The following is a 1,153,433-nucleotide window of genomic DNA, read 5'->3' as shown; positions in this document are numbered from 1 at the left end:
AAATCTCATTCCTTATTAAACAGAGTCTTCAGAGGGCAGGACCATAGTACTCTTTTTTCTATATCTTTTAGGGCCCACAACAGGCTTCAGACCATAGTAGGAACCAGGAGAAATATGTTGATGAACCATGTGAAGACTAGATTGGAAGAAATATGGTCTGGGCTCCATTTATTTCTCATTGCACTGGGTTTCGAGAAGTTCAGACTTTAATGGATTCCCTGTTGCACAAGCTAGGGAAGTTCTTCTTGGAATCAAATGAAGCAAGTTAATGGACACCAGCCCTATCTCCTGGTCAAATAGCCACTCTTTCCCTCAAGCACATGCTTCCTCACATCCCATTCACTCCCTTGAAATCTGATCTGTACCTACCAATATACCAAAGCTATATTGTGCAAGATTATCAACACCTTTTCATTGTAAAATCTAATGGTCTCTTCACAGTTCTTATCCTCTTGGTTCTTCTTGCAACATTTGACACCACTGATCATTCTTTGAGGAACACTGTTGCATTGGCATCCCCTTAGTGACTACTTTTTTTCTAATTCCCCTACTTCCTTATTCTTGGTCTACACTGGTTCATCCTCTTCTCACCATTAAGCACACGCCAATTCTCTGTCCTTGGCTTCTTCACATCTACTCCTTCTTTTGGCAATCTTATCTACTCTCATGACTTCTTTTATCATCTCCATTCAGACTATTCCCAAGTCCTTATAAAGCTCTAATCTCTCCTTGGACTTCAATTCTCTATGTCCTAAAGTCTTTGAACATCACAAAATGCATGATCCCACTAGCATGTCCAAAAGTTGACCCCACCATCCTCCATTCTAAATTTCAGTATTTCTTTGGATGGTATCAAGGTCTTCCAAACTGAGACTTCACCATCTCCTTCAACTTTTATATCATTCTCAGCCATTAGAGCCAATTGAAATATCTCTCACATCTGTCTTCCTCCCCAGTCTAGTACCACTGCTCTAGTTCAAACCTTGATTACCTCTTAACTGGACCCCCTAACTAGTATTTCAGCCTTTTAGTAATCTATCCTTTACTTAGCTATCAAATAATTATTGTAATATGCAGATCTGACAAAGACAGTTCTATGTTTAAAAAGCATTTAAAGGTCTTTATTATTTTAGTTCAATATTTAAATTTTTTTTTATTTTTCAATTAAATCTTTCCATGAAAAAAAATCCATTTTCTCTCTCTCCCAACTGTTCCCCCAACCTAGGAAAAATAAAAACAATCCCCTTGTTAAAATATGCATAAATATTGTATGATAATCAACAATGAAAGACTTAGTTACTCTTAGTAATACAATGATCCGGGTCAACTCTGAAGGACTTATGACAAAGAATGCTATCCACCTGCAGAGAAAGAACTATTGGAGTCAGAATACAGATCAAAACATACTACCTTTCACAGTAGTTTATTTGCAGTTTTATTTTGGGGTTTTGGTTTTATATGAGTATTCATATTATCTGAGTACATTACAACAATGACCAATATTACAGTATGTTTTACCTGATAATATGTGTATAACCCAGATATTGCTTACCATATCTGAGAAGGGGGAAGGAAGGGAGGGAGGAAGACAATTTGGATCTTATAATTTTGGGAAAACATATGCTGAAAACTGTTATCACATGTAATTGGGGAAATAAAATATATGAATAAAAATATGCATAGCCAAATAAAACAAATTCCTTCATTGATCAAGTCCAAAAAAAGTCTGTGTCTTCTTTTTCATCCTGAATTCATAACCTCTTTGTCAGGAGATGTCTAACATGATTCATATTATTCCTTTGAAATCGTGGTTGGTTATTATGTATGAAGTCTTTCAAAGTTGTTTGTCCTTACGTGTTGTTATTGTATAAATTGCTCTACTAGTTCTGCCCACTTCACTCCATACTAGTTCATTCAAGTCTCCCCATGTTTCTCTGAAATTAACCCTTTCACCATTTTTATTGAACAATAGTATTTCATTACATTCGCATGTCATAATTTGTTCAGCCATTCCCCCAGTTGATAGACAAGTCCTTTGTTTCTAGTTTTGCATAAAACAAGTTCTTCACTTGACTGTTCCCAGACTGACTCCAGACTACACTTATAACTTTCCTTCATGCCAGTCCATCTTATATACTTCTTATTCCAGTGAAAGGGGCAGCTAGATGACACAGTGGATGGAGCGCCAGGTCTGGAAGACCTGAATTCAAATCTAGCCTCAGACACTTACTAGCTCTGTGAATCACTTAGCTCTTTTTGTCTCCATTTCCTTACCAATAAAATGAGCTGGAAAAGGAAATGGCAAATTACTTCAGTGTTGTTGCCAAGAAAACCCCAAGTGGGGTCACAAAGAAATGACAGAACAAAGCAATATTCCAGTAAACTCATATGAAATATTCCCAATTGTTAGCTTTTCTTCTCCCATTTCTGTATATTTTTCACAAACCATCTCCCATATCTGAAATACTAATCATAGATTCATAAATTTAGAGCTAGAAAGGACCTTAGAATTCACCAAGTTCATTCTCTCATTTTACAGATAAGGAAACTGAGATATAAAAACAGATTAAATAACTTAACCAAGGTCACACAGTTAGGTTGGATTTGAACTCTCATCTTCCTGGACCCAAGTCCAGCACTTTATCCATTACTCCACACTTTATCTCATCTCTCTTGTTAAAATAATTTCCCTCTTCAAGTCTTAATTTAAGTGCCACTTACTTCATGAAGCAGCTTCCACCAGTTGAAAGTGATCTTTCCCTTCTCAAATTTTTCTGGGACATTAAATAATTTTCACACTCACTCTTATGTCATTCTACCTTTCTTGTACTTTTTATGTCCATGTCATAGCCTTCATGTTAAAACATAAGGTTCCTTTGGGTAGAAAATATGTCATTCTTGTTTTCTAATGCCATAAACATCGCACAATGTCTTGTACATAGTTGGTATATAAACTTATCTCCCATCCAAGTGGACTGGGAAGAGGGGCAGCCCTGTGCTTCATGCTTTGCATGGACAGAGATATGACTCTTAATGCTAGAGAGAATATTGGGCACAATGTGACACTGCATTTCTGCTTAAAGGACATACTGAATTGGCACCAACGTTTCTGGGGAGAAGAATACATACAGTTCCAGTGACTCTCCAGGAGAGACACACATGGTGAGGGGAAGAACAGACACTGAAGGGAAGCTGGTTCCTTGAAATGTCCCTGATTTTTGGCTTGCTTCCCTAGAAACAGAATGGAGCTTCTTGGGTGAAATTAGTCTCTTTGTCTCTGTCTCTTTCTGTTACTCTCTCTCTTTCACTCTCTCCATCCCTTCCCCCTTACCCTCCTTTTTCTTTCTCTCTTCCTCCATCCCTCTCTCTTTTCTGTCTGTCCCTCTCTCTCCTTTCCTCCCCCCTCTCTCCCTCTCTCTCACATACTTTCTCCCTCTTTTCTCTCCCTCCATCTTTCTCCTTTCTCCCTCCCTCCTCTTTTCTTCCCTCTCTTTCTAGTCTCTTATCTCTTTTTATCCCTCCTTCTCTCTCTCTCTCTCTCTCTCTCTCTCTCTCTCTCTCTCTCTCTCCCTCAGCTAAGATATCTCATGTCCAGATGAAGGGCTCATTTACTCTTATGTATTTGCTGATACAGCCTAATTTACATAAAATTTGCCATTTTTCTTGGCTTTACTCAATATTCACCATATATGATGGTCTTTTATATAACTAACATTTGGTGGGAAGGGGTTAAGCTGGTGAATGGTAACCAAAGAAGTACCTTTCTGAACTTCTAAACATTGTACTTCTGGACCAGAGATGTTGAGTTGGGAGAAGACTGATATAATTCTAGCCCAATACCTCCAAGTGACTGGAGAAAAAGAGCCTAGTCTTCAAATACTCCTGGAGCCTTCCTGCTCCTTCTCTCTAGTGTGTTGGGGAGGTACTGTGTAGTGTAGTGAGGTACTGAACTCAAGGCTCCTCTCACAATTGCGATCACATCTATACAGACCACATTCAAGTCATATCTATATATATTTGGAAAACCTGTTTAGGTATACCTTTCAAATACTTAGTAATTGATCTGAGGAGAAAATCCTTTGAAAGATGAATTAGGCTGGAAACAATGGAAATTTACTGAGCTGTAGCAGTTTTACAGTTGTATTACCATAAATCCATAAGTTTTTTACAAACGTGTCATATGGGCAGATGGCTTTTTGGTCTGGATCCCAACTTTTCTATTTACATTGTGACCACCAGACCTCAGGTTTTTTCTCTGTAAGAAAAAAAAATATTGAATTAGATGATCTCTAAGGCTCCTTACAACTCTAAATCCTATGAAATTGTTGATTTGCCAATGAATGAAGAAAAATCCCTTCTACTGCTTTTGTCCAAGACCTCCATTCTCTAACCTTTTTCTTCTTAGCAGGCATTCTTACTTCCTTAACTAGCTTAACTGTTATGTCAGGTTAGACTAGTTTAACCCTAGACAAATAGCTTACCCATGAACTTTTCCTTCAACCTTTCCTATCGGTCTCTCCCTGCTACCCCAGAAATCACCCCCCTAAAGAAGAGTCCTGTCACCAGCTCTTCTGCTACACACCTACAGTATGCAGACCTTGGAAATGACTTGATGACACCTGCTTCTATCTTCTAGCCTGGCCTTCCACAGCCAAACCCACAGTTTGGGGTAGTCAATTGGCACCTGTCCCTCGAAGGTCCTGCAGCCTCTTTTTCATCAATAGCCATTTAAAGACCCAGGAAAGAAAGGGCTCACTCCATTAAAGTGTTTGGCACTGTCAGTTGGCTGCATATTTGAGAAGGGAATGGTTTTATCAATGAAATAATCTTTTATATATATATATATGTATATATATATAAACAAATATATTATTACCTAATACTATATAATGCTATATATATATAACATATATGCCTTGTTAAGGATTACTGGGCTTTTCTCTTGGACTCCCAACTGAAACTTCCTATATGTATTTTCTCCCCATTTAGAATGTATTTGTAGAGAGGGTTGGGACTATCTTTCCTTTCTTTTTTCCTTTGCATACAGTTAGCATTTTAAAACCCTGTTGTGTTTTTTTTTTCATCTTTGTAGGCAATACTTCCTTATCCTTCAGCATTTTCACACTTGTGAAATCACATTCCAATAAACCCCAAGGGTACAAAAGGGCAGTCTGAGATTGAATAATGTGGAAGATGGAATGAAGAGTCAGATTGCTTTCCCTGCCAGATGATGGGACCTTAGAGGCCAAACTAGTTGGGGAAGCCCCAGTCTCAGGTTTGTTTGTTTAGTAGAACCATAACTAGAAATCCTATCACCTGCATTAAATGTAGTGGGGGAGTAAGAGTGAACTAAGGGAATAGTGAAGGCACAAGCAGATCCTAGAAGAAATCGTCTGTGAGATGCTGAGAGAAAAGGACCTGTTCCTTTCTCCCTCTCTTCTACTGATCTCAGCCTGAGTGGCTCTAGTCCTTTTTCCTCTCCAGAGGTCTGCTTCTTCTTCTCCATCCCCTCACCCTCTAAGCTCACAAGAGTTTGAGCTGGCAAAGGATTTCCAGGCACAGGAATGTTCATTTCTAGACCATTGCAGAGAAGAAGAGTCCCCGAGAGTTGTTGGCATCTTGGACAAAGATCTGGCCTCCTTCCCTAGTTCTAGCTCTGCTTTTTATTAAGAGACTCCTCCTCTCCAGTCACTGCAGAAATGAAGGACCCTATAAGGAGTTTCCATGTTTCAGGTATGAGCTTTCTGCAATTTCTTCTGCTTACCTATTATGTCAGCACTAGATTCTTAAATCTAGACTCCTAATCATAAGATCCAAAGAGAACAGTCCATCCTCCATCTACCAGACCTTTCAAAATTGTCCTTAAGTTCTTTGATAACAGTCTTTCTGGACTATTCTGGCCAAGTAAACTGAACTTGTTTTATATACAACACACTGATTCCTGTCCCTGGATCTCTGCACATATTATTTCCCAGATTTAGAACTAATAAGTGTTATGCCTGAGGAAAGTGGCACAACATGTGCCTTCAATTTAGCTGGGAATGAAGAGGGCAAAGACACCTGAGACTATTGGGGGGTGGGGGTGAATCAGGTTGTGGCAGAGCTCACCTGACAAGTGGCCACTGGGGGTGGGAAGGCATCATCTGGTAGCTTTCTAATTGAATTAATTATTCTTAATAAGTAGGTACTAATCTGGTTGTTTCTATGGTGCTAAAGGACTTAAAGTGTAGTTCTCTTTGAACTCTGGCACCCTGGGGCAAAGCCCTAGCGACCTTCTCCTAGTTACACATAAATCATGCTCCTGCCCTACCTTCCCCATTAATTATCTATTAATGCCTTTTCCCTACTTTCCAGCTATAACAAGCATTTATATTTCTTTCTGAGTGCAAAGCATTGTACTTCTGAGATTCTGAGAGGAGAATATAAACAGTGACTCCTAGATTCTATTTCCTTTTTTTTTTAACCCTTACCTTCAATCTTAGAATCAATACTGTGCATTGATCTCAAGGCAGAAGAGTGGTAAGGGCTAGGCAATGGGGGTTAAGTGACTTGCCCAGGGTACATAGCTAGCAATATAGATTAGATTTCAAATCAGAAGACCTAACTTTGAATTCTGACTTCTACTTACTACCCAGTAGAGCCTTAGGTCAGTCTCTCCTCCTTCCTCCCTCCTGAGTTTTCTTTATCTATGAAAGGAGAAAAGGAGAAAAGGAGAGTGGATAATCTCTGCAAATTTGCCAACTCTAAGACGCAAACTACAAGCATTATGCCACTCAAAGGTGACTTGGGAAGGTTCTCTGAAGGATAGGCCAGGATATTACAAGCTTTAATTCCGAATCTCTAAAAGAGAGCATCATACCCTCCAACTACAACTATTTGAAGTGTAAAAGATAGATACAATTCTAACCCAATATGTCTCTGGGAGATAAGAAAATGAAGGAGTGATCATTTAGCTATGTCTTGCCTGCCCCTCCCTCTCCTTCCCTCTGTACAACAGAGGAAATTGAAGTCTCTCAAGAAAGGGTAGACCAGATCCCAGATCATATATCTATTTATCTGAACCAGATCTCAGATCAGATGTCTATTTATTTGGACCAAATTTCTTTTTCCTCTCCATAGCCTGAGATGGAGGGGAAGATTATGTCTCCCATGTGTTTTGGGAGTTTGCATTTTTGTTAAACCTTTTAAAGTAAATATTTTTTGTGTAAAAGAAAGTCTGACTGTTAGTGGCTAAATGGAACTGGGGTGCAAGGGACCACCCACTATACTTATGGGGAACATCATCAATGGGTGCTTGAGTCATTTGCAGAGAGCCCAAGAGCCTCAGTATCCCCTAATTCCATTAAGGGTACTAGAGAAGCCTGGGGTCAGAGTGAAATATAATATACTTGGCTGGAAAGGGGGAGCAGTAGACAAGGTAGTCACTGTGATCCTGTGTTACATCCATACAACACTCAGGTCAATAGTTTTTGTGTTAGATGATCTATCTGATTTATTAGCTGTTGTTCAGTCATTTCAGTCATGACCAACCATTCATGACCTCTTTGGATTTTCTTGGCAGAGATTCTGGAGTGGTTTACTATTTCTTTCTCCAGCTCATTTTACAGATAAGGAAACAGAGGCAAACAGGGTAATGTGACTTGCCCAGGGTCACACAGCTAGTAAGTATCTGAGGCCAGATTTGAACCAGGAAAGATGATTCTTCCTGACTCTTGGCCCAGCACTCTATTCACTGGGCCATCTGCCCATCCAGTTTTTAAGAAATTGAAGGCACAATCCCTGAACTTAAAGGGCTTTTATTTTATGACATTTTAATTTTCTATTCTGAATTCATAATTCATAAATAGAATGAATATTAACATGTGCATAGTAAGACAGGAAAAGAGAATCATATGTAAAACTGGAAGACTCTATTTTGTACAGATTTCCCTTCATAGAGAGCTTTTAGTCTAGTTGGGTATATACATATAGACAAATATAAAGCAATCAGTAATGGGAAATTACTGGCATACTAACTCACAAAAATATTTTTAACCCTGGGCTTGGAGTCCGAAGACATGATTTTTAGTGCTGCGTATACCACTTACCAGTCCTATGACCTTGGGTAGGTACCTTAACTTTGCTCAGCCTCATTTCCCTCCTTTGTATACTGGAGCTCACTGATCTAAAACTATAGAGAGCTTAAACAAAGTACAAGGTGTCAGTATTACTACTCTCATTAATGGTAATAATAACATTGCTTCTATATAGGAAAATACATGTGGAATTGAAACAGGTTAATTAAACACTTGGACTATGTATTGCATGAAAAGCAATTCAGAGATCAATAATGACATGGTTTCTTCCCTCAAAGATTTTATAATCTTGAGAGTTTAGATCGAAAAAGTACTAGACTTAAACACATGTGAAACCAGGGTTCCAATGCCATCTCTTGCAATTTCTAGCTATACAACCAACCCTTGGTAAATCATTTAATCTGGGTCTCAGTTTCCTTTTATGCAAAATGTGGATACCTGTCGTATCTACCTCATAAATGTTTGTGAAGGCCAGTGAGATAATTTAGGGTATATCAAAAGTTTTAAAGTATTTTGAAGTTTTTAAAACTACTCAGACTTCATTCAGTCCATATTTTGGAGAGAATGTTTTCCAGAATATGTCCCAAATTACTTGAACTCCATCTCCAGGATGAAACTAGATCTCCCAAAGTCAACTTGCATCTATATACTCAATGGTATGAGGATGATATTAGAAATTAAGTCTTGTTATATTAGTTTAGAGTTAAGAAGTAGAGTTACGAAGTAGAGAGTTAAGAAGAAAGAATTGGAATTTGAAACAGATCTGAGATAGTGTCAGTTTCAAATGTTGACAGTGCAAAGGTTTTTCAGTGGCAGTTATGCTCTCTGGGAGTGGCAGTTGGTCTGAGGGAGTTGGGAGTTGGGCTCTTTAGGAATGCTGGGAGGAGGTGACATCTTTTCTCTCTCTCCTTACTGTCTGAGGTAGAAGGTGTTAAAATTAATTGTGGTTGGACTAATAATATATTAATTAGGTGGTCACCAGGAATTTAATTTCTAAATCCCAAAATGAATTACTAAAGTAAATAAAATTTATGGTAGTTTATTTACAATATTTATAATGGAAGATATTAAGGAATGAGAGAGAGAGAAAACTCTGACTTCTTCTGATACCAGTTAGAATCTCTAAGCCCTAGCCAGGGGAAGAGAAAAGCAAGTCCACTAAGTCAGCCTTTCACTCAACAATGGTGACAGTCTAAAAAGAAATCTGGGTGTCTGTCTTCCAGTCGCTCCTCCGAGTCAGTGCCCGAATGTCCATATGCCTGAATGTCTGTCTTCCCTCCAGCTCCAGGTGACTGATCCTTCACTCTAAGCCCAGGTGACTGACTGTCCTCTTCAGTCTTTTTTTCCTCTTTTTAAAGACATTTTTCTCTTGTGTCACCTCCCCTATATTTTCACGTCTACCAATCACAGCAGACACTTTTATCCAGGACTGTACATTCTTTAGTTCTCATCTTCTCTGGTTAGATTTTCTTTTTGGATTACTTAACACCTCTTTTGGTAAGTTCACCTTTTGTAGTTACTTAACACTTTTTTTATGGTTAAAACGGGAAGATCTACCTAAATACTAAATTATCATCTTTTTGTGGATTTCAGTTCTAGCTTCCACTATAAAGGAAGTGTTAAATACCTTCATTGTTTCAATCAGGAGATAGCTAAATCCAATCTTCACAAAGGAAAGGAGGGAAAAAACATGAAGGAGCTAAGTGATTTTCCTTTTCCAACTTGGAAAACACTAGTGACTGTCTATTGCTGTTTCATAAATTGTTTTTATCTCTGAGAAGACCAAAGAAAGACCTGGTCTTTGCAGCCCTAACTTGGTTCTTGCTGAGGCTCAGCCAGCTAGCCTTTGCTATTTTTGTAACTTGGAGACAAAGTTAAGAATTATATTCTTTGTATAAGGATAATAGTGTTAGTTTATTGAAGAATAGGGGAAATTTGGGTTAGTCAGATCAGGAAGGATCAGTGTAACCTGTGGAAATAGGAGAAACAGTTCCTTGAGGAACCAGGAAGTTTTATTTAGTTGGAGTTAGAATTCCTTACAGTTAGAAATCCTTTTATATCCTTTTTTATTCTTATATTCTCAATAAATAGTTTATTTTTATATAACAAGGGTCTCCTTAGTGTCCTTATACCTAGCCCTGAAGAGTTCACTTATGAGCTTCACTTCAATTATATAAATTGAAGGTACTTTGTAAGTACAACAAAAGCAGAGTATCTAATCAGTTTATATCCATAATCAATTCATTGCTTATTATTTTTACAATGGTTAATATGTAAACTTAAGTAGACTCCAAAACAGAATTTTTAAAAGACAAATATTTAATTGAAATGGAAAAAGAAACAAAAACAGGAAGGCAAGAGGTATAATAGAGCACTCAGTTTAGAATCAGGAATATCTGAGTTCAAATCCAGCCTCCGAAACCTCCTAGCTATGAGATCCTGGGGAAATCACTTAACTACTGTGTGCCTCAATTTCCTTGACTGTAAAATGGGTATGATAATAATACTCTACTCCCAGGGTTGTTTTGAGGCTCAAATGAGATAATATCTATAAAGTGCTTAATATAGTACATGTAACATGTAGGTTAATAATAGGTGCTTAATAAATGCTTATTTCTTTCTCTTATTCCCATTGAAGAGAATGCTGGACCCAGAATCAGAATCTTGATTCACATATGGACCTAGTCACTAACCATGTAACCCTGGGCAAGTCATTTAATCCCTCTTTGCTTCAGTTTTCTCATCTATAAAATGAAGAAGCTGAATTTAATGAACTCTAACATGTGTGTTCTTTGTATAACTGATATTTGGTGATATATAGCTTCTTCCACATTAAGGAATAGTGATTATCAGGAGCTCATCTGGAACCTAAACATATATCCTCTAAACCCATGTTGGTGAACCTATGGCACATGTGCCAGAGGGGAGCTGTGCTCCTCCCCCTCTCTACCTCACCTGAGGACATTTCTCTCATCACCTGTCCCTCTACCCAGCAGCCCAATGGGAGCCCTTGGTCTCTAAAGGATTCATCATCACTGCTCTAGACTAATGAATGATCCTGTTCATCCTGTGTCCTCCACCAGATTGGCCTTTCAATTATCTCTGTTCTATCATTTCTTTTCAATCTTTCCCTATCTACTCGTTCCTTCCTTACTGCCTGCAAACATGTTTTTCCTATGTTGAAAAAAATCTTCACTTGCTCTTTCTAACCTTTCTATATTTCTTCAAGACTTCTGCCCTCGGTGGCTCAACTCCTTGAAAAAACCATCTATAATAGGTACCTCTACTTTCTCTTTACACTCTTTTCTTAATCCCTTACAATCCTGTTTCTGATCTTATCATTCCACCAAAAATGTTCTTTCCAAAATTACAAATGATCCCTCAGATGCCAAATCCAACAGCTTTTTCTTACTTTTCATTCTCCTTGACATCTCTGCAGCCTTTGCAGTCTTACCTTCTACACCTCCTTGATACTTTCTTCTATCTAGGTTTTCAAGGCACCAGTCTCTCCTAGTTATTTCCTTTTTTATCTGACTTCTTCTCCATCTCCCTTGCTGGATATTCATTTAGATCACACTATCTGTGAGCATCTCACAGATCAACGTCCTGGGTATTCTCCTTTCCCTCTATACTGGGTGATCTCATCAGCTCCCATGGATTTAATTATCAAGTATATACTAATAATTCCCAAATCTACCTCTCCTACATAACTTCTCTGCTGACTGCCAATCTCACATTTTCAACTGTCTTTCAGATATTTTGAGTATCAAATGGAGTAGGTTACATTTCCAGACAATTGGTCCAAACCTTTCCTCTTATTCCAAGCTTAAAATATCTTTCAGATTCACCTCCTTCTTCTATATCTACCACACTACCACCTAAATCCTGGCTTTCATCATCTCATACACTGTATGCCTCAATCATTATAGCCTCCTCGATACTTTTCTTGACTCTATACTCTCTTTCCTGTACCCCTACTGCCAGATGAATCTCCTTAAAATGATGCGTTCATCTAACCATGAACATGTAAGTTTCCTCATCTACTAATGAGAAGAATAAATTATCTCTGAGATCCCTTTAATTCAAACTGTGTTCAACTCTGTCTTCCTCCTTCTCAAAAACCTAAAATGACTCTCTATATCTTATATCAAATCTTAGTCTTCTATCTAGCTATCAAGACTTTACCATCTGACTTTACCCCACCATCCAACCTCGATTGACTCTTCACCTTTCCCTATCATATCCAAGTTCAAATAAAAAATCCTCTGTTTGGTATTCTAAGCCTTTTGTAACCTCGCCCTTCCTTCCCACCTTTCCAGTCTTCTTATGCCTTCCTCCCCAACAAATACCTTTCAACACAGTGGCACAGGCCTCCTGGCTATTCAACAAACAAAACACTCAATCTCTCAACTCCAGGCCTGAAGTGTTCTTCCTTCTCATATCTGCCTGCTGGCTTCAAGTACCAACTTAAATACCATCTTCTATAGGAAAGCCCTTTTCTGTCTCTCTTATTCTAGCATGTTCTCTCTCTTAATTATTTCCAATTTATCCTGCATATATTTTTCTTATATATTTGTTTGCTTGTTATGTCCCCCATTAGGTTGTTTGTTTTCATAAGATACTTTGACCTCTACTCTTGGCTAAGAGCCCTTAAAAGATAAATGGATTTACCCAAACCCAGACATTTGCATTAAGAATGATAGGTGTCACATAGAAGTAGAGGGAGACATAGGTTTAAATTCTTACTCTGATCATCTCTTCCTGTTTCTTTCCTTAGTCTCTTCCTGCTCTGGTTTCTAGCTTTGAGTTTCTGTCTTATCACTTAACTTTTTAAAATTTCAGTTTTCTTTAAAACGGGGAAAGTACTTCCTACCTCCTGAGTTATTGTGCACAAAATGCTTTTATAAATATATATATAAATAAAATATAAATTTAAAAAAATATTTGTGGAAATACACATCATTATTCATGACCACTGATGGCCAGTTGGATCCTAGGACTTAGACCTAGAAGGTAAAGTCTTGATAGCTAGGGATCATCTAGTCCAACTCCCCCACCCCCATTTTACCCTTGAGGAAACTGAGGAAAGAAAGGAAATTACTCAAGTTCACACAGACAGTAAGTAAATATAGTTCAGCTGGCTTTGTTATTCAAGGCATCTATTTTCAAATCAGAAGCTCTGTCTAGCACTTAGCACTGCCCCTTGAGCTGTTGATTGTGGGCTTTCCAAGGAGAAGGGAGAGTTGGGAAAGGAAAGAAGAGTGTGTTTCTGGATGCATATATACAACCGTGTTTCCCCAGACTGCCTTCTAAAACAAAACAAAAACAATTATGAATTATCCATTGTTTTCTATTCTCATCAGCATTATTATTTATTGATAGGAGGGACTTGATCGACTGGAAGGCTTCAGGCTCTTTACTAGCTAGGTAACTCCTAGCAAGTCAGGCACTTAAACTCTGCTAGCCTCAGTTTCTTTATCCCTAATATGATAATAGCATCGCTTACCTCACAGGGCTGATGTGAGGACCAGCTCAGTTAACATATGTGAAGCACTTTGCAAACCTTAAAGCCTATTTATACAGATGTCTTTATCTTTGTAGGTATTATTATTAGAGAAAGAGCACCGTGTAGCTCCAGAGTAGAGAGAGCTTGTGGCTTCCTGCCCAGAATGGCCCCAGTCAGCACTGTCAGGCACCTTGATTCCCATTCCTCGGGCTTTCGCAGCCCTCCTCGCTGGTGCCCTCAGCTGGCACCGCTGCCCCTTCAGCTGGCGTCAGCAATGCATTTCCAGAGCGGACTGTGTCAGATTTATTCTCAGTTGCTCTGGTCTGAGCCCTCCTGGGGCTGCATTTCTTTAAACCTCTCGGAGGAACACCTGAAACAGTAGGAAGCAGGGGAGAGGACTATGGGAAGAAAGGGAAGGGGCGACGGAGGGGCCGCGGCATCCGAACCAGGAGGGAATCTGATCAAGGAGTGGGTAGGCATGGATGGTTATATTCAGGCAAGAGGAGGAGTGATTAGAAGCAGTAAACTCTGGGGAAGGCGAAGAAGGATCTGAGTGGGAAGGGTTAGGCAGGAGAGGAATTGTGGTGGGGTAGTAAAAGCCGAGGGAATCAAGGTTAGGGTGGAATCCGAAAGCAAGTGCCAATTCCTCAGCACCGGGAGGAACTCAGCTCGCTCCTCTGGGGAAAGAGATCCCGGGGCTCTCTGGGTGGTACCAGCTAGCCTGAGGAGGCGGTGGACTAGGCGACCTTCCAACGTTCTTTCCTTCCAGGAAGAAGATTCCAGGCACGACTGCACTTTAAGTCATTAATATCAAGTCGGGTAGAGCCTGAGAGTGGGTGTGAGGGGGTGAGTGATCTCCAACGTGCGGTGCGGTGCGGGTCCGCCAGGTGCATCTTCATGGCAAGAAATACCAAGCAGAGTATTTTTATCTTGTGACTGCTGTCCGCCTTCCCGCTCCGGTGGGGAGCTTCTGGGGTGGTTCTCATGATTGCAGGCTACTGACCCGGGCAGAGAGAACACATTTTCTCCCCGATTACTTGTTGAAGGAATGGAAGTGGGTTGGAAGTTGGGGGGGGGGGGGGTCAAAAAGAGAGCTTCTCTAAACCCATGAGGCACACGATTACCTGGATGAGTGGTGTCTTCAGGGACCTCTCCCGAAGCCGTCTGGACCAAGGACACTTTATGTATTAGTTGTACATATACCTTGGTGTCAGGCAGTGGCTGAAAAAGGAGGGAGAGTGGACAAGACTATCAGGAGAGGCTATTGCACGCACTAGCCCAAGGACTTGATCAAGGAGACACATAACTAGTAATTAGCGGGGCATAAGGACCAGATAACTATAAGGAGGAATCTGTGGAAGCTTTTCTGAATTATTGGAGGTGGGTGAGGTTAGCCTGAGAAGATGCCCGGGAGGTGAACCTATCGGGTTTGGCAGAGAAGAGTGGGAAGGAATTCAAATTTGGGGAATGGCACATAGTACAGGAAGTGACAGGATGACTAATTTGGTTTGCTTGCTATTTCACGTGCCTTGATTTTATTCTTCCAACTGGAATATAAACAGGTAGGCGGCAAGATTGTACTCCCTATGGTTTTTACATCCCCACAAAGGATATGCTTGAAGTTCTGGGTGCTTAGTAAGCTCCACAAATACTTTTCCAGTTGACTTGGAGTAGCAGGCTCCCAGAAGGCAATGGGACATGTGCCCCACTTACTTTTTTCCATGAAGGGAGGGAGTAGTAATGGTCCTAGGCACAGGTCACTCCCTAGTGACCTGGAATCCTACACAGCTTGACATCCATTCTTATCCTGGTAAACAGTCCCTCAGGAAGACTCCCCAATTCACATATTTTTGGAAAGGTCATTCCATCCTGATTAGTATTCCCAGCCAATCAATTATCAAATCCTGTTAATGAAATAATCATGGTAAACAGACTTCATCTTAACCTTGCCAGTAACATTATGAATTGCTCAGTAGTTTTTTAATGTGGAAGGCTGCATTGAATCAGGGTTGGACCCTGGAGTTGGCTATTCAATTTCTGAGGATTGTTGCTTATATTGAAGGCTTGATGGATTATTTATGGGTTTGATACTGCCCTGGGTCCTATAGGAATGGGAAAAATCCCACACATGCTTTTTAGGGACTCACCATACCCTGAGAGACTACATATGAAGAATTAGGTCTTCTAGACATTGAGGAATTGTTGAACAGCTGCACTCCCCTGGAGAACAGACAGAAGTGGACAGTCAGAGGAATTTAGGTTAAACCTAAATTACCCAATGTTCCCAATGGAGAAGTTTATCAGGTGTTAGAAGGAGCAACCCAGGGAATTGAAAAGCATTATTCCTAAAAGGTTTTCTGGGTGGAGAACAAGATACATCCACTCAAACTCCCTACTCCAAATCCTGAGTCCTATCCATACAAATTAGTGCAATGCTCAAATAATATTACATAGTCACAAAATAGGAATGGTGATACAAGAAAAAGTATGCTGAATTTCTATTCAAAAGTTACGGATTTGAGTTGTAGATCATTTAGCCCAATTACTTTAGTCCAATCAAAAGACAAATGTAGTATGGGGTCATAGATTTAGAGTGCCTGTGGTCTTCAAAAACCATTTCGACCAACCTCCTTGTTTTACAGATGAGAAAACTGAGGCATAGAGATTTTAAGTGCTTCACCAATGCTACACATATAATTACCAGAAAAAGGATTTGAATGGAGGTCCTCTGACTGCAGCGCCAGAACTCCAGGTAGACAATAGCAGAACAGGGATTCAAACTTAGTTTGTCTAACTCCAAGTTTAGAGTTTAGCCCTAAGCTTCTCTAAGTTGGTATGACCATTCAGCAAACTTGAACATCAACGTATATTCAGGAAGCATCCCCTAAAGACAGAGCACTATGAGAATCACAAATTTTAAAATGGAGTCATTGCTCTGGTGGAATACATAATCTAGTACCAAGCCAACATCCCCTAGAAGCAGACCTATCTCAGGTACTCCTTGGCTGCATGACCTTGGATAAGATATTTGAATTCCCTGAGCTTTTATTTCCATTCATGTAGTATGAATTCCCTCCCCCAGGGAAGACCAGAAATTCTGAATTTTAAAGAGTTGCCTCCGCTTGCTTATGGTCTGTCACATGTCACACACAGGCCTTGAACTGAGTTGTTCCTGATTCCAAGATAAACCCTTTATATCCCTACATACTACATTACTTTTCTTCCTCATCCATATCAGGTTAAGCTCAAAGCCTCAGACTCTGCCAGCAGCTTACAGTAGTGGTCTCTCAGTAACCGAGGATGACAATTGTCTTTGTGCATTTTCATCTATGGTGTATAGATGAGTGTGCACAAAGACACTTGTGCGTGAAGATTTAAGTGGAAAAGTCATTGCACAGAGACAGTCCCACTCTCTCGGCATTGGAAGCCTGGGTCCAGTGGCACGAAAAGTCGTTACACCTGGAGACTTCCTCAGCTGCATTGGATGGCTGTGTTGTCTTTTGTGCTCCAACACGCCCTAAGCACTCCACAGTGCTTTGCTGCGTCGCCATCTCAGCCGTGGAACCTTCTTATTGGTTTCTTCCATCTGTTCAGCCAAAACAGTCTTCACATGCTGGGTGAGCAAGGCCCTGGTTCACCAGGGGTCGACAACCCAATGGCTACCCTCACAAGGTTTAGCTGGCCTGTCCAAGCCATTGCCCGGGGTGTGGCCGCTGCCGCATGCTAGCAGCTACTGGGAGCCACAAGTGAGAGCTGGATGTCAGGTGAGGGTCAGAGGCTGGAGAGCTGCCCTAGGAGGGCATGACAGGTCCTCCACACCAGAGATACTACCCCTCTCTGAACACCTCATACACCCCATACACGGCAGCTTACAGCTACACAAGAAAGACTAGGAATTGGTATAGGCAGGTAGAAGAGAAAATTAATCACCTTACCCCCTGAACTTTAAACTTTCTCTTTATGCCATTCATTTATGTGGGAAATCAGAAGAGGCTCAAAATTGGGAAATTGAGTATCCCTGAACCCTTGATGTACTTGGTAGTTACTGGATGCATAGTCTCACATGGATAACGAATAGCTTATTATTGGCCAACTCTCAGAGATTAAAAATCAGAGGGTATATGGAACAAGCACCATGGGTGAGAGTAAGGTCCTCTGAAGATCCCTAAATCCAGTGACCAGGAAATTGAGCCTAAGACTAGAAAGCCTCAGGGCACTAGCACCTTACTTTGGGGTGTCTAAGAACTTGGTCCTAGAGCTCAAGAATTTCTTGCTGGAAATAAGAGGTCTCACAGGCAAGACTCTAGAAAATGACTATTCTCCAGACTGCTCCATCTCTTCAATAGCAGTCTTCTTCCTCCATCCCTCCCCACCCCAGATACCTGAGCCTTGGAGTCTTATCACTTGATTTCAAGTGCTAGCAAATACTGCCCTGTTCCCCTACCCCATTCTCTTGCTCTGTCCCTCTGCCCCCAGCTTTCAAGCTCCCCCTTTATGTTTTGAATTCCCTTATTAGAATGTAATCATTTTAGAAACAAATAGAGGTTAAGTGACTTGACCAAGGTCACACAACTAGTATCTGACTATAGACCCAGTGCTCTATCCATTGTTCTACTAAGCTATTTATAGTTAACTCAAACTCAATATATCCAAATCAGAATTCATAATCTTTCTTCCTATATCCATTTCTCTTCCTAACTTCCCCATTTCTATCATTCTTCTAGACACCTGGGTTTGAAATTGAGGAGTCATTCTCAATTCCTCCCTCTCACTTCTTATGAAATCTCTTCCTAGTTGCTAGGTCTTGTTGATTCTACATCATCAATATTTCTTATACCTCTCTCCTCTTCACTCACACAAAACTACCCTATTCTTATGACCTGTAGTCTGGAATATTGTCATGGCTTCCTAACTGGTTTTCTTGTATTCAATCTCTTCTCTCTCCAATCTGTCCTCTGTACCAAGTGGTCTCCAAACATTTTTGCACTCTTAGCTGTAAAACCACATACCTGAATATATGTAATAACTTTAGTAAAGTTGAAGGTTGAAAGGGAAGATGACAGGGAAATATAAGGGATGCCCTTTCGGGTATAAATCAAGGCATTCTAAACCTTGGAAGAGATTCTGAGGCTTTAAGCAACCCCATTTTTCATATGAAGAAGTCAGCAAAGACAATGACTTTGTCATCACTACTTTTGTCTCTAGCCATTCATTTTCATTGGAAATTTGAGAAAAGTAAGAAGGTGATCACCATAAGTAAGTGTAGGGTCCCTCACCAACGGAAGCTAACTCAGAGTCAGGAAGTATCATTAAAGAGGAGACACTGTATCTCCCTTATCTTATGCCAAAGAAAATTGCAAACCTCAAAGCTGAGACCCTGTGAGCACAAAATGGAGAGGGTTCTGTCATTCCTAGGCTATTGGGTCTCTGACCTTTTGGGGATCATAGTATTATGAAGCCTATAACATTCCAGATGAAAAAAGAATTGTAAAAACATTGGGCAGCTAAGATATCCACTACCTTTAGCCTTAAGCTTTGCTGGTTGTTACTATTATTTTTCAGATGGGTTATAGGTTCTAGAGGATAAGTATTCTAAGAGTGTAGGATGGCTTTTGAAAAGTAGTGGTGGGAGGCTATACCTGAGGGAAAGTGATAAAATTGCTATGGAAAGATAGCCGGGCCCAGAATTTTAAGAGCTTTCCATACCAACAGAAAAGGCCAATGGAGACGTTGGACTCTGTGAAGAGCCAACCCATTGGCCCAGGAACCTGAATGTCTGCATGTATTGATCATCCGGCAGAGAGAGCAAGCCCTGCCAAGTCACTGTCTAGCTAAGACACTGAGATCTTCAGATAGGCCTCCAGTCTAGATTTTGAGTGTATAATGTGTTTTTTTTTTTTTTTGCAACTCCAAGATGTAATTCCTGTTTTCGGTAGTAAGGTATGAAAGTAGAGTCCAGTTCTGACTTTAATGCAAACAACAACTTTGCACTTTGATAATAAATGTGACCTTTCTGCCATCTCCCCCAGCTCTTAACTCTATGCTACCTCTACTCTCCATCTCTGTGGGTAAACAAGAAGAAGCCTTGATTCCAAACAAACATGATAATAGGTCTAAAAAGAAAGGGAAGAAAGAGGACTGTGATCTAGATTTAAAATAATTTAGATCACCCATAACAAGATCTTTTGGATTTGAACAGTCGAGATCAGGTTTTAATTGCCCGCCACTGCAGACAGTGCATCTGTTTTTGTTGGGCTTATCATTGGTTAGAAAATGGAATTGAACTCTTGAAGGGCTATGAACATGAAAAGTAGACCGTGACTGCAGTTTGTGGAAGCTTTGAGTATAAATCCCAGCTTTATCTTGCAAATGACTTAGGAAAATCACTGATCTCTCTAAGCTTCAGTTTCTTCATCAATAGAATGAAGAATCTTTATAAGATGACCTCTAAGGTATCTTTTAGTAACAAATCCTATGATAATCATAATTTTAGTGATAGAAGAATTAGAAACAGAATCAAAAATCAAACTCAAGTCTCTTGATGCTCAACCTGTTTCTACCACTATTCCATACTGTGTCCCCTAACCCTGCTGGTCTCAGCTTTGTAAGCTTGTTCTTACAACTCAACCAGATACAAGATAAGTATCTACTTCTGGGTGTGAGTTAATTATCCTTGGGGGTGGGAAGAGATTCTAGGTATGGAGGGACTAAAAATTCCACTAGCATTCCCATCCGGGAGTATCCTGACCAAGAAAACTCCATGGATAGCTATGGTCTATGGGGTCACCAAATAACAACTGTATCTTATATGTACATAGTTGTTTACATGTCTCCCCCATTAGAATATGATCTCCTAGAGGGCAGGGACTATTTAACTTTCTTTTTCTCCCGATCACTTAGCTTGGCCAATTGTAAGCCTTAGAAGTGATTTGTGAGGATGATGCCTCATTCCTCTGTCCTTCTCTTTGCTCCTATCTCCCCTCACTTTACTTCTGTCATTCACACTCATATTCACTCTGCCCTGACCCCCCTCCCATCCCCACCCTCTAATAACTCTGCCCTGGGAACCCCATATGGCTTTCTTTCCTCTCACAATGCTTTGGAAATACAAAAGCATTTCCTGTCCCAGGGAGAATCTAGGGCTTGGTTCTACCAATTTCCTCTTCTCAGGAGGAGGCGATCCAGGCCTTACTCTGAGACCCAGCTTAGGAATACTTGAAATGTATTTTTAAAATATTCAATAAATAGTTCCTACTATGTGCAGAGCACAGTGCAGGGCATCAGAGGAAAGACAACATTTTGAAAAGAGACAGTAATTTACCATTTAAAAGTTGGAAAGACACACAGATTGGCATGAATACAATACAATCAAACATGATTGTACTGTGCAATATAAAATATTGCACAATAAATGTATGAGGGAATTGCAAAATAAAATGTAGTACAAGGTCTATGAGGAAAGAGCATTAACAGAGATAGAGAAGGATTCCTGGAAAAGATGGTCTTTATCCCGTGTTTTAAAGGATAAGAGAGAATATTAGAAGGGAAGAAGAGGAAGAAGGGGTGTTCTGGGAACCAAAATAGTGTAAGAGAATGAAGATGAGAAGGTGCAGACAATAGTCCATTTAAGCTACTATATTGCATATTTGGTGGTGGTGTATATTTGGGGGAAGCAAAGGGAAGGATATAGTAATGCAGTGTATCCCAGAAGTCTTTGTGAAGTTTGAAACTTTTATAGCACCAGCACCTTCTTCATTAAACTTAAATCATTTTAAGCTGTTAAAGTTTCGAACTGCACTAAGACTTTTGGGACACCCTGATAAGATGGAGGTTCTGTATGGTACCAGAGTCTGAAAAGCCTTGAACATCCATTTCTGAAGTACAAACTTTACTCAGGACACAGAAAGAATCTACTGCAAAAGGAAGATTATTCTGAGAACAGTGAGAAGGATGGATTGGAAGGGGAAGGAAAATGGAGGTGGGAAAACTCTGGGGAAAGCTGATGCAATAGTTTAGGTAAGTATCAATGAGAGTCTACTCCAGGCTGAGGGCAATGGAAATATAGAAGAGAGGGCAGATGTGAGAGACACCATCAAGATAGAATCATTAAGACTTGGTAACTCAATAAGAAAGGAAAGAAAAGGATGAGAGATAATACCAAAGTTTTGAATCTGGGAAACTAGATAAATGGCAATGTTATAGTCAGAAATAATGACATCTGAACAAGAAGATTGGGGGTAGGGGGGCAAACAAGTTTGTTTTTTGCCACAGTGTGTTGGGAGGCTTATAGAACATTTGGGTGGAAAGATTGAGGTGGATAGACAATTGAGGGTGCAAGTCTGGAGTTCAAAAGAGGTTACAGTTGGAGATGCAAACCTTTGTAGAACTGGAAGCCACTGAAAAATGGCATTGCCAAGGATGAGTGTGTAAAGATAGACAGATCTTGAAGAACGCTCAGATTATAGGAATAAGAAAAAAAGAGAAAGAAGCTAGTGAAGGAGACAAAGAATGAGCTATTTAGACTCAAAGTGTCCAAACTGCGACCCTCCACATGCAAGTGAGCCCCCTGCCTTACCCCAGACAGGGAAGGGAGGAAGTACTCCCATTTGGACTGCTGGATAGAGGGGTGGGTGATGTGAGAAATGTCCTCAGGTACACCTGGAGAGGGGGAAGAGAGCAACCCCCTTCAGCACATGTTTCATAGGTTCCCCAGCACAGGGTTAAGAGAACCAGGAGATTATTTTGTCTTTAAAACAAAAAGAGGTGATATATAAATGAATGATAAGATCAAATGCCATGGAAAAGTCAAAGAGGGTAAAGACTGATAAAATGCAGCTGAATTAGCAATTAGCAATTCAGTACAGCAGAGGGTAAGGAAAGTAAGGAAAGAATATTGAGGAAGGAAAGGAAATTGTATAGATAATTTTTTCAATAAATTTATTAGTGAATGGGAAGGGAGAAAGAGATAGGAAGTTAGCTGGATAAGGTAGACATGTCAAGTTAGAAAGGTTTTTTTTGTAAGACTGGGAAGATCTGATAATATTAAGTGGGAAGGAGTCCATGGAGAAAAAGGGGGAACAACTAAAGTCAAGAAATGGTACCTTTTCTGTGGTGGGATAGAGGAAGGAGAGGACAAGTGTTGATAAAAGCTGTTAGTAATGGAGGAGAGAACTGGGAGAGCTTACACTTGAATGTATTAAGCTAATACTCTGGCATCAGCTGTACATGGGGTGGGTGGGTGGAGATGCTAGTTTAGTATAAGAAGAGAAGAAAGTTGGGAACAGACATTGTAGGAAATGAATTAGGGAGAAGAAAGTGCAAAAAGATTGCTTTATTGAAGATCATAGCGAAGGATCAACTAGTTATGTACCATAAGGCTAAAGTGGGTGAAATAAATTCAGTTTTTTTACTTTCTCCATTAATACTCAGGAATCTGGGAGCAGGAGTAGAGAAATTGGAGCTGGGCATCACTGAGGGGCAAAAAAAAATCCCTATTTCTGGGAAGGGCAGGACAGAGCAAGATAGATAGCAATGATTCAAGGGTTGTAATAAGTGAAACATAAAAATGGCAGACCATGGGGTCAAGGTTGTGATAATGAAATGAGATAACATATGAAAAGTGAAAGTGCTATATAAATACTTACTGTTATTATCATTATCAATTATTCCATGTACCCCCTCTATCTAGTAAAAAAAAAATAACAGAAAACTTTTTTGAATGCTTCGCTAAAATTTAGGTAAATAATTGAGAGGGAGGTGATAGTCTTGATGTGTGTATGTGTGTGTATATATATATATATATATATGTATGTATGTATGCTGTGCTGTGCTTTGACTTTATCACATTCGGAATACTATATTCAGTTCTGAACAAACCATTTTAGGAAACATATTAACAAGAAACACACAGAAGAGGAGAATTAGACTAGTGAGGACACTTAAAACTATGCTATCCAGGGATTGACACACACACACTGACTGACACATAGTAAGTGTTTGATAAATGTCTATTTCAATCGAATTGTTTTGGTTGAAAGAACTTTGGTTATTTAGCCTAAAGAAGAGATTTAAGGATGACATTCTAGCTATCTTCAAGTATTTGAAAAGTTGTCATATGGATTAGACTCATTATGCTCAGCCCTAACAGGAAAAACTAGAAACAACAAGTTAGAGTTATAGAGAGGCAGACTGAAGCCTTTTGTAAGGAAAAACTTTATAGTGATTAAAGCTGTCCAAAAGTAGAATGGGCTAACCTACTCTGGAAATCTTCAAGCAGAGGCTAGAGAGTCACTTTATTGAGATGGTGTCCAGGACGATTCTGTTTAGGTAAGGTTAAACAAGGTGATCCATCTTTGAGATTCTGTGACAAGGTGGAGAATAAGACCATGAGACAGAAAGTCAATGGAGCAACTTGGCAAAGCACCTAATGAAAGGTAGATTACTGTAAACGTGAAAAATATAAATTAATAGAAGGATTTCAAAATAGAAAAGGCCATTGGTGGATTGCAGTAAAGGACTGTCCTGAAAAGAATTTGGGGGGTGGGGGGTAGAGACAAGGAGTCTGTTCACAACCCCTTCTGGCTCTGTGAATCAATAAATGAGAGGAATAGTCTTCAGTGAAAAATCTGAATGTAATGTGATGAATTTATGAGAATCTGGTTTTAGCTGAAATGAGGTGAATGGGTGCAGACTTTCTTTTTCTGTGGAAGTGGTCAGAGGAATGGGTTCAGCCAAGCTATGGGTAGGGCTAATATGGCCTTAGCCAAGAAGTAAGTGCAAGGGATGATTCCTAGGGGAAGAGACCCAGCACTGACTTTGTTCAAAGTAATGCCCTGGACCCTGAGATAACTCAGTAGGAATGTGGGGTCAAACTGTTTAAGAAGAGTGTGATCTGTTAGTCTGGATCAAACACTAAAGAGGTTCGAGTAAAACAATGCCTAGGTACTCATTTGGTGAGAACATGAAGCTGAAACCAGTGCTAGTTCATACTTCCTGAACACAGATTATACTCCAGTGTCAAGGAACTGTCTCACAAAGGAACATAGTATCACAAGCATGACTGAATGAGAAAGTATGAGAAACCCTTCTCCATTATGAGGAAAACTCTTCAGCTAAGTTTTTATTATGCATATGGCCAAGAATTTTGCTAGAGGATGAGGATATACGGAAGACCCAGTACTTTTGCTACTTCTGCTACTTCTGAGATAGCCATTACAGCCCTCATTTTACTCATGGTAAAATACACCCTCTGTCTCACCCTCTATTGTTCCATAGGGTAAATTTCTCCTGCCCCTACAATTATTTGCATGGAAAGCCTTTTTAGGGAAGGAGTAATTAAAATGTATCTCAAAAAATTAGTAGACATTTGTAGGTCCTTATCTACCTTCCCTTCCACTGGAAAGCAAAAAGAAAAGAAAAACAAAACCCTTTTAACTAATAAGAAAAATCAAGGGGAAAAAATTCATACTGGCCATGCTCCTAAAAATGACTCATTCTTCATATGGAGTCTATCACCTCTGTCAGGAGGTGGGTAGCATGTAGGTGGCTTGCTCCCCACAAACCTCTAAAATTTACACATTATATAAATTTCAAACAAAGGAGGAAATACTGACTACTTGGTTAATACAGAATGAGTTTTCCAAATAAGATATATACATTAATTAAAATGTAATTCTTAGGATACCAGAAATTAAACTGGAACATCCAAATATCAAAGAAGTTTTCTGGACTTTGTATGACCCAGGGTCATAAGTTGAGCATTAAACTAGTTTGATCTCTAAGCAATTTGAATCCAGTTTCTTCTCATCTAAGGATAGAATTAATTTTTTTCATTTTTATTGTCATGCAAAAAATACTTTCATATTGGTCATTGTTGTAAGAACAAAGTTATACATAACCAGAACCCCAAAATAAAACCATAAATCACTGATGTGAAAAGATGACTCCAACAGTTCTTTCTCTGGAGGTTGAGAGCATAAGTCTTTCAGGATTGTCCCAGATTATTGCACTCCTGAGAGTAGCCAAGTTTTTACAGATAATCATCACCCAATATTGCTGTTATTGTGTACAATGTTCTCCCAGTTCTGCTTATTTCACTCTACAAAGGACAGAATTCAACCTTTCCTGCAACTCTGTTCTTAATAACTTTACTAAAAAATTAATCATTAATAATTTTTATCTAAACCTGCTTTATCATAGGTATCATGGTTGATCAATGTATTGATTAGAATTCCTTAGACTTTCTAAATTGTTCATTTTGACTCTTGATATTTATAGTATAAATTGTTTTTTCTAGTTCTCACTTCATTCTGCATCAGTACATACAAGTCTTCCTAGGTTTCTCTGAAACTCCCTTTTATCATTCTTATAGCACAAAGGATTCCATTGCATTTATAGAGGCAGTTGGTTGGTGGGTAGAGCACTGAACCTGGAGTCAGGAAGACCAGAGTTCAAATCTGAACTCAAACACTTACTGGCTGTATAGCTTTGAGCAAATCACTTAACTTCTGACTGCTCCAGCTTCCTCATCCTTAAAATGAACACCCTAATACTTTTCAGGATTATCATGCAGATCAAATGAGTAATATTTGTCCGGCTCTTAGCACAGTGCCCAGCACATAGTAGGCTCTTAATAAAGGCTTGTTTTTCCTTCTCTCTTCATATGGTATAATTTCCCCTAGTGGGTGGCATCCATTTTTGCAACTCCAAAAAGAGCTGCTATAAACATTTGTGTACATATGGGTCCTTTTCCTTTCTTTGATCTCTGAAGCTAAGTAATGTTGGGTTAGAAAAGGTTAGAACAGTTTAGTGACTTTGGAGGCATAGTTCCAAATTGTGTTCCAAAATGGTTAGACCAGTTCACAGATCCCCCAACAGTGCATTAATGTGTCTGTTTTTTTCAAAGTGCCATGGAAAACTTTTTAAATAGGGCCTCAGTCCCCCTGATTGTAAGTATTGTAGATGAGGAAAGCTTCAGAGGGAGAGCTGAAGGCTAAGGGATGTGAGCACCTATGTTTCCAGTTTTGTCCAAGTTAGGCCTCACTTATGCTTACTCATGATTACAACATCTCAGTTTGATGAAGAAATTACCCCAAGGAGGAAGCAGCCAGTGCTGATGGCAAGTGCTTCAGGACCCACAGCCAGCTTGCTGAAAGTATCTAAGCTCTGGAGAGTTTCTCAAGCTGGTAGTTGGGTTTTGAGGGGTAGTCAGGATGAGTGGGAGGAAGGAGGGATTCATACAAACCAGATTTGTAAAGTTGTGAGTTGTAAAGACAATCTTGGAATTGTGGGAGGTGCTAAAAGTACAGTAAAGGTTTGTAGATGCTCTTGGGTGAAGGATGGAGATAAACAAGGGATGGAAAAGTGTTTAAAAACCAAGCCCAACAAAAATGTGTAAACTCATACATTGAGCAAGTTAGCTGGCTTCAGCAAAAATACTTATTCTTTTAAAAAGTGAAAACCACTGTGGAGATTTTCTCTAAAAATCAACCATTTGATGAAAGTAGATTGTGAGCTCTTTGAGGACAGGGATTATCAACAATTTTGTCTTTTTTTTTTCCTTGGCAGATTGCCTGGTACATAGCAGGCATTTAATGAATGTTTATAGACTGATTGAATAAATGACCTGAAACAGAGATTATGTATTCACTTATTTTGTTAGCACTTTGTAACAATATGCACAGCCTACTCCCAGATACAAACAAGCTCAATGCTGTTTGCAGCTTATTTGCATATCTTAAATTTAATGTCAAGAGTATTCAGACTATAGAGCTCGGGCAATGGATAGAACCTTGGAGAGCATACATTCCAAAACTATTATCTTTTGGGAGAAACTGAAGCCCAGAGAAGCAGCTCCTTGACTATTGCCCAGAAGGTGTATATGATTTCTACCAGTTTCTCCCTATTCCTTTCTTCCATCCCCTTCCTCCCTAACATCCACCTCATCTTGCTACCCTTTTGGTGCTGGAATGGGCCAGCCCAGATTGGGAAAACAACTGGTGCTGCTGTGCTGGGGGGGGGGAAGGCAGGCATTGGGATCTCTGAATCCGGGTAGAATCTCAAGCAGCTCCAGTCTTGGGCTCTTGGGGGAAGGGGGAAAGGAGAAGAAAGAAGGGGAGAAAGGAGGAGTTCCCAGAGCTCTTGGCCTATGGTCTGGGCCACAGCAAGGAAGGAAGTTGGTGAGACATTGTTCCTCCTAATGAATCCTTGTGAAGTTTTGTTTCCTGACCAGCTCTGGGTTTTGACATCAAAAGCTTTTCCTTTCCAGCTGCTGTGCTCATGTCCCTCCCCACCCAATTACTTCTCTTCTCTCTTCTGTCTCTTATTTACACTTTGGAGACATTCAGCAGGACAGAGCAGCTGAATGATGCTCCACCTGCCCTGCAACCTTCTAAAGGCTAGTGTGGTTTTTGACTGGGGCAGGAGGGAGTTAGGAGATCTTACCTGCCTTAGTCTCAATCTCCTTTGTTTTAAAGCTCTCCTAGGAGTTGGACCAAGCCTCAGTTTGACTACAGAGCAGATCTGGGGTGACCAGAATCTACACCTAGCCCTGATTAGTAAAAAGGGATAGGCAACTGTACTGGGCAATGGAGAAGCAGTGCACTTCAGCCTGGGGAGGACTAGGAGTCAGGAACAGCTGGAATAAGAAGTATGTTCACCCTGGGTTAAAGAATGAGATGGTAAAGTAGATTGACCTCTTAGAGCTAGCTGGGTGATCCATGCCCCAGAAGTCACTTAACCACTTTCTGCCTCAGTTTCCTCAACTTTAAAATGGAGATAATAATAGTATCTTTCTCCCATTGTTTTTGTGATGCTCAAATAAATTAATATTTTAAAAGTACTGAGCACTGTGCCTGGCACATAGTAGGTGCTTTAAAAATGTTATTTCCTTCCTTCCTGCTGCCATTGGGGAGCCAAGTGTAGAAGCCATGTCTCTTGATTTCCAGTTCAAGACTTTTTGCTTCTAACATTGGGGTTGGGAACTCTTCTAGCAATGCAAACCAACAACTGTCCTGCAATTTATAGTTTTAGGCTCTCTCTCCACTTTCTCCCTCTTCTCCTTTCCTTCTTTCCCTCCTTCTCTCTCTGTGTCTCCCTCTCTCTCTCTCTTTCAATCTCTCTCTCTGTCTCTCTCTCTGTTTTTCTTCTCTGCCTCCCCTACTCTTTTTCTCTCTCTGCCTTTCCCTCTCTCACCCTCTGTCTCTCTGTCTGTCTGTCTGTCTGTCTGTCTCTGTTTCTGTGTCTCTCTGCCTCTCTTTCTCTCTGTCTCTGTTGGTCTGTCTTTCCTATCTCTGTCTTTTTCTTCTCTGCCTCCCCCATCTATCTGTCTGTCTCTGTCTCTGTCTCTCTCTGCCTCTCTCTTTCTCCCCCTTGCTTTTGTATGATTTCCATCATCCCCCTTGGTGTTTCAGCCTCCTCCACATCAGTGCAATTACTGTTACTACTAGTTTATTACTAAATTAATGAGTAATAATAACAAACTTAATAATACTTTGTATCAATATAGTTTGTTTCATTTTCATTTTTTGCCATCTATTACACAGGCTCTGTCTGTCCTTCTCTCTCTCTTCTTGGCACTCACCCCATTGCTACAGCAGCTTCTTTTCTCCATCCACCTGAAAACACCTGCCTCCCCCACCCATAGGAGAGGACACTGCAGCACCTGGGTGGGGAATGAATGGTGAATGAGTCATGGTTTCCTCAAGTCACCTACACTCTTAAGAAAGAATAATACAACATATTAGACAAGTGCAAGGCAGGAAGAGAGATACGTGCCTTCAAAAAGGACAGGGAGTGACCTGTTCTTGCCACCAGACTCCTCCCAAAGGTACAGAGAGACATAGGTGTGCAGTTCATGGAGACAGAGGAAGGGGCTGGAAGGCCATCCTCTAGCCTAAGATTTCTTTACCTGAGGTCTATGAACTCTGTGAATAAATTTCAGGAGTTAGTTCTGTGAGTTTAAATAGGGGGAAAAATGCATCTTATTTCAACATAATTGTTTTTCCTTTTAATCCTATGTATTTTACTTTATACATTTAAAAACAATGTTCTGAGGCAGTCATGGATTTCACTCTGAGCACTAGAGGTGCTTGAGGAGTAAATGATACAAAAGAGTCAGAATTCTGACCTTAGCACATACCTCATGGTCTTTCCCTGGCTCCTGTCTGAAGAGAAAGGAAAGAGGCTCAGGCAGGGGGAAATCCATCTGTCCAAGAGCTCACATGAAGGTTCTTAGGAGAAGATGAAGGAGGATCAGGAGCTACTCACTCAGCTCCAGAAGACTGTCTTGATATTGCTAATATGGAAATATGTTTGATATGACTTTACATGTATAATTGATATCCTATCCCTTGTCTTCTAAATAAGGGGGAGAGAAGGGGAGAGAGGGAATTTAGAACTTGAAATTTGATGGATATCTTTTGTTTTTACATTATCTAAAATCTTCCCTCTATTTGTCTCTTTCTCTCTTCCCAGAAAACCTTAAAATGTGAGTTTTTAAAAAACCCTAACTTACCTTCCATCTTAGAATCAATACTATGTATTGGTTCTGAGGTAGAAGAGTGGTAAAGACTAGGCAATGGGGGTTGAATGACTTGCCCATTTTTTTTATTGTGAGTTCCCACCTGTCTTCCCCACTCCAGCTGTACAAATGTGCCAATATATCTTATGTCCCAAGGTCCCTAAATAGGTTATTATTCCCTTGGGATACTTAAAAATCAAGCTGAAGTGGAGAAACTTCAGAAAGATCTTATGAAACAGAAAGAACAGAAAAAAAGGGTAGATGGGCTTCAGTGTTGGCCAATATAAGCTCACACATTTAGAGAGAAATATTCCAAATTCTTCTTCTGGATCTCTGGTCTTGAGAAAGAGATTCAGCTGTCATCGTAGACTGTCTGCTGAAGACAATAGTTAAATTTGGACCAAGAGGCCAATAAACATTGTTTCTTAGAGAAAGGTGTTACAGATATTCTTTGCATCTGACAGTAGACTTCCATAGTGAAAGAGGTGACCCAAGATCACCTGGTTAATAAGTATATAAGGCAGGATTTCAATCCAAGTCTTCTTAGTTCTAAGGCTAGTCTTCTATTTACAATGTTATATCCTCTCCATGTCAATATAATCCATAGTGCTGCCTGATTGGGTGCTGGTGAGAGGAGAGCCAGGCATCATGAAGCACCTTAGCTAGGGCTCAGATCCACCTTGAGTCACTTCCCCAGTTTTACCAGTTATCAGAGGAAGTTCAAATTTCCTGGGATGAACAATGCTTCAGGGGTAATGGTCCATTCCACCATATCACACTCCTGGGCCTCTCCATCTGACTAGCTGATCTTCTCACAGCCCTGATGAACTCTTTCCCACACTGAATCCCTCTTTTGGGACAAGTGAATGAACCTATAGAACAGGCAGGTAATAAACATTTATTAAACATTTACTATATACCAGGAACTAGATTAAGTGCTACAAAGAAAGACAAAAGATAGTCCATATGTTCAAGGAGCTCTAATGGGAGAAGACAACACAGAAAAAGTTTGGAGGGGAGAGATAGGGGGCCCCTGGTACAGGGCTTGATGAAGTCCTAGAGGTGAGTAGGAGATGATACAACAGCTCTCTTCGGTGCCTTTCTTTTTCTTTCTTTTTTTTTAATTGAAAATATGTATTTAATTAATTAACTTAGAATATTTTTCCATATTCTTTCCCTCCCCCCAGCACAATTCCACAGGGTTTTACATGTGTCATTGATCAAGATCTGTTTCCATATTATTGATAATGGGTGCCTTTCTTAAATGGAAGATCTGGAGGAGAAATAAATTGTATTAAAAAGTTAGTCCTTGGAGCCAGTGACGTGGCTTAGTGGATAGAGTGCCAGATCTAGAGATGGGAGGTCCTGGGTTCAAATATGACCTCAGACCCTTCCTAGTTAGGTGACTCTGGGCAAGTCACTTAACCCCCTTTGCTTAGTCCTTAGTCCTGGCTCTTCTGCCTTGGAACCAATTCATAATATTGATTCTAAGGTGGAAATAAGGGTTAAAAAAAAAAAAGCTTGGGCCCCAAGGCAAGATTCAAAAAAGCTATTGAATCCATCTTCTTTTCAAAAGGTGTATGATTGGATTATGCCATAGCTGTGGAGTACATCCTGGGAGAAGATCAAAGTAATAATAACATTCAGTGTTCAATAGTTTACATTTTTTTCTTCACAATAATTATGTTGTTGTCTCCATTCCTACTTGCTACTTCCTTCATACTTTTTCCATCTCCACATCTTTGTACATGCTGTTCTCCAAGCTTAGCATGCCTCCACCTTATGGAATTGGAGTTTCTTTCACAGGCTCTGCTCAGGACTTTCCTAATTCCCTCCTTGCACCCCCCAAATTACCTGGTACTGACTTTAATATTTTTAATTTATTTATCTGGATGTAGGTTATTTCTAATCATTAACTGCTTCAGGTTCCCCATCTACCTAGTTAGTATTTTTGAAACTGTCCTACTTGTCTGTACTTTATTCTGAACTTTATTCTGTTCTTTTTTGCATTTAAAAATTTTTTCAAAGCTCTTTTTTAAGCTGACTCAGTATTGCCAACTCCTTCTCTCCACCTTAAATCCCAATGGAAAAAAAAAAGCTAGGGAAATAAACATCTTAAAAAATATGTATAGTCAAGCAAACAACAGAGAAGCCATGTCTAAAAATATTTGCCTCTTTCTGTACCTTGAATCTTTGACCTCTCTGTCAGGATGTGGGTAACAAACTTCATCAAGGGTGCTCTGGAGAAGTAGTTGGTTACTACCACTGAGGTTTTTACGACTTTCATAGTTGGCGGGTTTTTTGTTTTTTTTCTGACAGTTGTTGTCTTTGTATAATGCTCTCCTGGTTCTGCTCACTTCATTCTGCATCAGTTCATACTCTCCCAAATTTCTGATATCATCTCTTTGATAATTTCTAATGAAATAATAATATTCCTTTATATTTATGTTACCATGATTTGTTCAGCCATCTCCTAATTGATGAATACTGACTTTAGCTTCTAGATCTCCCCCCAATCCAATTAAATTCTCCTCATGGCTATTCTCTTCTTGGTATTATCCTCCCTCTTGACTCCTACTCCCAATCCTATCCCTTCATTTCCCTGGATTGAGTTTGATATGTATCTACACCAAACCCTGTGTATATGTATATACAGAACTCTTCTTTATCCATTTCATATAAGAGGGAAAATATTTGACAATCTCCTGCTCTTTCTCTGTTTGTATACCCTTCTCCTTTACCCCAAGAATGAGAAACAGCAGGTTCCATCCCCTTCTTCCTCTTTTTTATATTAGTGTATTCCTTTTTATCTTCATTTCTCTTTCCTCTTTACAAACCTCAGAGCAGAACCACTACTGTACTATGTCCTTCGTTTTTCTTATTTAATTATCCTTTGTAGACACAGCTAGTGACAAAGTCAATAGAATGCCCAGACTGGAGTCAGGAACATCTGAGCTCAAATTCAGCCTCAGACACTTAACTAGCTGCATAATTAAGGGCAAGTCAGTTAACCCTATTTGCCTCAGTTTCCTGTAAAATGACCTGGATAAAGAAATAACAAACCATTTCAGGATCTTTGCCAAGAAATCCCCAAACTGAGTCACAAAGAGTTGAAGGTTCTGAAGGGACACTTGTTTCATCTCACCATAATTGGAACCTTAATATTACATCTGATATATCTCCTTTCAATTAAAGATAAATTTATGATTTCTGGGTTTTCCTCTAGTTGAATTTTAAAGCTCCTACACAGTTCTGGTCTTATCATAAGAAATGCTTGAAACAGAGCATTCATTAGAATGCTTTATTTCATCAAAACCCCATTTCTTTTCCCTTGTGGGATTATACTGTTTTATAGATGGTTATTCTTGGTTACAAGCCTATATCTTTTATCTTTTGGAATCGTCTATTCCAAGATCTCTTCTCTTTTTGAGAAGAAATTCCCAGGTCTTTGTGTGATCATGACTAATGTCTTGATACTTAAACTGCTTCTTTCTGGATGCATGTAATACTTTCTATTTGGTATAAGACCTCTATATTTTGGCTGTGGCATTCCTAGGACTTTTCCTTTTAGGGTTTTTTCCAGGATGTGATCTGTAGATACTCTCTACCATTGCTTTGCCCTTTGGTTCTCTCAGATCTGGAATTTTTCATGGATGAAAATCGGTTTTTTTCAATCTTTTGATTTTGTTCTACTATTTCTTACTATCTCATGAAATTATTGATTTTTGTTTGATATAGTCTAATTTTCAAGAAGTCTTTTTTTTTGTAAAGTTTACTATTCTAAACTATTTATCCACCTTCATCTTTATTTCACTTTTTATCTCCTATTTCATCTTTTTTTCTGATATTCATGTAGTCTTTATAGAAATCTATTTTTTTTATTTGAGTACTGCTTGCAATAATTATGGAGTTACTAGCTCCTTCCTTAGAGGAAATCTCTGGGTCTATAATAGTTTTTAATACTACTGTTTTCTTTGATCTACTCATCTCTCTAGTTTTAGCTCCTGAATTGACTTGGTACCAGGACCAGCATTATCACCCTTGGTCTGCTCTTCTAGGTCTCAACTTATGTCACCTATGATCCTGTACTGAATTCTTCCTCCCAGGGTTATATTTCCTGAATCTTTGGAATTTAAAGTGCTGGATCTTCATGGTTCTCTATGGCATCTTAGGACTTTGTGCTAAGGACCTTGGAGCACTGCCTTGTTCCAGTATGAGGTAGGTTTTCACTTATTACTACAACTCCCACACTGGTCACTGCTGCCCTCTGGAACTTCTATGGATTTATGAGAAATGCATTCTGGGCATTTCAGGGGAAGTCCTCCACTCTTATTGCCACCAGCCAGATGACTATTATGTCTATCTCTTCTCTGATGGAGATGAGAAGCTGTGGGCTTGTCTTTCTTGCAGTGACCCTGGCATTACTGGGGCTCCCTTTCCTATTGCCCTTGAGCTGCTGGTTAAATTTTTGGGTAGTTCTTAGGTAGAAGAAGTCATTTACTATATTTTCACATTGGATTTCTTGATCATTATTTGATTTTAGGCTTTTGGTGGAATAGGTATATGGGAACTGGGCAGCATACCTCCATTCAGGTAGCCATCTTGACTGAAAGCTTCTTTGAGAACAAAAAATTTCTACTTATAACTCTAGCACATTGAGGAAGAGAGGGAGAAAAAAATCACTGAATCTGGAGTCAGATGACCCAAATTCAAGTGGTCTCTGATGATTGTCTCCTCTGTGACAGTCCCTTAATCTTCCCAGGTCTCAGTTTCCTCATCCGAAAATTAGGGTATTGGATTGGATAGCCTCTGAGGTTCCTTTCTTCTCTAGATCCAGGATTCTAAGGATAGGAGTCATATTGGAGGGTAAAAATATAGAAAGATTTTGAGGGGTCACTCCCATCTTTTGCCTGCAAGACAAAAACACCCCTACTTGTGTCCATCTCAAGCATCGTGAAAGAAAGTCTGTGCTACCCAGAGAGGAGGCTATTCTATAGCCTCATTGTCATGCCCTGCAATTTTCAATGAGTATCCTTGTTTACAGAGTGTCCCCCTCATCTAATATTGGCTCAGAATGCTGCTTCTTTAGTCAACCTCTTTTTTCTTCTTGAAAAACATGATATTTTCTGCAGGACACCAGATTTATAAAGCACGCCTTTCTCTCCTTCCTTTCCAGCCTTTCCTCTATTTTCCTTATGATGCTTTCTTTTCAAGCCTTCCAAAACTGTCTCAGTCCCTTTTCCAGCCAGCCACAGATTCACCCAGGGTTGGGAACTCCCAGGTCAAATTCAGGATGCTAATTCAGTATTTCAACTCTTTTAAAGGAATGTAAGTAATATAATGGACAGAGGGCTGAATTTGGAATAAGGAAGGTCCAAGTTCAATTCTATTTCTGTCTGCCTCCATTTCTTCCTCTATAAAATGGGAATAATAATAGCATTTACCTCCCTGGGTTATTGTAAGGATCAAATCAATTAACACATGTAAAGTGCTTTGCAAACCTCAAAATATGATATAAATGCTCATTGTTATTATTGCTATTATTCCCCTGGCTGGAAAGAAATTGGGGCATTCATAAAATTTGTAAACCAGGGGAGTATCTAAATAGCTCAGCAGATTGAGTGCCGGGCCCAAAGATGAGAGATCCTGGGTTCAAATCTGACCTCAGACACTTCCTGGCTGTGTGATTCTGGGCAAGTCACTTAACCCCCATTGCCTGACCCTTATTGCACTTCTGCCTTGGAACCAATACACAGTATTGATTCCAAGATGGAAAGAAAAGGTTTAAAAAAAGTCATATAATAATAAATAAATAATAATAAAATAAATAATTTTTTTAAAAAGGTCATATAATAGAACTAGTCCCTGAACACAATGTCCCACCTACAACATCTCTGACAGATCTCCCACGGATCAGTTCTGATGATGGAGAGGTCACCATCTCCTAGCACAGCCCACTCCTCTTTTGGATAGCTCTGGCCTTAGCATCAGGAAGACTTATTTCTAGGAGTTCAAATCTGACCTCGGACACTTCCAAGCTGTATAACTCTAGGCAAGTTGCATAACCCTATTTGCCTCAGTTTCCCCATCTGAAAAGTGAGCTGGAGAAGGAAATGGCAAGCCACTGCATTATCTTTGCCAAGAAAGCTCCAACTAGGGTCACAAAGAGTCAGACATGACTGAAACAACTGAACAACAACATACTATTTCAACATTCTTAAATTCCTTAAAGTCAGGAGTAAGCAAGCCATTCCTAGCTATGTTAGGCTTCCTTTCATATTTTGCCCAGATCTCTGGCCATATTGGTTATGTATTTTAGGCAGTTCTTGCTATTTCATCAGAAAAGCCAACATCTTAATGACCCTCTTTCTTTAGCCAGCTGGAGAATTCCTCAACCCAGAGGTGCTGGAATCCTCCTGGAGAGTAACTCCTCTTACCTGGTCTGTTTGACTGGAGGTCGATAAGTCAAGAGGCAAAGCTAGAAGATAAAAAGTTTACTTAGCTTCAGCTGGTGGGCAGTCGCCAGGTGGCCAGCAGCCCCCAGATCAGAGGGCAATGGACACATATGCAGGGTTTTACACAGCTTAAGGCAGGAGGCAAAAGAAACCTTTGGGGTTGATTTAGACGTTGATTGGGACCCAATGTGGAGGGGAGAATGCCTTCACTTTGGTGTGTCCCAAGATCAGATGTTTTCTCTGATGAAGGTTTCTTTCTAGCTAATTTAATCAGATCACCTTAGCATAGCAAGAAACTCCAGTTAATTTCCAGAATGCCTTAGGTGGGGAATGGAGGTGAGATGGAATCAGATGGAGAACCTATTTTTATACCATGCTGCAGGCTACATTTCTTTGACCTCTAAGGTTCTTTTTCTTTTTCTTTTTTTTTTAAACCCTTACCTTCTGCCTTAGAATGAATACTGTGTATTGGTTCCAAGGCAGAAGAATAGTAAGGGCTAGGCAATGGGGGTTAAGTGACTTGCCCAGGGTCATTCAGCTAGGAAGTATCTGAGGCCAGATCTGAATCCAGGACCTCCCATCTCTGGGCCTGGCTCTTAATCCACTGAGTCACCCAGCTGCCTCCTTAAGGTTCCTTTTAAGTGCTGAAGGGGGAAGGAAGATACTCCCCCAAACTTACTACACTCAAATTTTGTCCGTTTCCTCCATAGGTCCAAACATAACAATCTCCTTTGCTGGAAAATATGGCCAAGTAAGAATGGAATCTCCAGGGACTGACTCTCAATGGGGAGGAAACAAGTTAATATGAAGTCAAAGGTTATGGTAAGTAAGTAAGTAATAATAATAATAGCTCATATTACTTTAAGTTTTGCAACACATTCTCCTCTCAGCAACCTTGTGAAACCATATGATTATCCCTGTTTTACAGATGAAGATGAAGAAAATAGCAACTTTGAGAGTTTAAGTGGTTTGTGTGGAAAGTGAGCAAAAGTATGGGATAGGGGGCAGCTGGGTAGCCCAGTGAATTGAGAGCCAGTCCTAGAGATTAGAGGTCCTGGGTTCAAATTTGGCCTTAGACACTTCCCAGCTGTGTGACCCTGGGGAAGTCACTTGACCCCATTGGCTAGCCCTTACCACTCTTCTGCCTTGGAACCAATACACAGTAGTGATTCCAAGATGGAAGGTAAGAGTTTTTAAATTTTTTTAAATTAATGAATTTATTTATTAATATACAATATAAAATAAAATACTTTATAATTTTAATTAAAAAATGTTTAAGTGTAGGATAGTGGATAGAGAGGTGTTCTTAGAATCACAAGACCTGGGTTCAAATTCAGTAATGGATACCTAGTGATACCTAGTGACTGTGTGACCCTGTGCAAATTTCCTTACTTTTAAGTCCTCTGGGTAACTTGCCAAGATTTGAAAGAAGGTACCAAACTGTATTGGTAGATGGAGTTCCCTATACCATGGAAATACCAGGTCCAGTCTCTATCATCATATCAGTCAATCATCAGGTATTTATTAAATATCAACTAACTGGCAGTCACTGTGCTATATACTGGGAATAATAATACAAGCAGAAAGATAGTGCCTGCCCTCAAAGAATTTACCTTTGCATGGGAAAGTCAACATGTCCAGCTCAAAAATTCTCCAGAAACTTCCTGGTGAAATATTGCTTCACTTTTCTCTGATCTTGGTTCACAAATAAGGTTCAAGTTCAATAATAAGGATCAAGCTGTAGGTTTCATTCTCAAACATAGTTACTTTTGCTTTTCCCTCAGGCTGAAAGAACACGGATCTTAGACCTGGATACGAGGAAGCAAATCTTGGATTGCCACTGAGGCCAAGTCACTTAACTTTCAGTATCAATTTCCTTAGCTATAAAATAAGAGAAACAGACAAACCAAGAAGGAGACAGAGAGCATTTATTAATTGCTTATTATATGTATATGCCAGGACCTGTAAAAAATAAGAAAGCAAGATTGTCCCTTACTCAGAAGGTGGTAGTGTTTTGGGTAGAGTGCCTGGCCTGGAGTCAGAAGTCCTGGGTTCAAACCTTATCTCAGATACTTGCTAGCTGTGTGATCCTGGGTAAGTCATTTAACTCTGTTTGCCTCCATTTCCTCACCTGTAAAAGGGGAATGGAAATGGCAAACCACTTGTTAATTTTAAAACTACTCCACCCTCCTCAGGACGCACTTTAGAAGATCTGATTTAGCTATTTCCTGATTAGTAACAATGGAGATACTTGGGTTAACAGAATCAAGTCTTGGGAACTATACATTTCTCCACCCTACTTAGTTTAATAAGATCAGAAATGCCTGCATTATACTCAAATATTTAATTATCTGAGGAAATGGCCTTTAACAGACATGTGTAGAAAAAGCAGACAGACCCCTGGGCTGTTCTAAGTCAAAATAAGCTATCACTGGTACAGATGAGATGCAGGAAAGTGGCATAAAACCATCTATATAAGGCACATCACTTGCTCTCCCCTCTTTCCCCAGAGAGGCGACTCTGGCAGCATGCTAAGTGTTCTGACATCTTGGTATAGTGGTGCAGCTATTTGTCTGGGTTTGGCGGTGAGTTTGCCCTTGAGCTGATTCAGGTTCAGGCATTTTGGCTGAGCCCTTTTGGAGTTCAGGCTTATTCCTTCCTCCTTACTTTCTATAGTCTCTAGTCTTCCTTCTGGCACTAGCCAGGTGGGAGAAATCCTACTCCCTTTCTTTCTTCCTTCTTCTTAATCTCTTTCCACTATATCAATTAAGTCACCATAAATTTCCAGCTGACTTGGGTATTTTATTATTTGGGATTTTCCCCGGCGACCAATTAAATTTAGATTTTAAGTCACAATGCTAAAATTATCTTTACATATTCCAGTATTTTTGCCAAGAAAACCCCAAATAGAGTCATCAAGAGCTGGACATGACTGAGAAATGGCTGAACAAAATCAACAATGAAACAAGATGGTCCCTACTCAAAGTGTCTACATTCTAATAGGAGAAGACAGTAAATAAAGGAAAGGTAGAAAAGGAGGGGAAAGAGAAAGAGCTGGTGTTGGAGCAGGGAGCAGACTAGGGGCTAGGCAGGTCTGAGGCTGAGCTGGAAAGAAGTGGCATGAGTAACCTGGCTGGGTCTTTTCAGGATGTAGTGGTTTCCTATGAACAAAAATGATGTTTCTTAGCTGTGCAACTCTGGGCAAATCACTCAGAGCTTCTAAACCTATTTCCTAATCTGTTAAATGAGAATTATAATCTTCCCCTACTAACCTCACTGGGCTGTTCAGTAGAAAGTGCTAACTATAATATATGAGCACTTATGGTTATTCCCTGGCCATTGATTAAACTGTTACTACCAAACTAGCTACTGGAGGCAGCATGGTATAGTGGAAGGAATGTGGGATTTGGAACCAAGGAACTCTAGCACTGACAATCATTAACTGTGTGGTTACAGGCACATCATTCCACCCCTTTCCACTTGTTTTCTTAACTGTAAAATGGGGAGACTATCTGCAACACAAGATTATTCCTAGAAATGTGTTTTGTTTATCTTAAAGAATCATATAAACTAGAAACAAAAATATAATCTAGACCATAACAGAGGTAGTCAGAGAAGGGGTGGCTTACTGAGTCAATAAGTATTTACTGAACATTTTCTTTACTTTTTAAAAATCTTTACCGTCTGTCTTAGAGAGTGACTTACCCAAGTTTTACCAGCTAAGAAGTGTCTGACTCTATATTTGAACCCAATCCACTGAGCCACCTAGCTTCCCTCTTTCTTTTCTTTATTTTTTTAAACTCTTACCTTCCATCTGTGAAGATTTAATTTAGTTCTCCCCTGATAGTAACAATGAAGGTACTTAGCTCTTCCTTGATTGTGAAGATTGAACTGTAATCCTCTATTTGTTGATTTAATCCCCAGAAATGTAAACACAATCCTTGAAGTTGAGTGGGAAGATCTGTCCATGTTAGATCTGATCACCAAGGGTGTAAATCTCCCACTTAATCCTGAGGTGGGAGGTCTGTGGCCCACGTGTGCTGGACAGTGGGTAACGAATTAGCAAAGTGTCTGCTGTGATTGGTAGATGTGAAATTTAGGGGAGGTGAAAAAGATCTTTAAAAAGAGAAGGGATTCAGGATGGAAGAATTCTGAGTAAAGCCTGAAGGACAGACACTTGAAGAGAGACTGGAAGAGGAACTCAACCCTGGAGGAACTCCTTTCTCTCTCTCTCTCTCTCTCTCTCTCTCTCTCTCTCTCTCTCTCTCTCTCTCTCTCTCTCTCTCTCTCTCTCTCTCTCTCTCCATCTCCCCTCTCTCTCTCTCTCTCTCTCTCTCCCCTCTCTCTCTCTCTCTGTCTTCCCTCTATTGTAAATAAACTACCATAAATTCCATTTACTTTAATTCATTTGGGGATTTAGAAATTAAATCCCTGGTGACCACATATATAAATATTCAGAGTCCAACCGCAATTAAATTTAACACATCTTAGGATCAACACTCACACTGCATATTGGTTTCAAAGCAGAAAACTGATAAGGGCTAGCAATTGAGGTTAAGTGACTTGCCCAGAGTCATCTCTAGGTCTGGCTCTAAATCTACCAAGGTGCCTTGCTGCCCCCAATTCCTTATTTTCTCTGGGCTAGGTATTATCCTAAACACTGGGGATACAAAGAGGTGGCTACTCAGTCAGTAAACATCTATTAAGTGCTCACTATTTGCCAGGCACTGTGCTAAGAACTGGGGATTCAAAAGACGAGACATTAACTATTCTCAAAGGGCTTACAATATCACTAGGGAGAAAACACATGCAAACAATTATGTACAAACAAGCTATATACTGAATAAATTGGAGATAATCAACAAAACCTATTTTAAAATTCCAATGTGGATCCAACATGTAAATAATAACTAGGCTCCTAATACAATTATTGTTCACTTGTATCCAACTCTTCACAACCCCATTTAGAATTTTCTTGGCAGAGATACTGGAGTTATTTGCCATTTCCTTTCCCAGCTTATTTGTTAGATGAGGAAACTGAGGCAAACAAGGTAAAATGACTTTCCCCAAGCTGCATAGCTAAGTGTTTGAGGCTGGAATTGTACTCAGATCCTCCCAAATGAGAGCTCTAGCCACTACATGTCCACTACAGTTATGCAGAGTAGATGGAAGATAGTTTGAGAGGGAAAGGCACTAGTAGCTAGAGGGAATAAGAAAACAAAAGAACAAGAAAAACCTGCAGGTAGAATTTAAGCTAAGCCTTGAAATAAGTCAGGAAGCAGAGTATTCAGGTCAAGGGAGACAGACAGACAGCCACCCGGTGCAAAGGTGTGGAGGGGAGTTTGAGGAGCCACAAATAAACCAGAGCAGTTGGATTGCAGTATGCCTAGAGAGGGGCAAAAGTGTGAGAAGACAACAAGGTAGGAAGGGGCCCAGACATGAGGGACTTTATGCCAAGTAGAGCTGTGCAGATCTGATCCTAGGGGCAATAAGGAGCTACTGACATTTATTAGGGGGATGGGGAGGGAGAGGTGTAACATGATCAGGCTCAAGTGTTAGGGGAAAAAATGATCAATTGAATGGAGAATGGACTAGAGAGGGGAGAGAATCCTAGCAAGGAAACTAGTTAGAAGGCTATGAAAATAGTTCCAGTGAGAGGTGATTTGGATCTGATTTGGAGTGTTGGCTATTGGCAACATTTGACAATTAATTGGTTATGTGAGGTGAATGAGAATGAGTACAGCTCTGGCTGTGTGACCCTGACAAGTCACCTAACACCCATTGCCTAGTCCTTACCACTCTTCTGCCACAGAATCAATATTTATAGATGGAAGTGAAGGGTTTAAAAAATAGAGAGAGAGACTTCCGGTCAAGATGTTGGCTTAGAGAAAGCTAAAGTTCAGATCTCCGGAAACCCTTCCCTACCAAACTCAAACTATATGCTCCTAAAGCACTGAAATTCAAAACAAACAACAGTATAGACCCCGGGAATCCTCCACCTGGACCTGGACCTGGATCAAAAGGTACGGCCCCCCCAAAAGCCAGAACACGAGATCACTGGGACCTAAGGGGTAGACAGAAGGAAGGTCCCAGGACCCATCCCCCCAACCCAGAGCGCTGAGTCCAAGGCAGCAGAGGGAACCTCAGAGCCTAAGAGCCGGCTATCCTGAAGGCCGCTTCCTGAAAACAACCTGACCCAGTCGAGGGGGCACCCAGACATCAGGGAAACAGAGAGAGATGAGGGAGCCTGTAACCCCCTGACCAGATCCTTCTATCTGAGTCTCACCTAAGGTCCCTGCCACAGGGCATACTCAGTCCGAGGTTAATCCAGGAAGCCACGCCCCCCCTCAGATAGCAGGGTCCTCTGAAACAACAGTAACCCTCAGGGCTGGCAAAAGGGCCTCGGGAGCCGGCAATTCTGAAGGCCCCTTTCTGAAAACAACCTGACCCAGTTGAGGGGGCACCGAGACAGCAGGGAAACAGAAAGAGACAGGGGAGCCTGCAGCCCCCTGGCTGGATCCTTCCATCCAAGTCTCAAGGTCCCTGCCTCAAAGCATACTCAGTTCAACCCAGAGAAAGTTAATCTTATCAGGAGCCCTCGGAGCTTCGGGAAGCCGCGGCCCCTCCCCCCCTCAGAGTGCTGGCTCTCCTGGCTGGCTAAGGCACAGAAACAAACACCCCAAGGAAAGGGCTGAGCCAGGTTCAGAGCATGGAAGTAAGGCAACAGAGAAGCATCGGGAGGGAACTGAGGAGGGCAGTAACAGGGAAACACCAACAATTCCTGGCTTCCCCCGGAAGACAGAACAACAACTGCATAGAATGGACAATCTGCCTAGGGCTAAAACCTCTGAACACCAGACAGAGATAAGAAAAGCTAGTCCTCCCCACTCAGATAGAGATGGCAAACTCCACAGAAGCACAAAAGCCCCAAAATTCCAAGAAAAACAAGAAAAAGGGGGCGACTTTGGACACATTTTATGGAGCAAAAATACAAAATACAGAGGAGATAGAAGAGGAAACACAAGCAAATGCTCTGAAACCTTCCAAAGGAAATGGAAACTCTCCACAAACCCATGAAGAATTTGAATCGGAAAGGATCAGAAAGATGGAAGCCTTCTGGGAGGAAAAGTGGGAAATAATGCAAAAGAAATTCACGCATCTACAAAACCAGTTTGACCAAACTGAAAAGGAAAACCAGGTTTTAAAGGTCAGAATTAGGCAACTCGAAGACAACGAGCAGGTAAAAGAGCAAGAATCAATAAAGCAAAGCCAAAAGATCAAGAAATTAGAAGAGAACATAAATATCTCACTGACAAGGTGACAGACTTGGAAAATAGAGGAAGAAGAGATAATTTAAGAAAAATTGGACTTCCAGAAAAGCCAGAAATAAACCGCAAACTTGACATCTTAATACAAGATATAATCAAAGAAAATTGCCCAGAGATTCTAGAACAAGGGGGCAATACAGCCACTGACAGAGCTCACAGAACACCCTCTACACTAAATCCCCAAAAGACAACTCCCAGGAATATAATTGCCAAATTTCAAAGCTTTCAAACAAAAGAAAAAATCCTACAAGAAGCCAGAAAAAGACAATTTAGATATAAAGGAATGCCAATCAGGGTCACACAAGACCTTGCAAGTTCCACTCTGAATGATCGTAAGGCATGGAACATGATTTTCAGAAAGGCAAGAGAGCTGGGTCTTCAACCAAGAATCAGCTATCCAGCAAAACTGACTATATACTTCCAAGGGAAAGTATGGGCATTCAACAAAATAGAAGATTTCCAAGTTTTTGCAAAGAAAAGACCAGAGCTCTCTGGAAAGTTCGATATCGAAAAACAAAGAGCATGGAATACCTGAAAAGGTAAATATGAAGGAAAGGGAAAAGGAGAAAAATGTTATCTTTTTCTTTTACCCAAACTCTCTTCTATAAGGACTACATTTATATTAATCTATGTATACTAACATGTGGGGAAAATGTAATGTGTAAATGGGGGGAAAAGAAAGACCAAATAGAATAATCTTTCTCACACAAAGATTCACATGGGAAGGGGAAGGGTAGAAAACTCCTATAAGAAGGAGAGGAAGAGTTTTTACTTAAACCTTACTCTCAGGGAAATCAACTCTGAGAGGGAAGAACATCCAGATCCACTGGGATCTTGAATTCTATCTTACCCAACAAGGGAAGGGAGAAGGGAAAACCAAGGGGGGAGGGGGGAGGGAACACAAAAAAGGGAGGGAAGAAGAGGGGGAGGGGGAGGGAAAAAAAAGGGAGGGACTAGAAAGGGAAACATATCAAGGGAGGGGACAAGGGGACTGATTTAAAGTAAATAATTGGACTAAAAGGTAGAGCTGAAGAAGAAAGGTTAGAATTAGGGAAGGATATCAAAATGCCAGGGAGTCCACCAGTGACAGTCATAACTTTGAACGTGAATGGGATGAACTCACCCATAAAACATAGACAAATAGCAGAATGGATTAGAATCCAAAACCCTACCATATGCTGTCTTCAAGAAACACACATGAGGCCGGTAGACACCCACAAGGTCAGAATTAAAGGATGGAGTAAGACCTTCTGGGCCTCAAATGACAGAAAGAAGGCAGGAGTTGCAATCATGATATCTGATAAAGCCAAAGCAAAAATAGACCTGATCAAAAGGGATAGGGAAGGTAATTATATTTTGTTAAAAGGGACTTTAGATAATGAGGAAATATCACTAGTCAACATGTATGCACCAAATAATATAGCACCCAAATTTTTAATGGAGAAACTAGGAGAATTGAAGGAAGAAATAGACAATAAAACCATATTAGTGGGAGACTTAAACCAACCATTATCAAATTTAGATAAATCAAATAAAAAAATAAATAAGAAAGAGGTAAAAGAAGTGAATGAAATCTTAGAAAAGTTAGAATTAATAGACATATGGAGAAAAATAAATAGGGATAAAAAGGAATACACCTTCTTCTCAGCACCACATGGCACATTCACAAAAATTGACCATACATTAGGTCACAGAAACATAGCACACAAATGCAGAAAAGCAGAAAGAATGAATGCAGCCTTCTCAGATCACAAGGCAATAAAAATAATGATCAGTAATGGTACATGGAAAACCAAATCTAAAACCAATTGGAAATTAAACAATATGATACTCCAAAATCGTTTAGTTAGAGAAGAAATCATAGAAACAATTAATAATTTCACCGAGGAAAATGACAATGGCGAGACATCCTTTCAAACCTTTTGGGATGCAGCCAAAGTGGTAATCAGAGATAAATTCATATTCCTGAGTGCATATATTAACAAACTAGGGAGAGCAGAGATCAATCAATTGGAAATTCAAATAAAAAAAACTCAAAAGCGATCAAATTAAAAACCCCCAGCAGAAAACCAAACTAGAAATCCTAAAAATTAAGGGAGAAATTAATAAAATCAAAAGTGATAGAACTATTGATTTAATAAATAAGACAAGAAGCTGGTACTTTGAAAAAACAAACAAAATAGACAAAGTACTGGTCAATCTAATTAAAAAAAGGAAAGAAGAAAAGCAAATTAACAGCATCAAAGACGAAAAGGGGGACATCACCTCCAATGAAGAGGAAATTAAGGCAATCACTAAAAATTACTTTGCCCAATTATATGGCAATAAATACACCAATTTAGGTGATATGGATGAATATATACAAAAATACAAACTGCCTAGACTAACAGAAGAAGAAATAGAATTCTTAAATAATCCCATATCAGAAAAAGAAATCCAACAGGCCATCAAAGAACTTCTTAAGAAAAAATCCCCAGGGCCCAATGGATTCACCAGTGAATTCTATCAAACATTCAGAGAACAGTTAATCCCAATACTATACAAACTATTTGACATAATAAGCAAAGAGGGAGTTCTACCAAACTCCATTTACGACACAAACATGGTACTGATTCCAAAACCAGGCAGGTCAAAAACAGAGAAAGAAATCTATAGACCAATCTCCCTAATGAATATAGATGCAAAAATCTTAAATAGGATACTAGCAAAAAGACTCCAGCAAGTGATCAGAAGGGTCATCCACCATGATCAAGTAGGATTTATACCAGGGATGCAGGGCTGGTTCAATATTAGGAAAACCATCCACATAACTGACCACATCAACAAGCAAACCAATAAGAATCACATGATTATCTCAATAGACGCAGAAAAAGCCTTTGATAAAATACAACACCCATTCCTATTAAAAACACTAGAAAGCATAGGAATAGAAGGGTCGTTCCTAAAAATAATAAACAGTATATATCTAAAACCATCAGCTAATATCATCTGCAATGGGGATAAACTAGATGCATTCCCAATAAGATCAGGAGTGAAACAAGGATGCCCATTATCACCTCTACTATTTGACATTGTACTAGAAACACTAGCAGTAGCAATTAGAGAAGATAAAGGAATTGAAGGCATCAAAATAGGCAAGGAGGAGACCAAGTTATCACTCTTTGTGGATGACATGATGGTCTACTTAAAGAATCCTAGAGATTCAACCAAAAAGCTAATTGAAATAATCAACAACTTTAGCAAAGTTGCAGGATACAAAATAAACCCACATAAATCATCAGCTTTTCTATATATCTCCAACACAGCTCAGCAGCAAGAACTAGAAAGAGAAATCCCATTCAAAATCACCTTAGACAAAATAAAATACCTAGGAATCTATCTCCCGAGACAAACACAGGAACTATATGAACACAACTACAAAACACTCTCCACACAACTAAAACTAGATTTGAGCAATTGGAAAAACATTAACTGCTCATGGATAGGACGAGCCAATATAATAAAAATGACCATCCTACCCAAACTTATTTATCTATTTAGTGCCATACCTATGGAACTCCCAAAAAATTTCTTTACTGATTTAGAAAAAACCATAACAAAGTTCATTTGGAATAACAAAAGATCAAGGATATCCAGGGAAATAATGAAAAAACAAACCACAAATGATGGGGGCCTTGCAGTCCCAGACCTTAAACTATATTACAAAGCAGCAGTCATCAAAACAATTTGGTACTGGATAAGAGACAGAAAGGAGGATCAGTGGAATAGACTGGGGGCAAGAGACCTCAGCAAGACAGTATACAATAAACCCAAAGATCCCAGGTTTTGGGACAAAAATCCACTATTCAATAAAAACTGCTGGGAAAATTGGAAGACAGTGTGGGAGAGATTAGGAATTGATAAACACCTCACACCCTACACCAAGATAAATTCAAAATGGGTGAATGACTTAAACATAAAGAAGAAAACCATAAGTAAATTGGGTAAACACAGAATAGTATACATGTCAGACCTTTGGGAGGGGAAAGACTTTAAAACCAAGCAAGACATAGAAAGAGTCACAAAATGTAAAATAAATAATTTGGACTACATCAAATTAAAAAGCTTTTGTACAAACAAAATCAATGTAACTAAAATCAGAAGGGAAACAACAAATTGGGAAAAAATCTTCATAGAAACCTCTGACAAAGGTTTAATTACTCAAATTTATAAAGAGCTAAATCTATTGTACAAAAATCCAAGCCATTCTCCAATTGATAAATGGGCAAGGGACATGGATAGGCAGTTTTCAGATAAAGAAATCAAAACTATTAACAAGCACATGAAGAAGTGTTCTAAATCTCTTATAATCAGAGAGGTGCAAATCAAAACAACTCTGAGGTATCACCTCACACCTAGCAGATTGGCTAACATGATAGCAAAGGAAAGTAATGAATGCTGGAGGGGATGTGGCAAAGTAGGGACATTAATTCATTGCTGGTGGAGTTGTGAACTGATCCAACCATTCTGGAGGGCAATTTGGAACTATGCACAAAGGGCGATAAAAGACTGTCTGCCCTTTGATCCAGCCATAGCACTGCTGGGTTTGTACCCCAAAGAGATAATAAGGAAAAAGACTTGTACAAGAATATTCATAGCTGCGCTCTTTGTGGTGGCAAAAAACTGGAAAACAAGGGGATGCCCTTCAATTGGGGAATGGCTGAAAAAATTGTGGTATATGTTGATGATGGAATACTATTGTGCAAAAAGGAATAATAAAGTGGAGGAGTTCCATGGAGACTGGAACAACCTCCAGGAAGTGATGCAGAGCTAGAGGAGCAGAACCAGGAGACATTGTACACAGAGACTGATACACTGTGGTACAATCGAACGTAATGGACTTCTCCATTAGTGGTGGTGTAATGTCCCTGAACAATCTGCAGGGATCTAGGAGAAAAAACACTATTCATAAGCAGAGGACAAACTGTGGGAGTGGAAACACCGAGGAAAAGCAACTGCCCAACTACAGCGGTTGAGGGGACACGACAGAGGAGAGACTCTAAATGAACACTCTAATGCAAATGCTAACAACCTGACAATGGGTTAGAATCAAGAACACATGTGATACCCAGTGGAATCACGTGTCAGCTATGGGGGGTGGGGGGGGAGGAAAAGAAAATGATCTTTGTCTTTAATGAATAATGCTTGGAAATTATCAAATAAAATATTATTTTAAAAAAAACAAATTAAAAAAAGAGAGTATATACAGGATGACACTAAGGTTGAGGGCTAGAATGATTAGGAAGATGGTAGTGCCCTTTACAAAAACAGCTGTTAGAAAGGCAAGAAGGTTTGAAGTGGGACAGAAAATGAATTCTATTTTGAGCTCAAGATGCCTAGGGGGCATCCAGTTTGAGAGGTCCAAAAAAACAATTGTCAGTGTTCCACTATAGCTCAGGAAAGAGACTAGGGACCAACCTAGAGATTTAGGAGTCATCTGCAGAGAGATTCTAACTGTAGTAAGAATGGGAGCTGAAGAGGTAACCAAATAAGAGCATATTGAAGAACCAGGGAAGAGGCAATCAGATGTATCTTTTCACAGGGAGCACATCTGTGGCTGTCTTTACTTAAGGAGGGATGGCACCTAGCTCTAAGTGGGCTAGAAGTATTCTTAGCACCTCATTTCTGCAGATTCAGCAAATAAAATTCACTTCATTATCTTTTCTTTTCTTCCTCACTCCCTCCTTTCCTTCCCTTTCTTCCTTCCCTTCCTTCCTTTCTTTTTCTCTCTTCCTTCCTTCCTTCCTTCCTTCCTTCCTTCCTTCCTTCCTTCCTTCCTTTCTTTCTTTCTTTCTTTCTTTCTTTCTTTCTTTCTTTCTTTCTTTCTTTCTTTCTTTCTTTCTTTCTTTCTTTCTTTTTTTCTTTCTTTCTCAAAAGAACAATAAGGACCAGACAATGGGAGCTGAGTAACTCACCCAGGGTCACACAGCTAGGAAGTATCTGAGACCACATTTGAACCCAGGACCTCCCATCTCCAAGTCTGGCTCTCTATCCATTGAGCCACCTAGCTGCTTCCAGAAGGCCTGGATTTTAATCCAGCCTAGACATTTAGTTAAATGTATGACCGTGGGCAACTCATAACCTCCATCTGCCTCAGTTTCTTCATCTTTAAATAGGGGATAACAGTAGCACCTAACTCAGGTTGTTGTGAGGGCAAAATAAGATAATACTTGTAAATCTTATAGAGCTAAATAAATGCTACCTCTAGAGTTGGAAGGGATGAGGACCCTGAGACCCAGAGAGGTAAAATGACTTTTCCTCACAGGCTGTAAGGGGCAAAGTTGGGCCTTGAACCTTCTATGATGCTTGAGGGTTCATGGGTTCAGAAAGAACAGCAGAAAAATAACTTATAGTGAAACACTCCACCTTGTTGGCTTCCAGGCTATAGAGACAGAGGATCAGGGCTGGTATCTTCCAGTGGAGGTGAAGGTTAATGGGTTTCCCTTATCACTTGGGTAGCAGCCACTCCAGCATCACGTGGGACCTCTCCAACCAGACACCCACCTCCCCCCTTCCATCCCCCCAGCTCTGGCCAGTGGTTTCTGTGTCAGCCAGAGGTGCTGTTAAAATGAAACTGCAAACACACAGCATGTGAAGCTATGATCTTTGACCCATGGGCAGATTGGCTGCAGCTCTGGGGTGGAGGCTGGGTTAAATGTTAAGTGTCTTCGCTGCTCTCCAAATGAGGGACAAGAGGAAGGGCAGGGGAAGTGAGAATCACGAGGAAGAGAAGCAAAGTCAGTCACCGGGGTGGAGAAGGGGCTCTTTTTGACACCATGGTTGTGAACATTAAGGATCATTCTGGGAAATTTCATGATGTCCCAAGAGCCATCCCAACACAGCCACTTGTTCTGTTCTCATATAAAAGCCCCAGGAATAAATAGGTCCCACTGGCTAAAATACACCAAATGAATTTAGAGGTGCTCAGAAATCTTGCTTCTCAAAAATACCTACCACACCAGCTCAGGACGCCTGAATTTGGCCATTAGAGATGCATTCCTTTGCTAAATCTTTATACAGTTTTTTAAAAAATTACAGGGGCAACTACGTGACTTGGTGGTTTGAGAGCAAGACCTAGAGATAGGAAATGCTGTGTTCTAATCTATTAGATACTTCCCAGCTGTGCAATCCTGGGCAAGTCACTTAACCCCCTTGAATTAGCCCTTACTGTTCTTCTGCCTTAAAACCAATACAGAGTATTGATTCTTAAAAAAAAAAAGGATTAATGATTTTAAAAATTACAAATACTCGGGAGGACAGAAGGGCTTGTTATCCATCCTTTATGATATATTGTCCTTGTCCCCAAGACCTTTTACTAATTTCTTTGGTGCTGATTTTAGTCTACCATTTTGGGGGCTGAAGGTAGGGAGGATGGGGTGATAGTGATCATCTCAAAACTGGGAAATTCTTGCACAAGAGTATCTAAGATCAATGACCAGACTGTGGGTTATGAACCTGAAGGGTTATCTGGATATCTGGCGTGCAAATCAGGGTCTAAATCAGGATCAGAACAAAATCCAAGAGGCCTATCTAGAACTGCAGGTATGAGACCGAGGTCTTCAGCAGGAGATTGTCTTTAACAGAGTCCTTTCAATCTGCCCTCCTCCATGTTCCTTAGGGTCTTGAATAATTTAATTCTGCATCTTCACCCCAAATGGACCCTCCTTATTCTGAATTCATCTCTGCTAGATACTTCCATCCAGCCCAGTAGAATTCTTTTGCTCTCCTTACTTTTCTAGAAGCAATTGAAGACAAGCTCCTTTGTATAACAGATGGAGGAGGAGGGAGGAGAACATGAGGATCCTGGGAAGGTGGCAGAGTGAAGGAGAAAGGGAGAGTGAAGAGGAGGGTAGTGTGGGGAGATGAAAACAAAATTTGCCTGGAAAAAAAGGATTATACAGCTGGAAGTGTCAATAAAGTAAGTCCTCACTTGGGGATCCAGCTTCTTAGAGGGGATCAGATTTTTGGCCAGTTTCACTCAAGAGAATGTATCTGCTTAATTCCTTTGTCTGGTAACATAAAAATCAACCCACTTCAAACTGATTCAAGTCCTAAGCCGTTTGATGATCTGAGTCCCTTGAATGAAGATCCACTATACCCCTTATACTGCAACTGCAAACCTATTTGGTTTCTTCTTTCCTATTTGGTTTCTACTTCCATCAATCCCTCTCTCTGCCAGGGGTGCTTTTCTGGAATTTGTGCAAGAAGGAAAGGGGTAAATTAAATTAGGAAATAATCTAAGAGAATAAAAAAATCATCTACAGAAATTTTCCTAATACACATGGAATGATGACTGAATCTTCAGCCCAATCAAGATTCGCCAATCATCTGGAGCCACACCCAGGTGAATCATTTACTAGAGAATGGGCCTAATGGAATTCCCTCCCCCCCCCAACCCTCCCAAATCCCCAGGAAACCAAAGACAAATCTGAGATTGGCCCAGATGAACTAAACCTACTTGGAGGTTTGTTCTTAAACAAAATCTCAGCCAATCAGTCCTCTGGAGGATTTCCACGAATTCCTACTCAGTAACTTGTTAAATAAATAAACATACCCTTAAAGAAAAGAGACTTGGAGATACAAGTAGATGAGGTCCTCTATACCTTAAAGTGCCCCAAATTAAAAAAAAAAACAAGTTTTGACTTTTACAAATTACAATTATACTGACCTCATCCTTGGCTTGGTCCAGGTCATCCCATTGGCAACTAGTCAGGAAGAGAGAGTGAGGCTGATGACTTTGTACAACTCTGCCTCACATTTTTAAGCCATTTTTACTCCCTCTAGACCCCTCTCCCTAGACTTCCTCTTTACTCTCAGACTAGATACAGAACCCTCATTTGTCTGGACTCTATATAAGTTTGGCCCTAGGCCACAACCTGTGACTGGGTCAAGGCTGGGGTTCAGTGCCACTAGGGTCAGAAGGGAGAGCAGGAGAGGCGTGGCAGACAGTCCAGGCCTGGCATGAACCTGCTCATCCTACTTGACTCTTTGTTAGGGTCACTGGGGTAAAGGAACTTGCCTGAGGCTAGGGTGACTCAGCACATAAACCAGAATAATAAAAAGAAAAAGAAGAAAGAAAGAAAATTCCAGTGGATTCCCAGATTCTTGTCCTTGATCTCTTCCTACAGCCCTGGGGGGAACAAGGGGTTTTCCTAGCAGTGGGGGTGTAGGAAAGGGGTAAGATGGGACCCAGGTTCTCAGAGGCATTCTGTTTCTATCTATTCTCCTGCTTACCAGTTCATCTCGTGTGGCTGATGAATCATTAATGACTTCTCTACTAGGGGAGGAAGTCTAAACCAGGAAGAAAGCTTCCTTCTTGACCTTCTGTTCTTCCTCCCTCTCTCTTAGGAATTAAAATTCTTTTCTGGTTTTAGGAGAACTCGTCCCCTCCTCTTCCTCAACACCATAGATTTCATAAAAATGCTACAGATTCCAGTGTACCTCTGTGCATGTGAATATTTTGTTCCTTAGATCTGGATGAGTGTACACAGGTGTGTATGTTTCTATGGTTGCCTCATCTTCTCCCTTTAGGGGTCTGTGGGTGTTCATGGATGACGAGCACCTCTGGTGTGAAGCTCTTTTCAGGGCTCAACATCTTCCTTTGGTTTCCACCTGGTACCCAACACTCCCTGTGGCTCCAAGAAGCTGTAGCATGCTCAATGGCCAACCTGGGTAAATCATCTCAGCAGAAGAACTAAGCCAGGTGGAGGGTAACCAATGGGCCACTCTTGAGTTAGAGGGTGGCTACCCCAAGCATGTTGAAGGCTTCTCCTGATAGAATGGGTAAACAAGAGCAATTTGTTTCAATGCCCACGAAGGCGGCAGAAGCAGGCACTGTTGACTGTTGAGTCCTTGGGGCTTGGTCAGACCCTGAAGAGGTCAAGGTCATCCACTGCATCCCAGGCTCTCCCCAATGGGCCTGATTTTTGTCCTGGCACCAGATTTAGGTGACTCTGGAAGACAGAGTGAGACTGATGACTTTGTGCAACTCTGCCTCACTTAAATCAATTCATGCATTTGTCAAGGCATCACCCTGTAAAGTCACTGGTCTTCTTTGAAAAACAACAGTTGCATGACTCTGAGCAAATCACTTGAACTTTCTTAGTTTCAGTTTTTTTTATCTATAAAGTGGGAATGATAATAAGAGCACCTACCTTCCAGGGCTGTTGTGAGGATAACATGAAATAATATTAATAAAGTGCTTTGCAAATGCTATTTATTATTATTATTATTACTACTACTATCATCATTACTTTGGAGATTTAGAGCTCGAAGAGACCCTAGAGATCTTGGAGATCCAGTTATAGAATCATGTAGAACTGACAATAAAACCAAAAACCAAAAACCAAAGCAACCCACCAGCCATCTAGTCCAGTCCTTTTATTTGATAGATGAAGCACTGAAGATGAGAGGGGATGTGACTTGGTCCTTACACAGATAGTAAGTACCAGAGATGGGATTTGAATCCAGACCCTCTTCACTCCAAAGCCAATATTCTTTCCTTATCATCTTCACCATCATAAGAACAACAGTTCACATTTATATAATATTTTAAGGCTTACAAAGCACTTTATTCAAACATCCTGCAAGATAGGATAAGTATTATTTTTATAGATGAGAGGACTAAAGAGAGATAAATGATTTGCCCATGAGCACACAGGCTAAATTCCCCTCAATTGACTTTTGAACTCAGATTTCCTTCATATTTTCATCTTCTTCTTCACCACCACCCTCATTATTATCATAATCATAATCTTCATGTTTATTATTATTTTATATTATTATATTATATCATATTATAATAATGTGAATATTATTATTATTCATCTGTCATCATTAACAAATTCTTATTAGTATTTGCATAGTGGGGACAGTTAGGTATCATAGTGGATAGAGCACCAAGTCTGGAGTTGGGAGGACCTGGGTTCAGATCTGACCTCAGAAACATCCAGGTTTTATCACCCTGCGCAAGTCATTTAACCTCTGCCTCAAATACCTGATCTGTAAAATGGGGGTAATAATAGCACCTACCTCGCAGGTTTGTGGTGAGAATCAAATGAGATGACTGTAAAGCACTTAGCAGTGTGCCTGACATAGTAGATGCTATTTAAATTTTAGCTATAATAATTATTTCCCTTATTTTGCCAATCAATAAGCTGAAACAGATTAAATGACTTACACAACCAATAAACGTGGAGGTGGAATTTTGAAAGGACTCAAAGCCCAGTCCAATTTCCACTGCACTATTCTGCTTTCCCTCCTAATGAGAGAATTCATCTCATCATTAGAAATGTACTTACTATGCCAGGTTTGCCTTCTGTCCACTGACATATCCCACAGTGATTCATTTGTGTGGGTTCCCATGACAACACAATGCCATACACCTATCCTCTTTTCTACAGAGTATTCTCCTGGAGGGCAGAGGCCAGGAGAGTCAAAGGTTTCTTTGATTTCATCCCACCTTGGATCAAGTTTTCAAGAACTCCTGGGTAATGATTTAGAGAATGGAGGTGAAAAGTGTTTAGAAAACATAAAAGGATTTCTATGACTGGAGCTCTGACTCCAAACCATTGTCACACATTGCAGGAGGACTTCGGGGGACCACGCCATGAAAGAGGGCAAGAGCAGAGAAAACATAAAACCGCCTTCCTCTTTCCAAAGGCTCTCATTCTTGAATCCTGCCCCCCATTGGGTCCCTGACCATTGGGGGGCATCACCCCTCCTGCATTCCAGACTGGAGTATTGTATCCCTATTGTAGCTTCCCAGGAACTCCTCCATAGCTCTCTCCCCTCCCCCTATAAGATACTCTTCCACCCTGAGCTCTCATGATGCAAGGGACAGGTCTGGCATTGTAGGGGGTCGTGGGCTGCTGGAGGGAGAGCTCTGCCCCATCAGGAAGAAATAATTCACAGTTCTGGTTTACAGAGCCTTCCTTGTCATTTTTTAAGTTGTATCTGACTCTTCATGTCCCCATTTGGGATTTTCTTGGCAAATATACTAGAGTGGTTTTCCATTTCCTTCTCCAGCTTGTTTGACAGATGAGGAAACTGAGGCAACCAGGGTTAAGTGACTTACCTAAGGTCATATACCACCTTCCTCTTTCCAAAGGCCCTCATCCTTGAATCCTGCCCTCCCTATTGGGTCCCTGACGGGGGTAGGGGGTGGGGAGGGCCAACCACCCCTCCTGCTAGCAGCTGTCTGAGGTCAGATTTGAACTCAAGTCTTCCTGGTCCCATGCTTGGCATTCTATTCACTGCACCACCTAGCTGCCTGTCCTAATCATTATCCTGCCTCTTTATACCACAGATTTTTTATGTAAGAGGATAAGAGTAATGATTTTCCTGTTGCTTGTGGAATTAGAATCACAACCCCAATAGTTTTCCCCTCTAAGATACTTAAAATCACTATTTGTTTTTGTTTTTGTTTTTTTACTTTTTTGGGGGGGGTTATTTTTTTTTTATTTTTATTTGGTCATTTCCAAACATTATTCATTGGAAACAAAGATAATTTTCTTTTCTCCCCTCCCCACCCTCCCACCACCTCTCCCATAGCCCACGAGCGATTCCACTGGGTATCACATGTGTTCTTGATTCAAACCCATTTCCATGTTGTTGGTATTTGCATTAGAGTGTTCATTTAGAGTCTCTCCTCAGTCATATCCCCTCCACCCCTGTAGTCAAGCAGTTGCTTTTCTTCAGTGTTTTTACTCCCACAGTTTATCCTCTGCTTGTGGATAGTGTTTTTTAGATCCCTGCAGATTGTTCAGGGACACTGCATTGACACTAATGGAGAAGTCCATTACATTCGATTGTACCACAATGTATCAGTCTCTGTGTACAATGTTTTCCTGGTTCTGCTACTCTCGCTCTGCATCACTTCCTGGAGGTCGTTCCAGTCTCCATGGAATTCCTCCACTTTATTATTCCTTTGAGCACAATAGTATTCCATCACCAACATATACCACAATTTGTTCAGCCATTCCCCAATTGATGGGCATCCCGTCATTTTCCAATTTTTGGCCACCACAAAGAGTGCAGCTATGAATATTCTTGTACAAGTCTTTTTCCTTATTATCTCTTTGGGGTATAAGCCCTCACTAACTATTTGAGAGCAGGGGTCAACCAGCAAAGAAAATTAGGACCAAATTACTAGGAACCTCCACTCAATCTGAGGAAAACAAGATCAGGATAGCGGGGAGACTGAAAACAATGAAGACTGGTCTATGGCATTGGGGGGCAGTTAGCCAGGAGAAGGGAAAATTTAGAGAGGATATAATGGCCTGATATAACATGGTTGCCAAGGCAGTAGGAGGAAGAGGTTGAATTTAAAAGTTTGGAGGCAGAAAAAACCACATTTTTTCTATGGAGGGGATATGTGGAGAAAGGGACATCCTGCCAAGGTTTCAAGTCTGGAAGGCTAGAAGGCTGGTGATGCCCTTGACAGAAAGGGAGCTGTCATATGGAAGAGGCATAAATTTATTTCACTGGCATCTAGAAGCCAGAACCAGCCTTGGGGATCAGTTGCAGAGAAACAGATGAAGAATGAATATAAGGGAAAACAGCTGTCCACGATGGGTTCCCTTAGAAGTTAGTGAGTCCCCCTTCCTTGGAGACTTTTGAGTTAGTAAAGAATCACCAATAGATCCAGCTTAAAAATGAGTTTATTATGTGATCTCTGAGGAGCTGAAAACAAATAATCTTCTGAATGAGGATTCAAGTGCTGGACTTGAGGTCAGTAAGATAAAAGTTTAAATCCTGGCTGAGACACTTTATCTCTGTGGAATCCTGGGCAAGTCACCCTCCCAGTTAACCTCTCTCAGTCTCAGTTGCCTCATTTGTGAAATGAGAATAACCAACACACCTAATTCATATGGTTGTTTTGCTGATAAAATGAGAAAATACACATAAAATGTTTTGCAAATCTTCAAGTTCCATTTAATTATTAATTGTTGGTATGTGGCATCATCATCTATATATATTTCCTACCCCGTCTCTTAAAAATTTTTTAAACCTTTTCCTTCTGTCTTAGAGTTAATAGGACTTGTTGGTTTCAAGGCAGAAGAGTGGTAAGGGCTAGGCAATGGCAGTTAAGTGACTTGCTGGGAGATGTCTGAGTGGTTGCATTTGAACCCAGGACCTTTGTCTGTAGACCTGGCTTTCAATTCACTAAGTCATCTAGCTGCCCGCCTCATCCCCTGTATGCTGTCTTTGATTTTCTTTACATTCAAGGTTTGGAAACTGATTGGGGGGGGTGGGTGTGGATGGAGGGTGAAGAGGGAGAGGAATGGGGAAGGGTATAATGGACAGAGGCAGCATTCATTCAGGAATTCTTTCACAGTTTAAACTTTTTGTTCCACAACTGGACACTAGATGTCGCTGCCGCTCCCATTTTAAAGGGCATCTGGACCAAAACTCTGCATCCCTTAGGACTGAGAGTGGAGAGAAATATGCTTCATCCTTTACCAGCCCTTCTTTCAGTCCCGGCTTCTGCTGCCCACAGTGTCAGAAAAAAGCCCGGGCTTGACTCCACAACCTCTGTGAATGCCTGCTTTGGGTAGGAGTGGTGATTGGGTGGATACAAATACATTTTATTTTTAAAAAATATTTCCCCATGTTTCCATAATTCAGTTTTTTCCCCTCTCCTCTTTCCTCCCCCCTCCGAGAGCCAACAAGCAATTCCCCCTGGATTATACAAAGGTTATTACTTAATACCTGTTTTCATATTATTCATTTTTGCAATTGAGCAATCTTTTAAAACTCAAACCCCAACTCATATGCCCATATAAACAAGTGATGTCATATATTTTTGAAATACATTTGGACAGAATATCCCAATATATTCCAGAGAAAACAAGGAGGAAGAGATGGGAGCCTACCCTGGGTTTAGGGCAGGAAAAGGTGAAAAAGAAATGATATTTCCTTGGGAAATTTCTGAAGAATAATTTCCTTTATAGGTCTTGCCCTTCCCCAAGCTGTCTAGGATCTTCTTACTATGGGCAGAGTCCTGGGCTTGGTTATTTGCAAAGGCCTGTAGCCTACCCCAGTGATGTCCCTCTCCATTTTTGCAATTTAGAAAATAAACATTTGTTGGAATCATCAAGATTTGGAATATGATATATAAAAGCATAGGATTAGTGTAACATAAAAAATAATGTCCATTTTATTTTGTTTCTTTGGATATTTACATATACCTGCATGTGCTGTCAATATTGCTTGAAAGATTTGCCATGAAATTACAACAGACTCTACAATGAAAAAGAAAAAATGCACAAAACTGGAAAATGAACATTGCGTAATTGTGATAAACAAGCTTGGTGCCAAAGAGATGAAAAAATATGTCTTCATACCTTCTTTATACAGGTAGGGAACTATGGGTATGGAACACTATACATACCAGCAGGCTTGAATGTGTTGCTTAGTTTTGCTCCACCTGTCTTCCCCTCTCCCCCATTTTCTTTTTTCATTCTTTGTTATAAAGAATGGCTCCCTGGATAGGGAAAGTAAGAGGTAATATACATCCTCAGGGGTGTCCCGGAGCCAGCTCCAACCAGCCCATGAACCCAATTGTTAAACTTTCATCATGAGCATTTAGACCCTGGAAAATGGCAAACACTACATATCAGGGTTTAGTTTATTGTTTATGTCAACTTCTATACTTAAGAAAGTCTAGAATAATGTAGATTAGTGCTTGCCTTGGCAACACATATACTAAAAATCATGTAAATTAAACTTAAAAGTGTGTTGAACTTCCTTTTTTTTTTGAGAACTTATTAAACATTTGCCAACACAACCTTGATATAGTCTGAAATGAAAATGATTTATAAACACAAATATATCAATAAAAATTTTTAAATATATTAATGGTCTCTAGGGGGTAGGATTGGAAACACATAAGAGGTGCTGATGATTCAAATGGAATATCATGTTAGTTCATACATGTTGTTCCAACTTAATAATTAGGAATATCACTCTTTAGACTCATTCACACTAAATAATAAATAATGCATTTTGCCCCCATGTGCATTTCAGTTAAATGGAGGAAAATTACAAGCAAGAATCCAGGTACTCAGGGTATATGGTGATCACAGTCCAAATTAAGAATCCAAACACAGAGGTAGCTAGGTAGCACCATGAATAGAGTTCCAGGCTTGGAATAAGGAGGATCTGGGTTTAAATCTGACCTCAGACACTTCCTCACAGTGTGATCCTGGGCAAGTCACTTAACCCCATTTACTTTGACCTGGCTGCTCTTCTGAATTAGAATTGATCCTAAGACAGAAGGTAAGGGTTTGGTTTTATTTTTTTAAATGCAATCATAGTTTGGTTTCAGTAAAGGATGAGGTGGAAGAGAGGAAAAAGAAGGGGGCTGTTTTCTCCACAGGATGGCTAGAAAACCCACCATCCATCTCTCCAGCCATCCTCTGAGGGTTGGACCCAACAGGGCTAAGAGAGCTCCTTATCCTGCAGTGACCCAGCTACAAAATCTCTGCTCTGAATCTCCACATCTGCCTTCTGCTCCCTGTTCAGCCCTTCCTCTGAACGGGATGTTAAGCCTGTTTTCTCTAAAACCCCAGGAGAGCCCAGTGGCATATGGCATGTAGCAAAACACATTTTCTTAATCTCTGATCAGGCTGAGGAGATTCTAGGAATCGGAGTAATGAAAAACTCAACGTGCCTGGGGAGCCGGTATATATTGGGGATTGGGGGAAGGGAGGGAGGAGGAAGATCCAGGGAGAGCTGCAGTTTCACCCCAAGGATTGGCAGGCTCTTGAACCCCAGAACTAGAATTAGAAAGCTCCTCTGGATAGTCTCACACACGCACACACATTTGGGACTGGAAGAAAATCCAACAGCCATCTACTTCAACCACACACCCAATGCTGGAATCCCTTCAGCAATATTTTCTGCCAAAGCCAACCTTTTCTATGGTTTTTTTTTTTAGCCCTCACCTTCATCTTGGAATCAATACTAAGCTAGTTGATTTCAAGGGAGGAGAGTGGTAAGGGCTAGGCAATAGGGGTTAAGTGACTTGCCCAGCTGGAAAGTGTCTGAGGCCAGAATTGAACCCAGGGCCTCCTGTCTCTAGCTCTGGCTCTTCAGCCACCTCACCACCTCGCTGCCCCCAGCCATTTCTTTTTTACAGATTAGGAAACTAAGGCCCAAAAGGGGGAGGCTCAGCCCCCAACCATTTCTTTTTAACAGATTAGGAAACTAAGACCCAGAAGGGGGAGGCTCAACCCCCAGCCATTTATTTTTACAGATTGGGAAACTAAGGCCCAGAAGGGGGAGGCTCAGCCCCCAGCCATTTATTTTTACAGATTAAAAAATTAAGGCCCAGAAGGGGGAGGCTCAGCCCCCAACCATTTCTTTTTACAGATTAGGAAACTAAGACCCAGAAGGGGGAGGCTCAACCCCCAGCCATTTATTTTTACAGATTGGGAAACTAAGGCCCAGAAGGGGGAGGCTCAGCCCCCAGCCATTTATTTTTACAGTATAAAAAATTAAGGCCCAGAAGGGGGAGGCTCAGCCCCCAGCCATTTCTTTTTACAGATTGGGAAACTAAGGCCCAGAAGGGGGAAGCTCAGCCCCCAGCCATTTCTTTTTTACAGATTAGGAAACTAAGGCCCAAAAGGGGGAGGCTCAGCCCCCAACCATTTCTTTTTACAGATTAGGAAACTAAGACCCAGAAGGGGGAGGCTCAACCCCCAGCCATTTATTTTTACAGATTGGGAAACTAAGGCCCAGAAGGGGGAGGCTCAGCCCCCAGCCATTTATTTTTACAGATTAAAAAATTAAGGCCCAGAAGGGGGAGGCTCAGCCCCCAGCCATTTCTTTTTACAGATTGGGAAACTAAGGCCCAGAAGGGGGAAGCTCAGCCCCCAGCCATTTCTTTTTACAGATTGGGAAACTAAGGCCCAGAAGGGGGAAGCTCAGCCCCCAGCCATTTCTTTTTTACAGATTAGGAAACTAAGACCCAGAAGGGGGAGGCTCAGCCCCCAGCCATTTCTTTTTACAGATTAGGAAACTAAGGCCCAGAAGGGGAGGCTCAACCCCCAGCCATTTCTTTTTACAGATTAAAAAATTAAGGCCCAAAAGGGGGAGGCTCAAGACACCCACAGGAATATAATCTTATTAGAACTGGAAAAGGTTTTTATTTTCAACTAATCCAGCCACCTGTTGTTGTTCAGTTGCATCTCCCTCTTCGTGACCCCATTTGGGGGTTTTCTTTTAAAAGATACCATCTGTAGTTTTCCATTTCCTTCTCCAGTTCATTTTTTTACAAACGAGGCACTGAGTCAAAGAGGGTTAAGTAACTTGCCCTGGTCCCACAGCTAGTAAATGTCTGAGGCCAGCTTTGAAATCAAAGAGATGAATCTTCCTTACTCCAGGCTTGGCACATTCTATCCAAAGCACCACCTGGCAGCACTAATCCAGCCTCCTACTCAGTGTAGAAATCTCACTACAGGTCCAACCCTTCGAGTTTCTTTTTTTTTTTTTAAATAGATGATGAAACTGAAGCCCAGAGGGGAATTTCAAGTCTGGTGACCCATGGTGGGGCTGAAACTCCACCCATATTGACCTCTGTTACATATGACAAGGGTGATAGCTATCTAGGTGTGTAGAAAGATTATCTCATGACCCAAAATACTGCCCTCCACCATAGCTCTAATACTATAAACATGGCGGGCGGTTGGTGATTATTTATTCAGCCCACCGCTGTTTTCTATCCACCTTGGGGTTCACCCAAATCATTTGCTCACTCAAGGCCTCCTCCCTCTCCCATATTCTGGCGTGCTTGCCGCTTTGGTTGCCTATCTTTGTTGTTCAGTCGTGTCCGACTCTCTGTGACCCCATTTGGGATTTTCTTGGCAGAGATACTGGAGTGGTTTGCCATTTCCTTTACCCAGCTCATTTTTTTCAGATGAGGAAATTGAGGTAAATAGTTAGGTGACTTGCCCAGAGTCACTTGGCTACTAAGTGTCTGAGGTCAGATTTGATTTTGGAAAGAGTCTTCCAATACTCTACCCACTGGGCCATCCAGCCACTTGTCTACCTACTACAGTTTGGTGATCCTGCTCAGCAGCATCTCAAATATATCCATTAAGAACTTCATTTTGGGTCTCTTGGCAACTCCCCCATTTTGGTTCCTTCCATCCCAGCTGGATAGAGTTCTGGGCCTAAATTCAAGAAGACCTAAGTTCAAATGCAACCATGGACTGTGTGACCTTGGGCAGATCACTTAACCTTAGTTTCCTCAAGTGTAAAATGGAGGAAATAATAGCATTTAACTCACAGGGTTGCTGGGAGGAATACTCAAGATAATACTTGTAAGAAGTGCTTAGCCTAATGCCTGACACATAGTAGGAGCCATATAAAACCTTCCTCCTTCCCCTCAACTCCCATTCCATATTTGAGCATTGCCTCTTTGCAATCTTGTTCTCATCCATTTTCCAAGACATCTATCTCACTAGAAACATATATCAGGTAACAAATAATATTCCAAATAATGGGAGGCTGATTCTAATCCTGGCCTCCATTCTGACAAATTCTTGCCCCCAGATCCAAGTCCCAATTTGGTTCAGTCATTCAGTCATATCTGACTCTTCGTGACCCCATCTGGGGTTTTCTTGGCAAAGACACTAGTGTAGTTTTCCATTTCCTTCTCTGGTTCATTTTCTAGAAGGAGGAAACTCAAGTGACTTGCCCAGGGTCACAAAGCTAGTACATGCTTAAGGCTAGAGTTGAACTCAAGTCTTCTTAACTCCAGGCCAACCACTCTACCTGTTGCTCCACAAGCTGCCATGTTCAAACAAATGTCTCTCATTCTGTATCTTGTGTTCATTACCTCTCTGTCTGCACTGGGTAGCATCTATCTTCCTCATGAGTTCCCTGCAAATGGGACTGGTCACTACATTGGTCAGAGCTTTTAAATCTTCAGAAAAGACTTTTTAGAAGGGGGCGGCACTTGAATTAATCCTTGAAGGGAGCCAGAATTCCACTTGGTGGTGGGCAATAAGGTTTGAGAACATTCTGTGTTAGGTAATAGCCTAGACAAAGGTACAGCAAGTATTGCTAGCATCATTATTCCCATTTTACAGATGAGGTAGTTGACTTACTTCCAGGGTCAAATAGCTAATAAGTGGTAGAGCTAGGACTGGAACTCAGATCTTCTGACCCCAAAACTAAGTGTTCCTTTCCATTATACCTCATCAGACCTATGATAATAAGTCTAGCCTTCTCCCAATCTCTACCTTTCAAGCATGAGAGGTTAAATGATCTTGCAGCAACCAACAAAGAACTATAACAACCTTTTCTCTGCTCAGTGTTTGGCATCACAAATAGATGCCAAGCTTTTGACCTTCCATATATGTGTCTTTATAAAAGCTGTACCAATAATGTCTTTCTGGTCGATCTGTCCTACTCTGCCAGCCCTTCTCATTTTTTCCCTTGCTGGCCTCCAATCCTGGACCCCCCATTCCATGCTGCTCCCTCTTGCCAGCAAAAGGAAACAGTGAGTGGGGCTACATCAGGGGTCTCCATACAACCTGGCCTGCTGGTCCAGAGGGCACCGTGGGCATAGCTAAGAGAATGCCAATGGATCAGAGGACAGGCTACAGGGGCCTGATCAAGCCAACGTCGGGGACCACCTCGAGGGTGGTGTCTCTGGCACAACTTCAGGCTGAGCTGGCTGCTAGCTTCATATATATATCTCCCTGGCTCCAGGGCTGATTTCATCATTATTTCCTCCCACCAGTTGATGGTCTGGATTCTTCTCCAGTCCAGGAGGGTTTAACAAACTCTTTCTGTGTCACGGACCCCCTTTGGTAGTCGGGTGAAGCCTGTGGATATTTTCTCAGAATAATGTTTTGAAATAATTGAAGGAAGTGCTGCTGTTGGGGACTGATTTCTGGATAGCACTTTCCTTCCCTCTTCCTCCACTAGGCTGGACAACCTTGATGGAGTCACCCTGACCAGACCAGAGGGTGAGTCAACCCCTCCCAGCCTTCTTCTTGGATTTGAAATTTCTCCCTCCTATTACACAAACTTTGAGACGGTTCTTCTGTAAACTAAATTATCTAATTTATTTCATGAAAAGAAGAGAGACAGACAGAGAGACAGAGAGAGACAGAGACAGAGAGAGAGGGAGAAAGAGAGAGAGAGAGACAAAGACAGAGAGAGAGAGAGAGAGAGAGAGGGAGGGAGGAAGGGAGGGAGGGGGAGGTGGGAAGGAGGGAGGGAGAGAGAGACAGAGAAGAGACAGAGACAGAGACAGAGAGAGAGAGAGACAGAGAGAGAGACAGAGAGAAAGAGAGAGAGAGAGAGAGAGAGAGAGAGAGAGAGAGAGAGAGAGAGAGAGAGAGAGAGAGCAGAAGGCAGAGGGTAGGGGGCAGAGGGACCAAGGAGGCCCTGCCAACTATTCTATATAGCTACTTTTTTGATGTTGGGATCAAAACTGTCTTTCAAGGGATACAGTTCCCGTTGGGGAAATTGTGATCTAGGGTGATATTCAGTTTAGGGCAGAACATTTTTCTTCCTTCAGCTCATCCAGGCCAAAAAGGGCATTAGAAGGGATAATCTCCTAACCAGCTCTGTCAGTCTTAGGTAAGAGACTGACCAGAATCAGCTCTGGTCAACAATTTCCTTTTTTGAATCTTCCATGGAATTCTCCCTTCCCCCACTGGCTTCCTGAATGTTCCATCTGCCCCTCCAGACACATTTTCTTCAACTTTGGCAGGTCTCCCTTGTTCTTAACAAATCCCTTGTTTACAATGCTAAATTTCAGATAGTGGTGTTATTTAGTTGCATCTACCTCCTCAATATATTAAGTAAATTAAATCAATGCCTAAATGTTGTTGTTCCCTGCTGCCCTATCCTCCCAAAGAATGCGAGCTTCTTGAGGACGGGGAATGCTTTATTCTTGTCTTTTTTTTACCCCACTTCCTAGCATAGTGCCTTAGCACACGGTAGGCACTTAGTAATTATTTATTTCATTAGCTATTCCTAATTACAGTTTTTAAAAATTAAAATTCATCTTTCAAAATTTTGAGTTCCAAATTCTCTCCTTCCCTCTTATTCCTCTTTTACCCACTGAAAAGGCAAGCAGTAGGTGACTCGTCATACATATGAAGCCATGCAAAACATTAGTAAATGTTCCTTGATTGATTGTCATGGATAGAGAGCTGGAATTGTAATCAGGATGGCCTGTATTTGACTTGTGATCAAGCCTCTTCTTTATTTTCCTCACCTACAAAATGGGGATAATATTGTCACCTACCTCACAGGATTGTTGGACCAAATGTAATAATATATATAAAATCCTTTGCAAACCATATGAATTATACAAATTATAATTCAAATATAACACATATTCAATAATATATAATTATATATAAAATGTAATTCAAATCTAATTCAATATATAATTAAAATAAAATAACAAAATATATTGTTATTCATCATAAAATTATTACCCATTCAACCCTTGGCACTCTGGTAGTGGGCCTCCAATTCCTAACCTAGGGAATTCGCTCCCTGATGGGCTGCCCCAGCAGTACCACAAATCAAATATGTCAGAAACTAAGCTCAGGGGGCAGTTAAGTGGCTTAGTAGATAAAGAGCCAGGGCTAAAGATGGGAAGTCCTGAGTTCAAATTTAGCCTGAGACACTTTCCAGCTATGTGACCCTGGGCAAGTCACTTAATCCTTATTGCCTAGTCCTTACTGCTCTTCTTTCTTGCAACCAATTCAAAACATTGGTTCTAAGACAGAAGGCAAAGGCTTAAAAAATAATAATAAACTGAGCTCATTAGTATGGAAGAGTGGGGAAAAGTACCAGACTCAAGGTAAGACCTACATTCAAGTTTTGGCTCAACCATTTGCTAACTATATCAACTTTGGTTAAGTCACTTCTGAGCCTCCATTGGGAAAGTGGGCATATCAACCATTGTCATTTCCCCCAAAGCCAGCTCTGCTGTCATCTTCCCCTCTCCTGTCACTCATTCTCTAGTCTTCCCAGGTCCAAACTTCAGTCTTCCTTAATTCCTTCCTCTTCCTCAACCTGAGTTCGCCCAACTATTGCCTGTTCTTCCTTGTTTCCTTGTATCTTCATTTTCATTCCTGCTGCTGCCACTTTTCTAGTTCAGAGCCTCACACTTACTGGATGGATTATTGCAATAATCTCCTCCTCCCTGTTTCACCTCTCCTCCGATTCATCTTTCACTTGCTACTGAATGAGTCTTTCTAGAAGAGCGTCTTGTACCCATCATATTCCTTTGTCTTTCATTCATATACCCCATTTCTGAAAGAATAAAGTCTATATTCCTTAGCTTGGCACCCAAGGCTCTCCACGATCTCTTTCCTATTTAACCCTCAATCCATCGATGAATGAGCAACTATTATATTCCAAGCTTTATCCCAGGCCCTGAGCTTACAAGTACAAAGAATGGAACAATCTCTATTTACAATGAGTTTGTAGTCTAATGGAGGAAACGAGTCCATTTATAAGTATAAATACCATAAATATAAAGTTAAATCCAAGAATCAAAGTATTATATTCCTATATTACCTTATGCATATCATATATATATCATAGATGCATCCTATGCAAGGTGTCTCAGGTGGGAGGTCATGAATAACTGAGGAAACCAGGAAAGGCTGCACATAGAAGACAAGAGCCCAAGGAAGAGAAGAGCTCCATGAGATGGAGGAGAGAGAGGGAGGACATTCCAGGCAAGCAGGACAGCCAGTGCCCAAGATACATTGATGGAACATGAGGACCAGAAAGACTAATTTGTCTCAATTGCAGAGTTCAGCAGGAGGAATAATCTCCAACTAGACCCTTAAAATAGATTGAATCCAGGTTAAGAAGGTTCTTAAAAATTAAATAGAGGGGTGTTATATTTTATCCCTAAGACAATAGGAAACCAATGGAGTTGAATGAGTAGAGAAGCCACATGATCAGATCTGGGATTAAGGAAAATTGGTCCCGTCATCTCCCACTATTCCTCTATACAAATTTTCCCAACTGGTCATACTAGTCTGCTTGTGCCCAGAGCATACCAAAATGTGTTCCTACCTCCATGATTTTGCTCATATCTTTGTGTCTATCTGGAATGTCAGGGAAGCTTCAAGAAGCATAGTCCTTTCATTTTTTTTTTAACCCTGACTTTACACTTTAAAATCAATACTATGTGTTGCTTCCAAGGCAGAAGAATTGTAAGGGCTAGGCAATGGGGGTTAAGAGACTTGCCCAAGGTCACATAGCTGGGAAGGGTCTGAAGCCAGATTGGAAACCAGGACCTCCAATCTCTAGACCTGGCTCTCAATCCACTGAGCCACCCAGCTGCCCCCCTGGCATTTCATTCAATGGGTATAGGAATTCTATAAGAAAATTTTGGTGCTTTTAATTTTCTCTAAAAGATCAGTCTTCAAGCTTTTTTTTCACTCATAGGGTCCTTTTGTACTATTAAAAATTATTGAGGGCCCTTGAAAGCCTTTGCTTAAGTGGGTTATATCTATTGAGACTTGCCATATTGGAAATTAATCATGATCAATTTTAAACAGTTATTAATTCATTTAAAAATAAAACTAAGAAACCCATTACAGTAATGCCAGAAACCATCATACCCCAACTGTTTGACAAGGTCACGGTCTGAGGAAGGAAGGTCAGCAAAGCAGACCCCAAAATGAGGGCGCCCTGCTGATTCCCCTTTGTGACTTCTTTCCCCAAATTTTCCCCACTAGTGGACTTGTTATGATTATTATTCTCTCCCCAATACAGGAAAAATAACATGAAAGCAAATACTTATAGGATCAATAAATATATGCCCTACTTTAAGCCTCCTAGGTTATTACCCCAAAAAGATTGCAATTAAAAAAAGATCACTGCCCATGACCTCTCCTTTCTCAAGCACAAGATACGCTCCAAGGCCCTACAACATAATGAATCTTGTCCTACAGTTACCACACTAGAATGAATTTGTTGGAACAATTCAACAAAATTGTTGGAACAAACGCCAAGCTGCGTCCCTAGGCATCTCAAAGTAACACAAGAAAAACAGAACTTGTAAATTGAGGAAAACCCCAAAATTGGTCTGCCTAAAGTCCTCACACCTAGATACAAATATGTTTTGTTGTTCATCTCCCAAGCAATTATGATGGATAGTGAAAGCTGATCAAAAGCACAATGATCCTCTCAGCAGGTCAAGGGGTACTTACCTACGAATGGCTTTATTCACATTAATCATATCTATCCATAGAGTGTTGTAGAATTCTTTGTTGTAGTAACATCACAAGAGTGTTGTTTAGGTGATTCGATAATATCCAATCAAACTGTAGAATGTCACATACGTAGAGAATTGATTGTGTGTGTGTACCAAAAACCTATATAATAAACATACCATGATACCATGGCAGAGCACTGTGTGTGATGCCTGTGTACGTGGGCTGAATTCATGGTGTATCTCACCTCATTTATCCAACCATGACGCCACACCTGGGTGGGCAACCCTGGGTCCTCAGAGAGGCCACTTGGACGGATCTCTGGACAGTTACTTATTTTCATCAAAAAATAAGTCTGTTTTCCAAAACAAAAAATTTTGGTATTGTTTTACATATTTTGCAGCTCTCTTTAATGTCTGCCTTAACAGAAGACAGTTGGGTTCTCATATCTACTTTTACATTCATTCTGCTGGGACAAGTTGTTTTAGTTGACATATAATAAAAAAATCTGGCTTCATACAGAAATGTAGTTGGAAAAAGGAGAAATATTATAATAGATAAATAATGTATTAGAATTATTGTGAGAATAATTTTAATTTCATAGAATACCACTCCCACCCCAAATGGGATCTTCAGAGGCCTAAGGATCACAATTTGAGAACTGCTGCTATAAGAAATTAAATATGAAATGATAATCAATAATGCTTATTAATAGCAGCAATTTTATACTATGAAAATAGGCTGAATTTCTTTCTTTTTTCTTTCTTTCTCTTTCTCCTTTCCTCCTTTCTCTCCTCCTCTCCTCTTTTCTTCTCCCTCCTTCCCCTTCCCTCCTTCCTTCCTCCCTTCCCTTCTTTATTCCTTCCTTCCCTTCCTTTTCCTTCCTTCCTTTCTCTTTCTTTCTCTCTCTCTTTCTTTCTTTCTTTCTTTCTCTCTTTCTTTCTTTCTCTCTTTCTTTCTTTCTCTCTTTCTTTCTTTCTTTCTCTCTCTCTTTCTTTCTTTCTTTCTTTCTTTCTTTCTTTCTCTCTCTTTTCTCTCTTTCTTTCTTTCTTTCTTTCTTTCTTTCTTTCTTTCTTTCTTTCTTTCTTTCTTTCTTTCTTTCTTTCTCTCTTACTTCTGTCTTAGAATTGATACTAAGTATTGATTCCAAGGCAGAAGAGCTAGGCAATTGGAGAAAAAAAATTAGGCAAAATTGACTTGCCCAGGGCACACAGTTAGGAAGTGTCTGAGGCCAGGTTTGAACCTAGGTCCTTTAATATAATTCATGTGTAGGATTTGAAACCAGGACTTCCTGACTCCCAGGCTAGTTCCTTTTTTTCTCAGGTGGGAATGACAGTTTATATATTATTTTAAGAAAATATTTTTTCTAAATTAATTCTTTTAATTTAAAAATATTTCCTCCATAGAAAATAAAAAATAAAACCCTTGTAACAAATTGTTGTTCAGTTGTTTCAGTCATGTCTGAGTCTTCATGAACCCCATTTGAGATTTTCCTTCTCCAATTATAACAAATGTGTGTGTGGTATGTGTGTATAAGCAAAATAAAGCCTGGCATTGGCCATATCCAAAAGTATTTCTCTCATTCTACATCATGAGACCATCACTGCTCAGTCAGGAAGTAGACAGTATGGCTCACCCAGAATTGTAGTTGGTTATTGCATAGATCTAAGTTCTTTAGTCTTTCAAAGTTTGTCTTTATAATGTTATATTGTAAAAATTGTTTCCTTGTTTCTGCTCATTTCATTCTGTATAATTTCATGCAAGTCTTCCCAGCTTTCTCTGAAACCAAGCTCTTCATCATTTGTTGTAGCACACTAGAATCCATGACATCCCTGGGCCATAATTTGTTCAGCCATTCCCCACTTGATAGGCACCTCCTTATTTTCCAGTCCTTTGCCACTACAAAAAGACTGCCTCTCTATCCATTCAATCACTCTGCCTCTCAACAGGAAAGGCGTCAGGGCACGCATTTTATTCCCCACTTTTCAAGCGAAACACAAAGAGATTAATTAACTCTAGCTCACAAGTAACAGGAGACAAGAGCTTCACACACGGGTCTTCTGACTTGAAGTCCCTCCACTCGGCCATTCCCTCCACGTTGCTTATGGTCATGTAATAGAAATTCAGTAAACACATTGATTTCTCATCCTTTCTAATGGGATGCGGCCAGTTCAATAGATTGGCCTAATCTCCTATAGAGGAGTGGGGGGTATGGATCAGTTTAGTTGGTGACAGAGAGCTTTAGAAGGAAGATGGTTCCAGCGAAGGAGGTTGCCTGAGGAATGCCTCCTCCTGCCTGTTTACCTGCTCACACTAGCACCCTAGGGACCTGAAGAGAGCACTCAGTTGTGCTTGCCGAGAAATTCAATTGAGAATCTTCCTTCTAAAGCTCTCTGTCACCAACTAAACTGATCCATACCCCCCACTCCTCTATAGGAGATTAGGCCAATCTATTGAACTGGCCGCATCCCATTAGAAAGGATGAGAAATCAATGTGTTTACTGAATTTCTATTACATGACCATAAGCAACGTGGAGGGAATGGCCGAGTGGAGGGACTTCAAGTCAGAAGACCCGTGTGTGAAGCTCTTGTCTCCTGTTACTTGTGAGCTAGAGCTTTCCTTGGGCTTGCCTTGGAATTGCTGGGCTCCTGCACAAACACCATCTGGCCCCATGTGTCCTGGGGCGAAGAACAGGAACTTAAACCAGTATCACAGACCGTGGAAGTTAAATAAGGCCACCTCTGTAGGGGTAACATGCGAGTGGAAGGGGCTACATACCATGCAAAGCTGAGATCTAAATGAGGGTGGGGGTGGGATGGGTAAGGTTTGGGGGAGTTTACTTTTTTTATTTTTTATTTTTTTAAACCCTTACCTTCCATCTTGGAGTCAATACTGTGTATTGGCTCCAAGGCAGAAGAGTGGTAAGGGCTAGGCAATGGGGGTTAAGGGACTTGCCCAGGGTCACACACCTGAGAAGTGTCTGAAGCCATATTTGAACCTAGGACCTCCCATCTTTAGGCCTGGCTCTCAATCCACTGAGCCACCCAGCTGCCCCCCCCCCCCCTTGGGGGAGTTTACAAAGTTTCTTGCCATAGAATTAAATCCCAACTTGAACAATCTTGATTCCAAGAGACCCTTTGGGTCGCCTTTGTGATAAGAGTTCTTTTTGGAACAAGTAAAGCTTTGAGGGAGTGAGGGGTAGAACATCTCAAACTAGTGAAAATAAGGTATCTTCTCTTCTCAAATTTAGTGCCCTCTTTCTGAATTTCTCTTTTCCCTACCTTATATCATGCTTATTAGTGCACATTCATGAGCTTCTCCCTATAGCTAATTTCTTAATTAATTTATTAACAGAGCTTTGAATCTGCCAATCAACATAGCAGGAGAAACTAGGCAGGGTAGCCACAGATTTCTCCCAAATAGAAGCAGGGTGGTGGCAAAGTCAAAAGCAAAACCATCCAGGGAATAGTGAGAATGTGATGGTCAAACCCCAAGCATCCAAGAATTGGAGAGGAGCCATGATTGAGTGCTTAGCGTTGCCAGAGGAGATAATGAAAAGGGACCATATATAACAATGAATTTGACTGAGTCTCTGGTACTCTCTTTATGAATAAAACGGGGGAGATGAGGACTGAATGATCACCTGCTGGGGGGAGGGTGTTAAATGGTTGAATGACTGGTCCCAAGAATGTGAATTAATGGTTTGATAACAACCTGAAAAGAGATCTTTAAACTAGGCTCTGTTCTGTTCACAATTTATTCTTAGCATCATAAGATCATAAGTTAGAAGAGACCTCAGAAGTCGTCATGTTCAACCAGTTCATTTTCTATTTGAGGAAACCAAAACTAAGAAAAGTTAAGTGACTTTTCATGGTCACACAGTTTGTTTGAGGCAAAATTTGAACTCAGATCTTCCTTACTCCAAGAACAAGGCTCTATCACTATGTTATCAATTGCCTCTAAGACTCATTTGTATATGTGGCATGTCATCAAGTATCCAGGTGATAGAAATCTGGAAAGGATTATTAATATGTTAGATATATCAAGATAAAAGAAGATGTCTACAAGTTATAATGGTGGCCTGAATACAATAATGTGAAAATCATAAGTGTTAAATATTTTTAATGACCCTGAACTTGGGCTCAAAATGCAAAATCCACCAGTACAGGATAGAGGAAAATGTGACTTGCTAACCATTTTAAAAGAAGGTCTTGGGGTTTGAACTGACTAAAGACTTGGTATGGGTCAAACATGTTTCCAGTGTGATATCTCAACAGAAAGAGAGAAAGCAAGAGACAGACCAGATAGACCAACCGACAAAAACAGAGAGACAGAGAGCTTAGATTATTCATAATTTCCAATCTTAGGTTACTTATCATTTCTTTCTTCTGCCTCTTTAGCTAGATTGGGAGAATGGTGGCATGAGCCCTTAGAAACTGCTAAAGGTATAGCTTCAGCTTGGGGTGGGCTGGTAACTAATGGAACTGATAGCCTTGGGTGGTTTGAATAGTCCCACTTGAAACTTCAAGAGCATAAATTGGGGGAACAGTGGTCACTGGCTGATAAGGAGAATATTTCTCTGGTTGGGACAGAGATCCCCCAATTAACCACATTAGAGCTTTGACTGATTCTGATTTGAAGTACTTGCCAATGATGCATTCCATCATTCAATGAACATTTATTAAGTATCTACTCTGTACAGAGTATTCTAAAGGTTAACGGAGATACAAGTATACATCAAGATTGGCTCCATCCCTTTATGGGGGGGGGGTGAAGTAATAATGCTAAGTAAGAGGAGGCAACTGAACCTAGCTCTCCATTATCCCTTCTCCACAAAGATCTATAAAAGTGGCATCAAACTCAAATAGAAATATATGTATATATATATATGTATATATATATATAAATACATATACATATATATGTCCAGTCCCTATCCTGAAGGGCATTATTTACACTGCTCTGTGATCCTACTGATTTGAGGTAATTTCCAGTGATACAGGTGGCACCCTATCCATGCCTGCCCATCCTGACTCCCATTCATTTCTCCCATAAATCCATAAAAATTGGAAAGAGTCTACCCAATGTGCTGTTTTCTTGACATTGCATGTTGTCCAGTTGAGGATGTAGGCTCTCCACTGGTTATTCTTTACTCTTGCTACTTTACTGGTGCATCATTTTTAGCAGTCACACACAACTCTCTGGAGACATCCATTACCCACTTCTTCTGTACACATCATAGTCTCGATGGCAAGCAGTTTTTAGTTATTTGTTACTTCCTTTATGATGGCTGGTCCAAACTCTTTTGAGCAATTATCTATCTCATTTAGAAGGCTCAATGACATTCCAGGGCTTGATGCAATTAGCACAATGCCATCTAAAAACAGGAACATCTGGAGTATAAATGCATTAGTGAGTTGCAAAATAAAGTATTTGCAGAAGGAAGTGGGAAACAAGTCCTCTAAAATATGGTGCTGATAGGGGTGGTTTGTGAGGTTTATAGAATATTTCATTTAGATAGCATATTCTAAATGACTTGCAATCATTAAAATGAAAGATAAACATAAGATATTATGATTGTGTTCCAGGTAAAATAAAGGTGGAGGGAATAAATCTTCATAAAGATTCTATAAGAGAATGGGGGTCAGAGGGAATGTTAGTTTGAAAAAAGTAGGGGAAATGATTGAACTTGGGAAATTTTCCATTAGAAAACAATTGTGAAAGGCATGGACAACTTTGTCCTCTAACATAAATTCATTGATTGCTTATAGAATTTGCATATGACAGGGAAGGGAAGAATATGTACTACTCTATATGGTCCAATTCTGAACCTTCAAGCTATATTAGTTGGAACATATGATATTCTGAGTCATATCATGGGCAAAGGCAAGGGTGATGCAACCAAGATGGAGTAATTGGATGATCAGATACAGCAGCATGAAACCCTGTGGCAAGGGCCCTTCTGGTAGTATTTGGAGAGCCTTTTCAATTGGAAGTGAAGGAAGAGGGGGTGAAGTCATAATGCTAAGTAAGAGGAAGCAACTGAGCTTAGCTCTCCATTATCCCTTCTCCACAGAGATCTATAAAAGTGGCATCAAACTCAAATAAAAATAGATCTCTGCAGGCCACATATTGATTCAGAAAACCACAAATAAACATTATCTATGTTGTATAATACATATGTTTATCTTGTTAATATTTCCAAATTACATTTTAATATGGCTCAGAGGTACTTGTGAATTTTATGAAATAGCTTGTAGCTCTCAAGTCCCAAGTTGGATATCTCTTCACTAAAAATGCATGGGACTGCATTCTGATTGAGAAAGCCAAGAATAAGTCATGTTGTTCAGTCATTTCAGTTGTGTCTGATGCTTTTAGACCTCATTTGGGGTTTTCTTAGCAAAAATACTAGAGTAATCTACCATCTCCTTCTCCAGCTTATTTTACAGATGAGGAAATTGAGGCAAACAAAGTTAAGTAACTTGCCCAGGGTCATACAGTGTCTGAGGTCACATCTGCACTCAGATCTTCCTGTTCTGGGCCTGACACTCATTCTACTCCACCACCTAGATGCCCTGAATAATATATAGTGAGTTATTTTTCCAGCATAGGGAAGGTTAGTGAGATAGAGGTCTTTTGACATTGAAAATAGGGACTGGATCTGGCCAAGAACATGCATAGTATACTGCAATGCCCAGAGACTAAAAATGTCTCAGACAGGTCACTAGGGCAGGAAGTGCCAGAAATCTGTCCTATGAAATTCCTGAATTGGGGTAAAGGAACAGGTGTCCCTGTGGCAGTTTTGTTCCTTCCTATCTAATTCCTTGTCACAGATCTAGGGCAGAGAGGAGCTATCCAGTATGAGCTTTAGCTGTGTACTGAGCGAAGAATAAGTTTTGGAAATATAATTATATGGTTATGATCATTGGGCAGAACAGGTGACTCGGTTCTAATTTTTAGCCCAGCATATAAATTTACAGTGGAATAATCAAGTCAGGAGTCTCACACTAAAAGGGAACCAGCAGTTCAGTTGCTTTGAGTCTGCAGAACCTCCTGGTAGGTGACTTAAAGTCACTTAACATCAGTTGCCTAGCCCTTTACCACTCTCTGTCTTGGAACCAATACTTAGTATCAATTCAAAGACAGAAGATAAGAGTTTTAAAAAACAAAATAAGTGAGCACTAGGGAAGAAAGTTATGAAGAGAATTAACAGCTTGGAGAAAGGGGTACAAAACCTTACTGAAGAAAATAATTGCTTGAAAGTTACAATTAGCCAAATGGAAGCTAAAGACTCCATGAAACATCAAGAGATAAGAAAACAAAGTGAAAAATCTAAAAAATAGAAGAAAAATAATTAACCAGGCAAACAGATCAAGGAGAGATAGTTTAAGAACCATTCATTGGACTGTCTGAAAGCTATGAACAAAAAGAGCCATGGTATCATATTTCAAGAAATTAAAAAACAAACCTCTGCCCAGTTATAAGTGCATGGAGGTACCTGTATTCCCATATATCTATATCTGTCTATATACCCATATATATGGGAGGTTGTTGAGGCAAGGGTTAGAATAGATGGCCTCTGAAATTCCCTCTAGCTCTTAGATTATGTGACTCCTGATAGTGAAAAGTTTATTTTTACTGAGAAAGGAAATATTAAGATTCTGAGGAAGAAATGTGAGAAGTGGGTCTAGGTGGGGTCTATGCAAATATCGACACCCAGGTAGGGACAAAAGTTTATAAATTCAGAGCTGGGGGGTTCCTCATTTTGTAGATTCAAACAAACAAAATTCTGAAGTCCAGAGATAATAAGTGATTTGCCTAAATTCATTCAAGAATTAAACCCAGGTCTTTTGCCTCCAAATGCTATGGCTAAGCAATCTCAGGCCAAGTGGACATTGCTTTGCTTCAAAATAGCTTTTCTTTAAAATCTCATCTTCCTCCTATATGATTTGGGAAAAGACAGCCTATAAAGATGTTTCTACCCTGTCTGCAATGCTGACATCTGGCTAAAGACTGCTCTCTCTCTTCACCTCCCTCCCTGTTTCTCTCCCTCTACCATAATGTTTTAAATCTTACCACCACCACCCCCTTCTCCATTTCTCTCTTCTTCTCACTCTATAACTTTACATCACCAGTTTATTCATCAAGCACCATCTGTGCAGTGGTGTTTGGTCCCCATTTGTGTCTCTGCAATGGATTCATTGTGGAATATTTAACCACAGATCAGCGATTTTCATTGATGCCTACTGGGGAGTGAAAAACCCAACTTCCTCTCCCAGTACAAATTCTCACTCAGATAGGGTAATCACAAAGCCCCCTGCAGGCAAATGAATCAAAAATAAATTTACCATCAATGCAGACATTAAACCCTCACTAAACAACTGTTCAGAAAAGGCTGGACAGAAAAGAAGGGAATATTTCTTCCTCCCCTCTCCTGAAGGGTCCACAGAAAAACTGGGGACCAGGAAAGATGTGAGAGTTGAGATTCGTGTTTGCACTCTGAAGCTTTGCCCCTAGACTCCTGGTATCAATTGATTCCATTTTAGGAATATAAGGGGGAGGGTGTCAATTGAGCTAAATCAGACAACATGGGAATTTAGTGATTTGTTTGCCTGTTTTGATTATACTTCCAGTAAGAAACTCACTCTTTCTTGGAGTGAAATCTTTCTTTTTGGCAGTTTAAAATATTTTTCCTACATCATCTTATTTTTACTCAGAATATCTAGGAGGGGAAGGAGGGAAGAGACCCCACTGAGTAGTCACACTATGGAAAGGAAGAAACTGAGAGACTCCATGTCTTACAATTATACAGCATAGGAACAGAAGCCTGACCAGAGAACCCTCACAGCCTTGTATCCCCAACCTAAAGGCTAGAGTTGGGGGCCAAATAAAAAGCCCAAACTTGGTGAGAAAATTAGATTATTTCTCTTGGAAGTCATGTTTCTCTGGAGCCATAATAAAAGTAGGTCCTCTATATCATCATGTTAATAACCCAAGTACTACTGCCCCATAAAGGTGTGTGAGGTGTGTGTGTGTATGTGTGTGTGTGTGTGTGTGTGTGTGTGTGTGTGTGTATAGTTGGTGGAAGAGTGTTTTTCAGGGTACCTGGTGGTGTACCTCAGGAGAGACTGAGTCCTTCTGGAGGCTTCAAAACTCTCTTGGACCTCTGGGCTCAGAAATATGCATGGTAACCTGGGGGAAGGCTTACCTTGATTTTGGGCTACCCTGCAGAGGTGTCTTCCTCATTGCCCAGGACTCAAAATATTCTCAGTTAAATGCAACCCATATTTATTAAGAGCCATCTATGTACAAAACTGGGTGCTAGGATGTGAAGCAAGAAGAAAACACATCTCTGCCCGAAAGGAGGTTCTGTTGTAAGGGGATACCACACACACACACACACACACACACACACACACACACACAAATTTTCCTGAAGGGGAAATCTGACCATACCACTCCTCTGCTCAATAGACTCCAGTGGCTGCCTCCCTTTTACCTCTGAAATCAACTATCAACTATTCTGGCAGTTAAAGCCTTTTGCCAGCTGGATGCAATCTACTTTTCCAATTTTATTACATATTTGTTGTTTCTGATTTGTATCAGTCATGACTGACTATCCGTGTCCCCATTTGGGGTTTTCTTGGCAAAAATACTGGAGTGGTTGGCTATTTCCTTCTTCAGTTAACCTTACAGTAGAGCAGTGGTTCTCAACCTTTCTAATGCCGTGACCCCGCAATACAGTTCCTCATGTTGCAGTGACACCAAACCAAAAAATTATTTTGGTGGCTACTTCAAAACTGTAATTTTGCTACAGTTATGATTCAGAATGTAAATACTTGATATGCATTATGTATTCTCATTGCTACAAATCAAACATAATTTAAACATAGTGATTAATCATAAAAACAATATTTAATTATATGTTGAGAAATATTAATCCAGCAGGAGGCAGCCTGAGCACTAGGGTGGGAAGTAAGTCCTGCCTGGGGAGGGGGTCCGCAGACACTGCCTTCTTCCTGTTGTCTCCTTCCAGCTCGAGCTGAGGCTTCACTTTGCTGGCGTTACTCGGCTCCGTTATCCACTCCAGGAGTTATTTGCTCCAGGACTCCTTCTTAACCCCTCCAGAGCCAGCGCCCAGGTGCTCTCTCTGGGTCTCTTTTTGAGTCCCGTCTCCAGGCAACAGGGTAAATCCATCACCCCTCATAGGGGGAGGGCTGCTGATAAGTAACTAATATTAGTACAATGTGTGGGCAGCAGGGTCCCCATTCTTTCCAAGATCTTGCTGTAAAGTAGTGCGATTTCTCAGTGGCTAAAGCCATCGGAAGTATGTATTTTCTCTCGGGGTCGCAACCCACAGGTTGAGAACCGCTGCAGTAGAGGAAACTGAGGCAAACAGCGTTAAATGATTTGCCCAGGGTCACACAGCTAGTAAGTGTCTGAGATCAGATTTGAACCCAGGAAGATGAATCTTCTTGATTTCAAGTCTGGTATTCTATTCACCATACCACCTAGCTACTTTAGTATATATTATTCTCCTCCACACACATTTTATGTCCACCCACACTGACCTTCTTAGTTCTTCATGCATGACATTCCATTTCCCTCCCTGTGTCTTTGTACTAGTTTTCCTCCATGGCTGAAATGCATTCCCTCTTCACCTCTGTCTCTCAGAATCCCTAGTTTCCTTCAAAGCTCAGCTTAAGCATTGCATTATTCCTTTCTTGATTCTTCCCTTCTAGTTCCTAAAGCCTATCCCTCCAAATTACATTATACCTAATATGTGTGTACATTTATTCATATACTTATAATATAATAATAGTTTAATAGCAGAATGGATAGAAAACTGGCCTGGAAGTCAGGAAGATCTGGGTTCAAATTTCTGCTTCCAATACATACTGGTTGTGTGACAATGGGCAGGTCACTTAAATTCCCAGAGCTGTAGGTATTTCTGTAAGACTCTAATTTGCAGAGATGTCTAATTCTGTCCCAAGAAAGTGAATTTCCTCAACTAGGATCTGTATTACCAGTGAAATCATAAGTTCAGTTTTTATCATTATCATTGTATGCCTCTATATGTCAGATTGTAAATTCCTTGAGGTCAGGAATTCTTTTTCCTTTTGTCTCTATTTCTCTAAAGCTCAGCCCAGTGCACTGAATTAGGATTCTCTGATTTACTGATTTCTAGCCCCTGTCCTATATGGCCCCTCCCTTGTGAAGAGTTTTTGTTGTTGTTTTTTTTTAAACCATAGCCTAGAATCAATATTTCCTAGTGCCTTTTACAGTCCCTTTGTCATTTGTTCAGCTATGTCTAACTTTTTCCTCAAGGAGACTGCAGTTTAGTTAGGGAGATAGGACATAACCTTGTTTCCTGGTTATCACAGTCATAGTGGAAGGCAGAGTACATTGGGAAGTAGAGATCCTGAGTTTGGGTACCTTACAATTGCTGTGTGATTTGGGGACTAGTTTATAAATTACTCTAAGCTTCAGTTTCCATAGCCTCTAAATGAGGGAGAAAATATTGTACTTGGCTGGACCACATTATACCCATTGCACTTTAAAAGCTGGAATTGTACAATTACCAAACAATGCTGTGATTAGTAAAAATGACTTTTATAGACAATAAGCAACCCAGGAATTCAGATAAGGGAGAGATCATCCAAAGGGGCGTTAGTGAAGGAGGAGGGGACTGGCTCTTGCCCTAAAAGATGGATGAGATTTAGAGAGGTGGGAGGTGGGGAGAAGAGGCAGAGGCATGTTGAGGAACAGGGTGTGAACAATCACACAGGTGAAAACATATTGTCCCAATCACAAATCTGTCTCAGGTGTGAGGAAGAAGTATGTTCTGACTCTGTCCCTTACTACCTATGTGATGGAGCTACTTCCCCTTTGGGACTCGCTTTTCTCCCTGTGAAAGGATGGGGTAAGAGTAAAGGATCTCTAAAGAACCTTCCAACTTTAAATTTGTGACCACATGATTAGGAGACCTTTCACAAATCACAGATTCTGAATAGGACCTTGTTGTCATTATTGAGTCATTTCATTCATGGCTGATTCTTTGTGACCCCATTTAGGGTTTTCTTAGCAAAGATACTGGAATGGTTTGCCTTTTCCTTTTCCAGCTCATTTTCCAAATGGGGAAACTGAGGCAAATAGGATTAAGTGACTTGCCCAAAGTCACACAGTTGTCTGAGGACATATTTAAACCCAGGAAGATGAGTCTTCCTACTCCAGGACGTGCATTCAGTCCACATCGCCATCTAACTGCTCTAGAGATCTTAGAAATCATCTATTCCAACCTCAATTTACATATAAAGAAATGGGAGCATAGAGAGGTCATAGGATCATAGACTCATCAGTCTAGAACTGGAAAGAAGCTCGACAGTTCTTTAATCCAATCCCTTCATTTTACAGATGATGCTCAGATGACTTATCCAAGGGGGCCTTCAAACCCAGAACTTGTTCTAGTAAAACTCTGTAATGAGCATTTGGATAGTGCTTGTTGCCTGATTATGATCTTCTCTCAGGGGGAATAAGTGAGCACATCTTACCTCTGGTCACTATCAAATAAAGAGAGACAAGTGGGCCTTGGAATGATGGGTTTGGTCAGAGCCCTGAAGGAGGTATTGTCGATGTGAATCTTGCAGTCAGTTGCACCTTCATATTGCATCATCACTGGGTTGGGAAGTTCAGTGTGACTGATTTAAGTGGTGATTGAGGCTAGAAAGAACTAAAGGATCCATATCAGACATAGCCTTAAGAATCTACCCTTCTATGAGTACTCCTTTTCCTTCATGCAAAGGTATCTAAGAGCTTTATGACAACAGGAGCATGAGGAGGCCAGCTAAGTCAGGCCCATTTTAGTGGCCAGTGGAAAGGTCTCTTAGCCTACCACCCTCCATTAAAATATATTTAGCAGAAACTACTCTAGGTGGCTCAGTACATAGAGTACTGGACCTGGAGTTAGGAAGATGCATCTTCCAGAATTCAAATACAGCCTCAGAGAGAGACCTTGGTCAAGCCACTTCACCCTGTTGGCCTCAGTTTCCTCATCTAGAAAATGAACCAGGAAAGAAAAAATGGCAAATCACTCCAGTATCTTTGCCAAGAAACCCCAAATAGTGTCATGATGAGTCAAATACTCCTGAACAACAACATTTTTTGAAGGTACAACAGTTGTTGCACCCATAGGGTGGGGTCACCCCAACTCTGTCTTCCCACCCTGCCTATTTTTGCTCTGTCGGTTTTTCTCAGACCCCTGCCTCAGTTAGCCTTGTTCCTCCCCATCCCCCTGTATTATACTTCTCAATGCTAAATAGGCTTAGGTGAGTCTCCATGGTAACAGCATCATGAGCTGGGATGTGGCCAACAGTTCATCAGGGAAAAACTGTGAGTCAAATCTCCCAGGACTCTTGTAGAGAATAGGAACCAGACAATCAGACAGACAGGCTAAGAGACAAAGCCACAGCCCTGCTGCTTCCTGGGACTCTCTCCTACCTCTCCTATTGTTGTCCCCCCTTCAGGAGGAGGGAGAGAGACAGAAGGAGAGAGGAAGCAGCAGCCAGCAGTAGCAGAGAGCTTAGTTAAAAGATTAATTTAGACAGCCACACTTCCCCACCCCCACTTCCTCACATACATAAGCTCACTCACCCTTCCCTACCATCTCATGGCTTCACTATATCTTCTTGCCTTTCCTTGAAAGGATCCAGACAATCCCCTCTCCACAACTGGAAAAAAGAAAGTGGTACACCCTCTCTGCCCAGAAGGTGCCAGCTATTGCATCCAACTCCAGAAACTCAGGTAAGAAGTCTCCCACTTGGACATCTGTGCCCCGAGAAACACTTTGGGCAATCAGAGCAGAACAAGAATAGAGGGGGACAGAAGTTAGCTCCCCATCTGGACCAGTTTTGAGGCAGGCTTCAGGGACCAAGAACTAATTTTTATAGTCACCTTCCTCTCCCCTGGATACTGGTACCTCCTGGGTGGTATATTTGACAGAGTTGGGAAAGAGCAGACCTGTTAATACTTTTCTAAATGCATGATTATGGATGGGTATGTGCTCCAGATAAAGTTTAGAGAAAATGCTCCATTTGATTCCTTTCAGAGATATGCTGCTGGAGCCAGCTTGACTAGATTCTCTGGGGCAGATTGTTAAATTTTCAGCATGAGCATTTCCACTTCAAAAAAATGGCAAATGCTATTTTCAAGATGTGATTTATTATTTTTTGAAAACATTATTAATGCACATTAAACTTAAAATATGTCTGGTAGACACATTTTTTTTCCAAGAGCTAATTGTTAAAACAATTACCACAACACCAATGATTTAACTCAAACACTTAACTCAGATCCCAGATCATGTTTCACTGAAATTTTGTCTTCTGATTTTTGTCATTCGAGGCCAGTGAAACCAGACTAGTGGTTATCTAATATCCCTAAATGTCCTCTTTCTTGACTTTCTCAGAGATGAGATAGAAAAAGAGAAAGGAAAAGAGGTGGCCAAGTGTCATGGTGAATGGAGTACTGGACTTGGAATCGGAGAGATCTAAATTTAAATCCTGCCTCTGATATGTGGGACCCTGGGAAAGTCACTGAATCAGCCTCAGTTTCCACATTTGTAAACTAAGAGATTGGACTAGATAGCCTGCTGAGGTTCTTTCCAGCTTTAAGTCTATGAATCTCCCAGAAAAAAAAAAAGACTCATCAATTCTTGTGAACAGCTCAGGTCAAAGTCTGTTGGGTGATGGGTGAAGCAAAGTTGGATCTATAAATTGAGGTTCCCTGGTGTGGCTTCCCCTCTAATCCAAAGCAATAAGACTTTTTAAATGCCTGCTATGCACAAGCATAGTTGAGAATACAGAGACAAAAAAGGCCCCTTCCTTTGAGAAGCTTATTCTATTCCCTCCAATGGCACCCACTGAACCACCCTAGCCCTGGCTACACCTTTGCTGCAATGAATCACATCATGTGTTCTGGCTTAGTAATCAATTTTTCTGAGTCTTTTTTCTTTTCTGTAGTGAGGTAAAAAACATCCCTTACCCTCACCCCTTCTATGAGGGGTCCCTTTCCTTCATGCAAAGGTGTCTAAGAGCTTTGGTGACAACAGGGGCATGAGGAGGCCAGCTAGGTCAGGCCCATTTTAGTGACTTTGGAAAGTCTTAGCCTACCTCCCTCCATTAACATATATTTAGCAGAAACTTATTCATAAAGTTAACCAGATCTATGAATCAGTCCCGTGCTTTGTACTGAATGCAGAACCCTGTCCTGGGCAAAAGAGGTTATACAGAGGTAGAATGAGACATTGGGAATTCCACTAGGCAGTTCCATCTAATGGAGGAAATGACAAAAATAATAATGAGAATAATAATTCACATTTGGATAGCCTTTGAAGGTTACCAAGCACATTCTTCACGATAACCTTAGGAGGTTGTTTAGTCATTTCAGTCTTGTCTTACTCTTCATGATCCCTTTGGGGTTTTCTTTTTTTTTTTTAAACCCTTAACCTTTCATCTTAGAATCAATACTGGGTATTGGTTTTAAGGCAAAAGAGTGGTAAGGACCAGGTAATAGGGGTTATGTGACTTACCCAAGATCACTTTGGAGTTTTCTTGGCAAAGATATTTGAGTGATTTGCCATTTCCTTCCTCATTTTCAGATGAGGAAACTGAGGCAAACAGGTTAAATGACTTGGCCAGAGGCACACAGTCTAAGACCAGGAAAAAGAGTCTCTTTGACTCTAGGTCCAGCATTCCATCTACTGTGCAACCTAGCTGGGAAGTAGGTAGTCCAAGTATTATCATCTTCATTTTACAGAAAAGAAATCTGAGGTTCTGAGAAAGGAAGACATTTTCCTACAGTCACAGAATTGGAATCAGAGTGGAGATTTGAACCTGAGTCTAAATCCAGGACTCTTTTCTCTAGGGAACCCCCCCCCCACTGGCTTCTAAAACCTTGATGTAGCAGGTATTGGATAAGTGTCTGTTGAAGCTTAGTTCTCTTGCTTATAAGATGGTGTTAATAAAAGGGAAGAAGGAAGGATAGCTTCCTAGATGATCTAGTCCAGCCATGGTCTGTACTTCTGACCTATACTGGGGAGTCCTTGATCCCAAGGAGGCAGGGCCATGACTATGGGTAACCCTAGATGATTTGCACCAGAGACTAGCTGAACCATTCACCGGGCGTACTTTGTTAAAAGTGTCAGAAGCATCCCACTTCATGCACAGAGGATAAAACTTTGCTATTATTTTCATCACTGTGATTTCCCTTGTTCCCTGCCCTGACTTTTAATAACCCTGTAACCGAAGAGAAATGAAAACACTCAAATTCCATTTTGCCCTTGAGGCACGTTTCTGATTTTTCTAACCTATCTAATGAGCCACAGCTGGTAGCGTTGTCTCTTGGGTTCTGTGAAGTGAAGGAGCCATCCTTTTCCTTGGAGATATTTAAAAATAAGCAGAATAAAAGGCACAGTGTGTGAGGGAGGATGGAAAATGAAGCATGGGCGGGAGCAAACAGGAGATGGAAGAGAAGGCAGAAGGGAGCTGGGAATGGAAAGAGAGAGGAGGGGAGAGAGAGGGAGAAGGTACAATATAGAAGAAAGATCTCTGCATCTGGAGCCACAGGACCTTGAATCCTGGCTATGCCAGTTTTTTTTTTTAATTTTAATTTTTTTAGTTTTATTTAATTGGTCAATTTAGAACATTATTCCTTGGTTACAAGAATCATATTCTTTCCCTCCCTTCTCCCCAACCCCTCCCGTAACCGATTTGCAATTCCACTGGGTTTTACATATGTCTTTGGTCAAAAACTTTTTTCATGTTGATGTATGTACTAGGATGATCATTTAGGGTCTATATCCCCAATCATATCCCCTCAACCCATGTAATCAAGCAGCTGTTTTTCTCCTGTGTTTCTACTCCCACAGTTTTTCCCCTGAATGTGGATAGTGTTCTTTCTCATAGATTCCTCTGAGTTATTCAGAATCACTGCATTGCCACTAATGGAAAAGTCCATTACATTTAATTGTACCACAGTGTATCAGTCTCTGTGTACAATGTTCTCCTGGTTCTGCTCCTTTCGCTCTGCATCACTTCCTGGAGGTCCTTCCAGTTCATAAGGAATTCCTCCAGTTCATTATTCCTTTGAGCACAATAGTATTCCATCACCAACAGATACTACAATTTGTTTAGCCATTCTCCAATTGAAGGGCTCATTTTCCAATTTTTTGCCACCACAAAGAGCGCAGCTATGAATATTCTTGTACAACTCATTTTCCTTATTATCTCTTTGGGGTACAAACCCAGCAGTGCTATGGCTGGATCAAAGGGCAGACAGTCTTTTAGTGCCCTTTGGGCATAGTATGCCAGTTTTAAAGTGTATGATGTTGGGCAAGTTGCTTATTATTCCTAGGCCTCTGTTGTTTTGTCCATAAAATGAGGAGGTTGGCCTCAATGACTTCAGAAGATATTCTAGCCCTGTATCCTTGCTCTCATGAAAGGAGTTGAAGGCATGGCCCATGAGGGAAGGAGCTGTCCTTTCATGGATATCAGAAGAAATAACATCAGTGGTTTTTCTCCCCGTTAGTCCCAATGAATCTATTCATTTTCCAGGAAAATTGCCAAGGTGCCAAATGAAGTTCCTCCTCAACCATAGAGTCCCAAAGCCTCCATGACTTTTGAAGAAGGATGGGGACACCTATGAAGCAGGAAGGGCAGCAAAGGGGAGACTCATTGACCAACAGGATCCCAGACAGCTGGGTAGTACACTGAATAGAGCTATGAACCTGGGGTCAGGAAGCCCTGAGTTTGAATCCTACATTAAACACTTGCTCACTGTGTGACTTTGAGCAAACCACTTAGCCTCTACCTCAGTTTCCTCATATGCAAAGTGTGAATAGAGCCTTCCTTACAAGGTTGTTGTGAGGATCAAATGAGGTAATATTTGTAAAACATTAGTAAAGATAATGTTGACATGTAGTTTTCTAAGCCAATACACAGCCCACAGAGATCCTTTTGTTCAGTTTAGGGGCTTCTGTTTCTTTTTGAATTAGCTTGCTCTAGGAAGAAGTGACAAGAAGGACTTGTATTCCAGAAAGAAGAGATGGTTTTGTGCAAAAGGTCCAGAGGGAAGTGAAATACCCTGTAAGAGGAACAATGAAACCAACAAAAGAGTGCCTGGATTATAGTAAGCATTAAATGTTCTTCCTCTCCTCCAAAAAAGGTTCTTCCTCTCTCAAAAAAAAAACAAACAAACAAAAACATAGCAATCGAGGGCAAGCAATATAACACTGGCTCATAAGAGTTATGTGGTTCACCTATGGTGCTAACTATTTTCATTTTATGAGGGGAAAAGATTTACAATGATCTAACTGCTTCTTTGTATATATGCTATACCTTGGAAAATTCCCCATTTCAGATAAAGGCATCACCCTCCTTTTAGTCACCCAGACTTGGAATCTCAAAGTCATCTTCAGCTCCTAAATTATTCTCATCTCACCCCCACATCCAAGTCTTCTTTTCTTCTTCCACCTCATTTCTCAAATATGGTCCAGAGGGGGCGGAGTCAAGATGGCAGCTTAGCAAGCAGCAAAAGTTCAGACCCTTCCTTAACCGATACAGACTGAATGCTCCTAGGGCACCGAAATTCAAGCTGAACAACAGGACAGAAGCGGGGAACCCTCCTTCTGGACTCAAATCAAAAGGTACGCCCCCCCAAAAGCCAGAATCCAAGAATACTCAGGGCTAAGGGGAAGGCAGAGGGTAGGTCCCAGGACCCCTCCCCCACAACTCAGAGGGCTGAGCCCCCAGCAGCAGCAGGAACCTCTGAGCTGGCAAAGGTGCTGGTTTGCAGGGTCTACCTTGTGAGCAGCAGGGCGCCGGGCTCGGAGCATCCAGCTTGGACAGCGGGGAGGAAGCCGGGGAGGAAGCCAGGGAGGAAGCCAGGGAGAAACAGGCTGTGGCTGGGTCCCTCCATCGGGCTCCAGTCTCACCCTTGCCTCGGGCACATCCAGACCAATCCAGTTGAACTAATCCCATCAGAACTCCTCAGAGTTTAGGGAGGTGGGCAAAGGCACTTGTGGACAGTGGAGAAGCAGCTAGAGAGAACTGGAGAGAGCCTGGGCGGCCCAGCCTTCCAGGAGTCTTCAGAGCCTCAGTGCTTCATACCACATACAGCCCAACCCAATTGAACTCAATCCAATCAAAAGCCTCCAGAGGACAGGGAAGCTAACATTCTTCCCCTAGAGACTGTACTAAGAGATCTGACAAAGCTCCAAGAGGGGAGACTGACAGCCCCAAAACCAAAGCAAAATGAGAGGAGCAAGAGCATAGCCAAATACGGGGAGCAAAGAAGGGATAAGCTTGAGCAAACAACAGAAAAAAAAGAAAGAAATTACAATAGACAGCTTCTGCACAGGTAATGAGCAAAGAGTGAATGAAACAGAGGGGGAGGACCCAGCAAAGGAAAAATCAGAAATCCCAGCGAATTGGATACAGGCTTTGGAAGAACTCAAAATGCAATTCAAAACACAATTAAGAGAGGCTGAAGACAATTGGGAAAAGAACTTAAAAACTAAGATAAGTCATCTGGAAACAGAAAATAGTGTCTTGAAAGCTAAAATCAACCAGCTGGAAAATGAGGCAAAGGAGATGAAAGATGAGGCAAAGCAGATGAAAGATGAGGTGAAGAATATGAAAGATGACTTCCAAAGAAAATCCGACCAAAAGGAAAAGGACGACCAAAAAACTAAGGATGAAATCCAGTCTTTAAGAACCAGAATACAACAACTAGAATCGAGTGACCTCACAAGGCAGCAAGACACTATAAAACAAAACCAAAAGAATGAAAAAATTGAGGAAAATATGAAGCATCTCATTCACAAAACAGAGGATTTAGAAAATCGTTCAAGGAGAGACAATTTAAGAATTATTGGCCTACCAGAAGACCATGACAAAAGAAAAAGCCTGGACATTATATTACAGGAAATTATTAAAGAAAATTGCCCCAAAATCCTGGAACAAGAGGGAAAAGTGGAGATTGATAGAATCCACAGATCACCTCCTGTACTTAATCCCCAACTGACAACACCCAGGAATGTTATAGCCAAACTCAAGAACTATCAGACCAAAGAAAAGATATTACAAGCTGCCAAGAAGAAGTCATTCAGATACCAAGGAACCACAGTGAGGATAACTCAGGATATGGCTGCATCCACACTGAAAAAAGAAAGGCATGGAATATGATATTCCAGAAAGCAAGGGAACTAGGTCTACAACCAAGAATCAACTACCCAGCAAAACTAACTATATTCTTACAGGGGAAAGTATGGTCATTCCACAAAATAGAAGAATTTCAAGAATTCATAAAGAAAAGACCAGACCTGAACAGAAAATTTGATGTCCAAGCACAGAACTCAAGAGAATCATCAAAAGGTAATTTAAAAAGAGGAGAAAAAAGAAAAACAAAAAAAAATTTTTTAAGAGACTCAATAAGTTAAAATGATATGTATCCCTATAAGAAAAGAGGTCATTGGTAACTCTTAAAAACTGTTGTTATTACCTGGACAACAAAACGAAGTATACTTAGAGGGAACAGCAACAAACTGTATAGGATGAAAGGACAAGACATAAATAGGTATATAGATATATGCATGCAAAAATACATACGCATGAGTATGCATATATATATAACTATAGCTTAAAAATAGGTTAATATTAAAAGAAATGTGAAAAGAAACAAATGGGGGTAAATTTATATGTCATAAAGAAACTCATGGTGGGAGGGGGGAGAACATCAATACACTGGAAGGGTAAAGAGGTCAGAGACAGGAAATACTCAACCTTTAGGTGCTTTGAAAGTGACTCAAAGAGGGAAAAACAATCCAATCCATTGGGGGCAGAGAATAGATTTGCACCCTATAGGGGAGTAGAAGGGTAACAAATGGTCTGGTGGGGAGGGAAGCAGTACAAGAGAGGGAGGGAGTGGGGGGTTAATTTTAGAAAGACTACAGGGAAAATAAGGGGGGGGATAAATAGGGAGGGGGGTAGAAAGGGAAGTAAAATAAGGGTGGGAACAAGGGGGACTGTTCAAAAGCAAACATTGGTGTAGAAGGAAATAGTGAAAGAAGAAAAGGCAGGTAAAGGAGCAGAAATCAAAATGCTGGGAAATACACAGCTAGTAATCATAACTCTGAATGTGAATGGAATGAACTCACACATAAAATGCAAGTGAATAGCAGAGTGGATTAGAGTCCAAAACCCTACCATATGCTGTCTACAAGAAACACATATGAGAATGGTAGATACACATAGGGTGAAAGTAAGAGGGTGAAGCCAAATCTATTGGGCATCAACTGACAAAAAGAAGGCAGGAGTCGCAATCATGATATCCGACAAAGCCAAAGTAAAAATAAATCTAGTTAAAAGAGATAGGGAAGGTAATTACATCCTGATAAAAGGCAGTATAGACAGTAAGGAAATATCTGTACTCAACATGTATGCACCAAATGGCATAGCATCCAAATTTCTAAAGGAGAAACTAGAGGAACTCAAGGAGGAAATAGATAGAAAAACTATACTAGTGGGAGATCTGAACCTTCCTCTATCCGAACTAGATAAATCAAACCAAAAAATAAATAAGAAAGAGGTAAGAGAAGTGAATGAAATCTTAGAAAAATTAGAGTTAGTAGACATGTGGAGAAAAATAAATAGGGACAAAAAGGAATATACCTTCTTTTCTGCAGCACATGGTACATTTACAAAAATTGACCATGTATTAGGGCATAAAAACATTGCAAACAAGTGCAAAAGAGCGGAAATAATAAATGCAACTTTCTCAGATCACAATGCAATGAAAATAATAATTAGTAAGGGAACATGGAGAGGCAAATCAAAAATTAATTGTAAATTAAACAATATGATTCTCCAAAACCAGTTAGTTAAAGAACAAATCATAGAAACAATTAATAACTTCATTGAAGAAAATGACAATGATGAGACATCCTTTCAAATATGGTCCAGGTCAATTGCCACCGAAATTGTCTCTCTGGTGACAATCTTTTCCTCCTCCAATACATCTCTCACACAGTTGCTTAAGTGATATTCCTAAAAAAAAAAAAACCAGATCTGATCAGGCCACTCAATAAAGTTCAGTTACCTCTCATTGCCCCTTGGGCAAACACAGACTCTTCTGCTTTGCTTTTGAAGTCCTGACTCTAATCTATCTTTTTAGGCTTATTTATCACTCCTTTTTGTGCACCCTATGGTCCAGACAAGCTGGTTTCAGTGTTCCTCACACAAGATATTTCACCTCCCTCTGGACCTTTGGTACAAGGTTATCTCTCATCCCTGGAATACCAGTCTTCCTTGTCCCTTCTTCTTAGAGCAAGCCAATTCAAATAGAAATGGGAACCCTAAGCTGTACAAAACAATATCTACAGGCTGTGTATTAGAAAACCATATGCCAACATTATTTTTACTTATTTTGTTAAATATTTTCCAATTATGTTTTAATCTGGTTCAGACTACCCCCAGGAGTACTATGGGCCACATGCCAGTCATGGGCCATGTGTTCAACACCTCTGTTTTAGAATCCCTGGTTTCACTCAAAATTCAATTCCAGTGATAGTTACTACCTGAGCCCTTTCATAATCCCCCAAGCTTCTTATGCCTCCCTGTAAAATTAGGACTGTCTTTTGGTATTTCTTTTTAGCTTCATCTTTTAGAATAGTGTCGGTCACATAATAAGCAAACATTTATTCTAAAATGTTGATTAATTTAACTATGTAATATGTCTGTTGTGATCTCCCCCAATAGAATCTGAGCTACTCCTTTTAAAAAAAATAACCCTTATCTTCTGTCTTAGAATCAATAGCAGGTATTGGTTCTAAAATAGAAGAGAGGTAAGGACCAGGCAATTGGAGTTAATTAACTTGCTCAAGGTCACACAGCCGTCTGAGGTAAGATTTGAATCCAGAACTTCCCACCTCCAGGCATGACTCTCAGCTGCCCCCTTGGAATCTAAACTTCTTAAGGAAAGGAAATGTTTCCTTTTTTATTTTATGTTATTGGTGCCTGGCACATAGTAGACATTTAATTATGTTTATTGATATTTTCTTAAAAGGTATATGAACAAGAAGAGATATCTGTTAGTTTTTTAATCATATTGGTTTCTACCGAGTCAAACATTTTGTTCATGGATCATTTATTTAGCTTTTGTAGTCTTTTGTACAGACTGGATAATATGGTGCTGTGTACAGGGAATGGTGAGTGGTATGTGTGGTTGTCTGAATCAGAAAATGATGGAAGATGAATTCTGAAATATAATGAGTAGGAGCCTATTGACAGAGGGTCTTAGAAGGATCAAGCAGTGTGGGGGTTCTGTAAGGGTCAATCATTAACAAAGGCTGCCAGAAGTGGAATGGGCTCCCTCAGAAAGGCCAAGTCTATCCCTCTTAGGAGGTCTTCATACAGGTGCTGGATAGCTATCCATTGGGGCTTTGGTAGAGCAGACTCTCAGTTAGGTACTGGTTAGACTGGTTGATGGATTAATTGTTCGATGATCTTAATGTGTGATGCTGTAATATTGAGGTAATCAGGAGCCATTATGGAGTTCTGAGCAGGGGAGAGAAGTGAAATAATTATAGCTTCAAGAAGCTGATTACTTAGTGTTGATTAGATGGTTTCACTCCATCGGGCTCTCTACCCCACTCCTCCCCAGATCCAACAGATAGAACTCCAGATGGACAGTCTCGTACATAATGATGCTACAGCCTTACTCACACACAATCACCAAAAATACATATATGTTCACACACATCCATCCTAAATGCCTAAAATGCTAGGCATTCAAATATAAGTTGTTTTTGTTATTGTTTTCGACCTCCACTTACTTTAAGGCTTGGGAAAATCCAATGGCAATAGTTCCAGAAGCAGGAATGTTTGTTTTCCAGGGTAAATTAACCCTCTCACTTTGCTGGAGTCTTTTGGGCTGGCCAGCTATTTCTCCCTCCCCTCACCCCATCTAACCTCCCTTCCCCTTGAGAACATAATCACACCAGTCCTGAGCCTCTCAGGGCAAACAGAGAATTAGAGACAGAAATAGCCACAACAGGAACCCTGCCTCTGTCAAAGTCCTCAGACCCTGTAAGGAGAGGTCAGAAGAGGTTCAAGGATTATTACAAAACATCTAGAGCCTCCCTTAACCCCACTCCAGGTAAAAAAGCTCCATCTTTCAGGCGATCAATCACTCAGTACCCAAGGAGAAAAGGTACAATGGCCAAAGCACTGGTTTGGAAGTACAAGAAATAGGTTAAAACCCCAGAGTTGTCACTTAATCACCTAAGTAATCTTGGGCAAAACATTTGCCTTTCAGGGCCTCAATGTCTTTCTCTATTAAGTGAAAGTTGTAGACTATAAAGGTTATCTGGTCCTTCCCAACTCAAAATCTATGATTGAGAATGATCTACAAGTGGAGGTAACAACCAAATTTCTGACTTAATTTGTAAAGGAAAGTCTACTCCACCAGAGTCTCCTAATTTGATTCTGGAGGTGGTTCTCTGAAGTAGATTGGGTGTGCTGTGAAGGATGGGATCTAGCATCCACCTCCAAGGACCAAGTCAACCCTCATACAGCCTGGGGCCATTACAGAACAAACTCAGTTCAAATAGGAACCATAGGCTTGGCTAGTCTTTGTTTTACCCAACCTATCTTTTCAAATGGCGCACTAGCAAGAGTTTGACACCTTCTTTTGATAAAGCTCTTCCAGCTCTGAAGAAAATACTGGCTACCTTAATTTACACTGAGGCGTCAATGACAGTTTTCTTTCTCCATCTGAATTTTTCCATAGTTGGATAAAAAGAGGACAAAGAATGATTGCTGCCTGCTTATTTTTAAGAATTTAGAGCTGTACTTTTACCTGTATAAAGAAGTAGGAATTTCTTTTATTAGTCTTGGTTTACATTTAAACATTTTAATTACAAGCTAGAAAATCCCCAACAAACATTAATATTTTCATACACAAAGTCATGAAATATAAATGGTACATGAAACTCCAATTCACTAATACAGCTTATTCCTTTTAACATACATTAAATTTAATGTGTTAGTACCAACATCACACTGCTTATCTGTCCCCCTGTGATTTCCCTTCTTCCCTCTTTTATATATATTTAATGTCATTAATGGTCTTTGGTTTCTTCTTGTTTTCCTGTCTCTCTAGCCTCCCAGGCTTCCCACTCTTTCTATCTTAACTTTTAAACTCTGAATAGAAGTTGTTTAGAGTAAGCAGTTCAGGCTTAGATAGTTGCCCAGGGACCCAGAGAGGCTAAATAACTTATCTTTGTTCACACTGCTAGAGTACTTCTGAGGTGGTACTTAAACCCTGGTCTTCCTGACTGCAGGGAAGGTCAACCACTAAAGATGGCATACTCACCCAATATTGATCACAAATAAAGATAAAACATCATTGAAATCAGCATGAGGTCACCAGAGAACTGAGATTCAATTTACAGGCAAGCTGGACTTTTTGTTTGTTTTAAAGCAAGGGATACTTGTTTAAGAACTTTGGGAAGACAGATTCCACTATCTCTCCCAATGTCTAAAATTCATTCTAACATTTTATCCAACCTCATTCTTTCATGTGTTGCTGCTCTGTGTGTGTTGTATTTGTATACACTGGTTCGTTTTTACAGACACCAAAAAAGGCTTCCTGCTGGAATAAAGCCCCTTTCCTCTCATCAACCTCACTGTAGACACGGAAGTATTTTATAATAATAACCTCCCAGAAGCTTCACTCCTATAACTAATCTGTCTGCCTAAAACCTTATCCTTTCCAGCTTAATAGAGTTCCATCATCTCATAACTCACTATCTTAACTCTTAACTCCCTCCAAATGTTATATAGATTAAGAGTGACTCTTGTATGGTTGGTGTTCAAGTAATAAAAGTGTAAATATCATTTAGATTTATTGACTGAAGTATCCTAAGAAATCATTCCTTTCATGCCAGCCTATGAAAGGTTTGTTGCTAACATTCAGGATTGGTGGTAATGTAGGTCATCTTTTAGAAAGGATGCAAAGTGCAGAGGAAGGGTAAAGGAGGACAGAGATATGTAGTATGGAAGAATCCTGAGTTTTAAGTCAGAGCCTTATCCATCCATTCATCCTTCCTTCCTTTCTTTTTTCTTTCTTTCTTCCTAACTCCCTCCTCTCTCTCTTTCTCTCTTTCTTTCTCTCTCTCTCTCTCTCTCTCTCTCTCTCTCTCTCTCTCTCTCTCTCTCTCTCTCTGTCTGACTCCTGTCTGTCTGTCTGTCTCTCTCCCTCTCCATCTCCCTCCCCCCAAAACAAGGTTAAGTAACTTGCCCAGGGTAACACACATAGGAAGTATATGAGATCAGATTTGAATGCAGGTCCTTCTGACTTCAGACTTGACACTCTACTGTACCATTTAGCTAACCCAGGTCCCTGGTTTTGTATTCCATCTTCATATATTACTCCCTTTATGACTGTGGGCAACTCACTTCTTGTCTCTGGGCTTCCATTGTTTCACTGGTAAAATGAATTAGTTAGGATAGGTAGCCTCCAACTTTTCTTCTCCCTTGACATCTATGATGCTTATGTGAAAGAGAAAGAGAGGGATGTTTGTCTTTTGCTTTTAAGAAATTAAGTTTAGGAATCATCAGGAAGTTGGAAAGCAGAAGAATAGAAACTGAGTTAAGGTAGTATGAAAGTCTCATTAGGATATCTGTTTGAAGCTCTATTGGAAAAAAGAAAGGCTCGTTTAGAGAGTTGTCTGTGTCAAGGTGGAATCTTCAGTTCAAACTTTGGACAAGTCACTTATTCTCTCTGAATCCTGATTTTCTTATTTGTAAAATTAAGGCATTGGACATTAGATGAAGTCTAAGGAATTCTAATTTCTAACTTTTTTGTGATTTGTTATGGAAGTGCAAAATATCCCAAATCTCAAAATAAAATATAAAATATGTGGTTTCATCTCTGTGATTATTCCCTCCACCAATGCTGACTATAGTCCTCCTATAATTTAAGTAATATGGCTTTTGAGAATTGTTGTAGCTAAAAATAATTCGTTACCTTGTAGTCAATCTGTTAATAAGCTTCTTCAGGCTTAGCTAGGGTTGGCCTTAGGAAGAGAAACATAAAGTCTGTCACCAGATTTTTACCTGAAGCTTTTCCAACTTGGTAAAACCTGACAGATCTTATAATACCTTGGAGGATTCAGGATCATCCCCATGTCTCCAGCAAAGTGGGCAAGAACTTTGGTGAAAATGAAGTTGACATTTCAACAAAGGAATTTTCGTACCCTAAGCAACTGATGTCACATTAAGTGTGCTATGGAGGATCTGAGGAAAGAAGGCTATCTTCAGAGAAATGAACAGGAAAGGATATGGACTCAGATCACTTAAGAACATCTGCCCCTTCATTTGTGGCTGCTGAAGGCTCACTAACCAGTAGACTAAAGGTTAGAGTCTGCCATCTGATGTACTTCCCTAGAACTATTTAATTCTAAGTCTCACGGCTAATTTTTCTGAAAAATGCAGTCTTGTAGTTCTTAGGTCACCTCTATCTGCCATCAGGGAAGCTCTGTTACCATAGAGGCAGAAAACAAACATATTTACAAACCCCACCAGCCCAAAAGTGTGTCATCCAGGGTGATGGAAGCCCAAAGATGTTGCTGTCGCTCTAATATGCACCCAAAAAGGCTTTCTCCTTGAACTTAATGATTCCTCCTGAAACTTAGTTCATTCTTCAATGGTTATACTCTCTGTGGATACTCCCTATGTCCTCAAGGGCCTGGATACTTCATTAGCAATATATGAAGCCAGCAGGTCCTTTCCACGAGAAATGAAAATGATCGTAAGTGGGAAGAACAAAGCAAATTTCTGTATTTGGGAGTGATACCATATTTCCAATGCCTATCTTCACAGCCAATGAAGGGATGCTGTCTTTTCAGTATGAGCTCTTCAGGGATGAGTCATAAGATGACCCTAAAGTTCTATTGTGGCTGATAAGAAGAAGGCAGAAAATATCTGTGAATATGCCAAGGAATGGCTCCCATAGCCCAAGTTAACTATGCTTCACTTCTCTTGTGGAAGAAATATTTTTTAAGAGTGAAAAGACCCTTTGAACAAAACTAGATAAATATGAGTAAAGTCTAACATTATTGTAGTATTCCTCTTCCATTATCTTTTACATCTATCTGCAAATAGGAAATGATGTTGTCCTCTGCTTTCTCTTTCTTCAGAACAAACTTGGTACTTATAAATTCCTGGCTTTCCATTCCAGTTTTGTTGTTATTCTTCCCATTTACACAGTTATAGTCAGTGGTTGCTGTCACCCTAGATAAGGACTGTTTTGTGCCATAGACCCCTTTCCCTTTGGAAATCCAGTGAGGTCTTAGAACTCAGAATAATGTCTCTAAATAAAATATATAATCTTGCAAAGACTTACAAGTTCTATCAAACAGTTATCAAAATATTTATAAAATCAGATCATAGATCCCAAATAAGAACCCCTGCTGTAGATTATAAGCATCTACAGCTTTCTTCCCACAACTTCTATTTAATGAACACTTAATTAAGTATCTACTATAGGTTTAGGCTTTCAATTTTTCCCATTTCATTGTTAAAAACCCAGCATCCTGTTTCTGATTTGAAGTTCAATATGTATGAACTGGTTTTGGACTCATTATTCATTGCTTTGGAGATTAGCACATTATTTTGTTTTGTTTTTGTTTTTGTAAATCATAAGGTGCTATATAAATGCGAGTGGTAAGCATTGTTATTATCGCTCAGTACTTAAAGGACCCATAATTTCACTAATGTGGATACTCCTTCTACTAAAGCAATTTGCAATCCCTTTTTCCCTTAGCAGATGGTCTAATGTTCCTTGGATTGAATTGATTTTGTCATGGGTAATGCCTGTGTGTGTATGAGATAGGAAGGAGATATAGAGGTCATGCTTTTACTTTGACAATTTAGGTCTTTCCCCATCAAAAGATGATAAAATCTGGCTTACAAGTGGACACAACAGGGAGGAGACTGATCAGCAAGACATGACTTACCCGGAACCACATATAGACTCATGTTTAAAACTAAACTCTTGAATAAAATATACAGGAAAGAATAGGAGGAATTTCAAAGGGGAACCCAGATAAGTAGAGCAAATTAGGAAGCCAGAGAAGCCAAGAGGAAGTGATATGGAGTGAGAGAGTTTCAAGCATGAAAGATGACTAAGTGAAATCATAAAGAAATAGGGAGATGGAGTGTCTTGTGGAAGGAGCAGCATGGAGGTTGATATTACTAGATTGCAAAACATAAGAGGAATATAAAGTATAAGAAGACCTAGGTAGGAAAGGGCTAGGTAATAAAGGGATTTATAAGCCAAATAAAAGATTTAATATTTGATCCTGGATGCAAGAGAGAATTCAAGTCCCAGCTATACTACCACCTTTATGACCATAGACAAGTCTCTTAACATCTTTGAGCTCCACTTTCCTCATCTGTAAAATGGGAATAATAACACATCATCTACCTAACAAGAATACTGTAGGGGGAAAGTCTTATAAACCACAAAGTCCTTTAGAAATTAGAGCTATTTTTTTTTATGTCAGAACTCACTCTCTTAAGAAACATAGACATGAGACATTTCCCTTTGGCTGAACCATATTGAACCAACCAAAGTCCCAGAGACCCATCGAAACTCACAGGAATGAGAATCTGGGATTCCTAATATTATCATTTTACCATTAATACACTGAGTCAATGAACACTTTTTCATCTCTCTTGTACACAGTCTCCTTTGTTCTGTATTCTGCCCCAAAAGTAGGGTAGACTACCAAATCATTAGCAATATTACATCTGGTTGCTGATGTTCAGTTGTTTCAATATCATCCAACTCTCCATGACTCCATTTGAGGTTATCTTGTCCTAGTTTTTTGGTAGTTTTGCCATTTCCTTCTCCAACTCATTTTATAGATGAGGAACTGAGGCAAAAAGGATTAAGTGCTTTGCCCAGGATCACACAGACTAGTAAGTGTCTGAGGCCAGATTAGAACTCAGGAAGATGAGTATTCTTGACTCCAGGCCCAGAATTCTATCCACTAAGCCACCTAGCTGCCTTTTAGGGGTCATGCTACCTACTACATTACACCTAGAACCCATACTCAGTGAGAAATAACATCATGACCTCCCTTTCCCTACTGAATTTCCTGCATATATTCTTTCCCAAAGGCAATGCCTACATACAACTCCCTCTTCCCTATACTATAGCATGTTATGATTATTGTACAATCCTGAATTCTGCCAATAAAAACTATTTACTTAAATAAAATTATTCCCAAACTAATCCCTATGTAGGCTAGTCAATTCACCTGTCCATACCAAGCATTGACTGTCCTCTTATACATAGAGACTCACATTCTTTTTTCCTAAAAAGGTAACACTTTGAGCAAAGCATATTGGCTCTGTCTTCTGACTGAAGCTTTATCTAGATATGAAACTGAATCAACTATTTTCTTATGATTCAAGCAACTTACCACATGGTCATAAAAACAGCAAATTCCCATATCTAAAATAATTGTACACAGTGGGGTCATATGGGCTGTCTTAGCAACATGATCGATCCTGTAGAAATCAATGGAAATTTACTAGGAAAATGGTCTTGGGTCTGGATATGCCCTAAGACAATGATAATATGTTATTGTCATTATTGTTGCTTTTTAATTTTTTTAAGGATTAATTCCTTCCTATTTCATTCACTGTCAGAGGATCTTCTGACTTCCTTCTTATTATATTATTTTCCTGTTGGTGGAGCAGAAAGATGGGATTGAATTTCCTGAGGCCAGGTGGCACTGAGCCAGAAATATCTTGTTTGGTTCCCTGAGGGAGATGAGGAAGGTGGGCAAAGGCAAATCACCATGGTACAAGCTATTCCTGCAAGTCCTGAAGGTAATGGATTACAGGAATAGTCACCAGACCTGTGGGGCTTAATTAATCAAGGAAGTATTCTTGAATAAGGAAGTATCCAGGAGCAGAGGAGTCACAGAATAATCTAGGAGTTTGGTATATCATCTAGTCCAATCCATACCCAAATAAAAATCCTCCTTACAATATCTTTGACAAGTCGTCATCCAGCTTTTACTTGATCATAGGATTTAGAGATGGAAGGGACCTTAATTGTAATCAAATGTCCTTATTTTGCAGATGAATAAACTAAGTTTTACTTATTAATAATTATTATCATAATATCTAGCATTTATGTAGATTTGCAAAGTTCTTTACATATATTATCTGACTTGATTCTCACAACAACTCTATGAGATACATTACTGTTTTCCTCATTTTACAGATAAGTAAACTGAGTCTGTGAAATTAAACAACTAGTCTGGGATCACACAACTAGCCAGTATCTAAGACAGGATTCTAACTCAGGTCTTTCTACCTCCATGTCTGGCATTACAGTACCCAGCTATGTTAGTCCCAAGGTCAAACAGCTAGCTGGTAGGAGTAAGTCACAGGCTCTCTGACTCCAATCCAGCATTCTTTCCACTGTACCATACTAAATCTTGTCATACTGAAATGTAACCTTGGAGAGATAATTTCAGTTGAATGCTCATGTCAAAAGCCAGATTGCAAGAGACTGAGAATTGAGTGAGAACAGAGGAAGTAGAAGAAATGAGTTTAGAGAGCTTTTTTCTAGAAGTCTGGGTGAGAAGGTAAGGAAAGATATAGGATGATAGTTTGAGGGGATGGTAGAATTAAGTGAAGATTTTTAAACATTATTTATAGATGTATATCTAATCTATCTATGTCTAGCTAGCTATCCATCCATCTATCTCTCCATCTCTCTCCTCCTTCCCTCTTATATATTAAGGTCATTCCTCCCATCTGCCAAGTACTGTGGTATCTTTGCCAAGAAAACCCCAAAAAATGGGATCACAAAGAGTCTGAAAACAACTGATGGATATAGGTTTTAAGGGAGGGGGAGTCCTTCATTCTGCAGATACTTGCTGACTTTAAAGCAGATATAAGAGATGTATATTGTAAAGGACGGAAATAAGCATTTATTAAGCATCTACTAGGTGCCTGACAAATATTATTTCATTTAATTCTCACAACTGTAAAAGGTAGGTGCTATTATTATCCCTGTTTTACAGCTGAGGAAATTCAGTTTCAGTTGAAGAAACTACAATTGAGGCAGATAGAAGTTAAATGACTTGCTCAGGAACCACTGTCTTTCTGGATGCAAGCCCAGCACTCTCTGCACTATGGTCTCATCTCTCTGCCTCTAGATATCACAAAAATGCTAGAGAGCTACTCTTCTAGTCTGCTTCTCCAACAGGCTTACATTTGCTCCAAGGGGCTTTCCTTCTGTACTCTGAGGGACTTAACTTCATCTCTTTCAGTCTTGTCATCTGTAAAATAGGGATAATACCATCTACCTCCCAGGATTCTGAGGATGAAATATAACCAGTCAGGTTAGAAATCTTCCTCTGCCTAGAACTCAGGATCAAAGATCAAAGATGATAGACTTCCTCCTTTTTGTTGCCTTTAGCTAGCTAAGGAATGCTAGAATAGAGAAGCAGTAATAGATTTGTGATTTCCTGAAGAGAAAATTACTTCTCGGCTGCCTCACTAAAGGTTTCCGCCAAACTGACCTTCCACATACATATCTTCTACAGATCTCTAGTTAACTAACACATTATAGCCACAATGAGTGTCTAAAAATATAGACAGGGTTCATGGTTGTCCTAGATAGCTATTTCTGGAATCTGTTTCCCTCTGTGGAGAGGAGGAAAGCCAGGGGCTGCAGCCAAGCTAACTGGGGAAAGGAAGGAAAAGCAGGTAGGGATCAGGAACAAGCACCTCAAGGTCATGAGCTCTTTTCAGCCAGTCTCTGAGAAGGATATTGGACTGGAATGATGTCTACTTGCCCCTGTCAAATATAGCTGGGATAGAGGTATGATGTTTAGAGGTTCAGAAGGAAAGTCATTTCCCTGGTCAGTATTAAGGAGTTAATAATAGTAAGCAGTACTATCATACTTGTACATATATATTAGCATATATTATAGTAGATAATAAATATTTATTAATTAAATGCTTAAATTTATTATTAAGCTGAATAAATGCTTATTATTATGTTCCAAGTAATTTACAAATAATAACTCTTTCATCCTCAGAAACTCAGGAGGTAGATGTTATTAGTATGCCCACTTTACAGATAAGGAAACTGAGGCAGATGAGATGAAATGACTTGCCTAAGGCCACACAACTAAAAAGTTTCTGAAGTCACATATGAATTTAGGTCTTCCTGACTCTGAGTTCAGGACTCTATCTACTGAACCACCTACCTGCCTAATTTTACACAATTAAATGTTTTTTAACTTATGGAAATCTATAATCAAAAGAGTCTGGGCAGCACTGCCCTAACCAACTATGTGCCATAACAAATTAGCACCACATGGCTGACTATCTCATTACTATATCACCTTCTGACTTGGTTGCTCTTCTCTTCCTTGTCCCTAAACATCTAGCAACGCAGAGGTCATGTCCCTGGTTCCATGGTTCCGGTGGAGCGAGACCCCTCACAGGCTGTCTCCCAGAAGTCCAGCAGAAATGGTGCTTGAGACTCTGATGATGGAGCTGGCTTGGCAGATAAAGGAAGCTGAGAAGCAGCACCGGGAAAGGGAGAATGAATACCGGAAGATTCGTACTGGCGTTGACTATAGCTGGCTGGCAAGTCCACCCAGGAGTGCCTATGACCTTAGCCCTGGGGAGCGGCTTCAGTTGGAGGATGCCTGCACCAAAATCCACCCTTCTTACTGTGGGCCCATGATCCTCAGGTAAGGATACCGTCAGGACTGTCTGTGAGGAAGGAGAATGGGCAACCATACCTGATAGAATCAAAGTTTTAGAGCTAGAAAGAACCTCCAGTACAACTCTCTCATGAATATTCAGAGAGGCTTTAAGCACCCAAAGCCATATAGGAAATAAGTAGCACAGTTGGGGTTTGAACCCAGACCTATAAATTCAGAACCCTTTCCACTGTATTGCATAGTTTAGACATTGTAATTTGCAGCATGTAGCTAGCCTTCTTCCCATCTCATTAAAAACAGATCTCCTTTCTAGGGATTGAGAAAGAGGAAATATGCTCTAAAAGATGATGAACAGATTGATTTTAGAAAAACATGGAAAGACTTACATGAAATAATGAAGGGAGAAGTGAGCAGAACCAAGAGAGTGTTGCATACAGCAACCACAATATTGTTTGAAGGAAAACCATGAATGTTCACCTCCAGAGAAAGAATGGATAAATATTATCATTACATAGATAGATTAATAGATATACATGTCTATATCTTTATCAAATGATGGTCTCTAGTGCAGAGTGGGGAAGGAGAGAGAGAGAGAAGGAGGGAAAGAGAGAGAGAGAGAGAGAGAGAGAGAGAGAGAGAGAGAGAGAGAGAGAGAGAGAGAGAGAGAGAGAAGGAGAGAGGGAGAGAGAGAGAGAAAGGAAGAGGGAGAGAGGGAGAGAGAGAAAGAGAAAGAGAGGGAGGGAGGGAGGGAGAAAGAGAGGAGGAGGGAGAGAGAGAGAATAAGAGAGAAAGAGGGAGGGAGGGAGGGAGGGAGGGGAAGAGAGAGAGAGAGAGAGAGACAGCTTAGAACTAAAAATATAACAAAAAAATTAAACTTAATTTTAAAAAGAGAAAGAGAAAACAGCATGATAAAGGAGTGCTTGTCTGTTTAGCCAAGGATAAACAGCAGTGTTCCATTTAGCATAATTGTAAATGATCTGGAAAAAGCAGAAAGAAGGGAAGAATGAGTTCAAGAAAATGATCAATGGTATAGACCATGACTGACTGGCAAGTCCATATGAATGACTATGACCTAAGCTGGGGGTGAGAGGGGGAGGGAAGGATAAATAGATGCACGTTGGCATGGTTTGGAAGTGACCTGTTTGAAGATGGTAATGGACATGATAAGGTTCATGGGATCCAAGGGCAAGGACAAGGATTTAGAGAGAGGGGGCTGAGGAGGATGGCCAGAATGCAAGAGGAGTGTCTTGACAATGATCAGAACAAAAGGCCTCAAAATGGTGACTGGGCCAATAGAAAAGTGGTAGATATGGTTCAGCATAAATCAAGCCTATGGGAGAATTTACACACTGTATGTAGCCTCATGACATCTGAGCTACTGGTCACTCTCCAGGAAAGGGATCTAGGAACTCTTTTTTCAATTCCCTGAAGTTATGGCCCCTAGGTGTTGCTATGACAACCAACTAATAAAACTTTGGGGCCTCATTTGAAAAATAAATTATTGTATTTTCCTTGGGAGGGCAGCTCGGGCCCAGTTCCAGATAGGGAAAATGGTGAGAAGGGTTATTGTGTTCTGAAATGGTTTAATTCAGTTACCCTCCAGGCCCCAGGACCCTGCCTACACCAAACAGATCTGTTGTGGGAGAACACATCCAAGTTTGTAGCAGGATCTCACCCCAAGAATGGGAGGCTCAAACTCCGTTTAGTCCAGAAGTAAGAAAAGAATTTTATTTGAAGAAGTGGTTTTTAAGATAGTATAGTAGTGGAATAGCAGATGGAATTGCCTAGGATCTAAGTGTATAGCCTAGTGGCTGATGGGTTAGCCCTGGAGCTGCTGAAATAGCCCAAGGGGTGATGGAGTGGCCCCTGAGCTGATGGAATAGCGACTCTTCAAGTGTGGAGTAGCTCTCCCATCCCCACCCCATGGTGGATGAGCCCAGGAGCTGATGGAACAGTGCCCCCTGTGTGGATCAGTATTTGCATATTTATTGAGGTCTGGGGGCTTGTTGCTTCCCATGCTTTGGGATGGAAAATCTCTACCTTTTCTCAGAGTAGCCCACCTCTGGGTGTTATGGCCATTTCAGGTGTGGTTTGGGGTCTGACACATCATAGGTGAATTTAGGGACAGCAGAAAGGGATTAAGGAACATGCACAGGTTTGGGAGGATTCTGCAGAGCCCTTAGTAGTGCACATGTCCCATATTTCTCCATTGTCCCACCCATCATCATCTGTCAATCTGAGACCAGTCTTGCTATCCTTCTGGCAAAGATGGGAACATGGCGTACAATAGATAACCACTGTAGGTAATTGATAATGCCTAACAATTCAGAACTCAAGTAAATATAGAACAATATGAGCAATTAATAATGTAGATCAACACAAAGCTGATGCCCAGGGCAGAACAGAACAGAACCAGTACAGGTGATTAACAGTACAGAAGGGTTCACTGATTAATAATACAGGCTCTGCAATTTATGCTTGATTTATGCTGAAACTACAGATGTTGCAGTTTATGCTTAACTAGTGCTTACTGGTAAGAACTCCAAGATTGCAGAAGGTCCTGATCCCATCACGGCCCACTGCCCACATCCATCAGATCCACCAACTGGCTGGTCCAAGCATTGACCCTTTAATGCTAGAAACACAGCCCCAAAAGCACAAAACCAAGGAAGAGCCTCCATGTTGTCTTGCTGAAAAGAGTCTTCAGAGTGGTCAGTGTTGACCCAGAGGTAGACAGATAATAGTTTGTCTCGGACTCCTGGGGTGGGGGCAGAAAATGGACACTTCAGAATTCTTCAGTTGGTCTTTGCTGCAACCCCTAGAGCCCACCTACGGTCTTGAAAGGACTGGTGCAAGGGGTCAACCAGCTTCCCACAATTACCTGTGATGGGGCTGCCAGAAGTGAGAGGAGCAAGCAGCCCCATGCTGAGAGATGGAGCTATTTCCTAAGAGTTGGTGGCTTGTGAAAAATGTTCCTTAATCAACCAGGAACCTTAAGGCATGAAGTTTGGAAAAGAGTTACTAGAAACAAATCCAAAGAAAAATATTTATTTGTCATTTTGTACAAAATCCTGGTGAATCCAGAGCTAGAAAAAAAAATAGGTTCTGTCCTTTGTCGTTGATCCAAAAGAAAAACACAAAAGAGCTGGGAGCATGCCCAGAGGAGGAAGGACAGAAGGACACAAACTCGGGCAGTTCTGCTATTCTTCAGGCTGAAAGCAGATAGGCTTGAGCTGTATGAAATCATGATGGTATGGAGAAAGGGAACAGGGATTTATCTGTCAAAAACTTTTATTTTAGAACTAAGAAGAGAACAAGAGATCAATAATCTGTTTGACTTCTGCTGGAAGCAGGTGGTAGCACCAGGCACTGGGCTAAATGCTGTAATTAGCAAAAAACTCAAAAACAGTCCCTACCCTCAAGGAGCTTACAGTATGTGTATGTGTTTAAGGGGAAGGGAGGTGGGGAGACAGAGCAAGAGAACTCTAGAACTCTCTCTAGAAGAGAGAGGATTACTGAAAAGGAGAAGGGGGGGCAACCTACCTAGGTAGTATCTGGAAAGCACCCCAGACATGGCCTCAGACATGTCCTAGCTGTGTGATTCTGGGCAAGTCACTTAGTTTGATTGCTGCTCTTCTCTCTTGAAACTGATATTAAGACAGAAGATTTTTAAAAAGAAAAAGAAAAAGAGAAGGAAAGGCACAGAAGACAATTTGGTCTGCTTCCTAACTTTGCTGAGAGCTGGTCCTGATTGGATTAAGAGATGGCTAGTCAAAGGGAGATAGAGATCTAGCCTTCTTCTGGTTACCACTTTGGTCCATCATCCAACACACAAAGAGGAATAACAGCAGACATAGTACTTTAAAATTTACAAAGTAATTACTCCTGAAGCAATTTTTTTTTGGAAAATGTGTTTTGTTTTCAAAAAAATTCAACCCTTACCTTTTGTCTTAGAATCAATACTAAGGAACGGTTTCAAGGCAGAAGGGTGGTAGCTAAGCAATTAGATTTAAGTGATTTGCCTAGAATCACACAGCTAGGAAGCAAATTCTTATAATAAAATTGATAGTTCAATTTTATAGAGCACTTTATGGTTTGCAAAGCACTTTCCTCACGATATCCTTATGAATTAGGTTGTACGACTAAGAATCACCATTCTCTCAATGAGAAAATTACAACTCAAAGAGGTTATGGGACTGAGTGATACAGTGACACCTCATTTTACATGACTATCACTTTTGTAGAAGTTGAAAATCACATACAATAGCAAACCCCATTATTTAATAAATATTTCTTATACAAACATAACTAGGCACTTCATGACTTTTCTTAGGCTTGTCAGGGCTACTGGCATCACTACTCTTGTATTCTGGGGTCATTATTAATAACTAAGCAGCATTAATGAAACAAAGAGAAACACTGCTCTGATAGAGACAAGATTTATTACAAGCAAAAACTCCAGACAAAAACAGATGTGAGGGAGCTAAAATTTGGTGCAAAACAGCATAATGAGTCACACTAATGCTTCTCTGAGTAAGAATAAGTGTGATTGGGTACACTGCTGGGAGACATTACGCCACTCGGGAAAATGATGCAGATATAGCACATCATTAATTTTTTACATGTTTTTCTGCCTTTATTGTTTTTGATTTCCAGTCATGTGTACTTGAATTTGCATGTGTTGAGTTAGGTAAAATGAGGTCCTGCTGTATACCTAGTTAGTGTTAGAGCTGACTGGAACCCAGGGCTCTTTCAACTCCATGTCTAATACTCTTTTTGTTATATCCCTTACTTCTTTTAAGATATATCAATTTAAAAATCTTCCATTTCTCTCTATTTTCCTCCCCTAATTTTATATTAGTTTGTTAAGGTTTTTTTTTTACTTATACCAAGAAATAGAATGTGTACCCTTTCTTAATAGTGTGTGTGTGAACAGCACACTTCAGTATGTTCTTCAAGGATTCTGTGATTCTGGTGATGTGGGTATCCCCTCTACTAGAACCCGGTATAACTCTTTTATGGCTTGGGGCGATGGTGTTTGAGAACTGCTGTGGCTGAGAAATCTCCCCTCTGTCCCTCTTCCTCCAGCCTGGCAATGAGCTTTTATGAACCTGGCTAGGAGTCCTTAGGACCTAGAGCTTAGCCCTGGACCTTTCTAGCTTAGCCAAGACTGCTGATGCTTATGGTCCAGAGGGATAGTCTTTAAAAGGATGCAGAATCACCTCTATTTAGAGCATGGTGAAACATTAGAGATGGATTTCAGTGGGGCTATCATACTTAGCCTGCATACCTCACAGAGTTGTGAGTAGTCCATAGAGTTTATTGTATAAATGTGAGTTCATAGGCTCATATAATAGGATCATAGATTTTGAGTTAGAAGGGACCTGAGATCATCTAGTTCCACCTCCTGTTTTTTCCATTTTTCTCATTTTATTTTATTTTTCAATTAACACATTTATTTTCTCTCCCTGTATCCCAGCCCATTTCTACAATTTAAAAAAGACCAATGTCCTTATTTTATTTATTTTTATTTTTTTCTAAATCCTTACCTTCCATCTTGGAATCACTACTGTATATTGGTTCCAAGGCAGAAGAGTGGTAAGGGCTAGGTAATGGGGGTCAAGTGACTTGCCCAGGGTCACACAGCTGGGAAGTATCTGAGGCCAGATTTGAATCTCAGACTTCCAGTCTCTAGGTCTGACTCTCAATCCACTGAGCTACCCCCAATGTCCTTATTTTAAAGATGAGAAAGCATGTGCACAGAGAAATTAAGTGACTTGCCCAAGGTCTTAAAAGCAGTAGAAGGTGCCAGAGACAGGAAATGGTCTCAGGACCTCTTACTCCAAGGGAGTGAGAGAATTTCATAAGCTATCTGGTCCAAGCCCCTCTTTTAAAAATACATGTCTTTAATTAATAATCATTTATTTTCTCCCCATCTCCCTTCCTTCCCTTCCTTGTTCAACCCCCTTATCTTACAGATGGGAAAACTAAGGTCTAGGGAAAATTAAGTGACTTACCTAAGACCACACAGGTAGTAAGTGAAACCAGTAGAGGGAAACCAGATCCTTTGGTTTCAGAACCAGTGTTCCTACCATACTGATATGCCTGTTCCTTTGATTTCCCCATCACCCAGTAATCCTTTTAAAAAAATGTTATAAATTAAAAACCCTTATCTCCAACTTAGAATTGATACTAAGGATGCAGAAGAGCAGTAAGGGCTATGCAGTTGGAGTTAAGTAACATGCCTAGGATCACACAGCTAGGAAGTATCTGAGGCCCAAGTTGAACGTAGGGCTTGCTGTCCTTAGGTCTGGCACTCTATCCACTGAGCCACCTAGATGCCCCTCAATTGTCCTTCTAATAGCAAGTAGTCATTCAAGGTTCAACTGGAGTGCTACAAGTAGGGGGAAATCCACCGCCTCTCAAGGCAGCACATTTCATGAATTACTCACAAGTGTTTCCTTACCTCAAATTAAAATCTGCCTCCATTATTTCCACCCCTTTTCCCTAGTTCTACCCCCTTTAGATCAAAAAGACATAACTCTCCTTTGTATGACAGCCTTCCACTATGCTGTGCTTCATAAAAGCACACACAAACTCACTTGTACGCACCCAGAGTCTTCCTTAGGAGAAATTGGAATTGGAGTATTCCCTCCATGAAGTAGCCAAGGAGAGGGAACTAGAAGGAAATATCGACAAATTCAGTGTAGGCTGTGAAATAGGTACAAAGTGGAATCTTACGCAATATCTCCTGTCCTCCATCTCTTACTCTTCTCCTAGGTTCCGGCAGCTCATTGCTGAGTACGATCCAGAAGTCCATGAGGTGTCCCAGCTCTTCCGTTCAGTCCTCCAGGAAGTCTTGGAGAAGATGAAGGAAGAGGAGGCTGTTAGGAAGCTGACCAAACAATGGAACACTCGACCCCGGGGCACCCTCTCCCTGACCACTTTTAGGACCCGTTCCCGCATCTTTCCTTTTGCCAGTGACATCAGGACCATCTCAGAGGATGTGGAACGGGACATCCATCCCACTCCTAGGGTCTGGAGCATGCCTGAATTCCAGATGCAGAAAGACCAATAACTAAGAAAAAAGAGCTGAATTCCTAGGAAAGACTCTGTTAGCCAGGTTTCAACCACAAGTGCCACCATTCCCCCATCCCAATCCCTCTTTTGCCTATCCCAGTTTGACATGCTCTCCCTGTTGCTTTTTTGAGGTTCTAAGCCATCAAAAGGATTGAGGAACCAATGATTAGGGCCATTTTGGGATTGTGACCTTATTTACTCTGACCTAAACTTGTCACCCATTTAGAAGTCAGAATCTGGGAAGTAGAAAAAGCCAAAAGACCCCACAATAAATTTCTATTCTTTGGGGCTTTTTTTCCACTTTTTTAAACTGAATAAGGCATAGATCATAAAATCATAGAGTTTCAGAGCTGGTTGGAACCTTACAGTGAATTAGCTAGTCCAAACTTCTCATTTTATAGATGAGGGAAATAGGCCCAACAAGGTTAAGAGTCCTTCTATCTTATCTTGATGGGCTGTTCTCCTTGGGCCATTTGGCAATTCCCCAGTCTCTGAGCCCTTAAGTTGTGGGCTATGACAGAACAGGGCCAAAGGCTATTTCCCCATAGCATCTATCACCCAACTCATCCCTCAAGAAAACATTTAAGTGCCCAGTGTGTCACTGGGGCAAATCTCCTAAAATTCTGCCCCTATACTGATATCATGCAGGACATAATAACAACACCCAAGATATAATCGGTTCTCAGAAGGCCCTCTCCATTTAGCTTGTCTATCGTCAACATAAAGCATTTAGAGCTAGAAGGGACCTTAAAGATCATCAAGTCTGATCCCTCTTCCCCATTTTTTATATGTCAAAAAGTGCTTTATTGAGGCATTTGTCTTTTTAAACCATAATCTCTTCCCAACAAATTCCACCCTCCCTCCCTCCCCAACTGGATTCACTTACATAAAGCAAAGCCATCTAACCAAGGAAACAGGACTGAGATGTCAACTGACAGAGAACATACCAGTGGGCATCTAGAGACCATCACCTCTTCACAAAAAGAAGGAGGTGCATTCCAGCATCAGTCATCAGGAATCATGCATTGAGCATTGGGTTTGATCTGAATTCTGTTGTCTTTTAATATCATTTTCATTTACATTATTGTCATAATTATACTCGTTGTTTTCCTGGTCTTTCTTTGTTCTGCATCAGTTCATACAAATCTTCCCTTGTTTCTATCAATTCCTAATATTTTTCAATCCTATGATTTCATTAGAGAACTCTCTGGTGAGGAAACTCCCTTCACTAAAGTAGATCAGCAATTCCTCTAGAACTGAGAATCTTAGTGAACTTCCAGGAGTTCTCAAAAGTTGAGAGATTTGCCTGCAGCTGCACAGCCCATTAAATGTCAGAGTCAGAAACTGAACTCAGATCTTCCCTACTCCTAGGCTAGCCTTTATGACACAATAACAACACACTACATTCAGATACTATATTTTCTTCAGCCATTCCTTGAACAAATTCACTTTGTTTCTAGCTTTTTTTTTTTTATCATACTACTATAGATATTCCAGATGTTTATTTCTGTCACTGACATCCTTGGCATAGATGACCAGTAGTGGACTCCCTAAGCAAGATGAATTTAGTCACTTTTCTCATATAATCTCATTTTTTTCCTTACTAGTCAGTTCTTTCATTGTACAGGAACTAAGACCCAAAGAGAAGTGATTTTATCAAGGTCGTACACATAGTAAGTAACAGATTCAGGATATTTTTTATTCCAAGCTAATTTTCCTTTCATCATTCTGTATGACCAAAGGATTATCCACTTTGAGGATGATGAATAGCAGAACCGTCAATCTAAGACAAGATACTGGTTAGCTCTCAGAACAATCTAGACCTGCCCCTGTCCATTTGTCTGTGAGCAAACGCAAATTAATCATATCAATTTAAGCAAAGCCACTGTAAGGGGAGAAAGGTTAGTCTACAAGTGGAGAGTGAGTCATAGATAATGCATAACAAAGCAAAATAGAAATGGTTTGGGGATTATTCTGCTCAATAATATGGGCAATTGAGAGTCTAGTTTAGTTGCCTACTTGGATCTGATTTCCCTTTGCTTGCACGGACATAGGCAGGGATATTTGTCTGTTATTCTGACCTCCTTGCTTTTAGCTGTTTCAGAGCTGTAGTCTCACCTTAGGGAGAATGATTTCAGAAAAATATCAAAACATCAATCTTGTAGCAATTTTGGGCAGAAAGGATATTATCAATAAAGAAATGAATTCTTTCCCTAGTGGAGAAATTTCTATGGAGGCAAGCTAGGAAACAATGCCATAAAAAAGTAACGAACTTTCTTCAGCATTCAGAACAAAAAAATCACAGGTGGGAACTCTTCCTGTTTTATTCTCAAAGGAGGGATTAATGGTGAGAGGTTTTAGGCCACAGGTGGAAAGGATATATATTCAAAATATAAGTGAAAATAATATAAAGATTTGGAGACAGATGTCTAGTAACTGGTTTTGGGGGGCAGTACACAGAATTAACTGTTCAGTTTAATCTGAATTATTGACATTTTTTCTATCCACTAATAAACCAAATGATAAACATTTAATAAGCATCAATTATAAACCAGACATAGTGCTAAAGTGCTGGAAATACAAAAAGAGGCAAAAAAAAGCAGTTCCTGCCCTCATGAAGTTTACAAGTTAACAGAGGACATAATGTGCAAACAAATATATACAAAGCAAATTATATATCGAATAAACAGGAAATTTTTTTCCCTCAATATATTGAAAATTTTTTCAGTTAATGTAGAAATACTTTTTGACAATTTTTTGACAGTTTAAAATTCAGATTTTCTTCTTCCCTTTCCCTTCCCCTCACTAGGTGATGAATAGTCTGATATAGGTTATACCCATACTTTCATGTAAAACATATTTCCATTTGCTCATGTCATGATAGAAGAAACATATCACACATACAATATAAATCTACTGAAGGCATAGTGGATAGATTTTGGTGGAAAATCGTATGCTTTGTTCTGCACTCAGATTGCAACTTTTTCATCATGAGTCCCTTGTAGGTTTCTTTGTTTGTTTGTTTGTTTGTTTATTTATTAAAGCCCTTACCTTCCATCTTGGAGTCAATACTGTGTATTGGCTCCAAGGCAGAAGAGTAGTAAGGGCTAGGCAATGGGGGTCAAGTGACTTGCCCAGGGTCACACAGCTGGGAAGTGTCTGAGGCCAAATTTGAACCTAGGACAACAGGAAATTATTAAAAGACAGAAAGCACTAAAGACAGGTTAAGGAAGACTTCTTCTAGAAGGTGGGATTTTTAGTTAAGACTTAAAGGAAGCCAAAGAGGCCAGTAGATGGGGCAGAGAGAGTATTCCAGGCACTGGGAACAGCCTGGGTATCCTTTAGCCAAGACATGGAAGAATATCTTTTCCACAGAATAGCAAGGAGGCCAATGTCACTGGATCAAAGAAAATGTGTTGGAGAGTAGGGTATAAGAAGACTGAAAAGGTAAGAAGGGGCTAGGTTATGAAGGGCTTTGAATGCCAAACTGAGCATTTTATATTTGTTCCTAAGAGGAAATAGGAAGCCACTATTTATCGAGTGACATGCCTGAACTTGTGTTTTAGAACAACCACTTTAGTGGATGAATGGAAAATGAAATGGACTGGAGTGGGGAAAGACTTGAGGCAGACAGACCTTGTTGTTCAATTGCATCCAATTCTTCATGAAACCCCACTTAGGGTTGTTTTTTTGTTTTTTGGGTAGAAATACTGAAGCATTTCCTTTTCCAGCTCATTTTGCAGATGAGGAAATAAAAGCAAACAGTGTTAAGTGACTTGCCCAGGGTCACACAGCTAATGATTGTCTGAGGCCAGATTTGGACTCATGAAGAGGAGTCTTCCTGACTCCAGCCTCAGTACTCTGTCCACTGCTCCACCTAGCAGCCCTACTAGACAGACCTACTAGCAATTGCCAAGGCATGAGTCAAAGAGTGCCTGCACCAGAGTGGGGGCAGTGTTGAAGGAGAAAGGGGAGCATATTCAAAAGGTGTTGAAATTTGAAACTGGTAGGATATGACAACAGTTTGGATATAGGGGAGGATATATAAGAAGGAATCCAGGCTGACTTCTAGATTATGAGTCTAAGGGTCAAGGAAGATAGTGTTGCCCTCTGCATTAATAGGGAAGGTTCAAGAGGGAGAAGATTTAGAGGGAAAGATAATGAGATCAGTTTGGGTCATAGAGGGTTTAAGATGCCTTCTGGAGATCCAGTTCATTCAAGGTGTCAAAAAGGCAGTTGGAGATATGAGGTCGGAGGACAACAGAGAGATTGGCACATTTTCTTATATGACTAGATAATCAACAAAATAATAAATCAAGTGCTGACTTGTAGCATTTGCTGATTTCTGAGGTGTAAATGCTCACATTGAAGTCTTAACAATCAACTCTTTTTGTGAAGTTAAGAGCTGGTCCCCTGAGTATTTGAGGTATAGAGGGTTTGGTGAAGAATAAGTGTGTCCCACTTTAAGAAACTACTGTAGCATAAAATCTAACCTTGATGAGCATTTTTCAAAAACTTCTGATGTGCCAGGCTCTGTATTTGGTGCTGGGGAGAAAAAGACATAAATGGAACAGTCCCATCCTGTGAGGAGCTCATATTCTTTGAGGAAAGACAACATAAACATATATAGATACATTCAGAATAAATATAAGGTCATCTGAGAGGGCCACTACTATCTGGGGGAAACCATATAGGAGATGTCATTTGAGCTAATTTGTGGAGGTAGAAGTGAAGATGGAAGGCATGCTAGGTATGGTAGACAGTCACCATGGTGGACAGTACCATGCGAAGGAACTGAGATGAGAGATGAGTATGCTATATGGGAAGAATAGCAAGATCACTCATTAACCAGACACAAAAGGAGACAATTTCTTGTATTAGGGAAAATGTCATTATAGGTCTATTTTAGGTTCTTTATTATATCAAAATAGATGTAAATTTCTATAGTTTTTCATAAACTTTCTCTTTTAAAAAGTGAGGTATATTTGTGCCGAGAATCAGAGAACCCCTAAGCCAGAAAGGACTTGGAGAGGTCAGCTACATCAAAATTCTGCCTCTACCAGGGCAATCTGCCAACATTTATTAACACTAAATATAGGGCACGCCATCCTAAAAATGGCAACAATCTTTAACAATGCTTTAAGACCACCAAAAGAAGAGAAGCCACAATGTCTCTTGTGAACAACCAAGGCACGAGGACCTGTCTGCCTAAGAGTTAATAGCAAAAGTTACCAGCATCATTCACTATGGGATCAGAATTATTAACATATTTTTCCCCATGAGAGTATTTTGTTATGAAACTGTTCTGACTCTACTTGGTTAGAGTGCCCTCATGTGTCCCTGCATTGTAATATAATTTGGATTTTTCAAAGGACATAATACCATTTTTAATTACAGCAGCTACTCAATTCATAATGCCATTTTAAACTTCTTTGTGGTTGCTCAGCAGCAGCTTGTAGTGCTCTGGCCTAGGAATTCAATGGTTGTGAAACATAGGAATCACTTGGTATGATGGAATGAGCCCTAAATTTTGAGTTAATGGTCCTGAGTTTAAATCTAACACTACTTCTTAGTACCTATGTAAATTTGGGCAAGTCACTTCCCCCTTCTACATTTCACTTTCTTCATCTATGTAACAAGGGGGATGGACTGCATGAAACGAGGGAGATGTTCTATTCTATACCACTTCTAAGGGACCTACCCACCTTTCCTCAAAAATCTAGTTTCTCAAGTCTTTTGACATTTTCATGGCTCTTTTTGGAACTCTCCATGAATTCTCCATCATTATGCACTTGTTGTTCAGTCATTTCTCTTTCTGACTCTTCCCGATCACCATTTGGGGTTTTCTTGGCAAAGATACCGGAGTAGTTTGCCATTTCCTTTTCCAGATCATTTACAGATGAGGAGACTGAGGCCAACAGAGTTAAATATCTTGCCAAGAGTTACAAAGCTAATAAGTAACTGAACTCAGGAAGATGTCTTCCTGACTCTAGACCGGGCACTCTATCCACTGTACAATCTAAGAGCCCCAGATTATTTGCTTATCATACAGTTATTTATTACCTTTGCTCACTGGTGTTCAGGCAGTGTGGTGGAGTTCCCTTTGTGAAGAATACAGCAAATAACACATTATTGTGACTGCTCAGACCACAGATTTTGCAGACTGGGGAAGTTGGAGAAATATGAAGATTTCACTGAGGATTGACTCAACAAGTTAACAATAATTTATTATGAAATGTAATAGGGTTAAATATAAAGTCCAACACTTGAGTTAAAAAAAAAATCAATTGTTTGAGCACAGAATGATGAAACCATTAGTTAACCAAGCAATTTATGTTAAAAAGTCAAGAGGTTTTCAAGGACAATAAGCTTAAGTTAATGCTAACTTGGGGATGCATTACTAGAATCATAGTATACAGAATAAGGGGGGATGTCGGGCCACTTATATTACTCCCCTTACCTCTACCACCTCATGTCCTGGGTCCAGTTTGAGCCCTTCCCAGATGGGACAGTGGGGCAAAGAGAGAGAGAGAGAGATTATAGGTAAGTTCCTGTGTAAGTCAGACTCAGAATCATCAATAGCTGATAAACAAGCCAAGATGAAAAACTGAGAAGAGTTGTGGGTCAGAGGTGGAAGATGATGTTACTTTGCAGAACTGGATTCAAAACCAAGAACTGCAAGATCAAAAAGTTCACAATGAAAAATATATTCATCTAGTACTGTGTGAGTAATAGAGTATCAAGCTAGACAAAAAGTTGGGTCAGTTTACTATACTCAATTGGTCTACAGGTATGTGGGTTTCCAGAGACTAAATGTGTACTGTAAATCCCAACCACCTAGTCAGCCAAGGAGCTCTATCCATGGTCCTTCCCATGGTAACAGCACTTTAAGTTTCCCATATAGAGCTCAGTCCATGAGGTGTTGGATAGACACTCTTGTATTGTTTTACAGACGGAGTTCTATATTCGGTGCTGAGCACAGTATTTCAGAAGGCACATTAATAAAGCTAAGGTGAACAGTTTGGTGAAGGGATCTGAAATCATGGCTTAAAGAACTGGAGAAATTTGGCCAGGAAAAGAGAAGAATCTAGAAAGGACATTATCACTGCATTCAAACATTTAAAGTCTTGTGTGGTAGAAGAGGGATACAACTTGTTCTGGCTGGTTTTGGAGGGCAGAGCTGGGATGAATGGGTGGAAGTTAAAGGGGAAGAGTATTTCAACTAAAAATAATGAAAAACTTCTTTACAGTCCAAATGTGGAATGAGTTTTCACAAAATCTTAGAACTGGACAAGACCTCATTCTTAGGAAATAATGGATTCTTTTTCATTGTAGATATTCAAAGGTGATTAAATCAGTACTTATTGGCCACCTTGTAGAGGGAATTCATGCTTCATAGGACTCTAGATTTAAAGTTGGGAGATATCTTCAAGGAGGGGTTTGCTCTGAGATTATATTCAGAATCTTAAAACAGAGCAAATAGGGCTTAGGCCTAGGGCACTAACAGTGGGGAAAAGGGAACCTGCCACCTCCCTAGGTGAAAATGAGCACTTTTCTGCCTCTTCTTTGCAATAATTACTGACCTCACACCTTGTCTTGCCACAATTCAAATGGTTTGTTTCCTTTGACAAAGGCAAGGGCTAGGACTCTCTGGAGAACATGTTGCCTCCTTTCAATGGGATTTCACCTGTCATAGGACTGTTCTTTGTGATCCAAAGATTCTCTTCCTCCACTGAGTTTGTCCCAGGGACAGTTTTGACTAGTTATCATTCTGATTCTCTTGTTCATGTACAATTTTAGTCACATGCAATTCTCTACCAATAGTAAAGGAAGGGTCATGGTCTCTTTTCATCTTCATCACAATCCTTGTACAGTAGGAATCAGAAGATCATCAGATTTTAGAGTTGGAAGAGAATTAGAGATTGTCTAGTCCCATCCATTCCCTAAATTAAGAAACTGAGGCCCAGAGTGGTTAAGTGATTTGCCTAGAATTATGAGTAATTCAGTACAAGTTCTTATTACTCTTCCCACTATACTGTAGTACAGCTCCTCCCAAATCCTCACTGTATTCTACCACACAGTGCTGCACAGGAGTGCCCCAGTGCTATGTCAGTAGTAGTATTTGTTGCTTCCAAAACATGCAATTCTTAATGTCTCCATAAAAGCTTTTTCTGCATTCTAAAGATATTTCCCTAAAGAGGTACTTGCCTGGTCCTGTAATCTCCTAAAATTCAATTCCCAGAGCCTCCATACGTCACCTCATCCATTCCCTTGATGCTCATGACCATTTAATCTCCAGCAGAAATAGAAATCTACTAGCAAGGTATGGGGAAAGGGAAATACAGTCAACTTCCCTTTTTTTCTCCTTATCTGTATTACTTAGATGTCATTTCTTTCTTCCTCTGGCTGAGATGTCATTTTCAGTTGTTATGGTCCCACAGAAACTGGATGCTAACCAATAAAAATGAAAATCCAAATGGCTTTGTTTGTTGATTTGAGCTGTGGCAGACTATAGATGAATTATGCACACAGGCTCATTGCCTGCTGACAGATGTCCCATGTCCCCATTTCCCCGAATGAAAGGAGGGTTAGGAAAGGGCATGTATAATTTTGGCAGCTGAGGAAGATGATGCAACCCAGACTTGATAGATAGATGTCTCCTCCTGAGCAGTACTGATCCTGATCCAGGAAGTGGGGAAATGAAGCCAGAGGACTAGAGGGGCATGAAGAAAGACTTGTTCAATCAACAAACCATTTGAGCACCTATCATGTGCAGAGCTCAGTACTAGGAACCAAGAGAAATGTAAAGTCTACTTGGGAATACAAAAAAGTAAACTGTCTCTTGTGCCTTCCACAAATCTTCTGGAAGCCCCTTTAACCCAATTCCCAGGGATAAGGATAGGGCTCATCAGCCCTAAACACATCCTTATCCCACAGGCCTCTTCTCCCTTCCCTCTTCACCATCCCAGGGAATATGGCACAGAAAGGAATGAACTAGGAGAATCACATTCTAGTCTTAATCTCTTGTTGTTTATTTGCTATGTGACATTCATTAGGTCAATTAAACTCTGGGTCTTGTTTCTTATGTGCAAAATAGGGGAGTTGGACTAGAAAGATCTCTAAATCTTCTACGAGCTAAAATGATCTATGCATGTCCACATGTCAATATGAAGAAGGATCTGGGATTTCATCAGAATAGGGAATGCCTTCTATAAATCAACCAATCAATCACCAAGCTGGGCACAGTATCAGGCCTTTGGATACAAAGCCAGCACAGGCAGAACTCATGTTAAGGGGTTAAGTGATTTTCCCAGGTTCGCCAAATAGTACGTGTAGGACAGGACTCCAAGCCCTGAGTACTCTGTCCACTATGCCACAATCTCTCCATATAAAGAAATGCCTATAGAGTAAATAAATGATTGTTTGGCATAACTCAATCTCTGAAAGGTTCTAGAACTCTTGCTTTAGACCCTGAGAAGGTAGAATGCCAATGAGTTTTCTGGATCAAATTCCCCCTGCAAACCACCCAAAAAAAAAGAATTTGTTAATGCTCTTCTCCATCCCTGTCACAAGTTATTTTTTCTCCTTTGAAAACCTGGCTTTTAAAACCTGTTTGTCCAACAGTTGTATAAATCAGACGGGACTGAACGACTGAATGACTGAATTTAGGAAAGGAGGATTAAGAAATAGAACCTTAAGAGGTTGACTCAGAAAAGATAAAGAAAAGCTAAGTAGCAAAAAAGTCAAGGTAAGTGAGATAAGGTAATTGGAACAATTAGTGATGCTTGGTGGGCAGAGCAAAAATTGGTGGATTAAACAAATTGATGGAGTGGCTTGGTGGGTGGGTGAAACAAAAGAGATTACAGATTGGTACCAGATTGAAATATCTTCAGGAGTTGTTGAGACAAAAAATTGAATCTGATTACACAGTGTAGAATCTGGATCCAAATCTGGCCTCAGAGACTTCCTGGTTGGGGGACGCTGGGCAAGGCACTTCACCCTGATTGCCTAGCACTTGCCCTTTGTTTTAGATTTGTTACTAAGACAGAAAGTAGGAGTTTTAAAAAAATTAGAACTGGAGTGAGATAGTCAAGTTAATAAGAAGTAATCACAAAGCAGCTTGGGTCCCTGCAGATGAGAACAATTTGTTCCAATGACCATGAAGATGGCAGAAGCAGATACTATGCAACAAATCAAAGAAGCCAAAAGTAATCCATCACATCCCAAGCCACTACCAGTTGTCATCACTTTTGTCTTGCCACTTGACTCTAGAAGAGAAAGTGAGGTTGATGATTTTGTTCAGTTATTCCTCACTTAAATCCAATTTATGCTTAAGTCAAAAAATATCATTTGACTCTTTTTTGATCCTCTTTGAGTCCTTCACAGGATGCCAACCATCTCACCCTAGGAAAATCACAACCCTGTTTGCATCAGTTTCCCTATTTGTAAAATGTGCTAGGAAAGGAAATAGCTCCAGGATCTTTGCCAAGAATGACTGAAATGGCAAAACAAAAATAAGCTTAGATGAAGCAATCATACTGCATCTTTTTTTTAATCCTTATCTTCTATCTTAGAATCAATAATATATTTTTATTCTAAGGCAAAAAAAGGGATAGGCAATGGGGGTTAAGTGACTTGTCTAGGGTCACACAACTAGGAAGTGTCTGAGGTCACATTTGAACCCAGGACCTCCCATCTCCAAGCTGGCTTTCTATCCACTGAATTACCTAGCTGCCCTTGGTTGTGCTGCATCTTCATATAAAATTTATGGGACCAAGGATATACAGAAACTGTGCTAAGTCTGAGGCCATTTTCCCTAGAGACCAAGGGGAATAGGGAACAGTAAACACTGAAAATCGTGGCGGGGGGGGGGGGGCTGGTATTTGTACTTTTATTCTTACTCTTTGATGCAAAGATCTTTAGAAGCTACTTGATATTATGTGGTCATATGGGTCTGGGACACTAGTTCCTGGTGGCTAATAGTGGGGGAAATGTGACTGGTTGGGGCTTGAGCTGATGGCATTAGAGATGCTCCAAACCCTTAGAACCTTGAGGAGGAGATGTAGCATCCTGACTCTGGGATAGTGAGCTCCAGCAACAATCCAATGTGGCAGCTAATGAAAGTATCATTATCTTCACTTGATAGACGAAAACACTGTAGCCCAGAGAGTCTAAATAATTTGTTGCTCTTAGTCACAGAGATAGTAAGTTTAAGATGGACAAACGTGCACAAGACAGATAAAAAGTAGAATAACAAAGATCAAAATGTTTCGATTATTGGCTTTTACAATCATCTTGACTTCCAAGCAAAGGTTTACTTTAGTTTGTTCTAGTCTCTAGTTATCGCTTTTATTTCCTGTCACGGTTCTTGCCTATTATTAAATTGTAGTTAGCCTAGGTTGTCTGCCACTAGGTGGTGAAGTGGATAGAGTGCTTGGTTTGGAATCAAGAACAATCAACTTATCTGGTTCAAATCTGGCTTCAGCCACTTACTAGCTGTGTGACACTGGGAAGGTTATTTTAAATTCTATTTGCTTCCATTTCCTCATCTGTAAAATGAACCAGAGGAGGAAATAGTAAACCACTCCAGTATCTTTGCACAAGAAAACCCCAAATGGGGTCACAAAAAGTCAAACATGACTGAACAATCAGATTGTCCACAATCAGTCATCCTCCTTCTTACACTGTCCGTCTCTTGCTATGGTGCCAAGCAAGGAACCAACAAGGATCCTTAGAATGAATGGGAGAAGCAGATCCAGACCTAGGATAAGAGTGACCAGGATGTTGCCCCACAGTACCAGATTTTAAAGGGTGTTAAAAATATTATAACAAAGCATTTTTTTTCCTCTATCCACCCCATTCTCCATGAACACACTACTAGTAGAAATCTATCATTCAGGAGTATAGAAACCTTATTTTATATTAAATCACACTTCCTCCTTCTGGAAGCTATACAAGAGATAAACAACATCTTCTCACACTCCAAGCATGCTCCCAGCAATGTATATGTGAAAACTGGACAGTTCGGTGACTGGGGTTCATTTCATTGTAAACCTTTGCGGCTTCAGCGTCAGAGTTGTTCCTGCTGTTATTCAGAGTACCATGAATCAGCTAACAAATATTTGTGGAATTGATTAGATAATGAATACATACACCAAGTTCCATCTGCCCTACCCTTCTAAGTCCCACTTCTGCCTTTCCCAGATCAATTCATAGAATGTTAGAATTCAAAGAAACCTCAGAGATCATTTAGTCAGACGCACTCATTCATAGATGAAACTGAAACCCAGAGAGAAATCAGATGATTTCTCCAAGCAGGCTGGTGACAACCAGCTAGTAACAGAACTTAGACTAGAGATTAGGTCTCCTGATTCCCAGTCTTATGCTTCTTTTACATCACATCCGCTTTCAATTACATACCTATTTTCCAAGAAATTAAATACTCATTTAAATTAATAAGTGATGCGCATTCACATTAGGTACACAAACAGGACTAGTTTCTTAATTGCTAGTCTCTATTGGCTTACAAAAGCCCAAGTTTGTGGCATCTTCTTTGTATGACTATACAATAAATCACACAAATAAAATAATAATAAATTAGAGCAAGGTCATCAAAGGCCATCACCAGTCTGTCATGACTTTTGTCTGGCCACTGACCATCAATGACAATGGGAGAGTGAAGCAGGGGACTTTGTGTAATTCTGATTTACTTAAATCCAGTTCATGGCAAATCAAGACATCACCCTGTGATGTCATTGGTCCTTTTCAAATTGAAGGACAAAGAACAATAAAATAATTAGAATGATTTCTATAAGCCAACGCAAGAAATCTAGTTTCATTTCTTCATAATTATACTATGTCTATACTACAATTTACATGTTATATTATAGCTATTACTCCAGTTTCTTAGACCAGAGGCATCAGATTCATATAGATCTCTGCCTTGCTGCATCTTGACTTAAGAAAGCACAAATTAACATTCTCTTTGTTCTATTTTTATTTATTTTGTTAAACAGTACACAGTTACATTTTAATCTGGTTCAGGCCCTTTGGCAGGTAGGCTCCAAGTTTGATACCTTTGCATTAGACATATTTATCAAATAATGTTCCCCAAATGAAAGCAATGCACACTCTAAGTGAGCTAATAAGTTACCCAACTAGGCAGGTCCTACATAGAATCATTTTTCATGAAGTTATGAAGAAGTTTTCTCCTAATCTATCAGAAAAACCACTATCCACATTCAGAGGAAAAACTGTGTGATTAGAAACACAGAAGAAAAACAAGTGCTTGATTACATGGGTTGAGGGGATATGGCTGGGAATGTAGACTCTAAATGAACATCCTAGTGTAAACACCAACAACATGGAAATAGATTCTGATCAAGGATACATGTAATACACAGTGGGGCGATGGGGAGGGAGGGAAATAAAGTGATTATTGTAACCAAGGAATAATATTCTAAATTGGCTAAATACATTAATTTTTTTAAATAAATAAATAAATAAATAAATAAATAAATAAATGAAAAACAATATAGCCTTCAGGGGTCTGAGTCACACAGCTAGTAATGACTGAACAATCAGACTGTCCACGATCAGTCATCCTCCTTCTTATACCGTCTGTCTCCACAGGCCCCTCAAGTTACTTTGACATTTGCTGGGAAGATGTGGTAAGCCTGACTCAAAGATATTGGGCTGGAGCATCCATATATCACTAGTATCATAGGAGCTTAGACCAAATAATAATTTTATTAATATTATAGTATTATATTATTGATAATGTAAACATGAAATAAACAGCATATTAAAATTAAAAAAATAAAAAAAGTTTTCTCCTATCTTACAGCTGAGATTTGAGTAAAAGTAATTTCTTCTAATAAAACACTGGGGAGGCTGAACTGTTTTCAATTAGTTAAAGAATCCGTAAGACTGGCTTTGACCCATCTTCTTTCCTTTCTGCAAATTCCTCTTTCCCTCTTTGTGGAATAGGTAGCACTGCTGATTGCACCAGGTCATCGCCCATTTGTTTATTCTTATGTTTATTCTCCTTCATTAAAACTATGTCTTGCCTTTCTGATATTATACCAGTGTAATAGTGAGGGGTCTGGTCCTTTCAGAATGAACACTATGCTCTGCTTGCTACTAAGCCACGTGGAAGCTTCATTAGTTTTCTAGAAATGTGTGATGGAAGGACCTTTTCCTCCTTGCATCAGTGCATTACTCAGGTGTCTTTTGTTCCTGAATAGCTTATTGTGTGGTGATAAAAACAGCCACCACCACCTTTTAATTGACTGCTCTGCTGTAATTGTTGTGAGTACAAAAACATTTGAGCAAAGAAAATCTCTCTTCTTTGGTGGCAGGTGAGGCAAAAGCTGCTGTGGGATATGAGGTAGGAGAGGGGCATCGCCCACTCAGCCACCATATGGCTGAGAACACATGGCACCATTGCTTTTTGTCTATTTTTATTTATTCTTTTCAACTCTTATGTGAACCTCAGAGACACTCCAAATTTCTCCTAGCAAGAACAGCTCATCCAATGGCCATGCCACATCTAGAACTGAACTTAATGGGAGGAACATCTTGTAGTAACCCCTTTAACTTTGAGCCCTGTCTCCCAAGGACTGAGTACATATAGGGAAGGGAACATTTTTGAATTTCTGTCTTTTGTATATTCTACATACTTCCTCAGTAAATATCCTTTTGGGAAAACCAATAGGTATGGATTAGTTCATTGATATTAGGGGATGCATACTGGATGAGGGCTTGTGTGTTTGGTAGAACTGGACACCCCCAACCTCTCGGTTACCTCTAAAACTCTTAGAAGAGAAGTGGTAACTGTTCTGGGGATGGAGTCTGCCAGTCTGACTGAGTTGGAAGAGTGAAAGTCGGAGCCTATATAACACTGATATTGTCCACACATTTACAAACACAAATACACACAATATGCATTCAGGCAAGTGTTTGAATTTACCCAAGAAAAGCCTTAGTCAAATATCAATAAACTTGACCAGACACTATTCACATGGTTAATATTAAACCCTGAAGTCATGGCAGAATTCAATGCTCTCTATAAAATAGTGTCATGTGTTGATCCAGGTGTTGGTTAGAACTGTTTTTCTTTCTTTTTAAATCATTGTGGTGTGTAAAGGCTGACTGGCATGGCTGGAAGATGAAATGATTCTGATGTAAAAAAACAAAAGGCAATAATGAGCATAAATAAATAATAAAATCATGTTGTACTCTCTTCCCAAGCAAAAGAAAACAAAAAGGAGACCACGATGTTTTAATTAGCGTCAAAATGCCACAAAACGTGCTTTGAATTGATTTAAATTTTTGATTTCTAGATTATATTATGCTCACTTGAAGAGACCATGGGGTGTCATTCTATAATGATGCATTTTAATTTCCTGACAAAAAGATAAATGCTCTTTTGTAACCAAAGATGTTTTTATTGCTTGAGTAAATTTAAAAAACAGAAAAATTGTGTCCTCTGCTGGTATATTTGAAAATTTCACCACTTTTAACAAAAGAAATACTTTTTCTTAATGTACAACTGGACACCCAAGATAAATGGGAGAAAGATCAACTACAGGCTGAAACAAAATTGGCCTATTTTAATTTCTATATTTTCAGTTTGACAAGGATTTTTGCAAACTTACATGGAATTTGAGATAGAAACAATTTAGAGAGTAGAGAACAGTGTTTAACTGATTGACATAATGTATGGTTTCTATGAAAATGGATTATGGATAGAAACTGAAAGGTTTAAAAATGAATTATACAATTATATTATCCCTTTTAACTGACCTAATGGGAATTCTTTATAATGTCATATTTCTACATGTGAACAGGTATGATCTGAATAAGCGCTCAGTCAAATGCCTAAATAATCAGCCCAAAGTATAGGAAAGGAATGCATGGTTCAAAAGTACAAGAGGCAGCACAAATTGTAAATTAGAAATGTCCTAAGTCTTGGCAACTACTTTTCTGTTTCTCATTTCAGGATATGGCGTGACTATCTTTTTTGTTTGTTTCAGTTTCAAATTCCCTCCTTCCCTCCCATTCCTCTCCCCCCCCTCCCAGTGTGAATAATTTTTTAATAGTTTCAGAACACTTTTTGTTGCTGTTACTAAGATGTATACAGAGGGGAAATGCTGTATGTAACTCTGAAGGAAAACAATATATTGGATAAGTGACGTTTCTGAAAAATAAGATTTATCAACACAGTTGCCATTTGAGTTGCATTAGTTTTTATTTTCCATGACAATCATTGCATCTGAATTCTAAAAATCAGTTCACAAAGTAACATTAATGAAAATGAAGTCTTAATTCCAATGTCCAACTTCATTAGAGGACATATAGTAGAATGGAAAGAACACGGTAGCTGTGGGTGGGAGACCTCATTGTAAATCTTGGCTCTGACTCATAATAGCTGTGTGGCCCTTAGCAAGTCACTGAATTTCCACCAAGCCTCAGTTTTCTCATCTATAAAATGAGGATAATAATACTTGTATTACTTACCTATAAATGAGGAAAATATATTATAAATATTACATCACTATGTAAGTTCCTTTAAAAAATAAATATATTTTTAAGTATGTAATTTTTTTTAACTTTCTCTATTAAAACATGAAGGCTTCTTGAAGGCAATAACTGGGTTTTTGCCTTTCTTTATATCTGCACTGTTTGGCACAGTGCCTGGTCTATAATAGGCACTTGATAAATGCTTGTTCACTGAATGACCCAACTAATAATGGGGTTGGTTCATGAGAATTTCAAGGGGTATTAACTTGATAGTGCAGTGGATAAAGCACCAAGCCTGAAATCCAGAGGATCTGGGTTCAAATTTTACCTCAGACACTTCCTAGCTGTGTGACTCTGGGCAAATCACTTACTCTCTCTCTCCATCACCTAGACCATGCCATTCTTCTGTCTTAGAATTGATAGAAAGACAGAAGGTAAGGGGGTTTTTTGGTTTTTTTTTTCCTAGGGTTTTTTAAAAAATGAATTTATAATAATTTTAAACTATATTGTGAAAGATAAAATGCTAACCACAGATATAGAAATTCATCTAGGAAAAAAAAGAATTTACACTGTTGTTGAGTTGTATCTGACTCTTCACGACCCTATTTTGGGGGTCTTCTTGGTAAAGTTATTAGAGTGGTTTGCCACTTCCTTCTCTAGCTCATTTCACAGGCGAGGAACTGAGATAGGTAATACAAGTATTATTATCCCCAGATGAGAAAATTGAGACTTGGTAGAAATTCAGTGACTTGTCCAGGGTCACACAGTGAGGAAGTGTCTGAAGTTGGATTTGAACTCACATGAAGATGAGTCTTCCTGATTGTAAACCCACTACACTAAATCCACTACACCATCCAGTTGCCCTGAATGCCTTTGTGGTTGATAGACTATGGGACTTGCAATATCTACAGGCTATTAGTACATTCTGTTGTTGTTGGGTTTTTCTTGGCAAAGAAACTGGAGTAAAGTGCCATTTCCTTCCCCAATGGATTAAGGCAAAGCTGAAGTGATTTGTCCAGGTCACATAGCTAGTGAAACTAAATTTGAACTTGGTTCTTCCTAACTTCAGATCCAGCACTCTATCCACTGAGCCACCCATAGCTCATGTCCTATGGATTTACACTGGATGAATAGAAAGACTCCATTAAAGTCCTAGTCTAATACCTTAGGTATCTTAAAAGTAACCCAGAATTCTTTTTTTTTTTTAAATATATTTTATTTGATCATTTCCAAGCATTATTCGTTAAAGACATAGATCATTTTCTTTTCCTCCCCCCCACCCCCCATAGCCGACGCGTAAGTCCACTGGGCATTAGATGTTTTCTTGATTTGAACCCATTGCTTTGTTGATAGTATTTGCATTAGAGTGTTCATTTAAAGTCTATCCTCTGTCATGTCCCCTCAACCTCTGTATTCAGGCAGTTGCTTTTCCTCGGTGTTTCCACTCCCATAGTTTATCCTTTGCTTATGAATGGTGTTTTTTTCTCCTGGATCCCTGCAAGTTGTTCAGGGACATTACACCGCCACTAATGGAGAAGTCCATTACGTTCGATTATACCACAGTGTATTAGTCTCTGTGTACAATGTTCTCCTGGTTCTGCTCCTCTCGCTCTGCATCACTTCCTGGAGGTTGTTCCAGTCTCCATGGAACTTCTCCACTTTATTATTCCTTTGAGCACAATAGTACTCCATCACCAACATATACCACAATTTGTTCAGCCATTCCCCAATTGATGGGCATCCCCTCGTTTTCCAGTTTTGGGCCACCACAAAGAGCGCAGCTATGAATATTTTTGTACAAGTCTTTGTGTCCATTATCTCTTTGGGGTAACCCAGAATTCTTGACAAACGTGACAGTGGAGTATATGAGCTTCATTAGAACTTCTTAAGGGGGCAGCTGGGTAGCTCAGTGGATGGAGAGCCAGGCCTAGAGACGAGAGGTCCTGGGTTCAAATCTGACCTCAGATTTGATACTTCCTAGCTGAGTGACCCTGGGCAAGTCACTTAACCCCCCTTGCCTAGCCCTTATGACTCTTCTGTCTTGGAGCCAATACACAGTATTGATTTTGAGGTGAAAAGTAAAGGTTTTAAAAATTAAACAATTTTTAAAATTAAAATTAAAAGAACTTCTCAAGCTGGAAATGTCCAGTGAAGGACCGTACATCTGTTATCTAATGACCAAGTTAGCTCCATCACCATCAACAGACTGGTTTCAGGGCGATAAGTATTTTCCTCACAGCAGCTCTCAAATATCAACTATTAAGTTACAGAAGCTGGATCAGCAAAGGGTGGACACATCCCTGATGTAATGAAATTATGATAAAAATGCACTCCCTGCAGATACAATTCAAGTAAATTTCACATACTGGTAAATCCTGGGCACTTATCCTGAAGGTTCTATTCCTTCTGCTGTGGTTTCCATTTCCAAAGTGCTTCAATTCAGTCTATCCAAAATACATACATCAGTGAGTAGTTGGACCTGAAGATACAACATAAGACTTTTCTCAGCTACAGCCTTTGTGACAATTTGTTGTGCTTGACTACGCAATGATTGCTTTTTTTTTCCCAATTGAGAGATATGGGAGAAGAAAGAAGGATAAAAATCAGCTTGCCAAGAGAGAAAAAATAAAAAGGTGAAACTTTAAAAAAATTTTTTAATGTATTTATTTTTTTTTAAACCCTTTCCATCTTAGAATTAATACTGAGTATTGGTTCTAAGGCAGAAAAGTGTGGTAATGGCGAGGCAATAGGGATTAAGTGACTTGCCCAGGGTCACACAGCTAGGAAGTGTCTGAGGTCAAATTTGAACCCAGGACTTCCCATCTCTGGGCCTGACTCAATCCACTGAGCCACCCAATTGCCCCAAAAACTTTTTTTTTTTTTATGCACAGAAGAGGCCAAAAAGAATCATAGGAAAACCTTGAATTAAAAAAAAAAAAGTTGTTGTTGATTTTTTTAATCATCATATTTTTTCCAATATTCCTCCCCCTCCCAGAGAGCAAATCCCATATAACAAAAAATAGTTTTCCTTAAAAAGAAGAAAACAAGAGGAAAAAACTCTGAAAATTCACTCAATGTTCAACAATGCTCATGAACTTTCTACTTCTGCAAAGGGGTGTGTTGAAAATGTTTTTTCATATCTTTTCTTTAAAGCTGTTTATGTTCTTCATAGTTTTATAGCAGTCACTTTTGATTTGTGTGAGTGTGTGTGTGTATGTGTGTGTAGTCGTCCTTCCCATTTACACTGTTGTACATTGAGTGTTATTTCACTCTCTTCAGATAGTGTAAATATTTCCATACACCTCTGTATTCATATTACTCATTTCCTACAGCACAGTAATATTCCATTACATTCATGTACCACAGTTTAATCAATGATTCCCCAACTGATGGGCATCTACTTTATTTCCAATTCTTTGTTCTCACAAAAAGTGCTGCTGCAAATATTTTGGGACTTTTTTCTTATCATCGTCTTCCTTGGAGTATAAACCTGGTAATGGAATCTCTAAGCCAATGAGTATGGAAATTTTAGTCAGTTTATTTTAATAATTCCAAATTGCCTTCCAAAATGGTTGTACTGATTTATAACTCCACCAACCATGCATCTTGTGCCTACCTACCCACGATCTCCCAATATTAATTGTTCTTTTTTTGTCACTTTTGCCAACTTTCAGGGAATGAGGTAAACCACAGGATTGTTTTGATTTGCAATTCTCTTATTATTAGTTGTTATTTGGAGCATTCTTTTCTGTAGTTGTTAAGAGTTTGCAATTCTTCTTTTGAGAATTATTTGTTCATATCCTTTGACCATTTATCTATTGGGGATCTATTTTGCCAATGTATGTTTGTAGGGATAGGAATTTTTTAACTGATGGATTGTTTTACTCTATCTCATAAATTGTGTTTTGTTGTTTCATCGTTATCATTTTTTCACATAGTTATTGTTTCTATGAATCATGATTTTTCTCTAAATACTAATACTTTTTAGCTGAATAAGATCCCAAACGAGATTCTCACCAGCTTGCAGGACTCACTCATTATTTAGGATTTCATTGTTAAGACTCCATTTGGATATGTCTTTGTGTTCTCTGAACTGATTATTATTTTTATTATGTTATGATCAGTAACGGCGCTGGCAGTAATCCCCACAGGACAGGAATTCAAACCATAGAGCCAGGATTGCAGATGGGAAATTGCAGCCACTTGGTCCACTGGAGGAAAGTCCCAAGAAGTCAGAGTGCCTAGGACTTGAGCCTAACAGGGGCTTTAGCCTTGGACCTGAAATTGTGCTCTGTGTCAGAGGTGCCAAACATTTGGCTGGCAGTCCAGTAGGGTAACCTGAATCAGATAAAAAATAAAAATGGAAAAGACTTAATAAAACCAATAAAAATACAATATAACCTAGATAATGTTAATATGTTTTCTAAGTCACTACATGGCCAGCAGGAGTATAGTTTAGTGGCCCCATTTTTATTTGAGTTTGACTTCTCTACTTTATAGGAACTAAACTAAGTTATGAACTTAATCTCCTTCCCCCCTGCAGAGGCTGAAGTGGGAGCAATGGTGGAAGGGAAGATTAAGCCCACAAATTGAGGTGTAAGTCTGTATATTTGTGATCATATTTTTTGAAGTAAATGTTGCTTTGTAAAACTAATCTAATTATTTGTGGCTAAATGGACCTGGGATAAAAGGGACCCATCTGCAACTGGGGAAGCACCATCAGTGTCAACTGGAGACATCTGCAGACCGCTCCCCCAATTCTCTGGGGTACCAGAGAACTCTGGAGGGAGAGGTAAAATATATCTGTTCTCCCAGGCAGTGATGGCCACCATAGTCAGTATTATAGCTATTTATTCGTGATAAATCAAGTTATGTGAGTTAGTAACACATGAGATTATAGCATTTAGCATAGTACCTGATACATAGTAGCCCAATAAATGTTTATTGACTGGTTGATAAATGCATTATCCTATGCCCAACTTTCTAATTACATAAGTATCTGGGTTTCCACCAGCCTTTTAAACCTGTTCCTAAGTAAGATTCAATCAGTCTTTTCTTTCTTACCCACAAGAGAAATAGAAAAACTACTTGGCATATACTTAGGGCTAAATAAATACTTTCTGGCTGATTGACTGAACTGGCTACCAAACAAAATTAAATTAATTACTGACATTATGTCACCCTGGTATATAAGAATCCTTTAAAAAAGAATAATTCTTTCTATTCGCCTGTTAAAAATTATTACTCACAGTGAAAAGAGAGTGTAAATAGCTATTTGCCAAGCTGAATTACAGTATTGCTTTCATTTTTCCAAAATCTCACTCAAGCTTAGTGAATTCAACATTCAGAATTTACTATGGAAAAAAATCTGTTCTTTCTCCCTGGGCACTCCACTCCATCACATTCATTGACCCAGTTTATACATCAAACTGACAAGCATTTATTAAATAGTATGTGCCAGGAATTCTGCTAATAATGGGGATACAAAAAGCCCCCCAAATAGTCTATAAATCAGTACAACCATTTTGGAAGGCAATTCGGAATTATGCAAAAAAAGGGACTAAAATGAACATACTCTTTGGCTTAGAGATTCTGGGTTTATACTCCAAAGAAGACAAGGATAAAAAACAATCTACTCTCAAGAAGTTTTCAATCTAACGAAGTAAATAACATGGAAACAACTATGTACAAATGATATCTATGTAGAACAAATTGGAGATAGCCTTAGAACAAAGGCACTAATTACCATGAACTTATTTCTGCCTCTATTAAAATGAGAAATATATTGATTAAAAACTACAAATGACAATTAGCTATAACTTACCCTGAAGAGCAGCTAGTTGGCTTCACGATAGAGAGCCAAGTCTGGAGTCAGTGGGTCCTGGGATCAAATGTGGCCTCAGACACTTCCTAGTTGTGTGACCCTGGGCAAGCCATTTAATCCGGCTCTTCTGCCTTGGAACTGATACTTAGTATTGATTCTAAGACAAAAGCCCATACTTTTAGAAAACACAAGGCCATCAAATTCTACTGATGTGTCCTTTCCCATCACATGATTCTCCTTGATGTTGGGCTTCTTCCTAACATTTATATGAGAATGTTAAAACTCAGAACTTTCTATAGTCCAATAATGCCTAAACCTGGAATGAGTTTGCAAAATCTGGAATGATTTCGAGACCCTCTACATGTGATATTGGGGCAGCTAAGTGGCACAGTGGATAGAATGCTGATTCTGGAGTCAAGAAGACTCATTTCCTGAGTTCAAATCTGGCCTCTTATACATACCAGCTGTGTGACCTTTGACAAGTCACTTAACCCTATTTGCCTCAGATTTCCCTATCTGTAAAATGAATTGGAGAAGGAAATGTCTAAGTACCCCAGTACCTTTGCCAAGGAAACCCCATATGGGATCATAAAGACTTAGACAAAACTGAAACAATTGAACAACAATGACAAACACTCAAGATATCCTTTCATTCATATGAACCATATTCAGAGATACTGAAAAGAAATAAGATGAAAATTGGAAAGGAAATCAGTGGCAAATAGAGGCTTGGAAATAAGAGAACCAGGGGAGAAATTAACTGCCCATGTTATGGCTTGAATAGATGAACACAACTAAGACCTATGAATTATGTTTGAGCATCTCTGGGCCATCAATAATCATAGTCCTCTTCAGATATGATTTCAGTTGCCTACATATTTGTTGAGTAGTTTGGGAAGAAACCATTCAAAGTGGAGTATTAAATTCATAGTAGTCTGTTATTTCTTGGAAAAACCTCTCTACTGGTATTATTCCCTAAATCACTGGCAAGGTAGAGATTCTTTTTTTTTTTTAATTGAACATTTTTATTTAATTAATTAATTTGGAATATTTTTCCATTGTTACATGATTCATGTTCTTTCCCTCCCCTCTTTCCCTCCTCCCCCTGGAGATCAACATGCAATTCCACTGGGTTTTACATGTGTCATTGATCAATTTCCGTATTATTGATAATTGCACTAGGGTGATCGTTTAAAGTCTACATCCCCAATCATATCCTCATCCACCCATGTGATCAAGCAGTTGTTTTTCTTCTGTGTTTCTGTTCTCACAGTTCTTTCTCTAAAGGTGGATAGCATCTTTCTCATAAATCCCTCAGAATCGTCCTGGATCATTGCATTGCTGCTAGTGGAGAAGTGCTTTACATTCAATTGTACAAGGTAAGGATTCTTGAACTGGATCTGGTCCTGATATGCTCCCTTGCTATAATTTAGCAACTGATTATTCTAAGTTGGGTTGTTTCATGTGGGAAGGTTTGGAAGAGGATTTACCATATAGTCTTGGTGAAAGGAAGAGTAGAAGTATAAGCACACCCCAGCAATTGACCCATTCTAAATCAGACTGTTGCCATTCTTTGACCCCATGGTGTCTTCCTGCAATCTCAAGCTGCAATCATTTCCCAGTGGGATCTGCTACTGTTTGTAAAGCTAATTTCTTTAGAGGAACTTTTTCAAAGCTGCCATTTTTATGTATCAAAAAAGAATAAGGGGTGTTATACTTAATGATGATATGTGAGTATAATTAGGAAAATTCCTGTTGATTGGCTCTGGCTAGATGCTTGGAGGCTGGAACATGGAGGATGCCTGAGGCTGGAACCCTTTCAGGAACCATGTACTATTTTTGGAGCTGGGGACCTTCAGATAATATATTTGTTCCAGTACTTTTCTTTCGTACTTATTCTATCAATTAATTTTTCTTGACATTTCTATAGCTAGCATTTCATATAAATTTCCTATATAATCTTTTAGGACTAAAAACATTTGGTCTTCATCTATTAAACACTATGGAGTTGGATATAAAATGTATGTTAATAACTCAAGATTTCTGGGTGTGTAATGTTCTCCTTCAATATTCAAGACAAGAACTAGCACCCCATACCAAACATTCCAGGGAGTGGTATGCCAAGTCTCTGCATGCTAGTTATAAGCTATTTGGCCTTTGCCAAATGCAAACAAAAAACATGATGAATATAGAGCCACAATATAGAAAAAAATTTACATGAACTGATACAAAGTGAAATAATTAAAGCCAGGAAAACAATATATACAAGAACAGCAACAGAGGAGATGAAAAGAACAACCACAAAACAATAAATCTGAATGTTAAAAAATTAAAAAGAATAAGCTTAGCTCCAAAGAAGTTACCTCTCTTTTTTCCTTTGCAGAGGTCACAGGTATAGAACACTACATAACATCAAGATTCCCCCCAATATTATAATTGGTTTAGCTAAATTTTATTCTTTTCTTTCTCTTTCTTTTTGAAATATTATTTGATATAAGGGGGAAAACTAGGTGGCCTTAAACAAAAGGTGCAAGAGAAAAGAACCAAGATGATATAATAACAGGAAGAAATACAGTGAGTCCTCCCTTAACCACCCAAAAAACCTTGTAATTGCATCTGGAAAAACTAATTCTTATAAGAAAATCCAATAATATTTTTCCAGCCCAAATCAGCATAGGAAGATAGAAATGGGAACAGGGTTTGGCCAGCAATCCTACACGTGGACCACCCCAGCATAGGGAGAGACTATACTCCAGGGAAAGAAATTGTTATGATGACTGAAATGCTCAAGACACAAATCCAGAAGAAGAAACTGACTCCAAAATATCATGAGCAAAGCCTCAAAGAAAAATAGTCTTGGTACAAATTCAACTAGAATTCTTGGAAGAAAGTATTAAACTTTTTTAATGAAATAAGAATGCTAGAGGAAATTTTTGGAAAAGAAATGAGACCTACAGAAGAAAGATTGAGAAGGCAATAAATAACTTCTTGTAAGAGGCAAAACAACAATAACTTTTGCCAAAGAAATAAAGTACGAGAAAATTAGAAATGGATTAAATAGAGGCCAATGGCTCCAAGAGACAAGAAGAAATATTAAAACAAAGTCAAGAGACTGCAAAAATGAAGACAATATAAGAAATCTCAACACAAAAAGTGACATGGAAAAGAGAGAAAAAAAATTAAAAATGACTGGATTCATCGAACTCTAGGATCTAGAAATTATATTTCAAGAAATTTGCAAAGAAAATTGTTTAGATTAGGACTATGGGTCAAAGTAGAAATAGGAAGAATTCACTGCTGAGCTCCTGTAAGAAACCCCTAAATGAAAACTTCCAGGAACATTAGAACCTAGGACCATCTAGGTCAAAGAAAAAAAATGTCACAAGCAATTGGAAAGAAAGAATTCAAGTGCCAAGGAGCCACAGTCAAAATAAAACATAGGGTCAGAGAGCTCAGACCAGAAAGCAAAGGATTTAGATTTACTGCCAATAATAACTTACTTAGTTAAAAAAATGTATAATAATTCAGGGAGAATAATGGCTTTTTAATTAAATATAGCATTTTCAAGCATTCCTGATGAAATGACCAACCCAGTGAGGTAAGTGCTATTATTTTCTCAAATTTGCAATTGAAAAAACTGAGGTAGAAAGTAATTAAGTGACTTGACCAGGATCACATAGCTAGTTCATGTCTGAGGACATTTTTGAATTCAGGTCTCTTTAGACACAACACTCTAAATACTGTGTCACTTAGATGCTTTCAGGCTCTTAAAAGAAGAATGGAAAAGAGGGGAAGAGGAATACATTGGCAGGGTTTGGGGTAGAGAAAGAAAATTTAGGAGGAAATTATATCATATAAGTAGAGTGCACACGTAGAAAACTAAATAAACAAGGAGGAAAGGGAAAAGACATTGACACTTCAACTTCACTCTCATCCAAACTAGTCAAAGGAGGAAAACTCACACACACACACACACACACACACACACACACACACACACACACACACACACACATACACACAACCCTACAATGACACTCCCAGTTGTAAATAAAGATTAATTTCATTCAGTTGAGAAATATCAAGAAAAGGGGAGAAGGGGACATTAGAAGTAGGGCTGATTAAAGAGAGTTAGACCTAAAATATTTGGAGTAATATTGCTCTGTAAGAAATAATGAAGGAGATGGTTTCAGAGAAACCTTGGAAGACTTATATAAACTGATTCAGAATGAAAAGAATAGAACCAAGAGAAAACAATTTTTACAATACCACAATATTGTAAAACAAAAAAACTCTGAAAAAATTAAGAACTCTGATCAATATAAGGACCATCCACAATTCTAAAAGTCTTATGATAAAGAGATAAGCCTTTTGGTCCTTGAACTAAGATCTTCCTGATTCTAGATCGAATACTCTATCCACTGCTGCCACAGACTTAGCCATACCTTCACTGCTATTTGGCAATCTTTTTTATTTCTCTTATTTATTGATTGCCTTGTGCGAATTTTAGTTTTACTCCACCCTGCTTAGTCTTTAGAATTCTAGCAACCAAGAATGTATACACTCCCACTTAAGGATTAAGTGTGGGGGAAGAAGGCCTATGACCTGCATGTGCTAGCAAGTGACAGATCAGAAACAACTAGCTGACCCCCTGGGCTGTCCTAAACCAAGTTTAAGCCACCATTGGTACATGTGAGGCACAGAAAGTGATGTAAAGAACTGCCTTTATATTTCGTGTCACTTCCTGTGAGAGGGACTGTTTTGCAGAGTTGGCCGTGGAACTTGACCCTGGAGGAGCTCAGTGTGAGACCTCAGATAGCTTTCCTTTAGGTGAGCGATAAGGCTAATTCCCCTTTTCCTTGGCTTTCTGGAGAGGCCTCTTGCCCAAGACCTCTGAACTCCTGCCTGGCTCAGATCAGGCCGGAACAGATCAATTCCCTTTTCCCTCTCTATCTCATTCTTAATTTCTTCCTTCTATTGTAAATAAACCACCATAAAATTCCATTCTGCCTTGAGTGTTTCATTGGGAGTTAGAATTTAAACCCTGGCGACCAACTAAAATTATATTCAGTCTCAACCCTAAATTTACCCCTTAACACTTGTCCATTCCCTAGAGCTGATAGGCCAACCTCTTCTATATACTCCTCTGCTCTATTCTTGGAAAATAACTTGGACTTATTCTACTGAATAGCATTAATTCTAGCATCTATTCACCCTTTAATCTCGAAATATTTGTATCACCTTATATATTTCATATATCTTCCATCCTCTTTGTTCTCTATTGGAATCTTCCCTCCTAATCCCCAGTTCTAATACCTTGATCCTACTGAGGAAACATGATTGTAGTGGAAAGAATGCTTCCTTCATTTCTTTGGGTCCTAATTTGTAAAATAAGAGGGTTGGGTTTTATTATCTCCAAGTTTCCTTTGAGCTCTAAAATGCATCACCACTTCTCATTTCTACTGGGTCCTTGCTTCTTCCTCTTTGTAGTATCTTAAATTTGTCCATTTCCATTGGTTACTTTTTGTCTATAAGAGTTTGTCTCTATCACCACCACCTCTTGAAAACAACTTTCAGTTAATCCTCCTGTCCCTTCAAAATACTGTCTTGTTTTCATCATCAAAGTCTTCAAAGTGCAGTCTATCTATACTCTCTATTTCTCCACAACCCATTTATTTTTTAACGTGATACAATCTCTACCTATATTTTACATTTTTTGAGAATAGGTACCATGATTCTGATGCCTAACTAGGGTATTTGTTGATGTAATGATTCATTTATTCACTCAACCCATAGTTATAACTGTCTAGACAATGTTGTTAAGTTAGATGCAGAGTTCATAGTTAGTCCCACAAAGACATCAATCTTGGATGGCCACTTCAGATGAATACTGAGTTGGGCCCAATACTGAACAAAAGTTAGTTTTAGGAAAATTACGTAGTACATTTAAGGACTCCAATTTTCTCCCTGAGACCAAGGCTCATAAGTGCTTTTAAAGCTGCAGGCCATCCAAAGGGCAGTGGTGAGTCTGGGCATGAATAAAGAGACTACACATCTTCAATAATAATTTGAAAAAAGGTCTCATGACCTACATATCAAATTAGTAGTTGTCACAAAGCCAGGAGGGGTATCTTATGCAATAGAAGATAAAGTCAGTATTCAAAATGATCTTTATTAACAAGAACATTGGACCAAATCTAATAAGAAATGTAAGAGGAATCTTACACGTGAATTTGAAAAATCAGTCTCACAAGTACATAGTAGAATGACTAGAAACTAGTTTATCTTAAAAAAGAAAAAAAGGGAGTTTCAAAAGACCTGAACATGTGTCAACAGTATGACATGGAAGAGAAGAAAGCTAATGCAATTTTAGGCTTCATTGAAGGGCATAAGGATCAGTACTGGGGAAGTAATATGCTAGCTGAACTTCGTCCTGGTACCTCTGGAGTACTAGGCTAAGTACTAAGACCACTGAAAAACTGTAGAACCTTCATAGGAGGGTGACCAGTATATTCATCAGTATTTATAGAGTACTTAAGGTTTACAAAGAAATTTACAATAATTATCTCATTTGATCCTCAAGTCAACCCTGTCTGATAGGTGTATTCCAATTTTGTTATCATCATTGAGCAGTTGTTTTGGTCTGACTCTTTGTGACCCCATTTGGGATTTTCTTAACAAAGCTATTAAATTGGTTTGACATTTCTTTCTCCAGCATATTTTACAGATGAGGAAACTGAGGCAAACAGGGTCAAGTGACTTGCCCAAGGTCACACAGGTCAGATTTGAACTCAGTGATATAAGTCTTCCTGACTCCAGCTCTAACCACTGTACAACCTAGTTGCACTTTTTTTTAATTTCCCATTTTAAAAAAAATTTCCCAGTTTCACATATGAGCAAACACTTAGAAAAGTCAAGTGATTTGCCTAAGATCACATAGTTGATGTTTGAGGTAGGAACTGAAGCTTATGGCATGAAGATCAGTGTTAAGGGACAGATGTTTTGCCTGAAGAAAAGATGCTTTCCAAATATTTGAAAGAATGCCACAGAGAAGAGTTAGACCAAACTTATTCTATTTGTCAATGGGTAGAAGTGGCCAAGAGACAACGATGGACTTGATGTAAAGAAACTTCTTCATGGAATGGGTTCCTTCAAAAAAAAAAGGGGGGGGACTTCATTGGGGATCAAAAAAGCAAAGTCTGAATGACCACTTGTGAGGTCTGTTTTAAAATAAAGATAATAACCTCACAAGGTTGTATCAAATAAGATAATTTAGGTAATTAATTTTGTAAACCTTTAGTTCTAAAAATGGGAACTATCACCATCTATGAGGAGTCTGTCCAGGTGTCCATGTGTGGGTTAGGCTAAACACCTTTCAAGAACCCTTCTTACCTACAATTCCTGACCTCTATAGGACTCACTTTATCTGTAAAATAAGGGTGTATGTGGGGGGTGGGAGTGGAAGGGTGGACTAGATCTCTATAATCCCCTGCAATTTGAAAATTCCAAGATCCTAAGAGGATAAATAAAGGGAGACACAGCCAAAGAAACTGAGAGAGTGATTCATGGAATGACGAAAAAAAATTTTTTTCTGAAGAGAATTTAAAGGAGTATATGTGGGTGGGTGTGAGCTTACTATTATTAGCCTCATTTTACATAACACAAAACCAAAGCTGGTAAACGTTAAGTGACTTGCCCAGCCACAAGATCAGTGTCAGGTAGAATTTGAGCTCAAGTCTTTAAATTATTGTCTAACCCCCTGGGATCCATTCCAGGGGTAAAAATGAGGTCACTGGGGGTGCCCTGGGTGAAAGGAAATCTCTATGAAGAAATGAGACTGTTGTGGGGTACTAAAGTTGAACCCTGGGGGTTCAGGAAGGATACCTTTTGCAAAAATACAAGACTCCAAAACTTAGATTAAAAATAAAAGGAGAAATGTATTAATTTGGAAAGTAACATTGAATCTGGCCAGGAGGATGGTATAGGTGGAACAGCAAGATGAAAGGCTGCTCCCAGAATCCATTAATTCTGGGGATTGTATACTCTTGACAACAGTGGGTATGTAATGCTGTGTCCTGGTGAGGACATGATTCTAGAGTGGTAAACAGCATTCGGTGGGGGGGTTTGGTCATCCTACCGGAGTCTGCCTGAAGACCCTCAGTTTAGGGGACAGATGAATGTCTGAGATACAGTCCGATGGTATCAAGGTATAGCCTGGAGGTGCATCTCTATGTTCATCTCAAATCTAAAGGATGGTCCAAGGATGATCATTCTCTCAGGATTTTCTAGAAGTTATCAGATGTTATTGGGTTAGGAGTTACAAGGACAGAAGAGAGCAAAGGAATTTCCCTGCTTAGTTTGCCTGAGTTTGGGGGGGTAAGATGCCCATGCCAAGACCTATAGTATCTACACTCATTCATTCTGAATAATAGCAAGCATTTTTCCATATTATACCTCACAATAAGCCTTCAAGGTGAGTTAGGTTGCTATTACCCTCGTTTTACAGGTTTTTAGGGCTAGAAGAAACTTTAAAGGCCACAGAGCCCATGTCAAACACATTTCTTTCTTAGATAATAACTAACACTGTCATGTCAATGTGAAATCCGGACATCTCAATTTTACCCCTACCCTTTGAGAAACCCCAGTACCAGGCACACCTATTTGGGGCTGAACTATAGACCTTGGACCCTTTGGGGACCCTAGTTTGGGTGAGATTAGTAAACGCAGTCAAAATGTAGAGTGCCTTTGTTTGTTTTAGAAACTTTTCAGATTGTATTGAAGTGAAGCCCAGCAATACGGTTTGACCCTTTCCTTTGTAATTGTAGTTGACCACTCCGATTCCCCTGAGGCTGGCTGCTGACCTCTTTGCGCCTGCTTGCAGTTTGTCTATGTATGCTTGCTGTACCTAGATCTACAGGGAGTATAAAAGATCTCCAAGTTCTGTCCCTCTTTGGAGACATCTAGCCAGGTGTTTTCCCACAGGGATATGTTCCCAGAGTCCCCAGGGTATAGACTCTGTAAAAGATTTTTGGTGCTAGGCTCTGAAAGGGGCTGAATATTGGACCTATCCCAATCCTCATTAAAGACTTGGTTTTTTCTGCATATTAAATAATTCTGTAATTTTTTTCCAAGTTAACATATATCGAGTGCTTCAAGGTTTGCAAAGCACTTCACTAATATTATCTCATTTTATCCTGATGAAAATCCAGAAGATAGTATTCCCCATTTTACTTATGAAGAAACCGAAGCCCAGCTTAAGTTGTCATTTACTCAGAATCATCCAGTAGACAATTTCCAAGGTAGGATTCCTGCTGGACTTCGAAGCAGACGACTTTGTGCTACCGACTCACTTAAATCCAATTCACGTGCATATTAAGATATCATTTTGGTTCTCATTAAAAACGAAGAACAAACAACAAAAGAGAAAGGAAGAAGCAGCATTTATTAATCGCCTACAATGTGCCAGGCGTTGGGCTAAACGCTTTACAAATATTACCTCCTTCGATCTCCTATACAGTCGCCACCCTATCTAGCAAGGTCATGGAGGCCGGCGGAGGGAGTGGCTTTCCCGGAAGGACTGTTCGAAAAGACGGGAGAGGAGGACAGGGAGGGCGAATCTCTAACTAAGAAAGGTGAAGTGAAATACCGGTAGCCCTGAAACCCCAGGAACTACAGCCTGTTTGAAAAGAAACTAAATGTTTAAGGGAACGGGTAATGCCTCGGTTGCAGGTACAGGCTCTCCCTCTCCAGTCAGAGCCGGAATAAGATTAAACCACAATGCGCCTGCGCAAAAAAAAAAAAGTAGCGCCGGAAGCTGGGGCGGGAGAGAGTCGAAGACTACGCAGCTGTAAAGCGAAGACTCGGGGTCTCTCCCACGCACCACTCTTCTCAAGACAAGGCTGGACGGAAGGACCCTTCCCCCCCCTCCCCCCCCCCCCCCCCCCCGCCTCACCAACTTCTCAGTCTACCAGTACGTTCCGGCTGGGAGAGAGGAATGAAACCGTAACAAGCGGAAACGGAAGTCAAGGTCGACTGTTTGCCGCCCCTTTCCTCCCTGGGGTCCTTCGCGGCTGTTTGGCGTTTTCCTCTAAGTGCAGGGTTGGGTGGTATTGGCGGTTGCGTGTCTCCCTGCCGCCGCCGCCGCTGCTGTTGTCGCTGCAGCTGTTGACCGCCACCGCCACTACTCACACTACTTAGCCTGCTCCTTTTCCTGCGCAGTCGTGGGTCCGCTGGATGGGGGCAGGGAGACGCTTACAACCGGGAAGCGCTTTATAATTTGCTACGCGATATCACGCGTTAGGTCCAAGAAACCCTCATTTATCCTCGTTCTCTCGGGTTCTGGGAGTGCTTCATTTTATTTCAATTAAATCAATATTTATTAAGTATCTAATACGTGTCAGGCACTGTGCTAATCATTCAGAATACAAAACCAGGCAAAAGACAACCTGCCCGCAAGGAGCAGACCACGCGCAAACTACACAAAGCAAGCTGTCTATACAGGATTCCTAGGAAATAACTGGGAAAAGGACTGCAATTAAAAGGGAAGGCTTCCTGTAGAAGGTGGGATTTTCAGGATTTAAAAGAGAGCCTGAAAGTCAGCATTTAGAGTGGAGAAAGTGTTAGAGGCCTGCGGCACAGCCAGAGAGAACCTCTGGATCTGAGAGATGGAGTATTCTTGTTCATGGACCAGCCAGGTGGCCAGGGTCGTTGGACTGAAGGGTATATTTTGGGGATAAAGTATTCTAAAGTTCTACAGTGTTAGGAGGTTTAAAAAAAAAAAAAAAACAGGAGGTGGCCCGATAGGGAAGAGGGTAGACCCAGCATTTTCTTTCACAACCGACCTGGAGGTAGGTGCATTGCAAAGTCTCCATCCAATCCTTTACACCAGGCAAGACCCTCTTGCCACTGCAAGTTCAGTATATCTGCAGTTTAATATGGCAACCTCTTCTCCACCCACTCATGCACAAACACACAAAGAGATATCATTTTGAGCTGCACAGATTCAGGAAACAAGGAGGTGTGTTTTGGGTATGGTTTGGATTAGACACTGGTCTCATCCCATCTGATAATCTATAATTCCGTGAAAATATAAATTTTGATCCTCAATGACTTAAATGCAATGATGATTACAGTAAGTAAAAACAATTTAAAAATTTGGTATGGGGGCAGCTAGTGGCTCAGTGTATTAAGAGCCAGGTCCCAGAGACAGAAAGTCCTGGTTCAGATTTGGCTTCAGATACTTCCTAGCTGTGTGACTGGACCAATCACTTAACCCTCATTGCTTAGTCCTTACTACTCTTCTGCCTTGGAACCAAAACACAGTATTGATTCCAAGATGGAAGGTAAAAATTTTAATAAATAAATTTAAGGTATAAGAGTCAAAGATTTGTGGACTAAACAAAAGCCCATCTGAACATACCTTCTTTGAGAAAAGAATCATAAGATGATAAGCAGGTAGAGTACCAAATAATATTATCCCCAAAAGGTGAAATTATTTATATTTTGATAGGAAAAAATTGTTAGATATGAGTCATTCCTGAATCATTCATCTAGGTAGTTAGATAACAGACTTGTTAGAGCAAATATATTGCCTGATATTATGAGAAATGCATTAGAAAGGGCTAAAACAAAGTAGTATGTAATGTTTGTGTGCCAAGAACTGTAACTGACAGATAGGAGAAACTTCGTGGAGAAGTATCTTTATAATATGGAAATAAGTCAACAAGCAAGAAGGAAGAAGCACATTCCTGGTACAGGAATTACTAAGGTGATTCTGAAAATACAAGGTATATTGGTTTGCCATAGTAGTCCTCAGTTTGATTAACATAGAAATTTGTGGCAGAGTAGTATAAAATAAAGCTGGGAAACTAGGATGATAAGTTGTGGAAGATGTTGAATACCAGGCAAATGATGCTGAACTTTACTCATCAGGCAATAGGGAATCACCAAGAATTTTTATGGAGAGGAATGACATTATTAATCTTTGTATAGGGAAGATTTGCTTGGTGGTGGTATGAAGGACCAAATAAAATCTATTAGGCTAGCCCTGCAAAAATCCAAGCTTATGATAATGAATGAATGACCATTGTTAGAGTGGTTACAGTGGGAAAAAGGAGGGTATTAATGGAAAAGATATTGAGGACGTGGTGACTAGTTAAATATGAGTTGAAATAGAGGGAAGAGTCAAATTATAATCAAGATTTCAAGCATGGGATATTGGATGGATAATGTTGGCACTATTGACAGTGAAGCCCCAAAAAAAGTAGTTCCCTGTGTCTACAATGTGTTCCTCCTCACCTCTACCTTAAAGAATTTCTAGCTTCCTTCAAAGCATGCTTCAGGTACCACTTCCTACCCAAGACATTTTTTAATCTCACCAGTGATCAGGGCTCTCCCTCTTGAAATGAATATGCATTATTTTGTACATACTTATCTATGTTTATATTGTTTTCCAATAGAGTGTAAGCTTCTTAAGAGCAAAGACTGTCACACTTGTGTTTTTGTATCTTCCATGTCTAGCATAGGTTATTTAACTTGTGAACTTGATAGATATTGATAAATATTAATATTTCTCTATACAAAAAGGATTGTCTATAAAACTGAATTTCTTACATAAAACTTGGTTTTTAAGAGTATTTATTAAATTTATGGTATCAGAATTGCTGTGCTTATCTGTATCCCCTCTGAACTTCCTTTTTCTCTCCTCTTAAATTTCATTAATTAATACTCTTTTCTTTTTTTAATGAAATAATTATAACTAACCTACATTCTCATCCCCTAACTTTTTCCTTACAAATATCCTTTGCTTGCTACAAAATAAAATGATAAAAAAAATAACATATCAGCCATATCTTTGAATGTGTATCTCTCACTTTGCACTTCTAATCCATCACCTCTCTGACAAGAGGTGGGGAACAAGTTTCTTCATTAGTTTTCTAGAATCTCAGTTGGTCTTTGCATTAATCAATTTTTCAATTTGAATTTCAGTAGTTTTCCTTTCCAAGTTGTCATATAAATTGTTTTTCTGTTTCTGCTCACTTCACTTTGCATTAGTTCATACAAGTCTTTCCAGGTTGTTTTGAATCTGTCCCTTTCATTCTTTTTTTAGTGTGCAATAATATTCCAATAGTCATATACTGTAATTTGTTCAGCTTTTCCACAACTGATAAGCACTCCCTTTATTTCCAGGGTTTTGTTTTGTTTTTTTCCTTTAACAAAAAATCCTATTATGAATTTTAAAATATATGCGTTTTTCCTTCTTTCTTTGGTCTCTCGTTTCAGTGTTTAAATCTCAGTTACTATCTCCTGTCAATAAACATTTATGAGGTACTTGCTATGTGTCAAAGACTGTATGAGCTGGGGATACAAAGAGAGAAATAGTATTTGTCCTCAAGGAGCTCACACTCTAAAGGAATAGCTCACAGTCACATTTCCTGTGTTTTCCTGTGTTCATCGGTATCCTTTGTTTACAATACATCTGTTCTTTTTGGATTTTTACCCATTCTTTAAAGCTCTTTGCAGATGCCACTTCCTTTGGGAAGTCTTCTCTGAACGCATTAATCAGTAATGACTCTTTTCACACAACTTTTCTTATTTCTCATAAACTTATGTATTATTTGTTACTGTTTTTAGTTGCTATGTGGGTCAGCTCTCAATTCAATTCAGTAAATATTTATTAAGTGCCTACTATGTTCCAGGCACTGTGCTAAGCACTAAGAATACAAAAAGAGTCAAAAGATAGTCCCTGCCCTAAAGAAGTTTATAGTCTTAATTGGTGAGACAACATGCAAACAGATATATACAAAGCAAGCTATATGCAGGATAAATAAAAGATAATTAAAAGAGGGAAAGCACTATAATTGAGAGTAGTTGGAAAAGGCTTCCTATAGGTGGGATTTTAATTGAGACTTAAAGGAAGTCAGGGAGGTCAATAGTCAGAGCAGAGAAGGGAGAGCATTCCAATCATGGGGAACAGCAAGAAAAAATGCCTGGAGCCAAAAGATGGCGGGTATTGTTTGTGCAACATCTTGGCCTGTGTGATTGGATGGAACGGTGCATGTTAAGGAGTAAGGTAAAAGGGGGCTAGGTTATAAAGGGCTTTGAATGCCAAACAGAGCATTATGGTTGCTCCTAGAAACAATTGGAAGTCACTGGGATTTATTTATTTAGTACCAGGCTGTAAGCTCCATTGTATCAGGGAACTGTATCTTATCTAAAGTTTTCTGTATCACCTAGAATGTTTCACAACACTTTGCACAAAGTAGGTGTTTAGTAAATGTTTAATTATGGGTTCATAAAATTATCAATCAGAAAGTTATGAATATTGTTATGTTATTTTTAATAAGTTCTCATATACATATACTACCAAATTTGGTGATCATTTGGAGGTGAAAGACAAAGTGCTCCTAGCTCTATTCCTGTAACCCACCCTCATGGACGGCAATATCTTTTATTTTAGAATGTGTATCTATTTCCTTAAATTACTACATCTCACTATGTCTCAGTTTCCTCATCTGTAAAATGAAACTGTTGGACTAGATGACCTCTGAGGTTCCTTTTAATTCTATATCTTTGATCCCTATGACCTTTAGTGAGGCCAAAGTGTAAACACATTTTTAAAATACTACTATTTAGAAATTTAAAAGTAACTTCATAATTTAGATGGATGAATAAAAAAAAGTTTCAGGGATCCTTCTTTTATTCAAAACACAGGCCACTTTTATTTTAACAAAAATGATGTTTTCTATCATAATTCTTTTTATCGTTGATGAATGGCACTTTGAATCAATAAACAAATCAGTTAAAAATCAGACTTTTTACACAGTTTGATGAAAATAAGAGCTTTTTTGTCAAAATTTTGTTTTTTGCTTACAGCAAACCCATTATAAACATGTTTTCATGACCCTATAGAACAGACAACTGTGATTTAAAAAACGTGATAAAAAACATTGAAAAATCATCATAAATAATTGCAGCCACCAGGGCTTAATATGAATCAAAAAATAATAAAATGCTTTCAAAGTCTGTTTGAAAGCATCTGTTCACATTATAAATCTACAAAATAACACAATTCACCAGAAGTTACAGAGGGATTCTTCAGTAAAAGGCTGTTGTTTCCATATGTCTTTATAAATAGTTTGACCCTTTAAAAAAATAATTGCTTTACAACTCTTTTAAACATCTTAATGATTTTACAGGAAGTGATTATGGTTCTATCCATCTCAGAAAACATTTACATAACATTTCTTAAAGTTGGTACTGCAATTATTATTTGGCAGGCCATTGCTACCTTTATACCCAATGAGCTATTTACTTTCTAACAAAAAGTTATCTTTTGAATGTAATATTTTCCTTTGCATGCATTTGTAAAAACAAAAAGATTTTAACATAAGAAAATCCATGATATGGCACCAAGGTTACAGGAAACATTGCAGTCAACAAAAGTGCCATTCTTTGGCAGAAGGACTAAATATTCTTTCCATTATATCCAGATTGATATCTACTTTTAGAACTATACATGTTGATGAGAATATGTATCCTCCATTCCTTATAAAATTCCTGGCAGTAATATGTTTGAAATAATTAAGGATGGTGGTAATAAGTTTTATGCATTTATATCATGGCCATTTTTATTTAATAAAAACTGAAATCCTTATAGCATCTTGTGGTATGCCAAACATTTGATATGTCATCTTATTTCAACCATATATATATATATATATACACATATGTGTATATGTATATACATATAACAATTTTATGAAGTAGAGTACTACAGGTATTATTTCCATTTTGCAGATAAGGAGACTGAAATTCATAAAGATTAAATGACTTGTCCATAGTTGCATGGTTAATAAGTGTTCGAGTTGGGATTTGAACCCAGATTTTCTTGACCCCATGCCCAGTACAATATTCATTATATCATACTTTGAATTCCAAAGTCCCCTCAAAAAATACATCACTTTTTGAAATCAATATTTGAGATAAGTATACTATTTTAAAAATCAGTCTCAGTGCTCAAGTGAAACTGATCTTTCATCTTAGAGCCCTTTTGGAATCTCCTCACTTCATTTTCTTCAACAATACTCAAATGCATCTGTGATCTCATCTAATGAGGTACCCAGTCCACCCAGGCCTTACCATCCTCTTGACCATGTCCACCCATATATTCACAACAGAGAATCTTTTCAGTATGTTGAGGATCTCCCTGGCTTTCTCTTGATGCTGCAAAGATACCAGTGGTACATGGATTGCCCATTTATTATCCCTAGCTTTTGCCAAATAGCCATCATTATCTTCATTCTTTTTTTCCCCATCTTATATTCTCCCAATCTCCCACGTCACTGAGTTTAGATTTTCAAAGAGTTTCTCATCCTACTAATTCTCAAGTTCTCAATCTCCAACTTAAAGGTTATAATAAAATCATTTTCATTTTATAGAGGATGAACATATTAGCAGGACACACCTCCCTATAATCTTATTCTTGTGCTTTTTAGCATCTTTTTTCCTCCACTCTGGAAAGAAAGAGAAAATGTTCAATCCATTTATCTTTCCTTCCCCTAGGTTATACTTCTATGTTATAGATTACTGAAGCTTCATAATAATTTTAATAGAGTCCAAGTAGTCATAGGTTTAGCATACTGTCCAAAAGAGTCTGGTTAGTTGGGCATCTTATAATAAAATTATTCATTTACAAAATGAATAACTTGCCATGAATAGTATTTCTTCAGTTGCAAAGTCAGGTCTAGAGAACCATTTTTACCTTATCATTATCATTAGCAACATCATCAACAAACATAAGTAAGAAGCACCTTTCTAGTTGCTGGAGTTGAGAAGTGCCCTCAAGAAAACCACAATTTAATTAGATAGAAAAGATATATACTTTAAAAGATAAATAATAATATGGAAAAGAATAGGGTAAGGGGTCTAACAATCGAAACAAGGCATTACATTCAGTCTACTGAGAAGAAAAGATGAGCTAAAATTTTGGTATTTTTGAATGGCTTTTAAATATTAAGAGAAAAAAATCTAAACATACATTAGAAATGGGTTCACTCTCGCAACTGAATCTGACCATCACTGTTGTGAACTCAAGAGCTTCTCTCATCATAGCAACAATGAATCCAGGTACTTCTTACAGGTCCTCCAGGTCAGATAAATCTACAACCACTTTCATAAATAGTGTATCTTCTTTGATATAGGTATTTTTGGTGCTCTCCAGAGTGGAATGAGCCACAAAGCGAGGGCAACCAGATGCAATGTTCATCTCTCCATCAGGCCTTTTAAAGCTACTGCTATTGGGGTCAGCCTTGAAGATCTCTGTAATGTGGTTTTTTTTCCCACTCTGGTCCAAAAGCATCATGGTAACCCTCTGCTTGAAAGGCCACTGCAACAATGAGTCGAATTCTCCTTTCATCACCACAAAGTACAATGATAAATGTGTTCCTTTCCCTGACCCATCCCCATTCAAGTAGGCTCTTGCACAGAGTCGGTAGCCACAGCGGCTGGTGTAGAAAGGCTGGCTGAATATGGATACTGTGCGTCCTTCTGTGGCTTCTTTTTTTTTCATCTTGTAGTCTGTCACCTTCCATATCAATTTGCCATTATAACAAGTACCTTCTAGCATTTTAAATCGTTCTTCATTTTTATTCAGCTGGGCTTTATGAACATTAATGTGGACATCATGTCTGTTAGTCTGGCCTTCCAAAGTGACTACAAAGAAAAATGGAAAGAATGACAAATTTCCCTTTAGACAAAGCTTCCATTAGAATTCATCTAAAATGGAGTTTTCTGATCCTGAAATCCAACACAATAAGCATGAACGCTTTGTATACAAAGACCCAAAATGGATAATTTAAGCTCAGTGACTTTTCAGTGATTCTCTTGTCAAACTTGTTGATTAAAAACAAAAACAAAAATGAAAACAAACAAAAAAACAACCTCTGACTGCTGTCTAGTTGCTAAAGCACTCTGTGCAATGGAAAGCTGGGATTTTGGAGAATTATTCTCAAGACTGTAAGCTTGGGTGTCTGCCCAGAGTTTTCTATAAAGAGCTCAAGGCAACTATTTTTTCTAACATTTACATAGGCACCTGCCACCCACCACCCACTTTATTCATTTATTTCTAACATCCATTTCTTCATTCATTTGCCTTCTCTAGACCTGTGTAGGCCAATCGAGATCTTATTTTTCAGAATACTGATCAATTTCATGAACACCAATTCCAATACATCTTATATATTTTGCTTCTAAATCATAGTCAAGGACAGTGGTTTTTAATTTGTCTTGTTTGGGTTATTGTTTCTAATTGTGTCTAATAATAATAAGTGCCATTTATATAGTGCTTTAAGGCTTGCCCTATAATTTATTCCAACACTGAGACAGTGGGACTGTTCTCTGTGCATCGACTTTTCCACTTAAATCTCCTTCACGCACAAGTGTCTTTGTGCACACTCATCTATCATAGATGAAAACACACAAAGACAATCGTCATCCTCAGTTACCGAGAGACTACTACTACTACTACTATGCTTTATTATTTCATTTGATCCTCACAACTACCTTGGGAGCTATATGCTATACTTATTCCCATTTTACAGTTAAGGAAATTAAGGTTGAGAGAATGTAAGTTCAAGGTTACATAACCAATCTGAGGCAGAATTCATATGTACATCTGTCTGACTTCACATCTGGCACTCATATCTGGTACTTACTTTACTAGTCTGCCATGTACTGTATCCTGTTTCATAAATTCATAGTAATTTAGCCCTAGTTTCCCAAACAATCAAAAACAACAAATGAAATATCAAACATACCCAATCTCTGGTCATAGGTTTCCAGCAGAGTGATCTTCTGCTTTATCGTATCAATTGTATTGATCAAGGGTTTTAGATCAAGTTTGTTTTCCTGCTGGTTAGCCAACTCCAATAACTCTCTTACTTGGGTTTCCAACCAAGCTGATTTATCAATATGACTGGCAAGAACCTTCCAGTGTAATAAGGATCACAAAGTTTGAAAGAGAGAGGGAAAAAGAAAGAAAATTTCAGCCAGTATTCCAGATACATTCCCTTCCCCTGGAGAGGTTTACTGCCATCATCTATATTCCACAAAAGTATTCCTTTCTACAGAATAGTTCACATATCCATAGTATATTATAGGCATTATGTCATTTGATCTTTACTTTAACTTTGAGAGCTGGGTAAATAATAGAAATATACCCATATATAGAAGAGGAAAGCAAAGGGTTAAATTGCTAAATGTTTGCACTTGAACTCAAATCCAACACTATTTTCATTATACAATGCTACCTTCTGTCTAGTAGATCAGCTAAATTTAGTTTCATTTGTAAATTATTTTGTGTAATCTTTAAAGTACTTAATGTCATATCATGATGAAGAAATATTCATAAGTTATTGATATTCATGATTTCCAAAGTAAGCCTCCACCTCTCCTTTCCCCACCATTCTACCCAATACTTCCACTCCACTCCTCACAGTGCTAGGAAAATATATATAAAACAGGTACTAAGACAATTAGATCACTGTATTTAGAGCTAAAAGATACCTTGGAATGTGATGGCTGTAGGATATCTCTATCTCCAAGGTATCTTTCAGCTCTACAAATATTTTTTGTTTTGTCCATTATCTAGATTTAAGAAAGACCTAATAATGCAGATTAAACTTAAAGCTGAGGGTGAATACTTTAAAAATATTTCCCAGAAAGTCTTGTTGCTAAACATTTATTAGCATACTTCTGTATCACTATAAACATTACTTGAGCTTAGCAACAGTGCAGTAGAGGGCTCAGGGAGTAAATTCATCATCAGAAGACTATTGACTACTACTACTAATAACTATTGACTACTACTACTAATAACTTGCACATATATAACACGTTAAGGTTTGCAAAATGCTTCATATCCATTATCTCATTTAAGTTTCACAATACTTCTCCTTTGAAATCATATAGTCCAAATCCTTTATTTTACAAATGAAGAAACCAAAACTTAGGTGTCCCCTTTCCTGCCTAGTTAGACATACTATCATCAACTATATCCCAAGGAAGTAGTCCTTTCTGCCAACTTCTGAAATCTTTTCAAATATCATATATATATTATCATGATGAATTCACTATTCATTGGGAGCCCATTAATAATTTATTGACATTTGTATATTTCAATGTCATTTTACCTCTAGAGATTTTGGAAAGATCATAATATTTCTTTCCAAAAGAATTAACTTCACTTTATTGACTATACAGCATAAAACTACATGTCCTTGCAGTGACTCTAAGGTTAAGAGAATATTATTGGTCCAATAGGTCATAAAAGTTATTATCAAATGTAGGCAAACAAGAGGAAAAAATGATGTTGGATAGAATGGTAGTATCTCTCACCTGAGTACTTGCCAGCAAGTTACCATTTTTGCCAAATAGCTGTACAAACTGTCTAAATTCCTTTTCAAATTTCTTCACAGTTTCACTTAACTGCTGAATTTTACTTTCTTTTAATTCTAAGTTCTTGTGTAAGTCAAAAATCTAATCAAAAGAAATTAGAATGGAGAAAATAAGGCCATTAAAATACATAATTAAGTTTAAATAATGAATAGCATTAGTGGAAAATGTCAGTTTTAAAGCAAGGTTCTCTAAATGTCTGTAAGAGCTCAAAAAATTTTTACCAGCTCTTTTAAAAAAATTTTTATTTAACTATTGATAGGGTTACCATTAACCAATGATATGGTAATATAGTACCTTAAGTAGCAATGACCACAATTAACTCAAAGAATTATAGGATTATTACCAAGTTTCTTCATGTATTCTATATGTGTTTAGGGAATGATTACCATATATAATCGCTACAGTAGATACTATGTGGAATATAAAAATACAAGGACAGTCCTAGTTCTCAAGAATGTTCATAATCTAGATAGGGACGTAAGACATGCAATAATAATGATACCTTACATTTATATAGCACTAGAGTTTACAAGCACACTTAAATAAATTTCATTCAGTCTTTCTGGCCTTGTGAAGTAGGCAGAATATTATTTGTTACTTCCTTTTTAGTGATACAAAAACTGAGGCTTAGAGAGGTTAAATTATTTGTCCAAGTGCATATGGGTTGTTAGGGATGGAGCTGGCTCTTGAACCCAGCTCTTTTCATTCTGATTCCAGTGGTTTTTCCACTGTCCCATAAAGTACACAAAGCAATTAGAAAAGAGAATAGTATGTCTTATGCCATATTATCAGGAGTTTGTTTTTAAATATTTTTCTGTTACTCGTGGTCTGATTTCATATGTAACTTTGTGGAGATTTACATGGCTACCTTGAGGCTGTATCAGATAGTAATACTAAGCTTACACATAGTTGAAAAATTATGTTCCCTTCCTGCAGACAGAAAAGGATTTTGTCCTTTACTTGATTTTGGAAGATGAATCCCCATAGACCTGAAATAGAACTAAAACCGGCTATTCATGCATGCCATGTATACAGATGTGGACTTTTTAAGGTAAGAAACTAACATCTAACCAAAAAAAGAAAAACTGCAAATTTCATGGTTCCCTAGTTGTCCTTGCTGGCAGTATTAGTATTAGCTATTTATTATTAGCATAAAGTTTGCATTATTAGCCTTGAGATTGGCAGTGTTGTATATGTGCTACTTTATTTGATGCTACTATGAGGTATGTGCTATTTTTATTTCAGTTTTACAGATGGGGAAACTGAGGACAAAAAGGAATGCTTGCCCAAGATCATATATGTATCAGTTAGGATCTGAAATTAGGTCTTCCTGATTTCTTCAGTCTTTTATTCATTCTGCCAGCTTGCTACCTTAATGTTTATCCATAATATGTAAGAATGACATAAAGCATTTGTCGATAAATTCTTTTAAAACATGAATTACTTCACAGAAGAACATCTTTCTAGTTGGTTTATATTAATGTATAGCAAAATAGAAACATTTAGGGATTTTATCTCATATTTCCAATATTTTATAGTTACCTGTTCTTCTAACCTGGAATTCCTTTCTAAAACCAGGAGCATGTGTTCTCTCAAGGCAGAATTCTCATGTTTCTTAAGATTACTCCTTTTGTCCTTAAGAGAAAAAAATAGAGAAAAAGACAAGCAATTAAAAGGCATACATCAGAGATGGGGAAAATAGGGTCATTTTTTATTAAAGACAACCTTAATTTCTTTGCTCATTTCTATTCACTTGCTTTATGGCAGGGTTCCTTTCTGGTTCTAGGACTGTATGAGAAATAAATCTGAAACTTTATGAAGAACAAGGATCACTATTCAGTGCTTTAAGGAGGATGCAGCTGCTATCCATCTAATGAATGATGAGGTGGATCCACAAGTATTGTCAAATGGGATATCATCCAGCTGGACTCAGAGGAAAAAGAGAAGAATCCTGATGTTTGGTGACTCCTGTTGAGGTGACTTAGAACATCACTCTGTCTATCAAGTTTGTAGCAACAGAGAATGTCTCAAGACTTGTCAAAAGAGATGGCTGTTACCTATTTCTCATAGGCTATAAATACAGATAGAACCTAAAAAAATATTGCCAAAGTTTATAAAATCATGAAGACAGCTGTGATACTAGTGGTGGTATTTTTAATCACCTGCTATTCACTGAGGCAGGGGATGCAAAAGAGAAATACTGGGACATAAACAGCTGGTTAAATGATATCTGGAAATGTGATTTGGATTTTTGGTCCATGGGTGAAAATATGGGAATGACAAACTCATCCTAGGCATAGAATGCCTTTAACAAGGCTGGTAAAATATATTTGGGGGTATCTAAAAATCCAAAGAGCTTTAAACAAACCAAAAAAGATGAGGAGGGTGAACATTTCCATTTTATATTCACTGAAGTAGACACAATAGAGAGATGCTACAGTGTAGGAGGACAAATCACTACTGAGATAGCCAGATGATCAAAGAAACAAAAAAATGGAAAAAAGTCAGGGGTAAAATGAATAATTTCAAATATCTATATATTGATACCTCCACAACAAGCAAGATGAAATGTGGGTCTCAGTGTAAGGAGGCACATTTGACTTCCTAGGAATCATTGTGACTTTGTGAGATAAGAAACATTACTATAATGTAGATGTGAATGTATATAGCATATTCAAAGCAAAAAAGATAGCTAAAGGGGGGGTATAGGGAGGGAAGCATTGCCATCTAAGGAAGTAACTCATGAAATGGTACAAGAATCAGAGAGCAAAAACATGGTAGAGATCATTTGGGTGAAAGTCATTGGAAACATAAACAGAAACAGTTTTATCATCTGTCTATACTATAGACCACCTGGGCATAAAGAGAAAGTAGATCAATTTAGCAAACAAATCGTAAGCTTGGCACAGAGACAAGCAATAATAGCAATGGGAAGTTTAATTATTCCAGATATTTGCTAAAATCCTACCTCACCCCAACCTCAGCTTCTCTCTGTCCAAAGCACAGTGGCCAATAGTTTTTACTGATGATTTCATCCTCAGAGGTTTATAAAGAACTTTATGCATTTTCTCATTTGAATCTCATGGCAACCTGGGATGTAAGTGCTATTATTATCCCCATTTTACAAAGAGGGAAACTGAGGCATTAAGTGACATTAAGAGATTTGTTAAAGATCATAACTACCATGTCTTAGGCAGAATTCAAATTTGAGTCTCTCTGACTCAAGGCTCAGTGCATCATACATTTTGCCACCTAGATGGCAGTGACTTGATCAGATTATGGGCTTTAGGAAGATTACTTTGGCAGCCTTGTAATGGATGAATTGGAGTAGGGAAAAACTTGAGGCAGAGATGAAACATGATGAGAGCCTTAATTAAGGTGGAATAGATTTGTGAGTAGAGAGAGGGGACAAATGTTGTGGAGGTAGAAACTATAAGCTTTGGAACATGAGTTAATGGTATGGATAAAAGTGGAAAGGATGATCATCAAAGTTATGAATCTGGGTGAGTAGAAGAATATTGGTGCCCTCAACAGATATAAGGAAGTTAGGAAGAGTGGTGGGTTTTGTAAGACCAATAATGAGTTATATTTTAGAAATGCTGAGTCTGAGAAGTCAGTTGGGGCATCCAGTTCAGAACATCCAGTTGGCAGTTTGTGGTGCACAATAGAGGTTGGTCAAGAGATTAGACCTAGCTTTAGGATACACTCGCAGTTTGCAGGTGTGTAAAGGAGGAAACCCAAGAGAAAGCAATATCTCAAAAATCCACAGAAGAGAATATCCAGGGGGAAAGGGTGGTTATTCTTATCAAAATTCAGGGAAGAAGTCAAGAAAGATGAGGATTGAAAAAAAGGTCAATAGATTTGGCAATGAAGAAATCATGGAAAACTTTACAAAACATAGTTTCAGTTGATTTTTAAAGTTAGACACTAAGACTACAAAGGATTAAGGAAAGTGGAGAAAGACCTACCTTTTAGGGAAATCACATTGGCAACAAGTATGTGTAGCTTTTTCTCAGAGTTGGACTGAAAAATGGAGAACCATCGGAATATAAATTGAGGGGATCTGAAAAGAGTTTTTTAAAAGATGGGGAAGACTTGGGCATATTTGTAGGCAGTAGGGAAGGAACTAGTAGATAAAAGAGAAGGGATGACTGTGGAGTAAACTTGATGGAAGAATAAGGAATTGTTGGAACCAAGGATACATGAGGAGGTGTTGACTGAGCAAGGAAAAGGGCTACCTTTTCATAAAAGGATGGAGTAAAGAAAGAGAAAATAGAGGATACTATTAAGGGGTTATGATATACAGAGAAAAGGGGAAAGACGATATTGATAGCAAAAGGTCTCTTTGTCCCTCCAAGTTACTGAATCAAAGTCCTAAGCTGTAAGGCTTGCAGAGGGAGTGGCATGGGGGACTGACAAGGAAAGAGAAAGTATAGAACAGTCTCAGTGGGAATAGGAAATAGAATCAATTAGAAATAAATCAGAATTCTACTCTGCTATAGTAAAATTACATAACATAAATCTTTAAGGGATCCAGGCAGCATGGTCTCATGATTTCCTCTACCTCTATACCAGGAACTATACAGTTTGCAGCACATCAGGAGGGAACCAAGGAGGAAAATTGTGGGAGTAATCAGGGGTTGGAATTTGGCACGGTTTGAATGGAGATAGGATAGAGGATGATAGAAGAGAAAGAAACTTGGCAGGGTGATGAAGTTAGAGGCTAGACTACAAAGTGCTGTCATATACAGGATGTCATATTATGAATCACACCCTAGATTTGAGGAAAGTGAAGGATAGGAACCCAAGAACTAAAATTCTATAGGGAAAGTCATCCAAGAAGATGGGAAAATGCTAAAAAAAATTCTAAATATGTAAAGGGAAACAATTCCAATGAGTAGAAAAAGTAGGAATTGTCTAAAGAGATATGTGGATACATAGAGAATTTGCTAATCAACTTAGATTAAAAGAAATGTATTAAAAATAGAAGCAAGGGTAGGTAATAGTATGAAAACAGAAGCATGATATAATCTTGCAATAATAGTATCAAGAATGCTAAAACCCCTGATAAGCTGAGACAGAAGAGAAAGCCAAATAAAGTCAATAAAAGGAGGTATTTAAGATATACTAGGTGAGAAGGAAGGATTAAAGAAGGGAAAAGATCACTGCCCAAGACAGATAGGATGATACTATCTTTTTTTAAATGTTATTTTATTTTCATAAAGAACCATTCCTCCTCCCTCACCCTACCCTGTACCTCATTGTCAAGAAAGCAAGAAAAACAAAACTTCTGTTAAAAACATTGGTAGTCAAGCAAAACAAATTCCTGCATTAATCATGTCCAAAGAAAAATATGTTTCAATTTGCATGGAGTCCATTGCCTCTGTGTCAGGAAGGAGATAGCATACTTCATCATAAATCCACTAGAATTGTAGTTGATCTCTATGTTGATCACAATTCCCAAGTCTTTCAAAATTGTTTTTCTTTACAATATTGTTATTTTTTTTAAATTAATTGTTCTCTTGATTTTGCTCACTTTACTCTAAAAGCAGTCTTTAAAATACCCCAAAGGCAGTCATATGGAGCTGGGAATAAATTTGTTCTTTTTGACCTCAGAAGTCCAAAACAAAAGCAATGGGTGAAAGAAGAAAAACTAGGTTTGTAAGGAAAAACTTCCTAATACTTAGAGCTATCCAAAGGTTGGTTGGGCTGCCTCAGGAAGTATGAGTTCCCCCTCTTTGCAAATCTTCAAGCCAATGCCAGGTGACCACTTGTCATGCAAGATGACCATTTGTCAGACATGTTGTGTAATAACTCGTTTTTTTTTTTAGTTTAATGAATTGGATTAAATAGTTACTAATGTCTCATAACTTTGAAATCCTGTGACTATAATATGTGACAATCTCAAAAAATGATGGTAGGTTTTTCAAAGGGGAAGATAAAAAAGATCTGAATATTAATGGCATGTCTAATTAGAAACTGAATCTTCCTTTTCCCTGAGGTCACATGCTTTTTGTACTACACATTGCTGCATCCAACTAGCTATTATCTCCAAAAATTTCTTATCTACTTGGTGGATTATATCCATCAATTTTGTAGTTTCAAGAACTGGACAATCTTCATTCTGTAGCTATCTAATGTATACACAAAGAATGCCCAAGTTAAATTCAACACACACACACAAAATCACAATATATTTTCAATCCAAAGGGAATGATTTGTAGTTTCTTGGTGCCATTACTGCCTATAATCAGTATACAGAATTGAGAGATAACTATATTATTAATAAAAAAAATAATCACTATATTTGGGGTCAAACTTCAAATAACTTAGCTCTTCTCTTCTAACACTGACATTTTTAGCAGTAGGGTATGTATATCAAAAAGGAATCTCTGAAATTGTTTTCTGTCCCTACCTCTGCCGTACCTAACAGAGGTTTAGAGTCATCTCCAAGGGCTTGACTTATTATTACTTATTTGATTCTATAATAGAAACTATTTCAGGAAAAACTATTTTCCACACATTTTTCAAAAAGTGAATTTAATTTAATTTTGTGCTGTAATAAATTGGGAACCAAGTACAGTAGGAAAGTCAAGAAATTTGAAAAACACTGAAAAAGTTGCAGTCAAAACTATGAATGCCAATCACTACCATATTCCTAGAACTTTAGGAGATTGTTCTGGACCCCACATGGAGACCTTTGTCTTTGGTCTGCATGCAAAAATACTACCAAGGACAAAATAAGACTCTGAAATAAACTGTATAATAGTATGGGAGTGGAACAAGGAAGGACAAATGAAAAAGCATCAATTTACATACCTTTACAGGACAGCCATAATGCTTATAAGCACATTCTTGTTCCACCTCTGGACACACAGAAATATGCTCATTAACCTGTGAATATGAACAGGCCCAAGCTATAATAATAGGTGATTGATTAATAATAGGTGATTCTTACTTAATCACCAAACATTTATTAAGTTACTTTGTGCCAAGTACTTTGCTCCATGTTGGGAATACAAAGGAAAGCAAAACCAGTGCCTGCCCTCAATAAGCTTCCTTTCAAATAAGTAAAGTAACATGAAAATAAGGTGTTTGCAGAATAGTACACTCTTATTGTTAATTATTTATATTTAGCAACAAAAATCTGCAACATGAATAGAGATAGGTAAATATAAGTTGATTTAAAGGGGCCTAGACTACTAATAACTACAGTTATGAGAAGAAAGATTTTTGTAGGTGGTACTGAATCATTGCTGTACCAATTTGGTAGGACCTGAACAAGCTTATAATCTACTGACATAGCCTTTAAGAATTCAAGGTCTTCTCAATGTTTAGAGTAAGACCATACTTATAACAAAATTTAGTTCATGATAATAAGTGCTCTTTGACTGGTCTAGACACTAATTATTTTAAGAGTTCCAACGAGGTCCCTTTGTGATGTGGAAGAGTGATTGGGGAAGTAAGATTTTAGCTAGATTCTGAATAATTGGTAGAATTTTGTTCAGCAATTGGAGTGGGGCGGGGGGGAAGGGTATGGTAGCAGAGATAAAGGCACCAATCAATCAGTCAAGCACTAGTGCCAGGCCTTATGCTGGGCAATGAAGTCAATTCCAGTCAAGGGAAATATCTTGAACAAATTTTCAGAAGTGAGAAAATTCAAGGTATTGAGGGAATAGTCAAAAAAGGGGATTTGGGGGACCTTATTATTAATACAAGTATTCTTTCAGTGATGTTGTATGGCTGTGAATCATGGCATCCACAGCGTCAGAAGAACCAGTGTTGCTAGTCACACAAAGAGCAATGGAGAAATGCATAAATGGATGAAAAGGCTGCAATATATTACCAATGAGGAACTAACTCTTCAGAGAATCAACACAGAGGATGCCATCACAGAGGTGTATGGCAGGACAAAGAGGTAGGTCAGCTGTGTAGTGAAAGAAAGGATGTTTCTCCACAAATGTTAAGAGGTTTTGTATAATAAGCCAACTACCAATGAAGATTTATGGGAGTACATAGGATAAGATGGTATGAGTGGAGGAAGTACTCACATTGATGAGATAATACATGCATAGAAATATGGAAGTAGGTACTTTATAATGTAAAAGTTAGGGAGATAAAGGTTGGGCTGGGTAGGGGGAAAAGGAAGGGGATGAGTGACAGGAGGAAAAAACTGATGTTTATATTCGCAGGGGTGAGGCTATGAGGGAAAAATGAGAATGCTCAGGACTACAGAAGGGATAAAATAAGAGAAGCAAGTAGACAGGGCCTAATAATAACCTTAGATCTCTAATATTATCAACCACACAGTACTGAAAACTACTAAAAGTTTTTAATAATTCTATTCAAACTCTTTATTTACAGTACCTTAGTTCTTGTAATAATCTGTAAACAGTTATTGGGACAAGATACAGGGTAGTTGGGGCAAAATTGTTCCTTGTGATTCTGAAAAACAGAATAGATGATGAATGGAAAGGCAAATTTAAGTACTGTCTTTTCTTTTTTAGTAAGGTTAGAAAGGGAGATCCTATCATGTGTATATACTTATAAATATCTTTTTTTTAATATTGGAAACTCTTAAAAACCAGGAAGTTTATGCTGTTGTCTCTTCTAAACAGTGATAGTTCTTAAATAAAAATTAATAACCAATTTAACATTGAGCCAAAACAATTGGGTGAAACAGGAAAAGGAAGTCTTCCAAGTATATTATCATTTTTGAATTGGGATTATTAGTTCATGGATGGACCACACAATGACACAAGAGGTACCTGATTTTAGGAAATGATTAGGGCAGGGCTCCCATTTTGGGAGGTGATATAGTTCTTAGCCACATTGCTATAGTGACACAGAGGAACACATTAATGATAATGTTTTCAAGAGCTAATCTGAAAAAAGACCCATGTGTCTGGCTATTTGTTAGCTAAAACCTTATAAAGTGTGTTCAAAAATGTTAACAGCCCATTGCTATGTATATCACATTACTCATAGCCACAGACATATGCCTCTACTTCTTAAGTGAATTAGAGCTAAAATACATTTGCCCAAATAAGAAATATTCATAACAGGAATAAAAAGTTTATGTTAGATGCCTTTCTATATTTGAAATTTTTTGACTCTGAGAAATAGTTATATAACCCACAGAACCAGAGATTTTTAAAGTTAAAAGTTTTTGGCTAAATAATGTACTGTTTGTACAACTTCTATTACAGTCATTCAGATTAGTCTGACTTACCTGTAAATCGATAATCACTACATCCTTATTACAATATGGGCACATTTCCTCTCGAAACTGACAGTGTAATTCCAGGTGGTTTTTCAAATCTTTTCGAAGGATTCTTTCCTGACAACACTCATTAGAACATTGCACAGATTGAAATAAGCACTGTAGAAGATGATCCTAAAACACACATTAATATTATTGTGCTCTCATTAATTAGCATCAGTATAGAGAGAGGATACCTAAAATCATCCTAATGGGGGAAGGGCAAAAAGCAGAGGTCAAGGGTGGGGATGGGGGGTGGAACAGTATGATTTAAACATCTACAGTGTGCTAGGTACTATGCTAAGCACTTCACCAATATGGTATCATCTTTCCTCACAACAATCCTGTGAAGGTGTTATTTTTGTCTCTATTTTACAATTGAGGGAATTGAGACAGACAGGTTAAATGATTTGTCCTGGATCACATAGCTAGTATTTGAGTCTGGATTCGAACTTAGCTCTTCTTTACTTTAGGCCAATCCTCTATCCACTGTATTACCTAGCAACCTCTAGTTCTATAGAAGGAACTATTGAAGATATATGGGAAATAGAAACAATATGATGGATGTAGTATGTGCTGCCACTGTATTTGATCCTGCTGCTTTTTAATTTTAATCCAAATTTTAAAACCAAACTTTCTGCTAAGAAGGTAAGCAGTGAGAAAGAAGAAGTAAGGGGAACTACTTTAGATGGGGAATGTAGAAACTTCCCTTTTATGGAAAATGAGAGGATTAGGAAAGAAGAGGCAAATAAAGATAGTTTGTATTTAATTGTATTTCAATTAAATTTAAGCATTTGTTGATCATCTGTTATGTACCAGACAATATTCTAAGTGTGAGGAAAGGAGATATTTTTCACAGCTAAATATAAGGGACAAGCTCTTGCTTAAAATAAGGGACCAAGACAATCAAGAAGATAAAATGATCAATTTCAATTATGTAAAATTTGAAAAGTTTTTGTACACATGAAAAAACTCAATTCAATTTAAAAAGCAAAACAGATTCAGATATCTAAGAACAAGAGCCACTTCCCAGGATATAAATGAATAAGGGATATGGATATGTAGTTATTAAAAGAAGAAAAGCAAGCTATCACTAACCACATGAAAAAATGTTCTAAATCACTAATAAGTGACATGCAAATTAAAACAACTCTAAGCTTCTACCACATAACCCTCAAATTAGCAAAGATTTTTTAAAAAGGAAAATGATCATTGTGAGAAGATGGAATCAGTAATGCAGTGTTGGTGGAGTTGTGAATTAGTCCAGCTAAATATTCAAGAGATACTAAACTATAAGTCCTTTGCTCAGTTATACCACGACTAGGCATATACATCCAAAGGGATCAAAGGAAAAAAGGAAAGGATCTATATGTAAAAAATGTAGAGCAAAATTTTTTGTTAAAAGCAAAGAAATGTAAACAAAGGGAGTACCTGTAAAATGAAACATTATTGAATCCCTAGAAATGACAAACGATGCATTTAAAGGAACCTAAGAAGACTTTTAAGAAATAACAGTGGGTAAAATAACCCAGTAAAATGAGTAGCAGCTAGAAAATAATTTATACAGTGACTACCATGTGGTAAAGATAGATAAGTGAAAAGATTAATAACTAATCAATATAATGACCAGACCCAACTACAAATGAAGCATAATTTCCTCCTTTTGGTAGTAGATGATAGATCAGAGGTGCAAAATGAGGCATTTTCAGACCTAGTTAAACCTGTAGATTTTTTTTTTGCTAAATTTGTTATGAGATAGCTTTCTTCTATAGTGGGTAAAGAGATTTGGGAAGGTAGTAATAATATCACAGAGAAGGAAAAATGAAACATTTCTTTTTAAAACTCAGAGCAAAAGAAGTTCAGGGAGAAACACAGGGATGCTAGCTTCAGAAACAATGTAATGAATTTGTTACAAACTTTAAAAAAATAAGGGACATGTAATAGTTGCAGTTACATATAAAAATATTTCAAAGGGAAAAAAGTGAGAAGAGCAGAGATGATGCAATAGGAAAGTTGGGAAGAATGACCAGAGGTTTAGAACAAAGAATGGGTTTAAGATTAATGAAATAAAAATAAGAATAATGTATCCTAGTCTTGATCTCATATTCACCCACAAGTGTTCTCTCTCCATGATACAGCACTCTGAAATTTTTCTAACTGGCCAAAACCTCCTGTGGTTTTGTAAATTTTTTTTTAAACCCTTACCTTCCGTCTTGGAATTGGTTCCAAGGCAGAAGAGTAGTAAGGGCTAGGCAATGGGGCTGAAGTGACTTGCCCAAGGTCACATAGTTAGGAAGTGTCTGAGTTCAGATTTGAACCTAGGACCTCTCATCTCTAGGCCTGGCTCTCAATCCACTGAGCTACCCAGCTGCCCCCTGTGGTCTTGTAATTTAAATAAGGGTTGGGCCATGGTTTTGGTGGATGATGGCATGATTATCACTGCCCTTATTTAACTTAAAATACCATAACTAGGTAATTCTGAGCCTATGATAAGACTTTGCTCCTTTGTCAATTTAATTAACTGTACTATATTAGGAGCTGCTTTCCTTTTCTTCTCTTTTCCTCTTCTTGTTTCTCATTGAACAAACTACAGCCTGCCAAATGATAAACAGATGGCACTATAACTGCTTAAGGGTTGTCAACCATTTAATAACATCTAATTTGACCTCATGGTAGGACCTGGCCCCAGGAAATGTTTCCTCACTGTCCTGTAGTCCTTGCCCACTCCATACTGAATAACTTTAGTTTTATCTTTATTAATGTCCATTTATTCCTGACACACTGCTAAGCAATGCGCCAAGTTAGTCAAATACAGAACATCTCTGCTTTCTAAGACAGTATTCCCATTCCTACCTTATTCATATCATGAGGATATCTTTAGGAATTTCCAGGGTAGTCATGAAATTCTTAAAACTCTTTCCTAATTGTCATGAACTTAAATTTGTATTTGCTTTGAGTTGTTATAGAATTAAGAATGAATCGTGTGAATGAATGAAACCTATGAAAAGCTTATTTTTGAAGGAAATAAAAGTTTCAACAACCTCCTGGCAATTTGCTAAATGTTAGAAACATTAAAGTTCTTAATTTTGGATATACCTGATGTAAACCAACCAAAATAAAGCCATTACATCTTCAGCTTGAGGTTTCTATTTAACAGGAAATTTCTCTAGCTAAATGGAAAAGTGAAATTAAATGAAAGCTTAAACTGAAACCTTAAAGAGAAACTCACTTTAGCTCCCTCTTTAGCACCACCCCCACATACATACACACACACTGAATGCACGATTTCCTCTGTTTGTACTTTATGCAAATCCTTCACTTACAATGGCCTTTCTTTAGTGAACATACAGACTCTGGCTGTGTGAGTCTTATCTCTAACTATAAGGTCATAGAAAGAACAATGACTATTGGAGAACATCTGTTACAGTTTGGTGTGCCCATAATGGTTTTAGTGATGGAACCTCAATGCCAGTTAAAGGCATATTATCTCAGACCCACCTGGTATCTCCCCAGAATCATCTTGGCAGCACAATGGGGAGCATTTTTGCAAAAAACTTGTAAGTTGAGGACTTCTCGTTTGCAGCAATTATCTTTAAACACCTAAACACCCCCCCCAAAAAAAACACACCATAGTCATACATATGTACACATCGAGGCTAATGAAGACAATCTAGCCATCAGACACACTTCAAAAGAGGAGGAGGGCTATTAACTAATTCAGTAGGTGGACACTTTCATACAGAGACTTCAAGACTTTTTGAGCGGGAACATTTTTCTTTCCTTGAAAGGAAAAATCTGACTCACCATAAAACTGAAAAAAGTCTGTCATAGATATATGGCTCTGACAGAGCATTTATTGCAGATGTTGGGTAGCAATCTGTTGCATGAGGAAACTAACTGTGAACCTGACCTCAAATTCTCACAAGAGGTGGGGCTGCGGGTGAGATGATACTTCCTGCCTTAGAATAGACAATCACCTTATTCAAAATATCACCATCTGGTAGGGCTTAGTTACTGGCTTAGGGTAGCATCAAGGCTTCAGAAAACTGTTTTTGTAGGGACAAAGTTTCAGACTACATCAATCCAATTATGCCAGTGGAAGTAACTGTACCAGTAAGCAATGCTGTCCTTTAACTCTGCCAATCCAAATTCATCCCTCAATTCAAAACTTTGCTCAACAGCTTCTGGGAGTTCTCCCAGATTAATAGCCCTGCCTAACAGATCAGGATCCCCCCAGAACTCATATACTTACTTTGTACTATATTAATTTTTCTCTGTTGCTTTTATCTTTTTTAAACCCTTACCTTCTGTCTTAGAAGTGATATCCATCCCAAGGCAAAAGAGCAGTAAGAGTTAGGCTATTGGGGTTAAGTGACTTGAGGGCCATATAGCTAGGAAGTGTCTGTGGTCATATTTGAACACAGGACTCCCATCTCCAGGTCTAGCTCTCTATCCATTAAGCCACTTAGCTGCCCCTGTTGTACTGCTTTTCAATATCCTTCCATGAGACTTAAACCACAGGAGCACAGTGACCGTATTTCTTTGCTATCTCTACACATAATTCAGTGAAAAACCTCTTGAGCTTCATGAAAACCAGCCCCTCTACATATGTCTAGTCCTTGAAGAATTTTTTTTGGAACAAAGAGAAACCCCTTTCAGTTCCAACCTTTCCATTCTCCCTAAACAAGACATATGCCCTACTTGGTACTTGAACTCTTCCTAAAAACAGTTTTTTAAGAGGCCACTTTGCGTTTGCTTTCCCAAGCCTCTAATAAAGCATAGCTATTGTTGGAGGCTTGTAAGGGTCACTAAAAAGCATTGTGAAACACTAAACTCAGCCAAATTCAAACCCAACAGAGGACAAAATAAAATTTCAGACTACATCAATCAAATTATACCAGTAGAAGTAACTGTACCAGTAACAATTACTATACACAGGAATGGCAATGAGGGAGAAAAAGAATACCAATTGTTTGAAAATCTCATACTAGAGGGAAACCTGGAAATCATTACTTATTCATTTACTAATACACATATATAAACAAACACACACATAAGCACAGATCCACCTCGGGCCCAGCACTGTGTCATATAAAGGGCATCAGAACAAAACTCAGAAAACTGGATTCTAGATCCAATTCTACCATATTTGGTGGCTGGGTGCCTCTGGGCCATCACTAAGTCCCTAGGATCTATAACAATGAAGGAGTTGGATGAAATGATTCCTAAGATACTATCTAGCTCAAAGATTTGGTGGTGATTCCTTGATTCTATACTCTAAGTTCCTCCTAGATTGTGTCATCTATATTTCTAAATATTACTTTTATTCTACCTACCAACAGAGAGCAACTTGATAGAAGGAAGTCCTGGGACATGCTTGGATTGTGCCAGTACTTATTGAGGGGTACAATCACAAATTATATTATGTTAGAATGGCGAAAATCATCTTAATGAACTCCCTTATTTTATAGAAAAGGACACTGAGACCCAAGGAGATCAACTGTTTTGTTCAAGATTACATAGTTAATAAATAGCAGGCTCAAACTCGGGTCTTTAGATTTAATACCACACCACCTTTGGATGTAATACCTTCAATACAATATAATAGGGATAATAATACTGTAATTCCACATCTTCACTATATTGGGGCAAAGGGGTAGGTAGGGGATATATTTTAATTACATTGGATTCCTCTACTTAGCTTTGATAGCAATATCAGAACTTCCATTTCCAAGAATTAACAGTAATGACATTGTGTACACATATCTGTGTAGGGAGTAAAGCCCATGTGTGAGTATATATGTGACATTTGTGTATATGTGACAGTTTACTATAGTTTCAATACATCTTGGTGCTCTCTGGCCTTTTATTAGAGTTGAGGCAGCTGAGTCCCTGGACAGATTTTAAGAACACACTCATGGGCATTAGGAAAGTCTTTGTCTCCCAATTGTCTCTCAATATTCTGTCCCCATAATCTACCTTAGGAAAGACACTGGCTAACTTTTACATGACCCAGAATACATCTGAGACTTTAGAAATCAATCAACACTTATTAAGTACCTACTTTGTGCCAGGCACTGTTAGGTGCCTGCCTGCTTACCTCCTTGGGTTTGATAATCTCTTTATCTACCGGGCAAATGGATACTGTATTTAATTCTCTAGAAAAAAAAAAGCTAATGGTTAGTATTTACCTTCCTGAGAGTCAAAAGCTCATATCCAATCATTTCCCCAAATTATTAACAAATTACCCTGCTTCCCAGACCCAGAGAGTGCAACAATTTGGTCCCTAGAGTCTAAGAAAAGAGCAAATCTAAAAATGCTGTGATCTAGTCTGAGAAGAGAATTGGTAACCTGAAAGTTAACAGCTTCTTTGCTTATAAGCTAATTTAAGTTACAAGCCATCCTTAGTCTAGTTCTGTACTTTGAGTATAGAAAGAAGAATTCTGGGGCACAAGTATGTTTGTCCCTTATTACAGTCTACTCCTGACCAGCTCTCCATATGAGTTGACATGTTGTATACTATAAGTGAAACTTTGTATTTGAGAAACATAAACCATATATAAATCCATTAATAAATTCAAAAAGGTAAGACTATATAGTTAGGTCCCCATAGAAATGCCCCTAAGAAGTGTCCTGGGAAAGTCCTCCTTATTTCAGAAAACTCAGGAAGCTAATGAATATCTTTGGCTGATGTTTGGATACAAAAAATATCTTCCTAATTATATCTGGTCCTAGACTAACTCAACTCAAGCCACAGACCTTCTCCTTACCTCAAGGATAGGATACAGTTCTCACAGAATCGATGTCCACAGCCAGTCTGATGCGGGTTGTGAAGAACAGAATGGCACGATGCACATTTATAACGTTCTTCTAATTGTTCCACAAACTGGTAGTCAATGTTGGGTTCAAAGTCCAAGGATATGTAACTACTAGAATTCTGAGGGAGGAAGTCGCCAGAGGCACTCCCATATTCTGCAGAGGTCAAGGATGCCATGCTGGGGGAGAAAACATGCCCATAGATCAACACCAAAAGAATTCAAGCCCTTTTTCCCACTTCTTTATAATGATTTATTTACTATTTCTCATTAAGGTCTCTTTTTACATGAAAATGTTTAAAAATCATGAGGCTGGAGAGTATTAATCGCTCTAATGAAGACAGCCGACAATTAGTTAAATAAATGAACCATGAGATAAAGAATAGAATTATCACCTCCAGCAGCAGGAAACATGGTAGGTTGCACATGGAGGAACACTATCACCGGCCACGTGCAGAGCCCTGTTCAGTGGCTTCTGCACTGAACACTCCAACTTGAAAACACAGATCACAAAAGCAAAGATAGAAACATAAACTTACTAAAAAAGTTACCCAACAGCTAGGGCTGTTCAGAAGTTCTTTCTTAAAGAGACGCAGCTTGGTAAGGAATCACTAGCCCAGACTGAATATTAAAAAGGTTTCAACCATCTGACCAAATGCCTCTGCTTCCTGTGGGTAGCTGTAGCAGTTATTACAAGTTTTACAGCAGATATTTCTACCACCGATATTCCCGATGCTTCTAAGTAACCAATAACTAGCCGCAAATTGTTTAATCTGCAAAGTTTGATTGAAGATGATGTAGAATGAGAAACATGTTAACATTATGAAATGTTAACATTTTAAAAAATCTTAACTCTGAAGAGGAATAGCAGTGCTAGGGATGGAGGAAGGAGAAACATATTAGTTATGGACTCTTATATTGAAATCTAGCAAAGTTAATTTTAATTTTTATAGGTAGATTTGCTTAGATTTTTATGTCTAGAAAAAAAGCATTTTGATTAAATTTTTACTTTTTAATACACAAAATGAATTATTTCAATATCTCATTTTTATTTCTAAAATACATAACTGTAATTACATAGAACCTGCCACTATCACATGTTAAACTATCCAGAGTTATTTTTTAATAAGCAAAAGCAATAAAAAGAATTATATGCATTGTGTCTGTGTATTTTTTTTTCAAGAAGGGTCACCTGAGCTGGTTATTAGTTATCACCCACAAATAATAATAATTTTATCCTTACAACAACCCTGGATGCCATTTTTATCCTGAATTTATAGGTGTGGAAACTGAAGCTGGGAGAGATTAAATGACTTACCCAATGTCACACAACTAGTAAATGAATGAGGCAAGATTTGAACTTGGGTCTTCCTCACTTCAAGTTTGGCATGTAAATGGACAGATAAGATAAAACATAGTAATTTATAATAGTCTACCAAAGAAATAATTGAAGTTATTATAAAGGATGATTTATGTAAATAGATCATATTTGTACCTTGGTTTTCCCTTTTATTCCAAATTCCTTTACGATTTTAACTGATAGAAACATGATATCCTTGTGGAAGAGGAGAAGTGTTGACTGGGTGCTAGTTAAATTAGGCAAATTTGTATTAATTGGATAACTAGACGCAAAGATTTTTGATTAATGATGTATCCTAGAAACAGTACTCTAATAGTATGCCACAAGCCTTTACTTTAGCTTATTAATCATTTTCATCAACAACTCAGAAGAAGCCATAAAATTCATTTATAAAGTTAGCATATAATTAAAAACTAGCTGGAAGAGTTAATACACTGGATGATAGAATTTTAAAAGAATGTTAAAAGAGGAAGAAAGACTAGAATGAAGGGCAAAAACCAGATGACATTTTAACAGGTTCAAATGTAAAGCCCAACATTTAAATTCTTTTCAATCAACATAGGTACAGAATTGAGGAGATCTCTACAGTCCCTTTCAATTTAAAGATTTTTAAAATTCCCTTACCTGTTAGATTTTAGTGTCTGTCATGTACTCTTTAATCAACTGGTCAAGTAAGGCAAATAACTTGAATGTTAAGTATTAAAATATCTTGTCTGTATATTAGTCTGGTTAGGTGGTCCTAACAATAGCCTATTTTTTTTACCCTTCTTCAATAGACTATCCTTTTTTGGGTTTATTGATGGGAACTAAAATACTTGCTATAGATTTATTATTAAGTGAAACCATCCAAAAACTATATATCTATATATGGAACACTTGATTCCAACTGCTACCAAAAAAATCTTGTATCTGGAGTTTTTAATTTCATTTCTGAGTTTTATAAAATCCAACTTTTTTCTCTCTGAATTTTTCAGTTTTCCAAAGGAAAGTTATGTTTTACCTGCAAACCGTTTTTTTTAGATTTTTTTAAAATTTAGAATATTTTCCCACAGTTACATAATTCATGATCCCCACCCTCCTAGCTCTTTCCTCCCCGATCCCAAAACTGACAAACAGTTCCCCTGGGTTATACATGTATTATTGTTCAAAAACTTTTTCCATGTTATTCATATTTGCAATAGAGTGATCTTTTAACATCAAAATCCTAATCATATCCCTATCAAACTATGTGATCAATCATATCCTTTTCTTCTGCTTTCTGTTTCTACAGTTCTTTCTCTGGATGTGGATAGCTTAACTGCAATTCTTTTTTTTTTAAACCCTTACCTTCTGTCTTAGAACCAATAAGTTCCAAGGCAGAAGAGTGGTAAGAGCTAGGCAGTGGGGGTTAAGTGACTTGCCCAGGGTCACACAGCTGGGAAGTGTCTGAGGCTAGATTTGAACCCAGGACATCCCATCTCTAGGCCTGGCTCTCAATCCACTGAGCCACCCAGCTGCCCCCTTAACTGCAATTCTTAAAACCACCTATTTCCATATTTTTCTTGATTATTCATTATACACAAAATCCTTTAAAATCTCCAAGTTTAACATATTTTGCTCTTATTTGTATGTATAACTAAATACACAAATGTTGGGTGTTTTGATTAGATGTTTCCTCTTACAACTGGATAGTCCAAATGATTGGATGTTTCCTCCTACAAGACGGATCACAGCCCATCCAGAACTGCTCATTTTCTGACATTCTTGTTCATGCTCTTCACTAAATTTACCACAAGAAGTCCACACAACATGCTATGGAATTGCCCTGACTTCTCTTACATAAGTAGTGTCACTGTGACAGAAAAAGGGAAAAGCATGCTAAGAATTACAATTGTTAGGCCATGTATAAATATGAATTTGTTATCCCATATGAATGACTGAATGAATCAATAACACATTTAATTAAACACTTCTTATAGTCAAAGCAATGTGCTAAGCAACAGGAATAGAAAAGTATAGATAGAAAATTAAACAATCCCTGCTCTTAAGGAGTTCACATTCTAAGGGTGAAGACAATACCTATGGAAAGTTTCAGCTGCAAATCAGATGGAAAGTTTTCATGATTCCTAGGGTATAACAGCAAAGTCGATGACAATATTTTTTCTTTAATGTCATTTTCACAGATAAAATCATTTCAGTTTCTGATGTTAAAGTATTTATCAGTGCCAAGTTCTTGGTAGCAAGAGTTTTGGTGGGGAGGAGAGAAAGGTTGTTTTCAAAAGATGTGGCTGTAGCCCCTACAGAAACGGTTGCCAGGCTTAATCTTCATGAGGGTTGCTTCCCAGAATGATGGCTGAGGACACTAGGCTAGACTGCTTTTCCCAAGTCCCATGGGTCCTAGGTGATCTCTAGCAGAGTCTGAGCCAAGGTGGTAGTGGTGGTTAGACTTGCCTGGCACATTTTGCCTTCTGTCTCTTTCCTCCCTGGCTTCCCTCATCTCTGGGTAGCACTTGGTTAACAGGAGGGATGGCCACTAGGGCTGGTCTGGAAACAAGACTGATGGTCTAGGGGTGCTGCCACTCTCAGGGCTCCTGTGCCTATCTTCCCATTGGACTGCAATTGGTAGTGGTAGTCATGAGGGCAGTGAGCCACTATTCCACAAGGATTTCTCCCTTCATTGGTAACTACAATGATCAGAGGCTGTGAGATACTTGCTCAGTCCCCATCAACACTGGCATAATTCTGCATAGAGGGTTGTGCATGGGGGCTCGTAGTTTTCCTAGGAATATATTTTTACTATGTAATAATAATAGGATTTTAAGATTTGAAAAGCCCTTTACAGATATATCTTTCAAACTTTACAATGCTTTTGAGGTAGGTGTTATGATTATCTCCATTTTATAGATGAGAAAACAGGTTGAGATGTTAAGTGATATGCCTACAGTGGCTTATCCAGTAAGTGTCTAGGGTAGGATTCTAACTCATGCTTTCTTGACTCCAAGTTCAAGGCTCTATCCATTACATCAAACTAATCTCATAACTGCTCCCCCTGCTTACCAAAATACAATTTCTGACATTCCAATTGCCCTGATAATCACAGGGAAAACCTTTGAGGTACTCTATATTGATCCTATGTAAACTGTACTCTTGATCTCTTCTACCTCTGGTCCTCGTTCTGCTTTTCTCTCTTCTCTACTATCTTAACATCAAATACTTTTTTTTTATTCCCTCACAACATCCACCATAGTGCTAGTAAGTGCTCAATAAATGCTTGCTGAATAATTGACTAGAGTAGGAGATTCTGAGGTTGGCTTCAGAAGCTTTTCTCTCACTTTAAGAGGTCTTCAAAAAGCAGATTTCATACCTGGTCCTTATTAAACTAAGTGTTCTCAGGATCAACCAACAAGCAAACATTTATTAAATGCCTACACATGCTTGGCACTAGAGATACAAACATAAAGAAGGAAGAATAGGTGCTTTGTCTCCATCAAACTGGGAGCCTCACAAAGGCAGAAATATCATTTTCTCTTTTATTCCTTCATAAAACTCAATCCAGGGAGCATATCACATAGTCATTTGATCCACTTTATTGATGGATGGACAGCTCTTTCTTCAGCTAAAACCTAAGGGTGTATTATCATCATAGCTGTGCAACTTGACCATGTAATGCTTTAAAAAGTTCCTGTGAGTATTGATGACTCATTTGAACAAATGTGGTATGAGTATTTTCCTCCCCTGACCACAATGTAAAATGTGAATTGGGATGAATGGAACTGTGGGTTCCACCTCTGCCTTTTTCTCACACACAAAAATATATCTCATGCACCATACATACTCCATGAACAGTCATGCTACTTCAAAATACAAGGACCTATGTGTGCACGTTGGCAAGTATATCTTGTTCACTTTTGCTCATTCTAACTAAGAAGAGGAAGAGACACCTGAATAAACTTGAAAAGGTATGAACAAAGGAATAAAGCATTTATCAAGTTCTTCCATTTAATCAGTGAAAATTGAAAAGACAATCCCTGCCCTCAAGGAGCTCACATTCTACCAGGAGAGGCAATATTCATGGAAGATTTTGGCAGCAAATCAGATTGCTTTTCTATCTGCCTCTGTTCAGGTATCTTCAGTGACTTCCAATAACATGCTAAGTAACAGTCAGGCATTCAAACCTCCATCATCTGGGATCACCTTATTTTTTCAGACATATCATCTTAGTCCCTTACATATATCTTTATTCTCCAGTGAAAGAGACTAATTTCTTCCCTGTCTCTGTGCCTCTGAGTGAGGAAAGAGCTTTGCAAACCTTAGAGGGCCACATAAATGAGATCTATGATTTGCTTGTGCCATTCCCTAAGCCTAGAATGTTCTTTTTTTTTTTCAACTGATGAAAAGTTCATCTCAAATGCTCCCACCTTAAAGGTCTTTCTTCATTTCCTAAGCCAGTAATAATCTTCAAACTGAGGTCTGAAAAGAAAGTCCTTCATTTGGTGCCTCTCCAATGAACTTACCATGTATTAGTGACACACTCACACACACACACACACACACACAAGATAGAATTGGCAGGTTCAGAAGTTTATCCTCTGAGGAGTTTTACCAAAGGAATTTCACGAACTATGTATTTATCATTCTCTAGCTCATTCTCTTGATTATTTTTTCCAAAGAGGCTTTTATTCAGTCAATTTCTATTTCTAGCAAATATGGTATCTTTAGGGGAAAGGAGATGGGTGGTGTGGGTGCTAGTTCATTTAAGGCTGCTTATCCTGGGTTGGCATACTTCTGAAGGGCTCCATTCCCATTGTCCTTCTGAGTAGAAAATAGTGTTATCTACTTCAGGCCACTCAGAATCTGTCTACAGCTTGGGGCACAGCTGGAAGGAGCACAATCATTTCCTGGTAGTCAGGTCGCTCAATGGACAGAGCATTAGATAGACCTAGAGTCAGAATGACCTGAGTTCAAATTCAACCTCAGACACTTACTAGCTGGGTGACTCTGGGCAAGTCACTCAACATCTGCTTGCCTCAGTTTCCTCAACTGTAAAGTGAGAAAAATAATAGCACCTACTTTGCCAGGTTGCTATGAAGATTACAATGAGATAATATTTATAAAGTACCTGGCACAGTGCCCAGCACCCAATAGGTGCTTACAAATCCTGATTCTCTTTCTTGTTTTGTCTTTTGAATTTTACTAAAATTTAAAATCCAGGAGATGATGAAGCAAATTAGAATTTGTTTCCTCAAACCCTTTATTCCAGCTGTCACAACTGGAATTCCCTATCCCTTACTGCTCTTCTGCCTTAAAATTCACACTAAAAAGATTAGGATTAAAAAGAAAAAACATTCAAGGCTGCAGGACCTCCTCCTGTTCCTTGTGTTATATCGGGGATGTTTGTTGCAGGATGAGTTGGACCCGAAGACTTCTTTGGGACGACTGACTCTAAGGTCTGGGACTTCTGGTCATCGTCTCTGGAGAACCTTCTGACCGTAGTGGTTCTCTTATTGTCTCTCCCCTTCAGCTGGAAGCTTTTCCTTTCCTTGTATCCCTGAACATAGTAGGTGCTTAACAAATGCTATTGACAACTTTTCCACTGAGCAGTTAGCAGAGGCTTCACTCCTCACTGGGGAGGCACATCTTGAGTCTCAGACACTGACCCATTGTGCTGGTAAGGATTGGGGAAAGGAACAGGATCACTGTGTATGGATGACCCTCTTTCAGCAGTTCATCTGAATTAAGGAAATGCTTTAACTGCCTGCTGCAGGGAGGGGGGCCAGATGCTGGGGACGGATTCTGCTTGTTCCATCTGGGATTGTTGGAACAAAGGCTGAGCTCCACTCTCCCTCAATTGTTATTTGTTGTTCAGTTGTGTCTGACTCTTTATGACCCATTTGGAGCTCTCTTTGCACCTGTTGTGGGTTGCCATTTCTTTCTCCAGTTCATTTTACAGATGATGAAACTGAGGCAAACAAGATTAAATGACTTGCCCAAGACCATACAGCTAGTGTGTGTCTGAGGCTGGATTTGAACTCAGTTGTGATTTACCCCAAGTCACACACCTAGGAAGTATCTGAGGACAGATTTGAACCCAGGTCCTCCCAACTCCAGACCTGCTACTCCTTCCATTGTGTTACCTTGCTGCTTCCCTATAGACTCTAACGAAAGAACTCTAATGAGGGGAAAGTGTCTCTCTTCTAAGACAATCCATTCTATTTTAGAATAGTTCAAGCTGTTAGGAAGTCTTTTCTGATTTCAACCTTAATTTACCTTCAGGTTACTTCCAGCTATTGCTTCTAGTGCCTTTTCCCACCCATAGTCATTCAAATATTCAAGTCAACTACCATGCCTCTTTAGTCTACTCTTCTCCATCTTAGACTTCAATTCTTAATCAATGCCCTTCCTGGAATGTGGCACCCAAAACCCAACATGATACTTCAGATGGGTAAAGACCAGGCAAGGTGACAGTGGTGCCATCACGTCTCTAGCTCCTAACATGATGTCCCTTTTAATACATATCAGCTTTTTTTGGCTGTTAAATCAGTGATCCTGAGCAGTGTCCCATTTCCAAGTCCCAGATCTGTCATTTTTTAAGTTATGGTACCCAGGCAAGGCAGGTGACCTCATCGAGCCTCTATTTCTCCCTCTGAAAAACAAGACTAGTAATACATTCACTCCCTATCGTGTTTTAATGGGTATTTTGTAAGCGTTTAAGCACTCTATAATAGCAAGTTATTATTATTACTGTAGATCAGTGCTTCTTAACCTGGTATCTATAAACTTAAAGAAAACACGTTTGATACCTAAATTTCAACATAATTAGTTTCCTCTCTAATACTGTATCTCTTATCCATTTAAAATATTCTGAGAAAGGGTCTATAGACTTAACCAGGCTGCCAAAGCAGAGCATAACACACAAAAGTTAAAAACTCTTAATTTAGTTAGATAATATACAACACAGATAATTTTCAGAAGAGATAATGGATTCTATCTGAATATGACAGGCATCATGACACTGTAGAAAAAGCACTGGCTTTGGATTTAGACAACCTGAGTTGAAATTCAGCCTTTGAAATGTGCCTTTGGCAAGTCACTTAACCTTATGGGGCCTCGTTTCCTTTTTGATAAAAAAGGGAATTGGCCTAGATGATCTCTAAGGTTCCTTCTAACTCTAACTCTAAATCTTATTAAATTTATTGTATCATGTGGTGCACAGTGAAATAAGTAGAAGCAAGAGAGCATTATACACAATGAGAGCACTGTGGGATGCTCAAATGTGATTGACTTTGCTACTAATAGCAATGCAATGATCCAGGACAATCCTAAGGGATTTATAAGAAAGAGAGCTATCCACATCCAGAGAAAGAACTGTGGGAGCAGAAACACAGAAGAAAACATGTGATTCATCACTTGTTTATATGGGTATATGATTTAGGGTTTGGGTTTTAAAGGATTTCTCTTTTACAAAAATGAATAATATAGAAATAGGTTCAAGTGATATATATATATATGTATGTATGTATATATATGTGTATAACTCTGTGCAATTGCTTATCAACTCCAAGAGGGGGGAGGAATGAAGGGAGGGAGAAAAACATGAATCATGTAACCATGGAAAATTTTTTAAATTGAAAAATTAAAATAAAAAAATATTATATCATGAGAGAACATTTCATTCCCTCCTTTGCAGAGAGGTAGAGTTTCTATGGAATGAAATATTGTATATACTGTTAGATTTTTTTCTTCATTCTATTACTGGTTTTGTCCAATTGTTTTTCTCAGCTTCCTTTTTCTTAAAAAAAATTTTGTTAGAAAGGATAACTCTGATAGTTAGAAAGAAGAGGGGTACAGGGAGAAATCTAGGAAATGTGAAAGCAAAAGATATCCAAAGGGAACAGCTGGGTGTCTCAGTGGATTGAAAGCCAAATCTAAAGACAGGAGGTCCTGGGTTCAGATCAGACCTCAGACACTTCCCAGCTGGGTGACCCTGGGTAAGCCTAGCCTTTACCATTCTTCTGCCTTAGAACCAATACACAATATTGATTCTAAGCTGGAAGGCAGGGGCTTTAGGGGAAAAAAAAGATACCCAAAATCTATTTTTTAAAAGAAAAAAATATTCTAATAGGTACTTGGGGGAATATAAGGACAATATAACCCAAATGCAAATTAATGTGCTCAAAGTCTTGCCTTGGCATGTCTCATTGGTGGTTTCAAGGAATTCTCTTGGAATTGTACCAGCTACAAAAGGCTTTGCCTCTGATATCATGTCCTCTCGCAAGAATTCACACACACACACACACACACATACACAGAGGGAGCCAACACGTGGTGTGGGTTTACATGTTCAACAATAGATTAGCACCTGAGAAATCTCCCTGCCTGGGGAAGGGAGAGTCTGTGGTTAAGAATAGGACAGTAGTTTTTTAAAAAGGCAAACCTGGAAACCCCCTCCAAAGCAGCTCCAGCAAGAACACTTCTACAAGTGTTCCCATGAAATTGGAATGAGAAGACTGCTTCACCTTCAGCCTCCCTCAGCTGCTGGGACAGATGGCTTCGTCACTCAGTCAGCATCCAATGCCTACTACGTGCCTGGCACTAGGCTAGGCACTGGGCCAGCACTGAGCACCTGCTAGGAATATGTGTAATTATCGGTACTCTTTCTCGTGCTAGTAGATAGAGACCCAGTGCGTTGTCTGCCCTCTAGGATACAGACTGATTGAACAACCATTGACTACGCCACTAATATGCTGTAGTGTTGAGCTAAGTATTAAGGGAGATGGAAAATGACACGTGGGCATGCTATTTTATACCTCATGGAGCTTATAGTGATACTGGGGGGGGGACATAACAATCAGATCTATGCTCCCTCCATGGGGCATTCAGAACACATGCCATGTGAATTGCCATGACCAGTTAGAAATCTACAACAGAGGAAGAGGGGGCTTAGAACTATTCTTTCAGATAAAAGAGAGGTAGGATCCCATGGACTCAAATTCTATAGTGGGAAATCAGCCCAGGAGGAGGAAGTTCTGAAGAATGGAGTTGAGAAACTAAAGGGAAACAATTGTTATGAGGAGGAAAAAGAGGGGGAGGAGTGGGGACAGGATATCTAAAAATCATGACTGCACATGGAACTTACAGATCAACTTAAATCTTTTAAAATATGGGTACAAAAATGGAAAAAAAGGTTAGAAAAAGAGCATGAACACAATGGCTTGAAATTAGTGCCAAAGGTAAAACTTCAGAATGAGTTGAGGTGGAGGAAGAAAATTAATTACAAAGAAAAGAGAAGTGTCCAAAATAGGAGAGGACCACTGTTCGTGGTGGATGTGGTAATGGTCATCACCAATCAAGAAAGATGGAGCCACACAACTCTTCTCATCTAGAGTGCTGTGTTCTGCCTTGGGTCCTACTTTTTTACCATGGGGACTAATAAACTACCAGAACTAGAAGAAATGAATGGAAATTGGAAACATGCAGATTTATATTTAATGAAATGAAAAATTTCTCAGCAATGAGATATCTTTAAAAGTGAAATATACTGCCTTGGGAGGTGGTAGGCTCTCTCTCACTGGAGGTCTGTAAGCAGAGGCTTGTTGGGTAGGCAGTAGAGATAATTCAGGGTTCCATGTCAATTCTGAGATTCTGTGAAGGAGAAAGAGTACAGGGCAGACACAACAAGGAATGCAGAGACCAGGGAAGGGAGAGAATAGAATCTTTTTCCCCAGACTATAAAACTTTAGAGCTGGGAGGGTTATAGCAGATCAGTAATTCATTCAAAAACCATTTATTCATTACCTTGTGGGCAAAGCAATATGGTAGACTATTGTGGAAATAGGTATAAGGACAATCCTCTTATTTTACAGATGAGGGAACTGAAGTTCAGTAAGTTTAAATGATGAGCCTAAAAGTCACATAACTACTAAATGGCAAAGCTCAGTCAAAATTCCAGACCCCAGTCCATTGTCTTGCGTTGTTTTTTCCACTACAGCAGACTGCCTCAGGCTCAGTGTATAGAATTTTCCATACTTATTTTTCCCATTCCCAAAAAACAAGAAAAAATGCATTGTGGTCAAGAAGAAATATCTGGTTTGCTGTTTGATCCAGTGACACCGGCTTCCTGGCTGTTACACAAACAAGCCATTCCATCTCTTGTCTCTGAGAATTTTCTCTGGCTGTTCCTCATGCCAGAATGCTCTCTATCTTCCACGCCAACTATTGATTCCCCTGATTTCTTTTAACTCCCAACTTAAAAATCTTACCATCTTCAGGAAGCTTTCCTCAGCCCCTTTTAGTTCCAGTGCTTTTATTTATGTACTTATTTTCCATTTGTCTTGTATATAGCTCACTTTGCATATATTCATTTATATGTTCTCTCTTCTATTAGATTGCATGTTCCTTGAGGGCAAGGGATTATATCTTTTTGCCTTTTTGTGTCTCCAAAGCTTTAGTGCCTGGCACATAGTAGGTACTTGATAAATGTTACTGATAATGGTTTTATTTATTTTGGCATATTTTTAATGGCCTCTCCATTTTCTCTATATACCTTTTAAAACAAACAGTAAAAACAAAAACCCTACAAACTGGGCACAATACTCTATTGGGCAAAAATAATAATTGCTCACATATGTAGATAGCTTTAAGGCAAAAAATACATTTTTCTTATAATCTTGTGAGGTTAGTAGTATAACTATTACCATTTGTACAAGTCATTATCATTATCATTGGGATGATAAATATTATCACATTTTGCAAATGAGGTGATTGATACTTAGAAAGGTTAAGTAATCTTTTTGGCATCCCATAATGAGTGAGTAATGGGGTTGAGACTCAACTCACGCCTTATAATTATGAATTCAGGGCTCTTTCTACCATATCATGCTGCTTCTGATATGTAGGAGACTTGTATGCCATAATTAGGATTGTAGAGTTAGAGGTGGAAAAGGCCTTTGAGGTTCTCTAGTCCAGCCCAATTTTTCTACTAAATTAATTGAGGGCAAAGAGATTATGTGATTTGCCCAATGTCACATGGAAAATAATCTCAAACCAAAATTAAGCTTGGTTTCTCTGACTGTGTCAATTTTTCTCACATATCACACTAAAAACAACCTATTTATAAATCTTAGTGTTATTCTTTTTTTAATTATATAACCTACAATGCTCATTCATGGTCAAGATTATTTGGATCTTTAACTGTATTACCCAACTTATGTTTATTCAGTGTTTTCCTTGATGACATTTAGGTCCATCCTTCCATTTATCCATCCATCATTTTATTAATCCATACAATGAGGAAGGAAGGAAATGAACATTTATTAAGCTTTTACATTTCATGTGCCAGACACCATGCTAAATACTTTATAAACATTTTATCTGAACCTCGCCACAACCCTGGGGAGGAGATGCAGTTATTATTCCCATTTTACAGTTGAGGAACATGAGGCAAACGGAGGTTAAGTAACTTAAGGTAACATTTGAGATCAGATTTAAGTTCATCTTCTTGACTCTAGCCCTAGTGCACTTGATCCTCTGTGCTACTTAATTACTTTTGGGTATTTAATACTCTCTCCCCTTGCCAAACTTATGGTTAGTCCATCCCATCTGATATCTATGCCTGTTTATTCCTCTCTCCATCCATCATTCATTCATAAAATAAGCATTTATTGTGTACAGATACCAGCACTTGGTGCTACATAGGACTAAAGAAAAAGGATAGTCACAGCCTAATTGTGGAGCATGTTCATGAAGCAAACAAATGGAATAAAATTACAATATGGGGGGGGGGGCAGCTGGGTGGCTCAGTAACACCCAGGAGGTCCTGGGTTCAAATTTGACCACAGACACTTCCCAGCTGTGTGACCCTGGACAAGTCACTTGACCCCCATTGCCTAGCCCTTACCAGTCTTCCGCCTTGGAACCAACACACAGTATTGATTCCAAAATAGAAGATAAGGGTTTAAAAAAAAATTACAATTAGGTCCTAGCCTTACTAGCTGGTTGCTTGAAATTAAATCAATCAGAGATTGCTTTTAAAATGCAAATACACAGGAGGAAGCTATGAGTTATTCCCAAGTTACTAGGAATTTGTTTAATTGGGTTGTTTTACCAACATAGCTCAGATTTTGCCATGTGCCAGATACTGACACAGAATGAGGGAGAGGCCTGAGAAAGATGACATCATGGAATGTTTCCAACAATAAGAGGGTGTCTGGGGAAATGACTATCATGAAAACCTCAGAGGTCATCTAATCCAGCAAACTCCTGAACAGAAATCCCTTCTGCAACACCCCAAACATCTGCTTAAAGCCTCCTGGTGAAAAGGAACTCGTTACTCCTTGAGGCAAGCCTTTCATAAACTACCAATCCCTCGAATTCGTCCCCAGTGGCCAAGCGATAGGGTTCATTCATTCCCTCTTTCATGGGACAGCTAGATGGTAGAGTTACTACAATCTCCCAGTTTGGGAGTACTGTACTTGAAGTGAGAAAGCCTGAGTTTAGATCCTTCTTCAGATGCATATTAGCCGTATAACCCAGGGCAAGTCACTTAACTTGTCACTCAGGCCTGCCTCAGTTTCCTCATCTGTAAAATTGGGATAATAAGAGCACCTACTTTTCAGGGTTGTAAGTATCAAATGTAAACACCTAAAGGGACTTGCAAACCTTGAACCATTCTATAAATGTGAGCTGCTACTATTATTAGAGATTATCCTATGAAAACTCTTCAGCTACGTGAATACAAATACCAGATCTCCCTCTCTCTCTTCTCTTGGCAAATTATCCTTGATTCTTTCTGATCCTCTGTTGGTGAAAAGGAGGACAATATATTTACTGTGGGCAGTGTGACTGGTACCTAGAGAGCTCTCCCAGCTGGGGCCCTTGTTAGGAAGTGGGCAGGCGCCATAGGGATAAAGATCTCTGCTCAGCCACTCTCTCTCCTCTCCTCTCCTCAAACAAAATCCAGCAGGCCACCTGTTTCAACTCATTAAACTAGAGCTTCTTGGCCATAATAACCTCTGGTGGACTCCTGAGGAATCCCTCAGTGGCATTCATAACAGTCAAAATTATCAAAGCCTGCCCACTTCAATCAGGTCTGTTAAATGTTCCAAGTTGGCCATTTCAGATCATGTCCTGCCTTTTCTTAATGCTGATGAGAGTAAAAGGCAGCAATCATTACTTTACTCCTTTAACATTTATCAAGTACTTATTCTGTGCAATGAAATATGCTAGGTGCTGGAGGAGATATTTTAAGGATAAACAAGGCATAATTCAACCCCCTTGTTTTATATTCACAACTTTAACCAGAAGAGTAAATTATCTTCAACGTCTTTCTGGCACTGCACTCAGAAGTGAAAGGGCACCCACCCAAGCCTCTCCCTGACCCAGGGTTCAAATCTTCATTCTGCCACTTAATACCAGTACCATCTTGGGCAACTTCTCTGCACCTCAGTTCAGAAGGGATTGGGTTAAATGACCTCAGAGGTCCCTTTCAGATGTATGAATCTATGGCCAATACTGACTTTGTGGCTATGGTTAACAGCAGAGAAAAGCTGCTGTTCCTATACCACAACCACAAATTCGTAATGGAAATCTTTTATGTTATCATAGATTTAGAGGAAGAAGGGACTTTAGAGATCAAGTCTAACCCTCTCTTTTTACAGATGTGATAACTGAGAGAAGTAAAACAGGTAGGAAGATGCAAAGCCAGGACAAATTCACAGGTCCTCCAATTCCTACTAAAAGAAGTACTTTTACCACTGTCCCATGCTGGCTGAGACAATTATATTCTTTGACGTGAACTAAAAATGAGCACTTTTGGAATTTCTAGCCATTGGCCGTCAGTGGAGGCTTATATATTTTACATTATATATATATATATATGCATATATATATATATATATATATATAATATATCCCTTCTCCAAAGGGAGCTAGCTATAAAACAGAAAAATAGGGAACTCAAGTTCTAGGTCGCCATCCTAGTCCTTGCCCTTGCCCTGTTTAGATAACTGAATCACAGAAGCATTTAGAAAACCACCTGAACATACTACAGATCGTCTCCACCCTGGGACATGTAGGGAGATGAGTGGAAGATATATTGCAGACTCAGCAGAGGCAAAATAAATAACTGGTAATTCATTCAGTCCATCAATAAGCATTTATTGAGCATCTACTCTATGTCAGTGCTAAGTGTTAAGGTTATAAAGGAAGGCAAAATACAGCTCTTCCTCTCAAGGAACTCATAGTAGAAGAAGAGTTGGGGCAGGAGTGGGGAGAATGTGTAGATAATGATGTACGGACATATAGGACTAATGAGAAATAATCAACAGAAACGAGGCACTGGATTAGCCCTGAAGGGGAATAAGGAAAGGCTTCTTGTAGAAGATAGGTTTTTAGCAGGGAGCTGGGGCAGATGAAGAGGGAGAGCATTCCAGGCACTGCTAGGAGTCTGGAGATGGAGAATCTTGTGGACTAGCAATGAGGCCAGTGTCACTGGACGGCAGAGGATGTAGGTGGGGTGTAAGGAGTAAGACAGGCTGCGAGGCGATGCAGTACATAGAGCACAGAACCTGGAGTCAAGAAAATCTGAGTTCAAATTTGGCCTCAGACACTTACTAGCTGTATGGCCCTGGATAAGTCAGTTAATCCCTATTTGCCTCAGATCCTCATCTGTAAAATGGGGACACACTGGAGAAGGAAATGGCAAACCACTCTAGTAACCTTGCCAAGAAAACCTATGGACTTTGCCCATAGGGTAGCATAACAAAGGTATAAGAAGCCTAGAAAGGAGGAAGGGGCCAGGTTGTGAAGGACTTTAAATGCCCAACAGAAGATTTAAAATTGATCCATTGAGCCCCTGTGACATACCAATCACAATCCAATATTTTATCGATATGATCTTCTAGGACTTATTCAACCAAGTGCCTCTAGTCTATCTAGATGGCACAATTATTTTCCAATTGCCTTGTGGTGTGTCCTCCTGCTGACAAAGAAGGTCCTGAAACAACTTGTGCTGGTTCCACCTGGATAAACTGGGATAAACTGGAGTTCTTGAAGCATGTGGTTGGCTGGTATGGTAAGGATGGAGTAGATGTAATTCAAATATGGAAAACTGTTATAGTTAAAGGATTTGTATTAGTCACAGGGATTCACTTATATGCAATCCATAACCAGGTCCTTCTTCCTAATTTCTCCTCTTACTTAGCTATTTAAAACAAACCAAAAAAATTAAAGAGTTCCCATGGAAACCTATGGTTTATCACTTGTTTATTTCAGTGTGTGATTTGGGTTTTATAATGATTATTCACTTACAAAAATGAATAACATGGAAATATGTTTTGTGTGAAAAAATATTTATAACCCAGAAAATGTTTTTTAATTTAAATTAAAAAAAAAAAGAATTTCCATGGGTCCAGTGTCTCAAAAGAAGCATTTCAACAACTTAAGAAGCAGTTCACTACCCCCATCTTCCTGGTCTACACTAACCTACACTCCTCTTTTTGTTGAAAACAGACATATCTACTACTGCTATTGAGCAATCTTGTCCCAGACAGACCTATATACCAACTTTCTATGTTCTTTTGCAATCACAGGACCCAAGACTAAAAGTTTAAAGCAATCTTTGGGGTCAATTAGATCAGTTTCTCTCTCAGTTTATATTTAAGGAACATGAGGCCCCAGAGAAGTTGTGTCTGCGGTCAAACAGGCAGTAAGGGAGAGCTAGGATCTGAAACCAGGATCTCCAACCTGCTTTCTACTGAACCACATTCTCTCTCTGTAAACTCTTTAGTGGCGCCCAATCTTATGGTCTAGAAAAAGGAACTACTTATGATAAAGGAGGCCTTTGAAACCTAACACCATCAATCCAACACCTGTCATTGACTGATTGACCTTACCATTAGACTGCTGAAATCTGAAATATCTCCAGTAGTCCTGGAACCTAAGCCAGGGCCAGGCCAACTGGTTCCTTTTCTTTTCATCAGCCTTGATTTCAAATATTTTCTGTCCAAGGTGAGAACCTGGTCTATCATGAAGATCAGAATTTGGAGACCTCAAGGAGGGGAAGGGAAGGCAATCCTACAACCAAAGAATTTCATGACAGCTCAGTAAACCCATGGCTTATTGCTCCAAGTCAGAATGAGTGTGGCTATCCATTATATTCTCTTTGATCCAGCTGTCTATTACGGTGAGCAGTAGAACCCCTTCCATTTGTCTAGCTAGTCAATCTTGAAGACTTCTAACTAAAGTGCCTCACCCTGGTTCAGCTCTGTCCTGTGTTCTATGAGTCGCTGCTCCAGAAGGTCTTAAGCTACACTTAATGGCCTCTTTTTTCCCCTCTGAAAACTCTTATCTTCTGTCTTAGTAGCAATTCTAAGACAGAAGGTCAAGGGCTAAAAATATGGGGGTAGAAATAAGTGACTTGCCAATGTGACAAAGCTAGGAAATATCTGAGAGCAGATTTGAACCCAGGTCCTCCCAAAGTCAGTCCTGGCACTCTACCACCAAGTGGCCTTTTAGCCAGTTTCAGGGGTGACGGATGGCTAGAAATAGTCAGTCTATGTTTCCAAAAATGCTAGACTCTTGGCAATGGAGCAGGAAGTGTTAATACTTGAAGAGCTAGGAGAGATAAGAATCCAAAAAGCATGCATATGAGCCATCCGGGGGACTCTGAAAGGCATCAGTGCACTCTGTGATGAAGAAAATGTCAAACTCAGACTTTGTCACAACTACTGAATCCTTCACATGACATCATCTGAGACAAATGCCCTTCCTACTGATTTTAAACCTTCTTGATCTGGTGGTAGTGGAAAAGGCATGCCCTGGTAAATTTTATGAAGGTAAACCTAAAGAGGGTATATAACATCTGTCCTGGGAACAGTCAAAAGATAACATTTTAGGTTAAATAGTATAAATGCTGTGTGCTATAATTTGAGCTATAAAATGTATCCCTTGCCTTTCAACAGTTAATAAATATGCTTTTCCAATACCTTCTAGAGTAAGGAGAGAAATAATATACATCTTGACAGCATATATATCTCTTACATAGGCTACATGCAAATAGTTACAGTTGATATGAAGTTTGGCATGTCACTACATGAATATCATTTACATGCCAAGCTTAAAAAAGGCAGTTTAGCCAAAAACAGTCAATCAACAAGCATTTATTATATATCAGAATGTGCTTAAGCACAAGGGACAATAAGAAGCAAAAATAGAGCAAAGGATAGAACCTCCAAGGGTTCAGGATATACTGACAAACTAATTCTCTGATAATAATAAACCTGTACCAGTTATTGGGATTCAAAGGATGCTATTGTTGCATCATATGATAGAGATTATCATCCTTCCCCTAACATTTCCTATAGCAGTAATGGCAAACCTTTTAGAGATTGAGTGCCCAAACTGCAACCCTCATTGCATGTGGCCCTCACCTTGCCCCAGACAGGGAGGGAGAAAGTACTCCCTTTGGGTTACTAGGCAGAAGTGCAGGTCATGTGAGAAATATCCTCAGGTACATGTGGAGAGGGGGAGGGGAGCAGCCCCCTCCAGTATGCTCTGGCATGCATGTCATACGTTCGCCAACATGGTCCTACAGTGTCCTAAGAATTTACAATGGCCAGACAGATTTTTTAAGGTACTTCCTACAGGTACCCTCCTGATCTGCTATGATCTTCACCACTCTCAAGACCCAGTAGAAATAGTTACCTCCAATACTATGTAAATGGACTATACTTCATTATCTGTCATATTTTATTACTGGGAATTCTCCAGAATCTGAGCATAGTCAGACAGAACTATATGGCTTGGTTCTTGCTGATCATTAAGGCTGCCATCAAGGGATGGTAACATCATCTCAGAAAGAAATTGCAACGTCTAGGAGTGGCCCAGGATGACCTGTGTAATCTCAAGCATCTGAGTCAGACCAAAAACTCAATCAACAACATATCCATCCCGTATTTGATTTCTGGAACTGTTGTTTCAGGGCAACAAAACTCTTTGGACTGATGCTCTATCATGAGGATCCAAGTTTGGGGGTCTTGAATGGGGAGCCAACTCCCTCTTTGGTACAACCTTAAGATAAAATTTTGCAGCTAAACTAACAGCCCCAAATAACAAAATTCATCCAGTGACTCTTTCAGCAGAATATCATCATCTTTTTTGCTTTTTTGCTCAATAGGATTCAACCTATTCCACTGAGAGAGAACTATATGGTAGATTTGTACCCCCCAATACACTAATTATAATAAAAGATAATAGCCTCTCTTAGTTTTTTACTACTGATTCTGATTTTATGAATCTATTCACACCTAAGTCAACCCCTACTTAGAAGAGTAAGCCCCCAGTCAAATTTACAAATTACCCTAGAAGCTGTCATGGTCATATATAAATATATCACTGTCAACAGACCCCCAGAAAACCCCTTCAAGTTGGTAACCAAATTTAGTTCTCAACCCCAAACCTCAGACCAGCAGACCAGAACAGGTCCTTTCCAATTGCACAAGTAATAAGTCTTCCAAGTTGGGCTTCCCAGAATGACACACAACCAACCAGTCTCTCAGCTAGTCAACCAACAAGTGTTTAGTATCTACTTTATACCAGATACTCTCTTTCACTGATCACTGCTCCAAAAGGCTCAAAAGGAAGGTGTATTTGATCCCTCTTCCCACATCCTATCCATTAATGATTGACATACATTTGTAAACTATAGGGCACTATATGATTGTGAGCTATTATTTCTATTAAGAGTTTGCAGCTGGGGGGCAGCTGGGTAACTCAGTGAACTGAGAGCCAACCTAGAGACGGGAGGTCCTAGGTTCAAATCTGGCCTCAGTCACTTCCCAGCTGTGTGACCCTGGGCAAGTCACTTGACCCCCATTGCCTAGTCCTTACCATTCTTCTGCCTTGGAGCCAATACACAGTATTGACTCCAAGATGGAAGGTAAGGGTTTTAAAAAAATAAATGAAATAAATAAATAAATAAAATTTAAAAAAGAGTTTGCAGCTGGAGCAACTCCAATATGTCATAGAGTAGAAAGGATATAAACAACTTCCCACCAAGATGATGGCTAGCTGAACAGAGTCAGGCAGCCAAGATCCCTCACACCTACTACAGGAGGAGCCTTAAATTCACAGTGGACTGAATAATGGTCAACAAATCCGATGAGAAACCATAATAATTCATTTCTGCCCCTGAACTACATAAAAAGTCAGCCAGTAGTTCACAGACAATACAAAAGGGGGCTGCCAGCAAAGCAAGCATTGGTGAAGGCAAATAAACTCACAGTCTCATAGCAAGACACACCAAGCCTGCAGTATTCTTTGTCCAGAGGCAGCAAGAGCAGAGGCTTTTCAATCCTAGAATGCCCCAGGGCACTTGTAAACCCACAGTGAGAACTGTGGGAAGCAGTAACAACCTGTGTGGGTGTGGCAATGCCCAGACCCAAAGAAGCCAGGGATTCAGGGTTCAGTATTCAGTCCTGAGATGCCCTATAGGGCTTTGAACCTCAAAGATTCAGAGGGAACTAATCATGAGAAGTGAAGGTCAGTGGAGGAACCCAAGGGACTCAGGACAAGGCTAAATAGGGTCAAGACTAAACAGGAGCAATCACCGTGCCCAAAAGTGTAGTAGAACCTGGCATTAGCTCAAAAGCCCCATTTTAGGAACTAAAACTGAAAATCCAAGAAAACACCAAGAAATCTAAAAAAAAAAAAAAGTATTGCAAATCTAGAGATTCCCTCAAAAAAAGGAGGGAGTAACTTTGAAACAACTGCAAACAATGATCCAAAGGGAAAATAGTATTCTTCACAAGGACTACAAGATTACTTGGGAGAAATGAAGCAAAGGATTTGGGATAAAAGCTCTCTAGGAAAGAATTGGAAGAATAGTTTAGAAGAAAAAGTAGTAAACCTTGCCCAACTAATGAGGAACTCCCTGAAAACTAAAACAGATCAAGTAATCAAGTAAAACTAGGAATCAGTAAAACAAAAAAAAAATAGTAAAACAAAATCAAAAGATTGAAAATATAAAAGATGGTCTATCTGATATTTTTAAAAATTGACTACAAACAGGTTGAGAGAATTTAAGTATCACTGAGTTCCTTAATGAGAAGATAAGAAAACTCTTAGACTCTCTATTTTAATAAACTATTAAAAAAATGGATATAGGCATAGGAGTATACATAGACTAAATAGTACTCCAAAACTGCTTTGTGATTTCCATATCTAATATTCCCACAATTTCACAACCCACAAAGGCCTCTACTCTAGGGGAGGGGAAGATATCTAGGACCTACCAGCTGCACAGACAATAGAGGGCTAATGGATGGGCAAGAATAAGAATTTCATTTAAAAAAAAAGGTAAAAAAATTTTTTTATTTTAAAAATTAAAAAATAATAAAAATAAAAAATTTTTTAAAATTTAAAAAATTAAAAATTTTTAAACATTTTAAAAATTTAAAAATTTTAAATAAAAAAAATTTAAAAAGAATAAGAATTTCATATAAAAAGGCCTTTCTGACTCCCAAATTCTGGGCACATTTAGCAAAATGGCCAAAGAACTGATCCCTGTTCTAAGTTTCCTTGACTCTGGATCCTGTGTTCATGTTTTCAGGAGTAACGCCAGCTTATTCCAGCTAACTGGCTCTCCCTTTTTGGATCTGCTGCCTCAGCATCATCTCTAGTCAGATCTGTATGAATATTAGGTTCTCTGGGAAAACTTCTTATCAAACAAAGCTTTCCAAGCTATTTTACTGACTGGCTTTGCCCACACTGCTCCAGGAAGCAAACTATTAGATGGTATAGTTCACATAAAAAAAGACATAGGAGTCTTGGTGGATAGCAAGCTCAAATTTATTAGCAATTTGTCCCTGTAGCAGTAGAATGGTGCAGAAAGGAAGAAGGGAAGGCACCAAAGACAAACCACTTAATTTGTAATTTTACCAGGGCCAGCCTTGATCACAGAAGAAAAGATGAGTAAGTGCCAAACAAGAGTATAAATTATACGTCCATACTTGGAGGACAGATAATAAAGGATGCATTAATTTGAGAAAGATTAGTCACAGGTCTCCCAAAAGAGGTGATGTTTGAACATGTTCTGAAGGAAGGGAAAGGCATGTACTGCTGGCTCATTGTAAGGTTATTGCAGACATAGAAATGAGAGGAGAAGAACGAGCATGGCATTTATAAAGGAGAGAAAATGAAAAAGCTTGGCTAGAATAGAGTATCTATTTTGAGGAGTAATAAGAGATTAGGTTATAAGAAAAGTAGGTAATAGGGAGAAAATGACCTGATAATCACCCCGAATTACAGGCTGTATGGACTCAGCCTTTTATTCCTGAGTACCTTTCCTTTAACTTGCTCCTACTGATTTTCATCTCCTCCCCATTTTTTTGTTGTTGTTGTTGCAGTAAACCATTTCTATCTGCAAGTCACTTTAATCCAAGGGGAGAATTAAGTTACAGAAATGGAATTCCTAGAATCAAGACAGTCTGTCTAGCCAAGAAACAGGAACCAACTATACTCTCAGAATCCACCTGCCCACATACATACCTGGGAAAGGTCCCAATGTCATGGCATCTTCATGAAATATAGCCAAGAAAAGATCAAATGTTCATCTCCAGTTACTGCCTCTATCTAAATTCCTAGTCTAATCCGAGCAATCCACTCTCCTTTCCCCAAACATAACCTTTTCATTCTTTTCTTTCGATATTTATGCATGCTTTTATCACCAACTTAGAATGCCATCCCCTTTTGCATGACTAACTCATATGCTTCCCTTTTGCAGTTCAATACATATTTATTAAAACCCAACTAAGTGCAAGGAACTGTAGAAATAAAGAAAAAAACACCTCCTTCAAAACTATACAATCCCATCCACCAGTAATGCAAAAGTTTTTGTTTTATTCCTTCAGAAATAATTGGAATAACCCCACTAAATTTTGACTCCTCTGATTCTATATCTTCTTAGTGCTTAGAAATTTAGAATCTTAGACTATCAGATTTAGAAGAAACCTTTGACCAGTAATCTCCAAACATTTTTTATATCATATTAGTTAAAATTTATTTTAGTTAATATTATATTAGTATATATATATAAGATTATATTAGTTAAAATTATTATTAGTTTAAAAAATTAGGGGTGCCCTATTTATTAAATATACACATACTACATTACATAATGTAATATATACATTTGAAATGTACAAAATACATTTCAATTTATACATTTTCTATGATATATTTGAAAACATACATAAAATAAAAATTTTTAAGTATATAGAGATGAAATAAATGTTTTTAAAAGTTTCAATTTTATTTATTAATGGTATTGATACCTTTGAGTTCTCAATAAAACAATTTGTTTTATTAATGCCCAATTATCTATGTCCAAATAATATTATTAGTGACCCCGACATGATTGAATGTGCCTCATTATTTCAGAAAATCTTGATTTAATACATTGTGAAACAGTAATTAAAAAGTGGAATTCTAATTTGGTACTCGGTTTTACTGGCTGGACCAGTTTTTTTAAAAAGGCAATATAGGGGGCAGCTGGTAGCTCAGTGGATTGAGAGCCAGGCCTAGAGACAGGAGGTCCTAGGTTCAAATCTGGCCTCAGTCACTTCCCAGCTGTGTGACCCTGGGCAAGTCACTTAACCCTGTTGCCTAGCCCTTACCACTCTTCTGCCTTGGAAGCAATACACAGTATTGATTCCAAAATGGAAGGTAAGAGTTATTATTTTAAAAAAAATAAAGGCAATATAGCATAGTGGATAGAAAACTGGTCTCTGGCCTAGAGGATCTGATGCATACTGGCTACTCAACTCTGGAGAAATCAATTAAGCTTTCAGTGGTCTGAGTTACTCTCTGAGATTATAAACTGCCATATCCCATTTATGGCTGAAAAAGACAACTTCCCCAGATACATAGATATATATGGAAAAGGGGCATTATTGGCTGCTCTTAATAAATTGTGGTACTCATTTTTCAATTCTATCTCCCAGTAATGCTGAGAGAAGGATAATGTTTTTATTGAGATTCAGCTAGTAATTTCCCTTTTTTTCCCCTAATGTTAATCAGTTTTTTTTTCAATTTTTAACAAATGGGATCAAAACTCACTGAAATTCTCTAGTTGAAAGACATTTTTGTGGGTTAAAATTCTCTTTCTAACTTTTTTTAAAGGGTGCAACTATCTTCTGGGTACATCTAAATCACTTTTAGAAGAAAATGCTTAGATTTTAGATGTCTTGCTAATTACAGTGGTTTCATCTTATCATTGATATCTTTCAAGGCATAAATGATACACACATAGAATGGCGTTTCACAATCACAGTGAATGCAAATCTGTATTTCAAATAACCTTCTTGATCATTTATTTTTTTAAACTTTTTTTAAACCCTTACCTTTCATCTTGGAGTCAATACTGTGTATTGGCTCCAAGGCAGAAGAGTGGTAAGGGCTAGGCAATGGGGGTCAAGTGACTTGCCCAGGATCATCCAGTTGGGAAATATCTGAGGACAGATTTGAACCCAGGAACTCCCATCTCTAGGCCTGGCTCTCAATCCACTGAGCTACCCAGCTGCCCCCCTTCTTGATGATTTCTATTATTTTTTGGCTGGCGGCTTGTCAGATTTGTTTATGTTGCCATTGTCTTTACCTTACAACATGGCTGACAGAGCTCAAACTAAGGATCAGAGAACTAACAGCTCTCCCATTTTCTTGCTGTTCCCTTTTGTTCACATAATTAGAAATATCGTCAATCTGCAGTTTCTTTGCAAAGTCCTTGTTTAAACTACTAGTTCATTTTGTAAAGATTACCTTAATTAAAATGAGATAAAATAATCTGCAAACCCACTAATTTAACACACATAAATTGTACTATTTCTCGATACACTCAAAGCAAACCGACAAGTAAGAGGACCTCCATCAAACTATGAGCCATGTGAAATTTTTATTCTTCCCTAGGGAAACTTAAATATTGTACATGAGACATGACCATCTGGCACACAAAACTTGATGAAGGAGCCACTGCCAATCTTTATATTAAATATGCATAAAACTTAATTTCTTTAATTTTTTAGCTGAAGCAGCAAGTCAATATGAGGGAGAGAAAGGATCCAGTATGTACCAGGCAAGACACATCCCCACCATGACTTTGACCACCATTTCCCCTTCAAGACTCTGATGGAAACAGCCCAGAACTCTGATCCCAAAAGCGTTGAGAATGGTAGTGCCCCTTAAATCATTAGACCTGCTTCTAGCCCAGTCCTTACAGTCATTATTGAGGGGAGAAATTATTGCGGAGGGGGAAAAATCTACCTTTCTCATCACCACCAGCAACAACCACCAATCAACTGCCACTAATAGGCAGATAGGAACAGGAACCCTGAGAGTGGCAGCACCCCCAGACCACCAGTCCTCCTTCTCATCCAGCCTCCACATCCATCATCCAGAGAAGCACCTCCTCTGGAGAAAGGGCCAGACTTCTCCATCAGCTGCCAACCAACTGCCACATACAGGGAAGCCCAGGCAGCCTAATTTAAGCAGTGAAGCCAGAGGGTGAGATGGGAGATCCCATGTGCTGGGCAAGTCAAGCCATCCCTGCTATTTTGACCATGTCTTCCCTCAGGCCCTGATGGAGGTAGCCTAAGACCCTGAACCCAAGAGCCCTGGGAATAGCAATGCTTACAGCCCAGAGTCCTTGGTCATCATCCTGTGATGCAACCCCAGTAGAGATTGTAGCCTGGCAACTTCTCTTACAGTTCTCATCACAGTTACTAAAGACCCAGAGACGAAAGTCCTTCTTGCCAAAGTCTCTGGTACTGTCCAATAACTCAAAATTAGATAATAAGAAGATTTTATCAGTGAAAGTAAATTAGAATATAAGCATTAAATCTGCTTTGCCATTGCACCCTCAGACTATGGGATTTTTCCATCTGCCTTGCAGCTGAAACCTTCTATCTATGTGCTATCTGTCCTTAGAAGGTGAATTCTGTGAAAGTGGAGATGGCCTTGCTCTTCTTGCACAATGTTTTGCACATACTGGATACCTAATAAATATTTCTTGCTCCCCTTCCTCTCCTTTCCCTCCCTTCCTCTCTCTTCCCTTCCTCCTTTCTTTCCTTTTCCTTCCTCTTTCTTCAGGCATCTCACACTGAACACAACCAAAACAGAACTCAGTATCTTTCCCCCAAACCCACCCCCTTCTTCTTAACTTCCTTATTTCTGCCAAAGGAGCCATTGTTATTCCAGACATCAATGTCTGCAGCCTCAGAGTCATCCTAGACTCTTCAGCTTCATTCACCCCACATACTACAATGGGTTCCCAGGCCCATTAAGTTCACCTCTCTGAAATCTCTGCATCCATCCATTCCCTTCCCTCCAAAGACAGCCATTGTCCTGGCGAAGGTCCTCATCCATTGCACTTTGCAGGGACTATTGCAATAACCTACAAAGTGTTTTTCTGCCTCAGACTCCACCACTGCCAGACCAATAATATTCCTAATGCACCCTGCTCAATAAGCTCCAGTTGTCTTCCCATTGGCTCCTCTTGTTTGGCGTGTGAAGCCCTTCACAACATGGCTCTCTGTCCTACTTACTACTCACATCTCATCTCCTGCATCCTTTCCATAGGCAGCCCCTGAAATACGCTGCCCCGTTTCTCCTCAGCCTCTTAGACTCTAGCTTTCTCCAAAGTTCAAATGGAGCATCCTACATGAGGTCTTTCCTAATCTGACCCTTATAGCTCCTACTGACGTTGCCTTTCCATTTTTTTGTCTATAGTCTGTATATTTTTTTTGACTTTTTAAACATTATTTTATTTGGTTATTTACAAACATTATTCATTGGAAACAATGATCATTATCTTTTCCTCCCCCCGCTCCCCTCCCACCACTTCTCCCATAGCTGGCGCACAATTCCACTGGGTTTCACATGTGTTCTTGGTTTGAACCCATTTCCATGTTGTTGGTATTTGCACTAGAGTGTTCATTTAGAGTCTCTCCTCAGTCATTTCCTCTCAGCCCCTGTAGTCAAGCAGTTGCTTTTCCTCAGTGTTTTTACTCCCACAGTTTATCCTCTGCTTGTGGATAGTGTTTTTTAGATCCCTGCAGATTGTTCAGAGACATTGCATTGTCCCTATTGGAGGAGTCCATTACCTTCGATTGTACCACAGTGTATCAGTCTCTGTGTACAATGTTTTCCTGGTTCTGCTCCTTTCGCTCTGCATCACTTCCTGGAGGTTGTTCCAGGCTCCATGGAATTCCTCCACTTTATTATTCCTTTTAGCACAATAGTATTCCATCACCAACATATACCACAATTTGTTCAGCCATTCCTCAATTGAAGAGCATCCCTTCATTTTCCAATTTTTTGCCACCACAAAGAGCGCAGCTATGAATATTCTTGTACAAGTCTTTTTCCTTATTATCTCTTTAGGGTACAAACCCAGCAGTGCTATGGCTGGATCAAAGGGCAGACAGTCTTTTATTGCCCTTTGGGCAGAGTTCCAAATTGCCCTCCAGAATGGTTGGATCAGTTCACAACTCCACCAGCAATGAATTAATGTCCCTACTTTGCCGCATCCCCTCCAGCATTCATTACTTTCCATAGCTGTCATGTTAGCCAATCTGCTAGGTGTGAGGTGATACCTCAGAGTTGTTTTGATTTGCATCTCTCTGATTATAAGAGATGTAGAGCATTTTTTCATGTGCTTATTAATAGTTTTGATTTCTTTGGCTGCGAACTGCCTGTTCATGTCCCTTGTCCATTTATCAATTGGAGAATGGCTTGATTTTTTGTACAATTGATTTAGCTCTTTATAAATTTGAGTAATTAAACCTTTGTCAGAGGTTTCTATGAAGATTTTTTCCCAATTTGTTGTTTCCCTTCTGATTTTAGTTACATTGATTTTGTTTGTACAAAAGCTTTTTAATTTGATGTAGTCCAAATTATTTATTTTACATTTTGTGACTCTTTCTATGTCTTGCTTGGTTTTAAAGTCTTTCCTTTCCCAAAGGTCTGACATGTATACTATTCTGTGTTTACCTAATTTACTTATAGTTTCCTTCTTTATGTTCATGTCAGTCACCCATTTTGACTGCTCATGGGTGGGACGAGCCAATATAGTAAAAATGACCATCCTACCCAAACTTATCTATCTATTTATCTATCTATCTATCTATCTATTTAGTGCCCATGGAACTTCCAAAAAAATTTCTTTACTGATTTAGAAAAAAACATAACAAAGTTCATTTGGAGTAACAAAGGATCAAGGATATCCAGGGAAATAATGAAAAAAAAAATACAAAGGAAGGGGGCCTTGCAGTCCCAGATCTCAAACTATATTACAAAGCAGCAGTCATCAAAACAATTTGGTACTGGCTAAGAGACAGAAAGGAGGATCAGTGGAATAGACTTGGGGCAAGTGACCTCAGCAAGACAATATATGATAAACCCAAAGATCCCAGCTTTTGGATCAAAAATCCACTATTTGATAAAAACTGCTGGGAAAACTGGAAGACAGTGTGGGAGAGATTAGGATTAGATCAACACCTCACACCCTACACCAACATAAATTCAAAATAGTCTGTATATTTTTGTGTTTTCTTTTATGTGTTCATGTGTCTGTCTGCAGGAGAATGTAAGCTCCTTGAGGGCAAGGACATTTTTGTCTTTGCATCTCCAGCACCTAGCACAGTACCTGGCACAAAGTAGCCTCTAAATAAATGCTTGTTAACTGACTGATGAGTAGATGTTGCTAAATCATTAACACTCCTTTTTTTTAAACCCTTACTTTCTGTTTTAGTAAAACTTCTAAGACTGACAACTGGCAAGGCTAAGCAATCAAGGTTAAGTCACTTGCCCAGGATCCCACAGCTAGGAAATAGCTGAAGCCATATTTGAACCCAGGTCCTCTCTACTCCAGCCTGGTTCCTTATCCACTGTGTTACTTGGCTGCCTCCATTAACACTCAAGTGACCAATCTAGAATGTTTTTAAGATGGACAGATGGATGGATTTTTGCAGTGCCAGATGTAGTTATCAAATAAAGTTATCTATGTGCAAAGTTAACATGCCCAGATAGGAATTCTACCATCTTTGACCTCATTAGAAAGCTACAAATGTGAAATACCTGGCTGTAGACCCTCAGCCTCACTCCGTTTCAGTCATCATCCTAGGGAACCAATTCCTCTGCTTAGAACCATTCTAGGAGCTTTTATCTTTACAAAGGAAATATTGAAATTAGTAAAAAAAAAACTTATTAAACATTTACTACATGCCAAGTACTGTTTTGCATTTCAGTAACCTTATAAACTTTGACTCATGGCAATGTACCCCTTGGACTTCCTTCAGGCCCTGTTTCATCTTGATTACCTGTATTTGGATATTTACTATAATCCACCTCTTATCCCCAGTTCCCTTTCTGTTGCCATAATTACTCTGTTTGGGAACCCAGTTTCAGCACTCACTCCCTTTTTTCCCTTCCACCTGTTTCCATTCTTCAGATGATAAGAACTAAGAGTAACATTAAAGAATAAGGTAATTGGAAGGGAACATCAAAATAAGTTTACCCAATCCCAGATTTGAGTGGCACTTAAATTTTGAATTCAGTCCTTAATTAAATTTGCCCGGGACTACCATGGCCCATATTCTTTTCCAAGATGGAAGGCTCATGACATAATATCTGACTCCATTACAGCTCTACATGAAAAGTGATTCTGTTCCTTGAATATTCCAATCAATTTTGGGACTGGCCGACTTGGCCTGCCTGGATTGGGCTCATTCATCCATTTTTCCAATTCCCAAGTAACTCTTGGCCAATCAGGAAGCCTTGAGATGAAATGTAGATTTTCTGGATGCCTTCCTCATAATAACTTCTTGGATAAATAATTTTCCTTATAGGTAAGGACTACCAGACTGTTTTGACAAAGAGATACACAGGAATCTAAGTGATGAAATAGAAAGCAGTTTCAATTACCTAAAAAAAAAATTAGAAGTAGAGCCATATTATAGGCTCCTAAGACATACCTTTCTTTATAACAATAACCCAAAAGATCAAGATTCGATCATTAAGGTCTGTTTCTAATCTTCTCCCAGTGTTTCCTACCTTGGCCAAGTGCCATCAATTACCTGCTTTCACCTATAGGGCCTAGGTCAGCCCTGTCAGAACCAAAGGAAAACTCAGAATAACAGCAGGAATCTGCTCCTTTGGGAATTAAGTTTCTCTGATACTGGTTTGTGTGCCTGAGTGGCTATTATCTTTTTCCTTCAACTCTTATAGATTCTCTGACAGCCTGGTTTGTTTTTTTTTTTCAAAAATAAATTTATAATTTATCCATTTCTAACATTATTTTTTAAAATTTGAGCTCTGAATTCTCTCCTTCCTTCCCATCCCTCCCCCTCCCATTGGGAAGACAAGAAATGTGATGTTAATTATATATGTGAAATCATGCAAAACATATCTCCATATTAGCCATATTGCCAAAAAAAAGCAAGGAAATAAAATGAAAAAAATATACTTTGGTCTGCACTCAGACTCTATCAATTCTCTCTATGGAGGTGAACAAATTTTTTCATTATGAGTCCTTCAGAACTGATTAGAATAGCTAAGTTGTTCCCAGCTGATCATTGTATAATATTGCTGCTATTGTATACAATATTCTCTAGTATTCTATCACAATCATATACTAGAACTTGTTCAGCCATTCCCCAATTTATAGGCATTCCTTCAATTTCCAATTCCTTGCCATCACAGAAAGAGCTGCTATAAATATTTCTTTGTACATATAAGCTCTTTTTCTTTTTTCTTTGGGATACAGATCAAATAGTGGTATTGCTGGGTCAAAGGATATGTATAGTTTTATAGCCCTTTGGGATTAGACTAGTGTCCAAAATGTTTAGACCAGTGCACAACTCAAACAACAGTGCATTAATGTCCCAATTTTTCCACATCCTCTCCAACATTTGTCATTTTCCTTTTCAGTCATGTTAGCCAATTTAGTAGGCATGAGGTGCTATCTCAGAGTTGTTTTAATTTCTATTTCTCTAATCAATAGTGATTTAGAGGCTTTTTTATATGATAATAGATCATTTGGGTTTCTTTATCTGCCTGTTCATATCTTTTGACTATTTATCAATTGAGGAATGACTTTTATTTTTAGAAATTTGACTATGTTTCCTATATTTTTGAGAAATAAGGATTTTTTACCAGAAAAAAATTCCTTTAAAAGTTTCTCCCCTTATTTCCTGCTTCCCTTTTAATGTTGGCTGCATTGAATTTGTTTGTGCAAAACCTTTTAAATTTAGTGTAAGCAAAATTTTCCATTTTACTTCCTTCAATACTCTGAATCTCCTGTTTGTTCATAACTTCTTCCTTATCCATAGATCTGACAGGTAAATTTTTCAATACTCTCAATCTCCTTATGAGAGCATCCTTGTTGAATAAATCATGAATCCATTTTGACCTTATCTTGGCATATGTTGTGAGATTTTGGTCTATGTCTAGTTTCTGCTAAACTTTTTTCTCCCAGCAATTTTTATCAAATAATTTTTGTCCCCAAAGCTCAAGGATCTTGGATTTATTAAACATTAGATTACAACGGTCATTTACTACTGTGTATTGTGTTCCTATCTATTCAACTGATCTATTTCTTACTACCAGATAGTTTTCATGATTACCACTTTGTAATATAGTTTGAAATATGTTATTGCTATGCCACCTTCCTTCACATTAAAAAAATGGATTCCCTTGATGTTCATGACCATTAGTTCTTCCAGGTAAATTTTGTTTTCTAGCTCTATAAAATATATTTTTGGCAGTTTGATTGGTATGGCACTGAATAAATAAACAAATTTAGGTAGAATTGTCATTTTTATTATGCTTGCTTAGCATACCCATGAAAAATTATTATTTCCCCAATATTGTTTAGATATCTTTACTTCTATGAAAACTGCTTTGTAATTGTGTTCATACAGTTCCTGGGATTGTCTTGGCAAAGAGACTTCCAACAATTTTATATTGTCTACAGTTATTTTAAATGGAATTTTTCTATCTCTTGCTGCCGTATTTCTTTGATAATATATAGAAGTGTTGATGATTTATCTGGGTTTATTTTATATTCTGCAACTTTGCTGGTTGTTAATTGTTTCAAATAGACCTTTAGTTGAATCTCTAGGATTCTCTTAATATCCCACCATAACATTTACAAAGAGTGAAAATTTTATTTCCTCATTGCCTATTCTAATTCTTTCAGTTCCTTTTTCTTGTCTTGTAAAATACTTAGTAACAACTTAGTTTTTAAGACTGTTTTTCCTCCTGACCTCTTGTTGAAAACTGTCTTTTTTTTTTTTTAATGAAACTTAACATGATTCCTATTAACTGTGTTTGCCCTGCTCAATGTTCTTCTCTGTCTTCTCCATTGAAATGTATATTCCTTGAAGGCAAGGTCTATTTTTTGCCTCTTTTTAGTATCCCCAGTTCTTGGCATAATGGTTTTTGACTGACACGGACCCTTGGCAGGTAGGGAGCCCTGGTGACATCAGCTGAGCTCACTGAATACACATTATTACTGTTGGAGTTAGCACATAATAATAGCCCTTAAATCACAAGTTTTTCTACTGAAATGTGTTCCAAGTTCTTGGGATAGAACAAAATGGACACGTAATTAATAAGATGGGCTTCCTATCAGCCAAACAAAGTGGGAAATAGGATCAGAGATATAGAGCTGGAAAACATCTCAGAAGCCATCAAGTCCTACCCATTTATTTTACAGATGAAGAAATTGAGACCCACAGAAGTTAAATGTTTTGTCCAAAGTCACACAGGTAGTATCAAAGACAAGACCTGAACCTACATCTTCTGACTCCCAAAGCCAGAGGCACTTTTTTCTTTCCATTGCATCAATTTCTTGACAAAATAGAACACTGCTCCTCCAGTTATAACCAAGGTTATAGTCTGAAGCTTTCGTTTCCAGCTAAAACTATACTTCAAACGTGTAAAATATCTAAATTCTACATGTTGGATAATTCTACCCACCTCCATCTCAGCATAAACATTCTCTGAGATCCAACAATTATGGACAAGAATCCAAGGAAGAGAGAGTATTGGGGCAAAAGGAAAAGAAGACAGAGGGATCACAGGATGGAGGATTTAGAGCAAGAAGGGACCTCAGAAATCATCTAATACAATCCCTTTATTTAAAGAGGAGGACATTGAAGTCCAGAGAGATGAAGTAGTTTAACTACCATTTATATCCTTCTTTAACATTTACCAAGAACTTTACATTTTGGACCAGATCTAGGATTTCTTTGAGATAAGGAACTGGATTTAAAAAAAACAACAACTCTACAAATACAAATCAATACTTCACAATTTAGAGCCTTAGTTGGGAGTACTGATAGGTTGTCTCAAAGCCAGTATGAATTTAGGGTTTCCTGTCTGAGGATGACTTTTTTATACACACCAATGGTGTTAAAACTAATTAGAAATAGGGGCCATTAAACTAAGTATATAAGGATACTTGGGACTGTGTACTGATTTGCAATTACTATATGTCAAGCACTGTGCATTATCTCATTTAATCCTCACAATAATCCTGGGAGGTAGGTGTTATTATTATCCCCATTTTACAGATGAAGAAATTGACTCAAACACGGAGGAAGTGACTTGTCCAGGGTCACATGGTCAGTAAGTATCTGAGGCTGCATTTGAACTCAGATCTTCCTGATTTTATACCCAGAGCTCTATCCACTATTTTTTTTGAAATTTGTAAGTTTTAAGTAAATGTCTTTTTGTACTACATGCTTTTCTGATCAGTAAAAATGTTCTTGTTCCAGTTGATGGATACATAATTAGAAAAAAGTAGTCTATATAGAATACCTGATACTGAGAAACGAGGTTGGGGTTGGTAACTCAAGTCACTTCAACCTCTTAACTACTTCAGCTTTTCCTATATATAAAATCTGGGTGCAGTGAGAGGCAGATAAATCTGATCAAGTTCTGGCTAAAAGGAGCACTCTAATGCCATCAAAAGCCATTATCTTGGGGGCAGCTTGGTGGCTCGGTGGATTGAAAACCAGTACTAGAGCCAGGAGGTTCAAATCCTGGGTTTAAATCTGGCCTCAGACTCTTTCTAGCTTTGTGACCCTGGGGCAATTCACTTAAACCCCATTGCCTAGCCCTTACTGTTCTGCCTTGGAACCAATATTTAATTGATTCTAGGACTGAAGGTAAGGGATTTTTTAAAAGGACACTTTCTCACAGTTCACATGAGACAATCTGTCAGTCACAGGCTTTGCACTTTTCTGTCAGTGTTTGTTTCCCTGTCCTTATTCCATATGGATCTACTACTGGCTTCAAATCTATTCAATTTACACCAGATTCAGTTCACCATCCACTAGTCCTCTGGATTGGTTGTCTCTGCTTTGACTTTGGTAGCCATTCTATTCACTCTCTTGGATCTCCACTGACACACTTTCTCTAGTTTGCCTCAGCTCTTTACTGCTCTGTTTCTCAGATGTGGACTAAGCAAGATTAATCTGTGCCTGTCCTAATCCACAGGGGAACTGAAGATAAAGTTTGATTAGATTTAAAATCTGAAAACATATTGACAAGGAGTAGTGGAGGGGAGGGAAACATTATTTATCTAAGGCAAAGAATGATCCTCATTACTTCGAGGATGCCCTGCAATGTTTGAGATAACAGTTAGTCCTCAAAGGGCTGCCTGGCCAAATTCTGACACTGATTTTCCATCAATCCCCTATCCCAAGAGTTTGGTTTAGCACACAGTTCTCTGATACTCAGCAAATTATTTCCCTTGCAATATCCCAATATTGTGAAGTGAGAGAGAGGCAGGGACCAAATCTTCTCTTCCTTTGAATCCCTGCCATTCAGCACATGTTCTGAACACACTTAGTCTTCAACCAATCATTTTTTCCCCCAGAGGTAGACACTGTTATCTTTTCTTCCTACTACAGCCAGTCTTAAAATCTGAAAAAAGTAGAAGTCATGGTGTCTCAAGTGGTTTCCATCTTGGGTAGTTTGTAAACTTTTGAGGAGGTAAGAGCAGGGAGAGTCCAGATTATTTTAAAGGGTCCACAGATTCAGAAAGTATGCCACCAGCATTAGCATTTAAGGAAATATACAGCTTGTATTCTGTAGCCTGAATAATAATATGTCTTGCAGAGAAATATATTAGCATTTTTATAAATGTAGGCTCTTATGATTAGTAGAAATATAAATACATTCAATAAATTTATAGTATCTTTTTATCATGTATACTTTCTCCACTGGGGAATGCTCATGGTATTGCTAATTATCATGTAGAATCTAAGAAATTTTTTTGAAGTTAAAAAAGAGGGCCCCATACCTTCTAATGTTCAAGGCATTATTTTTTTCCCCATTCATCTTATTTAACTATTTTCACCCAGTTTTGAAGGACTTGATCATGTCCAATTGTTCGAATCACAATCTGGGTTTCTTTTCTTCAGCAGAGCTAAGAAAACTGGCATCTTGAATTTCTTCATATTGTTTGGTTCAGACTTTCAATGAAAATCAGTTACTGAGAATTTTCAACAGTGAGTATTTGAATAACAAATATAAATTCTTCTCTCCAGTTCTCTGAAGAAAGGGTTACTGGGAATAGCAGATAAAGATTGCCAGTGGGTTGGCTTTCTGACTTGTGGATACTCTTGTTCTCCCAGCACCAAAGCTGATAATATTACTTGAATGATGGAAGGTACAAAATCCTAGTAGAGTATGGTAAGATAAAAACTGACAGGAAGGAAAGAAAGGGGGTGGGGAAGAATGATTTATGTGTAAGAAAATGCGAGAAAAGAAATTGGACAAATTTCTAGAGAGGAAGGTTAGACAAATTCTAATGTCAAGAACGTCTAATATAAGTAGAAAAGGGAGCAAAAACATAAAAACTAAATCTTACAGAAAAAAAGGAAATTGGGAGAGGGGTTTGTGAAAGACTGTCTGTATGGCAGAAGTAGTGAACCTAGGTTCCAGTTGGCTTTAGGGACTGTCATTTTTCAAACTGTACAAAATTCACATAATAAAGTATTAGGTCTTAAAAAACCACAAGCACACATGATAAGTGAGTGTGTTGGCCAAATATTTTATCTTCAAAGATTTATCAACATTATAGTTTTGAAGGCAGCTAGATGGGCCAGTAGAAAGAGTGCTGGGCCTGGAATCAGAAAGATCCAAGTGTAAATCTTGTTTCAGACACATATTAGCTGTGTGAGCCTAGGCAAATCACTTCACATCAGCTTCCTCAATTGTAAAATAAAGATAACAATAGTTCCTACCTTGTAGGGCTGACTTGAGGACCAAATGAGATGATATTTGTAAGATGCCTGACACAAAATTGGTGCTATAAAAGTTCCCATTCCATCCTAGTTTCCCCTCCAAATTTCTCTGTAAGGAACAGCCAAAGAAAGATAAAGTCTTTCCACCTATGTAAATGTCTTCACAGAAAAGAATAGGGTGCAAAGTTAGCCATCAAAGACCACAACTTTTAGTTATAACCCAGATGTTCTCCCAACTGCTGAAGTTAAAATCTTTCATAATCTGGTCTCACTTCTAACTCTTCAACCTTATTCCAAATGCCACTCCTTCACACCCTCTCCATTCTAATAAAAGTGGTCTATTTGCTGGTCCCCATACAAGACATTGCACCTCCAGCCTCCATACCTTTGCAGGTAACATCTAGAATGTGTCCCCTTCCTTATTTCTGCTTCCTAAAATTCCTAGCTTCTTTCAAATGATAGCTCAAGTGCTTTTTCCTGCTCCCCACTCCCAGACGTTAATTCTGTTTCTTGAAGTTACCTTGTATTTAATTCTCAGAATACATGGCCTTTTCCCAATAGAATGAAGCTACTTCAGTTAGGAACTCTTATTTTTTGTGTTTGTATCACAGGATTTATATATAGTAGGTGTTTATTAAATGTTTGTTGAAGTGAATTAAGAAGCACTGCTGTAATGGCTTAATATTGGTCTCAGAGTCAAAAGATCTGGGTCTTTAAGGCCTTTAAGGTATTTATTAGTTGTGTAACCTTGAGAAATTCATTTTGAGCTTCAGTTTCTTCACTTGTACAACGGAGACAATATTAGCCCCTCCTGTATTATGGGGTTGTTAAGGATTAAATGAGGTAACGTCCAGAAGTAAGACAGCTCTACAAATTGTCTTGGGCTGGGCTCCTCCCTAGGCTCCAATACCCAAAGACTCACCAAAGAGAACATGCAGCCGCCAGGAATTCCTTCGTCTCCAGAACCCTCCCCTGCTCTCCCTTACCCACCCCAACTCCATCTCCCCTGCCCTTCTCCCCTTGAAATCTGTCCCTTTACCCCTACACCACCCCAGAGGTAGGACCCTAGCTAAGTCCAGGAGCAGCCATCCCTCTGGCTAACTTACCCCAATACCTCTCCTCTCTGCCGCACCCTCCCACCCCAACACTCGCGTGGTCTGACCCGACACAGCCACCCCAGCGGCCCCTAGGGTCCCAGGCTTTCGGGTCTCCCCACTCTACAAATGTTGGCACCGCTCTTTCCCTCATCCCAGGCCACTTAACGTTACTCTGAGGTTCTCGTCCCCCGCCTCAGCGATCTTTCTTGCCTTAGGGTGGAAGAACGCCTCGCCTCTCCCCTCGTTTGGGAAGAATATCTCTTCCGAAGTGGAGGGAATGTAAAACTTTCTGTTTTCCCATCCAGAGAGCAGCTGCTGGTCTCGATCCTGGGCAGGCTCCACCGGGCCCTGGCCCCGGGAGAGGAAAGGAAGCAGAGAAGGGAACGCGATAACGGTGGTCCTCAGCCCAGGCCCGTGCTTGGCCAAGAGAGGCCGCTCCGGGGTGCCCCCACATCTCCGTCTGGGTTTGTCAGTCGAGAGGAAGTGCTCCCCCACCCCCAGTCTCGGCACTTTCGGTTTCAGCATGGAAGCGATAGAACTAGAGAGACCCTGAGTCTCCCTCTACCCCCTCCCCATGCACCCCACTATCACCCGGGGCAATTCCCGGGATGCGCCCTACCTAGGTCCAGGGACTGCCTCCGGGACTCACGTTTGCTTCGGTGCCCAGTCCGGGTGTAGAACATTAAGGGCGCCCTTTAGAAAAGGGACTCGGCATGCAGTTGCTTCTGGGCTGCAGCCTGTGGCCGCCCCAACGAGACCCAGAGAGCAGAGTGAATCAACGGGAGGCGATTAAGTTCTAAAAAGTATGGTTGAGGAGTGGGAGGCCGGACGACGAGGAGGAGGAGGAGGAGGGAGGGACTAGATCAAGAGGAGAAGGGTGGGGAGGGACACCATCCAGGCGGCCGTGCAATCAGCTGTGGTTGTAGAGAAGGCTCTCACCTCTGTCTCTCATCTCCTCCTCGGAAGAGCTGGTGGTATTGACTGAAGAAATCGAAGAAAACGTAGATAGAATGGCCCGAAGAGACGAGATTCAGAGGCTGCTTAAGCGGCTGAAACAATAAATAAACAAACAAATCGTCTAGAGCCTGCGTTCCTTTCCCCCAAAGTCAGAATACTGAAGTTTCCCTCAATCAACAAGCAGTCATTAAACGCCTGCTCGGTACTCATATCACTCTAAATTCCCGTTAAGCTGACTTCTTAATCTCTTCCTTCATTCCTTTCTGGCCACGGATCCTGCCTTTTCCCGCCTCAGGATATTTGCCAACCTGTTGAAATTTTACCTTCAAGATCTAGTTCAATTGCCACTTCTTCCATGAAGGCTTATCTGATTCCACCCACTCGAAGTCATTCCTGCTCCCACTTGCCACTGCTTTACCTCTCCTAGATATTGAACATTCATTCAGTTTGCACAGCATTTTAGTTGTGCGTGTGTGTATTTTACCTTCTACTAATGGAACCTAACAGCCCGACTAAGGGAGAAGGAATTGGATAATTGATCATCTTTCCATCTCTAGTACCTCCCAGAGGGTCGAGCTCATAGTGCCTTCGAATTAGATGCTTTTTGCTAAGGGCTTAATTATGATTGGTTGGTGTTTGTCCTTCATTTTTCAAGAGGACCGAAATGGCATCACTATGTGGAGTCACCTGCAGTGGAAGACTCTCCCACAGATTGGACACAACTAGCACCCGTGAACATTTGGGGTGAAGAAAGCAGATCTCACCTTTGAAGCTACTACACTTCTGCTCCGATGGCCCCATTCAATGCTGGATGGTCCTGTGCCAGTGTCTCTCATGTCTGACAATCCACACTACAGTTCTTCAGAGAAACCTCCTTGTATTGCTTCTTCTGATCTCCATGTGAGTTTGGCTTGTATGAATTCTCCATAAAATAGTCTTTTGAGTCAATGTGCATTTAGGATTCCAACAATATGGCCAGTCCATTGGAATTGCTGCTCTCAGTGGTAGAATTTGAATGTTTGGCAGAAAGACCTGGCATATAGTTAGGTGCTGTATAAATCCTGATTTCTACCTCCCTTCCCCTTTCCTCTATTAATTGTCTCCAATTTATATGTGTGTATAGTAGGTTTGGACATAGTTGTTTGCATACTTATCCCCCATTAAGCCTGTGAGCTCCTAAGAGCAGAGACTATTTTGCCTTTTTTTGTATCCCTGGCACTTAGCACAGTGGCACAGTGCCTGGCACATAGTTATGCACTTAATAAATATTATTGGAGAAAAATAGGCTTTAATTTTATGCATCTTTCATTTCACTGTAGGTATACAGGCTCAGCCTGCAATTTATCAAGGCTGGGGTCTGTTTTAAATTAATCAATGATCTGATTACAGATTTGGCTTAAAAATTAACCAGTGTTTAGAATATAGATTGTAATCCCTCTTATTTTGTATGATTTACTCATGACTTTCCATAAATCGTCTATGAAGAGGCACATAGTGGAGAACTTCCTCTGCTTCTTTCAGAATCTCTGGTACCATTGACCTAAGTTACATTTTTCTAATGCCTTAGAGTTTGCGCACCAGTTTTATTCATGATAGCTTTAGGCAACTCCATTTTACAGAACAGGAAACTGAATCTCTGAGATATTAAGTGAGGGGGAATTTGGACCCAGGACAACCAAAAGCTCAATGCTTTTTAAACATTAAATTTATTTTTTCCAATTAATAACCTATTTTCTCTCCTACTTTTCTTCCCCATCAATATTTTTTCACTACATTATGTTTTATCATAGGACTCATGATAAGTCTATCACCTTTTCTAGTTATATTCTTGAAATTTGGGGGTTTTCCCATTATTGCTGTCATATAGATTATTATTGATTATATGCTCCAGCCTACTTGCACCCACCATTAATCTCTCCATTTTTCTTTTTGGATTACAGTGATCCCTTGCTATATCACAGTTCACTTATAACACCTCCAGTGTACTGCAAATATATCTAATTTTGTATCATGGAGTTTTCACTATATCCTGGGACCAACCACAGCACTGGGTATACTGGGTGCTGACTGACTCAGTGTATATAAGAGTGGGAGAGGTTAAAGAGTATGGAAAAGGAGGGTGAGAAGGGTTTATAAAGCATTAAACTATATATCAATAATAAAATAAGTATAACACCACTACTTCTCTGGTTTTCACCTATTGTGGGGGTCCCTGGACATAACTCCCCTGATAGGTGAGGGATCACTGTATTTGTGATCTTAATTAGGTTGTAATATTCCATTTTTCAAAGTCATGCTAACAATAACAAGAAAGCTCCAAAGGATCCTACAATTTCATCAGTATAGGTTAAAATTCTTTTACATCTTAATAGATGTTTTTGTAAGTTGTGTTGGTTTAAAAAAAAAAAGTCATTGCCTAGGAGTTAGCCTTCTGGTGATGAACTTCTCTCCCTGATCTTAGCTATATTGGTCCTCAGTGTCCCACAGGGCTCTGATCCTTGATCCTCTTCTCTTTTCCCTTTATTCTATTTCCCTTGGTAATCACATTGGTCTTCATGGATTCAATTTTCATCCCCATACTGATGATTCTCAAATCTACTTATCCAACCCTATTCAGCCTCACATCTCCAAATGCTGGTTGGACATCTCCAACTGAATGCTCCACAGACATTTTAAACTCAGCATTCCAAAATGGAACTCATGACCTTCCTCAACCTCTCCCCTCTTCCTAATTTCTATTTTTCGGTTGAGGGGTTACCACCATTCTTCCATTTACCCAGACTCATGGACTAAGTCATCTTTGAATGCTATCCTCATATCCAATGTTGCCAAGGCCTGTCAACTTTGTCTTTCTAATGTCTTCCATATATGCTCCCTTGTCTCCTCTGATTCCACCACCCTGATTCAAGTCCTCATAACCTAAAACCTTGACTACTAAAATAGGTTTCTAGTTGGTCTCTTTGCTACAAGTGTTTCCTCTACTCAACCATCAGAATGATTTTTCTAAAACTCAGGTCTGTCCATGTCACTTCCCTACTCAACAAATTCCAGTTACTCCCTATCGCTTCTAGGATCAAATATAAACTCTTCTGCATGGTGATTAAAGCCCTTCATAATCTGCCCCCAATTCCATTTTTTCAGTCTTCTTGGATCTTACACCTTTTCCTCTCATAAGTCCTACTTGTTATCCTTTGTGATCTTGGGCAAGTAATTTAATTTCCTTGGGTCGCTAGTTCCTCATCTATAAAATGAGGAATTTGAACTAGATAATCTCTGATATCCATTCCTACATTTGCTATGTGATTCTCTGTATGAGCTGTGATCTACTTGGTAAAAGCTGAACTAGGATGGGACAACCAGGACAGAAGGAACTAGTAAGCTCATCAAACCAGAGTGGGAAATTTGTCCAAGAGAAATTTAATGAGTAATGAAAGCACTTGTCATTGGAGGTGAAGATTCTGGTGGCAGTGAAAAGGCCAGGAATAAGAAGGAGGAAGATGTAGAAGACAAAGTGAATGACTTGGGTGGGCCTAAATCTTGGACCCTTATCTTCACCTCTTGAGTTTTTGAGAAAAAAGAACAAGAGTCATAATCAGCAAGCCTAGAATCTTGACCTTGCCTAAGCATTAGCATGCAAGTGAGATTCCAAATGAGTCCAAAACTAAACAAGTAGATAACGGTGGGGGGGGGGGGGATTTTGCAGCAGGGTCCTCCCAAAGAGGTCCTATTTCTAAGATTTTCTAGAAACTGGATCAAATTTGTAAGAATAAGAGTCATTCCTCAATCAGCAAATGGTCAAAGAATGTAAATAGGTAGTTTTCAGAGAAAAAAAATCCAAGCCAACTATGGTCATGTGAAAAAATGTTCCAAATCAGTGATAATTAGAGAAATGCCAATGTCAGAATTGTGGAGGGTAGAATGCAAAAATATAACTGGAAGACAGCCCAAGTGATGCTTCTGGAGAGAAGGGCAATCTGGTTGTTGAGGGAACTTGAAACTATACCATATAAGGCTTGGTTGGAGAAGGTAGGAAGATATTAGCTTGGCAAAGAGAACCTTTGGGAAGGTATGACAATTGTTTTCAAGACTTGCCTTTAGCTCGAGAGAGATAAAAAGATACAGATTTCAACTTTATTTTATAGATAGAATTTCCTAACAATTAAACTGGTCACAAAGTAAAAAAAAGCTGTGATGGGGAGACAGAGTGGAGGGAATTCCTGTTCAGTTATGGATTGAACTAAAATGACCTCAATGGTCCCTTTCAACCCTAAGATTCCATAAACCTATGATTCTATGAGGTTAAGTGACAGTAAAGTAAGTAAAGTCACACAGCTAGATAGTAACTCAGGAAGAGAACTCAGGGAATCAGGAGTCTTGCTCCCATAAATATGTTATATTCAAGAAACTATGCTTAACTCTGAGGGTGATGGGGAAGGGATGAAAAGAAGAAAAAGAAATAATCTTTGCTGTCAAGCATCTTATGATCAAGGAAAGAAGACAAATCAACATCCCAAAATACTACAGCACAAGGAAAAAATATGATAATATGGTGATTACTAGTACTAGTCATCAGACAAGTTTTCTGGAGCTCTCCTTTTTAGATGGGTTTCATGAACATTTTAAAACATAATGTAAGCTGCAAAGTCACACTGAGCTTTATTTATTATCTTGAATATAATTAGGTAAGCAAACTAAGTTCATTTCTAGAAGAAATAGAATTAGGGTTGAACATCTCATTTTTACCCCAAAAGAAAAGGATTAACCAGAAAGAACATTTAAATTCAATTCAATAAACATTTATTAAGCCCCCTACTATGTGCCAACCACTATGCTAAGCTCTGGGAATATAAGAAATGGCAAAAGACAGTTCCTGCCCTCAAGGAGCTTATAATCTAATTGGGGAGACAATGCAAACTAATATTTAGAAACAAGCTGTATTGGGATAAATAGAAAATAATTAATAGAAGGAAGGCATTAGAATTAAGAGGGGTTGGGGAAGCTTCTTGTAGAAGGTAGGATTTTAGTTGAGACTTAAAAGAAGCCAACCGGGTCAGTAATTGGATTTGAGGCTAGTGGGAACAGCCAGAGAAAATGCAGGGTCTTGTTGCTGCACTAAGCATCCATGGGACAGATTTGTGGAGGGACCTGTTACCACTGTTTGACTTGTGGGTGAAATGTGGGTGGGGAGTTTTGTTTGTTCTTTGTTTTATTCATTTTTATCTGATACTGACCCTGGCAATTTAGTGGGCATCCTGGTATTTATTTAGAGGTCGTAGCGCCACCTACTGAAACCTTAGGCTGCTCTGATATTTTCCTGGGGAGGGAGACCCAGTCAGGACTGATTAACTCAGCAAAAGGATATTCCTGAATTCAAGGTCATGAACAAAATACCTACTAAGGTCTTTTAGCTTAGTGAAAAGATTTTCCCTCAGGAAACAATCCTCTGAAGCCTGCCAAGCCACAAAGGAACCAAACTGGAAAATAATTATGGGTCATTTTTCCTCCTAGAATTTTTTTTTTAATGGAGCCTCTACTAATGGTTGACCAGGAACAATTGCCATTCCCCTCTCTGCATCATTGCATCATTGCATCCTTGTCCCAGCAATCTGGAGCACATATCCTGCCTCTAAGGAGCTGGAGTTCCAAGGAGCCTTCTGCCCCAGCAGGTTGAATATAAAAATGTAGGTCTGTTCCAATAATAATAGGATTTGACTTTTTTTGTGGTCAACAAGCTCTTTCCATATTTTGTCTCTGTGAGGTAAGTTGTATAAATATTAGTTTATTTTTATAAATGAGGAAATTGTGACCCACCATGGAGAATTCAGTTCAATTTAACCAGCATTTATTAAATGCCTGTGTGCACTAGGCGTTATATATGTGTATATGTGCATAAAGGAGATAATTTACCCAGGAGGTGACTCACCCTAGGTCACTCAGTAAGTGTTTGGTATAGAACTAAACCAGGTTTTTTGGTTCCTGGTCTAGTTCTACTATAGCACAATATCTCAGATTGGGTACTCTTTCCTTGCCTCAGGTGTTAATGTCTTCCTTTATACTCTCCCCACCCCCAATCCAATCACCTTGAAATTATATGTAAATACACACTAATATTATTAATAAATATTATATTCTATTTATTTAATTGGTTATTGATAATTAACAATTAATGTTATTAATATTATCAATACTCATTATATTTTCTTTATTAATTAATTTAATTGGATATTTATAATTAATAATTAATGATATTATTAATAAATATTATATTATAAGCCATGATATTGTATTAAAATATAATGAATATATGTTAATACATATAATGTATGTATATGTATTTGTGTCTATATATATGTACACATATGTATATGTTAACTCGCTTGATAGAATGTAAGGTTTTTGAGAACAGGGACTATTTAACATTCATCTTTTGTTTTTTTCAGTTCCTCATGCCTAACACACAACAGACATAAATCATTGACTGATTCTCTAGAACACCGATTCTGATTTCCTCTTGTTCAGAGCTAGGTAAAGATGCTGTATGAATTAGGCACGTCTGTGCTGTCTCTCTACCCTCAAGCTTCTATTTTTCTTTTCAACTCTTCCCCACAAAGTCTGTGCTAATTGTCTGTGAGTCATCCATTTGAGCAGAGAAGGTTTTGTTGTTTTTATAAAAATCTGCACTGCGGTCTTAATCTCAGAGCCTTGAAATTTTCTGTAACAAAATGAGCATGCTGGGCAGATATGGGTCCTGTCCATTTTGACAGCTTTCTAAATGAGATTTGCCCATGCTGTGTGCCATCAGTACTTGGGGAAATATTTTTCCATGTATTAACTCTTCAGAGTTATTATGAAACACTCAAATATGGATTTCTTAGTATTTGCCCTTTGTGTTCACTAAACCAAACGTTCATATGATTTTCCCGTAAAATAGGAGTTATTTCTTCTCTAATAATAGGATTTGGCTTTTTTGTGGTCAACAAAGCTCTTTCCATATTTTGTTCTCTCTTCCTCTGATCTCAGAGCATTTTATACTCTTCTTTCTAATTCTTCATCTCAGAAACACTTTGTAGTACCTATAGATTTGTGATCTCATCCTATGGGTATTCCTTTCAATGTTGCAGGTCTCCAAACAAAGAATTTTTTATTTTATCTTAGGTACAATAGTGAGTCACAGTGATTCATTAAGTAGGGGGAGTGACATGGTCAGACCTGCACTTTAAAAATATTGCTTCCTTTTGTGTTTTGTTTTTGGTGGGTTTAATTAATTTATTTTTGGTTCTGAGATTCATCACTAAAAAGAAATCATTTGATATGCATGGCAAAATGTGAAAAAGAGTATTCCACATAAAACTGTGAATTTTCATTTCATACTATTTGCCCTTTTCAAAAAATGTATAATAAATTCAACATATCTCTTTCGATACTGCTTTACTTTTCTATGCCTCCTTCTGAATTTCCTTCTCTTCTATTTTTTAAATTAAAACATTTCAGGAGCCCTCTTTTTTAAATTTACAGCACTATTGATAACTTCTTTCTCCACCACTCCTGAAAAGAAAAAAAAGAGGGGGGGGATCCTTGTACAGGTAAATGTAGACAGGCAAAATAAATCCATAGAGGGTCTAAGAACAAAGATGTATGTCTTCTTCTGCAGCTTGGGTTCATCACTTCTTTTAGGTATTGAGTAACATACTTCAAAATGGATCCTTCATAGACACAGTTGATCATTGCCTTGATCAGAACTCTCAAGTCTTTCAAGTTTGTTTTTCTTTGCAATGTTGGTTTTATATAAACTATTCTCTTGGTTCTGCTCATTTCATTCAGTTTCAGTTCATACTACCAAGGATTCTTCTAAACTAACCTTTTTTGTCATCTCCCATGGTTCAATAATATTTCATTTCATATACTACAATTTGTTTAGCCATTCCCTGATTGATGGGTAACCCATTGGATTCTAGTTCTTTTCTTTTTCATTTTTCCTCTTTTAATCCATTGTTTAGGATCAAGAAGTTTGTTTTGCATGGGACTTTTCCCTCCCCAGTATTAGATGGTTTCCCTTCTCCATTATCCCAGTGTATTTCTCTATGTTGATATGAATGCATTTCTACACCAAATTGTTTATATGTGTGTTCAGCTTTCCGTGGTCCATTTCATATTTTAAAATTCAAATTTATTTTCAGTTCCAAATCTTCTCTCTCCCTCCACACTTCCCCTGCCCTATGAGAAAGCAAGAAATATAATTCCCATTATAAATATGAAATCATGCACAACATATTTCTGTTAACCATGTTTTTAAAAAGAAAAAAATTGTTCTTCAATTTGATCTGCACCCTGAATCTATTATTTCTCTATCTGGATATGGACAACATTTTTGATCATGAGTTCTTTGGAATTATGGTGGATCATTGTATTGATGAGAGTTACTAAATCTTTCACAGTTGATTATCTTTACAATATTGCTATTACTCTATTAATTGTTCTCCTGTTTCTTCTCATTTCACTTTGCATTAGTTCATTATAGGTCCTCCCAGGATTTTCTAAAATCATCCCCTTCATTTTTACAGCAGAATTCCATCACATTATATACCCTAATTTGTTCAGCCATTTCTCATTGATAGGGATCCTGTCTGTTTCTAATTCTTTGCTACAATAATAAGAACTGCTAAATATTTCTGTACGTAAGGATCCTTTTCCTTTGATTTCTTTTGGGGGTTTTTTAAGCTGTTATTTTCTTTTTGCATTATTTTCATTTATTTTCCCCATTTTTCTTCCACTTCTCTCATTTGGTTTTTTAATTCCTTTTTGAGCACTTCCAGTGCCTAAGACCAATTCCCATTTTTCTTTGAAAATTTGCCTATAGTTGCTTTGCTCTCAGGGTTCTCTACTGATTCAGCAACTTGCTCTTCTTTGTCTTCAAAAATTTTTTCCCTGGTTAGGTGTTTCTTTTGCTATTTGCTCATTTTCCCAGCCTTTTTTGTTGCCTGTTGACTGGGAGTTTTGAAAACTGCTCATTGTCTCCTCTACTAATGCCTTGCAGAATTTAGGACACTATGAACTATTTTGTCCTTGGATTAGAGGCTTCACTTTAGCACAGGTTTGAAAGAGCCAAGCACTATGGACTTCGGGCCTCCCTGTGGACTGGTATCAGTGCTTGGGACTTCAAGGAGTGGGTAAGGGATGCTCTGCAGTTAACTTAGGCTGGGTCTTGAGATCTCAAAACTGGCCTATACCCAGGCTCAGAACCTGGTACAGTGGGGGGGGGGGGGGCTGGGGGAGGTCAGCCTGCACTCCTCTGTGTGCAGTTTTACTTCTAGTCCCCCCAATCCCATGAAAACCAATTCTCTCTGCCTACCTTTCAAGTTTCCACAGGAGAGCCCCTCATTCTGTGTCCTTTTTGGATCTGTACTATAATTTGTTTTGAGGGGCTATTTTAAGATTGGTTCAGAAGGATTCTTGGAGTGATTCAAATTTTTGCTGTTACTAAGTCACCATCTTGGCTTCAACCCCTAATATATCCTTTTATTTCTTTGGAGTATAAATCTAATGGTATTGGATATACACAGTTTTATAGCTTTTTTTTTTTTTAGCATAGCTCCAAATTGCTCTTCATAATGGTTGGATTAGTTCACAGTTGCAATAACAGTACCTTAGTATATCTATATTACCAAATCCCCTTCAGCATTTGTCATTTTTCTCATCTGTCAATCTTTGTCAATCTAATGGATGTAAGGTTGTACCTCAGAGTTGTTTTAATTTGTATTTCTCCAATTATTAGTGAATTAGAGATTTTTTTTTTACATTTGACTAGTGAAAGTTTTTATTTCTTCCTCTGAAAACTTCTTGTTCATATCCTTTGACCATTTATCAATTGGGGAATGGTTCTTTTTCTTATGAATTTGGCTCAGTTCCCTATATATTTGACAGTCCTTTATCAGAGCCTTTACATATTCCAAGAGGGAGTGAGATGTACGTGTTGCCTATTCCTCATCCTCTTCCTTTATTTTGAACACTCTTCTCCTCAAGCAACCCAATTTTGAAAAATACCAAGTTCTAACTCTATTCTCACCTTTTCTAACTATAGTATATTTTCCCTTTTGTTTTCCCTCATCAGAACCTCAGAAGGGAGCAGTCTGACCTCAGGTCCTTTGTTTTTCTCATTTACCTCTTTCAATACTCTTTGAAGACATTATGATTCTCTGGGGGCATTGGTTTCTTTTCCTCCTTTAAAACATAGCACTATACCATCTTGGAATACTATCAATTACTCAAAATAAATTTATCTTCTTAGGTTTCTCTTGACTCTCGTGTTTGTATTCCAAAGTTCCTATTCTTCTCTCGTGGTTTCATTAGAAATAGGATTTTAGTAAACTTTGTCAGTTCAGTTTTTCTTTGTTGTAAATCAGTCTTTTGATTTAGGAAAATAAGAATTCCCAGCTTGCCTCTTAGAAGTAGAAGAAGTCAGGCTTTATGTGATCCTAACTGTGGTTCCTTGGTACCTGCTTCTTTAGGCATGATTACTCATTCTTCCCCCACCCTTTAATATGGAAGATCTAGATTTCAATAATGGCAATCCTGAGATTTTTCCTTTTGGAATTTTTTTTTTTAGGAAATAGATTTTTTTCTTATCTTTACTTTGCCCTCAGGTTCTAAAAGATATAGGCTTTTATGTTTTCTTGAAATATAATATTTAGACCTTTTAAAATCATGATGTTTCAAAGAGTCCTATGATTAATAAATTATCTCATTTTGTCTTGTTTTCTAGGTCAGTTGTTTTGGCTAACAGATATCTTATATTTTCTTTGATTTTTTTCTATTTTTTCTTTTGTTCTAATATTTCTTGTTGTCTCATGGGATCATTGATTTCTATATGGTCTATTTTATTTTTCATGGAGCCTATTTTTTTAGGTAAAGTTTGCCACTTTCTCTTCCCTTTATCTTTCTTCCAATTCTTTCTTCAAAAACTTTAATTTCATTTTTAATCTGTTTCAATTTTCCTAAGTAGTTAAGAATACTTGGTAGAAATACCTGTAAAAAATCTTTTTTTTAATTATCCTTTACAGTTGTTATAGAATTACTCTCTCCTTTGGGGGGATTTCTAGATTTACAACAATATTTCATATTAGTTGATATTTTCTTTAATTTATCCTTCCATCAGTTTTAGTTCCTTTATGAAGACCTTTTGTGCTAAGGCCAGCCTATATCCCCAATAAAGTTTTTTAGGAGCCCTGCTTGTGTCCTTTTGAGACCCCTGGGTTCTGTGCTTACCTTCACCTCCTGGGTTTTTATATACCTCCTTTTAATGCATAAATCTTTGAGATTCAGAGAACTGGATCTACCAAATTTTGATAGAGTTTTGGACTACCTGGATTTCTGAATTGTCCACATCTGAGCACTGTTGCATACCATTCCCTGTATCTTCCTAGGTTCCCACAAGCTTCTGGATTTCTTTTTGTTTAGTACTGGGATAGAAGAAATCTTAGGTACTTAATGTTCATGTATTTTTCTCATTGGATTTCTTTCTTTTCCTTCCTTCCTTCTTTCATTATTTTCTCCTTTCCTTCTTCCCTCTGTCCTCTTTCTGTCTTTGTCCCTCTCAAAACCAATTTATCCCTCTCAAAACCAATTTATCCCTCTCAAAACCAATTTATCCCTCTCAAAACCAATTTATCCAGGGTGATACCAAAACATAAATCAGAGAAAATATACATGTGAGAATATATGCCAGATAATAGAATGAAGGAACTCTCCCAGTAGGGATGAAACATCTCAGTTCAATTAAGAGAGAATCCTAGATCTCGCTGAAAGGGGAAAAAAATCTCCAAAATCTATAGTATGGCAAGGTAAAGATAAGGTCAGGACAGAGACTGCTAGCTTCTCTTTAGCTTTTCAGCTTCTTCCCGGAGTCTGAAGTGGGATTGGCAGAGTTCATCTTCTCTCAAAGCTAGGAGCCAGAAGTACCCAAAATGACTGACAAGACTGACAAGACTGAAGAAGAATGATTGTCAGGAGAGGATTTTTCTTCTCTCTTGCTCTTGCCAACTCAGTCCTGTCTTTCTTTGAAGACAAGGGGCAATGATCTCTGCCAGTGGAGAAAGTGTCCCATGCCAATGGGCTTTGGGCTTCAGGTTACATTTCTCCCCTGGGCCAAAACTCTTTGCAGTTCTTTGCCAAGGTCAGTAGGCAAGTCTAAAACCTGATTTCTTGATCATTTTCCTATCTGGTGAAAATCTCAAGTTTTTTCTGGAGTAGATGTGAGGGTTCTGGGAGGTCTGCTTCCATTTAGGGGTCCATCTTGGACAGTCAGAAGTCCATAATATCTCTATGGCTGCTATGTGGAAGATGGAAGCTAAGAAACCAGTTAGGAGGCTTTTGCAATTATCCAAATTAGTGGTACTGAAGGCTTGCACTAAGGTGGCAAGAGTGATATAGAGGTAGAATCAATAAGACTTCAATTCATCTGATTGGATATGAAGAATGAATGAAATTAGAGTAAAGGACTACTATAAGTTTGTAATCTAAGTAAGCTTAAGTATGGTGGTACTCTCATCCGAAATTGTGAAGCTGGGAAGAGGCAGTGGGTTTTGCCAAAAAACATAAGTTCCTGATTAAAATATCTGAGAACAAAAACAATTCCTCAATAGATAATGAATCAAAAGATATTAAGAAGCATTTTACAAAAGAAAAAATACAAGCCATTAAAAATCATATTTAAAAATAAAAAATAATTAATATTAAATTAATGCAAATTAATTTTTTATATTTTTTTATAATTTTATATATATATAAATAATGCAAAACAACTTTCACTCATCAGATTGGCAAAGATAATGAAAAGTGAAAAATTCAATTATTGTGCATGTTGCTTTTTTAGGGGACTTTGTTTTTGCCATAACTATCTTGGCCAGAACTCCAACTTCATAATTTAACTAATTATTCCTGTTAAGTTGGTAGTAAGCTAAGGTATTTCTGTACTACTAAAGGAGTGCAAGTACTTTCGGTGACTTCTACCTTTTAGTAATCTGGAACAAAACCACTATTGCCTGACACTATAGTTCAGGCTATAACTACTACTTGAAGGATACAATTTCAGAATAACTACTGCTTATTTATTCTTAACTTCACCTGCCTCTCTGGTAACCTCTCCCAAGGTCTTTCATTGGCACCTAAGGAAGGATCAAAGATTTAGAGCTAGAAGGATCTTTAAAGGTCATCCAGTCCAACTCTTTCATTTTATTGATGAGAAAACTAAAATGAGGTCAGGTGACTTATCCAAGGTCACATAAAACAAAAGAGTTGGCCCTTTGTCCTCTTAATGCCAAATCCATGGCTCCTTATATCCACTCAGCTGGCCCTGAGTTGTAGAGAATTTCCTGCTCATCCAAGGTCATTACAGTCTCTTTCTAGAAAATCTATGCTTGAACTATTGAAGTGGCTCCACAACAAGTTAATTGCATTCGAAAACATACATTGTTGTTGTTTGTCCTTCATTTTTGAAGTGGACCAATGGTATCATTGGGTGATGTCTTGACTTGTTCATGAATTGGATTTAAGTAAGGCAGAATTGCACAGTATGAACACATTTGGATTTCCCTGATGTACATGAGAACAAAAGAAATTTTCTTGTCCTTACTTTTGTAATTCACAATATGAAATCAGCAGGATCAGGATGCCTAGAAGCTCACTCAGCATGGCTACTAGTTCAAAATTGAAAATTCAAAATAAAGTTCTTTTTTGACTGTGCTCAAGAGTCTAAATAAGCTGACCCAATGGCACATTTTCACACACACACAAATCAATCTGGACTCCTCCTCTTGGTTATCTATCCATTTCCCCCCTTTATTTCTCTATTGGCACTTATACTCCATTTTTTATTTTTAAAAACATATTTTAGGGATATCTTTTCTTTTTTTACACCAGAATTCTTCTACTTTTATTCTCCTAGAGAGTAATCTAACAAATGATATTTTTAAAGAAAAGGAGGAAGAGAAAAAAAATCAGCAAAACCAATTAATACATCCCCCCAAAAATAACACATCAATCAATCTTTTGCTTTTGGACAGAAATCAGGTGATTGTGTCTTCTCAGCTCCCATCTTTGAAATTATGATTGTTCTTTGTAACTTTACAACATTCACTTTTGATTCTATGGTCATTCTTTCCATTTATACTATTGTTGTCAGTGTGTTTTTTTAAATCTGTTTTCACTTTGCCTCAGATAGTGTAAAATTTTCCATGTTCCTCTGCATTCAGCATGTTTGTCATTCCTAACAGTGTAGTTCCATTCCATTATGTTCCATTCCATTAGTGTATCACAATTTGTTTAGTCATTTCCTAATTAATGGATACCTAATTTATTTCTAATTCCTTGTTATCACAAAATATGTGGTGCTCTAACTATTTTGGTGTATGTGGGGAATTTCTTATCAGTGACTTTGGGATATAAATGTCACACAAAGGTCCAAGGATATGGACATTTGCATCATTTCAAATAGCCTTACAAGTGTTTGTACTGATTCTTAACTCCACCAACAATGTACTGGTGTCCTTATTTTCCCATAATGCCATGAACATAATTCCCATCTTTTGTCATCTTTGCCAATTTACTCTCTGTAGGGTAAAACTTCAGATTTGTTTTGATTTACATTTCTCTCATTATTAGTGATTTAGAACATTTATTCATATGACTATTAATAGTTTGCATATTACTCCTTTTTTGTAAGGAGTCAAAAATGTTTCACTAGTACATAAGGAGAAGAGAGTAGTTTGTTTGGTGCTTTTATCTGAAATTATACTACTCTAATGCTTTACAGAGTACAGAGTACAAGTATAAGACTAGATAAAAAGAAGTAATCTGTCCTTTCCCCACAGCCATCAAGTTGGAAAGAATTGCTAGTGGTCTTTTCTACTCCTTCCAGGAAGATTACATCAAAATCATTTCTAAAAGAGGGGGAATCAATTAAGTCCTTCATTTTATTGGTATAGGAGATTCCATAATTTCCCATATTAATTTATCTTGTGTCAGAGTCTGACTCCACATGACTAAAATGGAAACCATTATTTCTTCTTAAACTTGTCCCTCTTCTTAACCTGCTTATTTCTATAAATTAAAAAAAAAATGCAATTGTTAAGCAATCACTTTTCCCTTCCCAATCACCTCCCTTTACTGAGAAGAAAGACAAATAGAAAGAAACACAGAACCCATATCATAAACACAGTCAAATAAAACATATTTATTTCTACATTGGTCACATCCCAAAATACATTTCTTATTCTACATATTAGTCTATCATAGTGCTGTCATAAGGTTGGCAGTTTCTTTATCTTTCCTCAGGAAAAAAAAGGTTGATCATTTAGTTGACTAGATTTCTTAAGTCTTTCAAAATTGTTCATTTAATGACATTAATGTCATTTGATGTCAATAATGATATTAAAATATAAATTATTCTTCTGGTTCTGCCACTTGACTCTGCATCCATTCATACAAATCTTTCAATGTCTCTTTAAAACCATTTTCCCATTAGGACACTAATACACTGTTGGTGGAACTGTGGATTGATATAACTGTTCTGGAGAGTAATCTGGAATTACTCCCAAAGGGCCATAAAACTATACATATCTTGTGACCTAGAAATACCATTATAAGGTTTGCATCCTAAAAGGATAAAAGAAAAAAGGATATATACATATATCCTTTTTTATATTTATAGCAGCTCCTTTGGTAATAGCAAAGAATTAGAAATTGAAGAGATGAATGCCCATCAAATGGGGAATGGTTGGACAATTTGTGGTAGATGGTTGTAATGCAATACTACTGTGCTATAAGAAATAACAAACCGGATGATTTCAAGAAAACTTGGAAGGGCATATGAACTGATGCAAAATGAAGTGAGCAGAATCAGGAGAACATTGCATGCTGTTATAGAAATAGTGTACAATGATCAACTATGAAGGGCTAAACTATTGTCAACAATTCAAGGATCCAAAATCATCCCAGTGCTATCTACAGTCATAGAAGGAACTGACAGAGTCTAATTGCAGATCAAAACTTGCCATTTTTTCATTTTATTTCCTTTATAAGTTTTTTTTCTTATATAGTAGATGTGTGTCTTTCACACATGAGGAATTTGGAAATATGTATTGCATGACAGCACAGGTATAACTTATATTGGATTATTTACTATCTCAGAGAAGGGGGAAGGGAAGAAGGGAAGGAGAGAACTTGGATCTTGAAAGGTCAGAAAACAGTTGTTAAAAATTGTTTCCACGTGAATTGAAAAATTAAAGAAACCGCTTTTCCCTCATTTCTTATAGCACAATAATACTCCATTACATTTATATGCCATAATTTGTTTAATGGTTTACCAGTTGATGGGCATCCCTTTAGTTTCTAGTTTTTTGTCAAGCACAAAAAGCTGCTATAAATATTTTTGCATTTGTAGGACCTTTTTCTCTTTCTATGATCTTTTTGGGGTAAAGGACTAGCTGAGTATAACTGGGTTAGAGGACATGCACTATTTAATAATATTTTATGCATAATTCCAAATTGCTTTCCAGAAGGATTGAACCCATTCATAGTTCCACCAACTAGCAATGTACCTGCTTTCTTGAAGCTCATTCAACATTTACCATTTTCTTTTTCTTTTATCTTTGACAATCAGATGGGTGTAGTAGTATGGTGTAGTAGATGGGTGAAGTAGAACTTCAATATTGTAAAAATTAAATTAGTTTCTATGCTAAAAGTATTATATTTTTATGAGGTTTATTAAAGATTATTAGAAATCAAGGATACAAAATAATAAGCCACGTGCCTAGGGCACGATTAGCCCATTCACAGCCTACTTACAACATGTTGCAATCTCTGAGTAGAGGAAGAGCAAGAGAGACCAAAGTAGGCATTGCAGTCAGTTTAAATACAAATTGTGTTCTTGCCCAGGTGGGGACTCAGGTGAGATTATAGGGAAATCTGGGAAGTACCAAGGACTTCTGGGGATTGAATTCTGGGGTTCAAATCTCCATTTTTACATTATTTAATGTGTATTTCTCTAATGATTGTGATTCAGAGTATTTTTTTTCATATAGTTATAGATAGATAGCCTGAGTTTCTTTTCTTAAGAACTGCCTATTCATATTCTTCCTTAAATTATTTATTAATTAGGAAATGGCTCTTATTATAAATTTGTATTGGCTACTTTAATTTGCCTATTTCTGTTGAGGCACTAATATTTTTCCAGGCATCCTTTGAAGTCATTCTCTACTCTTATTTCTTCCTCAACCTCCTACAATATCAAAATAGCATAAGATACTTCATTTTTTTAAAACCACCATTTAGTGAAACCAAGTTCTAACTGCTTATAAGTCACCAGAGTTTGGAGAAGTCAGAAGACTACTTTCCCTAAGATGGGATGTAAGGAAACACACAGTTAGTGATCATGGCTGTGGATATAAACAGGATGAACTCACCCATAAAACAGAAGAGGATAGCAGAATGGATTAAAAGACAGAAGCCCACAATATACTATCTACAAGAAACACATTTAAAGCAGGGAGACACACAGAGTTAAGGCAAAGGGCTAGAACAGAATCTAGTAGGCTTCTGCCAAAATTAAAAAAGCAGAGGTAATAATTGTGATCTCAGATTGAATGAATAGTATACTATTATGCCTTAAAAAATGACAAACAAGATGATCACAGAAGAACCTACAAAGACTTAGATGAAGTGATACAGGGTGAAGTGAGTAGGACCAGGAGAACATTATACACTATATCAGCAATAAATCATGATGATCAACTGTGAATGAATTAACTATTATCAGCAATGGAAGGACTCAACTCCAAGGGACTCATTCTGAGAAAGGTTATCCACTGCTCTAGAAGGAACTGAAGTCTGAATGCAAATTGAAGCATGCAATTCTCCACTTCATTTCCTCCATGAATTTTTTTCCTAGTGTAAGTGATATGTGTCTTCTTTCACAACGTGATAAATATGGAAATGTGTACCGCATTGTATAATGACATATGTACAATCTATATCTTACTATATGCCTTCTTAGATTAAGGGGGAGGGGGCAGAGGGAGGAAAGAAGGAGAGAACTTGGATAGGAAACTGTCAGAAAACCATCATTGGAAATCGAATCAACATATAATCTGGAAAAGAAAGAATTCTTAAAAACAACAACAACAAATAACAAGATTACCCCCTCCCCCACCTTCATGAGTCAAAAAATTCACAAAACAACCCCCTTTTCCTTCTCTCCTCACTCTCTTGATTATCTCCCAACCCCCTCCAATCAACCCTCATTCTCATTTTATTGTCTCCAGATCTTCTCCTCTAATAAAAAACCAATTTGGTCTTAATCTTTTCATGCTGTTTTCCATTCCTTCCAAACTAGATACTAACTGGGTGAAGAAAAATTCTGGGTTCTTGGCTACTGAGAGCCTTGAACCTGCTTTGTTTTGCAAATGCCTGTACTGCTAAAGAAATTGTTTGTCTAGATGATATTCAGTTTCTTTATTTTTGGTGTCACATCCCATATACAATCAATTGCCAGATCTTGTCACTTCTACCTCCAAAACTCTGACATGATCCCCTTCTCTCTTCTCACATAGTAATTGCTCTAGTTAAGGTCATTTTTCATCTAGACTATTACGATAGCCTCCTAACAGGACATCCAACTTCTAGTTTCTCTGCTCTCCAATCTATATACCGTATAGCTATTGAAATCTTCCTAAACCACAAATCTGACACTCCTTTGCTTTAGGGAAATTCAGCATCTCCTTTTTGCCTCTAGAATAAAATGAAAATTCCTCAAGTCACCATTTGATGCCCATCACAACCCATCCTTCCTTTCCAGGGTTATTACACATTACTCTACGTTATGCTCTCAGTGTTCCTGCTAGACTGACCTGCTTGTCATTTTCCAGATTTGGCAGTCCATCTCTAGCCTCTTTGCTTTGGCACAAACTGTCCTTCATGTTTGAAATGCACTTCTCCCTTGCCTTCATTTCTTAGAATCTCTAGCTTCCTTCAAGGAAGGCTCACACACCTATTCTTAGAGTGTCTTTTTCCCATGACCCTCTTGGTTGTTGCATTTCCTCCCTTCTTAAATTACCATGTCTATTCTTATCCATTTATATTATCTCTCTCTTTCTTCCTCAACTCTATATATAGTTGTAAACTGCTTCAACACTGTTTTTTTGTTTTATCTTTGTATTCCTAGTGCCTAACACAGTTTTATGTTTAGTAGGCACTTAATAAAGGCTTATTGGCTTGAAAAAAATGCAGCATCTCCTTTTATGTTTAATGGACAATTTTTAAATGCTTGCTGAATTGGCTTGGGTTGTTAATTGATAACTCAAATCTTAACATGGCCAGAAGAATGATGGGTTGGACTCTCCTTTCTAGGCAGGACTTTATGTCCTCCAGGCTAGGAGAATGGAAATCGATGTTTTAGTCCTCTTGTTTCTATGTATCTCTCAGTTTCCTCAACTGTAATCAAGTGAAAAAGTTGGACTAGAGGAGCCCACTAAGGGAGGTGGACTCAGTAGATAAAATGCTTCCTGACTAGGTGATATGGGGCAAATCACTCAACCTTTGTCTGCTTAGGCAACACTTAAATGGAGATAATAATAGCACCTCCCTCATAGGTTTTTGTGAGGATCAAATGAGATCAAATTTGTAAAGCACTTAGCAGAGCATCTGACACATGGCATATACATAATAAATACTTGTTCCCTTCCTTCCCTTTCCAGCATTAATAGTTTTCAGTTTTGTCTCCCTCTCATTGCACCTCCTACAGGTGGGATTTGAGTTTGAAGGAAGCCAAAGAAACCTGGAGGTTGGTGAGAGATAACATTCCAGATATAAAGGACAACCAGTGAAAAGGCGTAGCCATATATGGAGTGTCACATGGGATAGCAAAGCTATATTGTGTACTAAAGAGGAATCAAATATAAGAATACTAGAAAGATTTAAAGGGAACTAAGTTTTGAAGGATTTTGTATTTGCTCCTGGAGGTAATAGGGAGCCACTGGAGTATATTAGGTGGGAGGGGAACATGATCAAAATGATGCTACTGGAAAATTGCTTTGGCAACAAGATAAAGGATGGATTGGAACAGAGGCAGGGTGACCAATCAGAAAACTATTGCAATAGTCCAGGCATGAAGTGGTAGGAGCCTATACTAGGATTGTTGTGTGAGTAGAGAAAGGGGGACATAGAAGAGATTCTATGAAGGTAAAAATGATAATAGTTGGCCACATATTGGCCATGCACATTGATTGGGAGAGGAGTCATGAATGACACTGAAGTTGAGCTTAGGTGATTGGGGTGGTGGTAGTGCTCTCAGTGGTTAAAGGAAAAAAGGGAAATTTGAAAGAAGGGTAGATTTGAAGGGAAAGAAAATGTTTTAGATGTACCAAACTTGAGATATTTAGGAGCTATCCATTTAAATTCATCTTTCTTTGACATGGCAAGGTTGGAGTGGGAGGTAGGAGATGGTAAAGAGTTTGTTAGGGTGTGGTTGGAGACTGTTCTGGGAGATATTTGCATCCAAAGATGGCTTTTACAAGGTCATCGCATATGCTCTCATTTCTCTTGTGCTTTATTGTAGAAGAGGAAAATTGTCATGTTTGGTTTCATGCTTTTAATTTTGTAAAGAACAAAAAGGAATCATGTTAAAGTCTGCACATAGCAAAGAGTAGTTCTTTTGGTGTGGGACTCGCACAAGAACCTATTTGTGACATCGTTGTTTCAGGCTTGGAAATGGGAGAAAGGGAATCGGTAATCACCATTTATAACGGACCTGGGAAGTCTTCTTTAAGGAAGTCAAATCTTACTAGGTGATAGAAAGGACCACTTTGAATGTGCAGCTCACCTGGTGTTTCTAGTTAATGTGATTTGTCACTCTGTCCTGGTGATTTAGCCCTAAATAATGAGGATCTTGGTGCCAAGAACAGAAAGTCGGTTGTATCTGGTGAATCACAGTGTTCAATGACTTTATATCTTTGGGCATGAGAAAATTTTCCATAAAGCAATTTAATGCAAATACTAAGGCATAATTAAAACCTATGGGTTAGTTAATTCAATTTCACAAGCATTTGGGTGCTGCGTATATAAAGGTTTTTTAAACTATCTCATTCTCAAAGACTAACAACATGTACACAGGTATTTAAATACAAAATAAAATAGATACCAAGTAATAAAAGGGAAGGTGAATTTTGTTTCTGAACTACTGCTCTTGCAACAGCTATTGGAGAATATGTAGAAAGTGATTCTGAGAGTTCAGGGGAGAGAGAACTAGATTATGCAAGGAATCATCTTTGCATTGAGAAGATAATTGAACCTTTGGGAGCTAATGACCTCATTGAGAGTGTTTAGAAAGAAGAGAAGGGGGCCAAGTACAAAGCCCTTATCGAATGAAAATTAGCAATAAGAGATCATTGATGACTTTGGGTAGAGCAATTTCAGTTAAGGGGAGAGGAGGGGGACCACTGGAAGAAGCCAGATTGCAAGGGTTGAGGAGCAGGAAGTGAGAAAGAGACATATGGAAATAACTTGAGGAGATAGGTCAGAGGTAAGTGTTTTAAGGATGAGAAAGACTTGGCCATGTTTATAGGTAGAACAGAAGAAGCCAATGGTAGAGGGTGAAAATTGGGTTCCCAGAGGAGGTGGGAGAAGATTGTCATGGAGGGGGAGAAATGGAGTCACCCACTACTTAATTCCAGAACTAAAGTGTGGGAGAGATGGAATGGAGCTAAAAGGTGGAGAGGGGGGAATAGATTGTTTCTCCCCTTTCTTTTCCTACAAACTTATATTTCTTCAGAGAATGGGCTGAAGTAAATCCAGGACTGAACTGCTTCTCCCTCCCCAAATTTCAGGTCTCTCTTCTTAGATATTATAAAGCAGGTACTTGAGCTGATAAAACAGCTATTAATTCTTGAGGAACACGTGTAATGTAGGGTATGTAAGATTGATAGGTAGAACAGAAGCCAGTAGAAGAGGTTGAAAATGAGGTTCCTAGAGGAAGTGGGAGAAAATAGAATGAAGAGTATATACTGTGGTTGCCTCTAGATAAAAGGCCACCTTATTTTGCAAGGAGGGAATTTGTTCATTCTTCAAATGTGAAAGAAGAGTGGAAACCAACACTGAAGTGGTTTGAAAGGCAAAATTAGGGAGCAGCTCATAATAGATGACCACAATTTTTTCCCCAGTTAAGTATGAAATTAAGTTTTCTGTTGAGGAGGGAGGGAGGAAGAAGTGAAGATAGTTTGAGGAGAGAAGGTAGTTTTGGAGCAGATATTGTGCTCAGTTTTCCTTGAAATGATCACTGTGGTAGATTTCCAAGGAGGGCGAGGTGGAGTTATTTCCCCTTTGAACTATTTTTCTCAAAAGAATAATCATACCAGGTGTTCCCCATAAACTGACTCACAAAAGAATGCCTGGCTCTGCTTTCCCCAACTCCATCTTTATTTGTTGAAATCTTATTTGCAAGTACCAAAGGAGTAACAATTCAACAGGAGTAATCTCATCCTCCAGGGGATTTTTTAATATAGCATTTAATATTTAAACTTCCTATGGACTTGTTCTATACTACATTATAGTTTTTTGAGAACGTCTCACCTCTCTTTGTTTGTGAACTTTGAGGTCAGGGGTCTATCATATCTTTTTATCATTCTGGTACTTACCATAGTTCATTGAACAAAACAGGTGCTTAATATGTTGAATGAGACCAATAGCAGTAGCATCTTACTCCACCGGTATATAATGAGATTATTACAAAACAATGAACCCACATCCCATTGACTTGGAGGTTTGTTCAAGTTTTTCTTTGAGACCACGGCAACGCTCAGTGGGTCCATTCAAATGTTAGCCTGCCTTCCCCTCAAACTGTTGCCCCGGATTTCTATCACTCCCTCTCCTTTTCATAGACAAACTTCTAGAGAAAAAAACTACCTGACCTTCACTCATTTCTGAACCCCATGCCTTTCCTTAGTACTCAACTGAAATTGTTCTCCACAAGGCCACCAATGATTTTTGAACATTTTCCTCAACGATTGGTTCAATCTTTTCTTGTCTTTATCCTTCATGATCCCCCCACAGCATTTGATCTCGTTGACTCTTCTCCTGGATACCTTTTCCTTCCTAGGTTTTCAAGACACTGCTTTTTCCTGGTTCTCCATTCTGTTTCCTTTTTAGGATCAGAATCAAGCCATTTATTGTGTGGACGTACCCCAAGGCTCTGTCCTGGGCTCTCTTCTTTTTTGCTTTGCATTCTCTGTGAGTGCATCAGCAACCATGGTGTCCAAACGATCTTCTCCAGGTTACATTTCTCTCCAGACTGCCAGTCCCACATCACCATCATCTCCTGTAAGATTCCTTCTTTGTTCTCTTGTTGGTTTTGCTTTCTTCCAAATTACTTCCTATCTCCTAAAGTGTGTACATGCTGCCTACCCAGAGTACTTACTCTGTATCTAGTTTTGTCTTTCTCTAATTCTTAGCACAATGCCTTGGACAAAAATGATTAATGCTTGCTGATTCTACCTTTGACCATCTCTTGGATAGACCTGCTTCTTTCTGAAACTGGCAGCACTAATGCAGGCCCTCATCACCTAACATTTCACCATTTAAATAACCTTCTGACTGATCTCCCTGCCTCAACTTTCCTTCCCACTGCAGTCTCAACTCAGCTTTCAAAGTGATCTTCCTCAAGAACAGGTGTGAGCACACTTCTCCCCACCCCGTCCCCCCCATTCCCATTCAATAAACTCCCCAACAGGATTCTCTGGCTTTTAAATAGCTTCCTCACTTGGCCCCTCCCCATCTTTCCAAGCTACTTACACTTCCCTCTAGCCTTCTTGCCCTTCCTCAAACACATTCTATTTCCTGAGTAAGCATTTTTACTGGCCCCAGCCCCAGCCTGAATTTTCTCCTTCCCCATCCAGTTCCATTTCGTGGCTTCCTTCCAATTTCAGTTAAAATCTCACCTTCTGGAAGAAATAAATTAAGTCTCTCCATGCTAGTGTCTTCCCTCTGTGATTATCTTCAGTTTACCCTGAATATACATATATGCAGTTGTTTACATGTTGTCTTCCCCAATAGACTGTGAGCTTCTCAAGGGCCGGGACTATTTTTGCCTTTCTTTGGCTCCCCCGAGCTAAGCATCATACCTGGCACAAAGCAGGAACTTCATAAATACTTGTTGATTTGATTTAGGAGATTAAAAGTATCAAGGTAAAAATAATATGAGACCTTATCTATTTTCTGGTGGCTCAAAGAAAAGCAAAGAACACATACCTTCAGCACCTACTAGTGTTTGGTGCCCATTATAAGTTTGTTGAATGAATTAGAACAGCTATAATGAATAAAACCCAACAACAACAAAAACTAACAAAGCATGGCACACGGATGTTAGAGACAAGTAAAACTCAAATTATTCCCCCTCTTCCCCCCAAAGTGTGAGTCTGGGTACTACAGTAAAAATGGGTCAGTGTTTGTCAGAAACAGTGCAAATGAGGACTGGAAACTAAGGAGGGAAATTCATCACTAGTTTTTGTTTTGTTTTATAAACTCCAACATTTCATTAAAGCCTCATGATATTATTAGGTAGCTTACTAGGGCCCTGGATCATAAATAACAATACTGAAGACACCAATGCCACATTCTCTTAGCCTGCTGTTCTCTAACCTTAAGATTATTATTTAAATTTATTTTAAAGCCTATTTTTGCACTTTTGTATTTGCCTGCTTAATAACTAAAAAAAAAAAGTTCACTTTCCTCAGCTACTCAATCACACTGAAGATGAAACATGCAGAATATACAATTTGTTACATTTATGATAGGTGGCAACATGTCGTTTATTTAAAAATAAGCAGAAAAATACTTTGGTGATTTCTTAGAAATTACCAAAGCTATTTAGCTTTCAAACTGTTTTACTCTGAAATGAACAAAAATGGTAATTAAAAGATATTTCTAAGTCTTTCCTTAATATAAAGGTTCACAGTAAAAAGGTCCTAATGTGTTCACATGGTGTTAAAATTATATAAAAATAGAAGACACAGACTTCTTTAAAATTTTAATCCTTTGATTAAGCAGCAAGCATATCACTCTTTTAGGCCAAACACTGCTTAAACAAAAACAAACAAACAAAAAAAACAAAAACAAAAACAAAAACCAAGGAAAAAGAAAAAAAAAGATGGGAGTGGGGAAGACGTGCAAAGTATTTACATAATATGCAAAGCACACAATAAAAAGACATTTCACTATATACATTTGCCATGTTACTACTGAAGCTAAGATTTCCCTACTATGTGCTCTAATGTATGTAAATCAAATTATAGCACATTCCTCAGATACAGCACCTTTGCCCAAGCCTGGGAAAGAACAGGTTTTAACTGAATCACAAAGTACTAAAAAAGCTCGATAGATGCTGGTGTTGACCAACTTTACTGACACACCCCACATACTGTATATTGAAGTTCTATTTGACAAGAGACAAGACAAAAAAGGTTGCAAAGGTATAGTGTGCACATTTGTGAGTCAATCTAAATACTCAAAAATACTTTAGATACCTTCCCTTAAGACATTGTAATTATCTCCAATAGTTATTTTAAGTTCAAAAATGCCCTAAGTGAATTTTTGAAAATTAAGAATTTGGAGACCAGTTAGGTTTCATCTGGTTCTGTTAGATGATCAAGAGTTACTTTAATTGTTCTAGTAATCCAAAACTGGCACTACTTGAAAAAGTTCCAATATTTGGGAAAACCACTTCTAAGTATACTTTGAAGGCAGTAGTACCATTTTAGTATCAAAACCAATCAGGAAAAATCAGCTTTCTATAACATATGGGTTATCAGAAATTGTTTTTGAATCAGCTTTTGCTACAAAAATGCACTTAAGGCTAAAAATTAGAAATTTAACCTTAAATTCCACTATAATAGTATAAGCCCATCCCTTTTCATATCATGATTCTAATAATGAATTAAAAATTTCTTTCAAAACTGTGATTCCTCAAACATTCTCTCTAGTCACAGTGCTACAGAGCACTAAGCAGGAGCTCGATCATTACATAGTGAACAGAGAAGGTAACTGTTAGTGGTGCCTTAATGAGAGGGCTCTCGGCACTTCCATTTTAGTTAATAATAGCACAATTGATGAACACATACTTGATATATCTTTAAATAGCAGAGATCAAATTCTTAATTTTTAAACAAATGATTCTGATAGTTAAGCCCTAGACAAAACTCATGAGTTGCAAGAACACTCACAAATGCATCCAAATAGCACATTGGAGACTCATATAAAAACAAACAAACAAACAAAAAAGACATTAAAGATAAAACATATGAAATGAGAGGGGGGCAATTTTTAGTTCAGAAAACCCAAATCCAAAAAATAGAACTTTTTATAGCCACCACCTTCACATAATTGATAAAATAACACTCTTTCCTATAGCTTCCAAATAGTAGTTGTTACATGCAACTAGTAAAGCATGTAGCATTTAACAATCTAGAAAAAAAGTTCAATTTTGAAAGGAGTTAAAACAAAGATACTATAATAGATTATATCCTCATTCTTAAATGAAAAGTAAAAGGAATCACTCCAATACTGGTAGTAAGCTCTTTTACTGTGGATGGTGGGTCAATAACTTTTAAAATGAGGATTTCAACTTTGCATTAAGACCCAACATCACTAAACAGGGATAAATTCAGTACATTCTTTGTGGCTTCACGTAATTGCTTTGCAATTGATTAAATTGCTTTCTTTCGAAGGAATGTGCATATATATATATGTATATATATATATGTACATATATATATACACACACACATATGTGTATACACACACACACACACACATCTCTTAAATTTCCTTTAGAAAGAATGCAATGTCTTTTGGAGCAAAAGGTTAAGCTGCTGCATTTTTCTTAAAGGTGCATTGAATTGTACTATCTCTCATAGAACATTTGCCAGAAACTGAAATGCAGGCTATTTAGTCTTTCACTCCTAACATAGGAAAATATTTTTTTTTAAATTAAATTGAAAGCAAACAAAAAAAGCCAAACTCCACATTAATTTCAAAGTCTATGGAGTTTTTTTCACAATTCCTAAATAGACATATTCTTGTACTATGAACTTTGAATATAAAGAGGTTGGAATATAAAGAACTTCAGTAAAATAAATACAGTAAAAATCAAACAACCTCGGTGCACAGAACACAATCTTTTTTTTTCCTTTTGTGGGAAACTTCCTTGAACAAATATTCATAGAAAACAGGGCTAATTGGAGGCTTTATGTTGTATAATATTTTAGTCTGATGCACTGAAAAATGTTGTAGATGTCCACTTATGTTGTCACTGCAACAAGTATTGACTTGCAGCCTCACTTTGAAACTTTCAGCTTGAATATCTAGAAAGGTTTGCCCCTTCCTCTTCTTCAACAGTGAGACGAACATTGGCAAACTGGTGGGATTAGAAAGTTATTGCAGCTCTGTCCAACTTCATTTCTTTAATGCATTGAAGATTGTGAGTCTGTCTGAATTCCAATCAGTGATGGAGGCTGTTGGCCACCAACTGTCGACAACACTGGTCTTGGGTTTAGACGGGGAGGCATGGAATTAGCAGGGCGAATGAGAGGTGGGGGAGGCTGATTGAGAGTTGGCCGAGGTTGAATGAACCGGGCCTGCTGCTGGAGAGGTGGAGGCTGCCGATGGAGAGCAGGGGCAGCAGGAAGTGTTGGACGAAGCAGTGGTGGAGGCTGGTTCAGAGTGGCAATGGGGGCTGCTGGAGTTGGAGTGGAAGCTGGGGCAGGAGGTGATGGGCCCAGAGACTGGGTAGCCTGAACCGTCTGTGCCTACAGGAAAGGAAACAGATACCTTCATGAGATGTCAGTCCTTGCAAAGCTCAATAAAATATAGTTTGGATTGTCACAGAAAATATAAAAACATAATACCTGCATTTGTTGGAAGCGCAAGTTTTATGTATTTATTTTTTAAATAAAATCAAAACAAAAACAAAAAAAAAGCAATGAAGCTACCAGGCAAGCAACTTTATTAGTAAACAATTTTAACAGAGGAAATAAAAATAAGACTGAAAGAACAATACACTCTCCAATCTTCCAGAATCAGCTCTCTGCATGTCATTATAACTCAACAGTCACGAGAAATGGACCACTGAGCAAGTGTATTGTCAACCTTTCATGCTCATTTGCCAGTCCCCTGATAAGTTAACCTTATAGTACACCACACGCAATGCTATTCCTCAACTCATATTAGCTCAGATCTCATAGACAAACACACCTCCTCTTCTTCATCAGTGCTCTTTCCTGAGGGCCCATTAGAAGCACTTTTTGTCTCCTCCCCTAAGGTAGAAGCATCACCATTAGAAGCCTGGGTTCCTTGTTCTGCTTCCCACTCCTGCAATACCTCCTCTAAGTTAAACCGACGCCTGTAGTTTACAAAGAAGTTCTTCACTTGGCCAACAGTCTTGTTGCCAATTACATCTGCAATAGCTTGAAAATCTTTACCATATTTGCGGACACCTGGAAGGCAAAGTAAATAATACACCTGTGAAGGAACAATCAATAAGGAAAGCTTTGTGTACTATACATCATGCACACAAACAAGATAGCAGTATTGATAAATCTCATCTGTTAAGCCAGAGTCACAGGATGAAATTTTTTGTTACTTAAATAAGCCAACCACTTGCTTTCTACTAAACATTCACAACTTACCAGTCTTTAAATATTCAGCTTTTTATCCACTCCTCTCCCTTGAGCTTCCAAAAGCAGTCCATTTACCATGAAACACTGAATTCTTTGTTTGATCCTCAATACCATGTATTTCCCTAAGAACCTGGGCAGTCAGCTAAATTTGAGCAACATTATAAGCAAACTTGGATAGGAATGGGCCACTTTATCTTACCTAAAAGAATTGAATGGCTAGCCTGAGATTTACCCTCAGCAGAGAGTTTGTTTTTGTTTTATTGCTCCTTTGTACACTAATGTATGCTTGTACCATTGGGGTATTATAAGCACCAAAAAAATTGTAATAAAACCAGAATTTAAATGTAAAATGCAAAAGTTTATTATTATTATTAATAAAGCATTTATTAAATCATTGTTGTACTAAGTTATAAACATTAACTATAATCTTGAAAGTAAGACTTCCAAACATCCAAGAAAATCTGTGAACTGTATTATATATAAAGGATACTTAGGAATAAATTTAAGGTAATAATTTTGACTGCAGCGTAGGTGTTAGTCTTTGCAATTATACATGGGAGAGCCACCAACAGAATTATTTTAATTTAAATTTTTATTATTTTTTTAAAAACCCTTATTTTCTGTCCTAGAATCAGTACTGTATATTGGATCCAAGGAAGAAGAGTGTTAAAGGCTACACAATGGAGTTAAGTGTCTTGCCCAGGGTCACACAGCTAGGAAATATCTGAAGCTACATCTGAATCCAGGACCTCCTTATCGCTGGGTCTGGCTCTTAATCCACAGAATTAAAAAAAAAAAGAAAAAGGCTAGTATAATTGGGTATGTATGCATATACACTTCCATTAAGGAAGTTTTATATGACAATAAAGGATAATAACATTTAAATTTTTGTACTTATGAATCCATTATTTTGCTGGGTCCCGATTCAATGATTTTCCTAGTGTGATCTATTACTTAGGAACTTTGTCTTTTAAAAAAATCATTATATCGTTTTAAAGATAGAAACATCATGAAAAGGGGAATTTAGTTCAAGTTAGAAAGGAAATCAGATATTCTGGTCTCCTCACTTAAGCCACATTCATAGGCACCAGAACTTTAGTAGTGAAAGAGATAAGAATAAAAGCCAAAGTCAAGTTTATTAATCCAACATAAGCATAAAATTAGGCATAAGTCAAAAATAAAACTAAGTGAATTATAAGTGAAAATAAAATCAACTAATTTCTTGTTCAGTCATTTTACCACATCCGAGTCTTTCTGACCCCATGGACCATTTAGTAAGGGTTTTTTCTAGGCAAAGATAATGGAATGGTTTGTCATTTCCTTCTCATGTAGATTAAGGCAAACAGAGGTTAAATGATTTGCCCAGAGTCACATAGCTAGTAAATAAATGTCTGAGGATGGATTTTAACTCAGGTCTTACTGGTTCCAGGCCCAGCATTCTATCCACTAAGCCACTTAGCTGGCTAAGCTCTTAATAGTGTAGTATAAACACCACATAGTTCTTGGCACCAGTGGGTATAAAATACTACCAGAAAGCACTAGAAGTTGTGGCTTCATTCGAGATTGGGCACTTCCTTATTGTGAACTGCAAACACTCATGCATTCAGACAATATATATGTAAAATATATATTATGTATAATACTATATATAACACACATAAATGCAATGACATTTACATAATAAAAAGTTGCTATTTGTGATATTGTTTAAGCTTTATGATAAAATATATTTAAATTGCCTTTACTTCCTTTATAGTTATTATGGATTTGGCATAATGTAGTCTCCCTTAGTGCTTTATTTAGTGATAGAATCATGGAATGTAATATTACCACACATTCGTACATATTTTGTTGCCAATCAATGGCTATGCAAAGCATTTATTTAACAAAATGATTGATAGCTTTTGTTTTTACATCACCATTTACAAATCTCTCTACCTCTTATCCATTCCTTGTAACAAATACTGCAACTCATTCTGACAGTAGTGTCAATGTTCCACATTCCCCCAACTTCTGCAAAGCAAGTAGATGCATTTTCTCATTTCTTCACGAATTCATTCTTTAATAAAGGTTATGTATTAGTGTCACTTTTACAAGTAAAAGTGGAAGGAGTTATAATAAAAAGTGGCTACCAATTAGAAGCTAGTTACATTTTCCTATAATTGTGAGAAGGCAAAGGTTCCTGACAACAGAACACATGAATGCTGACAATTTCAAGAGCAATAACCAGGCTTAGACCAGCCTGGCTCTCCAACTGCCTTCGGTCTCTCATCTGTGCCTCCTGCTTCACTTTGTCCCATATTGAAACTTTGCTCCTGCTGGGGGGTGGGGGGGTGGGGGAGGAAGTGGAAAGAAACCCTTTCCTCTGTTAATGGACTAAAGAATTCCATCTTACTCTTCAAGAGCAGGCCTGCTAGGATTTAGGGAGAAGGCTTGACGAAATGCCAGCTGATGAGCCAATGCTCATGAGGATAGACTTCTCCACTGATGGAATAACATCCCCTTCCCAACTGTGACTGGACAGGGCTCTCTCTGACTTGGGCACGTCCAGCTTTGCAGACCCGACTAAGGGCCAGTGGCATGCTGTGGGGTCTAGAAAACTAACTTAAGAATTAGCAGACTTAAGCTGTGGTCTTGTTTCTGTCGACACAGGGCTCAGGACCTTTTCCATTACTTTGCCTGGTTTTCTCCCTCAAAAAATGGAAAAAAAATGTGTGCACACCAGACAATGGCAATAATGGTGGGTTGAGGTAAGTGGAGGTGGTGCTACCTCTGCCTGACTGGCACCTTTATTATGACAGCGTGGTTACTGTTGGTGTTACTGACTTCTGTAAGGAAATATACTTTATGAATATTAAAAGAGGACTTTACTCTGCTGACTACCAGCCTGGTAATATTTCTACTCTCATAATACCAACAATTCAAAATAGAAACAAACACGTACCACAAAGTCAAATTTCACTATCCTACTGTTCAGCTTTTTTATTTCTTTCACTATAAACAAGTTCTTCCTCAAGCTTTCAGGATATGAATATATTGTTGCTGTTTTGCACTAATACTAGATCCTCAGGACACCATCTGGTTACAGATGGAATTTGAAGTGGGTGTTTTCCTAGGGTTAAGTTTGTATATTTCCTTTTATTCTCCTTACATCTCCCTGATTTTATGTCCATTTTTAAGGTACCAATTATAATTTTTCTAAATAACTTATATGACTTGAGTCTGTAGTGATCAATATAACACTTTTTACCATTTGTTCTAGCAAAAGAACAAGTGAGTTAAGTAAACTTCTTGTCCCAGGCTTCCTTCAGTTTCTCCTTCCAGTCTCTGCTAAACCATCAATGAGCTAAAATGGAGGGGATGCTAAATGACTTCATAGCTTCTACTGTGCATGCTTAGCAGCAGGACTTCTCCACAAGATGAAAATAAACTCTAGGGTTAGGAGAAAACTAAAGATTCCAGGTCCAATAATATTTTATTTCTAATCAGTGACCCCTCTCATATTTTGTAGGCCAATCTTCTTTCCTGATTGCTTCTTGCTTTTCCACTCCTGTTAGGACAGCGTACTTGCTTCTCTGTTGTCGAAAACAACCATGTTATTTCCATCAATGGAATAACAATTCCTTGAGGGAAGTAACTATTTTTTTGGTTGTTGTTTTCATATCTCCAGTTTCGAGTGTGGTGCAAAATTACATAGAATTTGTCACTTTGGTTTAGCAGAGCAAATAGGAGGCAATACTAGGGAAACTTTAACAAAAAGTCATGGCAACCTTAGTCCCTAGCTGCATCTCGTAAAGAGCCCATCCTTTAATGTCAAAATATTGATCAGAAAGTATGGCCTATATATTATCTCAGGAAAAGGGGATGAACAAAATGTCTTAATGACATTTTTACAGAATAAGTATAAAACTTGGGTGAATTTGGATGAGACTGTTTCTCAGTTCAACTTCCCACCTTTAGGGCAAGTAGTTATCAGTAGCTGGAAATTTTTTTTTTCACAACATTATAAGCAAATGGTTAAAGATGAACCTAAAATTTTAAAGCCTGCTGAAAGCTATAAAGAAATAGCTTAACAGCCTAGTTTTTCCAATTTGGAGTAGAAAACAAAATAAAAAACCAACCTTTTGGTGAGATAAAGTAGGTGAAGGATAAAGTTGAAGAAACCTAAATCTGTAAGTATTATGCCATCATTAGCCAACAAAATATCATTAACCAATAAAATCACAGTATAAATTATTAAAGATGAAAACATTCATTGCACTAACAAAGCAGCTCAAAATGTGTGTGTGTATCTTAAACTTTTTTTTTGTTTGGCCCAGACCTGTGGTAAAGAAACTCTTATCCCCATTGCAGATTTATAATGATTTTGACTAGTTACAGCTTTAAATGCCTGCCTTGGGATACTGAATGATAAATGACTTGCTCAAGGTAATACCACCACAAGACCAGACTGTCCTGACTCCAAGGCCAGCCCTCATATATACATACATATATGTATCTTTCATGGCAGCAAGTTTTTTTAAGAAAAACTTTTTCCATATGGCAGTTTACCATCTCTGTAAATCATGGGCTTTTTATTGCTTGATGTGTTTGAAAATTCTTTTTTCCTTTCCCTTATCTCAATTAGTGTCAGGCACAAATCAATCATTTGGCAATTCTGAGTATGTAATTTGATCTGCACAAATGGTGAAATCTGAATTCCAAACAGTGGCCAGACTGGAAAACATTAGCTTTTCCACTCCCCATAATTTTTCCTTTTTCTGTCCTAAGCCTCCCTATTTTGCCTGGGCTGGAAATACCATAGCAACTCACAGGTTGTCTTCAATAGTAACTGGCACAAAAGCTTTTCACCTGGTTCATTCTTCTGACCTAGGCCAGTGCCACCAAAGTTTTTAAGGCCTTCCCAGGAGCTCATCAAATTAATCATAGACTCAATCTTGACATCTGCTCAGAAGCTCAGAACTTTCAACTCAAGCCTCAGTCACCTCTGCAGCCAGGACTACAAGAGTACACTGCCATACCTGGCTTTAAAGTTCAAGAAAGGAAAAAGTATGATATAGATAGCAGGACAGCTGTTGCTATTTTATGGCTATGGTCACAAAGTTCTCTAGTAGTGTTTCTAAAATTTTTATTTTCTTTTTTTTAAAACCCTTACCTTCTAGTCTTAGAATCAATATGGCATATTGGTTTCAAGGCAGAAGAGAGGTAAGAGTTAGGGGATGTGAGTTAAGTGACTTGTCCAGAATCACATATCTGGAAAGTATCTGAGGCCACATTTGAACCCAGGACCTTCCTGGCTCTCAATCCACTGAGCCAAAGGGTTGCCAGTGTTTTAAATACATAAGTTTCAATTCATATTTTAATAAAGACTTAAAATACATATGAGAGAGTATTTCTTCCCCTTTAACTTTTTGTTACCTAGGAGAAAATTTGCAGAGCTAGCAGGTCTTGCTTGATGTTGTCAATATAGATGATCACAACTTCTATAATGATGTTTTTTGTAAAAAATAAAATGGCATTTCTGACTGCCTGGTCTTTTTATTTTGAGCTTTATACTCTATTAAAAAAAAACTTCAAGGTTTACAGTTCTTATTACAGCTAATTTTGTTGAATTAAATAGTTTCTGAAAGGGAGTAGGTAGTATTGCAGTATTTGGAGTCAGAGGACTACGGACCTCATCTTTGCTCTGATAATTCCCTGCTTATGTGACTTTGGGTGAGTCATTACCTCATCTGTGTGTTTCATTTCCTTATTTCTACAATATGTGGGCTGGCTAAGGTCCCTTTCTAGTTCTAAATCTTATGCCCCCTAAGAAACATGTGCAAAAGGGTTCACTGTAGAGAAATTCTGTCTCCCTTCTTATCTTTCTTATATTGCTTCTAAATTCCTTTCTCACCTCTGTCAAACCTGTCTCCAGTATGTATTGGGGTACATTTTTCAGTAGCATTATTGGGTTCAAGGACACAGTAATTAGAAAGAAAATAAAACCTTCTGGGTTGGTGACAATTCCCTGGAAAACTGCAAAAAGAAGAATAAAAGATGGCAGGAGATAACATTTAACAGGAGTCATTTACTTCAGGAACAGAGGGTTGGCTTCTTTGCACTGTGAATTTGGAGAGGTACACAGGGGAGACAGTATCAAAAATTAATAGTGCTATCTTCATGGAACAGAAAAATATAGTTGGTATTTAATCTCAAAGTTATACTACAAATAAAAATGTTAGTTGGGGAGGGTTAGAAAGAATAATCTTCCAAGAGAAATACAGGTATGATTGTATATATGCTCTCCAATTTCAGGCTGAGTGATAGCTTATAAATAACAACTAGAGTACTAACTCGGTGCCAATCTTGAAAATGCCCCAGAAATAGCAATGGGACAAGTGCTACATATGGGCACTTATTTGTGTATATTTCTCCTGTCTCATTTCTTTAGGAAGCTAAAACCAACAGCAAACAACATGATTTGTGGCCTGGACCAATTTAAGAGCTTTAAGCATATTCTACATTTTAATGTTGTTTTTCCTTTTTAGAATTAAATAAGTGTAAAGTTGGAAAACATTAACACTTATTTTTATCAAAATTAAAAATTTATACTTCTATTTACATAAAAATTCCACAAAAAGAATCCAACTTACAGTTGAGAGTTGAGATGGTATATAACGTTTTTATTATTTAAATGTAAATTTTGGACCCAAAGTGATCATTAAAAGCTCTGTACCAGTGAACTAAACAGAGCTGCAGGGGAGTAACATTTCATCTCATTATCAGAATGTAAGGACTACAGGGATAATGGGTTTATATTTCAGAAAACAATTTAGCATTTAAGGAGGACTGGATAACAAAACAGGTTACACAGCCCGAGGAGGATCTACTCTTGGAAATGTTATTAATGTGACTGAATTTTCTACCTTGAGGATTCCACACTTTGCTACTCATAATGACCTGAAAATATTGTTCATGTCTTAAGTTGTTTTATGCTTGTTTCAACCTTTTAACTTATCACAACCATAAAATATAATTAAAGAAATATTTTTGAGTGCCTAGATTTGTTCTTGGAATTATAGGAAAAAAAGTAAAAAAAAAAAATTAAATGGGCAGCAAAATCTGCTTTGATTTCATTTGTACACAATTTTCAAGTTGCAACAACTATTTTATGTAATTTATCATCTCTTCTGCTCTTGGTCTGGTTTTAATTCCCTTTCCTATAATCATGAAAGATTAACCTTTCACTTTAATTTCTTATTATGATGCACCTTTTTAATACTGCCATTCATCCACTTGGTTGTATAGTTTGAGATCTGGTAGCACCAAGCTATCCTCTTTCTGACTTTTACTCAAGTTATTCCTTGATATTTATGATCTTTTAGGTTTCCAACTGAATTTACCATTTTATATAATTCCAAAAAATATTATTTTGGTAATTTGAGTGATATAGCACCAAATCTATACATGAAGCCTATTCTTTAGGAAGGCTATTGTGATAAGCTGGAGTGTATTCATCCACAAATGACCAAAATGGTGAAGGGATTCTTAGACCATTCCGTATGACTTCTGGTGATGGACCTGGGGATGCTTGGAGAAAAGGTGGCTGCAGGTTTGTTATAGGCAAGACAAATTAGACTTGTTCTACTTGGGCCTAGAGGGCAAAATTAAGAGCAATGAATTTTGGAATGATAGCTTGATGTATGCAAAAACACCAAAAGGACAGAAATATCTAGAAGTGGAAAGACTGGTAAGTTAATTGGGATTTTTCTTTGCTAGTGGTCTTTAAGCAAAGACTAGATGACTATTTGGTGAGTATGTTATGGAGTTGGTCCTTATTCAGATATTGACTAGTTTGTGAGGACATTCTAAATGAAAACCTACTATACGAAAAAAGCCAGCTTAATCACTGATATTTATAAATGGACCATCACAGACTAAGACAAACATTTTTATATATCTACAGGAATAAATGTGGAGAGGCTATGTGGTAAGGAGCTTTGAGCTATGACAAATGGAATGATAATGGACATTAGAGAGAAGGCAAAGCCGCTCAATTCTTACTCAATTTCTTTGTACTGGAAATGACTACCAGGGAGTGGGTACCCAAGATGAATAAGGAAATATTAATTTGTGCCCTTCAAGAATTTCAGTCATGGAGCAGCTGGGTAGCTCATTGAGATTGAGAGCCAGGCCTAGAGATGGGAGGTCCTAGGTTCAAATCTGACCTCAGACACTTCCCAGCTGTGTGACCCTGGGCAAGTTACTTGACCCCCATTGCCTAGCCCTTACCACTCTTCTGCCTTGGAGCCAATACACAGTATTGACTCTAAGATGGAAGGTAAGGGTTTAAAAAAAAAAAAAGAATTTCAGTCACCCTGCCAAACTGATATAAGTTCTGAAAAACCGTCACATATGAGGGCAAGACTATTCTAATATTTGAAAAATCACAGAAAATGAAGGAAGGCATCTTAAGATTGAAGAAACAAAAAATGTCCTGATTTTCAAAAAAGAGAACAGAATGTCAGCCAATGAACATGATTTTTCTTGAGAATTCTGAGAAAAATTACAAAACCATTACTAAAGAGATATTTGATGGATATCAAAAAAGGAAAAAAGTATTACAAAGGGCTACCAAGTTTTCATCAAGAACAGATCATACTGTATTATCTTCATTTCCTTTTTTTCTGGATTACTGAACCAGATGAGGGGAATGCTATGGAAATAATTTACCTAGATCACTGATTCTCAAACTTATTGGTCTCAGAACTCCTTTATATTCCTTTTTATTACACCCTTACTTTCCATCTTAGAATCAATACTGTGTATTAGTTCCAAGGCAGGAGCTCAGTAAAGGGTGTTAAGTGATTTGACTAGGGTCACAGAGCCAAGAGTCCAGGGATTACACTTGAACCCAAGTACCTAATGTCTCTAGGCCTCTCCATCCACTGAGCCACCTAGCTATTTCCTCTTTTATATTCTTAAATGCCAAGAACCATGGCCCTAGCTACCATCCTAATGAGCTTCTGTGTATGGGTTATATCTTTTAATATTTAACCTTTTAGCAATTAAAAGTGTCTTAGTATTATCAAAAGAATAGTTTTGAGCTCAAAGGCCACTGAAAGAGCCTCAGGAATGCTCAGAGGTCCCTAGACCTCCCCCCCTGGAAAACTGTGGACCTAGATCATATAACATAGATTTAGATCTGGAAGAGACCTCAGAGGTCATATAGATCAACTCCTTCAACTTACAGATAAAGAAAGTGAGGTACAGAAAAATTAAGTGACCTGCCCAAGGTTACCCAGGGAGGAAGTAGTAGAACCAGTATTTGAACCGAAATATAGTGACTCCATTTCTATTTCTGGGTCTTTCAAAAGCTTTTGAAAGTATTTCATTATTCTGGTGGAGAGAACGAGAGATGTGGTCTATATGATAATGAAATTAAATTGATTCAGAACTGTTTACATGGCTAAAATTAAACAATAACTTTTCATGGTTTTCTGTAAATGTGTCAGGAAGTCCCATATAAAGTACCACAGTCATCTGTACTTAACCTTATGTGATTTGCCATTTTTATCAATGACTTGAATAAAGGAAAAGATGGTATACTCAACAAATCTACTGATGACACTAAGTTGGGAGAGATAGCTAGCATACTGGATGACAAAAATTAGTATCCAAAAGGATCTTGAAAGGTTAGAGCCATGTTGGCAAAGATATGGCATCTGTGCCCTGGCAGCATGGAGGGGGATGCTCCCCTCCCCCTCTCCACTGCACCTAAAGACACTTTTTGCATGCACTGCCCCTCTGTCCAGCCACCAAAAAGGGGCACTTCCCCCCTCCACTCTGTGGGGTAATGCAGGGGATCACAGGAGGCTTGAAGGTGCAGTTTGGGCAGACTATCTCTAAAAGGTTCGCCAATGCTAAACTACAGCATTGGCCTGAATTTAAAATGAAATTTGATAATGGGTAAATGTAGAGAAAGTCTTATACTTGAGTAAAAGAAAAATATCAAAACCACTAGTACAAGGTGGGAGAAGCATGGTTTAAAAGTAGCTGAATAACTAGGTAGTGCAAAGGAATGAAAACTCAATGACTCTGCAGTTATGTTAGCCAAAAAAGGTAATGAAATCTTGAACTATGTTAAGAGAAGCAAAGTTTCTAGGAATACAGAAGTGATAATCCTGTTGTATTCCTGCCCTTAAACGGATACAGTCCCTAATCAGACTGTATCCGTTTAAGGGCAGTAATAAAATGAAGTGTCCACAGGTGGGCAACCAGGATGGTTAAAGATATCAAAACAAAATTAAACAATTGAGTCCATGTCATATGAAGAATGATTGAAGGAAAAAGATATGTTTAGCCTGGACAAGAAAAGATGGGGGAGTGGAATGAGAGCTGTCTTTGGGGGTATCAAATGAGGATGGATTTGTTTTTCTGGTGGAAGGTGCAAGGAGGCTAATTTTAGTTTGATGTCAGGAAAAACTTCTTAATGATTAGAGCTGTCCAAAGAAGACCAGGCTTCCTCAGAAGGTGGACAATTCCCTCAAAGCACCTTCGTGTGTGTGTGTGTGTGTGTGTGTGTGTGTGTGTGTGTGTGTGTGTGTGTGTGTAAGCTAAATACATGATAGTAAATAAGGTCTCTAGTGATTTAGTAATAGAATTAGAAAGACAGGACGTTCAAGTTCTGCCTTCTGACATATACTGTCGGAATCTGGGCCAGTCATGTAAGCCCTTAATGTCACAAGTAACTCTTAAGATAAGAGTTGCAGAGCGGGTGAATATCCTCCCTAGGAGTTCTCTATACTAAGTAAATCACAGACCTAGTGTACAGATACACAAACATGCGCGCACACACACATACACATGGATTCAATGAATACATTATCTGTAAGGTATCAATGAATTTAAGAAAAACATGGTTGCTTTGGAAATGAAAGACTTCTCCTAAAGAAGAGCACAAATATATACCCAAATCCATTGCCTTTTCCCCAACCATCTTCTCTTAAGACAAAGAATTAACTATAGACCAAAATAATCTTATCAACTTTTAAACATTTATAATTTCTAGTTTTAAAAAAAATTGCTGACTTTTTTGTTCTTGATTTACATCAATTTTGAGTTATAAGGAATAGGCATAGATTAATTTGATAATTTCAGAAAAAAATAAAAGCATCTTGCTAGTCTATTGTTAAATTTAATGTTTAACAGATTAAGTGCCAAGAGGTATTTCTAATAAAATCTAGTTAAGCTTCTTAATATAAATAAGCTATATAATCAATTCTTCACAAGTTATAGCATGAATAAACCAAAAGTTTATATTTGACTTTAGAATATATTTTAATTGCATTTAAATATGGATGTGTGGATTATTTTGGAATTACATTCCAAACAAGATAATTTAGTTACATTGCAAACACCCATACCTATCTCAGGAGAACTGTCTAGGTTTCTCCCATTAGATTCCCTTCCTTTTCCTGACTCCACTTCAGGACTCTTTGATCTTCTTCATTTGAAGTGAACTGCCTGAATAGCTGGCTCATAATTTTTCTGAGAAAGGTTATTTCATATTTCAGTTAAAGAGGTCTGGACTTTAGGTTACATGAAGAATGTAAATTATGTACACACAACAACAAAACTCTCTAATATTAATAAATATTTGAAAGCAAGATTTATTCCAGATAAACATAAATAAGCAAATGATTAAACAATATTCTTTAAATAATCATTGTAGCATTTCTTTAACCAGATTATAAGGAAGAAACAGCATATTCCTTGAAACATAAAAAACAAAACAAAAACCTAACCCAAATGGCTTCTAAATTTTGGTTCAGTTTGTGGTATCACAAAAAATAATAAGTTGAATTCATTTCATTCCTTAAGAAATAGTTATCTTGTGTAGTTTCTGTCTCTTCTAAGAAAATGAAATGATGATATATTTAAAAGCTATGACATGACTTCAATTATATTTCTAGATTCAAAAAAATATTCTGAAGAGAGCTATTTAAAGTTTAAAATATTTCCCTTGATTCTAGAACCACTAATTCACTTTGTTACTAATATAGTAATATAAATTCAAGATACATTAACTAATCTGTTGCCCTTTCATAGATGTTAATAGCCAGTGGCATACACTATATACAAAAATATTCATACCAGTTATATCTTATCACCACACATGAGTTAGGCAGAAATGATATTATGATTAGAGGAGGCAGTTAGCAGAATAAACCTCTTGTAGACTGTATAGATGTTGTAGATAATTGAGAAGGAAGAAAAAAATGTCAATTTTGTATGTATCCAGAACTTCATGCACCACTAGTCCACATGTGTTTTTTTATTATTTGCAAGGAAATGAAAAACCTTAAAAGCATTCACAACCTTCAGCAAACTGCTGATTTATTTTATAGTAATTTAAGGGAGTGGTACGTAAAATTCCACAAAGTACAAGATGACTTTCTCATATACAGTTTTATACCTAACATTGATATGGTGCTTTAAGGTTTGCAAAGCACTTCAGATATTATTTCATATATTTCTTACAACTCAATGAAGTAGGTTAAATATTTGACTAATTATCTGTAATTTCAAGTGGCATTTAGTAGTGAACCTTTCATTCTTTTCTTTGAATATCTGAATTTTGAGTCTATGCCCACGGCAAACTTGGATTAAAATTTACACATTCCGTCATGGCATCTGCCAGTCCAGCTTTGAGCAAGAGTCAGGACCTTGTACAAAATTCAGTGGATATTTTCACAAATGGGATGTGGTGGGAAGATTTCAAGAAGGATTATCACTAATACTATACTAGTAAAATGTTAGCAAGCACTGGTCTGAGCTAAAGGCTCCTATCCAGAGCCTTCTAGTTCCTGTTCTCTTCTTAACCAAGGAACAGGTCAATATACCAGTCTTTTAAGTAAATTAATTCTAAAGGTCAAGGTTCCATTCTTAGATGCTTCAAATTCCAATTTATGAAAAAAAGCAACTTCATATTAATAACAATAGTATATTAAAAAATCAACTTCTTTGTTAAAAAGTTAAGAAATCATCATGATGTGAAATAGAAGATTAAGAAGCCACTGTAAATAGTAAGGCTTGTTAAGACAAGTGACCAAATTCCAAGTTTAAAACAAAACATAATACCATATACAACAGCTGTTTAACATGTATGCTCAGCTTTCTCTAAAAGAAGACTAAAAGTTTTGGAAAGCAAATGTGACTTTGATTTCTGTGACTGATTTAATATGTTCACTTTTGTAGTTTTCTTATATGCCAATTATATGTGACAAATAAACTAGGGTAACCAGTCAGTGGCCTGAATTTGGACTAGGAACAACTGCAGTTCACAAGCATAGCAACCAGCTCCAACTCTGACTGGGAAAGGATGAAAGGCATTCTTGGGAAATCCTTCCACATCAACTAAGGCCTCAGAGATAGTGGTTCAAGTTATTTTTGGCTAAGAACTAGCTGGGTGGGTCAGTGGAGTGGCTGATACTTTCATGTGGCAGATTCCCACTGTGTCACCACACTGGTGTATTCCAGATCTCTCAAATCCAAGTCCAGGATCATCCTATTTTAAAATCTGAGAAATGCTGCACAAACATTAACCATATTAAATTCACTAATGAAACTTAGGAAATACTATAAGATGGGCCTATCTATTGTCATTGCCAAATATATGTGTTTATAAGGCTGATTCTTTCAAAATAGTAAACTAGATAAAATTATGATTGAACCCTCCACCAAATTAGAGTTAGATAAAACCCTGTAGTTAAACTGATCTAGTGATATAATCACTGAACAAATAACATTTGAGAAAACTTTATATTAAAAGTCCAGAAGTAACCCAGCTCCTAATTTATCTGTTATAATTCAGGCTACAAAAGGACTCTCATGAAATAATTTTAAATGTTCCTTTTAATAATCACCTTTCTTAGAGTACTTAAAATTATGATACGGACTTTTAGAAATGAGTTTAGAAATAACTTTCCAGTAACCCATCTACTGAACAAAGTTATTATAGTAAACATTTTAATACCTAGATTATATTGCTTAGTTTATAAAATGAAGAAATACTAACATGTAAATAAATCAGAGAAACAAGCAACACACATCACAGTTCAAATGCACTTTCATGGTATGATTTCAAAAAGTGAATCCAAAATGAATGAACTCAACTGTAGTAATGAAGCAACAGCATACAGGGCATCTTACCCCTGACCGTCATCACTAAAGTTTTATTTATCTATTGTGTGTGTTGAAAGTGTGTTGCTTACTGTTTAGGACAAAAAGAGGCACATAGGCTAATTATTAGCACGAGTCAAAGGCACATGCAGAAGTAGAATATAGAATTCCTGGTCATCAGATCAGCATGATATAAACACAAGAGCCCCTTTTTGATCCATTCTGAAGGAAGGGGAAGATTTATGGTAATTATCTTTCATGCCAAGTTAAAGATAATAATTATTAATAACAATAACTGCTTATCTTTAATATACCTTGCACTGCTAGAAGCTGCTCCTCTGTGGTCCAACGGGCATTAATTTTCTGATTTGACTACAAAATTAAAGAGAAGTTTCCTAATGAGGACATGAAGAAAGACATTTCCAAAGTGCTTATTTTTAATTTTTCACTTGTATCATAGACATAAGATATCTCCTTATAAAAGGAATTAAAACACTGTTACCTTTTATCAACCCTGAAAGGGAAACGTGCTAAACTGAGGATTCTGAGCCAACATGTGTGTAACAGTAATTGACATTAAATCTGAGAAAGTCTATTAGTTTACCCTATTACTAGGTTTCCATTATGTAGTTCAGATATTAGTGCAGAACTCCTTAGTCTTGTCAAGTGTCAATTTCTATTTCAGATAGATTTTTCTGATATTTATTCTAAATTCATCTTTACCTAATGATAATAGAATTAATATCCCGTTAGTCAAGCAAATCAGCAGTTCTATAGGCCAGATTTAACAATAAGACTATGGGCAAGTAAAAGCTCAGGATATAGCATGCATTGTACAAGTTTAAAATACATTTTTCATCTAATAAACATTTTTAATGACTTCCTTATGATATTATAAATTTCACTTGTATATGGTCTTAAATTTAATTCTGGCCTGAGTAATACAACATATACCTAACACACAAGGGCAAAAGGAAGAGGGCAGAGAGGTACCACTAAGAACTTCTAAGATCAAGAAGTCCTACGGCTGTACCACTGTCTGATTATTCTTTGACAAAGCAGAAAGAGAAGCTTTCTCTAAGGAGAGTAGATGGAGAGTGTTCAAACCCTTTATCACTTCCTGCATAGCACCAGGAGCCTCTGGAGTAAATAAGTAAGCTGGACCCATGCCAGCTTCTTCACTGTAAATACAGAGTGGTTTCATGATATGTGTAGCCCTTCAGAAGAAGAAATTTTTATAATTCTAAGAAGGGTAAGGGAAGAGGAAGTAGAGAAGAAAAACAGGAAAGAGAAAAAAAAAGGCTTGTGGTGAAAGAGTAAAATCCCTAAACAAGAAGCAGAGGATTGATTCTGAGTAGAAAGGGGAAAAGTAGTAGAAACAAAATCATTTCTTAAGACAAGAGTCATCAGACTCGAGGTTTAGAGTTTAGGATTAAGAAGAACAGTCAGAACAGAAGGGATAAGAGAAGGGAAATGAAATAAGGCAGGAGAAAGGAAGGTAAAAGACAGCAGTATCTAATGTGACAGGAAGAAAAACGAGGGAGATGAAAGGGAAAAAATCAAATGGGGGAGGGAAGAAAAAATAGAAGGGTTGGGAAGAAGTTAGAAGGTTGCACAGCTGTACCACTTAAAGGAAAGTGACAGGAACAAAACAGGAGGTAATGTAATATTACTCAGGGACAGGAAGGAAAGGTCCTGTAGGGAATCAAGGAAAGGCAAAATGACTAGGGAAGAAAGGAGAATGGTTGAGCAGAAAAGTGACAAATGATTTAAAGAACAACCAGAGGCTTCCTGGACATTAATGAGTTAGCTACATGTTAATTGTCACTGTATAGTTTTGAAATTTAATTCAAAATAATATAAGGGATACAATTTTTCAATGTCTGAAAATTAAATAGCATTTTTATCCTTACCTTGGTATTCTCATCCTAAATAATGAACCATACTTTGAAATATTAGCATTTTTAAAGTAATAATTTTACTAGTGACAGGCACTCAACCTGTATTTTCATTGGTATTGGGAAACTCTTCCTACCAATGTGGGTTGGACCCTTTTCTACAGTTTATACCATGTAGCACACAGAAAGGCTGAGTGACTTGCCCAGAATCACAGTCAGGAGGGGTCCGAGGCAAAACTTGAATCCAGACCTTCATGGCTTCAAGGCTAGTTTTCTATCCATTGTGCCATATTATCTCTTTAAAGTTTTTTTAACCAAACATATTTTTGGTTTTGTGTAGGAAAGTTAATTATAAAGTTATAAAAACTATAGTTGACTCTCTCTCTTGCCACATTCCTGAACCAGTTTGTCTTCTCTTATTCTGTGGTCCATTTCCCTAAGTCTGATAATCATTTAGTTCCTTCCTCTTTGTCACTGATTATATCTAAATCTGTTAATAAAACTAGCAGAATTTAATATTTGATACTCGCTGAAGTCAGAGACCATCACTTTTTTGGTCTTCATATCCACACAGCTTGCTGTAGGGTTTAAGTCAGGAAAACCTGGGCTCAAATCCAATCTCCAATACTTACTAAGTTACCTGACCTTTGGTAAGTCACAATTTCTAGTCTCCATTAACTCCTGACTGCTTATTTTCCCAAGTTGCATCAGAGGGCTCCCCGTGTTGGAAAAAATCTCAAATCCTTCCTAAATACTCACATGTTTCCAACACCTAGCACTGGATCATCTGCACAGTAGGCATTTACCATCTATTGAATTTGAAATCTTATTCATTTTTCCCTTGAAATATCTTTTGGTTTCCCCTTTTATCCATTCTACAAAATCACTATCTTGGATCTATGACATCAGTAATGATAACAAACACAAAGTTTACAAAATAATTTTTTCACAATACTCAAGTAGGCAACATAGCTAAGCTATATGCCCAAGGTTGCATAGCTAAAAAGTGATGCCATTCTAATCTTCCTTAAACATTACTTTAGTGAGATTATTTCCTTGTTCATGAACCTACATTTGCTACCTATTACATGTATCTTCACTGCTTGGCTATTGTGGTCCTCTAAAATTTTGTTTACTATATCTCTCTAACTTTATTATCTTTTGCTCCCCAAGATAAACCTTTGACAAGTCTGGCTGCCCAATAGAAATGTATTCTTCCTTTATATCTTCACTGATATTTTAACTGCATTCAAATCTGTCAAAACACAGCTCAGATGCTCTCTTCTCCTTAGGGCTTTTATTACTATCAACTCCAGTCTTGCAGAATCTGTTCCCATGTAGTTTCTATTTAAGTGGAAGATCATTGGGTAGCATAGTGGATAGAGCCTTCGGCCAGAAGTCAGAAAGATCTGAGCTCAAATCCAGCCTTAGATTCTTGCTAGCTGTAGCAAATCATTTAACATGTCTGTCTCAGTTTCCTCATCTGTAAAATGGGGATAATAATATCTACCCTCTTATCCTTCCAGGATTGTTGTGAGAATCAAATGTGATCATTGTAAAGCACTTAGCACAGTGTCTGGCACATAGTAAGCATTATGGAAACATTAGTTGTTATTATTATTAACTAAACTATTATCTAGCTATGTGACTTTGGATAAATCACTGTACTTTTATTTAAAAACAATCAGAAATATTTTATGTCATATATTAAAATTAACCTTATTATATATTTTGGATATATTCCTTCAGGTCATAAAAGATTTGTGAATCCATTCCAAAGTAATATTTAAACATTAATTTGTGATAAATTATTAATATTAACATTCCTCTTGTTTCATTTTGACCAATATTTTCTAGAAAGGACAAAAAAGGCAACTCTAAACCTCAAAACATGAACAAAAAACCAAAATCACTAAAGTTGGATAATTTCTGATTATAAATGATGATAATTAATTACATCAAAATGGGATATTATAGATCCTATGTCCAATCCTTACACTATTTAACATTCTTAAGATAAAAAATTGGTATTATAGAAGAAATACTGAAGCATCTGTTGAGAGTAGCAGTTGACAAAACTTATATAGCCCTTTAAAGTTTGCAACTTCATTTACATTATCCAGTCACAAGAACCTAAAATATTTATGTCTCTGGATCTAGGTATAAATATCAGAATATTTGACACTTATTAGCTATCTGACTGGACAAATCACTTAATCTAAACCTCCATTTCCTTCTCTCTAAAGTGATGATGTCACCTTTTGCCTCTCCTACCTTCCAGGGTCATGAAGTTCAAAAGAGGTAACATATGAAGCTGTTTTTAAACTAAAGAAAATGAGACAAATGTAGCATCATTAAAGTACTGTCCTTAAAATGCACCAGCTATCAAATGTTGCTAGATTGATACATCAACTTGTAGTTTGGAATAAGATATTAGAATTAAATAGAAAAATCAAATAAGCAACCTTTTGCTTAGCATTCTTGGTGACATATGTAAAACCTTTGCTTGTAATGCCTCGAGGAATCATGGTGTAGTAGAAGGAGAGCTAACTTTAAAGTTGGGAAGACCTGTCCCTTTAGACACATACTGGCTGGCTGACTATGGAAGATCACCCCACCTCTCAGAGCACTGGACGACACTCATACTTAAGTAGCATAAGGTGATGACTTTTGCTGCTAGGGCTTTCCTTAGTGGAGTTCCCCAGACCAATGTAATCACAGATCTGGTCCAGAAACAGAACCTAATGACTCTTTCTTCCTGAAAGTGGGATGGGACATAATTCTGAAGCACCAAATCCAGCTAGTTCCATCCAAACATGAAGGTCTCTACCTTCGTAACTCTTGAGTCTAAACAATATTAGAATGAGATGAACAAACATGTTAGTTTCAAGTGCAAAGGAGTCTAATAAAGGCTCATTAATACTAGCTTCTCTAGAAAGACAATGACAAAAAGCATTCACACTTCCACTTTACAAAATAAAAAACATCCCATATAAATATTCTATGAAAATAGAAGAATTTAGGCTTTAGAAAGAAATTAAGGGACTAAATATTTAAACTAATTACTAGTTTTAGCTCTAATATCTCCATGCTGTTCCCCTGAAAATACACTTTACATATTAAATCTTCACTTAAAAATATTCATGGTGGGGCAGCTGGGTGGCTCAGTGGATAGAGAGCCAGGCATTGAGATGAGAGGTTCTGGGTTCAGATGTGGCCTAAGACTTCTAGCTGTGTGACCCTGGGCAAGTCACTTAACACTAGTTGCCTGGAGTTTACCACTCTTCTGCTTTGGAACCAATATTAACAATTCTAAAACAGAAGGGTTTAAAAAAATATCTCTCAAAAGTCCTTTCTTTTAAGAAAAGGGAAAAAAACCTAAAAGTATCCACAATTTTAAGTTATGTTCCTAATACACAATCCATTAGGCTTCTTTGCTACAAATTCCTGTTAAGTGGGAAGAAGTAGGCAGATGACATAGAACCAAGAAAGCATTATTTGGGTTTCTCCTGCCAAGCATGTCTCTTTCTTTACTGTTACTTTCCTACCGGATTTCTAAGGCAATAAGAATGCGGTGAGGGGAAATGATGCAACTCAAGCATAGTTCATGAACTAAGGTGATCTGACTCACTTCAAGTGAATAATCATCTAATATGTAAAATATCAATATTTCTCAATATCCATAGTTTGTGAAACATCAATTTAGGCATGACAAATAGTTAATTTTAGGTAATAAAGTCTTACTATAGTAATGATGATGTCTTATTTTTTTTAAATCAACATACCTCAGGAGGCTTGAATTCTTCAATTCCCCCTTCCATTTTCTGTTTAAGTGCACTGTTTACTTGCTTAGCATTTTGAACCTTGAATAGAAAAATAATAACTAATTGAATAGCTTATAATTAACTAAACATTTGATCACCCAAAATGTGAAAGGACTATGCAAGTCATATATTCACAGACATATCTATCTATGGTCCTTGCCATTTATGAAGTTCTTTGGAGGAAAGATCATACCACATTACATCACATTCCGATGCTATAGATAACAACCAATAGAGCAAACACCAAGTTATTTTTCTAGCAGTGATAATGAATTTTTCACCCAAGTAGCTTTTATGATTATAGCATAAGTCTGTTAAGATAGGGTACTTTTTGTGGCCATGAATATTGCCAAAGTTAAGCCGATAAAATTTCATATTGTTTTCCTTATTGCCATTATAAATTCAACTGAATGAATCCGTTCCATATAAATATCATACCAATAGATGTTACTATTCACCACCTCTGGTAGGTAGGTAAGTAGGCTTAAAGTTTTTTTTAAGTGAAGCAATTTTTAAACTAATGAGTAATATTAAGAGCTGGAAAGGCCCTGGGAAGTCATTTAGCCTAATCTCTTCATGGTAAAAGATGAAGAAACCAAATGCATATGGGTTAGGTAATTTTCCCAAAGTCAAAAAAGCATCAGAGTTTGAATTTGAATCAAATATCTATACCTATATCTACATGGATATAGATACCTGAAAAGGACAAATCACATATACAACTGTTATTTAGGCTAAGTTTCTTCAATGGAGCCTCATATGGATATAGATTTCCAGGTCCTTCATCATACTGGTTAGCAATCTCTAGATAACCTTTCAGTTTGTTAAAAACACTCATATCATGTTCTGTTCTGGATACCCAATTTTAAGATATGGAAGCAAAGACCTTAAAATTGTATTAATTTAGTCATAAATATAGATAAAAGAACAGTTAAGGAGTCCAAACTCAAGACTTCAACAAATTTAAAAAAACACAAACTCTAAAAGCAATATAATCAGAGGTTCAGAAGAATATTAGAAACAATAGGAACAGACTAAAGACTAAGTGCTAGAAGTTCAGCAAGTTTCAGTAAAGAATGTGAGCTTTGTTTGGCTCATCATTTTAAAATTCAGAAATAGGATAGTTTTTGAGATGAAAGTTACTCCATGAACTTGGGATTTTTTAAAAGAAAGCATCAACATCAAGAAATAAAACTAAGTATGTGAGGGAAAAAATAGAAAGATGGATTTGTTTGCCATTCAAAGTTTCCTAGGCTTATGATTTTAAACACTGATTACTTTTTAGCCTTTCTTTGGGTTTTTATTAGTTTAATATAATGGACAAAGATTTAGATATATTAGAGAAGGTAATTTTTCCTACAAATACTCGTAGCACACAAAAACTTGTGAAAAAATTTTGGTGGTTTTTCATAAATGATCAAGATCACACATATCTAAATAAAAAATTTTCTGTGCAAATAAGAAATTATGTTTACCTCATCATGTTAAATTATTAAAATAGTACATGAATCATTTTTTTCAAGAAATTAATTTGGAACATCTTCCTTCTCTGCAAATGTCAAGAGGAACAGAAGTGACACTATTACATTACAAGAGGAACAGAAGTGACACTATTACATTACAGCTGCACTCAAAAATCTTTGATAGAGGGGGCAGCTGAGTAGCTCAGTGGATTGAAAGCCAGGCCTAGAGATGGGAGGTCCTAGATTTAAATCTGGCCTCAGACACATCCCAGCTGTGTGATCCTGGGCAAGTCACTTAAATCCCCATTGCCTAGCCCTTACCAAGATGGAAGATATGGGTTTCAAAAAAAAAAATCTTTGATAGAAAATATTAATTTTTAAACAAAGGGTATGCTAAGGTATGCTTCCTTTGACACCAAATTTGTTTGAAAAATGAAGATAAAAGTATAACTAGTTTACCATTTGAAATAATTATAGCCTACTGCATCCATACTTAAGGATGACATTCTATAAAAGTTAAATCTGTGCATAATCTAAAAGGCTAAATGTAGTCATTTCCATTTTCTTCCAAGAATAAAGAACTAAGATTGATTTGAGTTTTATCTCTTCACACCTTCTATAAAGAACTTAATTGCAAAATATACAGCAGAAAAAAGAATGGGACACTTGAGGAGAGCCACAAGGTTAGCTTAAGTCAAACTGAACTGTAAATAAATATAGAGTACATGAGATACCTGACGTTTCAGGGAGATTAACTCCATATCCAGCTGTCTAAGAATGGTGTTGGCTGCATTGGGACTACAAGAAACTGCGACCACATCTTCCTGAGTCAGATACATGCCCTTGGGTGGACGGCACTTAGAACGCTGAGAATGATGACGGTGTTGTAAACTCTGATACTCTCTCCTACCCAGTCCAATCTTGCTAGTTTGGACAGGCTGTTCAGCATTACCCTAAATTAAAAAAAAATTTTTTTAATTAAAAAAAAGAGGGGAAAAATTAATGTAATTTGTACTGATAGAGAAGTACCTGGTTTCCTTAGTTGCTCTAAGTACACTTTAATGAACAAAATGTATTATCTCTATGGTCTCAAGCCCCCCCTCTGCCCCCACATCTGTTTGGCAGTATAAAAGCTATAATCTCTTTTGGAACTAGGTTATCAGTGCCCTTTATCAATTAAGATTATTCCATTTAATATCTGACTACATATTCAGCATATATCCAACAACCAAAATATTTAACCCCTTTTTGATTAATCCATTTAATCCAATTTTACTGCTGCCTGGCCTCCAGAAACTTATGCTTTAGCAAGGTAGATGACAAGAGATATACACATCATCAAAAAGTATAAAATGAAAATTATAAGCAAAATGCTTTAAAACTTTAGATAAAAAATAATTGTTTCTGTCTGGATATCAGAAGAATCACAATTTTTTATGGAAGAGATGATATTTTAGCAGGGCCTTAAAGAAATGCAAATTGGATAGGAAGAATGAGAGAAGAGAGCATTCTAGGTAACAGAAACTACATGTTCAAAGGGAGAGGAAGGAAAGGTGAATAAGCATTTATAGAGATGGGAATGTACAAGGATTTGGTTAGGACTGGTAAAAGTCCATTTATTTAAAAGGATATTATTTAAAAGGATAATTTAAAGGATTTTTAAAAGGATATTTATTTAAAAGGATAATAATCAGAACTTGGGTTTTATGGGAGGTTGGACTCTAACCACAGAAAGCCTTAAATGCCAAGCAAAGGATTCTGGACCCTATTTTATAGGCAACAAGAAGCCTCAATTACTTAAGGCTTTTGAGCTGTAGTCCTCAAGGTTGTGTTTCAGGATAAGTAAATTAGCAGTGGAGTATATAGAGTAGAAGAAGAAGAAGGAATAAAGGAGGGAATAGAGGTGAGGATAAAAAACTATCACAATAGGTGAGGTGAGAGGTAATTTAGGCCTGAATTAGGGTTTTGGCAATAGAACTAGAGCAGCATTGGCAAAGATATGGCAGACATAGCATGCATGGAGAACCAACACTCGGGGAACTGTTCCTTTCCCCCTCTTCCCAACATCCAAGGACATTTTTTGCATGCTCCATCCCTCTGTCCAGCCACCCAAAACAAGCATTTCCTCCTTCAGCTCTTCTCTATAATGTAGGGGCTCACAGACAGCTTGAATTTGCTCTCCAGGCCCTTGAATGGGAGATGGTATACTAGAGGAAGGGGGTAAATGCAAGAGATATTGTGTAAGCAGGCTCACAGGATTTTGCAACTCAATGATATGGAGAATGGAGGAGAAGTCAAAGATGATAGTGAGTCTGGGTAACAAGTACATAATAAGTACTATTAAATAAAGATATAGGAGTTAAGAAGAAAATAAGATTTTAGGCAAGCAATTAAAAGATGATGAATTCAGGATCTGATAAACTGAGCTTGAACTACCAATATAATGCCTTGAACATACAGGGTGCTCAATGATTATTAATATCAATGATAATAATAATTAATTAACTGAAATTTCAATATATACATCTAACATTTGTAAATTTTGATTGATTAAACCAAGAGTACATATCTCTCTATATATGTAAAACTAAATAAAAAGGAAAATTTATTCAGGCTTTCTTTATCTTAGAAAGTTTAAAAAGATTCAAATCAATAGTCAAATTATCAAATCATCTTCATAAAGAACATGGGCATGTCTCACAAAAGACTTTATTTTAAACCTCTTGAAAATTTGTCAATAAGAAAACTCTTGGTTTAATGTATTCTCATGCCAACTATATCACTCTTTGGCAAAGCATCTCTGGAATATGCTTTAGGACTTGGGGCATCAGCCAAAGATAAATTGTAGTCAGCACAATTCAGACACTAAGAGAGTTGCAGTACAAATAATCTAAACCTAAGAAGCTTAATAAACAAGTCAAAAGATAGCACACTAAATTCTGACTATTTGAAAAAGAAGTTTCAAATTATTCAAATAAAACTAATAGAACTTTCCTACCATGTAACTGAACAAATTATCAACTCAAAAAGAGTCAATTACCAGGAGCAGCTTATATTTACATAATGCTTTCACGAAGTCTTTTTCTCTTAACCCTTTGATGGAGGTAGTATGAGCATCACCCACATTATACGACTAAGGAAACAGATGCAGAGAAGTTGACTTGCCCATTGTCACACAGCTAGTGGCAAAGAAGGGAGTTGAATCTGGGTCTTCTGATTCAGAATCTTTCAGATATTCCAAACTGATTTTTTAATGTTAAAAATACCCCAAAAGCACATAAAAGCAGCCATACAGATACAGGATACTTGTGCTAGGGACAGCAGCAAGTACTTTTCCTATCTATAGCTGCCTATTCCCTCTGGAAACAGTTGAAAAGTCAATGAAGCCTATCACTCTTGCATAATGTTTTTCCTTCTCCTGTAACCCAGGTAGCACTTTACTTACAGTGGTTAGGAAATATGGTTTTTAGCATAAACATTTTCTAGGTTTTTAATTGTGGTGCTTATAAGAGGCATTTTCATTTTAACCATTTTTGCTGGAAACTTTTGAAAATGTACTTTTCTGTCTTACTAAATAATTTAGCCTTTTCTTGATGATGAAGTCATTATCATAACTAATACTCTAGTGATATATATTATACTCCAAGTGATATCTTCAAAGTCTAATAATATAAGCTTAATTATTCCTACACCAAATTACCCTGGGGCAATAATTTTTCCCAGCTGCTGTTTTCTTTTGTCTCCTTTTGTTGTCATTTGCTACTTTTCATTGCAACATCTGTTTCTAGGAGATATCACCTTCTAATTTGCTGTTATATAGGAAAGAACTCATGATTTCCAACGGAAGCCAAGCAACTAAATTGATTAAATCAGTTGCTTTATCTTTATACATAATGCTAAGTTGAATGGGGTCTGCCTTGAGAAAAGTTGTACTCCTCTCCAAGAGAGTAAACTTTGTTAACACAGTTTTTCCACTCACTTTTGAGTATGTGCTTTTACTGGCTCATTGGCTGTCTGCTAAAAATCTGAGCATTAGATAAGTGGCACTTTACTATATTGTTGTTGTTTTTTAACTTCTATATTTGTATAGTTTGGGATATAGAAGGAATCTAAGAGATCATCTAGTCTTCTTCTTTTCTTAGATGTAGAATTTACTGCCCAGAGAAGTTCGCTGATTTTCTCCCGATCACATGTAGCTAGTCAATGGGAGAGTAGAACTAAAAACCAGTTGTGATTTGTTTCTTCCCAATCGGAAAAAAAGTTTTTTTCTTTAAACCGTTATTCAGAACCTTTTAAAAACATAAACTTTCCTATTACAGTGTGTTTTAAAAGCAAAATTTTTCTTAAGATGAAATTCTAGTCATTCTCCATTAGTGGAGAAGCAGAGTCAAATTCTAATATTTTCTGTGACTAATCAACATCATTACCTCTTTTTTGGCTTCTTTTTTTGGATCATAATCACTATCATTCCCATCCATCGGGTGTGCTTCTTCCACATCATCATCACTGAGGACAAACATCAAAATTAGTAAACCTGCCCCTCTCTCTACTTCAACAATCTTAACAGTGTTTATTTACAATTTAAAAGATGCTAAGCACTATTTAGTAGAACAAGGGCTACCCTTCCTGATAAAACTGCCTTTAATAGTAGGGTAATTTTATGTAGTTGTTTAGAATATTTGTCTGCTGTTCAGTACTTTTAAATATGATTGCAGCAAAATATACAGTTTGAAAAATTCATTGGGAAAGATCATTTAGGAAGGAGAAAAAATTAGAAGGGTTTTATTTTTACATATTTTACTTGACAATATTCATATTTATTAAACCTGTTATGTTACTAAAAGAGCAAGCTAGACAAAACAAAATTTAACAATCTCCCTCTAGATATTTTACTGCTAGAAAGTTTTAACTAAAAACACATGGAATTAAGTTAAAAAACTGTAGACTATTAGCTTGTATCATAAGAAGTGTACTCATTTTTAATGTCCATTACCAAAAGGCAGTATTTGTTGTTCTGCTTCACAGTTCACATTAAGCAGTTCCTAGTACCTGAGCTTGCTTGTATGCTTGTGGGCAGTGTCTGATAAGTAAAGAATTCAGCACACTACACCAGACAGGGATTTGGCCATTTCACTGCCTCTTCCAGTCAAGGAAAAAAGCATAAAGTTTTAAAAAAGGGAAAATCTACAGTGTTCTAACTTTTTTCTAACTGTAGCTTAATCAAGTGGGCCAATGAATGTAATGCATTTACTATAACAATGTACTTTCTGAGAGAACTAAACTTATCTACTGTTCTTACTATATTTGCTGATTACACCTCATCATAGTGTGGAGGTGACCCTGGGATCTTAAGGCTATGCCTTCAATGTATAAGCCCCACCATTATGGAAAGGCCTTCAAGTAGTCCCAGCAACAGATAGTCTGCTTTTGAAGAATCAGTTAAGCTAAGTACAAATAGGCTCATCATTAGAAGGTTGGCTACTTGATGGATGGATGGTAATTTATGAAACAAACAAACAAAATACAAAATGGCCCACAATTCCATGTTGCTCCCATTCTGTATGATTATAATGGGAGAAAAGGGGGAAGAGGATGCCAAGAATCACATAGATTTTAGACTATCTACAAATAATAACTTAACTGTTGGTACTCTAAATGTGAGATACTTATCCATAAACTGACAAGTGGACATACTGCTGGAGGAAATGAATCATATCTATCTTGACATTGTCACTAAATAAAACAAGAAGAAAAAAGAAGTTGCATGTAAATGGAAAGATAGCTCACAGGTTCTCTCTCCTTGGGGAAACAAATGAAGAAGTTAAATGGTTTTATTTTGCAACTAAGGATAGGAAAATAATTTTTTTTTTAAATCTCATATTGCTGTGTTCATAATCAGATTTTGCAAGACCACATGAAAATCACTATAGTTTTACTTGCCAATACCTGTTGCCGAGGACAAAAAAACAGAGAAAGTCTAAAAAAAAGTCTTAAAAAAATCTACAAATTAAACCAACATGTCCTTTAATGCTTATTTATATGAAAACAAAAGGAGGCATTGAGAGGAGAGTCAAAAGTACTCTGAAGTACATTGTTTGGGAGTAAGAAGTTTAAACTATAAGAAATCAACAGTTCATAGACTATACAAGTCTCATGTCTATCTATCATGAGTATCTCTTAACAGAAAAGAGATGAGATACTAAATGTGGCAAGTAGTAATTAACAATAAAAATAAGATAGGAAGCATTTGGTTATAAACATGGGAGGCATTTCTTACTCAACTATATAAAGTCAGACCACCAAATTCTTATCATCAGAGCAAAGTTCAAAAACAATATCAAAGGAGAAGAATAAAAAGTCAAAGTTATGGCATGCAGGTTAGGGAATTCCAAACTAACTTCAAAAAGATGTTGACACCAAAAATGGGGAAATAACTAAAAGAAAAGATATTTTCACTCACATTATTTCCTGAGAAAGTTTAACCAATATATGTCAATCACAACAAGGAAACCAGAAGCCTACAAACTATTTTAATTAGCAAACATTTGATCTTTCCAAAGGATGATGCCAGAAAAGGGTAAGAAACATTAGTTAGCATATAAACCTATTTGTAAGGTTCTCCAAAAAGCAATGGTGGAAGAATTATTAACAGTTGTGTCATATCAAAGAGTTCAGAAGCAGTGGAGAAAAAAGCAAGTCTAAAGAAAGCTTAGTGAGAGACCTGCTAAACAAATCGTCCCTAGGTCAGTTAAAGATGAAACCAAAAGGAAAACAACATAAGAGATGAAAGACAAAGATTATGTGTAACTTAAAAAAAAATAACAAAGGTTTTTCTATCATGCAGCTACTTTACTTCAATTCTAGTATCAAATATGCTAAATGAGGGAATAGAAATGACACTACAAACAAAGGTGAGATCAGCTGGACTAGACCAAGTATCTTTAGAAAAAGTCTGCTGGAGGCAACAATTTTGAGGGCATTGAGGGGACTATTCTTAAGATGGGTGGGGAGGGGGGTTCCAAAAGTTTGAAAAAATCCTAAAAATTTCAGATTACTGTTACCCCAGAAAGGTGACCAAGAGAACACAAACTACTAATGACCTATAATGTCAACATTCTGTCTTTACAAAATTTTTTATGAGAATTTAAATATATCAAGGGTGCCACTGACAAAACATAAGAAGGGAATAGGCAAGATTTTCTGAACAGAATTCCAAGTGGACATCTTTGGAGTCACACAGCTAAAGGAAAAATATATAGAATAGCCTTGCTATTAGTTGATTTCCAATGCAAAATCAAAATGGAAGAGAAAATCTCTGATAACTCTGAAGGGCTTCAGATGTTCCTGTGAGTGAATATTTTGTGGTTGAATGCATCAAATCTTACGATATTGCAGAGATTCTTAAATGAAATCCATAATCAAAGAATTTGGTTTAATTATGAGCAATGTAAAAAGAAGCAGATAAAGACCCCCAATTGTCTAGACTATGGAATGAAACTGAACTCGCTTGTGCAGTATTTATCTAAGGTACATACATATCTTTATAAAGTGGATGTTATTTATATACCCCTCCCATTTTATAGGTGGAGAAATGGGTTTGAGAGAGATTATGGTATGTTGAGGATCTCATAGATAGTTAAGAGTTAGAGGCAGGATTCAGTGTCCAGTGCTTTATGAATTAGGCCATGCTTCTGTTCTAACCAAAATCCATCATCAATAAATACTCTTCCAGTTATGCTATGTGACTATGAACCACAGAATATCATACTGTAGAATTAAGGCTAAAGATCAACTAAAAATCAATGAAGAAGCACAGTGTAAAGGTGAATAAGCCATAACACATCAAAGAAAAACTGCTTGAGAAGCAGCAGAAAAGATGTCATCAGCAAGGGTGTATAACTGAAAAATAGGCCAGTCACGTGGAAAGAATGGGGTATAACTGAGGAACAGTCCACATGCTTCACGAGTATTCATACAATGTCAAAGACCCCTAAAACATTTATTGGACATCTTATAGAGGATTTATGGGAAGGCATACCAATGCTTAAAAGGATGAGACGGCATGGATTTGTACCATTGGAGAGTATCTTTGACAATAAGATTGGCTTTATTAAAGTAATTTTTACTTCAAAGTAATTTTTTCTTTCTTAAGCAGTCAATCCATTAAATCTAACAATGCAAGAATATTAAAAGCATTAAACCTACCTGTCACCCTGATTATGTCTGTTAGCTAATTTTCGAGCCTGGCGATCCATCAAACTTGTCCGAGACCGAGTTTTTTTCCAGGAATAGTAATATTTTACAAGACTTGCAATAGTCTTATCTGGAAGCTAAAATAAATTTGTTATTAATACATGCAGGTTGAATTTATTATTGATATTTTCAGTAACACCTTTAAGATATTTTCCACAAATAGCAATGGCAGATACAATGGTATTTATTAATTTGATTACAGTGAGGTAAGTTTTAACATGTTCCATGCTGTGGGATAAAGGACAGTGCTAGAAATCACGATGCCACCTCTATCTTTGGATATGACCTTCCTTATGTAACACATGCCCATCACTGGGCTTTGCACATAGTAGGAGTTCAAAAAATTTATAGTAAATGCTCTCCCTTCCTGAAATCTGCCTTATAGAATCTCTGACTTTCTTCAGCACCCAACTCAAGTGCTATATCCTATAAGAGGACTTTCATCATTCCATTGTTAATGTTTTGCTCTCTGAGGTTCCTTTTTATCTCGTCTCTGGAATATCACTTATGTACTTAGCTATTTACATGTTGTTTCTCCTATTAGAATGTTAAGTCCCTTGAGAGGCAAGGAGTTTTGCTTTTTCTTTATACTACCAATACATAGCACAGTGCCTAGCACATTTTTGTCATTCAGTCATTTTCAGTTATGTCCAACTCTCTGTGACCCCATTTGGGGTTTTCTTGGCAGATACTGGAATGGGTTAACATTTTCCTTCTCCACCTGATTTTACAAATGAGGAACTGAGGCAAATAGGGTAAAATTACCTGCTCAGAGTCACAAAGTTAGTGAGGCCAAATTTGAACTCAGGAAAATAAGTCTTCCTGAATTCAAACCCAGCACTCTATTAACTGAGTCAGTTTAGGTGCTTTCTAGGACATAGTAAACAGTAATGAATTCATGAAAATTGACTGACTGAATGAATGTGACCAAATGCCTTTTGTCCACTTTGCTCCTTGAAGACTAATAAAGCACAGGCAGCAAAAGTACCATGGACCCAAGCTATTCTGAATGAAATAATGATGATATTTAATGTTTAAAGTTTTTCTAAAAGTCTTTTCAAAGTTAGGAAACAAGTTACTTGTGCTAGTTTCATTTAAAAAGTAGATTTGCAAATTGGTTCCAAGCTTTCATAAGTGTGTGTGTTGTGAAGACCTATCAATCATGGCCCAACATGCCTGAATATAAGAATACTATCATCTCCAATGTCCCTTTTCAGATTCAAATGCTAATGACTAATAACAGATATCCTATTCTTAATACAAATTTCCAACCACTCAAATTTTACTTTACTTTAAACTTTTTAGGTTTACACTAATTTGGCAGAGATATCTTAAGAAATTTAAGAAACAGAAACATCAGTCATTTTATATATAACACTTAAAAAAGTAAAAAGGCAATACTCCTATAACAAGATTTTTTAAAAATGTTGTTTCACCTTCAGAAGAATTTCAGAAAAGAAACAAAGATACCAGTAATTATAAGTAATTCAATATTTATTCAACATTATTGTGTTTTCTTGGCACTAAAAGTATGCTTAATAATAGATGTGAGAAAATTGTTGGGTATAACAACAATTAATGAAATTGAGACTAGTGAAATGATGAACTTAAGATTTCATAATATAAAAAGCATTTTCATGCTTTTTCTACCACTACCAAAGTAGTGATAGAAACTTGCAAGTTTTCATAGATATGAAAACTCTTGTAATTAATTACTCAATGTGTAACCATTGCATGCTCGTATTTAATCATGGCAAAGTCACTAATAAAAATTTAAATATCCTAAAGATGCATCTCAAACACAAACTGTGTTAAAAGCAAAAATGTCACCTTACCATTTGCTGAATCCTGTGAAAACTCTTGCCATGAAAACTAAAGGCTTGTTCAAAGAGGACTTTATCTTCCACTGTCCACTCATCAGGGAAGGGGGTGAAATTAGGGAGATCAGCAAGAGACTTCTCAATGTTATGTTTATGCCAGAATAACATGCCAAGTGCCTATGAAGAGAAATTATCCTTTTTTGGTTTTAGCTCACTTATGTCATATCATAAGTTAGTAAGTTAAACACAAATTAAGTTAAAAAACTAAGAGTCCGACTTCAACTGAAAAACAAAAAAGAAATTAATAGTTTTAGGTTTTTAAATCTGGAATGCCTATGTATTACAGCTCATACAGTTTCATGGGCCTGTTTAAAAAATCCAGGTCTCAGAACAGTAGGTGTCTTATATACCATATGTGCTGTAATAACTAGGCAAACTAGAGTTGAGGATATATTGTCTACCCAATTAGGTTTTTAGGCTAAAAAACTAGACTTTAATTCTAGTTTAGTTTATGTTTTTAACATTTGTGAATATTGTTATTTTGAAAAAATAAACAGATATTAAAAGGGAAATATTTAAATAAGTCAGGACTTAAAAGAAACTTAACACCACACCACTAGCCACAGTACAAAAATAGAACAGCAAGGTGGAGATTCAGTAAGGAAAGATTTCAGTTACTTTTTAAAACAATCCATGATCAAAAAGTCCTAATGAGTTAGAAAGCACTGAGTAAACGTTTTAAAAATTGTCATTATTTGTTGTTTTTAATTTTTAAAGTTCTTATCTTAATATTAAATAGTTAAGACTTCCAACAGACCATATGAGATTCTTCATAATGCTTTGTCCATGAATGAACAAAAAAAGAGGCTCCATTTGGAATGTTTAAGTTAAAACACTTTACTCACTGTTTTACTATAACCCTTTGGAAGCTTGAAATGGAAAACTTCCCTTGCCAACACTTTCCCCCTCTAGTGTAGGCCTCATGTGTTTTTGAGGAGTTGCTTCTGAGAACTGCATAGCTGTCCCTGATTTTTATTGAAAAAGCAATGAAATAGTTTGGAAAGAAACACAAAAACCAGACATATCAATTTTGTAGGCATTTATGTTTGAGAAGTTGCATTTCTGAACCTTAGTAATATTCCTTCAAAATAAAAATAAGTTATTTAAAATCATGTGGCTATGTTTTTTTTTCCAAAGCTTCACTTCTCAAACAGTCCTTCAATATTCAATTAGATGTTAAAAAACAGATATCTATAGAATTACACATTTTTAAAAGTTTTAAATAAAAAAATAATTGAACATATATGTATTGTATTTTGTTGACTATAGATATATATGAGATCTAGTTAAATGGCTATGAAGTTAAAATGACTATACAGTCACTATATAGCCAATTCCTAATATTTCAGAGGTTGATAATGCAGTTTATGGACAACAAAAGCCTTTCTTGTTTCTCTTTCCCATTTAAATAATTTCTTATTCAAAGGAAAGAGAGGGGCAGCAAAAGTACTAAAAGTGGCAGATTTTACTATTTGTTAATAACTTTTAAAATATCATAAAAGAGGAAATTGAATCCTGGGCAGATGTGAGGTTAAAAATTCTTTAGTGAGACTGTTTTCCTTTCTCCTATTATAAAAGATAATCAAGAATAGACTGCCTTATGATTTTTAATGTTTACTGAAAGTGTACATAAATGTTTTAGATGTTATTTTTAAGACATCGAATACCAAAAATTGCTTGCTAGATATTTCAGCAAAAGTTTTTAAAAGTATTGACTATGAATTAAGACAAAGTATAAAAGAAAAAAATACTTAAGGATTGGCTACACATAGACATAGTAGTTATTTTTTAAAAGAATAATGTAGAAAGAACTGTGAGAGTAGAAATCTAGAAGAAAACATGATTTATCATTTATTTATATGGGTATATGATTTAGAGTTTTGGTTTTAAAAGATTACTCTATTACAAAAATGAATAATATGGAAATATGATTGGTGAAATTGTTTGTCAACTCTGGGAGGGGGGAGGGAAGAAGGTAGGGAGATAACAAGAATCATGTAAACATGAAAAAAAATAAAATTAAAACAAAGAATGCTGTAGACCATCAAAGTGACTAACTTAACTATGGGTAATGATCAAGATATCTCATTTCATTTAGAAGTCTCTCTGTGACATCTGGCAACATTTAGTAATTTATGGTGCTTTTTTGAGCACAGACTGGTATTAAAAATAATAGAAAATTAAGAATCTTTGGTATGAGTGAATAACTTTCAAAGTAGAAACCTAAAGTATCTATTGATATATTTTTTAAAGCATGGTCATATACATGCTTGGAATAATTCTAGAATTTACATACCTGTTCAACATTGTAGCCATGTTTCTCTTTTGCAATTGCAATATATTCATCCACTACAACAAAAAGAACATCGTCAAAAAAATCCAACAAAAAACCCACAAAAAAGCTCCAAACCTATACCCAAGCAGAATGTAACTACACCTAAATTTACTCAAGCCTAATTTTTTCAGCCCCCCAAGTAATTTATATCCCAGACACAAAAGTAGCCTGAGCCATCTTTAATAAACTATAAAACTTTTTATTTAAAGAGGGGTAGGAGAGTTCATTTAAAAAATATATTCTAATATCTATGACTATATATAATATAAATCATGTAACTATTCTTCTGTGTTTAAATTGAAACCATATTTAGATCTGCTTATAAGTGTAGCTAAAAACACTAACTTGCAGGCAGAAGTTTTCAATGCTGTATTATATATATATATATATATATATATATATATATATGATGGAAATTTGTAATCATTTCTTAGATATGTTGACTCTTTGTTGAAAAATCATCCCTCTCTGATCCATTCATAGTTTATTAATTGACTGCTTTCTGATCCACAAGCATGCCACCATATTTGAAGCTGTTTTAAAACACTTAAATACCTTTCCTCTACCTTGTTCTCCACACTCCCATTACAACCTGCCATTTGAGAAGCTGTTTCAATATTTTATTTTCATTCATTTTCTCTACAAATTCAAAGATCATTTTCAGATAAGCACCATTTCAATGGAAAAGTTCCAGGCCCTCTCAGTTGGTGATCCTGCTGTTTGATATTCAGGATTATGTGAAACCTTTTGTGATGCCAGTCTGTACTGATCTTTCTTCCTTCTGTATAGACTTTCTCAAAATGAATAGCATTATGTGTTAACTTCATTCTCTACATGGCTACAATGCAGATTTTAGTATTTTATTAGAAATACATAATGTTCTTTCACTAAAATTCTACTGTGGGGCCTCATTATGGTATGGAGGGGTCCCAGGGTTCAGATTATGTCGACATCACACAAGATCTGGCAGGTACTCCTACAATACAAAAGGTTCAGTACATCCAAGTAAAAGACTTCTTTATTTTTCTGAGGTCTAAACTAGCTAAAAAGTTTGAAGAAGCTTTTACTACATTGCCCACAAGTTGTGAATTTTTCACTTGTTAAAATTAAATTACAAATTCCAGGTTCTTAGTTTCCATAGTTTATTAATAATCACTTTCAAAGACTGCCTACTATGTAGATGGTTTGATACACAGTTCTCATTTTATATAAATTTGCATTATGCAAATTCAACTTTACATAAAGAATTCTGAAAGAATTCTGTGTTCCAAAAAATACCTTTGTTTACTGGATAGTACTATGCTCTCTTGCTTTGCTCATGCCCCTCAGCTCAATGCTCTCCTAGCCTCCCATCTCCTCACCAAAAAAAAACACCCCAAAACAAAACAAAAACAAAAATAAAATTTCCTCTAAGGAAAGTGGAAACATGTGGAGGGATTGCTACTGATAGCATCAGATTAGGGGCTTGGTTTGAGACCTGCACCAAGAGAAAAAAACTTTGCCCTGCTCTGCCCACCTGCACCACATCTGTCTTTCTTCTGTCTGCACTCAGATACCACATGTCTATCCCTGAGCCCTGTCATCTGCCACCTGTCCTGTCTGTGCCCATCTGGTTTCCCAAGTAGTCCCCTCTTCATATCTGTTCTAGCCAGGCCCCCACAAGGCTGTCCCTGGCCCAGCATGTTCCTCTTCCTGCTCTTACATTTCTGATCATGGCCCCTAACCCCACCTCACCCAATATCCTTGAACTGTGTTCTAGTCTCCTCCCTGGGCACATGGTCAGGTCCCTACCTTCTTTTCCCCTTACTTAGGGTCCCATATCCATAGGAAAAATCATATTACATAATAATTCACTTTATGGAGGTCTGTGTAGAAAGAACTACCTGTATGCTTCCATGGAAAAGAGTCCAACCAGATGAAATCAAAGATCTGTGAAGTATACACTGCAATGTGGCCTTATTCACTATTGTTTCATATGCTGCGTGCCTTAACCTTCCCCTAGATTTAACTGTATCAATCATTGCCTTTAGTAACTGGTAGCTTAGAATAATAATGCAGGACACAGGAATCTTTATAATTAATAAATGTTTATTGATGGATGTGGTATCCATAGTAGGTTCATGTTTTGCTGTCCTATAAATAGGCTTTTTAGGTCTTAATTTTATCTACTCCACTAGGATACACAAACTTTCATAAATTAATTTTCTTATTTTGCTAATGCATCATTTTATGCTATTCTAACATAGGCAGAATTTCAGTCCTGATGCAAATGTAAATATCTGGCCATCTATAGGCCTTCTCTGGTCCAAACTAGTATATGATCTCAGATTATAATTGTTAGTCCATAGACCAACTCTAAAACCATTCATGAAACTGATCATTTTTATTTTAAAAGCAGTTATCAAGTCATATGTAGCAATTCTTGGAATACTAAAACTTTCTGTAGTATTCTTAATAGACCAAGTTAGACAAATATCAAAAAGCATATTCAGATATCACTAGAAGTTTGACTAGTAGGTAACTTTTTGGGTTTTAGTCACTAATGAACCAAGGAATGGACAAAAACACAAAGTGGCTCATAATCCTAAGCATTCTCCTATTTCTATAGTAATAGTGGCAGAAAAGGGTAGTCTGATAAAAGTATGCTAAAACAGATACAATACAGTATTTAAAGAAACTGTAAATATTTCATTTTTGGTATGCTTAAGTGATCTTTGTCAAACAACCAATAAATTTGTGGAAATGAGGCACAGTCATTAAATGAAAATGAAATTCACTACAAGAATATTCATAGCTGTGCTCTTTGTGGTGGCAAAAAATTAGAAAATGAGAGGATGCCCTTCAATTGGAGAATGGCTGAACAAACTGTGGTATCTATTGGTGATGGAATACTATTGTGCTCAAAGGAATAATGAACTGGAGGAATTCCATGGGGACTGGAACAACCTCCAGGAATTGATGCAGAGTGAGAGGAGCAGAACCAGGAAAACATTGTACACAGAGACTGATACACTGTGGTACAATCGAACGTAATGGGCTTCTCCATTAGTGGCAATGCAGTGATCCTGAACAACTTGGAGAAATCTACGAGAAAAACCACTATCCACACCCAGAGGAAAAACTGTGGGAGTAAAAACACCAAAGAAAAACAACTGCTTGAATACATGGATCAAAGGGATATGGTTGGGGATGTAGTCTCTAAATGAACATCCTAGTGCAAACAACAATATGGAAATAGGTTCTGATAAGGACACAAGTAATACCCAATGAAATTGTGCAGGAAGGGTGGGTGGAGGGGAGGGAGGGAAATAAAGTGAGTATTATAACCAAAAAAAAAAAATTAAGTTAAATTAAAATTAAATCTAAAAAAAATAATTAATTAATTGAAAATGAAATTCACAAAGAATTTGCAACTATATAAAAGAATGACTTAAAGATTCTCAGCAAAGTAAAAGAAGGAACTGATTTCAGTTTCCCCAAAGTCTGTTTTAGGGTGATTAAAAGTATCTTGAGAGACTGAATTTTCATAATTTTATAAATAATTTATTTATCAACCAGTCAAAACATCCTAATCATGGTCAAATGATTCTTGCTCATCAAATGATGAATACAAACTACTGGCCCAGGTACACATATACATTTTTGGAACCTCATTATTCAGCATCCCCCTTGAACATTCTAAGATATCTTTAACTGCTGATAGCTAATTAAGGGGATGTCCATTAGACCCTCAGTCTTTTCCCAAAACTGATAGGTGAGCTTTTGCATGTCAGCAGGAAAAGTATTATTATTGAACTTTTCCTATCAGCCTGAGTGTGTAAAAGGATCACATTCCTCAGGGTAAAGAGAATGCAAAAATCTACAGACTGAATGGAGCCAGGTTTTAGGAATTCTCCCTAATATTGTCTTTATAATCTAGGACCCTGATATTAAAAAAAAAAAATTCTCACAGTATGAAACTTCAATTCAAGGTTACTGGATCACCTCACTTTTCAGCATTCACAACAAGCTTGAGCAAACATAACACAAAGACAAATGCAATTTATATCCATATATCTGCTGAAGAAAATATAATTGAGAAATTCTATGAGAAATGCATAAAATCCTAAAAACTAACTGAACAAATTGAATGTTCCTTCAAAACTTAAGTGATGACTTGATACTTGGTAACTTCAATGAAAAAAAAAACATACTATAAAGGAGAAATTTATGTTATAATATATAGTTTCAGATTAAGAAATGAAAGTAGGTTTGTATACTACTCTGAAGTCTTATTCGGGTACATCAAAAATACTTTCTTCAAGGATTGGGGGCTAGATATGGTGAATACTCTATAAGAGAATTAAATTACCAGTATCTTGAGACATGAGAGGATTAGTTGTGAATTCTCAAGTCCAGATCATCTCTACACAAGAGAGATGTGCTCTCCAATGTCACAGATAATAGATCTTATGTGCAAAAGGATTTAGCAATGGTAGGGTTTTGCAAATGTTCCCATTCACATGTGACATTCTATTATTTGCACTAATTCCTCATCCTCAAACACTATAATATCTTCTCAATGAAATCCAAAGCAACACAAGAGATCAAGTGGCTTAACCATTTCTACTACAAAAACAAAAGTGATTATATATTGCTTAGACTTTGAGACAATTACAGCCTACTTAATTAATCTTTGAAACATGTATATATATATAACAGAGAAATACTATAGATCGGCAATAGGCTAGGCCCAAAATTGGAAAGAAGTGTTCCCCAATAGTTTCCTGGGTGATAGAACACAAAACTATCTGAAGAACTAAAATTACAAGGAACAAAGTAGATCGCTATATGGGAAGCCATGGTAGACTGTATATCACTAATTATTACCTACTTAGAAATGTGGCATGAAAGACAAAAAAGGAAATGTATAACACATCTCTTTTTACAATCACCTATGTATTAAAAATGAGACAACAAATAACCAGTCGTATGTAATACATTAGAGCTATTAAAAGAACCAGATGAAAGTTTCTCCAGTGTGCTAAGGGAAAAGAACCTTTCTAGAGGATTTATAAGATGTAGGGACAAGACTCAAAATGAGAAAGCACAGAAATTGCAACCTGTTTCAGTGAAGAGTATACCTAAACCAATGGAATCACAGTATCAAAGTATAGTCAAATGCCAATTTCCAGGTGGTCCAGAAGCATATATACTATAAGTCTATACCTTAGAAAAAAACATGACTTAAACACAGGACACAGCATTAACTTTGATATAACCAACTACATCATTACAAAACATTAGAATATTCTTGGGATACTGGTGGACTCTCAATCAAACAAAACAGTTGTTTTTTTAAAAAAAACAGCTGCTAGAACCTTCATCAATAATGTTGTTGGGGGTAGCTGAGTGGCTCAGTGGATTGAGAGTCAGGCCTAGAGATGAAAGGTCCTGGGTTCAAATATGACCTCAGACACTTCCTGTGTGACCCTGGGCAAGTCACATAACACTCACTGCCTAGCTCCTACCACTCTTTCTGCCTTAGAACCAATATTGGTTCTAAGACAGAAGGTAAAGGACTAAAAAAACAAACAATGTTGTTGAACACTTTTACAAATATTCAATGAAAATAGTGTAGAAGTCTCAGTATGATTTCCTGTATACTTCTTAGATGAAAGGTGAAGAATCACATCTGTTATACCACACTGTGATGTAAGGTCTCACCATAAATCAGGGGATATTCAAATAGAGCTAGGAGCTTATTGATTTTACACATAGTTAATTATTTAAGTGGCTATCTGCCAGAAATAGTATACAGAAATGACATGATGGTTGCTGTAGTTAACTTTTTTACCTTTAATCTTTAAGAATGGTAATGATGATTTCTTTAAGCATTATGTCATGTATCTTTTAAGGAAAAGTTAGCATAATGACACAGCATCTCTCCTCTACTCAAAAGCTTTTAGCAACTATGCTGTCAGGTCATAGAGTTTCAACACACTAACATGAATAAGGGAAAATACCAGTCTATTTTATTTCCTTATATGACCAACTCTTCAGGACCAAATATGAGCTACTTTTTTGCAAGTTGATATTATTATTAATAATACTGTATATTAATACATGTATGTAAATTAATACTAGGAAGGGAATAAGCATTTATATTATATATATATACTTTTTTGCAAGTTGATATTATTATTAATAATACTGTATATTAATACATGTATGTAAATTAATACTAGGAAGGGAATAAGCATTTATATAGTAGCTATTATTTGCTAGGCACCATACTAAGTAAGCACTTTACAAATATTATGTTATTTGATTCTCACAACCCTGCAAGGTAGGTGCTGTTAATAACCCCATTTTACATTTGAAGAAACTGAGGCAGATAGAGGTTAAGTGACTTACCCAGAGTAACACAGTTAGTTAAATGTTTTGGGTTGGTTTTGAACTCAGATTTGACTACAAGCTCAATGCTCTATAAATTGTGCTACCAGCAACCTCTATGTAATAACATACATTTTATATGTTGCTTTAATGTTTCCAAAATTTACATATATTCTCTCATTGGATAGATTGTTTTATGTTAACTAAAAACAGGTCAAATTTAGATACTGACTTACATTTGGCATCTGGAATGCTATGATATGGAGACCAGACGAGCATTCCCCCATTGTCTTTATCTGTGTACTTTGTAGCACCTGGGATGAAAAGAAATCATTTTGAGTTCTATGGATTCTATTAACATTTAAAAAGAGTGAACAAAGTAAGCTTTATTTCTGCATCAGCAAAGTATGTACAAAAGAACAATAAACTTAAGAAAATGTTACATACTAAATATAACAACACCTTATTAGGGAATTATTATTAATACCTTATTAATGAATTTTTCATAAAACTAAAACTTACCACTTTAAATATAAAAAAACTCTTTTAAAAAAACTATTTTTGTTGGAAATCTTTCCAAAATGATACACTTTCATTCTTAAATAACTTTTTTCTTGATAACTCAGGTTATGTATATATATTCTGTAGTTATAGATCTGTCCAGAAGAATATATGTCCTCTTCAAGGGCAGGAACTGTTTTGTTAGCACCCAGCAGAATGTTTGGCACAAAGTAAACATTTAATAAATATACTCTGCTGTAATGATGATGCTTTCAGTAATTTTGAATTGTGGGTTAGGGTTGCTGTTCTCTGCATCAAATGGGATCTCAAACTACTATACCCGAGTTATAGTTTTTGGTTTTTGTACATTTTTCCTCTCTTTTTCACTTCTTACTGTTCTTGGGGTATCTTCTAATTTGCTACTTTTAATAAAAGGCTTAAAAACTAGACAAGCAAACTTGTTAGAATTGTATGTAAATAAAAGAAAACTTCTAAGAAATATCTGACAGGTTATTAATTAGCATCTATTTAGCATATAAATTCCCTGACTAAAAAAGCTTAGCTCCCTTTCCCTCAACCCCCAAATTGTCATAGTTGTCAGAATGTTGAACTTGAAGTCAAGAAGACCTGAATTCAAATCTTGCCAGACACATACTAGTTTGTGTGATCCTGGGGAAGTCACTTAACCTGTATCTTAGTTTTCTCATCTGTAAAAACAAGGGGATTGGATTCAATGTTTTCCAAGGTCCTTTCTAGCTCTAAACCTATTATTTCATGATTTAAAATATTTCAAATAGCTAAAGATTTTAGGTAAGTTTTATTATAATATTTTATTTAGAATTAACTCCAGATTATCTTGTATAGCATCTTTAATGATGAAAAAATGTAAAAGCTAACTCAAATAATGAAAAGAATTAAAAAATTATCAAATGTTAACTGCTAATGTTTATCTAGTTATTTAAGGTTTACAAAATACTTTACATATATCATCTCATTTATTTTCAAAATAAAATAAGCCTTTAGGGTAGATAATCTATATTTCACTATTGCCTTTATTTTATAGATGAAGAGACACACCCAGAGGTTAAGTAAGGTTTACGGGACTCCAGCTAGAAAGTATCACAAACACGATTCAAATTCATATTTCTCCTGATTCCAGGTCCACTGCTCTACTATACTCTGCTGCTAATTGCCAGGGGATTTGGAAGTAAAAATGGACATAAATTACAAAGTTGTAATTTGCATGAAATAACAAAATAAAACAAAACAAACTTGCAGAGTGTGAGGTAAAGCTACTACTAAAGCTATTACTGCTTTGAAAATATAATGCTATTACTAGAGGAGTAATCTATCACCTAAAGCATTCCCTGTCCATCACCAAAATCTAAATTGTAATTTCATTTTCTATCTTTACAATTATTTTGAACCTTTGCCACAAGCACTACAAGCAAAATTTGTATATACTGTGGCTAAATGTTAAACTAAATAGTCACAAAGTATAACTCTGACATTTAAGTAAAAATTAAAAGATTGAGAGAAGAAAATTGAGGAAACTATCAAATTATTATAGATCAACACTTAAACATATTGGAAAAATAAATGGCTTTTAAAGTAAGTAAACATCCATTACAATTTATGCTGGGTGTTTTTGTTTTTTAAGAAAAAGTTAGCCTCGAACCCCAAGGAAAAACTAAGAGACTAGGTGGATTTGGAAGAGGCAAGTTATAAAAAATTACTTAATACAAAGCAATTTAAAATTATTTCAATAACTTAATCATCAATGTTAATAACTCCATAAGTAAAATTCAGTTTCCAACTAGATTGCTATCTAAAGAGAGTTACAAAATTTTAAACAAATATTTTGTTGCTATGTCCTTGAGATTACAATAAACTTTAAGATTTGAAGGTTCTGCTGAACAATGAACTGTAATTATAAAATTATTTAAATATCATTTAAGAACAGGGTAATCTAAAATCTTAAAAGGCACATTACACATGTCAAATGTCGTTTTCTATCTTATAATAACTTTAAATAGTTCCAGAAAATCTGAAATGGATGTGTCCTCATTAAGTTTCCCTTCCTAAACAGATATAGGCTGGTTTATTACTACAGGTTATTTAAGAATGATGACAGTTTTCCCTGAAAATCCTTACCATTGTAATTAAGGGTCTGATCCAACAGAAACTGGCATCCACAGCAGCTGTTCCACAGAAGCACGACAAGCTTCTTCAGTTCTACAGCTGTGAGGACTAATAGCTATTCTAATATGGAAAAATCCCATTTAGTTGCAGTAGAATGCCTAATTAGACATTTCATAGATTGTCCTTTGCCCAGCCCCAAGTCAGACTCCACAGTTTTCAATCGCCACATGTGGTACCCAAGCTAAGAAAATGGCATTGATATTTTCAGGCATTCCACTACGTTTATTTTAAAAGGTTCTTTACTCATTTTACTTCTCAATAAGGTTTCTTTTCTTCTTGTTCAACTGAGAAAAAAAGTGACGTATCTATGACCCAAAAGGCATGGATGCTCACCCTGACTGACCCCATGAAAGTAGGATTGGATAGGAGAAATGACCTTTTGTCCTTTCTGGCTACTCTCAGACCATATTTCTCTCCTAGAAAAGAGTAAAAAAAAGTAGTATGCAAAACTTAAAAATACAATACACTTGTCTCATTAGATGTCTGGTACCCTACAAGGTTTACCCCTCCTCTTTTCAAGAGCTAAAACAAATATGAAAAAAAGAGGCCCTAAACCAATGTTTGGTTTTGACTAACAAGATTAGTTGTTTTTTAGTAGACTTCCTACTGAGCCAAGGTACAGATAAACTAATGATAAATGAGTATGAATCATCCATAACATATGAAAAGAGGTACTATTGTATATCTTATAAATGAACATAAAATTATAAGTATTTTTTCAAACATTACCATTACATGTATATAGTTCTGGAAAATTTTTGTGAATATAAAAAAATTCTTAATATTTCAGTTCTTACTAGAAATGTTTAAGATCCTCAACCACATTTGGTGAGACAATTATGACAGTAATAAATACATTCATACATGTAGTGACTTAAGACATGAAAAATAGCTTACAAACATTATCTTACTTGAGCCTGATCACAGCCCTGTGAAATACGTATTATCCTTATTTTACATGAGATGGAAATGGGTAAGTTGATTGCTCAGTCATCTATCACAAATATGTGTCAGAAGCAGCATTTGAACCCAAATCCTAAATTCAAGTCCAATGTACCATACTAAGCATATGAGTGGGCACAGGAAGAACTCCCCAACAAATGGGCAAACTAGTGGCATTCCATTATCAAATAAAAGGAAATCTCTGTTAAGCTCAAGATTTTGTTTTCTGAATGGAATAATCATAATGTAGACATTAACAAGATATTAAACAAAAAAGATATTAATATTGACAAGTTCCTAAGAGTCCTTTGCACACAGCACACACACTCAAATTCTGACCAATTTAAGAATCCAAATGGAAGCTACCTAAGAGAAAGAAAATCAGAAATCCAGCCAGTGAATGAGGAAGACTAAAGTTGCTTTATTTACTAAGGCTATCCCTATAATTTCTTCATTATTTTATTAAAACCTTAATCTTTTTCATTTCTTTTAACTATACAAACTATCATTCTTCTCTTTTCCCTTTAAGATTATTCTTTACCACTTCTTCCACTTCAAATCTCATCTTTCAAAATATCCTTGCCAACAACCATGAAGCTTCTAATCCAAGCAACTATGCATCTCAAAAACTCAACCCCCAAAGATATAACTAAACAATGAACATAAGCAAGTATCACTATCCTGAAAACTAAGGATGTTGAGAGACATCTCAAAATTGACATAAAGGAGCCAGAACTATGATTAAGAAAACAGGAATTAACTTCTAAATGTTGATTAATAAAATATGTTCAATTTTTTTAGTTACAATATGCTGTAATTTTGACTTCACTGTGTTGAGTTGATGAAGTATAGTTGAATAAAAACATAGTACTTACTAAAGTAAAATTAGGTGATAGAACTATGTTCAAACAGCATTTGACAGTACCTTTCAAAATCGAAGAGACATGGCAGATGCCTGATAATTAATCTTTAGTTGACTGTTGACCTCACATTTATGTTAATGTTGGCCCATTTTGGTTACCACCTTAAAATTCTTCATATAGAATCATTAAAAGATAGGGAAAGAAACTGTAAAGAACTTAAAACAACAAGGAACTACCATAACATTTATTCTCTAAATCAAGGAAGCCAATACCAATTTTAATCTATACAGTGAAGAAAAAGAAGCTGACCTCAGTGATTTAAATATAGAAAATAACAATTGGATGATTTTTCAGAAATTTTTGTTCAAATTAAACAACTAAAATGTGCTAATCAAGACTACCAAAAAGTTGGATATCAAATAACAAGTTAAATCACCTACAATTTTGTAATTATTTGTCTTCCAAAAAATGTAACTCAACAAATTAATACTCAAGTAACTAAACTTATTTTTAAATATAGTTAAAGATTTTTTTAAAATTCTTTTTAGTAATCAGTTCTTCGCATGCACAGCTGTGTTCTGGCATGAAGTGTGGCTTTCAAAGAGATGATGCCTCATAAACCTGATCAGAAAGGAGAATAAAATTATTTAGGTGGGTTTACAAGTCAAAGTCTATTTGGTTAACACATCCATGCTAAAGAATTTATTGAATTCTAGCTTCAGGGGTGTTGTTACTTTAGAGAAAACTCCTCTTTCAAACTAAAGCAGAAGACATTAAAATATGCTAAAAATGTAAACAAAGGTGGACAAATTCTCTCAACTCTCCAAAAGCATTCTGACAAAGCATATGCAGTATCCTTACTTACTGCAAGCTGGATTTTATCAGGTTATAATGTTAAATATCCAGCTACCAGCTGAACAGATAATAAAGAAAGCTACATTTTCACAACGTCCATAAAGTGGCTTCAGAAGACTTATCATGAATGGCATACACTTGTGTATTTCTGGATCAAATAGTATTTGATAGTCCTGTGTCACTTAAATGATAATGGAAATGAAGACTACACTCTAGTTCAACTATTTTTGCAACTGTACATAGAAAATAAATTACACAACTTTTTCTTTAGATTTTTCTGTCACAAATACAATACATCATTTTTCTATTTGTTTGGGGGGAAAACTAAGTGATCTTCAAGGACCTTTTAAAATTTAATTTAAATGGGAGCTACTTAATGTAAACTGGTCTAGTATAGAAAGGGTTCAGGAGTGATGGTAGAAAGGGGTACAGAACAACCACAAAGACTGCCCCAAACATCCTCCTTATTTATTTGTATCAAGTAAAATGCATTTACCCAAGAAAACGATATAGTTGTATAGGAATAATAACTTTTTAAAATACCATCTTGAGTTAAAACAAATTAAAAGCAGTGAATGAAAAATATAAGTGAAAAAACTGTAATAAATGACCTCTTAATAATCTGTCCTCAGTCTTAAAACTACAGGGGGTCAAGAAAGAAAAAATGTGATCCCCATCAAGAGGCTCCCGCAAGGGAGTCTCCACATGAGGAACTCTCATCCAATCCCCTTCCCAGCTGACATCCCGTGACCACCATGGAGCTTATTTGGAGAAAAGTAGACAGGGAGCCCGCAAGCTGGGCTGGCAAAGGGCGCTAGAACCTGGCTGCTCACTGAGAAAATGTCTCCTTGGCAGCTGCAGCCACCGTCCTGTGGTCTGACTTCCTAGGACTGACTAGCAGACGAGGTGTGCCTCCGACGTCTCCCCACCCCCTTTTCCCCTCCTCTCAGCAGCTCTTAAGAGTCTGCAGAGGCGCCTCTACCGAGGCTACTCCACCTTGCAAAAAAAAAAAAAATCAGGTCTGCACTCAGCTCCAAGCTTGCCTTCCGACTCAGCAGGGTGACAGAGTAGCCAAGCAGTAATTCACCGCCCTTGCAGAACACATCCCTTTCATTCCTAGTGGCAGGTTATTAAGCAAGAAATAAATCTGTATTTTTCTTTTTTTTTTCTGTCCGACACTAATACCTCAGACTCTCCTCTCTATCTCTGCTTTGCGGCACCTCCTCCCCAAAGCACACTGGAGGGCTTTACCTCAAACACCCTTTTTTCACCAATTTGGATGCTTTTTTGCTGGGTAAAAGATGTTTCTCCTTCCTCTCACCCAGACCCGCCTGGGCTCCTTGGGTGGAGCACAGATCCTTCAAGTGGCCTCCAATGGGAACCATGTTAACCTTGCAAAGAACAGCTCTTACACCCCTCAACCCATGAGCCTTCTGTGTCATAACCCCTCCAACCCTGACAGTCTCCCAGACAGAAGACGCCTAACCCATCCCATCCCCACCCTCCACTTTAGCCAGCTATCCCATAGACCCCCCCCCCGACTCCCACTCTCATCCATTCCATCCCAAAGTCAATATAACAGAAAAAAAAAAGAAATTAGGATTTTTTTTAAAAGAAATACCGAGATATTTACCAGGATCAAATTCAGGGATCCGAGCTTGGTATTCGGCGCCGACTCTCATCCCAACATCTGCAAAGCAATACAAAAATAAATAAATAAATAAATTTTGTAAGAAGAAAAAAGAAAAAAAGCACTTAATAAAAATTAAAATTGTATAAGACTGGGAAGAAGGAATGTGGTGGGTGGGAAAATATTAACTCCAAGCCCCAGATGAAAAAGATGCAAATGAGGGGGCCTAAGTTGGGGAGGGAAGACTAACGGGGGGGAGAAGAGTGGAAGAGGGGGTCGCGGTGGGTGCTGCTGCTGCGGCTGCACTGCACCGGGAGTTCGAGGCTACCGCAGCGCCGGGGCTCGGAGGGGAGGGAATAGGGAGGGGGAAGGGGGCTGGGGGAGGGGAATAGAGGAGGGGGAGGGGAGGGGAAACGGGAGGGCTGGTGGGGAGGAGTTCGAGGCTACCACCGTGCTCGTCGTCGCTGCTGCAGCCACTCTCAGGCTCCGAATAGTGGAGCCCGCCGTTGGTGGACGAAGCGCCGCCGCCGCCGCCGCTGCCGGCCGGGCTCTTGGTGCTGCCGTTGGCCGTACGGTTCTTCCCCAGGAACTCAGGCCCTTTCTCCATCATGCCGGGCATGGTAGAAAGGGGGAGGGGGGAGGAGGTGAGGGGAGAGAGGTAGGCGTCTGGAAGAAGGGGGGAGAGGGCTCCTGAGTGCGGGAGGGAGAGGGAGGAGGAGGAAGGAGCCGGAGGATGAGGAGGGGGAGGTGGAGGAGAAGGAAAGTAGAGGGGGAGGGGGAGGGGGAGGAGGGAGGAGGAGGAGGAGGAGGAAGAAGGAGGAAGAGGAGGAGGAGGAGGGTGTTAATGTGGAGCCGCCATAACCGCCCCGGTCAGGCAGTAGCGCAGTCGCCTCACAACAACCCGCCCCAGTCCCGCCTCCCCTCGCTTCCCCTCCCCTGCCTCCGCCCCTGGGGCCCTCGGGCTGGCTTCGCTTCGCGGCCTCCCTTCCTCCCCGCCGCCACCGCGGCTGGTATCACTCCGCCCCGCGGGGAGGATCCGGCTGCTGGCGGGGGAGGGCGTTGACGGGTGGCGAGAGTAAGGAAAGGAAGGTAGGAAAGGGAAAGCCCAGCTCGGGTGGAAGGTTATGGCCAACCCCCAACCCAGCAGGGTAAAGCCTCAGGCGGGGCGGGGCCAGGCGAGGCGGCTGCTCTGGCGCCCTTAGATGGAGAAGGAGGCGCGCTGGGGGCTCGCGTTAGCCACCCGAGTAGAAGTTGGGGGGGGAGGAGTGGGGGGAGCGCAGGACTCTTTGCCGTCGTTAGGGCGGAAGGAACTAGGGTCAGTCGTGGGGAAGAGAAGGTCCGTGAGGCGCCTGCAGTCAATCCAGAGGAGGAGGTGGAGGAGTCCGCTTCCCTGGAGCAGGCGGATGGTTTGGGAGTGGAGGATCCCGTTGTGCAACCCCCTCCATTCCCGGATGAATGCTGTGGTCTCCAATTCCCTACCTCGAGATTTCCTCTGCGGGCTGAGCCACAGCCGTCCGGCTTCCTTTTGCTCCGCATGAGGTCTGAGTTTGGGTCCTGAGCCTCAGCCCGTGAGAAGGGTAGGCTTCCTTCGCTAACTCTCCTGTTAAGCCAACAACAGCTACCCCTCAAAATGAGGTCTTAATCATTTTTTGTAAACCCTTCGACCTGTCCTACATTTGAGGGACGGAATTCTTGGGAGTCCAGGAAGGTGAAAAGATGGTGTTTCTGGGCCGGGCCACTGAGCTTTGTTGTCTAAAGGATTTCTTCTATTCTCTCTTCTTTCTCTCTTTCGCTTTTTGTTCTTATTTATTTGTTGAGTGACAGCGAAAGGGGAAGATAAAATTTGGACAGGGTCCCAGTCCTGTTGGCTCAGAGTCAGTCCTTTACAGACAAGACAGTGAGAGGAGCCAGAGTGTATCCCCTGATCCAGAAGTGAAGAAAAGAGCAGTGTTCAGGAGGTGTTTTCCAGTCCTGAAGTCAATCTTCGAGGTGTCCACCGAAATCCAAGGAAGAAGTTAGGCCAGGCAAAAGAAACATCTTGGGACAATGCCTGTCTGTGCTATTGTATATATGAAGATCACTGCCCCTCCCCTCTTCCTTGACTTGTGTAGATTAGGTGAGGAAGGGAAGGATTCACGCAGGCATTTATCAGTTTTGTTGCTTTATGATGTTTCCAGGGAAGAAGGTGAAGATGAATATTACAAAATCTTTTCTCTTCTGGATTTCAGAGTTTGATCTTCAAGTTCTGCCAAGCAAGAACCTTGATGTTGAGTTTTAATAAGACCCTGGGAAATTGACCCAGAGTGATAAAGGAAGTTTGAAATTTTTGACCTAGATAGAATTTCCTATCAAGGTGATTTTATAGTTATTTTGAATTCTAATGGGAAATAACCCTTTTTGAAAGGGAACCCTAAATTAACATAAGATGCTTCCTGTATTAAGCACCTAGGAAATGTGGTTTGTGGACGATACAAAGATTCAATCTAGTGGGGATGTTGTAAACCATTTCCCAGACACTTTGGGATTGAAGATACAAAGACCAAAATGAAAACAGTTCCTACACACTCATGGAGTAACATGTTATTGGAGATAAAGACATCACCTCTAATCTCATAATACTTAGGAAGCTAAAACACTAAAATACAATGCTGTGTAATAAATGTTGAATATTATAAACCTAAAATTCTATGTGAGGTTTGAAAAGTTATTTTCTCCAGGGTACATATGAGCAGAGAAAGCTTAATGGAGAACATAGTTGACCTAAGTTTTCTTGCAGTCAAATGGTGGAGCATTTCAGAATTAAAAAGGTGCTTTGACATAGGCCTGCCCAATCTTGCTGGACTGGGCACTCCCACAGCCTTTGTCTGCAGACAAAGAACAGGTGCCTTCATGTAGATTCTGTAAACATATGTTCCAAGTGTCTTTACTGTGCCATCCTTAAATATATGCCACAAAAGGACTCCCAAGTGACTTAACATTTCTGATTCATCCAAGTTTTATATCACAAGAGTGATTTCTTTTATCAAGCATCTCTAATATGTGCTAACTTATTCAACAATATTTATTGGCCATTTTGTATATTGTATCCAGTGGGGACATAAAATTAAATGCAAACAAATATCAGGTGCTTACATGGAAGGCAGTGTGTTATACCACGATGTATAAACTATGGTCCTTATCCTCAGAAGATAGTTTAGGAAGGAGAGAAGATAGCACAGCCACTATAATGGAAGGAAAAATGTATTAAGTTATATGAGGCACAAAGCATTATGAAGGTAGAATAATTAAATATCTGGTTAGGGAGATCAGGGAAAGCTTTCATGAAGAAGATAGTATTTTGACTGGGCCTTGAAGGAATTTTACTACAGACAATATAATAAATAGAGGAGACAGCAGTAAGGAAAGTTATAGAGACAAGACAACATGTTACAGGAACAGCAATTAATCTACTTTGGGTGTTTGGGTGCATAAATGTACAAAAGAATAAGAAATAAAATTACTATCAAAAAGGGTCAAGAAAAAAATCAGACAATGTACTCTTAAAGGTTACCCAAGTAAAGTCCCTTGAGAACAGAGTTATAGCCTTTTGGGTACCATTTAGTAACTTTTAGGCTGAAGCAAAGAATTGTATAACTAGAGGGGATCTTAGAGACCTTTATATAGTCTCATTTTTTCAAGTTTGTGGCAGAACTATGACTAGATTTCATTATGCTACACTTAAAAATGATCTCCCTCTCTAAAATCCTGTAGCATTGATTTTTCTGGACTATCAATATTTTACATACCCATCTAGATTGAAAACTTCTTGAAAGAATAGATAAATGACTTTATTAAGTCCATGTGCTGTGCATCTTACTACCTCCTGGGCCTCAGACAAAAGCAGTAGTTCTTGCCCTACTTTCTGTTGAGTTCTAGTCTGACACCAGCACATGTCTATTGGACATTTCTATCTGAAAGTTCTATGAGCATTTCAATCTCATCGTGTCCAAAACAACCCATCTTTCCCTCCCCCAACACATCCCTCTTCCTAACTTCCCAGTGGTTCTTTTGAAGATACAACCATCCCTTTAGTCACCATTTTCACAGCCTTAGATTCATAATCTGTCTTTCTTCTCTCTTATCACCCACTTTGTTTAGTTGTCAAGTCTTTTGATTCACCTCCACAGGTCACATTCATCCCCTTCTTTGTACTCAAAGCTGCTGTCCTAATTTAGATCCTCATTAGCTTCTGATCTATATCAATAGCCTCTTGTTGGTCTTCCTCCTCTCTAAATCTATCCTGTTCACAAGCTGCCAAAGTAATTTCACTAAAGTACAGGTCTTACTATGTTGCTATCCTATTTGGGAAGGTATCTAAAATCAAATGCAAATCATCTCTTTGTCATTAAAAGCCCTTCACAATCTGGCTCCTCTCCTTCTTCTCCCATCTCCCATTTCCCAATACTACATATTACTTCTGTGAACTAGCCACACTGGCCTATGTGGGGTTTTTTGCTCATATGTAGAATTAAATCTCTCCATTCCTTTGCAAAGATTCCTTGCATTCGTAGAATGTACTCCCTTATTGCCTCTACCTATTGGAATTCCTAATTTTTTTTCAAAGCTCTCTTTAAGGCACCACTTTCTACATTGCTTTTCTTGTTCCTACTCTATATATTCCCATGTGTTTATGTTGTTTGGAGGTTTTTTTGGGTGGGGAAGAGAAGAAGAAACTGCATATGTGATTTCATTGATATGAGGGAAGGGAATTAGCATTTATTAAGCACCCACTCTGTACCAGGGCTAAGTATGTTACTTTTTTTTTTTATTCAATTCTCACAACTCTATGAATTAATGCTATTATCATCCTCCTTTTACAGTTGAGGAAACTGAGGCAGGCAGTGATTAACTGACTTGTCCAGGGTCAAACAGCTAGTATGTGTTTGAATCCAGATTGAGTGGCACAGTGGATAGAGTTCTGGGCTTAGAGAGAAGAAAACCTGGATTCAATTTTGACCTTAAATACTAGTCATGTGACCCTGGGCAAGACATTTAACCCTGCTTGCCTCAGTTTTCTCATCTGTAAAATGAGCTGAAGAAGGAGATGGAAAGCCATTCTAGAATCATTGCCAAGAAAATCTAAAAGTTTTGGGTTTATATTAATATTTTCTTATAACAATGACAATATAGAAATGTTTTGCCTAATAATACATATATAACCCAGATCTAATTGCTTACCATCTCTGAGAAGGGGAGGGGAGAGAGAAAAGTAAGTAATTTGGATCTTATAATTTTGGAAATTGTATGTTAAAAATTGTTATTACATGTAATTGGGAAAATAAAATATTTTTAAAAAGAAAACCCCAAAAAGAGGTTGTGAAGAGTTGGACACAACTGAAAACAACTAAACAACTTCCAACTCCAGGCCTAACTTTATCCACTGCATCACCTAGCTATTTTTATAATATGGAACTTTCATTTAGGAACTTAACAAGTGCAATGTTGTATCTGTCCTATAATCTGTGGTCTTAGTGTCTTGGAGACACTGAAAAGTTAAGTACAAGGTAAAAAAAAAATTAGGCTGAAGGTAACAGCCCCTATCGAATTTCTACAGGAATCCATGTATACCTGATGTTGAAGACAACTATATATCCAATACTCCATTCTGTCTACAAAAGCATTTATTTTGTATCTTAGTATAGGTGTTTATGTTATATATACTCACATGCTCACATATAGAACATAAACTCCTTAAGAGCAAAGACTATTTTTATCTTTGAATCAGTAGCACAATGATAATAGGTACTTAATAAATGTTTTTTCATTGACTCAAGAATTTATATTCTATTACGAGAAAATGTGCTCACAGAAAATGCACTGCATATATTTACATGTATACATATATATTTGTGTGGATATATGTATAAAGTATTTACACCGTAATTTCTAGCAACTGGAAGAGTCAGAGTAGGTTTCCATTAGGACCTCAGCTAAACTCTAGGAAGTTAGAGATTTTTTGATGTAGAGATTTAATGGTGCATCCCAGACATATCTCTGCTAGTACAGAGGTAGGAGATGGAGTTTTGTGAGAATCGGGAAGTAGGCCAATTTAAGAAAGTTAAGTGCAGTAAATTTGGAACGAAAGTATGGAGCTAGATTGTAAGGGACTCTTGGAAGTGTCAAACAAGGATTTGTATTTTGTATTAGAATTTGAAGGGAACTACTGGAGCAGGGAAATGACATTGTCAGACTTTGACTTTAAGAATATCAGTTTGGCAGAGTATATTTTGTATTCCCAGCATCCAGCATAATGTTGGATGATGATTAAAGCTTTTAGGTTTTCCAGAGAACCTTCTACTATTCTGAAGTTGGGATATATGCCTTATATGGTGCCTGACATAAGATTTAAACTCAGACTACTGTAGACTATAGAAAATATTTCCATGAAATCCCTTGAAGTGTGTAGTGCCCCTTTTCAGAGACTTTCAAGAATAGGATTTTGGAAACAGGAATGCTGACACTTTCTTCTGGAACTGTTTTATATTGTTAGTTTGGGGAGCTGTCAGAGCAAAGGGTTCACCACAAGACCATCAGAGTTGGTAATGAAAGCCTCCAGAATTAAAACAAGACCCAAGTTTTTTGTAAGCAGCTTGAGTGGAGACAACTAATTGGCCTTGTACTCCTTTCATATCAGGTTGGTGATTTTCAGCAAATTCCCTTGACTTCAATCCTTGATTTGCAAACTGGCCACCCCTCATCTTAGCCTCTTGGGTATTGGTGCTTCTGGTAATGGACCATTCTTGTTTCTGGATTCCATCCTTCTCTTCCAGTCTCCAATTTCAGCTTCCTCCCCTAGAGAGGATTACTCTTCTTCTGACCTGGATATTGCCCTGATTACTATAATGTTCTGGTCCTGCTTCACATGACCCATAATAGATAGCAGTGCTCTAATTTTCTAATTTATTTTGCTTTTGCTTATTTGAAAGGGATAAAGTAATATTCCAAGATATTTCTTTTCATTCAGAGAAAGTATCTATTTCCTCTTTGAATTTGCTTCCTAGGAGTAATATAAATAGCAGATCTTTATAGAAAAAATTCTGTACTTCTGTTGTAAACAAAATTATGTTTTCTTCTCTCCCAGTCTCACACAGGACTTTCTACATAGATATACTTAATGTTTGTTGACACAGTTTCTTTTGTTAAAATTAATATAGACCTTCTTGAGCCACTCCAACTTGGACCTCACCATATTAATTAGTAAGAACCATATTTACTAAATGTTCTGAGGAGGTAATATTATTGACCTAAGATATAGTAATTAAAACAGAATGTCAGGGGCATGTAAATATGCAAAGCACTTCAACTGAAAAAGTGAGAGTATCAAGAATGTTCCTTTTTTCAGAATCAGTTAGATGAATTGGAACTGTAACTTTTTCCTGAGAAATGGGAGATAAAGTCTATCTGCATTATAAGAGTGCTGTTCGGGGGGGGCAGCTGGGTAGCTCAGTGGATTGAGAGCCAGGTCTAGAGACAGGAGGGCCTAGGTTCAAATCACTTAACCCCCATTGCCTAGCCCTTACCACTCTTCTGCCTTGGCACCAATACACAGTATTGATTCCAAGATGAAAGGTAAGGGTTTTAAAAAAAGTGCTGTTTGAAAATTGTCACTATTGGCAAAGGATGTGCTAACATTGCTTCTTTTAGAGTATAGGATTATAGATTCAGATCTGGGGGGAAACTCAAGTCATCTAGTTCAAGCTATTCTTTTTAGAGATAAGGAAACTGAAGTCCAGTAAAGATATTTGCCTGAAGTCATATAGCAATTAAGTGGCTGAGGTGGGTTTTGAACCCAAGTCTTAATATTTAACTTTCAGCATCAGCTTGGTCTCTTGTAAATAGTGTGTGACCCTGTGCTATTTAACCCTTTTGCTTTTAAATCAGTGACTGACAAAAGTGACTTAAGATGGAATGTTCATCAAAGGAAGCTGCTGGGAATGATGGATTGACATGTCAGTTGAGAATATAGAACAAAAAAGATTTTGAATGCTGGGCCAAATAAAATCATGAAATTCCATAGGTTTAAATATAAAGTCTCACATTTTAGATTCAAAGAATCAATTGCACAAGTCCAAGATGAGAGGCATTATTTGCAGTTTAAAAAAACAAAAACCCAGTGGAATTTCTTGTTGGTTCTGGGAGGGGGAAGGAAAGAGGTGAGGGAAAGAAAACGAATCATGTAAACAATGGGGAAGTATTTTTAAAAATTAAAAGTAAAATAAAAATTTTTAAATGGCACTTTCAGTAAACTGCAAGTTCAGTGAACAAGTAATGTTTTATGACAGTCAAACATGAATGAGCTCTTGTACAGTGTTAGGAGTTACTTAGCTTCTAGGAATTCGGAACTGATGGCCCCCTTCTTCCCCGCTCTCTTCCTTGATCTCTTCATCTGGAATATCATACTTACCACTAGGCACCAGGATTTAAGAAGGATACTGATAAGCTGCAGAACAGAGGAGGACAATGAGGAGGATGAAGAAATTAGAGTCTGTCATAGGCAGATCAATTGAAACAACTAGGGATGTTAGGCATGGAGAAGACTCTGAGGTAGGTATGGGGAAGTATGATGCCTTTCTTCAAGTTTTTGGAGGTCTATCATATACTTCTGTTTGCCTTCAGAAGAAAATGCCAGAAGTGGTAGATATTTGAAATGGCAAAGTAGCAAATTTAGACTTGTTGTCAAGAATAACATTGAGGAAGTAAACATTATAAGCACCTATTATATACCAGGAATTGTGCTAAATGCTTCACAAATCTTAATTCATTTGAGTCTCACAAAAATTTTGGGAAGTAGGTACTCTTATAATTATCATTTTAAAATTAAGGCTACAGTGACAAATTAAATGACCTGTCCAGGGTTGTCGGGAGCTGTCAGGCCATGTTGTCTTGACAAAGTCACACATGGAAACCAAAAGGTCACAAAGTGGCTCATTGGCAGGATGGAATTACCCACTCAGCCCCCTCTGTATGATTTCTCTCACCAACATCACTTACAAATGGAATTGACATTATTGTTCTCTCCCTAGTCTCAGAAGGAAAAATATAAGCACAAATACTTGCACATCTGTTAAGTATGATGTTATAGTGGGAATTCATTTTCTGTATGAGTTGGACTAACTGACAATTGAGGTCCCTTCCACTCTGAAATTGACAAATGATCAAAGGATATGAACATGCAATTCACAGATAAAGAAATTAAGACTATCTTTAATCTTTTGAAAAAAGGCGATAAATCACAATTTGAAAAATGTAAACAACTCTGAGGTACTACCTCACCCCTGTCAGACTGGTTAATATTACAAAAAAGGAACATGATAAATGTTGGGAGGGATGTGGGAAAATTGGGACACTAATACACTGTTGGTGAAACTGTGAATGGATACAAACATTCAGGAAAGCAGTTTGGAACAATACACTATTAGATCTAGATCTGTATCCCAAAGAGAACAAAGTTAGAGGAAAAGGATGTTCCTGTAAAAAAAAAAAATACATATATGTAGAAGCTTCTTGTGGTGGCAAAGAACTGGAAACTGAAGGGATATCTATCAATTGAGGAAAGACTAAACAAGTTGTGATATATTATTGTAATGGGATACTATTGTGCCATAAGAAATGATAAACAAGATGAACACAAAAAGCCCCAAAGACTTATAAGAATTGATGCAAAGTGAAGTGAACAGAATGAGGTGAATGTTGTACACAGTAAAAGCAATAAAGTATAATGACCAACTGTGAATGACTTAACAATTATCAACAATGCAGGTATCCAGGACAACTCAAATGAATGAAAAAGGCTTCCACTGCCATAGAAGGAACTGACAGTGTCAAATGCAAATTGAAGCATATTATTTTTCACTTTATTTCCTCCATAAATTTTTCTCTAGTGTCTTATGTGTCTACTTTCATAATATGACATATGTGGAAATATAGTATGATAACATATACAACCTATATCATATTACCTGCTTTCTTGGGAGAGGTGTAGATAAGTATTTGTTAAGAGTTCATTAGGAAATAGAGTTAAGTAGCATAATTTATAGACACATAAGAGAAATTATAGGGGGATGGTGGGATAACAGAGGTGAGGAAGGAGCAGACATGGATCACAAAATGTGAGAAAATTATTATTAAGCATTATATTGACATAATCTTGAAAAAAAAAAGTTAAATGACTTGGACACTATCACAAAGTTAATAAGTATCCAACACGGAAGATTTAAATTGTCTTTCTTACTACTGCTACAACACTATTGATTACAATATTCAGCTATAATTAAAATATTGAGCATGGATTTGTGATTTATATTTTCTGATAATTAGTATAGGTAAATCCACAGAGGCTTATCACCAAATTAGCCTCAAGGTAGTGAAATTTTCATTCAATAGTGAGGGGAAAGGCAGGGATTCTTAGCTGAAATTTTAAAATACCTTTCCAGATAGGGCACTTAGCATAAAGGCCAAAGGAATACTGAATCAATATTACCTTAAAGCAAAATGACACTCTTTAATAGGATTTGTTTTAATTACATAAGTGCATAGCTAATACTAAATTATATAACACCTTAGGAACAAAGGCTGTTTGAGGTCCATTAAGTTTGAATATAATATTCTTATTGGTCTATGTGAAACAATTATTGCTATAAAATTTGTGCTCATACTTAAAAATAAATCACTTTCCTTCCTTGTTATGTACTACCCTTTACACATCATATTTGAATGTAATAAATACTAAATAAAATTTTAAAAAAGGCTTAAATATCGATGAGTTCTCTTACACATAGCACATACTCAAAATTTGACCAAATTGAGACTCAAAAGTTGTAGTTTAAATGCTGCTTTTAGAAAATGGGATTTGATCCAAGTCTTGAAGAATCCAAAGAAGACAGGAAACATATATAGGGTTGGGGAAGCCTTCCATGCCTGGGGCAAAGAGATAAATTCTGAAAATGGAATGTAAGGAATATCAAGAAGGTTAATGTCACCAGATTATAGAGGGGAGTGAAGTTAGACAGAAAACATAGGAAGCATCTATTGTGACGGACATCAAAAAGCCAAACAGGATTTTATATTTTATCTTGGAGGTTATAGAAGGTATATATGAAAAGTGTTGCAAAACGACACTTACAGCAACAGAATCAATGTGTGAGTATGTGTAAGGAATCAAGGATGCTACTAGATTGTAGAGAATCAAGTCAAGCATTTATTTAGACCTACAATGTGCCAGACACTGCTAAACACTGGAGATACAAAGAAAGAAAAAACAGCCCCTGTCCTCAAGGAGTTCACAATCTAATAAAGGTAACAACATCCCCAACAGGGAATACACTGATAAGGACTCAGAAAAGCTTTATTGCGGAAGGAAGGATTTTAGCTGAGATTTAAAGGGAACTACAGAAGCCAGCATATAGACATGAGGAGGGAGAAAATTTCAGGCATTAATGAAAATACCCAAAGTAAGAAGATGGAACATCTGCATAAGGGATGGCAAAGGGGTCAGTGAAACTCAATTGTAAACTATATATCAAGAGAATAAGGTATAAGAAGACTGGGAAAAAAGATGGGACCAGATTATGAAAGGCTTTAGAAAGATTTTATGTTTGATCTTGAAGGAAGTAGAGAGCCACCTGAGTTTATTGAATGGCAGAGGAAGGGAGAGAGGAAGGGAGGTGTGTTTGTGTGTGTGTGACATAGACCTTCATTTTAGGAAAATTGCTTTTACAGCTGAGTGTAGAATGGGCTGAAATGGGGACTTCAGTTAGAGCAGCCAGCAAGCTATTGCAATACTCCAGGCATGAAATGAGGAAGGCCTTGTGCCAAAATGGTAGCAGTATCAGAGGAAAGAAAGAAGTATATGAGAGATGTTAGGAAACTATAAATGATAGATTTGGCAACTGATTGGATTTGGCAGGGGTAAGTAAGCAAAAGAGGATGACCCTTGGGTTACTATGAGAATACTAGTTCCCTTGATAGTACTTTAGTTAGGAGGATTTTTTTTTAAGGAAATCTAATGAGTTGTTTTGGATATCTCAAGTTTAAATGTTTATGGACATCCAGCATGCCACAGCCATTAGAAATGCAAAACTATAGGTTGGAACAGAGGCCGAATAAATAGATCTTAGAATCCTTTGAGAACAGAGATGATAATTGAATCCATGGAAACTTAGGAGATCACTAGATAAAATCATATAGAGGAAGAAGAAAAACCAAGATAGAGACTTGGGGATACCCAAGGTTATCATATGAAACCTGGATGAAGATCAAGCAAAAGAGACTGAAAGAGAGAGCTTAGACAAGGAAGGAAAGAACCAGGAAAGAGTATTGTCCTAAAGATCAAGAAAGAAAAAGTGTAAGACTGCATAAAGATCAAGAAGTATGAGAATTAAGAAAAAAACCATTAGATGTGACAATTATATCATTAGTAACTTTGAGGGAAATTTGTTGAATAATAAGATTTTATAAGTATATATAACACTCTGTACATCAAATCAAATAGTTTGTACTGATAAGTACACAATCAAAAATTGTTCAGGCCCCTAATTTAGAGCAGCCACTCACCCAAATTAGATGTACCTTCCCTGATATCTTTGCCAGGTGGTTATATAATCTCTGTTTAAATACTTTTGGTGATGTAAAGAGTTCAGTACCTCACAGAGTAGTTCAGTTTATTTTTTAACCTCTTTAATAGCTGAAAAGCACTTCTGTATATTGTTCCTTATTCTGCCTCAAAATTCAGTAAAATTAACCATACACTGAGTGATTGTTGTATTCAGCCATGCTAAGTGCTAGACTTGGGGGAGGGGGGGCTGGAAGCACTTACCTTTGAGATTAACGTTGGCTGGGAGAAGAGTAGAACAACACAGACACAGAGAAGTAATTACAAGTTATAGGGTCAATCTGAACTAGTCATTTTAATGTTGCAGGATGCTCCTAAAGCAGGTCTTGTACCTTCTCTTCTATATATAGACTTAGAGAGGTGTTTTTTTTTTTTAATACTTTGAAAGATTAAATGTCTTGTCTAGGGTCACACATATAGTATGTGTCAGGCTGCACTGGAACTCAAATTTTCTTGATTCCAAGGCCACCTCTTTATGATGCCATGCTACCTCTGATAAATTAAAAATAAAATTAGCAAAATATAATGTAATTATAAAAGATGGAAAATGTAACAACTGAAGGAGTTGAGAACAGCCTTTTGTAGAAAGCAGTATCTGGGGACTTCCTGGTAATCATGACTGCAATCTAGGCACCACATGCTTCCTCTCCCCGGCACCAAATGAAATAGACTACATCAAAAGAGCATAAAAATCACCTTTGGAAGAACAGAAGGACTCTCCAGTACCCCACAGAGGCAAAGGTATGTGGGGTTTGAACATTTCCACACTATAATAAGAAGGAGGGAAAGCTTGCACAGAAACATAAACTGAGCTGCCCTTCCCCCCCCCACCTCCCCCACCAAACCAGAGTGAGCTACCAGAGCTCTCACTGGGATATCGAGTGAGTGGGGAACATCTCTGTCTGGGGGGGCACTCCAGGGTCCTTGGGATCTGGGGACTGCCAGGAAAAAAACGTCTCAGGATGGTTTCACGGGAGAATTCTGCGCTGAGCACAGGGGGCCCAGGGAGCCATATTCCTGGCGGTTGCGCTGAGCATCTGGGCGGAGCTAAACACCAGGGGCGGACCACCTGCTGATTATCTGGGCGGAGCTGAACACCTGGGCAGTTTGGCTGTGATCAGGGGCCCAGCTCTCTAAGAAACCTCAGAGGCTGGGAAGAACTAGTCTGAGGCAACCTAAATTCACAGAAAACCCGCCCATATCACCCAGACCCCAGACCAAAAAGGAAAGGGGAATAAAACCACCAAAGGGATGGCTCACATGGCCCAAAATCAAGCCTCCAGGAAGAAAGGGGAAAAGGTGACTATTGAAAACTTTTATGGTGGAAGTACCCAAAGAAAAGAAGAGAATGAGGATGAAATCCAAAAAAAATCAGAACATGCCTCCCAAAATGAAAACTATCAACAAGCTCTGGAAGATCTCAAACTGGAACTTACCAAAAAGATGGAAACCTAGAAAGAAAAATAGGAGAAAGAGATCAGCAGTCTGACAGATAAAACTGCTCAATTGGAAAAAGAGCTGGAAACATCCAATAGAAGGGCAGACAAAGCTGAAAACCAAAATCAGTCCCTAACGACCAGAATTAAGCAACTCGAAGAAAGTGAGATCACAAAACAGCAAAAATCAATAAAGCAAAGCCAAAAAATTAATGAATTAGAAGAAAACATAAAATATCTCACTGAAAAGGTCACAGACTTGGAAAACAGAGGAAGAAGAGACAACCTCTGAATTATTAGTCTCCCAGAAAAAACAGAGATAAACAATAAACTCGATGTTATTCTACAGTAGATTATAAAAGAAAATTGCCCACACATTCTGGAGCAAGGGGGCAAAATAGAAATAGAAAGTGTTCATAGAACAACCTCTATACTAAATCCCCAAAAGACAACCCCTAGGAATGTAATTGCCAAATTCAAGAGCTTCCAAGAAAAGAAAATCCTACAAGAAGCCAAGAAGGGGAGCTTCAGATATAGGGGGGCTCCCATAAGGATCACACACGACTTAGTGGCTAACACACTAAGAGACCTCAAAACATGGAACACGATATTTAGAAAGGCAAGAGAGCTGGGTCTCCAACCAAGAATCAACTACCCAGCAAAACTGACTATATACTTCCAGGGGAAAGTATGAGCATTCAACAAAATAGAAGATTTCCAAGCATTTGCTAAGAAAAGACCAGAACTTAGTGGAAAATTTGATATCCAAGCACAGAAAGCAAGAGAAACATGAAAAGGGAAATATGAAAGAAAGGGAAAAGGAGATAAATCTTATCTTTTTCTTTAAGTCAAACTCTCTTCTATAAGGACTACATTTACATAAAATTATATATATTAATATGTGGGGGAAATGTTTTGTGTAACTCTCAAAAAGTGTATGCATCATAAGAGTAGTTAGAAGAAACATGCATAGGGAAAGATTGGGGCATTAAGAAGATTTGGGGAAAGTGGAGGCAAAGAAAGGAAAAGGGAGGGGGGAACCATTGATAACACTAAGATATACTTGAAGAAATAGGGGGGACTTAATAGAATAATCTTTCCCATATAAAGATACACATGGGAAGGGGAGGGGAAGAACTCTCATATGAGAAGGAGAGGAAGAGAGCGTGAAGTGGAATTACTTAAACCTTACTCTCAGTGAAATCAAATCTGAGAGGGAAGAACATCTAGATCCAGTGAGATCCTGAATTCTATCTTATCCAACAGGGCAAGAAAGAAAGAAAAATTAAGGAGGGGGAGGGGGAACGGAGTATAAAAAGGGAGGGAAGGAGAGGGGGGAGGGGAAGGGAGCATAAAAATGGAGGGGCTGGAAAGGGAAGCATCTCAAGGGGGGGACTAGGGGGACTGACCTAAAGTAAATCACTGGTTCAAAAGGAGATAGCTAAAGAAGAAAGGTCAGAACTAGGGGAAGATATCAAAATGCCAGCGAATCCACAAATGACAATCATAACTTTGAACGTGAATGGGATGAACTCACCCATAAAACCTAGACAAATAGCAGATTGGATTAGAACCCAAAACCCTACCATTTGTTGTCTTCAAGAAACACATATGAAGTGGGTTGACACTCACAAGGTTAGAATTAAAGGTTGGAGTAAGACCTATTGGGCCTCAACTGATAGAAAGAAGGCAGGAGTTGCAATCATGATATCTGACAAAGCCAAAGCAAAAATAGACCTGATCAAAAGGGATAGGGAAGGTAAATATATTCTGTTAAAAGGGAGTATAGATAATGAGGAAATATCACTAATCAACATGTATGCACCAAATGGTATAGCATCCAAATTTTTAATAGAGAAACTAGGAGAAGGAGGAAATAGACAGTAAAACCATATTAGTGGGAAACTTGAACCAACCACTATCAAATTTAGATAAATCAAACCAAAAAATAAACAAGAAAGAAGTAAAAGAGGTGAATGAAATCTTAGAAAAATTAGAGTTAATAGACATATGGAGAAAAATAAATAGGGACAAAAAGGAATACACCTTCTTTTCAGCACCACATGGCACATTCACAAAAATAGATCATACATTAGGTCACAGAAACATGGCACTCAAATGCAGAAAAGCAGAAATAATAAATGCAGCCTTTTCAGATCACAAGGCAATAAAAATATTGATTGGTAAGGGTACATGGAGAGCCAAATCAAAAATTAATTGGAAATTAAATAATATAATACTCCAAAATCGGTTAGTTAGAGAAGAAATCATAGAAACAATAATTTCGTTGAGAAAATGACAATGGCGAGACATCCTTTCAAACCTTATGGGATGCAGCCAAGGCAGTTCTTAGAGGAAAATTCATATCCCTGAGTGCATATATTAACAAATTAGGGAGGACAGAAATCAAGGAATTGGAAATGCAAATCAAAAAACTTGAGAACAAACAAATTAAAACCCCCCAGAAGAAAACCAAACTAGAGATCCTAAAAATTAAGGGAGAAATTAATAAAATCAAAAGTGACAGAACTATTGAGCTAATAAACAAGACTAGAAGCTGGTACTTTGAAAAAACAGACAAAATAGACAAAATATTGGTCAATCTAATTTAAAAAAGGAAAGAAGAAAGACAAATTAACAGCATTAAGGATGAAAAGGGGGATCTCACCTCCAATGAAGAGGAAATTAAGGCAATCATTAAAAACTAGTTTGCCCAACTATATGGCAATAAATATACCAGCCTAGGTGATATGGATGAATATTTACAAAAATATAAATTGCCTAGATTAACAGAAGAAGAAATAGATTCCTTAAATAATCCCATATCAGAAAAAGAAATCCAACAGGCCATCAAAGAACTTCCTAAGAAAAAATCCCCAGGGCCTGATGGATTCACCAGTGAATTCTATCAAACATTCAAAGATCAGCTAACTCCAATACTATACAAACTATTTGACATAATAAGCAAAGAGGGAGTTCTACCAAACTCCTTTTATGACACAAACATGGTACTAATTCCAAAGCCAGGCAGGCCAAAAACAGAGAAAGAAAATTATAGACCAATCTCCCTAAATGAATATAGATGCAAAAATCTTAAATAGGATACTAGCAAAAAGACTCCAGCAAGTGATCAGAAGGGTCATCCACCATGATCAAGTACGATTTATACCAGGGATGCAGGGCTGATTCAATATTAGGAAAACTATCCACATAATTGGCCACATCAACAAGCAAACCAACAAGAACCACATGATTATCTCAATAGATGCAGAAAAAGCCTTTGATAAAATACAACACCCATTCCTACTAAAAACACTAGAAAGCATAGGAATAGAAGGGTCATTCCTAAAAATAATAAACAGTATATATCTAAAACCATCAACTAATATCATCTGCAATGGGGATAAACTAAATCCATTCCCATTAAGATCAGGAGTGAAACAAGGATGCCCATTATCACCTCGATTATTTGACATTGTACTAGAAAAACTAGCAGTAGCAATTAGAGAAGAAAAAGAAATTGAAATCATTAAAATAGGGAAGGAGGAGACCAAATTATCGCTCTTTGTAGATGACATGATGGTCTACTTAAAGAATCCTAGAGATTCAACCAAAAAGCTAATCGAAATAATCAACAACTTTAGAAAAGTTGCAGGATACAAAATAAACCCACATAAGTCATCAGCATTTCTATATAATTCCAACACAGCTCAGCAGCAAGAACTAGAAAGAGAAATCCCATTCAAAATTACCTTAGACAAAATAAAATACTTAGGAATCTATCTCCCGAGACAAACACAGGAACTATATGAACACAACTACAAAACACTTTCCACACAACTAAAACTAGACTTGAGCAATTGGAAGAACATTAACTGCTCATGGGTAGGACAAGCCAATATAATAAAAATGACCATTCTACCCAAACTCATCTATCTATTTAGTGCCATACCAATGGAACTTCCAAAAATTTTTTTTTTACTGATTTAGAAAAAAACATTACAAAGTTCATTTGGAAGAACAAAAGATCAAGGATATCCAGGGAAATAATGAAAAAAAATACAAAGGAAGGGGGCCTTGCAGTCCCAGATCTCAGACTATATTATAAAGCAGCGGTCACCAAAACAATCTGGTACTGGCTAAGAGACAGAAAGGAGGATCAGTGGAATAGACTGGGGGCAAGCGACCTCAGCAGGACAGTATATGACAAACCCAAAGATCCCAGCTTTTGGGACAAAAATTCACTATTTCATAAAAACTGCTAGGAAAATTGGAGGACAGTGTGGGAAAGATTAGGTTTAGATCAACACCTCACACCCTACACCAAGATAAATTCAAAATGGGTGAATGACTTGAACATAAAGAAGGAAACTATAAGAAAATTAGGCGAACACAGAATAGCGTACATGTCAGAACTTTAGGAAGGGAAAGACTTCAAAACCAAGCAAGACTTAGAAAGAGTTACAAAATGCAAAATAAATAATCTGGAATACATCAAATTAAAAAGTTTTTGTACAAACAAAACCAATGTAACCAAAATCAGAAGGATAGCAATAAATTGGGAAACAATCTTCATAAAAACCTCTGACAAAGGTTTAATTACTCAAATTTACAAATAACTAAATCAATTGTACAAAAAATCAAGCCATTCTCCAATTGATAAATGGGCAAGGGACATGAACAGGCAGTTCTCAGCCAAAGAAATCAAAACTATTAATAAGCACATGAAAAAGTGCTCTATATCTCTTATAATCAGAGAGATGCAAATCAAAACAACTCTGAGGTATCACTCACACCTAGCAGGTTGGCTAACATGACAGCTATGGAAAGTAATGAATGCTGGAGGGGATGTGGCAAAGTGGGGACACTAATTCATTGCTGGTGGAGTTGTGAATTGAGTTGTGAATTGATCCAGCCATTCTGGAGGGCAATTTGGAACTATGCCCAAAGGGTGATAAAAAACTGTCTGCCCTTTGATCCAGGTATAGCACTGCTGGGTTTGTACCCCAAAGAGATAATAAGGAAAAAGACTTGTACAAGAATATTCATAGCTGCACTCTTTGTGGTGGCCAAAAATTGGAAAACGAGGGGATGCCCATCAATTGGGGAATGGCTGAACAAATTGTGGTATATGTTGGTGATGGAATACTATTGTGCTAAAAGGAATAATAAGGTAGAGGAATTCCATGGAGACTGGAACAACCTTCAGGAAGTGATGCAGAGCAAAAAGAGCAGAACCAGGAAAACATTGTACACAGAGACTGATACATTGTGGTACAATCGAAGGTAATGGACTACTCCATTAGTGTCAATGCAATGTCCCTGAACAATCTGCAGGGATCTAAAAAATACTATCCACAAGTAGAGGATAAACTGTGGGAGTAAAAATACTGATGAAAAGCAACTGCTTGACTACAGGGGTTAAGGGGATATGACTGAGGAGAGACTCTAAATGAACACTCTAATGCAAATACCAACAACAAGGAAATGGGTTTGAGTCAAGAACACGTGATAACCAATGAAATCGTGCATCGGCTATGGGAGAGGGAAAGGTGGTGGGAGGGGGAGCAGGGAGGAAAAGAAAATGATCTTTGTTTCCAGTGAATAATGTTTGGAAATGATCAAATAAAATAATGTTTAAAATAAAAAAAAAGAAAGAAAGAAAGCAGTATCTGGGCTATTTTAATGGAAATTTGGATTCTAGACAGCACCAAGCTCCTTTAAGAAGTGATTTGAGGTCAGGATGTGGGGAGGAGGGGTTCTGGTGGAGCCAAATGGAAAATTAGCAGGAAGAAGTATAGCTGTGTTCCTCCCCCAAACTCCTCCAAACATTTTTTTAAACAATTTGCAATTAAATACTAATGAAGAAATCCAAGGGAAAAAATCAGACATTTATCCAGTCCAGATTGGCAAAGGGAGCCAGACAGATTTGTAGACATCATTTTGGCTAGGAATATTTCATGGAAAATACTCTGGTCCCCAGGAAATGTGGTCAGGAGCAAGATGAAGACCCAAATCCATATCAGAACAATGAGATTACATGCAAAGTATAGGAATAATACCAGTTGATATCCATTCTGAGTCACAGGCCCAGAATGTACTGAGGAAGGGACTTTGACCCAGGAATGAGGAGCAATTTGCTGGCCCTAGCCTGTGAACTGAGCAAGGAGGAATCAACAATTCTGGGATTTAGATTCCAGGAGCAGAATGGGATTTCAGTTCCATCTTCTGTCCCAATCTGAAGCCTGCATAGGAGTAAGCAAGGCAAGAATCCTAGACCAAAGTGAAACCTACAATTCTATTGCTCAAAATCAGCAAAGCTTTTCAGCTGGCTAATTGTGACTGAGTCCTTGAGTAATCTAATGTTGATTAGACCCAAACCTAGGTTGGGAACTTCCAGACCTCAAAAGAGAGGGACAATGATTAGCCACTTTGGAAGCACTGAAAGTTTATAAATCCTCAGATTCAGTTATCCCTAAAAGCTTTGAATAACAGAACACTAAATATTTCCAGAAAGTAGCAGTAATTCCATCAGAGCCCTTCAGAAATATATGGAGCTTGGTCCTACTATAATGTCCAAAATCAGAAATATGTTGAAAAAATAGGTGTAATGTCCTATAGTTCTATATATTAGTCCTAGTTTTAACCCATTGAATAATATAAAATTAATCACTCTTTGAAGAAAGATTTTATATCTCCATTCAAGTTTGTTTGTTTTCCTGTTTCAGGTGGAAAAGCCTCCGTTTATTCAATTGTTCCTCAGATAACATTTTTCCCAGACCCTTAACCATGCTATTCATTTTCCTAATAATAAAAGTGTGAATGACCCTCTTAAAATCACCTAGAACTAAACACTAGACTCTGTATGGTTTGAAGTTGAAGTATATTTCTCTTTGTGGTAGAAGTATTAATTCTCCATGTTTTATTTAAGATTTAACTTTATTCTTTCATGGGATTCAATTACCTCCATGATGATGACCCCAACATCCTCATCTTTATCCCTATTTCTTCTTACCTGAAGACCAGACCTACATTTCTAACCAACTAACCATCTACTGCACATAACCACGTGTGGTTAAAGATCATTATGCTGTAAAAGTTTTCTTTTGATGGCACCGTTTTTTTCCCACTCAAGCTAAAATGCTTTATTGTATTCGATTTCTTTCTCTCCCTCTCAAATCTAATTAGTCATCATGGTCTGCTTGTCTAAATTCATAGTTTCTTTTCTCTTCATCTACACTGTCATCCTAGTATAAACACACATTAATTCAGTGTACTCTTGCTTTGGTCCTCTAACATCTCTCTGCCTCCAGTCTCTGCACATTTCTGATTATATCATTGCTCTGCTCAAATGCCCAAACTCCTTGGGTTAGTATGTGAAATCCTGCACAATCTGGTTCCAACTTACCTTTACATTCTTATGCTATTCTTCTTCACCTGCTTTAAACCCTAGCCAAATGCCATTTGCCCATCTCTCTTCCTTTGCTTATATTCTCTATTCCTAGACTACTCTTCCCCCCATGTGTTCACTATTTGAAATCCTATCCATCCTTAAGGTCTAGCTAAGGGGCTACCTCCTCCATCTAGTTTTTCCTTTTCTATTTAACCAGGAGTAATCCATCCATCTTATATACTTTCCTACTAATTTGTATATCTCATGTACATTTATACTTTATTTGGACTTATATTTATTTTGTTTTTCTCCACCTACTAAATTAAAAACTCCTTGAAGATAAATAAGCACTGTAGCTTATTGGTGTTTGGATTTTAAACACATAGCAGGGTGGCTTGTCCATAGCTTTGACTTAGTAAATATGTAAAATTGAATTGAAATAACCAGAACTACTACTTGGCTCAAATTAGAGCATTCTTTCCCCCCATACAATATAAAGTAACAAATATAAAGTTGTAAATATAGAAATTTTCAAAAAAATAAACAGAAATTTTACTTTGGATTCTAAGAAAAGGAAAGTCAAAGACTTTTTCATTAGTATTGTCTGGGGTAAAGAATTTTCTGATTCTAGCCCATTAGTCCTGGTTATTTCAATTTACTTTTACATAATTTATAATTCAAAGTTATGGGCAAGCCATCATGCTTTTCAAATCCAAACATCCAAATTCAAATCCAAACATCAATAAGCTTTGGCCCCTACCTTCAAGGAGTTGATAGGAATTGTACTCTGAACCCACTGGCAGAATTAACATGAGGTTATAGAATTTTAGCCAACTTAACCATTAGAAAATGAAGCAGGACAAAACAGGTTATTCATCCCATCTGCTTGCCTTTATGCAGTACTACATATAAATTATCTCATAGAGATAAAAAGTATCCTATTTTTAAGTCTTAAAAAAATTCTGTAATCTTGCTTAGTAACTACATTGTGTTTAAGAAGCTTTCTTCTTTGAAATCTTTCTTTACCTCCATCTTTGACATACTACATTACCATTTGTGTTTTTTCTTTATTAATATGTGATTAGAGAGAGATTTTGCTCAAATAAAATTTACTTAAGTCATGACATAAATCACTGGTTATGAAGGCTCAATTTAATTATTTTGTCATCCCCTCAAAATCCATTCATTTGGCATAACTATAACATTGAGAGATGGATGTATATTTTGTTTTTAGAAAGTATATACCATATGCTTTAAAATAATGAATTACTTTGATTATTTTCTAATTAGTTTTTCATCTATCTAATACCATTGGATAATAATGCTATGATAATTTATGCCAAAGCTGAGAAGCAGACACTGGAAGATCTCGAATTCAATATATCAGTCTATACAGGAAAGAACATGGCATTTGGTTCCTGAAGACCTCAGTGTTTCCTCATCTGTAAAATGTGGATAATATTTCACTACCTACTTAATAAGGTTGTTTTAAGAAAAATACTTAAATATTATGTACATGAGAATTACAATTATTATTAATATTTCAGAGGGTTTCAAAAAATTTTAGGAAAACAATATCCTCTTTGTTAATTAGGTGGCTGGGTACAATGCGGTACAAGAAGTCAGTAAGACCCAAACTGAAATTCTACCACAGATATTAACCTCAGACACTTCCTAGCTTTGTGATCCCAGAAAAGCAGCGTTACCTCTCTTAGTCTCAATTCATTCATCTACAAAATGAGGATAGTATTTTCATTAAATCATAAGTTTGTTATGAGAATGAAATAAGATAACATGAAAAGTGTTTTGCAAACCTTAAAGCACTATGTAAATGTTATCTTGCAATATCATCATTCTCATTATCCATCACCAAAAAAGTGGGAAATCAAAAAAGCAAATGCATATGCATTTTATATATTCTTTTTTTTTTAATGGTAAGAGTTAGACAATAAGGGTGTTTTTTTTCTGGTCATTTTTTTAAAATTTGGTCAATTTCAAAAAACCTTGGTTACAAAAATCATATTCTATTCTTCCCTCCCTCCCCCTCCCCTTCCCCTAGCCGACAGGAAATTCCACTGCGTATTACATGTGACCTTGATCAGAACCTATTTCCATGTTGTTGATGTTTGCACTAGTAAGTTCATTTAGAGTCTACATCCCCAATCATATGCCCCATCGCCCCATGTAATCAAGCAGTTGTTTTTCTTCGGCGTTTCTACTCCCAGTTTTTCCTCTGAATGTGGATAGTGTTTTTTCTTATAGATCCCTCTGGGTTGTTCAGGATCACTGCATAGACAATATGGGTTTTAAGTGACTTGCCCAGAGTCCCACAGCTAGGGAAGTGTCTGAGGCTGAATCTGAACCCAAGACCACCCATCTCTTGGCTTGGCTCTCAATCTACTGAGCCACCTAGCTGCCCCTTATATTCTTCTACAAACATTTATACTTACTTTTATGAAAGAAACTTGTGTATGTTGAACTTTTAGTTCAACTTTTCATCCTGAAAGTGCTTCTGCTCAAATACAATACCAATGGAGCACAAGCTTCAGTAGGTTCTACTAAGTTGGAAATATTTCTGTCCAAGCACTAGGTTAACTGCATATGGACAAACAGATTTTAGTAGAAAATTAATCATTAAGCAATAAATTTTTTATCATAGCAACTTGTGAAATTTATGAAAAATATTTTAAATGACCTTCAGTCTCATGTGACCATTTGTAGTAATTAAACTTTACTTGAAATCAGTGAGAATGGAGTGGCAAAAAGCCAGGCTGAGTGTGTTGATGTATGATGTAATTTTTAGAAAATGAAGGCAAGGAGAGTGCTATAAAATATTCACAACATTTTAGGATAGTAACATTTATTGACCAGTTTCAAATATGAATAAACTTTTGCTATCCTTGGCATTAGGATCATTAGAGGTAAGGAAGCATCTTTGTAATACCAAATGTTATTTTGAAGCATGACCAGTCTCTTCCTCTTTTTTCCCTGTTCTATAGGGCTGGTTGTTATATCTTTAGGTGCTTTGATGAGATATTAAACTAGAATAACCCTGAAACACAAGTTTCTCTTGCTTCAAACCTACCCCCATTCTAATCACCAGTCTCCAGGTGCAGATCAAGTAGGTAAGCACCTCTTTCGTATTTCAGTAGAGCTGTGATCTCATCGATATAAATCTACTGGCCCCATTCATATATTAAAATACTGTAAGATTCTTTGTCCATTTCCTCCCATAATTCCTCCATGGGAGATTAGCTAAATGGGTTGGTGGCTTTCCTCTAGGTCTTCTATGTGGATAATAGTGTAGCATTTAGGCTGTCCATTGTAAATCTTGAAATTTCTCAGACTTGTGAATGTTAAAAATTTTCCCCAATGGGGAATTCTCAATTGGAACAATTCCCTACTGGGAACATTCCCCATTTTGACTGTGAGAACTCACCAGGATCAGAAATGGAAGTCTCAGAAATGGGAGGACCTCTAATGCACCAGTACTTAAGACTGCTTTTGGGGAGAAAACTCCTTGCTAAACAATGAAAGTACTTGGACCCATGCTTATGATGAAACAGGGAGTTCTTTGAGCCATGCCTGTTTTTAGAATTGATACAATGGGATGCTAGGTACCTATAAAGGTCAGGCAACTTGTAAACTTGCCAGGAGCAAAAAGGTGAAAACTTACTTAGAGGTTTTCTCTTGAGGGGATTAGTCAACTCAGCTGTGTTTTCTCTGGTTCAGACTTACTGAGGGGATTAGTAGACCCAGTAGTGTTTTTACCTAATTCAAACTTACCAAAGGGATTAAGTCGACCCAGCAATGTTTTTAGAATGGTTGTCCTTTGGAAAACGTCTACAGTGATTGGTAGATGTAAGGACTTAGGGGAGGTGACATAGAAGAAAAACCCCTATATAAGAAAAAGCAGAATCTCTTGAGAAAAAAATCCTTTTGGAGAAAGCTCTCATGAGGATCCCTTGAGGAAGAATCTCTTGAGAGAGACTCTGGAGAAGGGAAACTCTTGGAGGACAATCTCTAAGGAGGTCTTGCTGGAGCTCCTCTGAGGGGACTCTGTCCCTCTGGAGGATCTGGAGAGAGGCCCTTTGAAACTGTCTCTGGCTGGAACTCTCTCTGGTGAAGGTAGCTGAGATGGAGCTGGCCTAGAATCCTTGCTTAGACAGACCTTGTGGTGAGTGATAAGAGACTAACTGACTGATCTCTCTCTCTTAAGACTCAGGTCTAGGCCATGTTGGCTTAAGGCCCTTCATACTTATTTCCTTTTTCTCTCTCTCTCTTTCTTTGATTACTCATTGTATTATTAATTAAATTCTCTATAAAACCCAGTTGACTTGGGCATATTCATGATTGGGAATATATTCCCTGGCGACCACCTTATATTTGATTTAAAAACCAAGACACTGTAGTGAAACATATTTTCTGCTGTCAAATTTGCTCACCCACTCTTATATCTATCACAATTTATATCTTCCACTATTTTACTCACTACAGTTTATGTCTCCAACTCTTTTAACTGCCACAGTTTACAACCACAACAATTTTAAATCTTACACCATCTGTTATCCTTTGTTCTCACTATATAATCAGGCTACTTCCCATGTCTGATCATGAATGGCATTTCTTATACCACTTTTGGAATAGAAGTTGTTGGTAAAATTCGGCAATCTACTTATGTCCACCTGAAGTTTCTTTGTTACCATTTGGGTTACTGGTTTTTTGTTTGTTAAGCAATTCTAGCATTTCTTTTTTCACAAGCATATAGCATCACTGAAAGAAAATTAGTGTTAAAGATGGATTGTTTTTCAAGTTGCTGCTTGGAATTGCCAGAATTATTGTACAATCTTCCACATGTACTACAGTCTGTTCTCTTCCTCCAATTCTGGGCCCAACTCATTGTTCTTTTGCAGTATTTGTCCAAGATATGTATACCGAGGGAACAGCTTAATGGCCTATCCATCTTTAACCATGGAGTGCTGTTGCTGACCACTATTCTATTCCCAGTTAACCATAAAGGATCTAGTCTTGTTAAAGATATTTTTTAGGGTTGTGACCTAAATTTAAATTAATTTGGTCACCAAGGAAATCCCATAATAAAATACCCAAGTCAGCTGGAAGTTTATGGTGATTTTAATTAATATAGAGGAAAGAAATTAAGAAAGAGAGAGAGAGTAAAAGAGCTAATTTAAAATGCTCCAGCTCAGGGTGAGCCAGGTAGGACTTCAAGGCCTTGGCCAAGGGGGCCTCCCCTGAGAGCCAAGGGAAATGGGATTCAGTCTTATAACTCACTACATGATTGTCTCCAGGAAGCTGTCTGAGGGAGCTCCTCCAGGCTCGAATTCCAGGATTGAACTGGTGCCCAGGCCTGCTCAAAGGAAATCACTAGCCAGAGCCACCTCTCCAGGGAAAGACACCCAAGAGAGGAAATGATGCCAAATATATAGACGGTTTTACATCATTTTCCTGTGTCTCATCTGTACCAATGGTAGCTTAAGCTTGACTTGGGACCTCCCAGGGGTCCCAATGTTCAATCAAACTTCAGGTCAATCAACCACACCCAAAGTTCATTCTTGATCTTCTTGATGTAGTGTAGGTTTTCTGGCATCTTTCTGCAATAGTTCATTCTCTGAATTTAGGAGTTAGCAAGCATCTTCCTTGAAGATCTTTCTCAAACAAAATTTCAAAATCTTGGATTTTTATTAAAATACAATCCCCCCCCCCCCGAAGTGGGTGTTGAAAAACATCAATTTCAGCTCAGGATACATGGTTGAGTTATGGGGGTAAATGAGTTAATTATCAAAAGAAGAGAAAAAACCCAAAAATACAAAGAAAAAATGGAAGAAAGTTAAACTTTTGATAAAAAGAAAAAATTCAAAATTAGAATAAAAATACCAAAATCTATGTATATGAAATGTTGAGTAAGCAAGAATAAATTCATAATAGGCCCTTATACAGGTCGATTTAAAGTAATTTCTGTGAGATTTAAAATAGTTGTCTGCCTTAAATTGTGGCAGTTCAAAGAGTGGGAGCCATAAACTGTTATAATTAAAATGGTTGATGTTGTAAACTGTAGTGAGTTAAAATGGTGGAAGATATAAATTGTGATAGATATAAGAGAGGGTGAGTAAATTGTGACCACAGAAAATATGTTTCACTACAGTGTCTTGGTTTTTTAAATCAAATATAAGGTGGTCGCCAGGGAAATATTCCCAATTATTCAATATGCCCAAGTCAACTGGGTTTTATGGAGAATTTAATTAATAATACAATGAGTAATCAAAGAAAGAGAGAGAGAGAGAGAAAAAGGAAATAAGTATGAAGGGCCTTAAGCCAACATGGCCTAGAACTGAGTCTTAAGAGAGAGAGATCAGTCAGTTAGTCTCTTATCACTCACTACAAGGTCTGTCTAAGCAAGGATTCTAGGGACGCCAGGCCAGCTCCATCTCAGCTACTTTCACCAGAGAGAGTTCCAGCCAGAGTCCTACTCAAAGAGAGATCCAGCCAGAGATGGTTTCAAAGGGCCTCTCTCCAGATCCTCCAGAGGGACAGAGTCCCCTCAGAGGAGCTCCAGCAAGACCTCCTTAGAGATTGTCCTCCAAGAGTTTCCCTTCTCCAGAGTCTCTCTCAAGAGATTCTTCCTCAAGGGATCCTCATGAGAACTTTCTCCAAAAGGATTTTTTTCTCAAGAGATTCTGCTTTTTCTTATATAGGGGTTTTTCTCCTATGTCACCTTCCCTAAGTCCTTACATCTACCAATCACTGTAGACATTTTCCAAAGGACTGCCCATCTGAATTCCTGCTAAGTCGACTAATCCCCTCAGTAAGTCTGAACCAGAGAAAACACAGCTGAGTCAACTAATCTCATTAAGAGAAAACTTGCCCGACCCTTTTAGGTACCTAGCATCCCATTGTATCAATTCTAAAAAACAGGCATTGCTCAAAGAACTCCTTGCCTTATTATAAGCATGGGTCCAAGTACTTTCATTGTTTAGCAAGGAGTTTTCTCCCCTAAAGCAGTCTTAAGTACGGGTGGAGTAGAGGTCCTCCCATTTCTGATCCTGGTGAGTTCTCACATCAAAATGGGGAATGTTTCCAGTAGGGAATTTGTTCCAATGGAGGATTCCTCAATGTGGAAATTTTTAACATTCACAAGTCTGAGAAATTTCAAGATTTACACTTTCAAGCTTTGGTGATGAAAAGACTAGAACTTAATAGAAAACTTCACATTCAAACAAATGATTTAAGAGAATCACAAAAAGATAAATAAGAATATTGATTTTAAAAGAATAAACTATTTGCATTTGTATATAGGAATATAATATATGTAACCTATAAGAACATTATCATCCCTAGGACTGTTAACATTTTCTTTTACAGAGAGTCTGAGAGTGAGTGTATTGTGTTGATATGATTAAAGGAAGAATGGAAGACTGAGAAAGAGGGATACTGAATAGGGAAGGGAGAAGAATGGAGAAAATAATATCACATAAAAGAGGCATTGATATTTTAGCAAGTATATGTGTATATATATATATATATATATAAACTTATATTACTGCAGAAAAAATAATATCAAGAAATGAGAAAAAAGGGAAAAAATCAAATATTCTAATAAAAATAAAAGAAAAGTAATGATAAAAATAAAAAGGAAAGAAAAAAATCATGAATTCAATGTGTTCTTGAAAAACAGTATCCACTTGTCAATGGATTATTATCTCCAATGCATGTGATAGCTTATATTCAATCAGTCTCAACAGAAGATGCTCTCTTCACATATGAGCAATGAATCTAAGAGTCCTCCTCTCCAATCTTTGGAGATGTTGGAGACCCTTCCCAGGAAGGCCGAGTTTCTCCAGTACGCTGGAAATTCTTAACATACACCTTGTCTCCTGGGTTCAGGTCATGAAGTGAAAAGTCTAGTGGTCCGGCTTGTACTGCATATCCGGATTCATGGAGTTCACGCAGTTTGTGCTGTAATTCCTATATATAGGAAGCAATAGTAGTATATACAGGAGAGAAAGGTTTAGCCTGTGGAGGTGGATGTCCAAAAAGCATCTCAAATGCTGAGATGTGTAGGTCTCCTCTAGGCCTGCTTCTAAGATAAAATGCGGCCAGAGGGAGAATTTCAGGCCATTTTAAATGTGTCTCAGTGCATAATTTGCCAATCATAGTTTTAAGTTCTTTGTTCATTCTTTCAACTTGGCCTGAGCTCTGGGGATGCTATGAAGCATAGAATTTGGGAGTTATCCTCAAGCAAGAATATATCTGATTTAGGACAGAATCAATAAAATGACTCCCTCTGTCTGGATCAATACATGCTGACAGGCCAAAGTGAGGAATAATTTCTTTTAAAAGCACCTTAGCAACAAAAGCCACTGTGGCTCAGGTCACAGGAAATGCTTCCGGCCATCTGGTCAGTTGATCTACAATGACAAGACAAAATTTATAACGTCCAGCCTTTGGCATTGTTATGAAATCTATCTGTAGATGCTCAAAAGGTGTGTAAACTAGAGGACACCCACAAAAGGCTTTGCCACAAAAGATATGTTAGTTATATCTTGACAGGTAGAACAGGTTGTGCACACTTTAGAGGTTATAGTAGTTATACCAGGGGCTATCCATACTCTCTTAACAGAGTCCATGATGCCCTGCATGCCAAAGTGACCATTTTTATGAATAGATTGACAAATTTGGTGATATCCCTACCCCATTAATCTGTTTTGCTTTGAATTTTTGCTTCCATTTTTCCACTTCCTTTTCATTATAGGAAAGTGATAAATTTAAGTCATCAGTGGTTGTTAATGTCAAAATTAATTCAGGCCCTTCTATGGCTGCTAGCTTTGCAGCAGCATCTGCTTGATCCTTTCCCCTAGAGACAAGGTCAGTGCCACCTGTATGGGCAGAGCAATGAACTACAGCTAGGGCTTCAGGCAGCTAGAAATCAGAAAGAACTTCATTAATAATTTCAGCATTAGCTATGGATTTTCCAGCTGAGGTTACAAATCCTCTCTGGAGCCATAGCATCCTGTGTGACAGATGTGAGTGTGACAAATGTCAAAAGCATATCTAGAATCCATATAAATTGGTGCCTTTTTATTTTTGGCAATTACACAGGTGTGTTTCAGAGCTATTAGTTCTGCCCCTTGAGTGCTAATATTACAGGGCAGTAAATCTGACCACTCAGTGGCAAATGCTGTGACTACAGCAGCTCCAGTGTAGCATATGCCATCCTTCATAAAAGAGGAACCATCAGTAAATAAGACCAGATCTGGATTGTCTAATGGAGTGTTCAAGAGATTATCTTGAGGCTTTTCTGCCATGGACACTAATGTTTCACAACTGTGTAATGGTTCTCCTGAAGTTGGTAAATCTGGAAGCAAGGTGACAGGGTGAAGGGTTGTACAGCATTTCAAGGTAATGTTTTCGCTATTTAACAAGGTTATTTCATACCTCAAAATTTGCTGATCCGAGAATGCCTGTGTTCTAAGCCTTGGCAATAATGCTTCTACCTCATGTGGGCACATAATTGTTAATGGGCATCCCAATACTAGATCAACAACAACCCCTAAAATTATCCTTTACACTTTGGCTGACCACATTGGTTGTGACGAGAACCCTAAAATTTCTGCAAAATCTCTTTCCTTTCTCTCTTTATTACTTGCTTAAGGCAGTCGGTCTTTTTAAACAGCTAACTTGGCTTCAAAACACAACTGCTAGAGCAGGTAAGTAAAAAAACATTTTAATTTCTCTCTTTTCTCCTTAATTTGAATTGAATATAGCTGTGTTTTTTTAAAAACCAAAAAGTAGCAAGACTGGGGAAGCTGTTTAGCTATGAACCCCCTTTCCCTCAGAGAACAACTGCCTAGATTACTCTTAATTAGGAGTTAGGGAAACCTGGAGGAAGTTTTGACCTTGTCCTGCTCCCCACATGTTTTGTGAATTACAGGCAACTTAATGTTTGACTTTAGGAAAATGTGGCTACAGCTAGTTTACAACTTAGTTAACAACTGGCTTTTCAGTAAAAACATTGTTCCTTTTACAGTACAAACATTGTCCTTTGTCTATTTCATAATCCCAGATTATGTACGGCAATGCCTATACTCTACTGCTCCTGATTGAGATTTTACTTGTTGAAGTGTATTATTGTATCTAATTTTCTCTAAGAGAAATCTGGAAAATACCATACATAAGATTTAGAATCAGATAAGAGATTCAGGTCAATCTCTCCTTGAAAAAAACATTTTCCAGTCAAACTGACCAATTGTTACTTTTACTACTCAACAAAATGTGGAACTAAATACTTGGTTTGAGTTTATAGAGGAAAGTTTGGGAAGCTCATAGCTTTTATGAAAACCACTAAAGGTGACTCAATAACATCCCAGAATAGGAGTGACTTATCTCTCCATAATTCCTCATTATCAGAATCTCTGTCTCACCCTGCTCTGGACAATATCGCTCCTAGTTCACAAACAAGCCCCTCCCACACCAAACTTACTACTACCTAACCCGTTCCTCCCCCCACCCATACTGACCACCCCAACCCCTCTACCCTAAGTTCACATCTAAGTTCACACCCTGCCCATGCCTTCTACCCTAACCCCTCTGTTCCTTTCCCCCAGCTACTGACCCTTCTTCCTTTGCCCCTCCTTCCCACACTGCCCAATTCATTTCTCATACCATTCCTACCTCTCATCCTTCCAGCACTATGGGTCAACAACAAACCCTCCCCCTCGGTGTGCCCAACCCTTTCCTTTCTCAGACCTACCCCATTGAGAATGGAGCAAGAAGCCTAGAAACAGAAACATGAGAAAAGTCCGATAGTTTATTTCCTTTAAGGGAAGTTCCAACTTTCAATAAAGATGGGAACTTGGTATCTATATAAGACACCATACACCTTTTAACTCTGAAGATTTAAATAAATTCAAGAAAGATTTTCCATCATTTGAGGAAGAACCAATATTAGTTATAAACAGATTGGAGAACATATTCAGAACTTTTGACCCCACTTGGATGGATGTTGAAAATGCATTAGAAAAATTTCTGACAAAGAGGGAGAAAAATAATGTCATCTCTCTGGCTAATCAGAAGTGAGATAGAGGAGCAAATTATTGGCCAACTGAAAATCCACACTGGAACCCCAATGTTGAACTAGTTCACACAAAACTAAACCAGGCCAGAGAAGCATTATTGACAACCATGAGAGCTTGCTCTGATAGACCTGAAAAATGGTCAAAAAAGAACCTGACAAAAAATTGATGAGACCCCCTGGACTCTATGGACCTCGAAGAATTGAGGAGAATAGCAGCCTATGTTTATAAGGGTTGTGTAAAAAGACCTGAGGAACCCAATATGTTAGTGGAAGACTTAAAGAAAGAAATTGAAGTGTTAAAGGAACAATTGAAAAATCAGGGAGAGAGACCATAGCCCCTTTGCAGGAATCCACAGATAAATTATTAACATGTCTGTACTGTGGGAAGAGAGGCCATGTAATGATGGTCTGTAGGAGCTGCCTACAAGAAAAAAGAAATAATAACAACTTGGAAATAATAACAACTATAGGAATCCTAATGCCAATTAAAATAATGACAGTGCTCCAAATGAGGAAAATGATAATACTCAATGCAATTCCCAATAATATATAAAAAATGGAGCTCATCCACACTATACTCTGGGTGAGAATGCCCATCATTGTGGGGGATCCCAGAATACTGACCAAGCACCTTTAAGAAGGAGTGAAGGTGGGGAGTGAGGGCTTTGGAATCAAAGAGTGAAACCTTTGATTTTCTAGACCCTGATATTTTTATGCCAGTAATCCCTATACATGCCCACACACACACACATAGTAAGGAACCTCATGTCACTTTAAAGGTGGGAAATACATACTATGATTGTCTTTTGGACACTGGGGTGTCTAGGTCAGTTTGAGTAAGCAAACCAGATGCAAAATGTGACTCTATTGGCTCTCTAAATGTAGTAGGTATATCAGGAAAACCTTTAAAGGTCCCAAATCTTTCTCCTCAAATGGTATATGTGGGACCCCTAACTGTTGAACATTCTTTTCTTTTAATGCTTGGATCCCCCACAAGCTTGTTGGGGAGGGATTTACTGTGCAAACTACAAGCCACAATAATTTGTGTCCCAGATGGCTCCTTATCATTTGAAGTACCTGAGTAATCTTTAAAATTACTCCCTGTACTTCTCTCAGAGAGCCAGGAGGCAAAATAGCCATCCACATTTGTAATACCTGCAGATATACCAGAGTCTCTTTGGGTCACATCTTCTTCCAATGTAGGCTTACTTAAATCAACTGTTCCTGTGCAGACTAAAACTAAATCTAGCCCATCTCCTTCCATTCCTCAGTATCCTCTCTCAAAGGAGGCAATTGAGGGCATTACCCCAGTAATAAACTCATTAATTGACCAGGGAATAATAATCCCTTGTAAATCTGAATACAACATGCCTATCCTGCTTGTTTAAAAAAAAAAAAAAAGAGGGCCTGATGGCAAAGACCCCTATAGATTCATACAGGATTTGAGGGCTGTGACCAATCACATTATAAAGAGACACTCTGTAGTTTCCAACATAAATACTTTCCAACATAAATAATTCTTCTATTCCTAGCACAGCTACATACTTTACAGTAGTAGACTTGTGCTCAGCCTTTTTTTCCATATCCATACATGAGCACTCCAGGCATATCTTTGCTTTCACCTGGAAGGGCTCTAAATATACATGGATCTGCCACAAGGATTCATGGAAAGCCCAAGTTTATTTGCACAAATTTTGAGCCAAGACAGATAATATAACATTTATAAATAGCAAATTAATCAAATACGTAGATGATCTACTCTTGGCTTCAACAGACACAGAAGCATGTCAGGAAGATAGTAAACGCCTTCTTTTGGAATTGCACAAAAGAGGACATAAGATCTCGAAGGATAAAGTTCAGTGGTATCTCCCTAAAGTAGAATATTTGGGGTTTATCCTGACTGCGGGTGCCCGCTCTGTTTCTCCCAAACGAATTGAAAATATTCAAAATTTAAGAGCTCCTACCACTAAGAAACAGTTGAAAGCAATTTTAGGAACAACAGGGTTTTGTAGACAATGGATTCCTTGCTATGAGGAAATTATTAAACCCTTTATAGCATTAACAAGGGATTCAGTCCCTGAACCCCTCAAATTAGAGCCAGAACACTTGTCAGTTCTATCAGATCTAAAATAGGCTATCCTGTCTGCCCCTGCTCTAGGCATCCCAGACTACAACAAGCCATTTACCTGACAAAGGCGTTTGACACAGTGAACAGGGACGCATTGTGGGTGATCCTCAGCAAGCTCAGTTGCCCAGCAAAATTCGTCAAACTGATCCATCTCTTTCATGTTGACATGACAGGAGAAGTCCTATCTGGTGGAGAGACTTCCGATGGCTTCAACATCTCCAATGGCGTGAAACAAGGCTGTGTCCTCGCTCCAGTACTATTCAACCTATTTTTCACCCAAGTATTACGACATGCTGTGATGGATCTAGACCTGGGTGTCTACATCAAAAACTGACTGGATGGCTCACTATTCGACCTTCACCGCCTGACTGCAAAAACAAAGACAACAGAGAGACTCATCCTGGAAGCTCTCTTTGCAGATGACTATGCTCTCATGGCCCACCAAGAAAATCATCTCCAAACCATTGTGGACAGGTTCTCTACCGCAACAAAACTGTTTGGCCTGACTATCAGCCTCAGCAAAACAGAGGTGCTGTTCCAAACTGCACCAGGGAGGCCAACTAACTAGTCGTGCATTACAATCGACGGCACGCAGCTTTCTAACATCAACACTTTCAAGTATCTGGGCAGCACCATCGCCAACGATGGGTCCCTAGACCACGAGATTAATGCCAGGATCCAAAAGGCAAGCCAGACACTCGGGTGGCTGCACTGCAAAGTCCTCCAACACAGCGGTATATGAACTGCGACGAAGCTCAAAGTGTATAACGCAGTGGTCCTCAGCAAACTCCTGTACAGTTGTGAGACATGGACACTGTACTGGAAGCACATGAAACAGCTGGAGCAATTCCACCAATGCTCTCTCCGGTCAATCATGAGGATCCGATGGTAGGACTGAATCACCAATCAGGAAGTCCTCGACAGAGCCAACTCCACCAGCATCAAAGTCATGGTCCTCAAAACCCAGCTATGATGGTCTGGACACGTCATCTGCATGGACCCACAGTGAATACCAAGACAGGTATTCTATGGTCAACTGTCAGCTGGACTCAGGAAGCAAGACTGACCAAAGAAAAGATTCAAGGATCAGCTAAAGTCAAACTTGAAGTGGGCTGGCATTACACCAAAGCAACTAGAACTTGCTGCCTCTGTCAGAAGCAGCTGGCGAACCCACATTCACCATGCCGCCACCACCTTTGAAGATGAGTGACGTCGACGTCTTGCCGCTGCGCGTGAACGCTGACACCAGGCCACACCTGCACCTCCCTAACAACTGGTGTCCCATGCCCCATGTGCCACAAACTCTGCGCCTCAGCCTTTGGACTCCAAAGCCACATGAGGGTACACCAATAGATGATAATGCACAAAGACAATAGTCATTCTCGATCACCGAGAGACTACCACTAAACTAAACTACATGAGCGAAGAGAGGTAGCTTCAGGTGTTTTAACTCAGACTTTGGGGCCTTCTCAGTATCCAGTTGCTTATTATTCTACCCAACTTGACCCAGTAGCATCAGGAGCACCACCATGTCTTAGAGGAGTAGCTGCTACAGCCTTACTAGTGACTGTCTCTAGTTTCATGTTTGCCTTAGTGGTTAAATATGCTTACCCTTCTGAGAGGAAGTGTTCTACTTCATTTAGTTTTCAAAGAGCAAGTGACCTATTCCTCAGTTCTGTCTCTCACTGTGTTACTGTCTGAGTTATTGTGTGTTTTTATGGTGTCTAAACATATAGTTATTGTAGATTTACTCAATCAGGATAATTCCCACCCAACTGGAATCCTGCCTTTTCCCTATATCTTCTATATTTGACTGAGATCTTATTTTATGACCCTGGCATAAGGGAATTGGCCCCCATTTGAACAAATCTTGGGATACTGTAATGCAGTTTTACTTTTAACAGCGAATCAATAAATGATACACAATAGGACATGAACCCTCCTATGATCCCATAGCATTCCTACACTCAAGCATGCTATTCCTACACTTGGTAGCATGTAAAAAGTATTCTATCTGCTGAACCCAGGAATTGCAGATAGAACACCTTTCAGTTTGTTTAGCACCCCAATAATCAGTCTACTCTTGAGCATGTAAGGAATAGGAAATATAGCATAGCTGTCAATTGATATTTAGCTCACAGAATAGAGAAATGTCAAGTATTAGATGAAGAACTCATGTTTCTATACTATACTATACTATACTATTATATATTTCCATATTCTATATATATTTCTATACTATAGTATATTCTATACTAAGTTTCTGCTCCCCTTTACTTCACAGGGCTTAAACTCAGATATAGAAACTCCTAGAGGCAATGCCTTTCTATTCAATGTCTTGTCATTGGCAGGGACCTCTGAATGTTTTCTCCAGAGCTTGGAGAATGAATTCAACTTCAAACCCTACCAAGAAGAACCTGCTACTGCCATTCTGCCCTTTTCTCTGAATATGAGTTCAAGTTTTTGGTCTCTGAGGAGTATGTCACATCCTTTTCCAACCTCCCCTTCCCCTTTCATCCCTTCTATTCTCCTTGGATTTTAAGTTTTGTGGGTAGGGCTACTATGAGGTACCAAACTGATAGAAATATAAATTTTAAGCCACCAGTTACAAATCTAAGTGCACATCACTGAGGATATGATTGAGGATGTGGACTCTAAATGATCACTCTATTGCAAATAATATTATGGAAATAGATCTTGATCAACGATAACCCAGTGGAATTGCTCATTAGCTACAGGAGGGGGGAGGAAAAAGGGAGGGATAGAAAATGAATCATGTAACTATTTAAAAATATTCTTAATTAATTAATTAAATGTAAAAAATAAGTGCACATCATTACCTATGTAACATATTCTTTACCTCCTTTACTCTTTTATTAGATGGAGTAAGTACTACAAGTTGGTGATGCTAAATATAAGTAGAACAAACTTTGGTTGCCAGTAGTATTAATTTGGAATTTTTTTCTTTAGTTTTCTAGAATTTTTTTTTAATTCTGGAACTGGATAAGTGAAGAATTTCATTTCAGAAGTACAAATAATTCTTTAAAAAAAAATTAAAACCCTTACTTTCTATCCTAGAATCACTACTATGTATTGGTTCCAAAGGAGAAGTGTGGTAAGGGCAAGGCAATGGGGCTTAAGTGATTTGCTCAGTCACACAGAAAGGAAATGTTTGAGGCCAGATTTGAACTGAGGACCTCCTGTTTCTAGGCCTGGCTCTCAATCCACTGAGCCACCCAGCTTCCCCCAAAGCATTCTTTGAAAAGTTTCTCATGGAAATTTTTTGGAAGATTCATTGACTACTTCTGAATTCCAAAAATTAATTGTGGTTATGATGTCCCAAGTATAGTATATAGTAGAGTGTCAAACAGATGGCAACTGTGCATTGTAAAGTTGACAAATGTACAATTTAAGTTCCTGTTATGTTCATGTAGATGTTTATAGTGTTAGGGATACAATAAGAAAACCAAAACATTGTCCTTGGCATCAAGGAGTTGAGGTTCTATCACACTTACTGCAATGCTGCAAAATGTACATAAGACAAACAATGGCAAGGTAAAGCATGAGGGGAGCAAGAGAGGTCAAACTGCTAGTTAATTATGAATAAAGTTTGATACAGAAATAAAAACATATCTAAATAGAGAAATACTAGTTGCTCATGGGCATATTGAGACAATAAGATAAAAATAATAACACTACCTAATTAACTTATTCAGAACCATACCAAACTATGAAAGGGGTATTTTATGGAGTTTGAAAAAAATAAAAATTCATATGGAACAAAAGGTCAAGAACATCAAGGGTAGGGGCAACTAGGTGGCCCATTGGATAGTGAACCAGGACTGGAATTGGGAAGACCTGGGTTCAGATCTGACCTCAAATTTTTCCTAGCTTTGTGATCCTGGACAAGTCATTTAATCCTAACGCTTTCTGCTCTTTTGCCTCGAAACTGAGAATTAGTATCAAATTTAAAACAAAATGTAAAGGTTTAAAAAAAAAAAAGAATCTCAAGGATAATAATGAAAAATTACAGTGGAAGGGGGGTGGTCTCTCAGGACCAGATAGTAAACTCTACATTACCAAGCATTAAGACGATAGGATACTGGCAAAAAGAATAAAACAAAGAAGCTAATCAGATCAGATGCAAAACAATAGAAAAAGTAATAGAAAGGTAGAACAGATTAGGTATAAATTTTTATTAAATCAATTTCCTTCAAGTCAACAAGCACTTATTAAACACTTAGTGTATGCACCAGACACTCTACTAAGTGCTTGGGGTAAAAAAAGGACCTTCCCCTCAAAAAAGTCCCTATTAGACATGTATGTTGATTTTTGTCTCCATGTGAATCATATCTAGCCAGACCCATGTTGGCACATGTGGGTCAAAAGAAAATAGCACCCGTACCTAGTACCCTTTTCACACTAGAGATGGAGTGTTTTATTTGAAAAATAAGAAGGTTAGTGCTGAATAGTGTAAAAAATAGACTCGAATACAGGACTACAATCCCCATGAGCCTTTGCTCCACTTCCCCAGAATGCCTTGTAATCTCACCTGGGCCGAGATCGAGAAGATATTTAAGCAAAGGCTTTTGAAGGGCTTGGCCCTTTTGGACTTCCGTTTTTGGAGCAGAGGCATCTCTTCCATGATGTGAGGTTATTTTGTCTAGGCCTCTGGCCTAGGCACATGTTTCTTACTTGTATATTCTTAATCTTTAACCTTTAATAAACCTCTAAAAAATATATATTCCTTGCAGAGAGAAACTAATTTCTACCTGCCTCAGTCTCCCCATCTCCCCTAAATTTTAATCTTTACAGTTGGCGACCACTAGATTGGATGAGAACTTCTCAAAAAATTTTTAGCCTAGAGAATTTTTTTTTAAAGCCAAGGTTCTCCGAGATGCTCTTTAGAAAACCATCTTGATCAGCTCCTGCCTGCGGCCCTCTCCAGCTCCTGCTTCTGCTCCTGGCCTCTCACCTGGTGCCTGAGCTGTGCTCCAGCTCCCAGCCCGACCCACCCCGGCAGTCTGTCTCTCACCCATCTGGCTTCCGACCCCAGCCGGCTCATCACCCAGATCCTTGGAGCAGATCGCTCAGGACTCATTGCGACCAGCTGGTAACAGTATTGGCCACGTGGGCGGAGGGGAGAGACCAGAGGGAAAGGAGAACGGGCAATTTTCCCTTAGGCTAAGCCTCCACGTGGCTGGGGGTATTGGCCACTGGGGTATCAGAGAGGGGAAAGACAGAAAAGACTAAAGAGAAGAAACAGATCTTTTCAAACAGAAACTTAATAGCAATGGGCTGTTTAAAAGGATTTTTGACTCTTCTGGCAGTTTCATTGACTTTGCCTGCCTGTCTGGGAGCAGACTCAGCCCAAAGATTCAACTTTAACTTTGGGAAGGAAAATGGGTGGCCCAGCGAACTGGAAGTCAGGCCCAGAGACAGGAGGTCTCTATTTAAAATCTGGCCTCCGATGCTTCCCAGCTATGGGGCCCTGGACGGATCCCTTGAACCCCATAGCCTAGCCTTTACTACTCTACCTTCGGACAATAGACATTTAAATGGATAATTAAAAACAAACAAACAAGAAAAAACAACCCAAGGAACTTTGAAGAGACTAAAGGCTCTAAGGCATTTCAAACTCCAATGGTTTATAAAAAAATCTCTGTATTCTATTGCATTGTTTTGTTTAAGATATAACTTTGTGATTTTAAGTTCATATATTACTGGATTGAATATTATTCTGTGAACTGAAGGTTGATTGAATTTATTTTGAATGTACTGAGTTTTAAAATTCTGTTGTTTTCCCCTATAACTGTTGAAAAAATATTATTGTGAATAAGCCCATATATGAAAAAACAGCTTTTTTCTATTTTGCTGAGGATAGATGGACTTCAGAACTGGTTATAATTGTATTAACAACCTTTGGAATTTTAATGTGCTAAATACCTCAAATGATTTGATTTTAAGGGTTTTTTAAATATGATTTTGGAATTTTTTTTAACAGTCTGGTTATTTTTGCCTGCCCCTACCACGAGGTAAGGCCCATTCTAGTAGCTGAAGTGAAATGTATTTTATAACCCCCAACCTTCCCACATGCGAATGGAAGTTGGGCAGTTAATTTCAGGGCATTTGTACCCTTGGGAAAAGCCTCCAAAAGGAGCACCCTTTATTTATACTCTTCAGCTCACTACTTTACTTGCACCAGAATGATATATATATAGATTTCTTGATTATGTTCTAAACCCAAGATGAGTTTTACTTTGTTTTAAAAAAAATATGTTTAAATACCAAGGTTGAAAGATTGCTACGTTTGTAAAAATTGTGACAAATGTCCATCAATTCATAGGTTTTAAAAATGTCATATAGCAACTTATGTGAAATATGAAAGTGTGTTTGTTTGCTATTGTAATTAATTGGGCTATTGAGAATTTTGGGGATTGTGATATCTACATATTTGTACTACTGTATTTTTAAAGATGAAAAAATTGTTAACCTTGTTCAATTCATTTGCCTTCTACTCACAGTGATCATGGCCAGATACAAAGAGGAAATGGATCTCATTTTTTGGTGAGAAAGCCTTGTATTTTATATTTTCTTAACTGACACAGTGTCAATGGTTATAAGCTATATTTTTGAATTTTTAAAGCTCTTTTATTGTTATATTTTTCTTGCATGTGCAATATACTTTTTCAGTTTTTTAATTATTTTTTCTTTCCTTTTTATATTTGAAGCACATGTCACCAGTATTAAGATTTTCTTTAACCTTTTGATTTTCAGTGCTACAAGTTTAAGATACATTTTCTAATGCATGCCCTAAAAAGCTTGTGACTATGAAACTGATGCCACTAATTATTTAAATAAATTATGGGACTTTGCTTAATGATTCTGTCTGATTTCAGGACAAGAGATACACACAAGAGCCATTTCATAGGGCCAAAGAAAGGCCAATCTAGGATGGATTGATGCATTTCTAAGCCAATACAAAGGTCTTGAACCTAGTGTGAAGACTCAAGGTTACTATGTTTAACATGTGTTAAGACATAGGCTTTCCTTGTATCTACACTCACTCTGAAGATACTCAAAGATGAGTATCCCCAAAACCTGGGCTCCTACTTGGCTTCTATAATCTGGTCCCCTTTTCTGCCTCTCATAGTGTGGTACCTTTCTGTAGTCCTGGCACTGACTGGGTAAATGCATCATTACTGAGATCATTTTGATTGGGTCCTGATTGAAGGACCTGTTATAGATTTATTTTTCTTCTACTTGGAATTTTTACACATAAGACTTTGATAGTCTATATTTTCATCCAGAAATTTTTCTTTTCTTTTGGATTTTCTGATGTCTTTTTAATATCTCTTGCCAATTGATTCATATACCTCATACCTCAGCCATGCATCCCTAACTGATTCTGAATCTTTCAATCACCCACAACACGGGGGAATGTAAAAAATATCATTATTTAAATTGCAAAGTTTAAATTCCTTTTGAGAAGAATTTTAGGTGAAGAAGATGCTACCTCTCTGAATCCAGAACTGAACTGTTGGAGAAGCCACCATGAAGAAGCCTCCAGACCACAAGTTGCACAAAATTGAACTTTGGGTGTGGTTGATTGAACATTTATTTGTATGTATACTTTTATGCCAAAGGGGACTGCCCCCTAACGGCTTTTTGTCAATGTGTTCAGAAATTATTGGTTTTATTCTTTTTTCTCTTATCCTCACACTATTGTAATCTTTTAAGTTGATTTTGTTTTCATGATCCTTTTGGGGAAAAATTAATTTTTCCACAAATGATCACACGGGGGATGTAAAAAATAGACTCGAATACAGGACTACAATCCCCATGAGCCTTTGCTCCACTTCCCCAGAATGCCTTGTAATCTCACCTGGGCCGAGATCGAGAAGATATTTAAGCAAAGGCTTTTGAAGGGCTTGGCCCTTTTGGACTTCCGTTTTTGGAGCAGAGGCGTCTCTTCCATGATGTGAGGTTATTTTGTCTAGGCCTCTGGCCTAGGCACATGTTTCTTACTTGTATATTCTTAATCTTTAACCTTTAATAAACCTCTAAAAAATATATATTCCTTGCAGAGAGAAACTAATTTCTACCTGCCTCAGTCTCCCCATCTCCCCTAAATTTTAATCTTTACAATAGGAAGACTGGAGATTATAAAGGGCTTTAAAGCCAAACAGGATTTTATATTTGATCCTGGAAGCAATAGAGAACCCCTGAAATTTATTGACTAGAGGCTGAAGTGTGTGAGACCCTGTCAGACTTGTGCTTGAGGAAGATCAGTTTCATAGCGAGTAAAAAATGGACTAGAGGGTGCAGCTGGGTAGCTCAGTGGATTGAGAGCTAGCCCTAGAGACGGGAGGTCCTAGGTTCAAATCTGGCCTCAGACACTTCCCAGCTGTGTGACCCTGGGCAAGTCACTTGACCCCCATTGCCTAGCCCTTACCACTCTTCTGCCTTGGAGCCAATACACAGTATTGACTCCAAGACAGAAGGTAAGGGTTTAAAAAAAAAAATGGACTAGAGCTGGGAGAGACTTGAGACAGAGAGACCGACTATTAGGCTATTGCAGTAGTCCAGGAATGGGGGTTTCCACCAAGTTGGTGTCATTATAGAGGAAAGGAAGGGAGGGCACAAGGGAGATATTTAAACATAGAAATGACAGGCCTTGGTGCATGATTGGTTATGGGGGTGGGTTGAAGTGAATTCTTTTAATAATTTACTCCATACACTTAGGAAAATAAAAATTTGACTTTTCTATGCCTTAATATCCATATCTTAAAAACTGAATATACTTCTATTTTGAAAAATCTGTGAATTCTTCCAGAAATCAACCTTTAAAATATGAAGTTTAATATTAATAGCATGAATTGCCTCACCTTGGTTAAATAAACCATTGCCCTTTTTGAAGTTTTTAAGACTTTTCCTCCCTACTTCTAGAATAAATGGTAAGGGTTGTGATAAGCTTCAGGCAGAGGGAATTTTTGCAGATATCACTGGCAAGAGAAGTAGCTGACAAAGCTACCAGAAAGGCATACTTTGAGAGATCTTCCTGACCTGGGTCCAAGTGCTACCTCTGATAAATACTGGCTACCTGGCTATCTGACTTATGCTCTCAGTGCCCCCACAAAACTCTCTAAAATACTAAATTGCCTAGCAGTTGCTAATCTGCTTTGGTAGGTTTTTCCTCAGTGTGAGTTCTCTACATCAATGAAGTCATAGGTACCAGAAACCACTGGTAAAGGAACATTAAGTCGAGTACCAAAACTGGTTGTCCCTCATGTCTTCAATGTACTTCCTCTTCATCTATGCCTTTCAGAATTTTTACTTTTCTCCTCTATGATGACATGATTTTTCCAATTATTTGTATTCTTTAAAAAATATTTTACATGCCTTTATTATATAATCCTCTTACTTTCATCCCCCCTTAAAAAACGAAAAAGAAAAAAAACACATGATAAACATTTATAGTTCAGCAAATTAAATTCCTATAATGGTCATGCTCCAAAATATCTGTCTCTCTGCATCTTAAATTCATCATCTCTTTGACAAGAGGTGAATGGCATGTTAAACACTGAAATTAAGATGAGAACTATTCTCAATCATGAGCCCAAGGATGATGTTCAATTCAACAAAGGGTTCAGGGGTTCTTAGCCCTTTTGTGGGTTACAGACATCTTTCATAGTCTGGTGAAGTATGCAGACTTTTCTTTGCATATATTTTAATGCAGAAAATGTAATATGTAGGATTATAAAGAAAACCACTTATATTGAAATAAGAATGTAACTTTTTCTCCATCCAAATTTTTACAAACATCTGGGTCCGTGGGTCTCAATTTAAGACCCCCTGCTTTTATGTGGTGCAAAAACAAGTCCCTTGAATGAATTAAAAAGGGAGCAAAGACAACTGATTAACCGTGTCTCTAGGTGACCTTCAAGAGTCATTTCATTCTGTCTAGGTAGAAGTCAAATTTGAAAAGGAAAAACGAGCACCTGACAAACCATAGAAGATGTGTGTAACTGAAGAATGGTGGGCTTGAGAAGCCATGTACTTCTGAGAGGATAGATGTGCAAGGAGAGATAGCTTCCAAAAGAATTAAAGCAAGACCTGGGAATGAGGTTGTGAGTTCCAGCTTCCATTCTGAAGAATGTCTAGATAGATGTCATATTGCTGAAATAGACCATAGTTCTTCCTGGCCTCACCCCCGCCTGCCCCTTGTGAAATTCTGCTAGCAAATGACATTGTATCTCCTTTCAAAGCTTTCTTTGGGCCTTGGGAAAGGCTGTTTACCTTTATTCATTTTAAATGTTTACTTTGTCTTTAGAAAGAGTGAGCTACGTTGAGGAAATGAAGTTAGTGGTGGAAGTTAATTGGAGAGCATCTCTGAGAAGAGAGACAGAGATCGAACGCAGGTGTTTTGCCAGGAATTAGTCTCTGGCTAGGGTTTTAGACAGAGAGACAGACAGACAGACAGACAGACAGACAGACAGACAGACAGACAGACAGACAGACAGACAGATAGATAGATAGATAGATAGATAGATAGATAGTGAAGAGGTCCAGCCCCTTCAAAAATATGCTTAGGTACTGTCAACGAATCTAGAAGCCCCCAAATTTGTAACCTAGAAAGATTTAGTGATTCCCAAGTTTATTTAGCTCGGAGGTGAAAGCCTCAGGTTGAGCCTGTTCCTGTGAAAATCCACAATCCACTTCAGATGGGGACTAAGGTCAAGCCCAAACTAAAGTAGAGTGACTCTTTGGTTCAGTAGGTAGCATATCAGTCTTGCAAGCTGAAGGTCTAGACTTCCACTCTGGGAGGGAGGGTGTGAAGTAGCAGGAGAGGCTGTTTAAAATAGTTTTAAGGTGCAAAGAAGAAATGAGAGACAAAAGAAATGAGAGACAGAGAGAGAGAGAAAAAATGTAGATGTAGAGTTGAAGGCACAGGGAGGGTAAGGCAGAGAGAGTCCCAGATTGTCCAAGATGTAATTTAAAAGAAAATAATCATAGGCTTTTCAGGGAAGTCTTCAGACAAAGGAAAGCACCAAAAGTTTTACATAAGTATATGTCTAATTACAAAAACAATAATCCAGGTGGCAAGGAAATACTGTTGCCTTTGTTAAACCTCCCTTCCCCCCCAGAACTCAGTCCTAGAACCTTCCTGAGTATTAGCAATTTCCATCCTGCTAGTTCAGATGATAAATTTAAGCTTTTAAGATTCAAAAGCTCTTTTCAGCCTGCCTGCTAGCTTCCAGACTAGTTCTTTGACATTAATAGAAGTTTAATTTCTAAGCCCAATAATTTTTTACCCCAATCCAATAGAAAGATTCAGTATAGCTCAATCATGTGAAATATTAAAAATATATCCAGATAAGTCTGATCCATGAACACCTTGTTCATTTGAATCAGCTTTTGAATACATATTTAACATGCTCATGATTTGTCATTTCTGAACCTTTACAGATAGATACATAGAAAGACAGATAGAAAAAATACAGACGGACAAATAGATAGATATAGATATATACATATAGATGTACTTTGATACAACTTCCAGAGCAGAAGAGTGTCCTTCTGGTAAATCCATTTAGATATTGCACTAGGAAGCCAGAAGGCTGAAAGGGGAAAATAGGAATGATTGAAAAACCCTATTTACCACTCTATTCTATCTCTGATGTATAAGAAAAGATGGGCTGGTGAAGTCTTGGTTGCTTAATGACTAGTTTCTTCAGAGCCAAGCTCTTGAAGAATTTGCAACTTGAGGGCAGCAGTTATTTCTTCCCTAAAAATCAATCAGTACATATCCACCAAGAACACAGACTAAGAGGCAGACTGGGGACAATTGACATCAATAGTCATTATTCAGGTCCTAGTCCTTCATTGGCTCATATTGTGACCAATAGAAAATTATTTTTCTTTTCCTCATCTCTGCTTCTATTTATTACCATACAAATTCCCTAGAAGGTATAGAGAATTATTAATTATTGTATAAAGGTAACTTTATTACTCCCATTTCCATTCTTTGCTCATCTCTCACAGAGGAGGAATAAGACATTACTTACCTCTACTTCATTTTTGTAACTACTCTTTTAATGCTGTCTTTCTATAATCATCCTTAACTTTTTTTAGTTTGTAATTGACTATACCCTAATGACCATGAATCTTTACTAATTGCGATTTGGAATTCATGTAAGACTTCCTATATGTTTGCTTAAAATGCCGATTATAGCTATTTTGCCAATGACCACCAGAAAGAAGACTTTAATCTTCCCCTCCATCTGTTGGACCAAAAAGTCAATGGAATTTGAATCTAGCACTTGCTACTGGACATGAATGACTCTGGAAGAGAGTCAGTTTGACAATTGTGCAACTCTACCTCACTTAAATCCAATTTATATGAGAGTCAAAAGATAACCAATGTCATTTTGGTCCTTTTTGAGGAAGAAAAACAATGACAACCAACCTTATTACTTGTGTTTAGTTATGTACCTATTGTATACATATTTATTATGTATTTATTTCTGTTGGGAGATTGTAAGACCTTTAATGACAAGAACAATAGTTTATTATTTTTGCATATCCTGGAGTGACTAGAATGGTTCTTTATTGTACCCTGAAGGCAGCTAAGTGCTGATGCAATGGATAGAGTTCTGGGTCTGGAGTCAGGAATACCTGAATTCAAATCTAGCTTCAGACACTCACTAGCCTTGTAACACTGGGCAAGTCAATAACCTTGATTTGGTTCAGTTTCTTCATCTATAAAATAGGGATAATAGAACCTACCTCTTAGGGCTGTTGTGAGGAAGAAATAAGATAATATTTGACAAAAACTTAGCATGATGTCTTCTTCTCTTCTTTTTCTCCCTCTCCCTATTTCTCCCCCTCCTTATTTTCAACATGAGAAAAATGAATCTCAGGAGACTTGGTACCTTGCCATACAACTATCAAGTAATGAGATATGAACTCAGTTCTACCTGACTTCAAGTCTAGGACTCTATCCATTGTAATCCTGTTGCTAACATTTTATTCTTTTTCTATAATAATATATGCCCAATGTACTTGTACAAAAATATTTATAGCTGTTCTTTTTGCAGTGGCAAAGAATTGGAAATTGAAGGGATGTCCATCAATTGGGGAATGGCTGAATAAATCATGGTACATGTTGGTGATGGAATACTATTGTCCTTTAAGGAATGATGAACAAGATGATTTCAGAAAAAGCTGGAAAGATCTACATGAACTGATGAAGAACAAAATAAGCAGAACTAGAAGAGTATTGCATACAATAACAGCAATATTGTGGGATGATCAACCATGAAAGACTTAGTTACTTTCAGTAAAACAAAGATCCAGGACAATTATGACAAAAAATGCTATACACCTGTCAACATGGAAATCTAGAGATCCCCAGTTTACTTCATTTGAGGGTGGAAACCCCAGGTTTTGACCTTTTTCACAAGAGAGGTTTCCCCCTGAGGGAAGGTCCTACTTCACCAGACAATAGACATCCACTTCAGGTGGGAGACAGATCCCATCTGGGGGATGGTAGCTCTTTTGTCTCCAGAAGCTTCTCCCAGTATATCACACCCTCCTTACCGAGGATTGAACTCGGGACCTTCAGCTTGTGAGACTGATGAGAGATTGATGCACTACCTACTGTGCCAAAGCTGAAGTGGATGTCTGTTGTCTGGTGAAGAGGGACCTTCCCTTAGGGGGAAACTTCTCCTGTGACAAGGTCAAAACCTGGGGTTTCTACACTCAAACTAAATAAACTGGGGCTCTCTAGATTTCCATGTTGACACATCTCCAGAGAAAGAACTGTTTGAGTTGGATGCAGGTCAAACATTATTTAAGTTATGGTTTTATTTTGGAATTTTGGTTTTATATGAGTATTCTCTTATAACAATGACCAATATGGAAGTATGGTTTTCTTAACAATCCATGTATAACCCGGATCAAATTGCTTACCAAATTCCAGCGAGGGGAGGGAGTAGAAGAAGGGAGATAATTTGTATCTGATAATTTCAGAAAGCATATGTTGAAAATATTATTATATGTAATTGGGAGCATATGTCCAGATGAGATCATATACTTATTTGAAAAGTGCTATTGTGATATGAAGCTTCTTTGTCTGGCACATAGAAGCGTTTAATGAATTATGAAACTGACTTTTTTATGTGTAACTGTCTGCCCTTTGATCCAGCCATAGCACTGCCGGGTTTATACTCCAAAGAGATAATAAATAAAAAGACTGGTACAAAAATATTCATAGCTGCGCTCTTTGTGGTGGCAAAAATTTGCAAAACAAGGGGATGCCCTTAAATTGGGAAATGGCTGAACAAATTGTGGAATCTGTTGGTGATGGAATACTATTGTGCTAAAAGGAATAATGAACTGGAGGAATTCCATGGGGACTGGAATAACCTCCAGGCATTGATGCAGAGTGAGAGGAGCAGAACCAGGAGAACATTGTACACAGAGACTGAGACACTGTGGTACAATCGCATGTCATGGACTTCTCTATTAGCAGCAAAGCAATGACAATTATGAGGGACTTATGAGAAAGAATGCTATCCACATCCAGAGAAAAAACTGAGGGAGTAGAAATACAGAAGAAAAACACATGATAGGGGACAACTGGGTAGTTCAGTGGATTGAGAGCCAGGCCTACAGATGGGAGGTCCTAGGTTCAAATGTGACCTCAGACACTTCCTAGCTGTGTGACCCTGGACAAGTCACTTAACCTCCATTGCCTAGCCCTTACCACTCTTTTGCCTTGGAATCAATACACACTCTTGATTCCAAGACAGAAGGTAAGGGTTTAAAAAACAAACAAACATATGATTGATCACATGGTTCAATGGGGATATGATTGGGGATGCTGACTTTAAATGATCACTCTATTGCAGATATTAATAATATAGAAATAGGTTTTGAACAATGATACATGTAAAACCCAGCAGAAATGCTCATAGGCTCCACAAGGAGAGGGAGGAGGGGAGGGAAAGAACATGAATCATGTAACCATGGAAAAATATTCTAAATTAATTAAATGAAAAATGAAAAAAAAAACAGGGAAAAATGAATGCAAGACTCCGAAATTTAGCTTAAAATATAAAAAGAGAAATGTATTAATTGGGAAGTCATGTTGGGAAACCAGGAGACTGTAGGACCAACACTGCCTCCCAGAGGAGAAGGAATATGGGGATTTTACATTCCTTTCACACTAGGGGTTATAGGATAAGAAAAAGGGGGAAGGGGTAAATCAGGAATGAGGTGGTGAAATTCAAAAGATGAGATTAGGTAGCACCAAAATGCTAATCGGAGTATTACCAGGAAGTACATATCTATGTTAATTGAAGATCAAGGAGAAAGTCCAAAGGGGGGTGGGGGTGGGAGATGGTCCTAGAAAGGAATTTCTTATTGTCCTGTTGACTTAGAACACTTCTGGAATTTGGGATGTCTAGGGGAAGCTTTTCAGGCTTCAAAGCCCATATCACCACCAATACCACCACCACCAGTAATCTTAAAAGACAGCAGTTTTAGTTAATAAGGCTGTTGACTTAGAAAAAAACACAGAACTATTAAAATAGTCAGAAAAACCACTCTTTAATTAAGGAAAGGGGTTCAGTGTGATAGTAAGCCTCTACACAGAGCCACATGCCCAAGCAGAGTCCGAAGGACTGAACTCTGGTCGCTCTGTACACGGACCCCTGGGAAAGCCAACCAGGTTAGATTGGACAATTCCAAGGAGCCATTGAAGTTGGGAAGTTTAAAAACCTTTCTAGGTGAAACATGGGGGCTGAGGACTAGGGGGATAGTTGATTGACTTTACAATGGTAACAAAGGAAAATGAGGAAAAACAGACAGGAATAACAGTGAGGGGCTGATGCTTTACAAAAGGGAAGGACCCAGCCAAGGGCTAGGCTACCTAGGTAAAAGACTTTGGCCTAAGGGGAGAAACCATTGGGACAAAAGAGATGCTTAACATCTGATGGAATTAGCTATCCCCCCACCCAAGTCTATTGTTAGTCTGATACCCCTGAAGTAGGATTTTCCCTCAGGGAGGAACTCTCCCGTGGCAAGGTCAAACCTTTAAGCTAAGTAAATTGAGGATCATTAAATCTTTCTAGGGGACAAGTTTGGGAGTTTCTAGATTCCATGTTGTCTAGTCCAAGGGGGGGAGGGGATCTTGTTAAAGACAAAAACCAAAACAAAACAAAAATCCCTTATTCTATGTAACATTTGTTACAACAAAAACATTTGTTACATAGAATCCATTTCCCAGTTTCTATTTTCTATGCATTTATTAAACACTAATCTTTTATATGTGTTTAGCTGGCTTCTCTATTCTACTGTTATATTTACAATTATTACTTTGTGATATGTTTATTTTTATGTTTATTTTATTATTTTTTAAACCCTTACCTTCCGTCTTGGAGTCAATACTGTGTATTGGCTCCAAGGCAGAAGAGTGGTAAGGGCTAGGCAATGGGGGTCAAGTGACTTGCCCAGGGTCACACAGCTGGGAAGTGTCTGAGGTCATATTTGAACCTAGGACCTCTTGTCCCTAGGTGTGACTCTCAATTCACTGAGCCACCCAGCTGCCCCCTTTGTGATATGTTTTAATGTATGAAAGTGCAAAGGCACAATCATCAGCTTTTATTTTCGTCCAATGTGCAATTTAACACTTGCATGCTTACCCATATTTCATGTTGATTTAAATATTATTTATTGTATCAATGTGTCTCCAGTAGCCTCTCCCAGTATATCACACCCTCCTTCTGAGGATCGAACTCTGGACCTTCAGCTAGCGAGACTGACCCTAGCCCAAGAGTCACTCTACTTTGACTTGGACTTAACCCCCTTCTGAAGTGGATTGTTAATTCTGAGGTTCCCCTGGGGTGGATTCTCACAGGAACAGGCTCAAGCCTGAGGCTTTCCACCTCCGGACTGGATGGACTGGGAATCGCCAAATCTTTCTAAGCTACAAGTTTGGGGACTTCTGATTCCACGTTGACAGTTGCTACATGAAGATTTTGTCAGGAGAAGTCTGTCATTGGGCAGTTGAACTAGATGACTTCTAAAGTTCCATTTAATGGAGTGATGTTTTCAGGCTCCTTTTCTTGTTGTTCAGTCAATTCGGTTATTTGAGACTCTTTGTAAGTCCATTTAGAGTTTTACTGACAAACATACTGCAGTGGTTTGCTATTTCCTTCTCCAGCTCATTTTATAGATGAGCAACTGAGGCAAACAGTGTTAAGTGACTTGTCCAGGGTCACACAACTAGTATGTGTCTAAGGCCAAATTTGACCATCCAAAGTTGAGTCTTCCTGACTTTAGGTCCTTGAGTTCTATTCATGATGCTACCTAGTCGCTTCACCCTACCTCATGTAACTAGATAATAATATAAACAGGTGGGACAAGAGGCAGAGCTGAGTTAACTGAAGATTATTTGTACTACCATCTCCAGTACATATCTGACATTTTCTGCCTGCTTGGTTTTGTTCCTAGAATGCCATCCCCTTTCTTGTCTTGAATTCCTATTCTTATTTAAAACCTTCCTGTCAGACTTTCCTAAATGTCATTTCCTCCAGAAAGCCATCTTCAATTGTCAAGGATCTTGCATCCCCTCCACACTGTCTCTGTCCACACCTCAAGATCTCACAAAGGGCTTTGTTGTATTTCTCATGCACATTAGACTATAGATTTAGAGCCAAAAGGGGTCTGTCTCAGTGGTTATTCAAGCCATCCCGTTCATTTAAAAATATTTTATTATATATCTTAATTTATTTAAAAACCATTACTTTCTGTACTAAAACAATGCTAAGTATCAGTTCCAAGGAAGAACAGTGGCAATTAGGAATAAGTGATGTACCCAGGAGCCAGAAAGTATTTAAGGGCAGATTTGAACCTAGGACCTCTGGTCTTCAGGACTGGCTCTCTATCCACTGAACTACCTAGCTGTCCCTTCCTCTTTCATTTGACAGATGAAGAAATTCAGGCCCAGAGAGGTTGCGATTTAGAATGTATTATTTTGGCTTGAAGTCAGTTGTATAAGCATTCATATATACAAATGTATTAGGCAGGACTGAGAGCACCAAAGGAGGCTTGTTTTGCTAAGGCAACTCAGAATTTATCACAGTCCTCTGAACATAGTAGATATTTAATTAATGTTTTCGGTTTAATTTTAAAATTGTTTAATCTCATAGACGAGTAAGAAAGTTTCAAAGTTCTTTAATGAATGGGTCTTTAGAAGGCTAAGCTTTGAAGTATAGAATATGAAAGTTAAAATGTTAAAAATTTCTGAAAATATATAATCACCTTCAAAAAAAAAACACAGATTTTAAAAACCAATCCAGTCATACCATACTTGGAAGACTAGCTGATATTGAAAAATTCAATTCTGAAAAAAGTGTTATAAATTAGAAACCTATTTTGCTTTGCAATTTTTCCTTTGACCTTCATGGAACATATCTGGGCATGAGTTGAGTTCCTCTTTGCAACTCCTGGGGACAAAAATTGAATTTAATGTTGAAGAACTTTGGGATGATACACAGATCTCCCAAATGGTTCCTGTGATGGCAGCAAAAGTAAGGTCAAAGATAATTGGTCACTAAACCAGGTACAACTGTCTGCTCAGCAGATTTTAAAGAGAAAAACAACTTTTGCTGCTGCTTCTTGTCTGTTAAACATATGGGGACACATGGAGTCTTTCTTTTGGGACTCTCACGGGCAGAAACGGGCTCTTCTCCCCCTTCCCCAGACAACTATGATAGCTACTCCTGGACCTCAGGCCCTTGACCATATCTTCTCTTATGTTTCTTTCTCTGAACATAGGTGACCAAATACTTAATCTTAATAAAATATTAATAATCTTAATAAAACAATAGCAGTTAGCAATTATATAATATTTTAAAGTTCACAAAGAGCTTTATATATTTTATCTCATTTGATTTCCACGGAGGTAGATGCTATTATTATCTCTATTTTACAGGTGAAGAAATTGTCTGAGATAGATTAAGTGGCTTGTCTAGATCACAGTGAATAAGTGTCTGTGGCAGGATTTCAAGTCAGATTTCCTGTCTTCCAGTTCAGCACTCTGTCCACTGTACCACATCTTTGAGAATGTCTACACCAGGGCTTTAGAAATTCTTGGGTCCTAACTGACAGCAGGTGGAATTTTCATTCCTTCTTAGAAATAATGATCACAAGCAGAAAAATAAGCCCAAGCTTAGCATGCCCTGGCTTGCCAGAAGATTTTGACCTTGAGGTAATTGCCAAAAGTGCAGAGCTGAGGTGAAGGTGAATCCCACAAAATGTTTTGAGTTTCAACCTCCTGGGGAGAATGTAATAAGATTTATAGGTAACTATGTCATGTTTCAGGTCTTTGTCAATGCATTCTTGGGAATCTTTTGTAGTGTGTGTGTGTGTGTGTGTGTGTGTGTGTGTGTGTGTGTGTGTGTGTGTGTGTGTGATCTACCCTGTACAGTGAATACCTTTCTAATCCCTTTTGTGGAAGTCCTGGAGTTAAGTGAAAGCTAAGCTTTAAAGTGATTTTCCTGGGATTTCAGGGTGAAAGAAGGGGGTAGAAAGCCCTAGAAACAAAGAGAAAGAACCTGCCTTTATGAAGCCAGGGTCCTTCAGCACTGAACCCAAACTATATGCTCCCCAGGCTAGGGATCTTTAGTGGGAGAGAGTACTCTCACCAGATGGACAAATGGGATCTATGGTTAACCTTTTCAAAGATTTTAATTTAGAATTCTAAGTGCATCTAAAATATGGATTGCTTTACTAAAATAAGATTTAGGCACAATTTTAAAGAAACAAATTTACTGAGTAAGCTAGGCCATTCATTTCACAGGATGAAACCTATTTTCCTCAGAGATTGATTTGGTTCTATGGGAACCATGGAAGTATCCTAAGGAATAAACCCAGGGATCTTGAGCCCTTTTGCCTTCTATTGAATAAGCCCTGGATTTAATAGAATAAAAATCACAGAATCTAAAATTGAAAGGGATTTCATTGGCTATCTAATCCAATCCATACCTAAATAAGAATTATCTCTGAGTCATCTCCCCAAAACTGATTAAGAACTCTCTTTATGCCAAGCATTGAACAGAATGCTGAGCATACCATGGAAAAGCAAGATACTCCCTACTTTCAAGGAGTTCACATTCTAATTAGGTGAAACAACACTCATTGGAGGGTTTTACTTTGGTATAAATAGAAAAGCTCCTTAAGGTAATATGGCAGGGAGGATGGCAAGACCAAGGAATCTGGAAGTCATAGAGGCAGGGCAATGGTAAGGATCAGTCGTCCTATGCATCTATATTTTTGTAGGCAGAATGGAGTAGCACATAGTGTATATTGAGTAAGGAAGACCTTCATTCAAGTCTTCCCCCAGTTCCTATCTCTGTGAACCTTGGCATGTCACTGATTAGTTTATTCATACATAAAATGGAGAGGGGAAAGACTTGATAGTATCTGAGGTCCAAGCCACCTTTATAATACTATGATTGTAGTTGGTAATTTCCTACTCATCCAAGTGGTGTCAGTAACCATGTCTGATATATAAGTGGTAGAGGGAGAGGTCTGGAAGATTGGTGGAAGTACTCAAAACAGTTGTTCCCACTGAACCATTCAGCCCTTGGTGGCATCTGAGTGGCAGGCAGTCTAGAGCTGGAGAATGCTATCTATCCATAGACCTTGCTTATATGAGCCATCTGTTGCCCATATCTGTGAAGAGGAACTTTTCCCCTCTTGAAACAACAAATTCCATTTTTAGGCAACCTCTAATTTTTAGGAAATTTCTTACATCATACCTAAATCTTTCCCTTTGTAACTTCCACTCATTGGACTTAGTTCTGTCCTCTGAGGCTAAAATATATTAAATTATTTTCCCACATATCAGCTCTTCAGATACTTGAAGTCAGGTGTTCTGTACCCCCTATCTAATATCTCCTTCAGGCTTAACATCCACAGTTCCTTTCATGGATGTTTATATAGCATGATCTCTAGTCTCAAGATCCTTCATTTCTCTGGTTCCCCTCTTCTAAATGCTCTCTAGCTTGTGAATGTCATTCCTAAAAAACTGAACTGAACATGATACTCCAGGTGTGACTTAACTAGGGAAGAATATAATAATAGTATTGCCTTACTGGTCCTGGACACTAAGTCCTCTTAATGAAGTCTAAGATTGCATTATCTTTCTTGGCTGCCATAGAATACTTTTGACTCAGGTTGAGCTTGTGGTGCACTAAAAGTAGCAGATGTTTTTTTCAGATGAACTATTTGTGCCCAACAACCATAATTTAATCAGCAAGATCATTGTGACTGGAGGAGGAGGGCCAGTCAACTCCCCTGTGGCTCCAGTCACAATCACCTTGACTTTTCAAATCAAAACACCCCTTCCTGGACATGACTTAGTTGTTCTGCATTCAAGAAAGATGTGGATTCAGTTCCCACCTTTGCCATATAATGACTCTCAGAAATCTGGCTCTAAAATTATAAAATTGCAAAGAAGATGCTAATTTGCATTGGTAGAGGAAGTTTCCATACTCAGAAGTTGCCTAGTTCCCTATACTAATAAAATTACAAGCCTAGTTCCTATCCCTACATGTTAGTAATTGTGAAAGGTGTAAAGGATTCAAAGACAAAGGTGAAATGGTCTCTACCATTAAAAAAGTTTCCATTTCTAGAAAACAGTGTAAAAGTAAAAACTGTGAATGCTGATATATTGGCAAATAAGAGGTTAAGTTCCCACAACCACCTAAAATTGTAATATTTCTTTAGAAATTGCTGAAAATACACTTTTCTGCATATAATTCTTTATAAGAAAACATCAGTTCTGATAACATGCACTTTTCCTAATACCATAAAATAGCCCATAAAAGGCAAGGGAAGGGAGATGCAATGCTAACCTGCCATTTCTAATCTCCCTTTCAGCTCCATGGTTGAATTGTTCCTAATGAAAAGCACATGGAACAGGGCAAGTCCCTGGTTCTCCTTTGAGCTCCGAACACCAACAAGGGCTCATTCATCTAAGTCTGGTCTTGCAAGACAAGAGGGTGGGGGTGACCACCATATAATTTTCCCACTAATTTGATCACTTTTCTATTTTTTCAGTTCCTTAATCTTGTATTTGAGAAGTTTCTTTAGTCCTTTCTGTTGTGGATTCAAGAACACTTTTACAAACATTTTCTTTCTTTTTGCAGATATAAACTTGTGAGCATTGCTTCTTTCATTTTTTTTTCTCTACTATGCATAGCCTCAAACACATATGGTTGCCAATAAGAAAGTGAAAATAAGGCTACTAATAAAATCATGTGAATGCTTGAAATCATGAACATTAAACACTGAGGACTGACTATACACAAAACAGGGGAATGGCCATTGGGCCTGGTCCATGAGAACATGTCTAGAGGGCTCCTGATATATTTCCTTACACTGAAAAGGCTTGAAGAATTCTTTTCAGAGAGTCAGGATGTGTGATAGAAGTATCTTGGAGAGATCCAGAGCATGGCTGGACATTTCACACCTGGTTCCATTATGCTTTTTTGATTTGCTGAGGGTGTACAACAGAAACTGGGGACATTCAAAAGACTACCTGGCTGATCCTCTTCTCTTCTGGTCTTGTCTGCTGACACTGGTGAAAGAAGAGACAATGTTGTCAGAGAAGTCTTAGACCCTATCCTTATAATGTAGACATATGGTCTTTGAAAACTAGTGGGCCTTTGTCTTGGGGTTTGTTTCTTTTAGGTAAAGAAAAGGAGAGGCTACACCCTTGTGAGTTTTGAGAGGTAAAGAGAGTGAGCTACCAGGTGTTTCTGGACACAGAACCATTTTTTTTTTAGGGTTAGGACCTGCCAGTCCAGTCTGGATATCCTGAATATTAAGACCCAATCCAGCAGTAACTGAGTAAGGACTCATTCAAAATAAATCCTGCCAGATGCATTTGGTGGGACCAGTGAGGTTAAATCTAAGCACACATTCTCTGGGAACTGAGATGGTATGGGGAGAATATGTTCCTGAAATATCAGGGAGAATATTAATGGTTCTTGTCTCCCTATATCTCCTAAACAAATATATGTAAATAAGTAAATATATGTAAAAGTTGATTGGTATTATCTGGTTAAATGGACCTGGGGTACTAGTAAATGATGACCAACAATGGGAGGTACATTCCCAGAATGAGGGACTTGAGCCAATAATATTAGAGAGATATCTTTATCCTTAGGAGTATCACCTAGAACTGTGGTGGCAAACCTATGGTACTTGGGCCAGAGGGGGGCCACTCAGAGTCCTTTCTGTGGGCATTCATGTTGTCATCCTTGCCCTAGCACAGAATTTGCCAGAGTTTGTTACTAGAAAGCCAGTGGGACCAGGCTGTTCCTCTCACCCTCTCTATGCTCACCCAGTCATCTATCCCTCTGCCTAGAAGCCTAATGGGAGTGCTTCCTCCCTCCCTTGTCTGGGATAAGGTACAGGGTGGTGGTGGGGCTCACATGTGGCATGAGAGTTGCCATTTGGGCACTCAATCTCAAAAAGGTCCACCACCATTGCCCTAGAATCTACTTGTCCAAGGAGAGTGAGGTCAGAATACTACAAAATAACTACAATATAATTTTTTGGGCAACTAAGTGGTGTAGTGGATAGAGTATGGAGCTTAGATTCATGATGATTCATATTCCTGGGTTTAAATCTGGTCTCAGACATTTATCAGTTGTGTGACCCTGTATAAGTCAGTTAATCCTATTTGCCTCAGTTTCCTCATGTGTAAAATGAATTGGAGAAGGAAATGGCAAACTACTCTAGTATCTTTGCTAAGAAAACTCCAAATGGGTGCAGCTGGATAGCTCAGTGGATTGAGAGCCAGGCCTAGAGATGGGAGGTGCTAGGTTTAAATCTGGCCTTAGACATTTCCTAACTATGTGACCCTGGGCAAGTCACTTAACTCCCATTGCCTAGCCATTACCATTCTTTTGCCTTGGAACTAAAACATAATATTGATTCTAAGGTGGAAGGTAAGGGTTCTAAAAATTAAAAAAAAAATTCCAAATGGGGTCAGAAAGAGTTGGATATGACTGAAAAATGATTGAAGTTTTTGGGGAGAAGGTACTAGTTGGGGTGAGGGAATGATCAGTAATGATCAGTAAAGATTTCATGTAGAGGGTGGCATGAGATTTGAGTACTGAAGAAAGAAGTATTTTCAAAAGATAAATATAAGGCAATGCATTCTTATGGGATAGCAAGTGCTAAGGCATGCAGTCAGGAATGGAAGTGTCATATGTGAGATACAGAAAGAAAGTCAGTGGAACATAGAGTATGTGAAGGGGAATAATGTATATCTTTCATTTGTGGTCTTCCCATTGTCATCCTTAATATCCTCATAATGACCTTAGTTGTATCTCTTATCAAACTTTGTTTAAACAGGCTTTTTACTCCCATTTCTTTCTGTTTTATGAGATTATTCTATTAATAATATTATATTCTCTTTCCTTGTAATATTTTCCAAATGAATCTATATTCTATTCTATGTTGCCCTGGGCTGCCACATCTTTGCTGTCAAAAAAATCAAGTATTTACTGACATAATGGAGGTCCTGGCTAATGAAGGTCCAGCCTCTAGAGCACAGATTTATCCTTCTTGGTAAGTTGAATGCACAATCTTCCCTGTTCTCTTCTAAACAGACTTGCTGCTGTTGTTACTGGCTCCAAGTTTGGCTGGACTTCAGATGTCTGTGATCTATCAGTCTCACGAGTCACCTGTGCACATCCCTATCAGAATAGTAATTCATTTACCATTAGGAAAGAATAAACACTAAAGAAATAGAACCTCTGTGTGCTCAGGGACATAAGGCATCCAGATGGTTGAAAAAGTAACCAGATTGTTAGGGTAGTGGGGTGGGGAGGAGTGAAGTAGTCAGCTTCCTTCCCTAGCCTTGCAGCTCACTGTAGTCCTCTGCTCTCAAAAAGGGCCAAAGAAGAAAAGGGACCCAGGAAAGTACTTACTGATCCTTTTGTATGCAAACTAATTTTTGGCTCTTTTCCTCCTCAACCATTGGTTCTTCCAAGTTTCTAGGCAGCTAAGGGTTTCTTTGTCACCACAGCAGGTCCCCAGTCAGTTACTGGCAGATAGGCTTAATAAGTAAGCCACCAAGTGTTGGATTAGAAGCAGAAACAGAATATGTGCATGCTCTGTATAACCTAATGGAAAGGGAGAATCCAAGTATAGTCAATCCAACTTTTGCGGGATAATTCTCCTACTGTGTAAAGTCACAAATTCTAATGTTAATATATTGAACCTGGGAAATAGAGGGTTAGATTCCTGTGACCACCAAAATCTATAATCTTTCACTGGATATTGCTGAATCTAACTTTCCTGCATACAATTCTGTGCAACAAAACATTAATTCTAATAATATGTCTCTTTACTAATACAAATAACTGATAAGATGCAGTAATAAAATAAAACTGGTAACATACAAAACATTTTTCTCCCTAAGTAATTCCCTAGAATTGCAACCTTTTGTACTAATATCTCAGTTAAAAAATATACTTTCAGACAATATTCACTTTTCATAACATGTAATATCTATGGGACCATAAATATTATACAGCAAATAAAATTCTTCAAACTAAAATATTTTTAACCTGAGTCTTACCTTTCACTGTGTCATATGGCAGTGTGAACACAATGTACTGTGTCCTATGCTGATGTAAATTTTTTTTATCTTGGATGCCCTCTGAAAATGAAGGGAGAGTTTGCTGCAACTACTCAGCCCAGGAGGCCAGCACCCCAGCATGGTCAATTCCTTATGCCTCCTTCTCCAATCTCTTTTAAGTATTTCAGAAGTCCTGGAAGCAGAGCTGGAGTTTACCGAGAGCTTCCCTCCCCTTCCTAGTTTAGCACCTCAGGCCACGAAACTCTGTTCTTTTCTTCCTTTGCTCTCTCTCTCTCTCTCTCACCAAAAAGTTTGGCTCTAGGCTGAGCTGAGAGGGATTGAAGAAGGCAGCTAAGCTTTTCCCCTAGCGACTTTCTCATTTGCTCAGAAAAAGCTGGTACTGGCCAGGTGTCTACATCATCTCTGACACTCCCTCAGTATCTCTCCTAAGCATAACAGGGGAACATGCTCAGTTGCCAATAGGAAAGTGAAAATGATGTTACTAATAAAAATTATGAGAATGTCTGAGAAAGTTAAAGGCACTAATACTGAAGATTGTGTACATGAAGGAATGGACCCTCACTGTTTAGTCTCACTCTAACTAAGGCAGTTCTTAGGCTCTGATGGTCTCATCATTATGGCAATTGATTTACATTATTTATATGTCTGGATGAAATTGTTCATATGGATAGACATTCTTTCTATTATCTATGCCCCATTTTTCATTATTAATTAGGTTTTATTCCTTGGGTCTAAAAGTACAGAGAGTTTTATAATGCTGGCATAATTCTAGATTGCTCTCCAAAATGGTTGGATCAATTAAAAATAACTTCAACTTTTAAAAAAATGAAATAACAGTAAGAATAGTTATATGTAATCTCTGAAATGTTCAAAAGTTAAATTTAATTTTTCTTAAATTCTTTGTTGAATCTATTTTTTAAAGTTAAAGAATATATAATATAAGGAAATGAATCAGAGAGTAAGTGCTCTTTGGTCTCATGTGAAAAATGAATGCTCTTCTCCCAACCTGTAGGAGAGCGATAGACAAATTTTCCTTTTTTCTCTCTGCTCTACTCCCATAGCAAGAGAAAGATATTCTCAGTTCAGATGCATAGCACCAATGGTGCAACTTACAGGCTGATCCAGTACTGATGACTAACCAGCAAATGAGGCCTCTTGGTGCAGTTATGTAATTACTGCATTGTAGCCAGGCTTCACTTTAAAGCCTTCTTCTGTGATCATGAAGTTTTCCAGCTCACTGATGGCTCCTCTTATCACTATAGCCATGGACAAGGGAATGTTGGTATCTGTTTGACAACTAGCTCCCCCCCCCCAAAAAAAAATAAAAAAACATACAGAACATACTTTTAAAGTTTAATCTACATTAACATTTTCTCTATCACTTTCTTAAAATTTCCAACAAGAATAAAACAATAACACAAGCCTTGATTTGCAGTATTTTGCTGATTTCCAACCTATACATGCTCATGCTGAAAATTTAACAATTGGCTCTCCTGATTTAGTTAAAGCAGGCACTAGCACACCCCTGCATGTAATAATCCCTTATAGTTTTTCTGAGTTTATGGTGCCTGCTTCTATATTTCTTTGAGATTTTTCTTGTATAGTTTGATGAGAAAATTGCATCCACCTTTATTTTTTCTAGTTAATAGTCCAAAGATTCTCTGGTCATTTCATCTAGCCCAGCAAAGATTAATAATAATAGAGTTTAAGTAGTATTTCCCAGGCTACATAGTAAAAAAGATTGATCGTGGATCATAAAGAGACTCTAAAATATTCAAAGAAAACTACTAGCTTCTGTTCTCTGTAAGTCCTTTTTTATGGTAAACTTATTTTAAAATATAAGCTTTAGAACTGAAAATAATCTTAGATATCATGTAATTCAATCCCCCTCATTTTATAGATGAGAACACAGATCCAGAGAAATGAAGAGGTTGACCAAGTTCATAGGAATAAAAAGAAGCAGGGCTAGGTTTGAGCCTTAGGAACTCTGACTCCAGATCCTAAAGCATATTAAATTGTTTAGGGAAGAGAATAAGTTATATTTTTAAAAATTCAATTTAAAGGAAAAAAAGGGAAATATTGCTATTATTTAACTTAATGACAGAAAATGTGGCAGCTAGGTGGTACAGTGATATAGTGTTAATCCTGAAGTCAAAAACACCTGAGTTCAGATTTAGTTTCAGATAGTTACTGGCTGAATGACTTTGGGGAGGTCACTTAACCTTTATTTGCCTCAGTTTCCTTATCTGTCAAATGAGGGTAAAAATAATACCTACCTCCCAGGGTTGTTGTAAAGATCAAATGAGAAAATAATTTTATAGTGCACAGTGCCTGGCACATAGTAGATGCTATATAAGTATTGGTCATTATTATTACATTATAAAGTGCTCAGCACAATGCCTGTCACATAAATGCTATTTAAATGCTTATTCCCTTTTCCCATTTAAAATAAGTAGAATTTCATAAGTAGAATATTGTTACTGTTAAAATGATTACTTTTCCTCATCATTGTTGTTTGTCCTTTGTTTTTGAAGGGGACCAATGACTTCTTGGGATCATGTCTTGACTCGGACTGTTTTAACTTGTACATGGGTTGGCTTTAAGCAAGGCAGAATTGCATAAAGTTCTCACTCTCTCTTCCAGATTCATCCAAATCTACTGGCAAGACAAAAGTCAGAATAACTGGTGATGGCCCAGGATGCAATGGATGACGTTAGCATCTTCAATGTCCGTGTTAGCTTTAGGTGTGTCAGGATGTCTGCTTCAACCTCCTTCATGGTTATTGGAACAAATTGGGGTATATGAGTGTTCAGGGAAAACCAGCTTATTTGAGGGCTAGCCATGCCCTTTTCAGGGCTGCTCAACCATTCTTGGTATCTACTTGGCATTTTACAAGTCTCAACTGTAGCTTCAAGTAGCTGTAGCATGGACAGTGGCTATAGCTTGGTAAACCATTTTGGCAGATGGGCTGAACCAGGCTGCGGGTACCTGATGGTCCACAAACCTGTCAGTTAGTTGGGGAGGGGTGTCTACCTCAAGCATGTAAAGACTTTTCCCAGTGGAATGGTGAATGATGAGAATTTGTTTCTCTATCAACTCTCAAATGAAAACATTTACATCTTAAATCTGCATCTTACTGTGCAGATGGTGATGTGGGAGCGTTGCACTGTATATACTGCCATAAATCTCTCTACCTTAGCTAAATTTGAAGGAATGACATTGTTTGTTATCTGGGTGTGTGCATGTGTGACTTACATATCATGGCAGTAGTTTCCGAACATTATATAGTGATGCAATATTTTTAGAAAAATATTATTGGTCTCTTCTCCTCACCCCCAAACAATTTATGCAAATACTTTTCTTAGCTGATGTTTAATTCCCATTAGATTAAGAATTTATTAAAATTCATATTTATTCATTGGTAAATATACTCTAATTTTCATAGTTATAAAAATAACCTTAATAATAACATGTTAATGTGATAAACTTGGAGTTTTTTTGGTGCAAAGTTCCCTAAAACAGGGCATCATTCAAGACATTGCTGTTCATAATTCTTTTGAAACTGCTAATTGACTGATATTTTTAATTGTGACATCTCCAGCAGAAAATCCATTTCACATAAATAAGATGTTATGAATAATAGTGAAATTTATGTTGCTTTATTGATTAGCAAGAGAATACTTTATTTATCTCTAGCCAAAATATAAGATTTTCAGGTTCAAGGTTTCAGTAGACTATTATTACAAGATCACTAGCAATCATTTTTGTACAGATGAAGTAAGGTCAAAATATTATATTTCTTCATCCATTTACATTTAGAACTATCTAGATCTTTTAAATAACTTGGAGAAATACTTCTATAGATCAGTCTATTGTTTAATAAGCAATTCTTTATTTTATTTGCAAGGCAAGTACTTTTGAAACTGGGAAACAGCAAAATATTATTTTAATTTGTTAAGTATTATTTGGACCATTTCAGTAGCTATAGGCAGTACTAATATATCTTCTGCTGAATGATGCTTTTTTTTTTTTAAACCCTTACCTTCTGTCTTGGAGTCAATACTGTGTATTGGCTCCAAGGCAGAAGAGTGGTAAAGGCTAGGCAATGGGGGGTCAAGTGACTTGCCCAGGGTCACATAGCTGGGAAGTGTCTGAGGCCAGATTTGAACCTAGGACCTCCCGTCTCTAGGGCTAGCTCTCAATCCACTGAGCTACCCAGCTGCCCCCAAGAGTGGTAAGGGCTAGGCAATGGGAGGTCAAGTGACTTGCCCAGGGTCACATAGCTGGGAAGTGTCTGAGGCCAGATTTGAACCTAGGACCTCCCGTCTCTAGGGCTAGCTCTCAATCCACTGAGCCACCCAGCTGTCCCCTTTTTGCACTTAACAACTCCATAAACAACTTTATATGGTTCAAGAAAATCTTTTTGATGCCATAGATATGGTTTTCAAAAATGTTTATTCTTGATTATTAAAGGTACCTATTTTTTTCTTGCCATTGTATTTTTCCAGTACATATTTAGGATGTCATTTCAATTTAGTAGATTTGTGCTGCCTGTAGGTTAGGACATTATTTTTAATCAAATACAGTTTTACCTTTCCCTTCTTCATCAATAAAAGTGTGTGTGTGTGTGTGTGTGTGTGTGTGTGTGTGTGTGTGTGTGTTAATAAGTACAGTTGATTACATTTTCTGGGTTTTGCTTTTTACTTTGTGTCTTGATATTTCTGAAATTTAAAGAAAGACAGAGAAGTTAGGAAGGGGAGATAAGTTAGGGAGTGCAGGGAAAGAGTTCTATTGGGGACAGCAAATGAAAAAGCTTTGATTTGAAAGATGGAGTGTTTAGTGTGAGGAACAGCAAGGAGGTCAAAATGAATGTTGTTAAGAAATGTAGCATGCTTTCTGGTCCTTTTAATTTTCACACAAAGATTGATTAACTTCGTTTCTACATGTCATAAACACAGCAAGTAGTTCATGACAATACAATGAATGCATCTGTGCCATGAGTCTGTGCCAACTGATGGTGGCAGATCATGCCCATGTTGATATTCTACATGTGCCAGCTCAAATTTGACCTAATTTGTTCACACCATATTTGATAATTGCTGTGCTGCATTCACTGTCATTTGAGTGTATTCATTCTGCCAGTTTTGCTTTTGTTAACTTTGATTGTAACTTTGCTTCACTGAAAAAAGTGAATGTTTTTATGTGGGAGTTGTACTCAAATAGATCCCATAATTTTGGTCTTTGCTTTGTGCTGTCCCTGAAAAGATCGTATGCCCAGTGCACCTCACAGTTTAGAAAACTCTGTAAAAGGGGGGAAAAAAAGAAAACTCTGTACTATGGACACACAAACTCTGTTTTTTTAAGCAATTGCCATCTACCAATTCCTGAAATTTTTGCAAAGCCTGAAATTGTTTGGGAAGCTTCATCCATGAGGTGGCATAGTGGAGAGAGTGCTGGGCCCTGAGTTTAAATCTGGTCTTAGCTACTTGCTAGCCATGTGACCCTGGGCAAGTCACTTAACTTCTCTTTGCCTCAGTTTCTGTACCTGTAAAACAGGGATAATGATCTATAAAGAACTCTGAAAAATTTGAAGAGCTGTATCAATGTTAGTTATGATGACAATGATGATTTTGATATTGCCTTTTGTGGACTTTTGAAATAAAATAGGTTTGGGGCTGAGTTCTTTTTACTGGATAAAAAGCAGATTTGAATAGCATTATTGGCTAATAGCCAAATTTTACCTCTTACCTGGAGAGGAAGAAGAAATAGCTACTTAGCAATTCATTGGACATGGCATTCTATTAATAGTCAAGAGATATCCTGGTTGGCTGAGTTTGATTTTTGGAGCACCCAGTGGAAGAATCCAAGTTGACAAATGATTCTCTGAGATAGGAGCTGCAGATTTTCATTATGGGAGCCCCACAGGAGCTGATTAGCTGGGTGTGGGCTCTAAACTGGGAGAGGACTCATAGTGTTTATACACTAAGCCAGAATGACTTTAAGGAGAGAGGATAGATGAAAAATCTACAAACTATAATCTATTAAGAATCTGGATAGAAATCCTTTTTACATACTTTCTACTGTTTGCCTCTTCATAATTTTGGATGCTACTCTTTTCTCTTTTAAGTCCTAAAAATACTCTTTTGTAGTATGGAGTGTGTAAAATCAGAAGAGGAGGAACAAAAGGAAATGAGTTAAAGAAATTAGCATTTGACACAGATCTCTGAGCTCTGGGAACTTGAGAAGTTCAGAGGTCAACAAGGTGGGAATAAAATATAAAGCTTCCTGAGATGGGAGAAGCTTTAAGGTAGGAAGATAGAGGAAGGATAGAAGTTTTGGATACTGCGAGGGGGGTGGCGGAGCCAAATTAGAGATATGAGGTGGCAGGAATGAGTCAGAAATGCAGGCCTTATTAATTATCAATGAGCCACAGCAATACTCTGATCAGTGGACTACTCAGAAGGCTTGTACCCGTCCAAAGATCCAAACTTGATACCACACAGGTCAGAGAGATGATAGAGAAAAGAAAGTGCCTGGCCGAAGGCCAGGTCCCAGGTGAGAGAGATGGAGAAGGAACGGAACTAAAGATGGAGCTTGGCCAGAGGCCAAGATCCAGCAAGAACAGACATCAGTAGGAGCTTAGATCCAGGAGGAAGAGAGAGAAGAGAGAGGGTGGAGATTGCTGTGGCTGCTTTTAATGTCTTTGATATGCAAATATACACGATACATAGGGATGATTATCATTGGTTAATGACAAGGTATAGGTGTGGTTTCTCTTAACCAGGTGAGCACAAAGAAACCTGTTTTCCCGCCTAACCTGGGGGAAGCTGGAGTCAAGGGTCAGAGGCTTTCCTAGCCAAGCACAAGACTGAGCATGCTCTCTTCTAAGACAATCTGTACATACTATTTCCCTTGCCCATAGCTAGGGGTGGACTGCTACAAAATAGGACAGAGGGCTTGGTAGCTTATGCTAAGGTCAGGAGTCAATAAGGTTTACAAAGAAGAGAAAAATGAAAGCTTTGGGACCCAGGATTACATCCCTGTGATTGGCTTCATCAAACAGATGAACTAGGATGTTATCAGTCAGTCAATCAATAAGCATTTAAGTGCCAATTATGTGCCAGACTCTGCTAAGTGCTGGGGGTACAAAGCAAGGTAAAAGAGAGTCCCTGCTTTCAAGGACCTCATAGTCTAATGAGAGAGACAGTATGCAAACAACTATGTACAAACAAGATTTACATATATACATATATATTTGACACACACGTTATATATATATTTATATGTACATGTTATATTTATATTTGTGTATACAAGTATATATATAAATCTTGTTTATGTGTGTATATAAAATATCTATGTATATGTATATAAAATATAGAGAATATGTATATATGTATATATATGTATATAAATATATATGTATATAAAATATAGAGAAATGATTAGATAAATTAGCGACAATCAACAGAGAAGGCTCTAATGTTATAGAGGGCTGGGAAAGACTTCTTGTAGATGGGGGAACTTTACCTGAAACTTGAAGAAAATCAGAGAATTTAAGGGTAAAGATAAGGAGGGGGAGAGGTCTATGGGAGATAGCAAATGAAAATGTCTGGATTTGGGAGCATCACAAAAGTTTAGGACTCAGAAGCAGCTTCAAAATTTGTAAGTTAAATGCAACTTTTGCTCAGGAAGAGTCATTTATTCTATTTCCAGTTGCTATAAGTAGTTGACTAGCAATTCAGGGCCAAGCCATAATCAATATGTCTCTTAAAGATTGTCTCTAAGGGATCTCGTCTTCCTCCTCTGCTTGATGACATCTTACTTCAGTTCATCATGCTTCATTTAGTGCACTCACCAAATATCCAGCTGTTAATCTACTCTCTCTTCATGTCTGACTTGACTTGAGCCCAGCCAAGCATCAGTACTATTCAATGAATTAGTTGAGAGGAAGAAAAGGAAATCTATCTGAAAGAAAAGGGAACCCACACTTTCATCTTGTATAGTGGGAATCAGGATGCAATCCTTTGTGCAATTATATGCTGGAGGATAAGGAGAGGAGACAATGACATGGTATTTGTGGTACAAGTGCCTGGACAGACCTCTGTATACACAAACCAAGAAGTGGGAGTGGAGGGTAGTAATATTAGAATAAAATAGTAATTATGTTTTAAGGGCTTCTTGGAGGTGGGTTTATAACTGAGTTGGGATGAGGAATCTCTGTGCCCTAGGCAAGGTTTGAAAATTTTGCTTCTGCTATTCCTTTGTTTCTATCATGACAAATGTTGCAGGGGATGTGGGAAAATTGGGACACTAATGCATTGTTGGTGGAGTTGTAAATTGATCCAACCATTCTGGAGAGTAATTTAGAATCAGCCATTTTACCTTCTTACCTTTCCAGGTTTCTTACAGCTCACTCCCTAACATGTACTCTATGATCCAGTGTCTCTGGCTTCCTAGATGTTCCTCATGCAAGATCCTCTATCTCTAGACTCCTGGCATTTTCACTAGTTGGCCCCTGTGACTTGAATTTCCTCCCTACTCACTTCCACCTCTAGAGTCTCTGATTTCCTTCATGTTTCAGCTTGAACCCCACCTTGTAGAAGAAGATTTTCTGTTCCATCTTAATTGTAATGCCGTTCCTCTGAGTTTATCTCCAAATTATCCTTTGTATGAAATGTTTGTACATAATTGTTTACATGTCATTTCCCTAATTAGATTTTGAACATCTTGAGAGTAGGGACAATTTTTGCCTTTCTTTGCAATCCTCAATGCTTAACAGTGTCTGGCACATAGCAAGTACTTAAATACTTCTTGGTTTGATTATGTTACCACAATAACTAACATTTTTATAAGGATTTAGAGTTTGCAAAGCATTTTGCAAATATTATCTCATTTGATCTTTACAACAACTCCGGGAGGTAGGTGCTGTTATGATCCCCATTTTACTTAGTTCTGGACACTTTTTTTCTGGCTGCCAGTCATGCTTAAAATACTCTTCCTCCTTATTTCTGCCTCCTGGCTTCCTTTAAGTTCTAACTAAAATTCCATCTTCTACAGGAAACATTTCCTAATGTTTTCTAATTTATTCTAATGCTTTCTCTCTTTTAATTATTTCCCATTTATCCTGTATTTAGTTTGTTTGTACATACTTGCCTGTCTCCTTCATTGGATTGTGAGCTCCTTGAGGGCAGTGCTTACCACAGTATTTGAAATATAATAAGAGCTTAATAAATGCTTATTAAAAAAAAACACAACTCCTACTAGAATTGAAATTGGTATCAGTTTCAAAGCAACAGAGCAGTAAGGGCTAGACAATTGGGCTTTAAATGACTTGCCCAGGGTCACACAGGAAATGTTTGGGGTCAAATTTGAACCCAAGACCTCCTTCTGTCTTCAGGCCTGGCTCTCCATCCACTGAGCCATCTACTTGCCCCTTAATAAATGCTTATTTATGAGAAGATTATTTATGAAGTGAGGCAGGATTGCTTAGAGAATACAGAGCCTTCTTAAAGTTATGAAAACCTGTGATCAAGTCTGGCCTCTGGTATATTCTGGCTGTGTGACCTTGAGGGAAGTTGCTTAAGCTCACATTTCCCTGGGCAACTCTCTAAAACTTTCAAGTTGCCGAAAGGATTCTCATCTACATTGGTAGAATAAATTTCTTGCCAGAAACTCCCTATATCAATGAAATCACAGGTCTGGTTAAAAAAAAAAAAATATATATATATATATATATATATATATGTATGTATGTATGTATGTATGTATGTATGTATATATATATTTAAATATTGTAAAGGAATCCCTTATTTTTCCCCATTTCATGTTGTGCCCCATAGCAGCCAACTACTTTGTCTGACCCTTAGTCCTGGCTCAGATAAATGGCTTTGTTCCTATGCTCTCTTTGGAGATTTGCCATGCATGTCATATTTGTAAACAGTCAGAAAAGAAGAATTAACTTTGGCATCTTTTCCAAAATAATTGTCATTATTTTTATTTGGCAATTCCAGAAGAAGGTTCTGAGTTAATGAATTTTCGAGATAACTAAGGCTTAACCCTTGAAGAATAAACACTATAAAGTTAAATTATTTTTGATGGAAATATTTCTAAAATGCATTCGTGGTCCTGGGTACTTGTTAACTATGTGACTCTGGGCAAGTCACTTAACTCCATTTGCCTAGCCATTACTTTTCTGCTACCTTGGAATTGGTATATAGTATCAAATCTAACTCAGAAGGTAAAGTTTTAGGAAAAAATGCATTACTTACATTCCTGCTCATAAAATGTAACATTCTATTGGTTATTAGTCTTAAGGGCTATTGAAATGTGTGAGTGTGGGCTTGTCCTGTTTCACATCATCCTCCAGGTTGTTCTAGTTTGTAATTCTGTTTTCTTCTCCTTAAGTGATGTTCTACTGAATTGTCTAAGCATCAAGGTTCCCTACCCTTAAACCTGGAGAACTGGGGTCAAGTCTAGGGGGCTTCTTGTATTGGAGGAACTGCAGTTTCTCAAGGCCCAAGTGATTGACACTCATTCACTTGGAAACAAGGACACCACCATCTTCTAGTTTAGAATTGGCTGTGTCCTTGTCATTTATCTGGAACCCCAAGTCCCCATTGTATATCATGTAGTTTGGAGTGGAGAATTCTAGACATTCCTGTCCCCTTTGGGACTTCTGGCTTGGACCTTTGAGGAAAGGCATAGAAGCTGCCTCTAAGGCAGAGATGGCCAACCTATGGCACGTGTATCAAAAATGGCACTCAGAGACCTATCTGCCAGCATGCCTATAGTCACCCATAGAAGGCTAGAGAGACTCGAGGTGGGGCTGTTCCCCTCCCCCTCTCCATGTGCCTGAAGACATCACTAATTTCACCTGCCCCTTTGCCCAACAGATCAATGCTTCCTCCCTCCCCTGTCTGGGGCAAAGGGGGGGGCAGGGAGCTAGGTGGGGGTCATGGGCCGGATTATTTGGTCTCTGGGGGGATGTGGCATGACACTCAGACTCTGTTGGGGACAGGCATGGCACTTGGTCTGAGGGGTTTGGTAGAGATAGAGCCTCTCACTCCAGCTCTAAAAGATTTGCCATCACTGCTTTAGGGTCATCACTGCCTTCCACCATATTTGCTGAGTCCTGAGAAAGCACCCAGTAGGGTTAGGGGAAAGGCTCCACAGCAGCAAGATGGGTATGTGGGGAAAGAGGAAAATAGGTGAGTTTGTAGGGAGTAGGCAGACTATGAGAGTACTACTCATTCATTGTCACAGACCCCTGCACTCTGCCTGATCCTCTTTGAGAACTCTCCACCTACTGACACCAATCCTTGGATAGTAGCATGGCAGATGAGAGGCCTATCCATGGAGGTGGACATAAGACTGTAATAGTCACTTACCAACCACTTTTAACCACTTCATGCAATGCCAAGACAGAATTGGGCCCCTTCAGAGAAGCTTGAAGTCCTGCCTACTCCTGGGGAAAACTAATGCAAGACCTCTTCTTAGAAGAACTAAATTATGTACACCCACCAACAAATAACTCAGGACCCCATAGTATTCTACCAAAGAACAAAATAGGCACCCTCAACAGTTTCTCTGCTTTCCCCTCTCTTGGTTAGAAAAATATAACTGCTGATTTGGACTTCAGTAACTTCAGTATCCTGCTCCCTGGCAGCAGCTTCTTAGAGACCCAGTAATCCTGATCTGAAACCAACCCTTCTTCCAGTCACTTGGAGCTCATTCCTTCCCACCATCACTCCCATAAACTAGGATATCACCACCAACTTCTGATTTTAGCATTGGTTGTTCTTTTTACAGTAGTCTAGAAACTGGTGCCTGTCAGAGTTGCTGAGAGAGGAAGACCCTTGAACATCCCTGCCTCCCTGGGGCTTTGAACTTGGACCTGTAAGGGTTAAAATTATGGCTGAGACTGAATGTAATAATATTTTTTGGCCGCCAAGGATTTTATTTATAAAATCCTAATGAACACCCAAGTCAGCTGGAAATTTTATGGTGATTTAATTGATATAGGGGAAAAGATTAAGAAGAAGGAAGAAGGAAGGGGCTAGTACCAGGCAGGAAGATTAGGAGATCTAGAAAGTAAGGTTTTGAGTGTGAAGGATGAAAGAACCAGTCTGACCTCCAAAGGGGCTCAGCGAGGGCAAAACTCACCACCCAACACTCTAAGATGTCGAAACGCCTAGCACACTCTCAGCCAGAGTAGCCTCTCCAGGGAAAGAGGAGGAGAGAGGAAGTGACGTGTCTTATATAGCCAGTTTTACATCACTTTCCTGCGTCTCATCTGTACCAATGATGATTTAGCTTGACTTGGGACAGCCCAGAGGTCTATCCTTTTTTCTGCACATGTCTGTTGAAGGGCATCTCCTCAGATAATTAAATCTTGAGTTTGATGCAGACCTTCCAAATCTTGTTAAACTAAGAAGGGAGGAGAAATGTAGTTTCCAAGACCTGATTCTGTTATTCCAAGTATCTCCATTGTTACTGATCAGGAAATAGCTAAATCACATCTTCTAAAGAATGGTCTGATTAGGGTGGAATAGTTTTAAAATTCACAGACCCTGGAAGATGGCCTTGGTAGTTGCCACAGTGACTTCTACCACCTTTCAGGGTCACCTCTGACTTCCACCACTTTTTGTGGGACCTTAAAGATGGCCCTTGCAATCTGCTTGAGACTCACTTACTGACATCCGTCCTGGGATCTAACACTATGACTGGGCTACTTGCCCATTAGTTGAGGCCGACTTGAGATCAAGGAGCAGCCAATCACACCACCTGCCACCCTCCTGAAATTGATCTGTACCCCAATCAAAGCAGCTAGAAGCACAGTCCACCTTACAGGACACTATGAAGAATTTTTACATATATTGATCAGACAATGAATACATAAGTACCCCTTCTCTACCTAATATCCTAAATCTTTATCAATAAATCAGTATGCTTCACCTGGACCAGGATCTTTGTAAGCCATTTATAACCGGGCCTTTGTTTTGTGCATGTGCTGATTGCATAAAAGGCGGTAATCATGTAAGAGGCCAGAGATCTGTATGGGGAGAACACACCATGTGTTCCCTACCACACAGATGGGAGCAACCTTTTTCTGTTGACTTCAGAGATGAAAGAAGCTGCATTTTCAAAACTTCCAGTTTGGTACAGTATCTTACCTGAACTGTCCAGAGAAGGTGAAAGATATTCATGCAGAGCACAGGCACCATTGACTGACTTGGTGACGGGAAGGGCTCCCTTCCTCACTCTTCAGTTCTGGGGTTTTGTTTGTTCTTTTTCAGTTCTAGATAAAAGTGATGGAATCCCCACCAGATAGAAATTATGTCAGGGTAATATTGGGAGGCAAGATTCCATACCAGATGTTGCGGCCAGCATTAGCAGGCAAGCCTTGAGAAGCCAGGACTTGGAACTTGAGGCCAATGGGCACTTTGGACACAGAAAATAGGACTTTGCTATATAGGAACTAAACTAAACTGTGAGCCTCTCCCCAGAGTATGAGGTGGGAGTGGTGGTGATGAGAATTATGCTCCCTGGTGAATGTGTGGGGAAGAGTTGTATGTTTTTTCTGGTTATAAAGTAAATATTCTTTTGTAAAAGTGAATCTTGGGGGCAGCTGGGTAGCCCAGTGGATTGAGAGCCAAGCCTAGAGACGGGTGGTCCTAGGTTCAAATCTGGCTTCAGACACTTCCCAGTTGTGTGACCCTGGGCAAGTCACAAAACTCCCATTGCCTAGCCCTTACCACTCTTCTGCCTTGGAGCCAATATACAGTATTGATTCCAAGATAGAAGGAAAGGGTTTAAATATATTTTTAAAAAATGAATCTTACTATTAAGTAAAGGAAACTGAGGTGCAAAATATCCCCCAGATTGAAGGAACACTAATTAGAGGCTGGAGTCAATAGCAGAAGAACCTAGGCACCCTTAAACCCTCTTATAGGCACTGGAGAACCCTTGAGAAGAGGCAAATTGTAACATACATCATCTTCAGGCAGTAGGGGGCAGTTGGTCCCTGTTTTACATTTTAAAGTCCAATCATTTACATGAAACCTTCCTCCAAACATTTCCCTGCTCCCTTGCCTCCTAGAAGTAGCCCTGGTAAGGATGTTCTGGGCTTCCATGCTCTTCTAGATGGTGGTACTTTTTGCTCACTGTCACTCTTCTCAAGCTGTGAGAATTCTCTGACCTCTCCTCAGCTTCTCCCATCCCACCTTTGCTATCCAGTTCTAAGTTGCCTAAACAGAAGCCCATTACAATGTGATCTATGCCAAAGAAGGACTGACCTTCAACAAACATTGATGAAGCACTTAGTGTGAGCAAGGCTCTATGCAGGCGCTGGGGATACAAAGGCAAAACATATTTTCAGTCTTCAAGAAACCTAAACATTTGTTGACTTTTGTGACATCTATTTTTTTGGTATTGAGACTGTTTTATGTCTTTGAGCTCTTTTGGAAAGTCAAGGCTATTCCAGAAAGGTGTGAGTAATAGAGACAACCACGCCATAAGTATTTATTGAGTGTGCCAAATGTTGGTGAAAGAAGGACACAATTTCTACTCCAAAGGAGTTTGCATTCCAGTGAGGGAGAAAACAAGTACATGTAAAATGCATATAGAAGAAATATGAAATGAATAAATCCAAATATATACAGAGTAATAGGTAGTTTTGGAGGGGAGGCACTAACAGGAGGGACTGCACGCAGAAGGTGTTTGAGCTGCCTCTTCAAGGAAATAATAGAGCGCATTCTAGGCTTATGACTCAGTCAATGTAAAGGCATGAAGGTGGGAGATCCCATAAAATGTGAAAGGAACAAAAAGAAGACTAGCTAGTATGAGATAAAAAGATTTTTAAGCAAATGTAGTTGTCAAAACAAAGGATCCAGTGTGGCAACCAATATATGAAGCAGGCAAACTCTGGAGAGTATGTGGAGGGAACTCCAACTTTAATTAAGCAGTAACATCATGGATTGATTGTTACTTGTTTGCCATGGCTTACTTTGATTCTCAAAGAGGAATAGGATGGGGCAGCTGGGTGGCTCAGTGGATTGAGAGCCAGGCCCAGAGACAGAGGTCCTGGGTTAAAATCTGACCTCAGATACTTCCTAGCTGTGTGACCCTGGGCAAGTCACTTGACCCCCATTGCCTAGCCCTTAAAAAAACCCTTGCGGGTTTTTTTTTGTTTTGTTTTGTTTTGTTTTTAAAGAGGAATAGGACATCTAAAATGGGATAAACCTGGGGTTTCTCCTTATGGTTGAGAGAATCATAACCACTGGTCCTTTAAGGCCTCTGGACCACAAAGTAAATTGTAACAAATATAGATACAATCTTAAGTATTTATGTTCACACTAGATCAAGTCAAAAGTATGTTTTGGAATTCTTGACTGAGTTAGATATCCAGGCATTCCCTAGGAAAGACTTTTGCCTTGTTCCTTATTAAAACCTTTCCAACTTCAAACTTGAAACTCATGGGTTTGCATTACCAAGATGGACCACTCTCCTTTTATAAATATAATAAGGGTTAGAGGGGCAGCTAGGTAGCTCAGTGGATAAAGAGGCAGGTTTGGAGACCAGAAGTCCTGGGTTCAAATGTGACCTCAGACATTGCCTAGCTGTGTGACCCTGGGCAAGTCAATTAACTGTAGTTGCTTAGCCTTTACTGCTCTTCTGTCTTGGAAGTGATAATTAGTATTGATTTTAAGACAGAAGATAAAGGTGTTTTTTTTTTTAAAGAGTTAAAGAGGATGTTAACATTTGTCACCCAGCTACCTTCTACCCAGAGGGAGAAAATGTTATAAATAAAAATATCCACATGTAAACTATAACTGGTGAATTAGCATTTGAATAGTACTATAGTTTATTAAAATATTCTTAGCAAATAATTGTGATAAATGCTTTATGGTATACTGTTTTATAATTTTATGTTATCATTTATTTTTTTTTGCTTATCCTTGAAATAAATTTAAAATAACTTCAGAGTACTTTGAGTACCAAATTCATAATTTATGAATCTCATATCTGGCTATGTTGAACTTCCCCTCTCATATCCTTAGTAGCAACCATTTTAATCAGGAAACTTCTGAAATTTACATCCTACCATGTGATCTTCAATGCAAGTCACAGTGAGTGGCAGTAAATCTGTTTTGGATTGCAATAGAATTCATGGTGTGATGACAAGGATTAGAAACACCAAGGGAGCCAGAGCCGTCAGAAATAGCTTTTCTTGTTAGGCCCTTAGAGTCTTTTTTGTTGCTGCTGATTCATAAGTCGTGCTGATTTCAAAATTTTTTTTAGTGTTAATCATATATAGACAGTTACAAAACTTTTCTCATTCGGAAAAGAATAGGTAACAATGTTGTAACAACAGAGATTTTCTAATTATCTTACTGATTTACTATGATAAAAATGATTATAATGATGATGATGATAGTGATAGCTAAAATTTTTATAGTGTTATTATTTGCCAAGGACTGGGCTAAGTGCTTTATAGCTATTATCTCTTTTGAACCTTGCAACAACCTTGGGAGTTAAGTGCTATTGGGGATGCTGTTATTATCACCATTTTATAGATGCTGAAACTGAGACAAACAGAAATTAAGTAATTTGCCCAGGGACATATGTAAATGTGGTATTTGAGGCCAGACATAATTGCAGGTTTTCCTGCCTCCAGGCTTGGTGTTCCTCATGACCTCCTTTGGCTGTGAACTTTGATTATCAAGTTTGCTAATGAGCATGTAGGCTCAAGGAAAACTTCTGGTGGCTCTCGAATAAACTAACCTCCTCTGGGTGCCTGTTACATCCACTACTTTCTTTGTTAGAATCTTCTGTTCTAAGGGATCCGATTCTTCATTTCTTCAGTGATGATTGTCACCCTGAGATGAGAATGAACATGAGATTCTATTGGTATAGGGAACTCCCTGTAAAAGTTAAATTTAGTCTCTACTGATAAAAATATTATATTTTATGAGGTTTATTATAGATTATTAGAAATCAAGGATAAAAAATAATAAGCCACTTGCCTAGGGCTGATTAGCCCATTCACAGCCTAATTACTACATGTTGCAATGTTTCAAGTTGAGGAAGAGGCTCTTCGGAGGCAGAGAGCCCGTTTAATAATAAATTGTGATCTTGCCCAGGTGGAGTCCCAGGTGAGATTATAGGGAATTCTGGGAAGTACCAAGGACTTCTGGGGATTGAAGTCTGGGGTTCAAATCTCCATTTTACATCCCAATGAGAAATTTTCCACTAAAGGAGATTGGAATCTTCTTTGCAATTTATAGTCTTAGAAAGTTACCTGGAGGGGGCAGCTGGGTGGCTCAGTGGATTGAAAGCCAAGCCTAGAAATCTGGCCTCAGACACTTCCTAGCTGTGTGACCCTGGGCAAGTCACTTAACCCCTATTGCTTGCCCTTGCTACTCTTCTGCCTTGGAAACAATACACAGTATTGATTCTAAGGTGGAAGGTAAGGGTTTAAAAAAAAAAAAAGAAAGTTACCTAGAGCACTCAGATCAGAGGTTAAATGACTTGCTGGATGTGACACAATGAGTATGTTAGAGATATGATTCTGCCCATTATATCATGCTGTTAAGGTCCGGGTTTTCACCCACCACCAAGGAAGTCCAGACAATGTAATCAAGCAAGGAGAAAGCCTTTATTGGGAAAACTGATATGCGCATCAGTGGGAACCTCTAGCATCAGAGTTCCAAGTTGCTTCTGACAGGCTGGGGTTTAAATACTTTTTCATGAATAACCTTTGTTGGAAAGTTGCTTTTTGCACCTGGGGTCTCAGTGCTGGAGTTTATCAGGGACCTTGGACAGGCCCCAGCACAAGCCCAGAGCTTATCTGTCTGTGGGGCCTTGGCATTTTTCCTGGCTGAATTTCTCAGGGCAACTTTCAATTTTGATCTCCCTCATTTCCAACTTCTTTTTCTCTTAGTGGGGTAGAGGGGGTGCCTGCCCACTGCGGCTAGATCTCCCTCAATGCTGCATCAGAATTCCCCCAGATCTGGCTTCTATCTATAATATTCTATGGAAACTGATCTTTAGAAGTCACTGGATACCTCTCACTTGAAAATTTCAAAAAACTGTAACAATAGAAGTAAAAACAAACTACAAGACTCATGTGAAACTCCTGTGAATGATGGGCACAGAAGGATCTTTTTTAAGTATGATTAAAAAAAAGTAGCCATCTGCAATCCAAAAGATGGCATTACATGACATGGTGAAACACTAGAAACTTCCCCCATAAACACAGGTGTAAAGGAAAGATGCCTCCCCTTCCCACTGTTATTTAGCATAGTTTTAGGATTGCTAACAATAACAAGACAAAAGAAATTGAAGGCATAAAGCAAAAGAAAGAGGAGACAAAAATGACCTCTTTTGATGACATGACAGTTTATTTAGAAAAACAGGCAATTAGGGAAAAACATTCGAGACAATTACTAACTTCAATAAAGTCATAGGTTACAAAAACAACATAATTTTATATAATTAATAATAAGAGCCAATGAAGAGTTCCAGGTATGAACAAATTATGAAAGTGTTACAAGCTGACTCTGATGAGCAAAGTGCTCATGTGCCAGACTTCTAGACCTATTTCTTATATTTCTCATGATTGATTTCTGGTCCCTTGAATTGTTTTAGGACTCAAGTCTGGTACTATTCTTACCCCTGCCCAAGCCTGCAGTCCGAAGGCTATCTGTGTAGTCTCTTTGTGATGGTTTAGACACTCAATTAGCATTGGTATCAATCAGATAGGGCCAATGTGTTGAAAGGGCAAATGAACTACAGGTCTGGGCTTTGGTTACCTCATTGTCTCAGGATCCGGCTCTTTTTCTCTTGTCAGTGATTACTGATATCATGTTAATTTTTATGCCATGTCACTCACCTATTTGATTAACTATACCACAACCCCCATTTCTGGTAACCGCAATAAAATCCAGTCTGTCTGTCTGTCAAAGGGTTCTACCAATATCCAGGCTGCTGGAGGTTATGCTGAAGACTCCAGTGTCTCTGTGTGTCTATTTTCCCTACGTATGTCCTTTCTCCCTTAAGCTTTAAACCCTTCTACTCATATTCCCTCAGTCCCTAGCTTCCCTTTTAGGTGGTCTAACCACAAAGGAATATTATATAGCCGGTGGATGACTATACCCAAGAGACAATAATAGAAAGAAAAATCATATTTAATACAACTATAGAATCAATCAACCAAATCATATTCAATACCTATATAAATGCAAATACACAATTTCCCTTAAAGAAATAAAGAACTATTTAAATAACTAGAGGGGAAGTATATGCTCATCAGTAGGCCATGGCAATATACTAAACTGGTAGCACTATGGAAATTAATTTATAGATTTAATGCTATATTATTATACTATCAGAGAGATACTTTATAAATCCAGAAAAGTAATTTTAAAATTCATTTGGAAATGTCAAAGGAAATTATGAAAAAAATAGGAATGGAGATCAGCACTTCTATACTGTAAGCTATCTTATAAAGCAAAATGGATCAGAACCATTTGGTAATGTTAAAAATAGATAAATAGATAAATCTAATAGATAAGAACAAAGAAAAATCTGAAAAAAAGTTGAACACAATAATCCCCAAAACAAATTACTTAGGAAAAAAACATATTTTGGAAATAGGATTTGAGTGATAAGATATGAATAACCTAGTAAAAATTGCTTGTCAACTCTGGGAAGGGGAGGGAAGAAGAGAGGGAGACAAGAATCATGCAAGCATGGAAAAAAATTTAAAAAAGAAAAAACCCATATTTGACAAGAATTATTGAAAAAACTAATAAATAGTCTCACAGAAATTAGATTTAGACCAACAGCTTATATCATATACACATCAAATTGGAAATGAATATGTGACTTGGATGTTGAATCTCATTATCATAAAAATTAGAAGAGCTGTTTTCCTATAGCTATGGTTTGGGGTTGAAATGCTAGCCTTACAAGGGATTAAGGCAATTACAAAATACAATAATAAGTAGTAATATGATTACATGAACTTGAAAAATTTCTGCATGAATAAAATGAATGCAGCTAGGATAAGAAGGGAGATATTCAGCTAAGAAAATATCTTTATATCAAATATTTCTAACAAGACTCTCATCTCTAAGATATGTAGAACACTAAGAGAAATACATAAGATCAAAAGCCATTCCCTAATAGAAAAGTGGTCAAAGGATGTGAACAAATGGTGCTCAAATGAATTTCTAACGATTAGTTACCATATGAAGGAGTACTCCAGAACAACTCTGAGGTTTTACCTCACCTTCAGTAAGCTCGCCAAGATGACAAAAGATGAGAATAGTCAGTGTTAGGTTGTGGAAAGATGCTTTCCACATTCTGTGGATGTGGCATACTAATGCAATGTGGATCAAGCCATGTACTGAAGCCTCTGCCATTCTGAAAGGCAACTTGAAATTATTCAAAAAGACTGAAAAAAATGTCTATACCTTTTGACCCAGAGATTCCACTGTGGGGCATATATATACCCCAAGGACATCAGAGGGAAAAAAATGCCTTATAGAAGTAAAAAATATTTAAAACAGCATCTTTTGTGATGGCAAAGAACTGGAAATAAAGTAAATGCCCTTCAACTGTGGAATGACTAATAAATTGCAGGACATGCCCCAAAGAAAGATATATAAGAACCGATTTCATATGGAATAAGCAGACCAGGAAAACAGTATATACCATGACTACAACAACTACAAAAATTGAAACTGGAGGCTTCAAAACTATAGCAATCAAACTTGGAGTTAAATACATATGAGAAGACATCTCCTCTGCTTCTTTGCAGAAATGGGGGGAAAGGGCAGCTAGGTAACACAGTGGATAGAGTGCCAGGCTTAGAGTTGGGAAGACCTGGTTTCAAATCTAACCTGTGTGTCCTGTCTGTGTGACCCTGGGCAAGTCACTTAACTCCAATTGCCTAGCCCTTGCCACTTTTCTATCTTTTTTTTTTTGAAACCAGCAAATAATGCATTTTATTTTACTTTGAAGTGATTTATAGGACTTTATGAAGTAAATAATGATAACACAATTATATGGCATTTTAATGTTTGCAAAGCACTTTCCTTGTAACACCTCAGAGAGGTTGGTACTCCTGGTAATTTTCCACTTTTCTATCTTTAAAACTAATACAAAGACAAAATGTAAGGTTTAAGCAAAAGAAGTAGGGAACCATGGAGGAAAAATACTTCATATAACTTCTGGATATTTTGCCTACTTATACTAAACTTCTTTTTCTTCTTTTAAAAAACTTTATTCTAAGGATGGTTTCTTGGGAGGCTGTGGGGTAAGGAAAGCAGTGACAATTTAAGTGGTACAAAAATTATACATAGATATTTCGATTTTAAAAATTAATCCTTATTCTTCTCTATTTTTTTTTAACCCTCACCTTCCACCTTAGAATCCATACTGTGCATTGGTTCTAAGGCAGAAGAATTGTAAGGGACAGGCAATGGGAATTAAGTGACTTGCCCAGGGTCACACAGCTGGGAAGTGTCTGAGGTCAGAATGTAGGACCTCCCATGTCTAGGCCTGGCTCTCAATCCACTGAGCCACCCAGCTGCACCCCCTTCGCTATCTTTTTGGAACAATTGGTGCTATTGACTCCCTGACTTGATCCCTGACTCCCTTCCCCTTCTTGATACTTTGTCCTTTCTTACCATCCAGGTGAACCTTTCTGTCCAGGTTCTGCTATCTCTCAGCTATCTTTGCTTTTTGCCTTCTTCAAAACTCCTTAAAGATGAGTGTTTTCCATGACTCAAGGTGCACATAGTTCTCTATTCTCTCTCCTGAAAGTCTTATCCACTCAAACCACATGACCCTGAACCGTGACCTCATTCCTGAACTTCAATTTCATGTCTCTAACTTCCTTTTGGATATTTCTGTCTTAATTATGACTTCAAACTATATATACTTAAAACCAAACTCATCATATTTTCTCCAAATATGTCTTCCCGTAGACTTGCCTCTTTCTATCAGTCATTATTAAAACAGCTCAAAATGTGTCATCTTTAACTTGTTTGGTTTCTTCTTCCCCCACATATAGTCAATTTCTAAATTCTGCCAATTTGCTTTCAGCAGGGCCTCTTAAACTCACCTTTTCCTTTCCATTTCTGTTTCCTTTGTTCAGGTATTTATCTCCTATTACCTGGGTCTAGCAAATAGCCTCCTAACTAAACTCCAAGTCCCTAGTCTTTCTTGCCTTCAATCTAGCATATATATTATCGACAGATTAATTTTCCTAAAATACTGCTTCACACAAGTAAAAACCCCTGCCTAAATTTGCTAATGACTCCCAGTTTCCTGGAGGGTAAAATCTGACCCCCCACAAAAAAAAATTCACAAAAAATTTCTCTTGGGTATATTCCTTTTTCTACTACTGATTATACTGAACTAACCTAACAATCGTGTCCTGAAAAAAGAAATGGGCCCACATTAAAGTATTTCATAGGGCAATTCAGCCTTTCTTCTGTACATTTTAAGGGTTGGAAGAATCCAGTTCATACACAGCAATTTTGGATGATTTTAGATATTCTGATAAAGTTAAATGCTCCAGTTTAGGTAAAATCCACCTGAGGTCCAATCAAGTACAGTACAAGAATGACTCTCCATTTTAGAAGGCAAATTTGACTAACTTCTTTCTTGGGTCAATAATTAAGAGAGCCGAAATGAAATTTTAGGATAACTAAGGATCTGATTAGAATGAAACTGAAAATGAAAATCATCTAATTCAGACTCCTTCCTGGACTTTTAATATGAGTTAACTCAGAATTCTTAGAATATATGCTATCTTTTTGTGCCTCATCTTATGCAATTTCTAACATGGCCTTTCTTTGTCTCTACATTTTTATCCTTCCTCTTATAGTTAACCATTTATCTTCTATGTTAAAGGTGGAGATTTTACTTCCTCTAAGATTTCTAGTTCTTCCAAAGAGATTTATCTCTCTGTGAGACTATTTCCTCTTCTCTTCACTCTCTAGTCGGTTAATCATTTGTTTATTAAGTGCCTAATACATGCCAGGTTAAGGATACAAAGAAAAGTAAAGGACAGCCCCCTTTCCTAAAGAGCTCACAGTTTAATGGGAGAGACAACATGCAAACAATGGTATACAAACAAACTATTCAGAAAAAATGGGAAATAATCAATAGCAGGAAAGAACTATAATTAAGTGGAATCAGGAAAAACTTCCTGTAGAAGACAGGATTTTAGTTGTGACTTGAATGAAGCCTGGAAAGCCAAGAGCCAGGCTTCTCTGTCCTCTTTCAGAGACAAAGAGAGAAAATATTCCATGCATGGAAGATAGCCAGTGAAAATATCCAGAGTCAAGAAATGGAGCATCTTGCTCAAAGAACAGGAAGGAAATGAGGGTCACTGGATCACAGAATAGGTAGAGAGGGCAGGTAAAAGGTATAAGAAGACTGGAAAGGTAGAGGTCTTTGAATATCAGCAGGATTTACATATGATACTGGAGATAATCAGAAGTCAAGGGATTTTATTTAGTAGAGAAGTGACATGATCAAAAATTGGATGTAGAAATATAATTTTGATAGCTAGCTGAATGGAAGAGGGATGGAGCAGAGAGAGACTTGTGTCAGGGAGAATGATATGAAAGTTATTTATTATAGTAGTCCAAGTGTGAGATGTTGAGGGGCCTATACCAGGGTGGTGGCAGTGTCAGATTAGAAAAAGGGGGAATATGTGGGAGATCTCATAAAAGTAAAATTGATAGCTTTGGCAACAGATTAGATATAGGGAGAAAAGAGAAAATAAGGAGTCAAGAATGACACCTAGGTTGTAAGCCTGGGTTACTCAGAAGAATGGTGGTACCTTCTACAGTAATAAGGTTAGAGAGTTTGTGATAAATTAATGTAGTTTTGAACATGTTGAGTTTGAGATATCTATAGGACATCCAAATGTAGATATCCATTAAGCAGTTGAAGATGCTAGACTGGAATTGAGCAGAGAGATTAGGGCTAGATAAGTAGCTTTGAGAATCATCAGCAAAAATTCATGAAAGCTGATGAGATCACCAAGGAAAGTAGCATAGAGAGAGAAGAGAAGAGGATCTAGCATAGGATAGAGCAGTTGAATGAAGAGTGAAATCAGAAGCTGGATTGAAAAAGCTTAAGAAGAGAGAAGAGAGAAAATGGAGGTAGTTATTGCTTATGGCCTTCTCAAGGAGTTTAAGCATAAAGGGCAGAAGATATATAGGGCAATAGTTAGCAGGGATAGAAAGATCAAGTAAGGGTTTTTTTAAGATGGTGGGGGGAAATGGATATGTTGTAGGTGGTAGGGAAGGAGCCAGTAGTCAGGGAGAAATGGAAGATAAGTGAAAGTGGGGATAATAAAGGGGACAATCTGATTTAGAAGATAGGATGTAATAGGATCACTTAGATATGTAGAGGGACTACCTTGTGCAAGGAGAAAGGTCATTTCATGAGAGACAGAGGTGAAGGAGAAGATTATAGAAGGCATTTAAGCGATGTAAGAGAAGAGAAGAAGAACGTTTTTTAGTAAAATCAGTGATGGTGAACCTATGGAATGGGTGCCAAAGATGGCACAAAGAGCACTCTCTGTGGGCACTTGAGTTACCCTCCCCTCCAATCCCCTTCCCTCCCTTCTCTTCCTCAGTTCATTACTAGAGAATTTCTCCCCTCCCCCCCCATCACTGTGCTTGATGACATTTTTTTCACATCACCCACTCCTCTGCCCAACAGCCCAGTGGGAGTGCATAGTGGGTAAGGTGGGCGACTCACAGGTGGAAGAGCTAGAGGGGAGCTGAGTAATCAGGCCACTCCTCTCCCCCTCTCCACACATGCCTCTCATCACCCACCCCTCTGCTCAGTAGCCCAGTGGGAGTGCTTTCTCCCTCCCTTCTGGGGTAAGGGGGCACCAGGGCATGGAACTTGGTCTAGGGGATGGGCTGGGGGCAGAGCCTGGCACTCCATCTCTTAAAGGTTCATCATCACTGCTATAGATTATAGAGTTCCAATTGGTTTCATTCAGAGTCATAATCAGGGTTTAGATGAGCCATGGAATGATCCAGAAATACTTTATGAAGCAGGGGCTTAATGATCACAAATTAGGTATTGAGGGATAAGAGATAACTAGAAGGTTATAAAAGGCCAAGAAATGATTTTCTATACCTGACAGTTAGGCAGAGGACAGATGGAAGGAAGTTTATCCAAGGTTTTGAAGGCAATTTGGGGGTTTGGGAATTCAAAGGAATAAGACTAGCAAGTATTGGTTATCCAAACTGTGTTAGCAAGTATGGTTATCCAAATTGTGTATGAGCTCATCCAAAATGTAGACTTCCCAATTTGACCCATTTGGCTCCATAAACATAATGATACTCTTTTAAAGCTGTTAGCCCTACCTCCTTTGATCTTCTGCCAGTTTCAGCTGTTGACAGATATCCTCTGCTGCTAATGCTTTCTGATTCAGGAATAACTGAATTCATATGGAAGGGAACAAATGTATATTTATAGATTTTATTCTTTAAATTAAACACTATTTAACAAAATAATGCATCCAGAATTAAATTAAGTGATTTTAATAAAAAATTTAGATGGTTGTCAGGATAATGTGTCCATAAATCAGAGTTAACAATTTACTATTTCTAGTTTTCAATGAATTATTATAATTTAAAAGATAATGTAAAAATTAAAAGGTATTTCATCCTTGAACATAAAAGCTAAAAAGTCATTTGGCTTTTAAAAAATATTTCATTGTTTTTTCTTTGCCTTTTCATAGAAATATAAAACTTTAGATACAGAAAGAGCCATATAAATCGCCTAGTTCAATCTCTTCATAATATGGATAGAGAACTTGAGACACAGGGATGTGGAGCAGCTTACCTAGGATTCATAGGTAGTAAGTAGCAGAAATAAATCCAAACCTCATGGGTCATTAAACAGTTAACAAAAAGATTTACTCAGCCATAGCAAAAGAAGGATATTCAACAGGATAGGTATTAGTATACCTCCAATTGATTCAGCTGAGCAAAGGTCCCATTGTGATTCACTAGCCAAGCACTGGAGAGCTCCTCCAAGTCTTCATGGCTCCTTTTGTACTTAGGTTATGAATAAATGATGGCAACAGTCTGAGCCCTTATTCGCTTGTGCCAATCAAATCTCAAGGAATATCTTAATTTCTTGTAAGGAAGAATTAACTTAACCTGCAAAGAGATACAAGGGGTTAGAAATTTGTTTCTACTCCTCATTCCCTTCAAACTACCTTGCATGTATATAATACACACATACACACACATCTGTAATTATCTCTATTATCTCTATGTCTTACATGTTAAACCCTATCTGAGAAATTTTAATACAAAGATTTTTCTCTTGACTATCTTCTTAACCTGTGTTCACTAGGTTTGTTTGTGAAGAAATTTCCCAATTGCATGGTTCCTATGCATATTAGTAGGGCAGGGCACCCAGGGTTCATTGGGGATGTTTTATAGTTGTTATTCTTACTATGCTTTTTATTAATCCATTAAGAACTAATTATGTGTACTGGCTGCCTGTTGATGGGAAGTTCATTAGTGGAGGCCTGTGAGTTATAGCGTTAGAAATGATTATTCTCAGGGTACCATTCGTGGACCTTGAGGTAGCATGTACCCCCTGGGAAACCAACCTGAGAGAGTGAGGGCAAGGAATTCCTTGGTCATACTTTTTCCTTGTCCACTTCCCTTGTCTCTCATGTCCATTCATGCCACTTGGTTTTGGTTCTCTCTTGCTCTTTGCTATTCATGCTGCCTGATTTTTAAACTTACTATGTATGGAACTGAGGAGGGGATGTGGCCATCCATATCCCTTTGAGTGGAGGGTCAGCTGAATGGTTCACTTATATTAAGCAAGTACTGTAGTTTGTATTCCAACAACCAATGTTCTCTTTTTGTGATGTCACCATATTGCAAGTTCATGAATATCCCTCTGAGCAATATAGACCAGATGGCTGCCTCAATAAGTAATGCTCTCAACCCAAAGCATTGTAGGAAAGGAAATCCTAGGGACATTCCTGTCCAATGGAGAGTAAATACAGTACAGGAAGCAGGAGCAGCTGATGCATTTTATTATATTAGTACACAATAAGCCCATTATAGGCAGATAGTATTTAAATACACATTTGTGCAGCATTGGGCCAGAAAATACCATGTATTCATGAAACTGTTGACAGATCATCATCATTGTATTCATTTGTTCTCATAATATGTGATAACAACAAGAATAATATCAAAGTGACTCAGTTTCTCACTTCTGACAAAAATGTAAACAAATGGTATGGAAACCTTTTAATGTACTTTTTTTTTCAGTATTCATCTGTGCTTGTGTATATGTTCCTTTTTAAAGCGTTCTTCAACTATTCTATGCACAGACAGCCCCTCACTTACAAACATTTAACCTAGAAATGAACTATACATATGAACTATACATATGAATGAATGAATAGAATGAACTGTACATAGGAATAAGTTGTTCAGATGAATGAGAATGAAGGAGGTTGGAATGAAACTTCCTATGGGGTCCCCCCACTTTTCCCTGGGTAGATAGGTTTCCCCCAAATAACAATCTTTATCCTCCACAGCCCTAGTCTTTCCATTCTCTATCATTATAGCCCCATTCAACATTAAGGCAAGGCAAGGGAAGGCAAAGCTAAAACAAATATTAAGCAGCTACTATGTACCTGGAAGGAAGAATTTTTTAAGCCCTTACCATGTGCTAGGCACTTGGTGCTAGGCTGATTACTTGACACTCTTATCTTATTCGATCCTGACAGTAATTCTGTGAGATCCGTGCCATTAATACCCTCATTTTACATTTGAGAAACTGGTGCAGACAGTGGTTAAGGGACTTCCCTAGGGTCACATAGGTAATGAGTATCTTGGGTCAAATTTGAACTCAGGACTTCCTGACTATAGTTCTAATGCTCTATCCCCTATACCACCTAGCCTTGGATACTACCTCCCTCTAGTTTCTCTAGTACTATTGCTTCACAAGAAAAAAAGTGAACATTTTACATTTTCTAATAAATGTTTCAATATCTTCTCTAAGACATGAGGGAATCTGTTTTTTTTAAGAACAAATTGGGCAGTTTGTGGACAACTGATCAAATTCAGAATTCTCTGTTCAGCAAAGCTGTTGATAGGGCTCTTTTGGAGTTAGCAAAGCATTCTCAGTGAACTGGAAATTGGAAATGCTACTGAATTTTTTTTTAGTTAAAATTTTTATTTGAAAATTATAAAAATATTTTATTTTTTCCAATTATATGTAAAAAGTTTTAAACATTCATTAAAAAAAATTGAGGTGAAGCCAAGATGGTGGCATAATAGCAGGGAAATCCTTAAGCTACTCAGAATTTCTTTCCAAAGCGATCATTACAAAGCATCTCAAAAGGACAAAAATCAGAGCAGGACAAGTAAAGGGGCTCTTCTACTGGACACAGAATTAAAGGTAGGCAGTGAAAGGGAATTTCCACTGTTATAAGGGGGCAATCCCTTCCTCCCCACCTACTTCACCAGAGGCAGAGCCAGAACCAGGGCAATCTAGTGCAGGGCTGGCTACACTAAAGAAATAGCACCACCTACTTACCCCTAGAGTCTGCTCCAGGCTCTGGCAGTGAGATTTGAAGCTTAATAGCACTGGACTCACTCACAGCAGTGGAGGCAGCAGCACAGCCACTGTAGTAGCAGCAGGATAGCCTCATGGCAAAACACGGCAAAGTGTGCTACAACAAAGACACACACATGGAAATCTCAGGCCCTGGAGGCAGGGTTCAGCACTGGACTCAAATGGCAGCAGGCAGCAGCAACAGCAGTGGAGGAAGATAGCTTCAGGGCAAAACACTTTGAAGTCTGCTACACCTACAAAAAACAAAACAAAACACCACAGACCTACCTGTGCTCCACTCAGGTCTCTGACAGGGAAGAGAAGATAGGTCCAAGGCAAAGCCCTGCAAGACAGAAACTAAGATATAAATGACCAGCAACATGAAGGATTCCCAGTCCTCCAGCAGGAAAATTAGTAAAAAAACAGCAAAAAAAGCTCTTGAGCCAAAAACAGAAGCAATAGGAGAGAGTGAGAAATAAGCAAACACATACAAACTCTCCAAAAACAATGGAAATTGGTGACAAGTTCTGGAGGAACTCAAAAACAAGTTCTAGAACCCAGTAGAAGAAAAATGGAAAGAAAAGTAGGAAAGAGAAATGAAAGTAATTTAAAAAGAAAATAACAACTTAAAAGACAAAATTGCCCAAATGGAAAGAGAGAAACAGAAATCAAATGAAATAATAAATAAATTAAAACCAGAACTGATCAGCTAGAAGAACAAGCAAAGAACTACAATGATGAAAAGAGTGCCATGAAAAAGCAGGATTGACCAAATCAAAAAAGAGAATCAAAAGATCATTGATGAAAATCAGTCTTTAAAGACTACAATTGAGCAAGTAGAAGCTAATGATTTCATGAGATATCAAGAAATAATAAAACAAAATAAAAAGAATGAAAAAATAGAAGGAAACATGAAATTTCACATTGAAAAAACAACTTATCTGGAAAAGTTCCAGGAGAGATAATTTGAGAATTATTGGACTACCTGAAAGTTAAAAAAAAAAAGCCTAGATGTCATATTACAAGAAATTATCCAAGAAAACTGCCCTGATATTCTTGAACAAGAGGGCAAAATAGACATTGAAAGAATCCACAGATCACCCCCTACATTTAATCCCCAAATGACAACTCCAAGGTGTATAATTATTCTAAAATGCAAAGTTTAAATTCTTTTTTTTTTAATCAGGAAGGACTTTATTGAGCATTCTTTTTTTTTTTTATTATATTTTATTTGATCATTTCCAAGCATTATTCATTAAAGACATAGATCATTTTCTTATCCTTCCCCCCACCCCCCATAGCCGACCTGTAAATCCACTGGGCATTAAATTCTTTTTGAGAGTAATTTTAGGATAAGAAACATGCTACCTCTGTTTGGAGAAGGCATCGTGAAGATAACATGCTGCACCAGAAAATCCAGAATGAACTTTGGGATGTTGTAATTTGAACTGTGTGGGGTTGAATGCATTTGTTTTTGTATGTATACTCTTATGTCAAAGGGAACTGCCCCCTAACTGGCTTTTTTCAATGCGCCTAGCAATCATGCGTTTGCTCTTTTCCCTTTTATCCCCAAATTACTATAATTTAAAAATAGATTATGTTAAATTATTAAATTGGGGAGACTAGCCCCCCCTAAATGATCATCAGTGGGGAATGTGTAATTGGAAATCTGTCACCCTAAAAAACTACATTTCCCAGGAACCCACTGACTTGTCATTATATACTTCCTGTAGACAGGGGATATTAGCCAATGGGTTGGCTGGCCTCAGGGCTCTTTGACTTCCTGTTGGCAAGCATGGTGGTGGTAAGAGGAGATTTAAAAGAGGCTGATTAGTCATGGGCACATAGTTGGTTTTATTTTGTTACCTTTTTTAATCCTTTACTTCTAATGATCATTAATAAATCTCTTAAAATATAATATTTTTATTATTGCACATTAATTTTAAAGTTCAAGCACTTCCAGGTCAAGAAGAAAATACTGCAAATGGCCAGAAAGAAACAATTCAGATATCAAGGAACCCCAGTCAGAATTACACAGAATCTGGCAGCCTCTACACTAAAGAACAGCAAGGCTTGGAATATGATATTTTGGAAGGCAGGGGTCTACAACCAAGAATCACCTACCTAGGAAAATTGACTATGTACTTTTAGGGGAAAGTGTAGACATTTAATAAAATAGAAGATTTCCAAGCATTCCTGAAGAAAAGACAAGAATTAAACAGAAAATCTGATTCCAAATACAAAATTTAAGAGAACTATAAGGTAAATAAGGAAGAGAAAAAATTTAAGGGCTTCAATAAGGTCAAACTGGTTATATTCCTATATGGAAAAATAATATCTGTAACTCTTAAAAATTCTTTTCATTATCATAGTAGATAGAAAAAATATATATAGGCAGAGGATGTATTATTAAGCTGTTCATACCCTTTGATTCAGCAATACCACTACTGGGTTTGTACCCCAAAGATATAATAATGAAAAATGTTTGTATAAAATATTCATAGCTGAGCTTTTTATAATGTCAAAAAATCAGAAGATGAGTGTTGTTCCTTGATTGGGGAAGGGCTGAACAAATTGTGGTATATGATGGAGATGGAATACTATTGTGCTATAAGGAATGATGAGCTGGAGGATTATTATATGAGCTGGAAGAAACTCAATGAACTGATGCAGAGTGAAAGGAGAAGAACCAAGAGAATATTGTATACAGAAAGTGAAACATTGTGGAACTATCCAGTGCAATGGACTTTAATACTAGTAGCAATGCAAAGATCTAGGACAATCCCAAGAGACTCATGAGAAAGAATGCTATCTACAGCTAGAGAAAGAACTGTGGGAGTAGAAACACAAAAGAAAAACATAGGACATCACTTATTTATATTGTTATATGATTTGGAGCTTTGGTTTTAAAAGAGTGATCTATTGTAAAAATTAATAATATGGATGATAACATTTGTATAATCCAGGGGAATTGCTTGTTGATTCCTAGAGGGGGAAGGGAAGAAGGAAGAGAAAGAAAATGAATCATGTAAACATGAAAAAAATATTTAAAATTTTAAATTATTATTAAAATTATTAAATGTATTTTAAAATTCATTAAATTTATTTAAACTAAAATTGTTTTTAAAATTATTTTTAAAATTTCAAAATGCAAAAAACCCCCAAAACAAACAAACAAAAAAACCAAAAGGCAGTGCTGACACATACTTGGCAAGTCACTCAGACTCTCATTACAATGGGTAATTTTTTAAAGATTATAAACTGCAAAGAAGTTGGTGATCTTCATTGGAGGAGGAGGTTTCATCATCTGAAAGTTCCTTATATCAATGACTCAAGATTATGTTCTTATATCTATCCTTGATAGTATTATATATTAATTATCATTTAATTAGTTATCAATTAATTATTAATAAATTAATATATTATTGATAATACAACATATTACTATAACAAAAAATGAAACATGTTTTAGTAGTAGGATCTTCAGGTCATCTATCCATTTTAACTGTATTATGAAAGATGATGTAAAATGTTGCTCTAAATCTAATTTTTGTCAGACTGCTTTTCAGTTTTACCAGTTTTTAAAAATCAAATAAGGAGCTTATTTCTCTTTATTGAAGTTTTCCAATTTATTGAACATTGCGTTATTGATTTCCATTATTTCAGATTCTACAGTATGGTCAGTTGATCTACTTCTATATCATTGGACCCTACCAAATGCTTTTGATGACTGCTGTTCTGTAACATAGTTTGCAGTTAAAATACTCTTCTTCTGTCAAAGAAAAACGATATTAACAAAGAATTCTATGAATTAGAAAAAAACTGAGTTCCAAAATTTCTCCTTCTCTCTCATTTCCATCTCCCCTCTCTGAAATGGCCAACATGTACAATCATATAATGCATATTTCCTCATAAATAATGTTATGAAAAAACAGACTGGGACGTCTAGGTGGTTTAGTGGGTAGAGAGCCTGGCATAGAGATGGAAGTTCCTGGGTTCAAATGTGACCTCAAACACTTCCTATTCTGATTCTGGGTAAACTATGACCCCATTTGCCTAGCTCTTAATGCTCTTCTGCCTTCTATGGCAGAATATTTACTGATACTTAGTATCCATTCTAAGACACAATGTAAGAGTTAAAACAAACAAAAAACAACCAAACAACAACAAAAAGAAAACAGATCCCTCCAACCCCCGACCTCCAAGAAAAATAAAGAATGTAAAAAATAAGTATTATTTGATCTGCAATCAGATACCATTAGTTCTTTCTCTGGAGGTAGATAGTGCTTTTCTTCATGAGTCTTTTGGAACTGTCTTAGATCATTGTATTGCCGAGAGTAGCTAAGTCATCCACAGTTGGTCACTTGTTCAATATTGCTCATATGGTCTACAATGTTCTCCTGGTTCTGCTCTTTTCACTTTGTATCAGTTCATGTAGGTCTTTCCTCGAATTTATTTATTACACTAAAATTTCTATATATATATATATATCTCCGTCCCTCCCTCCTCTCTCCTTACCCTCCCCCTTGGAAGGCATCTTTTGACAAAAAGATATATGTATATATAAAACTATATCTTGCTTATTTCTATTTATCAGTTCTTTTTCTGGAGACAGATAAACACAAGTTATTCTTTGAAAAATATTTCTGTTGCTCTATATAATGTTCTCTTGGTTTTGTTTGTTTCACTCTTCATAATCTCATGTAGGCTTTTCCATTAAAAAAAAAATTAATCTGATCAGCATTTCTTACAGTGCAGTAGGATTCCATCAAAATCATGTGCTACAACTTGTTTAGCCATTCTCTAATTGATGCCATTCTTTCAGTTTCTAGTTCTTTGCCACCACAAAGAGAGCTGCTAAAAGTATTTTAGAACAGATAAGTTCTTTTCCTTTTTCTCTGATCACTCTGGGAAACAAACCTAATGGTGGAATTGCTAAATCAAATTGTTTGTAACTTTCTCACAGTTTTGAAACTCTGGGCATAATTCCAGATTGCTTTCCAAAATGGTTGGATCAGTTAACAGTTCCATTAACAGTGAATTAGTGTTCCAATTTTTCCCCTTCCTCTTCAACATTTGTCACTTTCCTCTTTTATTATTTTAGCCAATCTGACAGATTCGAGATGGTATCTCATAGTTTGTTTTGATATGCATTTTTCTAATCATTAATGATTTAGAGGATTTTTTCACATGTAGCTTTGATTCCTCCAACCCCAAACTATCTGATCATATCTTTAGACCATTTATCAATTGCAGAATGACTCATATACTTATAAATTTGACAAAATTTTCTATATATTTTAGATATGTGACCACCATCTATTGTGTTCTGTTCCACTGATTTACTTTTCTACTTCTTGCTTAATACCAGATAGTCTTGATAATTAGTGCTTTATAATATAATTTAAAATCTGGTACTGCAAGACCTTCCTGTCTATAAATTCTTTCCACCAATTTTTTGCTTTATTTCTAATTGTGGCTACATTAGTTTTAGTTGTATAAAACCTTCTAAATTGAATGTAATAAAAATTATCCATTTTACATGTCATGATGCTTTCTATCTCGTTTATTCACAAATTCTTTTCCTATCCGTAAATCTGATGGGTAATATGTTCCCTGTTCTTCTAATTTGCTTATGATATCTCCTTTATGTCTAGGTCATGTGTCCATTTTGACCTTATCTTAGTAAGTTGTATAAGATATTTAAACTATATCAAATTTCTGCCAAGCTGATTTCTAGTTTTCCCAACAATTTTTGCCAAATAATGAATTCTTATCACAAAAGCCTGGATCTTTCCTTTTGTCATAAACTAGGTTACTATAATCTTTTACTACTGTTTGTTATTTATCTGTTCTGTTCTACTGATTTACTTTTCTACTTCTTAGTACCAGATAATTTTGATAATTACTGCTTTATAATATAATTTAAAATCTGACACTGCTAGACCTTCTTCCTTTACATTTTTCCCTATAAACTACTTTAAAATTCTTGACCTTTTATTCTTCCAAATGAATTTTGTAATTATTTTTTTCTGGTTCAATAAAATATCTATACCAACAGTGCATTTGTGTCCCAGTTTTACCATATCTCTTTCAACATCTGTCATTTTCCTTTTCTGTCATATTAGCCAATATAATAGGTGTGAGGTAGTTCTTCAAAGTTGTTTTAACTTGTACTGGTGGTTAATTATCTTTATTTTTTTTTTAAACACTTACCTTCTGTCTTAGAATCAATACTGTGTATTCATTCCAAGGCAGAAGAGCAGTAAGGGCTAGGCAATGAAGGGATTTGCTCAGGGTCATACAGGTAGGAAGTATCTGAGGCTATATTTGAATCTAGGGCCTCTGATCTCAGGGCCTGGCTCTCAAACCATTGAACCACCTAGCTGCAATTCCCCACCTCCCCCAATTGATTTTTTGGTCAGGTCCAAGAAGTCTTAGAATTTAAAATGAATTGAACATTGATTCAAGGAAGGATTGTAGGATTCTTTTAGGAGCATATGGACGATGCTAATATTTACCTATTGTGATCAATTGATATTTATAAAGCAGTCATTTAGGCCACCACCTCTTTTTTTTATGACTTTTGCTTTATTAATTTATATATTTTATCATGATGTTACAGAGAATAGCATATGGCAATAAATAAAGTTTGTCTTTGTTTAAGGACTTGAATTTCCTAACATTTATAGCTTGCAATCACTTCAATTCCTCTGTAACTCTGAAGTGGTTTAAATTGTGAATTTTTGGGAATATATAGAAAGAATCAATATTGGATATGAAAGTCCAAAGTTGAACAAAGTGCTTCATTTAAGCCTACTTGGTTTCCAGAGTGTGTATCTCAGAAAAATAGGAAATCATGAATTTGTATCTCTTTCTAACATAATCTAGGCCCTGTCTTACTAAAGATACTCTTTTCATTAGGTTTTATTCTTAGCTAATTAATCTAGTGTGGCCGATTTTTGGAGATAGATCTTAGCTGGCAAAGGGAGTCTTCAGGAACTTACCTGTAGAGTTGGAGGGATATCTAATTCACTGCTATTTCTTCCTTTTCTGGGAGGGACTGAGTTTATCAAAAGTTCTGATTTTTCAATGTCCAAAGCAGCAAATTTGGACTAACGTTATTTGAAGGGAGAGAGATGCTGATCTCAGGCCTAAAATGGAGTAAAGGGAACAAGAATGTGTGTGTGTGTGTGGGAAGCTGACTTGGAGGACCAGGGACTAGAACTGTTTTTCTCAAAAGATTGAAAAATTCAGTGACATAATTTAAATCTTCTTTGGCCCTTCTATTCCTCTGCATCAGAGAAATTTACCTAAACATTTTTCTTTTCTTTAAGTCTGTATATATTAATTTAATCAGATATTTAGATCAAGTTTACTATAGATAAAAAATCCTATCTCCTATCTCTGTTTTTAAGTGTTTTATTTGTGTTTGTGGATTGTTATTCAGTTGTTTCAGCCCTGTCTGACTCTTTGTGACCCCATTTGGAGTTTCCTTGACAAAGATACTATAGTGGTTTGCCATTTCCTTCTTCATCTCATTTTATAGATAAGAAAACTAAAAGAAACAAGGTTAGGTGACTTGCCCAGGGTCACATAGCCAGAAAATATCTGAGGCTGGATTTGAACTCAAGTCTTCCTGAGTTGTGTATGACAGGGCTATAAAAGAGAGATCTAGTGAATGCCTTGTGGTATACAGCAATAAAAAAGAAAAACGGATTTGAACCTAGCAAAGTGCCAGGATCTCTCCTAGCTAGGAGCTTTATACACGCTATAAAGAATTTTAGTACATTGTTATTTATTAATAAATTTTATAAGCTTTCCACTGGAAAAGAAGATTAAACCACATAAATCTGTACTAGGCAATATTTGAGGTATGAGTAAACAGATTTAAGTGGTGGAAGGAGCCTTGGTAAGCAGGATGATGATTTCCTCAGAAGAAATTAGTTTCTTTTTACTGTCCCCATTGTCCTCTCCCAGATATTATAAAGGGCTCCATCTTCTTCTAAGTAAGTGATGGAAGGAAGACAGTAGGGGAAAACTACATCATGGGACAACTAAAGAAAGAAGAGTTGGGGAAGAGTTGAGCCTCTTGCATATTGAATCTGGGGGTGCTAAATAAAAATGGAGTAGTTAATTTCCCTGTCATTCTAATGACCTCCAATCAATAAACACTGTTTCAATAGTCAAGAGTAGTACTTCTCAAACTGTTTTCCCTAAGGTCTCATGGATGAATCAAGGAGTCTTAAAGAAAACTATGTGAAATGGTACACAAGTATGCAAAGCAAACTCAGAGATTTTTCTCTCTGCATGGCTATGTGCAATGTGTGTTTTTATCCTATGAGAAGTGCTATCAACTATTGGCTGAAGGACCACTTTCTTTATTTCTTTTGTTGTTGTGATCTTTCAGTTGTCATTTAATGTTTAAAAATGTGTACTCTTTTAATCAAATCTCCTAATGATATGTCAATTTTATTCATCTTTTATTTTATTTAAACCCCTACCTTCCATCTTAGAATCAATATTGGGTATTGGTTCTAAGGCAGAAGAGTGGTAAGAGCTAGGAGATGGGGGTTAAGTGACTTTCCCAGGGTCACACAGCTGGGGAGTGTCTGAGGTCACATTTGAAACCAAGACCTCCCCTCTCTGGGCCTGACTCTCAATCCACTGAGCCACCCAACTGCCCCCTTATTCATCTTTTAAAAAGGTTTATCACTTTATTTACTAATTTAATTTTTCTTTCCTTTTCAACTTAGTAACTTCCTTAATTCTAATGTTTTCATGCAATCTAGTTTTTGGTTATTGATTTTCTAATTTTCTTTAGTTGCAAAAAAAGCATTAATCTACTCTTTCACTGTCTTGTTAACATAGCACCTGCCACACCCCCCATACCCCCCCTTATGTGGGTCACCAAGAAAAACTATAAGCACTCTACTAGTCAGGACTCATTTAAAACCATACATAGGTCACAAACACTTACTGATGTATTTACCCTTATCAGTCTGCCAGGTCAAAACAAGAGGCACCTAAACAAATGGCACAGGAAGGGAAGCAACCAAAAAAAGACCGTCTCATACGCCCATGGGAAACATTCTTCCGTTGGTAGGAGAAAGGTACCCGTACGGAACTGATACATACAGTGGCGGATGTAGCCGTGGACTATGAATGAACGCCGCAAGAACCTTTGTTGCCGGGGCGCGTGTATAGAGGGCACACACATCGGGAACCAATGTAGCCGAGACAAAAATGTGGGGGACCTATGCATCTGTAAAGTAAGGGTGCGAATGACTGGGATGACTGCCTCTCATTCGGTAGAGCCGCCGTGTGCTGCGGTGATGTCACCAGGCTACTTTCTTCGCTTCTCGGTTGGTTTTCACCTCTGCATTCTGCTGAGTTTTGGATTTTCTCTGCTTGACTCATTCACAGATGCTCTTCTCATTGCCAAGCTGCTTTTTGCTGCCATCTGCTGGGCTTTAGCTTTTCAGGGCCATCATCTTCCCACTCCTATCTACTGAGGTAGAAAGTGACTAGAAAGCCTATTAAAAAAATAAATATAGCCCCTTGATGCCTTTTTAGTTCATGCCTGAGGCTGAAAGTCAGCACACTTAGATCTAAGCAGTCAATAAAATCCAGTAGAATGTCTTAGGCAAAGATTAAATTTATTTTTTCGAACCCTAGTGCTGAACCGACTTCCTTAGACTCAGATAACTATTTTATTTGGGATTAGAAAATTATTTATAACTTCTGTTAAGCACTCATGTGCCATTCTGTGTCCCTAAAATATTTTTCAAGGATTCTGCCAAAAGACACAGTAGCTATGTAGGAACTTGTGGCCACAGGGAAAGATCTTCCCTATTTGTCATACTAACCAAATTTGGACAAAAACAAATGATAATAGAAAGCAGCTTGACACATTCTGGCTAATATTGTGCAGCAACAAAATCTCAGATCCTTTTGAGCCGCATTCCTGCTAATTCTAAACTCTCTAGTCTCTATATATTAGCATAGGTATTTGATGATAATAAATTTAACTTGCAAACTACTTAAGTTACATCCCAGAAATTTTGATGATTGTATTTATATTATTGTTGTTATCTTAAATAATGGGGAATTGGGTGGCACAATGAATAGAGTGTTGGGTCTGGAGTCAGACTCCTCTTTCTGAATTCAAATTTGGCCTTAGATATGTATGACCTTTATGACCCTGGGTAAGTCATTTAACCCTGCTTGCTTCAGTTTTCTCGTCTATAAAGAAAACCCCAAATGGGGTCATGAAAAAACACAACTGAAAAGCTACCAACAAATGTTAAATATCTTTTAAAATTGTTTCTATGATTTGGAATTTGACCCAAACATGAGTTCATAAATAATTTTTAATATGCAACTTGTCTAGCATTTTCCATTGCATTTCCTCGATCAATTACTACTTTTATTGCAGTATGATCAATGAAAGCAGTGTCTACATTTCTGCTTTTTTAGTTTATTTATAAGTTCTTTGTGACTTATGATCATGTTCAGTTTTTATGGACATTCTATAAGAATTTGGGAAGAAAGTGAATTCATTTGTGTATCTGAAAATTGGTAGTAAGAGATTCTTGGACCTGGAATAGAAATTTAGGATCATATTCTCCCTCAGATATTTATTGGTTATAGACAAATCACTTAATCTCTCACATCCTTAGTTTCCTCATGTAAAATGGGGATAATAATATACTACTTATCTCAAAGACTTCTTTAAAGACAGTGCTTTGTACAACTTAAAGCCTTGTACAAATGTGAATAGTTATTTTTAATTCTGAAATTCAATTTTTCACCGTTCTATTCAAATCTGTAACTTTTTTTTGTTTATGTTTTTCCTTTATCTTATAGTTTTGTTAAAGGACTGGTAAAGTCTCCCATTATTATTGCCTTTCTGTCCAACTCTTTTTTTTTTTTGCATTTCATATATTTTATTTTGTTTTGTTTTGTTTTGCTTAGCCATTTTTCCCCAAATTTAAACATTATTTTATTTGATCAATTTCAAACATTATTCAATGAATACAAAAATAATTTTCTTTTCCTCCCTTCCCTCCCACCACCCCTCCCATAGCTGACAATAGCCGACGCACAATTCCATTGGGTATCACATGTGTCCTTGTTCTGAACCCATTTCCATGTTGTTGGTATTTGCGCTAGGATGTTCATTTAAAGTCTCCATCCCCAATCATATCCCTTTGGCCCCTGTAGTCAAACGTTGCCTTTCTTAGGTGTTTTTGTTCCCACAGTTTGTCCTCTGCTTGTGGATAGTATTTTTTAGATCCCTGCAGGTTGTTCAGGGGCATTGCATTGACATTAATGGAGAAGTCCATTATGTTCTATTGTACCAGTGTATCAGTCTCTGTGTACAATGTTTTCTTGGTTCTGCTCCTCTCATTCTGCATCACTTCCTGGAGGTTGTTCCAGTCTCCATGGAATTCCTCCACTTTATTATTCCTTTGAGCACAATAGTATTCCATCACCAACATATACCACAATTTGTTCAGTCATTCTCCAATTGAAGGGCATCCCCTCATTTTCCAGTTTTTTGCCACCACAAAGAGCAAAGCTATGAATATTCTTGTACATGTCTTTTTCCTTATTATCTCTTTGGGGTACAAACCCAGCAATGCTATGGCTGGGTCAAAAGGTAGGCAGTCTTTTAGCACCCTTTGGCACTTGCCCTCCAGAATGGTTGGATCAATTCACAACTCCACCAGCAATGAATTAATGTCCCAACTTTGCCACATCCCCTCCACTATTCATTGCTTTTCATAGCTGTCATGTTAGCCAATCTGCTAGGTGTGAGGTGGTACCTCAGAGTTGTTTTGATTTGCATATCTCTGATTATCAGAGATTTAGAACACTTTTTCATGTGCTTATTAATAGTTTTGATTTCTTTAACTGAAAACTGCCTATCCATGTCCCTTGCCTATTTATCAATTGGAGAATGGCTTGATTTTTTTTTTGTACAATTGATTTAGCTCTTTGTAAATCTGAGTAATTAAACCTTTGTCAGAGGTTTTTGTTATGAAGATTGTTTCCCAATTTGTTGCTTCCTTCTGATTTTAGTTACATTGGTTTTGTTTGTACAAAAACTTTTAAATTTTAATTAATTTAATTAATTAAAACTTTTAAATTTTAATTTGATGTAGTAAAAATTATTTATTTTACATTTTATGGCTCTTTCTAAGTCTTGCTTGGTTTTAAAATCTTTCCCTTCCCAAAGGTCTGATGTATACTATTCTATGTTCACATAATTTACTTATTGTTTCCTTCTTTACGTTCAAGTCATTCACCCATTCTGAGTTTATCTTGGTGTAGGGTGTGAGGTGTTGATCCATACCTAATCTCTCCCACACTGTCTTCCAGTTTTTCCAGCAGTTTTTATTAAATAGTGCATTTTTGTCCCAAAAGCTGGGGTCTTTGGGTTTGTCATAGACTGTCTTGCTGAAGTCATTTACCCCAAGTCTATTCCACTGACCCTCCTTTCTGTCTCTTAGCCAGTACCAAATTGTTTTGATGACCACTGCTTTGTAATATAGTTTGAGATCTGGGACTGCAAGGCCATCTTCCTTTGTATTTTTTTCATTATTTCCCTAGATATCCTTGATCTTTTGTTCTTCCAAATGAATTTTGTTATGTTTTTTTCTAGTTCAGTAAAAAAGTTTTTTGGTAGTTAGTTCAGTGGGTATGGCACGAAATAGATAAGTTTGGGTAGGATGGTCATTTTTATTATATTGACTCATCTTACCCATGAACAGTTAATGTTATTCCAATTGCTCAAATCTAGTTTTAGTTGTGTGGAAAGTGTTTTGTAGTTGTGTTCATATAGTTCCTGTGTTTGTCTTGGCAGGTAGATTCGTAAGAATTTTATATTATCTAAGGTGATTTTGAATGGAATTTCTCTTTCTAATTCCTGCTGCTGAGATGTGTTAGAGATATATAGAAATGCTGATGACTTGTGTGGGTTTATTTTGTATCCTGCAACTTTGCTAAAGTTGTTGATTATTTCCACTATCTTTTTAGTTGATTCTCTAGGATTTGTTAAATAGACCATCATGTCATCCGCAAAGAGTGATAGCTTGGTCTCCTCATTGCCAATTTTAATACCCTCAATTTCTTTTTCTTCTCTAATTGCTACTGCTAGTGTTTCTAATACAATGTCAAATAATAGAGGTGATAAGGGGCATCCTTGTTTCACTCCTGATCTTATTGGGAATGCATCTAGTTTATCCCCATTGCAGATGATGTTGGTTGATGGATTTAGATAGACACTGTTTATTATTTTTAGGAAAGATCCTTCTATTCCTATGCTTTCTAGTGTTTTCAATAGGAATGAGTGTTGTATTTTGTCAAAGGCTTTTTCTGTGTCTATTGAGATAATCATATGATTTTTGTTGGTTTGCTTGTTGATATGGTCAATTATGTGGATGGCTTTTCTGATATTGAACCATTCTTGCATTCCTGGTATAAATCCCATCTGATCAAAGTGAACAACCCTCATGATGACTTGCTGGAGTCTTTTTGCTAGTATTCTGTTTAAGATTTTTGCATATATGTTCATTAAGGAGATTGGTCTGTAGTTTTCTTTCTCCATTTTTGACCTGCCTGGCTTTGGAATCAGTGCCATATTTGTGTCGTAAAATGAATTTGGTAGAACTCCCTCTTTGCTTATTATGTCAAATAGTTTGTATAGTATTGGGATTAGCTGTTTTTTGAATGTTTGATAGAATTCACTTGTGAATCCATCAGGCCCTGGGGATTTTTTCTTTGGGAGTTCTTTGATGGCCTGTTCAATTTCTTTTTCTGATATCGGATTGTTTAAGAATTCTATTTCTTCTTCTGTTAATTTAGGCAATTTATATTTTTGTAGATATTCATCCATATCACCTAGATTGGCATATTTATTGCCATATAGTTGGGCAAAATAGTTTTTAATGATTGCCTTAATTTCCTCTTCTTTGGAGGTGAGTTCTCCCTTTCCATCCCTAATACTGTTAATTTTATTTTCTTTTTTTCCTCTTTTTTTATTAGATTGACCAATATTTTGTCTATTTTCTTTGTTTTTTCAAAATACCAGCTTCTAGTCTTATTTATTAGTTCAATAGTTCTATCACTTGATTTTATTAATTTCTCCCTTAATTTTTAGGATCTCTAATTTGGTTTTCTTCTGGTAATTTTTAATTTGTTCGCTTTCAAGTTTTTTGATTTTCATGTTCAATTCAATGATCTCTGCCCTCCCTAAATTGTTAATATATGAACTCAAGGATATAAATTTTCCCCTGAGTAGTGCTTTTGCTGCATCCCATAGAGTTTGAAAGGATGTCTCATCATTGCCATTTTTTCATTGAATTTATTAATTGTTTCTATGATTTGTTCTCTGACTAGTCAATTTTGGAGAATCATATTATTTAATTTCCAATTAGTTTTTGATTTAGCTCTCCAAGTATTCTTACTGATCATTTTTTATTACCTTATGATCTGAAAGATTGCATTTATTATTTCTGCTTTTTTGCCGTTGAGTGCCATGTTTCTGTGACCTAGTATGTTGTTAATCTTTGTGAATGTGCCATGTGCTGCTGAAAAGAAGGTGTATTCCTTTTTGACCCTATTTATTTTTCTCCATATATCTACCAAGTCTAATTTTTCTATGATTTCAGTCACCTCTTTTACCTCTTTCTTATTTATTTTTTGATTTGATTTATCTAAATTTGATAGTGGTTGGTTCAAATCTCCCACTAATATGGTTTTACTGTCCATTTCCTCCTTCAATTCTCCTAGTTTCTCCATTAGAAATTTGGGTGCTATACTATTTGGTGCACACATGTTGATTAGTGATATTTCCTCATTATCTATAGTCCCTTTTATCAGGATGTATTTACCATCCCTATCCCTTTTAATTAGGTCTATTTTTACTTTGGCTTTGTTAGATATCATTATTGCAACTCCTGCCTTCTTTCTGTCAGTTGAGGCCCAATAGGTCTTACTCCACCCTTTAATTCTGACCTTAAGAGTATCTACTCACCTCATGTGTGTTTCTTGTAGACAACATATGGTAGGGTTTTGGATTCTAATCCACTCTGCTATTCGCTTGCATTTTATGGGTGGATGAACGTTCAAAGTTATGATTGTCACTTTTGAATTCCCTAGCATTTTGATATCCTCTCCTAGTTCTGACCTTTCTTCTTGTGCTATATCCTTTTAAACCAAGTGATTTACTTTTAGTCAATCTCCCTATTCCCCTCCCTTGATATGCTTCCCTTTCTGGCCCCTCCCTTTTTGTTTCCTTCCTATTATTTAGGGTCTGTTAAGTACCCTCCTCCCTCTCCTTCCCTCCACTTTTATATTTTTTGAGCTCCCTTCCCCTACCCCCCTTAGTTTCTCCTTCTTCCTTACCCTGTAGGATAAGATAGACTTCAAGATCTCAATGGGTCTAGATGCTCTTCCTTCTCAGAATTGATTTCACTGAGAGTAATATTTGGGTATCACCTATTAGCACTCTCTTCCTCTTATAAGAGTATTCTTCCCTTCCCCTTCCCATGTGTATATTTGTGTGACGATTATTCTATTTATTTTATTTCTTCAAGTATCTCTTAGTACCATCATCAATTCCCCCTCATCCTTTTTTCCATATCATTTTATAGCCTTTAATGCCCCAATATTTTCCTATGAATGATTCTTCTATTTACTATAATAATGAAAAAGTTTTTGAGAGTTACAAATAACAGTTTCCCCAAATTTTAATATATATTAGAAGAGAGTTTGAATAAAAAAGGAGAAATAAAACATTTTTCTCCTTTTCCCTCTCTTTCATATTTACCTTTTCATGTTTCTCTTGGTCTTTGTGTTTGGATATCAAACTTTCCACTTAGTTCTGGTCTTTTCCTTACAAATACTTGGAAATCTTCTATAAACAATTCAACATTATTGAGTCTCTTAAATTTTTTCTCTTTATTTACCTTTTTATACTCCTCTTGAATTTTGTATTTGGACATCAAATTTTCTGTTTATGTCTGTATTTTCTTTAGGAATGCTTGGAAATCTATTTCATTAAATGACCACATTTCCCCTCTAATGAATATAATCTGTTTTGATGGGTAGGTGAGCTGGTTGTAAACTGGGTTGTAAACCTGTTTCCTTTGCCTTCTGGAATACCGTATTCTAAGCCTTCTGAGCCTTCAAGGTAGAAGCTGCCAGATTCTGTGTAATCCTCACTGGGTCTCCATGTCAATTGAATTGTTTTTTTCTGGCTGCTTAAGTATTTTCTCCTTGGCCTTGGAGTTCTTTAACTTGGCAATAACATTCCCAGGAGTCATAATTTGGGGATTTATTATAGGAGGTGATCTGTGAATTTTTCAATTTCTATTTTTCCCTCTTGTTCAAGAATATCAGGGCAGTTTTCTTTGATAATTTCTTGTAACATGATGTCTAGGCTTTTTTTTACCACAGCTTTTCAGCTAGTCCAATAATTCTTAGATTGTTTCTCCTGGATCTATTTTCCAAGTCTGTTGTTTTTTTAATGAGATATTCCATACTTCAATTTTTTTTTCATTGTTTTGATTTTGTTTTGTTGTTTCTTGATGTCTCATTAAGTCATTTGCTACTATTTGTCCAATTCTAATTTTTAAAGACTGATTTTTTCCCTTTGCCTTTTGATTCTCCTTTTCCATTGTAAACTTTAAAACTACTCCACCCTACTCAGACCATACTTTAGAAGATTTGATTTAGCTATTTCCTGATTGTAACAATGGAGATACTTGGTCTAACAGAATCAGGAATGCCTTAGGAACTTTACATTGCTCCACCCTACTTAGTCTAACAAGGTCAGGGATGTCTGCACCCGTACTTAAGGAATAAGTATCTAGGAGGATGGCCTTTGATAGACATATGCAGAAACAGCTGACAGACCCCTGGGCTGTCCTAAGTCAAGCTAAGCTACCATTGGTACAGATAAGATGCAGGAAAGTGATGTAAAACCATCTATATAGGGCGCATCACTTCCTCTCTTTTCTCTCTTTCTCTGGAGTGGTGGATCTGGCTGATCACTTCCTGTGAGAATCCTGGGTGCCAGTTTGATCCTGGAACTTGAGCCTGGAGGAGCTCCCTCAGACAGCTTCCTTGAGATGGTCTTGTGGTGAGTGATAAGACTGACTTCCTTTTCCCTTGCGCTCAGGAGAGATGTTTTTGACCAAGGCCTTGAAGTCCTGCCTTGCTTAGCCTGAGCTGGAGCAGTTCAAATGAACTCTTTCCTCTTTTTCTCTCTTCTCCTTAATTCCTTCTCTCTATATTAATTAAAATCACCATAATTTCCAGCTGACTTGGGTATTTTATTATTTGGGATATCCCATGGTGGCCAATAATTAATTTAAATATTAAGTCACAACCTTAAAATTATCTTTACACCATTCTATTTTTCATGGAACTCTTTTTCTCATTGTATTTTTTTTTGCTTCTTTTTCCAGTATATCAATTCTAGTTTTTAAAAAACCCCTTTCTTCATTGGATTTTTGTGCCTCTTTTCCCAGATGACCAATTTAAAAAAAAAATTATTTTAAAAAACCTGTTTTTTTTGCATTACTTTTATCTCGTCTTCCCATTTTCTACCCATTTTTCTTCCACTTCTCTTATTTGATTTTTGAATTCTTTTTTGAGCTCTCCCAGTGCCCAAGACCAATTTCCATGTTTCTTTGAAGTTTTGTCTATAATTGCTTTGCTTTCACTGTTCTTTAGTGAATCAGTGCCTTGCTTTTCTTTATCTCCATAAAAATTTTTTATGGCTATGTATTTCTATTGCTATATGCTCATTTTCCCAGACTTCTTTTTGCCTTTGGAGTAGGAGTACTGAATACTGCTGAATCTGTCACTGTGAGCTATTTTGCCCTGGGTCTAGGGGCTTCACTGAAGTATGGATCCCAGGATCCCAAAGTTGACTTATGCTCAGGCTTGGAAACTGGTACAGTAGGTGGGGAGTGTTTGGCTGGTACTCCTTTGTGCAAAATTTTATTTTTGGTTCCACCTAATCCTGAGAAAATCAACTGGAGATTCCCCTCATTCTGTCTCCTTGTTCTGACATCAGTGGCTTTGAGGTGATATTTTAAGGTTGGATTTGGAGGATTCTTGGAGTAGTTTCAGTTTTCACTGCTACTAAGCCTCCATCTTGGCTCTGCCCTCTCTGCTGATCATCTTTAAGCAAAGGTGGAATGACTACTTTTTGAACAGTTGTTTTGGGGATTTGTTTTTTTTCCATTTATGACTTGGGTTAGACAGTTGCTGTGAGATTTAAAATAGTGAAGCCCATAAACTGTAGTGAGTTAAAATGGTGGAAGATATAAATTGTTATAGATATAAGAGAGGGTGAGTAAATTTGACCGCAGAAAATATGTTTCACTACAGTGTCTTGGTTTTAAATCAAATATAAGGTGGTCGCCAGGGAAATATTCCCAATTATTCAAATACCCAAGTCAACTGGGTTTTATAGAGATTTTTAATTAATAATATAATGAGGAATTAGAGAAAGAGTAGGAAAGGAATAATTATGAAGGGCCTCAAGCCAATATGGCCTAGACCTGAGTCTTAAGAGAGAGAATCAGTCAGTCCATTTTTTAACACTCACCACAAGGTCTGCCTAAACAAGGATTCTAGTGACACCAGGCCAGCTCCATCTCAGCTGACTTCACCAGAGAGCCTTCCAGCCAGAGACTGTTCCAAAAGGCCTCTCTCCAGAGCCTCCAGAGGGACAGAGTCCCCTTAGAGGAGCTCCAGCGAGACCTCCTTAGAGACTGTCCTCCAAGAGCTTCCCTTCTCCAGAGCCTCTCTCAAGAGATTCTTCCCAAGCGATCCTCATCAGAGATCCTCCAAAAGGATTTCTCCAAAAGGATATATATCTCCTCAAGAGATTCTGCTTTTTCTTATATAGGGGTTTTTCTCCCATGTCACCTCCCCTAAGTCCTTACATCTACCAATCACTGTAGACGCTTTCCAAAGGATTGCCCATCTAAATTCCTGCTAAGTCGACCAATCTCCTCAGTAAGTCTGAATCAGAAAAAGTGCTGCTGTGTCGACCAATCTCCTCAGTAAGTCTGAAAGAGAGAAAACACAGCTGAGTCAACTAATCTCATTAAGAGAAAACTTGCCCGACCCTTTTAGGTACTTAGCATCCCATTGTATCAATTCTAAAAACAGGCCTGGCTCAAAGAACTCCTTGCCCCACCATAAACATGGATCCAAGTACTTTCTTTGTTTAGCAAGGAGTTTTCTGCCCTAAAGCAGTCTTAAGTACGGGTGGAATAGAGGTCCTCCCATTTCTGATCCTGGCGAGTTCTCACATCAAAATGGGGAATGTTTCTCAGTAGGGAATTTGAGGATTCCTCAATGTGGAGTAAAATTTTTAACATTCATAAGTCTGTGAAATTTTAAGGTTTACATTGCCAAACTCTCCTCTAACCCAAAAAGGCTATGATTCCATGAGGGCAGGGACTGTCTTTTGTCTTTTTTTGTATCCTTAGCACAACTGATACAGAGTAGGTGATTAATAAATACATAGTGGCTTAATTTGATTTTGTAATTCCTTGGCTTCATTTTATTTTAAATGATTTTTATAAATGATTTTCATTTTGAAAATTATTCTTGTCTGTGATGGAGAAGACAAAAGCAAAACAGGATTATAAAACCATGAATTTAGAGCTAGAAGGAAGCTAGAGGTCATCTATATATATTACAAGGAAAACTAAGGAAATCAAAATCTAGGGAGATGAAGGAACTTGCCCAAGATCATCATCATCATCATCATCATAATTATCATCAATAGCTAGCCTTATATTACGTTTTTAAGGTTCACAAAGTGCTTTATAAACAGTAACTCGTCTGATTCTCACAATGACCTTCCAAGATAGGTGCTATTATTATCCCCACTTTATAGATGAGGAAATTGAGCCTAGAGAGCTTAAATGACTGTCCATGGTCATATAGTTAGCAACTGTCTGAGGTGGGATTTGAATCAGGCCAAGCTCAGCACTCTAGACTTCTGTGTTACATGAGCAATAAACTAGAAAACTAGGCACACACGGTTTAGTATTTTGACCAAATAAAGCTTACACCAAATTTAATTTTATACATATTAAATGCTATATATGATCATTATTGTACTTCATGTTTGTTAGGCAAAAATGTTAAGCAATTCACATAAATGATGTTGCTTTTATACTGCCTAAACAGGATTTTAGTCTTTTTGGACTAAATGGAGACTTGATAGTTTTCCCTGACACTATTGTAAAGCATGATTTTTATCTCTCTGTCCCTTTAACTCAGTATTTCTCTCTCTCTCTCTCTGCTTCTGCCTCTCCTCCATTCCTCTGTCTCTCTCACATCTATCTATTAAAACACACACATACTCCCATGCAAGTTAAAAAAAACAATGGTTATAGATTCCATTCATGACAGCTAACATCCTTATGGCCTCAGGGTTTCTGACCACTCCTCAAGTTGAAGAGCTAGTCCTGGATGTTCTGGGTGCCAAAAGCTTCAAGGCAATGAACATTTTGTGCTATGAGATTATGGATAAGTGACTCTGATATGGGGGAGAAGACAGTGACCAGAGATAAAGGGAACTAGGGAAGGAATTTGAAAGAAAGAGTAAATCTGTATTTTGGCAAAATAATTACGCCCAAATACGGCATCCATAGAAAAAAAAATCTTGTGTTAATACCACATGGGAAAAATAAAGGGAAGGAATATTTTTCCTCTAAAGAAAACAAATTCCTTGGATACCTTACCATTCTCCAACAATATCCTTCTCATAATGTGTCCATTGTGGTTTTCAAAATGTATAGCCAAGGAATGTGCACAAATAGTGTTTAGTGCAGTGTATAGTACAACCATACAAATATTATTGAAATTACAAGTACATATTAACACAAATTTAAATAATTATCTCTTCAAGATTCTCTCTGCTTCGTTCCCTTTCCAATTAAGCCCTACTTTAGTCCTAACCTTTAAAGTCAGTATCCTTTGTTGTTAGTTTATTCTACTTCTACCTTCTAGTATGAGATCAAGCTATTTGGTTCAGGACATTTTTAGTTTCTGAAGAAGCAAGGTCTTCTCTGTTCAGTCTCCAGACTAAATTTTATGGCTGCAGATTTGAGGCTACTGAACCAAACTCTCAGTCAATAGTCAATGTCTATTACCTTCTATTGTAGGAGAGAAAATCAGATCCAGCATGGCAAAAGGAACAACCCAAGCAGGGGAAGGGCAAGGAAGATCCAAGATTCCAGGAAGGAACAGATGAGCTGAGAGAATTAAAAAACTGTCACTTCATTTCTTCTTGGGAGTTCTCCTGGAGTAGATGGTCTGAGGGAGGACCTCTGAGATAGTGGGTCTCTCTGGACATTGACTTCTAGTGAACCTCAAATCCCTCTGTTCCAGCCAAAGACAATAAAAATAGATAGGGACTTTGTAGAAATCCATCTACTAAAGAAGATTTCTTTCTATCCCCAAAATTATCTTTGGACTTCATTTCATAGCTAGATTAGATTAGGATGAAGGACAACCCCAACAACTGACCAAAAGTGGGTCAGGCAGCTAGGACCCTCAAGATTTTGGGGGAAAGTCAGTTGTTAGTTTATAGGAATTCCCATTCCCCACTTTCCTCATCCAACAGCACCATTCTCCCTGTCTTGTGTGTCCCCAAGAATAAAGAGTTATCCTTTTAGTTGTTCTTTGAATGTTTGATAGAATTTATTTGTGAATCCATCTGGACCTGGGGATTTTTTCTTAGGGAGTTCTTTGATGGCTTGTTCAATTTCTTTTTCTGAAACCGGGTTGTTAAGGTAATATATTTCTTCCTCTTTTAGTCTAGGCAATTTATATTTTTGGAAGTATTCATCCATATCACCTAGATTGCCATATTTGTTGCCATTTAATTGGGCATAGTAGTTTTTTTTTAAAAATATATTTTATTTGATCATTTCCAAGCATTATTCGTTAAAGACATAGATCATTTTCTTTTCCTCCCCCCCCCCCCCCACCCCCCATAGCCGACGCGTAAGTCCACTGGGCATTAGATGTTTTCTTGATTTGAACCCATTGCTTTGTTGATAGTATTTGCATTAGAGTGTTCATTTAGAGTCTATCCTCTGTCATGTCCCCTCAAACTCTGTATTCAGGCAGTTGCTTTTTCTCGGTGTTTCCAGTCCCATAGTTTATCCTTTGCTTATGAATGGTGTTTTTTTTCTCCTGGATCCCTGCAAGTTGTTCAGGGACATTACACCGCCACTAATGGAGAAGTCCATTACATTCGATTATACCACAGTGTATTAGTCTCTGTGTACAATGTTCTCCTGGTTCTGCTCCTCTCGCTCTGCATCACTTCCTGGAGGTTGTTCCAGTCTCCATGGAACTTCTCCACTTTATTATTCCTTTTAGCACAATAGTATTCCATCACCAACATATACCACAGTTTGTTCAGCCATTCCCCAATTGATGGGCATCCCCTCGTTTTCCAGTTTTGGGCCACCAAAAAGAGCGCAGCTATGAATATTTTTGTACAAGTCTTTGTGTCCATTATCTCTTTGGGGTACAGACCCAGCAGTGCTATGGCTGGGTCAAAGGGTAGATATTCTTTTGTCGCCCTTTGGGCATAGTTCCAAATTGCCCTCCAGAATGGTTGGATCAGTTCACAACTCCACCAGCAATGAATTAATGTCCCTACTTTGCCACATCCCCTCCAGCATTCATTACTTTCCTTTGCTGTTATGTTAGCCAATCTGCTAGGTGTGAGGTGATACCTCAGAGTTGTTTTGATTTGCATCTCTCTGATTATAAGAGATGTAGAACACTTCTTCATGTGCTTGTTAATAGTTTTGATTTCTTTATCTGAGAACTGCCTATCCATGTCCCTTGCCCATTTATCAATTGGAGAATGGCTTGATTTTTTGTACAATTGATTTAGCTCATTATAAATATGAGTAATTAAACCTTTGTCAGAGGTTTCTCTGAAGATTTTTTCCCAATTTGTTGTTTCCTTCTGATTTTAGTTATATTGGTTTTGTTTGTACAAAAGCTTTTTTAGTTTGATGTAGTCAAAATTATTTATTTTACATTTTGTGATTCTTTCTATATCTTGCTTGGTTTTAAAGCCTTTCCCCTCCCAAAGGTCTGACATGTATACTATTCTGTGTTTACCCAATTTGCTTATGGTTTCCTTCTTTATGTTTAAGTCACTCACCCATTTTGAATTTATCTTGGTGTAGGGTGTGAGGTGTTGATCTATTCCTAGTCTCTCCCACACTGTCTTCCAATTTTCCCAGCAGTTTTTATCGAATAGTGGATTTTTGTCCCAAAAGCTGGGATCTTTGGGTTTATCGTATACTGTCTTGCTGAGGTCGCTTTCCCCCAGTCTATTCCACTGATCTTCCTTTCTGTTTCTTAGCCAGTACCAAATTGTTTTGATGACTGCTGCTTTGTAATATAGTTTTAGGTCAGGGACTGCAAGGCCCCCATCATATGTGTTTTTTTTCATTATTTCCCTGGATATCCTTGATCTTTTGTTCTTCCAAATGAACTTTGTTATGGTTTTTTCTAAATCAGTGAAGAAGTATTTTGGTAGTTCAATGGGTATGGCACTAAATAGATAAATAAGTTTGGGTAGGATGGTCATTTTTATTATATTGGCTCGTCCTATCCATGAGCAGTTAATGTTTTTCCATTTGTTCAAGTCTAGTTTTAGTTGTGTGGCGAGTGTTTTGTAGTTGTGTTCATATAGTTCCTGTGTTTGTCTTGGGAGGTAGATTCCTAGGTATTTTATTTTGTCTAAGGTGATTTTGAATGGGATTTCTTTTCCTAGTTCTTGCTGCTGAGCTGTGTTGGAGATATATAGAAAAGCTGATGATTTATGTGGGTTTATTTTGTATCCTGCAACTTTGCTAAAGTTGTTGATTATTTCAATTAGCTTTTTGGTTGAATCTCTAGGATTCTTTAAGTAGACCATCATGTCATCCGCAAAGAGTGATAACTTGGTCTCCTCCTTGCCTATTTTGATGCCTTCAATTCCTTTATCTTCTCTAATTGCTACTGCTAGTGTTTCTAGTACAATGTCAAATAGTAGAGGTGATAATGGGCATCCTTGTTTCACTCCTGATCTTATTGGGAATGCATCTAGTTTATCCCCCTTGCAGATGATATTAGCTGTTGGTTTTAGATATATACTGTTTATTATTTTTAGGAATGACCCTTCTATTCCTATGCTTTCTAGTGTTTTTAATAGGAATGGGTGTTGTATTTTATCAAAGGCTTTTTCTGCATCTATTGAAATAATCATGTGGTTCTTGCTAGTTTGCTTGTTGATGTGGTCAATTATGTTGATGGTTTTCCTAATGTTGAACCAGCCCTGCATCCCTGGTATGAATCCTACTTGATCATGGTGAATGATCCTTCTGATCACTTGCTGGAGTCTTTTTGCTAGTATTCTATTTAAGATTTTTGCATCTATATTCATTAGGGAGATTGGCCTATAGTTTTCTTTCTCTGTTTTTGACCTGCCTGGTTTTGGAATCAATACCATGTTTGTGTCGTAAAAGGAGTTTGGTAGAACTCCCTCTTTGCTTATTATGTCAAATAGTTTGTATAGTATTGGGGTTAACTGTTCTCTGAATGTTTGATAGAATTCACAGGTGAATCCATCAGGCCCTGGGGATTTTTTCTTAGGAAGTTCTTTGATGGCTTGTTGGATTTCAATTTCTGATATGGGATTATTTAGGAATTCTATTTCCTCTTCTGTTAGTCTAGGCAGTTTGTATTTTTGTATATATTCATCCATTTCTCCTAAATTGGTGTATTTATTGCCATATAATTGGGCAAAGTAATTTCTAATGATTGCCTTAATTTCCTCTTCATCGGAGGTGCTGTCCCCCTTTTCATCTTTAATGCTGTGAATTTGCTTTTCTTCCTTCCTTTTTTTAATTAGATTGACCAGTACCTTGTCTATTTTGTTTGTTTTTTCAAAGTACCAGCTTCTTGTCTCATTTATTAAATCAATAGTTCTATCACTTTCGATTTTATTAATTTCTCCCTTAATTTTTAGGATTTCTAATTTGGTTTTCTGCTGGGGGGTTTTAATTTGATCGATTTCCAGTTTTTTCATTTGCATTTCCAATTGATTGATCTCTGCTCTCCCTTGTTTGTTAATATAAGCATTCAGGGATATGAATTTACCTCTGATTACCGCTTTGGCTGCATCCCAAAAGGTTTGAAAGGATGTTTCGCCATTGTCATTTTCCTCGATGAAATTATTAATTGTTTCTATGATTTCTTCTTTAGCTAAACAGTTTTGGAGTATCATATTGTTTAATTTCCAATTGGTTTTAGATTTGGTTTTCCATGTACCATTACTAATCATTATTTTTATTGCCTTGTGATCTCAGAAGGCTGCATTCATTATTTCTGCTTTTCTGCATTTGTGTGCTATGTTTCTGTGACCTAATGTATGGTCAATTTTTGTGAATGTGCCATGTGGTGCTGAGAAGAAGGTGTATTCCTTTTTGTCCCTATTTATTTTTCTCCATATGTCTATTAATTCTAATTTTTCTAAGGGCATAGTAGTTTTTAATGATTGCTTTAATTTCCTCTTCATTAGAGGTGAGGTCTCCTTTTTCATCTTGGATACTGTCAATTTGGTTTATTTCTTTCCTTTTTTAAATTAGACTGACTAGTACTTTGTATATTTTATTTGTTTTTTCAAAGTACCAGATTCTAGTCTTATTTATTAAATCAATAGTTCTTCGACTTTCAATTTTATTAATTTCTCCTTTGAGTTTTAGGATCTCTAATTTAGTCTTCATCTGAGGATTTTTAATTTGTTCACTTTCTAATTTTTTAATTTGCATGCCCAATTCATTGACCTCTACCCTTCTTAATTTGTTAATATATGAACTCAAGGATATAAATTTCCCCCTGAGTACTGCTTTGGCTGCATCCCATAGGTTTTGAAAGGATGTCTCATCATTGTCATTTTCTTCAATGAAGTTATTAATTGTTTCTATGATTTGTTCTTTAACTAACTGGTTTTGGAGAATCGTATTAATTTCCAATTAATTTTTGATTTACCTCTCCATGTTCCCTTACTAATTATAATTTTCATTGCATTGTAATCTGAGAAAGTTGCATTTATTATTTCTGCTCTTTTGGACTTGTTGGCCATGTTTTTATGCCCTAATACATGGTCAATTTTTGTGAATGTACCATGTGCTGCAGAAAAGAAGGTATATTCCTTTTTGTCCCTATTTATTTTTCTCCACATGTCTACTAACTCTAATTTTTCTAAGATTTCATTCACTTCTCTTACCTCTTTCTTATTTATTTTTTGGTTTGATTTATCTAGTTCGGATAGAGGAAGGTTCAGGTCTCCCACTAGTATAGTTTTTCTATCTATTTCCTCCTTGAGTTCCTCTAGTTTCTCCTTTAGAAATTTGGATGTTATGCCATTTGGTGCATACATGTTGAGTACAGATATTTCCTCACTGTCTATACTGCCTTTTATCAGGATGTAATTACCTCCCCTATCTCTTTTAACTAGATTTATTTTTACTTTGGCTTTGTTGGATATCATGATTGCAATGCCTGCCTTCTTTTTGTCAGTTGATGCCCAATAGATTTGGCTCCACCCTCTTACTTTCACCCTATGTGTATCTATCTTTCTCATGTGTGTTTCTTGTAGACAGCATATGGTAGGGTTTTGGACTCTAATCCACTCTGCTATTTGCTTGCGTTTTATGGGTGAGTTCATTCCATTCACATTCAGAGTTATGATTACTAGCTGTGTATTTCCCAGCATTTTGATTTCTGCTCCTTTACCTGCCTTTTCTTCTTTCACTATTTCCTTCTACACCAATGTTTGCTTTTGAACAGTCCCCCTTGTTCCCACCCTTATTTTACCTCCCTTTCTACCCCTCCCTATTTATCCCCCCTTATTTTCCCTGTAGTCTTTCTAAAATCAATCCCCCACTCCCTCCCTCTCTTGTACTGCTTTCCCCCCCACCAGACCATTTGTTACCCTTCTACTCCCCTATAGGGTACAAATCTATTCTCTGCCCCCAATGGATTGAATTGTTTTTCCCTCTTTGAGTCACTTTCAAAGCACCTAAAGGTTGAGTATTTCCTGTCTCTGACCTCTTTACCCTTCTAGTGTATTGATGTTCTCCCCCCTCCCACCATGAGCTTCTTTATGACATATAAATTCACCCCCATTTGTTTCTTTTCCCATTTCTTTTAATATTAACCTATTTTAAGCTCTAGTTATATATATATATGCATACTCATGCGTATGTATTTTTGCATGCATATATCTATATACCTATTTATGTCTTGTCCTTTCATCCTATACAGTTTGTTGCTGTTCCCTCTAAGTATACTTCTTTTTGCTGCCCAGGAAATAACAACAGTTTTTAAGAGTTATCAATGACCTCTTTTCTTATAGGGATACATATCATTTTAACTTATTGAGTCTCTTAAAATTTTTTTTGTTTTTCTTTTTTCACCTCTTTTTTAATTACCTTTTGATGATTCTCTTGAGTGCTTGGACATCAAATTTTCTGTTCAGGTCTGGTCTTTTCTTTACGAATTCTTGAAATTCTTCTATTTTGTTGAATGACCATACTTTCCCCTGTAAGAATATAGTCAGTTTTGCTGGGTAGTTGATTCTTGGTTGTAGACCTAGTTCCCTTGCTTTCCAGAATATTGTATTCCATGCCTTTCTTTTTTTCAGTGTGGATGCAGCCATATCCTGAGTTATTCTCACTGTGGTTCCTTGGTATCTGAATGACTTCTTCTTGGCAGCTTGTAATATCTTTTCTTTGGTCTGATAGTTCTTGAGTTTGGCTATAACATTCCTGGGTGTTGTCAGTTGGGGATTAAGTACAGGAGGTGATCTGTGGATTCTATCAATCTCCACTTTTCCCTCTTGTTCCAGGATTTCGGGGCAGTTTTCTTTAATAATTTCCTGTAATATAATGTCCAGGCTTTTTCTTTTGTCATGGTCTTCTGGTAGGCCAATAATTCTTAAATTGTCTCTCCTTGAACGATTTTCTAAATCCTCTGTTTTGTGAATGAGATGCTTCATATTTTCCTCAATTTTTTCATTCTTTTGATTTTGTTTTATAGTGTCCTGCTGCCTTGTGAGGTCACTCGATTCTAGTTGTTGTATTCTGGTTCTTAAAGACTGGATTTCATCCTTAGTTTTTTGGTTGTCCTTTTCCTTTTGGTCGGATTTTCTTTGGAGGTCATCTTTCATCTTCTTCACCTCATCTTTCATCTGCTTTGCCTCATCTTTCCAGCTGGTTGATTTTGGCTTTCAAGACACTATTTTCTGTTTCCAGATGACTTATCTTAGTTTTTAAGTTCCTTTCCCAATTGCCTTCAGCCTCTCTTAATTGTGTTTTGAATTGCATTTTGAGTTCTTCCAAAGCCTGTATCCAATTCGCTGGGATTTCTGATTTTTCCTTTGCTGGGTCCTCCCCCTCTGTTTCATTTGCTCTTTGCTCATTACCTGTGCAGAAGCTGTCTATTGTAATTTCTTTCTTCTTTTTCTGTTGTTTGCTTGAGTTTACCCCTTCTTTGCTCCCCGTATTTGGCTGTGCTCTTGCTCCTCTCATTTTGTTTTGGTTTTGGGGCTGTCAGTCTCTCCTCTTGGAGCTTTGTCAGATCTCTTGGTACAGTCTCTAGGGGAAGAATGTTAGCTTCCCTGTCCTCTGGAGGCTTTTGATTGGATTGAGTTCAATTGGGTTGGGCTGTATGTGGTATGAAGCTCTGAGGCTCTGAAGACTCCTGGAAGGCTGGGCCACCCAGGCTCTCTCCAGTTCTCTCCAGCTGCTTCTACGCTGTCCGCAAGTGCCTTTTCCCACCTCCCTAAACTCTGAGGAGTTCTGATGGGATTAGGTTTAATTGGATTGGTCTGGATGTGCCCCGAGGCAACAGTGAGACTGGAGCCCGATGGAGGGACCCAGCCACGGCCTGTTTCTCCCTGGCTTCCTCCCCGCTATCCAAGCTGGATGCTCCGAGCCTGGTGCCCCGCTGCTCACAAGGTAGACCCTGCAAACTAGCACCTTTATCTGCTCAGAGGTTCCCACTGCTGCTGGGGGCTCACTCCTCTGGGTTGTGAGGGAGGGGTCCTCGGACCTATCCTCTGTCTTCCCCTTAGCCCTGAGTATTCTCGGATTCCGGCTTTTGGGGGGGGGCGTACCTTTTGATTTGAGTCCAGAAGGAGGGTTCCCAGCTTCTGTCCTGTTGTTCAGATTGAATTTCGGTGCCCTAGGAGCTTTCAGTCTGTATCGGTTAAGGAAGGGTCTTCCACGAGGTCTGAACTTTTGCTGCTTGCTAAGCTGCCATCTTGACTCTGCCCCAAGAGTTATCCTTTTAGATCAGGTCTGTCTGCTTCCCAACATCACTGAAAGGGATTGAAGTTTTTGGGAGAATTCTACCTTTCTTCCCAAGGAGGAGTGTTAGCTCCAGACCAGGGCTGAGGAGGAACCCAGGTCTCAAAAGGGAGAAGGGACAGTTGGGACATTGGGGAAATCCAGAAGCAAGAGAGTTACCTTGCTTTTCAACAACAGCCAAGATTTAGAAGGGAGGCAGCAGGTCAATTCTCTGGGACCTTCTCCTCCTGTCCTTAGCCTCCTTATTCAACCTAATCTCTGAGGGGACATATTCTGATCCTCTAGAAGACAATTTGTGCTGCTTTCCCCAAGGGGAAGAGAGGGGGAGGCTCAATCTCTCCCCTCTCTCCATTTTTTTTTAACACTTTCACACTCCTCTCTCTAGTTCCCCAGAATGAATATAAGTGACCTCATTCTGGTCCTATATTACACTCTGCATAGGAATTTCCCGACTAGCCTTTATGAATAAATGAAGACTTCTTTCAGTTTCAAGTTTTATTCAGGATTATAGAATCAACAGTATCTATGGTGTGTATATTCTGCCTCCCTAACTAGATGGTGATGCTTATCAATACAAGAATTCTATATAGAAGCAGGGCCCAAGCTCAGTTTACAACGGGATCTCTACTGACAATATTCTCTCTAAATTGTATCTCATGGTTTGCCCAGATACAATAATCTAACTCCAATATTGATCACTTTTATTCCCTAGCCCTAGCTCATTTCCTAACCCCCCCCCCCCCCAAATCCACAGCCTAACCTAAAAGCTCCCAGGTACTTCATTCTTCCCTCACTAAATTTACCACCTAGGTTTCTAGTCCTTGGTTAGATATCATAATTTTTACTTCCTATTACCCTTCCTGTGCCAGGGATTTTTTCCAAGGACTCATATCTAGATACTTATTTTTTCTCAGGTACACGTTATTATAGCCTGTCCTCAACTTAGTGTCATTTAAAAATATTTGGTGAAAGTTGGCCATTTGGAACTCTAGGTGCTTTCCCTGATAGGAAGACTGATATAAATAATGGCTAGGTTCCCAGAATAGCCCAGAAAATTCTGTTTGGCCCATCACATAGCTTAACTTGGCCTAAACACATATTCCAAGCCTGCCACGTGTAATAACATTCCTATGGGAACATTTATTCAAAATCCCACTTTAGGATTAAGTTTTTGCCCTTGCTTCTTTGGAAACAGATACTGCCCCCCTTCCCCTCTTTTCTCTCATCCTTTCTCCTTTCCCTTCTTACTCTTAAATCCAGCCCCTCAAATACACAGATTGCTAGATATTTGAAACAAGTACTGTGTACTTGTAGAAATGTAGAAGGACTAAAGGACTTTGCTATTAGATTCAGTTTTTATGAAAACACAAGCTTCTTGTTGGAGCTGGCATTAAGCACTGCCACAATATACCATATACTCAGAAACATCATTGTGTGGTAATTAGAATGCTAGATCTGGAGTTGGGAAAAACTGGGCTCAAATAACACCCCAGAGACATACCATATATTGCTTAACCTATCTGACTTGGTTTTTTTATTTGTTTGAGGGGATAGAACTTGAAGGTATCTGATGTCCCTTTTAGTTCTAAGATCCAATGATGCATATCAAAAATACATATTAGTTGGTTGGTTGTTGTCTTTTGTATTTGAAGAGGATAAAATGGTCCTGTTGATGTCTTTTAACTTGCACATAAATTGGATTTAAGTGAGGCAGAGTTATGCAAAGTTGTCAGTCTTGCTCTCTCTTCCAGAGTCATTAAAGTCCAGTGGAAAGACAAAAGTCAAGATATCTAGTAATGGCAAGGGATGCAGTGGATGACTATAGGATCTTAGATGTCTGACCAAGCTCTAAGGATTCTACTGTGCCTGTCTATAAAAATTTTCCTACAATTTTCTTCTTTCCTTTTAATCTTGGCAGTGCTTATGTTATTTGTACAAAGCCTTTTCAACTTAAAATCCACTTTACATTTCACAATTCATTCCATCTCTTTTTGACTCATAAGTTCCTCTCCTATCCATAAATCTGATAGGTAGTATGTTCCTTGTTCTTCTATTTTGCTTTTGATATCTCCCTTTATGTCCAGATCATGTTTTCATTTTGATCTTATCTTAGTGAGTGATGTAAGATATTGGTCTATACCTAGTTTCTGCCAAAGTAGTTTTCAGTTATTCCAGCAATTTTTACCAAACAGTGTAGTTCTTTTGGCAGGTATACTCCCAGGAATTTTAGTCTATCTGTGACTATATTTCTATCTTTTATTATAGGACTTTATTGGTAATATATATATATATATATATATATATATATATATATATATATGGTGATGATTTATGTGGGTTTATTTTAAATCCTGCTACTTTGCTAAAATTATTGACAATTTTGACAAACTTTTTAGTTGAATTTCCTAGATTTTCTACAATTATAATTATGCCATCAGTAGAGATAGTTTTTTTATTACTTGTTTGCTCATTCTTATTCATTCCTTCAATTTAATTTTCTTCTCTTATTGCTATTGCTAGCATTTCTAATACTATGTTAAATAATATTGGTGATAATAGGCATCTTTGTTTCACTCCTGATTTTATTTGAGAAGGATTTTAGCTTCTTCCCATTACAGATAATATTTCCTCTTGATGCTTTTTTCTTAGGAAGTTCACTTATGGCTTCAATTTATTTTTCTAAAATAGGTTTATTTAGTTAGATGCTTTAAATCATTTAAAGAAAAAATCCACTTAAACCTATGCTTTTCAATGATTTAATAGGAATGAGTGTTGTATTTTTGTCAAAGGCTTTTTCTGTATCTCTTGATATAATCATATGATTTTTATTACTTTTGTTATTGATATGATCAATTATGTTGATAGTTTTCCTTTTATTAAACCATATCTGCATTCTCTAAATACTGTTTGGTCGAGACTTATCTTTATGACATATTGTAATTTTCTAGCTAGTATTTTGTTTAGGATTTTTGCATCCATATTAATTAATGAGATTGGGCTATACTTTTCTTTCTCTATTTTTGCTCTTCCTGGTTTAGGTATCAGAATCATATTTTTTTTTTATTAAAACCCTTACCTTCTGTCTTGGAGTCATTGGCTCCAAGGCAGAAGAGTGGTAAGGGCTAGGCAATGGGGGTCAAGTGACTTGCCCAGGGTCACACAGCTAGGAAGTGGCTGAGGCCGGATTTGAACCGAGGACCTCCCATCTCTAGGCCTGGTTCTCAATCCACTAAGCTACCCAGCTGCCCCCCAGAATCATATTTTTTAATAAAAGGAGTTTGGTAAAATTCCTTCTTTACTTATTATTTCAAATAAGCTGTTTAATATTTGAATTAGTTGGTCCTTAAGTGCTTGGTAGAATTCACTTGTAAATCCATCTGCTCCTGATGCTTTTTTCTTGGGAAGTACATTTATGGCTTGTTCAATTTATTTTTCTAAAATAGGTTCATTTGTGTATTCTTTTTATTGTTCTGATAATCTAGGTAGGTTATTTTTTGGTAACTATTCTATTTTCCTTTCATTGTTATATTTGTTTTCATGTAATTCAGCAAAAATAACTTCTAATAATTGCTTTAGTTTCATTTTTATTGGTGATATATTTACCCTTTTCATCTTTAATGTTAATGATTTGGGTTTTTTCCTGTCTTGCTGTGTCTGTGTCTGTGTCTCTTAGATTAACCAATGGTTAATAAATTTTGTTGAAAATTTTTCATAAATTCAACTCCTAGCTTTATTTGTTAATTCATTGGTTTTCTTCCACTCAATTTCATTGATCTCACTTTTAATTTTTAGAATTTCTATTTTTGTGTTTAGTTAGGGATTTTTAATTTTTTCTTTTTCTAGTTTTTTTGAATTGCATTCCCAATTCATTGATTTTTTCTTTCTCTATTTGATGAACATAAACAATTAGAGATATATATTCCCCTTTAATTGCTGCTTTTGTTGTATCACATAGGTTTTGATATGTTGTCTCATTATTAGCATTACTTTTACTGAAATTATTCATTGTTTCAATTCTTTGCTTTTTAGCCCATTCATTTTTTAAGATTAGGTTATTTAGTCTCCAGGTATTTTTTACTTTTTGTTTGTATGCTCTCTTATTTTATGCGTTATGGTCTGAGAAGGTTGCAGTTAATATTGGACATTTTTTTGTCCTTAAATATCATGGGTAACACAACAGCTACCTTCTGCTGAAAGAGCCTCATAAAGCTGCAATTCCTAGCCATTGTGCTGAAGGTTCCCCTAATAACTGCTGAGCGGTGGGAATAAGAACATCTACATTTTGAAGCCATTGTCAGTAGCTTCTCTTGCCAGGGAATAATAAATCAGACATGGGATTGGGGAAGGGGGTTGAAAAGAGCAGGGGAATGGAAGGTTTGGCAGTGAAAGGAGAGAGGAAGAAGAACTTTGGTGGGGAATCCTATTTCCTTTTCCTTCAATGATATTGTTCTTGTCCAATTAAAACATACCATCCAACCAAAAATAGACTCAATCTCAGAGTTCATTATATTTGATGTAAAAGGTGCATGTCTGTAGTACCTGCTACTGGGGAAGCTGAGGCTGATGGCTTGTTTGAGATTGGGAGTTATGAGTTGCAACATAGCTGAAGCTGATTGTGTGTTCATACAAAGTCAGGCACCAATAAGATGAATTACCAAGACTGGAGTTGGGTGCACCTGCCTACCTAAGGAGGAATGAACCAACTAAGGTTGGAAACATAGAAGTTCAAACTTTCTGAGTTAATTGCCAGTTGTTTAAGGCCTCTGAGTGGCCATTGTTATTTTAGACTGGGTAGAATAGAGAGATCTAGTATAAAAGAAAAGAGATTAAGGAAGGAGAAGAGTTGGTAGAGGAGGGTGTTGGCCTTCAGGATAGAAATGTCTTAGCAAAAATACCAGCCTGTGGTGTGTCTGAAGATTAGGAATGAAATAGGACCTGTAGCAATGAAGGAGAAGCAATCAGGGATGAAGAGAAGATTACTTATCGGCAATAAGGAGGGTAGGGAATTCTCTTGACTGGATCATCCTGAGATGGGATTCACTTATTTATTTATAAGAGGGTAATTATAATGAAATGTTCATAAACCAAGAACTGTCTTTTTCTATGACTTTATTACTTTTCATTCTTCTGTTTCTGTCCAAATTGAACATATATCAAAATATGCAATGGCTTTTGAGGAGTTTGTCATACAGGGATAGTTTGAGCGTGAACAATGTTATTACTCTGATATATAAATCCTGCCCCCCCTGCCCCCCGGAAAACAATTGGTACTAGTTCTCCAGCAGTTCCAGCTGTAGAAGCTCTCAGTTCATCATCAATACCCAATAGAGCAGGAGGAAGAAGAAGGAGAAGACATCCCCTAGGCACACTAATATTATGAAAGAGAATTTACTTTTAGGCTTTTTCTTATGCATAGGCTGACTACTAGTATAGATTTTAAAATGCTAGAAATCTTTTCTCACATTTCCTTTCAACACCCTTAAGTGATTGCTGAGATGCCTTCATTCCACCATTATATATGAAGTTTAGAAGGGAAATACCTCTGGGATATGTGATACTTTGAGTGAAACTCATTTACACTAAAGTAAAATGGTTGAAAATTTTCAGAGCAATTTCTCCCAGGGGAGGGGATAAAAAGGTATAAAATTACTCAATTCTCAACGGAGGTCAGAGAGAATAATAGTTGAACAGTTTGAGGCTAGTCATGCCAAATATGATTTTTAAATATCAACTAGTACCCCACATAGTTTGTCATCAACTATTCATGGACAAATAAAATCTATGTTTTAAGATATACTAGGCCACATTCAGCTACCTGAAATGTAGCCTAGAAAGAACATTGTCAATGAGTGTACATTGCGCATTATACTGTGCTTCAGTATAAAAACCATAATCTGATAGATTTTGCCATCTAGTCAAGAGGACAGAAAACATATATATATATTGAAGAAACCTTACAATGCCTGAAAATGACTGGACAAAATTGAAACTGAAGGAATTTTATTCATTCATTCAACAGACATTTATTGAGTATCTACTACGCATAGGATGTAGCACTTGAGTTGAACTTCAAGCTTGTGAATTTCAAAACTATTCCACCCTAATCAGACCATTCTTTAGAAGATGTGATTTAGCTATTTCCTGATCAGTGACAATGGAGATACTTGGAATAACAGAATCAGGTCTTGGAAACTCTACATTCTCCACCCTACTCAGTTTAACAAGATTTTGAAGGTCTGCATCAAACTCAAGATTTAATTATCTGAGGAGATGGCCTTCAACAGACATGTGCAAAAAAGGACAGACCTCTGGGCTGTCCTAAGCCAAGCTAAGTCCTCATTGGTTCAGACGAGACGTAGAAAAATGATATAAAAGCGTCCTTATAAGGCACGGCACTTCCTGGCCCTTCCTCTTTCCCTGGAGAGACAACTCTGGCTGGCAGCTTGCTAAGCATTCTGACATCTTGGAGTGTTGGGTCGTGAGTTTTGCCCTGGAGCTGATTTCAAGTTTGGGCATCTTAGCTGAGCCCCTTTGGATGTAAGGTTGATTCCTTCCTCCTTCATACTCCAAATCCTTACTCCCTTATCTCCTGATCTCCCCACCTGATCCTAATCATATGGGGGAGTGAGGGAGAGGGAGAGAAAAAACCTACTCCTTCTTCCTTCTTCTTAATCTTTTCCACTATCAATTAAATCACCATAAAATTTGGCAGCTGACTTGGGTATTTTATTATTTGAGATTTCCCTTGGCAACCACTTAAATTTAGGTTTTTTTCAGCCTCAACCATAATTTCACCCTTTAGAAGCTAGAGCTTCTAAGAAACAGAGTGAGGAGGGCATGAGTTCCTGGCATGGGGGGAATGGATAGAGGAAGATGGAGTGTCATATTCTGGTAGTAGTGAATAGCCCAGATTAGTTGGAATGTATTAATGTTGTGCTTCCTATATAGAAGTTGAATGAATGTTCAGAATGAAAGAGATGAACATTCTGCTGAGTTGTTATTCCCTTTCCAGAACACATCTATAGTGTGATTTTGTCTGAATGCTACATTTTAGATGTATTGATGTACTTAAGTATGCATGTACAGAAGAGGGCAGTAAGGACACTGAGCAGCTTGGAGATTTATGACATATGAGTATTAGTTGAAGGAACTGGGGTTATTTAGTCAAGAGAAAAAAGAGCTTTGAAGCAGGAAATGCGATAGCTGTTTTAAAGTATTTGAAGGGCTTTATGTAGAAGAGGGATTGGGCTTATTTTGTTTGGCCTTAGTCAGAAACAGGCTAGTAGGTGAAAGTTATAAAGAGGCATACTTTGGTTGCACATAGGGAAATATTTCTTAGCAATTAGAGTCATCTAAAATTTTTCTTTCCTCCTACTGTGTCTTGCCTAAAATTCCTTTAAATTGATGGAGGCAGATTCATTTTCTCTATAATATCTTTATATCTATAGCTATGTATATATCCTTAGAAATGCAAACACATGGGAGGTAATTGGCGTGAATGAGTTTCAATCAAAATGAAAATTATGCTACAAGTCTTTTCTAGTCTTTGACAGGAAGAGAAGTTTAAAAAGCAGCAAGATGCTGGGTATTGAAATGCCGGAGAATGGATCCCCTCACTGTGGGACTAGGTAGGAAGTGAAGATTTCATCAATAATTAATGATAATAACAATAATACCACCACCAATAATAATTGCTGACATTTACATAGCATTAAGGAATTGCAAACCTTACCTGTATTATCTTATTTGAGCGTTTATCAATATTGCAGTCTTGCCTCATCTATCCTTGCTTAGGGAGAAGCTGTAAGCATAGGCTTTGTGCATCATAGCAAGAGCCATGGTCACTTTTACTTAAGGCTATCCTTTCAGAAAAAAACAACAACATCTTTCTTGTACTGGAACAGTAGCCCAGTTCCTTTCCAAAATGTATTTGATCATATTGTGGCATAATCTGAAATGGATGACACCTCTCTCTCTCTTTTTTTGTAATCAGGTGAAGTACAAAGACTTCAAAGTGCCTGATCTCAAATTAATGTTACCTGTTCTTTTTTGTATCTAGCAGCAGGACAAGGGAACTCATTAAAATTTGAGAAGTTTTATGTGCTTCATGCTACACGCTTTCTTCCCTTCCCCTTTTTATCTTTACATCAACCGGTAGGATTCTGAGGGCAGATTTAGTATTTTTGTTGTTGTTTGTTTTTTTTTTTATCAGTGTCATGAAAAGCTTTACTTTTGAGTTCTGAATACATTTGTACACTAGATACTACAAGGGTAAGAACCACAGATAAGCCAGCTTAGAAAGCTGGCAAACTAAAAACAAAATTTCAGGTCTGACATACAGCAGTGCGAAGTTCACCTGAACGAACTTTGGTTACCACATTTAAAAGAGCACGAATAGCCACTAGACGGAGCTAGAGTGTAAGAAATCCTAAGTGTACTACAGCATGCTAACATGGAGATGCAGACAGATGGAGTTTAGAACTAGGTGGGTAGCTATAACGGTAAACGGTAAAATTTTCAACTACATAGCTTTTTGCAACCACAAAACCTGTAATACAGTGTGCAGTAACAAATGTTGCCATTATCAGTTGACCTGTAAATATACATTGCTTCTTCCAATTAGTCTCTATGATAATTAAGTTTTTAAAATTTATCTGAACTTCACCATTCAGAAGCTTGTTTTGGGGAATTGATTTAAGGCCTGGAGCTGCATATCTATTTGGGACATTGTTTCTTATACCCTATAACTTTTCAGTTCAAACAAGACTGATAGCTGTTTCCACTACTCAACATTACATTTTCTATCTCCATGCTTTCACATAGGTGGACTTTCATGCCTGGAAAAAACTCCTTCTTTGTCTCTATCTCTTACAACTCCTACCTTCTTTCAGAGTATTAAGATTACCGATTCCCACCATTCCCCAGTAGCTAGTTCAGACTCCCTCTTAAAGGAGTAACCATGTTCCACAGGCATGTGGAAGAATGTATGCGTTTTGAAGGAATCTGCCTCCAGTGCAGATAGAAGAGTAGTATCTAGAAACTGATTATAAATTCTGGCAGGAGGAAGAGGAGGAAAAAAGGAAGAGGAATATGAGGAGGAGAAAGATGAGAAGGAAAAATAAGGAGGGAGGAAGAAGAAGAGGAGGAAGAAGAGGAAGAAAAAGAAGATACAGAGAAGAAAAAAGTTTTATAGTAGTTGCAGTATAATTGTGATTAGATCAGAGGACATCTGAATGGGTATTTCATAATGAGGATGAGTTCTGAGCCATACTAATCATTGCAGGCTGGCTCTGGATATTAGACCTCTGTTCTATAGAACAGAAGCCATTTCTGATAGAGATAACTAGAATATACTTAAAGTTCTATGAGATCATTATAAGGAAAAATAAAGGTTCATTTTCCTTCATAGTGCCAGAGCTTGTAGCTACTTCTATATATTTTTAAATTTTTGTTTCCTGATTTTTTGCTTTCCATGAAAAACTATGAATATAATTTCTTTATGATGCATATATAACTATTGATTTGTACAGGGATAGTAATGGAGGACATCAGTGAATAGCTGGGATACACAGGGGATTAGACTTCTATAAAGATAATCAGTGGGGTTCTGAACTGAAAGTAAAAGTAATCTTATAGTTTTGATTATTAATCATTTTTAAAATTTTTATTTATTTGTCACATTAAAATTCCAGGTAACTCCCACCACTCATTAGAGAAAACATCATTTAATAGAAAGATAGATGTATATATGAAGCTGTCTTGCTTGTTTTTTTAATCAGTTTTTTCTCTGGAGCTGGATATACACAAGGCATTCTTCAAATGATAGGCATAGTTAGAGATGGTAACCTCAATGAAAAACTCCAAGATCCATTGAGAGTTGTTATTGAAATGTGGGTGGTCACACCTTGTAGGGCTGCCTACTGGGAAAAAGAAAGGTGTGATCTAGGATCAGCGCTTTCCATATATCTAGTAAGAGGAAGAATTGAGTAAGAACAAAGAATGCAGATTTCCAGTTTCTTGTATACCTTGCCTTATAATAATGTCTGTTGGTTACAGAAATAATTTTTTATTTTGTTATCTGTGTACATAGAATATGCTTCTGATAAAATATAAGCTCTTTGAGGTATAAATACTTTCCTCTTTTATTATTTATTTATTTGAAATAGAGCCCAGTGCTATGTTTTGTACATAATAGATACTTAATAAATGTTCATTGAATATTAAATGTATTTATGGAATCATAACTTCAGATTTGAAAATTACCTGAAAGGCTACCTAGTTTAAGCTACTATTTTACCGATGAGAAGGCTGAAGATCATAGAGTTAAAATGACTTGTCCAAGGTTGCATGCATGGCATACATAGTGGCAGAACCAGGATTTGAACTCAGATTCTCTGGTTTCAAATTCAGTGTTGATGCACAATGACAATGATAATAGTTATTGTTTACATAGTGCATTTAGCTCTTTATATCTTAGTTTATACTCACAATAATTCTAGCAGATAGGTGCTGTTATTATCCTTATTTTGTATACAAGAAAACTGAGTCAGAAAATTAAGTGACTTCCCTAGAGTCATACAGCTTGTAAATATCTGAAGCAGGATTTGAATTTATCAGTCTTCTTAACCCTTACATTCCACCCTCCCCCATATACTGTGCAATCCAATGTTACTGTCCTTCTTGCTATTATTTGAATAAGCTATTCTGACTCTAGGCATTTTCCCTGGTGTTTTTTATGCCTTGAATGCTCTTCCTTCTCATTCCCTCCTCATGGTATCCCTAGCTTCCTTCAAGTCCTAGCTAAAATTCCATCTTCTACCCCTGCTGATCATTTAACCTTACATTTGTTGATTATTTCCTGTTATATATATATATATATATATATATATATATGTATATATGATATTTGTATATAGTTGATTGCATGTTGTCTCCACTCTTTGAGAGAAAGGACTAATTTTGAATCTTTAGTGCTTAGTCTGGCATATGTAGGTGCTTAATAAATGTTTATTGACTGACTCCAAATGTAGCCCTCAATCCATTACACCAGTGACTGTGAACCTATTAGAGACTGTGTGCTATTCCCCACCCCTGGAGACTACATGCTGTGCCCTCCTCCACTCCATTACCCCACACAGGGAAGGGAGAGAGCACTTTGATTAGGCTTCTGGGCAGAGGGGCCGGTGAAGTGAGGAATATCCTCAGCTAGTGTGGAGACCATTCAAAGTGATACACAGGAGCTTCAGAAAGTCAATTAGAACTAGTAGTCTCCTTCATCTGACTGATTGGATCCTTAGGGGGAGGAGCATGCATAGGGAAGGGACTTCACTTCAACCCTTTTGGTTGTCCCCAGCATTAGACCATTTCTGATGATGTGTTCTAGTTTCATGCTAAAGTAAATCTGATACCAGAGGCTCTCATTTGGTCCTTTATTCTTTTATATGGGTTGGGAGTGATGCAGGAGCTTTGCTGAAGATCACCTACAGTCAGAGGTTCCTGCTTGGTTTCTCAGACTTTATGATAATGAAGAGGTGAAGATAATTGATTTGGAGTAGTTGCCCACTCAATGAGATTTTTAAGATGAGCGACATTACTCTCTCTCTCTCTCTCTTGCTCTGATGGAGACTCTTCATCTGTCTATATCTATTTCTGACGCTGTATGTGTTCCTTTGTTTCTGCTTTTGTCTGTCTGTCTCTGATTCCAATGTTATCTCTGATCCTTTATCTTTGCTTTTGTCTCTGTCTCAGGCTTTGCTGCTGTTTCTATGCCTTTTTTTCTCTCTGTCTCATAATCTAGCCTTTTCTGTCTCTGTCTGTCTCTTTCTATGGATCATGTCACTTGGATCTCAGGTAAACTCTTACATCCAATGAAGAAGAATTCATCTTTCTTCCTCTCAGCAGCTGTGGTGACTGAAGCAATATTGAAGTCAGTGGGTATAACCTACCTGAATGCATCTGGTACTGGATTTCAAATCTCTTTGACTAACTGTTCTTTATGTTTCTTTCCCTGAGTCTAAATGATCAAACAGTAATATTAAGAGATGTTTCCAATTTTGGTTTCCTTGTAAGCTTACCTTGTATATTCAAAAAGTATGGAGTCTTGAGAGGTATGAGAGCTGGATAACCATCAACAGGAATGTAACTCATACATATCTGATTAGCCAGAAGATATAGACATTGAACATATTGATGATATGGCTCCAAGGTGAAAATAAAATATCGATTCCATGTTTTAAGTATTAATCTCTTACAAGAATATGAATACACACACATATATAATTTTTAAATTCATTTTCCTTGGCCTTTCTATTTTAATCTTTTCTATTCTAAGACAGTAGAGTGGCAAGGGCTAGCCCAAAGGGGTTAAGTGACTTGCTCTGTGTCACACAGGTAGGAAGTGTCTGAGCCTATATTTGAACCCAGGTCCTCCCTATTCCAGGCCTGGCCCTCTATCCATTGTGCTACATAGCTGCCCCTTGTCCTTCATTTTGGAAGAGGACCAGTGACATCCTGGGGTGATGACTTGACTTTCGAGTAAATTGTATTTAAATGAGAAAGAGTTGCACAAAGTCATTAGCCTCATTCTCTATTCCAGAGTCATCAAAGTCCAACAACAAGACAGTAGACCCAGATATAGTGGATAACCTTGGCATCTTCGATGTCTCACCAAATTTTAAGTATTCCACAATGCCTGCTTCAATGGTCTTCTTGGCCATTGGAATGAATTGTTTCCATTTTCCCCTTCCTACAGAGGAAGTCTTCATATACTTGGGGTAGACATCCCTCTAACTCACCATTTGAAGTCCATTGGTTACCCTCCACCTGGTTTTGCCCATCTACTGAGATGGTTTTACTGAAGATCGTTGGCTGTATATGCTTCAGCTTCTTGGAGCTACAGGTGAGGGTTGGGTTAAAGATAGACACCAAAGGTTGCTGAGCAGCCCTGAAGAAGGCTCAGCAAAGCTCTCATACCAGAAATGCTAGTGGTACCTGAACACTTCATACACTACAGAGAGAGAGAGAGAGAGAGAGAGAGAGAGAGAGAGAGAGAGAGAGAGAGAGAGAGAGAGAGAGAGAGAGAGAGAGAGAGAGAGAGAGAGAACACTGTAGTATACTTTAGGAATTTTTCAATGTGTCCTTATGATTCTTTTGTGTTTTAAGCATTTCTTCTTTGGTGAAGGAAAAAAAAATGCTATCCTATGCCTGATCTACTTTGTACATTTGAGAGCCTTTCTAGGAGGGACTCTGTTAATTCCTTTTTGGGAAGCTTCAGACAGGAAATAAATCTAAGCTCTGTTTACAGAGGTGTCTTCAAGTATTTCAAAAGCTGTCACAGGAAAGAAGCATGTGTTATATGTAGTCTGTAGTCTTTTCCTAATATCTCCATGTACAGGTAGAAGGTAGGAATGGTCGATAGGCAATATTGCTAAACTTGGTTAATAGGGATTTTCTAGGAATAACTCCATGGGGGGGCATAATAAGACAAAGAGAGGAACAAAATCCTAAAGTCTCTGATGTGTCAAGTTTCCTAAGGATTGAGCCTATGTGACTCCATCAAGTTACTCTCTCTGTTTCAATTTCCACATCTGTTAAATACGGATAATAAAAGCACTTACCTCCCTGGGTGGATGTGAGGATGAAAAAAGATAACAAATGTAAAGGACTTTGCAAACCTTAAAGTAAAGTGCTCTATACGTGTCAACAATTCCCTCCCCCCCCTCCCCCAGGGCTCATCTTCAAATATCTTTTCTAAGTCACTTAATTCCACTGGGCCTCAATTTTCTCATCTGTCCATCTGAGTGGGTAGGACTATATAGCTTCTTGGCGTTCCTAGTAGTTCTAATTTTGAGATCCTTAAGCCACTATATCTTTCCCTCAACTAACTTAGATTTAAGGTTTTTGTATGTAATCTTATAATACGGACGCTCTTATTTGGGCCTCGGTACATCATTTTGAGGAAAGCAGCATACGTATTTTTATTCCCGTTTTTACATTTGAGGAAACTGAGGTTCGGTCCAGGTCACACAGCTAGAAAGCAGTAGGGACAACCCCTTTCACTCCATCAAAGCATCACTATAGCTTTTCTCCACTTGACCCTTCTCGGCTGTGTACAGAGGATGGCGCTCCTGCTCCAGCATTCCTATTCTCTCCCCTATCCCCTACACCGCCCCCCACCCAGCTGCCGCCGCCGGGGCAGCAGCAGCAAACTCTGCCTAACCACCCTGCTCAGCATCTCCATCTCTTGGGCACCTGGGGCGAGGCGGGGGCAGCTGCGTCCGCCAGGGGCCGCTGCCGGCCAAGGCGAACCTCCCTCTCCTCCCTCCATCCCCCCCACCCTGGAGGCGGCTGCAGCAAGCAGGAGCTGGGAGCGAGTGCATTGCGAGGCGGGCTGGAGGGAGGGAGGCGTGAAGAGAGCGAGGGTGGCTGCTGGAGGGAGCCTCCGCCTCCGTTGCACCAGCCCGCTCGGGTCCCAGCGGAGACCATGGGGAGCTCCGAGCGGGGATCGCGCGCTGCTCCCGCGCCCAGCCTCCTGCAGTCGTGAAAAGCCGAGTCGGGACTCCCCCCCAACCCCAGAGCCGCAGGGAGGATGACTATGGCTGGGGGCAGGAGGGGGCTGGTTGCCCCCCAGAACACGTTTCTGGAGAATATTGTCCGGAGGTCCAATGGTAAGAGATATCTTTGAAATGATTCTATCGCGTTGTAGATGAATTGATGTATGGCAAACGCCCCTGGCCGTCCCGCGTCCCCCCCTCCTGTGGACGCAGCCCAGCCCCCCGAGCTTTGGTCTCTGCACGGAGCCGGTGCAACAGAGAGGGCGGCGAGTATTTTGGCTGTCTCCCGGAGCGAGCCCCAGGGCAGAGAAGGGGAGAGGGACCAGCGAGGGCAGGGGGATGGTGGTGATGGTGACAGGTCTTGAGGACAGGCTGCACACCGTGGAGAGTTCTTCCCGGGAGCACCTTTTGGGGTCTCCGCTTTCCGCAGGGTGACAACAAAGTAGTCTGGAAAAGTGTCAGGGTGCCCGACGGGGCGCTAGAGGAATGCACTGACTCCTTGGGTTCGCTGCCTCCGTTTGTCCGCGGACTTCCAGTTCTGTACAAGGGTACCTCCAGGTTCTCTTCGTTCTCCTGCTGCAGACCCTCATTCACTCCATACCCTAAGCGGCTTACCCTCTTGTTGGGGATGGGGGCGGGCGGAGGAGTGGGGGAGAACCTTTGGGCTGTCAACTCCGCACCAGCTTGGTCAATCTCGTAAAGGAGTCCACTGGGCAGGAGGTTCATCTTTTCTCTCCATCAGGGTTCAGAGGCATCGGGAAAGGGGAAGATCCAGATGTGGCCTCGGCCGGCGGATGCCTCCTTCCAGTGTCGCGTGAAGTGTCAGGATCATGTGGCAGATGGGGTTTCCTTGGGTTTTCCAGAGCACAGGTGCAGAGCTGGTTAAGCAGTTACAGGTGCATCCGTGCAGTCCTTTGTAGCATCTTCTTCTGCCCAAACCCAGGACAGCGGCGATGTGCCACACTTGTGCTGCAAAATCCAGAATCCTACTTCCCCATAAATTAATTAAATGCCCACAAAATCTCTCCATAGCTCTTAGTTCCACTGTAACTGGTTAGCTAAGAGAGCCGTGGCATTTGTAGACGAAAGTCCACCCCAGGACCTGCTTCAGTGTAAATACCTTACAGAAAGTTCTCTCCAGTAGAGAGTAGCTTTTTCAAACACCTTTTGAGGCCAACTGAAGAGACCGGAGGCAGAGCCTTTCAAGAGGAAATAGAACTAGGCGCAGGTGGTAGGTATAGAGCAAATGCATTCATCAAATTGCTAAAATTAGCTGAAAGGGAAAGAAGCCTCTAAGTGCACTTTGTGGGCTCCTTAAGCCCCCATCTCCGAACAGGAAAGAAAAAAAAAACATTTTCAGTTTATCTGAGAAACGAGTAGCTAAAATTCAGGAAATGAAGTTTTAAAATTTGTAAACATGAAGCTTTTGGAGACTTAACCAGCTGGGATATAAAAGTGAGCTCCTCCAGTCAGATTAAGGCAGAAATTTCAAAGAGAATTTTTCCCCCTTTGTTGTTATAGTTCTACACTGATTTATTTACCTACCATTTTCTCTAATAAACACATCCTAAATTTGTCCCAATTTAGTGATAAATTAACAGTCAACTGGATCTGCAAATATGCATCAGTTAATCTGTATTATTTAAATACTTTTCTAGAAATCTTGAGTTGTTAAGGGGCTTTCCCTTTTATGCAGTTCTTGTGGGGGGTAGTTCTTTTCCATCCAGTGACCTTGCCACTTTGTGGATTTCTTTTTCAATTAAACCAGGTGGTCTTTGAGGCAAGGTCAAAATGGTAATCAGGTTATGAAAGGTTCTGGCAATTAATAAACGAGTGACAATAATGGACTTATACCTCCAAAGAGTTGGATTTGTTCTCTGAACACTTGGAATTAGTCTTGGATTTTCAAATCCAAGCACCTAACCAAGGCTAGTGATATTATTTATATATTACATTATGTTAATAATAATAATTTTGTTGCTGATGTTGACTGGCCAGAGGAGAATGAACCAATCATAGTACAGATTTTGAGGTTCTTTCCTTGTCTGAGAATCTTAGTATGAGGGAATTGTCCTGTCTCTTAAGAGGCAATTTATCTAAACTGAGGACAGAAATGGCCATCAATTAGTAAAAGAGGGCAGAGTTTGCGATGTACTCATATAATGTGTAGGTATTTGATGATGTAAGTAAAGGGAGCTTAGATGCCAATCCCTTGTAAATCCTGCCCCTGGTTCCCTGCAGGTGAGGAGAGAGAAGACTTCCTTCCTGTTCATCAGATCCCAGAGAAACTACAAGCCCTGACAATCATGAGCCTTTTGTAAACATCCATGGATTGCTAATGGAATAAGCATGTGTGAACATTTTTAGCAGTGACATTTTAAATTAAGCACCAATGACAACAGCTTGCCTTGAGGTTTTTTTTTAAAGTACTTCTTGTAATAGCTGAACTATTTGCCTCTTTCCCCACTGAATATGAAATGATCAATGTTTAGATGGCAAAGGTAATATGACTTTGTGGAATGGTCTAGGTTTTAAAGTTTTCTAAATATTCTGAGTTTAATACCACAAATATGTTATTTCTATTTTCATATATTCTACCTTCTACACTGAAAATGTGTATGTGTACTGGTGTTTAAAAAATGAATTACTAGGGATAGCTAGGTGGCTCAGTGGATTGAGAATCAGGCCTAGAGATTAGAGGTCCTAGGTTCAAATAGGTTTTCAGACACTTCCTAGCTATGTGACCCTGGTCAAGTCACTTATACCTCATTGCCTAGCTCTTACCACTCTTTTGCCTTGGAACAAATACACACAGTATTTGTTCTAAGATAGAAGTTAAGGTTTTTTTTAAATGAATTACTGAACAAAGGTAGTAATATGAACTTTGTTTCTATGATTATTTGGTGACTCCTAAGCATTTTAGTAATATATTCAATTTTAAAACATCATAATTATGTTACATGTCTCCTAACATTTTGCTAAATACTTCTTGCAAGGGTGTAGGAATATCCTGCTTATATTGCTGTCCCTGTTTTAAAAAAAAGAGGAATATGAATGTTAAATGACATGTGAATGAATGCCCCTAGCTCAGCAGGCAATGATTGAACTAGGATTAGAGCTTCTTTTCATCACTGGCTTTTCACACCCTACCAATTCAACTCACTGAAGCACCTGCATTACTGAAATGACATGTTAATGCTCAATATGCTAGAGTTTGTTCTGGATGCTTTCTAATTCCCTTTCACTTCCTTTATGTACTCGGAATTTTCCTAAAATCTGGGGGGAAAAAACCAAGGTTGGAATAAAGAAGAGGGAGGGACCAGGCATTTATTAAGTGTCCACTAGGTTTCATTTGATCCTTATAATAACGATAGGTGCTATTACCATCCCCATTTTACAGTTGAGCAAACTGAGACAGAGGTTAAATGACTTGACCAGACTCACACAGCTAATAAGTGTATGAGGCAGGATTGTAACTCAGGCCTTTTTGACCCCCAGCACTTTACCCACTTTGTGACCTAGAGGCGATGGGTGAAATTATTGATAACTTCTAAAATTTACACACTGGTTTTCATCTATGTTGCTATCAGTTTAACTTCTAGGAGGTAGAAGAAGAGAAAGGAGTTACATTTTTTAAAAAGGTGGCTGGAGAGGGAGATGGGAGAAGTGGTCATTAGGTTGGAGCAGTAACTTCAATAGTCCTATAATCATAGAATATTTGAACTAGAAAGAATCTTGGAGATGATCTAGTCCAAACTCTTCATTTTATAAAGGAGGAAACTGAGGCCAAGAGAAAGGGAAATAACCTGTCCAAGGTAACACTTCCCGTTTGAGGCAGAGCTACAAATAGAGACTAGGATCTGCTTATTCAAACCAGTACTCTTTCCAGTTTGCCTTAGCTTTCCTTGTCACATCATTGTTTGTTCTCAAGTACCATAATTTCCCTGTGGAATATAATAAAGTATTTTAACAACAGCCTTTTTGGCCAACAGCCACCTCACTGCATCCACACAGGATAATAGGGCAGAGGAGAAACTAGTACTAACAAAAGAAAGGGCAGTATTTTACCTTTGTCTCAGTGGTTTAGTCACAAGTGGTACTGTCTAGTACAGAACAAGATTCAGTGGTTATTTGAAGCATTAATAGGATCAATTTCCCTGAAAACAATCCAGGCAATATTGGAAACATCCTTAGCCCCAAATGAAGGGGAGATTTGGCAGTTGCTTGATTTATTTGAACATTGTATACAGCCAACTGGAGTAATTCATTTCTCAGAGTGGATGGATTTGTGTTGGCCCAAGTACCCAGTCAATCAGATGATCATAAACATCCCTCTGACTTGGCACCACGTAGACCATGCTCCTCTCCTCAGTTTGGACTTTGTTGGAAATAGACATCTTCCTTCTTCTTAAGAGAGCTGACTGCTATAGCCTGTATTCTCAGAGGAGCAGATGGGAGGTTGGCTTGATTAGGGCAGGCAGGACAGGAGCAAGTATTTGTACATGCTGGGCAGGGTATGAAGGTGCCTGATGCAGTCCCTGACATACAATGGGAACTTAATAAATGCTTGAGGAATTGAATTAGAAAACGGCATAAAGATTTTATGTACCACTATACAGTTGCAGTTTTCAGCTCATGTTAAAGATGAAGTTGGAAGGGACCTCAGAAATAATTGAATCCAACTTACTGTTTTATAGATGAAGAAACTGAGGCCCAGTGAAGTGAAATGAAGTGAAGGGACTTTCCTAAAGTCTTATAGATAGTAAGCAGAAAATTTAGGATTTAAATTTATGTCCAAATCTGTTGATCTTTCCTCTGTACCCTGGAACTTGACTTTTGAAAAATATATGCTTTTAATTCACAGAAAGAATTTTCTATCTGCTTCAAAATATTGTGTTTATAGAGTCCTATTAAAAATCCATCATTTTACCATCTTCTACTCTCTATTTCTTAAACCTTAGTCTGCTGCTTTCCTTGCCTATCCCTAGTCCTGGGGTATGCTGGCATGTCTGTGTGCTAGGAAAACACACACACAAATGATTTTAAAAAAAAAAACACCCATCTAGGACATACCTTTAAGCACTGTAGAGCAAACACCTAACAATTGGATATGCCATAGTAACAATCTGTACTGATTAGCAGGATGAAATGAAGCAAATGCTGGTACATATTTGTGAACATATATAAATTACAGATTGCCTAATCAGCTGTGTTGTTGTAGAATTTGAAGCTGGTTCAGGTTGTTGGCACAATGAGTTAGCAAACAGGAGGAGAGCCACGGGAAATGTTTTGTGTGTTCATAGATGTGTTGAGTCATGGGAATATTTATAAAACAACAACAAAAAAACCCCTTGCTAAAATCCTTTATGTCTTATTGAAAAGGGAGAGTAATAAAAACCCGGATTATCCCTAGGTCAACATAGCTGGTTGACTTTTTTTGTTTTTGTTTTGTATTGTAAAATAATCTCTAAACTCCTGGGTTGAAATGAACCTGGGAAGACAAAATTAAGTTCCTAATGGAAGATGGGAGAATCTCACTATATTGAAGCATGATTGAGTCATGATAGCTATCAGTCTATAGAATGAGAAGATGAGTTCTTAGAAGCATCCTGTGTTTTAGTAGGGGATAGGAAATGGAGTTTAGAATGGTTTGAATTAATTGATTAGTGCTAATAAAATAAAAAAATTTGAATTTAATTGAGTGGATTTAAGTTATGAGACCTGAGTTCAAATAATAGATTCTAGACTTATTAGCCTTCTAACCTATGAGCAAGGTTCAGTTTCACCATCTATTTAATGGGGATGATAATACCTCCTCCTATAACTCAGGAGTTATAAGAAGGCCACTTTGTAAACTTTACATTGGGTGAGTTGTCATAAATATTTAACATTGGAAGGTTCTGTAGAGAATATCTAGCCTAATCTCACTTTTTAGCTGAGAAAACTGAGGCTCAGAGGTCACATTGGTATTTAAGATCATGATTTGAACCCAAGTTTTTTTTGACTCCAAATTCCTTTTTCCCATGGAACCACTCTGCTACCTGACAACAGTTTGGCATTTCTCTGTGTGAAGCTACTTCTTATGCTTCTCATGTATTCATCAGTAATCAAAGAAGGCATGGCAAGATAAGAATATTATTGAGGCAGCCAGGTCATGTAGCAGTTAGAGTGCTGGGCTTGGAGTCAGGACACCTGCTGGTTTTGTGACCCTGGGCAAGTCACTCAACTTCTATTTGCCCCAGTTTTGTTAACTGTAAAAAGCAATAGTAACAGCAACTACCTCTCACAGTTGTGAAGACCTAATGAGCTAATATTTATAAAACGCTTAGGGAAATGCCAGCACAAAGTGAGTGCTTAATAATTGCTTGTTTCCTTCCTTCCTGCTTTTTCTTCATCTAAACTAGTCTTCTTCCCTTCATAAAGGACTGTGCCTGAGCTGCTAAAGAATAACTTCTTTTAAACAACTCCAGGAACACCAATTTTAGTAATAACTTGCAATTGGATCAGCATTTATTATATAGCTGTTATATAGAGGACACTTTGTAGGAACCCTCCCCCATTGGGAAAATAACACAGATCCTTCCTTTAAGGAATATACAGTCTAATGCTATTAAAGGGAGACCAGAACATGTATATTTCCTTGCTACCTTGTCTCTCAGGAAAATTCTTTCTTAGATCTTTCAAAGTCTTGACTTCATTAATGAAGCCTACTTCTCCTGGTTCTTAGGGTAGGTTGAATCCCTGAAAGACAGTTTTAATTCTTTTTCTAGAATTATGATTAGATCTAGAAGCATTAATTCTTCATTCCTTTTTTTTTTGCCAGATCTGTTCAATTCCTACCTCTTTCTACATAGGCATATCACTCTGGGGTTGAAACACTGTGAAATTTCTTCCAACCACTGTCTTCCATCCAATCTTAAATTTAGTACTATAGCTTCATATAATAAAGATGTTATTTTTATGCATTCATTTAAAAGCTTACTTTCAAAAGCCAACAGACATTTTATTTTTACCATACAATCTTTTAAAGGAGAAATTGACTCAAGGAACAAATAATTGGATGGAAAAAACATCAACCATGCTAATCCCATTAAAAAAATTGGTATATGACAGTTTCAACATCACTTAATTGTGGCAGATATTCAATAAACTTTCATAAATATATTCTCATTTAATTTGATATTGATTGTGAAATTCATTCATCTTTATCATTTGAAAGTCTAAAATTCAAAGAGTCATTCCGTGAAACCATAGGGAAAAAGGTGGAAATGTTTAGAGTACCTGGAGGGAAACATGGAAGAAACAAGTCTGGAAATGTGAGGTAGTGGGCTCTGATGCCAGATGGAGGAGTTTAAATTTTTCTAGTTAGACAAGGGGAAGTCACTAACATATTTTGAAAAGAAGAGGAAGATGATAGAATTTTCTGGAAAAGAATCAAAGATCAGTTGGAAAGAGTGGTGAAGAGAAAGGATATAGAAAGATCCATTGGGATCCTACTGTAATAACCCAGACAGGTGGGAATGGAGTCCAGATGAGGGTGGTAGCAGTAAGAATTTAGAGAAGGTGACAGAGTTGAGAATTTACAGAGGTAAAATGTTCAGGGCTTGGTAACAGATTGGATGTGGGAGGCAGGGATGAAGGAGAGACTGAAGTTGACACCAAGTCTTTTAACAGTCAGCAAAATGTTCCATTTCATTCTTGAGGTTGAAAATGTCCCCTTCCTCCCCCTGTAATTTACTGACTTAATAAAAAATGCATTCAATCTGATATTAAGACCAAGCACAAAGCAAGGAGTTATTGATTCCTTTGGGACTATAACTTGTTTTATGAAAAGATTGGACTCTTGATAATTGAGGCTTTAATATCTCTTACCCTAGGAGTTTTATTGTTGGGGGAAAAAAAACAATAGCCCATTTTATGGCAACTTTGGTAGATTGATAACATTTTAAAATGCTTAACTTTTGTGGACTGCTAACTTAAATGCCCCTGGATGAAGGCATAATGTGCTTTTGATTCCATTTCTCTTTTAGCAAGCCTGCCCCACCCTTTCTCCCCTCCATGCTTCATTCCTTTCTTTTCCTTCTTTTCACTCTATTTCTTTTTTCCCCCCTTATCATGGACATTTTCTTCTATACTGAAGGATATAGGATGTTATTTCCTTATTCTTTCATACATATTTCTTTCTTCCATCCTCATCATTTCTCCTAGTGAAACTCGTCTATTTTCTACCAATTTCTATTCCCTTACCATAAAACAAAAACAAAAAAAAAAAACCCAAACAAAAACAAATCCCAAAGTGTTTATCTGAAAAATAGCAAAAAAATTCTTTCCCCTTCTCTTTGTCTAAGCTTCTTTTATGTATTTAATTTAATATCCTATGAAATCAATATCTTTAGCCATCCATAACATTATAAATGAAAAATGCTTTTGCCACATCACTCAGGGAGATGTGTGTCCTATTTAGGTGATGGTATCCAGGTAGTGGGAGTTTATTGTGAACTATTTACTGTAGCCCGGTAAAATAACAAATTCTGTTATGGACTGATGCATTTTGTGTGAACTGTCTACTGAAAGTAGCTTTTATATGTGTAATTACTCAAACTGAGTCACTCTCCCAAGTTGTTGCTTTGGTTTTTCCTTTGTTATTTGGGGGGTAATTATGATGAAATGCAATTTTCTAATAATTCCTTTTTAGAATATCTATGTATTATGCTTTATGTGCAAATAGCAGGCTTAGGCTACTGTCTGACAAGGTTTTACCATGGTTGTATCATGCTCCATTAGCTGAAGAAGCTTTAAAAACTCAATTCTTTCTTTTATATCTATGAAGGTTCAGTGTTCTTTGAACCTGCGAATATTCTTAGTGGGTGGAAAAAGTCACTTTTAGGAAGGCTTATATTTTGTTTCCTCTACTCTTGCAGCCCACAGACCCTCAATGAGTAAAAAATCATTGGAGGGCTAAGGGGAGTCTGGCTAACTTAATTCAGAGATCAGCAGGCACATTGAAGGCTTGAGAGAAGATGACAAGCATGCCAACACAACTCATTTCACTAAATAACCCATCTTGTTTTCTTCACATGTGATTTCCCATCTCTAGTTTCCATGTATTTGTACAAGTATAACTTGTATAACAAATGTACCTATGCCTGGAATGCATTCTATTCTCACTTTTGTCTCTTAAAATTCTTAGTTCTGTTTCTAATTAAGGTTCAGCTCAAAAGACATTCTTTTCTCTTGAAAAAAACTATTTATTTAATTAATTTAATTAATTAATTTAATTAATTTCCCTTGGTTACATGATTCATGTTCTTTTCCTCCCCTCTTTCTTCCCCCCTCCTATAGTCAACAAGCAATTCCACTGGGCTTTACATGTATCATTGATCAAGATCTATTTCCATATTATTAATGTTTTCAATAGAGTGATCATTTATAGTCTATGTCCCCAGTCATATCCTCAACAAACCATGTGATCAAGCAAATGTTTTTCTTCTTTGTTTCTACTCCCAGTTCTTTCTCTGGATGTAGATAATGTATCCTTCTCTGTGTACAATGTTCTCCTGGTTCTGCTCCTTTCATTCTGCATCAATTCCTGGAGGTCATTCCAGTTCACATGTAATTCCTCCAGTTCATTATTCCTTTGAGCATAATAGTATTCCATCACCAATATATACCACATTTTTTTCCAGCCATTACCCAATTGAAGAGCATCCCTTCATTTTCCAATTTTTGCCACCACAAAGAGTGTGGTTATGAATATTTTTGTACATGTCTTTTTCCTTATTATCTCTTTGGGGTACAAACCCAGCAGTGCTATGGCTGGATCAAAGGGCAGACAGTTTTTTATCGCCCTTTGGGCATAGTTCCAAATTGCCCTCCAGAATGGTTGGATCAATTCACAACTCCACCAGCAATGCATTAGTTTCCCAGTTTTGCCACATTCCCTCCTACATTTATTACTTTCCTCAAATGACATTCTATGTGAGGTGTTTTTACTGATCTTTTTCCAAATACCTAATATCTATTTTGTCTATAGGTAGCACGGTGGATAGAGCATTGTTCTATTTGGGAAGACTTACCTTCCTGAATTCATATCTGGTCTTAGATACTTATCACCTATGTCTCTGGACAAGTCACTTAAACCTGTTTGCCTTAGTTTCTTTATTTGGAAAATGAGCCGGAGAAAGAAATGGCAAATCACTCCAAAATCTTTGCCAAGAAAACCCCAGATTGGGTCATGAAGAGATGGCATGACTGAAAACAACTCAATAACAACAAATACTTAAAGGCATACATTAGTATACCTCCTTCCCATTCTTCTAGAATGTAAGCTTCCTGGAGATAGGCAGTGTATTATTTTCATCTTTGTATTGCTGGTGCCTGGCTCAATGGACACTGATTGACTAGTGGAAAACGGTTGAAGGGAGAAGGCTGTCTTCTTGTAATTGAAATCTAGTAGCCACTGGTTGCTTTCTTATACTACTGGCTAATTGATGGCCACTGGGTTAGATAATATAATAATAACTCATGTTTATAAATAGCATTTTAAAGTTGATCCCTGTATGGTAGGGATTGCAGGAATGCCATAGCCTTATTTTATAGGTGCTGAAAGTAAGAAGGCAAGCATGTTTCAGAGGCAGAATTTGAACTAATGTCTCTGCTGACCCAAATCCAATGATTTCCCATGACATTATGTTACCACCATTCAATAAATGTGTATTCATGATGATAGGAATGTATACTTTTCCTGGGCCCCAGAAAATGAATAGCTCACTATGGGGTTTTCTGAAGGACTTATAAATAGGCATTCTGATATCTATGGCTTGATAAATTAGGACCCTTTAAATATGTGACATTATTACAAGGATTCACAAATACTATGGATCACATTATGTTTTCCAAACACAAGAACTCCATGGGAAAAAAGTTTCATATAGGAGCTCATATTTATGTAGTATTTTATGGTTACAGTCAAAAAGGATTATAAAATATCAGGGTGGAAATGGACCTCAGAGACCATTAATTGTTCTTATTGGAACAAAGATTTCCTTTAATCCTTACAAGACAAGTGACCATTAAGATTTTGCTTGAAGACATCTAGTAAGGGGTGACATATTACCTCCTCAAGCAGCAACTTTTACTGTTAGAAAGCTTTAATTGTTAGCAAGGTTTTCCTTATATCAAGTCTGAATTTGTGGTTTTGTAACTTCTCTTCATTGCTCCTATTAAGACCTCTGGGGCAAAGCAGAACAAATTTAGTCCCTCTTCTAGGGCATAATTCTTCAAATACCTGAAGCCAGCTAACATGTCCCCCTTAAGTTTTCTCTTCTCCAAGAGAAACTTGTCCAGTTCCCTCAAGTGAACCTCTTATAGTAAGAATCCCAAGACCACTGTAATGCTGATTGTCCTTCTCTGGATACCTCCTGGATTATTAATATCCTTCTTAGAATGTGGAGGTCAGAAGTGAACATAGTACTCCAAGATACATTCAGACTAGTGTTGATAACAATAGACTATTCTCCAATATCCTAGACAGTCTTAAACACAGCTCAAGATTCCTTTAGTTTTTTAGCTGCCATATCACATGTTGAGACATATGGAGTTTTATAGTTCACCAAAACCCTCCTATCTTTTCCAGACATATCATATTCTAAATGTCTCCCCCAAATTGTCTTCTAAATTTCCTATGTCAGCTTGGAAGAGATAGAATGTATATAGGGAATATATATGTATATGTGTGTGTGTGTGTGTGTGTGTGTGTGTGTGTGTGTGTGTGTGTGTATGCAGGGCAACTCATGATCCTAGGATTGTATTTCAGGTAAAATTCTCCTCTATCTAACACTGTTGATGTCATCTTCTGGTCTGGTAATGTGTTCCACCAGATTGCTTTTTCCACTGAGTTTTGAAAACTGCCTTATCTGCCAAACTGTGAGCTGCTGGTGCCCTTTATCTATTAGGCTATTTTCTTCCCTGTGTTGGCATTTTCTGCTGAGGTGCTTTGGTCTGCAGATTCTTTGCCAATCTGCCACTATCTTCTGATTCTCTACTGAATTAAAGTTGCCATATGGCCTTTTTCCAAGAGTAATGTGTGTACTTTTTGGGAAGTGACCAGAATCTGGTTGGTAATGATGAGGATAGAGGGAGTAAATATGTGTGAAAGGACTGTTTAGCCCATAATATCAGGGTTATTCCAGCTCTTTTGTGAGTCAGATACATAGCTAAAATCAGCTAGCCAGCAAATTCCCTTAGGTTATGTCTGCTTTTTTTAAAACTATTTTCTTTTACCTCAGTGACCACAACTCTAGGCATGTTTATTGTTCATATCAAGGTTAAGAAAGTTCCTTTCAACTACTGTTATGTCCCTGGCCACTAGAGCCAGAATCATGCAAATTAATCTGGTGCTTTACTAAGCAACACTTGAGGGGCAGGCTAGATCTAGCAACTTTCATCCTGTATATCAGATGGCACAAATATCACTGCTTTCTGTAAAATATATTCTCAAAATTCGACATTAATAAAAATCTATTATCTTACTGGCTTATAGTTTGCAAGCTCTGCTCTCTGCCCTTATTTTTAAAGAATTGGGGCAAAAGTTGTCCCCTAGTTCTGTAACATCTTTTCACATTCTCTATCATCTTTCCAAGATTACTGTGACAGTGACTCAGCAATTATACCTACTTTCTTTCAGTAGTCTAGGATGTTTATTGCCTGGGCTGGTGACTGAAAGGTTATTGAAGGCTGCTAGATATTGTTTGAATATCCAATTTCTGATCTTGGTTTTCAGATCCCAATGAATAAAATTTTTTGGGGGGAGGGTTCTGTCCTCTCTATTCACAAAGATTATTGTCACAGGCAGAGAAATCATAGGTAAAACATGAATTTAGTAATTTGGTCTCCTCTCCATCATTCATTCTAATTTTTCTATCCTGAGTGTTTATCCTCTTCTTTCTTTGACCATTTCCCTCCTCTACCTGAATACATCTTAAACATCGTTTTTATTGTTGTTGTTATAATTCTTCATAAGCTTCAGATAATGTTGACTGTAGCACTCCTGGCACTCTTTTTAGAGAAGCATGCCATACTTTTTATTCATCTTTCCTACATGTCCTTGCCTTCTTTTCTATGTAACTTTAAAATTAAAGCTGGTTAATGAGTCTTTTTGCACACATTTCAGTCTTTTTGACCCCCCCCCCCCAATCATTACAGTTGTTTCTGTTTGTATCTTAGAATTTTATTCCTCAATTTTCTCTCTTTAATATATAAGGCTTTGAAAAACTAGCTATTCTTTTTTGAACCACTGAAATATAATCTCACAAAACTGAGTGGTCTTGTCAGACTATACTTGCTTTTCCTCTCCTTGATCACAAATTCTAAGATAAAGAGGTTACTTCTCTTAATATTCTTATTTCTATTCAATAACCAGTTACTTCTTGTTAATCAGGATTAGGAGTAAAATAACAATGCCCCTAGTTTTTCTGCCTTTTGAATGATTTAACTGTCATTAAGGCAAGCCAAGAAATTATTAGCTGCTCAACTTTCAGTAGAGAAATAGAGCCTGAGCTGATGACTAGATGACACATCAATCATTGCTATGTCATGCTTTGGAACCAGGCTTGTGATAAGTTTCACAAATTCCTCATTCATTTCTTTCTTCTCTAGGTAGTTCATCGTATATTCCCAGGACAGTATATATAGTTACTCATTCAAATGATCTCAGCTATGCCTATCCTCCTCTTGTTTCTGGATTTATTTACTTACATGAGAATATTTACTTGATACAAAGCACTCTTCGAACTCTCCTCTTCTTTATTTGGATTCTTTAAATGAGGCATATCCTACTAGAGCTGTATTATAGTCATGGGTCTCCTTCCCACCAATTTTCAGTGAATTAATGATTATGTTCAATTTCCTTTTTTATACATCTTTACACAAGGATCTCTAGTTCACCATAAACATGACCCATATTTTGTGGATAGACATGAGGCCATGGGTTTTATTACTGGTTCATTTCTTGGATTTTGCCTCTTATGATTATCCAGGAATCTCCATTGTTATTCTACCTACATGGTAGCTATTCTTTATTTGACTTGGTAGATATAAATAGGCAATTTTCTCCCTTCCTCTTCTATTTTGTTTAAAAATCCTTTGATTAGATTTTCAAGTCTCTAGTTATATACATATATGTGTGCATGTAAAATTACGCACACAAAAACATATATATACATGCACATACACATGTATATACATACAAACAAGTAAATCCTTAACATATGCATGTTTAACTTTCACTTGAATTTTCACCTGATTTTATGAAAAACCTCATATTCACTTTCACATGGGCAGCTGTGCACATTTGCAGCTATATGCAGCAAAGAAAAAAAATTAAAAGTCGACCCACAAATTTATTCTGAAAAAAGGAGGAAAATATTGATAAAATTTAGTCCCTGCTCCAGAAAAACAGCTAAAGTAAACTTTCAAGTGTGTGATGAGGTAATTGAAAAATGGAAAAGCGGCTGAGTTTGTGGATAAATGAGATGGTGGTCCCTTGACCTCTCATGTGCCACTGGACTCTTGTGCTTCCTTGCCAGCAGAGTAATGGAGCAGTCAGGAGCCCCCTGAGTCAGGCTAGGCACTCACCCCAGGCATGTCCTTTTCATTCAGGAAGAGTTCAACCACAGAGCTGAAAGGGAGATTAGAGATGGCTGGAGTCCCCCCTTTCCCTTTTTAACCATAGGGTTTACCTGATGTCATTGTCATTGCCCCTTCCTGTCCACCCTGCATTGCCTCTCTTCTCCCCTGTAATTTATGGGTTATTTCTTAGCTACCATGTTACGAAGTGTACATTATTCGAATTGATCTTTTATTATAAAGATTTGTATGCAGAAAAGTGTATTTTCAACAATTTCTAGTGAAAGATTATAGTTGGTAGTGGTGGCAGGAACCTAACCCTCTATATCCTGTAGGTTTAATGTACCAACATTTGTGTTTTTTACTTTTGCACCATTTTCTAGGAATGTTATCCCAGCAAAAATTGAGGATCAATTGTATGCATGTATGTGTATAGCCCATATAGACACCCTTATTTATACATACGCATATGCATATACTTATAAGGCAACCCAAAAGTCCTAGTCCAGTTTTTAGCTTTATTGACTTAAAACTGGTTTGGGATTTTTAGAACACATAATATAGGGTAGAACAGGCTAGTGTAGCCTATTATACCCAAATTTAATGTCTAGTATATGTATATATATGTATATATACACACAAAGGATAATATAAGCAATAACCTAACATGTGCATACATATACCACATATTCTATGCATACAATATATGTGATATATGTATATAATGTCCTTCTTAGAATGCTATGCACAAAATGTATATACAACATATAATATGCATATATTAGTACACACAATATATACATACACACATATTCACAAACACCAAGAGAAGGGGGAAAGGAGGAAACATAATGTAAGGGATAGAGAGATGACATTAGAGTTAGGAAGACCTGAGTTCAAGTCCCCTGGTTTTTTGACCCTAGTCAAGTCCCTTAACTTCTCAGTGCTATAGGCATTTTTCTTCCTTTCACTTTTTTGTGCTATATCTTTTATTTATTTTTTTTCTGCTGCATGTAGAAATAATTTTTCAGTATTATTTTTGACATTTTAAATTCATATTTTCTCCCTCCCTATGTCCTCTTTTGCTTGAGGTGGTGAATGGTCTGATGATATAGGTTATATCCATGGTTTCATGTAATACATATTTCTATATTACTCATGTCATGATAGAAAACATCACACGTACAACAGAGATCTCATGAAGGAAATATAGTGGAAGATAGCATGCTTCAATCTACACTGATATTCCAACAATTCCTTCTTTGGTTTCAGAGAGCATTTTCAACATGAGTCTCTTTTGACTATCTTGGAGATTTTCTTTGCTGATAATGGTTTAGTCTTTCACAGTTGATCATTGTACAATATTTCTGTTACTGTATAGATTGTTCTTCTGGTTTTGCTCACTTCATTTTGCATCAGTTCATAGAAATCTTTCCAGGTTTTTTTTTTTTTAACTCACAACTTGTTCATTGTTCCTTATGGCACAATAGTATTCCATGACAATCGTATACCATAACTTGTTCATCCATTCTTCAAATTATGGATGAACCCCATTGATTCAACAACCTTAAGTCTTTGTCACTACAAAAAGAGCTGTGAAAAATATTTTGGTAGAAATCAATCCTTTTATCTCTGATCTCTTTGGGATACAGAACTGGTAGTGGTATTACCGAATTAAAGGTTATGCATAGTTTTGTGGTCCTTTGAGCCTCATTCCATATTGCTTTCCAGAATAGTTGTATCAGCTCACAGTTCCAACAGGTTATCAGTGTCCCAATTTCCCCACATCCTCTCTGACATTGATCATTTTCCTTTTTTTTTTCAATAGCCAATCTAGTAGCTGTGAGGTGGTATCTCAGAGTTGTTTTAATTTGCATTTCTCCAATCAATTTGGAGTATTTTTTCATGTAACTATGGATAGTTTTAATTTTCTACTCTGTGAACCACTTTTCTTATCCTTAGGTCATTTTAAAATTGGAGAATATTTTGTATTCCTCTAAATTTGACTTAGTCCTCCATATATTTGAGAAATGAGACCTTTGTCAGAGATACTTGCCATAAGATTTTTTCCAAATTTTTTGTTTCCTTTCTAATCTTGGTTGCATTGGTCTTGTTTGTACAAATCCTTTTAAAATGTAATGTAATCAAAATTATCTATTTCTTTTATAACGCTCTCTATATCTTGTTTGGTCATACATTCTTCCCTTGTCCATAAATCTGACAGGGAAACTTTCCCATGTTTCTCTTTCACCTTTTGTTTCTAGATCAGGTATCCATTTTGACTTTATCCTGGTGTATGGTGTAAGATCTTGATCCATGCCTAGTTTCTACCTCACTGCTTTCTAGTTTTCCCAGCAGTTTTTGTGTAACACTGAATTCTTTCCCCAAAGGCTTGGATCTTTGAGTTTATTGTACACTAAGTTGCTATGGACATTAATGACCATGTGTTGATTACCTACTCTATTCCATTGATCCACTATTTTATTTCTTTACCAGTACCAGATTATTTTTATGATTACCACTTTAAAGTATAGTTTGATACCTGATATAGCTAGGTATCCTTCTTTTATATTTTTTTCATCAATTCCCTTGATGTTCTTGGCCTTTTGTTCTTTCATATTAACTTTGTTGTTATTTTTCTAGTTCTGTGAAGTAATTTTAGGGTAGTTTGCTTGGTATGCCACTGAAACAGTAAATTAATTCAGGTAGGATTGTCTTTTTCACTATGTTGGCTCAGTCTGTTCATGAGCAATTAATATTTTCCCAATTGTTTAGGTCTGACTTTATTTATGTGAGAGTTTTATAATTGTGTTTACATAGTTGCTAGGCTTATTTTGTTAGGTATTACCCTAGGTATTTTATATTGTGTAAAGTTATTTTGAATATAGTTTCCTTTTCCATCTTCTGCTGTTGGATTTCGTTGGCAAATAGTAAATAGAAATGCTTATGATTTACATGGATTTATTTTGTATCCTGTGACTTCACTGATGTCTTTCATTATTTCTATTAGATTTTTGGTTGATTCTCTAGGATTCTTTTGAGACACCATCATATTATCTGCAAAGAGTGATATTTTTGTCTCTTCATGGTCTATTCTAATTCCTTCAATTTCTTTTTCTATTCTTATTGCTATAGCAAGCATTTCTAGTGCAATATTAAATAAGAGTGATGATAATGGGCATACTTGCTTGATTGTATTGAAAAGGGTTTTAGTTTATCCCCATTACAGATACTGTTTGCTGATAATTTTAGATAGATTTCCTTTATTACTTTGAGGAAAGTTCCATTTGTTCCAGAATTTTTGAATGTTTTTAAAAGGACTGGGTGTTGTATTTTGTCTAATACTTTTTCTTCCTCTTTTGAAATAATCATGCAATTTCTGTTGGTTTTGTTATTGATATGGTCAATTATGCTGATAGTTTTTCTAATATCGAACCATTCCTGCATTCCTGGCATAAAACCCACCTGATCAGAGTGTATGATTTTTGTAATGTAATGTAATCTCCTTGATAGTATTTTATTTAGAATTTTTACATCAATGTTTATTAGGGAGATTGGTCTATAGTTTTCATTCTCTGTTTTAGCTCTTCCTTGTTTAGGTATCAATACCATATTTGTGTCATACAAAAGAGCTTGGAAGGATTCCTTCTTCCCATATTTTTCTAAATAGATTATAGTGTTGGAGTTAGTTGTTCTTTGAATGTCTGGTACAATTCATTTGTAAAACCATCTGGCCCTGGGGCCTTTTGCTTAGGGAGTTCTTTGAAATTTGTTCAATTTCTTTTTCAGTGATTGATTGTTTCAAAATTCTATTTCCTCTTTTGTTAATCTGGATAGTTTAAATTTTTATGTTTTCATTTATTTCACTTAGGTTGTCCAATTTATTGGTATATAGTTAGGCAAAATATCTACTAATAATTATTTTAATTTATTCTTCATTGGTAATGATTTCACCATTTTATTTTTTGATACTGGTAATCTGGTTTTCTTCTTTTTATTTTTAAATCAAGTTAAATACTTATTTATTTTTCCATAAAACCATCTCCTTGTCTATTAGTTCAATGGTTTTCTTACTTTCAAATTTATTAACCTCTCTCCTGATATTTAGGATTTCCAATTTGATGTTTAATTAGGGATTTTATATTTGTTCTTTTCCTAGTTTTTAAAGTTGCATGTCCAATTCATTGATCTGCTTTTTATCTATTTTATTGATTCAAGCATTTATAGATATACATTTCCTTGTAATTATAGTTTGGCTGTATCCCATAAATTTTGATATGTTATCTCCTCATTGTCATTTTATCTAATGAAATTGTTGATTGTTTTTATGCTTTGTTCTTTGACTCTGTCATTCTTTAGGATAAGATTATTTAGTTTCTAATTAATTTTTAGTCTTTCTTTCTGCTACCCTTTGTTGAGTATAATTTTTATTGCATTATGGTCTAACAAGTATGCATTTAATATTTCTACTTTTCCTCATTTGATTGTGAGGTTTTTATGTTCTATTATGTGGTCCACTTTTGTGAAGGTGCTATGTACTGCTGAGAAAAAGGGTGTATTCCTTTCTATTCTCATTCAATTTTCTCCAGAGGTCTATCATATCCAATTTTTAAGTTCTCTTTATTTCCTTCTTTCTTGCTTCTTTTTGGGTTGGATTTATCTACTTCTGAGAGGGGAAGGTTGAGGTCCCCACCAGTAACATTTTACTATCTGTAGCTCCTGTAACTTATTTAACTTTTCTTTTTAAGAGTCTGGATGCTATGCCATTTGCTGCATATATGTTTAATATTGATATTGCTTCATCGTCTATGGTGCTTTTATTATGATTCAATTTCCTTCCTTTTCTCTTTTAATTAGGTCAGTTTTTACTTTTGCTTTGTCAGATCATGATTGCTACCTTTTTTTTTAAAAATTTTAGATGAGGTATAGTAGATTCTGCTCCAGCCTGTTTCACTCTTTATGTGTCTCGGTGTTTTACATGTGTTTCTTGTAGACAACATATTTTGTGGTTCTGGTTTTTGATCCACTCTCTATCCTTTTCCATTTTATGGATGAGTTCATCCCATTCATATTCATAGTTATGATTACTAATTGTATGTTTCTCTCCATATTATTTTCCCCTATTTCTTCTTTTCTTTCTACTTTCAGCTTTTTCTAGTTCACAGATATTTTGTTTTCAACAATCACCTGCCCCCACTCAATGTCCTTTTTGTCCATCCTCCATCCCTTCTTCCTACCCATCTATTTTCTTGTAGGGTATGATAGGTTTCTATAGTTGATTGAGGGTAGGCATTATTCCCACTTTCAGCTAGCTGATTAGAGCAAGTTTCAATCATAACTCTCTCCCATATTTTCTTTTATTGTATTTGCCACTTATTTGCTTATTAATGAGTGGTGGTTTATCCTCTTCTATCCCTCCTTTCCTCTTCTCCCCATGTAGTCCTCTTTTCCATCCCCCCTTTTTTTATATCAGCCCATCTTATTTAGCCTCCTTTCTTTCTATGTATACTCCTTTTCATTGCTCTAATAGTTATAAAGTTCTTAAGTATCTTAGGTATTTTAGGTATCTTGCATACTTTAAGTACCTTACCTTTCTCAAGTATCATAGACATCTTCATTATTTCAATTATCATCTTCCCAGGCTTGAATGTATTCGATTCAATTTTATCAAAACTCTTAAGTTTTCATTTTATTATTTTATGTTTCTCTTGAGTGTTGAATTTTCTATTCAACTCTGTTTTATCTTTTGGTCAGGAAAGTCTGGAATTCCTCATTTCATTAAATGTCTATTTCCCCCCTGGGGGATTATGCTCAGTTTTGATCAAGGTTGTAGTTCTACATCCTTTTCCTTTTGGAGTATCATATCTCATGTCCTCTGGCCTTTTAATGTAGAATTTTCTAGGTGTTATGTAATCCTAATTGTGGCTTTTCAATATTTGAACTGTTTCTCTCTGGTAGCTTGTAGTACTTTTCCCTTGGCTTGGGAGTTCTAGAATTTGGCTACAATAATCCTGGGGTATTTTATTTTGGGGGTCTTTTTCAGGACATGATCAGTGGATTCTCTCACTTTATATTTTTTCTCTTGCTCAAGGATATCAGGACAGTTTACCCTGATGATTTCTTATAATATGTCCAGGGCCTTTTTTTGATTGTGACTTTCTTCAGATTCCCCCCTCCATTTCAATTTGGTCCATTCTGTTCATTAGGGAGTTGTTTTATTTGAGGTATTTTTCTGCCTCACTTTTCTTTTGACCTATTCTAGTTTTGAGGAAGTTTATTTCTTCAGTGAATTTTCTCCCCAGCTATTGAGTTTTCCTGTCAATTCTCTTATTATTTGGTTTTTTAAACTTCTTTTCAAGTTCTTCCAGGGGTTCTTTTGAAGCCTGGTATCCTTTCATACATCCCTTTGAGGCTTTACAGGTTGCCTTTTTTGGCATTATCCTCTTCTGAGTTCATATTTTGGTCGTCTTTGTCACTATAACTTTCTAAGGTTAGTGGTTTTTTTTTGTCTTTTGTTCAGTATTCTAGTTGTTCCCCACCCCCCATTACCTTATCTGTCTGTTGAGGTTCTTCTCTGTTCCTAGGATAGAGGATGCATTGCTCCAAGTTTGCAGAGTACTCTTCTCTGCTACTTGGGGTAGGCCCAGCTGCTTTTGTTCCTTATAGTATGTCTATCAAGGAGGTAGCACTGCCGGTTTGTTCTGGGGAGGTATGCAGCTACTTTGTCCAGCTTATATTCAGTACCCTGTGCTACCAGTTCCGCTGTTGTTTTATGGGCTGGGCAGGTCCCTTGCTCTGGGCTGCACCACCTCAGGCACTTGGCTGCCTCATGGGTGTGAGTAGGGTCCTGAAGTTCCAGGTCCTCTTCTCTCCTCCCTTGTGACCTCAGGTCTCCATTGCCACATGAAAGTTTGTAGGCTTCTTGCCTTCTCCTCCTTCTATGCTTGTGTGGAGTGGCTTGGGCTTGGCTCTTTCTGCTTCTTCAAAATCGTTGCCTCTGGGAGAGTCACCACATATTGAACTGCTCCAAATTCTGCCATTGCTCTTTCCTCTTATCACAATGAGACATATTTCTCTAGGTTGCCTTTATTTTGAGGTGATTTCTTTTCTTTGTGTGTGTATAGGGATCAAGGGAGCAGAGTGTCTTTTACTCTGACATCTTCATTCCCAGCATATAACATTGACTCTTCCTCCCTCCCTCCCTCCCTCCCTCCCTCCCTCCCTCCCTCCCTCCCTTCCTCCCTTCCTTCCTTCCTTCCTTCCTTCCTTCCTTCCTTCCTTCCTTCCTTCCTTCCTTCCTTCCTTCCTTCCTTCCTTCCTTCCTTCCTTCCTTCCTTCCTTCCTTCCTTCCTCCCTCCCTTCCTCCCTCCCTTCCTCCCTCCCTTCCTCCCTCCCTCCCTTCCTCCCTTCCTTCCTTCCTTCCTTCCTTCCTTCCTTCCTTCCTTCCTTCCTCCCTTCCTTCCTTCCTTCCTTCCTTCCTTCCTTCCTTCCTTCCTTCCTTCCTTCCTTCCTTCCTTCCTTCCTTCCTTCCTTCCTTCCTTCCTTCCTTCCTTCCTTCCTTCCTTCCTTCCTTCCTTCCTTCCTTCCTTCCTTCCTTCTTTCCTTCCTTCCTCCCTCCCTCCCTCCCTCCCTCCCTCCCTCCCTTCCCCTCCCCTCTCTCTCTCTGTCTCTGTCTCTCTGTCTCTCTCTCTTTCTTTTTACCTTTCTTCTTAGAATCAATACTAAATATAGATTCTAAGACAGAAGAGTGGTAAAAGCTTAGGCAATGGCAGTTAAGTGACTTGCTCAGGGTCACACAGCTAGGAAGTGCCGAAGATCAGATTTGAATTCAGGACCTCCCATCTCTAGGCACCATTCATTCTAAGTCTAAGTTGTGGAGAAAATGGCAACATGCATTGGTAGAGGGAGTTTCCACACCTAGAAATTCCCTATCGTAATGAAATCATAGCCAGTGCCATCCAAATATTTGATTTGTGTGTCTGCCTTGGATATGTGTGTGTGTGTATGTATGTGTATGTGTGTGGTATATTAATTAATTATTGTAAGTGGACCATTCTGCATACTTTCCCCACCCCTCTGGGCTCTGGGTGACCCTGCTCCTTCTGTTGCTCTGCAGAGGCAGCCTAAGTGGCTTCAGTGCCAATCTCTAGGCAAAAGTCAATCATTCTTATGTTTTGCGCTGTGGACCAGAGAAATTCAGATCCCATTCTTAGATATCATCATTTCCTGACTCTGCCTTTCTCTTTAGAAGAACTCGCCTTTGATTGACCACAGTAATGTAAACATCATGTGTGCCCCTTCAATCTTTTATCTTGGATTTCATAACCTTTAGCAATGCTTTCTAAACATTTGCTGGCATAATCATTTGTCCTTACACGAATCTTGAGAAGTAGATTATAATACTCAGGTTTGACAAGTTTGGGGAAGTTATCTTTCATGTCTTACCTGTATGCATGTGCTGGGAAGATTGTAGCTCTTTTTCTTTTTGCTAATGTCAGAGTGACTTTTGTTTTGGTACCCTGCACCTTGGAGTTACCAACCCTATCACTTATTTCTTCCTCTGATATTTACTTCATGATCTCACTCCTAACAGTACTCATCATTGCTCCTGGAAATATAAGCATAGGGTGCAGCTAGGTGGCATGAAGTACCAAACAGTAATCAAAATTCCTGGGTTCAAATCCTGCCTCAGACACTAGCTTTCTGACCCTGGGCAAGCCACTTAACCTATATTTGCCTCAATTTCCTTGTCTGTAAGATGATGATAATACTAGCACCCACTTCTAATAACTATTGTCAGGATCAAATGAGATAATAATTGAGAACACGTAGTGTAGTGTCTGGCACATAGCAACATTATATAAATACTAGCTATTATTAAGAAACAATATCCTCATTAGAGGGTCTAGCTCCTTTCTTTAGAGAAAACAGTATTTTTTCTTTAATCTATTATTTTGCTGTTTTGGTAATGGTCTTTCCTCCCCCTGCCAATCTTCACATTCTTCTATACTCAAAACTTGTGACATAGCTCATGATTCTTTTTTTGTCTTTTCATATTTTTCCCCCTTTTTTAAAAATTTTGTAGCCTGTTCTCCCTTTTTAAAGAAACATTTCCTGAAACTCTGGAGAGTGGCAAGGCATCCCTTGAGCACCATTAACTCTTCTTTGAAGAGGGAAATCAGCCAGCACTTTGAGGATGTGTAGGAATTGCTTGACTGCTGCTAAAAGACAAATATTCTTACTCTATGAAGGTCACTGCAAAATTATCCTGCTTTCTTGACTGGAAGCTAGATCTTTGGTTATCCATTCTTACTGGTAACTCTTGTGGCTAAAGTCTTAGCAAGAAATGCCCAAAATGAAAGCTCTTTATATCATTTCATTTTATCCACATAATAGTCATGTGAGGTAGGTAGACTTATTATCCCCATTTGATAGATGAGGAAACTGAGGCTCAAGTCTTTGCCAAAGACCACATAATCAGTAAGTAGCACACCCAGAATTTGATTCCATGCCTTTTGATGTCAATTTAGTGGGCTATACCACTTTCCTTTGTCTTTGATTGACCTCTTTATCTCTTACTATCATATGGTTAACCTAGAAGGTGTGTGAATATCTAATTTTCACCAGTTTTGTAAAGAAGTGTAGTAGTCATAGTTTCAGGATTCTATTTCTCAAGCAATAGCCAACCCAAGAATTGTGTGAGACATAGAATAGAGATTGGAGGGAGAGGCAGAGGAGAGGAGCTTTGAAGTGATATGAGCATGATGTCCCTAAACTGAGGAGTTATGGATAGGTCTGATTATTCCATAGTTGAGGTAAGTTTCAGCTATTTTCCATATTACCCCAAAAGAATCCCAGAAATGAAACTTCAAAAAAAGATAGAATGATATTATAAACATTGATTATCAGGGCTATAGATTCTGAAGTGAACTCTCTTGCAAAACCAGAGAAATTAAACTAAAATTTTTATTATAACTACCCTAGAGATGTATGCAATTGTTCCTGTTTGTGTATGAGTTCCAGAAATATTTTCACTATTTGATTCTCTTCCTTGTTTTTTTTTTAATGGTTTAATATCTTAAATAAATGTTTCTTCTATTGAATTCTCTATATCTTTTTCATGATCTGGAAATAGAATTTGGATTAGATTAGGACTTGATCCATGAATTGTATAGTTTATTTCCACTCTTCCCCTGCAAACAACAGTGAATTTGGGGAAAGGGTTAATAAGGAGTGCTACAATGGTCAGTTCAAACAAGTAAGTTTAATGTAAACAGTCTAGATTTTAGGGACTTAGACAAGTTACTCTCTAAGTAGCTTCTTCAACAGAGGAATGGGCATCTTTTTTTGAAGAGCACTTTATCTGCTAGAGTGTTTACATGCAATAGTATCTTAAATATATGAGCCATATCAATAAGACAATTCTTATTGAGTATAAAAGACAGGTTTTCTTAACTCTGTATAATGTAAAACAAGCAAAATCCCAGGCACTAATAATGGTCTGTAGGAGAGCAGATAGGCTTTCCTTCCCTAGAGGTTGTTAAAAATCAAGGCACTTCATCCAGCTGAGGATCAGAGAATTCATACTGGAGAGAAAGCTTATGTATGTAATGAATGTGGGAAGCCCTTTGGTCTCAGTTCATTCAATACTGAACATCAGACGTATCACACTGACAAGAAACTTTTTAAATGTAATGAATATGGAAAAGCAGTTATCCAGAGTAAAAATCTCATCAGACATTAGAGAAATCATACTGGAGACAAGCTCTCTGAATGTAATGAATGCAGGAAAGTCTTCAAGTAGTCTTCAACATCCATCAGATAGGAGAAGTCTCACATTGGAAAGGAAGACTAACAATGTCGTAAATGTGCAAAAAGTTCATTTTACAATGATCACATTCATAAATGTCCATCAGAACTTGTTACCAGCTATGTTATTGGTTTAGGTTTAGGAGATAAAAGGATTCCTTTCCATCCTCAGCCTTTCTATCTTACAATATACATTTTTAGTCTTGTTGATTCATTCTTTAAAAAAAAAAACCCTTTCCTTCTGTCTTAGAATCAATACTAAGTATTTGTTCCAAGGAAGAAGAGTGGTTTGGGCTAGGCATTGGGGGTTAAGTGACTTTCCCAGGGTCACATAGGTAGGAAGTATCTGAGGTCGAATTCAAACCCAGGAACTCCTGGCTCTAGGCCTGGCTCTCAATCCACTGAGGCACCTAACTGCCCCTGTTGCATTCTTTTAAAAAAAAAAATTGTAGTCATTTTCCAATAGAAGTCTCCCTTACCACAAAGGAAAAACAATGAGCAAATCAAAGGTCATAGGAAGCACATTGAATAACACATGCAATGTTATATACCAATACCCCCTCCCCCCCCTTCTTAGGAAAGACAAATGTATTTAATTTTTGTCCCCTGGAGTTATGATTTTTATTTGCAATACACAATAGCTGCCACTAGATGGTAGTAACTTTGTGCAAGTCCACGTAAGTATTGGTCAATAAGCATTTATTAAGCGCCTGTTACCATTTTAGCAATGAAATAACGCTAAAAATTTGAAATAACAGCAGAAGGTTGTTAACAAAGGAAATCAATTTGTCTTTCAGTTTTAAAGGGAAGATAGACAGAGGTAGAGGTTTTAGTGTCTTTGTATCTCTCTCACCTTGCACAATGCCAGGTACATAATAGGTGCTTCTTGTATAGATGCTTGTTAATTGATAGATTAGCTCTACTGCTGATTCACTGTGTAACCTTGTCCAAGTCAAATTTTTTTCTTTGAGCCTTGGATTCTTTCTTTTTCTTGAAACACGCTTACCTTTGGTCTTAGAATCAATATTACATAATTTGATTCCAAGGCAGAAGAGCAGTAAGGACTAGGCGATGGGGTTAAGTGACTTGCCTAGATTCACACAGTAAGGAAGCGTTTGAGGTCAGATATGGACTCAGGACCTCTCATCTCCAGGACTGGCTTTCTAGCCACTGAGCCACCTAGCTTTCCCTGGGAGCCAAGTTCTTTAACATTAAGATGAAGAAGTTGGATTTGAGATGATTTCTAATGTTCCTTCTATTTCTTTTTAAAAATTAAAACAATTTATTTAGAATACTTTTCTATGGCTACATGATTTGTGATTTCCCTTCCCCCCTTCCCTCCCACCTCCCAGAGCAAACAAGCACTTCCACTGGGTTTTACGTGTATCATTGTTCAAAACCCATTTCCATGTTATTCATATTTGCAATGGAGTGATCTTTTAATATCAAAACCCTAATCATATCCCCATTGAACCATGTGTTTGGTCATATGTTTTTCTTCTGTGTTTCTATTCCCACAGTTCTTCCTCTGAATATGAATAGTGTTCTTTCTCATAAGTCCCTCAGAATTGACCTGGATCATTGCATTGCTGCTAGTAGAGAAGTCCTTTACATTCGATTGTGCCACAGTGTATCAGTCTCTGTGTACAATGTTCTCCTGGTCCTGCTCCTTTTGCTCTGCATGAATTCCTGGAGGTCTTTCCAGTCCACATGGAATTCCTCCAGTTTATTATTCCTTTGAGTACAATAGTATTCCATCACCAACAGATACCACAATTTGTTCAGCTATTCCCCAATCGATGGACACTCCCTCATTCTCCAATTTTTTGACACCACAAAGGGCGCAGCTATAAATATTTTCGTACAAGTATTTTTCCTTATTATCTCTTTGGCATTATTTTAAAGCACTTTGTGCATAGTTCCAAATTGCCCCCCAGCATGGTTGGACCAATTCACAACTCCACCAGGAGTGTATTAGTGTTCCAATTTTGCCACATCCTCTCCAACATTTATCACTTTCCTTTGTTGCCATATTGGCCAGTCTGCTAGATGTAATGTTCCTTCTATTTCTAACTCTTTTTTTTGACCTCTCATTGACTCCTTTGGTCCTATGGGGCCTATGATTCTGTTTTAGAATGGAGTCTTGTGTAAGTAGGTGCATCCTTCACTGAAGAAAGAGAGCATAATTCTGCAGAGCTTGGAGTTTCAAAGAGATATAGTTGGATTCTTAGCTCTGAACTGGATAGCTGATGTTGCCAGATAAGTAACCTTTGTAGGAGGAAGTCACAGGAATTATGGCTCTAATTCAATAGAGGATAGTAACAGAATATTATTAGAGACTTCTATTCAAAAGTCTAAGACTCTTCAGCCAAACCTTCTAACTTGGCACTGTAAGTGGGATTGAGGATTCCAAAATCATCTCCCTAGTGTTTGTGTATTTTCTCATATCCAGATCATGTTGAATTTGGAACTGGAAGCTTGAAGCTATACTCTTTATTTAGGCAGCAAGTTACTTTTCTAATTATATTTTGTTGAAGTTTGTACATCAGTGCAAACTGACATCAGCTCTGAAACAGTGAATAACCCAGAAATCATTTTCTTTTGGACTTTAGAGTACCTCTCTAGGCAGCCAAAACAGACATTCCAAAGTCTTTGAACTAAAGTTTATACCTTTTGCTCAGAGGAGAAACTCTTGCTCAGGGCTCATTTATTTTAATTTCAGATTCAATTTTAACAAGTATTGTTTGGTTTCCTAACCAGCAGCAAATTAGATGTTATTTACATGATCCAAGTTCCTGAAAGGAAAAAGGAAGACAGAAAAAAATAAGTCCGCAAGGACCAGAGAAGTCTTCTGAAATGAAAGTGAGAATAAATTTAAATAAGCTAGGCTTGCATCTTTACCATCTGAAGCAAGAAAAGGATAAATGATAGAATAGTTTGAAGGTGACCTGAAAGGGTTAATGAATGCAGTTCCCTAGATGACTGAATTTAGATGGAAGTAGAGTCATAAAATTACTTATGGCTACTGAAAGAAATTAGATGGTCAGGGTGACTAGAGGTCACCAAGTGTGGTGAGAGATTCTTTTAGATACGTGAGGCCACTTAAACTGTTACTCAGTTGGAGAAGACCAAGATGTCTTTAGAGGAATCCCCTTAAAGTGTTTCTTCAGTGGAAGAATATATACATCAGCTTCTAGCTTCCCATTTTAACTAATTATCTTTGATAAGTGACAATTAAATTCAGTTGTTTTTCTACTCTGAAGGAATATTAAGGCTATCAGTGTCCTCTATATATTGACACCTGGGGCCAAAGCCCTTATTGTCTTGCTCTTGTTAGAGCTCTGGTAGGGGGAACATCTGGTTTAAATTCCACAAAGCCCAATTTATTATTGTCAAACTATGGTCAATTCTTGCTTATCTTTGAGTAGGTTATCAACTTTGCAAATTAAGCATAAGAAGTTATGCTTGGAGGTATTCTCAGATACCATCTATTCATTAAACAAATACTTTAAAAAGTAATTACCTGGTGCAGGCTACTGTGCTAGGCTCTGAAAATTCAAAGACAAAAATAACCAAAAAAAAAAAAATCCCTGCCCTAAAGGAGCTTCTATTTTGCTGAGTGGATGCAATATCTACACAGAAGAGTCAATAAAGTCTGAGGAGGGCAAAGGAGGAGAGAACTCTATTGGGGGATCAGGAAAAGCTGATAATAGCTGAACTGAGTCTGGAAGACAACTAAGAATGCTAATAAATAGAGAACTTTTTTTTTAACCATGTGACCTCCTCATCCCCTGAAGTCACTCTGTCTCCATGGCACCTTCTATTGATTAGTTGATTCTTCTGAGAACCTCCACGTTAAGAAAAGTGTCCATGCCAGCCAGGTCTTCATTCCTGACACTAAATTTTCTCCATCATGCCTCTGTGTGGATACCTTCTTCCCCTCCCTCCTCCTTCTGATTTTTTAAACTTTTATATCCTTCCATTGCTACTCCCCAGTCATCTTAGAATGTAAGCTCCCAAAAGGCAGAGACTGTCCTTTCATATTTGTATTTTTTCCCCAGTGCCTGGTACATAGTAAACACTAAAACTTGCTTGTTGACTTCTTAAGATGAGGAGTACATTTCAGGCTTTTAGGGCTTTCTGTGTGAAGGTGGGAATGTCTAGTCCAATCCTCACCTGAAACATGAATACCTTCTACAGCATCCTTAATAAGTGTCAATGCTTGAGCACGTTTAGTGCTAGGGAACAACTGTGTAAATAGAGTTGCTCCCTCCTTGCTATGTTTAATGTCAACCCAAGCCTCCACCTGCCACTTAGCCTGCTTTCCAGATACCTGCCCCTGCTTGCAGTATGTACTTGGGGTGTGCAAACTCATTTATTGTTGGTCTGAGCCAAATTGAATTAGAAAAGCAAATCCACTGTTATTCCTTGTAAGACATAGAAACTAACATAAAAGGCTGAGAAAAAAATAACTTGGGAATTGTTTTGTTACCTATATATCCTCCCATTAGCATGAACATTGACCATAGTCTTAGAGAGACCTTGCTTGGTTCTAGGCAGTTTTAGGAATCTCTTGACTAGCCATTTAAACTGACTCCATTTCTTAGTGTCTTTGTAATATAAGAAAGCTGACACTGATCATTCATCTTTACAAGGATGGGTTTCTTCCTGTTTTTTTCTCCCATAGCAAGTGCCAGCCTCTCCTTTAAAGACTGTGCATGGTGGAACAGGTATATGGCTCAGTGGACAGAGGGCCAGGCCTGGAGACAGGAGGTCCTGGGTTTGAATGTGGCCTCAGACACTTCCTAGCTGTGTGACCTTGGGCAGGTCACTTAATCCCCATTGCCTAGCCTTTACTACTCTTCTGCCTTGGAACTGATTCCTTGAATCCAGTCTAAGACAGAGGTGAGGGTTTAAAAAAAGACTGCATGGGAATGAATGAGTTTCCGAGGAAGAAGTGTCATGACCAGTTGACATTCCATCATTCTTGTGCCATATTCCATGTCAACATCTGACCACATGTGTTCTCTCCAACAGATACCAACTTTGTATTGGGCAACGCTCAGATAGTGGACTGGCCCATCGTCTACAGCAATGATGGATTTTGCAAGTTATCAGGATACCACAGGGCGGAAGTCATGCAAAAAAGCAGTACCTGCAGGTAGTTATGTTCGGAATCTTTCTAATTATAGTAATAACAACAACTCATTTCTATAATACTTTCAGGCTTACAACAAAGGGCTTACTTCAAACCAACACCAACAGTAAAAATCATTCCCATTTTATAGAGGCAGAAGATGAGGTTGAGACAATTGAGAAATTTACCTATGGTCACATAGCTAGTGAGCATTAGAGCTGAGAGTCACAACTTCTACTCATTTTTCCTGATTCCAAGATTTAAGGCTTCTCCCACTAATTCATTCTGCCATTTTTTTCAGTAATCTCTCATGTTGCTCTGTAGGAAAAAATAATCAATTTTGGAATTGTCATTGGCAGCATTTCTCAATCCACAAATGTAGGGATATGAAAGCCAGAAAAAAGTTTGAAAATGAAAAATAAAATGATATTCTTCTGAAATATATTATTCCCCCTCCCTCAAAAGTTTTTAAGAATTGGATCCTGATTTTTAAAAGAATGATTAAGGCAACATGGTCATATAATGTTACCTACTCTTTGCTGTCCTAAGATGAATTTTAAAATCACCTCTCGCCTGGATCATAGTATCTATCGCAGTAATCTTCTAATTGGTTTCTTAGATTTAAGGCTTTATTCTTTCTCATCAATCCTCCCTTCAGATGGCAAATTGATATTTCTAAAGCATAGATCTAACCATGTTACTTCCCTGGCTCAAGAAGCAATGGGCCCTTATTGTATTTAGGATAAAACAAAAATTCCTCCGTTTGGCTTTTAAAGCCTTCACATTCTTTATCTCCCTCTCTTTCTAGGTATATTGAACATTACTCTCCTTTCTGTACGCTATGTTCAAGTCAAAATGGCCTGTGTGTTCTTCCCTAAATATGGCATTCCATCTCTCATCTCCATATCTTTGTACAGGATGTGCTTTCTATCTAGAATTGTATCCCTTCCTCACCTTCACACTACAGAATTCTTTGCTTTCAAATATTGCAGAACAGAGAACACCTTTAGTTGTTTGGGTCAAGAATGGAGTCTGGGTCATTTCAAAATACAATCTTCCTGCAAAGTGGAAGAAAGTCTTTGAATGATATAAATTATAATTCCCCTCACTCCTGCTTCTTCAGATTCTTCATATTCTCCAGAACGTGAGATAAATAAATCGATCTGTGTTTAGAAGTACTCACTTGATGTCCCCATTTCCCCATCTTCTAGGGTGGTTATGAGGCTCAAATGAGATAATAATTGTAAAGTACTTACCACAGTGCCTGGAATATAGTAAGTGCTATATAAATGTTAGCTATCATCATCATCATCATTGTCATCATTATCATCTTCCAACTAAAATTTTTATTTAAATAAGTGATTAAAGGTTATGAAAATCTAGGATCAGAAGGAACAGGGACTACTGATAGAAGTTATAAAAATGAGACTCATTAGACTAAGTTCCAGGTAACAAAATTATATTCCTTGGGTCTTTTTTCTTTTCTTCCTGAACTCTTGTTCTGAAAATGAGTATTTTTTGTATAAACTTTTTTTTTTTATCAGTGTGACATGAAGAATGTTAACTACTAATAAAAGGTTATCTTTTTTTACTATAATGTTGATGATAGTTTTATGTTCCTATATATTAGTCTGCTTATAAATAGTCAGAAATTATAATATGCTAAATTTTCTCAAGTTCAGTAGCTGTTATTCAGTAGCTCTTATGCTGCTTATAACAAAAATGGGAAACACTTAAAATGGATAGACTAAGTTATTCTTTACACAAACTACATTTTTCAACATATTAAAGAAAATTTATAAGCATAACAAGTTAAACATAATACATTTTTATATTGATCAACTAATAAAGCTATTTAGACCTATTTTAGATACTTAAAAAAACTTTACAAATAGCATGAAGAAAGCAGAGGCAAAAAAAGGGACAATATGCAAAATGACTATGGTAACATAAATGATATCATGGAGAGTCAGCAAAACCCAGGCCAGTGACAGAAGCAAAGTATCAAAATTAAAGGACACATCTCTCCTTTTGGTTAATAATGATAGATAGAATAATGATAATAATAGAATAGATAATAATGATAGATAGAATAAATTTTTTTTTCTGTAAATGAACTTTGTGAGAAGTTTGTTCAGTGTTTGGTGAAAAATATCTTCTGTGCTGAGTAATTTTAAAACAGGAAAATCTGGATATTTTTATATCACTTTGGTGAAATTCTCATTTCTGCTTAAAGACTAGTGAAAAGGATTTTCAGGTCTTCAAAGAGATCATGAATTATATATTCTTGCATTTTGATACAGAGTTCCAATTTTTCTTTTCTGTTTTGTTCCCTCTATACTTCAGTTAATGAGAACAAACATTGGAGAGATATTATCATGAAATTAACAAAAGTTTTCTAACTTTTAAAGAACGATAGAATCAATCAGACAATAAACATTTATTAAGCGTTTACTATATGCTTAATATAATAAATATTAAGGCACCATGCCAAGTGCTAGAATATCATTCAAAAACAACTTGGAGACAGTTTAGTCCAACATCTTTGTTTTATGAAAGAGTAACTGAATGCAAGATAGTGGAAGTGATTTGCCCAAGGTCAAGTTGCTAGTTAGTAGCAGAGTATTCATAAGAATTTCAGTCTTCTGATACTCATTCTGTGTCTCAGGCCACTGATCCATACCATTAATCATTGTGGAAGATGGAAGACTCAGATGCTTAGAACCATGGGAGTTCAGGGCAAGAATACTTTAAGGAGGAGATACCTACTGAACAGTTTTGTAGAAGAGGGACAACATATTTTCCAAACTCTCATCTATCAACTAGCATTTATCAAATGGTTACTATGTGCCTGGCACTGTCCTAAGCACTGCAGATAGAAAGAAAAAGTGAAAAGAGTCCCTGCCTCCTAAGGAACTTATATTCTCAAAGTGGGGAAAGTATGTATGTGCATAGGTATGTGCAAGATATAAACAGAGTAAACTTAGAGGGAAAGACACTAGCAGCTCTGGGGACCAGTAAAGTTTTCCCCGCTAAAGGTGATCATTCATCCAAATCTAAGGATCTAGATTTAAATCTAGAAAATTGAGGTGAGGAGAGAGAACATTTTACTTGTGAGGGGAGGGTGCAGCTAGAGAGAAGGCACAGAGACAGACGACAGAGTCACATCTTAGGAAAGGCAAGTTGGACAGTATAACTGAATTATGCAATATGAAGATGGGAATAATATGTACAAAGACTGGACATATAGAAAGGAGGCCGACTATGAAGGAATTTCAATGTTAAGCAATGACTTTATGCTTAGTCTTAGAAACAATAATCACTGGGGTTTATTGAGTAGAAGGGGTGATGCAGTCAGAATGCAATTAATTAATTTTATTTTTTCTTATTTTTTAAAAATAACCCTTACCTTATTTTTTAAAAATAACCCTTCCATCTTAGAATCTATACTATGTATTGGTTCCAGGGCAGAAGAAAAAATTAATACTATATACTGCTTCCAAGGCAGAAGAGAAGCAAGGGCTAGGCAATAGGGATTAAGTGACTTGCCCAGGGTCACACAATTAGGAAGTATCTGGGGCCAGGTTTAATCCTCCCATCTCTAGGTGTGGCTCTCAATCCACTGAGCCATCTAGAATGTGCTCCCCCTCCATTAACTGATTTTAAAAATGATCTGAAATGCTTCTGGTAGTTGCAAAGTTCTTTACTTTAACATATATGGTCTTTCACCACAATAACATTTTCCCTGTCTAGCATTGTTGGCAACTGAAGTGTGTTGATGTGATCATAGATTTAATATTGGAAAGGACCTTAGAAATCCTTGAGTTCAACTCTCACATTTTCTAGGTGAGGGTGCTATGGCCCATAGAAATTAAAGGCCTTATTCAATGTCCCTTTGGGAGTTGATGGCAGAGTCAGATTTAAATTCAGTTCCAAATCCAAGTTTCTTTCCACAGCATCACATTGCTTCCTATATGTTTTACTTAAATGATTTTTTTTAGATTACTGAAGCCAAGATATATTTATTGTAGCTGTTTTATACAAATCTTTCCACAAATGCATTCCACACTTCTCTGTCTTTTAAAATGTAATATAATATCTTTTTTAGGGTATCAGGGTTATTATTAGGAGCACAGTAATAATTGAACTCTACTGGACTCAGGGGATAACTGAGAAATGCAGGTGCTTTTGCCTCTTCTCTGAATGCCCCACAATGGTTTTAGTTGATAGTTCTTTTGCCCACCTCCCTTTTTTATTGGATTTCCCATCTCAGTATCTTAGTCTCTGGCTACTTGATCTTACCTGATCTGCTTCTGTTAATAGCTAGTTTAATGACAACAGCTATCATTTATATAGTGCTTGAAGATTTGCAAAGCCCTTTACAAATAAAATCTTGTTTGATTCTCACAACCTTGGGTAGTTGGTGCTTTTATTTAATGAGTGAGAAAATTGAGGTGGCAGGTGATGGAATGACTTGCCTATAGGATAATACAGCTAGTAAATGTCTGAGGCTGGATTCGAACTCATGTCTTTCTGACCCCAGCACTATTATCTAAACAGAGTACCACCTAGTTGTCTCATCATTAGTACTATTAGCAGTGTTCTGACATGTAAAGAGAGATCATTAAACCAAACTGAAATCAACAAAGTGTTCACCTTCTATGATCTTCTCTGTCTTGAGGGTAGCTCTAGGAACTTCCTGAAGAATAAATAGCAGGAGTTTTTTTGAGACCTATAGCACTAGCAGTTCAGAGATTTTTTTTCCACTTCTTAATCTGACATACAGCTAAGTAATGTATATTATGATACCTTGAAGGCTCCCAAAACAATACTATGATCTGATATTGTAGAGAAAATTGATAAAGTAGGGAATGAATTCTTCTTATTTTACTTGATAACTCACTGTTATGGAATTTCAAGTTCCCTTAATGGAACTCTTAAAAAATTTTATTTATTAAATTTTATTTAATTGATTAATTTAGAGCATTTCCCCCAGGATTACAAAAATCATGTTCTTTCCCGACTTTTAAAAGTAACTTGGTAGCATATATATTAACACGTCCGTTTGTTGGAGGCCATTTACCCAGTGGACTCAGTCATCTGAAGCCCAGCCAAAAACCAGGAAGGAAGTGACCAATAGCTCTGAGGAGCCAAACTAGATGTAACAGGATTCCTGCACTAAAGTTCATTCCCTTTATTAACAGAATAATTCTCTCTTAGGGTCACTTTGTTCTTATTTTAAATAGTTTTAACAACCTCTATTATATGTTTTCCCAGCCCATGTGGATTGGACAGATTTACATGAGAGGGACATTGACATAATTGAGAAATAACAGTTGATAGTCTTATAGCAAAGGAGAAGAAAAATTGTTATGAGGAAATGCTATTAACAGGGGCTCTGTAGTACAGAAATACAAAAAATAGCAATAAGATCTTGAAAAGATTTTTTTTATGCCTTACGTCTTTGGTTTAATTTTTATCTTTATGCAGATGATGACAAAAATTTCTATACCTAGTCTTTGTCTCTTTCCCGACCCTCATTTCCATATCTTTAACTGCCTAATGGATTTCAGATTGACGGCCCATAGGTATCTTAAACCCAATGTGTCCCAAATGGAAGTCATTATGTTTCCCTCAAAACCTACCCCCTTTCTGAATACCAAATTTATGTCAAAGATACCACCTTTCTCCCAGCTGTTATCATCATCTACTTCTCACTTTCACTGCACATATATAATCTGCAGCCAAATCTTGTGATTTCTACCTTCACAATGTTTCCATCTTTTCCCCCTCAGTCAATAAATATTTATAAAACACCTACTATGTGGCAGGCACTGTACTAAGAACTTGGGATATTAAAAAGGCAAAAGACAGCCCATGCTGTCAAGGAAACCACAGTCTAATGAATTCATACCCTAATCTCATTCCACCAGGATTATTGCAATAGTCTTCTTGGCATTTTTGCTGCAGATCTACAATCTATCTGCCACACAGTTTTAAAAATGGTATTCCTAAAGTTTCAGTCTGATTTTCACTTCCCTATTCAACAGCCAGTGAGTCTTGGTTATTTATGAAGTTAAGTTTCTTTGGCTTTTAAAATCTTTTTTTTTAACTTGGCCTCAACCTACCTCTCCATTCTTATATTTAGCACAGTGCCTGTCCTGGTATATAATAAGTGCTTAATAAATGTTTGTTGACTGATTTCTGTATTCTCCCTCTTAATAAAAAGTAGGGTCCAGGAAAACTGACCTTTTTGCTATTCTTCACACATGATATCTCATCTCCTATCTCCATGACTTTATCTTGGATGTTTTCTATGCCTCCCTCCTCACCTCTGCCTTCTAGAATCCCTTATTTATTTAAAAAACACTGCTTGAGGAACACCTTCTACATGAGATCTTTGCTGATGCTTTTTTTCTCCCAGTAGCTAATTCCTTTCCCTGAAACATTGTGTTTAATTTGTATATATAGTGTATACATGCTTATTAGATGTACATCTCTACCAATAGAGTTTTAGCTTCTTGTGTGTAGGAACTGTTTATTTTTTTTTCTTTGTATTCTATTGCTGTAAGCATAGTATTTGGCAAACAGTCAGAGCTTAAGAGATGCTCATTGGGGCAGCTGGGTAGCCCAGTGGATTGAGAGCCAGGCCTAGAGATGGGAGGTCCTAGGTTCAAATCTGTCCTCAGCCACTTCCCAGCTATGTGACCCTGGGCAAGTCACTTGACCCCCATTGCCTAGCCCTTACCACTCTTCTGCCTTGGAGCCAATACACAGTATTGACTCCAAGACAGAAGGTAAGGTTTTATGCTCATTGATTGGTTGATTGATTAAAAAAGTGCAAAAGTCTGGGGCTACTTGGTTGGTAACTGGGCAGACTGCCTCAATCACCCCTTCGAGTGTAAATATCTTACAGGACAATAATTTATATTGTTTTGTTTTCTGGTCATCTGTGTATGTGCCAAATTTCTTTACAGAACTGCATCATAAGGGCAATGAGTGTTTCTTATCCAGATTTTGAAATTTCCCCAAGCCTCAGCACAGAGCTTTAAGTCATTCAGTCAGTCAACAAACAGTAGATGTTGCTTAAACATCGTTACTCTTCAAAATAATGACCAAGTTAAAATTTTATGGTGTATATACTGTTGAAGAGATCAGAGAAGGTGTTAGATCAGAGAAAATTCTTATTTAGAAGATGATTTCAGGTCTTACTTCTTTTATTTACATATTAGTTGTATGACCTTGGGCAACCTCAGTTTCCTTATGTGTAAAGGAGGTGAGGGGTGCTATTTGTACTGCCTGTCTCTTAGACTGAATCTGAAACTCTGTTCCTCTGACTTTCTGTTCACATTCTACCTTTCTGGTATTTGTTTGACCACTTCTCCAAGGTCCCCTAGGAGTTTCCTTGGCCTCTAAGGTTTTGGTCAAGATACAAAATAGGAAATTGTTTCCTATAACATATTCTCAAATAGTATACCCAGCTTAATTTACTGAGTTATTGTGGTTCAGCATAGCCAACAGGTCTCAGGATACATTCAGATCCAAATCTAAGCCTAGTGTCAGAAAGGAATAATAGGTGCCTGCTGGTAGAATGTAGTATCCTTGAGAGTAAAGAACTTTTATCCTTTTATTTTTATCCCTAGGACCTAGTATCATGGCAACATTTGGTGTATACTTCATAAGAGTTTGGTGAAATGAGCAGAACTATCTTAACTTGGACTTTTTGATTGACTTACAGTTTTATGTATGGAGAACTGACAGATAAAGATACGATTGAGAAGGTGCGGCAGACATTTGAGAACTATGAAATGAACTCTTTCGAAATCCTCATGTACAAAAAGAACAGTGAGTATTCTGTCTATTTTGATTGGCAATGTTAAATGGCTGAGATGAACCATCTAACAGCTCCTAGTGGATGGGGTCATTCCATCTGAAATCCATGTAGATTCATCAATGGAACATTAACTTTTATGATCAGCAAACCCAGGAAACCTAGGTCTTAAAGGTTTAATATAATACTGTTATTTAATTTTACCCAGTCTTCACAATAGTACAATTGTCACTTTTTATTCTTTCCTTTTCTTCTAAGCCAAGGGGCATCCTTAGTTTCCAATCATCACTATAGTTAAAGGTTGCTCTGGATTTATCTATCATCATGTCCTGCTTTATATGCATACGTTAGACCAGATTGGCAGGACTACCCTCACTCCTCTACAATTGAGTTCTGTCCAATGGACCCATAGCTTCCCAAGTTCCCTTGGTGTAGAATTCCTATTTCTTTTAGTAGATTTTTTTCCCTTTGGTATCTCTGGTAAACCTCATTTTCCTTTGGGAAACTAAGCTGTCAGTAGAGGACTGTTAATTTGCATTGTTCTTTGGAGCCTTCATATTTCCTATTCATTCATTGACTTCTACAATTGACACTAATGAAGTAGATAGGCCAATAACCACATACATTTTTATCCAGCATTGAGTGGTTTTTATTCCTAATAACAAATAAGGATAGTAAGGGCACTTCAAAGGGATTTTTGCAGTGTGCCCCTATCTTTGATAGACATATCAGCAGGTGGGACATTGGCTCCTCTGGGGAATGCCATGTTGTCATGTTTCTTTTTCCCCAAACTACTTTACACTAAGAATTGATGTTCCTTCTAGGTAAGGCTGGCAGGTCATTGTTTCAATAAAACATGTCTAGGGCAGCTCAGGTGGAACATGACTGACAAGCCTTTATCCCAGGGAGTTCAAGTTTGAGTGACAGATACCTTCCTGCTCTGAATGGAAAGGCACTATATTGAATGATTTTATCCTGAAAGGAATTAGAATCCTCATGCTTTCTGAAGCTCTGGTGTAAGTGTCTGAAGTTGTTCATCTGAAGTCCATGTAGATACATTCATGGGTAATTAACCTTTATAATCAGCAAAGCCAAGAAATCTAGGTCATGATGATTTAATATTACACTGCCATTTGTTTTTAATCAATCTTTACAAACTGTGATTTCACTACTAACCCTGGTCACCAGTGTATGCTGAAGACCATGAGGAAAACAGTGTAAATAAGTTGTAGTTGATTTGGTTCCTTATGAAGGGAAATACAACTCAAAGCATACATCCTATGGATGGTAGGATAGGAGCAGTTATCATTTATGATACAAAAACAATTTTTTCCAGGGATCAAAAGATCTGAACAAGAACTCCTTCAAATAATTCCAAGCTTTTAATAAACATTGGAAAGAATATCCCAGATCACCAGTCAAAAGATAAATGCAAATCAAAATGACCCTGAGGTTCTACCTCATACCCAACAAGTTGACAAAGATGACAGAAGATGGGAATAGTCAAAGCTGCAGGGATTGTGAGAAGATAAACACACTAGTATATTGTTGCTGAAGCTGCAAATCAGTGTAACCATTTTGGGAGGCAGTTTGGTATTATGCAAACATAATGACGAAAATCTTCATACCTTTGAACCAGAGATTCCACTTCTGGTCAAATTCAAAGCATTCATTAAGGAGAAAGTTCCTATACATACCATAATAGTTATAGCAGGACTTTTGGTGGTAGCAAAGAACTGCAAACAAAGTAGATGACCATGAACTTTCAAATAACTTAGCAAGTTTTGGTTCATGAATGCAATGGAATATTATTGTGCTATAAGAAATAATGAATATAATGAATATAGAGAAGCTGGAAATTCTTATATGACTTGAGTACAGAGTAAAGTAAGCAGAGTCAAGAAAATTACATGCATGACTACTAACTACTATGTGAATGAAAACAACAACAATCACAAAACAATTCAAAATAAATATTTAGGACATTTGCATTATAATGGAAGAAGATAATACATATTAGGAAGTTGTTACCAGGAGGAAATATGTTGTATAGGAAAGTAAAAATAGTTAAGAGACTTATCCAAGGTCACAAGTGGCAAAAATAAGCCATTTCCAGACCACAAGCTGACGTCTTTACTCTTTGTTCATGAACAAGTTTATTTTTTCCTCCCTACCCAATAAATCCATTGAAATATACCATCTTCCATTCTCCCTGCCTCATTTGTGGGTCTATAAAAATTGTCCAGGACTAGCTCTTCCCAAGAGCCAGTGAGCTACATATGATTTATAACTTTATTATTATCAAATACTGGTCCAGGCTGTGGGCACTGGTATATAGAGAAGAAGCATGTGAAAATAATGGGAGATTGATAGAGAAAATGGAAAAGTCAGTCTTACAAACTTGAAACCTAGTTTCCTGCTTGTCAGGGCTTTATGACTGAGGGAAACTCAAAGCCAAGACTTATAGCTTCGATTCTGCCTGACCTAATGGGTGAATAAAAAAAAAAAAACCCAATGGTGCTAATGTAAAGGCTAAAGCCCAAAGGATGACCAATAGACAGAGGCTAATTCAGTGAGCACTTTTATGCTTTCACTTTTAGAAAGGTCATTTGTCATAGCATCAGTCTTTTGTCATCAGTCAAATTTTCGGATGTATTGTTTTCCCTGAGTTAGGACATCCATCTTCTTTTTAAGGGATATGATTAATCTTTTGTCCTTTGTCTGGAACATTTGGAACATGTTTCCTTTCTGTTTTTCCCTCCCAAGTAACCATTTGGAGAGGGAAATAGATAGGAACATCTCTTCCTTAAGATTCTTCCATGGTGCCATCAAAACAATCTGTATTGGCTAAGAAATAGAATGAAGGACCAATGGAATAGATCAGGCACTCAATGTTAAATGACCATAGTGACCTAGTATTTGACAAATCCAAAGATCTGTGATTTCACTATTTGCCAAAAACTGCTAGGGAAACTGGAAAATAATATGGCAGAAATTAGGCATAGATCAACACCTAGTGCTGTATACCAAGGTAAAGTCAAAATGGATATATGATAAGGTTAATACCAAAAATAAATTAGGGGTACACAAACTACTTTACCCATCAAATATATGGAAAAGGGAAGAATTTTAGGTCAAAATAAGACATATAGAACATTATGAGATATAAAATAGATATCAGTACAAAGAAAAAGCAGTGTAAATAAGATTAAAAGGAAAACAATAAACTGGGGCAAAAGTCTTTATAGCAAGTCTCTCTGACAAAGGATTGATTCTCAAATATATGGAGAACTGAATCAAATTTATAAGAACGCTAAACACTTCTCAACTGACAAATGATAAAAAGGATATGAACAGGCATTTCTCAGATGAAGAAGTTAAACACCATTGATTAGAGAAATGCAAATTAAAAATAGCTCTGAGGCACCATCTCACATCAGATTGACCAACATGACAAAAAAGGAAAATAGTAAATGCTAGAGAGGTTGGGGAAAACTGAGACACTAATACATTGCTTGTGGATCCGTGAGTTGATAAAAAACCATTTTGTTGAGCCATCTTGAACCATGCCCAAAAGGTCATAAAATCATGCATATTCTTTGACCCAGCAATGCCACTATATCCCAAAGAGATTAAAGATGGGGAAAAGTACCTACTTGTACAAAAATATTTTAGCAACTTTTTTTTTTTGTGTGGTGGCAAAGAACCAGAAACCAAAAGGATATTCAATAATTGGGGAATGGCTGAACAAGTTGCATATACTTATAATGGAATATTAATGTGGCATAAGAAATGATAAACAAGATGATCATCAAAAACCCTGGAAAGATTACAAAGTGAAGTGAGAACTAGAAGAACATTGTACACAGTAACAGAAATAAAGTATAATAATCAACTGTGAATGACTTAACTATTATCAGCAAGGCAAGGATCCCAAATAACTCCAAGAGATTTGTGACAAAAAAAGAGTATCCACCAAAAGAAAGAAAGAAAGAAGAGATGGAGTCCAAATGCAAATTGAAACATATCATTCTCTGCCTTATTTCCTCCATGAATTTTTCTCTAGTGTAAGCAATATATGTCTTCTTTTACAACTTGATGAACATGGAAACAGGAACCATATAATAATAAATGTACAACCTATATCAAATTGCCTGCCTTTTTGGGGATGGAAGGGAAAGAGAGACTATGGATTGCAAAATACCTGAAAACAGATGTAAAAAATGTTATTGACATGTAATCTGAAAAAAATTATTGTAATAAAAAATAAGTCATCACCCTGGGATATCATTGGCCCTCTTTAAAAACGAAGGATGAACAATAGCACTGAGAACTATAGCAGGTTTTGATATGGAACAGAATTGAGCTGGCTAACCACCGGCCTATAAATTAGGAGTTGATTTAAAACTTTCAGGTAACTGCTAAATCCCACTGGCTAATAATTCTGAACTAGCATTTAATCAGATCAAATCAGCAAGCAGTTTGAGTTTTTCATGGGAGAAGTGATATAGATAACATAGAACATGCTATAAAGAGGCAAGAGTTAAAGAATAGCATATTTCCACTCTATGTAAGTTAATATTTCCTAAGAAAGTTACCCTCTGGTAATTTTCTCCTCTTTATCTTGAATATAACTTAGTCAAACCATTGTTGGAGCCAAAGCTTTGGGTTTTCTGTAGAATCTCAAAACCTAGACTTGTTTAACTGTGCCACTGGAAGGAGCTGGATCATAGATATTCTAAAGAAAGAGATAACCCAGGATCCATGTTTCAGAAAATTAGAAACAATGTTTATACCAAATTTTTCTACCTGATTACCTTTTACTCAGGGCAATATTACAATAAGTTTTTCTTGTGAGTAATTATTTGTTGAGTTGTGAAATAAGAGTTACCATAGAGGAAGCTGAAGAGTAGGGAAAAGCTGATTTATTATTTAATGTTAGCCATGGATAAAACCAGAAAATGGAGTAATGAAGTGTTGTTGAACCTGTGTTTTTTTAAATCATTTTAATCTATTTGTTGTGGGTTTTTTTGGTCTATATTACATTATAAGCAGTTACTATTTTCTCCATGCTTATACATACATACATATGTGTACACATACAAAAATGCATATATACATGGACAAAAGTTCACCTTTTGATTCCTAAATGAAGCTTTTATTAATTTCCCTTTTCTCTTCCCAATTTCTTCCACTTTACATGGCACTCTATAGTGTTATATCTCTCTAATAAATATATCACATAATACTGCCTATCAGAGTTATCTGTATTGGTATTTATGATAAGAAGTATGACATAGTGAGAAGATTGCCAGAGTTGGAGTCAAAGGATCTAGGCTTAATTCTAAACTATTCATTTAAAATGCTTTTGTTAAATGTTTTACCTTGAGGAAGTCATGACGGGTTTGGTCTCTAAGATCCTCTAAGATTGATCTCTAAAAGACTTTTTGATTTATTATCTTATCTGTCTTTCAGTCAATAAGGGTTTATTAAGCTCCCTTTATGTGTGAAGCACTATGCTAAGTGCTGAGGATACAAAGAGAGGCAAAAAATAGTCCCTAATCTTATGATGATCACATTCCAGTGGGAGGGATGACATGCAAACAAGTATGTATAAACATGTTGTACACAAATTAATAAGATAGAAGAGAATATAGTTAACCAATAGATAGAAGAGACTAGAGTTAAGAGGGACTGGGAAAAGTTTCTTTTAGAAGATAGAATCTGACCTGATCTGGGAATTGGAGGAAGCCAAGAAAGCCAGCAAGGGGAGATGAGGATAAGGAGCATTCCAGACATGGATGACAGAAAAAATACACGGAGCCAAGTAATGGAGCATATTATTTTGGTAGTAACAAGAAGGCCAGATTCACTGGATTGCAGAGTGTGTGTGTGTGTGTGTGTGTGTGTGTGTGTGTGTGTGTGTGTGTGTGATGGGAGTGGTGTAAGGTATAAGATTGGACATGTAAGAGGAGGCTGGTTTGAATGCCAAATGGATGATTTTGTATTTGAACCTTGAGGTGATAGGGAGGCACCAGTGTTTATTGAGTAGAGGGCTGACATGGTTATGTGCTTTAGGAAAATCACTTTGGGGCTAAATGAAGGATGGACTAGGAAAAGGCATGTGGCAGGAAGACTGAATAGCAAACGATTGAAATAGTCTAGGCTTGAGGACCTGAGGTCTTTCATAAGGGTGGTGGCATACTAGAAAAGAGAAGGAAGATTATTTGTGACATTTTATAAAACAAAACACCTTTCTGAGAGCAAGGACTGAACTGACCCATTTTATGATTTATTCTGGTACTTAACAATTTTTTTTAAAAATTAAATATTTTTTCCTCAGTAGATATGCGATTAAAGGATTAGAAAAAAATTCAGAAGAAATGTTGTAAACCACAAATGACCTAGAGGAGACATGCTCCAAATCACTAAAACTAAGAGAAATGCAAATTAAAACAACTCTGACGTTTCAATTTAAAAAAATGTGAACTGACAAAGATGAAAAAAAATGGGGACAGTTAGTGTCAAAATGGCCATGGAATGACAAACACACTAATTTACTGTCAATGGAGCCTTTCTGGACAAATTTGGAATTATTCAAGAAGATTGTTCATCTTCTTTGACCTAGCAATTCCACAACTAGATATATATGCTGAAGAAATTAAAGATGGAAACAAAGGTCCAATATGTGCTAAAATGTTCATGTCAATCCTATTCTTCATCCCATTGTCTTAGAGGTTGTCAATGACTTCTTTGTTTGAGATATCCACCAGAAGGCAATGCTGTAAAATGATGTCTAACTTTTTTTTATTATTTACCTATACTTATTTATTACTGCTTATGGTAGCAAGGAACTGGAAACAAAGTTGGAATGGTTAAAAAAATAAACCCTGTGACATTTGAATGTAATGGAATATTATTGTGCAGTAAGAAATGACAAATATGTCATTTGAGTAATTTGAACTGCTGCAAAGTGAAAGAGGTAGAACCAAAAAATATAAGAAAATGTTTATCAAGCAATTACTATGTGCTAAGTGTTGTATTAAGTGCATAGGATATAAATAAATAAATAAGAATCACAATAAGGTCTCTTACTGGACATTATGAACAAAAGACATACCGAGAACCTCCAAAAGCACCAGGGCAGAGAATGAGATCATGTGTAAGATGATGTTTACTCAAATTTTTTGAAGATACCCCCAGTTCTGGCTATCCAGCTAATCAAAAAATTCTAGTTCTAATCCTGTGGTTAGCAGAATGCAACAAGTTACAGAATTTCTTCTCATGCCTTAAAAGACTCATGCAAAGCCATTACAAGTCATCATGCTTCTCCCAGAAGGAAGTTCCTTGGCTTTCCTATGTGAAGAAAAGATTGCCTCAGCCGAGTGACCTGATGCCCTCTGTGCATGTGCCAGACCCCTCATTACACCTGACTTGAAACTTCAGGATTTTCTATAGTTCTAAGAGCCAGAAACTTACTTATTTGTCAGGGAAGTCTTCTTTTGCAGCTGGATGTTTGTAGCCTTTTGTTTGCTGGAGAGCCTACTTTATCAATCTAGGACCCAGTCCCTTTACCACCCTGCTGTGGTTAGGTAGTGAGGCACATATGGTATGCAAGATCTCTACCCTGTGAAACCTCCTGCAATACACAGGCCCAGTGGGGAGTGTAACAAATGGTGGAACCACTTTAATTCTTTATATTTCCACCAGTTGGTTTCAATCAGTTCTTTATGTTCTCCAAATAGCCTTCTCGCATTCTAATGGTTTTTTTTTCCTTTTGTCTTTAAGAATGAAATTGCATCTAGGCAGGATTTCTTTTGCCTGAGTTTGTGGCCTTAGTTTGATGCACTTTGATATTTATTTGAACGCTAAGGTATATGGCACTGTGGTAAAAGATATAACTTTACTATTATTATTATCAGAAAGATGCCTTTATTAGGCACTTACTTGCAGGTGGCTCTGTCCAGAGCACTTCATAAAGAGAACCACTTATATGTGGCCAGTACTCTATGAAAAACTTCAAATCTCTCATATAGGCACAACCTTCGTGTATTGGATTTGGCGTAGGAGGCAGTAACACCAGGCAAACCATTTAACACGCTTGTACCTCATTCCTCATGAACAGGATGAAAGCTCTTTGAGCACAGAGTCCATTTAATACTTTGGTGAGGCTTTGCATTTAACTAATGCTTAATAAATTGAATTAATTGAATAAAATCTGTAAAATGAGAATACTTTTTGAAATAGCTACTTTATAGGGTCATAGGATCATAATTTTGGAGCTAAAGGTTATTGAGTCCAGTTCTCTCATTTTATAGATGAAGAAACTGATTTCCAGGGAGGGTAAGTGACTTGTTCTGTTCACATACCTAGTAAGTGTGTGGGGCAAGATACAAACCCATGTTTTCCTGATTCCAATTCCAGCACGCTATCCACTTCGTCACCCTATCTCTTCATCAAAAGACATTGTATCAGCTTTCAAGTGATATATAAATGCCAGCTGTTATAGTATTGTTATTATTATGAAGATGGTGAGCTAGGAACATCAATGATCAATAAGCTATTCATATCACACATGCTATAATATGTTAGAGAGAAAGAGTGTCTCCTGTTAACAGGCAAGGGCATTTGTGTGATTACATTGAAGGGATTATGGAGGGAATTATAGGGAGGGGGGATTTGGGAGAACAGCTGTGTGAGTTTTATACCCTATACAAACACCTGCAATCAAGACAAGGTTTTATTTCAGCCAACAGATAATTAGTCTTGATGATGGAAATGTAAATGGAACACTAATTCATGAAGCTGCTAATTATTCTTTCTAGTGACAGATGATCTGTGCAGCATGTATGTGTCATCCTGGGGGAGGCAGCTGTATTCTATTTGGGGATAAGTTCAAGTCTCTCCCCCACCTTTTCCCAGGCTCAGTTTTATGCCTAATACCAGACCTGGCCGTTTTTAAAATAGAGGCTTTTAGAATATGTTGTTATTGAGACCAAGATCACAAATTTGATTCTCATTTACTGTAGTTTTGTTCATGCCACAAAGCTAGTCCAGTCAAACCTCACCAATGTATACCTTGTTAGGAAGGCAGATATGAGGCATGTGCATGAATATACTTTATTCCTGCTCCTGGAGGAAGTTGTTAAGTTTTAAGGAATTTTCTTTAAAGTAGATGTCTAAGGTCAGAAGCGGCATCCTTCTATAGTAGGGACGGCACATTTCCACAATTTTATGTTCAAGATAGAGATAAGAAAGCAGAACCCTCCTCGTATTCACTGTGAATCTGTATCTCATCCTTTTTTTTCCATTTAGCAAAATTAAAACAAAATACACCTTAGCTAAAAGTATGTAAGTGCTTGTGCACTGACTCTTTTAATTAAGTGGCATCTGTCTAGTTCCCTGGGTGGTATCTGTTGTGAATGGTAAAAGTTAGGAAGAGTCAGAGAAGGAGAGCTAGAGGACTGGTCCAATTGTTGGGAATCCTGTTACCATGACCCACTACTTGGGCAAGCTCAATCACTGCTCTCTTTTTCTTTAAAATTCTTTAAAATCAACATCATGATTTTGTACACAAAATAAACCACAATGGATTAAAAATGGGAACTCAGGAGAAATGGTCTTCTGTAATAACATAAACCACACATTATATGTAATAATATAAATAATAGAACGTTTAAAATGTTTTTAAATGCTTAAAATATTTTTAAAATTAGAAACTGAACTGACTCAGATTTTGGGACATTGATTGCCATGGGGCTGGTTCCATTTTGGAGAGTCAGTAAGTAATAGGGTCTCTCTGGGTCCTATTTTGAATACTCATAACTGTTGAAGCCTGTTTCCTCACCATTTAGTCTCAGGAGCAAGGTAAATGGGAGTGGAAGTTTGCCCAATGTATTCTTTCTGGATTCTTCCCAGAGAGTTCTGTGGCAATGACGAAAGCACCCCCAAACTCTTAGAATCTTTCCCTTCTTAGAAAATCACCAATTCCTATCCTTTCCCCGCCTCTTCTCTACATTTTCCAATACCCCTCTGACCCCCTCTCTGTATTTCTTTTTCTCTTCCCCTCCTCCAGCCCCCTAACAGATATAATGTGTGTACCAAATTTGTGGGTTTCAAAACCACAACCTTCCTTTAAAGACCTTTACAAATGGACCTGGAAATGGAGGGTATGTGCCCTATCAGTCAGGGTATAAAAATGCTCATTCTTTTCTTGGTATATGCATCTGGTCACATGATGGGATGGGGGGAGTTTTGAGTTTTCTGTGTCTCAGTTTCTCTATTTGGAATGCATCAATTTGTTACTTGCTTCCCTAGGATATTATATAAAGGTAAATGAGACCAGTTTTTGTGCAATTATTTGAACTTGCCAAAAGTAAAGCCCCATTTGAGATATTAAGGTGAATATTTTTAATCTGTGAAGAAAGGCAATTAATGATGTAATTGCCAGCAGCTGAATAAAATCAGATGCCTTTTTTCCCTCATAAATTAATATCTGCACCTATTCATTCCCCAAACCCTTTGCTTCCATAGAGCCTTGAATAAAAATGCAAATTACTGACCACCCTTTTGATATTCTTTTCAGGGACACCTGTGTGGTTCTTTGTGAAAATCGCTCCGATTCGAAACGAACAGGATAAAGTGGTTTTATTTCTTTGCACCTTCTCTGACATAACAGCTTTCAAACAGCCAATTGAGGATGATTCATGTAAAGGTTTGTAATTCTGATTTGTACAAATACATTTTATGCTTTCTTTCTCCAATGCAGCCCAGGCATCTACACAGAATTCAAGGTTGCCAAGGCAATCTAAGCAAAAAGATTAAAAATTACACTCTAATTTATGTTGGAGGAAGGTAAAATGTCACCCTGGAATAAATTGGGATAGGAAGCAAAAGGGAGGAAGCTTGGGGCTCTGTTTAGGAAGCAGTGGGAATGAATGCCAATTAGCATTGGACAATTCTATAAACATTGGAGAAGCATTCCAAATTTTCAGATGGTAATGGTCACTTACCCAGGAATGAACACAATTTGTTCATACTTCTTGATGGAGCTGAGTAAATTGCACATGCTCATAAACTGAGATGCATTTAAGACATTCTAAAAATGGTCTTTTAGAGGCATAGACTCTTTGTTCATGGAAGGTGATGGTGGAATTTCACTCAACTCAATCAAGGTGGTTGGTATGGCTCAGTTTGTGGCTGACTAGATTACTTGTTTAGATGAATGAAAAGAAGTCATTGGATTCCATACATAGTTAGTCTGGTCCATAGCTTTAGATAGCAATTTTCTTCTGGCGAGTTACACCATAGTCTGAAACCCTCACCCTGACCATCTGCCTCCTAGAAACATACTTCAGTAACAACAGGAATCTAAAAAGAGCAAGTGGATTTCTCAGCATGAGTTAATGCCATTATTGGAAAAAGAGCTGAAAGCAAAAGTGCTGTTGGTGGAGGGATGGTAATGATGTGTTTGTATACAAAGAATCACATCTTAGTGACTGGTTGGAATACAGAGGGCAATACAATGCTGGATTTCATGCTTCTCAGTCTGTACTAAGATTTTCCAGGAATATTTCAGGTTTCAGAATATACTGCTTCTTTGACTTTTCCCTAGCAGTATATGAAGCTTCTTCTTCTAGGGATATCCTAGTGTTCAGTCAAGATGGGAAAGGATATCCGAAGACAACCACAGTGGTATAAAATATAACCCTGATAATAATAATAAATATATGTATATATATAATATGTATATATTGGACTGGTTCAGTGATTTAATTGATATAGGAAATTTCTAGTGAGGAAATTCTCTCTACCAGGGCAGAGTGATACCTGCTCTGCAATTTAAAGTGTTGTCTGGAAAAATAGATAGGTAAAGTGACTTTAGGTAGACACTGTGGTTCAGTGGAAAGACTACTGGCTCTACAGTTATAGGCTATCACTTTGAATCCTGTCTTTGATGACTATTACTTGTGGGACTTTGGGCAAATCATTTAAACTCCTTGAACCTCAGTTTCCTTATTTGTAAAATTAGGGGAGTAACTGAGATGGTTTTTGAAGTCCTTTCTAGCTCAAAATGTATGGCCCTTTAATATGACCATGGGCAAGTCCCTTCCCTTCACTGGGTCTCAATTTCCTCACTAATAAAATGATGGGAGTCAGACTACAAGGCTTCTAAGATCTCTTACAGCAGGGTCTTTGTTCCTGTAATTCTTTGATAATGATGGTAACAAATCATTTCCTTCTTTTAGGTGTCAGTTTCCTTACATGTAAAATGAAAGGGTGAACAGTATTGACTTTAAGGTCTTTTCTGGCTCTAAATCTATGACTCTAATTATCTTATTATTTGACTTTGAGCAAGTTCTTTCCCATCTCTTCATTTGTTGGCAAGGAAGGAGTTGAACTTAATGATCTCCAAGTTTCCTTTCAGATTTAAATTCTCCAACTCTATGACTTTAAAATGCAAATTACATTTCAAAGCTAATGAAATGTGGTAAATCTTTCCATTTTCTCCCCCCAGATATGATTATGCCATGTAACCAATTTTGCTAGTACATAAATATTTAATTTTCTATGACAATAAGACAGTTTAGATGCCCCGATGAGATAATAACAACAGCATGAATTTCCTTGTCATAAAGTTGTGAAGAAAAAGCAGATTTACTTTACTTGACATTTTACAGTCTTTATTTGATTCTGATGTACCTGACAGAATAGATAAATCGCGATTATATAATAAGACTTGCTCAGGTCAGTTAGTGTTTCAGGAATCAGATGCATCACTTCCCTTGAATGAGTTTTGGTGGTGAACTCCCTTGCAGGAGGGACAATGAATAATTAGAAAAGCTCTCATGAGGACTGGCTAAAAAGAGCTAACGAGAGTTAACTGTATATTTGTATGCAAGTATTTGTACCATTCCTTTTTCTTTGAGAAACTAGGTACTATTTTATCTCTTATTAAAGAGAAGTAAATAGGAAAATTCCAAGTCTTTATCTGCTTAAATTCAGAAAATTGTAATCCAGAATAGTAGGAACAGGAATACTATATATCACTCAGAAGCTGTCCCTTATAAGTGATGTGGCAGTCTACCAAAATCTTATTGTACCAATTTGTTGTCATTTTGAGCATAGGTTTCTCTGTCTCATTCAGATTGGAAGTACAGCAGCCATTAAGCAGCCCAATTCCACTGCTGATTGGAACAGAGCTTTGACCTATTCCATTTTTCACCTGGGATGGTAATCTTCTGGGGTATAACAAATTGGTGCCATACTTAACGTGAACATCATTAAAACCTTAGAATTCTGGATATTAACAGATTCCCCAGCCTCTCTAGCAGGAATTATAGGCATGCACCGCTCTGACTGAAGGAAGTTTATTTTTACTTCATTGTCACTATGTTTGTCTTGCTGCTTAGACCATGTTCATATATGTCAAAATAACATTTGTTAATTTTTTTTTCCTTTTTAATTTTTTCAAAATAACATTTATGATAGAACAGCATAAATCATCTGGACTCCTTAGAGTAATTACAGTTATAAATTGAAGTTTTGTCAGCAGCCTTAAGAGCTAAAAAGGCCAATGAGAAAAAAAGTAACCCTCATTACCATGTGGTCTGACTATTCTCCTTAGAGGCATTGGGATATAGTAGAAAGAACCTGAGGAAAAAAGGCTCATGTCATCAGTGCTCACTCTCTTTGTGAGTTTGGGCAAGTCACTTAGCATTTCTGAATCTCAGTTTCCTCATCTATAAAAATGACAGGATTGAACCAGATGGTCTCCAACATCCTTTCCACATCTAACTTTCTACAATGCCATTTCTCTTTTCCACTTGTTTATACACGTCTATTTTTTTTCTAGGAGACAGAACCCAGTGCCCTTTTCAGCACCTTGGCCAGCAACAAGAGCCACTCTGATCTAAGTTTTATAGTTTTTCCACTCATGATTGTTTACTTCAAAAGAAAGATTTGTAGGTGTGGATAATCCAAAACTACAGATATTCTTCAAATGAGTAAATTTGGCTTGACAACATGCCTCTCTTTCCCCTGCCCCCAATTAGATGTGCCTAAGGTTTTCCTAGGTCTGATTTATACAATCTAATATTAAACTTTAGTTTGCATTCCCTGAATACATACCTTGATAATAGTGGGAGATGGTCCAGAAATGTGCTGTTTGCCACAGAGAAAAACCTGTTGTTTAATAAATTACAACATAAAACTTGAAAATGGGTAATCTATCTCTGGATGATTGAGATAGATCTTGAGGAAGTAGTGTGCTTTTAGGAAAGTCTTTTAATTCCTCTGTGTTCCTTCTTGTCAAAATAAGAATGATATTATTTACACTATTTAAATCATAAGGCGACAGAGAAAAATCCTTTGCAAGCAGTAAAGTACTGTAGATTTCTTTTTCTGGAGTCTGTTCATCTTTTCTGAATAGTCTGTCTATTATATTTTTTTCTCATTTCATGAGGTGTAGTACAATTACTTTTCACCTATGAAGCTTCATTGAGACAGTGTGATATTGGGTACCCTGTTATGTATTATGTGGGGATCGACCTTTTTAATTCTCCTTGATTCCCTTGACTTCTTTGCCTGTTCTTCCTCATCTCCCTGCTGTTTCTCTTTTGGGACATTTCATAGCTTATCAACATCTTTGACAGAGATTCTGAGCAATCGAGGAGAAAAAGTAAAACTCAAGTCATTTCTTTTTTTACTTCCAGCAGCTATTTTCTTTTTTTTCCCATCTTTTAAATGGTTAAGCAAGAGAGTAGGTTGAAACTCCACTAAAATGAAAAACTATATTTCTTTGTGGATTTCAATTGTCCCTACTTTCTTTATTCCCTATTATTATGGATAATTGAGAGTAGGCTGCAGGAATTTTCTCCCTGTCCTCATTCTTTCTCTTGAGTCAGTTATACTAGGAATACTATAGCTGTGAGTACAGGAGAATAGACTCTTCAGCTTCGAACCTTCTCTGCAAATTGCTCACTGTGGAATGAGTCACCTTTCTCTTGTTTTCTACCTCACTCCATCGAATAACCTTATTTTAGAAGAGCAAATTCACTTTCAAAGAGCTACCTCTCATATCCATCTTCTCAGCCAGACTTCAGCTAAATGCAGAAGACTACGGCAATTCAAAACCCCAGCCAAGATTTTCAAGGACAGAGAGTTAGGAAAGTAAAGCAGGGGCAAAGGATCTTATTCTTGTATTTTCACATGGGTCTTTTAATGCAGTTCTCTAGGGAAAGAGTCAGAGTAGTTAAATTATTCTTTTTTTTCCCTCTTACTTTGTCCATGAATACTCTTCCCCCAAAATGAGTCTATAAGATTATTTATTTGCTCTGAGGGTAATGAAGGAGAGAAGATTCATAAATATATCATTTTTGGAAGCACTGTTACTCTAAAACCAATCCCAATTTTGTTATATAAAAGGATAATTTGTATTTTATTAGTTAAGATCAGAGGGATTAAGGGAAGGAAATAATACCAAGACAGTGCCCCACTACTAACTTACGTTTCCCATTTTCTTTACAATGTATCGTGTTATATTTTCTTAGGAAAGTTAAGTTGCTCATGGGCTCTAGGATCTGTTTTTTTAAAGTGGGAAGCATATGCTGTGGGATCAGAACAAAGTTGCTATTCCCTTTATATTTCCCTAAGAAGGACAGATGTTTGTAGTTAGGCTCACCTCTTTCAGATCGCATTGTCTATTCTCTCAATGGATGGGAATAGCCTAGTTTGACATCAAAAGAACTTGATTTCCAATTTCTCCTGGAACCACTTTAATATCTCCAGGGTTCTATGAAGTAGCGATGACACAAAGCTGCATTGGCTAGAGCAAGATCTTTTCAGACTCACCCAAGTTCAGACCCACAAATTGTACTAGAATGAAAAATTGAGGAGCAGCTACTGACCATTAACCTGGATCAGCCAGTAGATAGTATTGACACTGATCAAGTCATTGAGGAGTATCAACCAACTAATCAAAAAACATCCATTAAGTGCCTACTATGCTCTTGGCAAATGCTAGGTGCTGAGTATGGAAATGCAAAGAATGGAACAATCCTACTCTTAAGGACCTTACATTTTAACTGGGGAAGTAACAAATATAACTCTTAAGTAAGGAGAGAATCAGTACAAAGAAAATATATACTGAAATACACTCTTGACCATGAAGTTGGCATAATTAAGAAGAATGAGAGATGCAGGTTGGTGACATGATGATCAGAAGATGCTTGTTGGTTAGCAGGGTAATGAGAAGATACTTCTTGGTTGCCATGATATAGTAGAAAGAACACTGGATTTAGAATTAGAACACCAAAGTTAAGATCCCAGTTCTGCTCTTTACTATATGTATGACTATGGGAAAGATTGTACTAGATAATTCTTCAGGTCCTTTACCACTCTAAATCTATAGTTCTAGTTGCCATTCTTTTTCTTGTTTTCTTTTTTTATCCCCCTTTCTTCCTTCTTGTCTCTCTCCTTCCATTTTCCCTATTCTACTTCTTTCCCTTCTCCCTTTCTTTCTTTCCATTTCCCCCATATGTTCTTTAGGTCCTCTGTCACTTATTTCCAGTATGATGCTGGGCAAGTCAATTCTTCTGTGGGCCCCAGTTTCATCAACTTTAAGATGAGGAATTTAGACAAGATGGCCCATAAGGTAATTTTTTAGCTCCAAATACTGTGATTCTTGAATTCTTATCTCCATTTCTTGTGCTTCAGAAAAAATTGTCGCAGGACCACTTGGCTTCCTATGATCAATGTCTTCTTGAGCTTTACTGTTATCTAGATTTTTTTCTTAGGTTATACTTGATAACAGGAAAAATTCTCCAAGAATTTGTTCCCTGGAAGTTATGCAGTGAAGAAGCAATGGCTGCCACAACTGATTTGTTTTTTTCCCTCTTTGTGCAGGCAGAAATCCTAGAAAAAGGCATAACCTAGAAGACAAAATCGTGTTGCCAGGAGTGACTGAGAATTACTCTTCTATCCTTTGCCCCTGAAATGTGCATTACTTTCTCCAAAGGAAGAGTGTTAGATTTAGGATTAGAGGACCTGCATTGAAATACCTGTCTCTGTTGCTTGATTTGATTTAATTTTTTAATTGATTTTTTTTGGGGGGGGGTTTGTTTGTTTTTTTTCCTTGTTAGAGGATAAAATTTATTTATATATTTCTATAGGTCATATCATACTTAACTGAAAAGATGCTTTTTACACAAAATATTGCAAGATTAACAACATTTGTATTTCATTACAGGTTTCCCCAAGCCAACTAGAATACTTGGCTGAATGTAGATATTTTTCTACCACTAAATATCCAGGCAAAAACAAACAAAAAAGACCCTACAACCAGCCAGTGAGCTAGGATTTCCAGGCTTTTATCAACTTATAAAGTGACACCCAGACTTATATCTAGAGCAAACATAAACTTGGTAGTGCTAAGTCCCAACAGTCAATCATGAAATATTTTAATATACATTTTAAGTATTGCTAAGAGGCATTTCTTTCATCACATGTGTAAGTTTGTGGGTCTTTTCCTTCAGAATATCTGTGTGCTTCCTCTTTGGAGTAAAAAATCATCAAAGGCTAGCTTGTTCATTAGTTCAAGGCCTTTAAGGCATTGCCCAGCCCTTTTCTATTGTATCTGTCATGTACTGCACATATCCTGATATTTCTGCCAATTCCTTATTCTCTTTGGTTAGCAATTTCTTTGTCCTTTTGTACAATTTTAAACATTGTATTTTTTTTTTGTTTTCTTAGAGTACTTCATTGAAAACTTTCTTCATTTTTCTGATACTACTTTCCAGTACCAAGGAGAATTACTACTTGATTTATGTTTAGTTGAAGTATTGAATCTCTTTTGGCCTCAGTTTCCTTATGTGTAAAATGAGATGGCTTAGATTAGATGAATTCATAGGTTCGATTTATTTCTGAATTGGTATCCAATGACTTCATATCTTCATGTGCCCAGCCCTCCCTTCCTATCTTTTCTTTCTTTCTCAACCTTCCCAAGATAGAGTTGGGTTCTGGGAGAGCTGAAGTTTTGAAGATGGTGAGCATATTGGTGATAGCATCACAGATTTGGGGAAGAATAAACCTTATTTAATCAATCAGTCTATAAACATTCATTAAAAACCTACTACATGCTAGGCAATATATAATATATACAAGAGAAATTAGTTCTAAATAATAGAAGGAAAACACTAGTATTAAGGGGCCTGAGAGACTAGAGAATAGAATTTTCCATCTTTAAAAAGGTCTATTAATTAAAAAAAAAGACAATCTCTTGTGCTCTAGGCAACTATTTCCTTTGGCTACAAGTATTTCTGGTTTTGTTACAAACAGGTACCTGTGTGCTCCCACTTGTGTTCACACATATACACAGAGATATCTTCACATCCCTTAGGGTATTTTTTAGGGTCCATTTTCAGCATTATCTTCTAGAGCTAAAAAAAACAGCATGGCTGATGGCCAGCAGGAGTCTAAAAATTGACTTTCTTTAATAGATTCTGCTCCATCCCTAAAAATAAATTGCATTGAGCACTTTCATAAATGGACCATTGGCCCATTCAAGAGGAGACCCAGAGAGCCCCATACAGGGCCTGTTCTGCTTCCCTCCCATTGACTTTAATAGTCATCTCACAGCTGGAGCCTCATGTGGTGCTTTTCAAGCAGCCCCTAAGCAGTGTCATTCCTCTGCTTAATGGAGTCGGGGAGCTCAGAGAGCTCCTCTAGCTTTTTCATTAAAGCCCAGAATGTTTGGAATAATAAGACCCCCAAAGAGCTGATTTTCTCTTCTTGCTGTGTTTACAAAAAATCAAGAGACAAAACACCTCCAAACCCCAAACACTCTGATCACAATACTGAAGGTCATATTTAAAGGCTATTCTTCTGCTAGACTCCAATGTCAACTGGTGGAGTTGGTTTTGGAAATGTACTCCAGACTAAACCTAGCATATAAAGTACTTCCTGCAAGCACTGAATGCTTCTTAAGGGGCAAAAGAAAATGAAATCATCTTGTTCTACTTTTAGTTGTCATGTAGAATTGTTCCTTACTCCATTTATAGTCTTTTCTTGGTATGTATGTGTATGCATGAATATTAGTGTTTGTGTGTCACACACTTTAAAACTAGATTTCAGTTTCTTGAAGCTATGTGAAACTCAGAGAAACCAGCCCTACACTCAACTGACAGAGGCATGTTAGTTCCCTTTTTTGTAATCTCAAGATCTCATGGGGAATTTGTATCATGGAAGTTAAGAGTCAGAAGAGACCCTAGGCATCGTCATAGAATTATAAAGTTAGATCTGGAAGGGACCTCAGAGGCCATTAAGTCTAACTGCCTAATTTTGCAGGTGAGGAAACCAAGATCCAGGTGTATTAAATGACTTTTCCAGGGCCACACAGTTAGTTACTGTCTATGGAGGGATTTATTTATGTATTTATTTTTAGATAAATGTATTTTTTAAAAGTTTGAATTCTAAATTCTTTCTCACATTCCCTCCTTCACACATCTCTCCCTGAGAGGATATGCAATCTGATATAGATTTTACCTGTGCCATCATGTAAAGCATTTTTCCATATTAGTCATTTCATGGAAGTGATATTCCACAAAAAAAGAAAGGAAGTGAAATAGTGTATGTTTTTGGTGTACATTTAGACTCTCTCAGTTCTTTCTTTGGAGATGGATGGCAATTGTCATGAGTCTTTGGAATCATATTGGATCATTGTATTGCTGAGAAAACTAGGTCATTCACAGTTGTTCAGCAAATAATCTTTTTGTTTTTATGCTTGTTTCACTTTCTGCTGGGAAATTTAAACCCAGTTCCTTTGCCAGTATGCCATTCCACTTCAACTAGTTCAACTTTTATGTACATAGGAGGAAACTGAGTCTGAGAAAGAAAGTGACTTATGCAAGGTTGAGTAAGAGGTAGATCCAAGACTTGAACTCAGGATTTCTGATGACTAGTGCAGTGCTCTGTCTTCTGCATGCTGCCCTCTCTTTACTGAGAAATTGAAGGAGATAAAATTTTTAGATGGTGAGATCTTTCAAAGCAGTAGAATTTCCTTTTCTGGCTCACATAGATTAGACGTAGGTCCTTTTGGGAAGGTTCGGATTTTGCATAAGTGATTTCAAGAAATCAAGAATGCTAGGATTATATAGTTTGCTAGGCATTTGGAGAATTTCTATTATTTAAAAATTGCCATCTTCCTTATATTGATATAATCACTAAATAAAAAATTATCCTGTATTCAGGGCCTTAAAAGGAGGAAATGACACAAAAGCAATATCATGGTGTCATGAATAGAGCTGAGAATCAAGAGAAGTGCTTTCTAATCCTGTCTCTGGCACTTAAAAATTCATGGGCTTTCAGAGTTGGAAGAGACCTCAGAGATTATTTAGATTAACTTGTTCTTGGGCAGAAATCACATCTCTCTCATCCCTAATGTGTGGCCATCTTACTTTTGCTCAGACACCTCTAGTGAAGATGAAAACACCATTTCCAAAGGCAGTCCATTCTCTTTCCAGACACATCTAAGTGCCTCTCTATAAAGTTCTACCACAGTTTCTAATTTTGCCCTGTGGAGCCAAGTGAAATAGCTACTCGTGAGATCTTGGGTAGGTCATTTAAACTCTGAGTCTCAGTTTTTCCAGAGAGATTCCAGAGGCAGGAAGACCAATATTTCTTGCTTCTTCAGGAAAGCAGTGGAAATCAACAAACAGCAGAGAAGAGTGAGGAGGAAGTTCCATTCCCACTGAGTCTCATTCAAACTGTGAAAACATCTCTGTCACCCCAAGAGCCTCAGAGTTGGAGGTTAGGGATCAACCTTGGCTCTCCAGAACTACTGCCAACTACAATAAACCTCTTGGGGGGAACCTTGTCAGGTAGTCTAGGTTTGGATGAACCTGAGATATATAATGAATCATTCAAGCTGCTGGACTGGGAAGAAATTCTTCTCTGGGAGCTGATTTATTAATGCCTCTGACTCTGTTACTTACTCTGCATCCTTAGTGAAAATGACTTCTTTGCTATTAGCTATATTTTTCAGTTTCCCCATCTGTTAAATGGAAATATTGAATCCAGTTATAGGAAAAAAATGAGTGAATAGGTACAAAGGTATTTGATAAAGCATGCAATTTAAGGTTTGAAAAGTGCTTTAAAATTAATCCCTTAGTTTCTGTATAAGAATCAGTACTAAATATCATTTCCAGAACAGAAGAGTGGTAAGGACTAGGCAACTGAGGTTAAGTGACTTGCCCAGGGTCATATAGCTAGGAAGTATGTAAGGTCAGATTTGAACCTGCCTCCTCTGAGCCACTCAACTGCCCCTGAAAAGTGGTTTACATGCTATTTCATTTGATCCTTAAAACAATCCTGTGAGACATGTGCTATTATTATCTCCATTTTATAGATGAGGAAATTGTGACCAAGAGAGGTTAAATGACTTGCCCAGGGTCAGCTAGTACATGTCTAAAGGCAAAATTTGGACTCAGTTCTTCCCGAGTCCAAGGCCAACACTAACCTCTGAATTTCTTGTAGAATATAAAGTATAATATGTAGTTAAATGTGATGCAAGAGAGAGAGAGAGAGAAAGAGAGAGAGAGAGAGAGAGAGAGAGAGAAAGAGAGAGACAGAGAGAGAGAGAGAGAGAGAGAGAGACAGAGAGAGAGAGAGAGAGAGAGAGAGAGAGAGAGAGAGAGAGAGAGAGAGAGAGAGAGACAGAGAGAGAGACAGAGAGGGAGAGGGAGAGATTGATTTATTGTCTTTCTGAGATGAGTGTGAATTTTGGGTAATAGTATATAAATGATGGGAACTTAATATATGAGCAAGTAAGAAATTAATGAATGAAGGTGGGAGAAGGGTGTCCATTTCTAGAAATAGCCATAATAATGCTGGTCATTTGTATTCTTACTGGATATAGCAGAATGAGTCTCTTTTCTCTTGTTTCCTTTAGGTTGGGGGAAATTTGCCCGGCTGACAAGAGCACTGACAAGCAGCAGAGGGGTCCTACAACAGCTGGCTCCCAGTGTGCAGAAGGGTGAAAATGTCCACAAGCATTCTCGCCTGGCTGAGGTAAGGGCGAGGACATATGAGCCTTGATTACTGAAACATTGGACAGAGCAAGATTTTGGCTTCCTCCTTCCCTCCCTCCCTCCCTCCCTCCCTCCCTTCATCTCTCTCTCTCTCTCTCTCTCTCTCTCTCTCTCCTCCCTTCTTTCTCTTTTTTTCCTCTCTCTCTTTTTCTCTTTCTCTCAAATCTCTTCTAATTCTCCTTCCTATATCCTCCATTTTTACTGGACAGTTTTATTAAAATGTTTTTAGCCTCCTCCCCACCAATAGCCCAGGTGGCTACAGCCTTCCTTTATGACAGGGTCTAATCATTACAATTTTGATTATAATTTAATTGGGATAAAATCAGACATCATATTCTAGAGAAAACAAATATATATTTATTAAATTGAATTTAAAAAAAAACTCTCAGATTCCCCCAATACAGAAGTGAAAGCCTCCCTTGCCACTTTCTCCCTATGGGAGGAAAGGAGAATCTCAGGCCAGTCTTTATAGCAAGATTCTGGGAGGAAACAGGAATAGAAGAGCTCATAGAATGAGAACTGGCCAAATGACACAGCTTGAGAGGTAGAAATGAAGTAGGAGTCTGACTCTGAAAATACCCTACTTCACAGTTTCCACAGCGAAAGGACTGTTATCAGCTTGCTAAATTTCCAGAGCTGCTGATACTTTGGTTTTCAGGGGATGGGGAAATTCAAATGCATAGTTAGAGGACGAGAGGCCACTGGATGACAGCAACATTATTTCTTGTCACAGTGTAGGTTTTAGCTCCCAATGAAAATGGCATTTAAATCAATTTTTAAGTACAGTTCATGCTGAATGTCTTACTGGCCTCCTTCTTACACATAGTAAAATGAGAAACATTAGCAATATTTCCCCCTCCTCACTTTATCTGGAACAAGTAATTACTCTTCCTCTGTTGGCAGCAATTATTAGAGGATTATATAAATGAAAGCAGCATCAGGGGTTTGATCTATGTGGGCCTGTTGATTTCACACAGAGAAAATCAGTTCCCTGACCAGAGATTCCTTCTGGAACTCTGGTCAGCTGTCTTAACAGGTTTGTAGTTGCATATTGGAGTAAGGATTGGAAGATGAATGTGGATAGTTCAAAGAAGGCCTATCTTCTCTCCTAAAATAAATTTCTCCACATACTTGTGGTCAAGGCTTCTGGATCTCTGATGGTCAACAATCTCTTTCACCTCTGATAAGCCTGAGAACAGGGAAAAGTTCAGAAGATGTTATCAAGGAAGAGGCCATTGTTGGCCTTATAACCTACTGCCAAACCCTTTCATGTGGTCATCTCTCTGCCCAAGACCTTAAGTAGCTCTCAGGACACTCTGGAGCACAAAAAATCCCAGGGACACACATAAACTCACAGGGAAAGCCACCCAGGAGCAGTGTCTCCTCCTGTTTAGCTCTGCCTTTTGGCCAACTGCCTCTTTCTCTTTCCAAGAGGATCAGCTTTACAACAGTGGTAGAATGGGCCAGCTCTATGAAAATGAGCCTAAAAGTTATGCTTCTCTGTTTTTATCTAATGGCTGCAGTCTGCCTGGGAGTAGGAGAGAAGCTGCTGATTCTTGGGTTATTGCCTGAAGCTTCTGTTTACTATTCCCACAGTTCAGCTATCCTGGCTTCCTTATTGTAGCAAAACATATCCTACTGATGGTGATCAGGAGTAACACTTTTATATACAAAAGGACAAGCATATGTGTTTCTTTCCAAGGCTAATTTCTGTCTCATCTCTAAAGCAGCTTTTCTATCTCCTTAGGAATGATGAAGCACCAGGATTAATTCCTTTTAGATTGCAAACTCTGTGCAGACAAGGGCAATGGCTTATTTAGCTTTGTATTTTTCTTAGGACTTAGCAGAATCCTTTGCATATCATAGGTTGCTTAATAAATGGTTGCTAAATGATGAATGAAAACCTCCATGCCATACTATTCTTTCAGTACTTTGTGTTTCTCTTCTACACAGCTATCTTCATTGGGAAACCAGCATTTCCTTTACCTAGTTTTCTATTGCTCCTACCAAGGTCATTGATAGTGAGGAGAATTGATTGGGAAGTTTAGCTCCCTTCATTGATAGTAAAAAGAATAATGCCTTATACTTTCTTTCTGTTTTATAGTGTCTCCTCTTCTAGCCCCATTATCCCAACAGAAGATCCTCATTTTAAAGATTGAAAGTTTTTTTCAGAGATTGAAAAAAATCATCACTGGCAAACTCTTCATTGATTTGGAGAATCTTGAAAACAGTCTCTCTGATACTTGTTGCAGGTGTTTGTCACTCCTGTTTTCCTCATTTTCCTTGAGGAGTAGGAGCTAAGCAACTAGGAAGAAATTTCTTATTCTGATGTGCACGAAACGTTGCATGTTTTAGCCCTGCTTATCATCTTTTCCTTCAGTGATGTTACAGGTGTGGGAGTTATCTAGTTCTGTTCTATGCTAATAAAGTTACCTATAAAGTTTCAGAGGAAGGAGAGGGAAAGAAGTCCTCTTTTTCAATATTTTCTGTCTTTCAGGTGGTCTCCCTGTGAGGAATCTGGGTGGGTCATAGCCAAGTCTTGAAATGAGAGAAGCTAGGAAGTTGAATGGATTAATATCTATAAAACATGTCAGAGAGATGACCCTTCTAAGAAAAAATGGGATGCTACTCAGACTCACTGTCCAGTTCCATTTTTCCTATGCTAGTAGGAACTAGTATAGTTTATATATATAAAGAGAGAGAGAGAGAGAGAGAGAGAGAGAGAGAGAGAGAGAGAGAGAGAGAGAGAGAATATCTGGTGAATGTCAAAATGTGCCCCTTTTGCATGAGAAATTGACTAATGATGAGGGGATTGGTTTTTTGTCTTTTAAGTCCATTGTAATACAAAGTTCCTTTTTAAAGCACTCATTTATGATATCAAGTTATATATAGGGTAAGTCAGACAGTGTTTTTCCATCCTGGGGTTTATGATTTTATATGCCATATACATGGCATGTTCTAAGACTTGCCATAACCAAATGTGAAGGTAGATACAAGATGGACAGATGATAAAAATTGAAATAGTGAATTAATTTTCATTTTGTGCTTGATGAGATACTATGTAGTCCAATGACCAAGGGGACTTCAATATGAGTCTGAGTCATTGAGATTATTATTCAACATTCTTCCTCAGCAGCTTCTCCTGTTAGATTATGAACTCCTTGAGAACAAGCTCTGTGTCCTGTATATCTTTATATCCCTGGGGTTGATCACAATGTCTGGTTCCTAAGAGGTGCTTTTACTAATCATGATGGTGTAGGGAAAAGGATATGGAATTTGGAGTAAAAAAACATGGGTTCACATATTGGCTAGGAGAATGGGAAATATAATATCTGTATTACCTACCTCATGGAGATGTTGAAAGGAACAATCAGGTAATGTATGTTAAGTACTTTGTATACCATAAAGCATTAGAGAAATGCCAAGTCTCAGTGTTTTCAAAATTGAATTTTATTATTTAAGTTTCAACAGAGATTGCAAACTGGCTTGACCTATCACTTTGAAAGAGAGAGTTGTATTGGCCTTTGCTGTTTCTGTTATTAATACCTGGATTATGAATAGTCTCTTTAGGTAGAGATTCCTTGGAGAGAATCACATCTTCTGCCTTAGCAGCAGGTAGCAGTTAAAATGTGTTAATCTCATTTTCTTTGTATTGGAGTGGTTAGCACCTAAAGCATCTTGTTCACAGCATGTAGTACCTTCACCAAATGAACTTGTCAGTATAAACAACCTTTGATTTCCCTTACATTCTCCAAAGGAGCTGTTCTATTAGCTTTCAAAGAAGTTAAATTTCTAAGAAACCTATTCCTAGGTAAATGAAATGAATCAGAGCTTTGGCATCATTATCAAATCATTGCTAAATTATTTTCAATTTCTAATGATCTTGATGGATATAATAATCTGGGATCATAGGGAAACCTGCAGATTATCCTTCAGTTTTTATCTTCCTTGATAATTTCTCTTTCCTTTCTCAACCTTTCAATAGAACAATGAATGCATCATAGTGGGGGAAACCACCCTAAAAATAGGGGCTATTTGGTGTACTTAGAACTAAATGATAACTTATCTCAAGAACACAATGTTTTGTTTCTTTAGGGGAAGACTGCAGCCCCAAATTACACTTCATGTGTTATTCACAGCTTTCCCCACAGACTTCTATTTGCACACAGTTCTTTTGTATACTATGTCCTTGAGATTAGATGTTCGGCATCTTACCAGGGAGTAAAGTCTCTTCAAGCAGTTGTTCTAGTCAGTCACTTGGGTTTTCACCAAGTCAAGGTGCAAAATTCAGAAACACAAAGCCCCTTCAATGTATGCATTTGTTGCCAAAGGGACATAACAGAAATGGACATGTAATGGACCTGGAGAATCAGACTTTCCCATAGTCCATGACTAGTATAGGTGAAATGGGATGACAGACAAGTCCTCATTGAAGAGGAATATTTAGGGGTGCTATCTGTTTTTGTGCTTATATGATGTATGACAACAGCCTGGAACTGATGGGATAATGAAAATAACAGGGACATTTTTGAACAAAAATGCCTTTCTGTGTTTGTGACTTGTTGCTTCTGCTGCCAGCACCCCAAGGATGAAAACAGGTTCCTCTTGGAATGATAACATGTCCCCCTGAATCTTATTTAGGACTACCTTTCTTCTTTCTTTCTTTCTTTCTTTCTTTCTTTCTTTCTTTCTTTCTTTCTTTCTTTCTTTCTTTCTTTCTTTCTTTTATTTTGGCTATAATTTATTTTTTTATTTAGAATATTTCCCCATGTTTACATGATTCATGATTTTTCTCACCCCTCTTTCCTCCCCCTCCTGGAGCTGACAAGCAATTCAATGGTTATACATGTATCATTGCTCAAAATTGATTTACATATTATTCATATTTGCAATACATTGATCATTTAAAGTCAGCATCCCCAATCATATTCCCATCAAACCACATGATCGATCATATGTTTTTCTTCTGCATTTCTGCTCCCAGTTATTTCTCTGGATGTGGATAGCATTCTTTCTCATAAGTTCCTTTGGATTGTCCTGGGTCATTGTACTGCTTCTAGTAGAAAAGTCTGTTACATTCAATTGTCCCACAATGTATCAGTCTCTGTGTACAATGTTCCCCTGGTTCTGTTCCTTTTGCTCTGCATCAATTCTTGGAGGTCTTTCTATTTCACATAGAAATCCTCCAGTTCATTATTCCTTTCAGGCACAATACTATTCTATCACCATCAGATACCACAATTTATTCATTTATTCTCCAATTGAAGGACACCCCCTCATTTTCTAATTTTTTGCCACCACAGAAAGCACAGCTATAAATATTTTTGTACAAGTCTTTTTCCTTATTATTTCTTTGTGGTACAAACCCAGCATTAGTACGGCTGGATCAAAGGGCAAGTAGTCTTTTAAAACCCTTTGGGCATAGTTCCAAATTGCCCTCCAAAATAGTTGGAACAACTCACAACTCCACCAGCAGCATATTAGTGGACTATATTTCCAAGAGTCTACTCTCCACTCTCAGACAACCATTTGAGTTACATCAGCAGCCTTTAGTATAAGGCAAAAGTGTCAGATTTCTGGCTCAAACTCTTGAGTATGCCCTCAACTGTATTAAAATATAATTGGCAAATATTTAACAAAAAAAGTAAACATGCAAAAATATAGTAAACATTACATTTTAAAACTAAGTATGTAGCCCATAGGCACTCTTATGTATATAATAGTCATTCCTGTTTCCATTAGAGTCTGATATTATTGCTGCAAGGGATCTTAGAGATGCTAACTATATACTGATCCCTAAATTTCAGTTCCACAAGAAGATTCTAGAGTTCTCAAGAGCTTAGTACATATTTTGAGGTTGTATTCTTATTTTCCCTCAGCTTTAACCTTTGAGCAGCTAAACTCTTTCAGCTTGTAGCTCTTGAATAAAGCAAGGCCCTTTTTGACATTAGATTTATTTGGTGAAAGTACAATGTGTTCTAAATAAGATACCTCAGATGCTAAATATGTAGCAATATAATGAAAATTGAGTTTTCACATTTTAACTGCTCCCCACTGTTAAGGGAGAAAGCATTGTTCCTCCTTTGGGAATCTACCACCTAAATAAATATCTATAATTTGAGTATTTTTAACAGAAACAATAGTGGTCAGTCCAAATCAGTAAGCCATATGTCACTCAATTTTATAGTTTCTATTGAATTACAGACAATTCAGTTGGAATGAGATACATACATAGCAACATATTCAATCAGTTTTCTAACTGATGGCCAGTATGACTTTGGATCTTTACTCTAAATCACATTTGAACTGAATATTTTGCAGGTGCCCTTCCTTCATGACACCAGTAAAAGCTAGAGGAAGAAATGGTAGACAATTCATTTTGTTTAAAAAAACAGTAATATCTTCATATTGTCTCCAAGTATAGGTTAAAACTGTTCTCCCTACTGTTTCTTTCTCATAACTCTAGCTTGTTACTTGAATTCTATTGTTTTCTATTTTCAGAATATAGGTTAATTTTCTTCTATAGACCATCTTTTATGATAATGCCACTTCATATTTGTGTAGGGCTTTCTCTTAAATTTTTTTCTAATAATATGAAAAAGCAATTTTCAACATTCATTTAAAAATTTTTGAGTTCCAAATTCTTTCTGTCCCTCCACTCCAACCCTCCCATTTAAAAGGAAAGCAATTTGACATAGGTTATATACATGCAGTCATAAAAAGCATTTTTATTTCCATAGTAGGCTTATTGTGAAAGAAAAATACCAAAAACTCTAAAGAAAAATAAAGTTTTAAAACATATGTTTCTGTCTCTTCAAATTCCATCAGTTCTTTCTCTGGAGATAGATAGCATGTTTCATCATGAATCCTTTGGAATTTTCTTAGATCATTGTATTGTTGGGAATAGCTAAGTGACTCACAGTTGATTATTCTTACAATTGATCATCCTACCATATTGCTGTTATTGTGTACAATGTTCTGGTTCAGCTCACTTTACTTTGCATTAGTTCATGTAGGTCTTTCCAAGTTTTTCTGAAAGCATCCTGCTCGTCATTTCTTATAGCATAATGATATTCTATCATGATCATACAACCTAACTTGTTTGGGCAATCTCCAATCGATTTTCTGATAATTCTGAGAATGGGAATCAATAGAGATTAAGTAAATCAATCATCTCACTTTCCAATCCTTGTCTACAAAAAGAGATGCTATAAATAGTGTTTGATATATAGGTCCTTTTCCTTTTAAAAAATCTCTTTGGGATACAGACCTAATAGTTGTATTTCTGGGTCAAAGGGTATGCACAGTTTCAGAACCTTTTGGTGATAGTTCCAAATTGCTCTCCAGAATGGCTGAATCTATTTGCAATTCTACCAGCAGGACATTAGTGTCCCAATTTTCCTATGCCCCCTCCCAGATTTGTCATTTTTTCTGTAATATTAGTCAATCTTAGAGATATGAAATATCACTTCAGAATTGTTTTTGCTTTCATTTTTCTAAACAATAGTGATTTAGAGCATTTTTCATGTAATTAAAGATAACTTTGATTTCTTCATCTAAAAAGTACCTGTTCATATCCTTCCACCATTTATCAACTGGGTCTTGTATACTTTTAAATTAGTCTCAGTTCTTGCTATGTTTGAAAAATGATGCCATTATCAGAAAAAGTTGTGTTTCTTATAAACAGCATATTTTAGGATTCTTGTTTTTAATCCACTCTGCTAGCCACTTCTGTTTTATAGATGAGTCAATCTCATTGATATTCAGTTATGATCAGTAATGGTATATTTCCTTCCATCCTACTCCCCTTCTCATTTATCTTTGTCTTTTCTTTTATCTTGTCCCTCTTCAAAAGTGTTTTGCTTCTAACTACTTTCTCCCTAACTACTGCCTCCCTAAATCTGCCCTTTCTTTAAGTCCTCTCTTCTCTAATCCCAAATCTCTTTTACTTTCCTATAAGATAAGATAGATTTCAATACCCAAATGAGTGTGTGTGTTATTCCCCTTTGAGTAAATTCTGAGGAAAGTAAGATTCAAGCATTGTCCATCACCCTTCTTACCTCATTTTCTCCTCCAGCGTAATAGCTCCTTTGCCCCTCTTTTATGAGAGATCATTTACGTGATTCTACCTCTTCATTCTCTCATTGCATCCCTCTCTTACTTTTGAATTTTATTTCCTTTTTAAAAAAGATATCATCCTATCATAGTCAACTTCTAACTGCCCTAACAAGGATAAAGATTTTAGGTGTTAGAGATGTCTTCCCATGTAAGAATATAAAAATTTCAACCTTATTGAAACTTTTATGAATTCTCTTTTTATGCTTCTCTTGAGTTTTGTATTTGAAAATCAAATCCTCTATTCAGTTCTGGTCTTTTCATTAGGAATGCTCAATTTCAATGTCCTCAATTTCATCTAATACCTATTTTTTCCCCCTAACGGATTATACTCAATTTCTCTGAGTAGGTGATTCTTTGTTATAATCCTAGCTCCTTTGCCCTCTGAAATATTGTAATTTAAACCCTCTAATCCTTTAATGTTGTTGTTCAGTAGTTTCTAATTATTTGTGGTCAGCTTTTTTTTGGCAAAAACATTAAAGTGGTTGCCATTTCCTTCTTCAGACCACTTTATAATATGAGAAAACTGAAGCAAAAAATGTTAAGTGATTTGCCCACGGTCACATAGCTAGTCTTCCTGATTGCAGGTCCTATTTTCTTTCTATTGTACTCCCCCCACCCCAAGATGCCAGATGCTTAATTAAAAAGCTGCTAACTTTGTTTTATTCTGATTATGGCTCCACAATATTTGAATTGTTTCTTTCTGGATGCTTGTAATGTTTTCTTCTTGACCTTGGAATTTGGCTATAACATTCCTGGGAGTTTTCATTTTTTTAATCTCTTTCAAGAGGTAATGGGTAGATGCTTTCAGTTTCCATTTGGCCCTCTGCTTCTAGGATATCAGGCAATTTCACTTAAAAATCTCTTGAATATGATGAGAAGACTGTTTTCTGATCATGACTTTCTGGTAGTTCAATAATTTTAAAATTATCTCTTCTCAATCTCTTTTCCAGGTCAGTTTTTTTCCAATGAGATATTTCATCTTTTCTTCTATTTTCCCCAATCTTTTGATTGTGTTTGATTGTTTCTTGATGTCTCATAGAATCATTAGCTTCCACTTATTCAATTCTATTTTAGGAAATTACTTTCTTCAGCAAGCTTTTATGGCTCCTTTTCCATATGACCAATTCTTTTAAATATGTTCTTTTATTTAGTGAATCCTTTTATATCTTTTTTGATTTGGCCAATTCTGTTTCATTAGAAATTCTTTTATTTAGTGGATTTTTGTTCCTTTTTCCATTTGGCCTATTCCATTTTTAAGGTGTTATTTTCTTCAGTATTTCTTTTTTTTGTTACTTTGCCTGTTGACTCTTTTTCTTGATTTTTTTGCATCACTCTCATTTCTTTCCCCAATTTTCCTCTACTTCTCTTAATTAATTAAAAAAAAAACAACTCTTTTTGAATTCTTCCAGAAATCCTCATTGGGCTTGTGTCCAATTCACACTTTTTCCCCCCTTTGAGCCTGCCTGTAGTTGTTTTGCCATTGTCATCTACTTCTGAGTTTGTGTTTTGAGCTTCCATGTTGTCATCACAACCTTCAATGCTCAGGTTATTTTTTATTTCTTCATTTTCGAACCTATTTCTTGACTTTGAACCTAATGTTGGGCTTTGCTCCCAGAGTAGAGCATTACACTGCCAAGCATCAGATTTTTTTATGCTGCTATTTTCAGGGCTAGTCCTGGAGATCTGTAAAGTTATCAGATCCCTATGATCTAAAGATATATGTGGTCACTGCTCTCCTGGACTGTACTGTTGTCTATGAAAGAACACAAGTGCCCTTTTCTGTTCTGGAACTGTGACCAGGGTCTCTGCTCCTGAGAGGGAGTCTGGAATCATGTATTGGCAATGCAACAGGGTCCTGCTCCCAGTGCCAGCAAAAAGTCCCTTATAATCTCCTTCTGACCACTTGTCTAACCCCATTACCATCTGTGTGTAATTGACTGATTCAGTCACCTCAAAGACCTGCTGCTAACTTGTCCATTTGTAGCGTCCATTTTTACTTCATGGAGATGAAAGTCTTCCTGCTGACCTTATAAGTTGTTTTGGGAAGGAAAATTGTTTCATCCTGTCCTTTTGCTGGTTATGCTGCTTCTGAATTTGTTTTGAGGTATTATTTTTAATATACATTTGGAGAGGAATTTGGGAGAGCTCAGGTCAGTCCTTGTTTTTACTCTACCATCTTGCTTCCATCTCTGGCTTCACCATTTTTAAAGACTATATTATCTTATTTTGCCACATGACAATTTCATAAAGTAAACAGAGCAGATATCACTTCTACCACTTCCAGACTGTGAATTTGCAGCTTTCAGGGATCCAGTGGCTTGTTCAAAATCATACAGCTATAAAGCTAGGGCTAGAAAAAAAAACCCTTCATTCTTTATTCAGTATTGTTAAGAAATTATGTTTCCAAGCATATTCTTCCTGCTTTACATGGATTTTTTGAAGCCAAAATGAAGCTAATATATGTATAAATTCTTTAGAAATCATCAGATCGTGTTTATTTGGATTAATTGGAATATCTTCAGCCTGAGAGTTAGAAAACCTAAGTTCTGGTTTCAACTCTGCCTCTGACTCACTATGTGTGACTCAGGGTGATACTTCAGCTCCCTGGGCTACCAGGCTTTATTTCCTGGTCTGAAAAAAATCCCCCTCAGGTTTATTTCAAGGATAAAAGGCTAGGAGTGAGAGGCCTAAAGAAGTAGAAGTGCTATTAAGAAGTGGGTATTTAGTCATGCTGATTTTCTTAATTTGCAACTGGGGACCTTTCCCTCTCTTAGTTCTTGAACTGACTTGAAAAGTGAGGTAGCACCCTCTATGAAGCACCTACTCTATTCTGGGCTCTGCGGAAATAAAGAAGAGAAGACCTAGGACTTTTTAGAGCATCTAGCTGAATGTGGCCAAGGGGAAGTATAGCACCTGAGTTATTCCTTCTCTTAAGGAACCTCTATTTTAAGGGGATAAACCAAATGCATATTCAGGGATTGACAAGTAGAAGCATTAAAGGAGGCATTGCCATGTAGACCAAAGCAAATTGCTTTTCTAGAGCAGGCTGTCTGGGAGACTGCCCTAATATAGCTTCTCTGAAACCGAACTTTTCAAGAATCTTGAGTCCCATACTGGTTGGAAGAAGACTGGTGCTGGGCATCACCTATACCTTCCTTACCATGAAGATACCAATGCATATAGTGAGTAACCTGAACCCAGAACCTTGGCACATACACTCACAGATGGTATGAGACAGTGGGACCACTACCCACATTGATTTTCCTTAGCTTTTCCTTCTTAATATACAATACTTGGTACATTTCTTCCAGATGGATTGGAGGGAGGCAGACAGGTCAGGAATGTTTTCAACTGAGTTGAACCATTAACCACTTTAATACTTTAATCCTTTTCTTCTAAAAAGGCGGTTGTGGCATCTGGACATTCTGATAAATGAATGCAAAGGTTTGTACTTTTGCCTAGAACTTAGGAGCATTGAATTTCCACTGGGAAGTTTCAGTTATAAAAAGACAATGGAGTAGAACTTCTCTTTGTTCCCTTCCTCTGGCTTTTCCTGCAAACTGTTCGCTTCAAATTTGGATTGGAGTAAAGACCAAAGCCATATCCTGGGGATTCTGACTGAATCTTCCAGAAAAAGAGTGGAAAGAGAATGTTGCCCTGTAATCAGCCCAACCCCAAAGTCCGTTTATTAAAGCCTTTCTTCATGATGTTGATATCCCATTGCTTAAAAATAAAAGACCTAGTTCCAGAAATGGGGAATGGAGAAACCTTTACAAAAAAAACAACAATATTTCCTTCCATCTTAGAATCAATACTGTGTATTGGTTCTGAGGCATAAGATCAGTAAGGGCTATGCAATGGGGGTTAAGTAACTTGCCCAGGGTCATCCAGCTGGGAAGTATCTGAGGTCAGATTTGAACCCAGGACCTCCCATCTCTGGGTCTGGCTCTCAATTCACTGAGTTACCTAGCTGCCCCCACTGGAGAAATTCTTTTTTTTTTTTTTTAACCCTTACCTTCTGTCTTGGAATCAATACTGTGTATTGGCTCCAAGGCAGAAGAGTGGTAAGGGCTAGGCAATGGGGGTTAAGTGACTTGCCCAGGGTCACACAGCTGGGAAGTGTCTGAGACCATATTTGAACCTAGGACCTCCCATCTCTAGGCATGGCTCTCAATCCACTGAGCCACCCAGCTGCCCCCTACTGGAAAAATTCTTAAATAAAACTGCCCAACAGCAATCTTTGAACTAGAAATCCAGAAAGCTTTTTGGAAAAACAAATTGAAATATGAATGAGATGATATTTCAGAGAAGTGTGAAGATGCTACTGACTCAGACTTCCCTTAGGTAAAGACAAATTCACTCAAACTTTCGAATCTGACTGACATTCACTAACTAAATCCAAATGGATTTCACAAAGTTGTTGTCACCAGAATTGCTATTTTTTCCCCCTCAAAATGTTATTCTGTCTTGAGGGTTTGTTTTTTGGAACCAAGAAGCCTTGTGTGATTTTAGCCTCCAGTCAGCTAGGTTGGTAAGGAACTGCTCTTTGTTAAGTTCTTTCTCAATGGCCTTGCTACTGAGACCTCATCTTGTTTAAAAGCAAAATAAACTGAAACAACCCCCCCCCGCCCAGTATTCCATATTCTTTAAATCACCTCTCTTTAGTGAAGCTTTTTTCTTTCTTTTCTTTAAAAAATTAAAAAAAAAAACTTTTTTTAATCTTTGTCCATGGTCACATGATTCATGTTGTCTCTGTCAACATGGAATCTAGAAACTCCAAACTTTAGCCTCATAAGATCTGATGAACCCCAAAAGTTTTAGGACTAGCTTGTAAGTTGGAGACCCCAAAGTTTGTCCTTGTTCCTTGTTCCTGTGAGAATCTGCCCTGAGGGGAATGTCAGGCTAGCAATTTCAGACTGAATAATGAATCCTAAACTCTTCCAATCTATCACGCTCTCATTCTGAGGATCGAACTCAGGATCTTCAGCTTTTGAGACCGAGGCACTGCCTACTGCACTAGAGTCAGTCAGCTTGGGCTTGCCTCTACCTCAAGTGGATTGCCTTTACCTTAGGGTCCATTATTCAGTCTTCAGGGTGGATTCTCACAGGAACAAGGAACAAGTACAAGCTATGGGTCTTCAACTTACAAGTTAGTCCTAAGACTTGGGGTTCATCAGATCTTACTAGGCTAAAAGTTTGGGGTTTCTAGATTCTATGTTGACATTTCCCTCCCCTTTTCTAAACTCTCCCCTCTCAGAGCTGACAAGCAATTGCATTGGGTTATATATGTGTTATCACTCCATACGTATTTCCATATTATTCATTTTTGTAAGAGTAATTTTTTATTATTTTCTCTTCAAATTTATTTATTTTAATTTTTAAAAATTTTATTTAATTGATTAATTTAGAGCATTTTCTCAGGATTACAAAAATCATGTTCTTTCCCTCCCCTCCTCCCAACCTCCTCCCATATCTGAGGCGCAATTCTACTGGGTTTAACATGTGTCTTTGGTCAAGACTTATTTCCATATTATTGAGATTTGCACTAGGGTGATCATTTAGGGTTTATAACCCCAAACATATCCCCATCAGACCATGTGATCAAGCAGTTTTTTTTCTTCTGTGTTTCTACTTCCACAGATTTTCCAGAGTAATCTTTTAAAAACCAAAATCCCAAATCATATACCCATACAAACAAGTGATAAGTCATATGCCTTTCTTCTGCATTTCGACTCCCACAATTCTTTCTCTGGATGTGGATTGTGTTCTTTCCCATACCTCCCTTAGAGTTGTCCTGGATCATTGCATTGCTGCTAGTAACAAAGTCCATTACATTTGATTATTCCATAGTGTTTCACTTTCTGTGTACAATATTCTCCCATTGAGGTTTATCCACTTTATATAGAAATCCTCCAGTTCATGATTCCTTATTGCACAATAGTATTCCATCACTATTATATATCTCAATTTGTTCAGTCATTCCCCAGTCTAGGGACACCCCCTTATTTTCCAATTTTTTTCCACTACAAAGAGTGTGGCTATGAATATTTTTGTACAACCCTTTTTTATTATCTCTTTGGGGTACAAAATTAGTAGTGATATTGCTTGACCAAAGGGCATGCATTTTTTAAAGTGAAGCTTTTATGTCTGAACAGCAGGATATTTGAGATAATAAAATAATCATATTTATGTTATTTTTAAGGCCTTTATAGTTTTTTTACAATGCTCTCAGAATCATAGAATTCATTTTTCCTTTTGTAATCTTATGTATTTTATTTTATTTTTAAGTTAAAATATTCCCAGATTACATACATAATTTTTAATAATTATCTTCTGGCATTTTGTGATCAATGTTCTTTCCCTCCCTCTCACCTCTCCCCCTTCCCCAAGATATTAGGTAATATGATATGGGTGAACATGTTACTATATAATACATATTTCCATGTTCATCATGTTGTAAAAATTGGGGACAAATTATCTCACATGAGAAGAATAAAAATCAATATAGTAGAGAGGAAACTGGAGTGGGGGTGGGCAATGTTTGAACCTTAATCTCATCAGAATTGGTGCAAAATAAGAATAACATCCACCCAGTTCACTATAGAAACCCATCTTACCCTGTAGGGAAGAAGAGAAGGGGAAATAATAAAAGGTAGGGACAGACCATTTGGGGAGTCAGTACTATACAGATATGATCCTGACAGTTTATGCTCTTTCCTATACTTGTATTTCTACCACCTTAATGAAAAAGTCCTCATCTTTTCTTCAGGAACCAAGATTGACTCTTATAACTATAATATCCAATTTTGATTTATTTTTGTTCTTTCCATTTATATTATTGTAGTAAGTATGTATATTGCTTTTATGGTTCAGTGTACTTCACTCTAGACTTTCCTATGCTTCTCTGATTCTTCAATTCTATTGTTTCTTAAAATATAGTGATATCCTATTAAAATCCAGATACCATTACTTGTTTTCTCATGCTCCAATAGATGGACATCTAATGTGATCCCAATTCATTATTGATACAAAAGTGCTGCCATAAATATTTTGGTATAACATGGGATCTTTCTATCTTTGATTTTCGTAGAATATAGCCTAGTGGTGGCATCTCTGAGTCAAAGGTTATAGGGCTGATACAAAAGTGCTGCCATAAATATTTTGGTATAACATGGGATCTTTCTATCTTTGATTTTCGTAGAATATATGCCTAGTGGTGGCATCTCTGAGTCAAAGGTTATAGGGCAATCCCCATAATTCCAAATTCCTTTCCAGAATGAGTGGACTAGTTCATAACTTCTATTTGCTTATCTTAAAGGTAGAGCACACCTTTCTGAATGTTTAGAGCCTACATGTTGTTACAAAACTGAAATTTGGTTACTATTATTTTTTATGGACTTCAAAATAAAAACACTAAAGCCAGATACATATTAATGTAAGGCATACAGTACTAAGATATATGGATACTTCATCCAAGTTACAGGTCTTCAGAACATGCCCACTGGCACTTTTTTACATGGAGACTATTCATAGGTAGATTTTTCATCCCAAACTCTCTGATCTCCATCAAGCCACAGTTTTTCCATATCATCTGTCTGTTTGCAATTACTTTTCAGTAGTACTCACAGCACATTTTAGTTATCAAGCACTTTAACATTTTATTTAATCCTTAGAACAATACTAAGATATTATGGGTAGATAACATTTCCCTTTCTATTTGCCACACCTTTTATTAATTAGCTAAATAAGTAGCATAGCATTATGAAAGAGCAATAGACTCTCAGTCAGAAGTTGCTGGTTCTACTGTTGACTGTGTCATGAGCTATGTGATTTTTAGGTAAGGCACTTTTTCCTAGGACTTATTTTCCTCACTAGGAAAAATGAGGAGAAAGAAGTGGGATGATCTTTTAGGAGCCTTGTAGCTAGCCCTGAGTCTGATTTTCTTTTAGAGAAGACATTATGGGTTAGTTCATTTCAATTAAACAATTGTTTATTAATCCTTCCAGAACTGTGTTTGGTTCAGGAGATACAAAGACAGATAGACCCTAAAAGAACCTACATTCTATTGGATGGGGATGGGAACCACATGAACAGAGAAAATTAAAAGCAAAGTATGACTAGAAAATGTGACATAGGATATACTGAATGGAAACCTTTGGACCTGAGTGTAAAAATTACTTTTTATTTTCTTATAGAGGAGAAAAGGAATGGCAATGGCATACATTCTCATGATTGTCAACTTAGACCCCAGAGTCTAATGACTTGGCCTTCTCATTGACCTTTTTATTACATTGCAAAACATACTTCCATAGTAGTTCTTGTTATAAGAGCACACTCATACTAAACCCAAACCCCCAAATACTATCATAAATACACTGATGTGAAAAGTAGTTTGCTTTGATCTGCATCCATCCAACTCCTACTGTTCTTTCTCTGGAGCTCCCTTTGACCTTTTAAAGAGTTATTAGACAGGTTTAAAAGAGATCTTTCTACTCTTTCTATTGCTGAGTCATGAGTGGAAGAGATGTAGAGCAGTAGAACAGTCCTATTTAATCCATTATCTATTTGGCTTGAGTCTCCAGTCCAGGGGAAAAGAGAGGCTTTGTGACTGGAGGGGAAAGGAAAGTTCATTCAGAAATTTAGAAATGATTGTCAGAGCAAAGAAGTTTGACCCATAAAGGCAGAAACAGTCCCCGAAGGAGCACTTCTCTGCTTGGCATGGACTTCCAAGTTCAACTATGTACACTTTTCACCTCCAACTAGTAAAATTTTTTGGTAAATCCTAGCCTTAAGGCTCTTCTAGCTTAGCTTAGCATTTTTGGGTTCCTCCCTATATTAGGTCTGCCTTAGTAAAATAAGAAACTCAGAGGAAGCCAAAAGCTTCCCAGGGCTTGCAGTCTGGGCAGATAGAGGTGGGTGCTAACATGTAAATACAGCTCACAGGGTATACAGGTCACAGAGCTTATGAAAGGACATCTCCTCTTTTTACTGGTATATTCTTGTTTTATTGTTTTGCAATAGACAAAGATTGTTTCCTGATATTTTTGCTTGAAGGGATACAACTAACAGACATTAAATAATTTAATTCTCACCAAGAAATTTCTTACTCTACTAAGTGTTGTTGGAAGAAGTTGGCAAATCATGTTGATTGGGGCTTTTACAAATCTGTATTAACTTTGGCTTTTCCTTCACTGTTACTGGATAATCCTTTTATAAATGTTTAGATCCTTCTCTTATTCCTCATACTAAACTATCTCCTTTCACCTCGAGATTTCTTCTAATCATAAAAAATCCAACCCAATCCTCTTTCCTTAATCCATCCATTCTCACCAACTATCATTTTATACTCCTCCTTCTCCTCTCATCTAAAATCCTTAAGAATTGGTGTCTCCATTTCATCTCTAATCACTGGTTTCTAAACCCTCTGCAACTTGGCTTCCAACTTAATTCAACTGAGACCGAGTAACCAATTTTTTCTTAGTTGTCAATCCCATCTAAGTAAATGACTTGGCTTTCTACTTCACTGAAAATTGTAGCCATCCATGGTGAATTCTCTCATTTCCTAACTTAAACACTTCAAATACTCACCTTTGTTCCAGTCTAAGAAGATAAGATAGAGTTCATTTATAGTATAGAGCCTTTTACTTGTGTTCTTTAGTCCATCTTCTGTTGTCTCCTTTAGGACCTTGCTCCATCACTCTCTCATATTTAATTTTGCCCACCAAAGTGGCTCTTGTTCCCTATAAATATATATAGTTCTTACTTCTCAAAACCTCCCCCAAAAGCAATCCTTCTCCAAACTCCTTTCTTCGACTCTGCCAGAAAGTATTATACTATTTTCTTCTTCCTATTTAGTAATAAAATTCACATCTCTTGTATATATGTCTTCTCTACTGGCAAAGCCACTAACCATGTAAGTGCCCTTATCACTTCTCCCCTGGAATTTTGTGATAGCTTTCCAGTTGGTCACTCATCCTCAATTCACTTCCCTCCCAAATGCATTTTCCACTTAATATAAGTGGAAGAGGAATATCATGACTTGTGGAGTCAACTATGTCCATATTTCTTCCTACATCTCCTGTGCCCATTCCTATAACATCCAGGCATAAATGTATATCTCATTTCTCATATCATATCTCATAAATGTATATCTCATGCATAATAGTATATAATGGCATAAATGAATATCTCAAGAAGAAGCCAATAACCCAACTGTCTGCATCAGAAGTCTTAATTTAGTATATTTTGTTTGTGTCTCTCTACACAGGTCTTGCAGCTGGGTTCGGACATTCTTCCCCAGTACAAGCAAGAAGCACCAAAGACTCCTCCTCACATCATCTTACATTATTGTGTTTTCAAGACCACCTGGGATTGGATCATCTTAATCTTAACTTTCTACACTGCCATTTTGGTCCCTTACAACGTCTCCTTTAAAACAAGACAGAACAATGTGGCCTGGCTGGTTGTGGACAGTATTGTGGATGTCATCTTCCTGGTGGATATTGTGCTTAATTTTCATACTACCTTTGTTGGACCAGCTGGGGAGGTGATCTCTGACCCCAAACTCATCCGCATGAATTATCTGAAGACCTGGTTTGTGATTGACCTGCTGTCCTGTTTGCCCTATGATGTCATCAATGCATTCGAGAATGTGGATGAGGTTAGTGTTTAATCCTAAATTCAGGCATTGGTCTTGTCTAGCATTGCTGATGAAAACTAAGTAATGAAGAAGATTGCTTCTTGTGGTTTAGTGGGCAGGACAAGAGAGAGTGGGGCAGGCATAGTCCACAAAGCAAAATAATTATTGGGTTTTTAAAGCTGCTTTGCGTACTGGTAGACAATGAGAGTATAATTAAATGGATAGGAACCAGAGCAACAGCTACATCAGACAGCTCCAGGTATTTCCCTCCCACCTCTTTTTTTTGTTTTCTGGTCTCTAAAACACTGTGGTGCCCAAGATTTTGTTTTTGTTTTCTTCTTGTGGAATGTGTACTCTTTGCTGCAAAGAATCATGGCACACAGAATGGTTAAAAAACACCAAGAGAGAGTTGGGAGACATATATACATGTGCCATTTCTCTTCAGGGAGAACAGGCAATTTCTTTTCTTTTAGTTTTTTGGTAAGTTGAGGTTCTGATGGGTTTTGAGGTTAGTATATGTAATGTGCAAGTTTTGTTTATTTTGAGAATATTATACTTTGTATAATATGTATCCTGGGTAAGTAAAATTTATATCAAGAAAATTATTTATAAATTTTATTTTACTATAGTAATGTACCATCCAAAATTTTAGGTGCCCTTAGAGAAACTTGCTCTATGTGAGCATATTGCTATATATATCATTGAAAACTATCATAATAGAATCATAGCATATCAGCCTTGGATGGTACCTCAAAGATCATCTGAGTCAAAGGGTTCTCAACTTGAAATCCATGAACTTGTTTTCTTAATATTTTGAGAATAATATTTCAATATATTGGTTTTCTCTGTAACCTTATGTATTTTATTTAATTCATTAAAAAGTATTCTGAGAAGGAGTAAATAGGCTACACTCTGGTACAAAGAATTCCATGATGTATATACACAAAAGTTTAAGAATCCTTGATTTAGTTCAGCTTCCTCATTTTATGTCCAGAGAATCTGATTTTAAGAAAGATGAAGTCACTTGCCTAAGGTCATATGGCCAAAAAACTGGTAGAGTTGGGATTTAAACCTAAGTTTCAAGGCCAGTATGCCTTTACTATATACTTCCTTGCCTCTCACTGTGCTTTTTAAAAAAATTGTTGCTACTCTGGACAGTAGAGAAACAAAGGACCCAGAGCAATCTAGTACAGGTGTTGTCCTGTGTTGGCAGAAAAGGGATGAAGAAATGATAGAGTCCCTGGCAGGAAGGGATAATTGTAGGGAAATCTCTGAAGAAGCTTTCATAGTCTCTTTGAAACCATGAAATCTTGATTGTTCAAGGATTGGGTTACCTTATTTGTAAGGGACTTTCTTATCTTTCTCTTCTGATGGTTCTCTGGCAGTTTTCCTTCTTGTTAACTTCTTCCTTGCCAGGTTGGGGTTTGAAGAAAGGGAGAGAGTGGAAGGCAAATTCAAACTAGCAACCATTTGTTGAATGTCATCTATTCTGTTCAAGGAACTGGTGGGGGGCGTGTCAAGCTAAAAAGCTGAATAAAATATGTATGGTCCCTTGTCTCAGGGATCCTACAATTCAGTAGGAAATGTAGTCTAATATATATAGTACATAATAGCAAAAGTAGCTCATATTTATATAGCACCCAGAGAGTCACAAAATGCTTTCCCCACAACTATCCTGTGTAGTCAATATGAGTGTAATTATTATTCCCATTTTTTGAAGGAGGAAACTGAGGCTCAGAAAAATTAAGTAAGTTAAGTAGGGATATATAGGTAGTGAATATTTGAACCTGTATTTGGGTCCATCTTTTCTGATTCCAAGTGTTCTACCTACTATGCCACAATTCTTCCTTGTATGAAGTTCCCCTTCATGCCCACCCCAAAACCAAACTACTAAGAGTTAGATGATAATTAAAGGCAGAGAGGAACAAGATTGGGAAGTAGCATTTGAGTTGGGAAGAGTGATTAAAATTTCACAGAGTCAGGGGCAGCTGGGTAGCTCAGTGGATTGAGAGCCAGGCCTAGAGACGGGAGGTCCCGGGTTCAAATATGACCTCAGACATGTTCTAGCTGTGTGACTCTGGGCAAGTCATTTAATCCCCCTTGCCTAGCCCTTACCACTCTTCTGCCTTGGAATCAATACACAGCATTAATTCCAAGACAGAAGGTAAGGGTTTTTAAAACAATTTCACAGAGTGGAGATGGGGCTAGCAGAACAAAAGCAATAGACATGAGGATGCATGAGTTATTCAGAGAACAGAAAATTGAATAGTTTAGTTGGAATATAGGTTATACAAAAGACAGAAGTATGAGAGTCACTCCACTAAGTAAGTGCAAAGCATAATGCTGGATTGGAGCTGGAGATACAAACATAGATACACACACACACACACACACACACACATCCTTACCTTTAAGGAGGAGTTGGTGCTCTACTGGGAGGGTACAACATGCACACAAAATAGTACATAGATCTGAATATGTCTGTTGGAGGCCAGATCATGTGGAATCTTGGATACTCTAATAAGAAGAGGAAGATTGCAAAAAAAATTATAATAACCTTCCCTTACCCTCTTACCCTCCATTCCCAACAATAAACCTAATTATTTATATGTGTCATTCTTGTTCTTTCCCCTAACAAATCCCACTATAACAAGACCTAGCTTAGTAGGATGGACTTTCTTGTACAGTCCATTTTTTCTACCAATTTTTGACTCCAATAAGAAGTTTTTAGATGGAGTAAGTTGGACTTCTTTTTCAAAGAAGTTTTGGCAATGACCTATAATTTCAGTTCTTCGAGTCCCCACTTTTTCAACATTGGTGCAGAAAGACAAGTCTTATAGCTGATGCAAATTCTTCAGTACCGAAGGGTTGGACAGAAGTATGAGAGTCACTCCACTAAATAAGTACAAGGCATAATGCTGGATTGGAGCTGGCGTCCTTAAGGCAACATAAAGGTACCATGCAAAGATGCTGAATTTAGGGACCTTGGACATGCCGGGGCAGAGAGCACTTGGTCTTGATCCAATCATGTTAATCTGTTTTCCTGTTTGAGAGAGCAAGAGAGTCAGATCAGGCAGGATAGAAAATAAATCTATCATCTTGTCTATGGGTAGCTCCCAAGATAGCTTTCAGTGTTTTCATCTGTCCCTTCTGCTTGGTATCCGAGCTAGGCATAATTAAGACAAGGAGGATGATCTGATAAGACACAAATCTCATTTGCCAACCTGGCCCACATTGTCAAGATTATTATTTTTGTAGGGAGGGGGGTCTAGATGAGTAAAAGGGAACTTCCTTGACCAATGAACATTGGCATCTGCTTTGCAATTTATAGTCCTATCAAGTTGCCTGAAAAGTTAAGCAACATGCCCTAGGTCACACAAACAGAATATATTATAAGAACATGGACCCAGGTTGGCCTGACTTTTCCCCCATCTAAAGCTCTTACCTTCTGTCTTAGAATCAATAAAGACAGAAGATTGATAAGGGTTAGGCAATGAGGGTTAAGTGACTTGCTAAGGTCACATCGCTAGGAAGTATCTGAGGCCAAATTTGAACTCAGGACCTCCCACCTCTATCCACTGAGCCACATATTTAACAGTCTTGCTGCAGTATACTTAGGTGCCCTTCTGCCTGACTCAGGATGATATTAATGCCTCCATTACTCTCCATTGTTCTGATTTGATTGGTGGGCTGCAAGAGATCAAGCCAGCTGGAGGATAGATGAAGATGGGGAACATCCATCAAGAGAAGGGGCTTGGGTGTTTTTACTATTTCTGGACACCAAATCTTAGAGACCTTGAAGGTATATAGGAATCAGGTTGCTATAGAAAGAGGACTGAACTTGGAACCAGGAGAACGAGGGCTTGAGTTCCAACTCAGTTTCTTCATTTGTAAAATAAGAATAATTTGCATGACCTTCCTCTCAGGGTTATTGTGAGTATTTTGTTAACCTTAAAACATTATTAAAATGTGAAAAGTTATTAATAATAACATAATGACATCTTGCCCTCTCGTAAATAAATAGAACATAGATTTGAGATTTTATAACTCTTCTCTGTCTCCCTTCCCTACTTTCTTCCATTTCCAAACTCTTTCTCATCTGGAAGGATCTTCCTAAAGGGATGATAAATCTTAGGGGAAGAGAATTAGTCATAAGGAGTATTCTTACAGTGATTTGATCAATGCTTGGAGTGAGGCAGGATGCTGTGCCACTTATCCCAGAGAGCCTAAAACTATTCTACTCTCTTTTTCTTCTTATTGTAAGCATTGCTCCTAATGAAGAATGGGTCATCATCTGACAAAGTCTTTCTAAATCTGAGAAATGCCTATGAAATTGTTGTTGTGTGATTTATTTTAATAAGAATTTTAAATATGTATAAAACTCACACAAGTTTATTGGGCCAGCCTTCAAATGAAGACTGATAACTATTCACTGGTTATGTTTTCATGGGAATTACAGTTTGGGCTCCTTATCCATCTCTCTCTCTCTCTCTCTCTCTCTCTCTCTCTCTCTCTCTCTCTCTCTCTCTCTCTCTCCCTCTCTCCTCCCTCCACCTCTATCTCTTTCATGCACACATACACATAGAATTCATAGAAAACAGAAAACAAAACTCACTGCCAAACTGACACATGGGAAATTTTATGTTTATGGGAAAGGAGCTGAATTTTTAGAATAATAATTACTCTTTTCTTGTTTCAGTAGTTGTTTTTTTTTTTATCAAAACGTTGCCAGGTCAGAGGATAGATATGTTAATTAACTGAAAAATTAGTTGTGTGTTACCAGTTCAGGGAAGTTACCAAATTTATGCTGGATGTGGAGCAGTTTTGGCATCAATTAGCTTTGGTATTTCTTACATTACAGATGGATGATATGGATGGGGAAAATATGAAAAAAATCAAATTTTCTAGAACCTTTTAATTGTTTTCATGTGTCATTAGAATATCTTTAACTTGAAATTTAATTATTAAACTATTAGTGCAAAGAATTTACAACTTTGTTTACTGAGTACTTTTTATAAAGTTGGGTAACAACTCAAATGATGTATATTTATGTAAATCATGGTGGTACTGTAATATTCAAATAGAAACTGGGGCCACTGAACCATACATAAAATATCTTCCAGTGCAGGTTGACTTGGAAACATGAACATTTTCTGTGTTTTATTTGTATTTTTAATTATTTTGTTGAATATTTCTGTACATTTTAATAGATTTCTGGCTAGATTTTTTAGTTTTGTTGGCCTTGTGCAGTTTGTAGCCTTCATGTTTGATACCTCTGGTTTAGGGGAAATTGTTGCAAAGGCCATAGTTCCTCTGCTCTTGTACTTTATAAGTACTACTTACTAGTAATACTAATGGGGCAGCTGGGTAGCACAGTGGATAGAATGCTGATCCTTGTGTGCCTTGTGTCTTCCTGTGTTCAAATCTGGCCTCAGACCCTGACTAGCTTTGTAACTCTGGGCAAGCCATTTAACCTTGTTGGCCTCAATTTCCTTATCTGTAAAATTAGCTGAAGAAGGAAATGGAAAACCACTCCAGTATTTTTGCCAAGAAAACCCCAAATAAGATCATGAAGGATGAGACATAACTGAAAATAACTGAATAATAGTAATAATAACTAGGGCTTTAATGTTTGCAAAGTACTTTCCTTAGGATAGTCCAGATAGAGAATGAAAGTCTTATCCCCATTTTAAAGATGAGAAAATTAAGACTCTAAGGACTTTTGAATCACCTTTGATTGCAGAGCTAACAAGTAAGACAAGCCTTCTAATCCAAATCCAGTTCACTTCTCACTATGCCATACTATCTCATAGAATTCTGGAGTTGGAAGGAATCTCAGAACCACTTAATTTAGTGGTTCTGAACTTGGTGGCTCATCAAAGGATTTTGTAAAATATTTGGTAAATTATTTTATCCTGTTGAAATTAACCTATTTTTTATGTGCATGTTAACTTTAGAATTTTCCTTTTATAATGAACAAGTAGTGTGGAAAGGTCTAGTGAAAACCAAAGGGCAAAGGAACTTCCAACATTTGGGAATTCCTGATGTAGCCCAATTTGGTCTTGAACAGAAATCCCTCAAATTATAAACCCAAGTGGTCAGCCAGCCTTTGATTGACAGACTCCAGTATTAGGGAACTCTCAGTACTTCTGAAAACTGACTATTCTACTTTTGGACAGCTCTTATCATTAGAAAATAATTTCCTTTTAATGAAATTTTTAGCTATTATACCTGAGCAGACAAAGTCTATTCTCTCATCCACATGGCAGCCCTTCAAATATTTGAGAAGAGCAATAACAGTTTTCTTAAGGCTTTTCTTCTTTTAAAAATATTTTATTTTCCCAATTACATGTAATAACAATTTTCAACATGTTTCCAGAAATAATAATATCAAAATTCTCTCCTACAAAATAATGAACATCAAAACAATATGGCATTGGCTAAGAGATAGAAGAGTGGATTAAGGGAGTAGACTAGTTGTAAATAACCTCAGCAAGATAGTGTTTGATAAACCCAAAGATCTCAGCTTTTGGAACAAGAACTCACTAATTGACAAAAACTTCTGGGAAAATTGGAAGGAACAAAAGGGGAAAATTTTATGACAAAATTCTCTGACTAAGGTCTGATTTCCCAAATATATAAGGAACTAAGTCAAATGTACAAGAAATCAAGCCATTCCCCAATTGACAAATGGTCAAAGGATGTGAACAGGCTGTTCAGATGAAGAAATCAAAACTATCAATAATCACATGAAAAAGTGTTCTAAATTCCTTCTGCTTGGACAAATGCAAATCAAAACAACTCTTGAGGTACCACTTCACACCTAGCAGATTGGTCAATGTAACAGTAAAGGAAATAATAAATGTTGGAGAGGATGTGGCAAAATTGGGACACTAATACACTGCTGCTGGAGTTGTGAATTGATCCACCCATTCTGGAAGGCAATTTGGAATTATGCCCAAAAGGCTTTAAAAGAATACATACCTTTTGATCTAGCAATACCACTACTAGGTTTGTGCTCCAAAGAGATAATGAAAAATGTTTGTACAAAAATACTCATAGCTACACTCTTTGTGGTGGCAAAAAAAAATTGGAAAATGAGGGGATAGCCCTCGATTGGGGAATGGCTGAACAAATTGTTATATATGATGGTGATGGAATACTATTGTGCTATAAAGAACAATAAACTGCTTGATTTCCATAAGAACTGGAAAAACCTCCATGAACTGATGCAGAGTGAAATGAACAGAACCAGGAGAACACCGTACACAGAAAGTGAAACATTGTGAGACAATCATATGTAATTGACTTTGCTACTAATAACAATGTAATGATCCAGGACAGACCAGGGGGATTTTATGAGAAAGAATGCTAACCACATCTAGAGAAAAAACTGTGGGAATAGAAATTTAGAAGAAAAACACATGATTTATCCCTTCTTTATATGGATATAGGATGTAGGGTTTTGTTTTTTAAAAGATTATTGTTACAATAATGAATAATAGGGAAATAGGTATTGAGTGACAATATATGTATAACACAGTGGAATTACTTGTTAGCTCTGGGAGGGATGAGGGAAAAGGGTAAGGGAAGAACATGAATAATGTAACCATGGAAAAATACTTAAATAAGAAAAATAATTTTAAAAAGGGTGATTTAGAACATGATTTCTTATGACTATTGATTTCTTGATTATTTGATTTCTTAATCTGAAAACTTCTTGTTCATATCCTTTTATTATTTGTCAGTTGGGGAATGATTTGTATTATAAATTTGGCTCAGTTTTCAATAGATTTGAGTAATGAGATCTTTATCAGAGAAATTTATTGTAGAAACTTTTCACCTGCTTGTTGTTTCCCTTCTAATCTTGATTATACTGGATTTGTTTGTACAAACCTTTTAAAATTTAATATAATAAAATTGATTCATTTTATGTCATAATGTTCTCTATCTCATCTAGTCGAAAATTTTCACTTTTTCCATAGATCTGATAGGTAAACTAATCCACTTTTCCTTAATTTGCTCAGGACTATCACTCTTTATGTCTAAATTATATGCCCATTTTGTTCTTATCTTGGAAGAGAGCATGAGATAATGGTGTATACCTAGTTTCTGACTTACTGATTTTTGGTTTTCCCAGCAGTTTTGTCAAATAATGAGTCCTTTCTCCCAAAGCTGGGAGCTTTGGATTAATCAAACACTAGAATGCTATGTATATTGTGTATTTAATCTATTCCATAGATACATCATTCTATTTCTTAGCCAGTACAACATTGTTTTGATGATTACTTTTTTATAGAATGGTTTGAGATCTGGTACTGCTAGGCTGCCTTCTTTCATATTTTTTTTCATTAATTTCCCTTGACTTCTTGTTTTTTCAGATGAATTTTGTTGTTATTTTTTCTAGTTCTACAAAATAATTTTTTGGTTGTTTGATTGGTGTAGCACTGAATTAGTAAATTAACTTAGGCACAATTGTCATTTATATTATTTTAGTTTGACCAACTGTAAAGATTAAAATTTAGGGAATATGGGGAGACTGAAGCAATTGGAAATTAGTTTCTCTCTGCAAGGAGTATTATATTTTTTAGAGGTTTATTAAGGATTAAAGAATATACAAGTAAGAAACATGTGCCTAGGCCAGAGGCCTAGACAAAATAACCTCACATCACGGAAGAGACGCGTCTGCTCCAAAACGGAAGTCCAAAAGAGAGACCAAAACCCTTTGCCACCAGTTTAAATCCTTCCTCGATCTCGGCCCACCTCAGAATTCCCATGAGATTACAAAGCATTTTGGGGAAGTGGAGCAAAGGCTTGTGGGGATTGTAGTCTTGTATTCGAGTCTATTTTTTATACTACCCATTAGTATTTATATTCTTCATATTGTTTATATCTGACTTAATTTCCATGAAAAGTGTTTTGTAATTGTGTTCACATAATTCCTATGTTTGTATGGGAAAATAGATTCCCAGGTATTTCATATTGTCTAGAGTTTCTTAAATGAATTTATCTATCTCATGCTGGTGGTCTTTGTTGGTAATATGTAGAAATGCTGATGATTTTTGTGGGTTTATTTTGTATCCTCTAACTTTGCTAAAGTTGTTAATAAGTTCAACTAGTTTTTCAATTGATTCTCTAAAATTCTCCAAGTGTGCCATCATATCTGCAAAAAGTAATAATTTTATTTTCTCCCTGTTTAATTCCTTCAATTTCTTTTTTTCTCTTATTGCTAAAGCTAGCATTTCTAGTGGTACCTTTGAATTAAATTAGGAAGTTTGGGAAAGGGGTGGTTTTAGAGGGGAAGATGCATTTGTTTTGGCCAGATTTTATTTGAGATGCTCATAATTCATCTATGTGGGGCATGACTGGAAGGCGTTGTAGGATCAGAATTCAGTAGAGAGATTAGGGCTGGATATACTGCTCTAATGTGAAGGGAGGAGGGAGGCTTGTGGCTTATTCAGAGTCAGATCAACCACTTTCAAATCATGCCATGGTGCAAATACCTCCTCCAACCCCTATTATTACCCCTTTATATGTTATTTTTCCTTATTTAGAATCTGTGCTCAGTGAAGACAGAGATCATCATTTGTGCTTATATTTGTATTCCACTAGTTAGCACAGTGCCTGATATATAGTAAGCTCTTGATAAATTTTGTTTTTATTCATTCATTCAAAAGACTGGACTATTTATTGTGAAGGGTGCAAAGATTTAAATTTGATTCTGAAGTTTTTGACCCTGGCAGTGAGTGATCTCAAGACACTGATGATGTGATAGGAAATCTGGGCATGGGGAAAGAATGGCCTTGTGGGGCAAGGAGGAAGAAAGCTCATTCCACTTTGTATCTGTTACTTTCTCTGGTCTCAGCTTTACAGAATAACATGTTCTACTCTGTCTTCCTCCTCCTTTTACCTACTTCCTTGTGTGTATTGTCTCCCCCTTTAGGCTATAAGTTCCTTGAGGGCAGGGACTATCTTTATTATTTTATCCTCAGTGCTTAGCATAATAACTGATACATAGTAGCTGCTTTAGAAAGTTCAATAAATATTGTATTGGATAGGGAAAGAAGAAATGAGAAGATTCATTTTGACTTCATCTAAGTTGGTGATGAGACGTCTAGTTTAAGATGCCTTGTAGTCAGGGTCATTTGAGTGACAGTCTATAACAGTATATGTTTTTCCTGCCATAGGTGACATCTTCAGTCTCCTTGTAAAAAGGTAGCATTTACCTTTTTTTACCTGATTTGTGATCAGGGGTCAGTCAGTTAAATTTATGCTACAAAAGGAGAAGTTGAAGTTAGAGGAATTTGGAGAGGGGGAGGAATGAGTCCCTGTAGATCCTAGGACTGGATTTTCTGGAAAACCACTACAAAAAGAATTAGGTGAATGGAATGATAAAAGAAAAAAAAAAGACAATAGGGATTGTGTTGATCTTCCCTGCTTTTCTCATCAAGCCCTTTATGCTGTGAAGCTAATAATCAAAGAACAGAGTTCATTTTGAGGATGTCAAGAACTCCAGGCTCAGTCTCCTGGGAAGTGCAAAGAGAAATAGAAAGAGATTTTATTGACTTTTATTTCATCAAAAATATGTAGGGCTGAAATTTCTACCTGGTCCTCCTAATGGCCTCCTGTGGGATTTATAGACACCAATGGACAGGTAAAGAACATGAGAGACAAGAACATTTGTTTGCTGCATGGTGCTATTGAAGCCAGAGGATCTAACAACTGATTAGAAAGCCAGGAAGATCTGGGTTCAAGTTCTACCTCTGATATATACTGACTATATGATCCTGGGCAAACCACTTCACCTTTCAGTATTTTGGTCTAGACAACTTTCTGCTTTTTTGTCACCCTTTTATACTGAATTTAACAATCACCAAATTAAATGAACATTTTCATATCCGCTGCTAGAACTCTAGCCAACTATCTAAGCTGGCAACTTATAGGAAAAGCCTCATCCTGCAGAGGGAGTTTCCCCAAATTGGAACTCCCCAGAGCAATAAAGTCACAGTTTCAGTCCTTTTCTGTGGCAATGTGGTTACCTAGGCTTTGGGATCCGATTGAGTATTGATCAAACAACAAAATTCCTATGATAGATTTTGTAATTACAGTAGGGTACCTATTTCTTTTTTTTAGGGTACCTAATTCTTTGGGGAATATGTTCCTCAGTTACCTCAGTTAGCTAAAACCACGAATGTAAATAGACACTTGCTGATTACATATATAATGTGATTTTCTTGTATGCATGTGTATATAATAAAGTTTTATTGATAAGTTAAAGATAAAATAAGACAGGACCAACATTAAATATAGTTATAATAAAGCAAATTGTACATTAATATATAGCATCATGCTCTCTCTTCAGGTGAATGGGTGTTCAAGGAGGATTAGCACCTTGAGTGTGAGGGCTTACCAAGCCCTTTCCAGGGTTGTTCACCCATCTTTAGTGTCACTTAGTACTCAACTCCCTCCCACAGCTCCAAGAAACTGTAGCATGTACAATTATCACAGGCTGGTAAACTATCTAGGATTGAGTCTTCCACACTGCCAAAGTCAAGTAACCCACCCTCAGAAGCCTCAACTTCCTCATTTTTGTATATGGTCCTTCCAAATTATACCCCTATATAGAGTGTTCCAGGAGGATATGTACCTCTTGTGTGAGGGTTTACTGAGACTTTTTCTGGGCTATTCATCTACCTTTGGTGTCCACCTTTCCCCCAACTCTCACCTGTGTTTCCAAGAAACTTGTATCATTCTCAGGCCACACTCTGATAAAAGCATCTCAGTAGATGAGTTAAATAAGGCTGAGAGTAACTCAGATTTGGTGAGTTAGGGAGGTAACTACCTCAAGCAAAGGAAGGTTTCCTCTGGTGCAATGGACAGAGGAGAACAATTTGTTCTAACCACTATGAAGGTAACTAAAACGAGTTCTTAGAGTTTTCTCAGATATCCAAGATGCCAAGGTCATCCACTGTATCCAGGCCATTACCAGTAGTCCTGTCTTTCATCTTGCCAGTGGATTTCAATGACTCATGAAGAGAAAGTGAGGCTGATGACTGCAAATTTGCTTCACTTAAATCCATTTCCCCCATAGTTAACTGTGGGTAGTTGAATCCTTGGATACAGTATGTCAAAGAGGCATGCATGCAAAGGACATCATCTGTCAGTCAAAATGAAGATTCCATTTGGAATGTGACTGGGAGACAGTTGGAGTCAAGCCAATGGTTGAACTGGGCTTTTTGGTTTTTTGGCTTTTGGCTTCTGACAGAGGTGAAGAAGAAGCTATTTGTATCTCTGGAACTGATCTGGGTGATTGGCAGAAGAAGAAAGAAGACAGTTGTCCTCATATCTCTCTGAATGACTCTGTTTCACAAGAGTGACAGGATTGCCATTTCTCCCAATATCCTCCAAACCAAGGCTCCCTGTAGAGAATAGGGATATCCTACCCCTCTTACCTTATCCTCCATCCTTGTCCTGTCTTCCCCAAATAAACCCTTACTTGAGAAAAGAAGAGAAAAGAGTATTTCCTCTGAAATCTCATAGCTCACACTGAGTGAAACTGAAGAAAAGGGGGGGGGGGGAGCTGAAAGGCTTCTGAAGAGAGGGAGGAAATGGGAAGAATAGGGAGGAGGATAGGTAAACCTTGATCCATTAGTCATCTAATATCAATCAAATATACACCCTCAAGTATCTATCTATTACATGTATCAGTGGCTCCTGTATTTGGGAGATCAGGATGCTACTTGTAGACAGGTAAGATAATTTAAAGAAAAAAGTAATCTATTGTGGCTTTCCTTGGTGATGTAGACAGTCTGTGCTGGTATCAGTCTGACTTGGGAGATGAGACATTTGAACTAGAGTAGAAAATGGTTATGAAACTCAAAAAAACAAAGCTTAGAATGGGTCTGTGTATGGATTTGGAGAGTTCCTAGAAACAAGAAATATGATGTTTTACTTTAAGTAACTAGTGGATTATTGGGCTAATAATTATTTTTATTTTATCTTATTTTGTCTAGATCTGTTGTTTCCTTGGTGGAGGAAGCTTCCTGTTTCAGAAACTCCCCTACATTCACCCTATAATTTAGAGTATTATGGAAGAGCTGCCTAGAGCCCTGAGAATTAAGCAATTGGCCTATGGTCACAAGCATTGGCAAACGTGGTACTTGAACTCTAGCTGTCCATAATCTCAGTTCAGCTCTCTATTCACTAAGCCATGATGCCTCTCGTATTAGCTCATATTCACATAGTATTTTTAGGGTAGGTAGGTGGCATAATTGATAGAATACTGGATGTGGAGGTAGGAAGATACATCTTTGTGAGTTCAAATACAGCCTCAGACACTTATTAGCTGTGTGAAACTGGAGAAGTCACTCAACCTTTTTTGCCTTAGTTTTCTCATCTGCAAAATGAGCTGGAGAAGGAAATGGCAAACTACACCAATATCTTTGCCAAGAAAACCCCAAGTGGAGTCATGCTGAGTTAGAAATAACTGAACAACAACAACATAGTATTTTATAGTTTAAATATGCTTTCCTTATAACTTTATAATTAAAGTTAGCCCCATTTTCAAGCTGAGTAATTCGAGTTTCAGAGAAGTTAAATCAGGCTTATAGGCATACAATGAGTTAAATCTTGCAGCTGGGGCTCAAAACAAGGTCTTCTAATGTGAAGCCAGAATTGGAGATGTGCCATATGCAGATTTTTTTCAAGAAGGATTAATCAGTATAAAAACATTTCTTTCTCATATGATAAATTTGTTGCTATTAGAGAATTCACAGTTAACCTAGTTTTGTCCTATTTCCCACCAACTATATCCCTCTTCTCTTGAATCAGAGGAAGGAGCTTCTTGCTTATCCCACACAGGAGGCTTATCTCTTGCCTTAACCAGGAGATCTTCCATTTCTCACTTGGAAATCAACCTACTCCCCACTTTCAGCATCTGAAAGCTGTATAACCAGTGGCTTCCCAGTTAGTATAATATTGGAAATTCTAGTTTATCCAACACACTATAGTCACCATAGCTTCTTGAAAATATGGTAGTGATAGATTCTAAGAACTGAGGCACTCATAAGATATGGATCTTTTTCTAACACAGGATTACCAGTAAAAGGGATTAAATACTAATATCACTGGAGTATTTAGGATTTAAAAAATTTTTCCTTTCAAAGCTCATTTCATCTTTTCTTATTCTTCCTTTCTTCCCTTCTATCAATTCTGCTTGGCTAAACTTCCCCAATAGGAAGGAAGCAGTTACATCCATTGAGTTATATTAATTTGTGATTATTAAACAGTGGCTTTTAAACTCTCATTTGTTCAGGTCATGCATATATCGATTCTTTCCTATCTGGTAACTTGGATACCCAACATTAGCTTCATAGCACACATGATATTTTCAGGATAAGACTCTCCAAGATATATAGCAGTTTTTTAGTAATAGAGTTAATTATATTCGACAGAATTGTAAGTAGAAAAAAGTGATTGTTTTATAGTAATTCTTGTTTTTAAGATTCCTCAAACAGACTTCCTTCCTTAGAAAGAAAGCATGTTGGGCTTTTTAAACCAATTATCTTAGTGAAAAGGGCAAAAGTAAGAACATTGTCATTTTCTTGTGTGTGTCTTGTTCTTAGCAGGAAGTTGGTTATCAGGTGTATTTCTCTTTTGATGATCACGGCATGTTTTCAGTGGCTAGGGGACAGACCATATCACCCAAGGCTCAGGTTTGATTTTTGTTGTGTTATATAAATGGCACCATTGTGCTAGTCTGAACCTCAGATGTCTTGTTAGAGAATTCAATACACAGAAATACTTTTGTTACTTTAAGGTTTATACACAGTAGGTACAGTACTTGGCTGTATATATACTTCAATCCTTAAGGGAACTGGTATTTTTACCAGTGTGGATGATTTTTCCATTGATATAGATCACTACCAAACCCCTGGGGGAGGGTGACATAGCAGAAAAAGCACGAGATTGGAATCAGAGGCCCTGTTTTCAAATCCTTGCTCTGCAACTTTTTACTGGTGACCATTGGCAAGTCACTCAACCTTTACAGGATTTTGTTTTTTTCATTTGTAAAATGGAGGACTAGTATTGGACTAGCTTCATAGACTCATAGGTTTGAGGCTGGAAAGTATTTTAGAAGTCAATTAGTTCAACCCTTTCATTTTATAGATGAGGAAACTAGGGCCCTTAAAAGATCACATAAGTTCAAGATCACATAAGTAGTAAGTGGCAGGGGCAGTATTTTCTGCTATACCATATTATGTACTATAGATTTCTTCCAGATCAAAAACCATTGATCCCTCAATGACTCATGATATGACCATGGATTACTTTAGCCACCCCTCCCCCAATAACTTGGTACCTAACATATATTTGGTGATTTGGCCTTTCTGAATTCACCTAGGCCAATAATCAGACAATAGAGTACATCCTGTAATCCTGTGAGAGTTTGAACTCAGCAAGAGTAGCCTTTAAGAACCTAGGTTCATCTCCATGTCATGATTGGAATAGATCTTTAGTGAAGAGCCTTGCTCAAAGTAGGCACTTAAATATTATGAATTTGTTTTTAGCATACTTTTCCTAATTATAAGTAGATACAGTTTTAAATAATATTTTTCTGTGATCTGTGTTTTCTCCCTCATTTCTCTTTCCCTTCCCTAAGATGGCAGGTAATATGATACAATTTATACATGTGCTATCATGTAATACATATTTTCCTGTTCATCATGTTGTAAAAGAAGAAAAACTCATGAAAGAAATAAAGGGGAAAATGGTTTGCTTCAATCTACATGCAGACTCCATCACTTCTTTCTATGACTGTAGATAACCTTTTTTTATCACGAGTCCCTTAGAGTCATCTTATATCCTTGCTTTGTTCATAATAAATAAGTCATTCACAGTTGATCATTGTACATTATTGCAGTTCCTGGATACAATGTTCTCCTAGTTCTTCTTACTTCACTTTGTATCACTTCAGATAATTGTTTCTTTCTTCTTTTTTTTTTGGTGATATTCCTGTTGATCATTTCTTATGGCACAATTGTATTTCATTACAATCATATGACACAATTTATTCAGCCATTTCCCAAATGATGGCTATCCCTTCCATTTCTAGTTCTTTGTCACCACAAAAAGAGCTGCTATAAATATTTTTATATCATTAGACCCTTTTCCCCATCTTAGATTTCTTTGGGATATAGATCTAGTAGTGATATTCCTGGGCCAAACAATATGTTCAGATTTTTGCCCTTTGGGTAATGTTTTTAATTTAAAGGATTTTAGACAACTACATCTCTCTGTGTGTATGTATGCATATGCATATTGGAGGAACATGTAAAGGGAGTGAAATTAAATGTTTGTATCTGTATAGAGACTTAAGCTGTTATGAGTACATAGTTTGCTCTACATGCTATTTCCTCTGCAAGGAGCCAGAACCATAAATATATATGTGCAGGAGTGGATATAGGTAATAATAGACTACTGGTCTTTAGAAGGTTTCTAGAAACTGGACATTTTACACAAAGCTAAATGTAGGAAAAAGATGTCTAGTTGTTCCAGGAGTGCTTAGAGCATAGAATGAAGCTTAATAAAACCTGGAATGACACAATTAGCCATTTTAAGGCAACATGAAATAATTTGCATATAGCCTCCCTTCTTGGGCTGTTCTCTCCTCTGCTGTCACACTGACCAGGTGAGGGTATATATTTCTATACCAAAAGTGAGTGTATTTGACTCTCTTTATTCTGATGCAGTAAGAATAGTTTATAAGATGCTCACTGTGTGCCCCTGAGCTGTTCTTGAACAATTTTCTCTCTCTTTTCCATGTTTGTAGACTCATCTTCTTACATATTCCATTTAAGTGAACTAGTAAGTTTTAAAAGTTTCCAATTTCTTTTCTACTACACTGTCCCCCAACATTTTCTTTCCTCTTTTAATGCCAATGGAAGGGAAAAAAAACCTCAAACAAAATTGCTTTTGGGTCCTTTGTCATATTAAACTTTCTCTGTGATCCTTGAAGATATTAGAGTGCTGAATATATATACTCAGGGCACCACAACTAATGTATGTAAGAGGAAGGATCTGAAACTCAGGCCTCTAATACTTTGTGATTAATTGACTAGGTCTTACTGCTTTTCTATCATTTAAGTATTATAGTAATAAGAAACAATTTTATTGGCAAGAAGAGAAGAGTCATTTTATATCATGTACTGCTAAGTGAAGCAGAAGGTTTTAATGAATTTGATGTATTTGAGACCATCTGGAGAGTCAATTTTCTATGAATGATAACTTTGTAGTAAGAGCAGGATTCCACTGTGGCCTTTGTTCATTCTACCTAGAAGGCAGAGTGGTACAATGGGGAAAAAATTGCTTACTTAAGAGTCAGAGGACCCAGTTTCAAATCTTTCCTCTAATAATACCTATGTGACCCTGGGAAAATGAAATAATCTCCTTAGACCTTAGTGTCTTATCTGTAAAATGAAGAGGTTTTGTTTGTCAAAATAGGAAAATTTGAATCCACAGTGGCAAGTCTCACCAAAGAAACAAAAGAGAGAATAACTGTTTGGGATTGTAAATACATAGGAGCAAAGACTAATCTGGAATAAGAGAAATAGAGGACAATAAAGTTAAGAGAAAAAAAACGATCTCAATAGAAGCAAAAAAGCAGGATAGAAGTAAAGAGAGAACTAACAATCCCAGAAGAATGGATGTTAAGAACCTGAACATTATAATGCAAAAAACAATATAAGAAAATTGTCCATAATTTCTGAACAAAAAACAAAATACCAATATAAAGAATCTACAGATTACCTCCAAGGTATATAAATAATGTATTTAATATTTGACCTTTTGTCTAATAAAATTCAAAAGTCATTTCCTATTAGACAAAAGGTCAAATATGAACAAATAATCTCAAAAGAATTACAAAGTAGTACCAGCTATATGAAAGAATGCTCCAAATCACTAGTAATAAAAGAAATGCTAATCAAAAGAACCCTGAGTTTTTAACTCATACCCTAAAAATTGGCAAAGATGATAGAACAATGGGAACAATAAGTTTTGGAGAAGTTGTTTGACAGGCACCTAGTATATTATTGGTGAAATCATGAATCAGTCCAACCATTTAGAAAGCAAATTGGAAAATGTAAATAAAGTGACTATGGCAAAATGTCCAATGTACTGGATTCAGATATTTCATGATTAGATTATACTTTGTTACTACCCCAAAGAGGTTAATTGATAAGAAGAAAAGATCTCCATAAATACCAAAACATTAATAATAGTAATTTTTGAGATAGCAAAGATTGGAAACAAAGTACAGAGATATCTTGATACACAAGTATCTCAAGTCACAAGCAATTTGAGGTATGAGCAGTTATGATCTGGATTTTTTGCTTTAAATCATGAGTAGATATTTGAATCACAAGCTTCCGCTATCCCCCACTAGAAAGTCTGCAGAATGTTTATTTTCACAAGTTACAGGAGACTTTCTTATTTAGTTCAGTGTTTCAATGGCCCTGAGAGGCCCTTCTTTATTTTTGTCTTTATTATCAGTGTTTGTGTGTGTGTGTGTGTGTGTGTGTGTGTGTGTGTGTGTGTGTGTGTGCAAATTTTCAAACTCTTCACCATGGATCCTGATGACAGAAGAATTGAAGGAGTTACAGCAGCAGCAGCAGCAGCATAGGGAGGTTTGCAGGAAATTAGTGGGGAGGAGGCTGAGGTGGGTGCAGTAATCAGTCCAAGCTAGATTAAGGAAATGTTGGGGATGTGGGAAAAAATTAAACAGTTTATTGAAAAGACACACCCAGGAAAAGTTGCAATGGATCCTGCATTGGAGCTGTGTAATGACACTTGTTTCACACATTATTGAAACATTCTGAAAGGGAGGAAGAAACAAACTTCCATGGAAAAGTTTTTGTTGAAACAGCCTCTAAATCAAAGAAAGTGTGGCAAAATAGCCAAAATTCAATGAAGAAAATGATGATAATTAAGTAAAGTAAAAAATAACAATTAAGTTTAGCAATAAAGTTATATATTCTAAGTAATGTGTAAAGTCAATTTTGCATTTAAATGTAGTATTAGGTATGTAGAGAGAAAGTTATGTTAAGTGATAGCACATGAAATGAAAACCTTCTCCGCCAGCATCTTCACCTGACCTTGAAAGTAAATAACATTTCACAAGCAAGTTTATTTCTTTACATTTTTTCTTATTATCTACAAATATACTTATTTGTTATTTATAAGGTATACTTTCATATTTAAAAGCATATAAACCAAAAAAATTCATGTGTTGTTTTTTGGGGGGCTGGAACAGACTAATTGCATTTCCATTCATTTAAATGGGGAAATTTGATTTAACAAACGAGCAGATTGAGTTATGAGCTTGTCCATGGAATGAATTAAACTCCTGTGTCAAGGTTCCACTTTAGTTGCCCATCACTTAGGGAATGCCTAAACAAATGGTCCACAAATATAGTGAAATATTGCTAAGTTATAAGAAATGATCAATATAGTGAATACAGAGATGCTTGGAAAGATTTTTTTTTTAAATCCTTACCTTCCATCTTGGAATCAGTACTATGTATTGGCTCCAAGGCAGAAGAGTGGTAAGGGCTAGGCAATGGGGGTTAAGTGACTTGCCCAGGGTCACACAACTGGGAAGTGTCTGAGGTCAGATTTGGACCTAGGATCTCCCATCTCTAGGCCTGGCTCTCAATTCACTGAGCTACCAAGCTGCCCCCTTTGGAAAGATTTTTATGAACTGATGTGGAACAAAGTAATCATGGGCAAGAAAATTATAAATACAATGACTACAACCATGTAAATAGAATGAACAACCATATAAAAGTCAGAAGAAAAATTTGCAAAATTGTAAATAATAAACATGCCTGGAAAGAAGAGATATGAGAAGTGAATGCCACCTCACCACTTTACAGAAGTGAGAGGTTCACAAGTGTTGCACATATTTTTAGACCTTTGGGATATATTGATAAGTTATTTGATTTTTCATTTTAAAAAACATTCTTTAAATTTAAATTCCTAAAAAACCTTTCTTTAAATCTTCTTGTTGTCATGGTGTGAGATGATTTACTGGGATCGCTTCTGTTTGTAGAGGGATTTCCCTTGGCAAGGAGAAAGGCAACCTTTTCACCTGAGGGATAAGGAGGAGATTGTGGTAGAAGGCTTCTGAGTGGATTGAGATAAGGAGAAGAGGAACTTTGCATAAATGGCCTTAACTTTCTCAGTGAAATATGCAGCAAGGTCCCCCATTAACAAGGTTGGAGGGATAGGAAGAAGTTGAATGTTCAGTGTCAGAGGCTTCTTGGAGAAAGAGAGAGCTTAAGAGTTCCAAAGATCTAGATGCTTGCATGAAAAAGTATTTTGGGTTTATGTACATTTTATTTCCTTAAAAAGATTATAGACTAAGAGAATGGGAGGAAAGGAGGAATATGTAGAATGGAAAATATATACCAGAAAAATGCTCTTGAAGTCAAGGACAGCATTCAGTCAAAGCTTGTTGACTCAGAGAACTATGTTCAATGCATTTCGAATATAAGTGCTATGACATATAATTATGATTTGGCAGCTGCCTACCCTGTCTACACATCTGATTGAAGGGTACTAGGGAAGGCCTCTCCACTCTCAAATCTCTTTTTCCTGACTTGCCTCAGACCCTGAAATTGGTTGTTTTTTTTTTTTAATCTCCTTTGGACTGTGGCATGCAAGGTTTTGGCTTAAATTTTTTTTAAGTATCCAGGAGGATATTAAGCCAGTATAAGCCATAAAAGCCTTTGTTCAAAATACTTTTTACTAGAAAAATGAGCCTAGAAGGAACACAATATATGAAAGACAAGTCTGGATGCAGTAGAAAGGCAGGCTGGGAGTACATGATGACATGTAGGTAAGGAGAACCTTTGGGGAACCAGAAAACAGCATGAGACCTGGGAGTTAGTTGTAAATATGCAGGAGGTCAAGGAAAGGAGGCTAGAGGATAAAGGAAAACAAATTATATTTTCCAGAATTTTACCTAAATGTAAGTGGGAGAGTCATGACAGTAAATAGTGTAGGAATAAAATACTGAGTGAAAACAATCAGTTAAAAAGGTAAAAAAAGTTTAATTTGGGAATTAAAAACTAGGCAAAAAACAGTTCTTCATAAGGAGTAGAGGGAAGAACAATAGGGAACAAAGAAATGGAAGCAACACATAGACTTGAGATGCTTGGCTCAGTTACTTTTTTGTGCTAACAGCTTCCAAATGACATATTCAACAAAGGAAAGAATTGGATTGAAGTGGAAAATAGCCACTCTGGGTAACACAGAGAGGAAAGAATGGGACCTTGTAAATAATATGATTTAAAAACATTTTAAAGAACATCTTATTTGTGTCTCCCCTTTGGGAAAATATTTTCAATAATATAACATTGAGTGCAGATGAGATAATAAATATGAAAATGTGTTTTCTTGAGCTCTTTAGAAAATGGTACTATACAAATGCCAACTGATATTGTAATAAATTGCTGGAAGAATCATTCACTCATCTCTTGTTTTTCTTCTGGGTCCTACTATACTACTTGGGGCTCCGTTGCTAAGGGAATATATGAAGAAACTAAAAAGCATGCTCCTATAACCAAGAGGCTTCTACTTTGGTTAAAAGCAATATGAACGTTAATAATAAAATAAAAGTTCACATTTATATAATGCTTCTGATTTTTCAAGAAGCTATATGAAAGATCACAGCAACTTATGAAAAAAGTAATTCAAGTGTTATTCACATGTTACTGATGATGCTCAAAGAGCCAGAAAGTATCAGAACTTTGATTCAAATCCAGGTACCCTAACAACACAGGATTCTTTTTTTTTTTTTAACCCTTACCTTCTATCTTGGAATCAATACTGTGTATTGGCTCCAAGGCAGAAGAGTGGTAAGGGCTAGGCAATGGGGGTCAAGTGACTTGCCCAGGGTCACACAGCTGGGAAGTGTCTGAGGGCAGATTTGAACCCAGGACCTCCCATCTCTGGGTCTGACTCTCAATCCACTGAGCCACCCAGCTGCCCCTACAATACAGGATTCTTAATATGATTCAGAGCTTCTTGTAGCTCTAGAGACAAAACATGTACAAACATTGTCATATCTTAATAAACTCAATAATAACAACTATGTGATTAAGAAAAAGCAACATGTAAACAATTATACAGTTAAATAGATGGCTTGGAACATCTGTGTTCAGAGGGTGTGGGTTAAAATACAGTCATATGGAGTTAGGTTAGTCATAGATGACTTCTTATAGAAAAGAATTTTGAGCCAGGCCTGGAGTATTGTTTAAGGAAATGGATTTGAAGTCAGAAGTCAGGAATAACCAAACTCAAATTTAACTTTGGACACATCCTAGCTGTGTGACCCTGGTCAAGTCACTTAACAGCAGGATTATTATGAGAATCCAGTAAGGTAATATATGTAAACTTTAAATAAGAATATAAATGCTAGATATAACTGGAAATATTATTTTTAAAAGTTTTAGGTATAGATTGAAAAATGTAATAGAGAATGAAAGAATAAATTAAAAATTAGATGTTTACTCTGCATGAGGCATTGTGCTAAGCATTGGGAATATAAAACCAAGTAAGCCAGATTGTCTAATGGAGAAGTTGAAACAAAAAGGGGTGCAAGAGGGAAATAATAGGGGCAGTAAGGTGCTAAATCAGCAGCATTGTTTAGAAATAGTGGGATTAATTTAGTTGAGGTGGAAGTTGACTACCTGGTTTTGCTCAAGATTCCAAAAAAAGTCTGACCTCCAGTGAGAAAAGGAGAAGGCCAGAATGTAGGTGTCATGGATCGGGGATGGTGAAGAATTTACCAAATAGCAATATCATGACCCGAATTTAAGAATAATGCAAGGACCAAGCTACATCCAGGGGTTCAATGCATTCTTTAAAATCTAGGAGGCATTTGGAAAACTTATGTGTAAATTTATTATTGAAATAAAATAAAGATGAAAATGAATTAAAAAATTAAATCTATGAGGCAATGAAAACAGACTAGTTAAAAATGTTATTTCAAAGTAAAATCATGATAAAAATTTTGCATCTATTGATGTGTCTGATCCTTTCGGTGTCAAAGAGCATACGAGGTATAATGACTGATTTGTTGTCAAGGAACATGCTTAGAGAACCTTGGGCTAAGGGGCAGGGGTTTCAGAGCGACCCTCCAAACACCTGCTCCTCCGGGTCTTTGAGATCATACTTCTATTACATTCCAATTTTGAGAACTTTGGACCTAAAACCAGTAGATGAACTCCCATCTTCTTGCCCCTACCAGAACCTTTGTCTGAAGTGGAAGGACTTGATCATTCAGTCAGGTTTTTTCAGAATTTAAAGGAAGGGATGGGGCTTGTTTCAGGGGCAGCAATAAAAAGCTTCCATTTGGCTTCAGACCAGAGTTAAAGTACCATTTATTATTCTGGCTTCCAAATACTCAGAATTAGACAAGACAACAGATCACCAGGACTTTGGTTCCGATGGAACATTAATATTCTCTAGCTGATCTTTTTCTGGTCCTGATCCTGGATCTTATCTTGCCCATAACTTCTTCTAATCTATTCCCTAGCAGTTGACCAATTTACCTCAATTGAGAGTCTAAATTCAGTCCTAGAAAAGGCCATTGGTTACATCTCTTTTCATCTGATAGGGACAAATTTGAGTACTTGTTGGCAGCCTCTCCATGTAACTATATTGGCTGCTTATTTGGTGTTACTGTTTGATTACCTCACAGCAGTTCAGCTAGGTTGTTGAGCTTTGGCTGGTCTGGGCTAGGTACCTTACATGTCGTTTACATCTCTATCGCACAAGGGCTAAGCTGTTATAGCCTAAACTCATACCGAGAATTGAATTCACCCCCATTTGCTGTATAAATCCATGGGAAAGGGGTTGTTTGTAATTGGAATGCTGACAAGCCTATAACTCCAGCCACATTCATGGGTGCTGCCGTAATCAGTTATGGGTCGACATTAGCTAAATTGAGTATCATCCATCATGCTTGTTAGATGTGGTAGGGGTTATATGCATACTGAAAGATCAGCAGGAAAGACACATTAAATATAGATGAACTATATGTTTTCTCAAGCAGCTGAATTCAAGGAACAGGGCAGAATCTTTTCACTGACAAAGAATTGATGATAAGGAAGAAGATAAGGGGGCCAAGGAGGAGAAAACACCCCAGACTTGCAGAAATATACTAAATTATTTATACCTTTCCAGTTACAAAGTAAACAGAAAGTATGAGAATGGAAAACAACAGTGATTGATCTGATGATTACAGAAAATTTTCAGAGGTAAAGCACCATGTTCTCGTGGGTCAGTATGTCCCTTAGATCCAAACAAATCTTCACAAGCAAGTGACCACTTCTCTGGGGTAACGTGACCCTTCTAGGAGTCCCTGATGGCTCAAGTGGTTTTCATTAGAAATAGAATTTGAAGAAATTGGTACAAAACAATCTCAATATAATTGCACAGATTATGTGCTGGATCTTTTTAGATTGTGCTCTTTTTTCATTTATTGCCCTTTGCCATAAAACACAGGGCTAGGAACTAGACCTATGATTTCATTGGCATAGGGAACCCCCAGGTAAGGAAACTCCCTCCACAAATGCAGATCAGTACCTTTTCTATATGTTTATGATCTTAGAGAGTGGCTTAGATCACTGAGAATTAAATGAACTCATCTAGGGTCACAGAGCCAATATGTGCCAGAGGCTGAATTTTATAACACTCTGCAATGTTCAGTAGTTAAGACATGTCTAACTCTTCATGACCACACTTGGGATTTTCTTGGATAAAAATATTGGAATACTTTGCCATTTTCTTCTCTAGCTCATTTTACAGATGAGGAAACTGAGGCAAACAGTGTTAAGTGACTTATTCAGGATCCACCAACTAGTAAATATCTGAAGCTAAATTTGAACTCAGAAAGATGAGTCTTCCTGATTCCAAGCCTAGTTCTCTATCCACTGTACCATTTGACCCATTGACCCATTCATCTACCTTCCCTCTCCTGTAAAAATGGAGATTTGAACCCCGGACTTCAATCCCCAGAAGTCCTTGGCTACTCCCCAGAATGCTTTATAATCTCACTGAGAACCTCACCTGGGCGAGATCAAAATTTCTATTTAACTGGCTGTAAAAGCCTACTGATCCATTTTCCTACTTCTGCTTCCAAACAGACGTCTCTCTCGTGATGTAAATGAAATTGAATGGGCCTTTCAGCCCTCCTAGGCACGTGCTTTCTTACTTGTATTTTATTAAATTCTTAATCTTTAATAAACCTCATAAATATAATACTTCTAGCAGTAAAACCAATTTTAAATGCTACACTCTCCTTTTCTTCCCTCTCCTTTCATCTCTCTTTATATTGTATCTTGAAGATATTATCGGGTGATTTCATTACCATGCCTCCTTGATACACACACACACACACACACACACACACACACACACACACACACACACACACACACATATATATATATTCAGCCCTAATCCCTCTTTTGTGGTGTAGTCTATCAAAAATTTCTGATTAGTTATTTCCAATTGGATAGTCTATAGGTATCACAGATTCAGCATTTGTAGAATAAAGTTCATTACATGTTTCCTCCACATGCACCCTTTCTTCCAAACTTCTCCATCTCTCAAGGTTACTACCATTCTTCCAGTCATCCAGATTTGCAACATCAATGCTACCCTTAAGTCCTCATTTTGCTTTACCAGACAGTCAACTAATTGCCAGATTTTGTCTTTTCTATAAACACAGCACCTCTGATGTTCATGCTTCTTCTCTATTCACATAGACACTGCTTTAGCAGATGCTCTCCTTACCTTTTTTTTCAGCTATGCTCTTCCTTTTCCAATATCTCCTTCAGACATCTGGCAAAATCACTTTCCTTTACATATTCTATCTATTTTCTACATATTATACATATATTCTTTTATATTTTCTATAATCCAGCCAAAGTGACTTTGCTGTGCTTTATACATGATGTTTCAGTTCCCATCAAAATGCCTGTGAAAAGCAGATTATCCTTCATGCCTATAGTGTACTCCATCTTCACTTCTGCCTCCTACAATTTCTGGTTTTCTTCAAAACTAGACTGATCCCTTAGCTGCTAGAGTCTCCTTCCATTAAGATTTTTTTTTCTGATGTAAAAAATGTTTTATTCATTTTTAAGGGAAGATTCATAGATTTATCAAAAACTGGTATTAATAGGAAGATAACAAATGACAGAGAGAAGCCAAAACTGTCTGTCCCTGATTGCAAAAATTTCCTTTTCTTTTGCCTATCTTTTTTTTTCCACTTTAAACATTATTTTATTTGGTCATTTCCAAACATTATTCATTGGAAACAAAGATCATTTTCTTTTCCTCTTCCCCCCTTCCCACCACCTCTCCCATAGCCGACACACAATTCCACTGGGTATCACATATGTTCTTGGTTCGAACCCATTTCCATGCTGTTGGTATTTGCATTAGAGTGTTCATTTAGAGCCTCTCCTCAAGATTTTTTATTTTTTATTTTGAAGAACTTTGGTATCAACTGTGAGACATGGGAGACATGGGCACAGGCTATCTTGCATAATGTACCCACATCAAAGGAGGTGCTGTACTCTGAGCAAAGCAGAATTGCAATAGTTCAAAAGAAACATGAGATGTGCAAATTTAGGGATATCTCCAACCCAAATATTCATATGGGCTATTTGTGTCTGACCTGTGGTGGATTCTCCTGAGCTTTTATTGGTCTGATCAGCAACTGGACACACTATGCTTTTGCCCTGACCAGAGTGATGCCATTTTGATCTTTCTGGAATCCAAAGGACAACAACCAACAACCAATTTTATATAGATTGTGTTTATGTTTATACATAAGCACATATTGTTTTCCTATAAGAATGTAAGTTCCTTGAGGGCAGATGCTATTTGATTTGACTTCTTAATCCCAGTTACTAGGACAATGCTCTGTGAACAGCACTAGGCAATTAATTGAAGAAATGATTGGGACCTCACTAGAGCTTCACAAAAAAAAAAAAAACCCCAGGGAAGTAGGTGGTGCAGTTATCATCCCCATCTTTACAGATGAGGAAATTTAGGCATCAAGGCATTCAGTGACTTGCCCGTGGTCATAGCTAGTTAGTATCTGTGTCACAAAGTGAATTCAAATGTTTAGATTTAGCATCCTATGTTCTATTACCCATTCCCTGTCCCATTAGTGAATCTGTACTGTGGGTACATTAGCATATGAAATGATATTTGGCTAGTCACTTTCTCCTCTGGACCTCAGATGATTCCTCCTTTATAAGTTGAATAAGATCATCAGTTTCCTTCTAGCTCTTTAACATTCTATGATCTTTTAAAATCATGGCTAATTATTTACTGCAGGTTAGAATGATGAGTAAATTATTTCCCTTTACACATACCATGACAAAGCTAATTGTTCAACATCTACCTTAAGACAAAGTGGTCTGCTGGGATGAGGAGGCATCTATTCTTGTATATATCTTGAATCTATCTCAGCACCCCAGGGTGCTCTCCCTTCTTTAGAAGGAGCCAAACAACAACAAAAGGTTACTCCAAGCTTTCTCAATCCAGGATTAGGCAAAAAAGTTCCCAAATCCTCCATTTTTCCTTAGTTTGACCTAAAAGTTCATAGCTATGTCCCTAATTCTTATTCATGGGCCTAGAACAAAGAGAGACTCCCTAGAACTCTCTGTGGTACTTCACTAAGCCCAGCTTCACTGTCTTCAGTGAGAACTGTGTAGGTCTTTCAGAAAATCTTACCTTCTCTTCCACTTCCTTCATGTGGATGGGACCTCTGCTTACCCCATCACTTTGGCTTTCTGCTCATCCCATTCCTCCAACTTCTCCATTGAGAAGTACTCAATAAAAAGCTGTATGCCAATTATTTTTTAAAAAAGAATTATACTGATCTGATGCCTCTTTCACACTAGAACAACTCCTTAACCTAGAGGCATCTTTCTTGATCTCTAAAATAAATGAGCGAAAACTGTTCATATGTCATAAGGGCATATAAATGAACTAGTTTGGGTAAAGCTGTTACAAAGATAATTTGCCTTAATTCACTCTCTACTTATCATCCTATATGTCCTACCTTTTTTTTTTTTTAACAACCTTACTTTCCTTTTTAGAATCAGCACTGTGTATGGCTCTAAAGCAGAAGAGTAGTAAGGACTAGGCAATGGGGATTAAATAACTTCCCCAGGGTTGCACAGCTAGGAAATATCTGAAGCTAGGCCCAAGGACCTCCCATATCTAGGCCTGGCTCTAGCCATCTCCCTACCCTCCTTCCCACCTTTTTTTTTGGGGGGGGGGAACTAGCTCCTAAATTCCTATCTATTTGATTGTATGTGGGCATTTTAGCTAAGGTCACCCTTATGTATATCATACATTGGTCAAGCCACTTAGTCAATCAATAAACATTTATTATGTGCCTACTATATTCCAGGCATTATACTAAGCTGGAGATATAAAGAAAGACAAAAGACAGTCTCTGCTTTCAAGCTCAGAGTCTAATGAGAAAGACAATGTACAAGCCAACTACATACAAACAATCATTTTACAGAATAAATCAGAAATTGTCAACAGAGGGAAGACACTAGAATTGAGGAACTGGGAAAGCTATAGAAAGTGAGATTTTAGCTGAGAGTTAAAGGAAGACCAGGGAAGTAGAGGTTTAGATGAAAAGGGAGAGCATTCCAGACATGAGAGATAACCACTGAAAATGGTTAGAATTGGAAGGTAGAGTGTCTTGTTCAAGGAATAGCAAGGAGGTCAGTGTCAGTGGATCAAAGGGAATATGGGAATTGAGGTATAAGATATTCAGAGCCTAGAAAAGTAGAAGAGGGGGCAGATTACTAAGCACTTGAATGCCAAACAGAGGATTCTATATTTGATTCTGGAAGTAGTAGAAAGTCACCGAATTTATTGAATGAAGCTGACATAGTCATAGGAAGATTATTTTGACAGATGAATGGAGGATGGACCAGAATGAGGAGATATTTGTGACATAGACAATCAAGTACACTATTGTTATAGACTAGTCATGAACTGATGGGAGTCTGCACCAGGGTGCAGCAGTGTCAATGTCAGAGGAGGAAAGGTTAGGGTATTATAAGGGTAAAATGGATAGACCTTGGCAACAGACTAGCAACAGATATAGGGATGGCTAGAGAGAGTGAGATGTCTAGGATGACACCTAGATAGTGAGTTTGGTGAGTGGGAGGATTGGGAGGTCCTTTGACAATAAGAGAAATTAGGAGGCAGGGAGAGTTTAGGGTAAAAGATTCATTTTCTTCACCTTCTAAAAGAAGAGATAGCACTAGATAATTTTGAAGGTCCCTTCAACTCTAAAATTCTGGTATAGTTTGAATTTTCTTAGTCTTAAATTTCTTATAAATGAGTTAACACATAAAAAGCATTTGATAAGACTTAAACAAATAATAATTAGGCCTGGGGAACATAAGTGTTTTATCTCTGACTGAGTAATTAATTAAAGAGAAAATATTATTCTCTTCTCTCAGATTGTCCTCATTACCATGGGCAGACATCTCACAAATGCCAGCTTGGTTAAAAGAAGCACTAGGTGAGAATATGATTGGCTCCAGACAGCTCCATTACATTATAACAAAAAGTGGTGAAAGGCAAGAGTGGAAAAACACTGGAATTGGAGACAAAAACATGAGTTTGAATCTTGCTCGCATCCCTTGTTAAGTCTACCTCTGACTGATCCTATATAATATCTCTTTTCTGCAATTTTTTGGCATTTCTTTTCCTCTCCATCTCCATTGTTATCACCCCAATCTGGAACCACCCATTTGGATGATTGTTATAACATGTTTGCAAGATGTCCTTGTTTCTGCTCTTTGATTCCATCATTCATACTCCTGCCTTGCTAATGTTTCTTATGCACAGTACTGGTCATGTCATTCCTTTTCCTAAAATTCTTCTCTAATTTTCTATTTACTCTGGAATTTGGTATTCTCTACAATCAGGCCCCACCCTTTCCTTCCAGCCTTATCTCATAATACTCCAAGTTTCACTATGCTTTACCTAAGTTCTACTACTAATTATCTTCTTAACAAGTTCTACATTTAGATTCTTAGGATTGAAGAATTGGAGCAAGAAGAGACCTCAGACATTATTTGCTTCAACTAACTTGTTTCATAGTTGCAGAGAGTGAATTAAATGACTTACTCAAGTCACTTTGGTTTCTCCTTACAGATAATCACCATCCGTGAGATTTGAACCTGTGTCCTCTGATTCCAGAGCCATTACTCTTTCTACTGTATCACCCTCCTACTTTTGCCATTTGCTTGTGGCTAGAATGTTCTTCCCTGTTCCTCTCTACTTTTATTCTTTTAAAATTCCTATCCATCCCTTAAAGCCCAGCATGAATGCCACCTTCATTCAAGAATCGCTGATTCTCTTAGTTGTCATGATCTTTCTTTTCAAAACCTGACATAGTATGTTCAAAACATTGTTTTAGGCACATCAGATACAAAAACAAAAAGAAAAATGGTTCCTTTCCTCTTGGAGAGCATATGAAGTTTATAAAGGGACATACAAATTTTTTTTTAAACCCTTACCTTCCCTCTTGGAGTCAATACTGTGTATTGGCTCCAAGGCAGAAGAGTGGTAAGGGCTAGGCAATGGGGGTAAAGTGACTTGCCCAGGGTCACATAGCTGGGAAGTGCCTGAGGCCAGATTTGAACCTAGGACCTCCCATCTCTAGGCCTGGCTCTCAATCCACTGAGCCACCCAGCTGCCCCCCTAAATTTTTACAATTAAATTAATATGACATAGATTGGGGAAGAAAAAAATTAACAATAGGGGATCAGAAAAAGCTCCTGAATTAAGTGGTACATGAATTGAACATCTAAAGAAATCTAAGAGCTAATAAGAGGCAGGAATGAGGAGCAAGTTCATTCCAGCCAAAGGGCTCAGAGCCTAAAGATGGAATGAAAAATTTGGAGAACAACAAGTAGGTCTGTTTGACAGGAATGTAGATTACCTGAAGGAAGGAAATGCAAATGAAATTTGGAAAAGGAGACTAGAAAGGCCATGCTGAGGAGTTTTAGTTTTTTTTCTTTTCTTTCTTTTTTTTTTAGCAGCAATAGAGAACCACTTAAGCAAGGGAATGATACATTTAGATCTGTGCTTTAGGAAAATTATTTTGGCAACCATGTGGAAAACAGATTAGGGAGAGGAAAGACTTGAAGCCAAGAGTTCAATTAGGAGACTCTTACAATAGTCCAGGTGAGATGTGATGAGGACTTGAACTTGGGTGGTTGCTGTATGAATGGAGAGAAGGGGACGGATGTCAAATATATTATGGAGGTAGAACTGACAAGACTTGGCAACTGATTGGGCGTGGGAAGTGAAGGCAAGGGAAGAGCTTTTAAAATTGGGAGATTAAGGAAAGGTGGTGATACTTCTAACTGAACTCAGGCAGTTTATAGGAATGGTAAACTTAAGGGAGAAGTCATATCATTTTGAGATAATTGCCATTTGTGTAGGTATCAAATTTCCCCATTTGCTATTCCTCAAATGTAACACTATTTCATGAATCACAGTGTTTTAACTGGCTATTCCGATGCCTTCAGTGCCATCCTTCCTCATCTCTACCTGTTGGCTTTCCTGGCTTCCTTCAGGAGTTAGCTCAGTGCCCACCTTCCCAACTGCCCTAGGAGCTGACTTCCCATTTATGCTGCAAATGCCTTATATGTATAACTTTTTTTCTACTTAAAACCCTTACCTTCTGTCCTAGGACTGATGTGAGAGAAGCAAACTCAGATTTGTAGCAGGGTCTCATCCCAAGAGTGGGAGAGTCAAACTCTGTTCAATCCAGAAGTAAGAAAAGAATTTTATTTGAAGAAGAAGTGGTTTTTGATGGCATAAAAGCTGAATATCTGGGGGAATAATCTGGGGGCTGATCAGGTAGCCTTAGGGCTGATGGATAAGCTTAGGTGCTAGTAGAGTAGCAGCTTTGGAGCTGATAGTATGGAGTGGCAACTCCTCTGCAGAGTAGCAGCTTCCATTGTAAAGTACCAGCTTCCACTGAAGAGTGGCAGCTTTCACCAAGGAGTGGCAGCTTCCGCACTTTGTGGATCAGGGTTGGCATATTTATTAGGGTCTGGTAGCTTAGCATCTCCCTTTTCCAAACTCAGCTGGAGGTCCATAGGGAATAAGGAACATGAGCAAGATTGGAGGATTCTTCTGGAATGCCAGAGTCCCCAGTGTGCAGGTTCCATGTTGTCCATTGTCCACCTTGTCATCATTTGTCAATGCAGGAGAGGTCTTGCTGCCCTTCTAGAGTGGGAACTTGGGGGTGGGAAATGCAATACATTGGAGGACCACTATAGGTAATTAATTATTTTTAAGAACAATGCAAGGAATTAATGAAACAATGTGTACAAGGTTGATGTTTAGTATAGAACCTTACTGATCTGGTACACAGAGTGGATAACTGAACAATATACAATTCATGCTTGACTAATGTTGAAACTACAGATTTTGTAGTTGATATTTAACCAATACTAACTGAGAAATGCAAGATTTCAGAATATAAGGGTCCTGTTTCTATTACTGCTCACTGTCAGTCCACATTAGAACTGGTATCTATTCTAAGGCAGAAGAATGGTGAGGGCTAGGTAGTGGGGGTTAAGTGACTTGACTAGGGTCACCCAACTCTAGGAAGTGTCTGAGGCCATATTTGAACTCAGGATTTTCTGTCTTCGGGCCTGGCATTCTAACCCCTGAACCACCTGACTGCCCCCACATGTACAACTTTTGCCTATTGCCTGCCCCATTAGAATGAACTCTTGAATATGTTTTTGTTTTCTTTGAATACCCTGTACTTTGTATAAGTGCCTGGTGCATTGCAATGCTTAACAAATGCTTGTTCACTAATTGACTGACTTGGACATGTTCAGTCAATAGGCAGTCAACTAGTACATTATCAAGCTCTTATGTACTAAGCAGAGAATGTTTTATTAGGGAGCATACCTAGGAAATTTGACTTTTACATTTTTTAAAGATGAACAATTACTGAATATCACTAAGTTACAAAGGCCATTATTTTTCTTTCATCAATGATTTCAAGAAACAAAAAATAATCCATTTACATAAAATAATTAACTACACTTTAAAAATATAGAAGCTTTGTAAAGGTTCCCTTTTAATCAGCCCTTTCCCTTTCCTAAATATAAAGAACAACTTTTTCAGCCTTCCCTTTTGGCTTAAAAAATGTTTTCCTTACTCAATCTTTGACTCCTTTGCCAAAAAGGATCAGTAGTGGGCTGTAAGAATTGGTGACCAGAAGTTCATTCAAATAAACTTTAAAATTTTAATTTTTTTCCTTTCCTCAATTCTACTAGTCTGAGCTCTAGGGCTATCTATATATTACAGTCTGAGCATGGAAAAGAAAGTAGCCAGAGAAGTAAAAGAGGAAAAGAAATGTCTGTTTGATTTTTCCCTTATCCGTAGTCCATTGGAAGGAGAATGGCCCTCACACTTTTTGATCTTGATAGGGATTGGGTTCCTCCAAGCAGAAACACCACCAGAACATGCAAAGCAGTGCCACAGAGTCTAGAAGGTAAACTTGGGAGTGCCATTTTCCTTTTGCAGCAGAGCCTAGAAGTAACCAAAAAACAAACGAGTGGAAAATAAAGGGAGAAAGCAAGAGTAGTATGCTTTCCTTTCCTGCTCCATCCCCTACCTTCAAGTACAGGAGAGTTACTAGCACATTAGGGTACCCCTACATAAACCTGAACCATAGTATTTAAGCTCCATGTAGGCAAGGACTTCATCATGTCTAAACTATTTCTCTCTCAGCTCACCAGCACCCAGTAAGTCCTCAAATGTTCATTGACTTGAATAATTGAATACTTATGAACTGTATGCCCGTGGACAAGTCCCTTCTCCTCTCTTACACTGAGTTTCCTCATCTGTAAAGTGTTGATGAAATTATTCATGCTTATAGGACTGCTGTCTGGAAAGCACTTTGGAATCTGTTAAGTGCAACATAATTCTTTTTTTGGGGGGGGGTCCTCATTGGTGAGAAAAAATATTCAACAGAGGAGGGAGCTCCCTGCATGGAAATACCCATTACCAATTCAAATCAGCCATTATTCTGGAATTTATTAATCTTGAGGAATTGCCTGGAGCATTAAGAGGTTAAGTGACTTGCCCAGGGTTACATAGTCAGTATGTGTCAGGGAGGGATGTGAACCTGGGTTGCTTTGGTCTGGAGCTGCCCCTTTGAAACAGAAACATGAGTCTGTATATCTCTAATGTCAGTAATCTTTGTATAGGAAAGAATGCATATTTCCCATGGGGCACTGTCAGCCTACCAGTTTTCTATTTCCAATGCACTTCTCTTGACCCTTTCCAAAAAGCTGAAAAGCAGGAACTACTCATCATTTTAATCAAAGCAAGCAAGTCAATTTCCAAGTCAGGGAACAGGCATAGTCACTTGTCCGCAAGTGCATTTCAGGGTATCATGATTGCCACTTACTTGCTTTATTGAATGTTGTCAAGGCAAATCTCATGCAGGCAGCAGCAGGAGTACACATGACAGCACTCTTTTATCTTATTTTGTTGCTTTCTCTTAGAGCTGGAATTGTATTTTCTTTGTTTCTGCTCTAACTAGAATATGGTCAGGGCAACCCAGCTGGGTGTTTCATATTAGTTTAAATAGAAATATTAATTCAGGATGCTATGGTATGAAAAGTTTCCCAGAATTCAGTGTAAAATGATGTTCCCTAGTTTGTTCAGTAAGAATTAGCATGAAAATGTCATTTGGTAGTGACCAAACAAAAACAGAATTTTTGATTCTTGTTAAGTCATTTGGAGACTTCTCAATGAATGGAGCCATTAATTCAAAAAGCATTTGTTGTTATTTGGTCATTTCAGTCTTGTCTGACTCTTCATGATGCTATTTGGGGTTTTCTTGGCAAAGATCCTGGAGTGGTTTGTCATTTTCTTCTCCAGTCCATTTTACCGATGAGGAATCTGAGGCAAGTAGAATTAAGTGACTTGCCATGGGTCACGTATCTAGTAAGAGCAAATTTGAGCTCAGGTCTTCCTGACTTTAGGCCCATTGCTCTACCCATTGTGCCTACCTAGCTGCTCCCTTCAACAGGAACAGCTTAAACGAAGGCACAGGAGAATAGTATAATTAAACTATACGGTGAGTGGAGGAGAGTAATTTGCAAGAAGACTGGAAAAGATATAAAGGGGGCAAGTCATGATGAACTTTTAATGTGAGGCATCAGTACTAAAAAAAAAAGTAGTGGGACAGCTAGGTGGTTCAGTGAATAGAGAACTGGATCTGAGAGATGGGATGTCCTGGGTTCAAATAGGGCTTCAGACAGTTCCTAGAGGTATGACTCTGGGCAAGTCACTTAACCTCAATTGTTTAGCCCTTATCTCTCTTTTGCCTTGGAACAAATATTAAGTAATGATTGTAAGACAGAAGCTAAGTGTTTAAAAAGATAATAATAGTTCACATACTTATTTTATTATCAAGATCATGTATTAATCAATTTATTCAACAAATATTTATTAAGTGAGATCAAACAGTCTAGTAGATAGAGCAGTGGACATGGCATCAGTGAGTCTTAGATTAGAATCTCTCCTGAGACACTAGCTGTGTGACCCTGGGCAAGTAACAACTTCTTCCAGGCTGTTTCCTCATCTGTAAAATAGAGCTCATAATAGAACCTACCTCCTAGGTAGGTCTTTGTGATGATCAAATGAGGTCATATACATAAAGTGCTTTATAAACTTTAAACTACTCTATATAAATATTTACTTTGATTGAAAATTTATGTACCAGCTGCTGTGTTAAGCACTAGGACTTCAAAGAAACAATTAAAATAATCCCCATTCTCAAGATGGCTCATATTTATTTTTTAGTGGTGGTATGATATGACTGTGAATAAGAAGACCTGACTTCAAATTAAGACTCTTGTTTATTAGCTCTGTGACTTTGGGCAAATTAATTCACCTGATTAGAAACAGCTAGATGGAGCAATGCTGGATATGGCATCAGGAAGATCTGAGTTCAAATCCTACCTCAGACAATTATTGGCTCTGTAATCATGGCCAAGGAATTTAACCTCTGGTTGCCTCAGTTTCCTTATCTATAAAATAGGAATACTGACAGCACCTATATTCTAGGGTTGCTAAATGAGACAATTATATAAAGTTTTAGGAACTTTAGAATTCTAGATAAATGCTAGCTGTTATTTATTATCATTATCATTGTAATTTTTAAAAATTATTATTACCTATCTGGACCTCTATTTATTCATCTATAAAACATGGACTTGATAATGTCTAGTGTTATCTTCTATCATTTGTAAAATATTTTCCTCATCATATTATGAGGTAGAGAGTATTATTATCTGTAGTTTATAAATTAGGACACAGGCATATAGTGGTAAAGTGACTTGATCAAAGATAACATGATATCTAAGTATTGATTTGGCACTAGGATTTGAACTTAGATTTTCTCGTTTTAAGTACAATGCTCTTTTCTGTCATATCATACTATTGATGCCCATTTACTGAAACAAGGATTTCTTTTTTTAAACCCTTACCTTTTGTCTTAGCACCAATTCTAAGGCAGAAAATCAGCAAGGGCTAGGCAATAGGAGTTAAGTAACTTGCTCAAGTCACACATCTAGGAAATATTTCAGGTCAAATTTGAACTCAGGTCCTTCTGACTCCAGGAATAACACTCTATCCACTGGCCTATATAGCTGACCAAGGGATTACTTTTCCCTAAAAAGCCACAAAATAGTTCCAAGATCTGTTTCTCCCTAGCTTTCCAGATGCAGTTTCCTGGTCACCAAAGGCAATACAAAGTCTCATTCACATGTTGTCAGCTTCCCTGATTTGGTGGGTCTCTCAAATCTCTACAATCCAATCTAAAATCTAATTCACTATATCCTTCACCATATTATACCTTGATGACCAAAAGAGTTTCCATACAAAGATAAGGGGGTGGAAGGTGAGATATATGAAGAAAGTGTTACTGTATATTCTTATTGCATATCCTTGCCATATGCAAAGTTAACCTCTTTTTGTTAACTATTTGATTCCTTTTGGGCACCTCATTTAGTTCTAGTATCAAGCCCTTTCCTAACACTTTAGGAAAATCATTGTCTTCCTGTTTCTGATGGAGACACATCTTTTTAATAAAGAGTACTCTTCTTTTTTTTAATTCAGAATTATTTCTTTTTGCATATTTAGAATTTTATTTTTGAGAACATTTCATTTCTCTTGGTCCAACATCCTCCATAGAATTTTAGGCCCTTGTATTTTACAATGACTCTCCTTTTTTTGAAGGCTGTTAGATTTGGAGAGAGTAAATTTCAATGGAAGGTGAGATCATACATGACTTTCCTCTTCTTCTCTAATACAAAATTCACATTGTAGTGGTCATTGGGCATTGCCACCATGGTTTTCTCATTAATACTTAAGCAACCAGGTTCCCCTTGTTGGTCAGATTCAGGGCCAGAATAATAATTTCCCTTGTCACTTCATTTTTTGAAGACTGAGATTATTGTTAAGGTAAATAACACATTTATCAGCTTGTATGCTTTTGTTAGGTAGAGATGTCTGGATAGTTGGTCTATAATCATTATTATACCATGTCTCCATATCAGTTTAGTGATTTTTTTTCTGGAATTCTAATCTAATTCTTCCTTCTGTAGAGATGGTCCAGGTGACTTCTGTATTCCCATAGCAGTAGGGCGTTGGTTTCCCCTTTCATTGGTTCTCATCCAAATGAAATAAATTCTTTTCTCTCTTTCTCCCCTTTGGTTCCTGGATTCCTCTGCATCATGTTATTTTTCTAGTATAATTATTCTGTTAAGTGCTTCCTTTCAGCATGGAAGACCTAGCTATGCTTTGAAGACTTGTCACTTATTTGTCTAGTTGTACCTCTTAGCACAAATCTGAGTTCTTTAAGTGTCTGAGATTTCTCCAAAGGTAACAACTAATTTCTCTTACAAGAACTCGTGGCTTTAAAATACAATTTATTCATATAGTAAAGGAATGAGATGTGAATCCATAGACAGAAAAATGACACCCCTCCATGCTGAGGTACTATACTCTCTCTCAGACACTGTCCCAGCAAGGGGATTAGTGGGGTTTGTTTCTCTACTTTGGTGCTGTGCAACTCTTTGTTCTTTTAATGCAACTGCTATTTTCTCAGTACTCTACCACTCACTGCTGTTATCTTCCATTTCCAGCAGAGACTATGAGTCTATTTTACTTTTTTCACTAGCCTCAGTTTTGAGTCATTGCTCTTTTCTATTCAGTTTTCCTCCCACAGATGGTATTAGTTACCTCCACTCTGTGAATAATTTTTAAAACAGCTTGACCACTGAGCAATTATGCTAGATCCTCAGTTGTTAAAGTTCCACCTTATTTTCCACCTTTGACTGTCTCTGGTCCATTTAAATGAAAAGCCAAAATAGATCCTTTCATTCATTTGAAGAGTGGTTTATCTGGTACTCAGAACAGTTTGTGTCTCTTCTCAACATTTTATCTGACAGGCTGTTTCTTCTCAAGTTGATTTTTATCAGCTTTTTTTTTTTACAGAAATGTTCCTTTTCTGTCATTTTCAGCAACCCAAATGTCCGCATTTGAAAGGGGCATTACCATATAAGAACATTCTATTCATGTTTGCTAAATGCCCAGGTCCTATAGTCTTACTTCTAACACAAAGGGCCTTAAATTGTTGAATTTCTCAAACAGGTCTCAGTTTTCTTCTCTTGGTTAGATCATCATGAATATATTATTACTGCTTCCATCCCTCAATACTTAATCACATCTGTAGCTCCTATTGTACAATTTGGATCTTAGAGAGACATCTTATCTCTTTCAGTCTCCCCTACCATCTTCTTCTGGAGTAGCTGTACTAGGCTATACAAATGACCCCCCAGTTTTCCCCCAGAGATCTCCAAAAAGGGAGCTGATATAGAAGGATCCTTAAAAAAGGCAGCAAATCTCTTGATTGTTATAGATTGCTAAATAGCTCCTTAGGTATCTCTCAGAAGGTAGTCATCAATCATTATCACTTGTTTTTTCTTACTCTGACCATTATTGAATGGTCTTTTTTTTTTAAGTGACACTTGTGAATCCACATCATCATTCCTTGGAATTCAAGAAGTGGCACAATCTTGACAAGGTAAATCAGTCAATTAGTCATTAGATTTTATGGAATACTTATTTTATTCTAAGTCCTGTGGTAAAGGCTGGGGATATAAAGAAAGTTTAAAAAAACATCCATGGGCAGATAATTGGTTCAGTGGATTGAAAGCGAGGCCCAGAGATGGGAGATCTTGAGTTCAAATCTGTCTTCAGATATTTCCTAGCTATGTGACCCTGGGCAAGTCATTTAACCCTTGTTGTCTAGCCTATACCGCTCTTCTGACTTGGAACCAGTATGCGGTACTGATTCTAAGACAGAAAGCAAGAGTTTAGAAAAAAAATAGTACATGCCTCAAGGAGGACATGTTTGAATCTGAGGGACAACTACAACAAAATGTAAACAAATGAGATATATTTAGGACAATTAGCGGTGCAAATTCAGAAGGAAGACACTAAGAATAAGGAGGACTGGGAAAGGATTCATGCAAAAGGTAAGGCTTTAATGGAGAATTGAAGGATGTCAGGGAAGCCAGGAGACAGAGTGGAGGGGGGGAGCATTCCCATGATGGACAATGAAAATATTTGGTTTCAAGATAGAGTCAAGATGGTGACTTAGAGACAGCAAAGTTCAGACCTCTGCAAACCCTTCCTCACTGAATCAAAAACACAATGCTTTGAGGGGACTGAGAACCAAATCTAACAACAGGACAGAGCTAGGGAAACTTCCTGCTGGACTCAACTTAAAAGGTATATCCCCCAAAAAGCCTGAACTCTGGAACACGTGGGTTTAAGGGGAAGGAAGAAGGAAGGTTACAGGACCCCTCTCCTACCTATAGTGCTGAGCCTCCAGTGGTGGCTAGAATTTCTGGGCAGGCAAGGGCTCTAGTCTGGAGATAGTACCTTGCTGGCATAGCTGTGCCAGGCTCAGGGCATTGAACACAGGCAGTATAGAGGTAGCTGGAGTAGAATTGTAGAGCAGGCAGCCAAGTCTCAGCCAAGATACTCCATCTTGCCCCACCCTTTCTCGAGGTTTTGGCCTCAGGCACATCCAGCTTTTCAGATCAACTCCACCCTGGCTCAATCTTATCAATAAGGCAGATAAGAAGCCTTCAGAGGGCAGGGAAGCTTAAGCTTCAACACCCCTTCCCCACAGGCTAATCTGAGGGCATTGCTGACTAAGCCCCAAGGGCAAAGGCTGAAACAAACTACAGGCAAGTAAGAGGCCCAGCTCCTTTTCAGCTTCTGCTGCCAGCTAGAGAAGATCTTACTTCAGTGCTCATCAATACCATCAGGAGATGAAAGACAAGAAGGATAAGGATGACCAAAAAGCCAAGGATGAAATTCAGTCTTTAAAAACCAGAATCCAACAACTAGAAACAAATGACTTCACAAGGTAGCAGGAAGCTATAAAATAAAATCAAAAGAATGAAAAAATTGAGGAAAATATGAAACACCTCATATACAAAACAGGAGATATAGAAAACATGCCCAGGAGAGAAAACTTAAGAATCATTGGAGTACCAGAAGATCATGACAAAAGAAAAATCCTGGACATCATTCTATAGGAAATTATCCAAGAAAACTGCCATGACATTCTAGAGCAAGAGGGAAAAGAAGATTGGGAGAATCCACAGATAAACCCCTGTACTTAATACTTAATTAACAACACCCAGGAATTTTATAGCCAAATTCAAGAACTACAAGACCAAGGAAAAAATAATACAAGCTGCTAAGAAGAAGTCATACAGATACCATGGAACCACAGTTAGTATAACACAGGATCTGGCTGCATCTTCACTGAAGGACTGAAAGACATGGAATATGATATTCCGGAAAGCACGGGAACTAGATATACAACTAAGATTCAACTAGCCAGCAAAACTGACTATATTCTTGCAGGGGAAAGTATGGTCATTTAATAAAATAGAAAACTTCCAAGCATTCATAAAGAAAAGACCGAGCCTGAACAGAAAATATTATGCCCAAACACAGAACTCAAGAGAGTCACCAAAAGGTAATTAAGAAAGGGCAAAAACCAACCAACCAAACAAAAACTTTTTTAAGGGACCCAATAAGTTAAAATAGGATACTAGCAAAAAGACTCTAGCAAGTGATCACAAGGGTTATTCATTATGATCAGGTGGTATTTATACCAGGAATGCAAGGATGGTTCAATATTTGGAAAACCATCCACATAATTGACCATATCAACAAGCAAACGAACAAAAATCACCTGATTATCACTATAGATACAGAAAAAGCTTTTGACAAAATACAACACTCATTCCTATTGAAAACACTAGAAAATATAGGAATAGAAGGGCCTTTCCTAAAAATGATGAACAGTATATATCTAAAACCATCAGCAAACATCATTTGCAATGGGGACAAACTAGAAGCCTTCCCAATAAGATCAGGAGTGAAACAAAGATGCCCATTATCACCTCTATTATTTAACATTGTACTAGAAACACTAGCAGTAGCAATTAGAGAAGAAAAAGAAATTGAAGATATTAAAATAGGCAATGAAGAGACCAAGCTATCACTCTTTGCGGATGATATGATGTTCTGCTTAAAGAATCCTAGAGAATCAACTAAAAAGCTAGTAGAAATAATCAACAACTTTAGCAAAGATGCAGGATATAAAATAAACCCACATAAGTCTTTGGCATTTCTATATATTTCCAAGACATCTCAGCAGTAAGAATTAGAAAGAGAAATTCCATTTAAAATCACCCTAGATGATAGAAAATACTTAGAAATATATCTGCCAAGACAAACACAGGAACTATATGAACACAACTACAAAACATTTTCCACACAATTAAAACTAGATCTAAATAACTGGAAAAACATTAATTGCTCATGGGTAGGACAAGCTAACATAATAAAAATGACCATAGTACCGAAACTAATTTACTTATTTAGTGCCATACCCATCAAACTACCAAAAAACTTTTTTTTTACTGAATTAGAAAAAAATCATAACAAAGTTCATTTGAAAGAACAAAAGATCAAGGATATCAAGGGAAATAGTAAAAAAAAAAGTGAAGGAAGGTGGCCTAGCAGTACCAGATCTCAAACTATACTATAAAGCAGTGGTCATCAAAACAATATGATACTAAGAGACAGAAAGTAGGATCAGTGGAATAGACTTGGGGTAAGTGACCTCAGCAAGACAGTCTATGCTAAACCCAAAGATCCCAGCTTTGGGGACAAAAATCCACTATTTGCCAAAAACTGCTGGGAAAATTGGAAGACAGTATGAGAGAGATTGGGTTTGGATCAACATTTCACACCCTATACCAAAGTAAACTCAGAATGGGTGAATGACTTGAATATAAAGAAGGAAACTATAAGTAAATTAGGCGGACACAGAATAGTATACATGCCAGATCTTTGGGAAATAAAAGGTTTTAAGACCAAGCAAGAGGTAGAAAAAATTATAAAATGTCAAATAAATAATTTTTATTACATTAAATTAAAAAGTTTTTGTTCAAATAAAATCAATGCAACCAAAATTAGAAGGGAAGCAACAATTTGGGGGAAAATCTTCATAACAAAAACCTCTGACAAAGGTCTAATTACTCAAATTTATTAAGAGCTAAATCAGTTGTACAAAAAAATCAAGCCATTCCCCAATTGATAAATGGGCAAGGGACATGAATAGGCAATTTTCAGATAAAGAAATCAAAAGTATTAATAAGCACATGAAAAAGTGTTCTAAATCTCTTATAATCAGAGAGATGCAAATCAAAACAACTCTGAGGTATCACCTCACACCTAGCAGATTTGCCAACATGACAGCAAAGGAAAGTAATGAATGTTGGAGGGGATGTGGCAAAATCGGGACATTAATGCATTTCTGGTGGAGTTGTGAACTGATCCAACCATTCTGGAAGGCAATTTGGAACTATGCCCAAGGGGCACTAAAAAACTGTCTGCCCTTTGACCGAGCCATAGTATTGCTGGATTTATACCAGAAAGAGATAATAAGGAAAAAGACTTGTACAACAATATTCATAGCTGCACTCTTTGTGGTGGCAAAAAAATTAGAAAATGAGGGGATGCCCTTCAATTGGGGAATGGCTAAACAAATTGTGGTATCTGTTGGTGATGGAATACTATTGTGCCCAAAGGAATAATGAACTGGAGGAATTCCATGGGAACTGGGATGACCTCCAGGAATTGATGCAGAGTGAGAGGAGTAGAACCAGGAGAACATTATATACAGAGACTGATACACTGTGGTATAATCAAATGTAATGGACTTCTCCATTAGTGGCAATGCAATAATCCTGAACAACTTGGAGGGATTTACAAGAAAGAACATTATCCACATTCAGAGGAAAAATTGTGGGAGTAGAAACACAGAAGAAAAACAGCTGCTTGATTACATGGGTGGAAGGGGATATGATTGGGGATGTAGACTCTAAATGATCACCCTAGTGTAAACATCAATAACATGGAAATAGGTTTTGATCAAGGACACATGTAAAACCCAGTGTAATTGTGTGTTGGCTACAGGAGTGGGTAGGGGAAGGGATGAAAAGGAACATGATTCTTGTAACCAGGGAAAATTTTTCTAAATTGACTAATTAAATAAAATTAAAATGAATTAAAAAGAAAAAAAGAAAATATTTGGTTTCAGGAAGTATAAATTATTGTGTTTGAGGAAGATCATAGAGACTATTGAATTTAAGGGTATTTGGAAGGGATTAAGGTATAAAGGTATAAAGATTGGAAAGGGAGCAAGGGACTGGGTATGAAAGCTTTGTTTTGAATGCTAAACAGGAGGTTTTATATTTGATCCTGGAGATAATAGGGAGTCACTGGAGTTTTTTAAATAGAGGGTTGAAATGATCAGATTTGCACTTTAATTTGACATTTTTTTTTTGACATTTGCAATTTAATTTGACAGCTGAGTGGATGATGATTTAGAGTTGGTAAAGATTTGAGGCCTGGAGAGGATGAGGTGATCAGGGCCTTTTCCAGAATGGCAACAGTGTTAGAGAAGAGAAAGAATATATGAGAGTTTTATTCAGGTGGAAATGATAGGACTTGACTACTGATAGGATCTGTTCGGAGGGAGGTAAGAGAGAAGTTTAGGATGACATCTAGCTCATGAGTGTGAATGACTAGAAAGATGGTGGTACCCTTGACAGCAACAGGGAGTTAGGCATAGGGAAGGGGATTTTGGGGATAAGATAATGAGCTCAGTTTTGGACATGTTGAGTTTAAAATATTTATGGGACATACAGTTTGAGATATCTAAAAGGCAGTTGGAGAGGTGACAATGGAGAGCAGCTAAGAGATTAGGGCTGGATAAATACATCTGAGAACCATCTGCATAGAGATAGTAATTGAATCCATGGAAGCTGATGAGATTACCAAGTGAAATAGAATATAGAGAGAGAAGAGACAAGGGTCCAGGACAGAATCTTGGAAGCCCTCCACTGTTAGTAGGTTTGGTGTGAATGAAGATCCAGGAAAAAGAGTCAGAAAAGGAACAGTTAGACATGTAGGTAGGAGTAGAACCAGATGAGAGCAGTGTCATGAAACCTTAGAAAGAAAGGAGTATCAAGGAGAGAAGAGGGTCACTGATAGTGTCAGAAGTTTCAGAGAGGTCAAGAGGGATAAGAAGTGAAAAAAAGATCATTAGGTTTGGCAATTAGGGATGAATGGTAATTTTGGAAAGAGTATTCTCAGTTGGAAGATGAGGTTGGAAGCCAGACAATTCCCACCTCCCAATCCCTAGCTGAATGTCTATAACAGTTCTGTATCTTCAGTGATCTTTCTCTTCCTACTCTCTCACATTCTCCCACTCTTCCACCTGCTAAAATAGGACAGGATTTCCCCTGTCTTTTCATCTCTCTCTTCTTTTTTTTTCTCCTTGAAGCTCTTCCATTATTTCAAGACCATTTTCCCTTGGTACCTAGAGAGTAATGAGACCTTCTAGCTCTTTTACCTCTCTAGGAGGGGTGACCATTTGTCATTGTGTAAGTCATAGCTGTTACTTGGTATTGCTAGAAACATAAGCATATACTCTCTGCAGGTCACCTCAAAATTCCTCAGACTCACTAGGAGTGAGATTCTTAGTCCTTTATTTTTCATATTGTTTTCAACTTTAATTGACAAGATACACCTGATGACAAAGCATACCTTTTAAGAAATAAAAAAAAAGCAAGTTTTTACGTGGAGTTTTACTACTCAATATTTTGGATTGCTTTGCCTTTATGTGTATAAAACCCAAGATATCACTTAATCTGTCTATGCCCATTCTGGGGCATCTGGTCTTTGGATGACATTTTAAAACAGCAGTTTAACCAATTTTTGTTAATGATTTCATAGACTATAAAACTATGGTCCAATTTTCCAAGCACTGATACAATATATTAATTTTAAAAGTCATAATTAATTTTAAACCTGTTAAGTCATGGTATTAAAATCCAGATTTCTTCTTTTAAATAATACTGGTGGAGACTTTCAGTACTTGTAATCAGATTCTTATGACCACTTTCAGCACTCAACACAAACTTCAATAGAGAGCACTATTTATTTTTCACTCATTCTAAGGATCTCCATATTGGTTTACTTTCCCTTCTATTTTTGGTGTTCTTTTCTGCAAAGATTTGAGGGGAGTATTAGCTTTTTGTGATAAGCTTACTTCATGCATTTCCCTTTTTTATTCCTTAATTTTTCATATGTAATATTCCACAATTTTATCAAATCCTTGGGCAATACAATATAATATATAATATAATATAATCAGTGATTTGGTCATGGAAGTACTAAAAGGTCACAAGGAGGAAAAGATCCTTCTTTCATACATTTTTCAGCTATGGGGGATATTCTAAAAGATGAATTTGTAGACATATTTAACTCAAATCCTGGCTTTTGTGAAAAATATCCAGGTGATGCAAATTGATGTCCCTGTACCAGACACAGACCTTTTCCAAGAGTGCAATTTTCAAGCTGTTTAAATTTCTCTTGGCAGGTTTTCATATAGGAAATTTTTTCATCAAAGTAACCCATTAATCAAGCAAATGAATGTTTAGGGATAGAACCATATCTGGGATGACTGGGAAGAATTCCTTTGGCAATTAATCCCAGAGTAACCAACATATTTGTTGCAGAAAAGGGCACAGATCTGTATGAGAAGTTCTCTTGATTACATTCAGGAAAGACTCTCCTTTCCTCTTCTGTAATGTAATCCATTTCTATATTATGGAGTGGTTGGGAAACTTCTGCATTCTGCTCTGTCCTATAACTGGTCCTTCTAGTCATCTTTCTTGGGAGCCAGAAAAACCCAACTTTAGCTCTAGAATGACACAAAATGGCTCTACTTCCCTAAGCAAATCACTGGAACATCTTGGCACCCTTGAACCGACCTGCTGATAGAGGGGGTTTTCTCATTTGGATTTTCAGCTTTGGTGCAGGAAGCAGGGCTGAGCCCTGGGCTACCTCCTCCTGCCAGAGGACTTGAGATGCAGACAAGATGAGGGATGATTAAATGGATGAATGGCTAGGAGAGCTCACAGCTTTCTTGACTCTGGAGACAGGAAGCAGAGAGTTAAATTCAGGATTCCTTTAGAATTCCCTTGAAAGCTTCCCTCCCTCTTTGGAGTTAAATCTCTTCATCCACTTCCTCAGTTTTCAAGCCTTTTGACCAGGTATCTATCCATAACTCATTTAGTTGTGAGGAAGACCTACCTTGCATATTTGTATGCTATATAAATGTGAGTTGTGATTACTTTATTGATGAAGAAATTGCAACCTGTTTAATGGCTTACCTACTATCCCTTTAGAACTCCTTGAAATTAGGTCTCCTGACTGCCAGCTGAAGTTTTTTCCTAGACTACATTTTTTTTTCTTTTCTGATTTTTGCCTAGTTACTTCACAGGTTAACCTTAGGGTTTGGTATGAGTTTAACTCTTTTTTTCCATGACCCTCCTGCTTAGGGGTATTGTCTTTTTTCCCTGACCAAGTTCCTATTTCTTTAGCCTTATGTTCTAAACTTTGCTTTGAAAGCAAAATGAGAAATGGAACAATTTGTGGACAATACTCTCTTTTCTTTGGCAAGGAAAAGAACATTCAGATTTCGCTTTTTGGTGGTTTGGATTTTTTTTTTTAAACAGAAAAGTTATTCCTGAATTGCTAGAACCATTGTTTCCATTTCTTCTTTGCAAATGTGGCTTTGGCAATTTGAGCATAGATATCATCAGGAAAGAGAACCACATTTCAGATTATATTATTTCTTACCCTGGACAGGCATTTCTTGTATTCTCTGAATCATTTTTGTTCAGCATTTTTTTTTCTGGTAGTGGGGGGAGGAAATAGTGGATGTGAAAAAAGGATGGAAGCAGCTTAATGACCAATTTCTCCACAATCACTTGGATTAATTGTAGAATTACTCCCACCGGGTCATTAAGAAGGCCAAAGCACCAAGCTGCCCCTTTATTTGTCATGATAATTTTCATCATATAGCTATGGTGTGAGGAAGAGATGACTCATTTGCCATCTTCTGTGACTCATACCATTGGACCATGGAGCTGCTGGCACCAAATGTGGTCCTTGTAAAAAAAAAAAGTGCAGCCTTTGGTGTTCAGCTATTTGCTTGTTTGTCAATCAGAACAACTTTATTCATTTCTGTGCCTTAAACAAAAAGAAATAGGCAAGGTTTGCTGATTATTTCACACTTGGCTTTATTTGCCTCTATTGTCTGATCTCTCAGTACCAAGTATGGACAGTTGGAAGAGACTTCAGAGACCCTCCAGTTCAAACTATAGCTGACCAAGAATTCCCTATACCTCTTCACCAACCAATGACCAGCAAGCCTTTATTTGAATATTGCTTATGACTGGTGCCTGGGAATAGAGATGATTGTTGAAACAAGATTGTGGAGGGCTTTGAATGCCAGGCTGTTTGTATTTTTTTCCAATAGCAGTAGGGAATCGATGAAGATCTTAAAATAGGAGGCTGGGCATAGCCAGACCTGTGCCTTAGGAAGATCATTTTGCTATATGGAGAATACTTTGAAGAACAGAGGGTGTAGGAAAGGAAACCATTTAGAAGGCTATTACAGTAGACTAAATGAAAGGTGCTAAGTACCTAAACTGGGCACACTTAGCAATGTAACCAGAAAGAAGGGTTGAATTCAATGATTTGATGAAGGGAGAAGATGCAAGACTCCACAACTGACTGGATAAGAGAATGAAGAAGAATGAGTCAAGTATGACTCCAAGTTGGAGACTTGATGACTGGGAGGATAATTGTGCCTAAACAGTGATAGGGAAACTTGGAAGAGATGGGAGTTAGTGGGAGAAGATGATTCTGCTTTGGACATAGCTGAATTTTAGCTAACAGTGCTACATTGTGGAAGAGATACCCAGGAAGCAGATAATTGTGTGAGCACAAAGTTTAGAAGACAAGTTATGGCTAGATCTATGGATTGAGAATTTTATGCTTAGTGACTGGGTTTATGGTAATCAGAGTTGACACTGATGCTGCTCTTAGGCACAGTGCCTGGCACACAAAAGGTGATTAATAAATGCTTATTGATTGATTGATGAATAGATTGACACACTGGTGAATACTCTTTTTTTTTCACTTTAAACATTATTTTATTTGGTCATTTCCAAACATTATTCATTGGAAACAAAGATCATTTTCTTTTCCTCCACCCCCCCCTTCCCACCACCTCTCCCATAGCCGACACATGATTCCACTGGGTATCACATGTGTTCTTGGTTCGAACCCATTTCCATGTTGTTGGTATTTGCATTAGAGTGTTTATTTAGAGTCTCTCCTCAGTTGTATCCCCTCCCCACCCCCCCACCCCCCCCAGTCAAGCAGTTGCTTTTCCTCAGTGTTTTTACTCCCATAGTTTATCCTCTGCTTGTGGATAGTGTTTTTTAGATCCCTGCAGATTGTTCAGGGACATTGCATTGACACTAATGGAGAAGTCCATTAACTTCAATTGTACCACAGTGTATCAGTCTCTGTATATAATGTTTTCCTGGTTCTTCTTCTTTCGCTCTGCATCACTTCCTGGAGGTTGTTCCAGCCTCCATGGAATTCCTTTACTTTATTATTTCTTTTAGCACAATAGTATTCCATCACCAACATATACCACAATTTGTTCAGCCATTCCCCAATTGAAGGGCATCCCCTCATTTTCCAATTTTTGGCCACCACAAAGAGCGCATCTATGAATATTCTTGTACAAGTCTTTTTACTTATTGTCTCTTTGGGGTACAAACCCAGCAGTGCTATGGCTGGATCAAAGGGCAGACAGTCTTTTATCACCCTTTGGGCATAGTTCCAAATTGCCCTCCAGAATGATTGGATCAATTCACAACTCCACCAGCAATGCATTAATGTCCCTACTTTGCAACATCCCCTCCAGCATTCATTACTTTCCTTTGCTGTCATGTTAGCCAATCTGCTAGGTGTGAGGTGATACCTCAGAGTTGTTTTGATTTGCATCTCTCTGATTATAAGAGATTTAGAACACTTTTTCATGTGCTTATTAATAGTTTTGATTTCTTTGGCTGAGAACTGCCTGTTCATGTCCCTTGCCCATTTATCAATTAGAGAATGGCTTGATTTTTTGTACAATTGATTTAGCTCTTTGTAAATTTGAGTAATTAAACCTTTGTCAGAGGTTTTTATGAAGATTGTTTCCGAATTTGTTGCTTCCCTTCTGATTTTAGTTACATTGGTTTTGTTTGTACAAAAACTTTTTAATTTGATGTATTCCAGATTATTTATTTTGCATTTTGTGACTCTTTCTAAGTCTTGCTTGGTTTTAAAGCCTCTCCCTTCCCAAAGGTCTGACATGTATACTATTCTGTGTTCGCCTAATTTTCTTATAGTTTCCTTCTTTATGTTCAAGTCATTCACTCATTTTGAATTTATGTTGGTGTAGGATGTGAGGTGTTGATCTAAACCTAATCTTTCCCACACTGTCCTCCAATTTTCCCAGCAGTTTTTATGAAATAGTGGATTTTTGTCCCAAAAGCTGGGATCTTTGGGTTTGTCATATACTGTCTGGCTGAGGTCACTTACCTGGAGTCTATTCCACTGATCCTCCTTTCTGTCTCTTAGCCAGTACCAAATTGTTTTGATGACCGCTGTTTTATAATGTAGTCTGAGATCCTGGACTGCAAGGCCCCCTTCCTTTGTATTTTTTTTTTCATTATTTCCCTGGATATCCTTGATCCTTTGTTCTTCCAAATGAAGTTTGTTATGGTTTTTTCTAGATCAGTAGGAAATTTTTTTGGAAGTTCCATGGATATGGCACTAAATAGATAGATGAGTTTGGGTAGGATGGTCATTTTTATTATGTGAATACTCTTTGTGCATCTTTTTGCAACCCAATTTTGAGTCCACCTTAGTACATTAACATCTAACTGTCGTCAATTTTGACCATTTCTCTTGAGGGGACCTTGCTCAATGGATATTGTTAGTCCCTTACTCAATAAATTTCTATGGGTTCCTCATTATACATTGGACAAAATGCAAACTTCTCTGCTCGTTGGCAACACTTCTTATGTTTTACTCTTTCGGTTTTGGACAGGTTTGTGTTATAGCATAACAAATATAGAAGCACTTCTTGGTGCTTCTGCTTATGCCAGGTGGCAAGAAAGAAACAAAAGTGATGGAATTCCACTGATAGAAATTTGGCCTCAAACACTTTCCAGTTGTGTGACCCTAGGCAAGTCACTTACTGTTTTTCTGCTTGGAACAAATACTTAGTATCAATTACAAGACAGGAGTAAGTGTTTAAAAAAATGAAAATAAAACAAAATTTAAAAAGTTATGGAATTCTTGACTTTTGTAACCTTTTGAGATTACAATGTTTGTTCAATGTCTTAATGTATTTACAGAAGCATATTTGTATTTATGTTGAAATTTACTATGCTTAATACTGATTTTCTAATTATTAGAACTCCTTAATAATTACAAGCCTGCACCATGATCATAGAGCCCGAGCAGAGGAAGTGATTTGGCCGTAGTCTGTGGTTCTCAACCTTCTCACATGATCAATTAATCAATAAACACTTATTAAACACTTACTGCATGTCAGGCACTGTTTTGAGCTTTGGGATTGGGAAAACCAAAGAGAAAAAATCCCTGCCCTTAAGACCTTACATTCAAATAGGAAGATTGGATAGATAGAAGAGGATAGATAGAGAGTTAGAGACAGGTAGGGGTGTGTTTGTGTGTATACACACTTATATACACATATATACATAAATGTTTGTATACACACTCATGTACACACATCTAGATGTATATACCATATACCCCTGGGGTATACAGAAATATATCTGTATTACATATGAATATGTTATATATACATTCATCAATATATAAGTAAAGTTACATGTTCAAAGCAGATACAGTTTCTTTGGAGGTCAAAATAAGGCACAAGGCTCCGGGGAGAACAAGGAAAAGATGGTGTACTATTGAGCTGAGTTTTGAAGGAAACCAGAGATTTCAAGAGGGCCGAGTTAAGGAGGGAAGCATTTAAGATGTGGATGATATTGCTGGGGGCAAAAGTATAGAAAAGTATAGTGGCAGAAGATAGATTATTGTGTGAGAGTAAAAGCAAGCAGGGCCAATATGGCTAGACCTTAAAGCATGTGGAGGGGCTGGAATGAGTAGATGGGTAGATATATAGGAAGGGACCACATCATGAAGATCTTTAAATGCCAAATGGATGAGTTCAGATTTGATCCAAATGGGAATAGGGAGGCTTTGGAGTTTATGGAGTAGATAAGGGAAAGCAGGCACCGTGGTTAAGATCTGAAGTTCAGGGGAAAAAAATCACTTTGGGATTCATAATGAGGCTGGATCAGAGAAAAGAGAAATGTGAAGCTGTCAAAAAATTCATGGGCTTCTACATGACAGTAGACATATTTTAAAATCTAGACTGAGAAAACAAAAGCCAACAAAACGCTATTGTGAATTCAGTAATGTTTTTAAGAACATTTGTTTTATTAATGAAATGAAACCACATTTATCTGAAAGATAGCAATACATGTGTGACATTTTGTATTCATCCTACAGAAGGTATTTGCTTATTTATTACACTGAGTCACACTGCATATTTTGTTAGAGCTAAATAAAGAACAGAATGAAAATGTATATTGTACATATGGATTCATGGACCACTTGAAATAATTGCATAGACTCTCAAGGGCCCTGAGCTCACAAGTTAATTTAGGCTATAAAAAGTCTGGTGGGCATTCAATGTGGGTGAACAATGATAATGTGGAAGGAGCAGTAGATTTAGAGTCAGAATACCTACATTCAAAATTGAAGTCTATTGTTTACTAGCTATGTGACCAGATGCATCTATTAATTTTTCTTGGACCTTGGTTTCCTCATGCATAAGATAGAAAGAATGAAGCTTGTCCTGCATAATAATAGTAAATAGTTTATATATATATATATATCTAATATATATATATATATATATATAATGTACTATGTTCCAGGCATTGTGCTAAGCCCTTTACAATTATTATCTCATTTGATCCTCACAATAATTCTGAGAGGTAGGTATTATTAATATTCAAATTTAATAGGTGAAGAAACTGAGGCAGGAAAAATTAGGTGACTTGCTCAAGATCACATAGCTAATGAGTGTCTGAAGCCAAAATCAGAAAAATAAATAAAATAAACTGAGAAAGAGAAATCTTCTTGACTCTAGGCCCAGCACTACATGTACTGTGCCACCTAGTTATCTTTCTCATACACTGCTGAGGGTAAAGTTAGATAATTATAACTTGTAATGCACTGTGTAAATGTCAGCTTTTATAGGGCATACCTTCCTAGTGACCAGATATTATATGCATATCTATCAGATCCAACCTCTCCTTTTTTTTTTTTTGATGGTCTCAACTTATGACTTCATAGATGTATCAATTTAAGGAATTCCTAGGGAGAAGCTCTCTCCTCTAATTTCTCCTGTTATCTTGTCTATAAATATGGTCTTAGGGAAATGCTTGGGATGATGTCATAGTCTAACTCTTAGCACAGCCTTCTTTCTCTCTGTCTCTGTCTCTGTCTGTCTCTGCCTCTCTCTCTCTCTCTCTCTCTCTTTCTCTATCTCTCTATCTCTCTCTGTCTCTGCCTCTTTCTGTTTCTCCCTCCCTCTCTATCTCTCTCTCCTTTTCTCTCTCTGTCTCTCTCTGTGTGTCTCTCTCTCTGTCTCTCTCTGTTTCTCCCTCCCTCTCTCTCTCTCTCACACACACACATACTGACACATTCTTACCTCCTTTTTTTCTCTACATAAACTCCATAACTATCTTTCCCACTTTGGTTTGAATGCATAATCACATGACTTGTCCTTAATTTCACACACTTTCATGTTATATTTTCTGATTTAGCAGATTACCTTTTTAGGCTCCTTCTTTCTTTTAACTTCTGGATGGGCACCTTGGTCCAGTCCTATTCACTCTGTTGGATAGGCTACTTCTCAAAAACTTTTCTTTAGATATAAGAATGCATTCTCTATTAATGAGAAATCAAATGGGTTTATTCTAGGAAAGTTTGCCTTCTTTGGCCTGGGAAAAAAGGCCCCTTTTGGTCTTTACTGACCTTTTTCTTTCTCATTTCATCTATATTTTGGGATATGTTTTTACTTTTCAGTTACCAAGACCTTGTTAATTAGGATGTTTCAAAGATGCAGACAAGTTAAGCGGAAGATTGCCTTTGTATTATTTACTTACTTCAGTGCTATGAATGTATTAAGTATACAGTAGATTTCTTATTTATCCTGCATATAACTTGCTTGTACATGGTTGTTTGTATTTTCTCTTCTTTTAGACTGTTAGCTCCTTGAGATCAGGGCTTTTTTCCTATACCCAGTGCTTAGCACAGTACCTGACACAGTTGGACCTTAATAAATGCTTATTGACTGTGGCAAATTTAGGGTATGACATGGTTGAGGGTCACATCAGAATAGATAGACAGAGGTTTCAATCTGTAAAGGAACATTCACCTGAGGTCACAGATCCACCATGATATTATTGCACGGTGCTGTACTGGGAACTGAGATATATTTTTTTTTAAAATCTTTACTTTTATGGATCACAAGGTCATAGATCAAGTACTGAAAGGGACCACGGAAGTCATCTAGTCCTTTATTTTCTAGATGAGGAAACTAAGTCCCATAGAGGTTAAGAAATTGACCCAAAGACATATAGATAGCAAGTACAAGAGGTGGAATTCTAATAGAGGTCATACTGTGAGCCAAGTACTGAAATTGTTGAGAGAACAGGAAGAGTGACGTGACCCTGGAGACCAGTAAATGATGTCATTGAGCTCTACGACCATCTATGTAGTTGGATCTTGTGTTACTCCAACAGAAGAGAAGAATATTAATGGATGAATGTAGAAGGAAGATCTGGTAGTAGGGAACAAGAAGTATGCAGGACTTTTGCAGGGTGTTTGGCAACATGGGAGAAAAAATGGTTGCTATTGCTCATTTTACAAATGAGGAAACTGAGGCAAATGGGATGAAATGACTTGTCCAAAGTCTCAGAGCTGATCTGAGGCCAGATTTGATCTCACAAAGTTGAGTCTTTATGACTCCAGGCTGGGCTCTCTATACACTGCCCTGTAGAAAAGGTGACCAGGGAGAAAAATGTTTTATAGTCCAGGCTTTCTTGACTGCAAAAAGATGGAAAGAATATAAGAGGTGGTGGTTTAGGATAAAGAGATGTTTATTAATAATTTAAGAGAGGGAGCATATAGAAAGGAAAAGGACTGAGCTGACAGGATGAGAGTACTGGGAAGGGGTACCAAGGGAGTTGTTCTTCAGCAGAAAGCCTATGAATCACAGTGGCAAGAAGAGGTGGTTGTCAGTTAACTCAGTCCATTGGGAGATTGCCTCAGCTGTCTAGATTTGTAAATACCTAGGAATCAGGTAACCAGGGGCCTGAATGAATTAATGCTAGAAACCAGATCCTTTGCATCTTCCTGTGATGGCAGGGGATGACTCACAAACCTTAATGCGGAGCATTGTTGTTTGAGGTCCTTGACTAAGATTTGATAGATAGGGTTGAGGTAGTATTCTTTTACTAATAATAATGTATTTAGTGATTTAAGACTTACAAAGCACTTTACATGTAAAAGTTCATCTGATCCTCACAATAAACTTGGGATATAGTTTAATTTTTATTTCTGTTTTTCAGATAAAGAAACTGGTTTTCAGGTTTAGTAAATGTCTGAGGCAAGATTTGAACTCAGGTTTTTTTTTTTTACTCCAAATATAATGGTCTGTCCATCTTACTCTGGTGGAAAAGGATTGTGGAAGCCCAACTGAGATTTCCTCTATTTCCCTTTTAGGTTATATATTACAAAACAATATTAAGACTTCAATCTGGAATCCTTTGCCTTTCTGAATGAGAAATTCTATCAGTCTTTAACTACCAATTTGAAAAAAAAATGTTCCTAACTGAATTTTTTTTGCATCATTCTTTAATGTCTAACCAGTTTTGAACCGATCCCCAGATCTCTCACTCTGGGTCAGCCCATGAAGTATTCCCCTATTAAGTGATTAGAATAATGATTAGTCTGAGAGAAGGAAGAAGTCTCTGATTAAAACAAAGAATAGAAATATTTCTTGAATTCATCTGTGACCAAGTGAAAAGGAGAATCTGGTGGGAAAAGTGAGAGCCTGGATGGTTTTAGGAAAATGATTTTATAGAGCTGAGCTTCTTAATTTTTTTTTGAGTTATTGATTCCCTTGGCAGTCCAGTGGAACCTATGGACTCCTCAGAATGTCCTTAAATAAATACAATACAACACAATAAAATATATCAGATTATGAAATAAGCCAATTATATTCAATGAACAGCTATTAAGCATCTGCTATGTGCCAGGCACTGTGCCAAGGATACAAATAAGGAAAAGAAACATAGCCAGTTTCCTCAAGGAACTTACATTGGAAGGTAACATACAAAAGGAAGCTGAAATGTTGGGGGTGGACCAGGGAGTACCTAGTATGGGAATATGATAGTCTATAGAATGCAAACCAATTAGAGCTGCTGATTGAAAGTGGAAAGTTACCTGTAATGCTTTGAAATATATTTATTAAAATCTTAAAAAAACAAATCCATAGGCCCCAGGTTCAGAACCTCTGTTTTAGAGTATATCCACATTTTAAATTACTATTGTTCTGAGACTATTACCCAATCTTGGAACCCTTATTTAATCTTGATTGCAAAATTTTGTCCTTATTTGAGAATGTCATAAATTATTTTGAAGATTTTGATACCTTTATATGTATATGTAACATTGTACACATATATATGGACACATTATATATTTATAATTCTTATGTTATAACTTTACAATGGCTTGTGCTAAAGAGATTTTCAAAGGCATGAGAAAATTCACCCCATTTTTGGACATCCTTCTCTAAGCAGGAATGCTGAGAATTAGTTGAATTTAATTTATAAAGTTGTTTCTGGAAGACTTGTACCTACAATGGAAAGTATAGAATTTCCTTCCTCAGAGTAGAGTATGGGGTACCTTTCCTAGCAAGGATTAGATTTGAAGTCCTACTTTCCAAGGTTCAGTGATGATGGAGAAATGGATATTAGCCAAAGGTTCCTCCTGTCAATGGGAGCCCTCATCTATGTGGATTTAATTATAGAGGACTAAGATATTGTTTTTTCTAGAGTAACGGGGGGGGGGGGGGGTGGGGGGGGGAGGGGTGGGGGTGGGGGTGGAGAAAAGATCAGAGCAAGGTCCACTTTCGTGCATAGCCATCTACTGCTACCTACTTGCCTCCTACCAGGACATTCAAAGACAATGGAAAGCTAAGTTCTTTCTTCCCCCTTTTTTGTTCAGTGAAAGAGCAAGTAGAGATGGTTAGGGGTTGGGCTAGTCACCCTTTTTGTTCTAGAAGAAAGAGGTTGTTTTCTTTCTATGAAGAAAGGGATTTGTAGAAAAAATATGACAAGGTACATATTTAAGGAACATGAAAACAAAGTTTTAATGGTTTTCACACCCTAACTATATTCCAGCAAAGCTGCTAAATTATACATTGTAATAATTACTATTCCTTGCATTTGACTGCCACTTTAGAGTTTGCAAAGTGTTCTTGTATGCATTACTGTGATAGTTTGGGGAAAGCACTGACTCTGGAGCACCTGGACTCAAATCCTACCTGTGATGGTTACTACCTATGTGACCTTGGGCAAATTGCTCCATCTTTCTCCACTTCAATTGCCTTATCTATAAGCAAAAGGGATTGGACTAGAAGGTCTGAGGTCCTTACAGTGTTGGTGCTATGATTTTATGACCTCATTCATCTTCTTGCATCTATTATAGCAGGTTCAACGGGTATCTCTCAGTAATATTCTGTAGAAATTCAGTTTAACTTATTGTTAACTTTCCTAAATTCCTAAAAATAATAAAATTTTGTGTTGTAAGATTCTGTAATTAAGACTAGTTATTAATATCAAACTCCACTAGCCATGCATTTAAGGTCAGAGAGGTGGAACAGTTTATAGACTCTGGGCTTGGAGCCAGGAACACATGATTTCAAATCTGGCCTCAGAAAGACCTAAGTTTATATGTGCCTTCAGACACTTACTAGTTGTGGGACATTGGGCAAGTCACTTAAAACTGTTTGCCTCAGTTTCCTCATCTGTAAAAATGGGGAAAATAATAACACCTGCTTTCTGAAGTTCTTATAGGGATCAAATGAGATATTTGTAGTGTTTTGCAAACCTTAATTCTCTATTTAAGTGCTAACTTATTATTGTTGTTATTACTATTATTATTACTATTATTAGTCTCAGCTCATGACAACTTAAAATATCATGGCTTGAAAGCCAGATAGGACTTTAACCTATGGATCTGAATGAACACTGATGTGTTTTCCTTTTCCAATGGCAAAAATGCAATTTTATTATGCCTTGAACTAAATAGGTATGACCCTAATGGTGATTTTCTGAAGTCAGAAATGACTTAAAAAAAATCAGTCTTTTAGCTTATTGCCACCAACAACTTCTTCACTAGAAAGCAAATTGGCTTGCCAATCTTCTCAGTGACTTTTTAAAAATCAAAAGATTTATATCTTCTTTTCTCAGTGTATAAATAAGTCTTTTTGCTTAAAATTTTAGGACAACTAAAAATCATTAAAGAGATGGAAAGATATCTATATGAGAAAAGACTTGATTAGTCTCCCTAATTTAGAAAAATTTTAAAAATTGAGACATGATTGAAATCTATAAAAGATGTTCTCCAAATCCCATGTTATTAGAATTAGGTAGAAATGCTTGAAATTTTGAAACAGGTAATGTAAGATGACTTAAAGAAAATATACATACCCAATTATTTAGTAAATACAGAATCCCTTACAATCTAATATATAGGTTTTAAAAATTGAAGAATCTGATTTTTAAACTTTTAACCCTTTGATTCTATGACTATTTTGTCTCATCCTCTTATTTTGCTGATGAGAATCCTTAGGCTAGAAAAAGGAAGTAATCATAGAACTTAGTAGACACAGGAACTAGGATTTAATTCCCAGGCAATAGCTCTTTAAAAAGTCATTAAAGGAGATTTTGGGCTATTTAGAAGGGAGAATATGCTGCTTTTCAAAGGGAAATATTTGTACTTCTATGCGTGCTATGCTTTCTCAGTTAATATCCCCTTATAAAATCTTTAAAAATAAGCAGACATACATACACACATCAGAAAAGTCATATTAATCAAAGTAGTGAACTAATGACCTGCCCTCCTCCCCAACCTACTCTTCTACCTCTGACAAGAGGCATCAAGGAGCATCTTTAACAAAGTGGGTGTGGGTGATCCCACACCTCACACTGTGAGGTCATAGATAGACTCCCCTCCCCCAGAGCAGCCTCTTTGCCTCCTATCTCCCTCCTAAATTCACTTCTAGCTGAAGCATAGCTGAGGGATGAGTGACTCCCTTGCTTTCAGGACACAGGGTCTCAGTGGTTGAGTAGGGCCTGAGGGCAGTGCTAGTTCCTCATTCCCTCAATTTAATTTAATTACTTTACTGTAGGGATTCCAGCATATTCTACATTACTTTCCTTTTGCTGGGTTTCTATTGGATTTTCTGATCTTTTGAAGCTCATAAGGCTAATCCATTAGGTTTTCTTTACCCATTCATTTAAGATTAGAAAAGAGTAGAATGCAACAAAGAGAGAAAAATCATAGCATCATTTGTTCATGTTGAACTATTTATGTAAGAATAAAACTTTTAAAAAAAGTTATCTCATTAGTTCATTGAATCATGGGACTATAGAAGATAACCTGTGACATGTTTTCTTTTTCCAAATTTAAGGAAGTCTCTTTTGATAAGGTAATGACTAGTAACATATGAATTCTGGTTAGAAATGATGATGCCATTATCATCAACATCAAAAACTTAGCGAGGCAGTATGCTTCGGTGGGTAGAGAATTGACCTTGGAATTAGCAGAGCCTGAGTTCAAGTCCTACGTCTGGCACATATTATCTGTAATTATGGGGCATGATCAGGGGAAGTAATTTATCTTAGTGTCCCAGGCAATCCTCTGACATTGTAAGTTCCCAATCTGCAAATTTGGTGAGGAGAGTTTCTTCCTTGGGAGTTCCCTTCATTTATATTTATGGAATTACAGGTCTGGAAAAAATAGTAATAAAAAAGCCTTACATTTCTATAAGATTTTCAAATTTCTTTCTTTGGCAACACTGTAAGATAGGTAGTATGTTGGTAGTTCCATTTTGAAGATGAAAAAACTGAGGCTCTGAGAGGAACGGGGACTTCCTGATAAGTACACAGTCCATTAGGGTCAGAGATCAGAGGTCGCCTGATTTCAAGTTCAGTGGTTTCTGCCACAACACACTACCTCTCTGGGTAGGTAACCTGTTTGAAACTTTGGCCCTGGGGATCCAATTCATGTTATTATAGCAGTCATGTACAGTTAAGTCTTGATATTTTCCACTTACAGATTATTTGTGACAAGATTTTAACTCTAGTCTTGTTTTCCCTGGTTTTTAACAGTCAGTAGGGCTGCCTCCCTCCACCATCTGTCTGTCTGTATTTGTTCAGGGAAGGCCAACTAATTTAGAAATTATTCTAAGTAAAGCATCATGAAGAATATAAACCTGCTACCCAAACATAATGCATTCCAAAGACAAATAGCTATATTTTTAGATTATCTACTGTCTTGTATAGTCTGCCCTGCACCCACTCCACATTCAAAATCTGACTGTTAGTCCTCTGGAAAGGAAGATAATGTTCCTGAATGTGTTAGTCTCTGAGTATATGGCTGTGGTAGCTCACACAATCTGTAAGCCGCCTTCAGAGTGTATTATTTTTATGTACTTTGTTCCCCCTTCTTTTGGAAAATTCTTTCTTGAAGAAGAGCTCTGTGAACCTGGAAAAATCATTTAGCATGGCCTCAGTTTACTCATGTATCAAATCAAGAGTTGAATTAACTGATCTATCAGGTCATTTCCTATCCTAGGTCTATTGTCCTCTGATCTATGGCTTTACAGAAGAGAAAATTGAGGCATGGAGAGGTGAAATTAATTTGTATATGGTCACGCAGTGTAATTGACAGGGATGGAGCTAGAACCACATGCCTCCTCATCTCAGACTAGTTTATAATTTCCTTATCACTTAGCACCAAAGTCTAAGAAACTATTATATATATATATATACATATATATACATATATATATATATATATATATATAATTTGTAAGAGGATTATTTATGCTCAGGAAGTCATAGGTATTTCGAAATACCAATTTATGTTGTCTTTATGTCTGTCTATGTCAGTATGCCTGTCTTAGATTGCCAGTCTGTGGTGGGTTGGAAGTTCATTCAGGCAAGTCTCTTTATATAGTGCCTAGCATGACAGCAGGCTTTTAAGAAAAACTTTGTAATAATAAGAATTGGCTAAAGAATGATGGCTCATGTCTAGCATTTTTATAGCACCTTAAGGTTCACCAAGCACTTTATAAATGTCATCTCATTTATCCTCACAGCAGCCCTGGAAGGTAGGTGTTATTATTATTTCCATTTTATCAGATAAAGAAACTTGAGACAGACAAAGGTTAAGCAACATAACCAGGGTTATACAGCTAGTGCCTGAGACTGGATTTGAACTCAGGTCTTCCTCATTCTAGATCCAGCACTGTATTTCCAGTACCATTTAGCAATCATATGGAAGAATGATCTTTACATTTTTGGGCCAGTATACAGAAAAGGCTTCTTCACATGAAAAGTAAGGAAAAGATTAATCAATCCTCCATCATAAAATATATATTCATAGTCTTTACCAATCTGATATTTAATTAATTTCTTGCTGAATATATTTTCCTGAATTATGGCTATCCCCATGCTTTTGAGGACTTATTTTCCTCTAATTCTGAATGTTTTCCTAGCAACTACAGGTTTTTCTTCTAAAGAAAGTCCTCTCCTCAGGATATTGCTTAGAATCTAAAGAACTTTAAAGCCTTGGAGCAAGGTGGCATTCATTGGAGAGGGCTGAAGATTCTAATGGTTATATATCGGCAATAGTGAGTTTTTTTTTTTATAGCGAGTATTTTATGTTATTTTTGCATTTCCTGTGAAGTGGAACAAAGCCTGTACCAAATACAAGAATGCATAGGCTCATGGATGCATTGTTACTTCCATAGCTAAGTGGACTTAGAGTCAGGAAAACCCGTGTTCAAATGTGACCTCACTACCTGTGTGACTCCGGGCAATTCACTTAACATCTGTTTGCCTTAGATTCTTCAACTATAAAATGAGCCTAATAATAAGATCTACCTCCCAGGATTGTTGTGAGGATCAAATGAGATCATATCTATAAGTGTTTAAATGTAGTACTAGTGCATAGTAGGTGCCAAATAAATGCTTATATCCTTCCTATACTCCTTCCCAGTGTACATACAAAAGCTGTGAATTCCTTAATCATCATTTGAGGAGACCTAGAAATATGCTATCTTTGAGCTGTAACAGTCCAAGATTTACCAGGGACAATTATGCATGGGGAAAATACATGACAAATTAGAATGATTTAAGGGGAGGAGTACTTTCAGTCTGTGAAATATAGACCTGATCTGTGTAAACTCAGAGCCTTGGGGTATAGGAGCATGGGTTTTATTCAAATACTGGCTTCAAAAAGAAGGGAAATAGAAGTCCATCAAGCAGAAAGGAACATCTACCTAGATAGAGACAATCATATGAGAGTTATGCTCTGAAGATACAAAAAAAGCCATTATCTTTTAATGGCTGGAAAACAACCTTGACCAAAAGGAAAAACTGTGTGTTGGGCAGTGATAGTGAACCTTTTAGAGACAGAATGCCAGGCCCCCAGAACAAGTGAGATGCCCCTCTCCACCATGAGTTCCAGGCATGTCCTGTCCTGCCCTACTCTTATCCCACACAGGGGAGGGAGGAAGTGCTCCCATTGGGCTACTGGGTGGAGGGAAGGGTGAAGTGAGAAATGTCCTCAGTAAGTGGAGAGTGGAGAGGGGAGTGGCATGAGCTCTCCACTCCCTTCCAGCTCTGTCACCTGTGAGCCACCCACCTTACCCCCCATACATTCCCATCAGTCATGGTAGAGAAGGGCCACCTGAGTCCCTCTGCCTTTCTAGTAACAAATTCTGGAGAATGGAGAAGGGTGGCTATGTGCCCACAGAGAGCACTCTGCGTCCCACCTTTGGCACCCATACCATAGTTTCGCCTTTACTGGTTCCTTCCTCTACAAAAACCTAAAAAGCAGAATATAATCTGGGTATAGGACAGGGTTGAGACCACTCCATCCCATTTTACCTCTAATATCTTAACTAGGTAAGAACACTTCTCAGTGAATCAACAAACTTTAGATGAGTATGAGAAATCTTTGAAAACCCTTGGGTAAAGTAAAATGGAAAAGTTGGAGACATCTCCAGAAATTGTCTATAAATCATGAGTTGGGAAAGTTCCAGAAATTGGAGTGCGTGACTTTTGTTATCACACCTCTGAGGAGCAAAAGTAGGACTGAGCTATAGGAACAGAGATTTGGAAACTGAGGAGGGTAATTGTATGTTAAAAGCAAATAGACTAAGGGAAATCTCAAGAAAAGGTCTGCTCTTTCCCTAACTTCCCTTCTCCTTTCCTTTCTATACAGACTATAATATAATCTCCTGTTTCATTACCCAAACATTTACAGTAAAAGCATTTTTGCCTCAACCACAAAGAAGCCATGGGTTAACTAAATATAGATATAATTGTAAAATTAGGCAAGGAGCCCAACCTTTCCCTAAATGGGAGGAATTTTCCTACCTGCAGGCTAGGGGTGACTGATTGAACTCATGACTTTTCATTTAAAATAAACTGAAAGCTGAGGAAGGGAAGCATGTGGACCTTAGGGGACATCATATTGTCCCCTAGGCTTAACTGAGCTAATTATTGCAACAGGGTGTACATAGGTAAGACTTTTTCATGGAACAATTAGAGTTAGCCACAGGCAATCAGTAGAAGAGAAGTACCTAAAAAAAACCAAAAAACCCTCCAAACTGTCAAAAGGGACTCAGGGTTTGGGGATAACTTAATTTCCATAAGCAAAAGGAAGAAAAAAGTTTCCCCACAAGGCAAGAAAAGGAAAATCAAGGTTATATTAAATAGTAATTATTAACAATAGAAATTTAGCTTCAAATGTGCTTCATTGTTCTTAAGGGTTTTTTTTTTAATCTTATTTGATCACTTTCTTTTACATAGTACTTAGTTTTAGGGCAGATTATACTTTTCTAGGAGAAAAAAAGTTACCTGTGGCATTGTGTTCCTATTAATTACACTTGGGGAGAATCTATCAGATTGGCTTATGCAAAGTATGGGGGGGAATATATCTTTGAAATATTAGCTTTGGAAAATAGGTCAATAAAATGATGACAACTGGTCAATATCTTGTAAATGAGATTATATTTGCAAGTAGAATGCAAAACAGTAGGAATATCTTCTTGTTGCTGGGCTCCTGTGAGTCCAATATTATGTACTCTTTAAAACATTTTAAAAGATCTATGACATATTCAATTCAACAATTTCTTAATGTTCTATGAGGCAATATAGATAACTGGAAAATAATACTGGATTTGGAAAAGTCAAAGAACCAAAGTTGAAATCCTTGCTCTGCCATTCACTAGCTGTGACTTTAGCAAAGTCCTTTCAACCCTACTCCTATCCTTCAGTTTCCTCATCTATAAAATGAGGAGGGCTGTTCTCATATTTTCCCCAAGGAAAGCTTTAAATGTGTGATCTTGCCATCCTTCTGTTCACAGAACAGTGTGCTAAAGACTCTGGTAGAGTTAAGTTTACATCAGAGAGATCCCTGCCCTTAAGCACTTATAGTGATAGAAAGATAGTTCTATAGCTAGAAGGTATTGCAGATATCATTGAGACTAGCTTTAAAAACACACACACACACATAGATTTTCACATGAAGAAACTGAGTCCCAAGAGAATTAAGGGACTTACTGAAGGAAACACAGAAAGTAAATGTCAGAGATGGAATTTGAATCCAGATCCTCTGACTCCAGAGTCAATATTTTTTTCACTGTAAGGAGACATGGCACAAGAAAATAATTGTAGTACAAAGTAATATATGAAAAATACATTAGAGAGGTATTTATCTAAGTTGGATTTTCTTTATACTACTTCAAAGAACACCCCTACCCCTTGTCACTTACAGCATGAGCAACCTTACATCACATGACCTTTATGGCTCCACCTCAATCAAATATAGAGATGGTCACACTTTGAACCTCACCATTATTCAAAAGTATTCTATTTCCTTAATTTAAAATTTTGGCATTTCTCTAATTGGACCATAACCTCTAATTGCTTCCAATCTATTGTTCATTCTCTTTAAGACTTCTAATATTCCCTACCCCTTAATACTTTCACAAGACATTACTCTTGCTCAGACTTTACTTTCCTCAGTCTCCAATCTAAACCCAGATAATATAAGAATTCAGCTCTACAGTGTATTCTGATGTTAATTAAATCCTTGGGTGTGTGGGGGACTTTTCATTAAAACTATCTTCACTTACCTTCTCACATGCTGCTGAATTGGAATAGAGGAAATCTTCCAATTTTGCTTGAACAACATCATCCACCTTCCTCTGGGTCCTCACTGAAGCAAGGCATTCTTTTTATTCTACCTAATTGATTCCCTATTTCACTCCCCACAGAGGCTTTTTCAGACTTAGTCTCTCCTCCAAACCCTCACACTGGCTCTCTACCCTTTTACAAGAAGACCTCACCTGTTTTTTTGAGAAAATTAAGGCCATTCAACTTGAGCCCCTCCTTCTCTTCATCTCAAATGCCTTAGTATCATCCCTTATTTTCCCCTCCTTTTCCCCAGCCTCTGACAATGAGTAGATTTTCTTTTTCCCAAGATTAATCCCTCTACATATACCTTTGATCTCTTCATTTCTCATTTTTCCTCAGGAAATTATAACCTCCATCATGTCCCCTCTCTAATCTGTAAAAATAGGATTTTACTGATATCATTTGTTTTCCTATTACCTAAATTGCCCCATATGTCTTCTCTGCTCTCTCAGACAGCTATTCTTTAAAACAAAAAGAAAAAAAATTTTAAAGGTAATTTTAAAGTAGAAAGACTAAAAAAAAAAGAAAATTAAGCAAAACCAGCACATTAATAAAAAAAGAACAAAACCTGACATTACATATAATGTTTAATACCTGTAGACCCCAACCTCTACCAAGGAGGGAAGAGATGTCTTCTTATATCTTGTTTGGGGATAAGCTTGATCTTTATAGTGTTGAAAAAATCAAATTTGATTGTTCTGTAGTTGTTTTTATCACTTACATTGTTATCGTGTAATTATTTTCCTGCACCCAATCACTTCACTTTGCATCCTTTTAGGTCTTTCCATGCTTCTTGGTTTTCATCATATTTGTCTTTTTTTATAGCACAGTAATATTTCATTTACATTCATGCACTATGGTTTATTTAACCACTCTCTAGCTGATGGACATCCATTTTGTTTCCAGGTCTTTGCTTGTATAAAAAGTACTTCTATATATATATATATATATATATATATATATATATATATATATATATGTAACCTATACTATTATCAATAATATAGACATATGCCTAGCAATATACTTGTTTTCCATAATGCCTTCACAATTTCATAGTTCCACTAACAATGCCTATCTTTTCTGAAACCCTTCAACTATACCTGTCTTCTATCATTTTTGCTAAATTTCCAGGTGTGGTGAAAAATCAGAGTTGGTTTCCATTTTCATTTTTAAAATTTGGAGTGATTTATACCTTTCTTTTATATAGTTGTTACAGGGACACTACACTTTCAACCTAGTTTTTTGATTCCTTGGGTCATAGAGCTATCTGGCTGACCTGAGCCTGAATCCAACCCTGATACTAAGGGGATGCGAGAGGGAAAACCCTTATCATCTCTTATCTCCAAGAAAAGTTCTATATTTGATACTTTGATCCTTGCCAGTAGCATACAAGTATTTTACAGTGCTGGGGTAGTCCCTGGGTATTAATTCAGGAGCAGAGTTACCAATCATTCATACACAAGAAAGTACCATACAGAAATTTTGGAAAAAAAGGAGGGAGTCATGTGGTCACTGTTATTTCAACTAGAGGCAAGCAGGCACCTTCCCCTTGCCAGAACCCTGAATAGCTAGGTGATAGGAGAATATTGCTACATGGACTCCTCTCTTTGTGCCTCTGGAGAATATATTGTTTTCTAGTTCATGATTATAGTGGATAGCCACTGATAGGAGTTAGATTCAAGAAGGCCTTGGTTCAAGTCCTACCTCCATCCTCAGCAGTTATTCTATCTCTCCTTTTCATGATTATATCTCTTTTCCTCTCTGTAGTTAAATTTGTTGTGCACACCATTAATAATCAGTGCCTTTAATTTCTTTTTTTCTTCTAACTCTCTGTAGTCTGCTTCAGATCTCATCATTCAAGCAGAAATGTTCTCTCAAAAGTTACTAATGATCTCTTAATTGTCCAATCTAATATCCTTTTCTCAATCTTCATTCTTCTTAATCTTACTGCAGTCTTTGGCACAGTCGATACCCTCCTGTCCTTGATAATCTCTTCTCTCTAGGTTTTTGTGATGCTGCTTTCTCCTGGTTCTCCTCCTACCTATATGAACCTTTATTCTCCATCTTTTTGGCTGAATCTTCATTTAGGTTGTACTTGTTAACCACAGATAGCTTTAGCCTGTCCTCTGCTCTTTTGCCTCCCTACCAGTGATGGCAAACTTTTTAGAAATCGAGTGCCCAAACTGCACCCCCTTGCTGCATGTGAGCTGCTCTCTTACCCCAGACAGGGAAGGGAGGAAATTCTCCCATTGGGCTGCTAGGCAGAGGGGTTGGTGATGTGAAAAATGTCCTCAGGTGCAGTAGAGAGGGGGGAGGGAGCAGCTCCCTCCAGCATGCATGCCATAGATTCACCAATACAGCTCTGTACTATCATTTGATAATCTCATAAACTTCAATGTTTGCTTCAGTGTCTGCTTCAATGATTATTTCTCTGGCATAATGTTATCATCTGGATTATTGTCTCTCCCCACTCTAGTCCATCCCTCATTCAGTTGGCAAATTGATCTTTTAAAGCAAAAGTGTAACCATGTCACTGCCCCATTAATAAACAAATGAGAGTGACTCCCTATTACTTCCACAATCAAATGAAAATCCTCTTTTTGGCTTTCAAAATACCTCATAACCTTGTTCCTTCTTACTTTTCCAATCTTCTATTCTCTGAGATCCAGTGACACTAGCCTCTGATTGTTCCTCAAATGAGACACTCCATGTTATAACTCCAAGTATTTTCACTATCTCTTCTCCATTCTTGAAACTCTCCCTCCTTATCTCCTCTTCCTGATTTCCTTCTAGCTCCAGCTAAAATCTCACCTTCTGGAAAGTCTTTCTTGATCCCCTTTAATGCTAGAGACTTCTCCCTGAGATTATCTTCAATTTGTCTGTACATATTTTGTGTGTACATTGCTATCTTTATGTGGTCTCTCTGATTAGATTGTGAGCTCCTTAAGAATAGTAACTATTTTTGTCTTTTTGTTGATGCATTTCTGAAGTTCAGCCCAGTAACTGACACATAGCAGGCACTGAATATATACTAATTCACTTGACTTTCTGGGTGTGTGACTAAGAAAGTCAAGTAACTTTTCTGGGTCTCAGTTTTCTCAACACCACCCATCTGTGAGCTTCCCACCTTCCTATATAATGAAGGGTTTGTACTTGATGGCTTTTAAGGTATTTGCCAAAGTTTCTATCTATGTTTCTACAGTCCCGTGACCTTGGCTCGTACTACTACTGTGCCTTTATTGCATGTCTTGTCTTTATTTTGTTTTCTTGTGGTTTGGAAGTAGTTTTCTTGTCTTCTGGGGGCCTGAGGTAAGAAATACTGTATTTGACAGAAGCAAGCTTCATACGGTAAACTCTTCTTTCTTTTAAAAATCCCCCCCAATAGGCAACAGCTAGCTGCCTTAGGGTTATTTATTGAATCTCAGTATAATGTTATCTCATCATGAAGCCTCTAAAGACTGTAATCTGGGTGAGTGATGATGTTCAGAGAAAATAATTACTTTTCCAGAAACTTAGAAAGTGCCAAAATAATGACCAAGTGAACAATTATAATTGGGGGTACAGATAATCGTGACAGATGTGCAGAGAGCACTGATGATACATTACTCAAATCACAGGCAGGAATATGAACCATCTGCTCATGTGTACAATTAATTGGCTCTGTTCCTTTCTTACTGATCATTCCATAAACATTTATTAAGTCCCTGTTGTGTGCATGCCACTCTGGGAGGTGTTCTGGTATATTTTGCATTAACCCTGCCATTCATCTTATAATCCAGTTTGGGAAGGGTAGAGGTAGGAGATTCATATAATACCTATATGGTATCTATGTGGGGCAGTATATAGAGTGCTAGACCTGTAGTCTGGCCTCAGACACTTACTAGTTATGCTACCTTGGCAAGTCACTTAACGCTGTTAGCCTCAGTTTCCTCATCTGTCAAATGAGCTGAAGAAGAAAATGGCAAACTACTCCACCATCTTTGCTAAGAAAACCCCAAATGAGGTCATTAAGGATCAGACATGACTGAAAAGACTAAACACCAAATTAAAATGTCTTTAAAAAAACAGTTAAAAACATTTTTAAATAGCAAATTAAAAAACAAAACAGCAACAATCTAGAAGAACAAAACATTAGTGATGATGTAGAACACACTATAAAAGTGTTGAGGATGAGCAAAGAAGTTAATCAGTTTTAAGTGAAATCAGAGAAGGCTTCTCAGGGGAAGTGGAATGAAAAGAACTAGAATAGGTATGGATTTTCAGAGAGGAGTCAGAGTTTATTCTCAGCTAGGACAAGAGAAAAAAGCAAAAGATATACCTAGAAGGAGGAACAAGTGAATCCTGAGCAAGGGTTGGTATATAGAGATGGGCTTGGCTGGAGCAGAGAGACTTTGATGGCTCATATTGGAAGAGATAGAATGGGATAGCAGAAAGAACTCTTGCTTGAAAGTGAAAAGAACCTGATTTTAAATCTCTCCTTTGACTTAGACCTTGAGCAAATTGATTTTCTTGTGCCATAGTTTTTTCATTTGTATAATGTGAGGTTTGCCTCAATGATCTTGGGTCATTCTAGCTCAAGATCTCTTATCTTTTGATCTGAGAAAGGTAAATGTTGAGGTGAGAGCAGGTCAATGGAAGACTTTTTTCTCCCAACAACTTGTCTCTTGTCTTATGGAGAGCTGGTAGATTCTTGAGCAGAGAAGTGAGTGATGTGATTTTTCTAGCAATGCTATGTGCAGGATACAGTGGATTAGGGATAGTCTGGAGACCTAGAGACCAAGTGAGTGGCCATCACAGTGATTCAGAAGTGAAGAACAGGGCCTGGGATAAATTTTGGGGTGCTGAATCTCTGATTCCAGCAGTAAAACACTCCTTTCTGAGGCTCATAGAACATGATGCCTTTCTCACTTATTGTGGACGCTAGCTCCTAGACCTGCTGTTAATTCCTTAGGGGAGGAAGCAGAATATATTTCTGTATTCTCCACTTGATGAGTAATGCTGGAGTTTCTAAAACCAGGAGTGTATCTTGGTTACTGGCTCCCTGGCAGATGGATATCCTGGTTTGATTCTCAGAATCAAGCAAAAGACAAAGGATTTCATTACTCTTGAAACAGTCCAAGGATTTTCTTCAGTTCAGACAGGATGCAAACCCTCTGGTCAGGGACTCACTACACCTTATTGCTTCAGCTGTTTTCTTCCCCACTAGAAATGAGAGCTGGGTATCCTGCAAGCTATCAGAAGCATACTTCCTTGAAGAACCTGATTTATTATCTCCCTTCACTCTCTCCTTGGAATACTAGCTAGTCTCCCTCATTATCATGCATTACCAGTACAGGTCACTAGAGGTAGCCTGGTCTAATCTTCTTCTGGAGCTAGTTCCTATGCCCCTAACCCTTTCTCCTGAGATATTTCCCCAAAGCAGTCCTGGATTTAGCTATTAAGAAATTCTAGTCTTTGGCACCCACATCTAGTTGCCTGTTTTCTTGTCCCAGCAAATTTTAGATATTTGTAGCTGAGGGTTGTTGTTGTTGTTGTTGTTTGCTAAGATGGGGAAGTAGGCAAAATATGCAAAGTGTACAGTATGCCCTGGAAGTGTATGCTGGCATACTTCAGAAATGCATCATGGCTGTGAAAAACATTGCTAAGTAATACCGATACCACTTTTTATTTTTAAGAGCATGTCGGTATTAAAGTTTTCAAAGCATTTCAATCTGATCATCTCACTTTTCCCTGTAACAATGCTATGAGCTGAGTAGAACAGTGATTATTCTCCCACAATTTGAGATGAGAAACATCAGATACAGAACATAAAGTTAACACCATACAGCCACTCAGTGAGAAGCGAGACTGTTCTAATTCCATGCCAGTTGCAGAAACCATCTCTAAGAATATATTTGTCTCCCTCCTCCTTTGCTTTTATGTTGTTTGATTTTATTTGCACTTTTCATATCTATTCATTTGCAGTGGATACACAAGCACACCAAGCATTATGCATAAGTTTAGGGCAAATATGACTCCTACCTCCTTCTCCTTTCCCTTTGGATTTCACCAAACTTAGGATCATAGATTTTAAGAAGGGACTTCAGAGATCATCTAGTTCAACCCCCTTATATTTCAGAGAAGGAAACTGAGGTCCAGGAAGGTCAAATGAGTACCCCCAGGGGAAAAAAGCTAAAAAAGTAGAAATTTGAAGCCAGATCTTTGACTCCAAATCCAATGCCCTTTCCAATATGCCTCATTTCCTCAGCTTGTTATAATGGCTGGAAGAGTGCTGGTTTGAGAGTCCTTAGTTTACTCTGACATTCTATATTACCATAAACAAGTCTTTCCAGTGCTTTGGGCTTTTCTATATCACTAGAGGTTATAGACAGTTGTTAATAGCAGTGGGAAGTTTTCCTTCCAGGGAATTCCCCATGAAGGTGTCAGCATTCTAAACAAAATAAACAAAATCCCAGCTGATATGGGCATTGTACCCCTAGAATCTCAGGCAAACTATTATCAGGGAAATCCCTTACACCCTCTGACTCCCAACCCAAAACACCTAACCCTGACAGGATTATCCTCCTTTTATTGTCCCATTGATTTGAGATGGACAAAGACACACCTCAACCATCAGTCCTCCAAATCATGAGAACCACCGCATGCTTTCAGGCAAACCTCCTCCCCTCAACTGCTTGCTCCAGAGTCACATCCTCATTGCTGTAGAAGAATATAAAAAAAAAAAAAACCCAGAATGGAGGCATTCTGGGAGCAACACACTAGGTTGCTCCACTCATGCTGTCTTGCTGTCCTCTCAAGGAGCAGCTTCTCTACAATTGCCGTTCCACCTAGGAAGCAGACTTCCACCTATGCTATCTCCTGGTCAGATTCAACATTATTTTCCAAATTAATAAATTTCTCTTTATTTTTAAGCCAAGTTTCAGAGTCTTACATTCTTGAGAAAGGTATCTTTCCTGAACCCTACCCGACAACATCTGACATCCAATGTGGGGCTCTGAGATCTTTGTTGAGGGCAGTCCCAAAGTAGTTAGAGCTGTCTCTTAGACCTTGTGGGAATATGCACCATGCGATCTTGTGGGGTTGGGGGGGTCTGATAGGAAAACCCACTCAAGCACAAAAAGGAATCTGTATTTTGGGTGCAGAGGTATGCAAAAGAAAGCATCTTTCAAGTCAGTGACAGAAAACCACTGAGAATTCACTGGAATCTGAGTTAGAATTGTATATGGGTTAAGGACAATGGGGTGAACAGAAATTATTACTTCGTTAATATGTCTAAGGTCTTGGACCATATGCCAAGTCCCATTTGGCTTTTTCATTGGGAGGAGGGGAGAATTGCAAGGTGAGGAACAGTTCTCCAAGAGACCATGGGCTAGGAATTTATCATTGAGATATTGTAATCCTTTTCTGGCCTCTGGGGAAATGGGATATTGCTTCCTGTGAGGATAAGGAGAATCAGGCTTGAGGTTTATCATACATGGCTTGTTCTGGTATGCCTTGATCCTAGACAATGGGAGGTACTTTCTCCCAGATTTCTGATTAGATTGTTGGGGGCTTTTGCAGTTTTTGCCTGATGTCTGGAGCTTACTGTTCTATAAAATGGAGGAGTAAGATAATTTCCCCCTCCTCGCTCTCTGGGTGGACATTTGTAATACTGTTTCATGTCCTCTCCCAATCAGGACAGGAAGAGCTAGATTCTCCTCTTTTCCTTGAGTAACTTCTTTAAGCTTGTTATAATTTCCTTGGTTCCTAACCCCTTTCTGCATGGCCTCAAGGAGATAGTCAGTCATGTGATCTCGATGCTGTCTATGTCTTTCATTCATATAGTCCCATCTGGGATCTTGCCCTGGGATAGGGGTAGCACCAGGGACTCCTGTCCATGTGCTGCCTAGGGCCTTCTCATCTCCTATTTCTACAGCCAAATCCCAGATCCTCTTTTTCTCGTCTGGGGTGCAACAGGTGGAGATAATAATGTGCAAATCTGCCCAGGACAGGTCAAACTGCAGGGTAAGGGATTTAAAACCTTCAATGAATTTGGAGTGATTCTCTGAGTAGTGTAAAAGTTAAAATTAAATCTCAAAAATAATATTATATTTTAAGAACTTTATTAATGATCATTAGAAATCAAGGAATAAAGAAGATACAAAATAAAGACCACGTGCCCATGGCTAGTTAGCCATTTTTAGTCAACCCCACTCACCATCATCAATGCTGATTCTACATCAGAGAGAGGGAGCCTCCAAAGCCCACACCCTTTATCCTCTATCTACAGGAAGTCCATAATGACAGGAAGTCAGTGGACTCTTGGGATATGTAGTTCTTTTTTTAGGGTAACAGATTTTTCAATCATACAGTAGAGACCTAATTTCTCCTTAATTTGGGCTAGATCTGTCATAGAAAAAGGGACATGTACTCAAGCCAGCCCATCTCTCATAGGGAGGAGGTGAGAACTGTCACCATAATTCAGTCCTCTACTAGTGTGAAGTGGGTTTGACTGGGGGATTGGCAAGGTCACATTATCAGGCGGTGGTGGGTACAAAAGGATATTATGGTTGAATGTTAGTTCTGAGGAGGTTGGGGGAGAGGGAGACTGTGGTCGAACCTCAGCTGGTAGAGGAGCTATTATCTCCCCACCCCTCTGGGAGGCAAATTTGCCATTGAGTGCTGAATCATCCCAAATGTCCTCTTGAGGGCTTTTCCCAGTAGGGGTCAGCAAGGGTGAAGTAAGGTACATATGGCAAGCCCTCCTAAGCTCAGGATTCAGACTGAGTTTAATAAAAGCTGAAATATAGGGTTGTGTTTTTCCCTTTCCTCATGCAAAACGAGTCCAATTTTTGGATGGTTTTATAATTTAGGGTGCCGTGGATAGGCCAAGCCTCTTCATTACAAAAAGAAATTAATTTCTTCCAGATCCAATTTTTCCTAATTTTCAAGTATATACCCAAAAGGGGAATCTTGGGGATCACTCTGTCTCTGTTCATAGAGGTTGCCCAACCCATAACACTCATGTTAGTGAGGTGAGAGTCTCCCCTTCACCAGAATGTCTTCTAGAATGAAAAAGGGGAGCTGATAGACCCCAGATCCAGCAACCAGACTGATTGACTCCTGGGGCTGATGGGCATGAAAGCCCACAAAGGTGGATGTTGAACGGTCAGTTCCACACCAAGGGTCAACAGCTGTGCATCCACAGAGATTACCTGAACTATAGCGCACTTATGTTAGTGAGGTGAGAGTCTCCCCTTCAGCAGAACGTCTTCTACTATGAAAAAGGGGAGCTGATACAGTGGCCAGACTAGACTGACTTCTGGGGCCAATGGGAGAGAGCACAAAAGAGGTCCCACAAAGATGTCACCCAAAAGATGAGGGTTTTAGGAGTCCAAGAAAGGCTCCTTCCTACCTGAGAAGCTGTGTCCTCATGGATGATCTGGGGTAGCCAAAAACATTGGATGCCAGATTTGTGTATGAGAAAATTATGAAATAATTAAAGTAAAATTTAAAGAAATAAAATCAATATGGTATAAAATAAATATCTTGACCAAAGTACAAGTGTTTTTTGTTTTTTGTTTGGTCATCATTTAATATATCCTTGACTTTCTTATTTTTCTTCATGGCAAACTTTTGTATTTTTCCTAGCTGGAATTTCAGTATTTTCCAGCAATTTTAAAATTCAGTTTTTCTTGACCCTTTGTCAGATTTCTCATTACAGTTGATCTGATCTTTTCCATTCCAAATCCTCTAATTCACCATCTCTCATTCTCAACAGATGATTTTGCTTCCACCTGACATTAAAAGGCCTCTACTACATGGTCCCAATATACTTTTCCAGTTTTATTCTCCACCATTTTCCTATACTTCAGCCTTGTGTAGTTTTTGCTCTATCTTGAATTTGTGCCACATTTTACTCCATTCCACCAGTCTCTTTTTGTTAAAATTCTATGCATCTGATTGATGAACAATATTATTCATATCCAAAAAAGAACTGATGGAGTCTGAATGCAGATCAAAGCATGCTATTTTTCACTTTGTGTGTGTGTGTGTGTTTTTCACATGACTAATAGGGAAATGTTTTTCATGATTGTACATGTATGACCTATGTCAATTTGCTTACCATCTCAGAGAGCAGGGAAGAAAGGGTGAAGTAGAATTCTAAAAAGAAACAAAAAAACCCAGTGAAACCTTTCCATGCTAGGTTTTGTCAAAATTCTATGATTAGTCTCTATTTCTCTATTCTCCATTCTCTTTGCCTGGCTCCTACCCCCATTAAACCATGAATACTTACGGGGTTTTGGAGGAGGGATTTGTGAGTCAGTTATTCATAGTATCCCAATTTTCCTCCTTTTCATTTGTGAGCTGGATTAATGGAAGCTGGGCCTAGGTGGAAGGGTGAATGATCTGGAAATGGTGCATAAGTGTATGTATATGTATGTGTGCTTATATATGTATATGTATATCTCTTTCTATCAGTCTGTCTATCCATCTATGTATGCACATATGTATCTATCTATCTATCCTTGCACATCAAAGCACTTTAGAATGTTTGGAACCACAGGCTCTAGAGGTGGGACAAAAAGTATCCTCATTTTAAGGAAATCAAATGATGCAATATATACAAAATTACTATATTAAAGTCAGCTCTAATTATTTGACAGAGGAGGAATCTAAGTCTCAAAGACATGAAGTAAAATCTCTAAGATCGTAATTGGTGGAAGAGCTGGGATCTGAACTAGAATTGTCTGACCCTAAATCTAATGCTCCCATTTCCATACCTTGTTGCACTTCTGGGATTATCCATATGACTTCTCTTTGTCATACCTGAGATTTGCAGTGTATGAATTTGTCAGTAGAAGTTTCCATGGCCATTCTTTTATACAAGAGTTCCTAGCATGTGTAACCATCTTTGACTTCCTAAGCCCCTAAGGCAAAAACTCTTCAGACAAAATTTTCAGTGAAATCAATGGCCTTTTTACCTCCAGAAAGTCACAAGGTGAGGCAATGCTCATTTTGAAGCCAAATGAAGGGCCCTCAGGTGATGGGCAGATGCAAAAATGATAAAGCTGCAGTAGGCAGCATAATGGCTTCTTCTTTGGAAGACAAAACACCAGAGATTCGTATTCAAAGAAAGAAAGAGAAATGGTTGAAGAAGATATTACTTATCACTTCAAAATCTCTGCATTTTCATCAATCAGAAACTTTCTGGATGTAGTAACAATAGCAGGAACTCAAAACCAGATTTTTTTTGACCTTAAAAGGAGGAATGAACCCCCTTCCTCATGGGTATGGTTTTACAACCAAATGCACAATTTACTTCATGGTTAGATGTGTAAACACAAAGAAAGTAGATGGTTTTAAGCAATTTTCCTAATCTCCTTCAAATGATTGTTTTCTTTGGAAACTCCCCATGTGCTTTTTGGTTACATTATTGGATTAATAAGCAACTGGGAATATTACAAGTCTTTCCCCATTGATGGTTACAAATACTTTTATACACAGCAGCACCACTGTATCTCTTCTGAAAATTAGTCACTGGAATCACAACTGCTTTGTAAGCTGCAAGTCACATTCCAATTCTCCAAAGAACACATGCTTGTGTGGAAAGCATATAATAGTAACTAACATGTATTTTCTGCTGCATTAAGCAAGTCTAAACTAAAACTTTGAAGCAATGGAAAGAAAGCAAATGATATTTAAGCTTCGATGAATCACTTCCAATAAAATGCTCTCAACCAAATTATTCAATTATGCAGTGGTGCAGCCATGCAGTTCTCATATCAGTTGTTCAATGTAGAAAGCCTGTGCTTTAAAATCATTCCTTATTGTTAAAAAAATTATTAAATCAATATAGCAGATCCAGAAACTTGGTATTAGCAGTATTATTCTCTCTCCCCTCACTTTCTTTTTTTTAATATTATTTTTCTTTTTTAATGTTTTTGTTGTTTATTTTGTGTATCTTCTTCACTGAATGGCCAATATAGAGACATGTCTTGTATGATCACACATGCATAACCTAGATCAAGTTATTTGCTGGCTCATGGAGGAGTGAGGGCAGGAAGGGAGAGAGAGAGAGAACCTGGAACTCAAAATTTTTGAAAATGAATCTTTTTTTAAAAAAACCTTTCCTTCTGTTGATACTATGTAACACTTCCAAGGGAGAAGAGTGGTAAAAGTTAGGCAATTGGAGTTATGTGACTTGCCTTGGGTCATACAGCTAGGAAGTACCTAAGGCCACATTTGAACCAAAGTCCTCCTGACTCCAAGCTTAGTAGTATTTTGTCCTCTGTACTACTTAGTTGTCCCAAAATGTATGTTAAAAATTATTACCTGTAAATAGGAGAAAGATTAACTTATATTTTTAAAAAATAAAGATGATGAAATTGGAAGAAAAAAAGCATGCATTCAAGGCTCTGGGCTAAACAATTTATCTGACCTAGAAATACCTCCTTTTTTTTTTTTTAACAATATTTTGTTTGATCATTTCCAAGCATTATTCATTAAAGACAAAGATCATTTTCTTTTCTTCCACCCCCACCCCTCATAGCCGACGCGTGATTCCACTGGGTATCACATGTGTTCTTGATTTGAACCCATTACCATGTTGTTAGTCTCTTCCCTCACTTTCAATAAACTCTGCTACAAATAGGATCAGAGATTTAATGCAGGATGAGACAAATCTCAGCTACTGTATCCTCTCTCCTCACTGGATTTTTGTAATACAGACAGTTTTCACTTTATATGAATTTGTGTTATATAAATTTAACTTTACATTTTAAAATTCTGAAAGAAATTCCATTAAGGACCTTGACTAAGCTGCAAAGATTTCAGAAGAAGAAAGGGAAACTTTGGAACTGGAAGCTGAACCAAAAAGGTTTACAAAGAAACAGTTGGCAGAAGCATTTCATCATTTGAGTAAATTTTTTTCTTGTATTGAAAAGGATGGATACAGATATTTGAATGTTTTTAAAAGTTCAAAGACTAGTTGAGAATAAAATTGCTTCCTATATTCAGATATGTGAGGGGAAAAAGAGCCACTGTCCAAACATCTAGCTTAATAAAAAAATTTTTTTGCATAGCCAGCCAACAAGGATCAGTGATAAAGGCTAGGTATAATGGATGGAGAAAGGGCAATGTCTACATCTATACACTACCATGCATACTTTATCATTAACTTTACCTTTCATTGCATTATTCTGTTTATTTCCATGGTATGGTATTTAATATGTCTGTATTTTATGATTTGTACAAATTTATTAATTTATATATGCCTTTATTATACTGGCTAAGTGGATGGGTAGGGTCAAATTTGCATTATATAAAAATCACTTTATGATTAGTCCACTTACAGAAAGTGAGAACTGCCTGAACTTCTCTCCTTGATTTCTTTCCTCCCCTAGCTAACCTTAGATTTATCTGATCCTTCTTACTCTCCATCATCCCAGGGATCTAGTCACTTGCTAGATCTTGCTATATCTGTATTCATAACTTTCCCATCTGGACCTTTCTCTTGCTTTCCCAACTACAACCTCTGATCAGGACCCCACCACTTCTTCCCTAGGTTAGTACTGTAGAGTCCTAGTCTGCCTTCTTGCCATCCATTTTATTCACCCAATCTAGTCCCTCCTGCAAACTACATCAAATAATTTTCCTTATTTCAGATCTGACTATATGATTTCACCTACTTAATTGACTCCAGTGACTTCCTCTTGCCACAGAGATAAAGAATAAACTCCATTTTGCTTTTAAATCTCTTCCCAATCTTTCTAGTCTCATTAGATATTTATCTCCCTCATACATTTTGTGGTTCTGCCAAACTGCTTTCTCCATTCCTCATGGCTGACAATCCAACCCCTGTGTTTTGCACCTGCATGCCTGGAATGCTCTTCCTCAGAGTACATCACCTCTGCCTCTACTTTTTCTTCTCTTCCTTTAAGATGCAACTCAAGTACCAGCATCTGTGTGAGACCTGACCTAATCCCCCCAACTGCCTGTACCCTCTCTCCCAAACTGCCTTGTATTTAACTATTTTGGTGGGGCCACTCTTCCCCATGGCAGTAGCAATAATGCGTCCTTGGAGTCAGGAAAACCCAAGTTTCAATATTGTTTCTGAACATGGCACTTAATCTCCTAGTGCCTCAGTCTCCTCATCTGTAAAATGGAGATGATAATAATAGCATCTACCTTACAGGGATATTGAGAGGATATGCTATGATTAAAATTCTATGGAGATTGTATAATAAATTATAATTATTTATTAGTAAAATTGAGAGAGAGAGAGAGAGAGAGAGAGAGAGAGAGAGAGAGAGGAGAGAATTACATAATAACTTGACCTCTCCTCATTAATCTGTTTGCCACATTCAAAAAAAAAAGACCAAGCACCTCCCCGGTCCCCTTTCTCATAAGTCCAATGACATCACTCCTTCTTCTTCTATCTAGTTGGATGGACTTGATCTCAGTTTAGGTCAGAGTCCAGTCTTTGGGATGCCAGGAGTTATGCCAGCCTCTTACCAGAGCCATGAGACCTCTGGGGTCTTCCCAGTCAAAGGGTAGGGCTGATACTGATCAAAATGGGTTTTTGAACAGAATAAGGGGGTACAATTTATATTAAATTTACCCAGAATAATTTAAAACATTAAACACTTTGCTATCCCTCAAAGACTGTATAAATGCCAGCTATCATAGTAATATTTCTTCACTTTATGCTGTATACATATGTATTTATACAAATATATACACATATATTTGTCTTCCCTCTTAAAATGTAATTTTATAGGGATTATTTCATTCTTTGTGCTAGTATCCTCAGTGTTTGGCACATAATAGATGATTAATGTGTTTTGTTGTCCATATTTTCAATTGTATTTGATTTCTTATGACTCCTTTTGAGGTTTTCTTGCCATATACTGGAGTGGTTTACCATTTCTTTCACCAGCTCATTTTACAGATGAGGAAGCTAAGGCAAACAAGGTGAAGTGACTTGCCCAGGGTCACACAGCTAATAAGCATTTGGGGCCAAGTTTGAACTCAAGAAGATGAGTCTTCCTGGTTCTAGGCTTGACACTCTATACACTGAGTTATTAATGAATACTTGTTGATTGATTAGAGATCATTGAATCATCCTTCCCACCAATTCCCTCCAGATGAGGAATAAATCCAGGTCCTCCTGATTCCAAACCTGTGCTATTCAATGTCCACTATCCACTATCCAGTGTGTCAAGCTTTCTCTTCTTATGTATTTAATTATTCTCAGATGTTACCTGCAGATTTTACTCTATCTGGGTTTCATTATGTCCTAGTGAATACCCCAGAGTTTGAAGGCACCATTTAAGATAGAAAAGACCAGACTTTAGTTTTTATTCTCACATGTACAAGTGTTATTACCTGTGACTACATGATCTGAGCAACAACCTCTGAAGACTGTTCACTTGAGAGAGGCAAGACTGCTGAGTAAATTGAAGAGGTCATCATCTATTTCCTTTTGATCCTGCCTATGGGTAACTAAACTCTTAGCTTATAAAATTGATTACATAAGCCAAATATTAAGCAAATACCTGCTTTTCTTTAGCTATAGACTCGGGTGGGATTATTGGGATTCCAAAAGCCTCTATCTGCCCAATGGTATTTTTTTTTCCAAAAGTAACTTGGTATAATGAAGAGAGCTTTTAATTTTGAGAAGTGAGCCTGGGTTCAAATATAGCCTCTACTACTTATTCACTATGTACTTTCTTCTCACTAGTCTTCCTTTGTCAAATGAGGGGGTTGGAGTAGCTGATGTTTAGACCCCTTAAACTCTAAATCTTCTGATCCCAGTAATTAAGATAATTGTTATAACTTTTCCCTTCTGTTCACCCCAACCTGGAATTATGGGTATTTCACATCCCAAAAGTTGTAGCAGAAAACTCTTATCGAATTATTTGCAAGGAGAGTAAATTTTCTTAAAGAAGCCCCAGGGGAATGTGTTTCTCTGGCATATGGCAATATTCTTTGTAGGAATATTTTTAGTGTTCTGAAAGGAGGGGGGAGTGTGGATAATATTGCCTTTCGTTTATAAGGGCCACTGCATTTCAAAAGATGTGAGAAAAAATCATGTTCATAACTAATAATGTTTTTTAAATAGCTAAAGTTCCAGCTGTTAATGTTGTATAAAGGAAAACAAGAAACAGCTGTACCATAGGTAGGGAATTGGCATACCCCAAGATTAATAACATCATGAATGTAAGAAGATGGTATAACATTTAAAGACAGATGCTATGAGTCCAAATCATTGGCTGGTTTTTCCCCAGGCCTCAAAATCATTAGTTATATTTTACAGAACTACTGCTCTGAAAGGTTTTTTTTTTCTAGATCTCCTTTATAGATAAAACTAGAGTTCTAGGTCAGTCCCTTATTAAATGCCATTTGTGGGTAAGGGGCTATGCTCTGACCTGGTAGGGAGAAAGAGAAAATGACATAGATCTACCATGGTGGAGGGCATCTAGAACATTTACCCAGAGAAGCATGTACACACACACACACACACACATAGAGAGAGAGAGAGACAGAGAGAGGGGAGACAGAGACAGAGAGAGAGGGTGGAGAGAGAGAGAGAGAGAGAGAAAGAGAAAGAGAGAGAGAGAGGTGAGGTATAAGAGTATAAGACAGCTGGCCATGAAATCAGGGAAAGATTAAAATCCCAACCTTGACACATGTTGGCTATGTGACCATGGGCAAGCTGTTAAATCTCTCTTTGCTTCAGGTAATTCTCCAAGACCACAAGCTGCACAGCATTTTGGAGTTCTCATCTACAGCAATGAAATCTCAGATCCAGACCCAAAACAAAACAAAACAAAACAAAAGACCAAAAAATATACAGGCGATAGTGATCATAGGGTGTGAAAGATGGAAAGACTAGAAATCATCTAATATCAAATCTCCATTTTATAGATGAGAAAATTGAGGATAAGAGGCTGCTTAAATAGTATGGTTTAGGTTTGCTAAGAGAGCCCCTTGCTGTTTTCTGAACTATCTCCCTTACCCAGCTAACTGGCACCTAAAGTTCCCTAATTAGATATTGACTACTTTGACATTTGTTGTTATTTAATTGTTGTTGTTTTCCTTCAGCCATATCTTCATGACCTCATTTAGAATTTTCTTGGCAAAGACACTAGGGTGGTTTGCCATTTCCTTCTCCAGCTCATTTTATAGAGGAGGAAATTGAGGTAAACAGGGTTAAATGACTTGCCGAGGGTCATGCAACTAGTATATGTCGGAGGCTGGATTTGAACTCTGGAGGATGAATCTTCCTGATGTCACATTTGGCACTCTATCCCTTGTGCTGCTTACTATGGCATGAGAATCCATTAGAATGCAGACTAGGTCTTAACAATTAGTCATTTATACATCAAAGGGAAGGAGGATATCAGTTCTTTTCAAGAAGAAATTTTAATTAAGAAATATAGAGAGGTGAGCCCCACTGAACTCAAACAGTAATTATTTACATATAAGTTTAAATAGAACAAGTGACAATGACTACCAGATAAGCAGAATAGTATACTTTCAGTCATTTGACCAGCATATTCACCTCTGTGGCTATTGCTGGCTTTATTTTTTTTCTTTTAAGAGTAACCAAAACCTGTCTTTGATAGTCAGCTATTCACCTAACTTCTGAAATTGAAGTCAACTAAATTTTTTTTTCTTTAGATAATTAACTTAAAAAATTATTTAGTCAATTTAGAATATTTTTCCTTGGTTACAAGAGTCATCTTCTTTCCCTCTACCTCCCATAGCTGACTGCTTAACTAAATTTCTTTCAAAGAGTTTATTCTAGCATTTTGTGACTGATAACTGGATAAATAGTTGAGGTTACTTGATTCAACATTAAGATATAACTTGATGGGGAAGCTAAAGTGGTTCAGTGGATAGAAATATCAAGTCTAGAGTTGGGAAATTCTAGGTTAGAATCTAGCCTCAGATACTTCCTGGCTGTGTGTGATCCTAGGTAAGTCACTAAATTCCAATTGCTTAGTCCTCACTATTCTTCTGCCTTGGTACTAGTAGTTAGTATTGATTCTAAGACAAAAGGTAAGGGTTTGAAAACAGAGATCCAACTTGGTTTCTAGCAAGATTGGTAGCTATGGTATGCCCTTTCCAGAGTTTTTGATTTTGTTAAAAAATACTTCAGAGTTTCTTCCTTCTTGGCTTTCTTCACAGAATTTAAACTCATTGAGGTCAGGAACTGCTTTTGGTTTTGTCTCTGTTTTAAGTGCCCAGCACATGGGTGTTGAACAAATGCTTTTTTTGAATTGAATTGAATATGGTGGTAGGGAGCAACTGGGTGGCTCAGTGGATTGAGAGCCAGGCCTAGAGATGGGAGGTCCTTGGTTCAAAACTGGCCTTAGACACTGGGTGACCCTGGGCAAGTCACTTGACCCCCATTGCCTAGCCCTTACCACTCTTCTGCCTTGGAACCAATACACAGTGTTGGATTCTAAAATAGGAGGTAAGGATTAAAAATAAATGAATATGGTGGCTATAGAATGGGATGTCCACTCAGTGGAGCATCCCTGGAAGTATTGTCAATGTGGGAAATCATGGTTTCAGAGGAAGAATTATTACCTTATGGGTGTCTCACACAGCTCTTTGCTTCTTCCATAGGGAATCAGCAGCCTGTTCAGCTCACTGAAAGTGGTTCGACTTCTACGCTTGGGACGAGTAGCCCGCAAGTTAGATCACTACATTGAGTATGGAGCTGCTGTCCTAGTCCTGCTGGTGTGTGTTTTTGGATTGGCAGCCCACTGGATGGCCTGTATCTGGTATAGCATTGGGGACTATGAGATCTTTGATGAGGACACAAAAATGATCCGTAATAATAGCTGGCTCTACCAGCTGGCAATGGATGCTGGGACGCCTTACCAGTTCAACGTTTCTGGCCTGGGCAAGTGGGAAGGTGGTCCAAGTAAGAATTCTGTCTACATCTCCTCCTTATATTTCACCATGACCAGCCTCACCAGCGTGGGGTTTGGGAACATTGCCCCCTCCACTGACATAGAGAAGATCTTTGCAGTCGCCATAATGATGATTGGCTGTAAGTACCAGAGCTGTTATGTTTGTGATTCAATGTTTGGTCACACATTCTGATTAATGGACACAGGGTCCTGGATGGGGTGGCCATGGTAGATGAATGTCTTCATGAAAAATAAATTTTCGCACTAGTGAGAAATTTTTTAACTCTGACAAACAAGGAGAGGAGAAAAGCCTCATGTGGAGCCAATAACTATCATGGTGTCTAATAAACATGGAGAGATAGAAGAACAGGCCTAACATTTGATGATGTTTAAATTCGAATGAATTGTCCATCTGTTGGTCTTGACATCATGGTTGCCACCACTCCACAGAAGGGAAACAAAAGTTTCTTGTGATTGGATTTTGGCTGGAAGGAGGTTGTGGAAAGAGTAGAAATGGCTTCATTTGGGAGGGGCCATGCATCTGAGGGACATGGAGCTTTATTTGTAAAAAACCCTAATATAGCAGTACCTAATGGGTCTCATTAGGCAGTTGATATGGTTTGAATCCAGAGTGGGCTCAGAAAGAACTGCTCTGATAGAGTGTGGGTGTGCAAAATACTTTGGTTAGAACCTTTGGAGAAGAGGGGCTCTGTGGCCATAAACACATCCCTTTTGATTCATTATTCTCAACGGGAAACCATACTAGAAAATAGCTCAGCCAACCTGAGAAAAAAACTGAGTTGTACCAACAAAATTTCAATGGAAACCTTGGACTTGTTTGACAAAATCCAGCTGGTCACACCACTCAGGTCCTGTAGTAGGCAGTGGATTTAATTGTCCCCAAGTTCTCCCTTCCACATTCTCTTTGCAGTTACCTCCTCAGCAGAGACATTTGTGATTAGCCTTTTGCAGCCAGCCCAATCCAAAAACCCTTCACTGGATGAGGAAGCTGAAGCAACATTGGCTTCAGAGTATTTACAGAAAGTGTCTAAAGGGGTAATTGATTTGTGGGAAGTCAGTGCCAGAGATGCTTTTGAGCTTACTCCTTACTTGAAAATGGGTTTTAATAGAGATGATTGCTTGACCATGGGAAGCAGTGCTAAGCATCTGTGGGTGGTTAATTGGTTCAACTTAATTAGAACTCAGAGGTGTTTTCTCATGTAGCCTAAAAAGGATTTAAGACCCTTGTTCTCTCAGAAATCATGTCTAGCTTAATAACACCTGTTTATGAGGCAGTCCTCACAACATTTCTTGATTCTGATGTGGTTCAAAGAATGGAAAAGAAGGATCCTCATCCCTTGGGGGAAAATCACTGCCCTCTAAAAGGAGAGAACAGACAGTTAATAATTGATTGATATGTGTCATTATTTTAAATAGATAAATATGCCAATAAAAGAGGATCAGCCTGGGACTATGTTGGAAGTAAAAAAAGGGCTCAGTTAATCCAAGGGAGATTTTCCAGAAATTTCCTAAACTTGAAGAGAGGCAGAATTTGGAACAGCCAAATACTGGGGAAAGGGAGTGGATCTGTGCTGATAGCTTTTTATAGATTAGAAGCCACAAATAATCTATCAACAGCTATATATCCTGTTATGTATCAGTCATTTAGCTGATAACAGTTCTTTAGCAGCTGCCTTTCTTCTTTCTCATTGGCAAATATTAGGCAAATGTGGTCATAGTTATGGTTATTCAGAAAGGAAGATTAAAATGTTAGTTGTTGGTATGTTTCACATGCAATAGTAATTTGTTTGGTCATAAGACATTGTGTTAGGGCAAGTGAGATAATGTAGATTTTTTTGTAATTGTTCTTGTAGAATAATGTCCCTAGAAAAAGTTTGCTCAAGGTTGCACTACTGCTTTCCTTCTTAAGATTGCCGGCCACTTTGGTATAATGCTCAACAAGTCTTGATTTAGTGCCAACAGTGTATACTTGGTCGTCTGGATGGTTGTTAGCTTTTGGTCATATGCATAGGTTAGGGTTGATTAAGTTAAGAAAAATGTTTAGCTATCTAAATAGGAGAGTGCCTCCTACAATGTGCCTCCATTAGAGTTTTCTCAAAGTGTATCGATAGTCTAGGAATGCTGCATTTATCTCTAAACTGGAGAGGATTTAACTTTTTGTTTTTATGGTATATTGTCTTCACTGAAAAACAAGATTAGATGTGAGCAAAATTTTCTCTAAGCAATGTCTTAGAAGATCTTTTAGCAATACACTTTATTCTCAATTTTTGTGGTAGCCAAAGCACTCAACTTGTGATAGGCAAATATTGAAAGGAAAGATTTACATCAGATGTTGTGCCTACCCTCAGGGAGCTTCTGGTCTAAGCAGAGGACAGCAAATATACAGAGATAATTGAAATATATAATGATACCTGATGATTGCATCACAGAAAAACAAACAATGCAGTATGGATTTAAGACCCTTATTCTCCCAGAAATGATTTCTGATTTAATATGTAAGGGGGAAATAAGGTCATTATCAGTTTAAGGAGGTTTTATGGAAGAAGTGCTTTCTGAATTGCATTTTGAAGGATGAGGAGGAATTCGATAGGCAAAGAAGGGGAGAATGGAAAATCCAGGCACACTACACACTGAGGAAATCAAGAGGAAAAGGACCTAGATGCACAAAAATATTTATAGCAGCACTTTTTTGTTGTGGCCAAAGTCTGAAAACTAAGAGGGTGCCAGGCTAAACATATTATGGTATATGAATGTAATGTAATATCATTGTGCCATAAGAAATGCCAAAATGGACAGTCAGAGGAATCTTGGAAGACCTTTAGGAAAGGAAGGAAGGAAGACTGGGAAGAAGGAAGACAGGAAAGAAGGAAGGGAAAAAAAAGACTATTTCAAGTATAGGAAACATGGAGTAAGGGCATGAAAGTACAGGGGTTGTTTGAGGATTATAAGTAGCTCCTTTCAATTGGATTATGTGGAGAGAATTTGTATTAGATAGGGCCAAGAAGGCAAAGAAATCTGAACTTTACTTAGCAGAGAATAGGGAGCCTCTGAAGACTTTTGAGCAGAGGTATGACATGCCAAGGTTATTTTGTCATTTCTCTGAAGGACAAATTGAAGGAGACAATCAGTCAAGACAAGAAGGACAATTAGGAGACTACTATAATAGTCCATGCAGGTGGTGCTAGGAATGGTGGCAATAGTAATAAAAAGGAAACATTATTAGAGTTTTAATGTTTACTGAAAATATTCTCTTTTTAATGAGTTGACAATGAATTTATTTTGCCTTTAAAAGTGGAATCAGCACACACTTGGTTTAGGGGACTGTACGGCTATGAATACAGCCATTTTATGCTAAGGACACCAAGTCATAAATGTCTATGGATGATTCACTTTAATAACATTGTCACTTGTGCCCACTAAAGGATTTTAATTCAGTAAAGTTATGCCTGTGAAAAATGTGCTAGCAAACTGATTAGAATTATAAAATTTCAAAGCTAAAAAGTAACTTAGAAAACAATTAATCCAGGGGCAGCTAGGTGGCTCAGTGGAGAGAGAGCCAGCTCTGGAGAGTGGAGATCTTGGGTTCAAATCTAGCCTCAAACACTTTTAGACACACATCTTTGTGACCTTGGGCAATTGACTAGTCTAGTCCTTGACATTCTTATGACTTAGACCCAACACTTAGTATTGATTCTAAAACAAAAGGTAAGGGATTAAAAAAATTCAACTAATCCAATGGTTCTTAAGCTGAGGTTCATGGGGAGATTTCAGAGAGTCTGTGAACTTGGAACCTTCAATATTTTGGTAACTGTATTTCAATGTTATTTTGTTTCCTTTGTAATCTTACAGGTTTTATTCATTTCCAAAGGAGTCCACAGGTTCACCAGACTAAAAAAGGGATCTATGACACAAAAATGCACCTTCTTCCCTCATGGGTCTCAGATTCCCCTTCTGTACAGCCAGACTAAAACAGGAGTTCTAGCACATTTTTGTGTCATATATGCCTCGGAGCAAAAAAGCCGAGCTTGTGTCAGAGAACTAGATTCTAATATTCAGACACATGGAGCAATGCTCATCAGTATGCACCAGCACAGTCCAAGTTTTGCTTCCTTAAAGTTGTAAGGGGCATATAGAGCTTTCCCATTTGGCTTCATGCCCCTGTTAACTCAGAATCACCTGATTTACTTGTTTCTTTTCCTTCATCCAAGGTAGATACTTTAATAGAGACTGAGATAAAAACTGTGGGCTCCAGCATTCTGCTTTGAGTCAGAATTGGTTCAGATCTGAGAAGTTCAATGACTTCCATCTCAGGAATCCAGATTTCATTTTTACTCAGAGGTAGCCTGGCCTGAAGTTTACCTTTGTGCTCTCCATGTCTAAACCCTGCTAGATAGAGATGGCTTAGAGTTCCATTCTCTTATTGATTCCTCAAGGGAAGGAGGTGGCACAACTTAATTTAATTCTCCTTTCATAACGCTTCATTAATAAGAATAATATTAAGAGCTGATGCTCACATATTATCCCAAGATGCTTTGTATAGATTTTCTTGTGTGAGTGTCACCAGAACCTGTTTAGATAGGTGCTTTTATCCTCATTAGATGGTTTAAGAAAGGTAAATGCCATTGGCTATTCTTATTGTCGCATAATTCCAGTGGGCAACTTAGAGGGTTTCTGTCCCTTTTGTGAATGGGGGACACAGAGACAGAGAGTAGCATGCCAAGAGCAAAAGCCCCCGATCCCAAAGCAAAATTTTAACTATGATCAGTTGCATTTTCTGTGATAAATCCGAAGGAATAACATGAGATGCAAAAGAAGGAAGGAGACCAATATTTGAAAAGCACCTACTATGCTTTAGGCACTGTGTTGAACATTTTACAAACATCATCTTATTGGATTCCCACAACCTTGGGAAATAGTTGTTATTATTATTATTATTATCATTATTTTAAAACCCTTACCTTCTGTCTTAGAATCAATACTATGTACAGTATTGGTTCCAAGGCAGAGGAGTGGTAAGGGCTAGGCAATGGGGGTTAAGTGACTTGCCCAGGGTCACCCAGCTGGGAAGTGTCTGAGTCCAGATTTGAACCTAGGACCTCCCATCTCTGTGCCTGGCTCTCAATCCACTGAGCTACCCAGGTGCCCCCAATAGTTGCTATTATTATTTCCATTAAAAAATTGAGAAAACTGAGGAAGGCAGAAGTTAAGTGACTTGCCTGTCACTTACAGTACAGTAAGTAAATGTCAGAGGCAGAATTTGAATTCAGGTCTTATTGAGTTGCAGTCCAGCTTTCTTTCTATCTTACTGCCTATTCATCTAGCTGCCAGAAGAACTACATATGTAAATATAAATATAAATATAGACATATACATATATATAATTTTTTAATGTAGGGCATGAGATCCCAATAGGTTAGGAAGATGGCCTTAACAAATTCTGGACACATCTTATACTTCATAAATATTCATTGGCTTGACTTATAGTCTGAGAGTCTGGACCTGCCCTAGAATTGGGAACAGTTATTTAGTAAGATTAGCCTAGCTTCCTCTGCTTCCCTCCCCTGTTTCTTGCCAACAGTCTACAGAAACGTTCCAGAAGCCAAATTTTAAGGGAGGTCATTTTCAAACTGGAGCATTTTTGGAGGAGAGTAGCCAGGATGGTGATAGGCCTTGAAACTGTGGCAGGACAGGATGAAGACCTGGAAATAGCCTGGAGAAGAAAAGACAGTCTTCTAAAGGAAAGTGATGATAGCTGCCTTCAAGAGAGGTTTGATTTTCCAGGGGGCAAAACTAAAAGGAATGGACAAAAATCATGGAGAAGCAGATTTCAACTCTGCAAAAAGAAAAAAAATATTAATGATAATTTAAACTATGAAAAATTTGACGAGACTGCCTTGGAAGGGTAGGAGTTTATCTAGAAGAAGCTGAATGAAGCTACTTTTTCATGAAGGGAAATGGTTTCAATTAAAGGAATGATGTTTTTAATGTCTCTTTCAACTCTGGAATTCTATGATTTTATTCCATTTTTTATCAGTAATGAAATTTAGATCTAGAAAGACTTCCTTGGTGGGGTTCAGAAAACTAGTGCCAAGGCTGAGCCCAACCTTTCCTTACTCTACCACACCTCTAAGACCTCCAGATAGTATTGAAAGCCCTAGAGGCTTGATTCATTCCCCCTACAGGGAGCCTGATGTATCTGATACCACTAATAGATAGATCCTTTCAGTTAAAACCTTTGAAAACTTCACAAGAACATCTGAGGAGAGATAATAGAGCAAGATCACTAGTTTTGTTTCTATTGTGCTTTTGGACAGCTTTAATTTTTAGGAAGTTTCTCAAAGAAGCTACTTTACTTGCCCCTTCTGCAACTTCTACTCATTGTTCCTTGTTTTATCCTTTAAGAATGACTAGGTGGTGTAATGGTTAGAGTTCTGGTCCTAGACTCAGGAATATCTACAGATTTTGTCTTTGGCACTTACTAGCTGTACGACTGAATAATAATGATGTTTTAATAGTAATTAGCATTTTAATGTTTGCCTTACAAATACTATTTCATCTTATAATCACAACAACCCTAGGAGATTAGTGCTATGACTATTCTCATTTTACATATGAGGAAACTGAGGCAGAGATTGAGAGCTCTTTCATTTTTATTTACCGCAATTTAGTATTCTGTAGAAATGAGGGAAAAAATCGTGCCTATCCCCCAGGGTTTATGTGAGGATAAAATGAAAAATAAATTTGTAAGGGACTTTGCAAATCTTAAAATACTTTATAAATACTATTGATACTGCTGCCCCTCCTCCTCCTCCTGCTACTTAAACATGTCTAATTCCTTTTCCACATGATAGCTGGCCTTTATCTGTAGGAGGGTGCTTATCATGTCTTCTTTTCTGGATCAATACAATATCTCTAGTTTGGAATGATTTTGATTTCTTTCAGTATTCTGGTTTGTATAAATCCAGATGGATAGAGAAAAGCCCCCAACATATTAAGTAGAATTACTGAGAAGGATTCATGTGAGAAAATGCATAAGATCTGGACAGAATAAGATGGGAAAGGAGGGTTTTGGTATGCTCTATTGTAAATAATATTCACCGTTAAGATGAAATCATACCTCTATTGAAGTATTATCATCTTGATGAGCAGCTTGTCCATTTCCTTTCTTAAACACAGACACACATACAAACCCAGGGAAGTCTACGGGCAGCTTGGTGGTAAAATGGAGAGAATGCTGGACCTGGAATCAGGAAGATATCTTCCTGGGTTTAAATCTGACCCCAGAGTAGTCATACTCGCTGGGTGACTCCAGGCAAGTTACTTAACACTATTTTCCTCATTTGCCACATTTTCCTCATGTATAAGATGACCTGGAGGAGGAAATGGCAAACCACTCCAGTATCTTTGCCAAGAAAACTCCAAATGGGGTCACCAAGTGTTGGAAATGACTGAAAAATAGCCAAATAACAACAACTATGGGCCAAGCACTGTGCTATGCCAAAGAACTGAACACACTAGTCTAAAGATGGCTTGGCCAACCAGCTCACAGCATGGCTCTTATTTCCCTTCTTCTCTAGGTTATGCCTTTACTAATGCAGCCTAAGATCACTTTGAGTTTTTTGGCTATCATTTCATAGGATTGACTTGATCTTGTAGTCCATTGAAATCCCCACATGACCCATTACCTAGTTATTTTTCTCCCATCCATCACTTTTATAGTAGATTTTTTTCATCATTAGGGTTATCCTATCTTTCTACTTAGTCTTTGGAGATTGAGGAGGGGGGCAAAATTGTCCCAATTTTTCATTTGTTAAGTTTGCTCTCAGTGTTGTGTCATCTGCAAGCATGATATCGTTCAGATAACTGATAAAAAGTTCAAGGCATATTTGGGAGATAGTAAATAGAGCTGCAAGCCCATAGTAGAATAAAGAATAGAATGGAATAGAGAGCTGTTAAAGTCGGTTGGAAGCACATTGTAGAGGTTGTTGAATGCCAGCCAAACTATGAAATTTGGATTTTATCTTGTACCAAAAGGGAATTATTGAAAGCTTTTGAGCTTAGAAATGACACGTAGGAAGGAAAGCTTTGTTTTAGGAAGGTTAACCTGACAGTGACATGCAGTGCTGGAGTGTGGGAGGGCAGAGGGATGGAGAGATGGGAGAAAGAAAGATTTTTTGCAAGTGAAAACCTGGGTATTAACAGATAATCTTGTGGGATACTGGAGGGAAATTCAGTTTCCCTTAAGGTGCCTTAGATCAGTTAAGCTTAAGGAACTAAGGCACTTGGTGAGGAGTTTATCACCAGTGACTTGTGGCTATTTTCAAAGAGAGGGGACCTTTACTCTCCCCTATTCTGTGCTTTTGTGGCAGCCCATCTCTGTGTTCCCAAACTCCCACAGCTACTGGCTTATTGCTGCCAGTAATGTTGCTGTGCCTTCCTGTTTTCTCTTTGCCCACTTTAAATCTGCAGCTGGTCTCTGTAGGGGAAGAAGCAGCCAGATTAACCCTTTTGTGTCTGAATCCTGCTAGATAAATAGCACATTAGGAATGCCAGGCACTGGATACTGCATTTTTGACAAAGTAATGGCAGAAGAAACTTAAGGGAGAGGCAGGTGCAAAAAGAACCCAAACGTCTGCTGCATAGAGTGAGATTATGCCTGGGCAAAGGGAGGTATCAGAGCTCTCTCTCATTGTAGATATAGAAATAGGGAAAACTATCCATTTCTCTCTGCTTTCCACTTAGGGAAACAGAGCCAAAGAAGAAAGGGTCTAATCTGAGAGCCTGTTGAGATCCCATGCTGTGACTTGTGGCTCCTAAGCACTTCAGATCACAATCCTTCTGTAGGGCAATTGCCTCAGGTAACAAGCTTCATTTATCCATTGCACACCATGAATTATAAATTATAATGAGGGACCTTGCTGGTTTAAAAAAAAAAAGCTCTCAGATTTCAAATCTGCTGCTTTCCATGTAGAAAATTCATGAGGAAGGAGATTTAATTTTTATTTCCAGGGATAGAAGTGAGTGCTGTTTGGGGACAGTGGATGGACACTAGACTGGAGGCAGAGGATGTGTGTTCAAATCCCAGTACTGATATTTACTAGTTGTGTAAACTTAGTGATCATTTCACCATTCTGTGTCTAAGATTCCTTTGATATAAAATGAGAATGCTGAACTAGATACAGTTCCTTCAAGATCTAAATGCTATGATTTTAAGGTACTCAATTAGTTACTATTGATGGTGCTGAGGTTTTGGAGGGGTGCAGTAATTTCTCATTCATACCAGTCAGCTCTGTGCAGAAGAAAGTTCTCTTTGAGTTAAAGTCTAGATCCTTTAAAAAACAAAACAAAAAACCCTTACCCTCCATCTTAGAATCAAAACATTGTATTGGTTCCAAGACATGAGTGATAAGGGTTTCAAATGGGAGTTAAATTACTTGCCCAAAGCCACACAGCTTAGAAGTGTCTGAGGCCGGATATGAACCCAGAACCTCCCATCTATAAGCCTGGATCTTATTCCATTGAGCTACCTAGCTGCCTCTCTAAATGCTATATTCTTAAACTGACTGAATGAACATTCCAGTGCTTTGGAAACCCTTAAATGCTGTATCAGTGCAGACTTATAGAATCCCCAGTTCCTTTCAAGACTCAGTTCAACAAGCACCATCTTCTCCACAAGACCTTCCCTAATCACTTTAGCTACTAGTTTTTCTCCCAAATTGCCTCTTCACTGTTTTCTATCTGTTGCATATGCCTGTCTACAAAATACCTATATAAGCCTATATTATCTCCTCAGGAATGCAAGCTCTTTGGGGCCACGAACCATTTTATTTTAAAATGATTATTGATTGATTGATAGGCTGAATCCTTTCCATCACACCATGAGATTATTCTCTGGATTTCCATGTATAATGAAGGTGGATATATTCAGGGGGTATTGATGAGGATAGGGATTATGATAAAACAAAATTGTCCTTTCTTCATGATCTCATAAATCCCTTTATACTTCTATTGAATATATACTTGTGTTCCCTTACTCCCCTACTGCAGGTAACTTCCAGAAAGGATTTTGTATTGCCTACCTTTCTATCTCTCAAGAGTATCTAAACTTTCACAAATGCAGATGCTGGAGAAAGTAGAGACTGTCAAGGCCAATTTCATAAATTATCTCCAGGCAGCGACTTGCAAAATGTTTCCATTTTCACTTCTTCCCATTGTTGTTTCCCATTTGTGTGTGAGAATAATTTTAGCTTGAAGCATCCAGAGAGGTCTGGCTCTGAATCATAGCTGTGTGGTGATTAAAGCCATGCTGTCACAGAGAGAACCTGGCAAAGAGGCTTGGTAAAAGCCAAATCAGAGTTATAGGGCTTTGCGTGTATTTTAGAAAATGGAAGCATCTCTGTAAAATTTCTGATGTTCTTCTCAGAGCAGGATTTCTACTAATTTGGAGGGTCCTTCTGTTTTTCATTCAGACTCTTTGGGGGCAGAAGAAAGTGACAGAATAGAGTGACCCTGGCATGAAGGAAAGAACACTTTTCTGAATTGAGAGCAAGGACAGGTCCATATAGATGGATATCAAGAAACCAGTAGCTTGGGTATCTGTGCTTGGCAGGGGAGGTGGGCAGGTGGAAGAGTAGATGGGAAGATATAAGTCTCTAGAAACAAACAAACATCAAGAGAAGTTGAAGTGGAAGCTGGATGATGCTTTAGAGAATATGGAGGATGAGGTTTTGAATTAGTTTGCTTTTTCTCAAGTGCCCAGAGTCATTAGTAATCAGAGCCCCAAGGACGGGTAGATGGAAGTGAGGTTAACCTTGGGGTGAACCTGGCAATGTGGTCAGTTAGGAGTGATGGAACAAAGATGGACAGATAGATGGATGGATGAAAATATGGTTCTTGTCGTTGTTTTAAAAGTCTGGTTCTTCCTATCAGGAGAGATGTGTAGGGAATGATACTATGAATAGGATGATACTACTAATCATCTATTTATCACCACAGAAGCTTTGACCTACTCTATTTCCTGCCTGGGGAGGGACACTCCTCTTTAGACAATCTTCATTTTCAGGCATGTACCATATTGAATGCTGAACTTAGTATAGATGCTAGGTTGACAAAGCTCTGAACTCTGCAACTCAAAAAAATCCACTAGTCTCATTCTCTGCAGAAGCTGGGATTACTGGTGAGTACCACCACATCCTATGGTGATGATGTTTTTAAAAAAGCCCCCAATGAGTGTCTGGGTAGCCCATTGCAAGTATTTGACTTATCATAGGGTGAGCATTGATTCTCTTTCACTAAGAAGTCATGAATCAGTACCTAGAGGTACTAGTGAGGTAGGAAGGAAAAGGGTTGGGGTATATTACATTGTACATAAAAGGATACATAAAATCTAGAAATATACAATTTGTATTCACCTATAGTCTTTAGGAGCAAGGAAAGAACTAAGAACATCTAAAATTCATAAATTTCCCAAACTTCATTTTAGTGAATAATTTCTTCTTCCCTACCACAGAGATTTCCCATAGTAGCTTATTCAAAGAACTTTCAATGTGGAATTTACCTTTACTAGTGCAAATTAGCAACTGTTGTGCTATTCATAGTTTTAGACCATTTCTTAGGCCACTGAAAAATTAAGTGATATTTCCAGCGTCACACAATCTGGGTGTGTCAGATGTGGGTTTTTCTGAGTTGGAGATCAGCTCTTTATTGACTACACTAGTGGTTTCCAAAGGGAGAGATGTGGCCTGATCCCAAGTGTTATATATTAGCCAATCCAGGAGTGGGATGATGGGCTCGATACCCATCCTCCCTCTAATACAAAATTGTGGCATCTGATTTCAACACAAGCACACCTCTCCTGTAGAATACCATTATCCCTCAGCACATGCTCACTTACCCATTATTCCTATTGCGCAAACTCAACCCCCCCTCCCTTCTTCACCAACTATAGGACCTTCAGGGCAGTGATAAACTTAGTTGCTATCTGAGCAAAAGCTACACATCTACACAGGTACCCTTTGGAAAATCTATCACTCTCCATCTCTGAGGTTCAAGGTTTCTTTCCCCTGCCCCACAGATCACCTTGACCTTGATAAATACCACAATAAAAGTCTCCCTATCCCCAAGTTTTTATTTTGGGCCAGACAGGATGTGTCATAGAGTAGGAAGTGCATATAAGTTAAGTCAAATCAAAATGCAATCATTAAGTGCTTACAGTGTGCCAGGCAATGTGCTGGAAATACAAAGAAAGGCAAAAGTTAGTCTCTGCTTTCAAAGAGTTCATAGTCTGATGGTGAGACAACATGAGTACAATGAAATACAAACAAGATATATATGGGATAAATTGGAGATCATCGACAGAAGGAAGAAGGCACTAGCATTAAGAGAGATCAGGAAAGGCTTCCATAGAAGGTAAGATTTTAGTGGGAACTTAAAGGAAACCAGGAGGTAGAGATGAGAGGGGAGAATCCGAGGTGTGGAGGATAGCCAGTGAAAATACATCGAGTCGGGGCAGCTAAGTGGCTCAGTGAATTGAGAGCCAGGCTGGAGTCAGGAGTTCTAGGCTTCAAATCTGGCCTCAGATTCTTCCTAGATGTCCGACCCAGGGCAATTCACTTAACTCCAGTTGCCTAGCCCTTACTGTTCTTCTGTCTTGGAACTAATAGTAACAATTTTAAGACAGAAGGTATGAGTTATAATAAACAATAAAAAAAGGAAAATGCATGAATCTGACAAAAAAAAACCCATACACACACACACATATATATATATATAAACTTTTTCCTATTTGGACACTAATAGACTATGCCACCACCAGTTCACATTTCTATTGTGCTTAAAGGTTTATGAAAAAATTTCCTTACAATCCTGTGAGGTATTCCTATCCCCGTTTACAGATAAGAAAATTTAGGCCCATGAAGATAATTATTTGTCTGTAGAAGGCAGTTGACTGGACTGTTTTGGGAAAATTGTTTATATATATATATATGTATATATATATTTATTTACATATATATACATATATATACATAAAACATTGAATATTCTGACTCCCATTATGTGAAGACTAGATAGATTACATTTCACTTTTCTTAGTGTTCTCAGTTACCCTTAAGGGGGTTGGGAATCTTTAAGATCTCTACAAATGACTGCAGTTCCACCAAATGGTGTTCCCTCATCTCTAGCGGGGACCCCTTCCTCCTCGTTCCACTTAGTCACCAACAGATTAGATTTTATAAATATTTATTTTAAAAAGAAATAATCACAAATATAGAAATGTACTCTCCCAACATGTCAGAGGCATAATCCTTCTCCTTCTATCACTTCAGGTTCTGGGAAGGAGGAAGAGTTTAGGGTCATAGTTTAGCTTTGTTTCGATAGTGCCCAGTTTCAGTTCCAAGTCCAAAATTTCTTTTGGACTTGAGTCTCAGCCACCCCAACTTCTCAGGAATTCCCTTCTGGACCACCTGCAATTCTGGATCTAAGGTGGTCATAGTTCTAAATCCTAAGTCTTATGGGCATCACCAGCCTGTACCTAAAGAAGGACAAGTGAAACAGAATCATCTTTTGGTTTGATAAAAGGGAGGGATAACAGGGGTAAGAAGTCCTTCCCCTCTCACTGGTTTAGTTCATGGACCATATGCTATGGGTGACCTATTATCTTTATCCTCAGCCCACATCAGGAAGGAATATACAGGAAAGAGTGCTAGCTAGCCATGCTCCAAATGCCCAGTTACATGGGTAATGTTCTTTAATGAGCTCTACCTTCCCGGAGTCCAAGATTCATCTTTTCAGTACTGACATTCTCCCACAAGACTTCGTGGTTGTGAATTTTAGAACAATATGTATAGTCTTCCAGAAACCCAAGTGGCCTTAAAGGCAATGAAGAGACCTATAGTGGGCACAAGTGGGCTGCAACATATTTCTAATGATGTCTCATGTAAAGAACTATGTATTAGAAAATAGGTTGTCTTTTCCAATGTGGTGAGAATGATAGAGAATAGCTAGAAAAACAGTTTCCATAAGTATCCACAAAGTATAAAAAGACCTAGAGAAGAGGTTCTTAATGTGTGTGTGTGTGTGTGTGTGTGTGTGTGTGTGTGTGTGTGTGTCTATGTATGAGAGAGAGAGGAGGGAGGGGGAGAGAGAGAGACAGAGAGACAGAGAAAGACAGAGAGAAACAGAGAGAGAGGGAAAGAGGGGGAGGGAGAGAGAGAGGGGGGAGGAGAGAGAGAGAGAGAGAGATGGACCCTATGGCCTCATTCTCAGAATAATATTTTAAATACATAAAAATATAGCATTACAGAGGAAATCAGCAATATTAATATGCTGTTCTTACAACATTAAAAAATAATTCATGGAATCCAGATGACAAATCTCTCATTCCAGGCTCTCAGCATGTTCATTAGTTACTTGGTAGAATGTCTGGAATAATATAGATAAGAATCAGACCAGATAAAAATGTATGATGGGTCATGATCTGCACTAATGAAGGGAATATTTACATGATGGAAGTCACAGATTATAGAATCAGAGAGATCATGGATTTAAAGTCAGAAAAAACCTTAGAGGTCATTGAGTAAATCTTTTTTTTTTAACCTTCACTTTCCTTCTTAGGACCAAGAGACAGAAGAGTTGTAAGGGCTATGTGATGGAGATTAAGGGATGTGCCCAGGGTCACACAGCTACAAAGGGCCTGGTGCTAGATTTGAATCTAGGACTTCTCATCTCTAGACCTGGCCCTTTATCCACTAAGCTGCCCCTCTCCTTTTTTTTTTTTAAGATAAAGAAACTGAGATTTGGTTAAATGATTTGTATATAGTCACACAATAATTGCCTGAGGTGGTATTTGAACTTGTCTTCCTAACTTCCTAACTTCTAACTTCCTAACCTAATAAAAGCAGCATTTTATCTACTACACTACAGAACAGTATAGCATTTCATCATATTAATTAAAAAAACCCATTAATGATAGAAAACAGAGATCAGAGGAAAAGATTGCAGGGGAAAAGAATGGGGGGAAAAGTTTCTAGTTTTAAGGAACAAACAACTCAAAGCAAATTTAATCCCATTACTTTAGCTAACACAGAGAATATGGATGGTAGAGTGCTTCTGTGGTCTTTATCTCAGGGTAATTCTTGGGTATCTTGGAAGTTTGATGGCGGATTGATAGGGTGGAATCCTTTTCTGAATAATAGTTCACAGTTATATAGCACTTTGAGATCATGGAACGTAGAACAACAACAAAAAAAAACTGATTAGAAAACGCTCAGATATTCTCACCAAGTGATAGATAAGTACAAATTCATTGATGGGGTGCAAAATGAGAATAAGTAAAAGCAAGGATGTGGTGGGTATGGGGGGTGGGGCATGGTAAGGGAGCACAAAATAAAGGAACAGTCTCAGGCAAGTGGAATTATTCGTGAGGGAAATCTCAGAAAAGAACTGAGCCTCAAGGCAGAGAATTCATACAAATATAGCAGATTTTCTAACAGTTGTTCATTCTTGGCTTTAAGCCCCTCTCAGGAGCCCTAGGTGTTTAATTACATTGAGCAATGATCACATTTAGGAACTGAGTGGCCTTGGCTGGTGTCCAGGACCTTAATAGGTAGAGTGGGAAGTGAAGACTTCAGTTGATGGGTCTCATTGAGCATTCCATGTGAACCCCATGATTTTGTGTAATGAACAGGTTATTGGAGTGGTGTGACTTCTGACACAGGCAGGTCAGGGAGATTGCAGAAGTCCTGCTGAGGTACTGTCAGAGGCACATTTGCTGTTGACCTTGTGACAAAGTGATTGTTCAAACTCCTTGGTACTGTTGGTGCCTGAGAATTTGATTAATTCACCCTGATACATAATATATTCTCAGAGATAGATACACACACATATACACCCCTCCCCTGCCTCCAACACCACCACATGACTCCCCCCGGAATGACTCCATGCTTTCTCTATATGGGAAGTCAATTAATGTATTTAATATATATTTAATTTTATATTTAACATGCTTATATTCCTATATTTAGTTAATATAGTCAGTTAATATGTTTAAATGATTTCTATGTTATAACTATCATCTATTTTTTAAGATTTAAAAGTTTTTTATTTATTTAAAAGTTTTTTAAGATTTTAAAGGTTTTTTAAATTATTTAATGGTTTTTTAAAGATTTTAAAGGTTTTTAAGACTTAATTTTAAAGATTGCTTTAAGATTTACAACAGCTTTGTGTAAGGTGTCGTTATTATCTCTATTTTACAAATGAGGAAACTGAGTCACAACTAGTAAGGCTCTCAGGCAAGATTCAAATTCAGTTCTTCCTGACTCTAAGTCTCCCAGCCACCTGTTGGCAGATATGGTTCTAGGAACTAAGAATACAGAGACAAAAAAGAAAGAGTCCCTACCTTCAGGGAATTTACCATCTATTAATTGAAGGGGAAGATGGATTATACATAAATAAGCACATGCAGTATAGGTACCATATACATTCAAAGAAATTTTCAAGGGGGGCACTAGTTTCTTGAGCTATGGGGAAAGGCTGCATGTAGAAGGTGGCATTTGAGTTGTGTCTTAAAGGAAGTTAGGAATTCAATGAAGTGAAGACAAGGTAAGATTGTAATTCAAGCATGGCAGATGCATAAGCTTAGGAACAGAGACAAGAAAGGGAATGTCCTTTATGAGGAATGATGCATTATAGGATGCCACATACAGGGAGCAGCAAGTATACCAGCTTGGCTTGACCACAGGATGCATGGGGGAGAGAAGTGTGCAAGAAGGCTGAGAAGATTAAATCTAGACTCTAAAGGGTTTTAAATGCCCAACAGATGTATTTGCATTTGATCCTAGAGGAAGTAGGAAGCTACTGGAGCTTCTTATTCAGAGAGAAGTGATCTGATCAGGCTTGTACTTTCAGAATATTAATCTGGGAGATGTGGGGAGGGTGGATTGTTGAGGGAGAGACTTGAGCCAGGAAAGTTGATAAGAAGGAGGAAGGGGATTACAACAGTCCAGGAAATGGATGATAAGGATCTGAACCAGATAGTGGTTGTATGAGTGGAAAGAAGGATGCAAGACATGTCATACTGGTGGACTCAACAAGACATGGCAACAGCTTAGATATAAAGAATGCGGGAAAGGAAAGAACTTTGAGAGAAAGGTGTATAAGACTGAAGAAATCTTGTGGAAGAGTATACCTGGGAGTCATGCCTCTTCTAGGTATCCCAGTGACATCCCTTCTAGGTTGGTGGCAGGCAGCCACACCATCATCCACAACCCCAGAAGGAGGCACTGAGAGTGAAAGGACACACTCAGGAATCACCAAAAATAAATTATTCAGAGATTTCATAGAATGATCTGTCATGGTCTCTGTTTGGTACTTGGCCTGTCCACTGGCATGGGCATCTCTCTTTTCCAGGTCCTTTTATTGCTTCCCTTCCCAAGCATGCCCTTTAGGAAGGTAGTTACCTCATTATTTAAATATCATCCAGTTAAATGTTCCCACATTCTCAATTTAATGCCCTTAATTATGCATATTAGCAAAGGAAGTACTTGGCACATTGTGATCACCTGCTGACATTCCAGAATTCTTATGGGGCAGACTCCAGCTTTGAAATACCGGCTTAATGTTCAGGGACATCAAACACCAGAGACCAAGAAGAATAGCTTTAAGACTCACTGCCCTCCAAGGTTAAATTCTCTGGGGGCTACAGTGGCACTTGTTGGTAGCTCAGTTCACTTCCCAGAAAAGGTGATAGAATAGCCTACTCCCTCCCACCCACCTCATACTCACTTTATAGAGACTGGCCTCAGGTTCCTTACCTGTGAAAGGAAGAAACAAATCCCAGTCCCATCCCTTCTGGAGAAAGAAGCTGTGAGGGTAAATGGGGAAGCTAAGACCCCTCGTGTCTTTGGGTCAGGCTTTTTTTTTTTTTCTGAAAGGAAAAGTCTTTTAGATTGGTCTGTGCTATGTCACACAGGAGATTTAGTGTGGAATAGAGAGCCTACCCTGAAAACAGGAATACCTGATTTCAAGTCCCATGTCTGACATGTGCTAGCTATGTGGTGCTGGGAAGAGTTGGAAAGGAAATAAGCATGTTTGAAGTGCTTACTTTGGGCCAGAAACTGTGATAAACACTTGATCTTCACAATAACCTTGTGAGGAAGGTCCTATTAATATCTTCATTTTACTGCTGAGGAAACAATTAGCCAGGTTAAGTGACATGCCCTTAAGTGTCTGAGGGTAGACTTGAACTTGTTTCCTTTCTCAGGATTCGGGCAACTCTCTTCATCTATAACTTGAACAGAAGGTACTAACCTGCTTTGACTGAGTTTCTCATCTTAAAGTTCTCTATGTCAGTGAATTCCCAGATCCATTTCTTATCCATCCTCCTTGTGCTGTGCCATGGAGGAAAGTAAAAAAAGGCTTATAAACTTTTTAAAGAGTTTTTCTTCCCCAAATATGCTTCCTTGTGTCTCAATAAGCTTCCAAGGAACAGCAAATGGTCTCCTTTTCCACCTATAGAATGTGGAAGGGGAAGACTTTCTGCCATGTTTCCAGATCCTTTTAGATGAGCTTTTAGATACATCCAATAGGATCTTACTTCAGTCTAGCCTTCTGGCAAGCCATGTATTGTGGTCCCTACCACTGATGAATGGATGCCCCATAGAGAGCCCAGAGGGGAACACCAGAGCTAGAAAAAAAGAATTTTTTTCTTTTATGAAAAAAATGTTAAAGGCAAGGGAAAATGCTAATAATTATTGGGGATGGATATGGGAATGAATGCAAGGGACATTTTAAGTGTGGGTACAGTTATATTTGCAGTTATATTAGCCCATCACTCAGGGGTTCCTCTTAGTTTTTTGAGGAATATAAAAATAGGCCTCCAGAGAGAGGTGCCATGGTGATGGGTCCTTGAGTGTGACAGATCAGGGAGTGGTTGTGCTCACACAGATGGTCAGCAGAAATCTAAATCTGAGAGATGGTGGTTGCTGTGGGAAATATACCCTCACTCCCTATCAATTGCTGTTGTTTAGTCATTTTTCAGTTATATCAATATTCTTTGTAACCCGGTTTGGAGTTTTACCTTCTCTAGTTCATTTTATAGAAGAAGAAACAGAGGCAAACAGGGTTAAGTGACTTGTCCAGGGTCACATAGCTAGTAAGTGTTTAAGTCTAGATTTAAACTCAGGTCTTCTTGGCCATCTAGCTGCTCTCTTGGGCAAACAAAGTCTTATTTGCCCCATACTGGTTATAGCTATGGAGGACACCAGCCAAGTAAGAATAAACGCTTATTTGTTGGATGATACCCTGGAGGAGGAAGTAGGAATGTCTGATATTCTACATTAGCCCTTCCTATTTCCCCTACAGATGGGCTCCCGACTAATCAGATATCTAGTGAATGGTGAGTCTATTCATTAACTCTGCTTTAGTTAAAGGATCCTGTCTCTTTCCTAAGTCATATTTATTCATACATATAAGCATGTACACATATACATTTGCACATATATGTATAGGCACATGTATGTATACATGAGCAGCAATATATTGATATGTGTTCATACCTGACCATATATTATAATATAGTGTGTATATGAATAAACGCATATATAAATAATATATTTATATACATACATATATATAAATATACATATATATTCATGCCAGGTAGAAGGGCTACCTCATTTTGGACTTCTTTTTTGGCCAATCAGGTGAAGAGATTTCAATACTTTAATGATGCCCTGCAGCACAGCTATGAACCATATGGTGTGACAGTGGCCTGCTGGGAAACCACCGTGGGAAGCAGTGGCCTGGCAGGCAGCAGTGAGGAAAAGAGAAAGTTTTCTAAAATGGAGGTTTCTGTTGTACTAGAAATCTAAAGAATAGATCTGCAAAGCATAGCACATTCTGCAAAAAAAACTTCAGCTGCGCACCCAAGAGTGGTCTTTCTGGTACTCAGGGATGAGAAGGCTTTTCATGCACCCTGCCTTCAGCCATGACCATACCAGTTAGTATTTGTTGTCAATACAAAATCAGATTTGAATGTAAAGGGTATGTGTTCAATAAATCTTGAACATGCATTAGGCAAAAAGGTGAAGAAGAATGAAGAATTCGTTTGATGAGAGTGGAAGAGGAGAGTATAAAAACTGGCTTGAAATTTAGCATCAAAAATACTAAGATCATGGCAATTGGTCCCATTACTACCTGGAAAATAGAGGGAGAAGAAATGGAGACAGGGTCAGATTTTACATTCTTGGGCTCAAAGATCACAGCAGATGGCGAGTACAGCCATGAAACGAAAAGATGCTTGCTCCACAGAAGGAAAGTGATTGCAAATCTGGACAGCATACTAAAATGCAGAGATATCACCTAGCTGACAAAAATCTGTATAGTCAAAGCTATGGTTTTTCCAGTTGTAATATATAGCTGTGAGAATTGGGCTATAAGGGAAACTGAGCACAGCAGAATCAAACCTTCCAAATTCTGGGACCAGAGAAGACTTTTGAAAGTCTCTTCAACAGCAAGTATAAAAATGGAGATTTGAACCCCAGACTTCAATCTCCAGAAGTCCTTGCTAGCTCCCAGAATTCTCTCTAATCTCCCTGAGTTCGAGATCACAAATTATTATTTAAAAGGGCTCTCCGCCCACTTGAACTCTCTCTCCCTGCTTCCACTTCCAAGCACCCGTCTCTCAAGATGTAGTATAAGTGAAATTGAATGGGCTTTTGGCCCTCCTAGGCATGTGCTTTCTTATTTTGTATTTTCTTTATTTCTTAATCCTTAATAAACCTCTAAAAATATAATACTTTTTAGCAGAGAAACTAAATTTTAATCTTAACACAAGGGATCAAAGCAGTCAATAGTTAAAGAAATTAATTCAGGTAATTCATTGAAAAGTCAAATATTGAAGCTGAAGCCTAAATTCTTTGGCCACATTATGAGAAGAAGACTCCTTGGAAAAGACCCTGATATTGGGAAAGACAGAAGGCAAAAAATAAGGGGATGGCAGAGGATGAGATGAATATATAATGTCATGGAAACAATGAACATGAACTTGGATAGTCTTTGAGAGATAGTGGAAGACAGAAAGCTGTTGTCCATGTGGTCACAAACAGCTGGAAATGACTGAACAATAACAAAACCCAAGAAGCATAGGGTACTGTACTAATCATCAGAGAAGATAAAAAGTTTAGAAAAGATATAGCCTTCTGGAGCAAATATAAAATGCTGTTTGTCATTCAAACCTAGTCCCCTCCTGCCTTTCTGGTCTCCTAACATCTTATTTACAAACATGGTTTCTTTTATCTAATGGCAGTGGCCTCCTGGCTGTCCTACAAACAATTTATTGATTCTGGGCATCCCCTCTGTCTGCTCTCCATGCCTGGAATGTTTTTCCTCTGTGCTGACTACTGGCTTCTTTTAAGTCCTAAATAAAATCCCACCTCTTACAGGAAGCTTTCCCTGACCTCTATTAATTCTAGTTCTTTCTCTATGATTTCCTCTTTATCTTATATATAAACTTGTAAATATTTGTTTGCATATTGCATCTTGAGGGCAGGGATTATATTTTCCCTCTATTCATATCTTTAGTCCTTGGGTGCTTAATAAATCTTTGTTGATTGATTATTTCTGTAGTTCATAGTCTAATAGAGGAAAAGACAGAGACAGAGGTAGAAATAATGTAGGAAATTATACAATAATTGCTTTAGAAGGGTTTGAAACAAATATTTTGGGGTGTGGGCAGCTAAGTAATATAGTGTATAGAGCAACAGACCTGGAACCAGGAGGACCTGGGCTCAAATTTGGCCTAGCTATGTGACCCTAAGCAAGTCACTTATGTCTTAGAATTGGTATTAAGAGAGAAGGTAAAGGAGAAAAAGAGAGGCAGAGAGAAAGAGAGAGAGGGAGAGAGGGAGTGAGGAAGGAAGGAAGGGAGGAAAGAAAGAAAGGAAGGAAGGAACCAAGAAAGGAAGGAACCAAGGAAGGAAGGAACCAAGGAAGGAAGGAAGGAAGGAGAGGGAAGGAAAATAATTCTATGGGGTCCAAGTCAGGAAACTGTAACCAATTGAAGGAATCAGGGAAAATCTCATAAAAGTGTCATTTGAGTTTGTCTTTATTTTTTTTAACAATATTTTATTTGATCATGAGGCAGTCTCTGCGAATGCCTCAAGGAGAGAGAGAGAGAGAAAGGATAGTAGATTGGATTCTGTGGAGGGCGTAATGGAGCAAGGTATGAGATGGCAGAAATGAGTCAGAAACCAGGCCGTATTGATTACAATGGAGCCACAGCAGAACTCCGATCTCTGGACTACACAAAGGCATGAACCATCCAGTGATCCAAAATTAACATCACACAGGTCATGAGAAATGATATAGCTAGCTGAGAGATCAGCCTAGGTTCCTCAGACTATTTGCCAAGCCCGAACCTTATGACTGAGAGAATAGGGTGCAGGTAATGGAATGAATTAGAAGAGTTAGGTATTAGCATTGGAAAAGAAAGGTGCCTGGCCGAAGGCCAGGTCCCAGGTGAGAGAGATAGAGAAGGAAAGGAATTAAAGCAAAGAATTTTGCTTTAAAAAATTTAAAAAAAATTTAAAAATTTTAAAAATTAAAAAATTAAAAAAATTAAAAAAAATTAAAAATTAAAAAAAAATTAAAGCAAAGACAGACATAGGTGAGAGGTAAGATCCAAGAGAGGGGAGGTGACTGCTGTGGCTTCTTTTAATGTCTTTGACATGCAATGTACCCAGTACATATTGATGAATTACATAGTGTATTGCCATTGGGTAATTGTAAATTATTGTAAATTATGACAAGGTATAGGTGTGGTTTTTCTTAGCCAGGTGAACACAAAGAAACTTGATTTCACGCCTAACCTGGGGGAAGCTGGGATCAAGGGTCAGAGGCTTTACTAGCCATGCGCAAGACTGAGCATGCTCTCTTCTAAGCCATTCTGTACATTCTGTCTCCCTTGTCCATAGCTAGGTGTGGACTGCTACAGATCATTTCCAAACATTATTCATTAGAGACAAAGATCATTTTCTTTTCCTCCCTCCCCCATCCCCCACCTCTTCCATAGCTGATGCGCAATTCTACTGGGTATCACATGTGTTCTTGATTTGAACCCATTTCCGTGTTGTTGGTATTTGCATTAGAGTGTTTATTTAGAGTCTCTCCTCAGACATGTCCCCTCAACCCCTGTAGTCAAGCAGTTGCTTTTCCTTGGTGTTTTTACTCCCACAGTTTGTCCTCTGCTTGTGGATAGTGTTTTTCTCCTAGATCCCTGCAGATTGTTCAGGGACATTGCATTGCCACTAATAGAGAAGTACACTACATTTGATTGTACCACAGTGTATTAGTCTCTGTGTACAATGTTCTCCTGGTTCTGCTCCTTTCTCTCCGCATCACTTCCTGGAGGTTGTTCCAGTCTCCATGGAATTCCTCCACTTTATTATTTGTTTTAGCACAATAGTATTCCATCACCAACATATACCACAATTTGTTCAGCCATTCCCCAATTGAAGGGCATCCCCTCGCTTTCCAGTTTTTGGCCACCACAGAGAGCGCAGCTATGAATATTCTTGTACAAGTCTTTTTCCTTATTATCTCTTTGGGGTACAAACCCAGCAGTGCTATGGCTGGATCAAAGGGCAGACATTCTTTTATCGCCCTTTGGGCATAGTTCCAAATTGCCCTCCAGAATGGTTGGATCAATTCACAACTCCACCAACAATGAATTAATGTACCCACTTTGCCACATCCTCTCCAGCATTCATTACTTTCCTCTGCTGTCATGTTAGCCAATCTGCTAGGTGTGAGGTGATACCTCAGAGTTGTTTTGATTTGCATCTCTCTGATTATCAGAGATTTAGAACACTTTTTCATGTGCTTATTAATAGTTTTGATTTCTTTATCTGAAAACTGCCTATTCATGTTCCTTGCCCATTTATCAATTAGAGAATGGCTTGATTTTTTGTACAATTGATTTAGCTCTTTGTAAATTTGAGTAATTAAACCTTTGTCAGAGGTTTTTATGAAGATTGTTTCCCAATTTGTTGCTTCCCTTCTAATTTTAGTTACATTGTTTTTGTTTGTACAAAAGCTTTTTAATTTGATGTAGTCAAAATTATTTATTTTACATTTTGTGACTCTTTTTGAGTTTGTCTTTAAAGAATGGAGGGTGGGGGACAGCTAGGTGACTCAGTGGATTGAGAACCAGGCCTAGAGATGGGATGTCCTGGGTTCAAATGTGACCTCAGACACTTCCTAGCTGTGCAACCCTGGGCAAGTCACTTAACCCCCATTGCCTAGTCCTCACCACTCTTCTGCTTTGGAACCAATATACTGTATTGATTCTAAGACAGAAGGTAAGGTTTTTTTTTTGTTTTTTTTTTTAAGAAAGAATGGGGAGAATTCAATAAATGTGTGCATATATGTTTATATATGTATGGAGGTATATATTTTCATTTATTTAATGACTTAATTAGGAATTGTGATTTTCTTGATGTGAGAAATTCCAAGTGCACAAGTTCCTTTCATCAATTTAGAATGGTGACTCAAATTTAATTTCAAATCAAAGTGTTGCCTAGAAATAGTTAAGTGGTCTGACTGTGGTGTCAGAAGATTTGGTCCCAAACTATAAATTCACAGGTATAAAGAACCCCCTGTGAGGTAACACCCTCTCTCAATTTGCATCTTTTCTGAAACTTATATAATATTAATAAATACTCATTGATTCATTGATTCAACTCTTCTAGGATATCTTGAAATATTGAGAGGTTAAATGATAGTCACACAGCTAGACTACATTAGAGGTAAGGCTTGAATTCAGATCATCCTTCTTAGGCAGTAAGGGGCTAGAGATGACTTGGAGTCAGGAACACCAGTGTTCACATTCTACTTGAGACAACCTGTGGAATCGAAAACATTTCACTAAACTTCTTTCAATCACATGTTCTCCCATGTAAAAAGGGGACAACAACAGTAAGTACTTTGCAAGGTTGAATTGGATCAAAAGAGTTAAACTGGGTTCAAGTGGTTTGAAAATTGAAAAGTGCTCTGTGAATGCTAGCAGCCAATTCTCTATCCACTATATAGACCTACCTCTTTCATAAAAATGTGAGATTCATAGAATATTCTGGGTTGATTTTCTTCCCCATTATCTTTTTTTTTTTTACATAAATTCCTTCAGGGGTAAAGTAACCAATGGCTCATCTTTATAAAATCATCCTTTTTTTTTTTAAGAACAACTGGCCAATGTCCTCAAAAACCCTCCCAGACCATCTCCCACATGGTCCCATTTTTCATTCTAAGAAGCTGGAGATACTCTTTCCAAATCCATTGCCTGTGGTAGAGCCCTTGAGCAGCTGCCTTGTCATAAGGTTTCATTTGCTTGTTGAACACATCCTCAGGGATAATTCTTCCCTGTTCCAAATAGGCAGAACCCAGGCTTATGTTTCCTCTGCTGAGAGAGAGCAATGAGGTATGTTCTCTTATTCCCACCTTCCCGTTTTAGTATGCTTCTAATATTAGAGGAACCATGATGGAGAAGGGGCTTTGAGAGGCCAGGAAGGGAAAAGATGGTAATTAGTCGGGCATTCCGATAGGGCTTGGTCCTGTGAAGGTCAGTCCTCAGTTGTTCTCATTGTGGGCACTGGTGTTTTGGGAACTGTCCTCTGTTCTCTAAAGCTGAAGACTCAAAGTGCCTGGATCCTCTTTCTCTGTCCGTCAATCTGGGGTCATTGCTAGTTTGGATTTCCTATTTGGAATCATAAGGATCTCATCCCAAGACAAAATTTTGAACCATAAGCCCCTTTCTAGACTTCCCTCTGAGAGGACCTCCCATTTATATTGTATATACAGTCTCTTGTTTATATGTAGTTGCTTATATGTTGTCTCTCCCATTAGAATGTGAATTCCTTAGGGGCTGGAACAGTTATTTTGCCTTTCTTTGTATTCCTAGGACTTAGCAAGGTACTTGATGCATAGTAAGGTCTTTTTTTTTCTTTTCTTAAATCCATACCTTACTTCTTGGAATCAATACTGGGTTCCAAGGCAGAAGAGCAGTAAGGGATAGGCAATAGGGGTTAAGTGACTTGCCCAGGGTCACATAGCTAGGAAGTATCTGAGGCTGCATTCGAACCCAGGACCTTCCTTTTCTGGGACTGACTCTCAATTCACTGAGCTACCTAGCTGCCCCCTTTAGTAAGGTCTTAATAAATGCATTTGGCTCACCTGGCTGCCTGCCTAAGCCATATTGCTTGATATCCCCTTTCTTCAGTATGACCTATTACATAAGCTTCTACATTGAGAGCTGACACATTTTCCATCCTATCAGTAGGAGACCACCATTCTTGTGTAGCTCTCTGAGTGCTAAAGTCTCTCCTCTGTCTCCCCTCTTTTCCTTCTCTATCTACTATCTTATATTGGTTTCTTCTTTCTGAGGAATGCTCAGGACCCAGATTCTGAAAGTGGTACTCAGGTTTTCCCATCTTGGTTTCGACTGAATTAAAATAAGTTGGGTGACAAGCCTTTATTGAGCATTTAGTTTGTGTCAGACATTTTGCCAAGCCCTGGGGAGATAACATATTGCAAAAGCAATTCCTACCCTTAAAGAACCTATACTCTACTGGAGGATTGAACATGACAATAGCTATGTACCTGCCAAGATTTGTACAGGGTTAAAAGGCAGACTCTTCCTTCCTCTTGGTCAGGTTCCATGGTTTTCTATTTTAAATGTTAAAGTTGCCCTCCAGAATAGCTGGCTCCAAGGGCAGAGAGCTCTCTATATGTTGAGATCCCTTGGGTAGGATGTGAGAAGACCCACTTATATCCTACAACTTCCTGAAGAAGACATATATCTGCAGTGACTTGGAAAATAAATGGCTCTTCAAGAAAAAATAACTTTCCTCCTTTCTTTCTACCATCTTCCTTACCTTCATTCTTACTGCCCTGCTCCAATTCCATTTGGAGCAGAGGTATTTATGTTTTTGCCTATGATAGGATGGTACAATGGGCTTTTAGTTAATTCTCCCTCTCTTAATTCCCAGGGCCCAGGAACAATGTTTGATGTTTTGGTCCCTGAAAAAGGCTTTGAGGGATAATAATAGGGGTTTTGTAAGGATACGGTACAGGGTAGATCTATTACTTTTGCTTCTATTCATTTTACTCCCTGGGCAGTTGCTAATGTCTTCCTTCATGGCTCTCAGAGTGAATCACCCTTGCATTGTTTGGGGCTGCCTATCTGTGTTATGTAGCTTCAAGGAACACAATCATGCCCAGCCAGTTAAAAGGGATGTCCCTGGGGACCTGCTTCTCCCAGTCTTCCTGAGACATTGGGACCCACAATAGGAACAAGATGATTAATTCCCTCTGGCTTTGATTCTTATGCTCAGTTTTAGAGGACTCAGCATCAGAAAAATACATGCCCAATTTCAATCAGACATTTTGTTTTTCACTAATTTTTCATAAAAACAAATAGCCTTTGGCCTTTTAATTTTTTTTCCCTTATCCATCTTGATGATATGAGAGAAGATCTCAATCTTGGGAAAACTCTGGTCAGGGTCTTGGCACCTTAGAGATACTCCCAAACTTCTTTGTTAAGAGAGCCAAGTTCTTATAATCTAATAGTAACTAGAATAAATAAAATGCATCTAATTTAGAGAACTTCAGGGTGGGCTTTGGGGAGCTGTGCTATGTTTGTGCTTTATTTCCTTTTTACTGCATAGCATTCTTTTGTATTATATAGAAACATATGATTTGTTGTTTATCAGTATTATTCAGATCTCCTAAATTCAAGATAAATATTCATTTGGTTCATTCATTCATAGAATTATAGAATTTTGTACTTAGATAGGACCTTAGAAGCCATCTATTTCAATGTGTATCTGATCAAGAATTTTGTTGTTATTCACTTGTTTTGGGCATAGCTGATTCTTTGTGATCACATTTGGGGTTTTCTTGGCAAAGATTCTGGAACAGTTTGCCATTTTGTTCTCTAGTTCATGTTACAAAAGAGGAAACTCAGACAGAGTTGAGTGACTTGCCCAGAATCCCAGAGCTAATACATGTCTGAGGCCAGATTTGAACTTGGGTGGGTATTCCTGCCTCTAGACCTAGTGCTCTATCCACTGCATTACCTCGCTTCCCATGGTAATCAAGAATATTCTCTAACCATGGAGGTGAACTTATGGCACATATGCCAGATAGAGCATGTGTGCTATCAGCCCAGCACAGGGTCTTCCAGAGTTCATTACTAGAAATCCAGAAGGACCAGGGGCTGGGCTGCTTCCCCCCCCCCTCCACAATCACCTGAAGACATTTCCCCTCTAAAAAGTTTGTTATCATTGCTCTATAACACCCCCAAGAAGTAGTCATCACCCTTTACTTGAAGACCTTTACTGGAGTAAGATATAGGAAATGGAGTGGGGAGGAGGAATCCATTGTGTCCCAAGACAACTTTGGGATTCCACTTTGGGATAATTCTAATAGGAAGCTTTTCCTTAAATCAAGTCAAAACTAACAATTTCCACCTATTGTTTGCTTAAAAATGTGATGGATGGCAGTTGGTGAAAATGGGAAGGATATACCAGAAAGAAGGAGTAATATTAGCAAAAGCATCAATATTTGACAGACAATAACACTGAAGGAATAAAACACATGAAAGATGGCAATAATACTTTTTTTTTTTACTACAGCAGAGGGAAATGTGTGAGGTTATAACAGAAGATAGGAATTCTAAGTAACAGTGGAGAATTATAATCTAAGAGAGGGTATAAAGAGAGATAGAATGTTTCTGGTGATATGGATTTTCTGGTCTAATACACACTAACTAATCTAGTCTAACTGATTTCAAAGAAGAGAAAAGTGAGACTCAGAGAAATGGACTTATCCAAGCTCAACCCCCTCATTTTACAAATATGGAAATTGGTGTCTAAAGAAATTATGTGGTTTATCCACAATCAGGAGAGGCAATGTGGCATAATTGATAGAGGACCAGCACATGAAATAATGTAAGGATAATTTTAGTGTTGTGACTTGAAATCTAGATTTAAATGGTCACCAAATAAAATTCCCAAGTCAGTCTAGAAATTCTTGGTAATTTTATTAATATAGAGAGAAGGAGTTAAGGAAAAGAGAGAGAGAGAGAGAAGAGTTAATTTAAACTGCTCTGACTCAGGGTAAGCAAGGTAGTAGTTAAAGGCCTTGGCCAAAGTGGCCTTCCTGAGCCCAAGGGAAAGGGAGTCAGTCTTACCACTCACCATGAGACCATCTTCAGGAAGCTGTCTGAGTGAGATCCTCCAGGCTGAGTTTCAGTCCTTAACTCAACTCCGAATCTCACTCCACTTTTCTACCTTTCCTTTTAAAGAAATGTTCTCTTATGTCACCTCCCCTAAATTTTCACATCTACCAATCATCACAGTAGACCTTTTTCTCCAGGACTGCCCATTCTTTAGTTCTCACCTTCTCTGGTTAGATTATATCTCCTGAGTACTTCACACTTCTTTGTTAAGCTTACCTTTTGTGAGTTACTTGGCCTTTTTGTGATTAATTTAACCTTTATAGGTATTTAACACCTTTTTGTAATAGATCTAAAAATAGACAGCTTAAGTTCTAGCTTCACTATAAGGTATGAGTTAAGTATCTTCATTGTTCAGTCAGGAGTTTACAACTTTATCTTCCCCTAAAGTATGTCTAATTAGGGTGGAGTAATTTTAAAATTCACAATAAGGATACTCGGGGAACAGATCCTATCTCTGAATCATACAGAATTTGACAGCTAGGATGGACCTCACTGACCATTAGGGCCAATAAAAAAAAGTCCTCATGACCCTGAGAAAGTCACTTGGAATATTCTAGACACCTCTCTAATAGTCTTAACTTGCAAAACAGTCACAGTCTGATGTAGAGGGAGTTTTCTATCAGGAGCTCCTTAAATCAGTGAAAACACACCAATAATAATAATAATAATAATAATAATAGTAATAACAGTAATAAATCCAAGGTTACATAGGTTAAAAAGCAGAATCAGGATTTGAACTCAAAAACTCCCAATCTAAATCCAGTGACATCTCATTCAACCTGTATTTTGCAATGATCCCCCCCGCCCCACCCCCAATATTCTTTATGATAGATAATTAGTGATGGGCTATTCCAATTCTGGGCAGTTCTAACTAATTTTTCCATACATGGAACTCAACTTTGCCTTTGTATAATATCTATAACCATGGGTCTTAGTTCTGCTCTCTGAGGACAAAGACAATGAAGCTAATCTGTCTTTTCCATAAGAACACTTTGAAAATAGTTATAACCTACCCGTGTCTTCTCCCTTTTGGGCTTCATATCCTCAAACCCTTTAAAAATTCTATTGTGACCTTATTTCAAAGGTCCTTGACATTTCCATTGCTTTCTCCCAATATTTCAACTTGTCAATGTCCCCTTAAAATGAGACTCCTAGAAATGAACATAATATGCCAGATGCGGTCTCACAAGGTAGATTCTCACTTTCTTCATTAAAAAAAAATATTGTTTACTTATTTTAATATTAATTTGGGGGGAAATTTTGAGTTTAAAATTTTATTCTTTTCTCCTATTCCCCCCACCTCTTAAGAAGTCAAATGATATGATATCAATTTTACATGTAAAGTCATGCAAAGCATATTTCCATATTAGCCATGTTGCAAAAAAGGAAGAAAAATAATGTGAAAAAAATCATACTTTAATTTGCACTTAGTTCTCTCTGAGGTAGATGGCATTTTCCACCATAAGTTCTTAGGAATTGTTTTGGATCACTGTATTGATCAGTGTAATTAATAGTTGATCATTTTTAATAATGCTGTTATTGTGTTATAATATTCTCCTGATCCTGCTTGCTTTGCTTTGCATCAATTCTTATGAATCTTCCCAAGTTTTTTCTGAAGCTTTCTTCTTGTCATTTCTAATAGTACTATAATATTCTATCACAAACATATACCACAACTTGTTTAGCCTTTCCCCAACTGATAGCTATCTCTTCTATTTCCAGGTTTTTTTTTTTGCCACCACAAAATGCTACTAGAAATATTTTTGTACATATAGGTCCTTTTTTTTTATGTCTTTGGAATATAGACTAAGTAGTAGTGTTGCTGAGTGAAAGGGTGTGCAGGTATAGCCCCTTGGGCAAAATTTTAAATTGTTCTCCAGAAGTTTTAGACTAGTTCAGCTCCACCAACTGTAAAAATTAAATCTAATAAAAATATTATATTTTAAGAGATTTATTAATTATTATTAGAAATCAAGGAATAAAGAAGATACAAAATAAAGACCATGTGCCCATGGCTGATCAGCCAGTTCAAACACCTGCCATACCACCATCAAGCTTGGGACAGGAAGTAAAGAGGTAGGACCTTCCACATTGCTGCCTAATATCCCCTATCTACAGGAAGTATGTAATGATAGGAAGTCAGTGGACTCCTGGAAAATGTAGTTCTTTTTAGGGTAACAGATTTTCAATTATATACAACAATGCATTAGAGTATCTATTTTTCCTCATCTCCTCATACATTTTTCATTTTCCTTTTCTGTCCTGTAGGTTAATTTGATGGGTGTGAGGTGATACCTTAGAGTTGTTTTAATTTGAATTTCTCTAAGTATTAGTGATAGAGAGCCTTTTTTCTTGTAACTATGGATAGCTGTGATTTCTTCTTCTGAAAACTCCTGTTCATATCTTTATATCATTTAGCAATTGGGAAATGATTATTTTAAAAAATTTGACCTGATTCCCTATATATTTGAAAAATGATATCTTTTCAGAGAAACTTGCTAAATTTCCTCCCAGTTTCCTGCTTTCCTTTTAATTTTGACTCTTGCTTCTGTTTATGCAAAAACTTTTTAATGAAATGAAATAAAAATTATCCATTTTCCTTACCATAAATACTCTATTATTTGTTCATAAATTCTTCCCTTATCCATAGAGCTGACAGGTAAAAATTTCCATGGTCCCTGGATTTGTTTGTTATTATACTTTATGTTGAAATCATGTACTCATTTGATCTTATCATGGTATATGGTATGAGATATTGATCTATATATACGTGGTTTCTGCCAAACTGCTTTCCAGTTTCCAGAAATTTTTGTCAAATAATGATTTCTTGCTCCCCCAAACTTGGCTCTTTGAGTTAATCAAACACTAGATTCCTGTGGTCATTTACTACTGTTCATTGTGTAGCTGATTTATACCTCTGATCCACTAATCTATTTCTTAGTCAGTACCAGATTACCACTTTGTAATACAATTTGGAGTCAGGTACTGCTAGATCACCTTCCTTCATATTTTTTTTCCATTGATTCCCTTGATCTTCTTGAAATTTTCTTCTTCCAGATAAATTTTATTCTTATGTTTTCTAGATCCATAAAATTATTCTTTAGTAATTTGATTGGTGTGGTATTGAATAAGCAAATTAATTAAAGTAGAATCACCATTTTTATTATACTGACTGCCTACACACAAGCAATAAATATTTCTTCACTTGTTTAGATCTGTACTTAATTGTATGAAAAATGTTTGTAATTGTGTTCAGATAGATCCTGGGCTTGTCTTGGCAGGTAGCCTCTCAAGAATTTGATGATTTATATAGCTTTATTGTATTCTGCAACATTGATAACATTGTTAATTGTTTCAGATAGTTTTTAAGTTGATTCACTAGGGATCTTTGAGTATACATACTACCATATTGTCTGCAAAGTGTACTAAGTTGCCTCTTCTTTCAATTTCTACTTCTTATTGCTCTAGCTAGCATTTCAAGTACAATATTGAATAATGGTGGTGATAATGGACATCCTTATTTCACCTCTGATCTTATTGAGAAACTTCTAGTTTATTCCCAAGACATAATGCTTCCTTGGTTTGAGATAGATCATATTTATTATCATTTTAAGAAAAGCTCCATTTATTCCTAGACTTCCCTCATTTCTTTTAACTCAAATTGGTTCATTCCTAACATTTAATATCTATGTAGATTGCTAGGTTTTGTTGTTTTGTTTTTTCTAGACCTGTAATTTCAATGCTGTTGCAAATTCCTAGTGAGGATATTTTACCAATACTTTGGTGAAGGGGAAATCTGCTAATTATAACTGTGATTATAGAATAATAAAATCTAGAATGTGGTAATTTAGATTTGCTACTTGTTCATCTAGGTAATAATTATTTATACTTATTGACCTTACTGTACCTCATGCATAGTACTTCAAGTCTTGCCCCTTGTTGTTATGGTAGTCATGTCCAACTTTTTGTGACCCCATTTGGGGTATTTTTGGCAGAGATACTATAGTGGTTTTGCTGTTTTCTTTTCCAGTTGATTTTACATATGAGGAAACTGAGGCAAACAGGATCAAGAAAAATTCTGAGAGAAAGAGATATTTCATTTAAAATAACTGCAGACATAAAATACTTGAGAGACTACCTGCCAAGTCTTGCCCAGAGTCATACAATTAATAAGTGTCTGAAGCTGGATTTGAACAGGGAGATGAGTCTTCCTAACTTCTGATTCTGAGTTCAATCCACTCTTGTCTCTAGACCTCTCCAAATGTATAGAATGCATTCTTTAAGAAGCTTCATCTCTTAGAATGATTACTTGCTTCAAGGTTCAACTCAAGGGCCACCTACTACATGACTCCTTTAATGATGCTTCCAAGCTGCTGCTGTTTTCCTCCCAATTTTGTATAAACTTTGTGGTAGGAGGAAAGAAAAAAGGGAAGAAACAAGCATTCATTAAGTGTCTTCAACATGCTGGGCCAGACACTATGCTAACTGCCCAGTATAATTACAAATATTTGTATAACAACCACTGTTTGTAGTTAAAGACATCTCATTTATAAATATATACAAATATGTGCAGGTTTTATCTTGCTTGACCCTCACAATAACCTTGGGAGGTAGGTGCTGTAACTATTTCCATTATGTAGTTGAGAAACCTGAGACAAAGGTCAAGTGACTTGTCTAGGGGCATCCAGCAAAAAGTGAGGCTAGATTTGAATTCATCTCTACCTGACATCAGGCTCAGAAGTCTATCGACTATGCCATCTAGCTGCCTCTGAGAAGAGTATCTACCATATTCTCAGGCCATATGGGATGAGCTAACTTTTCCAAAGGTCTTTATTCCAAGTAGATTAGGCTAGTTTTTCTTTAACTTGACTGGGTCAAAGGATTAAAAATCAGTTAATACCATTGACATTAATTATTCATCACTTCTCCTTGAGGCTTTGGGCTGAAGATCTGCAGCCTGGCCAACACCAACCAGTAAGCTGTGCTTAGCTGAATCCTAATCTCCATGCTAACTATATGAGGCAAAAAATGGTCCTTGACCTCAAGGAGCTTACAATTTATTGGAGGAGACAACATATAAATAATTATATGCCAAGCAAGCAATATATAGGAAATATTTATTTATTTAAATTTAAATTTAAATTTAAATTTGAATTAAATTTAAAGGAAATAATTAATGGAGGGAAGGAACCGGATCTAAGAAGAGATGAGGGAAGGTAGACTTTAGAGACACCCCTGACCCTACCATCAACCTTAGGGTAAAGCACTGTCCAATGTTTCCTCACAGGTATTTGGACTCTATGGCCTCTTGAATTCTGATTGCAGAATTTCCCCATTAAACTACTTTTCCTAAGCACAGTTTTCAGAGCCAGTTTCCTTTGGACATTTCTGCTTTTTATTCTAACTGCCTCTTCCATATAGCATTGCAACCTTCAAGTTTCATTTTATTCACTCTACCCTGGTGTTTTATGAGCACACTATTTTGTTAAATGGTTCAGGTTTCTGGACAGCATTTTTCCTTCTCCTCTCCCCATAGTGTTACCAACTAGGATTACCATTCTTTCTTCTTGGGTCCCTCTCACCTTCTTAAGGCAGTCATCTCTTCTTGGAGCACATTTCCCAGCTTATTCCCTTTTCTCAATACCAACATTAGCATCTCTAAAACTCAATTACATTTCCATTACTGTAGCACAGACAGACTGGAATTTACTCTCAATTCAAATATAATTTTTGGGAAAGAGATTTTTTCCCCATAAAGCTATGTGCATTTGCAAGTCAAGAAATTAGAGTACTTTTATCCCACTTGTTGTAAGAAAACCATTTGGGCAAGTGAAAAATCATAAAAGAGAATTTTTAGAGCTGTGGAGTGGGGGCAGGGAGTTGGTTCATACTTTAAGTAGAGATTAGATTAAATGATCTTCAGGGGACGATTTAAAACAGTAAAAATCTACCATTGTTTTCCAACCCCCACCCCTCTCCTTTTTCCTTCCCCCCAGATGAGAAAGAAGAAAAATAAAAACCCAATTACAAACATGTGTAAGTCAGGCAAAACAAATTTCCATACTGTCCATGTTTTTAAAAAAGTTTCATATTGCATTCAGCCTATCACTTTTCTCTCAGGAAGTGGATGGCATGTTTTATCATTTGTTGTCTGGAATCCTGATTGGTCATTACACTGACAGAGTTCCTAAGTGTTTCAAAGTTGTTTGATTTTACAATATTCTCGTATTGGATTACTTTCCTGGTTCTACTTAATTCTCTCTGTATCAGTTCATATAAGTCTTTCCAAATTTTTCTGAAACCCTTTCCTTCCTCATTTCTTATATCATAATAGTATTCCATCACATTTATAAACCATAATTTGTTCAGCCATTCTCTAGTTGATGAGCATCTCTTCAATTTCCAATTCTTTGCTACTACAAAACAAACATTGTTGCATATCCTTAGAGTTTGTTTTGTTTAGGACTAATCTCTCCCTTAATCTACCCTTTCTCTGATTTCCTATTCTGCCTTTCTCTCCTTTCTCTTCTATCTCCCTGTTGAGTGAAAAAGTATTTCTGAAGCCAATTCTCTCTTGATGTATGTGTGCTTTTTTCATTCCTTTTACCAGTTCAAAGGGTGGTCATTGCACCCACCCCTTTCTACTCATTTATTTAGATGTCGATTTGTCCACCTCAAATATGAGATTATTTCCCCAAGTCCCCCCTCTTACTTTTTCCTTCCCCTCAATGTATTTCTCTCCCCTTCCCTTTCTATTTTTCTTTTAAAGATGATCAAGGTATAAAGAAACACTCTCAGATCTACTAATTGTACTATGATCTCTAATGATAATTGGATACAGAGAGGATTTATATATCATTTTCCTATATTAGGATATAAGCAGTTTACCTTGCTTAGTCATTTATGATTGTTCATTTATGGCTTGTTATTTTGTGTCATCCTTGACTTGTGCTTGCATTTCAAAGTTTCCTTAGCAACACTTGTGTTTTCTTCAGTAAATCTGGAAGTCCTTTATTTCATTAAAGATCTATTTATCCTCCTGTAAAATTATACTCAGATTTGTTGGATTAGTAACTCTTGGTTATAAGCTATTGTGGAATTTTTTTTAACCATAGGTACACAAATGATAAGCAAACTATCCAAGCCATAAAGGAAGACTTTTATTATGGGAGGGCTGATCCCACAACAAAGCTAGACCCCTGGTCTAGGACCCCAAACACTGTGAGGGACCTTCCTTTATACCCCCAAAGAATTAGACAACTTTCAAACCAGTACAAAAATAGTGCAAAATATTCATACTCCTCAAAGAATAGAGACACCCAGAAGCAGTATTCATTGGTTAGGTCAGCTAGGAAAGCACTCCTTATTTGTCCATAGTTTAGGTCAACTAGGAAGCACCCCTTATTTGGTAAAAGAAATCTTTTGACCATGACTTAAGAATCACTTGATGGAAATAGGGGAAGCAGTGATGCCTGGGCTAAGAGTGGGTGGTGATGAGTGTTATCAGATTTTGAACTAAAGGTCAAGCAGCCTGATTATGATGGATCACAAGTTAGGGTGCCTGATATAGCAGCTTTGAAGGATGGGGATGACACTAAGGCCTATGTAAAAGCAGATATTTCCTTAATCCAAAACTTTAATACTTATACCAGAATGTTCACAAAAGTCTGCTAAATTTATGATCTTAGAATTACAATTATGATTATCTTGACTACTGATAACATCAAATTCTAATCTTCATATAAGGTTGTAGGGGTATTTTTCTCTCACAAAGCCTACATCTTCTACCCTCTGAAATATTGCTCTACAAACTTAATACTCCTTTTTAATTTTGGCTGCTAAATCATGTGTATTGCTTACTGTGGCTCCTTAATTAAATTCTTTCTGACTGCTACATTTATTCTTTGATTTGTAAACTGAATTTTGACTATACTGTTCCTAAGTGTTTTCATTTTCGGGTTCCTTTCAGATGGTAATCTTGCTGGATTCTCTATTTCTACATCACTCTCTGGTTCTAAAATGTCTGAGTAATTTTTTTTTTTTAAGATTTCTTGAAATATGATGACTATGATCGTTTTGCTTCATGGCTTTCAAATGGCCCAATGATTCTTAAATTTTCTCTCCTTGATCCATTTTCCAGTTCAGTTATTTTTGCTAGGAGATATCTTTTATTTCTTCTACTTTTTCAGTTTTTAATTTTGTTTTAATATTTCTTGTTGTCTCATGATATCATTAACTTCTATTTGGTTCATTCTAATTTTCAAGGAATTTGTTGCTTGGTTAAGGTTTTGTACTTCATGTTCCAAGTTGTTCATCTCCTTTCCAATTCCTTCTTTCATAGCTCTCATTTCTTTTCCATTTCCCCCCTCTAGCATGCTCATTTCATTTATAAAAAAATTTCAAATATTTAAAAATTATTGCTTCATCACTTTCAAAAATTCTAGTTGAATTTATGCCCAAACTATATTTTTTTGAGTCTTTGGTTAGACACATTTTACTGCTAAGTGACACAATGGATAAAAAGGCAGGATAGAGTGGAGCCAGGAATATTTGAGTTCGAATCTTGCTTGAGATATATACTAGCTAGTCACTTAAACCTGTTTGCCTCAGTTTATTCATTTGTAAAATGAGCTGGAGAATGAAATGACAAATAATTCCAAGTATCTTTGACACACAAACACAAAAAACCAAATGAGGGCACATAAAATCAGATATGACTAAAAATGACAGAATGACACCAACAACATTCCATTTGGTACATATTTTAGATCTGTTTGAGGAGTTTTTGTTGGAGAGGGAAAGAACTTGCTATACTTTTCCTCATCATTTTGAATCTACCCCTCCTTCTATTTTATATATCCAATCATGCCTGTGCCCTTCTCACCTTGTAATATCCCTTTGCAAGACCATGTCCTTTTTCTACTGATGAGTTAGTTCTGGGGCTTCTGTTTTTGTATCCTTTGTTTATCACAATGCCTGGTATATGTTAGGTAATAAATATATCTTTGTTGACTAATTGTTACTGGCTGAAAAAAGGAAATTGAGATTATAAAGGATCCATTTTTTTTTCAAGAATAAGACATGCCAAATTAACATTCATTTTCACTTTTAGCAGGGTTACTATGTTGGTAGATCAGAGGAATACTAATAATATAGTTTATCAAGATGGAGAGATACAAACTAGAAAGGTAGTTGGATGGCACAGGGTTAAAGCATTATACTTGGAATCAGGAAGACTTGAATTCAAATCCTGCCTCAGACTTTTGCTGACTATGTGACCCTGGACAAGTCACTTAGCTTCTTTTAAGCTATTTCCTTATCATAAAATGAGAATAATAATAGTACATATCTACCAAATTTGGAGGAGGATCAAACGAGACCTCTTCAATTTCTTTCTTTCTCTCTCTCTCTCTCTCTCTCTCTCTCTCTCTCTCTCTCTCTCTCTCTCTCTCATACTTATATGTATGTATTTATTATTTTGCTTTATAAAACTTAAAGAGCTACATAAATACTAGTTATCATAATCACTACCACTACCACCATCATTATTATTATAGTGCAGGTAGATGGATTTGGAAATGTTTTAATGTTGTACCCAAAGAGTCATTTGTATCAGTTAGGAAGGAATTCTCTTACAGAGTCCCAAAGATCATTTTGGAAACTATATTGATTAACATTTTAAAAAATCAATGACCTTGATAAAGGAACAGAAGACATGCTTATCAAATTTTCAGATGATACAAAATTAAGAGTGATAGCTTACATATTGAATGCTATAAATCATAATTCCAAAAGATCTTGACAGTCTAAAAATTGGGTTGAATCCACTAAGATATAATTTAATAGAGGTATTCACCCGTTACATAAATATAAAAAGATAGTATATCCTTGGGAATAGTGAAATAACTTTGAAGTCATTAAGAGTTAGAGTCAAGTTCCATATCAGATTCTTACTGGCTTTGTGACTCTAGTGTAGTCATTTAACCTATCAGTGTCACAAACAAACCCATAAGATTCTAAGTTGCATAATGGTTACTAATCTACTTTTAGAAAGAGGAGTTTCCTTGTCGGTAGTTCTTCAGCAGTGTCAAACTCAAATGGAAATGAATGCCTGCCAGCAGCATATTGATTTAATGAATAAATAAATAAATGGATGAATGAATGAACAGACAGATGGATGGATAGATGCTTATGGATGTTTATTCATCATTTATTCATTCATTTGTACACTCATTTAATTATTCATTAATGTATTTCTTTTTTCAGTGTTGCCTTTGTACAAAATATCTTCTGGTTCTGTTTACTTCACTTTGCATCAGTTCCTGCAAATGTTATTGGGTTTCTCTGAAATCATCCGAGGCATTAGTTTGAGAGGCACAATTAAACAAGAGTAGAATGGGTTATCCTAGTTTCTTAAGTGGGTTCTTCCTTCCTGGAGGCTTTCCAACAATAGCCCAATGTTTACTTTACAGAATATTTACATTTCATTTGTTTCATAGAGGGTATTCTTGTTCAAGTATGAACTGACATCAGCAACAGGTGGAAAGAACACTTCAGTCAGCTTCTCAACCGACCCTCTTCAGTTGACCAAAGCGCCCTTGACCAGATCCCCCAAAACTGCTCCATTGAACAACTTGATGTCCCTCCTTCAATAGAGGAAGTCCAAAAAGCCATTAAACAAATGAGTGCAGGCAAGGCACCTGGTAAAGACGGGATCCCAACCGAGGTGTACAAGGCCTTAAATGGAAAGGCGCTCCAGGCATTCCACATAGTACTGATCAGCATATGGGAAGAGGAAGACATGCCCCCAGAACTCAGAGATGCCTCCATCGTAGCCCTATACAAGAACAAAGGCTCAGCAGCCTGTGACAACTACAGAGGCATCTCACTACTCTCCACTGCCGGGAAGATCCTCGCCCGTGTTATACTCAACAGACTCCTGTCATCTGTTTCAGAGCAGAACCTGCCTGAATCACAATGTGGCTTCCGACCAGATCGTAGCACCATCAACATGGTCTTCACGGTGAGGCAAATGCAGGAAAAATGCCTTGAGCAGAACCTGAGTCTCTACATTGTCTTCATAGAACTGACAAAGGCGTTCGACACAGTGAACAGGGATGCATTGTGGGTGATCCTCAGCAAGCTCGGTTGCCCAGCAAAATTCATCAAACTGATCCAGCTCTTTCATGTCGACATGACAGGGGAAGTCCTATCTGGTGGAGAGACTTCCGATCGCTTTAACATCTCCAATGGCATGAAACAAGGCTGTGTCCTCGCTCCGGTACTATTCAACCTATTTTTCACCCAAGTATTACGACATGCTGTGATGGATCTAGACCTGGGCGTCTACATCAAATACCGATTGGATGGCTCACTATTCGACCTTCGCTGCCTGACTGCAAAAACAAAGACAACAGAGAGACTCATCCTGGAAGCTCTCTTTGCAGATGACTGTGCTCTCATGGCCCACCAAGAAAATCATCTCCAAACCATTGTGGACAGGTTCTCTACCACAACAAAACTGTTTGGCCTGACTATCAGCCTCAGCAAAACAGAGGTGCTGTTCCAACCTGCACCAGGGAGGCCAACGAACCAGCCATGCATTACAATCGATGGCACGCAGCTTTCTAACGTCAACACTTTCAAGTACCTGGGCAGCACCATCGCCAACGACGGGTCCCTAGACCACGAGATCAATGCCAGGATCCAAAAGGCCAGCCAGGCACTCGGGCGGCTGCGCTTCAAAGTCCTCCAACACAGCGGTGTAAGCACTGCGACGAAGCTCAAAGTGTACAACGCAGTGGTCCTCAGCCGCTCCTGTACGGTTGCGAGACATGGACACTGTACCGGAAGCACATGAAACAGCTGGAGCAATTCCACCAATGCTCCCTCCGGTCAATCATGAGGATCCGATGGCAGGACCGAATCACCAACCAGGAAGTCCTCGACAGAGCCAACTCCACCAGCATCGAAGTCCTGGTCCTCCAAACCCAGCTACGATGGTCTGGACACGTCATCCGCATGGACCCACAGCGAATACCAAGACAGGTATTCTATGGTGAACTGTCAGCTGGACTCAGGAAACAAGGCCGACCAAAGAGAAGATTCAAGGATCAGCTAAAGTCCAACTTGAAGTGGGCTGGCATTGCACCAAAGCAACTAGAACTCGCTGCCTCTGTCGGAAGCAGTGAACCCACATTCACCATGCCGCCACCACCTTTGAAGATGAACGACGTCGACGTCTTGCTGCTGCGCGTGAACGCCGACACCAGACCACAACTGCACCTCCCTAACAACTGGCATCCCAGGCCCCATGTGCCACAAACTCTGCGCCTCAGCCTTTGGACTCCAAAGCCACATGAGGGTACACCATAGATGAAACTGCACAAAGACAATAGTCATTCTCGGTCACCGAGAGACTACCACTACTACTATGGACTGACTTCTTAGGTCTTAGGTCCCTTCTGCATTCCAAGTTGAGGTATTCCATCTCCCTTTCAGGAGATAAAACAAGTTTGAGTCAGAGAGGAATTTGTGAACAATAAAAAGCTATCTCCTTAGTCTGGTGACCAGCTCACTTTCCTGAGATTTATTGAGATCTATTGTCATGGCCCCTCCATATTCCAAAAGCTAGAAGGTAAGCTTATTGCTGGGCAGTTAAGTGGTTCCAGGCCTATAGTCAGAAGACTCATTTCCTGAGTTCAAATTTGGCCTCAGACATTTACTAACTTTGTGACTTTGGTCAAGTCACTTAACCCTGTTTGCCTCAAGTTTCCTTATTTATAAAATGAACTAGAGAAGGAAATGGCAAACCGCTCAAGTATCTTTGCCAAGAATACTCCAAATAGGCTCCAGAAAAGCCAGACATAAGTGAAAATGACTGCACAATAACAAAACTCTTATCAATTAATAATTAGTACATTTCTTTGGGTAACTAATTTTGGAAAGATACTTACAATGTTATGATTCCATTGATGGGTCTACAAACATCTTTGTAGACAGAAGAAAGAGTATTAAGAATGGTATGCTACATGACTGCTAAATTCTAGTCTGGGAGTCCTTAACTTGGGGTATAGGACCTGGTTTTTAAAAATTTATAACTATATTTTAATATAATTTGTTTCCTTGGTAATACTCGGTATTTTGTTTTATCTATTTAAAAATGTATATCCCTGAGAAGGGGACCCCCAGGTTCACTAGATGCCAGAGGGCCTATGACACAAGAAAGCATAAGAGGTATCTTACTAATAAAGGTATCCCTTCTACATTGGGACTTTCCCCACTGAGTTTCAATATATCCTGGATCAGCATAAGAAATTAAATGGAAATTTGGGCAGAGTTTTGCAGAAGCTGATGATATACAGACAACACAGAAAAGCTTTGAAACTCAGAAATGCATAAAATATATGTATGGTGTTGCATAATATCAACACATTTTATCCTTTAATGCCATAAATATACACAATTTTTCTTTTAAGTCAAAATAAGTAAAAAGTTAAAATTTGGGGGACTATTTGTTTCATGGTAGTTTTAAGTTATTAGTTTTTAAAAGTAGTAATTTTTAAATGGAAACAACTTGACCAAAAAACTGTCATGGAATTTTGAGACCATTAAAATAGATTTATGCAGGGGGGAAAAAAGCCAGGCTCCAACATATAAAGGCTGGAAATGTTAACATTGATCTCTCTCTCTCTCTCTCTCTCTCTCTCTATATATATATATATATATATATACATATACATATACATATATATAGCCAATGTCCAAATAATTAACCCAAATTTTACAATATATACTGTAAATATCCCTTAAAAGAAAAAAGTATTAGACTACTTCTATTGTATGAAGAGAAAGCCAAAAAAAATTTTATGTGGACTTTCCAGATCATGGGGATGCTGTACCTGTAACCCCTACAATGTGGATGGGATACTCATAGTTTCTTTTTTAATTCCCTGCTTCTACCCACGTCCTGCCTTCTACTCCAGTCAGACATAGACAGAAATGAGCTAATTCATTTCTTGTTCAGTCATCTGAGAGGATCCCTGGGCTCTCATCTTGTGACCATCAGCAAAAGGAACAAAATGAACTGCCCTCTACCATCTCTCTTCAGGACTTGGGATACATAGTAGTGGTTCAAAAAATAGACCTTAAGGCTTCAATCATACCTTCAACATTTATTTTTTATTTTTTTTTCCCCATAATGTGAGTCAGAAATACCTGGATTTAGGGCAGCTCAGTGTCACAGTGCATAGAGCACCATGGAGCTGGGAGGATATGGATTCAAATGCATCCTCAGATACTTTCTAACGGTATGATACTGGTAAGTCACTTATCCAGATTGCCTAGTCCTTGTTGCTTTTTGGTCTTAGAATTGGTTCTAAGTCAGAAGGTAAGGAGGAAGAAAGGAAGGAAGAAAGGAAGGAAGGAAGGAAGGAAGAAAGGAAGGAAGGAAGGAAGGAAGGAAGAAAGGAAGGAAGGAAGGAAGGAAGGAAGGAAGGAAGGAGGGAGTAGAGAGGAAAGAAAGGAAAAAAAAAAGACCTGGATCCAAGTTCTGTTCCTGATATATACTACCTGTATGACTGGGCAAGTTACTTAATGATGCCATGGGTAATTCTCTCTAAGACTATAAACTGCAGAATAGGTACCTGTTAGTAGAAGGAATTTTCTCCTGGGAAGTCTCCCATAAGAATAAAATCATAGGTCTAGACTTAAAAAATACCCCCCTCCCATTCCAATGCTAAGAACAGTGCTCTTCATACAGTAGGGTCTTACAACATATTTGTTGGTCTTAGTGGAACATATTACCTCACAAAAGAATGTCAGGATTAGAGTCAGGATTAGAGTTGGAAGGTCTTCCAACTCTAATCCTGTTTCACCCATCCCACTGCTACTAAATGTTGCAAACAGTATTAGGACTAATCCATCCTGAATTTAAGTTCACTAATCACGTGACTCCCTAAAATTGTTAGGGAAATCTTTATAAGTGTTATAGCTATTTATAAGTGGGATAGGTTATCTCAGAGGAGTAGTGAATTCTCCATGGAGGCTGGCAAGTGGTATAATGGATAAAATACTGTTATTGGAGTCAGGAAGACCATTCAGATATGACCTTAGATACTTAATTGACCGTGTGATCCTGAATAAGTCACTTAATGTTTGTCTTAGTTTCATCAACTGGAAAATGGGAATAATAATAGTATCTTTGTCCCAGGGTTGTTGTGATGCTCACATGACTTAATATTTGTAAAGCACCTAATAATGCTTGGCACATAATAGGTGCAAAGTAAAAGCACCTAGTATGTTTCCTGCCTCCCTTCCTTTCTTCAACCCTCCCTCTCTCCTTCCTTTTCTTCTTTCCTCCTCTCTTCAATCCATCTGTTCCTTCCAGGTGTATTGTAGAAAAGAGTCAGGTTCAGGTACAGATTGAATTTCTTCTGAAGTCCCTTCCAAATATGAGATTGATGGTATTGTCCAAAGACCAATTCTAGGAATGCATTAGATCCAGTAAATATACCTACTTGCTCCATACCTCTCTCACAAATTCCTAGCCCACCAGGCTTCATGAAACTTAATTTATTTTCTCATATGAAATATTTTATAACTTCTCTGGATTTAATATCCTAGAGATATCTGTAGCAGAAACATAAAAATAAGATCAGAGGAATAAAAAAAGTGATCAGACATTGTTAAACCAGCACACATCTCTCTATGCTCTGACGTGTTCCCTACCCTAGTCTGTTTCTTATTGGTACTGTTGGGTAATTGTGAGAGACTGTGATAGTTTCTCACTATAATCACTCTCTAATATTGGGACTACTTCAAAGCATTTCCTATTATCCTCACTGTCCATATGGAGCCCATTTGAGAATCTACTTGAATAAAGTCAGTTGTTGTTCACTTATTTGTCATGTCCAACTCTTGTCACATTTGTTATATGCTTGCTATGTAAAGTACCACACTTTGTGCTAAGTCTTAGGGATACAAAAAAGCTCCCCCAACATAGTTCAACTAACTTGTCAGGGATTTTACACCCTATTCAGCAAAGATGCCACCTTAAGGGATGATGAAAAGCACGGCAGGATAAAGTGACTTGCCGGGGGTCACCTGGCATGTTAAGTGGTCGGAATTCATATCCAGTTCATTGAATCACAGAATCACAGATTTGCAAAGTCCCTCACAAAGCCATCCAGTTCAGTTCTTACATAAACAGAACTTGTCTTCTCATCATCCTGGACAAGTGCTCAGTCATCTGTTGCCTAGAGATCTCAAGCTCCGTGTTATTTTAAGGTACAGATATTTTCTATGCAAAATCTCATTTAATCCTCAAAATGAATTTATGAAGAGGGTAATGTCAGTATTATTTCCTTCATTTTACATTTAAGGAAACTGAGATGAATTAAGGCAAATTATATCCCTGATATCATATTCCTAGCCATGGAACTATTATAATACCTGTCTTTTATTTATTTATTTTTTAAAGATCAGATCTCCCCATCTCACAGAGGCAGTAATCACAGTGGTCACCCACAGCCCAATTCTTACTGCTGATTGGTGTTTGACCCTTTTCATTTCCAATCTGGGAGGGGGGGCAGGGTTCACCCATCCCAACACAGCCTAGTCTTCCCCCATCTCTTTTTCCAATGGCCCTCCATATTGATGCTGTTGGGGATAACTGATTGACTTTAATCCAACCCAACCTTAATGGATCCATTAACTTCAGTCATCTCAATAGAAGTGATGATAGGCATGTAATATAACCCAGTGACTTTATTCAAGTCTTTTGAATAAAAAGGACTGAATATTTGGTTTGGGGATCTTTCCATTCATTCTTCTTGTGGCTTTCTGGGTCTTGTTACCAGTTTTTTGCACATTAGCAACTCTAACAGACTCACACTGCAGGGAAGCAAGTGGCAAAGAAACAATTTCCTTCCATTTGGGATTCCGGTTCCCGTGACAGTCATTTGTCACACTCTCAAATTGAGTCCTTTGGAGGGAATTTAGGCTAAGTGCTTCAGTATTTTCTATTGAGCTTTGATAAAATTTCCTCAAGTGCTGATTCCTACACTTGCAGCTGCAATGGTTCAGAAGTTAGCAATTTAAATGGGTACATAATACAATGATATTTAGTTTGCCTGTCATAGCACTTGTGGTTTGCTCAATCCAAGCCAATAAATTTTTTTTGGTTGTGATTAACAACTACTAGAGAATCAGTTAAAGCCTTTTATTGGAGATGAAGCTTGAGTTACGTCTTGGAGGGAGCCAGGGGATCCAAATAGTGGTAATAAAGAGGTAAAGCATCAAAGACATGGAGAATGTTCCTGAGAAGAGGGAGGTGGGAGATAGAATATTATATATTGATCATATTGGCTTATTCCCTTTTTCAAACCTTTAATTTCTGTCTTAGAAATAGTACTAAGCTTTGGTTCTAAGTCAGAAGAGTGATAAGGCCTAGATTTGAATCCAGGTCCTCCCATGTCCAGGCTTAACTCTCTCCCCAATGAGCTACCTAAGTGTCTCAGCTTATTCTTATTCTATAAGTTCTTATAGCAAGTGATATAAAGAAAGCATAGTAGAAAGAGTATCATCATGCTCAGAGTTTCCACCCTCTGCTCTGCAGTCTCTAGATGTGTGACACTGGATAAGTCTGTTAATTTCTTGGTTAGCTTGCTAATTTGTAAGAGGCTAGATAGAGTTGAACTAGGAAGAACATTATGTACAACTACAGAATTAATGCTTGAAGAATAACTTTTGAATATCCACCTCTAGAGAAAGAACTGAATGACATTGTTTAAAAAAAGAAAATGAAAAACCAGCTTGGGGGCACTTCCTTTAATTTGGGGCAAGATGTCTTGACTGCTACTATCTTCAAGAACCTGGATATCTCCATTTCTTTGATCTTGCTTCCTTTCCGCCTGGTTACTAAGCGATAGAATTAGAAAGCAACATAGAATAGTGAATAGAACACTGGATGTAGAGTCAAGAAGACCTGGATTCAAATCCTACTTTAGACATACAATAGCTATGTGACCCTGGTCAAGTGACTTAACTGTTTTGTACCTTGTTTCATCATTTGGAAATTAAGAGGGTAGGAATGGATGACCTCTGAGATCTGTAATAGAAATGATAATCTGTGTTAAACTATTTCTTGTTGTTGTAACTGATATATACTCTGGTTTATGACTAGAGAGCTGCTGGTAGGGGGACACCTGAAGGCTGCCTAGTTACAATGGGGATAGATGAGAGATGCTGCTACAGGGGAATACTCTGGGGTTTGTCTCTAATCTCTATTGATGGCTGATAGATCAATCTGTTTCCTAACCTCCTCCTCCCTTCATTCCCAGATCCCACACACTCCCTCACCCCCTCCCTTCTTCCAACCACTCCCTCACAGTTTTCTTCTTGAAGATTGTGGCTTTGCCTGTCCCCCTTGAGTGGACTATGAAGATACTCTGGTTTTCTTTCTCAGGTAAGGGGTTATTAGGAAACAACAGGATAGAGAACTAAGGAAAGAGGGATGAGGGTTTCCCTAAACTATAAGGAGAATTTGAGGGTTTGGGAAATCAGTCCAGTCACAACTGTGACAGAGGAACAATCAGAGAGGGAGGACAATTGTTATTCTTCTTTTCTTCTCCACAAAGCCACTAAGGTCTCTCAGCCTAATCTCAGAAGCTCCCCTCAAGGGTCCTTCAGCCTGGGACAAAAGCTAACAAGATTAGTTCTTAGCTTCTTCCCTCTTCAGTCAGGCTTGCTTCCTTTGATCAGAAAATCCCTGAGAGCCAAAGTCTCCTTGGTCAGTCAACCCCAGAGAGAGCAGAGGTTTCTCAGTTTCTCCTGGCCAGCTCAACTACCTCCTCCTCCTGGGAACATTCCATTTGGAATCTTTGTCTTGATTGACAGACAGGTCCCCAGCTTTATTTCTTGCATGACCAGGTTTGTATGTCCTCTCTCTCTTCATGCCTCTTACACAATCCCCCCTTTTATTCTAAAAAAAAATGCAACTTGTATTTTTCAATGATACTTACCTTAATAACAATTCTATCTATTTTTTAACCCTGTGCTATCTTAAATATTCTCTTACCCCCCCAAAATAACAAAATCCTAACTCATCCTAGCTATTCTATCTACCCAGATGCTAAGCTAAGAATGGGTTATAGGAAAATGGTTTAGGTAAAGGAATTCACATGAACATAGTTTTTTACAAAACAAATCATGTAACAGTTTTCAAATCATCTCAACAATTCCACTAATCTTAAGAATATACAAATGTCCTATTTCCTAATAATGTCTATACAGTTACTAAGAAAAATTTCCTATCACTAACAAATGCTAACTTACAATTATGATGCAATCTAACTTCTATACTTCAGAACTTCTATGTCTCTACTTTCCTAAGCCTTAAACAAATTCACTAGGCTATTACTATTGTTAGTGATTAGACTATTAATAAATTACTCTAATATAGTTAGCAAGTTAGTCAATTAGTAAGTACATGTGTCCATAGGATATACTTAGTACAGATTTACATATGTACATCATTCTAAATTTCTGTGCAAACTCATGCAGAAAAGAAATATCTCTATCTGTTTGAATTTTCCACAGAAATTTTCATCAGTATGTCTTTTGTTATGCAACTATGCACATTGTATACTTACCCAATCCATGAGATATCTTACTACAGTGTAATTCAATGTAGGATGTGCATGCATATATGTGATGTAACACGTATGACGCACTCTCACACATCCTCACGATCAAAAGTTCCAAGATTCAAAGTTCCAAAGTCCTTCCATGTCCATTCATATTGCTTGTAGAAATTCTTTCTTCCTCTCTGGTCCTTCGTCTGGTCTGCATGCCAGTTGCCATCTTCCAGTCTTGATTGAAGACGTGTTCTTCCAATCAGAATCCACTGGAATAATCAGGATCCCAGGAAAACACGAACAAAATCACAAACATGAATGCATGTGAGATTTTTACGTGTGTGTGTGCAAGTGAGAGTGAAAATTACTTTTGCATGGAAGTAAGTTGAAATCTTCATGAGTGTCAGAATTTGTCATTCTATCTGTGTGCAAGTAAGATTACATGTGTTTCCTTCATGCATGGGGGTAAGATTTGCATGTGTTTTTTTGTGGATGAGTGTGAGCATTATGCCTAAGAATAGTGAGTACAAGTTTGTTAAATCTTGTTGTTTCACCTTTCACTAAAAGATTTATTATATGATTACTTTAGTTCTATATCTTGGATATAGAGTCCACATATAATGTATATATATATATAATATATATAATATAATACATAAATGAATTATGTATTCATTTATGACAACATTGTTTCCTTCTGTAACTATGGTTGGCCGACAGAGACTTAGTATATAATATCCTATTGAGGTTTTTGTTTTATGGCTGCTAATGTTTTCCTTTTGGCTGTAACTGGCTGCATATCTTCAGGGGTGCTATCCTTTAATCATTGCAACATGTGCAGGGCTCTCTCTTCTGTATTCTGGTGGCTCTCCTGTGCTTTCCTGTGTTTCCGGTAGGGACTGCATTTGCTTATCAATTATTTTCCTAGGGCTACTCAATATTACGGGTGTGATGCAATTTCACATATGAAGCATGGAACCATTGATCAATTTGATCAACCTTTATAGATGTTGGGGTTGTCATTACAACCATAGTTGGTCCAATCCATCTAGGATCTGTAGGAGATTCTCTATTAAAGTTTTTGACATATACCTTATCACCTGGTTTTATCTTGTGTAATAAAAAAATCTAGTGGTATCCTTTGCACAAGCAAACCCAGTTTCCTTAGTTCTTCAATCCTACGTTGTATCTGTTTTAAGGATTCATGAAGAACACACTCCCCTCTGAACATGGACAAGTAAGGTGGCTTTACTGTCCATGCCAAAGTGGCTGACCATATAGCCTCTTACACAGATCCCTTCTAGCTCTAAATCTGTGATCCTATAAGCCTTTGGATAGAAGTTTTTCCAGGGAAAATGTTCTTACAAAATTAACTGGTATTTCAGAGGTAGTGACTACTTAAATAATGCAGAGAAATAGTCCCTATTCTTGGGGATAGAATGTGCTGAGAAATACTGTCATCACTTTCTATCCTGAATACAGATGACAGTGGACCAGCTGCTCCTCCATCATCTTTTTAGCTGAATTTGTTTGCCTCAACCCCACCCCAAACAAATTCTTTGCCAATCTGACTATCTGAGACTGCCAGTCCCTTTTGTGGGGCAAAGGCCAAGGGTAGCAGGATCTTTAACACTTTGTGATATTATTAATTAAGTGGTTTTACAGGTCAAAAGAAAATCTCAGCCACTGTGCTGAGTCATCATAATGCCAAAGGAACAGGGTACTGATAGAGAATCTCATCAGAAAGGAGATGGGGGAAGGGTAGATGGAAGGATCAGTATGAATTGCTCCCCCAGTACTGCTGTATGAGGAATGGAGAAGTCACCCCCTGGAAGCTTTAGTGTATGGGCCATTCGGAGAGGACTAGCACTTCTGGTGGGAGAGCTTGCTGAGACCTTTTCAGGGATGTTTTATCCACCTTTGGGGGTCCATCTGTCATCTAATTCTCACCTATGGCTCCAAGAAACTATAGGCACATTCCAATAAAATCCATCTTGGCAGGTAGGCCAAATCAGGTTGAGAGTTCCCAACAGGCTTCAGCCTTGCTATTGAGTGAGGGGGGATGTCTACTCCAAGTATGTGAAGGCTACTGCCAGTAGAATGGGCAGATGTGAACAATTTGCTCCAATTGCCACAAAGGAGCACTTAGAACTTAGTCAGACGCCAAAGATGCTAAGATCATATCCTGCAACCCAGGGCCATCGCCAGCCATCCTAACTTGTCTTACCCCAGAATATGGATGACTCTGGAAGAGAAAGTAGGGCTGATGACCTTATGCAATTCTGCCTCACTTAAGTCCAATTCACAAGCAAGTCAAGACATCACCTTGTGATGTTACTGATCCTCTTCAAAAATGGACCACAACAGGGGCAGCTGGGTATCTCAGTGGATTGAGAGTCAGGCCTAGAGATGGGAGGTCTTGGGTTAAAATCTGGCCTCAGACACTTCCCAGCTGGGTGACCCTGGGCAACTCACTTGACCCCCCCCATTGCCTAGCCCTTACCACTCTTCTGCCTTGGAACCAATACACAGTATTGATTCCAAGACAGAAGGTAAAGGTTTAAAAAAATGGACCACAACAAAGAACAGAGGAGTTATGTCTCAGATATCTTATCTACAAGGGCCTGGACACATCCAAGGAGCTTCAGCATCTGTCCTCTTTCTCTTTTTCCTTGAAGCATTAGATATTTCTGTAAAAGATGGAAAGAAGGCTTTTGAAAATTAGACCAACCTAATCATTTTGGTAAAACTGAGTGTGAAAGTCTCACAGGGAGACAAGTGACTTGTGAATTATATCCTTGATGACTGAGATGACCTGTAGCTTTTATTATCACTCGCTCAGTATGGGTCAGCATCAATCAATTGACAAGTTGCATAGTATCAACCATGTGTCAGGTACCATACCAGACAGTAGACATGTAAATAAAAAGTAAAGCAATCCCTGTCCACATGGAGAAAGGAAGTACACATATAAATGTAGGCAAATAAGCTGAGGTAAGTTCTGGAGGTAGCCATCAGTGGTTTCGGAGATCAGGAAAAATCTCATGTAGTGCTTGAGCTGAACTTTGAAAAAAACTTGGGATGCTAAGAGGTGGAGATGCCGAAGCAGCCCATTCCTTTGCAGAAGCATGGAGATAGGAGATGAAATGTTATGTTTGAGAAACAAGAAGAAGCCAGTTTGACTGGACACAGTAAGAGATAATAAAGCTGGAAGAGTAGGTAGAGCATAAATGGCTTTAGATAAAAAAACAGAGAAGTTTGTACCTGTTCTTAGAGGCAATGATGATAGTAGTAACTTACATTTATATAGTGTCTCTTCCATGCCAGGAACTGTGCAAAGCACTTTACAATTACTAGTGAGCCATTGGACAGCTAGGTGGTGCAATGGATGGAACGTTGGACCTGGAATCAGGGATTCAATTTCTTGAGTTCAAATGTGACCTCAGACACTTATCAGCTATGTGACGCTGGGCAAGTCATTTAACACAGTTTGTCTCAGTTCCTCATCTGTAAAATGAGAGAGAGAAGGAAATGGCAAACTAGTATTTTTGCCAAGAAAACTTCAAATGAGGTCATGAAGAGTCAGACACAACAGAAAAAGACTGAATGACGCTAAATGAAACACCAGAGTCACGGAGCACAAGAGTCCCTCAGTTAGGCCTGTGCTTTAAGAATATCATTTTTAGCAGCTATATGGAGAATGGATTAGAGAGGATGAGTCCTAAGGATGCAATCATGAAATGGTTCCAAATGATTTCAGGGGCACTGCTGTCCTATCTGGCATCCTCCTGAAGAAAAATATTAGAGAAATATTTTGGGAATTTGAGATGTTATATAAAATGATGTCTCAGGTAAAAAGGTGCCTTTGCTTTTGGAGTAACTTTCTAGGTTATGTATGAGTGCCATAGAGGGATAACTTGGGTCATTTTTGGAAGCACAAGATGACTTCCCTACTCTGGGTGTCTCCAGGAGTGCCCATGTGCACCTTAGTCGGTACTCCCTCAGGTATCATTCTCATCCAATGGCTTCTTGTCTCTTTCTTTCCAGGTTTATCTGAGAACATAACTATCTCAAACTTCCCCAGGTTGGTTATCAGCTCCCCTTATTAGCTCACAGGCTCATAAGACTCAAAATATGAACAGTTTCATTTACAATTTAATGAAAACTGAACTCACATTTGTGCCTATAAAAAGTAGGGATATGCCTTCAATGAGCAACCTACCCCAGAGACTTGTGCAGTCTCTGTGACTGACAATACTGTCCTAGATGATAGGAACATAGATTTCAAGCTGGAAAGAACCTCAGGAATCATCTAGCCCAGGGATTCTTAACCTTTATTATGTAATGGGCTCTTTTGGCAGTCTGGTGAAGCCTATGGACCTGATCCCAGAATCTGTTTAAATGAATGAAATAAAATACTTAAAATTACAAAGGAAATAAATTGAATAACATAACAAATATCAAAATGCAACTGTCAAAAATTCTTTTTGAAATTCTTAGTTCCAAGGTTAAGAATTCTTAATCTAGGTTAGCGTCTTCTTTTTTTTAGGACACATGAGGGATGAGGTGTCATAATAGTAAGGAAGGAGCAGGACCAGAATTCAATCCTAGACTCTCCAAGACTCTAATTCTACTGCTGTCTTCCAGTGAGGTTCCATTGGGGCAGAGGCGTATTCCCTCACTTTCCCTGAAACCTTGACTTCATCACTAATTTGACTGGCCATTTCTAGTGGCCCTCCTGACTCACATTCATTAAGTTGGATTCTTGGAGCTTTCTGGCATCAAATCCAGACAATATAGACCTATCCATGTTCCCTGGTCTTGACTTATTGTGACCATTTGTGAGGCAAATTGTTTGGCTTAAAAGGTGCATTCATAGGTCAGCAAACAGTGTTTTCTCTACAGAAAACTACTGTTTCTACCAGAATTCTTTGAACTTAATAACACAAACTCAATTCTCTAAGCCAGAGAACTTATTGGATTAGGACTGAACTCATTTGAATTCAATCTATAAGAGGGAAGCAAAGAGTACCAGGAAAACAATATACACCATGATTTAACAACGGAAATGGAAACAGGAAGAATGACAACAAAAGTTAAACTAAAATTGTTCAATAATGTCATTCTCCGAAGAAGCAATGAAATCTTGCACCTCTTGACCTTCTTTGGGGAGGTCAGACACTATGGGTATGGAACACTGAGTATAACTTAGTTGTGCTGAACTGATTTTTTTCCTTCCTCCTCTATCTTTTTAAAATTTTGTGGTTATAAGAGATGGCTCAGCAGGTGGAGGAGGCATATATCTTCAAATGAAGCTGATAAAAAACAAAAGGTATCATTTAAGTAAAAAAATAGGTTTACAAAAATGATAAATTGTGATATTAAAAAATTCACTTTTCATATATGACCTTGTAAGACATCATATTGAAAGCATTGTTGCTATCTTCTGATATTATGCCTATTCTTTGTTGATTCTGTAAATTCAGACGGAGGAAGCAGCAATACCAGATTGAGGAGCAGGAATTATTCATTGCAATCCTTCTTTTTGCCCCTTGAGACTTATTACTCATCCCTCCCCCTGTACTTTTTTTTGCAAACTGTTGCTGGCTGCTTTCTTCACAGTCTCGTTCACAGTTTCTGTGTGTTCCTGGGCATTAATGACTCCATTTTGCAGGGTGATAATATGGTGATGCATTTTCTTCCCCAGTGTGGAAAAAGTTTAGATCCTCTGCCTGGTGCAGCTTTTAATTAGCCTGGAGTTTAGATGTCAGCATTGATTGCTTTTCAAACAAAGAGAAACACCTCAGTAGTCTTCCTGAAAACATGCTCAATCTCAAATAGGGCATCATCTCTCCCTTCTACTTACTTCTCATCCTCCTCGTCTTTGTGGTTTCTTCCATACCCTGATTGTCTTCAAGTATACTAGAACCTCCTTTGATCAAAAGAATATGTGAATTAATTCCCAATACAAATATGGTAGTTTTTTAATTCCTCTTCATGTCCACCTACCTAAACCCTTATTCCACATGTTAATATAGTCAATCCTATGAAGAGAAGAACAATAGCACAGATGCATCTAATTAATCAATAATCTTATAATCCTTTCTGTTTGACTTTGGGATGCATTGAATAATTTATTCCAATGGATGGAGGAGAATGGCAATGAGGAAAGGAATGGACCTAGCCCACTTCTCTGCCTCCTCCCCATTTATCACAGGCTGATTCTATGATGAATTTGCATTTTAAATTCCCCTAGCTGTTCATGACCTGGAAATGGAAAGGGATTGACCTCTGAATGAGGTACATGCTTGGGAAAAGGACTAATCTAAAGGTAGCCTAAAATTAGGCATTTGTCAGAAAATCCACAACAGGGATCCATCTCTAGTCTGAAGAAGAGATGAAGCAGGGCATGTTCTTTCCTTTCTGAAAGAAGTGAACAATTCTAGGTAGAGAATTCTGTGATATACTTGTCAGACACGGTGGATATGTTGGTTAACTTTGCTGCATTGCTCTTCCCCCCCCCCCCCAAAATTTTTTTCTTTATAATTTGGGCAAATTACTTAGCCTCCCAGTGCCTCAGTTTCCTTTACTATAAGAGTGAGGATTTGAATGAGATTGGCCTCCCAAAACTAAATGATGATCCTATGATTTATATGTAATTCTATACTTTTGTTTCTATTTTAGGTTGTCTGCTTCCTAAAGACAGTGAACTTCTAGAGGGCAGGCACTGAGGCCTTACATTAATTGTGTTTTTCCCACTTCTCCCAAGTGACCAAGAGAGTGTTGTATACATACATGTTTTATAAATACTTGTTGAATGGAAGCAGCTAGTTATCTTAATGGATAGAGAGCCAAAGCTGAGTTGTACCCCTCGTCCACCTCCCTGGCACAGCTGGCAGAAAACTTTGATAAGAAAATCCATTGCATTAACACATGTTAAACCAGTGGAATTACGTGCCAGATACAGGAAGGGGGTGGGACAAGGGGAGGGAAAGAACATGAGTCTTGTAACCATGGAAAAATATTCTAAATCATCGAATTTAATAAAATAGAAGTTATATAACTTCTTTCTTTACAAAAAAAGAGAAAAGAAAAGAAAACCTGTTACAGGGCTTTTAAGGGGATGTGGCTTCATCCATCCCTTCCTACAGCTAGCAAGGACTTAGATGAAACTTCCCTACTGATTTATAGTCTGTGATTGCTTCCACGGAGACAGCACTCAGGCAAGCTCAACTGCTTCAGACTCCTGCTGACCGCTCTCACACACCTTCTCTCTGTGGATGTGCCTCAGCCCTGCATCCTCCTTCTCCATGCAATTGACCAAATCAATTATGACTCTAATTAGAGAAGATGTGGCTAAATTTTGAAAAAAGCCATTTCCTTTTTCCAATAGTATCTAGCATTTTCCTGTAAACAAGTCATTTATCCTGACTAGTGAACTGTGGCAGACTGAACAGATAAGCATTTTTTTTTCTGGGGGAAAAGCCAAAACATAAATAGAATTAGTTCTTCCCTGTGATAGAGGAATTGCCAAACAGGCAAATTACTTTGATCCTTCTATAAGCTGTCATCCACTGGGTGTAGAGCAGAATCAAGTTGCTGGGGCAATGAGGGGCACAGACACCAACATACTTAAATACCTCTTTGAGTTGATTTTAACTTTGATGTTATGGAGTAGAAGATGAATGATGTCTATGTATGCCTGCCTTAAATCTTATGTGAATAAAATGATGCTAAGTGTTAAGGAAATGTATGAGAAAAGCTGATGTCTTTCCCTACTTTGGCCACAGAACTGGATTTTCTGTATCTTTTGTCTTCTGGAAGAGTTTGGGAATTATGTTCATTCCATGTAATGGCCCAAGTTGTTGACATTTAGTGCCAGGACATTTGTATATTGTTTCCTGGAGGCCTATAAAAGCCAAATTTCATGGGTACAGATCCCCTAATATCTTCCTATCTATTCTCAAGTGAAGATAGTGCCACTGATTGTAATGTCACAGATGAGTTGGGGCATGGTAGCTCATCATCATCATCATAATAGTCATCATCAATAGCATTTTATAACTATGTCTTTAAGAAGAATTTTTCAGATTCAGTCATATTTCAGTCAAACTTCTGACTTTATTCCCTGGAATCGTAGTCAGTAATCACTGGCAAAACAACCTTTTAAATATTATCATTTTCATTAATTTATATTAATTAAATGATATAGAATAATAACACAATTAATACCTTAACTAATTATTAGAAACATCATATATGGTAACTACATATTTATATATAATTTTATGATACAAAATAATAATTAATGTGTTATTAATTATGTATTATATTATATGTTGACTGTAGCCAACGTCAGATTTTAGTTGAATGTTAATTTTTTTTTAAACCCTTACCTTCTGTCTTGGAGTCAATACTGTGTATTGGCTCCAAGGCAGAAGAGTGGTAAGGGCTAGGCAATGGGGGTCAAGTGACTTGCCCAGGATCACATAGCTGGGAAGTGTCTGAGCCCAGATTTGAACCTACAACCTCCTTTCTCTAGGCCTGGCTCTCAATCCAATGAGCTACCCAGCTGCCCCCTTGAATGTGAATTTTTAACAGGTAGGATGGTGCAAAAGTGAAATGAGCTTTTCCAAGAGGTAGGAAATTTCACTGTCTCTGAAAGTCTTCCTACAGAAGTTACATAAGCATTTGTTGGGATCATGTAGAATAATATGGCTTTGACTATATAGCCTCTGAAGTCACTTCCAGCTCTTCTTGTTCTATGATTATACATTATCTTATTATTTATTAAACTCAGTTTTTTGTAATGGCGATATCTTACCATCTTAATGAAAATGAATACACCAGGGCTTCATGACATAGAACACTTATATTAGGGTAGGTCACTCTGGACATGATAAATCACCCCAGACATATAGGAAATGGAATAGATGATTGCTTTCTGGAGAGAGGTGTTCTAGTCAGGGAAGAGAAGTCAGGAAGGTTCTTTGAGAGAAGAGGTAGGAATAACAATATACCAATAAAGAGAATGAGAAGAAAAAACCCCACCAGAGACAATGCTGTTAGCAGAGGAATGCTGGTAAATGTTGAATGGGTGGTGGGGGTGTGTGGGGGAATAAATAGGTCACCCTTTTAATCTGCATTGTTACCATTTTTTCTAACACTTTCTTAACTCTAGACAATCAACAAAATGATAAATCAAGCCCTGATTGGTGGTTTCTGTAAATTCTCACATTGAAAACTCAACAACAGACTTGCACAAATCATTACAATCCAACTGAGGTAAAGCTTTGCAGGGAGTAAAAAAAAAATTTTTTTTAATCTATATTTTAGAAATGTGTACATTTCTTAATATTTAAGAACATGGAAAACTCTCAAAATAGAGACAATGTTAATGATAATGTGGGGAAAAGAAATATATAGGATCATGGGATTTAGAATGGAAGAGGACCTTGGAAAATATAGATTTCTACCCCCTCATCTTATAGACTAGCAAACTGAGGCCCAAAAATCTACTTAAAATGACAAAGGTAAAAGAGTAGACCAAGGATTTGAACCTAAGTCCTTTGGGTGTAGTGTTTTTTGTTATATCTCATTTTGATCCTGATACTTTCTGGCTGTGTTATCTTGGACAATTTATACCCCACTGGGACTCAGTTGTTTCATTTAAAAGAAAGAATTAGCTCTACCTGTTTCCTCATTGACTGGCTAGCCTCTGAGGTTTCCTTTACCTCCAGAGCTATACTCCAATATTCTTACCCACCTGAAAACAGGAAATTGGAACAAATTCCCAGAAAATTATTAAGTATCCAGACAGTTAGTCAATAAACATATCAAAAGACAACAGGGCCATCCAATGCAGCTGAGGAAGTCTCCAGGTGTAACGATTTTTCGTGCCACTGGACCAAGGCTTCCAATGCCGAGAGAGTGGGACTGTCTCTGTGCATCGACTCTTCCACGTAAATCTCCTTCACGCACAAGTGTTTTTGTGCACACTCATCCACATTACAGATGAAAGCGCACAAAGACAACCGTCATCCTCAGTTACTGAGAGACTACTACTATATCGACTGATAAAGGGCCTCTCTTTCAGATTATTCCCAAAGAATCAAACATGGATAATTTATGAATTCTCTCTTAATATTTCTAAAAGAGCAGAATGGTTTTTGTCTGTTTCCACATTCCTAGATTTTTGTGCATTGCACAATTATAAGAATAATCTATGTTTTAACTTCCTGGATCTCATTTTAAACAGGCTAATCAAAAGCAAGATATATTCCTCTGGTTGGTCCAAAATAGGAAGTTCTCCATGTTGATTTGCTCCAATGTAGCAAAATAATGAAAAAAAAAAGAACTTTTCTAGATTTTGTAACAACAGTATGTCGAGTGACTGAACAGAGTTGAAACATCATCTTGATTTGGAATACAGAAACCAATGCAGGTGTTGGAGACACCTTTAGCCCTTTATCCTCCTAAACAGTAGCTTCTTTTAGGTTCTACAGAATGTCAAAACCAAAGTGTGGTTGTCCAATTTAAATGTGTTTATATTTCACACCTGTTAGATTGGCTAGTGTGATAGTAAAGGGAAGTGATAAATTCTGGAGGGGATGTGGTAAAATTGCTACACTAATGCATTGTTGGTGAAATTATGAACTGATCCAACCATCCTGGGGGGGGGGCAATTTGATATTACGTGTAAAGGACCATCTAATGTGCATATCCTTTGGTCCAATAATATCACTACTAGTTTGTATTCCAAAGAGATTTTTTTTTAAGGGAAAAGAACCTATTTGTACAAAAATATTTATAGCAGCTTTTTTTTTTTGGGGGGGATGAGATGGCAAGGAATTGGAACTAGAAAAGATATTCATCAATTGGGGAATGGTTAATAAATTGTGGTATATGGTGGTAATGGAATACTATTGTGCTGTAAGAAATGATGAGCCGAATGAATTCAGAAAAAAATTGGAAAGACCTACATGAACTGATGCAGAATGAAGTGAGCTGAATCAGGAGAACATCATACACAGTGACAGTCATATTGTACAATAATTGTGAAAAACTTAGCTTTTTTCAGCAATGCAGATAGAAGACAGTTCTGAAGAATTTATGACAAAGAAGGCTATTTGCCTTCAGAGAAAGAACTGATAGAGTCTGAAGGTAGATTGAAGCATTTTTCACTTAATTTTATTTGTGTTTTTATTTTGATGTTTTTGTTTCATATGAGTATTCTTTCACAACAATGACCAAATAGGTTTTGCATGTTCTTTCATGTATAATCTATATCAAACCACTTATCATCTCCGGAAAGTGGGAGGGAAGGGAGATGAAGGGAGATCATTTGGATCTTATAATTTCGGAAAACATGTTGAAAATTGTTATACGTAGTTAGAAAAATAAAATAAAAAAAACTGTCCAATGGAAATAACTAGCAGTTAGGTATAGTATCAGGTCTGGTGTCAGAAATATGGGAGTTTAGGTCTGGCCTCAGACACTTGCTGTTTATATGATTCTGGAGAGGACATTTGACTTTGTTTACTTCAGTTTCTTCATCTGTGGGGTGAGCTGGAAAGGGGAGTGGCAGATCACTCCAATGTCTTTATCCAATTGGGGTCCTCAGGAATCAGACATGACCGAAACAACTGAACAACAAAACAATAACTCTAACTTCTGTAGTTTATTGGAGTTTTTGTTTATGTGACTATATTTTAAGACAGACACAGATTTTTCATGTTTGATTATTTTTCAGTTATGTCTAGTTCTTTGGGATTTTCTTGGAAAGGATGCTGGAATAATTTATCATTTCCTTCTCTAGCTCATTTTACAGATCAGGAAACTGAGGCAAGCAAGGTTAAGTGACTTTCCCAGAGTTACATAGCCAGGAAGCATTTGAGGCTAGATTTGAACTGAGGAAAAGAAGTCTTCCTTATTTGCAGACCAGTCTTCTATCCACTATGCCACTTACATTTTGTTTAGGAGGATATAAATTGCTTGAGAACAAAGATGATTAGACTTTTAAAATCACATTATTATATTGGTTGGCTGGCCAGAGGTAGTGTAATCCATGTAGCTATAACTATGATGCAATAGATATTCTGAGTCTGTGTTCAGATTCTTCTAATAGAGCCACATCTCTCATCTGGAAAATGTACTTCCTTTTCTTTGTTCAACTCAGCAAATCTCATCACTTACTGCAATTATATCCTCATCTCTCATTTTTATGCATACAGCAAGTAGATGATCATACTGGTCCCAAAGTCCATAAATTCTTTTGTCCATACAAAATATTTACAGTTATTCCAGGACTACTTTAAAAAAATAGATTACAATTTCTTAAGGGCTTGAGCTCCCTCACTTCATGATCCATTACCACTCAATCCTTTATGCATCCTTCTCAAAGAGTCTGAGTCAGGGTGCAGACTCTCAAATGGAGCCAAAGGCATAGAAACTTCATTGGTAGTGATTGTAATCCCAGTCTGAGAAACTCCAGACATAACTACAGCCATGGATCAGAAAGGATTCTTGAGTCTTCATTTGAACTGTCAGGCCAATATTGTAGACTATCAATCAAGTATAGCCTACAGCTGCTTTTTCAACAAATCCTGAACTTTGGAGCATGCTCTGTCATTAGACTGTGAGCTGTCTGAAAGCAGGGACTGCCTTTTATGTATCTTTTTATCCTAGTGCTTGACACATAGTGTGTGCTTAATAAATATGTATACATTGACTTATTTTCCCTTTTGAGTTATTCATCCTTTCCTTAATGAGAAGAGAGTGTTTGTGTGGCTATCTAGTACAGAAATATTGTGGGCACAGCTAAGTGGCTCAGTGAATTGAGAGCCAGGCCTGGAGATGGGAGGTCCTGGGTTCAAATGTGACCTTAGACATTTCCTAGCTGTGTGATCCTGGGCAAATCATTAACCCCCATTGTCTAGTCCTTACCATTCTTATGCCTTCGAAGGAATCAACACATAATGATTCTACAATGGAAGATAAGGATTGAAAAAAAAAACCCAAATAGTGTGAAGTTCTCCCACACCTACATGAAGATGATCCATTAAGCTCCTCTCATAAAGCCAGCAGTCTTTCTAATTGTACCAACTAGTGGTTTTCTTTTTGAGTCCTTTATATAATATGTTCTAGACTGAAACTATAACATTGGCATGATCAGAAATATGTCCAGTGAAATCTTGCTCACCCTTTCGAGGTAGTAAGGATATTCAGATACTAAGTTAGGTCACTAAATTGTGTCTATCAGAGCTCTTCTATCTTATATTGATGGGAGTAATGAGAAAAAATAGGTTATTACAGATAGAATCATTTTATACTCGGTAGCATAGCATTAACAACCACCTACATTGTGTCTCAGTTTTAGATTCTTTTGATAAGGGCAATATGGAGCCTTCTCACTTAATCGGCACCAGGAATCATAACTATAAAGTATATTATCTTACAAAACAGTCAGTTATAACAATGTAAAAATAGTATGGCTATTAAGAGTAACAATTTGTATATTAGTTGTTACAGACAATTCATTTACTGGTATGTACCCATATCAGATGCTTTCTTAAAGAATACATTTGGGAGCACTGAGTTAGAAAGTAAGTAGTAGGTAATGATGAATAACACCACTGTAAATGAAGTTGACTGTTCCAAAGTTTTGGTAAAGATACATCTAATATTTGTAGGAAAACTTTTCACAAATTCTTCCAGAATGGCAATAATCAGAAAATAACGTACAGTCTTTTTGTCTTAGAGATGATAGCACAAAGTATCCTCTTTTTGATCTAGAATGGCACATTATCTTTTCTGGAGAAGGAAGAGATTCCTAGCACACTCAGTTTGGCCTTTCTCTTCAAACTTCATAGGTGCAAAATTTCATTTACAATGGGATAGATATATTAATTTAGTATTGAGGATCTTGGCTCTGAATAGCAAGTTTGATGGTTAACAGGAATCTGGTTGCAAAAATCTTTCAGCAGTTCATTTTTTACTACTTTAGAGTCTGCTTTAGCAGTAGGGTAGACAAGTTCATTGTACAAAACACTTAATCTCCACACTCCATATATTTTCTTTTTTTTTTTCATTAATAGAATTTATTTCCAGGTATCTTAGCCCCTCCTTCTCCTTCCCACACTCTAGAAGGCATCATCCAGCAAATAGATATGTATAAATAGATGTCTTTCAATTTTTCAGTTCATTTTATGGAGGTGAACATTCAAAGGTTATTCTTTAAATATTAAATCTGTAGCTGCATATAATGTTATCTTGGATCTACTTGTTTCACTCATCTTTCCAAGTGTTTAAAATATTAACCTGCTCATCATTTCTTATGGTACAGTAGTATTCTATCACAACCAGATACCACAATTTAATTAGCTCTTTTCCAATTGATGGGCATCCCCTCAATTTCCAATTCTTTGCCATCACTAAGAGAGCTGCTATAAATATTTTGGAATATATAGATTATTTTCCTTTTGCCTTAATCTCCTTGGGGGAAAGACCCAGCAATATTATTGCTGGTTCTAAGGCTATAAACAGTTTTATAGCTTTCTGGGCATAATTCCAAATTCCAAATTGCTCTTCAAAATAGTTAAATCAGTTCACAGTTCTACCAACAGAGTAATAGTGCCCTCACTTTTCCACATCCCCTCCTATATTTGTCATTTTAGCTAATCTGATGGGTATAAGGTGATATCTCAGAGTTGTTTTGGTTTGAACATCCCTAATTAGTAAGGACTTAGAGCATTTTTCATATATCTATATATATAGCTTTAATTTCTTCATATCTTTTGCTCATTTATTGATTGGGGGATGGAATTCCATGCATTTTCACTGACTGTTCCCCATACTTAGAATACTCTCCCCTCATTTTCAACTCTTTTGGTTTCCTTGTCTTCCTCCAAATTCTAGCCAAAATTTCATATTCTTCAAGAAGCCAGCTAGGTGGCACAGTGAATAGAGGGCATAAAATGCCAGACCTAGAGTCAGGGAAACTCATCTTTATGAGTTCAAATTTGGCCAGACATTACTATCTGACCCTGGGCAAGTCATTTTACCCAGGTTGCCTCAGTTTTCTCTTCTGGAAAATGAGCTGGAGAAGGAAATGGCAAATTACTCCAATATCTTTGCCAAGAAAACTCCAAAAAGGGTCATGAAGAGTTGGGCATGACTGAACAACAAAAATATCTCGTTTGTATATAATTGTTTTTATATTGACTCTTCTATTAGACTATGAACTCCTTGAGAGCAATGACTGTTTTTTTCCCCTTTCTTTGTATTTTCAGTGTTTAGCAAAATGCCTGGCATGTAATTTATTAATCATCTAGTAAATGCTTAATACATGTCTATTGAGGGACGGTTAAGTGGCTTGGTGAATAGAATGCCACGCCTGAAGACAGGATACTTTAGATTTAAATCTGACCTCTGACACTTGTTTAACTGTGTGACTCTGGGCAAGTTATTTGAACACAATTGCCTAGCCTATAATGCTCTTCTACCATGTAACAAATACTTAGTATTGATTTTAAAACAGAAGGTAAAGGTTGAAAAAATGCTTATTGACTATGTGTATATGTAGTGTATATTTATATATATGTATTATAACAAAACAGTCATCATTAAAGCATTGAGTCATTTGAATAAAATCAACTTGTATGATAACAATAGAAAAAGACGTATCATGTATGCCATTGTCTTTGTGTTTGTTTGGTTTCCTTACATTATGTACCTCAAAAAAGAGGTGGATACAACAACATTGTTGCTCTATTAAAGAAAAAAACAGAACTGTATTTTTTTAAACTGCAACAACATCGCTTTCCCCTTTTGCTTATATGCTATGCCAAGCATAGGAACAAGGAGATAAGGAAAGAGTAGTTAAGGTGCATATGAGCTAATCTTGTAAAAGAAAAAGGGGTTCTGAGACAGGCCAATAGAAGATGGGGAAGAAATAAATTTAAAATAATAACTTTTCTTTCTGAGGGATTGAAAAAAATCCCTACAGATTTTGGCTATGGAATGAATATAGATTTTTTTGTTTCTGAATTGCCTGGTCATCTTTAGCATGGTCCTGGATTATATTTCCCCAAATCACTCTGTTTAGGCTTCATATAGACTTAAAAAAGAAAAAGCACCATGGCTTGAATTTTCTTAAACCCTTACATTCTGTCTTAAGATTGATGCTAAGTGTTGGTTGTAAGGTAGAAGAATGGAAAGGGCTAGATAATTAGGTTTGTGACTTGCCTACAGTCATACAGTTTGGAAGTGTCTGAGGCCAGGTTTAAACCTAGGTCTTCCCAACTCCAAATCTGGATCTTTATCCATTGAGCCTCTTAACCCTTTCCCTTTTTAAACCCTTCCCTTTGTCCTAGTAGCAATTCTAAGTCAGAAGAGTAAAGGCTAGGCAATCAGGGTTAAATAACTTGCCCAGGATCAAGCTGCTGCTAGGAAGTGTCTAAGGCCAGATTTGAGCCCAAGTCCTTCTAAGTCCAGGTATGGCTCTCTATCCTCTTTGTCACTTAAATCCCCCTGTTTATTTTTTTTAAACCCTTACCTTCTGTCTTAGACTCAGTACTGTGTACAGGTTCCAAGGCAGAAGAGTGGTAAAGGCTAGGCAATAGGGGTCAAATGACTTGTCCAAGGTCACACAAACCTTAGAAGTGTTTGAATCCTAATTTGAACCCATGTCCTCCTGACTCCAGGGCTGGCATTCTATCCATTGTGCTATCCAACTGCCCTCCATGGCTTGAATTTTTAATGTCATTTTTTTTTTACTCTCTTGAATCAATCTCCTGTGAGGAGGTTGCTATCCACCCAAGACTTTCTTCTTTAAACCCTTACCTTCCGTCTTGGAGTCAATACTGTGTATTGGCTCCAAGGCAGAAGAGTGGTAAGGGCTAGGCAATGGAGGTCAAGTGACTTGCCCAGGGTCACACAGCTAGGAAGTATCTGAGGCCAGATTTGAACCTAGGACCTCCCATCTCTAGGCCTGGCTCTCAATCCACTGAGCTACCCAGCTGCCTCGGATCCAAGACTTTCTTAAAACTTCATATACTGGAACGTGTCACATTGGTGAGAAGGGGTCACCAGCCAATTAGCCCAGGCCTATTGTAGACCCAATCAGAGACATCCATCCATAAAAACTTTTCAGTCTTAATAATAATATGGAAGCTGCTGGAGTTGGCCACAACAGTATGGTTTAGATTTCTCGAGAACAGTCAATAACTTTATCATTTAAATTTATCATAGATTTCACATTGTAGTTATATTCCAAGTGTCCAGAAATCTTATGCCAACTTTATTGTTTTAAAACTGTACTTTCTATGAGTTTTTCAATGTCCGCTGTACTGTTTACCAAACCCAAATTCACAAGGACATATACGTTAGAATTCCAGAGAAACATTAGCCAGAAGAAAACTATGTCTTCTAGATAAATTTTCTAATAGTTTTGACTTATAAATCAGTCACAACATTCATATCAAAGATCTAAACTCCTAATATTACATTGCATCAATCAATCAATAAACGTTTATTAAGCACATACTATGTGCCAGGTATTAGGCTTAGCCCTGGGGATACAAAAAAGAAGCAAAGGATAGATAGTCCCTTCCCTCAAGGAGTTTACAGTCAATTGGAGTGACAACATGCAAACAAATATAAAAACAAAGCCAATCCAGAATAAATAGGAAATGAGTAGCCCCTACCTTCAAGGATCTTACAATCTAATAGGGGAGACAAGGTGCAAAGAAATATAAAAGCAAAACCTATCCACAATAAATAGGAAATGAGTAGCCCCTACCCTCAAGGAGCTTATAATCTAATAGGGGAGACAAGGTGCAAAGAAATATAAAAGCAAAACTTATCCAGAATAAATAGGAAATGAGTCACAGAGAGAAGAAATTAGAATTGGGAGTTGCCTATAGAAAAGATGAGATTTTAAAATGGAACTTAAAAGAAACCCGGGAAATGAATTGATGGAGTCTGGGTTGTGGTGGTGGAGAGAGAGCATTCCAGGTATTAGGGGCAGCCAGAGAAAATTTCTAGAGCTAAGAGATGGGATATCCTGTTTGGGTACAGACAGGAGGCCACTGTCACTGGAACAAAAAGTAGAGTGCAAGAATGGTAGAAAGTTAGGGGTGGGTTATATTCTGAAGAGCTTTTGTAATTGTATCTAATTCCAGAGGTAATAGGGAGCCACTGGAGTTTATTGAGTTGGGGGCTGGTAGTGTGTGGAGTGACATGATCAGACCTGTGTTTTAGGTATATTGCTTTGGTAGCAAAATGGAGGATTGGATTGGAATGAAGAGAGATTTGAGGCAGTCAGACCCACAAGTGACATTGCAATAGTCCAAGCAAGAGGTATGATGAGGGCCTTCAACAGATGGGATGGAAGCTTTAGAGGAGAAAAGGGGATTTACTTTATTTTTTTAAACCCTTACCTTCCATCTTGGAGCCAATGGGTCAATACTGTGTATTGGCTCCAAGGCAGAAGAGTGGTAAGGGCTAGGTAATGGGGACGATTAAGTGATTTGCCCAGAGTCACATAGGCTAGGAAGTGTCTGAGGTCAGATTTGAACCCAGGACCTCCTGTCTTCAGGCCTGGTTCTCAATCCACTGAGCTACCCAGCTGCCCCCCAGGAAAGTGGATTTATACAAGAGACTGTGCCTAGGTAAAACCTATAGGTCTTGGCAACAGATGTGGGTGGTAATAGATAATGAGAAGTTGGAGATAACTCTTAGGTTGTGATCCTGAAGGCCTGGTAGAATGGTGTCCTTTACAGTAATAGAGAAGTTGGGAGGGGAGGGTTTAGGAAGAAAGATAATGAGTTCAATTTTGTGCATACTGAGTTTGGGCAGTCTGCAAGGCAGTTGGAGATATAAGCCTGGAGGTCAGCAGGGAGGGTGGAGTAGACTTAAGAATCATCAGCATAGACATGGGAGCTAATGAAATCACCAAGTGAAGTAGTATAGGGAGAAGAGAAGGCCCAGGGCAGAACACCTATGCTTAGAGAACATTATTTAGGAAAGGACCAAGCAAAGGAGACCGAGAAGTAGTCCTGTAGGTAGATATCTTAAAAAAAAAAAAAGAACAGTACACTTCTATGTAATATTTTCCAAAATTATAAAGCAAAAATTTTATGTGTATAGCTAACATAAATCTCATGGACTTAAAACATAAACATTAAATAAAATTTATTGCCAAGCTAATAACATTAATCTAGTTGAATACATCTCTAAATCAGTTATATGGAAAAAAAACAAAGCCTCAAAACAACATTCCATTCATACATCTTCCAATTTGGCCATTCCATGCTGGATGCATTTAGAAAACACTATAGAGCAGTTATCACTTTTAATCTCACTGCTACAAAGGTTGGCACCAGCAATTACTATCCAGAGCAGAGCTCAAATAGGCCAGAAGTAATAATTGCCTTATATTAACTTACTAACCCTATATAAATCCAAATTTTAAAGTGCTCAGTTCTAAGGTTTTCAGCATGATTGCCACTGTTTTCTGAAATCTAAAATAATAGCATCTATCAAATGAAGTTTGGAATTCGTTGGAAATTTCAATCTAACTCCAGCGTTCTGAGAAATGAACAAGCATTTTTCTAAGTAGAGTTCACTGCTCCATAGGCATGACAATCTCTATTTCCCTGTTGTCCTCTTATCTTAATGAGGTCTAAAAAAACTTCCTTAAACACCACTCACATTGCATTTTTGAAATCTGAGCTTTCTTTTCTGCCATTTTAGTTACTCTATGCTAGAGATTCTTAGAGCTGGCAAAAAAAAAAATGAGGCCGTTGGATCCATCCCTGTTTAGAAGAAAGGAAATTCATTCTGTCCTCTTGCTGTTGGGGAATCAGAAATTGAGATCATATATCTGGATTTCTATACGAGTTATTACCACTAGATGCAGTCATGTTTTTAACGTTTCCTACTTTCAAGATCATATTTATGAGTTTTCATTGTCTTTTAATTATGCATCAAGACTGAGTTGTGGCATTGTTTATATATTACCAAAGTTTATCATTTCATATTTTTCTTAATTCTCAAGGAAAGTGCAGTTTAAATACTCAGAAGTTCATAAGAAACAAAATCCAAAAACAGAATTAAGGCAACTTAAAATTCCTGTCTATATACAAATGCCTGAAGATTAAGCAACTTTGTGGGTATTAATGAGACTTGATAGGATAATACCCCAAATTGGAATATGGTTCTAGATAGGCACATCTTATTCAAAAGAAAAAGGAAAGACAAAAGGAAATGTGGTGCAGTAGTATTATATATTAAGAAGGCATATTCATATATTCCCAAGAGATTAAAGATAGGGAAAAGATCTTACTTATACAAAAATATTTATAGCAGCTCTTTTTGTAGTGGCAAAGAACTGGAACTGAAGGGAATGTCTAGACAAGTTGTGGTATGTATGCTTGTGATGGATACTATTGTGCCATAAGAAATGACAAACAAGATGATCACACACACACACACACACACACACACACACACACACACAATTACCTGGAAAGACTTAATTGAAGTGATACAATTTGTAGTGAGCAAAACAAAGAGAAGTTTGTACACAGTAACAAGTATGATGATCAACTGTGAATGATTTAATTATTATCAATAAGGCAAGGACCAGGATAATGCTAAATGATTCAAGAGAAGAAAAGGATATCCACTGCCATAGAATGAACAGACAGTATGAATGCAGAGTGAAAAATGCCATTGTTTACTTTATTTCCTCTGTAATTTTCCTCTAGAGTAGGCAATGTGTGTCTTCTTTCACAACACAACAAACATGAAAATAGGTATCATTTGACAATATATACACAACCCACCTTCTGAGAGAGGGGAGAGAGTTGGGAGAGAGAGAACATGGATTGCAAAATGGCAGAAAACGATATATTAAAAATTGTATTGACATGTAATCCAAAACATTTTTTTAAAATTGACACTAAATTAAAAAAGACGATGTCTTCATGTGAGGAAGTCTAGGATCTAGAGCAGGGAAGCCTGGTTGATAAAATTTGGATGAAAATCTCTATAGGTAGAAACAGAAATGATTTTATCACCATGATATATTGTAGACCAGTGTGACAGAAGAAAATAGATGTGGAGTTCCAGAAACAAATCACAGTCCTGTCACAGAGGCATGATACAATGGTGACAGGAGACTTTAATTATCCAGACATTCTGGAGCTCTCACTCAGAACAACTAAAGAAAATTTTTTTTACTTTCCTTAACATAAGGAAACTATTGTTTCCTCAACAATATTTTCATCGCTCAACAGATGGAAGAACCAACAAAGAAATGTTCTGTTCTGGATCAGAGTCCACTAACAGAGAGGAATTGTTTTGCAGGTGAGATGAGAACTCAGGGAGGAAGTGACCACTCCCTCTTATAGCTTACAATAGAGAAAAGGAAAGTTGGGTATAATTTAATGTGAAATCTAGAATTTTAGGTTAAATATAAGAAAGAATAGTTAGGAATTCATGGATTAATGAGAGAAGTCAGCTCAGGAAGGATGAGAAACTCCAGAATAAAAATTATGAAGACAAAGAGATAAGAATAAGGAAGAAACAATGTAGTTGTTTAAGAGCACTGATATCCAGGGTACTCACCTTAATTTTATAAAGATGTACAGAATATGAAAAATAAGGAGAATATAAGATCCTAGAAAATGCTGCCAGAAGTGATACAGCTTGGAATATTGGGAGAAAAGCTTATGACCAAACAACCACAAAGGTTTTGCTTTTCATTTATTTACATTTTAGCTACAAATCCTAGAAGAAAGGTCTGTTACTCTCAGTAGAAGCAAAGATGATTATTAACAATAGAAGGAAGCCCAATCCTCTCAATTCTTCTGTCTCTTTTTGCTCTAAGAAGGCAAATGACTTTTCTCCTGTAAAAGAGAGAACAAAAGTGGGTAAGAGGAATAAGGAAGTAAATAATGAGAGTACTTCACTTAGCTTGCTGCTTCAAAGTCTCCTGACCCAAAAGAGTTATATCCCAAGGTACTAAAAACTAGTGGATGTGATTACTGAACTATTATTAATGATATTAGAAAAGTTATAGAGAAGGGAAGAAATTTTTCACATTAGAGAAAGACTGGAGAAGGGCAAATGTCTCAATCTTTAAATAAAGGAAGAGAATAGTCTTCACAGGGCAGCTAGATGCCACAATGAATAGAGCATTGTGGTTTGCAATCAGGAAAATTCATCTTTGTGAGTTCAAATCTGGCCTCAGACACTTACTAGCTGTGTGACCTTTGGCAAGTCATTTAACTTTGTTTACCTCATTTTTCTCATCTATAAATGGGAAAATGGCAAATTACTCCAGTATCTTCACCAAGAAAACCCCAAAATTGGGTCATAGAGAGTTGAACATACCTGAAATGACCAAACAACATAGTCTACAAAATATGAGCTAGTGAACTTGACTTTGTTTCCTGGGGAAATTCTAGGAAAAAAAAGTTATTGAAAATGGTGAGTAACTAGTGTCAACTAGTGAGTAACTTCAGCTTTGGCACAGTAGGTAGCACATCAGTCTCACAAGCTGAAGGTCCTGAGTTCCATCCGGAAGGAGGGTGTGATATACTGGGAAAGGCTTCTGGAGACAAAAGAGCTACTTGATTTCAGATGGGGTCTACCTCCCACCTGAAGTGGATGTCTATTGTCTGGTGAAGTGGGACCTTCCCTCAGGGGGAAACTTTCCTGTGACAAGGTCAAAACCTGGGGTTTCTACCTCCCAACTAAATAAACTAGGGATTTCTAGATTTCCATGTTGACACTAGCAATGGTACTATATCTTCTACAGAAAGCCTTTTCTTATCCCTCTTAATTATAATGTCATCCCTCTGTTGAGCCTCTCTAATTTATTTTGTGTGTTTAGCATATATGTGCTGTTTTTTTTTTTTAAAGAAAGAACAAGTAGAGAAGAAGGAAGGGAAGGGAATGCACCCCCAAGGGGAGGCTTGGGTCTTTGGTATGGAAAGAGGGAAAGAGAGGAGAAGTCCCTTCTCCACAAAGTGGGGTTAGGGGAGACAGCAGATGTAATGGGTTGGCTCAGAGAGAGGAGAGGGGGTTTGAAGATTTTCCCCCCTTCTGCCTTCCCTCCTTAGCTAAAGCTGCTCTCTCCAATTCGCTCATCCCTCTTGTCCCCCCTCCACTACTCAAGACCAAAAGGTCTCCCCTCAATTCTGTTCACTCACACTTAGCTTGGGGAACAGATAATTTTTAATGTCAACTCAATCAGGTAATACAAAAAGGGCAGGGAAGAATGGGAAAAGGAAAGTGGGAAAAGGGGTCCCTGTCTCTATCTAAAACCTTTTCCTCCCTCCTCGAGTTTGGGGGTAACTCTGGCCTTGGCAGCCTAAGCCCCCTGAGAGAAAGTCAGGGCAACACCCCTGGGCAACAGGAGCTGAGGTAAAGTCTGCTCAGGTAAAGTCTGCTTTCTCTTGAGAAAGTCCCTTCAATTGGGAAGTGTTGTGGGGGGAAGGATTTCCAGTCACCAGCAGGAAAAATGGGTAACCCTCAGGAGAAAGTCTTTATCCACCTTCTCTCTTGATGTCTCAAGACGGAGAGACCCTCACTGCTCTCCTGTCAGAGTCTTCTCTCCTCCGGAAATTCACTCCCGGGGTCCCTCCCCTATTGAGGTGATCAATTTCATATACTCTTCAGTCTGGCACTTTTTCTCTAGTGCCAGCCTCTATCACAGTATATATGTGTACAGTTGTTTGTATGTTCCCTCCTTGATTAATAATTGAGTGTGAACTCCTCAAGAGTAGAGTATCTTTTGTTCTTCTTTGTACCTTGGTATATAGTGCTTGGTATATAGTAGGCACTTAATGTTTAATGACTGACTGGTGAATTCAAAGAGCTAGCATAGTTTCATCAAATATGGTCATACCTGATAAATCCTTTTTTTTCTTCCCTTTTTCGACAGGACTACTAAAAGGGTAGATTAGGACAATATTGTAGTTACAGTTACCTAAATTTTAGAAAACATTTGATAAGAGCACTTAGATATTTTCGATCCATGACTCCTGGAGACCTTCTTCTCACTGAAATTCAAATTTTGTCCTTGGCAGAGCCAGCTAGATGGTGCAGTGGATTGAGCACTGGGCCTGGAGTCAGGGAGATCTGAATTCAGATCTAGCTTCAAATACTCAGTTGTGTGACTCTGGCCCAGTCATTTAACCTCTATTTGCCTTAGTTTCCTCAATTGTAAAATGAGGTTAACAAGAGTATTACCTCTCAGGGTTGTTCTGGGTAGCAAATGAAATAACAGTTGTAAAGAACTTAGCACAGTGCCTGGCTCACAGTAGGTGACTGATAAATATTTATTTTCTTTCTTCCCTTGGAACTCTGGGTTCTGAAAGATGATCTTTTCCTCATCTTTTCTTGAATTAGGCATTATATTACTTTCTTCACTTTTCCAGCCATAGACCTGTCATTCTAGCCCCCCAAAACTTAGATTCTCCCCTCGAGACCCTGGACTTTCTCTTTAGTAGCATAGATTAGTGACTTTAAATCTGATCACAAAGTCAGGAAGATCTGAATCTCACCATAGGAATTTACTAGCTGTGTGACCTGGAGCAAGTAATTTAATTTCACTATGCTTTCAGTTTTGTCATTTGCAAAATCAGGGGATTGTATGTAAGGCCTCAAAGTTCTAAACGTATGATCCTATGTTTGTTCCTGGAACCAAGCCACCAAATCGCTTCATCACTTATGGAAGTTCACATCCTTTCCCATTTTTTTCCAGTGATAGTTAACCTGTGTGTATTCTTTTTCCTTATTAGAAGATAAACTTACTGAAAGCAGAGTCTGTTTTGCTGGTTTGTCTTTCTTGTGCTTAGTAAAGATTATTTTTTATTCATTCTTTTATTCATTTATTCTTAGTAAAGATTCTTTTTTATTCATTCTCTTTTATTCATTTATTTTTGTGAAAAGTATGTGAGGATGTGGATTAGATGATAATTTGTATTTGGGTTAAAAATTAACTGAATGGTCAGAATTAGTGATTATTAATGCTCTAAGATCAAATTGGCAGGAAGTCTCCAGTGGACTGCCTCAGGGAGCTATCTCTGGCTCTATACTATTTAAGGATGTTTGTCAATATCTTAAATAAAGCAATAGGTGGTATCCACATCAAAAATTCAGATGATACAAAGGAAGAAAGGAAGTAATCATCTATTAATTGTCTATTAAGTGCCAGACAATGTGTTAAACACTTTGCAAATATTATTAATCTTGTTTAATCCTCACAGTAGTCCTGAGAGGTAGGTGGTGTGATTATCCCCATTTTATAGTTGGAGAAACTGCCAAAGACAGAGGTTAAGTGACTTCCTAGAATCACATAGTGTCTGAGTTGGAATCTGAAATCTGGTCTTTCTGACTCCAGACTCAGAGTTCTATTTACTATGCCACCTAGCTTCTGAAGTTAAAAGGGATAGGAAACAATGCACAACAGAGTCAAGATCTAAAATATTCTTGACAGATAAAAGCTTAAAAAAGAATCTGATAAGATAACATAAAAAAAGGATGAATGTAAAGTTCTATATTTGGGTTAAAAAATTAACTTGAAAAGTTTTTTTTTCAGGATGGGAAATATGATTAACTAGAATTCTGAATAAGATATGATAGCCTTTGTTAATTGTAAGTTTAACGTGAGCCAGTAGTGAGATAGCCAAAAAAGCTAATGCTATGTTGGATTGCTTTAAAAAAGGCATAACTTCCAGAAATGAAGGATTTATAGCTCCTTCATATTCTTCCCTGATCTGACCATATTTGAGTTAATGTAATGTTGAGTTACTGTAAGATGGATATAACTTTTAGAAATAAGGAATTGAAAGTTTCTCTGTACTCTTCTCTGATCTGATTGTATTTCGAAGAATTTCATTCATTTCTGGAGCACCACAGTTTTTTGTTGCCTTTTTAAAAATCCTTACCTTCCTTCTTAGAATCAATACTGTGTATTTGTTCCAAGGAAGAAGTACAGTAAGGGCTAGACAATATGGGATTAAGTGACCTTTCCAGTGTCACACAGCTAGGAAGTATCTCAGGTCATATTTGAACCCAGGTCCTCCTGTCTCTAGGCCTGACTCTCAAGCCACTGAGCCACCTACCTTCCCCCCAGCACTACTGTTTAAAAAAGAAATTTATGAGTTTAGTAGCATGTAGAAAAGAACAATCAGGATGGTGAAGGGCTCTGAGTCCATACCATATGAGAATGGATTGATTCCTTTAAGACTGGAGAAGAGAAGACTTAGGAGAGATAAGAAAACTTTCTCTAAATAAATTAAATTTATTAAATAATTAGATTGTAAGTCCCTTGAGGGCAGAGATTGTTTTTTTTTTGCTTCTTTTTATGTCTTCAGTTCTTAGCAGAATGCCTAGCACATAGCAGGTACTTAATAAATATTTATTGATCATTTAAAGTATTTGAAGAACTGTCACATGGAAAAGGGATTTGATTTTTTCTGTTTGATCTTAGAAGGAAGAACCAAGATCATAAAGGGAAAAATGAAAAGAAACATATTTAAATTGATGTTAGGAAAACAATCTTGAGAATTCCAGCTGTCTAAGGTAAAATGTACTATCCTAGGAGAGAGTGAGTTCCCCCAACTTGGAGGTCTCCAAACAGAGGCTGGCATTCTGTAGTAAAGATTATTTTGTAGTATGATGGGGACTAGATGGTCACTATGTTTCTTTCCTACTTTTACATTCTATGATTCTATGATGGTGATTTTTTTTTTAAATCCTCACCTTCCATCTTGGAATCAATACTGTGTATTGGTTCCAAGGCAGAAGAGTGATAAGGGCTAGGCAATGGGGTTCAAGTGACTTGCCTAGCACAGCTGGGAAGTGTCTGAGGCCAGATTTTAACCTAGGACCTCCTGTCTTTAGACCTGGCCCTCAATCCACTGAGCTGCCCAGCTGCCCCCTATGATGGTTAATTTGAAGTTTGGGCAGGTTTTCCTAAAAAAAAAAGAAAGACCGTTAACAGTTAATTAGAAATGGTTGAAAATTAAAAAAAAAAAGTTGCTTGTTGTCCTTCCTACTCAAAAAAAAACCCTAAATGACACTGGTGATGACTTTTTACTCAAGCATAAATTGAATTTCAGTGAGGCAGAGTTGCACAAAGTTGTTGGCCTCACTCTTCTAGAGTTGTTGAAGTCCCATGCCAAGATAGATGTCAAGACACCTGGTTGTGACTTGGGATGCAAATGATTGACTCTGGCTTCCTTAACCTTCAACTAAGCACTCTGTAGCACCTGCTTCTACTGCCTTTGTGGCCATTGGATCAAATTGTTTTCATCTGCCCTTCTACCTGGGAAGTCTTCATATGAGTGGGGTAGACATCCCCTCACTCTCCAATGGGTTTGAGGTCTGTTGGTTACCCTCAACCTGGTTTAGTCAATCTAATGATATGGTTTACTGAGATGTGACTGCTGAGCATGCTACAGTTTCTTGGAGCCACAGAGGAGAGCTAGGTTGGCAGGTAAACACCAAAGGAGGAAAGCAGCCCTGAAAATGGCTTGGCAACCCCTTACACCAGAGGTACTAGTTTTCCCTGAACAACATCAACAACCCAGTTAATTACTAATACTATATCGGTTGTTGGAGCCAACATGGCAGAAAAAGTACATGGACCCACCCAATCTTTACCAAAAACCCATGATGTAATGCCTCAAAATGAATTCCAGAGCAACAAAACCAACAAAAAGATGGGGTGAAGTAATTTTTTGGTCCCAAACCACTTAGAAGACTGGCATGTGGGATGCAGTACACTGGGATGGAGGTGAGTACAAAGCCATGTGCCAAGGTAGGTCCTACCTCTGCAACAGGCTCTGGGTATAGCTGAAGTAGCAGCAAAGGCTTTGGGAGTGCTCAGCCACAGATGGTAAGTGGGATCAGACAATTGCTCAGAAGGAAATTAGAGGGGCCCCTTTGCTAACTCTGGGTGCAAGACTCTTGTTACATTGCTCATATGTAGATCCAGGTTGCAGTACTGGGGTAAGGTTTCAGAATGAGCAGGAGCACTAGCATATACCAGCACTTGTAGCCACAGGGGAACAGGAGGGGATCCCAGTCACGGTTCTAAGGGGTCAGCTCTGGGAGTAGGGAGGGAAGATGGGGGAGAGAGATAATAAACCATTTAACCATGGGAAAATGTTTAAAAATAAAAAATAGAAGAAAAAATGATCAAGGAAAACTTCCCTGATATTCTAGAACCAGAGGGCAGAATAGAAATTGACAGGATCCACAAATTACCCACTGAAAGAGATCCCAAAAGAGTAACTCCCAGGAATATTACAGTAAAATTCCACCCTTCCCAGGTCAAGGAGAAAATATTGTAAGTAGCTAAAAAGAAACAAGTCAAATATCACCAAGTCACCATCAGGAACACACAAGATTTAGCAGCTTCTACATGAAAGAATTGGAGGGCCTGAAATATAATTTTCCAAAGCACAAAGGAGCTAGGATTTCAACCAAGAATCACTTACCCAGCAAAACTGAGCATAATCCTTTAGGGGAATAAATGGGTATTCAATGAAATAGAAAGCTTTCAAAAATGCTGATGAAAAGACCAGAGCTGGATGGAAAATTTGACTCTCAAATACAAGATTCAAGAGAAGCCAAAAAAAAAAAAGTAAACAGAAAAGAGAAATAAAGACATTCAACAAGGTTAAACTGTGTGCATCCCTACATGTAGAGATGATTCTTGTAAGTCCAAAGAACTTTATCCTTAGTTAGAAGGAGTATACATAGACAGAGGTGTGAGTTTAAGATGATGGGATGAGAGAAAAAAAATTAAGGCATGAGAAAGTGGAATGCTTTGGGAGGAATGGGAAGGAAAAAAATAGAATGGGATAAATTATCTCACATAAAAGAGGCATGAAAGAACTTTTACTATGGACCAGAAGATAGAGAAGGTAGAGAGAGAAACATGTGAACCTTACTCTCATTAGAATTGGCTCAATGAGGGAAAAATAAACATAATCAATAGGGTATAGAAATGTATCTTACCTGGGGGCAGCTAGATATCCCAGTGGATTGAGAGCCAGGGCTAGAGATAGGATGTCCTGGGTTCAAATTTGGCCTCAAACACTTCCTAGCTGTGTGACCCTGGGCAAGTCACTTAGCCCCTATTGCCTAGTCCTTAACGCTCTTCTGTCTCAGATGGAAGGTAAAGGTTTAAAAAAAAAAAAGAAATCTATCTTACCCCATAGGAAAGTAGAAGGGGCTTGGGACTGATAGAAGAGAGGGCATATTGGGTGAGGTGAATGTCAGAAACTAAACAAGGGGAATTAGGATGGAGAGTAATACACAGCAATCATAATGGAGCAGATTTTTTTAATGTCTCAAATGAAGGCGTCATTTCTCAAACAAATAGAGAAATGAGTTGAATATATAAGTTCCCAATTGATAGATGGCCAAAGGAAATGAATGTGTAGTTCTCAAAGTAATTAAAGCTCTCTGTAGTCATGCAAAAAATGCTCTAAATCACTCTTAATTAGAGAAATGCAATTTCAAACAACTCTGAGGTACCACCCCACACCTGTCAGATTGGCTATTATGACACAGAAAGAAAACAAAACTTGGAGGGAATGTGGGAAAATTGATTCAGACAATTTAAGGGACAATTTGGATCTATGCCCAAAGGGTTATAAAACAGTGCGTATCTTTTGACCCAGCAATGGTATTACTAGGTTTTGATCCCAAAGAGCTAAATAAAAAAGGAGGAAGGACCCATATGTACAAAAATATTTAAAGCAGCCCTTTTTGTGGGAGCAAAATATTGGAAAGAGAGGAGATACCCATCAATCAAGAAAATCATATATGATTGTAATGGAATACTATTGTACTATAAGAAATGATTAGCAGGAGTTCAGAAAAAGATGGAAAAAATTATATGAACTGAACCAGAGTGAAATAAGCAAAACCAGAACACTGTATACCATGGCAGGAATACTGTATAGTGAACAACTGTGAATAATAGCTATTCTCAGCAATACTCCCTAAGTATCTAAAACTAATCTAAAACTATCCCAAAGGACTCAAGATAAAAAATGGCATCTGCTGCCAGAGAAAAAGAACTGATAGTCTGAATATATATCAGAGCAAGCTTTTTTCACTTTCTTAATTTTTTATTATTCAAGTTTCCTTTCACAAAAGGATTAATATGAGAAAATGTTTTACATTATTATACATGCAAATCTATAATGAGATTGCTTACCTTCTCAAGGGGAAAGTTGGGCAGGGGCAGAGAGGGAAGGAAGGAGAGAATTTAAGACTCAATATTCTTTGAAAAGTGTTAGAAACTGTTTTTACATGTAATTGGGGGAGGAGGTAGAAATGCTATACAGGTAGACAAAGAACTAGAAATATCTGCGGAGATACATAACAACGTTACAGCCTCATTTAAAGCCCTTCACAACCTGGCCCCCAACCTATTTTTCCATACCCATTGGACATTACTTCTCTTTTATACTCTGGGAGCCAGCCAAACTCACCTTCTCTCTGTTACTCATGACACCTCTCAGTAGTGTCCGGCTTCTTTCTGAAGTATAATTGTTGTGGGGGGGGTTGAGAAGGGTACCATTTGCAAGGATGCAAGACTCCGAAACTTAGCTTAAAAACAAAAAGAGAAATTTATTAATTTACAAGGTAATGTTGAATCTGACCAGGAGGATGGCATAGGTGGAAGCCTGCCTCCTAGGTGGAACAGCATAGATGGAAAGCTGTTTCCAGATGACATCAATTGTGGGGTCTTTATACTCTTTACAATAGTGAAGACTTGACTGTGCCATGGTGAAGATGGGACTCTAGAGTGATATGCACCGAGGCATGGGCAGGGTAGAGGTTTGCCTGAAGACATAGGGGGCGACCCTCATAGTTTAGAGGACAGAAGCATGTCTGAGCTACAACTTTGGTGATATCAAGGTGTATCTCTGTCCATCTAAAGGCCGATCCAAGGAGGATAATCGTCAGGGTCTTATAGGAGTTATCCGATGTTTTGGGTTAGGAGTCGCAAGGATAGAAGGGAGCAAAGGAGTTTCCCTGCTTGTAGTTTGCCTGAAACACTTCTATAGTTTTGGGGGTACAATGCCAATGCCATAATGAAATCATGCCCAAAGAATTTAGGTAGAAAGATTTGATAATGAATAACAAAATGCATTTCTGAGCAGTATTAAGGGAAAGACTGAAGTTGGAGAAAGCCAGTCTTTGTAATGAGGCAGTCCTGAACAGTTCTCTGGGTGTAAGTGGTAGTGCTTGATCCAAAATCAGCAAGAGAAAGTGTGTAAAGGGAGTGATGCAACTTTGTGGTTGAGCCCTATGAAAACAAAGGAACACCTTGGGTGGGGTCAAGAAGATGGAACAGATGGAACAAGTTTTTTCAACTTTTTCCAATAGGGAATCCTAGCTGTGTCTTTCTGCATTATCAGTCATTTTTAAAAAGCCAAATCATTAACCCAATTTTCCTTAAGTAGATTGGAAGTATAGTCATGGCTCTGTGTTAGATAACAGGTGAGGTACAGATCTTCCTCTTGTCTTTCTCTGTCCCCTTCTCTCACCTTTAAAGGACAAGTAGCCCATAGGATCATGAATTTAAACTGGGAAAGGATCTAAGAGATTATTATCTAGACCAATCTCTTTATTTTATAGATGAGGAAAAGTAGCAAAGGAGAAATGACTCACCCAAGGTCAAGCAAGTAGTATGTCTAGAATTATCTTCTAGTATCCTCTGCTAGTGAGAACCTGTGGCCATGAAGGGCTGGAATAGGAGACTGCCTCACTAGTAGAGTCAGAAGATGTGGAAGAAGTAAATTGTGGCTACTCAGCATGTATTTGGGTGGTCCCAGTGGGAAATGGAGGAGGGAGCTTGAAAAGAGAAGGGCAAGCCCTAGATATACCTAGTCCAGGGTGCTCCACATAGGAAGAAACAAACACTGAAAAAAAAAGTGAAAGAAGTGAAAATAACAAGGTTTTCCTAGCTTGTTATTACTACTACCACACCCTGGAAGTGGTGCTTTGGGGTGAGGAGTGGCAGTCTCCAAAATTTAATAACAAAAGCCAAGCAGACACTTAATGAAGTTCCTTCCCTGCACCTCAGGGCAGGTAAGCCTGTGAAATTTCACTTTTTTATTTCTGAAATTTCCCATGCTTACTTTTATTTGACTCTGGAAGCAATGAGTGAACTGATTTGATCATAGTTTCAGAAGTGGAAGGGTTGGAGCTGGGATTTGGGGAAAAAGGAGGCCAGGAGGATAATGAAAAGAAGTCTTGTTAGTTGGGAGTAGATTGAAGTGAGGTTCATCTGAAATAGAAGGCCAGATGAAGGCTAGTGGAGTCCCACAAAACAATTTCAGGAGATACAAAAGATTAAAATCTTCATTGTCAGGCTCTGATCAGCAGCAAGGAGTAGAGAATGGGAGAAAGAAAGGGAAATATAGAATAATAAAGTGTTTGTGTCTTTGAAAGCACAGATCTTATGTTGTTCTATTGTATTAGTCATATCAAACTTGGCCTCTGGGATTTTCTTGGCAAAGATCCTGGAGTGTTCTGCCTTTTCCTTTTCTAGTTCCTTTTATACATGAGGAAACTGAGGCAAACAGGGTTCAGTGACTTATCCAGGATCACACAGTCTGAGGCCAGATTTGAACTCATGAAGATGTGTTCTAACTCTAGGCCCAGCAATCTGTTCACTACACCAACTAGCTGCCTTACACAACTTGAAGATGGTGCCAATTCATTTAACTCAACAAGCAATAATTAAGACCTTTCCACAAGTGAGTCTTTGTAATAGGTGCCTACATCTGTGCTAGATACTTTTCAATAATCAATATGTTCTCTTACCATGGCGATGGCAATTCCCTTTTCAATCTTCAGAACTTTGGAATAGTTCAGGATGGTGAAAAAATAATCATTTGTATTTACATTAACTTTTAAAGTTTGCAAAGTATTTTTCCTATAAAATTCCGCTGGTAAAATGTGTAATTGGAAATCTTGTGCCTTTGAACTACATTTCCCAGGAGCCCACTGACTTCCTGTCATTACATGCTGACATAGATAGGAGATAAATTGGGTGGTCTTCTGTGTTCAGTACTCTTTGCTTCCTGTTGGTGGCCTTGGAGGAGCAGGGCTGTTTGAGCAGGTAGATTAGCCATGGGCATATGGTTTCATTTTGATACTTCTAGTGATAAATCTTATAAAATATAATATTTGAAGTTATTGTATATTCATTTTAATTTTTTATAAAAATAAGCATTATAATCCCATTTTATGGAAGAGGAAAGGGAATCTTAGAAAGATCACCAATTTGAAGTCATACAACTAGTCAGTTGAAGAGTTAGGATTTGAACCCAATTCTTCCAAATCTAAGTCTGGCCCACTTTCTACAACACCTCACTGACAACTGGATTTAGAGTCAGTGGGACCAGTCTTCCACTTCCAATTTTGTCCCTATCTTTATGATCCAAGGCAAGTTACTTTTCCTCTGTAGACTTCTACATCCTTATCTGATGAATGAGGGAGTTAGAGGAAATGATCCTAAGTTATTATTTTAAGAAATATTTCCCTCTGTGGTAGGAGGTTGGGAAGGAACTAGTAGAGAAGGATGGCTTCTTCCCAAAGGGAGGTGCCTCATGCCCTTTATACTAGTGCCCTAGTTATACCACCACTGGCTCAGTTAACAGTTCCATAGTGTCATTCCAGGTGTTCCAGATCAGACATTCCCCTGGATTCTAACCTTTTTCTACATAGCAGGGATTGCAGTTAGGGGAGAGGATTCAGAGTAAGTGGTGTATCCAATAAACCCTCCACCAAATTTTTATAATCAGGCTCCACTCCCTAAAGATTAATTGTCAAAAGGTCTTTTAGAATGTTCTGTACTTGGGTCAGTATGTGCCAAATGGGAGCCTGCCACAAAGCCTCTGGTTAGCTAGCTTGATAATTACTTTGCTCCCCAGGAACATGGCTCAGGTGCTTTCACTGATCCCCAATTACTCAGTACCTATGGGCCCCTTTTCATGCCAGAGGAGTATGCCAGGTTGATGGATGAGTAGAATTCATATGCCTTTCATGGAAAAGGTCTATTGTTCTGGAGCTGAGAGAGAGCACAGTATGGTAGAAAGAAGTTAAGCTTTAGCCATCGCTGCATGACCTGAGTCACTTCATCTCTGGCATTCTCGTCACCCACACAGTAATTCACTTATAGATTTTTATAGAAGAAAATTTGAAAATCAAAAAGCAGTGAAACTTTATAAGTTAACTGAAGTTGGACCTCAGATCAAATGGAAAAATGGTCTTGGGCATATCAGTTCCTCTGTAAAAGCTTTCATCTCCTATTGCCTACAAACTCCAGCTCATATTCTTTGGTCTTATAGTTAAGGCCTCCTGCAGTCTGGTCCCAACTTACCTTTTCAATATACTTTTCTAATAATACTTTATTTGGAGTCTTCCCTTTAATAGTAGCTATACTAGAAGATGGGAGCTGGGTGGTACAATGGATAGAGCACAAGGCCTGGAGTCAAGAAGACATCTTTGTGAGTTCAAATGCAACCTACTAGCTATGTGACCTTGGGAAATTCACTTAACCATTTTTGCCTCAGTTTCTTCATCTGCAAAATGAGCTGGAGAAGGAAATGACAAACCACTCCAGTATATTAACTAAGAAGACCCCAAATGAGGTCACAAAGAGTTAGAAGCTATTCAATAACAACAAAAATAATGAGATAATATTTATGTGGCACTTTGTTTGCAAAGCATTTTATATCTGTTATTTGATCTTGACAACAATTCTGAGTGGTAGGTGCTGCTATTATCCTCAGTTTACACAGGAGAAAACTGAGACTAAGAGAGGTTAAGTTATATGCCTAGGATCTAAGAACTCTTCTTTAAAAAAGAACTCTGACTCTGATCCTCTGATTCCAACTGTATAACTGTATAAAAATTTTAAAAATAGTATAACAGCATAAAAATGAACTCTCCCCATTCTTCTATTCTTCTCAAAATGCCTCTTTGTGACTTAGATTTCTTGAATGCTGTTGAAATGGAGCACAGGTCTTGCCTAGTGGGTCCCATGACAATGGAAAGCCTTTGAGTATAAGCTTGGTCCAAGAGTTGCATCTGTCATTTAAGAACCTCCTAGCTAAGTTCAGAGAGGCTTTCCATTAAAGGTGTGGCCATAGAGAGATGATTTTTTTTAAGGCTCAAAAATGGATAAAGATGATTTCCTAAAGCATAAGGGAGAAGGGGGCATGGTGTAATGTCCATTACTCAAGGGAGAAACATACACTACTGACAACTTAATCCCTGTAAGTATTGAATGAATGATAATCCATTAATAACACATTTTAGTTGATTACTTTATTTTAAAAACCAATTTGTTTAAATGTTTAAAGCCTATTTATATTTTCAGCCTTTACAATTCTCAGAGGTAAAGGAACTCTAAATGTCTGCTACCTGCTGTGTAGAAATATCACCTTTATTTGGCTGCAAACTACTTCATTGGAACTTCAAAGGGTGCCCTGGAGTTACATTTCTTCCAATTTTCCTCTTGTTTCTATCCATAGAGCACCTGCTTTTTTGTGGATCCCAGAGAGCTTTAAAAATATTATGGCAAAGGAAGGAAGAAATGAGTTTTCTTTTACTGGATGGAGAGTCAAGGTTCAGAAATGTCATCAGGCTTATTCCAGGTCTCAGAACTGGAAAGAGAATCCTCAGGTGTGATTATCTTTTGCCCCTTGTTCTCTTCACTCAGAAGCTGCTTTATCCCCTCCCTTTATTTGGGCCAATTCAAAGACAACTTTTTAAACTTTTGATTTTTTTCATGTAGATTATTTATTCTATGACCTCTCTAGCAAGAGATTCTTTTGACTTTTGCTGTTCTGGCTCTCATGAGCACTAACCCTGTCAGGTGTAGTGTCTTCTTACCATTTAGGGGGTATGTACTCTTGGTGTCCTCTTACCATCAGGCAGTATGTACTCAGGGACTGCAATCTTATCTTCATATGGACCAAAAATAACCTTTGTTTTCAGTAGAGTTTCTCTAAGAAAAATCAGATCAGATATCATAAAGACACTAAAGCACCTTGCTACAAAGTGAAATTTGTTATAGGGTGAGTCTACCTTGGACCCTGTCCAAAGGTGTGTATTCAAATACCAAAAAGAATCTCAGCATTAGATACTGTTTCTGTAAGAGGGGTGTCCCACACCCTTAAATCCAAATTCATGTAGTTAACAAGATGCTCTATGGCTTGACACCTTCACCAGGAAAGAATACCTCTTTGATTGAGTTACTAAATGAATAAATATTAACCAGAGGTATTAAATGAGAATGAATTGAGATGTCACATGCAGCACGTCTTGTGGTTGGTTGAAGGGAATCAGTCACATCCTGTAGGGCTTAGAGAAAAGAGCAAGACATTTCAGAACCCAGAATTTGAATAGTAGTGCAGCCTAATGACAGAAGAGTGCTATGAAGCCCCTGAAAGGGAATTACTTCCCTGAAAGGGAAGCCCTGAAAGGGCACAGGATAAAGAGTTTCTCTGTCACCCATGACTAGAGAATAACATTGCGAACTAAGAAAAAAAATGGTAGATTTAAGTTTCTTATCAGAGTTGGTGGAAATGTCTTCAGAACAGAAGTGACTAACTACAGCATCTTCATGGGAGCTGAAGACAAATAGGACACACTGAGAAAAGTCAGCCTCAAGACTTTCTGAGGGAAGTGACCATCAGAGACCAGCAGAAAAGCTACCTGAACCAAAGGGGAACTTCATGAGGATTTCACAAAGGTAGAAAAGGTCTTCCAATTACCAATAACCATGAGTTATGTATTCTCTAAGTTTGAACCCACAGGGATGAGTGTACCACAGACTTTTGGAGTAGGGATAGACATTTGTACCAACTGTTTTTTTTTTTAACTAACCATTTGAGTAAAAGCCTATTTAAAAAAACTTAATTAAATTTAGTTGGTTAGTAATTAATGAACATATCAGATGGAGGGTCATGAGCAACAGCCAGTCAATACCTATTTATTGAAGACTTACTATGTACCAGACATTCCGTTGAGTTTTAGGGCTCCAAAAACAAATGAAATGAAAGTTAGTCCTTGCCTAAGAGAACTTATATTCTAGACAATACATAAAAGTAGATTTGAAAAATGGTGAAAGGGGGAAAAAGAAGTACCAATTGCAGGGGGTTGGAGGTGAAGTCTGGAGAATTAGAGATGACTCATGTAGATCTTTCTCCAAAATGAAGTTTCTGGAAACAGCTTACCAATGAGAAACAGGGGCTGAAGGAGTTAAGTAGGGAGAGAACTGAGGCATGGTGATAAAATATAGATAATAAAAGATCGCTGGCCTGGGCACTTCTGCAAAACTGAGGTTCCCAGAGGAACTTATCCATAGGAGAGTGGAATGGAATGAATGGAGAAGGGAGATGGGGCACTGCAGTAAGGTTCAGTCAAAGTGGATGGGTGCACATAAGTACCAGTGATAGAGAAACACTCCAACTGAGTACCTCAGGATTAACTGGAATCCAAAGAGGAGAAGTGATTATTGTCTTCTAGAGAAGTGATGAGAGCTTGAACTAAGGTGATATTTATGTAAGTATGGAGAAAGGGATCCATTTGAGAGATGTTGTGGAGGTAGAATTGGTAAGACATAAAATGATTGTATGTGCATGACAAAGGAGACTAAAGATTCCAAGTTGACTCTGGTTGGGTTCCTAAGTAATTACAGAATCAGAAAGAAAGGTGGGTTCTGGCAGAAAAATGAATTCTATTTTTAATTTTTAAGCAAATACATTTGAATGTTATCTGCTTGAGGGAGAGGACTATGCTTTTGCCTTTCCTTTGTATCCGCAGTATTTAGCAGTTCTTGGCAAATAATATGCATATGTTAAAATAATATTATCATGTAATTTTCAGATTAATATATAACAATTAATATATGGACATGTGGTAATTTTATAATTATATAATAACATTAATATATGTTATAATTCCTAGCACATAGTAAGCACATATTAATATTTATTAATGAATTGATATACCTGTAGGGTACCCAGTGAGAAGTATCTAATAAATAGTTGATTTGGGGGATTAGAATAGAGCTCAAGAGTGAGACGAGCTGAATATGTAAGATCTGAGAGAGATCTGCACATTACTATTAATTACTTAACCCATGGGAGCTGACATGATCTTTGAGAGAGAGGGCACAGAGAGAAAAAAGAGGATGCAGGACATACATCTTGGGAGATACACATGGAAGGACAAGTCAGATAAGCTCACTTCCCTCATTTATAAAATGAAAGAGAAGAAGTAGATGATCCTGAAGGTTCCCTCCAGTTCTAATCCTGTAGTTTCATGAAGCAATAAGTTTTGGTTTATTTACTACACTAATGCTCCTATAGTAGCAAAGGTAACTTTCCTCCTTTGTACTTACTACAGGACCTTTTTAAAACATAATTAGATCCTTGATAAATGATAGTTGGACATAGATAGAATTGTGGGCATTATTGAATTTGACCTCATTGCTGGTTTTTCATAATTGCTGTTCATAGTATTTGTGGGTGGCTTATAATACCTGGGGCATGTGGTCCTTTTCTCCCTGAAGCAATGCCAAGGATACCCTTTGGCTTTGTGGCAGTTTGTGATTCCCACATCTCTGTTCTTCCATCTATACTCGAGCTATGCCCCTGAATCAGCCATTTCTGGCAAAGTGACAAAACACTTTCAACCACTGGGTCATGCTCCTTCCTATTCCACACCTCCACACCATATGTAACACCCAGCATGGTGCTAGTTGATGTGACCAAAATGGCTTTCTCTGTTCCTCATTCATGATAGTCCATCTCTAGTCTCCCTGCCTTTGCATTGGCTATTCCGCCAGCCAGGAATGCTTCCCTGCCTTACCTCTGCTTCATAGAGTTCCCTTTTCCTTTAAAGTTGTGGCTCAGCCTCCATCTCCTTTATGAAGCTTTTCCTGATATTCTAACTGCCAGTACCCCCTCTCTTGGACTACCTTGTATTTAACTACTTTGTGTGTCTATATATGTATAAACTTTTTTATTTTTTTAATCCTTATGATCTAAAATACACAATGTTTTTCTTTTATCTTAGAATTGATATGAAGTATCCCAAGGCAGAACAGTAAAGCAGTCATAATTAAGTGACTTAGCCAGGGTCACATAGCTTAGGAAGTGTCTGGAAACTATGACCTCCTGTCTCTAGGTTTGGCTCACTATCCATTGTGCTGCCTAGCTGCTCCAATGGATGTGTGTATAATCTTTTTATTTATTCTGTATTCATTTTGATATGTTCTTGTCTCTCCCATTAAAATGTGAGCTCATGGTAAGGAAAGAGCTTTGTTCTTTGTACTTGTATCCCCAGCACTTAGCAGTGGCTGGCATATAGTAACAGATGAATAAAAACTTGTGGATTGATTAATCCTCACTATTATTACTCAGTAGATGCTTTTAAATTGACTGATGAATGATGCTTCTTTATAATCAGGGACTGGTAGGAATGGAAGGGAATTCCAGGGGCCAATCATTCTTTCCCTTCTCCTTTTCCCTCCAGAGGCAGCTAGTTGATGCAGTGTATATGACCCTGGGTCAGGAAGACCTGAGCTCAAATTGTCCTCAGATACTAATTGTATGACCTTGGATAAGTTATTTAACTGATCTCTGCCTCAGTTTCCTCATGGTTAAAAATGGGGATAGTTATAGCACCTACTTTTTGGGGTCATTGTGAGAATCAAATGAAAATATTTATAAGATGTTTAGTATGGTGTCTGGCACAAAATAAATATTTGTTGCCTTCCTTCCTCTTGGAAGGACTAACTAAACACTGACCTTCCTGGACAGATCTTTCCTAAACTCTCCAGGGAAGAAAATCTTGCACATTCTGTAACCTGTTTTCCTCGTGGGGAATGAATGTGTAGGTCCTTAGAATGAACCTTAACTTTATGCAATCTCAAAGACTAACTCAGCACATGTGCCCTGCAGTCACATCTCCTACCTTCCAGTGGAGGGAGGGTTCACTCAGCACCTGCCATCTCTTCCAACTCAGCCACATTATGGGGCTGCCTGTCCCGGGGAGGGTGTGCACAGGGGCAGGGTGGCACTCCCATCAGGTCCCACATTTTTGAGGTTCAGCCAGGCAGCAGAGGAGAAAGGCAGAACGTCCTTTCTTGAAATTGAAAATGTCTGGGGAAACCTACCAAGACTTTCTGGTTAGTCTCAGTCAGGCCCTTCTCCACACAGAAGGCACCTACCTACCTACCTATATGAAGTACTTTCAGGGATAATAGCTTTCCCCAACTGATGACAGATGTTTGAAATTCCTTTCAGGTGAGGCAAAGCCTTTCATTCATATTGTGAGATCAGGTTTAAATACTCTTACTTTGGGCTTTGAAAGAAAAAGGGAGAGCATAAAGGTCCTAGGATGCTAAAAGGGGCCCAGGAAGGGAAATAGACAGGAGAACATGGGAAGGCTATGCTTTTATGGGACTGGTTTTGTCCATTCTAATCTTCAACAAAATTCTTTAGAAAGTTCAATTGCAAAGGAATTGATAATGATGATAATAACTCACCTTTAGAGAGTACTTGAATGTTTGCAGAGTCCTTTTTTTCTTCTCAACAACCTCGTGAAGCAGGTAGTACATTTTACAGATGAGGAAAGTGAGACTGTTATTCACCTATAATCACACAGCGCGTTGGAAGATTCACATCTGGGTCTTGTACATTCAAGATTAGTTTCCTTTTCTCCACTATGTTAACCTTGTGCTTGTAGGTGATTGGGAGGGTGAGAAATGTGAAGGTGTGCAGAGATATGAGGATCCTTTGTTTACAGTCCTTGTAATATAGAAGGACAGATCAGTAACCAAACAGTGCTTTCTGGGTGGATAGATGGATGGATGAATGATGAATAGATATTTTCATTCACTTAATGAGCTAAGGGACAAATAAGAGGTCTCCTATTTTCTTTGTCATTTTTGTCATCCATATACAACATATTCAGTAGGTTCTTGCTCAGCTATCCCACAAGCTTTAACTGAAATTAGGGAAACTCCAAAAGATAATGAGAGTATCAATTGGACCTGAGAATTTGTTTATATGAGGGTCATAGGTATTATAATCTTTTATTTTCTTTCATTTTTTAAGCAGAGTGTAAAGTCTTGAACTCCTGGAAATTCTGCCCAGCTTTCTGTAATTATGGGGATAATTTTGTTCAGGAATATAAAAGAGAGATTTTTCTGTCTTACCTTTGTCAGGAGGGGCAGAGGAGAAAAGAGAAGTTGGTGATTATTCTGTATTTTAGATCATAAACTTCCAATGTGGCCATGTCCTTTGATCTGTATGATACCCAGAAATGTGTAGCATTCAGGAAAGGATGGGTGGTGACAGGTGATGGAGGTGATAATGATGACAGGATCTGTGAAGTGTTTTGAGAATGAAAATACCATTCTTCCCTGGGTTCTGAGATCCAGCCTCCTTAATTGGAGCTTTAGAATCAAAGTAAGGTAATTGTCTGCTTTTTCCTAGCTTGTAAAATTAATCTCTGAAAATAAGGGGAGTTATTCCTCTATGCTTTAAGTACCCCAGGCATGGAAATGAATCACTGCCAAGAACAAAGTAACAAGAGGAAAAAGTGGATTACAGGGAAATCCAGACCCCCATCCCCACCTGCATTTTCCAGTTGTGATCCTGGAGGAGGCACTTCTACAAAAGGCAAGGATGAGGAGAAGGTAAAGGAGGAGGAGGTCGGATACCTAGAAAATGTGGGAGACAGCTAATACTCCCCATCTGAATCAAGCAGAGTCAGCTGCCAGAGTTAGACTATTCTGGTATAGCTTAACTAGCAGCAGGGCAAGGAGGGTAACCTTCTTTCAAGACCTGTAGTAGGGGTACATTTTGGCCAAACCACTACCCCCTATTCCATTATTGGGATTCTGCTTCCCCATCCTTAAATCCAGGGTATTTTTAATGGTGGAGGAGCTAAAAGTTCCTTTGTATTCCCATGGGAAAAAATCCAGGTGTTATAGGGTTACTTCTTTATCCCTATTCCCATTTGCCAAGTATGCTCCCTGTAGCTATAGCCAGATCAACTCCACCCTTGGTAAGGCCCTGGTTAATCCCTCAGCAAAGCTTTGGCTAATTCCTTCTGTATTGCAGAGGTGGCATAGTTTTTAAAGATTTTATTAAGAAGTGAAAGCTCATGTTGGATAATACATAATTAAAATTATCCATGTGGGCTTGGAGGTTTTCATCATTAAAAAATCTCTTTAAAGGATTGTGTCTGTATATGTATCTTAAACCTCCTTGGCAATGGTTTAATCACCTGCCAACAATCTATACACCATGTCTTCCCTATCCCTATGATTATTATCTCTTTCCTAGCAGAGTGAAAAGACCCTCAGATCTTGAATCAGAAGACCCAGATTTGAATTCTTTGAATCACACATTGATACTATGTGATTGGAGACAAATTATATCACTTCACTCTGCCTCAGTTTGCTTACTGTAAAATGGGAGGAAATAATACTCATCCTTCCAACCTCACAAGGTTATAGTGGGGGGAGTACTCTTGTTTAATAAACTAAACAAATGTGAGTTATTATTATTAGAACTAGCTCTAATTGAGAATAGGATCAGGGCAAGTCACACCAGAGACCATACCTTTACCTCTCTAATCTGTCAGATTTACCCTTTCCTCCTTGACCCCTGTACACTCTTGTACCTGTGAGATCAGGTTAAAAATGAGCATTAAAGTCAACCTTGAAAGGGAAAATAAATCATAAAGGGACACTAGTCTGCCTGAGGGATAAACACATGTATTTATAATGTGTGAATCTCAAAGATTTCTGTTCTCCTTTCCATTACCATGAATAATCTTGCATTGATTGAATTGCTCTTACTGTATTTCAAGTCACCCCCTTAGGACTCCTTCAGTATTAGTGGTCTATAGCCTAGTTACTGATTAATGATTCTGTATTGCCCTTCTGATATCCTAGTGTATCAAACTATTGATTGCCTATAGACCCATGGACTAGCCCTACAATTTTTGACCCTGGCAGTCCCCTTAGTAGAGAAATGGAACTCAAAAGAAGAGTGTATGGACATCATTATAGAATGACACTTACAATGATCCTTACTTCTTTCATTAAGATGAGGAAATCAATCAGTCAACAAACATTTATTAAATCCCTAAGAATTCTGCTAAATTCTAGGGTTACAAAGAAAGGGGGAAAATGGTCCCTTTCCTCAGGTATATCATATTCTAATGAAGAAGACAATAGACAATATGCAAATAATTGTCCATGTAGGATATAGGATATAGATAGATATATGGGTAGAATGTTATGGATAAGAGATCAGATATAGGCATATCTGATATGTGGGTAAGATATCATATATATATATATATATATATATATATATATATATATATATATGAATAGAATGTTAATGGGAAACAATCTTAGAAGGAACCTGCAATGGAATTGGCACCTAAAAGGCAGGGAGTGTTCCATTGTAAGAGTGAAATTTATGAGACTGGCCACAAATTAATAATTTTGTTAAATCAAAAGTAGTAGGGGAAAAAGATGGAAAAATGGGAGAGAGATATATAGGTTACTTTCCTTGCTGCTCTATTTAGCTTGATATTCTGTGACCACTGTTAAGGCCCTCTAGGGGAGGAAAGCCACCATCTTGGCTTTCCCCATGCTCATGCCATGACAGAAGACACACATCATACATACAATAATAAAAAATAAGTTCACAAAGGAAATAAAGTGGAAGATGGCATACTTCCATCTGCACTCAGATTCCAAAAATTCCTTCTTTGGCTATGGAGAATATTTTTCATTATGGGTCCCTTGTGGATATCTTGGGAACTTGCTTTGCTGATAATATTTTAGTCCTTCATTGTATAATGTTTCTTTTAGTATATACATTGTCCTCCTGGTTCTGCTCAGTTCACTTTGCATCAGTTCCTATAACTCTTTCCAGGTTTTTCTGAACTCATCTTGTTCATTTCTTATAGCACAATAATATTCCATTACAACCATATACCACAACCTCCAGTTTCTAATTCTTTGTCACTACAAAAAGAGCTGCTAAAAATATTTTGGTACAAGCAGATCCTTTTCCCTTACCTCTGATGTCTTTGGGATACAGATCCAGTATGGCATTGCTGGGTCAAAGTTTTTTGCTTCTTTGAGCCTGGTTCCATATTGTTCTCCATAATAGTCCATAATAGTTGTTTTCAGTTCACAGTTCTACCAATTTTCCCACATCCCCTTCAACATTTGTCATTTTCCTTTTTTATCATGTTGGCCAATCTGATAGGTATGATTGGTAGGAGTGACCTAGATGAAAATACAAGAGAAGAATCAAGAAGAGTAGTCAAATAGGTAGGAGGGGGATCAGAAAAGAGCACTCTTCCTTCGAAGATTATTTTGAAAACCTAAAGAGGAGATAGTAGAAAGGACAAAAGTTTAATCAGTGGGAAAGATGAGAGGAATGATGAAGAATGGGGATTGAGAAAAGGCCATTAAAAATGTCAATCAAACTTTTGAGAGAAGAGTTTCAGCGCAATGATAAGGTCAGACAAAAAAAGAGTTTAGAATTGAATGAGAGGAAGGGAAGTGGAGATTTGTAGTGTACATAGTTTTCTCAAGGAGTTTAGCAAATAAGAGCAGGAGAAATATCAAACTAGTTATCAGGGATGATAGGATTAAGTGAGGGTTTTTTTTATGGATGACAGAGACATGGATATTTTATAATCATCAGAGAAGGAGTTGGAAGAGACTGAAGAGTGAAAATTACGAATAAAAGTTATTCATGGTTGGAATTTGGCAAGAAATTATCAGTGATAGTACAAGGGGAGCATAATAACAATAACAACTCTAACAATATAATTTATACAGAACTTTAAGGTTTGCAAAGTACTTTTCATGTCTTATATTATGAGATCTTGTTGGGGAAAAGATCAAGTATAGAGGATAGTGCTGAATGAACTGATTGACCAAGGATCTTAGATAAGGGAAGGAAAGAGTATATCAGGGTGGGGATAATGTTCTGAGAAAGAATTGTGGAATGGAGAGACTAGAGAGCAAGGTGAGAAGGAAGAATAGAGTTAAGGATCATAAGGCAGAAGAAAAAAATATATGATAAAAGATTATGATCAGATAAATTAATTTTGAAATTCATAAACATGAAAGTAGAATACTTGGAAGGTCAAATGTAGAACTATATCTGTATAAAGTGGAATGGTGGAATGGAAAAGTAGATCCAGGGAATTGAGTAATTTGAGGAACAGGGAAGTTGGGAGTACTTGAAGGAACATTAATATATTTGTTGAAGTCCCATAGAATGAGAATAAGAGTTATGGTAGAAAGAAAGATTGTGAGCCAGGTATTTAATTCATTGAGGAAAGAGAAAAGAATGTCCTATCAATCAATAGATGATGGCAAAAAACCAACAACAAAAAAAGATAATGAGTATCATGATCTGGATTGGGTGAAAATTTTGAAACTAATAATTAGATCTGCTCCCCTGGGTTTACTCTCATCTTTAGGCTCTTCCCTAAATGCAGTTTTTCTCCTTTAAAATTTGAAAAGAAGCTTGGGTCCCATAGGTGATGCAGGACTGATCAGGAAGGTTTGCACAGACCAAAACCAAATCAGGTCATGTATTTAGATGGGACTCAGGAAGGGAACTTGGTCAAACAGATAGAGATCAACAAGGACCAATTTTCAAACAGCTTGATAGAAGATGTTGATGTTGGATGTTGAAGAGATAATTCTTATTCAAGTGGGGGGTTGGTCTAGATAGCCTCTGAAGAAGGGCTATTGAAATTCCATACATTTATAATTAATTTATCATGATAAGACTTTATACTTATAAATGGTACCAGGGAGAGCTCCCAATGAACTGATTAAACTGATTGTAATTTCCTCTTTATCCCTAGAATCATAGCTCTTCCCCAGTTGGTCATTGCAATAATAGGATTTAGACTTAAAGCAGGCCTTAGAGACCATTTAAGCTAGAGATTCTTAACCTGGCTCTGCAAACTAATGTATATGTATATATGTGTTACTTTTGTGTAACATATATAATATATATACATACACACATATGCCTATGTACAAATATCAGTAACTACATTTCAAAATATTTGGTTTCCTTTGTAATCTTATGTATTGTTAAACATTCTGAGAAAGGAGTCTAAAGGCTTCACTAGGGTGCTAAAGGGATCCATGACCCTTGTCAATCCTTGTTCATCTTATAGATGTTCATCAAGGTGAAATGACTTGCTCATGGTAGTGACACCAGTAATAAGTAGCAGTATTTGGGCATGAATCTAATTCTTTTGACTCAAAATCTGGTTCTCAATCTGCTATACCTATGTCTGAGAGGTCCTGAATCTATTAGGACAGGTTTAGATTCCCTGAAGGAATGGGACTCTACTCTCATTCATTCAGAGATCCATTTTATTTGAGGGTTGACCACAGGCTTTATATACATATTTCCCTTGATCATATTTCTATATGGCTTTCCTGGAGCAGGAGTAGAGGTCTTGGCCCAGGCTCCTCTATTAACTTTTAAATTTAGGTTTTGTCATTAGCTCAAGTCACTACAGCTATATTTAACTGAGTAAAAAATAATGTTTGCCTAGTTTTCCATCTGCTCTTGAAAAAATCCCATGCAGATAATGAAATTCATGTGCTTAGTATAGTGCCTGGCAAAATAGAAATGAACAAATACTTATTGATTAATTGACCAATATACTGGTTCCAGTAGAAGGATTCAGTCACAGTTGTGATCTCAGAGACCATGTAGTCCAATCTGTATCTGAAAAAGGAATCTCCACTATACCATACCTGACAAGTGGTCATTCAATTTCTGCTTGAAGATTTCAGAGGGATAGCTCACTACCTCCCAAGGCAGCTTATACCACTCTGATTGATGAGGACATTAAGTCTAAATTTACCTTCTTGCCACTTCTGCCCATAATTTCTGTTTCTACTGTTTGAGGACAAATAGAATATGTCCAATTCCACTTCTGCATGACAGTCCTTCAAATACAAGACCAGGTGGAAACATTTGGAACTGGGGTGAGGTTGAATTTGACAGATTGTCACAAGCTTGTCTTATTACACTGAAGAGGCCTAACAGCATGCTGGGAGGCTTGGGATGCTTTCTGTCATAAAGACATTATATGTAGCTTCCCAGGACTTTTAAATATTGCCTTTTGCCATATGGATTTTATGTGAAGAGTGCCTAGAAACCATGGGTGATGTCAGAGGCAGTAAGGGGGTGGGGGAGGACATAGAATTCTTTTCCTGGGCTTATGGATACAGGATCTTTTATATATAATTTTGTTTTCCTCCTTCAGGTTACTTTCCCTCTGTGGACTTCAGTTTCTTCCTCTGTAAAATGAAAATGATCTGACCCACTACAAGGGACTTCAGAAGCTGCCTAGGTCATCATTTTACAGAAGATAAAACTTGAGGCTTAGGGTGGTGGTTCAGTGATCTGTTCAAGCTCACATAGGTAATAAGCATCAGAAGCAATATTTGAACCCAGGTTCTCTGATGGAAGAGCTAAGACTCTACTCCACTGTGCTGCCTCTTTTAAGCTCTTTTCCAGTTCTAACATTCTCTGATTCTAAATCAAGTTGTTGTTCAGTCATGTCTGACTCTTGGTGACCCTATGCACTATAAGTATCCATGGGATTTTTGGGGGGTAAGGATACTGGAGAGGTTTGCCATTTTCTTCTCCAAATCAAGTAGGTTTCTCAAATCATCGCGGTCCCACTGTTCTCTTCCCTGTTCAGATCATACTTGTCATCTTAGTTTCATTTCTGGGAACCATATTTTTAAAGGAACACTGAAAAGATGGAGCACATCCACTGGAGGGGGCAAGGGATTTTTGGAAGAATACACACACACACACACACACAAATAGACTGTACAAAGTCTCAGTTCTAGCTATAACAGTAACCACTTTCTGACTGACCAATAGAATTAAACAGATCATCCCCTCAGCCTGGTAGTGGAGTGAACCTGGCTGGGCAAACTCCCTTCTCTCTAAATGCCTAGAGACCAGTGGAACCTGGCACATTCACAGGGACCTCGTGAATAAAAGGAACTACACTGATTAGGTTCAGGGAAACCTCTATCTATATCCAGCCAGGGATGGATATAGGAAATAACTTGGAGGTAGTTTTTTTTTTATTTGTTTGTTTTTGGACTGGGAATGTGAACTTGTTCCCTTCTGTGAAAGTTCTCTTGGGGGCGGAGTCAAGATGGCCATTTAGAAGCAGCAAAAGTAGAAGACCTCTGTTAAAATCCTTCCATACCAATCAAAAACATAATGCTTCAAGGGTACAGAAAGCCAAATCTAACAACAGGACAGAGCCAGGGGACCCTCCTGCTCAATTCAACTTAAAAGGTACACAGAAGGCTGAATTCTTGGGTTTAAGGAAACAGAAGAAGGAAAGTCCCAAGGTGCTTCCCCCACCCACTGTGCTGAGTCTCCAGTGGTCACTGGAATCTTGGGGCAAAGGGCTCCAGCCCAGAGGGAATGCCTTGCTACGACAGCTGTGCCAGGCTCAGGGCTCTAACAACAGATGGCAGGGAGGCATCTGGAAGAGAGGTTTAGAGGGTAGGGCAGCGTAGTTGCAGCCACCACTTTCCATCTTGAGGCTCTATTTCTGAGGTTTTGGCCTCAGGGCACATCCAGGTCTTCACATCAGCTCTGCCCCAGATTATCAATAGGGCAGGTAAGAAGCCTTCAGAGGGCAGGGAAGATCAATCTCCAACACCCTTCCCCCTCTGACTGCACTGAGAGCAACTGTAAGAAACCTGCTAACTTAGATCCCAGGGTAAAGGCTGCAACCTCTACAGAATACCTTGATAACAGTGTGGGAAGCACAGCTCCCTTCAGCCTCCACACCTTCACCTATACCTTCAGCTTCTGCTGCCAGCTGGGGAAGATCTGACCTCAGGGCTCATTAATACTTCATCAGCCTAATCTAGTCAGTCAGCAGAGCAGAGAAGCCCCTTCAGGACAGAATAGCCCAAACCCACAGATCCAGCAGATAATCAGAGGAGCAAGATTACAGCCAATGACTGGGGGAGGGGGCAGGGGAGGAGGGGGGGGAAAGAAAGAAAAAAATATGAATAAACAACAGAAAAAAAAAAGAAATTACCATTGACAGCTTCTATCCAGGTAATGAACAAAGAGCAAATGCAACAGAGCAAGCAAAAACAGAAACTCCAGTGAATTGGACTCAGGCTTTGGAAGAACTCAAAATATAATTAAAAAAAAACAATTAAGAGAGGCTGAAGACAATTGGGAAAAGAACTTAAAAAAGCAGAATAAGTCATGAACCAAAACAAGAAAATAATATTTTGAAAACCAGAATTGACCAGCTTGAAAAGGAGGCAAAGAAAGTAAAATATGACCTATGAAGAAAAACAGACTAGGCAAAAGATGACCAAAATGCCAGGGATGAAATTCAGTCTTTAAAAATTAGAATCCAACAACTAGAAGCAAATTACTTCACAATACTCCAAGACTCTATAAAACAAAATCAAAAGAATGAAAGAATTGAAGAAAATATGAAACATCTCATTGATAAAACTACAAACCTGGAAAATATATCCAGAAAATTTTAAGAATTGTTAGACTGCAAGAAAATCATGACAAAAGAAAAAGCCTGGATATTGTAAAGATTAAAATTTAGGGAATATGGGGAGACTGAGGCATCTGAGGAGGGTAGAAATTAGTTTCTCTCTGCAAGGAGTATTATATTTTTTTAGAGGTTTATTGAAGATTAAGGATTAAAGAAAATACAGGATAAGAGACACGTGTCCAGGCCATAGAGTGGCCTAGACACAACCTCACCTACATTATGAAAAAAAAGCCACGTCTGCTCCAAAATGGAAGTCCAAAAAAGCAAGAGCCTCAAAAGCCTTTGAATCAGCTTAAATACCTTCTCGATCTCAGCCCAGGTGAGATTACAAGGCATTTTGGGGAAGTGGAGCAAAGGCTCATGGGGATTGTAGTCCTGTATTCGAGTCTATTTTTTACATTTCCCCGTGTGATCATTTTTGGAAAAATTAATTTTTCCCCAAAAGGATCATAAAAACATAATCAACTTAAAAGATTACAATAATGTGAGGATAAGAGAGAGAGAAAAAAAGAATAAAACCAATAATTGCTGAACGCATTGACAAAAAGCCGTTAGGTGGCAGTCCCCTTTGGCATAAAAGTATACATACAAATAAATGTTCAATCAACCACACCCAAAGTTCAATTTGATCTTGTGCAGCTTGTGGTCTAGAGGCTTCTTCATGGTGGCTTCTCCAACAGTTCAGTTTCTGGATTCAGAGAAGTAGCATCTCCTTTACCTAAAATTCTTCTCAAAAGGAATTTAAACTTTGCAATTTACAATAATATTTTTTTACATTTCCCCATGTTGTGGGTGATTGAGAGATACAGAATCACTTAGGGATGCATGGCTGAGGTATGAGGTATATGAATCAATTGGCAAGAGATATTAAAAAGACATCAGAAAAATCAAAAAGAAAAGAAAAATTTCTGGATGAAATATAGACTATCAAAGTCTTATGTGTAAAAATTCCAAGTAGAAGAAAAATAAATCTGTAACAGGTCCTTGAATCAGGGCCCAATCAAAATGATCTCAGCAATGAGGCATTTACCCAGTCAGTAGCCAGGACTACAGAAAGGTACCACACTATGAGAGGCAGAAAAGAAAGGGACCAGATTATAGAAGCCTTTGGGGATACTCGTCTGTGAGTATCTTCAGAGTGAGTGTGGGGAAAGCTTATGTCTTAACACATGTTAAACATAGTAACCTCGAGTCTTCACACTAGGTTCAAGACCTTTGTATTGGCCTAGAAGTGCATCAATCCATCCTGGATTGGCCTTTCTTTGGCTCTGTAAATTGGCTCTTGTGTGTATATCTTGTCCTGGAATCAGACAGAATCATTAAGCAAAGTCCCATAATTTATTTAAATAATTAGTGGCATCATTTTTATAGTCACAAGCTTTTTGGGCATGCTCTGACAAATGTATCTTACACTTGTAGTACTGAACAATCAAAAGGTTAAAGAAAATCTTAATGCTGGTGACATGTGCTTCAAATATAAAAAGGAGAGAAAAAAAATAAAACCTGAAAAAAGTATATTGTACATGCAAGAAAAATATAATAATAGAGCTTTTAAGAAAATTCAAAAATATAGCTTATAATCATTGACACTCTGTGTCAGCTAAGAAAATATAAAATGCAAGACTTTCTCACCAAAAATGAGATCCATTTCCTCTTAATATCTGGCCATGATCACTGTGAGTAGAAGGCAAATGAATTGAACAAGGTTAACAATTTTTTCATCTTTAAAAATACAATAGTACAAATATGTAGATATCAAAATCCCCCAAATTCTCAATAGCCCAATTAATTACAATAGCAAACAAACACACTTTCATATTTCACATAAGTTGCTGTATGACATTTTTAAAACCTATGAATTGATGGACATTTGTCACAATTTTTACAAACATAGCAATCTTTCAACCTTGGTAATAAACATATTTTTAAACAGAGTAAAACTCATCTTGAGTTAAGAACATAATCAAGAAATCTATATATCATTCTGGTAGAAGTAAAATAGTGAGCTGAAGAGTATAAATAAAGGGGTGCTCCTTGTTCTTGGAGGCTTTTTAGGGTTACAAATGCCCTGAGATTAACTGCCCAACTTCCATTCACATATTTAGAACTGCGGGAAGGTTGGGGGTTATAAAATGTATTTCACTTCAGCTAATGGGCCTTAGGGCAGGCAAAAATAACCAGATTGTAAAAAAAAAATCCAAAAATCATATTTAAAAAACCCTTAAAATCAAATCATTTGAGGTATTTAGCACATTAAAATTTCCAAGGTTGTTAATACAATTATAACCAGTTCTGAAGTCCATCTATCCTCAGCAAAATAGAAAAAAGCTATTTTTTCATATATGGGCTTATTCACAATAATATTTGTTCAATAGTTATAGGGGAAAAACAACAGAATTTCAAAACTCAGTACATTCAAAATAAATTCAATCAACCTTCAGTTCAAGCAGAATAATATTGAATCCAGTAATATATGAACTTAAAATCACAAAGTTAAACCATAACAAAAAAATGCAATAGAATACAGAGATTTTTATAAACCATTGGAGTCTGAAATGCCTCAAAATATAGCCTTTAGTCTCTTCAAAGTTTCTTGGTTTTTGTTTGTTTGTTTGTTTGTTTGTTTTTAATTATCCATTTAAATGTCTATTGTCTGAAGGTAGAGTAGTAAAGGCTAGGCTATGGGGTTCAAGGGATCCGTCCAGGGCCCCATAGCTGGGGAGTATCTGAGGCCAGTTTTTAACTAGAGACCTCCCGTCTCTGGGCCTGGTTCCCAGTTCGATGGGCCACCCATTTTCCCCTTCAAAGTTAGTTGAATCTTCTCCCTGAACCGCAGGTGAAGTTAATGCTATTACCAGAACAGTCAAAAGGTATCCTTTTAAACCCATTGCTTTTTAGGTTTCTGTTTGAAAAGATCTGTTTCTTCTCTCTAGTCTCTCTTTTCTCCTCTCCCCTGATATGATCCTTCCTCCTGTCCCAGTCCAATACACCCCGTTTGCTCAGAGGCTTAGCCTAAGGGAAAATTGCCCATTCTCCTTTCCCTCTCGTCTCTCCCCTCCGCCCATGTAGCCAATACAGTTAGCAGCTGGTCACAATGAGTCCTGAGTGATCTACCCCAAGGATCTGGGTGATGAGCCAGCTGGGGTCACGCTCCCGGGTCTGGGTCTGGGGTGATGAGCCATCTGGGTCGGAGGCCAGATGGGTGAGAGACAGACCACCGGGGTGGGTCGGGCTGGGAGCCATCAGGTGAGAGGCCAGGAGCAGAAGTAGGAGCCGGAGCAGGCCGCAGTCAGGAGCTGATCAAGATGGTTTTCTAAAGAGCATCTTGGAGAATCGTGGCTTAAAAAAAAAATTCTCTAGGCTAAAAAATTTTTGAGAAGTTCTCATCCAATCTAGTGGTTGCCATATTATGAAAAAAAAAAACATGCCTGCCCCAAAACAGAAGTCCAAGAGCCTCAAAAGCCTTTGAATCAGCTTAAATACCTTCTCGATCTTGGCCCAGGTGAGATTACAAGGCATTTTGGGGAAGTGGAGCAAAGGCTCATGGGGATTGTAGTCCTGTATTCGAGTCTATTTTTTACAATATCATTCTATAGGAAATTATCCAAGAAAATTGCCCTGTCATTCTTGAACAAGAGGGAAAAGTAGAGATTGAAAGAATCCATCAATTACCTCCTGCATTTAATCCCCAGTTGACAACATGCAGAAATGTTATACCAAATTCAAGAACTAACAGACTAAGGAAGAGATACTACAAGCTGCTAAGAAGAAACCATTCAGATATCATGTAGCCATAGTTAGGATAGCACAGGACCTGGCTGCATCCACACTGAAGGACCAGAAGGCATGGAACATGATATTCCAGAAATCAAGGGAACTAGACCAACAACCAAGAATCAACTATCCAGCAAAATTGATTGTATTCTTGTAGGGGAAAGTATGGCCATTTAACAAAATAGAAGAATTACAAACATTCCTAAAGAAAAGACCTGACTCAAACAGAAAATTTGATACCCAAACACAGAATTCAAGAGAACCACCAAAAGGTAATTAAGAAAGCAAAACAAACAAACAAACAAACAACTTTTTTAAGGAACCCAATAAGTTCAAATGATTTGTATTCCTATAAGAAAAGATGATATTGGTAACTCTTAAAAATTGTTATTATTATCAGGATAGCTAAGAAGTATACTTAGAGGGAACAGTGACAAACTGTATAGGATGATATGACAAAAATATACGTAAAAACTAGGAGCAAAAAAGAGGGGGAAAGAGATAAAATGGGGTAAATATATGTTACATAAAGAAGCTCTTGGGGGGAGGTGGGAGAAGATCAATATAATATAAGGGTGAAAGAGGTCAGAGACAGTCTCCAAGAACATTTTAATCATTACAGTGGGAAGGAACAGAAAGGTTCAAATAGAAGGAAAACTCCAAATTAAATCATCATCATCAACATCATCATCAACAACAACATCAGCATCGACTTCATCATCAACATCATCATCATCAACATCATCGACATCGACATCATCAACAACATCTAACTATCCATCTTTTCCTGGCCCAGGAAAGATTTTTGCTGGGTGACCTAACCTAATACCATATTATGTAGAGTATTGAATGAGAGTCAAAAGACCTAAACTCTAGGCTTGAGTTCCACTATGTGTCCTGTGGGGGTATAAAGAAAGCCTTCTTTTTCTTGGACTCAGTTTCCTCATTTATGTATGAGTGAAGCTTACCTGGACTCTGCATTAAGTTAATCAGTTAAATCAAAGAATAAGCTAGGTGTAAACAAGAAGAAAAAAAAAAGAAACATTTTGAATTCCAAATTCTCTCCTTTCTCATCATCCTTCTTTCATTCCTTTCTACTTCAACACATCCCCCAGAAAATAATTTTCCATATTAGTCATTTTGTGGAAGAGAGATGAAATAAAAGAAAAGAAAAAAGTGAAATAAAGTATGCATTCAGACTCCATCAGTTCTTTCTCTGAAGGCTATTGCCATTTTTTATTATTAGACTCTGGGGCTGCCTTGAATTACTGCATTGCTAAGAATAAATAGGTCATTCACAGTCACTCATTAAAAATATTGCTGTTACTGTTTATGACTTCTAGGTCTGCCCACTTCACTTTGCCTCAGTTCATATAAGTCCTTCTAGCTTTTTCTGAAATCATCCTGCTCATTGTTTCTTATAGTAAAATAGTAAAGCCAGTGATAATATGTTCAAAGGCAATTTACTTACAGACTTACTTACAGATATAGATAAATTAGTTACCTTTACTGACCTTATTTACCTCATCTTTAATGGAACTGATACTCATTAGTCCTTTTGAGTACTAATCTTCCAAGATTTCATACTCAAAAACAGTACAAAAAGGTGTGATATTAGTCAAGACCAGTACTAGTGGAATACAAAGGTCTCTCTATATCTTACTTTTTTGAGGATTAGTATTTAAATGTAGTAATATGCCTAGTCATCAAAGTGTCTTTTCATTATTTTTATAACCTATATGCAATTTAATTCAACAAATAGTTATAGAGTATTTCCTTTGTTCAAAGTCATGTTATATCAATGATTTTACCATTGCTGGAAAGAATAGAAATTGAATAGTTTCCTCTGTGCCCCACAGAAATAAAAAGTAAATAAATAATAAATAAATAAAAAAGAAAGTTCTCTTTCCCACCTTAGTGTGCTTTTTACTATTCTAATGTTCCCATGATTACAAACTTAGGCCCTCTTTGGGGTTTCATCCTATCAAGGGCAGTTAGAATGATTAGGGATCTCAAATCCACATCTTGTCAATCTTTTGATTGATAAGCATTTACTGAGTGTTCACTTTGGGCCAGGTACTTTGTTTAGTGTTGAAGATAAAAAAGACAAAACTGCAATAGTCCCTGTCCTCAAGGAACTTCTTTTCTACCAAAGGAAGTAATATACTGTATATAAGTATGTACAAAATAGATATGAAGTGTTGCTTTGGAGGAGGAGAGGCTATAGGGGTAGTACCTAGGGGAGTAGGAGATGTTCAGGGAACCATCATCTGCTGGATAAACTAAGACTGTTTAGCCATAAGCTGAGATTACATAGCAAGATAGCTATCCTCAAATATTTAAAGAATTGTTTCATAGAGAGATCAGACTTATTTTTTTACATGTCAATTTAGCTTTTAATAATTGTTTTCTGACATTTTGCAAACCATGTTCTCTCTCTCTCTCCCACACCACCCAACTCTCCAAGATGATAGGTCATATGATATAAGTGTACACATACTATTATACAATACATATTTCTATGTTGATCAAGTTGTAAAGGAAGATACATTTCACTTACACTAGACAAATAGAGGATATAAAATGAAGAATTGTTTGTTTCAATAAACATTGAGACTCTGTCAGTTCCTTGTGTGGTGGTGGGTAGCCTTTTTTGTCATGAGTCTCTTAGAATTGTCTTGGATCCTTTCATTGCTGATAATAAAGTCATTCACAGTTGATCATCGTACTTTATTGTTGTTACTGTGTACAATGTCCTCCTGGTTCTGTTCATGTCATTTTACATCACTCCGTATAAATTTTTGTGATCAGCTTATTCATCATTTCTTATAGCATGACAATATTCCATTACAATGATTAGATTTGTTTTGTTTGGCTTCAAGTGGAAGAAAGAGGATAGAAGATTGGAATTAAGATGGATTTTAGTTTAATATAAAGAGACTAATATGTTATTTTTATATAATATGCACATGATGTTATAATATGGAACATGTATAATTAATCATATACAATATAAAATAACATGTGATATAAAATGAACACAATTATAATGATGTTATAATGATATGTTATAATTAATTATATATTAGAACCAGATATTATTATAATAGTCCAATTAAATATAATATATAATTTTACATGTATAATATAATATATAATAGTATATTATTATAAATATAATTATAACTACACGTTATTAACATTGGAAGATTTGTAAAGCAAATTTACATATATTATCTCATTTGATTTATAAGTAACACTATGAGATAGATGCTATTATAATCTCCATTTTACACATGAAGAAATTAAGGTTTAAAAAAGTTAAATGACTTGCCCATAGTGACAAAGCAGGTAAATATCTAAGAGAGGAACTCGACTCAGATCTTCCTGCCTCAAATCCAGCACTCTATCTGCCCTGCCACCTAGTGATTTCAGCTTTCTAACTAATTAAGAGCTATGCTAAAAAGAAATTGGTTGCCTTGGAAGTTCCTTATCACTGAGAATCTACAAGCAGGGCCCAGAAGATGATTTGGCAAGTATGTTGCCAAGATTCACTTTTCAGACCCGGGTTGTATTCAATGATTTTTGATATTTCCCCTTCCATTTTCAAGAACCAGTAAAATACCATTTCTTGAAGATGAGGGTGGAGTCCATACATAGCAAGGGGTTTCTCTCCACAAGGCTTTCTTTTATTTTACATTTAACAAATAGCCTATTCTGATTTTTTTTGTTTGTTTTTGTTTTATCCTTGGGTATCCAAATTTTAAAGTTACACTACTCTCCAAATGAATCACATGCCTTATTTTCTTTTTCAGAATTCCACTTACTCAATACCACCTGAGGCGTAGACAAACATTTTTCATTGTTATAGAAAAACTTCATGACATGCCCTAGCTTGAAGTTTGAAAACTAAAAATATGCTGAATCATTCCTTGTAGAAGCTTTCTAAAAGAAGGATCAGATCTCCCCATGTTATCTGGGACATCCTCAAAAGTGGTTGGACCTCTTCCCCAAAACATGGGTCATGACATCTCCTGCTTCATCATGATCTAGAGGTGACTAAGGAGCCTCAAAGGATGTTCCAGAAGAATTTTAACTATGGCAGGTCCTGCTAAGATGGAAAGACTTTTATTTGGGGCCCAATGGTTGTATGTCGGTGGACAGAACATCAGATTAACTAAATTGAGAAAGACTTATCGCTGGATTGACCATAAGAGGGTGAACAATATTTAGAAAAGACAGCTCTTCTCTTCAAGGAATTTATAGTCTAGTGGACTCTCTACTCTTCTCCCTACATAGTAATGGGCTTTTATGTGGCCAATTGGTCAACAACCATTTATTAAGACCCAATGATGTATTTGTGCTTAGGATAGTCTCTAGGGACAAAAGAATTACCAAAAAAATTAAACTGTTTTTGGCCTAGGGAGAATATAATAGATCCAGAGACAGATTTGTGCAAAATAAATCTATCCAAAATAATTCCAAAGTAATTTTGGGAGGGGGTCACTAAAAATTGAGGCAGGCTCTTGAGGAAAATGACATGAGATCAACCTTGAATGGGGCTAAGAGTTCCAAGAAGTAGAAGAGGTGAGAAGGAAAAACAAACCTTTCCTCTGAGTAATAACTAGGGATGGTTAATGTAGTCAGATCAAATGAGATAATGGATTTAAAGCACTTTGCAAACCTTAAAGTATAATATAAATGCTAGTTATAATAATTATCACAGTAATAATTATTGCATAATAGTCACATTATTATGGTTGTTATCATTACATAATTATCATATTACATTATTTGTAAGAGACTAATAATTATTCCAATAATAATGTTTTTAATAATCATATTGTTGGTGATAATTAGTACCTTAGAGGCAGTATGATCTTAAGAAAACAATAATAGCTAACATTTCATTTGTATTAAATTTTAAGGTTTACAGAATACTTTTAATATATGACAACTCAAGGGAAGTTAGGGCTGTAATACTTTCTATGAGTACCTGTCACACAGAATTGTTTAGAGGATCAAAGATTTGGAACAGAAAAGAACTTCAGAAACCATCTAGTCCAATGCTTGTTTTATAGATGAGAAAACTGAGATCCAGTGAAGTTAAATGACTGCCCAAGGTCAGGCTGGTAGAAAGACTCAGAGGAACGGTTTAAATCCAGAGGCACTGACTAAATCCAATGCTCTTTCCCCTGAACTGGGCTTTCCCCCAAATCTTTATTTCTATTTATTAAAAAATATATTTTTTTACAGAGTTGTGGTAAGGATGTCCTTAGGATCATAATATTTTGCCCTATAAAGGAATTTGGAACTAACCCAACTTTTTAATTTTACAGATGAAAATCCTGAAGCCAAGTAGCTTGCCGATAGTCACAGAGGAAGTCCACAACAGACCTAAGAATCAAACACAAGCTTTCAGACTTTAAATTCTATGCTGTTTTCACTACAGTGGGTCTGGCAGGCTTCAAAAAGAACAGATTGACTGGCTCCCTAGCTGGGCTGAAAGCATCTACTTTGTAGTCTTGCATAGCGAGTTTGAATCAGGTAGACTCAAGAGAGTTAGAAAAGAAATCTGGAGAAGAGTAAAGGGTAGCAGGTTCCAAAAACGGGTTTTTGATTTCCACCTGGATCTTGGCAAGCAAAATCCATTTTCCTTTTATTCTGATGAACGGAGCTATTATTGTGCTTGCATTTCCTTTGAGATCCCATATGCCTGATTGGCATTTCTAGACTTCTTGCCTGTTGATAGGATTGCCTCATTAGAGTTCCAACACCCATCCTGAGATGGCCCTCCAGCATCCCTTCTCCATATCCATGTTATCACTCAGAGCTATCTCTCTCAGCATAGGACATAGATCTATGTATATCTCACAAGATTCAGGAGTCAAAGACTAAACTTGGTCTATGTATGGTGTATAATTAGACAATAGTTGTTCCGAATTCATTCATTAAAGATCTGGTTGAAATGTTGTGAAGGTGTATTATATGTTGGGTTTTTTTTTTAAGACTGTGGGTCTTCCTGAGAGTGGTCATTCTCCAAAAATATGACAAGTGGCTTAAATTTGTTCAATGGGTAGTAGGGAAATTCAAGCATATCATCTCTTAAGGATTACTGATAGAATTAACTGATGGTCTCTAATTCACTAAAGCCATCTCATCTCAATAAACTAAGTTGTTTCTTACATCATAAAAGAAACATTACCTCAATGAAGCTATTAAGTAGGACTCCTTGCTTTTAGATTTTATCCTCAAGTTCTAGCCATACATAGCATGTGTATAAAACTATATTTCTCTGTTTTCTTTGAAATGCTATATAAATATTGGTCTGGAAGGATTGTTGGAGAGGTTTGGACTTTAGGTGCTCCTAAGCCACCATCTTGACTCCATCCCCTATTGTTCTGAATATAGGTAGACTGCCTTGAAATCCAGACTCTACTCTTAAAGTGTCATGTCTTTAAATATATATGCAATATATGTTTTATATTTATATAAGAGCAAGAGAAAGAAAGAAAGAAAAAGAGAGAAACAAAGGAAGAAAAAAAGAGAAAGAAAGAAAGGAAGAAAAAGAAAGAAAGAAGTGAAGGAAGAAAGAGGAAGATATTTGAGTTAGGGAGTTATCTACCTCAAACATGTGAAGACTTTCCCTGGCATAATGGGCAGAGGCCATGAAGGTGGCTGAAACAGACTCTGTGGACTCCTTAGAGTTTGTTCATACATCTAAGATGTCAAGATCATCCACTGCATCCCCAGCCATTGCCAGTCAGTCTAACTTTTGTCTTGCTACTGGGTTACCCTGACTCTGGAAAAGAAAGTGAGACTGATGATTTTATGCAATTCTGCCTCACTTAATTCCAATTCACTTATCCAGTAATATCATTGACCCTCTTTGAATGAAGGATGAACAACAATGGAGGTTAAGGTCAGAGTGAGATTATGGTTGGCCTTGAATGCCACTCTTTAGGTTTAATTCTATAATTGATAGGAGGCCATTGACAGATTTTGCTGGGATGGGATATGCAAAGATTTGAAATCACAGATTTGGAAGTTGGAAGTGACTTCTGTGACTATTTCATCTAATTCTTACATGAAAGAAACCCTCATTATAATAAACTGGACAAGTCTAGCCTCTTCTGAAAGACCTCCAAGAAGGGGAAATTCACCACTTCTTGAAGCAGTTCATTCAACCTTTGGATACCTCTTAGAGGGTGTCTAATTGGATACCTTATTGCTAGGAAATTTTCCCTGACATCAAGTTTTAACTGACTTCTTTGTAGCTTCCATCCATTATTCTTGATTTTGCCCACTGTGGTCCAACAGAATAAGTCTCCAAGTATTTCATGGAAGTCAGCATCTCCACCCCTGAGTCTTCCCTTCTGTAAGTCAAATATCTCCAGTTCTTTCATTTGGTCAACACATGATATAGATTCAAAGCTCTTCGTCCTTTTAGTTATTCTCTTAACACTCTCTAGTTTATTGTTGTTTATCTTAAACTGTGCTAGAACTTAAACATAATATTCCAGATGAGGACTGATGAGGATAGAATACTGTGAGGTTATGGCTCCCTTATTCCTGGAGAGCTTCTCTTAATGCTGTCCAAGAGCCCAATAGTTTTTGTTTTGTTTTGCAGGAGTAAGGATTGGGATTGGGGGAGGGGACAGAATATACCTAACTCACTCATACTGAGATTATAGGCCATTAAAATCCCTAGAATTTAAGAACAACTGATTGTTGTTCTTAATAAAAAACAAAGCAATTGTACCACATAGCCAAACTACTTTTTGGATAAACTTTCCTATTCTATACTTTTGAAGTTTATTTGTTTTTACCAAAATATAAGACTTTACATTCATCCCTAATGAATATCATTTTAGTAGATTCAGCTCACTGTTCTAGCCTGACAACATCTTTTTGGATTCTGATTATCATTCATTGTGTTAGCTATTCTTCCTAGTAGGGCGAGAAAACAAAATAGGAAAAAGGTAGCTAGAATAAAATGGGATGGGATATAAAAGTACCTCAAAGCAAGGAGGTTATTGTAGTGATGAAATGTGATTAAGTTTCTGTTAATGGAAAATGAAAAGAAAGGTTGAATTCAAGAGACTATCAATGAAGAAATGGATAATCAAAATATCGTTAGTGAAAAAGAAGTAAGGATGCCTCCAAAATTTTTAGTCCAGTGACTGGGAGAACAATGGTATCATTGGTAGAAACAGGAAAATCTGAAAAGGAGCTGATTTTTGTGGAAAAGATAAATTTGGTATTAGATGTGCTGAATATGAAGTGATTCTGAAATTTTCAGATAGTTTAAAATGTGACACTGGAGAGAGTATGGAAGAATAGATTTAGAAGTCATTTGTGTATATGAATATTATAGCCCAAATGCAGATATTAGGCTATTTGTTGATATGGGTGCTTTGTGGAAGGATCTATCATGCCTGCCCAAATGTATAAATGATTTCACTTTTGGTGAATTTAAAATGTCTATGTACTTTAAGAAAAATATTGTTCTCTGTATTTGTGTTCAGTATACTAAATGAAAGAATTAAATTTATAGGAAAAGAACTGTGTTACATTTAGGCTGTGAGAACTTGACATTTGACAATTTAGAAAGGCATGGAAGCTGTTTAAATTACTGCCTTGATTAGAATTTTGTTTGTCCTGTTTATCCAAATTCAATGGTCTTAAATCATTTTTGGATACTGCCATATCTTTTTATTCCCTGATAGGCATGATATTCTACAAGTAAACCATTTTCTGTTCATTTTTAATTATGCACAGTAAATGATTCCATATTATGACTGATGATTTTACAATCATAGTGTAGATCATGTTTGCAGTTTGCTTACAGAGAGTCAATGCAATGTCTGAAGATGCTGTGACTGGGAAGGCAACATGCAGCAAGGGAGTGTTGACCTTGGAAGCATAAGTTCTGAATTCAAATTTTATCTTTAACCCTTACTATTTGTGACTTTATGAAAATCACTTAACCTCTCCTGTCCTCAGTTCACTTATCTGTAAAATAAGAAGATTGGACTAGATGACTTCCAAGATCCCTTTTATCTTTAGGTCTATGATCTCTTTTACTTTTATTATATAAGCAAGTATAATTATATCAGGCTAGAGAGGGTTTACCAATTGGATTCTGACCTATTCTTTAAAGCTCAAACTCTATTGGGTGATCATCCTATCACATCTTAAAAATAACTTTCTTTTATAACACTGGGGGATACCTCTCCAATAAGACACTCACAGATTTGTAAGTTGAGTACCCAGAGAGCTGACTGCCTTGGGTCCTAAAGGTACCCTGTGGTTCCAGATTCCTACTATTACATTTTATAAACCTTCCCTCTGCAGTAATAGCTAGGAGACACAATTAGCTCAAAACAACTACATTTACTAAGATGGCACAATAAAAGCAGTAGCTACAAAACATACCCCTCATCCTGCCTCTACTCATAAAATTTGGACCTCACTCTCCAAATACTCATAGCATCCTTGGAAAGAGTGAACACAAACTTAGAGTATATTATTAGTGAAGCACACATGTAGCAATATATATGGCCAAGGCACCTCACAAGTCTGTGACTATAGGGCATCAATGCCCACTCTCTCTTCTTGGTGTCTGCACCTTCCTGCGCACAGTGTTTCTGTTGAGTGAGTCTATGTCTCTCAGCAGGAGTTTCAACTGCAAGGAATAGCCTTTTCTTGAGGCTACAGCTGGATTTCTTTTCTTCTTCCAGAGGTCCTACTGCTTGAGCCTTCCTGTATTACTACTTATTATTTCTTTCCTTAAGGTACTGCTTTTCTGTATCTGTATCTGTTTGAGAATGTGTATATATCTGTTTTCTCACCTGTCTTTCAAACTAACTCCATATTTGATGGACAAGGTATCATTTACTGAATGTAATAGCTTGGATATAAGATGATGTGGCTAATCAGGAAGGGTAGAGAGGATAGATAAATCCCTTCCTTCCCTAGCCAGTGTAATATTCTACAAAGCAAGTGAAATTGTCTCAAATTCTGACTTTTTTTGAGTGTGGGCAAGTTTAGCTATTTTAAAGATATCCACCAGTTGGTCCCAGGATCCCCTTGAAATTCAATTAGAAGGTGTTGATATTTCATAAGGGGATAATAGGATGTCATAACATCTTAATATATTATAATTTCTTTTTCTATGACTATATCCTAATGGGAAATTAAATTATAGTCAGAGACCAACCTTGTTCTCTGTATATATCTTGTCTCTCCATAATAAAATGTAAACTCCATGAAGACAGGGTTTGTGTTTTGTCTAACCTTTATATCTTCCCCACAGCCCAACATACTCATGTTTTCATCTAGCTTGGGTATTTATTATTTTTTTTTACTTCATTCAAGATTATGTTGGCAAAGATACTGGAGTGGTTTGCAATTTCCTTCTGCAGCTTATTTTACAAATGAAGAAAGTGAGGCAACACAGTTAAGTGATTTGTCTAGGGTCACACAGCTGGTAGATGTCTGAGACCAGATTTGAACTCAGATATCCTTGACTCTAAGCACTGCACTCTATCCATTTTTCCACTTAGCTGCCCACAAATGATGTCTTCTTTACCATCCCCTTTAATTTATTATTTATCTTATATGGGGTCCATTAGAGTCTTCTTTTAATCACGCTTACACCACTTTCAAGCAATGCCTTTCTGTTCTATGATGTCTTTTCCTGATGCCTTTAATTTCAAAGGCTATGATTTCTAGATTTGTAGGATAATTGGCCATTTGTGGGTTAATTGACAATATTTGCATGCTACAATTAGCCTCATTATGATTTGATTATACAAATTAAACTCTTGTCCTGGTGAGCAGGCATTCATTCCTTTTCCTTCCCAGAATTGCTCCAAAGAACTCATTTGGAAGCCAAATCTTTGGGGTCTTGAGGCCACAGGGAATGGAGAATGACAATAAAAATGATTATTACCAAACCATTACTATTACTAATTCACATATATTTTTTTTAAGCTTTACCGGACACTTTCCTCATCATAACTGCATGAGTTGGGTAGTAGAAAAATTATTATCATCCCAATTTTATAAATGAGGAAACTGAGGCTTAGAGAGTCAGTGTTCTCTGCTCCTTCCCCTTCCACTCCCAACGTCTCAAAGCTGAGTATTGAAATAGTTATTTGAACTTAGGTCCCCTGATTCAAAGTCCAGAGCACTGTCTCCTAAATCATACTACATGTCAAGGATGATTGAGAATATCAGTGAGGGTCCTATGTAGTATTCTATCCTTTTGTCTTCAAAGAAAGCAGCCAAACATTTCAGACTATATTTTACTCTGGCCACACTGCTATTGTTAGACTACATATATCAAATAAAGTAGACTATACTTACCAATAATTTACCAACCTCCTTATTCCCATCATGGTTATAGTGGCAGAAGAATGAATGAGAATCTGTGGGAAATAACCAAGAAACCTCATTCAAATACATACATAGGAAATTTCTCACCCCACCATTCTGGCTTTTTTGTTTGTCTGTTTTTGTTTTGTTTATAAAAACAATGGAGAAAAACACACGATGAAAGGCATTAAAACGTGACTTGCCATAAATCTTAAAAACAGCAAACACTGCTGAAAGAGATAAAAAATTATGAATTAGAAGCTCCTTACTGGTGGTGGAGTAGAAAGAAAACTGGTTCCATATGCTGACCTTACTCAGTGTAATTATGAACAAGCCTCCAGGCCTCAGAAATCTCTTCTGTAGAATAGAGATAAAAAATATTTTAACTTCCTAATGGGATTTTGGTGTCAATGCTTTGTAAACTATACATTTGAGTTTTAAAAATTATTATTATTGTTAAATCATTGAGGATAAGGATTATGTTTTATTTATTTATGTTTTAACACTGGATCTCTCCAGAATATAACATATTACATCATATGTAAGTAGCACTTAATGCATATTGACTGAAAGAATAATACAACTTGGTATAAATAATGTGTTCCATGGTACTGTAATTGTATCAGTGACTATTGGGAAGAAATTATTGATAAATTATTTATTGACAGCAAAAAGTACTTCTCTGTAATGGATACAGAATCTGTTCTCTTTTCTGTTCACTCAATGTAGCCTTTATATTGTTTTATATGTATATATATATATATATATATATTTGTGTATATAATTATATGGATATATGTGTATATTTATACATATATTCACATAGGTAAGTGTGGGTATCTATAACCCTATGAAATGGAAGATATAACATATATCCATTTGGGTGTACATGTATGTATTTGTATATACATATAAGTATATTGTATGTTTTATTTCATGTGATCATAGATAAAGATCAGGACTGGAAAGGACCTTAGATACCATAGAGTTCAACCTCTTTGTTATATAGATGATCACACTTGGGGCAAGAGAGTTTAAGTAACTTGCCCAAGATTAAACAGATTGAATAAATTAATTGGTTGAGACTGGATTTGACCCGAAAATCTTCTAGCTCTAATCCAGTATTCTATTAATTGTTTCTCTCTCTGAAGGGAATTTAAAATGGTATAGATGCACCCAGACCTTCCTGACTCCACTTCCCTGAAGAGATTAAAAAATTTCTTTAAGTGAGGAAGAAATAAGACTTATTTTCTTCCCTTTCCTCCTCTTTTTCAAACATTTCTATCTTAGTATTGATATTAAGTATTAGTTCCAAAGCAGAAGAATGATTAATGGCTAGGCAATTGGGGTTACATGACTTGCCCAGGGTCACACAGCTAGGAAATGTTTGAGGTCACAAATGAACCTAGGATGGCTTTCTATCCATGTAGCTACTAAACTTTCCAAAAAATGAGATTTCTTTTGTCACCTCTTAGTTAAAAGAAGGTTAAACTAAGGATTATGGTTCAATCATGTCTGATTCTTTGTGACCCCAGTCAGGGTTTTTTTGGGCAGAAATACTGGAGTGGTTTGCCATTTCCTTCTGCAGCTCATTTTACAGATGAGGAAACTGAGGCCAACAGGGTTAAGTGTCTGAGGGTCATTTTTGAACCCAGGATGACTAATCTTCCTGACTCCAGGTCCTGCATGCTATCCACCACACCATCTAGCTGCCCTAGTGGGATTTTGCATCCTCAAATATGAAATTATGATGCAAGTAGAAAATAGTCATGCTTGCTCTCAGCTCAGCAAAAGGCAATCAGTTATGAAATACTGTTCCTTTGCCTGCAAGCATGATGTGGTGGCTTCTCTAACAAGAGGGATATGTGCTTTGAGTCCCTCAAAAATTGTAGGGATTGACCTGAACCATTCTACCAGTCCTGCCTGTGGAATCACCCGTGAGCAAACACACACTTCTGAGACAAGAAGGCAGGTATGAGACCTAATTTAAGCCAGTCATGCTTGCCATTGGATCCAGTTGTGCAAAGAACTAGAAGAAGCTCTGGTTCTCAGAACACAGGGCTAAACTGCAGAGCAAGAAGACCAGTCAGGAAAATGGATGGGGGAAAAGTGTGCGCTTTTTAAAGGTCAATATGACTATGGTGGAGGCAGTCCTTTCATCTAAGCAGTGTTGCACATAAGTGGTTTCTTATTCAGTTACCTAATAGGTTGGATGCTCCAGTTGCTTTGTTTCCTGGGAGTGATTGTTCAGCTCATTTGTGAACCTGAAGCACAGAGGCCGTGGTTTGCTTAGCATCATTAATGGTCTATCAGAATTGCTTAGTCAGCTGGAAATGCCAGTCTAGAAATTCTCTGGAAGAGCCTTGTAGCTGTGGGAGTGGGTGCTCTAGTCTTTCAGCAGACAGACCATCAATCTGAGCACTTCTTTTCCTCCCTTCAAGAGTCTGGCATTCCCTTGCTAGCAATGACTGGATTGGGACCCTATAAATAGGCTTTTCCTGTTGCCCCCACCAGAGGAAAGTAGCAAAGTTGCTTATTTAGAGTTTAATGAAGTAAACAGTGTTTTTAGAAATGTCAGGCTAGAGCAATGAATGGGGACTGTGAGCATCTTTTTTGATGAACTTTGTTTACGTGGACTTGGAATCTAAAGGCATGGGGCACATTCCCAGCTCTGACACTTTGTGTGTATCCTTGGCTGAATCATTTATGTTTCTCAGACTCAGTTTTCTTCTCTACAGAACATAGATAATGTTTATATTATTGCTTCCCAGGATTACTGTGAGAAAAGTACTTTGCACACTTCAAAACATGAGGAGAATTAGCTCAGAGCATCACTCTGAGAATGACAAATATTAAAACTAGTTAGTGAATAAAACAATAAAAAATACCCCCTAATGGTTTCTGTTCATATTTTCTTTATTCATCAAATACTTTTAAGCACCTAAGTGGAGTCATACAGCTAAATGGCACAGTGATTGGAACACGAGGTCTGAAGTTAAGAAGACTCATCTTAATGAGTTCAAATCTGGGCTCAGATACTTACTAGCTGTGTGCCTCTGGGCAAGTCACTTAATCCCATTTGCCCTAGCTTCCTCATTTGTAAAATGAACTAGAGAAGGAAAGAACAAGCCACTCCAGTATCTTTGCCAACAAAACTCCAAATGGGGTCACCTAGAATTAGATAGGACCATATCGACTGATCAACAACAAAGTGCACATTCATAATATTTAGAATTGAAAGGGTCTTCTGGATCATTTAATCCAGTCCTCTCAATCTTTACAAATCAGACAAAATGAAGATTAGAGGGAGACATAGTGACTTGCCCAAGGTCATACAGGCACAGTGGCTTATGGGAAATTGTGGAGAGTTTGCAGCCAGAGCATCTGGGTCCAAATTACATATATTGCCTATGTACCTTATAAAAGTCATTTAGTCTTTCCATGCCTTGTTTGCTTCATCAGTAAAAAGAAGGGATTATACTGGGTTCCTTTCAGCTCTAAATCTATGATGCTATGATCTCAAGTCTAAATTTATTGTCATTTTCTGCTATAGCCTACTCCCCCTATAGGCCACCAGCAAGGCACTATTTATAATAAAAAAGACCAAAGACTTTCTTGAAGATGCTTACAACTTAATGGAGTTCCCTCTTACTGGAAGATTAATTTTGTGCTTCAAGGAGACAATTCAGGTTTTCAGTAATTTACAAGATTCCCAGGGAATGTGTAGGAAATACCTTTTAGTAGTGTTTTGTTTTTTTCATTACTAAATTCCAAGAAAAAGATATAAAAAGTCATTGGGATCCATTATCACACTCAGTAATGTTACTCACAGAAAGGTGAGGTTCTCAGACCTCTCAGTCTTACTAATTTGGCCTCATGTCCAATAAGGTTATTGAAGCCATCACAGTGTGATCCTTATATAGGTAGTATGTGGCTAAGAGATCATGGAAGGAATCAGATTATCCATGGTTCCAGAATATGGTTTAAAACTTTTTACAATGTGCATAATGTCTTCTACGTTTACTCTAGTCTCATAAAAAATAAAAAACTTACTAGCCTCCACTTTATTTCCTCCAAGCCTATCCTTAAACTCTAACATGTGGAATCATTAGTATCATGTGGAAAATCAAATAAATAACAACACTGTTTACTCCTCGTTCTCTTAATGCCTAGGATTAGAGAAATCTTGGTCCAGATGGGACCAGGAGGTGGATTATATGCCTGCTGTTCTTAAAGCCTGAAGTGAGCACTGATCTCTTGTTAAATTAATATGTAGTCTTAAAGTTCTCTATTTGTATGTTTATTTTCAGCATCAGGAGTTACTAATTTACTTAAATACAACATTACTTGTATGTGCTTCCCTTTAAAAATGGGAATGCCATTCTTGGCCCATTCTTTTAAAAATTAATTGATTAATTTGTTATATTACAATTCCCAGGTATCTTCCATCTCTCATTCCCCACACTATAAGAAGAATCATTTAACAAAAAAGATATATGTATATATAAACCAATGTCTTACTTGTTTCTTTTTATTAGTTTTTTTCCTCTGGGGGTAGATATATACACAAATCATTCTTCTTACAAGAGTGTAAGATATAAACTTCTTTATCCAAGTGGCTGAGGATTTATGTGGCTTAATATGGGTTTCCTCTCCTCCTTTTCTTCTAGACGAAGGGCAACCATTTATAAGAGAATTGGTTGACTGGACCACTTATGGTCCTCGAAGAACTAAAACCCATGACTTTGGCTAAATTCATGAGAGATAGAGAACATTATAAGATATAATTGAGTATATTACATTAAAAAGGTTTTGTACAAACAAAATTCAATGCAAACAAAATTAGAAGGGAAGCAACAAACCAGGAAAAAAATCTTTATAACAAAATCTCTGACAAAGTTCTAATTTCCCAACTATATAAGGGACTAAGTCAAATTTACAAAAAAAAAAAATCATGCCATTCCCCAATTGACAAATGGTCAAGGGATATGAATAGGCATTTTTCAGATGAAGAAATCAAAGCTTTCAATAATCACATGAAAAAATGTTCTATATCCCTCCTAATTAGAGAAATGCAAATCAAAACAACTCTGGGGTATCACCTCACACCTAGAAGACTGGCCAAAATGACAGTAAAGGAAAATAATAAATGTTGGAAGAGATGTGGCAAAATTAGGGCACTATTGCATTACTGGTGGAGTTGTGAACTGGTCCAACCATTCCGGAAGGCAATTTGGAATTATGCTCAATGGGTTTTAAAAGATTGTATGCTTGGGGGAAGCTGGGTAGCTCAGTGGATTGAGAGCCAGGTCTAGAGATGGGAGGTCCTAGGTTCAAATCCGGCCTCAGCCACTTCCTAGCTGTGTGACCCTGGGCAAGTCACTTGACCCCCATTGCCTAGCCCTTACCACTCTTCTGCCTTGGAGCCAATACACAGTATTGACTCCAAGACGGAAGGTAAGGGTTTAAAAAAAAAAAAGATTGTATGCTCTTTGATCCAGCAATATCACTACTGGGTTTGAACCCCAAAGATATTTTTAAATGGGGATATATATTTCTGTTTGTAAAAAATATTTTTGTGGTGACAAAAATTGGAAAATGAGGGGGTCTCCTTCAATTGGGGAATGGCTGAACAAATTGTGATATATGATGGTGATGGAATATTATTGTTCTGTAAGGAATGATGAACTTCTTGATTTCTATGAACTGGAAAGACCTCCATGAACTGAGGTGGAGTGAAATGAGCAGAACTAGGAGAACATTGTACACAGTAACTCAAACATTGTGGGCTGATCAAATGTATTTGACTTTGTTACTAGTAGCAATGCAATGATCCAGGACAATTCTGAGCGACTTGTGAGAAAAAATTCTATCCACATATAGAGAAAGAACTGTGGGAGTAGAAACACAGAAGAAAAACATGGTTTATCACTTCTTTATATGGATAGATGATTGGGGGTTTTGGTTTTGAAAGATTACTTTATTACAAATATAAATAATATTGAAATAGGTATTGAGTAATAATACATGTATAACTCAATGGAATTACTTGTCAGCTCCAGGAGTAGGGAGGGAAAAAGGAAGAGAGAGAGAGCATGAGTCATGTAACCATGGAAAAATATTCTAAAAAAAAGAAATAGAACTGTTGGCATTCCTGGAGTCAGGGGAAAGCAATGATAACATCTTAGAATAAAGGAGGAGAGGGACTTTTGGCAAGATGACCAGGTGAGATTATAAGTAAATCCAACTTCCTCTCACTATCAAATTGTATGAATAAAATAGCAATTAAAAGAGGAGAAAGGGAAAGAAACCCTACAAGAACTCCACAAGGGAGAAAAAAGTGAACAGAAAGAATAAGGAAATGAACAAAGGAAAATCTCAGAGGTAGGAGAGGAAAGTTCATTATAATTTGACATGGACTCTAGATTTTTGGAGATATGATTTTTAAAATGATCATGATTTAGTGGCCTATAATTATATATAAATTAGTGTAAGAGCATAGAAAACTCTTAAGAATGAAATTCTGAATACACATAATTTTTAATTTTTTCTTTATTTTATTCCAGTAACAAATCTATACATAAGTTTTCCAAGGTTACATGATTCATGCTGTCTCCCACTCCTTTTCTCTCCCCTCTCCCACTCAAAACCAATTCCCATATTGTTCATTTTTGTAATAGAGTAATCTTTTAAAACCCAAGCCCCAAATCACATGCCCAAATAAACAGGTGATAAAGCATACATTTTCTTCTGCAATTCTACACCAACAGTTCTTTCTCTGGATGTGGATAGCATTCTTTCATAAATCACTCAGAACTGTCCTGGATCAATGCATTGCTTTTAGTAGAAAAGTCTATTACATTTGATCACTCCACAATGTTTGAGTTACTGTGTGTAGTGTTCTCCTTGTTCTACTTATTTCACTCCACATCAATTCATGGAGGTCCTTCTAGTGCATATAGAAATCAACTGTTTCATCATTTCTTATAGCACAATAGTATTCTCTCACCATCATATATCACAATTGGTTCAGTCATTCCCCAACTGAGGGACATCACCTCAGTTTCTAATTTTTTTGTCACAACAAAAAGCACAGCTATAAATATTTTTGTACAAACATCTATCCCCATTTAAAATTATCTTTGGGGTATAAACACAGTAGTGGTATTTCTGGATCAAAAGGCATACATTCTTTTAAAATCTTTGAAGCATAATTCCAAATTGCCTTCCAGAATGGTTGGATCAATCCACAACTCCACCAGCAATGCATTAGTGTCCCAATTTTGTAATATCCCCTCCAGCATTTATTATTTTCCTTTACTGTCATATTGACCAATCTGCTAGGTGTAAGGTGGTATCTCAGAGTTGTTTTTAATTTTAAACTCTTACCTTCTATTTTGGAATCAATACTATGTATTGGTTACAAGGCAGAAGAGTGGTAAGGGATTGGCAATGGGGGTTAAGTGACTTGCCCAGGGTCAGACAGCTAGGAAGTATCTGAGGTCAGATTTTAACCCAGGGCTTCCCATCTCTGGGCCTGACTCTCAATCCACTGAGCCACCTAGCTGTCCCCTCAGAGTTGTTTTGATTTGCATTTCTCTAATCAGGAGGGATTTAGAACATTTTTAATACTACACATAATTGTCAACATTCCTTTTAAAAAAACGAGAGTTCCAAATTCTCTCTAGTTCCTCTCTCATCCACTGCAATATGACATCAATTATATATGTGAAATCATGCTAAATGTATTTCCATATTAGCCACATTTCTAAAGAATGAAGAAAAATAAAGAAAGTAAAAATATAATACTGCAATTTGTATTCAGGAATGATCAGTTCTCTCCATGGAGGAGGTTAGTATTCTTCATCGTGAGTCCTTCAGAATTGTCTTGGTTCATTGGATCAGAGCAGCTAAGTCTTTCACAGTTGGTCTTATTCACAGTATTGCTGGTACGATTACAATGATCTCCTGGTTCTACTCACTTTATCTGCATCAATTCATATAGGTTTTTGCAGGTTTTCCTGAAACCATCCTCTTTGTCATCTCATAGCATAATAATATTCCATCACAATTATATAACACAACTTGTTCAACCATCCCCCAATTGACATGCACCCCTTCAAGTTCTGATTCTTTGCCACCACAAAAAGAGCTGCTATATTTTTGTACATTTAGGTTCTTTTACTTTTCCCCTGATTTCTTTGGGATATAGACCAGGTAGTGGGATTGCTGTGTAAAAGGATATACATAGTTTCATTGGTGTTGTTTTAATCTTCCATTCTTTCCTTGCTTCCTAAAGGTCCTAACTCTAGAAATTTAAAGGAAGAGATAAGTGCCCAGGACAGCATTTGGTTATCAGGGAAGCAGGTAAAAATGTGTGTTCTCCTATGTTCCTGACAACAGTTTCCTATAATGTACCCTCTCCAACTAAAGGGTGAGTTATGAGACTAAGAGGTCATTTCTCTGCCTGGCTAGTGTTGGATCAGCAGGAGGTTCTCACGCCCTCTACCTTTGTTTACATCTTTGAAGAGGTTCCTCCACCCCCCCTACCTGAGGGTGGAGAAACTCACAAACCTTCAATAAGAATATGTAGAGTAGAGGTAGGGTGGTGGAAGGAAGAGGCATGTGGGTGCAGTAAGGTGTTGGACTCTTTCTGGACTCATACCCTAGTGCTTCTGGACTGGCTGGTTATATATTGCCTAACTCTTAACTAGCACCTAGTTAGCAAAAAATAATTAGTCAAAATAGAAAGATACCAAATGTTCCAGAGAGGTGAATGCTTCCATTCTTCTTTTTTGGTTTCCCATGATCTCTCCTCTTCCCTTATTTCCCTTCCTCTACCCACCCCAGCTCTCCTGTACCCATCTTGCCTCTTAACTCGGGTATAAACATTCATAGTTAACACTTCTAGGGAAATCAAGGCAATACTTTAGACAGAGTTTACCTACATTTAAGCAGAGCATTTACCAAAATTTCCCTTGCCTTTCTTGTGGGAAGAATGAAGAGATGCAACCTAGATGATAATATAATTAATTAGTTGGATTCAAAACTGGTTGTGTGGCTGGGACCAAAGACTTGTGACTAATAGCTGAAAATCAGAGTGGTCTTTGGAGGAGTTCCCCAGTAGGCTACGCTTGGTCCTGGGCTTGGAATTTGTGGTAGAGGAGATGAAAATGATCTTTTTTTGGTTAATTATTTGTATAAAAGCTATCTCTAGAATGAATTTTGGTATGACACAAAGTTGTAGGAATAACTAAGACAGGCAGAATGCAAAACTATTTCAATAGGCTCAGATAAGTGGCCCTCTTTTATAATATGATATTTGCTAGTGATAAGGCAAAGGATTATATTTCTGTTTAAAACACACACACACACACACACACACACACACACACACACACACAACACCTTAAACTTTTTCAAGATGTAACATGGACATGAGTAGACAGTAGTGTGTCTGAAAAAGACCTTTGAAGGTTTAATGGATTATAGACTTGATAGTAAATTAACAGCCCTAGAAGCTAATGCCCCCTTAGGTTATAATAAGAGATGAATAATTCCCAGGAGTAGAGAGATGATAGTTTTATACTTCATGTGGGTAAGACTACATCATTCAGACCACCGTATTTTAGGAAGGATCTTCTAGAGAGGGCCACCAAGATGGTAAAGGACCTCAAAATAGTGCTATATATTTATTGATTGAAGGCTGGGTGAATGTTGATTTATCCCTCAGGAGAGAAAATGTTGAGGAGACAGGAGAGATGTCTTCAAATATTTGAGGAAAGAGGGATTGAACTTATTCTTTTTGTATAAAGTATAATGGATAGAAATTGCAGAGAGGCAGATTTGGACTTCACTTAAGAAAAAAGTTTCTGTAGCTAAGTAAGCATTGGGGTTAAGTGACTTGCCCTGGGGTACACAGTTAAGATGTGTCTGCAATTTGAACCCAGGACTTCCTGTCTCTAGGCTTGGCACTCTATCCATTGAGCCACTTAGCCATCCCTGACAAACAGATATTCAAGAAAAGGCTGAAGAATGGAATTGAATCCTGGGTAGTAGAAGGCATTCTTGTTCAAGTGAGAGATGAACTCAGTGACCTCTGAACTCTGTTCCAACTCAGAGATCCTGTGATTTAAAATGATCAGTAACATTTCTTCCAGTTTTAATATTTCATGATTTTCTAAGCATGGTCTGTGAAAAAACCCATAGGAAGCAAGAATGAGCAAGTTCTGTGCAGGGGTTAGGAATTAGATTAGTTACAGTAGAGCCCACAGTTTTACTGAAGCCTCAAGAAAGTGAGAGGGGGAGTGGGAGAAACCCACTTCTTCTACCTTAATATTAAGGGCCTTGGAAGTTGAAAAGCAGAAGTCTTGGATTTGAGTCTTCATTCCAACATTCGCTGGTTGAATGAAATCAGATAAATCTCTTAACTATTCTGGTCTTTGATTTCCACATCTGTAAAATAAGACGGTTGGTCTTCTTGGCTTTTGAGGTAACTGGCACCTTAAAATCTAAGTTCTAATTCTTCAGACACTACTTGGGTGACCTTAAGTTGTTCAGTTCTCCCTATGCCTTCATTTTCTCATTTGTAAAACGAAGGGGTTAGACCTTATGACTTCTGTGGTTCCTTCTACTTCAAAGTCTATGATACTCTGACTAGATGATCTCTGAGGGTCCTCTCACCTTTTTAGGTTCATGCTCCTGAAATTTCTAAGTTCCCAGAATCAGTATTTAAGAGTTGAAAGAGACCTTAGAAAAATGAGGGGGGTTTCCCTCAATTGGGGAATGGCTGAACAAATTGTGGTATATGATGATGAGGGAATATTATTGTGCTGTAAGGAATGATGATCTGGAGGATTTCTATATGAATTGGAAAGACCTCCATAAACTGATGTGGAGTGAAATGAGCAGAACCAGGAAAACATTGTCCATAGAAAGTAAAACATTGTGGAAAGATCAAATGTAACTGACTTTGCTATTAATAGCAATGCAATCATCCAGGACAACCCTGGGGGACTTATGAGAAAGAACATTATCCACATCAAGAGAAAGAACTGTGGGAGCAGAAACACAGAAGAAAGCATATGATTTATCACTTCTTTATAAGGATATAGGATGTTGGGTTTGGGTTTTTATAAGATTATTCTATTTTAAAAATGAATAATATGGAAATAGGTATTGAGTGATAATACATGTATAACCCAGTAGAATTGCTTGTTGGCTCTGGGAGGAGGAGTAGGGAAAAAAATGAATCATGTAACCATGGAAAAATATTTTAAAATAAATTAAAAAAAGAAAAGAAAAAAAGAAAAAAAAAGAGACCTTAGAGGCTATCTAGCCCAGTCTTCTCTTTTCTTTTTAAAGGTGAGGAAACTGAGTCCCAGAAGCAACTTTCAAGGTCACACAGGGTATAAATAGAAGAACCAATATTCAAGCACATTTTTGTGGCTCCAAATTCAGAGCATCTTCGATAGCACTCACCCTTTGCCTTTGGGCAGCATCACAGGAATCTTATAAACTAAGTGCTCATTCAATAACATTTTATTTCTTTTATTTCTTCCTACATCAGGTATTACATGCAATGGGTGCTTTTACCTCCCCTTTGTCAAGAAAGTAATTCCATTCTAGTCATTTAGATGACACTTAACTTTTGGGGCCACCTTTGGGAGGGAAAAAACCCAACATCTTATTATAAGTACACTTCTTTCTATTGATTTATGCCGCCTCACAGTTCTAGCATAAGTGAAAACCTTTATTGGGTTTTGCCCTTCTTCTGAATGTCTTCTAGTTGAATATTTGGTTCCACAGGATGAACTAGATTCCAAAAGATCTTTCAAGATAAGCTAGAGACTCAGAGATCAAAGAGGACCTTATTGTTTGTACTTGCATGCCAGTGCTAGTCATTTATTTTCATTAAACTGGCACAGGGAGGATTTGCATACATAAAAGCTGATAATGTTTGCTTGTTGGTAGGAATGAAAGGCATTCTGTGTGGGCATGAATTTTTTAGTCAATAAATCTACTGAAATGATGACCCCAACTTCCTCCTTCCAGCCCCATCAAAGTTCAGGTTCTTAATCCTTAAGGAATGGGGAAACAGGGAATAAACTTCTAAATAAGATGTAGAGTGTAGCAAGCAGATTTCTGTCATCCCATGGAAACAAGTGCTGGAGTAAAAAATAAGTAGCACCACCTTCCTTTTTAGGAAAATCTTACATACAAAATTCTGATCTAAACCCGTAAGAGTAATTATCTTCCCTGAAAATTTCTTCTTTTATATACAGAGTCACCACAAATTTCCTTAAAATAGCAAATTCCCTAAATGCATTTCAGAGATGGTTCACAAATTCTATTAAGGGTTTTGGAAAAGGACAATTTGAAACTTAAATGTTAGAGAAAGACTACCTAACTGAAGGGAAGTACAGAATGATGGTAAAAATGTATCAGGAATTCAATAGTAAATAAAGCATGACTCAATTTACCAAAAATATAGTTTAACTTTTTGGAAGGAGGTAGTTGCAGTGGTGGACAGAACCTTCTGGACTAAATTTCTTTGTAGCTTACAGACATAGAAAGTTGCCCAGGGATAGTGTGACATTAGAGACTTGCCTGCGTATGGTCACAAAGCTAGAGCCTAGGTTTGAATTCATGTCTGCCTGACTTCAATGCCAACACTATTCACTTGATCACTACTGCCCCTTGAACTTCAAAAATCATAGATTTAGAAGTGGAAGGGACCTAACAGGACCTCAGATCCAACTCTTTCATTTTATAGATGAGGACACTGAGGAACAGAGATGTTAAGTCATTTGTCTAGTCACTCAGATAATAAGCATTTCATAGCTTCAGAAATATTCTCATATAAAATAGTGAGGCTTGTCTCCAGCAAGATGCCAAGTGTATTCCACTGTTCTTTATACAGGTGAATACTATCCATGGAGACAAAAGATCCTTGCTCTTCTTTGTCATGGATCCTTTTGGTGATTTGGTGAAGTCTATGAATCCTGTCTCGGAATAATATTTTTAAAGCATAACCTAAAATAGGATTACAAAGGAAATCTACTATATTAAAATCTAAATATTTTAAAATGTTTTAATTTGTTTTAAGATATTTAAAAATGTTCAAATTCATTAACCCTACATTAAGAACACTTGAACAGAATGACAAATGTAAACACATGCATTAAGCTGTAGTAAAGGCAGGACTGAGTTGAAAGTATCTATAGAATGGTCAGTGTGTCAGAGAAAAATTTGCCATTTCTGATTTGGATTCATTTTTCTAAATCTCAATCCCTGTAAGATCTAGAATTAAGAAAACAAAATTCTCTGTACCTCAGTTTCCTTATTTCTAAAACCAGAGAGTTGGATTCCATGGTTTTTAAGGTGCTTGGTAGCTCCAAATCTGTGATCTATAATCCTTTGATAATGTAAACTTCTTGAGGGTAAAGATGATTTTTGCTTTGGCCTATGTATCCCCATGGAGGGAGCTGTGGCTCAGTGGATGGAGTGCTGGACCTGGAGTTAGGAAGACCTGAGTTCAAATCCAGTCTCAGACACTTCCTGGCTATGTGATCCTGGACAACTAACTCACTTAATCTCTAATTGCTTGACAAAAGGATCTACTGGAGAAGGAAAGAGCAAATCACACTAGGATCTTTGCAAAGATAAAACCCCAAGAAGTGCTGTGGCTCATTCAGTCACCAAGAAACACATACAACTGAATGACTGAATAATTACAATAAACAACATCCTCATGTCCTCTAAAAGTGTGGGCCACATAGTAAGCATTAATAAATACCTTTTAATAGATTTCCTCCTGGACAGAGACTCTACCTGGAAAGCCTGAGCTTAGATTCAGAAGAGCTGTCACCTTTTTTTTTTATGCCATTCTTTATTTTCCCATCATGGCTCAGGTAACAACAAGACCAACAATAAAATATGTAGGCATTATATGTATGCACACATGTAGGTGTGTATACACATGTTGCACATATGTGTGTGTATGTGTATGCATGCACACACACATAGAATCTGTCTTTGGAATGTGTTTTGTACTTATGATATGTGTACATTTGGATCAAGGTGTGTCTGGGAGTCTGGACATTCTTCAGATTCCAAGCCAAAGGAAAAGCCAGACAGTGAAGGAAACAATGTGGGGACATTTGGCAGGGAGCCCAGCACTCCTCTTTCCGTAACAGTGCTCTGCAATTCACTCCACCGAAGGAGACAGTTTTCTCTCTTATGAAGATTTAGTGCCATCTTAAGCCAAGTGATACCACTTTAAATGTGCTTTATTTGGGTTATATTCTCCCTCTGTAAAGCATAGCAATTTAAAAGGCCTTTAATTTAGCTTAATTTAATTTGGTTCAATAGACATTAATTAAGCACCTACTGAGTACAAGGTACAATGTTAACTTCTGGGATTTCAAGGTCTTTCTTTAGTCATCCAATTCTAGAATTTTTTATGGTAATGAAATAATGATATATTTATGAATATTTATGAATAAATTATCATAAATATGAATATTTATGATGAATAATGAAATAACAATAATGACATTATTTCTTATAGTATTATAGATTATGGTAGTAATAGCAGCAGTAGTAATAATATAGCTGACATTTAGGTAGCACTTTTAGATTTTAAAAATGCTCAACATTCATTATTTCTTTTGATTTTCCCCAAACCCTAAGCTATACACGCTATTATTAATTTCCATTTTACCATTAGATGGCACAGTGGAGAGAGTACAGCACTGAAATCAGGGAGATCTAAGTTCAAATCCAGTCTAAGACATTTCCTAGCTGTGTTTGACCCTGGGCAACTCACTTCACCCTGTTTGCCTCAGTTTCCTCATCTGTCAAATTAGGTGGAGAAGGAAATGGCAAACCACTTCAGTATCTTTGCCAAGAAAACCCCAAATGGGGTCGCAAAGAGTTGGATGTGACTAAAATGATTAAAATGATTAAAAACAACAATTTTATAGAAAGGGAAACAAAGATTTATAGTCTAGTGCCTGCTACAGTTTAAGGACAGGACTGGAGCTGGGAGGGATCTCATAAGCCATTTAGTTTAATCCTCTCATTAAAAAAATGAGAAAACTGAAGCAAGATAGAGAAAGAGAGAGAGCAACAGAGAGACAGAGACAGAGGCAGAGAAGAGAGACAGAGACAGAGATAGAAACAGAGAAGGGGGAGAGAAGAGAGAGACAGAGACAGAGACAGATGGCTAGATAGAGACAGAGACACAGAGAGAGACAGAGCAACAGAGACAGAGACAGAAATAGAGAGAGGTGGAGAGAGGAGAGAGGGAGACTTTAAATGATTGACCCATCTTGAATGTACACTGCTAATAAGTAACTTAGGTATGATTCACACTCACATCCTCCTGAGTAGAAGCCCAGTCATCTGTTCTGTAGACCTCCTGCCTCTAAGGCTAAAAGATGTTAAATAAGTTATTGAGGGTCACACAGCTAATATTTATTTAATCCTTTTTTAATTCAGTGCTAGCAATCTATTCTCTCTAACAGAGGCATCAAACACATGGCCCATGACAATCCTGAGTACACTGGACCAGATGAAACTGTAAGTGGAAATCTATAACAAAATAAATAAAAATACAATAAAACATAGATAATGTTAATATGTGACTTTCTAAGTCCATTTGAAGTCTGTATGGATCCTTATGTAAGTTTAGTGGTTTCTGTTTGATGATACCATTACACTCTGTCATGCTGATTCTTGTTTCTTCCATTATACTAATCTCCAACAAATTCAGCTCAGCTGACAGCTCTGTTCTACTCAGATAGGTGACACAGTGGATAGAGCACTGGACATAGTCAGGAAGGCTTTGGGTTCAAATTCAACCTCAGACATTACTTCTGTGACCCTGAGCAAGTCACAAACTGTCTGCCTCAGTTTCCTCAACTGTAAAGTGGGGGTGATAATAGCACCTCTCTTCCAGGGCCATTTTATTAGATGAAATATTATTGGTAATGCATTATTCCTAGGAGATCATCCACTATTGGGAGTAGGGCTTACACATACCTCATGGGTTTCACTGAGGGAACCAATTAAACTCCTGGGGCAATCCATTGTACATTTCAGTTTGTATGCATACAGCCTTTTTTGCTCCCCCAAACTATCATCTTAGTTCGATTCCCAATTACATCTTATCTGAACTATTATGATAGATTTCTAATTGGTCTCCAGGCTCAAATCTGTCCTTATTCCAGCCTATTCGTCATATTGTTATGGGTGTGGAAGGATACCCTTTTGGGTTCGGGAAGGATGCCTTTTGCAAGCATGCAATGACTCCTTAGCTTAAAAACAAAAAGAGATTTATTAATTTAGAAAGTAATGTTGAGAGTGGCCAGGAGGATAGCAAGGTGGGACAGCAAGATGGGGAGCAGTTCCCTGGGAGGACAGCATGAAAGGAAAGGCTGTTCCTCTATGAGGACAGCCTGGATGGAGAGGCTGTCCCTCAGACTACACCAGTTCTGGGGTTTATATACTCTTTAGATGCTAGGTCCTGGTGTGGACATGACTTGGAGAGTGTTAGTCCCTCAGGCATTTGGTGGGGTGGAGTGGTCATCTGACTGGGGCCTGCCTGGAGGCATAAATATTCATTTCTTTGTCCACCTTAAATCTAGAGGACAAAAGAGGGTAAACATCTCAGGACCCTGGGTGGAGTCATTGGGTGTTTCTAGGTTAAGAGTCACAAGGATGCAAGGGCTCAAGGGAGTTTTCCCTGATAATAATTCGCCTGGGTTTCTGGGGTACAGTGCCCATGTCAATATGACTCCCAAAGTTGTTAATTTTTTTAAGGCAAATATTAGACCAGGTAATTCTCCTACTCGGTAAACTCCAGTAGCTTCTGATTAGCTCATCAAATTTTAACACTGTTTAGTATTTAAAGTCCTTCACAACTTGGCCCCATTTTACCTTTAAACTCTCATTACGTAGTATGCCTTTCCATGTACGCTCTGCATTAATGAAAGAAAAAGCATTTATTAAGTATGTACAATTGTTCAGTTGTTAATTCGTGCCCGGCTTTGTCCATGGGGTTTTCTTGGCAAAGATGCTGGTCTTCTCCAATGTGTTCCCATTTGACAGATGAGGAACTGATGCAAATAGGGTTTAAGTGACTTGCTCAGAGTCACATAATCAGTTACTGTTTGTGGCCACATTTGAACCCAGATCTTCTTGACTCCAGGTCTGTTGCTCTATCCACTCTACCACCTAGCTGCCCTTACTATGTGTAAGAGTACTTACACATACACTGGGTTAAATTGTGGGGATAGGAAAGTGAGATAGTTTCTGCCTTCAAGGACTTTACATTATTATTAGGTAGATGTCAGGGGCTATAGGGAGATAATACATATATAAGATTTCAGATAAAAGTCAGATAGAAGGCCCCATTGGCCTTCAGAAACAATGACAAAAGAGATGGTAATGTGCCATAAAAAAAAACAAAACCCTCACCTTCTATCTTAGAATAAGCCCTGTTTATTGGTTTTAAGGAATAAGAGTGGTAAGGGTGAGGCAATGGGGGTCAAGTGACTTGCCCAGGGTAACACAACTAGGAAGTATCTGAGGTGAGATTTGAACCCAGGACCTCCCATCTCTGGGCCTGACTTTCAATTCACTGAGCCACCCAGCTGCCCCTTACTGTACCATTTTTAATGTAATTTCTTCTGATAGAGTTTTGTCAGATTCTAAGATTGAACTTTTTTTACTGTGCTGAGGACTTTGGTGGCAAGGACTATCCTTCCCAGAACTCTTTTTATAGACCCTTTGATGGCAGTTGTTCAGTATTTAGTGCTTGTAGTATCAGGGAAGATAAGCCCCTTCTTGAACCACAGTGATTTCTTCCTTAAATGATGATTGGGATCTGGTCTTCAGCATCAGTGACTTGGCTGTTTCGTTTAGTCATTTCAGTTGTATCCGACTTCATGACCTCATTTAGGGTTTTCTTGGCAAAGATCCTGGAATGGTTTGTCATTTCCTTCTTTCCAGCTCATTTGACAGATAAGGAAACAGGGAAACAGGGTTAAGTGGCTTGTCCAAGCTCATACAGGGTCTGAGGTCAGATTTGAACTCAGTCAGGTCTTCCATCTCCAAACGTGATGTTCTATCCACTGTATCACCTAGCTGGTCTGCTGTGGTCTGGAGAATGGGGCTATTCCCAAGGCTTTTGGGTTCAGAGTCCAGATCTTATCTCCATCTGGGTTTTAGGGAAGATGGTAATAATCAAGTTGGTAGCAATAGTTTGACTTGCCTGGTACATACTGTCTCATGTCTTTCCCTTTGGGTTCTTCGTTGCTTCAGCTCTGTTGATTGACTCGCTCCATAGATTGGTCAGGATGGTTGGGTCCCTTCTCTAGGGAAGGTGCTAATCTAAAGAATGGTTATTAGGAGTAGAACATCTGGGATGAAAATACAAAGAGATAACTAATTGGACCCAAGATCAAATAAGGGTTAGAGTGGGCTGAACTGTCTCTAGGAAACTGCAATTCTCCCAATACCTCCCAGAAACAAAAGTCTGTCTTTTTAGTACTGACATTTAATACCAGTATCCATGTTTTTGTAAAGCCATGAGACACAGGATATATCAGTCTCTAAAGAACCAAAAATGAATGTCACACAGAAGTCAATGTTGTAACGCAAATGTTGAGCAAGAGTGGCTTGCAATATCTAAGAAATGGGGAACTTCAAAGGAGCAGGAAGGAGGTCATCAGGGAAATAAATGCATACTAGAAGATGGACTAGTCATGTGATAAGAGTGAGGGGATGGCAGGTAGGCAGGCATAGTATTCAACTGGGATTCATCAATCAATGAGCATTTCTTAAGAGACAATTATGTACTAGGCACTGTGCTAGGACCTGGGGATACAAAGAAAGATAAATACCCCCTTCCCCCCCACCCCCCATCTCTCTCTGTCTCTGTCTGTCTGTCTCCTTCTCTCTCCTCTCTGTCTGTCTGTCTCTTCTCTTTCTGTCTCTGTGTCTCACTCACTTTCTGTTTCTCTGTCTCTCTCTTTCCAAGGCAGAAGAGCAGTAAGGGCTAGGCAATGGGGGTTAAGTGACTTGCTCAGGTTCACACAGCTAGAAAGTATCTGAGGTCATACTGGAACCCAAGACCTCCCATTGTCTCCAGATGTGGATCTCTATCCACAGAATCACTTAACTACCCATAATCCCTTCTCTCTTGAAGCTTGTATCTCCTTGCTATCAGGAATTACTAAGGAAGACCTCCATTATATTTGGTGGGACCCGGTGGCACATTTGTGGGAAGACATAGATAAGAGTCACAGGAGAGAGACAGACATGCATGAGCTGAAAGCTATACCACTGGAGGAAACATTCAAATCAATGAAATCAAAATTCATATGAGTATCTCTAAAGCAGCAGAGTTCAGCTGGAGTCACAAAACTGTCCTTAAAGAGTCCATTACAATTTCATGCTATCTAACCTCAACTGACTCATTATGACTACACAGCAATCCTTTTATTCACCTCATTAACTACTCCCATTCCCTACACTGATTTTTACAAACATCTCTTCTTAAGACCACCCCTTCATTCTATATTCCTCTCAGTAGATGACTTCACCAAGATTGAACTATAAGCTTAGGAGTTCTTCCCTTCTCCCCACTGCTTTCACCTCAAAACTGTGTCCTATCTTTGCTTCTTTGATCCCAGTATCAGGGATTGAAGTAATCCCCCAACTATTTCTTCCAGGACCTATTAATTTACTTCCAATATATATCTGGTATATATCTTGTTTATACATGTTTATTTGCATGTCATCTCCACCATTAGATTGTGAACTTCTTGAAAGCAGGAATTATCTTTGCCTTTGTGTCCTTGCTACTTAGAACAGTATCTGGCACATAGTAGGTACTTAATCCATCCTTATTGACTGTCACTCTTTCTGCCTCTGTATCTCTCCCTCTTTTCTCTTTCCCACTCTCTCTTGCCTCTCCCCTTTCTCTTAGGTTCTTCTAGACTACTGTCAGGTAGTATATACTCTCCTCCCACAATTATTCCCTCTATGTTTTCACTCTCTCCCTATCTACTAACTTATTCTCTGCTGCCTACAAAGATATCATTTGTTAAAAAAAACAAAAGGAAATAAACGGGGGGGGGGGGGGAAGGGCTTTTTTGATATGACCATCCATACTAGCTATCCTTGTATATCTCTCATCACCTTCTTGGCTAAATTTGAAAAAGCCGTCTACATTCAGTGCCTTCACATCTCCTCCGCTCTACAGTCTGGCTTCTGACCTCATCATTGAACTGAAATGTTTCTCTGAAGAGTTACCAAAGACTTCTTAATTGCTAAACCCAGTGGTCTTTTCTCAGTCTTCATTTGTCTTGACCTCTTTTCAGTCTTTGTCACTTTGTTTATTAGCATATCATCTTGGAAATGCTCTGCCTTCTAGGTTTTTATGGCACTTTTCTCTCTTAGATCTTCTCCTGCTGTCTGACAGATCCTTCTCAGTGTCCTTTACTGATTGAGAACCATCCCTCAAGGCTCTGTTCTTCTCTTTTCTTTCTATACTATGTCACTTGGGTCTATTAAACCCCATAAGTTCAATTATCATCTTGATGAAGATGATTCCAATATCTTTATTTCCATTCTCGTCTCTCTCCTGAGTTCTAGTCCCTCTTCATCAATTGCCAATTGAATGTCCTATAAGCATCTCAAACTCAGTATTTCCAAAACAGAACTGATTATCTTCCACTCTCTAACTCTTCTCTTTTCCCAACTTTTCTATTACTGTCAAGTCACCCGGGCTTGTAATCCATGTAATCCTGAAGTTCTCCCGTGCATTTAAGCCACATACACAAACTACTGTCAAATATTTTTGCTTCTACTTTCACAACATCTTGTAGATGACACCCTTTCTCCTCTCAGATATCAGCCTAGTACAGTCACAGCATGGCACAGTAGATAAGAGACTGTATTTGGAGTCAGGAAGACCTGAGTTAATGTCCCCACTTTAGTTTTCTTCTTTGTAAAGTGAAGGGAGTTGGACTCAATAGTCTCTAAGGACCCTTCCAGGTCTAAATCTCTGATTTTTTGATCCTGTGATCAGCCTACCTCAAGTCTCTCTCTGTTCAAATTTATATTCCACTCAGGTACCAAAATAATTTTCCTAAAGCCCAGGTCTAACCATGTCACTCCTCTACTCAAGAAACTCCGTGGCTCCCTATCACCTCTGAAATCAAATACAAAATGCTCTATTTGGCATTCAAAGCCCTTCATAAACTGATCTCTTCCCATTTCTTACACTTCATTCCCATGCATATATTATACGATTCACTATATACGAATGACTGTTCCTGGCATAAAATATTCTGTATTCTTACTCTTTGCCTTTGAACTGGTTGGCCACCATACCTGAAATGCTTTACCTTTTCACCTCCATCCCTTAGACTATCTAGTGTCATTCAAAAGTCATCTCAATTACTGCCTCATGCACTTGATTTTTCCTGAGCCTCCCCAGTAATTAGCCCTTATCTTACGTGACTTATATTCTCTTTGTGTGTATGTGTATATATTATATATGTGTATATGTATGTATATTTGTAAATATTTGCTTATGTACATCTCCTCTTCACTCAGAACATAAGTACCTTGAGGACAGGGATTGTTTACATTTTGGTCTTTGTATCTCCAATGTCTGGTTTAATACATGTTTGATGAGTTGAATTAAACTGATTGTAAAATACTCTTATCAAAGTTTAGCAATGAAGAGGGAGGGAGAAAAGAGTTTAGGATCAAAAGAGATCAAGGGAAGGTGTTTTGTAACAAGCAAGATATAAGTATATTTGTAAGTGATATAGCCCTGGTTCTCAAACTTTTTTGTCTCAAGATTCCTTTATAAACAATTAAAAATTATTGAGGATCTCAAAAAAAAAACCCTTTTATGTGTCATAGTGAATTGATATTGTGCTAGAAAATTAAAATTAAAATCATTTTGACCTCATGGACCCCTGAAAGGATGTCAGGAAATCCTTGGGATTTCTAGACCTCACTTGGAGAACCACTGCAAAATGGTGTAGCAGAAAGATTTGGACTTGAAGTCAGAAGAGAACTGGGTTCACATCTTGACTCTGGTGTTTATGAATAGCAGAGACCCTGGGCAAGGAGCTTAACCTCTCTGAATGTTACTTTTCATATGTGTAAAATGGGTATAATATCAAAAGTATCCATTTCAGAGGGTTCTTGAAAGCATATACTGAGGTAATATAAATAAAACTGTTTAGAAATGTGACAGCATTATATAAGTGACAGATGTATTTTTACAACACAAAAATAATTGTTCTCTTCTTGTTTGATGGAATTCAGAAAGAAGCTATACTGGGATAAATTATTATCCTATTAATATTTTATATTTAGTGTTCTGTGGACTATTGCACAGGTAAATAAAGCGAATGTTTTTTGTAGCTGAATAAAAGTGTTAGAATTTAAGTTTATCTTCTGTAGGCTCACTAAAGTATTCTCGAAAAACTCCAATAACAGGCTGATGGGAGGATTCATTTTGTTTTTGCACTGAATATGGTAATGTTATTTTAAAAATTAATTAATTAAATATATTTTTCCATGGTTACATGATTCATGATTTTTCCCACCCCTCTTCTCTCCCCTTTCCCTGAGCTGATGAGCAATTCCACTGGGTTTTACATGTGTTATTGATCAAAACCTATTTCCATATTATTAATATTTGCAATAAGGTGATCATTTAAAGTCAAAATCCTCAGTCATATATATGGTGAGTTTATTGGTGGTAGGCAATATAGAACTCTTTGCTTCTCCCTCCAAATGTGAACAGGGCATGGGATCTCAAATAGAGGGATATAAGTAAGGAATGGAGGCCCTTGTAATGGTGGAACTACTTTTTTGACTGGGCATAAAGGCGACCTACTTTACTATTTGGAGGTCATATAGACTGTGACAGGGAGGATATCTATTTCAGTCTGTTTCCACATGACTGAAGTTAATAGTTATAATAAAAAATAACAACAATAGCTATGACTACAGTTAGTACTTTAAGGTTTGCTAATCAATTTACTTATGTTATTTAATTTTGTCCTTGCAATAGCTCTCTGAGGTAGGTGCTATTATCATCTCAATTTAAAGATGAGGAAACTGAGGTTCTGAGACCCTGTGAGGTTAAGTGACTTACCCAGGGATACATAGCTATTAAATATCTCATGCAGAATTTGAATTCTACTCTTTTTGCCTCCTAAGCCAAACATATCAAGTTCTTTCATTTTTTTTCCTATTTTCAGATTTGAAAAGGTCCTCAATTTCATCTATTTTATCTAGTCTGAACTTAGAGATGAAGTTATTTTTATGACTTCCTGTACTAGTTAGCAATGTATCATCATGTCAATTGGAGTTGAGAATACCAATGAATTCCTCATTACACCATGCACTTCTTAAAAGCAGAGATTGTCTTTTGCCTTTCTTTGTGTACCCAACATTTAACACAGTGTCTGGCACACACTGGGTACTTAAGAATGCTTATTGACTGATTGATAAAGAATACTTTGAAAGCTCTTGCCTCTAATAAAAGAGATCTGTTGCTCATTTTGGTATGAAACAATATTGATGCATCAAGAAAGTATTCATGGCATTGGTACAGTTTGGGCTCCTTTGTGGTTTGTCTGCTTCAATATTGAGTATCACCTGTGCTAAAGTATTTTCAGAGGGTGAGGTATTGGCACTTCTGATTTAGTTCAAGGTGTCTTGCTGCCTTGTGGTATCATAATATAAAGAAGTCCCACTCCTTTTATCCTTGGTGTCAAGGTTATCATTACAAGGATTTTGAATAAGGCTAGCATTCAATCCTGTCTATTTTGCTACCTGTTTCTTAGATCTACAGACACTTTCATCACACTGTGGTGCTAATCCAATAAGTAGCATTATCAACGTCCAGTTGGTCAGTATTGTAGGTTTCCTGCTGGGCTACCATATTAGTTTTAGAAAGGCACACAATCCCTCCTATACATTCCCTGCCTCATAGAATGAAGATTTAGGAGAGAAAGGATCATGGAATGACCCAAAAGAATGAAGTGGAACCTATGGCAGAGATAGTTAGTTAGATGTTACAGAGGACTGAGCACTAGATCTGGAAGAAGGAAATCCTGAGTTCAAATTCAGCTCCTGATATTGACTAGCTGTATAGCTTCAGGCAAGTCATTTAATAGCTACTTGCCTCAGTTTCCTAAACTATAAAATGTTCATAATAATAACACTTATCTTTCAGAGTTGTTATGAAGATTAAATGAGATAATAATGGCGAAGCACTTAACACAGTACTTGGCAGACTATAAATGCTTGCTATTTCCCCCCATTATTATTGTTAAATGGTTAGCCTTGGAAAGGACAATAACCATCTCTTTCTCTGAGATAGGAGGGAAAGAAGACAATGGTGGGCAAACAAGACACTTGGCAATTTTGAGGTATAGAAGCAGAAGTGGTGTTTTAGGGAACTCATGTTAGATGGCCTCAATTTTTAAAGTAAAGTAGGAGGTGAGACCATTTGCTGAAATTATAGGGGACAGGTGGGAGGTTGGATTTTTGAGGTGAGAGGAAGAAGCAGAGCTACTTTGGGGAAACTGAAAAGGAGTCAAGAAGAAATGCATAAAAAGATTCAGCAGGGAAGTCTTGGCTGAGGACAAGTGGTATGAATTTAAAATGGATGAAATTAGTGTGGTTTCATGATTTTTTCCATTGGTGTTTAGAAGCCTAGGAAAAATAATCACAGATTCTCAGAGTTCTAAAAGACCTCAGAGACCATCCGATCCAATCCATAGCTGAACAAGTAATTGAATGCAGGGAGTTTAGCTGGGAAGGAATAGCAGAAGGTCAAGGGCAAGGGAGAGATTATTAGGGAATAATGAACACATGGTTTAAATATCTTGTCATGAGATATAGGCTAGGTAGAGAAGCAAGTAAAATCAAAATAAAGGTGATAGATACCAAGAATATGGGATTTGAGGGGCCAAAGGTTGCAGTGAAAATAAAGAGTACCGGGGACATTAGGAAAAAGTACAAATTTAAGGAAAAAGATGTAAACATTATTTTAGACACTTGGAGTGTGAGTATAGAGCACAGGTTAAAGCATAGACCTGGAGCTCATAGGTCAGTGCATGGACATAAAGATTTGAGGATCATCTTTAAAAGCGAATAAGTTCACTTGGGCCAGAGTTAATAAAGATCCTGTTTATGCCAACATATGAAAACTCAGCAGGGTAGACAGACAGAATCAATAATAGCTTGCAACCAAGGTTTGTCCCTAGATAAATCAAAATAGAAATAATTTGCTTTGGGGCAAATGAAAGTAAAATGTATTTGTAAGCTTATGTGTTTTAAAAAGTTTTACTTCTTGGTTTGGAAAAATGCATTAGAAAATAAACAGGGCCAATGGGATTCAATTAGATATTCATAAAGCATTTTAGGAGCTTCCAATGACATTGTACTTGAAAGTACAAAGAGTTATTACTGGAAATCTAAAACTGGGCATATATTTCCTGAATGATGCTGAATGATTCTGTTCCATACAGAAAGTACATTGTAGGAAGTCTTTCTGATATTTTGGGTAGAGATCTGAAATAAAGGATAAAACAGGGTCTGAACATTAATATTAACATGGCTTGTATTTAAAAAACCTCCAGCTTGTTTCTGGGAAGAGAAAACAAAGCCAAACTTCCCAGCTGTTCGAAAGCTGCTGCTGAAGAAAGCTTGTGGTAGATTCTTAATTTTCTTCAACAGTTCTCCAAGTTGCCTGAAACTCGGTGCGTGTGTGTGTGTGTGTGTGTGTGTGTGTGTGTTTGTGTGTGTGTGTTTAGAAGTTGGTCTCCATGTGGTCGCTATCCTTGCCCAATCTTCCTCTTGTTTCTCATTCATCTCGATTTGACTGGGCTAACGTGGCTGATGGGTAGACAGATAGTTGCAGGTTGTCTCTTTGGAAAGTGTTCTTGGCTTGTGGAAGTCTCTCTGACCCCTTTCCTTATTTCCTTTGACATCAGGGCTGTAGTCAGCTGCCTGAGTTGGCCCTCTTGGAAATACTTTCTTCATGCAAACACAGAAATTATTGATTGGCTCAGAAGGCAGCCAAGAACAGTTTACTTTGCCCCAATCTACCATATTCATACTCTTTCTCCACTTTCCCTAAGGAATGACATGCACAGTCTACTGTTTGTGCTGGTCTGCTTTTTGTAAATTTTTTTTGGTCATTTTCAAGTGTTTACTTCACCTTTACCAAGGCCAGGAGTTTTTCTAGGATCTGTATCCTCATACTTCCTTGGGGTTCTCTGCACTCTAATTCTCTGCATTCAAACTTTTCTCATCATGACAACTATCATCCTCATCCTCATCATTCTCTTCATCTGGCTTTACATCTAGAGAGGATTTTACCATTTTCTAGATATCTTCTTCAAAATGTCTCTATAGAGTTTTATAGGGGTTTATGCATCCTGAATAAAATGGTGAAGACTATATATGTAGAGTTGGTGCTTTCATCAATGCCACATATTAATAGTAAAAGTTTCTGAAAAGAAAGGAAGATTTGGGAAGCAAAGAGCAGCTAAGAAAGGTAATGGAAGGGGTAGCTATGTAGCTGAGTGGATAGAAAGCCAGGCCTAGATATGGGAGGTCCTGGGTTCAAATCTAGCCAGATATTTCCTATGTAACCCTGGGCAAGTCACTTAATCCCTATTGCCTAGCTCTTACTGCTCTTCTGCCTTAGAACAGAACTTTGATTCTAAGATGGAAGGTAAGGGCTTTTTAAGAAAAGAAGATAATGAGAACATTATTCCCTGTTTATGATTATCCTGCTATTATTAATAACAATAATGATAATACATCTATATGTTACTCTGCCTTTTACAAAGTGCTTTACATATATTACTTTATTGCATTTTCTTTTTTTAAACCTTTTCCTTCAGTCTTAGAATCAATATGGTCTATTAGTTCTGTGAATCTTAAAATTGCTCAGACTATACCTTAGAAGATTTTGTTAAGCTATTCCCCTATTGTAACAATGGAGGTCCTTGGTCAGGAATGTATTGAGAACTTTAAAATTATTCCACCCTGATCAGACAGTGCCTTAGGGGAAGATAAAGTTGTAAACTCCTGATGGAACAATGAAAAAAAGTCCCCAACTCATACTTATAGTGACCTAAAGCCTTAAGTTAGGTTTATTTTTAGATCTAATACAAAAGGGTGCTAAGTACCTATAAAGGTTAAATTAATCACTAAAAGGTCAAACAACTTACAAAAGGCAAGCTTAACAAAAGAGGTGTGAAGTACTCAGAAGATATAATATACCCAGAGAAGGGGAGAACTAAAGAGTGATGAGAACTAAAAATGGGCAGTCCTGGGAAAAAGTGTCTACTGTGATTGGTAGATGTGAAAATTTAGGGGAGGTGACATAAGAGAAATTTTCTTTAAAAGGAGAATTCAGTTCAGTTTGGAGTTAGTTCAGTTTGAAAGCTGAATTGGAGCTCTAAACTCAGTTCAGGAGTTGAGGATTTCAGTGAAGGACTGGAGCTTGCTTGGAACGATCTTGTGGTGAGTGATAAAGACTGACTCTCCCTTAAGGCTCAGGCTTAGGCCATTTGGCCTAGGCCCTTTCTACTATTTTGCTCATTCTATCTCTCTCTCTCTCTCTCTCTCTCTCTCTCTCTCTCTCTCTCTCTCTCTCTTTAATTCCTTCATTTGTATTAATTAAAATCTCCATAAAACCCAGCTGACTTGGGTATTTTCATATTTGGGAATTTTCCCATGGCAACCACTTAATTTTAATATAAAATCAAGACACTAAAAATTATCTTTACAGTTTGGCCAAAACCTTTACAGTTTTGGCAATTCACAGTCTTGGAACCCACATTTTCTCGGTTACAGTTCCAAGGCAGAATATTGGTAAGGGCTAGACAATGGGGGTTGTGATTTGCCCAGGCTCACATAGCTAGGAAGTATTTGAGTTTAAAGTATCTGATGAACTTTGTGTAAGCTCTGCCCATGTAAAATCAGGATGATAGTATGTGTTTCAACTACCATTTAGAATCAGTGTCTTAGAGATCTGAGAGGTCACCAGTCCACTCTTACCTGAACAGATCAAATGGCCATCTAACCACCATATGAAAGCCTTCACAGAGGGAGAACTTCTTGCCCACTGAGGAAGTTCATTTTACTTTTAGACTATTTGATTTTCAGAAAGCCTTTCCTTATATTGAAGCCAGGTGTATTTCTCTGTAAATTCTCCCCACTGGCTCTGGCATTATGCTCTGTACATCTCTTTTACTTGATAGCCCCTGATATCTTTGAAGATAGCTATGGTGTCAAACTAAACATCCCTAGTTCCTTCAATTTTTGCATGACATAAACTTGTCAACAAGAAGGAAGTTAGTGGATAAGATGAGATGGAATAGTTGGCAAGGCATGGGGAAGAAGGATGATCAGTGAGTCAAAATCCCAGAGCAAATGGGCAGTGATTAAATCAAGGATATATGTAGAAGTTGTTTAAGTTTGGAAGAAATGGCCACCTTTTTTGAAAAAAAATCAGATAGAGGAATAGAGAGTGAAGAATGATCTTGGTGGTTTTTGAGGTTTACAATTCAGAAGAAGAAAAAGCTCAGAATGGATGACCTCCTTTTTTCCTAATAAAGTAGGTATTGAGTTTCTTTGCTGAAAAGGAGAGTAGATTGGTGGTGTGGGATGCTTGAGGAAAGAAGATTTGGAATAATTTCTGTGGGTCAGTATAAAAAGTAAATATAAATGTTTTTGCTTTTAGGAGAGTGTGAGAGTAGGAATAAGAAAGGGAAAAGGAGGAAAAGAGATCTCTACCAGAAATTTGGATAGTTGAAGACTCCCTATAATAACTTTTTCAGGCCTTTATGCCAAGCTTGTTGTCTATTTTCCCTAACATCACCTATTTCTTCCTTTTGGCTAGGTGGTATATAACAGATTCTTACCATAATACCTCTTCTCTTCTCCCTCCTTTAATCTTCACTCACATGCTGTCCACCAATTTTTTCCCATGAATTTCCTTAAATGGGTATATCTTCTCGGAATAAAGTGCTCCTATATGACTCTTATGTAATTTGTTTATTTTGAATGAGATTTTCCATTTGCTGTATTCTAGGCATGAGTTGGATCCTATGATGTCTCCATGAGACCTCTGAGATTTAATTTATTCCCTTCTGTAAAGATAGCTATAGTCTTTTAAGACCTCTAGTTTAATCTAATTTGTTACGATCTCTAGTTTGGATTGGTTTTCTCCATACTTTATAAACCAGCCTGTAAGTATGTGAGGCATAGCTACTATTCTCTGGCCTCTATATGTATATTTTCTCCTATATATTAGTTATTCTCTACATTTATATTCCTGATTTTCACTGTGATAGTTGAGTTTGCTGATATTTTGCTGCTTTTTCTTTCTCCCACTCTATTTTCAAATGTAAGCCTTTTAAGTAATCTCCATAAGTCTATAGCCAAATATATTCTTTCTAGCCCTCATTAGATATACTCCATCCTCAGACTAGAGCTTGATTTTCTTTTACCTGAAGCCCTGACCAAGGAATCTAAACTTTGTTCTCAAATGATTACTCTCACAATTTTCTTAAATAGCTATTTACTTTAAAAATCTTTCTTTGAAGACCCTACCTTCGGTTAGCAGCAATAATTTTTTTAAAAGTATATGTTTTTAAGGATTTTGTTATTTGTCTAGAAATTGGTAATACCTTAATAGGGTTATTTTAGGAAATTGTTCGTAAACTATATGTGACCTATTAGGATGATGATTCTCTGGGAGATGAGCTAAGATCAAAATATATAGAATAGAGGTGAAGAGTAGAATTGAATATGCAAGCTGTGTTTATAGAATGATAGTCTTTTAAATTCCAGAAAGCTTGAGGTAGTTAGCATGAATTGCTTGAAAAGCTTGAAGTAGTTAGCATGAATTGGTAAAATTCTAGTAGTGATATACAGAAATCTAATTTAAGGTATCCTTCCTAATAGTCTAGGCATTTTCTTTTTTCATAAATGGAGACATAAAGTGAGGCTCCCAACTATCTATTCACACAGCAATGTTTTCATTAGCAACACAAATTGAAATAAATTCCCATTCCACTTATGAAGGCAATTTCATTTTTATTTGTCCATAAATAGTCAGGAAATAACCCACAATTTTGTGGAATCTTTTTACTCTTCTTTCTTCCTCTACTTTAGAGATTGTAGGGTGGTTTTCTAAGTCCATCATCTTACGGTCTTTTTGTTCCACTGCTCAATCCAAACTTTACTGAACAGTGATAATGATGATGATCTTTGTTCAGTTTGCAATGCTATTATTGGGAAATCTTTTCAAGTCTATTAATGTGTCTTTTACTTGAACATGATACATGAAATTCCCCTGTTGACCTATGATACCATAGCTGAGCTTGGAGCCTGGGAACCTAGTCAGACCAGGAAAGCTGGTTGTAGGAATTCTAACCTTCTATGAATTAAATGTAGTTCTTTCAATGTGAAATCCATGGATCATTGACAGTCTGGTCCAAAATAACTGAGTGTTTTGGATTTTGAATAATGAATATAAAGGAAAAAAGGGAAATCATGATACTATTTACTCTTACTCTAAATTCCTTTCTATCTGGGAATTCACTAACTACAGTTTAAGAACCTTGGGGAGTTTTATTCCTTCTCTTTGCCATTCCCTACTTAACCCCAGGCTAGTGATAATAATAATAACAATAAACATTTAGATAACATTTCAAAATTGCCAATTGCTTTATATATCTATTTTATCTTTATCTTTATCTATTTTTTCAAGTGGCCTTGGAAAAGTAGCCCTCTTGCCCTAATACCTCTTCTTTTCTCCCTTCTTTGATCTTTATCCACATTCTGTCCACTGTGTGAACTGCATATAATACCTTGTGTGTAGGTATTTGTTATACTTGGCACATTGCAGTGGCAGTAGTTATTCAAATTGGCTAATATACTACCTTCCTTAAACCTACGAAAAGTAGGTATATCAATGTATTAATTATCTAGCAAGAGAGTGTAATATCTGAGTTGTTCATCAGATGGTATTCTCAAGTCACCAACAAAATGCTATTGTCAGAGTTCTTTGTTATAAGCACTAGAGACACTCCTAAATGATGTTAATCCTGCAAACACATTTAATACTTTTCCCTCTGATCAAGCAACTTCTCTCACTTTCCCAAATTCAATATTATTAAAGGGATAAATATGAAATATTGTTCAAAACTGTTAAAAAGAATAAGAAATGAATAATTCTATTCCTTTCCCACATCTGAAACTTCCTGTTTCAGTCAACAATCACTACATTTATAGGGCACACAATGAATATGGTGGTACCATAGTTTATTAGGCATAGTGAAAAAATGGCAAAAAAAAACCCATATTATTCCAAACTCATCCCATTTACCATCCCAGATGTTTAAAGTATCTAAAGATAGTTTTAAAACTCTGTGTGTGTGTGTGTGTGTATGTGTGTATGTGCTAGTGACCCAGGTTTATCCTAGAGGATCTCCGTCCTCCATCTCAGTCACCTCAAGGGAATCAATCACAATAGCTGTTGGTCTCCTCAGCTGTGGTCTTAACAGCTACTTGCATCTTTAGCCTCAGGATTTTTCTGAATCACATCCAAAATGTTGGTCTTTATCTATTGGCATCTCTGCCATGGCACCTTACAGCTTTCTGGAAGTCCTACATGTTTCTAAAACTCAAAGTTAGTTGGGCCAACATGTAGAGTAAGCAAAAGGCCCAAGGAAATAAGAGGAGAAAGAAGAAGCCTATCTGCTGTCATGGAGACATAGCCACTTCTCTAACTTCTCTTCAGTTTCTTGCTTACTTTATGGGATGCATCTTTCTCATTCTACTACAATTTCCTCCTGAAATAACATGGCTAAAAAATACCTGGAAAGATGAAGTGCAAAAAAAGAAAAAAAGGAGAAAAGAAACCCCTGACACACTGAAGGTCTGAGTACTAAGAGACACTGGAATTCTCACATCATGATGATGATAACTGGCATTAATATAGACTTTTAACTATTGCAATATATTTTACACATATTACCCAATTTGATTCTTACAACAACCCTGGGAAGTATGTGATTTTATTTTTTCCATTTTACAAATGAAAAAACTAAAGTATACAGAGGTAAGTGGTACAACCTAGGTCAAACAAGTATCTGTGTATAAAGTCCCAGAATATCTTGTGAAGGTAGTGCTCAGAATGGCTTAGTAGATGGAACGATGATCTTAGAGTCAGAAAAATCTAGATTCAAATGTTACCTCAGATGCTACTGGTGTGACCATGAACAAGCCTATTCCTTCTCTGAGTCAGAGCTTCCTCATCTATAAAAGGGGATTGGGCTAGATGGTTTTAAAACAGTAATGCTTAACTTGGAGTTCATGGACTTATATTTTTTATATATTTTTTTCATTTTTCACTTAATTAATTAATTTAGAATATTAATCCATGGTTTTGTGATTCATGTTCTTTCCCTTCCTTCTTCCCCGCCCCCCCGCCCCCATAGCCGACCCACAATTCCACTGGGTTTTGCTTGTGTCATTGATCAAGACCTATTTCCAATTATTGATAATTGCACTAGGGTGATCATTTAGAGTCTACATCCCCAGTCATATCCCCATCAACCCATGTGATCAGGTGGTTGTTAGGTTGTTTTTCTTCTGTGTTTCTACTCCCACAGTTCTTCCTCTGAATGTGGATAGCGTTCTTTCTCATAAGTCCTTCAGAATTGTCCTGCATTACTGCTAGTAGAGAATATGGACGTATATTTTTATAATTTTACTTCATCATAATAGGTTTCCTTTGGAATCTTGTATATGTTGTTTTTTGCATTTAAAAACATTTTTCTGAGAAGAGGTCCATATGTTTCACTAGACTGCCAGAGGGATCCATGACCTGAAAAAGGATAAGAATCCCTGATCTAAGATTTCTTCTTGCTCCAAATATAAATTCTTATATTCAGTGGAGAATATGCCAGCATGGTCAGATAATCAATCTTTAGATCTTCAAACCTTGGGGAGCAACCCACTTTGTATAGTCCTATACCATGGAAGCCTATGTGATATTGTTGAGGAGTTAGTTAATCCTTCTCAAATGACTAGTCTCTAGATAGTCTAGTAATGATTGTTTGCATACCTTCTAAATATCCTCTAGTCCCTATTACACATTGCACAAATAAATGCTGCAATGCAACAGCCAGGAAAGTTATGACCTAAGCCAGGAAAAGATTCTAAAAGATTTCCCTTTTTTCCTTTATATTGACTGGAGACCTTATTCAAAATCCAAAACACTCAGTTATTTTGGACCAGACTGTCAATGATCCATGGATTTCACATTGAAAGAACTACGTTTAATTCATAGAAGGTTAGAATTCCTACAACCAGCTTTCCTGGTCTGACTAGGTTCCCAGGCTCCAAGCTCAGCTATGGTATCAAAGGGCAACAGGAGAATTTCATGTATCATGTTCAAGTAAAATACACTTTAGTAGACTTGAACAGATTCCCCAATAATAGCATTGCAAACTGAACAAAGATCATCATCATTATCATCATCATCATCATCATCATTGCCACTGTTCAGAAAAGTTTGGATTGAGCAATGGAACAAAAAGACCGTAAAATGATGGGCTTGGAAAATCACCCCACAATCTCTAAAGTAGAGGAAGCTCCAGGGAACTTTTTTTGACTCTTGCTGCCCATTCCCCTCTCTCTCTTAACCCTTGTCTCATTGGCACTTATAGATGTCATTCATTTCACATTGTCATGTCACTTACATGCTGCATTGTTGGGAGCAGGTGGGTTGGAAGTGGAAAGATTCTTCCTCTGAACACATTGTGAACTCTTCAAGAGTAGGAATTGCAGTTTGTGCACCTCCAAGATATCCAGCCTAAGACTAGGAACTCAGACATTGTGGTAAAATGGATGAACAAGTCTCTGACAGTTTATAGCTTTGATTTTGTTACAACTTTGCCCTTGGGATAGTATTTTTAAAACACTTAGCAGTGCACCTGGCACACAGTAGGTCCTTTAAAAATACTTATTCCTTTCTCCTTCCACTTTACTCTTTTATCCAACGACTAACATTTTTCTTCACCTCTAGATGTCTCCCTCTAGTGGAGAATAAAGTTGAGAGCTCAGACTCGGGAGAGATGCATTACCTGGGCAGACATTTTTCATTACTGACATCTCTACCCCTCAGTACCTTTAATAAATGATATGAATATCCTGAACCCCTTGCAGAAACACACAGACAAGTGTATCACTCACCTCCCCAAAGAGAGGTCCTTCCTACATTATTTGTTATTGTCGTTCAATTGTTCAGTTATGTCCAACTCTTTGTGATCCCATGGACCACAGCCATCTGTGGGGTTTTCTTGACAAGGATATTGGAGGGCTTTGACAGTTCCTACTCCAATGGATCCTTTTGTCAGGCATTCAGAAATTAACTTGCCTAAGGTTACACAGAGAGGAAGTATCTGAGGTCAGATTTAAACTCAGGTCTTCTGAGTTCAGGCCCAGCAACTCCAGGCCCAGCATTCTATCTACCAAGGTGCCTAGCTGCCTCCTGTTACTTAGGACCACACATACCAGAAGATCATCAATTCTGATGATGAAATTCTAACTCAAGGTAAATAGTAGATGTTATAATAATTGCTATGCAAATGTTTTGGTAGTTGATATGAAGAAAAATTTTATAGGTACAGAATTGCATAAAGTACATTTATACATTCTGTCTGAGCTCAAGGTATGAGAGATTTGGTGATGACTAACTCTTCTAAAAGACTCTAGTTTAGGATATAGCCTCTCTTTAACTAGTTAGACTCTGTGCCTAAAGGAGGAAGCAGAAAATTGCTCTCTTGTTTATAGGAATATTGGCACATTTTGCATGCTGGCATTTTGGAAATGTTACCTTCAGAGTCCATGTCTTTAGCCCATGTATATATTCAGACTGTCTGCAAAATTATTTTAGCAGAAAATTTAGTAGTGAAGAGAAAAATACTTAGAGATTTTATCAACTGGAATCTTAGACTTGAGAGTGGTGGTCCTTTTCTCCATTAAGAAGGAAAAGAAAAGGATTTAAAGTATGAGTAGACTTGAAGAATATTGAGTATGAGCAGCTGGGAAATTATATGCCCATATTTTTTTGGCTGGTTATTGCTTAGCTTTTTATTTATTTATTTAGGTTTCTGATTGAGGGTCACATTAGCAAATCAATAAGAATCCAAAATTCATCCTGAGAGCGATGGATAATCTTTTGGGTGAATACTAGTCTATGTCTAGGTCAATTTGACCTGTTGATAAGAGCACTGTGCTAATGAGGCAGAGTTCTGAGATTCTATTCTCCTGTGGATCAGCTAGTTTATGGTGCCTGTAACCATAAGCTGCATTCAGAGCTGCAGCTGCTCTTTACCAATGCAGACTGTTGAAAGACAGAGGAACACAGTGGGCAGAGAGGGGATTAAGGGTCAAGTAAATTATCTTTGGGTGGTAGTTTTCCCATCTGCTAGGCATGTGGCAATACACAAATCACTTAACCTCTCCCTGATTCAGTTTCCTCAGCTCTAAAATAAAGATAAAACTGTTATGCCTATTTCCTTAGATAGTTGTGAAGAATGAATGAAACCTTTCAAGTAAAAGCTTACAAAGAAAATGATAATGCATTTCTACATTGTTGCTTTATTCTCATTTTTAAATGGTCTTTGGATAAAAAACAATCCAGGAGAAATTGCTATCTTGATATTATCAATTTATCATTCCTGGCTCTTAGGCTATAGGGTGAATGGTTGTCAGATGGATATTGTTTAGAATCTTTTGTCCATGATCTACTTCTAAACAGAAATTGAGAGACTATGATTTTGTGGCTTGTGATTCTATAAATTCTATAAATTTCTAATAGCTGAATAGCAGGTACTCAGGGCCTGTATGGGCTAGAGGAAATGGAAATATTTTGCCCTTAATTTTTCACATGGATCCTCAAAGCAAAGAGAAGATGTCTCTTCTCCTAGTGAGTTAGTGATGTCCACTTGGAGGAAAAAACATGTTACAGCCCCACTGGCTACATTTGAAGTAGAAATCTCCATTCTAAAGAGGACTCTTGGGGACTTCTGTGCCCTATTTTCTCACAAAAACCTTATTCTGCATTAGGATTTAAGAGGCTCACTCTACTAGATAAAATCTCTGGACCATTTGACTTTTAGATATATAGATCCATCCCAGAGTCATCCCCACTCCCAACCTCCATTTACTAACTGGCTGCCTGGTTCTCATTGCTACATCACAGTCACAGTTTCTGTGATAGGGATGTTGCTTCAGGCTCAGTCAGCAGAGCCTGGGGGTGTGCCCAGAGCAACTTCCTAAGGAAAGAATCTCCTTGAGAAGCCAAGAAATTGATCTGCTGCTTGGGCTATTGAGAGGAATAAAGAGAAAGGAAACTAGGAAATGGTCAGAACCCAATACTAACCTTTTAGTGTTCAGAAGGTGATTGCTTTTCTCTTCCACAAATTCTCCTTTGTGGCTACTAGCAGAAGTAGATAGGTGAGCTGGAGATCTCCTTGGTAGTGGACATTACTGGGTGGTATCTGGGGACCATCATCCTAGATGTGACTCAGTAAAGAAGTCACAGGAATTGAAAGAAACAAGTCAGCAAGTATTCATTAAGAATACATTTATTCTTTATCAATTTGGACAGCTAGATGGCATAGTGGACAGAATGCCAGGCTTGAAATCAAGAAGCCTCATCTTTCTGAATTCAAATCAGATCTTAGGCACTTACTAGCTGTGTGTTCCTGGATAAGTCATTTACCTTGTTTGCCTCAGTTTCCTCTTCTCTAAAATGAGCTGGCAAACCATGCTGGTATTTTTGTCATGAAAGCCTCAAATGGGGGTCATGAAGAGTAGGACACAAGTTAATAACAACATGTGTCAGGAATTGTACTAAACACAATATACAAATACAAACAAAAAGAAAGGCAGCCCCTGCTCTCAAGGAGCTTACATCCTAATTAGGGAAGACAAAGCACAAATGGGGAAACATACACTTATAGGGCATGGTGTTAAAGTACAGAAAGTCAGAAGCAGTGCCATGAAGTGAATGAATGTTGGCCACACTTTGCTCTTCCCTAAAATGGAGGCCTCAGGAGGAATTCAGTAATGGGTAAAGAAGACCAAAATGGCAGGGAGATATTACAAGAATATGGATAAAGAGCTCCCTCAATCCCTCCTAGCTTCACCTTCTTCTGAGTTGCCTCTGCTTACTCGGAATACTGGAAAGTTCAAAGATGTTATTGTGCCTGCATCCGTATCCAAGTTCTTTGCAAGTGAAAGATAAAATGCCTGGGGAAACAAGGCTCAAACTTCCAAGCATGTTAATTTATTAAGCAATGCATGCCAATTGCTTAGCAAATCAAGACCAACTTTCTAAGTTGGGAAGGGAAGAGTGAACAGGTGCAATTCCCTGAATTCAGAAAAAGAGGTATCCCACTCTTCCCAAGTGTCTATAAACAATCAAAGGAACCTGGAAGCAGGAACTGATTGATCAGTATGGGATCAGTTTTCATGTAAGACAGACGAGTTGTTTGAGATGTACAATTGTGAGAAAATTCTGCATCATTCTTAGCATCTTACTGAATTTCTGGTCATCATAATTCAGGACCTTAGATAAATGCTTCTAAGCAGAAGGGAGAGGTGCTCCAATTTCTCAACCATACCGGACTAGGTTCAAAGAATACAATAAGATTTTCTCCTAGTTCCTACAATTGAATAAAGTTTTCTCACAATACAGAAACTGGACCAGATTCATAATTGAACAGAAAGAGAACTGAGCTAGCTCCAGAACTGTCACTCAATTCCTACAGCTAGCCATTTGGTATTCTAATCTCCTCAATTCGTTCAGTATCATTCCATAACATGGGTATCATCACCAGAGTGTAGAATGTAGATCTCTATGTGCCTCTTCCTCTTGTCCAATACCAATGGAGTCCTTGACTAAAGAAGTCCACAATATACTACTTACCAGTATAGCACTCCTTATAATTGGTATATGGTGAGTGAAATAATAAACATTGCTACTACTACTACTTGTAATATTAATAGTAGTAGATGGCATTTATTTAGCCCTTTAAGGTCTAAAAATGGTTTGCATGGACTATCTGAGTTTTATCTACAAGAATCTTGTGAGATAGGTACTATAGATTATGTCTTTTCTTTCTAGATGGATATAATGAGACTAAGAGAGATTAAGTGTCCACAGTTACAAAACCAGCTAATGTAAGAACTGAGATTTTAATCCTCATCATCCTGACTTCAAATCTGACACTTGATCCAATATATCTGGTATCTTCTTCTCAGTATAATACTCCCTAAAAGGTGCATGGCTTGTTGAGAGCAACTAGGTGATGCTATGGACAAGGTGGATAAAGTACTGGTTTGGGAGTAAAGAAGGCCCGAGTTCAAATCTTACCTCAGATATTTCCTAGCCATGTGACCTTGGGAAGTCACTTAACCTCTGTCTCAGTTTCCTTTTCTATAAAATGTGGATAATAATAGCACTCACCCCATTTAATGTTATGAGGATTAAATGAGATTATATTTGTGACACATTTTGCAAATCTTAAAGTTCTATGTAATTTCTATCTATTGTATTGTTATTGTTTATTCCCAAGAACATTACGGTGCCATCTACTTCATTTATAGAAATGTCTCCCATTTATGGGCAATAAATGTAGTTAGGACTGTGTTTTTGTTATATTCTTATTCCTTCTTGGGCATGTGTTGTTTCTCATACTAGATTTTAAGTAACTCAATAAGTAACTAAGTAACTTGTACGGCAAATTTCCAATAAGTGGGAATGAGTCCCTTGAAATGGCCACATTATTACAATTTGTACTGCATATTTCCATTAGGCTGGAACCAGTTACCATATTTTTGTTAATGCTTAATTATTGTGAATTTTCATACATGCAACCACTTTATGGGATTCATTATTTGCCCTAATTTGGACCCACGTATTATTTTGCATTCTTCACAGGGCCTAGCATAGCACTGGGCACACAACAGGTGGTTACCCATTAAGAATGGTTTGATGGATTGGTTTTGTTTAGCATAACCAAGGAACCCTACAAAGAGAATAACTTGCTATTACTCTGGTTACTTCAAGGAGTTAATGGCTTTCTTACACTGTTCAGATTAAAAGTGCCTCCTCTGCATTTGGTGAATACAATACAATTTTTTACACTTGTTAATGTATTACTACAGTATGTATTCTAGCTGTGTGTATGTGTTTGGTTATTTTATCAAATAGACTCTAAGCTCTTTGAGAGCATTGACTTACCTTCCATTTCCAAGGGGTTATCTCAGTAATTTAGGGCATAGTTAATTGATCCAGAGGTTCCCTTCATATGGGGGCAAAGTAAAGGGGTTTCTAGGGCTCACTACTGGTCCCAGATTGCATCCAGGATCCTTGTAGCTGTCTTGCAAAAATTATGTATCATTGATTTCAGGAATATTTTGGTGCATATGTTATTCCTTACCGTAAAAACCACTTTGAATTCATGTCCTTCTACTGATGGGATCAGATCCTAGAATATCCTTGTTCTACAAGTTGCCTTCATTCTCACCAAATATAAATTAATTTTTCAGCATATGTTGATTAAAATACATATACTGCTGAGTACTTGGTGGTTGGGATATGCACATAAGAAACAACATGGTTCCTACCCTTGGGAAACTTTTAATTTCATTAGAAGAAATGAGAGAAACACACTTGTAATTAATTGAGAGGCTGCTAGGTGGCTCAGGAGACAGAGCACAGGACCTGGAGTCAGGAAGATTCATCTTCCTGAGTTTGAATCTGGCCTCAGACACTTCCTAGCTCTGTGACCCTGGGCAAGTCACTTAACCCTGTTTGCTCCAGTCTGTTATCTATAAAATGATCTTTATCAGGAAAACCCCAAATGGGGTCACAGTGAATTGGACATGACCAAAATGACCCAACAACAAAGTAATTGAAACCTAATAAGTATAATAAAGCTTAATTATAATAACAATTATAAAACAGAGGGAGGTGACTCAATGGATATTCTACTGGGCCTGGATTCAAGAAGATCGGAGTTTAAATATGACCTCAGAAACTTTCTACTTGTGTGACCCTAGAAAAGTCATTTAACATCTGCCTTAATCTACTAGAAAAGGAAATGGCAAACCATTCTAGTATCTCTTCCAAGGAAACCCTACAGGCAAGTATGGTCCACAATGTCCTGAAGAGTTGGACATGCCTGAAAAATTGAATACCATTCATTCTCTGTATTTACTATCTGTGTGACCTTGAGCAAGTCACCTAAATTCTGTGAACCTCAGCCTCCTCTTCTATAAAGTCCTCACTTTGTTTGGAGTAGGCAGTCTCTGAGTTCTCTTACAGGCTCTAAATCCCATGATCCTATGGATCTTGCAAAGTGGAAAAATCAATTAGGAATAGCTGGCTAAGCCTTGGAAGATGTTAGGAGGTAGTATGGCACTGTTCATAGACTTCTGACCTGAAGTAGAGAAAACCGGAGTTCGACTGCTGTCTCAGACATTGACTAGCCATGTGATTCTGAGCAAATCTATAAAATTAAGTCAGCTTACTAGATGTCCCTTAGTTCTTGAGTTTTATTTGATCCTATGAAATATGGCTCTTCTGAGAAGGTCTTTGTAATTGTCCAAGTTGCCTAACTCAGCAATAGGGGTCTTTAAGACTCAAGGAGGGGGAAGTGAGGTGACTCAGGGAACTGAGAGCCAGGACTAGAGATGAGATGTTCAGGTTCAAATCTGGCTTCAGACACTTCTTAGCTGTGTGACCCTGGGCAAATCACTTGCTTAGCCTTACTACCCTTCTGCCTTTGAACGAATACACAGAATTGATTCTAAGGTGGAAGATAATGGTTTTTTAAAAAAGACCCAAGGAAATATGGCTTAACTCTGTCCCACCACCCTACTTTATTTCCTAGCAAGTTCCTTGCAATAATAAATAAGGGGCATAATTCTTTGCCCAAGGAGTTATAAAACTCTACATGTCTTTTGACTTAGCAATACCACTATTAGGTTTATTTCCTAAGGTGACTGAGAAAAATGGAAAAGAAACTATATGTTCTAAAATATTTATAGCAGATATCTTTGTGGTGGCAAAGAACTCAAAACAGAGGAGCTGTCCATCAATGGGGAATGGCTGAACAAATTGCAGTATAAGATTGTGATGGAATACTTCTGCACCATAAAAAATGATGACCATGTTAATTCTGGGAGAAAAAACTATGGAAAGACCTACATAAAATTATAAAGAGTGAAATGAGCAGAACAAAACATTATATGCAGCAACAGAAATATTATTTGAAGAATAACTTGTGTATGCCATCTCCAAAGAACTGACAAATATAAAAATGCAAGACACTTTTATATATCCTTTTTTTTTTGTCAAATGATACCTTCTCTAGTGTGGGGAGGAAGAGGGTGGGAAATACCTGGGAATCTTAATTTAATAAATTAATTCCTAGGTGAGGGAAACTGAGAGGGAAGAGAGTTTCCAATACTACCTCCTAGGCATCATCTCTGACAGACCCCTTAGTCTCTCCTCTCAGACTCCCTTGCAACTTTATCCTGCTAGGAGCACAATGTCAAAAGCACAGATGCTTCTTCTGTGCTGGCTTTGTGATTTTTGTTTCCAAATGGCTTTTGGTAGCAGATGTTGCTGTTTAATTTTCCATCCTTTTCAGGCCCCTCAGCTTTACAAACAGCAGTTAGTACTGATCTTTTCTTGCTGTGTGGAAGGCATGGGGGGACTTTGCTGCTTCTATGGCTGTTATGGCCGTTGTCTCCCTTGAGGTTGTTTGGTCCAATGGACATTGATCTTGCTCCCATTGTTTATGTACATTACATTTCCCTGGCCCTCATATCTTCCTTATAACTTACTCACATGCTGGAAGAGGGTGGGAAATACCTGGGAATCTTAATTTAATATATATATATATATATAACCTGTTGAATGAGATTCAAATGACCTGATTCTAATCAAGTTAGAACAACATGGGGAATTTATGAGCATCTCATTTCAGTACCTTCCATTTCCAGATGAGGAAATAGAGGCCTAGAGAGAAAAGGTCATCATACAGTAATGAGGAGAGATGGGATCTGAACTCAGGCCCTCCAGTTCCATATCTAAAGCTCTTTCTACTACTCTTATGTTTATCTCACAATGCCAGTGGACGCAGAGACCCTTTCCCTTACAAGATCAAACATAAAGTTCTATATGTGGCATTTAGAGCTCTTTCACAAACTAGTCCCTCTTTATCTTTTCATCTTTAACATGCTTTGCTCACATGCATGTACACTAAGATTCAGCCCTCTTGGTCTGTTGTTGTCTCTCATCTCCACGCCTTTGCCCTGGTGTCCCCTTTGACTGAAATTCTCCATCTTCTCACATATACCTCTTGGTTTCCCTGGTTTCCTTCAAGACTTCCCACAAATCCTACCTTCTGCAGGAGATCTTTCATGGTCTAGTCCAGCTGCTAATGCCTCCCTTTTCATATTATGTTCTGCCTCATTTGTAAATACCCAGTAGACAAAATAATATATTATTATCACCAGTGACCTGGAGCCAGGAAGACTGGAGTTTAGATCTAGCCATGGGCACTTACTACCTGTGTGACCTTAGGTAAGTCATTTTATCTCCGTATGTCTCAGTATCCTTTATAAAATAGAGATAATAATAGCAACTACCTCATGGGTATGTTGTCAGGGTAAAATGAGGTAATATGTATAAAGCACTTCATAAACTTTAAAATATTATATAAATACTGAATCTTATCATCATCATCATCATTATTTGTATGTTCACTTAGAATATACACTCCTTAAGGGTATGAATTTTATTTACCTTTCTTCAAATTCTTAGTACTTAGCAGAGTATTGTTTATCTCACTTAACAAGTGTTTCTTGACTGGTTGATGGAGGTTTATGTCTGAATTTCAGAATGAGCTTTTTTGGTGTTCTTCATGAGAAGCTCCCTACATCTCTCAGTTGTGGATGAGGATAAAAAGCAGGATGGTATAATGGATAGAGCAGGATGACTCTAGACCAGTATTCTATTGCCTCCAGGGGCCTTTGCCATAATTAGTGTCTGTGACCTGCCTCAGGATATTATTCCCATCTCTTTGTAACCACTTCTCACATGTCAAATTACACTGAAATTCATTTAAAATGATAGATGATATTCCCATTTGAAAACTTTTACTATTAGTCTGTTTCTTTCAAGATAGTAGATTGAACAGTAAATCAAATATGGAAGGCCTTGATATACTTTAGGAGTGTACCAAAAATTGGGTCAAATTCAGCCAAGTTCCTTGAAAGTCATCATGGAATAAATAAACTTAGCCTCATAAAATGTAAGAATGAGAAGATGCCTTAGAAGTGGTCTAGTCAAGCATTTTCTAAACCATGTACTGTGTGATGTGAGTAAAAGGATTGTAAAAGAGCATTTAAGGACTAGTGATATTCTTCACTCAAAAGACATATAAAATCATATGTAAATGAAATGCTTATTATATGAGACAATTTTAGAGACTATGAAATAGACTCAATTTTCTTTATATTGTTGCAAAATTTTTTCTAATTTTAATTCATCCTGGGAATATTCTCAGCCCCCTCAGATTCTCCAACTAGCATTTGCATCAGTATATTTTAAGCTAAAAAATATGAGATGGCCAAATTAGTTTGGGAAGAATGTAGCTCATTTGCAGTTGAAATAACCTTCATCAAAATCTATTAGAAAGTTGAATAGTAACTCATGGGAACTAAAGTCTAGAAGGTAGGAGTGCTCAAGGACACACAGCTAGTTAGTAGTAGAGGTAGGACATAAAACTAAATTTATGGATTCCTAGGCTAGACCTTTTCTAGTACATCATACAATTTATTATAAATAAGATAAAAGACTGATTTACTTTTACACAATAAATATAAACTTTAATGGTTAAAGAGTCTCCCATTAAAATAAAGTGCTGTGGTTGAGCTGAAACAGCTTTGATAGCTTGACCAGTTAACTTGATGTTCTCTGAAAAGTCAAACAACATCCCTGTGCCTCAGTTTAATCAGCAGAATCATGGGATAACAATATTATAACTATTTCAATGCCAACATAGTATAGTAGAAAGGATATTAGATATTAGCCACATTGAACTCTAAAAAATGAAAGATCCTGAAGCCTTTAAACTACTCAAGAGTCTCACACTTATGTGTCTCTAATACTTTCTTCCAAGTGTTAAATAGGCAAAAAATTCTGGATAATATCAACACCAAACAATACTACAAAAATAAAATGGACTGTCTTTTTTTTAAGCCCTTACTTTCTTTCTTAGAATCAATACCATGTATTATTAGTTCTAAGGCAGAAGAGCGGTAAAGGCTAGGCAATGGGAGTTAAGTGATTTGTCTAGGGTCCCACAGCTAGAAAGTGTTTGAAGCCAGATTTGAACCTAGGATCTCCTGTCTTCATGCCTGGTTCTCTATCCATTTAGCCACCTACCTGTCCCTGACTATATTTTAACTGATAGAAAATAACTTCTTATTGGTGGCTGAGCTGCCTATTGAAGCATTAGTCTGCACAATAATACCATTGACTAGTTAGCCCTGATAGAGTCACTTCTAAATGAGAATATAGCTTTATCCTCATGCTAACCCTGGGACATTGATGTTATTATTATCTCCAATTTACAGATGAGGAAACTGAGACAGAATGAAATTACATCTTTCCTAGGGTCACATAGCTAGTGAATTTCTGGATTTGAAACCTGATCTTCCCAACTCGAGGTCTAGAATTCTAGAAAACTTGCAGGGGGAGGGGTCCCTTCTACTTGCTTAACTTGTCTGATATTACCAATTTGTCAAAGGCTTATTAATAATCACCTACTCTCTGCAAGACACTATCCTAAGTGCTGACAACAAAAGGTAAAAAGGACACAGTCAGCACATAGCTAAGTATAATACAAGATAGAATAGAATGTTTTAGAGATAAAAGAGGAATTCAGATAAAATAGATCAGGAAAATTTGGGAAGGGTGAAAATACTTTCTATATGGGAGATCAGGGAAGACTTTTAAAAAGGCAGAACTTGAATTAAGCCTTTAAAGTTAAACTTTAAAAGAAGAGAGGAGCTTCAATAGTTGAGATGAAGATGGAGCATACACATTGTAGGATAGAATGCATTTCTAGCATCTGATGGAGACATCCCACAATGAAGTGATGTTTTTCTCTCTTCACAATCTGTTTTCTCTGCCTTCTGTGCATTTGCAGATGTTATTACTAACATCTGGAATGCCTTTGCCTTTCTGCTTTTCTAATCCAAGTCTCTCTCTTCCTTGGAAAGTTTAGAATGAATTATTTATTCTACTTATCATAAGGTCAAAAGTAATGGCACTAATGATCCTTCAACTAGACCTGTGATTGCATCAGTATAGGGAGCTCCTGGACCTAATTCCTTGTACCCAAACTAATCAGCACCTGCTTTGTATTTACAGTTACAGAGAGTTTCCTTGGGCACTGAGAGGTTAAAGGAGATCCAATGAATTTTCAGAAATGCAAGACTAACAGCCTACTGGCTGCTTATTTTCTCCCACAATCTAGCTGCAATCATGGTAGTTACCATTAGTTGGATGGTGCTGTCTCTTAATGGGTACATTGGTTGTCACATGGGTTCTCTTCAGGCAAATAATTGAGAGAAACTGGAGCAAGGTAACCTAGCCCAGTGACTCTGAAACTTTTTGGCCACAGGACACCTCTTTACACTTTGAGAATTATTGAGGGGGGCAGTTAGATATTTCAGTGGTTGAGAGCCAGGCCTAGAGATAGGAGATTCTAGCTTCCAACTTGGCCCAAGACTTTCCTAACCGAGTAACTCTGGGCAAGTCACCTAACCCCAATTGCTTAGCCCTAACTTCTCTTCTGCCTTGGAACCAAGGGTTTAAAAAAAAGAAAGAATTATTGAGAACCCCAAAGACCTTTTGTTTATATGGGCTATATCCATGACTATTTGCCACATAATAAATGAACACTGATAAAATATATTTATTTATACATTTATTTTTTAAAAACAAAAATAATTACATGTTCACATAAATAGCATATTTTTATGAAAAAATAATTTTTCAAAACAAAAAAAATCAGTGTCCTCGGCGGGAAGGGGGGGGAGGGGAAGGAGGGAAATAATGTGATTCTTGTAACCAAGGAATAATGTTCTAAATTGACTAAATTAATTAATTCAAAAACTGTAAAAAAAATCAATGATGAAAGAGGTAAATAACTTGTCTAACGGCACATGGCTTATAGACATTTATATAGTACTTTAATGTTTGCAAAGTAGTTTATTTGTATTATGTTTTTTTTATCTCACAATAACCCTGTAAAATAGATACTATAGGAAGAATTCTTTCACTTTATGTAAAAGAACATTTACTAGCTATATACTTATCCATGGTCATGCAGCTAACACATATCAGAGGCAGAATATGAACCCAAGTTTTCCTAACTCTATTAAGTCTACCAATCTCTACGATACCATGGAGACCTGAAAAACCAATGAAGTGCTCATGAAGCAAGCAGCCTAGTCCAGTCTTCCATCATTTTTCATATGCACACAATTCATTAACCTACTAGATGGTCTCTCTGCCCCATCCATCTTTCATATAATTAGTGGCTGGGTGATTTTCCTACAGTACAGAGATGGCCTTAATAGAAACAAACTCTTCAATATAGCATTTAAAGTCATTTACAGCCTGGCCCCATTCTACCCTTCTAGACTTATTTTACATTGTTTCTTTTCTTTTCCTTTCTAGTCTAGCCCAGTTGGCCTTTTCCTGTTCCTCACACATATCACTCCAATTCCTATCTCTGTTTTGTTTTTATTTTTGTTTTTTGCACTGGTTACCCCTCCCCTCATGTCTAGAAGGCACTCTTTCAAATAATCTTCACCTCTTAGAATCTTTAAGTTCCTTTCAAAACTTTGTTTAAGACTCATCTTCTATATGAAGCCTTTTCTGATCTTCCATTCTAGTATTGTATTTATTTTGTACACATTTTGTATTTTTATACATTTCTTTTACTTATATGTTACCAACTCTGAATGTATACTCCTTGAGAGCAAGAATAATTTCATTGTTGTCATTCTGTTCACAACACCTAATGGTGCCTGATACATAGAGGTGTTTAATATATAATTGTTGATTAATTGGTACTATTTTTTGATTTAAGAAAGTTTTAATAGAGGATGGTTTCTATCCAATTTAGTATGCTTCATATCTTTTGACTTCCAGTCAGTTATTAAAATGATCACTTTTATTAAAATAACAGTATAACAATCCCTAATTACTACTTCATATTCTACTTTATGGAGTCAGTGGTAATCTTGCCTCTCCATGCCAAAGAGAACATGCATATATGCTCATACACACTCTGATGATTTGTTATGTCTCTAGATATTTGGTAGAAATTAAGTAGAAGAGAAATACAAAATGGAAAAAAAAATGGATCACTTAGAGGTCCACAGTTTTTTTCTTCTTCAGGTGAATAGCATTTTTGTGTGTGTGGCCAGATTGCAGTATTTCATATTTAATATTATCTCTAAGTTAATGCTATTTTATCTTCTCTGTGATCTGGTGAGCAGACTTTTCTGGCTGATAAAGAATACAGTAGAAAGAGATCTTCCTAAAAGTCTCTTCTTATTGCTTACATTGTCTAAAAGATGTTTATAAACAACAAATATGGTATCCCAGTATCTGTTCTTTTCTAAACAAGGAGGCCAAGAGTTCAGCTCTTTGTATTAGCTCAAAGTTTAATCTTATTTAGTTTTTCTTATGATATATGCTGTAAGTAATTTTTAGACATCTTGTTTAACCTCTTCCTTTTACCTTCCCTGTGCCCCAATTTTCTTTTCTCTATTTGAAGACTAGGACTTAGCTGTTTGATGCTTTTCATTGACATTCACTTATACACTTATTTATAATATTTTTAGTCTTGAATCTAGGAGGTAAAATAGATTATTACTTGGTAATATTTTACATGCAAAAGAAGAGAAGGCTTAGGGGGTATACATAATACCCCTTCTCTGGTATTTTAATGACTGCTAAATGGAAGAGTGATTAGACTTATCTTGCTCAGACAGCAGATCGAGGAGCAATGGATAGAACCTGAAAAGTTATAAATTTAATGTAAAGGATGTAAGGTAATTTATAAAGAAAAACTTTGTAGAAATTAGAGTTATCCAAAAGTAGTGTGGGCTTCCACTCCTTTGAGGCCTTTAAGTAAAGGCTAGATGACCACTTGTTGGCCAAGTGTATGTAAAAATTTAAACTTGAGTTTTTATGCTAATATGAAAGTTCAAAAGTATAGGATTTAAATTAATGTCAACAACACCAAGTATTATATTTTTATAAAGTTTATTAGCAATCACTTGAAGTAGAAGGAATAAAAAGGAAACAGAAGTGTAAAAACCTAAATATCTAACAGAAACAAGATTATGTGAGTTAAGTTCTCCTGCCAGCTCACCTCACAAGACCTCCACCAAAAATGATCACAGGAAGAGAGCAAGAAAGGTGGGGCTACCCAAAATTTATATCCATTCTATGTTAGCACTTAACATGAGAAGGAACATGGGATGCTGGGAATTGTAGTCCTAGGGTTCAAATTGTAATTATACAATAGTAATATTGTGATTGCTGATTTAAAAATATTACAGCTTAAGTCAGTGACTTTTAGCAGCTTCATTTACAGAGGTAGAAAGAGTGAAAGTGGAAAAATGTAGATAAAGAGATGGATTCTAATAAGCCTACCAGCCCTTCTCCTGAGAAGCCAGGCTCAGCCCCAGCAGGGCTTCTCCAAGACTCTGTCTCCACGTAGATTTTCCCAGTAAATCTCAGCCAGAAGTCCTGGCAGTGTCTTCAGCCAGGGTTCCACCAGTGCAGCCTCTTCCAAAGCCAAGGCAGGAATCTCCAGAACCAATCTTTCCAAAAGCCAGGAAAGGAAGGCCAGCTACTCACCCAGCAACCGATGCAGGATCCAGGGAAAGAGTCTCCTCCTTCAGTCCAGCTCACCGAGGCAGAGTCTCCAAAGATGAACTCCAAAGGAAAAGAAGTTCAAAGGAGAAGTCCCTTGGACAGGAAGTTCAAGACTTTTTATAGTTCTTTTGGGAGTTTTATAGTTCTTTTTTCCACTCAGCAAGTGGGATGGAGAAGGGGCCTGGCACTTCATCTCTAAAAGGTTTGCCATCACTTGTCTATATGGAATGCCATCTAGTTATAAAAGATCCATAATCCTATAAAACAATGATTTTTTCATCTGGGGTCTATAAATTAATTTAAAATATTTTGAAAATTATGTTTAGATATGATTGGCTTCTTTTGTAACCCTGTTATTGTATTTTATATATTTAAATCTCCCCTGAGAAGGGGTCAATAGGCTTGACCAGTCTCATCCACTCCTGCAGTGATGATATATAGTGGCATAAAAGGAAATGAACAGTGCTAAAAATCCCGATTTTTAGGTCACTTATAAACACTACTTAACTATAGGCATCCTTCTTGATAAGTGTTGTTTCATGATGATTGAAGTGATATGCAATTGGAAGAACTGAAATACATCAATATTGATAGTCTTATAATAAATCAAGTCTGAATACCAAGAGAAGTTTCAACTCAATAAAAGAATAAATAGCTCAGGGGTGCTCATTAGACAAGCAAACAAGAGACTTAATGGAATTGATTACCTTTATAATCAAAGGCAACAATTTCATGGGTCTTCATATGTGAGAAGGCTCAGGCTCAACATAAACAAGCATCATCATAGATATAATTATAATTTATTTGCCAATGTCCATGGCAGAAAATGAAGAGCTAGAGAAATTCTACAAGAAGAAATAAAATGGGAATAATTTTGTATTTCATAAAGAAGCACATGGGAGGTGGGGAGAAGGGGAGAAGACCAATACAATGGAAGGGTGAAAGAGGTTGGAGACAGTATCTAAGAAGATTTTAAGCCTTACAGTGGGAAGGGTTGGAAAGGTTCAAATGGACGGAAAACCATCATTTCCAAATTAAATCATCATCATCATCATCATCATTATCAACAACATGATCAACATCATCATCATCATCAACAACAACAACAACAACATCATCAACATTGAAGGGTGAAAAAGGTTGGAGACAATCTCCAAGAAAATTTTAATTATTACAGTAGGAAGGGTCAGAAAGGTTAAAAAGGAAGGAAAACCTCCAATTCCAAATTCAATTATTGTCAACAACAACATCAACATCATCAACATCAACATCTTTGTCATCAACAATATCTTCATCATCAACAACACCATCAACATCAACAATATCATCTTCAACATCATCACCAACAACAATAACATCATCATCAACAACATCTAATTATCCATCTTTTCCTGGCCCAGGAAAGATTTTTGCTGAGTGACCTAACCTAATAGCATATTATGTAGAGTACTGAATGAGAGCCAAAAGACCTAAACTCTAGGCTTGAGTGCCACTATGTGTCCTTTGAGGGTAAAAAGAAAGCCTTCTTTTTCCTGGACTCAGTTTCCTCATTTATGTATTAGTAAAGCTTACCTAGACTCTGCATTGTTAATCAATTAAATAAAAGAATAAACTAGGTGTAAAAAAGAAAAAAAATTTAAAGGCCTTCATGCCCTGAAGACTCTCTGCAGCCTGGGACAACATAGTCTTTACAATACTGCCTATCTGAATTTTGGTGCTACCTCAGAGGAAAACCTCCTTCTATAGGACAATGTAGAAGAATTCCTCTAATAACCCATGGAGATTTATAATACATATAGGCTCTTAGATATAGAGAACCACTAGATTCATCATCTCAGGCAGGAGCAAAGGAACACATACTCACAGCACAATAGATTTAGAGCTAAAAGGAATCTTAGAAGTCATCGAGACTTACCTGATCATTTTATAGAAAAAGAAACTGACACTGAAAAAATTTAAATGATTTGCCTATGGTCACACAGCTAGTATCTGAGGTAGAATTTGAACTCAGATTTTGACAGGTCTAGAGAGAAATATTTCTTTTTTCTGTTGGGGATGAGGAGGAGAAATAATTTATTTCAATCTCTATCTATTTTGAGATATAAATATCAGGATGAGCTTAAAGCCAAAAGATCACGAAGGCATTAGCCCAGAAATCTAGAGATACATTTGTGGAATAAATTTGAGAGGGAAAAAGACCAATGCTAGGGGAAAGTCTGATTCCCATTTGGTCAGGGCACACCTGATATAATATTACATCTCCTTTTAGAGTGATATAATACTATACATAGTTCTCTCTTAGCCAGCTTTACCTGAGTAGTTGTGAATCTAGACAAAAATGGTTTCTGTGTAGGAGAATTATATTCCAACTTTCAAAATCCATTCATATGCTTTAGGTAAAAGAGAGATGTGGATTAAATTACTTATCCTCATTTCTTCTTGATGAATATTAGATCTAGAAGTCAAGAACCTTTTGATTCATATTTTGGGACCAAAATGAAATCTTCATTGGGGTCTGAATGCCTTTTGCTGCAGCCTACATCTCCTCCCAACCAAAGCAAAGGATGAATGAGACCATGTTGGACTACTCATAAAAATTCTAGCAAACAGCTGAAATGTAAGAAGCCAACTTGTTCATTTCTTCAACCTGGTATTAATCTATCCATGCTATCAATAGTCTTCAGTGTTGGAAGATTCTGGCTTGCCTTTTGTATCTGGAGAGTCAGGATTTTTAGAGGCAGCATGGTGAAGATGACTTTAAATCAGAGACAGCATCCATTTGAGTATGTGTCTATATCTACAAAATGATTGATTGATTGCCATCTAGTTGAATAAGGATAGTCAGTTCATACTTATAAAAGTTCCAGATTATTGAGATCATAGTGGCTACTCAAAGACAAAGTAGTGGTAAAATATTTTATCCCTGTGGTAGTTATAATTCTTGGAAGTATTTTTCATTTAATAAATCCTGGATGTAGATGCCTCATGGTATTCTATTTTGATGCACAAGGGTACTAATATTTTAGCATTATGGTTCACTAATCTTTTGGTCTCAGGACCCTTTTATACCCTTAAAATTGTTGAGGACCCAAAGAACTTTTATTAATATAAGTTACACCTATGAGACTTATCATATTAGAAATTAAAACTGGCAATTTTAAAATATTTGATTCATTCGATAATAAACATTACATATTAACATATGTCCATTCTTATGAAAACAACTATATATTTCAAAACAAAAAAATTAGTGAGAAGAGTAGCATTGTTTTACATATTTTTGTAAATCTATTTGAAATAGAACACAGCTGGGTTCCCATAACTGGTTCTGCATTCAATCTGTTGTGATGTTGTTTTGTTTTTTTAATTATATATGTTTTTTCAATTAGCAAAAAAGCTGTCTTCTCTTTTTCCTACCCCACCACTCCCTATTAATCAAGAATGAAAGAAAAGCAAAATTCCTGTTATAAACAAGTATAGTCAAACAAAACAAATTTACACATTTGTCATGTCCAAAAAAATTTTGTCCTCCAAGTCCTTTACCTCTCTATCAGAATGTGGGTGTCATATTTTATCATGGTTAGTAATTAAACTGTTCAGAATTCCTAATTTTGTTAAAAATTGTTTTCTCTTTACCATATTTTCTTTATATCAATCATTTTACTGGTTCTGTTCACTCTGCATAAGCTCATACAAATCTTCCCAAGTTTCTCTGTAACTTTCCCTTTCATTATTTCTTAAAGCCCAATAATATTTCACCACAGTTATATACTATAACTTATTCAGCAATTCTCAATTATTGGCACTCCTGGATTCCCATTCTTCATTTCACAAAGAACTATAAATGTTTTTGTACATGTTTGTTTAGTCTGTTTTACTTAGGAATAACATCCCTTTTAATTTACCTTCCCATTCCCCTTTCCCTCTTGTTTCCCTGTTGAATGAAACATTTTCCTGTGCCTATAAGTGTGTGTGTGTGTGTGTGTGTGTGTGTGTGTGTGTGTGTGTGTGTGAGAGAGAGAGAGAGAGAGAGAGAGAGAGAGAGAGAGAGAGAGAGAGAGAGAGACTAGTTGAGTTCAGACTGAGATTCAAGTATCAGTGACAAAGAGGAAGGGTTGAGCTAGAGAAGAGATTTTCCCCTATAACTATCATTCCCTTCTCCTCTCTCCTCCCCCATTGTATTTCTCTTCTCTCTCTTTTCATTCTTTTCTTAAGAACATCAAGACATAAGCTCTCTTAGGCTTTGTCTAATTATACACTTTCTATGACTACTGATGGTGATAGGATTCAGAGAGGATACATAGTATGTCCCTATTTTTAATGTAAGCACCTCATCTTTGCTTAGTCTTTTATCATTGTTCATTTGTATTTAGCTTTTTATTTTTCTCTTAACTCTTGTGTTTGAATATTAAAGTTTCTATCTCATGCTGGTCTTTTCATCAGGAATGTTTGGAAGTCCTCCATTTCATTAAAATATAATATTTCTTTTTTCCAAATAAGTTATTCTTAGCTAGAAGCCTATATATCCCTTGCTTTCTGAAATATTATATTCCAAGTTCTCTGTTCCTTGATAACATTGGTTACTAAATCATCTGTGATCCTAACAGGCTCTCAGTACTTGATTTTTTTGTTCTTTCTTGTTGCATGCAGTATTCTTTCTTTGAACTGGAAGTTCTGGGTGTGGGCTATAATTTTTCTTGGCATTTTCATTTTGGTGTTTGTTTCAGTAGATGATTCAATTCAATTTTGACTCTGCCTTATCATTCTAAGAAGTCTGGTCAGTTTTCCTTTAAGATTTCTTGAGATAAGATGTCTAGTCTCCTTTTTGTTTATGGCATTCATATAGTTCAATGATTTTTACATTTTCTTCTTCTGTTTTCCAAGCCAGTTTTAGCTACAAAATAACTTTTCTTCTTTTTATCAGTTTTTTGATTTGGTTTTAAAATTTCTTTTGTTTTATTGAGTTTTTGGCTTCTATTTGGTCCATTGTAATTTTCAGGGAGGTTGTTGCTTGAGCAAAGTTTTGTAGCTTCTTTTCTTTTTCCAATTCTTTCAGCAATTGATTATTTTCCATTTTCCTTTCTAATGCACTCATTTGGTTTGTAAAAACATTTTAAAGTTCTTGCTTCATCTCTTATAGAAATTCCAGTTGAATTTGTGCCTTAACTGTATTTTTTCTTTGAGACTTTTTAGATTTTCTTCATTTTCTTTTTCAAGGTTTGTGTCTTGAGCATCCCTGTGACCCTAATAACTTTTTATATTGAATTTCTTTTCATGTTCATTTGTTTCATTTCCTCAGACTTCTAGTCTATAACTTTAGAGTTGATGTTAAGGCCAGACAGCATATTTCCATAGGCAAACTCTCAACTGTACCTGCCATTGAGTTCTTGGGATATTGAATGTTGTGAAATTCCAGGAGATCTGTAAGCTTTCAGTATTCTCTAAATGGTGTGATCTTGGGCAGTCTGATTGTTACTCCTTTGGTCTGAACTCTATAGGTCTCTTATTTGATTTTGAGTTGGGGCAACAGTAGATTGATGCTAGACTCAGTCACTATCATCCATAAAGGAAACTGCTGGTTTAGAGTAAGAAAATAATTTAGTCTCATCTTTGGGCTGTTACTTCTTCCCTGGTTCTCTCTCTACAGGCTTCAGACTGGCAGAGAGCCTCTGACTTGAGCCCCCAGGTTACTCCCAGAACTTGAGCTACCTTGTTGCATCTAGTCTCTGAATTTGCTCCTCTCTATACACTTCCATTATGGCTGCTCCTTTCTACCCTTGAACACCATCCCTAAGCACTGGTTCCTTCCACATTCTGACCTGGATTTGTGACCCAAAATTGGGTCAGTCGATACTCTAAGTCTATCTTCTCTCTCTCTGGAGGTGGATAGCATTTTTCATCATGAGTCCCTTGGAATTATTATGGATCATTGTATTGATTGTAGTTACTAAGCCTTTCTTAGTTGATTATCTTTATAATATTGCTGTTATTGTGTAAATTGTTTTCTTGGTTCAGACTACCTCATTCCATGTTAGTTCATGCAGGAACTGGAAGGTTTTCTTATAATGCAATAGTATTCCATTGTGTTCATAGGTCTTGTTTGGCCATTCCCCAATTGATGAGTAACCTCTCAGTTTCCAATTCTTTGATATCAAAAAAAGAGTTGCTAGAATACTTACCCTTTTTCTTTGATCTCTATGGTATAAAGACTTAATAGTGATATTATTGGGTCAAAGGGTATGCAAAGTTTTATTGCTTTGGGGACATCATTCCAAATTATTTTCCAGAATGGTTGGACAAGTTCACAACTCAATCAACAATGCCTTAATTTATCTAGCTTTCCATTTCATCTCTAGAATTTGTCTTTTTCTTTTTTTATTATGTTAGCTAATCTGAGAGTCAGTGGATAGAGTGTCAGGCCTGGAGTCAAGGGGAACCAGGTTCCAATCTAACCTTTCCTAGCTATGTGACCCTGGGCATATCATTTAACCCCAGGGCCTAGCCTTTACCACTCTTTTGCCTTAAAACTGGTATCAATTTTAAGACAGAAGGAAAGGATTTTTTTTTTAAAAGATGGTAGAGAGGCAGTATCTCAGGGTTGTTTTAAATTGCATTTCTCTAATTATTAGTGATTTGGGGCATTTATTTCATATGAATATTGATGGTTTTGATTTCTTCATCTGAAAACTACTTGTTCATATTTTTTACTATTTGACCGTTAAGGAATGGCTCTTATTCTTGTAAATTTGGCTCAGTTCCCTCTATGTTTGAGAAATAAGACTTTTCTCACAGAAACTTGGTATAAAACTATTTCCCCCAGTTTCCTACTTTTCATTTTAGCCACATAGCTTGTTTGAAAAATTAATTTTATGTAATTAAATTATCCATTTTAAGGCAGGCTATTTTAGTAGGCTGATTACATCTTTGTATTTTTGTGAAAATAGTTTTAACCTCTCAGACCTCTTGAAAGTGTCTTAGGGACCCCCAGGGGTCTTTGGATGACCCTATGAGAATGGCTGCTTTAAAGCACAAGGCTTCTGGAGTTAGAGCACTGGTATTTACCACCTGTATGATCTTGGTCAAGTAAGGACATCTCTGACCCTCATTTTCCTTATTGGTAAAAGAAGAGATTTGTACTAAATGACATCTAAGGTTCCTTCCTCCTCCAGTTCCTTCAACTTTCTTCAGGGGGAGAAGGTCCCAGAAAAGGTTTCATTGTGTTTTTAAGTGCCTCCACATTGATAAAGCCCTTAGACAGTTAAGACAGAACCACAAATGGAAGATGAGCTGAGTTAAGGATAACAGGCTTGTATAATGGATTTTTAAATTGTGTTATTTTAAATTGCTTTGTTAATTAGTTTCCCTTTGATGACTCATATCAGGGAAATATCAACTCAGGTCTCTCATTATAAAGTAACAAAGGTCCCAAGCTGCAAACCTGTAATCTAGGCCCAGTTTAGCCAGGTGTTTTGTAACTAACTAAATGGTATTTCTTTTTTTGCAATTAGTAAACCAACCAGCAGAAAATAAGTAAAAGTAGCAAATTATTTGGCGACCTTTTCAACCTGTGTCTGACCTTGGTGATTCATTTGCAAGAGTAATTGCCTGTGGAAATTGCTGGGCTTTTATCTGTGGTGCTATTAAAACACTAGTTGAAATGATGTGGCACAGACTTCATTGTTAATGGGTTACGGATGGAGTGGAAGACATTGTGGGTGAGCCGTCAGACGAAAAGCTGAAAATAACTTTCTGTCTCCCCTGGAAGAATTTTGCATGTTGACTGGCATTCACCAAGAAGACCATGTTTGAATGTGGTTCATGCATCTTGTGTAATTCTAGACAGGATCTTAAATGAAAGTTTTCAAATTCTTCATGACCTGTGAGTATGGTACAAGGGAAAAGATGATTAAATAGGAGCCAGAATACTTGGGTTCAAGTGTGACTCTTACTACCTGTGTGACCTTCGGAACTCAAATTTCCTCTTCTGTAAAATATGAGGCTTGGGCTCACATGGTCCCTAAACTCCCTTCTGGGGTAGTGAGGTGACATAGAGCACCAGACCTAGATTCAGAAAGACTCATCTTCATGAGATCAGATCTGGCCTCAGACACTTACTAGCTGTGTGAAGCTGAGAAAAGACTTAAACTGGGAAAAAACTTAATCCTGTTTGCCTCAGTTTCCTCATCTGTAAAATGAGCTGAAGAAGGAAAGGGGAAACTAGCGTACATTTGCCAAGAAAATCCCCAAATGGGGTCACAAAAAGTCAGATAGAACTGAACCACAACAACATAGTCCCTTCTGAAGTTAAATCTATGATCCTCTGTGTGTGTTCTCATAACTATAATATCTCAAAGGGAAGTAGTCCCACTTGTATATGAACCAGACTCCTTTTATTTTAACCCTTACCTTCTGTCTTAGAATCAATATTAATACTATGTATTTATTCTAAGGAAGAAGAGCGGTAAGGGCTAGGCAATGAGGGTTAATTGACTTGTCTACGGTCACATAGCTAGGAAGTGTCTAAAGTCTAAAGTTGTTCTTTTCTTGGTTGTGCTTGGTTAGCATTCTCTCTCTCTCTCTCTCTCTCTCTCTCTCTCTCTCTCTCTCTCTCTCTCTCTCTCCCTCTCCCTCTCTCCTTTCATCTGTCTGACTGTCTGTCTGTCTGTTTCTCGCTCCTCTCCCCTCTTTCATCCCTCTCTCTCTCCTCCCTTTCATTTGTCCTTTCCCTGTCTCTCTTTTTTCTCTGTCTCTGTCTCTCAATCTCGTCCCCCTCCCACTTGTATTTTAGTATCAATTCTAAGCCTGAAGAGCTACAAAGACTAGACAATTAGGGTTAATTGACTTGCCCAGAGTCACAAAACTAGGAAGTGTGTGAGGCCAGATTTAAATCCAGGTCCTACTGATGCCAGACCTGGGGCTGTATCCACTGTACTACCTAACTATCCACTAGACTCCTTCCTGCCACATTCCTGAAAAATGGTCATCCACTCTGGGCTTGCAAGCATCCAGTAACAGGGAAACCTGATCCCTCCTAAGGCAGCTCATTTTACATTTGGCCATATCTAGTACTTAAGAAGTTCTTCTCAGAAATAGAGTCAAAGTCTCTACCAGAAGGAGGATTCTGAGAAATTATCTTTATCTCCAGACTATACTTATCTCCAATATGGTGGGAAATAACCGGCTTACAGTGGGAAGAAACCAGGATATATTGGGAAGAAACTTGCATACAGTTGGAAGAAACAGATGTAGCTACTCTTATCCCCTCAGATTATGAAATTTACAGCAATGGATTTCAAATCATAAGAAACAAGAATTCAGAAATTAGTTGCTAGTTGCCATGCCAATGTCAACATTATCCTACCATCCACTCATCTATGCATTTGGACGAATAAGTAAGGCTGATGATGGACAGCATTCAATAAAAATACTACTTTAAAAGAATTGCAAATGCTATTGTAATAAATTTATCTGTTTACAAATATTTGTTATGACCCAGCAAAATGAAACAGCAGGTCAAATCTGACTTTTAGGCCACAGGTTCTTCCTCCTCAGTTTCATACTCAATCTTTTTCTACTTCAAAACTACATAATAGGGGCAGCTGGGTGGCTCAGTGGATTGAGAGTCAGGCCAAGAAACAGGAGGTCCTGGGTTCAAAGCTGGCCTCAAACACTTCCCAGCTGTGTGACCCTGGGCAAGTCACTTGACCCCCATTGCCTAGCCCTTACCACTCTTCTGCCTTGGAGCGAATACACAGTATTGACTCCAAGATGGAAGGTCAGGGTTTAAAAAAAAAACTGCATAACAACTTAATTTTGAATCATTTTAAAATGAGAATCATAGCCATCAGGGTCCTTAAGGATTTATCACATATGGAATTTAGAAATGCTTTCAGAAGGCTTTGAGTATAATATAACCTGAGGGTTGTTTGGTTAAGGGTTTTGTCTCCTGGCCACTGACATTTTATATAGTCAAATGGTAAATATTCAGTTCCTCCAAGTGATTAAAAGATCATATTACATACACACATACACACACATATATACAAACTCACACTGATCTTGGAGGTTAAATCTTTAACGAAAATCTCTGTATTTTGTTCATTTTTAAAAAATAATTGAGTCCCTGCTCTCAAAACAAGGTGGCAGCTTAGTGACTCAGTGGATAGAGTACCAGGTCTGGAGTCAAGGGGATTTGGGTTCAAATGTAGCCTCTTCTAGCTTAATCCCAATTGCCTAGACTTTACCACTTTTCTGCCTTATAAGTGATACTTTGTATCAATTTTAAGACAGAAAGTAACGGTTAAAAAAAATAAAGATGGCAGGTGGAAAAAGTCATCATGTTTAGCTAAGTGAAGAATTAAACTCTCAAAGCCCAAGAACTCTCTAAATTGGACAGGGCAATACTTTTACTTGAAGACTTGTAGTGAGGCAAAACCCAGCCCCTACCAAAATAGTTCATATCACTTTTAGATAGCTCTAATTGTTATTATATTCAGCCTAAATCTGACTCCCTGCTATTTCCAGCCATTTCTTTTCCAGTTTTCTGAAGACAAGTGGAAATCTAAACCTCTTCTCCTGAAGATGCTTCCAAATACTACTTTCCTTTTCTGGATAGAAATGTACAGAAAGAAACATTTCTTGGCCAATTCCTCAATCTGATTCAGGTATTAATTGACCTATCTATGTGGACCGTCTGCCTGTTGGTGGACATAGTTCTAAATCAGCCTTTTGGCTAACAAGAAGGGAAAGTAGTAATTATTTAAATAGCTCCCACTATGTGCCAGATCTTGTACTAAGCATGTTTACAAATATTATCTCTTTTAATCCTCAAAATATTCCTGGGAGCTGGGGGTTATTATTATCCCCATTTTACAGTTGAGGAAACTGAGTCAAACAGAAGTTAAGGGACTTGCTTGGGGTCACACAGCTAATGTTTGAAGCTGGATTTGGACTTGGGTTCTTTCTAACTCTAAGTCCAGTACTATTATCTACTCTGGCTGCCACTATGAGGATCTGAAGCTCATAGCTTTTAAGTCTGAAGGGACATTGGAGACCACATAGTCCAATCTGTTTTAAAGTGAGGAAACTGAGGTTTAGGGGAGTTAAAGGTCACACATGGGTAGTATGTAGTACATCTGGTATTAAAATTTGGTGCCCATGCCACTGTTGGTGCTCAGATCGTTGGATGGCCAAAGCTATTCTGATCCTTATAAGTAATTTGTAAAATCTATAAATCCCTGGGAAGCATCCTATTGAAGACCTCCAGCCTTTGGCCCCTGTGGAACTGCCTCTTTGTTCACTTTAGTTTTGGAATTGTTGAAACAGATGCTTAGGATTATGACCAAGTTCCCAGAGCATTGTTAGATAGGGTCAGTCTTGAAGGTGAGGAAGATGTCCAGTAGGGCACAATTAGATGATTAATAGACCCTTTTAGATGATTACTTTTTCTTATTTTTCTAATAAGAAATAGGCTTGTCAATTCTATGATTCAGGAAAGGTAGACTAATAAGCCCTATTCAAATGTGAGCTCCTTAAGGGCAGGGGATGTCTTTTGCCTCTGTCTCCCTAGTGCTTAGTACCATTTCTGGGTTACAACTCTGCTAGGCTTAAACTAAAGTAAATATTTGATTCCCCATAGATTTCAGATCCTTTTTCTTCCTATGGCCACAGGTCATTTAGGGTAGGCTGTATTTGGATTTTCTTTTTGCTTTCCAGTTATGAGTAATAGTTCTGAAAATGACCACAATTTAGAACTGGATGGGACCCAATGGATTCTCTGGTCCAAACCAGGAATTCTGAACAGGAATACTATCCACAGTATTTCTAGTATGCAGTCTTTTAGCCTTCACTCAAAGATCTTTAGCTCTACTGGGAACTCAATGCCTCCTATGCCTGGAAGACATTCCATCTTACCCCTGGCCTCTTAGAACCCTGAGGTCCCTTGGAAGTTCAGCTCAGGTTCTACCTGCTATTTGTGACCTTTCCAAATCTTCCAAAGATTACATTGTATTTTTTCTTTATATATTTTGTGTATATATGCATATATATATTTATGCATCATTTCCTCTGAGAAAATATGAGCTATTTGACAGTTCATTTATGTCACTGCTCCCTAAAGTGAGAGGCAGCAGAGTATAGCAGAGAGAGGTGGCCTTGAAGCCAGAAAGTCCTAGATTCAACTTTAGCCTCTAATGGCTATCCAACTTAGGCTAGTAACATGCATACAGTGCCCCAGGACTGTCTATAAACCAATAAATCATGGAGAAGATGCCAATTCACATTTGTTAAAGGACTTTCTTTATCTGAGGGTTCACAGGTCTAGTCCCAATCCACTGGGTCTTGCCATCAACCTTGCTGTGATACTCTCTGGGCATTTCTTCATGGCATATCTTTTCATGGGCATTTCCATCTAATCTAAAATCATCCCTGAAGACTTTGTCATCAGCTCTGCAGCAGCTGGCTTTGCCTTGCAGTTGTGTCCCAAGGACAACTAAGCATTTCCGTATGCCCTGCAGTTGCACTCTCCTATATGTGATGTCTTCCCTAATTAGAATATCAACCTCTTGAGAAGAGGGACTATATAGACTTTACATTTGCATCCCTGGCACTTAGTATAGTAAATACAAGGCATTTAATAAATGCTTGTTGGCTTATTGACTAATTATTAGGAAAGATTTTCTTACATTGAGCCTAAATTTGCCACCCATTACTCCTAGTTGTCCTATCTAGGTCCAAACAGAAGTCTAGTCCCTCTGCCATATGTCAACCTTTCAAATGCTCCAAGACAACTATTACATCTATCCTGCCCCACTAAACCTTCTCTTCTACATAAACATCCTTAATTCTTTCAACAGATGCTCATGTGGTATGAACTTGAATTATTTTGCCAACCTGATTATCTTTCCCTGGGCACTGAATGTGAATATGAATACAGATGTGTCTGGAAGTTTTTAAGTCTTTCTATGTATGTTTTTCCCCCCAGAAGGGCAGATAATCAGTCATTATTGTCAGTATTGGTGCTGGACTGACTCCTTGTATGGACGGGAGATTAGCATTAATTTTGATTTGGACAGTCATCTTCTCTGGGATGACATAGACCATTTCTTTCCAGCAGGAAAATTAGAAAACCATTGTTTCTTTTGAAATTCTTTTCTTCCTCCTTAATCCTTCAATATATGCATTACCTCATTTTCCTGCATGGGTAAGCTTACATTTCCGAAACATTATTATCTGTTAGTGGTACCTCTTTCCTTGAGCCATTGGCCCATCTGAGGAGGATCACACATTGGACTATGACAGTGCATGCTACACTCCATACCTATAGAGTCCCACTTCTCTGAATAGAAGGAAGGGAGGTGGTATATTTTCTGTTTATCTTTAGTGCTAAACTCAGTCATTCCAATTACAAAGCATTTAGTTTGAATTTTGATTCCTTATGTTTACATCCTTGTAGTCATTATCAAAAGTCATTATTACTCAATGACTAATAAGCATTTATTAAGCACCACTATGTGCTAGGCACTATGTTAATCTCTGGGAATATAAATATGAAAAAGACAATCTGCGACCTCAAGGGGTTTATAATCTAATGGAATAAGATAACACAAAAAAGAAAGGTGAAAGGAGGGAGTTATGGAGAAGGACAAGGGAAGTACCCAGTATGAGGGCAATGGTGGAGTAGTCAAAGAAGCACAAAATGAGTGGAGTCTGGTGGGAAATAAGATGTCTGAGATGTCTACTTTTTAATCAGAGAGGCAGAGAGCACTATGTATATTATATCTCTGTTTATTATATTATCTCAGTTCATACAAGTATTTCATGTCTTTCTGAATCTTTCATATCCATTCTTTATTATTCTATTACACTCATTTGTCATGCTTTTTTTTTTAAAACCCTTACCTTCTGTCTTGGAGTCAATACTGTATATTGGCTCCAAGGCAGAAGAGTGGTAAGGGCTAGGCAATGGGGGTCAAGTGACTTGCCCAGGGTCACACAGCTAGGAAGTGGCTGAGGCCAGATTTGAACCTAGGACCTCCCATCTCTAGGCCTGGTTCTCAATCCACTGAGCTACCCAGCTGCCCCCTGTCATACTTTTTTAACCATACTGAAATCCATGTTTCTAGCAATTCCAAAACATTTCTATGAATATTTTGGTGTATGTGAAAACTCTTTTTCTCTGTCTTTGATCTCTTTCAGACATGTGCTTGAGCAGGAGGAGCTCAGGATCAAGATTTACGGACATTTTTTAGTCTCCTTTTAAACATAATTACAAATTGCTTTTTGAAATGGTTAGAGCAATTTACAGCTTCACAAACAAAATAGTAATGTGTCTATCTTTCCATAATTCTGACACTGACTATTTCAATTTCTGACATCTTTGCCACATGAAGTAAAACTTCAGAATTGTATATGTGTATATGTATATATATGTGTGTGTGTATATTTATATATATATATATATGCATATATATGTGATTGGAAGCAAACTTTCATAAGATTGTAAAAAGTTTGTAATTATTAATCTGACAAGTATTTATTTACATTCATTTGACTTACCATCCATTGAGGGAAGGTCTTTGGTTTTACATATTTGTGTTCATTGCTAAGTATTTTGGATAAGAGAGCCTTCTCAGTCATATTTCTTTCTTTTTTTTTTAACCCTTACCTTCCATCTTGGAATCAATACTGTGTATTGGCTCCAAGGCAGAAGAGTGGTAAGGGCTAGGCAATGGGGATCAAGTGACTTTCCCAGGGTCACATAGCTGGGAAGTGTCTGAGGCCAAATTTGAACCTAGGACCTCCCATCTCTAGGCCTGGCTCTCAATCCACTGAGCTACCCAGCTTCCCACCTTAGTTATATTTCTTGCAAAGATATTCCTTCTGCATTGAGACTTTCCTCACAAAAGCTTTTCAATTCCATTTAAATAAAAATCACTTTTACATATTCTGATTACTTCTTTTCTTTAGTAAAAAGTTCTCCTTTCCATTATTGTCAAATGTATCCTCTCTAATAATTTTTATTGTATTAAAATTTAATATCCATGCCACATATACCATATTGAGATTAACATGGTAAATAATATGATATATTGGTTTATACTTAATTTCTGCCAATCTGCCTTCTAGTTTCCCAGCATCTGTTCCCAGATTGAGTTCTTTTTCAAGTAACTTATGTTCTCAGGTTTATTGAATACTGAGAAGCCAAATAATTTTTTTCTTATTTTTCTTTATCTAATCTCTTCTATGGATCTACTTTCCTATTTTTAAGCCAGTACCAAATAATCATAGTGATTACTACTTTGAAATATACTTTGAGATCTAGAAATGCTCTTCCTTCTCAATTTTTACTTTCCCCCCATTATTTCCTTTGAGTTTCTGGACCTTTTTGTCCCTCTAAATGGATTTTTAAAATTATTTTGTCTATCTCTATAAAGTACCCTCTTGGTAGTTTGATTGGCATAGCAGCAAATCTGTAAATTAATTTAGGTAGTTTCATTTTGTTATATTGTCATTGAAATATTAGAGAGATGAGTAAAGTTGGGGTTTCTTTAAATATGAATGGAATCTCAGATGATTGATGGGAGAGAATTTTCCCAAGGAGCTTTGGAAAAGACAGTTGGTCCAATGGCTCTCTTTTGGGCTGACCTGGTTCAAGGAAGGTGGTCGAAAGAGAGGCTCTGCAAGTTTGAAAAATCTTGGTGAATTCATATGCTAAAAAAACTATCTTATCAGGCCATAGAAGTGATGGAGATTGTTGGGTGCAGTACCTGTGCTTACCCCAATAGGAGGCAGCAAAGTCTGACCTATTAAGTAGAGTAGGCAGTGGAAGTTTTGACCAACTAGAAATAAAATCTTAGCAGCAGGAAAGATAACCCTGTCTTATTTTTCTCTATTATAAGTTTATATTTTAGATAAGGATAGATAGTTAAGGATTTTGGGTTTTAGATAAATAAGAAGAGAGGATAGCCTCAACCTTGTTTGAGGGAGAAGCTGGTCCTTATGGATGGTTATGGGTGGTTATAGATAGAGAATTTTATTATTATTATTATTTAATATATAATATATATAATATATAATAATATATACAATATATATTATTACTATTAAAGAACAGGGACCTTATAAAACATAAGAATACTTTTCTATCTCTTTTTTCCTTTTACTTTCCCTTCCTTAAATTTTTATACCTACAATAAATAGAATTTTATATGACTGGCCTTAGCCAGAATTCTTAGACTGATTTGTGAAGCCATCTTTCTCAACAGTCAATCCAGCAGCCTGTCACTTCACTCAAAACACAGCTTTTGATAATATCCAAACCAATACCAATAATCAATAAGGGTTCAAAATTCTTTCCCATCAATCATCTCTGAGATTCCATTCAGATTTAAAGAAACCCCAACTCACTCATGTCTCTAATGTATCTGTCAATAAATTTTGATAATTAATCCTATTTCCTAATGAACTCTTAATTAATTAATGAATATTTCTCTACAATTATCTGCCTCGGTTTTCTTAAAAGAAAAATGTGGATTATAATAGCACCTACCTCTAAAGTTTGTTGGAAGGATCACATGAGTTCATTTTTATAAAGCACATAACATCATACCTGGCACATAGTAGGTGCTTAATAAATGCTTGCTTCCCTCCTTCTTTGGGTAAAGTAAGCAAACTACTTACCCTTTCTGTCTCAGTTTCCTTATATGTGAAATGAAGAGTTGGACTTATTTCCAGGATGAACCCAAGGTGGAAGTTTGAGTCAAATAAGGACAAAGGCTGGGTCACTGCAGACATGCAAATTTTATCATGGCCAGAAGAGGGCTATTGGATCCTGTGAGGGTGGATGATAAGCATGGAATTGGGGTTCTAGAGAGCTCACAGGCCCAAAAAGAATCTAGCTGAAGAGTGTGGTTAGGGGGCTAAAATCCCTGGTCAATTGGATACGAGAAAGTGCAGCTGAGACATTAGTCAGGAATCAAGGAACTAGGAGAAGCATTTAGTTGATAAAATTGGAGGTTAAGGTATAAGTAAAAACAAAGCCAAACAAAATAGGGGTGAACTAACCAGATAGCCACTTTAGAGATGAATGTCAACTCTTGAACCTGGCTTTTATCTATGATGGCAGGTAGCTACTGTATCAGGGACGAATATCTGAAGTTTTAAAGGGTTAATAGTTGATTATGTCTATGACTTGAGACTAGCTGTTCAAATCTTCTGAATTTCTCCTAGTCTTCATCCTGCTACTTCATGATGCTCAAGCTTACCAGTTTTCCAAAATGTTTGTAGTTTTCAAGGTTGTGAAGGGAGTTACTGTGACCCAAAAGCCTGACTTTCTCACCATTTCTCTGGCATGTTTTGGTAAGAGCATCTCACTTCTGGACTTTGTTTTAGAAACCACTCACATATTTTCTTTTTTCCTCTCTCCCACAGCCCTCCTGTATGCCACCATTTTTGGGAATGTGACTACCATTTTCCAGCAGATGTATGCTAATACCAACAGGTACCATGAGATGCTCAATAGTGTTCGGGACTTCCTGAAGCTCTACCAGGTGCCAAAGGGACTCAGTGAAAGAGTCATGGACTATATTGTGTCCACTTGGTCTATGTCCAGAGGAATTGATACTGAGAAGGTAAGAGATTAAGAAACTACTTGTCATTTAACTTTCTCCATTGCATAATATAGGGTGTCAATTAAATGCAATTCAACCAATATTTATTAATCAACCAATAATTATTAATAATTATTATTATTCCTTTCCACACATTGTGTGGTCTAGCTACACAAGCCTTTTTGTTGTTTCTAACACATGCCATATTATTTCCCATCTCTATATCTTCAAACAGGGCATTTTTCATACCTATAATACACTCTTGCCTCACCTGTACCTTTTAAGCACCCTCTTGTTTCCTTCCAAGTTCAGCTCAAGCTCTGCCTCCTATATTAGGCTTTTCTTTTCTTTTCTTTTCTTTTCTTTTTTAGCCCTTACTTTCTATCTTAGAATCAATACTATGCATTGGTTCCAAATCAGAAGAGTGGTAAGAGCTAGGAAGTATCTTAGGCCAGATTTGAACCTAAGACCTCCTGTCTCTAGGCCTGGCTCTTAATCCAGTGAGCAACCCAGCTGCCTCCTATTTTAGGCTTGTTCTAATCCCCCCCTCCCCCCCCATTGCTAGTATCAGTCCCTTGAAACACATATTCTTATATGTGTATGCATTGTCTTCCCTGATAGAATATAACATCCTTGAGGGTAGAGCTTTTTTATTTTTATTTGTATCCCAAGTACCTCCCATAACACCTAGTACATAAAAAGCACTTAATAAATGCTTGATGAATGATTGATAAAGTACCTACTGTATTCAAGACTTTAGAGATATAAAGACAAAAGCCAAATATGTCCTGCCCTTAAGAAGCTTACATCCCACTAGAATAGAATGTATATACAAATGAGTTGAATACAAGATTATACTGTACTTTGGGATCAGTTGAGTAGCTACTCTGGGCCTCAGCTTTCTCATCTGTGAAGTGGGGATAATGATAAAAATCCCTATCCTGATCTGAGAATATGGTGTGTTAGATTTATATCATTAAATTATTTGATGACAAATGTGGTCAAATTGCATACTAAAGTGTAAAAAAGAGTGAAAAATATTCATTTGAGAAAGGTATAGTCAACTCCTTTACAGGTATGGATTAACCACTTTGGGAATGATTTTAAAATAAATATTTAGTCTTAGCCACCTTCTCCCTGTCGCTCTTTAGACTTCCTGCTCTAGTCAATGTATGCCCAGGGAATTAAAATTGTATTAATATTAGGCTGAGCTTAGCATTGTTAAAAAGACAAATCTTCTATAAACATATGGTAGAACATGTTTACAGAAAGGCAAATATGAATGGCTTTGGATTATGTGGATGACTACTTCTCTAATATGCGTGACTGAGAATGGGAGAGGTGAAACAAATTGAATATGAGCACATCCTCATCCTGGGGGAGTAGCATTTTGGCTGTGATTGTGATACATCATATTATTTATTCTCAAGACATCTAGACCAACTGTAGAAAGAAAAGAAGAAAGATCTGGGAAGGTCTCTTCCCATTTTACAGATAATTGAAACAAACAGTGAGCTAATACTTTTTCATTGAGAGCTTAGATTCTTGACTTCCCACCTAGTTTCTTTCGGCTCTTGCTGACATACTGTCTTTAGATCCTCAAATTAAGCTGGAGAAAGTTGCCAGAAACTGATAAAGAAAAAAGAGTCATGTTTCAGTTAGCAGAGGATAGGAGAATATTACAATCTGCTGTCCAGAGAAAAGATCTTCCTTACCCTCCATGCTAGGACTATGTGGGCTAGATAGAGCCTATGTGGAATAGATGGCATGGAGACCATTTACTCAAGGTTCTGTCCTTTTGGGTAAGATTAAGGTAAGTGGGATGTAGGCAGAGAGCACCTAGTTCCACTACACTTAACTTTCTTTTTTATTCTCTGAACCTTTGACAAGCAGCAAGGAAAGATTCCCTAACATGGTCATGAGATTTGTATTAAGAACCTTATCCTGTGACCTCTTCTATGCAGAAAAGGAAAGAACTGCACCCTCAGGCCCTAAAATCCAACCTGGTGGCATGACAATTGACCTGGCCAACCTTCTTTGTCAAGCAAGGTTAACTTACCTGGAAAACAGTCTATTGGAAAGTATTTCTGTAGTGAAAAAAAGACCATGTCCTCATCCTGATTCCTTTTCCCAGTTTTTTTCTCCTTCATATGTCTATACTGTGTTCGATAATTAGGAAGAATGTTAGAAATGGGGCTATATTGGAGTCGGGTGACCAACTATTGACAGTTTGCTCCAAGAGAGCTATTTGATATAAAAGTTCATTTCACCTTTTTAGCTTTCTTCCCACTCTGTTCATTGAAGTGCTTGGATGACATGACTTTTTAGGCTTTTATAGCTTCGATTCTAGATAAGATGGCCCAACCTCCCATGCTGACATAACTCTGTTAATGTTTGGGGTCTTTAAAGTAAATCAAGGAAAGTAACCCCTATAAAGCTAAATAGAAAGGAAGGTTGGCTCAGGGAGCTCATAGGTGAAACCCTTATTTTATTTGAGAGAGAGAAAGATAGACAGACAGAGACAGAGAGAGAAAGTAAAAAGGGAGGAGAGAAAGCAAAAGAGAAAGTGACAGAAAGAGAAAGTAAGAGATAAAGTGAAAGTAAGAGATAGTGTGAGAAAGAGAAAAAGAGAAATTAAGAGATAAAGTTAAAGAGAAGATGCGGAAGAAAGTGAATGAGAGAAAGTGAAAGAAAAAGAGAAGAAAAAATGAAAGAGAAAATGAGAGGGACAGAGGGGGCGTCAGGGAGTTGGGAGGTTGGGGGTCAGGGAAAGAGAGAGAAAGAGACAGAGAGAGAGAGAGAGAGAGAGAGAGAGAGAGAGAGAGAGAGAGAGAGAGAGAGAGAGAGAGAGAGCAAGAGCAAGAGCAAGAGCGAGAGCATAATAAGCACTTGGAGGCCAAGACTAGCCTGGATGAGATTGACTAATAGCAATGGTAGTCCATAAATTCTGCCTCCCAAACTCTCTTGCCTCTCCCTCCCTCACAGCTATATACAGAAGACTTTGACAGTGCTGCCCATGAATAAAACATCGTTTCACCACCAAGGCCTCTGTTGGCAGCAGCTGCTAGGTAGAGCAATGGTGCTTGATCCTGGGAAAACCAAATATTTAAAGGTGAATTCACCTAGAAGATAAATCTTGGTTCCAAACCAGTGGGCACAGTGCTGACATGACATGCTGAGTTTTCTTGCATATGATATGCTTGAAGAGAGGAAGCCCTTATTCAACTTTCTAAGTGTTGTAGCTTGTTTTTCATGGCTTTTCATCTCTCCCACTCCCCACCCCCATATGTAATCAGTTGCAAAGTCTTGTTGATTCTCTTTGTATAACATTTCTTACAACATACATGTGTTGGCTAATATTTAATAACTGGATCTCCAAAAAAGAAAAAGAAAAATGTATGCACAACACACTTTTAAGTTTAATGTGCATGATTACCATTTTCTCCAACCCTTTCTTAAGCCTGGAACATAAACAAAGCAATAAATCAAATGCTGATTTATATAGCACTAGCCCAATGAAGGTGTAAATGTTCATACTGAAAGTTTATTAATTGGCTTACACTAGCCAGTGCAAGTGGGGTTCCAGCACATCCTTGTTTACATCCATCCTTTTTTCCCAACCAAACCCAAACCACCCTAATTCAGTCCTTCATCACCTCTTCTCTGGTCTATTGCAATGGCCTGGCAACTGGTGCCTCTGTGTGTGTGTGTGAGTGTGTGAGTGAGTAAGAGAGAGAGAGACAGAGAAGAAAGAAAGACAGACAGACAGAGACAAAGAGACAGACAGACAGGGTGCATCAGGTCTCTGTCTCCTCTTCAATCCATCCTTCACACTGCTGCCAACTCAGCATTCCTAAAACAAAGGTCTGTCCATGTAACTCGTTGCTTAAGGAACTTCAGTGATTCCTTTGTGCCCCTTGAATCACATACTGATGTTTCTATTTGACACTGAAAGCCTTTTATAGTCTGTCTACAGCCTTTCATTCCTGGTGTGTCACTCCTTGTCATGCCCTCTACCTTCCAAGTAAACTGGTCTATTTGTTGGTCCATATACACATTACCTTACTCTTTGCCTTTGCACAGGCTGTCCCTCATGCCTGGGATGTTTTTCCTACTCATCTCTACCTCTAAGAGTCTCTTGTTTCTCTCTGGGCTTATTTGATGTATCTCTTCCTATAATTAGTTTTTCCTGATTCCCCTAGGAATGATGGTCCCTAAGATATCCCACTACCACAGTGCCTGGCACATAGTGCTATTTATTTACTTATTTAAAGTCTTACCTTCCATCTTAGGATCAATATTATGTATTGATTCCAAGATAAAAAGACCAGTAAGGGCTAGGCAATTGGACTTGCCCAAGGTCACACAGCTAGAAAGCATCTTGAGGCAAAATTTGAAACCATGACTTCTCATCTCTAGACCTGTCTCTCAAACCACTGAATTACCTAGCTGCCCTGCACATAATGGGGATTTAATAAATGCTTGTGAAATTGAACTGAACAGCATTGGACCTAGCTCCTGAGTTTAGGCTCAGTCTTGACAGGCTACTTTTATATTCTACTTCTTCTAGTCACCCAGCTCCAAATATTAATCAACTACTCAACATGATTATATTAGCACAGGATTGTAGATCCAGAGTCCAAAAGGAATTTCAATAACCATCTAGTCATTTTATAGATGAAGAAATGAGGTAAAAAGTTAGTAACTATCAGAGACTGGTTTTGAACCTAGGTATCCCAATTCCAAATCCAACTTTCCTTCCACTCAACCACCATGCTGAAATTCATAGAATCTATGAGATAGAAGGAATCTCTGATATAATTTATTTCTAAACCCCTCATTTTGTAGAGGAGGAAACTAAGGTTTAGAAAAATGGACATGTGCTTGCCTGAAGTCATAAAACTATTTGGAGCATAGCCCAAGACTTAAACCTATGTCTCCTAACTTCATCTAGTGATTTTTCCCTCTAGCAATCTGACTTCCTGAAAACTGGGGAGAATGAGACCAATAAGAATCTATACAGCAGGGTAGGGAAGGTGGTCAGGGAAAAGAAAGAGGAGTTTTGAACTTTGAAAGAATTATAATGGCACACCACCAACAAACCTTCGGATAAATGAAATTCCAGACTAACCCTTCCTGCCAACCCCGACAACGTACTGTATCCCATCATGCTGAACCCTGGAAATACAAGTACAAAATGAAATAGCCCTGCCTTATAAGAAGTTTACATTCTATTGGATGGTAGGGTTTCTTTTAGTTTGGTGGTTAGCAAATTCCAATTTCTTTACCAATAATATCCTACTACACTTTAACAGAGTTGCTTAAAGAAGGTTATGGCTAGGAAAAAACCCATCCCATTATGGATTATTCCCAATAGCATACACAGTGTGGCACAATGGGAAATACACTGAATTTGAGGTCAGCATTCCAATTCCTGCTCTATTATTTACTCCCTCTGTGACCTTGGACTTCACTTCATTCCATGTCAGTTCCTTAAACTCTTATCTTCTGTCTTAATATTAATTCTAAGACAGAAAAGTGGCAAAGGCTAGGTATTTGAGGTTAAATGATTTGCCTAGGGTCCCACAGCTAGGAAATATTTAAGATCAGAGTTGAACCCAGGTCCTTCCAACTCTATGCCTATTTACCTAGCTGCCCTTCAACTTTTTTCCCCCTCCATTCAGTCTTTAAGCTGTGTGTTCCTGAAAACATACTAAAAATCAAAGTGCATTTTCTGGTAATTATTCCTTAAATTTTGCTATGTAACGAACTGTTTATTTACATTCACATAGTACTTCATGGTTATGGGGCAAATAGATTATCATTTGATTCTCAATGTATCCCAGTGTTGTTAGCCCCATTTTGAAAAGATGGAAACTGAGGCCTAGAGAGGTTAAGGAATTTGCTCTAGGTCAGAGATGTCAAACATTCAGATTGCAGGCAGCGCATAGCTCACAATACCTCTCAGTGTTGCCCAAGCCAGATTGGGAGATATTTAACTAAATAAATATGCAAGAAAATATAGATAATATGAATCTATGATTTCCTTAAGTCAATAGGCTATCCACAAAGCTCTTATGTACAATTTAGTAGTCCCTGTTTCTATTTGAGTATGACACCACTGCTCCAGGCTTTGTTGTTGCTGTCAGTCATTTCAGTTATTTCTGACTCTTAATGACCCAATTTGAGATTAGCTTGGAAAAGACCTTGAAGTAGTTTGCCATTTCCTTCTTCAGCTCATTTGACAGATGAGGAAACTGAGACCAACAGTGCCATGCGGCTTGTAAGTATCCGAGGTTAGATTTGAATGCAGGAAGATGAGTAGAGGTTATGCACTTGGTAAATGTGAAGGTTGGGACTCTCCACTATGCAATCCTAATCCTTCAAAAAGGAAACCCTAGTCTTGTGTAGCAGCAGGAATGACCTTGATGGTTATGGTCTTCTGTCTTTTCCTAGGTTCTCCAGATATGCCCCAAGGATATGCGGGCTGATATCTGTGTGCATCTAAATCGCAAAGTGTTCAAGGAGCATCCAGCATTCCGACTTGCCAGCGATGGGTGCCTACGGGCACTGGCCATGGAATTCCAGACTGTTCATTGTGCCCCTGGTGACCTCATCTACCATGCAGGAGAGAGTGTCGACAGCCTGTGCTTTGTGGTTTCAGGTTCTTTGGAAGTGATTCAGGATGATGAAGTAGTAGCCATATTGGGTAGGTGGTTTTTACAGACAGATATATTCCTGGTCCTTGGGTTACATTCACCCAATGGCATGCTCAGGGCTCATGCTTGTACAATTTACTGACTGAATCAGAGCAGCTATGATGGATATGTGGTTAACTCTTAGAGATGTAATGTATATAACTGACTGAATTTTCTGCAGTCAGAACTGGGTGAAAGGGGAGAGAATATAGGACAGTAGATAATCCAAAAACAATTTCTCTTTGACTTTGAAATTCTTTATGCCACTTCCTGCCCTCTTACACCCCATCCCAACCTCCTTGTGATTATATTTTGCTCAGATGGTAGCATTATAGATTTAGAGCAAGGAGGGACCTCATTCCATTTTAACCCCACTTCTTAATTTTATAGATTAGGAAATTTGTGACCCCAAGAGGTTAAGGTAGTTTCTGGAATCACACAGGGTAGTTGGCATCAGAGGCAGAATTTAAATCCGGAATCTCTGACTTCAGAGTCAGTGAGTTTTCCACTGTACCATATTTTTCAATTAACTTCAATATTAAACTTTTAAAAATAATTTATATTTCTTGAGTATATCCTAGATGAAGGTAGGGGAGAGTTTGGGCAGAGGAAATTTGAAACTATTTATTGTTTCATCTTGATTCTGCTCCAACTGGGTGAGTAGCCTTGTCATGCAAACTCCACGCCTCGGTTCACTCATGTCCAAGATGAGGGGTTTGGAGGAGATGCCTTTTAAACTGTCGATCTGAACCTATGTTTATGTTTATTGACAAAAACGAAGTATCAAGATTCTCTGTGGATTTTGTTCATTTTATTCTGCCCCCAGTGGCCACAACCAGAGATAAATGAGAGTGGGCTATATCAGAGGTACACTATAAAGGTCACAACCATCACTTTGTGGTCTCTAAAAGTAAAATGTGTTTTATTTTCACTCTTAATATTTTGATTTTAGGTTATTTATGTCCTGTCCAATTCTACGTGACCCCATTTAGAGTTTTCTTGGCAAAGATACTAGAATGATTTGTCTTTTGATTCTCCAGCTCAGTTTCCAGGCGAGGAACTGAAGAAAACAGGGTTAAATGACCTGCCCAGGGTCAGGCCAGATTTGGACTCATGAAGATATGTCTTCCTGACTTCAGGGTCAGCACTCTACTAGATGTGCCATCTAGCTCTCCTAGAGTGGCCCAAAAGTCTTAGTTCAGTGTATAGCTCATTGCCTCTTATAGTCAAAGATTAATTTACTAATGTTTCTTTCTCTTACTGAAAAAAACCTAGTAATTGTAATTTATTATTAAAAAAAAAACCCTTACCTTACATTTTAGAATCAATACTATGTATTGGTTCGAAGGCAGAAGAGTGGTAAGGGTTAGGCAATGGGGGTCAAGTGACTTGCCCAAGGTCACACAGCTGGGAAGTGTCTGAGGTCAGATTTGAACCCAGGACCTCCCATCTCTAAGCCTGCCTCTCAATCCACTGAGCCACTCATTATTAATGTAGTATCTTTCATATAGGAAAATGATGCTATTGGGTCTCCTTAGTGGGATATGAGCCTTGGGTTGTTTTCTAGTAATGATGATGGAGTGTGTTGATCCCTCCACATTCCCTCAACTGCTTCTCCTTGTATGTTTTCACATGGTTAGCTCAGATCAGGGATGCATTATTTAGTGTTTGCTATCTGCGTGTGTGTGTGTGTGTGTATGTGCATATTTAGCCAGAATAGAACTCATGACCTTGCATCCCTCATTAAATTCATGTTTCGACATCAGAATTGCTGACCAAGACTAACATATGACCCAGAATTCTTTACACCTTCAGTCCCATTAGCTCTGTGGAATTCTGAGCCAAAATCAAAGCTGGGAGGAATCAAATGGCCAGTTGAATGAAAGGCATTTAAGATACAAGATTCCCATAGCCTTTTCCCAAGCAGGGAGAGGCTGCTGGATAAATCAGTCAAGTTAGATAAATGAGGACATGTCTGACACCAGCTGAGCTTCCTCCTCCAAGAGGCCCTCTTGCTTCTTGCTTGTGACAGCTCTGGTTGTGATAAGGTAAATCCGCCCTGGGGTTTAATCCAAATCTATCACTGACACCAGGCTGAAAACCATTCCCATCTGTCACCCAGCAGAGCCAGTCCTCCAGAGCCCCAGCTCCTGAGGTAGAAGCCATGTCCAGCCCTTCATCTCTGTTCTCTCTCATCCCATAGACAGGGATGCTCTTGGGAGTCAAAGAGACCACTGCTGAAGCAGATGCTTTGTTCAAGCAGTTGTAGGCTATTTGTATGGCTGGACACTGGTTCTCTCTTATCTGGCTTTGTTCCTTCCCTCACTGCATTGATTTTTGTTATTACTTTGTAAAGCCCCTACTTATACTGTGACATTGATCCTGGAGGAATGAATGGTCCTGGATCTTCTCATTTTTGTTGCTTTAGTTGCTGCTGGTGTAATCATGATAAAAGGGCCACACCTTCAGAAGATAAATGGACCCTACCACAACCTCCTGCTTACCAGGGCTTGTTCGGCTTGGATTCCTAGGGAAGCCACACTCAGACCCAAACTAGTTACTTCCTGAAGAGTTGAGCACATTGTGGCTTTGCTTGTGGTAGATCAGAGAAAGGAGATCAGCCCACTTTGTGAGCTGGAGAGATAAAGAAAAGGATGAAGGGATTTGGAAAAAATCCTATGACCCTATATCAGTGGAAAAGGGAAAAGCAAAAGATGGATCTCTTATACTCTGTAAAACTTGTTCTTAGTGGAAAGAACATTTTCTCTGGAGTGAGAGGACCTGTGATGTTTACAAATGGTAATGGTGAAGGAGAGGAGAAGAATAAGAATAACAACAGCTAGTATTTATATAACCCTTTGAAGTTTACAAAGCACTTTATAACTATTACCCTTGAAATAACCTTAGGAGGTAGGTGTTATTATTATTATCATCTTTTTTACAGATGAGGAAGCTGAGGCAGACAAAGTTAAAAGGCTTATCTAAGGCCACACAGCTAATAAATGTCTGAGATGGAGATTCAAACTCAATTTTTGGATTCTAGATCCAATCTTCTTGGAGAAAATGTAGTAAATGATTAAGATTCTCTTGTTGGCAAGTGAAATCATTTGTTATTTGTTTAGAATAGGGAGCTTTGAAACAAAGTCCAGAGGTAGTCTGGCTTAATCTTTTCTGGGGTCTGACTCTCAGAGTTCCCATAAACTTGCTTTTCACAGCTTCCCCATTTAACCCTTGTTCTTTATTTAACTGCAATAACAACTTATGTTTACATATCCCTTTAACATTTACAAAGCACTACCCACAATTCTGTGAGATAAGTTAAGAGCAACCATAATTGTCCCCATTTAATAGATGAGGAACTTGAGTCTTAGAGAGATTAAGTGATTTGCTTATGACTACAGAGCCAGTAATATTGGGATCCAGATTTGAACCCAGGTCTACTGATTCTAAATTCCATACTCTAATAAATCTAAGAAGCATTTATTAAGTATTTACTATGGGTAAGGCATTGAGCTATGTGTTAGGGATACAAGGCAAAATGAAAAACAGCCCCTGTCCTCAAGGAACTTAAGAGTCTTTTCACCATAGTATTTTTCACCTCCCTATCTTCTGACTATGAGATAATTTCATACATTTCGTTTTATTTATAGCAACAAGTGGTTTCATATCTTGCTTCTGCTGTAATCTCACCCCAGGATCTTCCTCAGTCCCTTTACCCTTTAAAATACCATCTACCCCTATAGCCTTTTCACCTTGAAACATTCCTCAGCCATTCCAACCTGTTTCTCCCATTGTTGAGCTCCTTCGGGGACCTCCGTTTTAGGGAGGAAAACTCAGATCTGACAACTTTAATTCCTCTTCTGACTATACTTCTGACTTTCTGACTTTAGCACTCAACACCATGTCCCTACTTTGGGTGCTCTCATCAACCCTTAGAGTATAAGCTTCTTGAGGACAGGATCTGCCTTTCTTTTTAAAGATATTTATAGCTCCAGCACTTAGCAGACACATACTCAAGGCTTAATAATTGCTTGTGGCATTGCCTTGACCAAACCAAGCCCTCTATTTTACAGATGAGGGAACTGAGGCAGAGAAACAGGTGAAGAAACTTGCCCAGGCTCATACATGGAGTAGAAAGTTGAACTCAGACCCTTTGGATTTTAACCAAGTATTCTTTCAACTACTCCATGATGCTCTTCTAACATGGGACTAAAAAAGAAAAGAGTCTGTGAACCCAAATGGTTTTGATATTGCTATAAAACAAAGAAAGAAAAAAATTAAAAGAAGAGGATAGATCTCTCCCAGTACTTGGGGGATTTACACACATGGCTTGCAGATGAGCAATATAATCCTTTAAGGCCCTTCTAATTTCAGGATTCCCTTCTTCAGGATTGGAAAATAGAACCTCTTCCAAAGGCTCCCTTTGGGAGAATAATCTCTCTTAGAGATTAGTGTTAATTTTTCAAATCCCTTTTTAAAATCCCTCTTAAACCATCAAGTTTAAGCTTATGTATTTGAGGAGGTGAGTGTCTGGGAGGAAACTCCTAGCATGGAAATTCCCTCTATAGACACAGATAAGTAACTCCCTGTAACTCCCAGTCTTAGAGTTATCTGGGTTGTGACTAACTTGGACATGTTAGAAAGGCAGATGTTCTTGCCTCTAAATTCACCTCTAGAAACTATACTATGTTACCTCTTTTGTTTTCACAAAGGTTTTTGTTTTTTCTTCAGAAGAATAATCTCACCTTCCTCCCATTGTTAATGTATGGGAAAAACATTTTAAAAAACTGGAGTCATGTGACCTCTACAAGGACCATGCCATTAGCTCCAGAATTCAAGCATGATCTTGGAATAGGCAATTTGATATCTCTTTGTTTTTTTATTATTGGCCAGACATGGATAGATAGAAGACTTTCATTACTCTTCAGTGCAAGGTGTGATCTGTCACCCTTTCTTCCCATCTTCTGAAGGCAGTATTTATGGGGTTTGTTTCCTGGTGATTTATGTGCCTTGGAGTGCTTCATGCACGCTTGACAATTTTTATAATTAGTTTCTTCTTTAAAATGGTATTCCTTGTACTCCTATATGTTTATTTATTTATTTATTTTTTAGTTAAGGAAGGATCAGTTCAGCTTGGTGTAAAGAGCATTGGGTTGGGTGGTCAGGAGGGTCTAATTCCAACCACCTATGTGACTTTTGGCAAGTCCCTTGGATCCCTTGGGTCTCAGTTTCTTCAAGTATAAAATAAAATTAGCTGAGTAGATGATCTCTAAGGCCTCATCTGGCTCTGAAATTTTTCTCTGTAGTTCTTCTTAACAGACAGCTAGGTAGTATAGTTCATAGAGTGCTAGGTCTGGAGTCAGGGAGGTCTGTGTTCAAGTCTGACCTCAGATCCTTACTGACTGTATGACTAAGCAAGTCATTTAACCTCTCTCTACCTCTTCAACTGTAAAATGTAGTTAATAATAATACATCTCTCCTAAGGTTGTTGTGAGGATTGAATGAGATAATACTGTTGGTTCCTTCCTTCCTTCCTTCCTTCCTTCCTTCCTTCCTTCCTTCCTTCCTTCCTTCCTTCCTTCCTTCCTTCCTTCCGTGAGACAATAGTTCAAAGAAAGCTCTAGTACAAATATAAACTGTGTCTTATAGCTAATACTTCCATCTCTGTGGCTAAACTCACATATAACTTCCTACTTAGAACAGGAGAGCTATGAAAGCTACCTTTAGGCCAGATACATAAATTATTAGAATTCAAAAAGACCTGAGTCCATTGCAGGTATTTTACATGAGGCACCTGAGGTCCAGAGAAGAAAAATTACTTCCCTAAGAAGTTATTTCACATAACTATTTGGCAACAGAGCCCAATATAGAACCCAGGTCTCATCTTTGCATTGTCTCATGCTGCATTTTTATATCCACTGTCAGTCCAGTTCCTGGCACAGAGTATGTTTTAAATGAATGCTTGTTGATTAATTTCCCTGAATGTTGGGTTGCAACTCAGTGGATAAGTTTGGCCACAGCTCTACCTCCCAATGTTGCCTCAGATTGGGTCCCAAGAGTTCCATTATCTTGCTCCTATTTGGGATCCATTCAACAGACCAAGGACTTTTCCTCTATAGCAAGATAATACAGTATAGTAGTCAGGATCCTAGTATCATCTCATCATAGAATTAAAATTTCAAGGGTACTTAGAAGGCATCTAGTCCTCTTCATTTTATAAATGAAGAAACTGAGTTCCAGAGGTTATCAGTGAGCAATCCAACATCTTACAAGTAATAATAAGCAAAACTAGAATCAGAACCTAGGTCCTAGATGACAAATCTAGCATTAATTGTACTGTATAACCTCGGGCAAGTCATTTAGCCTTAATTTCCTAATGTTAAAAATGGGAATAATAGCTGCGAGTGCCATTTCTATAAGATTACCTTTCATTTATTCTTTATATATATATATATATACATACATACATATAATATAAATGAACATATGCATGAATATATTTATGTGCATAAGTATTTTACTCTAACTTCATGAAGTTATAATAAAGATCAAATAAAATAATCTATGTAAAGCACTTTGCAAACTTTTTAAAATTATCATTTATCATCATTATTAGGAGCTGTTATAGGATGGTTCCTTTCCACTAGGTGCTTATATATGCTCACTTTTCATAGTCTGTTTTTTATGGAGTATTGTTATTTGGCCACAATATGTCTTTGGCAATTCCTCTCTTTTTCCCATTCCCCAAGGACAAACTCAGTTTACTCTGACTGAATAAACACAAAATAGCATTTTAAGTCCACTTGCTGGTCTCAGATACCAAACCATGTTTCACTTTCACATCCCATCTAGCCATTAACATCTACCTTGTTTTTTTTCCTTACCTTTCATCTTGGAATCAATAAGGCAGAAGAGCAGTAAGGGCTAGGCAATGGGGAGGTAAGTGACTTGCCCAGGGTCACAGAGCTAGGAAGTATCTGAGGCCAGACTTGAACCCAGGATTTCCCATATCTGGGCATGGCACTCAATTCACTGAGCCACCAAGCTGCATCCCCATCTGCCTGGGTCATAGCCCCTTGTCTCACCTCTGTACTTTGTCCATATTCACAGTAATCAAATAAATAGTACCAATGCTTCTGGAAAGGGTCTATCATGTACATCAGCTCACCATTTCTGTGATCTCCCAGACTGAAACATCCTTCCCTAGCCACCAGTGCCTGATATTAGTTCTTTACCCCTACTAGAATGTAAACTCTTTGAGACACTGACTAACTCATTTTTATATTTGCATATGTTGTACATAGCGGCACTAGACCTTAACATATGCTTTTTTCATTCATCCATTCATTCATCCATATGTCATGGATTAAGAGTGAAACTGATGACTTTATGCAACTCTGCCTCACCTAAATCCAACTCATGAGCAAGTCAAAATATCACCCTGTGATGTCACTGGTCCTCTTCAAAATGAAAGATGAACAACAACATGGACTGTAAGGCCTTTATGCAAAATTAGCTATTTTATACTGTGCTGGGGCAACATGAAGAAAGAACTCTCCTAAGCTTGAGATTTCTTGTCTAATCTTATTAATGGTAAGCAGAACACAATAGACACATTCCCCCAAATTCCCAACTGGAGTCACTGGTGGCAAGGAAGGAACACTGGCCTTTTGAACACATAATTGGTATCAGCTAAATGTGTATGGGACAGGGGTGTTCTTTGCCTGAATTCCTAACAAAAATGACCAGTTGACCCCTGCTTCATAAACTTGACCTTAGCTTAGTGAAGTTTTCTTGGAGTTTTATGAGGGAAAGTCAGAAGAGAAAGGAAGGGGTGTTCAGAAGAAAGGAAATAAAATGGGAAGCCAGGAGTACATAGATGTTTGTTCTTAAAGACCCAATCTTTCAGGGCATTTGGAAAATTTATGATCGCTCCCAAGTCTCACATAACTTTGTAATTCTTTAGAAAATAAATTCAAAATGATTAACACCCTGTTTTTTCAAAAAACAAAACAAAAATCCAGCAGCATTTCATCTGTGTTACCGAATTGACCCAGAAAATAAGCCACATTCTTTTTGTTGTTTTTGTTATGAAAACAAAAATAAACTCAGAAATTTCTTGAGAAAATTGAAAAAAGGAGAGTGTTGAAAAAAATGCAGAATTAAGATCCCGGCATAGGTGAGTCAAGGAAGGAAAAAATTTCCCATCATTTGTCTACAAAGCTAGGGGAATCAAGTAAGTCCTCTGTTGACCCTTTGTTCTCAGGCTGTAGAGAAGGTAACACAGGGTGCTTTTCTGATCCTCTCTGCAGGTTGGCAATTGTTTACCATTGCCTGAGAGATTCACAAAAGTTGCTAAGGTTCTTATTTACTGCCACATACCATATGTTATTGAAAGCAAAGGAGGATCAGTTCAAGCACATCTCCAAAACCCTAGGATCAAGTTCTCATCTTCCAATATGAGAGACAGCTGTGGTATATGTACAGTAGTGGAAGAAGCATGAGTTTTGGAGGCTGGGAACATGGATTTAATTCCTGGTTTTGTTGTTGCTGGTGGTGTGATCTTGGGCAAGTCAATTTCCATCTCTGGTCACTGGTTTCTTCTTCTGTAAAATGATGTGGTCAGGCTAGATGATCTTAAAGGCTCAAAATACAGTAACCCTATGTTGCTCTTCATCGACCAATGCAATTACAGTAGATCTTTAGTTATCCAACTAATGGAAGGTAGATGTGGTAGAGATAATAGAGAATATCATCAGATACAGAAATACTTATATTAACACTGGGATGTATTTCTAAAATGGGGGAATGGAGGATTGAGAATTAGACTGGTCACACAATCTTGTTTTGCTTAAGCCATTAAATAAATTATTTTGTACTTTTCTGAACTTACTCACAATTGAAAGAGATACCAGGGACTATATAAAGCCACCCAGGGAAATAATGTTTACTCTGGATTATATACACAGGTAATTGAAAGTTAACTATCCATTAAACAAGTAGACACCACAGGTGGATGAGCAACCCTGAAAAGGGCTTGGCAAGCCCTCACACCAGAGGTGCTAGTACTAGTGTGTTATGTGAGAAGAGGTGGCATAATGAAGACATCTCCCTACGATGCCATTGATCTCTTTGAAAATGAAGGACAAACAACAACCCATGAAACAAACTCACCCCATCCCAGCAATTTGTTGTTGTTCAGTTGTTGCAGTCATGTCCAACTCTTTGTGGCACTACTTAGGGTTTTCTTGGTAGAAATACTGGAGTGGTTTGCTATTTCCTTATCTAGCTTATTTTATAAATGAGGAAACTGAGGCAAACAGGGTTAAGTGATTTACCCAGAATGATATAGTAAGTGTCTGAGGTGAAATTTGAACTTAGAAGGATGAGTCTTCCTGACTCCAGGCCTGGCGCTCTATCCATTGTGCCATCTATCAGTCTAACTTCTCAACAATAATTCTCCACCCCCTCCAAAAAAGCACTGTATGTTCTCTCTTTATTCAAATTACCAAGTCACCTTCAATTTTCATAGGAATATTCACATTTATTTGGTCAGGGGCTAAAAAAACCTCCTTTTGAATTAGTTGCATCTAAATGCAGTCACGAAGAAGAGAGAATGACCATGATGTCCCTGTCCACTATGGGCCTATAGACCCATCTTTCAAATAGATTTCCAGGGTTTTCCCTTAAGGCACAATGCAGTCTCCAACAAGGGACACTCATGATAATGTGTTGGGTGAGATATAAAACCTCTTTGGAATTTATCTGTATTCTAGACCTGCTTTGTGCCTTGTAACAGGCATTAGCTTCTTTTCCTCATATAACATTTATTCATAAGTTGTCATCATAGTACCAAGAGGAAAAAAAAAACCTATTCATTGACCTGCACCATGTTAGAAGGCTGTTCTCACTCATTTAAGCAAACTCCAACTATTTCACCAAGTCAACCTGATTGAGTGAGCACATAATCATCCCTATACTGGGCACTGAGTAAAGATTCCCCAATCTATTGGACACTGTCTCCTCCAAACTTTTTGAGAACCACTACCACAAGCCTAATTTTCCTCAAATATTATTTTCATCAGACTTTCACTTGCCAAAGGTCTTCCAACAGAAACCAGCCTAGCTGATAAACACCATGATTCTGATGACCTGCTTTGTTCTGGCCACTTTTCTTGATATCAAAGCTAGAGCAAGTACCTGAAACATGGAAATGATATTATTTTAAGGACTGAAAGATAAGCAGAGATGTGGAACATAGATCTCTCTGTATCCTACCTTATTTTTGATGGGTTTCCTTTGATTCCCTTGCTATTGAGCCTAGCCTTGAGGAAGCTTGTTGTTTCTTTGTGTTCTTCAGAATATTGGGCATGACTGAGCATTTGTGTGTGTGTGTGTGTTGTATTAGAAAGATAATCTGTGGAGAATATTTCTGTTTGGATTAAATGAGTATTTTTCATCTATCTCCATTATAACTAGGCAGCCTCAGGTTCCACTAGTCTGCCAGAGTACTCATTTAATGCGATCAGAAATATTCTCCACAGATTATCTTTCTAAAACAGTGTGTGTGCCTTTTAACAGAGAAAAAGAACTAGGGACCCATCTTGGGCTGGTCAGATCACGATGATAAATAGTAGATAGTAAAGCCTAGCTCCAGGTTTAGTAATAAAAGTTTAATAATAAAACAGCTCCTTTAACTGAGTATGTATCTGATAGGATATTATTTTTGGCTTCCCTGTCTCACCTTCCTTCTTTTGCTGACCACTTCCAAGAATCTGCTCCTGAGTGAGAGAGAGCTTCTCTGATAGACTCTTGTATTAATCAACATTTGTTGTAAAGGGGGAGTTTTCCATCTAATCTGTGAAGGAGAAACAACTCAAGAATGTTTCCTTCCTAAGCAACATTATTTATAAATGCAAGAATACCTTATTTTTTTTCAGGAGCTTTTAACTTATTTAGGGCTTAAGCTTTATGGAATGAGAAAGAGGGAAGATTTAGGAATAAAGAATTTAGGAATTTTAGAAAGGAAAGAAGAAATTTAGGAGGAAAAGAATATCTAGCATGAGGTCCTATTCACATCCACATAAATGTCTCAGAAGAGAGCTAGATTTGTATGTAGAGGATCTACATTTTGGCAGAGATAAGGTTTGAAGTAGATAGTCTTCAAGGTGTTTTTTAACTTTAAACCTATGATCTTAAAATATTGAGGGTTATTGTTATCATAAATTAATGGCTGGTGACCAGCCAATCACCATTTCCACTAAGAAAATTTCCATGATATCAAATATTTATAATTTAACTGATACAGAAAGTCCCTCTCCCCGTGGACATCAGTACTCCTTATTGCAGTTATATAGCCAATATAAATTTCAAAATCCAAGAAGAACTTTGGTCATCTGGCAGGCAACTAGGTAATTGTTAACCTCTTCTGGTTTTGCTAGGTTACTTAGGAATTCTTGTGCTCAGATATTGCTATACTTTCAGTGTAACAGTAGCAGTGTTTATGAGCCACTTCAGGATTTGTTTAATTTTGTGTCTTCAACAAACTTAATAAGGATAAGATAACAACAACATAATAATGAGAAGAGTGTTAATTCATTTTTACAATATGCTTTTAGAGTTTACAAAATGCTTTTCTCATAACCCTCTACTACATTCTTTTGATTTTGTTTTATAGTTTCCTGCTGCTTTGTGAAGTCAATTGCTTCTAATTGTTGTATTCTAGTTTTTAAAGACTGAATTTTATCCCTGGCTTTTTGGTCATCCTCCTTCTGGTCTGATATTCTTTGGAGGTCATCTTTCATCTTCTTTGTCTCATCTTTCATTTTCTTTGCCTCATTTTCAAACTGATTAATTTTGGCTTTCAAGACACTATTTTCTTGTTTTAATTCAAGTACTTCTATTTCCAGATGACTTATCTTGCTTTTTAAGTTCTTTTCCCAGTTGTCTTCAGCCTCTTTTAATTGTGTTTTGAATTGTATTTTGAATTCTTCCAAAGCCTGTGTCCAGTTTGCTGGAGTTTCTGTATTTTTGCTTGGTGTTCCTTGATCTTCTTCTGTTACATTTGCTCTTAGTTCATTGCCTGGATAGAAGCTGTTGATTGTAATTTCTTTTTTCTTTTTATGTTGTTTGCTCATCTTTGCCCCTTCTTTTCCCCCTGTATTTGCCTGTAGACTTGCTCCTCTCATTATGTGCTGGATCTGTGTGTTTGGGCTTTTCTGTCAGCCTTCACCCTTGGAGCTTAGTCAGCAAGGCTCTCAGAGCAGTCTTTGGGGAGGGGTGTTGGAGCTTGAGCTTCCCTGCCCTCTGAAGGCTTGATAAGATTAAGCCCAGTGGAGTTGATCTTGCAGAGCTGGATGTGCCCTGAGGCCAAAACCTCTGGAAAGGGTGGGGGGGGGAATATGGAGTGTCTCAGCTGTGATTAAACTGCCTTCTCTGAGGTACTCCTCCAGCTGCCTCCCCACTGCTTGTGTGCAAAGCCCTGAGCCTGGCACAGCTTTGCCCGCAAGGTACTCCCTCCAGACTAGTGTCCTTGCCCACCCAAAGATTCCAGCCACTGCTGGAGACTCAGTACTGTAGGTGGGGAAGGGGTCCTGGGACCTTCCTTCTTCATTCCCCTTAAACCCAAGTGTTCTCAAATTCGGGCTTTTTGGGGGTGTATCTTTTAAGTTAAGTCCAGCAGGAGGGTTCCTTAGCTCTGCCCTGTTGTTAGATTTGGTTTTTAGTCCCCTAGGAGCATTTTGTCTTTGATTGGTGAGGAAGGGTTTTCAGAGGCCTGAACTTTCGCTTCCTCTATGTTGCTATCTTGGCTCTGCCTCTCATAACCCTCTATTACAAATGAGGGAAAATGAGGTTCATAAAAGTAAAGTGACTTGCTTAGGACCACACATTTATTTTTTTAATTTAGTCAATTTAGAACATTATTCCTCTGTTATAAGAATCATATTCTTTCCCTCCCTCCCCTCGCCCACTGTTCCCATAGACAACACACAATTTCACTGGATATTACATGTGTCCTTGATCAGAACCTATTTCCATGTTGTTGATGTTTACACTAGGATATTCACCCAGAGTCTACATCCCCAATCATATCCCCCTCAACCCATGAATTCAAGCAATTGTTTTTCTTCTATGTTTCTACTCCCACAGTTTTTCCTCTGAATGTGGATAGTGTTTTTTCTCGTAGATCCCTCCAAGTTATTCAGGATCATTGCATTGCCACTAATGGAGAAGTCCATTACATTCGATTGTATCACAGTGTATCAATCTCTGTGTACAATGTTATCCTGGTTCTGCTCCTTTCTCTCTGCATCAATTTCTGGAGTTCATTCTAGTTCCCATGGAATTCCTCCAGTTAATTATTCCTTTGAGCACTATTTAGTATTCCATCACCAACATATACCACAATTTGTTTAGCCATTCCCCAATCGTGGGCATCCCCTCATTTTCCAATATTTTGTCACCACAAAGAGTGCAGCTCTGAACATTCTAGTACATGTCTTTTTCCTTATTATCTCTTTGGGGTACAAACCCAGCAATGCTTTAGGTGGGTCAAAGGGCAGACAGTCTTTTAGCACCCTTTGGGCATAGTTCCAAATTGCCCTCCAGAATGGTTGGATCAATTCACAACTCCACCAGCAGTGCATTAATGTCCCAACTTTTCCACATCCCCTCCAGCATTCATTACTTTCCGTAGCTGTCATGGTAGCCAATCTGCTAGGTGTGAGGTGATACCTCAGAGTTGTTTTGATTTGCATCTCTCTGATTATAAGAGATGTAGAACACTTTTTCATGTGCTTATTAATAGTTTTGATTTCTTTATCTGAAAATTGCCTGTTCATGTCCCTTGCCCATTTATTATTGAATGGCTTGATTTTTTCTATAATTGATGTAGTTTTTTATAAATTTGAGTAATTAGACATTTGTCAGAGGTTTTGGTTATGAAGGTTGTTTCCCAATTTGTTGCTTCCCTTCTAATTTTGGTTGCATTGGTTTTGTTGATACAAAGCCTTTTTAATTTGATGTAATCAAAATTATTTATTTTATTTTTTTGTGATTTTTTTCTAACTCTTGCTTGGTCTTAAAGTCTTTCCTTTCCCAAAGATCTGACATGTATACTATTCTGTGTTCACCTAATTTACTTGTAATTTCCTTCTTTATATTTGTCATTCACCCATTTTGAGTTTATCTTGGTGAGGAGTGTGAGATGTTGATCCAAACCTAATTTCTCCCATACTGTCTTCCAATTTTCCCAGCAGTTTTTATCAAATAGTGGATTTTGGTCCCCAAATCTGGGATTTTGGGGTTTATCATAGACTGTATTGCTGAGGTCATTTATCCCAAGTCTATTCCACTGATCCTCCTTTCTGTCTCTTAGCCAGTGCCAACTGTTTTGATGACCACTGCTTTATAGTATAGTTTGAGATCTGGGACTGCAAGGCCACCTTCCTCTGCATTTTTTTTTCATGATTTCCCTGGATGTCTTTGATCTTTTGTTCTTCCAAATGAACTTTGTAATGTTTTTTTATAATTCAGTAAAAAAGGTTTTGGTAGTTCAGTGGGTAAGGCACTAAATAAGTAAATTAATTTAGGTAGGATTGGTTTTGATCTGTATCATTGGAAGGAATAACCAGATTAATGAGATCATAGATCCCTCTGCAAATTGGACTAATGATGTTGATGATGCCTTTCATTCATCTTACAAAGTACTTTTCACATATATTATCTTATTTGATCCTCTGGCAGAGGCCCCAGAAGATGATATGTGGGAACACACAGTAGTGACCTCTACTCTCTTAAGGTGGGCCCAAAATATCTGTTAATATCCCCTTAATGATTTGCAAAATCACAAGATTGTGGACTTGGAGCTAGAAAGGATCTCAGAAGACATTTAACACAAAGCCTTTATTTATCAGATATCAATTTATAGGAAACTGAGACCCAAAGAGATGAAATAATTTTGTCAGAGGCACATAAGTCATCAGGAGCAGAGCCAGGATTGTAGCCCTGGAATTCTGACTTCATAGTATGGATTATGGATAGTATGGATATATGGATAGTATGGATCCATATTATATTTTCTTCTGTATTATATGATACCTCACCTCTCAGGTATAGCCCCTTCCTGAAGGAATGCTCTTATTTAATGATGTTTCTTTCTTCTTTAGAAATTTGAGGAATGAATTGTGTACTAGTCCTCTCTCTGTTGGATCAGATGCTTCCTCAGTTTTTTAGCCTGTCATCTTTTCTTTGTTGGTAGAAACAAAGAAAAACCAACATAATGCCTCAGCTGAAAAATACAATACAAATAAGATCTGATCAAATCTCAGCCCTTGAGTACAAGTACATTATGCCTGCTAGAGATGTGCTCAAGAGCTGGAACTCAGAGGCCACTTGATGAAATTTCATTCATGCCCATCAATCTTTGATGTGCAGACTAACTTCTGTTGGCCCAGCCTTGAGAAGCTGAGGTCAGAGACTGCTAGCAGCACTCAGTTCTATAGTAAAGAAATGAAGCTTTTTAGCCACATGAGAGAGAACAGAAGGCTGAGTTTACAAAGGCATGGAAACTTTACTCATCTATTTTTCCCCCAGGGTCCCAGAGAATCCATAATTAGGCAGCTGTAAATGTGAGGAAATTAAAGTATTTTTAATATTAATGATTATAAATAAAACATTAAGGAAGAGATGAACTATTTGGTTTATTGATAATAATAGCATATATTTGTATAGTGTTTATAGCTTACAAATGGCTTTCTTTTCCGTTTATTTTAAACCTTTTCCTTCTGTCTTGGATTCAATATGGAGTGCCAAAGCAAAAGAGTGGTAAAGGACTAGGCAATTAGTGTTAAGTGACTTGCCCAGGGTCACATAACTGGGAAGTATCTGAGGATAGATTTGAACTCATGTCCTCCCAACTCTAGGCCTGGCACTCTAGCCATTGTAGCTACCCCTGCAAATAACTTTCTGAATAACAATCCTGTAGGAAGTGAACCCAGCAATCCCTGAAACAGACTAGGAGCTTAATAAATGCTTATTAATTGATGGACTAATTGGCCTTCATTTTAAAGAAGTCACATGGTTTTGGGGAGATAATACAGGATTGAATCGGGAAACTTGAGAAATTACAGTGCTAGCTCTGCCATTACCTAATGAGCTGTATGACCTTGGGCAAATCACTTTGACTTTCTAGGCCTCAGTTTCCTAGCTACAAAATGAGGGAGGTAGATTAGAAGATCTCTAAGGACTCTTCCAATTCTAACATCCATCACTTTTTATACAGGCACTCATGTCCATTGATATAATCAAAGTTGTTCATGAATCATGATTCCAGATCCAGAAACAAGATCAGAGACTCACCTAAGGTCACAGGAGCAACCACAACCTTAAGTTTTCCAAATCCACATCCAGTGCTTTTTCCATGATGGAGGATTCTCAGCATTAATATATGCTGTCTAGTAGTTGATTGGCCATCAAAATGGGGAGGAGAGAAGAAGAACTTCTAAAGTAGGCTGTTCTGTTTCTCCCAAGGCACTGAGAAGACCAGAACAGATGTAAAAATGAATTAAAATGTGTGCATTCTGCAAACCACACCTATTAGCATGTGTGACAAATAGTATCCATTGGAACATATCCAGATTGCTTTGCCCTAAGCAATACTCATTGTCCTATGGCAGGTCATATAGGTAAGAGAGAAGTTGAAAAAAAAAGAATAAGACTGAAAAAGAATTGACAAATAGTAAATTAAAGGAAAAATTTAGGAGAAAAGATGCCACTAGCCTAGGTCAATGCCCAGATCTTCTAGATAATAGGATCAGAGATTTAAAGATGAAAGGGATATGAGAAGTCAACTATCCCAAGAACATGATTTCACAGATGAAGAAACTGTCACCTTCATAAGTAGAGTGACTTGCTTAAATCCACACAGCAAGTAAGAAAGTGAAAGAGTCAGGTTTTGAATACACATCCCTTGACTTTAATACCAATACTTTTTCTATGAGCTACTGACTTCTTCTTAGCTTTGTGACCTTGAAGAAACCATTGAACTTTGCTGAGCTTGAGATTCCTCATCTGCAAAACTGAGGGATGTGGGAAGTTATGCAAGGGGATCTCTAAATTCCTTACCTTCTCTAAAATGTTGCACTCCAACATTTAGCATTATTGAGCTGCCAAATGCCAAATCATAGATTTTTAATCAGGGAGGACTTTAAAGATCATTTGGTTCAACACCTTCATGTGACAGATAGGAAAACTGAGGTTCAGAGTTGCTTTAACATGGAATAATTACCAAAAGATAGAGCTAGAATTCAAACTCAGATCCTCTGACTTAAAATTCAATAAGTTCAAATCACCCAACTCCAGATGAACAACATCCTCAATATTCTAGAGTATTGCAAGAACTATATAAGACACAATTGCCACTGCAGACTTAAAGAAGGGTAAATACACTGATTTTCAAAAAGGAGGAGAAAGAAGTGGCCAGTTACTGACTGGGGAGCTTGACTGATTTTGAATCCTTGCCAAATTCTGGAATGTATTATTAAAGTGGTAATGAATGTCTAGAAAGGAAGCAATGAACAGAAGATCTTGGCTTCATTAAGAATAAGTTGTCAGACCAACATGATTTGATTTGTTTTAAAATCCTTACCTTCTGTCTTAGTTTTAGTTCTAAGGTCAGAGGAGCAGAAAGGGCTGGGAATTGCGGTTACATGCCTGGTCCAGGGTCACACAGCTGGGAAGTGAGGACAGATATGAACCCAAGTTCTCTTGACTCCAAGCCTGGCATACTTTCTGCTGTTCTACCTAGTTGCCCATATGATTTGATTTTTGCTGAGGTAACTCGATTGATAGATCAATGCTATAGAATAGACATATTTTAGTATAGATTTTTGTCAAAATTCCTCATGATTTTTTGGTGGATTATATGCAAAGATGAATATTGGGTTGATTCAGAGCCATTTTAATGGTTGGACCCAGAGAATAGTCATTGATGGTTTGATGTCAACTGTGGGAATGCCTCAGGGATCCTTGCTGGCCATTATGATGCTTAATATTTTTATCAATATCAATTTTATCAATAGTCATTCTCAGTCACCGAGAGACTACCACCACCACCACTACTACTACTACTACTACTACTACTACTACTACTACTACTACTACTACTACTACTACTACTACTACTACTACTACTACTATTTTTATCAATAACTTGGAGAAAAACTGGACAACATATATGTTAGAGTGGGAAGCATAGTTTCCATGACTAGGGCAATAATAATCCAACAGTACTTTGCATTGGTCAGACTTCATCTGAAGTATTCTGTATGGTTCTTGCTACCAGATTTCAGAAAGGACATTGATAAATGGAAATGTGTCAGTTCAGTCCAGAGAGAGATGACTATGATGATGAAAAGCCTACAAATTATACTATATGAAGATCTTTTGAGGAAATTGGGTTTGCTTAGCTTGAAGAAGAGAATATTTGTGGGATGAGGCATATGACAATGGGTTAGGGTAACTGATTTCAAGGCTTTGAAAGATTGGCATGTGGAAGATAGATTAGACTTGTTGTGCTTGGCCCTAGAAGGCAGAACCAAGAGAAGTGGGTAGAAGTCACATGGAGTCAGATTTAAACTTGATAAATGGAAAATCTTCCTAATAATTAGAGATATCCAGGATCACAATGGCCAACCACAGAAGGTGTACATTTCCCCTCATAAGAAATCTTTAAGTGAATAGGTACTTGACAGGTAGGAAGTAGAAAGGACTCTTGTTCAAATATAAGAGTGGACTAGATAGCTAATGGAATCTAGTGATTCTAGAGTAAGGAAAAACCTAGATTTGGATTTAAACCCCCCAAATTCATTAGTTCTATGCTTAATTCACTTAACTGCTATGTTCCTCAGTTTCCACATTTGTAAAATAGGAATAAGTATAGTTATTATACCTTTTTCATAAGATTTCCACAAGGAAGCAATTTGTAAATGTCAAAAGTGCCAGGTGGCTTGAATTTCTATAAGTAAAACAAAGACCATTATTTCTGCTGGATGACAATATGACAATAAAATAAGAAAATAGATACTAGAGTGTTTCAAAAAAGTACCCAAACAACTAAATTGCTCAGTAATTAGTGCTGGATTTGGAGTCAGGAAGTCTTCAGTTCAAATCCTGCCTCAGACTCTTTTTAGTTATGAGATACATTTAATTACCCTCAGTCTCAGTTTCTTCATCTTTAAAATGAAGTTAATAATAGCACCTGCCTCCCATGTTTGTTGTGAGAACTAAATGAGATACCAAATGTGAAGCACTTTACAAACCTTGGGGCACAATATAAATATTTACTACTATTATTAAGAATGAGGAGGCTATAGTGTCATGGGAATGTACATGGGAGGCAGATTATAGAGAGCTTTATGTACTGGTTGAGATTCTATTCTTTAATTGTTCCATCCTTCTCAGGCACCACCATTATCACCACCATCTTCTATTTCAATTTAGATTCAATCAGTCAATTGACAAACCTTTGTTTATTAAACTCCTATTTTGTGCCAAGCATTATATTAGACACTGTAAAAAAGAAAAGCAAAAACAGTCCCTGCCTTCAGAGCTTACTTTCTAATGGGATAGACAACATGCTAAGTTGATACAAAAAATAACAGAATTGAGATAAAGTAGCCTTAAAGGAAAAGACCCTAGTATTTTTGGGAAAGGGAAAAGACAGAAAAGAGTTCCTCCTGCAAAAGGTGAAATTTGAACTGACTCTTGAAGAATCTAGGGAAACTAAGAGGTGGGAATGAGGAGGCAGAGCATTCCAGGCATGAGGACTAGTTAGTGCAAAGGCATGAAGATAGCAGGTGAAGTGTTATGTGGTAGAAACATTATCCAAGAGAGTTGGATTCTCCATTGTATGGAAATCAGTGAAGTATAAAAAGGCTACACAGGTAGGAAGAAGCCAGGTTGTAAAGAATTAGATACTACCCCCCCCCCCCAAAGAGGACTTTTATTTAATGCTGGAGGCAATAGAGAGTTGCTTGAATTTAGTGAGTTGGGCAGTGACTTGGTCGGATCTAGGATTTAGCAAAATCTCTAACTAACAACTGTGGGGAGAATGGATTGAAGTGAGAAGAAACTTTAAGGTAAGAACTAAATTAGAATGCTATTACATAATCCAAACAAGAAATGGTTGGGGCTTGAATAAAAGTGATGGCTATGTAAATGGTGAGAAGATGAACACAAGAGATGTGGTAAAATTTGAGACAAGATTTAACAAATGAATAAAGTACAGAATTGGAAAGGTCACTTACACCAGCTTTTCCTTGAACAAGACATCATATATCAAATCTTCATGCAGATTCTGCTTGGAGACTTTCAGAGACAGAGAGGCAACAATATCCCAAGCAGTTGTTAAGAAGTTTCTTCTTGGGGCAACTAAATATCACAGAGTGCCAGACATGGAGTTGGGAGGACTTGGGTTCAAATATGGCTTCAGACACTTCCTAGCTGTGTGACTCTGGACAAGTCACTTAATTCCAATTGCCTAGCCCTTACCACTCTTCTGCCTTAGAACCAATACTTGATATCAATTCTAAGACAGAAGGTAAAGATTTCAGAAGAAAAGTTTCCTATTAAATGAATCCAAAATCTACCTTTTGGCAATTTCCATCTCTTGTTCCTAATTCTACAGTCTAGCAGTAAGAAGAATAAATTAAACCTTTCACATGACAGCCTTCATATCCTTGAGGATAGCTCTCCTATGCCTTTTTGCCTTCTTCCCTCCTTGTTTCTCATCATAAGTCTTATTGGTCTTCACTGTACTTTTGAGGTTCATCAACTAGACCTGCTTCTACAGTCTTCTGCCCCAGATCTCACTCATAGTTATACAAAATCCTATCTGTTTTCTGGTACTGAAGCCTCTTCAGCTCCCTTTCACCTAAATCTTCCTTCTTTTGTTGTTTTTTGTTTGTTTTCACAAAGGGATATTTACTTCAAATGAAATAATATTTGTAAAGCACTTTCCAAGTTTTTATTCATCTTGCTATGTTATGTAATGAGAAGAGTCATATATATATATATATATATATATATGGAATGATGAGAGTTGCTCTGGTTCTAGTTCTGTCTAATTTGTGATGAGACTTTGGGTATGCCACCTCAACTTTGAGGCTCAAATTCCTTCTTTGTAAAATGGGGGAAGGAACATGGGGCTTTCTCTTCACATTTTTAATGCCTTGTATACTTATGTCATGGTCTTTTCCCCAAATTTCAAACTCTAAGGTCCCTTCTCCAAAAACTCTGACATGCTTGGATTCCATGGACATCTACTGAGGATATTTGATTACCATGCTCTATTGTTCTTTGTCTTTCATTATGAGCAACATAGAGACATTAATCAGTGGATCAATAAGGTGATCATGCAGAATATGCTAGAGTACCCTTTATTCCTGGATGAATGGTCATTGGATATTAGTGGGTCTGACACAAAGATGGCTTGAGAGATGGACCTGGTCTGTGAATCTCTACTCCAATCAGGGAAGCTTTTGCTCTCCAATGATGCATGTGACTTATTGAGCCACCAGGGACTAACACTTTATATCTTTTGAGTTGGCAGTTTTTTCCAAGCTGTGTGTCGTAAATAAATTTCCCTTTCGTGAGCATCATCTCAGATTTGTTTTGAACCTGACAGTTCTTCAATAGATGCCACAGATTCTTATAAATTTCTACACTGGATAATTTGTACCCCAAATGATGCTTTGACAGCAAATGAGATAGTATAATTTTCAATTTGGTTTGAAAATAAATTAAACCCAAGTTATGGCAACATAGGGAAACTCTGTAAATCCTACAGATTGATCATAATTATCTAACTGGGAAATGCATTTAGTAGTTGAAGGATGCTCCCTTCCTTGTCACTGTCAAAGTACTTGATAAGGCAAACTTCCTAGGAGCAAATGCTGTTACTTACTCATTCTCTCCCTTCTCTCCATCTTTAAGGAAACAGATTTTCATGGCCTTTGAATTGGTGCCAATGTGAATACAGATGTCCTTCACTTTTCTGCAGTCAGTGTAGTATTGCTGCTGAAAACTCCTGTGTCTTGACTTTTCAGTAGTGAATGAATAAAAAAAAAGACCTAGTAAGCATTTAACTATGTGGAAATCCCTGTGCTAAGGACTGAGTGCTGTGTCCTTGAGAGCAGAAATTCTCTGCATCTACAGCTCTCAGCATAATACTTTGCACATATAGTGTTTACATACTAAGTCTTGTTTTTATTCATTCACTACTGAAAAATCACATATAAATTAATTTTTGCTATCTTATGTTTCAAATGCACTCAGGAAAGGGATACTGAATCAAATGCCTTTATAAAGCAAACAGCCATTTCCCAGTGAGAGAAGTCATCCTTCTAATTTATTCTAGTTTAAGACCAAGAGACAGTGTATTATAGTGGAAAGAATATTGGTTTTGAAGTCAATGAACCTGGGTTCAAATTCTGGCTCTGATGCCTACTACTTATATGACTTTGGGTCAAACAACTTCTGTGGCCCTCAGTTTTCTGACCTGCAGAATAAGAGTATTAAACTTAATGGCCTCTGAGATCCCTTCCCCAATGTCTGATATTATGGATTTTTATAACAATAATGATAATAGCTTGCTAGCATTTATGTAGCATTTTAAAGTTTGCAAAGTGCTTTACAAATGCCTCATCTTATATTTATAACAACCCTGGGATGTAGGTGCTGTTATCTCCATTTTACAGATGAGGAAATTAGAGCAGACAGAAGAAGTTCAGTCAGTTAGCATTTTTTCTTTTAATATTTTCTTTTACCAATCACATGTAATAACAATTTTCACCATGTTTTCTGAAATCATGAGATCCAAATTGTCTCCTTTCCTACCTTCCCTCTCCCTTCCTGGACATGGTAAGCAATTTGATCTGGGTTATATATGTTTTATCATGCAAAACATATTTCTACATTGGTCATTATTGTAAGAGAATATTCATATAAAGCCAACCCCCCAAATTAGAACACAAATAAATTAAATAAGAAACAGTATACTTTGATCTGCATACTGATTCCAACAGTTATTTCTCTGGAAGAGGATAGCATTCTTTGTCATAAGTCCTTCAGATTGTCCCGGATCATTGTATTACTAAGAGTAGCTAAGTCTTTCACAGTTGATCATTGTACAATATTGCTGTTGCTGTGTACAATGTTCTCTTAATTTTGCTTATTTCACTCTGAATCAGTTCATGTTATCATCAGTATGATTTCTGAAATCATACTGCTCATAATTTCTTATAGTACAATAGTATTATTGTACTATATAGTATTATTCTTATAGTACAATAGATCTCCATCATGTAACACAATTTGTTTAGCCTTTCCCTAATTGTTTAATATCCCTTTAATTCTTTGCCACAACAATAAAATCTGAAATAAGTATTTTTGTAACAGTGGGACCTTTCCTCCTTTTTTGATCTCTTTAGGATCCAGACCTAGTAGTGATGTTACAGTATCAAAGGGTATGCACAGTTTATAGCACTTTCAGTATAGTTCCAAATTGCTTTCCAGAAAAGTTGGATCACTTCACAACTTCACCAACAATGCATTATCATCCCAATTTTACCACATTCCCTCCAACATTTATCATTTTCATTTACTATCATATTGATAGGTGTGAGGTAGAATTATTTTAATTTGCATTTCTCTAATCAAGAGTGATGTAGAACATTTTTTCATGTGATTATTGACAGTTTTGAATTCTTTATCTGAAAACTGCTTGTTCCTATCCTTTGACTATTTATTTGTCAATTGGGTAATGACTTCTGTTCTTATAAATTTGACTCAGTTCTCTATATATTTGAGAAATGAGACCTATATTAGAGAAAATTTGCTGTAATTTTTTTTTCTGTTTGTTGCTTGCCCTCTAATTTTGGTTACATAGGTTCTGTTGGTGTAAACCCTTTTTTAATTTAATATAACCAAATTATTCATTTTCTATCCCAATGTTCTCTATTTCTTGTTTGGTCATAAATTCTTCACTTCTTCATATATCTGATGGATAAACTATTCTATGCCCCTCCCATCTGTTTATGGTATCAACCTTCATTTCTAAATCATATACCTATTTTGACTTTATCTTAGAATAGGAGATGTTGGTCTATACCTAGTTTCTGCCATACTGTTTTACAGTTTTCCCAACAATTTTTGTCAGATGATGAGTTCTTATCCCCAAAGCTGGGGTCTTTGTGTTTATCAGACTCTAGATTGCCCTTTATCTATAGTCTATTGCACTGATGTACCATTCTATTTCTTAGCCAGTACCATACTGTTTTTGATGATTACTGGTTTCTCGAACAGTTTGAGATCTAGTACTGCTAGGGTTCCTTGCTTCACATTTTTTTCCATTAATTCTCTTGATATTCTTGACCTTTTGTTCTTCCAGATTAATTTTGTTATTATTTTTTATAGTTCTATAAAATACTTTTTGTAGTTTGTGGCACTAAATAAGTAAATTAATTTAGGTAGGATTGTCTCAATTACCATTTATTAAGTACATATGGTTTCAAGACTCAACACGAAAGTGCTAAAGATATAAAGAAAAGCAAAAGAACAAGCACTCTCTCTTCTCAAGGAGCACATGGTCTAATGGGGAAATAACATGCAAGTAATTATGCACCAACATGAGATAGAGAAGATAAATTGGAGAGAGTCTCAGAGAGAAGGATGTAAGGTTAAAGAGGAAGGGGAAAGGCTTTTTGTAGAAGGTAGGACTTTAGCTGGGCCTTAAAGGAAGCCATAGAAGCCAGAAGGGACTTAATCCAGTATCACACACCTAGGAATAATCTGAGTCTGGATTTGACCTTGATGTTTTCCATGGGTAGGTTCAGCATTCTATCAACAGAGTCATCTGGCTGCCTCTCTTTACTGGTTTTCCTTTCAATTTGGTAGAGCTTGAATGTATTGGGCATTAGAATAAGTTTCATTTCCCATCTTGCCCTTCTCATTCACATGACACAAAGAAGTTTTAGTTGAGTGTTCAAATGTGATCCATTTGTTCTCCCACATAGACTCCACTTACACCACTCTCTTCCTGTATTGACTTCTGATTTTTCTTCTCCTACCCAGCTTATCCATCCCTGTTGTTCAAACTTGTTTTTTTGTCCTTCCTCATCTGTCTGTTAAGGAGTAAGGAACCAGGCACAGCTTGTGACCAGAATGGTTTTGGGGTGTTTTCTAGGAAGCAAGATGATGGATTAGGTGAACCTTTAGGGGCCCTCTCAGGCAGGCCTAGACATTTCTAATTCGGTTTGTTAAAGGAGATAGTTTTTCATCAAGGAGAATTAATGTTTCAAAAACAAAGAATACTAAGAGGAATTGTGGAGCTGGAGAAGGAGATGTTAACAAGTTCAGTTTCTACAAATGAACAAATTTACTTCCTTAAGGAGTTCTCAAAATTTGGGAAACTTTGGGCATCCCTGAGACCTTTTTAGGACATCCATGAGTTAAATTATTTTCATAATAATCTCAAGACATCTTTATTTTTTTTTAAATTTTATGATATTTTATTTGATCATTTCCAAGAATTATTCATTAAAGACAAAGATCATTTTCTTTTCCTCCCCCCCAACATCCATAGCCGACGTGTGATTCCACTGGGTGTCACATGTGTTCTTGATTCGAACCCATTGCCATGTTGTTAGTATTTGCATTAGAGTATTCGTTTAGAGTCTCTCCTCTGTCATGTCCCTTCAACCGCTGTATTCAGGCAGTTGCTTTTCCTCGGTGTTTCTACTCCCACACTTTGTCCTCTGCTTAGGGATAGTGTTTTTTCTCCTAGATCCCTGCAGATTGTTCGGGGACATTGCACCACCACTAATGGAGAAGTCCATTACGTTCGATTATACCACAGTGTATTAGTCTCTGTGTACAATGTTCTCCTGGTTCTGCTCCTCTCGCTCTGCATCACTTCCTGGAGGTTGTTCCAGTCTCCATGGAATTCCTCCACTGTATTATTCCTTTTTGCACAATAGTATTCCATCACCAACATATACCACAATTTGTTCAGCCATTCCCTAATTGATGGGCATCCCCTCGTTTTCCACCACCACAAAGAGCGCAGCTATGAATATTTTTGTCAAGTCTTTTCCCCCATTATCTCTTTGGGGTAAGACATCTTTATTTCTAATATAGTAAATATTGAATAATTAAGCTCCCCTTAACAAAAACTCTTTGGAGTTCTCGATAGCTTTTAAGGTTTAAATGCATTTGGAGACCAAAATAGATTGGAGCAGAGGATTTATTCCCAAGACCAAGGTCAAAGGTCTTTGGGTCAAGGCAGTTTTATAGAAAGAAAAATGTATTATTTCTTTTCCAATGTCATTGCCTCTCACCTGGGGCAGCCATCTCACAAGTGCTTGGCCTTTATCACAAAGAAAACTAGGCAAGAGAGTAGAGATGACTTGCTATATCTCATTTCTCTGCAGTGGGATCAAGGGACAAATTATTACCTTAAAATAACTAGAAACCCAAATCTTGATGATAGTGAGTAACACCATCTTCATGGGTGAAGAAGGGCACAGTATTTCAGAAACAAAAATGCAACTAGATCTCTGAAGTTGAAAGTATCTGCTCCATTTTCTTCTGTTTAAATGTTGGAAGACCTTCAAGAAGGAGGTGGCTGGATGACTTGAACAATTGTACAAAATAAAAATCCCAATTTATGGGAAAACTTCAAGATTTGTCCAAGTATTTTGAAAGTATGATTGCCTCCCTGGCCTTAATCAAGAAACAGCTGTCCTGGTAATCATGTTGGATCACAGGGTACCTGATTCCAGTGTAGGACTTAGCTGATCTGCAAACAAAAAGCTGCCGATGTCTAGAATACATTTCTGTATGCCATTTCTGGTTCCATTCTCTTCTTCCTGCTATGTTCCCTATGGCTCCCTGGGGATTCAAATTTGTGTTTTTCTGCCCTGGAAATCTAGAAGCAAGATAAACATGCCATCAAAGCTATTTTTAACCCTCGGCTGTACAACAGAGTCCTGTTTTGGGTTAAACAGGGACCTTTCTCATCAATCATCTTATTTTTCTTGCCTCTCTAATCTTTCTCCACTGATTTCTTTTTTGCCTACAAATAGGCTCAGGTCTTGTGTATCTAGGGACAATCTTCTTTGGATCATTTGAGTACTCATTGTGTAGCTACAATCAGAAAAGAAGGAAAATTGATCATGGAGCAGGCTGGAAATTTTGCAAGACATCAGGTTCTTGCTTCCTTTCAGGATCCTGGTAAACAGCCTAGAAAAGCAGATCTAACTGAGGCTTCTGAGTCAGTGGCTCTAACCTATCCCTTCATACAATACCATTGGCAGATACTGTCATGAAGGAGTGTGATTGTAATTTGTCTATGGTAGTGCAATCTCGCCCTGACAATTTTGGTTTCCCTGGGGACTTTCTTCTTTGACCCATTTTTGTCATATGGCACCTTTGGGTTTCTAGAGTCTCGTGCTGGAAACTTACAGATTTTATGGCATGCCAAAGGATCAGGCAGTGAGGACATTATATTATAAGGTCAGTGAAAGCTATGTCTTTAAAAACACCTTCTGAGTCCTCTTCTGTTATTTTGGATGTGCTAGTACCAGAGGCACAGGACCCTTGTAGTCTGAAGTCTGAAGACCATGACCTGGCTTATATATCACTCCTTCCCTTTACTGCCAAACGTATTGAAAAAAGTAATCAGTAGTTCCTGGCCAAACTGCCTCCTTGGTCTCTCACTGCTTATGACTTGGCTTCCATCCTTACTCCTTTAAAAAAATGATTCATTTTGAACGGCATGACCTTTTTTTCTCTGGAATGGAAGATATGCCATAGCCTCTTTGATGTCTTTTCAGTGTTCAATGGTATTGACTTTTACTTTCTTCTAGAAATTCTTCTGCTTTGACTTTTGTTATGAAGCACTATCCTGGTTTTCTTTAATGTCCCTGAAAATTATTTTTCTACCTCCTTTCCTGACTTCTCTTCTTTGACCCATTGCCTAACCTTCTGTCCCCAGATCCCTTTTCTCATCTCTCCATATATTCTCTTAAAAAAAATTACCTTCTGTTTTAGAATGATGCCAAATATCAGTTCCAAGACAGAAGATCAGTAAGGACTAGGTAAGGGTTAGACAGTGGGGGTTAAGTGACTTGCCCATGATCACAAAGCTAGGAAGTATCTGAGACCAGATTTGAACTCAGGCCTTCCCATCTTCTCAGAGCATCTAGCCTTACATATTCTCTTTCTATAGTCTTATCTCCTTTTATGAGTTCAAAATCATCTCTGCTATGCGGATAAGTCCTATATCTGTTTCCAAAACTGGACTTTCTCAAAGTTCTAGTCTCATATTTATATCTTCATGTCTTACCAGTATCCCTAACTCATTCTATTTTATTTCATTTTAAAAAATTTGTCAAGGGGCAACTATGTGTCTCAATGGATAGAGCACCAGGCCTGGAGATGGCAGGTCCTACGTTCAAATGTGGCCTCAGACACTTCCTAGCTGTGTGACCCTGGGCAAGTCACTTAACCCCCATTGCCTAGCCTTACCACCCTTCTGCCTTATTGATTCCAAGATAAAAGGTAAAGATTTAATAAAATAAATATAAATAAATAAAATTTAAAAAAAACTTTCCAAGAACCTCTCATGTGATATTCCCCATACCAGGTGCTGAGAATACAAAGATGAAACAAGAGGGTGTTCCCAAATTCATAATTTAATAGGAAGAGTTGAGAGAATTATAGATGACTACATAGATAACAATGATAGAAGCTACAATGTGATACATATGTAGAAATACTGTTGCCTAATGGATACAGAGCTGGTCTTGGAAAACCTGAATTTGAGTCCTATCTCTGACATAGACTATGTGACCTTGGGCAAGTCATTGATCTTTTCAGGACCCTGGGCAGCTTCCTGATGCTATAAGCTGTAGAACAGGGTGGCAGATGGAGTTCCTTCACTGTATCAGTAAAGTAACACATTCCTTGTACCAATAAAGTAAAAGGACAAGTCAATCAACACCTAGTGCCATCTTTACTATCCCTCTTTCTTGCCTCCCACACTCAAATAAATTGTCAAATCCTATACAATATCTCTTTTATCTGTTCTCCAGGGTCATCACCATAATCTAGTTCCTTTTCACCTTTCACTCTTTCTGTTGCAATAATCTATGCTCCTGTGGAGTTGTCCCTCTTCCCTATAATATTCTCCCTCCCCTCACCTCCATTTCTTAATTTCCCCTGCACTCCTTCAAGTCTTAGCTCAAACCCTACCCTTTCTAGGCACCCTCGCTGCAGTGTTATCCCCTCAGAGCATACTTCCCACCTGCCTTTTTAATTACCCCTCCTTAGTGGAGTCTGAATGATGTCAGAGATAATCCAAGCTAGAAAATAATTCTGAAATTGTTTGTCTGGCTTTTTCCTAATCTTCTGAAAACATTCTTCAACTTAATTAATGGTAAAATGTATTTTGGATCTTTGGATCCTAGTATTTAGAAATTGATAAATATGATAAATACTTCAGAAATCATTAGTTCACTCAGCATAGCCCATCCCTCAATACTTCCCATTTTATAGATGATAACACTGAGGTCTAGAGCGATGACTCAAATATCAAAGTTTCACACTGATAGTCTCTAGAATGTCTTCCAGCTCTAAAGTATTATGATCTCTGTGTGGTAAAGTGGTGTGACTGGTAGAAAGCTGACCTTTGAGTCAGAAAGGGTTATGTTCAATTCCTTCCTCTAACCTCATACTGACTCTGTGTCCCTGGGCAAGTCATTTAACCTCATAGTTCATCTAGAAACTTTTTTAAGACTTTAAATTATAGCATAGTTCCTGCTCTGCACTGAGAGGGAATTTTCTCATTAAGAAATCTAATACTAAAAAAATCATGAGTCTCAGGGGTGGGGGAGACTATTCCTCAGGTTAGTATTAACTTTTTTTTTTGTATTCTTGGAGCATCAACAATTAGACAGTGAGTAGAAAGTAGTGATGAAGGATGCTGGGCATCAGCAGGCATAGTTCTGCACAGCTAGGACACAGGTATCTGTCAAGAAATCAATAAGCCTGCTTGCACTGAAGCCATGCCCACAATGCAATCACAAGGAGCAAGAAGGACCCGGCTGCCAACAAGGAAACAGTTACTGCTAACAACTCACATTTATGTAGCTTTTCTTACAACAATCAGATAAATTAAGTAACATGCACATTATTATTCCCATTACAGATTAGACCTGCTGGCTTTATAGATGCCTCTGCTACTTCTGTTTTTATTCTGACCGATTGCAGTATCATTGTTCAGTATCATGGATCAAATTTACATGAAGCAGGAAAGCATGAAGTAGGAAATTCCCCACCTTTGGAGGTACATTGGAGGTCCAAATTCCTAATAACTTGTTGTGTAAGCTCATATTTCTTTCTCAGAATCTCATATTTGGAAGTGTGGCCGATCCATGCATTCCTAGGGTAGGCAGATCCTTAATAATAGCATGAGGAAATAATAGGAATTTACAGGAATTAACAGGAAATAATAAGGAATTTGGCCCTTGATAGATCATTAGGAGTGGAAGCCACTGAACAGAAATGGCGTCGGTCAAAGTTAACCAGATTCTTCTCTGTGTGAGACAACATGGCATAACAAATTGAAAGTGACCAGTGTGGTTCTGAGGATTTTCCTTCTGTCTCTCTGTTCTAAAAGCAGTTTACATTCAGATGACATAAAGAAACTATTGCTGGGATGAAAATGTTTTAATTGGTTGGTTTTCCCCATCAAGATAGCATTTTTCCCCTTTCTTTTTAGGAAAAGGGGATGTGTTTGGAGATGTATTCTGGAAGGAAGCCACGCTTGCCCAATCCTGTGCCAATGTCAGGGCTTTGACCTACTGTGACCTGCATGTGATTAAGCGAGATGCCCTGCAGAAAGTGCTAGAATTCTACACAGCCTTCTCGCACTCCTTCTCAAGAAACCTCATCCTTACATACAATCTGAGGAAAAGGGTAAGTGGATTCTTCAATGACTTATTTCTGCAGTGTTGGGTCACTGTCTTGCCTGGAAAATTGTCAGTTGAAATCCAGAGATAAAGACTGACTGAGATCTCTGTGACCTGATTCCTGAGTCTCACACTGGAGAAGTAGAGAAAAATAATGATCCTCTGCAGAGAGGAGGGAGGAATGTCTGAGAAAGAGGTAGAATTTTGAAGTTTGATTTCTTTGGTATAGTCTCCTTCCAGTGACAACTAGGTCCTGTGTCTTTTCAGAAGAATACACAGAGCAAAGATGCTGCCAGTCTTTGATTAACAAGATATGCACCTTCCAAAGATAAGCTGTTATCTCCATGGTGATTGTGGTTTGTGGTAGGGCGTTATGTTGTTAACAGGTCGGTAATGCAATGAAAAGAGATGAGAAAATGATTTAATCAGGTACAGGAAATATGGAAGTTATGAAATTTGATATCTCAGAGGATTTTTTTTCTGCAACTGCCAACTCAACTGGTTTGGAAAATGATTAACAATGCATGAGCCAGACAATTTTTCATCTGAAGTACTTTCTTTAAATCTCAAATCATCAGAATTGCTCCATTGATCTCAGCAAGTATTAAACTATTTATCTTGTATCCTTTTGATTTTCATCCTCATTGGTTCCCATACGTTTCATCCTGCCTTCTCTTTGTTACATCAGTCACAGGATAGCTAGCCCTGGTGTGTAGCACAGAGGCAGGGGAGAAGACAGGGATCATTTTGAGTGATGGTTATGAGAAATTGAAAACAGGCAATGAGGTTGGTTTGGTTTGTAGGATGTCCAATTTCACATTATCATCACTCATTTCCTTTTGTTTAGCTATATTTAATAGCCCTGGACCTGGGTGTCCAGAGCCTAGATTCTAGTCCTCTTTGCCATCAACTTGCATCTCCCAACTCCTAATCCTATTCCCCTCTTGGCTAGTTACTAGTTAAATGGGCTTGGGCAACTCCACATAGTGGGGCCTTAGTTTCTCCACTTGTAAAATGAATGGATTGGTCTAGATGGTCATAAGATCCTTTTGGACTCTACCATTCATTGAGAAGGGTCACATAAAATGTCAGAACTGGAAGAGATCTTGGAGGTCACATCTTCTAGATGCCTCATTTTACAGATGAAGAAACTAAGGACATTTTAGTCCACTCCATAGGTAATCTTCAGTCATGATAACAGAAGAAAGCTGAATTAAAAAGCAGAGCCATACTGTACATAGCATAGCTCTAAACTCACAATATCTGAACTCAATTTGGGTTTGGTTTTCCACATTCTCATTTTCAGTGACATTCACAGCATCATATGATATAGTGGTGAAAGGGACCAGGTGGCACAATGGATAGAGCACTGGGCCTAGAGTCAGGAAGACCTGAGTTCATAGCCAGACAAACCTTAGACAAGTCATCTAACCTCTATCTGCCTCAGTTTCCTCAACCATAAAAAGGGGATAATAATGGCAACTTCCTTACAAAGTTGTGGGGATCAAGTGAGATTATAAATATATGTACATATGTATATATTACCCTTTCTTTGGTTTTGATTTTTTAAAAAACCCTTACCTTCCATCTTGGAATCAATCCTATGTATTGGTTCCAAGGCAGAAGAGTGGTAAGGGCTAGGCAATGGGGGTTAAGTGACTTGCCCAGGGTCACATAGCTGGGAAGTGTCTGAGACTAGATTTGAACCTAGGACCTCCCATCTCTAGGCCTGACTCTCAATCTACTGAGCTACCCAGCTGCCCCTTGGTTTTGATTTTTAATGTGGTCTTCTTCTAGTGACATCTAGACCCTGAGTCATTTCAGAAGAACATGGGGGCTATCATATATGTGTGAATATATATATATATATATATGTATATATATATATATACATGGAGTACTTAGCACAGTGTCTGGCACATAGTGGTTACTTAATAAATTCTTGATTCCTTCCAATCCCCTAATTTTCTCTCTACTTCCTTCCTCTCTCCAAAGGATACTGAAGAACAAAGGGGAAAATGTCTTGCCTACCATCAATTTCTGGCCTTGTATCATGGATCTGAAACATGTAATTTTGTTGTGTGCCTGTGTGTGTTCTGGAACCACTTATAGGTCAATCCCCAAGTTAGATGACATGGAAGCTTTGACCTGCTCAATTTTAAGGTTCAGTCTTCCTTAGACAGCATGGTGGTTCCCTGCTCCAGAGACTCATCCTATCAAGGCCAGACTTGGTGACAACACCAGACTAGCTTTAGTCCTCAGAACTCAGCCTTCCTGGGAGCAGGGATTATACGCCTGGGCCAGCACGCCTGGTTTTAGAGGCTTATTGTTAATGGACTCTTCAAGGGCCCACCTTTCTGACACTTTACTTTATTCCTTGCTCAACCAGTCAAAGAATCTCTTTGGCCAAGGCAGAATGATTTGCCTTCAAGGCAGTCTTTCAGTTACTATGATTACAGGTTTTAACCATCTATCTGCTGAGAATCACCAAGAGGATACCTGAATTAAAGCCCAAACCCTTGTGTGTTTTGTGGGGGTGTGAATAGGGGTGACTTGGAGTGTGGAAGGTGTCCTTAATGTTCAGCATGGTTTTTCTGATGCCTGGGAAAACAGGACATTTGCTAGTAGGGCTTCTAAGTGGCTCCTCTCTTTTTGGGGAGGGGAAAATGGGGTGGGGTGGCAGAATAGGTATTCTCTCTTTTTGTGAAGGCAAGTTGATTGCAATCAGTATGCAATGTGGTGAAGAACACAGGTGGAAAACACACAGTACAGGTTGCCCAGGGGAGGCGTAGTCATTCTGGATGGCCTTCAGTTCAAGTTCATCTATTTTCAAATGGCAGTTTCAGAACATTTTGCTTAGCACGACATAGTACAAGTGAGATCATTTATCAAAATCCATAGAGTTCCTAAAATCTAGAGTTAGAAGGGAATTTTTGGTTGCTGATCAGTCATTTTTCAGGCATCTCCAATTTTCGTGACCTCAGTTGACGTTTTCTTAACAAGGATACTAGAGTACTTTGCCATTTCCTTCTCTAACTCATTTTACAGCTGCGAACTGGGTTAAGCGACTTGCCCAACATACACAGATTATAAGTGTCTGAGGCAGAATTTGAACTCAGGAGGAGGAGTCTTTCAGACTTCTGTCCATTGGGCTACCTAGTTGTCCAGAAAGGACCCTAGAGGTCCTCACTGTAGATTAGGAAACTGAGCTCCAGGGAAGTTGTGACTTGCCTAATGTTATATAGGTTAGGAAGTATCAGAAGCAAAGTTTGAACCCAGGGCCTTCTTCTCCAGAAATAATACCAAGAGGTGCCCCTGTGCCTATCAAATATGCCTTCTTTTTAGGAAAAAAGAACTTGCCATTTCAGTGTTGTCTCTGTAGTTTCTCATCATGAGCCTCTGAGAATTAATTCAGAGTTGTACAAGGCATGGAAGATGAGAACATTACATGCATGAATTACTCTTATAGCTATTTTTCTCCTGGCAAAGTGAAGTATATTCTTATTCTTTGTATCTTGTTTCTTTGTATCTTGGCCAAATGAAGTGCATTCTTTGCAAAGATGCCTGAGAACATAATGCTTTCTGCTCTACTAAGGTAGAACCATTTTACAAAGAAGCTGGCATGTTTTTCATTGGTATTATGGATCGCGTGTGCTCCAAACTGGAGGTTTTTCTTTTTCTCTGCAAATGACGCACTTTATTCTATCATGTCAAAAAGCTTCTGAAAAGAAGGCCCACCCTTAAGGACGTGCTTACCTGGAGAGGCAGGCACTCTGTGGAGGTAAATGCTGGGAAGGAAGAGAATCTCAACGCAGTGATTTGTCTCTCCACCCACTGCTGAAATGCTGAGTGGTCACTAGCAACAGATTCCCCTGCAACTGCATGAGGGTCATTAGTCACAGAGCTAACCTAGGATGTCCTCGTGTTCCTAGGAAGGGCACTAACATCCTGACCCCCAGCTTTGGGACAATGGAGAGACCAAGGCCATCATTCTATTTTTGCTTTGTCTGCAAAGAGACCTTTGGGCCAATGCCTTTGAAGGAGGGAGAAACTGAGACAGTTTGATTATTTTGATAAGGTCACCAAAGAGACAAGAGACTCAATTGGGGAAAGAGCACAGGGCCTTCCTTTGTCACTCTACTCCACCCATTCCACAGTGTAAAATAGCTAATGAAGGGGAATAAGGGTCCTGGATAATCCAAGACAAATGGAATCATTGGCTTTTAGTCCCTGGTCTCTTCCTGTGTATGTTCTTTCCATTGGCCTCTGTCTCTGCTTAGGAAATGATTCAGGAAAGATTTATTAAGAGCTAGGTAGCTCCATGAATAGAGAGCCAGACTTCTGTCCTGGATTCAAATCTGGCCTCAGATACCTCCTAGCTGTATGACCCTGGGCAAGTCAATTAATTCCCTTTGCCTAGCCCATACCACTCTCCTGCCTTGGAACCAATATTTAGAATTGATTTTAAGACCGTAGGTAAGGGTTATAAAAAAAGACTTCACTATGTATAAAATATTTTTATAGGTTTTGGAGAAACAAAGATATAAAGGAAAAAGTCTGCTTTCATGAAGCTTGCATTTTCTGTCAACATCAGGGCAATGCACATGCAGCAGTTATACAAGCTTTGGCTTATTCTGACAACCCCACTTGCATTGATAGGTTGAGTCTCTAGAGTTTGATTGCATTTCCCCTTCAGGGTCCTATGGGTTACCTTCAAGGTAGTGGGGGATTTTTTTAATGCATTTTTAATGCATTTTTAATGCATTTTTAATGGGTGACTCCAACTCACTTAATGTAATTCATAAAAACTAAAGGATCAATTACAATTTAAGTATCAATCATGTACAGAAACAATCATGTTCTTTTTAAAAATATTTTTTTAATTTGAAATTTTAATTTAATTAATTATTTTAGAATATTTTTCCATGTTTCCATGGTTCATGTTCTTCCCCCCTTCCCATAGCCAACACACAATTCCACTGGGTTTTACATGTGTCATTGATCAAGACCTATTTCCATATTGTTGCTATTTGTACTAGGGTGATCATTCAGAGTCTGCATCCCCAATCATATCCCCATTGACCCATGTGGTCAAGCAGTTGGTTCTACTTTTAGGCACACTTTTGAGCTGGTTAATGCCTAGACCCCTTTGTTGGTAGGCAACAGTGGGATTCTCATATTCACCTCTCCTTATCTCCTGTTGGGACCACCCTATTGTTGCCTTCATTTATCCTACTGATAACTCTGTCAGAATGCCATAAAGTGAGCTCTTTTTTTAATTGTCAATACAATTTGTCCTCCCTTTGGTTTCATTCATTCATGTTGGTCAGCCTCCTAGGTTCTGGGAGATTGGTTCCTTTTGCCTCAGTGATGAGAGTTTGGAATCCCCCACCCCCACCCCACCCCCCGTGATTATTTGAATGGTGATGGAGATGTACCATAATTAGAGGATGGATTGCAGTCAAAAGAGTAGGCCATTAATAGTAGTCAGCTTATTCGATAATTGTCATTTAGCTAATTGGTAGGATGGTTCTCAGCCTTTCTATTTTTAGCCAAGATCTGTTGTATATTTGCACTGTGAGTTTTTAATTAATTTGGGCCAGGGGAGTTTTAGAAGGTAGGTGGGCTTAGTGCCAAAGCTTCTTTCAAAGAAGACACCATAGGATTACTTATTTCCTAAAAGCAAAGTTGCCATGGGGAGTCATCTTAGATATGTATATTTTCAGCTTACTTTACCCAAAGGGAATTTTAGTTTGGTAAAGAGAATACCCAAGGCTTTGAAAAAGCATTATCTATACATAAAATAGGTCAACATTTCAATCCTAAACTTCCCTCCACTCCAGAACAGATTCTTGTAGAAGAGTGAGAAGCTTTGGGGAAGTGAAAGGCTCTCAGAAATATCATTCTTTTTCTCTAATTTAAAAAAAAAATAGTTTTTGTTTTTTAAGTGGTCTTCCACAAAATCTCTTCCCTTCCATGCCACCCTAGTCTATAGTAATGGTGGTAGTAGAATTGAAATACCAACTTGAAAGGTGGTCAGCTTATAATGATGCATTGGGAATACTGGACCATAGGTTCAGGAAGGAGAAATAAGTCACTTTCAAGTTCCTCGTGATTCACAAAGAACTATAAGGTCAAAGGAATTGTGTGTATGTGTGCGTGTGTGTGTGTGTACAATATAAAGCTGATGCAATACAAAGTTTCCTTGTCATAGTGAGATTAATACTATTATGATCATAAATAATAATAATAATAGCTAAAATTTCTGTGGGTAACAAGGTTATGGAGCAAGGTAGATGGGAGATCTGTGCCTGAAGTTAGGAGGACTGCTCTTCCTCAGTTCAAATCTGGCCTCAGATACTTACTATCTGGGTGACCCTAATCAAGTCACCTAACCCTGTTTGCCTCATTTTTCTCACCTGTAAAATGAGCTGGGAAAAGAAATGGCAAATTTGCCAACAAAACATAAAATGAGGTAAACAGTCAGAGATGAATGAAAATTGACTGAAGAACAACACTACTTCTAATGTGCTTTAAGATTTGCAAAGCACTTTATAAATGGGTATCTCATTTTAACCTCATATCAGTTCTGGGAGGTATGTTCTATTATTAATCTCATTTTATAATTGAGGAAACCAAGGCTGAGAGAGGTTAAGTTACTCCTCCAGACTCATAGAACTAGGAAGTCTGAAGGCAGGATTTGAATCCAGGCCTTTCTGACTCCTTGTCTAACACTATTTGCCTCATCCCATCTGGAAAGAACTCAAATAATTAACCAGCTGATCAAATCCCCTCTTTCTCTAGAGAAGGGCAATTAAATGACTTTCCCAATAAGGAGTAAACATCAAAGCAAAGATTAAAACCCAGGTTCTCTGACTATACTGTCAGGACGATTCTATATAGGTTTTGTCATTTAGGAAGGAAAATGCTGTATCTCCTACCAAGATTTCTTAGACAAACAGGACTTGAAGTAGGATAGCTGGAGAAAAGTATCCTACTTCCCAAGGAAACCTAAAATCTTATTTTAACTTCTGTGTCTGTGAACAATCCAAGTTTATTATTGACAGTAAATGAGATACTTTATAATAAGGTTTTAAGTTGTTTCTTGATGCTTTTCCTACTTAAAATTCTGATATCCTACTTGTCTATACTGGAGAGAGCCCAGAGAGGGTGGAACATGGTTTAGCCTAAAATTATTATTATCTATCTCTTCTGGGAACTCCAAGGGCCAGTCAGGTGCCTAAAAATGAAAAGGAGGAAAGAGCTGACCTGGACAGTATCCAGGATGAATCATTCAGCAATCCATGTGTAAGCACTATGAGGGTCACAGCGAACTGGTCCATTAATCAGTGTGACTTTGTGAAGAATGGTCCCTGCCAGACTAATCCCTGATCTAATTTCCTCCTGTGATAGAGGGGAGAGAGTAGTAGATGCAGAGGAATAAAGAAGAGTTAGAGGGAAGAGAATGGTCATTTCTCTTAACTTTATCAAGAGGATAGTCTCATAGACTGGGGATAGAATACTAAACTTGGGAGTCAGGAAAATCCAATTTCAAATGACTGTGGACAAGTCACTTAATCTCTTTGGGTCTCAGTTCTCTCCCTTTTAAGTGGGAAAAATAATACCTATAGAGGTCTTAGAGAGTTGTAAGGTTCAAATTGTTTATGATGTACATAAAATTCTTTTCAACTATAAAAGTGCTTTGCTGTTGCCAGTGACGATTAATATTCCTCACCATAACAACTCAGACAATATGGCCTCTCTGGGCAGCTAGGTGGCACAGGGATCGAACACTCTTCTTGAAAATGGAAAGTTCTGAATTCAAATTCAGGTTCAATTACTACCTGTGAGATCCCAGGCAATTCACTTGACCTCTGCCTGCTTTGATTTCTTTATCTGTAAGAGATCATAATAGCACTCACTTCCCCTGGGTAGTTGTGATGATAAAATGAGATAATATTTATACACAGAACTATGTAAATCTTAAATTTTTAAGTCATTTCAGGCATATCCAACTCTTTGCAACCCCATTTGGGCTTTTCTTGGCAAAGATACTAGAGTGGTTTCCTTCTCTAGCTCATTTTACCAACAAGGAAACTGAGGCAAACAGGGTTAAGTAACTTGCTTAGGATCATAGAGCTGGTGTCTGAGGCAAAAATTTGAACTCACAAAGACGAGACTTCCTAATCCCAGACACAATGCTTTTTTCCATTGTACCACCTAACTGTCCAAATCTTAAAAGTACTCTGTAAATGCTAGCTGTTATTAGTTCCAAATCCTGTTAGTCCAGTACACTCCTTTTGGGGAACCTTGCACTTTTAGGCTGGTTGAATGAACCTGGCAATTAATTCATTGGATTTCAGTATGATGTAATGAGCCAAAGTCTAAAAATTCAGTCATGGTATGAACAAGTTACCTTTACCCTTTTCTTCAGGCATAGACTGTGCCCCTAATCCTGACCAACATGGTCTTTCACAGAGCCTTAGAATGTAAAATTTAGAAGAGACTCCAGAGGTGGTGTTGTCCAACTACCTCATGTAGATAAATACAAGAGAAGTGAAGGGATTTGCCACATCACATAGCTGCTAAGAAGTAGAACCCATTAGAATATAAGACTCTTGAAGGTAAGGGACCATTTCCCTTTCATCTTTGTATCCCAATGGCTTAATATAATGCCTTGCACATGGTAGGCTCTTTGAAAAATGTCTGCTGATTGACTAGAACCTGAGATGCCTAGCTTCTAAACTAATATTCTTCCTATTGCATCACAAAAATGTGTCCAATGGAGGCAACTTGGTGGCTTAGTGAATAGAGACCAGGCCTGGAGGTGGGATGTCCTGGGTTGAAATCTGACCTCAGATGCTTCCTAGTTTTGTGACCCTGAGTAAGTCACTTGACCCCAATTCCCTAGTCTTGACCACTCTTCTTCCTTGGAACCAATACATAGTATTGGTACTAAAACAGAAGGTAAAGGTTAAAAAAAAAAACCAAACACTTGTCCATGTTGGGCCATTGTTTTCATGGGCAAATTGAATGGATAAATATAGATGGCTTAGTATATTCATCCTTGTTAGAGGAAAAGCAATCCAAACAAGGTTGGGGCTAGGCGCATTCCTATCATCCAGCAAGGTCCCCATTATTACTCATTATTGATGGCATTCTGTCAGCTTGGGTTTCATTTTGTGACCTGAGTATCTTATCCCAACCTTGGTCATCATTTCTCTGTAATCAAGAAACAAAGGACAGTAGACAGAGCATAAGCTTTCAGACAATTTTATTATGGGCACTGACTTAGCTTTTGCTCCATGGTATTGGAGAGTAAGCATTCAAGCCAGAATCCCTGCCAAGGAAGTAGGGGTCAAGTGATTATCCAGTGGGATCCTATCCCAAATGATATTTAATTTGTGCTTGACTTTCTGACAGAGGAGCTGAAATTTCTGTGTCTTTGTTAGGTTAGTACGGAGTTGGTTTTCACTGTAATATGCTGAGCATGATTGACTCAGGCTATATTTAGAACAGAAACCCTTGACCTTTCCACTTTAGAAGGCAATTTTGGAGTGACATTCTCTCACTCAATTCATTTCAACACATTTTTGTAACCCGTGCATCAAAGGTGCCCTGTTGACACCCACTTTGAAGGACTTCTCACTTCTCTGGCTTGTTGTCCTCACCCCGCTGCTCTGGGAACTTCAATATCTGGCATCATCTTGAGTGAAGCCATCAACTCCTCCCTTTTTGTGTTTATATCCTTTACAATCTGCTTCTACCTATCTTCCCATACTGATTTCATATTCATTCTTTCTAGTAGTATATAATACCATCAGTTACAAATAATAACTGTAAAGCACTTAGCACAATGCCTGGAAGATAGTGGGCACCATGTAAATGCTTAATCCCTTCTCCTCACCCTTCACACCCATCCAAAGCATAACTAACCTAGTATACTTGCTGTATACAACATTCCATCTCCCACCTCCATCTTTGCACAGGATACCCTCTGTTCCTGATATCTGTCTCCTTAGCTTACTTCAATGCACATTTCTGGTTCATGTTTTTTGTGTGCATGTCTCTTGGAATTTCTTTGTAATTTAACTTGTATATACCTCCTATTGACTTGTCTATGTACATGTCCCTCTACTCCAGTAGAGTCAAATCTCTTTGAGGACAGTCCCTGTTTTATTTTTATCTTTATCCCCAAAGTATACTTGTTAAGTACTATAAATGCTTGTGAAATTGAATTACAGATATACATGCTCAAAAGGCTAAAAATACGAGCAAATCTATTTAGTGTTTCAAGGTAACTTGCAGACTTCACCAGAAATCAGATAAAATAGAAATACCACCAATCAGTAGCCTCTCCACCCCCAGAATCCTACCTACACAGACAATCATTTACACTGCTGACATAGGCAGGGCTCTTCTTCTTCTATGGGGTGCCCATGTTCTCCTCCCCACCATGCTGAGGAGATGCCCTTCTTGCCTATTTGAGCACTCCCTCATACTGTGATGAACCTATTCTCTCCTTTGCTGTTTCTCAACTCAAATGGTTCTTCATGCACAACTGGGTGAAGAGAGAAGGAGGGGAGTCATGATGTCCCCCAGTATTATAGTGCACTGGGAAGGGCACATTTCTAATCTAGGATAGATATTGAAACCAGAGTCCCTACCCTCACAGAACTTATAAAGATAAGGCTTGTCCCTGCTTCTAAGAAAGGACAATGCAAATAATTTCTCAGTCTTCACTGTAATCTTCGTGTTATTCCAAAGAGTATTTTTAATACCATAATGACACAATGGATCCATTGGTTGGTTAGCTCCCTCTTTGCCTTTGATTTATTTATTTATTTATTTTAGGCAATGGGGGTCAAGTGACTTGCCCAGGGTCACACAGCTGGGAAGTGTCTGAGGTCAGATTTGAACCTAGGACCTCCCGTCTCTAGGGCTAGCTCTCAATCCACTGAGCAACCCAGCTGCCCCCTCTGATTTATTTAAAGAACCTTATATCTTTGGCTCTCATGTCCTTTATAAGCTGCTCCTCAAGTTATTTTATGACCTTTCATTTCACATTTCTACTTCAACTGCCATATAATATAGGCAACCCTGTTCCCACTTGAACATTCTTTTACTTTTCCAACTATGTTCCATTTTTCATAGTGTACTTTTTAGTAATATTATTTTGTCATCCATCCAAGTTTTGATCAAACACCTACTCTATTTTATCTGAAGCAGACATTTTCCCAAGGCCTTCAAAAAGGTCCATATAAATAGTCTCCAGACTTCCTGTGAGATAATTACTTTTTACATTACTAATTTCATCTTTTTAATTAATGTACATAGGTATTATAATAGTTTCTTCCTCTAAACTTAGGCAATCCAAAAATGGTTTTGTTTTTATTTATGTCTTCCACTAAAATATTAAAATTAATGTTGGAGTAATCATTTTCAAAAGTGGTTTCTCCTTAGCTATGTCCTGTACCAGTTTATGCTTACTGCAGAGAACCAAGTAAAATCTATTTCTATTCCTTGTGGGCTTAAAACTATTTCCATTAAATGTTCATTTATCTCACTAAAAATTCTTATCTTCTGAAGATTCCTGGCAATGTATGGAAAATTGAAATACCCATTAGTATTATCTAGTTCAATTTATTCAATATTTCCACCTTGGTTTCATGATCTTAGTCTTATGGACACATAACTATTGACTCTGAGAGTTGGAATAGTATGGACCTTGGAATTCATTTAGTCCAGTCTCTTACTTAGGATAGGAATCTCTTCAACAACATCCCTGACAAGTTGCCATTTAACATCTTTTTAAATATCATTCAATTATCCTGTAGTATTATAATGTAGTAATATATCATCTATCTATCAATTGTGTGTATTTGGTCTCAACTTGTGACTTAATTACAGTAGAAAATATGTAGTGTGGAACTTCTGGGGTGGAAATTCTAGCTGTCATTACTGATAATTGATCTGTTTATATATCATTAGAAATGAGCCTGAGGCACTAAGAGTTTAAGTGATTTGTCCATGTCAAAGGAAAGTCAAAGGAAAGACTTGGACTTTTGTCACAGCCACTATGCACCACATCAGGATTTGAACCAAGGTCTTAACTACAAGACATGATCTTCTATTCACTATAACACAGGATCCATCTTGGACTTTTTACTGAATTTTTCTTATGAGTATGAAATTTCCACCTTCAGAGATTTCCTTATCGAGCAAGATTTTACACTATTATTAGACATATTTTGTCTAATTCTGTACAAAAGCTCTCCTCTCTCCATTCTCCTCTTGATCTTCCCACCCCCTTCTTTCCTCTACAGTTGGTTGCCTGGTAGCACCAAAGCCCCTGGATTATCCCTTTTTCAATATGTCTCTGAGATGCATGTTTTGTCAAGTTCTTTCATTGCTGCCAAGCTTTATAATTCAACCAATTTGTTTTTTTATACATTTGGTTTTTGTCTATTTTGACTTGATTCTTCTGCTACTTATCATTAAGGAATTCTTGTCATTAGCCAAATAAGGGGGAGTCAATTCTTAAATTATCTCCACTTCCTGAAAAAAATATCACATTGGTTTTTCTTTTAACCCTTCTAGAAATGCTTGGATCAAAAGCAGATCTTTTATCAGTCTCATCAGTCAAAACCCAAGGTCCTAGATTTAGGAATTCAAGTTCTGATTGGAGGAAAATGAGGAAGAGGCCATTGTGCAAGTGGCATTACTTGGAGATGATCAGGAAGTGGTCAGCCTAGAACTAAGTATGATAAGGTAAAACTTTGCCAATCCAAATGAAAAGTGAGGAAGTTTAAGCACCAAGAGTAAAAATATTTTTCTAGATGTTTCCTAAAGGAAAAAAAAAGAGAAATGCAAGGAGATCAGTTGAAGTGATGATGGTAGCATCATCCTTTTTAAGGATCAGGAAAACCTGGGTGTATTTGAAGACAATGGAGAAGGAACTTGTTAATAGAAGTGTTTGAATATTATCAAATAAAGAAAGGATAATTGAATGGGACAATCTAAGTCTCAGAAGTAGGGCTCCAACAGTAGTAGAAATTATAAACAGGAGCCACCACACTTGACTTTCTTTCCAAGGTGCTGAAAATTTAAAATTTAAAATATTTTAGCGACAGTGTTCTTAAGCCAGAAGGAACTGCAAAACTCATCAGGATGACTCTCTGGGGAAAAGACACGAGCCTTGCCAGGTCAATTCTGCATTGTCCAATTAGATCAAAGTCTCTTAGAACAAAGAAGCTGTTTTTTTCCTCCTTTGTTTCTCACTCTCAAACAAAAGAAGATATTAGAAAGCAACCAGTTCTGAGAGGTTTCCCTTCCCTCAAGTCATAAATGGTGCTGGAGGGCAATAGTTCCAACTGCAGCAGAGTTCAGCCATCTTCCAATGAACTTCTAGCCTTCTTCCATCCATTCAGCAGGCTTCTAGCACTGCAGCTAAAACTTTCCCATCAGCTGACTCTCTTGCTGGTCTCTTAACTACTCTTATTTATTTGTTTGTTACATTAAAATACCCACAGAGCTTCTTAGTTCTTTTCCCTCCCACTCCCATTAAAGAAGGTACCAGTTGATATATGTATATTTGTTTAGCTAGAGAAGTGTTTACCTAAAAGCATGTCTTACTTGTTTCTATTCATCAGTTTTTCTCTGAAGGTAGATAAATACAAGTCAATCTGTTGCTGTATATAATGTTCTCTTGGTTCTGCTTGTTTCACTTTTCACAGTTTCATGTAGGTCTTTCTAAATGTCTCAAATTAGAGCCTGCAGGTGGTCAATGACTCCTTTTTTCTCTTATAAGGTAAAACTCACAAAATCTACTTTTCTGTTGACTTTGAAGCCAATGGCTCTTATTTGATCTTTCCACAGACACCAAACACTTATTTGATTGATCAGTTAGTTAGTTTAAAACTCTCATACTCAAAAAGTAACATACAAATGAGCTATGGGACCCAAATATCCTACATTCTCAATCATTTCTCTGAATTCAAACAGATCCTCTAAAACATTCATTGAGAAACAGTTCTCTATCAGACCTTTCTAACATTATGTATCTCTCCTCAAATTGTCTCCGGTATCATGGGAAAAAAGCAATGTGGTACTTTATAGACTTAACAAATTGATGTCATCTTTTTATTTATGCAAAAGTTCTTTTTTTCTGTCCTTTTCAGTGATCAGACATAGAAATAAAATTAGAAATATCCTTAATGAACTATTTAATCTGTGAAGAAACCCTAGCTAAATCATTCAATGCATTAGATGACAGTCAGGATTTAGAAAAGACATTTCTCATCTGTCACTACAAGCCAATCTAATAAAATTTAATTTAATAGGGACAAATGTAAAGCCTTTCAGCAGGGTTCAAAAAATCAATCATACAATATAAAATGGAGAAGATACAGCTCATTTTTCAAAATCATCAATTTTTCAAAAAGGAAAGTTCTGACAGTTTTAATGGATTATAAGATCAACAAAAATCAATAGTGTAAGATAGGAAAACCAAAAGAGCTAATGATTATAGACTATATTAAAGAGGTAAGGTGCTGATACTTGGGGAAATGATAGTTTTACTCTACTCTGTCATGGTCAGATGATATTTGGATTATTGTATATCGTTCTAGGTGTTACAATTTAAGAAAGACATTGAAAAGGCAATGAACATTCAGAGGAAGCAAGAAAGTGCTCTAAAAGGAAATAGAATTATTTGCTGTGTATAGTGTTTTTCACAGTATGATTTGTTTGACCAAAGACTCCTTTAGGGGATCCATAAGTCAAAAGTCATTTTGATGATAATACCAAGACATTTTAATTTTGAATATGATAAATATCTATAGATATGAACTATATTTTTAAAAAGCTCTTAGGGAGTCCTCAGTTTTTAAGAATGTAAAACAAAATGTTTGAGAACCACCAATTCTACAGAAAAGGAGCTAGAGGTCAGGGAGAGAAAGGAAGAACAATATGATAGCTTGAAGATTTTTGACAATATAAAGAAATACTTCTTACTAACTAGAGCTATCCAGAAGTTGAATAAGTTGCACTGAAAAATAATGGTTCCATCTTCCTTAAAAGTCTTTAAGCTAAGACTGGTTAAGCACTTATTTAGGTATTTTGGAGAGGGGATTCTTTGTTAGGTTCAAGTTGGTCTAGGTCAAAAATGTTTAACTTTCTCTAAGGCAAGAACTACTTTGGAAGTTTAGTAAAACTTTTGGACCCTTCCTCAGAATTATGTTTTAAAATAAGTAAAACAAACCACATAGGATTACCAAGGAAACCCATTATGTTGAAAAACAGTTATCAAAAATGTTTTAATCCACAAATCCCAGGTTAAAAGTCTCTGCTCTACATGAACTTTGAGAACCTTTATGATTCTTTGACCAACTAAGATGTGTTGCGGACCATGGCATAGCTCAGGAATCTTTAGGAATCTTCATCTTTGTAGATGCGTGAATTTCTTTTGCATCATTTCCCACTTTTCCTCCCAGAGGGCTTCCATCTTTTTGGTCCTTTCTGATTCAAATTCTTCATGGGTTTGTGGAGAGTTTCTATTTCCTTTGGAAGATTTTGGAGAATTTTCTTGTATATCTTCTTCTATCTGCTCTGTATTTTGTATTTTGGCTCCATAGAATGTGTCCAGAGTCGCCCCTTTCTTCTTATTTTTCTTGGTATTTTGGGGCTTCTGTGCTTCTGTGGAGTTTGTCATCTCTGAACGTGAAGGATTGGCTTTTCTTGTCTTTGTCTGGTGATCAGAGGCTTTAGTCCTGGGCAGATGTTGGTTCTATGAGCGTTCCCTGGGTTAAACTGAATATGCCTCACTGGAACTGGAATGGAAGGGTCGGACCACGAGGCCAGACTCTCCCCCTGGCTCGATTTCCGGAAGTTGCCTTCAGAATCCCTGGCCGTGAGGCTGTTTCGTCGGCCTGCGGGGGGATGGGCTGCCGCTTCCCCAAGCTCGGAGAGCACAGACTTTCACTGAGACTTGGATAGCAGGATCCAGCCCGTGAGGCTGTCTTGCCCGCCCTGAGGGTTGCTGTTGTTTTGACCAGCTCTCTGCAGCGGAGGCCCCAGGCAGTAACTTTCACCCGGACTGGGACTTGGGTAGAAGACCCTGAGGGTTGTTGTTCCTCAGACCCTGCTCTCTGAGCCCGGCACGGCTGCCGCTTCCGGGAGCCTTGGACTCTGCGCTCCTACCCCTGAGGTCCGAGGGATCTCGGGTTCTGGCTTTTAAGGGGAGCCGTACCTTTTGAACCGGGTCCAGGTCCAGGAGGAGGGTTCCCAGGGTCTGTGCTGTTGATCGTTTTGAATTTCGGCGCCTTAGGAGCTTCTAGTTTGAGATCGGTCGGGAAGGGTTTTCCGGAGATCTGAACTTCAGCTTTCTCTAAGCCGCCATCTTAACCGGAAGTCAGGAATCTTCATCTTAAAGAATAGAGGTATGCTAAAATCAGCTTGAGTAGGAGAAAAAGATGATTGTTAAATTTTCAGTGTGAACCTTTAAATCCAAGAAATCAGCAAATGCTATAAATCAGAGTATGGTTTATTATTTTATTGATTATCTAGACTTGAGAAAGTATTCAAAATAATGTAGACTAAACCTAAAAGCATATCCTGTATGCCTTTTCCCAGAGAAGTAGCTATGAAAAATTTTATTTTGCTCCACTCCCCCAAATTCCATTAAGAAGTAAACTTGAAGTGGTATCTTCACGACTCATGATCTTCTAATCAATATCCCCAAAAGGTAGCAATGGTATAGTGGAAATTTATTCCAACTCAGTTCAATAAACATTTATTAAGCCTCTACTGTGTACAACATCCTTTGATAAGGAGGGAAAAGATGAATAGTGAGAAGAGTGCTGAATATGGACTCAGAAAACTTAGATTCCAATGTGAGTTGTAACTCTTACTAGCTCAGTGTGACCTTAGACAAGGGTTTTTCCTTCTCTATGTTTTAGTTTTCTCATAAGTAGAGGGGTAATAATAATACTTATGTTACCTCACAGTTTACTTGTGGACATAAAAAATAATGTACTTTTTTTTTTTTTACAGGGCAGCGAGGTGGTACAGTAGATAGAGCATCAGACCTGGAATTAGGTAGACCCACTTTAAAATCTATCCTGAGACATTTATTAGCTGTGTGAACTTGGACAAGTCCCTTAGCCCCATTTGTTTTAGTTTCCTCCTTTGTAAAATGAGCTGGAGAAGGAAGTGGCAAACTATTCCAGTATCTCCACTAAGAAAACCTCAAATGGGGTCATGAAGAGTGAAAGTCACAACTGAAATGACTGTAAAAAATAGTGCATTTTATGTAGCACTTCTAGAGTCACAAAGCACTCTACATTTGATCCTAATTTGATCTTAGAGTATTCTATATTCTATGGAATATTCTATAAGTCAGTTATGGCTTTTCTATACATTTTCTATATATTCTGAGGCAAAGGAGGGAAATAGGGCATAGAGTCCAGCGATAGGTGAGTGTAGAGGAAATTGAGCCTCATGGGAAGCCTCTGTTTGGCTTGTCACTCAGATATAGTACTGTCATTAGTATACAAGCTTTGTAATGGCTTTTGTTGGGAATATTCAGAACTGCAATTTCTTTCTGTCTATCCCAGAGAGAATGAAGTATGACCTTCAGTTTTTCATCAGGAGGTCTGGGTTGACTGTTGATTTACAATAAGAAAGGGCTATGATGGCAGTTCAGAAATGGCTATGGTCAGAACATAGAGGAAGGCATTTTAGTTAAACTGAGAAATAAGAGCAATGGATTTGCAGTGGGGAAAGTAATGGACTTGGCATAAGAGGACTTGGATTCAAATTCTGGACAAACTATTCCACCTCATTTTCTTCACTAGCAACATAAAGGGGTTAGATTAGATGGTGGTCTTGAAAGTTTTAAATTCTGTTCTCCTGTGTATACCTTACATTACCTTAAAGGCAATAGACTACAAAGAGTTCCAGAGACTCAATGAGATGGATTAGGATTCCTTCCCCAGTCCTTCCCAAGGTTTTACTAAAGTCAATGACACATAATTAACTGTCATCTTCATCTTGCAGCTAGGGAAACTGAGACCTAAAGATGATCAGTAACTTGCCCAAGCTTACACAGTCAGGTGACTGATTTGGGTCTCCTGGTTCTCCTTGTTTAGCCAGGGCTCACACACTGCCTCCCATCATCTTCAATCATTCTATTTTGGGTCTCTGGGTGTGAGAGGAATGCTGAGTTGCTTCTTTGCTGATTCTCAGTGACCTCCCTTGGGCCTTGGTTAGCAAAAGAATTTTAAAGACCCAGGCAATTTATAAAACATATTCATGTCAGTCCTTCATTGTTCTTGGGGTTTTTGTTGTTATTGTTTGTCCTATAAATGCTTCCTCTTGTCTATTTGGGTCTTTGTCGAATATTTCTAGACTGGTTTTTCTCGGGGGCTGTCTGTGTTAGTGACTCTGTCTCAAATTCTAAGTCCTTTTGGGAGAAGGGACCATTTTCTATTGGCATCTGCAAAATGCTTTAAACTACTCCCCAGAAAGAGATATTTCAGGCTTTGGGGAGTTTATATGTTTAGCTGCTTTAGTCAGTCGAGAATTCTTAAATACCCACTATTATGAAGAAATGGAACTCAGGGTGCTTGCCCTTCGCGATTTTTAGTCTATGTGGACACATAGTAAAATGATCACTAAAATCAGTCGATTCGGGATCTAGTCCTAACTCTGCCTCTTTGACTATGTGATCTTGGCCAAATCGTATAAACTGTGTGAAACTCAGATGTATATGAAAATGGGACTAATAATACCTGTCTTGCTACTTCACAGGAATGTCTTGAGGGTTATAGGTTATACATTATAAAATTATATTATATAGATTATATGATTATGTCATATGTTATTATGTAGAATATATTATCATGTCATTATATATAATTATTTTATTTTATAGAATTATCTTGTCACATATTACATATCATGTTATATTATTATATAGATTATATTATGTTATACATTATCATCTTTTGATTTTATATTATATCACATCATGCTCTGTTATATATTACCTATTGCATATGCTATATGTTATACATTATTTTATTATATAGATTATAGTTGCCATTTGGGGACTACTAGGTATCTCAGAATTTACTAGCTGTGTGATTCTCAACAAGTCATTTAAATTGTCTGCCCCAGTTTCCTAAAGTATAAAAAATGGGGAAAATAATAACATTTATCTAAATTAGTTGCTATGAGGATCCAAAGAGATAATATTTGTTAAGCTCTTAGTACCTGGTATATAAAAGATATTTAATAAATACTAGTTTCCTTCCTTATATGAGATAATAAGTATATAAGCATGGAATAAAATGCTATAAGTTCTAGTGGGTATTATTTCTATCAGACAAAATGGTATTTACAAAGAAATGTATGAAAAATATTGTACAAATCAAATGTGTAAATGGAGAGTGAAGAATGGAAGGGGAAGGTAATAAGCATTTACTGTGCTAAATCCCTTAAAATATTATCTTATTTGAGTTTCATAACAATTTGGAGATAGATGCTGTTGTGATCCTCATTTTATAGTTGAGCAAACTGAAGCAAACAGATGTTAAGTGATTTGCCCAGGGTCATATAGCCATTGAGGCTTAATTTGTAATCGGGACTTATTGATGTAAAATCTAGCACTCTCTTTAGTATACAACCAAGATTTGAACACAGAAGCAGAGATGATAAGGAGACTTTCTGTGCAATGTGATTCTAGGGAGATCAAGTGTCTCTCAGTTACTATTTTTGTTAAATTAGGATGAATGTGAAAGTTTATACTCCTCCTCTTCCCCTCCCCCAGAACAATAGCTGCTGCTACAGTTAAATTCAACAAATATTTTAGGTACCTTCTGTTTCCAAGGCACTGTGCCAGGCATTACAGTTATAGAGACAAAAACCAAATGATCTATATCAGCGATGGCGAACCTTTTAGAAACTGATTATGCCAACTACAACTGTCACATGCATGTGAGCTGCCCCTCTACCCCAGATAGGGGAAGAAAGAAGTGCTCCCATTGGGCTGCTGGGTGATGTGAAAAATGTCCTCAGGCTCAGTGGAGAGGGGGGGGGGAGCAGCTCCCCCCAGCACAGGTTTCCACAGGTTTGCCAATACAGGTCTGTACCCTCAAAGAGTGTACATCCATCTGCATGAATATACATATGGACAGAATTAAGTGTGGTACATGGAAAATTGCCATGAGGTAGCCTGAAGAAATAAAGGGAGGAGGGAAGACTTCCCAGAGTAACTGCAGCCTTACCTGAGCCTTAAAGGAAAACTTCTAATCATTTCAAGGTATATCACATACTATATACTCTATGCCTTCACAATGGTCCATTGAATTGTTCTTAATAACTAGTAGGAGACCACTGAGATTTATATGGTTGAAGGTATTGAAAAGAAATTAGATTTCCAATTAATGGAAACTTGAAAGCAAGAGCACCACTGGGAAAACACAGATCAGTTCCTCTATTCCTTAAGCACCTGCCTAGTCTGCTCTCTTTGGGATTTCCTTTCAGATAACTGCGAAGGCTCCAGAACAGAAGTTGCCCCAACCTTTCTATGCACTGAAGCCTTCAACAGTGTCCTCCTTCTGGAAGAAAGAATAAGCCTTAAGTAGAAGTGGGGGGAGTTTGAGGCTGGGAGGTTCCCCTGGGGCCAGACTGAGGGCGTGCTCCTCCACTCTTCCTTAGGGGCAGCTCACCTCCCTCAGACTTGCCACTTCTCAGTCTTTTCACAGCCAGCTGCCTGGCTCCCCCTCAGGCATCTGTGTTATAGTTAGCAGCCTTCAGGAATGGGCTTCAGCTTATTTCCAGTGACAGGTTTAATTTTTAAAGTATCCCTCACCACAGGCAGCATGTAGATGATTACATATCAGTCCTTGGGGACCTCTCTAAAGACAGCTTCTATCTGGTGTGCTCCTTAATTCACTTTTTGCAAAACCTTTAAATTGAACTTGAAAATAAGATTGGTACAAGTCTGAGAACCCATTTGTGGAACTTTAAATGACCAAAATTGATGAAGTAGGACATAGGACCATTCTGGAGTCATTCAAGTCATGAATGTGAGAGATTTTCATGATGGAGATTATGATCAACATGTTAAAGGGCAGCACCTTCTGGTGAGTTATAGTATTGCAGCCCAGCTATATTAGCAGGGTAATTATCTGGATGAAAAGGAAGGAAATAAATATTAAGACAGAAAAATTCAAGTGAAGTAATAAATTCTTAGGATGGTGGGATCCAAGAAACATGGTATTATGGGGAAAGGGAAATCAATTCAGAAAAGTGCTACAAAGTACAGAGAGCACTGAGAAGAAAAAGTGAACTATCATTTCCTATAGACATGGTTATCTTTCAGTTCTCTTTAATTCAATTCAATTTGAAAAAAAATAATTTAATTCAATTAGCATTTATTAAGACCTAATAATGGGGGTAGTTAGAAAGCATGGTGGATAGATCATCAGGCCTGGGGTTTGGAGGACCTGGGTTCAAATTTGGCCCCAGTCACTTCCCAGCTATGTGACCCTAGGCAAATCATTTAACCCTGATTGCCTAGCACTTGCTGATCTTCTGTCTCATAATTCATACAAAAATAGAAAGCAAGAGTGTTTTTTTAAAAGACCTAATTATTGACCCAGGAATAGAAAATTCTGACTGGGATCAAGAGAAGAAATTTACTTTTTTATCTGGGAATTCCTTATGTCACTGAAATTAAATGTCTGGTCCCTATCCCTACCTGCCCAGCCATGGCTAGAGACATGTTTTAGGAAGATTTATGGGTAATTGTATGGAGCTTGGATTTGAGAGGAGACATCCTGGGAACACAGAAAGAAATTAGAAGATTACTATAATAGTCTAGATGAGAGTTTGGGAGGGCCAGAATATGCCTTAAAAAAAGTGATTAATGCCAGAGATATCCCAGAGGTACTCGGTAAATGATTGGATATGAAGGGAAGAAGAGAAGGGGAAATGAAGGAGATAGTGGAGCTTATATTTTTCAAGGAGGGACATTTTAGGCATTTGCCCTTTGACAGAACATCTACATCTATTATGTGACCAGCATAATGTGATATAAGTATTCTATCTCTTCTTATTACTTTGGAGGGAGTTGTGTGTGTGTCTGTATGTCTGCATCTGTGTTTTTTCATAGGAAATTAGAGTGTATTTTCTATAAGCAGAATATGTATACTCTGGCTGATAAGATGGAAGAAGATGGGAATGAATCTGGGAAAGAAAGGCAATATCTTATAATGAAAAGCACCTTGGATTTAGGGTCATGCTCTGAGTTTTTATTCTGGCTTTGCTACATATCAACTGGATAGCCTTGGAAAAAGTCTCACAAATTCTCTGATCCTCAGTTTTTCCATCTGCAAAATGCGGATAATAATAGTAGTCCTACCTACCTCATAGGGATATGATTAAGATCAAATGTATAATGGGAGGAAAACACTATGTAACTCACATGGCACAGTGAATTAAAAAAGGCTGTATTTGGAGTTTAGGAGGACTTACGTTCAAATCTAATATTGGATGATTACTGAGTGGTCTTAAGCTACTTAACCTTAGCCTCAGTTTCTTCATCTGTAAAATGGAGGTAATAGTAAAGGCATGATAATAGAAAAAAAGGAGCCCCTGGATGACTCAGTACTAGTTTAAATGTTTGAAAGCGAAAGGTTTATTTTTCCTCTTGGCTTAGTGGGATTTTGTTTGTTTTTGTGGTTTTCTTTTTTGTCTCCTAACCCTATTATCTAGAAGAGGGAAGATTGAAGAGTAGAGGGCTAGTTAACATGTTCCATCAACTCTTTTTAGTCTCTCCTATTGAAGAGCAAGAGAATTCCCCTACAAAGTGGCTTTATGCAATTCTCAGTTTATTCTTTAGGGCGTCTTAGGGCCTGCCAGCATTTTCATCATTGGGTTTGGGTTTAAGTACTTCCTAATCCCACCCTGGCATTTCTCTCAGGTTGAAACCTGAGCACCATCATTTTCAGTTCTGTACATGTTGACTTGTCCTCTAAGCTACCTCTCACCGACAGGCATGATCATCAGAGGGAATGCACTCTTGAAATTGCCATGTGATGTCCTGATTCTTATAGGATACCAGACCAAAGTAGGAAAGTGAGAAGAACACCATACTTGGTGTCAGAAGACTTGATTTTTAGTATCAACTCTGCCATTTACTATTTCTGTGATCCTGGGGGAAGTTTCCTTCTTACATCTAAGATATACATTATTTATCTGTAAGGTGAAGTTAGGGTTAGTCATCTTTTGGGGTAGGGATCTCCCAGGTGAGGACATCTTAGAGATTCATCTTACATATATTGAGAAGATAAGCGACTTTCCCAACATCATGGAGCCCATATTGTGTCAGAAGTGTTTTTTGAACTCAGATTTTGAGGTCATCTATTCACTAAGCCATGCTGCCTTTTATACATTAAGGTAGTAAGTATACTTAAAGAGCATCAGTTGAGATAATGTATGTGAAAGAGTGATAACATTGTAAGACATTACTATTCAACTGAGAGACTTCATTGTATAATGGGAAGAAAACTAGATTTGGAAGTCAAAGAACCTTAGTTCAAATCTCAACTCTGCCACCTACTCTCCGAAGTGACCTTGGGAAAGTCTCTTAGCTACTCAAGTTTCCTCTAACTTTGAATTCCAAAACACTCCTCCCTAGCCACCACTCTCCTAAGTGTCTTGTCTTCCCCTACCAAAATGTAAGCTATTTCAAGGCAGAAACTATCTTGCTTGCTTATATTTGTACCCTCAGCATTATGGACAATGCCAGGAACATAGTAAGTACTTAATAAATGATTTTCCATTATTCATTCATGAGCTTCAGTTTCTTCACCTGTAAAATGAGGATATTGAACTAGCAACATTCTGATTCTATAAACTCCAAAGCTCAGTCTGAGTCTTCAGATTGCATTTCTGACTTCAGTAACCACCACCAAAACCATCAGTAGACTTGCTTATAGGCTAATGAGCTATAATGGAGTCAGACTCAATGGTCTGTCATATCTTTTCTATCTATAACTCTATGTAACTTTTATACATCACTGTATTTCATATTCATCTTCTAACAATGACTGTTTTGTGTGCAACAAGGTGTGGCAAAGAATCAAGTTAAAAGCAGAAGCACATCAATACATTTTTAATAATCATTTTCTGGCATTTTGTAATCCATGTTCTCTCCATCCCTCTCACCTTCCCCAGGACAGCAGGCAATAGGATACAAGTTCTACATTTGTTATCATACAATACATATTTCCATGTTCATCATATTGTGAAAGAAGACACATATCCCTTACATCAGAGAAAAATTCATAGAAGAAATAAAGTTAAGAATGGTATGCTTCAATCTGCATTTAGATTCTCTCCTTTCCTTCTATGGCAATGGAGAACTTTTTTGTCATGGGTCCCTTGGAGTTGTTCTGGATCCTTGCATTGCTGATAATAATCACTCGCAGTGGATCATACTTTATTGTTATTATTTATTATTACTATGTATACTTTCTATAGTGTTTTAAGGTTTAAGGAAGTATTTATCTCACAACAACCCTAAGAGATAAGTAGTGCTAATATTTCCCCATTAAATATTATTTTTCCAATCAAAGAAATCATTCTAGATGAATAAACTGAGTTTCAGAACTCAGTTTGCCCAATGTGCCTCAGGCAGTGTCAGAGCCAGTCTTCATCCCATCCAACATGTCTGCCAATTGTTCTTTGATCCACTGTTGCTTTTTATGGTGGTTTGCAGGGTGTCGTGACAGTATTTCTTCCAAACATTGACCAATACTAGAGCAGGGGAGTCAGGGCCAGGGAGGGGTTATGGAGGAAGCAAAGGAAGCTAGATAATGCACAGATTGGTTAAGCCATTTCAAGTGGGCTCTCCATTTTCCCTGTTCTATTCTGATGAGACCCATTGTGGTTGGCTGAGTGAATTCTTCCCAGCCCCAGCCCCAACAACTCTCCATGTGCAATAGTTTTATAGGCAAAGAGTGAGCTGAGATGTATGAGCTAGCAGTGCCCCCCCCCAAAAAAAACAACAACATGGTGGGTGTATGAGGGTAGAGGGCAAAATGTCATATTTTCTGCCCCTGACTTTAAACCCTAAACTTCAGTTGGCAGGCTGGTCCAAGAATGTGGGGGAAGGGCCCCTGGGGAGATCATAAATTATATATTTAATGCACTCTGGGTTTAGTGCCTTTCAGGCCAGGTCCTTTAATGTTCTTTACGAATAATTAATGCCAACAACACCCCAGCGAGGTTGTCCAGGATTATTTATGATCCTGGTTCACTGCCCTGAGGTATCAACCAATATTCTTCTACTTAAAGCGCTGGGAGCTAGGCTTATCCCAAGGTTCCAGGGACTATTGAGCATCAGAATGAGTGTTCAGGGCAAACATTCATTCCTTCTCCATTCCAACAAAGTAATAATAACTCACATTTACATAGTGTAGCTTTTAAAAAAGGTGTTTTTACTTCATCACAACCCCATGAGATAGGTAGTACTAATTTTATTTTCCCTGTTTTATAGTTGAACCAATTGAGGTTCAGAACAGTTATTTGTCCAAAGTCACCTAGGCAGTAAGTGTCCAAGTCAGGATTCAAACTCAGGTCTCCAGTGTCCAAATGCAACAATCTTTCCATTATCCAACTCTGCCTCTGGCCTCATGATGAAAGCTAGGTGATGCAGTGGATAGAGTGCCAAGCCTGGAGGCTAGAAAGCCTAGGGTCAAATCCAGCCTCAGATGTGACTAGTATAACTCTGGACATGTCTGTCTTAATTTCCCAGAGCTGTTACGAGGATCAAATGATATTATATTTGTAAAGTGTTTCAAATAGTGTGAGTGAGGCCCAGAGCAGGTGCTTACTATAAATGCTTCTTTCCTTTCTTTTCTTTCCTTCCATGGCTAAGAGAGACCCAGTGGAGATTTTTGGGTCTTTTACAGTCTGCCTGTAGCACAGAAAAATCAGTTTCAACATTTTTTGGAGCCTTTTCCTTTTTTTATAAAAACAGAAGTCCATAGAAATAGCAGGATTACCAAAGAGATCCAAAAAAGGGGGAAAGACCTATTTATAAGCAAATATTTATAGCAGCTTTTTGTGTCAGCAAAGAATTGGAAATTGAGGAGATATTCATCAACTGGGAAACAGCTAAATAAGTTATGGCGTGTGATTGTAATGGAGCACCATGGTGCTACAAGAAATAATGATCAGGATGGTTTTAGAAAGACCTGGAAAGACTTTCATGAACTAATAATGCAAAATGAAGTGAGCAGAATGAGAAAGACATTATACACAGTAGAGCAGTGTGGTTTGATGAACAACTGTGAATGACCTAGCTATTCTCAACAATACAGTGATCTAAGACAATTCCAAAGACTCATAATGAAAAATACCATCCACTTCCAAAGAAAGAATTGATGAAGACTGAATGCAGGCCAAAACATACTCAATTTCAATTTTTTCATGTTTGTTTGAGATCTCATCCAGCAAACGTTTAATATAGAAAAAATGTTTTATGTAATTGCATATGTAAAATAAATCTATATCTATCTCCAGGAAGGGATAAGAGAGGGAGGATGAGAGGAAGGGAAGGAATTTGGAACTCAAAATTTTTTAAAAAAATATTAAAAAAAAGAAATGGAAAGATTAGTCAGAAAAAGGACCTTTAGGGCAGAAACCTATCATAGGATTTCTTTGATTTATTCTCATCATACACTGATTATTCCTATATCCTGTTTCTTTAGCACATATGTAATCAGTTTCCACAGCATTCTCTTTTGGTACATTTGTTTCTTGGTTGCAAGTGTAAATCAGTGCATTTTTGTATTTTTTTCCTGTTTTTATTAGGCTGGTACTCTCTAAGGAGTAGTCTGATTCCCTACTCTACTACAGTGGGACATTTTTTCAGGGCAGGAGCCCAATTCTTTTCTCCTGTCAGGAGTTCTTACTCCATGGTCTATGAACTTTTTTTTTACATTTTTTGAAAATTTTAATACAATTGATTTCCTTTGTAATCCTACATATTTTATTTTATTCTTTTAAATACATGATTCTAAAAAGGGGTCCATTGGATTCATCAGATAGCCAAGAGGGTCTTGATGCCCAAAAGCTTAAGAATCCCTCAGTATCCTTCTCCAGAGCCTGCCATTGGGTTATAATAACAGACACTTAATACAAAGTGTTAATTAGCTTCTCTTTGTCTTTTCCCTATGTAAATCCCTTTTCTGTTGTACTGTCTCCTCATCATCTAGGAAAGAAATTCTCAATTTTCTTGGTCTCAGGACTCCTTTACATTCCTAAATGTGGTTGAGGACCCTAAAGAGCCTTTGTTTACGAGAGCTATATCTTTGGATATTTAAAATATTAGAAATAAAAACTTGGCTTAAAATATTAACTTATTTTAAAGCATCAATGATAAACCCATTTTAATAACATTTTTATGAAAATATATTTCAAACCAAAAAATTGGTGACAAAAGTGGCATTATTTTTTTCAAATCTTTAATTTTTGACTTAATAGAAGACAATTGAATTATCTGCTTCTTCATTTAATTAATTGTCATGTCATCTTGGTTAAAGTACATTAAGTAAATTTAGCTTCATGTTGATAGGTAATTATAAAAATGGAGACATATTTAATAGGCAAATAATATCTTATTATCCCTCAAAAGGGTCTTTGGGATCTTACTGGTCCCTGGACCACACTTCATGAACTGTTGAAGTAGAAGAATCTCTCTGCCCAGAAGAGAATGTCTCTTGTAGTGCCCTGAAAAGGGCAAGAGGCAGGGAACCAGCTTTCATTGTAGAGCAAGAAGAAATTTAGTATAAATAACATTTTGGAGTTTTTGAAGATCCTTTCTCTAGAGTCTTTTGTGAATGCAATAACAACAAGAATAAATTATTGATATGTTTTGTTTCTACATCCTCATTTTTCTCATCCCTACTTTGAGGTGGGACTTCTAGGTTTCATAGATTACAACACTGCAACTGTCATGAGGATGGGTCTCAAGGGGAGTCTTTGAGCAATTTCCTCAAAAGTTTTCAAGGATTTCTCTCTTAGCTCCAAATTCTCTTTGTACAGTCATTCATTCTCCAATATATTAGCAAACTTTCCGAATCCCTGGATGTCATTGTTCAAACTCCAGTCCCCATTCCCAGTTCTTCACTCCTGTACTCATATCACCTACCCCTACACTGCCCCTGTCTAGATCTTTGGAAGGCCATTGTGCTCTCTGAATGAGAGCATTACGACCTGCTCCATAATGAACAAATTTGCTTTCTTCTTAAACTTTTTCATTTCTCACTTCCTATATTTCTGATTCTCACTAAAATGTGATTTCCTCCTACAATTTTTCATCCTTGACCACATTCTTCAGTAGTGGTATCACTTTAATTTATCTCTTGACTCATTGGTCATGGACATGGATTTATATAATACTGCTTGCTCACCATTGCTACTTCTGTACTCTTCTTCTACAACCATCATCCCTTCCTTTATGAATCATTCAATACAAATTTATCACCCAAACAATACTCTGAGACTTATTATTATCAACACTCAGAATTTTTTCCTTTCTTCTTCAATGAGTTCAGTACCTGATTCTCAAGTCTTTCTCTCCACCCCAAATCTTCCATTCCCCATTAGCTCCACATAGAAGTAGCAATACTCTTGATCTTTCCATTGCCCACAAATGTTCTGGTTTCATATTCATGAACTTCAAAATTATTTTACCTGATAATCAGTTTTTATCATTCTATCTTTTCTGCTTTACTGGCCCAGGAGGCCCTGCTTCCCTTTGCAGGAGGTCTTCAACCAAAGGTTGCCTAACCTCTTGACAGATGATTATAGAGGGGATTTTTTATTCAGGTATCAGTTGACTTAGACAGCTGCTGAAGCATTTTTACAAATGTTATCTCATTTGATCCTCACAACTCTGTGATGTAGGTGCTGTTATTATACTAATTTTACAGTTGATGAAACTGAGGCCAACAGAGGTTAAGTTACTTGGCTAGAGTCACATAGCTAGTAAGTGTCAGAGGCTAAATTTGCACTCAATTTTTCCTGACCCCAGCCTCAGTGCTCCATCCACTGTGCCACAAATAACTAGGCAGGATTTGAGAAGGTTAAGAGATTGCCATAAAATATGGGAAAAGCTTGAGGGAAAAGATGACATTCAACTAGGAGAATCTAGGAAGGCTTCATGGAGGAAGATTTGAGGAAGAGCATTGCCTAGGAGTTAGATTTGCATTCAGGTTCTGGTTTTAGCTATGTAACCTTAGATAAATAACTTAATCTCTCTAACCAACAGTTTCATCATCTGTAAAATGAAGGGTGTTCTGTGTATGTCCACCTCCAGAGAAAGAACTGATAAATAGAAATGAGTAAGACATAATTTTACACATATATATCTTTTTGTCATTTAAGCCTTCTTGAATGGGGGAAGAAGAGAGAGGGGATTAACTGGATATTTTAATATAACAGATTGATTAGCTAATTAATTAAAAGTTAAGGGTATTCTAGGATCATAAATTTAGAACTGGAAGTAGCTTTAAAGTCCATTGAGTCCAACCATCTCATTTTACAGATGAGGAACTGAGATACAGAAGGACTAAATGCAATAAATAGTACATCCAGAGTTGAAGCCCAGGACATCTGATACCAAATCCAGCATTCTTTTCCCTGTACTTTGTAGGGTAAAATAGATGAGCTCTAGGGTCCCTTCCAGCTCCATCATTCTTTTCATTCTTTGCATTTCTGCATTTGGGTTATTACTTATCTTTAAATTATGGATTAATTATACTTGCATTACCAGCTGCACAGGGACCTCCTCGTTAGGGAGATACTTTATAAACTTTCATGTATTATAAAAATGTGAACTACTATTATGGCCATCAAGATGATCATTGTCACCATATAATTAAATACCACCAGAGTGAAATAATGATTAGGTGGTGCAGTAGATAGAGTGCTGAATCTGGAGTCAGGGAGATACATCTTTCTGAGTTCAAATCCAGCCTCACTCACTTACTAGTTGCATGACCCTAGACAAGTCACTTAACCCTTTTTGCCTCAGGTTCCTTATCATAAAATTATCTGGAGAAGGAAATGACCAACTACTGAAGTATCTTTGTCAGGAAAACCCCAATTGAGATGATGAAGAATTGGACACAACTGAAAATGACTCAACAATCCCTCCACTCCTCAGTTCTTTCCCGTTATTGCTCCTAAACTAGCTATACAATCTTCCTTTTCAGATCATAACCCCTTGCCAAACCAGTTCCACTAAACAGAGGCTTTCGTCTACCAGTGAACCTCCCTGACTATTTCTTTTTTCCCTAGTTTTCCAGCTCATACTCCTAGGTCAGTCACATTGATCTTGCTGGGCCTCCAAACTCAACACAACTCTCATTCAGCAACAAATCTTTGACCTCCTGAAAGTGGTCAACGGACAAGGGAGAGAAAAGCTGGTCCCTCTTGTCTGTGAAGCTATGCTGGTCTTTACATCCTCTAACTCTAAGTTACAGCCTCTTTGTTATGCTGAAGATCATAATGCTTATTCTATTTGCCTTGTGGGATATTTTTGAAGACAGTGCTTTGTAAATGGTATACAGATGCTTCCCCTTCTACCTATGGAACCTCAGGCAAATCCTTGGGACCAAATCTTTAGACCTCAGTTTCCCCATCTATAAATTAAGAGGATTGTACTAGACAGTCTCTAAGGCCCCCATCCAGTTCTAATCACGACCTCATGATCCTACCTCAGGCTCTCCTACTATGACACCGTGGATATGCCAGTCTTCCCTCTGGGCCTGTTTCTTTCTCTAAAGTGAGGGCCTGGCTAAATAATCTCTACATTCCTCTTCAGTTATAACCCCAGGGTTTTGTAGTATTTGACTACCTTGACCCTGTTTTAGAGCATAACCAAGATGGGGTGATCAGTACATAGTCTAGAAGGGGGTCCCAAAATCCACATAAGTAACAAGGAGACCTCTATATTCTTTCATCCCTAAGTGCCTGGGGGCTTTGACCAATTAGAACCTCTTTCTTTTGACTTCTCCTGTGAAAATAGCAACCTAGTAAGTAGCCAACTTGTGAATAGAGCAAGGGGGGGGGGTACATGAAACAAGGGATTTTTACATATAATAAAAATTACACAATTGTTTTCCTGTGGTTTTAGTTTTCAAAATTGGGGGTTAGGGAGAAAGGAGGGGTACTGTTCTTGGATTTTTCCTTGAGTACAATAATACTTAATTACACCTCTGTCAGGAACCATGTTTAATTTTCCCTCTGCGCTCCCAAACACCATTCAGGGCCCACTGTGGGTGCTAAAAACCTACATGTAAACTGACTTAGAGGGTTTAAATGTAGCTCACAGGGAAGCTGGAGGGATGGGCTGGAATAATTCATTCATTTAGCAAACATTTAGTTCCTAATAATAATAGCTGACATTTATATAGCACTTTGAGGTTTACAAAACACTTCCCTCATGAGAACTTTCTGAGGTACATAGGACCAGGATTATCATTTGTGTTTTACTGATGATGAAACTAAGCTTGGAGGATTTAAATGGTTTGTCCACAAGCACATAAGTATTGGAATCATGACTTGAATTCAGCACCAGCTATAATAAAAGCCCAAAGCTAGGTATTATGGAGCGTAAAAAGGTAAAAAAGGCAGTCTTTGCCTTTAAGGAACTTGATATTTTAGAGAGAAAAGTAAACACACACACACACACACACACACACACACACACACACACACACACACACACACAGTAGCTGAGGTACTCCTATTCATGTGAATCTCTAGAAAAGGTACTCCAGAGTCAACACTCACTGAAAACCATAGCATGTTGTGCCCCCACAGATGCATTTACATATATTCATTAATCAAAGAACATATTCATTCAAAAAACATTTGATCAAGCAGCAAAACAGATAGTTAAAGATTTCCTGAGAGTTCAATATAGGATATTCTCTCTCACAGCTTGGTACTTGCTCATTTTGCCTTGAGAGTCCCTTTTTGGCTGAACTTATGAATTAGTGCTAACTCTAACCCAACCCAGAGGCAAGAAGGAGAGGGAAGCAGATGGGACTGGAAGCAGTTTTTTCACCCTACTATTTCCTATTGTCCTTCATCAGAGTATCGTACTTAGCAACAATTGGCTTGGCAACCAGTTTGCCCAGGTGGTGGAAAGATTTAGTAATCCTCTTTTTTTCTGGCATTTCTAAACAACTTTTATCCCTGAAACTGCCTCAAATCTATGGCTCAGTTTCCTTTTATATATAGGGGGCTATGTGGGGAGTTCATCTACTGACTAGGGTTCCTTTTTCTCTAATACATTGTTTAATTTGTTAGTATCTCAAATAAACAGCGAGCCAAATGGTAATGGACCAGAAACCCTAACAAAAAGATAACTTCAAAAACAAAGATGCTCTCAGCCTCTTCATCTGTTGCTCTTCCTTCTCTCTTAGATTACTTTCCATTTATATAATGTGTGTATGTTATATATAGTTTATATGTGTACATGCATGTATACATACACATATAGAGTTAGCATACAAAATATACAGATACATGTGAGTTTGGTGTTATAGTTCACACATGCAATACATGTGTATATGTGTTTATATGCTATATGTGTATGTATATAAATATAATTACATATCTAGTTATTAAATATTATCTCAGTCATTAGATTATAAGCTCCCTGAGGGCAGGGACTGTTTTTTCCTTTCTTTATATCTCCAGCATTCAGTACAGAGTCTACAAAAGAACAAATATTTAATAAATATTATTGATTAACTGTTTCAATTGTGAGCTTCTCTATTGGCTAACATCTCTTCTCAAGTTGCTGTAACACCTTTCTCCTCCTTGTTCTGAAGCCTGCCCTGTAGTTCAAAGCTGCAATATGTCCCCCAATTCTATCCTTTGGGTCATGCGCCTGGCTCTCCTCCCACCTTTCAACATATCATTCCCATCTGCTAAGATGTCCCCCATGGATATATATATATATATCCCTCCCAGACTACAAAGGATAGTTCAAAATTCATTGACCCTAGGAAGTCTTCCTTGATCAATTCTATCTCTTCTGATGACTTCTTTATTCTTTGTCTTTTCATCTTCATCTAGACAGCTAGGCAATGTATACATTGTAAATATAATACAATACAATATATACATTGTACATAGAATACATCTAAACACAATGTATGTATTATGCAAATACATCTGTACACAATGTATGCATTGTACATATGATACATCTAAATATAATGTATAAGTATCTAAGTATATATAAAGTAATTATAAAGCAATTTCTAGGGGGGAAGGAAACATTTAATCATTGGAGGTAGTTGAGGATGGAGAGAAGAAAAGAAATCAGGATAGACCTCCTATAGGAGATAGTATTTTAGCTGAGTTTTAGAGGAAGATAGACTTTCTATATGGTAGAGATGATGACTGAGACCATTCCAGGCATCTGGGAAAGCCTGTGCAAAGGTGTGCAATGTCATGTGTTGATGCCAATTTGAATGGAGCATGGAGTTCTTGAAAGAGGATAATATGCAATAAGCCTGAGGAAAGGAGCCAAGAACCAGATTGTGAAGTGCTTTAAAAGCTAAAGAGAGGTGGTTCAGTGCAGTGAAAATCACAGCTTTGAACCCAGAGTGAAATACTTAATTTTTACTCTAGCCCAAAGGTGCTCTCTTAATGGGTAGCCTAATGGGTAGCTGCCTCAAGTGTATGTATACCTTGGTCTTGAGGGGATTTTGCACAAATTCACATTATTGAAAACAACTCAACATGGATGCTCTGACTGATGGTGGGTCTGATTGTGATAGTCATTTTTAATATTATTATTGTTTGGACTATTACTAATGACTCTTAGATATATGTAGTACTAGATGTTTGAAAAAAGCTTTTCCTCACTTTAACACAAAGAGGATGCAGAAATCGCTATTGTTTGCAATGCTATTTTACAGATAGGAGAGTATGGGGCAAAAGCAATTGCTGAAATAGTAATTCACATTTATGTAGTGTGTATTGATTTGCAAATGACTTCCTCACAACAGTCTAGAGATTATTGTGAATCTGATCCAATGGAAATATTACTTCCATACTTAAAGAAGATGTAATTTCAATAGTATGGACACTCCAACTACTGATGTAAATTATAACCCCTCTGCCTAAGTACATAGTCTTAGAGAGTTTCTGTGGCCAAAAACAATCACCTATGATTAATTTGGTGATGAGCCACTCTAAGTACATATAATACATAAAAATTCCCACTCAAGTCCCTTCCTCCTCCTTTTGGCTCCCCACACTAGAGACGGCATAGTTTGGCAAAAGGACATATGTATCTATAAAGCTATGGCATGCTTGTTTCTATTTATCAGTTCTTTCTTTCTCTTGAGTTTAACATATACACAAGTCATTTTTTCAAACAATATTTCTGTTGCTGTAATGTTCTCTTGGTTCTGCTCATTTTACTCTTCATAATTTCATGTGGGTGTTTCCATTTTTAAAATTAATCTACTTATCATTTTTATGGTAATATAATATTCATCCCAATCATATGCCACAATTTATTTAGCCATTCCCCAATTGATGGACATCTCCTGAATTTTTAGATAAATGCTATAACAGTTTTAGCATTTTTTTTTCATATACTTACATATAACTTTGATTTCTTCATCCATAAACTGTTCATATCTTTTGGCCATTAATCAGTTGGAGATTGGTTTGTGTTCTTATAAATTGGACAATATTCTTTCTATATTTTATTTTATTCCTTTATATTTTAGATATGCAACTTCTATCCAAGAAAATGTCTATAAAAATTTCCCCTCAATTTCTTTTTCATAAAACTACACCACTAAAAGTCACACTGATAGTAAATCATAGAACAGGAAGCTAAATCCAGGTCTTTTAATTACAAAACCAGGCTCTTGTGTCTAGAATGCATTCCTTCCTCACCTCCACTTTTGTAGATTCTTAGATTGCTTTAGAGAACTGCTCAGCTGTCATAATAATGAAAAGCTTGTCTTGATTCCTGCCCCACCCACCCCCTTAATTCTTTTTGCCCTCTTGAAACTACTTTGATTGAAGTGCTTTCAGAGAAGTGCATGTTTCTAATTGTCTTATTGTCTGTTTAGAGTGTAAATGCCTTGATTTTGTTGTTGTTCAGTCATTCAGTGACATCCAATTCTTTTTGACCCCCATGGCCCATAGCTATACATGAGGTTTTCTTGACAAAGACACCTGCATGTATCCTTTTTTGCTCTGTATAGATTAAATGAGTTGCCTAAAGTAACATAGCTAGGAAGTGTCCAGGAGATTAGATTCGAACTCAAGCCTTCCTGATGCCAGGCCTAGCATTCTATCCACTCAACCACCTAGTGTCTCCTAGGCATACAGAGGTTAAATGACTTGACCAAGGTTTAACAGCCACATTTTAACTTGGGTCTTCCTGACTCCATGCTCAGCACTTCTACTGAGTCACAGTTACCTCAAATTGTCTAGAGGTGAGGGCCTAATTTGTTTTTGTCCTTGGATCTTTCAAATCTAGCACAGTGCATATGAAAGTTATTTAATAAATGTTTGCTGAACTAAAATAATCATTATAAAAATTATACTGTGCCTTTTGGCTCTATGATCATTCAGAAAATGTTTATTGAGACTGTTAAGGATGCAAAACTCCATGAAAGATTATTTTGTCCTTTGTGTTCAGTCATTAAGTTGTGTCCAACTCTTTGTGACCCTATATGAGGTTTTTTTTTTTTTTTGGCAAAGATATTGGAGTGCTATGCCATTTCCTTCCCCAGTGAATTAAGGTAGAGTGACTTGCCCAGAGTCATACAGCTAGTGTCTGTCTTTGGATTTGAACTCAGATATTCCTTACTCCATGCCCAGGGCTCAATCTACTGAATCACCTAGCTACCTTGTTTTATCCCAGGTTAGAAAGCTGTGTGTTCAGGACTCTTCACACTGTAATTATTCAATACATACATGGTAACTATTTGCCTTTTCCTTCCTAGTTTTAAAATTGGCCACTTTTGGAACCATAAGCAGTCTTCCTAGAAGGATATTATAATGTCATGAGGGCAGAAGAATTGAGGGATGAGAAAAACAGATTAACCAACATTCCTGTAATGCTTGCCCTAGGAAAAGTACCTAAAACAACTTGGCTTCAGAGAATTCTGAAATCTTTCAGTCAATCCTGCCCAGGAACTTTGCAGGTCGGTTCCTGTTGGCCTCTGTACTTTGCAACACACTGTTTTCACCCCACCAGGCTGAGAAGTACCTGGTTTTCCATTCCTGTCCTTGGACCAATGCCTTCTGATGGTGTGGAATTAGCCTAACTGAACATCCGGGTAATGGAGCTTGTGTCATAATTGGGCCTCTCAGCCTCACCACATACCTACAGAAGGGCTAAAAACCTATCCATTATGTTCATTTGAGTTTGTGGTTCTGTGACCCAGGGCAACTCATATCACTTCTCTTGGTTTTAGTTTCTTCAACCATAAAATGAGAATACTAATACTCAAACTAAGTGCTTTACTGGATTGTAAACAGTGGCTTTTTTTTTATCCTTGAAAGTGTTTTTAAATTGGAGGGTAATAATGATAATAAAGTACCTATCTCTATTTTGAATAGAAAATTGTCAGTGTGACTTTCTTTTGAATAGAATCCACTGTAGTTGCTAAGGGATAGCTGATAGAGCTTTGGACTCAGAATAAGGAAAACCTGAATTCCAATCCTGTCACTTATCTGTATAATCCTGGGGAAGTTACTTAACCCTTTTCAGACTCAGTTTCCTTATCTGTAAAATGGAGATAGTAATAGTGTCTATCACATAAGTTTGTTTTGAGGACCAAACAGACTTCATATAGAAAGTGTTTTGCAAACCTTGAAGCACTCTATAAATGTTGGTTATCATAATCATCTTCATCTTTTTTTTTTTAAACCTTACCTTCCTTCTTAGAATTAATAGTGTGTATTGGTTCCAAGGCAGAAGAGCAGTAAGAGATTGGTAATGGGGGTTGAGTGACTTGCCCAGGGTCACACAGATAGAAAGTGTCTGGGGCCAGATTTGAACCTAAGACCTCCCATCTGTAGGCATGGATCTCAATCCACTGAGCCACTCAGCTGCCCCCATCATCTTCATCTTCATTATTATTACATGGTATGATTTAGAGACATTTTTTTGATGTTGAAAATGAATAAAATTTTACTAGGTTGAGCGCTAATTGGTAGAGTATTCTATATAATGAGGATAATTCTCTTTGTATTATCTGCCTCTTGGCATTATTGGAAGAATCAAATGAGATAGTACACATAAAGTGTTTTGTAATCCTTTATATGCCAATGTAAGTGACAACTATTATTATCATTACTATTTCGTGGCTGTGCAAACAAGAAGTTTCTCAGGTAATGATGACTGGCTGCCAAATTCAGACTTTAAGAAAAGATTTTATGATAGCATATTTGGACTATATTAATGTAGGATATTTAGACTATCTTAATCTGGGTAGTAGGTAGGGCATGTGAAGATTGGATTTCGCTATCTCCTGATTATAACAATGAAGATACTTAGCTCTTCCTTTATAGTGAAGCTAGAATTGTAAATTACAATTTATTTTTAGATTTTAACCACAAAAAGGTATTTAGTAACTACAAAAGGTAAACTTACCAAAAGAGGTATTAAGTAACCCAAAAAGATATAATCTAATCAGAGAAGGTGAGAACTAAAGAATGGACAGTCCGGGAGAAAAACATCTGCTGTGATTGGTAGATGTGAAATTTAGGGGAGGTGACACAAGAGAAAAAGATCTTTAAAAAGAGGACCAAAAGGCAGAAGGAGATCATTCGATGATGCCCATGATTCAGATTCAGATTCGCATCATTCATTTGGACTCAGACACAGTCCTTTGAATCATTCATTCATTTGGGCACTGACTCAGAGGAGCGGCTGGAAGACAGACACCCAGACTTCTTTTAGACTGTCACCAGTGGTGAGTGAAAAGCTGACTTAGTGACCTCACCTTTCTGGAGGTGTGAAGCCTCCAGATAAGGCCCATCTTCTTGAGACTCTCTTCCCCTAGCTGGGACTTAGAGATTCTAACTGGTATCAGAAGAAGCCAGAGTTCCTCTCTCTCTCTCTCTCTCTCTCTCTCTCTCTCTCTCTCTCTCTCTCTCTCTCTCTCTCATTCCTTAATATCTTCCTTCTGTTGTAAATATTGTAAATAAACTACAATAAATTCCATTTACTTTAGTAATTCATTTTGGGCTTTGGAAATTAAATCCCTGGTGACCACATAATTATATAAATATTTAGAGTCCAACCACAAATTAATTTTACCAGGCATTAGTATTGAATTCAAGGTGGCATAGGTTAAAATTCTACCTCTGAAACATTTTGGGCTTCATGGTGATAGCTAAATCTTCTCAGTGGCCTAGTCTGCATTAATTGATTCCAGTATGGAATTTCCCTCTATATCAATGAAATAATTGAATTTAAGTGAATGAAATAATTGAAATTAAAACCTCTACTCCACCCACCCAAATATAAAACTTGAGACAAAATAGGAGAAAGGAATAGTGAGTAGGATTGTGCCCTACTGACTATTAAAGCTTGGTGCCATCTTAGCCCATTAATCACAGTAGTATTATTTATTAATGACATGACAGGCACTAGCTATAGGCATTTGCTGATTGCCCTAACTTAGTCATGAAACATTTTGTGGTGGTACATTTTTCCTGAGAGGTTGGGTTTTATAAGGTAAGTACTTAAATAGGGTTTGTGTTGTCTCTCTGAGGCAGTGTTGTCTTTTCTTCCCTAGTTGAAGCTAAGGAATCATTAACAGCAATACATGCCAGCCTTAAAAAAAGTGCATTGTCCACAGAAGTCCTATAACTTAGTTGATTTTTCTGTTATTGACACTTCACTCAAAGTCTGCCTTGACAAGTCTTCCAGATTTGAGGAAGGGAAAGCTGAAATAGGTGGGTAGTGATGGAAATGCCAAGTAAAAGTGAGTATTAGTGCATTATTTAAAACAATATACCAGGGCAGCTGGGTATCTCAGTGGTTTGAGAGCAAGGCCTAGAGATGGGAGGTACTAGGTTCAAATGTGACCTGAGACACTTCCTAGCTGTGTGACCCTGGGCAAGTCACTTAACCCCCATTGCCTAGCCCTTACCACTCTTCTGCCTTGGAACCAATACACAGTATTAATTCTAAGGCAGAAGGTAAGGGTTTTTATTACATACCAAAAGCAGAGGGAAATTTAGGAAAGAATAAAGACATATAGGGCAGTTTTGTTATTACTATGCTAAATTTAATATACTTTTATAATCTATATTATAGAAGTTTATAGTTTCATACAGCCTTATGATCTTTATATATTATCTATGATATGTGTGCATATGTGATACATATGTGTATATACATACATAATAATTATGTATAATTAGCTCTTGCTACTAATATAAATTTAACTTTTATTATAAATTTAGCTACTATCAACAAACACAAATGTTTCTATACACAAAGAATAGAGCCAGAATTTGCAATGGTTGGCCAGTGTTAAGACATAGTGTTGATCTGGACAAAACCAAATTTTAAAATCTGTCAGTAGTCTTTGGAATGTTTGACTTGTGGCTAGTCTCATAAATGAATGGAACGTGACCACAGAGCCATCACAGAAACATTCTTGCATTGTATGGGAGATGAGACTGGATTATCTCCAAGGTTTCTTCTAATGCACCGAATGTGATTCCTATATATCTTGGATATAGGAATAAAGGGAAGTTGGGAGCCAAAGCAGATAGAATACTACACTTGGCATCAGGAAGACCTGGGTTCAACTTCCATGTCAGACATATAATTGGCTATGTGACCCTGGTAAAGGCACTTAGCCTCAAATACCAATATCCCCCCTTCCCCCCCAAAACCCCCCCACTAAGACTATAAGTAGCAGAGAAGGTACAAGTATGCATCGACAGAAGGAACTCTCAGAACTTCATAGCCTGGCATCTGTGAACTTAAAACATTTTTTTGATAACTACATCAAAAATAATTGGTCTCATTCACAATGCTGCATTTTTTAAACATGTAAAAACATGATTCTGAGAAGGGGTCCAAGGGTTCACTAGACCAGTTTTGGGGTTTATGACACAAAATGGTTAAGAACCTCCACCCTATGCCCAGGGCCAGTCAAAAATAAATATTGCCCTTGACCGATTTTCTAACAAAATTATAAAGGGATCCTACATCATGGACACAAAGATTTGCATATTTCATAACCCGGGCTCTATTAGTACCATCATATATTCTACCACACACCCACTGTATTCCCTCTGGTGGGCAGGATAGTAACACATCTACTGGTGTCAACCCATTCGGTCCAGCTGTAGATACTCAATAGGCTTCCATCCCTCAAATCTGAGTGCAGAGGAGCAGATACAGAGGGATTAATAGCTTACCAAAGACCAAGAGTTCACCCCAAGGTAAGCAGTCCGAGGACTTGAGGCAGTTTGGCCTTTTGTCAAGGTTGCTCTGGCCTCCAACCTCAATCTCACCTCTGGGTAGCCTGAGTGACTTTAATTATACACAGCTTCTTCCACTAATTAACACCCTGTGAAAAGCTGAACTGAAAACAATTACAGTGCCTGCCTGACACCTACTGGCAAGAGCTGCTCCTGGTAATGGGACCTGGGTATTCCTGGCTTCCTTGCTTCTCTTCTTTGTTTCTCCATACTTTGGCCTTCTTGAGAAATTTACTTTTTCCTCTTGAAAGTTGTGGTGCATGGTGTTTTAAGGCCTTGCTTTTGTATTTTTAATTTACCACATGACTCACTTGCCAACTTTCCTCCTTGCTCCAATCCCACTCTTAATTTTTTTATTCTGGGAGCTTTAAACATAATCCTCTTTCATTTTTTTCCTGCTCATGTCTATTTTTTGAGTCCATTAATAACACTATTGACAATGCTTTAAAGCCTTCTCTTTGTCACTTTTCTTCCAACACACAAATAACAATAAGCTTATCTTTTTTTTTTAAATCTGTTTTTATAATTCTAATCTCCAAACCCTAGTATCATTCCTATTACTCCATATCAGACATCTAGCTGACTAATTAGATCATCTTCCAGGTGGGTCTAGCCTTCCAGACAGACTCTCCACAGATGGAGACCCCCTCAGCCACTTGAGCTCTCTCAATTCAGTTCTATTCACTGCACATTCATGGAGCATTGACTGTGTGCCCAGCTTGGAAGGGGATACAGAAAGAAATCCATGCTCTTAAAGAAGCTACAGTGTGATGGGAGATTAACACTCCTGCAGACAGCTTCCCTCACTTTATTAGAACGTTTAGCTGTGTCTCCAGAATCAAGTGACTGTGCTGGGTTGTAGGGAATAGGAAGAAAAAGGGACAGCGCCCTGCCAGAGAAATCAAGGCAAAGAAGGCCAGGGCCACCCGTCTCATTAGCTATCCCAGTAATGCTTGCTGTCTGAGAAGTGAATAATAGCTGACCTTTAAAAAGGACTTCAAAGTTTATTCCTTTACATACATTATCTTATGTACCTCTCACAATTCTGGGAGATCGGGACAAATGAAATTATTGATGAGGCAATCGGGCCTCAGAGGCTAAGATCATGTTAACAATAGATTTGTTACTATTTTGGGTTGTCTGATAAATAAGAACCAACACTTCCCAGCTCTGTGGGTTTTTATTGCAGTCTTCTGGTCTACCTCCCATCATTTTAGAGATTATATGAATGAAGAGTATTTGATGCAGGTTGGCAGCTAGCTGGCATGAAGGATAGAGTGCTAGCCGTAGAGTCAGGAACACATCAGGTCAACTCTGATCTCTGATCTCAGACACTTACTAGCTGTGTGACCCAGGGCAAGTCATTTAACCCTGTTTGCCTCAGTTTCTTCATCTGTAAAATGAGCTGTAGAAGTAAATGGCAAGCTACTCTAGTAACTTTGCCAAGAAAACCTTAAATAAGGTCATGAAGAGTCAGACACAGCTAACTGATTAAACAACAGAAATTGATGTAGCTACCAATAGTCCAGCATTGGTTCACGTGCTGAGCTGGCACTGGGGGAGCTGCTCCATTCCCCCTCTTCCCAGCACCTAAGAACATTTTTGAATGCCCTGCCCCTATGTCCAGTCACCTAAAGTGAACACTTCCTCCCTCCCCTCTCTGGGGTAATGCAGGGGGCTCACAGGCAGCTTGAAGTTGCAGTGTGGGCACTCAAACTTGAAAACCTTCACCAATGCTGCAGTAGACTCTGAAACCAAGCAAAATTCTGTGTTGGAGGCTATCGTGCTATGGATCTATAATAGATGCTCAGTATGTCCCTGTAGTGCAACTAGGTAGCCCAAGGAGTAGAATGCTGGTGTTGGAATCGGGCTGTTGAATGGAGGGGGTAGGTGAAGTGAGGAATGTCCACAGCAAGTGTAGAAATGGGGGGGGGAGCAGTGGTCCAAGCACTTCACTTCCCTCCAGCTCTGCTGCCTGTGAGACACCCACCTTACCCATTTTGTGTTACCATTGAGCTGCTGGGCAGAGGATTGGGTAATGTGAAAAAATGTCCTCAGGAGATGGGGAGGGGAGCAGCTCCACCTGAGTCCCTCTGCCTTTCTAGTAAAGTACTGAGGGGAGAAGAGGGGAGCTGCATGCCCACAGAGAGTGCTTTATGTGCCATCTTTGACACCCGTACCATAGGTTTGCCATCACTGCTATAGGAGGTATCCACCTGCATTGGTAGATTAATTTCCTATACCAATAAATTCACAGTTCTTATCTCTATCTCTATCCCTATCTGCCTATCTCATGGCATTGTAGTGAGGAAAGTGTTATGTGGGTCTGAGTTAATATTTTAAATATTGGACAGTTCATGAGTTTTTTATTGTATATGTGATATGTGTCTTCTGGCAAGACATGAGCAATATGGAAATATGGATTGCATGAAATCACTAGTATAACCTATATCAAACTATTTACTGCCTGGGTGGGCTGAAGGGAGAGAAAAAGAAATCTGAATTGTAAAATACCAGAAAACAATTGTCACAATTTGTTTCTAAATGTAATTTAAAAAAATTTCCCCATGATTACATGATCCTTGTTGTCTCCCTCCACTCTTCCCTCCCCGTTCCTGGAGTTGACAAGTAATTCTATTGGGTTATACATATATTATCACTTCAAAACCTATTTTCATATTATTCATTTTTGTAATAGAGTAATCTTTTAAAACCAAAACCCCAAATCATATACCCATACAACCAAATGATAAATCATATGTTTTCCTCTGGATTTCTACTCCCAGTTTTTTCTCTAGAAGAAGCATTCTTTCTCATAAGTCCCTCAGAGTTGTCCCATCATTGTATTGCTTTTAGTAGCAAAGTCAATTACATTTGATTGTTCCACAATGTTTCAATTACCGTCATTTCTCTCCTCTTGTGGGAGTTACTTTCTAGAGACTCCCCATAGATGAAAATCTGCAAAGTAGTGGTGTTATATTTATTTTGTTTTTTATATATATTTTAAGGCTTATAAACCCTTCCCACTCTCCTATAAACCTTTTCCATACTCTTAAGTGAGCTCAATATAGTGAGGGACAACTGTATTTTATATAATGTTCTGCTTATTTCATTCCTCATTAGTTCATGTAGGTCTTTCCAGTTCTTATAGAAATCAAGCAGTTCATCATTGCTAATAACACAATAGAATTCCATCACCATCATATACCACAATTTGTCCAGCCATTCCCCAGCTGAGGAACATCCCCCTATTTTCCTTTTTTTTTTGCCATTACAAAAAGTGCAGCTATAATATTTTTGTATTTTGTATAAATAGAACCTTTTCCCATTTAAATGTAATTTTTAAAAATTAAATAAACTACTGGGCAAAAGACATTCAGAAACTGTTCAGGCTTATTGATGTTGGGAGGGGAGTGGGAAAAGGCAGAAGAAAGGGCAGAGGAAAGACCTGGGAATAGAGGTGGAAAAGAGATGTGGAAAAAGGCTCTCCATCAGGCTATCTGATTGCTCCAGAATTAGAGATTTGGAAGAAGAGAGTTGAGAAGAGATGGTGCGATCTCAAAGCATGCAGACCTGACATTAAGAAGGCATGGGGAGCAGAAATGTGCCTTATATTAGGAAAAGCAAAAATGTCCATAGATTGTGCAAAGGCAAATAATGTGTGCTAAAGCAAAAAAAGGTGGGTTTGGACCATGTGCTAAAAGGCTTTAAATGCCTAAACTAGGAGAGTTTATAATATTACTTCTAGAAGCAGTAATACTGGAGTTTGAACAGGGGAGTAACATTATCAGATTTGTGCTTTTCAAAAATCACTTGGGCAGCTAGCTGTGTTTAAGATGAATTAGAGGGAGGTAAAACTTGCAGCCAGAAAGTCAATTAGAAGAAAATAACGACAGTCCAGGACAGAGTTGATGAGGGTCTGAGCTGGAGAAGTTGCTATGTGGGTGGAGAAAAGGAAACAGATCTGAGAGAATTTGTGGAGGTAGAAATGATCAGATTTGGCAATCTAGTCAGTGGGTATATATATATATATATATATATATATATATATATATATATATTGATAATAAGGAGTTTAGAATGATTAGAATGACACAGTTTGTGAACCCAGGTGACTGGGAGGATAGTGGTGCCCTTGACAAAAAAAGTATTCAGGCAATGATTTGGGCTGGGGTGGGGGGTGGGGGATGGAGGTAGGAGAAAGGATAATGAATTCTGTTTTGTACATGCTATGTGTATAAGAGATCCAGTTCAAAATGTGGACTGGGCACTTTATGATATAAGACTAGAGCTGAGAATTGAAACTAGGACTAGATATATAAATTTATGAGCCATCCGCATAGAGATGATAATTTAATCCATGGGATCTGATAAGGTCCTCATTCTCTCATTTTACAGATGAGGAAACTGAGGCTCAGGAAAGTGAGATGACTTTACTACAGTCACACAGAAATGGGATTTGGACATAGGGTCCTCTGACACTAGAGCCAGTACTCATTCCACTGTACCAAGCTACTCATGGATGATGTTGGGTTAAGAAACATATCTCTGAGGACAGCTAGGACGTACAGTGGATAAAGCAACAGGCTTGGAGTCAGAAGGACCTGAGTTCAAATTTGGCCTCAGATACTTACTAGCTGTGGGACTCTGAGCAAATCACATAAACATGGATGAATGAGGGTGGAATAAAGGTATCAGTCATGGAAATTGAAAAGGCTAATGAATTGAGAAACCATGATTTTTGAGGAGCCAATCAAATATATGTTGAAGTTCCCATATATGAGATGGAGAGAGGGAAATGGAAGAAGGAGAAAGGAAAAAATGATGAGACATACTGAACACACTCAGGAAAATGAGAGTATGCTGGAGACTGAAAAATGGCAGCATCTAGGAACTTGAATGGATTGGTATATTCAGATGGAATGATCCTCAAAGGAGAAGAGGTTTCAGGGAGATGGTAGTAGATGAAGAATATGGAAGGAGCAATTGAATATGCAGAAATGGAGGGGTTCAATGGAAAGAACACTTAATCTAGCGTCTGAGAACCTGAGTTCAAATCCTACTTCTACCTATCTGATCATACCTGGAATGTTCTGTCCCCTGAATTCCTTAGCTTCCTTTAAAATTTAACTCAAATTCTACCTTCTAGGCAGTCTTTTTCAGTCCCCTCCCAGCTGTTGTGTTTATACTTTTCCCTTTCAGGTTATTTTTGTTTATGCATATTTCATGTAGATATTTGCTTAAACAATGTCTCCTCTATTAAAATGTATATTCCTTAAGGCAGAACTACTTTTTTTTTGGTAATAATCATATACAATAACAATATCTAGCATTTATATATAGTGCTTTAAGGTTTGCAAATCACTTAATTAATATTTTATCATCATAATCCTGAAATTGATGCTATAATTATCCCCATTTTTACAGATGAAGAAACTGAGACAAATAGTTTAAGTTAATTGCCTGAGGGTTACATAGCTAGTAGATATCAGAGATAGTCTCATGATTTGAACTTATTTCTTGCTGATTTCAGCACTAATGCTCTATCCACTATATCATCTACCTGCCTGGGATGCCCAACTTGCCTTTCTTAGCTTTATTAGCATTATGCCCAGCACCTGGTAAGCATCTAATACATGCTCGTTGACCAACTGATTGGCCTTAGGTAGATCACTTAGTCTCTGTGGACTTTAATTTCTTTATCTGTAAACAAAGTGGTTTAACTAAACAGCCTCTGTGGTCCCCTCCAGCTCTTTATCTAGGAGCCTATGATTCTTGTTTCCCAGATGATTGTGTGGTGGGAGACAAAGTAAGGGGAGAACTACCTGCACTGTAGAGAGTGGCAGTGATATTTCATTTGTTTGTGTTGGAAAGCCAGCTTTCCAGGGTCACAAGAAGATGTAAAAAGTGGGAAAAAGAGATTTAGAAAGGAGTAAAATTTGTTGATGATTCAAACAAGGTTCCTGGGGAGGGAAAAACAGAACAGAACAGGATTTGTAGAAGGGTAAGGCTGAACTGGATAGTTGAGAGAGTTGAAGGAAAAGGTAAAAAGAGACAAAGGACTTCAAAGTCAGATAATAATGGGGGTAGCAAGTGGGCATTCAGCAGCCTTTGGATAATGACATCTCAGGCTTCTCCTCTACCTAAATGCTGGAGAGCCTGGAGGTAAAGGCAGCAAGAAGTACAGATCAAATTCCTGAGTCAGTAAATACCTGATGACCCATGCTCCTAGGCCAGCTAGAACTCACTGGACAACAATTCCTTACTCTTACCCCAAGATGGTATAAAATGGGACACATAAAGAAGATACTTTTTCTTTAGGTCTCAAACTGGTATTTCTCCAAAGTCTTCTCTAATTTCATTCACATAATCTCAAGATTTCAGTTCCATTATCCCCAATGCTTGAGGTAGATGATTTAGACACTGAAACTCCACATAGGATTATCCCTTGGGAACCAAAGCATTCCTCCTCCCAATAGTTATGACAGTGCTATACCTGAACAATTCACTTATAATTATTTCATCATGTTACCTCATTCTAGGAACCCTGTACCTCATCCTTTACCTAATTGTTTTTCCTGTGCAATTCCTTAGAATTCTCAAGTTTATGCTGTCACTGAGTGTAAAGATGCCTATGAGAAAACACTCCAGTGTTCATGCTTGGTACCTAGAGGGTGGATCCCTCTCTTGACATGCCCAATCCCTTAACTGGTTTTTGGTTTCTTAGGACAGCTAGGTTATCAATTAACAATAAATCAACAAGATTCTTACTAAGAGCAGGACATGATTCTAAACATAAGCGATACAAAGAAAAAAGCAAGAGGTTTCACGTTGAAGGAGCATTTGGAGCAATCATGAGAAGCATTCAGTACTTCACTACAGGACAGGCTCTCCTTTCTCTATTCCCCTGTTTTTTTTTTTACTTCTATTCTTTTTCTTCTTATACTCTTCTTTTTTAAATCTTCTGGCCAACTCTCTAGTTGAAGGTCTGAGAAAAATTAGTAATTTACATTTATATTTGGTTTTAACATTTGCAAAATGATTTTTTTTCTTTGAATTTTTTTTAAGGAATATGGTACAGGTTTTACTATTCCTATTTTATAGATGTAGTAACTGATCCTCTTTGTCACACACAACTAAGAAATTGTCAGAGGTATGATTTGAATCCAAGCCTCTTGACTCCAAATTCCTCACTCTCTCACACCATACTTCCAGTGTTATGAATTCTCTGTGATAAAAAAGGACCTAGATCAGCTCTGAATGGAATCTCAATCAATACGTTACCATTTGGGCAACATTTTGCTACTCTGAAGGGAATGAGAGTAGGACAAGGAAGGATTTCTCCTTGAAACACTTGACATTTGGATTCTCAAATTTGCCCCCTTATTTTTTTCTTTTCCCCTTTTCCCATCACTGTCCCTTCCTCCTTCCTTCCCTTCCTTTTTCTTTTTCAGACTGGTATCCTTATCTTTTGCCATGTAGAAATGTAGTGTCCACTCATGTCACTATCTCTATTGCTGACCAGCACAGAAATTTTAACTTACTCTGTTTCCAACTTGATCAGTTTACTCCTCCTTGGGTAGCTTGGCAGCCCCAATTCCCAAAAGCTCACCAGAACTGCAGTAGTCACCCTATTTGCTTTAGCCATGTAGTAGCTTAGAACTCCTGAATGCAAAAGATACACCAGTCTCAGCCCCACCCTTCCACCCTTTCCAATAGGAAGAAAAGAAAGGAAGAAAGTAAAGAAATATTTATTAAGCACCTACTATATAGGCTATATACTTTGTACCAGGTATTGTATTAAGTACTTTACAAATATCATCTCATTTAATTCTCACAATAACCCTTGCAGGTAGGTGTTGTTATTATTATTCCCATTTTACAGTTAAGGAAACTCAGGCAAATAGAGGTTAAGTGACTTATCCTGGGTCACAGAGCTAGTGTTTGAAACTGAATTTAATACCATGTCTTTCTGACTCCAGGCTCAGAACTTTTCAGCTGTGCCACCTGGTAGCCTAGCTAGTAAGAACTGCAAGCTGGGTGGCCAGAGCTATAGGTGGGAGGTCCTAAGTTCAAATTTGGCCTCAGACACTTCCTAGCTGTGTGACCCTGGGCAAGTCACTTAACCCCCATTGCCTAGCCCTTCTGCTCTTCTAACTTAGAAGCAATATACAGTATTGATTCTAAGATGGAAAGTAAGGACTTAAAAAAAAAAGAAGTACAAACCTGGAACACCAGACACACATACCTTTAATTCTCCTAACCTTCTCCACAGAACAAGAGAGTAAAGCATTTTTTGTATGTCAAAGATGTCTTTGGCATTATGGTAAAGTCTTTGGGCATCAGAATAATATTTAAATGCATAAAAATAAAATACAGAATATTTACAAAGGAAACCAATTTTAATGAAATAGTTGTCACACACACAAAAATAGGTTAGTTTCAGGGACCAGGTTAGGAAGCTTTGCCATACAGTATCATCAATAGATGGAGAAGGAAATGGCAAACCACTCCAGTATCTATGTGACCAAATGGGGTTACAAAGAGTTAGGCACAATTGAGAAGATTCAATGGCAACATCTTCACTAGAAAATACACTGAGTAGAAGATTAGAAAACTGAACAATTCTCTACCCTAAGGACTGAAGATCTCTCAGCAAAAACATTCTATCAATCAGTAATCCTAGGTTGCGTCTAATTATTTTTCCTTTCTAGGCAAAGATTCAGCCGACAATCAGGTTTTTAGTTTTACCCATGACCTTTCCCCAGGTCTCTCCATTTCAAGACAGAGATCTGTTTTCTTCAGTGTCCATAATCCCTGAGGAATCAATAGCCTCTTTGTCTAGTATCTCCAGGCCTTAGATTCATGCTTGGCCCAGACATCACAGCAGGCAACAGACTCCTGAAATCCACTGTAGTAACTCTCCCCTGGACAGAAGCATCCAAGGACTATCCTCTCATTTCTTTGTATACATTGTAGATAAATATCCAAAAGATGCTTTTTCACCCTTTTTGATTTTCCAGGTTCCTCCCATACTTTCTCAATTCACTCTTTCTCTAAAAATTCCTCTCTGTAGCTCCACTATTTATCTCTTCTTTTTAACCCCTACCATTACTTCTTATTTGCTTTCTATTAATCAACTTGTTCAGGAAGCTTCTTTAACTAACTCCTTTTGTCTACATCTAAGAACTGGTATGACGCAGTAGATAGAAATCTTGCCTCAGAGACCACAAACCTGATGTTTGAATCCTATCTGTGTTATATCCCACATCTCACTGTATGACCCAAGACAAGCCCCATAACCATCCTATGTACTAGACAGCTTTCTAAGACTAACTTCTTCATTGGGAAAAGAAGTTTCTTAGTGCAGTTCTCTATGCTTAAGAATCAAGATCTCTAAAGAACATCATCCTCCATTCTCCAGGCCCTGTATTGTAACTTTCCAACTTGTTATCTTGAATCATACACCCATCTCAGACAGACATCTTTACATATATCAGTCTCATTGGTCTCACAATGTATCTTGGCTCTGCCATTTCTTATTTCTGTAACCTTCTATCAAAGATTTCTCCTCTCCAATACTTCAGTATCCTTAATGTAAATTTAGAGGTTTGAACAAATTAAAAAAAAAAAACCCTTACCTTCCGTCATGGAGTCAATACTGACTCCAAGGCAGAAGAGTGGTAAGGGCTAGGCAATGGGGGTTAAGTGACTTGCCAGAGTCACATAGCTGGGAAGTGTCTGAGGCTAGATTTGAACCTAGGACCTCTTGCCTCTGAGCCACCCAGCTGCCCCCTGGTTTGGACAAAATTAATCTCAAAGACACCTCTTAACTCTAAATCTATGGACTAGTTGTATTTTGGGGCAAGAGAATTAAAATTTATTCTAAAATAGATTTAGATTCCCTCTTCAGAGAGAATGAATAACATCTTTAACATCTTTTGTTCAACCATCATAGTTATCTCTCTGTGCCCCTTTTTGGTTTTCAGGGGAATCTTCCATATCTTGCCTTGAACTAATGTACCACTGAGGTAATGAAATAGTGACCCAGATTTATTTATTGGTAGCTATATCTATGATAGCCCCTGAATTGGTCTTTCTTCATTCTGTGAGGCTGATGAGACACAGTGTTTGAATGTTTTCAGAATGAGAACTGGTATCATTATCATCATCATTATCATCATCAAAACAGTGTGCCTCTCTCTCTCTCTCTCTCTCTCTCTCTCTCTCTCTCTCTCTCTCTCTCTCTCTCTCTCTCTCTCGCTCGCTCTCTCTCTCTTTGTGTGTGTGTGTGTGTGTGTGTGTGTGTGTGTGTGTGTAAAATTTTGAGGTTTCCCAAGTACTTTACTTACATTTCGTCATTTGAGGCTTGTAATAGCACTGGGTAGTATAATAATGAGGTAACAAGTGTAGAGAGGTTCAGGGACTTTCCCATGTCATATAGTTAAGTATGAGATAGGATTCAAACCTAGGTTTTCCCCATTGCAAATGCAGCAGTCTTTCCCCTTTCATGTCATAGGATATGTGGGGAAAACTTTTGAGTCACCAATGTTGTTGTGTGTCTTTATAGACCAAAGTAATGTGGGAAATTGACAATTACTGAACAGATTTGATGAATATGATAAATGCCATGGAACCATTCAAATCCCAAACTCTCCTCTAAAAGCCTAGATCTCCTATTTTGACTCTTTGTATTGGTGTTAATCTGCAAAAGCCTAAATTCTATTCTATTTTAAATGAGCCTGCCCTCTTCATCTTCAGAACTTACATTCAGTTTTGTTTGTGGGGGAGTGAGTAAGTTTATACAGCCTAATTAGGGAAAGTAGGAGATTTAGGTTCACTGCCTGTTTCTAATTGGCTTCACTTTCCATTTCTTAGGCTCCAGGACAGGTTTTTGTTGGTAGCTTATGAGAACATCCAGGAAGCATTGCAGAACTTTTCCCTTCTCTTACTGCCTCTCTCTCTCTTTCATTACCATTTAAAAGGAAAACGAGGAGTATACTTTGGCTTTCCTTAGCCCAGGGTTGGCCAAAAGAAAAAAAAAATCTAACAAAAAGGAAATCTATTTTCGAGCAACCCCTCAAATCAAGGTATGGGGGTGGAAAGAGGTAGAGAATGAGAGGAGTTGAAAAATGGAAATGGCAATTTAAAATCATCCTAATTAAATCCCAACAGGTAAACAACAGAGGGCAAAGAAAATAGAGACAGAAGGGAAGCATAAATAGGATCCTGAAAGTTTTTGCAGAAAAGATCAGTTTTCTGCCAGAGATCAGGGGCTTGAGGATTAAGAAAGGCGAGAGAGAGAGAGAGAGAGAGAGAGAGAGAGAGAGAGAGAGAGAGAGAGAGAGAGAGAGAGAGAGAGAGAGATTTTGCAACAATAGAATTGGATAATTAGAAGAGTAAGAAACAGTGCTGAATGTGAAGTATACTATTTTGGCTAACATTATTCTATTTCTAAATATAGGCATTGCAGATGGAAGGTAAAAGAGAAAATAAGTCCACTTAAAAGGTAGTGGGAAGGAGAGGGGGGATGGAAACAGGATTTACAAGTAAGTTGGTTTTTACTTCTCTTCGAGGAAGTCAATGGTGGGGTATTCCTTCAGAAGACATGATATTTCCTCATGTGATGGGGAAAGAATTTGAATTCATCTAAAGAAATAAGTGTATCAAAGTGTATCAGTCTGATTGTCCATTGGATAGCTTATTTATCCATACCCTCCTGCCTTTCCCTCCACCACAACATGATCCTCCCTTTCTTCCAAATGCTACATGGGGTTTATTTTTTCTAGAAAGTGTCCATAACTCTTCTTGTCTCCTATACCCCCTGTGATTTAGTTGGAAAGTCTATATAGTACAGTGTAAAGAGACTGGGATTTGAAGTTGGAGGACCAGAGTTCAAATCCTAGTTTTGTTTGTGAGCATGTTTTTGTTTCATTATTTACTGATTTATTAAAATGAAAAAGTGATTTCTAAGGTTTTTTAAAAAGCCTTTTAAAAATGTCAATTAATAGGCATTTATGTTCTCTCCCTTTCTATCTAAAATTTTTTTAATAATAAATTTCCATATGAGTTCAATCTAAATTATCTCCTTTCATTCTTTCCTCCTCCCTCCCTGAGCTGACAAGGAATTCATTCTGAGTAATATATGTATTATCACACAAAACATGTTTCCATATAAGTGAATAATCATATAACCAAATAAACAAATGATAAATCATATGCTTCCATCTGCATTCTTATTCCAACAGTTCTTTCTCTAGAGGTGGATAGCTTTCTTTTTCCTAAATCCTTCAGAATTGTTCTGGATAATTGTATTGCTGTTGATAGCAAAGTCTATTACATTTTATAATTCTACAATATTGCTGTTACTGTGTAAGTTTTCCTGGTTTTGCTTATTTCACTCTGTATCAGTTCATGTAGGTCTTTTCAGTTCTTTCTGAAATCATCCTGTTCATCATTCTTTTATTTATATTGTAACATGTTACATTATAACACAATAGTATTTTATTACTGTCATATACAATAATTTGTTCACCCATCCCCCAATTGAGGGACATCCCTTTAGTTTCCAATTCTTTGTCACCACATAGTTCTCTCCCTTTTTAAATCTTTTAAATCTCATTTCCTCTTCATGGTGGCAAGAAAGGAGGGCCTGCATCTCAATGCCCATTATACATGTGAATTCATGCAAAACATATTCATATTAAACAGGTTGCCAAAAAGAAAAGGAAAGTGAAGAAATATGCTTCAGTCTGAACTCTAAGTTTATCAAGTTCTCTCTCTGAAAGTGGATAGCATTTGTCATCATGAGTCCTTGGATATTCTTGTAAACCATTGTGTTGATCAGAGGAGCTAAGTCTTGGAAAAAATATCTCCATACTCCAGTGGCTCTGTGATCTATCTCTCTGACATGAGTGCTCCTTTTAGCAGGGTATTTTATAACCCATCCATTCTTGCCTACCTTAGAAACACTTATCTATGTCCTCCTAGAAGTTTGCCAGAGGGGATCCAACCAACTTGTTGGGGGTCTTCCTGCATATTCCTTGGCATTTCAGTTATATAAGCAGAGTACTTGGATTTTGATTTTGTTCAGTTGTCTCAGTACTGTTCAATTATTTGTGCCCTATTTTTGGGGGGGCATAGATAGTATATTGGTTTGCCATGTCCTTCTCTAGCTTATCTGACAAATGAGGAGCTGAGGTAAACAAGGTTGAGTGATTTATCCATGGCCATATGGTGACTGAGTCTAGATTTGAGCTCACAAAGATGAGACTTCCTGATTCCAAGCCTGATGGACTAATTCTATGACTTGTCCATCTAATTGCATATCATAGTCCAGGTAATAAGCATTCTTCATCTTCTTGGTATATGTATACCAAGTAAACAAGACCAGACTGGAGAAATTATGGGTCATTCAGAAATTACCATAGTATTCTTAGACTTGATATAATTGCCATAACATTATCTGCAAGTGGTAAGATCACCTATATATTGTGCTCTAGCAATTTAATTAAACAAAATCTTTTTTTTTTTAATCCCTTACCTTCCCTCTTGGAATCAATACTGTGTATTGGCTCCAAGGCAGAAGAATGTTAAGGGCTAGGCAATTGGGGTTAAGTGACTTGCCCAGGGTCACACAGCTGGGAAGTGTCTGAGGCCAGATTTGAACCTAGGACTTCCCATCTCTAGGCCTGACTCTCAATCCACTGAGCCACCCAGCTGCCCCCTAATTAAACAAATTCTTACTGAGTACTTACTATGAATATGTAGTCAGAAGCATCCAGTGGTAAATAGAGAGCTGACCTGGAGTCAGGAAGACCAGATGTTTAAGTTCTGCCTCTGACATAAATTGACTATGTGAGCCTGACTATGTCACTTATTCTCAGTAATCCCTAGGATACTCTGTAAGAGCAAGCACAGATCTTACTTTGCAGAAGGATTTTCCTCATTGGGAGTTCTCTTCCACCAATAAAATCTCAGGTCTGATGGGGTACAGGGAAGTGTAGGAGTCACATGTAAAAGATATTAGCAAAACAAAAATGAAAATAACACAACCCCTATATGCAACCTATAGTCTTGAAAAAGAGATAAATGTATACAAAAAGCAGGGTCTGATAATATCAAAAGACAAATGCAAAGTGCTACAAGATAATTTGAGGATGGATAAGGAAAGTACTTGTGGAAGAGAGGTACTTCAGCTGGGTTTTGAAAAGAGAGATAGATTTCAACAGGACCATATGAGGAAAGAGCAGATTACAGGAAGGAATATATAAATATATGAAAGTGAGAGGGGGCAGGTCAAGCTCAGGGAGCAGTTGTTAGTCCAGCTTCACTAGAATCTAGAGTATATGAAAGGGAATAGAGAAAGAGATGGGTTTGACTAGACTGCAGAATGCCTAACATATCAGAATGAGGAGTTCGTATTTACTCCTGTAGGGAATAGAGAATCCCAACTGAAAGTTTTACGAGCCAGTGAATGAGATAGTCAAGTGTGGACTTCAAAATATTATTTTGACAAGTGGATGAAAGGCAAGTAGGAGAAGGGAAAGATAAGAAGCAGGGAAAAAGAGAGAAAAGGTTAAAATACTGTTATTGAGAGTCCATATGATAAAAGTCTGGGATTGGCATACTGCCATGTTAGCAGAAAAGAGGGGGACAAATGTGAGAAATTTTATGAAGCTAGATTAATATAGATTCTAGATACAGAGGATACTCAACCAATAACGTTGATGAGTGACAGAAATATAATGAGATGACTCTTGTAGCTTCCAAATAGCTCAGTACAAAAGTTATCCTTAGCTAAATCCTTGCCATGAATTTCCAAAAAAATATATATTTTTTCCATTTAGAATTGAGGTGAGAAGTAAGGAGCAGAGATGCTAGGCTATTAAGGAGTTTCTTTCCCAAAAGAACCTTCTCCCTCACCCTTACTGACCTCCTTTTCAATGGTAACAGAACTGGCAATCACCAGCCATGGTGATTGGTGGTAGACCTGTGTTCTTGATGCATTTTTGTGCATAAAACTGGATTGACTACACTGAATTGGATTTTTGGATGGCAACTTCTCAAAGGAGATGAAGTCAATTAGTAAGCCTGTGCTCCATGGAAACAATCAGGACTAGAGGGAACATGTAGACTGTTCCTTATTCCAGCTCTCAAGGTAGAATTGTCTTGGGATGAGGGTTGTACAAGGATAGGTGGTAGGGGACTTACTTTACTGCTTCCTACAGAGATGAAAGTGAGCACCTAAAGCGTGAGGTTGCCCAGCTACTACTATGACTTTGTTACTCTCCTTTAGAGGATAGAATTAATGATGGGCATACAGACTTATAGTTTTAAAAATAGTAACAATCAAAAGATGATTTTGGTATACAAGTAGGTTGCATAGCACCTCTCCTGGGAGCTTAGGGGACAAATTCTGCTCTTGCTCTTAGAGATTTAGTAGTCTAATAAGCAAAATGAGATGGACACATGGAAATATGTGAAGATATTGCTGAAAAAGAGTGGATCAAATTCCCATTGGAGAACTGGAGAAAGGATATGTCTAATTCTAGAAAGCTTTCTGTAAGAGGTACGTTATAATTTGTCACATTTTAAGGTTGGGACCTATATGGGGGGAAAATGTCATCCCAGATGTTCATGGGAAGAAAACTAAGGCTTTAACTTTCAACTGTAACTCAAATCAGTGAAGGATATGGTGGGATGGGAAAGTTTGTTCTTTTCAGATACCATATCTTGGATTAGAAGATAGGTAGGTGGTATAGTAGATAGAATACTGCATTTCAGATCAGAAATAACTAAATACTATATCAGATACTTACTAGCTATGTGAGCTTGGCAAATATCTTAACCCCAATCATAGACAAGTTTCCTTGTCTATAAAAAAGAGATAACAGTAACATTTACTTTATAGGGTGTTTATAAGATAATATATTCAAAGCACTTTGCAAATCCTAAAGTACTATTTTAATGCTGTTATTGTTATTGGAATGGGAAGACACCAGGTTTTGAGGAAGGAAACTCAGTAGGAAAGTTCAGCTATCTATCATCCAACTTCTAAGTGACTATGGGCATAAATCACTTCAGAGAATTGTCCATCTTGGTCTCAGAATTGCCAGGAGAGGATTTTACAACCTCTTGTGACACCTACTATATGCTGGTGGTTTATAATCTGTCTGGGACAAACGCCCAGGCTAACCTTAACTGAAATCTTTCCTTTTGCCACTGAAATTGGTTCCCCTTCTCTGCTAGTTCATGGTGCCCTCAGTGGTCTGTAGAAGTGTACTTGTTTATAGAGTCTCTTGCTGTAACCCTGTGAGTTATTTTTCTGGTAGCACTTGTAAGACACATGTTATTTTCTCCATTTTACAGATGAGCAAACTGAGGCTCAGGGAGGAAAAGAGATTTGCCCAGAGATATTTTACTGGTCAATGTCAGAACTGGAACTCGAAGCTGAGCATTATGACTCAAAGACCAATGCTCCAACTGTTTTACATATTATAACTATGTAATAAAATTACATATTGAAAGATTGGCTTAATTGCCTAGTAAAAAGAATGAAATAATCCATACTTATTATACATTTTAATAAGGGATACAAATATATTCATTAGCTTATGCAGAATAAATATGAAGCAGTTAATTACAAGGTAGTTTTGAGAGGGAGAATACTAATAGTTGATAGATGACAAAAGGCTTCATGTAAGAGTTACCCTTAGAAACTCTTTTTGTAAAAATAAAAATATTTGTATTTCTGCCATTTACCAAAATTTCTTCCCTTAAAAATTTTTTTAAAAAATATTTTCCCCTTCATTTTTTCTCCTCTGTTCTTATTCCTCTTCATTTCCACTCTCTTCTCAGTTACTGTCTCTGTAGTTGGGCCACATTAGTTCTGCAGAATATTTCCAGATAATATGCATGGAAATGATGCTCCAAACCATTGTGTGTGAGCATTTAGCCAAACCTTTGTACTTGCCCTTTCCTTCCTATTTTGAAGCCCAAGTTTCCCAGAAACTGCCATGCATGTGCTAGGGTGAAGAGGGTGAAAATAGAAGCTTCTAATAGCTAGTTGGTTTTAGTCCTGCAAAGAGTACATTTTTTATCACTGCTGCAGCTCCTTAACGCATCAAATGACTAAAGCCCCCAGGGAAAAAATGGAATCATATAATTCAGTTGATACAGTAATGGTACTGAAGGAGAAAAGTGAGTGGCTGCCCAGGCCCTATTTTTTTGTGCTAAACAATTGTCCAAGCTCAGGAGAAATAATAATCATCTTACATTTGTAAACTATAAGTGCTTTTCTTCTGTGTCAACCTGGAGAAATCACTTAACTTCTCTCAGTTTCAATTTTCATCATCAGTAAAATGGGGATAATAATAGCACCTAACTCTCATGGTTATTTGTGGTATTTGTAAAACATTTTGCAATCCTTTAGCACCACATAAATGATAGCTAGTAGTAGTAGTTGTTGTAGTAGTCACAGCCGAGTAGTATAACCCTTGTCAGGAAGAGAAAATATTATATCCATTCTATAGATGAGGAAATAAATGGTGGCTTAGCAATGTTGGATTTCTTTGCCAAGGTCATATACCTAGCAACATGGAAAGGTGGGATTTGAATACAAGTTTTCTCACTCACTTCATATTGTACCATTACAGAGTTTCCTGGAGAATATGTTTAATTTACTTTAAATTTTCATTTAATTTAACCTCCAAAAAAAGTTCCTTACCTTAAGTTAACTCTAGATCAGCATTGTTAAAGGTTTTCAAGTTTGAGTGCCCAAACTGGAACTTCTAGCTGCCTATGAGCCCCCCATATTACCCTAGAGAGTGGAGGGAGCTTACTTTGGGTGGCTGGGCAGAGAGGTGGGGCATGTAAAAATGTCTTCCAGTGCTGGGAAGAGGGGGAATGGAGGAGCTCCCCCAGTGCTGGCTGGGCATGTATGCCAATACTTTGCCAACACTGCCCTATATTACTATTATGGTTTCTTTGTGTCATTGCCTGCCAACATTCATGTACCTACATTGGAATTTTATGCTTTTTGTTACATTTTGTAAGCATTCTGTTTACTTCTCTTAGATATGCATCCTGTCTCCCTTACCAAACTAGAAATTCCTGGGGGCAGTAACTATGTCACATCTTTCCTGGATAGCTTTCTACAGTGCCTATGAAAGGCCTTTTTGTATATAGTGGGATTAAGGGAGAATGTGTCATAGACACTGGGTAACCAAATTCCTACTTCTGTCTCTTTTGTGGGGATATATATGTGGCCAAACACTCTCTAGTTATTGTTAAAATAATCATTACATCTAGTTAATGTAATAAAAATTATCACATCTCAATAGTTATAAGGGACCTCAAAGGTCACTTGATCAAAATGAATTCCCTTCCCAATATTTCCCAAAAGGTTGTCACCTAGTATCTTCCTGAAGACCTCCAATGACAAAGAACCCATTATATCCACAAACCTCCATTCCACATTTGAACAATTCTAAATATTTTGAAGTCATGATTATCCTCCAGAAAACCATATCATGTGCTTTTTTTTGTGCTGTTATGCTAGATTCTGGAAGGGAGACAAGTAGAGGCAGGTTAGGATGCAAGATTCTTGAGAGTAGAAATTGCCTCAGTCTTTGTAACTTCATTGCTTAAAACAGTTGGTGCTTAATAAATGCTTGTTTATTGGGTTATATTTATTGCCTTTTAGAAGGTATTTTTTAATTTTTATTGGTCCTAATATAAGGAAAGTTTCCTTTTCCCCACTCCATCCACACACATAGGAACCTTTTTTTTTTTTCAAAACCAAGTCAAAAGGGCAGCTAGGTGACTCAGTGGATTGAGTACCAGGCCCATATAGGAGGTCCTCCATTCAAATCTTGCCTCAAACACTTCCTAGCTATGTGACCATGGGAAAGTCACTTATTCTCCATTGCCTAGCCTTTACTGTTCTTCTTCTTTGGAATTAGGCATTTTAAATCAATACATAGTATTGATTATAAGATGGAAAGTAAGGGTTTTTTTTAAAATAAAGTCCAAGACTCCCTCCAGGAAACCCTCCTTGATCACCTCTTAAGTTCTTTGGATTGTTACTTGTAGTCTTTCAGTTCCCATGCAGTCAGTTTGATAGCTGACTTGTGGATTCTGGCGACATGGTTTCTTTTAATGCTCTCAAGTTCTTTGGATGCCCCATCCATGGCTTGTTGCTATTCACTTGAATATTATAAGTAGGATTCTAGAAATCAGGGTTATGTTTAACTAATGTACCCTTGACAGTATAGTAGAAAGAACATTGGAGTTGGTTTCTACTATTTGATTGTATGACCACAGGTAGATCACTTTCCTTCATTGAGTCAGAGTGTTTTCATCAATAAAAAGAGAAGGTTATGCTAGATTAGTGGTGTCAAATTAAAATTAAAATGGATCCCCGAAGCCTAAGCATTGACTTAGAAATCCAAAAATTAACATAATGTATTATATTTTATTGTCATTTCTTTTGTTAAATATTTTCCAGTTTTGTTTTAATCTATTCCCAACTTCAGTTTGACACCTCTGAACTAGACATCTTTAAGGTTCTATGAGATTAAAATTAATATCCAATAACTCAGTTCCATCACTATAGTTGTGTTTTGAATTCTCTCCTCTTTTTAATTTGAGATAAATGTTTGATTGGAAAGTCTTGATTTGGATTGTGTCACCAAGAGAAAGCTTTTTCTCCTTAGCCCTAAGAAGCATTATCTATAGTAACTTTTCATATTGTAATAATTAAAATGGTTGAGGTTATAAACTGTAATGATTAAATAGTGGAAGACTTAAATTGTAGTAGATATAGGAGTGGATGAGTAAGTTGTGACTGCAGGAAATATGTTTTCACTACAGTGTCTTGTTTTTAAATCAATATAGAAGGTGGTCGCCCAGGAAATATTCCCAATTATGAAATATGCCCAAGTCAACTGGGTTTTATAGAGATTTTAATTAATTAGTACAATGAGGAATTAAAGAAAGAGAGAAAGAAAGAAAAAGAGGGAATAATGAGAAAGGGATAAGCCGGCCCTGGCCAGTCCTGGCCAACCCAGGCCTAAGCCCTAAGAGAAAAGATCAGTCAGTTCTTAATCACTCACCACAAGATCTGTCCAAGCAAGGATTCTAGTGACACCAGGCCAGCTCCATCTCAGCTGCCTTCACCAGCTCAATCCTTCATCTGATTCGGAATGTGAATCCGAATGTCCCCGAGAGAGTCCTGAGAGAGATCCTTCAAGGCAGCCTTTCCCAGCTGACTGTTTCTAGAGAGAGCTTTTCATCTCCTTTTAAAGGGCATTTTCTCCTATGTCACCTCCCATAAGTCCTTATATCTACCAATCACAGTAGACGTTTAAAGGACAGACCATTCTTAGTTCACACCTGAGTAGACTAATCTTTTGAGTAACCTACACCAGGAAAGCTCTGAGTAAGTTTCCACCTCTTTGCTCCTTGTAAGTTCACAAGTTGCCTGACCTTTATAGGTACTTAGCATCCCTTCGTATTAGTTCTAAAAATAGGCATGGCTTAAGTATGGGTTTAAGTACTTTTCATTGTTCAGCAAGGAGTTTTCTCCCCTAAAGCAGGCTTAAGTAAGGGTGGAGTAGAGGTCTCACATTTCTGATCTAAGTAGAGTTCACTGCCCAAATGGGGAATGGTCTTAATCCAATCTTATGAAGTAGGGTCTGGGAATTTTTAAGGTTCACAATATACACATGTTGAATCACTAGCCAGCCATCAATAACTACCAATCCCCTATTGCAGTAGAGTTTGGTGTCTACAATGTGGAAAGAAGGGAATGGGAGGAAATACAAATATTCTTTATAATGATATAGAGACTAATCTCAATTTGTTGTGACAACTGATTTCCTGTGCTACCCTCCCATCCCTAGATTGGTGTGAGGCTATATGTAGTTTGCAACCCTCCTGCCTCTCACCCAAGAAATGTTCTCACAAAGAGATTAAAAAGAAAAAACATCATGATAAAAGTGTTGTCTCCATTCTCATTTCCAAATAATGTTGCATTCCTGTTTACTATTTGCCAGGCTCATTTCCAAGTGTCAATTTGGCATGCATAAAGTCAATGCCTGCTTTTAGGCAAGAGATCTGTTCCTGAAAAGTGCTGTGTAAATTGAATTTTTGTAAATCAAATCCTATTAAATCCCTTAGGCAATATTGTCATCTTATATTCAGGCCTCCCAATCAAAAAATGTCAGAAGATAGCCCCCACCTTCACCTTTTGCAAATCAAAAAATGACCACATTTTCAAATGAAGAATTCCTCATTTTCTCTTGGGATCCTTGCTGTGTAGGGATTGTTAAGGTAACAGGTGCAAATTCCCGGAAGAACTATTTTTGTAATGCATCTAATCACACTGTGATTTATCTGCTTTGTTGGTTGGTTTATAGCCCAAAGATATTAGAGAGATTTCTTTTGTTCAGGATTGCTACTCTCTACTAGCACCATGGACAGAGCTCGCTGAGGCAGAACAGTGGTTAAACCAAGTATGGAGAGTTCATTTGACAACTGAAATGCCTAAAAACCTTGTGAAAAGAGAAAAACTGGCTGAACACACTCCAGGTGTTTCCTTTTTTCCTTTTTAAAAAAGTTTTATTGATGCCTTTTATTTTCACCATGTTCATTTCCAAATATATGGTTCCCCTTCCCTCCTTCCTTCAGTGCTTTCCTTATCAATAAAGGAAAAAAAAAAACTAAGTAAAAAAAACTAAGTAAAATGATTCACACATTTAAAATCTGAAATATACTAAACCTATGGTTTTTCATCTCTCCAGTGAAAGGAGGGAAATATTATTTCATTTATTATTTTTTGGAGTCAAATTTGACAATTATGTAACTATGTGGTATTCCATTTTGTTTCATTTTCTTTCTATTTACGTTGTTGCAATCTTTGTTTGGATTGTTTAGTTCAATCTTCATCAGTTCATATAAGCATCCCCATATTTTAATAAATTTCTCATATGTGTTCTTTCTTATGGTATGATATAATTTCTTTACACCCACAGTACTGTTTTAATGAAGAAAAAATGTGAGGGAAAATTTTTTGCCAAGTCATTCTCCTCAAAATATAAAAGTAGAATTGACTTTTTTCCTTTGACTTTCTCCCACATTGCCCCAGCTCTCAGAAACCCAGAGCTCCCTTGAGGTACCCAGATTTTACCTCTCCAATTCTACATCCCCAGTTTACTCACCTAGAATCTCTCAGTTCTCATGTAGTCAATTTATTTGTAATACCTAGCTTGCAGTTTCTGGCATATTGCTTCTATTGCTTCTATACTCATAGAACCTTATGTATCCTATATTCTATTCTTACAAGGTATTCCTCTCAAGAATTCTCATGGTTAGAAAATGTTCTATTAAATCAATATTGTGCTTATTTTATTCCTTTCTAGGGATATGTGTTTTAATAGCAATAGGAATACCATATATTTGTATAGTTGTTCTATTGTTTTTCAAAGTAGAACCTTTACCCAAAGGAATTAATCTATAAGGCATTATAAATAGCTAGCAAAGAATTGTAGCAAAGCAGAGCTAGAAGAAACTTCAGTGATGCAGTGTGATATTGTGATATAGAGAATGGAGAATTGTGTTCAGCTTAGAGACAGGATGTTATGAGTTCAATTCCCACCTCAGATATTTACTAGCTTTATGACCCTGGAAAAATCATTTAGCTTCTCTTGGCCTCAATTTCCTCATCTGTAAAGTGAGATATTTGGACCCAACAATTGCTCAAGTTTCTTCTATGATCCTATGACCTAGTTTAACCCCTTCATTTTGTATATGAGGAAACTGAAGACTTATCCAAACTGGCTCAGATAGCTAATGGCAGAGCCAGGGCTAGAATCTACATTTTCCAAAGCCTGGTCAGGTATACTTTCCACTACACTCTACTATGAGTCCTCCTTTGTAGACTACTTTCTGACAGTAAATGAAAGGTTCATTCTAATGCATATGCTTTGCTTCCTAGAAAAGCCAGTGTTCTCAGGCTGTGAACTGCCTTATAGACTCATAGCTACTGAGCCTAGCCTAGACAACTCCTTCATTCATAATATGCACAGGGGGAAGAGAGAAAGACCGGGAGGGAGGAAAGAGGGAGGGAAGGAGGTAGGAAAGGTAGGAAGGAGAGGAAAAGGGAAAGAAAAAATGAGACAGTAGAGGGTAGGAGTTCAGACAAACATTCCCAGATTGATGTTCTCTATCATTTTACAAGTTATCTCTTTATAGTTACAGCACTTTCCAATAGGACTCAGAGGATCTTTGAATTAGGAGGGACCTTTGGCATGATGTAGCCCTACCTGAATTCTTTTCAAAGACTTTTTGACCCCTGCAGAGAAGAGCCTTATTTTTCCCAGAAGTTGAGCAGAGAAAAAGAAAAATGGGTTCTGTCAAATAATACTTAATTTTCAATTTAACTTGTTTGATTTAATCAATAATTTGATTACCTGTTTCTTATATTACAGAGAGAGAGAGAGAGAGAGAGAGAGAGAGAGAGAGAGAAGAAAATTGTCTTTCAGACTGTCATGGCATAGCATGAATCTTGCTGCCAACAATAGCATTTGTTGAAACAGAAAATAGCAAGAAGTATATACCCAGAACAGTCAAGGGATAATAGCTTTAGAGCTGGAAGAAATCCTAAAGGTCACCTAGTCCAACCACCTCATTTTAAACATGAAAAAACTGAGTGAACTGGGTACTGGAATTAGAGACAGGAAACCTAGGTTCTAGTTTGTTCTCTACTACTAATTTACTCTTTTTCATTGAGCGATTTCATTGAGCCATTTGGGCATAAGATTCCTTATCTACAAAATAAGGGAACTGGGCTAAAGGAGGTGGCATGGTATAGTGGAAAGAACTTTGGATGTAAAATGGAGAGATCTTTGTTTAAATCCTAGATCAGGTGTTTACTGATTGTCCAACTTTTGTCAAGCCACTTAATTTCTCATAATCTTAGTTTTTTCATCCATAAAATTCAACTATAAAAGAGTTGGACTAGATGATTTCGTAACAACTCTTTTAAATCTAAATCCATTGTTCCTCATAAAGCTTACATTAAGACTCCAGTCATCACCTTCATCTTACTATTCATTTGGGACAATCTGACATAAGCATTTTTGAGCAGGAAAGGAGGCATAATTATATACAAAGATTTTCTTTTTCTTATCAGATAGGTTGTTCACTTACATCCTTCATTGTATAAATGGTATACCCTCTCAAGGACCCCCAGCCTGTATACTCAAGAGAAGCAATGGCAGGCTTGGCAGGAGCAGGAATAGCAGCAGCAAGGAAGAGGAGCAGCAGCGAGGGCAGCAGAGGCTCTAAACTATCTGTCTTTAAAACTGCTCTACAACTTAGAACAGAGCTAGGGTTCTAAACTCTAGACTTCTGGTCACCACAATGTAAGATTTGAATTAATATCCAATAACTCCAAGTATTATATTTTACAAAGTTTACTAATAATCACTTTAAGTAGAAAGAAAATAAAACTAAAAGAAATAAAAGTTCAGACCCAATTATCTAACAAAAAGTAAACCCATGTGTGTAGATTCTCTTGCCTGGCATAAAGCCTCATTTTCCAACTTGACCAGGGGAGAAGAGAGACAGGGGCAGCGTCACACAAACTTTATCTCCAAAATGTAAGGACCTAACGTGAGAGTGAAAGTGGGATGCTGGGATTTAGAGTCCTGGGGAGCAGATTCTAATTATACACTTCTGTCCTATTACTTGATTTCTGACTCTAGAATACACTTGAAGACAGACATCTCTTGTCCCCTCCCTATCTTAGAGATTCAGTCAGTGTTACTTTTAGTGGTGGGCTTTTCCCCATTTGAAAGTATTTTATATTTACTTCTCTGTGTACATGCTTTATTCCATTAGTAGAATATAAGCTTCTTGAGGGCAGAGCCTGTTTCATTTTTATCTCGGTATCCTAGCACTGAGCACAGTGTCTTTATGATTCAAAAAGCACTTTACATGTATTATTTTATTTGATATTTACAACACTATGAGGTAGGTACTATTACTATCTTTATTTTTGATATGAGGAAACTGAGACCAAGAAAAATTAAGTTGCTCAGAGTCACACAGCTAATTAGTATGTCTGAGGTGGGATTTAAACTCAGATATTTTTGACTCCAAGTTGCCTCTATAGACATATAAAAAGATTTATTGAATAATGATAAACAACAACAAATGCATAACAATAAAGATAAGCTTGCAAAGCACTTTATAGATAATTTAATTGAATCTCCAAACAATCTTGTGAGATAGATAAATAGGTATTATGCCCATTCTGCAGAGGAAGATAATTAGATTCAGAGAGGGTGACTTGTCCAGTGTTTCATGCTATAGTGTAAACTATAGAAAGAGAAGTTTATCTCAATTCTTCCTAACTCTGTAAGTATACTATAGCTACCACTTTTTAATTAGATTGCCTTCAATCATTCAATTAAGAAATGGCAGATCTGTCTGGGACTCACACCAAAATCTTCTGAACATTAGCTCTAATGGCTATATATATGTGTGTGTGTATATATGTATATTTATGTATATATGTTATGAACATATATATTTATATTATATATATATTTCAGTCAATATATCAGTCTTTATGACTTAGTCTAGTACTAGGAAGGCTCTTTAGAACAGAAGAGTAGCAGAGTAGAATCAGAGAACCTATGTTCAACTGTTAGTTTTATCTGTGTTACCTTGGACAAATTGCTTCATCTTGCAATCTATGGACCTCAGTTTCCTCATCTGTAAAATAAAAGAATTAACATAGATAATCCCTAAGTTTCCTCTAAGCTCTAAACCACATGAACTTAAATATCATGTCAGTATGAAAGGCATGGGCATTTTCTAGATGCCTGCCTGTGAGGCTGTCCAGAGGAGTGGGTTATAATAACCATCAAGTGTATTTGAGAACACTACTGATGGCAAAAAAGCGACTTGGTTTGATTGTAATTGTGAACTAGCCTATAATGTAGCTATTTAAATTGTGCTGAGTACCAGCTCAAAAGGGTTGTCACTGTAACAGCTAGAGCATTGCTATGTTCCTGTTGGGATATGAGAGTTATGATAGTGTCAGGCTATTTCTTGAGCTCCAACCAAACATCATGACCTATTTGGGGTTCAGATTTGCTTTTCCCACTGTTCATCTTCCTTCCTGTTTATGGAATTCATAACAAGGGGGGAAAGCTACAGAAAGATAGATCTGGGAAGGTGTATGATATATAAGGAAGTTTTCTCCCTTTTCCCCAACTCCTTTTCTCTGGAGTTGAAGGACCTGGGTTCAAATACTGCCTATATGACATTGGGCAAATCACAGTCTTTACAAGCCTCAATATCCTTTCTGTAAAAGTAGGGAATTGAACTGGAAAGCCTCTGATCTAACACTACATGTATAATCCTATAATCTATGATTCAGTTCATTATAAGAAAAACACCTCCAATAAAAAGAGTTCTCCCAAATGAAGTCTTAGGGGATGATTCTTCATCACTAGAAGCCTTCAAGCAAAGACTGATATTCTCTTGTTGAGAATTTTGTTAGTAAATGTATTGAATTTTCAGGCAGGAAATTGGATCATGTGGGTTATACACCTTCAATTTTGAGATTTGATAATCCATACTAATTTGGGTGGGATAGGAACTTGAATAGAGGATAGATAGTTTAGGGATTTGTTCCCTAACTGACTTTATAGAGGATTTCCTTGCATTTTTACCAGACAAATTATAGTTAATGTTTGAAGAAGTAAAAGACAACTAAATTTAGATTGATATTTTCTTAAATAATATTAACAGCACCAATAGAAGCATTTATATAGCCCTTTATGCTTCTACAGCACTTTACAAATATCTCATTTTCATCTCACAACAACCCTGGAAAGTGGTTGCTATTGTTGTCCCTGTTTTCAGATAAGGAAACTGAGTCAAACAGCAATTAAGTGACTTGTTCAGGGTCACATAGGTAGTAAAAGTCTAAGACTCTTTCATTTGAACTCGTCTTCCTGACTCCAGGCTCAGTGCTCTATTCACTGTGCCACCACCTTCATTTCTGCATATACATATACCTCTCCTCCACCCAATAAACTATACCTTGTAATAAAGAATAAAAAGAAAGGAGATGGGGAAGGGAATAAGTATTTATTATATACTATGCATTTTAACAGATATTTTCTCATTCAAAAAACCCTCGGAGACAGGTGCTATTAGGATTCCCTTCTTACAGTTGAGGAAAGTAATGTAGGTAGAATAATTGATTTTATTCATCGCACAGCTCTATCCACTTCACCACCTAGCTGCTTTGTAAGCGCTTAGCACAGTGCCTGGCATGTAGGAGGTGCTCAATAAATGTTTATCTTTTTTCTTAAACCTTTACTTTCTGTCTTAGAATGGATACTAAGTATTGGTTCTAAGGCAGAAGAGCTATAAGGTCTAGACAAATTGGAGTTAAATGACTTGACCAGGGTCATGCAGAGAAGTGTCTGAGGTCATATTTGAACCCAGGTCTTCCTGACTCCAGATCTAGCTGTCTATCCACTGAGCCACCTAACACCCCCTGAATAAATATTTGTTGATTTCTTATTCATAAAGAATAGAAAAAGAGGGGGAAAACCAGTTCAACAAAACCAGTCAAAGTATCAATTCTGTCTTATAAATACATAAACCATTTCCACACTCAATCACCCCTCTGGGAACATGCTTATGTAATTACTCTTATGATTCTTTAGGTCTCAGCTATATATTTGTTCACTATTTTTTTTATTATTTAGCTGGTACTTTGCCTTCTGGTTGCTGGCTCATGCCCATATTGGTTTTTGGAGAAGTAGTCTCTGGAGGAAGTTGTCCGTAGCATCACTGTTTCAGAAATTGCTTTGCCAAAATAAGTGTTTAATGAAGACTTTTAGATGAGGAGAATGTTGATGACAGGCAATCAGAGAGAAGAAACAGCCCAACTAATTGTCCCACTGTGTTTGTCTTCTTCTTCTGATCCCTGGGCTCTGGGTTAAGTACCTATCGGCCCATCAAAATGCAGAGTGTCACTTGCTCTGGGGAAGGCATTCTATCAGGCTGAGTTATTCTAATCAAAACCTCCTGGGATGCACTCTTACAATTCTGCTGAACAGTACTGAGTATAGCAGGCTAGGTCTGAGGGCAGAGTTCTGGGTGTCTTAAATGTTATGCAAGCACTTATTAATTGCCTACTTTATGTCAGACACTGTACTAATTGCAAGAAATGCAAAAAAATCTCGATTCTCAGGGTTTTCTGTCTAATGGGGAATACCATATGCAAACAACTATGGACAAACCATGAGCAACCAGGTGGCACAGTGAATAGAACACTGATCCTGGAGTCAGGAAGATCTGAGCTAAAATCTAGTCTCAGATACTTTCTAACTATGTGACCCTGGGTAAGTCACAGAACCCTATTTGCCTCAGTTTCCTCATCTGTGAAATGAACTGGAGAAAGAAATGGCAAACCCCTCTAGTATCTCTGCCAAGAAAACCCCAAATGGGGCAGAAACAGTTGGATATGACTGTAAAAATTGAACAACAAAAATGGACAAACAAGACATAGACAGGATAAACTGGAAAATAATCTCAGAGGGGCAACACCAAGATTAATGAGAACTGAGAAATGTTTTCTGCATAAAATGGAAATTAGCCGAGACTCTTGACAGAGTCCAAAAAAGCCAGTTGGTAGAGAGTAGGAGAGAGAGAATTTCAGGAATGGAGGGTAGCCAGCAAAAATGCCTAGAACCAATAAATGAATGTTTTGACACCTTCTATTAGCACTTTCTTGAGGACTTCATGGAGTCTGAAAAACAGAAGGACCAAAGGGTCACTGCCTTATGACTTAAAGATCATTTAGTATTGGGTTATTTCCTGCTTCACTTGCCTCCCAAGACTCCTTAAAATCACCATTTCTTGATCAATGGTTCTTTTTTTTTCTACATTTCCATCCACCCAGATAACTGAGACTTAAACATTAAGATAAACTAAGCATATGGGCTTGTCCAGAGCAAAGAAGTGAAGGGAACTAGCCAGGATTATCAGGTCACATATACCATTAATCATGACTTGAAGTCTCAGAGTCTTCAGTCTTTTTTTAAAGAAAAGCAAAATGTTCTTCAAGACCTCTGTGGCTATGTCAGAAATTCATGTGGAAATTTTTTATTGAAATAAAAAAAATTTAAAGACCTCTGTAGCTATATTTGTATAAATACCTTAGATATATTCTGTAGCCCCAGAGTTGTTTTTGGTTTGTTTGCTTTTAATGATCTGGCACATCTACTCATTCTTTCTTATTGGTCTTGGAGTTGAGAGAGATGATGAGCAAAAGGATCTTTGCCCTGCAGCTAAAGCAAGATTTCAGAGGACTCTTTTAAATAATTTTAAAAGCTATTTTCCATCTCAACTTAAAAGATATATCTTTTATTTGTTGCCATGAAACACCTCTGGCATGTTTGTAGTCAGGACAGCTAGACATTAGTGGTTGTCACTTATAAGCAATTCACAATATTCTCAAATTATTTCTCTCTATCTTAATCTCTTTCTTCCCTATCTCTTCTCTTTTTCTCCAGTCTTATCTCTCTCAAGTCCTCTTTTAATCATTTTCTCTTTTCTTCTCTCTTCTCTGCCTCTCCTTCCCTCTATTACTCTCTCTCTCTGTCACACACACACACACACACACACACACACACACACACACACACACACCACCACCACCACCACCACCACCACCACCACCACCACCATCATTTTCTTCATAAAAATGGCCAGTCTGGGATACCTACCTATCCAGAATGGAGTGGGCTGTTGTGATTTCCATAGAAACTGTCAAATTGCGACCCAATAGGAGACTCAAAAGTCACAGTTGAGCCTTGTTGATCAGAAAAGAGACCAAGGGACTTTGAATTCTGAGTGGATTCTTTTTTCTTCTTGAAAATACAGCAGAAACATTTTCCTTCCCTTTCTCATCTAGTGGCAATTGGGTTTCTCATGCAAAATGCTGAACTCATGAAAGAACAGGGTGCACTTTTCTTTCTTTTCAAGTTTTTTTTTAATCTTTTTTTTTCTTTCCATGACACAAATGTCAAATTTAGGTAATGAGGTATCAACAACAATATTTTAAAGACCTTTTTCAATATACTAGGAGTTTGAGCTGGACTTGACTAGATTTCCAAGACCATAGCAACAGTCCTTAAAATTTATACTGTAGTCAGAGACAGAATAAATAAGTGAATGACAATTTAATTGAATCATTTGTTAAGCAACGACTATGTGCAAAATAGGCATCTAAGTGGTAAGGTGGATAGATAGTTCTGGGCCTGAAGTCAAGAAGTCTAATCTTCCTCAGTTCAAATCTGATTTAGATACTTACTAGCTGTGTGACCCTAGACAAATCACTTTCCCTCTACCTCAGTTTCTCTATTTATAAAATGAGTTGGAGAAGGAAATGACAAAGCATTCCAATATCTTTTGCCAAAAAATACTTCAATGGAGTCTCAAAGAGTTGGACCTGACTGAAACAACTGAACAACAACAAAACATGTGCAGATCAGAGGCAATTGAATATATACCAAGTAAGGGCAGGTCCAAGAGTCAAGAAGACCAGGGTTCAAGAATTGCTTTCAATGTAATCTATTTGAGTCAGTCACATAACTTTTCAAGTTCCCTAGTAAACTCTCTAAGACTATAAGTTTCTGATCTACATCAGTAAAGGATTTCTGGAAAATTAAATTATTCATCTTGACAAAATAATGTGAAAGATATTTACTAGGGTCTAAGAGTACGAAACCAAAAAATATATGAATCCTTGCTTTTAAAGAGCTTACTGTCTACTGAGGGAATACAACATGTGAACAGATAAGTAAAGACTAGATAGCTGGAGGAGAGAAAGAACTAAGAGCTGGGAAGTGAGAGAAAAGACTAGTGCAGGAAATAAAATATAGACCAGCTAGGTATAGCATTCCCATAAAAATGATGAAGAAGAGTTTGGCAGGGCATGAAAGAACTTCCCCAGAAGATACAGGGAGCTTTTACTATTGACCTGTCCTATCTATATTCGTGAGTAAAAGAAGAAAGAAAACAGTGGCCTGAGGCATTAGAATCTTTTATTTTTCATGGTTCTGTCATCCAAGGAATTTCCCTAACCTGCTTTGGAGAAATTTTTACCATTTTCTCATACTTTTTCAGTCAGAAAGGTGCTCAAAGGCTACCTAATCCAACTCTGATTCTACAAATGAGAAAATTGAAATTCAGGGAGATTAATGACTTGTTGCAACTCAGATCATACTGTTAGAGGTGAGATTTGAACCAAGGTCCTCTTGACTCCAGAATAATTGTATCAGTTTTCACACATTGCTTTGGACAATGCCTAGGAGAGTGCACTATGCAGGTGTTTTGAAGTTGAAGAAGGCCAGTGGTAACACAAAACATACACATACAACATATGCTGTGACTGTAGGGCTGATGAAAACCATCTTTGCCTCATCCAATACATGGTACCAAAGAATGTCAGAACTTGTAGCAAAACCTGTATTTGAACATTATGGACATTACCATATCACAATAGCCTCCTCTCCTGGACTTCTCATACTGGAAGTATACTCAATTCCTGTGGCCTCTTCCTCTAATTGACTGGTTCCTTCTAGAACCTTCATTTTAAAGAAATTACTCAGGCCAACAAAGTCTTCATTTCTCTATGGGATTATCTCTAGATTCTGAAATTTTTTCTATCATACATTCACATGGGTACCTTCTTCCATCCCACTCCCTTTCAACATCCTTTTCTGTGTTTTTTTTCATTAGTATGTGAACTTCTTGAGAGCAAAGAGCATAATTCTTTTTGCTTACATTTGTATTCCGAATATTTAACACCATACCTGTAACATAGTAAGTACTTAATAAATGCTTCTTAATTTGACTTACCTTAACTCTGGGACTCAGTTTCATAATCTGTAAAGTGAGACAATTATACTCCATGATCTCTAAATTTCCTTCCATCTCTAAATTCGTAATAAATCCCTGAGACCATGGTCAAATTTAAACAGTGCTAGACCTCAAAAAACAACCTCTCTACCATCCCTAGGGAGGCACTGCCTCCCTGGCACTCATTATACTGGAAGATGAATGAACAATGATAGATCACAGCATTCATTCCATCTCAGCCAGATGGCATTTATGAAATATCTGAAGGGGAAAGTTTCGTGACTTGTACACTCAATGTCAGTCCTTTAGGCAGCAGAGAGGAAAGCAAAGGCTGGAGAATAAATTGTTTAATTGGGGAAATCATTTCAATGGATAAAGACCAATATATGTAAAGTGCTTTGCAAACCTTAAAGCACTATATAAATGCTATCATATGAAGAAAGACTCCCATTCAGATATTGGTAATAATTTATGTAGAGAGAGTGACAAAGAAGAAGGAAGGAAGGAAGGGAGGGAGGGAGGGAGGAAGGAAGGAAGGAAGGAAGGAAGGAAGGAAGGAAGGAAGGAAGGAAGGAAGGAAGGAAGGAAGGAAGGAAATTTTCTCTCATCTATACTACGTAAGGGTTGAATTTAGATGACTTCTGATAACCTTTCCAACTCTAAAGCTGTGGTCCTATATGAGGAGTTAAAAAAGATGATAGATGGGCAGATACCAGGGTGCTGTAGATTGATTTTCAATTGGCTGTTAGACCATATGGACCTCTAAAATGTTTTCCAACCCTAAGAGTCTATGATTCTAGGAAATCCATAGTAGAGGGTGGTATTCTCTGTGGATTCTCAGAATAAACTTGTTGGCTAACAATTTTTTTAAAAGGTAAACAAAAAACTAGCAAAATATTTACACGATGTTCATGTCAATAATCTCTTGGAGTCTGGATACATAGGAAAGGAATGCATACTACAGTCCCAAGGCCCAGGGTTCTACCCTGGCTCTTTCTGGGCTAATTATTAGATGGTTTCAAAATGTCTCTCACCACCTAGATTGAACCCTTTAAAAAAGTTATACTTGTAGAGTATGAAGCGAGACACTCTCATTGTAAAGTGTGATCATTCTCATTCATTGAAGAAGTAGAACTAAAGCTATATTTATTATCTTATGGCAGCAAGAAGGCAGCCAAAATAGGAGTTTCATGAGAGGGGCTGTCAGCCAGGGAGGACTTGAGGAAGTTTGAAGGAAAAAAAAGTTGGCTTGAAGGAAAGGGTTAAGTGGATGACAATGACAAGCTGATGGCTTAGATTAGTCAAAGCTTTATTATAGGGCCCAACTAAGATGTCTTAGCCTAAATGGCTATGATAGCACCCGTCTTCAAGAAAGCAAGCATTTTAATAGAGGGAATTATCCTCCATCATTTCCTTCTGACAGGAAAAGTCGGCGAGAAGGGATGTTCTTTCCCAGGCAATAGTCAGCAGAGGTTGTCTCCATCCTGATGATTTTGCCCTCGAAAATGAGGACCATCAGCGGAAGCATTCATTAAAACTGGCAGGCCCAGTTGGCTCATCAGTATAAATAGATGAGGTATGCAGGGAATATTGGCCAGAGAATGGAGAGGTGATGAGAAAATGCCCTTTATTGGCTGGTGTTCTCTGTGCGAAATCATTGGATGTCATTGCCAAAGGGGACCTTAGAGGTCAGCTAGCCCAGTTATTCCTCCCCCTGTGTTACAGATGAGGAAACAAGATCAGAAAACGCCAGTAACCTGTCCAAGGTCATAAAGTCAGTAAGTGGAAAAGCCAATACTCAAACCCACTTCTGCCAGTTCTAAATCTAGTGGCCTTTCTTCCACACCATGCTTCCTTAGAAACAAATACAGGAATGGCCCACTTAAGTTAAGTTAAGTTAAACTTCCGGCAAACTTAGCTTTCCAGATTCCAGCTACAGTGAAGGAAATAAGAGGGGGAGACTCCTGGCTGTCCAAAATATATGTCACAAAGCAATGATCTAAAGCTAAGGTCTATAAACTTAATAAGTTTTAAAATATTTTTATAAAAAAATTCAATGCTGGCTATTCCAAAAGTCTTAGCAGAATTTTAAGCTGTCAAAGGCTAAAACTCAACTAAGAGGGGAAACTGAGATAGCTCTGTGGTTTGAGAGCTAGGTTTAGAGACAGGAGGTCCTGGGTTCAAATGTGGCCTCAGATACTTCCTAGCTGTGTAACCCTGGGCAAGTAACTTAATCCCCATTGCTTAGCCTTTACCACTCTTTTGTCTTTGAACCAATACACAGTATTTGTTCTTAGCTAGAAGGTAAGAGTTAAAAAAAAACTCTATTAAGACTTTAGGGACACTATAATTGGTTTCCATAGTAATCCTATGTATTTTAGTTTATGAACTTAAAAACATTACTCTGAAAAGGAGGCTATATTTCCCAGACTGACAAAAGAGTATATGATTCAGGAAAGGTTAAGAACCTATGATTGAAAGCCCCTGTATTTTGTTCCCTAGCAGATGTCCTCAGGTCTTTATTCTTAGGTTATTTTTGATATTTCACATACCAGGTTAGGTTATCTGCTTTCCTGACCTACAGCATATTAGAAATAGTAAACAGGAATGAGGAAGCTAGATTGATCTAGGCAGGTACACTGATAGCAACAAGAGAGATTATTGGCAGATGGCAGATGGACAGTAAGAAGGAAAAGTAACTGAAAAGCAGACATACAGCTAAAACAATATATGGCCATTTAGTGCCAAGTCAATCAGCCCTATAGATTTTAGAGAGCCTAAAATCTATCCCTATATCATCCCTCAGAGAAAGGTATAACTAGAGTCAGCAGACTGATTTCTGAAGATAACATATGGATTCATTCTTCTACCTTAATAGTCATACTATGTCCATAGCAAGATGTTCACAAGGACTCTGAATTGTTAAGAAAATCTTAATTTCTGTCCAACATCCTTTATTTAAAACACTAGGTCAGTGTTTTCTGGGAAAAATTCCATTTCAAGCAATTTATTTTTTAGTTTTAACACATAGAATAGTTTCATCTATGTAGAAATTTTAATTACAATATCAAATAAATGAGGTCCTGCTGTAGTAATATCAGATGGGACACTTGAAATAAAAGTGTCAAACACTACTCTCATTTCTCTTCTATGATTTATCTTTTTTTAAATACAGTTAAACAAGAATAAGCAAGTGTCAAATATAAGGTTCATTAAAAAAACAAACAAACAAACAAACAACCCTTACTTTCCATGTTAGAATCAACTCTGCATGTACCACAGAAGAGTGGTAAGGGCTAGGCAATAGGAGTTAAGTGACTTGTCCAGGGTCACATAGCTAGGAAGTATATGGAGATTTGAACCCAGAACTTCTCTCTAAGCCTGCCTTTCAATCTACTGAGCAACCACACTGCCCCGGTATCATATTAGTTTCTGTAAGAAGAGTCAGTTGTAGTCCCCTATGGCACAGCAGAACAATGCAAATATGGCTCTTAGGACCACTCAGAATAATTGACAAGAGAACAGGATTTAAGGTCTTATGTTAGATGAATAAGTTAGAACAATATAGAGCTCTACTTTCTCTAACACCAAGGTCAGCTTTAAGAGTAGGCTTATGTGGAAAGCCATACAATACTTCTGTGATGTGGCATTATGAAACCTGAAATTTCTCAATGAAAATCCATTCGTTTGGCTTAAAACTTTGGTCTGACTAAAATTCAAATGCTCTAGAAGAAATGACAATTAACCTTTAAGAGTTATTTATAAGATTAGATTTTGATAATTTAGATTACTAGTAGAGAAAACATGAATATCTGGGATTCGTTTGTATAAAGAATCAAGGGTACAAGTGACCAATTTCCTCTACTTCAAAGTCTTGCTCAAGACTAGACTTGAACCCATACTCTTCCTTTCAGAGCCCTCATAAGTACATTTGGGAATAGAGATTCCCTAATAATGTCTCTATTTCCTGAAATCCTTTGCTAGGAGTCTCTTCCAAAGCATCAGGTTTCTTTATAGCTGCCCAAAGGTTGAGAGTTTACTGTGTGTGGATGTTGGGCAAATATTCTTGCCAAGCCTTTGCAGCCATCAGAATGTGAGTCAGTGTAAGTTTATTCCTAACGTAAAAATATCACTAAAACCTGGAGACTGGGAAGTCAGTATTAACAAGGGATTTATACATCACACAAGGGGTTAGACCAGATAACCTTTAAGGTCCTTTCCAGCTCTTGAAAGTCTATGAATACATAAAAATCTTGATTTATGAACTATATGAGTTAGAAGATGATCATTTTAAGAATTGACTTCACCTCTCCCAAAAAGAATTTCTGAATGGATTCAATTTATTAATTATTCCTCATATATAAATTTATGTTTCTATTAATGAAGTTTACCCAGAGTGTCAACCATGCTACCAGAATTGCTCAGATATTAAAGAACTCCATTAAAGAATAAAGTTGACCTAAAGCACTGAGGAGTTAAAAGTATTTGAAGTCTAGGAGAAAGAAGGGATTAAGTACTACCTTCTTTTGTTACCCTCTGGTCAGATTAATTGATTTGTCATTGAAATTCGAACGGAAATAAACATTACAACAAAGTGAATGATTTTTTTAACCCCCAAGCCTTATCACTAAGAGAAGAGTTGTGTAATGAGTTTTTCCTCAAAAACACACTCTCTGAGTTATTTGGTTGTGATTCCTTTCTTTAAGATGTTTGCCTGTGAAATTCCCATCTACATGGTGCCTTTCAGGTCTCTAGAATGGTCTATGGAGTAATAGACTTTTCCAGAGGTAGAACAATGATGAACAGGTCCTGGCTGGCCATCTCTGGTGGAATAGATAATAATTCATGTAAGTGAAATATTTTCCACATATAAAAATATGAATCTGTATATAAATAGAATATTTTATAAATTGAATAAAGAATTCCTTTTTTGGCAGGAGCCCCTAATTATCCTAATTATCCTACCAAGTAAAGGGCACAAACAATGCCTTAAGCCTCAAAAGTTTCACCACTACCACCCTAAGAAATTCTATTTAATTCTTGGTTTGGAAGATCTTTGATCATTTTCATGATAACTTAGCTCGAGGTGAGTTTTGTCCTGTGACATGTTCCTGTTGTTCCTTTTGTTTCTTTAGTGCAATGGTAAGAATGCTGTTTTAGGAGCCAGGAGATCAGGATCCTAGTCCAAGTTCTACCACTAAAAATCTGTATGACCTTGTATTTCACCTCTATAGACTTCTGTTTTTCTCATTTCTAAAATGATATACTCAGAGCAAAAATCTCAAAAGTCCCTTCTGGCTCTAATATTCCATCACATGGAGAGGTGTGTGTGTGTGTGTGCGTGTGTGTGTGTGTGTGTGCATGCGCACATGTACATGTGTGCATGTGTGTGTGTGTATGTGTCCATCCATCCATTTAGCTCAGCACATCATAATTTTGGAAGGGCTAAATAAGAAACAAAACTATGATTTTATCTGTTCAGGTAACTCTCTGAGGAAACTTTCTGTGGCCCTGCAGATTGGTACCTGTCCCACAAATTGTGATCTTATAAAGTTGCCTGGGGCATCAGGAGTTTAAATGATTTCCCAGGGTGATGATATGATAATATATACCAGAGTATTTTAATGCAGGTATATCTGACTCCAGGGAGGATGCTCTAACCATTCCACCACAGGTACCTCTAGGATATAGTAGTAATAGCTCACCTTTATAAAGAGCTTTATGGTTCACAAAGGACTTAGAAGACATTACCTCATGTGTTCCCCCCAGCTGCCTCCTGAGGTAGCTGCTGTGGTTTCCCTCATTTTACAAATATGAAAACTGAAGCTAACATAGGTGATTTGCCCCAGTCACATAGCCAGTAAGTGTCTTCCAAAGTGTGATTCAAATCTAATCAGGATTCAACTCCTGACTCCAAAGCCACTCTACCTTTTTTGCCATTTTGCCTCTCCAGAAAGCATGGTGCTATGAAGACTGGTCACAGTGTCAACACCAAAGGAACTGGTGAATTTATTCTCTTTTATGACCACATTCTATGCCTCTATCTCCAGTCTGCTGATGGTCAGATAGAGGGATCCAGTTAAAAGAGTGGAAATAGTTTATTGAAATATAATGTTGGTTGGATCGAATTAACTTTATCCAAATCAAAGAATCACCTAAAATCCATGTCCTGAAAAGCCCCATTTTATAAGAATGGCACATAGATCATGAAGGCATCATTGCTCTTTGTTCAAACGTACATTCGGGTTCATCTGATCAGTACCAGTCAATCCCCCACGCAAGTTTTGAAATCGTCTGCCTCTCTGGCAATATTTTTTCCTCATAATCCTAGATTTATTGATTTTTTCTTTGTTTATTTTTCTTTTCAAGTTTGAGGAAGTTAGAAGCCTGTAGCCAGAGCAACACAGAGACTTAAGAAGCCTTGATTTTTATTTATTTTTGGTTTTGTTGCTCAGCACACTGGACAGATGCACCCCTCACTGTGACCCTGAAATCAGTTTTGAAAAGCTCCCACTGTCAAGGTAAAGGCCTGCCAGACACTGACTGCCTGAGGCTTTTCTTTTAGTCCAATAGAACCCTTTCCATCCTGACACACAAAAAAATTTGTGTCTATGTATGTATATGCATGTCAATATATGTGTGTGGTATGGACATGTGTGTCTATATGTATTGTCAACATGGAATCTAGAAACCCCATACTTGTAGCCTAGTAAGATCTGATGAACCCCAAGTTTTAGGATTAGCTTGTAAGTTGGAGACCCCAAAGCTTGTACTTGTTCTTGACTGAATAATAGACCCTAAGGTAAAAGACAATCCTAGTTAGGTGGGAGTAAGCATAAGCCAAGTGACTCTTTAGTGTAGTTGGCAGCGTGTCAGTCTTATAAGCTGAAAGTCCTGAGTTCAATCCCCAAAAGGGGGATGTGGTACAATGGGGAAGCTTCTAAGGCAAAAAAAGAGTCACTTGGCATATGCTTAATCCCACCTAACTAGGATTGTCATTTACTTTTGGGTCCATTATTCAGTCTGAAACTGCTAGCCTCAGATTCCCTTCAGGGTGGATTCTCAGGGGAACAGGGAACAAGGACAAGCTTTGGGGTCTCCAACTTACAAGCTAGTCCTGAAACTTGAGGTTCATCAGATCTTACCAGGCTACAAGTTTGGGGTTTCCAGATTCCATGCTGATAGTATACATACAGAATATCTATCTTCACACACACAGAGACACAGATGAACATGCATTTGGAGAGAGAGAACATGGTGTCAGTGGAAAGAGTTGCCATCAAAGCCAGATGGACCTGAGTTTGAGTCTTGCCTTTGACACATATTGCTCATAACCCTGGGAAAGTCTCAATTTCTCATGATGTGAGGCAATTCTTTGAGACTCTCAGTTGTAGAGCATCTTCTATTCTGTACTGGCAGAAGGAGTTTCCTCACCTAGGAGTTCCTATACTAACAAAATCACAGGTCCAGTGTAGAATTGGGAGAGTGTGTCCCAAAAATATTAGTGCAGTTTTAAGATAGTTTAAAACTTCCCTAAGAACTTTGGAACATCCTGTAAATGCACACACACACACACACATGCACACACAGAGTATATGAATATATATGAATGTGTTGATGTATATCTATATGCTTATTCTGTTGTTTAGTAATTTTTTCAGACAGGTCAAATTCTTCATCTTGGGGGTTTTCTTGGTAAAAAAAAGAAAGAAAAAAGCATTCCATTTTCCATTTCCTTCTACAGTTCATTTTACATAAGAAGAAACTGAGGCAGGCAGCAGTTAAGTGACTTGCCCATGGTCACACAACTATTAAGTGTCTAAAACCAAATTTGAACTCAGGTTTTCCTGATTCTAGGTCCAGTGCTTTGCCCACTGTGCCACCAACTGCTCCTATATAATAATAAATGTTGTTTACCTGACCATTAATATGTTCATTTTATAGTTGAGGAAACTGAAGCAGACAGAGGTTAGGTCATTTGCCCAGAATTACACAGCTGGTAAGTTTCTGAGACTGAATTATGTCTTCCTGAATTTGAACTCAAGTCTTCAGGACTCCAAGTCTAGCACTAAATATATGGGACACACCCTATATTTGTGCAAATATATACACAGTTCAGCCTTTCTGTATCTCCTGTCATCAAAAGGAATTTATGTTTTAGAAGTTCTTGTATCAAGTTTGATGCTTTACCTTTAAAAAAGGAAAGAAAATAAAAATAAAAAATAAAGTTATAATAACTGCCCAAAGAAATTTAAAAAGAAAAGAATTCATGTGAGGAAAAGGATTTTTTCTAGTTCTTCTCCTGGACTAGCTTCCTGAGGGCTAGCACTGCATCTCCTAATACAGGGTCATGGTCTTGGAGCTATAAGGCAATATATAGCCTCCATCTGGGGCCAGAGCCTTGAAGCTCCTTGTCTAAAGTCTCCCTTCCATAATCAGCATCCAAGCTGGGATTCCAGACTAGATGTTCACAGTCAAAGCCAGTTTCTTTCATTTTACTCCAATGCTGCTGTCAAATGGAGTCTGAAATTGGTCTCTTTCTTCATTATCATCATCCTCATGGACCCAGATCAGGTATCATATTCCAAATTCAAATCCAGCTTTAGACACTTACTAGCTGTGTGACCCTGGTTAAGCCCCTTGACTCTTTTTGCCTTAGTTTCTTCATCTGTAAAATAAGCTGGAGAAGCACTCCAGTATCTTTGCCAAGAAATGCCCAAATGGGGTCATGAAAAATCAGACATGACTGAAAACACTGGACGAAAAGATCACACTTCTGGTAAGAGTAAGGCAGAGCTAGGTTTGACCCGAAGTCCTCTGTTTCCAAATCCAACAGGTATTCTTCTATACCTTAATGCCTAATTCTAGAAACTCCCAGAGCACAGAGATCCCATCTTACTTGGTTAGACTGTAAGCTCCCAAGGTCAGGGAACATGTCTCCTCCCATGATACTATGTGCTTCCCGAGGGCAGGAATTTCTCACCAAACCTCCCCCTCCCTTTAGACTTTCAGAACAAAAAGACTTCCATTTGCCTGTCAGGATTTAAAATGGCAACCTCAACTGACAGCTTAGCCCTCTTCACAAAACAATGAAATTATTTTTGATGGCTGAAGACAAAAATAAATCTGACTTTGCTCTGTTATTTATTTTAATATTCTCTTTGTGTCAAGAAGGAAAAGATGCTTGTGGAATAGCAGAGAATTCTGCCTTCACCATTGCCACCTATCAATGCCCTTCTTCCTCTGAGCATTGAGTTTTTCTAAAGAATATTCACTGTTTTGAATCCTTTGGTCAAGCAACCTCTTCAGCCTCCCAATTACAGCAGAGTGTCCTTTAGGAGCCTGTTTATATTTCCATACAGCCGTGTTGATTTTTATCAAGTTAAGTTGTCTTCTCTGGGGCCTGTTGGGAATGGGAAGTCAATTTACTCCTGGCAAGACAAATGTGTAATTTTTACCAGAAATACATCTGTTCTAATTCGCAGATGAGATTAAAACAAACAATGACGTTTCCCGGATTTTTAGCTTACTTCATTATGTAAATGGAACTTCTTTCCTGTCTTCAGGCTTTTAAATGGGATGTTTTCAAGGACTACTCCTCCCAGGATAGCTGAGGAATTCAGAGAGGTAGGGTGCTAAGAGCAGAACTCAGCTGTGCAGTTAGTTGGCTGGTTGCCCCTTGTTGGCATGTCTGTACCAGATGTTCTCTAGGACAGAAAAAGAGGCTGTACTTTGGGATAGAAAAAAAAGGAGGGAGGAATTCTATTAGGAATGGTCTTAGGGAGTGCATATTATATGATTATATACTCTTTCAGAGTGCATACTTATATAGGGAAGGTAGAGTCTTTGCTTTAAAAAAAGTTTAAGTTAATCAGAGAAACCAGAGAACAATAAATGAAGAAGGAATGAATGCTCACGTGTTTGTGTATGTATATTACATATATGGTATGTATGATAAATCTTTATATACTCAAACACAAATATAGCAATCAATAATACTAAAATCAATAATAAAATCTTTGAATTTCACATCTTTCTTGAGCTAATCAAAAGAACTGACATTTGATCTAATCCTTTGTCATCTAAATACATAAATCCTTTTTATAATCTTTCCCAAATTCCTCCTCTCTGTTGTTCTGGGAGTCAGGAGATCCCAAGGAAATCCTAGCTTTACTCTTCTTTGATTCCTCATCTATAAAATTCTAGAGTTCATATACAAAGGATCCAGATCCAGATCTGGTCCAATCTCTTCATTTTACAGATGTGGAAACTGATGCCTAGTGTAAAAATTAAAATTAATGTACAATACCTTCAAATATCATATTTTATAAGATTTATTAATGATCTTTAGAAGTAACAAAATAAAACCATGTGCCCATGGCTAATCTACCTGCTCAAACAGCCCGCTCCACCAATGTTTCAACCCAGCAAGGAAAGAAGGCTAAACACAGAACTACACCCAATTTATCTTCTGTCTACATCAGCAAGTAATGACAGTAAGTGAGTGGGCATTTGGGCAATGTAGTTCAAAGGTACAAGATTTCCAATTACACACTAGGGAAATTAGAATTTACCTATATACTTACCACCCAAGTAATAAGCATCAGGGGTATGATTTGAACCCAGGTCTTCCTGACTTTAGAGCCAGAGATCTTTCAATTACACAGGCCATATACATGGAAGAATAAAAATAGAGCTCTGAACTTGGAGTCAGGAAGACTGGAATTCAAATCTTGCCTCAGAAATTTACTTCTTGTGTGAATAATGGGCAAGTTACAAAAGTAAATATAAACTCAAGACCCTAGTAAGCCTCAATTTTCTTGGCTGAATAATGGGAACAATAATTATGTCTACTTCATAGGGTTATAAGAAACAAATGAGATTTCCCATTGAAATGCTTTGGAAATCTTAAAAAGCCATATAAATGCTAGTTTTATTATAATTATTATTATTATCACACAGAGGATGTCTAAGACTCTTCCAGCTTTAAAGCTATGATCCTACACTGTATACTTAACAATATTTAGTCAAATCTCAGAATTGGAAGGGATCTCAAAGGCTGTATAGTCCAATCTGAATGGAACAATGATCCCTTCTATAGACTACCCAAGAAATGGTCATCCAGCCTTTGGTTGAAGACTTCAGGCAAATGAATACTTACTACCTCCTAAGGCATGCTTTCCCATTTTAGATAGCTCTAATGGTTCAGAAGTTTTCCTTACTGCGTGTCTAAATTTTCTTCTCTTTCAATGTTGGCTCTTTCCTCCTCAGTTTACCCCTGTGGTAAGGCAAATCAAGTTGAATCCATCTTCCACAGAGTAGCACTTAAAATCCTAGATGACTGCTATGAGATCTCCTGTGGGTCATTTCCTTTTCAGCCCCAACATCCCCTATTCCTTTGGCTGACCCTCAAATAGCATGATAGACACATGTAGTGCTGTCAGAGAGAAAGAGAGAGAGAGAGAGAGAGAGAGAGAGAGAGAGAGAGAGAGAGAGAGAGAGAGAGAGGAGAGGAGAGGAGAGAGAGAGAGAGTGAGTGTGTTCTACTTCCCAAGACAGCCAGTTCCTCATCTGGATAGCTTCAAATTTCTTATACTTATGAGATTCTTTGAATCTTCTCCTTATATCAAATTGAAGTGTGTAGTGAGGGAGTATAGTGGATAGACTACTAAATTTGGAGTCAGAAAGTCTTGAGTTAGAATTTTGTGTCAGAATTAGAATTTTGTGTCACCCTGGGGTGGTCACTTAACCTCTGTTTGTCTCAGTTTGGATAATAATAGTGCCTACCTCCCAGGGGTGTTGTAAGGATGAAATGAGAGGATAATATGCCTCTGACATATAAATGTTAGCTATTATGCTAACAATTACTCCTACACTATGACTAGTGGTGCCACCCTAGACTCTTTATAAGCCTCAATTTCCTCATCTATAAAATGAGTTTAATAATACCACCTACCTCCCAGAGTTATTGTGGAGATCAAAAGAAAAAATAATTGTAAAGTGCTTAGCACAGTGCCCATCCCATGTGCAAATGTTAGCTAGATATTAATTACTACTTCTACTACTACTATTACTACTATTGCTACTTCTACTACTATTACTACTACTACTACTACTACTACTACTACTTTTACTACTTCTACTACTACTACTATTGCTACTACTACTTCTACTACTACTACTACTTCTACTACTACTACTTCTACTACTACTACTACTTCTACTACTACTACTGTTGCTACTTCTACTACCACTACTACTATTACTACTTTTACTACTTTTACTACTACTACTACTATTGCTACTACTACTTCTACTACTACTACTATTGCTACTTCTACTACTATTACTACTACTACTTCTACTACTATTACTATTACTACTTTTACTACTTCTACTACTACTACTACTTCTACTACTACTACTACTTCTACTACTACTGCTGCTGCTGCTACTACTACTACTACTACTACTACTACTACCACTACTACCACCACTACTACTACTACTACTACTACTACTACTACTACTACTACTAGCTATGTGACCCCAGGCACTTCTATAAGCCTCAGTTTCCTCATATATAAAATTAGAGTAATAATAGCACCTACCTCACCCTCATCCATCCTGGGAGCTACATTCCAGAGACATCTGGGATAGTTAAAAATCTGTGAAGTAGCAGTATTATATTTATTTTATTATTTACATATATTTTAAGGCTTTATAAACCCTTCCCACTCTCCTATAAACCTTTTCTGCGCTCTTATTAGCCTACAGTCACTCAGCCAATCAGAGCCCAGGATACAGAAAACAGCACTGTGGTTGGTTGCTTTTCATTCCATCAGCCAATAGTTTGCCACAAAATCCCACACTATAGCAGAAATTCGGCAATACAGAATTAAATATATATTTTTAAAAAACCCGTGATACAGTGAAGCCGAAATAAGTGAACCATGATATAGCAAGGGAAACTGTATGTGTAAGGTCCTTTGACAACCTTAAAGAGCTAAATTAAAGTTAGATATTATGATGATGATCTCAGATCCCTTCCCCTCCTGGTTGACATTTCCTAGACAGTTTCCTGATTGTCAGTGTCACTCCTAGAAGGTAATACCTAGAACTGAACATAGTTCTTTAGATGTAGTCTGGCCATGTCACAGTATAGTAGGACTTCTCTGTGTTTATCTTCTCTGGAAGCAGGAGTATATTAGAATCAGTTCTAACTGACTCAAGAGAGTCAATTGTTAAATTTTATCTGGGTACATATATGCCTTAGAAAACAACAAACACTCCAAACTGAAGCTCAAATTATTGTCTTCTTGATTGCTTTGATTTAAGAAAATAATGGATAAAATGTTAGTAATTCAGATTTAAAATTTTAAAGTATGCCTGGGTATAATATTTCCCCCCTGGAGAGCTGATTGTTAAACGTTTACCAACATATCACTGCTTGGAAGTGAAAATGATATAATCAACTATTTATGGATTGAAATGTCTGAATTTTTCTTGCGTTTGATCATTATTGTCATATACTATTCTGTTCATGTTAGTGTGTCTGACTTAGAATGTTACCTCCAGAAGGACAAGAACTATGTCCCTAAAGGAATAAGGTCTTAAAATAAGTGTGCTCTCCTATATCTCTGGAAATTATTAGTATTCCTAGCATAAATACTGTAATTTGCCTTTATATTAAATGAGATACACTGAGTAGTAGTAGTAGTAGTAGTAGTAGTAGTAGTAGTAGTAGTAGTAGTGATGATGATGAGGATGATTGTGATGATGGCAAATTTTGTAATATCCTAGAGAATTCAACAAAGAAATTGTACTAGAATAGCCACATCATTACAAAAAGAATTGACCACAACCACTGATTGTAGTACTGATCCACAGATATTTTTCATATAAATTTTTGTTTTTTCTTTTAGTAAGCATTTGTGCTCTCTCTATCCTTCTAGTTCCCCAACAACTGAATAAAAAGAAAAGGAAAATGCTGATAACTGATACAAATAGTCAAAGAAATAACAACAATAATAGTATCAACAGATAACACTGTAAGGCTTTCCAGACACTTTACTAATATTATCTCAATTTATCCTCACATCAAATTCTTTCATTGACTGGGTCCAAAACCATAGGTTTCATTCTACCTCTTGAATCTATCATTTCCTTGTCAGGAAGAAAGGTAGCATTGCTTCTGTTTTAATGTTCTGGAATTATGATCCATAGGAATTTAAGAATAACATTTTTAATAGATGTCATTATCATCTTGGAAAAACACAAAACCACTAAAGTAGTCATAAAACCACATCTTTAATCAGGATAAAAGACAAGTTCTTAATAATCAGCTGCCTCACAGTGTCAAGCAACCAAAAACTACACAGAGCCCAAGGCTCTGGGACTCTGGTAACAGTGTCTCTGAGAGAAACTTGCCAAAGATGATTCTCCAAAGAACAATAGAACATAAGGATCTTATATATATTTTGGGGAATTAAGAAGAGCAAACATACACTGAAAAGTTGTAATCAGGCTTGGGAAAGAGGCTGTAGCCAGAAGCTGGGGTACCAGGGAGTGGTCTACTACAACAGATACAAAGGGATGGTTCCTGCTCAGAGGTTGGTTTTCTTGGGTATGAATCTCTGATACTATGGGGGAAACTTCTAAGACAAAAAGGGTGATTGAGTATTTGAGCATTTCTTCAATATTCTTCAATATTCCTATTCAGATCACTTAATGGGCACTTGGTGATCCCTTGTTCAGACTAAGACAAAGTCAGTTTGGGACTTCCCCTAAAGGCAAGTTTCAAAAAGCACTTAATTCTATAAAGAAATCATTATTTCTACCTGCCCCAAAGTCCAAAACAACATTAAATATATGAGAATAATAGTCAAGATAGAGACTTGTCCTTGAGTTGTCTCCTTCTGAACGCCAACAAAAGGATGAAGATATAGTAGTGATAAATCAACAACTGACAGCAGTTTTTTAATTCTTCTCCTTCTGTTTTAGAATTTCTACTAAGTACTGTTTCCAAGGCAGAACAGTGGTAAGAACTAGGTGGCTTGTCCAGGATCACATAGATAGGAAGTGTCTAAGGGCAGATTTGAACCCAGGACTTCCTGTCTCAACACCTGGCTGTCTATCCACTGAGCTACCTAGAAACCCCTGGGATATAACATCTTAAGGTTTGCAAAGAGCCTTACATAGGTTGTCTCATTTAATTATCATGACAACCCTGGAAGTAAAATACTAAGATTCTACCATCCAAGATATTAACTAAGACTCAAGAGAAATAAGTCAAATTGATGCTGTGGGAAAAGGGTTGAATTTGAAGTTAGACCACATAGATTCAAGTCTCTATTCTGCCATTTATCGGGTGTTAAACCTTGGGAAAAGTCCCATATTCCCTTGCTAGTAGGATAGCAATATTGGGAATATTAAGAAAAGTTACCTCTGGACCTCAGTTTCCTTATCTGTAAAATGAAAGGATTGTACTAGATAACCATTGAGGACCCTTCCAACTCTAAATTTATGTCTTGGCTGTGGTCAAACAAGCACATGCCTGAGGGAAGATCCAAAGGAGAATTCTAAATTCTTACTTCTGTCTTAGATTCAATACTATGTACAGTATTGGCTCCAAGGCAGATGAATGGTAAAGGCTAGGCAATGGGGTTAAGTGATTTGCCCACGGTCACACAGCTGGGAAGTATCTGAAGTCAGATTTGAACCTAGGACCTCCCAGGCCTGGCTCTCAATTCCCTGAGACACCCAGCTGCCCCCCAAGCCCAACATTTTTGCCACTAACCCACACTGCCTTTTCAATTTCCATCCCCCCTCCCAATGCATTGTCATGGTTGTGGTAATATATGCAAGAAATAACAAGGTTTGGAAATACTCTTTGGTCTCTAAACAGAATATTTTCCTCTTTGTGACCATTACAGAACCTTGTGGGGATCCAACTCACAAGCCTCATTAGCATCATTCTGTAAGTACTGAGTAACATTTGATTGATTGACTGATAGTGGGATGGGGGAAGAAGGAGGGGGAAAATTCCCATTAGACCTTAAGTCACCAGGAGAGGCCTAGACCATTCACTGATTGCTGAACAGGATAGAAATAGGACTGTATGAAGTCAGGGCAAGCTTGTTATCATCCTACTCAAGCCACAGAATCAGTGTTCAAAATTAAGACCAAAGGCTTCTCCAAGCATTTCTGCATTCTAATTCACCCAGATAGAAAATCCATTTACTTAAGGGACACTTTAGTTCCCAGAACAAAGGACAATTAAATATTGATTCAAACTAGCCCCTTGTCTTCAGTCTTTCTTTTAAAATTCAGAATCGAATCTATGTTCATACATGTTATTAACAACAAAAATGAAAAAGAAAATTAATCTCAAGGTGGTAGGTAATTTTTGTCATTTGGGGCTTTGGGGGTTGAAGGAAAGCATATGACAAAATGAAAAGTCATTCTCATAACCAGAGTAATCCTTGAGTATGACCAGCCTCCTCTTCCTCCTCCTCCTCTTCCTCCTCCTCATCCTCCTCTCCTCCTCCTCGTCCTCCTCCTCCTCCTCCTCCTCGTCCTCCTCTCCTCCTCCTCGTCCTCCTCCTCTTTCTCCTCTCCTCCTCCTCTTCCTCCTCCTCTTCTTCTTCCTCCTCCTCCTCTTCCTTTTCCTTCTCCTTCTCCTCCTCCTCTTCCTTCTTTTTCCTTTTGCACTTTTATACATTTTAAAATTTGATTCTTGTCACAGGTGTGCTGGTAAAATTTTAACAATTGGGTGTCTGGAAGAAAAATGAATAAATGCAAGTGGGACACATTTTTAAGTCTAATCTTCATTAGTAATATTTTCTTTGTCACTTCCCACCCCCATCCTTTATTGAAGATGCCCACCTTCTTAAGTTTATACAATCAACAAAGTAAATTGAGCTCTGATTTACAGAATTTGTCAACTTCCAAGGTGTAAATACTGACACTGAAAATTTAATAATCAATTCTCCCCAGTAGGCTGATTCCAGGACACTCACTTGTAATCAAACTGCACTTATCATGGACTTGCATTAGATATTGGGGAAAATATAGAAAAAAGTCCCCTTATTCTTAGAGTTCCCCATCTATTTGGAGGAGTTGGGCAGGAGGGGGAATTTAGTATTTGCCCTTGGAACACTTTTCCCATCAACCTTCCCAGTCTAATGTCAGAGTCATAGATTTTGTTCTTCAGGAACACTGAGTTTTATGAGGAAACGGTCCTTTGAAGTCAAGGAAATCCTAATTTGATGGAGATGTTGTGTCAATGCTTAGCCATCTCTAAGGCTCACAGGAAAGGCAGCAATAACAGCACACACAAAGAATAAGGGCATTGAACAAAGTAAATTATCAATAAGTGAGTTGGCTGTATCCACTGCATAGGGAGATAACCAGAACAATTAGAAGACCTTGAGATTCTAGAGTGAGTAAGCCCTGGCAAAAACAGTTTCTTTCCCTTTGTATAAAGTGACTTTAAAGTCAAAGGGTCTATCTGAGAGTGTTAGACCAGGCCAGGATAAGAGAACAACAACAGACCTCATATGATACCCTACATTGCCTATAAAATAGGAGAGACACTGTGCAGAACTGCATTCAAGAGAAATACTTTAAAATGAAATAATTAGTAGTGAACTCAAATGGGCAAGCAACATTGTTGTTTTGTGATTCCCAGCAATGAAGAAGCCTGCCTAATTAGTCCTAGGCTAACAAGAATCACAAATAAGGCTCTCATGGGAAGTTTTTCAAAAAAATTTCATTTAAGATTTTGTCTTCTGACAAAATGGAATTGTTCTAATGAATATAATTTTTCCTTCCCACAATGCCTTACTTGCCTCTCCTCACCCTACATCAAATCCAGAGAACACTCATATAACTACGAGCCCCTATTGAGTTTAGGACCCATCTGAATGATTCCATATGGCACCATTTGCAATATCCATCCTCCCTACATTTGGCCACTACCATGGAGAGCAATGAGGATATTGGCAGAAAAGAGGTCTCCAATTGGTAGGATATTTTTTTAAAGGTCCAATTAGTCAATAGGCATTTATTAATTACTTGCTCTGTGTCAGAAACAATGCTAAGGTCCAAGGGACACAAGGAAAGGCAAAACTAGTTCCTGAAGCCCAAAGAGTTCACATTTTTTTAAACCTTCCCTTCCCTCTCGGAATCAATACTGGGTATTGGCTCTAAGGCAGAAGAATGGTTAAGGCTAGGCAATGGGGGTTAAGTGACATGCCCAGGGTCACACAGCTGGGAAGAATCTGAGGCCAGATTTGAACCTAGAACCTCCTGCCTCTAGGTCTGACTCTCAATCCACTGAGCCACCCAGCTGTCCCCAAAGAGTTCACATTATATTGGTATTGACTAAAAGCAGGCACAGGCTGGTGTATGAATGGTGGTAAGGCAAAGTGACATCTCTTTACCTACCTTGATGCCTTGTTACTTGTTAGGCATCAAGTAACTACAAATTGAGCTCTGAACTTGCTTTCTGCTGGCATAATCATTATTTCTACCCCCCCCAAATTTCTTTTCCTCTTCCTCTCCTATTATTTTACTATATTTATTGTGCTCCCAGTCCCAAATCTCACACTCCTTGTCCTGGAGTCCTTTCTATCTCTCATGCCTCATATCTAATCTGTTGCCAAGGCCTGTTGATTTTTACCATTGTAATATCTCTTGAATACTCCTCTCTCCTCTGATTGCCACCACTCTGCTGCAGGTCCTATTCACCCCATACATGGACTATTGCCATGGGATGCTAGTGGGTCTGGCCTGCCTGCCTCAAGTCTCTCCCTACTCCAGTCTATTCACCATTTAGTGATTTCCTTAAATCATAGGTCCAACTATTTCACCACCACCCCCCTTCAGTAAATTCAAGTGGCATCCTATTGTCTCCAGAATCAAAGCAAAAATCCTTTTTGGCATTCAAAGGCATTGATAAACTAGCTTCCTCCTACCTTTCAAGTCTTCTTATACCTTATTTCCCACCATTTACCCTTAAAATTTTTTTTTAATTACATTGACATAATTTTCAACCATTGTTTTCTGACATTTTGTGAACCATGTTCTCTCTTTCTTCTCGCTTCCTCAATAAGGCATATAATATGATATAGGTTATACATGAGTTATCATATAATACTTATTCCATGTTCATCATGTTGTGAAAGAAGACACATATTGTGACAGAGGCTGGCAAGGTGATCAATTTCACACACCCTTCAGCCTGGCACTTTTCTTATGTGCCAGCCTCTGTCACAATATCCCTTAATCACTAGAGAAAAACCCATGGAGGAGGGAAAGTGAAAAAGTCAATACTTCATTCTGCATATAGACTTCAGCAATTCCTTCTACATCAGTGAATATAGCTTCTTTCATCATGGGTTCCTTATAGTTTTCCTGAATCCTGGAATTTCTGATAGTAAATTAAGTCCTTCATTGTTGATCATTGTACTTTATTGCTGTTGCTGGGTACAATGTTTTCCTGCTTCTGCTCATGCATTGTTTGTTTGTTTGTTTTGTCATCATCCTGCTTATCATTTCTTATGACACAGTAGTATTCTATTACAATCATATACCACAACTTCTTCAAGCTTTCCCCAATTTTGAGTGACATCTCTTCAGTTTCCAGGTCTTGACCAACACAAAAAGAGCTGTTATTAATATTTTTGTACAAGTAGGTCTTTCCCTCCTATCTATGATCTCTTTGGGATACAGACCTAGTAATCATGTTGCTGGGCCAAAGGGTATGTACAGTTTTGAAGCCCTTTGGGCATGGTTCCACATTGCTTCCTAGAATGGTTCATGCCTGTTCACAGTTCCACTGACAGTATATTAGGTCCCTAGTTTTTCTATATCTCCTCCAACATTTATCATTTTCCTTTTTGTCATATTAGCCAGTCTGACAGGTGTGAGGTAGTGCCTCAAAGTTGTTTTAATTTGCATTTCTCTAATTAACTTATTCTCTAATTAATAGTGATTTGGAACATTTTTATGTGACTAAAGATAGTTTTAATTTCTTCATCTGAGAATGGCCTGTTCATATCCTTAGACCTTTTGTCCATTGGCAAATGCCCAATGGCAAATATTCTTATAAATTTGACTCCATTCTCTATGTATTTGAGGAATGAAATCTTTGTCAGAGATATTTGTCATACCAAACAGTCCTCATTCCAGTGACACTAGTGTCCTTTTTGTTTCACAAAGAAGACAATCTGTCTCTTGATTCTGGGCATTTTCTCTGACTGTCCCCCATGAATAGGATTTCTCCCTTCTTTTCTATGGCTACTGACTTCCCTGACTTTTCTTAAAGTCTCATTTTGTCCAAGAAGTCTTTCCCAACCCTTCTTAATTATGCCATTCCCTCTTATTTTCTTTAGAAAGCTTCTTTTTATATAGTTCTTTGCTTGTCTCTTCCATTAGATTGTGAATTCCTTGAAGGCAAAGACTTGCTTCTTTTTGTATTCCCAGTGTTAGCACAATGTCTAGCACACTTCATAAATGTTTGTTGACTGACTGACTAGTGTAGAAAGGATGGAGAGAAGATCAAGACATAAATGATCAATTGATTCCCTCTCCCTCATCCCTAGTTCAATTGATATGGAATCATAGAGTAAAGACAAGGTAGTCTTAAGACCCTAAAGTGGAAAGATGTGTCTGCACTCTGTTAACCCTTTCTGAGTATGAAGCTCAATGACTTAAATTTGAGGTATTAATGTGCAAGTTTTGACTGCCTTCCTCACTGCTAATTCCTTCCCTCTGAAACAAACTCGGCTTTCCATTTTCTTTATCTTATATATTCATGTTTGCTGGCATGTAATTTCCTCTGTGAGCTCCCTGAGAGCGGGAATTCTTTATACCTTTCCTTCTATCCCTTGGCTTAACATAACTCCTGACTCATAATAAGCCTTTAACAAATGTTTGAGGGAGCATTAGGTTTAGAAGTGGAGCTCCACAGAGTGCCTTGAGCCTGGATGGTGGGGTGTGGATAGGTAATTGCCTCAAGACTCAACCTGCAAGCTCAAACTGGGAGAGGCACTGCCTTTGTTCTCTTTCAGACTTTGCAGGAATCCTTAACTTTCTTTGACATTGCTTTCAATCCAGACCTCACAAAGTACAATGAAAAGAGTTCCAGGTTTGGTATCTGAGGATCAGGGTTTGATTCCTGGCTCTGCTTCTTTCCACCTAGGTGGATTTGGGGAATAATTTAGTTCCTCACCTATAAAATGAAATAAGGGGGCTTGTAATAAATGACTCCTCAGGTCCTTCTGAACTCTAAATCTATGCTCTTGTGATCCTTTGGCCTTTTCAGGTCCATGACTCATTGGCACAGTTTTTCACATTGGTTCATTTGCCCCTGTATTCTGACCCACATCAACCACCCCATCTCAGCTACAACCTCCTTACTTTTTTAAAATGGAAAGTAAGGTCAACCAGTACCATGGGCCCTGCACAGTTGCAGCCTTTGATGGTCGTACCCTTCCCCTGGACACAACACAGAAATGCCTGATTGCATACCACTTAGTCCTCTCCCATCATAGTAGAGGATGTGTTTTATATTTATGTCCATGTCATAAGAACATTAGGAAGAGTACAGGGGTCATTGACCCTCTGAGAAAAGTCTGTCTGCACTCAGGACACAGGTTGTAAGAGATCAGCATCACTCCTTCCAGTTTGATGGAGGCTTGGTTGGGTTCTGTTCAAAACAGCCGGCTAACTCATGAACACAGAATAAAGGCAGGTGTTTTATTGGCAGATGCAGGGTTTCTTTCATGTAAGTTTATTGATTTCCTGCTTCTCACATCATAGGGAGGGGAAGCAAATAAGTTTTTATCGGGTACCTCTTGTTAGGCACTTTGATTGCTGCTTTACAAATATCTTATTTGATCTGCACAACAGTCCTAGGAAGTAGGTACTATTATTATTCTCATTTTAGGGATGGAGAAACTGAGACAAACAGAGATTAAGTGACTTGCTCAGGGTTATATAGCTAATAGAGGATGGATTTGTCTGAGGATGGATTTGAACTCATCTTTCTAACTCCAGACCTGGCCCTCTATCTACTTTTCATTACCTAGCTACCTCTATAGCATAGTCAGGTAGATACTACTTTTTAAATTTGAAGGGGAGCCTAGAAGCTCCTTTTAAAAAATTACTGAGAACTCAACACAAAAAATTAATATCACTCCATGTAAAAGGGAAAAGTTGTTGTTTCGGTTGCAGCTGACTCTTCATAACCCCACTTTAAGTTTCCTTGGCAAAAATACTAGAGTAGTTTGCCATTTCACTTTCCAGCTCATTTTACAGATAAGGAACTGAGAAAACCAGAGTTGAGTGACTTGCTCAGGGTCACACAGCTAATAATTGTCTAAGGCCAGATTTGAACTCATGAAGCCCCAACACTCTAACCACCCAACCGCCCCAAAATGGAAAAGAAAAAGAACTAAATATAAAACTGACTTTTATATATTTTATATAACTGGCTTTTAGAAAGTCAAAATAAATTAAGTATCTTTTAAAGCTGACTTGCTTGTTTTCATTTCCTTCTCAAAGTCCTTTGCCCTTTGGTGGATTTTCTTGTTAAAAATGCTTTCAATCATTAGATCATAGAAACATAATGTAGAGCTAGAAAGGACATCAGAGATAATCTAATCCAACTTCTTTATTATACAGATGAGAAAATGCAGGTACAGGGAGGCCAAGTTCACTTAAATAGTAAATATCCAAGTCAAGATTTGAATACAAGCCTTTTGACTATAGAACCAATAATCTTTCTACTGTATCACACTACTTCTCAAAGGAAGGGTCCAGTAAAAGGGGAAAACCAGGGTATTAGAGAAGGGAATGAAATAAGTTAGATGGTTTGATAATACTTGCCATGAGTCAGGCATAAGAAGATACAAAGAAAAACAAAATTACAGCCAGTCTTCCAGTTAACATGCATAACAAGCATGTATTAAGCAGTTAGGTGGTACAGTGGATAGAGCACTGGACTTGGAATCAGGAAGACTCATTCATCTTCTTGAGTTCAAATCTAGCCTTGGATCCTTACTAAGCTGCGTGACCCAGGGCATGTCACTTAACCCTGTTTGCCTCAGTTTCCATACCTATAAAATAAGCTTGAAGAAGGAAATGGCAAACAACTCTAGTATTTTTGCCAAGAAAACTCCAAATGTGGTCATGAAGAGTTGAAGACAACTGAATCTCTTTATTAGGAATTTACTATGTGCTTGGCACTGTGTTGAAAAAAGAGGGAAGCAAGAAGATGCCAGGCCTGGGGGCATAATGGAGAATTCCAGAAGAGTATAACCTGCTGGGAAATGAAGAGATGGCTGACTTAAGTGCCCTCCTTAAATAGAAGTTCTGGAAGGAGCCAATCAAAGGGAGGACCCTAGGGCAGCTAATACTTTTGGCTATGAACTCCAGGGCTAGAGTGATCTTCCAGGATGAAAAGGTTCTGGGCTATAATGGAGAATCTGTCTAGGGGAAAGAACCCTGAAGGGAAATGATGATCCTTGCCCTCAAGGAATTCCCATTCTAATGGGGAGAAAACATGCAAATAATTGTATATATAAACTATATACAGTTTAAATGGAAGAAAATCTCAGAAGAAAGGCCCAGATTGATGGGTAAAGGGAAAGCCTCTTGTGGAAAGGATGTAGAATTTGAGCTGAATATTAAAGGAAAACAGGGAAGCCAGAAAAATGTGAATAAGAAGATTCTGGTTAGAGAAGAGACAGCCTGTCATAAGAAAGACTAGTCTCAGAAACCAGAGGAAGTGGTTTTTATCCTATTGCAACTGGTTTTTCCATTCATGGGCAGTTTGGACACCAAGCTCTCAAGGTTCGTCCTAAAGATGGAACCATATGCAACCATAATGGGTCTGTAAGAAAGTCAGCTGTACAAGAGCCTCTTTCCTCTTCAAAGGCATACACACACACACACACACACACACACACACACACACACACGCCTTTATAATTATTGTTTTCAGCATCTGGCTAGGTCTGCCAGTCCCATTTCTTCTTCCTTAAAATACACAGAGAATCTGAATTGCCTATGACAATTAGCTCTTGATAGGAGAATTATGCCCAAGTGATTATGGTGCAAAATCCTGAAGATGTTTTTACGAGAGAGATTAACAGTGTGAAATTGGACCAAGTCACACTAATCCTGTTAGATTTATATTGTGTATTATGTAAACCAGGCCTTTCCTTCCTCCTGGTGCCAGGATACATACTTGGGACAGGAAGCAATTGGTCAAATTGGTCTTTTCTTCTCTGCCTCCCTCCCTGTTTCTCTCCCCACCCCACACCCCATTCACTTATGCCATCATTGAAAGGAAAAGAGCTCATGGCTATCATTTGGGCATGATTCATACAGTGTCAACAATACCTTGGCTCCTCCAGAAAAGAACCTAGGCTTGTCAGAGTGGGAGGATGCCTGGCCATACTCTGGAAGGAGAAAAGCAGGGGGTGACTATTCCCAGCACCAATACTGAGTCATCATGTGTCCCTGTCAATGCCCCTAAAGTCTGCTGGAAGTACTCTCACTAGCTGCTAATGTGGACACTTCTGAAGGCTTCACCAGCCATCCATGGGCCCTAACACCTGCCCTGTGGTGGGCTCAGTTACACTAGCAGGGAATAGTGGGAAGATATATGGTAAATAAGGAGAAAAAAATCCCCTGCCCTTGGGGAACCAACACCTTAGTTTCTGAGACAGGCAGCAAACCCTCAGAAATACCTGAACAAGATAATAAGGAAAGGGAAATTAGGTTATCAACCTCATCAGGAATTATTGCTGAGCATATTGCAAATACAGTTCAACAGACATGACAAGCCACTAACCTAGGGCATGTCACTTTACTTATCAAAGTCTAGGTTTCTTTTTCTGAAAAAGTAGTGCATTGGGTGTATCTCTAAAAAGAGTGGGTATAGCTTAGTGGAAAGAGGACAAGAGATAATATAAGGGAAAGAACATGGAAAATGGGACCTAAGTTCATATCTGGTCTCTGATACTGCCTTTATGTCTGTAGAATTAGATGAGATAATATTTGTAAAATGCTTAGCAAAGTGGGCAGGTAGGTAGTTCTTTGGTTTTGGAGTCAGGCCCAGAGATGGGAGGTCCTGAATTCAATTATGACCCCAGATACTTCCTAGCTCTGTGACCTGGGGAGAGTCACTTAGCCCCTTTGCCTTAGCCCTTACCTCTCCTGCCTTAGAACCAATACACAGTATTGATTTCAAGTTAGAAAGGAAGGGTTTAAAAAGATGCTCGGAAAAATTCCTGGTGCATAGATGTTAGTGCCTTTCTTCCTTTCCTTAGGCAAGTTAATGCCACCTCTTATAAAATGAGCAAGATGGAATGAAGGTCTTTAAGGTCCTTCCATCCTTAATCAATGATTCTACAATGATCAGAGACTCTTATCTCTGACAGCCTGTGATTGTATGGCCTTGGACTTTCTCCCATAGGACTGACAAATATTGACAAGGAAACTGATGACAAATGGGTAAGAATGTATAACTAGGACAAGAAAACCAAGGAGCAGTTAGCAGCTAAATGTTCCCAATCCCTTAAGTAAGCCAGTAGAGGAGACAGAGCATGACTACATGTTGAGGCCATGTGTATATGCTGAGTAGCAATAGACAAAAAGCATTGGAACACTCATTCAGGAAAAAGCTGCAAAATACTTAGAAAGAAGAGTTTTCATTTAAATTCTAGCCTCCTAAGAAACAATGCCCAAAAGGTCTACCTCCAGTGCCCCTCCTTTTCTCAAGGACTTTTACATACATCATTTAGTCGGATTTTGAGAACTACACTGTACACACACAGGCATCATACTATATACAGCCCACAAAATAGGCAGGGCAGAGGTTATCAGGGAAGAGAAGGGAGGATTATACTTGATCCTAGGAACAGGAAATTATATTTGAACCTGGAGGCAATAGGGAACCATTTGTATAATGGGCAATAGGGAACCATTTGTGTATATATATATATATATACATACACATTGCATATTTATATTTATTTATGTGTATAATATATATAATACTTTAATGTATATTCATTAGATGACTGACATAGTCAAAGTAATTTTGGGAAAATAACTTTAGCAACTCTGTGCAGAAAAGATTAGAATGGAGAGACTTGGAGCAAGAAGACCAATTAGGGGGCCATTGCAATAGTCTAGGTGAGAAGTGATGAAAAGAACCTGAACTAAGAAGGGGGAGGAGGAAGAGAGGAAGAGGAAGAAAAAAGAAGTGAGAAGGAAGAGGAGATGGAGAAGAAGGAGGAGAAGGAGGAAGAAGAAATAGAAGAAGAAGAAGAAGAAGAAGAAGAAGAAGAAGAAGAAGAAGAAGAAGAAGAAGAAGAAGAAAAAGGAAGAAGAAGAAGAAGAAGAAGATGATGATGATGATGATGATGATGATGGAGGAGGAGAACTCATATACTTTTTATTTTACATATTGATTTACATGTGATCCTCAAGAAATAGGGGCTATTACTATCTCTGTTTTACAGATAAGAAAACTAAAGCAGTTTCCCAGGGCCACATAGCTAGTAAGCATCTCAGGTCATATTTGAATTCAGGTCTTTCAATTCCAGATCCACTATATCTTTTAGGTGCCTCTATAAAGAAAAGAGAAAAGGCTGGATTAGAGGGACATTGTGGAGGTAGAAAAGTAAGTAGTAACTTATTGGGTCAGGAAGAATAAGGAGTCCATGCCAGTGTTAGGAGCAAAGGAAGGTGGTGTCCTTGAAAGAAATAAAGAAACTTATAAAAGGGCAGTGGGAGATAAGTAGCTCTGTTTTAGTTGATATTGAGTTACATATATCTGTGTTATCTCAAATGTATCTGGATTATACATGATGGGTTTTAAATGTTGTCTTCTTCCCTGTTCCAATGTGAGCTCCTTTTAAGCAGAGACAATCTCTTACCTCTTTGTACTGGTACTAAGCAGATTTTCTGGCACATAGAGGCACTTAATAAATATTTATTGATTGATAAAAATCAAATTTGAAATATCTGTTTATATTTGGTAAATATTTGTTGAATTGAACTGAATTGGAAAAAAATTAATAGTTGATGTTTATCTAGAGTTTAGAATTTTCAAAGTGCTTTACATGTGCTAAGAAATTTGACCCTTAAAAAACTGAGGAAGGTAGAATAGTTTGCTTGCTCTCAAGTGATTACAACTATAAGGATCCTCAAGAGCCTTCTTAACCAATCCTCTCATTTACATATTAGGAAACTGAGTCTGAGGAGGTCATGTATTGCCCATTGTCAGAATTAAAGGAACACAAATCTAGCGTTAAGCTGGATCCTAGATGTCATTTAGGCCAACTTCCTTATTTTACAGATGAGGAATGGATGCTTAAATCCTACCATTCATTAGTAAGTGGCTGAGCTGGGATTTGGACCCAGAGTGTTAGGAGTTTAGTGCTCTTTCACTAAACCACAGATGCTTCAGCCAACCACAACTGCTTTAATAAGTAAATAGATTGTATTATGTATTTCCCAGAAACAAGGAGAAATGCATCCTGGGTAATTATTGCCAGTTTCAGGCAGTTAACCTCCTCACCATTGCTCCTATGTAAAGTTGATCTCTTTTCATTCCTCTGTAATGGAGATAAAGAAGCATTCGAGTTATAACAGATGTTGCTGTGATTCAAGGTAAAAACTGAGCAAAACCACACTATAATGAGCTGGAAGCAGGTTATTATTAACAGTTGCTTGCCTTGGTTGTAGAACCTATGAGCATTAAGCCTGAAATGGTCAGATTCTCAGGCAGAGGCAATTTTCGGTTAATGTGATATTAAGCTCTTGGCGAAGTTAAAATGAGGTCCTAAAGAGGGTTGGAGGCTGGTGTCCTTGAAACCTCTGACATTTGAAGTGAGCATAGCAGAAATGTAAATATGAACTTCATGAGAAGGTATGAACCAAAATACTTTGAAGGAAAAGTCTGGGTTTCCACACCATTTCTCTCTCTCTCTCTCTCTCTCTCTCTCTCTCTCTCTCTCTCTCTCTCTCTCTCTCTCTCTCTCTCTCTCTCTCTCTCTCTCTCTCTCTCCCTCTCTCTCTCTCTCTCCTTTTTCCACCTCTTTCTTCTTCCTTTCTTTTCCCCTCTCTTCTTCCTTGGCCCCTCCTTTTCTCAATTCTCTCCTTTGTTTCCTGTCCTTCCATTCTACTCTTCTCCTCTTTCTCCTCTCTTTTTCTTCTTCTCTGCTTTGCTTTCTCCTTCCTCTATCTTCTTTATTCCTTTCTACTATTCTGTTCTTCTCCTCCTTCTTCTATGCCTTTCCTTCTTGTTCCCTCACTCTTCTTCTACCTTTCTGTTCTCCTTCATCTTTTCTTCTCTCTTCCTTTTCCTTCCTTTACCTCTAACGTTCATCTTTTCCTTCTCTTTTTTCCCTTTCCTTTCCTTGTTCTTCCTTTTCTTCCACCTTCTCCCTTTTTCCTCTTCTTTCTCTTCCATCTTTACCTTAACCTTTCTTCCTTCATTCTCCCTTTCTCAACCCTTTTCTCTATATCTCCCACTGTGTTTTCTTGAGAATGTAGTGTTTAGTCAGACAAGTCAGGTGAAGAAAGAACAGCCCCAGGGAACAAAAGAACTGCTGCCAAGGTCACGTTTAACTCTGAGACTTTCTCCCCATAGTCCCAGGGGAAAAAAAAAAACATATTTAGGACAAATGATTAAGTTTAATCTGCCTTATTAACATTTTCTCCATTATAAGTCTAGATATCAACAACAATGAATGAAGCTCTTATTTGTAGCATTTGCTGATTTATAAAATGTAAATGCCCATGATAAAAATTTAATAATTGGCTCTCCTAGTATCATAACTGGAAAAGATTTAACTCTTTCCCTCCAAGTAGTGAGATTCTCAGGGTGCTTATCAGTCATAGGGTTCCACATCTGTTCCTAATCATGTTACAGGTCTCATTCTAAGATGAAACCTGATCCAAGGAAAGGGAAATGTTATTTCCTTTGTTCAAGGGCACATAGGAACTGGAAGGATGACTAAATCAAAACTGACTTAGTTTTCATTTAAAAAAAATTTAAACTGTGATTAGTATTTAGAGAGAATTCATAACATCATAGATTTAGAGCTGGGACGGATATTAGAAACCATTCAGTGTCATGCTCATTTTACATATGAGGAAACTGAAATACAAACAGATTAAGTGACATGCTTAAGATCACACAGCTCAAAAGTATCTGAGACAGGATTTAAACCCAGTTATTCCTGACTCTGAATCTCGTGTTCTATATGCTATTTTTTCTCTTTCTCAATCTAGCATTATTAGAAAATCTAGGAGAAAATCTAGATAGTCTTAGAAATATTTAACATTTTTTGGAAGTTAAAGATCATAGTCCTATTCCTTTTTATGACTATAAAAGCAATATTTTTAAACACACACAAATACTTTTGAGGCCATGGGTATACTGAGGAAAACAGAAAATATTTAGATATGAATTATTGTGTTGATGTATCCATTTTGGTAGATCTCAAGAGACCCAGGTTTTAGTCTGCCACTAAACTGCTATGAACCACTTCCCTTTCCTGGGCCTCATTTTCCTCCTCTGCAAAATGGCAAAGGGTAGATTAGATCATTTCTGAGGTCCCTTTCATCTCTAATATTAAATGATTCTAAACAAAGAAAACACTTATGTAGTCACTTTTTTTTAGTCACTTGACTCTTTGTACCACATTTGTTTTCTTGACAAAGATACTAGAATGGTTTGCCATTTCCTTCTCCAGCTTATGTTCCAGAGAAAGATGAAAGGAAACCAGGCAAAGTGACTAGCCCAGGGTCACCCAGATAACAAATATCTAAGGTTAGATTTGAACTTATGAGGATGAAACTTTATGATTCCACATATAGTGCTCTATACACTCTACCACCCAGTTGCCCCACTATAGTCAGTAGACTACTGGATTTGATTTTTTCTTGTTGTTATTTTCAGCAGTAGGAAGAACTTTCATTGAGTGGCCATTTCTTTTCTAGTCCCTATTAAGAATCAAGGTCACACATTCAAAAATGGCTTGGTAGAGTTCAGTGGTGATTGGAGACGAGATTTGCTGTGAATGAAGCTAATCAGTCCATATGGGGAATAAACCACCACCTCTTAGACTCCCCAGCTTCCTTCAGTGATCAACTTAGATGCTACCTCCTACAATAAGGCTTTGTTGATGCCTTAGATGTTAATGTTGTCACCATCTTGAATTTTCATTCATTTATTTTTATCTTCTTTAATTCTATATTTCCCATCCCTAGTAGAATGTGAATGTTTTGAGGGAAAGGGATTTTTTTTTCTTATTTTGTCTTTGTAGTCCTAGAACTTAGCATAGTACACTGCATATTGCTTTTATTATTCAGTCCTGTTCAACTCTTTGTGATCTGGTTTGGAATTTTCTTGGCAGAGATACTGGAGTAGTTTGCCATTTCTTTATCCAGATCATGTTTCAGATGAGGAACCCAAGGTAAATAAGGTTAAGTGTCTTTTTAGGGTCACCTAACTAGTAAGTATCTGAGGCTGGATTTGAACTAATGAAGTTGAGTCTTCCTGATTCCAAGCCTAGCATTCTATCCACTGTGCTACCTAGCTGCCGACATTGCACATAATAGACATTTAATAAGTGTTGTATAAATGAATGAAACCCACCACTTTTCCCTCAGAAGCATTGTCCCTTAAATGAGCTGAACGAATCAGTGAGAAATTTGGAGTACCATCAGAGGAGAGTGATGGCGCCATTGAAAATCCTGGCCACAATATAATATTATCAAAGGAAATAGGTGTATTTACTGTCTTGAAGGGAAGAATGAAGTGAGAATACAATTGTAGTCTTCACACATATAAAGGGATGTCACATGGAATAAAGCTTCGCTACCACTTGCTCATCCCCAGAAGGCAAACTTAAGAGCCAGAGACAGATGTTACACAGAAGCAGATTTCAAGCCAATGTAAGAAAAAGGCTGCTTACAATTGCAGCTTTCCTTGATGTGGTGGGCTGTGGAGAACTCATCTTGTGGATGTCTCTAAGCAAAGAATAGAGGGTCAGTCACTTATCTAAATCTCTATTCTGTAGAGAGGATTCCTGTTTAAAGAGGGTTTCGACTAGATGGCCTTTAACCTCCTTTCCAACTCAGCCTGTGATATATGACTGCTTCTAAAAGAGATGTCTTAGAATCGTCACATCAAACATAACACAGAGTCTCTCACAAAAATAGATTTTCTAATTCATTCATCTACTTTTTTACCCCTGAAGGCTAATGTTCTGTAATAGTAGTCACCTTCCAACCTGTACTAACACTGCTTGAAATATAACTACACATTAGTCATTTGGGGATTGAGGGTTAATCAAGTTTTTGCATTTAGCAGCTAGGCTGTATTCTTAATTCCTTAAAGTAGTCCTTCTGTAAGGAACCAGTATCTCCAAAGGGTTGGAGGACAAGTTTCTTTCTAGGTAGGCAAGTATTTACCCACTGGATTACATATCACAGGAAACTTTGGAGAAAGGATGCAAAAGGGTACACGTGTCCTAAAAATTATTTTCCTGCATAGGGTACAAGGTATGAACATATATCACACCAGGCATAAAGAATCTGAAAGGACATAAAAGTTGGCATGGCAACAGCAGGGAGCATTTCTCCTCATTTTATAAGCTCACTATACCATGCATCTTTTCATGTGCTGCTTGCCCCAAAGCATTCTGGGAGATTAAGTTTTCAGGGACAGTACTTGCTTGACCAGACACTGGGAGACACCTTTGCTTAAAGAAATGACAAGATGGTACACAGTGTAATTTGGGAGTATGAGATTTAGAATAGCATAATGACTTAACAATGTCATGATATATGGCAATGGCTAAAAGTTTGAAGTAAGATAAGAGCCAGAAATTCCAGGAGAAAAGTAAAAACTTCCTCTATCTGAAAGGAAATCTCATGATATGTTTTTGGCTGGTGAGGTTGGCAGTTTATAAAATTAGTGACTGAATAAAAATTAATGTAACATGTGGTGACACTCTCTACCTCATAGTGTGGATCCCTCCAAAAGAATTGTTACCTGGGTTCAAGGAATTTGGTGAGATATTACCTTGATAACAGTGATCATATAGTCAAAGCTATGGTTTTTCTAGTAGTAATGTATGGTTGTAAGACTTGGACATAAGGAAAGCTGATGCTTGTGACCTGTGGTGCTAGAGAAGACTTTTGAGGGTCCCTTGGATGGCAACAAGATCAAATAAGTCTTAATACTTATATAAATACTTAATAAAGTTAATTCAGACTTCACTAGAAGGTTAAATATTGAAGCTGAAGCTTAAATACTTTGGTCACATAATGAGAAGATAAGACTAATTGGAAAAGATTCTAATATTAGGAAAGATTGAAGGCAAAAGGAGAAAGGGACAGCAGAGGATGAAATGGATAAATAGTGTCATGGAAACAACGAACATGAACTTGAACAAAGTTTGAGAAATAATGGAGGCAAAAGTGACTGGCATGCCATAGACCCATGTTGGAGAACCTATGGCACATATGGAGAGAAGGCATGCAGAGCCCTCTCTGTGGGCATGCAAGCCAGCACCCCCAACACAGCGTTTGCCAGAGTTTGTTACTAGAAAACCAGAGGGGTGCAGGGTGGGCTTCTCCCCTCCCCCTCTCTACTTGCCTGAGGACATTTTTCACATTACCTGCCCCCCTACCCAGCAGTCCAATGGGAGCACTTCCTCCCTCTCCTGTCTGGGGTAAGGTGGGTTGCTCACATGTGGTGTGAAGGTGCAGTGCAATTGGCATCCTGTTAAGTCTGTGGCTAAGGTGATTCCCATGTTGGAGCTGGGTTGGATTGGAGCTAGGTTTAAGGGGAACATACCTCAGAGCATGGCACATAGTTGAAGGGGAGTGGACAGCTCGGGCCACTCCCCTCAAACACCTGAGGAATGGGGGTTGGAGGGAACACACTCAGTCTCTAAAATGTTTGTCTTCACTGTAGACCATGGAGGCACAGAAAGTCTGACATGACTAAATAATGAATTGCACCATCACGAGCCCTTATTGATGTGTTTAACTTTAGTAGTCAGCCAGAAGAGACAATGAACTCAAAATTAAGGAATTTAATGGAATAATATTCTATAAAATAAACAAAAAAGGAAAAACAACACATTCTCTTCCTTGGGAGGAGCAGAATCCTATGAATTCACATGTAGCACTTATATGCTCTGAACTCACTCTCCCCAAACCCAATTTCACTGGCAACTAGTTTACTATATCCCCTCAAGGTTCTAGAGTTAGCCCTGAGGGACTGAAGGGTGTCCTAAAATTTCATAAGTTCCCATGGGTATGCTTCTCCCATGATTATCAGTCAATGTCAAGTAGTTGGCCAGACTTAATTAGCTTTTAGAAAGGGGCATTTAGTACCCATCAATTAGGGAATGGCTGAGTAAGTTATAGTATATGATTGTGATGGAATACTACTATGCTATAAGAAAAGACAGGTAGGAGGAGCTCATAAAAACATGGAAAGACTTACATGAACTGAAACAGAATCAAGTAAGGAGAACCAGGAAAACATTATAATACAGTGACAGCAATACTGTACAATGACAACTTAATTATTAATTACTCAACTATTCTCAGCAATACAAAGATCTAAAACAATCTCAAGAGATTTGTTTTAAAAAAATGAAATTTTACCTGCTTCCAGAGAAAGAACTGATGGAGTCTGAATCCAGATCAAAGCAAACTTACTTTTTTTTGCAATTCCTTACACAAAAAGAATAATATGGAGAAATGTTTTATATGATTGTACATGTAAAATCTATATCAAATTTGTTGACCGTCTCAGAAGGGTGAGGGAGAAAAAAAGGAAGGAGAGAATTTGAGACTTGAAATTCTTTTTTAAAATGCTGGAAACTGTTTTTCATGTAGTTGGGGGGGGGGATAATTTCATTTTAAAGAAAGAAAGGGATATTTACTAAGGGACTACAGTAAGAACAGGTGGTACAAATTTTTTCCCAATAAGTTTGTGACATATTCTCTGACAAATACATCAGAGTCAGACCTTCCTTGCTTTCTCCAGACATTCTGATTAAACTTGTCATGTGCTTAACCTTCAAATGTGACCAGCCCTTTTTAAAAAATTTTCCTTGATGGCATCTTTTGTTCCTTTAAAGATGGTGCAGCCTGTTCACATCTACCATGTACTTCTCCATTACTCTCTCTGTAATATTTAGTTTTAATTCTTTGAAGACCATTTTATTTCAACCTGTGCTGTCTTATTGGAAAAGAAAGAAGGTTGGAGTTTTAAAATGGCTATTGTTTCTATGATAAAGTGAAGGTCCTTAAAGGAGCTTTGCAAATTCCTAAAGGCAATCCATCCCACTCTGCCTAACTCTCCTGCCATAAAAATGATAAATATGGATAGTACAGGGGAAAAAATACACAAGTGAGATGATACAATGGAATCAATAGAGCTATAATTAAATACATAGTAACTATATATTTTTTTAAGAAATGGAAATAAGGTCAAAGGTTGCAGAATGCCAAACCTGTCAAAAGAGCAAAGGGACACAAAGTAAAAGCATTTTCTTTGGGTAGCCTTTGTGATTTGTTTGGTTTTGCCTAGTTAAAGATGGGGTTCAGAATAAGATTTTTGTCCTCATTTTTTTTGAGGCAAGTTATTCTTTCCCTAATAAAAAATAACATTCAAAAACCCAATAAAACTATATACATTCTAGTTGTTTGAAGCTCAGTTGTCTGTCCAGATAAGCATCTAAAAAGTGGTAGTTTATTCCCCATCTGGGCTGATTAGCTTCATTCAGAGAAAAATCTCTTTTCTAATTATATTTGGTGAGTCTTTTTTGAATGTTTTTTTGCATATGATTCCCAAGGGGAACTAGAAAAGAAATGGGCAGCTAGGTAATGCAGTGGGTAGAACACTAGGCTTAGAATCTGGAAGACTCATATTTTTGAGTTCTAATGTGGCCTTAGGCACTTACTGGTTGTGTGACCCTGGGCAAGTCACTTAACCTTGTTTGTTTCAATTCCTCAATCTGGGGAAAATGGAAAAGAGCTTGCTGGAAAGGGTTACCTCACAGCTCTTGGAAGTTGTTTTGTTGCAGTCCTCATATGTCCCACTTCATTTCTAGGGGGATCCTCCTAGGTCACTGAATTTGCCTTTGCTCATACCTACCAGAATGTTCTCACCTCCCAGTTCTCTGAAGTTCACAAGTTCCTTCTCCTGGAGGAGAGGAGACTGAAGTCAAGGCCAGGCCGGGGCTCTTCTCTCCCTCACCTTCCTCTAAGTGCTTCTTTTTTTCAAGCTTGGCTGAAAGCTCATACCATTGACCTTTCAGAATACTTGAATCTCTTAGTTTCAAACTGGCAAATTATTTCATAGAAAATAAATGGCCAGATTTCCTCAATGAAACATAAACACCCTTTCCTTCAAACCGCACTTCAATTCATCCAGTGGTTTTCAAAGACATTTAAACTGATCAAGGACTTTTCACATTTAGTCTAAAAGCTATAATATATTCATTGATATCTAGGCTTTTCTCACACCTAGTTCACACTTCTCCTTGAATGATTTTTCTTTCTAGACAAAGGCATCAAATATCAGGGGTATAGCATCTTGTCACTTGACTTAAGTGAGGTGTGATGGCTGATTGACTCAACCAACCACAACCCTTACACATACAACCTTACTAGGCAACATGCACAGAGCAGAACACAAGTATAAGAAGCATGTGTGGTCAGGTTACAGGTGTGGAGGGTCATTCCTCTTGCCTGTCTCTCAGGACAGGGAGGCTGATGTCTTCTTATGATGCCCTATGGCTTCTACCGGTCATCCTAACATGGTTCTTCTGGATGCTACTTAGTCTCACCAAGTCTTTACCAGCTGCTGATCTGCTGGCTACTACCCAGGTAGACCCTCTTGGGGTACATGTATAGTCTCAGGTGGATGTTTCTCTCCTGCCTCCAATTTCTGGCTCAGTTAAAAATCTTTGACTGCCTTTTTCTCAAGGGAAGACTAAGAGCTGCTATGTTCTTTAAGTTGTAAGCCCATAGGCTTTTTTCTTGTCTCCAATATTTTAGAAATGTCAGGAACCCTTACAATTCTTCTTTATAAAAAGGGGCCTTGACATTATTCCCTCATGGAATGGACTGTCATATTCCTCTCAGAGTCATGGCTGTGAAGCTTCTTGTCTTCTGAACAAGAGATTCTCAACTCCAGAAATGAAGCTCCTTGGAAAAAAGAGAGAGGGAAATGACATTGTTGTTTAGTCATTTTCAGTTGTATCTGGTTCTTCCTGACCCCCTTTGAAGGTTTTCCTAGCAAAGATACTGGAATGGTTTGCTGTTTCCTCCTCCAGCTCATTTTACAGATGGGGAAACTGAGGCAAACAGGGTTAAGTGATTTGCCCACAGACAAACAGTAAATGTCTAAAGTCAGATTTGAACTTGATTCCAGAACCTGGAACTCTACCCACCATACCACCTAACTGCCCAACTACATGGATAGTGCCATAACACTAAAATCTATCTTTTATTTGGATTCAAGTTCCTACTCACTGGTCTTGGAGTCTCCATAGGTAACTAAAATCTAGCTCATGGTGAGCCATTTCAAATACCTAAAATCTTCACTATAAGCTATGTAAATACTATCAAATCTGGAGGATCAGAATTCAAATCCTGCCTCAGATACTTATTAGCTATGTGACCCTCAGCAAGTCACTTAGACTCTATCTTAGTTTCCTTATCTGTAAAATGGAGATAATAATTGCACCTACTTCACAGGGTTATTGTGAGGATCAAGTGAGATAATATAACTATAGTACTTTTCAAACCTTAATGTGCTATATGAATGATATAATGATTCGTTTGATTTATTATTATTCATACCTACCAACCAGCCAGAAGTCCCAGATTCACTAGCTTTCAAACTTGAAGGCTTTTATAAATCTCTCCTGTAGACCAGGGGAAGAGAAGGCACAGAGACTTTGGCCCTGGGCAAAGTCATCCTCTCTTGTACCACCAGCCTAGCTTGGTTTTATAACATAGTAAAGAAGCTAAGACATGAATAGAAAGAACTCCCTTTCACAAAAAGATAGGATAAATTCATGGGAGAGATACAAAGAAGATGCAGGGAGAGTTCTTGGGAGGAGGCAGGGATTACATCAGGTTTAGGAGATAAGGGATGTGGCCTTGGAGCCGAGCCCTGAAGCTAGACAGAAAATGTCATCCCAGTGAGTTAGTTGGCTGACATGGCATCGCATCAGTGTTGATATGACTACTTTGATCCATGAATATATTCTCGAAACATTAATATAATCGAAAAGGAACAACCTTAGAGTGTTGATTTTAAGATGATACACTGTATGTGGAGAGGCAACTAGGTAACACAGCATGCCAAGCCTCGAGTCAAGAGATAGAGAGTTCAAATTTAACCTCAAACACTTTCTAGCTGTGAAGTCATTTAACCCCCAATGGCTTATCCCTTGCAGCTCTCTTGTCTTGGAACTGATACTAAGACAGAAGGTAAGAGTCACAAAAAAAGAAAGGAAGAAAAAGGACTCAAGAAGGGCCAGGCACCAAGCTAAGTTCTAGGAATGGGGAAAAAAAATTTAAAAAGCATTTTCTGACTTCGAGGAGTTGACTTTCTAAAGAGGGCAGTCAACACCCACATACACAAAATAAGGGAGAAGGCACGAGTAGCTGGACAATCAATGAAAGTCTCCATAAAGAAGATGGTACTTTAGCTGACTCTTGAGGGAATCCAGGGCTCAGGGCTTCTATGAGGCAGAGGTGAAGAGGGAGCTATAGGCAAAAAGATGTAGGCGAAGGAGAGGGAATAGGAGTGGTGGAAAGGAAAGGCAATGTTAGCCTTTTTTATTCTTCTGAAATTCTCCAGGGACTTCTATTTTTGAAGCATTTGTAATGTATCCTGCATTATGAATGGTAATTAATGCTTTAAAAAGCTTATTCGCCCCTGGGCCATAGGTACCAAATGGGACTCTGATAGCTAAATTTGGAAGCCTGGATATAGTGTAACAAATGGGTGTGAGGGAACGTTTCTGAGAGAAAAGTGGTAATAACAGATAGAGAGCTGGATTTGGTGTCAGGAAGCCCTGAGTTCAAATTCTACCCAAGGTACTTATTATGTTACTGTGAGCATTTATTTTTCATATGCTGTTTTATTTTTATATCAGGGCCCTTAATTATAAAGGCCCAAATCAATTTCTGTATACTAGAGAGAATTATTATGTATTCCTATGTCTGGAATCTGGGTCAAAGATACCATCCAGTCTGCTGCTTTGTGCTTTTTTTTTAATTTAATTTTTTAATTTTATTTAATTTTTTTTTTGGTTCGGAGGAATCCCTAGGACTATCTTCCATTTTAACAGAATTTGGTTAATAAGCCAAGGGGAAAGGGGTTCTTTTCCTGAATATTGTTCTCTATGATATTGGTATGGCTAGGGACAGATGGTTTAATTAACCACTTCCTAATTAGCTATTCACTGATTAAAGATGTCTTAGAATGTTCAAGAGAGGCACTGAGTAATGATGAGCTCCTTAAAATCTGGCAAACTGCCTGATCCAGGTTGGTTATCCCTGGTCATTTGAGAAGGCCATAGAGACCTATATGTCACTTTATCAGTTATGATGCTAGCCTAATATATATATATATAACAAACTAGTATTTCTTACCCAAGATTAATCTCTCAAGATAATTTTAATCATAAGATTTCCTTGGGCAAGTCACTTAACTCAACCTCAGTCTCCTCATCTGCAAAATGTGGAAAAATAATAGTACCTCCCTCCCAGGGTTGTTGCAAGGATGAAATGAGAGAGAAACAAACCTTTAAATACTATGTAAATGTTAATGATTCTACTAAAAATCTTTTAAATTATATTTTATTTTTCTTCTAATTACATAGAAAAATGTTTTAACATTTTTAAAAAATTTGAGTTCCAAATTCATTTCTTCTCTCCTTACTACCCCTTACCCCTCCCTAAGATGATAAGCGATCTGATCGTGATTTTATATGTGCAATCATGTAAAACATTTTTCCATTTTGGTCATTTTGTGGAAAAGCTCTCAAAAAAAAAAGAAAAAAGTAAAATATGGTAAGTTTTGGTCTGCATTCAGATTCCATTAGTTCTTTCTCTGAAAGTAGATGGCATTTTTCATATGAGTCTCTGGGATTGTCTTAGATCACTATATTGCTCAGAATATTAGGTCATTCACAGTTGTTCATAAAAACATCTTGTTAGTGTGGACAATGTTTTTCTGGTACTGCTCACTTCACATTGCATCAGTTCATGTGAGTCTTTCCAGGTTTTTCCAAAATCATCTTGTTTGTCATTTCTTATAGTACAAAAATAATATTCCATTATAGTCCATACAATCCACAACTTGTTCAGTCATTCCCCAATTTATGTATAACGTTGCAATTTCCAATTCTTTGCTATCACAAAAAGAGCTGAAAATATTTTTGTAAAAATAGGTCCTCCCCACCACCACATCCTTTTTAAAAAATCTCTTTAGGATAGAGACCTAGTGGTTGCTGGATCAAAAGGTATGCATAATTTTAGAGCTCTTTGAATAAATGTACTAATATTCATGAGCTCTCTTATTTCTATACATTTTGCTGACAAGTAAGAAGAACAGTATTACTCAAGGAGATAAAAAAAAAAAAAGCATGCTTCCCAAATGCATGAGAGGCATTACTAATAGCTAACAATTATATAGTGCTTCCTACATGCCAGGCACTTTGCTAAGATCTTTACAAATCCTACCTTATTTGATCATCACTCACACCAACCCTAGCTTGTCTATGACATTATTATCCCCAATTTACTGATAAGGAAACAGAGGCAAACAGAAGTTAAGTGACTTGCCTGGGGTCACAAGACTAGTAAGAATGGATTTGAACTAAAATCTTTCTAATTCCAGCCCCAGCTCTTTATCCACTACCTCACCTATATCCTATACCTATAACAGGAGAAATACCAAGATGGTTGTTAAAAGGTCTGGGCTTTAGTTTTCTCCTTAACTTGTTGAGAATAATGTTTTAACTGCATGAAATTAAATACAAAGGATCACAAAGGAAACCAATTGTTGAGATAGTTTTCAAAAAAATTTTTTTTAACTTTATGGATCACCAATGCGATAAAAATTAGAAGGGAAACAACAAATTGGGAAAACATGTTTATAACAAAAACCTCTGACAAAGGTCTTATCACTCAAATTTATAAGGAACTAAATCAATTATACAAAAAATCAAGCCATTTCCCAATTGATAAATGGGCAAGGGACATGAATAGGCAATTTTCAGATAAAGAAATCAAAACTATTAATAAGCACATGAAAAAGTTTTCTAAATCTCTTATAATCAGAGAAATACAAATCAAAACAATTCTGTGGTACATCCTCACACCTAGCAGATTAGCTAACATGACAGCAAAGGAAAGTAATAAATGCTGGAGGGGATGTGGCAAAATTGGGACATTGATACATTGTTGGTGGAGTTGTGAATTAATCCAACCATTCTGGAGGGCAATTTGGAACTATGCCCAAAGAACGCTAAAAGACTGTCTGTCCTTTGATCTAACCATAGCACTGCTGGGTTTGTACCCCAAAGAGATAATAGGGAAAAAGACTTGTACCAAAATATTGATAGCTGCACTCTTTGTGGTGGCAAAAAATTGGAAAACAAGGGGGTGTCCTTCGTTTGGGGAATGGCTAAACAAATTGTGGTACATGTTGGTGATGGAATACTATTGTGTTCAAAGGAATAATAAACTGTAGGAATTCCATGCGAACTAGAACAAACTCCAGGAATTGATGCAGAGTGAAAGGAGCAGAACCAGGAGAACATTATACACAGAGACTGATACACTGTGGTACAATCGAATGCAATGGACTTCTCTAATAGCAGCAATGAGACGATCCAAGACAATTCTGAGAGACCTATAAGAAAGAAGACCATCCACATTCAGAGGAAGAATTGTGGGAATCGATAACATGGGTTGATGGGGATATGATTGGGGATATAGACTCTAAATAATCACACTAGTACAAATATCAATAATCTTGAAATAGGTCTTGATCAATGACACATGTAAAACCCAGTGGAACTGTGCGTTGGCTATGGGAGGGAAGTGGGGATAGGGGAGAGAAATAACAAGAGTCTTGTAACCATGGAAAAATATTCTAAATTAATTAATTAAATAAAAATTTCAAAAAAAAATTAAAGTTTATGGACCCCTGAGTTAACAGAAGGGGACATGGCTTGGATAGAGATGCTCCAGACATGGGAGTGCAAAGGGGTTAGGAGTAGGACTGATGGCTACAAGGGAATGGTACTTAAGCTGTATCCATGCCCCACACAGAGGCAAGAGGCACCATTGTGGAAATAAAGAGAATAGAAAGACTCAGAGACAGGATGTTGCCAATGACTCTGGCACACTATCTGCAAGCCAAGGCAGAAGAAGAAGGGAGTCTTAGAAGGTACTCTGAAAAGCTGCATAAGGTCTTGGCACAAATACAAAACCAAGAACCATTTGAACAAAATTATAAAACATTTTTGACACAAATAAAGTTAGATCTAAGAAATTGGGAAAATTTGAGTTGTTCATGGGTAGATCAAACTAACATAATAAAAATGGCAGCTCTTCCTAACTAATCCACCTATTCAGTACCATACCAAAAAAAAAAATAATAATAAAAGTTATCTAGAGGAACAAAAAATCAAGAATATCAAGAGAATTAAAGTTTTGGTATATCCCACCACCACACTCTCACCACTTTGATAAGTGGTATTCCTGTGGTATTGGATACTCCATGTCTCAGGATAGTCCAGAAATCCTCAAGACAACCAGGTGTTTTTTAAGATGGGGTCTTACTCAAACACAGTTGAGTGATTTCCTACCTCTCATGTCCCATATGTGGAGAGTGTTGATCACTGAGGATATGTAAGAAATAGAAGGTTATTTTTTTAAGCATGGAAGAAGTAGAAATGGGTATGGCCAGGGCAGAGACAACCTGCCTGAGAAAGACCAGGTCTCTAAAACCGGAGATTTTCATGTATTCCCCAGGGCTGACATTGGTACTAGCTTTGTAAATAAGTTACTAGTATTGTAAATGAGTAAGATCTGTAAGATGAAGAAAATCAATCAATAAGCATGTATTAAGTACCTACTGTGTGACAAGAATTATTTTAGACACTCTTAAAAAAAAGATAAAAATGAACCCTCCCTACCCTCCTAGGGCTACATTTTACTGAGGAAAACATATATATATAATAGATGTATTTACAAAATGTATATAATACAAATGCAAGGCAACTTTGGCGGTAAGGGGTGGGGAGAAGCTCTAGTAGCCACACACAGCCCCCCATAAAAGAGACCATAAGGTCCTATGTTAAGAGTTGTAAGGAACCTCAGAGGCCATGTAATCCAACCTCCTCGTTTTAGCCAAAGGATGTCAAGTAACTTTCCCAACATCACATAGATAATGGTTGTCAAAGATAGAATCAATGTTCTCTGATTCCATAACCAGTACTCTTTCCACTGTACCATACTTATGGCAGCCTCATGTAGAAGGTGGCGTTTAAACAGAAAAATAATCCCTAGCCTAATAACTTCATGAGGTAATTGTGAGAAGCACTTAGGAAACCTCAAAGTGCAATAGAAATATGAGTTTGTTATCATTATTATTACCTGGTACATAGTTTCCTCATTAATGGAATAGACAAATATTTTCTGTTCTATTAATCTCTCTGGGATATAAGGAAGGAAAAATGACATAACATATGAAATAGCCTTGAATCTTTAAAATGCTAGACAAATAGAAGATAGTACAATTACAGTTGAGCTTGGTTATGATACAGTCAAATACTATTTAACTGAGATCATATCCACATTACAAACATTCTTTTGTTGCTATAAAAGAGAAAAAAGAAATGGGGGAGAGAGAGAGAGAGAGAGAGAGAGAGAGAGAGAGAGAGAGAGAGAGAGAGAGAGAGAGAGAGAGAGAGAGAGAGAGAGAGAGAAGGAAAGGAGAGGGAGAGAGAGAGAACACTCTATTTTAATCCATTATAGAAAGGATATAGGACCTGAGGGTAAGATAGTTGAAAAGTGCTTCCTTAAAAACTTATTATTATCTTGGGTCTGTAAAGAGCCTAAAAATATAGACTCTGAGTGTATCTAGTTTGGATCCCCATTTCCTTAAATAACAAGGTTGGGGTTAAAGAGGGGAAAAGGAAACATGATGAATGAAGGAAGGGGACACTAGCTGGAGAGTCTCTAAAAGCAGCCCTGGCCCTAAATGTTATAACTTGGGTTCATAAATGCTTACCAAATGAATGAATAGCAAGAATTCAAATTTTCATGTAAAAGCACAAGATTGGCTGATAAGAGTTTATGAGACAAAAATTTCTGACAAGGGCATTTCAACTAGAAAAACTATTCCTAGTTTTCATTTCCTACATCATTGAGTTTGGGTTGCCCAAAGCCTAGCCACCTCAGATAGGCTTAGGACCAGAATAGTTAGCATTGTTAAAGGCCTTGAATGTTCGCATATAAATAAGATTTACATATATCATCTCATTTAATCCATATAATAATCCTGTGATGTTTATGTGCTAATATTATATCCATTTTGTAGATGAGGAACTGAGACTGATATAAGTTAAATGATTTGCCCAGGGTTAAGCAGTTAGTAAATGTCGAAAGCAGGATTTGAACTCATGCCTTCCTGATTTCAGGTCTAAGACTATGCATTGTATCCATGGTTTTAGGGAAGGGTCTCTTTAAAGACAGAGCATGGTCTGGGACCAATGAGGAGGCCAGAGTATCTTAGAGTGGCCATTGGTCTTTTTGGTCATTTCTATTGAAATTCTAAATTTCCTGAGATTTTGAGGTTAACATATTTCTCAGCAGAAGACCAAGCTGTTTTCCTTGGCTTGGAAATTGCTGATTTATTAGCAGGATTTTTCTCATTAGAATCTGCTTTGAGTGCTCTCTGTTAACTTGAATGTGCTTGGGTACTGAGAGAAAGGGAGTGTTGAGAGTTTAGGAAAGTAATTATTCATCATAAATTTTGCAAAGTACCTCCTGCTCCATAATGCTGTGCTAGAACATCATATAATGGTAATCAATTTGTTCCACAAAATGATACAACAAAACGTTATTATAGAATGCCTTCTGTGGGCAAGGCAATGAGCTAGACACTATAAGGAATCCAGAGATGAACAAGACAGTTCCTACCCTCACATAGCTTATATTCGAATCCAGACACACTGATTGGGGCAGATACAAAAAGTCTACAAAGAAATAAACAAATGTATCCCCAGGCCTTCTATTTATGTATCTAACTCCTTGGCTTCCTCTGAGAAACCTCCTTCAGAAACCTATTCCCAAATGACTGCCATCAAACCTAGGACAGAGCCTTGGGGGACACCTGCAATTTGGAGAAGGGGATTCTAATCCATCACAACAGATTGAGGAGAGGTCAGACAGTAGGAGAATTAAAAGAGAGCTGTGGAGAAAAGAGTATGGAGGAGAATAATGGGGGTTCAAATGTGTCAAATCCTGCAGAAGAGTCAAGAAAGATGAGATTTGAGAAAAGACCATCAAATGTGGAAATTAAGAGATCATTTATAACGTGGGACAGAGCAGTTTCAGTGAACGATATCAGAACCCAAACTGCTCGGGGCTGAGAAATGAGCAAGTGGAGGTAATAAGTACAGACAGCCTCTTCTAGGAATTTGGCTATTAAAGGCAGAACTTTAGGAAGATAACTTGAAGGGACAAGAGGGTCACATAAGGGCTTTTAAAGATGGAGAGAACTGAGCAGGAAAAGGACCAGTAGAGGAGAAACTGGAAAGATTGGGGCAGAGTGTGGGGAGGGAGTTGGGAGAGACAGAGAGAGAAGGACAAAGAGAGAGAGAGAGGAAGGAAAGTGGGAGGGAGGAAAGGAGAATGATTAGGGAGGACAATTTGTCAGGAGAGACTGGAGGGAAGGGATGAAGGGTCAAGACTGGCCTGGAGAAGGACTCTCTCTTGATCAGAGGCATTATTTTACATTCTTACTTTTCTTTCTCCCCATTTAAAAAGAAGAAGAAGAGGAGGAAATGCAGCCATACATTTCCTCTCATGCCATTATTTGTCAAACCCAGTTGTCTGCCCTGGATGCATTTTAGACAGGACCCATTAGGCATTGGCTTGAATGCCTCCCTTCCCCCATCCCTCAGCCATACCGCCCACACTGGTAATTACACAGACAGACCCTTTTGGAGGCTTTTTATCTTGGGCAGGGGAAATGAGAAGTATGCCAGGGGAGAGGAGCTGATGGGGCTGTTAAAAAGGCCAGACAGAAATACTGCATTGTGCGTGCTGAGAACTAGACATTTTGTTTGGAGTTTGAACGTCACTCTGCAGTATTGATTGAGTGCCTACTGTTCAAGGCCTTCCAGGAAGCCTTCTATTCTAACCTCACCCAGATCAGACAATCTATATGGCCAGACTCCACTGGATCAGAGGATTATAGAACCTTAAAAGTCATTTAGCCCCAACCTGTCCAGGGTGTGCAGATCCTTTTTATGGTATTTCAACGTATTCCATTCCCCATAGATATGAATGAATACATGGATGGATAAATGAGTTAGTGAATTTAATGGACCTTTCATAGACAATAGGACATCATAGTTAGAAGACTAGATTTGGAGCCAGGAAGATCTGGGTTTAAATCCTACCTTCCACAAGGTTCCTGATCACAATAAAAGGGAGTTAATAATATCTACCTCACAGGATTGTTGTAAGAGGCAAATAAGTCATATGAAATATTTTGTAAACCTTCAAGTACTATATAAATTCTAATTATTGTTATTTTATTATCCAAAAATGATCCTCGACTCTGTCAAAATTATCTATAATTTAAACTGTTTTTTTTTTTTTAACAGTGGAAATTGGTTGCAGAAAGCCAATCACACTTTCATATTCAGTTCTATTTGGGACCAGTGGCATATCTTCATAATTTTATACCTTGGTCTTTCTAACAGTTGCTACAAGAGTAAGAAAGAATCTTCATAAGTGTAGTCTCATAAGAATTAGAAGTGAAAATCTTATTTCATTTTTTAAAAACCTTTACCTTCTATCTTAGAATTGATACTGTGTATTGGTTCCAAGACAGAAGAGTGGTAAGGGCTAGGTAATGGAGGTCAAGTGACTTTCCCAGGGTCACACAGCTAAGACATGTCTGAGGTCAAATTTGAACCCAGTACCTCCCGTCTCTGGGCCTGGCTCTCAATCTACTGAGCCACTCAGCTCCCCCCTATTATTTCACTTTTAAAAGAAGATATATGTTTTTATTCCTTAGAGTTTTAGGTATTTCAGAAAACCTAGACAATGAAGCTGAAGACAAACCTCACAGGTTTTAATTTTTATGTATAAGAGCAGCTAGATGGTTTAGTGGATAGAGTGCCAGGCCTGGAATCAGGAAGACTCCTCTTCCTGAATTCAAATCTAGCTTCAGACAATTAGCTGTATGACCCTAGGCAAGTTGGTTAATCCTGTTTGCCCTCATTTCCTCATCTGTAAAATGACCTAGAGAAGGAAATGGAAAACCAATCCAGTATCTTTGCCAAGAAAACCCAAGTCGGGTCACAAAGACTCAGACATAACTGAATAACCACAAAAATTAATTCCAATTCAATGAATATTCATTAGGCAATTGGGTACATAGTACTGTCTGAAATTAGAGGAGATAAAAGGTTTGCCCTCACAGAGCTTTTAGGCTAGACTCGAGATGACACCAACAGAGATTTTAAAAAATGTTTCCAATATTTAATTATCCTAATTATATGCATTCTCCCAAGTATTGGAGAGACTAAGACAAAAGTGATTTATAACATTCATTTTCCAAAATTATAAAATCCAAATTGTCTCCCTCTCTCCTTTCCCCCCTTCCAAAGATGTTAAGCAAATTGATCTGAGTTATACATGTATGATCATGCAAAACATATTTCCATATTAGTCATTATTGTAAGAGAATACTCATATAAAACCAAAAAACCCCAAATAAAGCCACAAGTAAACTAAGGTAAAAAAACAGCAGTATGCATTTCCATTCTGACTCTAACACTTCTTTCTCTGGAGGTTACTGTTACTGTATACAATGTTCTCCCGGGCCTGGTTACTTCACTTTGTATCAGTTCATGTAGGTCTTTCCAATTTTTTTCTACTCATCATTTCTTATAGGACAATTGTGTAATCACAAGGATTATATAAAAAGTACAAAAGAGCATGAAAAGTAGCATGGCATAGTGGATAAAGATTGAGTCAGAGAGACCTAGTTTCAAGTCCTGCTTCTGACACGTAGAATCAGCTGTGTTTCCGCTGGCAAATCATTTGACTTTACAAGACTCCAAGCAATTCTCTAAGGTTATAGATTACAGATGAGCTGCTGATCTACCTCAGAAAGAGAGTTTCCACACTGGAAAGGAAAGGAATACGCAATTATATAGCACACACTACTGTGCTAATCCCTTTTCAAATATTATTTCATTCAACATTCACAAATATTATTTTATAAATATTACAAATATTATTTCATTTGATCTTCATGATAACCCTGAGAGGTAGGAGCAATGATTATTCCCAGTAACAAGTGAAAGATGCAATGAAGTTTTCTCTGAATTCCCACAGTTGAAAAAACTTTTCTCCTAAGACAGAATTTGATTCATAAGCAAATAAAAAGGAAATTATGCTAGCTCCAAAATTGAGTCACAAGATGGAATAAGTGAGGTTCATATAATTCCTACAATTAACCACCTGCTATCCTAATCCCCTCAATTCCTTTGACCCATTTTACAGAGGGAACAGTTGAAGCAAAGAGATTAATTGACTTGCCCAGGATCATACAGCTAGTAAGTATCTGAGATCAGATTTGAATTCAGGTCTTCCCAATTCCAGGTCCAGCACTCTATCCACTGTACCCACCTAGCTACAACTGAGTGCTGCTGATCACAGTTCTGGACCAAAAACAATGCTTGTGCAGAGGCTCACATGTTGTGACATTTCATGATTGCATTATATATCCATGTTCCATGTGTGACTTATACTATGCAGCTATCTGTATACATTACATATACGGATCCTTTCAAAATATAAATGGTTTCATGTGCATACAGTATTCACATTTTGTCTTTAAAAAAAGCTACAGAATTAATCAGTGCCACTGATGATTCCGTGTAAAATGTATTGGTTTGGCCAGGTTATCCAGACTTCTCATATTTTGAGTAGACTCAAGCTCATCTTCTCTTTGTGAAAGCTAGGCATTTTTTCTGTGTCACTTAGTTTGCTTGCCTTGATCAGGCATCCTTGCAATCTTTCAGTTTCCTAGGGCTAAGGGAACAGCCTGACCACTTTGTTGATGCTGAGGGGCTTTTTAAGAAACAAACCTGCAGTTGTGCCACATCTGGGACCTGCCTGATGCCCCTGGGCACAAGACTGGCCAGATAGCAAAGGGATTCTGTTTTTCCCCCATGCTTCCCCATTGTCCAGGGCCTGCCAAGAGCAGTAATCAGGCATCCACTTTATTGACCATATTAAAAAAAAAAAAACAACCTGGGGGAGAAGAGCAGAAGATGGGCTTGTGTTTTTTACACCAGTGTTGTTATTTCCAGTAATTGTCTGCAGTGTCCTTGTCCTTGAACAGTTCTTGAATGCAAATAGCTTTCTCCAGGAGCTGAATCTCTGGACTTCTTGAGGGGCAAAGATGCTGCATTGGGACCTCATAAGAGGGCTAATACACTGCACCATCACTGGCCATGTGGAAGACTTGAGAAGAAGGGTCAAAAAGGTCAGTCTGTAGGATGGCAACAGACTATATGCAATATGCAGAGAGCTGGAATACCCCACTGGGGGAACAGTCTCATTTCATTGACTATGATTAAATGGGATGTGCTTTCAATTCAGTGATGGACGAGAAAGGCATCTATTTCCAATATCTTTGCCCTTGCAACACGCCAGTGATTTGATTTTCTAATCTCCCATTCAGTGTTTCCCTACTCCATAATAGTTATCAAATGAGTAACATTTTATACTAACCTCTTCTTTATCACATTATCCACTCACCATAGTCCGGGATTTAGGAATGGAAGGGACTTTAGAGCTCATCAGATCTCATCACATCACTTTACAGATGAAAAAACTGAGACCAAGTAGTAAAGTGACTTGTTTTTTACATAAATGGTAAATAACAGAGCTATGGGTAGCTAGGTGGAGCAATGGATAGTCCCCTGCCTGAAATCAAGACCACTCATGTTCCTGAGTTCAAATCTGGCTTCAGATTCTAGCTGTGTGATCCTGAGCAAGTCACTTAACTCTGTTTGCTTCAGTTTCCTCATCTGTAAAATAAGCTGGAAATTCTAAACCACTCCAGTATTTCTGCCAAGAAATCCCCAAATGGGGTCATAGAGAGTCAGACATGAATCAAAAACAGTTTAACAACTTCAGACCTTTCCTAAGCTCTCTCACTTTCTTGTATCCCTCGCTCAAAATGTATCTTGAACATTTTATTCATTTTGTATAAACATTTAGATATGTATTGTTTTCTCATATGCATCTTGAGAGCTTATTTAATTTTCATCATTATGTGCCCAGTGCCTAACCCAATGCCTAAAGAAAAATAAGTGTTTAATAAATTCTAATTGATTAATTCTGGGTTCCAAATCCTGGTCACCAGTATACTGCCTATGAGCTTTATGTTGGACTGTGTGGAGAGTTATAAAAGAAAAAGGAGCTATGAGGGAACCCTCAGTTTATTGGGGAAGACAACATATCTATACATAAAGATATACACATACATGAAAAAACAAAGACATACAAAGAACAGACTTGTATGGAGCTGGAGAGACATTCCATACTGAAGGGACATTTCAAAGGGATACTGGATTCCTAGGAGATGGGTGACAAGCAGAAGTTTCCCCCAGGAGGTAGGTGAATTTTGAAGTAGCCAAGTGTGATGTGGCAGAGGGAGAGCAATATATAGAAAGGATATGACAAAATCAAAGACCCAGAAGCAGTTGGGTATAGGCAAGTTGGAACAGTGGGACTTAATGAGAATCTGGATCCAGACCTATTCTTAGTTTGCAGACTCTATGGCACCAGAATCTTTCCATTCATTCAGGTGCCCAACCTCAGTGTCACTCAACTCCTCAGTCTTGGTCACTATTTTCTTTCTCTCTAAAACTACCAATCCCACCCCTATCCTTCATTTCATAGACTACTGAAACTTTAAAAAGACATTAGTGATCATTCAATTAACAGACAATCTAGATATCCCTTTCCTTCAAGACTTAGCTCAAGTATGACTGTGTGAAATTTGTACTCATACTCAACTGTTGAGTGTCTTCCCCTCAAAATCACCTTGTACCCATTTTTTATCTACCTGTTTATATCTATGATGTCTCTTCTGGTTAGATAGCTCATGAACTAGATGAGGGACTGTTGTCACTTTTGTCTTAGTCTCTCCAATACCTGGGAGATTGCATATAACAAGCACTTTTCAAAGGCTTGATTGATGAGTTGAAACAAATTTTGTCTTTCTCTCAGCTCATTCTGCTCACTGCCCTTTTACCCATCTTATGAGCTCAGGGCTCAGACACCATTATTGTGCTTTTATTGTGTGTCTGACCAAGGGTGGCTAGCTTACCTAGAGGTATCCATATGAGGGGCTTTGATTTCACCTCTTGGTGAGTCCATCAGGAGAATCAGAGTGAAAATGAAATACAGAGGGATGGAAGATAACCTGGCATTTGCCTTAATTTTTTTCCTTTGAAAATTAGTAAAAGAAAGACAGTGTGGTATGATGAAAGGAACATGGAACTTGAAAGCAGGTCAGACATGGGTTCAAATATCTGATGACTTAAATGAACACATCACTTAATTTCTCTTAGCCTCAGTTTCCTCATACTTAAAATGGGCTCAATTAGTCATACTAGCTGCCTCATAAGACCATTATGAAGAAATTGCTTTGTATCATTAAAGTAAATTATAAGTGTAAGTTATCATTGTTATTATGAGCACTTTTGTCACTTAGTGACATTGGGCAAGCTATTTAATCTTTCTAGGCCTTCTCTTCATCCTTAAGTGAAAATGTTGGATTAGATAGTCTCTATTACATAGATGACCTCTATGATTTGTTTTGTTCCTAGTTTTAACAGGCTGTGAAGTGAAAGACAGGAGCAGGCCTGGCAATTTGAAAAAAGAATATTCTTAGGATTCAACATCATGTGGAAGAGGATTTGGAAATGGATGGATTGTAAAGGAAGAAGCAAAAGGGAAATAAGTAGGTTTATCCAGGAAAGGGAAGGAGCAGGGAGCCCATAATTCTCAGGGTAGCAATTTAATATTGTAGATAGACTTCTAGACTTGGAGCCAGGGAGACCTGTTTTCATATCCTGCTACAGTGACAGGCAAGTCACTTAATATCTCTAGGCCTCAGTCTCCTCATCTGTAAAGTGAAGGGTTTGGACTAAATAGCCTCTAAGGTACTTTCTAGTTCTAAATTTATAGCTCAATGGAAAAACCACTGAAGATAAAGGTGCAAAGGAAATAAAATGCATTAAGAATTTTATCTTTAATTTTTATAGATCAGTTATTTATGTTGTCTAAGCTCTTTAAATAGATAAATTTGTATTGGTGTTCTATTTTTTAAACCATAGCTCTCACTTCCCAAAAGAACCCTGCTTTGTATTATAGAAGTGCAGTTAAGCAGAATAAATCAATACATTAGCCATCCTGCCAATGTCTGCCTCTCTCCCTAACTCTAGTCAACTGTCTCTGCCAAGAAGTCAAACATGTGCTTCACCAGCAGTCCTCTGAGATCATCAATAAGCTGTATTTATCTGAATGCTATATTCTATTGCTGTTTTCTTTTATTTTCAATCAATCGGTCAAATGATAAACATGTATTAAATACCTATAAGGTAACATACTCCGTATTGGGTCACTGTCTAATTATTCTCCTGGTTCAATTTTCCAAGCACTTTCCAACTGCCATCTTATTTTATCCTTACAACTGTGTGAGAGAGGCAGAGATAATTCTGGTATTTTAATCATTTTAACAGTTGGGGATATCAAGGCACAAAATGAATTGTCTAAGGTCACAGAGGGGGACTATGGGACAAGGCCAGGGCCACAGCTGTGTGAGTAGTCTTAACTTCTGACCCCTAGTTTTATACTGGTCTTTTAGGTGAGTGTCCCTTGATTAGCTGGAAAACACACACCTCAGGGAAGTTCCTTTTCTAAGTCTAGACAGAGATCTCCATTAACCTTACATGGTGAAAGCTCAATCCCCATGAGAGCAAGACTTGAGAGCCTTGAAATTCTTCTATGTCACTCTGTCAATTCCCCAGGCATTTTAGTGAGTTTGTAAGCCATAGGAATACTCCCATCTAAAATTCAGAAGTTTTTTTTTTTCCTTTTTCCTACCAGGGGCCCATAATGTCTATTCCATTACCCTTGAAGGGTTGACAGACCATTATGGGGCTTTCACCTAATGTGAATGAGTTCTTGCTTGCTTTAGATACTTCCCAGTCACCTCCCTCATCATTTCTGGAAGATCTAACCCTAGGGTATGTGGAAAGCATTAATTCATGGGCATGGAACAGAGAGAAAATTTGACTCTATGTGTCTTTAGGCAGTGAGAAAACCCCCATGTAGTAGATGAGGCAAAATTCACTGATCTAAGCTCTTGTTGCTTCTTTCTTCCCTGGGGAAACTACAAGCTGGGCATGCTATCGCTGGCCATTGTTTCATTGCCCTCTGGGGACACCCCAGTACAATTTCCAGAATTGTAGACTCTAGTAGAGAAGAAGACAACAGAATGTTGATTGCTTAGTCTAGGGAAAAGAAAAGTAAGGGATGGCATTGGTTCATAGAAAGTTGCAGTTAGAAGGGACCTTAGAGATTTTCTAGTCCATCCCCCTCATTTTAAAGATGACGAAACCAAAGTCACATGAATGGAGGTGACTTGCCTGGTGTCATACAACTAATTAGTAGCCCACCTGGATCTTGAAAATCTAGAATTCTTCCATTATCTCATTATCTCTCCTTGACCATTAGAATTGTAAAAGATCAGTTGTTATAAACCACTATAGGAAGACTTGGAGCCTTGAGCTCCTGGACTTTCCAGAAACACTAAGAGCATCTTCTGTCTTTGATGGTTGGGCCATTGACTTGCCAGAAGACTGGACTGAGTGACCTTTTTCAATTCCTTTAAGTTCTAAGATCATAGGGTGGTTCTCTGTGGTATCTAATTCTTCATTCTTCATTCAGAGTGGTAAACTGCTTTGGAGAAGCTAGAGAAATGTTCTCAGCAGAAAGTTAAATAAAGCTTCTGATCTTCCAGGCATGGAGATTGTTATTAGAAATGAGGATGAGAAACTAAACATTGTAATGGCCAGGAAGTCAAAGACTCCTCCTCCTATTGAGAAGTTTCTGTGTCATTTCTTCTGCCCCTGACCACACCCTCATGCCCCCACCCTCATTTCCTGCAGAAGAGTAGGAGAAACCGCCCTGGCCCCTTCCTGCCTGTGTGGTATCTGTCCATGAGACATTGTCTCAGGTGGCACCAAAGTATACCTCCAGCCATGCTTGATGTAGGATTGATATAGGCAGTTCTGCATACAATGGCTGCTTCCAGACTCAAGGCCTTTCACTTCCAAGGCATTGTTTCTTTAAACTGATAGTGAGAGTGTCCATGACTGTTCCAGATGCTGCTTATCCTTTTTTTTTTTAATATAATCAGCCAGAGGCCAGACAGCAGCAGGCATCTGGGTATGCTACCACTGCTATTACCTCTTCCCTGAGACCCTCTTCTACTACATCCAAGTCACAACACAGGCTCTCAAAGACTAGTTTGTCCTGGGAATAGAGCACTAGTGATTTCTCTTTATCTGATCTCATAGCACTTTTATTGTCCATGTAGGTACTTCATTCTTGCATTTTCTGAATCTATATTGTTGAAGAACATCAGCAAAATTCTTTGCTTATGGTCAGTTTTTTAAAAATATTTAAAGAATGAATGAATAGGAGTCAGGAAGATCTGAATCTCGGATACTTACTAGCTGTGTGGCCCACTTTGTTTGTCCAAGTTTCTTTATCTGTAAAATGGGAATAGAAATAGTACTGATCCCAGGGTTGTTTTGAGAACCAATTGAGATAATAACTGTAAAGTACTATGCTAATCCTTAATGCTATATGATGAGTGCTTTGTTTTTATTCAGTTATTCGGTTGTGATTAACTTTTCATGACCCCATGCCAGACCCTTGTGTCCTCCACTATCTCCTGAAAACTGCCCAAATTCATATTCATTATTTCCATTATACTATCCATCTCAGCCTCCACCACCCTCTTCTCCTTTTGTCTTCAATCTTTCCCAACATCAGGGGTTTTTCCAGTGAGACTTTGTCTTCTCATTTCAAAGGTCAATATTTGACCATCCAGTGAATAATCTGAATTAATTTTTTAAAGTATTGACTAATTTGATCTACTTGTTGTCTAAAGGATTCTTTAGTTTTCTCCAGGACCATAATTCAAGAATTTCATGCTAGCTCTAAAAAATAAAAATTGGTTAGAGCTATTATTATTGTTTTTAGAGTTATTGTTTGATGTGGGTCATTTAAGTTTTTAACTCATTTAGCATCTAACTTGATCATCAGGTATTTACTGAGTAACCTACTTGTTTCTAGCTTAGTACTAGGCACCGGAGGAGATAAGTATAAGAATGATCTCTGCTCTTTGGGAACTTACAGCATTATAGTTTAGGAGATAAAATTAATTGCATAGAACACAATTGAACAAGATCGATTATAAACTAAATTATGATTATTCCCCATTAGAATGCAAACTCTTTGAGGGGAGAAACTGTCTTTCTTTTTTTTAGATTTGTATACATCATACTTAGCATACTGACTGATACATAGTAAATAGCACATAAATGTTTATTTTCTGTCTGCCTTCTAATTCAGGACTCAATGATATGGTACAACCAGTAAGTGTTTGGGACTTTCCAAGAAGGAAATCAATTTTACTGGATAGTCATTTCTTCTTTCAATTTATTGTACTCATCTGCTGGAAACTAGTCTTCAAATTCTTCCATTTTTGTTTCAGTTTCATGAATAATCCCTTCTGCCATATTGGTAGCTTTGTCTTCCTGGGTATACTTTTCTCCATTCTTTTTATTAAACCCTTACCTTCAGTCTTAGAATCATTACTGTGTATTGATTGTAAGGCCAAAGAACAATAAGGTCTAGGCAATAGGGATTAAGGGGGTTAAGTGACTTGACCAGGCTCACACATCTAGAAAGTGTTGGGGGCCAGATCTGATCCGAGGAGCCCCCATATCCATGCCTGGCTCTCTATCCAATGAGCAACTCAACTTTCCCCTCTTTCCAGTTCTAAGTCTATGACCCCATAGAGAGAAGCAATTAATCTTTAAAACTAAACAGAAAGACTAACAGAAAGTAATTAAATGATTTCTTATCCACAGAGAACATCCCAGATCTCAATATACCATTTAACAGAACTTTCTTTGTCCCTAAATAGGAATTAATTAAGAATTCAAGTGACTCTGTGAAATCCATCCATACAACTAGGAAATAGCCCAAAGCATTTATACTATTGTTGCCGAGTCCAGAGCATATGTTTCACAAAGAAAAAATGACTTGGAAAGGGTTTTGTTGTTGTCCTTGTTCTTTTTTGTAGAATGGTTGCCCAATTAGTCTGTGAATACCTGTTAATTTCAACCCAAAGAACATTCTGACTTGCCTCTTCCTGTGGCCTTGGGAAGATTGATTATTTTTATAATTTAAAGAGATATTCTACATAGCAATAACTTTGTTTGCCTCTGTGTTTACCTGGTCAATATAATGCCTGACCCAAAGCCTTTACTGCTAACCCTGAGATGGAAAAGCCCTCCTGGGACAGCCAGTCAGAGGAAGAGGCCATGGCCAGAGTCTATCAAGAGGAAGCAGCCCTTAAGCATCAGCTTTGGCATTTTTTTGAATTCTCTTCTCACGTAGCACAGGTTACTGATCCTCCAAAGATCTAAGATCATCGCAAAGATTTAAGGGTTTTATTGGACTTCAGGCTTAATATGAATCAGTAGTTGATGTAAGGAGAGGGAGTGTCAATAAGCATTTACTAAGTGCCCCCCATGTGTTGTGGCAGTGAACACTTTGTATATACAGAAAGAGAAGAAGAAGAAACTCTGACTTGCCTTCAAGGAGCCAGCATTCCAGTGGGGGAGATGACATTAAATAACTCTGTACATATAAGATATAAACAGTGTAGAAGGACAGCAATCTGAGAGGAAGGACACTGGTAGCTGGAGGCATGATGAATAAACTCTGGCACAAAATAGCCTTTGGGCCTTTGACAAAATTCAACATCTATTCCTACTGAAAACACTAGAAAGTATAGGAAGAGAAGGGTCATTCCTCAAAATAATAAACAGTATATATTTAAAACCATCAGAATGTATCAATTGCAATGGGAACAAGTTGGAAGCCTTCCCAATAAGATTAGGGGTGAAACAAGGATGCCCATTATCACCTCTATTGTTTAATATTGTTCTAGAGAAACTAGTGATAGCAATTAGAGAAGAAAAAGAAATTGAAGGGATTAAAGTAAGCAAGGAGGAAACTGAACTATCACTCTTTGCAGATGATATGATGGTATACTTAATGAAGCCCAGAAAATCAACTAAAAGACTAGTGGAAATAATTAACAACATTAACAAAGTTGCAGGCTACAAGATAAACCCACATAAATCATCAGCATTTCTATATATTTTCAACAAAACTCAGCAGCAGGAGTTAGAAAGAGAAACTCCATTTAAAATAACAATTGACAATATAAAATATTTAGGAATCTATCTGCCGAGACAAACACAGGAATTATATGAACATAACTACAAAACACTTTTCACACAATTAAAACTATATCTAAACAATTGGAAAAATATTAATTGCTCCTGGGTAGGATGAGCTAATATAATAAAAATCACTATCCTACCCAAATTAATCTACTTATTCAGTGCCATATCTATCAAACTACCAAAAAACTTTTTTATAGAATTAGAAAAAATTATAACAAAGTTCATCTGGAAGAACAAAAGATCAAGAATATCAAGAGAAATAGTGAAAAAGATGTGAAGGATGAGGGCTTAGCAGTACCAGATCTTAAACTGTAGTATAAAACAGTGATCATCAAAACAATATGGTACTGGCTAATAGACAGGAGGATGGATTGATGGAATAGTCTAGGGGTAAATGACCTGAGCAAACTAGTGTTCAACAAACCCAAAGACCCAAGCTTTGGGGAAAAGAACTCACTATTTGTCAAAAACTGCTGGGAAAATTGGAAAACAGTATGGGGAAAATTAGACTTAGATCAAAATCTTATACCCTATACCAAGATAAATTCAAAATGGGTAAATGACTTAAATATAAAAAGTGAAATAATAAATAAATTAGATGACCATAGAACAATATACCTATCAGATCTGTGAGAAAGGAAGGAATTTAAGCCCAAGCAAGAGAGAACATTGCAAAATGTAAAATGAATAAATTTGATTACATCAAATTAAAAAAGGTTTCATACAAACAAAACCAATGCAACCAAAATTAGAAGGAAAGCAATGGGAGAACATTTTTATAACAAAACTCTGCAAATGTTCAAGGGACATGAATAGACAGTTTTCATAGGACAAAATCAAAACCACCAATAAACACATGAAAAAATGCTGATCAGAGAAATGCAAATTAAAACAACTCTGAGGTACCACCTTACACCTAGCAGACTGGCCAATATGGTGGCAAAGGAAAGTGATAAGTGTTGGAGGGGATTTGGCAAAATTGGGATATAATATACTGCTGGTGAAGTTGTGAATTGCTCCAGCCATTCTGGAGGACAATTTGGAACTATGCCCAAAGGGCTTTATAAGAATGCCTACCCTTTGATCCAGCCATATCGTTGCTGGGTTTGTACCCTAAAGAGATAATAAGGAAAATACTTGCACAAAATATTTATAGCTGTGTTCTTTGTGGTGGCAAAAAATTGGAAAATGAGAGGGTGTCCATTGATTGGGGAATGGCTGAATAAATTGTGGTATGTGATGGTGATGAAATACTATTATGCTCAAAGAAATAATGAACTGGAGGAATTCCATGTGAACTGGAAAGACCTCCAGGAATGGATGCAGAGTGAAAGGAGCAGAACCAGGAGAACACTGTACACAGAGACATTATGGCACAATCGAATATAATAGACTTTTCTACTAACATCGTGCAATGACCTAGGACAATCCAGAGGAATTTATGAGAAAGAACACTATCCACATCCAGAGAAAGAACTGTGGAAACCGAAATGCAGAAGAAAAAGTGTGATTGATCATGTAGTTCAATAGGGATATGTGTAGGGTTTTGATGTTAAAAGATCACTCTACTGCAAATATGAATAACATGAAATGGATTTTGAACAATGATACATGTATAACCCAGTAGAACTGCTTGTCAGCTTCAGGAGGGGAGAGGAAAAGGGGGGAGGGGCATTGTAAATCATGTAACCATGGGAAAATATTCTAAATTTTTAAAAATTTTAAAGAAAAAGAAAATAGGCTTTGGACTGAGTCTTAAAGGAAGCCAAGAAAACTAAGAGATGGAGATGAGTGGGAAGAGCATTCCAGGGAATTTGGACAGCCACTGCAAAGGCATGAAGGTGGAAAATGCGTTGCCATTTTCCAGGAAGACCAGTACCTGGATCATATAGCACCTGGAGGAGAATAAAATAAATATAAGACTGGAAAGGTAGGAAAGGGTCAAGCTATGAAGACAGATGAGTCTTTTGGAGGACGTTAGCACCTTTTGGTTTGAAACTACCTCTATGATAATAATAAAAATAGTAGTAGTAGTAGCTAACATTTATATAGTGCTTACTATGTGCCTTTATTCCTTCTATTGAAATCAAAAGTCTTAGAGCTTGGATCTTAGAGATATTTGAATTCCTAAGCTTAAGTTAGAACTTCTTGGTCTAGAAACTTAAGGGGCTGACCTCTTCACCCAAATAACAGAGTTGGAATTTGAACCCAGGTGTTCTGACTCCAAATTTAATATTTGTTCCATGTTGCTCCTTTTGGTGCCTCTATAGTCTTCCTTCTCTGCCCTGGATATCTCTTGACTTGACCTGTCATTCTCTGTTAGACTCTTAACTTTGCCCATCTCTTCATTCATCCCATCCTGTCCACTGTTCCTATATTTTACCTTTTTCTTCTCAGTATAGGGAGGGCCCTTTGTCCTGCTTAGATTCTCTGGCACATTTTCAACTCATCCATTCCCTGTCAAAATCAGGTTCCTAAGAGTTCTCAATAGATTTTTTTTTTTTAAGAATGGGCTGGTTCAAAAAAATCTGGGTTCAAAAAAAAAAACCAACTTCCCAAGTCTGGGATGGAAAACATTATACTGGATAACTGATTATGTGAAAAGACATGGGGATCTTCATGGGCTTGAAGCCTGATGAAAGTTAACAATGTGACATGGCAGCCAAAAGGCTCACTGGAACTTTAGACCACATCAATAGGAATATAGTACCCAGAACAAAGAAAAATATAATCCCATGACCTGCCTTAGCCATAGCACATCTCTAATACTGTATTCAATTCTGAGTGCCATATTTTAAGATGAATACTGACAAGTTAGAACACATACAGAGTAGGGCAGCTAGAATGGTGAGAGGACTCAAAGTCTTGCCATGTCTTTGAAGATTTCTCTATTGGAAAAAAAACCAAACAAACTTCCCTCTCCCCCACCCACAATTCCCTTGAAGACCAAAGCAGAGCAAGCAAGTGGGCACAAAGTGGATTTTAGCCAATTATCAGGCAGCATGGACTGAGCCTAAGGTCAGGGGAGCAAAATGCCTGATTGTTGACACCCTCACCAGCTGCCAGCCCAAATGCTGAAAATGAAAAGATAATCTGGCACGCAAACACTGAGAGTGAAATTTTCCATCACAAAGAGCTTGAGAAATGGAGAACTGGAGCTCAATTGATTAGCGCTGCTATTTTGGATGAAATTTAAGAGTAACTTGTATCTCTTTGTGTACTTAGTACACACACACATACACAACATAGTATATATACATGTAATATGTATACACATCTAAGTATACATATAAAGAATATATGTAGATTCTGTTATTGCTCATTTTTCAGTCCTGTCTGACTCTTTGTGACCCCATTTGGGGTTTTCTTGGCAGAGATACTGGAGTGGTTTGCCAATTCCTTCTCCAGCTCATTTTACAGATGAGAAAACAGAAGCAAACAGGGTTAAGTGACTTGCCCAGGGTCACACAGCTAATAAATGTCTGAGGCCAGATTTGAACTCAGGAAATAAGTCTTCCTGACTCCAGACCCAACACTCTATCCACTGTGCTACCCTAGCTTCCCGGTATATATAAATAATGATATATAAATAAGTACATTAAAATTACAAATGAAGACAATGTGAAGTCAGGAAGGGAAGGTGATTAAAAGACCAAGAGTTCAAGAAAAACTTCTTAGAGCAGCTTGTATTTGAATGGGGCATTGAGTGTTGAGTAGAAATTCAGCAGGTGAGGGAGAATGACATTTCAGGAGTAGAGAATAGCACCAAGGCAGAAAAACACAGGGTATATTTGGCAGACAAAGTGGTCCATGGAAATCATGAGATTTTGTTTTGGAAAGGGATGATCTTTAGGAATTATCCAAGAGGATAGAACTGTGCCCTAATTTTTTAGACGGGGACATTATTACTTGTTCAGAGTAATACATATAATAAGTGAATGTGTGGAAGGGCTGGAATTTGAACCTAGGAATCCAGATCCAGTCATGTTTCTACTATGTGGCTTCCAGCCTCACTGAAGTATAGATTCCATGGAAAATAGTCATAGGACATAAGTGTGAGAAAGTAGGATAGTAATAATAGATTGAATGCCTGGCAAGGAGTTCAAACTTTATTTGGCCTGAAGTTTGGAATCATTCAAGTCATTAAGTATTTATGGAGCTACTGAAGAAACTTGAACAGAAGAGAGGCACGATCAGATCTCCTACATGTGCATGTAGAATAAACATAGCTGGGATAGCTAAGTGGCTTAGTGGAAAGAAAGCCAGTCCTGGGTTCAAATCTGAACTCAGATACTTCCTAGCTCTGTGACTCTGGGCAAGTCACTTAATCCCCATTGCCTGGCCCTTACTGCTCTTCTGTCTTAGAACTGATTATAAATAGAAGGTAAGGCTTTAAGAAAAAGAATAAATATAGCTCATGAACTGTATAGCTCTGTCCCATGGCTATAGATTTATACTAACTCTGAAATTATACAGACCATAAGAAGAGATGTAAAAACTTTACCTTCACCACAGGTTCCCTAATTTTACATAATCTATTTCTTAGGAATGAAAATGTTCCTAACCCAATGCATAATATGGGTTTCTCTACAAGAAGAGAGATTAACTTTCCTCTGGGTAATCATCATCATCATCATCATCATCATTATAATAATTATTATTATGTGTCAATAACATAATAACAGTATTCAATAACAGTGCCCTAAATGAATAGTTTATGCTGCATGTTCCTTTTCATCAGTGTGGGCACAAGGGAGCTAGATACAGAAGAAATTATTATATAATAATTATTATAATAATGACAATTATCATTATTATTGAAAAGTAGATGGGCTAGTCACTGATTAAGGGATGACAGGTAGGCAACAAGCCTGCTCCATTTCTTCCCTTGTAGTGTTGAAAGAAATTAGGGAAGTCCTCCAGCATCTTGGTTGAGCAGACTTCCTGTTGTATACTTTGGGGAGAATATGGAGAAGAGTTGAACAGGATGGGTAAGTATGGATGAGCTGTGTCCTGTATCATTGTAGTTTGATGGGAACTCCTGAATCTGAGCAGAGAATCTTAGATTTAGAGCTGCCAAGAGACATTAGAGGCCGTCGAGTCCAATCCCCTCATTTTGTAAATGAGGAATCTAAGCATTGGTGTGACTTGTCACTTCAAGGTTATACAGTTAGTGAGTATGTGAGGTGGGGTTGAAACTCAAGTCTTCCTGGTCTGCCTTGCTTCATGCCACTTCTAGATCGATTGCTGGAAAGAGCCTCAGAGGCCACCTTCTCTAACCCTTAAGGAAGTTGAAATGGCTTGCCCAAGGTCACACAAGAAATAAGCATGAGAAACAAGAGTTGAACTGAGGTCCTCTGACTACAGAACAGTAGTTCTTAACCTGAGATCCTTGAACTTATTTTGTTTCTTCTTTTAATAAATATATTCAAAATAACTGAATTCCCTTGTAATCCTGTGTATTATATTTTATGCATTTTGAATATGATTCAGAGAATAAGTCCTTGACAGCATGACCAATATGGAAATGTTCTACACAATCACACATGTATAACCTATATCAAATTGTTTATCTTTCAGGGACAGAAGAGAGGAGGGAAGGAGAGGGAGAATTTGGAACTCAAAATTTTAGAATGTGAATGTTAATGATTATTTTTATATGTAACTAGGGGAGATGTTACATTTAAAATTCAGTTAAATTTTTTTTTAAATATATTTTATTTGATCATTTCCAAGCATTATTCGTTAAAGACATAGATCATTTTCTTTTCCTCCCCCCCACCCCCCATAGCCGACGCGTAAGTCCACTGGGCATTAGATGTTTTCTTGATTTGAACCCATTGCTTTGTTGATAGTATTTGCATTAGAGTGTTCATTTAAAGTCTATCCTCTGTCATGTCCCCTCAACCTCTGTATTCAGGCAGTTGCTTTTTCTCGGTGTTTCCACTCCCATAGTTTATCCTTTGCTTATGAATGGTGTTTTTTTTCTCCTGGATCCCTGAAAGTTGTTCAGGAACATTACACCGCCCCTAATGGAGAAGTCCATTACGTTCGATTATACCACAGTGTATTAGTCTCTGTGTACAATGTTCTCCTGGTTCTGCTCCTCTCGCTCTGCATCACTTCCTGGAGGTTGTTCCAGTCTCCATGGAACTTCTCCACTTTATTATTCCTTTGAGCACAATAGTATTCCATCACCAACATATACCACAGTTTGTTCAGCCATTCCCCAATTGATGGGCATCCCCTCGTTTTCCAGTTTTGGGCCACCACAAAGAGTGCAGCTATGAATATTTTTGTACAAGTCTTTGTGTCCATTATCTCTTTGGGGTACAGACCCAGCAGTGCTATGGCTGGGTCAAAGGGTAGATATTCTTTTGTCGCCCTTTGGGCATAGTTCCAAATTGCCCTCCAGAATGGTTGGATCAGTTCACAACTCCACCAGCAATGAATTAATGTCCCTACTTTGCCACATCCCCTCCAGCATTCATTACTTTCCTTTGCTGTTATGTTAGCCAATCTGCTAGGTGTGAGGTGATACCTCAGAGTTGTTTTGATTTGCATCTCTCTGATTATAAGAGATGTAGAACACTTCTTCATGTGCTTGTTAATAGTTTTGATTTCTTTATCTGAGAACTGCCTATCCATTTCCCTTGCCCATTTATCAATTGGAGAATGGCTTGATTTTTTGTACAATTGATTTAGCTCATTATAAATATGAGTAATTAAACCTTTGTCAGAGGTTTCTATGAAGATTTTTTCCCAATTTGTTGTTTCCCTTCTGATTTTAGTTATATTGGTTTTGTTTGTACAAAAGCTTTTTAGTTTGATGTAGTCAAAATTATTTATTTTACATTTTGTGATTCTTTCTATATCTTGCTTGGTTTTAAAGCCTTTCCCCTCCCAAAGGTCTGACATGTATACTATTCTGTGTTTACCCAATTTACTTATGGTTTCCTTCTTTATGTTTAAGTCACTCACCCATTTTGAATTTATCTTGGTGTAGGGTGTGAGGTGTTGATCTATTCCTAGTCTCTCCCACACTGTCTTCCAATTTTCCCAGCAGTTTTTATCGAATAGTGGATTTTTGTCCCAAAAGCTGGGATCTTTGGGTTTATCGTATACTGTCTTGCTGAGGTCGTTTTCCCCCAGTCTATTCCACTGATCTTCCTTTCTGTTTCTTAGCCAGTACCAAATTGTTTTGATGACTGCTGCTTTGTAATATAGTTTGAGGTCTGGGACTGCAAGGCCCCCATCATATGTGTTTTTTTTCATTATTTCCCTGGATATCCTTGATCTTTTGTTCTTCCAAATGAACTTTGTTATGGTTTTTTCTAAATCAGTGAAGAAGTATTTTGGTAGTTCAATGGGTATGGCACTAAATAGATAAATAAGTTTGGGTAGGATGGTCATTTTTATTATATTGGCTCGTCCTATCCATGAGCAGTTAATGTTTTTCCAATTGTTCAAGTCTAGTTTTAGTTGTGTGGCGAGTGTTTTGTAGTTGTGTTCATATAGTTCCTGTGTTTGTCTTGGGAGATAGATTCCTAGGTATTTTATTTTGTCTAAGGTGATTTTGAATGGGATTTCTCTTTCTAGTTCTTGCTGCTGAGCTGTGTTGGAGATATATAGAAAAGCTGATGATTTATGTGGGTTTATTTTGTATCCTGCAACTTTGCTAAAGTTGTTGATTATTTCAATTAGCTTTTTGGTTGAATCTCTAGGATTCTTTAAGTAGACCATCATGTCATCCGCAAAGAGTGATAACTTGGTCTCCTCCTTGCCTATTCTGATGCCTTCAATTTCTTTATCTTCTCTAATTGCTACTGCTAGTGTTTCTAGTACAATGTCAAATAGTAGAGGTGATAATGGGCATCCTTGTTTCACTCCTGATCTTATTGGGAATGCATCTAGTTTATCCCCATTGCAGATGATATTAGCTGTTGGTTTTAGATATATACTGTTTATTATTTTTAGGAATGACCCTTCTATTCCTATGCTTTCTAGTGTTTTTAATAGGAATGGGTGTTGTATTTTATCAAAGGCTTTTTCTGCATCTATTGAGATAATCATGTGGTTCTTGCTAGTTTGCTTGTTGATGTGGTCGATTATGTGGATGGTTTTCCTAATGTTGAACCAGCCCTGCATCCCTGGTATGAATCCTACTTGATCATGGTGAATTATCCTTCTGATCACTTGCTGGAGTCTTTTTGCTAGTATCCTATTTAAAATTTTTGCATCTATATTCATTAGGGAGATTGGTCTATAGTTTTCTTTCTCTGTTTTTGACCTGCCTGGTTTTGGAATCAGTACCATGTTTGTGTCATAAAAGGAGTTTGGTAGAACTCCCTCTTTGCTTATTATGTCAAATAGTTTGTATAGTATTGGGGTTAACTGTTCTCTGAATGTTTGATAGAATTCACAGGTGAATCCATCAGGCCCTGGGGATTTTTTCTTAGGAAGTTCTTTGATGGCTTGATGGATTTCAATTTCTGATATGGGATTATTTAAGAATTCTATTTCCTCTTCTGTTAGTCTAGGCAGTTTGTATTTTTGTATATATTCATCCATTTCTCCTAAATTGGTGTATTTATTGCCATATAATTGGGCAAAGTAATTTCTAATGATTGCCTTAATTTCCTCCTCATTGGAGGTGCTGTCCCCCTTTTCATCTTTAATGCTGTGAATTTGCTTTTCTTCCTTCCTTTTTTTAATTAGATTGACCAGTACTTTGTCTATTTTGTTTGTTTTTTTCAAAGTACCAGCTTCTTGTCTTATTTATTAAATCAATAGTTCTATCACTTTCGATTTTATTAATTTCTCCCTTAATTTTTAGGATTTCTAATTTGGTTTTCTGCTGGGGGTTTTTAATTTGATCGCTTTCGAGTTTTTTCAATTGCATTTCCAATTGATTGATCTCTGCTCTCCCTTGTTTGTTAATATGAGCTTTCAGGGATATGAATTTGCCTCTGATTACCGCTTTGGCTGCATCCCAAAAGGTTTGAAAGGATGTTTCGCCATTGTCATTTTCCTTGATGAAATTATTAATTGTTTCTATGATTTCTTCTTTAGCTAAACGGTTTTGGAGTATCATATTGTTTAATTTCCAATTGGTTTTAGATTTGGTTTTCCATGTACCATTACTAATCATTATTTTTATTGCCTTGTGATCTGAGAAGGCTGCATTCATTATTTCTGCTTTTTTGCATTTGTGTGCTATGTTTCTGTGACCTAATGTATGGTCAATTTTTGTGAATGTGCCATGTGGTGCTGAGAAGAAGGTGTATTCCTTTTTATCCCTATTTATTTTTCTCCACATGTCTATTAATTCTAATTTTTCTAAGATTTCATTCACTTCTTTTACCTCTTTCTTATTTATTTTTTGATTTGATTTATCTAAATTTGATAATGGTTGGTTTAAGTCTCCCACTAGTATGGTTTTATTGTCTATTTCTTCCTTCAATTCTCCTAGTTTCTCCATTAGAAATTTGGGTGCTATATTATTTGGTGCATACATGTTGATTAATGATATTTCCTCATTGTCTAGAGTCCCTTTTAACAAAATATAATTACCTTCCCTATCCCTTTTGATCAGGTCTATTTTTGCATTGGCTTTATCAGATATCATGATTACCACTCCTGCCTTCTTTCTATCAGTTGAGGCCCAGAAGGTCTTACTCCATCCTTTAATTCTGACCTTGTGGGTGTCAACCCGCCTCATGTGTGTTTCTTGAAGACAACATATGGTAGGGTTTTGGATTCTAATCCATTCAGCTATTCGTCTACGTTTTATGGGTGAGTTCATCCCATTCACATTCAAAGTTATGATTGTCATTTGTGGACTCCCTGGCATTTTGATTGCCTTCCCTAATTCTAACCTTTTCTTCTTCGGCTCTACCTTTTAGTCCAGTGATTTACTTTGAATCAGTCCCCCTTGTCCCCTCCCTTGATGTTTCCCTTTTTAGTCCCTCCCTTTTTGTTCCCTCCCCCTCCCCCCTCTCTTTCCCTCCCTTTTTGTTCTCCCTCTCCCCCTCCCCCCCTTGGTTTTCCCTTCTCCTTACCCTTGTTGGGTAAGATAGAATTCAAGATCCCAATGGATCTGGATGTTTTTCCCTCTCAGAGTTGATTTCCCTGAGATTGAGGTTTAAGTAAACCCCCCCCCCTCTTCCTCTCCTTCTTATAGGAGTTTTCTTCCCCTCCCCTTCCCCTGTGAATCTTTGTGTGAGAACCATTATTCTATTTGGTCTTTCTTTACCCCCTATTTATACATTACATTTTCCCCATATATTAGTATACATAGATTGATATAAATGTAGTCCTTATAGAAGAGAGTTTGAGTAAAAGAAGATAACATTTTTCCCCTTTCCTTAATATTTACCTTTTCAGGTATTCCTTGCTCTTTGATTTTCGGTATCAAACTTTCCACAGAGCTCTGGTCTTTTCTTTGCAAAAAGTTGGAAGTCTTCTATTTTGTTGAATGCCCATACTTTCCCTTGGAAGTATATAGTCAGTTTTGCTGGGTAGCTGATTCTTGGTTGGAGACCCAGCTCTCTTGCCTTTCTGAAGATCATGTTCCATGCCTTACGATCATTCAGCGTAGAACTTGCAAGGTCTTGTGTGACCCTGATTGGCATTCCTTTATATCTAAATTGTCTTTTTCTGGCTTCCTGTAGGATTTTTTCTTTTGTTTGATAGCTTTGGAATTTGGCAATTACATTCCTGGGAGTTGTCTTTTGGGGGTTTAGTGTAGAAGGTGTTCTGTGAGCTCTGTCAGTGGCTGTATTGCCCCCTTGTTCTAGAATCTCTGGGCAATTTTCTTTGATTATATCTTGTATCACCATGTCCAGTTTGGTGTTTATTTCTGGCTTTTCTGGGAGTCCAATTATTCTTAAATTTTCTCTTCTCCCCCTGTTTTCCAGATCTATCACCTTGTCGGTGAGATATTTTATGTTCTCTTCTAATTTCTTGGTGTTTTGGCTTTGCTTTATTAGTTCTTGCTTTAAAGCCTGGTTTTCTTTTACAGTTTGGTCAAACTGGTTTTGTAGATGCGTGAATTTCTTTTGCATCATTTCCCACTTTTCCTCCCAGAGGGCTTCCATCTTTTTGGTCCTTTCTGATTCAAATTCTTCATGGGTTTGTGGAGAGTTTCTATTTCCTTTGGAAGATTTTGGAGAATTTTCTTGTATATCTTCTTCTATCTGCTCTGTATTTTGTATTTTGGCTCCATAGAATGTGTCCAGAGTCGCCCCTTTCTTCTTATTTTTCTTGGTATTTTGGGGCTTCTGTGGTTCTGTGGAGTTTGCCATTTCTGAATGTGGAGGATTAGTTTTTCTTGCCTCTGTCTGGTGTTCAGAGGCAGTCCTGGGCAGATGGTTCTATGAGCTTTCCCTGGGTTAAACTGAATATGCCTCACTGGAACTGGAATGGAAGGGTCGGACCACGAGGCCACACTCTCCCCCTGGCTCGATTTCCGGAAGTTGCCTTCAGAATCCCTGGCCGTGAGGCTGTTTCGTTGGCCTGCGGGGGGATGGGCTGCCGCTTCCCCAAGCTCCGAGAGCACAGACTTTCACTGAGACTTGGATAGCAGGATCCAGCCCGTGAGGCTGTCTTGCCCGCCCTGAGGGTTGCTGTTGTTTTGACCAGCTCTCTGCAGCGGAGGCCCCAGGCAGTAACTTTCACCCGGACTGGGACTTGGGTAGAAGACCCTGAGGGTTGTTGTTCCTCAGACCCTGCTCTCTGAGCCCGGCGCGGCTGCCGCTTCCGGGAGCCTTGGACTCTGCGCTCCTACCCCTGAGGTCCGAGGGATCTCGGGTTCTGGCTTTTAAGGGGAGCCGTACCTTTTGAACCGGGTCCAAGTCCAGGAGGAGGGTTCCCAGGGTCTGTGCTGTTGATCGTTTTGAATTTCGGCGCCTTAGGAGCTTCTAGTTTGAGATCGGTCGGGAAGGGTTTTCCGGAGATCTGAACTTCAGCTTTCTCTAAGCCGCCATCTTAACCGGAAGTCTCAGTTAAATTTTTAAAAAGCACTTAAAAGGGAATGTCATTGGGTTTCAACATACTGCCAAAGGGGCCCAAGACACCCACTGAAATGGTAAGAAATCCTCCACAGTCAATGCTCTTTCCAATTCATAATATTGCTGCCCTATAGATCATAATTCTAGTTGCATATTTGAGAAATTCTATTTCTGTGCTCTTTAAATGAAAAAATGAAAAATTCCCAGGTGGCAAATTCAAACCTCAAAAGCTGCTTTAGAATTAAATAAATAAACTACTAGATCTGAAGCACATCACAGACAAAACTGCTTCTTACCATCTCCTGGACATAACATTGGTCCATAAAACTCACCCACCACAAGACCCTGAACAAGTCACTTAACCTCTGTCTTCCTCAGTTTTCTGACATTTAAAATGGGGTCTTATAGTACCTGCCTCCTAGAAGAGATGTGAGGATAAAATGAGGTAATTTTTGGAAAGCACTTTGAGAGCCTTCAAGTACTATATACATCCTAGATGTCTTTCTTGTCTTGTCCTATCAAGACTGGAGTCTCAAAGATGCTTTTGGTAAGCCAATTATAGATGAACTTTGCATCTCAATACTTTCATTCAATTAATTACAAAAGCAGTATTTTTATCCACTCATACAAAAGTTCACAAAACACTAATATCAAGGTAGTAACTTAACTTAGGGCTGTTTCTATCTAAACCAGTGGTTCTCAACCTTTCTAATGCTGTGACCCCGCAATACAGTTCCTCATGTTGCGGTGACCCCAAACCAAAAAATTATTTTGACGGCTACTTCAAAACTGTAATTTTGCTACAGTTATGATTCGGAATGTAAATACCTGATATGCATTATGTATTCTCATTGCTACAAATTGAGAGGTTGAGAACCGCTGATCTAAACTCTATTGAAAAAAAGTGAGAATAACATCAGGAGCATTAGAGGAATAACAGTAACAATAACTGGCCTTACATAGAATTTTAAAGTTTAGAAACTTTTTATTTGTACCCCTAGCATCTAGTCCAGTGCCCGGCACAGAGTTGGAACTTAATAAATGCTCACAGATTGAACAAACATGTCACATACATTATTTCATTTATGTCTCAAAACAATGCTATTAACTGAGGTGCTATAGTTCTTAATATCCCCATTTTATAGGTGATTAAACCAAGGCTCTGTGGGGGAGAGACAGTAAATTATCACTGGCAGATTGCCCATTGAGACCCCCTCACCCAGAATGGTTTCTGAACACTAGGATCCACAGCACAGGAAATCAGGATGGAAGGGATGAGCAGTTCTGGAGAGCAGTTCTGTCTCTCCATCTCCAAGCCCCATCCTCCACCCTGGTTACATCTATGTGATGGCCGTCACTCTGAATGCACCATCCTGGCTCTGGCATAAAGCCAAGCTAGGGCTTTGATGGGAATGTGCAGTTTAGGATGCTAATCATGGCACTTGGTACATCTGAATGAGGGCCCAGAGGGCTTCATTTTGGACTGAAATTAAAACAGCCCATGTCTATTTTTGGCCAACCTAGTGAGGGGGATTAGAGAAGGATGTACAGCCGTGATAAAGAAGGATCAACAGTGATTTGGCTGTGCAGCTATTGGCAGCAACAGTTCCTCACTCAGGGATTCATCCCCCCAGCCCTACATCAGCATTCCCCTTACCTTGAGAGGAAGCAATTGTCCTAACACTCACTGAAGTCATTTCTCAAGAATCTTGTTTTCCTGAATTTACCCAGCTGCTCTAGATTGATTCTTTGTTCTACTCAGGCTCCTGATACATGTGGATTATTCTCTTTTTCCTTCAATATTATTAATTTGCCTTTAGTCAAGAAGCTCTTCTAGAAGTTAACATTTATTTGTACATTTTAAAAATATATTCCAGTTTTCTGTCTCCCCAAATTAAATTGTGTGCTCCTAGAGAGCAAGGACTATGGCTGGATAGAGATAGGAAGAGTAGTATAAATGGATATAGAACTGACAAAATTCTGTCTTAAAAGAGTTCATTGATATCAGTTTGGTAGTAGATTTCCAGCAATATGATCCTTGTGTTGGTTAATATTTTTGACAGTGTTTTAGATAAAGGCATTGTATGGCTTCCTTATCAAATTTGCATATACTACTAAACTGAGAGAGATTGCTAAAATGCTGGATGACACGAGAGTTTGGGTCCCCAAAAAAGCCTGCCAGCATACAGAAGTGAATCTGATTAGATGACAGTTAAAAAATAAACAAATATAAGGTCTTATTCATGGGTTCAAAAAATTAACTTCACCTGTACAAGATGAAAGAGGTATTGTTTAGCATGTTGACAGGCAAAAAAATCTGCAGGTCTCAGTGGACCTAAAGTTCAATATAAATAAACAGTTGATATGGCAGCTCCCAGAAGTTAATTCAGTCTTGGGGCTGCAGTAAGAGATACATAATTTTCAATAAGAAGCAGGTGGCAATCCCACTCTATAGATCATGCCTTTTTATTGTGCTCAGTTCTGGGCAACACAATTCACTAAGGACATTGATAAGCTTTAGAATGCCCTTAGAAGGGTGAAGAAATTATAGGGAACATGGAGGCTGATTTAAAGGCTTTCAAGATTGAAAAATGAATAGACCTATCTCTAGGTCAAATGGTCTATCCACAGGGCAGTTAGATGGCTCAGTAGATAGAGAGCAAGGTGTGGAGATGGAAAATCCTGTGTTCAAATCTGGCCTCAGACACTTCCTAGCTGTGTGATCCTGGGTAAGTCACTTAACCCCAGTTGCCTAGCCTTTATCACTCTTTTGCCATAGAACCAATACTTGGCATTGGTTCTAAGATAGAAGGTAAAGTTTTTGTTTTTGTTTTTGAAATGTTCAACTTTGGGGCTTTGGTTTCCCCATCACTGGGAAAAACTGAGTGATTCACTTTATCAGGGATGTTGTACAAAAAAATTCCTGCTGAGGATAGTCTGGATAGCCAGTGAGGTCCCTTATACTGCCAAGATTCTTTTAGTTTATTAGTGAGTGGGTAGGTAGGTACTCTCCCCACCAAAACGCATTCCAACTTACCTATTCTATCCTTGGTATTCATGTTAGTATCTTCCCTCTGTGATTACCTCCAGCTTACCATGCATAGATGTGGTAGGTATGCATTTGTTTCCATGTTTTCTTCCCATTATGCTAGAAGCTCTTTGAGGGCAGGGATTGTTTTTGCTTTTCTCTTTATTCTTATTGCTTAGCATAGTCTCTGGCACCAGTAAGTGATCAATAGGTGTTTTATTTGTTTGTTTTTTTAAACCCTTACTTTCTGTCACAGAATTGATATTGAATATAAGGGTTAGGCAATTGGGAGTGAAATGACTTGCCTAGGGTCACCCAGCTAGGAAGTGTCTGAGGTTAGATTTGAACCCAGGAACTCATCTCTCCATTTCTGGCTTTTAATCCACCGAGCCACCTTGCTACCTCTTAATAGATGCTTGTTAACTGATTGACTGAAATAACTTAGCTGACCCCTTACAAACCCCATCATAATGACTCTCTCCAAATTTAGCTGAGCTAGTCTTTAGACAACAGGTGCCATCTGTCATCTCTTTTTAGGACATGTCAGAGTTGTAGCTGAGCTGGCCAGAAGCCAGGATCACCTCCACATTGTAATGAGGCATCAGGATGGCATCTCAGTGAAGAGGTTTTAATAACAATAATGATAACATAGCATTTACAGTTATATGGTCCCTTCCTCCAGACCATCAAATGAAGTAGGTCAGACAAAAGTGATCATTTTCCTTCTTTGAAAGAGGGAGCTTAGCCTCAGAGAGAGGTTAAGTGACTTGTATAAAATCATACAGCTAGGAAGAGGCAGAGCTAAGATAAGCTTCAGCCTTTTGCTGCTACATTCAGTGCTCTTTCCAGAATTCCACAGCTTCCTTTAAGGGCAATGGGTAATATCACAAAGCAAGTGGCTTGTGGAAGTCATATATTGCACAAGTTAGAAAATAGGCAATTGCAAATCAGAAAAGTTTATTGTTCCCATTATTCTTGAACAGAAATTGACAGGGTCACTGTTCTGAATGAATAGTTTAGCTGGTGCTGCATGTTTCATTTCAGCAGAGTAGGCACAAGGGAACTAGATATAGAAGAAAGCCTAAGGCATTCCTTTGGAATAGGGAAATCACGAGTATAATGTAGCATATTATTGGTCCAGACTTTTTTCCTGCAGGCTCCCTCATGAATTGTAGACTATCAGAGCTGGAAGGAGTTTTGAGATTCATCTAGCCCAGCTCTTTCATTTTACAAGTAAAGAAACTGAGGCCTAAAGAGTAAGAGGAGAAGAAATGATCTCTTTGAAGTCATATAAGTAATAACGAGGACTATAATCTTTGAACACTGACTGAAAATTGTAGTATTCTTTTTTTTTTTGATAGCTCTCTACTCCCTCAATAGTTGAAGGGACTCAGATTGAAAGAGTTTAATGTTACTTGCTAGATTCATAGGAATATAAAGGAAATTTGAATCTCTGGGTCCAAGTGTGAGCTCTATGCATCTTTTTTTTTAACCCTTACCTTCTGTCTTAGAATCAATACTGAGCATTAGTTCTAAGTCAGAAGAACAGTAAGGGCCAGGCAAATGGAATTAAGTGATTTGCCCAGGGTCACACAGCAACTCTATGCATCTTAATGTAGAGATATTTATATTTGTTATTACTAATTATATTTACACATATACATATATGCACATATCTACATAGAAATTTATTTACACATGTATTTATGTGTTATTTACATAATTTTTGTATATTTTTTACAAATATATTATTTACAGCTATATTTGCCAATTAACAATTTCCCTTCTTATCTCAGCTATATGTATGTCTAGCAGCAGGAATCCTAGTCAAAGGAAATGAGCACTTTGATTACTTTTTTAAGATAATTCCAAATTACTTTCCATATTGGTTGGACATAGTTCCACCAACATTGCATCAGTTGACCTATTTAAGTAATTTTTATCAGCTGTCAGCAGCTTGAACATAAGGACCCCCCCCCCAAAAAAAAAACAACCTCATTGGGTTTTTTGGTTTTGGTTTTTTGTTTTGCTTTATCTGATTTGATTTTGTGAGTTGTTTTGGGAGTTTTCTTGGGTGGGGGTACCTTCTCAAGACATATAATGACATAGTAGTTTAAACTCTCAGATTCCTAGGGTGGCTTTTTATGGCTGATTTTGTCCTGAGCTAGTGAAATTTGGAGATATGTTGGAAGCAAAGTCTATAGAGGAAAGAACTCTGAATTATCCTTCTTAAAAATGTGACTTTAGTAATTTGGAAAGATCAAGGAATTTCATTTTCCCTCCCTTTACCAACCAGTGTATAGACTGAATACTAGCACTGAGCAGAGCCTTATTCTGAATACTAGTAGGGTACGTAGCAGGAACACTTGAGTTGCACCTTGGATGGACCTTGAGATTCTACAGAGGTGATAAAGCAGAGCATGTCAGGTATAAATCATGGAAGTAGGGAATGAAATGTCATACAGGTGAGTAACTAAGTTGGCTAGTTTGACTGGAAGGTAGAATGTGAAGGAGGAGTTATATGGAATCCATCTATAAAGATAACTTGAAACTAGATTGTGAAGGACTTTATTTACTTATATTTTATCCTGGAGGCAGCAGGGAAATAGGGAAGCTTCTTGAGCTAGAAAGGATTGTGGTTAGATCTGATTATTATATGATGGTATGATATGATACTGAATAGCTATTAAAACTTTAAAAATGTCCCTAAGACTTTTGGAACACCCTAACTACCAATTTGTAGAGTGTTTTTTCCCTTTTTAATTTTTTTAACAAAAACCTGTGTTATATTCATCATCACGAAACTGCTTTGACTTTGAAAGTCTGTTTCTGCCTACTGGTGATGCTGGGTGAATAACTTAGCCCCAGTTGCCCAGCACTTACTGCTCTTCTGTCTTAGAATATTTAATAGTAAAACAGAAGGAAAATGGTTTTTCAAAAGTATTTTTTAAATCATGAACCTATTTGGTACCCTAAGGAAGCTGTGTACTCTTTCTTAGGATGTTTTAATGAACCAAATAAAAGACATGACATAACAAAGGAAATCAGTTATATTGAGATATAATTACCAACATATATACTTTTTTTAAAGTTCAAGGGTTCCAGGTTAAATAGAGCTCTTTCAAGATATTTCTCTAGTTCTCTTCATGCTACCTCCTATGCACCCATCACCATGCCTGTCTTTTATTTGCCTCAGGTAAAAATCTGCTTGCTAGATCCTGAAACAAGCTAAACCTTCATATGAGGTCTTTAGGGATAGGAAGTAAGACTTGTGTACCCTTATGGGATAGGAAAGCCTTTTACAGTAGACTATTTGAAGCCCTGGATCAATTCTCCAAATCTTTGAATTGTAATCCCTAATCCAATGCCCCATATCCATCTTGCAATCCTAGTTCTTCTCCTACCTGTTTTTTGCTTCTCTAAAGGAATGCCTCTATTCTGATTGTTGGGAATGTTTTAAAGAGGGTTTTCAATCTGCTAAACTCTTGAAGCCCCTTCTCATTCCAAGATCCTCAGTTCTTGCCAAGGAAACCAAAGAGTTAAAGATGATTCCAAGGTCCCCAGGTGCAGTGACTGCGCAGATGATTATGTCATTAATAGGAAAAGGGAAGTTGGCAACAAGGGAAGTTTGAGGCAACAGACAATGAACACATTTTCAGACACACTGAGTTGGGTTTGCTGACAGGCTGTCCAGGTAACAATGTCCACTAGGCAATTCTCAAGATAGAGATCCAGTTTGGAGATAAAGATTGGGAGTCATCAGCAAAGATGTGACCACTAAAGCTTGGGAGGGGATGAGATTGCCAAGGCAGACTACAGAGAGAAACTGACAGAGGACAAAGGACAGAGCTTGGGAGTTGCTCTTTCTCCTACTTCCCTCAGCCTGCAGAGTGTCTGTTTGGCAAGGGGAGAAAGTTTTTCTTCTGACCTTTTAAATGTCAGATTAAAGGAAAGAAGTGGCCCAGCCAGATAGTCTAAGTAATCATCCATTTACACATTCAATTCCATCTAGATGAACATGAGTCACACTGAACATTTTTTTAAAGCAGGTAGCATTTAAATCATGTGCATGCAGCTTCTTCCCCTAGCCCAGGTTTAGACAAGAGAAGAGTAGGATGTCTTCTTTTACAGCCTTCTTTTACCCCTCTGTACTCTGTGATCCAGTGACCCTGGCCCTCATGCCTAGAATACTCTTCTTCCTCATCTCCACCTCCTTCCTCTCTTTCTTCTTTCAAGTCCCAGCTAAAACCCCACATTCTACAAGGAGCTTCTTGACCCCCCTTAATGCTAGTTAGTGCCTTCCTTCTGATAATTATCTCTAATTTATCTTGTACCTCTCTGGTCTGTGCAGTTATCTGCATGTTATCTTCTCCAGTAGACTGACCTCATTGAAAGCAGAGACTCTCTTATTTTTGCTTATTTGGGGATAATCCTTGTCTTTGCTTTTCTTTGCTTAGCAAAGACTGGCACATAGTAGGCACTTAATAAATGTTTTTGAGGGGCAACTGGGTGACTCAGTGGATAGGGAGCCTTCAAGCCTAATGAAGGGAGGCCCTGGGTTCAAATATGACCAGGGATATTTACTAGATGTGTGAGCCTGGGCAAGTCATTTAACCCCTAACTGCCTACCCTTTATTGCTCTTCTGCCTTGGAATTGATACTTGATATCCATTCTAAAAAAGAAGGTAATGGTTTTTTGAATAAAAAAGTTTTTTAAATGTTTGTTGATAAACTGACTGACTTCTATCAGAGTGTTCTGATGTCCTTAGATTCCTCGATGCCTGAAGCAGGAAAAGGCTTTGAATCACTTTCCAAGGGATGGGACTGGGATTGCACTGAGCTCCCCACACTGCTCACATCAGGTCCTGTCACTCATGCCATCCTTAGTGAGGCCGCCATGTCAAGACTGGTGATGAATCTGAAGCCATTAAACAGAGGCAAGCCAGCTGATCTCCGGTGACGCCTTGGCCTCTTTAAGAGGAACAGACTCCTTTTTGCCCATCTATGAAATGAACTTGTGACTCAAATGAGCTCAAGATGATGTCTGCTTTTTTAAAGGATATCTTGAGCATTTCATACAACAGTAATGACGCCCTCACTGACTCATCAGAGGTATTTCCCAGTGCAGTGAGGCTCTGGAAAGTTTTCCAACTTGCTTGAGCTCAGAAGCAGAAGAAAAAGGGCTAAAAGCTTCAATATGAGGAATTTAAATTAGCTATAAGGCAAGACCTTCCTAAATAGTGAGAGTTGGTAGGCAGTGACACGAGTGAAAGGGAGCTGTGGATTCTCCTCTGAGGTCTTTGTGTTTTCTCTTGGTTGGGGATGAATTCAGGGTAATGTTGCCAGGAGGCAGAGGGCTGGACCAGGCCAGAGAACCATTCAAGGTCCCTTTCCAGCCTGGTGATTCTGTGATAGCCACTGCTGTAAACCCTCCATTCAAGATCTCAGAGACATCTGGGAGAGTGGAGATATGGCTCTTCTCCCCATGGGGCACATGCCCTACAGGCAGAGTGCTCCATCAGAAGTAGATATAAATAATCCAGAGCCCAGTGTTTCTGTCCTTGGGGCCCTCAGCATCTGTCTGGGATGGAGCTGAGTTGGGGTGGGGGGAAAGTGGAGCAGTGCCCAGGGGAGCAAGGGAGAGGGGGAAAGAACAGATTATTAGCAATGGTAAGGAGAATGCTGATGCATCTGGTACCCTAACATAGAGAGAGGTGAAGTCAAAGGGTACAAGTGAGCATGTGTGTGCAAAGAGAGATTTTTATAAACCTGTTCTCTGTCCTGAGTGTTTCTGGGGCCTGTATGAGCAAAGAAGTTAAGGAAAGATGTGCTTCACACCTAGGCTCCTCTCATTCTACTTTCCCAATCCTAATTTCCTCCACCCCAAATCTTATACATCCTTGAAGGATCCAGCTCAAATTCTCCCTCTTACAAAAAAGGCCCTCCTTGTTCACCCCAGCAAAAATGATCTCTCCTATTTCTGAATTAATATAACACTTTTATGACCCTGGAATCCCATTACAATAGTCAATTGTATCTGTTATCTTGAGGCTGGCAAATGGATTTTATTAATTTTCCTTTGCCTCCCTGACCCCATAGTTCTCATCTCAGTTCCTAGCACATAACAATTATGAAACAAATATATCTTGAATGAATAAATGAATGAATGAACAAAAGTAGTAAATAATTATTAAATTTCAAAAAAATGACTATTTGCTTGTAAATTGCCATACATTTTTGCCTTTACATTTTCACTATGAATAAAAAAAATGAACAGAAAAGAGACTCTAAATAGTAGTTTAAGGGACTCAAGTTAGACCCTAAGAACATTTCCTAATAACAAAAATTGCTCAACAGTAGATTTGTGATCAGTGGAGCTGAAAGGATTTTAAAACAGATGATAAGCAGTTATTATATGCTGCCCTATATTGTAGCCATTTCTGTACATGTCTTTTGCTACTGGTAGATTTTGTTTCTTCTTTAAAAAATTAATTAATTAATCATTTTAATCCCTTACCTTTTGTCTTAGAATCAACACTGTGTATTGGTTCCAAAGCAGAAGAGTGGCAAGGGCTAGACAATGGGGGTTAAGTAACTTGCACAGGGTCACACTGCTAGGAAGTATCTGAATCCAGATTTGAATCCAGGACCTCCCATCTCTGGGCCTGGCTCTCAATCCACTGAGCCACCTAGCTGACCCCTGATTTTTTTTTTTTAATATTATTTTATTTGGTCGTTTTCATACATTATTCACTGGAAACAAAGATTGTTTTCTTTTCCTCCCCTCCCCTCCCCCCCCCCCCCCCCCCCCCCCCCGCCTTTCCCTCTCCCATAGCCGACGCATGATTCCACTGGTTGTCACATGTGTTCTTGACTCGAACCCATTTCCCTGTTGTTGGAGTTTGCATTATAGTGTTCATTTAGAGTCTCTCCTCAGTCTTATCTCCTCCAACCCTGTAGTCAAGCAGTTGCTTTTCAGCGGTGTTTTTACTCCCACAGTTTATCCTCTGCTTGTGGGTAGTATTTTTTTTTTAGATCCCTGCAGATTGTTCAGGGATTGCATTGATACTAATGGAGAAGTCCATCACCTTCGATTGTACCACAATGTATCAGTCTCTGTGTACAGTGTTTTCCTGGTTCTGCTCCTCTCGCTCTGCATTACTTCCTGGAGGTTGTTCCAGTCTCCATGGAACTTCTCCACTTTATTATTCCTTTTAGCACAATAGTATTCCATCACCAACATATACCACAATTTGTTCAGCCATTCCCCAATTGAAGGGCATCCCCTCATTTTCCAATTTTTGGCCACCACAAAGAGCGCAGCTATGAATATTTTTGTACAAGTCTTTTTGTCCATTATCTCTTTGGGGTACAAGCCCAGCAGTGCTATGGCTGGATCAAAGGGCAGGCAGTCTTTTATCGCCCTTTGGACATAGTTCCAAATTGCCCTCCAGAATGGTTGGATCAATTCACAACTCCACCAGCAATGAATCAATGTCCCCACTTTGCCACATCCCCTCCAGCATTCATTACTTTGCATAGCTGTCATGTTAGCCAATCTGCTAGGTGTGAGATGATACCTCAGAGTTGTTTTGATTTGCATCTCTCTGATTATAAGAGATGTAGAGCACTTTTTCATGTGCTTATTAATAGTTTTGATTTCTTTGGCTGAGAATTGCCTGTTCATGTCCCTTGCCCATTTGTCAATTGGAGAATGGCTTGATTTTTTGTACAATTGATTTAGTTCTTTATAAATTTTAGTAATTAAACCCTTGTCAGAGGTTTTTATGAAGATTGTTTCCCAATTTGTTGCTACCCTTCTGATTTTGGTTACATTGGTTTTGTTTGTACAAAAACTTTTTAATTTGATGTAATCCAGATTATTTATTTTGCATTTTGTAACTCTTTCTAATTCTTGCTTGGTTTTGAAGTATTTCCCTTCCCAAAGGTCTGACATGTATACTATTCTGTGTTCGCCTAATTTTCTTATAGTTTCCTTCTTTATGTTCAAGTCATTCATCCATTTTGAATTTATCTTGGTGTAGGGTGTGAGGTGTTGATCTAAGCCTAATCTTTCCCACACTGTCCTCCAATTTTCCCAACAGTTTTTATGAAATAGTGGATTTTTGTCCCCAAAGCTGGGATCTTTGGGTTTGTCATATACTGTCTTGCTGAGGTTGCTTGCCCCCAGTCTATTCCACTGATCCTCCTTTCTGTCTCTTAGCCAGTACCAAATTGTTTTGATGACCGCTGCTTTATAATATAGTCTGAGATCTGGGACTGCAAGACCCCCTTCCTTTGTGTTTTTTTTCATTAATTCCCTGGATATCCTTGATCTTTTGTTCTTCCAAATGAACTTTGTTATGTTTTTTTCTAAATCAGTAAAAAAAATTTTTGGAAGTTCCATGGGTATGGCACTAAATAGATAGATGAGTTTGGGTAGGATGGTCATTTTTATTATATTGGCTCGTCCTACCCATGAGCAGTTAATGTTCTTCCAATTGTTCAAGTCTAGTTTTAGTTGTGTGGAAAGTGTTTTGTAGTTGTGTTCATATAGATCCTGTGTTTGTCTCGGGAGATAGATTCCTAAGTATTTTATTTTGTCTTGGGTAATTTTGAATGGGATTTCTCTTTCTAGTTCTTGCTGCTGAGCTGTGTTGGAATTATATAGAAATGCTGATGACTTATGTGGGTTTATTTTGTATCCTGCAACTTTGCTAAAGTTGTTGATTATTTCAATTAGCTTTTTGGTTGAGTCTCTAGGATTCTTTAAGTAGACCATCATGTCATCTGCAAAGAGTGATAATTTGGTCTCCTCCTTGCCTATTTTGATGCCTTCAATTTCTTTTTCTTCTCTAATTGCTACTGCTAGTGTTTCTAATACAATGTCAAATAATAGAGGTGATAATGGGCATCCTTGTTTCACTCCTGATCTTAATGGGAATGGGTTTAGTTTATCCCCATTGCAGATGATATTAGCTGATGGTTTTAGATATATACTGTTTATTATTTTTAGGAATGACCCTTCTATTCCTATGCTTTCTAGTGTTTTTAGTAGGAATGGGTGTTGTATTTTATCAAAGGCTTTTTCTGCATCTATTGAGATAATCATGTGATTCTTGTTGGTTTGCTTGTTGATGTGGTCAATTATGTGGATAGTTTTCCTAATGTTGAACCAGCCCTGCATCCCTGGTATGAATCCTACTTGATCATGGTGGATGACCCTTCTAATCACTTGCTGGAGTCTTTTTGCTAGTATCCTATTTAAGATTTTTGCATCTATATTCATTAGGGAGATTGGCCTATAGTTTTCTTTCTCTGTTTTTGGCCTGCCTGGCTTTGGAATTAGTACCATGCTTGTGTCATAAAAGGAGTTTGGTAGGACTCCCTCTTTGCTTATTATGTCAAATAGTTTGTGTAATATTGGGGTTAACTGTTCTCTGAATGTTTGATAGAATTCACTGGTGAATCCATCAGGCCCTGGGGATTTTTTCTTAGGCAGTTCTTTGATGGCTTGATGGATTTCAATTTCTGATATGGGATTATTTAAGAAAACTATTTCTTCTTCTGTTAGTCTAGGCAATTTATATTTTTGTAAATATTCATCCATATCACCTAGGTTGGTATATTTATTGCCATATAGTTGGGCAAAGTAGTTTTTAATGATTGCCTTAATTTCCTCTTCATTTGAGGTGAGATCCCCCTTTTCATCCTTGATGCTATTAATTTGCCTTTCTTCTTTCCTTTTTTTAATTAAATTAACCAGTACTTTGTCTATTTTGTCTGTTTTTTCAAAGTACCAGCTTCTAGTCTTGTTTATTAGCTCAATAGTTCTGTCACTTTCTATTTTATTAATTTCTCCCTTAATTTTTAGGATCTCTAGTATGGTTTTCTTCTGGGGGTTTTTAATTTGTTCATTCTCAAGTTTTTTGATTTGCATTTCCAATTCCTTGGTCTCTGTCCTCCCTAATTTGTTAATATATGCACTCAGGGATATGAATTTTCCTCTAAGTACTGCCTTGGCTGCATCCCATAAGGTTTGAAAGGATGTTTCGCCGTTGTCATTTTCTTCAACGAAATTGTTAATTGTTTCTATGATTTCTTCTCTAACTATCCGATTTTGGAGTATCATGTTATTTAATTTCCAATTAATTTTTGATTTGGGTCTCCATGTACCCTTGCCGATCAATATTTTAATTGCCTTGTGATCTGAAAAGGCTGCAGTTAATATTTCTGCTTTTCTGCATTTAAGTGCCATGTTTCTATGACCTAGTGTATGATCTATTTTTGTGAATGTGCCATGTGGTGCTGAAAAGAAGGTGTATTCTTTTTTGTCCCTAAATTTATTTTTCTCCATATGTCTATTAATTCTAATTTTTCTAAGATTTCATTCACCTCTTTTACCTCATTCTTATTTATTTTTTGATTTGATTTATCTAAATTTGATAGTGGTTGGTTCAAGTCTCCCACTAATATGGTTTTACTGTCTAATTCCTCCTTCAATTCTCCTAGTTTCTCTATTAAAAATTTGGATGCTATACCATTTGGTGCATACATGTTGATTAGTGATATTTCCTCATTGTCTATATTTCCTTTTAGCAGAATATATTTACCTTCCCTGTCCCTTTTGATCAGGTCTATTTGTACTTTGGCTTTGTCAGATATCATGATTGCAACTCCTGCCTTCTTTCTATCGGTTGAGGCCCAAAAGGTCTTACTCCAACCTTTAATTCTAACCTTGTGAGTGTCAACCCGTCTCATATGTGTTTCTTGAAGACAACATATGGTAGGGTTTTGTGTTCTAATCCAATCTGCTATTTGTCTGCGTTTTATGGGTGAGTTCATCCCATTCACGTTCAAAGTTATGATTGTTATTTGTGGATTCGCTGGCATTTTGATGTCTTCCCCTAGTTCTGACCTTTCTTCTTTAGTTTTCTCCTTTTGAACCAGTGATTTACTTTAGGTCAGTCCCCCTAGTCCCCTCCCTTGAGATGCTTCCCTTTCTAGCCCCTCCCTTTTTATGCTCCCTTCCCCTCCCCCCTCTCCTTCCCTCCCTTTTTGTACTCCCTCCCCCCCCCCCCTCCTTGATTTTCCTTTCTTTCTTACCCTGTTGGATAAGATAGAATTCAGGATCCCACTGGATCTAGATGTTCTTCCCTCTCAGATTTGATTTCACTGAGAGTAAGGTTTAAGTAATTCCACTTCACGCTCTCTTCCTCTCCTTCTCATATGAGAGTTCTTCCCCTCCCCTTCCCATGTGTATCTTTATATGGGAAAGTTTATTCTATTGATTCCCCCCCTATTTCTTGAAGTTAATCTTAGTATTATCACGGTTCCCCCCTCCCTTTTCCTTTTTTTGCCCCAACTTTCCCCAAATCTTCTTAATTCCCCAATCTTTCCCTATGCATGTTTCTTCTAACTACTCTTATGATGATACAATTTATAAGAGTTCCACAAAACATTTTCCCCACATATTAATATATATAATTAGATGTAAATGTAGTCCTTATAGAAGGGAGTTTGGCTTAAAGAGAAAGATAAGATTTATCTCCTTTTCCCTTTCTTTCATATTTACCTTTTCATGTTTCTCTTGCTTTCTGTGCTTGGATATCGAACTTTCCACAGAGCTCTGGTCTTTTCTCAGCAAATGCTTGGAAATCTTCTATTTTGTTGAATGCCCATACTTTCCCCTGGAAGTATATAGTCAGTTTTGCTGGGTAGTTGATTCTTGGTTGGAGACCCAGCTCTCTTGCCTTTCTAAATATCGTGTTCCATGCTTTGCGGTCTCTTAGTGTATTAGCCGCTAAGTCGTGTGTGATCCTTATGGGAGCCCCCTTATATCTGAAGCTCTTCTTCTTGGCTTCTTGTAGGATTTTCTCCTTTACTTGGAAGCTCTTGAATTTGGCAATTACATTCCTAGGCGTTGTCTTTTGGGGATTTAGTATAGAAGGTGTTCTATGAATCCTTTCTATTTCTATTTTGCCCCCTTGCTCCAGAACGTGGGGGCAATTTTCTTTTATAATCTCCTCTAGAATAAAATCTAATTTGTTGTTTACCTCTGGTTTTTCTGGGAGACCGATGATACGGAGATTTTCTCGTCTTCCTCTGTTCTCCAGGTCCGTGACCTTCTCAGTGAGATATTTTCTGTTTTCTTCCAATTCATTAATTATTTGGGTTTGCTTTATTGATTCTTGCTGTTTTATCATCTCACTTTCTTCGAGGTCCTTAATTCTGGTCATTAGGGACTGGATTTGCTTTTCAGCCTTGTCTGCCCTTCTATTGGATGCTTCGAGTTCTTTTTCCAATTGAGCAATTGAGCAGTCTTATCTGTCAGACAGCTGATCTCTTTCTCCCATTTTTCTTTCCAGAAGGTTTCCATCTTTTGGATAAGTTCCAGTTTGAGATCTTCCAGAGCTTGTTGATAGTTTCCATTTTGGGAGGCGTGTTCTGAATTTTTTTGGATTTCCTCCTCATTCTCCTCTTTTCCTTGGGTACTTCCACCATAAAAGTTTTCAATAGTCACTTTTTTCCCTTTCTTCCTGGAGGCTTGATTTTGGGCCATGTGAGCCATCCCTTTGGTGGTTTTATTTCCCTTTCCTTTTTGGTCTGGGGTCTGGGTTATAAGAGCGGTTTTTCTGTGAATTTAGGTTGCTTCAGACTAGTTCTTCCCAGCCTCCGAGCCCAGGTATTCAGCTCCGCCCAGATAATCAGCGCGCGTTGTTCAGCGCAGCCCGCACCGAGTCCAGGTCCGCTGGATTCTCCAGTAAAAGCGCCCTGAGACGTTTTTTTCCTGGCAGTCCCCAGATCCCAAGGACCCTGGAGTGCCCCCCCAGACAGAGACGCTCCCCACTCACTCGCTGTCCCGGTGAGCGCTCAGGTAGCTCACAATGGTTTAGTGGGGGAGGTGGGGTGGGGGAAGGGCGGTTCAGTTCACTTTTCTGTGCAAGCTTTTCCTTCTTGTTTTAGTGTGGAAATGTTCAAGCCCCACGTACCTTTGCCTCTGTGGGGTACTGGGGAGTCCTTCTGTTCCTCCAAAGGTGATTTTATGCTCCTTTGATGTAGTCTATTTCGTTCGGTGCTGGGGAGAGGAAGCGTGCCGCGTCTAGATTGCAGCCATGATTACCCGGAAGTCCCCTGACCCCTGATTTTAAGTTTCATAAAACCAAAAATGAATATCTTTGCATCCTCCACAATGTCTAACACAGGTCTCATATGTGGTGAGTTCTGAATAAGTGGTTACAGAATGTTGGCTGGCTATTTGGATGGATGATTTGATGAACAGGACCTGCAAACACAAGTTTCAAAGGAATTTGTAGAGAAAAGACAACTCACATATCACTCTCTTTTGTCATCATTGTATGTAGGAAAAGAGGGTAACTTTATCTTAAAATGAAAAGGACAGAACCCCCTGTAAGGGACTCATCTACAATGATTTAAAGACAGAGGGAGAGGTCTAGTAGATCCTTCTTGAGGTCTTTTCCAGCCTTCATATCCTTTGTATATATGTGCAAGCTATTCCAGTACACCAGAAACAACCTAAGAAAATACTAAGAAATTTGAAAGAAGATGTTCTCCTAGGGGTCATATAATAGCAACAATAATTTTGTGGACTTTTCCTGCCCTTTTCCTGGTCATTGCTAAGCCATGTTGCCTGCACTCCAACCTCTTCTTCTTCCTTCTTTTACCTTTGTGGAGAGCTATCATACTCCTGCTCTCTGACAGAATCTGACAGAATCGTAGTTTGGGAAAAATGAAGGCTGCAGAGCAGCCTTCAGAAAAGGTGAGGCACTCACTGAACCTCCTCTGTGTGACTTCTCCCTCCAACTTCCCCTACTAATGAAATTGTTCTCTTCCCAGTACAGGGGAAATAATATAAGAGCAAATACTTACAGGGTTAACACACTTATGTACCACTTTAATTCCCACAGATTATTACCCTAAAGAGATTACATTCACAGAATTAAAACCTAAAGATCATCATTCATTACCCCACCCTTTTCCCTCTTATCAGAGGTACATTCAGGGGCCCCACCCCACTGTTAGCCAAACACACAAGCACCACAATCAATCACTCCTCTAAAACACAAGTTACTGACATACTTCATTGTTTCATTATGTTTATGATAACCAGGAAACATCATCAAGGTGCCTTAATGAAACATGATAAAACTGTAACTTGGAAATTGAGAAAATTCCTGATTTTGGTCTGTCTTAAATTACTCTCTAACCCCATACCTATCTATGAAATGTTTTGTTACCCATCTCCTAAGTAATTGTGATTGATTGTGAAAGCTGATCAAAAGCAACAATGATTCTCCTAGATGGTCATCCCACAGGTCAGGAGGAACTAACCTCCAGATCACCCTATCCATGTCATTCATCTCCATCTGTTGTGGCAGCATGGTAAATGATCACAGAATGTGATTAAGTGATTTGTTAATGTGTGACACATACAATTATCTGTAGAAGATCCAGTATGTTGAAAAATGATTGCCAGAAAAGCATGTACTTACTGAAGCTATATAATAAACAAACACCGTGCAATGACAGAACATCTGCATAACACCTAAGCAGAAGTCTGAGTACTCAGCTGTCTCTTACCTCTTCATTATTTGCCTGACCACTCCACCTAGTCAGAAGGACCACCTGACTTTGGGAGAAGGCAGGCTTGGGTCTCAAAATACTGGCACCCAATGTGAGGCTAAGTAAGAATAATAATCATAGCAATTCCAATAATAAGGGGATGTTAATAAGGAGTCACTTAGAGGGGTCTTAATGGGTGTTTCCATCCTTCCTGGGGGTTGCTTTGCAGTCCCTGGTTTCCACATGTGACCGTGTCAAACAGTGTGGTCTTTGATGGCTCCTGGCATACCTTCTCACCAAAAATAGTATTTATGATCCCAGATGATTATTACTACTACTTTGGGACTTCTCTAACTTCTCCACCATGCCCCCTTTTCTCTCCATTAGATTGTAAGCTCCTTGAGAGGAGGGGCTATCTTCCTTTTTTTGAATTTTTATCTTCAGAACTTAATTCAGTATCTGGTATATATATAGGAGGTATTTAATAAATGTTTACTGATTGACTGACTGACTCACTCACTCTTAGACCATCTGTATGAGGCTGCCCTACAAAAAGTAGTAGTGAACAGAGTAGGATGAATCAATGAAAAAAATAAATGAAAAGGACTTTTTAAGAGCTTACCAAGCATGGGTGATACAAGTAAAAGAATGAGACAGTACTTACCATCAAAGAACTCATATTATAATACAGGGAGACAGAACATAATAGGGGATTAGTGGCTAAGGAAATGTTTTGGTCTGGGTAGTCACAGCAATGGTGAGTAAAGCTATCAAGAAACTGGCTGATATGCCATTTCCAGAAGCAATAATAGCACTGATTTGATATGCAAAAGCTTTAGTGTGGGGTCTAGGGAGGAAGATGTGGCTATAGAGGAGGGTGGATAGATAACAGGAAAATAACCAATGTTGATGGCTAAATGGGATGTGAAGGATGGTACAGTCTGGAATGGAACTGACTAGATACAGTGACATATATTAATTTGTCCACACTGATCTACTTATCAGGTGAGTTTTACCCAGGTTGAGATTTCCAGAGTTGAATGAATAGGGTCCCACAGGTCATAGTCTCTGGAGGTCTAGTAGCTTAGGGATTCAGCAGCAGAAAAGATAGTAATAAGATGCCAATATGATTAGTTAGATGGAATGTGAAGCAAGAGTAGTTGAACTATAGTGGCAAAATGGATGGAGAGCTGAGCCTGGAATCAAGAGGACCTAAGTTTAAATCTTGCGTAGATATTTATTAGCTTTGTGACATTGAGCAAGTCAATTTATCTCTCTTTGCCTCAGTTTTCTCACCTGTAAAATAGAGATAATAATAATATCTTCACCCCAAGTATTAATGTGAGGGTCAAATTAGACCATAGTCATAAAGCACTTAGCACAGTACCTGGAACATAGTAGGCACTTAATAAAATCTCTTCTATGGTTTTTGGTGTCTTGCTTTCTTCCAACTTCAGCCTTCAGAGCATTTCAGGACAGAGTCTTGGCTCTAACATTATCTATCCATCAGCTATTATCTTGGCTAGTAAGAGCATTCCTTGTTGGAAAGCACTAACTCAGTGATAGTTTGGATGTGAGGGGGAGGAAAATGTATATAGCGCTGGAGACTTTACACATTTGATTGACTTAAGGAACTTTTCAATTTACCATAAAAAGTCAGGAATGCTGCATGGAGCCTTTCTTCAGTGTCAGTGGATACCAACACAAGTGTAGGGTCACTTAGGAGCCCTTTTCTGGGGCTCCCCTCCCATTGTGATCCCAGTCTACTGTAATACTCTATTCTAATTAAACAAATGCCCTCATCTCATGGGAATTTTTCCTCAGGGTCAGCCAAATGGTCTCCAGTTCCTGGTCTCCAGATGAATCCACATGTCACTCTCTTTTTTTCATACATTATAGTCCAGTACAGTACTCTGACAATTTAATGGACCAAGGAAGCCCTTCAGGCTCCCATTAGAGAAAGAGGCAACCTGATCCTCCCTGATGAATCTAGTACATAATGTGCACCTCTACGTTTGTAATGAAACAGAGCCTCCTCACTTATTGCTCATCTCTGCTTTTGGCCCTCCCTCTGGCTATAGACCATAGGAAAAGGACCAGTAATCCCCTAAACAGAACCTAAACAGAACCCTGACTCTACCCAGTCCCTTCTGCAAGTAAGAACTGGGCAAGTAAGAACTTAGTTTCCTTACTAAATTTTAAGAGTTGCTTTATTTATTTATTTAATGTGGGCTAGTGAACATTGCTACTTATTTTTTGCAAGGCAATAGAAACATGACATCTAGAGATTATTTCCCACTTTTCTTTCTGCCTTTTGTGTAGGAATATAGGAGCATAGGTTTAGAGCAAGAAGACACCCTCTGAGATTGTTTATTTGAACCCTTATTTTACATATGTGGAAATCTACACCAAGAGAGGTTATATCATTTTTCCATCTTCCTATCTTATGGAAAAATACACTCAGACTTAAAGTTAGATGCCTACTACATACAAAATAGTACACCTTTGGGAATGGGGGCAGAATATCAAGGAAAGATAATACATTTTTCATGCTCTTAGAGAGTCTATGTTGGGTGGGAACATGCTTCAGTGAAATTCTGAGGATGGAGGGCATGGCTCAGGACAGTAACTAATGATATTATGTTATAGTGGAAGGAACATCTGACATAGAATCTGAACTTGGGTTCAAGCTCTGCCTTTGTCACTTTCTCATTGTATAACCTTGGCCAAGTTTTCTTATCTGTAGAATGAACATAATAAAACTCATCTTATACCTCACCACTTTCTAATGTAAAGCAAAGCACTATTTAAATGTGAATGATGGTACTGATGATCAAGTGAGATAATGTGTGTAATTACTTACTAACCAGAAAAACCTTATTATGTAAACCACAGTCATTTTCTGCATTTTCTCTAGCTTTCCATGTAAAATAATGCCCAAAAATACAGAATTTTTTTTTCTTTATAATCTAAATTGATTTCATCCATGTGGAGCCATTTCTACTATGGAAACTCCTTTCATCTATGAATGAATGAATGAAAAGGCAGCCACTGTGAGCACGTCAACAATTCACCTGTAATTTAAAATAGTTTTCTGGGATATGTGCTGGTTAAGCATAACTTACCATGGTCATATAGAACTAGGTGTACAATGGATAGAGCAGTGGACAAAGAATTATATACCACATTAGATACTTAATGTTTGTGTAACCCTGGGCAAATCTCATTTGACTTTTCTGTCTCAGTTTCTTCATCTAAAATGGAGATAATTATACCACCTATTTCCTGAGGGTGTCATGAGTATAAAATAAGATGATTTTTCATACAGTATTTTATAAACCTCAAAGTGCTATGTCAATGTTCAGTGTTATTTTGATAACTATGTCTTCCTGACACTAAAGACAACAATCTATCCTTTATGCCATAATATCTACCTCTAGTATCAATATAATTATATAAAACAATGTAAATTGTACATTTATCAGTTGCTATTTATCTGAGTTGGGGGAATAGTCCATGTTGAACCTCTGATTTCAGGATAGATTTGTCTACATATTCATTTCAAGTTTAAGGAAAAACCAGAGATATTTGGAGTGCATCTATAGTTTGGGAGGATGGCATAAAAGGAAAGTGTCCAACTTTTCCAGAGATTATGTTTTGATTCCCATCATCTGAGCAAGAAGATGGGGAATTTCTAGAATCATCTTGGAATCCTTGTTTTTTTTTTTCAAGGTTCACTTAAAGCTTTCAGAATGAGGCTTCTCCTGATCCCCACATCAGTTAATGCCCACCCTTAGAAGATTTTGAAGTAGAGCATATATTTTCTTTGGGTATGTTTGGGTTTGCCTATACCTATATATGTGCATGTTGATTCATAAGAACCCCAGCACTTTGTCAATCACTTACACTTGAACTTCTGGGCCAGGGCTTTCCCTCTGTTCTACAACTGAACTTTAAAAGTTGTCTCTCCTAATCAGAGTATAAGCTCCTAGAGAGCAAAGACTGTCTTGATTTTTCTATTTTTATCCCCAGCATTTAAAAAGGTAAAAAGACATAGTAAACACTTAAAAGAGCTTTTCATTCATTCATTCATTCATTCGTTCGTTCATTCATTCATTGAATGGTCAAATGAAATAGTAACACATAGATTTCTTAGCATAGAGCTGGAACATAGTAGGTACTTAATAAATGTTTCTTTCCTTCTCTCCCTGCCTCCCTCCTTCTTTCCCTCCATTCTTCTCTCCCTCTCACATTCATTATCTCCCTCCTCCATTTCTCCCTTCAACCCTTCCTTTCTTTTTCCCTTCATTCCTTGCTTCCTTTCTTCCTCCCTTCTCTTCCTATCTTTTTCACTCCCTCCTCTCCTTCCTCATTTCCTTCCTTCCAAATATAAACTCATGAATCCCTGAGGTCAGGAACTATTTTGCTTTTGTCTTGGTATTCCTTAGCACCTAGCACAGCATAAATCCTTCTAGAGTAATTGGTTGATTGATTGTGGTAACACCTTTGGACTGAGGAAGGCTGGCATTTCTGATGAGTTTAAGATGTTGCCTATCATAAAACTGTATCATATACAGTTTTCAAGTGGGTAGAATAGCAACATGAAAAAAGATAAATGGCGTGGAAGTATATATAGTATAAAAATATATTCTTGATTTCCTAGGATTAAGGAGGTCTTTGACTTTTAATATTATTTTTTCAAAATAAATGTCTTCCTTACTTTTAGTTCTTTTTTTGTGCATATGTTTGTCTATATCCATATACATATAGGAATGTCACATCCTAAGAATCCCAGGATTTGGCCAACTACCCCAGCTGTTGTTGCCTCCTTAGGACTTAGCACTTTCTATAGCTGAGCTTTTTTCAATGTTTTACCTAGTCATATCTCCACTAGAGCCTTGCCTCTTCAAGAATCTATAATTCTACTAGTATATGGTATACTAGTATACTAGGATATTCCACATCTTAGTAGATATTTCTTGAGAATTAATCACATATTAGTGATGGACGGTAGGCAGTATGGCCCAGTGGAAAGAATCATGGGTATGGAGTAAATGGCTAGGTTCAAATCATCTCTTTCATGTCCAATACCTATGAGTCTTTTGGTGACAACCTCACTTATTCTTCTTTTATTTATCTGTAAAATAAGAAAGAAGGACTTGATAGCCTCCAAGTTCTAGAATCCAGTTCTATAACCATGTTCCTATGAATGTCTACACACTTAGTAAAGCTGGTTCTTGCCTAAGAGACATAGTCCATCATCTAGCCAATGGGAGAAACCATTCCAGATTGGTAGAGCCTCTGAGATCTCTACCTCAGATATTCTGTTGTCAGAGCCTTTGAAAACCCAAGAGGTTTCCACAACACAAAGAGATAACTAAGGAATATTTTAGATGAAGCTTTTCCCTTTTAAATTCTTTCAATTAGTCTTGGTTCCCCCCCCCCCCCACACACACACACACTGGTTATCTACCAGGTCAAGCCTAATTAGCAATATACTCACATTCATATAATCCTATAAAGTTTGTAAATAGCTCAACATAAAAGATTTCCCTAAATCTGGACCTTCACTATACACATATTTATTAGTGTTAGGTAAATATTTCTTTGTTTAAAACTCTGCCCATAGTCGCTGCCAGATTTTTTTAAAGCTGCTATTCCAGGAAGGGATGTGGGAGCACAATTAACCCATCTTTCCTGCTTTGGAATCACCTAAGTAATGGCAAATAAGATACTTGCCAGAGTAAAACTTCCAGAGAGAGTTTTATTGTCAAGAGTGGGAAGCAGTACTTAATGTGTAGTAGCAAACATGGGTAGTTTCGGGGAATTTTCTGGATTTTTTGGCTGCTACAATGACTCTGAGCTTGTAGTCTACTAAACCCCAGATTTCTTTTCATATAAACTGCTTTCTTCCTCCACCCTGATATAGTTTTTATTCATGTCATTATATATTTTTCAACTATATATCAAAAAATTTAACATTTTTTTAAAATTTTGACTTACAAATTTTCACCCTCCCTCTTTTGCCCTTCTTGAGAAGTACAAGCAATTTGAAATTGATTATGCATTTAAAGGCATACAAAACATAGTTCCCCGTTAGCCATGTTGCAAAAGAAAACACAGACCAAAAAAAAAAAGCAAGGAAAATAAAGTTTAAAAAGGATGCTTTGATCTGCATTCAGATTTCATAAGTTCTTTTTCTGGAAGTAGATATCGTTTTTTCATCATGGATCCTTCAGAATTGTTTTTGAATCATTGTCTTGATGAGAATAGTCAAGTTGCTAACAGTTGAGGATCCTTATAATATTGCTGTTATTGTATGCAATATTACCCTGATTCTGCTCATTTAACTTTACATCAGTTCATGCAAGTCTTCCCAGATTTTTCTGAAAGCATCTTGCTCATGCTTTTTTTTTTACTTTTCTTTTTTAAAACCTTCCATCTTAGAATCAATACTATGTATTGGTTTCAAGACTGAAGAATGGTAAGGGCTAGGCAGTGGGGCTGAAGTAACTTGCCCAGGGTGACACAGCCGGGAAGGGTCTGAGGTCAGATTTGAACCTAGGACCTCCTGTCTCTGGGCCTGGCTTTCAATTCACTGAGCCACCCAATTGCACCCTTGCTCATGCTTTTTTTTGACAAAATACTATTCCATCACAGTCATATACCACATCTTCAACCATTCCCGAACTGATAGATTTGTCCTCAATTTCTAATTCTTTGCCATTACAGAAAGACCAGCTATATTCTATACATATCAGTCATTTTCCTTTTCTTTTAATCTTTTTTAGGATATAGACCCAGTGTGGTATTTTTGAGACAAAGGGTATATACACAGTTTTATAATCTGTTGGACATAGTTCCAAGTAGTTTTCAAGAATAGTTGGATCAGTTCACAACTCTACCAATAGTGTTTTAGTGTTCCTATTTTTTCACACTCCCTCAATCACTTGCCATTTTTCCATTTCTGTCATAGTAGCCAATCTGATCGGTGTGAGGTAGTACCTCAGAGTTGTTTTAATTTGCATTTCTCTGATCAAATGATTTAGAGCATTTTTTCATTATTTCAGAAAGCTTTAATTTCTACTGCTGGAAACTGTCTGTTCATATCCTTTGACCATTTATCAAACTGAGGGGTAATTCGTATACTTAGAAATTTTTCTCAATTCTTTCTATATTTGATAAATGGTGCCTTCATCAGAGAAATTTACTTAAAATATTTCCCCAGTTTCCTGTTTTCCTTCTAATTTTGGCTGTATTGGTTTTGTTTGTACAGATACTTTTTAATTTCATCTAATCATAATTATCATTTTATTTCTCATCATTCTCTATATCTCTCGTTTGTCAATAATTCTTCTCTTATCCACAATTCTGGCAGGTAAAAATTGTCCCTAATTTGCTTATAACATTACCCTTTAAGTTTAAATCTTGTACCCAATTCAACCTTATCTTGGTCTGTGGTTTACTCATTTCTGCCAAACTGTTTTCCAGTTTTCAAGCAATTTTTGTCAAATAGTGACTTCTTGTCCCAAAGCTTGGATCTTTGGGTTTATCAAACACAAGATTACTATGGTTATTTACTATTGTGTATTTTGTACCTAATGTATCCCATTGACCAACTCTTCTATTTCTTAGACAGTACTAGATTGTTTTAATGATTATCATATATGTGGCACAGTGAATAGAGGGCCAGCCCCCATCTTCCTGAATCCAAATCTGGCTTCAGACACTTCCAAGTATATGACCCTACCTATATGACCAAGTCACATAATCCTGCTTGCCTAAGTTCCTCATCTATATAATGAGCTTGAGAAAGAAAAGGCAGATTGCCCCAGTTTCTTTGCCAAGGAAGTCCCATGGGATCATGAAGAGTCAAACATGACTGAAACAACTGAACAACAAAAACCACATTGTTTTGATGATCACCACTTTGTAATATAGTTTGAAATCTGGTAATATGAAACCACCTTCTTTTACATTTTTTCTCATTAATTCCCTTGATATTCTTAACTTTTTGTTCTTCCAAATTAATTTTGTCATTCTTTATTCTAGCTCTATAAAATCATTTTTTTGTAGTTTTATTGGGATAGCGCTGTAAAAAATTAGTTTAGGTAGGATTGCCATTTTTATTTTTTGGCTCAATTTACTCACAAACAATTAATATATTTACAATTGTTTAGATCGACCTTATTTGAAAATATTCTGTAATTGTATTTATAGAATTTCTGAATTTGCTTGGGCAGGTAGACTCCCAAGTATTTTATGTAGTGTGCAATTATTTTAGGTGGAATTTCTCATTCTCTCTCTTTCTATTGGACTTTGTTGGTAATATGTAAAAATACTGATGATTTATGTAGGTTTATTTTATAACCTGCAACTTTGTTGAAGATATTGCTTCAACTCATTTTAGATGATTTTCTAGGATGCTCTAAATATAGCATCACATCATCTGCAAAGAGTGATACGTTTGTTTCTTCATCACCTGTTCTAATTCCTTCAATTTCTTTTTCTTCTCTTATTACTAGTATTTCTAGTACAATATTGAATAATAATGGTGATAAAGGACATCCTTGCTTCACCCCTGATATTATTGGGAGGCTAGAAGCCTTATCTCCATTACAGATAATGCTTGCAGATTATTTTTAGATAGCTACTATTTATCCTTTTAAAGAAAGCTCCACTTATTACTATGCTTTCTAGTGTTTTAATAGTAATGAATGTTGTGTTTTGTCAAAAGCATTTTTTCTGAATCTATTAAGATAATGATATGGTTTTTGTTGGGTTTGTTATTAATATGGTCCTTTCTACATTCCTGGTATAAATCACATCTGGTCATGACATATGATCTTTGTAACATATTACTATTTTCTCCTTGTTAGTATTTTGCTTAAAATTTTTGTATCAATATGTATTAGGGAGATAGGTCTATAATTTTCTTAACCTATTCTTGCTCTTCCTGATTCAGATATCAGCTTTATATTTGTTTTGTAAAAGGAATTAGGTAGGTTTCCTTCTTTGCCTATTTTTTTTCAGATAATTTATATAGTGTTGGAATTATTCTTTAAACATTTGAAAGAATTCACTTGTGACATCTGGCCCTGGGGATTTTTTCTTAGGGAATTCACTGATGACTTGTTCAATTTCTTTTACTAAGCTAGAGCCATTTAAATATTCAATTTTCCCCTTTTTTTAATCTGAGAAATTTGTATTTTTGTTAATATTCATTCATCTCACTTTGATTGTTAGATGGTTGTATAATTAGGCAAAGTATCTCCTAATACTTGCTTTAATTTCATCTTCATTAGTGGTAAATTCATTTTTTTCATTTTTGATACTGGTAATTTGGTTTTCTTTTTTTTAAATCAAATTAACCAGTGATTTATGTATTTTATTAGTTTTTTCATAAAACTGGCTCTTAATTGTTTTTTCTTATTTTCAATTTTATTACTCTCTCCAGTAATTTTTAGGATTTTCAATTTGAATTTTAATTAGTGAGTAGAAATTTGTTCTTTTTCTCATTTTTTTAATTGTGTGCCCAATTCATTGATTTTCTTTTTTTTTCTCTTTTATTTACATAAACATTTCAAGATATAAATCTCTCCCCAAGTATTGCTTGAGCTGCAACCCATAAATTCTGGTCTATTGTCTTATTGTTGTCATTCCCTTTAATGAAAAATTGATTGTTACTATGATTTATTTTTTGACTCTTATTTTTAAGGATTAGATTATTTAGTTTCTAGTTAATTTTAAATCTATGATTCTATGGGTGTTCATTGAATAGAATTTTATTATATATTATAATCTGTAAATGATACAGTTAATATTTCTGTTTTTTTTTCCCATTTGGTTGGAAAGTTTTTTTCTGTGCCCTGATACAGGGTCAGTTTTTGTGAAGGTGCCATGTACAGCTAAGAAAAGGGTACTCTATTTTGGTTCTCATTCAGTTTTCTCCAGAGGCCTATCATATCTAACTTTTCTAAAATTCTATTTATCTTTTTTTAACTTTTTTTCTGATTTATTTCATGGTTAGATTTATCTAGTTCTGAGAGGCTGTTATCTATTTCTGAGAGTTGAAGTTCTTCACTAATATAGTTATTCTATCTCACTAATGTAGTTTTACTATCTATTTCCTCCTGTAACTCATTTAACTTTTTCTTTAAGAATCTGATGCTATGACATTTGGTGTGTATATATATATATATATATATATATATGTCTTTATCTTTATTTCTATTTTTTCTGTGACCTTCTTTTTTCAAAAGTTTGTTTTGCTTCTGACCATTGACTCCCTTGATCTGCCCTCCTTCTATTAGCCACCCTTATCTCTTATCCCCTGCCCCTTCTACTTCTACTTCTCTGTGGTGTAAAATAGATTTCTATGTCCAACTGAGTTTCTGTTATGCCCTCTTTGAGCTAATTCCCATGAGAGTTATAGGGAGGATATAAATTTGGTGTAACCCCTCCTCTAGCTCTCTTGTCTTCCTGTAGGAGCTTTGGTGGAGCGGGTTTTTTAAACAGGCAAGGAGAACTCAGTCATGTGATCTTAGTTTTGTTAATTAGTTTTTTTTTTACTTCTATTGCCTTTTTATTCCTTCTACTTCAAGTGATTATTAATAAACTTTATAAAATTAATACTTGGAGCTGCTGGATATTAATTTAAGTCCTATGCCATGTTTCCCCATCCTATTTATCAAAAAGACTTCTTTAAATCAAAGATGTGATTTGCAATAATCCTAAAGACAATGACAAAGACCATAAAACTAGACAATTATTGCCTATCTTAGTCCTAGCTGGGCCTCTCATGCAGGTATAAAATACTAAGGAAGGAGAGAAAAGCACCACCTTCTTTTAAGGGCACTCAAGCCTTGTGTATCTTTGTGTATAATTGTTCCCCAACTTTTTTTTCTTCCTTTAGTCTAGATGCCTGCCCTGTTACTTGCCTGAGACATGAAGCTAGCATCATATATTCTGTATTCCAAGCTCTATGCTGGATCTGCAGGCTAGCACTAGGTATCCCCTCTTTAAAGAGATGTCAGTTTTGAATCAAGAAGGTCCAATCTCATTAACAAAAGAACGTTGCCTCTGTAGTTGTCACATTTCTGTCTACTTTCTGAAGATTCAATTGAGAAATTGCTAGAACCAATTGAAACAGGTGAATTATAATGGACCCCTTCTCCCCCACTCTAGATGGTAATGAGACTGTCAATCGATAATTCTGATTTTGCCAAGAATGATTAAACCGTCAGGTTTTGAACAGGAGTTCAGACCTTCCTGGGGCTGACTATCATTACTAAGAATTACACAATGTTAGAATTAGAAGGGACATCAACATCTATCTAGTACAAAGATCTAGTCCACAAAAGAAATCCCTAATATAACCTTTCTCACGTGAGTCACCCATAAATTTGATGAGTGTGCCATCTATGCCTTGATTCTAAGTTAATGATAAAATTTGTCCTTGATCAGAACCAGTGGAGATCCCCTAATTCTGGCTTCTCTTTGGAGGTCTGGTCTAAATTTGACCTTTACCCAAGTTCTTCTGGGCTCCCCTACCCGAAGAAATATACCCCAAGTATATTTCTTAAGGAATAGCAGAGTCTCAGCTAAACATACTTTCCTGGCACCCCCCAAGGCTAGTTGTTCACTCTTCTGTGTACCCCTGAGACCAAGTTTCCTCAGTTTCAATAATTCAGTCCTCTACTTTTTTTTCCTTATTACTCATCTCCAGTGTTTGGATTCAGAGCTTTTCATCTATTGTGTGGCTTCTTCCTAGAGGAAATCCTTATCTAACAAAGATTTATGCTCATTAACCCCTTTCATAGGAAAAGTCACCTCCCTGCTTCCTCCAAGAGTAAAGACAAACTATGTATATATAATAGGGAGCTCTTTAACCACACTCCTATATATAATGGGGACAATTTTTTTATGCCTCTTTGCACAGTAAAAAAGCATTTTAAATTATACCTCCATAGAGAACTATGTTTAGTTGTAGTTCTATATATTATGGGAAGTTTTTAACCATGACTATGAATATTACCGAACTCATTTTCTTCATCTATAAAATGTAGTCAGACTAGATGATTTCAAAGGGCCTACAGATACCATATCCCAGGGCCCTGTCAATGGGATCTTTTTTGTAAATGTATTTATGGCCCCAAAGGGTACTGCTCCCACCCTCTTAGATACACATGAATAGAATTAGGTAGCAAGGAGAAATAAGAAGAAGAAATAGGTTTTTGCATTTAACTTGTTAAAACTCTCATTTTACCTGCTCAGAGATCCATTTCAGACAGTCTATTTCAAACCCACTTTATCCATCAAAATTACAACCAAAGTCAGTTCCGTTGTCCCTCCATCTCAGTATGTCTCTGACAGTGGGATTGTTGTTCAACAACTTAACAATGAATGCAGCAGGCATTTATTAAATTCCTACCAACTATGGACACAGTTGTAACAAGCACCAGGGCACCTACAAAGATCAGAAAGAAGATACTTTTTGACTTCACAAGACTGAAAATGTAGGAATAAGACACATACTCAAATAACTAGTGGATAATAAAAATAATACAAGGTAAGAAAGAAGGGATGTGATAGTCACATTTAAAAATTAACTCTCCAAAAAATGAATACGGGATGCACTTTTAAGTATAATCTGCATTATTAACATTTTTCTCCAATACTTTCTGAAGTCTAGACAACCAATTAAACAGTAAATGGAGTCATGATTTGTAGTATTTGCTGATACCTGGATTAGGAATGCTCACAATGAAAATTCCACAATTCACTCCCATGATCCTGTATATAAGCTGACTCCAGCACACCCATGGGTATGAGAGAGTGCTGTGCAAGTTCTAAAGTCATTACTGACTCTGACAGGAGGAGAACAATAGAGAGAATAAAGGAAAGAGAAGGAAATGAAAGCACTTGAATTAGGAGAGTGTTATAGTTTTTAGATTTCTTGGACTATCGTGTTAAAAGAGTTCTGAAGATAATCTAATACAACTCTCTTGATTTTTAGATGAGCAAGTTTAGGATTAGAGTGGGGTAAATTAATTACCTAAGGTTACATCACTAGTTAGTAGCAAAGACTAAACTCAAACCCAAGTCTCCTGACTTTACCAAGTTGTTCAGCCTGAGGCTGTGGAATATCCTTAATTTTTCCTTAATGGCTTGTTACTAACTGTGAATCCCGCCATGCCTGCTATTTCCCATCACACATCAGATTTTTCTTGTTTTTTTTTTCAACGTTACAAAAATAAATCTATTTAGCCATTGTAGAAGAAAGATGTTCAGTAAGAATAGATGTTGAGGATGACTCCAGTTGATTCACCTATAGGAAGCTTCCAGGCTGGAGTAGAACCAGTTTGACTTACCAGCCAAGAATCAGAATGCATTCCTAGAGTTTAGCTTGGCTTCTTTGTACTCAGATGGGGAGGGATTGATATCTGCTGTCTAGGTCCTTTTCCACTTGAGCCAACCCTGACTTAAGGTTGGTTTTCATTCCTTTTATTTTTTTAATTTTAAAATATGTTTCCATGTTTCCATATTTTATTTTCTTTCATTCTCCTCCCCTCTCCTGGATCTAATAACCATTTCCACTGGGTTATACCAACATTACCACTTATACCTATTTCTCTATTATTCACTTTTGCAATAGAGCAATCTTTCAAAACCAAAACCATATAAACAAATGAAAAGTCATTTGTTTTTCCTCTGTGTTTCCACTCCCATCGTTCTTTCTCTTGATGTGTAGCATTCTTTCTCATAAGTCCCTTAGGATTGTCTTATATTAACAAAGTCCATTACGTTGTATTGTTCCATAATGTTTCACTTTGTGTGTTGATGTTCTCTTGGTTCTGCTCATTTCACTCTGCATCAATTCCTGGAGGTTCTTCCAGTTCATATATAAATCCTCCAGCTTATCATCCTTTACAGCACAGTAGTATTCCATCACCATCCAATACCACAAATTTGTTCAGTCATTCCCCAATTGAGGGACACCCTCTTATTTTCCAATTTTTTCCACCACATAGATCATGGCTATGAACATTTTTGTACAAACATTTTTCCTTATTATCTCTTTAGAGTATAAACCTAGTAGTGAAATTGCTACATCAAAGGGAATGCATTCTTTTAAAGCTCTTTGGGCATAGTTCCAAATTGCCTTCCAGAATGGTTAGATCAATTCACAACTCCACCAATAATGCATTAGTGTCCCGATTCTGCCATATTCCCTCCAACATTTGTTATTTTCATTTATTGTCATATTTACCGATTTACTAGTGAGAGGTAGTACCTCAGAGTTGTTTTGACTTACATTTCTTCAATTATGAGAGATTTAGAACACGTTTTCATGTGTTTATTAATAGTTTTGATTTCTTTATCTGAAAATTACCTATTCATGCCCCTTGACCATTTGTCAATTGGGGAATGGCTTGATTTTTGGTACAATTGACTTAGCTTCTTATAAATTTGAGAAATTAGACCTTTATCAGAGGTTCTTGTTATAAAAATGTTTTCCGAATTTATTTCTTCCCTTCTAATTTTGGTTGCATTGGTTTTGTTTGTACAAAACATTTTTTATTTAATATCATCAAAATTATTCATTTTGCATATTGTAATATTCTCTATCTCTTGCTTGGTCTTAGATTCTTTCCTTTCCCCTATATCTAACAGGTATTCTATGTTCATCTAATTTACTTATATTTTCCCTCTTTATATTTAAGTCATTTATCCATTCTGAATTTATCTTGATATAGGGTGTGAGATATTGATCTAATCCTAATATTTCCCCTACTGTTTTCCCAAATATTTTATAGACTGTAAAATATTGGTCTATACCTAGTTTCTGCCATGCTGTTTTACAATTTTCCAAGCAGTTTTTGTCAAATAGTGGGTTCTTGTTTCTTTTTTTTTTTCAGGTAATTATTTAGGTTTTATTGGAAGAGGGCCAAGTCCCCCCAAAAAAGCCAGGTCCCTGAGTAACAGGAGGCCCAGAGCACTGGAAGGAAGTGTCTTATATACCCTTAGAATAAGATTCTGATTTTTCCATACAAGTACACAAGATTATCACAAGACTGACCATCCCTTCAAAGGATACAGTCACCAGGAACAATGTCCATTGGTCAATTCATCTAGGAAACAACCCATATTTGTCCATGTAGGAAATACCCCTTATCTGGTGAGGTAGATCTTCTGATCATTACCCAAGAGTCACTTGATGACTATCAAGGGGGGAAGCAGTGATGCCTGGGCTAAGGGTGGGTGGTGATGAGTGGTACCAGATTCTGAACTAAAGGTCAGGAATCCTGATGGATAATGGATCACAAATTAGGGTACCAAATAAAGCAACATTAAAGGGTGGGGCTGGCACTAAGGCATTGCCTTAATCCAAACCTTAATACTTATACCAGCATATTCACAAAAGCCTGCTAAATTCATGACTTATGCTAATAACTATCTTAGAATCACAATTATTATTATCTTAAAACTATCACTAACATTAAAATCTAATCATGTATAAGTAGGTAGGGGTATTTTATCATTCTTATTATCCCTCCTCTGATCCAAAGAAAACTGATGGCAGTTTTCTGCTGGATCATAACAATCTAAAGGCGATGTAAATTGGAGGCGGCGAGTAGAATGATATTTTGAATGGGTACAACTTAGATAAAGATACATCATCAAATCACTGTAAATTCAATAACAGAACATACAATAGGGACTAATAAATGTTCCAGAAAGTGAATGTTACTAATTTTAAAATCCAGGAACAAAATAGGTTGAAGAATGATTGATATTAGACACATGTCCAGTGTGTGAGCAAAAGATAAAGTCCATTGCAGTGTAGGTACAAGCTAGCTCAGAAAAGTCCAATCCAAGAGCTAGAGATGAAAGACTTGTTTTGTAGTAATGTGGTTGCCAGCTGAGGTGTTCCACACATGGTCTTAGCTTCTTAAGAAGGACTAACAATATTAAGAGGCTTCCACAGTCATTAGAGTCCCAGGTTGTATTTGCACTGAGTCCCAGTTCACTTCCTGCAGATGCTTGGCATTCTGTGGGGCTACATATCTGAAGAGAGTCATAAACTCTGCCCAACCTCTGCAAACTTTTGTGTGATTTTGCATGGTTACAGTAAGGATTAGATAGTTTACTCCACAGGTGCCATTCCAACCCAGAATCCCTGAAATCTGGTTTGCATTTTACCATTACGTCTTCGTCTTCTTTATCTTCAAGGATGTCTTCATAGATGACGATTGCCTCTCCAGCCTCAGTGTCCCCGGCAGCACCTTTGGTAACTTGAAGTGTCATTGTGCAAGAAGGTCCTTTCTTTGGCCACTGTTTTTGGAGCTGAATCAGTTCTCTTTCTCAGAAAGGGCAAAAATTTAGCTGCCTGGGCACTTAGATTAGGCAAAAGAGAGACTGACCTCAAGAAACTGACCTCCTAAAGCCCCCAAATATGGTATTTCCTGTTAACCCCCTTTCTCCTACTCAGGATTACTAGGAAGGAGTGAGATTTTTTACAGGCTTTTTACAGTTGTGTAAAAATTCCCCCAAATAGATGAAGCTCAAGTAGGGGTTTTACATTTCCCAGTTTTCTAACAAGTCTCTGGTTTAAGGAAGCCTGAATTTGATGGTGCAGCAGCAAAAGCTGAAGTCACTGAGTATTAAGGAAATGCAATCCCTGGGGAAGGAAAAGTCTGTCTCAACAGAAACTGCAGTGGGACCAGCTAAGTGGCTTCACAGTCTCCCCAAAAGTTGAATGCTAGGGCTAATAGATCCTGGTACAGAATGTATATGGTTCTTGGTCCTGGATACTGACAGGTTCTGCTAAGGGTTCTGGGGAAAAGGTCCTTCTTCCTGGTGCCTGGGATGTTTTATGTCCAGTTAAGAGAGTTCTTGAATCTAAGGGAGCAATCTTCATGGCTAGGGAAGCCAGGAACAAGTCATCTTCGTACTGGAGTTGGTAAATCTCTTGATAGAAATCTTGTGGAGGGTTTATGAGACTTACTATTACTATTTAGTGGGGTTCAGGTTTGATAAGGGTAGATTGGAAGGCAATATATCAATCAATACTGAAAAATAAGTGGCGTAACAAAAAATTACAGTCATAGTAATAAATGGGCTTACTGTCAGGACAAGGCACAGATGGTGATTTTCCTCCTTTGGTAACAATAGAGTTCATCCAAACCTCTTTAGCTAAAAATTCTAGGACTGAGAGGTTTTTATCCTGTTCTGCATGAATTTTAAAACAATAAGATGGAATCCTTTCTCTTCAAAGCACTTAACAATCTCTCCAATCAAGCCCCCCTGGACTCGATCTGGCTTGATGGCAATAAAAGTCCATTTGCTGTTTGCCATGATTCCGGAAGCCGCTCAGGCCCCACATGGTCCCCCACAAACCATGCACAGAACCGCTTTCTCTTAGCTAGGTTCTTGTTTCAAAAGCAGGGATCTTTGGGTTTATCAAACATTATCTTGCTGAGATTATTTATCCCAAGTCTATTCCATTGATCCATCCTTCTGTCTCTTAGCCAGGGCCATATTGTTTTGATGATCACTGTTTTATAGCACAGTTCTGGCATTGCTAGGCCCCATCCTTCACATTCTTTTTCATTTTCATTAGTTCCCTTGATGTTATTGATCTTTTGTTCTTCCAAATGAACTTTGTTATAATTTTTTCTAATTCTATAAAAAAAGGTTTTTGGTAGTTTGATAGGTATGGTGTTGAATAAATAAATTAGTTTAGGTAGGATTGTCTTTTTTCCCCATTATATTAGCTCAGTCTACCCATGAACAATTAATGTTTTTCCAAATGTTTAGATCTAGTTTAATTTGTGTGAAAAGCATTTTGTAGCTGTGTTCATATAATGCCTGAGTTCATCTTAGCAGATAGATTCCCAAATGTTTTATATTACCTAGAATGATTTTAAATGGAGTTTTTCTTTCTAACTCTTGCTGCTGATTTTTATTGGAAATAAATAGAAATGCTGATGATTCAGGTGGATTTATTTTGTATCCTGCAACTTTGCTAAAATTATTCAATATTTCCTCTAGCTTTTTCTCAGGTGATTTTCTCAGGTTGTCAAAATATACTATCATATCATCTGCAAAGAGTGATAGTTTAGTTTCCTCACTTTAGTTTGAATGTTTAATAAAGATTTCAATTAAAAAAAGGCAAAAAAGCAGTCTAAGGGTGAGGTACTTGGAATTAAGTGAATAGTGCATGGTCACATCCCTAGAAAATATCTGAGGTCAGATTTGAACCCAAACCTGCCTGTCTCCTCATCTGGCTCTCTATACACTTAACCACCTACCTACCCCAAGATAAAAACTTTTTTTAAAGTTAGCAGAGTGTCTTGGCACATTGTAGGTACTTAATAAATGCTTGTTCCTTTCCCTTCCTTGTATCCCCAAGGACCTAATTAAGTAGGTGCTTAATTAGTACTTGTTGAATTGGATTTCTCCTCAGGATTCACCATCTTCCTAGATAAGGTCAATGATAAGCAACCCCTCAACTGACCCTGGTCCACTGTCTAAAGAAGCTGCCTGCCTGACATTCTCTAGCTTGACAACCACAGGCAGGAGAAGCAGCCGATTGAGCATTTTTCTGAGTTTCTCATGACAGTGTAATTCCTCTCTGAAGGGCCAGTTGCTTATTAAGACAGCAAAGGATTCTGCTGCCCAGAACATCAATTAGAATCCCATTTTCTAAGTGGCAGCTCCAGCCCACCTATAACAATCTAAGTCTGGATTCCTCAGTAATTCATTAATGGATTAACTCATTAAAGTTCTGTGGGTCCACCATATTGCCTAATGCCATGGTGCATCACTTCATCCATAAACAAACACAAACAAACACCAAAAAAAATAATAATCCAGAAATATGGAGAGGATGTGCCAACGAAAAGAAATTGATGCTTTCCCCTATATTTGGGGCTTTTTTTTCTTTCTTTCTTGACAATGCATCCTTCGTATCTCAAAATGATCTAAGCTCAAGAGAAAAATTTAGTGTGCTGGACAGAGACAGTGTGGTATAATGACTAGAATAACACTGGATTTTAGTCAGACGGTCCAGGTCTAAATCTCAGATATGCCCTTAATCAGCTGAGTGACCATGATTGTACAAAGAATTGAATCTTACTGAGTTACAATTTCCTCATTCATAAACTGAGGGGATAGGCTAGAAGATCCCTAAAGACCCTTCCTGTTTTCAGGTTTATGTTTTTAATACGGGAAACTAGGACATTTCTTCACCAAAGTTAAATGTATTGTTTTGCTCCTAAGAATGTTATTTGGTCTTCCTGTCTTTATGGTAAGGGCTTCCTTCTATCCCCTGGTGAATCTGAGGACTTTCTCTCTCTCATTTTCTGGGTTCTTTGTACTGAATTGAATCCATCTGGAAGGAATATATATATATATATATATATATATATATGTGTGTGTGTGTGTGTATATATATATTTAATATTACATATTTAACATATATTTAAATACATACACATATACTCATATATGTATGTATGTGTGTGTGTGTGTGTGTGTGTGCTTGAATTGTCTAAGGAAAGTGGCCAAAACAGGGGTTTAAAGGGTGGGACTTTGAAGAGGACAGCTGAAAACAATATTATCATTTCAATTCATCCATGGTTTGTTTTTCATATCTCATGATTGTTAAGAGATCCAGTTTGTTAATCTTGACGTGGTATACTCTGCCATAAAATGGGGCTGAGTTATTAAGGCAGAGGCTGGCAAGGTCAAGAAGCTATAACAAATGCAACGTCATGCAGAGCCCAGCCGAGGCCTGGCTGACACATTCCAGTGAGGCCAGCAGCCTGTCTGACGTCACTGAGGGGAGAGTTTGCCTGGAGTAAAGGCTGGGTGATTCTCTGGCCTCTCAGGCATATGGCAGAAGGGAGACCAGCCATCAACGTGACTACAGGATTGGCCACAGAGTGTGGAATTAAAGGGTCTCTGTAGGCCCTGGCAGGGATCCAATTTTCAGAGAGATCCAGACAGTGGAATCATCTCACATAAATATGATCAAAATACTTAGAATTCAGTTCACAGAGTCACAGAATTGGAAGGCACCTTAGCAGCCATCTACTCTAATGCGCGCCTGAAGAAAAAAATGCCGTCTGTACCACACCCAGGCTGCATGGGCTTGAAGATCCTTAGAGAGTAGGAGCCCATTGCTTCCCAAGGCAGGGCATTCTATTTTTGGTTGGCTTACATCATTAGTACCATTTCTGAACAAGGGATTATTACAGCTTTGCCTCAATCTAAAGGTCAGATTGACTTAAATTATTTGTCTTCTCTTGCTCTTAGACTTCAGAGCCCCTTACAAATGTATTGTATTCTTGTAGTTGGAAAAATTTGGAAAAAAAATCCATGTCCTACTTTTAGATCCTCAGTTGCTACCTGGGGAAGCAGGAGTAGAAGGAGCATCAGAACTTGACCCATTCCAAATAGTTGAAGTAAGAGCTTCACTGTATCAGATGCTGTTAGGATGGTCCAGAGATGTCATGAGAATCTTTGGTGGGAACTGTCAATTCAACAGTTAATTCAGCTTTTAGAGATGTAAGCCCCCCACCCCAGAAATGATATAATCCCTACCCTCAAAATTACACTCTATTAAGAATTCATTAGTCTCTCTCCAGTTCTCTGAGAGGTTTGTCAATTATTCCCCATCCTGTAAAGTCTCTCCTTCCCCCAAGAATCTCAGATTGCTGAGGGAATATTCAAATAGGTAGGAATTAGTAAGAGTAGTGACAGCAAAACTCCTACGTGAAACTTGAAGATTTACAAAACATTTCCCTACAACAACCCTGTGAGGTAGGTGGTGCAAGAATGATTGTTCTTCACTTTACAGATGAGGAAACAGACGCAGAAAGGTTATGTGATTTTTCCCGAGACCACACAACTACAAATACACATTAGAAACAAGATTTGAATTCACATCATCTGATTCTGAGTCCAAGACACTTTCTGTTATCCCACTGGACTGGAATGAACTGCTGTTCACAGAGAATGATATTGTGTACAACTGTCTGTCAGATCTGGTAGGATGCTTGAGGACCAGAGACGTCAATAAATGTTAAATCATTTCTCTAAGATCGCTCAGATGGCATGGCAGAGCTAGGATTCAAGCACATCTCCAACTCTAAATCCAGTGATCTTCCCATTGTGCCACACTCCTAGAGAGCAGTCCAACTTTACTGGGCTCATAGATGAGCAGTAGTGGAGAGCGTACTGGACTCGGAGTGAGGAAGACCTAAATTCAAATCTTGCCCCAGACATTTACTAACAAAAAATCACCTTTCTGAGCCTGGACTGTCTACTATTATACTCATGCGCTTATGCTTTCAGTATATACAATAGATCAAAGAGCAAAATCTATTTTAGAGTAGATGCAACCATATTATATCCATCTGTAAAACAATCAGAGCACCTACCTCAGGGGGTTGTTGTGAGGATCCAATCACACACACACACATATTACACATATGTATATGTGACTGTGAAGTGCTTTACTAACCCTACAACTCTGTATAAATATTTATGACAATGATTATTACTCATCTGGACAAGCAAAAGCAGGATAAATAGCATGTGAGCAGCTGGGTTTAAAGCCATTTGGGTAAAGTAATTCCTAAGGGAAGCAGTTGTATCCTTAGTGCGCAGCTGTGTATACTCATAGATGATGTGCCTGGCAGGGGGACCCAGCCAAGATGGGCTGGGTAGCTGGAACTCTGCCTTGGCTTCACAAATATCGATTCAGCAGAGAACAAAAGTGGGAAGGGGGCTGGGGTGGAGATTGATTTTAAAAAGTCTCCTGCACGAGCCATTTGGAAAACAGCACCTAGCTGGCCCCACAGCTCTGCTTGTGCTGTTTGTAGCTCTCAGTATGCACCTGCTCTCTTTGCAGTCAAGCCCAAACACTCTTTTCCCCCCAAAAGAACAAGCCAAAGTGCAGATCACCTCCTCCTGCTATAGTCTGTGCCCTGGCTGATTGATTTTCCTCAGGAACACATGGCCCTCGGTGTGGCGGTGACTTTCCCCAGCCAATGCTTTAATGCTACTCAGAAAACAATTGAGAAAATGTGAGGATGAGAGTATAAAGCATTTCTTCCTTTTCTACATTGGACTCCAGGGGAATGGTTTTAAGGGTAAGGTCTTGTCCCCAGTTAGCTGAGTGTCCTGCTCAGAAAGTTTGTGCTTAGACTGAGCAGAGGCTGTAGTGGGGCTCAGTTGCGAAAAAAATGCAGGAAAGAAGAAAAAGTTAGAGACAGAGTCAAGTAAATATCCATCAGGCAACTACTATGTACCAGGCTAAGGGCTGGGAGTTCAAAGAAAGGCATGAGCCAGTCCCTGCCTCTAAGGAACACACAATCTAGTGGGGAAAGAACAAATTGAAAATAAGCTGAAAAGGAACAAAGGGGGAGGCACCCATCAAGGACACCTCCGCCAGGTGAGAAATGATCTCAGGAGGTCAGTTTCAGAGGTAATTTTTTTTTTCCTTATAGAATGATGAGTTTCAGGAGATCATGAAGTCCAGGCAAGCAACCAGATGGAAAATAATGAGGTGAATTTCCCAAGTTCCCCTAAATGGTGGAGAATCTTGAGAGGAGCTATACTCTTCAACCAGAGGGAAAAGGGGCCTCAGGTGCAGGAGATACTTTGGAGGTAGAAATTTATAATTTGATTTCATCTTGTAAGATGATGAGTTTCTTGAAATCATGAAGTTCAGGAAAATGGTTAAGTGAGAAATGATGAGGCAGATTTCCTGGGAAAAGGCCCATGACTGAGGAAGAATGAAGTATACTCTCCAAATTAGTGTGGACAAATTTCAAAGACTCTGGGTCTTCTACCTTCTTCTTCCTCAGGAAAATACAAAACAACTAAGCTTAATTTGACAGCTAATAAATGCCTAGTCTGAAACAGGCAAAGTTTTAGGTGCCAAGGACACCTTTCAATGGTGAGTCTTCTGAAATGAACCAGATGATCAAAGTAATCTTTGAGTTAGCATCCACACAAAACTACACCTGACAAGCCCCTACTGGTGTTTCTTTTATCCAACCAATCAGAAGATCCACTATATCAAAGGAAGCCATATTTGAACAGCATATCAAAATAAATTATGAGGAATATTCCATCTTGTAGCAAAGAAGCTATACAAATAACTAAGAACATTTTAAAGGGGAGAAAAAAGATCTCCAATAGGCAGGAACTGTGAATTAACTCTTTGCCACATAACCTTCTTAAGCTTGAGTCTACTTTCCCTTGCACTGTGTATATTATTGGGGAATGGATCCTGGACTTCTGGGCAGCTGTTTACCATGCCCCATTAGTGAATATCCTGTGAAGGGAAAGTTGGGTCATGCAATGGCTAGAGCACTGGACTTGGAATCAAGAAGATTCATCTTTCTGAATTAAGATCTGATCTCAGACCCTAGATATATGACCCTGGGCAAGTCACTTAACCCTATCTGCCTCAGTTTCTTAATCTGTAAAATTAGCTAGAGAAGGAAAGTAAATATCCCTTTATCAGAAGTTAATTGAGTCATGACAGCATGAATGCATTGGTCCTAGAAAGACAACCTCCTCCTCACCCCTAAGCCTCAGAACTATTCCTGGAGCCCTGTGGAACCTCAATTCTGGGAGACCCATTAATTAGTGTGTGGGAGTCAGGAGGATACTCACCCACACTTCCAATCTCTACAGTCCTACTTAAGGGAAACCTTCAAACTTCTTTTCCCTGTTCTGATTATGTCTTGGTGCCTCCACAGTCATATTGGGAACTCCTTGAGGGTAAGGACATTATCTCTCCCATCAGAGGGATTTCTATGGGCAAGGATTGTCTTCTTCACCAGAAGGGGAGCTCCCAGAGACCAAGGACTATGTGCCCTTTATTGGACTGGGGCTTCCTGAGGACAGGAACAGAGAAGGGAAGGGGGATGACAAAGGAATAAGCATTTCTACAGCAGCTTCTATATCCCAGGTGCTATACTAAGCACTTCTTACAAATATTATCTCATTTGCTCTCCTTGGGAAGAAACTGGGTCTCCTCCTTCCTGAACACAATATAAAGGCTTTGCAGACAACAGGCATGTAATACAGTGGGTGGCCTGACTCACTGATGTGACAGCTTCAGAGTTTTTGTCCTGGTTCTGACGTTCTTGCTTGAAAGAGGTGATTTCACATTTCATCCAAGCTGGAGGAGTCAGTATTCCTTCCTTCCTGACTCACCTATGATGCAAGAAGGATTGCTTTTCAAACCAAGCTGGAGGCTCAGAAAGTCTCTGCAGCTTGAAGGGCATGTGTAGTCCCCTCTCCTGCTCTCTGGGCCCCAGTCTGGGGAGTTTGTCTCTTTCTATCTTCTAATGAGTCACTCACTATTCAGCATTCGACTCAGGTCTCTGATGCACCTTGGCTCAGGGTGTCAAGAGGATAAAAATCTATAGCCCCTTCTGGCCTGCCAAAGATGTAGCTGCTGCAGTCATTTTTTTTAGCAATCCCTTCCACTGCTAGGAGGCAGTACCCCTAGAAATGATCCAGAAGGATAGAAGTTCTCCCTAGAGCTGACCGAAAGTTTGGAATGAAACCTGAATCCTGTAACTTGGAACTACAAAGCTTTGCCTTACACTAACATTTGAAGGGGAGGCTAAAAGATCCCCGCATTCTTCCAGTCTGCAGGCAGAATTCTATACAAATCACGAAGTACAATGGATTGTAGTTGATGCTGGTGTACCCCACATTTAGGGCTATGTAGACTGGCCCTGTGGTTCTTCATTATCGCATGGAACTCTCAAGGGATGGATCTCCTCTTCCAGAAAGGCAGATTAGTTCTCCAGCAATGTCTTAGGGAGTTGTTTAGAACTGAGAGATTTTAGCTCACTCAAGATCACAAAGTCATTCTCCATCAGAAGCGAGTAACTCAGATCTTCCTGGCTTCAAAGCCATCAGTGCTTCCCCTCACCTCACTCCCAGAGTACTGTGTGTATTAAGTAAAGCAATATAATAAAAAGAACATTATGCTCTGGACCACGCTCTGGCCCTTATAGTGAGACACATGGCCGAAAAAAGAAGTCCAGGCTTAGATTTGAGAGCCATGAGTTAGTTTAAGCACTAACAGATACTAGCTGTATCTGTGTGATCTTGGGAAACGTAATTTCATCTCGAAGATCCAGTTTCTTTAGCTCTAAACACTGAAGGTAGTAATACTTTTATTGACTGCCTCATAGTTTCTAGAGAGGAAAGGACTTTAACAATTGAAATGTACTATAAAATGTGAGAAACTGACTCTGTGAGCCTCAGTTTCCTTATCTATAAAATGAAAATAATGATACCTGCCCTGCTTCTTTCCTAAGGCTATTGTGCAATTCAAATGAAACAATGTTTGCCAAACTAGTTCGTTTATAAACTATCAAGTGCTCTGTCCAGGAAAGGAATTCGATTTCAATCCAAACTGGACCTTTGTATGAATCTCTAGTGGACACGAGAGAGGACCCGTTTCCCCTGGGCGCTGGTCAGGCTGTGTGTTTGGTACACTTCCCCCACTCTAAGGGGTGTCCTGGCTCTGCCTGCTGTGCTATCTGTACTGATGGAGTGCTGGTGGCCTGGGAGTTTGCTAGCAAGTCCTGTTTCAGTGACTCATCCTGCAGCCCCTGCTTGCTTAACTTTGAACGGAGGCAAATAAAGTACGTAGTCCTGGTCAGCTGCCTGATTCTCTCTCTGTCTGTCTGTCTCTCTGTCTGTCTGTCTGTCTATCTGTCTGTCTCTCTGTCTCTGTCTCCTCTCTTTCTCTCTCTCTGTCTCTCTCTTTGTCTTTCTGTCTCTCTCTCTCTGTCTCTCTCTTTGTCTCTCTCTGTCTCTCTCTCTTTCTCTGTCTCTGTCTCTCACTCTCTCTTTGTCTCTCTGTCTCTGTCTCTCTGTCTCTCTCTCTCTCTCTGTCTCTGTCTCTCTCTGTCTCTGTCTTTGTCTCTCTTTATGTCTCTGTCTCTCTTTATGTCTCTCTCTGTCTCTGTCTTTGTCTGTCTGTCTGTCTGCCTGTTTCTCAATGTGACTTTATCCTCCAAAGCCAGACAAATGTTAAGATAACTGGGACTAAGCATGCCCTCTTCTCCTTCTCTCCTCCCCTCCCAATCAGTTCTGGTTAAGGCATCCACCATGAAGTGCTGGCTCTGGCCCCTGGCCAGTTCAGGGGAAATGTGGCTCAATGCTAAAGGGCTGGGATGACGCAGCAAACTCTGGATGGTCCCTGGCTCTCCCCTGTGACAGTGACAGGGTTTCAGGATGCTGCATCAGACCAAAGCCCTAAATCCTTTCAGCTACAGATTCCAGGCAAGCATTGTGCTACACAGTGTGCCTTTACCAGAACAGAGCAGGGTGGGAGGATGATGCTGGTTACTAGGAACTTCACTAACTTAGTAGCCTCATTCTTGGCGCCCAACCTTCCTGAGCTCCAAAAAGGTCATGAATAATAATAGCTCATAAGTACCATTTAGTGATAGATATCATCTCATTTAACACAATACCCCAGGAGATAGGTGCTATTCTATAATTGCTTCCATTCTATAGATCAGGAAAACTGAGGCTTTTACAGGTTAAGTGAGTTATACTGGGTTAACACAGTTCTTAAGGATTTAAAGCAGAATTCAAACTCAAGTCCAGTTCCAAGCAAGTTCATTGCTTTCAGCATTATACAACAATGCCTCTTTTAAAATTTGCATGTCCAACAACATCCCTTAACTTTCACTGGGATTAGGGGCACAGGATCCTGGTGAATATGAACATGAAAAATCATGAATAACATTGGGTTGGGTTTTTTTTTGGTAGTCATTTTTCAGTTATGTCTGACTCTTCCTGACCCTGTTTGGGGTTTATTTTATTTATTTTTTTTAACTCTTACTTTCTGTCTTGGAATCAATACTGTGCATTGGTTTCAAGGTAGGAGAGTGGTAAGGGCCAGGCAATGGGGGTTAAGTGACTTGCCCAGGGTCACACAGCTGGGAAATGTCTGAGGCCAGATTTGAACCTAGGACCTCCTGTCTCTACGCCTGGCTCTCAAACCACTGAGCTACCCAGCTGCCCGGTGGGGTTTATTGACAAAGATAATGGAGTGTTTTGCTTTTTTCTTCTCCAGCTCATTTTTGCAGATGAGGAAACTGAAGCAAACAGGGTTAAGTGACTTGCTCAGGATCATACAGCTAGTAAATGTTGAGGGCCAGATTTGACCTCAGGTCTTTCTGACTCTAGGTTTGGAACTCTATCCACTATGCCACCAAATTGTCCCATAAATAACTCTAGGTCTCACCCCAAACCTTTATTTTTAATAATTTTGATCATAATTATTTAAAGCAAAAACTAAGTAATGCAGTACATTGTACTCATAAAAAGCTGCAGTTTCTACACAAGAGAAATTAGGATCTCACACATTATGCATTATCATCATTCAAGTGTGACTACAGCAAATTTCCTTAACAGATTTCCTTCTTCAAAAAGTGAACGACACAGTGGATCACTGTGGTAGAAAATCACTGTGCTAAGTCTGAATGCTAGAGAGACAAAGGGGAATTATTCCCAAAGAGAGTGTGTAGCCCAAGTTCTTGAATGCACTGACAATTTTAACAAAATTTAACTGTTTATAACAAATCTTTGTGTGTATACTTAAATGATAAAAATAGATTAATGACATTAAATTTTTTTTGTGTGTATTGTCTGCCTTTCCCACAGTGCACTACAAGTCTCCAAAAATTCCCATTTGATTGTCAATGGCCAATCCATGAACAGGAAACCCTTGAATGTAGAGGGATGACTGAAAATTCCAAGATCTCATTAATGAGCAAACAGATGGAGTAAAATTGGCACGGACTCCTAATGACTGCTAGAAATGGAGACTCACATTCTCCATGTGATTTTATTGGCTTAGGGAGATCCCTCTCCCAATTCAATTTGACATTTTCTCTACAATTGAGTGTCCTGGAGGCCTAAAAGATTGAATGACTTGCCCAGGGTCATAGAGCCAAGGTGTGTTAGGGATGGGACTTGAACCCAGGTCTTCTTGACTTCAAAACTGGTTCTCTATGTTACTCCACGATGATTTTTCTTAAGACGATACACTGTATATTTCGATATTTAAAAGAGGTGTTAACCATGTTGGTACATGCTGATGAGTCCTTGTTGAGGCCCCCCAGTCTTTTGGACTAGGACTGGGCATGCATGGACATTGCTAATGTCCTAGGACTAGTCAGCTGACTAAATCACTGAATGCAGCCCTTGGATAGAATTTTTTTAAAAATAAATTTTTTTGAGGTCTTTTGCTTTTGACATTATTGTCCTTTCTGGATATACTTTATGAGGAGCCAGTCTTCTCATGACAACGAAAAATAGTTAAGCAAATTTCTGACAGATTTTGCCAGCCTTCTCCTCTTACACATCTTTATGTGAATTCCTCATAATTAAATCCGAGAATGAGATTGGACATTATAATTACCTGCTTTCTTCTTCTCTTCATTTGTATCATTGCTTCTCTAGTGTGGTCTGAAGGTTCTGGGGCTCCCTGAGACTCTTTCTGGGATCCTGGAGGTCAAAGCTATGTTTATAATAATATTACAACATACATACCTACTAAAATACTTCTCCCTTCTCCAACTACATATATGTGTGAAGCCAGACTTTCTATGTAGTACTTCAATCAAAAAAATATATACTAGCAGATTGAATGTCAAAGCAGATATGAGTAGACTGCCTTCTTCTATTGAGTCAAATATTAATGAGATTTGCAAAAATATGTAAAACAATGCCATTCTTCTCACTAATTCTTTGTTTTGTAAGATATAATTAGTTTTCATAAAAGTTTGCTATTTAGGGGCAGCGAGTTGGCTCAGTGGTTAAAGAGCCAGGCTTAGAGACGGTAAGTCCTTGGTTCAAATCTAGTCTCACACGTGTCCTAACTGTGTGACCTTGGCCAAGTCACTTAACCCTAAGTTGCTTAGCCCTTACTGCCCTCTGCCTCAGTATCGATACTTATCAATTCTAACGCAGAGGGTGAGGATTTAAAATTTTTTAAGTATGTATATATGTATATAATTTATTATTATTTTATAGAAATAAATTAAAATTTTTATTTTAATGGATTAAATGTATCCATTTAAATTTTAATATAGTAAATGTTAATAGATGTAAATCAAAACTCTTTGGGATATTCATTAATTTTTTAAACAAGTGTTTTTAATCAATATCTTCTGTTTCTTCCATCAGCATGGTTGTTCCGAGTGTCTCTACCTTTACAAAACTATCCCTGAAAGCCATCCATTTAGAAAGGGAAAAACAAATCAGCAGAACTAATGAATACATTAAAAAGTCTGAAAACATGTGTGGACCCCTCACCTCCTCAGATGCATCAAGAGTCTTACACACACAGCCAATCAACCCTAAAGTCTTCTTCTGAGGAGTTGCTTGATCCTCCCATCCCTTTACCCTCTATGACTGAGAGCTCCAGAATCATTTGCTGCTGATTCAGCTGCCCCCAAGGTCTCTTGTTTCACAGTGGGGTCCGCCTTGGTCCACTGGATCTTTCATGCTGGCCTTCTCAGTTGTTTGGGGCTGAAAAACTATTTCACCCTGTTTTTTTGTGAGTTTTGCTGTTCCAGAATTCTCTGTGAGATGTTATAGTTTGGGGGGAAGGGTAATTTGGTAGAGATCAGGCAGGTCTGTGTACTTTCTCTGCTCTCTTGGCTCTGCCCCCAATTATTCTCACTAATTTTTAAGACTGTGCAAAGGTTCTGAGACCAAAAGCCCCGAGACTGGCACTGATTTGGATCATTTAAAGCATCGTATATTGCGTTCATCTCACGCAGCTTTACTTCATTCTGCCTGAGTTCATTCATATCTTTCCATTCTTTTCTAGATTCTTCATTCATTTGTTTTGGTATAATGATACTGCATATACTTCAGTATTGGATAGTAATATTGTATAATATTGTTTAAGAATTCCCACAATCCCACATTGTTTCTAAGTTGTTACCCCCAAATTGCTATGAATATTTTTGGCACAATTGGGACTGTTCTTTCTATGTTTGACTTCCTTTGACCATATGCTTGGTTAGATAGAATATATATATTTTTAAGCCCTTACCTTTTGTCTTAGAATCAATACTATTTATTGGTTCCAAGGCAGAAGAGCAGTAACAACTAGGCAATGGGGGTTAAGTGACTCATGCAGGGTCACACAGCTAGGAAGTGTCTGAGTCTAGATTTGAACCCAGGACCTCCCATTTCTAGGCCTGATTCTCAGTCCACTGAGCCACTCAGCTATCCCCTTATATAGAATATTTTTAAAAGGAGTAAATCGTGGGTTTGAATCCTAGAGTCTCTCGCTAATTTCATGAATGAGGTAAATCATAATCTCTTTAGCATGTAGTTTCCTCAGATATAAAATAGGGGTGACACTATTCAAACTATCTACCTTAGGGATTTTTGTGAGGGAAATATTTCATAAACTTTAAAATTAAATGAGTCTTTATTACTATCTCTAACCATTTAAACTGTCCAAAATTGGAATGGGCTACTTTAGAAGGTAATGAATCCACAATAAGGAGGTACTAAAGTAGGGGCATGAAGGCCACCTGTCAGAGATTATAGCAGTAAGTCTTTTACTAGGCACCAAGATCTGGTTCTAATTGGATGATTTCACAGAATGACATATCTCCGTGGCCATCTAGTCCAGCTTAGACCCAAACAAGAATCTCCTCTTTAAAACAACCAACCATGGGACAGGGGTTGAAGGAGGGGAGAGAAAGAGCATAAATCATGTAACCATGGAAAAATGTTCTTACTTAATCAATTAAATAAATTTAAAAAAAAGAAAAATATAAAATAAAATAGCCAATCACTTGAAATATTAGGAAGTCTAAATGGACCTTTCCAATTAGCCTGCCCTCTTTCCCTCCCCACATCCCCCAAAAAACTCATCTGGGGCAATAGGCAGAAACTTATTACTCCTTGTTCTGACCTCTAGGGCTAAGGAGAACACACTGAATCTTATTTCCACATGACATTCTGGCAAATATTTAAAAGATAGCTATTATGTTTCACCTTTTCCCCATATTCACTCCCCTCCTAAGTCATGTCTTTCTCTGGATTAAAAACTCCAGGATCTCTGGGAGGTAGCTAGGTGATGCAATGGATAATTTGCTGGATTTGGAGTCAGGAAGACCTGAGTTTGAGTCCTGCCAAGCTGTGTGATTCTGGGAAAGTCATTTGACCAACTTTAGCCTCAATTTACCCATCTGATAATAATAGCATCTACCTCAAAGGATTCTTGAGAAGCCCAAATGAAATTGCCTGTGTAAAGTGTTTTGCAGACCTTAAAGCACTATCTAAATGCCAGCAATTATCATCAACTGATGTTTAAGTGACAGGCTTTTACATTTCCATTACATCACTCTGCCTCTCATATGAAAAATTAAATATCTTAAAATCCTGCTTAGAGATGATGATGATGGTGGTGATTTTGAAAGCGAATATTTATTTAGTGTTTTAGGATTTGCAAAGCACTTTATAAATACTATCTTATTTTATTCTCATAACCCTGGGAGGTAGGCGTTATCTCCATTTTTCAAACGAGGAAAACTGAAGGTAAGAGATGTTAAGTGACTTGTTTAGGATCACACAATTAAATGTCAGAGAGCAGAATTGAACTCACATCTTCCTGACTCCAGGTGCATCTCTTTAGCACATCTAACTGTCTTAGAGTCTTAACAGGAATGCATCTAATTGCTAAAATTATGGCAGAAGAAAATAGTGCTCTGAGTTTAGAGGATCACCATTGGCTGGAAGGACCTGGGAAACTTTCATAGAGAAGTAGAATGGAAACCAGTTGTTGAAGAAGACTAAGATTGGAATTGGTGGAGAAGAAGAGAGAAGGCATTACCAGTAGGACTTAGGGGGCTCTTTCCCATTCTCAAATTTCTAGATTATCTGCCCTGCAAATAGGTGGTGGCATTCACTGTTAAAAAGCATTCATTGTGCTCCCAATTATTCAAAACCTTGAAGGACCTCTATGTAAGGGTCCCTCCCTGCCTCAGTGGCCACTATAGACTGAAAGCTCCGAGCTATCAGGGAGCAGGTGGAAGGAATTCTTTCCTGGATGGCACCTACTATCGCACTACAGGCTGTCGAGAAATAAAAAATGCCGTACAAATGAAAGGGGTTATGGAGGGTCTGATATTAATCACCTTTTCTGTAGCATAGCTGGCCATAGTGGAATGTGCAAATTGTGATGATAAAGTCAGATAGATCGAGCTGTCTCCTTTGCTAGCAAGAGTAGGTTAGACCAGAACTGGGATCAAGACTGAACAACTGCCAATGTGTGAGTCATCTTCCTGAAAGGAATATTATACAGCCATCTCCAGTGCCCTTAGGATTTGCAGGGTGGTTTCAGGCAAAGAACCTTTTCCTACTCTATGGAAGAAAAGGTCAGAGCATAAGCTGAAAAGATGAGAGATGGTAGCCACCAATATCAGGGAGCTGGTTTCCAGCCATGAGGAAAATTCCAGAGGCTATCTTTCTCAAGCATAGCCAAAAGTCACTATTTCCCAGAGATATCCGGTGTCTTGTACATAATAGTTGCTAAATAAATATTTATTAAGTTGAATTATTTTACGTTATTCTAGGAGAGAGCAGCAGAGTGACATGGAGAGAACACTGGAGCAACAGTCAAAAAACCTGGTTCTGGTCTTTGGTTTTTTCACTTACCTATTTGGTAACCACTTAGCCACATAGTATAGTAGAAAGAATCTTGGACTTGGAATCAGGAAGACTCTGGGTTCAAATCCTACCTCTAAAACTTGTGTGACAATGGGCCAGTTATTTAACCCCTCAGTCTCGATTTCTTTATCTGTAAAAATGGAGATAATAATAACACCTAACTCACAGGGTTGTTGTGAGTCAAAGTAAATAATGAATTAAGAGCACTGTATAAATGTGAACTGATTTTTGAATTATTATTAGCCATATTATTATGGATAGCTTACTCTGAGTTTTTCATCTATAAATCAGTATAGATTAGTTAACTTTTAAATTTCCTTCTAGTTCTAACATTCCATGATTCTCTTAAAAACATTTGGGTTTGGGGCAGGTAGATGGTTTGGTAGTTAGAGAGCCAGACCTGGAGATGGAGGTGTTGGGTTCAAATCTGACCTCAGAGACTTCCAAGGTATATGATCCTGGGCAAGTCACTTGATTGTACTTAGTATTGATTCTAAGATGGAAAGCAAGGGTTTAAAAAAAAAAAAAACCTTGGCTTGTTCAAGAAAGTGGCTGGTGATGATGGGAAGGGTAGACAGACTTTTAAAGACTGCCATCATCATCCATCTTAAATACCTCCCATGTCATTTTTACTTGTTTCAGATTGTGTTTCGGAAGATCAGCGATGTGAAGAGGGAAGAGGAAGAGAGAATGAAACGGAAGAATGAGGCCCCCCTGATCCTGCCTCCAGACCATCCTGTCCGGAGGCTTTTCCAAAGATTCCGGCAGCAGAAGGAGGCCAGACTGGCAGCAGAGAGGGGAGGCAGGGATCTTGACGACCTGGATGTGGAGAAGGGCAACATTCTGTCGGAGCATTCCTCTGCCAACCACACAGTGGTTAAGGCCAGTATTGTCACTGTCCGGGAGAGCCCAGCCACCCCTGTCTCTTTCCAGTCAGCATCTACCTCAGGGGTGTCAGACCATGCCAAACTACAAGCTCCTGTGTCTGAGGGCCCGGGTTCTAAGGGGGGTGGGGGGGATTGCCCCCGACGCAAAGGTTGGGCTCGTTTCAAAGACGCTTGTGGAAAAGGGGAGGACTGGAATAAAGTCTCCAAGGCTGAGTCAATGGAGACACTCCCTGAGAGGACAAAGACATCTGGGGAGGCCACCCTAAAGAAGACAGACTCTTGCGACAGTGGCATCACCAAAAGTGACTTGCGCTTGGACAATGTCGGTGAGACCAGGAGTCCTCAGGACCGCAGTCCTATCCTTGCAGAGGTCAAGCATTCCTTCTACCCTATCCCTGAGCAGACTCTTCAGGCCACCATGCTGGAAGTGAAGCATGAGCTGAAAGAGGACATCAAAGCCTTGAACAACAAAATGGCGAACATTGAAAAACAGCTCTCTGAGATACTAAGGATATTAACTTCCAGAAGATCTTCTCAGTCCCCCCAGGAGCTGTTTGAAATATCAAGGCCCCAAACCCCAGAATCAGAGAGAGACATTTTTGGAGCAAGCTGAAAGGCCCATTTATTTAAACACGAAAATAAAAAGATAAACGTCACAACCCCTCTTCCAGAAACACATGCATACAGCTAACATTTTCTTCTCAAAATAAGATTTTCTCATTGATAGAAAATCAGTGAGGGACCAGTTGTTCCAGCATGCCCCCCATTCTCTGGACAAAGAGGAATTTGTCACCACCCTGCAAGATGGCAGTTGTGGAAATGTCTTTGCACAAATTTGGAAGAGGGGGTACACTGTTCAAAGGGAGGGTATTTTCCTTTTCTCCTCAGTTTGGACATTTTTTAAACTTCCATAATATTTGTAAAAAAAGAAATATAGAGGGGAAAAAAAGAACCCTTTGGAAGATCGAAGGGGGGTGGCTGGGAATGTGTTCACCATTGTGTGACCCTCACTTCCTTTGCCAAGTTCCCATAGACTTTGCAGGGTGCGGGGAATCACCAGCGCCTTCCTGCTGTGCTGCCTTCCTGTACCTTTGTACAGCCAGTGTCCAGTGTCATAGTATATTTTCATATCATAAGAATCATCTGTAATAAGCATGGGGGAAAGGAGGCAAAAGGTGGGAAGGCAGAGCTCCTTTTATCTTTTCATCTGTCATATTAAGACCAGAAGGCAGATGCAGGTGTTTTGCTTCCCACCAAAAATTAGAATTGTGAAGCTCTGGAGATTTGCCACAGGGTTTGAACCCCAGGGGACCACTTGGGGATGTGCAGGCTCCAGCTCTCTCGTGGTCTGCACCCCGTGACTTGGATTTTTGTGTGTTTCCTCACAATTTCTGGGTCCCCAAGGCCACTGAACACCTGTATAGAACCCTGATCTTTCATTCCAAAAGAGTTGAGTAGAACCAGTTGTTAGAGGTTGGGGGTTAATTCCTCCTTACCTAGGGTCATTAACAGGCCATTTTTCTTTTTTCTGGAGATCTCACATGGACATTGGGAACTTCTAAGAGATTCCAGAATCCTGATGGACTCCTGTCTCCAGGTGCAGTTCTCTTTGATTTACTGTACCGTTTGGACAATTATATTTATATACAACCCAAAGGGAAAGGAATGCTGATATAGTGTTCCTTGGGGGAATATTGGGGGTGAAAAAGGTATCAGGAATCCAGGTTTGACTTTTTCAAGGATGATAATATTTTATGGCATGTATATTATGTTTTTGTTATAATTCTCAATAGAGTTGGCCTTTGCTTTTACCTTTGTTCTTAGCCAGAAATCCTTGTGGGACACTTCAAAGTCCTCCAATTGTTATCTCATAAACAGAAATCCTTAGACTGATTTGTAAGAGCCATTGAATGAATGGAATGGGGTACCATATTAAATAATGAATTCCCCATCACTAGAGGGATTCAAGCAGAGTTTGGATTACCAACAGTTGAAGATAAAAATGGGGATGCCTTCCTTGGGCTCCCCAAATGGACTCGTTCAGCACTAGAGGCCACTGGGGATGCATTTTGTAAAAAACCCAAACCTCTGGTGTCTTATATTCTCAACACTAGAAACAGAGTCAGAAAGCAAAGATTGCAAAACAAGAAAGAAAGAGAGACAGAGAGAGAGAGAGAGAGAGAGAGAGAGAGAGAGAGAGAGAGAGAGAGAGAGAGAGAGAGAGAGAGAGAGAAAGAAAGAAAGAAAGAAAGAAAGAAAGAAAGAAAGAAAGAAAGAAAGAAAGAAAGAAAGAAAGAAAGAAAGAAAGACTTTGTTTTCACTTTCTGGAGTAGCTGGAAAAGATCAAAGGAATCAAGATTTGGAGAACAATAGTGTCTGCTGAGACCTGGCTCAAGTCTATGGTCCAAACAGGGCCCCACATCCAGGCTCATAAATTAATGATCAATGCAAGAAGGCCCTACCCCAGCCAACAATTGTGATCATTATCTTATGACCTCTGCTTGGGGGCTTTCCAGTGCAACTGGAGTTACTTACCTAAATATTGGTTTACTCCAGCAATATTTGGGGTTAAATAGTAAAGAAGGGAGTGCGAAGTATTTTGCTTTTGGACCCACAGATGATTCTGGAATATACAAACCTCTGACGCAGGGTGAAGTTGGCTTGAACTATGGCCTGCGCAAAGGTGGCAGGGATCCAAAGAGATTAGATGTTAGAAGTTCAACACTGAGGATTTAGCATTAGGAAGGCCAGGATTAGAAATGCAGCTGTGTGTTGAGCATCATTGGCTTGCTGTCCAGATCTAGCCTATCAGTGACACTTGAGAATTTCTGTTCCAAGTTTTAATGAAAAGCATCTTCTTGCATGTACTCTGTAGAGAGGATGTGACCACAGTGTTGCTACTCTCTGCTTAAGATAGTTATCATTCTGGCATCAGTCCTCTTTAGGACCTTGAGGTTGTGATGAGCTGACGTGCTAAAGGCACACAGGGCTTCGTAAAGTTTTCTGTTGGGTCCCATTCCCTCATCTTTCCCTGGCATCCAAAGGAAGCACAACTGGGCAATTGGTGGGGGGTCTTTGGCCTTCCAATTGCTCCCACAGTCCAGCACTGTCAGGATCTCTGTCCCTCCGCCCATCCCCTTAAGAAACTGGGCCTCAGCGTCCAAGGACATAATCCTTCCTAGGATGATGTCAACACACAAAGAGCTTTCGTCGGACGATGATGCAATTAGTTGCCCTAAAGTTGACTCAGTGGTATTATTTAGGTCATGGAAAGAATCACATATGATGAGGAATAGCATTTGAATGGGTGCCAGATGTTTTGTAAATTAATTAAAACTTTGGAGAAAGCTGTACCTTCCTCCTTCCCCTACTCCTATCAACTTGACAAATTTTGTTTGCCTGTGGTGCTTAATCAATCTATAAAGAAACATTTATTAAGCATCTACTATGTGCCAGAAACTCAGCTCAGCACCAGGGATAAAAAGGCAAAAATTCAACAATCCCTGCCCTGAAGGAGCCTATATTCTAACCCAGCATTCATTCCAGTGCACCATGTCTTTGAGGAAAGTGAGCAGAGCACACCTATATATATATATATATATATATATATATATATATATATATATATATATATATACACATCTCCCAGAGTTTGGACATTTTGGTTTTGGTTTTTTCCTTAGAAATAATGAGGGAAAATGCTGTAAATCTTGTCTCTAAAACCTCATGTCCCACCTTTTCTTAGGCAGGGCCATGTTGCATGAGGAAGGACAATCCTAGGTCCACTTCTAGGAAGTGTCTGACTCTAGAGGTGACGCATGCCAACTGCCAGCTCAGTATTTCTACAGCTTCTTCCTATCTAATGCACCATCTAATACACACCAAGGATCAGGCCAGAAGCAGTGTTAACTCATCAGGTCTAGTAATGTGCTAGCCAATAGAGTTATTCTTCCCCTTCTCCCTCTTAACTCTTCCTCCTGAAAAGCAGGGATAATGTGCCAGATTTGGATTTGAAGGACCTGATTTCAAATCCTGCCTCCACTACTTTCTAACTGGGGGGATTGAGCAAATCAATGTATCCCTCCATGAAAGCTTAGTTTCTTCATCTGTAAAATGAGGGCATTGAACTAGATGGCTTCTAGGGTAAAGAGTTTTGACTTGGAGTCAATGGTCAACTCTTGCCCAAAAGTCTGGATTTCAAGGGGTCAACAAACATGAATAGGAAAAAAAATAGATCTTTATTCTCTAACTGAAATTTGGATTTTAATTTAATTATTTAAAAATTTACTCTGAGGGAGGATCTAAGTCTCTTAGCAGGTTGAGAGCCAGGCCCAAAGAAAGTGGTCCTAAGTTCAAATTTGACCTCAGACACTTCCTAGCTGGGTAACCCTGAGCAAGTCATTTAACCCCCATTGCCTTAAAAAAATTAAAAAGTATTCTGAGGTGGAGTCCATAGTTTTTACCCATGGACCTCTAAAAGGACCCATGACATAGGAAAGAATTAAGCAATGGTTATGTAAACTCTAATTTATCATTTAAAGCTCTTTAAGCTCTAAATTTATGATCATATGGTCTTACTTCATGGCATGGACGGATTTGTTTGTAAACATTTCCAGGTCAATATAGAATTGACTTATCTTGTCTCAGATTCTACTTCTTGACCTTTGGGGATGACCATTATTCTCACAGCGCTAGTATGGTCCTATTCTAGGAATTCACAGGGAACTGTCAAAAAAATGTAGAGGCCCCCATAATCGCCCTTTCTAAAATGCGGCATCCAGGCCTCTCCAATAAGAAAGATCTACAAAGTGTGGAATTCATGTTATCATAGATTTAGAATTGGCCAGCACTTCAGAGGTCATCCAGTTGTCCAGTCCCATCTTTTTACATTAAAACCAGAGTCACTTCCACTGTACCATGCTGCAAAAGCAAGGGAGGACCCCCACACTATTGCTGAAAACTCTACTCCGTTGGCTGGGGGCTGTCTGAGGGAAGATAAGAAGAAAAGTTGTCATGTCTAGCCCAGAGAAGCCAGCTCCTGCACGGAGCTCTCAATGTCTTAGAACCTGTATATTGAAGTTGTACTTTACAAGTGGGAACCAAGGAACATCCTGAAGACTTTTAGGCAGGACGTCATCCGTCTCAGGATGATGTGGTTTATGGTCCCTGTTGTACTGTCTGTGATTCCTTACTTCTAGGTACAAGCATGTGTTTTCTGTCTTTCATTTGTCTCCATGGTGATTTTAAGAGAATCCCACTATCTTTTTCCCTTGAAAAAATATTGAAAAATGTATACTTTTTAAGATTTCTTTTTTATGCATGGGCTTGGTTCCAGCCACCCTTTTTGCTCCAGTCCACTCTGAGTGGACAAGTTCTGTCCAAGTGTTTCAAATAATAGTGACCAGTCTTAAAGAGCTCCACAGTTGGTGGCCGGCATGAATGTGTGATCCCACTGGAAATCAACTGTTGAAAGATTAGAAAAACAAGACAAAAACAGGAAAAAAAAAAAGATCTTTCTCACAGGCAAACATCCAAGAGTTGATAAACTCTGGCAGATCGTTACCTTTTGGCTACAATGAAACCCAGATTTCTCTTTGAATGCCAGAGTTAATGGCAACAGAGTTAAACAACCATGGAGAGGGAGGGGAGGGGATCTTATTGAAATTTTTGTTCCTTCAACTCTTTGCTGTATATATCAAACATGTTTTATCTTGTTTAAGTACTAGGCTTAGGTCTTATTCCATGGATCTAAAAGATCAGTCAATTGTCAGAGACTGAATTTGAACCCAGGTCCTTTAACCCCACAATCAGTGATCTGTTTCCTGTTCTCTGGAACATCCAGAAATGGCACTTCTTTCTCCTATGGAGAGAGATCCATAGCAAAGAGTGTCCTGGGAAGTTTCCACAATTCTGTTCTGGTATGCTGTTTTGAGTGCCCCAGGACCTTCTGAAAGTGCTTAGAGTTTTTGGTTTTGAGGGGTTTGTGTCCATTAAACTGAAATTAGGGGTAGGCAACCAATAAACAACTGTGATCAATACAAGCATCTATAAAACTTCTCAGTATTGAGTTGGAAATGTATTCTCTTGTTTTGATCTCTTTTATGAATCCCTATTCTCATTCCTCCCATTTTTCAGTTTCTCAATTTCTCTTTCACGTCTGATGGGCAAACATAAAGCATTTTCCTGATATAATTATATTCTCACAGACATGTTGTTTGTTGGAGGTAGAGGATGAAGAGAAATATTAATAAAAGGAAGATGAAATTTCCAACTTTGGGTCAAAGGGGAAGGAGCTAAGCCAAATTATTGAACTCAACTCAGTTGTAGCCCAAGAGAAGAGAGACATAGTTAAGTCCATGTTCCAGCTCTCCCCTATAATGCCAGGAGCCCAGATGGAAACCACTGGTAAGTATATTCAGCCTTTGGCAATTAGGACATTTAGCCTTAACACCCTCAAATTAAATTTGAACACCGATGGAACTGCCAACTCCCTTTTCTGTGCCCGTGGTGGAGACCCTACTGATGATTTGTGGGAGAAGGAAAGAAATCCCCTCCAGTAGGCAAATCATTCTATTGTTCCACTTACTGCCTTCTCCTTCACTTCAATAAAAATGACCTTTATTGGCCCCCACTCTCTCTCAGATAAGGAGATAGTCTTCTCAGAGCCAATGAACACCAACAAAGAATTGAGCCATTCTTTTATTATAGATGTCAATGATGAAAAAAGTTCTTTATTTTTGCTTTTGTTTTTTCCAAAAATAGCAATAGGACTCCTAGATCTGGAGCAGAAGTGAGGTCATTGAAGGTCATTGAAGTAAACACATTTCATTTTACAGGTGAGGAAATTAAGGCACAAGGGAGCTATATGACTTACCCACATATGTACAAATAGTGTCAGGGGCAGAATTCAAACCTAGGTGGTATAAGAAATCTTAACTGGAGGGGATTTTAGAGGCCATCAAATCCTAATCCTTTATTTTTACATAGGAAGAAACTGAGATCCAAGTATATTACATAATGTAATTTGTTCAAATCATGAAGGTAGGATTGTTGGTTGGCAGGGAGGAATTTGAACGCAGGTCCTGGGAGTCCAAGGTTAAATGTTTTTTTCTACCATGGCCACAGTGCCTCATTTGGGGGAAGAAGGTCAAGGTCAAAAGTTAGGGGTTATGGCAGTCCTAAATAAAACTACCCCAATGGGCACCATACACAAAGAAGAGACACAGGCCTAGTAGAATCCATATAAGTTCCCTAGAACTAATGTGACCTTTCCTATGGTCTAATTTGTTTCAAGTGGAACTGGTATTGTGTGAGTCTCTTGGACATTTTACTCCAGTTATGTCTCTGGAAACGGACCTGCTGAGTTTCTACTTGTCTTACAAAACTTTTCTCTTAGAGTGGGTGGCTTTTTTCCTTTTCTCAATCAGTGACCTCTGAGTCATCAGATGCATCTAATTATCTAATGAGGAGGTCAGGAATCTTGTCTCTCATGGAACTGCCTAGATTAAGAAAGATGCCAATTCCTCATGAATGTATTATCTAATTATTGAGACCCTTGGTCAATATTTGTACATCTGTCGAAAAATGTCCATGTTCGATATTTCGCTGATGCTGCATGGACCCTCTGATGCGGGTGCAGCTCCTCCTCCTGGGGCTTCTCTGTATATCACACTTCTTTTCATTCCTTCCTCCGCAAAGTTCCCAGGTCCCCTTCCTCCCCCTCTGCATTTGTCACTTTGTTCAAATGAGCATGAATAAAAAGTCGTGCAAACGAGCAGATACTATTTTTATGGTCAGCCGAGGATGCTGCCAAGAGCTCTCCTGTATTGTATTATCTCCAGTCTGGGAATTTTCAGAGGATAATGCAGGCACCTCCACGAAGAATATTCCCTTCTCAGACATTTTTAAACAAGCACAAATAAGATTTGTAAAGAAGTTTAATTTTATTTATTATAGTAATAAACTATTTTATACATGACGTTTGTTTTGTGCATTTTCTTCAACCAGTCTGAGACCCGTGCTCACTACTTGGACCACAAAATGATGTCGGGAGGACTCTTTCCATTCCTTCTCAAATGGCAGCTGTACAGAGGACAGAGCTTGAAGACCCTGGAGAAGTCACTGAGTAAATGGCATAGCAGTAAAAATTCTTGACCACAGTAGCATCGATTTAGTGCTTCAAGGCCATTGCCTGCAACCTCAACCCATTTTGCAGATGAGGAAATTGAGGCACAGAGAGTTTATGAAACCTGCTCAGTGTCAAAGCACTAGTAGGTATCTGAATTTGAATTTGAATCCCTGGACTTCTGGGTTCCAAGTTCAGCACCCTTATTTATCCATTATGAAGCCCAATTCCCTCATTTTACAGATAAAGTCAAAACAGGCAAAGGTCATCCAGTCACCAGGAGAGGCAGACTTAACGCTAGAGGCAAAATCTCCTAACTCTTAAATGTAGAATTTAGAGCTGAAAGGGAACCACGTAGAGAGCCAGTGGTCCAACCTTCTAATCTTTCAGATGAGAATGAGATCTAGAAAGGTCTTATCTTAGACTGTCTTTTCTGAGGCCAGGATTAGATGGCAAGTTATCTGACTTCCAAACCAACATTCTTTCCACTGTTCTTTGCTGCCTCTCTACTGGTTGTTACTAAAAAGGAACTCAGATCTGCTGTTTGGGGTAAAAATGGAAAAGCCTATTGGCAATTAATCCGTAAGAGAATTCAAGGTCTGTGAGCTCATCAGTGTGGAAAATCCTTTCACAAGTATAGACTGCAACCCTTCCACATGTTCCCAACCCGTCTCATGCATTCTTTCCCATACATCCTCCAGAAAAGATCCACGATGAATCATGAAATCTAGATGGACCCAATAACCTTATCAATTAAAAAACCAGTTATGGTGGCCCATAATTCAAGTTTCTAGCAAGGTGTCATAATTATAGTTGTCCTCAAAATCAATTGATCATCTAACCTTCCTCCTCCTATGTGCTTTACTCTGCTTCTCTTCTGCCTTTTTTCATTCTTCTCCTTTTTTTCTTTAAGTAACTACAATTTTGAACTGTGATTTCCAGCATACCTTTTTAAAAAAAACATGTGTCCTGAGAAAACATGTGGCTTATTTATTAACAAATGTATTAGAACTAACTTTTTAAAATATAACCTCAGTTGTTTCAAATTCTTGGCCTGGAGAATGGGAACAAATATGATTCTAGGAAAAAGCCAAAAGTGATTTCAAGCCAGTTCCTTGGGAATAAATGATTGATCAAAGTAATATTATTTTGGGTAAAATCAATACTAGATTTATTATCTAGTGTGGTCTGTCTGTGTCCCTATGGTCATGACTCCCTTCCCAAAGAAAAACTCCCAAAATGGTAGTATCATTTGCAAGTATATATACTGTAAGCATCCAACATGGATACAGAATGACTTTGTGGCTAACATGCTGGTTGTAGAGCCAGAAGGACCAGAGTTCAGATCCTGTTTTTGACACTAACTGGCTGAGTGATCCCAGGCAAGTCATTTAAATTTTATGTGCCTTAGACAACCCCTAGGATCAATCTGCTGTGTTATAAAAGTTGGGGTGGGCTGTAGTTCCTTCTCTGGACTGGCAGTCAGGCAATTTCCCTCACATTTGCAAGGGGCACCAACAATTTATTTATTCAAGAAAACAAAAAGTCTTATTCCTAAGCAGGAGCCCAATGCCTTGCACAAAGTGGGCTCTGGTTAACTATTTGTTCAACTGAACACTTTCTATTTCTCCGATTAAGTTATATGCCATGTTCCTAATTTTCAGAGCAGATGAATAACATTTTTACTTCTGTGAAATACGAGCCAAGTTCCTCTTTACCTGCTTAAGGCTCTCGATCCTTTTCCCTGAGAGTCAGCAGCTCTGAGCAGAACAAAAGGTTCTGTGCCTGGCTTTAAATAGTGTTCGTGTCCATAGCACTACATGGCTGAGAGCTGAGGTCGGGGAAGGTAGACCACCTGGGACACCCTGCTGCCCACTCTGCATCTCTGACATCGCTGTGCTTAAAGGCGTAGGGGGGGAAGAAGACCTGATCTGCACCCAACATTATAGTGAACTAGAGAAAGCTACAGATGGAGAAAAAGCTAAAGCCTGTGAGAACACAAACAATTAGAGAGTGCTTTAAAGTTTGCAAAGCATTTAACACGTTTCCATGTGTATATATGTTATATACACATATATGCATATGTAGGTACACATGTGTGCATATGTAGGTACACATATACATATATGTATTGCACTATAAAATATTTGGGTGGGTGTGTAATCATACATGTATAGATGTGCATCCCTAATTGTCGACACATATATCCATGCATATAATTTACATAGGGATTATGGGGTTTGTGATTTTCATCATGATAGGAAATCTCTGGATAAGATAATTCTCTCCATCAATACATGTTAGTCCCTTCTCTGCAACCTATAGTCTAAGAGATTTGTCTAATAGCAACAAGAAGTGAAGCGAACTGCCCAGGGTCACATAGCCAGACTTGAACCCAGCTTTCTCATTCCAAGGCCATCTGCTCTCCAGTGCTGGCCCTCTCATTTTAGCCTCCTGCACCATTCCTCTGCTGATCCTCCCCAAGCAGAATCACAGTTTGCTTGTTCCAGTTCCAGATCCTATTTTCTCTTTATATCAAAATGCTTCCTGCCCCCAAACTAATTTCATTAGAGAGTAGCCTACCCATTCCTACTCTACCAGCAACCATTTTGCTTTTGACTCAGATCTATGATTTCACTGGCATCATTTATCCTGTCAGGAACTGAAAAAATTTAGCATGGCATATTAGGTAGAAGGCATTCTTTCAAGTCAGGATGATCTGGATTCAAATTCTGTTCTTGACAGGTAATAGCTAAGTGATTCTGGCAAGCCATTTAACTTTTCAGTTTCCCAGGAAATAATCTAAGACTATTATCTGCTAGAGCATGTAGCAATATATTGCCCTAAGACTGTGTTGACAAACCTATGGCACCTGTGCTTCTCCCTTCCTCCTCTCCACCATGCCTGAAGACATTTCTCATATGCCCTACCCCTCTGCCCAGCAGCCCAATAGGAGTGCTTCTTCCATCCCCTGTCTAGGGTATGGAGGCAGCTCACATGTGGCATGAGGCTTACAGTTTGATCACTTGGGCTCTAAAAGACTTACCATCTCTGCCCTAGGGTATAACTAGAAAGAACTTAGAGGTCATCAGTCCAAACCCCTCATTTTGCATATGCAAAAACGAAAATCAAGAAATGGGGGATGACTTATCCAAGGTTGAATTGATAGCAAATAACAGGGCTAGAATTTGAATCCAGATCTTCTGACTTCACTTTCTACTACACTAAGCTTTAGTTCTCCAGTTTGATTACAACAGAAAGGTCAGGATCATAACATCCAGGGGCTTGAATTGACCTTGGCAGGTTCTCCAGTTCAGCTCTCTACAATGCCCAAGGCAGATGGGAATAGTAAGTGACATGTCAGATGTGAAATGTCAGATGCTCTTGCATTGAGAGTCTTTTTCTCTCAAGCAACTCAAACTCATTACTTTGAAAATAAATATATCTCAGGAGCAGAAGAATAAAGAGATAAGAATTTTCATCCCCATATTATTCTGAGGGACAATGAGGGAAAGAACATGAAACAAGGTCCTAGATAATCTATACATTACATAATCAGCACCTCCTCTCACTCCTCTTGGGCTCAGACACATCCAGATAATAGCTAAGTCAGGACAAAATAACTTAGTGACAATGAATTACAGAATATTTTTTAAAGTCAATTCAGCACAATTTGTGTTGCTATTTGGTTATTTCAGCTTTGTCTGACTCTTCCCAACCTCTTGTGGGTTTTCTTGCAGAGATACTAGACTGGTTTGCTATTTTTTTCTCCAGCTTATTTTACAGATGAGGAAATGGAGTTAAGTGACTTTCCCAGGGTCATATAGCTTGTGTCTACGGCTGGATTTGAACTCATTAAGATGAGTATTCCTGATGCCAGGATTGATACATTATCCACTGTGCCACCTAATTACCTTACAGCACAATTGCTTTAAGTATATATATATATATATATATATATATATATATATATATATATATATATATATATATATGTATATATATATATATATGGATAAACAAGTGTTGGCAAGTAGACACCCCAGAGTTTATAGTTTCAACCAATTAACCAACAAGCATTCATAATAATAGATTACAGAATATCATGTAGTAGTAGCATTACTCTTAACTACATATGGTAACTCTTCCACATGGATAGCTAAGTCTGCATAAGGAGAAATACCAGAATGTGTGTTTCATCAATCAATAGCATTTAATAAACAGACATGATTCCATATATCTTCCAAAGTATCCTCTATAATTCTGTCTCCTAAGTAGGTTTAACATTCTTTTCATCTACATTTATCTATGACCATCAAAGGTAACTTCAAGGAGGGAAAAGTTGTTCCCCAGGAGATCTAGCACAAGGTCAGAATTCAAGAGTGAGTCTCTGTAGATGGTAAGTCCCTTTGATGTCTTTTGTAGATGGGTTTGTGCTGGTTGCATCCAACTCTAAGAAGGTCTAGAACCACTCAAAAGAATTTGACTTGACCATCCAAATGGAAAAACCCAAGTGGATGCAGAAGACCCATTGTTCCTGAGCTTGTCACCATTATAGATCTATAAAATGGAAAATATAAAAAGGAACTATGGTGAATACCTGAGAGTAAAAGGTGCCATCAAAGAAATATATGATCAGAAAATAAAGAAGGCTGATCAATAGCCCATGTGTTTCCCTGGTATCCTTCTGAGATCAGGAGAAAATGAGGGAGATCCTAACATATGGGGTTGATCCCTTGGGATAAATTTGGGGGAGGACATAGACAAGAGTTGCACAAGATGGGCAGGTAAAAATAGGCTGTGATGTGCATGATGAGAAGGAACATAGACATCAATGAGATCATATATTCATTTCACTATTTGAGTAATATCAATTGCCAAATCAATAAGCACTTACTAAGTGCCTATTCTGCACCAGGCACTGTGCAAAGCACTAGCTTTGCCAATATGCTTAGCAAACCCTTTCTTTAAAATGGAAATTGCAAGCCCATACAATCAAAATTACCACTGACTCTGAATTAGCAATGTGATTGCTGATAGAGAGTAGGTCTTGGAGGTCCAAAGACCTGAGTGCAAGTTCTGTCTCTAATACACACTGACTGTCTGACCCTGTGTAAATTAATTAACCTCTCAGAGGTCTGGGCATTTCTCTAAGGCCATAGACATCAGGTTGTAGAGAAGGTGCAGACTTGGTAAAGAGAGTTTCCTCATCTAGGAATTCCCTCTATCAATGAAATAATGGGTACAGTCCCCATCCTTACGCTTGAATTAACACTATCTAAATAAATGAGGGCCAGCCTGGACTTGGAATCAGGAAAGGCCTGACTGTGAACAACAACTCTGACACTTACAGGGTCTGTGACAATAGAGGAGCATATAAACTCTTTGATCCTCAGTTTTCCCACCTATAAAATGGAAATAATAATACCTGTATTATTTAATTCAGATGGTTGGAAGGATTGAATAGGACCAGGTTTGTAAAGTGCTTCATAAACCTTAAAGCCCCTTGTATGTTTCAGTTTTTATTGTTTTAAGTTTGTTATCATTATTTTATACTCTTACCTTCCGTCTTAGTGTTCATTCTAAGACAGAAGAGTGGTGAGGGCTAGGCAATTAGGGGTAAGTGACTTGCCCAGGGTCACACAGGTAGGGAGTGTCTGAGGCCAGATTTGAACCCAGAGTTTCTTGTCACCCAGCTGCTCCCATTTCAGTTTTTAATTAATGAAGTTTTATTGCATTAGCTTTAAGAATATCCATCCCTCCCCTGAGTCTGAATTGGCTTTTCCTACCATGCTGAATCTCTTATACCATGAGAACATTTCCCTTATATGCCTGCTTCATGCTTCATTTAGGTGTCAAGGGTGCTACCATAATAATACCTTTCTGCTTTCCCTATGTTCCCCCTTGACCCTTCCCCTTCCTGACTTCCTTGCTATTGCTCACATATGACTCTCCTTCCTCATATTTTCTCATACTGTCCCCATGCCTGGAATGATCTCCCTCCTCACCTCTATCTCTTAGCTTCCCCAGCTTCCTTCAAGCCTTATCTAAAGTCCCTTGTTGCAAGAAGCAATTCTCAGTCCTCCTTAATCTGAATGCCTTCTCTTCGGATCCAGATTCAAGACTGTTGACTAACTATAGTCCCTGCAGGTCCTTGGATAAAACAAAGAGAGGATGAGGAGAGGCTGCATTCAAAGCACGAGGGACCACATGGGCAAATACATTGAGGCCCGAGAGAATACTAAGTTTAGCTTAAAAGCCTTTGGGGCTTCCATTTCCTCACCTGTACGAGAATGGTGCTAGATGAGAATGTGCTGAGGGATTTGCTATCTGTATCAGTGGAAGATCTAGCCACATCAGTGAGATCACAAGGATACTGAAGGATCTAAACCTCTCTGCATCCTTCATCAGCCAGCAATGAACACCGAATCTGGTGTTAGAGAACTTGGTCTTGACACATGGTTGTGCTATTACTAGTTGGGTCTCCTTGGGGAAGTCACTTGACTCTCCTAGGCCTTAGTTTCTCCTCTGTAAAATGAGGGAAATTGGATCAACTGATTTCCAAAATCTTTTCCAGGTCTCAGATCCCATGACACTATGCCCAGGAAGTCAAAGAACAATTCCAATGTGAATATGTTAAAGAGGAAGTTAGAGTGGGGTAGAAAATGCACCAGACCAAGAATCAGGAGATGTGACTTCCCAGAGTCCTACTGACCTCTTGGAGGACCTTGGGCACATCAAAGTGAGCCTTTCTGGGTCTCAGTTCTCTCATGTGTAGAATGAGGGAGAGTGAAAGTAGATGAGTCCATGAACTCTTCAGAACCTGTCCCATGGTTCCCTACCAGCTGGAGTGGAGAATCAGGGGCTGACTGGATCACTTTGCTCAAGTTTCAAAAAAAGCATGAGTCAATGCAAATTTTGAACTCCATCTGTAATATATATTATATATAAAACACCCTCACCCACACACAGACATATATATATACACCCCCATACATATTTAAGTATCTTTCAGTTATATTTTTAAGAGAATATAGTTGAGACATAAAAAACCATGAACTGTAACATTTAAATTGGGCTACGAAATTCATTTTTTTGATTCTTTCCCTTTTTAGGTTTTGTGTTTTTTGAACCAAGCAGCCCAATGATATTTAGTACGTCTCTAATCCCTGCTACTGTGCTGTAGATCTTAGACAAGTCAACTTTTTGTGGGGCAGCTTCTCCATTTCACTTTCTCAACTTTCAGATGTGAAGCCAAAGGCACAAAATGGCAAAAGCCAAAAGGATTGCTTTGCACTGACTCATCTCTGCTCAGAACTACCTTCTCTACAACTGCCCAACATCAAGGAGGACAGAATGAAGGACTGACTACATTTTCTGGTATTTTTCAAAAGAACAAGATAATGCAAAATTTAAACACCATCTGCAACACACACACACAGATAGATAGACAGACAGACAGACAGGCAAACAGACAGACCTATAGATAGGCAGAATGATAGACAGCTAGAAAGACAGACAAATAGGCAGATAAATAAATGGATAGGTAGATATTACACAATATACTTAAGTAGATTTCCATCTCTTTTTTCGAGAATACAGTTGAGAAATGAAGTAACAGAGAAAAGTCCAAGTTGGAATATGAAATCACATTTTTTCTTAATTCTTTCTTCCTTCTGACTTCTTTTCTTAAGTTTTATATTAAAACCAAATGGCACAGAGACTTTGTCTGACAGAAAACACCACATTCCCTACCCCTTGTTCCCCACCTCTCTAGTGAGAGTCAGTATCAGTTGTCTGGAACCAAGATTATTTTTAAATTTATTTTATTCATTTTCATATCCTTTACATTCCTTCTTAGAATCAATACTTCATATTGTTGCTAAGGCAGAAGAGCAGTAAGGGTTAGGCAATGGGGGTTAAGTGACTTGCCCAGGGTCATACAACTAGGAAGTGTCTGAGGCCAGATTTGAACCTAGGACCTCCCATCTCTAGGCCTGGCTCTCAATTCACTGAGCCATCCAACTGCCCCCAAATAAGACTATTTATTACAATGCATTAGACATTGACTGCCTTTTACAGGGCAAAATATACATGCTTTTAAAGAATCCAAAAAAAAAAAAAAGCAGCCTATTTGCATTGCAGCAAAGCCTTTATTCTTTTGAAAGGAAAAAAAAAAAGCAACTGCGATCTGTGTTTAGAAAGGCTGGTGTCCCAACCTGGAAACTAGAGGCTATCTGAAAACAGCCACTGCCTTCTAGTGGACTGGTCGAAAGGGATAGGACCCAAAGGGAGAGAAGCCACCCCACACTCTCATTTCTTTACCTCTAAATGAGATTCCATGGCTCCCTATTTCTCTTCCTTTCAAGTTCTCTGGATTTTGCTCCTTTTTGGAGAGATAAGCAACCATAGGATTAGCTTGTCTTTCTTTTCCTTACTTTCTCTCAACAAAGCATTCACATACGTTCTGCATGATCTTAAAAAGATCACTGACAAGTTCATGAGCTTTAAGAAGAGAGATTCTCTGAACTGAGATCTCTTCCAAACTCCAAGAGTCTATTGTTAGGTTGGCAAAATATAAGATTCAGGCAGGAAATCATATTTACATCGCTTGAAAGAATAGAATTAGATAATTAGCAGTGGAAGGGCCAATATAAAATTATCTGTTATGGAGTTGGAGCAGCTGGGTTCAATCAGTCAATAAGCATTTACTTACCATGTGCCAGGCACTGTCCCAGGTGCTGAAGACACCCCCCAAATTGTAACAGTCCCTGCTCTCAAGGAGTTTGCAATCTAAAGGAAAAGAGACCATTTAGATAAATAGGGGGTAGAGACAAGGTGCCCTTAGAGGTGAAGGCACTAGCAGCTGGGGGGGGGGGTGGTGGTGGCAGGAAAGGTTTCCTGCAGAAGGTGATGCTTGATCTGAGTCTTGAAGGAAGTCAAAGAGTCTAAGAGAAGGACACAGGAGGGAATGAATTCCAGGCATGGGGTTGGCAAGTACAAAAGCATGGGGATAGGAGATGGCCAGTTTGGCTGGATCACAGAATGCATCCAGAAACCTGGAAAGATGGGTAGGGGCCAGATCTTTAAATGGGAAAGAGAGTTTAGATTTAAAAATAGAAGTAACAAGGAAGCACTAGAGTTTCTTGATTGGGGCTGATTGACTTGGTCAGATTTAGCAAAATTATTTTTACTGCTTACTTATTAAATTATTATTTTAATTATTAATTGTTTAATTAATAATTTAATCAATTAATAAATAATTTAATTAATTAATAATTAAGATTAATAATAGCTAGCATTTGTATAACACTTTAAGGTTTGCAAAACATTTTATAGACATTATCTCATTTTATCACAAAAACACTGGAAGAGAGATACTTCATTATTTCTCTTTCACAGAAACTGAGAAAGAAAGAGGTAAAGTGCTATTTTTTAGGAGGGAAGAAACTTGGGAATGTTTGGAGGAAGAAACCAGTGGATAGGAAGAGATTGAAGATTAGGGAAAGATGGGGGAGGTTTAAGAAAAAAATTAAAGGATATGATAGTAAGGGCAATCTGCCAAAGAAGAGGACTCAAGGGCACATGGAGAGGAGTTGGCCTTGGCGAGGAGAAGGGTGACTTCTTCATTCAAGAATCATGCAAAGGTAGTAGAGGATGAGAGAGGAGTAAGAGGGAAGAAGGAACTTAGAGCAAATGGCTTCATTTTTTTCACTGAAGTGTGAGGAAAGATTCTCCTGGAGGTAGGAGTTCTACAGGTGGCTTGAGGAGGGAAAAGAAGGTTCAAAGCATTCACGGTGGTGATTGGGAAAGAAAATCAATTAAGAAGAAGAAGGGTTGCCTTGTAATGATCTAATTGAAATTACATACACATTTCTGGCTGTTTAGTGACTTCCTCTGGTTCTGTTCAGGAGAATGTTTGTAAGAGCAAAGGAGAGAAATAATATGAATAATCCAAAATTGGGATTTCACAAGACTTGAGTGGCTTTAAGACAATAAAGCAGGCAATAGGGCAGGATTGATCTTCACCAAAGGACAAGATTAGGAAAGGAGAGCCTCTGGCTATGTAACCTTGGGACACTCACTTGGATTCTCAAGGGACTCAGTTTCCCCATATATAGAATGAAGATGGTTCCTTCCAGCTCAACAACTATGATTACAATGCAAATCCCTAATTTTAGAGATGAGGAAATTGAGACTAGAGAAATTACTTGACCAGGGTCACACACAGAATAAATAGTGGAACTACAGATCTGTTTTCAAATTCAAAATAATTTCCCCCTACCATGTTCCCTATATGTAGTGAGACAATTATTCTCCTGTCCTCTTCTCATATTGCACTGCCTATACTCTCACCACTCATTCAGTTCCCCTTGAACATGGAAATAATGTCATAGTTTTAATCCCTTATGTAGGTTACTTCATTTTGCTCTGTTCCTTGGCTATAGATTGTGCCCCCATTTCTAAATATTTTACAAAATTCTGTTCTTTGACATGAGAGGGACCATGTAAGACAAGATAGATGATTCTATAAAACTATAACCAAAATCATGTGCCCTACTTTGATGTTGCTTCCAAAATAATCACTTTTATATGCTGGGATTTTTTCGATTGTTCCATTGCAAAGTAATGAGTCTTGGACAAGAGTGGGAATAGGAATTAGCAGTATTAACAGTTCTACTAGCTGAGATGCATAAAATAGTGCTTCAAAGTTTATAGACCGCTTTATGTGTGTCATTTCCTTTAAGTTCAAAACAACTCTTGGTAGTATGTATTATAGGTATTATTATCACCTTTTTCAGTTGAGGAAACTGGGACTGGGAGGTTAAATGATTTACCCAAGGCAACAAGTTAAAAGTGTCAGAATTTGAACCCAGGATGAGAAATAGATAAGGAATATAAGAATAACTATGTGACAGATAGCTATAGGCAGATAGATGACAAATAGATAAATCAATAAATCAATCTATTGGTAGAGATAGGCAGACATCACATAGGCAGAGATAAATAGATAACAGACAAACAAAGGTTACTGTCCTTTATTCTCCAATAGGACCAAAATGATATCACTGGTGATATCTTTTGACTCACACATCAATTGTATTTAAGTGAGTCAGAGTTGTACAAAGTCCTTGGCCTCCCTCTCTTTTCCAGTTACTGAAGTGCAGTGACAAGACAAAAGCCAAGATGATTGGTGATGGTTTGGGATGATGGAGATAATATTGGCTTCTTTAGTGTCTAACCAAACTCTAAGCACTTCACAGTGCCAGCTCCTGCCACTTTCAGAGCCATTGGAAGAAACTGTTCTCATCTGCCCCTTACTAGGGGATTGGGGGGGGGGGGTAGGGAGTCTTCACATGTATGACTCCCAGAAGGATTTGAAGCCTGTCAGTTAACCTTAATTTTGTTTAGCCCATCTGCTGAGATGGTTTACCATGGGATGGCCATTGCACATGCTACAGCTTCTTGGAGGCATCGGTGAGAGTTAGGTGGCAGGTGGACACTAAAGGAGGAAAACAGCCCCAAAAAGGGCTCTGCCAGTCCTCACAATCAGAGGTATTACTCTTCCCTGAAAACCCAATACCCCCCAGATAGATAGATAATAGAGAGAGATAAATAGAACAATCTTTTGCTAAGTTCTTACATAGTATTGATTCTAAGATGGAAGGTAAGAGTTTAAAAAAAAAGAATTATATTCTTATGGGGGAAGCCAACACATAAAGGGAAGCTGGTAAGGGGAGAATAGGATGGGTGGATTCATGAATGGCTGGAGATTTCTGGTAGGACTATGTGATATGGAAATCACTTTAAAAGACTGATATATATTAATTTAAAGTCGCCAAGGAATTCAGCTATGTAATTCCTAAATGAAAAACTCAAGTCAGCTGTCAACCTTTTTATGGTGTTTTAATTACAAACAGGAGGAAGAAAAGTATTAGAGGGAGAGAGAGAGAGAGAGAGAGAGAGAGAGAGAGAGAGAGAGAGAGAGAGAGAGAGAGAGAGAGAGGGAAAAGGGAGAGAAGGAAATAAGGCTTAAATACCCACTCTGCTTAAGCTGAGCCAAAGGCCCAAGGCCCTGGATAGCCAAGGCAAAGAAAAGAGATCAGTCCCTATCACTCACGTGACCAAAATGGAGAACAGTCTGTGGGCTCCTCCACTCCAAGCACCAGGCTCCAACCACCTCTCTCCTTCTACACAGGAAGTCCCCAGAATTCCTGAGCTGTCCTCTACTTCACTTCCTGTCTCTCACCTGAGCCAATGGTGGCTCTAGTTTGACCTAGGACCGTCCAGAGGTCTGTCCTTTTTGCACATGTCTGTTGAAGGCCATATTCTCAAATAATTAAATCTTGAGTTTTGCTGCAGCCCTTCCTAAATCTTGTTACCCTAAGTAGGGTGGAGATTGTAGTTTCCAAGACCTGATTCTGTTATTCCAAGTATCTCTATTGTTATTGATCAGGAAATAGCTAAATCCCATCTTATAAAGAATGGTTTGAACAGGGTTGATTAGTTTTGAAATTCACAACTATGGAGGCTTAGAACCAAACAAGAAGTTTACATAGTCCAACAATGCCTAGAGAAGGTCTGTGAAGATTAAATTTAAAACTCTCCAGATTATAATAATGAAAATATTTAACTCTCCCCTGATTGTGAAGATTAAATTGTAACCCCTGTCTATTTTTAGAACATAGTACTTAAAAGTTTAGTATGGACATCTACCTATTTTTAGATTTAATTGCCAAAGGTGCAAACACCCTATTTCACACATTGAGTGGGAAAGGTCTGTGACACACGTGTGTGATAGTGGATGATGAATCAAAATGGACTGACTGCCTTCTGGGCAGTCCTAAAGCAAAGCATCAACTGTGATTGGTAGACATAAAATTAGGGGAAGACATAGGAAGTGACACAAAAGAAGCATCTTGAAAAGGAGCTGTTACTTCCTGTGAGTTCAGTTCATTTCTTGGAAGTGGAAACAGGAGGAATTCTTCATGCTTTTGAGTTAAGGCTGGTGAAGAGGGGTAGAAGAATCTGCTGACTGGACTGACACATGGTGAGTGAAAGGCTGACTCTGAACTGCTGGATTTTTCTGAAAAACAAACAAACAAACAAAACTATCCTCTGGAGAGACCTACTCTTGAGAGACACTTCCTGGTTCCTCAGCTTTACTAAGGCTGGCTGAAACTAATTCTCCCTGACTGGAGGGGTAGGGAGTAAATTACTTAGTGCTCAGGCTAGATATCTTACTTTATCCTCTCTGATTTCTTGCTGCACTCTTTCTACATTTTGCAAATAAATTGTAAATAAAATCTCTTTGGAATTAATTAAATTCCTGGCAACCACACTCTTAAATAATCAAGTCCAACCCTTTTAAAAAGAACTCCTTTTCCCCCCTTACAGGTGGAATATGAGATGTCCTCAGCTAAAGGACAGGCATAGCTTAGGAGGATAATGGTTAAATCTGGAAGGAAATAACAGTTGCCAACATCAAAATCAGGTTGCTTAATATTCTCAAGTACTGGCTGCTTCTTCCTTGCTATGTCTCTTCTTTTCCTGGCCTAGAACAAGTCAGGTGAATGGAAGGAGGATTCCACTGTGAAATCTGAAGAATCAAAACCTAGTACCTCCACAAAGGACAATAATGATGCCAGATGCTCAGTTTTCAGTTCTGAGAAACATTTGACTGGAATTAATATTCATTTCTCCTTGGGCGGTTGGGGAAGTGTCTACCCCCCATGGAACAGGTAGGAAATAGAATCCCTAAAAAAAGCCTTTTTCTCAAAAGTCCCAAATTAAGTACCTGTCTGAACATAGCAGGCTATTCCAGTCCCTGTATGGAGCAAGATAAAAGTCTTTCAGAAGCAGACAGTACAAGAAGGGCACACAAAGAACAATTATAATCTAGAGCCCAATGCCCTTTTCCTACATTTTTGAAAAAGCAGTAGCCTCCTAACTGGCCTCCCTGGCATCAGTCTCTCCCTTTCCAATTTGTCCTCAACATAGTTGTCAAAATAATATTCCTCATTCAAATGCTTCAGTGGTTCACCATTACCTTTAGGAGATGGATAACACAGTATTTATTATCACTGGTCATCTAGATTCACAAATGCATTGATAATTAGTATTTTTCTTTTTCTTTGATCTCTTTTTTGGGATTAGCCCCATCTATGGCATAGCTCGATTATAAGGCATGCACTGCTTAGAAACTTTGTGTATACTTCAAATTTGTTTTTCACAATAGTTTTAACCATTTGTAGGCCCACCAACAGTGCATCAATGATCAATGCATCCTCCCTTATATCTATCTATCTATCTATTGTAAGGGAAAAATGGGGTAATTTGTAAAAGGTTGAACTGGATTATATTTAAATATAGGGTCTCCAGGAATTTAATTTATTCCAAAGAGATGTATTTACAATTTATTTACAAAATATAGAAAGAATGAAGTAGGGAATCAGAGAGAGGATAGGGTAAGATATCTAGCCTAAACACTAAGTAAGTTACTCCGAGCCCCTGGCTCAACCTGGGCAAGGAGAGTTAATTTCTTAGCTGGCCTCAGCAAAGCCAAGTACCTGGGGAAGTCTCTCTCAAGAGGTGGGTCTCTTCTGAGGCTAGTTTTTTTTTTTCTTCAGAAAATCCAGGAAAGGAGTCAGTCTTTCACTCACCATGTTTCAGTGTAAAGGAAGAAATTTAAGAATAGCCTCACCAGGAACACAGTCTCAGGTCCAGTCAACAGATTCTTCTCCAGTCTCAACTTCATAGAATGAAGAACTGCCTCTCACAGAAAGTTCAACTCCAAGTAGAACTCCAAGTAAAAACTGCACTGAGGAAGTTGTAATTCTCTTTTAAAGACACTTTCTTTTGTGTCACTTCCTGTGCCTTCCCCTAATTTTATGTCTACCAATCACAGTTGAAACTGTGCTTTAGTACTGCCCAGGGGCAGTCTGTTTAATTCTGATTCATCACCCACTAATGCACATGTGGGTCACAGAGCTCCCCCACTCAAGTGTGAATGGGGTGTTTACACCTTTGGTGATTAAATCTAAAAATGGGCAGATCTCTCATTCAATTTTAAGTAGGGTATTTATACTTTTTGTGATTAAATCTAAAAATGGGCAGGGGAGTTAGTTTAATTTTCACAATCAGGAGAGAGTTAATTTCATTTTTACAATCAAGGGAGAGTTAAATTTAATCTTTACACTATCTTAATCAAAGTGAATTGAATTGATTGAAAGAAGAAAAAAAGGCTTTTATTTCTTCTTTTAATCAATTCATTCAATTAACTTTGATTAAGCACCTACTCTGTAAGGCACAGTTCCTCAATTATAATAGCATCTATCTCCCAGGTCTGATCCCAAGATCAACTGAGATAGTATATGGAAAGCAATCTCAAGGAATTATATAAATATTGGCAAATTTTAAAATTGTAGCTGTGGTATGAGTCTTACTATCAAGGGGCATATACTTTCATGGGGAGGAGATTTCTTCTACAACTCAAAGGATCTGTCTTTTCATCCATGTGAGTAATTCTACCAGTAACAGTTCATTACTTCTCATACAGAGTGAATTACATCCATGTTATGCCATACATTCTTCTTCTACCCAAACAGCTGGAGGTTTTCCTCTGATTTTCTTAATATTCCATCAATACTAGCGCAACCCTTGAGGTGTCTACCTCTTGACCCTCAATCTTATTACGTGATTCAAGCTCTTGTTGAAGCCTTTTTCAAGGAGTGGCAAGCACGAGCCTTCATCAGTGGCCTGCTACAGCATTCATAGTCTTTCCATTTCATTTTCAGTTACCTAGAATTGTGTTTTTTTCTGAAATCATGATGAGATGCCTACTTTCATGTTAAAAAACACCATCAGAAGGAGAAGTATTAAAATATGAATTCTTTATTGCAAAAAGCAGTTTGGGAGCATGGCAAGCTCTGTGTAATTTCCTTAATGCAATGTGGCACACTCTACAATTCAACTCTGGACCCAACTCACTGTCCATGTGGATCACTAGGCCAAGATATAGGTACTGTATCTCAATTGGTTGTCCCTGCAACTGCTTACTATAAAGTGGGGTATTAGGGCCAACCTCTTTTAAGTGACTAAACATAACCAAGGAGGTCCTGGAGTATTCTGGAGATGGATGTGATCAACATAATGTCACTCACAAGCAGGAGAACTCATAGAACTTCTCTGTTGGTAGGAGATCCTGATTCTATTTTTAATTACAGGAAATATATAAATATAAGTAATTGATAAAAGGGACATGAGTTCAGACGAAGAGTTAAGAGATATTTAAGGAGGCAGAAATCACTTTTCTTCATATTTGGGTAAAGTTTAATAGAAAAGGAAACATGAGGGTTGGGGCTGAAAAAGAGAGACTGAAGAAGTCAGAGGAGTAGAAAGGGGAAGGACATTTGGGCATAGAAATGGATGTGAGCAGAGACATGAGCCAAAGTTCAGAGATGGGAGAAAGGACAGGAGAATGGGGGCCAGGGAATTGGTTCTAGTTTGAATAGAATGTAGTGTATGCAGAAGGGAGTTGTAGTATGACATAAAACTAGAAAGGGAGTTGGAACTACATTGTGAACAGTCTTACATGGAAGGATCCCAGGGGGAGAAGAGGAAGCTACTGAAGATTTCTGTAGAGGAGTGAAGCACTCAGGAGAAGGTGAGGAAAATTATCAGACAGGAAGCTATATATTTGTCCAATACAAGCTCAGAGCTTTTTCCCTAAAGGGGACCAGGAATGTCAGTTAATGTTGCTTATGATAATAAAAGGGCAGCTAGGTGGCATAGTAGATAGAACACTGGGCCTGAAGTTAGGAAGATTCACCTTCATGAGTTCAAATCCAGCCTCAGACACTTTCTAGTTTACCATGTTTGCTTCAGTTTTATCATCTGTAAAATGGACTGGGGAAGGAAGTGGGAAACCACACAGTGTTTTTGTCAAAAAAGCTTCAAATGGAGTCCCAGACCCCTTTCAGTTGGACACAACTGAAATGACTCAACAATGACAACATGGAAATACACACCATTGAATTGATAGTCCCATTGCTTTCTGTACTCTGGGAGTGGCAACTCAGCTGTGATGGCAAAATAAGGAATGTGAGGCAATAATCACATATAAGCATTAAATTGGGAAAAAATAGAAGGCTTTCCATATCAATGAAAAAAGCTTTTTTGTGTTTTTTTTTTTTTTAATTTTCCTTATCTGTCCAGAGGATCTTGTCAAAAATGCATGATTGGCTTTGTTCATTCTCTGTTGAGGAACACAAGTAGCAAGCGACAGCTCTGGTAAATACATGGCAGGACACAGGAGAGGCATCTCTCCTTGAAACATGGTTAAAATGTTACAGAAATACACTGGGCAGTAGATTCAGTGCCAGGCACTAAAGATGCAAAGACAAAAAATGAAATAGTCCCTGCCTTTAGGCAGTTTACATTCTACTGGGAGGAAATGACATTTATACAGATGAGTAAGTATTTATTACAAAAATGGAGGTGGCACTTGAGTTAAACCTTGAAGAGAACTAGGGAGAGTAGCAGCAGCTAGACAGTGTAGTGGACAGAGCCAGGCCTGGGTTCAAGTCTGTCCTCCTAGACTTCCTGTGTGAACTTGGACAAGTCACTTAACCCCAACTGCCTAGCTCTTACCCCTCTTCTGCTTTGGAACCAGTACTTATTATTGATTCTAAGACAAAGAGTAAAAGTTTGAAAAAACGACTCGAGGTAGATTAAGGTTCTGTTGAGCATACCTAATCCACTTCTTTCCCTCTTCTCCTCCTTTCCCTAGTTGTGTTGGCAAGGAATTTTTCCTTTATAATCACTGAATATTAGAATTAGAAAATTAGAAGAGACTATAGAGATATTCTAGCCCAACCAAGTCCAGAACAAGAATTCTCTGCAACATTCCTGTCAAGTAATCAGACAACCTTTACTTGCACCTCTCTGAAGATGTGTTGTGCTATGTATTAGTTATCTATTTTTTTTATTTGGGTGTATGTGCATGTGTTATCTCCTTATTGGTCTATATATCTCTTTTCAGGGGACCACATTTCATTCTGGTTTATTTTTTTAATCTCTCTCAGGGTCTGCACATGATAGGCACCATAGGTGTGCACAGAATGTGGACTAAGTATGCTAACACAACTTGGGGTGAGAATTTTCATTGAGCCTTCCTCAGGCCCAAACGATTCACATTCTCTGGTGGGCACTTAATGTCCACTGAATATTCAGGAAACAAGATTATCAATGGAATGTCCTATTTACCCAATCAGTAAATGTTACCATCTTTAAAAATATTGTGAATTTAATAACCATCAATAAAAACAAAACACATAAAATCAGTAGGATGCTCTAGCTACCAATTAGTAAATATTGCCTTAAAATTATGTTAAGCTGAAGAACCATTGATAAAAAACATATAATAAGGGGGAAATCATGAAAATGTTAGTGTTTAACAAAGCAGAATCAATTCAAATAGTAAAAAAGCAAATAAATTGTTTCTGTCCTGTGCTCTCTCCCCACTACCCCCTTCCTCCTCCTCTCTCTTTTTTCTTGCTTTCATGCAAACACACATATATTTTTGTGTCACTACCTTAAACAAAGAACAACTTGTTGGGGCAATGGAAAGAGCACTGAATGTGGAGTCAAATGAACTGGGTTTGAATCCCACTCTGCTACTTAGTGTAAGTGTGACCTTTGGAAAGTTGCCTCATTTCTCCAGTCTTCAAATTCTTAATATGCAAAATGAGGAGGAGGAGGAGGAATTACTCATTAAATGATCACCAAGGACACTTTAAAGCTCCAAAACTTATGATTCCATATAGGAGCTATAAAACTGGTGTGCTGGTAAATATTGGGGACAAAAGAACCTATGCTACACTTAAATTGAATGTGCATTACTGACATTTTTCTCCATCTTTGACTTAAGTCTGGATACTCAGCAAAACAATAAGTTGAGCCCTGATTTGTAGTGCTTGCTAATTTCTGGATATGAATGCTCACAAAGAAAATTAAACCATCGACTCTCAAGGTTCAGTACAAGATGGTTCCAGCACCTCTGGCTCTAACATTCTCATCGTATTCCAAATTTCTTTCCATTAAAAATTCCTATGGTTTTTAAATATGCCATGTGATTTCAAGTTCTCAACCCTGGATTGGCATCCTGTGGAGGTTTATTGGGCAGACATAGTGCAGATAATGTAGAAGACGGCTCCTGAGTTCTTCTCAGTGAATAGTCTTTCAGGTCAGAAGTCATGATGTAGAGACTTTTGGTGCCAATGGTTCCATTGTCTGAATTTTCTCTTACTCCAAACTATCCTCTTCTCAGAGGTCAAAGTGAACTTTCTACAATGGAGGTCTGGGAGGCATGTAGCATTAGTCTGTGGCATAAGTCTGAGACCAGGCAATGCCCACATGGGAATAGGAATACAGGAATCCCGTAACCGAGAGGATCACCCATGGCCAACCTGCAAAAAGGAGGAGAGGAGAAAAGTTAGAACCACATGGGTCTTAGTTCAGTTCACTGTCTACACAAGCCATGCATTCATTTGTCTTCTGTAGAGTCTCAATAAAACCCAAAGTTCTTCACCTCAGCTCAAGTGGTAATTGCTAATGTCTAAGACACAGATGATAAAATGCATGGAAATTGTCACTGTCCACATCATCATTGTCTTCATCACTTTCACACTCATCATCATCAACAAAAGAATTCTTTTGCAACCAGGTGAATATCACAAACTGAAATGCTGACCCAAATTACCCAGACTTAACATTGATTCAGAAAAATCTTAAGAATGATATTTCCTCCATCTCCAACCTACATGGAGACAACTTCTAGAGAAAAGGCAAAATCTTGAAGAAGTAGGATGAAGCACATGCCATCTCCTGTCTGCTCCTGGTGCTATAAAAAGAAACCTTTCAATTAATCTATAGAAGGTAAGTTTATATCCTAATACTTTTATGAAATAAAAAGACTTAAAAAATCTACCCGTACTGTATAATCTATAGAACAATAAACATAAAAGATTAAGATAATGACTTATTCCAGAACAATTTCTATTAGTTGCAACTTGAATACTATTCAAAAGATTTGAAGAATTTTGCATGATAAAGGTAAATGTAAAAGTATTATGCCAGAAATGCTTATGGTTAGCTCACAGAAAGTGAGTTTAAATCATGAAACTTTTTCAACTACAAAAAAGTCATCATAGACACTTACACAAGAGTCCACAGTATAACCACAAGAACAACAAGAACAACCCCAAATATGTCTCACAATCCATGCCATTAGACCAGAGGGAAATGAGGAATTGTCACCAGGAGTGGTTCACAGAGGAACAGAGAGTTTGGAAATGGAGGAGATAGTTCTTTTCCTACAAGCTTTCTCTTTTGCTATAAATTTTATCTCCTCTCTCAAAACCCATGGTCTCATAGGCTTAAACAACTATATTGTCATACAATTAATGACATTTCTATCACTGTTACCGCCATAATTTATTATAGTAGCAATAAAAAAAGAGACATAACTAATTACTTAGAATATGTCGCAGGGAGTTCAGTTCATTGCTTGAGTGAAATTCCCTGTAAAATCACCTCTCTAAATGCAGCAGAAAGATGCACAAAATGAATACTCTGACCAATATGACCACTGACTCCCCCTCATGTAGAAGAAGCAAGGTTTCTCAGGAAGGCGACTCGAGTCTCTAGAATTTCTTTTAAACGTCTCTTCACAGAATAAGATTTAAACAATTATTTCAAAATGTCTCCAGATTCTTTCTTCTTGACAGTTAATTCTCTCATTCTTTCTGCACAATAATGTCAAGAATAATTGACACAAAATATGGCATATTTCAGGGTTAACAGTATAAATCTATTTCTGTTCTGCTTAGGCTAAAATCTATGATCATTTCTTCCAAATAGAACTAAGTATGACTTCCAAAGTAAAAGAGAGTGTCAAAGCACAACAGCTTATTAATTGTTTGATGTACATGGATGCCATTAGGCAATATATAAGTCCACTGAAGAAAACATATTAAACATCTCCTTCATCTTATGGAATCTTACTGCAATGGTATCAGAATGCCATTTTGGCTCCATAGCTGTAAAGTTCTTAATATATGTCAAGGAAATATAGAGCTTGACTTGAGAGTCCAAATTGAAGCAATAGATGAAGGTGATACTTAAAAAAAATACCAGAGTCTCTTCCAGGAAAGACACACTGAGCATGAAGCTATCAAGATACTTCATTGGGGCAGCTAGGTAATTCAGTGAATAGAGCATCAGGTCTAGAGTTGGGAGGTTCTGGGTTCAAATCTGAACTCAGACAACTCTTAGCTGTGTAATGCTGTGCAAGTCACCTAATCCCAAGTGTCTAGCCCTTGCTGTTTTTCAGTCTTAGAATTGATACTAAGACAGAAAGCAAAAGTGTCTTCTTTTAAGACATTTCAGAGCATCCTGAAATCAAAGCTCAATGGGACAAAACATTTACAGGAATTAGCACATACTATGTGCAGTATCAATCATAAATCTTTTTTTTAACTGAAGAAATGTATTATGAAAAAAAATTGGAATATATTCTAACAAAAATGTGCATAAAATATTAACAAAACACAAGATCCATCACCTTAAGGTACCTAAAGAAAGAGTGATACAATACCCTCTTGCCAAAAAACAAAGAACTCTAATGGAATATATTCTCAGAGCATATGATAAACATAACAAAAATCTATAAAGATACTTTTGGAACAATCAGACCACCTCATCAAGCAACAGTAAAGGTTGAAAACAAGTACAAATTATTACATTTGTCAAAAATTGATGAAAGCAGTTTACCCCCTGAATCTATGATGTGTTTGAGATCCAGAACTAGGGTCAACATGGGCAACATGTGCATGGAATCAGCCAAAAATATGTTGACAGAGAAACTTACTCAATAAATGCCTGAGTTGGATTTGTTTATGCAAAAGGAAAAGTTGATGACAACAATTAAGATTAGATCATAGCCACAAGCAGTTATAGGCAGGCTATCTTTAAGAAGTTCTGACTTAGTGGTCACTGTAGATTATGAAAGGAAATGGTATAATTTGTGTGACAAAACTTTGCAGATTGGGAAAAAAAAACATGACCTACCAAAGGCCTCCTAAGAAGATATGACCTGGCCACAAGAATGACATATTAGAAGCTTTGTTTTTCATGAATTGACAAATATCAAGTTCCTATAACACAAATACACTCTTGAAAATAACCTGGAATACTCAAACAATAAACAAACATTAACAAAAAACCATTGAGCTGAAACATTATCATAGGCTGAACTGTTGATCATAATTGCCCATACTGATCTAGAACAATCTAGAAACACTATTCTTAATAGACAGAACCATGCCAAATACTTAAAATCTCCAAACTATTAGGGAACCAAAAGCTTTCAAAATGCAGAGGCACAGTAGAAGAAACAACTTTTGGGTTCAATAATGGCATCTATCACCTAGGATGGTTTTCATGACTAAATGAGATAATACTTGTAAAGTACTTAGCAGCGTGCCCAACATATAATAAGTACTTTAATAAAAGCTTCTTTTCTTTTTTTCTTCCAGACAGGATGATGGGGATGACATGAATTTAATTTCTTCTCCTATGTCTCTGCCCCAGGTCACACAGTTAGTAAATTTCTGAAGCAGAATTTAAACTCAGGTTTTCCTAGCTCCATTCCTGACTTCATTGCCTGAGCTACCTAATTCGCTCTGAAATTTTACTTTGACTCTGAAGTTGTGCTGGAAATGCTTTTTGTGAACCTAAAGAAGATAAACTTGCATCCAAATTCAAGTATAGAAAGAAATTATTTTATTTATCTGTTCAAAAGCCTGCAGAGCAATAAATATAAAAGAACAATAGCTGGATAGCAACTTGTCCTAGGACCAATTCTAGCTGAACTCCATTGAACAAATGAAAAGAACAGTATTTCTAAAATGAGGTCAAAGACAAGCTTATGTCCCAATATTTTATTCAACTACAAAAAGCAATAATTTTTATCCAATCAATAAATCAGCATTTATTAAACTATGATGTGCCAGGAACTTGCACAATACCCTGCCAAACATTAATCATAAAAGAACAGCAAGATTCCAACTTGTTCTAGGACTGTTTCTATCTGAAATCCATTGCATAAGACGAAAACTCAAATAATAACATAAATAATACTAATAGCTCGCTTTTGTATTATGCTTTAAATCAGTATAATTCAACAAAAAAGTCATTTTTGCAACCCACAAAATACATTTTGGAAAACTATTTGAAGTAGATACTTTACAAATAAAGAAACTGAGGTACCCTCAGAATTACATAAATAATGATAGCATCAAAAATTGAAAATAAGACTGGAAACTCACCATTGAGAGTAGTAAGTGAAAAGAACATTGGGCTTTTGATTTAAAAGACCAATCTAATCAGCTCAAATTATGGCTGAATCTGTAACCTTAAGCAAGTAATTTAACCTCTTTCTTCTTCAGCTCCTTCAAGAGTCAAATGAGGGGGTGAGACATCTTTGAGGTTCTTTCCAACTCTGATATTCCAAGGTTCTATGACTTCTAAGGCCCCTTCTAGCTTTAATGTGGTGTTTCCTTCTTCTCTGGCAAAATTTCTTTTAAAGCAGATTTCTAGAAACCTTCTTATTTTCTCATTGGCTTCCATTGGAGATATGTTCTCATATTACCAAGTGATAGTCCATAATGAAAATCACATTTAAGAATTCAACAGATCTTTAAGACTTGCATATTTATAAGGATAAAAAATTAATTTTCTGGATAAGAAGACCTACGCAAGAGGCCAGAGAACAAATACTGTACTAACATTGAAAATGAGTTAGAGATTGTTTCATTTGGACTAGAGCCACAGGAGAGGGACATGGCCCTGCAGTGCCTGGCCATTTTTGTTTAATCTGTAAGTCTCTCTCTAGCCTAAAGTAAATATTCCTTTTCAAAACCCCAAGCATTTAACTATTCCTTCTCAAAGGGTTTATCTTGTATAATTTCTTACATTTGTTTTTTAACAGGCTTTCCTGCTGAGAGCTTATCATTCATCTCCAAGGCTTCTCCAGGTTTGTCTATGTATGTCAGGCCTCGGCAGGTATCTTTGGAAATTACTTTGTGCCACGGTATTTCCAGGGAAATATCTAATGTCTTCAAGTAATGATATTGGGGGGGGGGGGATGCTCCATTATCCCAGCAGAATTAGAGAAATAAGAAAAATGTGAGATGAAGGCAATGTTATTTTTTTCTTCATCTTTTTAGTAATATTTTTCAACTTCTGTCTCATATTGACACTACTTGAGAATGCCCGTAGGCATCCTCTGGACAGATGCAGAGCCATATCCACCCCATTCCAGCTCTGGGATGGGCTGGCTGCTGTCAGAATATCAGGACTTCTTTACTCTGCCCGACGAGCCTGTCTTGGCAGCAGCGTCTCTCATAATCCCTCACCATCAGGTCCTGAGATACAAACACCTCCAGGGTTCTTTTCTTCCATGTGGCCCCTGGTGGGGGGAAAAAAGGATGGATGGGGTGTGGGTCATGGAAGGAAGCCTTCCATGCTGTCAGCTGTGTTTGTGATGAAGAGGCAGCACGATATTTAGTAAACCCCTTCGCCAGAGACTTGCCAAGGTGGTTGGAGAATGGATGTGTTTAATCCATACAAAGCTGCTACTAGGGCCCTTTTCAACACCAGGTTTGGGGTTTGTGACAACCAAGGGCAAACAATAATGAGCCATCTGGAAGGTTTAATCTAAGAACTTTCAGGAGGATTTTGTTTGGAAAGCAACAGAGTGGATATTTTTCTTTTTTCTTATATGCAGTGGAGGATCCCTAAGAGGAGGAAATCAATTTAATTCAATTTGGCAAGTATTTATTAAGCACTTAATATGTGCAAAGGCACTGGGTTAGACTTTAGGGATACAAAGCCAAATATGGAAGTCTTTTCCACGAGGCAAACAGGAAAGAACCCTGGTTCTGGAGTCAGAAGCCCTGGGCTCAAATTCTACCACTGGCATTTTGTAATTCTGATACCTTGATCAAATCACTTCCTATCTCTGAGGCTCAATTTCCTTATCTACCAAAATTACCCTTCTTTCTTTTCAAATTCACTATTATTAATACTACTATTAAATCAAAAGGAAGAAATTCAATTAGTGCAAGAGTAAACCATTGCTTAATGAGTGACAACGTACAAGTTATTTTTCAAGCCTCCATTTTAGCCATTTCCACAGTGGGAATAATGGTGCCTTCTCTCAAAGAAGTGAAAAGGTAAAATAACAACTGATGTAAGGGTGCTTTGAAAAATAACTTCTGCATATACAAAATACATATTTTCTGTGTAATTAAAAGATATGTTCATAGAGGTGTATGATTGAAAATCTGATACCCTAAAAAAAAGAACTATATTTCCCAAGAGCCCACTGACTTCCTGTCATTATGTACTTCCTGTAGACAGAGGATAAAGGGCATGGGCTTTGGAGGCTCCAGCTATCTGATGTAGAATCAGCATTTATGGTGGTGAGTGGGGTTGTCTAAAAAATGACTAACCAGCGATGGGCATGTGATCTTTATTTTGTATCTTCTTTATTCCTTGATTTCTAATGATCATTAATCAATCTCTTAAAATATTATATTTTTATTATTAGAGATTATAATTTAACTTTTACAGAGGTGCTCCACTATTCACGCAAACACATTCTGGTGACCTTATTTTTAGTGGATGCTTGTTGTTATTGTTGTGTCTGACACTTTGTAATCTCATTTGGGACTTTCTGGGCAAAGATATTGGAGTGGCTTGCCACTTCCTTCTCCAGTTTATTTTATAATTGAGAAACTGAGACAAACAGGATTAAATAACTTGCCCAGAGTCATACAGCTAGTGATCAGTCTTCCTGATTTCTCTCTTTTCTATCTGCTATATCAATGCTACTAATGAGAACCATTATTATCATTAAATTAATATATTACAATTAATATTATTATTATTGATAGAAGTTCACAGTGACTAACAAGGTATCAGTGGATCCTCTTGCCCCCAAATAAATTAGTTAACTAAAAAATAACAAACCAGCTTCCCTAAGCCAGTCTTCTTATTTGAAGATCATTCCACAGGGCCCTTGGGTCTGTGGAGATCATCTATACTGTTAGAATGTAAACTACTTATTGGTAAGGATTTTTACATTCACACTATTTGCATTCTCAGCATCTGGCAGTGACTACTACATGTGCTGGTGGACTGATTAATTCACTGAGTCAGGCATAGAAAGGAACCCAATTCAGGGCCTCTTAGCCCAGGATTTGTCCCCTTAGACTTGAATTTGCACTACATATTTCCACCGCGCTGGAACAAATTACCATAGCTTACAAAATTACAACAGAACTATAATTACATAATACAACTTTGAATTCAAATACATGAAACCCTTTCAAAGTATTCTGTGCATTAATTACACTAATTCTGTGCACTATTGGGACCTAGTTCTTTGTTGATTCATTTATTGCAGGGCATGGGGCCATCTACCTCTAAGTTTCAAGGATCATGACTCCACCTTCCAAGCCAGGTGACCCATTCTCTGTTCCTGCATTAGACTCCTGATGACATTTTTCGCTTTATTAAAATGTGCATTTTAATTTCACTTCATCCAGCTATACAAAGCCTCACTGGAATTCTATCTTTGTCAAGTGGAAGAAATGAGGTGAGGAAGGAGATCAGAACCTTCCTTTCTCCTTACAAAGGATTCCTCAGTCACAGAAGCTTCATTTGAGAAAGCAGCAGATGAGTGTTTGCAGTGTTAAAAGCTAGTTCTAAGGGGCAGCTAGGCAGTACAGAGGAGAGAGTGCAGAGAGTGCCAGACTCTAGAGTTGGGAGGATCTGGACTCAAATCTGGCCTCAAACACTTCCTAGCTATGTGATCCTGGACAAATCATTTAACCCTGATTGCCTGCTCTTGCTGACTCTTCTGTCTTAGAATTTATACTAAGACAGAAGTAAGGGTTCTAGGGAAACATTGGGTGGGTTTGCATTGCCAGGACTTTGGAGCAAAACTCAGACTGTTCTTAAAGCAATAGCCTGGAGTTAGGGAATCATAGGGTCAAGTCCTGGTTCTACACTCACAGCAAGAAGCTCAATAATTACTCTGCCCTGTTTCCTCACCTGCAAAATGAGTTGGTTCAAATGAATGATCTGTAAGCTCTCATAATAATCATTAGAGAGAGCTTTAAGCTTTGTGCCTTCTCTCATGCGTCAACCCTATGAAGTAGGTGTCATTATTACCTTTATTTTACATCTATGAAAACTGAGTCTAACTAATCTTGAGTCCTCCAAAACTGTGGCTGGTCATTTTGTTGAACCGCACTCCTAAGCCTTTCAAATTTGTTTTCTTTACAATGTTGTTATTGTACAAGTTGTTCTCTTGATTTTACTCCATATAACACTTGGAAATTTACAAAAAAACATTGTAATTGGATGTCAAAACATGTCCAACACTCTCTTCTCACTATTCCATAACTCATATTCAGGGAGTACTTCCAGGTTTACAAACGGGGTCAGATGCAACAGAAACAACTGAACAATGAAAAGTCTCTTTCAACACAAAATCTAAGATCCTTAAAAAAAATAAATCTGTGATCCTATGAGACTGAAGTAGTGTATAAACTGAGAACTATAGCTAAATAGAAATCAGGTAGGTTGTATGATATAACAGCAATAGTTAATGAGGCTTTTGGTAGGTGGGATAATAGTACTTGTTAGAAGGATACATGTAGGTTGCATAATAATGTTGCTAAGAAGGTATTGACTCTAAAGAGGGTTGGCTAATTGAATCTAGGTAAGAGGTATAGAAAGATGTCTAGAGCTAATCAGAAGTGAATAATCTTAATGAACTCGAGCTACTTCAGTTGAACAATACTCAGGCAATTATATTTGTCACAGAGGATTTGGGATCCAGAAGCAAGGAGTACTGAAGAAAAACTGTCGCCTAGTGGATGGCAAAAGACAAAGGGATATACTAAATCTGTCTCTACAGAGAGTTACAAAGAATAAGAAGCTCTCTGGGAACAGTTCTTAAGCTTTGACTTAAAAAAAAAAGAGGCACAAATATCAATTTCATAGTACTGTATTTACTGGGATATATTGAGATTGATCTGTGTATGATGAATACCATGGATAAAGAAATAATTGTAATAGCTGACTTTATAAAAATGATTTAAGATTTCCAGAGTGTATGAAATACATATATATATGCACAGATATGCTTTTGTGTGTATATACATAATACACATACACATATATATGCATACATAAAATCTCCTTTTAACCTCCTAATTCCCTGTGAGGGAGGTACCACAGGTATTTTCTCCATTATATGGTGGAAGTTCCTGGAGGCTAAATCACTTGCTCGTGATCACATGGGCATTCATAAGGGTCAGAAGTGAGATCAAAGCCAGCTCTCTTCTCATACAAAGTCTAGTGTTCTTTTTCCTCTGGATCATATTGCTGCTCACCAAGATGAATGGGGGGGGCGGTATTCAAATAAAGCATTCAAGAAATATTTTGCCACTTTAAAAGGTTTCTGGGTCTGACAGTAGAGTCATCTAATCTAACCTGGGGCCCTTCCAAGGTCAGACAGTGGGTGCTCCCTGGATTCCATGTTCCCTCTCTCCCATTTCATCCCTATTTGATGCATTCACCAATCAAGGGAAGGCATTAATACCTCAGTCCCCTGGGACAGACAGGAAAAGATCCATTTCCGAAACAATGAAGCCCAGTCCCTGAAGTGAGAAGGCAATGTGTTCCCTCTCTCACTGCTGATTCAACACAAATTCCCTACAATAGAAAGAGAACAATCCATCCTAATGGGAGTGGACTTAATTGAGTTGCTGTATAGTATATTGGCTATCAATTACCTCATGAGACACTGCTGTGCTGTACAGCTTGCATTGGGCTCCAAGGTTACTGAGCACCGGCTGTGTGGTGGATACCATGCTTAGGGATATGGGACACACAATGAACCATGCTACAATTCTTGCTCTTACAGAACATTCAGCTACAAAGACTGTCGACTTAACCCTAACCATTAATTACTACTCTTTGGGGGCAAAAGGCTAATGTACAGCATTTCTTTTACTGGTGATCAATTTTCTCACTACATGTGCTGATATGTCCATAGCCACTCAATACACATTTTTATATGAGTCTTCTCTGAAGACAAATGACAATAAAAGTCCACGGGTAACAAAGGAGGATTGGTGGGGAAAAGGTGAGGTTGGGGAAAAAGAAATATATGTTAACAAGAATATAGATTTCCATGGAAATAGCTCTAGCCAAATCCAAATGGCTCTGAGGCTCTTCCCTGTGAGCTCCTTATGGTCTAACTATTAAGGTGGAAATTTTCAGTCTCCCCCTCCCCCCAATGATTTTCACAATTTCAGAACAAATTGGGCTGTTTTAGTTTTTGGTTTTAGGGTTTAGTCTTTTCTTTCTAGTTGAGAGGCAGCAGGAAGGCAAGCTCCCCCATTTAAATATATGTTGTTTAAATGCTTGTCACTGGCCACTTTACTGTCAAAATAATAATTAATGGTTAGCGTGGTTAGTGGCATTTTTGAGTCTGCAAACTCCACCAGGGAAGAGAATGTGTCTTGGTCATCTCCTACCCCACTCCCCCAACCCTACACAGGAAGTAAGGAATCAAGCAATGAAGAATTCTTATTTTGTTTGATAGGATTCCAGAGGAAAGGATCAAGTGCAGGATTTGCCAATTGACTCCAACATAACATAAATTGATAGCAAAAACAAAAAAAAAAGAAAGCCTTCTCCCAGATTCTTCCTATAAGACTTAAATCACTAAACCATGGTGAGACAAAGTAGAGAGATAAAATCAGTATCTCTAATGAAATCAATGCAAAAATATTAAATTAAATATTTACAAATAGACTATTCCAACCTACTAAAAACACTGACAATGACTAGATCAGATTTATATCAAAACTGTACTATTGGCTTAGTATTGGGAGAACACAAGACACAGAAAAGGCTTATTGCAAAATACAAGACCCATTTATATATTAAAGGTACTGAAAAATATAGAAATAGGCATTTCTTTAATATGATCAATGGCATCTATATATAATGGAGAAATGTTAGGGATTATTACAATGAGATATGAAGCCAAGATATCCATTGTCACTGAGGTTATTGGATCTTGCCCTCTCTAATGGCAGGGCCTGTATCATTTTTGTCTGTATCCTCATTGACTAGAAATGTGGCTGGCTTATTGCAGGCACTGAATAGATTCCTCTGGATTGACTGAACAACACAATGAGGTGGGCAGTGCAGGCATTATCATTCCTCTTTTATAGACAAGGAGCCTGAGGCTCCGAAAGAGCAGGAAAGGCTTGTTCATGATCACAGCAATTAAGTGGTAGAGCTAAAACCCAAACTTGGATCTTCTGCTTCTAACACTTTTACTTTTTATTTGAATGAAGAATCATTCCTACTATTATGCCATAAGAAACAATGTATATGCAGAACAGAGTAATTTTGTAAGACTGGCATGAACTTATGTAGAGAGAAGAAAGCAGAATCAAAAGAACAACGAAAATATTAAAAGATGCCAGAATTCTTGTCTGTTCAATGAACAGCTTTAGGTTCTGAGAACTGATAGTGAAATATATCTTCTTCATTTTGGTAGGGCAGGTAGGTGGCATAGTGGATAGAGTATCAGGCCTGGTGTCAAGAAGACCTGAGTTCAAATGCAGCACTTACTAATTGTGTAACCCAGGGCAAGTCATATGTAACACTATTTTAACTCCATTTCCTCATCTGTAAAATGATCTGGAGAAGAAAATGGCAAATCATTTCAGTGTCCTTGACAAGAAAATCCCAAATGTGTTCATGAAGATTTGGACATGACTGAAATGACTAAATAACAATGTTTCAGTAGAGACACCATGAATTATAGGTATAGAATGAGGAATGGCTAGTCAGACATGGCCAATGTTTTGGCTGGATTTGGTTCTATTGCTAGGGAAGCGTGAGGATGGAAGGGGAGGGCTCAGAGGTCACAGTGACATAAAAAATAAATATTTTAAAAAAGAATCATAGATCCTCAGAAAAGCTTTCCCCTCCTGTGCTTAAATTCTACTCCTCCAACTTCACTGTAAATAAGTCAATGATAACTTCAAGGTCCCAACTGCTCCCATGTGTAAGTATTTCTAGTTCATCTTGCTTCTTAGCTACTCTTAGTGCATTTGTATATAGACAGCTGAGGCCATGGATTTTTATAACTGGGTCCTCTCGCCTCCTGTTTCTTGTGAATTTCTAGTTTTCTCTTCTATTCTTTCCCTTATACTATAGCTAGTGCCTATGGTTTGCAGCTTGGTGGATATATACATATACATATATACATATATATGGAGGGGGGGGGAGTGTTAAACTCTCTTCTCCTTCCTTTTCCATTGTAAGATCCTTTGGATTATATTTGTAAGACTCCAGGCAAATACTATACATCCTACAAACTGTACATTTTCAAAGGCAGACAGTATTATTTTCTGGCCCTCATGGTAAGGATGAGCATATAAGTGAATGCTTAACAGTGATGGTGGTAAATCAGTGTTCACAGCGTCTTGAGTCTCTGTGCATTGATAGGGAAGATTACATCTATGACCCTCATTCCCTTGATGGTGCTGCCTCAGTGCTAGTGATAAATATAACAAATGGCATCTACCTTGTTCTGAAAAAGTTGACTTCTCGAATGGTTTATAAAAAATGATGAGAGTATTTTAAAAGGATGGTGTTTTAAAATTGAAAAACAGAATTTTAAAGCTGTTAAAACTCAAGCTTAGGTTTCATTAAAATGTTATATATATGTATATCCATCCATCCATCTATCTATCTATCTATCTATCTATCTATCTATCTATCTATCTATCTATCTATCTATCTATCTACCATCTACCTCCCTCTGTCTCTGTTTCTCTCTGCCTCTCTTTGTCTTATCTATCTATCCTATGTGGGTGAGTATACACATGCACACATCCAAGTGTGTATTTATATATATATATATATTCCTGATCTATCTTGGCATGGAAACTCCTTTAAGTTGTATAGACTGGCAGTTCATCTGTAATTTATAATCAGGGCATTGGGATATTAAGTTATTAATCCATGGTTATATAATTAGGATGTGCCAGAAAGAAGCACTGAATCCATGTCTTCCTGACTCAAAGATAAGCCTTCTATCTACTGTGTTGCCAAACTGTCATTTAAATGTAGATGTATATGTGTATATGCACACATACATTTGTATTTAAATATATGTATATATAAATATACACACATGTACAGGTCTTGATTAAAGCATAGTTAGTAGAGATAATATCATGGAAATGTTTTAAAATAAAATTAGTTCTTGTACAGTTTAATTTTTCTGTTTTTAAAATAGTCTACCACAGTTTCTTCCAGAATGTTCTGTGGTTACTTAACTTATATCATGGGATATCATAGGACATCACTATCCACCCAACCCATCTGTGCCATCTGCTGTCCCAGCTAAAAAGAAGAGAAAAAGATATAAACAGGTATCATCCATTTCCCCCCATTTAAAACAAAAACAGAAGCATTACAAATAACCTTACAAGCTCTCCCCACCCCCCTTGAAATCTGATTTCAGCCCCTTTTACTCTACAAAATTGTTCTCTCAAAGTTCACAAATGATCTAATCACTCATACCCAAGGGACCTCTTTCAATCATTATGTCCCGGACTTCTCTTAATATCTGATACTACTGATCACCCCATATACTCTCTTTTTCCCTAGCTTCAGAGGCATTACACTCTGCTAATGCCCAAATGACATCTTTCCTTGGTCTCTGCTGGCAATTTGTTCCCTTCCAGGTTAAGTGTTCCTGAATTTTGTTTTCTTACTCCTTTTCTCCTTCTATAATATTTTCCTTAGTCTTTTTCACCCTCACAGTTATAAATACTATTTTTATATGGCTGATTCCCAAATCTAAATCCCTAATCCTCACTCCCAAGATCCAGATCCAAATCACCACATATTCAAGTATATCACTACCTAGCTCTCTACAAACACTTCAAATTCAATATATGTCCCCTCCCTTAACTATTCTCCTAAACATGCTTCTCCTTCTGAGCTCAATATTTCAAAACATGGCACCATCATTCATTCAATTACCTATATTCAAAGCTTTAATGTTATCTTTGATTTTTCTTTCTCACCTTTCACATAAGAGAAATTACTAAGTCCTATAGATTCTAACCCACAATATCTTTTGCATCAGACTTTTCTTTATTCTCCTTGCTACCCCTGTCCCAGATCCTTATAATAGCCTCCTCAAAGATCACATCACATCTATTTTCTCCTGCCATCAATTCATCTTTTATAATATATTATTCCAGCAATTGATTTATTTTTTTTACACAGAGACTCAGTCAAATCACCCTTTTGTTCCCAAATATTCAGTGACTCCCTATTGATCAGTGAGTAAACTTTGATATATTTTGTCTGGAATTCAAGGCTCTCTACACTTTGGTAATTTCCTACTTGTCCAGTCTTATCTCATACTATTACCTCCCACATATTCTGTGGTCCACACAGCTTATATTACTCTTTTCTGCTTCCATGACTTTAATCATGCTTTCCTCTATACCAGGAATGCTCATCATTCTGTTTCTAACAACAATAACAACATGCTTGTGATATAATAATGTAATGCAATAATTTGTAATTTAAAATTAAAATTCAACATATAGGCCATCTTTTCCAAAGAGTTTTCAATGAATGTCATTTTCCTCAGCAGGACCTTAAATAGCACTTCACTTTTCCTTTGTGGATGAATTAATGGGTATATGGGAAAACCCCATTTATAAAGTTCTTATTGTGTTAAGTTCTTTAGAAAAATCCCTTTATCAACTGAGTAGAAGATAGGTTGGAGTAGGGAAACACTTGATAAGAAGACAAAATAGGTTATTGCAATGATCAATGTGAGAACTGACAAATTGGGGTAGTGGGCTAAGAATGGAGAAAATATCCAAGAGAAGTTGCAAAGAAAGAAAAAAACACTTGGTAAAGAACTGGATATGGGCAGTGAAGGGTCAAAGATGATAGCAAAGTTTTGATTTTAGATTTCTGTAAGAATCATGATACTCTTGATACTAACAGGGAAATCTGTTTAAGGGATCATTTTATGGGGAAAGGTATGGGTTCTATTTGAGTAATTTTGAGTTTGAGATGTACATAGGACACATAGTTTGAAATGCCCAATAGGTGGTTCATGAGGTGGGACTGGAGCATAAATCAGAAAATACAGCTAAATATATAGATCAGGGAATCAATGATACAGAAATGATCACTGAATTCATGGGAACTGATAAGAAAACTACTAAGAGAGAGGATCAAGAGAAAAGAAAAGATGGCTTAGGTCAAATCCTTCAGGTCAACCCAGTTATATTCACATCACAGCAGATGTGGCAAAGATGTAGAACCAGTAAAAGGGATTGAAAAGAAGAGAAGAGAAGAGACAAAGAGAAGGATAACCAGAAGAGAGCAGTGTCATGAAAATCCATAGAGGAGAAGGTATCCAAGAGAAAATGGTAGAAAATTTCAAATAATGCAGAGATATAAAAATAGCTAGGGCAGAGATGGGGAAGGCCTTTAGATGTAGCAATTAAGAGATCATCAGAAACTTCAGAGTGAATACTACTTCAAATACCTACTAGCTATGTTGGGAAAATTTCTTAATTTCTTGGAGCCTTGGTGTCATCAGTAAAATGTAAATAATAATAGGAGATAATAATAAAATAGACAAAAATAAAAACCCTCTAGTGCTGATATGGAGATCTAACAAAATAATGTATATCAAGTGCTTTATAAGCATTAAAATGTCAGATAAATAGGGACTATCATTATTATAATTTGCTCCTCAATGGTTTTCAATTCCTTTTAACACTGCATTATTGTTAAAAGAGAAACCCACCTCCCAACTTTCCTTCAAGGCTTTTCTTGTCCCCCAAATGAGAAGTAACCTGAGAACCTTTCCTTTCCCCATAAGTCTCCAAAAATACCAACAAGGTCTTATTTTTGGTGACATTTTCCATTTTGAGTCAACCTGAAGATCAATATTTCCTTATTTAGAGGATGTGTTCATGCATCACAGACACTGACCAGCTTACATTGCCCATCCTTGGGCCATTGGGAGCTGAATCACTGTGGAGAAAACATCATCTCCTTGCCCTGTCAATTCTTGCTCCATCACATGAACTCCACTACAGTATTCACATCATTTATTATTCAGTTTGCCTTTATGCACTGCTGGATTCATTAGAGGAGCTGGCTACTGACAGCACTTTATTTTTAATGATGTCGATGTTCAGAGTTGATGGAGGAAATGATAAGGTGCCTCAGTGGCTTTATTTAAATCTTATTTACTCCCCTAGTTTCAGCCTTGAGCTATCCTTAAGCCATTCATCAAATGGGCCCGAGTTTGAAGCCCTTACTCTAGAGCTAAATTTAGAGGTTTAACCTTAATAAAGCTGTAGGACAAGCACATTTTCCATTAGAGGGCTACCATTTTTTAAAGGGAACAAAGGAGAAATGAAGGAATTGTGGCTTTTTTGCTTATTAATTGGCAATGTCCATTTTCAAATACATGGAGATATGAATAGAACTTTTCAGCACTGAGATCTAATATTTTGATGCTATTTTGAAAAAGTAGCAGAGGGTACTTTCAGGTAAAGGAATGATTAGACTTACTACTCTTTATGCTCAAGAGGGGATAGATAGGATAATGGGGAAACAAATTTCAGAGCAATACAAGAAATAACTTTCTAATATTTAGATGGAACTGATTTCTTCATAAAACTCCTTGCTGCTAAAAGTGTTTGTCTTATGCAGCGAAGTGTCTTAGTAGATAGGAAGACAGAACTTGAAATTGAGAAAATGGAGTTTGCATCCTGCCTCAGATACTTCCTGGCTTTGTGACCCTGGGGAAGTTGTTTAACTTTGCTGCAGTTTTCTCATCTTTAAATGGGGATAATAATAGTATCTATGTCATATGGTTTTTTGAGGATCAAATAAGTTAATAAGTAAAGGACTTTGTAAACCTTAATTTGCTATATAAAAATCAGTTACTGTTGTTATTATTATAAATTAGATTCTAGAACCTGTCATGGATACTATATGGGGAAGGAGGTTAAAGGCAGAGTGAAAGTCTCTATACATAAGTAATCTGAATAGAACTTTTTGTGATAGCAAAGAACAGATTGAAAGTAGGTATCCATTGATTTGATAATGTGTGAAAAATGCTGAATGTAATGAATATTATGCTATAGGTCATGGCATGTAAGAATCAGAAAAAAATGGATAAAACTTGCAGTGGATAGAATTCCAGACCAAGATTAGGAATTTTTGTTCAAATATTGCTTCTGATGTTTATTAATGACATATGGCAAAACACTAAACCTCTTTTGACCTCATTTGTAAAATCATTGGCTTCAACAAGATGATCTCTAAGATACTTTCCAACTTTAAACATATGATTCTATAATTTCACTGTAATTGGGCAAATGGCCAATGAGGGTTTGGTTCTTTAAGCATGAGAGGGGGAAAAAAGACTAAGTTAAGTTGACCTTTCAAGAGTTCACTTGTCTGAGGCATAGACCTACTCAGAGTAGTAAAAGAAAGCTAATCTGACTCAAAATTCAGAGACTGTTTATATTGAATGTGATATTGCCCAAGTAGAACTCATTATCTTTCATCCAAAACCTAAACTTCTTCCTAACTTCTCTATTACTGTTGCAGTCACAAACATTCCTCTATTCAACCAAGCTCAAGACCGAAGTGTCATCTTCAATTCTTCATTCTTTCTCAGCCTCCTATATCCATTCTCTTGTCAAGACCTATCAAATTTACCTTTGATATATCTATTGCATATGTGCCCTTCTCTCCTCTGATATTGTCACTACTCTTGTGGGTAAGTCTGAATCAACTCAAGCCAACTCTACCAAAATAGCCTGTTGGTGTGTCTGCCAGCCACAAGTCTCTGCCCAGTCTGTTTCATCTTCCACTCAACATATAAAGTGATCATTCTAAGCACAGATCTGATCGTGTCACTACTCAATAAACTGCAGTGTCTCACTATTTTGTTTGGCATTCAATTCTTTTACAAGATGCCTCTCCTATCTATAACATTTCTTTGTATTCCTATCACAACACAATATCTGGAACAAAGTAAGTATTTAATAAATGTTTGATGACTGATATATACAGAAATAAATGGAATGAACTATGTATTCACATATATAGCAATATTTATATGAATAACTGGAAAACTTTTTAGGCTAATAATTGAAGATATGGCCAAATAGAACTGTCATTTGATAGGGGACAGATATAATTGATGTATCTATATTGGTTGATTTGAACTCAGAGAAAGGAGTTTTCCTGCACCATGCCCAGAGTTTTATCTTTTGAGCTACCTAGCCATTCCAATAATTTGTCTCATTGCTAAGTGATTGAGTTTAAGATATAAATTTGTCATCAGTATGATGGGCAGCTTTTGTGTAAAAGGAAATATATCTGTAGTGGCACAGGAGATATATTGATGAATAGAGGGTATATGTTATTATACAGTAAGGCCATCAATAGGTATTGCTTAGGGCCATAGAAGAGTTTGAGCATGATTGCACGGTTGTCCTCTGGGAATTTAAACTTGCCAACATGAGGGCAGGCTGGGGAAAAAAGTGAGCCAATTGAAAAAAAAAATGATTGGTGTCCATATTCTTCTGTGAGACTATGAAGATGTATTTTGTGAGTTGAGCCACCCTATCATGCTTTACACTAGAATTTTCCCTTCCTGGTAGGTTATACAAGGCACATTCAGGTATTTGCTGCCTGGTTCCAAACCAATACAAGGAAGCTTAATGAGATTGCATCTGTCAATGAATGACTGAGGGATTAGTACTGTATGGTGACAATGAGTCTTCTGGTTGACAGAGGAGCCATAAGGATGCACTCATGAGCTCCTGAGTCAGAACTGAATGATCTCTGAGCTCTCTTCCAAACCTAGTTCCAAGATCCTATGATCAAAAGATAACTGAGAACCAACTAAGTTCAAAAGCACGAGATAGAAAAGGAAATTCCATTCAAAATACATGTAGACAATACAAAATACTTATGGATATACTTACCAAAACAAACCTCACAACTATATAAACACAGTTTCAAAACACTTCACACAAATAAAGTCAGATCTAAAAAATTGGAAAAATATTAACTGCTCATTGGTATGCCAAGCCAATAAAATAAAAATGACAATTCAACCTAAATTAATTTACTTGTTCGGTGCCATACAAATCAAACTACTCAAAAATGTTTCTTAGAATTAACAATAAAATAACAACAAAATTAATCTGGAAGAATAAAGGGTCAAGAATATTAAGGGAATTAGTAAAAAAAAAAAGATGAAGAAAGGAGGCCTCACTGTACTATATATCAAACTATACTATAAAGTGGTAATCATCAAAACAATCTAGTAATGGCTAAGAAATATAGTAGATCACTGAGATAGGTTAGGAAATCAATACATATTAATTAATGACCACAGAAATCTAATGTTCAAATTCATTATTAGATAAAAATTGCTGGGAAAACTGAAACACAATATGGTAGAAAGTATGCTAAGACCAACATCTCACACCATACTCCAAGATAAAGTCAAAATGCATGCTTGATCTAGAAATAAAGAGGGATATAAACAAATTAGGGCAACATGGAAAAGTTTACTTATGAGACTGATGGATGAGGAAAGAATTTATGACCAAATAAGATATAGAGAACATTAAGAAAAATGAAATGGATAATGCTGATTACATTAAATTAAAATGCAACCAAGATTAGAAGAGAACCAATGAATTGGAGGAAATTTTTAGAGCAAGTGTTCCTAACAAAGACCTCATTTCTCAAATATATAGAGAACTAAACCAAATTTATAAGAATATGAAACATTCCTCAAATGATAAATGGTTAAAGTATATAAACAGGCAGTTCTCAGATGAAGAAATTAAAATTACCTAAAGTCTTATGAGGCAAAGCTCTAAATCACTATTAATTAGGAAAATCCAAATTAAAACAATCCTGAGATACCACTTCACACCTATCAGAGTGGCTAATGTGACCAAAAAGGAAATGATAAATGTTATAGGGGTTGAAGGAAAATTAGGATACTAGTTCACTGTTGGTGGAATTGTGAGCTGATAAAACAGCTCTGGAGAGCAATCTGGAGCTATGACCAAAGGGCCATAAAACTATGCATACCCTTTGACCCAGCAATACCACTACTGGGTCTGTATCCCAAAGAGAACAGAGATAGAAGAAAAGTACTTAACTGTACAAAAACATTTTAGCAGCTCTTTTTGTAGAGGCAAAGAACTGGAAACTGAGTGTCCATCAATTAGGGAATGGCTGAACTAGCTGTGGTATATGGTTGCAATGGAAAATTATTGTTCCATAAGATGAACAGGATGAATTACAAAAACCTGGAAGAGCTTATATAAATTGAGACAAAGTGAATTTAGCGGAACTAGAACAATGTATACAATAATAGAAATACTGTACAATAATCATTTGTGAAGGACTAAACTATCAACGGCAAAACAAGTTTCTAAGATAACTGCAAGGGACTCCTGTTTAAAAAACAAGGAAACAAAAAAAAATATATATATATATATATAGCCAAATAAGGAACTGTTGGAATCTGACTTCAAATCAAAGCATGACATCTTTCACTTTGTTTCCTTCCTGAGTTTTTTACTGTATATGTGATACGTGTCGAGGCATGGGGAATATGGAAATACATATATTGAATGAAGGCACTGGTTATAACCTATATCAGATTATATACTGACTTGGGGAAGGATGAAGGGAGAAGAGAATCTGAATTGCAAAATGTCAGAAAAAATTGTCAAAAAATGTTTCTATGTGTAACTCATCCTTCATGATGGCCTCTTTGTTGAGATATAGTCAATAACTGCCCTCCCTTGGACTTTGAGAAAGAGAAGGCAAAAAATTTCCCTTTCTTTACTGTTTCCAGAAGTGGCTATAGCAGTTATGATTATATAGTAGCAAGAATATATACATTCTAGGGGCAGCTAAGTTGCTCAGTGAATTGAGAGCCAGGTCTAGTGATGAGAGGTCCTGTGTTCAAATTTGAACTCAGATATCTTCCTAGCTCTGTGAGCCTGGGTAATTCACTCACTTCCCTTTGCCCAGCCCTTATAACTCTTCTGCCTTAGAACCACTATGTAGGTAAGAGTTTTTTTTTTTAAAGGAATATATACATTCCTATAGAATTTCTAGATTACATCTCTAGTTCCTGGCGGGGGAATGAACATTTCCAGTGTCAGCTATCTCGTGAGCTCAAAAAGTCTGGAGTCATTGAGAGGTCCCAGTGCTGGTGACCTAGGAGACATTCCGTGCAATAATACCATTTCAGAGATGTTCATTGCCAGGAGGGTGAGTGATGACTGACTGGTGAGAGAATGTTGGGAGTCAGGAAGACCTGAGTTCTAATCTTGCCCCAATTCTTTGACCAGCTGTGTGACTCTGGACAAGTTAATTAACTTCCCTCAGCCTCAACATCCTCATCTGTAAAGTGAAGATTAGATATAACACTACTATCCAAGGTTGAAGTGAAGATCAATTAAGAAAACATCTAAAAAATGCTTTGCAAACTTCAAAATGCCAATTAATGTTAATTATTATTATTATTATTATTATTATTATTATTATTATTATTATTATTATAATGCTTAAACTATAAGAGATTTTCCAAAGCACAAACTTGAGTAGGGGTGGGGCAAAGGAGCTAGAGATAATGAGAAAAGAGCTGAATCCCCTCTCTTAGGTATCTGTCTCATTTAGTACTTAGTCCAGTTTATTCAAGTGCAGGCCCTCCTTTGTGAGAAAGCTTCCCTCACCCCTTAGCCTGCAGGGAAATCTCTAAAGAAACTGGAGCCTTCTAAATGAACACCCTGCCTCAAATCTCTCCCCTTTTCAATTCATCCACAGCTGCCAAAGTGATTTCCCTAAAGTAGATGTCCAACTATTTTACTTCCCTACTCAATAAACTCCACTGGCTTTCTACAACCTTACTAAGTGCCCTTTCCTTCACAAACAAGCCACCACCCTAGTTCAGGTCCCCATCACTTCTTGGATTACTGCAATCACAAATAATTGGTCCTCCTGACTCAAGTCTCTCCTGACTCCCACCCATCTTCCATAAAGTAATAGTCCTAAAGCACAGATCTGGCCATGTCACTGCCTGTTCAATAAATTCCATTGGTTCTCCATGAACACTTGTGTCTTGCTTTTACAATCCTTCCTATACTGTACCTCCAAACTGCCTTTTCAACCTCCTTACAAATGATTCCAAATGATTCTTCTCCACATACTCCAAGATTTAAATAAGCTGGCCTTCTTGGTGTTCTTCACACATGGCCTTCAGTCTTCTACCTCTTTCCTTTTTTTTAAAAGTTATGGTCCATCATGCCTGGAATCCTCTTAAAATCCTAGTTTCTTTCAAAGCTCAAATACCTCTTATATAAGGCATTTTAATCTCTTCTTTTGATAATATTTTCTCTCCTCCCTCAAATTATTTTTATTTATTGTGTATATATTTAATATATTGACAGCTAGGTCATACAGCAGATAGAATATTGAACTTGGGAGTCAGGAAGACTCATTTTCATGAGCTATATGACTCTGGGCAAGATGAATCTACATCTTTATCTGTATTTTACTACATGCAGTCTGTATCAGTTTTTTAAAAAGTAAATTTATAAATAATTAAAAACTTGAAATGTTTCGTTAAAAGTTTTGAAACACCAAAATAAAGAAAATTATATTATATAAACACATATAATAAGTATATGTCCATACATATACATACATGCATACATACATAACTTAGATAGGTGCTACAGATGGACAGTGAACTAAAAAATGAGTAGAGTCAAAAAAGCCTGGATTGCATTTAGGAACATTAACAATGTGTTTTCAGTGATTCCAAGTTCTCTAATCCCAATCTTTTTTTCATGGTAACTATAACTACAAATAATTGAACACCACCATCCCAAAAGAACGAAAATTATAAGTAACCCAACAGGCAATGGGAAGCTGCAATGTGGGTGTAAGCAGAGGATGGCACGCTACCAAGGATTACTTGGTGTGAGAAACATGGTGTAAAAGACACCCTTAAAAACTAGAAAAGGAAGTCGCCTCCAATTATGTAGTGGGAAGTAACAGACAGACCACTTAGAGGTCCCAATGGCTGCCCCTGGGATATAAAAAGAATCAGAGAAAGACCAGTGGCATGGGTGGATTCTCTAAGAAGAATTACCAGAAAAACACTGATAAGAATCATCTAGGATTAAAGAATAAAAAGGGGAGTTTGTGATCTGTATCTTTAGAGTATTCACACTGATGAGCTCACAAATCCACCAAAGGAGAACATAGGATCATAGGGATTAGAGTTAGAGGGTATTTAACCTGGGATCCATAATGCTAGAAAAAAATGTTCAACCATATTTCAATATAATTGGCTACTTTTTAATCCTATATATTTTATCTTATGCATTCCAAATATTATTTTGGGAGGGAAACCATCCTCACCAGACTGCCTAAATGGTCCATGATATCAATAATTTCAGAACCTCTGCTCTTTCTCAACCTTGTTGCTTTATTACTGAGGGAACACAGAGATTCTCCCAAGTAATTACTGAAGGTATTGAGTAATCACATAGGTATTAAGTAAAAGATTTCTCCCTCTTTGTTAGTGTCTTGTTATTCTGCCCAATTTAGGCTTTGAGTAACTAGGCTTCATGTATCCAGCAGCCTGCTGAATCTCAGTAACAATGAGGTGAGTCTCAATCTTTCTGCCAAAATTATAGATTGAATCCTGGTGTGTGTCTGTGTCTGTGTCTGTGTCCATGGAGGTGGGGAGGAGATTGAGAAGAAGGGGGCAAACTCAATACCTACCCTAGAAGCACATGCCATTTACATTGAGTAATAACAGAGGAGGTCTAGGGATTGTTGTGTGTTATATGTCTAACCCTCACTATCCAGGTCTTAATAAATCACACAGTTTGCAACCAATTTCACAGCCTGATGAAGCGAACCAACCCCATAGTTTGACCTGACCACTCTGCACTGGCTCTGCAGGCACCATGTCAGGGAAGCACTTGCTTGAAGTGAAATTATTTTATATGGAAGAGTACAAGCTATAAAAGGAAGCCTGAGCTGTGGGACATTATTCCACTTGTGCAACTGGTATATGATACTGGAAAAGTTGGTACCCTTCCTAGGACTTTTAGAGACTAATGGGGGAATGCAAGCACAGCACCTTTCTTATGGGTTGATCAATGACTGTCTGGCCAAATGGATGAAGTGATTATAATGAATCACAGGATCATGGAATTGGAGGTCTTAGAGGGAATTTAGTGGTACACTAGTTGGACCCATGTATGGAAGGAATCCCAGAAAACTGGATAAATGGTCCTCCAACCTTCACTTAAGAAACTTCAAGGAGGGTCAACCTACCACCTCTTAAGGCAGTCTATCTTTCTCGTACCTCTAACTGTTAGGAAGTTTGTTTGTTTGCTTGTTTTTCCTGACATCAGCCATAAACTGGCTCTTGATATATCCTTGGCATTGCTCTGGGTTCTTCCCTCACTTAGAAACTAGAAAGAAGATGTTCTGGAAGAGAAGACACCAGTAGCTGGAACCATCAGGAAAGGCTGCAAGTAGAAGGTGATGTTTGAGCTAATATTTGTAGTAAAGTATAGATTCTGAGAGACCTTTTTGAAGAGGGAGTATATTCCAGGCATGGGGGGAAAACCAGTGCAAAGATATAAAAGCAGGAGATGAAGTCCCTTGTATGAGGAACAGCAAGAAAATTAGTTTGGCCAGATCTCTGTTAAATGAGCAATAATTCATCAGCTATTTGAATGACAGAGCTAATGGAGGCGAGCCCAGCTTCACTGTTAGTGGCCTCTGCTTTTCAGTGAAGTGCATATCATTAGGCCCTTCCCTTAATCAGGAGTCTCTCTTCTCTACAGGCTAGGCAGGAATAAACAATGAAAAGTAGAGCAAGTTAGGGTCTAAATTAAAATGCCTGTTGGATATAAAATGAGAGGAATAGTCAGTTAGGACCAGCCAATTCTGTTCTATACTCAAAGCCCTGTTCCTTGTTTGCTAAAAGACTGGGTCAATTCAGTTAATTCAATACACACTTATTCATGCGCATGACTTAAGTCTAATATATATTTAATTTATTATTTTAAAAAACCCTTACCTTCCATCTTAGAATCAATAATGTGTATTGGTTTCAAGGCAGAAGAGCAGTAAAGGCTAGGCAATGGATGTTAAATGACTTGGCCAGGGTCACACAACTAAGAAGGGTCTAGAGCCAGATTTAAAACCAGGACCTCCTGTCTGTAGCCTTGGATCTCAATCCATTAAGGCACCTTGTTGCCCCCCAATACATATTTATTAAATATCTATAAAAACAAAACTCACTTGGAAAAACAAAAGGCCAAGAACATAAAGGGAAATAATAAAAAAAGGTGATGTTTAGAAGTATCAGGTTTTGAACTATATTATAAAGCAGTAATTGTTAAAATTCTCTGGTACTAGTTAAGAAATAGAAAACTGGATCTGTGAAACAGGTGGTTTTCCTCATCTGGCTCATGGTCTTTCCTCACAGAATCTCCCTCCAAGTTATAGAGAAGGTATCAACTTGCATTAATAAGGGAACTTTTCCTCCTCTGAGAGTTTCCCATACCAAAGAACTCTCAGGTTTCATTCCTATACTTTGTATTTACTCATCTGTTTTGCACAGAGTAGGTATTTAATGTTTTCTAAATTTAAATATATTTGAATGAAGTGAATTCTTTGCAATCATCAACCAAAAACCCCACCACAGGATAGCTCTTCCTTACCTGTCAGTGTCCTGCTTTGTATCCTAACTTTTCAGTAAATCACTTCTCATCTGAGTCTCTAAAAATTCATACTCAGAAGCAAAGATAGCACCCAATTAATTCAGTAAGCAGAGTGTCCCCAAAGTCTTAGTGAAAAACAAAACAAAACAGTGGAATATGACAGCCAAACTTCAGAGCTCCCAATTTAAGGAGAAAAAATTGGAATCTGCCAAAAAGAAACAATTCAAATATCATGGAGCCACAGTCAGGATAGTACAAGATATAGCAACTTCTACACTAAAGAATCGAAGGGCTTAGAATATGATGTTTCCACAGACAAAGAAATTAGAATTACAACCAAGAATCACTTACCCAGCAAAACTTAATATAATCTTTCAGGGAAGAAAATGGGTACTTAATGAAATGGAGGGCTTTCAAGCATTGTTTTTTTTTTTAATTCAAAGAGTTTATTTTCCCAATTATATATAATAATAATCTTCAACATACATTTTCTAAAATTATAAGATCCTTCCTCCTTTCCCTCACCCTACTCAGAGATGGTAAGTAATTTGATCTGGATCACATATGAATTGTTATGCAAAACCAAAACCCCCAAATAAAACCATAAATATACTGATGTGAAAGACAGTCTGCTTTGATCTATATCTATCCAACTCCAAAAACTCTTTCTTTGGAAATGGATAACATTCCCCTTGATAAGTCTTTCAGAATTGTCCCAGATCATTGCATTGCTGAGAGTAGTCAAGTTTTCACAGTTTGAGCATTGTTCAATATTGTTGTTAGTGTATAATGTTCTCCCAGTTCTGCTTATTTCACTCTGCATGAGTTCATGTGGATCTTTCCAGCTTTTTCTGAAATCATCTTGCTTATCATTTCTTATAGTTCAATAGCATTCCATCACCAATATATACAATAATTTGTATAGCAATTCCCTACTTTTAGGCATTCTTAATGAAAAAGAATAGAGCTGACTAGAAAATTTTACATTTAAACATATGACTCAAGAGATTAAAAATGTAAAGAGGAAAGAGAAATCATACAAGATTCAATAAGGATAAACTGTCTATATTCCTATGTGATAAGATGACACATAACTACCAAGAACTTTATCATTATTATGACAGTTTGAAGGGGCACAAGTATGAGTTAACTATGATGGGATGATATCTTAAAATTAAACCATGGGGTGAGAAAGAGGGATGCACTGGAAGAAGGGGGAAGGGAGGGGTAAAATGGGATATATTATCTCACATAAAAGAGGAATGAAAGAGCTTTTACACTGGAGGGGAAGATGGAGGCATGGTGGACAACTCTTGAACCTTACTCTCATCAGAATTGGCTCAAAGGGGAGTGGCTCAGTGGATTGAGAGCCAGGCCTTGAGACAGTCAATACACAGTATTGACTCCAAGACAGAAGGGTTTAAAAAAAAAAAGAATTGGCTCAAAAGGGGAATAGCATATACACTCAGTCGGATTAAGAAATCAACCTTACCTTGCAGGGAAATAGGAGGGGAAGGGCACAAGAGAAAGGGAACACTGTGTGGTAGAGACTTGAAGAGAGAGAGGTTTTTGCAGGACAAGCCAAGATGCAAGAACCAAGGCTGGGGACCTTCTGTCAATCAAGAAGGTTCCAAACAGAATGTTCCCAGGAGAAGGCAATTGATACTGACTTGGTTTTGGGGCTCTCTGACCAAGGGAGAAACCTCTGTTCTCTTGGAGATTTGACTGACCAAGAGTTGGAGGAAAGCCAAGCTGAGGGAGAGACTTTTCTTGCTGGCTTTATGAAAAAGAAAGATTTTAAACAGTTGTCCTCCATCCATCTCTAACTGTCCCTCTGTCACAGTTTGTCAATGGACTGATTTCCCTTTCCCCTTATTATAGATTAGGAACATCCTCATCCCTCTTACCTCAGTTTCCCATCCTGTTGCCCAATAAACCCCCTGACTTGAAAAGGAAAAGAAAAGAGTATCTTTATAATTCACTCAGGGGGGAGGGAAGAAGCCATAGGCTTCAAGAAGAACTGGGAGGTGAGGGAGACAGGGAGAAGAGGGTGAAGGAGGGAGGGAGAGAGGGTAAGAGGAGATTAGGAGAAATATTGATCCACTACTCATCAGTAGGGATCAGTAGGAAAATCCCAGAACATTCCCCTGTAACAATATCTCTGTAGCAAGTGTCCCATACCAGCAGCTGCTCTCTAGTCACAAGCCAGAGCATTCCCCAGTATCTATCTAGAGCAATCCCCTGTGGCAGCATCCCTGTGGTAGTATCTCTCTCTATCTCTGTAGTACCTCTACCTCCATTATAACTAAGTACCATCAGGGGTGTCCCCATCAAGTGTGTCCCCAGCTCTCTCTAGTCTATCAGAGTACCATTGCAACAAGTAATAGTGTCACACAGATTACGCATTTCTATTTCAACTGATAGAAGGGGGGGGGGGTGGATTAAGGGAGGTGGTGGTCAGAAGCAAAACACTTTTGAGAAAGGAGAGGGTGAAAGGAGATAGAGAAGGATAAAAAGCAAGGAAACAAGATGGAGGGAAAGACACAGTAATCATAATTGTGGAAACTTTTTTACAAAAAATTTCTCTCATAAAGGCCACATTTCTTAAATATTTAGAGAATCCAATCAAATTCATAAGGATCCAAGTTATTCTCCAGTCAATAAATGGCCGAAGTATATGACAAGCAGCTTTCAGATGAAGAACCAAAGCAATCTATAGTGACTAAAAACAGTTCTAAATCATTATTGATTAGAGAAATGCAAATTAAAATAACACTAAGGTACTATCTTACACATATTAGTTTGGCTAAGATGACAGAAAATGAAAATGACAAATTTTGGAGGAGAAGTGGGAAATTTAGGACATTATTGCACTGTTGGTGGAGTTGTGAACTGATCCAACCACTCTAGAGAGCAATTTGGAGCTATGCCCAAAGGACTATAAAACTACACATAATCTTGGACCTGATATATTTTAAAATATTTAGAGCAGCTCTCTCGGTAGTGACAAAAAATTTCAAAAATTGAGGAAATACCCATAAATTGGGTAATGGCTGAACAAATTGTTGTGATTGTGATGAAATACTATTTGCTATTAGAAGTGACAAGCAGAATGCTTTCAGAAAGAACTGTAAGAACTTACCAGAACTGATGCAAAATGAAGTGAGCAGAACCAGGAGAACATGGTACATACAGTAGTAACAGCAGTATTGTTTGATAATCAATGGTGAATGACTGTAGCTATTCTCAGCAACACAAAGATCCAAGATAATTTCAAAGGACTTGTGATGAAAAATGCTCTCTACCTCCAGAGAAAAAACTGATGGAATTTGAATGTAGACAGAAGGAAAGGTTTTTTATTATTTTCCCCATTTTATTTTTTGAGGTTTTAGTTGTTTTTAGTCTGTGTTTTCTTTCACAACATAACTAATATGGAAATATGTTTTGCATGACTGCACATGCATAACCAAAGGGAGGAGAAAATTTGGAATTCAAAATTTCAAAAACTGAATGCTAAAAATGTCTACATATAATTGGGGAAAACATTAAAAATATAATTAATAAATAAAAATATCCCAAATGCCCCAAATTTTAATATATTAGAATCCTCACTGGGATCATTGCAAAGAGCTCCTCTTCTCTCTCCATTTATACTCTGGTTCTCATCAGTTCTTTCTAGGACTATTGTACATTATTCTCATTTCTACTCCTTACATTTCAGTCAAATTGGCTTCCACACTGTTCCTCATCCATGACTTTTCACATTTGCAGCTCCTCATTGAAATGTTCTTTCTCCCATCTCCATAGTTTTTTGCATGCCTAGAAGCCCACCTTACCTCAGTCTCCTAGCAGAAACCAGATTCTTTTAAAGGAAAACTGGTGTTTCATCTTACAGGAGGCCTTTCCTCATTTATCTTCAGAGCTAGAATATCTCACTCCCTTAAAAATTACTCTGAATGTTTTGTATTTATTTACCTATGCACAGGTCATTTCCCTCAATAAAATGTAATCTCCCTGAAGGCAGGATATGTTTGCCTTTTGTCTTCTCACCCGGAACCCAGAACAGAGTCTGGAATATAATACATAATTAATAAATGCTTATTGGTTGACTGGCTGATAACACTTTATCCAGGACAGGTAGACAAGGTGGTAGATTCCAATGACACCCTTGCCAGTTCTGCTAATTAGACAGTGCAATGGATAGAGTGCTAGATTTAGAGGCAGCAAGACTGGAGTTCAAATGCAACCTCAGACAATTACTATTTGCGTGGACCTGGTCAAGTCATTTAACCTCCATCTACTTCACTTTCTTCATCTATAAAATAGGAATAATGAGGATAAAATTAAATAATATTTGTAAAGCAACTTGAAAATTTTATAGCACTGTATAAAAGCATTTTTCTTCCCTCTGGACAAACAGAATTATTAGCTTCATGAAGGTAAACACTGAGCTACCTCTTTCTATATTTATATATGGTGCTAGTAGTAGCAACATGTTAAGTACTGCTTGATCAATTAATATAACTGGGAAAGAGAACAAATTTGGTGCTGGCTGATGACATCTGTACATGAATCAACAAATTGTTTTGAATCAAATAAACACTTATAAAGCTTACATAAAAGATGTTATGCCAAGGAGCTAGGGATTTTTAAGGCCCTCAAAAGAGAACAGGTTGGGTCCTTTGGCCTTTTCTTGTGCCCCAAGGGAATGGGCAAGAAGCAGGTAGATAGACTTAGGTAAGCTCAATGTCAGGGGGAGAACACTGTAACAATTGCAATTATCCAACTGGAGAATGAGTTACCTTGGGTATCATGGGTTCTGCTCCCATCCCCTTCCTAGTGGTGGTCTTCAAGCAAAATCTGCATGACCACTTGTAAGATACTTTATATAGAAGATCCCTCCTCAGGTATAGGCTGGGCTATATGGTCCTATCCTAAAATCCCTTCTGGTTCTGGTTGAAAGCCTGTGAAAGGGTGTTAGAGTTGGATCTTTTAGCTGAATCCTCTCATTTTATAGATGAGAACACTGAAGTGAAAGTAGAGAAATAGTGAGCAGAGCCTAGAGCACCAGCCAGGTCTCCTACACTCCAGTGCCCCCAAGCTCTCCATGATCCTATATCCCAGGAGAAGGACTGGAGTTATCTTCTTCATAGGGACCAATCACAGATCCCTCCAGGGCAGGATTAAAAGCAGACAGAAAAGGAGGGATGCCTTAGCTGTGAATATCTGAAAGGGGCTCACTGAACATGTTCTTTTCCTAAAGCAATTGTTAAATAAAGTGCACCAAATTACCTGCCTTGAATTTCTGTGGAAAAGAACAGAAATGAAGAAAAGCATGTTCTTGATAATGGCACTTTTTCTCTCTGGGTTCTTTGAAGCGACAGTGGGTTTGGTATGGCAGCCGTCACTTGGGATAAGGAAGGAAATAGTCTTGCTTGTCAAAGATGTATTAGTTTTCATTTCACTGCTCTTACTTACTATGTCTGCAAGTCTGTTTTACTCATCTCCATGCTGAGATTTGAGCAAGTTGATAACTAGAGAGCTACTGCATTTATTGCATAAAAAGAGGCAGATGAATGAGAAGACATTGCAATTTGGATGAGGTACCAGATTTCCAATATGAAAGCCACTGGGGACTCACCAAAGTTCAACTCTTTGAGCTGTTCTCTGTTTTCCTTCAGAGAGTGAGGATGAGCTCTACACAAAGCCATCCTCTTTCTTTCACCTGATTCTTTTGAATTATTTCCTTATCAACATCAAGGTGAGGCAGTAAATAGAGCTCTGTACTAGAAGTGTGGAAGACCTGAGTTCAAATCCTTACAATTGAGATTTAACCTTTCTCAACCTCAATTTCCTCATCTACAAAATGAGAATAATAATAGCACCTATCACACAAAGTGTTCTGAAAATCAAGTAAGATGAGATTAGAAAATTGTTCTGTAAGCCTTAGATAGCATCTAAATGGAAGAAATTATTATAGATGGTATTATGAGCAGCTTACTAGATAGAAAACTGGCCTGAAGTCCAGGAAGTTTGTTGTGACAAACATTGTGGGTTAGTTTATTTCAGTCATTTCTGATGCTTTGTGACCCCATTTAGGGTTTTCTTGGCAGAGATACTAGAGTGTTTGCATTTTCCTTCTCTGGTTCATTTGATAGAGCTAGAAACCAAGGCAAACAGGGTTAAGTGACTTACCCACTGGAGTCACATTGCTGGTAAGTGTCTGAAGCCAGATTTGAATTCAGGAAAATTGAATCTTCTTGTCTCCAAACCTGGCACTTTATCCATTGTACCACCTTGCTTGACTCAATTCTAGACACTGACACATAATGGCTAAAGAAACCTTATAAAATTATTTACTGGTGATCCAGGCCACGGTGTAAGAATACAACTTGAGAGTAAGTGCCAACCTGTAACTGTATATGGTATTTCCTCATTGGAGATTGTCTACTCTAGAGGTAGCAAACTTGAGACTCATGAAGTTGCAAGTTTCCCGAGTATTGCCTCAACCAGATTAAAATGTAACTGAGATATGCTAACAAAATAAATAAAAATGCAATACAACATGGATAATATTTATTTATGGTTTTCTGAATCAATAGGTTACCTGCAGGAATTCATTTCTATTTAACATCAGTGGTCTACCCCATTGGGAGCATAGTCTTTTGACTTCTTTGGAGACTGAACCTACTCTTTGGGCTCCATGAGCCATAGAACCAGCTGAGGTAGCTTTGGGGCCTTTCTATTGATGCTGTTAGTCCTGAGCTGTAATTTCATTAATGTAGGCAACTCCCGCTACGGGAATTCCATCAAGTGATGCAGATGGGCAACTCATCTGTAACTAATAGTCTTTAGAGTGTTGCCTGGGGCTCCTGTGTGACTAGGCGACTTCACTCAAACTGGTCACACAGAGATCATACATTAGAGGCAGGACTTAAACTCAAGTCTTTCCAACTCTAAAGCTGTATCTCTATCCATTATGCTATACAGCTTTTCTGATTAATCTGTCAGTTGAGGTAGCTGCAAATCTACAAACAGATGTGTAGATGTTTTCTCTGTTTCATTTAGAGAAAAATAACCTGGGTACTACACAATGAAGTATTACTTGGGAACTGTGCAGTGCTTCCTAGCTCTAGAGAAAGGAGGCCTCTGGAATATCACCAATTTCAGGGCCAAATGGTATTATACAAGCAGAGGCATGAAAAACACACGTTTCCTTCCTTCCTTCCTTCCTTCCTTCCTTCCTTCCTTTCTTCCTTCCTTCCTTCCTTCCTTCCTTCCTTCCTTCCTTCCTTCCTTCCTTCCTTCCTTCCTTCCTTTACTTATGTTGGTTGTTGCATTATTTGGGAAAGAGATAGAAAACCAGCTCCCTCATTCATGTGGTCTTGAGAGCATCTCTTACATGAGGTGGGCATCATGGGGAAGGGAACGGGATAATCCCAGAGTCTTAGGCAACTCTGGGAACTCTTCGGTGTCTACACCATATCAGCCACAGTGGCAACTTCAGTGGCAAAACTATACCAACCAGAGACTAAGTGGTATGGTCTAGAGAAAAAAGAACAGGTTAGTCAGTAAGGAAAAGTTTAGGGAGAAAGAGGGGAAGAATCTCAGAGTGCTTTCTGGGTCTCTGTCTCTGTCTCTCTCTCAAACACACACACACACACACACACACACACACTCACTCAAGCATACATTCACTCTATGTTTCTCTGTGTCTTTTTCTCTCTCACTCATGCATTCTCTCTTTCTTTGCTCTTTTTCTGTCTCTCTGCCTTTGTCTCTCATAGCTTCCGCACTCCTGCACTCTCTCCACAAGCTTGATCACTCCTTCCTACAATGACCAGCTCTCAAAGGAAGGCTTCATAGAGCCATGGGTCCTTTAATAGGGATATCTTTATTGACTTGGTTAGAATAACAATAACAAAAGCTGCTTATATCATGGATGTAGAAATAGGACTAGAACCTATGAAATCAAGTCTCAAACTCTCTTGATAGCTATCAATCAAGGGTATTAAAATACTGGACTTGAAGTCAGGGAGGCCTGACTTCTGACTGAATCCTCTTCCAGACCTTTATTAGCTGTGTGACACTGCACAAATCACTTAACCTGTCTGCCTCAGTTTCCTTATCTGTAAAATGGGGATAATAATAGCACTTACCTTCCAGGATTTCTGGGAAACTCATTAGAAAGATATATGTAAAGAGCTTTGGAATTTTCTATATCATAAATGCTATGGGGATTTATTTTGCTTTGTTTTTTAGTCGAGCTTCATTTTTTCCTCTTTTTCTTAAACTGAAAATTTAATTGATTTATTTGCTGAGTATATTAAAATTCCCTGGTATCTCCCTCTTTCCTTACACTCCCTACCCTAGAGAAGGCATAATTTGACAAATATATATATGTACATATATAATATGTCTTTTGTGTTTCTGTTTATCAGTTCTTTATCTAGAGGTGGATATTCACAAGTTATTCTTCAAACATTAATTCTGTAAGCTTTGTTGTAAACATATCAATACAGAGGGAAGGAGGGAAATGGTCAATAGGAAATAAAAAACTGTCCTGAAAAGGCAAGAACAAGAATTAAGCTGTTTGGAAATTTTTCAAATGTTAAGCTCCTACATCCAAGCACCTCTGAGATTATCAATTAGTTCTATTCTGGTAACACAAGAAAAGATCCTTAGTTTACTTATTTGAGATGACAATTCTATCTTGGTTTGGAATAATGTACACAGGGGTAGGGTCTGGGCTTGTGATTTTATTGATAAAATGTGCTCCAAGATAAAGAAACTCCCTTGTCCAAAGCAGATTGGTACCTAGTACATTTATATATATATATTCATATTATTGTTCAGATTGTAAGAGATGAGCCAAGAAATTTTCCTCAGAAAGGAGATAGAACAAAAAAAACAAAAAACAAATCAACTCATCATCATCATCAAAAATGTAGTGAGAAGATGGCATCAGAGAGAGTTAGAAGGAAAGATAAATTCCAAGAAATAAAGAATAGTTTTCTATCTGTGTAGGGAGATGATGTAATATTTGAAAGTGCAGCCCAGAGTTTCCAGTAGGCTGCTTTTACATGTGTCTCAATATAAGAGGATAGAATTGGAACACAACTAAGTGAAGTAGTGAAGGCAGAGCTGGGGCAAAAGTTTTAGGGAAGAGAACTTATTCTTCAAGAGGATTCATGAGATTCTTTTCAGGACTTACTCCAGATTTGTTTAGAAATAAATTGGAAGCTATATATACAAGACATTAGAGGGAAGCTGGATCCTTGACATTCCCTGGTTTCCAGATTCTAAAGACATTCAGAGAATTTGGTTTCTCTTAGTTTCAACTGAATACCTCATTCCTGGCTAGAAAGCTCATTCATTCTATTTTCTGGTATATTCTAATTTGTATAACTACTATGAGTTCTGTTTGTTATCTGCTTGGATAAACAGGTTTATTCATTATTCATTCTTTGTGATGCTCTTCTGTATTACCAGTATTATGTGGAAGAAGGTAAATCTGTGGCTGTAAATTCAGGCAACCACTCCCTGCCTAGAGGGATAGTGGCTAAAGAATTGGCTTTTGTTTTGAACAAAAATAGACAAGGGGAAAGGGTTACATAGATATAATTCTTGCCTAGTATCATATATCTCTCAGAGACTGGAGGAAAGAGTGTCTGGCCTCATTTCCTCTTCCTGCCCCCCCCCCCCCTTAAGGAAGAAATCACAGTCTCTCAGAGAGAAATGGCCAAGATTCCAGTGATCTAGGGATGCTGCATTAATATATATCTTTTATGGATACCTCCAACTAGTCCTATAAATATATATAAACTTTTAAGTATATTTTCTTGGATGTAGGTGCCAGAGAAATGTGTTTCCCTGACTTAAAGCTTTTCATTTTGAAGGTTTGCAACTCTGGTATGGGATTAGGCTTACTGTACAGTCAGGATTGGATGAATAAAATCCATTTGACCCTTTGAGACTAGGTACCTCCTTAAGGGGGAGGGGGAAGGCAGATAGGACCTTTCTCTCTTCCATATTAACTATGGAAGGCTCAATTTCCTGGCATTTCTAAAGTCTCTGCAGTCAATAGTCATCTATGAGCCCAGAAACCAATAAATGCACAGAAACTCTTTCTTTGTCTGAAAAGCCACTAGAAGATGAAAAACTCAGAAACAATTCACCACTAGGGAACAGGGATATGACAGTACATTGTCTGAAGCGTGGTAGAAGAGAAGCAAATCATAGACAATCTAAGTCTAGCTCTGTGTGCTCTAAATGAATTCATGGACTTGTATTCCTCAGGCTCTGGAATACAAATACCAGATTGTAACCTGTCTGATCGGAATCCTTTTCTATACTTCCAGAAAGGACAGCACTGTAGTCAGAGGATACCCCTGGCATACAGCAGGGCCTAGACCCTATGCCAGAGACTCTTCTCAGGGTTCCAGCCTGCCTCTTTCAAACCGATAAGACAAGACTCAGATGAGTACACCTGACCCAAGTCTCCTCCAAAAAACCCATTTATTAAGGGTTCACTTCTGTCAAGCACTGTGCTAGGATGTGAGGGGAAAGAATGAAGAAAAAGCACATAACCCCTGTTCTCGGGTCATTTCTAATTTAACGGGAGGGATAGGATGTATAAATAAATAAGCAGAACACAAGGATAAGTTTGTTTTAGCAGGCACCATGGATGTACTGACACTAGAGTTGCATCCTGGAGCTTGAAGAAAGAGAAGGATTTTGACAAGTTTAGATGAGGAGAGAATATATTCCAGGCATATTTGCAATACTCCAATGGTTCCCTATCAACTCTAGTATATATAATATAAACTTTCTGTTAGGAATTCAAAGGTCTTCACAACCTGGCCACAGCTTACCTGTCTAGACTTTTTACATATTGCTTCTTTTGAAGCACTCTAGGCCCAGCTAAATTGGCTGATTTACCATACATGGTAATTTATATATGGTAACCTATTTCCTATCTCTGATTGTTTATACTGGCTGGCTCCATGCCTTTAAGTACAATTCCTCATTAGCTTTGCCTTTTAGAAGCCCTAGGTTTCTTTAACTGGGCAGCTAGGTGGTACAGTGCATATAACACTAGACCTGGAATCAGCAAGACTCAACTTTGTGTGTTCAAATCTGGCCTCAGATAACTACTAGTTGTGTGATCCTGGGCAAGTCTCTTAACCCTGTTTGCCTCAGTTTTCTCATCTATAAAATAAGCTACTGAAGGGATTGGCAAACCACACCAGTATTTTTGCCAAAACAAAACAACAACAACTTAAAAACAAACCAAAAAAACCCCAACCCAACAATTTTCTTTAGGTTCACTTCAAATGCTACTTTCTGTATGATGCCTTTCCTGATTCTCAAAGTGGCAAATGTACTTTCTCTTAAAATGATTTTGTGTCTATTTTGTATAGCTTTCTGTATATACATGCTGGCCTCCTCCAGCAAACTACAAGCGACTTGTGAGCAGGGACTTTCACTTTATCTTTGTAGTCACAACATCCAGCAGAGTCTTTGATGACCTAATAAAATGAAATGGAGGTTTGAGAGAACAGGCTAGGACTGTGGATTTGTCCTTTTTGGTTAGGACTCATAAATGGAATGATGAAGACATGGACCTCACAATCACATTGATTGTGATTATTCATTGCAGAGGAAGCAGACATCCAAACAACTGGCCATAGGCTTAAATAATTTAGAACCAACAAATAAAGAGAACAACTAAGAAGGGAACATCCATAAATTTGACAGAAGTCACTTTCTATTGAATATGGGGCTAGGGGGAATGTATTTCAAGTGGAAGGGGGTACATTTCATTGAAAATCATTCATGAATCTAAAATGTGTAAGTTAGGCCAATAGGGAAACTAAGTATCCTTTGGATCTTATTCTAACTTAAACAGGAAGAAGAAATAAAATGGCTTTGTTATATTCCTATATACCATGGAATCTATGTCCCTTTGGACAAATTTTCTCTAAACCTTAGTTTCTTTATCTGTAATTTGGGAAATAAGATAAAATAATATCTAGGGTCTCATCCAGTTCTACCATTCTATACTTCGATGAGAACCATGTGAGAAATAGTAGCCAAATCACTGCAAATCTATAATTATTATTGGGGGAAAAGAGCAAAAGTTACATATCATGCAAGATGAGAAACCAATAAAGTTACCTTTTTAAATCAATAAATGACATGAATAAAGGCTAGAAATAGTACAGGTAGGGGGAGGGGTGGAGTAATGCTTCAGCCTCCCCAACGGACAAGGTATCAGCCTCATGTCTCAGGTTTGCTCTAACCAGTGAAAGCTAGGAGAGTTTGTTGTTGGGAAAGGAGGTATGCTGACGTGAAATAAGAAAAGTTAATGAGAGGAAATCAGAATTCGACCAAGTCAAGAAGATGGTGTATGGACAGATAAAGGGAAATGGCATAATAGTGCTAGGAAGCCTATGCTTGTTATTCCCTGGTAGTAGGAAAGGACTAAGTGATCTGCACTTGCAAATATAATGAAGAACAGTTAGAATCAAAGCAATAATAACAGGAACCACTGAGGACCTAAAAAGTCAACATTGCTGGAACTAGAGCTGAGAGACTAAAGGTGCAAAAGTCTCTGTGGCAGTGAGGGGGGAATGTTTGAATCCAAGCACCCAAATTGTGTCTTTAAACTCCTGGACCCAGGGGGATTGCTTTTGGACTCTTTGGGGATGTCTGAGGTTTTAAGAAGAGTCATGAGCACCCAGTCTATGTGAGGGTATTTACTTTTTATTTCTTTATCAATTAGTATTATGAATAAAACAAAATTGAATCAAGTTAAACTATGTTACTATGATTGACTATTGAACTAAAGCCATGAAGGGAAAAAAGGCAGAGTTTTCTCTTCCAGTGAGTGGGGTCATAATAAATATTAGGAATCAAATTATAGATTGACATACTCTAATAAAATGAATACTTCAATCTACAGTGGTAGGGGATAGAGGTAAATAGCTCTTTGAGAACCAAAGAGAGCTTGCTATTTCCCCAGAGCACCTCAAATGCTAAGGGTAGAGAATTACTACTGAGATAAGCAAGAAAATGCAAAAATGCAAACACTTGGTCTTATCACCATAAAGGATAGACACTGAGTCATCAGTGCCCTCTGGTGGTTATACTGAGACGATCAAGCAACAGTTTGGTGTCAATTTAGCAGAAATCAATGAGGAGAAAAGTGACTAGAGCTGAAAATATCGTTAATTGCAGAATGAGGCCAAAGATGAGAGAAATGGTCTTTTGTACTCCTTTATATCTGGAAGATGCAATTTAGTTCTGACTACCACACTTCTTAAGGGAATTAACAAACAAAGTTATGTCTATTGTTGAGTAAAGAGTTCCCAAAGCTTTGGTGATATTGGATGATATGGGAAATGTCAAACCTAGATGCCAGACAAAGCTCAAGATATGATATGATAAAATGATGTGATATGACATGATAAAGAGATTGGACACAATGCTATATGCAGACTCATTGAAGAAATGGTATGGAGAAGACTTGGGGAACTGAGGGAGTTGGGGAAGCACATGATGACTACCTTTGGGTGTCTGAAAGATTGTCATGTAGAAAGAGGAAGGATCACATTTATTCAGCCTGCTCCAGGTTAGAACTGGGAACCTTGAATGGAAATGATCAAGTTTTGCTTTGCTATGAGAAATACTTCCTAACAATTACAGCTCTTTCAAAGACAAATGAACTATCCTGGAAAGTAGTTGGATATCTCTCAATAAGGCATTTAAGAGGAAGTTTGCTTACCACTCGTCAATCAGCAGTTCCTATTAAGGGTTGGATTAGACCTTCTCTGAAGCTCCCCTCAGCCCTGAGAATCTGTGATTCTACAGAAGTGAATCAATAGAGCAAGGCCTCAACTCACACAAGAAGGAATGTTGTTTATAATCTTCTACAAACTTTCGTGTCTCCAGGTTTCTCTGATATTTTTTTCTTGGTTCTCATATTTATCCAGTTATTTCTCCTTTGCTAGCTCTTTTTCCAAGGCCATGCCACTTAACCACAGGTATGCTGGAATGTTCTGTGTGTGTGTGTGTGTGTGTGTGTGTGTGTGTGTGTGTGTGTGTGTGTATGTGTGTGTGTGTGTGTGTGTGTGTGTCTTTTTTTCTGGTTCTTTTTTAAACTCTGTACTATCTCACTCAGCTATCATCAGCCCTTATGGGTTAAATTATCTCTATATAAGTATTCCCAAATAGTTAGGCAGTATAGTAGATGGAAAGCTGTATTTGGGAGTCAGAGAGACCTGACTGGAATCCTGAGCAAGTCATTTCATTCATATATGCCTCATTTATTTCATCTATAAAATGGGAAAATAAAAACATTTAACTCCCAATATTATTGTAAGGATAAAATGAGATGTTTGTAAAGCTTTTTACAAATCTTAAAATACTATTTAAATGCTAGATATTGTTGTTATTATTATCTATATAGCTAGCCACAATATCTTTCTTGAGCTCTCGTAATGCATCCATCTGTAGCTTACTCTTGGGATATCTCAACCTCATTATCCTTTTCCTCCAAACATAGTCATCCAGGCCTCCTGCAACTTTCATGTCATCTTCAACTTCTCATTCTAACTCACCCCACATATCCAAGTAATTGCCAAGTCCTTTCATTTTTGTCTTCATAACATCTCTATGTAGGTGTGGGGTGATTGATTTATTCAACCCTATCCCATTCAAAGTTAAGTGATAAGATGCTCAATCAATCAATTCAGTCAAAGACCTTAGATTAAATGAGATAAGTACTTCAAACTAAAATGAGATTGTACAACACTGGTATTCTCATAAGCTGAAAAGATCTGGCCATGCCCCAAGAATCATCTATAAATTATCAATTGAAATTTAACCCAGAAACTGGGACAAGTGTGACATTCTAGAACACATCCTAAAGAAGCAAATGTAGCATTTATCTGTGGCAGAGAAGAGAAATATCAAGGAAGGTCATTGGCTTTATAGGCAGTTCAGACTAGAAGACTCAGGCAGAGGGAAGCTCCAAGAAAAAGTCAGACTTTTCTCCATCTTCCTTTCTCTGTACCTGTCTATTCACTTGTCTTTAACAGAATTTTCTGTTTTGTTACTCAAACATTTCTAGTAAACTAAAACCTGCCTCAATCTCAAAGAGGCCAGGGGTTAACTAGAAGCTCTGCCTAAACATGAGGAATTCTCTTAATTGGGGGTTCAGAGTGATCGTAACTGAACTAAGAGTGTGTAAGTATACAATATACTCTCTAAAGCTCAAAAGGAGGGACCCCCCCCAGGGCTTAAACAAGCTCATTTTTGTAACAGGAGGTTCCATTTCATTTATGCTCCCTTGCCTGTACTCACACAGCTACAAAACTAGATCATGCATTCCGCACCTCTCTCTCACCTGGACCATAGCTACAACTTTCTAAACAGTCTTCCTCCTTCAAGTGCATCCCTATTCTAATCCATCCCTCACTCAGCAGTCAAGGTGATTTTTTTAAATTGTAGAGTTGGTCATATCTCACAGCTGCTCAGTGAACTCCAGTGTCTCTGTAACCTCCATAATCTCATCTTTCTGGCATTTACATCTCTTCATAACCTGGCCCCTTCTTACCTTTCTAGTCTTTTTTTTCAGTGTTTTTTCATTATTTAATTTTTTTCTAGACTACATGTCAATACTATTTTTAATAATCATTTTCTGACATTTTACAATTTGGGTTCTCTCCCTCCTTCCTCTCCAAGATAATACATAATATGATATAGGTTGTACAATGCTCTTTCCATCCTTCTTCCTCTTTACTCTGCTCCACATACTCTTATGCTTTAATGAAACTGGCCTCCCTGCAGCTCCTGAAATATGACAATTCACCTCCCATCTCTGTGCCACCCTCCCCCTTCACCTCTGCCTCCCAGTTTCCCTGACATCCTTCAAGACACATCAAATGCCACCTTTGGCAACAGCTTCTTTCCAGTCTCCTCTATTAATACTTCTTCTTTTAGATTACCTCCCATTTATTCAGTTTATATCTTATGTGTACCTAGTATTTTACATGTTATTTCCATTATTAGAATGTATACTCTTTGAAAGCAGACTTTTGAAAAATATTCCTTTATACCCTTGATATATATGTATGCATTTGTGTATGCATTGTGTATATGCACATAGCTACATATATAAATATACACACACATATACACATGCATTTAGCATAGTATCTGGAACATAGTGAATGCTTGTTGACTGACTGGCCTGAACTGGAACTGGATAGCTTTGGGTTTTTGTGTTTTAATTCTATTGCTTAATAGAGGAGGAAAAATAATTCCTTCTATCCTATAAAGACAATGAAGTTCAGAAATGCTAATATAATAAAGGACAGAAGAATAAGGACTAAAACTTAGGTCTGATTTCCTAATCCATGGCTCTTTCTTCTATACCCTAAAATTTACTAAAATGAGTTATTCAGTCCAGACTTGGTTTTTCTTCTAGACTGTACAGTCTCACCTTAGAACTTCATGACCTGGGATCACTCATTCTTTCCTGTTGCCTTCTCACCCTGGAATATCCCTTTAACAAAAGGGCTCCCTTCTTCCATTGTTGAGTTCCTCCTAGTGCTATCATCCTGGGGAGATGTTTAGGCTGGTAACTCCCTTTTGTGTGTAGTCTTCCTCCTTTAGAATGTAAATGCCTTGAGGGGAGGTACATTTGTATTTGTGTCCTCAGCACTTATCATACTGCCTGGAACACAGTAAGCTGTTAATAATCTCTTGTTGCCTAAAGGGAATGGTGCCAAGAGTGAAGCATGCATAGAGTCATCTATTCTCCTACAATCCTGGGACAGAGAATGTAGGCCTTGATGGGGTCAACAAAGTGGGCAATACATAGTAATCTTCAAGTCCCTTATCAAGCCTAATAACCTTTTTGTAGGGCAACCACACAAAGAAATCAAATAATTATGGCAACTAAAATAACAACAGGCATTTATTTAGCATTTAAAGATTTCGAAGTCACTTCACAAACATCTCTTCTGATCTTCACAAAAATAATACAAGGAAGGCATTGTTAAACTCATGTATAGACTATGAAACAAAGGCACAAAGAGGTTAAATGATTTGCCAGAGGTCACCTAGATAGGAAGTACTGGAGGTAAGACTTTAACCAGGTTTGTCCTGACTCAAAGTTCCCAATTACCCTTTCACCTATATCATAATGCCTTAGATGAAATAGATGACTTGCTTCCAGAGAAAGCTGTGTAAATGTTTATGGTTATAATAGAATCCATTAGAAGCTTAATACTAGGTCAACCTATCACTCAATCCTTTTCTGAAAGCCACCTTGAAAAGATAGGAATGACAGCTTTCCTTTCCCAGATGCCTTAACATTCCTAGAGGTTTCAAAAGGTGCCAAGCCTTCAAATCTTAAGTTTAATCACTTTTTCCTCAAAGTGGCCAAAAAAATTGACAAATGGGAATAAGTTCCTAGCACACACATATCTCTTGGGGCAATGTGGAGATGCAGGGATGATCATGTCATCGTGTCAGCCTCCATGGAGACTGAAGTATAGTTCTGTTTGGAGCATGAAGCAATCCAACCTGGTCCTTAGAAACTCCATTCTTCCTCAATTGTGTGGGCAGAGGGTTGATTTATTTAACACCGAATAGTGTTCACTGCAAACCCTCACTTCCCACTTGTTCCCTTCTCCCTGAAGTGGGAAATGTTATGGGCTCTCTACTTTCTTTTAATTATGTTGCCAATGTAGTCAAACTCATGTTTTGAAACAATGAATTTAACTCAGCTTAAATTGTGGAGGGAATTTCAAGAGGTGGATGACAGCTGTTGTTAACTAAGATCCATGTTCTTATTGTCTTGGATGCTGCTACCTTTTGGTGAAGGTCACTACTCATTTATACCTTCTGTATTTCTTGTCAATAACTTCCTATAAATTCTCCATTGAAGACCTACCCAACATGGTAGAGACTTTTGCAGATCTTTTAGAAACTGGATTCCAGGGCAGACATACATCAGAAAGAAGCATCATAGTACAAGTAGAAAGAATCAGCAGACCTGGATTCAAGTCTTTCCTCTGACACATTGTGTGACCATGGATAAATTGTTTAAATTCCTTGAGCCTCAGTTTCCTCATTGGTGAAATGAGGGAGTTTGGATCAAATGGCCTCTGAGGCCCCTCATAGCTATAGATCTATGATGCACTTTTTATCTTTTGTTCACTCTATGACTGGTTCACTTCCATTGATAATGAGATACTTCCTGGATTAGGTTTTTTTATACCAATTACTTTTTGGCATCACCATTAATAATATGTTATAGCCTATTCACAACCACCATGTGTCTTTCCATTGACCTTTGGGTCTTGTGCAAGTATACGTTTTTAGATTCTGTAGATAGAGTCTTCAGAGATTTGATTTTCGGAAATTATTTAGAATTTTTCCTCACATATACCCACCAGGAAAATGCTGTTTTCTAAGAAATTAACACCTTAGTATATTATTCATCTTTTTACTTATGGGTCTGGATTACCCATTTTCCAATGAAAGGCCCTAAGGGTCAGAGAAACAATGAGAGGTTTGTTTCCTAGCACCCAGCAGAGGGCTTTAGTAGCACAAATTGGAGGTGTTCCAGAAATGCTAATGATTAATGATAATGATAATGATTCATTAATCAGTTTCTGGAACTTTAAAATGAAACATGAACACAAATTATCATTATTATAATCTCCATGACTAGAGGAGAGCAAGGTCCTATTAAAATGTGTCAGGACTGAATAGGATAAGACCCCCTAGGATCTGGGGTGGGTGGGTAGGAAAGGGGAGTTCTGAAGGAGGAGGGAGGAAAGTACCGAAGATACATTTTACTCACTTGTTCATTTGGTCTTCAGAGGGTTGGGGGGAGAGGTCAAAGTTAGGAAACTGTTCCAATTCCTCTCTCTACTTCCAGACTTGGTTGCCAGGATACAAAGTAGGAAAGGGTATCAGACAGTCATGGCTGATCATAGACATGCTTGAGATTCCAAGTGCAGAAATGGTCACTAGGAATACTGTTTTTTAGCTCAAGAAGACTTACAGAATATTAGAACTCTGACTCCAAAAATGACCAATGACAATAAGAGCATCTGGAGAGGAGACTGCTGCTTCTCAAGTAACTTGTTATTCAGCCAAAAGATGAAATTGGGTAAGTGACTTCCCTTGAGGCCAGCTGCTAACAGCCCAGAGGAATTTCTTAAGGGATCACAACAAAACTTGAGGCATGGGGTCATATCTGTTTCTGAACAAAGAGTGTAGAAGAGCAGATGCTGGACAATGCCAGTCTTCCCCGGGGGAAGCAGGTGGCAGAAATTACCTGTGCCCTGAAGCGAAGAAGGCATAAGGAGAAGGTACTTTTAGTCTGGCAATTCACATAGCTCAGTTATATAGCATTTTCAGTGTTTATCAACAGAGGATAATATCCTTAATTCCACACTAACTTATCACTTGGGTATGGGATAAGGCATATGGATAAAGATATGTATGGGTAGATTCTTTCAATTTCTCATCTCTATTTTACAGATGAGGAAGGTGTGATTCAGAGAGGCTCAATGGTTTGCCCATAGTCACAAAGCTAGTGAGTGTCAAACAGAGGAATTGGACCCAGATCTTTCCATATTCCAAGTCTCACATTCTTTCTACTACATCACTGTTTCTTGAGAGGGCAAATAAGAGCAGGCCTGAATGTGAGAGTGAGATCTGTCTTTACAAGAAGTAGTAGGTAAAACTTTTAAGAAACAGGCTTTCTGAGCAGTCTTTTGCTCTCTTCATTCTCTTTTCCTTCCAACTAGCAGCATGAAATTATAGTCTCTCTTTTTTGCCTCATTTCTGAAAGTTGGTACCGTAGGAAGTCTCATGGTTTTTTCATCTCCTTCTTAGGAGGAAAGAAAGCAGACAGCTCGTTCTTCTCCTTCTTGTGGGTGGAGACCCCTTGAGCAGCTTTTCTCTCCTTTCCTTTCTTTGTTGTGAGTTGGAAGTTCACATGGTGTCAATTTCAAAGTAGGATTAGACCTAACAGAATTATCCATTGTCATGCTTCTTTCAAAAATAAGTGTTTTCTTAGAATTTTAGGATTTTTGTTAAGGATTCTATTCTCATAAAGCAGTTATTTATGGTAGATTTGTGTTTATACTAACCTAGGGTTTCACCTAATATTCCACATGCTTGGTAGGAGCCTATTAAATGTTCCTTCATTTTTTGAGGTTCAGCTCACCAAGCACTCTATTAGCCAATTCTGAGAAGATCCCTAAGCGCACAAAACCTCTAAACATTTGAAGTACAGCTGTCTCATTGAGAGGGAGAGTGTTCAGAGAGGGAAAATATGAGGTAAGGATGAAAACGTAGAATGGTGGAGAGCCCTGAATGTCCCAATAGCTCATTATTACCTCCAGAATCAAGCACAAATTGCTCTAACATTTAGATCTTTTCATAACCTGGAGGTAAATTGCAGAGGGCTTTGAGTGGAAGTTTGAACTTTACTCTAGTGACATGAGAGCATTGAGTTTTCATGAAAGGGTGTGAGAAGACCAGATCTATGCATAAAAAAAGATATTCTAGTCATTGCAAAAGGCATAGTTTGGAAAGGGGAGAAAGTGGTGGCAGGAAGATCTCTGTAGAGGATTTTGTCTAGAGACAGCTTCATATTTAATGGAGCTAAATGAGAACAATAAGATAAGGGAATAAAGCAAGGGTGTCCATTATTACTTTGATTTGATAAAAGGCTATAAATTCTAGCTATAGCAAATAAGACAAAAAAAAAGAAATTGAGGGAATAAACATAGGCAAAGAGGGGATGAAATTATCCCTTTTCCAGAAGATATGATTGTTTATTAAATAAATTAGAGTCAGTCTAAAATTATTTGAAATAATTAATGACTTTAGCAAGGCTACAGGATATAAAATAAATCTACATGAATCATCAGGATTTCCAAATATTACCAATGAGATGTGTAGGAACAGACAGAAAGAAAAGTTCCATTTATAAAATAAGTATGTGTATAAAGCACTTGGGAGGCTACCTGCCAAGATAACCACAGGAACTACATGAATACAACTATAAAGCACTCTTTACACAAATAAAGATAGATCTAAATAATTGGAGAAAGATTAATTGATCATAAGGCTGTGTCAGTATCATAAAAATAATATAACTGAAAACAATTGAGTTATATGTGCCATACTGAGCAAACTACCAAAGAATTCTTTTAAATAGTTAAAAAAATAATAAAATTCATTTGGAATAAAAGATCCATAATCTCAGGAGAAGTAATAAAAAATGGGAAGGAATGGAGTCTATCAGTACTAGACCTCAAACTATATTATTAAGTAGAGATCATGAAAATGATTTGGTTCTAGTTATGAAATAGACTAGCTAATCAATAGAACAGAATACATACAAAACATATAGAAGCAAATACATACATATACATCGTTTTTGATATCCAGATTTTCCTTTGAAATTTGAAATCCAAAGTTTCCAACTATTGAGTTAAGAACTCAAAATACAACAAAAATTTTTCTGGAAACCTAGGAAATAGTCTGGCAGAAACTAAGTATGGACCAACATCTCACATTATATACCAAGATAAACTTCAAATAACTTAGACATAAGGAGCCGCACCATAAACAAAGTAAAGGGTCTAAGAAGAAATTACCTCTTAGATCCATAGATGGTGGAAGAGTTTATGACCAAACAAGGGATAGAAGGATCACAGAAGAGTAAATTAATGACTTATTATATTATATAAAATTGAAAAGGTTTTGCACAATCACAACCAATGCAACTAGATTCATAAGATAAGCATATAACTAGGGGGGAAATCTTTACAGCATGTTTCTCTGATAAGGTCACACTTCCAAGATATCTAAGGAACTTAATAAAAGATTTATAACAATATGAGGTATTTTTTAAATGATAAATAGTCAAAGGATATGAAAAGGCATTTTTCAAGGGAAGAAATTCAGGTTATATTTATATGAAAAATGCTTCTAATTATTAATAATTAAATTCAAACTAAAGCAACACAGAGAATATAACTCACACACTTCAAATTAGCAAAGTTGACACAAAAGGAATACTATAAATATTGTAGGGATGCAGGAGAATAGGCACATAAATTAAGTTTTCTATATTATTTACAATTGTGAACTGGTCCAGCCACCATGGTGGTGGAGGGAAGGGATGGGGAGTAAATATTTCAGTAACCCAGGTGGATAATGAGAGCCTGCACTGAATAGGGATTGAGGAAGTAGAAATAAAAGAAGGTGAAATAGATGTGAGAAATGTTGTAGTAATAGAATCCACAGAGCTTGATAACTCACCTTATGTGAAAGAGATAGAATAAAAAATTAAATATAGCATCTACAACTAGGAAGAACATATCCTTAGTCTGAAATATGGGAAATTTCAATAGGGAAGATAATAAAAAGTAAAAGGAAAGTCGGTAGCTAACCAATGATGGACTATATTTAGGACTCAAAGACAATGTGTTTTGTCAATAACTCATTGATTCTCTGAGGCTGTTATCAAGGAGCAAATCATCCCAGAGCTGTCTCATGAGCCAGGGGCTGGGATTTATACCTAAAGTAGAGACACACTGTCCTACTTTCTCCCTGATACTTTGACTCTTTATTGTTTCTCTTAGCTACTATTAAGAAATGGCATGATAACAGGTTTTCACCATAAATGAACCAAAGTACTGTTTGAATTCATTCGAGATTAACAAAATAGAAAAGACTGCTGTTTACTTGAATTTTTACCCTGAATTAGTATTTGTGTAGAGCCTGGGGAGGAGAGAAAGAGAGAAGGAATTCATCTTGTTCCACCCTGGATCAAATTTCCCTGGCTCCTTCTCATCTGAAAATCTTACAGCAAGGTACACACCTGCCTCAGACAGTACTTCTTAAGCATTCTCAAACTCAGGCAAAAAAATATGATGTTTCCCTCTGAGTATGGGGACACTGCCCTAACTGAGATAGGCTAGAGGTAAAGCAGGGATGATGGGAAGAGAAACCTAAAAACAGCATTTAAGGATACATAATATAAAGGTAAATGTATTGAAGACACCCAGATAGGGGAGAATTTTTTTAGAAATTCCAATCCACAAACTATATAAGTTTCTATATGAATCACTGGGCAGGAAGTTAAAAGATGAACAAGTTAAATTTCCTGTTCTCAGGCAGAAGAGGAAGAACATTATGATTCCTGAACACAGACCCAGTTTCTGAGACAAATGTCACCTTTGCCTTCCAGCTATGCCTTGTCACCCAGAAAAGAATCATTTTGGGTGCTCAATACTCTGGCAGGTATTCAACAGACATAAGAGAGATCACTGGCCAAGGAGGGGGGGAAAGTCACACAGTCAGGCTTGAACTGTGTTTAAGTGACATTGAATATTCACTTGAAAAAAACAACTTAAAATTTATTTAGTTAAAAAAAGGTCCTTCATCTATACCAGATGAGGTTTCTAGGTATTTGAAAAATATGCATTTTTATTGAAAATTTTCAGTTGTTTTATGGGTATTTAGTGCAAAAGAGATCTGGTGGGCTGTTCCCACAACAAAGGCAAGAGATTTTCCTTCATCTCTAATTCATGGCATCTCATATACACAGACTGTAATACTAGAGCAAAGCAGAAAAGCTAATTGGGTGGATTTGAAATTGGTGATCCATTAGGTCACATAGGTCCATCTGTAAAAATAGTGTGTTTGGAAGATGAAATCTAAAGTTCCTTTCCACTCTGAGTGCATATTGTGATCTACCTAAGAACTCGGGAAATGTAAACAACCTATCTGTATAATGCAGGTTGAACCTGCTCCATTTGGAGCAAGTCCTGTATCTTTTAATTGTCTCACAATCCTTCTAAGTTAGCTTTCAGAGCCTCCGTCCAGAGAACATTTCAACATGAGCAAAATCAGTGGGAGTATTTGACTAAGGCTGAAAAATGGGAGCTCTTTGTTCAAGCTACAGACATGTAGCATTGATCGGTCTGACTGCATGGTTCCCAGAAAAGGAGGAGTTAAACAAAAGAACGTCTTTACACAAAAGGCATATGGGACTCCTTAAGGAGAGCCAGTGAACTGCCACATATCCTTGGTTGTAACATCTATAGAAGATGCTCTAATATCACTACCCTGGAATGACACACTGAATGCAAAAGCATGCAATTTTGTTGTACTTTTCCATCTTAGTGAAAGGGGTGACTTTTAGTTGAGTCAAAAGACTTGAAAACAACTTCTGCCTAGATAAAGAAGTCTTTTAATGTGTTCACTTTTGCACTCTTTTGTTTACAAGAGTTCTAAGGATCCTTTCACTATAACCTAGCCTTCTTCCAAATTTCCCTATTTCTGATGTGGGTTCTTCCAATAATCCAATTCACAAACTTGAATTCATCCTTGGCTTCTCATTCTCCCTCACCTCTCTACCCGCTTCCATATCCAATCAGTTGCCAATTCGTAAAGATTCTAACTCCACAAAATCTCTCACACCTATCCCTTTCTCTCAATTCATACAATCACCACCCTTATTCAGGTCCTCATTGCTTTTTTTTTTTTAGAATATTTTCCAATGTTACAAGATTCATGATTCCCCACTCACCTTTCCCTCCTCAACTCCTGGAGCTGACAAGCAGTTCCACTGGATTATATATAATTTTCAAAACCTATTTTCATGTTATACATATTTTCAATAGAGTGATCTTTTAACATCAAAACCCCAATAATATCCCCATCGAATTACATGATTGATCACATGTCTTTATTTTTGTTTCTGTTCCCACAGTTCTTTCTTTGGCTGTGGATAACGTTCTTTCTCACAAGTTCCTCTGAATTGTTCTGGGTCATTGCAATGCTGCTAGTAGAGAAGTCCATTACATTCGATTGTGTATTGTAATCTCTGTGTATAATGTTCTCCTGGTTCTGCTCCTTTCACTCTGCATCCATTCCTGGAAGTCTTTCCAGTTCACAGAGAATTCCTTTAGTTCGTCATTCCTTTCACCACAATAGTATTCCTTCACCATCCAATACCACAATTTGTTTGGTCATTCCCCAATTGATAGACGCCCCCTCTTTTTCCAATTTTTTGCCATCACAAAGAGTGCAGCTATAAATATTTTTGTACAAGTCTTTTCCTTTATTATTTCTTTGGGGTACAAACCCAGGCTGGATCAAAGGGCAGTCATTCTTTTAAAGCCCTTTTTGCAAAATTCAAAATGTCCTCCAGGGTGGTTGGACCAATTCACAATTCCATCAGCAGTATATTAGTGTTAGTTCTCAATTTTGTCACATCCCCTCCAACATTTATCACTTTCCTTTGCTGCCATATTGGCCAATCTGCTAAGTGTGAGGTGTTGTTTTTATTTGTATTTTTCTAATCAGGAGGGATTAGGAACCCCTTTTCATGTGCTTATTGATAGTTTTTATTTCTTCATGTGAAAACTGCCTAGTCCTTTGACCATTTGTTGATTGGGGAATGGCTTGAATTTTTGTAAATTTGACTTAGTTCTTTATATATTTTGGAAATTAAACCTTTATCAGAGAGTTTTGTCATAAAAATGTTTTCCTAGTTTGTTGCTTTCCTTCTAATTTTGGTTGCATTGGTTTTGTTTGTACAAAACCTTTTTAATTTTATATAATCAAAGTCATTCATTTTACATTTTATAATGTTCTCTATTTCTTGCTTGTTCTTAAATTCTTTCATTTCCCACAGATCTGACAGGTATACTATTCTATGTTCGCCTAGCTTATTTATGATTTCACTTTTTATATTTAAGTCATTTACCCATTTTGAATTTATCTTGGTATAGGATGTAAAATGTTGATCTAAACCTAATACCTCCTATATGGTTTCCCACTTTTCTCAGCAGTTTTTGACAAATAGTGAGTTCTTGTTTAAAAAGCTGGTATCTTTGAGTTTATCAATCCTCACTGCTTTTTTATTGGATTGGTGAAGTCTCCAAATTGTCCCCTTTGGCTCAAGACACTTCCCTCTCCAAGCTGTCCTCTACATCACTGCTTAAGTGATAAAGTGCAGAACTGACTATGGTCACTGATCTGTTTAAAAAGTTCAAGTGGCTCCCCGATGACTGTTTGATATATAAAAGAAGCAGGCTCCAGTTGACCTTTCCAGACACTACTTCTTATTCCTCTTCACACACTGTATGGTTTAGCCAAACTGTCCCACTTGCTTTTCCTTACATTTAACATTTAATTTTCCATCTCTGTACCTCTGAGGAACTGAATGTTCTCTGAGACTAGTATGTATTTCCTAAGGTGTTCTCCTTTAAGTGTTTTCTTCTCTAGGCTTAACCCTAGTTGCTTTCACTGGTTTTATATGTCCAACTTTATAATCTTTTCAGTATCTTGGCTGCTATTCAGAGAATAGGATTACTGAGAAAAGAGGAGCATGATCAGATTTGTACTTTAAGATTATTTTTTAAAACCTTTACCTTCCATCTTAGATTCAATACTGTGTATTGGTTCCAAGGCAGAAGAGTGGTAAAAGCTGGGCAATAGGCATTAAGTGATGTGCCTAGGATCACACAGCTAGGAAGTGTCTGAGGCGAGATTTGAACTAGAACCTCCCATCTCTAGGCCTGGCTCTCAATCCACTGAACTACCCAGCTGTCCCCTAAGATTATTTTTGATGGCTGTGTGGAAGATAGAGTTTGGTTCAACCACAATCCTCAAGTTGTTTTAACCAGAAGTGATTTCTAGCCAGGGCTTTCTAAATCCTATTATATGTGAATTTGATGTTTTGAGCCCAAGATTAGGACTTTGTATTTATTCCTATTTCTATTCCATTCACTTTATTCTATTCAGTTCATTGTTGTAGTATGTCAGGATCCTTTTGGATCTTTATTCTGCAATTTAATGTAATAATCACTCTTTCCAGAATGTCATTTTAAAATCTCATATGCATGTCATTCATGTTTTTATCCAGATGGTTTATAAATATATAGAATAGCACAAGGCCAAGGACAGATTCTTGGAGCAATTCATTACAAACTTATTCCCATTTTTAATCTGATCCAATAACTAGTCTTTGGGTCTCATCCTTAAATCAGTTCTAAATGTACCAACTATATTATTATCTAAGCCCACTTTGATCCATTTTTCTGACAAGAATAATATGGGTAACTTCATAAAGTACTTTCATAAAATCTGGATAAATTATATTTATCCTTTTATATTTATAGTATTCCTTAAATTTACCAGTCTTCTTACTTGTAAGAAAAAAGGATAAGGTTTGAATTACATGACCTGTTTTTGAGAAAACCATGCTAGCTCTTTGAGATCACTGCTTCCTTTTCTTTTTTTTTGAAAATTTTATTTAGAATATTTTTCCATGGTTACATGGTCCATGATCTTCCATGATCTCTTCCCCTTCCCAAAGCAGTTTCACTGAGTTATACATGTATCATTGTTCAAAACCTATTTCTATGTCATTCATATTTGCTGTAGATTGATCCTTTAACATCAAAACCCTAATCACATCCCTATCACACTATATGATCCATCATATATTTTTCTAATGCATTTATGGTTCCACAGTTCTTTCTCTGGATGTGGATGGCAATCTTTCTCACAAGTTCCTCTGGATTGTCCTTGGTTTTTACATTGGTACTGGTAGAAAAGTTTATTACATTATTACAGTTATTACATTAGATTGTGCCATAACATATCAGTCTCTGTGTACAATGTCCTTCTGGTTCTGCACTTCTCGCTCTGCATAAATTCCTGGAGGTCTTTCCAGTTTACACGGAATTCCTCTAGTTCATTATTCCTTTCAGCTCAATAGTATTCCATCACCAACATATACCACAATTTATTCAGTCATTCTCCAAACACGGGACACCCCTCATTTTCCATTGTTTTTACCACCACAAAGAGTACAGCTATAAATATTTTTGTACAAGTGTTTTTTTCCTTATTATCTCTTTGGGGTACAAACCCAGCAGTGATATGGCTGGATCAAAAGGCAGGCATTCATTTAAAGCCCTTTGCGCATAGTTCCAAATTGCCCTCCAGATTGGTTGGACCAATTCACAACTCCACCATCAGTGCACTGCTTCCTTTTCTAGATGTGGACTATCTATTCAATAATATGTTCTAGAATTTTTTCAGGAATTAAAGTCAAACTCACTTGTCTATAGATTGAAGACTTAATTCTTGTTACTCTTTTAAAAATTAGAGCATGTTTTTCTTTGGTTCTATTCTTCTTGACCTCACAAAGATTTGTGACTTGGCAATCACATCAGCCAGTTTTTTACTGGGTTTACAGTGCCGTAGAAAGTAATTCTTCTATGATTGGTGACTTAGATCTCTCAAAGACAGTTAGATACTCCTCCCCCCCCCCTTTTCTTGGGTTTTAACTTTCTATCATTTGTGTTTTGCTCATTCCTTAACAGACCAGAGATCACTGTCTTTGTCATAGAAAGTAACAGGAAAAATAAGAGTTAAGCAGCTCTTGCTTTTCTCTCACATCATGATCATTATCCAATCGACTATGAACAGTATACTACCACTTCTTTGCTATTCTTCTTTTCCATGACATATTTTTTAAAACATTATTTTGTTGCCCTTTGCTTTCTTGCTAGCCTCAATATATTTTGAGATTTTGTACTTATACTGTTTAACCTCCCCTTACCTGATTTTACTCTCTTCTACTGTTATATCTTTTAGAAATCTAAGATGACCAGTTAGTTTTCTGTAGATTTGCCTAGGTGTCCACTGATGTCTTTAGAAAGTCATTTTGAGAGATTCCCATTGTTTTTGCCTAACTTCCTCTGTCTAGTTTTAGTTCATATTGATACTACTTATCCTTTCTCTCAAAATCTGTCCTTTGAAAACTGTTCTCTAAAATGTAAGGCTGGAGGTCAGATTATGGCCACCTTTCTTATGCTTCTCCAACAAAAATTCAGAGAGAGTGGTCACTTAAACACAAGCTTCCCATCATTTCCACCATCTCAACCAGTTATTCCATAAAAAATCAGGTCCAGTATTTATAGAACTTCTTCCCTCCTTGTTCCTCTAACTTTTGAAGGATGAATTCATTAGCTGCTCTGACTTTGGAAGAAATAAAGTTGTAGCAGATGTCCAGATAATGTCTTGCACTGCAAGTATATCATGTCTCCTTTTGAAGATTATTATCTGTCTCCTCAATGCCTTATCTATTTCCTCTTTCTGTCCAAGTGGTCTGTAGTATATTCTGATGAAAATGTTGTTTAGGTTTCTGCTTTTGTATTCTTTACCCAAATGTGCTTCCCCCATGCTTCCTCCTCTGTTTCCTAGATATCAAATGTGTCTATTTTCTTAACAAATAATACTACTTCACTAACACTCTATACATCTGTTTAACTGCTCTTTAGAAAGCATATCATTTAAAAGTCATTTTACCATCATGGTTCTTATTCCACTATCTGTGATAAAATCCAAATTTGTCTTCAGCTTTTTAAAGCCTAAAACTGCCCTAAGACTACAGAAATACCTTGTATTAGAAGAACATAATATCCTGACTTGTTTAGTGATAGTTCCTGTTATTCTCTGCCCCAGCTGGATTACATTTTTTGGGCACCATACTGTGTTCATTGGGGATTCACTTAAGAAAGGTCAATGACAGATGCAGAAAAAAGTGATCACAATAATGAGGAATCATGTCCTATAATAACAGAAGTAAGTGGGGGTGTTTGGTTTTAAAAGAGAAGATGTAGGAGGAATATGATAGCTGACATAAAGAATCTGAATTGCTCAAAATAGAAGGGACATTAGACTTGCTCTTTTAGGTTAGAAAAGGAAGAAAAAGAGATAATGGATATAGTTGAAAGGCGGATTTAGGCTTGAAATAAGGAAAAACTTAGAGAGACCCAAAAGTGAAATACATTTGGTAGGTAGTGCAGTCTCCCTCATTCTTCAAACAAAGGCTGAATTATCAGTTTTGAGGGATTTTCTGGATGGGATTGCTATTTAGGGATGGGCTGCTCATATTTTAAAAGTAAATATTTTATCATATTATTTAAGTAAGCTATCTTACTTTACCATGACCCCATAGTGTCAACTTGTAAATAATATAATTTCCATACATTTGAACCGAACATGGTGGTATTTGACAAAAGTGACCCAGTCAAGCCAACATCTTTAAGAGTAAACACCTACAATGAAAGTTCACTGATTACTTCAACTTCTCCTTTGTTTGTATCTTCTTCTACAGACCTATTGATGTACATTACCTCCATATTAGAATGTAAGGTCCTTGAGCCCAAGGACTATTTTGATTTTGTCTCTGCATGCCCAGTGCTTTTTGTGGTACCTGTAAATGTTACATAGGTGCTTAATACATGCTTACTCATTGACACAACAAAAAAGTACCCTTTAAATATAAATATAACATTAATTCATTGCCAATTGTCTTTATGCAAAAAATATACATTCATGAAGAATCATCTTTAGAAGGCCTCAATACAAGTTTTCTTATATTCAGTAACACTAGACTTCTTGCTATTCCTTCCAAAAACTTTCCATGTCTTGGCTCTGGACCTTTTCACTGGCGATATATCCCTCATTCCTGGAGTTGTCTCTTTCTTCATCCCTACTGCCTATTTTCCTTGGTTCCTTCAAATTTTAGTTAAAATTCTACCTTCTATAAGAAGTCTTTCCTGCTCCTTCTAACCTTAGCACTTTATCTCTGAAATTATCTCTAATATATCATGGATATATCTTATTTACACATAATTGTTTGCATGTTGCTTCTCCATTAGACTGAGATCTTTGAGAGAAGGACCATTAGTGCCTTTTTTAATCCTTGGGGCTTATAAGCACAATACCTGGAACATCGATGTGCTTAATAAATGCTTGTTCTTGTTGCCATGGAAGGATAGGCAGTAACATAATATACAAAAGTGATGATAGTAGGGGCAGATGGTCACAGAGAGACCAAAAGTTTTAATAGTCAACATGTATCATTGCTGGATAGTGTGCAAAGTATTTTATAAGATATTATTCTATGAGGCAATGTGATGTAATGGAAAGAATACTGGACTTGGAATAAAAAGATATGAATCCTAATTCTGTTTTTTATTCATACTAGATATGTCAGCAAGGATGAGTTCCTTAACCTCTTTGTATCTCAGCTTCCTAATATGTAAAATGAAGGTTAATATACTTTGGGGAGAGAAAACCTGAAATCAAATGGGGATATCCTGCTAGGGCTGCAAACTTTCAGTTATAGGGCATGGGATGTACTAAGTGACCTTCTATTTCTCTTCCTTTTCTTTGACCAGTGTCTTAAATTTAACTGGAAATCAGCAAACCAAGTAGAGCCCTCTCAGCACCATGGCCAGAGACAAGTATGTGCTGATAAGCATTTTCTCTGGAAGTCCTTGAGCTAAGCTTTCCTCCAGTAAGAGGAATAAGAGGTTGCCTCCCAGTATGAGGTAGAGATATATGCAGGGTCCTCATATCATGACATTTAATCAGTGAAATTCCACATAGTAAATGAGTTCTTCTTTTCCCTAAGAATTTATAATGTGACAATATATTTTTCATGGCATTTCCCATATCTGAAAAGTCCCTGAAGGAACAGTTCAAACTCCTTATTACCCTTCCCCCCAAATTAACAAGTAGGTTAAGAAAGAGAGACAGGGACACATCTTTACAAGAAGAAATGCTGAGCATTACTAAAAGTAACATGGCACAGCTTGGAGGGTAGGCAGCAGGATGGAAGCAGGAAAAACCCAAACTACCCAACAACCCCTCAACAATGAAGCTCTGGGAGTAATGCCTATGAATTTCACCACCATTATGCTTACCTAGGATTGATGCTCCAGTTAAACTTAGTATGGTAAAGTGCATATTCACCTTGAGGCAAGATGCTCCCCCCCCACCCCCAAGATGTGAAAGTGTAGATTAAGTGAAGTTGCCCAGAATATGTGTGTGTACTGGGGGTAGGTGGGTGAAGTACTTAATATTCATTTTATTTGTATCCATAGGGAGAAGACCAAGATGTGGGGATAGTTATGTTTTAAAATTATTTTTAGGAGAATGTATAGTAGCACTGTGTTCTTCATTTCATTTCCTCTAAGAGAGAAAAAATGGTGCAAAGTCTAATTTTAATGATGATCCCTAGCAATCCAGGGATAGCCAGCCAGCTAAACCAGGCAGGGCTCAATCCCAGGTTACATTTGGGCAATGGGGAAGGTAGAAGAGTGCCTGAGGGTATTTAATTTTTTTTATTTTTTTCTGTAGAAAATGGGATTTTTTATTTTAAAATTTTTTCCATGTTTACATGATTAATTTTCTTTCCCTCCCCTTTTCTCTTCCCCTTCCTCAAGCTGAAAAGCAATTCCACTGAGTTATACAAGTGTTATCACTTGATCCCTACTTCCATATTATGCATTTTTGTAATAGAGCAATCTTTTAAAACCAACCCTCCAAATCATATACTCACACTGAGGGTATCTTTGTGTGTATGTATTGAAATGAATTTTGAAGCCTTGTCTTCAAAACTTCCTTGTTTTAAAAGACCAGTACATTCCAAGACATTTGCCTACATTGAAAAATGCCCAAGATAGCAAACCCATCATTTAATAATAATAATTAATTTCTTATATCAACACACCTAGGCACTTTACAACTTTCCTTAGGCTTATCAGAGTTACCAGTATGACTACTGTTGTACTTTGGGGTCATTATTAATAATTAAATAGCATGAATGAAACAAGGAGAAGAACTGCTCTGGCACGGACATGACTTGTTACAAGTGAGAACTCTAGACTAAGACTGGTGAGGGGAGCTAATGTTTAGTGCAAAACAATGTGATGACTCACACTAATGTTTCTCAGAGAAGCTGCAAGACTACTCTGCATGGGAAAAATGGCATGGATTTAGTGCATAATTAAAATGTTTTATTTTACATATCTTTCTATTTTTATTTTTTCCCCACTGCCAATCATTTAAACCTGAATCTGAGTGTATTGGGGGGGGGGATCACATAAATCAAGGTCCTACTGTGTTCAGAACTCTCATCCCTTGGGTCACACACAGAGAAGTTTACCAAATTAACCCTTTTAAAAACTTTGTTGTTGTTGTTAAATCATGTCTGACTCTTCATGACCCTATTTGAGGTTTTCTTGACAGAGATAGTGGAGTAGTTTACCATTTCCTTCTTCAGCTTATTTTACAGATGAAGAAACTGAGGTAAATAGGGTTGTGACTTTCCCAAGGTCAATTAGCTAGTAGTTGTCAAAGGCTGGATTTGAACTCCAGTTTTCTTGACTTTAAGCCTGGAACTCTAACCACTTAGCTTCCCTACTTCCCTACATTTAGTATTATTGCTGTTATTACTACAATAATCTCTACAGTTAAACTCAGAATTTAATACCAATAACAGAGCAGTAGCAAGAAATAAAATTTGGAGGGGGACAGCTAAGTGGCTCAGTGGATATAAAGCCAGACATGGAGAAAGGTAGTCCTAGATTGTTTTTTTTTTTAAAGAAATAAAATGAGTAATCAGTCCTGCTGTGCTCCTCGCCTGTTTTCTCAGTGTCCCAACTATGCAGGTACAATAGAATCTGAATATAATAAATAATATTATAATAACAAATCTCAGAATAAAATGGCACAGAAATGAGCTCAGTGGTTTGGAAGAGCCTTTGGAGGCCATCAATTACATCTTTGCAGAATGTAAGTTCCTTGAGGAAAAAGGCTGTTTTTAAACTTTGCCTTTGTGTTCTATCTCCTAAGACAATGCTTTTAAACACTGTAGCCACTTAATACTGGGTGACTTATTGTTTGCCCTGGACTTGCCTTCCAGTGCAAAATGAAATGGATTTGGAGTCAGCACACCTGGGTTTAAATCTTGATTGTGTCACTGAGTAAGCTTTTAGTCCTTGGATAAGCCATTGAACTGTTCTGGGTTCCTGTTTCCTTAACTGTAAAAGACCAAACATGCAAACAAACATCAGAAGAGTGTATTAATTGGTTTCTGAGGTTCCTTCCAGCTCCTATGAATCCCTTAGGTAGCTAACATTGAAGTGGTACAGTGTATAAAGTGGAAAACCTGGAGTACCTTATATACTACCTATTACAACTCTGAGTAAGCCATTTAACCTCTGTCTGCCTCAGTTTCCCCATCAGTAAAGTGGGAATATTAATAGCACCTACCTCCCAGGGTCATTCTGAGGATCAAATGAGATAACTTTAATATAGTACTTTTTTCACAGTGTCCAGTACATAATAAGTGCTCTATAAATGTTAGCTATCACCATGATTACCATCCTATGAATCACCTAGGCATCTAGCAGCAAAGGATACAGTGAATAAAGCTGGAGAACTTGGGAGTGCCTCAGATGCTAGCTGTATGACCACAGAACACAATGGCTGACTCCTGGTGTCATTCCATCTCCCCTCCCCAGATTTCTGGGCTCTTTTTGTGTGTTATCTTCCAATTATTTGGATTGTAATCTCCTTGAGGGCAAGGACTGTCCTTTTTATGAATTGTATCCTTGGCATTTAGTGCAGTGCCTGGTATATAGTAGGCACTTAATAAATATTTATTGGATTGAATTAAAATGGGGATAATTTAAGATTCAATATTTTCTGGGGGTATTTAGGAGACTTCTTACCTTTCTAGACTTATTCTTTACTCCTCTCCACACACTCAATTTCCAAGTACACTGGCCTATTTGCTGCTATTTACATTCCATATATTGGCTGGCTGTCCTCCATGCCTGGCTTCCTCTCTCTGCTCACCTGTGACTCTTAGTTTCCTTGGTTTACTTCAAGACAGCTCAAATCCTACCTTCTATAGGAGACTCTCCCTATCTTGCTCTTCTACAACTAGTCTCTCTTCTCAGGTAACATTCTATATATCCACTCTATGTCCTATATGTCCAGATGTTTGTATGTTGGCCCCACTATTAGAATATGAACTTCTTAAAGGCAGAAATCATGTTTTTGCCTTCTCTGTATCCCCAAAGCTCAGCCCAATTCCTGGCACTTAGTAGATACCTCATAAATGACTACAGAAAGTGTACAAAATGGCTAATCTTTATACAAGTATCTAAGAGTTGTATGTAAACCAAGAAATATGGTAAATGCACCTCATACCCATTTTCAACCATTTGGCTGAAGTTGGAATTATAGAGTTGGGCTGGTGCCAAGGATTTAAATTACTGGAATCCATTTTCATATATATATATATATATAATATATATATCAATTGAGTTATTTAACACAAAACTCAAGTGTGCTGGATGTCTGAGTATGAATAAATTATACAATCATTATGCTAGGAATGGCCTGTTTCTAAAAGGCTCAGTCCCAATGTCACTTTAACTGAACCATAAATTTCCTCAGCATTTCTGCATGCAGGCATGTTAACTCAAAAGGACTTGGTATATCCAGTCTCTATGTTTTGCATAATGCAGGTTCAGGGCTCCATGCTATTTAAAAATGTATCCTACATTATGTGCTCACGTGTGTGGCATAGATATTCTCTTATTTCTTTCTAGAACAAACAAATCTACACCGGGAGCAATAATTAACTGCAAGAGAAGGCATATGGTGTAGTACATAATAAATCAGCACTTTAAGCTTTAAAGCTAAGTGTATATGGATTTAGGGTCTCTGGGTAATAACAGAATGGCTCTGAATAATCAGATCGGATATTGGGAGAAGATTGAAAAATCTCTGTGTGAGAGTAATGGAGTTGGAGGAGGCAACAGTAACCAGAAAACAAGCATCTTTCTTCCTGATTGGAGTGACCTCCCCATCCTCCCCAGGCTCAACCCCAATTTATTGACCAGGGAAAAGGGACTACATAATAGATAACTACGAAATGTTCTCATTTTCCCTTGGAATAGCTTTTGCTATGGCTAACCCTGAAAGACTGGCAGATCAGCTCTATATTTATTTCCTCCCCTATATACTCTCACCTGCAACTTTGAGGGGGGAAGCAAAAGTCATTTTCCAGCATAACTTTGAAAGGGGGGAGGAGGGTGGCAAAAACCCTGGAGAACACCACATCCAACCCTCTAGGATATGCTACCAAACCTGGAACCTATTTACTTTTCCAGCCTTATGGAGTACTATTCCCTTCACAAATTCTATATTCTAGACAAGTTGGACTACTACCTGTTTCCTGAATTGTATATTCCATTCATCTTCCCTCTGGGAGCTGTCCCTTGTACCTGTAATGAACTCCATCCTCCTTTCTGCTTCTAAGAATGTCTGATTTCTTTTATGGATGATTTATGGTAGAATCCTTTATTTGAGTCTTTCCTTGATATGCTCCAACAAGTGACCTCTCCCCTAATTTACCTTGTATTATACTAACCTGTACATTACAAAATCCTTGAGGGCAGAAAGAGTTTTGTTTTTATCTTTATCACCTAGAATAATCCTTTACACATAGTAGGTTCCTAATAAATACTTACTGACTGAAGCATCTCATTTCACAGAAGAGAAAATTGAAGTGTAGAGACATTCTTAAGTGACTTGTTAGAAGAGAAAACTGAAGTGTAGAGACATTCTTAAGTGACTTGTTCAAGCTTATGTATATCCAGCTACAAAATGGGACTTTGAACCCAGTACCTAATCTAAGACCTGTCGTCTTTCGACTATACTCTAAGAACTAGCTACTATCTCTTATCTTTCTTTTTTAATTAACAACAACATTATAAGATAGATGTAAAGTGAAGAATTTTTGGCCTAATAGTAGATGGGTTTCTTCTCCATTGTGGGAAGTGAGAGAATGAGAAAAATGTAAAATGATTTTACCTGCTGCCACCAAGGGCAGTTGAAGATGGTAGGGGGAGCAGGTGATTAGACTTATTGACTTTTCTGAGTCACAACCCTTGCATTTAAAGAACCCTGCCATCTATCTGCTAAGAGAAAACAATTATGAAATGAACATGGAGGGGGGAGGAAAGAGGGAAAGGAGGTAGAAAGAGTTAAAGGACAGGAGATCATGGACACTACCAGTATCTATTATATAAGGCTGTATTTATATGGTCCCTCAAGCAAGTAACTTGGAATGGTCTGGACTACCATTCTTGGCTGCTAGTTCCCTAGCTGACACCTTTCCTCTTCTTCCATTCTCATTTTCATAATGAAAATATCAGAGAAAAGAAGTAGGAAATTATTAAACACCCATATCCTCCACAGTTCATAAGGATGAACAAATCCAATCTTCTATTTAGCAGGCAACGATTCAGGGATGAGAGATCATCTGTCCCTGTTTAGCAAGAGCAAATATTGAGGAATCAAGATTTGAACAAATATCCAGTTTAGGTACAACTAAGGGCATGTGTTGAGAACATAATCCTGCCACCAGATGGCAATCTCTGCTAATTGGTGGCATAGTGCCCAGGCCACTCTCCCCTTATCCAAGACTTGCTTCTCTTTTTAGGATGAAATGGTGAAATGGATAGTCCAATTAGCATAGTTTGGGTCTGAGAAATAATTAAGGAGATACACCAAATGCTATCAATAAGTTGAGCAAATACACATTATTGGGTTGTAGGAGTGTTCTGGGAACCATCTAGCCCACCCTCGCTTTTCCCAGGAGCAAAGACAAACTGATATGGGAGGTCTAAACTATGAAAGAAAATTGTCTGGATGAATCAGCAACATGGACTAAACTCATTGTGAGAGTTGTGTGGAACTAGACACCGAGAGGGAAATACAATGAAATATGAGAATGTCTTATTTTAAATAAATCGGAATCTACAAAATACCTTACTAAGAGATTTAGGTTGGTGATTAAAAATACTTGTCAGTGTAATTATTTACCTAGTTTATATTTCCTTGATTTTTAGGCCAAAATGTAAGATTTTAAAAATAATCTCCCCTACTTGCATTCGAATGGGGCTACTTTTCAAAAGCAGAAGTTTTGGATTTTTCAGATCTACTTAAAGGTAGCTTGAAGGAGTTCTGGTTAATTAAACCCTTTTTACTGAAATTAAATGAAAGAAGAGATACTGTTCCACCATCTTTTATCAAATCTTGTGAAGTGTCATTGAACATGCTGCTTGACCTCCATATCAGTGAGTAGATCATACTACATTCAGTACAGAGTTTTCACCATTTTATGGCATGAATGAAAGCCTTGCTGACATGCTTCTTAAATATAAAGATGATATAAAACCAAGAGGTTTAGTTAACAAGTTGGAGAATAGTCAAGATTCTAAAAGATCTCAGACATGGTGATCTTGATAGAAATAAAACTAACAAGATGAATTTAATTGGGACAAATGTAAAGTCTTGGACTTTGGTTCCAAAATAATGCATCTAGAAAGCAGTTCATGTGGGGAAAGGCTTGATATTTCTAGTGAAACACACCAGTGAATCAATAGTTTGATGGGATGGCTAAAAATTAATGAGATTGTAGGCTGTGATATTGCATGTAATCTTCCCTAACCAGCCACTGGAATACTGAATCCAGTCCTAGAGACCACATTTTAGAAGAGACACTGACAGGTTGTTTCATGGATCAATAGAGAGGTTTATTATTCACAGAAACCACTATGCCAACTGTAACCAAGTCCAAAAATATTATTGCCAGGTCCTGATTAGTACAAATAATGATATGCTGAATTGGCCTTCAGATCATAGTTTGAAGTTATAATTATGTAAAGTACAGCCCAATGGAAATATGTTGTGCAAATTTGAATAATAAAACCAATCTAGGAGATTCATTATTTACACTAATTTTGACCTACAAGTCTTCTTCAATGAGATCCAGTCACTCTGAGACAAAAATTCTTAAGATAGGGTGCATGAACTTTAAAGAAATTTTTTAGCTGTATTTCAATTTCAATATGGAAGCTCAGTGGACAGAGCCCCAGGCTTAGAATTTGGAATTGAGTTCAAATCTGGCCATAGATACTTACTATATATTTGACCCTGGGCAAGTAGTTCATTCTTCTGTTTGCCTTAAACCATTGGAGAAGAAAATGTCAAACCATTCTAGTATCTTTGCCAAGAAAATGGAATAAACTGTATTGGTATGATATGGTTCATGGGGTCACAAAAGAGTTGTACACAACTTAATAACCGAACAACAAATTTCAATATATTTTATTTTCCTTGTAATCTTGTGTATTTTATTTTATACATTAAAATATTATTCTAAGAAAGGGTTTATAGGCTTCACTAAACTGCCAAAAAGATACATAATCCATAAAAGGTAAAGAACCCCTGCTCTTAAGAGATAAGTCTAACCATCAACATCCCCCCCAAAATAAAAGTAAACAATGTGTGGGTGAAGAATACATTTTGTTCAGACTGTGTGACATTATGCCACATTGATTTGATCTGTTTAGGTAGCTTGGAGATCACTGAATATAGACAATGAATTGGACCCAGAAATGAAAGAAGGTGACTAGGCAAAAAAGTATTTGGGAATATTCATAGTGTTTAGACATGCTGTTGCAAAAGTCTATCTTAACAACTCTGATATTCCCTTCTTGGTGCTGTAGTCCAAAATACAGAACACTATAGCCTAAGAAGCAAAATGATAGGAAGTCTGAAAAGAATGAAAAATATGCAAGAATGGTGAATATATGCAGAATATTTCCAACAGAAAATTACCAAGAATCCATGTTGTTGATGACATTTGAAAAAATAAGAATAAGTAGCATTATCAAAAGACAAAGTCTACCATAAAATGATAATCCCTATAAATTGAGAATACTTGGTACTACAGAAATGGAAAATTTGAAATTATGATTTGTTACTTCCACCTTAATATTACTACCACTTTCACTAGGAAGGAGGATGCAACACCTTCTTTGCCTTTGATTTTTTTTTGCCTTTGACATGATTTTTTTTTTCTTGGAGTTTTGAACAAGAGGCTAGTGAACTTGTTATTGCTTTCCTAACCAGGTTTGGAAGATCATAGTGGACTTACATTTCAGCCCTAATATGTACTGCATTTGAGTCCAAAAGCAGATAGGTGTCACAGTGGATAGAGTGCCAGACCTAGACTTAGGAAGACCTGAGTTGAAATTCAGCCTCAGAAACCCACCAGATGTTTGACCTTGAGTAGGTCACTTAAAGATTCAACTTTCCTCAACTGTAAAAAGGGAATAATGATAGCACCTACCTCCCTGTCAGGATCAAATAAAATGATATTTGTAAAGTGCTTAGCACCCATATTGGGCACTTTGCAAATGCCCTCCTCCCTTCCTACCTCCTCCTTCCTTCCATTTTTCCTTCCTTCCATGAGCACTTAAGATTTCTTAGATTCAGTTTACTTATCAACAAATTTGCAATAATATCTATGCTGATAATCTCATATCTGCACTGAGAAAAATACTTTATAAACCTTAAAAAGTTGTATAAAATATGAATTCTTAATATTGTTACCTGTGATTCATATAAACCCTTGTAAAAACAAAAAAAAACGAATGAAAGATGTTAATCCACACCTTGACCTTCAAATTCTGGAAATTACATATTTCCATTTCTAACATCCAATTTTAATATTTTTTGGAAGTTCCAAACACTATTGGGTGATCAGCATTACCATCCAGTCTTTTGGTACATGTTGTTTCTAGAATCTTTTGCAATTAGCCTTGATTTATTTAGATTCTGTCAGCTAAATCCAATAAGATGTTCCCTCTTCTTTTTCCAATAAAGCTGCCTGGCAGTGAACACTAATAGAACTAATGAGGGACAACAGGAAAACCATACTTTTTAGGCAGGAAACACACAGACACACACATATACATGCACACCCCTTGAAATGATTCATTTCCCAAAATAAAACGTGCTCCCCTTACCTTCAAGTCTTGCATTTCCAGCCTTAACTCATGCACTGATACTGGTTCTTTATAAATCAACAACTTGGTAACTCTCGGTGTCCCCAAGCAACTTTTTAAGACTATAAATTATGAAAAAATCCCATATGTATTAGTAGAGAGGTTCTTTTTTTCCTATTGGAAGCTCTTTATACTGATAACATCACAGGTCTGGAGAAAAAAATCCTGACAACAAAAGAACTCTCCTTTACAGAATCAACATTTCTCCAAAATTTTAGGAATGAATCATTTTATTTAGGGAAATCGTGTCCTATTTTCACATTACTTTATTTATTTCAATTTCTATATTACCTCCAATGGATTGTGATTTCTGACACTTTGATTTTAAGTTTCTCTATGTTGTACCATTGTTGGTTGTTGTACCATTCCCAACTTCTGTAGAAAGGAGTATAGGAACTGTAAACCAACACTTATGGAATTAGGGAATTGATTACTTAAAGGAATCTTTATGAAGTGAAGACTGGTCACTTTCATAATGTTAGAATTCCCCTGGAATTTTCTTAAATGAGAACTCCTACACTGTTTCTATCATAGGGCATATGATGCTTTTTATGGCAGGAAAATAATTTATATATGGCTTGACATCTATCAAATTATGTGTCCTTCAGGAAAGAAGAACAGTCACAGAGAAAAGGGCTTTGTCTGTAAGAAGAGCTGAAAAGTAGAGTAAGCCATCTGTTGGCCAAGGTTCACTATGAATGAAAACAAAAGGTCTTCCTGAGCATCAAGGGACTTGGGATAGATCAAAGAATCATAGATTTAAACATAGAAAATACCTGATGAGTCATCTAATCTAAAGCCCTCATTTTACAATTGGAGATACTGAAGCTCAGAGAGTTTAAGATACTTTCCCAAAGTAAAAAAAAATAAATAAAAAGAGCTGAGATTTGAACCCACATCTCCTCACTTCAAATTTGCATTGCTTAGGTGACAGAATGGATAAAGCATTAGCCCTCGAGTCAAGACCAAAGTCTTTACTAGATGTATGGCCCCATGCAAGTAAAATAACCTCGGTTTCCTAATCTCTAAAATGGGAATTTATAATAATAACACCTACCTCCCAGGGCTGTTTTAAGGATAAAATGAGATAATATTGGTAAAATGTTTTGTGTATCTTAAAATGGTATATAAATATGAATTGCCACTATTATATTGCAAATAAATTAATATATCATTTCCAGAGAATTTTAATCATAACTATTTATCAGTAAAAGAGAGAAAAAAAATCACATGATCACCTAGCCACACCTAATTAATCTGAGTTTCTCACACTGTCTCAGTTGATTAGCCAAAAATAGCTGCTGTAACAAGGGTCTTGTTACAGTCACCTTATGCCCCAAAGAGAAAATTTCACTTCACTTCTCTTATCAAACCATTGATGTCACTCCTTCTGGGTCTCTCTGGTTGGACAGACTTGACCTCAGTCTGGGTCAGAGCTGAATCTTCCAGATCCTACCAATCATGTGGGATAAGGTCCATCCTTCTCTGAATGCCAGGCAGCCATGAGGACTCTGATGTCCAATACAAGGGTGGGACTGCTACTGACCAAAAACAGGTTTTCAGATGGAATAAGGGAGTACAAGTAATATTAAATTCACAAAATAGTTATATAGACAGACACACACACACATACACACAAGCATATTGTTTCCAATCTTCTTCCTGAAAATGTCCAGTGATGGAAATGCTGTGGCCATGACTATAGGAGAGGACCACCTGCATCTCCCAGAATGCATGTCCTTATGTTCATCCCTTCTTCCAATTTTCTCTGAGAACTATAATCAAATAATCATTCCCATTGCTACTGGAAAGTGTATTAATGTATTAATGAACTGCCACTCTACTGTCTCACTCACCATCTTTGTGACTTCACAAAACAGAAATCCGTCCCCTGAAGATTACTTTCCAACTTGTGTGGTCTTCCCCATTAAGGGACATTATTGTATACAATATAAAAACCTTGAAGGCAGAAAAATCTTTCTTTTGTATTTGTATTCTCCGAGGTTAGCATGGTGCTTGGTACACAGTAAGCACTGGATAAATGCTTTTCATTCATTTGATTATTCAGTCATTCTCTTAGTACAAATTAAAGTCCTCCAAGCATCAAGTTCTTTTTTATTTTAAATATATGTTCTCCTGCTTTAATACCTGGGTCATCCACATCAGTATCCTCTTAGATTTTAAGTTTCTAATAGTTGGGGACAATATTTTATGAAAAAATAATTCTCAGCTCAGGTCACAGAGTTGGCTCCATATTGGAATCCTGTGCTTAGACATAACATTTTAATGATGGTGGTGGTGACAATGACAAGATTCACCACACTGGAGAACTGATAGTTTCTGTTTCCAGCATTAAGAAACACATCAGTTATGCATCATAATTTGGGGGCAGCCTGAGTTTTGCAGTGTCTTGTATTCATCTGAATATAATCACCCCTTAACAACCAACATGCAGGTCAATTTAAATTCTCAGTGGCGTCAAAATCCCTACTTTTGCTTGGCATTCTCTGCAGAGCTACTCTTCCTTCAGTGTCAGTGTATTGTCAGGAATGGAAACAGATTTCTGACACTTTCCTAAACTAAATATAATTGGGGGGATTGTGGAATATAGTTGTTCTAAACATAGTTATAGAATGTATTTCAAAGCCAAATGATTTATTCACTGTATTGGCTATGTGTGTGTATATGCACATACTTTACCATTTGTCCTGATCAAATGTAGAGGCAATGTGTTAGACTAGAAAGACCATTTGCTTTGAAATCAAAACATGTGCATTAAAAACCCAAATTTGCAACAAGTATGGTATTGAACAACTTCACTTTCTGGGTTCTACTTCTAAAGCCCTTCCCAGTGTTAAATCCATGATCCTCTAAGATCCTGTGATTCTGCAAAGTTAATTCCTTTGTTATCCCTGTCTATACTTCATTTAAGTTTCTACTTCCTGGATTCAATACCACATTATTCAGGAGGCAGCTGGGTGGCTCAGTGGATTGAGAGTCAGGTCTAGAGATAGGAGATCTTAAGTTCAAATCTGGCCCCAAACACTTCCTAGCTGTATGATCCTGGGCAAGTCACTTAACCCCTAATGCCTAGCCCTTACTACTCTTCTGCCTTGGAACCAATACACAGTATTAATTCTAAGACAGAAGGTTGTTTAAAAATACCACATCATTTGAAATTACAAGGAACAAGTTGTTGGTTACCATTTTCCACTTGGCACTTGGTTGTGCAATGAGAGAAAAGAGAGGTAACACACCATAGGATCATATGGAAGTCATCTAATAAAATCAACAACTTTTACAGGTTAAAAAAATGGAAACTCAGACAGATCAAGTTAATCATCAGTATGTTAAGCAGCAGAACCATATTTGAATCTAGGACCTCTAATTCTAAATCCAGTTCTCTTTTCACTATATTACAACTGGAGTGCTATACTAGTCTGATGATGTATTTTTTAAAAAAACCTGATGGGATTGGCTACAAAAGTCGCTACCTTTTCAGTCAAAGGTCAAGTTGTCAGGAGGATCAAAAATACCAAACTCTCTGTATTGGAACAGAAGGATATGGGAAGAGAGAAAGAGGGAGAAAAAGGATGTCAGCCCATATAGCTAAGATAGGCAAGTGGTGTTAATGAAGATCATCTGGATACCAGACATGGAGGGGGAAAAGGCACCAGCAGACATTGTGCTAATCAATGGAGACATGAAGGAGATCTGATTAAGAGAACTGAACCAGACCAGGTCAACCTTGAAATCACTCAACACGGTATTAATAATGAGGAACACGGCTACCAGGTGTCATCTCTGCAGTAAACAAGGACAGAAGACAGGAAAGGCACGTCACCATGTCACACTTACTTAAAATTCTGTTGTTTACAGAAGGAAACAAAAATAGACAAACCCCTAATGTGCCATTTTGACTATGTATCAGAGGGGAGATGAGACCCAGGTGCTCCTGCCACTCTGAACTCCCCCAGGCCTACCCCCAGCTCTCTGAGGACCCTTTTTATTTATTCATATGCTTACTGGATTTCTACAGACTTTTTTCCTCTAGGGAGCTTCATACTGAGCCACTCCAAAGTATGACAATATAAAACATGATAGAGGGAGCAACCAACAGTCAGTCCTCTTTGTCCAATACACTCCCATTTGACAAATATCAAGGGACTCTGTGGGAGAATATAGGGCACACTCTCCATGATGCGGACCTAATAGATTAGGATTACAATGAAAATATCCCTAGTATTCCTGTAATTCCTTCTTATGAATCTCTCACTCAAAGATTTTATACAGAGTTTCCCAAAAGTTATAGTAGTTTTGAACTCAAAACTTAAGACTTTGGGGGGCACTCTATATAAACCCTTCCACATATCTTTTAAGCATTTACCACTTTCAGATAGAGACAGATCTCACTTTACATAAATAGACCTTTCTGTAGACTTCTATATAAAGTGATACTTATGTTCTGCAAATTTGTCCATGAATATGGGGAAAGAAGGGAAGGAGAGATGTAGAAAGGGGGCTGCAGACTCATGGAGGGAAAGAGCCAGCACATGTTACAAGGAGGTGTAGAGGACAGGGACAGAGATGTGAGAACAGAAGGAGGAAAATGTTGAGGTCTGGGGTCAACTATGTGATAGCCTCGCTGGAACTGAAAGGAAGAACAGTAATGGGAGTGGGAGGAGAGACAGACAAATGGATGTTGCACACAAACACAGACAGGAGAGGATGGGCACAACTGGGAGCCTGGGATAGATTTGAGAGCTGATGGGCAGAGTAGGGCAAGGAGTTCTCAGTGCAAGAGGCACATCTATCAAAGAAAGCTTTTGCTTTCACTTAGAAGGTTTTTTTGGTGGGAGGGGGAAGTGAGAAGCTATAGAACTCCATGTGGAGGGGGAGGGATGGAGAAAGAGCATAGTACTATACAATAAAGTTAACAGATTTCTTTGCTTTGGGTTTTTTTTTTTAAGAATACAAACTTCTTTCAGAATTTTTTGAGTAAAGTTGGATTTGCATAATGCAAATTTATAGAAGTGAGAACTTCCAATATAGTGTTTTATGATATATATCCCTAAGGAAGAAAACTTATTGATATTTGGGGTTGAAAACAACATTCTTAAAGCTTTAGGAGATATATCCCACAGTCAGTGTTCAGCAATCAATTGTTCACTCTAGTCATACATTCCATAATTGTCATTACAGTTTTTTTCCCCAGTTGGTTCAACCCCCTTTTGAAGCAGAAGGTCAGCAAACCAATGGAAGAAGAAGAGATGTGGACCAGAAGATGATACAGCATCCAAAAAAAAGCATGTTGTTTCCATCCCCTAAGAATTCCCTGTCCTCCATCTTATTCTCTGGGTCATTTGACTCAGAGAATAGCAGCATCTGACCTATAGCAAACCCACTCAAAAGGAAATGGAAAGGAAAATGTCAGGGGATTCAACTTCTCATTAGCTCCATTATTTGATTTCTTTTGGACCTTTGTCCCACTTCCAAGTGCCTGCTGCTGGCCATTTCTCCCCAGGGATGGGGGAAGCAATGTGAGCCAGAATCAGATATATAGCTCTAGACTGAATCAGGAATGCAGCAGTTTTCTCATTATTACCTCCCACCCATGCCAACCCTATTCTCCTCTATTATTGTATCTGGGCTCTAGAGCTGGATAAGCATACAACCCCAGATACAAGAACACCCGAAAATGCCCCTAAACAAAAGTGGCTGAGAACCAAGGAACCAAGACCACACTTCAGGCACACCTCTGAATTATTCCCTGAAACCTCACTTAGAACCTATATTTCTCTCTGCTAATCACATATGGGCTGGTTTAAACACAGGTATAACTAAAGACATCAATAAATCCACGAGTCTGCTTCCCTCAAATACTCTGGTTAACTAAAAGCTTTGCTGAAAGCTAAAACACAATCAGCTTATATTTCTTCACCCCAACTCCATTCCTAGCTCAACAACAGTGTCTTAGAGTAGTTTGCTAATGAAAATCCTTAATATGGCAATACTCACACATACAGACTCTGTATTGTTGGTGTTTCTCCTATACCCACTATACTGACAGGGGTCCATGGTCCATGTCTTTATACACTAAGTTTAGGGACTAGGAGAGCTTAATCAATAAACAACTCCTTTCTTTTTAACAGCTGGCAGTTTAATCAATCAAACAGTATCAGGGAGACATCTACTAGGAACCAGGTACTGTCCTTGGTTCTGGAGATTATAAAGAATGGAACAATTCTCACTTGAAAGGAACTTGAAGCCTAATGGTAGAGATAGCACATACACATACATATACAAGCACATATAAAAATCCAAAAATTACTCTTAGTATTAAGGAAGATAGAAGGACTTTACTCATAAAGAGGGTGGAGAAGTAAACTGATTATAATGATATGATGTATATGTAAATGTGATTAAAATTGAACAATATGCGTGTATGATATATATGCATATGAACAATATGTAAAAAAGTCAATAAAGGGCTGAGTAGGTTGCACTAAGAGAAAAGGGAAGGGAGAAATAGAATGTGGAAATTTCATAAGATAAAAAGGTGGAAAAATCATTATAGAGAGGGGAGGATAAGGGTGGTGATGGCAATGCTTAAACTTTATTTTCATCATAAAAGACTTTGAGAGGGTAAAACAAGTATACTCAGTGGGGTATAGAATTTTATCTTACCCTATTCAGTGGGATATAGAATTTTATATTATCCCACAGAGAAGTAGAGGGGAATAAGACAAGTGAAGAGGGAGGCAACTGGAGGGAGGAGTAAGTGGGGTAATGACAAAAAGCAAAATATTGGTGAGGAGGAAGAGAGAGAAAGGGAATAAAGAAGGTTTTAAAGGGGATAATATGATGGAGGACAATACACAGTTAGTAATCATATTGCTGAAAATGAATGGGATGGACTCATCCATAAAAAGGAAACAGATAGCAGAGTGGATTAAAAACAAGAATCCTACTATATGCTGCTTACAAGGAACATATCTGAGGCAGGGTGACACACAGAGATTCAAGGTAAAAGGTTGGAGCAGAATATATTATGTGTCATCTAAAGTACAAAAGCAGGCATTGCAATCATATCAGACAAAGATACAGTAGAAATCAGATTAAAAGAAATAATGAAAGAAATTACATTTTTAAAGGGTACTATAAACAATAAAGTAATATCATTTCTAAAATGCACCAAATGACATAGTGTCTAGATTTCTAAAGGAAAATTAAAGGAGCTCAAGGAGGAAACTGATAATAAGACCATATTAGTGGGGGATCTCAACCTTCCCCTTTCAGAACTAGATAAATCAAACAAAAAAAATAAATAAGAAAGAAGTAAGGGAAGTGAATGAAATGTTAGAAAAATTAGAGTTTATAGATATCTGGAGAAAATGGAAAATGAATAAAAAGGAATATACCTTCTTATAAGTAAATGGTATGTATATAAAGATGAACCATGTACCAGGACATATAGAAATATTGTAAACAAATGCAGAAAAGCAGAAATAACAAAAGGAGCTTTTCCAGATCATAATATGATAAAAATATACTTAACAAGGGTCCATAGAAAGGCAAATTTAAAGTTGATTAGAAACTAAATAATTTAATTCTTCAAAAGTGGTGTGTCAAAAAGAAATCATAGAAACAGTTATGGACTTCATTAAAGAGAATGATAATGAGGAGGCATCATATGAAAACCTATAGGATACAGCCAAAGCAATACTCAGGAAAATCTCTGAGTGCCTATTGTAACAAAATCAAGAGGGATGAGATGAATGAAATGGGCTTGCAATTTAAAAATTAGAAAAAGAATGTATTAAAAATCCTCTAATAAAAACTAAATTGGAAATTCTAAAAATTAAAGAAGAAAATAATAAAATTGAAAATAAAAGAACTATTAAATGAATAAATAAGACTAGAATCTGGTAATTTGAAAAAATAAATAAAATAAAGTAATGATTAATCTAAGCAAAAAAAGAAAGAAGAGAATCAAATTAACAGTATCAAAAATGAAAAGGGTGATTTCACCTCTAATGAAGAAGAAATTAAGGTAATTATTAAGAACTATTTTGTCCAATTACATGGCAATAGATATGACAATCTAGGTGAAATGGGTGAATATTTACAAAAATATAAATTGCCTAGACTAACAAAAGAGGAAACAGAAAAATAAATAATCCCATTTCAGAAAAAACTATTGAGGAATCTCCTAAGAAAAAATTCCCAGGGTCAAATGGATTCACAAGTGAATTCTATCAAACATTTAACAAACAACTAATCACAATACTACATAAATTATTTGATAAAATAAGCAAATAAGGAATCTTACTAAGTTATTTTTTATGAGACAAATATGGTATTGATTCCAAAGCCAGGCAGAGCAAAAACAGAGGAAAAAAAACCTACAGACCAATCTCCTTAATGAACATATATGCAAAAATCTTAAATAAAATACTAGCCAAAAGACTACAGCAAGTTATCACAAGGATTATCCATTATGACCAGGTGAGATTTATACCAGGAATGTAAGGATGGTTTAATATTAAGAAAATTGTTCACGAAATGGACCATATCAATAATCAAACCAACAGAAATCACACGATTATCTCAATAGATGCAGAAAAAGCCTTTAACAAAATACAACACAAATATATGCACATAAATATATATGTGTATATATACACATGAACATGTGTATATATACATGCATAGGCATATACGTCTATTCACATATATATACACATATAGGTTTAGAATAAATTATCCGTTTCCTCTGTGCTTTTTTATTTTTTTCTAGAAAATTCACAGGCATCAGGTGAATCTCTAATGGTTGTCAAAATCACATGCATATGCTGCAGAAACTATCTAGATCTGGGCTGCCTAGAGACCCAAATAGGGCTAAAAATAGCAAACGCTTCCTTCCCAGGGCAAGAGTGGGCAGCAGCTGTAGGAGCAGAATACACCGAAGAGAACAAAGTGATGAGAGGCCAAGCGGGTCACCAGCGTGTTAGAATGGAGCCTGGGAGACAGAGGCTTGCCCCTTGTTGAAGTCAACAACACAGCTGTTCTGGGGGAAGAGAGTCTTGCATCTTTGCCTGTGCTGGCATGTAGGTCCAAAGCAGAAAAAGAATTTTCTGCTTTGGACCTGTTTTTCATATGGTTAATTCCATAGATATGAAGATGAGCAGAAGTAAAAATAACTATTCATATTTCCATAGGACTTTAACATTTATAAAATACTTTCTTTACAAAAACCCCATGAGGAAAATTGGTATGTTCAGTTATTTTAGTCATGTCCAACTCTTTATGACACCATTTAAGATTTTCATGGCAAAGATACTAGAGTAGTTTGTCATTTCCTTCAGCTCATTTTACATTTAAGAAAACTAAGATCAGGAATTAACTTGTCCAGGGTCACATAACCAGCAAGTGACTGAGGCTAACTCAAAAATATTATTTAAATTATTATTAGTAGAAATAGGCATAATGGATAAAGCACTGGACTTTGCATAAGGAAAATATAAGTCCCACGCAGCAACTACCTAACTGAATGATGTCAGCCAAGCAAGTTACTTAACTTTTCTTTAAAAAGAACTTTCCATACTTTACTTTCTTCATCTTTAAAATGGCAGTAGTAGTAACACCAACTTCAAGTGATGATCAAAATGAGATCATATACATATAGCGCTTTACAAAGCTTAAATTACCATAGGAATATACATTATTTTCAGTGTTTAATAGAATGTTGAACATAGAATAAGGAAGATCTAAGCTCGAGTTTCAACTTGGATACTTCCTAGCTGTAGATTCTAGATAAGTCACTTCACTTCCCTCCACCTTAATTTTTCATTGGTAATATGAAGATAATGATAGCACTAATATTTGTAAAGCATTTTGCAAACCTTATAAGTCCTATACAAATGCTAGAATAGTTGGTGGTTCCTTCTTTTTTTAATGAATATGATGTTACAACAATTTTAACCAGTTTTTATTGGTTCATATTTACACTGAAGTCACTGCGTTGTCTCCAGTTCAATGGGCAAGGGGACAGGACTATGATGTAAATCATTATTATATCTAAATGTAGTATTCTCCCTGTGCCCATCACAAACTGGGTCCTTCACAAGGTATGTACATAATCCTGAAGATGATAAAGTCTTAGTTGGTCCAACAATAGTCAATAAGCATTTATTAAAGCCATGCTGTTCCAAGTACTATGCAAAATCAGCAATTAAACCCTTCCTGCTCTCCATCTAGTAGCTCATATTCTATCATGGGAAAGCTCCTCTGGAATCCAACTACTATATCTTACTGCATGGAATGAGAACCAATCCCCAGAAATATAATACACTATGTTTTAGCTCTGCCCAATCTAATATACTTCATTCAGATTTCTTCATCTCTTGAAATATTCAGGAGAAGATAATTTCTTTTTATTGGTGATTTAAATGGTTCAGAAATGAAAAAAACCCCAAACAACTCTATTCTTCTAGCAACTTGCTTGGTTGTCTGAGTGAGAGCATCATTATACTGGAAATAAGGTTTTTAAGCAGCTTAATAAAACTCATGCACAAGCCAGAAAGTAAGAAAATCATCAGCCAAATGTTATTATTACACAGGAGAGTATGTCTGCCATAGCTCAGAAATCTGATTTATCAGGTTAGTAGGGGCTCACCATATGTAGACTGAGAAAACTACAAATAAATGGAATCCTGAATGTGCTGGCCCAGCCAGTAGCTAAACAAACTGTCAACCCACGTGTTCTCATATTAACCCTTGGGTCAGAAAGGAGTGAGCTGTCTGAGTATCCTGATCCTCCTTTAACTCCACAGCAGAGGAACCTTTTCAAAGTCCTCCTGGGTCAGACCAATGGCCATCCAATACAATATTTGAGTAAGGATTGGGGGAGTGGACAAAGGGGTCATATCCCTAAAAATTTTCTAGTATTTTATTCATGGGTGGACTTATTATTGGTTATCTGGCCTTCCTCACATTTCAATTCAATTCAACAAACATTTGAGTATTTCCTTACTATACGCAAGGCTGGGATAGCTTTCTCCCTGCTTGAAAAGAAACTTATAATTGTAGTAGAAATTGAGGGAAAACACAATTCTATATATATTCTCATCTGATGCCCTACTCCTCCCCTTTGAGCAATGAATTTCATGTACTTATTCCCTTGAAGAATTTGTATTGCATACTTTCCTTTGCAGGAAGAATATCTCAAGCTCAACATGCCCAAAACTGAATGCGTTATCTTCTCCTTAAAGACCTTCTGAACTGCTAAAGTTCTGTTGAAGGCACCACCATTCCTCCAGTCACAACCCCATTGTCCTCTCAGACTTCTCTCTGTCTCTCAGTCCTACTCCATCTGCAATAAGTTGTCAAGTTTTATTAATTCTACTTTTACAACATCTCTTGGGTCAGCTAGATGGAGCAGTGGATAGAGTATTGGGTCTGGAATCATCCTCAGACTAGCTCATTACTAGCGGTATGACCCTAAACAAGTCTCTTAATCTCTGTCTTTCTCAATTTCTTTAGCTGTAAATAAGGAAATAATAACTCCTGCCTCCCAGGATTTTTGTGAAGATCAAGGGAGATAATATTTTTAAAACATAGGAGGCACCCTATAAATCCTTAGTCTTCCTTACTCCTCTCCCCAATTTGCACCTGTCTCCTTCTCTCTCCATTTATACAGTCACCATCTAGTCCAGGCCCTTTTGACCTCTGGTCTAGACTATTACAATGGCCTTCTAATTGAGCGTCCAATGTCCTGTTTCCCTCCTCTCCAAAACACCCTCCAGCCATCTGCCAAAGTGATCTTCTTCTTCATACCTTTCTGACAGGTTTGACAATGTCACACTCTGCTCAGAAATCTCCAGTAGCTCCCTGTTGCCTCTAGGAACAAATTCAAATTCCTCCTCGGTTTGACATTTAAGTCCTTCACCATCTGGTGCCTATCTACCTTCCCAGACATTATTCTCTTTTACTTATTCTATGATCCAATCAAACTGTCCTACTTACTGCTTCTCGCATACTATATTCCATCTTCTGTCTCTGACTCTGGAACACACAATCTCCTCATTGCTGCCTTGTGGAATCTCTAGCTTACATACATTTAGTTCAAATGCCATCTTGTACACAAAGCATTTCCTGATACCTTCAGCAGCTTCTAGTTCCCTACTTCCCCATCTCAAAATCATATTCTATTTATTTTGGGTGTTTTGTATTTATTTATATGTGTGCAGGCTATTTTCCTTGATGGAATTAAACTGTAAGCTCCTTGAGGGTAAAGACTATCTTGTGACACATTTTTTATTAACATTTCTCAGCACAGTATCTGGCACATAATAGAGACTTAGTAAATGATTAGTGATTGATCTATTGATCAGAATGTAAGCTCCTTGAAATGCTTCTGCTTTTCTCTGAACGTCTAGAGCCTGGAACAATGCCTAGAACATGCCAAGTACTTGATAAAGATTTGATTGATAAGAATCCCATTTTAGCAAACTTGATGGAATGCTAGAATTGCAATGGCAAACTAGACCTCTTTAAAACATATATCTATTTGGGACAGCTTGGTGGCTCAGTGGATTGAGAGCCAGGTCTAGAGACAAGAGGTCCTAGGTTTAAATCTGGTCTGAGACACTTCCTACTGGGGCAAGTCACTTACTGCCAATTGCCCACCCCTTAGTGTTCTTCTGTATTGGAACCAATACACAGTATTGAGTCTAAGATGGAAGGTAAGAATTTTAGCATATGCCTATTTCTGCATACAAAAAGATGCTCAGCAACAAAACTAAATTTAAATAAGACAGTATGGTGAAGTAGAAAAAGCATTGGACTTGGAGTCAAAGAGAGACCTGGGTTCAAATTCCATATCTTATACTTAGGATTACTGAAAAGATAGAAATATTGTCAGAAAAAAGTTTTTCCACTTTTCTCTGTCTTTATTTCTTTTCTTACAACTGTATACTGGACACTGTGATAAAGGATTATATTTATTGTTGCTGTTCACTCATTTCAGTCATGTTCAACTCTCCATGACATCATCTGGTGTAGTCCTGGCAAAGATAATGGAGTGGTTTGCCATTTCCTCCTCCATCTCATTTTACAAATGAGGAAACTAAGGCAAACAGGGTTTAGTGATTTGCCCAGAGCTCAGGAAGATTCATCTTTCTAATTCCAGGTCAGGTACTCTAACCACTATACTACCTAGCTGCCTCCAGTTATATGTACCTAATTTGACATTAAATTGGATTAAATTTTAATTAAAAAATAAGATAAAAATTAAATAAAAACATATTAAAATTAAATGCATGATTGTTTTAAGTGAATGCTATGTTAATAATTATAGGGGGTTGATATAAATGGTAAAAATTTCTGTCTACATAATGGGATATGTATCAAGACCTACAAGACATACAATGATAGTCTTCTCCAGACCCTACTCCAATGGTGTTGGCTTGTGATAACATGACAGGTTGCTATGGTGATGGATTATGATGTTGCTGATTTTTAAAGGCCTAAAGTTCTCTCATCTGTCTTTAGACTCTAAAGTTTAGAGCAAGAACAAAGACTACAGTTCCCCTCATTTCTAATGAAATCTCAGTGTCTCAGTATGCACTATAAAATGTACTTCTTAGTCAGGGCAAGGCAGAGGTCTTAAATTTTATGGTGTAAAGGAATGCCTAGAGAAGGTTCTGAAAGGATGTCCCAAGTATAGACACACTACTTTATTTGGGATAATTGTGAACTGCCATATCAAAATCCCACAAACAATCCAACAAACAGGAATTATGCACCAACCATAGGCATAATGGGCACCAATCTCACTATGTGAGGTCCCAGCAACACGAAGGGAAAAAATGAAACTGTCCCTGCCCTCAGGCAGCTTAAATTCTACTGGGGAAATAACACAAAATACCCACAGAGGTACAGAACAAATACAAAATATTTCATCTATGGACAAAGGGACTGGGAAAAGGCTCCTGTAGGAACATGAAAGCTTGAACTGAGCCTTAAAGGGAGTTAGGATTACCAAGAGGCAAAGTAAGAATGGAGAGCATTCCAAACACAGCTACACAGGCTAACACAAGCAAGATTCCATTTATAGGACTTTCATTTGCCATTCCTAGAATTCTTCCTAAAACTAATCATAAGAAGCAGGGAAGATGGGTATGGGGTATTCAGAGAGGAGGAGCACCCCTGGAGTTAGGGCTTGCCAAATCTTTTCACCTCTGCTCATCCACCTTTGGTTCCACCTTTCCATGGACTTTCACCTGTGGCTCCAAGAAGCTGTGGCATGCACAACTGCCACACCCTGGTAAAACTATCTCAGTATAAGAACTAAGCCAAGCTGAGAGTAGCCAATAGGTCTATCAGTGATTTAGCAAGGTGTCTACCTGAAGAATGTGAAGTCTTTCCTCTGAAGGATGGAAAGATGAGAACAATTTGGTCCAATGATCACAAAAATGGCTGAGAGAGATTGTGGAGAGTTTAGAGCTTGGTTAAACATCAAAGATTTCTACATCATCTATCGTATCCTGATGCATCACCAGTTTATATTGAATTTTGTCTTGCCACTGGGGATGACTAAAAGAAAGTGAGGTGGAATGAAGGAATCAAAACTATCAATAATTAAAACAATGCTGATGCACCACCTCACACCTAACAGATTGGCCAATATGGCAGTAAAGGAAATTATAAATGTTGAAGGTGATGTGGCAAAATTGGGTCACTAATGCATTGCTGGTGGAGTTGTGCATTGGTCCAACCATTCCGGAGGACAATTTGGAATTATGAGCAAAGGGTTTTAAAAGAATGCTTGCTCTTTGATCCAGATATACCACTACTGGGGTTATACCCCAAAGAGACAATAAGGAAAAAGACTTGTACAAAAATATTCATAGCTGTGCTCTTTGTGGTGGCAAAAAATTGGGAAAAAATTAGGGAATGGCTAAATAAATTGTGGTATCTGTTGGTGGTGGGATACTATTGTGCTAAAAGAAATAATGAATTAGAGGAATTCCATGGGAACTGGAGCGACCTCCAGGAATTGATGTAGAATGAAAGGAGCAGAACCAGGAGAACATTATACCCAGAGACTGATACACTGTGGTACAATCTAATGTAATGGACTTTTCTACTATCAGAAATGCAATTATCCAGGACAATTCTGAGGGACTTATGAAAAAGAACATTATCCACATCCAGGGAAAGAACTGTGGGAGCAGAAACGCAGAAGAAAAACATATGATTGGTCATATGGTTTGATGGGTACCTGATCGGGAATTTTGACTTTAAATGATGACTTTATTTCAGATATGGATATCATGGAAATAGATTTTTAACAATGGTACATGTATAATCCAGTGGAATTGCTTGTCAGCTCTGGGAGGGAAGAGGTAAGAGAGGTGGGAAAAATCATGAATCATGGAAAAAATTCTAAATAAATAAATAGAAAATGAGGAGGACAATTTTGTGCAACTCTGCCTCACTTAGATCCAATTCATTTTCATGACAAGGTATCACCCATTATGTTATTGGTCCTCTTCAGAATGAAGAGCAAACAATAGCTGACATATTTTTATGTGCCCTATTCTCCTTTAATACTCACAAAAGCCCTGTGGTATATAGGGACTATAGTAATATACCCATTTTACAGATGAGGTAATAGAGACTAAGAAGAGATGTTAAGTAAGGTACCCATAACCACACCACCAGTAAGTGGAAGAGGCAATATTTGAATCCAGGTTTCTTGACCCCAAGTCCAGTGTCCTTTCCACTGCATCCTAGTGTCTAATATGAAGTCATTTATCTGTCTCTGAACATTCTGTTAGGTGGAGACAGAGGAAACTAATTAGCTACTACTCTATCCTCTGGCACAAGATAAACTAATTAAAAAACATCTTGTCAGGTGCAGATACAAGACATTTCTCTTCCTCAAATGTTACATGCTCCCATGCAATTCCTGCTAGAGGCTCTTGACTATCCTTTGAATGACACAACAGGCTGCTAAAACAATGGATCCTGACGCCACAGCTAAAGAATTGGAAAGTCCTTTCTCCACATATCTCAGAAGCTTTGAGAGCTTAGCCAGATGTTGGACATTCATATTCCTATGGTGGTCATGGCAATAGCCATCACCCACAGCAATATACACAAAATATAACCCAATCTACTTGGGATATACAAATGCAGTCTACAGAAAAACATCCTCAAGCTAAAAGTCAGAAAGCCTAGATTTCTTATAGTAGCCATTTCACTGATGCCATGAAAGAGACCAAATTAAAGTCATATTCTCACAGCCTTAGTTATCCTATCTATAAAATGGGTTCACTATCTCCTGGTCACTTCTTCTGCCTATTCCCCTGGGAGGCTTGGAACACAAAATTACAAAAATCTTTACTATTGCTATGAATCAGAGAAAAGAAAAGGCACTACATGGAAGGAAGGGATTATAATGAAGGAGCAAGAAGAAGCTTAACATGAGCATTTCTTCTCTCTTCAAAATGAGTTTCTGGTCCCAAGGACTGTTGATTAAAAGAGACAGAATAAGTTTTAAGCAATCCAAATTGCCCAGAACCAAGGTGTGATGTCCCAGTTGAGTTTTAAATAAAATGCCAGTGCAATGTTATTTATAGTGTTAGAAGGCAGCTGAATGGCCCAGGCGAATTGGTAATCTAGGGGCTGGGGGTGGATTCTTCTCCATGTAGAAATAGCACACAAATAGAGGGGATATAAAAAAAAAATTCTTCCTTGCGGGGGAAAATTGCTGGCTTCTCCTTCATGGAAGCCTGGAAGGGAAAATAATCTAATTCCCCATTGGCTTGGCATCAGGATAGCCAAGTTCAGGCTCTTGTTCAACAGATGAGTTACAATGTTGAGGTGGGTCTGCAAAATAAGACTGTAAGAAGCAGCAGGTAGAACAGGTCTGGGTTTATACTGGTGGACATACAGGAGTGTAACTAGGCAGGGGTTAATGAAGCATGGATTTGAAGTCAAAGGGACAATAGCTTGACCCCTAGGTCTCCCAGGCAGTTGGGTATCACAGTGGTTAGAGCTCTGAGCTTAGAATCAGGAAGACCTGAGTTCAAATCCAGTCTTGGATGCTTATTAGCTTTATGATTCTGGGCAAGTGATTTAACCTCTGACTGCATCGTTTTTCTCAACTATAAAATCGGTATTAAAAAAAAGCATCCATCTGGCAGAGTTGCTGTGAGGACTAAATGAGATACTATGAGAGTACTTAGCATAGTACCTGGCACACAATAGGAGTTTAATCAATGCTTGTTTCCTTCATTGCTCCCTCCCTTCCTTCTTTTCTTCCTTTCCCTCTTCCTTCCTTTTTTCCTCCTCTCCTTCCTTCTTCCCTCTCCACTCCTCTCTCTTTCCCTTACCTTCCTTCCTTCTTTCCTTCCTTCAATCATTCCTTCTTTTCTTCTATTTTCCCCATATGAGACCTTAGGCAAGTTACTTTATCCCTTAGAGCTTCTGTTTTCTATATGGCAGCTAAATAACTTGTCTACACTCTTCTAAATTGTGATCTCCTCCACCAGGCAAGGAAATGTTTTATTTAAATTTCATCAACCTAAGTGGACAGAACAGTATTCTGTATATTCATAATTTTGATTTTAATGCATTGCTGCTGAATGAATGCACCAAGAAATTGGCAATAGAGTTTATATCTGGGATTTTCTTCAATGTATAGAACAATACCTTGGAAAAGAATCAATAAATTCATTTATTGGTTGGAGGAAGGGAGAGTGTTTTCTGATTCTAAATCCAGTGTTATCTGTGCCATGTATATTATCTTCATGTTATCCCCATTGAGTAGAAAGAACATTAATCAAAGCCTTTGTTTTTAAAAATGAGGAAACTGAGGCCCAGAGAAGTATCATAGCTTGTATTATAGGTCATAAAGATTTTGAATCCAATTCCTTTGGCACCAAAGTCAATGTTCTTTCCACTAAATTAGCTTTTCTTTCATATATTTCTTTTTGTTTTAAACCCTTACCTTCTATCTTGGAATCAATACTGTGTACTGGTTCCAAGGCAGAAGAGTGGTAAGGGCTAGGCAATGGGGGTCAAGTGACTTGCCAGGGTAACACAGCTGGGAAATGTCTGAGGCCAGATTTGAACCCAGGGCCTCTCGTCTCTATGCCTGGCTCTCAATCTACTGAGCTACCCAGCTGCCCCCTTCTTCCATATGTTTCATTTTATCCCTATAAGGTAGGGATAATGTGGATCACTACCATTGTTTGATGGATGAAAAAACTAAGGCCTGGAGAGGTTTAGTGACTTCCCTGAGATCACATAAGAAGCTAGGAACAGATGTGACAATAACAACAACAACAATAAAAACAGAGCTCTTTACTCCTATCCTAAAGTTCTTTCCATTGGAGCAAGAGAAAAAGGAATTACTGCTAAGAATCCAAAGTGAGGATTTCTGAGTTTCAGTCATTCTCCAGTCCTAGCCTATGCCTGCCTAGACAGTTACAGAAATAGAGAGCAAAAGGTCTCGTTGGAATCTCCTCCTGTGCTGTGATTTCATAATGTAATCAGGAAATATTGCTCCAGATAATGTTGTCACAAGATAATGGGCTCCTGCTGGGTAATAAACTCTGAGGTAGACTCTGGACTTAACTGAAAACAAACATGGAGCAAAGCCTCACATTTTCTTCCAATGCAAGAGAATTATCTCTTTCTAGTCTACTTCATTTACTAACAATGTTTCTATGTGCCTAATGCCAGTTGGCGTTGGGAGTTCCTGGATGTCAGCAATGAAAGCTGAATCAGAGAAGGGCAACTGCTCATTTGGCCAATAGTAAAAAAAAACAAAAAAAAAACAGGTACTGGAGCTTCCAGATAAGCCAGCAACCATTGGAGGTAAAACCAGTTTGCTACATCCATGCCTATGGCAACATTCCCACCTGGGCAGAATAGACCATGGCTCAAATCAAAACAAATACCTGAGCCCGTAGCAAAAGGAATGATACCAAGATGAATGGATCTAAGAAACAGGGTTTTTAAAAAAGTGAGTTAGTGTTCTTTCTCATAAATGCCTAAGAGTTGTTCAGGATCACTGCATTGCCACTAATGGAGAAGTCCAACAGTATCCACATTTAGAGGAAAAATTGGGAGCAGAAACACAGAAGAAAAACAACTGCTTGATCATGTAGATAAATGAGGATAAGATTGGGGATACAGACTCTAAATGATCATCCTGGTGCAAATATCAATAATATGGAAATGGGATTTGATCAAGGACACACGTAAAACCCAGTAGAATTGCACATTAGCTACAGGATGGGTGGGGGGAGGGAAGGGAAGGAATATGATTCTTGTAATCAAGGAATAATGTTCTAAACTGACTAATTAAATAAAATTTCACCCAAAAAAAGTAAGTTAGAAAAGGGGCAGATAAGAAGAAACTGCCTGACTGAACGTCAGTCTGTCCAGAGACTACACTTAAGAGAGGAGAGAAACTATTCTGGGGGCTAAAAGAGGTCATCACAAATTTATGTTATCTAATCTTAGCTGGTCCCTCACTGCAACCAGGTAATCATTCTATTTTTTCCTAATCAATTCTCTATCCCACTTACCTCATTCCATGCAGTGTTGCAGTGAATATGTCCTGCTACAAAAGAATCCCAGGAAAGGAAGATATTGAGCTTTTCTGAGTGACTCAGGCAGTACTAATCTCATGTTCTACAAGAGGTCTTTACCTGCTACCCTTCACTCTCGCTGATCCATTCAGAGATTATATTCCATCCATCTCACTCTTTAGACAGATAGATAGACTATATAAGTGGACATCTTTTTTCTCTCTCTCTCTCCCTCTTTAAATATATGTACATCTATCAACCTAATAATAGAAATATTAGAAATAACAGAAATATATCCACAAAGATACATCTAACTATATATAGGTATCTATATAGATGTCTGTGTATATACATAAATACATATATATGAATATATTTGTACATATACAATGTATATCTTGCATTTATCCAACTATTTACATTTGTTTTATTTATTAGAATGTGAGCTCCTTAAATATGGGGATTTTTTTCCCCTTTATTTTGTACCTCCAACATAGCGCCTAATACATAATAGGAACTTTTAAAAAAACTTTTACCTTCTGTCTTAGTATTAATTCTAAAGCAGCAGACTTGTAAGAGCTGGGCAATTGGGGTTAAGTGACTTCCTCAGTCATAAAGCTAGGAAGTATCTGAGACCACATTTGAGCCCAGGTCCTCCCAATTCCAAGACTAGTGCTCTATACACTAAGTAAGCTAGCTGTCCCTATAGTAGGAACTTGGTAAAGTTTTTTGACTGTCAGAGAAGCCAGGATCATAGATAGGATCACAGATTTAGAACTGGAAGGATCATTAAAGATCACCTTGTCCAATCTGATCATTTTATAGATGAGGACACTGAAGTAAAGGAAGGGTAATGACTTGCCCATGGTCTCAACAAGTAAAAAATGGCAGCCCAGTTGCCAGTTCCTCTGATAAAAAGGTCAATGATTTTTCTATCATACCATAATGTCACTCTCAAAATCTCAGCCTTGGTTGAGTAGGCATAATTTATTTATTATTTTTTAAAGTATTTTATTTTATTTTTAAAATTACTTTATTTAGAATATTTTTCCATGGTTACATGATTCATGTTCTTTCCCTCTCTTCCTCTCTTCTCCCCCTCCCCAGAGCCAACAAGCAATCCCACTGGGTTATACATGTATCATTGTTCAAAACCTAATTACATGATATTCATATCTGAAATAGAGTGATCATTTAAAGTCAAAATCCCCTATTAGGTATCCATCAAACCATGTGATCAATCATACATTTTTCTTTTGCATTTCTGTTCCCACAGTTCTTTCTCTGGATGTGGATAGTGTTCTTTCTCATAAGTCCTTCAGGATTGTCCTAAATTATTGCATTTAGAGAAGTCTTCCACATGGCACTTCTTGTATGTGAATCTGTGCCACCGTCTACCTGTCTCTGTGTACAATGTTCTCCTAGTTCTCCTTTCACTCTGCATCAGTTCCTGGAAGTCTTTCTAGTTCACATGGAATTCCTCCAGTTCATTAGTCCTTTCAGTACAATAGGAATCCATCACCATCAGATACCACAATTTGTTAAGTCACTCCCCAATCTATGGATACCCCCGAATTTTCCAAAATTTTGCCACCACAAAGGGCACAGCTATAAATATTTTTGTACAAGTATTTTTCCTCATTTTCTCTTTGGGGTATAAACCCAACAGTGGTATGGCATTTTTTTTAAACGCTTACCTTCTGTCTTCGAGTCAATAGTGTGTATTGGCTCCAAGGCAGAAGAGTGGTAAGGGCTAGGCAGTGGGGCTGAAGTAACTTGCCCAGGGTCACACAGCTGGGAAGTGTCTGAGGCCAGATTTGAACCTAGGACCTCCCGTCTCTAGGGCTAGCTCTCAATCCACTGAGCTACCCAGCTGCCCCAGGCATTTTTTTAAAGTACTATGGGCATGGTTCCAAATTGCCGTCCAGAATGGTTGGACCAATTCACAACTCCACCAACAGTGTATTAGTGTCCCAGTTTTGCCACATCCCCTCCAACATTTATTATTTTCCTTAACTGTCATATTGGCCAATCTGCTAGGTGTAAGGTAGTACCCCAGAGTTGTTTTGATTTGTATTGCTCTAATTATGAGAGATTTAGAATACTTTTTCATGTGCTTATTGATAGTTTTGATTTCTTTATCTGAAAACTACCTCATGTCCCTTGCCCATTTATCAATTGGGGAATGGCTTGATTTTTTTGTACAATTGATTTAGTTCCTTATAAATTTGAGTTAGACCTTTGTCAGAGGTTTTTGTTATCAAGATTCCCCCCCCACCCCAATTTTTGCTTCACTTCTAACTTTGGTTGCATTGGTTTTGTTTGTATGAAAACTTTTTAATTTAATGTAATCAAAATTATTTATTTTATATTTTATAATATTTTCTATCTTTTGCTTGGTCTTAAATTCTTTCCTTTCCCAAAGATCTGACAGCTATACTATTCTATGTTCACCTAATTTACTTCTAATTTCCCTCTTTATATTTAAGTCATTTACCCATTCTGAATTTATCTTGGTGAGATACTGATCTAAACCTAATCTCTCCCATACTGTTTTCCAATTTTCCCAGCAGTTTTTTTCAAATAATGGGTTCTTGTCCCAAAAGCTGACATCTTTGGGTTTATTGAACTCTATCTTCTTGAAGTCATTTACGCATAGTCTATTACATTGATTTGGGGTGTATGGGGTGCTCAGGGAGGAGTAGTATTTCTGGTATGGAGGGCTTGTCGTGCTCTCCTAGGGCAGCTCTCCAACCTCTGACCCTCACCTGACACCCAGCTCTCACCTGTGGCTCCCAGTAGCTGTTAACATGTGGCAGCGGCCACACCCCGGGCAACGGCTTCGACAGGCCGGCTAAACCTTGTGAGGGTAGCCATCGGGTCATTGTCGACCCCTGGTGAACTAAGGCATTGCTCACCCAGCATGTGAAGACTGCTTCGGCCGAACAGAAGGTTCAAGGTTCAAGAAGGTTCAATGGCTAAGATGGCGACGCAGCAAAGCACTGTGGAGTGCTTAGGGCGTGTTGGAGCACAAAGGACAACATGGCCATCCAATGCAGCTGAGGAAGTCTCCAGGTGTAACGACTTTTCGTGCCAATGGACCCAGGCTTCCAATGCCAAGAGAGTGGGACTGTCTCTATGCATTGACTTTTCCACTTAAATCTCCTTCACGCACAAGTGTCTTTGTGCACACTCATCTACATCACAGATGAAAGAGCACAAGACAATCATCATCCTTGGTTACTGAGAGACTACTACTATACTATTACATTGGTTTACCCTTCTGTCTCTAGTTAGTACCATTTTGTTTTGATGACCACTGCTTTATATTTATAGTACAGTTTTTAAGATCTGGCACTGCTACGCCCACATACTTCACAGTTTTTTTTCATTATTTACCTTGATATTCTTGATCTATTGATCTTCCAGATGAACTTTGTTATAATTTTTTATAATTCTAAGAAAAAGTTTTTTGGTAGTTTGATAGGTATGGTACCGAATAAGTAGATTACTTTGGGTAGGATTGTCAATTTTATTATGTTAGCTCATCCTACCCATGTGCATTTAAGGTTTTCCCACATATTTAGATCTAGTTTTATTTGTGTGAAAAGTTTTTTGTAGTTGTGTTCATATAATTCCTGTGTTTGTCTTAGTAGATATATTCCTAAATATTTTATATTGTCTAGACTGATTTTAAATGAAGTTTTTCTTTCTAACTCTTGCTGATGAATGTTCTTGGAAATATATAAAAATGATGATTTATGTGGGTTTATCTTGTACCCTGCAACTTGCTAAAGTTGTTAGTTATTTCCACTAGTCTTTTAGTTGATTTTTTAAAGGATTTTTTAAATAGATCATCATATCATCTACAAAGAGTGATAGTTTAGTTTCCTCATTGCCTATTTTAATCCCTTTAATTTCTTTTTCATCTCTAATTGTTACAGCTAGGGTTTCTAGTACAATGTTAAATAATAGAGGTGATAATGGGCATCTTTGCTTCACTCCTAATATTATTGGGGAGGCTTCTAACTTATCCTCATTGCAGATGATGCTTGATGATGGTTTTAAATATATACTGTTTATTATCTTTAGGAAAAGTCCAGCTATTCCTATGAGTGTTATATTTTTTCAAAGGCAGGCTTGATTTAGAAAGACCATCTCCCTTCAAAATTCAATTTGATGAATATTGGTAGGGTTGGCTGAAGAAAAATTTCAGGAAAAATTAAAATTATACAAGCCAAATGATTCTTAAAGGCCAATGTTTTTTTCTTTTCCTAGATTTGTGAATTCATTTGTTTAGATGGGCACTCATTGAAAACTTCTAATACCAATATACATCAATGCCTTCTCTGAAATTTATAATTGCCTAGGGAACTAAGAAGGTAAATTATACTTCCCCAAGGTCAGAGTAGTCCAACTCCCCTCATTTTCCATTCAATATAGGTCTTCTTGACTCTGAAGCCAGCTCTCTATCCATGATAGTCTCTTTTACCTGATATTAACCCTACTAATAAGCAACTGATAAAGATCTATACAATATAAGGTATGACTGAAGCAATTAGATGAATGTTCATGTTACCTTCTAGTCACGACTCACATTCTTTTGAATGACAAATATCAAGGGAAGTATAAAACAGGAAGATGTATTCTAGCTCAAGAAAATGTCACTGTCATGGAGATTTCATGTATATAGTCCAAATAAGAAAGAGTCTCTAAATAGGAGGGTCTCCAGATGGTCATATTTATGTATGGCATTAAAATGACTAGATTAAACCTCAATATTCTACAGAATGTGCATAGTGAGATTAATAATCACTTGAGGCCAAGGTCTAATAACCAACCCAAGAAGGTAAAGAATGTCTATTGTTCAGGTTATTAGATGCAGTGAAGTGGGCAGACAATTGAATTGATCTATCAGAACATTTATTTTGGATAGGCATCACAGATTGATAATGAGCTCACACCAGAATTGAAGAGGAGAAACAAGAGTATAGAAAATTTCAAAGTGTCTTCAGCAATTTCAAGCTTTTCTTTGACATAAAAATTCAGTATTTCCTGTGTAATCTTGGGCAAGTCGCTTAACTTCATTGACCTTTTAAGTTTCTTCATCTGTAAAAGCAGGAAATTAGGCAAAATGCCTCTAAGGTCCCTCCCAGCTCTAATCTATGAACTTATGAATTTGAATTTTTTAAAAGCCTTTCCTTCCATCCTAGAATCAATACTCTGAATTGGTTCTTTGGCAGAAGAGTGGTAAGGGCCAGGCAATGGGATTCAAGTGACTTGCCCAAGGCTCCAAAGCTAGGAAGTATTTGATACCAGATTTGAACTCAGGACCTCCTCTCCAGGCCTAGCTCTCTATCTACTTAACCACCTAGCTGCCTCCTAGATCCTATGACATTTTATGGAGCTTTGAAATAGTCTAGAACATGAACCTAAATATTACTGTATTTAAAAATTTTTGTTATACTATTACATAATTTGTTACTATATAATAAAAATTGCTATATTATAAAGAAATAATTACTATATTTAAGAAATATAAAAATACAGCGAAATGCTATAGGACTTATATAAACTGATACAAAGTGAAATAAGAAGAACAAGGAAAACATAAAATGACTACAAAGTAATCAAAACTACTTAATGTGAAATCATAAGGACTAAACAAAAGTATAGTGGCCATATCCTATAAAATGAGATATAAGAAGGCACCTCCATCTCCTCTTACAGAAGGAGAGGACTATGACTACTGAACAGTGTATTTAATTTTAAGCATGTTGGTTAGCTTTCCTGGACTAATTTTTTCCCTCCTTTAAGAGATGGCTCTTTGGGAGAGTAAGGCAGAAAAAAATGCTACATCTTAAAATGTGGCCAGTATAAAAATAAAAATTTAATATAAATTAATGGAGAAATTTATCTTTATAAGTAAAAGGCCACTAATATGATTGTCCCAACATGTTCTGATCAGGTCATACCTCACCCACCGATCCACTCAATAAAATTCAGTGGCTTCCAGTTGTCTCCAGAAACAAAGACAAAATGCTTTGTTTAGCATTCAAAGACTTGACCCTCTCCTATCTTTCCAATATTCTTACACTTTTTCTCTCTAACTTATTCTTCAATGCTGTGTCATTGACCTCTTCACTGTCCCATGAACAAGACATCTCTCAGCTTGAGGCACTTTCTCTGGCTGTCCCCCATGCCTGGAGTGCTGTCCTTCCTCATCACCAATTACTAACCTTCCTGACTTCCTTTATGTCCCAACTAAAATCCCACTTTCTACAGGAAGCCTTCCCCAACTCCTTTTAATTCCAGTGCCTTCCCTCTGTTAATTATTTCTTATTTATCCTGTAAACAATTGACTTTTTCTTTATGTATTTGGATATTGTCTCTTCACTAGATTGTAAGCTCTTCAAGAATAGGGACTGTTTTTCCTCTTTTTGTATCCCCCGCACTTAGCATAGTGCTAGGCACTTAAATGTTTATCGATTGACAATGTTATATGTCTAGAAAACATGCAATATAATTTAATCATACCAGTAATTCTCATGATAACATACCTGGCAAGTGGTTGCCCAGTTTCTACTTTAAGACCTTCAAGGATAGGCTACCCCCACTCCTGGAGGTAAGCCATTCCACCTTGAGACAGCTCTAATTGCAGGAAGTGTTTCCTGATATTAAGTCTAAATTGGCCTCTTTGCAGCTTCTATCCAGTCCTCTTGGATCTGTTCATTGGGACCAAATGGAACAAGTTTCATCCCTCCTTCACATGACAACCCTTCAAATACTGAAGCAAGTTAGCTTGTTTCTATGATTCTTCTCTTTTCTAAGATAAATATATCTAGTTCCTTCAAGCTATCCTCATATGACTCAAGGCTCTTTTCCCTTCTCTGGATATTCTCCAGCTTATGAATTTCCTTATTAAACATCAGTACCTAGAATTGAAGGCAATATTAAAAATGAGGAGAGAGCACAGTGGAGCTACTACCTATCCACTCGTAGAGGTATCTTCCTAACATAGTCCATAAATCCAATACAAATGGGTTATCTGAAGGGCAGTGGAGATGTACATGGTGAGTAAAAGAAGAATGAAGCATTATGAATGATGACTTGCATTCAGAAATAGAAATAAAAATTTAATCAAGCAATTAAATAATTGAAAAAGGAGGTGCACAGTGATGTTGTGAGTATGGAATAACAAACTGAGAGCAATGCACTATTAGCTATGAAACATTTTTTAAAAACTAAAACAAGGTATTCAGCAATAGAAGGTAAATGTTCTTCAAAGAATTTACAAGTGGATATGACCAAGAATTACATAGAATGAACAAGGCAAGGGTGGGTTGTAACCAGCACCAGAGTCAGAAGTATTCACATGAAAAAGATAACAGATCCATCAAAGCATACAAAAATAGGGTACTCAGTTGTTCAGTCAGCCCTCAAAATGAGGAAACACACAACCTATACAACAAATGGCACTACCATGGGCCACCCAGGGAAGCTTGATATCTTCCTTTACTAGAAAATGGCACATGTATAGCATGAGACAGCTAGATGGCACAATGAATAGAGAACTGGGTTTGGAATAAGGAAGATTCATCTTCCTGAGTTCAAACCTGTCCTTAGACACTTACCAGTTGTGTGACCCTAGGCAAATCACTTAACTCTGTTTGTCTCAGTTTCCTCATCTGCAAAATAAGCTTTAGAAGGAAATGGCAAGCCACACCCACTCTAGCATCTTTGCCAGGAAAATCTCAAATGGGGTCACAATGAATCAGATATGTTTGAAATGGAAAAAGAACAACAACATTCATGCAATATATATTCATGAAAATATGTACTGCATGATAGCACATGTATAACCTTTATCATATTATCTGCCATATTGGGGTGGGGAGAGAAGAGAGGAAGAGACAAGATCATGGATCATAAAGTGTCAGAAAGTAATTATTAAAAATTGTATCTACATGTATTCTGGAAAAGAAAAATATAATAAAACATTTCTAAACAGCATTTACAGCATAGTTTTGAATTGATTTTATGTAAACATTCTTTGAGAACAAAAGACCTTTTGATTCCTTTTCCAGTTCCAGGTAACCATTCTAAGTTCTTTTAAAGATACAAGTCTTTAAGACATTCATTTAGTATCAACATTCCTCAAAGATTTAAAGCTAGAAGAGACCTAAAAGTTCATCAAGTCAAATCTCTCATTTGACAGATGAAGTAACTGAGATACCCAAAGGTTAAGTGACTTTCCTAAGGACACAGAGCTATTGTGTGTATAAGGTAGCATTTAAATCCTGCTCTTCTTGACTGTGAAATAATTATATATAGTAAATAACCAAAGCAAATGTATAAAATGGTTTTCGTGGGGGAGGAGGGGACTAGAATTGGAATTTCACTGGCATAGAGAACTTCTGGTGAAAAAAATTTTCTTCCATCAATAGAGATCAACACTATCTCTGCAATTTATAGTCTTAGAGTTGCCTGGAGCAATAAGAGGCTCAAGGATTTGCCCAGAGTCACACAGCAAGTAACAGAAATATGGCTTGAACTCAGCTTTCTCCTGTCAGTAGCTCAGATTTCTACCCAGGACTCATGCACCATAGCAACTAAAATCAGGGAGCAGATACTGTCATTTGTTGTGATTCTGGTTCTTTTTTCTGATCTCAAGAGCTAAGGCAATTCTGACTGATTAAAAATCATTTACAAAAAGTAACACTTTAGGACCATAGAGAACAAGTCTGCTTTTTCCTTAAGGATGTTTTAGATCATAGACTTAATTAGATTCAATTAAAATATTTATTTTGCTAGGAATTGAGGAAGATACAAAGTCTAGGTAAGACATAGTTTCTGACACACCAAGTTTTCAATTTTCTTCACTTTCAGATGATGAGTCTGAAACCCAAGAGGTGGAATCACAAATCACAAAGAAAATTAAGGGCAATTCTGGGACCAAGACCTAGTTCCAGTGTAGTATTATTTCCACTATATCACATCTTTTTTTCTTGGGATATATAGTGGGGAAATGGGGCATGAAGGGGGTAGAATCTGCTTCATATTAAAAGAAGTCATGTAAAAACCCTATAGAAAATTGGCTGGTGGCATATTAAAACCTCTGCTATTTGCCTTTGTAGCTAAGCTAGAAGCAAAGCAAAACTAGATAAAAACCTGAACTGAAGAAGGGTACATTAGTTAACCCCATATCATCCCCCTCAATGCTTATGGAATGCAGCTGAGGGCAACTCTCCAACCAGGGACCAGACCCACTTACTCTTCTACAAATATTTACCTTTCATTAGCAGTGGGGTTTGAGGGTCTCCCAAATGATTCTTTGCTTTCAAAGGCCTCCTACAATTGTCTTGTAATCAGATCCTCAGGGCCTTCATTGTGGTGAAATTTTATTAAAATGAGAACCCTTCTAGAAATCACATTCTCAGGGTGAACTGGGAAACACAGAACTGATGATCAACTTGAAACTGAATGCTGTAAAATCGCAATGATGATCAAACTGAGCCCCAAAGGAGATGTGAGAATGTACCTTCCTTCCACTCCCACCACTGCTTCTTTGCTGAGGTGGGGGACTATGGGTGCAGAACACTGCATGTAATAACAGACTTCTTTGATATGCTGATTAGTTTTTATGAACTTCTTTTTGGCTATTTTTAATTCTCTGTTCAAAGCAATTCCCCTCCAGGAGGAGGAGAACTACATCAAGAAATGTAGGTGGTATCAAAACAAAAGATATTAATACATATTTTTAAAAATTTAAATGCTCTGAATCCAAGGGGAAAGAGGGAAATATCAGGCACATAGCTTTATTCCTTTCTCTTTTCCCCCCCTTGGGTTATGGGATTTTATTTGTGTGTTACATCTTTTGGTCAATTATTTAGGAATTTATGTGGATTGGAGGGGGAGGGGGAGTAAGGATGAATTCAGTTTAGCTGAATTCAGTTTAGCCAATCTCAAGAAGTTCTTAAGCATCTACTATATATGAGTAATATATTAGGTACTAGAAAAAATGAAATAGTTTCTCCTCTTGAGGAGCTTATATTCTGTTAAAGGAAAACAAGTAAACAGATAATTAAATATAAAATGTATAAAAATAAAAATAATTTGAAGTAAATAAAAGGTATTTGGGGGAATAAAAAGCAATAACAGCTGGAAGGTATAAGAAAAAAAAATCTTTTTTTTTTAAACCCTTACATTCTATCTAAGAATCAATACTGTGTATTGGCTCCAAGGCAAAAGAGTGGTAAGGGCTAGGTAATGGAGGTCAAGTGACTTGCCCAGGGTCACACAGCTAGGAAGGGTCTGAGGTCAAATTTGAACTGAGGACCTCTTGTCTCTAGGCCTGGCTCTCAATCCACTGAGCCACCCAGCTGCCCTCCCCTGGGGGTGGGGAGGAGTCTTAAACAGAGAATATTCTTTTTTTTTTAGAGGATTTTTTAGAGGATTCTAAAAGGTAGTGGTGAGGATTCAAGATATGAGGCTTATGCAGAAATTCAGAAGTGGGGGCTAAAAATCTAGAATATGGAAAAATTCAAATTAGTCAGTATTTAACTTTTTTTATTTTCAATTTTTGTTTTTCATTGTAAATTCTCTCTCCCTTGATCCCTCCCCAATCTTTTGGGAAGTCAAGAAATGTGATACCCATTATACAACTGAAAGGATGCAAAACATATTTTTGCATAAACCATGTTGAGAAAAAAAGTGAGAAAAATAAAAAAAGAGAAGAAAATGATGCCTCAATCTGCACTCAGAGTCCATGAGTTCTCTACTTGGAAGTGAACAGCATTTTACATCATGAATCAAGGAGGCCAGTATGACTAGAACACTGATTGTGTTACAGGAAGGGGATATGTTATTTCATTTTCTCTTCCAATGCAAGTTGGTCTTTTCTCTGCAACTCAACATCTTAGAGAGTTGTTTAGAGCATTTAGAGGTTAGAGTGACTTACCCAAAGTCACACAGCTAATATTTGAGCACAAATTTTCCTAATCTTGAGATCAACTTTTTCTCTACACTGTCACACTAACTCTCATCATCTGAAATCAGTTTGGTAAGAGAGGCGATACCTTTGAATCCCGTTGCAACTAACCCTGTGCTCCTCACATAGTGTGCCCCTAACAATGCTTATGAGTAGGTTGGTTGATTGATAAATTAAGCCTTATCTCAGGAGATGTCTACTCCATTTTCCAGGCTGGAGTAAACAAAAAGCCAAATGGCAATTCTAGGGCAACATTCCACAAAGGCACAGAACCAGGCAAGGTCTTTTGGCATGCCAGTCCTAGACTATTTCTAACTCCCAGCTTGGGGCAGGTCTCCTGGAATTTCTGAGTCCTGAACTTACTTGAGAGACTAAACCTGGCACAGAAAGAGGGTATTCGATGAGCCATGCTTTGATTTTGCTCTCTGAGGTTAAGGTGTGATTTGGGGCAGTCAGATCTTATAGGCACCAGTAAATGGAGAGCTTAGTTTCTGGTTATTCCCTATTGGGGTATAAGAAATGGGTCTTTCCACCCAAGGAGTGTCTTTCCTCCAGACCCATGCCTCCATCACTTCTGCTTCAGCCTCTTTTAAAAAGCTTCCTTTTCTTTTTTTTAAAAGAACAATGAGTACTGTATAGCCGAAGATCACCCTGCCTGTAATCTCCCACTCAACAAGAGCTAATTATGGGAGTGAAGTGGAAAGATGAAGGCAGAGCAAAAACTTACTGGCAGAACCTCCCCAATCATTAGATCATTGTTGCTCCTGAAAACCTCCCTCTGCTATTTATTTCTGCTTGGAACTCAGCACTGGTCAAGGTACCTTTGGCTCTCTTGAAACCTGGGGAGGAGAGGAGTAGCTCAGGGATGAAAATTTTCTGCTCTACCATTTAGGAAGACTCTCACCAGCTAAAACCAATAGGCAACAGGCTACAGTATTGGGGAGGGAAGGGTTAGCAACTGAGAACAACAATCTGTTCTCTTAAAAATTTGAGAAGTTGGGCAAAATAGCATGATGTCTGAGCAGATCTAGCTCCCTCAGGGAGCTGGTGTAGCTATTAGTCACAGCCTCAGAGAAGAAATCTTGACTATAAATAAATGACAGTCAACGAATGACATGATTTTCTCACCAGAACTTCCGAGGAGACACCTCCCTTATGTCAGCACACAGCTGCCCACTTGATCCACTTAATGTATTTAGTTAAATATGAATCCCAGCCAAGAAGATATTTATTAATTGGGGAAAAAGTTAATTTTTAAAAGACTAAAACTTTGGAGCTAGCTAATATTAGCTCAGTTAGGCAAGCAGAGATAGTGATGTTTGGACCTTTAGGGGGAAAATGGGATCCAGGTGAGAACAGTGATGCCAGTGGGCCTTCTAGAATCCAGGAAGGATTTTCTGGGAACTAAATAGAGAAAAGATGGCATCATCAGTGTGGGTTGGGACAACCACACAATGAAGTAACTTGGGAGAGAAAAGGAAATTAGAGTAGGAATAGCAAGGGTAGGAGAAGTGGTATAAAAACAATAGAATTTGAGATACTGTTTAACATTAAAATTATAGAATCATCAAATTAGAGCCAGAAGGCACCTCAGAAATCATCTAATTCAGCCCCTCCATTTTACAGATGTAGAAACTAAGGACAAGAAAAGATAAATGATTTGCCCATTGTGGGCAAAGCATTTATAGAATGTTTTAATATTTGGGTAGGGCTTTACAAATATCTCATTTTATGCTCCCAGTTGGAGACCAGTGCTATTATTATCTCCCATTTCATGGAAGAGTAAACTGAGTCAGAAAGAGGTTAGGTGGTTTGCTCAAAATCAGACCATTACTAAGGGTCTGTAGTTGAATATGAAGTAAGGATTTTTTTCAATTCCAGGTCCCACATCTAGGAAGCAGCAAAGTCAATATTTGATTTCAACTCCTCTTACTCCAAATTTGTCCTCTTTTCTACTATACCATAATCCTGACTTATTAAATGAAAATATCTGATTATAATTAGTGCCCCTACTTAGTGAATGGCACACATCCTCAGGGATGATGGATGGACTTTTTAAAACTAGCATCTGTTCCTAAATGCATGTGTAGAAAGGCTGGACTTGAAGTCAAGAACACCTGGGTTCAAATCCTATCTCTGACCTCGACTGACTCTGACCTGGTTACATGAACATAGAGAAGTAAGTCACTTAGCCATCCTGAGGCTCAGGAAACTCTTTAAGGGTTATTAGTTATGTCCAAGAATGCAGAGAGTTTCTACCCTGACCAAAGTTTGACAATCTAGCATTAGCTCAAGATGCCACTCCAGATCCTGGATGCTGACTTGCCTTACAGACTGAAGAGTGAATCCTATTCAAAGCTGCAAAGCCTCCTAGCTTACCTTGTAAGAAGATTCTGTTCCAGTAGATTCTTCCAACATCATTTCCCCCAAGAAATACCAGGTTGGACAGAATCAGCATTGAGGTGGAGGCACCGGCCAAAGTGGCATGCAGTCGACGGCGAATTTGTGGGGAGAGATGCTGCACCTGCACAACACAACCAAGAAACATTTATTAATAAATATCAAAATTGCTAATTCCTGAGAGCACTTGTCCTTGCTCTACACAGGGTAATGGACATTGAGCACTGGTTTTAAAGTCAATCAGACCTGAATTTGAGACCTACCCCAGACCCTTGCCAGCTGTTTGGTGTTGGATGAGATTATTAGCCTCTATTAGTCTCTATTTTTCCATCTTTCAAAGGATAAAAGTGCCTGTATCTCACAGGGATATTGTGAAGATCAAATGAGATCAGGGATATATAGTGCTTAGTAAATCTTTTAAAAGTACTATGTAAATATCAGCTTATTATTATTGTTATTTACCATTTTGCAATATTTAGCAATTCACTTTAATTCCCTGCACCTCCGTTTTTCATTTGTAAAAAGATGAATTTGAATTAGATCCCTTTAACACTTCTAGTTCTCAGTTTTCTGATCTTCTAGAAAAAGAGGTTTTCTTAAAATTAAAAAAATGTAATGCCATCTTTTGTCTGTATATTGTTTACATTCCCCCATCTCTCTCCTCCTCCCTGAGTCAACCCATATAACAAAGAATTTTTTAAATGAGAGAAAAATTATGTAAAATCAATCAACATATTGAAAAAAATCTGAAGGTGTGTACAGTGCTCCATGTAGTAGGATAGAGAGCTGAGTTTGAAGTCAGGTAGACCTAAGTTCAAATTTAGCCTCAGACACTTCCTAGCCTAACCCTGAGCAAGCAGCTTAACCCTCATATGACTCAGTCTCCTCTACTGTTGAATGGGATAATAATAGCTCCTACTTTCCAGGGTTGTTGTGAGGATTAAATGATAAAATATTTGTAAAACCCTTAATCTAGTTCCAGGCAACTAGAAAATGCTTAAAATAATAATGTTATAATGCTTGCTCTCCCTTCTCCCCACTCACAGAACTCTCTTACCTCTGCAAAGGGTAGAGATAACTATCTTCTATTTCTTCTTGGGGGCAAGCATCTTCCTTATAACTCTGCAATATTCAGTTTCAATTTTTTTAGTGTTTTTGTTCTTTTCCTTTATATTGTGTATAATCTTCTCCTGGCTCTGCTTAATTTGTTCATCATCAGTTCTTTTAAATCTTTCCATGTTTCACTCTATTCATCAAGTTTATCATTTCTTACAGCACAGTAATATCCAATTGCCTTCATATGCCACAATTTGTTTAGCCATTCCCTAATTGATGGGGACCTAATTGTTTACAGTTTTTCACAGATCTTTTCTCTTAATAAGTATAATCTTTTTGGAATGTTCCTGCCCTCAGAGCAGTCAACCAATCCAAATGGCTATTAAAATGCCTACTTCTTTCAATAAGTCTTTTGGGATTAATCTAGGAAGCAGAGACAACCTCTTTGAGTTCAAAACCTCAATGTTCTTCATCTTAAAATGCACTTAGCCTTGCAAACTAAATATTTTGACTGTCTATAATTTAGTTCTTTTTTCCCACTTTGTCTCTAATGTCTTTGCATGTTTGTTTCCAATTCTAGGATGAGAATATGGTGCTAATGAAGCCAAAATCACAGGTCTGATAAATTATCTCCTTTATTCCTCAATTCATTCAGCCCTAAAAAATACTCCTCAGATGAGTGAGATGCAAGATCCATCAGGAACAAATGAGAGAATGTGGATCTCATTCCCACTTCTGGAAAAACGGCTCAGAGAACATGTCAGATTCACATATAAGAAGTGCCACATGGAAGGTTATATACAAACAGGAGCTTTGTAAAATGATTTTTTTCACCTGATTATAAGTAATTCAGTTTGTTTTTACATATTAATAACTGACTTTGATACAAATAAACAAATCAAGGATCTGAGATTTTTATCAGTGTTGGGTAATTCTGAGGTAGAAGTTCTCTCCACTAACATAGAGTGCGAACTATCTTTGACTTAGCATGTAATTGCTAAGTTTTTGAACCAAGGTTTTCTGACTGCAAGCCCAGCATACCCTCCACCATACTTTGTATTTTTAAATTTGCAAAGTATCATACATAATTTTTTTTAATTTGAGCCCTGCAATACCCTTATTGGATGTCACAGGAGCACAAATTTAGAGGACATTTAGAAGGTTCTTTGGAATCCATCTATTTCTTTTTTTTTATTAATATATTTTATTTGATCATTTCCAAGCATTATTCATTAAAGACATAGATCATTTTCTTTTCCTCCCCCCCACCCCCATAGCCGACACGTAAATCCACTGGGCATTACATGTTTTCTTGATTTGAACCCATTGCTTTGTTGATAATATTTGCATTAGAGTGTTCATTTAGAGTCTATCCTCTGTCATGTCCCCTCAACCGCTGTATTCAGGCAGTTGCTTTTCCTCGGTGTTTCCACTCCCATAGTTTATCCTTTGCTTATGAATAGTGTTTTTTTCTCCTAGATCCCTGCAAATTGTTCAGGGACATTACACCGCCATTAATGGAGAAGTCCATTACGTTCGATTATACCACAGTGTATTAGTCTCTGTGTACAATGTTCTCCTGGTTCTGCTCCTCTCGCTCTGCATCACTTCCTGGAGGTTGTTCCAGTCTCCATGGAACTCCTCCACTTTATTATTCCTTTTAGCACAATAGTATTCCATCACCAACATATACCACAATTTGCTCAGCCATTCCCCAATTGATGGGCATCCCCTCGTTTTCCAGTTTTTGGCCACCACAAAGAGCGCAGCTATGAATATTTTTGTACAAGTCTTTTTGTCCATTATCTCTTTGGGGTACAGACCCAGCAGTGCTATGGCTGGATCAAAGGGTAGATATTCTTTTGTCGCCCTTTGGGCATAGTTCCAAATTGCCCTCCAGAATGGTTGGATCAGTTCACAACTCCACCAGCAATGAATTAATGTCCCTACTTTGCCACATCCCCTCCAGCATTCGGAATCCATCTATTTCTAACCCCATCATTATACAGATCTGGGAGCTGAGGTCCAGAGAGGTTAAGTAGTTTTTCCAAGATCACATAGATAATAAATAGCATAAATATAGTCTGAATTCAGATCTTCTTGAAATCCAGCACTTTCCCCTCTACCATAATATGCTCAATATCCCCTTGTTTCAGATCTCCCATCATCCCATTTTTTAGATGAGAAAATTAAATCCTAGAGTAGAGATGAGGAGTGACTTGCCAATGGTCACCTAGCTAGTGAATGTCAGTGATGGGATTTGAACCCAAATCTTCTTGATTCCAAGTAGAGAACTCTATCTACTAGGCTAGCTTGTCCTTCCTCATCCTGCACTAAAGCCATCCTCTGATGTTTCATCATCAGGTTAAGAATCTTGGATTATCAGGGGCTAATCCAGCAAAGCATAAGTGTGGGCAATCCTATAAACTTGGCAAGGTTTTGGGTATGAGCCCAAAGACTTGACTCTGTCTATCATCATAGAACTAGTTTAGGTAAATTTGGAGGTGCTTATCACAAGATTAGCTTTAGAGAGGATAAAGTTTTGAATCATAACAGCCCTAAAAGGTATTCTAAATCAGTTGCACTGCTAGCTAACATTAGCAAATCACAGGAACTTAAAGTAATGAAGATATCTTTACTACAATTCATTCTTTCCCCTCCCTTCCTCCTTTTACATTATTCATTGGAATTCATAAAGGAAGCCAGGCTTTTATTTCTAAACACCAGCTGTTCTGGTCACAGGTGCCACATGTGCAATCACTAAATGTAAACAGAGGCTATTAGGATGCATCTGTGACAATGTCACCCCACCTGGCCCAGCCATGCTTTAGAATTTCACATCTAGCATAAGGAATTCATGTGGCTCAGCTCACAGATGCCTCAGGTCCTCTTGCTTTCTCCAAATATACTGATTAATTCAGAAACCTGATGAATATAGGGAGAAAGAGAAGAAAACATGGAAAACATGCAACCTCAAGACATAGTAGAAGCTAATTTTGCTTTTTTCCTGGTATAAATAAAGCACAAGCCTGTGGTGGACTGCTCAGATGGATAACCATAGAGTCATCAACGGATCATAGAATGGAAGTCTTTAATAATCCTTTTTTTCCCCAGAATCAAAGACTGGATCATACTTTGGAAGGTCATCTAATTCAATTCTCATTATACTAATAAGAAATAGTGACTCAGAAGTAGAGTTTATTGCCCAGGACACATAACTAGTAAATGGCATAGCCAAGTGTAGAACCCAGATTGTCTTCCTCTAACACCAATGTTCTTTCACTAAAATCTTCCCCATCTACATTGCAGTTGTCACTGGATTCCCCAATGAGAAGATCACAACTCAACACTATTAGCTATACTTATAGCTCCTCTAACAGAATTCCCCAAAGTAACATGCAGTCTTTTGCCTCTGTGACTCTTCAAAGGCTATGCACCCTGCTCTCCTTCCACAAGCTCTTGGAAATCCAGTGCCCTTCAAGCCTCCACTCAAGAGATCTCTTTCATACTTCTTCTCTCAGCCCTGATTCTCCAAACTTCTTTTTCCATCACTTCCCAGTTTCCCCAGCTTTAAAGACTCCCTCTGCCCTTGTAGCTACTTTCTCTGAAGGGTCAGCTCATTCAGGAACTTTCATTTTTAAAAAGTGCCCAGGCAAGTCAAATTCATCCCACTTATCTCCCAACTCTTCCTCCAGATTTCTTTCTCCACCATACCCCATTCAGATGCTTTCACTCCTTTCAATTTCTCTTTTTAAAATTTAAATTTATATGTTTATTACATCAAAATACCCAATTAACTCCTTTCCTTCCTCCCCTTCTCCCATTAAAGAAAGCATCATTTGCCAAAAAAAGAGAAATGTGTAATTAAAACTATGCCTTACTCATTTCTATTTATCAGTTCTTTCTCTGGAGGTGGAAATATACAAGTCATTCTTTAAACAAGATTCTTGTTGTTGTATATTATGTTTTTATTATATAGTTTTATAATTTATTTTTATAATTCTTTTATACTTCCAGTTTTCTCTTATGTGTTGTCTTCCTCTATTAGAATGCAAAATCCATGAGGGTAAGAGTCTGTCTTTCTTTTTGCTTCTATTTGCATTCCTAATGCAAAACAATGTCTGACACATAGTAAGCAGTGAATAAATGCTTTGCCCACTTGCCTTCTCTTCTATAATAGGCCTTTCCTTCATTCCCTTATTGTTAGTGCTCCTTCATCCTCCCACCCTTTCTCAAAAAATGGCTCTGTTTATTTGGTATATTTTTTATGTTTACCCACTGAATACTACATATTGTTTTTCCTAAGAAGAATATAAGGTTCCTAAAGGTTGAGGATTGTTTATTTTTTTGCCTTTGTACCTTCCAGCACCAACTGCAAAGCCTGGCACATAGCAAATATTGTATTAATGCTTGTTGAATTGTTTCAGTCCAATCCAAAATGGGACAGAGAGCCTAGAGAAATTTTCATTTTAGCTAATTCTGTTGTGGATCATCTGTTGCAAATGTTGACTGCTCTGTTGGCTTCCTCTTAAAAATGTGTTTCTATGCCCTGAATCCATACCACTTGGGGGAAAGGGTGATTGAAGTCTGTGTAAAACAATAGAGGTAACCTGTCTGAGATAATAACAGCTACAATTTGTGAAATGATTTAAGGTTTGCAAAGTGCTTTATGTACAATATCTCAGATTATCCTCACAAACCCTATGAAGTAGGTGCTGTTGTTATCCCCATTTTATAGATGAGGAAACTGAGGCTAAAAGAGGTTACATGATTTGACCAGAGTCACATATCTAGTACACGAGTGAGGCAGATTATGAATTCAGGTCTTTCTGATTCCAGGTTCAATGTTCTATCTGGTGTACCACTTAGTTGCCTTGTTCACTGAAGGAAAGAGATAAATGGAAAATTTGATATTTGAGAAGTGACTATATTTCATAGGATCAGAGAATCATAGATCATTATCTGATAGAGCCCTTAAAGGTCTCTCTTAAAATTCAACCCCCTAATTTTAGAAATGAAGATACTGAGGCCCAAAAGATTATCTAAAGTCAGAAAATTAGTATGTTTTTAAGGTGGGACCTCAAAGAGTTCCAGCACAAATAGGAATCAGGAAACTAAGGGGGTGGGACTTAGCGCAAGTTTCTCTGATAAAGGTCCCATTTCTCAAATATATAGGGAACTGAATTAAATTTATAAAAATTAGAACCAATTCTCAGTTGATAAATGGCCAAAGTATATGAACATGCAGTTTTCAGAAGAAGAAATCAAAGTTATCAATAGTGACATGATTAAAATAATTCTGAGACACCAACTTGCATCTATCAGATTAACTGACATGACAGAAAAGGAAAATGACAAAATGTTGGAGGGGATATGGAAAAACTGGGACACTAATGCACTATTGGTGGATTTGTGAACTTCTCCAACCATTCTGGAGATCAATTTGGAACTATGCCCTAATGGCTACAAAACTAATATCACTATTATTCCAAAGAAAACAAAGGAAAGGAAAAATAACTATTTGTACAGAATATTTCTGATAGTTTTGTAGTGGCAAAAAACTGGAAACAGAGAGGATGACTATAAATAGAAGAATGGCTGGACAATTTGTGATATTTGATTGTGGTGGAAGAATAATGTCATAATAGAAATTATAAGGATAATTTCAGAAAAACCTGGAAATTTTAAAAACCTTGGAAAGACCTACATGAAGTAATGAATGGTGAAATGAGTAGAACCAAGAGAACATTACATAAAGCTATAGAATTAACAATATAATATAGAATTGATAGAATAATGTATGAATGCCTACTATCAGAGAATGAAATGAAAAACAGAAACATGAGACGCTAAAGAGTGTTATGTATGTTATATATACATTTTATATACAGACACACATATACACATTTTTGTCAGATGATGCCTTCTATGGTTCAGGAAAGGAAAGGAGAGTCTGAGATATGAGAATAAATTCTATTAAATATTCTTTTAAAAGAAAGAACATGAATTTAAAAGATAAAGACCTCAAGGATTTAATTGCAATTTCAGTTTTTAAATCCTAATTTCATTAAACATCCAATTTTACATGACCTAATATATTCTTCATCAAAGCACCTGTACCTAAAAGAGTTAATAGTTTGTATTGTACAATACAGACTAACAGTTGCACTTATTTGATTAATGAAATAGGAATGTTAGCACTGTGAAAAAAATTGGAAAGACTTACATGAACTGATGAAAACAGAAAGAAGCAGAACCAGAAGATAATGGTAATACATAGTAATAGCAATATTGTAAGGATGATCAACCATGACAGACTTAACTACTCTGATCAAGATAATGATTCAACACAATTCCAAAGGACCCAAGATGAAAAAATGCTACCCACTTCCAGAAAAAGAACTGATGAATGCTGAATGCAGATTGAAACATACTTTTTAAAAACTTTATTTTTATTGGTTTATTTTGTTTATATTTACTTTTGCAATGTGGCTAATATGGCAATATGTTTTGGGTGACTTAGAGTATATAATCTGCATTTAGCTGGCATAATGATTAGAGCATTGGGCTTGAAATCGGGACTTAATTGATAGCTGTGAGACTCTGAACAAGTCATTTAACTCTGCTTGCCTCAGTATTAACTATAAAATGAGCTGGAGAAGGACATGGCAAACTCCAGAATCCTTGCCAAGAAAACCCCCAAATGGAGTCAAGAATGGTCAGCTACAACTGCCTAAAAAACTAGAACAAGGTGTATGATCCATATAAAATTGCTTGCCCCCTCAAGGAGGAGGGAGCAGTAAGAATGAGGGAGGAATGCTGATTTCAAAATTTTGTAAAATGATGGGAAATTTTCAAAATTTGTAATTAGGAAATATTTAATAAAAATAATTAAAAAAAGAATTCAAGTAGGAAAAACTGTGAACCTCTATTTGATATGAATTATAGAAGCATGCATGGTTAGTGCCTGCTAATGTCTTGCATGGATGCCTCATTGTGGCATGAAAATAACTCTGGGTTCTTGAAGGCTTTACTATTGAAACACAGGTCACTAGTCTGTCAGGTCCTGCCATTCTGGAAAGCCTTCAAGAATGTCCCTGAAGAGTAGCTGTCTGGCTTTCATGTGAGGACTTGTCTAATTAAATCCATGGAGGCTTATTACTAGAAAACTGGCCAAAGCATGAGGACTTTTTTTTTTTACTGACCACAATGAAAATATCCTGAAGCAGAGCTCCTTAAATTGGATTCCATAAACTTATTTTTTAAAATATCTTGATAACTATTTCTTTCTCTTTCTTTTCTATTTTTTAAAAACTATTTGTCTTCTGTCTTAGAATCAATACTGTGTATTGGTTCCAAGGTAGAAGAGTGGTAAGGGCTAGACAAAGAGGGTTAAGAGACTTACCCAAGAGCTCACAGCTAGGAAATGTCTGAGTCCAAATTTGAACCCAGAACTTCCTGTCTCTAAGCCTGGCTTTCTATCCACTAATCCACCTAGCTACTGTGATAATTGCATTTCAATAAACTTGAGTTCATTTTAATTCTTGTATTTTATTTCATGCATTTAAAAACATTTCTCTGAGAATGGAGGGGTCCATGGGCTTCATGATTACCAGAAAAACCCCATTACACACACAAAATGGTTAACAGCCCCTAATCCAATGCAACAGGTAACAGAAAATATCAGTGAAGGAAAGTGCATTTCTTGAAGGATAGCATTTCATTTCATTTCTTGACATCTGAGGAAGAATGTCTGCTGAGTATGGGTGTGATGTTGCATTTGGTTTGAAAAGGGAAATGACTAAAGCATTTGTGTAGACTGTATTTATTGTTCAGTTGGGTCCCACTCTCCATGACCCCACTTAGGGTTTTCTTGCAATGTTTGCCATTTCCTTCTCCAAATAATTTTACAATTGAAGAAGCTGAGAAAAATAGGGTTAAGTGACTTGCTCAGGGTCACAGAGTTAGTAGGAGTCTGAGGCTGGATTTGAACTCATGAAGATAATTCTTCCTGATTTTAAGCCTCATGTTCTATCCACTTAGCAATCTAGCTGCCCCTGTACATCTAGCCTTTAAAAACTAAGGGGTTCCAATCTTTCAGTCTGCTTTCTACATCAGTAGCCACAATACATGAGCTGTCAGGAGAGAGGGAAAGAATTAGTTGTCCCACGCTGGCATCAATAATTTTCAGGAGAGAATATGACTTTGCATACTGCCTTTTGGATATCTCTAAGCACATTGGAACTATTTGTGGAGAAAACTCTAAAAGGCATCTACACTTCATCATGAGATCACCAGACCACAAATTTAGAGCTGGAAGGGATCCTAGAGGTCTTTGAGTCCAATCCCTTCACTTTAGGACATATAATTTTGTTGTTTTGTCCTTTAGTAGTATTCAATTCTTTATGATACTTTTGGTGGTTTTCTTGGCAAAGATAATGGAGTTGTTTACTAGTTCCTTCTCCATCTCATTTTACAGATGAGAAAACTGAGGCAAATAGGGTTAAGTAACTTGCCCAGGGTCACCCAGCTATTAAGTGTCTGAAACAGGATTTGAACTCGGAAAGATGAGTCTTCCTGATTCCAGGCCTGGCATTCTATTTCACTTAGCTGCCAATCCCTTCATTTTAAAGGTGAGGATATTGAAGGCCAAACAGGTGACATGCTCAAAGTAACACTGGTAGCAAATGGCAGGGATGGGGTTCAAGTCAGGCCTGGGATGAGAACCAAGGTTCTGTGGTTCTGAATCCTGATGTCTTATTCCCTGAATAAATTACTGACAAGGGGCACATCTATTTTCAAGAATTTAAGAGGTCAATCTGTGATGCTTTCTTTATTTATGTAAATAAAGCAAATGTAGAAACTTGGAAAGAAAGCTGGGTCTGGAGTGAGAAGTCCTGGGTTCAAACTTCGCTCTGTAACATGGGACCTGGTGCAAAACATATTTTCTCTGGAAGCCAGCTTCCTGCTCTGATTGAGTTGGGGCAGGATGGCATCTAAGGTTTCTTGTATATCTAAAGAATTTTAGAGCAACATGGTTTAAAGTCCCTGAACACCTTCTTTTTATCCAGGGGAAAGGATTCAGTTTATAAGAAACAAAAGAAACCATCCAAAACAGCTTCTAATCTATGAGACTGAAATGAGAGCATTCACAATGGTTTTTTTGGTACTGAAATGATGAACTCCTAGCCAATTTTTACCAGTAACAACTGAGGATGCTGATTTTTAAAAAAAGAAAGAAAGAAAAAAAGAACAAGAGTGCTGAAGCCAAAAAGATTGTAAGGAATGAACATGACTTAAAATAGAAACTAAGAGACATGTAGCCAACTCTCAGTTCTACATTCTAAAGGGGGGACAAAAGATGTCGTGATAAATGAAATCTACAGAAACTCCAAAAAGCTCATTTTACCCAAAAGCTTCATCTCTTTTCTTGACAAAACTATACTTGCTAACAAGGAGAAAAGTTCAGATTTCAGAATGCATCTTCCCACTAATAAAAAGAACTAGAAGAAACAGAAATGAGTCAGATACAAGGAAGCTCTGGCCACATTGGCAGAAAAACTATGATTAAAGCCCTAACTCTATAGGGGTGACCAGGGCTTTGCCCTCGGCTATCAAAATTAGAAGACCCTGATATAGAAGGTTCAGGCATTCAGTAACATAGAAACAAAAGAACCTAGCAACTTGTTTGCCAGAATTATTAAAATAGAAAAGCTATGAGATGGTAAATTGATGTGAGCACCTTTCCTACTTTGCTATGCATTGAAGAAGAGGAAGCCTTGCACCAAAATCCTGTGATCTTTGTCCTTTCTTAAGTGCTTCTTAGGTCCTGCCTGATGAAACACTAATGACATAGGCATGAGCTCTTGTCTTATTTGCTGTTTAAGGGTTTTGTTTTAGGTACCAAAATATACTAATTTCAGTTTTAACTAAAGTCTTATGTCCTTGACTCTGTAAACCTTAAAATTTCTTAGACTTATGAATGTTGGAAATTTCACCATTGGGAAATTTCATACTGGAAAAAATTTCCTACTGATAGTAAGAACTCTATTGGAATGTGAAACCCCTTGGCATGGGAGGATCCTTCTCCTCCCTACTTAAGACTACTTTAGGACAGAAACCTTTTGCTAAACAATGGAAAGGGTTTTGACCTATGCTTAAGCATAGAACAGGAAGTTCTTTGAGTCATGATTGATTTTAGAATTGATACAATAGAGATACTTGGAATGACAGAACCAGGTCTTGGAAAATACAATCTCCACCCTACTTAGAGTAACAGGATTTAGGAAGGGCTGCAGCAAAGATCAAGATTTAATTATTTGAGAATATGACCTTCAACAGACATGTGCAAAGCCACAGACCTCTGGGCGGCCCTGGGTTAAACTAGAGCCACCATTGGCACATGGGAGACATTGACAGTGATTGGTAGATGTGAGAACTGAGGGGAGTTTTTTGCTCTGAGTGAGGTGGCTCTGGAGGTAGCTCTGAAGGAGGACTGAGGAGGTTGCTCTGTTGGAGGACCAGGAGAGAAGGCTGGCTCTGAAGGAGGAGAATTCTCTGGAAATATTTATTGAAAGGAGGCTCTCTTGAAGGTGGAGCCTGAGGTTGGCATGAGAAGCCTTACCTAGAGAGATCTTGGGTGAGTGATAAAACCAACTGACTGATTTATTCATTCTTATTGCTTTCTTACTTCCTCTCTTTTTCTATTGATTAATCAGTGTATTATAAATTAAATTTCTCTATAAAACCCAGTTGGCTTGGGCATATTCATAAATTGGGAATATATTCCCTGGCGACCATCTTATATTCATATAAAACCAAGACACAGTAGAAAACATATTTCAGTGGTCATAATTGATATATATATTTCCCTTGCTCCCAAACATTTTAATTATCACAGTTTATGGCTCCCACTCTCTTATCTACAACTATTTAACACTCAAAACTATTTAAAATCTAACAACTCTACTAGAGAGCTACATTTATAAAACTTTGTGTGCACACTGAAATTATGTAAAGACAATCCTATTTTCATATAAACTTACTTGGTTATAATATAAGTTATTTTCATACCAAATGATTTTTCATGAGATAAAGGGTGGCTTTCAATATTTTAGCTTGAAGTTTTCTAGCTGAGAAACTTCCTCTCCAGTTGGACTTCTGGTTAATATCAATATTTAGGTACACCAAGGGAGAACTTGCTATATAATTATTTACCTTAAAATGAGTTTTATTGCTGACTTTTGTTTTATTTAAATCAGTCATATAAATGTAATTTATATATGTGTTGATATAGACATATCTTTATCTATAGATAACATTAAATATTGTCTTCTTATTCCCAGAGCTGTCCTCCTTTTCAACAAAGAGAGCAAAAACAATTAAGAGAGTGATTGATACTGTATGCCACATCTTCCCATAAAAGTCCTTGCCCTTCTGTAAAAGGAGGGAGATAGGTTTCATTATCATTTCTCTGGTCCATTATTGGTTTTTCAATTAAGATTCATTGTACCTGTATGTGTTTTTTTATATGCCTTTTTATGCCCAAGTTGTCTCCTTCATTAGAATATAAATTTCTTGAGGGCAGGGACTATTAATTTTTTTCTGTCTTTTTATTCTCTGTGCTAACACAGAACCTCATACATAGTGTTGTTTGTCCTTCATTTTTGAAGAGGATCAATAACATTGGGATTGTTATCTTGACTTGTGCATAATTGAATTTAAGTGTGCACACAGTCATTATCTTCAACCTTTCTTCCAGAGTCAAAAAGTCAGGATGACTGCTGATGGCTCAAGAGGTCATGGATAATAACTCTGCCATCTTCCATGTCTGTCCAAGCTTTTAGTTCTTCACAGTTCATACTCCAGTCACTTGCATGACTATTAGGACAAATTGTTCTCATCCAATCATTCCACCAGCAGAAGTCTTCACATACTTGGAGTAGAACACCCCCAACTAATCAACAGGTTTATGGCCCTTTGGTTACTCTCAATGGGTTTTAGCTTATTTGCCAAGATGGTTTACCAGAGTATGGCAGCTGCACATGCCATAGCTTCTTGGAGCCAGGTGATAACTTTATGGTTGCTAATAGAGAACTAACACCTCTGGTGTGAGGGCTTGCCAAGCCCTTTTTAAGGTTGCTTATCCTCCTTTGGAGACTACATTCACCCAACTCCTTTTCACAGTAGATTCTTAACAAATGATTTTCTATTTGAATGATTGACTTATTTTTAGTGGACTTTATATTCTTGTAGTCACTGAGTGTATTGTTCTTTGGGCTCTTTGTTTCACACTATATCAGTTTACACAAATTCTTCCATGTTTCTTTACATACCTTATTTCTTTCTAAATATAATATTCTATTTTCATTCATTTACTGAAGCTAATGGTTTAGTCATTACCCAACTAATGAGTACCCTCTTTTTTTCTAGTTCTTTCCCACCACTAAAAGTGCTACTATAAATATTCTGGTGAATATTTATCTCCTTGGAATATATGACCAAAAGTAAGACTAAAAGCATATTATTTGGAAACCTGGAATACTTGTATGACCTTGTGCAGAGCACAGTAAGTAGGATCAGGAGAATAATTTGTACATTAATGACAATATTTTAAAGACAATTTTGAAATACTTAAGAACTCTGTTCAAAACAGAACCAATCACAAATCCAGAAAACTCATTCATCCTATCCACTTTCTGAAAGAAAAAAAAGTGACAAGGTCAGAGTACCAAATGATACAAATATTTTGGGGGCATGTACAATGTGGAAGCTGTTTTGCTTGACTATGTATATTTTACTGTTGTTATAAAGAAAATTATCTGGAGGCTACTGGAATTATAAGCATTTACTAGTAAAGAGAGAAAGGCAAAGGAGGGGGAGAGAGAGAGAGAGAGAGAGAGAGAGAGAGAGAGAGAGAGAGAGAGAGAGAGAGAGAGAGAGAGAGAGAGAGAGAGAGAGAGAGAGAGAGAGAGAGAGAGAGAGAGAGAGAGAGAGAAAACTTTCTAGAGCTGATTCAAATTTTGATGGCTCAGGTCAAGCCAAGGCTTTTTCCTATTACAGATAATGTTTGTTTTTGGTTTTAGATAGACACTGCTTATGATTTTAAGAAAGGTTCCACTGATTCTTATACTTTCTAATTTTTTATAAGAATAGATATTGTATTTTATCAATGGCTTTTTTTCTGTATTTATTGATATAATTTGTTGATATTTGTATAAAATCATATGATTTTTGTTGCTTTTGTTATTGATATGGCCATTTCTGATTATTTTCCTAATATTGAACCAGTCCAATAAATGCTACCTGGTCACAGTATATGATCTTTGTAATATATTGCTATAAACTGATATCCATGCTAATATTTTATTTAAAATTTTAGCACTAATATTTATTAAGGAAATGGATTTATAGTTTTCCTTCTCTGTTTTGGCTCTCCATATCTAAGGTATTAAAACTACATTTGAGTCATAAAAGAAATTTGGTAGGACTTTTCCCAAATAGTTTATATGATATTGGGATCACTTATTCCTTGAATATTTGATAGAATTCACTTATAAGCCCATCTGCTCCTTTCCCCCCATTAATGCTAAAAGCACCATGATCCTTCCAGTCACACAGACCTACAACCTCAGTGTTTTCTTTGACTCTTCTCTCTTACTCACACAACATATCCAATCTGTTGCCAAATCTTGTCATTTCTGTCTTCACAAATTCTCTTACAAAGGCCTCTTCTCTCTCCATCTACACAGCCTATGCCATCTTCAAGCCTCTCACAATCTGGCCTCTTCCTATCTTGCTAGTTTTCTCATCCTTCACCCATTTCCATATACTCTCTGATCCAGTAACACAAGTCTTCTTGCTATTTTTCATACAAGATACTCCATTTCCAAATCTGTACACTTTCATTGGAAATACCCCGTGTCTGGAATCATCTCCCTCCCTCCCTCCTGGTTTCTCTGGCTTCCTTCAATACTGGGCTCAACTCCTACCTTCTTCAAAAGGCCTTTCCTGGTCCTTCCCACCCACTCATCCCACCAAACACATACATACTTATAGACATTTATGTACATAAACTATTAGTGCTTTCCTTCTGAAATTATCTTCCATCTGTTCTGTATATAGCTTGCACAAACATATTTATTTAGATGTTTTCTCTGCTATTAGAATGTGAACTGCTTGAGTATAGGGCCATGTTTTCTTGCCTTTCTCTAGTTCCAGAACACAGAGTGATTGGCATAAATACACCCTGGACATCTCCCACATACATACTCAGAATAACCCAACACTACACCTGGAAGGGATCATCTATCTAGAAGGCAACTGGAAATAATGGAAAGAGAACTAAGAGAAATAAGTTGAAATGTATCTCAGATGATTATGAGCGATGTGACCTTGGGTCAAACACATAAGTTTGAATTATTTGGTTCAACACTCCCAATTTATACCTGAAGAAACTTAAAATGAAATTTCTTGAAGAAGGATTGAAGAAAGTTAGGAGCAAAGTAAACACTATACTCTAGGTTTCCTGACTGCCAGGCTAATCTTATTTGATTACTTTAGGTGTCCTCTCTAAATCCTTTTTGAACTGTGTGATATTTCCCACCTGTATAACCATTTAAGAGTTCCATGTCCATTCTTTTCAACCCAAAGATTTAGATTTCTGCTTCAATGCTTGATATCCCGTGCCTGGAAAGCACAGAATTGACTGGGGGTGAGTAAACCTGATGCATTGCCTTTGAAATCTGGGTCAAAAGTGAAGTGGAATATTGAAGAGAAAGCAGGGGTGGAAAGGCAGATGGAATGCTAGGGCTGGGATCAGTCTGTTAGGAGCAATTCTACTAACTCTTCACAGGGAAGACTGGATGTGGGGATGGGGTGGGGATGAAGGGACTGGGATGAGCATCTGGGGGAGCAGATGGGCTGGAGGAAAGGCTGTTGGAGATGACAAAGGTTTGGCAAGAGGGACCCGTTGCTGTTTATTTTTAAGTGGGGGGAGGAAAATTAAAAATAGAAACTGGGTGGGTTTGAGCAGCTGGACAGAGTTCTTCCATATAATTACAAAAGTGATTATTTTTCTATTGAAGGCAGCATACAGAAAGCAAGAAAATGACAAGAGAAAAGGTTGGTGAAGACCAGGGTCAATGAACAACTGAAAGAGGCCACAGTGACTGTCAAAAACACCAGGCTCTGATCCAGAACGAGTGAAGAGAAAGATGACAACTTGAGCAATGGATTCTGGGTGAGAATCTTTCCTCCATGAAGCTTTCTTGGGTTAACCTCCCATTAGTCATATGCCTGCAGAAGCAGTCATGACCAATAGCTGTTCCTGCTATCTCTAGGACAGAGTAGAAACTTCTCTCTTCAGCTTTTAAAACCCTTCGCAACTTGGTCTCAACCTATCTTTGCAGCATCAATGGAAATTGCCCATTCCCTCTGAACTTTAGCCACACTGACCTTCTCTATGTTGATCATACACAACACTCCATCACTCTTCTTCATGTTTGGCGGCTCCCAATGCATTGAATGTATTCTCTCTTTACTTCTGGCTCAAAGAATTCTTCTTTTCCTTCAAGATGCTGTTCAAACACTGAAGTTTCATGCAGAAGATATTTCCTACATGAAACCTTTCCAGATTTCCTCAAATATAAGTGTTCTTCCTTCCAAATTACCTTGAATTTAATTGCTTTGAATTTATTTGTATTTATTCTCTTTTTATTTATTCTGTATATGTATTGTAAAATTTTTTTACATCTCAACTCAATTTTTAATAATCATTTTCTGACATTTTGGGATGCATATTCTCCTCCTCCTTCCCATTCCTCCCCCTTCCCCAAGATGTCAGGTAACATGATATAGTTTGTACATCTGTTATCATACAATACATATTTCTATGTTTATCATGTGAAAGAAGACACATATTGTTTGCATAAGAGAAAATTCATTGAAGAAATAAAGTGAAGAATGGCATATTTCAATCTGCACTCAAACTCCACCTATTCTGTATATATTTATATATGTTTTTGTTGTCTCCTTATGAGTGGAGATTATTTAACCTATTGTATTTGTCTTCTCAGAACCTAGCAAAGTACCTAGCACACAGTAGGTGTTTAATAAATGCTTTTGTTACTATTTATAAGAATATTTCTAGCCATTTTCTTACCTCCCTATTAGACTGTATGCCTCTGGAGAGAAGGAACATTGTATATCCTTCAATAAACATATGCCAAGTGTTTGTGTGTTCCCAGTAAGTGTTTATTTATTGGCTTATCTGTCCCCACCTTTTCTCAGAACAAGTTAAAGGGACCATTATAATTCCCTTCTCTGCCATACTTGGTCTAAAACAAGCATATGAAGGTCATCCTTCTGCAGGGACAGATTAAATCTAATGAGGACCAGGAATTAGACATCTGCCTAGAGACTTGTGTTTCTCATCAAGAAGACTAAATGGAAAATAAGGATAAGAGGAATTTGTATCTGACGACTAAATGAGATATCAGAGAGGGTAGCAGATATAACACAGGAGAAAGAGTAGTTCTAGAGATGTTAATAATTCACAGCAGTAATATCCAGCAATAATCATTCTATCCCAGGTCAGAGACAAATATTAAATAAACTAGAGATCTCACATGATGGCTGTCATTGAGGCATTGTGGAATGTGACACATGACTGAACTTTGGTCATGAAGGAGTATGCCTTATTCAGGAGATCCAAGCTAAATAACAAGGATGGTGGAATAGTTTGATCTTTAAAAAAGATAGAGTACTCTAAAGAAATCTGAGAACTGTGGAGAAGAAGCATAGCAAAGAACATATAGGTAAGGGGAAACAAAAGTAAGACTATAGTGGGACTTTGGTGGGACAAAACAAGAGGAAATGGACAATAAGTTCTTAAAACTGATCCTAAAACTGAGAATGAGGGAAGTTTTTGAAGTCACTTAGTTATATACACCTGCTAGACACCTTTTTTTCTGCTAAAAGCAAAACAGCTAATAAGTTCTGGTCTTGCCTTAAAGAAATTTCAGCCATCAAAAGGTGGAGGAGGTGATCAAAGAAATTATTCGTGATTGTTAAAGAGCTCTTGGTTGCCAAAGTAGAACTTATAGGAACTTAAAAGGAAGTGATCATTCCTTCTGGAATTTATATCAAATAAAGAATGGGAATCCTAGACTTTTTCCTGCATATAATCTATTTTTAAAAAATTATAGGTAAGATTCTCTTATCTAATATTCTGCATGGGTAATCTGCTCCATTAGGATGGAAAGTAATTAAGAAGAAAACTCTAATGATAGAAATGATTCTGATAAAGAAAAGGGAAAGCTGTCTTTAAAAAGTACCCTCTGGATACAAAAAGAACTCACTGGAACCACTTGGAATTTTGAAAGAATGTTCAGGAGAGAAAAGCAAATTCAATTAACTAAATATAAATATTAGAGGGGAATGGTTTTATAGGAACAATATCAAAATGGCTAAACCCCAGATAAAACTAATGTTTGTGATGAATTCTTAGAGTGAAAAGCTTTGGGGTTATTTCCAGGGGCAGGAAGATGTCAAAAGGAAGGTCAAGGAAAGGATAGGGTCAGTATAGATGTGACAAAGATAATGAACTAGGAAGAGATGATAGAACTTTTTGTTGTTCAGTTGTACCTGATTCTTTTTGACCCCATTTTCTCTGGCTCATTTTACAGATGAGAAAATTGAGGCAAAGAAGATTAAGTGACTTGTCCAGGGCCACACACCCAGAAAGTGTCTGAGGCCAGATTTGAGCTCAGGCCTTCCTGACTCCAGACCCAGCACTCTATCTACTGAACTGATCTGTATCAATTCTTATTTTGCTTCTGTTTTCTCTGCCAAGGAAAGAGTTCTTTTGACTGGGAGGAAATGAAGAAACATGATTAAAGAGTTAATAAGAACTACTCACTAAGTTCAAATCCCTAGAGCAAATGAAGTCTATTCCAGGGTATTAGAAGATCATGTAGATGGGATTATTGAACTCTTGAATCTAGAAAAATGTGGAGAAGATAAGTGCTACAGAGACAAATTCTTATTTTCAGACAGTAAAAGGTAAGATGGACTCTCCAAACTGTAGGCCATTAAGTCTGACTTGGGTTTGCAGCTCAATTCTAGGGCAAATATTTAAGAGGAGGAAGCAGAACAGCACGGTGGATAGGGTACTAGATTAACATCTGAAACCCAGGTTCAAACCCATCTTTAATGACTACTAGCTGTGTGACCTTGGGGAAGTCAATTAATCTTCATGTGACTCAGGTAACCTTTTTTAGAATTTACCAACTGGATGGGTTGCAAACTATCAGATGGAAGGCGTTTACACAGAGATTTTCCCATGCTGATGAAATAATGTCTCTTTCCTAAATTTATTCAGATATCACTAAAGGAACACTTAATGAACATCTAGATAAGGAACTAGGCATCACTATGAGTCAGTGTGGATTGATCAAAAATAAAGCACATCAGACTAAACTGATTTCTTTTTCCAATAAGATTAATGGACTGATGGACAAGCACAGTGCCTCAAACCCAATATGCCAGAATCTCAGAATGAAGTCTGACACAATATATTAGGGGGTATGAGTAAAGGTAATTGAGTATTTGAGTAAAGAGCTAGGGAATGCATTGTCTTCTCAGGGGAGCAGGTTTCCAAAATTGTAAAGTGCATGGAAGGATCTGGGAAAGAAAATAGTTACATTCTGAAGGGAAACTGCTTCACAGAACAGAGTGATGGAAGGGTAGCATGGGATAGAGAAATAGGAGGGATAGAGCTACCCCTCAAAATCAACAGCCTTTCTTTCTTCCTTTGCTCCACTCTTTGAACATAAAGTAGCCCTTCTTTTTGCCAAGGACAATTCTATTCTTACCCACGCCCCTAACTTACATTTTTCTGGTAAGCTTTCCCCTTCAGCCTTTCCCTAACAGCCTCTTTCCATCTTCAATCTGTATGTACTGCCTCTTTCCTTAGTTTCTTTCATTGAAATTTCCTCCCAGCCTCCCCCTGCAAAAACCTTTCACTTGACCCCTCCACCCACCAGTAGTTCAAGTTATTATCCTATATCTGTCCTCCCTTTCAGACTCCTACAGAGAGTCATATCCACTCACCTTCACTCTCATCTAAAAAACTGAGGGGGCTGGATTAAATTACCTCCAAAGTCTCTTCTTTACATCTCTGTAGAAAACTTTCCCCCAACATCCTCTCTATGAAATGATATAAACTATATGAAAGAATGGGGCATTAGTTCTGAGAATTAGTTCTAATTTAGCACTAATGACTTAGTCACAGGGTCACAGATTGGGAGCTGAAAGGGACTCAAAAAATCATAGTCCAACCTCCCCATTTTATAAATGAGGAAACTGAGGTAGAGGGGACTTCCTCAGGGGCCCCTGGGGAAGAATGTCAGATGCAGAATTTGAACCCAGACCCTCCTATCACCAGAACCAGTGTTCTTTCTACCATACCTATGACAGATGTGTTTCTGTACCCATGTCTATGGGTGTGTAAGCCTCTACATGTGTCTATGTGAAGATGTATCTAAGAATGATAAAAAAAAAAAACAGAAACTCCCATCTCCATATTAAGAGAGGTTCTAGGAGGCTTTCTAAAGACAGATTAGAACAATAAGGAACTCCCTACAACAGAGAGAAACTTAGAGGACTAAGGAAACTCCTTTACCATTATGGAAACTGGGGTTAAATGACTGCTCAGGGTCACACATCTAGGAAGAATCTGAGGCCAGATTTAATCCAGGTCTTCCCAACTCCAGGCATGGCACTATGTCCACTGTGCTGTCTAATTGCCTGGAAAAGCTTAGTTTCAACAGGGTAAAACAACCTGTGAACAAATAAAGCAAATGTAGAAAGCAGCTCTTCAGGGAGCTAAACTCATTTGGTCAGTAACATGAAAATAATTCTGTGGTTGGGAAAGGCTCTCTCTCTCTCTCTCTCTCTCTCTCTCTCTCTCTCTCTCTTTCTCTCTGTCTGTCTGTCTGTCTGTCTGTCTCTCTGTCTCTTTTTCTGTCTCTCTATCTCTCTCTGTCTCTCTCTCTCTCTGTCTCTCTCTCTCTGTGTCTCTCTCTCTGTCTCTGTCCCTGTCTCTCTCTGTCTCTGTCTCTCTGTCTCTCTCTGTCTCTCTGTCTCTCTCTGTCTCTGTCTCTCTCTGTCTCTCTCTCTGTCTCTCTCTCTGTCTCTGTCTCTGTCTCTCTCTGTCTCTCTGTCTCTCTCTGTCTCTGTCTCTCTCTGTCTCTCTCTCTCTGTCTCTCTCTCTGTCTCTCTCTCTGTCTCTCTCTCTCTGTCTCTGTCTCTCTGTCTCTCTCTCTCTGTCTCTCTCTCTCTGTCTCTCTCTGTCTCTCTCTCTCTATGTATGTATGAATGTATGTATGTATGTATGTATGTATGTATATATCCATCCTACATTCTGCCTTTAATCCTTCTCAAAGAAATAAACAGAAAGTGACTTGCTGTTATCTACTCTGGGGCCAGACACTGACAATACCCCACATGCTAGCCAGACTCCAGAAGAAAAAGAAAACTCAGTGTCAAATTGGGCATTTCGTCACATGATGCTAATTACCAGAACTAAATCGATATAAATCCAGTGCATATCAAACAAGTCCGGCAGCTGTTTGCTACGCTTTTTAAAGCAGATTTCATTTCTAGGGCTTGGGAAAAATGTGAAATATTTTGAAAGACCTCTGTCCCTCCTCTTTCTCAAAGCCTTCACATATGTATGGTTATATATGCATATAGATGTACATATATTTTCTACAAATATCTACATGCACATGTTTATACTTGTGTTTTCTTGAGTCTCATGTTTGGGAAGAAGGGCAAGTTCTGGTGTCTTCCAAGCTGTACTAGGAATCTTTGGGAATAGTTCTGTTTTCTCCACTTAGCTGGCTGTATATATTCAAGGAAGAAAAAAAAACAGGTTTTGGTAACATGATACAGAACTTGACACTAGATATACTGCCTAACTACTGGGTCCAAAGACCCTTCTATAGACAACTGCTGTACCCTCTGCTCTGGGGAAGATTCCCAGAGGTATTTGCCATCTAGAATCATCAGTCTTTGGTCCTAGAATTGAGGCAGTACAAAAAACATTTTATTTGGAGTCAGATGTCCTGATTTTGAATGCCAACTCTGACATGTCTTGGCTATATAATATGAGGAAATTATTTCATCTCTCTGGGACCTATTTAGATTCTATTTCTCCATGAAATGGGGACATAATATTTATACAACTTACCTCAAAGGGTCAGTAAAAGGAAAGAAGTTCTTAAACTTTAAATCATTATAGAAATGAGTCAATATTTTCCTTAAAACTTGTAAAGGAGAAATGCAGGAGCCCCTAAATGTATATAAAATATATTCCTATGAAATTGCCATTATTATTGTTAGTAGTACTAGTGAAAAAATTACTGAAGTAATAAAACATTATGATTATTATATAATGAATATCTGTAAAGTAAGTTTTTTTCCACATTGTCTTCCAGGAACAGAAAGTCAAGTTAATTAGCTTTTATTAAGTTCCTACTATGCAGGAGCAGATAGGTGTCTCAGTAAATAGACACCAGCTCTGAAGTCCAGAGGAACTAGGTTCAAATCAGGGCTACTTCCTAGCTGTTTGAGCCCGGGCAAGTCACTTAACCATGATTGCCTAGCCTTTGCCCTTCTGTCATAGAGTTGTTACTAGAACAGACAGTAAGGGCTTTAAAAAAAGTTCCTGCTATGTGCCAAATAAAGTTATATGTTGTACACAGGGAGCAGTAAATAGGCTCTTTTGGCTGTAAATACACTGGTACACTAAGTACAGCAATGTAGAATTGGGACATCTGGGTGGTGGAGTGGATAGAACACTTCCTCCAATCAGGAAGATTCATCTTTACAAGTTCAAATGTAGCCTTTGACACTTACTACCCATGTGACCCTTGGGAATTTATTCAATCCTATTTGCCTCAGTTTCATTACCTGTAAAAGGAGTTGGAGAAGTAAATGGAAAATCACTCCAATATCTTTGCCAAGAAAACCCCATACAGGGGCATGAAGAAATGTGGAATCAACCTGGAAAGATTACTTAGAGCCAGATAGTAGAGAGATTTAAATGCCAGACAGGTTTATCCTAGAGGCAATAAGAAACCACTGGAGCTTTTTGAGGAGGGGATATACATGATCAGTTCTGTGCTTTAGAGTGGTTGCCATGTGAAGGATGAATTTGGAGAGGAGAAACTCTAGAGACAGGGATAGTAATTAGCAAGCTATTGTAGCAATTAAAACTAGAGGGGATGAGGGTCTGAATCAGGGTAGTGGCTATGTAAGTGGAGAAGGACAGATATAATAAGACTTAGAAACTTACTGGATGGATATAAGAGATGAGGGAGAGGAAAGAAGAAAGATGATCCTGATGTGTGAATCTGAATAATGGGAATGATGGTCAGCAATGACCTCATTAAAAATAGGGATATTACAAAGGTGTTGAGTTTAGGCAGGGGAACTAATGAGTTCTGTTTTGGGCATGTTGAATTTTGAGTGGAGATGTCCAATAGGCAGTTGAAAATAAGAGATAAGAGCTGAAAATGCAGATTTGGGAAAACAGGGATAATAATTGATCCCATGGGAGTCAATGAAGTCACTCAACAAGTATAGAAAGATACTTCTACATCCTGTAATAAAAAAATAGCAGACTAGAAATTTTTGCTAGTCCCCATTCTTCAAAACAAAAACAAAAAGAATTATTGGCCAGAGGTGGACAGAATCTACCCTCTTAATCAAAAATTCAAGAAAGCAAGAAGAACAGTGAAGCAGCCTAGTGAATTAACACTAGTATAAGATCTTTTAGGCACTCATTCTGCACTCCGCTCCCAACATCCTCTGCTTATTGCTGGGCAATTCCATAGACTTGAACTTTTGGAGTCACACAAGGATCCCCCTCCTGCTACAGAGACTCTGCTGATACACCCTGTCTCCTGCCCATCTCCCACTGGTTACAACAAGGAGCAGAGGCTGAGTCTCCCTAGCCTGAGGAGAAAGGGAGAATGTAGGTATGTGTGTTCAGAAAGAGTAGGAGTTAGGATGGGATTCATTACAGCTTTCAACAATTCTAAACTAAATTTGATTAGAAGAAAGAAAAGCCACGAGCCTTTGCATATTTCCATCTCTGATGAATTTGGAAATATTTGGAATATTAATAATAAAAATTAATTTTAAAAATAATTTCATCTCTGAGATAATACAAGTAAAATGGATAATCACCAATTAATCAATCATCAAACATCTATTAAGCACCTCATATATGCAAGACACTAAGGATACAAATATGAAAGTGAAAACACTGACCTAGTGGGGGGGAAGGATGTACTTCTACCCCCCAGTTACAGGTTCACGTATTTCCAGTTATTCTGAGATTTTTAACCTCAGTTAGTCTAGACTTTTAATGCTCCCTCATTACCCATATCCAATCAGTTGCCAATTTATCTCCATATCATCTCTCTTATCTGCCCCTTCTCTCCCTTCACCTAGTCACCACTTTAGTTCAGGTCCTTAACATTTCTAGCATATAATTATTGCAAAATTCTCTTAATTGATCTCCTTTCTCTTGCCAGTCCATCCTTCACAATAGCTGCTCAAATAATCTTCCTGGAGCAATGATGGCATTCCCCAGTCTGAAAATCTCTAGAGGCATCCCATCACATTCGGGATAAAATACCATCTGGCTCCCGCCTACCATTCCAAATTAATTTAATATTCATGACCTCTACATTCCAACCAAATAGGCTGGCATGATGTCCCTCAAACTCAGTTTTCCATCTCCTTCCTCCATATTTTGCTCCAAGCCTCAGAAATACTCTGTTCTCACCTCTAAGTTTAACTATTCTTAACTTCCTTTAAGTCTCATCTCATGTGATATCTCCCATCTGGCCTCCCACCTTAAGCTTTCTGGCCTTTACTTATTTGGGTACATGTTATACTCTTCCAGATAGACTATAAGCCCTGTAAGAGGAGAGACTGGATCGTCTTTGTTCATTTTTTTCTTTCTGGCTTCAGGGAATAGACCAATGCCTTGGCACATAGTAGATGCTTAATGCTGGTTGAATTGAATTGGACAATACAAGCAGGACCTGCATTTACCAAAAAAAAAAAATCAAGAATGGGTTACATTTCGAAATACTCACCATCAGCTATTCTATTAAAATGATGGATAGCTTCAAAGGAATGCCAAAAGTGCCTTTGCCACAGTGAGTGTGTTTCAACTAATATGGGGAATTATTGTCAGAATTCCATCTCTGAGACGAGCAGGTTAAGACACAGGCTCTGGATCCCCATGGAGAAGAAAATGTACATCCAGTGAATGCCACAGTATGCCTCCTGCATCATTAATGATCATTACGAGCAGGGCATGCTGAAGTGGGGTTCCAAAGGGTCATAATCAGCATTGGAACAAACTGTTCACAACAAAATATGTTGTTTTTCAGATGCAGAAAACCAGACCTTAGAGGTTTGTTCAAGCTCTGGGGAGATGGGATAAAGGACTAATTTTGAGCACAAGGCTATTATGTTAACTAAATGCCACCATGTTTGGTTAAGTGGATTATATTTCTTTTTCCCTCAGACAGGCATTCATGACGCTGCATAATCTAATTCTCCCCAAATTGAGACAACACTAATAACAATAAATCACATTAATATAGCACCTCATAACTCACAAAATACTCTTTTTATATCAACCTTTTGAGGTAGGTAGTACAGGAAATATTATTTAGGCACTAGAGATTTTAGATTTCATATTTTAAAGGCATAAGAAATTGCTGGTGTTGAAACTCTCTTCAAGGGGTAGGTATCTGTATTTCATATCCTTACTGTTTTCTGGGGCATGGAGAGGTTAAGTGGCTTGCTCATAATCACCCAGCTAGGATTTGAATCTAGGACTTCCTGACTTCAAGGTTAACCCTTAATGCAATGCTACAAATATATTTTTAACTTAAGCCAAGCTTTTTTAATGTATATTTTTATTTCTAATTACATGTAATGATAATTTTTAACATTAATTTTCTAAAATTCCAAATTAAAAATTATCTCATCCTTTCCCCCCTTGTAGGACAATAAGAAATTAAATCTAGGTTATACAGCTACATCATTTCCCTGATGAATAAATTGAATATAATAGAGATGAGGTAATTTGTTGAAGGTCATAAATCTATGGTCAGGATAAGGTTTTGAATTCAAACCTCAATGTTCTTTTTTATTATACCACATGAGGTAAAACCAGGTTGTGGAAAATTTTAAAAAATACCAAATTAAGGAATATGGAAATATATCTCTACATTCTTTGGTACACAAATCCAATTTTCTCACTAACTCAAACATATCAGACTCAATTCCTAATTTTATGATTTTGCTTATGCTGGTCCTAAATAAAGTTCCTCCTATCTAAATCCCACAATCCTCCTAGGTTCAACTCAAGTCCCACTTTCTCTATAAGGTCTTGTGGTGCTCTAGCTCTCATTGTCCACTAGTACTTCTCTCTAACAAATACTTTCCTGTGATACTCATTGTGTTCTTACTGTTTTTAGTAATTTAGCAAATATCTTTGTTTCATCTTTATTGTTCAGTTGTTTTCTGTCAGGAAAACATAATTTAGTTTTCAGATTCTTCATGACCCCATTTGGGGTTTTCTTGGCAAAGATACTAGAGTAGTTTTTCATTTGCTTCTCCAGCTCATTTTCAAGATGAGGAAACTGAGGCAAAGAGGGTTAAGTGACTTGCCAAGGATTACCCAGCTAGTTAAGTATTTCAGGCCAGATTTGAACTCAGAAAGTTGAGGCTTCCTAACTCTAGGTCTGGCACTCTATCCACTATGCTACCTAGATGTCCCTGTTGCATTTTACCTAAGTGCTATTTGTATATTCAATAGGTCTGGTATATACTATAAAAGGCTCTTGTCCAGGTATATTTTGACTAAGGTTGCCATTAAGATCTTTCATGTCTGAAAATCTTTCATTCTTTTTTCTCCCCCAAATTGTTGTGTAAGCTCCTTGAGGAAAGAAACTTATATGTTAAAACAAAAGAATAATCATTATCCTACCTATATTATAGGGTTGTGATGAAGAATAAATAAAACAATGTGTTAAAATGACTTTGGACACTCCAATCCTCTCCAAAAATCTTGGTATAAGCATCATCTTCACAAATAAGTTGATTAAAAGAGAAAGAGTTCAAGAAGAAAATTAATACAAATTCAGTAAATATTCACTATCCCTTCAGTCCTGATGAAGGTGTTGCAAACAGGTGCAAAGAATGTAGAAGGCATGGTCCTCTTTGGAGGAAGATATTTTCTGTAGAGAAATATGAAAAGTTTAGATCCCAAATGAAATGATGTATGCAGCCAGGCATGGTGATACATGTCTGTAGCTCCTGTTATTAAGGAGACTGAGGTCTGGGATGAGAAGTTCTGAAGGTTAATAGAGCTAAAGTCTATCATGTGTCCCCACTGTCTGGCACCAACACAGTCATCAGCATGGGTGCCACCAGGCTACCTAGGAGCCCAGGTCTGAAAGTCAAGTTTCCTGTGCTGATCAGTAGTAGAATCATGTCTATAAGTAGCCACTGAAATTCTAGCCTTGAAGAGAAAGGAAAGAAGGAAGGAAGGAAGGAAGGAAGGAAGGAAGGAAGGAACGAACGAACGAACGAACGAACGAACGAACGAATGAACGGAGGAAGGAAGGAAGGAAGGAAGGAAGGAAGGAAGGAAGGAAGGAAGGAAGGAAGGAAGGAAGGAAGGAAGGAAGGAAGGAAGGAAGGGAGGAAGGAAGGAAGGAAGGAAGGGAGGAAGGAAGGAAGGAAGGAAGGAAGGAAGGAAAGGAGGGAGGGAGGGAGGAGAAACAAAAATATGAGTCCTTTCCAAGACAAAACAGCTTTTACAAACAAGCTGCCTTTCCCACAAAATTAGTTGAATCAATGTTAAGGTGCTGACTCCCACTAACTGACTAACATTTCTATTGAAAATGTTTTTCTGGTCATCTTGCCATCCTCAGTGCCAGTTTCAACATACTGGCATGCTGCATGATGATGAGTTATGATTTTATAAAATGAAGTACCTATAAGTGGGCTAAATGTTACTCATCCTGGAGGGGACTGTCCATTAACAGGAACTATTCTCTGAAATTCAACAGACCTGCTTTTTGAATCATCACAATAACACTTCTAATTTCAGCTAATAAGATTCAACTGCTCTGAGTTGTATTCTGCATGGCAGAATGTGAGGCACAGAATCATACAGTGTTAGAACTGAGTTGGAAGGGACCTTAGAGACTATCTGGTTCTGTGCCATAACTAGGAATTTTTGCACCTGAGATGCATTTAATTGAATAGAATGAAGGAGGGCACATCAGGGAAGAGATCTTGGGATGCAAGGCTCTGTAACAGAAATAGACTCTAAGACACTGCCCCATGGTTGTGAGATTCCTATTATCTCTGGGCAGCACAAACTCCAAACACTTTTTTTGGTTAGGCCAGTAGGGAAAGAAGCATGCCAAGTCAAGGAAAGCTCAGATGGGGTATTGTAAGGTCTCCAGATCCAAGCTTGGCTGATATACACGTATTGCCTTAGCATAGACACTGATCCTTGGTATCGCCATATGGAAAGTGAAATATTGGTTCCTAGACTTGGCAGCATTATATTAGGCACAGAAAACATTCTACCTAATTGGGAACATTTATACTGATATGGGATTGGCCTGGCACCCCAGCTAATGACCCTGGGGCATGGCTTGTGACTTTTATCACTAACCCCTTGGAAGGAATTGAGAGGTGATATAGTAGGTAAGGGGCACATGGGTTGGAAAAAAATTGAGCCCTTAGAGAGGAAGATCATAGTGATAAGACCCTAGGGATGGTGTCCCAGGATTAGGCAAGGGAACAGAATGGTTATAAGGCAAGGATGGTGTCTGAAGGACCACTACCAGGTAAAAGTATATCCTTCCCAAACGTCAATGACCTGTCAAAAATGCAGAGTAATTTCTATCCTAGTTATGGTTCTAATCTAGAAAAGTCTCTAACTGGGCAAATAAGAAAATTGAATCCCTCTAAAAATAAAAGAGTCAGGCCCTACCTGATCAGTGGAGCATTAATGTCTTTTCTAGACTTATTGAAAACTGGCTCACTTTAAATTTCATGATGCTATAGAAAGAACAAAGGATTCAATCAGAAGATTTATTGTCCAAAGAGATTCACACCCATTGTCTGACCTATGTGACCAGGTGCAAGTCACAGCTTCTCAAATGATCAATTCACTCATCTGTAAAATGATGATAATACACTATCTACCCCATAAGACTATTAAAAGCACTTTGCAAAAGCTAAAGTATTAAATAGCTGTGTTGGTGTGAAGTCAGGAGACAAGAATTCAAATCCTGTCTCTGTTATTTAGTGCCTATATGACTTTGAGCAAGTCATTTAACTTAGCTGGTATCCAATAGGAGTATCCTCCTCACTTAAGGACAGGTACCGACTCACTTTTATATTTGTGTCCTAGACGTATAGCACATATCAACCAATTAATCACTAAGCATTTCTGCAAGTGGGGGATACAAGTACCAAGCCCGAATGCAGTAATTCCTATTTGCAAAGGAGTTTACATAGTAAGCATTTAATAAATGCTTAGTGATTGATTAGAATCTTGGGGGAAATACCTAAATGAGAATAAAGCAAAGCATGAGATTGAGATTCGCCTCTCTGCTGGAAGTCTTTATTTGTGAACTGAATATATCTGCCTATAAAGGAGAAACTAAGTCAACAGAAGTGGGCAATGTTTTTGCACTGTTCTTTAAAGGTACTTTCACTTATCAACACTTTTCAGTACAGAGAAATTTAACAACCTTGGGAAAAGCAAGTGTAGAGGAGACAAAAGCTTTTCATTCTCCAGTAACTTTGTGAGGTCCACCTGGCTCATGAGTGCTCTGAAGATGCCTTTTGTCAGCTTCCTACAGCTTTGCTCCTCAGTGAGTCACAACCAATAGCTTCAATTCTCAAAAAGCTTTTGGGAACCATGAGAGCTGTTTCCTTCCTACTTCTTTTTCCCTGCATCTATTTTCTTCCATGAGTTTCATAAGAGAATCCTAGCTTTGCTGGACCACTTAGAATCTCCCAGGCTAAACAAGAAGAAAAATGCCTGCAGAATAATCCAACATCTGTGCCTATAGTAGAGTAGCTCAGTCCAGAATTTCTCCAACCTAAATATCTCAGGCTGCAGAATGAGTCAATTTCCTCTTCTTTTGCCTTCACTAAAGACAGAAAACATCTGGCAAGTTCTCTCTGTGTGGCTGTGCATAGATTTACAGGCAGTCATTTGCAAGTTCTACTAACTTGGAAGAAATGCTAGAATGGAAAGACTGCTGGTTCTGAAAGTTGGAGGACAAAGATTCAAATTCTGACTCTATTACTTAGTGCCTATATGACCTCAGGCAAGTCAATTAACTTTGATGATATTCCATCTCCTCAAGAGAGGGTTGGGCTAGATAACCTCTGAGGTCCCTTCTGGCTTGAAATCAATGATACTTAGATCCTAGAACCAAACATAAAGGTGAATATTCTAAACCCTTTGAATGTTTTCATGAAATTAGAGATTGGTTTCTGGTCATAAAGCATCTTTTTGTATACCATTTTGTATACCATTCCTCTTCCAAACCTGTTCATGGGATAAGTGACCAACATGCAACCATTATGACTGGATACTATGGAGAAGGAACAGAAAAAGCAGAAGACAGACACCATCACTACACTTGGAAAGGTCCCATCTGCAAGCCTAGGTCACATGAAAGAATAAATAATAGAAGCCAGCAGACAAAAGTATAAGTAGTAGTAACTGGAAAGAGTATATCTTTGTTCCAATTATATATCTGAGAATAGCTGAAAGAAGGTGGAAGAATGAAAATGTCAATTAAAAAAAAAAGGAATTTCAGGAAGATCATTCTGGCTTTATAGCAGTGAATGGTTGCTTCAGTTCAGTAGCTACTGATGAGCATTCATACAGGAAGATAAAACCAAATGGAAGAACAATATAGACTAATAGGCAAACTATGACATAATTAGGTGGGTGGGTAGTTCACTGGGCTAATTCATTAGTTCTAGGATCCTGGAGAGGCATTGCAGATATGCAGTATGCTAAGCCCACAACTGAACAGAAAGAAAAGAATAGTTTGAATTGCATTTGGGAAATTTATTCAGTTTCTATGATTTTAAACTATTGCCTGACCCCAAACCCATCTTTTTAAATATTCTCCTAGGAATGCTATATGGTTATGGATCAAGGAACACCACAATCTCCAATGAATCAACATTTTGGATGATCCAAAGGGCAATGGAGAGATGGATGGTGGGTATAAGTAGTTGTAGCATATTTCCAACAATGACCTATATAAAATAAGTAGTGTAAAGAATGTCATCTAGGAAATGCATGATTGGAAGAAGAAGTAGGCCAATCATACAATGAATACAAGAGATCATCTGTTATAGATGGATGGGGTCATGAGTTAAGCTAGAACTCATGAAATGCAAAAGAGCATCTAGTGTATTGGTAAATCTTCGAAGGAAAATTTATCAACAGGTGTCATAGAAAACCAAAGTGACTAATTTTCCAAAAATACCTACTTCTTATCCCAACCTCTTACTCAATTAACTCAAATGGCACTCTATTTCCTCTACAAATATAAGCTCCTCCAAAATTTAAAGAATTTTACAACCTATCCAATTTCATACTGTTCATTGTCCTGATAAATTACTATCCTCTATGTATTCGAAAGTCCAGCCATACTTACTGTTCTTCACACATGATGCTCTACTCCTGGGTCTTTTCACTCTGTATCCCCAGCATGGGATGTTTTCTCTCTTCATCTCAGATTCTTGGAGTTGTTGGCTCCCTTAGATTTTCCTATCTCCTCCATGAATAGTGTCTTTCCATTTATACCCTTATATATACTATACCCTTTTATATACTATATATATAAAGGTATATACTATACCCTTTTATCTTTGTATAGCCAGGACTTATCACAGTGCCAGGCACATACTAAAAATTGCTTGTTGACTGATTGCCTGGAGGTATAAATGGGTAAAAATGGAGTGTCCTCACTGATGAAATCATAAGTCTAACTATATATTAAAGATACTGTTAAATATCTACCATATGCAAAAGATTGTGTAAGGTTCTAGTGAGACAGGTGAATGGTGCACAATCACCAAGTCCAGCTTAGTAGGGAGACTTGGGGGGCTTTCCAGCTTTGCTGGACCATAGCATTTCTTATAAGTGTGATGAGGAAGGAATATCCTATTGATGTGTACTGTCTGGGAGATTTTTTTAAAATATTAAGACTGGGTTCAAGGAACCAATCCCTGGAAGGAGAAGGGGCATGAGGGATAGAGGGATTTGGATTTGATTTAAGAAAATAGTTGAAACCAATAACAATAAGAAGGGGGAGGTTTTTAGTGTTAACTGACCTAAGAGTATGTCTGTTAGCTCAGAGAGAGGAATTAGAGGCAAAACAATAAGAGGGAGGAAAGCTTTCAGAAGGCAAAAGATCAGTCTGGGAGGAGACACTCTGCTGTGAATACCAGGAGGAAGCCAGTTTCATAACAAAAAAAATAAGGAATGCTAACCCCTTTTTTGCAGGTTACAAAAATAGAATGAGCAATTTCATTACAAAGGGCAAAATTAGCCATAACAATCTGGCTAGGGAATTAATTCAGGTAGGCAACTATAAATAGAAATGGATGGGGGAGAATGAGTACAGATAGAGAGTGGAAAAAAGCACCTTCAAGAGAGAAATATATACAAAAGAAAAGTAAAGCCTATGAAATAAAGATATTTGGCCCTGTACATTGAATTATCTAGCAGGGGGGTGATGGAGGTATGATGCCTGAAGGGGAGCTGAATCTATAAGTTCAGGAATGCTGTTGCTCCAGGTTCTCATCCAGTAAGTCTGAGATGATATAGGCAATGGCAAGTCAAGGAAGCATTCTAGAACATTCATTTAAAAAGGACTTGAGTGTGCTGTAGGACCTTGGGCTACCAAAATTGTAGGTAGGCACTGGAAAGTAGGTAGAAACACCAAACATGTCTGTAAATGAATCAAAAGCTCTATATGATTCCATCACACTGGAAAAGTTTTGACTTGAGGTTCAATGATGGACTGTCCCTCTGTTGTCTGAGAACCAGGCTAGTGATGTTTGGAGTTGTTTTTCACCAAAAAGATCACTATTGAGTGATGAATTTTTTGAGCCATGGAAACTCATAAATACTGTCCATTAAAGCATGTAGAGATTCTGATCCACATCATAGGAGGGGGCACCTATAGTGATGAACTGTCAGATTCTAAAATTACTGAAGTAATAGCCTATTATATCTATTTCTCTTTAATGTTTTACAATAAATCCTTTGGAGGAAAAAGCCATGTAATCTTTTCAGGGAACATCATAAGAGAAAGAAAAATTGTTGAACTGAAACTACAAACTAAAAAAAGTAGCAGAAGCTCAGTTTAGAAATAAGATATGGTGCAGTAAACACACATAAAAAAGGGAGAGGTAACCAAGTCTTGCAGCTTGCTGAATAGATGAAGAAAAGAATGGTACTCCAAGGAATCACAGAGGGTCCTTGATTTCCGTGGAGTCACAGAGGAGATAAAACAAGCTAACAAATAATAATAATAAAAAGTAGAAAATAATAAATGAACCACAGAGCTACAATAGCTATGAGAATTAAGAGAAGAGAAAGGACAGGAAAGACTTTATGGAAGATTTTGCAGCTGAACTAGTCCTTAAAAAATGAAAAGGATTTCATCAGAGATAGAGACAGTGAAAGTGAATGGATTCTAGCTATGGAGGAAAAGCATAAAAAAAATACAAAGGAGAGAGTAGGATAATGTGTTTCACAGAGGGCAAACAGTGCACATTGGCTGAAGGATTCAGCACTTGAAGGGCTATGTAAGTTAAGGCAGAATGGTAGCATAGGGTCAATTAGGGAAGGTCTTGAAAGCTAGCTGGAAGTATCTAAATGTTCTGGTATGCTAAAGCCACCTCTAGTCTGCTTGTGAGAGACAACTGTTAAATTTTCAAGGTGATCATTTACACCTCAGAAATCAGCAACTGGTATAGATCAGGATATGTTTTATTCTTTCCTTGATTGGCTAGATTTAAGAAAGTGCCATCATTGCAGATTAAACAAACAAAAGTTTGTGTGCATACATTTGTGGTGAGGTTATTATTAAACATTTACCAGCACATGCCTGTATTGCCCTAAAATATTGCTTGAGCTCAGTAGGAGCACAGTAAAATGGTCAGGGAATGAAATCATCACCAGACTGGAGGCAAACTAATAATAATAATAACTGGCATTTTCTTTAAGGTTTACAAAGTGTTTTAATCCATTTTTTATTTGAACACTAGTCCTGCCTCACTTCCCTGAAATTTTATTTTATTTTACTTGTACTTCACATTTTATTTACTTTTATGTGAACATGCTTTCATGGTTGGTTTTGAGTTATTGTTTTAATCTCTAGCCCTTAATGCAATACTAGTAATAATAAATGCCTAATAAATGACTGTTAATTGTTTCTTGATGCTGATTCTTCCAATAAAATGTAAGGTTCCTGAAGACAGGGGCTATCTAATTTTCCTATTTTTATCCCTGGCACTTGGAAGGGATTTAAAAGGTTCTACTGATTTCGGGCTTGCCTATGGGAATATGGAGTTCTGTGTGCCATATCTGATAAGATTAGAGGATCTGATTTCCTTAGGATCAAGGAAAGTCTAGTGCCTGAGAGTGATCTCATAATTACTCCCCAAAACTTCCCAGCCCTAGGAAAAACAAAGTGTATTATGCTCACCAAACTGTTATGAATAAAGCGGGTTGACAGAAGCCTTCGGATCCCATTCTCCATTGTCACGCCTAACCAGTTCAGCACTGCCCAGCACCACAGGTAGTCATGCCCTCCATGCCAATAACTCACAAATGCAAAAGTCATCGCTGTAGAAAACAGCATTCCCAGTACTCCTTGGCGGGAGCCTCCCATTGGTATGTAGATGTACCTGTAGTAACAAGAGAAGGAGAGATATACTTTTTCTTCTATTTAT

General features: G+C 37.8%; 5 protein-coding genes and 3 long non-coding RNA genes across 24 annotated transcripts in view; 3 read left to right on the top strand and 5 right to left on the bottom strand.

The window, feature by feature from the left end:
• Positions 1-28,783: 28,783 nt before the first annotated feature.
• LOC130457137 (uncharacterized) lies at positions 28,784-52,897 on the bottom strand. Its single transcript, XR_008916203.1, has 3 exons — positions 52,591-52,897; positions 38,169-38,686; positions 28,784-30,972 (listed from the first exon to the last, which is right to left on the bottom strand). It is a non-coding gene; the product is annotated as an uncharacterized LOC130457137 (long non-coding RNA).
• Positions 52,898-82,585: 29,688 nt separating this feature from the next.
• On the top strand, positions 82,586-111,164 carry RD3 (RD3 regulator of GUCY2D). The gene is made up of 3 exons (XM_016430140.2): positions 82,586-82,943; positions 102,688-102,996; positions 109,750-111,164. The coding sequence occupies exons 2-3, from the start codon at positions 102,701-102,703 to the stop codon at positions 110,045-110,047; spliced, it is 594 nt and encodes a 197-aa protein (XP_016285626.1). The 5' UTR covers positions 82,586-82,943; positions 102,688-102,700; the 3' UTR covers positions 110,048-111,164.
• Positions 111,165-147,092: 35,928 nt separating this feature from the next.
• Positions 147,093-207,826, bottom strand: TRAF5 (TNF receptor associated factor 5). Of its 4 annotated transcripts, none has more exons than XM_001374131.4 (11): positions 207,610-207,826; positions 168,884-169,108; positions 168,214-168,271; positions 165,612-165,713; positions 162,084-162,248; positions 161,219-161,296; positions 159,671-159,745; positions 154,394-154,486; positions 152,792-152,932; positions 151,213-151,381; positions 147,093-150,109 (listed from the first exon to the last, which is right to left on the bottom strand). In XM_001374131.4, exons 2-11 carry the CDS (start codon positions 169,105-169,107, stop codon positions 149,532-149,534), a joined length of 1,683 nt encoding a protein of 560 aa, XP_001374168.4. In that variant the 5' UTR covers position 169,108; positions 207,610-207,826; the 3' UTR covers positions 147,093-149,531. The 4 variants fall into 4 exon arrangements, with proteins under 4 accessions (XP_001374168.4, XP_007481409.2, XP_007481412.2 ...); XM_007481347.3 differs by having other exon boundaries at positions 207,290-207,620; XM_007481350.3 differs by lacking the exon at positions 207,610-207,826 and adding an exon at positions 207,320-207,590.
• A 24,631-nt stretch (positions 207,827-232,457) lies between these two features.
• RCOR3 (REST corepressor 3) lies at positions 232,458-284,148 on the bottom strand. 12 transcript variants are annotated; one of them, XM_007481340.3, is made up of 13 exons: positions 283,977-284,148; positions 283,530-283,586; positions 276,770-276,847; positions 270,120-270,172; positions 267,779-267,940; positions 265,896-266,020; positions 263,385-263,423; positions 262,118-262,196; positions 258,425-258,643; positions 256,189-256,266; positions 250,820-250,877; positions 235,915-236,156; positions 232,458-235,469 (listed from the first exon to the last, which is right to left on the bottom strand). In XM_007481340.3, exons 1-13 carry the CDS (start codon positions 284,143-284,145, stop codon positions 235,125-235,127), a joined length of 1,704 nt encoding a protein of 567 aa, XP_007481402.2. In that variant the 5' UTR covers positions 284,146-284,148; the 3' UTR covers positions 232,458-235,124. The 12 variants fall into 12 exon arrangements, with proteins under 12 accessions (XP_007481402.2, XP_056671861.1, XP_007481401.2 ...); XM_056815883.1 differs by having other exon boundaries at positions 263,373-263,423; positions 283,974-284,145; XM_007481339.3 differs by having other exon boundaries at positions 283,974-284,145.
• LOC103104637 (uncharacterized) lies at positions 284,061-286,209 on the top strand. 3 transcript variants are annotated; one of them, XR_008916202.1, is made up of 3 exons: positions 284,061-284,170; positions 285,345-285,642; positions 285,755-286,209. It is a non-coding gene; the product is annotated as an uncharacterized LOC103104637 (long non-coding RNA). The 3 variants fall into 3 exon arrangements; XR_008916200.1 differs by having other exon boundaries at positions 284,089-284,170; positions 285,351-285,642; XR_008916201.1 differs by having other exon boundaries at positions 284,095-284,184; positions 285,351-285,642.
• Positions 286,210-416,348: 130,139 nt separating this feature from the next.
• Positions 416,349-999,193, top strand: KCNH1 (potassium voltage-gated channel subfamily H member 1). The gene is made up of 11 exons (XM_056815882.1): positions 416,349-416,671; positions 447,029-447,152; positions 454,867-454,973; positions 465,545-465,673; positions 476,906-477,024; positions 495,430-495,822; positions 579,798-580,227; positions 760,497-760,696; positions 767,132-767,384; positions 798,215-798,411; positions 990,971-999,193. Exons 1-11 carry the CDS (start codon positions 416,593-416,595, stop codon positions 991,826-991,828), a joined length of 2,889 nt encoding a protein of 962 aa, XP_056671860.1. The 5' UTR covers positions 416,349-416,592; the 3' UTR covers positions 991,829-999,193.
• LOC103103229 (uncharacterized) lies at positions 880,097-887,497 on the bottom strand. Its single transcript, XR_461648.2, has 4 exons — positions 887,430-887,497; positions 883,568-883,624; positions 880,487-880,663; positions 880,097-880,359 (listed from the first exon to the last, which is right to left on the bottom strand). It is a non-coding gene; the product is annotated as an uncharacterized LOC103103229 (long non-coding RNA).
• A 16,025-nt stretch (positions 999,194-1,015,218) lies between the features above and the next one.
• The window catches only part of HHAT (hedgehog acyltransferase), a 560,175-nt gene continuing 421,960 nt past the window's right edge, over positions 1,015,219-1,153,433 (bottom strand). Inside the window, exons 10-12 of the mRNA XM_001366441.3 lie at positions 1,153,187-1,153,388; positions 1,118,229-1,118,373; positions 1,015,219-1,018,809 (exon numbers count right to left, since the gene is read on the bottom strand). Of these exons, the coding sequence (XP_001366478.2) occupies positions 1,018,718-1,018,809; positions 1,118,229-1,118,373; positions 1,153,187-1,153,388 (439 nt within the window). The 3' untranslated portion in view covers positions 1,015,219-1,018,717. The remainder of the gene's footprint in view (positions 1,018,810-1,118,228; positions 1,118,374-1,153,186; positions 1,153,389-1,153,433) is intronic.

Source organism: Monodelphis domestica, chromosome 2, assembly GCF_027887165.1.
Source record: "Monodelphis domestica isolate mMonDom1 chromosome 2, mMonDom1.pri, whole genome shotgun sequence".
Taxonomy (NCBI): Eukaryota; Metazoa; Chordata; class Mammalia; order Didelphimorphia; family Didelphidae; genus Monodelphis; species Monodelphis domestica.
Note: the sequence above shows the minus strand (reverse complement) of the source record. Positions and strands in the feature narration are given on the sequence as shown.

What these genes read in the sequence shown, in the direction of transcription:
- TRAF5 (XM_001374131.4), bottom strand. Translation starts at nt 169,107, where the DNA reads ATGGCATCCTTGACCTCTGCAGAATATGGGAGTGCCTCTGGCGACTTC. An exon ending in TAGTGATTATCGATTTACAG is followed by an intron (nt 161,297 to 162,083) that starts GTAAGTCAGACT and finishes TCTGTTTTTCAG; the next exon opens with AATCACAAGGAACAATTTTG. An exon ending in AACCTATGACCAGAGATTGG is followed by an intron (nt 150,110 to 151,212) that starts GTATGTTTGATA and finishes TTTTCTTTGTAG; the next exon opens with TCACTTTGGAAGGCCAGACT.
- RCOR3 (XM_056815883.1), bottom strand. Translation starts at nt 284,145, where the DNA reads ATGCCCGGCATGATGGAGAAAGGGCCTGAGTTCCTGGGGAAGAACCGT. An exon ending in GATCCCTGAATTTGATCCTG is followed by an intron (nt 276,848 to 283,529) that starts GTAAATATCTCG and finishes TTTTCATCCCAG; the next exon opens with GTGCTACAAAGTACACAGAT. An exon ending in TAGCATTCCAGATGCCAAAT is followed by an intron (nt 270,173 to 276,769) that starts GTAAGTCAGTAT and finishes TTTTTGTTGTAG; the next exon opens with TGGATGAATATATTGCAATT.
- RD3 (XM_016430140.2), top strand. Translation starts at nt 102,701, where the DNA reads ATGTCCCTGGTTCCATGGTTCCGGTGGAGCGAGACCCCTCACAGGCTG. An exon ending in TGTGGGCCCATGATCCTCAG is followed by an intron (nt 102,997 to 109,749) that starts GTAAGGATACCG and finishes CTCTTCTCCTAG; the next exon opens with GTTCCGGCAGCTCATTGCTG.
- KCNH1 (XM_056815882.1), top strand. Translation starts at nt 416,593, where the DNA reads ATGACTATGGCTGGGGGCAGGAGGGGGCTGGTTGCCCCCCAGAACACG. An exon ending in TATTGTCCGGAGGTCCAATG is followed by an intron (nt 416,672 to 447,028) that starts GTAAGAGATATC and finishes TCTCTCCAACAG; the next exon opens with ATACCAACTTTGTATTGGGC. An exon ending in CCTCATGTACAAAAAGAACA is followed by an intron (nt 454,974 to 465,544) that starts GTGAGTATTCTG and finishes TATTCTTTTCAG; the next exon opens with GGACACCTGTGTGGTTCTTT.